Raw genomic sequence first — 874,390 nt, forward strand, 5'->3', positions numbered from 1 at the left:
GTTCTGGGATATACCCAAGATTATAGGTAGGAGAAAGAAAAGCCAGTTCAGGACAGGCACCTGATAAAAATTCATTAGAAAAAAAGGAGAATAAGCAAGAATTGTTTGTGTTGTCCTCTTTTTGTTTATCATCAGGTTTTAGAGTTTCTGCATTGAATGCATGTTACTTTTTAAATAAGAAATAAAGGAGTTTATTAGGTACAGGCTAAGCTGTTGTAACAAAGAGAACCCAAAATAGAATGTTTAAAAGTTTTGAGTTTATTTCTGTCATGTAAAGGTCGAGTGGTGCTGAGTCCAGAGAGATGGGGCAGCACTGCTATCCTCAACATGCCAGTCCTGCCATCTTTACCACCAATTTCCAAGACTGTTCCCTGCCAGCAGTGAGTGAGAACAAAAGAGGAAGGACAGGACAAGCAGTTAGCCTTTGGGAATCCAGAAGTTGCCCCCAGGTCTTGGCCACATGTCCAAACCTAGCTGCAAAGGAGGCTAGGAAATATGGTCTCTAGCTGGGCATCCATATAAAGAAGAAAGCGAGAGGAACACTGGGGAAAACTAGCAATCTGATATCTGTCCTATAACCCATTACTCTCCATTCTCTTCTTTGCAAAGTCAATCAGTTGCTAAACAGGATATTAACAAAGTACTAATGTCTTCCAGGGAGAGGGACACCCTGCCTCCTGTTCATCTCCTTCATTCATTTATTCATGCATTCTTAATTCAATACATAAATATGATTGCTTTCCAATAGCTAGGGATATAGAGCTGAACAAGACAAAGTCCTTGCCTTCCTGGGGTTTGCATTTAAGCATAGCATGTCCATATTGATGATAACCTTCTGAAGACAATGTCCCTGCCTTTGCTGCTTTACTCAGAGGAATTAGTTACTATAATAGTGAAAATTTCAGGGAGGGTAGGAGATGGAGTAACTGTGTGGCAGCTGCCTCTCCAGTCACACTGAATACATGCCCACCCCAGGTGACTGGAAAAATCTAGATCTAGATAATAAATCTATCGCGCACATACAGGGTAAACAAAGGTAACAAAACATGTCCATCTGAAAGACATGTTAGGAAGGTAAATGAACTCCAGGTATGTTCCTACTGCCATAAAGGCCCAGCTGGTTTTAGCCACCTCGATTTTCTGTCAGCAGCATATGCCTCCCTCCCTCTATCCTTCTCTCCTCATCACCTTCCTGGCCCACTGTTTGCTTTTAACTGTCTCCATGTTCTCCTGCCTATATGATCCCCTTCTAGCTTTTATGTAAGCCCAGTAAACCATTTCTAATCTCTGTCAGTCTGCAGAGGGTACAGGTGAAGACCATGGACTTCTGAGCCAAAGGCTTGAGTTAAATTCTCAGTCATTGAACGACTGAATTAACCTCTCTTTAAGCCTCATTTTTGTCATCTGAAAGTAGAGACAATAATGCCTACCTTGCGGTCTGCTTCTGAGAATTAGCTGGGCCTTCCGTGTAACGTTCTTCACTTAATGTCTGGCACCTAGTGACTGTCCGATCAATGTTACGTGACAATGCTTCCAGAAAGGGCAGCTTGCAGTAACCCAAAGCCTGACCAGTTCAGGCCGCTGGCCCAAGTCCAAAATAAATTCATAAATAAAGGAACAGTAAATACTGGGATGAATTACACACAACCCTTCCGGAAAAACCTTTTACTACAAGAGATCCTGAATGAACCAGGGGCCAAAAGGAGAACCATCTGGTTTCAGCAGCAGTCAGCCTCGCTGGGGCCTCCTGGGGTTGGTCTTAATAATAATGGGAAGTGCTGAGTCATCCTGCCCCTGGGGGTGGAGTGCGGCGGGTAGGGTGGGGTGGGGTGGAGGACTCTGAGGTCCTCCCATGGCAGGGCTCCCAGCAGAGCATTCCAGGGCTTGCTCTGCCCACTCTGATCTCCTGACCCACTTAGAGCTGACCTTCTCTTTCTTTCAGCCCTATTTATGCTCTCAGCTCTCTCCCACTGATCTAACTGGTTGTTTTCCTTCTCTGGGCAGGAGCCTCCTGATCTCGGTTCTTGAGCACAGCCAAATGGGCAGGTGCTCTTACACCTCGGGATTTCTGCCTCCAAACCAGGGGCTACCCTGAGCAGAAAAGGGGTGCTAAATTCCTTGCTTGGAACATTCCATACATTCTTCTTTTAAAAGAGTTAAATGAGGAGGTGAAAGGAAACCAATAAAAGACATAATGGAAATGGATAAAGTGAGCTGAGAAAAAAACTTTGTTGTGTTTTCTAGAAGATTGATGGAGTGCAACTACTTTATTAAATTTCCTAATCTTATCTGTGCAAGCCGAGGGTGCTGCCAGAGCTATAAAGATGGCCTGCCATCTCTTCTCTGTTATATATCTTCCCCATAATAAATATCAATTTTGGCAGTTAATTGACCCTTGCTCTTCACCATAGGACTTTACCTCTTTACCCAGGACTGTGAGATGAATGGTTTGTTCTGATTCTCAGGCTGCAGAGCTCCGTGGCAGACTGCAGATGCCATGAGTTATAGAGCTAGTCAATGTGCGAGAAAGGAAGCAGCACAGGAAATGCATTTCAGCATCTCTGCTGGCTGGAGGACCTCTACTGGCAAAAAAATACTTGTTTGAAGTCTTGACTATACCACGCCCAGCCCCATGTCTCCCTCTAGGCCCCCATGTCCTGTTTCCTCCATTGTGAAATGCAGGGTGGCTAGAAGTCTCATGTATGAGGACTGAGTGGTCACAAACGCTCTGTCTCCAATGCTTCTCATGCAACCCCAACCACAGGCTGTGGGAGTGGCTGGTAGATTTAAAGAGCAGCAACCACGATCTCTGCCACTCAGTCCCCTCCTGGGTGCCATTCTCGGAGATTGCACTCTTCTCAATAGTGGTAATATCCCCCCTCAGTGAGGCAAGTAATACTCATCCCACTGTGGGGGAAACACACACACAAGCAACCTGGCTGTGTCTTTCACCACAGTGATCATCACCAATGACAGCGCAGCGGCGTGGGTGTGTTTCCTCTTTTGTAGCTCCTTGCAGGTCCTTCCAGAAGGGGAACTTGAGGATGATTTCCCAGCAAAGGGGATTCTTCTCTCAGGTCCAGAGACACCCCTACCACATCCACTGTCTCTAGTTGGTAGAGGGCACTCTATTGAGCCACTCCCTGAAGTCAAGATTGCTCTTCTTGGCCAACAGCTTAAAAAGCTTGCCCTTCACTCACCAGGTCCTAAAAGGTCTGAATTCAATATTTATGCTAAGAATCAAGTCCTCTGTTTTCTTATTCATATTTGTTTGCAGGCTGGCTTTTTAGGCCCTGGGTCTCTGTGCTCATATTAATTTTTCTGATTGTTAATGAAATGAACCAACATGGCTTCCTTTAGTTTGTTTTTTTATTGTGAGTTATTGAGAGGCAGAATGGAATCATAGAATGAGAACTGAGACTTTTTCAATATTAATAACATTTTATTAACTTTTTTTATTATAAAACTACTGTAGAGTAATTTTACAAGACATAAAAAAATCCAGGAAAGTTTAAACCAGCAAGATAAAAAGCACAATCATCTTACACCCAGAGGAAATGACTGCCCACATTTTGATATATTTTCTTCCAATGTTTTTTTCCAACAATTTTTGTCCATAAGTGTGTTTTCATTAATAGCTCCCCTCGGTGACAAATTGGCACTGTGCTAGGCCTGTGACTTATGTTTTTGCTAATCTTCACAATTCTGAAAGGTAGGTATTGCAGAAATTGTGGAAACTCCGTCCCCTGAAGGTGAATTCGTAGCTTCTCCAAGCTGGGATTCAAATCTACATTTGTCTCATTCCCAAGGCAACACTTTATAAAAAAGTGAACTCCAAATTGAAGCCTTTTTAGTGGATTTTGTGGAGAGAATTAATTGTTGAGAGGTATGTGAGGAGGTTGATGCTATTCTTAGTGACAGTCAAATCTATCCAGGGTATCATTACACCAGAGCTACTGAAAAGAAATTTCTTTGTTTGTAGCTAGACAGTTTTTTAAAAAGAGAGGTATATTTCTCTATGATCACTACAGATGCAAAATATCACTGCCTGTGATTGTAAACTGACCAGAAAAGAACAGAGAGATGGCTCTGAAACATCCATAAACCAACTCAGCTGGAAGTATGCTAAAGGAGAAAGGAGAGTGAATCTTTGGCAGTTTAGACCACTTTCAACACAGCAGGAGTCGGGCAACATCTCTGCTGTCAGGGGCTGCCAGCAGCAGATAGTCACAGCAGCAGAGTCCAGGGATATTGGCAAACTTGAATCAACATCAATAGGGACAGAAATGTGCTTGCAGTTCTACTAAAAGAATCTGGGCTTGGGAAAAACATATTTTAAGCAAAGCCTGTGCTAGCCCTACGCTGGCTTTGGGGTATAAAATAAATACATACAGTGAATGGCTTCCTTGCCACAAGGAATTTCATACAATCAACAAACATTTGTTGAGCATCAATAAACAAGATAGACAAAGTTCCCTGCCCTTGTGGAGCAATTTAGAGGGAAAAGATAGACAACAGACATTAAACATAAACAAAGAGAGGCGTGCAAATTCCCCTGCCTCCCATGGGTTGTGTGTGAAGAACAAGCTTTACTGGGAAAGCCTGCAAGTGGAGGGTCAACAAGAAAAGACATGTGGTCCCCCAATATGATATTCATTCTAACTTCACTTTCTCCATTCGTTTTCAATGTTAGGGTTTGCCTTCATTTTCCTTTACATTTAAGAAAAAATTTGTAAAATGTTCAATATAATTAGAGAAGTCTCACTTTCATCACTATCTCCTTGACCCCCTTTCCCTGCCCCATATAGGAAATCATTTTTACTACTTCGTGGTTTGTTCTTCCAGTACTTTTTTTGGGCAAAAATAAGCAAACATTACTAATTCCCCCTTCTTTCTTTAACAAAAGATACATTCTAAACCTAACTTTTATCTATCTATCCATCTATTTATATCTTTTGTTCTGAATCTTGCTTCTATAGAGATTTTTCACTTTTTTATAGCTGCTCAGTTCTCTATTTTGTGGAGGCACCATAGTTTATCTAACAAGTCCTGTCTCGACAGATATTTAGATTGTTTATAGTCTTTTGCTGTTATAAATAATGTCACAAGAGAAAATTCCTGCACATACTGTTTTGAATTTGTCGAGTTGTATCCATAGGTAGATTCTTGATAGTAGACTTACTAAGTCAGGTAAATGCAAATGTAATTTTACTAGTTATTTCCAAATTTTTCCCCATAGAGGCTGCACCATTTTGCACTCCCACTAGCAATTATAACATCACCTGTTCTCCACCAGGAATGTATTCTCAAACTTGTTGAGCTTGCTGATCAGACAGGCGAGAAGTAGTATTTTAGAATACATTTAATTCACTTTTCTCATCATGTAAGTGCCATTAAATAGCTTCTCCGATGTCTAAGGGACATTATGTTTTTTGAAATTTTTTCTTCTTTGAATAGTCTGTTCATATCTTTTGTCCATTGCTCCTCTTTTTCAGAGTTTTTCTGAATATTCTTGCTTGTTATTTTTTCACAGGTACTTTAGAATCAACTCTTCTGACTCCAGACTAAATAAATAAATAAATAAATAATGCTTTTAATGTGATCACAATAAATTTACATATTACTTGGAGAGAAGTGACATCTCTATGATGCTGAGTTGTCTAATTCAAGAACATGGGATGTCTTTCCATTTGTTCAACTCTATTTTTGTGTTTTCAGGAATGCTTTAAAGTTTTCCTCATATCTGTTTTGTATACTTCCTTGCACTCATTTGCAAAACCACAACAGGATGCAGCTGAACATGGCTGAGAAAAGCCCAGGATCATGCTGACTGGTCTTAATTTAAATTTATCACCATAAACCTCAAGTGGCACCTTAGTGCTCCTAGGCAATCACACCGCCTGTGTCAGTTCAGTCTCCAACTATTTCACACCTCCTGTCTCCTCCGCATTCCTCATTCAGCAAATTGCCTTATTTTCTACCTCCTGGAGAAAAAGAAAACAAAATAAACAAATAGATGAAAGGAGAACTTCTGCAGTTTCTCCATAGTTTCAGCCACCAAAATTAAAATCTCTCCACAAATCTTACCCCCACCCCCCGGGAAAAAAACACAGATCAACAAAGAGAGCAAATAAATAACCTGTACCTTCAGATTAAGTAGGAGACAATAAAACAGACTTCAATTTGGATGTAAATGGAGAAGTAGAAATTGGAGAGCAGCAGTCGTTCCGGAGTCTATGTCAGAATGCAAGACTTGTGAGAATCACAAGGAGGAGAGGAGAAAGCAGTTGGGACTCGGCAGTGGCAGAACTGAAATAATGTAAGCTAGGTTCACCACCAGCAGGACATTGGGGGCTGCAGGTTTAAGTCTGTGGGCTGGGTCACACTCAGCCACTTGGCCCTGCTGGGGAAGGGAGGATCTTACCTGAGAAAGTTGTGCGTGGATCAGAGGACACCTGGAATGCAAAGGGTACAACTGTAGTGTTAGAATTTTAAAGGTAACTCTGAAACTGTAAGCAAGCTATGTGCTTAAAATTTAGTCTCACAGAGAAGCAAAATGTAGGATGGGCACCCAGTCACGTATAGACATTAATTAGGCTGTAGATTAATCATCATTGTTTGTATACTCTCATCTACTGCCCCAGACTTAGAGGCCAGCATGCACCATGTACCTTAAGGAATATAATCTTTACTAAAGGATGTAGTAAATAACCGAGATAAAAAACCCACGAAGTTCTCCAGACCCTTGCTAAATGTTACATGATGCCCAAGATGATTTAACTGTCTCTGTCTCTAATGTGTATAAAAACCACAAGAAAAATCACTACAGAGAGGCAGATTTGGGAAGATCCCCCTGTCCCCCCCCACACACCTCCCGCCCCTGCGTAAATAAAACCTCCTTTTCCTCCGCGGTCGCGTTCTGTGTGTCTGTGTGTTAAGCCGGACAGAGCGATCAACCCAGATTTCTCATCCTCACAACAACCTCTAGAACCCCCTGGTCACCCTGATGAAGGCCTAGGGGAGGTGAGAGGGCTTAGTTTCCCTGGCCGAGGCCTCTTTTTTTTTTTTTTTTTAATTAAATTCAGTTTTATTGAAATACATTCATACACCATACAATCATCCATGATATACAATCCACTGTCCACAGTATGATAACAGTTATGCATTCATCACCACAGTCTATCTCTGAACATTTTCCTTACAGCAGAAAGAACCAGAACAAGAATAAAAAATAAAAGTGAAAAAAAACACCCAAATCATCCCCCCATCCCACCCCATTTGTCCTTTAGTTTTTATCCTCATTCCTCCACTCATCCATACACTAGATAAAGGGGGTGTGATCCACAAGGTCTTCACAATCACACTGTCACCCCTTGTAATCTACATTATTATATAATTGTCTTCAGGAGTCCAGACTGCTGGGTTGGAGTTTGGTAGTTTCAGGTATTTACTTCTAGCTATTCCACTACATTAAAGCCTAAGAGGTGTTATCTATATAGTGCATAAGAATGTCCACCAGAGTGACCTCTCGACTCCATTTGGAATCTCTCAGCCACTGAAACTATTTCGTCTCATTTTGCATCCCCCTTTTGGTCAAGAAGATACTCTCAGTCCCACAATGCCGGGTCCACACTCATCCCCGAGAGTCATACTCTGCGTTGCCAGGGAGATCCACAACCCTGGGAGTTGGGTCCCACGTAGGGGGGAGGGCAGCGAGTCCACCTGTCGAGATGGCTCAGTTAGAGAGAGAGAGGGCCGCATCTGAGCAACAAAGAGGTACTCAGGGGGAGACTCTCAGGCACCATTACATACAACTTTAGACTTTCCTTTGTGGTAATGAGCTTCATAAGGGCAAGTCCCATGCTTGAGGGCTCAGCACATCAAACCGCCAGTCCCAATGTCTGTGACAACATACGCTAGGGGATCAGCATCTTAAAGTTTAGAGATAGGCCTTACAATTCAGGCATAGAGTTAACTGCTGTAAGAGCTTACAATCTAGGGACTATTACAATTATTGTGTCCGAGGCCTCTTTTGAATCCAGTTGTTGGGGTAAAAGGCCTAGAGAATTTACAGTTGCACTGGGGAAACAAGACAAACAAGAAGCAACTAGTAACCAAAAACAGAATGATGCATCTTATGTTTACATCCTGACATAGTAATTTGCTAAATTATATAGCAGAGACAATCTAGGAATAGTACACTATGTAATAACTTGCTAATCATAAGATGCAGATGGTAAATACCAAAAAGGCTCAAGAATGGATGGATTTCCGCAAACTATATCCATCAGGTCATGAAAATATTGAGAAGGTGAGATCAAAAGCTAGATTTTTATCTCTGGCGTAAAGGTTAAGTAGGAGGCTTTTCCCCGGTGATCCTTCACGTGTCACTTTCTCAGGAAGGTCTCAATTTAGCCAGCAGAGGGCAAGAGAACTGTAGAAACCATTCCAGGTTCTATGATCTTAGAAACCCTTGGAATAGGATTGTGTAGGTGTTTTTTGTAAGGGTAACTACAAATGGAAAAAAAAAAAAAAAAATTCCCTGGTGCAAAAAGAGAGAGATTCTCTCAGTTCCCTTTTCTTGGAGCATTTTCCTTTGAAACCTTGTAATTGTAAATTCTCTCTTTGCCCCTTTGAGATGTATGCTTTTTTTAAAAGCTAAATAAACCTTTTACCAGCTTTACATCCCAGGATGTCTTACTCCAGGTCCTGGGAGCCTCTCTCTGAAGTGTACACATCAAGGGAGTTAGCACCCTTATCTCCCCATCTCCATGGAGTTTAGCTGAGGTATCTGATTTCAAATTGTTGTATTATTCCAAAGGTAAAGGCTATTTGTAAACACAAGGCCACCCCAATTACTAGGTGGATTTATGATGAATTATGTGTGATCAATGGTGCTGGTCAAGATCTCTTGTTTGAGGACTAGTTATCGTTTATCTTGAGAATATGTATGCAATGAGATCATGTATGTAATGGGTTATATCTGCTTATCTATATGAAAAGGTGAGATTCCTTTCTCTCTTGGTAATCTTCTTAGTGTATTGCCTATGATGCATCATTCTGGTTTAATACTTATTCATAATATTGTTTTCCTTTCCCTTCTACCATTCTGGAGAGGTTTTCTGGGTTGGGAGAAGATTTTGTTTTTAATTGTATTTCCCCAACATTTTGCAAACTAAACAACAAAAAACAATCACAAATATGGATTTTTTAAAAGAATATATTTTTAAAACCACATGGCCAAAGCAGATTCTGATTACTGTTGACATTGTAACACATTCTTGCTTTTTAAAAAGTCAAACTTTCTTTGAATGGTGCATATATTTGTTTATAGATCCTTAAATGCTTGATGAAATGCAGGAATATATCTGAATAATTTAACCTAGTGTTTTAAGAAACACTTTCATTTAAAGATCCCAAAGAAATAAAGTCTCTCTGAAACTTTAATAAACATTCATAAGCAATGATTTATTTTGTAAATCTTCAGATACTGCTTTTAAGAAATAAGCTTCTTTAAAGAACATGATGCTATTGTAAATATAGCATGTAATGACAATTGTTAAATGAGCTAATTATTAAAAACAAGTAAACATATATTTAGTCTCTCAAGTAAGAATGGAGGTGGGAAGAGTGAGAGAAGGTATCTGCCCATTCCAGTAGATAGAGGGCTTGGGAAAACAATTCATCTCTCTTGGCCACAGTTCTTTTCATCTCCAAAATAAAGGTGTGAGGCTAGGTGATCTCAAAGATTCCTACCAACTCATGGATTCTATGACTCTATTGATTTGGTCCAATCTTAAAGTTCCCCATTTCAGTTACCATGTTATCTGGTAAGAGTATAGGGTGATTGTCTCCACCCGAGAAAATACGTAATTTAAGAAAGGACCCTTGAAGACTCTAAGAAATGATTCTCTACAAATAGGATTTCAGACCTGAAAGTAGTTAATAAGGACTATTTTATATTTTATTTATTTTATGTATTTTACTTTATTTTAATTTGCTGGATGGAGGATTTTAGTACCTTTCAAACCACACTTTTAGAGGCTCAGCTTCAGGTTGTAAATACAGACGAATTTACTCACCCCCAAGCCTTACTCCTTAGGGCTCTAAGGCTGCCGGACAACTGAAGAAGCAAAGAGAATTAGTGGAAAGCAGGATGGCAAAACTCGAATATGCCTCCTGGCAACCGTGTGAAGCAGCAGTACCTCCTCCTGAGACTGTAGCAGCTAAAATGTGTTCAGCTCTAAGTGACAGAATATTCCATCACAGTGGCTTACACCATAAGGAACAAGAAGTTTAGTTCCAGGGGTGATCCTACAGCTCGGTGGTTTCTCCCACAGTCAACACCTCATGGTTACGACACTGATCAAAAGTGGGGGGTTCTCTGCCTGATAGGTTCAAATGACTGATTCCTGAAATACTGGGGTTTCAAAGAGAGAAAGAGTTTATTGCTAGGTACGAAGCAGGAGCTCAGATGGCCTATTGGCTTAAAAATCTGTCTCCCCAAACTTCAGTAACTCTGAAGGCTTTATAGCATCAAAAGATGGGCAGGTTTTAGGATAATGAGCACAGTGGTTCTAGAGGATGTGATTAGAGGTGATCTAATTATTGAACACGTGCAGCTTGATTATATGCTTAGCACAAAATGTATGTAAGAAAATGGTGGCCTTAATATGATGATGGGCATGATTTTTAGTATTATAATGAGATTTAGGTCTCTTATAGTTGAAGTTTAAGCTACTGTGCATGTCAGGCTGGCCCATTTTGGTTAGATCCAGCTTCGTCTAGCAAGATAGTTTAGGAATTGGGATGGGTTCATTCTAGGCTGACTCAAGCTCTTTCATTAATAAATATTAGGGGCTGTCTTTTGTGATCATAAGATTCTAAAGTTGAAAAACAAGATTAGGGAGTACAAATAAAGGCCAGTCACAAGTTTTTACAGTCACAAGATAAAGGCTATCATAGTTATTTATACAATTATTATCAAGGATCAAGACAGCTGGGCCACAGTTCAGTAATTTCAGATATCTCCCTCTGGCTATTCTAATATACTAGAAAGTAAAAAGGAAATATCTATATAATGATTCAGTAATCACAATCATTTGTTAAATCCTAATTTCTCAGTTACAGTTACAAAACATCTGCCAGATCCGAGGCAACTCCACTTCACTTAATGGATCCATAGGAGAAAGGGGTGACACTGGGCAATGTAACTTTCTTCTCATGCAGCTCTCTCTTGCTCTATATCAGGGAGAAAATTTTTCCCCAGCCAACTTGCTCTTATATTTCATTGGCCAGCTCTGGGTCATGTGTCTTCTGCAGCCAGGGGAACGAGATTCCTTCCCTTGACTTAGATCTGTCCTGGTTCATGCCCTAGGGCTAGGCACATTGCTGCTGAACAAAATCAGAGTCCTATTTCCAAAGATGAAGGAGAATGCTTATATTAGGTGGTCAATCCATCTTGTCTTCCAGATTGTCTCACATACACACCCAAAAACTGGGGACAGTGTTTCTCTTTTCTGCTAGATCCAAAAACAGCCACAGTTAAACTTACCTGTGGCACTGAGAGATTGAAAACAAGAAACCGCACTTGATAGAGTAGATAGTCAATACTATTTTTTGTCTTGCTGAATTGAACTTGTTTTTTTTAAATTTTGTTTCGTGATCTGTGTCAAACCGCCTCATTGTCACTGTAGGTTATCTCTTTTCCCCAGGAAACAAGAATGAGGTGTGTGGGTGTGAGTGGTGTCTTCTATGAAATCACGGCCTCCACAAGGCCCCAAGGAAACCCCACACTGTTCTGACAGTTGCTGGGGGATCCTGGCAAAGCCTGATTCTTTGCCCACTAGATTTCATAGGTTCCTCTAGGGTTTTTTTCTGACCCTTTATGAGGTAAGAACTGATGGACAGGTAATTGATTCACTCCCAATTCCCTGCTATTATTACAGAATAATAATAATAGCAGAATAACAGAAGGGAAAGGAAAGAATCTAATGAGTTTTGTTTTTTTTTACTTTAAAATAATTCTAATTTTTCTTTGTATAAGAAAACTAACAACATTTTTATCCATATAACATTCACTTTTCAAAAATCTTTATATTAGATAAAACTTACAAAAATCTGTGTAAGATGGAAGAAACAACTGTAACAAAACAACCACTAACACAACAGCTCCTATAGTAGGTCAGATCAAGGTGCGGATCTCATGAAAACAAGCTGCTCACATTCCCAGAACCACAATCCTCTGGGAGGAATCTTGTCCTCTTTAACCTGCTGGGTGGCAGAGCCCATAGGAGTTACTCAAACTATGAGAATCCCAAAGCTTGGTCACCTAGGGGGAAATGAGGAGACAGATATGACTTGAGCATGATAATTATCTTCTCATAACAGTAAAGAAAACAACCTTAAAGATAAAGGTTGCATGAGCTCCAACTTCAACAGGTAGATAACTGTAGATGTATTTAGCTAAAGGCATTTGCTAGCAAAGGAGGAATATACACAATGTATACTTGCCATTTTTTCTTTAAAACAATATTCTCTAAGGCAGTCAAATTATTAAGGATACATTTAAATGGTATTTAAAACAATAAAAATAGCAAACATTTCTTGAGGACTTGCTATATATCCAACACACTGTTCTAGATACTTCACATGGTTTATTTCACTTAATCCTCATAATAGCACTATGAGGTAAGAACGATTATTATTCCTATTTTATTTTATCAAGAAGCGAGGCATAGGAAAGTTAACTTTCTTGACCAAGATCATATAAGCACAATTCAAACCCAGGTACCTTGTCTTCACAGCTTTTAGTTTAGTTCCATTTTTGTTTTTAACCCCATTATCACACAGAATTAGTCCTCTCAGATTGTAAATTCTGAGTTTCTTCTCGTCTGACTCTCTCACCTCACCTTCTGGTTTCACTTGTTTCCCCGTACAGTCTGGGCTCTGCTTAATAATTTCAGCTAAGCCCCGACTCACCTGCCCAGACCTCTTCTGCTGAAGTCAAACCAACATGGCCCCTCCACCAGAAATCTCTGCTACTCCTACTGCTTCCCAGAAACAAAACATGACCACTAATTTAGTTCAGGAAAAATTCATGCTACCTGTTTTTAAGTGGGCCTTTGCTACTGCTCAGCAACCCTTCTCAGCATCCACATCAGCTGTTCCAAACTCTTCCAGGATTAAATCCCCCAATGCACCCATCTATCCTATTGTAGATTATTTTACCATGGATTGATTTATTTAAAATTCATCCAAAGTAGGGTTACAGATAAAATACAGGCTGCCCAGTCAAATTTGAATTGCAACTAAACAAGGAATAATATTTTAATATAAGTCCCAAATATTGCATTTAGATATACTCAAATGGCATTTAAAATAATAAAAAATAAAATGGGGTGGGATGGGGAGATGATTTGGGTGTTCTTTTTTCACTTTTATTTTTTATTCTTGTTCTGGTTCTTTCTGATGTAAGGAAAATGTTCAGAGATAGATTGTGGTGATGAACGCATAACTATGTTATCATACTGCGGACAGTGGATTGTATATCATGGATGATTGTATGGTGTGTGAATGTATTTCAATAAAACTGAATTTAATAAAATAATAATACTAATAATAAAAAATAGCAAATAGCAAATGAGTTTTGATGAATAAGAACCATAGACTAAGACTCAATGGGAAAATGAGGGTAGAAGCCATAGATTAAGATCTAAGACACCTGATTTTCAGTACCAAAATTAGGGAGTTAGAAAAGCACATTTCTAAGACCCTTTCTTCAATACTGTTCTATATTCCTAGGAATCTTCGGATCTGAGAAAGGAATAAACATTTAAGAATAATTTATGATGACTTGAATAGAGAATATTGGTAATACAGTCAAGGTTGAAGACATGAGTCTCACACCAGTTTGGTTCTTTGTTTCAAAGCCAGGCATAGATCACACTCCCATCTAACCAGCAGCCATGTGCCCTTGATCATATGGAATCTGGGGGAAAGTGTATGACTACATCAGCAAAACCTGTTCCTAATGAAGAAAAAAAAGCCAATTGAAGTGTGTTTGTGTATCAATGTTAATCTCTAAAGATCCAATTATGTATATTTATTCAAATATACTGATGCTTTTTTGAAGTTTGTTTTCTTTCCCATTTTGCAAATTTCCCTGAGTCAATGAAGTCCTAGAGGATTAAAGTACATGCCATGCTCCAAATGAAACTTGGTATCCCAGCCTCCAATGCAGCTTTTTCTGTTCTGATATCAGACAGGACTATTTGATGGTTTTATTGTTGCTGTTGTTTTTAAGTGTAATTGTGGTAATATGTGTACAACATAACATTTTAACCACCTTCAAACTTACACTTCAGTGGCATTAATTACATTCACAATGCTTAATGGTTTTGTTTTAAATATGTTGTAATGAACAGCAAACACTGGCTTGTAACATTTTTATTTGAAGGAATCCAGGTACCCAGTAGGCTCTGTATATTTTCCTTCTCACAGCCACACCCCTGCAATTTGCACCCAAACTCCATACAGTGACTCTGTGATTGCCTGGAATCTTTCCTTGAACAAATCCAGGTTGGTGTTCTCAGGTGTGAGTAACACAAAGCTTGTTTTCCCATTGTTTTCCTTTTTCCCACTTGAAGTTTATTTGTTCTTCACGTCATTTAAACCACATCAAAGGAATCTTAACATACGTAGTTTCCGCCTTCCACCCTTATAGCTTGGCTTATTGTGTTTCTTTTGCCCTTCTGTTGAAAGAAGACGCTCTGCATTGAAGACATATGCCAGATTATTCCCAGGGAAGTGATTGCAGATGTTTCCTAGGGAAGATTTTCTTGGCCGACAAACAAAATACGTCCTGCATGTTTCTGCAGCAGCCCGACAGAGAGCAGCACCACACTGCTCTCTCCCTCCTGATTTGTCAAATTAGTTTCTCCTTTCTAAAATGCATAACATGGCTTATTCTGGGCTTCTAGCTGTTCAAGAATTTAGAGAGAGCAAGAATTTTAGACAAAGGGATTTCAGTTGCAAGCTGATAAAATGTCTATTGTGTATAAAGTAGCTCTGCATTTTTTTAAACAATTCCTTCAGGATTAGAAGAGATATTTACTCCTGTGAGTGAAAACCATTTTGTGACTCATCAGAAAATCTTTGAAATGTGAACACATTTTTATAATCTCCACAGCCATTAAATTGTGCCTTTCTACCTATCAGTTTGCACAATAATACAATAAGCTAAAAGGAGTGGTCTGCAAATTTGGTTAACCTATTTTAAACTCTGGTGGTGATTTTTACCTCCCTGTGAAAATCTTTAATGATAAATAAGGGTCACTGTTTTGGAAAATTGCTTATTTCACAGAACACAGCTGCTATGCCTCATGTTAAATTGTGAAGAGCTGTATCTGAAGGTCACATTCTCCAACAGTCGTTTCCACTTTAAAAAGAAACATCAAGAGAAGACAAGAAAGGGGCTTGACTTTCAAGGTCCCCAGACGAGATTAAAAGAGTAGCTGTAGGTCAGGACATGGCTACTAGCATTGGTACCCACAAAAATCAGCAGGGGTTTACAGGAGAATTGTTAAAACACCAGCAGGATACCAAGAAATAAATAAACAATCAGTTCCTATAAGGGAAGTTTTTGTTTCTATCAAGGTGAGACACAGTCTCTGAGGGAATTATTAGTGAGAGGTAAGATACAAAAAGTCTAAGGAATTTTCACTATCCTAAGTATGGTGTGTAAGAAATAAGGCAAAAAAACAAAAAACAAAGACAAAAAAAAGCTTCTTTTTGAGGTAGTGAAGTATACTTCAGTCACTTAGCTTACTTTGCAGTCCTGCTGACTCTTCTTCATTTCAAAAAAGAGTTTATAAATGTTTGAGGTTAAGAAAACTTGCTCAACGAATTCAAAGTTACAAAACAGAGAAACAAATGCCTAACTATTTTCATCATAAAATTAATTGCAAGGCTAGCAGCTGCTGAGGCTCTTCCGCATGCAGCTTGGGGCTCTTCAAGACTTCTAATTCCTGTGTGAGATTCTCCAGGGTTCACAGAAGTTGCCTCATTATTTTTGTTAATGGTGATTGTACATGAGGCCCACAAATCACATAACTACATTTGCTACTGCTTTAAAAGAAATCAGGGTTAGGTCCTCTTGTAGGTAAAAAATCTTCCTTCATGCATGTATGTATTCTTAAATTTGTCGCAGTTGTGGCAAAGCAACTCAAAGTTATTTTTAAAAATTTTTAAAAATTTAAATAAGCTTCTTTATTGAAGTATGGGCTACACACAGAAAAGCACAGTGATATTAAGAGTATAGCTCAATAAATTTTCACAAACACCTATTTGTTCAATTTTACAGATTGAACATGCACCTACAGAACATACACATCAAATTACAGACCATAAGGGTTCAACTCATTAGTTTTTAGTATATTCACAGAGTTGTATAATCATTACTGTTGGAAATGAAGTGGTACCTGTAAGAGAATAAACATTTGGTTGTGGAGGAGAAAAGAATTTATTTATGATTTTGCAAGAACAGACACACAGCCAGAAACATAGCAGGCACGCCGAACAACAGAACACAGCAAAGTTTTATATTCTAGGCTTAAAATGCAAGTCCCTCCCCTGTTTCTTCATTGGCTGAATACTCCAGAGGATACCGTGTATCCAAGAGAGCTAACTAGCCCACCTTTGGAACCTTGAATTGTACAGCCTATCAGAGAGCGTTAACTAGTTCAGATTTTTCACTGTGAGTCCCTGTCTTTGACCATACCCCCACATCCCTTTACATTACAGTAACCCTGGTTATCTTCCTATATAAGGAACTGGCACTGATTCTAGACTTAGGTCATGGTGCTCTCTCTCTCTCTCCTTCCCCTCACCATGGGGCCAGTTTAAGCCAGTCTCCATTTTCCCTATTCCATGTGGCCTTTATGTGAGAGCTCAACTTAACCCTTTCTTACAATTACCACTATCTAATTCTAGAACACTTTTATCAACCCAAAAAGAAATCCCATACACATTAGCAACCACTCCCCATTCCTTCCTCTGCCCCTATCCCCACCCCTCGAAACCACTAATCTACTTTTTGTCTCTATGAATTTACCTATTCTGGACATTTCATATACCATGTACATATATCTTTTGAGTCTGGCTTCTTTCACTTAGCATAATGTTTTCAAGGTTCATCTAGTTTTTTGTCCCCATTTTTCTACTCATCCCTCCATACACTGGATAAAGGGAGTGTGATCCATAAGGCTTTCACAGTCACACTGTCACCCCTTGTAAGCTACATTGCCATACAATTGCCTTCAAGAGTCAAGGCTACTGGGTTGCAGTTTGATAGTTTCAAGTATTTATTTCTAGCTATTCCAATGCATTAAAACCTAAAAAAGGTTATCTATATAGTGCATAAGAATGCCCACCAGAGTGAACTCTCGACTCCATTTGGAATCTCTCAGCCACTGAAACTTTATTTCAGGGTGCAGATTCATCCCCTGGAGTCGTATCCCTCATTGTCAGGGAGATTTACACCCCTGGGAGTCAGATCCCATGTAGGGGGGAGGGCAGTGAGTTTACCTGCCGAGTTGGCTTAGCTAGAGAGAGAGGGCCACATCTGAGCAACAAAGAGGTACTCAGGGGGAGACTCTTAGGCACAATTATATGCAGGTTTAGCCTCTCCTTTGCAGTAACGAGCTTCATAAGGGCAAGTCCTGTGATAGAGGGCTCGGGACATCAAACCACCAGTCCTCGATGTTTGTAAGAACATCGGCAACAATCCAGGTGAGGAAGCTGAACACCTCTGCATTTCCCCCCAGCTCCTCAGGGAGACCCTGCATATATATTTTTATTCTCTGTCCAAATTACTTTGGGATATGTCACTATTTCACACTAACCTATGCAAATCTACCAGGTCTCACTTCCTATTAAAATCTCCATATAATTATGGTATTTGAACAAACTGTACAAGTTAAATTGTTTAGGAAATACAGATCTTGCACCAAGTAAACATCTCTTCCCTTGGTTTCACATGGAATTTGAAGTTTTAAAATGCAGTCAGTGTTGTCCTTTACCCTTTGGCCCGGTTTGCCCTAGTCCTAACCACATCTGCTTCATTCATATGTCTAGTTGAAGTCTGGACTCTTTTTCAGCTTTTTTAACAGTTGCTATATGTGCTAGTACTGACATTCATATCTGCCAAGTTCTAGTTCTGAATTTCAGGTGTCACATAGATACCCAAAGTTCTAGGGATAGATAAGGTTAAACACAAAGGGATCAGTATCTCAAAATCTGGAGATAGCCATTACAAGTCAGGAATATATGTGACTGCTGTAAGAGCTTACAATCTAGAGACCATTACAATAAGTGTTCCCCTGATAAGCTGTGCTCTAAGGTTCAATTCTGAGTTTACACATCATAGTTAGTCCATACTGGTGAGGCATTATAGTGTTTGCCTTTGTTTCTGGTGTAGTTCACTCAAAATGCTGTCTACAGGTTCCATTCATCTCATTGTGCATCTCACAGCTTCACTCCTCAATATTCCATTGTATGCACACACAACAGTTCACCATTCTGTTTCTCAGTCGATGTACCCTTAGGCCACCTCCACACCCATTGCAAATCATGTATACGCTCTCCATAAACACCAGTGCTGTACACATATTTTTCACGTGGATATAATATAGGCTTTCAATTCTCTCAGATATACCTATCAGTAAAATTGCTAGGTCATATGATAATTTTAAGTTTAACTTTTTAAGGAACTGCCAGACTGTTTTCCAAAGTTATTGCAAAATTTTACATTCTTGCCAGCAGCGTATGAGGCTTCCAATTTCTCTACACCCTCACCAACAGTTGCTATTGTCTGTCTTTTTTAATATAGCCATCCCAGTGGTATGGAGTGGTATTTCATTGTGGTTTGATTTGCATTTCCCTAATGGCTAATGATGAGCATCTTATCATGTGCTTATTGGCCATTTGTATCTGTTCTTTAGAAAACTTCTATTCAAATCCCTTGTTTAATTTTTAATTGGGCTATTTGTCTTTTTCTTGTTGAGCTGTGTTCCAGTTTGCTAATGCCACCATTATGCAAAATACCAGAAATGGATTGGCTTTTTTTTTTTTTCTTTTCCCCACACAATTTTATTGAGATGTAGTCACATATCATGCAATCAACTAAACTGTACAATTAGTTGTTCATAGTATCATCATATAGTTGTGCATTTGTTACCACAATCAATTTTTGAAAATTTTCATTACTCCAAAAGAAAATAACAATTTAAAATAAAAATAAAAGTACAAAAAGAACACCTAAAACATCCCATCCCCCCATTCTTCATTTACTTTTTTGTCCTCATTTTTCTACTCATCTGTCTATACACTGGAAAAATGGAGTGTGAGCCATAAAGCTTTTACAATCACACAGTCACACTATATAAGCTATATAGTTGTACAGTCATCTTCAAGAATCAAGGCTACTGGACTGCAGTTCAACAGTTTGAGGTATTTCCTTCTAGCTATAATAATACACAAAAACTAAAAAGGGGTATCTGTATGATGCATAAGAATAACCTCTAGAATGACCTCTCAACTCTATTTGAAGTCTCTCAGCCACTGAAACTTTGTTTAATTTCTCTAATTTTTCTTCCCCCTTTTGGTCAAGAAGGCTTTCAACCCCCAGTGTTGGGTTCCAACTCATCCCTGGGAGTCATGTCCCACGTTGCCAGTGAGATTTGGATTGGCTTTTATAAAGGGGGTTTATTTGGTTACAGATTTACAGTCCTAAGGGCATAAAAGTGTCCCAAGTAAGGCATCAACAGGATGATACCTTCACTGAAGAACGGCTGATGACATCTGGAACCCCTCTGTCAGCAGGCATGTGGCTGACATGGCTGTTCTTCTGCTCCCAGGTTGTGTTTCAAAATGACTTTCTCCAAAATGCATCTCCAAGCATCCTTCTGTCCGCATCTCCAAGCATTTTTTAAGCGTCAGTTCCCAAGTGTCTCTCAAAAAGTCTCTCTCAGCTGCCTTTGGGGTGTTTTGTGCTCTCTTAGCTTCTCTGGAGCAAACTCTGGGCTAGCATCTCAGAAGCATCAGCAAGCATCTGGGTCTCCTGGCTTAGCATATCCCAGGGCATTTTCATCTCTCTGCTCTCTGTCCAAGCTCCCTTTAAAGGACTCCAGTAAATCAAGACCTACCCTGAATGGGCGGGGTCAAATCTCCATGGAAACATTCAATCAAGAGGTCATACTCTAATCAGAAAGATGAGTAAATCTGTCCCCACAAGATTGCATTAAAGAATATGGATTTTGGGGGCACATAATAATATCCAAACTGGCATAATGAAAGAATATTAAGATATTACTGTTAACTATAGTCCATAGTTTGCAACAGGTACATTTTTTCCCCATATACCCCTCTATTATTAACTCCTTGTAATAGTTTCATATATTTATTCTAATTCATGAAAGAATTTTTTTATATTTGTACAGTTAATCACAGTCATATCTTCTACCACAAGATTCACTATCTTATACATTCTCATGTTTTAAGGATTGGCTTTTATAAAGGGGGTTCATTTGGTTACAAAGTTACAGTCCAAAGGCCATAAAATAAGGCATCAACAATCGGGTACCTTCACTGAAGGATGGCCATAGGTGTCCAGAAAACCTCTGTTAGATCAGAAGGCATGTGGCTGGCATCCGCTCTGGAGTTCTGGTTTCAAAATGGCTTTCTCCCACGACGTTCCTCTCTAGGCATCTACTTGCATTCTCCAAAATGTCTCTGTAAGCAGCAGTTCCTCCAAGATGTCACTCTCAGTTGCTCTGAGGTCCTCTGTAAACTCCTTTATATGACTCCAGTGATCCAATTAACACCCAGCCTGAATGGGCGGGGTAACACCTCCATGGAAGTTATCCAATCAATCGTTTCACTCACAGTTGATTGAGCCACATCTCCATGGAAAAACTCAATCAAAGAATTCCAATCTAATCAGCGCTAATACATTTGCCCCCACAAGATTGCATCAAAGAATATGGCTTTCTCTGGGGGACAAAATATATACAAACTGGCACAAGTTTTAACAGTTCTTTATATATTCTGGATACAAGTCCTTTATCAAATATAAGATTTGCAAATATTTTCTTCCATTCTGAAGTTTGTCTTTTCAGTTTTTTGATAGTATTGTTAGAAGTACAAAAAACTTTAATTTTGATAAAGTCCAACTTACCTATTTTTTCTTTTGTTGCTTGTGCTTTTGGTGTCATATCTAAAATAACGATTGCCTAACTCAGAGTCACTAAGATTCAGTCACATGTTTTTTTCTGTGTTTTAATTTTAGCTCTTACATTTAGATCTATGATCTATTTAAGTCAAGTTTTATATATTGTTTGAGGTAGGGGGCAACTTCATTCTTTGCATGTGGATATTCATTTGCCCCAGCACCATTTTTTTTTTTTTTTTATTAAATTCAGTTTTATTGAAATACATTCACACACCATACAATCATCCATGGTATACAATCCACTGTCCACAGTATGATAACATAGTTATGCGTTCATCACCACAATCTATCTCTGAACATCTTCCATACATCAGAAAGAACAAGAGCAAGAATAAAAAATAAAAGTGAAAAAAGAACACCCAAATCATCCCCCCATCCCACCCCATTTGTCTTTTAGTTTTTATCCCCATTTTTCTACTCATCCATACACTAGATAAAGGGGGTGTGATCCACAAGGTCTTCACAATCACAGTCACCCCTTGTAATCTACATTATTATATAATTGTCTTCAGGAGTCCAGACTGCTGGGTTGGAGTTTGGTAGTTTCAGGTATTTACTTCTAGCTATTCTAGTACGTTAAAACCTAAGAGGTGTTATCTATATAGTGCATAAGAATGTCCACCAGAGTGACCTCTCGCAGCACCATTTTTTGAAAAAATAAAAAAAAAAGCAACAAATGTTTCTTTCTCTGTTGAATTGTCTTGGCACCCTGGTCAAAATCAATTGACCATAATATAAGGGATTATTTCTAGACTCTCAGTTCTATTCCTTTGATCTAAATGTCTATCCTTATTCCAGTATGACATTATCTTGATTATTGTTGTTTTGTAAAAAGTTTTGAAATCAGGAGTGTGTCTTCCAACTTTTTTCTTTTCTTCCAAGACTCCTTTGGCTACTCTAGGTCCTTTGCATTTCCATATAAATTTTAGGATCAGCTTGTCAATTTCTAAAAAAAAAGGCAATTGGGATTTTGACAGGGATTGTGTTGGTCCTTAGATCACTCTGGGGTGTGTTTCAGTTTGCTAAAGCTGCCAGAATGCAATATACCAGAAATGGACTGGGATTTAACAATTGGGATTGCTTAGCTTACAAGTTACAGTTCTAAGGCCATGAAAATGTCCAAATTAAGGCATTAACAGGACAATAACCTCTCTGAAGAAAGGCCTCTGGCATCCAGGGTTCCTTTGTCATGTGGGAAGGCACACAGCCAGTGTCTGCTGGTCCTTCCTGGGTTTCCTTGCTTTCAGCTCCTGGTTCAAGTCACCTCCTCTCTGAGCTTTGTGGGGCCTCTCTTAGCATCTCCAGGGCTTTTCTCTCTGTCTGCTCTCTCAGCCTTTTCTGTCCTTTATCCTCTCATAAAGGACTCCAGTAAAGGATTAAGATCCACCTTGAATGGGCAGGGTCACATCTCAATTGAAACAACCTAATCAAAAGGTCCCACCCACAGGAATGGATTAAAAGAACATGGCCTTTTCTGGGGTACATTACAGCTTCAAACCAGCACAGTCACGCTGTGCTTTATTTACCCCCACCTTATACTCAAAAGAAACTGTTAGAGGAGATTGACCAAAGACAACTTTAATGAAGGTTGTCATAATAGTATTAAATATTTTGGGGAGGAGAGAAGCTGGTGAAGGGATCCACAGGTTCCTCTGCTGCCATGGGTGAGTCCTCCAAAGCTTAAGAACACAGAGATTGGTGCCTGATTCTTACCTGGAAGGAAAGAAGGTGAGAGACTGGCTAGGGCTGCCCTGCTGGCAGAGCAAGAAGACTGCAGTGGAAGCAAACTGCGCTCTTACCAATAGTGGTGCAGGGGTGCCTGTTTCCCATGGACCAAGACACCACAGAAGGTCATCAGGCTATAACTATCTTCATAGAACCCTGCCCCAGAAGACACATGATGGGATGAGGTGACCTCAGAGAGGAGTCTGCAATAGGACCTGAGGGGAAGTCATAAAAAGCAGGGCAATAGTTCAGTACCTTGGTCAGGAAATAGTGCAATTAGAAGGCCCCTGATGGAGTGGAGGAGACGGTGCAGGAGTAGGTTAAGGGGGGAAGTAGATGGAGGAGAGAAGCTTTGAAATGGATATGAGGTGAAGTTTGATTTTATCCGGACTGTAGTTTTTAATACCTGAGAAAAAAAAAAAAAAGACTGTTCTAATAATGAAAGGAATCAGAAACTGATGGCATTTACCCAAGATGTCCACAGGAAAAGAAAAGAAAAGCCAACATGGTACGTTTGAGGGCAGCTCAGTCCATAAACTGGTTACATAACTTTGAATATCTATAATCAACAGATGAAAAAAGGCTATCACAAAGTTGATCTGCAGCTGGGGATGTTTTGATTCTAATGGCAATTAGGGTGAGATGGAAGATCCTTTTAATTAAAGTCAGAGGGTAAGAGCAGGGTGACATCAAGTTCTCCCTGGAACTTCAAAGCAGGTGAGAGTAAAATGACAGCTTGGATATCATAATCATACTAAGAGTAGACTAAAGTATTTATTAAGTATAGTCTAGGTTTTCTCCAAAAGCTTCTTAAGTGGGAATAATTGGTGTCACATACATAGCCAACCCTGTCCCATCACACCTGGAGTGAAATCTGCAGTCCCGGGAGCCTCACCTTCAGAGGCACCTGGCCCAAAAGCAATGTAAGAATTGCAGACAGGAGAGTGAGGAGATTTGAAGCCCTGATAGACACACACATGGAAAAACCCTGGGATGTTGAGTCTGTGACCAGAGCTTGCTATCACATGATAGCATGGAGTACATCACCAGATGGCACACCAGGCTCCTCCGTGGAAGTGAGAGGGTGGCAAGTTTTGTTTTAGGAACTTTTGCATCAAAATGACCCCTGGCTGTGATTGTATACTTCAAATGGTTTGTTTAGTGTGTGACTATATCTCAATAAAACTGCATTAAAAAAAAAAAAAAAAAAGACCCCTGGCTATCTTTTAAGGAAAATGGATATCCTAAGGCCTATCAGGCCAGGCCGTTCCCTTGTGAGGAGGCTTCATCTCCTTTGAAAAATGTAGTGTCAACGAGTGAATGATTCCTCTCAAAGAAGAAAAATGGCCAGTTACCTGGGGGTGAATAGGAGGGACTTGGGGTCCTAATGCCCAGTGAGATTGGCCAAAATAGAAGAAAGAAATCTTAGTAAATCTAAACAGGCTGAATAGAGTTTGATTTAATTATTTCAAGTTGTTTTCAAGGCCTCCTAATTCCATAGTCTCTGTTGATATCACCAATTTGGAATTCCAAAGGAATATGGGGGATTCTAGCCCCAAGGCTCCTTGGCCTTTGGGGGTGAACGGTCAATGGCAGGAGAGCTACAGTGCCAGGCAGAACCATTTGCTTTTCTCACCATCTACTCAACCACTTTCGCTATGTCGACCTGTGGGACACAATTTTCATGTATAAGAAGACAAGACCAAAACTCATTGGCAGTGTCTCTGCGAAATAATATCTTAAATCTCACATTCATCCAAGAACTCTTGCCTCCCACTTCTTGTCCTCATTTTTCAAGCATCTGTAACATATTTCAGGAACAGTCACGGAAAAAAAACTCCTTTTATGCTCTTCAGAAGAATCTTTCAAAACCTACATGGTAGATTTATGGCAGCAATTTAAAATGGACAATTCATTCTAATCTAATACTTTTTGGTGCAAGAGTGACCCACTGCCATTATCACAAGATCCTTAAGCTGTGTTATTTTAAATCTGTCATGGTAATACGTTTAAACTGATCTACTCTGCACTCTTTTAATGAGCACATTTTGCAAGGCAGTCAGTTGAACTTCAAGTATAATCAGACTGGGGGTGGAGAGCAAAGCCGCATAGATGAAGAACCAATAAATATAAATAATACGTATTGAATGCTTGGTGTGATGGTTAATTTAATGTATCATCTTGGCTAGGTAATGGCGTCCAGTTGTTTGGTCAAGTATGCTCTGACTTGATTGTTACCGTAAGGATATTTCGTGGATTTAAATCATTGGTCAGTTGATTGCATCTATGGCTAATTACATCTACAATAAACAAAGGGGATTGCCTTCAGCAATGGGAGAAGTCTTCTCATCCAATCAATTGAAAGCCTTAAAGGGAGAACTGATGATTTCAGCAGTCAGAAAGAAGAATTTCTGTCTCTACTTCAACCAGCCAGCTTCTCCTGGGGAATTCATCATCACCTTCATTGGGGTTTCCAACTTGTGGCCTGCCCCACAGAATTAAGACTTGCCCATCATCACAGTCATGTGAGCCAATTCCTATGATCAAGATATATAGATATATATATCTTGTCAGTTCTGTTTCTCTGGAGAACCCTGACTAATACAGGTGGTATGTGTCAGGCACTGTTGCAGTGTTTTATTTACATGTATGACTTCATTTAATCATCACTGTAGCCCAATGAAAGAACAACTATTTTTATCCTTCCTTGTTTTGGATGAGAAACCCAAGGCACAGAGAGGTTAAGTGACCATTGCAAAACCAAACAGCTTGGATGTGCTGCCATCTGGATGCCGCCAGCTGGGCCTGTTATGCTGTATCCATTAGCACTGTGCTCCTATGAGCAGTGCTTTCTGGACACAATCAGTTTGCTCTGATATATGCAATTCTAAAATTTCCCCAAATACCTACTCCTCCTAACCATTTGGAAATAGCATAACTGAGCCAGGTAGATCTGTTTTAATGAAAATGTTAAGAGTAAGTTCAAAGTTTCCAGTTAACATTTCTGAATAGGCACTGTCTTGTTTGGCATCTTTGTAAAGTGACAGCTAAAACTCTGTCTTAAGAGTGGGCCATGATGCAATTTTCCTCTTTCAAACAAATGATAAGTACAGATGTGTCAGTTATGCACTGTAATTAAGTTCATTGTTAAATTTCCTGGTTTATAATGCCCTCTCTTCCTTTGTTGCTGGTTTAAATCTTGGCAACATTTCACACCAAGGCTCTGTGCTCTGCCCACCTCCTGCTTTTTTGAGGCTCCCTTCTTCCCATTTGACTCTTCCTTCTGTCCACTTCATAAACTTGGGCCAGGAGAAAGTGTTCTGGCACTGTTTTAAATCATTTGGGATATATGTTATAGTTAAGAATCAAGTCTCTTAAAATCTTATTTCTGAAATAAGATTAAATTTTATAGATTTTATCTGTAATAAGATAAAATCTTATTTCTGAAATAACAAGGTGGGCATAAAAAGCAGGATGTTATGGTCAAGTTGTTATATACTTAGGAGAAGAGGTAGAGATCTGAGAGAAGTGGAAGTTTGGCTTAACATTTATGGAGCCTAGGATGAGAGTACAAATCAAAATTATTTTTCATTCTTGTTTCAAATTTTTCTATTAAAATTATTGTAATGAATAATTATCAAAATTTTAAATCAAAATTATGTAAACAAAGCTGATGTTTTCACTTAAGTTTTTGGAAATATAACCCAAACTCTTTATTTTTATATAAATAAAATCATTCACAATTTGTAGCAACCATGGAGGCAAGCCACTCAGATCTCTCTTCAAAAGAAAAATCGCCGTGAAGCATGGAGTTAAATCAGAGCCTCCAGGTATGGCGCCTTCAGGATTTGCCTCTGTGTGCAAGCTGAGGCTATGCCCTTCCCAAGAAGCCCTAGCTAGTGACTGCAGTGCAGGGGTACCAGGGCCTGACTGTTTCTGGTCAATGTGGGACTCCTCTGCTGGCAATCAGCGCTCCCCTCTGGGATGGTCGAGAACTTCTGAGACCCACGTTGCAGTCAGACCTCTTCCTACCCAAATTTCCTTCCTTCCCCTTCTCTTTTATCAGGTGTTAGGCTTGCATTGTGGTCTGAAGTCTTTCCCTGTTTACTCCTGCTCCCTCTTCCCTTTATATGTCACAGGAATTTCCCCAAATAAATCTCTAGCACTTCTAACTCTGTCTTAGCATCTGCTTCCTGGGAAGACCCAAACTGGCGCACAATTCTAGCATTCTGTATACATTTAGTTCACAGGACAAGAATTGGTATTGCAATTTACTCATGTTACATCTAGGCTTACATATATACAGACTTAAAAGTACCATGAGTTGTTTAATATTGCAAAATAGTCCTTGGCTACCATATGTCATTGTGAATACTATATTCTGGAACCACAAGCTGGAACATGAGGAGAAGCAAGAAAATGAATATTTGGCACTCTCTAAGTTTATTCGTCAGAAACTTAAATTCTTCAGAGTGCTCCTATGCCAGCTAAGTCCCAAAACTCAGCGGTAATAGCCTCTTCAAGAACATCAACTAGATGTGTCCCCTTTGCTCATAAGGTTGACGCCCCTTTTCAGTCATAGACGACAGGTTGGGGTGGTCACTGCCTGGACATCTCTGATGATCAGGAAAGTGACTGAACTAGAGGAAGGAATAGCAACAGACAAGATGGAATTTAACAGAGGATTATGAATGTTGAATCTTTATATAATTTTCTTTTTCTTGGGTTGCTAGGGAGTTGGAATAGTTAGAAGGAACGAATCAAAATGGTGGAAATGTAACCCATAGCATCCTTTGAAGTTTGTTCTATAGCTACTTGTTGAGTTGTAATTTGAAAGCTATACCTTTTTGTATATATGTTATATTTCACAATAAGGAAGTAACTGAAACTATGGAACTGTGACATATGATATTCTTTGAAATCTGCTCTCTAACTACTTGTTGAATTGCACTTGGAAAGTTATCACTTTTATGAATATACATTATATTCTACAATTTAAAAAATGATTTAAAAAAAAGAAAATTAATACTTGACACTACTGAAAAATGATATTTCACTGTGCAAGAATCTTGTTTTAGTTTGCCAGACTGCTGAAATCAGACAACATGAAATACATTGGCATTGACAATGGGAATTTATTACCATACAGGCTTACAGTTTTGAGGCCTTGAAAATGTCCAAATCAGGCATCATCAAGACGATGCTTTCTTCCTGAAGACCTGCTGCTGGCAGTCCTGGACTCTGTCACATGGCAAGGAGCATGGTGGCGCCTGCTGTCCTCTCCCTTCTCTTCCGGGTTTTGTTGCTTTCAGCTTCTTGCTTCCATGGCTTCCTCTCTCTCAGTCTGAAGTTCATTCTGTTTTATAAAGGACTCCAGTAAGAGGATTAAGACCCACCCTAGGTGACGCCTTAACTGAAGTAACCTCATGAAAACCTACTTACAATAGGTTTACGCCGACAGGAATGGATTTGCTTTAAGAACCTGATTTTCTGGGGTACATACAGTTTTAAACCACCACAAATCTGTTACATTCAAGTTATCTGAGAGGAAGCCTTAGACAAGTTGATTGATTTGTCTTCTCTTTCCTAAGCATTTCTGCTGCTCAAATCCTTACACCAAAGCAGTGCCCACTTCAACATCTATAATGGTAAAACATACAAACCTGAGCTAATCACATGAGCCCTTTAAAAGCAGAGTTTCTCTTACTGATGACAGAGAGGAAGCCAGAGATCTAAATAAAGCAAGAGGATTGGAAGCATTGTTGCTGGCTTAAGACGATGGAGCAATGGAGCGTTCTGTGTGGTAAGGAATTTGGGCAGCCTCTAGGGGTTGCAACCAGCTCTAGGGTGACAGCCAGCAAAGAAACAGAATTCTTAATTCTACAGCCACAGGAAAATGAATTTTGCTGACAACCCGTGAGCTTGGAAGAGGACGCCGAGCCTCAGGAAAGAACCTCAGCCTCAGCCAATATCTTTATTTCAATCTTGTGATAACCGAAGAGAGAACCCAGCCATGCTGTGCGAGACTTCTGATCTACAGAACTATGTGCTAATAAATGGGTGTTGCCTTAAGCTGCAAATATTGTGGTAATTTGTTACTTAGCAATAGAAAACTAATAAGCTATCCATGAAGCACAGAGAAAAGAAAGACAAAAGGGGAAAAAAAGACAAAAAAGGAACAAGTCATTCAGTGGCTGTGGGCAGTTTCAAGCAATTTAAATATATGAAATTAGAGCCTCAGAAAAAGAGGGGAGGGGTAAATACTTGAAGAAATGATGGTAAAATTTTTTTTTGCAGATTTAATGAAAACTATAAAGCCACAGATCTAAGAATTTCAATAACCTCAGCAGCATAAACATTAAACCACACCAAGGCAAATTATGAACTATTATGTCCAGAGAGCCAAGACAATATCTACAGAAAACTTTTGGTTGGAAACCAGGGCAGGCCAGAAGAAACTGGAACAATATTTTCAAAGTACTGAAAGTAAAAACTGTCAAGGTAGGATGATTTACCCAAAGAAAATATCAGATAAACAAAAGCTGAGAGAATTCATTGCCCCAGAATTGCACTAAAAGAAATGTGAAATGAAGTTTAGGCAAAAAGAAACTGATATAGACTGTTTTTATCATAGTATACAGTTCTGCTAATTGATAAAATCTTTAGAAATGAATAATTATACACACAGAAACACCCATTTTTATTTTTTAGACAGTATGTATAACATTTGACCTAGTCATGCTAAATATACAATAAACAAAATTCTCACCATGAAAATGTACTTTCTGGTCATTAGTAAGAAAGAAAAACACTGATAGAGTAGAAATTCATTTACTATTTAGTTCACTGAAGGAGACTTGACTAGGTTAAATGTATTGACTCTAAAAAAAAAGAATAGCATTCACTCTGTAAAACAGTGCCTACAAGTAGGTCATGAAATCTCACCTGATGTTAAGTACTTTCTTGGGATTACTAGCAGATTCCTAAACTTGCAGGACCTAACTTCTTTAACAAATATCAGACATCACTTACTATGTAAAAAAATAATTTATTAAAGTCAAGGCCATCTGCCAAATAATTATTTCAAAAACATAAAACTCCAATTCAGCTGCGATAGGAAGTCTCTATGGTCATGCCTAAGATTCCCACTGCCCCATATTCAAGTCCTTGTGTAATCTCCACTCTTGAGTGTGGACTGGACTTACTGGCTCATTTCTAACAAATAGAATATGACAAAAGTGATAGGATGTCACTTTTGAGATTAAACTTTGAAAAACCCGGCTCTGTCTTGGGCTCTGTTTCTCTCTCTCTCTCTCTCTCTCTCTCTCTCTCTCTCTCTCTCTGTCTGATTGTTGGCCCCATGGAAAGCCAGTTGCCATCTCAGCTGGAAAAATCACATGAGTAGGCTTGGAGGCAGCTCCCGACCACCACAACCAATTGAGCTGTTAGGAGAGACCACAATCCCAGCCAATAGCTCGGCTGCAACTTCACGCGAGACCTTAAGCCAGAGACACCAGCTAAGCTGTGCCCAAATTCCTGACCCACAGAACAGATAATAGCTATTTGTTGTTTTAAGTTTCTAAGGGTTGGGGCAATTTGATACACAGCAATAGACAATGAATACAGCTATTATTCAGCAGTTTAAATATTATTAATAAAGAAATCCTGAGGGCATGTTCTATGTAATGTGCAGGAAAATAATTCTACTTGCTACTCTGTGTGCCATATGTTCATGGATCTGCCAACAGACTAATATGTGGCAAATTGTTAAGCGGAGATTTAAAATCTTTAATAATATGACACCATGAATTATTCGACCATTATCACTGATGAGCAATGTGATACAAAGGATAAAATTTTCCTGGAACCAAAATATCATCCAACTCTTGTTACCATTTTATCATCTTAGAGAATTATTAGGTTCTTTAAAAAGTGCTCCAGAGAGATATCTTTAATTGCTGATGCTGGGTTGAAGTTAAACCACTTTCTACCCACACAAATGGGTGGAACTACATGATGACTCATTACTTCCCCCACTGAACAGAGCCGCACACAACTCCTTGGCCATCTGGCTAATCTAGTGCCTTTGGACTAATAACCTAGGACTTCCTGGGACCTAATAATTATATCAGACTAATACATGTAACTCCTGTAGGCTAACCAATAATATGTGGGCTGGAGCCATGAGTCGAAGAAAAAAATAACATTGGAGAGCAGTTTAAAGTTCGTAATATTATTTCTCACTTGTGGTTTCATTTGTTTCTCTCCAACAATCTTGTATGCTAGATGTTATTTTATTGTTAGCCCCTATGACCATGCTATATTTTTTGCCAAGCATCTAGGACAGGGTTTGGTAATGGACGATTTTGTCACAACCAGAGTAGTTGTTGATCTCTTAAGACATGAAATGCCTACATTAAATATAAATAGTTCTATCATAATGAGAAAAATCCAACTACTCTGATACATTTCCCAATCTACTGTTAGCTGAACTTTGAGGTTGTTTCTTTTCTACTTAGCTGAAGAAATTTCTCTTTGGTTGTCTTATCTGGTCTGAGGCAAATTCTCTGAGCCAGTGGCTACCTTCCCCGCCAGACCCATTTAGAGAAGGGACCGTTTTTGTTATGGGAAAAGGTATTCCAATGACATGGTTATGAGTGCCTACTGTGGAATTTTCATCTCCTGCAGAAATTTATGGCCGCACTCACCATAGCTTCATAAACCTCCCAGAAAAAGGAGCAGTAGGTACTTTGCTCCTGTCTGGAAATTGATAGGTAATGAGGGGGTAGCATGTGTACCTTCACATCTGCCTAAAGCAGGATGTAAAATGTGTCCATGAATCAAACATACTCTAGTATTTTCAAATCACAGAAAGTCAGAACTAGCTGTAAGAAGCAGGCTTTTGTACCTGGGGCTACACTTACCGAAATATGTGCCTTGAACAGTCACTGCTCCATTTCCTGGACAAGATGTTCTCCAAGGGTCCTTCTGGTCCTAATATTGTAAGATTTGTGGACCAGCTTAGTTGGTTCAAGGAATCCTCCTAAGCTGTGTTAGCCATGTGTTGGATCCTCAGTGTTCTCTGATATTTTTCTTGGGTGCTTTGGGTTAGGAGACTACATGGAATACATGGAAGAATATTATAGTATAGCTATGATCTGCATGAAGTCATCAAAACTAGTTGAAAAAAGGAAACATTTGCATGAAAAAGAGAACAGTTACAAAATAGTGTATTTGGGCAGAGACCACCGGTGGTCCCCAATTTTCATTCTCCCCTATTTCCTTTATATTAGAACTCCTGATTTTAAGCTGGACACATAGCCATCTGAAACAAAGATGTTTTTCAGTAGTTCTCCAGTAGATGTAGTCACATGTCAAAGCTCTGGCCAATGAGATGCAAAGGAAGTTTTATATGTGCAATATCTCGTAAGTGTCTTTCTGGCTGGAATACAGATGAGATGACCGGAGCACAAGTAGCATTTTGAACCATGAGGTGGAACTTTTATGCTTAGGATGGTGGAGCAACAAGATAGAGGAAACTTTATCCCTGACACTTTACACCGGCTCTGAACTATCTCCAGACTTCATGTACGTGACAGAAAAATAAACTGCTATCTTGTCTAAGTCACTACCATTTGGGTTTTCTGTCACTCACAACAGAATCTCATTGACAAAACAGGGACATTTGGATTCCATGTTAATAAAATTATGTTGGTGTGCATGCACATGTGAGTGATGTGTGCACACATGTATGTGTTAGTCCCAGCCACCCAGCACCCGTTCTCCCATTTCAATAGCATTCTGGTTTCCTTTTAGGGAATTGGCTCTCTCATTGTGTGATGGCATGGTGGAATGGTCAACACAGATGCCTATTCTTCCATTAATGGATCCAAGGGAGTCCTTGAAGGTTCCTTTCATCAAGTCCTTTTCACTGTCCTGTTTCAGTGTGGGTATGTTAGAATTCGTTAAAGCTCAGTCCTAAACTCTCTCCATGTCCCCTCACAAAGGAATGTATCACCCACACATCAGCTTCTGATACATCTATGAATGGATGATTCACAGAATACATCCTCAGCCTGAACCTCTACTTTGAATTCCAAACCCAGGTATCAGTTAGGATGCTTGCAGAAATAGATGATACACTCAAATTGGGATAACTTGAGGAGATAAAGGAACTATTCACATAAGGGTGGGCAGGGTATAAGGAAATTATAAAGGATAGTGCAGTATTCTGGAACAAACAAGAGTGGTACTAGAGCCTGGGGGTAGGCAGCTTTGTGGAGAGGTCACCTGACAGGAGCTCAGAATGCAACCAGTCCACAGCAACCTTCAGGGAGGAAGGCAGGGACATAAATACCCACCTCAGCTCCTTCCCTTTCTAAAGGGGAGCCCACTGATGCAGGTGAGCCTCCCAATGCACAGAGCAGGGTGGACAAGGGTAGAGAATGGGTCTGGAAGAGGAAACAAAAAATGACCAGCACAGCTCATACATCCAATTGCCTACTTAACCTCTTTTGGATGTCTCCAGACTCCCCACATTCAATATGCCCAGATTCAAACCATTTATCTAACCCTTCCCCATATTTACCCAACCTAGTTCTCTTTAATTGTTCCCAATCTTAGGAAATGGCACGATTAATAATTTTTTTTTTTTTGCAAACCAGAAGCCTGCAAATCATCCCTGACTCCTTCCTCTTCTCCTAGCCACCACCACCATAGTCAATCTATTGCCAAGTCCAGTTAATTTTAGGTAATCTAAGTTCAACAAAACAAAACGAAACAAAACAAAAACTCCCTTTCCTGAAACACTGATCCTCGGAGGAGGGGAGCAAGCAAGGAAGGAGCTCCAAGGCTGGAAGGCCCCCCGGTTCCTGCCGCCTTCTGCAGCTGCCAGTCCCTGTTTACTATGAGCTCTGTGTTTTTGTCCCACTTCAATCCCATGCACACTGGTGAATTCTTCTAGTAAAGTCACTTTTGGTTTAATTTAGTGAAAGTTAGCTTCTACTTCTTAACCAAGAGCCTTAATGAATAAAGGCAAATTTTTAATTAGGAAGCTAACTGAAAAAGTACTGGCTCCCCAAGCATTTCACCAATCTTCAGAACCTGTAGAACATCTGAAACGATTCTCCATTTTTAAATAATCTGGTCCAAAGATAAGTGATAAAAATAATTTTGTTAATTAAAAAATGCAAAGGACTGCTATCTATGATTCAATCATAACATATGCCCATATGCTAACAATGGTCCTCTCTGTGAGGAGAAAGTTCAGGTGATTTGTATTTTCTTCTTTTGGCCCTTAGTCCCCTTGTTTTCTACTGTGAATACATATGCTTTTGTAATTGGGCTTTACAAAGTAAACACATATTATTTAAAAAATCATATTAAATCAATTATAGTGTATTGATGCTGGAATAAGAGTAAGCAAGCTCTGATACTGCATACCAAGGCAAATAGCAAGAAAGCAGCTAATGAATTGTATTGAAGAATAAAATCAAGGGTTGGTCTTGGGATGGTGTTCCCACTACCACACACACACACACACACACACACACACACACACACACACACACACACGGTAGCTGAGGTCATTCATTCAACAAATGTTTATTCATTTACTGAGTATCTACTGTATATCTTGCATCAGAGTCAGGTGTGGTGACTGTTAAATGAAGATATGTATTGTGCCAGTTCGATGTATTACGTCCCCCAAACACCATTATCTTTGATGCAATCTTGTGTGGGCAGACATATCAGTGTTGGTTAGATTTTGGAATCCTCTGGGCATTTCCATGGACATGTGATTCAAACTGTGCACAAGACCTTCAGTTGGATAATTTCCATGGAGGTGTTGCCCCACCCATTCAGGGTGGGTCTGAATTAAATCACTGGAGCACTACATAAGCTCAGACAGAAGGAACAAGCTTGCTACAGCCAAGAGGGACACTTTGAAGAAAGCACAGGAGCTGCAAATGAGAGACATTTTGAAGACAGCCGTTGAAAGCAGACTCTTGCTCTGGTAAAGTTAATAGAGGACAAACGCCCCCAAGAGCAACTAAGAGTGACATTTTTGAGGAGCTGAAGCCTAGAGAGGAATGTCCTGGGAGAAAGCCATTTTGAAAACAGAACTTGGAGCAGACGCCAGCCACGTGCTTTCCCAGCTAACAGAGGTTTTCCAGATGCCATTGGCCATCCTCCAGTGAAGGTACCCTTTGTTGATGGACACTTTATGGCCTTAAGGCTGTAACTTTGTAACCAAATAAACCCCCTTTTAAAAAGCCAATCCATTTCTGGTGTTTTGCATTCTGGCAGCATTAGCAAACTAGAACAGATTTTGGTACCAGGGAAGTGGCGTGCTGCTGAGTTTGCAAATACCAAACATGTCGGAATAGATTTTGAAATGGATAAGAGGAAGATTCTGGAAGAATTATGGAGAGTTTGATAAAGGTCTAAACTGCTTTGAAGAGACTGTTTGTGGAAATATGGACTCTAAAGATACTTCTTATAAGGCCTTGAACAGAAATGATGAACGTGTTGTTGCAAACTGGAAGGAAGGTGATCCTTGTTTTAAAGTGGCAGAGAATTTGGCAAAATTGAGTCCTGGTGTCAGATGGAAGGCAGAATTTGAAAGCAACAACCTGAAATATTTAGCTGATGAAATCTCCAAGCAAAATATAGAAGAAGTAGCCTGGCTTCTACTTGCAGCTTGTAGAGATAAACTTAGAACTGAACTCTTGGGTACAAAGAAACCAGAAATTGATAATTTGGAGAATTCTGGATTTCCAAAAAGTGAGACCCCAGAAGCTACAGCCCAATGTGAGGATTTAATCAAACATGGAACCTAGTGACCATTTCAGTACAAGCCAGGATTGGAGATGGGAGTTATCAAAAAAGGATTTGTGGAAAGTCCTGTTGTCTGATGGCTTTGACCCCTGTGTGCTTCATGCGAAGCCAACAGAATTTTTGCGAGATCTTTATAGACAGAGCCACTGCTGATCTGAACTGGAGGAGACGGACAAGGAACAAACTGAAGCAAAAATTTCTTCAAAGATGGAGCCATGGAGGTTGAGGTCTGGAGTCAAGAGGTCTCAGGCTGGGAGAGAGGAGTGGCCCACACATATAGAAAGGTGTGTTTGCCCCGGAGGTGGAGGAGAGTCTGGCTGCCACCCCACTGTTCTGAAGGGGTTGAGTGTGTATCCCAGAGATGGAAGAGAATCTGGGTGCGGCCCCGATGTTTGAGGAAGGTGGGGCCGAGAAGGTGGTCTTCCCAATGTGTGAATATGTTGGAGCACTCACCCTAGTGTTTGGAGAGGAAAGGGCTGCAGCAAAGGCCCTTAGGAAGGGTTAGACTCCCGCTTTCTCAAGCCCAAAGGATGCAACGTTGTTCTGTAAATGACTCTCAGACTTTGAAGTCTAATGGAGTTTGCCCTGTGGGTTTTAGGAACTGTTTTGGTCCTATTAACCCTATTTTCCTTACTGTTTCTCCTTATGGCAATGGGACTGTTTATTCTATGAATGTCCCTCCTTTGTATATTGGAAGCATATAACTTGTTCTAAGTTCACAGATCCACAGCTAAAGGAGAATTATGCCTTAGGACCGACCATACCTATAATTGATTTTGATGGCATCTTGTACTTAACTATTGTTACTGAAATGCTGAAATGATTTAAGTTTCTGTGATATTGTTGTGGGATGAATGTATTTTGTATATGGAAAGATAATGTCATTTGGGGGCCCAGGGGGTGGAATGTGCCAGTTCAATGTATTATGTCCCCCAAATTACATTATCTTTGATGCAGTCTTGTGTGGGCAGACATATTAGTGTTGATTAGATTTTGGAATCCTTTGGGCGTTTCCATGGAGATGTGATTCAATCAACTGTGGACAAAACCTTTGGTTGGATAATTTCCATAGAGGTGTTGCCCCACCCATTCAGGGTGGGTCTGAATTAAATCACTGGAGCACTATATAAGCTCAGACAGAAGGACCAAGCTTGCTACAGCCAAGAGGGACACTTTGAAGAATGCACTGGAACTGAGAGAGGAGCTTCAGCTTACAGAGACATTTTGGAGATGGCCTTTGAAAGCAGACTTTTTCTCTGGAGAAGCTAAGAGAGGACAAATGCCCCAAGAGCAACTAGGAGTGACATTTTTGAGGAGCTGAAGCCTAGAGAGGAATGTCCTGGGAGAAAGCCATTTTGAAACTAGAACTTGGAGCAGATGCCAGCCACGTGCCTTCCCAGTTAACAGAGGTTTTCCAGATGCCATTGGCCATCCTCCAGTGAAGGTACTCTTTGTTGATGGACACTTTATGGCCTTAAGATTGTAACTTTGTAACCAAATAAACCCCCTTTATAAAAGCCAATCCATTTCTGGTGTTTTGCATTATGGAAGCATTAGCAAACTAGAACATGTATGTTCTTCCCCAGGAACCAGGGAAGATGATACACAGAAGATGACATTTAAGTTGGATACTGATACTTATAATCCCATTAATGAACCATAGTCATACCTGACCATTCCCATACTATTAAGTTCACCATCATTATTATGGGATTATAAGTATCAGTGACTCACTGAAGGTGAACATGTTCATAAATGGTTGTTTCAAGGCATGTAACCCATGGAGTAGCACCACAAACCTAAATAAGTGTTAGCATGGTATACACATTGTACCTTCATCATAAGTCATCAGCAGCAAATCATACATGAAGCTGGATTTTTACAGCTGTCTTTGAGACAGAAATGTCTTATACTTTATACCTGGAGCCAAGTTTGGCTGACTCTGTACATATACTGCCTTTGAGTCATAAAACACTTAGGAAACTTATATTTAGGTTATTTTTTAAAATTTTCTAATGGAAATATTAACAAAGGATTCTTTGAAGTCATTACCCTGCCTTAATTGTAGTTAACTCATTTGTCCATTCATCTATTGATTTATATATTCACTCATTCATTCATTCATAGGCAGTGCATACTGGATACATGTGCTACAAATTGTGGAGGCGTCAAAGGTAATTAAATCACTTCCCCTCCCCCAAATTAACAGATAAGACATGTGAAAGAACAGATGTGCTAGTTAGTATGGAATAAATGCCATGAAATTAACTATGCAAAGTGCTTAGGGAGCTTCAAGGTGAGAGAGATGACTGCCATTTGGGTTAAACAGGACTTGCAGCCTTGCCGTTGACAGGGAGATAATAAGGAGGGCATAAAACTGGCTGGCTCAGCAACAACCTGGATATGGGAGTCACAGAATCTGTCCAACAGATGCTGAAAGTCTTAAGTCTGGGTAGTGGTAATAGGAGGATGGGAGTTAAGAAGAGGAACAACTCTTGAGAAAGGAGAAAAGAGTTGCTTTTAGGACTGAGCCTGATGAGCTGCTGGGACATGTAAGGGGAGAGAGGGTGAGTAGTTGGGAAGTTGGTACAGGGCTCAGGAGGGGGCTCATGGCTGGAGGCAATATGACATCCACAGCAGACTCTGAGCTCCCCTGCCAACTCGAACTGTGACCTTAGTCATGTCAGTTAGCCTCTTGGGTTCTCAGCTTCTTCCTCTGCAAAATGAAGCTGTTGTGTTAAATCCAAATCTCCCACAGTGCAGTACATGATATGATTTTAGACCGCCCAGACAGCAACTTTGTTTTTATGTTTATTTCAATGTAGTTCAGCAAAACTATTGAACAACAAAATCTTGATTTCACTGACATTATTTCTTTGGCTAAGAGGGAAAAACAGGTCAATTTCAAGAAAAATATTAAATAAATAATACAGGAAGTATGTGATAGGGTGAAAATTGCAAAGATCATTTGCAAGTGATATGTTTGGGAAGCCCAATTTGAGGTGGTCTAGAAGGTTCTTGTTCTGGTTTGTTAATGCTGCCTTTTTGCAAAATACCAGAAATGGATTGGCTTTTATAAAGGGGGTTTATTTGGCTACATAGTTAACAGTCCTAAGGCCACAAAGTGTCCAAGGCAAGGCCCTAACAACAGGCTACCTTCACTGGAGGAGGGCCATTGGCATCCGGAAAACCTCTGTTAGCTTGGAGGGCATGTGGCTAGGATCTGCTTTGCTTCTCCAAAACGCTGTTCTTGGGGAGTTTTGTCCTCTCTTAGCTGCAGCTCCTCTTCAAAATGTCACTCTCAGTTGCTCTGAGACCCTTCTGTCTGTGAACTCCTTTATACAACTCCAGTGATCCAATTAACACCCAACCTGAATGGGTGGGGTAACACCTCCATGGAAATTATCCAATCAAACGTTTCACTTACAGTTGACTGAGTCACATCTCCATGGAAACACTCAATCAAAGAATTCCAATCTCATCAACACTAATAGATTGCATCAAAGAATGTGGTGTTTGGGGGGACATAATACATCCAAACCGACAGTTCTTCATATTCAGTAATTCTAAATTCTCTCTAAATGCATAGGTTTGATGGTATTTTCACAGGTAGAACTGGAGAAGTAGAGGAAAGCACCAAAGGAAGAGCATATATGAGAAGAGAAAGGGGCTTAGGGTAGAGCTTTGTGGACCCTACATTAAGAAGTGAAGAAGGACAGCAGGAATGGGATAGAGCAGTCCTGTAAGCAGCTTTGCATGCACGTGAGGGAGCTGCAAGGACAAGAGAAGGAGGCAAGAAGGAACAGCAAAGAGCTGCCACGCCTCTGTTCCTTACTCCTGGAGGTAGGACCCTAGGACCCTGTACAGTGTGGAAGGAAGTGCAAGGTGGAAGCCAAGGGCAGGCGGCTGCATGTTCTTCACTATCCCTGAGGTCTTGCTCTTGTCAAGTGGAGGTACACGCACCATATGATTCAGTAGCCGAGGGCACACAGAAGAATGACCAACTAAATCAGTCATTCCTATGTCCCACACTTTGTATCAACATGGACTCTTTTAAGTATGAGCAATTCATTCCAACTGACATTTAACAGGTATCAGGTATATAAACAAATTAGAATTCACTGTGATGAGCACAGTTATAAAAACATGTGCAAGGAACAGAAGTAGCAAAGAGGACAAACTAAAAATCTGCTTGAATGAGGGCAGGAGAAGGATGGGGAGGAAGGACGTGGTCACAAAAGATTACCCGGGTATAGGTGATCCCAAGACATACAGGAAATCTTACATTTTCTATAACACATTCTGTTTAAGATTTATTCATTGAACAAATATTTGTTGAATGCCTATTATGTACTGGGAAATATTCCAGACACTAGGATAAAGCAGTGAAGAAAACAGATGAAAGTCCCTGCACTTAGGGAGTTACAAGATAGTGAGAGGAGATGGATAACAGACAAATAAATAAAGAATACTCGAGATGGTGATAAGATAGGAAGTGAGGATCAGGAGGGACTGAAGTGGAGTGGGTTGCGATTTTTAAAAAGTGGTCAGGGGAAGCCTCACTGAAAATCTGATATTTGAGCAAAGTCCCAAGGGAGTGAGGAAGCAAACCACGTGAAATAGGGGAATAGTATTCCAGGAAGAGAGAACAGAGAATGCAAAGGCTCTGAAGTAGAAGTTGGCCTGGCATATTTGGGGGAACAGCATGGAGGAGAGGGAATGTGGAAACGGGAGCAATAGAAAATGAGAGTTAATAGAGAGCCAGTTCAGCTTTGAACAAAGTAGGAGTGAAACACTGAAACATCGTAAAAGTCATCTGTCCAAGGCATGCACAGCTCTTTGAATCTGGAGAGCAGGTGCAAGGTCTGAGCTGGGAGTCAACAGTGTATAGATGGTACGTAAGTCATGAGACTGGACCAAGACTACCAAGGGCGTAAAGTAGATGGAGAACAGAAGATGTCTGCAGCTAAGCCAAGCTGAACTCTTTGATCGTGGCAATGAAGAGGAATTAGCAAAAGAAAATAGAACAAAATTCTTAGAGAGGTAGAAGGGAAGCCAGGAGCATGCAGCGTTCATGAAGCCCAGTATACAAATATTTCAAAAAAAGGGTAGTGATCAACTCCGTCCAATGCTGCCAATGGGCCAAGTTAAATAAGGACTTGGATTTGGCCATTGGATGGTATATTAGTTAGGGTTCTCTAGGGAAACGGAACCAACAGGAAATATCTGTAAACATTATGAGATTTTATAAAAGTGTCTCGTGCAACTGTGGGGATGCACGAGCCCAAATTATGCAGGGCAGGCTGCAAGATGACAACTCAGATGAAGGCTTTTGCTGAATTCCCCAGGAGAAGCTCGCTGACTGAAGTAGAGACAAAAGTTTTTTCTTCTGACTGCTAGTCATCACTTCTTCTTTTAAAGCCATCAACTGACTGGATTAAACATCTCTTATTGTTGGAGACACTCTCCTTAGTTGATTGTGGGTGATTTAAGTCCATGAAATGTCCTCGAAGAAACAGTTAGGTCAGTGCTTGCTTGACCAGACAAATGGGCACCATTACCTGGCCAAGTTGAAACATGAGCCTAACCATCACAGATGGGAAAACATCCAGGTGCTTGTTGACCCTGACCAGATAAGTTTTGATGGAGTGGTGGGAACAAAAGCTTATAAGGGGTCAGGAAAAGATGAGGGAAGGATTGAAATTGGAGAGCAGAGACAATTCTTCTGAGAGTTTTGATAGAAGTAGAGGCAAAGAAATGGGGCAATTGCTAGAGGGAGTTGTGAGGTCAAGAGAATTTTTTTTTAATTTAAGTTTTACATTTTTAAAGAATAGGGACAGTAAGTCTCTCTGTATATCAATGGGAATGATCCAGAATAAAGGAAAAAATTGGTGATGTGAAAGAGAAGAGAAAATTGCTGGAACAATGTCTGAGTATACAAAAGGGATAAGAATGATAAGAAAATGTGCATTAAAAAGCTTGGTCCTTCAAATCAGTGGTTTTGAACTCAATGTAAAATGTAATTTTAGACAACTATATAAAGGTGGGGGAATGAAGGAGTATAGGAACATAGTTTATGTGTCCTATTGAAGTGAAGGTGGTATCAAAGAAAAACAAGATTGATATGAATTTAAGAGGTTAATTTTAAGCCCCACAGTAAACACGAAGAAATTGTCAGAGAATATAACCATAGAGATGAAAAGTAGAGTATGGGTTAAGAGAAATGGGGGAAGGGGCAATGGGGAGTTAAGAAATGAGTGTAGGGTTACTGTTTGAGGTGAAGGGAAATTTCTAGTAATGGATGGTGGGAAAGAGCATTACAACATTCTAAACGTGATTAATCCCACTAATGAAAGGCTAGGGAGGGAGTGGAATGGGAATATTTAGGCTGTATATATGTTTCCACAACTGAAAAAAAAAAAAGTCAGTCTAACTAGATGACAATTGAATACTAAGGATGAACTTGGATGGGATGGGAGGATAGAGGACTGGTGGCTCAAAGGGACACAGTTGAGACATAAGGAAAAGGAAATATAGAATGTAAGCTTTGTATCATTGTTGAATCTCTTGTACTTCTTAGCTGTGCTTAATGGGATTGCATAAAAGAATGTTCTTGTTCATGGGAAGTGTATACATGAATTACAGTGTTTGTTCAAGGGTGTGTGCAGCTAGCTCTCATATGTTCAGAAGACAGAGCAATAGATGATGGATGATGAGGGAGGGAAAGAAATAGCGATGTGACAGCATGTTAAGGTTGATGGATTGAGCTATCAGTGGAGGGGGGTCAGGGTATGATGGGATTCTGTGTATGGGGTTAGTATTGTTTTTGCAACTGTTCCTATAACTTTGAATCTATTTCAAAATAAAATTAAAAAAAAAAAAAAAAAGCTTGGTCCTTGACAAATTTAAATGAATAGAAAATCCCCAAACATTCATGCTTGTGCTCAGGTTTCCCTCATGGCACAAGTGCTGGTGTGTGTGTTTGTGACTATGAAACATATAGTCTGGTAGTAGATATGTTCCTTTTGGCATCATGGTATTGAATATATTGATATTTGTATTGTTCCAAAAAGAGAATCATGACTTCCAGGTATTCTTCCATTTATCCATTAAACAGATACTTACAGTACACATATTATGTGCTAGACATTGTGGTAAGTGTGAAGGACACAAATGGTAAGCAAGACAGACATGGTTATCCCTGTCTTCAAGGATCTCAAAATCAGACAAGCAAGCAAGCATTTACAACACACAGATAATAACTGCACTGATACAGGCACAGTATGTTTGAAACTGTTTACAAATATCGCGGAGAGGGAGGTCAGGGAAATTTTCCTGGAGAAGTGACATCTAAACTGAGACTTGACATAGAAGGAATTAGCCAGACAAGGGTGGCAATTCTGTTCCTACTTCTCAACAAGTGTGAGAACTTCTGTGCTCCCAAGGCGTTTATGCAGACCTGAGTTATCAACAAGAAGAGAGTCAAGTATTAGTATAAGCGTTTCAGATTTTCAAGACACTTTCCACACATAACTTTATTTAACCTTCACAACAACCCTGAGAAGTGAGCAGGGCAGACTTATTATCACCATTTTACACATGACCAGACCAAGGTCCCGAGAGATTTAGTCCCTCCCTGAGGTCACAGAACCAGTACCCATTGAAACCAGGAACTGAATATGGTTGATACCTATTGAGCACTTACTATGCATCAGGCAATATTGTAAGCACAGTGCATGCATTAACCTTTTTAATCCTCACAAAAATTCTATGGAGGTTGATGCTTTTGTCATTCCCATTTTACAGAGGAAACTGAGACAGAAAGGTTGAATATTGCCCAAGGTCATGCAGACAGTAAGTGGTGGAGCCAGGATTCAAACCCAAGCAGTCTCTAGTGCCTACACTTTTACCCCTACACCGTATTGTGTATGGTTAGAAGAATTTCAATCAGTTTTGAGCCTAAGAGAGATGTATTTGCATAAGTCTGGTGTTTATATAGTGGTAGAGTGAGCTGAAAGCCCTGACTCACACCATTCTCTGTAGGAGGATGGCCGAATGAGCTCTGTATTTAGTTTTTCTATGGCTGCTGTTAAAAATTGTCACAAACGGAGTGACTTAAATTAACAGAAATGTATTTCTCATCGTCCTCAAAGCTAGAGTCTGAAATCAACGTGTCAGCAGGGTCAGGCTCCCTCTGAAGGCTCTAGAGAAGAATTCTGAGTCTCTCCCTAGCTTCTGATGGTTGCTGATACTCCTTGGCGTTCCTTGGCTTGCAGCTGCATTGCTCCAATTTTTTCTTCCATCTTCCTGTGGCTGTCTTCCCTCTGTGTGTGTCTGTCTCCACATGGCCTTCTTATAAGGACAGCAGTTGTTGGATTTAGGGCTGACCCTAATACAGTATGGTCTCATCTTAGGTAATTACATCTGCAAAGACCCCATTTCCAAATAAGGTCACATTCTGCGATTCCTGGTGCACGTGAGTTTTTGGGAGACACTCTTCAACCCAGTGCAGGCTCTATAAACGAGGTCTGTGTTGTATTAATTTCGTGTAAATATCTTTAATTAGGAGGAACTTCCATTATTGTAGAAAGCAGGGATATTGTTACCTCTATGATCTAGGGATTGCCTTGTGGTCCATCTAGTCTTGTTGCCCTCCCCCTCATAAGCTTCTAGAGCCTGCATCGAGTATACAGTGAATACCCTCATACCAGGCACAACGACGAAAGAATCTGACTGCATGAGAAACACAGTGGCACTGAGACATCCAAATGAGGGTTGTTCCTTCAAACCAGTCTCTTGAGAACTGTGATGCTGCTATTGCCCCAAGTATTTTTGTAGCTCCTCTTCTACTCAGTCCCTTTGGTATGTGGAAAATCTTCATCCTTCCAGTAAGGAATTTTAAGAATGTCTAAGAACATTCAAAGCCAAGTCAAGTCTATTGACTAAGGTTTCTATTTTTAACAGCTTTATTTGTGTACCATAAAATCCACCATTTTAAGTATACAATTCAATGATTTTTAAATAAACATATAGAGCTGTACAGCCACCACCCAAATCCAGTTCTAGAACGTTTCCATCACCTCATAATGGTCCCTGGGGTTCCATCACAGTTAATACCCACTCCCATACCCCATCTGTAGCAACTACTGATTTTATTTCTGTCTCTATAGATTTGCCCCTGGAGATTTCATATACCATATGTGGTCCTTTGTGACTGATTTCTTTTACTTAGCATAACGTTTTTAAATTTCATCCATGTTGTAACATGTGTCAGTACTTCGCTTATTTTTATTGCTGAGTAGTATTTCATTGTATGTCATACAATGAATGGAATGTTTATTCACTCATAGTTGATGGTCATGAGGTTTTCCCACTTTGGGGCTATTATGAATAATGCTGCTGTGAATACTTGCGTGCATGTCTCTGTGTGGATATGTTTTCACTTCTGCTGAATAAGGATTTGATCAAAGTTTTGGTAAAATGAAGTAAAACTAGCACCACCAACAAAAAAGAGTCCTAGTGTTCCAGTTTGCTAATGCTGCTGGAATGCAAAACACCAGAAATGGATTGGCTTTTATAAAGGGAGTTTATTTGGTTACAAAGTTACATTCTTAAGGCCATAAAGTTTCCAAGGTAAGTCATCAACAATCAGGTACCTTCACTGGAGGATGGCCAATAGTGTTCGGAAAACTTCTGTTAGATGGGAAGGCACGTGGCTGGCATCTGCTCCAAAGTTCTGGTTTCAAAATGGCTTTCTCCCAGGACGTTCCTCTCTAGGCTGCAGTTCCTCAAAAATATCACTCTAGTTGCTCTTGCAGTGTTTGTCCTCTCTTAACTTCTCCGGAGCAAGAGTCTGCTTTCAATGGCCATTTTCAAACTGTCTCACATCTGCAGCTACTCTCTCAGCTTCTGTGCATTCTTTTTTTTCCCCCAGCAGTGAAGGAAAACTTTTAATAATGCAAGAGAATGAGATATGTGGCTGAATAGAAGAGTGAAAAGTGCTTGCCATGACATTAGAGTGGTTACATGGCTCTAAGGTGTTCTTTTCAGCCAAAGCAGCTCTGTGGAGACTTTTCAAGGATTGAAGCCTTCTCGGGATCTGAAGTTGAATCGAGCTTTGTTTCCTGCCCAGCCCCTCATCTGTTCTTGGCTGCCAGGGGCTTCTGGCTGATCTTTTTTGATTTGTCATTAATCTTCTTTGGTTCTTTGGTGGTTCAAGCTTTGCCTGCCTGTGCCTGCTTGATTTTATTTTATTTTATTTTATTTTATTTTATTTTATTTTATTTTTAATTCAATTTTATTGAGATACATTAATATACCATGTGATCATACAAAGTGTACATTCAATTGTTCACAGTACCATTATATAGTTGTGCATTCATCCTCCAAATTAATTTTTGAACATTTTCATTACCACACACACAAAAATAATAAGAATAAAAATTAAAGTGAAAAAGAACAATTAGAGTAAAAAAGAACACTGGGTGCCTTTTTTTTTTTTTTTTTTTTGCCCCCATTTTTCTACTCATCCATCCATAAACTAGACAAAGGGGAGTGTGGTCCACATGGCTTTCCCAATCCCATTGTCACCCCTCATAAGCTACATTTTTATATAGTCATCTTCAAGATTCAAGGGTTCTGGGTTGTAGTTTGATAGTTTCAGGTATTTACTGCTAGCTATTCCACTTCATTAGAACCTAAAAAGGGTTGTCTATATTGTGCGTAAGAGAGCCCACCAGAGTGACCTCTTGGCTCCTTTTGGAATCTCTCTGCCACTGAAGATTATTTCATTTCCTTTCACATCCCCCTTTTGGCCAAGAAGACGTTCTCCATCCCACAGTGCCGGGTCTAGATTCCTCCCCGGGAGTCATATGTGCCTTCTTCAAAGTGCCCCTCTTGGCTGTAGCAAGCTCGCTCCTTCTGTCTGAGCTTATATAGTGCTCCAGTAAACTAATGAAGGCCCATGCTGAATGGGTGGGGCCACACCTCCACGGAAATTATCCAATGACAGATTTCGCCCACAGTTGAGTGATCACATCTCCACAGAAACATCCAATCAAAAGTCTCCAACCCAATCAACACCAATAGGTTTCCTGCCCACACAAGACTGTTTCAAAGATAATGGCATTTTGGGGGACATAATGCATCCAAACAGCACACCTAGTAATTGATAACCAAAGTAAAGAGAGGTCTTGTGTGGTGCATAATGTGACTGCAAACAATTCCCAAATAGTTGTTCCATAAGGGTTTAGTGAAACCATAGCATGTCGTATCCAAAATGGCTGTCAGTGCAACTACTTAGAAGGACATATCTCCCCATATCTCTCCAAGAGTTCAGGGGCTTTGGGCAGTCATATGCCACAGGTTTAAGGAAAAGTCAGTATGATCCCTTCGGAAGGCAATTTAGCAATTAAGTTTCAGAAGCTTTAGACCCAACAATTTCACCACTTGGAAATTATCTAAGAAAATAATCTGAGGCACACAAAAAAAGCCTGTGTAATAGTGCTCATCACAGTATTTGTTTACAAAGGCAAATGCCGAAGACTTTAAAGCTTTAAATATTCTATATATATTTTCAAAATCTTCTATGGTTCCTTTTTGAAAGTAAAACAATTATAGAATAAATGTTATTTCTTAAAAACTCTATTCAATCTTCAAGGTCTGGTTCAAAGTGTGTCTTTCATGATACCTTCCTTAATAATCAATGGTTCCTTCCCCTTCGGCATTCCAAGTCCATCGAGGGCTGGGTCTGAAGTAAGACAACAGAGAGAGGTTGCTTGTCATGACAGAGATCTGTCACCCAAGGTGGCTTTTCTACCAGGTTTCTAACTATTCGAGAAACTGATTATACTTTGTCAGTATATTCAAGAAATGTTTCTGAGATTATCAGTAGCTAGGGAAGAAAAGTATTTTCTTTTTCCACATTAGACTGTGGCAAACCACTTTTAACCAGCCTCAAAGCAGTTAATCACTTTTGGGGTGCTTTCTAAGAGCCTAAAATGGCAGCATCCCGGGGGTGAGCCTCCAGAGTGTACTGCTGGCTTCCTCCTGTAACTAAGGAGAGAAACCATTGAATGCAGGTAGCAATCCACGGCAAAATATCAGTAGAACGTTCCTCTGTAGTGAGCTAATCAGATAGCAACAATTTTGGAGTAATAGTTACACAACAGTCATGCAACGTTCCAGAAACTGCTTATTAAACGTCAGAACATAGCATGTACTTCATGATTTCACTACCCAAAGAAGCAGTTTCACTAACAGGTTTTAACTGATAAGGAGAACATTTGCCTCATACAAGAAGGAAGTCTGTCAAAATAAATTAAATATGTGTGTGTCTGTGTATGTACAGGCACAGACATGCAAATGCATATATATATACACACACATACACACACACACACATATTACTACAGAATTTGGCAACAGTTTATCATACCCACACTAAAATGGCTAGGCAGACAGCCAAAAACCTCAGAATATGCTTTCTTTCAGTCCAAATAAATAATAATAATGGATAATTAAAAAGAGTTAACTATAAATTACATTGAATTATAATTAGCAATATCTGCGTATGACATTGTTATGTTATATATTTCATGCATTGTTCTACCAATAGCTTTAATTATAATTTTGGTTATGTTTTCTACAACAACAAAAGAAATATATCCATGTACTGCTGGATTATACCAACAGGCATAATAATATTAAGAAACAATGAACCCTTGATGTGAATCTATAAAGAAAATATACATATACCATAATCTAAGAACATTTTAGAAAATATTACCTTATTTGATAAGGTAATACAAATACATATTTGAACCAATCATAATATTAGGCAAACTAACAAACAAACTAAACAGTCCCCTACTTAATAAAACTAACAATACAATGACACTTATTACTATTGTGGTATCAATTAGCAAAAACATCACACACACAAAAAAACAACTTTGCAGCAGAGAAGAGAATAAGAGAAAGAATCAGAGAGAGAGAGAGAAGGAGAGAACTGGAAAGAAACAAAATTCCAGGTGTCAGGCCCTGGAGTGAAATTACTTTTTAAAATGTTTTCCTTTCCAGATATGCCTCATAGCTCATATTTCTATTAATGTTCAGCAACCTATATTGCTATATTACTATTAGTTTTCACTAATAATTGGAATTATTAAGCCTCTTTCCTAGCTATAAGCACAAATTGAGCAGTATTAGTGAAATGTTAGCTGACCCTACCTGGGAATGTTTCATGTCAGCGAAATGTCCCATTTTTGACAAGCACATCTATGGGGCTGGTGTCAGGTAACTATGGTTAGGAAAGACAAGGTGCCCAAAGGGTCTCCCGTTGACCAACAGTAGTAATCTTGTGTGTTGGGTACCAGAGGCTCTCTGTTGACAAAGAAAAGGACTGGAGGATGTATTGAGCAAAAACGTACAACAAAGATTTCCCAGAAGTCAGAATTTTTCTTAATGTTGAGGGGCAGGGGCCATCCTCACTGAGCCCATTATAATCATCCAGATACAGGGTTTGACCAATCTCAGAACAGGTTTCTTCTCTGACAGTGAGAAATAGAGCTTTATAGGCAACAATGACAGACCTGAGGGGTCACTGTCAAGGGCTTCTAGAGGCCAAGTCAGGCTGATCCAGCTCTTCATGCTCCCCCCTCAACTATACCTAAGGACTGTGTATTAGTCAGCGTTCTCTAGGGAAACAGAATCAACAAGAGATATTGTAAGTATAAGATTTTACAAAAGTGTCTCACGCAACTGTGGGGATGCACAAGTCCAAATACTGTAGGGTAGGCAGCAAACTGGCAACTCTGATGAAGGTGTTCGATGAACTTCTCAGGAAATGCTTTGCTGGCTAGCTGAAGAAGAAGTGAAGGTTCTCTATCTTTCTTGCTGAAAAGTCTTTAATTGATTAGATTAAATCCAGCTGATTGAATTCTCTCATTATGGAAGACATGCCCTTTGTTGATGTCATCAGTCACAGCTGCAGCCAATTGTCTGATGATTTAATATACCAGCCTTCTGGTTTATTAACCAGCCACAAATGTCCTTGCAGTAACAGGCCAGTGCTTGCTTGACCAGACACCTGGATACCATCACCTGGCAACCTCACCATCACAGACTGCTTGCCTGGCCCTGCGGGGATGGTGGGGGTTGGGCAAGCTGAGAACCTGCTGTTTCTGCATTGAGAACACCCCAGGCTGGAGAAGTGGCATTCAGAAAAAATATCCTATCCTCAGGTCTGGGTATAAAGAGGTGAGTGGTGGCTCGTTCTAGGTCTTCCAGTTTGACCCACAGCACTTCCAAAGCAGGCTCCTCTTTTAAGGGCTTAGGTGCAAAGCTTGTTAGGTGTCAATTCTATTATAACCTTTTAGGATTAGGGAAATTGGGATGAGCTGCTCCTGTGGGTGAAGTTGTGGGGCTCTCCATTTGGAGATATCAGTATTAGCATGCAAGGCTTGGTGCCCAGCCTGAGGCTAGATTTTGAGCTGGTGGGACACAGAGACTTCCAGAAGGTCTCATGTAGCTTGACCAATGTCTCTCTGGAAGTGGCCTGTCTTATCCTGCCCCTTCCCCAACCCACCTCACCTCAGCATGACTGAACCTCATGGTCCTTCAAGTGGAGACTTCTTCATGTTCCATCTTCAGCTTCCTGGCACGGGAGTCATTTTTCAACAATCAGGTATCTCAACCAAGTGTAATAACAATATAGAGATAATGAAAAGGCCTCAGAGACCAAGCTGTGTTGAAAATAGCTTAGATGATCCAAAGACCCTATGATTATAAAAGAAACAATAAATTCATTTCTGAAATGTAGACCTACTGTATTAGTTTCCTAGGGCTGCTGTAACAAATTACCACAAACTTGGTGGCTTAACCCAACAGAAATTTATTCTCTCACAGCTGTGGAGGCCAGAAGTCCAAAACGCAACAGGGTTGCACTCCCTCTGGGGCCTCTGGGGAGAATCCTGCCTTCACTCTTGGCCTGTGGCCACATCCCTCAATCTCTGCCTCTGTCTTCACTTGGCTTCTCCTCTTTATCCCTGTGTGTCCCCCCTCTGTGTCTCTTATAAGGACACTTGACATTAGACTTAGGGCCCACCTGGATAATTGAGGATGATCTCATCTCAAGATCCTTAAGTTAATTGCATCTGCAAAGACCCTTTTTCCAAATAAGATCACATTCCCAGGATCACATTCCCAGGGTCTGGATATTTGAGAGTCACATTCCAACCCTCCATACCTACTGTGTGCCCAACACTGATCAAGGTGGTAGGGACTCATTAGTGTACAAGACAGCTAAAAAATGCCTGCTAAGAAGAAAACTAAAGTAGGGGATAGGAATAGAGAAGGGAGACAGAGTGGGTTGCTGTTAAAAATAGGGTGTTCAGGGAAAGCTTCACTTAGCAAGTACCAGCCTTGAGCAAAGCTTGAAAGAGGGGGTGAGTGAGCTGCGGTGTACCAGCCAGAGGGAACAGCAAGTGCAAAAGCCCTGAAGTGGGGACATGCCTGGCAAGGAGCAGCAAGGATCAGAGTAAGCGAGGGAGAGAGCCACGGAAAGCGAGGTGGTGGGGGGCCAGGTCAGGTGGGACTCCACAGAACCTTGTGAGGACTTTGGCTTTTACTCTGAGTGAATGCAGAGGCGCTGGACATTTAGAGCAGAAAAGAGAGAAGGTCTGGCTTCCATCTTTTTAGGAGTCCTCTGTCTGTGACTGGTCAGCACAGAGCACTCTCACAGTTGACATGATGGTGCCCAAACTGAGAAGGGCAGGTGAAGCATCAGAGAAGACAGGAAGAAGAAGGGAAGAGAAATTAAGCCGGGAAAGGGCACAGGTGGTGAAAGGGGTTATGGTTAGGAGAAGGAGGAGAGAGCATGTGGTTTAGAACCAAACTCCCAACCCACCTTAATAATCCCAAAGGGCTCAATAGCCCAGAAATATGATTTTTGACTATTAAAGAAAAAGCTAAAGTATGACCCAAAGAGATGAAATTATATCATGAGAGTACACGATCTTTGGGAACATGTAGCCAGACATGACCCACTCCTTGACTTATTTGTTTCTCATATTGATGTTGACTTTTAATTAATATTATAAGCTGCTAACATATAATTATATGCCAGCTGCTATTGGTGAAATATTAAACATCCATTTTGTAATCGCCCCTTAGAACATCTCAAGACCAATAATTATATAAGGAAAGAGGACAAAGAAATCCCAAAGGTCTAGTGCTAGGCAACCACATAGAGTGCAAGGAGGATCTCTGATAAGAAATGTCAGACAAATTGATCAATTGAACACTGACCCCTGTCTTTGGTTTAAAAAAGTAGAGCATCAAAGACACAAAGCTGGGGAGAGGCATGTGGGTGGTGGTGGTTCTCTCTTTTTTTGTGCTCCCTTACATCTTCTCTATTTGATTCCCAAACTAATGCTTATTGATTGCAATTTTCTTTGAGAAGTTACAGGGGCATATGAAGTAAAAAAAATCCTTCTCCTCCAATCCCTCTAAATTGTTAATCATAGTTAACAATTTAATGTTTATTCTCTGGACTTTCTTCTGTGAGCATATAATGTCTTATATATAAATATATTTCATACATATTCATATTACGTATATATGTATATACATACACATGCATAATTATTTAAACCATGAAATCTGAATTATGCTTACTATCCTCCCTCCCCCAGTCCCCTCACTTCTTAGTCATGTTTCCAGATTAGCATTTTAGATCTGCCTCACTCTTTTTAAGATATAGTATAGCAGAGTGATCAAGAGTATGGGCTTTGGAATCAGAATGCCTTGGTTCAAATTCCAGCTCCATGACTATCAGCTGTATGGCCTTGGACAAGTCATTTAAATTCTGGATGCCTCAGTTTCTTCATCTGCAAAATGGGGGTAATAACACCACCTGCCTCATAGAAGTGTTGTAGGATTAAATGCATTAACACTTAAGTTAATGCATTTAACACTGGGTACTGAGAATAGTACCCAGCATGCAAGAAGGGTTAACTATTATAGTTTTTAATGTCATATTTAATTGTAAAGATATATCATAACTTATCTAACCAATTCCCTATAGATGTCTAGTTAGTATATTATTGTGGGTAGCTGTTGGTCATTCTGGAGACACCAATTCAAACAGCAACTTTTCTTCTATTCTTCCCTTTGGACAAGTGATAGCAACATCCATTGTGAAAAGAGTATCTTGCAAATTACTTAACCTTTTTATAAGGTAGAATATTTTATACATCTGAGAAGCCCATGACCTAGGAAATATCCTTCCCTGGAAAAAATTTTAGTTGGATCTGTATTTTATACCACATGACAGGATGAACTTCAAAGGGATCAGACTTAAATGGAAAATGGAAAATAATGAAATTATAGAAGTATTAGATATAAACATGAGAGAATTCCTTTATAACCTTGGAGCAGGGAAGGCTTTCTAACTAAAAGAAAAACTGAAGCCATAAAAGAAAGATTGATAAAGTCAACTACATTTTAAAAACACTGCATGATAATAATATCACAAGCAAAATCAAAAAAGACAAGCAACAAACTGGGGTAAATTTTGTAATCCACATTAAAGATGAAGAGTTACTCTCCTCGATATAGAAAATGCTCTTGGAAATTTAAAAAGTAGACCAACGGCCCAATAAATAAAAATGGGTAAAGGACTTGAGCATACAGTTCACAGAAAAGAAGTATTGATGGCTCACAAACATATTAAAATGCTCAAGGTCACACATTATAAGATAAATGCACGGTGTTCTTTTTTACTTTAATTGTTCTTTTTCACTTTAATTTTTATTCTTATTACTTTTGTGTGTGTGGTAATGAAAGTGTTCAAAAATTAATTTTGGTAATGGACACACAACTGTATGGTGGTACTGTGAACAACTGATTGTACACTTTGTATGACTGCATGGTATGTGAATATATCTCAATAAAATTGAATTATTAAAAAAAGATAAATGCAGAAGGAAACTATACTGAGATTTCATTTTCCTTGTATCAGTGTTTGACAAAACACTTTGTTGACAAGACTGAGGAGAAACAGGCACTCATCTTTCACTAAAGAAAGTATAAATTGGCTCAAACATTTCGGAGAACAATTTAGCAACTTCTATCAAACTTATGGATAGGACTATAATTAGAAGTACAAATAAATTACAAAGACAAGCAAAATTACAAATATAAATGCCGGGGACAGTACCGTGGTCCCCGACAGGAAGCAGGTGGAAAGGTGACAACACACATTAGTTGACGTCAGTGGAGCGATTGTCAGAGACTAGAGGGGATGCTGGCATTCAGCAGGTGAAGAACAGTGATGGCAAACCTGCTACAATTCAGTCCTGAACAATTCCCCCCACCCTAAATGCCACTAGCAGAAGAACCCTGCCATACCTCCGAACTCAGCAATTTCAGAGTTTTCCTACAGAATTGCTTGCACACAGACAAAATGATGAATATAGGAGTTTATTCAATGGAATTTTGTTTGTATTAGCAAAAGATTGGAAATAAGCCAAATGTCCTTCTCAATATGGGACTAGTTAAATAATAATTGATGGTCTGTTAGTATAATGGAATTCTATGCAGTTATTTTAAAAGACTGGGAAGCTTTCCCATGTGCCAATCTGGAAAGAATTGCAAAATATATGAAGGGGAAAAAGCAAAATGTAGAATGATATACAGAGTGTGCTAATAATTCTGTAAAAAGGAGGAGCAGGGATAAGAAGCTATATTTATTTATTGTTTTATTCATATGTAAGATATGAGAAATTAATAAACCTGGTTATCTGGGAAAGGGTTTGCAGGCAGGGGTGGGCATGTGTTGGACAGGGTCAGGGCAGCAGTCAGACTTTTCATTGCTTGCCTTTTGCTAATTGAGAAAAAAATTTTAGAACCATGTGAATATAGTACTATTTATTTAGTTTTTTAACTAAGGAATAAGGTGGGCTCTCCTCAAACATTTGTAGAGCTTGGGGCAAGAGTACTAACGGAAGTCTATATACTACAATTTATTAAAAGTTATAAATCAAGTTGACAAGTGACAAAACAAAATATGCCCTCTTTTCTTACCTTTGCAAATAAATTTCTTAATGGCAAAAAATTAAAATATGAGTAAAATTTGAAAGGTGGAAAAATATCAAACATAAAAGAATCAAATTATTATTGTGCATATAAATTTTTAGTGTGGTCTGTTGATGGGCCAGTATGTTTGGAAGACTAATAAAACAAAGATGTGTAATTCATAGCATATTTTATATTTATTCCATACATTTCTTTTTCTTGCCTTCATTTCAATAAAATTACTAATTATGTAGTTATAAACAAGACTTTCAAAAACTTGGCGTCTTATCGACAGTAATATCAAATTAGATAATCTTGAGTAATTAAAGATTTTAGTTATTTTTCCTAATTTAATTTCAATTTGAGGAAACTTTACTCTGCCTAAGCAGAAGCAACTGGAATTGTGAATAATTTTTTAAAGCAATATTTAGATTGGAAACAAACCATGAAATTTACATATTATGTTTAAACATTGTAATGGAGTCTTTATTGCAGAAATAAATACAAAATATTTTAATTTCATCCTATAAATCACTAGCATTCCTTTGCCATTTTCATCATCTCGCCAAGTTGTATCTATCTCTACACAGTATTGCTTAAATTCTTCTCATTTCAAAATTTTCTATGCTGAGCTAAAGAAAAGATAAAGAAAACTAGCAATAGCAGATCTCTTTCAGTGTCCCAAATCAAAGGACTCAAAACCTAAAACCTTGCCCAGGCATTTCTAAAGTATGAATATCATTGGTTTCTTTTAAATTGGAAGACTAAGTGAATAAAAAACAATACATTATGAAAAACACCTGTAATACTTAAAAACTCAATCATTGTTACAGAGATTGATAATGCAATTGGTAAGATAAGAAGGAACTCTGAAGTAAATTGATACAGGTCAAGATGTGCTTAAAATAATGCTAATGGAAACAAACTACTCTTTTTTTTTTTCTGTTAATTCATTTTTATTGAGATATATTCACATACCATACAGTCATACAAAACAAAGCATACATTCAATTGTTTACAGTACCGTTATATAGTTGTGCATTCCTCACCAAAATTAATTTTTTGACATTTTCATTACCACACACACAAAAATAATAAGAATAAAAATTAAAGTGAAAAAGAACAATTAAAGTAAAAAAGAACACTGGGTGCCTTTTTTTTCTCCCCCCATTTTTCTACTCATCCATCCATAAACTAGACAAAGGGGAGAATGGTCCATATGGCCTTCCCAATCACATTGTCACCCTTCATAAGCTACATTTTTATACAATCGTCTTCAATATTCATGGGTTCTGGGTTGTAGTTTGATAGTTTCAGGTATTTACTGCTAGCTGTTCCAATTCATTAGAACCTAAAAGGGGTTGTCTATATTGTGCATAAGAGTGCCCACCAGAGTGATCTCTTGGCTCCTTTTGGAATCTCTCTGCCAGTGAAGATTAGTTCATTTCCTTTCACATCCCCCTTTTGGTCAAGAAGATGTTCTCCATCCCATGATGCCGGGTCTAGATTCCTCCCCGGGAGTCATATTCCACATTGCCAGGGAGATTCACTCCTCTGGACAACCTACTCTTAATTCAAAATACCTCAAATAATAACAGAACTGAAGAAATAATGGCAAAGAGTTTTGCAGAACTGCTAATAACACATAGGAAAACCAGCCCTTTAAAACAGATGGAAACAGATGCACAGGCTCAGGCAATAAAACTTTTTCTAAAGAGAGTTACTGGGGGAGAAAAACCCCGAGTCTCATAAGAGAAGGTAATTAATCCAATTCTTTCAATGAAGTTGAGCTTCTCCTTGCTACAGCGTTTCTAGAACATTGAAGTGCCTGTGACCTTGACAGTATGGTCACCCATTTATAATATAGCATCAAGGATCTGATACAAATTTATAATATCCCAAGGGTAGTTTATTAAAATGATTTATTTAGAGCAACAATTTGATATTCTGATTACTCATTAAAGGGATGTATCTTAAAATTAACTGGAGAAGAGAAAATGGCTACTGTAAAGGAAAAGGAAGAAAGAAAACTGAAGGAAGTCATCTACGTAGAGGGAGCACTGGATAAGGTGAGCAGTTACTGAGGTAGACCGAAATTCATTCATAATCTCTACACTCACCCCACAGCAGGAGAATCACATTGTGTTGCAATGGCCTTTTTATTTGACTGTTTCACCACTATACTACAAGCTTAAGGTTAAGGATCATGCATGTTTTATTCTCTACAACAGTAATTACAGGGTTATGGTACGCAGTAAATGTTAACTGGATGGATGGATGATTACATGGATGGATGGATGGATGGGTGGGTGGGTGGATGGATGGGTGGCTGGCTCAGGGAGCTGCACATTCCTCAGTTACAGTAAAGAGAAAACCTTCATCACATCTATGAGAAGCTTGGCTGTCAATGCCACAGCCACCAATATCTCTCAGTCACCTCTAATCTCCATGCAAAAACTTGCTCAAATTCCTGGCGTGTGCTTAAAAGAAACTCCAAATGTCAGAAGAGCAATCTTACAGATCAAAACCTAAGAAATGATAGAAAATGTACCACTTCTCATAACTGCAAATGCCTATCAGGGATCTCCCTGGTCAGAGTCAACACAAGACAATTCTTCTTTAGCTTTATTGAGAAATAATTCAACACTATGTTATTTGCCCATTTAAATATTTTTCTTTAGTTAACATTTTTTTTAAAAAAAGCTTAGAGAAATAAATCATATACTATACAATTAACCCATTTAAAGTGCACAATTCAATGTTTTAAAATATATTCAGAGTTGTGCAATCATCACCACAATCCATTTTAGAACATTTTAATCATCTCCCAAAAGAAAGCCCATAACCTTTAGCAGTCATTCCCCATTTTCCTCTCCCTCCGTCCTCTGAAACCACTAATCTACTTTCTGTTTCTACAGATTTGTCTATTTCTGATGTTTCATATAAATGGAATCATACAATATGTATGATTTTGTGACTAGCTCCCTTTATTCAGCATAATGTTTTCAAGGTTCATCCACATTGTAGGATATCAGTACTTCATTCCTTTTTATTGAAAAATAATATTCTATTTTGTGGGTACATCACATTTTGTTTATCCATTCATCAGTTGATAGACATTTGAAATGTTTCCACTGTTTAACTAGAATGAATAATCCTGCTGTGAACATTTGTGTACAAGTTTTTAATGAATATATGTTTTCAATTCTCTTGGGTTCCTAAGAGTGGAATTGCTGGGTCATCTGGTAATTCTGTGTTTAACTTTTAGAGAGACTGCCAAACTGTCTTTAACAGAAAGAAGATATGGGACAGGGAAACAAGGGGTAGAAGCAGGAATGGATCATCGTCACTCTCAGTGACCCAGCTGTGCTTTGTGCTGTGCTGCTTCAGTTCTGGGCACTGCAGGATTACAGATGCTGGTGCTCAAACAGGGCACATTTTGGTCAGGGGACATAGCAAGAGTCCCTGGAATTATATGGCCTCCCCCTGGGCAGTTTAGGCTTTTGTTCAGGTGTTTTGGTTTGCTAAAGCTGCTGGAATGCAGTATATCAGAAATGGGTTGGTTTTTACAATGGGGATTGTACATTAGCTTACAAATGTACAGTTCTAAGACTGTGAAAATGTCTAAAAATTAAGACGCTAACAGGATGATATCTTCTCTGAAGAAAGGCTGCTGGCATCTGGGAAACCTCTCTCACATGGAAGGCACATGGCTGGTATCTGTTGGTTCTTTGCTCCTGGGTTTCATTGCTTTCGCCTTCTGGTTTCAGTGACCTCCTCTCTGAGCTTCTGTGGGTCCTCTCTTAGCTTCTCTATGGGTTTTTTTATACTTTATCAAAAAATTAAAAAAAAATTCAAACAAAACAACACAAAGGAATAAGAAAAACAAATAATCTAAAATAACTACATTTGCTTCCAATATGTTCCTACCATATCCCAAGGAAATTAACAAACCATAGTCATTCCTGAGCATTCCCTTATCATTAAGATCACTCCACATCTTATCTGTTCTTTAGATTATTGTTCCCCCTTCACTAGTTGCTGTCTATCTCTAAGTCTCCTACATTCTACAATATAAGATATTTATTTTACATTTTTCACGGAGTTCACATTAGTGGCAACATACAATATCTCTCTTTTTGTGTCTGGCTTATTTTACTCAGCATTATGTCTTCAAGGTTCATCCATGTTGTCATATGTTTCTCAACCTTGTTCTTTCTTACTGCCATGTATCTCTATGGCTTTTATCCTCTTATAAAGGATTCCAGTAGGAGGATTAAGACCCACTTTGAATGAGGGTCACATCTCAATTGAAATAACCTAATCAAAAGGTCCTACCTACAACTGGTCTGCACCCACAGGAATGGATTAAAGGACATGGCCTTTTTCTGGGATACGTAACAGCTTCAAACGAACATATCAGGGCATAGCAGGAATAATTAGATTTACCATCTTGGCAGGGGTAATTGCCTCTGATTATCAGGAGGAGGCAGGCTGTTGTTACACAGTGGGGGCAGGGAGGAATATGTGTGGAGTCCACTTGGGTACCTTTTCGTATTCCCTTGCCCAATTACGACTGTAAACAGCCAAGTGTAGCAACCCCAGCCTAGGAAGGGTATGGTGAGCAGACCATTAGTCTTTGTTGGGATGAACACATGGGTCACGGCACCAGCAGAGATGGCAGCTGAGGGACAGGGGATTTAGAATGATAGCCAAGGAGGGAGAAAATGAATATTAGCTGCAGCCCCGAGACCAACTGTAATTTTGTCTCACTCATTTCTTTCTTTCAAGTTTCTCCCCCAGGAAAAGAGAAACTTTCAGTTGCAGGAATGCTCTTCAAATGCATTCGGAGAGGTGAATCTGGGCATGTTGGGAGGGCAGAGGGAGTCACAGTGCTTTCAGCTGCAGGGAGCAGAGGCAGCAGGAAGCCTCCAGCTGTCAGTTCTTCAGGGGCTTCCCCAGTTAAAGAGATCACCTTGGCCAAGTTCATGTTCTTGCAGGGCAGCTGGCATCTGGTGACTCAGTAAGGTAGGCATACAAAGGCCTGGCCAATCCAGCTGATGAGGACCATGGTGAGGGGCAGTACCTGCTCCTCAGCCCCACATTGGTTTGGCCAAGGCTTGTTCAGTTCTTCCTTCTGCTTCTGCCTACTTTCCTACACAGGTGAAGACCATGAATAAATACCTTACAACCCAAATTCCATCTGAGAGAGAACCCAACCTGTGACAAAGTGTTGGAGATTGAATCATGTCCCCCATTAAGACATATTCAAGTCTTAACACCAGTCCTGTGGTGTTAAAAAACCTGTTTTTTTTTCTTTTTTTTTTTTTTAAATTTTTTTAAATTAAATTCAGTTTTACTGAAAGACATTCACATACCATACAATCATCCATGATGTACAATCAGCTGTTCACAGTACCATCATATAGTCATGCATTTACCACCCCAATCCATCTTTGAACATTTTCCTTACATCAGAAAGAATCAGAATAAGAATAAAAAATAAAAGTAAAAAAGAACACCCAAATCATCCCCCATCCCACTCTATTCTCCATGCAGCTCCTGTCCCTACTTTTCCACTCATCCATCCATACACTAGACAAAGGGAGTACAATCCACAAGGCTTTCACAATCACACCGTCACCCTCTGTAAGCTACATTATTATACGACCGTCTTCAAGAGTCCAGACTACTGGGACGAACCCATTTTTAAATAGGCTGTTTGGAGATGTTATTATTAGTTAAGGTTTGCACTCATTCATGAATAGGGTCTTCAAAGATCCTATTTAGATGAGGTCACGTTGAGTCAGGGTGGGCCTTAATCCATATGGCTGACGTTCTCATGAGCAAAGGAGACAGGACACGGACGCAGAAGCCAGAAGTCAGTGGATACCAGAGGGAGCAGACACGAGGGCAGAGAGAGATGGCTGTGTGACGAAGGAGTGCCAGAACACTACAGGCTCTGGGAGGAAGCAAGCCTTGCCAGTTCCTTGATGTCGGACTTCTAGCCTCTGGAACTATGAGACAATACGTTCCTGTTGTTGAAGTCAGCCAGTCTGTGGGATTTATCATAGCAACCGTGGCCAACTAGGACACAAAGATTATGTGAACCACAAACCACAGCAATCATTCTTTCAAGTCCCCATTTCCCCGCCTCTCATCAACCTTCTTCTTTAAGTGATTCAAGTCTTCTCTTTTCAGTGCTCCTCCAAAGTACTCTTTCTTTCTCTCCAGACCACACCGTTGTAAGTGCACCCCCAGACTTGACTCCCACCTGGCCACAACCACGTGGTCTCTAGGCCCGATAGAGAACCACTGGCTCTATATTAGAGCCACCCCCTACCATGCACACACATTCTCTCTCTCTTAGAATGTGCAGTTCTTTCACATTCACTGCCAATTCCAAGAGGAGAGGAAGCTGTGGATAGTCACATGTTGCATTTTCATCCCAATTACACATATCCTATAAGTGTAAATTAGTACAAATAGTTTTAAAAAGTATACCCCTGCAGGTATTTGCAGTTTTAAACAAAGTGTTTAATCCAAAGAATGCCTCTCTAATGAAGAATTTTGGGCAGCAATCATGTAATAAAAAGGATGAGTCATCCCTATATCACTCCAAATACCACTGATATTTTGCCTGCATGAAGCCTCTTGGCTTACTCAATACCCCAAAGGGCATTGAAACAACAAAAGTAACAAATGACTGAATCCTTGTAGAATGTCATTCTGCTGGGCCTTTTTTATTCCTTTAAGCCTCATACCAACCAGGTTTTGGATAAATAGCTGAGGCTTGGAGAGCACAAGTGGCTCCCCAGAGCACAAAGCTCGGAAGTGGTAGAGTGAGAAAATACACTCAGCTATTTCAACTCCGAGCTCTCAGCCCATTGGAAAAGGAAAGCGGCTACCAGCTGGCGTACAAGCACAGGCTGCCATTAACAACAGCTCAACAGCACACCACAGAAATCATTATACATTTTATTGTTGAATAATATTCAAAAGACATTGTTCACCATTTAGGGTCTGAAATAACATATCAGACTGCGAAGAAAATGTTTGGGTGGTATATTACTTGGATCAATAGGGAAATTTCCAGATTTTTCCATTAGTTTTCTTACCCAAGCTTTAAAGCAATGATGAAGCCATCTGTGTGAATGAGGGCCATGAGCAAGAAAAAAAGCTACCCAGTTGGGGGGTCTTATGGGGTGGTGGGGAGCTGTTAGCCATTTTCACTCAGAGATGCAAGTGTTGATCTTAGTGAAAAGCAGTTATTTTAAATTAGAGATAAGGAGGATCCCACAGCCTTACATCTCCAGGGAACATAATGCTTGAGAGCCAGTGATCGGATTTGGTTTAACGAAAGGAAACTGACGGAGGTAAAGGCCTTATTTGCTATATTTGTCAAATCCAGTTCATTGGGTGGTAGCATTTTAGGAATATTGAGGTCTACCTTTGCAAGTACAAATCCCAGTTGAATGGGGGTGTGAGTCGAAGGGATGTGTGCACTTCTTAGGTATGCACCCAAAAAGAAACACTCATGTGCCCTTGTGGCTTTTTCCTTTCTTCATCCTACTGGTTAGCAATCCTTGTAGAAGGATTGCCAAGCAGCCCTACAGCCCTGAACCACAAGCAATGTATCCTTGGGTCTTGTTGTTACAGAAACTCAGCCTAAACCCTAACTAATAGAATCAACTTTGGGGGAGATGTTCATTTGGAATTTTTTTTGTTGGCAGTTCAATATCATGAGGTTTTCAAACACTTATCTCAGAATAGAGTATTACTGTGTCTAGCATCAATGCCCACTGGTCTGTACTTTTACTTTCTTGGTGATTTTTATACCTCCCAATGTATCTTTTTTTAAATGCACCATTAAGAGACTACAGGATGTTGGCAATGAATGGGTTGAGAAAAGTAGAGCATGTGCTTTGAATTTCATTTCTAGTAGTGCTACTGAATGTTCGTCTATCTACATTCTTTTTACTTTGCTCCTATGATCATTCTCTTTTGTTTCGTTGGGTGCCTGACGGAAGCTGGGAATTTGGCCCCTGATCCCAGGACAGAGCCTGACCAACTGGACCATCCCAGCAACCAGATTTCAGTCTGCCTGGAAACACCAGCTCCAACATCTCTGACAAATCTGCATTGTGTGTCCTGGGATGGTGGTTCTTCACAGAGAATGTCTTACGAGGGCCAGGAATGAGGGTCATAACTTATTTATACTGGTCGCCAGCAACTATCCCAGTGACTCACACAAGGTAGGAATTGAAGATTTTGGCTGAAATTCATTGCCCGGGTGTACATTTCTTGTGATGTTAGCTAGAGCTATTCTTAGTGAGGGTGTGCTTGGAGCAGTTCATGTGAATATAGACTTTAAAAAACAATTTTATTAAGGAAAATTTCAAACATATTCATATGTAGAGAGAGTGATATGAGGAGGGCATATATAATGAATATTTTTATATAGTTGAAATCAAGTTAAAAAGAACAACGGTTGCCTTGAAAAGGAAAAGAATTTGAGAATGATCAGAAAAGGAAGGGTGTGATAAGAAGCAGGGATCATACTCAGACAAAGCTTCCTTGTAAGATGGGCAGCAAGGGAGGGTCACTATAGGGTGACAGCTCACCTTGCCCTGAGAGCATTTCTCATACTGCCCAGAGGATTTAAGAACAAAACAATGATATAGAAAATAATTGATACTTATTGAACCTTTCCTATGTGAAATTTCCTATTTTACAAACTTCTGAGGTAGACTTTATTATTATCATCCCCATTTTACAAATGAGAAAAATGAGGTTTTGAGAAGTTAAAGTTAACTTTCTCAAGTCCGATGGCTGGGAAGTGTCAGAGCCAAGATTTGAACCCAGGACCTTTATACCCAGGAGCCTCTGTTCTTAACAATATGCCTATATTTACTAAGTCTGGTCCATGGATTTTTCTGATTTAGAATCAAATTGGGCATTTGTTAAAAAGGCAAATTACTCATTCCCAAAGTGATGTGAGGTCTAGGAAGTGCATTTGAAACAAATTTTACAAGTCTATCAAAGTTTGAGATCTGTTGCTCCACGGTGTATTGTTGAGGTGTAGTCTCCAGATGTTTTCTGAAATTTTTTGACTCCACACTTGTATCCATAAAATGTTTAAAATGTTCTTTCAGTGTGCTCTCTCTCTCTTTTCAAATTATATATATTCTTTACAAACTACTTTTCATAATTTATATATAGGAACTATCATTCTAATGTATTATGTACATTATAAATATACACAGAAATAAAAATTAAAAAGGATAAGATAGAATGAATAAACATAGAAATTCTAATATTTCTCCCAGCATTCCCTGGATACACGTGTCTCACTCTACTTGATCTATAATTACTGGTATAGATCAGTGAGAACACTGATCCATAGTTACTACTACATGAATTAGTTATTCTATTTTACTATGTCATTTATATAAGGGGTCACAAACTGGAACTAGCCCTCAGAAAGGAGTTGAAAATCAGGAAATTTCATATAAAAACCCAGATTTCTGGCTTCTTTCGAAAAATCAGAGATTTGGTCACCTGGGCCTCAGTTTCTGATGTAGCAATTAGGAGGACTGATTAGGAAAAATGGGCAAGAACTGAGCAGTAAGAACTGTCAGTGAGCCTCTGTTGGGAGGGATGGAGGGTGGACAGGTACATCTAGCCCACCTCACTCACTTGGATTAAATACTAGCTGGTGGGCACTTCATATTTTGACTTCAAATCTACTGCCTTGAGATGAAGATTTATAATTCTAGTATAACATGAAGATAATCTTCATAAGGATGGGTTGTGCTCTCCCAGATAATATTTATCCCCCTTAACTTTTAAAACCAATCATCTTAGGCTGAACTATATGAATTTTTATAGGTTTCAAATGCAAAAATAAAGGAATTTCACATGGGTCAACCTAATCATAAGCCCATAATTATTGTGTGCTCCCTGGGGATAGCTCATTTTAATAACTTAACCTGGATTATTTCAATGATGGGATAATAACATGCTACTGAAGGAAGGAACTTCACTAACCAACACATTTTCAAAAATGATTAACATTGTCATTGGTTTCAACGGAGATTTAAAATAACCAAGTTGTTGCATTCTGAGAAAAAATAGTAGTGTGCAAAGATGAAAGCTACCTTATAAATTAATGAGCCAGCTTCTCTCCGGAGTTTAAACAACTCATTAATTGTAAGGTAGGGACTTAGAGAGGCAAAATAATGATTTCATTAAGTGTCCCAGAATTTTATTGGTAAAAGGAGACACAAAGTTTCACCTAGAAGTGGATATTTTTTAAGGAAGACATCTATACCCTAAGCATTGGACAACAAAACTTACTTCAAAGTCATCCTTAACTCCAGTGCTGAAGAGTGCCTTCTCTCTGACCCCTGTAATCTTTTTCCAGTCTCTTCCCTGTCTTGCTACTCTCACTCTCTTCCTTTTCCCTTCAAGAACTGCTCCACACCAGACTCCCAGCATGTGACCCTACAGGTCTCACACAGTAGGTAGGAAAATGTAGTCGGGCCTTTCCTACTATAGCTTTTGTTTCATCAGGCCCATGCTCCCGGAATTCTTATGAATACAATTCTTCGTCTAACCTCAGGAAAAAATTTGACGTCCCCAGAAATTATTTCATAATGTTCTCCCAGAAGGGTGCGAGAGGAAAAACCAAGTGTCATATCTTCTGGTGGCAAACAGGGCTATTTCCAACTCACAGCCTGGCTTCCCCCTCTCTTCTTTTCTTATGGGAGAAAACAAGATAGCATAGGGATAGAAATGAACCGTGCAGTATGTGGAGATAGTTAAGATGGGTGGGGCTTGCATGATAAGGGGACATTAATGTGAAGAGTCTGGGCAAGAATATATAGAAAGAACATCTGCAAAAGCATTGAGGTGGGAAAAAGTGAGGTCTGGTTTAGGAACAAAAGGAAGCTGGGTTGTCTGGAGAGGAGTGCACACATAGGAGAATGGCATGGGACAAGGCTGGGCCAAATACATGAAGGTCTTGCTGTTCATGTAAAAAGCTTAGACTTGATTCTGTGTTCACTGAGAAGCCATTTCTTTTTTTTTTTTTTTTTTTTTATTAAATTAGGTTTTATTGAAATACATTCACACACCATGCAATCATCCATGATATACAATCCACTGTCCACAGTATGATAACATAGTTATGCGTTCATAACCACAATCTATCTCTGAACATTTTCCTTACATCAGAAAGAACCAGAACAAGAATAAAAAGTAAAAGTGAAAAAAGAACACCCAAATCATCCCCCCATCCCACCCCATTTGTCCTTTAGTTTTTATCCCCATTTTTCTACTCATCCATACACTAGATAAAGGGAATGTGATCCACAAGGTCTTCACAATCACACTGTCACCCCTTGTAATCTACATTATTATATAATTGTCTTCAGGAGTCCAGACTGCTGGGTTGGAGTTTGGTAGTTTCAGGTATTTACTTCTAGCTATTCCAATACATTAAAGCCTAAGAGGTGTTATCTATATAGTGCATAAGAATGTCCACCAGAGTGACCTCTCGACTCCATTTGGAATCTCTCAGCCACTGAAACTATTTCGTGAGAAGCCATTTCTAATAGCTGGGAAGCTTTCACTGCAGGTACTAGAAAACCCACTTAAAGGGTTTAAGCAAAAAGGGTATTTACTTGTCTGAGTAGCAGAAAAGTCCAGAAGAAGGACTGCTGTCAGGTGAGTTCAGTCCGTCAAGGTGTTGGCTCTGTTTCTCTGAGATTCTCTCAGCTTTGCCCTGTCCCCTGAGTCCTTGGGCTATTTTCTTTAAAGTTTGTACGACGGTTTGGGCAGCAGCCAGGATATGTGTTTCCTTTTTCACAAGGAAAGGGAGAGTCTGGCTTTTTAAAATCATTAAGCAGAAATCCTCAGCTTCACTCTAAATGGATCAAGCTGGATCAACCACGGTGACCAGGACTTGCCCTGCTCTGCTTGGTTCAGGTTTAGTTACTGCCCATCCCCAGACCAGTCTCCTCGCTGAAGGGCAAGTGATTCCCCCAATCAGGGGCCCCTCTTCCCTTTGATGCTAGATTAGATTGATGGCTGCAATCTAATGAGAGTGGAGTGGTTCCCCAAAGAATGATTAGAAAATATTAGGAAAGGAAGAAAGGAGAATGTGGATGCTGCTGGATAAGTAACCAAGAAAGTTCATTATCCAATGGAAAGATTTTTAAAAGATCACTTTAGCTACTATGAGGAGATGGATTGGAGGACCCAGAGAGGAAGAAGAGTGGTCAATAGTTCAGTTCAGAGACAATGGTGGTAGAAACTGAGATGCAAATTGATCTGTATTTTGGATATAGAATTGAGAGACAATAGTGATGGATTGGGTGATGGAGGAGGCTGTTTTGGCCAGACTATGAGGCATTTCAAATGCCAAACTTTGGATTTTATATTTGTAGGCAATGATGTCTACAATGATGTTGGGGTGGGTTGCTTTTTGTGAGAGTGAGAGATTAATAATTTTCATGGGGTTTTTTTTTTTTGCTAGTTTTCCTTTTATTTTTTCTTGTCTCCTTTTTTAAAAAAAAATCACTACAGCGTATCTTTTGTTTTTTTAAAAATTATTTCTCAAATAATGAAAATACCCAAATCACAATCTATGGTTATATTAAGGCTTTATCCTTAATAAAGTTTCACCCTGGACCCACATCAATTGACTAAGAATAACTTAAAAAATATTTTTTTCTCTAAATTTGCAAGTCCAAAAGACACAGCTTCACTTGAATCTCAGAACATTGTAGAATTAATATTAACTTAGCTCCATGTTTTCAGTTTGACTTAACATGATTGCAATGCCACTCAATCTTGCAAATTGCTTTCATTAGGAAATGAACATGCTTTAGCTTTTCAAAATATCATTTATAAGGCATAAAGAGTTCAACTTCAGCCCCTGATTTAATCTTTTAGCTATCCATTATCTAAAACTTATTGAAAGAGTTGAATTATACTTCAAGGATGTTGGGCGGCTCTTTTTTTACAGACTAAGCAAATAATAGCTGCAATTTGATGCCCTTGATGGAAGTGGACTGGGTGTGTTAATTCTGTATATAAATACAGCAAAGCACTTAAGTTAAAAAATTCACTGTTGTCTGTGTCAAGTTCTACTCAGTCCTCTCAAAAAGAATTGCTGTTCTTCCGTTCATTCAAAAAAGTTCATTAATGGGTTTGTCTCATTTTAAATTTCTAACTACTATATTGCATGTATTTATTGAGGCTTTTTTTTCTTTTGGGAAAGTCACCATCTCTAATCCTCAGTTTTCTCATCATCTATTTATACTTTATGGTGATAAAAATTCTTGCCTAGCTACCTTACAACACTGTGTTGATTGTCAAGTGAGATGATACATGGGAAAGTTGTGAGGATTGTGAAACTCTACATAAACTATTTTCTTTTGTTGTAATGCAATACCTACAGCTGTAGCAGTATAGTGCTGTCTGGGCCCTGCCCACATCTCCTTTGCATTAAGGCTTTCCACCGCTGGCACCTGCGTATCTCTGTGTGAGGGCCTTCTCTGGCCTCCTGAGTGAGCTAGGCCTACATGCCCAGCAGGCCAGAAGTGCCAGGGAATTGATGCCCTAGGTAGCAGTCCTCAACCAGTGACCAGTGGGAGGCGGTAGATAAATATCCCAGCTTCTTTGCCCTTGGTGGTGGTGGGGCCCTGTGCAGTAGCCCAGAGTCCTCAGTTAGATTGGGCCCCAGTTCCCACAGCAGTCACCTCTTCATTAATGTGCATCATTTTGTGCTCCTTCCATTTCATTTTTCATGTCCCACTTCCTTATTGATATTTCCTGGGATCACTCTCAAATTTCCTGGGATTCCACAAACAAATTCTTGTTTCAATTTCTGTTGGAACCCAACCTAAGACTCTGGTTCTGATGCTCTTTCAAAAGGCTTATGTCCAGCTAGTTCGCCGATGCTAATAAAGATGATATTGGAGAACATGGCTCACTGCTGTGGGCAAGTGAGCTTCCTAATACCAAAACCACAAGTTAAGTAGACTTACCCACTCAGTCACAGACAATGTTGGACAAACTTCAAGCTTCCAATTGCATGAGCAGAACTTACCACTCAAAAGTTTGCACTGTGGAGGAGCAGAACAGGATGTGTTCTTTCTGCAGACAGTCATATCTCAGAGAAAACGAGGAGGAAGGAGGTGAGTCACAGATGCTAGTTCTTGCTCTCCAAATTTCTACTCAGAAAATTGTTTCTTCTTTGTAGGAGTGAGAGAAAGGGTAGAGAGAAGCTAATGATGTTACTGAATGGATTTGCTTTCTCATGGAAACAAGGTGCTAGAGGAAAGATGATTCCCGCTTTCTAACACTCCCTGAGTTTTTGTCCTCTTACTTTACTGGGTTTAACCATCAAGGTCATGCCAACCAAGGGTGTGGCCAGATCCTTTCAGGAGACCAGCAACCTATCAGGAGTGTTGCTCTGACCATCATGAGAGCGTCCCCCACCCTCCCACCTGAACACCAACCACTCTTTTTTTGTGTATTCTCCTGAGACTGGTGGCCAAGAGCTTGCAAAGCATTGAAAGAAGTAATTCTGAGGCCATGCTGAACCCCAGCTGAAAGTTCACTACCAATTCCATTTTCCATTCCTAATTATGTCTAGGCATGTGTCTCTGAAGAGTCTATCAGAGGTTCGGCAAGATCACAATGCAACGTGAAGACCACTCAGTAACAAACATCCCTACAGAACACTGTCATCCAAAATTTAAATATAACCCGTCTACCATTGCGAATTTCCCAGGGAGAAATTAAAGTTCAGAGATTGAATTCCCTTCTCCATATGAATTAAAGTTAACAGAAATTAAAGGATAAAATCCATCCTTCCTGATTTCTTCTGCTCAATCTGAGCAAGAGTTCTTGATGCCTGCATAGCACTGGTTCTTCCACTAACCTGGGCTGCGTCTCACTAGCACGAATGTGGTTCTTTCCGTCTCGGAAGTTGAATACGTTAAACACCAAGTTTCTGATATACCTCATTTTAAAAAGAGTATTATTAAAGCATTTAATCAACACCTATACAATTAAACAAAAGAAAACAAAGCAAGTCAATTACAAGACCTACAAGTAGATATCAAGATAAAATGATGCTTCCAGAACATTGTACTTTCCACACTTGGTCATACCTTGATTTTGGCTTCATTAGGAAGCCAGTCTGTCGTGAAGTTATCTGAAGTACTTGATCTGTAAACTTAAACTTGATTGGAAAGAATCTTAATCTTAACTTTGGTAATATGTCTTACCATTCCTGTGGGAAGAATTCAGATTCTGCTCTCAAAGGGTAGTATATGAGACACTTTCATTCTTGCAAAATTTAGAAATATTCAAAGATGGCAAGCCCAGTCACAAGGTCTGTTTTGAGAGGTCTTTCTTACCCATTCTGCGTCTTTAAACCCTCTGAATTTTCATTTTCTCTTTGAGCCCTCTGTTTCCAACAACTCCTGCTCTATCTAATAACATCGTTTCTACACTCTCCTGTATACATGCTTCTGAGCTCTTTGCCAGTGGCTCCCGCTGTGTCTTTTTTTGAAAATTCAGTTTTATTGAGATATATTCACATACCATACAATCATCCATGGCGTACAATCAACTGTTCACAGTACCATCATATAGTTGTGCATTCATCACCCCAATCTATTTTTTGAACATTTTCCTTATACCAGAAAAAGTAAAAAAAAAAGAATGAGAAATAAAAGTAAAAAAGAACTTCCAACTCATCCCCCCCTCCACCCTGTTTTTCATTTAGTTTTTATCCCCACTTTCCCACTCATCCATCCATACACTGGATAAAGGGAGTGCGATCCACAAGGTTTTCACAATCACACTGTCACCTCTTGTAAGCTACATTCTTATACAATCGTCTTCAAAAGTCAAGGCTACTGGGTTGCAGTTTGAGTTTCAGGTATTTATTTCTAGCTATTTCACTGCACTAAAACCTAAAAAGGTTATCTATATAGTGCAAAAGAATGCCCACCAGAGTGACCTCTCGACTCCACTTGTAATCTCTCGGCCACTGAAACATCTCCCTTTTGGTCAAGATGTTCTTAATCCCATGATGTTGGGGCCAGATTCATCCTCGGGAGTCATATCCTGCGTTGCCGTGGAGCTTTACACTCCTGGGAGTCAGATCCCACGTAGTGGAGGAGGAGCAGTGAGTTCACCTGTCGAGTTGGCTTAGTTAGAGAGAGAGGGCCACATCTGAGCAACAAAGGGGCACTCAGGGGGAGACCCTTAGGCACAATTACAAGCAGTTACTTTGGGTCCAAGCCTCTCCTTTTCCCGCTGTTGTCTTCTGCTGTAGAATTGCTCAGGCTGTGAGGCCTGTGTTCTAAGGGAAGTTTCCCCTTTATTCCCTCATTTGTTTCAGCTGGAAAACATCCTCAGCCAATTCATGAACAAAGCCCTGGTTGCTGTTTCTGCAACTTGTATCCTTAGGTGTATTAGTTTGGATTAGGTTTGCCTCTGAATGACAGAAAACCCAAAATAATGGTGGGAAGGCAGCAGTTTATTTCTTTCACATAAATAACTGGGCCAGCATTCCAGGGCTGGCATAGCCATACTTGGTTTCAGGGATTCAGATTCCTTTGACATTGCTGCCCACTGGCATGGCCTTGACCTTTTTGTCCCATATGAGGGTATTTACATATTAGACAACAGGAGGTAGGAAGGGATGAAAAGGAAAGCAGAGGGTACTTGTGTCCGATATCTTAAGGAAGACTCTTGGAAGCTGTCACCTGAGACCTGCCACCTACATCTCATTTGCCACAATTTAGACATAGGGGAACTCTGAGCTGCAAGAGAGGCTGTGAAATGTAGTCTTCACTTTGGGCAACCATACAACCAACTAAACATTTTTCTAAAATTATTAAAGGAAAGATGGATATTGGTGGCAACTGGACTACTGCTAGGCTAGTCACACTGGGAATTGGTGAGGACCTTTGCTGAGCTCCCATTAGCACACCTTTCCCGGGCTGACTGGTTCAGGGCTCCAACAGTAATTCTCTGCTATGCCTTTTTTTTTTTTTTTTTTTTTTTACAGTAGTGGCACTTGATTTTCTTCAACTCGTCTCTACTTCTTTGAAGGAATATCTGAGGTTGTAACATTATAAATGTCTGTTACATTACAGAGTCATTACAGTCTGCTGGGATTTTGCTTCTATTCTTGTCAGATGTCTTTGGGTCCAAGTTACTATTTCTGCCTTAAAAAAACCCCAAACATCTGCCCATTTAAAAAATAACCTTGTTCCAGTTTGCTAATGCTGCTGTTATGCAAAATACCAAACATGGATTGATCTTTATAAAGGGGATTAATTAGGTTACAAATTTACAGTTCTAAGGCCATAAAAGTGTCCAAACTAAGGTATCAACAAGAGGATACCTTCACTGAAGAATGGCTGGTGGTGTCAGGAACACCTGTCAATTGGGAAGGCACATGGCTGGCATCTACTGGTCGTTTGCTCCCGGGTTGCGTTTCAAAATGGCTTTCTCCAAAATGTCTCCAGGCTTGTGTCATTGCTCCTCTCTCTCAGCTCGTATGCATCCTTACTTCTTTCTACCAGGGCATTTCTCTCTAAGCATCTGGGGGTCCTCTCTTAGCTTCTCTAGGGCAAACTCTGGGCTTCATCTGATAGCTTAGCATCTCCAAACATCCTTTTGTCTGCAACTCCAAGCATCTCTCAGTATCAGCAGGCATCTGGGTCTGTGCCGACTCTTAGGTTCTCTCTTAAATACTCCAGTGATGCTAATCAAGACCCATGCTGAATGGCAGGGTCCACACCTCCATGGAAATTATTTAATCAGAGGTTCCACCCTAATCAACAGACTAATCAGATGGTCCCCACAAGACTGCAATAAAGAACATGGCTTTTTAGAGGGACATAATGTTTTCAAAACAGCACCAGCCTCTTACATGAACCTAAGCTCATTGTTCCAGTTTGCTAATGCTGCTGTTATGCAAAATACCAGAAATGGATTGGCTTTTATGTAGAGGGTTTCTTTGGTTACAAAGTTACAATCCTAAGGCCATAAAAGTGCCATAAGGTATCAACAACAGGGTACCTTCACTGAAAGATGGCTGATGGCATTCGGAAAACCTCTGTCAGCTGGGAAGATATGCTCCAGGGTTCTGGTTTCAAAATGGCTTTCTCCCAGGATGTTTCTCTGGGAGTGTTCTCTTAGTTTCTCCCAAGCAAACTCTGGACTAGCAAAAGTCTACTTTCAATAGCAAGCTCCAAAATGTCTCACTCAGCTGCAGCACTGAGCTCTTTCTGTCTGAGCTCTTATAGGGCTCCAGTAAACTAATCAAGACCCACACTGAATAGGTGGGGCCACACCTCCATGTATTACACACAGTTGGGTGGGTCACATCTCCATGGAAACAAGCTAATCCAAAAATTCCAACCTAATCAACACTAATATGTCTGATCCCACAAGACTGCACCAAAGCACATGGCCTTTTGGGGGACATAATACATCCAAACTGGCATACTCACCTTTCCTCTTTCTCTGTCTGGTCTGTCCTACAATATTTCATTTATTTTTATATCTACCTGATCTGTCTTCTACGATATCAACTTTTCCCTCTCAAAAAGCTTTCTCCTCTTCAAGCTTAATTATTCTTATGTTTATTTTGTTCTCATTCTTCCGTTGCTCCTGTTCTGAGTAAGAGTGAAGCACATGTTAGAAAACACTCCAGCCCCTCCTTGATGTCCTGAACAAATCTGATTCCCAGAGACAAAGAGTTCTAGGGACAGGTCTTATTGCTTTTGTAACCTTTGGGTGTAAAACAATTTAACTTAATTGTATCTTTAACTCAACCTAAGAAGACTTTTTTTTTCATCATAATAAAGGCTGCCATTTCTTGTTTATTAATGAAAATGTGACAGCCTTCAGTGGATGTATACACATACAGCTGGAGCTTGGAGATCTAAAGCCAGGGTCAAAGCCTATGTAATTTACAAATCTAGTCAACTTAGGACCACAGGGTGGAAGGAGGTGACTTATGACTCTCTGGACAGGCCATGACTCGAAGATCAGTCTCGGGGCACCACCAACATAGGGGGGCAATAACAATTGGAAACTAGAACCTCACACTCCAGTGCTCTGCAGCACACATGCTGTGTAAAAAACTCACATGCAAAAAAACGATAGAATTAGAAAATTGCCATTTTGCAACCCCTAAAGTAGTAATAGATCTAGGCAATGATTACCAACAGACGCTAAATTCATTGATGAGTGCGGGGAAAATTTATCATGATGTATCAGACTGGCATCACCTGAAAGCACTATTAAATCTCGACATCTCTAAAAGTCGTACAACCAGGTATTACATGCCAGAACCACACAGCAACTCCTCAATGAAGTATTTTTTTTTCAAAAAAATTTTCAAAACAAAAACAATTTTCAAAACAATTTTTGAACCCAAATTTAATGAAACGTCTAGATCTAACTACCAGTTTTCAGGAAAAATGGTAACAGAGGAACATGTTAAATGACACAATGAAGATACAATCAGCCAAATTCAGAAAGCAGGACATTAAAAAAAAAGGGGAGGTTGAATTATTGTAGATTATGAGACCCTTAAGGACCACATCAACCACATGCAATCCAGGTAACAAAGGATTCTGATTCAAACCAACCAACTTCAAAAAGACAATTTAAAAAACTTTATTTTGAAATAATTTCAGACTTAGAGATAAGTTGCAATAGTACAAAAAAATTCCAGATACCTTCCTTCAGATTCCCCAAATGTTAACAGCTTACCACATTTTCTTTACTTTTTCTATATATCCATTAGTTTTTATCTGAACTGTTTAAAAAGTTGCAAACAAAATGCCCTTTACTGCTAAATACCTCTGTGTATTTCCTAAAAACAAGGGCATTCTCATACATAACCATGACATAATTAGCAAAATTAGGAAACTAACATTAGTAATAGTAAAATTTACTATAGACCTTATTCAAATTTTTCCAATTGTCTCACTCACTGTCTTTCATAGTAAAAGAAAAAAAAATTTCTTGGTCCATGATTCAACTCAGGGTCACATGTTGCATTTAGTTGTCATTGATCTTTAGCCTTCTTCAGTCTGGAGCAGTTTTTCAGTCTTTTGTTTTTCATTACCTTGATGTTTTTGAAGAATAAAGGCCAACCATTTTGTTTACTATTCCTCAGTTTGGATTTGACTGATCTTTCTTCATGCTTATTTTCAGGTTATGCATTTTTGGTAGGAGTCCATAAAGGTGATTTTTTTTTTCTGTCCTCTTTACATGCTTCTTTTCAGGATGCATACAATATTTGTCCCAGAACTGGTAATGTTGTAAAAAAACATTTTTGAGACAACTGGGGAAATTTGCAAACAGATGATAAAAAGTTACTGTTAATTTTGGTAGGTCACACAATGGTGTTATGATTATGTTTAAAAAAATGGTTAGAGATATATGTTAGAGAAAATGCTAGAGATAGCCATTATTCTATTCTACTTCTGTGTATGTTACGTATTTCCATAATAAAAGTGTCCATAAAAGTACATAACAAAAAGTACTTCATAAGAAAACTTGTGTATATATATATATATATATATATATATATTTTTTTTTTTTTTTTCTTTTTTCTTCTATTAAAAAGACAATCCTGCCTCCAGCTTGCTTGCAATACCACATAAAACTAGGCCTGAAGAGTTCAAAAGCAAATTCAGTAGCTTGCATTCTGAGATGTTTTGGTAGATCTATGTGGTTGTTTGCACAGCGTATTCTCATTTGCAAGGCTCTGAAGAATCACTTTGGATTTAGGCATTGCAGATTTACAGTCAGAATACTTCATTATTTTCCATGCATGGGGGGTGGGGAAGTCACTGGCTAAGAATACTACAAATGGGAAAACTCTATAATAATGCAATCTTCCTGAACATAAGCTGACTGAATATTTTCAAAAAAGAATTTTTTTCATATTAAAGAGCAATTTAAAACGATGCAACATTTAGTGAGGATGGAGGATTTACTTTAGCACTATTGAAATTTAAGCAAATCTTAAAAATTAAGGGCAAAGTTATACCCTAGGCCAGATTCCACATAAGATTAGTGTTTTAGTAATTGAGACAGGCAGGCTTTTCCTATAACAACGTAAACCATATGGCTCCCAGTATCTGGATAAGTAGTCTGTTTTGTGTTCAATTACCTCTGGATTTTTTATGCTAACACATACAGTCAAAATAGTGGCAGCCCATGAACCACCAAAATTTAGCTTGAATCCAAACTGAATACCCTCCTGTCACTCTTGAACCTCTTCAGTTTAATAAATACAATACCCAACATACATTATCCATCAGTGTGCTGGTCAATTAAGGGACAAAGATACATAAAACAAAATGGCTTAAGGGCTGAAACAAAGATTGGTGACATGAAGACATTCTATAAGGAGAACATGGGCAGAATAGATTTCTGAGTCAGACAAAAATTGCTTTACCTGATGGTAACAAAACCAGGACTAGTCAAATGTCTTTTACCTATGTAGAGGAAGGGGAAGTTAATTGGCTTGATGCCCATTTCTAGACAGTCTGGCAACTCTAGGCACAAATCAGTGATGATGATAACGTCTCTCTTGATTATTCTGAAGTAGTGTCCAATTTGTGTATTATCCAGGTCTTTGACTATTTTCCCTTTCTTCCATGGCTCTTTTGGTCACTTCATTTACAGCTTATCAAATATAATACAGAAAGTCTGTATCTGTCAAACTTTGTGACTTGGATAAAAAGGCCTGTGGGGAAGAGACTGAAACCACTGGTTAAGGTAGGTTTATAAATAATTTGAACATTTCATTTATTTGTGATTTCCATATCCTCCTTATCATAGGTAATTATGAGTTTAATGAAAGAAGTTCATTTAAAATGATTACACACTAGAACGTTATAGCCCAGATACAAAAAGCCCTCATTGTATTTTTCTTTATATTCTGAAATGAGCATTCATTTTTAAAAAAAGTTTATATAGCCAAGGACTCTGTTCTTTGATGATGTTCAAATCTCAACTATTCTTTTGTATCTGTCTTATAGGAGAAAACATGCAAAAATTACTTCTGCAGCAGTTTGTTCTAGTTTTTCAAGCATTCTTCTAGTAGCAACTTGTTCAGAATACTGCTTTGTTTCAAAGCATGCAGTTTAGATGTGTCTTCACTGATAATGGGAATATTTCCATTTTGTTCCTGAGCTGTCAGGTCACTTTCACTGTCGGACAGTGTACACAGCAGAGTGTCATTTTCATAGGTTGGAAAATAATACCTGAAAACAACCATAGATAAAGTAAAGGAACTAACAAATTATCCAGGAAATTCCTAAGCAGCTGATGAACATTATTATAATTCTGCTAGGTTTACTTACCAACAATTTTGTCAGCATTTTACAAAGACTGTAAGGGAGACAACTTTTGAGTTGCTCTCACTTTGACCTTTACTGGCTGACATCAGCCTCACTGAATCCAGGATCCCTGCTAGCTGGCCATTCAGTCTCTGCTCAGTATCTACTATGTTAAGAAACTCACTGTCTTTAAAGGCAGGCTACTTCAGAATTGGGCAGCTCTAGTTGTTAGATAACACTTCCTTAGATGAAGCAAAAACCTACCCAATCTCTCTTATTTCTACCCAGAGGTTCCAGGTCTTCCCTACAGGTTACAAAGTTCAAATACGGTTAGTTACTTTTTCATATATGAATCCTTCAAATATCTGATGAAAATGGTTATGTTTCCCCTTGTGTTTTATTCTTCAACCTAATCATTACTGGTTCCTTCATTCCAAGTGATCAAAAAAAATGAAACGTTTGTAGAATTATACATTTGTTATTCTGGGTCCTTCTCTGGATACACTTGGAGTTAATTCTGAGGTACCTCTGAGGATTTCAACGTTTACAAGAATTACAGGAACAGGCTGTCAGTTCAATCCAGGTTTGACTTTCACTCTGACAAATCTAAGATTTTCTGAAGGGGAGAAACTAGAGCTTTTTGGATAGAGTTCTGGCAGATCTAATTTAAAATTCCCTTATAACAGAGAAACCTTTGGGTAGCTAGAACTCCGGAGACTCCCAGAGGAGAACCATCCCAGAAGGGCTGGACTGGCAAAGGATACCTGGGAGTATGACAATACCTACACAAATAAATACCAGTTGACCAACTACTTAATGCTTTAAAAGTGCCAGTATGCAAAATATATACTCAAAGCTCTAGCGATGTGCATAGCTGTTGATGTAGTAATTTTATTTCTAGGAATTTATCTAAATGACACACTTAGAGAAGTGGGCAAAAATGCAGGTATATGGCCATTCATTCATTCTATTACTATTTATAATAGCAAAAAGCAAGAAATAACTAAAATATCTAACAAACTAGGGAATGTTCATACAATGAGGTACTTGGCGACCACTAAATGAGGTAATAGATGCGTATTGGATATGAAAAGATGTTTATAATAATTTGCTAATAAACAACAAACCTAACCTACAGCTTAAAAATCTATAGTCTATTTCCATGTCTACCTACATCTATATCTGTCTCCACACCACAAATTTAGAAATAGTTGATTTCATTTGTAAGAGGATTACTTTAAAATTATAGTTTTTACAATAAACATGCATTTCATTTTTTTTTTTTTTTTAAAGTTTAAAGAAATTAAATAAAGAATAAAATAAGGGAGATTTACTGCAGTTGATCCCATGTCTTTTTTTCAGGAAGCAGTGATATGTGTTTAGCTTTTTCCATGTGAGTCCTTAAGTCTGCTTTGGATTTAAACTTCATATGGCAGCCGTAACATCTACATTGGTGAACTTCCCTCCGAATGAAGTTGATCAGTTTCACTTGCTGATAGAAGTTTAATCCTGAAAATAACAGAATATTGAATCATTAGACAAGGGAACAAACCCATTTTTGCACTGTTATAATTTTTTAAAAGAGCCTCTTACCTTTATTAGCCAACTTGAAGAGGTGCTGCAACTATAAAGAATAATAATAGCTACCAGATAATGACAGCCAGCACTCACATAGGGCTTATCTGTTAGGCACTGTTCTCATTGCTTTCCATGCATTAATAACATTTAACCCTATTTGATAAGGTTAAATATACCTAAGATACCTAAATTAGATATTAGGAAACTGCCAAGACGTCACAGCTAGTAAGTGGTGGAGGTAGGATTTGACAGCAGGCTGTCAGCTCCAGGTAGCCCAAGTTCTTGACTAATTATAAATGCAATGTACACATACGTCTATAAGAATAGCAAATTAAAGAAACACATCCAAGAGTTTAGAAAAGCAGTCGCTGAGCCGAGATGTTGGAAGTGAGCTTTTCACTGTCTTGGATCCATTTGCAAGCCAGTACTTCATGTCTTAATGCCCCTAATCCTTCTATCTTAGTGATGCTGAGAACCATACAATAAGGTCCAACTATTATAAATAATGGTACCTACACTGCATGGCACTGTCGTAGGTGTTTTACATACATTACCCACCTCCTACAACACTCTTCTGATTTGAGGCCCAAAGTCACATAACCAGCAAGTGCTGGAACTGGAATATGAACTCTAGTCTGACTTCAAAATCCATGCTCTATGAGTCCCCTCCACTGTATGATAGATAGTAACCATTAACTTGCAATTTATTTGAAGCACTCATAATATGCAGGAAGGAGGAATAAAGACTGTAAAAAAAGAAAAACCATATTTGGGTATTACAATTCAAAATGGTTGAGAATCACTGCTTCAGACAGATCTGTTAAGACCATCTGTACAGAGACACATTTTGGCTGTGCATTCTCCAAACCATGAGTATAGAACATAGGCATCGCTTACAAGAAATAGTATAAAAAAATGCACCATCATGGAAAACAACTTCCAAATCAGACTCACCAAGTTCTGTCTTTATTTTGAGGAGATCAAATTCATGTGCATCCTAAAACAAAGAGTGAATACATCTGTAAGCATATGAATTACTTAATCTTTTGTGCTGAAGTTATAAACACAGCTTATTCAGAGAAGTCAGCAGTTTAGAAAGTCAGGCTGAGTTCATCATCCTCTGCTTTTTAAAGTCTTCTAAATCTAACCATTTCCCCCCCATATCCAACTGCTTCTTTAAGAATAGTCCGAACAAATCATGCCAATCAGTTAAAACATTTAAATATTCACAGCTTATATCTGCAGTGTTTACAATTTACTACACATGCATTCTGCAGTCTGACAAAAAGTGTCCTCAGTCTCTAGGTAAGGTGTGGCTGTACCATATCCTGTGTCTGGATTAGAATTATGGATACAGGCTCTTTATTTAACAAGCAGGTAGATATTTTTAACAAATTCTGCTTTTCATTTTATGCTGTCAAATACACTCCTCACTCACATCTTCCTATAAATTACACTTCTTTTGATTTTCACAATGCAGAGATTTTTATTTTATTCTCTTTATTCCATTCTTGCAATCGTCCCTTGATCTATGTAAATGTTTTAACTTACATGCTCATAGAGGACAAAGGCCACCTAAATCACTGTGCAGGGCATATAGAATAGCACCATATGTAGGGCGTTAATTAGAAATTCCATGATACATTACCACGGAAAGTGACTTAAACAGAGGTTGGGGACACCTGTCAAAGATATTAGAGATTGGAATCCCTACATGGTAGGAGTACTGAGGCTCCTTTTAATTCACAGATATTAGGATACTGTGTAAAACTTAAATACAGGAAACAACACACACATACTAGTGGTAGCCTGTTTCTGAGGAACGGACTCTCTGCTTTCATAAGGGTAAATGGCCATGGCTTCTCTAACATCTTCCAGCTCCTTATTCTACTGAATGCTCCACTCTTGGCTTTGGGTGGGGGGACGGAAGGAGGAAATATGGAAATCACTGGGTAATATTTTTCTGTTATAATCACACCTCTTCCCCTACGCTGTGATGCTGTCATCAATCACTGGGCATTCCCCTTTCCCACACCCATTGTCCAGCTGAGGATCAGAGGTGTAGGGAGTGTGCCATTTCTTTCAGATATAATGGTGTGAAAAAAAGTTTGGAAGCACTAGCCTCGAGCTTCATTAACACAGACTATGAATGAGCCCAAATTTATTTTCTTTAATCTTTGTACTTGAAAGAGATCAAGACCATATCCTGGCCATCTCCCATGTACCCCAGGGTCCTCGGCTTCCATAGGAGATTTGTAAATGGCAGCTTCCTCCCTTTCCTTTCTGCTCTCCTTATTCCCAGCATAGGAAGTACTGGAAAAGGACTCATTTGTCAATATCTGTGCATAATAATATCGTGGGTCTTACCAATCATGGTTACAGATGCCACCCTCTGAGCTAGAACTATTTTGTATGCATCTCAAAGGTATGGTTGCATCAGTAGTCTCTGAAACCCCACACCGATGGCTTGCCCAGGTCAAGTCATTTGCACTAACTAAATTGCCCCGAATTCTGGTTCTCCTTGGTGGACCTGGCCTGTCCCTTCTGTTTTGCCTATAGAGCCTTTTAAGAATGGGATTATGATTGGGAAATTAAAGGTATAGGCCGGTGAGGATGCAATACTTACCAGCTTCCCCCGTCAGAGAGAAACACACTTCAAATGAATAAAAGTACCTCACCTCCATGTGGACATATAATTTCTCGATTGTTTCTGTTTGCTTTTCACAAAATAGGCAGACGGCTGAGACAGGGTGTTCTTCCCAATCAGACCAATCACTGGGTTAAAAAAGAAAACAGAAATTATGGAGGTTTCCTTCACTGAGAGGGTGTACACTACACAGGGGTTCGTAGGAAACCCTGCCAATCCCTTTCAACTCTGACATTTTTGTAATGAGTGTCATATCATATTATGACTTTCTGATACAGCTTTTGAAATTCAAAGCAGCACCATGAAATTAATATAAATAGTGAACAGGTGCTGCTCCACTTTCTTATATTTGCCTCTCTCCTGAGCAGCTATTTCACTACCGAATCATTGAGCTCCCTTTCTGAGACAACTATGTTTAATTTGCAGAGGAGACATAGCAAGGGGTGTGATGCGCTTTCTCATTAGCCACAACCACTGAACGCACACGCTGTGAGGCGCGATGCTGGGAGTGTATTTCTGCATGACAAATGATAGACTTTAAAAAGGCAAACCATACATCTCTCATGAGGGAAATATTGATCATTTTAAATAGGGCAAGTGTTAAATCTGGTAGTAGACAGAGAATTCAGAAAGCATATAGGATCCCTTTTATCACTTTCCCTCCTTGCAGTTATCTTTTCAGATACTTCCAACTTCTTGTCATTTCCCAAACGGGAACACTGCTGGTAAGGAAGAGTTGTGGAGTTAAGGAACTACCCATTCAAATGCAAACAGGGGAGACTTTCTTAGGCAAGTTCAGAAATTATCAGTGCTATGACTCTGAAGATAAACCTAACCTAATTTGCACCTAAGCTTTCTACTATTAGAAAAAGGGGAATACTTTCCCGAACCCTATCCACCCAGGAGGGAGCCACCAGAGCATCTGCTCTAGGTCATTTCTATTACTATTTATCAACCTTTCGTGTTATTAAAAGGTCAATATTCATCCATTAAATAGACTAAGTAGTATATGCCCTAATGGGAGAGAAATATTTTTATTCTAATACGGAGGACTTATGGCTTAAATCTCTATGCATCAAAGAAATTTAGCAAATGGCAACTCTCCAACTGTAGGCTTTACTTGAATAAAATAATATCAATTCAAAATCTCAGGAGAGAAAAAAGGCTGAAAGCTTTGAATGAAAAGAGGATGAATAAGAGAAAATCCTTTTAAGATGAAAAGAATACTTCTCAAGCTTATAATTTCAGGCAAAAGGGGCTATGAATATTTTAACTTCATCATCAATGGGACAAACACAGAACAAGGTTAATTTCAATTCAGCTATATTCTCTACTCCAGGAACAAGCAACAGGGAGAGTTCAAAGATCGTGTCACTTTGAGATATGGAGACCAATTCAGTAAGCAAAGCACTTTAGAATGTATTTTTCCCTGAATTATATATTATTGTCTGTTCAATTAATAAACAGCTTTAATGGCAAAACACTATTTAGTTAGAACTACAGTTGCTTCAGTGATTTTTATTTCAAAGCTATATGAATTTAAGTTTTGCCACATTACATGAAAGGAGGCATGGCTCAGAGAGAAAGGTTTTGTTTCTTTTTATTCTGTCCCTTCAGGTAACTTTCCACAATGATAATTTTAAGCCAAACCAAAGAACTGTTTTTTGCACTTAAAAACACTGTAATTAATTAGCAGTGGTAACAAGTCTTACTCTTCCTGATGGTCTAGCAACTCCCGATCATCTTCCAACTGAACCTCTTCCCAAGATTTTCCAAGTTCCTATGAAGGAAGGACAGAAGGATTAGAGAGATGGGGGCAAAAAAAGGGAAAGGGGGAGAGAACATAGACAAAGAATTCTTTAAAAAAAAAATCCACATTCAAATGGTCTTGAAATAATACAAGTAAGGTATATGAAAAGTTTCATTTCAGTGATAAGGAAGGATAGATCCTGAAATGTCTGAAAACACTGTTCCCCACATATCTACATGGCTCAGTCATTCAGGTCTGTGCTTAAATGTTACTGCCTCAGTCTTTTTCTGACCACTGTGTCTGAAATGACACCTCTCTCCCAAGTCACTTTTTACTGCACTCACTGCTTCCTGAAATCATTCTCATCTACCATCCACCTCCCCTAATAGAATGCAGTCCCTGAGGACATGGCCTTTGTTCGTTCCTACATTTCGAGAGCCAGGCACACAGTGAGTACTAGTAAATATTTGTTGAACTGAATTGTGACTGAGACATCTAAAAATTTGTGGCCAATTTAGACTGTACCTCAAAAGATTTCTGCAAGGCGATTAAATGAGTTAGTTAATGTATATGAAGCACACAACCCTCGGCAGTAGTAGGGATTCAAATATCTACACATAATCCTTTTACCCTTTACCATTAGTGGAGAAGTTCCACTCTTTCACGGGTATGTCTGGCGAGTCTTGTCAGGTTCAGGGAAACTTCACAGAGTGATGGGCAGGAATGGTCTCTTGAGCCCCCACCATTTCTCTTCTCTCCCTGGAGCCATTACTCCTCTCTTCCTGCCCTTTCTTCTCTCTCCACTCAGTCCTCCTAAGGTGACCCATGTAACAGCAGGCAGTGGTACTACAGAGGAATGTGGGACCTTAGTGGACACTTTCCAATCAGCTAAACTACGCTTAGAGTCAAGGCCAAACCGACCTGCTACGAGCACAATTAGCCTCGTCGAATGTCCTCTTTGGAAAAAAAAAAAAACCAAGTTCGCTCTCAATTATGGACACTTTTCTCTCAAATAATAGTATTCATTTAAGCTAAAAACAAAGAACTGCTGGTGCCATTATGATTTAGGGGAAAAAAGAAAATCCATCGTTCATCAATTTAATGAGAGGGTTTGAAGCTGTCGTTATCTATCAGTTAAATGATGCATAAACTCAGGCATGCAGAGATCTACCGTAACATCATTAGAAATAGTTAATTTGGACTCTATAATAATGTACCTCCCAGAGTTGTCACAAAGCATCTGCACCTCATTCTAAGACACCAAGAATGGCCTTAACACTGCCAACAGGATCCTTGTTTTTGGTGGTGAATTAAGTCTTTCAGGTATCATTGGATACTTGAAGTCCAATGGTCTCTCTAGACTCAGAATTAAGGTCAAGATATTATTCAAGGAAGGACCATCTGTGGTATTTTACCATTGTCAGCTATATGGGCAAATGTTGCTTATCAATAAATGTTTTGAACCAAAAGCGACAAGAAGTATCTTTTGCTGTCAGACTCCCAAACTCAAAGCATTATTCTGCAACTTCCTCTGTATTCAGTACAACGTGTAAGGATTTATTCAGGCTATACTGCATTAACCATTCATCACTTGAGAGGAAAATAGAAATCTATGTTGATTAGTATATTAGGAAGCAAGCAATTTGCATGTGACAGTGACCCTGACTTTTCCCAGAGTGCTCTGCTTTGGGACAGCTAAATATATGATTTGTTATAGGAACAAGAATGAAAGAGAAAAATAAAACAAAGCACATAACCATCTCTAAATTAAGGCACCATGCCTGTTAATGAATCATGTCAGGAAAGACTGCAAGAAAAACAAAGTTTGGAAGGCATGTCAGTAAAGACATTCGGAACACCCCCTCACCCCCTGCATCAGATGGCTTATGATCAACAAGAGGGTGGAAAAAAACATGGAGAAAAAAAAAATCCCCTTCACCCAGCACCCCTCCGCCTCCAAAACACACACACTAACATGTGCTTACATGAAAAACTCATTAGGAACAGAGAAAGAAAAGTATTTTAAATGTAAATAAATTATTTCATTAGAGAGAATTATAACAAAACTATGAAATGCAGCTTAAGAGCCTACTTTTTTTTTTTTCAGTTCAGGCATTTATTTCATTCATTTGAAGTACGAATCTATTGCTATTCTCATCTTTCTCTGTCTTTTTTTTCTTTTTACTTATTATTTTTTTCTTGCAATTTTATTGAGATATAGTCACATACCATACAATCATCCAAAGTGTACAATCAATTGTTCAGTGTCATCATATAGTTGTGCATTCATTTCAACAGTCAATTTTTGAACATTTTATTACTCCAAAAAAATTAATAAAAACAAAAATAGGAATAAGAATAAAACTAAAATAGAACACCCAAAACAAGGAGCCTACTTTTGTTATACATGGCTTTGTATACTTAAAGAATTAAAAAAAATTTAAATCAAAGAATGATAAAAACACTGCAAAAATAGTTCCTGTTAGAAAAACTCAGGACTTACTTAGGAATATATGGGCAGTTCCTGTTAGAAAAACTCAGGACTTACTTAGGAATATATGGGCAGAGCCTTGACGATGACCTGAAGCAGTTGGCTGCCTTCCCCTGCAGAGGTTTCTAAACTACCCAGCACCTTGTCCCCTAACCATCCTATCAGCTGAGTCCTTTTCTTTATGAGAAAACAAAGCAAGTAGGCAAACCAGACAATACAAAGGGCATTTAATGAATCTGCAAGCCTTCTATTATTAAAAAAAAATATAATAATTAAACATGGAAATATCTCACCTACTGGGGGGTGGGGAGGAATCTGTCCATTCGCTGAACTGAAAGGAGAACCCAAAGCAGCTGCCTTTCCCCCTGTTCTCTCACCTTGTATGACTATTAGAGTGTACCTTGCCAGGGACAGCTTGGGTGCGTCTATCATCTCTGGTCTAGAGATTGCACATGTGTTTAAAGTAGAGGTGAGGAACTCCGTGGGTCAGTGATGCAAATACAACCCTGCCACAGCAGATGCCAAAGTATTAACTCTTTATGCACCATTGTTACCAGGTGTTGAGATTAATGTCCGTCTCCCCTACCAACCTCTCAATTCCTCAGAGCAATGACTCAAATCTGCAGCTTATTTGTCTGCAATGTATCTCTTTCTCTTCTAGCATCTGGTACCTGGAAGGCACTCCAATGTTTGTGGAATGTGTGAAGACAATGAAATTGCTTCGAAAGGGAAGAAGGTGTGAGAAATAGGTGTATAGACAGTGACAACCAATAAAACAATTTTTCCTCTTTTTGCCCACACTCATGTCAGTTTTTTCCCTCAGAGGAATAAACAGTGGATGTCTTCCACTCTATTTTTTTCTTTTTAAAAATAATGCAATGTCATTATTCACTGCTTAAGTAAAATTTTAGAAGAATTTATTTTCATAGTAATGATTTATTCTTCATTTTCAGTGTTCTTCATCAAAGAGATCCCAAATAAAACTAAAATGATGCTGAGAAACCTTTGACCCTCATTTTTCTCTAGTTACACACTGTTAGTATTTGGGACAGTCTTGTATATGTTCATTCTATGTATTATAATATTATATATATATATAGCAATATTCCTTAAGCATTTTTAGAATATTGCTGAAGTTGATAACACTGGTAAGCACTCCTCTTAGGGCATTTATACATCTTTAGAGACTTTATTGCTTTTTCAATCCCTTCCAAAGCTGTTTATGTCATTTTCATAATGCTAAAGAATCATAACACATTTTAGTTTTTTTTTTTTTTTTTTTTTTTAAATCACTGTTTGTTGTTATTGGCTATTTACCTCTGTGAGAAAGCATACAGTGCTAAGAAGGCTAAGGTTGTGGGATAGAGCCCTTTAAAGGCTGATTAAAGTCAGCTTTATTTTGACCTTGGCTTATTTTCTAGTTAGTTATAAAAGAGCATAGGCAATGGAAGGTGAAGAGACCACTTCATCACCATAACTTGACAATCAACAACAACCCAAAACATAAGAGGTAAGTACTATTATTACCTCAATTGTAAAAATGATGGAAACTGATGCACAGGGAGGTTAAGTATTTTGCCTTTAGCTATGTGACCTTGGGAAAATTACTTAACCTCTCTGTGCCCCAGTTTCCTAATCTATAAAATAAGGATAATGATAATATCTTTGTCACAGGTATGTGGTTAAGATAAAATGATGCAACAGATACAAAGTAACTAGGACAGTGCCTCCGGCACATAAGTACTCAATTAGTTGCTAGTTAAAACAAATTACTTCTATCAATATTATCCTAAAGTTGTGATTTAATTTTATCTGTTATTGAAATTGTCACATTCTCTTGAAGTACCACTCTTAAGCTATGATTCATGCTGCATCAAATCTGGGCACTCCGTGGGCAGTATAACCCAGTGTGCTCATCTAGAGACAGCCGGGCCTAGCAGGTAATATCACTTTTGACAAGCCACACTGCTTGATGCCCAGGGAATGAAATCTCAGACTTTTCTAAAAGTGCCAGCAGAATTTGAGTGAGAAGTCTCTTTGAAGTATTGTCTAAAGGGTAAACACCTCCAGCTATATAATGTTCCACTCGTCCTAGGCTCTTCAATAATAAGTTTAAAAGAGCCCCAGAAGGAAGAACTATTAAATTATTCTCATAGCTTTCCACAGGAGCTGACTGTTCCTTAGAGAGGGAACACTGAAGCCCAGGAGTGGGCTGGGCCCTGACGCAGTGTTTGCTCTAGGAAGTAACGCGGCCGGATGATTTCCAGAGAAGACTGAAGGACTCAAAGGTGCATTTGCCTTTGCCTTTAGCTGGTTGTAAAACATTTGTAGCAAACCACGGCAACCTCTCAGTCAACCTTCAACACATGCTAACCTTCTCAAGGGGACTTTTATTTTAACACAGTAAGATTAGAACAGGTGAAAATTCCAACATAATTCAGGATATGCTTGCTTCTATTCAATAGATAAAATGGCTGATTATATTCAATTAACCTTCTGTGACGAATGGGTTTGGGTTTTAATTCATTCATATTGAGAGGGGAAAAACCAACTTTCATTTGCTTAGGAAAAAAGCAAGTTAGAACCAGAATTCCCCGTCTTTCTTCCAGTCTCACTGGAGTTTCTTCACCCGTCCCTTTACATGAAGATTTCCTCCTTGTTGTGTACAAATAAAAAATCAGTGGATTGGGGGCAAAGGCTGGTAGTACTCCCTAGTCACTGTGTCAATCAAAAATCTCCTCCCATATTTGCAAACGTTCTCGAGTGACATTTGCCTCCAACCAAATCTCTCTTCTTAACCAAAAGGGACTGTAGTTTACAGAGGCCTGCAAATGGTATTGAAGTTTCTGGGCAAGTGGACTCTCCATTCGCCTAAAATCCTTAGCATTGTGACCCCATTAGTCCTACTAGCCAAACAAAAAAGTCCCCCTGCATAGGAAAATGGTTTGATTACCCTGAAATCTCCCTTAAAAACAGGTTAGCCCAAAGGAATGATTATGATACAGATTTTTTTTAGTTGGGAGATGGAGGAAGAGTGGAGATTGTTTTAAAAAAATTATCTAGCATACCACTGAGTACATCCAGTGGTCAACACATGTTTTAATGAATAGAATATTGAAGGCTCTGGCTCCAAGAAAATATAATGCGGGGGGTGGGGATGAGTGGGAATGGATATCCAAGTGTTTTAAGATTTTTTTTGTTTTGTTTTGTTTTGTCAAGATTACTGTGAGCTCGAAAGAGACAGTATTTTTACTATAAAACATCTCACAAATGAAGGGACAAAAAATCAAATTATGCTTTGTAAATTAACCATTTTGAAGCTAATCATTGCTCAAAAGTACCCCTCGATTATATTACGACTTCTGTACTAATTGCTTGCTCAAAATTAGTTGGCTCTCAGAAAGACTGTGTTTACAATACTGCAATCAAATTTTAAATTATGAAGAAAAAGTCTTACCAAATAATTGATGACATAAAATCGGTCATATTCTCTGTTCTTAGGGTTGATCCTACGATGCTGTTTTTTTCTCATATGATCTTTCAGTGTATTTTTGTCCCTGAAGGTCTTCTCACAGTATAAGCACTGTAAGCTAGAAGAAATACACAAACACTGATAGACTGAACAAATCACTTGGATAGGTGCTGCAACAGCTCTTTATTATTATTGGGTTTTATATTTATTGTTTTTTTAGGTCACACAGAATCCTCAAATGGGAAGTGGCATTGGAAGGTGAGTATAATCACCCATCAAAGTAAAATGTCACTCTACAATATCCTTCTCAGAAGCCCCACTCACTTTTCATTTGGCTTTGTGTGCTAGCATCATATGATTGATTCTGCAGCTGGCTAGGTTGGTCAACTTGGCTATTTAGTTAAAACTGTGACAAAGATAGCTAATATGCACATTTATTTTGGTGCTTTTTTAATCTATTACCTATTTTAAAACTGAAAATACAGGTATGCTCTTCAAATAATATAATGATAACTGCACTGACTGCCCCTATTGAGTATAATAATTAGTCCATGGTTTTGTATATCCTGTGAGCTAATTTATAGGGTGTGACCCCTAGCTCTGGTACCTACCAGCTGTGGGACTTGGTCAAATTACTTGTGTTCTCTGTTGCCATTTTCTGATCTCTACACTGAAGATAATACCTACATTTTAAAGAATTGTTATGATAAATATATGGATGTGTATATATACACACATATTTAAAAATAAAAATACCTAGCACAGCTCTAGCACACAGTATGTGCTCAATAAATGGTAATCGCCATTACTATCATATCATTCCCATATACTTTCTGCTTGAATATTTCCAATGATTGGGAATTCATTACCTAATAAGGAAGTCATTACCAGTATTGAAAACATTACTAACAAAATATCTTTCTCATACTGAGCTTTACACTTGATATTGCCTGTAACTACTACCCAAAAGTCATTACAGTTCAACATTCTGTAGCCACACAGAAAATCAGTCTAATCTCTCTTCTACATGAAAACTCAAATGATTGAAAAACATTTTGAATTCTTTTTTTCGTTTATTCAAAATACCCTTTCAACTATTTCTGATGCCACAGAAAAAACTAAATTCTTAACAGTAAACAATTTATGGGTGATAAGTTGCTTAGGGATAGTCAATATTGATAATCCTGTTAGAAAACACATCTGGTCTAATTTATAAATGAAAGGTCATTTAAGAAGTTTAAGGGACTTGTTTTAACATAGTACTGATATCAGAATTTGAGTTGAGAACTTCTTTCCTTCCTTCCTTCTTTCCTTCCTTCTGCTCTTCCGCCCATCCTTCCTTCCTTCTGCCCTTCCATCTATTTACCTATTTTCTAAACATTTGAGAATAGTGTATATATGATGCTCCTTGAACACTTACTATTTCTATGTACATTTCCTAAGAACAAAGGTTTTTACTTATGTAACCACTTTAAATACAGTTATCAAGTTCAAGAAATTTAACATTCATATAAAGCTTATAGTCTATATTCCAATTTTTTCATATGTTCCAATACTGTCCTTTTGGGCATTAAAGTTGATAGTTTTTTGAAAGCCATTTTGGTGCCCTAAAGAATTTCCTTCCTTATTTCAACCGACTAAGCCTAGATACCCGAGTTGCTAGAATATGACCTTTGGAAAAGTGGAGTATTATGATATATAAAAGGCAGAGGAATGCATACAGTATGCTATGTCTCATAGCATAACATACAACAATTTGACAATATATTTGGTAAATATGTAGAAAAGCTATAGTGGAAAGTAAAGGAATTACAAATCCAAAATTAAGAATAGTGGTTTTAGGTGGGGGAAGGGCACACAGGAAGACTTAAAGGAGTTAATAAAGTTCTGTTTCTTAGGCTGGAGGGTGAGTACATTCTTTATACTTTATATGACATACTTTATATAGTAAGTTATATATTTGTATACCTATATACTGATATACTTACCATGTGGTTAAGTAAGTTGTTTGGTATATATAACATATGTTATTAAAAAATTTAAAAACACTATAAGGCAATAAGATCTAGATGAAATGAGGACTGGTATGAAAAATGCAAACTCCTTTGTGACAAATGAGGAAGTACCATTTTTTAAATTACTTCTCTTAGATTAACTTTCAAAAATTCACAACAGAAGCCAAGATTAAAATAGCTTCAGGTTGTGTTTCACAAAACAGTACCTACTTGTCAAGCTTTTCCTGTAGTATGCGTAGAAATTCATTGCAGTTTACAATGTTGTCTGGCAATCCAATGTTGAAAGCGTGTTCTCTGGCCATGTGGTTCAAAAGAACAGATCTAGGAAGAAATGTGAACAACTTGTAATATTTATAAATCATCTAAGAACAAATTAGGCCAGGAATAGCATTGCATAACAACAGCACTAGAAGTATCAGCAAACGTTAAACACTGGCACGTGCATTTGGGCTATAAAAGAGTGACGTGTTATAAAGTATGTAAGAACACACATGATTGCAACAGTTCTCTCAAGGGAGGCCGAGTGTGTTCCACTATCTGCCACTGTTGAACAGGGTTATACGCTACAGGGGAAGGGGGTTTCTGTTCTTTAAACTACGAAATAAACTGTAATTTGTGTACTTTTCCAATTCATCAGGGGGAAGAGGAAGAGGCAACTGTCTGTGGTCTGAGAGACATATGTCCTACTATGACCTGGGATCATGGACATTTAGTCAGTTTATTACTGCACAGAGACCTGGAACCCACAGTCAACACATCTAATTACAATCAAGCGTTACGATAACCTGGAAATACAATGACCACCCTGTTGATTAGCTTATGCAGAAAAGGAAAATTTTAAGTTATGTAAATTTTACATAGCAAAAAAGCATATGTGTGAAATGTATTCTACTGGGCTGTTATCATAACTTTAGGCCCTAAAATAATGGTGACAATTTTTGGGAAATCATTGGTACCATACTATTGACAGACTATATGCAATGACATGTTAAAATACAAAGTTTATTTTATCTAGCTTATTTAGATACTTAGCTGACCCCCAAAGAGAATTGTTTTTAGTGTTTTTGTTTGTTTTCTTTGAGAAAGTGAAATGTAGCAACCATCTCCTTTTTGTTAGGTGGGAGACATTTATTAATCTTGCACTTAATATGTGCATTTGTCTAACTGCTTAACTGTTACTGTTAACTTTGAAGAAAACTAACACTTGTTGGGGATAGTTAACAGGGCCTTATGGGTCCACAGGGATTCTCGTGGGGGTGCCTAGACACAGCAGGATCTTCCCCAGGGTTCCCGGCCTGAGACCCGGCTGTGGAGGGTCCCGGTGGAGGCCGAGCTGGAGCCTCCTGCAAGGGGCAGAGGAGGTGGCAGCAGGTTGGAAAGCTTCCCCTACCCTGAGGCTCTGTTGAGGTGGGCTACAGTGCCTCTGGATCTAGGAAGCTTCTTCCTAGAGTGGCCAAACCATAGTTAGAATCTGTTGAGTGCTTCCAGGACTAAGATCCAGATCCTCGATTGTGCCTGGATGGGGTCAGAAATAACATCTGGCTCAACGGGCATGGAGGGTTGGGCAGTTTCTCTCACCACCACACACTGTGAAATTGGATCTCTTGCTTGAAAAGCCACACAGAATGCCCCCATGGGAGTCTAGTCACGCTGCAAGCCTCTGCGGAGCCTAATGGCCAGGTATCTACAGTCTGGAAGTGAGGAGATATGAGGTGAACAAGTGGCTGGATCAAGGAGTGGGTGGGTTGGAAGGGCTTCCTGTTTCTCAGGCTCTGTTGGGGGAGGCCCCAGTAGTTTCTGAGGTCCATGAGGGTTGGCTCAGGAAGGGCTTAAGCCCTAGCCCTCAGCTAGCTGGAGGGATGGGGGTGAAAGTGACACCCTCAGGAACTGCTCCCATGCTCAGCTAGGACAGGCTCCAGGACTTTCTTACTCCAAGGAGTTTCCCCTAGAGTGTCCAGGCATAAGCCAACCCATCCAGGGCTTTCAGGTCTGACACTGAAGCCCTGCAACAGGCTTCTTGAACCAGTCAGCAGCTGGTTCAACAGGTGCAGGTGCACTGGGCAGCTCCCCCTTGATTTGCTGGGGCAGTGTCCTTTGCCTTAAGAATTTAAAAAACCCTACAATATTAAACATGTCTATTTTCAGCAACTTCTAAAAATTTATTCCCCTACTCTGTTTAGAGCAACTACAGTCCATCTTTGATGCTAGGGTCTTCAGCTAACCCATAAAATTTAACTTACATAAGTAAGAGTTTATGGACATTTTGATGAGTTTTCAGATGAAAAACAGTAATATTTAAAGACATGAGCTAAGGCAATATAAGTAAGAGTTTATGGACATTTTGATGAGTTTTCAGATGAAAAACAGTAATATTTAAAGACATGAGCTAGGGCAAACCTGTTTCCAAGGAATTCTGCACTGCAAAACATACAAATGCCATGAAAATTAGTGTCAGTTCTTTCTTGCTGCTGCTGTTCCAGAATTTCTTTCTGTAAAGTAGAAAAATACTTATGATATTATCTTTAATAAACACACAATTAGCTAATGAAAAATGTAATCATCTGGTAGAAAAATATTTATGATATTATCTTTAATAAACACACAGTTAGCTAATGAAAAATGTAATCGTCTGGATGGGAGGAAACTGGGGTGGAAGCACAAAGGGAGTGTACGAAAGCTGACAATATTCAAATTTCTCTCTCCATTCCTGTCCTTGCATCCAACCCCGCCTCTGTACCGTTAAATGCTGCAGAACACTCCACGTGGACAGCCATGCAGGAAACACAAAGTTAACAGGGCCTCACCATCATCTCCTACCCCGTCGTTTCTCCACACTCTCCTGTCTCGGTCAGTGGTCGGTCTCCCATTCTTACCCTCTTCCAAAAACAAAAATGCGGTGGGGTCTTTGACCTGCTCCTTTCCTTAATTCTCAGTTTAAGTTTGTAATCAAGTTCTAATGAGTTTTTCACTTGAACAATCCTCCATAGTTTATTTATTCTATCATTCCCAATGTCATCACTCTCAGCCCAGGTTTTAAGCAGTTACTCTGGGATTATAAATAAATCTCCTGGAAGAGCGCCTTGATTTCAATCCTTCTTCTATTCCAATTCATCCTGCCTTTTGCTGCTAGAAAAACTTTTCTCAAATATTGTTTTCATGTGCATTTATCTTGTAATACTCCAACTCAAACAATTTTTATGCTCTGGTAATATCCTGCTCTCATCAGGGTGCTTCTACATGTTATCTTTCCATGAGGTTTTATCTCCCTCTTATCAAATCTTACCTGTTCTTCAACACTCAACTTGATTCCCATTTCTACCATGCAGCCATTTCTGACTATAATGCAAGAGTTAAGAGCTGAAGCTCTGAAACATTAGGTGGGCCTGGATTTGAAATCTGGCTCTTGCCTGGACTATATATGTTATTTCACCTCTTTAACCTTTTAAATTTTTTCTCATTTTTACGATGAAAATAAAAACATTAACTCACAGCATTGGTAAGAGGATTAAATCAGATAATTTATGTAGATTCAAATTGGATATGGCTCATTAAATGCTGGATATTATTGTTATTAATTATCTGGCCCACATCAACTTCCTTTGCCCAAGATTCATCATCTGCTGCCTGTTTTGTCTTCTGAAGGGAACTGAAAAGCTCTTATGCTGTTTTCATTCTGCATCTGCACACTCCTATCCAACTTCTCTTATAGCATGGAGTTCAGAATGAGAACTTCATAAAATTATTGCTAATATTATAAACAGTGTATAAATGAGCCAGTATCTAGAACCTTAAATTCCATATGGCATTTCCGGCAATGCATCACCAAACATCTAGAAATATGAATCCATTTGAGTAAAACAAATTAGGAAGCTACCATGATGAAAATCAATTCAATTAACTGCTGATTTCAGCCACAATGGAATAATGGTTATCACAGATACTCCTCCCAACATAAACAACTATAAAACAAATTACTTCGTACATTATCTGTTTTCAGGTGTTGGGTGATAAACAGCAAAGTTTTGACCCTTGAGAGAAAAGAATCACACAGTTACTAGCTTTTTGGGTACTCTCCAAACTACAACATAGGAAAGTTAAATCCAAACCGAAGTAGCTACCTTACTGGGTAGAAGAAACACAGATCGGCGATCAGGATGCTGAAGTGGGTAGTATTTACACGAAGAGGTACTGGAGAGAAGAGAGCTGCAGAGAAGGAGTTTTAGAAAACTGCACTGGGATCCTCTTACTCTCTGGCCAAATATTAAGCTGCACATGTACAGGGCAGCACTCTGTGAGGCCTCACATAGGAGTTTCTAGGGGTTGTGAAGATGAATAGATATTCCAGAAATTGCAGTGTTGTGACATCCTGGAGTTCTGAGAGCCAGAATGGAAAGACCTTGCTGAATACCTCAGGAACTCTGCTGTAATCCTATAAAGGTCACACCTTAGGAGTAGGGCTAGTCTAGTCCTAAAATAAGAGCTACTCTGGACTACCCTTAGTAAAGCCTGAAGCCATGTCTCAACAGAATCAAGTGGATCCACCAGCAAATTAACTGCCTGCCAGAACAAAACTCAAAGTTCTTCAAAAGAAAATAATATAATCCAATACTTTTAATACTATAGGATACAGGCTATCCAGCATACAACAAAAAATTACTAAATGTACATAAAACATAAAAATGTAACTCACAACCAGGAGGAAAAAACAGGCAAAAGAATCAGAGCTAGAGGTGTCACAGATGTCAGAATTATTAGACATGGACTTTAAAACAGCTATTATAAAATATGGAAATTAAAAAGGGAAATACGGACACAATGAATGAACAGCTAGAGGAGATCTTGGCAAGAAAATGAAATAAAATAAAATAAAATAGAACCAAATGAAAATTCTAGAATGGAAAAGTACAATATCTAGAATGAAAAATTCTCTCTTCTGACTGCTGAAATCATCACTTCTCCTTTTAAAGGCTTCTAACTGATTGGATAAGATTTCTCTTATTGTTGAAGGCAGTCTCCTCAGTTGACTGCAGATATCATAGGCCATAGATGCAATCAATTTACTGATGATTTTAAGTCCATGAAATGTCCTCACAGTAACAATCAGGCCAGTGCTTGCTTGAACAAACAACTGGGCACCATAACTGCCCAAGTTGACACATGAACCCAACCATCATAGGACAGTTCTTGGTGAAACAATGTGGTAGTTTGGAGGGAGCGGAAAGTAGTTTGGTGCACTTGGAGCCTACGGTAAAAGGACTAGGTGCAGTGAGAACATGGAGAAGTTAGCAGAAGCTCTGTGTTGGAGAGTTTGGTAGGCTATTCAGACTCTACCCTGTAGGTCAGCAGTACTCAAACCTTTTGGTCTCAGGATCTCTTCATACTCTTAAAAATCGAGGACTACAAAGGGCTGTTTTCAAAATCAACCAGTCAAACTTGGAAGAATGGCACTGTTTTACATTTTTGCAAATCTTTCTAATGTCTGGTATAATAGAAGACAGCCAAATTTTTATGTTTGCTTCTCCATTTGTTCTTTTGCAATGTATTGTCTTGATTGAAGTTGATAAAGAAGATCTGGTCTCTCACAAATAATAGCTAGTAAAGAAGGAGCATTTTCATACTCTTTTCAGAAAATTGTGAATTTTTTTTTGATACTACATCAAAACTTGACAAGTGTAGTTACTTAAAGATTGGTTGCAATGTGAAATGAGAAATCGTATCAATAAACTTTTCATACAAAATCTACTTGTCTACCTTCAACTTTGACTGCATCTTTTTATATATGCAAGCTTTTGTAATCTCATGCATTGGTCAACTGGAAAATATTTGTACAGTGAGTTATTATGTAGATCTTCTAAATGCTGGCATTTCATTACACAATGTAAAAGAACACACTCATTAATACCCCTCCTGATCTTATGGGGAAAGTCTTTATTGGGAAGTTGTCAAGCTCAAAGTGATGGATATAAGTTTTCCAAAAACCTAAATTGGCTTGAAAACTAGATTTGATCATTGTCAACAGATACTATCAGTTGTTTTCCTGGAGATAACAGATTCACTTTGTCCATTTCCAAGATAATGTCTAATACCCGTTGTTTGTCTGTCATTCTTTCAAGAAAAAGTGGTGTTCCTTAAAAAGTGGCTTGTTCAGATTGTGACTCAAATAGTCACATTAGTGCTTTTCCTCAACACAGTCATGTGCAGTTGATGTGCTTTAGGAATACTTCCCATTTTATCTCACAGCATGTTAAAAAGATGTATTCTCAAGAGTCAAGATTTAATAAAATTAATAACTTTTACTGCTTCATCAAGAATATTCTTATGAAACTGCCACTTTTTTTTCTTTAACTGTAAGAACATGGCAGTGAAGAATACAATGACCGCTAGTACAGTCTGACGATACTGCTTTGAACCTTGCTAAGGTACCATCAGTTTTACCCACCATTGCTTCTGGACCTTTGTTGCAAATGTCAACACAGTCAAAAAAGAAAATGTCTTATTACTGTGAGAACGGTTTTAACCACAGGGACTGCTGCAAAGATCTTGGGGATTGTCTCAGTTTTCCTGAGCTGCTATCACAAGTACCACAAACTGGTTTTGTCTTAAACAATGGAAATTTATCTGCTCACGGTTTTGAGACCAGAAGATGAAAGTTCAAGGTGCCAGCAGGGCAATGCTTTCTCTCCGAAGTCTGCAGCATTCTAGTCTGGCTGCTGGCAACCTTTGGGATTCTCTGGCTTATCTCTGCCTCCCCTGACATGCTGATGCCCTCTTCTTTCCAGTTCTGTGTCTTCGGAGTAATCTGGATTAAGGCCCATCCTCGTACAGTTCTCCACTCCATAACTCAGAATAATATCTTCAAAGTTCCTATTCACAGGGACGCAGATTAAGATGAAGAACATGTGTTTGCTGGGGTGTATAATTTACTTTACCACAGGGACCCCAAGTGTTCCATACTCCACACTTTGAGTACTACTGCTGTACATGATTAGAAACCATAGAAGAATTTTAAGCAGGGGAATGACATGATCCAGTCTATCACTTTTAAAATTACTTGGGCAGCAGTGTGAACAAGGCTTGGAGGGGGCCATGGCATCGAGGCTTGAGGGCTGGTGGGCGGGCTCTCTGCTGGTGAGCTGTTTATCTTCAGCTGCAACCCATCCCCCACCTGCAGCCCTGCTGCCACTGCGTATTGCTGCAGGAGGTGGAAGTTATGTAGGCAGAATTGTAGTTGCCACTTATTTCCAGTGGCTAAGCTCTTCTCAAATCAGGCACATTATTTGGAGAAAACTTATTAGAGAAAACAGTGTTCTTTCCTCATTTTAGGGAATGGTTCAAGGTTTACACTTATGATTGTGATGGGAAAACCAAGTAGACAGTAAAAATTTTGCAGGTTTACTGAAGTAAGTATTGAAGTGTATAAGATTTTTATGTTCTTATTCTGTAATTAGATAGTGATGGTTGTACAACATTGAGAATGTGCTGGAAATCACTGAATTATACACTTTAAAATAGTTAAAATGGTGAATTTTATGTTATGTAAATTTTACCTCAATAAAAAGAAATTATTTCTTCTCAAAAAAAAAAAGAGATTTTTATCTTGATCTTGTAATTTGGAAGGTGGGAAATTAATTTGTACTAGTTTCGTTAAAAAAAAAAAAAATCCAATCCTGGTTGAAACCATTAGATATCTTCTATGCTGTTTTGGTCCCTGTGCTTTCTTACATAATTCTTTCTCAGGTTTCCTTTTCACTTAGCTTTCTCTTTTTTTTAAGCTTACTGGCAAGTAAATTTCTTAAAAGATAATTTAACATTTAATTACTCCCATCTCTCCAACTCTATTCCTCCTGCAAACATATAAGCTTGAGTTCTTGACCAAATCTGAACACAAAATAGCTGCTTTGTACATTTCATGTTGCTAGGTTTACTCCTCCATGCCTTATTAATGGTGGTGTACACCCAATTCCTATACATGGAAATCTTTCACTTTTGGAAAGACAGGAACTTACTTCAGTCTCAATTATGACAATAAAGTTAGGGATGATACAATCACTTGCCAATGTAGATCAAGATGCCCTGAAATTTGAAAGGTTAGAATTTAACAACCTTAAACCTAGGTGAATTTTGTGTGTTCTCTACATTTACTTGATGTCTATATGAAAACACTGAGCATCAATTAAGAAAAAAAGGCATACAACAAATATAAAAGAACACCTTTTATTTCATGAATGGTTAGGGCTGTGGTAAACTGAATTATGTATTACGCATCGCTGTGTGTATAAGCCCATTGTAAACAGGGTCCTTGGAAGATGTTACTTTAGTTAAGTTGTGGCCCAAATGAATGATGGTAGATCCTGATACAATTAATGGTGGCCTCATCAAGATACTCAGGAAGTCACAGAAGGGAGAAAGAAGAGGATATCACCATGTGATAGGAAACAAAGATAAGCCAAGGAACTCCAAGGTCTGTGGGCAGCCAGCACCAGGATATTATAGTCTCTGGGGAGAAAGCAGGCCTTGCCAATATTTTGGACCAATTCTGGCCTCAAAACCATGAGCCAATAAATTCCTATTGTTTAAGCCAAAACTAATTTGTGGTATCTGTGACAGCAGCTCGGGCAAATTAAGACAGGGCTTTATGCTGGTAGCTTTTGGATAGATAAAAGCAAGAGAAATAAAAGGGATGAGACTAATGTATCAAATAATTTAAATTGCTGTTTCCAAATTTAAAGTGAACCTTACGTAAAACTGTAATTGACAAATATTCTCATCATGGTGATGATACAACCCAAATGGTTCTTTGATTTAGACTCAGCTCAAGCATAAAGGATTTGTGAGTCTAAACCAGAGTGATATTAAGCCATCTAAGGTTTTCTTATGCCAAGTTTAAGTTATATTAGTTGACCCAGAATTTCATGATCTATTAAGGGTAGACAATTGAAGTTGTATATACTAGTTCTTCTTAGGAGTACGAATTTACATTTTGGTAAATTAGAGGCAGCACTGGATAGACGGGAAAAAAAGGCAAGAAGCTGCCTTAATGGTAAGTAACTAAAACCATTTCCTTCTGTTCTTTGGTTTTGGAGCTCTTTTCATGCAGCAATGCCATGGTACTGTGGATTCTCAGCTAGCTTATCTGCACTATCAACAACCACACCAACAAGGGAAGCAATGGCTCTGCCATATACAAGTCATCCCTGATAGTGCAGACACTGTAAAATTCCTTTAATTTTTACCTACGTCCACTCCTACAAGATCTTCTCTTCTGTCCACTGACCAAACCCTTTTCAAACCCTTTCCAGATTTTCCTTCGAGGGGAGCTACTTAAACCATTTGTTGCTCCATCTTCATGTTCTGTTTATTTCATTTGCATAAGGCTTTTCTCATTTTAATATCTTCAATGCCAGCAGGGACCCTATAGTTGGGAAAATTGAACATGGGGAATTGGTGGTTTGTTTTTAGCTGGACTGTCTGTTCCATTTGTTGAGTTCCAACTTATGTTCTTGCCACACCTCAACCTTGCGGTTATAATGTGAATACTTGCCTATTCCTTCTTGACTATTTTCTCAATGTCTCCCCATTAATATAGTCTATTTCTACTTACTAAACCTAACCTTTCTACTCCAATAAGATTTCATTTCTGATCAATACTGTTAAGTACTAGCTTTTTAGAACTTGAGAGCTGAAAGGGATCTTATGAAACTATCTACCAATTCCCTATAAAGAAATGTTAAGGTAACTTGTTCAGAGCTGCATAGGTTCTTGGTGCCAAAACTGTTGACAGCTACTGACTGGGTATTAGTGAGGAATATATACTGAGTGAAAGCTACTTGAGCAATCAAGAAAAAAAATATGTTTTTCTCTCCCTCTCTCTTTCCCCTTCATCCTTCTCTCCCCAATCTCTTTTTCTTCTTTCTTCCCTTTCTCTTTCTCATGTCTCCTTCCCTCTTTTTCCTTTATAAAGTTTTGTATCTGATAGGATTAGTTGTAGCATATGTTTAAAGTCACTTATACTTGCAAAAAATATGATAATATTAGGAGACAATCTACAGAAAGCACCACAAAGATGTACAAATCAAAAGCCTACCAGCTTTGTAGTTTTATGTAAAAAAATCTCATGCTGGGCAGATAAAACTAGGTTCTTTTCACGGATTTATGGAATAGAGGGATGAAGAGAATATCGCAGATGTTGTATGTTTGAACTTGTCAAAGCAGCTGATGAAATTGGATAAAATTTTCATCACAAAATAGGCTTGGATGAAAACCATGGTTGTAAGAATACAAGACCAGCTTATGTACCAGGCAAAGAGTCAGAGCCATAATAACAAGTCGTGTATTTGTCTAATTGGCATAAAATGTCAAGTACGGTAGCAAAAGGGTCAGGCCCTAGTCTTTCATCTTTATTCATAAGCTGAAAGCAGACGAAATAATGAAATAGCAGATGTTATTCAACATAGTTAAAGGGGACTGACATATAGGCAGAAAATTAAAATGTGAATTAGGTTAAAAACTATGGAAATCAACTAATTTAGGAAAGAGCACTTTAGAAAATTGTCGATTTAGGTAAGAATTTGTACATAAGAAAGCTGAAAACTCATGCTTAGAATGACAAATCCAATGGAAATAGCTTGATTAACCTAAAGAAATAGAACTAAAACTAAACTTTCTTGGATACTGATAAGAAATAATTACAATGGAGTTTCCTGACTAATAAGATGCATGAGTGGCTATGTGAGTTAACAACACATTCCTATGGTTCCTTCCTAACCTGGTCCAAAGGCAGCAGCATAGCAGAACCTGCTAGGAATTCTCAGTCTAGGAGACCAGCAGCGCTCCAACAACAGAGAGCACAACAAATCTCCCTTCTAAACTGATAGCATTGGCCCATCGGTGCCACATGAAAGCAGCAGAATCTTCTAATTGGCTCTCAATTTCTAAAATCATGGATTGGCTCAGAAGTATTTGGGATTATCTTATGTAGACCATCTTATTCTAGTAAGAGTTTCAGACTATTATAAAATAATGTAGCTTAAAAATGGGAGTGAAAGAAGAAAGCAAAACATAGTATAGGGTGGACATATAAACTGAGGAAAAAAAATAAAAAGAAGAAATATATGTATACACACACAGTTATGCATACTTAAAAATGGGCCCCAAATTTGACTCTCAGCTTTCTTAGGAAAGGGAAACAGTTCAGACAGAGGGGTTCATAAAAAGTGATGTAATGGACAATATACTTATAATACATGGCCCAAACAACATGGGGCTGTTTCTCATATTAACCCTGCAAACAGCTGCCCCTCATGCCGAAGCATATTCCAAAACCCAAGGGAGGCAGTGCAGAGGTGTGGGATACAATACAGATACCTGCTCTTTCCTGAGGGGAGGCTGAGAATTAAAGACTGTCTAGAAAAATGATGAATTCCTAAATCATCCCTAAACATGATTTTTATAAATTCCGAGGGGTAATAATTTTGACTTTGTCCTTCTTCCAGTCGAGTATTTGGAATGTTGCCTTTCTAATCTGTTACTGGGATACAGAGCCACAGGCCTTAGAAGGTAGGCAGAAGTTATGTCGGCTGACACTGCCTTATAAAAACTGCGTAGTCATAAACTGGGCCTTTCATGGAAAGTTATTTAATTCTTACCTAAAAATGAATCAAAAGTCAAGCCACACACTAGACAGAAGAGTCCCCTAAAAATTCATTTCTAACCCCTATCCTGCCAACACCAACTACTGGGCAGCTGAGGCTTCCAAAATTTTACTTCTTGTGTCATGTTCACAATGTTTTTTACAACACTGATTAAATTTTAAGTAAGACGCAACTAGGTGCCTAGATTTGACTGGGTGGGTAGGGGGCTGTTAGCAAATTATCTAAGGAAAGTCTAGCAATGTGTGACATAACTTGCTGGCATATTCTCCAAAGACAAATTTCTGACAAAATGTATATCTCAAGGTAACTAAATGCAGCAACTTATTGATATAATCATCATTGATAAATAAGTTAAAAGATGAAGATGAGACAGAGTGAGAGCCTTTTGATAATGAAGAGGCACAAAATCCCATTTGCTTCCTGGGGATGTTTTCTTAAACAAAGCAAAAACTGTAAGCTGCTGGGGGAAGGAACAGTCCTGCACTGATACAACATGGAGCTCTACTACTATGGGGTGAGAACAGGAATGCTGAGGAATAAAATATTACTATGTCTGAGTGATTTCTCCAGGAGGTGCCTGAGTGTGCAATAGCAGTCTGTGGTAGAAGAGCTGGATGTAGAGACTTGCAGTTTGTCAAGCAAGCCCTACGATGCACTTTTCTTGAAACACTCAAGAAAGTTATAGGCATGCACTTTGGTGTTAAAAGATTTAAATGTAAAAAGTTAAATTAGATACTTGTTGGAGTGTCTGGCCACAGCCTGACGGAACCATGGCTGCAAGAGAGGGCAGACTGAGGGGCTCTCGAGCAGCGGCCCTTGCAGTCTGACCCACCCCTTGGTCACTGCGCTCCCCTAAAGTCCAGAGACCAGTAAAGGTTCAGGGTGCATTTACTTTTCACTTACATCCTCAGATTGTAAAAATATCTCCCAAGAAAATGAATAAAAACATAGGCATCTCAAGTTTTTAAGAATCTTAGGGGAGGAAAAACCTTGAAGAAGAGTCAATTTTGAACAGTTTAGCATTTAGTCTTTTCTTAAGTTTTCAGTCACTGAGAAAAGTTTAGGGTAGAAAATGAAAAAGTAGATGATCAACAAAATGGAACTTAAAAAGAAATTAATATAAATTTTCATTAGTCAGATGTAGAAAAAGGCCTGAACTGTTGATACAAATGAGTCACAAAGTACTAGCTTTCTTTTGCAATGACTGGTTTACAATACCAGAACCTAGACTGCATACCAAACGGCAAAGCCCCAAGTACATATGGGACACTGATGAGCCTTTTCTCTTTAGGAGTGCGAACATTAGGAGCCTGTTGGTACAGCACTGAAGATTTAGGGACAGGCAGCCCTTTGAGGGACTGACATCAAGGCATGGAAAGCAAACAATTATGATCCTTTAGGGTGAAAAAAGAAAGAAACCAAAGATGTTTGTTTGCTTTCCACCACCTATTCTCTCCTCACCAACCAAAGGAGGGACAAATTAAAAATAACATACATAGGAGAAAAGGGTGATATCTTCTGTTGTTTTTGGTGAAAACTGGTGACTTGGACACTCTGATTGGCTAAAACAAATGCCATTTATTCAACAAAAACTTTCCAAGAGTTAACTAAAGCACTACTTTAGTTATTATTGGCATTACGCTGGGCACTTTTCTACCCACTTAGAAAAGAGTTTACAACAAATTAACCAAGCAATACAAATTTTTAGTGTCTACTTTCCAAACATTGTAGCTGACTGCTAGAGTTAGTCCTCCATAGAGGGCAAGATTTCCTAAATCATCGATAATCATTTGAAAGACTCCAAAGGTTTTTATCTTCCAGAAATATTTCCAAAGCATTCATTTGCCTGTAGCACCATTCCGGACTCACCTCAGACATCCCCTTCTCAGAAGTCTTCCCTTCCCCTTCAGAAAGGTCATGAGATTTTGGAGAAGACATTCTAGGCAGAGCAAGCAGAAAGCACAAAGGCCTTGAGGCTGGAAGGGGCTCGGGGTGTCTGAGGAACAGAGACATGGCCAGTGTGGCTGGAGGGCAGTAAGCCAGGGAGAGAGTGATGAGCAAGACAAGCCCCAGAGGGTTGGAAAGAGACAGGAGTCACAGAGGGACGGAGAGAATGGGGGAGAGGGTGGGTCAGACAGACAGGTGGCACCAGATCATTTGGGATCTTGGTAAGAAGTCTGGATTTTCATTCTAAACGGATTTGAAAGTATTGGAGAATTTTAATTATTGATTATATGATTTGAAGATGAACCTTATATAGAATTACTGAAATGGTCATCAAATTGTTGTAAACTTAGGCAGGAAAACACCACCATTTCTTCCTGTTCTCTGTGCTTTTTTCCATATCCTCTGACAGTAAGCATGGTATTTTTGTTTTAAGCCCAATGAGAGTTATGATGAAAGCCCCCCACCCCCACATCATATCCTTTGTTCTGTCTGATGTAATATTCAATGAGGAAATTAAAGTATAAAAAGACCAGCAAATTTCCTCTAATTTAAGGATTATGGGACAAGTTTGATTAACAAAGTAAAATGGAATTATGAATAAATTCACAAAATTAACTTTCCAACTCTCTTTCATAAAATGCTGAGAAAGGTGGATTTTGATTTTTTTTTAAAGAAACTGTACTGTACCATTGACAGTCCTTGTTTCAGTATTAGTTATACCTGACTCTACATGCAGAGAGACATAGATATTTATGTTCTGTTTCAACTACTTTCAGAAAAGAACCTGCTTGCAACTTACTTAAATATTTTAGAATCTCTCTGACCAGTAGGTCAAGTAAAAAGCTACCTTCCCTCCACAAGGCTCTCTTTTAAGTGTCAAAAAATGCTGGACAGCACTGGGAAAAACTGATCTGTTTGCCGGAGTATGATGACTTGAAGATTTGAATTTATTAGCAATATACTCAATATACTTAATATACTTAATTAAAACAAAAACACATCTCTCTGCATGTAGAGTCAGGTATAACTAATATTGAAACAAGGACTGTCAATGGTACAATACAGTTTCTTTTAAAAACATCAATAAAATCCACCTTTCTCAGCATTTTATGAAAGAGATGTTGGAAAGTTAATTTTGTGACATCAAGGATCTTTATAAACAAATGAGAAAGACCATGTCAATGATTAAAGAAAAACAGTAAAACGAAAAAGCCAGAGAGAAATTTCTTAACTGGATGATGATATATGCCCTCAAATCGATGAGATTTAATCTAATATCTTAGCTTCTTGAAAGACACTACCTCTCTACCCTTTCCGAAGTTGCAGTGCTACACAGGATAGAAAGATGGTATTTTTTCTTTTACCTTGACTCTTACTGAGGTGGTTTTGGAAAAGTAGGGAAGAGACAGAATGGGCAAAACATCTTAAAAAAAAAGGAACTAGGGGAGGAAAAAACTTACATGAATTTAAATACATTGAATGAATCACCATGATGAAAAAAAAAAGGTAGAAGTAAAAAAAAAAAAACAAAAGAAAAATGTAAGAATTAAACACATAAGAAATGAGGAAAGCCAAATTCTTACTTGTGTTAAAGGTAAGATATATAAGGGAATTTAGCTTAGGCAAGAGGACTTTTCAAAATTGAACAGGTGACTCTGGAACACTGCAAAATACTCATCTTTTAGAATTAAGAAGAGCAAGCCATCAGCATGGTGTGGCTCAGTATAGTGTTGCCTGCCTGAGGAAGAATTTTCTGGGATAAAACCAAGGTCAGGTATAGCTCTATGTTTCTCTAAAAAATAGAGGAAACTCTGAAAACACACTATCTTCAAGTTTTAAAAGAAAATATAGGAAGCTTAGGCCTAAAGGAATGAAAAATTCCTATCAATGACCTAGGATCATCTGTAAGAAATAAGATTTTCTTAAAAAATCTCTCAGCAATGGAAATAAAGCATTATTTATTTACATATGTAATTATAGTTTGTTCACACATTTTTATTGATTCTAAAGAATGTCAATTTAGAAAATGTCATATTTGCTTAGAGAAGGATCAAATTTGAGAAAGGATCCTAGATATTGGAAAGAGAATGGTGTGCGGGGGTGGGAAATGGGAGTTTGAGTTGCCTTCCTTCTTATTTAATAGTCTAGAACCATGGCCTTGATTATGTTTCCTAACATCTTTGACTTTGCTTTTCCATCTAGAAAGGGCTCATAAGATGGCCTTACTAATTTCATTGAGTCAAGGTATATAGAAAATACCAGGTAAATTATGAACAACTATACATTCTTGTTGAAGGAGCTTAAAGTGGTAGGGATTAAGATTAGTTTACTTCACAATGGGTTTACTTTTGTTTCCTGAATGAAAACATTAATCTTAAAGTGAATATAACTCAATGGTCATTCTAGTTAACTCGATCTGTTATATAGTTAATAACAATTTTGCATTCAATGGAAAACATTATCTTTATCTTCCAGAAGCATTTCCAAAGCATTCACTTGCCTGTAGCACCATTCTAGTATCATCTGTAGTTACTCTAGATGCAATGTTAGAACCTGTGCTACAAAACTAGGGGTTATGAGAGAAGGGGATAAATGTAACCTTAACTGATAGAAAATAATTTGACCTTTTGCTAAAAGTCTCTAAAGCCCATAAAGAAAACTGGCATGAAGAAAAAAAATCTTCTAAGTGGGAGATATATAATTTCATTTTGTTGCTGTCTTATTGTGGGGGAAGACGGGATATATGAAGTAGCATTAAAAGCAAATCACTGTTTCCCTCCAGAGGATCAAACTGCCATCTAGGTTCAAACTTCTATAAAATATTTATTGTCATGAATGACCTCCCAAACTGACATTTATAATAACACTGATTTAAAAGAAAGTCTTACATTCAGTTAAACGGATGTTTCTCCGTTTCCCAATTTAATTAAAAGGTACATCTTACTGCTGAGAGCTTATGAATGCCACATGGCTCCTCCTGTAGGCAAATGGAAAAACAATTATTTTTTAATGCTTTAGTGAAAAGTGTGGACTTGCAATTAAAGATGTCTGTCTTGGCTATTTTATATCTCTTTTTTTAAATTAAGGAGATCTGACTATATGGCTTTATAGAAATACCAAGCCAATACTTCAGAATTATTTAATTTAATACTTTAAGAGCAAGGCTCAGAGAAAATACAAAAATTAAGACAGTCCCATCCTTTTAAGGGGCATCTAATAGAGTAAGGAAGAGAGATTTTTTAAAACAACTAACTATAATACAAAAGCCAAATAAAATTAGTGTGTTAATAGAGTTTAGAAGAGATCATTAATTCTGACTGGTGGAATCTGGCAAGATTTTGTGAACAATGTGTAATCTGAAGAGTGACCTGAGGGATATGTATTTACACAGGTGGAGGGAGTGGGGCTGGTGCTCCTGGCTGATGACGCTGAGTCCTGAAAGCACCTAATATACTTGAGCAAAGGTGAGATGAGTAAGTGTGTTCACTAGACTGTAAACTCCACAAGGGCAGAGCCTGTTTCCTGCTATACATTTAATATTAGAATTCTGGAGGGAATGTCAATTGATTGGAGAGGAGAGAATCCATAGACAAGGTAAGATAAAAGGCACTAGAATTGCAAAGAAGCTTATGGATATGCGACTCGGTGATGCAACTCGCAGGACTTGACAAATGACTTAGGTATGGGGATGAGAAAAAGGACTGAGTTAAAGATGATTCTAGAAATTTCCAGACTGAGTGGAGGAGCATGATGGTACCATTATATAAAAAATGAAGAAAAGGCACCCCAAGTTTCTGTGGGGTAAAAATAAGTCTGTTTTATACATATTAAACTTAAGGTGCTGCCTGGAAATCCATAGAGGAAGCTTAACATGTGGAAAGTTAGATTTGGGGTTCAGAGGTGAGCCAGCATGAAAGCTGTAGATGCATTCAATCAACAGGTTACTTCCTCTGTGCCAGCACTAGAACTTAAGCTGTCAGTGTAGTGCTGGCAGCAATGGGATGGGGAATAAGACCTTGGGAAACACACATAAGAGATGAAAAGAGGGAAAAGAGCCACTGGAGGAGATTAAGCTAGACTGAAAAGAAAGAGGAGAATAATGCACAAAGACCAGGTGAACATTTTTAAAGAAGGAAGCTAGAGGGAAAAAGGTGCATAAGCTATTCAAACCCTTGGGAATCCTTCCTAATTCTGTAGTTTCCTTCAGAGTGCTGATGAGAAAATTCAAGGATGTGTCAAGCAGGAAAACTGGGAACACATGCAAATCTCACAAACGTCAAGGGAACAGTGAGATCTAGAAGAAAGTAGAAAAAAAATATGGCTCTAGCCCTAAATCTGCTGCCGAACTGTTATGTGACTTTATGTGGACCATTTAGACACTATATGCCTTGAACTACTCACCTAGAAACAAGAGATTTTTTTTTTTTTAAATGGTGTTTGGGGAAAAATACCAACATCAATTTTACAATATATTGAGTCTTACGGACGGATGTTGAAGTAAAAGACATAGTTCCTGTCCTGAAAGAAGTTACAAAGTCATATTTGAACTAAGAGCCAACCATATAAAGGTATTCTAACTACATGCTTTATTTAGAGCTCCAAATGAATAAACATTAAAGAATGATTCATATGCAAGTCATCATCAGTACAGATCGGAAGGAAAATGCCCCACTGATACTTTGAGGGTTCTCCGTGATGGACCCGAATTGAGATCCAACTGACGTTGAGGTGAATTTATTTAAAACATTGAGTGGATTACATTCTCATCATCATAAAGCAACATTAAATTACATTTTCCAGAAGCTAGACTGAAATTCTGATTCATAAAGAGGAACTGTGTGATAAAGTACAATTAATAGCAACATAAGGAAAAAACAACCATACAGTGGTGGAGCTGGGGACTGCATAAACCTCTGTGTGTCTGCTTCCCCTAGGATGGGTTCCCAGAGGGAGACTATGGAGCAAGAGCATAAACATCTCTTAGAGCGCCAACACATGACGACAAAGCACCTTTAGAAACATTACCCAAGTTCACTCTTAAAAAGAAGCTAAAAGAGTACTTGGGTCTTAATAGTCTTGCCACCATTCAGTATTACTATTTTAAAATCTTTGGTAACTTGACAGAAGAAGAAAGATATGTTATTCTTGTTGAAAGTTTCTTCATCTGACCATTTGAAATCTTTCTGGAACTGCTTGTTACTGACTTGTGGAACTCTAGGTAAAAAAGAGAGATATCACTGCCAACTCCCCAAGGAGGACCACCCACACCAACCTCTTGCTTCTATACTAAGCAGCATAAAATTGTGATAAACTGGTTGAGTGAAAATTCAACCTGTCTTCTTCCTGCTGCTTGGCAAAACTTTTTTTCTTTTTGTTGATCCTCTGGGTATGATTTGCAATGACAGGTCACCATAAACTTCCTCTGCTTACCCCAAACTCCAACCCTAGTTTGAATCCCCTCCCTCCACAGATCCGTCAGAGCCTAGAATGGTACCAGGCCCGTGGGAGGTTGAATAAATAACTACTAGACTGGAATGGCAGGACTAAGAAAGGCATTTACCAGGCACATTTACTATAAAACAGCTCTGCTTCTCATTCACTGTGATTCTGGGCAAATTAATCTTTCTATGCCACTATTTCCTTGCCAATAGAACAGCATTTAATAGCCATTTCTTAGAGTTGCCATGAAGCAAGAAGCCAATGCAAGGCATGGCATCTGGCTGGCACTCAGGAATTGTTAAAGGCCTTCCACATCTTCTAGTTGGTCTGCCCTTTCCCAGGATTTGTCAGCTTTAAATGGATTTTTACACAGACACATTTACCATCCTTTCTTCAGGCCATTCTCATGGCAATGAGCAGATGTTGATGGGTCTTTAGCACTGCAAAGTCAGTGCTCCTAACAACAAAGGATTTCCAAAATTTCGCTCCATCTTACCCCTTAGAATCTCTCTCTTATTCCTCCCCATAAAAAACTTTCTACCTCAGCCAGACTAGTCTTACCCAACCTTGCTAAATATGCATTGAACATCTGGATCCATATGCATTTTCCTCCCTTCTATACAACTCTCCACCTACCTGAATTCTTTTCATTGTTAGGACACAATATTATTATTGTTATTTGTATTATTGGCTAATATTTACTGAGTGCTTTCTAAGTGCCAAGTACTGTTTTAAGTGTATACATGTATTATTTCACTTAATTTTCACAAGTCCTGCAAGATAGTCTATCAATATACCCACTACCAAGATAAGAAACATATTTGTCTTTCTTCTCTACCTAGACTATACACTCTTTTATGATATGAACCATGCCTTTTTATTTCTTTGTATGATCACCTAATTAAGCAGGATTCAATAAACATTAACAGATTGATTACATTTTCACCACATTTTGTTTAAATTGCTTTAATGTTCACTTTCATCAAATCTATCCTTGTCTGACTGTAAAGTAGGTAAAAAATGTCATCTTCATTGCGTAGATGGAGATATTTCCAGGGTTCTAAGTCTATGCAGCAAAGGTTCTGAGTACTGACAAGCAGCAATAGCTGGACTAAGAGGGTTTAAGTTCCTTTGAAGGAATCCTGGAAGGTACTAGGATTATGTAAGTTAGATCATTCTTGATTAAGGCCACTGTGAGCATGAATGAGAAAACTCACAGAAATTAACAACTATGAACAACTACAAGCAAACAAATTCATAAATTACGACAGTAGATCACACCCATTTCGAAGATTTCAATACACTGCTATAGGAAGAGAAGAGAAACTCAGGAAGTCCTGATTCTTCACTTGATCTGCTGTTACAGTAAATGCATCATTTTTCTTAAGTATAAATCAGCGCCTGGCAATATCATCTCCCCTTACTAGGCCCAATAATCATTTGGGATGTTTACAAGATAAAATGTGCTTCAGGAGACATTCTCAAATCATATGAATATCGTAGATTTATTTTCCTATTGCATCTCCTGAGAATTTAACAGAAACATTTAAATCACAGCACTCTCTTAAACTATCTAGCCAAGTCCAAAGATACAAAAAAACTTATAAGAAACCACTAAAGGAAGAGCAAGTCAATCTCAATTAATAATAATGACTAAATCACAAATAATAGGAAACTACATATTTTAAACAAAATAACTTAAAAATTAATATCTGAGTAACTTATGAAAATAAAATTTTCATACTTGTATATGCTGCTTTTTTTAAAGACTAAAGATGCTGAGGTTTTCAAATTAGCTTGCTTATGGTTAAACCTGAAAATGAGAAAGGCTACTATGCTGCTCAAACCATATGTTCAATTCATAAAGGGGAATAAAAGAAGTGCTAGTGCATAGCACATTCCAGTGAAGAGAGGGGAAAAGGTTAATCAATTCAACTCAATTTTAGCTGAGGGCATTTTTCCAAAACTGCTGAACCCTAGCATGTGTCAGAAGGCTAAAATTATACTGAAACGTATATGCTCTGTTGTTATTTTAGAGATAATCCAGGAAGCCAAACAAAGTAAAAAAAATTCTCTCTGCATTTTAAACATGAAATGCTTCAATATTCAGTCCAGTGTATACTTTTTAAAGATCTTTATGTGCAAAGATCTTTCGTGTAAGTTTGAAAATTTCCATAATAAAAAGAAAAAAAAAAAACCCAACAATAACAAAAGTATCTTGTATGTATTTCCAACACTCTCCACCCTTTAAAACAATACTTACCAGCCTCTGCTTCTGAAGCTCTTCTCTAAGAACTCTATCTTCTGGCAAAACGTCACATAACAAAAAATAATTGTCTTGTTCTTCTGTTGAGAGATGAGGAAAATATATGAGAAAAAGGTATTTATCATTTTTTCAGAAGGATTTAATCCTTTTTTTGTGGTATGTATATTTGGATTAGTATACAGTCCTGTTTTAGCTTTGTTCAAGTTAAGGCAAGATAAACATAGAAATTTAATTTTAGCTATTATGAAAGAGCGAGTGATTTTAGTTTAAGACAGTAAGACTATTGCTTTGAATTTTTGGAGTGTAGGGAAAAGAGAGTAGCCAAGATGGATACTTACCAAGTGGACCTGTGGAATTGATCCTTATCACACTACAAAAATCTGTGATGGGCTGCTCAGTGAACCTTTTCCTCCAATATAAAATGTACCTTAGAACAATAAAAAGAAAGGATGGTGAGAAGACTCAACACAATACTTTCTTTAGAACGGTAGGATTTTAGAAAAACATTTGATTATCGCAAAGCAACAAATCAAATGTTGACTGACAACTGCTAGAAAGTTTGTGAATGGAGAGGCAGTAGAGCACTGTATAAACGTGATATAAATATTTAATGAAATGAAATTACCTTGTAAAGGCATGGAAATGATTAAACTTTACTGTCTCTGATTAAATAAACAGACATGGGAAAGTTAAAATAAATTAAATTTATGTGATAATGAGGTTTTCTGAAATGACATCTAAGTTTATGCAAACTTAAAATCTAAAAAATCAATAAACCAGCTTTACTACACATTCTCCAATAAAGAGAAAGTTGGATGATTAACTTACACATCAAAAGAACAGAAGTCAGAATAAGAGTGAGAAAATCAGTCTAAATTCAGTATTTAATAACATGAAGAAAAATTCCATGTGTCCTTTGGAAAAATAGCTGAGGTTACAATTTGGCAAGGAGAGTTAGGAGAAGCATACCAGCTAAATTTAAAAGCAAAGCATAACACCCAGATACGGATTTCTGATGAAAGGGAGTAAGATGACAAGATTCAATAATCTATTCATTGTTCCACTTATCTGACTAGATTTATATTGGTACCACGAAGAGAATAGGGTCTCCAGGGGGAGAGAGAAAACAGATAGTGTGCTGGTTTGGATGTATTATGTCCCCCAAAATGCCAAGCTCTTTGATGCAATCTTGTGGGAGCAGATGTATTTAGTGTTAATTAGATTATAATTCTTTGATTGTTTCCATGGAGATGCAACCCACCCAACGGTGGGTGATAACTGTGATTAGATAATTTCCATGGAGGTGTGGCCCTGCCCATTCAGCATGGGCCTTGATTAGTTTACTGGAGCACTATATAAGCTCAGACAGAAGGATGAGCTTGCTACAGCCAAGAGGGACACTTTGAAGAACACACAGGAGCTGAGAGAGAAGCTGCAGCTTACAGAGACATTTTGGAGATGGCTTTGAAGGCAGACTTTTGCTCCGAGAAGCTAAGAGAGGACAAATGCCCCAAGAGCAACTAAGAGTGACATTTTTGAGGAGCTGCAGCCTAGAGAGGAATGTCCTGGAGAACATCATTTTGAAACCAGAACTCTGGAGCCGACGCCAGCCACGTGCCTTCACAGCTAGCAGAAGTTTTCCAGACACCATTGGCCATCCTTCAGTGAAGGTACCCCCTTACCTTGGACACTTTATGGCCTTAAGACTGTAACTTTGTAACCAAATAAACCCCCTTTATAAAAGCCAATCCATCTCTGGTATTTTGCTTAACGGCAGCATTAGCAAACTGGAACAGATAGGTTGACTCCATAGTGAACAATTCATCAAGCTCCACAATTGATGGGTAAAAAAAGAAAGTTACAGAAAAGAACCAAAGCCCTGTAAAAGAGAAGGGACTTACTGAAACAGATAAAGTGTACAGAAAGAGTAGGAAGCGGGACATTTTAAAGGGCTTGATATAGCATCTAGTGGTGTTTTGCTCATAGTAGGTTCACAACAAATGTTTCAAAGAGGTAGAAGAGCATTTGAAAATTCCTGTAATGTTTTCTAAGTAGTCCCAAAATCCCAATAATTTTTAGAGGAAAATATATATTTAATGTTCTTCACCAGTCTTTTTTTTTTAATATGCAATTTTGACATAATTCACACACCAGACGATCCATCCAAAGTATACAATCAATGGCTCACAGTATCATCATATAGTTTTGCAATCATCACCACAATCGATTTTAGAACATTTTTATTTCTACAAACAAAAAAAAAAAAAAAAAAAAGAAAAAAGAAAAATAAAACCTGGAACACATCCCATACCCCTTATTCCCACCCCTTTTGTTGACCCCTGATATTGGTATGGTACCTTTGTTACTGTTGATGAAAGAATATAAAGATATTACTGTTAATTATAGTCCATAATTTGCAATAGGTACATTTTCTCCTCTAAAACATTCTATTATTAACTCCTTGTAATAGTGTTGTACATTTATTCTACTTCCTGAAAGAACTTTTTAATATCTGTACTATTAATCACAGTCATAGTCCACCCCAAGATTCACTGTGTTACACATTCCCATGTTTAAATTCCAACTTTACTTCTGCTGACATACATGACTCAATTTCTCCTTTCCACCATATCCACACACCATTCAGTACTGTTAATCATTCTCACAATAATGTGCTACTGTCACCTTTCCCATTTCCAAATGTTTAAGTTATTAAATATGCTAAAGTATAGAGTTATCCTACAATCCAGCAATCCCACGACTCAGTATATACCCAGAAGATCTGAAAGCAGGGACACAAACAGACACTTGCCCACCGAAGTTCGAAGTAGCATTATTCATAGTTACCAAAAGTTGGAATAAATAGCATATTAAGCAACTGCTCCTCTTCTCTAGCCTCATTGTATCCCCTGGTAACCTGTATTCCAGATTTTGTCTATGAGTTTACATATTATAATTAGTTCATATCAGTGAGATCATACAATATTTGTTCTTTTGTGTCTGACTTATTTCACTCAACCTAATGTCCTCAAGGTTCATCCATGTTGTCATGTACTTTAGGACTTCATTCTTTCTCACTGCTGAATAATATTCCATTGTATGCATATATCACATTTTGTTTATCCATTCATCTGTTGACGGACACTTGGGTTGTTTCCAACTTTTGGCAACTGTGAATAATGCTACTTCGAACTTCGGTGGGCAAGTGTCTGTTTGTGTCCCTGCTTTCAGATCTTCTGGGTATATACTGAGTAGCGGGATTGCTGGATTGTAGGATAACTCTATACTTTAGCTCTCTGAGGAACCACCAAACCATCTTCCACAGAAGCTCTGCCATTTTACATTCTCACCCTCAGTAAGTAAGTTTTCCCATTTCTCCTTATCCTCTCTAACACTTGTGGTTGTTGAATAGTGGTCATTCTAGTTGGCGTGAATGATATTTCATCGTGGTTTTGATTTGCATTTCCCTAATAGCTAGTGAAGATGAGCATCTTTTCATGTGCTTTTTAGCCATTTGTGTTTCCTCTTTGGAAAAATGTCTATTCATGTCTTTTGTCTATTTTTAATTGGGTTGTTTGTCTTTTTACTGTTGAGTTTTGGATTTCTTTATATATTTTGGATATCGAACTACTATCAGATATTGGTTTACAAATATTTTCTCCCAATGAGTTGGTTGTCTTTTCATCCTTTTGACAAAGTCCTTGAAGCACAGAAGTATTCAATTCTGAGGAGGTCCCATTTATCTAGCGTTTCTTTTATTGCTTGTGCTTTGGGTGTAAGGTATAACAAACTGCCTCTTATCACTAGATCTTGAAGGTTGTTTCCTATTATTTTCTTCTAGGAGTTTCATGGTACTGTCTCTTATATTTAGGTCTTTGATCCACTTTGAATTAATTTTCATATAGGGTGTGAGGTAGGGGTCCTCTTTCATCCTTTTGGAAATAGATATCCAGTTCTCCTAACACCATTTATTGAAGAGACTGTTCTGTCCCAGTTTAGGCTTGGAAGCCTTGTCAAAGATCAATTGATCTTTTTTAATTTCATCAGGGTCTGTGGTAATGATGCCCCTCTAGTTTCTGATTTAATTTGCATCTTCTCTTTTTGTCTTTGTCAGTCTAGCTAAGGGTCTCTCTATTTTATTGATCTCCACAAAGAATTAATTTTGTTTTATTGATTCTATCATTTTTTGCTGTTGTTTTGTTTCCCATTTCATTTATTTCAGCTCTAAACTTTGTAATTTCTTTCCTTTGCTTGTTTTGGGATTAGTTTGCTGTTCTTTCTCTAGTTTCTCCAGTTGTTCAGTTAGGTTTTTTTTTGGTTTTAGCTCTTTCTTTTTAATGTAGGCAATCAGGGGTATAAATATCCCTCTCAGCACTGCCTTTGCTGCATCCCATGTTTTGATAAGTTGTGTTCTTGTTTTCATTTGTCTCAAGATATTTACTGATTTCTCTCACAATTCCTTCTTTGACCCACTGATTGTTTAATAGCCTGTTGTTTAACCTCCATATATTTGTGAAATTTCTGGTTCTCTGGTTGTTATTGATTTCCAGCTACATTCCATTACGATCAGAGAAGGTGCTTTGTATAAATTCAATCTTTTAAAATTTATTAAGACCTGTTTTGTGCCCCAGTATGTAGTCTATCCTGCAGAACGTTCCATGAGCACTTGAGAAGAATGAATATGCTGCTGCTTTGGGGTGCAATGTTCTGTATATCTCTATTAGGTATAGTTCATTTATCATATTATTCAAGGTCTCTCTTTCCTTATTGATCCTCTAACTAGATATTTATCTATTGATGGGAGTGGTGTATTGAAATTTCCAACTATTATTGTAGATACGTCTATTTCTCCCTTTAGTTTTGCTAGTGCTTGCCTCATGTATTCTGAGGAACCTTGTTTATGTGCATAAATATTTATGGTTATTATTTATTCTTTGTGGATTGCCCCCTTTATTATTATATAATGTCCTTATTTGTCTCTTATAACAGCTTTGCATTTTTTTTTTTTTTTTTTTTTTTAGTTTTCATGGAATGTTTAATGGGACAATGTGAACCCTGAGCATCAATCTAAATCTGCCATAACAGCAGACTGATTTTATAACATTTCCAGTAAACTTCAAATATATTTAAAACAACCAAACATATCAAAGTTTTTTTAGTTTTATTAATCCTCTGGTGAAAAATCTGCACAATCACGGATCAAGTCATTGAAGAATCTTTCCTCTTTCTGTTATCCAATCTCCAGCTCACTTTTTGCAGCACCAACAATGGCCTTTGCAGTCCCCCTGACTGTCTTCATCCTGTTCTTGCATTCCTTTCGATGTTTTCTGGAGGTCTTTTTCTTCTCATACAGATGATGTCTTGCAAGTCTGTATTTGGGTTCATTTTTCTTTGCATAATCCAAGGAGTCATAAATCATGCCAAAGCCAGTTGTCTTGCCACCACCAGAATGGGTTCTGAATCCAAGTACAAAGATGACATCTTGTGTAGTCTTGTACATTTTGGCTAGTTTTTCCCAAATTTCTGTCTTAGGTACTGCTGCCTTTCCAGGGTGAAGAATATCGATGAACCTTTGTTTCCACTGAAGTAGATGGTTAGTCATGAATTTCCAGGTCCGGATGGTTACCGTGTCATTCACGATGGCGGGTGATCCTCAAGCAGCCAGAGAGGAAAAGAGCAACAGCTTTGCATTTAAAGTCTAATTTGTCCAATATTAGTATGGCTACTCCAGGTTTATTTTGGATACCGTTTGTGTGGAATATCTTTTTCCACCCTTGCACTTTCAACATATTTGTTTCCTTGGCTTTGATATGAGTCTCCTGTAGACAGCATATAGATGTATTTTTTTAATGCATTCTGCCAATCTGTGTCATTTGATTGGGGAGTTTAATCCACTGATACTCAATATTATTATTGTGAAAGCTGTCCTTACTTTGACCATTTTATCCTTTGGCTTTTATTTGTCATATCTAGTATTTTTCTCTTTTTATCCTGTTAGTTACCCTTAACTGATAATCAACATTTCTATACTGTACTCCAAGATTCTTTCTTGTCTTTTTTTTTTTTTTTCCAGCTGGCAGAACTTCCTTTAGTAGTATCAGTCTCCAAGTTTTTACAATCACTTGGTCACAAGATGGTGGCTATATAGTTATACAATCAGTATCAAATATCAAGCTTCAACAACTTCAGGTATTTACTTTTGGCTATTCTAATACACTAGAAACTAAGAAGAAATATCTATATAATGAGCCAGTAGTCATAATCATCTGTTAAATCCTAACTTCTCCATTACAACTCCTCCCCCTCATCTGATCATTCTCTTAATCTTCAGAAATTTCTCGGCAATGGCCATTCTAACTTCTTCGTGATGAAAAGGTGTGTTGACATCATGGGGTAGAGGAATGAAACTGGTTGATGTTCTTGGAGAGGCTGGTACCTCCGGGTTTCAGGACTTATCTAGCAAAGAGACCATCTAGAGGCTTTAAGTTTCTGCAAAAATAAATTTAATGGATAAAACACTTATAGAGTCTTAGATAGAGCCCAGGGTATTCTTTAGGGTTTTCAGGAGTACTGTTAGTTAGGGCTTGGCATACTGCAGCAATTTGCAATATCTGGCTAAAGCTTGCATAAGAGTAACCTCCAGAATGACCTCTCAACTCTATTTGAAATCTCTCGGCCACTGCATCTTTATTTTGTTCCATTTCTCTTCCTCTTTTGGTCAAGAAGGCATTGTTGATCCCACGACGTCAGGGCCAGGTTCATCCCTGGGAGTCATGTCCCATGTAGGGGGGAGGGTAGTGAGTTTACTTGCAGAGTTTGGCGTACAGAGAGAGGCCACATTTGAGCAACAAAAGACGTTCTCTGGGGGGTGACTCTTACGCATAATTGTAAGTAGGCTTAGCTCTGACATTACAGAAATAAATTTCATTAGGGCAAGCCTCAAGATCTAGGACTTGCCTTTTTAAATTGGGAGTCCCTAATGCTTGAGAGAATATCAGGAATTCCTCAGGTGGGGAAGTTTAATAGTTCTATATTTTTTCTCCAGTATCTCAAGAGACTTTGCAAATACTTTTTAATTGTCTACCCAAAATACTCTGGAATGTATCAGGGTGTTACAATAACTTGTACAGAATAACAAAATCTCATTACCTATTCTAGGTTCCAAGTAATTAGGTTGTTTAAATAAACTGACCAGACAGTATGCTACAGAAAATTTAAATTTTGGACAGCATAGCATTTCCTCCTTTGGTCTCACAAAGAAGTTGAAGATTTAAAATACAGACAGTGTACCAGTTTGAATGTATTATGTCCCCCAAACACCATTATCTTTGATGTAATCTTGTGGGGCAGACATATTAGTAGGGATTAAGTTGGAATGTTTGGATTAGGTTGCTTGGAAATGTGCTCCACCCAACTGTAGGTGGTAACTCTGATGAGATAATTTCCATGGAGGTGTGGCCCCACTCATTCAGGGTGGGCCTTGATCAGTGGAGACATATAAATGAGTTGGCAAACAGAAGGAACTCAGTGCAGCTGAGAGTGACATTTTGAAGAAGAGCTACAGCCAAGAGGGACACTCTGAAGAAAGCACAGGAGCTGCAGATGAGAGACAGTTTGAAGACAGCCATTGAAAGCAGACTCTTGCTCCAGAGAAGCTAAGAGAGGACAAATATCCCAAGTGCAACTAAGAGTAACATTTTGGAGGAACTGCAGCCTAGACAGGAACATCTTGGGAGAAAGCCATTTTGAAACCAGAACTTTGTAGCAGACGCCAGCCACGTGCCTTCCCAGCTAACAGAGGTTTTCCGGACACCATTGGCCGTCCTCCAGTGAAGGTACCTGATTGCTGATGTGTTACCTTGGACACTTTATGGCCTTAAGACTGTAACTGTATAACCAAATAAACCCCCTTTTATAAAAGCCAGTCCATCTCTGGTGTTTTGCATTCCAGCAGCATTAGTGAACTAGAACAGACAGTATCATCCTTTACTTTGAATTCTGATTTACCTTAGACCAAACAAGATCAGCTTCATTCATATCTCTAATTGAAGTCTGATCTCTTTTTCAGCTTCTTTAACAGTTGCTGTATGGTGTAATGCTGCTTTTAGAGCTGCAGAACTCTAACTCCAAGTCTCAGGTGTCACACAGATACCCGAAGTTCCAAGGAACAACCAGGTTATACATAAAAAGCCACAGCATCTCAGAATTTAGAGATAACAGTGAAAACTCAGGAGTAAATGTGACTGCAGTAAGAGCTTACAATCTAGGAACCTTTACAATGGGCCTTATTGAACATTCTGTACTCCTTAATCATCAATTGCCCAATCTCTGCTCACTTTCTATCTCCTTATAACTTACGCTCTTGAATTTAATTCTCAGAGTTTGCTCATTATAGTTAGTTTATATTAGTGAGACCATACAATATTTGTCCTTTCATTTCTGGCTCATTTCTCTCACCAAAATGTCCTCAAGGTTCATTAACCTTATTGCATGCCTCACAACTTCATTCCTTCCTGTAGCTGCACAATATTCCATTGTATGTATCCACCACAGTTTGCCCTTCTGCTCTTCAGTCAATGTACCCTTGGACCACCACCATCCATTGGCAACTGTGATTAATGCCACCATAAACACCGGTGTGCAAATGTGTACTTGTGTCTCTGTTTTCAGTTCTCCCGAGTATATACCTAGTAACTGGATTGTAGGATCGTATGGCAACCCTATACTTAGCCTCCTGTGGAAAGACAACGCTACCCTCCAGAGGGGCTGTACCCCAACAGTGAATTGATATATATCTCCACATCTTCTCCAGCACTTGTCTCTCTCTTTATTTTTTAAACAGTTTTATTCACATACAATACAATCCATCCTAAGTGTACAATCAACCTTCTGATATAACCAGTTATGCATTCATCACCACAATTTATATGAGAACATTTCCGTATCCTCTGCAAAGAAAGAGAAAAAAAGGAAAGAAAAGGAAAAAGAAAAAAAAAATGAAAAGGAGAAACAAAAAGAAAAAAAAATCCCATACCCCTCCCTTATATCCCCCTTATTGACATGTAGCTTTCACATATTGCCTTTGTTACAATTAACGAAAGAATATTACAGCGTTACTGTTAACGAGAGACCCTAGTTTCCATTATTTGTATTTTTCCCATATACCATCCCATTTTCAACACCTTGCAATGGTGACATACATTTGTTCTTGCTCATGTAAAAACTTTCTTATATTTGTATGTTTAATCACTGTCATTGTCCACTCTACATTTTGCTAAGTTATACAGCCCCAGTCTTTATCTTCTATCTTTCCTTCTGGTGCCATACATGCCCCTAGCCAACCACACTCACCCTCAGCCTTGTTCATTATACTTACAATACTGTGCCACCATCACACAGTATTGTGCTATCCATTTTTGAATCTTTACACTCAATCTTGTTAAACATTCTGTACTCCTTAAGCATCAATTGCCCAATCTCTACCTCTTTCTTCTCCTTGATAACCTTTGTTCTCAACTTTAACTCTCAGAGTTTGCTCATTATAGTTATTCATATCAGTGAGACCACAGTATTTGTCCTTTTTTTCTGGCTAATTTCACTCAACATGTCCTCAAGTTTCATCCACATTATTGCATGCGTAATGATTTTATTCTGTCTTACAGCTGTGTACTATTCTATCATGTGTATATACCACAGTTTGTTTATCCACTCATCTGTTGATGGATATTTTAGTATTTCCATCCCTTGGCAATTGTGAATAATGCTGCTATAAACATCGGTGTGCACATGTCTGTTCATGTCCCTGCTTTCAGTTCTTCTAAGGATATACCTGGTAATGGGATTGCTGGATCATACGGGAATTTGGTACTTAGCATCCTGAGGAACTGCCAAACTGCCTTCCAGAGAAGTTGCACTATTCTATATTCCCACCAACAGTGAATAAGTGTACCAGTTTCTCCACATTCTCTCCAATACCTGCAGTTTTCTGTCTTTTTTTTTTTTTTTTTTTTTGATAATGGCCATTCTAGTAGGTGTGAGATAATATTTCATTGTGGTTTTGATTTGCATTTCCCTAATAGCAGAGAAGTTGAGAATTTTTTCAAATGCTTTTGAGCCATTTGTATTTCCTCTTTGGAAAAGTGTCTATTCATGTCTTTTGCCCACTTTTAAATTGTGTCATTTGTCTTTTTGTTGTTGAGTTGTAGATCTCTTTATATATTCTGGATATTAAATCCTTATCCAATATGTAGTTTCCAGATATTGCCTCCCACTGTGTAGGCTGCCTTCTTCCTTTCCAGACAAAGTCTTATGATGCACAAAAGTATTCAATTTTGAGGAGATCCCATTTATCTGTTTCTTTCATTGCTTGTGCTTTGGGTCTAAGGTCTAGGAAATTACCTCCTAACACAAGATCTTTAAGATATTTCCCTACATTTTCTTCTAAGAATTCAATGGTCTTAGCTCTAATGTTTAGGTCTTTGATGCATTTTGAGTTAATTTTTGTATAAGGTGTGAGACAGAGGTCTTCTTTCATTCTTTTGGATATAGATCTCCAGTTCTCCAAGCACCATTTGTTGAAGAGGCTGTTTTGTCCCAGAACAAGAATCAATGGTCTATCGATGCAATGGTCTATTTCTGAACTCTCATTTTGATTTGTCAGTACATCTATCTTTATGCCAGGACCACGCTGTTTTGACCACTGTAGCTTTGTAATATGCTTTAAAGTCAGGTAGTGGGAGAACTCCTGTGCCGGTTTGAATGTATTATGTCCCCCAAACGCCATTATCTTTTATGTAATTTTGTATGGGCAGACGTTATCAGGGTTGATTAGATTGTAATTCTTTGATTGTTTCTTTGGAATGCGCCCCACCCAGCTGTGGGTGATGACTCTGTTTGGATAATTTCCATGGAGGTTTTGCTCCACCCATCCAGGGTGGGTTTAAGTTGATCAGTGGAGCCATATAAATGAGCTGGCATAACAGAAGGAACTCAGTGCAGCTGTGAGTGATATTTTGAAGAGGAGCTACAGCCAAGAGGGACACTTTGAAGAAAGCACAGGAGCTGCAGATGAGAGATATTTTGAAGACAGCCGTTGAAAGCAGACTCTTGCTCCAGAGAAGCTAAGAGAGGACAAATAACTCAGTGCAGCTGTGAGTGATGTTTTGAAGAGGAGCAAGCTTGCTAGAGAGGAACATCCTGGGAGAAAGCCATTTTGAAACCAGAACTTTGGAGCAGACGCCAGCCACGTGCCTTCCCAGCTAACAGAGGTTTCCGGATGCCATTGGCCATCCTCCAGTGAAGGTACCTGATTACTGATGTGTTACCTTGGACACTTTATAGCCTTAAGATTGTAACTGTGTAACCAAATAAACCCCTTTTATAAAAGCCAATCCATCTCTGGTGTTTTGCATTCCGGCAGCTCTAGCAAACTAGAACATCTCCCACTTCATTTCTCTTTCTCAAGATATTTTTGGCTATTCAGGGCACTGTGCCCTTCCAATAAATTTGACTATTGTTTTTTCTTTGTTGCAATTTTGATTGAATCTAGAAACCAATTTGGGTAGAACTGACATCTTAACTACATTTAGTCTGCCAATCCATGAACATGGTATGTACTTCCATTTATTTAGGTCTTCCTTGATTTCTTTTAGCAATATTTTGTAGTTTTCTGTTATAGGTCTTTTATGTCTGTTACGGTTAGGTTCATGTGTCAACTTGGCTTAACATTACTGCAAGAAAATTTGTGGCTGGTTAATAAAGCAGGCGGCTTGTTTATTAAGTCATCAGTCAACTGGCTGCAGCTGTGACTGATTACATCAACGAAGGGCACGTCTTCCACAATGAGAGAATGCAATCAACTGGACTTAATCCAATCAGTTGAAGACTTTTAAGCGAGACAGATAGAGGACCTTCACTTCTTCTTTGGTGACCAGCGAAGTGTTTCCTGAGGAGTTCATCAAAGTTGCCTGAGGAGTTCATCGAATAGGTTCATTGGAGTAGCCAGTTTACTGCCTGAGGAGTTCATCAAACATCCTCATTGGAGTTGCCAGTCTGCTGCCTGCCCTACAGAATTTGGACTCCTGCATGCCCACAATTGCGTGAGACACTTTTGTAAATCTTATATTTATAGATATCTCTTGTTGATTCTGTTTCCCTAGAGAACACTAACTAATACAATATCCTTGGTTAAATTTATTCCTAAATATTTGATTATTTTGGTTGCTATTGTAAATGGAATTTTTTTCTTTATTTCCCCCTCAGATTGCTCATTACTAGTGTATAGAAACATTACTGATTTTTGCATGTTGATCTTGTATCCTGCCACTTTGCTGTACTCATTTATTAGCTCTAGTAGCTTTGCTGTAGATTTTTTTGGGACTTTCTACAAATAGGATCATGTCTTCTGCAAACAGTGAAAGTCTTACTTCTTTTCGATTCGGATACCCACCCCCCGACTCCCCCCCCCCCTTTTCCTTGCCTAATTGCTTTAGCTAGAACTTCCAGCACAATGTCGAATAATGGTGACAGTGGGCATTGCTGTCTTATTCCAGATCTTGGAGGGAAAAGTTTCAGTCTTTCGCCACTGAATAGGATGTTAGCTGTGGGCTTTTCATATATTCCCTTTATCATGTTGAAGAAATTTTCTTCTTAAATATATCATGCCACTGCCTTCTCATCTCCATAGTGTCTGATGAGAAGTCAGCGCTAAGCCTTATGTGGCTTTCCTTGTATATGGTGAATTGCTTTTTTCTTGCTGTTTTCAGGATTCTTTCCTTCTCTTCGGTATTTGATAGTCCAATTCGTATGTGTCTTGGAGTGGGTCTATTCAGATTTATTCTATTTGGAATATAAGGGGCTTCTTAGATTTGTATATTTATGTCTTTTAAAAGGGTTGGGAAATTTTAAGCCATTATGTCCTTACATATTCTTCCTAGCCCTTTACGCTTTCTCTTCTTCTGGAACACCTATGTGTATATTTGCATGCTTCATGTTGTCAATCATTTCCCTGAGACCCAGCTCAAAGTTTTCCATTTTTTTTCTCCAATTTGTTCTTTTGCAGATTCAAGTTCAATTGCTGTGTCCTCTAGTTTGCTGATCCTTTCTTCTCCATCTTCAAATCTGCTCTGTGTGCCTAGTATATTTTTCATCTTCAGTATCTTTCATTTTGGTAAGAGCTGCTATTTTTCTATGTACTCTTTCAAATTTTAGTGTCTTCTTAATGTCCTTTATCTCTTTAACCATCTAGTTGAAATTATTTGGGAGATTTGTTTGAACATCTTTGATTAGTTGCTCCAAATTCTGTATCCCTTTTGACTTTTTAATTTGATCATTTAGCTTGGTCATATCTTCTTGTTTCTTAATATAATTTTTGCCATATAATTTTTTGCTGCCTTCTGGATATCTGATTGGCTGGATAAGATTATTTTGAAAGTTGGTTTCCCTCTCGTCTAAGATTTTGTTGATTGGGCTTGTGTTGAAGGTTTCCTTTGGCACTTGGTTTGTCAGTATTTCACAGTAGACCCATTCCAAAGGGTCCCTGAGAAAGGGACAGGAAGGCAGCTTCTCAGACTGCACTTTCCCAGCATCTCAGCAGATGGTGATCTGTGGTGACCTATTCCCCACAGCCCTACAAAGGTAAATTATTGTTATTTTTTTTATCCCTCTGACCCCTCTATTTCTACAGTGGGTGGGGATAATGGCCCTGTGGTGCTGTGAGTGCTTGTTCAGAAAGGACCAAGGCTGTGGGTCCCTGCTGTCATATTTCGTTGACCAACAGTTGGGTTAGGACTATTCCACACCCTCTTCTTTTCCCAAGGAGAGGGCCTCCCTCTCCCAGACCACTGCAGTCCACCAGGCAAGAACCAGGTGCACCCAGGGCTGTCGGCCTTGGGGGTAGGAATGGGCTCCTGGGGCTGTAGTGGAGCTCAATCACTCATCACAGCTTCTCTGTTTGTGGAAATAGTGGATCTGTGAGCACCCTGGGCTCCTGCCTGGAAAGGTTCAAGGCCGGGGGACCCAGAGGGCCACCCTCTCCAGCCAGCAGCTAGAACAGGACTGTCCTGTGCCAGCTAGCGGGCCCTAAGGATAGGGGATGGGTGCTGGGAACCCTGGTGCAGATCAGTCTGTTTGTGGAACTAATGTTGCTGTGAGCTCCTGAGCTCATGCGGGGAAAGGCTCTAGGCTGTGGGAGCGAGAGGGTTAACTTCGCTGGCCAACAGGTGGACCAGACTGCACTGTCTCCTCAGAGGCTAGAACCAAGCCCTCCCATGCTGTCGGCCTTGGCAGGTGGACAGAGGCGCCAGGTGCTACAGTTGAGTTCACTCACCACAATTTCTCAGTTGCAGTGTCTCCATTTTTTGGTCCAGCTCTTCCTTATATGTTGCAGTCGTTCTTCCTTGGTCTTCTGAGCCCCAAAACTGCTGCTTTGGATAGTTTCTGCCTGTTCTCTAGGTACTTTTGGTGGAGGAGTGAGTTCTGCTTGTCCTTATTCCACCATCTTCCTGGAAGTCTCCTAGTATTTTACTTCCTCTTTATTCCCTTATTATTCCCCTTTTTCTTAATACTGATTTCCTATTCTCAATACCAAATGTCATGATGCTCTTGCTAGAAAGAGTATGTATTAAAACAACAACAAAGACCCCCAAAACCCCCAAACAAACCCCCAAAACCCAGATCTGCTGTGGGAGAGGTCTGAGAGAGAGAACACGACATGAGCTGAAATTAAGTGGAAATACAAATAATGACAACACTGAGTGAGTATAGAACATATAAGGAAAAGAAGTAAATGAATAGTGTATAAAAACTGAACAATATGTTTTAGTTCTTTCGTCTCATGTATAACCCTACCGTCAACCCTGATGGGGGTTGATAAGGGGAGAGAATCCATTCTTTATAAACAGTGCTGGAACTTTTCTTAAACTATTTGAAAACAACACACCCCAGGCTCAGCTTAGCCTCAAACCACAAATACTATAAATGATGCACCCTGAGTCTATGGCTCGCTCACTGGCTTCCATATTAGAAGTATCAGAAACAGAAGGCAAGTGCTTATTAGATCAAAATAGACATTATTTTCTTGGCCACCTTGGGTCAGCGTCAGCACCCTCCACTCCTTAGTATCCTACATGGCTACTCTTATTTTCCACTTTTTCATTCCCCAATAGTCATTTTTTTTTTCCCCTGGGGGAGAGGGGAAAAGAGAAAGAAAAGGCAAGAAAATAAAAAATGACATGCCCAGCCTCTTTTCTTTTTCTCCCCTCAGCATATCTTCTATTGCAAAGTGGTGAGAGGGATGAAGGAACACATCACGGCCACCCCTGGAACACAGCATGGGGAGGTTCGTCAGTCCTGGTGACCACTCCACTGAGGACCAAATGGGCGAGATCATCGGCACAAAACTGAGAATGGTGATCAGCCCTATGGAACATGAGTTCCATTCTGGGTGTATAGACAACTACATGAATACGCAGGCCTTCCACCTTTGGAAAGTGTTTACAGACTTAGAAAAGTATCTGTATGAAACTATGTGAAGTGGATGACCAGGTAATAGCTTGGATCCTAGTGAAGAGACTGCCCTTTGAATTACTGACTTATTTTTTAATGAGGAGTCAGTTCCACTCTTCTCCTACCTACAAAGATCTTGTACTAGATGTAGTTTTGCTTTTTAAATTAAGACTATGGCCACACCTTCATAGGTGACATATTAATGACTTCACTGCCCCTGGAGGCAATAATGAGTAGAGGAGTAGAGACTTTGCATTTGGAGATAAAAACTGAATTTAAAGCTTTTTGACTTTTCTGAAACTCAGTGTACTCATTTGCAAAATGAAGTGAATGTTAAATAGGATAACACATGTAAAACACAGTGTCCAACATCCTAGGTGTTTAATAATAAATGGTGTTATTATAAAAAAAATATATTTGGATAACACTAAGAAAGCAAAAAATTTATGTTTGAGAGAAATACGTCTAAAACAACAACAAAAAATTGAGAATAACAACACTTCATTGTTCATCAAACATTTAATGAGCAAGTAAAAAATAAGTATATGAATAGTCTGTGTCAGAGGGCACATATAGGTGGCTGGGGTGGTGGAAGACTAGGGTGGTGGTGATGACAACAATGACAATTATTACCAGCTACCATTTTATGAGCCCTTACCTGTCCAAGGTTACACAATTAGAGTTTCAGATTTGGGATATGAACTTGGTCTCTCTGGTTCCAAAGCCAAACTCAGTCTTCTACAACACACTGCCTTTAGTGTCACATAGGGATCAATTTGTATAAGAACTGGAGAAAAAGCAAGGCAGGGACAGGAAAAAGCCCCTAGAATTATGGTTCTAATGGATACCTTAAGCATTTTTTTTCCCCCTCAGAAACTAAAGAAGTCATACAAAAGGCTTTTTGACAAGGCTCAAACAGAACTACAGAACCAAAGTCAGATGACTCCCAGGGATGAGCCTAGACCCGGCATTGTGGAATTGAGAAAGCCTTCTTGACCAAAAGGGGGAAGAGAAATGTAACATAATAAAGTTTCAGTGATTGAGAGAATTCAAATAGAGTTGAGAGGTCATTCTGGAGGTTATTCTTATGCATTATGTAGATATCCCTTTTTACTTTTTAGTATCCTGGATAGCTAGAAGGAAATACCTGTAACTTTGAACTGCAACCCAGTAGACTTGATTTTTGAAGATGATTGTATAACTGTGTAACTTACATGGTGTGACTGTGTGATTGTGAAAATCTTGTGGCTCATACTCTGTTTATCCAAAGTATGAACAGATGAGTAGAAAAATGGAAACAAAAATTAAATTAATAATAGGAGGTGTGGGATCTTTTGAGTGTTCTTCTTTATTTGTATTTTTTCCTTTGGAGTAATGAAAATGTTCAAAAATTGATTTTGGTGATGAATGCACAACTATATGATGGTACTGCAAACAGCTGATTGTACATTTTGGATGACTGTATGATATGTGAATATATCTCAATAAAACTGAATTTAAAAAAAAAAAAAAAGAACCAAAGTCAGGAGGGAGAGGGAATGCCTTTCTTTCCAGAAAAGTACATGAACTGCTCCTTACTCCTGTTCTTACTGAAAGTTGACACTGACTGTTTGGGGCTGTTGATTTGGAACTGCTCAACTAGGCAACAGGTGCAAAGGAGCAATGCCCTGATTCCAATAATCAATGGGACTCAACTCTCCAAGGGCTTTCATGTTTGGGTGCTGTCTCCTGGACCTTTGAGACGGCTCATGTCATATAGTTATTTTGTATCGGTTAACTGCAAGGTGTTAGGCACAGGGGAAGCAATTACTAGCATCCGTTGACTTAAGATCATGTGGAGATTCTGTCCAGCAGACCCTCGGTCACTATCCAGTAGGGAGGGATTCCTGTGGAATGCTAAATGCTCACACTCTGGCAGTCTTTACATTGATTAAAGGTTGTTTGATTGCTCCATGAACAAATAATGAATTTTGGAAATGGTATTTTTCAGATACCATCTATAGGAACATCTCTGAGACATTGCCAGATGGTTTCTGTGGGAAGGGGGATAAAGCAGGTAGCATTTTCTTCTAAAAGGAACAAAGTTGCCATTTGAATGTTCTTTTCCTGACCAAAGGTTGGGTGGCAACAAAAGCAATGACATAAACAATCTGTTACAAAAGCAAATATAACCATAAACTACTATATAATTTAAATATATAAAAGTCTGCACCAGAGCCCCCTTGAGGAGCTGGTGGAGAATGAAGGGGTATTGGGCTTCCCCACCTCGATGGTTGTTGATGTGCTCACAGACATAGGGGACTGGTGGTTTGATGGGCTGAGTCCTCTACATGCGACGTGCCCTTGCCAAGATTGTGGCTGCAAAGGAGAGACTAGGCCTCCCTGTAACTGTGCCTAAGAGCCTCCTCCCGAATGCCTCTTTGTTGCTCAGATGTGGCCCTCTCTCTCTAGCTAAGCCAACTTGGCAGGTGAAATCACTGCCCTCCCTCCTACGTGGGATCTGATACCTAGGGGAGTGAATCTCTCTGGCAACATGGAATATGACTCCCGGGGAGGAATGTAGACCCGGCATTGTGGGATGGAGAACATCTTCTTGACCAAAAGGGGGATGTGAATGGAAATGAAATAAGCTTCAGTGGCAGAGAGATTCCTAAGGGAGCCGAGAGGTCACTCTGGTGGGCACTCTTACGCACAATATAGACAACCCTTTTTAGGTTCTAAAGAATTGGGGTAGCTGGTGGTGGATACCTGAAACTATCAAACTACAACCCAGAACCCATGAATCTTGAAGACAATTGTATAAAAATGTAGCTTATGAGGGGTGACAATGTGATTGGGAAAGCCATATGGACCACATTTCCCTTTGTCCAGTATATGGATGGATGAGTAGAAAAATGGGGGGTGGGGGGTGGCGGCACCCAGTAGTGTTCTTTTTTATTTTAACTGTTCTTTTTCACTTTAATTTCTATTCTTATTATTTTAATGTGTATGGTAATGAAAATGTTCAAAAATCAATTTTGGTGATGAATGTACAACTATATAATGGTACTGTAAAGAACTGAATGTACACTTTGTATGCGAATATAGCTCAATAAAAATGAATTTAAAAAAAAAAAGTCTGCACCATTACCTTATTGTAGTATAGTAAATAGACTTCAATTGCAACATACATTAGACCTAAATCTAAATTTGAGTTAAGATGTATTCTAGTTAAACAAATAACGGTGCTTTTTAAATATAAATCAGAATTAGAAGTTGTCAATATATACATTTCCCTGTGGTTGGCAGAGGCATTCAGAAAAACTGTCTTCAATTCAGAGACAGTTTAAGGACAGCAGATCTTCAATACATGCTTCTTGTGACATTTTTTCCTACCCATCAAAACATTTTTTTTTCCAAAGTTAAGGGACCATTTAATACTTTCTTCATTTTTTTTCTAATTCTCTAGTTTATTCAAAGTTACAGTTGTAGCTTCTTAATATATAAAGGCTGCTAAGAAATAATATGAGGTATGAACTCTATATGGATGATAGCTATCAACACATTTCATACTTGATTAAAAAGCCATAAAAATAATTACTAGCTCATCAGCAAATGCTTTTTTTTCAGAACTGCAAATCCTAACTTACCAAATTGCCTCACAAAGTATCACTGTAACAATATCTTGTTTGCCTAGACCCCACTGTAACTGGTGTGCTTACTACAGAGGTATAGCAGAGAGAATTGGGATACGGTTGTTAATGAAGTAGCACTGAATGGGTGGAATTTAACATATAAAGTTTATTAAAATATATGTTAAAACATTAAAATATATTAAATATATTACATTAACTATATTAAAATATATTACATATTAAAATATGTAAGTATTAAAGAGTTTTTAACATTTATATTCTGGGACATTTTTATCTACTGATAAAATCAGCTCATTATAACTAACTATGTTAAATGGACTCAAAGCAAAGATTATCAGCTTTGCTTTATTCACTCTACCACAGGAGATTTCACTGTTGCTTTGTTTCAATAAAGAAACTAACAAATACATTTAATATGAAAACTTACAGTGTACTTGTAAAGCACAAGGTAAGGCTATTTCTTATCTACTATCACCTTTCTTATTTATTACATTCAGAAGCAACAACTCATATTAAGAAGTAATGTATATAAGAATTGCTCAACCTGTACAGTTGAGTGAATTAATTCATGCCAACTGAACTTACTTGTTTTCTCTTCACCCAACCCATTGTTTTTAAAATTTTCACAAAAAATTTAAAGAAGCAAACCTTTCAGCCTATATGACAAAAAGCTTGTTAGAAATGTATAAAATTAAAAATAACTCCTTTTCTGAAGTTAGGAAAAAGTCACATAACATTGAGAAAATTACAACTTAACTTTGATCTCAAACATTAATTGATACTCATATTGTAGAGAAGAACTTTTAGATTCCCTAAATTGTAGAAGGATATTATCTTGAGACTGGATATATAAAAAGGTATTTAAAAGCAATGGCATTTATTCAGATACATTTCTTGTCAGTTTGAATTAATCACATCTTTTCTTTGTGGGTTTTTTATTGAATTAGGAGAAATTTTATTGAATTAGGAGAATAGCAGACATGGAAAATCTAGGTTTCCAAATTTAAAGTACATGTTAGCTACATAATTTAGAAAGCACTTATACTGATATGTACCATTTTCTTTTTAATTAAAGCATTCATTTCATTATAAAACTGCATTTAGAGGGTGATTGATCCCAACATTTAATTCTTGACTCCTTAGCCCTAAAACCTAGGAAATGCTTTGTATTATTTTCCTGACCATTTATCAATGAGATCAACATCAATGATAAAAATTGAGATTGACTAGTACAACTATAACTACTATCATATATAAGCACATAGGAGAAAATATATGATCATATTATCTGCAATTCCTGAGGGGAATTTGCATTTATATGGTAAAACACTTTCACATCATAGAACAGCTGAGAATACAAGACTTACAAAAGAGTAACTCATCTAATAGTTTTGCCAATCAGTGATTATTTGAATCATGAAAGAATTAGAAGATCTTTACCCTATTAAGTGTCTAAAATAAACAAAAGCAACACATCTGACTACATATATCTAGGTATCATCTATGATAAAGGTCCCAGAATACTACTACAATACATACATGCACACGAGCACGTGTATGTATATAAGGGGCCTGACGTAGAAGGTACACAGAGATATTCAATATCAGTGCTAGGCAGCTGAGAAAGGGATAAACTGTAGAGGATGGGGCTAGAGAACAGAATACCCTGTAGGTGCTCTGGCTGTCTCAATTTAAAAATAAACTGTCTTTATAGAAGTTTAGATTAATTAGAACCTTGAAGTTTTCTCAAAAGTTAAATTTTACACCTGACAATTACAGGGTTTTCAGGCCAGCATAAATGCCTATTGAAAACTCAAGCTATGGCTGTAGAGAACTAAGATTTCAAATATATTTATGGTAATCAAAACATAATTAAAGCCTTGCTTACCATTATTGGGTACAGAAGATGTCTCAGGTACTAGCAGGTGCTATACTTAACTTCTTTTATATAATCATCAGTAACCTTACGAAAACAGTTACCCCACTTCATAGATGAGGAACTGATGCTTAGAGCTTGCTGTAAGGAGGCCTGCATTCAACCCTAGGCCTGTACGGTTTCATAGTCCTCAGCTTGTTGCTCTGCACACATATCATAAGAACAAACGATGTAGTCTGGGATATACAGAGTTTACATACAGGGATATTACTGGGCTACTCTAATGTTTTGTAGGGAAATTAGATAGAATATCTCAAAATGGGACCTAACCAGAAATACCAAAGTGAATGTTTTTGTAACCATACCAAGCCAGTAGCTGCCACGATGTTGTTTCTATAGGAAAAAGCTTCCCAACTTTCAATCAATATTGATATGAACATAAGTCTCCACTACAGCTACACAAGCAAAGGGATTTTTCTTGGACAGCCAGTTCCAGAAACTATGAATTGGAAAAGATGGAATGTTTGCCTATGTTATCTGCTATTGGCACAGATGATCCGAAGTTGGTGTTTAGCTCACTGTGGACCTTGGCTGTATAGGTCAGATTCCGTACAAAAAGAACATTTCAAACATGAGCCCAATGCTGGTAGCTCTTCAAAACCTCACCTGTATCTGCTTTTTAACTGCCCCTTCTCTTTCTCTCAGCACCTCTGTCACTGACCTCAACAGTTTTCTGCTCATATATCTCTTAAGCTTGTTGAATGATAAATTTTGTCTAGTTTCCAACAGCATCACAGCACTAAAACTGAGAGTTATTTGGGCAATACCCTTTTGGCTTAAATGGCTCCAAGGACCCCATTCCTAAACACTGTCCCTTAAATGGTCTTTTACAAAGTCTATTTTGGCCTTTCTGGAAGGAGCCACTCAATCGGAGAATGCCTATGGCCTGAAAAACAAAAAGAACAACAAGCTGACAGAGATCAATAATGTCAACAATCTCATGAAATGTGGCAAAGGGGATGCTCTTGGAAAATTTCTGTTTCCAGAATTTGTATAAAATACATCAACATGTGAAATTCTCAAACACAACTTATACACTTAAGAAGGCAAGAGTGCAAAGATTTTCTAAAGTCTGAGGAGAAACCTCAAAAAGAATACGATTTTTCACATTTGTGTAGGAAATATTTTATATATTTATATATATCATTCCTTTAAGGAATGATAAATTTAATTCTTTCATGGACAAAAAAGAAATTTACCTTTGGAAGTCAGCAACCAACTTGACATCAGCTATGACCATCTTATGTTCAATAATCATGTGCTTTAGAAGTTTGTCTTGCTCAGCTACAGGAAAATGTTCTTCACAGAAAATGCAAGGCACAGATGGACAACCTTCTGAAGTGGTGGTGCCACCTGGATTTTCTGGCAGGGAAAGCGGCTCCAGGATACAATCCTTACTGTCTGAGAGATAAATTAAAAAAAAAAAAAAAAAAGGAAGAAGAAGAAAGAAAAAAGAAAAGCTCAGTCTTTGGAAGGATAATTTCTCACCTCCTGCATCAAAAGGATCCTTAAAATATTTACGTATCTCCAAAAAGAAAGATACTTCATGTCAGAGAGTAGGGTACTTTATCATTTTAAACAGCTTCTGCAACCCAGAGGCAGGAAGTATTGCAAAGCAGCTCAAACTCCCCCATTTGCTGGCTTGAATGGGGGAAACCCTGTCGGGGCAGCTGTTCAAGCCTTCTTGGACACTGGCCACTGGCAGCAATTCAGGGGTACTTGGAGGAGGAAGGCTGCAATACACTGGGGGCTGAGGTTCTAAGGCCCAGTTGTGACCTGTGGCTGAGAGTCATCACACTTAGGGATGTAAATGGTATATTCTGAGGCTACAAATGAAGCCAGGCCAGTCTTTTAATTTGCTTCTCATTGCACCTGCAAACTCTTTTCTGTTTCTGATTATTTTTCATGTGCTAAGGTGATAGCTCTCACAATGGATTGACACAGCATGTGCAGGGTGGCCCAGGTGGCAGTTTTCGATGTTGATTTATGTCTATCATTTGCTTACTGTACAATTATGTATCCAAATCCAGTCTCTTGAGAACAAAGAGATGAATGCTCATTTACTAGACATATGGGGTAAACATTCTTCCTGTCTGTGCCATTTCTTTTCCTAACAACACCTAGAGTATCTTTAAGAGGCGAGGTTTACAAGATCCATAGCTCCGAATTCAGGGCCTCAAATTATAGCCAGTTGCGACATGAGCCCTCTAAAGTCTACCAGGGAGAAAGGCTGGGCCTGTCACCTTATGCAGGCTACTAAGTAATTAATAACCAGGTAGCTAGGTTAAAGTATCTGGCATGTGACGTAGGGCAGAGAACCTTCTTAAGAAAGTCAGTTACTCCACAGTCTTTGGAATCAGGTTAATATGAATTCTCCCGCCTTCATTTCTTATTTTTGTCTTATTTATTCTTATTTCTTATTTTTAAAAGCCTTCTTAATTGAATTATTCATTAAGTCATTGGTGCACTGCTGACCGCAGCCTAACTGAGAGTTGGATAAATGATGTAAGGGGCAGGATTCATTCATTCACTTAACAAAAATCAACTAAATATTTACTGCATGCTGGTCTCTCCTTTTGAATGTTGAATGGTATGGTCCTTACTGTCGAGGTTGAAGTCCTCACAATTTGTTTAAAGATATACTAAAAAGACAGAATGTGATGATGGAGAATATACAGGGTTTACAGGAGCACACAGAAGGGGGAAGTCACCTAACTGAGCTGGAGAGGGCAGGCATCCCATGGGAGGTGACCTCTAATATACCACTTGTACACACTCTGCTCAGATTAAACCCTGCTAATCAAAGTGTTTATCTTTGTTTCATAAAATTACTTAATACTAGAAAAAGTAAAAACAAACAGTATACATTATAGTAGCATTATTAACAAAATTGATGTTACCAACTATTTTACTTATTAAACAGAATTATGTAGTTCTCAATTATAGATTAAATTCTACAAAACCTGAGGAACTTAGACCTGCATGTAAAAAATAGGATTGGAGGGAGGAGAGAGGGAGAGAGAGATGTAATATATTTATGAAATGCTATGAAATATTTCACATTCACTAGAATATTTGACAACAAAAATCAGCATACTCTAAATAAAGGTAACAATAAAAATTACCTGCCATGTAGGAAATAATAAATACTATATTCCACCCTTCTCCCAAAATTTGACTGAGATATTTATAAACTCATTTTGCATGACTACAGAAAACAAGCATATTGTAGTGATAATTATCATCAATAGCAGGAACTAATGTTTATGGGTCCTTGCAGCAAAGTGCCTTAGGGAATTTTCTCAATCAATACTATCTTATTTAGTAATACTATTATAACCCATCTGCCTTATGGGAAAACTGAGACTCAGAAAAGTTAAATAATTTCCCAACATAATATAAGTTGAGCCTACACACAACCATTATTAATCTAACTCCCAGTACCAAAAGGCATTTCCCTCCTCTATGTTTCTTCTTTAATATGTATATTCCATGCTGTTTTGAATATACATGTATTTATAGGCCACTGTGAACTTATATGTATTCTGCTGGGGTTCTGCAGTCTCCCTAATAGCCACTTCACCAGCAACTCTCACACAATCTCAGTAGCTGAAAACTGCCAAAATCACTGGAGTACACGGTTCACCTCTACCACTGTCTTTATTCTTTCTCAAGGTGATACGGTAAACTCTCTCTGATACCTCTGTGGTTCAGTTTTCTTCCTTTTTCTGTGTCCAATGCCCTGTTTTCTCTTTTTTCCAATTACTTAAAAGAGAATGGACTTAGGTGTTCACACATACTAGAACCAAACTGCTTGTGCTCACTACAAAGGCAAAAAGGCATAAAATAATGAATATGTAAATTCATGTATGAGGAATTTGTGGTTTGGGAGGTATTATGTTGTTATTTGGAAGCTTGATTTACTATGTATTCCAGGAAATAAAAGTTTTAATAGAATACGTTTAGACAACGAGATTTAACGGCTTTCCCTCACACTCCTTAGCCATTTAATCCCTTGCTAAAAATTTTACAGCATTGATCATATGGAGTAATTTTTTACCTACTTGTCCTCCTTTCTCCCCGTCAGACTGTTGGTCCCTGAAAGGTAAGGGGAGTCCTAGTCATTTTTATTTACCTGACAGGTACAATGAATGAATCAGTTATCATCACCACCATGTGTTTATTTTCAGCATCGTTAAGTACTTCACATGTACTGTGTTAACACAATCAACCCTCATAATACCCACTGTGAAGTGGATTCCATTTCTATCTCTGTTTCACAGATGAGGCAACTGAAGCACTGGGAGGCCAACTAACTTCCCCTAGGCAGCTAGTAAGGGCTGGAGCTAGGACTTGAGTCCACAGTCTGGCTTAAGTACTATATTCTCAACCAAACATAATGCTAAGGAGTTTAGACATTTTCCCATAGGAAGTAGAGGTACTCCTATGTCTTACACTAGTCTCAGGGAGAATGTACTGAAAAGAGACAAGTCTCAATGAGGGAAGATCAGTTGGGAGACAACTGTAGTGTCCAAGGGCTTGTCTGTCAGCAGTGGTGACAGCGGAGTGGATGAGGAGAGGCTACGGAGAGCCAATGGACAGTTCCTGATTACTGATTTCTCTCATGGCTGGTGGACAAGAGCAGCAGTGACTGGTATCTCATGTGATGTGCTGGTGCTGTGCCTTCTCGTTTCCAGGCCCTTCTCCTCCAGGTCCTTTTTCAGGCTTTTACCCACTCCACCTCCCAACCCCCAAAAAGAGTAAATATCTCTGCTGTAATTATTTACATGTATATCTCTGTGTCTAGGCTAGACTGTAAACTCAAGCTCAAGGACTAAGTCTTATTTACTTTCATATCTTTGATGTAGACTACAGTGCCTGGAACGTAACTGGTATTTGATGTCATTGAATGGAAAATGAACGATGAACCAGAGGTATTACAACGAGAGTTCAACCTTCAATTCAGTTCCTAGGGAAGTCCTATTTCAGGGAACACTGTGGCTGTCTTTAGGGGGGACCTTCTTTGCTCAGGATTGAGGGCAGTTCAACTATAATTACAGTCAGATCTTAGTGCTGTAGGCCTTGGTAACAGGTCCACTGGTAATTAATAAATAATGATGTGAAAAAAAAGAAATAAAAATAAAAATAAATAATAAATACATAAAAAATAATGATGTAAAGATTGCAACAAATTCCAAGATAACAATAAACATTATTGAGTATAATAAAAGTATGTTTAATTTAGTTAGCAGTTTTTGCTTTTCATGCTCATAGCATTTAGCATGAAGTTTTTACTCTTCACGCTCTTCTTTCCTTCTCCAGTAAACAAGCAAAAAGGGACACGTGGAAGATAGAGTAAGTTACACCACTCCACCAGAGGATGAGAAACACAGGATAAAAACAGGATGGGATAGACATGAATGCTGGATATGTATTTTAGAGTGGTGATTTCCAAACTTGTTTGTGGTTCATTACTTAGAGAACTTTTGAAAAATACTGATTTCAAGACCTCACTACAGACCAAGGAAATGCAATTTTTACCTAAACAGTGGCCTGTGAATCAGTGGTTCAGAGGATGGTCACGTGCGGATATCCTGATCACAAAGAGTATGGGTATCTTGTACTCACAGAAAAGTCCCTAAGTTAGATGACAAGGTCTGGTGGCAAAGCTAATTTGATTGTCTATTCTGTCCTAAAGAGAACCCTGAAAATACTAAACATTAGGGGCTGTGGGCTAGCAGATATAATGCAGTAAACAATAAGCTAACGTTTATTTCCAGTTGTCAGCACAAGAATCATATCCACATCTCAATGAAAACACACAATCCTTTGCTATAGACAACTTGAACCTAAATGGCAAAAGGAAGTAAATTACATTGTGCTCCTTTCAGCAAACAGGTAAAGCATCTTAGAAATTCTCCTTTGGCCCCAAATCTGTTTGGCACATTTATTACAAATTAACAACAAATTTTCTGTTCTAGTTCTCACTTTGAGCAGTAACTCTTTCAAATGACCTGTAAAAAAAATACCGTCTCAAGGAAGCTTTTAGGAGATCCTGTGCTAATAACAAACAATTTTATTTACCCTGGGCGAGATCCCCAAAGTATCAAATTATTATTCTAGGACACTGCTTCTCAAAGTATAATGTGTGCATGAATCACTTGGAGATTTTGTTAAAATGTAGATTCTGATTCACTAGGTGTGGCAGCCATGGAAGAGCGCCAGTCAAATCTTGTGCTGTTATGAGCATAACTGACAGATGGCCTCAAGGTTCTGTGCGCTGAAATCCAATTTGCACTGATATCGAGCTGCCCACAGGCTGCTCTGAGCCAATGACTGGATGCAGGAAAAATATTAAGACTAATGATTCCTGCGAGAGGTGATACTTCTCTGATGGCTGACTATGGCTTGAGGATTCCCTGCTGGCTTGTAGAAACTTGCTTAGAACTGTGCTGCAGTCTGAGATTCTACTCAACACTCTCCTCTGTCCTTCCCTCTCTCTCCTTCACAGGAGTAAGACCTGCATCATTCCATCCGCCAGCTACCTCTTTTTGACTCCTCTGTTTTTTTCACCAAATAAATCTCTTACATCAAATTCTATCTTAACGTGTTTCTTGGAGGAGATGAACTAACAAAGTATGTCTGGGGGTGGGGAGGCTTGAAATTCTATATATCTGAGTTCTGGTTGATGTCAATCTGCCCATTCATGACCACACTGAGTAGCCAGGTTTTATCTACAGGACAAAGCAGTCATGAATTCATAATAATCCATAATAATCCTCATTATTCAAGATTTCATATTTGCAAATTTGCCTACTCAATAAAATTTATCTGCAACCCCCATATTAATACTTGCAGCATTTTTGCAGTCAGTCATGCATTGGGTAGAGTGAAAAATCCGAGTTGCCCAATGTCCATGTTCCCAGCTGAGGTTGAACAATGCAACACTCTGCATTCTTTTTCAGTTTTTTTTTTTTTTTTTGGTGATTTCACTGTTTAAAATAATTCCCAAATTTAGTGCTAAAGTGCTGCCTAGTTTTCTTCATTGCAAGAAGGCTATGATGTGCCTTACGGGGAAAATGTGTGTTAGATAAGCTTTGTTCAGGCATGAGTTATAAAGTGCTGTTGGCAGTGAGTGTGATGTTAACGAACAAGCAATATACATTAAATAAGGTGTCCTTAAACAGAAACAACACATAAAACAAGGGTTATCTATTGACTGGTTGACAAAAATGTTCCCTCAGGAACTTAAACCTGTATTTCCTATAAGGGCAAAGGTTCATTTATTTGCTAATTCAGTGTTTGTGCCAACTTTATGGAACTTAACTTCCATGAATAATGAGAATTGACTGTATTGTCAAGGCCCAGATTAAAAGCGTATGTAGAATACTACTTCAGAGTATGGCTACAATATTCTTTATTAAGTTAAACCACTAAATGTTAAGTGTAATCTGGTATTAAAATAAGTGCTATCTACTGTAAACTCATAAAATCAGCATGCAGACACTACCAGTGCTTAAATATACAGGCTGCATTAATGCTTAAATAATACTTTGATATCAAGGACAAGTATTAAGAAGTTACTACTGTAACAGTCCATGTTTTGGTTTGTGCCATATAGATGGGTTGTAGAAGAAATACTTTTGTAATAAAATAAGTGCAGTTAGAAGTGCAACGCATTAAAAAATTTTAATTCTTAATTTTAGAAAGTTATGAAAAATTTATGTTATTGACCTAGTATTGTTGATATTTTATTCATTATTACTCTCCTATATTCCACAATAATCTTAGATGGACTTTTCAGTCACAGGAGAAAAAATTTCTTCTTGCAGTCTGAATTAACTGACTGTTCTGTTCTTTAAAACTGAGACATTCTATCTTTTGATAGTACTCCAATGGCTAGTGAATCTCATATGTTGATTTTATTCTGAAAATTAGGTAACCTTATTTTCAAATTCTTGAGAGTACTTCTCTTGCACTAAATAATGGTCTTCTACTTCCTACACAAGACAGCTCTTTGATTTCTAAGTGAGTGTCCCCTGCAGATGTATTTGGAAAATAGGTCTAGTTTATTTTAACCACAATCAATAGAAATTATCTTCAAAGCTCAGAGTCAGAATTAAGGCCTTTTCTGAATTACATTTAATAAATTCATGTAATAAATTATTTACTTCATTTAATAAATTATTGAGGCCCAACATGCAAAAGATTAATTTACTGTACATTCCTCCTAAGAGTGGGAGAATATGCCGGCATCAGTTTGAATAAATCAGCTGTGTTACATATCCTCAGTTCCATACTGAGGGTGCTGGTGAGGCTGTGCTGGGCTAGTACCCTCATACATACATGGCAATTCTGCCACTTCCTTTTGGCATGAAATCAGGGTCACAAACATTCATACCCTTAAAGCTAATAAATCCATGCTTGAGAACCTAAGGAGTTAATTTACTACAACATCATTTATAAAGCAAAGTAATAGAAACAACCTAGATGTCATGTAATTCAAAATTAGTTCTATGAAATATGATGCATCTATAGTATAGCATGTTATGCATTTACTAAATGACAGTTATGAGGACAATGGAGAAATATTGAAAAAATGTTTTATATTAACTGAAAAGAGCTTAATCTACAATGACCTTCACACAATATCTGCAACACACACACAAACACAATGTACACACAAATATATACCAACATACACCCATATACAAGGTTTGAAAGAAAATATGCAAACATTTGGAGATTATGAATGGATTTATTTACCCAGTTTTCTTAAAATGTAACAATGAAAAAAAAATTAACAGAAAGCATGTTATCTGGTGAGTTCTTCAGTGTGATTGTGACAGACAAGATTAAAATAGAAAGAAGTAAACACAAGTCCTGTCTTTTTAAGATGTGCAACTTTGATTAAATTTCCCATTTAAAAATTGAATGCCTACTACGCAGAAAGTTTATACTAGGTACTATCAGAAAAACAAAGATGATAAGGTCCCTATTCTGAAGGAGTCTGAATCTAGAGAAGGTATGAGACAAGTGCACAAGTAAGCATAACACAAGTCACCATATGCCAAACTGATCACATAAACCAAGGGCTATGGGGGAGGGAGGAAAGAAATAAGTCAGGAGAAATAAGGAAAGCCTTGATGGAAGATGAAGTCTTTGAAACTGTGCAGAATTCTAGCAAGTAGATATGCATAATTAAAAAAATGCTTGGACAGCATCAAATAGTCCAATTAGTGCTGGCGTATAAGTAAGAAAAGGCTGCAAAGGCAGGTGGATCACACGGTGGGCCTGAATGCCAGGCCAAAGGTTTAGACTTAATTTAAAAGTGTGGGTAGATGAGGAAGGTTTTTGATCGGGGAAGTAACATGATCAAAGCTCTGTTTAAAGATGATCTTCCTGAAGCAATATGGAGGATAAGAAACACAAAGGATGGTTAGAAAGCCAAGAGAGCAGTTCCATAGCCTTAAGAATCACCTAGGAGAAAAGCAGGGAGGTTCTCTAAGATCTGGAAATCAAAGGCCTGGAAAAGGAGAGGCGAGAAGAGTCACATGACTTGAAGTCATGGCTGGAGGAATCACAGTCCCACTAACTCCTATTAACCAATCCTTGGACAAGTCACTTAACGCCTCTTAGCCTGCTTCCATAACATAAAATCATTAACACCTACTTCAGAGAAATGTCCTGAAGGTTAGATGAGGAAATTAACGTAAACCACAGGGCACTGAGCCCCACACATGGTAAGTATTCAAAAAAGGTGAGTGCCTATTATCATTACTACTGATAATTATACAAATTATCATTACTACTGATAATAATGTATGGATGTAAGTTTGAGGCTGGAGAGAGGTGAGCATCATCTGCACTGGTAGGTATTGGAAATTTTTGTGGATTAATTCAAATGATACATTACTGGGTCCCAACACAGGTCTGAAGAATCAGAATCACATAGAATGGAGATCAGAATTTTAGGAAGGAATATGCTCACTTTCCAACAATCTATATTCTCTTTGGTCCTGATTATGCTGTTGAAATTCAAAGGCTTCTGCATTCCCTTGATCAACTTGGTATTTCTGTATCACATTATAATAAACAAAGAGACAAGGGAGCAAATACATTTGAGATTTTTGATACAGAGATAAGGGATGTTGAAGGAATTTATATTGACGGTCTCAGTTTTTGAGCCAAGTATGAGGTAAGGTCTCCAATGATACTGAAGAAAAAAGCTTAAGGAAAAGTGGAAATGATTTAGAACCACCACTAGGGAGAATGTAATTGAGATGCAACAAGATAAAAACCTAATGATTGTAGAACAGTCCTGAAGGCCCAGCTGAGGTCAGCCAGCTGCCGCACTTTTAGCTATATTTATGTTTCAGCAACAGATTTGTATCCTGTGCCTAAAAGGGACTGACTTTCTTGCAACATACATTAAATGGTTGTCAAGTTGCACAGCTCTATACAAACACATATACACAAACACAAATAAGATTCGTAAATAGTATATTTTAGAATCATCTAATCTAGTGTTGTCCAATAGAACCTTCTGTGATGACGGAAATGTTCTACACCTGCTCTGCCCAATATGGTAATCTTTAGCCACTTTTGGTTACTGAGCACTTAAAATGTGACTAGTGAGACTGGGGAACTGAATTTTATTTAATTTTAGTTATTTAAATTTAAATAGCCACATGTGACTAGCAGCTATCGGGTTGGACAGCACAGATCCAAGTAGTGCAGAAGCTCTTAACATGGGGCTCCTGGATACCAAGTTGGTTCACAGACTCTGGTGTTCAATGAACACCTTGAAACTTTATTGAAACTTACCTGTATGTGAAATTTTCTGGGATGAAGGTCTTTTGATTTAATAAGATTCTTACAGGGTTATTAAATCCCCAAAGGTTTTAAAACCTTGCATCATGTCTCTTATACAATATTTTTCTATAATTAGGTCTAACATTTTTATTTACAATGCATGTATGAATAGCGTCCTTATGTTGGAATTTCAAGCAATTAACTAACTAAATCAACCACCATTCTGGAGAAGGGTTTAATTTATTTCACTTTGCAACCAGAGCAGGAGATAACCTGAATACTGAATAGGCAATAATTATACAGGGTACAATACAGAAACTACAGTCAAAACCCCTTGGCAAAACTTTTTTTTTTTTTTTTTAAATCTGATTATCACAGTGCCTGAAATCTCTACCATTAAAGTTAATCTTTAGAATACTGTTTTTGGAAGTAATACATTACCTTTTATATAAACACAGTAATTTACTATTTGAAAATAGGTGTGATATGTGATATGAGGGCTTTTTATCTATGGCACTATGCATTCTAAAGAGCTCCTTCTTTAAAGGAACAGATTAGTAGTGCTTTGTGTCTAGACTGAGGATTTATTTGAGAAAAGGCAACATGTTTTCAACATAAAATCAGGATTAACAATTCTCTTGCTCCTTGGATAGTTCCCTTTTTTTACATTCCCCACTGTATAAAGAAAAGTTCTGTTTAGGTGCTAACTTTTGATCATTTCTCCCTGAAACAGGCTGGTTCAGTTAACATGCAAGCACAAGCAACAGCAAAGATGAGTCAGGAAGGTGTTGAGTAAAGAGAACATTTTGCAATCAACTTCCTGTAACGTTAAAGCCAAGAACATATCCAACCTTCCTACAAATACCTAGAAATTGCCTTCTCACACATCCACAAAGTATTGTCCACCCCCATAAAATTTCCCCAGGATGGGCAGGAAGCTGGGTATTTGCGGATCTATCCTTTTTGTCTAGCAATCTCTCAATGAGCTCAAGAGGTACTGAAAAATGGAGTTCAGGAACAAACTAGAAGACTAGAGGTGGACTTCTTTGTAGAAATGGCTTGACTTCCCATCCATATTATGGGTGGACTGCATAGCTAATGAGACAATAGTGATCAAGCTCCATTCCCTTATTAAACTAGCAAAGCACTGCAGAATTAAAATTTTGACCGCTCCTTTCCTTTCCTGCTGCATTGCTTACTTTCAAAACTATTTAATGGGTGAAAATGTTACCATTATGTTTCCTTTCTCAGGCAACTTTGGTGCAAAAGCAGGCAACTAAGTGGTACACTGGTTTCATATTTTGGCATACATTACATGCTCCTGGTTTATACATTATCTCTTCTTACTTTAATTCATGCCATAAAGAGGAATCAACGATGTCAACTTTGATAATGCAGAAGTAACAATAAAGTGGAAACAGTAGCTGTTCAAAATATTTTAAGTTCCTGACATTTTAGAGGGAAATAAATCCTAGGAAGAAAAAGGAAATGGATAAAAACAAATCCTTGCTTATTAATACGATAAATGGTTGATTTATTTGTGGATCTAAATCACTCATTACAAGATTTCAACTGCTAAAAAATATGCTTTAAAACATTCAAGGTTAGGTATATTCAGTGCTCTAGAAATCTTTTCTCTAGCTCTAATGTTTATTGACAATGAGAGATCTAGAATCCAAAAGAGATGAAATGCTGAAGAATGAAGAACCAAACTCGGTTATATGATTATTTTAAATATTCTTTCATGTCAAAGATACTTAATTTCCTCTACTACTCCTACTCTAGACTACCAAAGATTCTTTAGAGCATAAAAGTGTAGAACTAGTGCAAGTTCTTACTTTGAGAGGGCGAGGACTAAGGCTGGTGGGCTTTAGGTGGAATTCAAGGCTGTTAATATATATTTATTCCCAGAAGTATAATATGGAGCTGCCTAATAAGGGGAACTAAATCAACTTTATTTCCCTTAGACCAGTAGAGGGCAGAAGTAGTCAGGGGGCAGACATTAGGGATTTGAGAATATAACAGTAGAATGATTATTAAAACAGTAAAGCTGGATATAAACAACAAAAAAGAGCATTAAAATTTTAACCCGTTAACTGTAAATTTAATTAACCAGAAAAACCGATTGCAAACAACGCTGGTGATTGTGACAGGAGGGCCAATGTAACAAAAGACCAAAAATCTTTTTGGCAGGAATGGGGAAACACAGTGGATTGCTGACTGCTCTGATTTACTCAATTCTATGGGTGTCGCGGGGGGTGGGGAAGAAGGGAGATGGAAAAGAAGGGATAGTAAACTCTGACTTGGAAAGGTATGATTAGTTATTAGCCTGCCTTCCGATTTTTAAATAAGTGGTGCCCAGTGATAATTTCATGGTATATCCAGAGAGGTTGGGTTTAACCTAATTTAATCAGTTTCATTTGACAGGCAGTTACTTTGAAATTAGCAGTCTAGTCAATATTTTAATGAAATGGGTTGGCAACTAGAAAATTGAGAATTACCTATCTGATAATCTCTATTAAATATAATTAGTGTTTTTGATGGAGTCATAAATTTCTGAGTTGTGGGACTAATATATTTCTACTTACAAAATTAAATAGCCATGCCATTTTAAAATTTTAGAACATTATTATACTTTCAAGTATATTACGTCTTAATTCATAACATGAATATTTTTTAGTACATAGTTTTTTTTTTAATTAATAATTCAATTTTATTGAGATATATTCACATACCATACAGTCATACAAAGCATACAATCAATTGTTCACAGTACCACCATACAGTTGTGCATCCATCACCAAAATTAATTTTGGAACATTTTCATTACCACACACACAAAAGTAATAACAAAAATTGAAGTGAAAAAGAACAATTAAGGTAAAAAAGACCACTGGGTGCTTTTTTTTTTTTTTTTTTTTGCCCCCATTTTTCTACTCATCCATCCATACACTGGACAAAGGGGAGTGTGATCCACATGGCTTTCCCAATCACATTGTCACCCCTTGTGCTGGTTTGAATGTGTTGTGTCCCCCAAATGCCATTGTCTTTGTAGTCTTGTGGGGTGGACATTTTGGTGCTGGTTCAATTTGCTTGGAGTGTGCCCCACCCAGCTGTGGGTAATGATTTTGATGAGGTGTTCCCATGGAGGCATGGCCCCACCCATTCAGGATGGGCCTTGATCCCTGGAGCTATATAAATGAGCTGACTCAGAGAGGGAACGGAGTGCAGCTGGAAGTGATGAGTGTTTTTTTTTTTTTTTTTTTTTTTTCCATTTTTATTGAGATTGTTCAGATACCATACAATTATCCAAAGATCCAAAGTGTACAATCACTTGCCCCTGGGTACCCTCATACAGCTGTGCATCCATCACATTTAATTTTTGTTCAATTTTTAGAAACTTTTCATTACTCCAGACAAGAAATAAAGTGAAAGATGAAAAAAGAAAAAAAGAAAAGGAAACTCTAATCCTCCCCTATCCCTAACCAACCCCCCTCAATGGTTGACTCCTAGTATTGATATAGTACATTTGTTACTGTTTATGAAAAAATGTTGAAATACTACTAACTGTAGTATATAGTTTGTAATAGGTATATAGTTCTTCCCTATATGCCCCTCTATTATTAACTTCTAATTGTATTGTCATACATTTGTTCTGGTTCATGAAGTGATTTCTAGTATTTGTACAGTTGATCATGGACATTGCCCACCATAGGATTCAGTTTTATACATTTCCATCTTCTGACCTCCAACTTTCCTTCTGGTGACATATATGACTCTGAGCTTCCCCTTTCCACCTCATTCACACACCATTCGGCGCAGTTAGTTATTCTCACATCTTGCTACCAACACCCCTGTTCATTTCCAAACATTTAAGTTCATCCTAATTGAACATTCTGCTCATACTAAGCAACCACTCCCCATTCTTAAGCCTCATCCTATATCTTGGTACCTTATATTTCATGTCTATGAGTTTACATATTGTAATTAGTTCCTATCAGTGCGACCCTGCAAGAATTGTCCTAATGTGTCTGGCTTATTTCACTCAGTATATTGCCCTCAAGGTTTTGTCAACAACCCATTTTTTTTTAATATGGTTTTGTTCACTCACCATACATTTCATCCCAAGTAAATAATGGATGGTTTTCTGCCTGGTCATACATTTATGTGTTCACCACCTTCACCACTATCTATATAAGAGCATCTACATTTCTTCCACAAGGCAGGAGAGTCAAAGAAGGTGGAGAGGCAAAAGAAAGAGGAAAAAAAAATGACAGCTAGGAAGCAGCAAAAGGAAAAATAACCTTAAATCAAAGTAGAATAAAGAATCAGACAATACCACCAATGTCAAGTGTCTAACATGCCTCCCCTATCCCCCACTCTTATCTGCATTCACCTTGGTATATCACCTTTGTTACATTAAAGGAAGCATAATACAATGATTCTATTAGTTACAGTCTCTAGTTTATGCTGATTGCATCCCTCCCCCAATGCCTCCCCATTTTTAACACCTTGCAAAGTTGACATTTGCTTGTTCTCCCTCGTAAAACAACATATTTGTACATTTTATCATAATTGTTGAATACTCTAGATTTCACCAATTACACAGTCCCAGTCTTTATCTTTCCTCCTTTCTTGTGGTGTCTCACATGCTCCCCACCTTCCTCTCTCAACCGTATTCACAGTTACCTTTGTTCAGTGTACTTACATTGTTGTGCTACCATCTCGCAAAATTGTATTCCAAACCACACACTCCTGTCTTCTATCACCCTGTAGTGCTCCCTTTAGTATTTCCTGTAGGGCAGGTGTCTTGTTCACAAAGTCTCTCATTGTCTGTTTGTAAGAAAATATTTTGAGCTCTCCCTCATATTTGAAGGACAGCTTTGCTGGATACAGGATTCTTGGTTGGTGGTTTTTCTCTTTCAGTATCTTAAATATATCACACCACTTCCTTCTTGCCTCCACGGTTTCTGCTGAGAGATCCGCACATAGTCTTATTAAGCTTCCTTTGTATGTAATGGATCGCTTTTCTCTTGCTGCTTTCAGGATTCTCTCTTTGTCTTTGACATTTGATAATCTGATTATTAAGTGTCTTGGCGTAGGCCTATTCATATCTCTTCTGTTTGGAGTACGCTGCGCTTCTTGGATCTGTAATTTTATGTCTTTCATAAGAGATGGGAAATTTTCATTAATTATTTCCTCTATTATTGCTTCTGCCCCCTTTCCCTTCTCTTCTCCTTCTGGGACACCAATGATACGTACATTATTGTACTTTGTTTCATCCTTGAGTTCCCGGAGACGTTGCTCATATTTTTTCATTCTTTTTTCCATCTGCTCCTTTGCATGTAGGCTTTCAGGTGTTTTGTTCTCCAGTTCCTGAGTGTTTTCTTCTGCCTCTTGAGATCTGCTGTTGTATGTTTCCATTGTGTCTTTCATCTCGTGTTGTGCCTTTCATTTCCATAGATTCTACTAGCTGTTTTTTTGAACTTTTGATTTCTGCCGTATACATGCCCAGTGCTTCCTTTACAGCCTCTATTTCTTTTGCAATATCTTCTCTAAACTTTTTGAATTGATTTAGCATTAGTTGTTTAAATTCCTGTATCTCAGCTGAAGTGTACATTTGTTCCTCTGACTGGGCCATAACTTTGTTTTTCTTAGTGTAGGTTGTAATTTTCTGTTGTCTAGGCATGGTTTCCTTGGTTATCCAAATCAGGTTTTCCCAGACCAGAACAGGCTCAGGTCCCAGAGGGAAGAAATATTCAGTATCTGGTTTCCCTGCGGGTGTGTCTTAGAAAATTGCTCCACCCTTTGATGCCTTGGTTCACTGGGCTTTTCTGCCCAGCAGGTGATGCCTGTTAGCCTATAATTCTTGACTGGTGTGAGGAGGTATGGCTGTGTTCCCCCAGGCTCTGGGGTCTGGTTCTGAATGCAAAGGACCCCACCCCTTTCCTCCTAGAGAAGACAGACCCCTCAGGTGGAGGTCATTAGCATTTCAATGGTGTGGCTCTCTGCTTGTGGTGTCTCCACCCTTCCCAGAGTCACAGCCCTGGAAACTGAAAATGACTGGGGCTTTCTCCACTGAGCCAAAAAAGAAACAGATAGTCCCCTTCAGACCCAGTCCAAGGCGACCCTCCGGCTCTCCCAGGTCAGTCGTCACCCAAAGCCTCTGTCTGTTTTTTGGGGATGTGTACCTGTAGTGAGCAGTTCACACTCGCTACTTAAAACCCCAGTTGGAGCTCAGCTGAGCTGTATTTGCTTGCTGGGAGAGAGCTTCTCTCTGGCACCACGAGGCTTTGCAGCTCAGGCTATGGGGGAGGGGTTCTCGTGACTTGGATCTGCAGGTTTTACTTACAGATTTTATGCTGTGTTCTCGGGCATTCCTCCCAATCCAGGTTGGTGTATGAGTGGATGGTCTCATTTGTCCCCCCGCAGTTATTCTGGATTATTTACTAGTTGTTTCTGGTTTTTTGTAGTTGTTCCAGGGGGACTACTTAGCTTCCACTCCTCTCTATGCCGCCATCTTGCCCGAGTCCCCAGTACAATAGTTTTTTATGGCACAGGTAAAGAACGATCTTTTCTTAGACACAGAAAAACACATTCATAAATATGGACTTTCAAAAGTACCACGTAACCACTAATTTTCGTTCTTGTTTTAGAACATGTAGAATTCCTCAAACTTACAAATACTGGATATCAATTAGTTCCCTTAAAAAAATTAGTTTTTGTTCCTTTATTGAGTAGAAAGCATTCTGTTTTGTTGACAACTTTATAAATGCATTTGTCTCTATGGTTTATGTTCTCAACATATTAATAATTTAGAATAAAGTCAAGTGGTACTTTCAAATAAGTATCTATGTTGAATGGATTTTTCACTTAGAGAAAAGTCATCAAAATATTCTTTGCTCTTTTGACGAGCAATTCTGCCACCTTAAACAGCAAGTAACACAACAAATTCTAAATTAAGCATTGTTGCAATGTTAAATTTAACAATTACTAATTAACTTCTTTGGAAAAATTCTACTATTATTACAGGGGAACATGGCTATGATACTATTTACTAGATTTTCAGCACTGGATAAGTCAGCTGGGATTCCATCCTAAGGATTTTAATTGTTGAAATACTGAAAGACTGCCTTACAATAGTCTTCTTGGCAATAAAACTGCTCTGCAATGGAAAGACTCTAAAGGATTTGAGGATGAAAATAACAAATTGTCTCTTAGTCCTGGTGTATAAATTAGAGATTTTCCTAACATTAGGCAAGAGTCTTAACTGATATTCATTTTATCACCCCAATTTTATAAACATGTTTCTCTAGAGAGTAATTCTCCCACCCAGCTCACGTTCAGACAAAAAGCTGTCCTAGATACTGAGGAGCAAATGAAGAAAAATTAGAGACCCTGCCCTTAATAAGGAGCTTACATTTTCTCCATCAGGGAGGGTGGTCATTGTCACAGATACACTCAAGACAACTTAGAATGTAAGAACCACAGGAGAGAAAGAACAATGTGCAATTTTAAGATAGATTATTCCCAGCAAGTAAGACATTGAAACACTGGATTCATTTTGTGCATTGTGATTCCAGTCACAATACAGCCTGCTAGGGCAGGTTGTTTGTCCTTACTTTGAGGCATTTAACAAATCCTTTTTTCTTCAAGTTACTTGGACCTGCCAGGATCTGAGCTGCTTTTATAAGGACATAGCTATAAGTAGTCTTTCAAAGCTTCTCCAAAACCCTTGAGCTTCAGGAATGTTTTGAGGACATTTTTAAAAATAAAATTCTCCAATTTATTTGTCTACTGACAACCTCTTGTCCTCTTGTCTCAGTTCAGTATCATAAATCCTAGCTCTATGATGTTACATAATCTTCTACAGATACATGACCACATCAGAAAAATGACTTGACTTTTAATAGCAAGAATGAGAAAATAAAACAATGCTAGAAAATAAAACAAAGTACAACAGATTTTAGTCCCAGGATTTCAGGTATAATATAACATTTCCTGGGTTTTAGATCACAATTACAAAATGAGTCCAAAAAAATGATATAAATCTCATATGTCTAAAAGAACAGGTGGAAGGCAGTTAACACAAATGGTACATGTTGCACATTACTCATGCAAAAGCAAACACTGAATCTTGCCCCAGTTAATCAGTCTAGCCCTAGCTTCATGGGAATGTCTAAATGTAACCTTACTAAAAATGACAAACTAATTAATACTTTTAGCTATTCTTTATTCTCAGGCAGTGTTTCTCATCCTGACAGTACTACCTATGAATCAACTGGGGGAGCTTTCAAAACATGCTAATGTTCAGGACCCACCTTAGAGATTCTAATTTAATTACTCTACGGTGGCTAGGACACTTTTACACGAAGCTGGAAACCACTATTCTAAGGAAAACCTGATATGACCAATCCTATGATTTTATAATTTAGTTTAAGTATAAAAAGACAACCATTTTGTGGGAGAAGCATAAAAAAATGGCTTCTGGTTTTGGGAAACACATCGCGTTTTCTATAGGTTTTAGAATGGATATTTTGTGATGGATAAAGTATTTTATAGATGGTAAGTTGATTAAAGAGAAAGGCCTTTAAATAGTGCAATCAAATTACAGTCTTTACTGATACAATATATGTTTCTTTAATGTGAGTCAGCTCAGAATATTTGATAAATAGAAGAATGATAATCAATATAACCTAGAAGTTGCATTGGTTAATAGGCACTTTTTTCCTAGCACAACAGTTTGAAACAAATCAGAGGCAAGCTTTCTCACTATTACAAGAAAGCCTTAGCAACATACAAAGATCTTTAACAAAATCCTGGATAATTCCAGGTAAGTACTTCCTTACAGTAGGTGGAGGCATTAAGAACTGCTAGGCTTTCCACTATGTTAAGTTATGTGATGAAGATGAGAATGCAGAGGAAGAAGCTGCAAAGGCATTTCTCCCTGTATTTAAGAAACACCTGAGTGATAGAAGTTTATACCCTGGGTCTCATATTTAATTCTGATGAAACTGGTCTTCCTTAGACCCTCAAGGAGCTGCATTTCGAAGGAGGAAGCATAAACTCCAGAGCTCAAGGATGTGAAGAATCAGCTTGACTAATGATTGTGGATGCAGAATCCTTAGAATTGGGATTGTTCTGGTTACCAAGTGCTATTGGTTTTGAGTGATTGTGCCTATCTCTATTCCCCTCCCAAGATTTTTATATTTACTGTGTGGTTTTTGTAGAATATGAAAATTTTCAATAATGCTTATATGGTATTAGAGTAGAAACACCTGTACATAACTGAATTTTCAGGGTAGAATACAGTGGGACAGAAGAGAACACTTACTGGTCCAAGTTAATAACACAGCTCAGCTTTTAGACTTTGAAAAGCCCTTGATAAAGTGGGACCAGGAAATCAGGGTACCCCAGATGCTGAAAAAAAGTGCTCCTGGTACAGCATATTATAGCTTCTGTTAGCAAGGAGCTTAGAATCAAATCCCACTTGAAAGACAAGAAAACTGTGGCCTCCCAACTTTTTCTACTGTGCCACGTTGCCTCCCTAGTGAAGCATATACGATAAGCCAACGTCCATTATGCCAAAGGACTGGCTAGCTTCTTTCTGCATCAAGCCACAACAAAGTCAATAAGGAGGCTCTGTCCCTCCCCAAAGCAGCTGCAGTTTTAGTCTGCAAAACAATGAGAAAACTGGGTGTGTTTTTACCAGAACATGCTCTATAACCAGTTTTACTGGAATGGATTTATTCCCAAAAAAGACATACAGTGAGATAAAAATACTAAATAGAGAAAGTTAATAAAGTATCAGTCAAGATTCCCAGTCAGTAAAATTTGGGGTATTGACTCATATGGAATAAAACACTGATATCAAAGAGGGGCAAAGAGTCTTAAAACTGAAGAAATTGCTCAAGATATCTAGATTAAAACAAAATGCTTACGTAAGTGTTTATTTGACATTAAGTGGCAATCAACGAAACCTAACCAGATGTTTATATAAACCACATAAAACAGAGAGTCAGCAATTACCTTCAAAAAATTGAGAGTAAATCAAAATAAGCAAGCCAAGGAAAGATTATATGCATTGACCAAATAGTAACTCAACCATGGTTTTGGTATGTTTTATTTTATCTGAAAGTGGTTATCATGATTCCAGAAAATCTTTCTACTTTGAACTTTAATTTTAGACATGCAAAAAGAAAAAAAAATCAGAAATGATCTATAAACTGATCTTTGCACTCCTTGCATTATAACATCATTTCAACTTTCTAGTGTTTGCCAAATGATCCTGTGTTCAATAAAGTCCTGAACAAGAAGAACAGAGAAAGAAAAAAAGCAACATGTTGGAAATCCTTAAGGAACATGTAGACAATAATATTAGGTATTCCAAGCTCCTGAGGATGACTGCTCTTTAGCTGATGGTAAGTCTCATTCAAATTAGTAAATTTTTTAAAAATACCAATTAACCACTATAGCTTTTTACTTCAAAAACCAATTCCAAAAAACTTAGTCAATAAGCTTTGTATGTATATGTGTGTACGTGCACACGTGTGTCTGGAATATTTCCCCCATGAATCTGAAATGAGCTTTCTTTCCTGAAGAGTAACTTCCCTTCCTTTCCATTTCTATGCTTTCTTACACACTGTCACTGCCACTACTCACCAGGTAAAGACTATACCTCAATAAGAGATATCTTCCTTGATGGGTTTCATTTACAGGAAGGTTAAACAACATCATAGCAAACTGGCATGAGATATCTTTGACTTTCCAGACATGAATTAACTAGAGGAACTAAAAAAAATTCCAGACTCATGTGAACCAGTCTTACACTGGACCAGATTTAACAAAAATGCATAGCATTCCCTATGAAAGGAGAGGCTGAGTTCCTGCTGCTTGAGAATTTCAATCATCTGTGGGCACATCCAAGGAAATTTTGGGGATGTCTCCAATGGGGCAAGCTGCCACTACAGCCCGGTGCAGTTGGCCCAGTTTACCTTGTGGAACAAGGAAATGTCAGCAGTAGAGAAAACCCTGTTTTCTTCTATGCCTCTCAGATCTGATGCTTCAAACCTCCTAGCCCTCTCCCAGCCAGCAGCTATTCCCTAGCAATGAGAGGCACACAAACAAGAAAAAGATGGAAAAACAGGAAAAGAAATAAAAATGAAAAGGATGTTTAGAAGCAGGGGAGAAAAAGCCAGCAAAAGCTAATATGTTTAGAAATTATCAAAAGCTATCAAAAGGGCTGCTGCACTGCCCTTCCTTTCTTCCTTCTCTAGTCACTTCTCATTCGGCTCTGATTCTATAAGCTTAAAGCATTAAAAAAATAAAATCTTTTGAACAGAATGTGATTATTTACAGTAATGTCCTTAAGTTGGAACATAATAGGGGAGACATGTGACTGATGAAACTGATAAAGATGAGATCAGTATCCAAAGACACTAGGTTCCCAAATCCCAGAACTCCAGGAAAAAGTATTGACCATGTGTGATAGCTACTAAATAAAATACAAAAATGTAAAAGAAGTTATTTGGGTTGTATAAGATGAGCGAGTGGAACAATAATTCTACTCAAAGTATCCAATATACTTAATATATTAAAAGACTATAGTAGTGGTCAAAGAAATCTTTCACAGGTGAGCTGTCATTCCTTCTGTGTTCTAAATCAGTGATTCACAACTGAGGAGCAGGGTATGATTACAATAATTTAGGAAGTTTAGTAAACCATTCCTCCAGGTGGCAGTCATCAGATTGAACAAATGCTTTTACTAAAAATTTAATAAAGAATCTGGTTTTTATGAACCTCAAAGAGATGATTCCTACATTAATTAAAAGATAAATTACTTTTTTGTGCATTAAGAGATTATTTAGAAAATTCAAGCATGATTTCTTTAAGAATTAATGTACATGTCACATCAATAGCCTGTAAGAGAAGACCCAAAAATATAAATAGTCAAGGAATATTTATTTTGAAGAACAAAGAAAATATTGGCACTTCTTATTTTTTTCTGAAGGAATTCTTTTAGGAGTACAACAAATTTAGTGTCAACAGGGTTTTCAATGTTCTCCACACCTAAAATTTATAATAATTTTTCAAAATTTACTTTGTTGTTACTGTATGCTAGTGAAGTCTTCAAATATCTTATCAGAAATTTCAGAAGTAACTCTTACCCCTCTGTCAAAAAAGTATTTATTTTTTGATTTGTGATTTTATATCCAGTAATAACCCTGGACCATTGTTAGTGATCCATTAGCCAGACAGTAACTCTACAGTCATCTTAAGGATTAAAAAATAAATGCAAAAATATTAATCACATGAAGCAAAAGTTGCTTCTCTCTGAGGAAGCCAACAATACTTCTACTCACAGCTTCTATTTGTCCTTATTATTTTTTTTTTAAATTTTCATTTTACTGAGATATATTCACATACCACACAGTCATACAAAACAAATTGTACATTCGATTGTTCACAGTACCATTACATAGTTGTACATTCATCACCTAAATCAATCCCTGACACCTTCATTAGCACACACACAAAAATAACAAGAATAATAATTAAAGTGAAAAAGAGCAATTAAAGTAAAAAAGAACACTGGGTGCCTTTGTCTGTTTGTTTGTTTGTTTGTTTCCCCTATTTTTTTACTCATCCATCCATAAACTAGACAAAGGGGAGTGTGGTCCTTATGGCTTTCCCAATCCCATTGTCACCCCTCATAAGCTATATTTTTATACAATTCTCTTCGAGATTCATGGGTTCTGGGTTGTAGTTTGATAGTTTCAGGTATCTAACACCAGCTACCCCAATTCTTTAGAACCTAAAAAGGGTTGTCTAAGTTGTGAGTAAAAGTGCCCACCAGAGTGACCTCTCGGCTCCTTTTGGAATCTCTCTGCCACTGAAGCTTATTTCATTTCCTTTCACATCCCCCTTTTGGTCAAGAAGATGTTCTCCGTCCCACGATGCCAGGTCTACATTCCTCCCCGGGAGTCATATTCCATGTTGCCAGGAAGATTCACTCCCCTGGGTGTCTGATCCCACGTGGGGGGAGGGCAGTGATTTCACCTTTCAAGTTGGCTTAACTAGAGAGAGAGGGCCACATGTGAGCAACAAAGAGGCATCCGGGAGGAGGCTCTTAGGCACAATTATAGGGAGGCCTAGCCTCTCCTTTGCAGCAACCGTCTTCCCAAGGGTAAATCCCGTGGTAGAGGGCTCAACCCATCAAACCACCAGTCCCCTATGTCTGTGGTCATGTTAGCAACCATCGAGGTGGGGTAGGCCAATACCCCTGCATTCTCCACAGGCTCCTCCAGGGGGCTCTACATATTTTTTTTCCTTGTTTTTATTTTTTTTTTATATATATTTTTTTAAATCAACTGTATGAAAAATAAAAAAATAAAAAAAAAATTTTAAAAAAAACATACAATAAAAGAACATTTCAAAGAGACCATAACAAGGGAGTAAGAAAAAGATAACTAAGATAACTACTTTACTTCCAACATGTTCCTACTTTACCCCAAGAAAGTTACCTAACATAGCAACATTTCTGTGAACTTGTTCCTACTATACCCATCAGAAATTAACAGACCATAGTCATTCCTGGGCATTCCTAGAACATTAAATTTACCCATGATAGCTTATCTGTTCTTCTTGGATTATTGTTCCCCCTTCCTTAATTGCTCTCTATTGCTAGTTCCCCTACATTGTACATTATAAACCATTTGTTTTACACTTTTCAAAGTTCACATTAGTGGTAGCATATAGTATTTCTCTTTTTGTGCCTGGCTTATTTTGCTCAGCATTATGTCTTTAAGGTTCATCCATGTTGTCATATGTTTCACGACATCGTTCCTTCTTACTGCCGTGTAGTATTCCATCATGTGTATATACCACATTTTATTTATCCACTCATTTGTAGAAGGACATTTGGGTTGTTTCCATCTCCTGGCAATTGTGAATAATGCTGCTATGAACATTGGAGTGCAGATATCTGTTCGTGTCACTGCTTTCCGATCTTCCGGGTAAATACCGAGAAGTGGAATCGCTGGATCAAACGGTAACTCCGTTATCTAGTTTTCTAAGGAACTGCCAGACTGACTTCCAGAGTGGCTGAACCATTATATAGTCCCACCAACAATGAATAAGAGTTCCAATTTCTCCACATCCCCTCCAGCATCTGTACTTTCCTGTTTGTTTAATGGCAGCCATTCTAATTGGTGTGAGATGGTATCTCATTGTGGTCTTAATTTGCATCTCTCTAATAGCTAGTGAAGCTGAACATTTTTTCATGTGTTTCTTGGCCATTTGTATTTCCTCTTCAGAGAACTGTCTTTTCATATCTTTTGACTATTTTATAATTGGGCTGTCTGTACTATTGTCATTGAGTTGTAGGATTACTTTATATATGCAGGATACCAGTCTTTTGTCAGATACATGGTTTCCAAAATTTTTTTCCCATTGAGTTGGCTGCCTCTTTACCTTTTTGAGAAATTCCTTTGAGGTACAGAAACTTCTAAGCTTGAGGAGTTCCCATTTATCTATTTTTTCTTTTGTTGCTTGTGCTTTGGGTGTAAAGTCTAGGAAGTGGCCGCCTAATACAAGGTCTTGAAGATGTTTCCCTACATTATCTTCTAGGAGTTTTATGGTACTTTCTTTTATATTGAGATCTTTGGTCCATTTTGAGTTTATTTTTGTGTAGGGGGTGAGGTAGGGGTCCTCTTTCATTCTTTTGGATATGGATATCCAACTCTCCCAGCCCCATTTGTTGAAAACACCATTATGACCCAGTTCAGTGACTTTGGGGGCCTTATCAAAGATCAGTCGGCCATAGATCTGGGGGTCTATCTTCGAATTCTCAATTCGACTCCATTGATTTATATGTCTATCTTTGTGCCAGTACCATGCTGTTTTGACAACTGTGGCTTTATAATAAGCTTCAAAGTCAGGGAGTGTAAGTCTTCCCACTTGGTTTTTCTTTTTTAGAGTGTCTTTAGCAATTCGAGGCATCTTCCCTTTCCAAATAAATTTTCCAAGTCTGCAAAGTAGGTTGTTGGAATTTTCATTGGGATTGCATTGAATCTGTAGACGAATTTGGGTAGAATTGACATCTTAATGACATTTAGCCTTCCTATCCATGAACATGGAATATTTTTTCCATCTTTTAAGGTCCCCTTCTATTTCTTTTAGTAGAATTATGTAGTTTTCTTTGTATAGGTCTTTTACATCTTTGGTTAAGTTTATTCCTAGGTACTTGATTTTTTTAGTTGCTATTGAAAATGGAATCTTTTTCTTGAGTGTCTCTTTGGTTTGTTCATTTCTAGCATATAGAAACATTACTGACTTATGTGCATTAATCTTGTATCCCGCTACTTTGCTAAATTTGTTTATTAGCTCTAGTAGGGGTATTGTCGATTTCTCAGGGTTTTCCAGATACAAGATCATATCATCTGCAAACAATGACAGTTTTACTTCTTCGTTTCCAATTTCGATGCCTTTCATTTCTTTGTCTTGCCAGATTGCCCTGGCTAGCACTTTCAGCACAATGTTGAATAACAGTGGTGACAGCGGGCATCCTTGTCTTCTTCCGGATCTTACAGGGAAGGCTTTCAGTCTCTCACCATTGAGTACTATGCTGGCTGTGGGTTTTTCATATGTGCTCTTTATCATATTGAGGAAGTTTCCTTCAATTCCTACCTTTTGAAGTGTTTTTATCAAAAACGGATGTTGGATTTTGTCAAATGCTTTTTCAGAATCTATTGAGGTGATCATTTGATTTTTCCCTTTCGAATTTTTAATGTGTTGTAATACACTGATTGATTTTCTTATGTTGAACCATCCTTGCATGCCTGGAATGAACCCCACTTGGTCATGGTGTATTTTTTTTAATGTGTCTTTGGATTCGATTTGCAAGTATTTTGTTGAGGATTTTTGCGTCTATATTCATTAGGGAGATGGGCCTATAGTCTTCCTTTTTTGTAGCATCTTTGCCTGGTTTTGGTATTAGATTGATGTTAGCTTCATAAAATGAGTTAGGTAGTCTTCCATTTTCTTCAATGTTTTGAAAGAGTTTAAATAAGATTGGTGTCAGTTCTTTCTAGAAAGTTTGGTAGAATTCCCCTGTGAAGCCATCTGGCCCCGGGCATTTATTTGTGGGAAGATTTTTGATGACTGATTGGATCTCTTTACTTGTGATGGGTTGGCTGAGGTCTTCTATTTCTTCTCTGGTCAGTCTAGGTTGTTCATAAGTTTCCAGGAAATTGTCCATTTCCTCTGCATTATCCAGTTTGTTGCCACACAGTTGTTCATAGTACCCTCTTATAATTTTTTTAATTTCTTCGGGATCTGCAGTTATGTCACCTTCTTCATTCATTATTTTGTTTATATGGGTCTTCTCTCTTTTTGATTTTGTCAGTCTAGCTAGGGGCTTGTCAATCTTGTTGATCTTCTCAAAGAACCAACTTTCGGTGATATTTATCCTCTCTATTATTTTTTTGTTCTCTATGTCATTTATTTCTGCTTTAATCCTTGTTATTTCTTTTCTTCTACTTGGTTTAGGATTGGTTTGCTGTTCATTTTATAGCTTCTTCAGTTGATCCATTAGTTCTTTGATTTTGGATCTTTCTTCCTTTTTAATATATGTGTTTAGTGCTATAAATTTCCCTCTCAGTACTGCTTTTGCTGCATCCCATAAATTTTGGTATGTTGTGTTCTCATTTTCATTCGTCTCTACATATTTAGCAATTTCTCTTGCTATTTCTTCTTTAATCCACTGATTGTTTAGGAGTATGTTGTTTAACCTCCAGGTATTTGTGAATTTTCTAAGTCTCTAATGGTTATTGACTTCTAATTGTATTCCATTGTGGTCAGAGAATGTGCTTTGAATAATTTCAACCTTTTTAAATTTATTGAGCCTTGTTTTATGCCCCAGCATATGATCTATTCTGGAGAAAGTTCCATGAGCACTAGAGAAGTATGTGTATCCTGGTGATTTGGGATGTAATGTTCTATATATGTCTGTTAAATCTAATTCATTTATCAGATTGTTTAGGTTTTCAGTTTCCTTATTGGTCTTCTGTCTGGTTGATCTATCTATAGGAGAGAGTGATGTGTTGAAGTCTCCTAGCATTATTGTGGAAACATCAATTACTTCCTTTAGTTTTGCCAGTGTTTTTCTCATGTATTTTGTGGCACCTTGATTGGGTGCATAAACATTTATGATTGTTATTTCTTCTTGTTGAATTGCTCCTTTATTAGTATGTAGCGGCCTTCTTTGTCTCTCAAAACATCCCTGCATTTAAAGTCTATTTTATCTGAGATTAACTTTGCTACACCTGCTTTCTTTTGGCTGTAGCTTGCATGAAATACTTTTTTCCATCCTTTCACTTTCAATTTCTTTGTGTCCCTGTGTCTAAGATGAGTCTCTCGTATGCAACATATTGATGGTTCATTTTTTTTTTAATCCATTCTGCGAATCTATATCTTTTAATTGGGGAGTTTAATCCATTTACATTCAACGTTATAACCGTGAAGGCATTTCTTGAATCAGCCATCTTATCCTTTGGTTTATGTTTGTCATATATATTTTTCCCCTCTCTCTATTAATATCCTTTATTGTACCCATACCGAATCTCTTTAGTACCGAACCTTTCTCCAAGTCTCTCTCTCCTTTCTTTGTTTCTCTGTCTGTAGGGCTCCCTTTAGTGTCTCCAGTAGGGCAGGTCTCTTGTTAGCAAATTCTCTCAGCATTTGTTTGTCTGTGAAAAATTTAAGCTCTGCCTCAAATTTGAAGGGGAGCTTTGCTGGATAAAGTATTCTTGGTTGGAAATTTTTCTCACTCATAATTTTAAATATGTTATGCCACTGCCTTCTCGCCTCCATGGTGGCTGTTGAGTAGTCACTACTTAGTCGTCTTATGCTGTTTCCTTTGTATGTGGTGAATTGCTTTTCTCTTGCTGCTTCCAGAACTTGCTCCTTCTCTTCTGTGTTTGACAGTGTGATCAGAATATGTCTCGGAGTGGGTTAATTTGGATTTATTCTATTTGGAGCTCGCTGGGCATTTATGATTTGTTATTTATGGTGTTTAGAAGATTTGGGAAGTTTTCCCCAACAATTTCTTTGAATACTCTTCCTAGATCTTTACCCTTTTCTTCCCCTTCTGGAACACCAATGAGTCTTATATTCGGATGTTTTATATCATCTATCATATCCCTGAGGTCCATTTCACTTTTTTCGATTTTTTTCCCTATTCTTTCTTTTGTGCTTTCATTTTCCATTCTGTCATCTTCCAGGTCACTGATTTGTTGTTCAACTTCCTCTAGTGTTGTACTATGAATATCCAGAATCTTTTTAATTTGCTCAACAGTTTCTTTAATTTCCATTAGATCATCAATTTTTTAATTTAGTCTTGCAATGTCTTCTTTATGCTGTTCTAGGGTCTTCTTGAAATCCTTTGTATCCCGTACTATGGTCTCATTGTTCATCTTTAGTTCTTTGATTAGTTGCTCTAGCGACTGTGTCTCTTCTGATCTTTTGATTTGCGTGTTTGGGCTTGGGTTATCCATATCGTCTGGTTTTTTCATATGCTTTATAATTTTCTGTTGTTTTTGGCCTCTTGGGATTTGCTTAATTTGATAGGGTTCTTTTAGGATTTGTAGACCAACTGAAGTCCTTATCTCTAATTTATCAGATGTACAGCTTCGTGGCGTACACTTTCTCTAACTTACCAGCAGGTGGTGTCCACGAGCCACCTGTTCTCCACAAGCCAGTTCTCCCCTGCTTAGCCTTTGTGGTGAGTGGGGGAGTGAGTCTTGTGGGGTCCAATTGGTGTACCAAGCTTGCGTGTGTAGTTGGTGTTGCCTGCCCTGTATATGGGGCATGTGTCTGGGCGGTCAGGGAGGGGGGGGGGTGGCTCTAACAATCAAATCTCCCTGGTGTTCCTGGAGTTTTAAAGCTGCTGCAATAGTCTAATCCTTCAGTTCAGTCCTGCCATAGTTTGTCTTTGCCACTGACCCAAAAGTCCTTGGTATTGGCATATGGCTCCTGAGACTTGCGAGTGGGTCCCTCTTCCAGGCCTTGCACCCCCTGGTCCTCTGTTGAGGGATGACTGTGTTATGTCACAGGTGAGTGCCGTCCCCCCAGGGTGGTTCTGGGCTGCTGGGCTATGTAGGGAGGCTCCCAGTCTGCTGAAATGATGGCTGAAAGGGGCTTTGTTAATTCACACTGCTCCACCTTCCCAACTCTGGGACAACCAGCTGAGGGTGCAGGGAAGGCTAATCTCCACGCCCAATTTTGTGGTGTGTGCCTGTTATTTGAAGCACTTCCGTCACACTGGGTTGTCTGGGGCAGCTCTGGGCTATGGGGCTGGCGATGGGCAGGAGTGTTTCCTGTCCACCAGGATGATGGCTGTGAGTAGACACCCCCCTTTTCTTGGGAAGTTGTGGTGTTTAGTGAATTTTCTCAGCCACTGGATTATTGCCTTTTGTCTCAGGGCTCTCTTAGTTCTGCTCTTGTCTTGACCTGCCCAAATTGCAAGTCTTTGAGGCTTTCTGTATTGGGCTTCTTAGAGTAATTGTTTTGGAAACAGAAAAAAAAAAGATAAAGAAAAAAAAAGCCCTCCTCACAGATCTAATGGGTTATTGAAATGCTTAGAGACAAAGCAGTTAGGGCCATTAAAGAAAGATCCAGGGGGCAGAGAGATCAGTTTTTCTTCGGGATTTGCATATGAGCCTCAGGGCCTGAGCTCTGCCCTTCCCCTTTCTAGGTTCACCAGAACTCCAAAAATCCTCCGCTTTTATTTTGGAGTTTTTCTTGCTGTTTTTTGCTATGCCTGTCTCCTCTCTGCTGGGCTGGCTGCTCTCAGAATCTCTGGTGTCTGGTCTCAGTCTGTCTATGGTTGGAGTGTGGATCAGTAGAATGAGTTTCCGATAAGAGCCGCAACTGCAGTTCTCCCTTCTCCTTCCCAGCGCTGACGGCCCCTCCTCCCACGGGACTGAGCCTGGCAGGGAGGGCTGCGGGTCCCCTGGCCACAAAAACTTACAGATTTCGCTGATTTCAGCAGTTCGACGTGTTCATGAGTGTTGTATGAAGTATGCCCAAAGTCAAATTGCTCTGTGGTGTCCAGTCCACGCAGTTCCTGGCTTTCTACCTACTCTCCTGGAGGAGTAACTAAAAGATACAGCTGACCAATCTGCCATCTTGCCCCGCCTCTGTCCTTATTATTTAAAGGCTAACAGAGCAAAGCAAGCAAAACATCTGCCTCTGACTTTCCAGAAATAAACTAACAACTAGAGGCATTCAAAATAAATTCACTCATTCGGTCTTACACTAGACGAGTTAAGAAAAATGCTTAGCTTTCCCTAGCAAGGGACAGGCTGAGCTCCTTCTGCATCCTTCCCTTTTCCAATACTGACCCTTCTTTTCTACAGAGGGACCCAGTACTGTTTTGGGAATCTTACCTTCTCCTCTTATTAAGAAATGGAAGACACAGCTTTCAGCGATCTTCTGTACTTCCTGGCTGAGCGCTGTAATACTTTGGTTAGCACTCTCATTAAACTATTTTTAAAACAAAATTTTCTAATTACAAAAATGAATGGTTTATTATACAACTTTTAAAATGAAGAAAGCAAAAAGCACCCATAATACCCCAATTAAGAAATTAATAACATTCTGATGATTTTTATTCATATATATCCCAACATATATGTTTATTAAAAAACCCCAAAATACTTCATTGGCAAAGTTTTTCTCCACTTAATATGCCACAAGTAACAGATCATTAAATATCCTTCTATAACATTATTTACCATAACTACAGTATTCTATCATTGGAATATAACAATTTATGTAACCAATACTGCTAGATATTTAGGATGCTCACATTTGTCATTATAAACAATGTTGCTGTGAATAAACTACAGCTAAACCTTTTTATTATGATAAATTTTTAGGATTAATTATTAGAAGTAGAATTTCTAGGGAATAGGGTATAAATATTTTAATGCAGGTCATTTATCTTTAGTTACGGAGTGGCTGAAGAAAGCTTGGGTATCAACAATCAGGGGGTGAGATTAGCAGGAGTAAAGAAATAATCCATGGGGGCCAGAAATCATAATGGCCTTCTTAGCTGTCTGATTTATTTCTTTCAATCCGATATGAAGAGAATCAGGTGGTCCACAATCTTTCCAGCCTCAGGAGCTCCTTCCTTCCTGGCTAGGGAAGCACAGTGAGTGGCCCGGATCCAAGGGAGACCTCTTTCTGGGAAGGGACGCACCCTCCTCTCAAAAGCGTCTTCTGGTAAGGGGCAAGTTAGGGCTGAGAGGAAGGAATCTGGATTTTACTACGGTCAGAATTTGTTGTATGCTTGTTTGTTTTAAAATCTTATTGAATAATATGATTAAAACTTTCTGTCCTTGTCCCACTGTCTCAAGTATGAAGACAGTTTTACAATACCTTTATTGATTATTAGACACTGGCCAAGAGCAGGTCATCTTTTCAGATGACCTTGAGTCACACAAGTTAAAATACTGAATTTAATTGGTATAAACAAACAATCCAGTGTTTATAACCACTGGTACGTGGGCCAAAGGGACCATTGGTGTGTATGAAGGCCTGGAGCAGAAATTCCCAAAGTGTGGTTTCCAGAGGAGCCGCATCAGCATTACCTGGAAACTCATTAGAAATGCAAAATCTCAGACCCTAGCCCAGGACCTACTGAATTGGAAAATAAGGGGGTGGACCCCAGAAGTCTTTTTTAAATAAGCCCTCCAAGTGAATTTGATGCGATGTAAGAACCACTGGCCTAGTGACCTGATACCACAAGAATCTTTTTCTATTAGAGAAGTTGTAGGTTTACAGAAAAATTATGCAGATAACCGAGTTCCCATATATCGTTATTAACACACTGCATTAGTGTGCATTTGTTATAAATGCTGAAAGAATAATATAATTGTATTCTTAACTACAGTCAGTCCCTAGTTTACATTAGGATGCAGTGTGCTGTAGAAGCTTATTTTTTAAAAAATTTTTATTCTAGTAACATATATACAACCTAAATTTCCTCTTTTCAACTACCAAATATATAATTCAGTCATGATAAGTACATTCACAATGTTGTGATACCATCACCATAATTCATTACCAAAACTTTTAATCACCCCAAACAGAAATTCTGTACCTATTAAGCATTAACTCCCTATTTTCTACCCCCAGCCCAGCCCCTGGTAACCTACCTGTAATCTAATTTCTAACTCTATGACTTTGCTTATTCTAATTATTTTATATCAGTGAGATCATACAATATTCGTCCTTGTGTGTCTGGCTTATTTCATTCACATAATGCTTTCAAAATTAATCCATGTTGTCACATGTATCAAAATATCATTCCTTTTTACAGCTGGATAATATTCCATTGTTTGTATAAAGCATATTTTGTTTATCCATTCATTGGTTGATGGACAGTTAGATTGATTCTATCTTTTGGAAATTGGGAATAATGCTGCTATGAACACTGGTGTGCAAGTATCTATTTGAGTGCCTGTTTCCAATTTTTTTGGATACATACAAAGAAGTGGGATTGCTGGGTAACATGGTAATTCTATACTTAACTTTCTGAGGAACTGCCAAACTGTTTTCCACAGCAGCTGCACCACTTTACATTCCCACCAACAATGAATGAGTGTTCCTGTTTCTCTGTATCCTCAACACACATATATATATATATTTTAAAATAGTAGCCATTCTAGTGAGTATGAAATAGTATCTCAGTGTGATTTTGATTTGCATTTCCCTAATGGCTAATAATGAGCATCTTTTCATGGCTTCTTCGGCCATTTGTATATCTTCTTTGGAGCAATGTCTGTCAAGTATTTTGCCCATTTTAAGTTGGGTTGTTTGTGGTTAACTTGTAGATTTCTTTACATATATGGATATCAAACCCTTTTTGGATATGTGGTTTCCAAATATTTTCTCCCAATCTGTAGGCTGTCTTTTTACTTTCATGATGAAGTCCTTTGATGCACAAAAGTTTTTAATTTTGATGAAGTCCTATTTAAATACTTTTTTTCTTTTATTGCTTGTGCTTTGGTGTAAAGTCGAAGACCTTGCCTAACACAAGGTCCTAAGATGCTTTATGTTTTCTTCTAGGAGTTTTATAGTTTTGGTTCTTATATTTAGGCCTTTGGTCCATTTTGTGTTAATCTTTGTATGTCGTGTGAGCTAGGGATCCTCTTCATTCATTTGCATATGGGTATCTAATTCTCCCAGCACCATTTATTGAAGAGACTATTCTTTCCCAGTTGAGTGAACTTGGGAGCCTTGTGAAAACTGATTGGCCATAGATGTAGGGGTTTATTTCTTAACTCTCAATTCAATTCCATTGGTCTATATATGTCTGTCCTTGTGCCAATACCATGCTGTTTTGATTATGGGAAGTGTAAGTCCTCCAACTCCATTCTTTCTCTAGATGGTTTTGGTTACTTGGTGACCCTTACCCTTTCACATAAATTTTTAATACATTTTTTATGATGAATTTTAACATATTTACTTAACAGTGATAAATTTCAAAGTACGATTTAACAAGTAGTTATAGAGCAAATTTCAAAGAATGTTATGGCTTACATTTCTAAAATTTCAGTTATTTCCTTATTGTGAAATACAACATATATACAGAAAGGTGATAACCTTCAAAATACAATTTAACAAGTAGTTATATAAGTAATTTCAAAGAATGCTATGGGTTACAGTTCCATAGTTTCAGTTATTTCCTTATTGTGAAATATAAGATATATCCGGTTTGCTATTGCTGCTGTTATGCAAAATATGTGAAATGGATTGGCTTTCATAAAGGGGGTTTATTGGTTACACAGTTACAGTTTGAAGGCCATAAAAGTGTCCAAGGTAAGGCGTCAACACAAGTATACCTTCACCGAAGGAAGGCCAATGGCATCCGGAAAACCTCTGTTAGCTGAGAAGGCACATGGCCGGCATCTGCTGATCCCGGGTTGTACTCCAGCTCCTCTCTCAGCTCCTGTGCTTTCTTCAAAATGCTCTTGGGGAGTTTTGTCCTCTCTTAGCTTCTCCGGAGCAAACACTGGGCTAGCACCCTCAAAGCGTCTGTCAGCAAAAAGTCTGCTTTCAGCAGCCATCTCCAAAATGTCTCTCTGAGCTCCTGTATTCTCTGGGATCCTTGTGTTTGTGAGCTCTTTTATAGGACTCCAGTGATTAAATCAAGACTGACTCTGAACGGGCAGGGTCCATATCTCCATGGAAATAATCAAATCAAATGTTTCACTCACAGTCAATTGAATCATATCTCCATGGAAACACTCAATCAAAGGATTCCAACCTAATCAACTCTAATACATCTGCCCCGACAAGACTGCATTAAAGAACATGGCGTTTTGGGGGACATAATACACCCAAACCAGCACAACTTTCAAGGTACAATTTAATGAGTAGCTATAGAGCAAATTCTAAAGAACGTTATAGTTCCACCATTTCAGTTATTTCCTTCTAGCTATTCAAACACCCTAGCATCTAAAAAATATATCTTTATATAAAGATTCAGTATTTGTAATCCTTTGTTAAATCCTATCTTGTCTGTTGCTACCCCTTCCTCTTGTTTAATCACTTTCTCAATCTTCAGGGGTGTCTAGGCAGTGACCACCCTAACTTGTTAATATTAAAGAGAGGTGTTGAAGTTATGGGGTAGGGGGCTGCATCTGGTTGTTGTTCTCAAAGTGGCTGTTGCTTCTGGGTTTTAGGACTTGTCCGGTATAGCAGCACTCTGGTGGATTTAAATTTCTGAGATAAACTTAGCCGTTCACATAAATTTGATGATTTGTTTTTCCATTTCTGCAAAGGTGGCAGTGGGAATTTTGGTTGGGATTGTGCTGAATCTGTAAATTGCTTTGGGTAAAACTGATACCTTAACAATATTTAGTCTTCCAATCCATGAGCATGGAATTGTTCTTCCATTTACTGAGATCTCCCTTAATTTCTTTCAGCAATGTTTTGTAGTTTTCCATTTATAAGTCCTTTACATTCTTGGTTAAATTTACTCCTAGATATCGGATTATTTTAGTTGTTGTAAATAGAATTGTTTTCTTGATTTCCTCCTCAGCTAGCACATTACTAGTGTACAGAAACACTACTGATTTTTGCATGCTGGTCTTGTACATTACTTTGCTGAATTCATTTATTAGCCCTAGTACCTTTGTTGTTGATTTTTTAGGACTTTCTAGATATAGGATCACGTCATCTGCAAACAGTGAAAGATTTACTTCTTCCTTTCCAATCTGGATGCCTTTTATTTCCTTTTCTTGCTTAACTGCTCTGGCTAGAACGTCCAGTACAACATTCAATACTAGTGGTGACGTGGGCATTCTTGCCTTGTACTTGATCTTAGAGGGAAAGCTTTCAGTCTTTCACCAATTTGTTGTTAGTTGTGGGTCTTCCACATATGCTCTTTATCATGCTGAGGAAGTTTTCTTTTATTCCTATATCTCTAGTTTTTAACAAGAGGTGATAAATTTTGTCAAATGCCTTTGCTGCATCAACTGAGATCATGTGTTTTTTTTCCCTTTGTTCTATTAAATGGTGTATTACACTAATTGATTTTCTTATGTTGAACCACTCTGAGATACTTGGGATAAATGCCATTCAATCATGGTGTATAATTCTTTTAATGTACTGTTGAATTCGGTTTGCTAGTATTTTGTTTAGGATTTTTGGATCTATATTCATAAAGGTTACTGGTCTGTAATTTTTGTTTTTTGTGGTATCTTTCTTTGGCTTTGGTATGAGGGTGATGTTGGCTTCATGGAATGAGTTAGGGAATGTATCTTCCTCTGATTTTTTGGAAGAGTTTGAGCCAGGTTGGTGTTCATTCTTCTTGGAATGTTTGATAAAATTCACCAGTGAAGCCATGTGGTCCTGGCCTTTTTATCTGTCGAAGATTTTTGACTACTGATTCTCATTACTTGTTACTGGTCTGTTGAAATTTTCTATTTCTTCTTGAGTCAGTGCAGGCAGTTTATGTGTTTTTAGGAATTTGTCCATTCCATCTAGTTTATCTAATTTATTGGCATACATGTGTTGATAGTATCTTGTTATAATCCTTTTTTTTTTTCTCCCTGGGGGGTTGGTAGTAATGTATACCTTTCCATTTCTGATTTTGGTTATTTGCGTTCTCTCTTTTTTCCTTGTCAGTCTAGCTAAAACATTTGTTGATTTTACTGATCTTTTCAAAGAAACAACTTTTGGTTTCATTGAGTCTCTCCATCATTTTCTAATTCTCTATTTCATTGATCTCTGCTCCAATCTTTGTTATTTCTGTCCATCTGATTGTTTTGGGTTTATTTTGCTCTTCTTTTTCTAGATCCTCCATTTGTGAGGTTAGGTTACTGATTTGAAGTCTTTCTTTTTTTTAATGTAAGCATTTTTAGCTATAAAATTCCCTCTCAGCCCTACCTTTGCTGCAACCCATAAGGTTTGTTACATTGTGTTTTCACTTTCATTTGCCTCAAGATATTTCCTAATTTCCCTTTTGATTTCTTCTTTGACCCACTGGCTGTTTAAGAGTGTGCTAATTTCTACATATTTGTGAATTTTCTAGTTCTTCTGTTATTGATTTATGGTTTTATTCCACTGTGGTTAGAGAAGACACATTTTATGATTTAAATATATTTTAATTTATTGAGACTTGTTTTTTGACCTAACATATGGTGTATCCTTGGAGAATGATCCATGTGCTTAGAGAAGAATTGGTATTCTGCTGTTTTGGGGTTTCTATATATGTCTGTTAGGTCTAGCTGGTTTACAGTATTGTTCAAGTCTTCTATCTCCTTCTATTTCCTATTATTAATGTAGAACTGCCTATTTCTTCCTTCACAACTGTCTATATTTGTGTCATACATTTTGTGGCTCTGCCATTAGGTGCATATATATTTATAAATCTTATGTATTCTTGTTCAACCGACCCCTTTATCAGTATACAGTGACTTTCTTTGTCCCTTTAACAGTTTTTTGACTTATAGGCTATTTTATCTGATTAGTATAGCTACTCCAGTTCACTTGTGGTTACTATTTGCATGGTATATATTTTTCCCAATCTTTCACTTTCAGCATATTTGTGACTTTGAATTTAAGCTGATTCTCTTGTCTACGGCATAGGCTGGGACATGCTTTTTTTAACCCATTTAACCAGCCTCTACCTTTTGATGGGAGAGTTTAATTCATTTACTCTTTAACTAACTACTGATAATGCAGGATTTTCTTCTACCATTTTCCTATTTGGTCTTTGTAAGCCTTATACATTTTTTTTTTTTGTTCCTGTATTCTTCATTAATGCTTACTTTCATATTTACTTGATTTTTTTATATTGTACCATTTTGAGTCCCTTCTCATTTCTTTCTGAATAATTTGTCATATATTTTCTGTGTGGTTTCAAAGTGGTTAAAATTTAACATCCAGAATCTAAAATAATCAAATTTGACTTGCTACTGACTTGACTTAAATAGCATATACATACAGTGTTCCTACCCACCTATGTCCCCCACCATTTTGTACTTTTTATAAACTATACTTTTATACATTGTATGTCCAAACCATATATTTATCATTACTCTTTAAGTATTTACATTTTAGAACCCATAAGAAGTAAAAAGTGGAGTTATACACCAACAAAACACAATACAATAGTACTGTGTTTTATAATTGCTCACATGGTTACCTTTACCAGGATCTTTATTTCTTTATGCTGCTTCAATTCACTGCCTGGTTTCCTTTCCTTTGAGGTTGAAGAACTTCCTTTAGCATAGCTTGCAGGGTAGGTCTAGTGTTGACAAACTCCTTCATCTTTTGTTTATCTAGAAATATCTTAATCCTTCCCTCATTTTTGAAAGAAAATATAACTGGATAGAGACTTGGTTGGCAATTGTTTTCTTTCAGCACTTTAAATATTTAGTCTCACTGTTTTCTTGTCTCCATGGTTTCTGTTGAGAAATCAGAACTTAATCTTATTGGGCCTCCCTTGTACATAACACGATGCTTTTCTCTTCCAGATTTCAGAACTCATTCATTGACCTTGGTATTTGACATTTTGACTACTAGATGTCTGGGTGTGGTTCTTTTTGAGGTTATCCTGTTTGCTGGGCTTCTTTCATGTGCATGTTCATGTCTTTCATTAAATTTGGAAAGTTTTCTGCCATTATTTCTTTGAATATTCCTTCTGCCCCATTATCTCTTTCTTCTCCTTCTGGAACTCAAATAATGTGTATATTTGTATGCTTGATGATGTCCCACAGGTATCTTACGTTCTGCAGACATTTTATTTTAATTCTTTTGTTTTTGCTCCTCAGCCTCAAATGTCTTATCTCTGAGTTCACTCAAAGATTCTTTCTTCTGCCACCTTGAATCTGCTGTTGAAATGCCCTAGGAAATGCCCAGAATTTGTTTGGTTTCTTCTTAAAATTTCTCTTTATTGAGATGCTCATATTGTTCATTTATTGTTTTTCTGCTATTTTTTAGTTTGTTCTTTGTGTCTTCTTTTATCTCTTTGAGCATACTGGTAATCATTTTTAGAAGTCTCCCCTCTATTATTATGTCCAAAGTCTTGTATCTTCATTGATGGTTTCTGGATTTTTATCTTGTTCCTTTGGATTGGCAATCATTTCTTATTTCTTTGTCTTTTACTCCCTTGTTGCACACTTTACATTTCAATATTTTAAAGTGTTAACTCAAATTCAGTCCCTGAGCTGTTTGTTCCTTAAGCTTGTATCCAGCTAGAGATATGACAAAGATTTCCTTGGGTGCCAATAGCTAACAAAAGCAAAGTAAGGCAAACAAAAAACAAAACAACAACAAAGCACCTTTCACAGTGCTTGCAAACTGGCTCTGCTTTGGCTGGTGCTTTCCTCTATCAAGAAGACTGGCCTGAGGAGAATGTGAAGTGCAGGGTCTTCATTTTTTCTGAGCTTGTGTCTTGGTCTGGGCTTGTGCTTGTTTGTGGTCTTAGGAATTCTCTAATTTAGAGGAACTGGATTGACTCCTCTACTCCCCATGAAACAACCCCCACCCTCCCCAACCCCGGTGCTCTGTTGTATGACTTAAAGCAGGTAATCCTCTGCCCAAGGCTGCTTTGACTCACTGTTTCTTAAACTGCATTGACTGTTCCAAGCTGTAACCGTTCCAAGTTCTGGGAGGGCGATCTAAAGATGAGTTTCCTGTTTCAGGCTTTTATGTTGTCACTTGATAGATTGGCACCAGCTACAGGCACCCCACTATGCACATAAGGGTTACTCTTCTCCCACCAGAATAGGGCCAACAACCCACAGTGGGAAAGCAGGCTGGCTCCACACTGTGCCAGTGTGGGGGAGGGGTCAACCTGGGTGCCACGAGTTTCTCCTGTTGTTTTTAAAGCTGCAAATTCTTGATTTGGCCTTTGCCCAGTTACTGCAACTCTTTAACTTTTTTTCCAGAGTTTTGAGGAAGATGGGTCTGCCAATTTTGGGTAATTGTTTAAAGATTCTGTTGGGGAATGGTACCCTGTAATGTCTTACACAGCCATACTGGCCTCTTTCCACAAGACTGCTTCAAGAAACTCAAGTCGTTTCACCAGATTTATAAGGTAGGTACAAGGGGGATAGATGCAAAAAATAAGACTGGAAAGGAAGACAGGTAACATGTCAGAGAGGACTTGCTGTGTCATAATGTTGGGACTTTATAAAATAAAGTCTCACTCTTTTCAAAGAGTGGTCAGGACCAGAATCACCTGGTACCAGATCTAATTAATCTGATTTTGGTGCTAGGGTCCAGAACAGCATCCCCAAGTCGTGCTTATGTACAATTAATGTTCAAAACCCACCCTGGCCTACTCTGTTGCCTAGAAAGGGCCAGTGTGACTTCTTGGACCCTTCTCCTTTCTGTCCAACAGCAGGTTCCTATCCTTCTAACCCATTTCAACCTCAGCATCGCCTCCCTTTGACGATAAACTCCAGGATATACTTTGTTTTCCTTCATACAAATTGATTTTATTGGTATTATCCAATGTCCTGCAACTGAAACCTATGTTTCTAGATGTGAAGATTCTGACAGAGAACAATCTTCTTGAACAGAGGCAGTTTTGAAGAGCACAGTCTGATGCTTCAGAGTTACAGAACCCAAGAAATTGTATACAAAACTGCACTTCAACACCTCTCATGGACAAGAGTTCTTTATGCTTATGAAAACTTAAAAACAAAAGCAAGCCCACAAAAAGTCCTCTGGTCTAGAAACTAAATGATAAATGAGAGAGCTAAATCCTGCATAAAATGCTGATACTGTAGATGTGTATATTAAATACACACACAAACAAGTGAAAATAAATGGCATAAAATATATAACATTGGAAAGTGAGACAAATCTGAGGTGCCACATTGATCTAATGTGGTGACCTAAACCTCTAAAAGCTGGGGCTTTCATAGTTTAGGGGCTTACTGTCTTCAAGGTCAGGCAGATGGAGATGGCGATCAGTACCATTTGATGGCTTGTTTCTATCAGGCATATGCTAGAAAGTTTACATACCATCTCTGATTTAATGATCTGAAAAGTTCTATAAGAAAGGAAGCTTTGTTACTGTTAAGTAATAAGAATCACAACCAGATTTACATTCATCCCAATGGGTCAGTGTCAACTTGATTCCATAACCACATTTCTGGAAGTGAGCCAGCTGGCAATAGCTTCATTCAGTGACTATCCTGCCGCAGCTATGGACCCACTGATCCCCACACACTCCTGCTTTCGAGAGTCCGCCAGTCCCTGACCCCCATGAGTCCCAAAACCCTAAGAGAGATTAGCAGTCCGCTTTGTTCAGAAAGACTATGTCTAACAAACACAAGTCTCCACTGTCTAGAAACAAATCTAGTTCTCTTGTTTTAGATATTGAGAAGTGACTTCTTCCTTGACAGAACCTTGTCTAAGGTTACACAGCCAAGAAGGAGCTGAGGGGACTGGAACCCAGTCAGTTTGACTTCAGAGCCCAAGCTCTGAGCCTTTATAATGTACTGGGGCAAATACCTTAACATTTGGATTATGATGGAGAGAACCTCATTTGCCCCTCCCATTCTTGGCCATAGGAATTCTGTTATTTACATAGAGTAAATGGTAATTTAGTATTGCTCCTTTTTGTTCTTATTATTGCTATATGGTCATAACTAAGTCCCCATGAAGTTAGGCAGTATTATTCATCAACTTTTATAGTCAGAATTATCCACATTTTAAATTTAAACAAATTAAAATCATAATAACCTCTTAAATGTTAAGCTCTGAAGAGTTTCTAAATAAGAATAACAGGATATTTGAGTATAAAAATGTAAGAAAATAAAATATTTTTTTAAAAAAATTTAACCCTCTATATTACTTACAAAACATTCCAAGAGACAATCCCACAGAATGAAATTTTCCATTGTTAAAGTATCTTTATTGATAGAATTGACTTACTAATCATTAATGTATCAAGGTAGAAAATAAATCATGTACAGTATTTTTTATAAATAAAAAAGCAATTAAGAACAATCTGAAACTAAAAATATTGCTAACTTTTGGAACTTAAAGTTAAAAGTTCTTTTTGTAATGACAACACTCTCCCCTTTGGCTTTCATTCTGAGCTTTAACATAAAGCTAAAAATTCCTGGGCAGCAGCTTGGCCATTTTAAGAGCTATAAATCTGGGTAAGCAGTCTATAAACACAGCTCAATAATAATATTTTTAAAATTGCTTTTTTAAAATGTCTCAGTAATTTGGAAGACAGAACATGAAGGGAGATGAAAAATCTAGAGGCTGCAAAAGTAGGAAGGCAGATTGTAGGAAGGAGAGCTATTAAATACATGCAGGCTGACAGCAGTGTAAAGAACTCGTAGAGAAACTTAAGTAATGAGTTAAGGAACATCAAATTCTACAGAAAATGTGTATACTCTTGGTACTCATATGCTACAAGACACTGAATGGAAGAATTACTCTAAACCTTTAGCATAGTGCCTACAAAACTAAATAGAATTCTAAGATGTTTATTGCTTTGGTATATGTCAAAGGATGTTGTTTTAAAACCAAATAACTGACTTTTTTATTTGGAACAAGGGGTAGTTCAGGTCACCTTGCTTTAAAATAAATTTCTATTGCAGCATTCAAGTGAAAGCAAGCTGAAGGATACAAGAACTTTGACTAGAGACTTTGATATTCTAGAGGATTAAACAAATGAGTGCTGATGTCTTTTAATGGAGAAATGATTATGAAGAAACTCATAAAAACAGACCATTCTAAAGGGACATAGAAGGTTAAAGAACATAAAGTTTTGGGGGAAATGTTATGGGTGGTAATATTCAGATAAGAAGCATGAAAATAAATTAGGGAGAGGTTAACACTAAAAAAATGAAAAGTCTTTTTCTATGTTCAATACAGTTACCTTTCTTTTCTTCCAAAAAATCAAGAAATGGGCCATCGTTAGCTCTTTATGGGATTTTTTTCTTTGCATTCTCTCATTTTTTTTTAATAGGTGGAAAACCAAATCTTAAGCTGTTTAAGTAAAACAGACTTACAAAATGGTGAAAGGAGACACACAGTTATCTCTAGGTACATTATTGCCAGTTTTGAAGGAAAAACATCAAAGCTGAAACATCCAAGTACCTGGTTGAAGCTGATGACACCAGATAGTCTACAGTATAGAGGAAACCCAGTAGGGAATTCAAAGACTCTAATGCAGTGCCTAGAAAGATACTTTTAAAATGTAAGACGTTACCAATGGCTGAAGGTACAGTGACTAGAATCGTCCCAAGTTTCCTGAGCAAACATACAGCAGTAGCAGAACTGAGGTGAGTTATACTAGAAGCCATGATAATTAAGGGTTACAGTGGCCTACCATCACCAACTCTAACCTCTTTCTCACACACATTTCTGTGATTAGATTAGAATGGTTTTAACAATTCTACCAAGTCCTGCAAGAACTGTCAAGACTAAAAGGAAGACGCTGCTATTTTCATAAGAAGCAAACCTCAGATGAAAACCCCAATCACTCTATGCTGCAACTATTCAGCACAGACGTGAGAGAAGATGGCGCAGGCACGAAAGCAGGCACAACTTGGTTTCCGTTACAATCTTTGCTCTCGGCCTGGTCTCTTCTGATTTCATTCCCTTCTTGGACTAGTTTTAGGAAACTGATACATTTCTTACACTCTGAAATGTAATTTGAAAATTAAAGTTTAACTGGTAACTAAGGCTGGCCCCTTCCCAGAAATAATTGCTGTATAAACCTTACGGCTTTACTTAAGAATATGCATTGGTGTTAACTGAATGACAGAAAAAAATAGAAATGACCTAATACCCAACAATAGAGGATGAGTAAATGAATTATGGAAATTAAGCAGTCATTAAAAATGTGGTTTGAGAGATTTAATGGCACGGGAAAATACTCATTATGAATGTTAAGTGAAAAAATTGTATGAAATCATACTTATATGATCCCCATTTTAAAATATGCAATATGTATTTTTAAACAAAAGCAACTACCAAACAAAGCAAACAAAAAAGACTAAGCTGGAAGAGGGAAAAGGAATTAGTTTTGCCTTCTTCCTTTTTTAAAAAAAAATCTTTTCCCTCTCTAGCAATCTTTTTGTGGCTGTATCTCAGGAAGTTTGCCTAGGACAGATGAATTTACTCATTTAGTAAACATTTTTTAAGATAGTTTTTTCCTAATGTTCCTGTAAAGTAATTTGTAAAAATTAAACAGAGATTGTTAAATTCATATTGTCTATTGATTTGCTATCCGGGGCCCTGCACAACATTCTTTTGTCACTTTTCTAGGGAGGGCAGGCTAGAGGTTGAAAGGTCCAAAACGAAGACATCTGTGGAAACCCCAGGCCCCCAAGTGTCTTGAAGACTGCACACAGCAGTTTGCTTGACCTAGGACAGTTAATGTTTGACCTGTTCTTGTAAAATCAGGCCTCTGTGGTAAATGTAATCTATAACTACCTTTTCCCTGAGGCTCCCTGAGATACTGTTATCTACAAGATAATCTATAATCCTCCCCTTCTCTCTGCTGATTACAATCAATCCCTCCCTATGTTGCAAACCCACCTTATGCTCCCATACCCATTGGAATGTCGAGCCCTATAACCAGCTTATTCAGCACCCCCAATGTGCAGAGATTTTCACGTTGAGCTCTGAACTCGCTGACTGTACTGGTCTGTACATATTATGTCCCCCAGAAAAAGCCATGTTCTTTGATGCAGTCTTGTGGGGGCAGACATAATAGTGTTCATTAAGTGTGGATTGTGTTGTTTCCATGGAGATGCGCCCCACCCAACTGTGGGTGATAACTGATTGGATAGTTTCCATAGAGGCGTGGCCCCATCCATTCAGCATGGACCTTGATTAGTTTACTAGAGCACTATATAAGCTCAGACTGAAGGAGTGAGCTTGCTACAGCCAAGAGGGACACTTTGAAGAATGCACAGGAGCTGAGAGAGGAGCTGCAGATGAGAGACAGTTCGAAGACAGCCGTTGAAAGCAGACTTTTGCTCCGGAGAAGCTACGAGAGGACAAATGCCCCAAGAGAAACTGAGAGTGACATTTTGGAGAGAAGCTGAAGCCTCGAGAGGAATGTCCTGGGAGAAAGCCATTTTGAAACCTGAACTCTGAAGCAGACGCCAGCCACATGTCTTCCAGCTAACAGAGGTTTTCTGGACACCATTGGCTATTCTTCAGTGAAGGTACCCCCTTACCTTGGACACTTTCTGGCCTTAAGGCTGTAACTTTGTTACCAAATAAACACCCTTTATAAAACCAATCCATTTCTGGTGTTTTGCGAAAAGGCAGCATTAGCAAACTAGAACTCCGCCATTCAGAGCAGCTCCTGAATCTACCCAGAGATGCTCCTGATTTCAGGGCAACACGACTTGACTTCCCACCCTGCTGGTAAGCGCCATAATAAAGGCTCATGACTCAGAACGTGTTCGGTGCTTTCTTTAATTCTTTGGCTACAAAAGCCCTCTTGGCTTGTGACAATATCTCAGTTTGCATAAACTGTTACATTTGTGCAACCATTAACATTTTTATAATTTTCCCTCCCAACTTCTCTAATAAAGCATTGAACATTTAAGTATTTCTTAAAACTGCGCTTTTCTCTTATTTCTTTTAAATAAATGTCTCTGGATATGGCAAACATAGCTATGAAAAGCAAATAACAATAAAAAAGTTAAATCACTGTATAGCATCTCTGGAGTTATAGTTCTTAAATAATTATTTTAGTAGTCAATTAATTTAGAGAATGCATAGGAATCATAGTAGTAGAAAAACCTTGGGGATGCATCTATGGCCACTCCTCACTCCTAGACTTCACTCTTGTGCCAATTAGAGTTAGGTGAGTGTTTTCAAGAGGAATCTGATTCTCCTTCTAATATTGGAATATGTGGTTAAGAAAACTCCATCAGCTGATCTTATTTATAATATATAAGGGAGTAACAAATCTGGATTTACTTTTTGCAAAAATATAAAAAATCATTTTATTTTATTTTGGGATAACGAAACAAAATCAAAACATCTGAAGTCATGTTAAATGTCTTTCTAATTAAATCTTGCAGTTGAATGAATCAATTCATTAGCAACAGGCCTGGTTTATTATCTCTTTAATACAGATTGTTAGTACCGGGAAGGGAAGCATAACAGAACCTCAAAAAAGTACAAAAACAATTGCAAAGGAACAAAGGCATCAGGGAGAATACTATTTGAAACAGTGCTCAGAGCTTAGTTTTTCAAAAAAGGCCTCTATGCATTCAAATTAGATGCTAAAACTCATGCACTTACCTCACAGGAGACTCACATGCTCTCTGACACTACCAACTGGCAGAACTCGTGCCAAATCTATCCTACTAATTATTTTATTTGATCTGCACAGTGTTTTAATTTCAGTTAGTTACCATCCTTGAAACTGAAAGAGTACATATTTAAAAAAATTCCAGATTTTGGCTGTGATGGTTAATTTTGTGTGTCAACTTGGCTAGGCTATGGTGCCCAGTTTGGTCAAACATTAGTTTAGATGTTGCTGTGAAGGTATTTTGTAGATGTACTTAATATCCACAATCAGTTGACTTAAGTAAAGGAGTATTACCTTCTATAATGTGGATGGGTCTCATCCAATCAGTTGAACAAGAAAAACTGAGATTTCTGGGAGATGAAATGCTGCCTCAAGATGACAACCTCAACTTCTGAGTTTCTAGCCTGCCGGCCTGTCCTAAAAATTTCAGACTCAAGAAAGCAATCTCAAACCTTGCCTCAGTTTCCAGCCTACCTCTACAATTTAAAACTTCAATCCTCTAACAATTTCCTACTGGCCAGCCCCACAATTGCATGAACTAATTCCTTTATTCCTTTACTGTAAGTCTAACTGGCTTTTTTTTTTTTAATGGAAACACTAGAGATTCTGACAACACTGGGAATGTATTTCTACTTGTCAACAATCTGGATCTGGGTGAGGGGCTGTTTCCTTAGTCAGGAAACATTTGCCACAATCCTTAACACTCCCTGTTATTCCAGCTTTAGGCTCAGGTTGTATTAATTGAAAGTGGTCACTATTAGATGAAATCTTTGTGTTGTTATTAATCCTGTTTTTCACCTCACTTCACTCAAATATTTCCCTGGAAAACTTGTTGGATCTTAGTTCATGGTCTGGTTTCTACTCTCTATATTCATTTTATGTCCAGTTCTCCCCACGACAGATCTGAAACCACAAATTACAATATGGAGAAAAGCTGAAGAGCAGGTGAAGTCTATTTCTCATATTAGTTTTCAAGTTTGGTGAAGGCAGGAAGCTTGTCTATTTTGTTTATTCTTCTGGTACTAGCACTTAGCACCCAGGAGACGTTGGGTAAATACTTGTTTAACAAATGAGTGATCACCAAACAGGGAGAAGCAAGAATAATTATTTAAACAAGCACAGGTAGCAATTACAAGCAATTACAAAACAAACAAAAACCAAAACAGTAGAATAAATTAGGAATATTTTGGGTATGTGTGGCTATGTCAATTACGTTGGTAATCATCAAGACATGTTTTTAGTCAGTGAAATATGTAATTCCTTTGGAAAAATACTAAAAAAAAAAAAATAAATAAATAAAAGAAAGAAAGCAAAAAAAAACCATAATATTCACACACTTGGTCAGTTCCTAATACAAAACACTGTCATGTTTTCTGAGCCGTTGCCAGATAAATTAAAGGACATCATAATCCATTGCTCCGTGGAAAGAATCTAGAACTGTTTTGTATTTCCCAGTCAATTCTAACCACATTTCTCAAATACTATGAATTTTGGAAGGGCATGGAAGTGCAAAGAGAGGAAAGGAAAGTACAAGTTTTCTATAAGGTCTGAATAGCATCATAATATGTTTCTCTGCTTAAAGCCTTGCTAATGGTCTTCCCTGGAGATTTTCTTAAGCGGCTAACACACTCTTTTCCAAGAGTAGAATTATTCTCTTTATCCTTTCCAGGCTCCTGGTACATGGTAACTTTATTTTCCTAATAAGACATAATGATACCATCTGACAAAGGATTTTTGTTGTTTCTGAGTATGAGAAGACATCTGGGAGATAAATTTGGGGCACTGCAATAGCTGAATTTCAAAGCTACTGAGAGCTGAGAGAAAAGGACAAAATCCTTCCAATCAGAATTATTTCAGAAAACCGATGATTTATATTTCCCATATCTATAATATGTACAAATCTCTTATGATTCATTAAAAAAATATGTATTGAAAACCTACAGTGTGCTAGGCACCAAGCTAGGAGAAAGGACTATAGAGATAAGACATAGATCTTGATCTCAAAGCACAGGTAGCAATTACAAGCAATTACAAAATATGGCAAGTTATAAATAAAAGTATATGCCAGTTATAGGAAAAGTCCAAAGGAAGGAAAGCATCTAAGCCTACCAATCAAAGTCTAAAAAGGTACCATACAGTTAACTATCTGAACCAAGACCTTCAGGGCAAATATGAGTACAAGAGAGGAGCGAACAGAGTTGGAAGAGCCGTGGGCACTTTAAGGAGCAACACAGCACACAGGCCAAGGCAACACATTCAGGAAACTATGATTAGTAGTAGTCAGGGATCTAACTCCAATAAGGAAGAAAATGCAACAGTCCAGGTGAGATATAGTGACAGTCTGAATTAGGGCAGTGGCATAAGGACGAAGGAACCAATGACAGGTGCTTATTACATCAGGCTCACCTGGGTGATCAGGATCTCTTTGCTGCCACTGTGTTCTTGAAAGAACTGACCTCTACATTCCTGACCAGATGAATCTTATATGTCTTGATATCTGAATGCTGTTTGGATTTGTTTTACATTGTCTGACGGTCTGACCAACGTCTTTAGGCTCAGTTCCAACACTGTCATATATAGATGTTTAGAAATTTAAGTACCTTCACTTATAGACTCTCTCCAGCTCAAACATCTGCCTGGATCTCCAGGTTCTCTGGCCCACCTGCCTCTTAAAACTTTATGTGACAAGGTTAACTTGTCCTTTTTTCAATTCTCTAGTATACCTGCTTCCTATTTTTTGTTCTCTAAGTCATGGCTTCCAAAAGATCTTTGCTTTTACTTCATGCTTCTAATGTTTTTCAAAATAAAAAGGATAAATTACTTACTAAGGATACAAAAGGTGCTATTTAAAATACTCTTCAAAAAGGTGGAAACTTGTCAGCATCCACACATGAAAACATATTAACACACATTTTTATAGCCTGAATCATAACCTATTATTGTACTTATGGGCAATTACTTGGTCTTTCCTTGTACTTATTAATAACAGATAAATAGGAAACTTTTTTCAGTAGCTAAAAGCAATCAGACACTTCACTGCCATATTTTATCTCAACACAAACTGGTAATCAGCTAATATTTCATAGCACAAATAAATTAAGGTGAAAAACAGTAAAATCTTTTCTAATCATGTTAGCAGAACCAAAGGTTACACACAAAAGCTGGATATGATGTCATCCGGCCTATCTTGTACACCAGTGGTTCTCAAACCTTAGTGTGCATCTGAATCACCTGGAGGACTTGTTAGATCAGCTTATTGGGCTCCACCATTGTAGTTGCTGACTCAGTAGGTCTGGGGTGTGGCATGTGAATGAGCAGTTCTAACAAGTTCCCAGGTGCTGCTGCTGCTGCTGCTGAGCCATATTTTGAGAACCACGGCTGTATACCAACACGGGGTGTGGGTGTGAGAGGAGGTGGTGTCCCAGTTATGGTTTATCACCTTCTAAAAATACCAGAGACTCCAATTCTAGTCAAACAGTTTAAGAAGTTAAGTCTCGATTGTGGAAAAGATTCCATAATATCCATCTTTTAAGGAAAGAAAATAAGAGAAATGCAACTGTGTTTCATGGCTATTTTAACAGAATTACCCCGTGGGAGAGCTTAAGACGTTGCAGTTTCATAGCATTATCCACTGTTGCTATGGGGACCAATTGGAGAGGAATCATCAGCACACAAGAGAATAAAAGGAGGGGAACTGATGAATTAAAAAAAAAAATTCTGAGAAAATAAAGCAAACTAATACTGTACATCTTCTGGTATTTCTATAAATTAAGGTATAAATTCTATTTAACAATGAGATACAGCCACATATGGATCTCTTCATTTCAGAAGATATATAAGCCCTTTGTGACCCAGGGAGGGAAACAAAAACAAAATTAAAAAAAAAAAAGGGAAAAGTGGCAAAAACCATATTGTAGGATTTTATTAAGTACAGTTAGGCATAATGATCCCAAGCCTGGAGACTACATGGAAAGGATGAGCTATTTTATTTGCCCAGCTGAATTCCGCTTTGCATTACATGGGAGTGGGGTGGGGTGGGGTAGAAGGGTCAAGCTGGTATAAGCCGCAGCTCTGGAGATTGGGGAAGGAAGGGAGGGAGATGGGTGGCCTGCTCAGTTCCTCATGTAATGAAATTAACAAGAACCAGATGAGGGGCAAAAACTTGAGAAGGTATATTTAAAAGGGTTAGAGAACAAGTATCATTAGAAATTGCTTGTAGAAGGATGCCTATATTAGAATTTTAGGCTGCATCCAATCTTAGCAAAGAAAAATGCAAGTTTCCATGGAAGTTTCTCCACATTTTTCATTTCAAATTTCAGTTCCTTGATGTTAGAAGGTGTCAGCAAAATTCTTAAATGATCATATTTACACAACAAAGACTAAGAGTTGTCATAACTTAAATTTGATGTTGAATATAGCTTTCAAAATAACCTCATCTATGAAGCTTTCCTTGCTACAGCCACCTCGGTGAAGACTTCAAAGTCATGATCACCTCTTCTGTGAAGCCTTCGTTTACCAACTTATGTCTCCCTATCAAAACCGTCACAAGACATAGCTTATCAAACTGTGTGGGATGTGCCTCTTTACATGTTTGCTCTTCTCTCCAGATTGCAACTTCCTCAAGGACAAAAAACATGTTTCATTCATTGTTCTATCCCCAAGTAGCTAGCTAGCCCAGTTCTGGAGACATTCCAATTAGGTGCTTAGGAAATGCTCTTTCATTCATTGGTTCCTTTATTCACTCACTCACTGACTCTACAAAGCCTAAAATGCTGAATATCTTCAGCATCTTTTTGGCTCTCTTGGTCAGGACTTTATCCAAATTATGCCACTGCACTTATACAAAGGCCCAAACACTCTTATTTAAGAAGTGTAGTTCATTATTACTTTTCAGATAAGGAAACAAGAAGTACCAAACATTTTGTCCAAGGTCCAAGGGTATCACTGGTGGAGAACGTGGAAGGTCCCCAGAAAAGAGTTTTTTACTCAGGGTTTCAGGAAAACCAAAGTTCTACCCCTGTACTGGATACAGGAACAACACTGCCATGCTATCCTGCTCTATTCATTCCCTCTTTTAAGGAAATGTTTAAGAATGGCAGGGCCCTATGGTGACAAAGCCCCTTTATTAGTTCAATATTCCACTTGTTGACCTTGCCTTTTTATAATTGCAATAAGGTAAACTCTTGCATCTCAAATGCAGTTGTAAATCAAATGAAATGATGACATCAATGAATGTTTCATTAGCCTTAAGTTTCTTAAATAATGAGATTTAAAATACACAAATAATTTGTCTTTGCTAAGCTTGTAATTCAGCAAAATGGTTCAGTGAACTATTCATATATTGAATATATATATGCTTCAATGTACAAAAAGTGAAATAAACTCACAAGGCATGGATGGGCTCGAGAAGTTAGCTATACGTCCCAAAGTCAGGCCAATCTCTTAAGTTAACTGCTAATTTATGTAGCTGGATTTGAGGGGAACTGGCAAGACCTTTATTTTAAGAAAATGTAAACTGGTTTGCTGTGGATACATTAAATCATTATTATTGGTGATCCATTCATACCTTTGTGTTACAAACTGCCCTGTGCTACACTGTCTTTAACCCTGTGAGCTATTACCGAAAGACGCAGTACATTGTATCACCGGCAACCTCAGTGTGAATTTTACCAGATGACATTTGTGAAGGGAATTCAATAAAGGAGTCAATCAATAGAATGCACCCTGTTTGCTCAGCAATGAGCTAAAGCACAATGGAGAACAGCAACAGCAAGATCCGCTCATTTCAACAAGCTTCCAGTCCAATTGGCAAAACAAAACACACACACACAAAACAAAAATGTAAATGACAATATTTCACTGAATGCCAAGTGATATGGTACAACAGAGTAGTATTTCTCAGAATTTCCTAGTGATGGAACTCTTTTCCAAATTATCTTATGCAGAATTCCAATATTTAAAACCAATAAAAGCAGAATCCCATTGGTTAAAGAGTCCAATATTTTCACCAGTACTTCCACCACCTGGGAAGAAGTTTCTGTTCTCCCTATCCTTTTGCTCACTCCTCCCCAAACAGGAATAGAGGTTAAAACAAAACAAAACAAAACAAAACACCATCAATGGGGCGGGGTGCCTGAAAAACACTTCAGACCCTACCCTTTTTCATATATCCTTCTCTTGGATTGATTATCTGTGGTTTGAACACCTCATCCAGGTTTTTCTCTTTTCTGGGCTCTCTCCCCCTCTCTACTAACTACTAGGTTTGTGAGGCTATTCATGCAAACACCTGGATTAAATATCTATTGGAAGAAGACTCCTTTCCAATCTCTGAGGCAGGAAAGGAATAAGAAGGCTCACTTAACACAGTGCCAAGTCAAACCCATCAACAGTTTACTAGGGAACCATTTCCTTTGAGTAATTAACCCAAATTTTTCTTACCCATTTGGTTTTTTGGATCAATGTACTTACTGACTAGAACACAAAGGGGAAAAGATAAGTAATTAAGCACTCTTTCTCCTATGGCTCATCCCCTCAATACACGGTACTTTAGGAAGAAAATCGTGAGAATAAACACTAAGAGTGGGATTTGAGGACTTACGCTACCACATGGCAAGGCCAAGGTTTGAGCCAGAATGGCTCCCAGCAGTTCAGATCAGTTGAGACTTTGGTCTGTGCAGGATACAATCAAGTTTTGGACCAGCTTGCTGGTGTCAGGGTGGGATATAACGACCTAATTCTCCAAGACCTGGGAGTGTGCAGTCCTATCTCTGATTATGGCTTTTCATGAGCTGCTTTAGATCACTGACCCAGCTCTGAGGGTAGCCATTGTTCCAACTCACCTTGGGCAAAAGCAGCAGAGGAGACCTAAGGCAGTACCCTTCCTCAAAGCTGTGGAAAACAGTATTAAGAGCTGCATTTACTAGGCAAGTGCAGAATCAAGAAAACACAACTTCAAAGAGCCATCGGAGAAGCTCTTGGCACCTTTGACGGCTCCACTTACCCCTCCTCCACAGGTTAGTGTGGAGCCTGTCAGAGCTCCCCTTGGGGTCCCTGGCCTTGTTCTGGCTGGGAAAGAACAACTTAAGAAGCTCCTCTCTGGCTCCACCACTCTCCCAGAATTTGCCCTCCAGGCAAGAGCAGCTTGAGACAGCCAAAGCTATGTAAGAAACAATTGAGTCGGGCTGCCTGGGGCAAAGGCTTACCTGCTTTAAGTTCTGCAGTACAGCACCTGGGAGAGGGAGGCTGTCTGTTTCCTAGGAGGTAGAAAGGGCATTCGGATTCCTCTTAAACGGGGAACTCCTAAGGTCACTGGCAAGCACAAGCCCAGGACAAGACATGGGCCCAGAAAAGACTGACCTTCTTGACAGGAAAGCTGAACTCTGAAGGAGATAACCAGCCAATGCAAAACCAGTTTGCAAAGCCTGTGAAAAGTGTTTTTTTGCAATGGTTTCTTTGGTTTTATAGCACCTGGCACTCAAGAAAATCTCTGTCATATCACTACTGGATACAGACTCAAGAAACAAACAGGTCAGGGAATAAATCCCCGAGTTAACATTTTAAAATATTAAAATATACAGTGTGCAACAATAGATTATAAGACAAAGAAACAGGAAATGAAGGCCTATCCAAAGGAAGAGGATAAAAATCCAGAAAACATCAATGAAGAAGACCAGACTGTAGACATATCGGACAAAGACTAAAAAAATCTTCAATATGCTCAAAGAGATGAGAAAAATACAGAGAAAGAACTAGAGGATATCAAGAAAACAATGACTGATCAATAGGAGAGTGTCAAAAAAGACATAGAAATTTTAAAAAGGAACCAAACAAAACTACTGGAGTTGAAGACCACAATAACTGAAATGAAAAATTCCCAGGAGGGTTTCAATGGCAGATTGGAGCTGGCAGAAGAAAGAATCAGTGAACTCAAAGACAAAACAAATGAAATGAGTCTGGCTGAGGAGCAGAAAGGAAAAAGAATTAGAAAAAGCGAAAATAGCTTAAGAGACATGTGGGACACCATCAAGTGTAGCGATTTATGCATTATGGAAGTCCCAGAGGGGAAGGAAAGAAAGTAGCAGAAGGAATATACAAAGAAAAAAGACAGAAAATGTACAAAACTTGGCAAAAAATGTTTAATTTCCAGATATAGAAAGAAATCTTACAACTCCAAAACAAAAAGACAATTTCCAGATACATGAAGAAATATTACAACTCAAAAACAAAAGACAGCCCAATTAAAAATTGGGCAAAAGACTTGAAGAGACATTTCTCCAAAGACGATAATCAAATGGCCAAAAAGCACATGAAAAGATACTCAGCATCATTAGCCATTAGGGAAATGCAAGTCAAACCACAATGAGATGCCATTCCACATCCACTAGAATGGCTACTACTAAAAAACAGAACATTACAAGTGTTGGAGAAGATGTGGAAAAATCGAAATGCTTGTTCATTGTTGGTAGGAATGTAAAATGGTGCAGCCACTGTGGAAGACAGTTTCTCAGAAAGTTAAATATGGAATTACCATAAGATCCAGCAATCAAATTTCTATGTATATACACAAAAGAACTGAAAGCAGGGACTCAAACAAATATTTGCACATCACTGTTCATGCTGGCATTATTCACAATTGCCAAAAGATGGACTTCAACCCAAGTGTCCATCAACTGATGAATGGATGAATAAATAAATTAATTAATTAAAACCGGATCAAGAACTTTTAACATAAGAGCCAAAACTTTAACATTTTAAAAAGAAAACACAGGAGAAAACCTTTGTGATCTTGGATTTGGCAATGATTTCGTAGACACAATACCAAAAGCAAGAGCAACAAAAGAAAAATTAGGCAACCTGGACTTCATCAAAATTAGTAACTTTTTGCACATGAAGGACATTATTGAGAAGCCTACAGAATGGAATCAAAGAGCTGCAAATCTCATATCTAGTAAGAGCTTAATATGCAGAATATATAAAGAACTCCTATAACTCAAGAACAGGACAATCCAATTGAAAAATGTGCAAAAAATTGAATAGACATTTCTCTAAAGGTATACAAATGTCAATAAGCACATGAAAGATGCTCAGTATCCTTAGTCATCAGGGATATCCAAGTCAAAACCACTTCACACCCACTAGTTTGGCTACTATTTAGAAACCAGAAAATAACCAGTGTTGGTAAGGATGTGGAAAAATGGGAACCTCTGTGTACTGTTGGAAGCACACTGATTAACATATCAAAAGTTCTCATAAACTATTATGATATGTTTATCACGGTGCTGGATTCTACGTACAGTGATTCTCAAATCTGGGTGATTATCAAACACAATTAGGAGCTTTTTAAAACCTAGATGGCATCCTTCTGAATCTGAATTTCTAGGGATGGGGCTTGCAAATTAATTAGTTTTCCAGGTGATTCTCAAATATGTAAGAGTCCATGGATTATGGAGGAATTTAAGATAAGTATGTGGCAATGTCTGCCCTCAAAGAGCCTAACAAGATATTTGATATAATCAGGTTCTAAGAGGACCAGGCCAAAAGCACAACAGAAGATGCAAGACCTCTGAGAACCCAAGATTAGTCTCTGGAGGAGGTAGGACTTGGGCTTCATTTGAGAGTAGATGGTAAGTAGGAAAGGAAGGGCATTTCAAATGAGGAGAACTATGTGGTGAAAGCAGTGTCAGTTTGTGTGGAAGAGATGGGCAGTGAGAGACTGGAGCAGGTTTGTGTGGAGGCAGGGACTTGTTTGTCTTATCCCACATGATATTCTCAGGGCCCCTCCCAATGCTAGGCACACAGAAAGCGCTGAGCAAATATTGATTGGATGAAGGAAGGATGGAAAAGCATAACAATTCAGGTTGGTTAGATTCAAATAGGTATAGAAAAGCAGACCTGATGCAGTGAATTCAACCTGGGAAAGCCAGAAGTCTAGGCAATAGGTAAGCTAGAAGATTTTGGAAATAACCCTGAGACAATGAGGACCTGAAGTTGAAAATGGAAGAGGGACAAATCCAAGAGACATCTCTAGAATTATAAAAGTTGAGCCCCTATCAGGGTATGTGACTCTATGAATAATTTTAAATTTAATACTATTTAGAATTAGAGATTATTTGAGATTATAACATAACAGGACTTTGTGAGACATTGGATAAAAGACCCTCAAATTGTGCCTTATAGTTCTTGGGTATTCAGTATACGTCAGTGAACAAATGAAGAAGGTAAATTTCTAGCTTGGAGAGTAAGATAATTGTTATCTTTTATGGGAATTGTGAGGTTAAGAATTTGTGCTGCTGGTCTAGCTACATTTGAGGTGTCTGCAATATTTCCTGGAAGTCTCAGGTTATGAGACTGCAAACAGAGATATGGGAAGCATTGGTTCATCTTTTGTTAAAGCCGTCAGAGTGAGTGTGACCACTGATGGAATCAGTGGGGGGGTTTGTATTTTTTTTCATAAGAGAAAACCAGAACTGCCAGCCTTAGAAAACTCACATAATTAAGGGTCAGAAGAAACAAATGCTAAAACAAAGGGGAAGAAAAGCAGTTAGAACAACCAAAATAGGAGAGATCTGAACAGAAATACTTTATTTATTCTGATGATAATAATGCATTACTTCAAACAAATCAATAAAATTAGACAACACTTAAAAAGTACAAAGGAAAAAAGAAGAAAAATCCCTGTAAAATCTACCAGCCAGAGATAACCACTGTTAATGTGTTGTTTTTTTTTTTATTAGAGAAGCTGTGGTTTACAGAAAAATCATACATAAAATACAGAATTTCCACATACCACTCTATTATTAACACCTTGCATTAGTGTGGTACATTTGTCACAATTCACGAAAGAATATTTTTGTAGTTGTACTATTAACTATAGCCCATCATTTACAATAGGGTCCACTGTTTGTGTTACACACTCCCGTGTTTATTTTTAAAATTACTACTCTAGTAACATGTATACAACCTAAAATTTCCCCCTTAAACCACATCCACATATATAATTCAGTGTTGTTAATTACATTCACAAGGTTGTGCTACCATCACCACCATCCATTACCAAAACTTCACAAGCAATCCAAATAGAAACTCTATATAATTTAAGCATTGACTCCTCATTCCCTACTTCCACCTCAGCCCCTGGTAACTTGTATTTTAGATTCTAACATCTATGAGTTTGTTTAATTATTTCGTATCAATGCGCTCATACAATATTTGTCCTTCTGTGTCTGGTTTATTTCACTCAACATTATGTCTTCAAGGTTCACCCATGATGTTGCATGTATCAGAACTTCATTCCTTTTTTTGGATGAATAATATTCCATTTTATGTGTATATTAGATTTTTTTTATCTATTCATCGGTTGATTGGGTTGCTTCCACCTCTTGGCACTGTGAATAACACTGCCATCAACATTTGGGTGCAAAAGTCTGTCCAAGTCCCTGCTTTCAAATCTCTTGGGTATACACCTAGAAGTGAATTGCCAGGTCATATGGTAATTCTATATATAACTTTCTGATAAAATGCCATATTGTTTTCCACAGAGATTGCACTATTTTACATTCCCACCAACAATGCTCTAGAGTTCCAATTTCTCCATATCCTCTCCAACAATTGTTATTTTCTGTTTTTTAAATAGCCATGATTGTGGGTGTGAAGTGGTTTCTCATTTTGTGGCTTTAATGTACATTTGTCTGATAGCTAATGATGTTGAACATCTTTTCATCTGCTTTTTGGCCATTTGTATATGCTCTTTGGACAAATGTCTATTCAAGTCTACCGTCCATTTTGATTGTCTTTTTATTGATGAATTGTAGGATTTCTTTATGTATTTTGGGTATCAAACCCTTATCGGATATATGGTTTTCCAATACTTTCTCCCACTGAGTAGGTTGCCTTTTTTACTTTCAAGATAAAGCCTTTGATATGCAAAAGTATTTAATTCTGATGAGGTTACATTTATCTATGTTTTCTTTTGTGGCTTGTGCTTTGCGTGTAAAGTCTAAGAAACCACTGCCTGACACAAGATCCTGAATATGCTTTCCTGTTTGCTTCTAGGAGTTTTACAGTCATGGTTCTTATATGTAGCTCTTTATCCATTTTGAGTTAATTTTTGTATATGATGTGAGATAGGAACCCACCCCTTCATTCTTTTGCATATGGACATCCAGCTCTCCTAGCACCATTTATTGAAGAGGCTGTTCTTTCACACTTGAGCAGACTTTGCAGCCTTGTCAAAAATTAATTGGTCATAGACGTGGGGGTCTATTTCTGAATTCTCAATTTGATGCCACTGGTCTCTATATCTATCCTTGTGCCAGCACCCTGCTATTTTGAACCCTGTAGCTTTGTAATACGTTTTAAAAAGTCAAGAAGTATGAGTACTCCAACTTTGTTCTTCTTTTTCAAGATGTTTTTTGCTATTTGGGTTTTTGCTATAACCTGCTAAAAAAAAATTCAATGATTGCCTTTTTCATTTCTGCAAAGAAGGCTGTTAGAATGTTGATTGGGATTGCATTGAATCTAAATCATTAAACCTATTTATGATTGATATTTCTTCTTGATGGATTAAACCTTTTATAAATATATAGTCATATGACAACATGTATGAAACTTGAGGGCATAATACTCATCAAAAAAAGCCAGACACAAAAAGAGAGATATTGTGTTACCACTAACATGAACTCAGTGAAAAATGTAAAATATATGTTTTATATTGTACCATGTAGGGGACCTAGAGATAGACAGCAACCAGTGAAGGGGGAACGATAATCTAATAAGAATAGATAAGATATTGAGGATAATCTTAATGATATGGGAATGCCCAGGAATGACTATGGTTGTTAATTTTCTTGGGGCATGGTAGAAACATGTTGGAAGCAACATAGTTATTTTAGATTGTTTCTCTCATACCTTTGGTTTGTTTTGTTTGAAGTGTTTTTTTTTTTTTAATTTTTTGATAAAAAAGCTAAAAAAATAAAAAAAATATAAATGTACAGTGTTCTTCTTTTTCTTTTGTTAACACCATTTGACTTAAGTCTAGTTGTCTGATATTAGTATCGCTGTCCTGGCTCTCATGTGATTACTATTTGCATGGATAATCATTTTTTTATTCTTTTATTTTCAACCTATTTGTGTCTTTCAGTCTAAGCTGATCTCTTGTAAACAACAGATAGTTGGATTGTGCTTTCTAAAAAAAACGAAACAAAACAAAACAAAAAACCCATTCTGTCTATCTGTGTCTTTTGACTGGGGAGTTGAATCCAATAAAATTCAGTTTATTTCTGTGAAGGGAGTAATTACTTGAGCTACTTTGTCCTTTGGCTTTTATGTCTTATCTTTTTTGTTTGTCCTTTCCTTTACCATAGTCTCCTTTTCTTTATAGTTAATCTTTTACGATGTATCTGACTGATCCCTTTCTCATTTCTGTTTCTGTGTATTTTTAAAATACTTTCTTTGTGGTTACCCTGTGTAGGTTTTGTATGATACAACCTAAATCTATAATCTATTAATTTGAAAAGATACCAACTTAACTTCAATAGCATACATATTTTCTGCTCCCATACCCCTCTGTTTCCCCTCTTTATGTTGTCTTTGCCCCACATTACGTCTTTATATTTTGCGTGTCCAGGATCGGGAAACATGGCTATTTCTTCTTCAACTGTATTCTAACTCTTATAGGAATTAAAGAGTAGAATTATTTATTGAGGATACAGTAGTATTGGGTTTTGCATTTACCCTTTTAGTTATCTTACTGAAGATCTTATGTCTTCATACTGCCTTAAGCCACTCTCTCCTGTCTTCAACCGTAAGAACTCCCATTAGCAATTCTTATAGGGCAGGTAATTTGGTGAAAACTCTTATCTGTGAATGTTTTCTACTCTGCCTCTTTTTTGAAGGACGGTTTTATTGGATAAAGAATTTTTGGCTGGCAGTTTCTCTCTTTCAATACCTTAAATATATCATACCACTGTCTTCACACCTCCATGGTTTCTCATGAAAAATGAGCACTTAGACTTATTGAGGATCCCTTGAACATGATGAATCACTTTTCCCTTGTTGCTTTCTCTTTACCTTTGGCATTGGACATTCTGAAGTTCTGTTACGGTTTTTCCTGTTTGAAGTTCATTGCACTTCTTGGACGTGTATTTATGCCTTTCATAAGAGTTCGGAATTTTTGGCAATTATTCCTCAAATTTTCTTTCTGCCATTTTCCCCATTCTCTTCTCCTTCTGGGATTTCCATAATGCATGTGTTGATACATTTCATGCTATCACTCAAGTCCCTTAGACACTGCTCAATTTTTTCTATTCTTTCCCCTATCTGTTCTTCTGAGTATATGATTTTGACAGTCCTGCCTTCGAGTTTACTGACTTCTTTCCTTCTGCCTGTTCAAATGCACTGTTGTATGCCTCTAGTGTATTTTAAATCTCCATTATTGTGCTTTTCATCCCCATCATTTTTGTTTTGTTTCTTTTTAAACTTTCTAAATCTTCTTTTTGCTCATTCATTATCTTCTTAATATCATTTAGCTCTTGTCCTCCATTAGCCATATTTTCCTTCATCTCCTTGAATTCATTTAGGACATTTGTCTGAACTTCTTTGATAAGTTGTTCCGAAATCTGTGTTTCTTCCGAAGTTCTAATTTCTTCCCCAGACTGAGCCATACCTTCCTGTTTCTTGGTATGGCTTGTAATTTTTTTGCTGATGTCTGGGCATCTGATTATTTTGACTTGCTAACTCTGAAGGCTAGTTTCTTCCTTTTGCCTAGGGTTTTATTGTTGATTGGCTAAGCGTTAAGGCTCTTCTTTGACACTTGTTCCAACTTACAATGATCTTTTAGAGCAGCCTGTGTTTAACTATTCACACTTTCTCATGTCTTCTGACCTGTTTCTTGCCCTGAGCATGCAGTACAACTTTTAAGGTTGCTGTTTTATGTGCAACCGTTTCACCTCCAGGGTAAAGCTTCCCTTCCTTTGTTCCTTCTCTGAGAATCCCGATCTGTTCTGTTTTTGTGCAGAATTTTCTTCCCAATTCTTGAGATTTGTTTAAATTCCCTCCCTCACTCAGTGGTCCCTTTTCGTAACACTTTTCAGTTCTGAGACCTGTCCCGTCTTCTAGCAGTTCAGCTATCCCATGCCCCTGTCCCCCACCTTTTATTTTTTGTGAGGCTTTTCTGCCTCCAGTTACTTCTCCATTAGGGTACCCTACCCCGGGAAGCCAGATGGGGTTCAAAAAAGTCTGTTTTTTTTTTTTTTTCATTTAGGTGATCCAGCAATCAAAAACTGGGTTCAGTATGTGTACCTCTTGCCAACAGTTCTGCTGGTTTCTTTTATTTTCTGTGGATCCTTTTGTATGCATGTGCTGGGTCTCTGTGGACTTGGATTCTTGTGCTGGATATCATGTTGGGTTCTAACTTGCTGTTGTGAGTGGCTCTGTGGTCTGCATCCAAGGCAGGGAGGTATCTGGGCCATGCTGCCTCTGTGTCTCTTACACTTTGCATGACCAAATGACGGGAAGGAGTCCAGACTGGCAGGTCCAGATTGTGGATCATGTTTTGGTTTGCTCAAGCCAAAAAAAAAAAATGCATTATACTAGAAACGGGTAGGCTTTTAACAATGGGGATTTATTAACTTACAAGTTTACAATTCTAAGTGTGAAAATGTCCAAATTAAGGCATCAACTAGATGATACCTTCTCTGAAGACTGGTTACTGGTGAACTTGGGCTCCTGTTAGACAGCAAGGCAGATGGTGATGTTTGCTGGTCCTTCTTTTCTAATTTTCGTTGCTTCCAGCTTCTGGTATCAGTGGTTTTTTCTCTCAGCTTTGGTGGGTATGTCTCTCTCAGCTTCTCTGGGGCTTTTTTTCTAAGGATTTTTCCCTTACTTTATCCTTTTAAAAAGGACTCGAGTAAAGAGGTTTAAGACCCACCTTGAATAAGGTGGGTGACATCTCAGTAAAAATAACCTAATCAAAAGGTCCGACCCACAATAGGTTTACACCCATAAGAATGGATTAAAAGAACATAACCTTTTCTGGGGTACATAACAGCTTCAAACTATCACACTCTCCTACTTTTTTATCCCCCCCTTTCTCTTGGACTCAGTGTTTGTTGGGTCCTTCTCCAGTCTCTATCATCCTCTAGAGTTCCAAGCAAGTGGGATTTGTCCTTTTATTAGGTGTTTCTGAGAGGAGACTTTTCCAGGGGATGTTTTATGTTGCCATGTTGATGATATCACTCCTCTGAGTTAATCTTTGTATATAGTGTGAGGTAGGAACCCAACTTCATTCTTTTGGCATGCACACATCCAGTTTTTTCAACATCGTATGTTGAAGAGACCGTTTTTCCCTACTTAATGCACTTGGCACCCTTGTTGAAAATCAGTTGGAGATAGATATGTAGGTTCACTTCTGGACACTCAATTTTATTCCATCATTATATGTCTATTTTTAAGCCAGTGCCATACAGGTTTGATTACTATGTCATTACAGCAAGTTTTGAAATTGGGAAGTAGAGTCCTCTACATTCGTTCTTTTTTTTCAAAGTTGTTTTGGCTATTTGGGGCCCCTTATGATTCCAAATGAATTTGAGGATTGGCTTTTCCATTTCTGAAAAAGAGGCTGCTGGAATTTTGATGACTATTCCATTGAATATGTAGATAGCTTTGGATAGTATTGACATCTTAAGAATATTAAGTCTCCCAATCATGAACATGGGCTGTCTTGCCATTCATTTAGGTCTTCTTGAGTTTCTTTCAGCATTGTTTTGTAGTTCTCAGTGTACAAATCTTTCACATCCTTGGTTAAATTTATTCCTATATATTTTATTCTTTTAGATGCTATTATCAATGGAATTATTTCTTAATTTCCATTTCAGATTGCTCATTGCTGGTGTATAGAAACAACTGAGTTTTGTGTGTTAATTTTGTACTCTGTAACTTTGCTGAATTTGTTTATTAAGTCTAATAGCTTTCTTGTGGATTCTTTGGGATTTTCTACATAAAGAATCATGTAATCTGCCAGTAGAGAGTTTTATGTCTTCCTTTCAAATCTGGATGAACTTTATTTTACTTTTTTTCTTTCTTGATTGCTCTGGCTAGAACTTCCAGTATGATGTGGAATAGCAGTAGTGAAAGCGGGCATTCTCATCTTGTTCCTGATCCTTAGGAGAAAGCTTTCGGTCTTTAAAGAGTATAATGTTTACTGTCGGTTTTTCATAAATGTCCCTTATCATTTTGAGAAACTCTTCTATTCAAAATTTTCTCAGTGTTTGATCATGAAAGTGTGTTGGATTTTGTCAAATGTCTTTCCTGTGTTCATTGAGATGATCATGTGGTTTTTTCCCTTCCTTTTATTAATGTGAAGTATTATACTGATTGATTTTCTTACACTGAACCACCTTTGCATTCTTGAGATAAATCCTACTGGTCATCATGTATAATTCTTTCAATAAGCTGCTAGATTCTATTTGCAATTATTTTGTTGAGAATTTTTTTGCATCTACATTCATAAAGGAAATTGGTCTATAATTTTCTTTTTTATCTAGTTTTGTTATCAGGGTAATGATGGTCTCAAAGAATAAGTAAGGAAGTGCTCCCCTTCTTTAATTTTTTGGAAGAGTTTGAGCAGGTTCATTCTTCTTGGAATGCTTAGAATTCACCAGTGACACACACCATCGGGTCCTGGACTTTTTCTGTTAGGAGGTTTTTGATCACTGATTCAATCTGTTGACTTCCTATAGATCTGTTAAGATTCTCTATTTCTTTTTGAATCAATCCAGGTAATTTTTGTGTTTCTAGGAACAAGTCAATTTCATCTAGATTGTTTAATTTGTTGGCATACAATGGTTTATAGTATTCTCTTCTAATTGTAGTAGGCAATTGTGATAATATATGACACAAGAAGAAAATGCTAGACTAAAAGATTTTTTAGTACTTGTAGAATTCAAATATTGCTACTATTATTTTCTCCTAACATTATAACCAGTCAACAGTTCTTCAGCTTCAAATAAGTGGAGTGCCAACAAAGGATTCATACCCAGAATATATTAAGAACTTCTATAAATCAATAAGAAAAAGGCAAACAATCCAAGAGAACAAAAAATGGGCAAAGTATACAAATATGCCATTCATAGAAAAGGAAATTAGATTGAACAAAAAACATATAAAAAAGATACTAACCTTCCAAATAATTAATATATTTTATCTTAATAAATGAAAGTGATACAACCAGGCATGCACTTAAGTGACTGTTAAGCAGGTTATTATGCAGAACACATCTGTCAGAGGTAAGTAGACAATAAGGAGGTGATTATAATAATTCTGATAAAAAGTATTAGGAATTAGAGGGTAATGGAATTAGAAGGTAATGGGAAAGGAAAGAAATGATGGAAATTAAACATTTAGGCAAGTAACATCATTAGGCTTCAGAAAGGATATGAAAAAAGAGACATAACTAATTAAAAAAACAACAAAAAAGAAGTCACATGTAAAGACTTATATGCTTCTGCACTTCATCCCATCCTCCTTTCTCTTGAAAGCAGGAGCAGTGGATTTGGGGAAGCAGCCATGAGGTCCTTTGGTATGAGTATAGGGGACAAAGGCCCGCCTCCCTACTTTAGGTTGTGGGATTATGCCTATCAAAGTAGATAAGGAGGATGTCTCCTTCAAAAGCTCTGGGTTGTTGAATTGAGCTTCTCTTGTAATGGCCTAGAAAGGACATCAGACTGGGCTCTAAGAGTGTACAACCACACAGAGCCCAAATTCTTCATCACTCCTTTCCCTCCGCCTGCTCTTCCTTTTCTTTTCCTTCTCCCTTATGTAAGAGCCCCAATAAGGGAGGCAAGTGGTTGGAGCGTCAGCTAATAGTGTCTCTCACCTTCACCCAGCTGCACTGGCCCTCAGTCTATGGACTACAAAGCAATGTATGACCTGACTGTTGTCACTGTCTTGGGGTAGGGGAAGGGATAACCGAAAGGACCATGAGCTAAAATTTCAGGGAGAAGAGTAATTATAGACAAGTCAGAAAGCCAGGAAGAAGAGTAAGTTTCTGAATGGAGAGTAAGAAAAGAGAACATATGCGAGAATTAAAACAACAACAACAACTCCCCACCCCGAAACAAAACAAAACAAAACAACAAAACAAAAACAAACTCTGGGCATGGTAAACAGAAACTTTTATTTATAAAATAAGCAATTTGTGGCCTTCTGTGCCAGTAACTAGGTATTCAAAGTAGAAATAAAACAACAGGATTTGTGTTACTTTTTCTTTGCAACAGAGGACAGAATATATTACACTACATTTGTGAAAACTGTTCATGATCGCCTTGCAAAATTTTCTGTAATCATATGATCATATATTGTGAGGCTTTAAGCTATTAAATTATAAAAATTTACAGTTAATGAATGTATCAAGATTATAAGTAGAAAGTGTAGGTTAATGGCTTAATACCAGCTAATCACAGGATCATAAATTCTCTTGTAGGTACTTTACCAAAGTTAGGAAACTAAATGATATCAGAGAGAGATCTACAATTATCTTACCAGAAAGAGATAATAAAGAAAACCATATGCATATATGATATATTTAAAAAAAAAATTCTTAGAGAAAATGCATGTATTTTTCTACTCTTTCTGTGTATCTTTCTCTGTATATATAAATTCACACCTACCAATTTCTCTATTTCAATTCCAATGAAGTAAGTTACTGGTATCAAAGATGTCAATGGGTCCACATTGATGAACAGAAATATGTTATGATCTAAACTTACAACAGCTGAAAAAACTACTTCAAATCTCAATAGATTACATAAGGAGGGACTTAGGAAGGAGAACTACTTGTTATGAGAAATATAGGTTAAATTATCAAAAATATAAATATTCACATACTCCAATCATGCTTATTATTTCACTCACTGTCATAAGAAAGACATTTAATATGCACAATCAGAGAGAACATTTTACTAGTATAAATGTTTCTACAATTGCCCTTTGGGATTTAGTAGGGTATCTAATTGACTCAACCTCTGAACATAAGGAAAAAACAAATGCCCAGAAAATTTCAGATACCATCTGCCCATATTAGAACCTAAATCTAGCATAATCAAGGAATAATACCTGAAAATAGCCCACTAAGAACAGACTTTAAGGGAATATTTATTATTTATATGCTAAAGGAAAGGGTTACTAATGATTTTTTTGTTTTGATGCTCTCTGATGTTGGATAATTCAGCAGTTAAGTAAACGAAATCTTGAAAAGGAAGAACTAAGTTGGAAGACTCACATTTAACCATTTCAAAACTTATTAGTAAGTTACTGTAACCAAGAGAGTATGGTACTGGCATAAAAACAGATGAATGTAGATCAATGGAAGAAAACTGAGAGTTCAGAAATAAACCCTTAGATTTATGGTCAACTGATTTTTGACAAGGATCCCAAGACAATTTAATAGGGGAAAGAATAGTCTTTTCAACAAATGGCACTGAAACAACTGGATATCCATATGCAAAAGAATAAATTGGACCACTTCCTTACACCACACACAAAAATTAACTCAAAACAGAACATAAACCTAAATGTAAAAGTTAAAACTATAAACCCCTTAGAAAACATAAGAGTAAATCTCCATGACTCTGGGTTAGGAAAAGATTTCTTAGCAAGATCACCAATGACTAGAGAAAAAAATGGATAAACTTGATGTCATCAAAATTAAAAACTTTTGTGCTTCAAAGAATACCATCAAAAAAAGTGAAAAGACAACCCACAACGGGAGAAAAAAATTGCAAATCACGTAACTGATAAGGGACTTGTAACCAAAATATATAAAAAACTCCTACAATTTAATAATAAAAAAGATAAATAATTCAACAAAAATGGGCAAAGTATCTGAATAGACATTTCTCTAAAGAAGATATACAAATAGCCAATAAACACATGAAAAGATATTCAACATCATTAGTCACTAGGGAAATGTAAATTCAAACCACACAGACACCACTGCACACCAACTAGGATGGCTATAGTCACAAAGACAGATAATAACAAGTGTTGGTGGGATGTAGAGAAATTAGAACCTTCATACACTGCTGGGGGTGGGGAGAATGTAAAATTTTGCAGCTGCTTTGGAACAGCTTGGCAGTTCCTAAAGATGTTAAACACAGAATTACCATATGATCCCAGCAATTCTACTCCCAGGTATATACCTGAGAGAACTGGAAACATATGCCCACACAAAAACTTGTACATGGGTGTCCATAGCAGCATTATGTCTAGTAGCCAACATATGGAAACAATCCAAATGTCCATCAGTTAATGAATGTATAAATTAAATATGGTACCATCCATAAACTTGAAGATTATTCAGAGATAAAAGGGAATGAAGTTATGATACATGCTATAACATAGACGAAACTTGAAAACATTATAGGTGAAAGAAAATCCAGTCACTGAAGACCACATATTATATGATTCCATTTATATAAAATGTCTAGAATAGGCAAATCTATAGAGACAGAAAGTAGATTAGTGGTTGCCCTGGTATGGTAGGTTAGGGGAATGGGTACAAAATTTCTTTTTGAGGTGATGAAAAAGTTCCTAAATTGATTAGTGGTGATGGCTGCTTAAGTCTGTGAATATTGTAAAGCCCACTGAACTGTACACATTAAATGGGTAAATTTTATGGAATGTGAATTATTTCTTAATGCATCTGTTAAAAATAAGAGGAAAAGAAGACACCAGAAAGAGACTGAATGTGTGCATGGGACCTAAGTGATAAAGGTAGCATCTTAAATTGGTTAAGGAAAAAAAAATGTATAAATCAGTAATGGTGTTAAGGCAACTGGGTAGGATCTGGGAAAATAAAAATTGGATCCTCACCCCACTATTTAATACAAAATAAATTTCAGGCAGAATAAAGACCTAAACAAAATATAAAAACATAACTAAAAGAAAACAAAGAGGAATTTTTAAAAAATAATATTGGAGTGGGATACTTTATTCTATGACACAAAATACAGTCATCTACAAAAGAAAAGACTGAGAAATTACACATACACACAGAGTAAAATAAATCTCTGCATGGCAAAAAACACCATTAATAACAATGTCAAATAATAATTAACAAACAATGGACTGGAGAAATTATTTGCAACACATGAAAACAGGATAAATCTCCTTTATTTTTAAAGTACTCCTATTATAGCAATGTTTAAAACTTAATAGACGATGAATAAAGGACATCAATAGACTGATTCTGAAAGGGAAACACAAATGGCTCTTAAACATGTAAAAGAAACTCGGCTTCACTCAGTAGCAAAAGTGCAAATTATTGTAAGATACCACTTTTCAATTATCAGACAGAGATAAACACATTTGATAATGCGCTGCAGTCTCAAAGATGGGTATTTTCACACATTATTGGGAGTGGTAATTAGTAGTTTCAAGAGATGGGAATTTGGTAATGCTGAAGCATTGTTTCAAACTTCAAAATTAACTGTAATAATGTGCATGCCCATTAATAATGAGCTGGCTAAACAAAGCATGATATAGTTTAAAAAACTCGTGGACAACTTAAAAAAAAAAAAAACATGAAAGCATTTTATACCATTGGTGAAGTGATCCTTAACACAAAACAAAACACAACAAAACAAACCCTTGCAATCAGAGTAGTTAAAATTACCTAAATAGCACACAAAAGTCTCTCCAATAATTGAAAGAAAGACAAGAGAGCAGTTAGTACAATAGAAAAGAAGTAGCCAGACAAGCAATAAGAACTTTTATTTATAGTTTCTTATAAGACATATCTGTTGCAAAAGTTTAGAAAGGCTTATAACTGAAAGAAATGCTGACTTTAAAAAAATGAAAACTGGAACCTGTGGTTCAATACTTAGAGGTAAAGGCTCAGAATAATCTGTATATAAAACTGTTCATCAAAATACAATAATCATGTAGTCAATTTCAAAAAGAAAAACCATTCTACCATTTTAAGGGACTCTGCTCTGAAACTATTGTTGCTGGTAAGGGAGAGGATCTGTGAAGCGGTACAACGAGAATGTGCTAAGAGTAAGTAGACATTGGGGTTGTAATGACAGAGCTGCTGCTAACTAGCTGTGTGACCTATGATTTTTGCTTCTTAATTTGCTCGTCTGCTAAATTGAGTTGAGGTGATAAAATGAGATCAAGCATAGACTGCTGCTCCAGAAAATACGACTTGCTAATGATGTGAGGAGGACTGTGGAGGCTAGCCAGTGTAGACCTGGCCTCTGCAAGGACAGTATCCTCGAGTGGCTAAGAAGCTGGGAGGAAAAAGGTGAAAGCAGGGGTGCCTCAGCTCCAGCACTGGACATAGAGCAAACAGTCGTCCAATCCCATCCAAGAGCCAAATCAGGAGTGAAAACTGATGCCATTTACTGGGCATTTGTCCATAAAACATAAGAGCAAAGTGTTGTCACAGTGACAATCCTAATATGGGAGCTGAAATCAGAAACTAATAATGGAAACGAGGCATTAAGAAGAGGAAACGAAGGAATGCTGGGTGAGCGGTCATCTTCTGGGTGGAGGCAGGGAGCCAGCAAGAACATTTCTCAGAAAAAGTGAAGGCACTATCTGAATTAGCCTTGAGGGAAAAGTAAGACTTGGTGAGGTAAACAGGGCAGAGAAAGATATTCCAGGTGGAGAGATGAACGAGAGTTAGACTGGAAAACGGCACTGGTCAGAAAATGATCAACTTAAACTTCTCAAAATAAGCAGTGATGATAGGAGTAGATGAAGAAACAGGCTTTTAGAACAACTACTCATCATTCTGAAGATAATAAGGTACTCCACTGACTACAGGCAAGAATAGTGAGGTTGACAGGATAAGAACTGCATCACTAGGTTCTTAGACATTGTGCAAAAACATGACACACAACCATACTAAGCAACAAACTTGCTATTAAATTGCTGTTGAGATTAAGGACTCAAGGGGATCTTGAGAAAAGAACATTCCAGAGAGCAGCCAGCTTCAAGCCTTGCCTTTCAGTGCCTAGATTATCATCACTGGGGTAATATGTGCTATTGCATGTGAATGAACACATGCATATACCTACGGTGATCTCAGACAAGTGTCCTCAATTCTCTGTATTTTATTTCTGAACTCAGAATAGGTACTGGGGGAGAAACACTTGAAAATTCACAGCATTATCCTATATGATTCTCAACTGTTAATCCACAAACTATCTCAGACTACTTTGTTCTAATTTTCCAAATGGACACATCTCATCTGATTTCACAGGATTTCTTCTGTTTTACAGTTGACATCTCATTTCTTTATCTTGCAATTCATGTTTTGGTCTCCTCCTGAGACTTTAATCCTAATTACACTGACTCTCATTCTCTATTTTAATTCCCCAGATCTCATTATGCACTTTTAAAATCATCTGTCCAGTTTTTAATACATCATGCTTTTGGGACAAAGGTTTTGCAGTCATTTTCAGTGAAGGGGGGCAGACCTCTGTGTGTGTGTGTGTGTGCGTGTGTGTGTGCATGTGTGGGGGCGGGGGAGGCAGTTCCCAGATATCTCTGCTATTTTCACCAAGGGGGCTAATTGGAGAAAGCAGCAGAACACTTTAAATTGATACCAATCTTCTTTCCTAATTAAGTGGAAACTACCGTCTTCTCTGTTTTTGAAATAACAGACTACATTTTTTCCTCCAAAATCACCTATTAGAAGTAAATACACTCAATGTTAGAAAGGAAGGTAAAGTGCACGCTGATCAATTCAAAGATTCTTTAAATAAGCAAAATCCTATGGTTGTCTTGATACCAACATATGATGTAAAACACTTTCATGCTGGTATATTTGCTTATCTCAGAAATAAAAAGAGATGCCATTCAAGCTAAAACAATTTGAGTGAAAACAGTAAAAACATTCATAGGCACTGAAGTAATCCATTATAGTAATAAGTTATATAAATGGAAAAAAAATTAGGGGAATGGAGAGATGGAAGGAGACAAAAACAATCTGAAAAACTGCAATCCATCATTAGGACTGGATGGCAGGCATCAGAGACTTCAGAGGCAGCTGAGCTCTGGGCTCTCACAAAACATGCAGCTTATCATTAAAAACGAAGTACTAAAATGTAAGATTAAATAAATATCTCTGCAAATTGGATAAGGTGGTCTTGGATTTATCATGTGCTAAAAACAGAAAAAAGTATTTGCAGTGGCGATGTGTGTAAATTTTCAATGAGAGAAAATTTATAGCAACAAACCACAACTTCCCCATTCTGGTTTGTGAGACTAAAAATCACTCTAACACATCAACATTTAAAAAAAGTTATATATATATAATTTTAATATAATAATATAATTATAATTTTATAATTATGTGTGTGTGTGTGTGTATATATATAATTTAAAGGACACACAATCACCCTCCCCCAAATGATGTGGAATCTTATTTGAAAATTCTTACATTTGTACAAAATCTGCAGCTTAACTAGGAATATATGGTGAAACTTGCCATGAATCAAAAGGAAAAAACAGAATTATGGGGGTATATGGTCATTTTCAATTATGAAAAAGAAATCAACTGTGAAATTCCTTAGAAATAATTATGAAAAACATGACTTGACAAAACTTACTTCCATCTAAAAAATAAAGAAAATGTAAAAGTGCAGGTTTTCACATGACAAAGTCAAGTGTCCACTCAATGAATTGTGGCCTTAACTCCTTGATCTGTGCGAGATGTTCTACTGTGAGACTCACACCAGAGGAGTAATTGTAAGGAAGGCAGAAAAAGAACTCTAAGCTGTCTCTCTGGTTGAGAAGCAGAAGGAGATTAAATGAGTGGACCGGCAAAGCAGTCCTGAAGGATATGCTTTCATTTGGACTTTTTCCTTTCAGCACAGAGAAATCATTGTTGGTGTCTGGGCTGAAAGTTTATAAGATGGTTTACATATTTCAGAAATGCTGAGCTTGGCATCCAGTCTGGACTGCATAAGGTACACGTTCTATTAACACGAGTGTCCTAACTACCTTCCCAGCCTCTGTATCCATCCTGGTGGTAGGAATGCCAGAAGGATGTTTCTATCCAGCCAATCTGATTGGTATTACTCACCCACCTCCCTATTATGTAGGGGACAGTAGAAGTTCTTCCCCATGGCCCACAAGGTCCTTTTTAATACAGCTCTTGCCCACTTCTTGACCCTACTCTCTGACTCTACCACTTCCTTTTAGCCTTTGGTAATGCAGCATTTCCATGCAGTTTATAAGAGGCCTATCCACCCCTAACCACCTGGCAAAGACCTCTCTCTGCCTAGGTTTCACCTCCTTGTATCATCCTGGCCTCCAGACAGGTTAGTAGTAGAAGATGGCATTACCTTGCTACTTCAACGTGATTCTTGTACTGCACTTCCGCATTACTTTCCTCTACTAGACAGGTGGCTCCTTAAGGGCAGAACTTTTTTGTCTTATTTCTTTTGGTGCTTTTAGGGCCTACCACATAATTAGGGCTCAATAAATGCCTGCTGAAAGTGAGGGCTTGAAGATCGAAGGTGTCCTTTTTAACAGAGAGAAGTATCTTTGGCACTCTTAACCTTTAACTGCGGAGTCTACTAACTGCTCTTGGAGACCATGTGGCCTGACGGAAAACCCAAATCCAGAGTCACATAAATAGGCTTAGAACATTGGACAGTATCTTATTCTTATAGGTTGGTTATCAGATCTAGCATTTTGTTCCCTTTTATCTCCCACTACTTCTCTCTGGAGCCTGCAGCTTTAAGCAGAGTCCCTGGACAGCTTCTTGCTCTTTTTCTGCATTGTTGTTTTTATGTGAGCTGTTACCCTAGATTCAGGAACTGGGTATCTGTTTAGGTGCCTACTGGTTCCCCTGATGTCTCTCACTTTCACCACGAAGTCTACCACCATCACCCACTTCAAGCAAATATTCTTTATCTATTTAATCGTTTAACATTGGTAGGTGTGTCTCTTCTTCAAGCAGACTATTAAGTGCAAAGTAGACAAAAAACAATGTCTCATCCTAAATATTTACTACATAAATAAATACTACATAAATAAATACTACATAAATATTTAGATTAAATATTACATAATTAAATACTACATAAATATTTAGATTAAATGATAAATGACCAACAGTTTAAATTTGGAAAAGGCTTGTTATATTGCACAGTCAGGACAGAAAGCCACTGATCAGTAGAGGCAAAACAGTCACTTTATGCAGTACGTTAATCCCACTTTTTAATTTATATAACCCTTTAACTTTTATAAAATCATCTCCTAAACACTTTACACCTCACAATAATCCTGTGAAGTAAGAAAAGATTATTTCATAATCACCTGTTTTGGTGATGAGAAAGATGAAGTTCAGAAAGAGTAAGTGATTTATCCAAGGTCACACAACTTCTATGTGAAACAGATTCTTCCATCTTCAAGTTCAGGGCTCTTTGCACCACACTATGCTCTCATCCCAGAATGAGATTACCTATCAGGGGTGGTTGCACAAAGGACAAACACAGCTGTCAACATGTAAAAGTATTTATTATGTACATCTATGTACAGCTGAGTACCTAAAACAATAAAAGATAAGGATAGTAAAATACAATCGTGATGGAAAAGCCCCAGCATAAAAATTCTATGTATATTTAATAAACCCTATCCAAATCCTCAGGGGTGATTCTCTAGGGAGAGTTCAAAATTCGTGAGAACAAGGCCAATGTATAAGTCCCAATGTCCATAAACTCAAGTAGCAGGCACCATTTGTTGTAGAGAGCTTAAAAAAACATAAAGGCAGGACCCCTGCTGCCACCACTCACATAAAAACATGTACTTGCCTGTGAACATGCCCAAGCCCCCTGCCAGATCAGAAAGAAGACTATCTGGAAATACGAGAATATCTTCAGTATATGTTGTAGGTTGAATGGTAACTTGCAAAAGACATGTTCACCCAGAACCTCAGAATATGACCTTATTTGGAATAGGAATCTTTGCAGATGCAATTAAGGTAAAGATCTCAAGGTGAGATCATCCTGGATTGGGGCCCTAAATCCAACGACGGGTGTCCTTAAAAATACAGAAAAGAGAGAGACAGTGACAGGGGAGATGGCCACGTGCACACAAGGCAAAGAATGAAGCTATGCTGCCACAGGTCAAGGAACATCTGTGCCACCAGAAGCTGGAAGAGGCAAAGAAAAGTTTCTCCCACAGAGCCTCAGGAGGGAGTGTAGCCCTGAGGACATCTTGATTTCAGACCTCTCAGAACTGTGGAAGAATACATTTCTGTTGTTTTATGCCACCCAGTTTGCAATAATTTGTTGGCAGCTCATTTATAATTATGGTTAAAATACTGACAAAGTATAACTTATAAAGGATATAATTTTAAAAAATAAGACACATTGCCCATATGTATATGAAAATGTGCTTGAATTTCTACAAGTATGAGTGAATTTCACAGCAGGGTCATAGGATCAGCTAATATTGAAAAAGTTATAATTATTTTTCATAACTATTCATACATATGATGCACTCAGAATCTGCTTCATCAAGGTACTGCCATGAAGGTTATCAGCAAACATGTAATTTCAGGCAAGTTAACAAGACAAAGAAAGTAATCCAGTTGTCTCACTTAAATACACTGCTTGACTAAATCAGTCTCATTTGAAAGCAAATTTAATGTAAGTGAGAATCTTGAAGAAATGGAGACTTTCCAGTCGGCTCTGAATACTGCTAACTAGAAGTGAATAGCAATGACCTCATGAATCATTTCTAAGCTGTTTTAAAACAATCTTTCACTAAAAAATTCCTTTACAGCAACTAGTTTTGGATTTTATATCAAAGAGATGCCTGGATTCCTCTTTTCATCAACAAACAATAATTCAGATACTCCGACCTTTCTGACATGGATGCCACATACAGTTTAAAAAAATTGCAACCAACCTAAATTCTTGAAGTCAGTGAAAGCTGATAGAGGAATGTGAATTAAATTTTTACAAACTTAAATAATGCATTAAATGGCTATAGTTTCTTGACTTAATAAGAATCTCTAACTTAGTACTCTGGAACAAAAGGTTGGAAACTGTTTACTTAGGAACACTTTCCTTTTTTATTGTTCAATATTCAAATCCTAATTCAAATGTACTAGGGAAGGGACACTAAAATAAATAAAGTACACTGATTTAAAGAGTAAATGTTCTCATACTGTGGCAAAATGGCAGGTTTTTGTTTACACAAATATTTATTTCAACAATACCTTGGACATTTCAAAAGAACTCTGGCTTCTTTGATAAAAGGGAGAAAAAAAAAAAAATCTTCCTTAATGGATGTCACATTTCCCTGAGGCATAACAAATGCTTACATCTGTTGGGTTGGTTTTACCCTGCGCTTAACATCCTACACATATTTTCTTCCCACGAAGGGCATGAGGGTAAAATAGGGAACCTAAAAAGATGAGTAACAATGATTATTATTTTAGACACAGGGTGAGTGATCTCTTCCAAGAGATATGTGCAGAAAGAACCGTTTGGGATGTCTAAGTTCTTAACAAACGTGATCTGTTTAAGTGGGAGATGACTCTGATTAGCATTTCCCAAATCAAATTCCATGGAACACTAGCATCCTATAAAATGTTAATAGGTGCTATTTAAGAAAAAGGTGGTGTAGTCAAATATTTGCGAAACTGCATACAGTATTTGTCTCACAGTCACAAAAATGAGGCACCTGGAGTCCTAAAAAAAGCTATGTAATTTTATTTAACAGTATTTGCAAACTATTTGATCATGAAATTCACTTTGTGTAAAAAGGTATTGTCCCTTTCTGTCTTATAATTCTATGGAGTCCTGGAATACTGTCCCTAGAAACATAAATAGAATGCTAAATTTACATTGGCTCTGTCTGCTTCAATCACATAGATGAACAAAAACGAAAACACAAATTTCTATGAAAACATCTCAAAAGCATGATGGCAAGAATGATTTCTTTTCAGTTCATTACCTAGAAGATTTTCATTTATTTTTAATTCATTTAGGCTGTAAGAACATGTAAATTTGCATGGTTGGATGTATTCTGGGTTTCATGCAAAGAAAGCAATATAGGATTGTGCTCTAGTTATAGAAAAAATAAAAAAGATCATATGAATGGGGGAAATTATTAATATTATAAATTAATCTGTTCTGTTAATAAACTCTAAGACATTTTGCAACAAAAAGATCAAGAACAGGAATTTTTCTCTGTGGAGTCAAATTCCATGTACTCTAAGGTTCATGAAAAAGAAAGGGTGTTATCACCTTATACTTGAGAATTATATTACAACAGGCTGATTATTCACAATTAATGAGCTCAGGGTTAGGAGTTCAGTGGCCAGATGGGCAATTGTAATGACTTGTCTGGCTCTAAGTCAGCATGGCAGGGTCCCTAAACCTACCAGCAGTCTTGGCTCTGTTCAGCAGGGGAACACCCCCAGCCAGTGGCTCTGCATGAACCCAGTCTTGTAAGCCTCAACTCCACGTGCCTAATTTCTTGGAACCAAATCCCAACTTGTATTCCTTTTTTAGTAATTGTGTCCTCAATTTGCTACTCTGATCCATAAATTGTGTGACTTGATGCACCAACTACAATCCATGTTCCTCTAAACTTGTTTCTTTAAGGCCTTTTAATAACCTCACTTCTGTCCCTAAAGTCGTTTACTTGCCCTTGGGTCCCTGCTACCTGCTACCTGATCTTACCACCTGTCTGTAATTCTAATTCTTATTGACGACTGTCACTATCATCTTCTCTTTATGGCGTTTTCAGCCTGCTGGGCCTTCCTAATGACAGAGTCCAAGCAGAACCCCACCTACCAAAAGAGAATCTTCATATACAATCTGCTCCGTCCCAGCTCATTTCTCTAATGTCAGTAACTTCCCTACAGGACTGTGAGATCACCCGACTTCATTAACAAAGGCATATTATTTAAGTCTAGTTTGGGTTTTCATGTCTTTTCCTTTGTCAAGTACACATAATTCCTCACTCAACATTCCCTTCCAGCACATTGTTACTTGATTAAACTTTGAACTTGTCAATCCTTTCTGTAGGATCAGGTTCTAACACTTGAGACTACATGATGTGGCTTCTATTAACCTTTCCAAACTTCTTTTCTATTGCTCCTATTTACTCACCACTTTTTCCAGGCAAAATGAATTGACTTGGTAACTCCCTGTATATGCCCTTTATTTCCCCCATTGCTTCCTCCCTTTGCCTGGGTATGGAATGTTTTTTTTCTCATTTCGGCATGTTCAAATCTTTTTCAACTTCAAGGCCTAGTACCATCTGTTGAGAATAATCTCTTTCTTGCTCAACTCTGATTCTGTATCACTCTGATGGCCCTTAGCACTTTCTACCTTTAATATGGTTATTTATATACTTCTTATATCTTCCCCATTAGTGTATAAGATCCTTGATGGCAAGACCTATACTGTTTTCATCTTTGTATTCCGTAGCATCTAGCACATAAGCATGCACACAACAGATGCTTAATAAATATTTTTGAATAAACTGATAAACCAAGCCTCAGTTCTAGCAACAGCTCTTTCAGATTTGTACTGTTAATTGCAAATAGAGAGGAGAGAGGTTGGGGTGAGATGGTTTGTGCCCTAATGATCTGTCCATAAACTCTTGGAGTAAGGGACTTCAGAAGCCATCTATCGCAGTGGTTCTCAACCACTTAAGACTTGATATAGCCAATGAATGAGTCACATGTGCAAATAATTCTTGAGGGAATACCTATATATATTTTTCCTTTTTACACAGACTCTAGGTTTTGAAAACATGGGCTTTCTAGCTGTAAGCTTACTTCCTCTTTTTTTCACTGATATCTGGAAGATGCAGTTGAAAGGATGCTAATAAAATCCTAACTCACTCACTTACAAACCAAGAAATCTTGACTATGAGTCCAAATGACTTCTCTAACATCAGAGTCAGAAGCAGAAGTAGGATTAAAACTCAGGTTCTCCGACTCCTTGCCCAGTGAGCTTTCCACTAAACAATGCTGTCTGTGATAACTGCTGCTGGAAAAATAACTCAGAGTTCCAGTACTAATAGGCCATTAGCATTTTTTTCCTTCATGAGTGGGTGCATATTTATAACTCTTTCAGAAATCATTCCTAATCTAGTTTGTAAGAAATCCCTATAAGCATTCTTTGCGTCCTTCCTTTCCCTGCTCTCCTTCCGTTTGCAGAATTCAGTTGTATTGTGCTTTAGCAACCACAGCATGATTGATGTTACATTACAGTTCAGCAACAGTTTCTGCTATTAATTGCTTTATAATGGTAATTACGACTAGTGGGTACAAGATATTTTCTAATTGTCTATTACTGTGAATAGTGCTTGTTACATAACAGAAGCCTGTTAAATAAATAACCACAATTACAATTCTGAGATCTTAAAAAACAAATCTAAGTATTTGGATAACAACAGTTAAAAAAAAAATTAAAAGGCAGTACCTCTATAGTTACTTGGGGCAAGGGGAGGGTTCACCTTTCAGTTAAAGCAAAACAGGATATGAGGACAGAATCAGAGAAACCTGAAAACTAAACTTACATTTCCCTTCTTTTAAAATAAACACATCTAAAAGCTTTTGTTTGCTCAGTTCCTCAGTCAATGCATACATATCAAATGTATGCAGATTCACATGTATCCATTTCCTCCCCCACTGAGATAAGGAAAAAGAAAGCACGCTATAATTAGCTCCAGTAGGATGTGAACACAGAGCCCTACCAACCATACTGAGTGGTCCCCATGGATAAGACCCTTCTTCCTTTGTGTCCCATACAGCATCTAGCCACCATAGTGTCAATCCACCTTCACCATTTAACCAACAGCAAATGCCATCACAGTATGGCACTGCCCCAGAGCATGGGGTCATCCAAAGGTATAGGTGACAGAGTCACTGTCTTTAAGGGGTTTATATGTTACAAAACCGAGGATTTGATTTCAGTTCTAGCATTCTTTGATTAGTCTAAAATCATTTTAAAGTCATATCCAGACTTTTGTTGTAGGAGTAGCAGAAACAGGCATAATAAAGAAGTCACATGACTTGCCCAAAGTCAAAGAGCTTTTAACAGACAGCTATGTTTGAATCCAGTCCATCCAATTCCAAAGACTGGGCTTGTACCCTCTACTGCCTCTTGCAATGGACCTTCATCGTCAGCATCATTCCTCCCTACATTTTCACAGTGCTTCAAGGTTTAGATGATGCTTTCACACATACAGCATCACTTCACCTCATGACACTGGCAAGGTACTTGTGCCGGTTTGGATGTATCATGTCCCCCAAAACACCACGTTCTTTGATGCAATCTTGTGGGGGCAGACATATTAAGTGTTGATTAGGTTGGAATCCTTTGATTGAGTGTTTCCATGGAGATGTGACTCAACCAACTGTGGGTGAGACCTTTGATTGGATAATTTCCATGGAGGTGTTACCCCACTCATTCAGGTGGGTCTTAATTGAATCACTAGAGTCCTATAAAAGTGTTCACAGACTGAAGGAGGTGCTGCAGCCAAGAGAGACACTTAGAAGAATGCACAGGAGCTGAGAGTGGAGCTGGAACACAATCTGGGATCAGCAGACACCAGCCACATGGCTTCGCAGCTAACAGAGGTTTCCCGGATGCTATTGGCCTTCCTTCGGTGAAGGTATACTTGTGTTGATGCCTTAATTTGGACATTTTCATGGCCTTCAGACTGTAAATTTGTAACCAAATAAACCCCCTTAATAAAAGCAATCCATTTCTGGTATTTTGCATAATAGTAGCATTAGCAAACTGGAACAGTACTTATCAGCATCCTGTTTCTGAGGAAACTGAAGCTCAAAGAAGTTACATGATTTTTCCCAAGTTTCCACTGCTGCTAAGCAGCAAAGTGAGGAATAGAATCCAGGTCTTCTAACTCCTATTCCAGTTTTTCCTTCCACACATCCTGCTTACTCAGTTAATTTAAATATGCTACATATGGAGAAAGCCTAATAGTATCCCACATTGTCTTACATCATTTAAAATATTCTAACACCTCTCAGTTGATGACTTCCCCTCCTAATTCCCACTAATGAAGCACAGGTTTAAGTAGTGTTTAATTCTAGAAAACTTTATTGGTTCCTAGAGCTAAAAATGGCACCCAAACCCAGTTGGTTATCTTGCAAACACACGTGACTGATCACAAAGCAAGAGATGGCAAATCTTTACACTGTCAGTGAAATGTCAATTCATTCAGAGTCAGATGAGTTCATCAAATAAACACAGCAAAAATGAACCTTAATTCTGTGGCAAAGTTCTCCAAGTACACCTAATAAAAACATTTAAAGACTCAATTTCTGGAGATGGCAGTTTATTTACATTGCTTGTCTCTATACTCCTATGGATTTATGTTTAGAAGAAAGCATGATTTCGTTCTATGAATCTGATCAATGCCATCTTCACAGTGTTTCAAGGTGGAAGTGTGTGTTGCTGGGGGCAGAGCTATTCTTTTGCATGTGAGAGGTCTATGTTAACACAATGAGAAGCGTATATAATTTAGTGTCTCAATTTATCTAACTGACCAAATTTCTCAACAGAAACTTGCTCTTGAAGTGGAGAAGAAATATTAAGGCTGTAGCACTCAAAATCAACACCTGTGCCACCCCTGGCACACATGCCAAAGATGTGCCTACAGCTGTGACTTAGCACTCACCATTCACTTATTGAAGACTAGGCTTGTGTATCTATCATCTTACCTAATCAATATCTCAGTAAGACAGATATTATCCATTTTACAGATGAGAAACTGAGGTTCAGGGGTTGATTAATGTGTCTGTGACTGGTAAATAACCAAGATTTGACCCTAAGTCGGCCTGACTTCAAAATATAAACTCTCTTCACTATGCCATACTGCCTTTCCATAGCAACATTAGTTTGAGAATATATTTATGTTTAAGGAAAGTCCATTTTAGACTTTATCCAATGGAATTTAATTACTATGAAATATCACTACAATAACTGTGAACAGGCTAAAGTCCTTTTCACTTACAGTGACCTTGTGTAAGTTATTCTGAATCAGTTTCCTCATTTGCAAATAAAAGCATCTTCCTCTGGGGCATCGTATGCCGTAAGACCTGTGCAAGCATTTGAAACAGTACCTACCACAGTTAGTGCTCAACAAGTTAGCCCAACTTGTTTTAGTGACCACCACCACCATCATCATCAACATCATCATCATCACCAACATCATCATCATCATCATGATTTTATCTCCTATAAATACCTTACCACCTTGGGTCCCCTGTGTTTGTCATAGGAAAATAAAAGGAAGTTCTGAAGGAACAATTTTTTATTCTTCAGTGTTTTGAAGGTCACCTGAGCTTCTTGCTGACTCTGAGTGTCGGTGTGGGGTACAGGCTGGCCATGAGGGTAATACTGTGTAGGGGTAAGAAAAGATATGGAAGATAATATAAAGGGCTTTCAGAGCACATAGTTGCAATACTAATAGGCAGCACCAACAGACACTCTGACAACCCCCAAATTCCAGGAATTCACTGGCAGCATAAACAGTTACCACCAACACATTCCTAAGCTTCCTCTGGGTTACACCACATGGTCCAGAAATTTAGATTGCTTCCTAAGTGAATACAGAATCAGAGAGCAGGCAGTTTTATTGTTCAATTAGGCATATCTTTACAATGAAAGCAACTAATATTTATTGAGGTCCAACTTTATAACAGGAAATATGCTGGCTTCCACAAATATATAACTCAATGAAAAATAATCACAGTAACTGCATGGTAGGTATTATATTTTCATAATCATGCCATACAATTAACCAACATTACACAGCTACTAATCATTAGACTCAAAACTTAAATACATTTTTTTTCCAAAGTAGGGTCTAGCCCACTTTCCACTGTCATGCCAAATATTTAAGACTGGACTTACGACTTACTACTGGTCTGTGGAAATAGTATAACAGCCTGTGGAAATCTGGAAAACAACCATAAAGATGATGAAACCCCGATTTCAAGATTCACGTGGCAAGCCTTTAGATTTATAGGTTCAAAGTTTAAGAAGGTGGATCTGAAGTATCCTTTTAAAAAATCTAATCATCATATAAACAATATTAGAACTTCATTAAATAAGAAGACTGGAAAATTATGCTAAAATGTTAACTATGGTTACTTCTGGCAGAATAACATCAGTAAGATGATATTCAGCATTTTCCAGTTGGTTTGTAAACTTTCAGAAAGATAAAACTTCTACTCAGTTTTTTATTCTACTTCAATTCCTCTGCTTAAAATAGCTACATTCTAAATACTTTGAATAAATTTTAAACAGATTCTGTTAAACTGTTATAAAGTGCTTACTACTTGCAGCTCTGTTAAGCAGTTGATATATACAAATAACATAAGACAATTACTGTCCTCCAGAAGTTCACAGTCTATGGGGTAGACAAATCTGTGAAATAACTACTATCTAGTGTGGTATGTGTGACAGTGGATATATAGGAAGGGAAGTGGGGTGACTAAGGATGCAGCTGGAAAAGGAGACTTGAACATTAAATGCTACACTGAGAATTTGGGTCTCATTATACACACGCGAGAATAACACCGAAGCTCTAAAGTAAAGAGCCACCAATATCATGTAAAATGTGGATTGTTCAGAATGTGGATTAAGGAGGGAAAATCAAGAGTGAGCACATCAATAGGAAAGTTTTGCAATTGTCCAGGCTAGAATTCAGACTGGTCAAACATTTGTTAAACAGTGACAGAGAGCCAGGCAGAAAAAACAAATAAGACATGGCTATAGTCCTTTAGAGTGCAGTCTTGGAGCTGAGGGTGGTGGACAGATAGGGCAGTGATGGCGAGTGGTAGTGAGGGTTAGAAATAGACTGCAGTAAAGATGAAGAGAAGAAAAAGATTTAAAAGACATTAAAGGCACAGAAAATTAAGACTTTGTAACTGATCAAACTCTGGACCCGAAGGCAAGATAGGAACCAAGGCTGCTTCCTAGGTTTCTAGCTTAGGTTTGATGCCATTCATTGAAATCGAGAATGCAAGAATGAGCTGACACCACCTGCTACCCTCCATTTCTTTTAGAGACATTACAAATGAGATAATAAGGTCTCCAGAGAAAAAGCACTATAAATCCCAATTAACATTATCATGATCTACTGGGCATGCACTTGGACAGAAAAGAGTTGAGAATCTGTCAGCATATTTTACATGAAGACAGAGGTTAACATTGTCAGAAGAAACTATCTCCATCACAAAAACCTCCTAAAGGCACTGCCAATTAAAAAAATCATAGATGTGTTATTTTGCTGACATTTAACTCAAAACAGCAAAAGAACAAACAACTCTCCACCATAGTGTAAGAGATGCAGAGTCTATTTACTATCTGTTCTTAATTTTACGGGACAGTACAAAATCCTAGTTACTGTTCACATGCATGGAAAGCAGTGTTGTGAAAGACTTGAACTAATCAGTTCAGGGGCTTTCCTGGAGAGGGATGGAGCTCCGGGAAGTTTGGCAACGCAGTGGTCTCAGTGAAGGTGCTGTCCCTGCCTGCACACCACACCCCGGGACTCATTACTGCAGAGATCAAGTAGAATTACAAGAATTTCTATAAAATGATTCCCTAGTGCCGTCTGTCCCAGGCTATTAAACACACAGATTGACATTTTAATTAGAACTGGAGGGAAACTTCTCAAAAGAGACAGGTTTCTAGACATTAAAACGGAATGTGATTTTACAAAGACAGACAGGATAACTTAAGCAGCTGCCTAACAAAAAACATGAATATGCTTTTAATATTGTTACCTCCATCTTAAATTTGTATCACACCTAGCAGGCTTTGAAAATATTTGGAAAAAGTCATAGAATGATACATAATTATATTAAGGGGATATTTAATTGCAACTTTACTTTCTTAAGCATAACATAAAAATCAGCCATTAAGCTCTCCCTCTGACAGCTGCAAGTCAGTGAGAACACAACTGTGCAATACTTGAAAACAAACTGGAACCTAAAATTAAGCTTTCTATCCAAGTTACTCAATTCAGTCCAACAGTTACTGAAGTAATGGTCCTGTATTAATGTTTTCCTCAAAGATGGCAAGGATGGGGGGCATGCACTCTCATATACTGTGGTACTGGTGGGAATGTATGCTGATTCCTTTTAAGATGAAACACTGGCATCTATCAAAAAAATTAAAGCAATTGACCCAGCAATTTCTCCTCAAGAAATACACAACCAGTAGATAAGGATATGTTTATAAAGCTGTTTACCGAAACATTTAAAAACTAAAGCCAACCTAAATGTTTATTAATAGAGGAATGGTTAAAGTATGGCACACCCATTTTATGGACTAAGATGGGCACAGTCTTTAAGAATGAAGCAGCAAATGTACTAATATGGAAGAGTGTCCCCGATAGACCACTGAGAGAAAGAAGGTAACAAATCTTTAAGTTTACATAGAATGATTCCTTCAAAAAAAAAAAAAACAAAAACAAAGCCATATAAGTGTGTCACATAGGAACATGTCAGAATCCCTTAACACTTTGAGAGTGGGACTATGTGTTGGAGGAACTTGCAGCTTTTATGTCTGAATGGTTTGAAATATTTATAATGAAAACTCTACTCATTTAAAAATAACCAATGATTTTTAAAATGTTCTGCAATGTTTTTGAAAAGCATGCCCAATTTTCTTAGTTATGAATTAATCTTTAAGATATTCACCAAAGAGTTTATATTTAGATCTTAAACTGGTAGCTCTCTGGAATTTCCAGAATTTGGAAAACCTTAATAGTCTGTTACTATCAGATAAGAGTTAGCCAAATATAGGGCCAACAAAAATGAGTACCAAGGAACCCAATAATTAACTGTTTAAGGTGTGGATAAAATTCTATATTTAACTCAAGAGCCTACTAAAGATTTACATCTTTGATAGAGGAATTGGAATGAATAATTTCAGAGGTAGGGAGCTCCATTGATGGGAAGTGGGAAGAAACTGCACTTTATTTCTGTGGGCTGAGATACAAACTTAAGATTAAATGTCGGTTTAACCGTGAAAGCAAAAACAAAGAAAGAAGGAAACAAAAAAACCTCAAAAGGACCGAAAACCAAATTTAAGCCCCAAATCTTGCCCATCAGAAAACGACAACTTGCTGTGCTAAATCACATACCAAAAACAAAAGCACAGATTTGGAGGGGACAGACTAAAGGCAAACGAATAAGGATGGAATTCCTAAAGACAAAATTTTGGTTTGTGATCTTTACAGTGAAAAATGGATCAGAGGACAAGTTGAAAGTCAAGCTGAGCCAAAGGTGCTGTGATTTATCATCACCTTTCATTTCTCAAGCCAAGAGTGAAAATTACCACGTCCTTTCCTCTTTCTCTAAGAATCCTGCAAGTGAAGATCTCCTAGGCGGCACATTCAATTCTGTAGAACACTCAGGGCAACCAATGAGCGGAAGGGGGAGGCTTGTGAGACAAGCAGTTTCCCTTCAGACTCTGCTCCAGCCAGCAGCTGGCCAAATCAGTCGAGACCAGTGACCAGCTAGCGACTGGAAAGCCACCGAAATGCAAATAAAACACATCTCCCCAGGCCAAATCAAGCACACCGAAGCGAAGGCGGGGTACTGGCGAACAAGCGCGCACCTGACCCATACCCATTCAGCAGCGAGTGAAAAGCTTGGAGCTCGAAACCGGAAGAAGCCCAGAGAGTCCCAGGCTGTGGAAGGCGATTCCATCTCATTTTCTCCGCCCTCTCAGGACAGCTTCTGCCAATTAGTCGCCCCTAACCCCACCCTGATCCCGACCGTGGCCCCCTCGCGCCCAGGTGGCCGCAGAGGTAGCGTGCTGTGGGGATCAGCTCTGCGGCCGGCTGCTTTCCTAGGCGGGAGAAAGAAGACAAACAGCCCACACCGTAGGGGCCCGGAACTCACCCTCATCACGGACACCCTCAACTCCGCCGCGGTTACCGCTACAGTCCTCCTCCCCTCCGGCAGCAGCCCCTTGGGTCTCAAGAGCAGCCATCACGCGGCTCAAGAGCAAGGGGATGGTCGTGGGGCGGGGATGGTCGTGGGGCGGGGATGGGGCAGACATGCACCAATGCAAATGTGGCTCCAGGCTAACTTCCTATCAACGCAGTTTTCTCCACGCTCACGCCGCGCCGTCAAGCTCTGGGCCAAAAGGACGTGGCGAGCGGCCTCTAATTCCCGCCCCTCGCCGCTAACGGCACGCCCCTTCACGGGATAGAGGCAGAGAACTACAATTCCCAGCATGCTGCGGAGGCCCTTGGAAGGCAGGGCTGCAAGAGGCGCCGGCGGGCGGGGGTGCGCCCGAGAGTGCCCCGGCGTGTTCCCTTAGTTCAGTGAATCAGAACAATGACTGCGCCGCCGGGTCCTCGGTAGCGCGTCGGAGGACTGTAAGCAGCCGCCGCCGGGAGAGCGGCGGGCGGCGCAGTCTCGGCGGCGCGGTGTCAACGCCCGCTGGAGATTCTCCAGCGCAGACCCTGCCCAGCGCCCGCAGCCCCGAGGAGCCACCGAGCTCCAGGCTGCAGCCGCTACTCCCTGGCTGTGCATTGTTGTGAGCTGGAGAAGGGGTGCGTGGATTACAAAGCCTGAAGACCGCCTAGTCGCCTTTAGCCATGTGGATACCTACGGAGCACGAGAAATACGGCGTGGGTGAGTCTGCGTGGGGCGAACTTTTATTCTGCTGTGGCCGGAGCGGGTGCGCATTTCGTGTCTTTGCTCCCGCGCCCCTCTTGCTCCGCCTGGCTGGAAATGCCTAATGCTGGCATCGCGCAGCGGGTCCCGGGCTTTGCCGGAGCCAGCCCGGGGCAGAGAGGTGCGCGCCGCGCTGCCTGCCGGGGTCTCACCCCGCATCGGCTCCCGGAGCGCCCGGACGGCTTGGGGAGCGTGCGAGTCAGCCCGCCCGCTCCGGCCTCTGCCTGCGGACCTGCGGAGTTTGGAGTGGTACGGAGTGTGTGTGTGTGTGTGTGTGAGTGTGTGTGTGTGTGTGTGTGAGTGTGTGTGAGTGTGTGTGTGTGTGTGTGTGTGTGTGTCAAGTTGGAAGAGGAGGGAGAACAGCGTTCCTCTGCCTTCTGCCTCTTCCTCAAAGCGGCGGGGAGACGGTAGTGGGCTGCAGCGATTTCTCAGGGTGGGGATGGAGCTAACAACAACCGGGCGCAGGGAACAACCCCCAAAACAGAAGGAAGGCGCAAAACCTTTCCTCTGGCTCCGGTCAACATTGCCAGAGTGCGGAATGTGGCACAGTCCTCAAAGAGCCGCTCTGACGGACCAAGCCCAGTGCAAGCCTCATCCTTCCCTCCCATACAGGGTTTATGGGGCGTGTGTGTTGGAAGTGGGGGGATTGGTAAATTTCAGTATCTGCGTCGCTTGGCTCCCTTGTCTTAGGAGAGGAACGGGTATTTCAGAAGTGTTTTTACTTCTGGCTTCCCTTGTGTCTGGGGTGACGGTGGCTGTGGAGTGATAATGGTGAGGGGAATCTGAAAGCCTGGGTCTTCAAGGCAGGGAGACAGCTTTTAGGAAAGGACTATCCTGACTCTGGCTTTCGGAGAAAAAGGAACAGAGTAGCGCTCGCCGTTCTGTGCAAAGGTGAACAACAAAGGACATTAATGTTGACTGATGAATACAGGAGTCTCTCTTCCTTTCCCTCCTCCCATTTCAGGCCGATTACAGTTCCCGTTTTTGTTGTTTGGTTTCAGCTGGGTTGCCCCTTGACAGTTACTCCTTTTAGGGTTGTGACTATTAAGAAGCCAGGCTCTCTGACAAGCCTGCAGCGACTAAATGCAATTATAACCTCCCAGAAGGTCTAAAAGAGAGAAAGCATTATGAGCATTATGGATTTTACTAACACTTTTTATTTCCTACAATGTCTTGTCCTGCCCATTGGTTTACTTTTTGGCGGTGGTGGTGGCCGACACGTCTAGTGATTTAGATATGTAAAAATACCTGCTTATGCTTTAAATTCATTTTCCTGCAATAAAAAAAATCTGGAAAGCCTGTCCTGGGAGTCATAGTCACAGGGGATTTGTTTTCAACTTCTGGGGACAGGAATTTGGAGTCCACTGGAAAGCTTCTGTGATTAAACAGCGTCATCCCTTATTTTACATTACCTTTTCTGGATTGTGACTGGTTCGTAAGACAATAGGTTGTCCCGGACCCACCTTTGGGAAGGGCTTTCAGTTTTCACTCTCTTAAAAGTCTGAGGGAAGCCTTTGCCATCCACTCTGTTGGCAAGGAGGGGATGCTAGGTGGTTGTTATTTTCCTTCTCTTCACTCTCCTCTCTTTTGGGTAGATGAACCCTTGCTAGGGAGAAGACTGCCTTTGCTGCACTGGTGAAGAGCCGGAGGGCATCGCCTCCTTACTGGATTTAACACTCAGTGCAGGAAGTGCAGACCCATCCAGGCAACTCTGTCCCGCTTGGAATCAATCCCAGATGTTGCTTTCTTCCAAGTGTTAAATTATACAGATTATGAATGGGATTTATTTTCTTGATTTCTTTATGTGCCAGGTCACAGCTGGGTTGCTGTTATCGATTAGTTTTTCTCTCCCCTTTCTTTACAAGCTGTGGGCAGAGGCTTAAAACCACTCTGGGATTTCCTGGAATGGCAGACCGGATATTATCAGTCGAGTGTTTTGGGCTGCAGCAGACACCTTGGTTTTGGCTGGTTGTGATTTGATTGCCTAGTGGGGGGTGAGGTGGCCGGGGCGGAAGGGTATGCACACGTTTGGGAAAAGGGGGTTGAGTAAGAGGTAAGAGCAGAGAGGGGTCTTCTGCCCAGAATTATTGCTGCTGTGTTCATTTGTACAATATTACACATACAGGAATGTTAATCATCTTTTATTAATTTTGAAGCATTTGGCTTGTGGAATGTTTAGCTGTTTTTTAGAATCCATCTGTTAGGCTTTTGTGTGTGTGTGTGTGTGTGTTGTGAAAATTTTGTTAGGGTATTTATGTGTGGACTTTATTTCTCACTATGGAGAGCATCATTTGTAACTGCCTACGCTGCAAGTTTTTTTGTTTGTTTGTTTTGTTTTTTAAACCTTGAATTGTGTATGTGTTTTTCTCATCCTTATAAACACTAAAGAAAATATTTCATGGGCACTTGTGTTTGGCTGATTATCAGGTGTTGTAGTAATTCAATTTCCTCATTTTCTGAAATCAGTCAGCTTTTGTAACTTGGAGTACCTAAAGTTTCAGTATAAATTGCATATTTCTGCAATGACACTTCTTATCTACCATCATGTATGTATGGAATAATTGTGTCTATATATTTATGCTTAAATTTCAAGTAACAACTGTAAAAATGGATAAAAGTACTTAAATTTTATACCTGTAATTAGATTTATCAGAGGTAGAGATTGCTCCCATCTGATGGATGGGCACCATCTCCTCTATTTAATTGATGAATTATCTTAAAACAGTGTATAATAGTCGTATACCTAAGTGTTCTGATTCTAGGAAATTAGTGATAAAGCTACAGACCTGAGGAATAGGGAACCTTGTCTATTTAAAAAGATGTTAGTAGGCACAATTGTACAGATATTTTATCTGGGGAGATTCTAGTTAGCTCTTGATCCTAATCCAGACGCGTCTGTCACCTGTGTGATGTTAGTTAAGTCACTTAACCTCTCTGGGTACCAGCCACTGTGTCAAATAATATCTAAGGTTCTACCCAATGCTAATTTTCTAGAGTTTTTCCAACCAAATGTGTCCTTTGGATGGGAAAACATCTCCATTGTTTAGAGATGCTGTGACATATAACACTTTTGCTGTTATATGTCTCACATAATTTTAAACCAAGATCACAGGTAAGCAAAAGCTACCTGGCACGCTGCCAGAAATGAGGTGGTGGTTGCTCACTTCCTCAATCTGTTTAATTCCCTTTCTCCAGTAGGAGCCCCATGGACAGTGACTAAAGCTTTCAATCGCCCCCTCACAAATTTCCTTAGGATCAGTATCTGCCTCCTGCATTCCCTCATCTGTCATCCTCCCCCTCTATCCAAAGTGTTGGACATTATTCACAGAGAAAGTTAAGATCATTGCAAATGTATTTCTGCATTCATTTGTTCAACAGTCATTTATGCAGTGTTTCCAGGTAAGCCAGTGAGTCTTCTTGAGTCAAAAACTATACCTCTCTCTCAAACCCAGCCGGATGATTTACATGTATGAATCCCATTAAGCTTGGCCAGAAGAATATGAGCTGGAGATTGATCAGTACAAAAAAATCCGTGAGCCTTAGTAGAAACAAAACTCAGAACAAGCTGATCTGAAGGTCACAAGTGTCATTTTAGGAATGAAGTATTACAATACTAGTATCACTTAAACCTCACAAATATTCCTATACTCCCTTTCTCTTGAAGTGGTTTTTGAATTTGAGTGGGAATCATGTTCCTTTTGAAAGCGTCTTCTATTTTAGGGAAAGTGGGATCTTCTCTTATACAGGATCTTTAGAGTAGCATCCCTTTCTCTGTATTGGTTGTGTGTGAGAGAATTTTGAGGGAATGGACCTTTCCTCTTAGCTGTTTTCAGTTTCCAAGCTAATGGTTTCTTAAAGCGTTTCCTGTTTGTGGTACCATGATGTGTCCAGATAATGTGAGTAGCCAAATAATGACATGCTTCTTGGAATTGTTTGTGGCATTTTGAGCCTGGCACAGGATTCTAAACTTTAAGTGGAAAGAGAAGAGGAGTGATTTATATCTCCAAGTAAAGTACCATTGAAAGACTGTGCAGACAGTGGGATGGCAACTGATGTCCTTGATCTGGCCTCCTATGGGAAAAGCCTATGAAAATGTTTCCGTCTTTTGGTCATTCTCCTAAGTGATGATGCTTTCCAAAGGCCCCACAGTAACAAAGAGATGTTGCCTTTCCTCTCTGATCTTGTTTTACCAGAGGCTGTTTACAGTGGGTATACAAAGGAGATTGTAAAATTTTCAAGAAACATTGGGTTTTCTGTCTTTAGCTTTACTTCTTACCAAAAAGAGATCAGACTTTCAGAATCACCTTTGATGCAGTATGTCCAGGCTCCTAGCATGGTGACTTTATGCTGCTGGCATATATGTTAGAGCAACATTAGACTTCAAAGACCCCAACCAAAATACTGTAACATATTTATACCATATTTTATAGTTGAAAAAATGTTGAGTGTGGAATTCCTCTGAAGTGGAATGATAATTTCCATTTGAGAGATGAAGAAACAACTTCATAGATGTTAACACTCTATGTAAGTGTCATTTAATCTTATTTGGCGATGCTCCGTATTAAAAAATACCACATCACCACCGCCACCCACATGTATAGCTGAAACAATACTTGTCCATGCTGTGTGTAATATACGCTATTTTCTAGTCTTTTTCATTTAAACAAAAATACCTGTCACTAAATTGACTTAATGACTCATTAATGTGTCCTGACCCACAGTTTGAAAAACGCTACCTTAGTTGCCACATTAGTTCTGCAGGCTTGACTGGAACTCAGACCCTGTTGGTTTTCCAGTCAAATTTCATGACACTGGTGTGGAGTTGGTTTTTGTTTTTTTTGTTTTTCTTTTTTTTTTTTGGTAACAGATATTTTGTTTTTTTCTGTGTTTTAACATTGTATTTCTCATTAAAGATGGAGCAAATATTCAAAGCTGTCATCTATACTGTATAAATCGTCTAAGTTCATGCGCTTCTTCCAACTGGGACCTTTTTGACAAGGATTGGGATCAACTGCATAATGACTAATTTTGGACTTGTCAATATAATTTTCTTTGATAAAGCTCTGTGGCCATGACAATAGGAGAATAATATAAGTCCACTGACATATGTTACCAATTTTAGGATTACCACCTCCCATTCTCTTCTGTCTTTTTTTCATGTTGCTGATCATCATTAGAAGGAATAAGACAGTTTATATAATTTACTTTCTTAAAAAATTGAATACTTATTTGGTATACTTATTTGGCCAGAGTAAGACTGAAGAATAAAGAAGTAAAGTTCCCTAAGCCTGTCTTCATTTAAGCAATTTGAATTCACGTAAAGAACAGCTAACTTTCTACTCTCTAGCATGTTAAAAAAATAATAAGGCATGCTAAAATATTTTTGGATATCTACTAAGTACATACATTTTACCAAAAAGTGTACTGCCCTTTGTGACAAAGTTGCAATAAAACAGATTCAGTACCCTGCTGACTGTACTGAAAATTGTTATGATCCTTACGGAAACTAATCAGTATTATGTTTGTGGAGCACTTGCCACAGGCCAAGCAAGTTCTAAGAGCTTGTCATGTATTGTCTTTTAATCCTCCTGACAATCCCCTGATGGAATATTCACTCACATTTTATAGGAAACTGAAACAGAGAGAGGTTAAGTAACTTGTCTAAAGTCGCATCCTGAATATTGTATCTATGATTCAAACACAAGCCTTGCACAGAGCCTGCCTTCTTGACGCAATACCATATTGCCTAATATGACAGTCACTAGCCAGAATTTGGATCAGTAGTCCTACTTCTTAAAGTTTACATGGAAAAAAAAAAAAATCAGTAGAAACAAAATGCATGGAGTTATTCATTAACGAAACAACATAAATGCTCCATACAGGAATAATTTAGTCAGTTTTGGTTATCAGCACATCAGAGTATTATGCAGCCAGGAAGTGGATAATTTCACAAATAACAGTATTTCTAAAATATATTCCAGGTATCTAATGTTAAATGAATAAAGAAATCAAAGTAAATATGGACTATGGTTGAAACTATGTATGGTTGAAACTATGTAAAAATGTGTAGCATGTAAAAGAAGATGGAGTTAACACACATGAGAATAATCCTTTTATTAGGATATGGAGATTTCAGCAGATTCTTTTTTAAAAAATTATTTTTGGTTGGAAATATTAACAGTTTTAAACATGAAAGCACAGAAGTCATTGCTTATGAAGGGGGATGGCACAAAAATGAGTGAAGAAGGGTTATTGCAATAGCTGAGGTGAGGCGTAAGTAACTGAACCAGGTGAATGTCCCTTGCATGGTGAAAAATGGATGGCTGTGGGAGATATTTAGGAGATGGAAGCAAATGGCTTGGTAAATGACTGGACAACAGGAGTTAGGGAAAGGAAGTAATTTAGGATGTCTTCCTGGTTTCTGGCTTGGGCAACTGTGTTGAATACAGATGCCTTTCAGTGAAAGAGAAATTTTTTATAAATAAGGTAGGTTTGTGGTATAAGATTAAAAGTTTTGTTTGGCCACCTTGAGTTTGCAATACCTATAAGACATTTAGGTGGGAACACATAGGAAGTGGCTGTGGAGTAAAGGAGAGAGGTTCTGCATTGAGCTATTTGGTTTGTGTGGGATGACTGAAGTGAATCATCTAGATAAGACTTTATTAATTGTATTGACTTTGATCATGTAGTCTGCCTGTCTATTCTACGTTTTAAAGTAACAGACCCTACATTTCTAAAGAGCAGTCATCTTGAAGCATTTTATTAATATGGGTGCAAGGAACTCATAATAAATATTAGCTGTCCCTGTACAGTTGGTATTAAACTGAATTTTATGGTCTTTTTGTGCCTCCCATTAGTGTACTGCCTGACTAAGGCATTAGTTATTTCTATTTCTATGACAGTTTTCTTCCAAACAAATATCTCATGCTAGATTATGCATGTTTGTAAGATTTCCCCAACAGGGTGTTGAAACACAGAATGCACAAATACTATTTTAATAAACAGGATTTATACATCCCTTAAACTGCATGTAAGTATCTAGATACATCCCCAAATGGAAAAATGCTCAGATATCCAAAGGGAAATATTTGTACATGGAGACATGTTGTGGTAAATATGTAATATCTCTTAAGAACCACAAGGTCAAATTTATAGTTCTCAATGTTATACCATTGCACTCCTGAAAAATATGTGATTTGAAGTAAGGTATTTAAGCTATTAGGCCACCTTCTTTTAATGTAGCTTTCATAACTTTCCACCAAAATACCAGTAAATATACAGAAAGAGGCATACATTAATGATACTAAAAATTAAGTCTAACAGAAAGTCTATTGCCAAAATTTGGGAGGAATTTCCCCAAGGCAGATGAAACTGGATTAAGACAACCAGTTGGTGGCTTCTCTCTGCTCCCCCTCATTAAGCAAAGTGACTTCAGTGGCCTGAAAGATGGTGTGGTCCTTTAAAACAGTTTGAACCCCAGAAAACCATGTTCTTGAAGTTACTCCATCCCTGTGGGTTTGGACCCATTGTGAGTAGGATCTTTTGATGAGGCTACTTCAGTTAAGGTGTGTCCCACCTCATTCAGGATGGGCTTACCCTCTTACTGGAGTCCTTTATAAATGGGATGAATTCAGAGAGAGAAAAAAAGCCAGAAGTGAGAAGCTGAAAGTGATGAAACCCTGAAGAGAAGGGAGAGACCAGTAGATGCCACCATGTGCCTTTCTGTGTGGCAGAGGAGCCAAGAATCACCAGCAGTGAGTCTTCAGGAAGAAAGCATCACCTTAAGAATGCCTTGATTTGGACATTTTCATGGCCTCAGGCTGTAAGCTAATGCATTCCCATTGTTAAAAACCCAACCCATTTCATGGTGTCTGCTTTAAACAGGTAGCAAACTAAAACAGTTGTCAGGAGGACCCATTACACCTTCCCCATTTTCTGTCTCCAGCGTTAGAGGCTGGCTCAGAACATTCAGCTTGGAGTGTGTCTTTTATCACCTGAGGTATTCATGGTCCTTCCATTTTCACCCCATCTTTATAACTCTGTTAAGAGATGACCAGTTCCAGAAACAACTGGGACAGGAAGGTGGGTGGAAAGGAGTCTATGGAAGATGCCACTTTGTCTTTGAGACGTGTACTGTAGTCTTCAAAAGAAAAGAGATTTCGTGGGTGCCCTCGAAACCCTGCAGTAGTAGTGTTGTAATTTTCTTGTAAGCTATTTGTGACAGAGAAATAAGCCATGGGATAAGAGATTATCTCACCTGAATTGCCCATAAATCATGGGATGTGTTGACCTAAACTCAATGGGAACTGGGCTGGAATCTGTGCACATCAACCAGCCTTTGAATGAAGACCTGAATATGATATTGAAGCCACACCTTTGTTGTCAGCCCCACATCTGTGTTTTAGCACTGCAGGAGGGTTCAGGATCCAGGTTGCATTAGTTAGTAATCACATTTGCATCCCCATGGAAGATGGAAAGCAACTAAATCTGGAAATAGGCTCCTATTACTTGGTAATGAATGAAACAATGGTTGTTTCTCTGCTGGGAAGGGGAGAAGGAGTGCATGACATTCACCTGATAGCGTTTTCAAACCGACAGCTACACATGTTCTCCACATTCATGTCTTACGTGATTGTGTTGGAAAGAGAAGGTTGGTGGGAAGGTGGTTGGTGGGAACTCTTCTGGATATGGCATTTGAAAATCTTCCTGGATGAATGTGATAATCATTCCTCTCCCAAGTTGTGAACTATTTCTAGAAACCAAACAATTTATTGTTCAGTTTTATTAGAGTGTTGATTGAGCATTAACCTAAAAATGTCTCCCTGAAGTCTTTCAGTAGAAATGCAGAGATTTGATTCTATGTCCTTTAGGTTCACAGTGGTAGAACACCGTCCTTGGTGACCAGAGGTGGACATGTTTGGGAATATGGTGTTCTAGTTTGCTAATGCTACCAGAATGCAAAACACCAAAGATGGATAGGCTTTTATAAAAGGGGTTTATTTGGTTATACTGTTACAGTCTTAAGGCCATGAAGTGTCCAAGGTAGTACATCAGCAGTCAAGTACCTTCACTGGAGGATGGCCAATAGTATCTGGAAAACCTCTGTTAGCTGGGAAGGCACGTGGCTGGCATCTGCTCCAAAGTTCTGGTTTCAAAATGGCTTTCTCCCAGGACGTTCCTCTCTGGGCTGCAGTTCCTCAAAAGCATCACTCTTAGTTGCACTTAGGATATTTGTCCTCTCTCAGCTTCTCCGGAGCAAGAGTCTGCTTTCAACGGCCGTCTTCAAACTGTCTCTCATTTGCAGCTGCTGTGCTTTCTTCAAAGTGTCCCTCTTAGCTGTAGCTCCTCTTCAAAACATCACTCACAGCTGCACTGAGTTCCCTCTGCCCATCAGCTCATTTATATAGCTCCACTGATCAAGACCCACCTTAAATGGGTGGGGCCACACCTCCATGGAAATATCCAATCAGAGTCATCACTGACAGTTGGGTGGGGCACATTCCATGGAAACACTCAAAGAATTCCAATCTAATCACTAAAATGTCTGCCCCACAAGATTGCATCAAAGATAATGGCATTTGGGGGACATAATACATTCAAACCGGCACACTTGGGCATACGTGTGTGTGGAGCAACTAAAAGTAGACCCCATCAAGGTCCCGGAGAAATCATTGCTCACAGTTCTTTGGGGAAAGGAGTGAGTCTGTTCACCATTTTTCTGAGATATCCACAGTTGGTTGAGGAGTCTGTGGATACTCCATGATGACAGCCTCAGTGTTTAGCTGAGCTGCCAAAGAAACAGGAAAACCGAAAGCATAAATAGGTAGTTCTATCAAACACACATGTTTAAAGAACCAGGAGAAGAGAAATCTCTGAAGTTTTCTGTAGAAATCTGGATCAAAACCACTAAGAATAAGATAGGAGGATTCCTACAAAATTTCACATGCAGTAAAAGTTTGCCCCTTCACTGATTTTTGATTTTTGATTTTAAATTTTTTATTTGGAAATACTTTCGAGTTTATGGGACAGTTACAATAGTAATACAAACCAAATCTTATACAGAGAACTCTAACATAGCCCTATCTCTCCTGGCTAACCAGATTCACCAATTTTTAACATTTTGCCACTTTTGCTGTGCCATTCTATTTATCCATCAGTCTGTCAGTCTATCTGTTTATTCATTTATCTGTCTATTGGTATGTCTGTCTATTTAACAGTCCATTTTCTGAATGCTTGGGTCTAGGTTATATACATCATACTCCTTGAACACTTAATTCTGCCATGTACATTTCACAAGAATGAGGATAATCACTTATGTATCCACCTTAATTGCAGCTATCAAATTCAAGAAATTTAGCCTTGATATAAAACTTACAGTCTATATTCCATACATTTCATGTGTCCCAATAATATTCCTTTGAACCTTTTCCCCTTCCTTGTTAGATCCTGTCCAGGACCAAGCATTACCTTTAATTGTCACCGTTTCTTCAGTTGCTTCCTCTTTCTTTTTTCTTTTTTTTCTTTCTTTCATGGGAACATATACACAACATAAACTTTGATTAGGTTCATTCAGAAGAGGGACTGGTGTCACTGCTCAATTTCCACTGTTCTTTAACCTCTGTCCTGGGAGAGGTGAACTCAGGGGTCATTTATGCAGAAAAGTCTTATTGTGGAGAGACAACAACCTGAAGAGCTTTTACTAGCAATTGTTTGAGTTTGAGCAGTTTTAGGCACTGTAGGAAGAGGGACAAAGAAAATAGAAGCAGAATCCTTGACCTCAGTGTAATTGATTTAATCAGTCTGAGATATCACTCCTCTGCCTCAAAGCACATGCTTAAGTGAGTCAGACTTTTTGATGATGGTTATCTACTAATAACTTCAGGCGTATGTTTATCTGAGTAATGTCATTATTGCAAAGTTGCTCACATTGTCTTCTGCCTTCTAATCACTTTGGATGCCATGAAAGCAACCAGCAGAATAAGAATAAGGTCTTGAAATGCTTCTTAGGCAAGAATTGTCTGGTACAGTTGCTTAGGTTGGACTATCTGTGTTAGCATTTAAAATAGGTAGATGAAGTTTTATTATTTGGTTTGAGACATCATTTCAATTGTACTTTATTTTTGAAAGGTGTGGGTGTGGAATGCCAGGTCCCTGAATAAAATAAAGCAATATTTTGGGAAAAACAGTATTCATTTTCTGCTGTTCTTTAAATATGCGTTTCCTGATGGTAGGTAGTACATCTCTTTGAGTTTACTTGCTGCATAATTTTTTCTCCTCGGTGACAGGTGGAAAGTCATGTCCTAGGACACACTGATGGAACAACTTACATTAAATGAGTATTTACTGGGTATGCCTACTATGTGTAACGCATTGTGATAGGTTGATGGGGCAAAGCCGAGAAGTATAGCTTGGCTTCCTGGATGTATGAAGAAGTTAGAAATGTTTAATAGTTTTATCTGATTTAATTTTTCAGCATCTCTTCAAGGTAGGTGTTACCTCCATGTTTTCTTTTCCTTTTCCTTTTTTTAAGCATTCACTTAGTAAGGCAATGCGTAAACATATCCCAGAGAAATCAGTGTGGAGGTTAAGGCAGATATTCTCCCCTCAAGCTTTAAAATGGAGTTAAATACTTGGGGAGGTGATACTATTCACTGTGGGCCTTAGGAAACAGCCCTGTGGAGGGAGTGTCTCATATCCTGGAAAACTCAGAACTTGTACAAAAGAATAAAAGTTTCTTTTTGAGATACTCCCCGTAGGGCTGAGTCACCAGCAGCCGAGATTGTCCAATATAAACACCTGAGTGGAGTTGTACTTTAAATAGCTGGAAAGCCTTCTTCCTCTTCCTTTGGTGTAATTTCCGTCTCTTCCCTCCCACCCCACCCCCATCCCCATTCATTCCTGTCATCTGACTGATGTTCTGATGTTGAGTACCTTGGACAATTGTTCCTCTTTTTTTCTTGTTTTTTGGTTTCCTTCTGAGACTGTGCAGAAGAAGAAAGATGGGTTCTCCTTCAAGAGATTTTTGAAGCAATAAATAACAATCATAGTGTACGTTTAAATTAAAGAAAACCAAGAATGGGCAAGTGGAGGAAAAACTTACTTTAAGGTGAATTCTAATGGGGGCCGGGCACTGTGTCATCGGCCTTGTGCAAGCTTTACAGCAAGCCTAGAGATGGTGAATGATTTGGTCAAGGTGATCTAGCTGGTAAGGAGTGGAGCTGAGATTCACACGTGCATCTGTCCAAGATTCTAGAGGCCTCACCCCGGGGTGCAGCGTTCCTTGGACAGCAGAGATTCCAAGGCTAGTTTTCATCATTCCACTGTACCATGCTGTTTTCAAGGACTGTTATCTGTCTCTCCCAATGTATTTCCGTTATTTCAGTATTTAAAAACAGATCTGAAATCTGAACCCTTTAATCTTGAGCAGAACCCAGAATTATGTTCCTTCAAAATTTTGAACTGAACAAAAATACCATCTTTAGAAAGCTTTATGACCCTATCACTTCCTCTTCTATTTAAAATTCTTGGAGATATCTTGTTTTAATTCCCGTTTTTCTGGTTACTGGGGCTGTCAAGAAATCTGCTCTCCCCCATTCTCCCTTGTAATCCCTTTTTTTCTTCTCTGCCTTCCTTCATTTCATCGAGCTTTCATCTTCTCATATGTCTCAAAATGTACTTATTTCTTGTGCTTACTGTCTGTCTACCCCACTAATTGTGATGATTTGTTCGCTGCTGTATCCCAAGTGCTTAATGGATGCTTGTATTAGTTAGTGTTCTCTAGGGAAACAGAACCAACAAGAGATATCTATAAATATAAGATTTTATAAAAATGTCTCACCCAACTGTGGGAATGCATGAGTCCAAATTCCATAGGGCAGAATGCATGAGCCCAAATTCTGTAGGGCAGGCAGCGAACTGGCAACTCTAATGAAGGTATCTGATGAACTCCTCAGGAGGTGCTGGCTAGCCGAAGAAGTGAAGGCTCTCTCTCTTTCTCCCTTAAAAGTCTTCAACTGATTCGATTAAATCCAGCTGATTGAATTTTATCACTGTGGAAGACATGCTCTTGTTGATGTAATCAGTCATAGGTGCACTCAATTGACTGATAATTTAATAAACGAGCCTTCTGTTTTATTAACCAGCCACAAATGTCCTTGCAGTAACAGTTTGGCCAGTGTTTGCTTGACCAGACACCTGGGCACCATCACCTGGCCAAGTTGACACGTGAACCTAACCATCACAGTGCTCAATACACATTTGTGTATGAATGAGTTTCTGAGTCATGTGTATATCTCCCAGAGCCGTTTTGTCATCTCTCTATGTTCATTGCTACAGGATGGAGTTCTCTTACAGGAAAGAGGGTGGGACATTAAGGAAGCTCGGAGGGTGTGGTTGAGTGATTAGGGCATGTATGTGTGTGGGTGGATGTGAAGTGTGTGGGTGTGTGGGGAAGGAGATGGGGTGTGAAATGGGTTTCCAAGACCAATTCCCGTTCCGCTAGTGGTTCTTAACTTTGGCTTCACTTTGGAATCTGCTAGGGAGCTTTTAAGAAGAATCTTGATGCCCAGGTCGAACCTTAGACCATTGACATCAGAATCTCTGGGGGTGGGAGTATATAATGTACTTTTGGTGCAGCTGAAGGCTGAGAACTGCTGCCTTGCAATGTTAATTTTTAAACCCCTCCTTTCACCCATGGCTAGATTCCCTCTATGCTCCTCTCCTTTAATTCTCCAGGACCAGATCTGTTCCCTTAGGTTTAGGGACTGATTCTTCCACCCTTAAGCTAATTTATTTTTACCTAACGTAGTGGGTCTCAACCCAGTTTCTACGTTAGAATCCTCTTGAGTGCTTTGTAGAAAATATCAGTGCCTGGAGCCCCTCAAGCTAATTAAATGAAACCTGGACCATGGCCCTCTCTCAGATGGAACAGTATCTGAGGAACTAATATTATCAGCAGTCACAACAACAGGTAATCTCACAAGGTTTCCTGTGTGTTATTCGTGGCTCTAAGCTCTTTACAGACATTAACAGTTAATTTTTCCAACCTACGAAGTAGGTGTGCTGTTATCCCTTCTTTTACAGGTAAGGGTAGTGGGGCTGTAGAAGTTAAATTGCTTGTCCAAGATGAAAGAAATTGTTCACCATACTTCACTTTTTAAAGAAGAATCTGGTATGAATACAGGTATTATGTGAAGTAGGAACCTGCCTTGTCTTTTGGCTCCAACCTTAGTCTCTGGTGGTCATGGTCGACCACCGCGTGTGCTGTCTGCTGGTGCACGGGGGATGATAGAGCACAGCCTGCTGGACAGCCACGAGGTAGGACCAGAGATGGGAATGGGTTCCAGAAGGGGTGGGGTAGTGGAATAGGGGAATGAGAGCTCAGGACCAGATGGTGAATAAGAGTGTGCATCACAGGTGAGGAATGGACCTTAGCTAAGCCTGGCCAGGAACGAGGAGAAACCTGGAGTAACAACCAAGTTTTCAGTGACAGGGGTGACAATAAAGAGGAGAATGTGAAGTGAGGGAAGGTCGACATTGAGTGGAGGAGCCATGGAAACCCTGATCTCTGAGGCTTATGGTTCTGCTGTGGAAGGCCTTCCTCTCCATAGACCCAGGGCTTCCCACTCTGCCCATCCATGCTCAGGAAAGCCTCGTCCTGCATGGCCAAGGAGCTGGTGAACAAGTAGACTTGGGGTCCTGGATAGGCACTGGTTCTGTTTGAATTACTACAGTAGCTTCCTCGTTTCTCCTCTACCTGCAGCTTCTCCTTTCTCATGCACATGGTTTGCCCTTGAACCTCAAGTGATCTTTTATGAAACAAATTTGTTGATGTGGTTTACCTGGAAAAACAAAAACAAAACCCTCAACAGTCCTTATTGCAGTGGTGATAGAGACCAAGTCATAGGACACAAGGTCCTAATTAAATTGGCCCCTGTGTGCAAGTCCCATCGTGTGTTGGGCAGTGCTTCTTCCCACACGCTGTGCTTCATCGTAGGGAACCACTTACAGTTCCTCAGAGCTGCCTTGCTTCCTCAGGATTCTATGCCTCTGCACTTGCTGGAACTATGCCTGGGTTGAGCAGCCCCCACAACTCCTGGAAGACCTTTCATTTGTGACTCCTCCCTGCACAATTGAAAACCACTCTCCTTCATTCTGAATCTGTACCCTGCAGCTTTCTCTCTTGGGTCTCTTGCTACTGCTGTTTGAAACCATCTACTTCTGTTACAGGCTAGGGAAGCCCTTGATTGCAGAGATGCTGTCTTGTTCAGCTTTCATTTCCCTAGAGGTTAACCCAGGGCTGACATTTAGTAGGCTCAGTAAGTATTGAATCAATGAATGAACGGATTCCATGGAGCGGGGAGAAAGGTCAATGTGTTGAGTTTACATACCAGGTAGGTTTATATACCAGGCTTTGAGGAGGTGAAGACAGCCTGACTTGGTTGGGGCATATCCCACACATCCCAAAGTGTCGACCCAGAGAGAGACAAATATTTTTCCAAAAAGTGATAGAATTTGTCAAAAGTGTATGAAATTAGCTACATACATTCTGAAACATATTATCATGGTTTTGTTTGTTTTGTGACTGTGCCAGTTTGAATGTATTGTGTCCCCCAAATGCCATTATCTTTGATGTAGTCTTATGGGGCAGACGTTTTGGTGCTGATTAGATTTGCTTGGAATGTGCCCCACCCAGCTGTGGGTGATGACTCTGATGAGATATTCCCATGGAGGCATGGCCCCACCCATTCAGAGTGGGCCTTGATCAGTGGAGCCATATAAATGCGCTGACATAACAGAAGGTGCAGTGCAGCTGTGAGTGACGTTTTGAAGAGGAGCCAGCTTGCTGGAAAGGAACATCCTGGGAGAAAGCCATTTTTAAACCAGAACTTTGGAGCAGACGCCAGCCACGTGCCTTCCCAGCTAACAGAGGTTTTCTGGACGCCATTGGCCATCCTCCAGTGAAGGTACCTGATTACTGATGTGTTACCTTGGACACTTTATGGCCTGAAGACTGTAACTGTGTAGCCAAATAAACCCCCTTTTTATAAAAGCCAATCCATCTCTGGTGTTTTGCATTCCGCAGCATTAGCAAACTAGAACAGTGACCATGTAAAATTGCCATTTAAAAACAAGATAGAAAACAAAAACAAGGAAACCGTGAGTGCTATTTCATGAGTAAACCTACAGATAATCACTGAATTGTAAACTCCATGAAGACAGGACTGGATTTTTTTTTCTATTGTGTCCTCTGCTCTTAGCATAGTATCTGCTCTATAATAAATCATGTTTTATTTGGGTTGCTGTGTACAAGCATACATTTTTAAAAGAGTATTTGCAAATTAAGTCTCTCCAATAGCACATGTGGCTGCTGCACTCCATTTAAATGCCAGAATAGGCTCAGGCACATCTGTTTGTCACATGCTCTGGCCACCATGTAATGGTCACTTGTACGATATCTTCTGGCTAACATCCTGACTTAGGCATTTTTAGTTCTTCAAGTTTTGAGGGCTTTTCCAACTTTTAGTAATTCAACTTTGCAATAACAATTTCCTACTACAGCTTTTTCAGAATAAGAATATTCTGAGATTGCAAGGCAAGAACAGAAACAAAACTGCTACCAAATATGCAGTTGGTGAGAAACAGAATTTTCCCTCTATTGTGCAACCAAAACAAAGTACAGAACTATATGGCATGCTGGTTTGTAGCTTCCCATTTTTTGAGTTTTGTTTTCATTTGAATTGCCTTATTCTTAGAACACTTTATTAGAATTGATTTGCCATGCCCCATGGGTGGTATTGTAGGTTGTGCACTGCACATGGCCCCTGGGAATCCAGCCCATGCCCTGCTCACCAGGCTGCAGGGCTGGCTGGGGATATGTCAGCTGGGAGGAAGGATGTCCTCTTTCCAATTTGCATGGTGGTGGGGTATGAGCTAACAGGAACCTTCATCCTTGTTCTTATTGACTGACCTGACACTGAGAAAATGTGAATTTGAAAAAACAAAATAAGTTTGTTAGGATAAAATACTGCTTCTGTTGGTTCATATGTTGAGGTTCTATGTAAGAGTTCATTAAAAAAATAAAAGAGAAAACAATACTCTACTGTGAAAACCGAAGTTTGAAACCCTCTGGTTTGGAAGAGTGCTTTGAAATGAGACTGGAATATTGCCGGTAAAATTCTGTTACAACAGGATTTGAAGTTGCTGTACAGATTCTGCTGATGAGTTGATATTCTGGTTTAAGTGGCTGCTGAGAAATCTTCTGGTTTGGCGGTGGGTGGGGGGTATGAGTTGTCGTGTAATTGTTGCATTTTCCAGAGCACATGTGGCATGTGGCACAGTTTGCTCTATTTGTATTTTTGTAATAATACTATTCAGTGTCTGAAAAGAAACAAGCATTTGCTTGATACCATCATACTGTTAAGTATCTGAAAGGATTTACATGAGTTTATCTTATTCAAGTAAAAGCCCAGGGTTGTAATTTTGATTTTTTTCTCTGATACCTGAATTTGAGCAAACTTTATCTTTTTAGGGCTTCAGTTTTCTCAGCTGTAAAATGAGAGTTGGATGAAGTGATTTCCAAGTTTCCTTGAAATTCTAAAATTTGACATAAGCAAGAGATTTCCTTGGGGACTCTGACTAGATGTCAGTGGAAGGATCTTGAATATTCTGCCTCAGAAATGTTTTGGTTTGTGTTCTGGTAGGTAAAGGTGGGGTGTATGAGATATTTATTCCTTGTGCAGATCGATCCCTTCTGCCAGGGAATTGACTGCATTTGTAGCTTAATGTGTTATCTTCAAAATGGCTCTTGTACAATTCCCTCTGTAGTTTGCTAAGTGTTTGATATTTATCATTCTCAACCACTCTATTCTCTTAAGTCTTTCTATCCATAAGAAGGCATTGCCAGGGTTGTTAACTTAATCAAACGAATAAGCTCAACACCACACTCTAATTTTGAGTCATGTCGTACCAAATTAAAGACAATATGTTGGTGTAAGGGGTCAGGTTGGAAAATGATTTCTTGTTTTTCTGAAAGGCTTCTTTTCAGTTGTGAAGAAAGAGCTTATGGATGGAAATATAATATTATACTTATCTGTGAAAAGGAAAAGAATCATCTCAGAACTCATTCCACATCCAAATTGTAGCACTCACAGATCATACTGTGCAAGACTGGTTAGATTCTGCCGACTGGTTGCTTTTACTTTCCTAATTGGAAAAAATTAGAGCTATTAATCATTGTGACACAAGGCAAAATGTCATCATGACTTGACATTCTTATTTTCCACCTGAGAAACGGTAGCTTCTAAAAGCCAAGACTAATTCTCCTTTCCCCACTTTCCCTTCTCTTTTCCTTTCTAGCTGTAGTTCTCTGGAGTGGATCAGACAAAGACTTGGGGAAAAAAAAAAAAAAAAAAAACAGAGGACCCAGAAACAGAGGAGGAAAGCTTCTCTTTGTTTTTATTCTACAGTAACAGCTGTGAAAATGAAAATGGGTTGGGGGTAGAAGAAAGCCCTCATAAAACAAGCAAATGTGGATATTGCATAGACAAAGACATTTAAAATTATTTGCATGAAGGCAATTGGTAGAGATAAAGTCTTTTTAGGGATGGGGGCATAAAAATGACTGAACTCTAAATTTTCATTTTTTCCTCCTAGATTAACCCAGAAGGGAAATGTTTTAAGCATTCTGCCAGGATTTTCTTATGAGGATAATAATTTTCTAACTATAGAAGTAATTATGGTTGTAACACATGAATTATTTTGGTATTGAGTTTTTTAATTTCTTAGTGTTTTGGCATGCTTAAAATTTATTTGGGCTTTTGCACATTTTAAGCAGTATTTAAAAGAAAAAGGTAACTGACAAATGCTAGTCTATCTCCTGGTTGGTTTTTAAAAATATTTCTCCTTTTTTTTCTCTAGGTATCAGTATTAATTGTATTTTAATAAAGAGGGAAAAAATGTGGGTCCAAAAGTATTTAATTAGGGACTTTCTTCCCTCCTCTCTATTTCTTCCCCATCTATTTCTTTCTTATGGCCATGGCATTTTGCTGGATGACTTTTGTTTCTGTACCTAATAAATAAGCAACTTTTTAAATTTGTCTCTGAAATTCTACAGCCACCAAACACTGTTTTTAACAGTACTCTAAAAGGGGACTGATATTCTTTATTATTATTATTTTTTAATGTTTCCAAAAAGGAAAACTGTTATGCCATATATGGTGAACATTATGTCCATATGCTACAGTTTTTCTGTGCATGCCTCATTAAACATAACTGAAGATTCATGCATTTACATTTCCACCTTAGTACTAATGTTAACTTGATTTCAAATTGTTAATACCACCATGTTCTGTGATGATATAGATAATTACAAGCTGTATCTTGCTTTTTTTTGGTAATACAAAACATGTACTGAACTCTGTGTGTCAGGCACTGTGTCTAGTAAGGTTGTGTATCATTTCATTCAATGCTCTTGACAGTTGTGTGATATTAGTTCTATTCTTATCCCTATCTTACAAGTCAGGAAACTGAGGCACAGAAATGTTGCAGAACCTGCCCAAGATCTCAAAGCTGCTGAGTAGTGGAGCTGTGATTTGTTATCAGATTCTGAAGCCCAGTCCCTTAACCATGAAGTCTCTCCATGGTCATGTTTTTGTTTGCTCATTTGTTTTATTTTGGGTTGGGTGATGGTAGGCTAGATACGTTATGCTAGGGGTTGTCCATTACCATAAAGTTAAGTGATTAACAGAATCAATAGTTATCACAAAAGCACATATTATCTCCCTTGAGACCAGGGAACTTCGGTAGGATGCAGGGCTATAAGGTGGCCATTGACACAGAGCCAAGGCTAGTGCGTGGGCAGCCCATGATCTTGAAACCCCTGCACTGGGTATCCTCCACCATCTGCTCCTTATTGAGGTCCCCATGATGTCCCAATGAGGTTCCCCTCTCAGTTCTTCACTGCTGCAGGGTCCAGCAGAAGGGAGTGTGGCCGAGACTCTGAGCCAAGCAGAGTCCCCAAGCGTGCATCTGTGAAGGACCCTCTGCCAAAGGGACCTCATCCCGCCTTGCGGTGGTCGTCATATGTCAGGCAATCTATAAAGGACTGGACTCCACCGAGGAAAGGCATTTAGGGTCTGTGCCTGGATAATGTGGGAAGGGGCAGGTTGTGAAAATAGAATGAGTGAAAGTAAGAGGCCTGTGGTCCTTGTAGGGATAAATCTGTGGCAATACAACAGAAAGCTAATGATAACACTATTGCATGATTAAAGTATCGTGGTCAGATTGAGTGTGTCTTTTATTTCAAGTTACTTTTGCCCTAGATAGCTCCCTGAGGTGTTCTCATATAAGCCATGTTCTAACTCCCATGTGAGGTCATTAGTCCTGATAGACAGATTATGACTTGCATGCTGAAATCATAACTTTCCTGTGTGTAGAATAATAATACTCCATTCCATTTATATGGGGCTTTTTCTGTTTGGAATGCTTTCCCACTTGTCCTGTTTGATCCTTTTAGCATCCTCATGAGGTGGGTTGCAGGGGTGTGTTCCTATTTTAATAACACGCTGGTTAAGACACAGCGAATGTAGTGACAGGTGGAATGCAAATAAAATGTGGGTCAGGATAGCACAGCCCTGCTGTTTGAAGGACCATCTCAGTTTGTTCCTCCATGTACTTGTTTTCCATCTCTGCAGAACTTTGACCCTCCACCATATGACTTGTACTTACAGTTATCCATACCAAGTAGTGGATCAGACCAGAACCCAACAGGTAGCTACCATCTTTAGATGAGAACACCAGTGTGTAGCTTGTACTCCATTACATTCCCTGCGTCAACGGCAGCTGCCATACTGCCAGGGCCATGTGTACTGGATACTCTGCAATTCATACTGGTTTCCTCTTGTGATTCTTTATCACTTTTATAGCCTACATCAGTTTTTTTTTAAGTGTAGGGTGGTTTCTATCCTAAGCCTTAGTTTTCTTCTTTGTAAATAAGGATAATAATGCCTGCCTTGCTTATCTGTGGTGTAATTATCATTATCAAGTGATATCACTTTTGAGAAGCCCTGCAAATTATAAAGTGCTTTATAAGCATAAGGAATTATCATGGATGGCCTTGAGTTTGAGATGGACGTTAGCACTAGTTAGAATATACAGTTGGTCTTGATTCCATCCAGAATCCCTTTTCTCAAGACCATCTGCAAGCTCTGTGGGTGACTATGGGAGTCCCAGAGGTGTTATTGTTAGAGACTGATTGTGAAGGAGCAGAAGGGCTTTTCAAACCTCCAGAGGGGGGGCGGTGGGGAAGGAGCTGGCTCGAACCTCTGGGAGCCAGTGTCCAGAGCATGTGACTGTTGGAACAGAGGCCCACTGTTGGAAGGGTCACTGGCTTTCCCAAGCTGATCTTTAGTGCTCTGGCTGTTTATGAGAATGGTCAGTGCCATGCTGCCTGGAAAGATAGCATATACCTTTTGCTCAAAAAGGAAAACGAAGAAAAATGAAAGACAAGTTGGAGCCTATAATTTCTTAAACCTCATATCAGAGTTAGCCAAAGGACTCCGCTAATGTGTTCCTATACAGTGTTCCTGTGTGAGGGTGAGGTGGTGACTTCAGTGCACTGTGAGGAAGTTGCCTTAAACAGCCCCTACAGTAGGAGTTGGCCGCTGATCAAGCTGGAGAGGAGGAGTTGGAAAAACTTGATCCTATCCAGTCATATTAGCAAGTGATGATCACCAGTGCAACTAACTACATAAGTGCAGTATTCAGATTTATGAGTGCCTCCTTATGAGTGCTGGGTCTGTTTTGGGGAATGTCGGGTTCTTTGACTTCATGAAGCTTAGAAACCTCTCATGTATTAAATATGTATTAGGTACATACAGTTACTTGGGACATGGAGATGAACAGTGAAGTCCAAGTTGCTCAAACCTGTGCAGAGAAAACAGAGCTAGGATCACCGATAGGAGAGGCAGATTGAGTATGCACAGAGAAACGACTCCTTATGCCTGGGCAAGCAAGAGTGTCCTGAGGAATGTGATAATTGAATAGAGTAGAAAAGGAATTGTAGGAGTTAGGCAGATGGAAGAAATAGGAGAGGGCATTCCTGGATAAAGAAACAGTAAAAGCAAAGGCAAGGAAGTCTAAAGACAGGTGTGGAATGTCTGGGCAGCTACACATTGATTACGCTCCTAAAAATTATCATCGGTGTAATACTGTTCCATGTAGCTGACACTTTACCTTATTCCAGTTTAGATCAGTGGCTCTCAACCTGACTGAACTGCCTGCCCTTCACCTTCATTCCCAGGGATGTTTGGAAATGTGTTGTTTCAAATGAGTAGAGTGATGGGAAGCCCTACTGGTACGTATAAACAGGGCCAAGAATGCTACCTGGGCTTCAGAAGGAAGGACTGTCCCATACCAAATGTCCGTGTCGCCTTCTCTGAGAAATCTCAATTGAAATCCTTGTAGAAATAATCCTGTGAGGTAACAAGGCAGTGAGCGTGCCTACTGTTTTCATTTAAGACAAGGTCACACAGTTTGCAGGCAGTCAGTAGAATCTGGAATGCTTTTGTTTGAAATAGCTCTTGCCTTTTCTGGTTTCCATGTTTTTTTGATATGCTGCCTTATAAAATTCTAGGTAATGCCTTATGCTGATAGTATCTTTGTTAAGAGGAAACATTTAATTACTTTCCTCCTGTTTCCAAGTAGAGGAACTTCTATTAAAGCAACAATTCTGATCTTTCTCTGCCCTTTCTCTTCCTCTTTTCCTTGCTCGGCTGGCAATTGGCTGGTGAACTTGAGAGAAGGAACTGGGCTGGGCTGGCTTAGTCCCTCCTTTCAGTCACTCTTTTCCATTGGGATCTTTTGCAAAGAGGCTGCCTTCTGATCTGTGATTTTGGTGGCAGTAAGGGAGGCCTGCATCTTTGGAACCTAAACTCATTATAGGGGAGTGTTAGCAGGGCCCTGTGTACAGTGGTGCAGGTTGTGGACTGCACAAAGGGAGCAGGTGGGGGCTGGAAGACAGCCAAAGCGCCACTGAGCCCAGACAGCTGTGCGGACTGCAGCATCACATAGGCCAGTGACCACCATGTTGCACAGCTCCAGAAGGCACCATTGTGCTCTCATTGTGTTCTCCGTGTGCTCTGTGTCTCATGTGCTCTTCCTTGATGGTGAGCCAAATATCTGTATACCTAGCTATGTCCTTCAGTGTGGAGTTCATTAGTAGTAAAGCCAACATTTTGAACCCCATCGGTTTGACCTACTTCTTTCCAAAGGATGAAAGGGGTGTTTCTACTTCATCTGGACCTTTAGTTTCCTTGGTGAAATAAGGCTTTAGGATTCAGTGAGCTCTAAATTTTCTCTTTCTCACACCTATGCAGCTTATATAAATGCTTGTAATTTAAGTTCAAACAGTATAGAAGAATGTAGGATATGAAGCTGAAGTCTTCCTTTACCTCCTTCTCCCATTCCCTTTCTTATAAATTATCATTGCTAATGCTTTGTGATGAATTCTCTAAGATCCTTTTCTATTCTGCTGATATTTGTATTTTTTTTAATGTGATCATATTATTTATATGCCACAACTTGCTTTTTTCTTAACATTACATTATGGAGAGATCTTTCCATAGAAGCATATTATGAATCTAGCTGTCTTTTAAAGTTTAATTCATTTGAAAAATTATATATATAGTAATAATAGCAATAATATATAAATTTGAGGCTTAATGTGTATCAGGCCTTGTTTTAAGCATTTCACATATATCACACCAACCCTCTGGAGTACATGCTGTCGTTATTACTATTTTTCAGCTTAAGAAACTGAGGCACGGAGATCAAGTAACTTACCTAAGGTCGTATTGAGCAAGTGTGTAAAATTGATTTCAAGGCCAAGTGGCTTGGCTCCCAAATGCAAGCTCTTGTATTTGACAGCATGTGGTATAAAATTCAAAAGGTGCAAAATATTAATGATATGGTGACAAGGTTGCTGTCCCTGTGCCCTAGTTCTCCAAGTTCTTCTCAGAGGCAGCCCTTTGTTAGTTCATTGTGAACCCTTTGGGTACAAGTGCCCAGGCCCTACTGCCAATCTAACAGAATTTTCAGGATGCTGGCTGTCCGTGCACATTAAAACAAGTTTTCTTTATAACAATGAAATTCAAGCAGTGAAATCTATTTTCCCAACCATTTCAACCCTGTAATTCTTCAACTCTTTCTTTTTAACAGTTGCATACTGTTACACAGATTGAATGTACCATTATTTAAACACCTCCCTTTGTGGTTTCTAATATTTTGCTATTCTAAACAACGCTGCCTGAAAGATTTTTGTGTTTATATTATTATACACAAATACATGCAACCATGTAATTACTCATGTGAGTATCTCTGTAGAATAGATTCCTGGAAGTAGAATTGCTGGGTCACGGGGTGCACATTTAGAATTTTTATAGATCTTGCTAAATTGTCTTCCCAAGTTATACTCCTTCCAACAGTGTTTGAACATGCCTGTTTCCTCACTCCATTGCTAAATTGGTTATTATCTCAAATGTTTTGTTAGTTTGTAAAGGGATGTCAGTATATGAAATGACTGAAACCAGCAACATCTGAAATTAGAAATTTTTAGTGCTGTCTTTTGTCTTTCAATCTTGTTAGTATTCACTTGCTCAAGAAGAAAAGGTATGTGCAAGCCGTTGAGCACAGGTGGTGTTTTGTTTGTTTGTTTTTTTAGCTAAGAAATGTCTTCCATACAGGGGCAGTTGTCCACAGTCACGCTGGGTTAGGGTTCATCCAGACTTCTACTGTATGGGTAGTAATGATGTTGTATAACTGAGAAGTTAGGATTTAAGGACTGATTATTATTTCTGAATTATTATATAGATATTCCTTTTTACTTCCTGCTATTTAGAGTAGATAGAGGGAAATACCTGAAATCTGAACTGTAATCCAGCTGCCCTGATTTTGGATAATGACAGTATGATCTTTAGCTTGTGCCCTTGTGACTAACCTTCACTTCTACCCATTTATCCAGTTTTTCGACTTTAAAGTCTTATGATCACTAAAGACAGTCCCTAATGTTTATTAATGAAGGGTCTTGGGTCAGCCCAGAGTTAACCCATCCCAAGTCAAAAGTTATCTTGATAATCGAAGCTGGATCTAACCAAAATGGGCCTGCCTGACATGCGCAGTAGCTTAGACTTTAACCTACAAGTCACCTTTATCTCATTATAATACTAAAAAACATGCTCATCAGCATATTAGGGCTGTATTTTCTTACATACATTCTGTGACTAAGCATGTAATCAGTCTGCACATGCTCAATAATCAAATCACCTCTAATTACATCATCTGGGGCCATTGTGCCTATTATCCTAAAACCTGCCCATCTTTTGATACTATAAAACTATAAGAATTACTGCAGTTTGCGGAGGCAGGTTTTGGGCCAATAGGCCATCTGCTTTCCTGCTTTGCACCTAGCAGTAAAACTCTTTCTCTCTTTGAAACCCCAGTTTCTCAGGAATTGGTCATTTGAGAATATCGGGCAAAGAATCTACCACCTTGCTCTGATAACAGTTGGAAAATTTGGTAATATCCAGATATTACAAACAATTGTGCTGCTTGGTGAAGTTTGCCAATAGTAATAAGGCACTCTAGTCTTAGAGATTAAGGCCAAAGTCATTTTTAGGAGAAGCTAATGAAATGTCTGTAAAAGTGCTTTGTAATTGTTAAAACACTACATAATTCCAGACTCCAAGTTTCTATAAAGAATATTTACCAGTATCCAAGGCAATAAATTGCTTTACATTATGCTTGTATATTAAAAAAAAATGCCTTCCATACTTTTTTCTTAAAAAGTGCAGCTATTCTGAGCCATTTATCAATTTGGGAAAACTTAGACTACCTCTGCCACATCACCAGCATGGGGCTGCTTCCTAGAGGGGCAAGTGGTTTTGGAGGCTTAACTTGGTGCCCTTTAATGCAGAAATTAGTTTGCTTTACCATCCCTTCCTCCTAAGGAAGTGCATGCCTTCAGCATAGAATTTAGGAAGCTCCATAAGTGACTCGAGCTAGTGCTTTTGTCATTGGCATCATTCTTCTCTATTTTCTAAGGAAAAGCTGGTGTCTTTAACTATATCCTCACAGAGTCGGTTTCAGAGCACCCTTTCTCCAAAGGAATAACTTGACACTTGTTTTCAAACCTGGAAGAGTGGAATTTCAGCCCTATCTAAGATCCCAGATTGTGTTGTGTGGTCCTGTGGGTTAACGGATTGTTTGTTGAAGGAAGAGGGTATTTTTGTATATAAGGGAGTGCTGTGCTTATTTTCCAGAGGTGTTGGGTCCTCGGACAGTTTGCCACAGCAAGACTCCCCAGAATGGTTCTGCAGCCATAAGGGAGCTCTTGATTGATGTGTTGCTGACTCGTCTGGGCTCTGCTGCTCCCCAACCTCTGCTTGGCGGATGCCATTTCTCTCAGATGATCAATTTTCTGAAAAATGAACTGTGGGTTCCTGGTACTGACAATTGCTCAGTGATTGACTTTGAGGTTCTCAAATTTTAATTTTAACTGTGGAATTTTGGTTTTCAGTCATGCTCTGTTTTAGATTTTTGGACTAATGTTACTACAGAATAAGTAACTGATGTCCCCTTCCTCTCCCCTTTTTAAACTGGTTGATAACGTGTCCTTTTAATAACAACATGTGAGAAGTTTGTATAATAAGAAGATTTGAAATTGAAACCTGTACCCAGGTTTAATATTCATCACACTTTTCAGGTGTTTGTTGCATTGGTACATTTCTAATTTTGAGCAGTTTTCAAATAAAGTTATCCTAATCTAAAACTTGATGGCAGAATGGCCTGTTTTATTTCCATTTTTCTCAGTAAGCTGGATTTTTGTAGGGCATTCAAGAAAGGATTGTGAGGTGACCTTACATGTCAGTTAAAACTCACATAGAGATTCTAGAGAAATTCGTTTTGAATCAGTTGTGTTCCCCTGGAAAGTGTTCTCTGAGTGCCAGACATCTTTGCCTCTGGGTTTTTGTGCATGCACTAGGTTTAAAAAATCCAGTGCTGGATGTTTTGCTGAAACTCTGTAACAAATACTGATACATTTGTTACTCAATATCTGTTTGGCAGAGTTTCTAAAGAGTTCACTTAGAAGATTTTCTCTTGCAGTCACTTCCATCCTTTTTCTGTTCCCAAATAAACACCCTGAGTTTTTGAGTACTTCTTATCCTAACTTTTCAGGAGTTGACTAAATTCAAACACAATTTTAAAAAATTTTCATTCTTTGTTCTATCATAGGGTCATTTCAAATTGGTGTTAGCTTTACCTTTCAGGTAATCTTTATAATGGATGTTGATCTGATTTCTTGTGGAACAGTTGCCATATTGGGATCTTTACAAAAGCTAATTTGGTAGCCTGCTGTAGGTGCACATGTATTCTGTGTTGGAGCACTTTCTCTGTGGTTCTGAATGAAAGAATGAAAGAGGAATGAAGTGAAGTGTGATGGCTGATGGGTAGAAAAACTATTTTTCTTTTTTGGATCATTCTTTAATAAGCACGCAAAACCAATCATTTCCACATGACTTGCTGCTGCCACAAACAAAATGACATCCTTTTCATTGTAGTGCAGGCAGCTCCTTTGTCTGACAGGGACTCTGTATGTTAGTATGTGTCTGGGACTTGATGAGAAATATGAGGAAACAGTTCATTTTCAGTTCAGCTGTTTTCCTAGTGCTGCTCTGCTGCTCTTTTCTGATGGGTATTTCTATACCTGGCTAAGTTGTAGGGGTAAGAAGGCGAGAAGGCACAGAGTTTTAAAAAGTGACTCTTTTGAACACTTTTGAACATGGTTCAAAGTGAGTCTTTTGAACAGGGAGGTAGAGGCACTACTGCTTATGTCTTTATTTTTTTCAACCCCCCACCCCCACCCCTACCCCTGCTAACATCTCCTCTTCCCTCCCTCTTGAAAAATTCTTCTGGGAGAGCTCTTTATTCATTTAAATTATAAAGTGACCTAAGATCATTAAAAATATGGCCTTAATATTTATGGACCTTTTTGATAAGGACCATTAAAAATAAGAGAAAGGATGCCATAGCCTCACTTCAGAAGAACATAGATGAGTTATATGGCCCAACTCCTTATGGCTCTGTAGCAAGAATACTACAACTCTTTTAGACACTGACATGACATTGAAATACATTTCATCTTTTTAACTGTGATGAAAGAAATGACACTAGAGTAGCCTTCAGAAGGGTCTTAGGAAATGAGAGTGCTCTTGGTGTCAATAAAGCATTCTGGGATTCTACTGTATCTTAATGCTGGGTACTTTATGAAAGTTGCTTATTGGATTGAGTGTGGTCCCACAGCTATTTTACTAATGCTATGAAAGTCCCAGGGGATGAGTTTCCCAGGGTGTATTGTGTGCATGCATGCATGTACGCTGCATACACATGTGCAGCTTTTGCTAAGCAGATGATGGCTGCTGGCTGTCCTTGCCCAAGAGACTATCCCTGGCACTTCCTAGCATGAAGAAGAGTAGCATTTCTGCAAAGCAGGTGTCCCTTCCTTTAAGTAGACTTAATGATGTGTTGATAAAGATCTAGATTTCCCCAAAGGGTGACTCTCTCTCTTTTTTTAATTTTAATTTTTTTTAACCTTTCATACAGCTTATTTCAAAGTTCTGTGAAAACGAAAACGAAAGCATTAGAATTCCTATAATGCATTTGACGTATCATGTTAGTTGATTTCCAGAGAAATTGGTTTGCAAGTTTGTAAGGAGATATTTTGCTCAATATCAGAACAGTTCTATATGCTAGGCACAGGGCTAAGTGCTTTTTCAAATGTGTTAGCTTATCTACTTCTCTCAATAACCTTGCAAAGTAAGGGCTGTTATTATCATCCCTGTGTTTCAGAAGAGCTGTGCAAGATACTAGCCCAAGGTCAACTAGGTATAGTAAGAGGTGATACTAGACTTTGAGCTCAGGGCTTTCTTATTCCAGAGCACTAACCCTGAACAAATCCCTAAGTCTCTGACTTTGACTTATGTCTTTCATAGCAAAACAGGCACCACTTTGCTGGTCAACATAGATTTCCAACTTCTCTCACCAACTACTTGCTCCGGCTGGAATTGTGTGCCATGGAGCTTAATTGTTGGATAGTGATGACTGGAATTAGAAATTGGTTGGCAGAAACACTATCTTCCCTCTGACCCTCACCCCACCTCATTGTCCATAACCTAAGGCAACTTAGGATCACAAAAGGATGACTTTGCACAAGATCTTAATGGGAAATGGTAGGTATGTCTTTTCACACCTACATGATCAACACCTGTGAGTAGATTTCATTTAAAAGAAACACAGACAATCACAACAAAACTCATTTTTATCTGATGTACAATCAACACTGAAGTCAGTAATCTAAGAGCAAATAACATGGTTAAAAGAGGTAGGTACTCAGGCGGCAGCTACTATAATAAGTCAGTTCTTACACTGTAACTGAGAAGACTCGGGGTTAAAAATTGCTGTAATTAACATAAAGTGATTGGCAGATTTGTGCAAGTTACAGGTTTTCTGTTTTTGTTTTCAGGAATCCAAATAAGGGTGTGCTGATTTGGATGTATTATGTCCCCCCAAACACGATGTTCTTTAATGCAGTCTTGTGGGGGGCAGTTGTGTTAGTGTTGATTAGATTGGAGTCTTTGGATTAGGTTGTATCCATGGAAATGTGACCCACCCAACTGTGGGTAATGCCTTTGATTAGATTATTTCCATGGAAGTGTGGCCCCTCCATTTAGCATGGATCTTGATTTAATCACTGGAGTCCTATAAAAGAGCTTACAAACAGAAGGAGCTAAGAGCAGCTCAGAGAGACATTTTGGAGACGGCTGCTGAAAGCAGACTTTTGCTGACACTTTGGAGATGCTAGCCCAGTGTTTGCTCAGGAGAAGCTAAGAGAGGACAAAATGCCCCAAGAGCAACATTTTGTAGAACGCACAGGAGCTGAGAGAGGAGCTGGAACATAACCCAGGATCGGCCTTCCCAGCTAACAGAGGTTTTCTGGACACCATTGTCCTTCCTTTGCTGAAGGTATACTTGTGTTGATGCCTTAATTATGATATTTTCATGGCCTTCAGACTGTAAATTTGTAAAAAAATAAACCCACTTTATAAAAGCCAATCCATTTCTGGTATTTTGCATAATGGCAGCATTAGCAAACCAGACAAAGGGCATTGTAGGGATGAGGTTTTTTTTCCAATACATTTTTCAGTGACAAGAAATTGGGTCATTAAAAATATTACTGTTTTTTTAATAGTAGGAAGATACAATGAAAGGTCACACTGACTGAGGGTGTTACCGAAGCTCCCAGGCCTAAGTTGTCTTTGGAGCCACGACTGAATAGAGCATTGTTGGGTCAACTGGAGGTCTCGAGACAGAGGCATATGGACCCAGAGACTTTCCAATGGGTATGTGGTGGTGAGTTGGGGCATCGGTAAAATTTAAGGGAATTTATTTCCAGTCTCAACTATCATGTATGCTCTTTATTTAGTCCCTGTAGTCTCCTTTCTTGCCTCCCCTTTTCCAATAGACCTTCTCACATTTTGCAACAGAAAAGCCAGCCTCCCATGCGTTCCTAATCTTACTAGGTGCCTACAGGGACTCTGGTGTGGAAAAACTCCTGGGGTACAAACAAAGGGATGATTGAAATAGGGGTTAGTGTTGATGAAAATTAATGACTCTAAAGACAGGATAACAGATACTTCTGCAATTCAGGTGGTGTTCAATTCTTTATTTTCCACAAAATTGAAAGAGGACTTAATTGAGTTGTCAGTCGATCATTAAAAATAATTTTGATGATAGATCACCCTGAGATTTTTTTGGCATGTGTCCCAGAAGGGATTTAAACAACTGAGGAAGATTATTATGACAATCTTAAATTTGCATGTAGTGATTTGTGTGAGCAAGTATCCTCAGCCTTAAGATTAAAAAAAGGGTGGAGGGTGGATAGGAATATAATCAGTGCTGAATTTTGTCCCATTTTAGCAATATTCATCTACAAATGCATATTCAGTGGGAAAAAATGCCTCATCCATATTACTAAGAGGTACATGCCTAAAATTGTTAATTCTTACTTTTAATCATTATAAAATATGTAATATTTGTGTTTTTATCAATTGCACACAGCTAATAACTCTAATGATAAATCAATTCAGATAAAAAATGAGAGTCTTATGGTCACAGGAAAAATTTAAAAATTCATATTCTTATTTTTATGTATGTAAAATTTTGAAAAGTTCCTGTAACCATAAAATATTTATATTTACATTTGAATTTTTAAAGTTTCCTGTGACAATAAGATATTTACAGATATGTAACAGTTTTCTGCAAATTGTGTATATATGTTATTTGTGTATGCTTAATTTGCAGAGAGATATAGGATGATTAATAAAATTGAAACATAAAGATATTTTACATTAAGGTAAATTTCTGTGAGGATAGTGGAATGGCAATACGAATTCAAGGAGAAAAAAGAACAATGTAAAATTTCTGTTACACAAGAGCTTTTTCATTGTTTTTTTTAAATTGATGATCGAAGATAGCAAATAGCTCTGGTGGTTTGATACAGTTGGGTACATTTTAGAGAATTATGTTATAATTTTCAAATGTCATTATATCACACTTTGGAAAGTAGATCCTTTTTTAACCATTTAAACTTGAGATGAAAAAATTTAGGTTCAGCTTAATGTACAAGGGGAAACAGTTGTAGTAATTCTTTTGTAGGCATGCAAGCAAGAAAATTTTGAAAGAATTGAGGTAAAGCTTCGTCTAATGAGGACCAGGGAACCAGTCACTGAGAAAGTCATGTGGAAGTGAGAAAGAACCCTAAAATTGGTTGGTATCACAAGTCTCTGGAACCATTTGGGGTCACATGAAGGAAGGTGTTGGGAAAAGCATTGTCCGCTCTCCTAAGGTGGTGGCAGGAACTTTTAATTAAAATAAAAATAGTAATAGTAATTATTATTATTTAAAAGCCTGCCTTTATTCCCTAAAATTGTGTTTTCTTTTGCAGGCTCATGTGCATATGGTTGTTCTAGTGTGATGATGGAAGAGTTTTGGTTCTTTTGTGAGACAAAAATGAAAATCACTGAGCTTTTAATTTTGTTCAAGGTAGCAACCTCATACCTTTCCTTCAAAAAATGTCAGCAGCTGACCCTTAAAGGAAGCAGTGGATTGGATGAGCTTCTAAGTCGTTAAAGCCATAGTGAGAGAAGAGATGAATCTAGAAAGGGCAGAGTGTGTTGAGGATCACAACAATCTTTTCCAGATTGCGTGTGCGTGTATATGTGAAGAATTGTTTTTAGAAGTTAGGCGCCATCTTAGGCTGTGTACTAACATCTGATGGGATGCCGCAGACTCCCACAACCAACTGAAAAGTTGATGATTTTGAACTGGTCAAGGTGTGAGCCCACAAATGGAATTGTGCTGGCCATGTTCCAAACAATACCTGGTGGTCTGAGGCAGAGCAGAACACAGGTAAAGAATCAAGGGGGAATCCCTACAAAGGAGAGGAGGTGGGGGAAGGGAAAGAAGGAGGAAAACCCTGTACTAGGAAGCCAGGGAGGTCCTCTCTGAGGCATCTTCATCCTTGTAGGTCACCTGTTATCTACCTAGTATCTACCTGCGCAGGTACCCTGCATGATTTCTTGATTGACTTACCTATTTTGGTCACTGAATTGTTGGACATACTGCTGCTTGGGTAGCCTTTCTTGGGGGCCATATCCTACTTGGAATTCCCATTAAATGTCTGGCTGTGGGGTTTTGCTGGGTCCGTGCCCTGCCCTTGGTGTTTCCAAGCTTTCTTTCAGCTAATATAGCCATGACCAGGGTTTCAGGCAGGTCTTTGTAGTGTGTTCAGAGTGTGCAGTAGCCTTTGGGAGCAGGTGATTCTTAAATACTGCCCAACTGATAACTGTTTGGAAAGTCAGACTGGATCCCAGTGGAACATCTATCTTCTAACTAGCTGCTACAACTAGATCCCAGTGAAACATCTTCTAACTAGCTGCTGCGCCTGTAAAAGAGCAGTGCAGGGATCAAAGCCACTTCTTTTTGGCTCTGTTATTAATCTCTTTAGGAAATGTTTTCCTCCAGGGTAAGAGGACCTGTTCCTACAAAGCATCTGCCTCACACCAAGTCTTTAGAAAGAGACAATACAAAATAATCTTACAACAAGGGCTTTTGTCTGGAAGTGACATTTCCCTCTTTCCCTTGAGTTGAAATGGCTATGTTGAAACATGGAAAATATAAATTGGGGGTAAAAAGTCATCACTTTGCTGTTTCCTTCTCACACAATGCATGAGGGAGATCATGCTTTTGAATAGTTCTTTACCACTGTAAAACCTAACACTATATTAATCAGATAAATATGTAGAATGTCAGAGGAATTACATAGAGTGCCAGGTAATCATTACTTGTCCTTTGGACTGACAAGCCAGATGTCAGGCTATCAGTGCAAAATACATGTCCATGTGATCAAACTGGTTGTCACTAAGGGCTCACAGGAAGTAATTATAATTAAGCTTGTTTCTAGTTACCTAGGTTTTGTTTGGGCCTGAGACTGTGGACTTTGGACTCTGGACTATCCATGAGGGTTCTTCAGTACAACAGCCTCACATTTTTACCTGGGCACCTATATAACAGAAAATGAAGTTTTAACACTTTATGGTTGAAAATTTGGAGTTGTCAAAAGTACAAAGAAAAAAATCAAAGTCTGTTCATGATCCCACTACCAGAAATAATTTACAGCTATTCTTTAAGGTATTTCCTTCCTGTCTTTAAATATTTTATTTATGTATTTGACATCTTCTTTATAATAACATGATCATATGATATTTACTATTTGGTATTATGATTTTTCCATTTAATGGTCAATTGCGAGCTCATGAATGTATTGCAGAAGATAAATACTTGAAAATGTGAATTACTGTAATTTTAAGTAATTAGTGTAGTCTGGTTTTGGAGGGAGCAATTGCCCTGATTTTTACCTCTGTTTCTAACACTGGCACTGAGTATCTGAAAGCCACCTATTCTCTTCATACACTGGAAATGGAGATTACCTGTCCTTTTTCTGCAGTCAGGTACTTTTAATGGTTCACTTTCCACTATAGGTGAAGGACAAGTTGACTTCCCACTATAGGTGAAGGACAAGCTCTCTTCTTATAGGGAAATGCTCCAGGACCCTAAGAGAGAGACTGGTTCTGTAAAGTAAGTCCGTGAAGAGATAAAGCTGGCTTTTCTTATTCTAGAAGTGCTTCTTTTGTTTTTGTGGGCATTCTCCCTTTTTTGGCCAAATGGCTGTTGGCCTTGTAGGTGAGGACATTTCGTTAAATTGCTGCGGACTATCCCAAAACGCATACCCCAGGAAGCTTACTGGAATATTTGCTTTAACTTTCATTTGGGCAACTAGAAGAATCATCTGAAATATTTAGGAATAAATTTTCCAAATTTAATAATATGAAGACATTTTCAATGTGAATGTGGAGTTAACACTTTAGGGAGTGGAGGAATGGATAGAGGAGGGTTGTGGCTAGATGGATGCAGGGTTTGGATAAAGGTCTAGTTCCTGGATTGTGTGTTCAGATCAGATCATTGTATTCCATTACATTATTATACTTTATAGCTTATGTATATATAATATTGTTGTTTTCCATTTATTAAATATTATACTAAAGATAAAAGGAAAAAAGTTAAATATTTAAAAAGTAAAAAACCATTTGTTTACATGGAATATATTTAGTGAAATTATGACATGTTCAGAATTCTTTCAGAATTATTATTCATTTACATAGTTTTTCCCTTCAATAGCTAGGCTGTGCTGTGAAGCAGATTGTAATTATATTCATTAGTTACTCTTTATGGGAAATGGGTTAATTATTTTTCTTTTTTTTGTTGTCTGTTTCTTTTTTTATTAGAGAACTTGAGGGTTGACAGAACAATCATTCATAAAATACAGGATTCCCGTATACCATCCTTTTATTACCACCTTGCATTGGTGTGACACATTTGTTGCAATTTATGAGTGCACATTTTTATAATTGTACTATTTATTAACTATAGTCCATGCTTTAACTTATGGTTCACTGTTTTTGTGTTGTGCAGTTCTATGGCTTTTAAAAAAATTTATTCCAGTAATATATATATACAACCTAACATTTCCCTGTTTAACCACATTCAAATATATACTTCAGTGCTGTTAATTATGTTCACAACGTTGTGCTACCATCACCACCACCCATTACCAAAACTTTTCCATCATCCAAAATAGAAACTTCTGTACCTTTTAAGCCTTAACCCCTTTTCCCTACCCCCACCCATTCCCCAGGTAACCTATATTCTAGATTTTGATTTTATGAGTTTGCTTATTCTAATTATTTCAAATACTCAGTGAGATCATGCAATATTTGTCCTTTGTGTCTGGCTTATTTCACTCAACATAAAGTCCTCAGGGTTCATCCATGTTGTTGCATGATTCAGGACTTCATTCCTTTTTTACAGCTGAATAATATTTCATGTGTGTATATACCACATTTTGTTTTTAATCCATTCATTAGTTGGTGGATACTGGGGTTTCTTCCATCTTTTGGCAGTTGTGAATAATACCATCTGAACATTTGTGTGAAAATGTCTTTTCGAGTTCCTGCTTTCTGATCTTCTGGGTATATACCTAGAAGTGGGGTTACCAGGTCCTATGGTAATTCTATACTGAACTTTCTGAGGAATGGCCAAACTGTCTTCCACAGCAGCTGCACATTTTACATTCCCACCAGCCATGAACGAGTGTTCCTTTTTCTTGCTTCCTCTCCAACACTTGTAATTTTCCTTTTTTTTTTAGTAGCCATTCTAGTGGGTGTTCGGGTTTAATTAATATCAGAAGTGAGCCATTCAGCCTTGCCAATATGATATGAAAATACAGAAGCTTATGTCATGGAAGTGCAATCCAGAAATGTCTGTGCTGTGAATGAGGGTCAGGACTGTTTGTGAAAGTTTTCTAACATTTAGAAATGAAAATATGTGTCATGGCCTGGAAAGTAAGTTTTGGGTGTTGAGTGGAAGTGGGTCCAGTCCACATTCATGTCAGTTTTTTCTTGTACGCTCACTATTGATATTTTGCACATCGCTAAGTTACATTTTTTGTGTGTGCAGTGGCCACAAGGTATACTGAGTTGAGTATCTAACTGGATCATTGTCCTAGAAAACAAATTTTAGTGTGTGTAAAATGCTTCTGAGTGTATTATCCTCTGGACAGTAGCTGACAATATTCTTTTGTATCTCAATATCTAGATAATTGTTGATGGGAAGTCATTTTGGCTTTCGTGTTTCTTGGATGGCTTGAACATTTATGATCTCCAAACTTTTCTTTTATGTTGATTTATCTCCATTTTCTATGTGCTGTGATGATACTGGTAATAGGAATAGTACTGATAAATAAAAGCTACAGATTATGCCTATCTCATTTTAGCAGATATAGTAAAATAGCTGGAAGTTTATCATTTTTTGTAATCAGGTTTTCTAGATGCCTAAGAATCCCCTTTTAGCACCCTAATTAAAATTATTTCTTAAGAAATTTTTTGTGAAATAAGTTAAGTATCCTCTTTTAGAGTATTCTGAATATAGTTTGACCTTTTATGTAATTAATCAACATTCTCCTTATGAAAACAATTCTTGTTCTCTGATATCATGTCTTTGAAGCTGCTGAGATAAGTGTGGTTTGCTCCTATAGTAAATAGCCCTAAACATACACAGTTTTTGAATGCTTTCCTTGCCTTTTATCCTTTTTTCTCTTCTGTTTTGTTATCAGAGCATCACTTACAATTGCCCTTGCTGCTTTTTGTAGCCCTTCCCTTCTTGTAATAATTTGCTGCCTCTGCTTTGCTGTGGGACTGGAACTGTAATAATTGAATTTATAGAGGTTGTGCCTGAAAAGCCTAAGAAGCTGTGTTTGAGGAAAAAGCATTGATGGAATTTGTGGTATCTAGTTGAGTTGCTCGGCTATTCAGATTAATATGATTTCTACTTGGTGTCTGTTGTAGGCAAAGCTCCGGGCTGGTGAAGGACAGAGGTGAATTGTCTCCTTCCTCCCTTATCAGCTAAGACCATTCAGTTTCTGCAGTTGAGAAATGAAAGTTTCTGCTTTTCTCAGTCTTGATTTGTACTTTGGAACTGAGGTCAAAATTCTCATCAAAAGCTGTAAGAAGAAGGTGAAGGGAACAAACGGCCTTGGATGGTTGACTAATGGATAATTGAGACTCTTGCCTAATTCTGTATCTCTTAACACTTGGCATGCTGTTTTTCAGAAATTTCTTCATAAAGCCAACCACAGCGTAATTTATAATCTTCTTTTCCCTCCAAAGGAAGTGCTTCCTTTAAAGATCAGATATTTGGGTAGTAAAATTCTCAGTTGAATCCTTCAAAGAGTTAAGTGGTCATGTTCTAAGTGACATTTTAAATATGCTGTTTTAAAGATTTCATCCGTCAAGCTCTCTTGTTGCAGATATTCTTGGAAAACAATAGCTTTGCGCCAATAGTTACAGTGCAAATATATATGTATCTTTCTTAAAAGGACAACCCAGGGCTCTGATTTTTATTTATTTATTTATTTTTTTAAGAATTATCATGTTTAACTTGTAATTTTTCATGGACTTCTGGACCAAAGTGGGATAACAGTTGTACCTGATTTTCCCCTACAGTGGTTTACAAATATAGCTTATAAATAGAATTCAGAATTGTTCTCTTCATCAGCCATGGTCAACATTTACCTTTGCCTAATTTCTTATATTGCTTAACCGTGCTTTTAAAGGAACTTTTTGGTATGTAAGCTGGCAATTCACCCAAAATGAAGAATCATTTTCTTCCAGAGACTTTGACTTACATAGCACAGGTGTGAGGGAAGGGTGTGAGGGATCTGAAACCTTTAATACCCTTTCAGTGTTGTCCAATTGAAAGACATTATGAATTATTCAACATTTTGAAGAACTTTTAAAACACATTTTTAAATTGTTTTGCAGCAAAATTAATGATGTAAGACATTTTAAAATTTGATTAATACTTGATTTTTTTTCTCCTGGTGAGTACCAGACAACATTTATTCCAAATGGAGAGAATATTTCAAAATACTTAGGAGGAGTGGTGTTTTTCTGCCAGAAAATGTGACATATAGTGGATTTAACTATTCAAAAAAGTTATATGGTTTTCAAATTTTTATTGGACGAAGCATGGCCATTACCGTATTATGCATCTGAGTCATTAACTTTTAGAGGTTACAGTGTGAGGAATAGTTAGCGGGAATTGGCATAGGAGAAAGTCAGAAAGCTTTCATCTTAAAATGATGGCATTAAAAAGCTTAAAAATTCTTAGGATTACTTAATATAGTGCCTCATTTTTTTTTCTGAAGAGACACTCAAACTCTAGAGTGATTAATAGAATTACTTAAGTTCACACAGGTTGGACCTGAACCAGAGATTGAGGAAACAGAGCACAAAGGCCTAGAGACATTTAGAAATGAATTATAAAGGATTATCACTAAGTGTGAGAGAGGGGCATTTTTGATGATTGATATCTTATAATAAATTCCTTGAAGATATGTGATCCCACCCCACCAAACTAGTGAGTGTCTGTGTGTCCTTACTGTTCCACCTTTTGCCATGAGCATTTTAAATTAAGCTTATTATGGCATGAGCAGGTTTATAAAGTGCTTTTCTTGGCCATGCCTTTTCTTATCTTTCACAAGCATTTTCTTTTGAAGGTGGGACTAGCCATCATCCAACTGTGTGTTGGGGAGCCACTGGTGGCTTCAGCCAAGACTGAATTCAGGCTGTCTGCTGCTGGCCACAGGCTTTGCCAGCTTAGCCACTTGACCACCACCTTCTACTTTTGTCTTCCGCTTGCAAATGGAGGGTGTTTGTTCTTCTTCTGGCAGCAACATCAGTTTCAAAAAATTTCTTGGAAGAACTTGTAAGGGGGAGGTAAAAGGTTGATTAGCATTATTGGTTTTGTTTTCTGAAGAATAATACCTCTTAATTGAGATCCTGGGTCTTTGGTCCAGCTATAAGTAATTTGGCTGAATGGAAATTTTGTCTCCTAATGAATTCTTTTGTAGTTTAGAACTATTGGAAATGTTTCTAATGGGAACCTTGAAAATGATAAACCATTTCATCTACTTTTCCTCCCTGTGTTAACAGTATGCAGTGGGTTTCATGAAAGTAATGAGAATTTTATAATTATCAGAATCTACTCTTCTAAGTAACAATTATCACCTAAAAGAAGTTACTTTAAACATTTAACCTGTTTTTCAGTGTTGCTGCCATTATTGAAAGCATGTTAAAAAATTCTTACAGCCCAACAAGGTTACACATTTTTTTTTTTCTTAACCGTAAGGGTACTAGCTGGATTGCTACATCTCATTCTCCTGATAGAATTGAGATATGAATTTAAAGTCAAATCTACTCATAAAGGATTTGATTTGAAATACACTGTAGCTCTGAAGGTATCTCCAGTGATAACATATGGCCAAAGTAAATGTATGTTTTCCAGAGTGATTGCTTAGAAAAACAAAATACTTATTCCTGGTGATGTCGCCCCCCCCTCACCCCCCTTTAATAATGTAGCTCATTAACTAGATTATCTTATTCTTAAAACATGCCTTTTAATTTCCCAAGATGCCTGGTTCAGATTGTGTAGTGGGAACTGGGTGTTTAAAGGCTCATCATTTTCTTTACCTCTTACAGCCACAATGTTAAAACAACAAAAAAAAAGAAGCCTGAAGTGATTTTCCTCTTGGAAGGGGAGAAAAGATATGACAGAAATGGTCTGGGGAGAATTACCTGTTTAATTAGGATTGACCATGCTACAGATACCAGCAGGTGACATTACTGGAAGCGAGGGTGGGGTGGGGGGAGGCGTTATAAGGTGCCCCCTGGCTCACGTTGGATGGGGAATGTGAAGAAGGGGTTTAAATGGCAGGGTTCTCTGACAAACTTTGTGTTATTGAATGATTTCCAGATGCTCTCATTTACCATGGTCTGCATCTAACTGAATTTGTCCTTATGTTTAGTTCCATTTTTCAGAGAAAGATAAGCATTTTTTTATTTTTGTCCCCCCTCTCCCTCCCCCATGTCACTTTATACAACTTTTGTTTGTAGTCATAGATTGAAGTTCAAATTTTCACTCTCATTAATGTTAATATTAACTAGACAGTTCCCACTGATGTCAGTATTGAGAAAGAAAAAGACTTTTTTGTTTCTTAACGGATAGTTCTGTGTCCTCCAAGGTTGTAATATGTCTATCACCATTAAGAGGTTGAGAAATTTTCCTATCTATAGGTGAGGTCAAGCAGACTGTGATTTGTACTCTGGCTTTGCTACTTTCCAGGTGTTTGAGCTAAGGTAAGTTACTTACTGACTCTGACCCTTGTATTCTTTATCTGTATATTGGAATAATAGTAACCACCTCAGGATGGCCATGAAGATTAAATGAAATAAAGCATGTAATGCACTTAGCACAGAACCTGCTGCATTATATGCTCCAGAAAGGTTTGTTAATGTAATTGTAATTATTGAGCATGAGACAGGCTTTCTGGTCAGTTCCACAATTGGCTAGGTGAGATGGATATCCATTTGTTGAATTTTAGATAGAGAACATAGGCTGGAGTATGTGTGCATAAATGAAGTGACACACACTTAATACAGTTCCTGGCACTGAGTGAATAAGTGATCCAGACGGGTTAGAAATAAAAACTATGATTATTGTTATTTATTCAATTTTCAAAAAGTATATAAAATGTGTACTTTGTTTAATGTGACTATATAAAGTTTACATCAATAATAAATGTATATATTTAAAGAACACTTAGTGTGCTATATTACCAATAAAGATGTTCAGGGTAATCTTAATATGAACACAATATAAACTCCTTGGAGGTAGGTTCTTGGTATGTTTTGTTCATTCCTGTGTCCTCAGTGTCATAACAAATGCTCAACAATTTTGAATGAATAAATGCATGAATATGTACTAGATGCATCTCAGAGTCCTGCTTGCTCAGCCTCTCTCAGTCCTAAAATGCATTTTTTCTGTGGCATAGTGTTTAAGGGTATAGTTCCTAGCATCAGACAGCCTTGGTTCAAATGCACTGACTGGCTAGGTGTCCTGGGGCAATTTACTTACTTTTCTATGCCTCAGTTTCCTCATTTGTAAAATGGGAATAATAGTTGTGCCTACCTCATTGGGTTTTTTTTTTGTTTGTTTTTTTTTTTTAATTTAGCAAGGTTGAATACAGTTTTACTCAAATGTGTGCTTATCAACATAATGTATTGGCTAAACTGATCATAGAATGAAATAAGAAAACAATATTAAGTTAGAGATAAGTAATAGTCATCTCCTTTCTAATTTTTAGATTTTATATAAGTAAAAATTGTGTTATATGGCTCTTACAGAATTCATAGCTTAATTAGTAGAAATATTTTTGGTAGAGTTTTGCAGACATTCAAGGCTAAGTTTCTGATGATGCTGTGAATACCCTCCTTTGATCTTGATTCACTCATGGTTCAGGACGCATCATTTACCACTCATGGTTCAAATGTAAAAGTAGAATATGACTTAGTTAAATGTAGTCTAAATAAAAAATACTATAAATATTCTGTAATTTAGACAAGGGGGAGCTCTCTGATCTCATGCCCAGCTGCGTCTGGAGGACTAGGGGCTCCCAGGCTTTGTAATGTATCGATTAATGTTTACATTGTAAACTTGTAAGCGCTCCTTTAGAAAAAATGTGTTGAAGTTGAACTCTTGTCTTGAGTGCTCTTTACTTTTAAACTATTGTCTGTCCCTATATGCTTTTTTTAATACAGTTTTATTGAGATGTATTTACATACCCTTCAATCATCCACAATGTACAAGTATTTATTCACAGTACCTTCATACAGTTGTGCATTCATCACTAGATTCAATTTTTGAACATTTTCCTTACTCCAAAAAAATAAAAAGTAAAAAAGAACACCTAAAACATTCCATCCCCCCATCCCACCCTATTTCTCATTTAGTTTTTGTTCCTATTTTTCTACTCATCTGTACATACACTGGACAAATGGAGTGTGAGCCACAAGGTTTTCTCCATCGCACTGTCTACATAGTTAAATAATCGTCTTCAAGAATCAAGGCCACTGGGTTGCAGTTCGACAGCCTCAGATGTTTCCCTCTAGCCATTCAGACACACTAAAAACTAAAAAGGGTTATCTATATAGCAATAAGAATGCTGTCCAGAGTGACCTCTCGACTCCATGTGAAATCTCTCAGCCACTGAAACCTTATTTTGTTTCATCTCTCTTCCCCCTTTTGGTCAAGAAGATTTTCTCATTCCAACAATGCCAGATCCAGGCTCATCTCCAGGAGTCATGTCTCACATTGCCAGGAGGACTTACACCATTAGGAGTCATGTCCCACACAGTGGGGAGGGCGGCGAGTTTACCTGCTGAGTGGATTTAGTGGGAGACAGGTCATATCTGAGCAACAAAGGTTCTCTGGGGGAGACCCTTAGGCACAATTATAATTAGGCTTAGCCCCCCTCTTGCAGTAACAAGCCTCGTGAGGGATCGAGGGCTTGGCCTACTAAACTGGTAGTCCTCCTTGTTTGTGAGAATATCAGTGATAACCCAGGTGGAGAAGTCCATTTCCGCATTTTCCCCCAGTTCCTCAGGGTCATTGATTTTTTATGAGTATCAAATTAATTAATGTTTGTCAAGCATTTAAAAGCTGGTCTGTCTTGCCTATAATAAGCTCTATGTAAATGTTTGTTAAATAGATGATTAAATAAATCAGTAAGTTAATAAATCAATGTAACCTCTCTTTGGTTACCACTGATTGTGCCAGGAGTAGACATGCAACCCAGAGAGAGCCATCTAATAGCTGACCTTGGCTGACACTGGCATGACTTTGGTCTAGCTCTAAAAGAAGAACTAGGCCAGATTCCTCTCCCAGGAAGTTATAATTGGCAACTTGAGGAATTAAGCCAGTTAGCTGTGAGAAAGAGAATTTACAACCCGGTGACAAGGGTAACCATTAAAGGATGCATGTAACAAGGGGACGCTGTCGGCCAGAGCAGCGAAGAGAGTGAACCATGTTGTGCAGAGAGAAACAGAGAAATGGGGAGGACAAGGAGGAGGCGTGAATGTTGGGGTGTGGGTGTTAAAAGCAATGTTAGAGTGCCTGTGTATGTGTAGCATGCACTTCCTGCTCCCCGACTTTTTGTTTTTTTGTCTTATAACTTTAGTGAAACTCTGGTCCTTGTGAGACAAAGGGAGTGATGTGATTAGTCATTCACAACAACTAGTGTGGCATGTTTTAATTTATTCCCTTTTGCTAAATGGCAGTGTGTTTTTTAAAAAAGAAAAACAACCCACCTGTCAAGGATGTGACAGTAGAGGCGCTAGTGGCTACTGGGGAAGACAAATTCACATCTGCCCCCACATTCAGGAGGTGCTGTATTGCTTAAATATAATTAATAAAGGAATGTTTTACAAAGCAACATTGCCCTCTTTAGTGGAGAGTCAGATATCCCTGGATAATTTACTAGAGTTTGAGAAAATCCTATGTTATAGTATAAATAACTGTAGATCAATAAGAAAAGGTTAAATTGTGTTTACTATGGCTTTTATTTTTTATTTTTTTAAACCAAGGTAGAGAAGCGTACTGTTTATTTTGGGAAGTTTTTCCTTAAAATCGTGGTAAGTTTAGTCAGGTAAAGTTTGGGCATTGTATAAATCAGAATTCTTTTAGTTTTGAGTGCTAAAATGTTGAAAATGTTGGTTCATGCAGTCAGCAGTTCAGGGCCAGAGCTGGCTTTGGACAAAGCAGGACCCAGGAGATTAAATGAATTTCTTAGGGCTTTGTCTCTCTTGTCCCAAGTTCTCATGTTTGGGGCCTTTGGATAAAAATAGAAAGAGACCCTCTTCCTCCCAATGTCTGTACACAAAATTAAATGAAGGGACATGTGTCCTGCTTGGGTCACATGCCTACTTCTAGATTTACTAGGTTTACATCCAGGGGGGTGCTGACTGTGATTGGCCCAACCTGGGTCACATGTTATCTCTGAGGCAAGGGGGGCTGGGATAGGAGAGACAGGCTGTCCTGGGCCGGCGGAGTGGAGGAGGGGTGGCTTCCTTTAGGGGAGGAGTGTTGGCAGACAGAGACAACACTTCCACTCCAGGCAAATGAATGGCATAGTGCTTGTTATTCAGGAAACCACTCCTCCAGATTTCCACTCTCTTGGTGCCAGATAAATGAGGTTTCACACTATTTGGATTTATTTACTGTCTTTGGGGACACGCAAAAGAAAATTGTGATGCATTTTAAACATTTCTTGCACTATATATATATTTTTAATAAATCAAAATTGTTAATACTTATACTAGGATGTTAAGTGAAACCCTTCTTCACCAGCTTTTTATGAGCCACAGTAATAATAACATACCCCATTCCCACCTTACAAATATTAAGCTCTTGGAAAGTAGAAAACAATATGGATGGGAAATAGCAACTCTGAGTTCAGAATACTCTTTAGTTAGGACGCTCGGGATGAAGGCTCTTTGTCATCCTTTACTTACCGTTATGGTGGAAAAAATCACTTTGGCATAAAGGTCCTCCAGTTTTGTTATGCCACATGAACCATGATGTGTAAATGTCATAAGAGAACTGTTGATACTGCTAAGGCAGTCCAGACAGACTGTTCCAGCGCTCCAGTTGGTATCCCCAGGGAGCTTAATTTACCTAATCCCTTCCATAAATGAAGCTTCCCTTACATCACATAAATTAGCCTAGCCTCCCTAGATAGTCAGCAGGGTTTGCATTTTGTTTTACCCTAAAAGACAGGCTGCTCAAAATTGGAATGCGGAATTAATAAGCTACTTTTCTGTTTCACAGGTTGATATCATGATAAAAACAGATCCTAGGATCTAATCCAAATCCTATGATAACCCTTTCTAGTGTAATTGGAATTTATAGGAAATGTACCCTTCTATTAGTTTTTTTCCCATACCAGCCACGAAAGGTGTATTTTAGCTTTCCTCTCTATTGTTGTGCGCCTAACCAGATTGTTTCTTGCTGCTAGCAGCCATGTAACATCATGCATTGGAAGAAATTCTCTTACTTTGACTCCGCTGTAGCATATGTTATATTCAGTTTTCCAAACAAGTACAACAAGTTTACTAGTCCACAGAAGTGTTTTCTCAACCTGCTCTTATTTATTGGTCTTCTATAGGTAGTAACGAATATGTTCAATATTGTAGAAATGTTTGTGTACGTGGTGTATTTGAAGCTAGTTATCAGGTAGACAAATAACAGGAACGGAAAAAATTTACCACTGCTAGGCTTTTCAAGGCTAGCATGTCCCCTTTCAAGGCTAATTTTTAATTATTGAAATTTTGTGACAGATTTGAATTGTTAATTCTTTCTGTCACCCCTTAAATATTGGTTAAATGTCTACACTGGAGTACGAGGCCTTGGGTTCTGCTTCACAGAGTCCAGAGTCCATGTTGGCCCCATGGAAATATTTGCTAAGGCTGGATCCCAGGAAAACCTTGTGGAATGTGACCTGATGAATACAATGATGGATCCTCTGACAGAGGCTATAACCCAGTACAAGTGAGTTCTTTTAGAAAGATATCGACAGCTAAAGTTTAACACGTTAATTGTTCCCTGCTGAAGGAACATTCTGTTCTTTCCTTTGGAGGCCACTGACCCCTGACTGGGGAAATGGTGATGCCTGTTTTAGGCAACCACCCAGTGCTATTCAGAAGATTCCTATGTGACCCCTGAGTGCCATGTTTAGAGTCTTGATGACTATAAGGATGTTAAGATGCTTTTCAAAGAGACTAGGCCTTCCTTGTCCTGGTTTGTCCTCTCCTGTTTGCTGATGTGGATCCTACATTTCTCTCAGGGCTTCCTTCGATCCACCTCTCCTGGGGAAACTCCCCCAATAATCCCATGGAACCCAGAGTGGATTTGGCTGTCTTTGAGTTCCTGTGTCATTCTAATACTGTTAGAGCTTGGTATCTTACCATCTTATTTGGTTCTCTGGTGTTTTGTGAATGTACATTTGCCTCCCCAACTGTATTTTACTACCAATTCGATTTGTAGAGTGTCTTCAAAAGAAATATTTTATCATCTCATTTGACATTCACAAAAATCCTTTGAGAAAGATACAACAGGTGCCAACTTTTGGCAGATGAATTTAGGCATGGGGACATGGTTCTTGAAGTCAGATATTTATGGAGCATTTGCTCTGAATGCAGTGCCCTGCAGTGGACAGACAGGTACTAGTAAGCCGCTCTTGTTGTGTTCAAACTTACAACCTGGTCAGGAAAAGACAGTGTGACAAATAATTTTGTGGAAATTGGGAAGAGGGGGTTGCTGTGGGGATAGCAAGTGTTTCTGGGGTTGAGGGGGGTCACTGTATGAACTAGATCTCAACAGAAGGGTAAGACTTTGAAAGATGTGAGACATCATTGTCAGGAAGAGAACAGAGCAAAAGTCAAGTGGAAGTAGATGCCGTGTTTGAATAAGGGCAAATAGGACAGTTTGGTTGGAGTGAAGAGTTTGTTTATTGGAGCAGGAGGAAATAGGTTGGGATCAAATGATGGAGGATTTTGATTGGGCCCTGAAGGTGTTTGAGGGAGGGAGTGAGGGGATAAAGGCAGTGTGGTGGGAAGTGTAGGCTGGCAGTAGTGTGCAAGGGAAAAACAGCAGGGAGCAACTGGGAATGAGGGGCTGTTGCAGAGGTCCAGCCGATGGGTGCTTGAACAGGGGTGAAGCAGGTGGGAGGGAAGAGGAAGACAGATGTGAGAGAGATTGTAAAGGAAGGACAGCCCCGTCAATGGTGGCCTGTGGTGGGGCTGTGTAACTTGGAGAGCAGTGTGACTGCAAGAGATGCTGGAGGTTCATTCCAAGAGAAGATATGCATTTCAGAGAAGGGCATGTTTGAGTGATACACTGATAGGGATTTGGTTACACTCACAGGGCTAAATTGTGACAGACCTTCTCTTAGGCTTCTGTTACATCTTGCATAGCAACCAGCAGAGCAGGCCACTTTACAAATGCATAGTGGCTTTGGTAGTGGGATTCTTTTATTTAGCTTGTAGTAACTTAGGTGAAGCTAGGCTGAATCTTACTATGTTAACTGTAAACCTCACACTGTGGTAATAGTAAATGAGAATGGACAAGGAATATTTAAAATATTTATGGAAACAAATGATTTTTAAGCGGCCATCAGAAGCTTGAAAAATATAGCTCAGCAATTGAGATGCTAATTCAAAATAGTTTTCAGCCATTTATTACCAAAGTTTCCCTAAAGACGTTTATTGAACTTTGCTGTGAGTGTATTTAACAGTTTCTTTGAAATTTTCAGTATTTGAGACTATTAGCCTTGATAGGAGATTTCATGTATATGAATAAAGGAGATTAACGACTTTCAACTGATTGTCCAAGTATTATTTTGAAAAGTAAATGCTTGCTATATGTATTTATCCACGTAGAACATAACTGGTACTTTGAAGATCTACTTGTAAATAGATCAAAACAGTGTAACCATTGCCTTCAGGAGTCCCAAAGACTACAGAAAAAGCACCATAAAAACCAAAGGAAGATGTAAATTTCCTAACATTTTAAGTACCAATTGATTATTGTGCCATATTCCTACTTCATTTGTTGAAGAAGTATTTATTGAGTTTGTACTACGTGCCGAGCTATAGGTCCTGGGGATCAGAGGAAAGACTGTGAGTAGTGCCAAGTCCACTTAGTTTTCTCGCCAGAAGCCTGGGCATTACCCCGGTACTGTGTTTCCTAGGTGTGCTCCTCAGACTAGTAGCATCAACATCACAGAATTTAGAGGGGGAGACCATCAATCTGTGTTTTAACTGGCTCTCCTGGTGATTCTGATGCAGGCTAAAGGTTGAGAGCAACTACTCTAGTAGGCGTTCTTAACTGGGCTTCCTTGGAGAGAACTGTATACCAGTATTATTGGTTTCCTTCTAATTCTATGTATTTTATTTTATGCAGTTAAAATCATTTTGAAAAGGATTTATAGGCCCCACCAGACTTCAAAAATGTTTCATAACACAGTAAAGGTTAAGAATCTTTGTTGGCCTGTACTTCTTCCCTTCTCCCTCCTCCTTTTCTCTCTTATTATCCAGCTCATCCCCAAATCCTGTGGAGTCTACCTTTGGGGTAATTCTCAGATCTGCCCTTTTTTCTCACCCCCAATAATATTAACTTAGCTCAACCATTCATCTCCTTCTTAAACAATTGCAATGACAACCCAAGTGTTCTCCCTATCAGAAGACTCCCTACCTGCCCAACTCATTCTCCACATTGCAGCCAAACAGATCATTTTTCTGTTCTAATCATTTAACTACCCCAAATCATTTATTTGTTAATCACATGGGATTAAGTCCAAATTCTTTATCGTGGTGTGCAAGGCATCTTCATGATCTGAACCTTGTCTCCTTCTCCAGGACCGCTTCCTGTGCCTTTCAGCACTTGCCCTGCACTTCAGCCTTACACAGGTTATTCCACAGCTCCTTGAATGTACCCTGATCTATAAGCCTTTGCATTGGTTGTTCTCTCCACCTGGCGTCTTTCCCTTTCTTCCTTGCCCAGTAGACTTCTGTTCATGCGTAAAGCCTGTACACAGGTATTCCTTAGCGTCTAGACAGAGTTAGGGGCTTTGCTTTCTGAGCTGTCATGGTGTTCTTTGCCTACTGCTCCTCCACATGACTGACCACAGATTTCATATCTTAAAATACCTTTGATACTAAATGAAAGTCCTTTCCAGCAGATTACTTAGGTGTGTAGTTGTTATTGGAGGGTGCTTATTCACCCTTAACACGTTTGTACCTCTGGGGAGCCAGTCAAGTCCCATTGCAGAGCCTGACCACAGAGTGCCATCGTTCAGGGCAGGAGGAAGACGATGACGTCTCCGGTGGCAGCCACAAGGAAGCTGTCAGATGAGCACTGTCGTTATTCTCACCGCTTGGTCGCCAGGCTCCTGGAGGTCAAAACATTTAACATATCGTGGTTTGAGCTGTTGTCCTCACTCAATTCTGTGAGCTACTCCCAGAAGCTCAGTAAAGTCACATTTCAAGGTTATGCAACCACGGTGAATAACTTTCAGAAACATTCACCTCCCCTCCTCCCTTATAAAGCCATACTTACTCACTATTGAAATTGAAGGTGATAGGAAAAACATGTGAGAACAAAACATGTTCTGTCTCCTAAAGAAAATAGCTGTTAAAGTTTGTTTTCTTGTTACTGTTTTCCATGTATATTTTCAAAAAATTTTTTATACTGTGTACAATTTTATAAGCTTATTTTTTTACTATACTGTAGAGTTATCTCATTATGAACTCAAGTATTCTAATGGCTACATGATTTTTCGTTAAATTACTTATAGAATCTTGTTGAATGTTAAGGTTGTTATCCATATTCTTTTTTTGTAAATAAAGCTGTAATGGATACCTTGATCAATAATTGGTATGTGTGTGTGACTAACCTCTTAAAAACCTCTTTAGCTGGGTATTAGATATAATTGAGGATGTTCATATTGACTCTCAAATTTCATCTATTTTATAGAACACTAGAACAGTGCTGGGTAGGGCATCTCTTACGCAGAATTTGAAGCCTCCAAATCTGCAGCTCCTGAGGGCTACATCATATAAAGTAACATTTAAACAATGTTATGTGATTTTTATAGTCTCCATTATAGAATGTCATGGTTTGTGAGATAAGAGAAGAGCATGCTTTAGGTTTCTGGCTCATTAATAAAGTACAGTTGCTATTAACTAAATATTATAAAAATGAATATAGTTTATAATTCCTTGATGCAATAAAAAGATTTACTAAGTCAGAATGTAAGCCCAGATGTAATTTTTTTCTTACTACATTAGTCTAAGAAATTCAGACATATTTATAGACTGTTTATGAAATTATATCTCATGATTGCCTGGTAATTTCCAAGAGTACTGCTTTTGTGGATTGAGAGGAAAGGGGTGGGGGTGGGGACAAATGGGGGAAACTAATGTTTTATAGAGGGTCTTGTGTGCTACGCATGTTGAGAAGGGCCCTTGCCACCTATCCTGAGAGATTGTATGGAGATTCTCATATCAGTGATAAAGAAATTGAAGCTCAATAAAGTCACATTTCAAGGTTATGCCGCTTGTGAGAGACCGTGGTGTGTCAGTCTCCAAACCCCATGCTCTTCTTTCTGTTACATCTGGGTGCCTTGGTGCCCATGAGCCCTTTGAAAACCAATTGGGATATGATTCCCCTGTGGAGTGATGTTCTCACTCTAGAGATGTGTTGTCCCTGTGTAGCTCTTTACATCTACATTGGTTAAAATTAAATAAAATGAAAAAAATTTAGTTGCTCTGTTTCACTAGCCACATTTCAGGTGCTCAGTGGTCATTGGATACATTGACTACCATATTGGATAGTACAGGTAGAGAGTATTTCCATTATCATAGAAAGTTCTGTTGGAAGTGCTGGTCTGGAGACTGCCTCTGAAGGTTACTGTTCATTGTCTTCATTAACAGAATCACTAATACACCTAGAAACACTTGTTTGGGATTTTCACCTTTTACTCACTGTCCGCCACTCATGCACTCATGTATCTTTTTGATCTCTGGAACCGGAAACCTTCCTTCAACCAAGAGGCTCCACATTATCCCTAATCTTGAGCTTCCTGGTTGAAGGGAGGGAGATGGCTTTTATAATCCAGTGATTGGTAATTGCAGCATAACCATAATAATATCTTATGTGGCGCATTAGCCAAAGAACATTTTTTTTTTTTGACAGGTTAGACCAGGAGATGAGTAGAGATTTCTATTTCTTTGCATCATAAATGCCAAAGTGTGCATCTCACATGTACAAATTATTCTTTTCCATTTATTTAATGTTTACTTAGCAGAGGATCTTTTTTTTTTGATAGTTTTTTTTGATGCAAGCAGTTACTCATGGTACCACGATATAGCTGTGCATTCATCATCAGAATCATTTTTTGAACATTTTCCTTACTCCACAAAAAATAAAAATAAAAGTAAAAAAGAACACCTAAAACATTCCATTCCCCCATCCCACCCTATTTTTCATTTAATTTTTGCCCCTCATTTTTCTATTCATCTGTCCATACACTGGATAAATGGAGTGTGAGCCACAAGGTTTTCACAATCACATAGTCACACTGTGAAAGCTACATGGTTATACAGTTGTCTTCAAGAATCAACGCCACTGGGTTGCAGTTTTCCCCTGGCCATTACGACACACTAAAAACTAAAAAGGGATATTTATGTAGCACATAAGAAAACCATCCAGAGTGACCTCCCACCTCCATGTGAAATATCTCAGCCACTGAAACTTTATTTTGTTTATTTTTTTTTTTTTTTTTTTTTTTTGGTCAAGAAGATTTTCTCAATCCCATGATGCTGGGTCCAGGCTCATCTCTGGGAGTCATGTCCTGTGTTGCCAGGGAGATTTATACCCCTGGAAGTTGTGTCCCACCTGGGGCGGGGGGAGCAGTGAGTTCACCTGCCGAGTGGGCTTAGAAAGAGACAGGCCACATCTGAGCAACAAAGAGGTTCTCTAGGGGAGACTCTTAGGCACAATTATAAGTAGGCTTAGCCTCTCCTTTGCAGTAACAAGCCTCATAAGGGAAAGCCCCCAGATCAAGTGCTTGGCCTACTAAATTGGAAGTACTCAATGTTTGTTAGCACAGGATCTTAATTCATTCAGGGAAGGATAAACCAAAATGGGGTGGAATTAGTGAGAATTGAAATTCAGGATATATTCTGCTGAATTTCAAACATATTATATTAATCCTTAGTATTCTCCTTGGGAAGTTTTTATGATACAGGGAAGAGACTTTTTAAAGGATTTTGTGGGGAAGGTAAAAGACTTTTTAAAGGACTTTGTGTGGAAGTTAAAAGGAGTTTTAACCTACTCTGTATCTGTAAAACAGTTTTTAAAGGACTTTGGAAGTTAAAAGGAGTTTTAACCTACTCTATATCTTACTATTATCATGGCATTTAAAAGTAGTTGGAAAAAGAGATCATTTTAATAAATGAGACAGTATCATATAAAAGAGAAACACTGTACTGCTGATCTCTCAGAAGTTATTTAATCCCTCTGAGATTTATAAATTTCTTTATCTGTTTCTTAACCCCAAATTTGGGATATTAACATCTACCTTGTGTGTCATAGTCATTGGACACTCAAATGAAATAATAAATATATATGGTTGCAGCTGGGAAACTACCAATGCAGTGCAAAGTAAAGATGGTCTTGCTCCGTTTACCCTCTCTTTTTAGTATCTTTTTTAAGTCTGAAGAAGAACAGGTGTTGTGTCAGGCTCATCTCTTTTAAGTGTGTTCCCTGCTGTTGCCTGTCTCTGACCTGCCACAGGGATCTTAATGCAGGGTCAGTAGTGATGTGATTGACAGGATGAAGCTGCTTTGTTTTGGGAGGAGCTTCCCTTCTGCCATAGGCTGCATGAGTTGTCTTCCCTTTATGAACTTGTTCACCCTGAGCCAATGTTCTTGAGAGATGAAAGAGTCTTCATCTTGGGGGGTGTGGGGGGGGGGGGGCGAGAAGAGATACCAGTCTCCTTCTTAGCAGATCTTTAGCAGAGAACAGTTGTTCTGATACATAGTGGACGGTACTCTATCTATCAGCTGGTAACTTTATTAATGAAAGTTGTCTAATACTTTTATTAGTTAAGCCTAGAAGGACTTTGTGAAAACACAGAACATCATTGTAGAATTTCATATCATTCTGAATTTCAGAAAGCAAGTACAAAGGAAGAAGGCAGTATTTTTCAAATACTGTCTCAGCACTGTAAAATGTTGCTTTCAGTTGTCAAAAGAGCAGTCTCTTGATTATTGATTATTGGAATTCCCAAACCTAAAATTTCATCAGGTATGCTTTCATTTAAAGGTAACTTACTCTTCTCACCTAAAAAAACAAAAAACAAACAGACAAAAAAACAACTAAAAATTATGAAACATCATTAGATTTTTCTGACAGAAAATTAGTCTTTGCTGTCACAGTGGTCCATTTTTTATTACTGTCACCTTTTAACCTAGAGGCTGATGCTGTTGAAAATATTGCTGCTTTGTGTTTTCCAAAATACTGAGTAAGACACCTTGCACACATTGCTTGCTCATTCAGTAGGCGTTGGTAGAAATCAGAGTCAGCCTGTCATATGGCTGGGCTGATGGAGAATAATCAGACCTAGAATCTGAAGATGCTCTCAAAAACTGACTCAGAGCTAAATTTTACACAGCCTGTAATCTAAATTAGTAAGTTGGGAACTGCCTATTGAGTATTAAAATATAAATTCCAAATGGCTATATCTTAAATTTTCAATTATTTTTGACTTCTCACTGTATGGACTTCCTCCTTTCATAGGAACTTTAGCCTTATGTCTGAAATAAATAAAAACTTAGCAACTGGTAGAAGCTGAACTAAATTTAATTCTCTCTCCTTATTTGCCAAAGTTGTGCTGACTTTTAAAATTTTGCACTGTGGATTTTAGTTTTTCCTTTTTTTTCAATTAAATGTAATTTAAAAGTGGTCTCCTTTTATTGATATACTGTTTTTCCTTTTTTTGTAGAAAGGATTACTTAAAAACTCAGTAAATTAGTACATGGTGGTAGTAACAAAGACATAAATCTTTCCAAGAATTTATTACACTACATCCCGCAAAGATAACTACAACTTGTTATAAAATAATGTTGAAGTATAAGGACTACATTATAATTTTTCCCATCTGCCATTCCACACCCTGTAGTCTTTAATTTACTAAGGTACTGTGTGTGATTACTGATCCTATTTTTCACCTTTAAAAAAAACCTGAAAATAGACTCATCTTATGCCATAGACTCTATATATTTACCCTCACAGGATCTTGGTTTGAAAAAATGATGTTTTCATATTTTACTGCTTAAGACCTTTCATTTAGTTTGGTGTATGTAAACTTTGGATATATTCTTAAGAATCAGTCTTTGGTGTGTATTTGAATGGTGGATGAGTTTTTTTCTGTGTGATTTAAAATCTGTGACAGGGACATTAGGACTGCATATACCCCAGTTGTTCATTTTTAGTTGAATTGGGGAAACAGAACCTTTTCACCACTGCAAGCCAAGAATAGCCATACACATTGCCTTCCTGTTGGACTCTGTGACTTGTACCCCATCACACCACTGAGTTTTATCTTTAGGAGACATGCTATGTGGCATGTGGCTCCAATTATCATCACTGTGACTGTTTCGTTTGATGGAAAATCTGCAGTAAATCAAGAATATTGTCTGTTGTTAATATTGAAATCCTCAGAAGCCAGCTGTGCTGAAACTGTTTATGGCTGCTTATTTTTATAGACAAGTTTGTTAAATGTCAATACTTTTCTCTTATGGAATGGTCTTATTGTCCGTTTTCTCAGTTTGTTACTTATGTAGTAAATGGAAGAGTGTCTTTTTCTTCAGTTTTTCCAAAATTAGAGTTGAGAATGGTCCTTTATGTAAATATTCCTTTATGAATAGGGCATTTGAGAAAACAGCATTCATGACTCATTTGTATGTCTTTTATTGGATTTTAGTTTTTCCCTCTGTCTCAAATGCAGCTAGTCATCAAGTTATTACATATTAGTTTGATTAAGCTGGAGTGAGTTTTTAAAAAATCAGCAACAGTTTGGTTCTCTAGTTAAAGATACATGGTTTTAAATTCTGCATTTGCGAGTTCCTTCCCTTTACGCTGAATCTAAAGCCAGGCGCAGGTTCCTTTTTTTTTTCCTTTCTTTTTCTATTTTAATTAGAGAAGTTTTGGCATTACAGAAAAGTCATGCATAGAATACAGAGTTCCATATACCACCCTATTATTAACACCTTGCATTAGTGGAATATTTGTTACAATTTATGAAAGAACAGCAGGTTTTTGTTTTTCATTTTGTTTTGTTTTGTTTTGAAGATTAGATTGTTGTAGATGGTTGGGTCATAGGAACCTCTGTGTTAAGCTATACCTTTTCTTTACATCTCTACTTCTTGCTGACCTTTCCTCATTATTGAAAAAAGACGCCCATTTGATAAAAACAAAATGACAGGGCTCTCTATAAGAAAGCCTGCAGAGACCTATGATAACTTCATGTTTGCTGGATTGAACCTCAGCATCAATATGGAATTTGGGAAAGGATCCTCCACTACAGCGCATGATTCAGAGATGCTCGCTGAAGAGCTCGAGTCACAAGAGAGTCTGTCTGTATTTCAAATGTGCTTCTATTTACATTGAATTAAAAATGAAACACATCCCTTTGCAACTGTGCTTCTTACCCCAGCAGCGTGGCAGTTGTGCAGTATGTATGCTGTTGAGTCACTCCCCTGTTTTACCACTACTAATAAATGTTATTTTCTATATTTATGGTATTAACCTTTTTGCTAGTTGTTCTCTTGAGTACCTAACATTCATTATTTTATTCAATCCCTACAATCCTATTAGATAGCTGCTGTTATTATTATTACCATTAATGTCATTGTTGGTGTTGTTATTATACATGTGAGGAAACTGAGACTCTAGGAGGTTAGTGTAACTACTAAGTGTGAGCCGTCAAACCGGGTTCTGATGACAATGCCCCTGGCTTTAACCACAAAACTGTCCTAGGGCAGGCATACACACCTTTCCTGTTGTACAAAGGCTTCAGAGAAGGGTTTTGCATCCTCTCTCCTAGAAACTGTCTCTAGGGTATAATAAAAGTGTACAGAATTAAGTTACTTCCTCCACAGTTGAAAGTCACTTACTTTATGTGTGTTGTGCTTACGGGAGATAAGGAAGTACTGCTTTCCACCCTCCACTGAACTCCCAAAAAATGACCCTCAAGAGGTGCCTGTGACTTAAACAACCCTTCCGAGTCATTCAGCGTCCCTACTCTGGCTGGGGCCAAGTAGTGCCTTGTAATTAAGTTTTCAGATGATGTTGGTCTTCCTAGTGGTTTAGAAGAAAGTGGCCAGGAAATGTCTGAATGTGCGGAAGCCCTGAGAAGTGACTGTGGTCACACTGATCCTTTGAAAGTCCTGGGAAGGTTGAGAGTGGTGTTTGTGAAATGACCCTGCTGCTTAGAGACAAGAAGAGCGCTGGAGCAGAGGACCTGGGGCTGTGTCAGAAACTCTAGTGGAAAGACATGAACAGTAAGTGAGCTGAGCAGATGTTGGAAAAGCCACTCCTGGGGAAGATGTATGAGTGGGAACAGGAATGTTGAACTGTCAGACTTCAGGAGGTTTGTAAGGGGAGCAGGGTTGACTCTGCTTGGGCACTTGAAAGCAGTCACTCAGTCCAGGACTGGCAGTGCTGTATGCGGGGCAGAGACTGAGCCAGCTGACTCAAAGAGTGTGGAACTGAGTGTTGACAAGAGAAGGACTTCATCTTGAAGTAAAGATAATTGAGTAACTTGAGAGTATTTACCCTAAGTGACCTAATTTTTGGGTAATTTGAACCTTGCTATTTCTTTCAGCTACAATAAAATGATATGCCATTAACACTGTGCTGCATTGGGCACTTTGGGAGTTTTAACCTTTTCTAACCAAATGTTATAGCCTTTCCTAACCGTACAGTTAGAAAGGCAATGTTAGGGTCTTGGGACAAAAAATTCCTAAGGCATATTTGAAAGCATGAACTTTGGAGTCAGACCTAGGTTCCAATCCAAATCTCAGCTCTTACTAGTTCTGTTATTTTAAACATGTCACTTCTCTAAGCCTCCCTTTTCCTTTTCTATAATAACTTTCTGCAAAGTGTTTTTATGAGGATTAGATGAGAACCTGTGTGTGTAGAACTTGGTACCCTGTTTGGCCCATAGTAAATGCTCAGTAAATGTCAGCAGCTGCTGCCTCTTCACCATCCTCCCCATCATTTCAGCATGTGACAGAGGAGCCTGTCCTAGAAAACTTCTGTGGGTGCTGCCCTTGGGGTGGTGTTTCAGAAGCCTGTGGGTACTTGCCTGTTGATGGACAGCAGATCAGGTGTCTTGGCCAGGTAGCTCATTCCCGTTTCCTTTATCGATATTTTTCATCTCTCATCAAGGTAAACTGGGTCCGGGAAATAGGCACATTAGGAGTAGTATTATGTCCTCTAATGAGGGATGAGTTTCCTTTTCACAGCTAGTGCTAACTTCTATTCTCTTGTCCATGGTTTATGTTCTCCTCTTTGATAATCTTATTTTCAGCAAAATAAAGATACGCTACATGCTTTTAATAGTGTTAGTTCTCACTTCCTTTTCTTTTAAATATCTTTGCTTGTTAATTCTTTCTTTCCTGCAGAGACTTTCTGAAGACTCTGTATTCTCAAACACAGAGTGGTTATCATTCCTACGTTGTTGTGGTAATGGAATAGTTATCACGTGTGCTCTGGTCTGTATTCTGAAAGACTCAATCACTGAAAACATGATTGTTTTGTGTTTTTTTCCTCTTAATGCTTTCCTATGGTCTCAGTGGTCGAGCTAAGAAATAGTGGTAAGAATCCACAATGACGAAGGGATGGCAGTGACACTCTCCCACAGAGCCTGGCCGTAGTCTGCAGCTGCACCATCTCCCCGCTCCATGGGCATTAATGAATCACAAGTGCCCGTTGACTGGCATGAAACATTTTATGGAGAGTCTGCATAGTCCTCATGCCAAAAAAAGATGTTAGCAACTAGCACTTCTTAAAACTGTAAAAAAAAAAAAAACACACAGAAACAAAACAAATGTTGTTCAGATAATCAGAAACAGAGCAAGACACAGCAATAGAGCATATTGAGAATATGAACCAAACTGCCTTGGTTGAATCCAAGTGCTGCAATTTAGTAGTTGCCTGACTTTGGCTTCCTAACCGTTGTGTGCCTCAGTTTCCTCATCTGTATCTATCCATAGATACTGAGTTCTGGAGTCTTTGAACTTTAATGTGGAAAAAAAAAATCTTCATTTTCATTGATCTCTTAACTGAAATTTAGCATTTTCTTCAATTACAAATGTAGGCATGGTAGTATTTTGCATTGGAAATTATGGTACTTGTGAAACATGCTGCTAGATCCTGTTATTCAATGTTTCAACAAGGAACCACAAATACAACTATATCAGAATTTTTTTTATCTATTTCAGTAACTGTGTTTCAATATATTGAAATACTTTGTAACCATATGAATTTTGTATGCTTTTCAAAACATTATTCTGAGAAGAGGTCCATAGGCTTCACCAGTTTGCCAAAGGGGTCTGGGGCAAAAGAGTTAAACCCTTGTTCCTTAGTATTTTGCTGTATATAGTCCTGCTTCTCAGCCATTCTTCTGGCTTCTTCTCCACCTGCCCTTCCCCCTGCATCCTGGAGAGCTGAGATGTGGGCCTTGGAAGGTCCAGTATCAACCTGGCCTTCATCACATCCCTGGAATCTTCTGTGTTCTCAACCCCAGCAATGAAAAGTCCTTTGGCTATTTTTATCTATGCTTTACGTGTCTTAAAGGAGGAGACTTCCTTTAGTTTTTCTCTCTCCAGTGCAGTACTCTCTACTTAGTGAAAGGTGCTGATTCAATGACAAGAAAGCTGGGGGCTGTGAGCGCGGGGCACAGAAAACAGGACATGAAGCCATGGGTTTGGAGGAGAGTGAGAGAGAGCTTGTGCATTTATGTGCAAAGGGATAGCACGAGGCTTGAGCAGGAAGCTGGTGAAGGCTGTGCAATGAGATGTGGAAAGAGTAAGGAGGGTGGAATCATCAGAGATGGAGAAGTAATTAAACTGGGGTTTTCCAGCTTGCTCCTGATGAAGGCTTCTGTTTATCAAAATCTACTTTTCCTCTTGCCTGTGTAGTTAAGGATGGATTCTTCATCCATGTCTTCTTCGTTTACTTGAGTTACTACTAACTCAAGTGTTTTTCTGGAAGGCTCCCTTGCCTCTCAGATAAGTCCCTGATTTTAGTTAAGATTGTTGGTAGAGCCTTACCCAATTTTATTACGAACAGAACAAAGTTGACAGTCTGTTGGCTTGTGGGAAATATTGCCTCCTGTTGAGGGTGTTTGCAGGTATTGGACAAAAGGTAAAAGCCACTTTAAAAGAAAATATTTTGGGGTAAAATATCTGATAACTATAAGAATGTTGACTGTGAAGCCAAAAGTAAATGCTACAGATAAAGTGGATGTAGAATGGTATTTATAGTGACAGGCATTACTGATATAAATGTCTATGCTTAAAATTAATTCTAGGGGATTTAAATAAGTTATTCTGGTAATAGTAGATACTAAGTTTGGATCTCCTTGAAAGCCCTCAAAATATGTTTTACTTATCATTTGGGGGAGATTGTTTTAATGAATAGTTAGATAGGTAGATTATATTCCACATGAAACCAAGAATTTACTGCTTACCTGAGCATGTTTCTAATGACAGCACTGAATTTAAACTAATTGAGAGTAATCTAAATTAGAAATAAGACAGTAAATATAAACATGACACAAGAAAACTATATTGCCTTCTAATTTTAATAACTGGATCTAATATAACAAGGTGTTGTCTAATAGATATTACAAGGGGGCCTGCTTCAACAAATAAATATATTCACATATCTTTTGTAAATAGAAATGTTTTTATGAACATGTTTTTATGAAATGTGCTCTGTGACTTTTAAGAAAATCTCTTCCTAAGTACTTTTAAAAAATCTTTTATTTTTACATTACTGGTTTCCTACCATATCCTTTCTTTAGAGAAAATAGAATGTTAAATTTTGGATAATGTTAAACTGATCTAAATCATCACAAATTCTTAACCATGTGTGCTTGAATTAAGGAAGAAATTAGACAGGATTAAGGGATAGCCTACTCTGCCCAAAACTCTGGTTGCCAAACGTTCTCGCTGCACCAAAGTTCTTTCTGTTACACTGACAACAAAACAACTTTTGGGGCTCTGAAATGCCTGCCTTCTGTTTGGCAATGCTAAAATCAGTGTGACCACGAGGGAGGGGATAAAATCTTGCCAGTTTATTAAAGGAAGCCTTGGTAACCCCTTTCCAGAATTATCAAGTATTTGGGATCTTGGGTTGGACATTTGAAACTTCTCTGCCTGCTGACCTTAGAAAAGACTGACTTAATAAAGTCTTTTTGGTGAAGCATTTAAGTTGAGCCACTTCGCAAAGCTGAGTCCTTCTGTGAAACCACTTTGGATTCCTGCCATAAGAATTGATCTATGTTGTTAGTATTGTCTGGTAAATACTGCCATATTGTGATTTTAGATGCTGGATCCTTGGATTTGTTGAATGGGCTTTGTGGCTAAGGAAGGCACATTTTATCCTGTTAGAATATTACCTCTTCCAATGTATTTCTCCATTTTCTGTATCACAAATGAACATTTGGGCACTTTCTAATAAAGGATACATCTTAAGAGAAATTAGATGATGTTGAGTAACTGTCATAAATATATTTTTAAACTACTTGCTCTCATACCTTCCACTCCATTTTTTTTTTTTCTTCCAGGTAACTGTGTTGTGACCTGGTTACTGCCCATTTGTAGATTTGGACTTAGTCAGATTTTCAAAGCATTTCAATGCCAAACATGATTCTAAAATCATCCCTAGAGTGTACATATGTCTAATGAGATGCAAAGCTTGCTAGAGAAATGACGATTATAGGTAAGCCTGAAGGAAGTACAAAAATCTTGTCTAATGATCCTGTTAGGTGTTTGTACAGATTATTATTCAGTGAGTAATGGTAAATCGGTCTGTAATTTCTCATAGTCTGAATTGGCACCTTTGGCACTATAAACTGGGAAGACTTCTGTTTTACCTCTGAATATGACATTGCAGTATTGCGTGCCCTGAGGCCCTTTTCCTGAACAATGTGTGCTTGCAAGTGGCTCAGTTTTATGTGAGTCAAACCAATCTTAAGTCCAGTAGGGGAGTTTATTATTGTGAATGTGTGTGCTTACGAGAGATTTTAAGGTCTGGAGTAATGAGATGTGGCTAGATAAGCAAAACATTGCTTAGGGATATAGTTCAGTGATCTCAGCCTAACTGAACACTTAGGTTTATAAGATCATCACAGATCTCAAGTAGGTAAATTGTCTTGGGTTCACACTCACCTTTCCTTTCTGCTGTGTGCGCCCGCTCTCTGTTACCTCTTTGCTCTGGCACCTGATGCCTTTACATCTCCTCAAGGTACCTGGTCCCTGCCTTGGGACCACCTTCGGCTTTCCTCCCTTTCAGAGCATAGATCTTGTTTCATTAAATAGGAAGCTGCTATTACAGAGGCATAGGAAAAGTTCTAAGTTCATAGCTTGTAAAGTGTAGCACGTTTTAATTTTAACAAGCAAGGAGTGTTTCATAATCTGGTGGGGAAAAGTCACCAGTGGTGAAATCCAGGCATTCGAGAAAGGGGGTAGTTTTGGGATGGGATCCCCCTTCTCACACCTCTCTACTTGCTCCTTCCCAATAGTCTTAATGAGTTATTTGATGTTTCCAGGCATCCCAAAGAGAGCAAGCATACTGCGGTGTGCTTTAAAGGTTTGGCATTTCTGGGTAGGGTGTGATTACGAGATACCTCTGATGAAAAGACATTTGGTTGCAAAACCACCAGTGTATTTTCTCAGAAATCTGGGTAGATGAGCTTCAGAATATTAGCTTTAGCATCACAGCTCTGAACCATAAAGGTCTGTTGCCCTCTGCCCTGGTGACTTGCTGGCCTGGCATCCTGGAGGGACCTGGTCCTCCTAGACCTGACTCAGGCTGCAGCTGTGAGCTGGGCACCCAGTACCATCCACACCGGCAAATGCGGGAAATGCCAAATGGCCTGGCAATTTTTAGTGTGGCCTTTGGATCCTCACTGAGCCATATGGTGCTAAAATGTCAAACTGCTCCTGAGTGTGGGCCATGATTGAGGAGGCTGGATACTGAAACACACTTCAGAGAAAAGCTCTGCCGAGGCTGTTTATTCCTGAGCCACGGGTTTATCACTTTGTTATTTTAACTTTTATTGAGTAGTGTTTAGTTGATAGTGGGTTATTTACATTGTGGGAGGTACCAACAAAGATGATAAGATGATTTGATGCTTCTTAGGAGCAAGGATTATATATCGTCCAGGGTTCATGAATGCTGCATGTAATAAACTGCCAGTAGAGGATGGTGAAATGAATGGATGGTTTGCAAATAGAATTTAATGGGAGGAAATTGTCTTAGAAATTAAAGAAAGATGAGGTAACTGAGGCTCGAAGTGAAAGTAACATTCTTAGGTTGTGGTTGCAGAGATATTACTGGAAATCAAGCCTTCTCCTCCTTTCCAGTTCAGCTGCTTTCTACTGTATTGTGTCATTTGCCTCTGCTGATGGATTGACATAATGTCTTGAGAACTTTACAGCCCACATAGGGAGAGAAGACGTATCAGGGATGTATGGTTGATTCCAATCAAAACAGCCACAAGTGCGAAGTGATTGAGGCCAAAGGGAATGTGTAAGTCCAGAGGGAGAGAGGAGGAGCTGAGTGATGTGGTTCAGAGGAGGTTAGTCCTGGCAGGCTTCCTGGAGGAGATGGCTGGGGTTGGGTTTGGCCCATGTAGCTCTTCTCACTCCCCCTCTCTGGACCTTTGTATAAATATGATTTTCCCATAGCAGAGTATCTGACTTGTTGGAAAGAATAGGAGGAAAAAGAAGAGGTGTTTGAATTCAAAGGCACCTGCCCCCCCCCCAATAGTTTAGTAGGTCTCAAACTTTTATATGTGCCCTCAAATGCACAGGATTAAACAATTTATCAGATTCAATTTATACCTAGGGAAAAGGTGAGTCATTTTGTATATTGGATAGAGAGGTGCTATAGCTTGAGAGACTTTTTGACTCTTGTGGATCTTTGTTGTGTTTTTAATTTAAATAACATCTTCCTGTCTTGGTCTATAAATTTTCAAACAATTGGTTTCATTTTAGTTAACCATACTTGATTGAATATAAAGTTAGCTATTTGAGGTGTTCAAACAGCCATGTTCACACAGCATTGTGACATTTCTGGGACTGGGTGCTCTGGAACTGCCTTTTTCCCATTTCCATTGACTGTGGAGGTTTTAGTCTGTGCCTGGGATTTAGCCCAAAGCTTTGCAATCCTATGAAGAATTGCTTTGAATGACCCAAAAGAGTTGTTCTTTTTCTTTTCTTCTTCTTAACTTTTTGTTCTGAATTAATTTTTAAAATGCAGATAAGTTACAAAATACTAGAGAGTTCCCTTAATGTTAACATCTTATGTGACCATAGTATAATTATTTTATTCACTTCTACTTATACACCCTTAGAGAAAGCCTCATGCTTGTCCAGAAGGAGACAATATAAGAAAAGTCTTTGCTGCATTGCGTGTAATGCAACCTAAATATCCAATAACAAGCAAATGGGAAAATACATTGTGATATTTCCCTACAATGGAGTGCTATTCATTTGTTATAAAGAATGCATGGGAGCTTTGTATTGCACTTCGTAACATTTAAATTTTTAAACTGAGTGGTAGGCACTCTGATGTTCACAATGTTATTTTCTAAACCTTTTCCATGAGTGAAGTCCTTCATTAAAAACAGTAAATAATAATAATACAGAAAGTTCAGCAAGATCATTCATTAGAAGTGCATCTGTGGTTAGACTCTCTTGAGGGAGTGATGCCTTTACTGAGGTGAAAGGCAAAGCAGATTTCAGTGGAATTATTGTGTCTTCTGTGCATGCGGATGAGACTTTTAACAGGTCTTAACTTTTCTGTGTCATAGTTTCTCCACTCTTCAGGAAAAGGACACTAGACAAAGGGACACAGAGTTAGTCTCCAGCTCTACCTCCTGGCCACCTCACCTACTAGCTATGTGACCTTAACCATGTTATTTAACTTGGACCTGCAGTTTCCTTATCTGTAAAAGGGAAATAATAATAGTATCCACCTCCTAGGGTTATCTTGAGGACTAAATGAGTTAATACATGTAGAACACATAGAACTTGTTCCTCTCCTCTCCCATCTGGCTCACAGACTCATTTTATTTGATCTCCATGGAGTTGGATTATTAGGCATTTTAAATTTGAATTTGTTGCCAGAACTTACAAATAGGGTGGTTTTACATTTATGAAACATGGATTTCTGGCTTCTGTTGAACAATTGGAAATCTAGTGGCACTGGGCCTCTATTGCAGCCTAGCGACACCACTTCCCCCTTTAGAGGGAAGTGTCCCCAGTTCAGTGTTCCTAGCACTCCCTGTGTCTCTTGGACACTGAGGCACCCTACTGTTGCCATTTATTATCTAAGAGCCCCTTCCTCCAGTGACATTACCTGCCTGGCCCCTTTGTCGTTTGAGTTTGTTACCCTAATTTTAAGAGGTCAGGAGTCATACAAAGAAGGAATTAGATAGCATCTTTTTGAACAGACTTGCAACATATCTGTAGCATTTACAGGCTTTTTTTCTGTCCCTTATGGTAGAAAATTATAGTATAAATTAGGATTTTTTCAAAGGAGTTGAAGATAAACTCTCAGAACCTCTGAGCTTTGCAAATAAAGTTCCTTTTGTGTGTCTGGTCTGGGATCTAGCAGAAGAGGCAGCACGTTGGTGACTGATGATGTAGGATGCTTCTTCCAGATAGGGGGTGACAGAGATGCTGGGTTTGGGGTGTGGCTGTGCCATTCAGGGTTGGGAATAGTCATGTGTGGACTCGCGGGGGAATTTTGGAGGAAGACAGCATTCAAGAAGCGATAGATTTCTTCACCAGCTGTAGAGCCTCATGTGAACCAGGTGGGCAGGTGTGTGCTATTCCTGTTCAAGGTCAGGTATTAATGCAGGTTCTGAATACATATCTCCACTGTTAGTCTCATGCGGCTCTGTGTATTGGAAGGTTGCCAACCAAGGCTCGAAAGGAATTCTGCCCAAGCCTTCTTTGTTTCTAAAAGATTTGTGCAGAGCTGCTACAGAGAGTGAAAGGCAAGGCAAAAACCAAAAAAAAACAAAAAAAAACAAAAAAAAACAAAAAAAAACAACCAAACAAAAAACCCCCAAAATCACCTACTTCTGTGTGTGTTTTTGCCTGCATTTTGGTTTTTTTTTTTAATGCATTAGGTAAGGTGGTTTTTTCTTAACTGTTTTTTGTTTTTTATTTTTTGGTGGGGAGTAGAGATTCTGAATGACTCCATTTTTACATGTCTTTTGAGAATTACTTTCAACTTAAAATACTGAATATTTTTATTTTATTCCATGAAATAGAAGACTGGCCAGAAGACCCAAGAAGATTAACCACTAGAGATGACCCAAAACCCCCAGCAACTCAGCCTGGGTTTAACCCCAAGCAGTATCTTCTTGTGTGGAACATACTGAAACAGTGAAGTAGGAGTTCAGGTCGTTGGCTCTGGGTGTGGTGGATACGGCTACATCGGAGGGGAGGACAGTGTCCTACAGAGGGGATTAGAGGCACCAGTGTTTCTTGTATTGGTTTGTTGGTTTGATTCTAGCTGGTCCCTCCCTCCCTTCCTTCCTTCCTCCCTTCCTTCCATTTGCCCTAATTTGTGTTTCTTGGGAGAATTCCAGCTGTGTCAGTTTTTACTCTGGGACTAGATGACAGGCTTTTGGGAGGGAAGAGCAATGAGTCTGGATTTTGAGAGCTCTGGTGTCCAATCTTGGCTCTGTTGGGACCTAGCTCTGCAGTTTTAGGCATGTCATTCAGGCCTCTATTTCCTCGTCTTAGACAAAAGGGGGTTGAGCTAGATGGTAACTGAAATTTGAGAGAGACTGTATTTTACATCCTTTATAAATTGCACTATGTCAGAAACCTGTAGGTTGGTTGGAGTCTCTCACAGTCCCTCGATACCTCTGCTTTTCCTCCAACTAGCAGCCAGTCCCAGGTTTCTCCTCTGTGTCCTCTTGAGGCCTGTGGCATCAGCTGCTCTCTTGTCTGTATCCTTGATCCTTGCTCTCTTCCAACCTCTTCGTACACCATCTCCCTGTGACTCCTCAATCAATGACTTCACTCTCCTTTCAAAACATCTTTTTTGGTCCTCTTAGTTGTACGGCCCTGAGTGTATATTTTTTTTCAGGAACACTTTTAATTAGCACTGTAACTCTGTAAAGCCCTTACTATTTTGTCACACCTGACTATAGAAGTAACAGGCTGCCGCTGAATTTGTTAATTTGATACTTCTCCTGTTCTCTCTCATTTTAGGTTGGATAAAATGAAATTCCATTCTCACATTTTCCAAGGTTAGACATAGGTATTGGGTTTTTCCTAAGCTGTGTTGCATCCGCATGTTGTCTTTTATATTTAAAAAATGATGCTCTTGATGAAACTGCTGCATAAAAGACTACTGGGTGTGCCTGCTATCGGGATTAATGAGTACTGGATCTAGAACCCGTTTCCTTGTGGCATAGCTCCTTGGTTTGGGGATTAACAATGCTTTTGATCAAAGGAATCACCCTATCCTAGGGGTATTTTTTGTACTTGCATCTTAAAGGCATGGGGTAGGGTTTTTGTTAGTTCAGAGCCAGACTCCCTGCCATTAACAATTGCTTCCCAGATCCCAGAGGCCCGTTTCATAACCTGCATGAAGTGGGGCAGGCACTGCTGCTTCTGTTGATGCTGCCAGAATTTTCAGTAGCAGATGATTATTGTGGAGATGGGTCCAGACAGGGATTCTACAAGTGGCTCCTCCCAGAATCTGTAGGAGTAACCATCTTTTCTAATCCATTTGGAAGTCAAGAATCACTCTTGTCCTTTATCCTTTTTCCCATAGACTATTCTGGCATTCTCTTATTGATACTTGCTCTCCATATGTGTCTCATGAATATATAAATTCTAAATTTTTTTCTGCAAATACTTTCTTTGTTCTTCTACTTTAGCTCTACTTAAGAGACTGTAGTTGTCTTCCGTATACAAGCCAAATCACTGATGGCATATTGTGTTCATTTCTGGTCGACACATTTTAGAAGATACTGATAAATTGGAGTGGACCCAGAAACAGGAAAAGGATTTAGAAATGTTGTCATATGGAGGATGATTGTAGGGAGGCAATTGCTTAGCCTACAGGTAAAGATGATGATGATGATGATGATGATGATGATGATGATGGCGGCAGCGGCAGCAATGACGATGATGAGTACTTTTCTGAATGTTGATTGTGTGTCAGACAATATGCAAAGGACTTTACGTGGCTTATCCCATGGAATGCACACACAGAAAGCCTATGAGGTAGGTATTGTCATTAGTCCCATTTTACAGATGAAGAAACTGAAGTGCGAAGAAGTGTGAGTAACCTGTTTAAGGTTAACCAGCTAGTAGGTGAGGGGCTGTTGCTGGGCCCAGGAGTGTCTGGCTCCAGGGCCCAGGTGTTTACTTTTGAGAACATTTGTCAACCCCAAGATGAATTAGGCATTGTAAAAAGATTAGAACAAGCTTGAGTAAGGTACTATTCAATTGCTGTTTTATGCATCTGAGATACCATTGATTATAAGATGCACCATTTTATTTTGTTTGCCACTAAATAAAAATGCCACCAGAATTTGCAGTAGCAGATGATTGTTGTGGAGATGGGTCTGGACAGGGACATGCAATTGATTGTACATCTCCCTCTGATTTTATAGTTGTTGAAATATGAAGAAAATGTCTTAGAATAGAGGGGAAAAGTGTTCTTTTGTGTTTCTCTAGATCTGGGACCAAAGGACCCAGTTGTAGGGGGATTTTAGCTCAAGGTGCTTGTGCTGGTTTGTACCCCAGAAAAGGCCACTCCTGTGGGGGCAGACCTATTGTGGGTGGGATCTTTTGATTAGGTTGTTTTGAGATGTGACCCACCCAATTCAAGGTGGGTCTTAATCCTTTACTGGAGTCCTTTATGAGAGGATAAAGGACAGAAGGAAGTGAGAGAGCTCAGAGAAACACCCAGAAAGAGAGCTCAGAGAGGGAGAAAAGCCCTGGGAGACACAAGCAAGGAACCCACAGATACTGAAAGAGCCAGAACCTGAAAGCAATGAAACATGGGAGAGAAGAATCAGCAGAAGCTGGCTATATGCCTTTGCTATCTGATGGAGGAACCCCAGATGCCAGAGAAGGTATCTTCATCTGGATGCCTTAATTGGGACATTTTTCAGGCCTTAGAACTGTAAATTTGTAAACCAATAAACCCCCTTTTGTAAAAGCCAGCCCATTTCTGTTATATTGCATTCTGGCAGCTTTAGCAAACTGAAACTGCTGGTGAGACATGTGACCCTGTGTATCAGAGGGCTTGACACATAGCAGGAGCTCAGTGTGAGGTTCCCTGTTGTGTAAGTTTTAAGACTGGCCATATGATCTCCCTAAGATGATATAGAAAGATTTATTCTATTGGGTAGATGGTAAAGGAAATGATGTTTTAGGACACCTCCAAATCTTAACATTTTATGAAATAATAGCACATAGACACCACACAAGCAATCATAAAAGTTTTTAAAAGTTCCTCACAATTATCTGTAGCAATTACCTGTAGCAATATGTATGATCTAAAACCTTTCTTTCTTGTGATTTTTTTTTATTGTGGTTTTGTTAGTTTGAAAGTTATTTTATTTTTGTTTTATTTATTTTTTTCACGTTCAGAAGCCTGGTTGGTAGTTTCCCCTTTGTCCCTGTGGTAAAGCCCAGATTTTTGGCCCTGCACTGGAGGCATTCCACACTCACCCAGCCATCTTCCTTGCCTTTTTATTTCCCTCCAAAGTCCTATAGCTGAGTCGCAGTGTGCTTTCCCATTGAAAAAAAATTATGAGGTAACATAAATAAAAATTCATAGCATAGTGTTGGCATACATAGTAGCCTTCTGGGAAATGTCAGCTTTTTCTCTCTTCCCATTTTTCAAATTATCCATCCGTCCCTGCTTTTCAAAATCCTTTCCATCCTTCAAGACCTAATTTAAATTTGGTCTTTTCCAAAAAAACAATCCCTGCCTGATCACATAAACTGTGATAACTTCTGTTTCTTCTTGACTCTTGCAGTATTTTATTTATACTATTCTGATGGTATTTACAAATTTGACCTTGAACTTTAGTTATTTACATCTGGTCTTTTGTCCTCTACCTGATTTTATAATCTCTGAGGGTGGAGTCAAGTTCCCACCTCTTCCTCAAGTAGAGGACTTGACATGGAGCATATGGTATATTTGTGTGTGTGTGTGTGTGTGTGCGTGTGTGTGTGCGTGCTTATGTGAATGAATGAATGATTGAATGAATGAATGAATAAATGAATGATGGCATTTTGTAGCATTCTTATCGTTTTGTAAATGCCTGATTAAGCTAATAAAAATTTTGTGTTCCCTGAGTGCATTGTAATTGTTTGTGGTAAGTTGTGGCACGATTTTAGGCTGAGTGTTTTACAAGCCGTTTAGGATTACAGATGTGAAATAAACCACAGAGAGAAAAATCTACAAACAAATAATGGCTTATTTTGTGCTGTTAGTCTGTCATAGATTTTGTATTTTTTTAAACTAAAAAAATGCTTATATAAGATATAAAATGAAGTAAGTTTCATTATTTTGTTCTGAATGTCTTCAGAGCTTTGAAATTTTTGCAGGCTATTGATTTGGGTTATAAATCACAATGAGGTAAAAATTCTTAAAAGAATGTTTAATGTGCACTGTCATCTTTGGACATTGGCCCAAAGAATTCCCTTTTCAACCTGTGGCAGTGGTGTGTGACCCAAGACAAAAATTTGATTAGTTCTTGATTGTTGCTGAATACTTGGTTTTCTCCTTTTGGCAGAAGATTTAGATTATTTTTGGACAGATGTCCTGGAATTAGGAAGAATATGGAAGGGAGTCTTCAAGGATTGTTGGTTTCTTATAATTTTCTACATCCTTTTCAGTTAGCCTTTCATTTGTGTACTGAAAAAGCAGTAAAATTCAGTTTTCATCATCAAATTTTAGGAGTAATTTGAAGTGATTTAATTTTTCAGTCGGGGATGATTAAAATTTTATGTAACCCTTGGAAAAGAGATGGTTAGGAAAAGCTATTGTGTCTGTGTTTTTTTAGAAGTTTCTAATGGTTGAATTTCTATTCGAATGCTCTTTAATTCCTTTCATAAGGGCCTGTAGGCAACTTAATCAAGGCAGCAAGCTGTCAATTGAGAGGATGTAATACTGGTTGCTTGGTTTGCTGGCTTTCTGTTGTTTAAAGGAGATATTTATATAGCTAATAAAAATGTTCTTTAAGGGATAAAATTTAATAAATAAATTAGACTATAATTGGGCATTGTAATAAATTTAAGGTGTCTTTAGCAATCTTTTAATTCAGAAAAGTTTTTTCTGAAGTTCCTGCTATATGTATATATGTACTGTGTCAGTGAAATTAAAAATGTATATACTTTTTTTTTGGTCCTACTTTTGACAAAAGCATAAAGAGGGCAAAAAAGGGAAAACAACTGTATTAATAAAGCACCATTTACTTCCATGGTTTAAGCTATTTTTAAATCACTTAAAATTCAATCCATTTGTATCAATAAGTTTGAATCCTATTTACTTGAAAACTACATTGCCTTTCAAATTAGTAATGTAAAGGAACTAATTTAAAGGGCCCAATCAGAATACTTATATCTTTTTTTTTTTGAATTAATATAAAGCTATGGTTTATTATTGTGAAGCCTTTGACAGTTAACATTCCACAGGAATAACTTCTTCTCATTTAAATACATTTTATTGACATTTCAAAAATATTTTCTATAAGTTTTCTGCATTTGTGGACTTGTAGACAAATAATAGCGGAGGGATAAACTCAGATTTTGCAGGATAAACCATTAAAATCTATTAATATATACTGGTTTCCTTACTCAACCACAGAAAAATCTTGAGATTTTATTTAAGAATAGTTATATCTTAGTTAAAGCAAATTATGTCTTAGTTAAAGCAAAATTTAACTGGCCAAGGAACCAGAAAGAATAAATTATATAGAAAGGGCTTTATTGATTAAGCAAAGTTTTTTTTTTTTTTTTTTTACTTAAAACCATGTATATATGTTTTAAGGGTGAAATAACTTTTATAGCAATAAAGAGTAAATGATGATTTAAGAAAATTACTGAAGGAAATTTTTTTATATCATAGACATATTACTGCTTCTCTGAGAAATGTTTATGGATCATGGGCCAAGCATTTTCTTACTAAATGAAGATAACTTGCACGAGGGTTTTTGAAACCCTTTTTGATATTCACATCATCCTATAATCCACTTCCTTTTTCCTGTTTTTGGCATTTTATCTGTTAGAATTTTTTAAAGTTTAAAAAAAAAGATATTTATGAAATCACCCTCACACACCTTCCACAGTTCACTGGGCCAGCCCACAATGTTGAGCCTGATGACCATAGATCAGATTACTTTACAAGACGCAGGAGGTTGATGGTTTTGCCCCTCCCTCGTACCATTGCTATCACTGCTGGCTTTCCATGCCACAGGAAGGAGGAATGTTTTTACTGTAGGAAAGGCTGAGTCCAATTTGTGAATCTTTTTTATCTTAACACTAAATTATAAAGGGCCTGGGACTTAGTCTAATTACAATTGAAGAGACATTGTAATAGATGAGTTTAAAAAGTACTATGAACAGATTTGTATTTTTTAAAATGTCAAGTTGACATCCTCCAAAGTAGTGGTTTTTACTTTTGAGAAAAAAAGATTCCTGGCCTCCTACCATTACATGAGTTTTGCCAAACAATTCTTAATCTGATGATGACATGTGATGAATTGCCATATTTTCCATTTAAAAAATTGATTTCATGGATCATTTCAAGCACAATTAATGAGACGATAAACCACAGTTTGAGAAACACTGATCCAAAGTGTTTAATAAACACCTGCCTGTCTACAATGTTCTTCCAAAGAAATAATACTTGTCCTTTATAAGCGCACATACAAGCAGCCCTCTTGTACCATGTTCTTTTTCTTTCAGGCATGGAGCTGTAAAACTGAGAACCTAATTAAAGCACTAAACAGGAAAGCATGGTATAGTTATTTGAGGAAGTTTAAGAAGGCTCATGAAAAAACATTTATGGAGTGGGAAGCTAAATTCTGCCTTGATCAGACCTGGGTTCTATTTGGACTTCTGTCTAGCTAGAGAGAACTAGACCTGGGGACGTTTCAGCATTTGAGGGACTCTGTGTCTCCCACCTGCACACATGTGGCCACCATCAACCAGGGAGTGGAATGACCTGCATCCGTATTCTGGGATGCAGAAAGAAGACCTGGAATTCCCAGGGGATCTTCAATATTAGAGAAATAGGTAATTCTTCTGGAGTTCAGAGGTATTTGGTGACTCTGGCATTCAGGATTCTAAATTCTTAGAGACCTGACTACTGTCTGGATTTGTCCATTTCACAACCAATCCATGTCAATTGAAACTCAGGAGTAAAACTTGGAACTCCTGAAAAAGAGGAAGAAATGAAGGATTGGTTTATGTGGGCTTTCCTGTTTAGTGAATCCTGATGGGAGAGTGAGTCTGGCAAGCTGTGGGGCAGGAGTGCCCAAGGAACAGTGTAAACTGGGGGTAAATTTTCCTAAGGCTCCTCCTTTACTAACCTCTCTCCTTGTGCCCCGTGCTCTCTCCCACTTTGTAACCAAGAATGTTGAAAGTGGTGAAACAGTAAGATTGAAAGCCTTCTGTTTTCTTTATAGCATCTGTCAAAATGCCTTGCTGAATGTATGCCTGTTTTCTATAGTTTCCTCCTTTAAGGTCCTTTTAGGGCAGCGAAGCCATCAATCTTTGTGCTGTTCCTAGATACCATCTCCCTGTGAATGTTTGTTTATTCTATTTTTAACATTGTATTCTTTGTGTGAGCTGCCACAAGGCTGGGATGACCAAATGTCCTGTTTTTTTTTCCCCCCAGGTTTTTCCTAGTTGAGCTCTATTCTTTTTGTCATAACTAGAAATCCTTTTGGGATGGCAATCTATTGTTCTTTAACTGTTTTGAACCTAAATTAAAGCAAAACTATGTTTTTGAAACCGTGCCATTTAAACCTTTTCAGGAATCCCTGTAGTTAAGACAAAATGAGCACAGAGAAAATGACCTCTGTCTCTGAAGTGGGAGACCAGCTTACGGGCATGTTGAAGGGATCCTATCAAAGTGAGACTCCTGAACTGAACACTGTGGCAGCCTGCTGTTTTCCTAATGGTCTAAGGAACTGCCATCCCTCCTCTCCCACACTCTTTTCATCTTACTCCTTAATGCAGATGTTAATAAATTTGTCTGAAATGAGATTGTTAAAGCATTCACACCCATAGTGAAAATGAGCATAGGAAGGACCTCTTTTGTCTGACTTACTTTTCTAACTCCAGACTCTGCATGTTCTCCCCACAGGACATGCACCTCTATAAAGGAACTCCTATAAACTGTAAAGAGGGCAATTCGTAAGGCCTCTCCAAGTCCAAGCCCAGGAAAAGAAGCAGGCTCTATAGCTCCAGGCAGGGTCAGATAAATCAGAGAGGACCCTACACTTTGCATTTGCCTTGCTCTGATCCACTTGGTAGGAAGGCTAAGCTCTGAAGGAGACCACCGGCCAAAGCAGAGCCATTTGCAAAATCAGTGAAATGTGCTTTTTGCTTTGATTTGTTTGTTTTGATTAGCTCCTGGCATTCAAGAAAATTTCTGTCATATTATTAGCTGGATACAAACTTAGGGAATAGACAGCTCAGTGACTAAATCCTAGAGTTAACACTTTATAATATTAATATGAGCAGTGTGCAACAAAAGTTAACAAGACAAAAAAAAAAAACAAAAAAAAAAACAAACCAAAAACCAGGAAATGTTGATCCATCCAAAGGAACAAGATAAAAATCCAGAAACCATCAATGAAAAAAAACACTTTGGACTTACTGGACAGAGATTTTAAAAAGTGTTCCCTCCAAATGCCCAAGAAGATAAAGAAAAACAAAGGAAAAAAAAGGGTATAAGGAAAACAATGAATGAGCAATATGGGACTCTCTTTGAGATTCTCAGTAGGAGCTGAACAGGAATACTGGGGTTGAAAAACTCAGTAATTGAAATGGAAAATTCCCTAGATGGTTTCAACAGCAGTTTGGAGGTGTCAGAAGAATCAGTGATCTCAAAGACAAGACAGTTGAAATTAATCAGGCTGAGGAACAGAAAGAAAAAAGAATAAAAAACAATAGAGCGTAAGAGACTTGTGGGATACCACCATGCATACCAACATATACATTACGAGAGTCCCAGAAGGAGAAGAAAGAGAAAAGAGAGCAGAATGAATATTCAAAGAAATAATGGCAGAAAACTGATCAAATTTAATGAAAGACATGAATATATACATTCAGGAATTCAAATGAACCCCAAACAGGATAAACTCAAAGAGAACCATGCCCAGACACGTAGTAATCATGTTTTTCAATGCCAAGGATGAGAATTCTGAAAACTGCAAGAGAAAAGCAAGAGATATAAAATTAAGTGCTGATTTCTCATCAGAAATCATGGAGGAAAGAAGGCAGTGGTACAAAATATTTAAAGTACTAAAAGAAAACAATAGCCAAACAAGAAATTTTTTACCCAGGGCAACTTTCTTTCAAAAATGAAGGTGTGACTTTCTTTCAAAAATGAGGGAGAGATTAAGACATTCCCATATGAACAAAAGCTGAGGGAATTCATTACCATTAGACCTGCCCTATTAGCAATGCTCAAGGGAATTCTTCAGCCTGAAAGTATCCATTAGACAGTATCAAAGCAGCATAAAAAAATAAAGACTTCTGGTAAAGGTAACCAAATGAGTAGTTATAAATGCTAATACCATTGTATTATATTTTTTGATATGTAACTCAACTTCTTACTTTTTACACATGCTAAAATGCAAATGCATAAAAAGTTATCATAAATCTATGAATTTGGACATGCAATGTACAACGATATAATTTGTATCAAGTACAAAAAAGATGGGGAGATGGATAGGCATAGGAACAGTGTTATGTGTGTGATACTGAACATTAGTTGATATCAAATCAAATATAATTGTTATAGATTTAGGATGTTAAATTCTAACCTCATGGGAACCACAAAGAAAATACATGAAAAATATATTCAGAAACAAATGAGAAGGGACTCAAAATGGCACAATACAAAAAAAAAAAAAAAACAAAACTAAAAACTAAAAACAAAGGAACAACAAATAAATAGGAATAGGCACTGTTGGAAGAACTGAGGGTCAAAAATATATATGACTTAAAAAGATCAAATAACAAAATGGTGAAAGAAAGTACTACATTATCAGTAGTTACTTAAAATGTAAATGCATTAAAGTCCCCAGTCAAAATCCAGAGATTGGGAGACTGGCCAAAAAGTATGACCAACTATATGCTGTTCACAAGAGAATCAAATTAAACTAAAAACATAAGTAGGTTGATAGTGAAAGGATGGAAAAAAATACACCGTGCAATTAGTAACTAAAAGAGAGCTGGGATAACTATACTAATCTCAGATAAAATTGACTTCAAGTCAAAAACTGTTAAAAGTGACAAAGAAAGTCATTATATTCTGATAAAGGGTTCAATTCAACGTGAAGACAGAGTAATTACAAATATATATGCACCTAAGAGCAGAACTCCAGAATATATGCAGCAAATATGGATACATTTGAAAGGAGAAATGGACAGTTCTACATTAATAGTAGGTGATTTCGCTATACCACTTTCAAAATGGATAGAGCATCTAGACAGAAGATCAAACAAGTAAATAGAAGACTTGAATGATACTATAAACCAGCTAGACCTATCAGACATATATAGAACACTACACCCAACTGCAGAAGAATACACATTCTTCTCTAGTGCACATGGTCCATTTTCCAGGATAAACCTTATCTTAGGTCACAAAACGTCTTAGTAATTTTAAAAATATTGAAATCATACAATGTATCTTCTCCTACCACAATGTAATGACCCTGAAAATCAATACTGGAAGTAGAAGTGAAAAATTCACAAATATGTGAAAAGTTACACACTATTAAACAACCAGTGTGTCAAAGAAGGAATTACAAGGAAAATTAGGAAATATCTCAAAGCAAATGAAAATGAACACACAAGGTACCAAAACTTATGTGATGCAGCAAAGGCAGTGCTGAGAGGGTAATTTATAGCTTTAAATGCTTACATCAAAAAAAAAGCAAGATCTTAAATCAGACACCTAACCTCAAAGCTGGAGGATCTAGAAAAGGAAGAGCAAACTAGATGCAAAGGAAGCAGGAGGAAGGAAATAACAAAGATTAGAGCAGAGATAAAGGAAATAGAATATAAGAAAACATCAGAGAGAATTAAGCAAACCAAAACTTGGTAGTTTGAAAAGATCAATAAAATTGACAAACCTTTAGATAGACTGACAAAGGAAAAAAGAGTACCCAAATAACTGAAATAAGTAATGAAAAGGAGGACAGAAATAAAAAATACTTTAAGAACAGCTGTATGCCGGCAAACTAAATAACATAGATGAAATGGACAAATTCCTAGAAACACACAAATTACCTACAGAGACTCGAAGTAACAGAAGTTCTCGACAAACCAAAAACTGGTAAAGAGATTGAATTAGTAACCAAAAATCTTCCAACAACAACAGAAAAAAGCCTCAGACCAGATTCTTTCACAGGTGAATTTTACCAAATATACCAAGAATAATGAATGCTAATCCTACTAAACTTTTCTAAAGAATGGAAAAGGGATACCACATGAAAATAAATTTACAGATCAATAACCCTTCCTTATGAGTACAGATGCACACCCCCCCCCAAATCCTGGCAAATGAATCCAACAGCATATTAAAAGAATTACACACCATGATCCAGTGGGATATCCTATGTATGCAAAGGTGGTTCAACATAAGAATCCACACATTAACAGAACAGAGGAAAAAGACCCACAGTTCCTCTCCATTGATGCATAAAAGGCATTTTACAAACCCAGCTCCCCTTCTTAATAAAACATTTAGATAATTAGGAACAGAAGGAAACATCCTCAACATGATAAGGGCATATTTGAAAAACCCATAGCTAATATCATACTCAGTGATGAAAGACTGAAAGCTTTCCCTCTAAGATAAGAAACAAGGCAAGGATGCACATTGCCACCACTATTATTCACCAATGTAGTTCTAGCTAGAGCAATTATGCAAGAAAAATGCAGATAACGTTCCCTGTATACAGGAAATTCCGAAAAAGCTACTAGAACTAATAAACGAATTCAACAAAATGGCAGGGTACAAGATCAAAACACAAAAGTCAGTAGTGTTTCTGTATACTAACAGTGAAGACTCTGAAGGGGAAATCAAGAAAAAAATTCCCCTTATAATAGCAACTGAAAGAGTAACTTATCTAGGAATAAATTTAACCAAGGATGTTAAGTACTTGTTCACAGAAAACTACAAAACATTGCTAAGGGAAATCTAAGAGCTAGATAAATGGAAAGCCATTCCTTATTCATGGATTGGCAGACTCAGTATTGTTGAGATGTCAGTTCTACCTAAAGTGATTTACAGATTCAGTGCAATCCCAATCAAAATTCCAATTGCCTTCTTTGCAGAAATGGAAAAGCCAATCATCAAATTTATATGATATGGTAAGGGACCCCAAATAGCCAAAGACATCTTTAAAAAGAATAATGTAGTTGGAAAACTCACACTTAAAACCTATTACAAAGTCACAATAAAATCAAAATAGCATGGAACTGGCACAGGACAGACATATAGACCAATAGAATAGAATTGAGAGTTCATAAGTCAACCTTCATGTGTATGACCTACAGATTTTTGACAAAGTCCCCTCAATAGGGAAAGAATAAATTGTTTAACAAATGGTGCTGAGAAAACTGGATGTCCATATGCAAAAGAATGAAGGGGGATCCCTACCTTACACCATATAAAAAAACCAACTCAAAATGGATCAGAGACCTAACTATAAGAATGAGAACTATACAACTCCTAGAGGAAAACATAGGGAAGCATCTTTAGGAACTTCTGTTAGGCAATGGTTTCTTAGACTTTACACCCAAAGCATAAGCAAGAGTATAAAAAATAGATAAATGGGACCTCATCAAAATGAAAAACTCTTGTGCATGAAAGAGATTTATCATCAAAGTAAAAAGAGAGCCTACACAATGGGAGAAAATATTTGGAAACCATATATCTGATGAGGGTTTAATATCCAGAATATATTTAAAAAATCCAACATCTCAACAATAAAAAGACAACTCAATTAAAAAATGGGCAAAAGCCTTGCATAGACATTTCTCCAAAGAAGATATACAAATGGCTAAAAAGCACATGAAAATATGCTCGAGATCATTAATAGTTAGGGAAATACAAATCAAAACCACAATGAGATACCATTTCACATCCACTAGAATGGTGTGCCAGTTTGAATATATTGTATCCCCCAAATGCCATCATCTTTGATGTAATCTTGTGTGGGCAGATGTTATCAGTGTTGATTAGATTTCTTTGAGTGTTTCTTTGGAATGCGCCCCACCCAGCTATGGGTTATGACCCTGACTGGATAATTTCCATGGAGGTGTTGCTCCACCCATTCAGGGTGGGTCTAAGTTGATCACTGGAGCCATCTAAATGAATTGACATAACAGAAGGAACTCAGTGCAGCTGTGAGTGGTGTTTTGAAAATGAGCAAGCTTGCTAGAGAGGAATGTCCTGGGAGAAAGCCATTTTGAAACCAGAACTTCGGAGCAGACACCAGCCACATGCCTTCCCAGCTAACAGAGGTTTTCCGGATGCCATTGGCCATCCTCCAGTGAAGGTACCCGATTACTGATGTGTTACCTTGGACACTTTATGGCCTTAAGACTGTAACTGTGTAGCCAAATAAACCCCCTTTTTATAAAAGCCAATCCGTCTCTGGTGTTTTGCATTCTGCAGCATTAGCAAACTAAAACAAATGGGTATAATTAAGAATATATATAATTTTAAGTGTTGGAGAGGATGTGGAGAAATAGGAACACTCATTCATTGTTGATGGGAATGTAAAATGGTGCACCTTCTGTGGGAGATAGTTTGATGGTTGTTCAGAAAGGTAACTCTACCAGAATTATGAAACAATCAAAATAAGCAAAGTCAGAGTAAGAAATTAGAATACAGTTCACAAGGGGCTGGGGTGGAGGCAGGGAATGGTGAGTTAATTCTTAAATTGTACAGAATTTCTTTTTGTGTTGATGGAAAAGTTTTGGTAATGTATGGTGATGATAGGAGCACAACATTGTGAGCATAATTAACAATAGTGAATTATATATTTGAATGTGGTCAAAAGTACAAATTTTAAGTTGTATATATGTTATTAGAATAAAAACTTTAAAAAAAAAGAAACAAAAAAGCTACCTCACGTAGAACTATTCAACCCACCAATCATCCCTAAAGTAAACCGTGGACTCTAATTAATAGTATGATTATAAAAATGTTATTTCTTCATTTGTAGGAAACGTACCCTACTAATGTAAGGTGTTAATAGTAGGGCAGTGTTTAGGTTTGCTAAAGCTGCCAGAATACGATATACATATTGGAAATGTATTGGCTTTTACAATGGGGATATAGTAAGCTAAAATTTACAGTTCTTAGGCCGTGAAAATATCCAATCAAGACATGAACAGGATGATACCTGGACTCTGAAGACAGGCTGCTGGCATCCAAGGAGACCTCTGTCACGTGGGAAGACACATTGCTGGCGTCTCTGGTCCTTTTCTCTTGGGTTTCACTGCTTTCGGCTTCTGCTTCCAGTAGCTTCCTCTGTGAGGTTCTGTGGGTCCTTGCTTGTTTCTCAGAGGCTTTTCTCTCTAAGCTCTCTTGGCTTTTTCTGCCTTTTATCCTCTCATAAAGGATTAAGACCCACCTTGAATGGGCTGGGTCACATCTCAAATTGAAATAACCCTACCAAAAGTTCCCAGCCACAACAGGTCTGCACCCACAGGAATGGATTAAAAGAACGTGACCTTTTCTGGGGTACGTAACAGCTTCAAGTCAGCACAGGCAGGATATGGAAATGATGTATTTTTTGCATGATTTTCCTGTAAACCTACAACTTCTCTATTTAAAAAACAAAAAAAGGAAGAAGAAACTGGACTGGTAACCATGGAGGCTGTTTAGCAGAATGAGCCTGAGATGTTCTTGGGCCCAGGGTAAACCGAAATTTCTTAAGCTGAAACTCATGTGTCTGGGAGTCCTAAAACAACCTTTGTATCTTAAAAGAACCTATCTCCACCTGTTTATTATGGACTCTTCTAGTCTCAGCAGAAAAGTTCACTGACATACAAAAGTATTTTTCTGACCAAAAAAATAAACAAATGAATAAATAATAGATGTACCATATTTTAACTGTTTCTTTTATTGCACAAGCAGGCATTTGTTTTGCAGTCATTCATTTAGTTGAAAATCATTTATCAAGAGCTTGTCATACTGGCGGTTTGATGTGCTGAGCCCTTGAGCATGGGACTTGCCCTTATGAAGCTCATTACCACAAAGGAGAGTCTAAACTTGCGTGTAATGGTGCCTAAGAGTCTCCCCCTGAGTACCTCTTTGTTGCTCAGATGTGGCCCTCTCTCTCTCTCTAACTGAGCCATCTCGATAGGTGAACTCGCTGCCCTCCCCCCCTACATGGGACCCGACTCCCAGGGGTGTAAATCTCCCTGGCAATGCAGAATATGACTCCCGGGGATGAATGTGGACCCGGCATCGTGGGACTGAGAGTATCTTCTTGACCAAAAGGGGGATGCAAAATGAGACGAAATAGTTTCAGTGGCTGAGAGATTTCAAATGGAGTCGAGAGGTCACTCTGGTGGACATTCTTATGCACTATATAGATAACATCTGTTAGGTTTTAATGTATTGGAATAGCTAGAAGTAAATACCTGAAACTACCAAACTCCAACCCAGCAGTCTGGACTCCTGAAGACAATTATATAATAATGTAGATTACAAGGGGTGACAGTGTGATTGTGAAGACCTTGTGGATCACACCCCCTTTATCTAGTGTATGGATGAGTAGAAAAATGGGGATAAAAACTAAAGGACAAATGGGGTGGGATGGGGGGATGATTTGGGTGTTCTTTTTTCACTTTTATTTTTTATTCTTGTTCTGGTTCTTTCTGATATAAGGAAAATGTTCAGAGATAGATTGTGGTGATGAACGCATAACTATGTTATCATACTGTGGACAGTGGATTGTATACCATGGATGATTGGTGTGTGAAATTTAATAAAAAAAAATTTATTAAAAAAAAGCACAATGGAAAAAAAGAGCTTGTCATAGGGTAGACATCATATTTGGCGCTGAGGATGCTCCTTGGTAACTCTCAAGAAACCAATGGTTTATTAGATATGAAGTTTGTTGGTTTCTTGGACAATTAAGTACCTCTTGTACATAAATTACCCACTTGGTGTTTGTTGATTTGGCATCTTTGTATCCTGCTAGAATTGCTTGTCTTCTTCTGCCCTCTCCGGGTAGATATGTATTTTATGCCCTGGTCATTATAGATTGATTGATCAATCATGACACACTGCACATTTAAAACCACCTCAAGTGTTGAAAGACGAGCTGATCTCATCCAATGCATAGCTTATATCTGACTTGGAGAGTTTTAGATTAATTCAAAGAGCAGAAGATACCTCAAAAACTACAAGAAGCAGAATCAATTTGTTAGTTTTAAGACATATTTATGGCACATGGCATGCCATTTCCTTGATATTATGTAGTTTTTCATTTTTTTAGACCTGTGTATTTCAAAGCTAACTTGACGTTGGGAGAAATGGCTCTATTTATTTTCTAAAACTGGAAGTCAAATGGATTTATTTTTGGTAACCTTTAGTGATGTAATGACTTTGCATAAAATAAAGACTTTTTCCGAGACTGTGAATTATTGCCCATGTGAATTCAACTTTGCAATGCCATTAATATTTTACTGCCACAGTGAACAAGCCTTTTAAATTTAAATCGAGAATTATTGGTTCCTTTTGGCAGAATGCCTTTGTGTTTTTGCTCACCCCTATATGTTTTACTTTTACTAACTTAAAACATGACTTAAGTTTTTTTATTATTTTCAATTTTATTTATTTGTCTTAAATTGTGGTAATTTATATATCACATAAAAATCATTTTAACCGTTTTGAGTTGACAATTTTTTGACATTAAATGCTTTGACAATACTGTGTACATTTTGCCCCTATTATTTCCAAACTTTACATCATCCCCAACTAAAACTTATATCGTTTAATAATAACTCCCCATTTCCCCCTCCCCACACCCTGGTAAAGAGTATGCTGCTTTCTGTCTTCATGAGTTTGCTTATTCTAAATATTTCATACAAGAGAAATCATACAATAGTTGTCCTTTTTTTTTTGTCTGGTTTATTTCACTCAACATGATGTCTTCCAGGTTCATACACATTATACAATGTACTAGATCTTCATTTCTTTTTACCACAGAATAATATTCCATTGTATGAGTTTGCAACATTTTCTTTATCCATTTCTTGGTGGATACTTGGATTGTTTCCACCTTTTGACTATAATGCTACAATGAACATTGGTGCAAAAATATTTGTCTGAGTCCCTGTTTTCAGTTGTTTAGGCTACATACCTTGGAGTGGAATTGCCATATCAAATGGGAATTCTCTGTCTCATCTTCTGAGGTACTGCCAAAGTGTTTTCCACAATGGCTGCATCATTTTACATTCCCGTCAACAATGTATGAGGGTTCCTATTTCTTTGCATCCTCACCAGCACTTGTTACTTTCAGGTTTTTGAAGTAATAGCCAATCTAGTGGCTATGAAGTAGTATCTCATTATAGTTTTAATTTGCTTTTCTTTAATGGCTTATGATGCCGAGCATCTTTTCATATAGTTATTAGCCATTTGAATATCTTCTTTGGAGAAAATATCTTTTCAAATCTTTGGCCCATTTTTTAATTGTTTTGTCTTTTTGCTGTTGAATTGTATGAATTCTTTATGTATTCTGGATATTAACCCCTTATCAGATATATGGTTTCCAAATATTTTCTCCCATTCTGTAGGTTATCTTTTCCCTTTCGTGATAATGTCCTTTGATGCACAAAAATTTTTAATTTTGGTGAAGTCCACCTTATCTGTGTTTCTTTTGTTGCTTGTGCTTTTGGTGTAAAATGTAAAAGTCCATTTCATAGTGCAAGGTTCTGAAGATATTTCTGTGTTTTCTTGTAAGAGTTTTGTAGTGTTAGCTCTTATATTTAGGTCATTGGTTCCTTTTGAATTAATTTTTGTACATATTGAGAGGTAGAGGTCCACGTTGATTCTTGTACTTGTTCCAGGACTGTTTGTTGAAGGTACTGTTATTTCCCCATTTAATGGACTTAGATATGTAGATTTATCTCTGGACTCTCAATTCTATTCCATTGGTCTATATGTCTTAATGCCAGTATCACACTGTTTTGATTACTGTGGCTTTGTAGTAAGTTTTGAAATCAGTTAGTGTGAGTCCTCCAACTGTCTTTTTCAAAATTGTTTTAGCTTTTTGGCCCCTTGCAATTCCGTATGAATTTGAGGATCAGCTTTTCTATTTCTGCAAAAAAAAGGCTGCTGGGATTTTGATGGGGATTGCGTTGAATATTGAATATGTAGAGTCCTTAAGGGCAGAATTCATATGTTAACAATATTAAGCATTCCATTCCATGAACACAGAATATCTTGCAACTTATTTAGGTCTTTTAAAAATTTTTTCAGCAATGTTTTATAGTTTTCAATGTACAAGTCCTTTACCTTCTTGGTTAAATTTATTACTAAATGTTTTATTCTTTTAGATGCTATTGTAAATGCAATTGTTTTCTTGGTTTCCTTTTCATATTGGTCATTACTGGTGTATAGAAAATCCAGTTGACTTCTGCATGTTTATCTTGAATCCTGCAACACTGCTGAATTCGTTATTAGATGTGGTACATTACGTTAATTGATTTTCCTATGTTGAACCAACCTTGAATTCCTGGAATAAGTCCCACTTGGTCATGTGTATAATTCTTTTAATATACTGTAGAATTTGGTTTGCCAGTATTTTTTTGAGGATTTTTGCATCTGTATTCATTAGGGATATTGGTCTTTAATTTTCTTGTGCTATCTTTATCTGGCTTTGGCATTAGGGTAATGTTGCCCTCATAGAATGAGTTATGAAGTAATCCTTCCTCTTCTATTTATTGGAAGAGTTTGAAAAGGATTGGTGTTAAGTCCTCTGTAAATGTTTGGTAGAATTCAGCAATGAAACCATTCAGTCTTGAATTTTTCTTTTTTTGGTTTTGGATTACTGATTCAATCTCTTTACTTGATATAGGTCTGTTGAGATGTTCTATGTCTTCCTGCATCAAATTAGATAATTTGTATGTTTCTAGGAATTTGTCCATTTCATCTAGTTTTTCTAATTTCTTGCCATATAATTGCGCATGTTACCTTCTTATAATTCTTTTTATTTCTGCTAGACTGGTGGGGATGTCCCCACTTTCATTAATGATTTTAGTTATTTGTGTCCTCTCCCTCTTTCTTTATTAGTTTGGCTAAAAGTTTGTCAATTTTATTGATCTTTTCAAAAAAATCAACTTTGGTTTCTTTGATTCTCTTCATTGTCTTCCTTTTCTCTATGTCATTTATTTCTGCTTTAATCTTTACTATTTCCTTCTGTTCTCATTTGCTAATGCTGCTGGAATGCAAAACACCAGAGATGGATTGGCTTTTATAAAAGGGGGTTTATTTGGTTACACGGTTACAGTCTTAAGTCCATAAATTGTCCAAGGTAACACATCAGCAATCGGATACCTTCGCTGGAGGATGGCCAAGGGTATCCGGAAAACCTCTGTTAGCTGGGAAGGCACATGGCCGGCATCTGCTCCAAAGTTCTGGTTTCAAAATGGCTTTCTCCCAGGACATTCCTCTCTAGGCTGCAGTTCCTCAAAAATGTCACTCTTAGTTGAACTTGGGGCATTTGTCCTCTCTTAGCTTCTCCAGAGCAAGAGTCTGCTTTCAACAGCCGTCTTCAAACTGTCTCTTATTTGCAGCTCCTGTGCTTTCTTCAAAGTGTCCCTCTTAGCTGTAGCTCCTCTTCAAAACATCACTCACAGCTGCACTGAGTTCCCTCTGCCCGTCAGCTCATTTATATGGCTCCACTGATCAAGGCCCACCCTGAATGGGTGGGGCCATGCCTCCATGGAAATATCTCATCAGAGTTATCACCTACAGTTGAGTGGGGCACATTTCCATGCAAACAACCTAATCCCAAATTCCAGCTTAATCCCCACTAATATGTCTGCCCCACAAGATTGCATCAAAGAATATGGCTTTTTCTGGGAGACATAATACATTCAAACCAGCACACCTTCCTTCTACTACCTTTGGCTTGTGTTTGTTCTTTTTGTTCTAGTTTCTTTAGATATGATGTTAGGTTATTGATTTGTGATTTTTTTTTTTTAATGCGGGCATTTAGAGCTATACATTTCCCTCTGAGCATTGCCTCTGCTGCATCCCATAAGTTTTGGTATGTTATGTTTTTGTTTTTATTTGTCTCAAGATATTTCCTAATTTCCCTTCTGCTTTTTTCTTTGAGTCATTGGTTGTTTAATAGTGTGTCAGTTTCCAGTTTCCTTCTGTTACTGGTTTCTAGGTTTCTTCCATTGTGGTGTGAGAATTTGTTTTGTGTGATTTCAGTATTATTGCATGTATTAAAATTTGATTTGAGGATTAACATGTGGTGTATCCTGTAAAATGTTCCTAGTGCACTTGAGAAGAATATGTGTTCTTCTTTTGTTGGGTGGAGTGTTTTACATGTGTACATTAGGTCTAATTATTTAACAGTGTTATTTAGGTCCTCTGTTTCCTCCTGTTCAGATGTTCTATCAATTGTTGAAAGTGATGTATTGAAGACTCCAACTGTTATTGTAGAACTATCTGTTTCTCCCTTCAATTCTGGCAATTTTTGCTTCAGATATTTTGGGGCTCTGTTGTGAGGTGCATATATGTTTATAATAAGTATATCTTCTTGCCAAGTTGAACCTTTTAGCAATATATAATATCCTTATTTGTGTCTTGTAATCTTTTTGACTTAAAGTCCATTTTTTTGACAATAATTCAGTCACTCTAGCTCTCTTTTGATTACTGTTTGCATGGAACATCTTTTTCTACCCTGTTAATTTTTAACCTTTTTGTGTCTTTGTACAGAAAGTGAGTCTCTTATAGAAAGCAAAGAGATGGATCATGCTTTTTCATCTAGCCTGTCAATCTCTGCCTTTAATCCCTCAGTTTAATCCACTGACATTTAAGGTAATACCTGAGCAGGAAGGATTTTCTTCTGCTGCATGCTGTTGGTTTTTTGTATGTCTTGTATGCTTTTTTGTGTTCTTCAATTACTCCTTTACTGCCTTTTTTTTTGGATTTAATTACTTTTATGTAGAGTATCATTTTTATTCCCTTCCTTTTTCCTTTTGTCTATGTTTTTAGTTGTTTTCATAGTGGTTACTTTTGTAATTACCATTAATATCTTAAGCTTATAACAATCTAATTCGATTATTACCAATCTTGTTTCAGCAGTATACAAACTCTCTTCTCCCATATGTCTGTATCTCTCCCCTTTTTGCATTTGTCTCAGATTAAATCTTTATACACTGTATGACCATTAACATAGATTTTAAATATTATTTTATAAATTTTTTGCTACATTATGTGGGGGGATAAGTTACAAATCAAAAGTACAGTAATACAGGATTTTATATTTACCTATGTAGTTACCTTTGTCAGTGTTCTTTATTTTTTATTATGTCTTTAACTTACTGTCTAGTGTCCTTTCATTACGGCCGGAAGGACTTCTTTAAGCATTTCCTGTAGGGTGCTTCTGGTAATGAATTCTTTCAGCTTTTATCTGTAAAGATCTTAATTTCTTCTCATTTTTGAAGAATAATTTTGCCAGATATAGAATTCTTTGTTGAAAGTTTTTTCTTTAAAGTATTTAAGTATGCCACCTTACTGTTTTCTGATGAGAAATATGCTGTCAATGTTATTAGGTATCCATTGTATGTGACAAGTCATGTCTCTCTTGCTGTTTTGAAAATCCTCCGTATCCGGATTTTGACAATTTCTATATAGTGTGTCTTGGCATGGGTTTCTTAGAGTGTATCCTGTGTGGAGTCTTTGAGCATCCTGGATGTGTTGAGTCATACTGTTCATTATATTTGGGAAAGTTTCGGTCATTATTTCTTCAAATACCTTTTCTGCACCTTTCTTTCTCTCTCTTGTCCTTCTGCGACTCCAGTGTTGTGTATGTTAGTACGCTTGGTGGTATCCCATAGGTTCTCATGTTCTTTTTATTTTTCTTCATTGTTTTTTTTGTTCTGCTCCTCACACTGGATACTTCAGTTGTCTTGCCTTCAAGTTCATTGATCTTTTCTTCTACCTATTCAAATCTGCTGTTGAATCCAGCTAGTGAGTAGTTAATTTCAATTAATGTACTTTGGAACCCCAGAACTTCTGTTTGGTTCCTTTTTATAATTTCTTTCTCTTTATTTCACTTACATGTTTTCCTAATTTCCTTTAGTTCTTTGTATTTGGATTCCTTTAGCTAATTTAACATATCCAAGAATTGATTTAAAGTCTTTGACTAATAGTTACAATATATGAACTTTTTCAGGGATGGTTTCTGGCAAATTCCTTTTTTTCCTGTGAGTGGACCAGACGTTACTGTTTATTTGTGTATTTTGTAATTTTTTGTTGATACACGAATATTCTGAGTATTTTGTTGTTTTAACTCTGGAAATCTAGCTTTTCCAGTCCTCTGGGATTGCTAGGGTTTGTTGTTGTTGAGGGCTGGAGATATCAATTTGTGACTTTTCCAAACTGTTTTTGCTCCCAAATGGTAAATGGAAATCAAAAGGAGAAAAGCTACAGCAACAAAGTATGTACTACGTCTTTAAGATTTTCCTTCTGCTTTTGGCTGAGGGTTGTTCGAACAATAACCACTCTCAGAGTTGGCCCCCAAGTGATCTGAAGTAGCCAATCAAAAGCTGTCATCAGAGGTCAGACCACACATCCCTGGATTTTGGAAGTCTAGGTCTTTATATCCCACCGTGGCACCGGCAAGCTGCACTGGGAGCCTGATGCAGTTGGGGAATGGGGGATGGTAGCTGCTGCAGGGAGGGTGAATTTCACCAATATTTACTGCATTTTACCAGCTTCTTCATCCAGCTTTTCTCTGGATGCTGCACAGTGTTCCAGTAGACCTCAGAGTTGTAAAATAGTTGATTCAGACAGTTCCTGCCAGTTCAGTAGTGGTTTCGGTGGAGGGGTTCATTCCTGAGCTTCCTGTTCTGCCATCTTTCCACAATCCACTCCCTATTTTGAGAGTATAGAGGTAAAATAGGGATAAAATAGAATCAAAACTGATATGCTTGGTCTATGATACCTGAAATTCTTAAAGCTTTTGTGTATTATGTGGACTCATGATTTTGACATTCATCACTGGCTTAATTTTTCTTCCCCCAAAGAATCTACTTGCTTTGTTTAGAAAATAAACCTACAAAGCATTACAGTATCATAATGATTCAGACAATTGTGAAAACCATGTTTGGTATGTAAACCTTAAATATATTCTTATTGATCAGTGTTTGGTGTATTTTGAATGGTGGGTGTTTGTGTTTATGATTTAAAATCTGTGACTGGGAAATTAAGACTACATAAACCCCAGTTATTCATCCTCATTTGAAATAGGTAAACAGAGCCTTCTCAGTACTGCAAGCTAAGAATTGTGGTACATATCACCTTTCTATTGGACTCTACTATTAGCAAATTCTATTCATGTGAGGAATAGAAATGTAATGTAGGTATCTTAAACAAAATTCAAAGAGGAGAAACTTTAAGAGACCACTTTAGTTGGTGGAGTGTAGGGGTATTTATTATCCCTGCTTTTTCCCTACCCTCATCTCCTTGTTCCTACAGGTGTATTGAGCTGTCGTTACAGTCCCACTCCTAGCAGCTCTCTAAACCTGTAGTGCTGTCCTAGATCCAAGGCTTCCTGGGATGCTCTTTCCTTCCATGTTTGCCAGGAGTCTTACTCAGCCTCCAAAACTCAGCTCAGATGTTTCTTCCTGAGGGAAGCCTCCCTGACCTTTCTAGGCAGAGTAAAGTGCTTCCACATCTCGGTATATCTAAGGCCTTGTTCATTTGGGTGAGGATTCCCAAACATTTGACTATTGCTTCACTGAAAACAAAATAAATTTGGATATATTAGCGCATTTTCTTTTTCATTTTCTTTTATTCTAAACAGTGTGGTAGAGGATTAGGACTGTGATTTTGGTAACACGGGTTGGTTCAGACCCTGGTCTGTTTCTAGTATGGGTAACCTTGGGGAAATCACAAGTCTTATAAAAGGATTAACTTGGTCCAGTCTGTTTACAGGTTTCTACATATGGAAGGGAAGAAAGCTGCTTGAGATCAGTTTTTTAACTTTTATTTTTGAAATAATTATAGATTCACTGGAGGTTGCAAAAATAGCAACTAGCCCCCTTAAGTTACTTTGCTCAGAAAGGGATCCAGTTGTCCAGAGTGATTTTGATACATGCAGTGTGCAATCTAGCTATTACCTTTCTTTAAATGGTGCAATAACTTCTACCATGCTCAGGATGTCTACTCTATCATTGTTAGCAAAATGACTTGTTCTTAGTATTTGGTGCTGATGTTTCTGTATTCAAAACCCAGATGGAAAGAAGTAGGTTCTTACGGTTTTCTTCAGTAGTGGGATGGGTATTAAAAAAAAAAAATAGCACAGACTCTCATGCCAGTGATGGCATCTTATATCACTGTAATCCAGTGTTCCAGTTTGCTAATGCTGCTGTTATGCAAAATACCAGAAATGGATTGGCTCTTATAAAGGGGGTTTATTTGGTTACAAAGTTACAGTCTTAAGGCCATGAAGTATCCAAGGTAAGGCATCAACAATAGGATACTTTCATTGAACAATGGCTGACGGCATTCAGAAAACCTCTGTTAGCTGGGAAGGCACATGGCTCATGTCTGCTTGCTCCCAGGTTGCATTTCAAAATGGCGTTCTCCAAAATGTCAGCATCAGCTTTCAATGGCTGTCTTCAGAATGTCTCTTTAAGCTGCAGCACTGACGTTCTTCTGTTTTTGAGCTCTTTTATAAGCCTCCAGTGAAATAATCAAGACTCACACTGAATAGGTGGAGCCACACCTCCATGGAAACATTCAGTCAAGAAGACACACCCTAACAAAAGGTGTCATTCACAGTTGATTGGGTCACGTATCTATGGAAACAATCAAAAGGTTCCAACCTAATCAACACTAATATGTCTGCCCCCACAAGACTGCACCAAAGAACATGGTGTTTTAGGGGACATAATACATCCAAATTGGCACATACAGAATCAAAACCAAAATATTGAGATTGGTACATTACAGTTAACTAAAGTTTTCACCAGGTTGTATGTATGCTTGTGTGCCGTTGTATAGTTCTATGCAGGTTGATAGAACGCATAGATTCACGTTGCCACAATTATCATGAGGATAGGCCCCCTGTACTACCCCTGCATAGGTGCACCCATCCCTCTCCTGTCCCTGCCCCCTGGCAACTACTTGTCTGGTCTCTATCTCTAGAACTTTTTCAATTCAAAATTGTTATATAAATAGATCATACTGTATGTAACCTTTTAGAATTGGCTTTTTTTCAATAAGTATAATGCTTCAGATCCATCCAAGTTGTTGCATTTATCAATAGTTCATTCCTTTTTATTTCTGAATAGTATTTTGTGGTATGGTTGTTTCAGAGATTGTTTAATCATTCACCTGCTGAGGGATATTTTGGGTTGTTTCCAGTTTGGGACTATAATGAATTAAGCTGTTATGAATATTCATGTACAGGCTTTTTTATGCTCATAAGTTTTCATTTCTCTGGGATAAATGTCCAAGAGTGCAATTGCTAGGCTGTATAGTAACTGTATGTTTAATTTTATAAGTAACCGCCAAACTATTTTCCAGAGTGATTCTACCATTTTATATTTTCACCAGCCATGTATGAGAAGGATCAATTTTTAATCTAAGAGTAGGTTAAACTGAGAAAGTCATTTATGTATGGGATTCACAATCTTCAGGGATTGGAGAAGGGCATTTCTGGAGTCTTCCCTGCCAAGGGGCTTTCCGAATTATGTGTTCTGCTGCTCTTTGTCTAACTGAATGTGGTTTCAAATAAAATGAGCCACAAACTTAGGCATTCTTTATAACAACATATGGACATGTATTTATTTGTGATGTAATATTGGTTTATTTTGTTGTTGTTTTTCTCTGTTTTCTTTAGCAGACATTCAGTGTGAGATGGTAGTATCAGATGTTTAGGAAGCAACATGATCTCATGTGAGAATATAGATTTTGGAGTGAGGGAGATAGTGTTTGACTCACACTTCCCATTTCCACTGTGTGGTATTAGTTGTGACAACTGAATAGGATAGATATTGTGGTTCCTGGATTTTGGTAGGTACTCAGAGTTTCTCTGCTCTTGAGAATCTCAGTGTTATGTTTTTTTGATAAATTGTTATGCTGATAAAATGGTTAATCTTTCCATTGGTTCTAGTTTATGGAAGAGAAAAATTTACTGACAATTTTTTTTATAATAATGATGATGAGCCTACTGCTTATTGAGACCATATTGAGTGCAATGCTATGCTTGATAAGCATGATTTAACTGTCTGTTTAAGCTTTTTAGCAGATATAATACTCATTTTTCAGATGAGGGAAACTGAGGAGAGGTTAAGTAATTCGACTAAGGTCACATATCTTGTGAAGCTGGAATTTGAACCGAGGTTATCTTGTCTAGTGCTCCATTTTTAATCTTTAACCTATACCCATTCATTAGTGCCAATTGTATTTTTTTCCAGTGCAGTTCTCTGCATGGTATAAATGGATAGCTGAACTGACTCTATACTAAGCACCGCTAGATACATATGCTGCATTCATTGAAGCCAACCTACTAAGAGGTACAATCAAACTTTGTTAGAAGGTCAGTGGAAGTAACTGCAAAATCATCTTGAGTTTCAGAAAGAATGAATAAATCTGACTAACCTTGGCATTTTTCAAATAGTTGGTTTGGATTTTTGAGAGGCAAGACAATTACTTTAAATGACATGATATGGAAGGCTTTGAATCATCCTGATGGGGTTTGGTGAAGCATTGTCTCTAAAACCTGTGATTTCCCTCCCACACTGTAATTTAATTCATAAAGATATTATAGAAAGTAGGAGATATTACAGTTATCTGAGAATGTACTGACCATCAGGGACATAACTTTTAAAATGTATAATTCAGTCTTGTTTATAATTTCAAATTTGGTGAAGCTGTGAAGTCTCAGGTTTGTTGTTTTAGCAATGAAATCTCAGTTTAACTCAGTGCTTTAGGTCCTTGCTTGACACTTGCTCATACCTGAAGCTTCCTTTTGAAAGACCTTTTTGATACTTGGGAAACCAAACGAATTTTTGCTATGAGAGTCCCATGTAAGTCTGTTATTTACTGTGTATTAATTTTCTGCACACTAATACATTCAAATGCAGCCTGTATTTTGAAAACTTTTAAACAGGTTATATTTAGGAAGGTGTTAAAAATTAAAAAATAGAAACCAAATTATGCATGAAATGTTATCAGTTGATGTATTGCTTTAATTAACGTGGGTTTTTAAAAAATTAAAAATAGGAAAATTGATCAAATATATATTTTTCACACTATTTAATGAGTACCTACTATGGGCCAAGAATTGTGCAAGGAATTTGATAATACATTATTTTATTTTATCCTTAAAACAGCCTATGCAATGTAGTTATTTTAGGTTTTTTGTTTTTCTTATTCCTTTGGTTATGGTTTGTTAATTTTCTTGGGGAATGGTAGGAGCGTGTTGGAAGCAAAGTAGTTATTTTAGGTTACTTTTCTTAATCTTTTGTTTTGTTTTGTTTGAAATGTGTTGTGTTTGTTTTTTAATTTTTTGATAAAGTTTAAAAAAAAGCAGCCTTTTGAAGTAGTTGGTGATATGATCTCCATATTATATATGATGAGATGAGATTCCCCAAATAACTTATAAATGCGGAGATGAGATTTCCCAAGTAGCTCACTTCTTGCTCCTCTTTTCCAGGCCATGCCCTTCCCTTTATTACACTGGAGGAAGGAGAACTAGAGCTGGGATTTGGTCCTTGGCCAGGGAGATGGATTTTGCTGGGTGGAGTATCCTTTAGTGTGGCTGAGAGGTCATGGGTGGTACACTCCAGTCAATTCATTTTTATTTAAACTAAGTGACAGAGGTGTGTCCCAGCTGACTATTATCTGATGTCTCACACATAAGAGTAACTCTGGGCAAATGTTGGTTTAATTTAAAATGTTTTCTTCATAGTAGGAGCAAATTAATGCCCAATTCTCATGATAAACTCCCATTTACCAGTTAGTACAGGAGCAGAGCAGTAGGAGTGTCAGCTAACTGTAGATGGCCTAGTAATTCCTTCTATCATGATTTACAACACATGCTTTTGTTTTCTTATAACAGGGTTTCCTTCCTTATTACAGCTGATTTAGGGGAGCATTGAAATTAGTTTGCCTTCTTTGAGTACTAACAGGAGGACATCGTAGGAAAATAGTTCAAGGCCGAACTGGGAGCCAGGGTGTAAAGTTTACCATAAGTACAACACAGGTGGGTAGTGGAAAATAATTTATTAAGTAAACAGTTGATATAGTGGGTGGAATCATTTAGAAAATTATTTTCTCTTTTATACGGGGGGGAAATGGGTTTCCTGACTTGATAGCTGAAATTCCAGATACTATTCTTTGTTTGACTTATAGAAATGACTGATGGAAATGGGATTAATTAACTAGATCATTTTGACTTTAATTTGACTTTAAGTCAAAGATTTGTTAATGGCCTTTTTTACAAAAGCAATCATCCTTTCATGTCATACTTTTTGTGATATATGGTACATTCCTTATCCTGCATATGAGAAAATTGGCAATATTCTTGTTCTTGACTTTATAATTAGAGAACTGTAGGCTTTAGTATGTATTTGATAACTTAAAAATAGCTACTAGTAAAGTAAAAACAAGAATCCAGCTTCCAAAATACTAAAGTAAATAAAAGCACACAAAAACCTTGCCTTTATAATGAAATGGAAAATAAAATACTTAGCAAAGAAACACACAAAAAAGGAGTAAATAAATGACAAAAATAAATGCAAACGTATTAGTTATCATAATAAATGCAATTGGGTTAAATGTCTCTACTATAGGGTTAAAACTTAGACTGGGTTTTAAATCTAAATACTGCTTACAAGAGAGTTGTTAAACACAATGAACCACCACAATTGAAGATAAAAAGGCTGAAATCTATTAGGCAACTGCAAGTGAAAATCAAGTATGACAATTTTAATATTAGACTAAGCAAAATTCAAGGGAAACAATTAAATGCAGAAAATATTTTATATTATTTTTGGAGTTTTTGCCCCCAGGAATAAATGTAAATCAAATACTAGTAGAAGTGGATGGAGAAATTGGTCAAAGTATAATATTGGTAGAGAACCTTTATACTCTACATTCAAATACTGTAGAAGGGAATATCATCAGTATTAAATAAGAGATCAAATATACTTTTGCACCAGGAAGGTCATCAGTGACTTTGATGAGAGCAGTTTCAGTGGGTGCGTGGGGTCAAAGCCACACGTCTCACTTGGAGGAATGAAAGAGAACCAGAGAGTGGGGCCACCTGGACCCTGAACTATCTGTACATTGGTCTGTAAGTCTTCCTGTGTAGGGTTGTTTTCTCTGCTGACTTGTGCAAATGCAATCTAATTCTTAAAAGGTAAAAGCATTCAAGCAGTGTGTTTCTGTCCTCTGTCACATTAGGGTAAGGTGAAGGGTTCCTACACAAGGATGATGAGATCATAGAGGTGGGAAGTCTGGATGGAAAGACTCTGAAACGCAAGAGATTCAAACCTGATATTGGTGACTGAGAACATGAAGTAGATGAAAAGGAGAAAAAAAATTTCTCCCTGTGGATTTGTATGAAGTGGTGCTAAACATTTTGCCACTGGAGAGTGGATGTGCACCTCCTTAAGAAGGAGGGTCTTTTCCTCTATAGAACACCTAGGGGAATCCATGGGATCTAAACAGGATGAATCCTGCTTCCTTTCCCAGACGGAAGAAGACTGCTTAGAGGTTAGAGACTCTTTATTGAGGGATATAGAAGGAAATGTGGAAATGTTATTTGAGATAGACAGGAGGCATGAGATTTGGAGTCAGACTGACCCTAGGTTCAAACCCCAGCTCTGCCATTTTCTATATATGTGATGCTGGGTAAGTTATTTAATATATGTTAATGATATAACATATATGAAATATCTAGCACAGTGTCTGGCATATAATAGATACTCTTTAAGTGAGAGATAGTAGTTAATAAATGTACCCTTTATGATAAGATGATTGCCTGAAATCAGGGGGTAAATTTCCTTGATTTCAGGCTACTGGGCCGAATTGCTGAATTCCTTTGTTTTTGAAGAATGAAAAATGTACAAATATTTCTTAGGTTCATTATAGTCAGATGGCTGGAGTGATCTTATTTTCGTATGATGATTACATAGTTAAGGCCTTTGAATGTCTAAATTTTCTTTAGAACTCCCTCCAAATGTTGAATTATGCTAAAATTAGCATATACATTTTGAAGAAGTTCTTGTGTTCTGAAATCAGGCTTCCTGAGACCTTATTGTTCAGTAGGTGTATTTTAGTTGAGCATTTCACTATCCATTTTTGGCATCAGCCTAAATCTGTGGGTGGGTTTGCATATATTTGCATGTGTGTTGTTGCAGTGCAAAGCCAGGTTTGAATGATTATGCAACTATCTATATATCATTAAGGTGAGGAAGTAGAAGCCAACTTTATATCAAGGTGGGTTTATTTAATTTAGATGTGTCCATACAATATGTACTCTAGATGTGTTTTTTTAGTTCTTGTACCAAATGATCATTGGGATTTTAGCATCTGATCTTGGGTGTGTAAACATGAAAACATATTTTTTCCCTATTGTTGGGATTACTAATTCTGACAGGAAATATAATCTCACACACACAAAAAAATTTTGAAATTTGGGACCAGATTTTCTTTTCATGGCATTACAACATAGTTTAACAATAGCCCTACTGGAATAGTTTTATTCAAAGATCCCAACAAATGAAATGGGCCCTAGTGGACACAATTCCATAATTAAATTTTATTTACTGTGAAGTTCGGCTCTTATTTGTTCAGTAATGGTGATATTTGGATGTAGGCTTTGAGGCAAGGAAACCAGTTAGGAATTCATTGTAATAGTCAAGGTAAAGGTAATGAAAAGAGCAACCTAACCATTTACTGAGCACTTGTAATGTATGCTAGGCACTGTGCTAAGTGCCTTCATTTAATCCTTAAAGCAGCTCCATGAGATGGGTGCCAATATTATCTCCGTTTTATGATAACAAAACTAAGGCCCATGAGGTTCAATGACTCTCTCAGGGCCACAGAGGAGTGGAGCTGGGATCCGAACCCAGGTCATCAGACTTCAGAGCTCATAATCACCCGGTACCGCCTCCTTATGAAAGGACTGTGTTTCCTAAGTTCATTTAAGATGCAGTTGCCTGGATTTGGCACAACTGTTGCCATAGAAACTATGTTTGAAACATTATTAGGTTCTCAGGCCATCCTTAGTGTGTCTGAGGTTAGAATTGTGCCACAGCCCTCTCGATCCTAAAACCCTCCATCAGGAACCCTGTCTCCTCTGTGCTGTGCTGTCCTTGGGCATTTCTACCCCCTGCGGTAGCCTTCCATCTGCTGTCTGTGCTGGTTATTTACTGCAAAGAGGGGTGAGGACAGAGGCTTAAATGACTCTGGAATTAAGTGGGCAAGGAGGTAGAAGCTTCTAGCAAAACTTTGGGATTCTGCACCATCAAGTTCCTGTCTCTGTCTGCTGTTTCTGCTCTGTTATCCATTTCTTATCTTGGAGCCAAATTCCTTCTTCTACCTGTGAGAACTTCATATCTGCTCTCCAGCTCCAATTCCTTGATGAAATTACATAGCCCCTTGGCTGTTGTCCAAAGGTGTTTTTATTGCCAACAATGGATGAAAACATCCTAAAGTGACTAGGTCCCATATCCTTCTCTCTCTCTCTCTCTCATTCTTTCCCTCTCTCTCTCTGTCTCTCTCTCTCTGTCTTCTCTCTCTCTAACATAAATTCACAGTCTCAATAGGAAAATATACATGAGATATTTGTGGGCCACTGAGTATTCAGATTTCTAGGGAAATACACATCTACGTTTAAGGGAAAATGAAGATTTTACTGGGTTAGGACTCTGTGTACACCACAGATGTAAAGTTTGGGAAGCAGCAGTAGGGATGGGGTGGAGAACTGACTGTTCCTATTGCTTTCTTCTCCTTGCCTCTTCCTTTTGTACCACACAAGCCTCTGCTTGTTTGGATCTTGGATGAGAAGATGTCTTGGACTAGGGTTTTAAGAGTTAGAGAATGAGAAGTTGGTGTAGAAAGTATCTCGGTTTGCATCACAGAGGGGAGGAAGATAGGAAGGGGCATTTGAAGCAAGCAGAGAAGCCCCAGCCCACCTGAAAGTAAGGTACAGATCTACTATATATATATATATACACACACAAGTTGATTACTTGTGTGTGTGTGTGTATATATATATATCTCATAGATCTGTGGAGTATTTGTGACCCTATTTCTATATGAGAAGGATGAATTTTATTTTGATTGTGTATTTGGGTAAATTGAGAGGCCAACATGTTTAGCTTCTTTTCCAAATTAATCTGAAATCTTACTTCCTTACTCTCATCATCTTGCCTCTTTTTCTTTGAATGATTTTTGTTTGAAATAGTCCGACTAATGATTTTCATTTGAAGCAGTCTAATTAAGTCCTGTTAAGTGTAATAATAAATTACTTAATGATTCATATAATTTTTCTAAAATATAAGGAGAGAAATGGGTGTATCATAAGTAAGCTCCAGAGATTTTTAGAGAAATGATTCCTTCATTCTTGTTTCTGTAGTTCTGTTGTCATTCCTTTGTAAATAGAGATCTGCAAGCGGATTAGAGATTTTTGTGGAAAATAGGGTTGGCTTGATAAGCACGAGAGTTTCCTTACATAATATCTCTGTATTTAGTGCAGAAAATCTTACGTGAATTTCTCTTTGGAGGAGGAGGCTGTTCCTACTTATGATGATGTGAGGAGAAAATTTTTAAAGGAAGAGGAGTGGAGAGAGGCTTTCAGAAAATGCAGTAATGTCTTTGTTTAGAAGTCCAGGATTGATTCAAAGTGAAGAAGGAGGCAGGTCATGGAACTTGGTCTTGAGCCCAAGCTTGTATTGTGAAATAGTCAGTTCTGCTATAGCCTGACATCTGCATTCCTAAAAATCACCATACTTCACACTTCATACTGCACCAAAATTGTGCAATAAAAACCGCAGCACTTATGGGAAAAATGGGGTTAGGGACACAGCATTGAAAAACTTCATCAGACACAGAAAATTAAAAAGATAGAACCTAATAAAAGGAGAGCAGGGTTTTACACATGTTAAATGGTTAAGAAATACATAAATATTGCAATAAATATGGCACTTCAACTTGAAAAAGACCTGTATTTGCCTTGTGAAGGTGAGCTTCAGGGGGATGTGGTGGAATCCGAGTTATTCGAGCTCAAAGCGAAGGTGTTGACACCATATGTGAGTATGGCTAAAAACAAAAGCAGTGAACTGAGATAGCTGGTAGGTGTTTAAAGTGTGTGAATGTGTGCATATTTTATATTCCTATGCAGCTTTGCAGTTGGGTGTGTTCACCGAGTGTTTCTCTTGGAGAAATTGTGCTAAACAAACATGAGATTTGTGTTATGCTCACATTGTTTCCATTTATAAGAATCTCATTGTAACAGATTCGCATTTTCAAAACAAGCATTAGAGAAAAACTAAATGTACAGTAAATTCTTCTGATTTTGCTTGATCTCTTCAACATTTAAAATGTATAAATATATAATTTAAAATATATAAATAACTTAATGCAAATCCTTTAAGTCTACTAAAGAATGTATTCCTCATTGTCTTATGTGTGAATATAAGTTATTGACAGGTTTGTGGCCTGGGCACGTCCTCATTCCACATATAATATCATGTATCCTGTCACTTGATGCCCACCCCCCCCCACACACACACTTAATACACATTTTCTTGGTGGGAAAGGGTGGGGTAGGTAGGTGCTTTTCTTTGGTAATTAACTATGAGGGGAAAATTATAAAGTAAAAGTAGGTATGTATTATAGTGTATCACTGATGGATGATGAAATGTGGTATATCTGTACAATGGAATATTATTCAGCCATAAAAAGGAATGAAGTTCTGATTCATGAAACAGCATGAATGAACCTTGAAAACATTGTGCTAAGTGAAAGAATCCAAACACAAAAGGCCACATATTACGTGGTTCTGTTTATATGAAATATCCAAAATAGGCAAATCCATGAAGACAGAAGAAAGTAGATTAGTGGGGGAAGTGTGGAATGGGGAGTGACTGCTTAATGGGTATAGGTTTTCTTTTGTGCAAAAGAAAAAAAAGAATGGAATGAGATAGTGGTGATGGTTGCACAACATTGTGAATGTACTTAGTGCCGCTGCATTGTACATTTAAAAATAGTTGAAGTAGTAAATTTTGTGTCATATGGATTTTACTTCCCACACTCAAAAAAAAAAGTATGCATTGAATGTGTCCTGGGTGGGGTCCTGTGCTCAGTAGTGCCAGGGACTCAGTGAGCGGGGAGGCAAGGTGCCTGGGTCAGGGAGTCTGCAGTTTAGTTGGGAGATGAGATAAATAGAACAGTTAGCCAGACTACAAAGCTGAAATGAGATGTGCCGTGAAGGAGGTGAGAACAACAGGATGCAGGAGTCCAAAGAAGGAGTTTACCTGACCTCCTGGAGGAATCCAAAAGGCTTTTGCAGCAGGCAGCGGCACATATGATGGACTTGTTGGGTTCCATCTGAGTGTCCCCTAGGGACCTTTTAAAAATGCCTATTCTTGACCACCCCTCCCCCCAATTAAATAAAAGTCTCTTGAGGGAGGGGCTTTGGAATGGGTCTTTTTAAAAAGATCCGCACTCAGATATTGATAGGCACACTCTGGGCAGAGGGAATGACAAGCTCAAACACCCAGCTGGGAGAACCCAAGTTCTGTTTGACTAGACAGTACTGTGTCTACTAAGGTGACAGACACAGGGGAAGCCAGGAGGGAAGGGCAGGTTGGGTGACCTCATGAGGCATCTTGAATCTGCAGTTAATTTCGCTGTCAGTGGGAGGACCTCAAGAATTTTGATGGGTGGGGAGTGGGGGGAAGAGGATGGACTGTCTGTACTTGTGCTTTAGATAGGTAAATCTAGTCCACAGTTTGAGAATAAAGTTATCTGCAGTGTAGATAGTCTGGAGGTAGGGAGGCCTGTTGGGAATGCATTTTAATGTTTTAGAACAGGGATTCTCAAAGTGGAGTCTGCAGGGAAGCTAGGGAACCCTGAGACCTTTCTGGGGATCTGCAAGGACAAAAGAAATTTCATAATGATACTAAGATATTATTTGCCTTCTTTACTGGGTTTGGTATTTGCATTGGTGCAAAAACAATTCTGGTGTGGAGGTTTGAAGCTGTATGTACCCCAGAAAAATGTTTTTAAATTTGATCCATTCCTGTGGGTATGAACCCACTGTAAGTAGGACTTTTTGATAAGATTACTTCAGTTTGGAAGGTGTGGCCCACTTCAGTCAGGATGGGTCTTAATCCTATTACTAGAAATTCAGACTGAGAGAGAGAGCCACAGAGGAAGCAGCTGGAAGCTGAAATCACCATAACCAGGTAAAAAGGGAGAGACCAGCAGAGGCTGACATGTGCCTTGCCATGTGACAGGCTAAGGACCAAAGACAGCCAGCAGCCAGCCCCAGGACACCAGTCTTCAGGGAGGGAGCATCACTTTGATGCCTTGATGTGGACATTCTTTAGTCTCAAAGCCGCAAGCTAATAAATTTCCGTTGTTTAACCTGACCCATTTCATGATATTTGCATGAGCAGCCCAGGAAGCTGGTGTTTTACCACAAGTCAAGGCTGTCATGGCACCCAGCTGTACTACTCTTTGTATTTTTCACTTCCATGTAGAAGAAAAATGCCAGTTTCACTTAAGAATGTCCTTGATGAAGCAGTAAAAACCTCAACCTTTTGGTACACATCTTTGTAATACTCTATGTGATGAAACGGGAGGCACATACAAAGCACTCTTGTTGCATACTGAAGAATGCTGGTTGTCCCTAGGAAAAGCGCTTGTACCAGTGTTTGAGTTGCAAACTGAACTAGTCGCATGTTTCTTGGCACACCATTTTTACTTGGAAAACAGACAAACTATGGTTATTCAGACATGGGTATTTGGCAGAAATTTTCTTGGAAATGAACAATTGAGCCCATCATTTCAAGGCAAACAATTGACAGTATTTATTGCTAATGATAAAACTTGAGCTTCCAAGAAAAAATTAAAATTTTGGATAATTTCTGCCTACCACTGTGGACTTAACTAAAAAATTTACTGAACTTTAAAAATTTCTTGATGAGATTTTGTAATATTTTTATATCGTATAAGGGAATGCATCAACATTTGGAACATCTGCATTCTTAGGTGAACCAGTATTTTCCAGCAGTAGTTGTTGTGAGCAGCTGTGCCATGAGGGCTTGGCCAGGATGGGCCCAGTGCAGTGAGGCAGGATGGCTCATTTGTTCACGCCTTCATTCATGGAACACAGTGAGGAGGTAGAAATCTCAGTTTGCCCCCTGCATGGATGAAAAGCCAAAAGAGACACAGTTATTTCTAGCTTAATGGACCTGGAAAGCAATAGTATAATGAAATAGGAAAACCAAGTGAGGGAGCTGGTTGGGGGTAAAGAAAATGATGTTTTACTTTTGGCGGGGTCTGGGTGTGAAATTTTCTTATTCCTTTATACAGTTGTCCTTGAGAAGAATCTAAACGTATTGAAGCTTTCTATTTTAAGAAGTCCTTTTTGGAATAAGATGTAGCAGAACCAATTTTTGAAGATGATTTTTTAATTTTAACTTTTCTTGTTGTCTCAAAAACCCTAATTTCTTTTTTTAACTTGTATGGTGTTAAAAATTAGCCCCCTCTGGGCTACCATCCTTGCTCTCAGAACCCCTAGACCTGAACCTTCTTGCCCTCTCCTCCTTAGCTTAGCGGCTTTACCAGGAGTCCTAGTTCTTCTATTGTTCTTGCTTGCTCGGTAGCTTTCTTTGCTCGTCCTAGATTCTGGTCTCATATCGCTGAGCAGTGGACACTGGGTCTGCAGCAGGAGTGTCTGAAGGTGGGTCCTCAGGGCCATCCGTGGTGGGGCCAGGAGTGCTTGGTGAAAAGCTGCTTCAGGAAGTCAATCCAAGTAGGGACAGAGTTTTCCCCAGAACGGGGCCACCCTCTCTTTGGCTGAGGGATTCCTGAATGATTCCCACTATGCCTGACACTTGTTAGATTTGGCCCTTAGCTGCCTTGGCCCTCTGGTGACGGTGGCCTGAAGATTCTGTTGTGCATGTGGCTCTTTCCTGGACAGATGTTGGGGCGCCATTGCAAGGGATTTTGTTTAGTTTATTTTAGTTTCTTGGCATATAATTCTCTAGTCATGTCTTTGAAGACTTAAGCTCTAAGAGGAATGGGCAAGCAGCGGACCTATAAGCATGTCCCCTGGACTCAATCCCAGTGATGAATGCGAGTGGGTACATGCAATACACGCTGAAATTCTTTGAGCTTTTATTTTAATCATAATTGAATTCTGCAAATGTTACAATGTTTTAAAAGTAGGTTTCCTAGAATTTAAGTGTTTTATCTGTATTGGAAAGTTGACTTTGCACTTAATGTATTATATTTTGATGAAAGAAAACAATATTTTGAGCCTTGGAGTCTTGTTGGGCGGTATTCGTGTTTGGCAGTTTGGCGCCTCTGGGAGGGCATCCACAAATGACTTTGTTTTTGGATATGATGCTGTGTTAAAAGATGATTTTATCTGCAGCTTAACAAAAATAGTGCTATATATAGAAGTGCACACTGGTCACTCACAGATCTGTAGCATTTGCCCAATAACCTCCCGCCCTCCAAACTTTCTTAAAACCTTAGGTCCTTTCTTTTCTGCTGAGATACAATATCCCTAAAAATCAATACATTCTTATTTTTAGTTCAGTAATTTTTACCTTGAGAGAATAGGTGGCCCAGGAGTTTCTATCATGAAAGCTATAGCTGTGTTTATTTGAGAGGTTGATAGCCTGGCTTGATACAGCATTTTCTTCAAAAGAACAGTCTTGCTTTTTATACTTTAAGCTTACCCTATATATATTTTTTCATTCTCTGTGTCTCACTGGGGGCCTGTGGAGGAATTGAGTGGGCCAGGGGTCTACCCCTCCAGGCTGCTTCCCCAGTAATACTAACTGGAGGGAAGAATCCTAACTTGAGCCCTTGTGTCTTGCCTGAATAGCTCTTGGTAAAGGGGCCGCTGTCGTTCTCTCCCATAGTTTTGCTTGGGGAAATGCAGCAGAATGAGGGTAAGTGGGAGCCGCTGCTGCCCTGCTCATGGGCATAGTGGGTTGAACCGTGTCCCCAAAAAGATATGTTGAAGTCCTAACCCCCAGAAACTCAGAATGTGACCTTATTTGGAAATAGGTTGTTGCAGGTGGAATTAGTTAAGATGAGGTCACACTGGGATAGGGTAGGCCCTTAATCCAGTCTCATGGGTGTCTTTACAAGAAGGTGAGAAGAGACAGAGACTCAGAGAGAGCAAGGCCGTTTGACGAGGGGAGCAGAGACGGTGTGCTGCAGCTGCAGAGAGCCCGGGATTGCCCGCCAACCACCAGGAGCTTGGAAGGGCAGGCGAAGGGTCTCTTCTCCAGGTTTCAGAAGGATGTGGCCCTGCCGGCAGCCTGGATTTCAGACTAGCTTTCACAACTGTGCAGTACTAAATTTCTGTTGTTACTTAAGCACCGCGTTTGTGGTTCTTTGATGTAGCAGGTCTAGGAAAATAAGCACCCAGCATGCCTGTTCTGCACTGGGAAACCCTGTCCATGCCACTGGATGTTTCCAGAGATTGTCTCCTTCTTCTAAAGGAAGAAACTTCTCTCATTGAGAGAAATCCTGCAAGAGAGGCAAAGACACTTTCCCACCATGTTAATCTTTTGAAACGAGGATGGGATAGACATATTTTTTTTTTTCTGCTTTTCCCCTTGGCTGCTCCTCACCTCCCCTAATAATTAACACTGGGTCAAACACTGAAATAACTGGTCACCCTCACATCTCTGAGCCCTAGCCATGCCCAGAAATAAGGGGGTCTGATTTTATTTACTGCAAATTAAAATCTCTTACCTTCTATGGATCACATCCCTAAGAAGCAGGGTTACAATATCCGTTTTCATGGTTACTTTAGCAATTTGTTAGGTTTCCACTGGCATTGAAATGCAATAGTGTGGGTATTTTGACATTTGTCCGTGACAAACAGAAAGGGTGTAGTTAAAGGTCAGATCCTGAAATGGGTTTTTAGTTTGTTTTGCTATCTGTGGAAGCTTATTGTGTTTGGCCAATGTTCTTTTAATGACCTAAGTTTTAAATACCCTTTTAATTATCTGGTTTTCACTGGGATCTGCAAATTAAGGCAGTATAAATAAATGCCATGTTGCCAGGAGGGTGATCTAACAGTATCCTCAATGGTCTATTAATAAATAGGATAATTAATGGTATAAAGAATTATGCCATCTTGTTTATTAATTAAGGTAGAAAATGTCTCCTTGTACTATCAAGTTTAAAGGCTCAGCAGAGTATAGTGAGGGATTTGTTTAGTTCAGTCACTTTTTATTCAGTTTCCTCGAAGGATATGTATCACTCCTGTGTTGTATATGTGACATCTAATAGATTATGTAATGAACATGAATTTAGAATTTGGGTTAGTATCCTTTTTTAGAAAGTGGCATTTATTTTTGTAAGCTCTTCAGGATTCAGACTAGCTTGTACTGAAATAATATCTCTCAATATGTATCTAAGCATGTAATTTCAGAAGCATTTTTATTACACTCATCTTAGACTCATAATAAATTTATACTTACAACTTTAGTGTGGTTTTTTTTTTAGAAAAAGGAAAACTGAGATACTTTAGTAACTTCATTGCTCTAGATAAGACACTTCTCCATGTTCTGAATTAGTCATTCCTGTTGCACCTGATGGCTGGATAATTACTCTTTTACATGTGGCCCTGCCTCAACCAAATTCACACTGACGTTCAAAGCCCTTGATTATGTGTCTTTAATTAGGTCTCACTTTCTTGCCTACAGTAAATCCGCACATCATCAAACAGGGCAACTGGCTGCTTTCCAAATGCCCTGCACTTTGTTGCTCTGGGAGCTTGGCTTATGCCTTGAATGATTCTTCTTATTATTCGGTCACTTCCTTTTTTTCAGAATCATCCCATCCATCTTCCAGGGCTCATCCCAGGTGCCTCCTCCACGGAGTCTCTCGTGATTCCTCCTATTAAATAAAACATTTTCTCCTACAGTATGTATCATGACTTCCCCTAGAGAATAGCTGTTTGTATCCATTACATATTTTCTTCTCTTTGCTTCCTCTCGTTAGATGGTGAGGTATTCAAAAACAGGGCCTTGTACAAATTAGGTTTATCTGGTCTTAGTATAATGCCTCATACATGGTAAATAGTCAATAAATATATGTTGAATGTGATTTTAATTACATCAGCCCTTCAGTAATTTAGTGTAGCTATTAGACTTTTGTGGAAATGATCTGTGGCCAAAACATGGTACTCAAGATTATTTTATGGATTTGGCCAAATGCTGTGAAGTGATTTAAAATACAAAACACAGCCAGAATAATAAGTTACTATTTCTACCTTTCTTTTTCTTCGGACTTTAATGCTCATTATTCTTTTGTATACATATCTACTCTTATTCTTATAAACTGAACGTGAAAGCAGGTGTTAAGATAGAACTTAATACTAATACCTTCTGAAGACATGCACGTATATTCACTGCCTTTGACAGTGATTCTCTGCAGTTCTGTAGGCAAATGTTAAATAACACCTGGGTGTACAAGCTAATTTTTTCAGCTCCCTGGGGTAGTGACATCAAGGGCCTCATCAGAAAGCTGTGCTACTCAGCACTAGGTGTTCCTTGGGAATATTTCTGAAGTTCTCATTGGCTTGGATAGGAAATTGGTACTTTCTGTTTTGAAAATTTAGGAGGTTCAGGGCCTTTCTGTCATCTCCACGCTGTGGATTCCTGGATGTTCTGTCAAACACATGTTTTAATGTCAGAGCAGAATTTTTGCTGCTGCTTAAGACAATGTCTTGTTTTGCCTATAGCCTCTCAGCACCCCACCCCTGTGGCTATGCTTTGTTCTGAAAGGTCTGGTTAAATTTCTCAAATTTCCTAACAAGGTGCAGTCCTGTATTTGCTGTATCTCGGTTTCCATGTGTTTAGAGTTCTCTTCATCAGCATTTTGTAATGCTGGTCTCTGGAGGTAGGTTAGAGTGTAACTCAAACTTTATGACACGCAGCTTTTATCACAAACCTACCCAAGAGGAAGGGGGCATGTGGTGTGCCTAAAGGGCTGGGATCCATTTGTGCCTTGTGATACCAGGTTCTTTTAGATTCCATCTCACCAGAGCTGAATTTGGATGTTACGCTCTCTTCTCCTGCTGACAGCTGCGTGAGGAACAGCCAAAGGGAATCTATGGTGGAGTCTGTTGTCTGTTACATCCCTTTTCATCTCTTCGTGTAAGACTAAAGCCTCATATAGGAAATTTCTTTTAGAATTTGGTGGCCTTATGCCCTTGCTTCAAGGCAGCCTAAACCAGATTTGAAATTTAATCAAAGCTGTTCATGTTAGCTCGTAAAGTTACAACCTTTGCATTTTGATTTTGTTCTTATGGTAATTTTTCAACTTTTAAAAAAAATTTTGAAATGCGTATAGTCTTTTAAGAAGTTGGAAAAATAACACAGAGAGGTCTCATGTACCCATCACCCATCTTCCCCTCATGGTAGCACATGTTATTTTTCTTTAAGGTATGCTTTTTATTTTAGAATAGTTTTAGATTTTCACATTGATTTTTCATTTGTTTTCTTAAACTTATAGCTATGTTCTTTATTGTAATTTTCTGTAACTTATTTAGAGAAAACTTGAGAATAAAAAAAGCTGATACATAAGGAAAAATAACAGGATTCTATCATCATCTGTGAGTTAATCATGTTTCAGATCACCTTCCAAGGTGATGGTGTTTAGGGGGTGTTCTACTTGGATACAAGAGCAGAAGAATGCCCTCAGTATGCTCTCTGACATGTTTCTAATAATGGCTCGCATTTTCCTGAGTTTTATGATCCAGCACCATATTAGGCTAATAGTCTTTAGGGGATAATCTTAAATGATGTTTTAATCCCTTTCTTGAATCATGATAGTTATTCTTGAACCCATAAGCCCCCAACATCACTGACCTCAACCTTATTTGATCCCAGTTAGTGCTTATTTTCTATATTACACAATTTAGCATTCAGTTAATTATATACCACCATAGATTTTTCCACCTATCTTTTTACTCTGTTCTCCTCACCCAGATTATAAACATTTGAGACATCAGCCTTATACTTTTTACATTTTTCCTGTATTTGTTAACACACACTTAAAACACAGTAGGTCATTTGGATAGCTTTCTCCTAAAAAGTGGTATTTTGTACTTGCCCATTCTAAATTATGCTGTCCAGCATAAGCAGAAAAAGGAGGTTCCTTCTGAGGACTGATTTTGAGAACTTCATAGCAGCTCAGGTTAATTTTGAGTTAGGGCATTTTCCTTCCAATCAGAGCGCCAGGTTATACAAGCCTGGGCCTGCAATTATGTGTAAAGAATCCATAAAGGTTCTGAGTTTGGAGGTTCTCCCCTCCTCCCCATCCCCTTAGAGGGCTCTGCTTTAATGATTAGTTTGCAAATGGAGAAAGCAAGCTTGGTTAATGAGGCATTCTATTGCAATGGTGTACTTAAAAGTAATTCAGTAATAATTTCTGCGTGTTATGATTCATATTCCAGAACACACAGTAGCAATAACACATCTGTTGTGAAAGTACCATTATAAGATTGAGAGAGCATTAACTTACCTAACCCCTGTTCTCTAATGATCACAATTTTAGGGAAAAAAATCAGACAGAATTTCTCTGCTGAGCCAGTCTCCTCTGGGGCAAACACTTGCCTTCGGCAGGGAGAAGATAGTTAAGAATGGAGTGTGGTAGCTTAGATTTGCCATCCTTCTCAGGATAAAGCTGGGAATGGGGATAAATGTGATAAGGCCCTGAGAAGCTGGGCCTTGCTGTGTCCTGAGGAGAGTGGGTCCCGTCTCAGAGGAAAAGAAGGATACCTTAGGACTGTCCTTTGGGCAGGAGTACTCATCGGTTTTATGATTTCTTTATTCTACATTGATAATCCGTCACCAGGGAACCCTACAACAAAGACTGCAACTTTTGATCTTAAGCTCCAGGATCAAATACACTGCAGCTCCTCTGAAGTAAATAAAGCCTCTTGCCCACTCCCAGGACCCTATACTTCGGGGTTTCCCACTGCCTCTTGGGAGCCTGGAGCTGGGATGAGAAAGGACAGAGAGGCTCTGGATTTGCAGTTATAACCTCTCCACGGGGCTCAGGTTCCCACTCATTTTCAGTACCTCTGGCATCCATATTTTCTTGTTAGAAAAACTCCATATTGTTCTTTTCATTTGCTCTCCCTGTTTGGGAGTTTTGATTTGAGAATTTTTTTTAAAAAGTGCTATTTTCCTATAATATAGAGGGGAAAATGGCTGTAACTCATAAGTTTAACAAATGGAACTGTCATGTAACTTGAAGTAATTTTGTAAATATTTTAAGATAATTCTTTGGAGTTAACAGGTAAACTCTAGACATGTGCACAATTCAACATTACCGGAAGCAGAAGTCGAGCCATCCATGGGTTTGTGTCTCTTCAAGAAGAAAAGTCTTAAAAAAGAATTTAAATTTCTTACTCTGTTAATAACTTAAAAGTATTGTTAGTATAGAGTAGAATTTTCAAAGGGCTAATGCATTGTATAATTGTTCATTGGTGCTTAGAAAGCTTAAAGGCACTTTTCTAAGTGGCTGGAGTATATTAGCTCACTTATTCCTGTGACTCTCAGTAAGGTAGGTACTTTTCCAATGGCCACACCACTAAGAATGGCAGGGGTGGGATTTGAACCCTGGCAGTTAGTTTGCTCTGGGGTCTCTTCTCTTAACCAGTATGCTATACCTTCTTTTGTGTTCACCATTTCTGCCTTTCTCATTCTTTTTCACCCAGTTATTTTCTCAGTCACTTGCTCTGTAAATCTTACATTTATTTTGACTTGCTATTAATTAGGGTTTTTGGTAGGATATGTTTACTGTTATCAAAAACCTCAGCCTGGCGGTGGAGGCAGATCCATTAACCACCACAGAGTGAGGGGCACTGACTGGAAGAGTGGATGGCAAAAACTGTGTGGAGGGGGGATAGGGAGAAGGGAATGATCCATTCCATTGGAGAAACGGAGTGCCAGTGAGTCTTGGGGAAGGCCTCTCAACACCAGCATTTAGAGGATAGGAGGAGAAGACTGGACAAAAAAAGACTATAAGAAAAATTGGCCAGAGGCTCTAAAATGTAGAGGTGCAAGAGACTACAGATTTGTCAGGTGTTCCGGTTTGCTAATGCTGCTGGAATGCAAAACACCAGAAATGGATTGACTTTTAAAAGGAGGTTTATTTGGTTACATAGTTACAGTCTTAAGGCCAAAGTGTCCATCAACAAAAGGTACCGTCACTGGAGAAAGGCCATTGGCATCTGGAAAACCTCTGTTAGCTGAGAAGGCACATGGCTGGCATCTTCTTGCTCCCAGGTTTCGTTTCAAAATGACGTTCTCCAAAATGTCTGCATCACCTTCCAACGGCCATCTTCAAAATGTCTGTCTCAGCTCCAGTTAGATGTGAGCTCCTTCTGTCTCAGCCTGTATAGTGCTCCAGTAAACTAAACAAGGCCCACGCTGAATGGGCAGGGCCACACCTCCATGGAAACTATCCAATCGGAGTTATCACCTGCAGTTGGGTGGGTCACATCTCCATGGACACTGAACCAATAGGTTCCAACCCAATCCACACTAATATGTCTGCCCCCACAAGAATGCTTTAAAGAATATGGCTTTTTCTGGGGGACATAAATATATAAACCGGCACAGAAGGCAAAAGGAAAAATAAGCGTGTTTGCCAGTATGAGAAAGATAAAAAGTTAAGGTTAGAAAGTGAGGTATTGGACTATAAGAATGCTAAGGGGAAGGAGTTCTGAGGGATTTCATTGTATGAAAAAATCATAACAATAAATATCAGATTTAACTAAGAGAATTGCTTCGGGAAGTTGGCAGTGGGTCATGACTTTTCTAGGGCTGATTGGTAGCTTTTGTAATAAGCTGTTTTATTGACTCCATTTGTCTTTTGGCATAAAAGTATTTGATGTTAAGCAACCATGTATAAAAATCAAACCCCTCTTCTCTATAGCATATTTTTTGCCTCTCTGGGGACGACAGCTGTGCTATAGGCAGGGTCACCATTATTTTGATTCAAAAGACATTTTGAGTAGTATATTATAGATGAGTTTCTTAACTAGCATGTGAAATGTATAGTAAATCAACATGACCTGACATTGAAGGAGCTGAATTTATACTAAGGATCTGTCTGCCTGTGATAAAATTGCTTGTTAATTCTGTGCAGATGATATTATTTTTGGTAGGTTGTTGACCATGATAAATCTTATCTTTAGATGTGTTGCCAGATGTGGAAATCTTCTGTGTGTGTCCTGTCCTGCCACTGCCCCCACTCCCGACCCCATCCTTCCAAGGTACACCCCCAGATTCAGGTCCTAGGGGACTTTCACAAGCTATGGATGGCTGTTCCCTAGGAAATTCTCAGTGTGGTTGTTCACTTGGTTTTGTAAGTCTGAAATCAAAGCTCTGAATTTGAAATATGAACCATTCTTTAATGTTGGAATTTATTTCAAATGTTTTCCTTATCCTTGATGGCTTTTTGACAATACCATGTTTGGTTTTCGTTGTTCACAGTTTCTGACCTTACTTTTCTCTTTGGTAAACATTTGGATGTCTAGGAAGTTCCGGGTCTTGGGGATATGGAAGTGAGTAAGATCTGGAAGTCACTGAGCTCCAAGTCTAATGGGGGCAACAGATATAAACAAGTAAACCCAGTGCAATGCAGTGTAATGTATGGGATCCTGGATGTAGAGTAGAAGCCCAGAGTGAAGTAACCCACTCAGTTTTGTGGAAGTCAGGGAAGGCTTCCCCATTGGAGGTGGCTCTAGAGTAGAGTCTTGAGAAAGAAGCAGTTCTCCAAGGCAGGCTCAGTGGGGGAGGAAGGAGGCTGGTCTTACCTGGCTTAGGTAAAAAACTGGCATCCGTGCCCACTTTCCTCTGCTAGAGAACACATTGGCTTTCAATAGCTGTTCTGTCTTCTTCACAAAGGGAATGGACAGCTTGATATACTCTGTTAACTCAGCATCCAAACCCTTGTCTATTCCACATTCAATTTTCTGGGAGTGCCAGAGATCTGAAAGGAGCAACCTCCCAACTAACTTGTCTTTGGGTAGAATTATGTGTCATTGTTCCTTGGATTTACCTAGGTTGTTTTTGTTTCTTTTTAATGTAGTTTTATTGAGATATATTCACACACCATACAATCCATCCAAATTAATACAGTCATTGGCTCACAGCGTCGTCACACAGTTGTGCCTTCATCACCACAATCAATTTTAGAACATTTCCATTATCCAAAGAAATAAAAATAAAAAAGAAAACCCAAAACATCCCATACTCCCCCCACCCCCAATTATTGACCCCTAGTATTGATGTGGTACGTTTGTTACTGTTGATGAAAGAATATTAAGATATTACTGTTAACTAGAGTCCATAGTTTGCAATAGGTACATTTTTTCCCCATGTATCACTCTATTATTGACTCCTTATAATAGTATCATACATGTGAATGTGGTGGAAAGGGGAAGTTGAGAGTCATGCATGTCACCAGAAGGAAAGCTAGAATGTATACCGCAGTGAATCTTGTGATTAACGGTACAAATATAAAAAGGTTCTTTCATGGAGTTACCTAGTTTTAACAGTTGCTTTTGAAATGATGTTCACAGCTAATACATGAATAGTAACTGTATCAAAACATTATGTAAAAGGTTTAATGCATAATATATCCCTTATTCACAGTTGGAAAGAGGTATGATAGTTGGCACATGTGGATCTGAAACACAGTTCGTTTTTATTACCAGAATTTATTTTTGTTAAATTATTTCATGGAATCTAAAAATAAAGATATGTTTGTAAAATTACAATAACCCATAACATTAAGAAGATACAATAGTATTTGCTAGTTATTGTTTTGAAAATATTTATGGTGGTTTAATTTGTGCAATAAATTTGCAAAAACAAAACCTTTTTATTGGTTCCCAATCTATTATAGCTTACCTACAGTGACATCATTAGTAATGTATCGGAGGGTTTAATTGCCACCAATTGTGCGTATAAATGTAAGTGAGGGTGTAGTTATATCTTTTAAGTCCATCTAGGTAACTATTTAATTGCATCTATTATTTTCCTTTGGGTTTTCCGTGCGAACTTCAAACTTGGTTGATTTGAGAGGCACGGTTTGCTGAATGACGTGTCTTTATAAGTCTGAATTCAGTCAATTTCTCACTTTCATTGAATGTTTGTCATGTGCTATGATAACTGCTGAGTGGTGAACAAAACTGTCACCTTCCCTGACCTCACAGAACTTACAGTGAAGTACTGTGACAGGCGTTGCATGGGTAAATAAACAAGTAAATATATAATTATCAATTGTCTTAAGGAACACAGCAAACTATTTTTTCCTGTTACAGAGAGTACAGGGCTACTATTAAAGAAAGGCTTGTGTGTAGTAGGATCCTATTATCAATTTACTTATAAGGGCCAGCCCTTTGCTGATAATTTTATGGGCTATTATTTACTTGCCTTTCTATGCTGTAAATGAGGGTAATAATTCTAGGAAGGTAAATTTCTTCTGCATTTTGATTTTTTTTTTAGAATTTGTGAAAGTGTTTCTTGGATTATTTCAAATTCAGTGTATATTAATTCAGGATTAGTATGTATCTTATTTCAAATTTAGTGTGTATGTTGTATGTACATATTTCTTTTAGCAGTGAATAGTTTATTTTTAGAGAATTTGAGCAGAGGGATGTGGGTTGTCTTTGTATTTTTTAGTGCTATGACTTTTCATTTTGGCATTTATTCACAATCAAACCATTTTAATTGTGCGGTATGGAAACATTTGATGCAGAGGGCAGAGGAGAAACAAAGTTCCTGAAAGAGCAGAACTGTTTATGTGTAACATTTTAAAGTTTAGATTATATGAGAAATTTTCGATGCGGAAATACATGAGGAATGTCCTTGGATTTCACCAAGGCTTTGTCAGCTTCCTCTGGACAAGCCTCTGGTAGCTTAAATACTGTTAGGGTTGGGAGTCGCTCTGACATTCAGTATTCCTTCCTGAGTCTCAGCCTAATGACTAGAAAGTCACTAATGAGCTGTTCTTAGCTCTGGCGAGAACCTGGTGGCCTTGAATTCATAGGCCCATGAATGACTTGTTAAAGTTTCGTTCCATTCTTTATTTGTGTCATCATAAACAATACTGCTCAGAATAGCAAACGTGTGCACGAGTAAGCAGGCTGCTATAAAAATAATGTTCAAACATATATAGAAGGCCAGTGTGAGGGGTCCATGTTACAATCTGGATCCTTCTGATCCCTTTACCTAGAGCTTTTTAAACCTCTGTAAGTTCAGAACTTCCTTGGGACCTTCCTTTTCCTGACCAAGGAAATTTTAGATGCCTCAATCTGATGGCTTGATGCCTTAGCACCAGTACACTCTTGTCACTTGTTCTCCTCTGATTTGTTCCTGGGGGTCCTGATGATTCAGCTGCTTCTCTTTTCCTTTAGCCTGAGTCTGTTCTAGTTATGGTAGCCAGGTTCTGTGTTCTACATTCTGGTGCCTCATCTGGGTATGCTCCGTCTGATATTCATTCTGTTTCTTCTGAGATAGGAGTCTTGCTTTGTAGAGACAGACTCCCACTAGGGACTGAAATTCTGTCCCCGAGTCCCTGTACCCCTGCCTCCCTCATACAGACCACTGCTTCTCTGCCGTAACACCAGATGACTCTGTTTTTGATTGCCCGATGCTGTGCTCTGTGGTCCATTGCTGGAAGGTCTGTTTGCACGTCTCTGTGCTGGACTGGCTTGTGTCTTTCCTGATGTTCTCACTTCACTGGGGCTTTTCTTAATGAGTTACATCTTGCTTTTTGGGCCTGGCCAGTACCAAATGTCACTCATTCTCCAGTACTTCATCAACATTTAATATTGTACTGGCAACTGGAGTGGAATTCCAAGGCATTAGAATTCTTTTTTTTTTTTTTTTTTTTGGCTGAATAAACAGTTATTGAGCACTAACTGTATACAAGGCAGTGTTTTGTGTTATGAGTGACTGAGATGAATGAGACTTGATCTCAAATTCTGAAGTCACCCAGTCAGCTGAGAGAGCAAAATAAAATCAGTACATGATACATGATGAGGGAAAGATTGGAGTACAGAAAAAATATACAATTGTGCACACTTTTTGTATGATTGAAGAACTTGTTTGATAGAGACCTAATTATATCCATGCTTTTCACCACTGAACACACCTAAATTCATGAAACTTGCTTATTTAGTCTTCTTAAGGGAATTTGATGAAATGTTTTCATTTCACAGTTTGTTTCTTAAAATTTCTTGCTTTATTTTGTTCGATCCTTTACATTAATGAACTTTATAATAATATTTCAAATTAGAAATGAATTAGAAAGAATGAAGTCATTTTTTGATGGAGCTTCTACTGCAGCAATAGGAGAAAGCAGACTTCTGTGAACTACTTGCTGGATTTTCTATCCATAGTATTTGTAGAGCCAAATAGCTTGAGGAAATGTCATGGATCACTTAGTTATGTATTCTGTCTCTTAACAGATTAAAACTGTGTGGTTTGGCTTTTATTTTTCACCTCCTTCTGTTCACCATTTCTCCTTTGATTTTGAATGAAATCTAACAAATATTTCTTATAGCAATTGAAGTTTCTTAACCCTCCTCAATTTCTTCCCCTTAAGCCTTTTATTTTCCATTAGTAACTTCAAGTCTTTAAGCATTCCTCGATAATTCAACATTGCCCTCTCAACTAGATTGTAGTGCCTTTCTTTGACTCCAACTTATCCATGTCTTATATAAAATAAAGAAGCCTAAATTTGGCCATTTATTAAGCTCTAAACCATTGAAAGACCAATCAATGGTAGTAGAAGGATTTTTCTCAGGATTGCAAATTATCGTTTTGTTCTCTTAGCTAGTCCCTATTATGATAATTAAAATATACTGTTTAAACTTTCGACAGTTGAGTTTCAGAACTAACTTTGTTGCTGATTCTGTCATTTTCTATCATATATATATTTTTTTATCCCTAGATATATGTCCTATGTTGTAGCTCTGTCTTTCAAGTTAGCTAAACCCAAGCTGGTATAATCTGAAAAATGCCTTTTTCTAAGTTGCAGTACTGATAAAGACTAGAGATTCCCCAGGTGTAAACTCAAAATCTTTGAAAGATACTTTGATTTAAGACTGTCTCCATTTGATAAGAGTATCATTTGGGAAGGAAAGGACTGTGCTGAAATGCAGCTCAATTTCTCCTATTCCCCATTCATCTATATAACTTCTCACTGTATCACAAAGAAAATTAACTGTGGCTCATCTGTGAGCCCTAACAACATATTTTTGCAATTGTTTCTTTTTTTCCTTTCCTTGTGATAACTATTAATTTAATCTATGATGGGCCAATGCCATTGAAGTAAGGATTATATTATTGTAGTAGGATTAAGTGAATGATGGATTTGCTTTTGAGGGAAAGAAAGCATGAATTTGCTTTTGGAAAAAACTGTTGATGTGTATTTTAGAATAAAATATTTGCCATTCAGTTGCCTTTATTTCAGTGTGGTTTTTTTAACCTGTAATAGGTAAGTCAAATAGTCTTATAATTTCTAGGTGCAGTATTTTTTGTGGGATGGGAATTAATATTGGGATAGGACATCCAGTCCTTAAAAATTGAGATCAAAATCACTGATTTTTGCTCTTGTCTGTGAGGTGATATATTACAGTAATGAGAGATTCTTTATGGAAAGGTAGTTTTGCTTATACAGCATTTTTCTGTTTAAAGCAAACATCTTTGCTGACTACCAGGTCCACTGCAGGAATGTTTTAAAGTAGGGAAAACCGGTTTGTGTCTTATTTGAACTGTTGTCTCATGAAGCTACCAGTGGGTAGTCATCAGTGGGCTACACTGTGGTGACATTAATATAATTGCTTTTCCCCTTTAAATGTGTGATAGCTTTTAGTTTAATACACAGTAGTAAGTAGTAGATTATTTTTGTGAAGAGTATATGAACGATGATTTGTAAACCAGTGTAAATGCTGTTTTAAAAAATTAGTAGCCCAGAGAGAATTAACAACATTGTTAGTAGAAACGGTGGTGGTGGTGGTGGGGAAATGGAGTGAGTGTGCACTTTATATTTATTCCAGATCAGGTAAGCATTAAAGCAATTTGTTGTATCCTTTCAAGCAACAGTGTGACAGTTGGCCTATTTAAGAATGCAGTGACATACTCCAACCATTTTTTGGTTATTTTCTGTTTTTGCCTTCTGATATAATTATCTCCACATGTCTCCAAATCTTCCATAATAATGCCCAGACGTGAGAAACAGAAAAGATAAATCCTGTATTGTTAAACTGGAGTTTGATTCCTCCCAATACCTTGAGTTTCTAGGCTGGTAGAGGTTTCAGCATTCTTTCCCCACCTCTCACAAATGCCCACTGCGAAAGTAAAACCTCCCTGACATCCTGAGGTGTGTGTCTGGGGGGTTGTGTAATTTACTGGTGCCCAGAGCCTGCCGTCTGTGATTTTTATTCCATCTTCTTAGGGAAGGAGGACAGTGCAATTTCAAAACTGAAACAGTGATTATGGCTTTTTGATCTACTGCTGCTTGTCGGGCATATTAAAAAAGAAAAGAAAGAGAAGTTTAATGCAAATTGCTCTCTCTTTGAGGCAGGGTCATTGTCAGATGTTTCACAGTGCAGTCGCCTCTGGAGAACCTGTTTTCACTTGAGTGCTTTTAGACGTTGCTTGGAAAAGACTTGATGATTCGGGGCCAAAGTCCTTGTGCAGGTCCGAGGACAAGCAGAAGCCCAGGTGTACTCTGTCCAGGTAGAGAGGGGCTGTCATTTACTGGGCCCCAGAGTTCTCTAATAGTTGACATCAAAAGCATGCACATCAGCTCTGAAGGGAGGTGTTTGTGGTTCACATAATTGTATTTCAGCATCTTCATCTATTAAAAAACGTAGGTAAAGATATCTCAGGGTTGTTGAGGGGATTAAAAAATAAAACGTGAAAACTCGCAGCATAATACTTAGTCCATGGTAGTGCTCAAAAAATGTTCGTTTATTTCCCTACGGATAACAGACCCATACGGCAAACGTATTTCCTGGTGGATAAACAAGAGGCTGGATGTGTACATTTTACAGTGGGGTAGTTCATGATGAATCCTTGTATCTTTATTGATTAAACAAACTTACTGCACAATCAGCCTTAATGGGAGTGAGGGATATTAGAGAGCAGGGCTGAAAGTGATCCTGGCTCTTTAACACATAACAACCTCCAGTAGTTTGCTTCGGGAGTCCTTGTCTGTATTTGTTTGGTTGTTTTGTGGGATAGTGAGAGCATGGACGCTTAGTACAGAATGCAGCATGGCTTGGTGATGTGGTCAAATAGGGCAAAGGTAAGGCTGATTAGGTTGTTCTTATAACACTCAGATATCAGTAACAAGCTTATGAAATAGGCTCTCTAGGTTTGATGGTTTTCAGTTCTTGATGCCTTCAGAAGGTGCAGGAAAGATTCTAGATGTAAGTTATGGGCTGCCATTCACTGCAAGTCCTGGGAGCATGTATGTTGTTAGTTGGGTGCCTAAGTGGGTAGAGCCTCCTCCAGGTCGAGAAAGATCCAAGAAATGTCCTTGCAAATCTCTTCTGCTCTTTTCAGGGCTGTGGAGTTGCTGGGTGTCTTCATTTTTTTCAGTTGAACCTTGCATGCTGTTTCAGCAGGGAGCTGCAGTGCTGAGTCAGTGAGAAGTTACAGAAGTGCAAAGTTCATCACTGTGATTCAGTCTCTTGGTAATGTGCAGGCAACAAGAGCACTTACTCTAGGAGGGAGTTTTTAGTATTCTAAAAACCTGCTTCTAAGTTCAGGAATAGAGTTGTATTGTACTTCTTTTTAGAATTTAGGCATGTCCTAGACATACAGGTAGTGAGCAGTCTCTCAGAGTATAGAGGCCCCTCTTCTGCCTGACCCCACCTCCAACCCACGCTAATCCTTTGTAGGCCCTGATGCTTGGATATCCACCTTAACTTCCACCTCACCTCTTTCTGTTTTTAGAGGGAAGGCTGAGATATTTGTGGATTGTCTTAATTATGCCAACAATTTAGTTGACAGGAACTTAGGGGTCAATATTAAGTCTGTGAAGCAATGTTAATAGCAAGATTGGGGCCCATTGGAAAATCTTGGTGGATCCTTCCCCATTCTATAAGGCTTTACCTTGGAGGGTTCTAGTTGAGGGTCTAGAGTGCCTTACATTGACAACATCTAATAGCAACAGACCCTGTTGAGCACTTACTACTTGCATCATTGTAAGCTCTTTAAATGCATTAACTTATATAATCCTTTCAGTATCCTAACTGATAGATACTACTATACTATTATTCTCATTTTATAGATGAGGACGCCAAGGCTCAGAGAGGTTAAGGAACTTTGCCTAGATCACAGAGCAATTAAGTGGTGGAGCCAGGATATGATCTCAGGCAGTCCAGCTCTATAATGTGTGCTTGTTAACCAGCAGGCTCTCCTGCCTCAGTTAATCTTTATCACAATCCTGCGAGGCAGGAAACAGAGAGGAAACTTTCTGAAGGGCACAGAACTAGTAAGCGATTGAGCAGATATTTAAATCTCATGCTCTTTTACATAGTATAATAGGAAAAAGGAGAGCAAATACTGGCTGCTTTGTTATAATATTGTCATCATTGAATACGAAGCCTATTATGTATACATAGCAATTTTCAATGAGGAGTTTGGGTATTTCTACATGTATGTTTATAGGTGTACAAATAAGCATTTTCCCATAGGTATTTCAAAAGAGAAAGGGTGAGCAAATCCGTTAATTATTTAGGAAATACATTTTCTGGTCTATTAAAAGCAAACTTTTTAAAGAATTTAAAGAAATATTTCATTGACCAAAAAAATCATCTTCAGGAAGGCTTTGTAATTCTATATATCCTCTGGTGGTATATTCCTAGCCATGGGCTGTCCTGATTGAATTAATCTGGAACTACAGGTACAAGGTGTTGAAAAGAGAAGCTGGTGCCTGGAGTCTGACATCATCTAAGAGGGCATCTTGAAATGTTATAAAATGAAATGGTTCACCACAGCTCTATGGTGAGCGGCCCTTTCTGCACCACAAAATGTAGAACCGAGAATCCTGCGGGTTTCCTCCATTTATTTTTCTGACTTTTCCTCCTTCTTGCCCAGAGTTCAGCATGCAGTCTTACTCATTAAAATCATGTCTTTTTCTGACTTTTTTTCTGGAAGTGGGAATGGTAGAGTGTGCCAGCCCTAAGCAGTATTTTTACTTTTCTAGCCCTGATGCTACTGACCATGTAAACTGTGACAAACCCATTCTTGTCTTTGAATACCATTTAATTCCCCTGTGTGTGTTTCACAGTTAACATTTAATGCCCTTGGGCAGGGTGGTGGTCTTGGTTCAATGTTAATCCTGTCAGGATCAATTAGATGTGACTTCTGAGTTGGGATTTATTGAAATTTTACAGGCCAAAGTTGATTTGGGAAGTTGCCTCTGTGACCACATCCTTATTTCAGATCCTAAGGGGGGAACTGACACTTGCCAGATTGTTTTTAGTAACCACTCTTTTCACAAGAGAGACCTGAGTCATATACACTGGTGTATTCCCACGGCTTTGGATTTTGACTGGGAAGGAGAAAGGAGGGAATTAATAAGTATTTATTGAATGAATGAATTTTGGTACTCTTGGATCTCAGATTTTTTTTTCTAAATTATCTGTTTCATTTACTCTCATGTTATATGAAATGTAACCTCACCCAAACTTAGTTATTTGATGCAAAACTATAGTTCTAAAAGAGACAGAGACAGACATTAATTGGAACATTACTAATGGCCCCATATTTAAAAGAGCATTACCTGGGGTGAGTTACTATTTCTTGATTTCCCTTTCTGCCTTATTTATTTTATTATATTATGGAAATTTGTACACAAATGTGTACAAAATAAAAAGTAGTATAATGAATCTCTGTGTGTCTACTGAACTTCAAGAATTATCCAGATTTTGCCCCTCCTATTTTGTTTACCCACTCCCATGTCCTACTTTTTTGCTTTTTCTGTAGTATTTTAAGGCAAATTCTTTCATCCCATCATTTTGCCTTACGTAATGAACAACGTTTCCTATAATTAATATCATGGAATACCCAGTCCATATTAAAATGTTTCCAGTGGTTTAAAGGTTTAAAAGATGTGTTTTTGCAGTGTTTTGTTCGTCGTGCCCCACCCCCACCCCATTTCGGGGTCTAAATAAAGTCACACTTTGCCTTGGCTTTCTGTGGTTGCCTCTCTCCTTCCCCTGTTAATTTGTTGGAGAAATGAGATCTATTGTAGGCTCGAATGCACCACATTGTGGATTTGGCCAATGGCTTTCTCATGGTGTATCCCCATCAACCTTTCACCTGATGGATTTAGCACCCATTATGATAACTGCCTGTATCCATTCTTTCTCTTAGGAATTAGAAGATCACCATTTTTATCATGGTGAATGCAATCACATGATTGTCTGTCATTCTACTATATTTGTTAGCTGGAATTCTATAAAGAAGAACTTCCCCAATATCTACTATTTGATTACCTTGAAATACAATTTGTACAGGAAAGGCAAGATAAAAGCTTATTTCTCCTTATCTATAAATTTTTAGAGTAATAAATCTGTGCCCAGCAACCTCCCATAAGAAATAATTAAATTTCCCCCATGAGTATCATTATGATCTCATTATGAGAACGGGAAAGCACTTAGCACAAACCTTGCCACACAGGAAATGTTCAGTAAGTGGTAGCTTAACAGTGGTAGCAAGTAATGTCTCTGTGATTTGGCATTAAGTCTAGATCTCTATTACCTTATTCTCTGCAAACATGGAGGAGGAATTTGTAAGAAAACCAGATTTTCTTTCATTTTCATTTTCAGGTTTGGAAATTTCTTGCAGTGGTTTATTTGTGGGAAACATTTTCTAGCCCCACTGTATCATGTGACTGCGTCTTATGGCTAGTCAGCAGCGTGGAGCCTCAGATGAAAGTATATTATCTCAGGCTCTGGTGTAACTGTTCAGCAGAGCTAAGCAGACTTTATTTAAGGAAAGTACCCATTCTGTTTTCTGGACGCACGAGTTTTTAAGAATTGTGTATCAGACTGTTAACTAGTGGTTTGGGGATTTATATGGAAAATATAAATGAGTTTTCCAGTCAGTCAAAAGTTGTTCTCTTAAATGCCAAGCTTAAAAATAGTTTAATAGCTTCTACTAGAAGTTTTACTATAAATGTAACTATTTTAAACAGAGTCACTTTAAATGTATTTTGACCTTTTCTGTTTGTCTACATCGGTCAGCTCTTGCTACGTAACAAACAATCTCACAACCAGTGACTTAAAATAATGTTCATTCATTCCCATTCCCCAGGACACAAGTTGGCTGGGGGTGGGTTAGGCCAGGCTTGGCTGGGTGACTGTGCTTCATGTTGTGGGCCTACCTGGACTTGGCTCCTCACTGTGGGTTAGGCTCAGGTCAGTTCCACGTGTTTATTCTGGGACACAATCTGAAGGGGCCACACACCAGGGGAAAGTTTTCTTGTGGTGATGGTAGAGTATGAGAGGACTAGCCCAACTGTGCAGGCACGTTTCAAGTCTCTCTTTGCCTCACATCTGATTACATTCCATGGGTCAAAGTAAGTCATGTTACTAAGCCTGACATCAGTAGAGCTCGGAAGTAGAGAAGAAGTGAATATTTGTCAAATGGTAATCTAATTTACCATAATGACCAGGGTCATTGGCTTGATTGTCTACTATGGTTCTTCTATGTTATGTGCAGTTATTATTCCTACTGCACATTTACTATCTGTTTTAGTTTCCTGGGTTATTCAAGCAAATACCATGAAATGGGCCAGGTTAAACAATGGGAATTTTTTGCTCACAGTTTGAGGCTGAGAAAAAGTCCAAATCAGAAGTCATCAAGGCAATGCTTTCTTCCCGAAGATTGGTGTTCGTGGGCTGGCTGCCAGTGATCCTTGGTACTTGGCTCCTCTGTCACGTGGCAATGCACATGGCAGCCTCTCCTGGCCTCTCCTTTCTTTTCTGGATTCTGTTGAATTTTAGATTCTTGCTTTCTCTCTCTATGTGTGAATTCCACTCCACTTTTAAAGGACTCTAGTAATAGGATTATGAACCATCCTGATGGGGTTGAGCCACACCTTAACTGAAGTAACCTCATGAAAAGGTCCTACTTACAATGGGTTCACACTGCAGAAGTGGATTAGATTTACGAATGTGTTTTCCTGGGGTGTATACAGCTTCAAACCACCACACTATCCCTACAATCCCTGCCACCTTTCCTGCATTTCAGTTTGCTCATTCTGGACTACAGATAACCAAGTCTTTTAGGAATTGTGTCTAGGTAAGGATAAATAAGTTTGGTATGGGTACTTAAGGACTTCTGGTGAATGAAGTATTTTTTTTCACAGCTATTTTGGATACTTGATAGCTGTTTCTCCTTTACTTCTCCAGGCATATACTTGTTCCAAAAAAGATCACTAATGTTGCCAGAAATTTGATTTCTGGGAGTGAGAGATTAGGTCAATATGTCATTAATGGTAAATCTCTAAGAAACAGAGGTTGATTCATTTAGTTACAGTGACTGGGTAATACAATATACCAGTAAATCTGGATTATCAGACTCTAATTTTATGTCTACAACTGACCCACAGAAAAACCAAGGGCAAATTGTCCAATCTCTTGCAAATAAAACAAATGGAGAGAATACATGTGAATGCCTGAGACAGTTTGTGGTAGTGTTCACATATCAAATAAAATTGTTTTTAAATACTTAAAAATCATATTAATATAAAATTCTGCTAATTTTTCTAATTGTAATTAGTCTGTCGACACTGCATTGAAATTTACTTTACCTTAGAGAAAGGGTTTATTTATAAAATTAGTGTCATGACCCCACTGGAAAGATGTACATTACAAAAATTTATTTAGGGGGTTATAATTAATGCTAATTATAATTAGTGCTAATTTCAGGTGTCCTTAATCTATTCACAAAGCAGACCCAATGGACTAGACAATCTCCATAATGAATTAAAAGTAATAAAGTGGTTTTTATTTAAATATTTCCACAATAAATGGTATTTTCTTAATCCAAAGTTTATTTCTAACTAAATCACATGGTTAAGATTTTACCATGTGTTCAAAGTAACATAATTTTTCAGATGCGTGAAAAGCACAGCCAATCCCAGATAGGTACTTTTGATATGAAATATCTCAGTATGTGCTGTGGTTAGTATTTTTCTCTTCCCTCTCTTTTCTAATTTAGTAAATTATAAGCTTTAAATGTGGAAAATGTAATATAATCTAATGAAGAAAGAAAGATGAAGTTGCCACTACCTGAAAATGTCTTCCCATCTCAATTAGTCATGGATTTCATTTAATAAGTACTGCTGTAGGCCTTTAGTTTTTTATAGGAAGAAAAAATAATTTTGCAATAAACAGCAACTGTGATGTTTGATTTGATGGGAAACCCCAGCCTGCCCAGGGGTTTCCAGTCCTAATATTCCCTGGTAGAGAAAGAAGGTAGAACCACAGAAAATACCACCCTCATTTCTAGCCATTCTGCCTTTACCTCTGCCCTTGCTGTGCAATTACCATCTCCCTGCCTGGCTTGTACTCAGTGGTCCAGCCCTGCAAGTGGGGGCATGGTGGTGGCTATTACTTCTACTACTGACATTATTACAAGTTATGAAAGTTTCAGCATTGAATTTTATGTATTTGAGATCTCACAAAACATAGTTTTATTAGCATATATTTTTCTTGCCTCAGTCATGACTACGTTTTTTAAAAGAAGCTTTTCTTGTTTCAATATTTCATTATTACTTCTACTTTCACTGTTCTCCTGCCACTTATTGAGTGCCTATGCCATGGTAGGCGCTGCGCCAAGAACTACGTGTATAATCACATTGAATTCTCATGACTGTCTGTTGTGTGTACTCTGATGACATCCATTTGACAAGGAAGATGCTGAGGCCCACAAAAGATCAGCAACTTGACTCATTTGTCACCTAGCTGGTAAGAGCCAGAGCAGGACCCCAGTCCAAGTCTGCCTCCTGGCAGAGCTTGCACTCATAGATATTATGCTGGGTTGGCCCACTGCTGTGCAATACTCTTTTTTGGTCTTAAATTTTGGATTATGATACCTTAGGTAGTTTTCCCTATTTCTACTCTTGAGTCCCAATTTCAAATTGCTATCTCTTTTTGGTCCCTTCAAGAGACAAACATTAATTATTTTTATTAAACATTAGTCATGTGGGGAGTACTATGTTAGGGGCTGGAGCTACAAAGATTTGTTTGTCTATTTCTTCTAAAGTCTATGCAACATTTAAGGTAATTGATAAAATACATAAAATAAAAGAGGGATAAAAATAAGTCCCAGACCATACATCTATGTCCAATTGATTTTTTTTTGATTCAGTTTTATTGAGGTATATTCACATACCATACAGTCATCCATGGTGTACAGTCAGCTGTTCACAGTACCATCATATAGTTGTGCATTCATCACCCCAATCTATTTTTGAACATTTTCCTTATACCAGAAAGAATAAAAATAGGAATTAGAAAAACAAAGTAAAAAAGAAAACCCAAATAATCCCCCCCCATCCCACCCTATTTTTCATTTAGTTTTTGACCCCATTTTTCTACACATCTGTCCATATCCTGGATAAAGGGAGTGTGGTCCACAAGGTTTTCACAATCACACTGTCACCATGTAAGCTACAAGAATCAAGGCTACTGGTTGCAGTTTGATAGTTTCAGGTATTTATTTCTAGCTATTCCAGTACACTAAAACCTAAAAAAGATACCTATATAGTGCATAAGAATACCCACCAGAGTGACCTTTCGACTCCATTTGGAATCTTTCGGCCACTGAAACTTCATTTTTTTTTATTTTGCTTCCCCTTTTTGGTCCAAAAAGGCTTTCTCAATCACATGATACCACGTATGGCCAATTGATTTTTGACAATGGTGTCAAGTACGTTGAGTGTGGAAAGAATAGTCACTTCAACTAATGGTGCTGGGAACACTGGATGTCCATATGCAAAAGAATGAAGATGGATTCCCTACCTCACATCATATACAAAAATAAACTCCAAATTGATCAATTACCTGAATGTAAGAGCTAAAACCATAAAGCCCTTAGAAGAAAATATAGAAGGAAATTTTCATGACTTTGAATTTGGCAATGGATTCTTAGATATGACTCCAAAAACATCAGCAACAAAAGAAAAAGCAGATAAATTGGACTGTATCAAAATTAGAAACTTCTGTGCATCAAAGCACATTATCAAGAAAGTGCAAAGACAGCCCACAGAATTAGGAGAAAATAGTTGCAAATATCTGTCTGCTAAGAGTTTAATATCAAGAATGTATAAAGAACTCCTACAATTGAACAACAGAAAGACAAACCACCCAATTAAAACATGGGCAAAGGGCTTGACTTGATGTTTCTCCCAAGAACATATACAAATGGTCAGTAAGCGGGTGAAACGATGTTCAACATCATAAGTCATTAAGGAAATACAAATCAAAACCACAATGAGATAGGATGGCTTTTATTACAAAATATTAGAATATAATAAGTGTTAGCGAGGATGTGGAAAAATTGGAACCCTTGTGTGTTGGTGGTGGGAATATAAAATAGTGTAACCTCTATAGAAAACAGTTTGATGGTTCCTCAAGAAGTTAAATATATACTTACCATATGACCCAGCAATTCATTCCTAAGGATATACCCCAAGGAATAGAAACTAGGACTCAACCAGATACTTTCACACCAACGTTCATAGCAGCAGAATTCACAATGGCCAAAAGGTTGAATCAACTTAAGTGCCCAACAGCAGAAGAATAGATAGGTAAAAGGTGGTATATCCATATACCATAAAAAGTAGTGAAGTTCTGATACATCCACAGATAAACTTTGAAACATTACGCTAATTGAATTAAGCTAGATTTAAAAGGACACATGTTATATGATTCCATTTACACTGTATACGAAATATCTACAGTAGGTAAATTCACAGAGACAGAAAGACTAGCGGTTACCAGGGATCAGGAGGAAGGGTTAATGGGAGTTATTGCTTAATGTGTACAAAGTTGCTGTTTGGGGTGATGAAAAAGTTTTGAAAATGGATGATAGTCATGGCTGTACAGCATTGTTAATGTAATTAATGCCACTGAATTGTACACTTAAGATGGTTAAAATGACAAATTTTTTTTTGTTTGTTTTTGGTCACATATAGGGTACCACATTAAATTTTTTTTTTTTTAAAGTCACAAAAACCATCAAGATATCTGACTTTTCTCAAGGACGCTTTCTAGAATAGTTCCACTTAGGGTTGTTCTTTTTCTGCCGTCCTGGTCTGTTCTGAAGGATATAATGAATATTACTGTCTGCATTTTCCATCTCATGCATTCCTAGAGGACTCTGTCCTCACTCTGAGCTCTAGAGTCAAGCTAACCTGATTCATGTCCATGATAACTGGTATCTCCTAAAGATCTTGTAGTGCCTGGAATATTTTCCCATGATTGTCCTGTTTGTTTCCTACAACCCTGAAAGGAGTGGCTATGTGGAAACTGAGTCAAGTAATGCCTTGAAGAACTTGTCCAAGTTCTTCGCAGCTCGTCTAAACCACATTGCTTCCTTGAATTGTCCACAGAACTTGCAGTCCTCCCTCACTTGGGTTCCTTCTTCCTGTTTCAGTTCTTCTTTTCTAGAGCTTCTGCAGGACCACCCTTCTTTGTGTCTGTGCCTTTGTTACTGTCTTTATCCTTCCTGTCTCCTCAGATTTCATGCTCCCGTCTATGACCTGTGGGCGACTTGAAGGACAACAGTTGTTAATGCTCTTTTCAAATTTCTTTTATAATGTTGAACAACAGCTGGAACAATGACTTTGCGTCTGCTTTTCATTCTTGGCACCCCACATACCACGGAACACAAGTTTTTAATGACATAAATAGACATATTGTTGAAACTTCAACTATCTTGCTGTCTCCACCCAGTTACTAATTTACAGTACTTAGGTGATGGTGGTTGTATCTCCACAGCTAGAGGAAAATGACAGAAGACACATTATTTGACATGGTCAACTAAAATAGTTGAACACATTGGTTGTGTAAATATTTGCTGGGACAGAGGAACTGTATTTTCAGTCTCGTAGAGGTGAAAGCAAAAGTCTACCATAAGGTCTGCCTTTAGTCATGTGGGAAGTAATGTTCCTACACATTGTTACAAGTACATAGCTGATCACAACCTCTTCTTGAGCAACTTAAGCTGGTCCAGGAAATCCGAGCCATTACTAAAGGATGTATCAGGGAAGAAAAATTTCTGAAATGTTGTTTAAATAAAAAGTAGCAAGTGTGTAGCAGTTCCCTATCGACATGTGAAAACGTCTCAAAGAAAAAAGGAAGCTCAAGAAACTTGTTTATATTACAAGCATTTTCTGTTACTTTTGACTATTATTTACATTTTATCTTTTTAAGTAGGGTTGCCAGAGTTAGCAAATAAAAATACAGGATTCCCAGTTAAATTTGAATTTCAGATAAACAATGAATAATTTTTAGTGTATGTATGTTCCAAATATTGCATTTAACTGGGGGTCCTATATTTTATCTGGCAATCCTACTTTTAAGAAATTCTTATTATCCGTATTTACCAAAGAGCTAAACTAGAGCATTTTTTTCTTTTTGTAAATGTAAATAATGTTTTAAAAATTTGCTTTAACTTAAGTTCTTTTAGAAGAAGTTTAATTTAAATAACTGTGGAAGAATAGGAATTTTAAAGCTGACCTGTTGGAAGTCACTGCAAGCTAGATTAGATGAAAAATGAAGATAAGGAATCCTTGAAGTAGGAAAGTAGGATTTATAGCTAATATTACAGACACAGTCTTCTTTTTCCACCCATTGCTCCTAATTGTGCCCTCTGGAGGCTATAGAAAATAATGAAGATGATGTTAATAGCCAACTTACTGAGAGCAATTACGTACTAGACGTTATTCTAGTGTATGCTTTACCTTATTTAATCTTCACACCAGCCGTAGGGTGCTTTTATTATTTCTGTTTTACGGATTAGGAAACTAAAGCACAGAAAAGTTAATTAGCTAAACCAAGGCCACATCTGTCAATGCTTCAAGTATTTTCTCTTCTGTAGTCTTAAATTCCCAGTTCCTTCTGTTGCTTCTTATAGCGCACAGTCCCTGAACCCTTTTCTGTCTTTGTTCAACTCTGAGCTTGCTGTGGTTAGTAGGTATCCTCTAATATTATATCCCAAATTTAAAGCTATATTTCACAAGTAATATAATTTATAAGCAGGATGCAGTAGATTTTTTTGTGGCCTTTTTACTGGATGTTGTATTTCTAAGTGAGCCCAAGGATTACATGAGATTTTGTTTTCTTGCCAGGAGTGTGCTTCCACATAACAGTTGACTCAGATTGAATTTTTGGTTTTTAGGTAAAACTCTTCCATTCTTTATCTGTTACAAAATGAAGTCTCAGTTTTTACACCTGCAGTTATTATTTTTTTTTTAATGAACATGCATGAGTTTACTTGTATTTGTATGATTTTTTTTTTAATGTTTTGTTTTAGCTCACTCTTACTGCCTGTTATATTATATAATGCTTTATACAGTCATAATGGTGGTAAGAATTGTGTTCGGGGCAGAGACCCAGACTCGGCAGAGAAGTACACGTATGAGCTCCCTCCTGTGTTTCTTCCTTCCCCTAAACATCCCATATGTCCCTGCCTGCCCTCCCAGCCAGCTTCAGTATGCATGCGATGGTGTGGCTTCAGCATAAATATACCGTTTGACAGTTTCATCTTTGGGGAAGAAGGTTTGAGCTCTGTGAAGCATTTTTCTCCCTTACGATCTGACAAGGTCTTAAAACATCTTCCCTTGATAATCCACAGCAATCCTGCCTGATCTATTACCTTCTGTCACCATCTCCTTTTGTGCCCTGCTCCAGCAGTACCTTTAGTTAAATTTTCCCTAAAATAGTCAGACTGTTACTCACAATACCTTGCTCTTAGTATCAGAGTAGGTGAGAGTGAATAATAATAAAAAAAATACCTGTGGAATTGTAGATTATGTCTATATTATGTAAGAAAATATGATAGCTCTAGTGGCATCTGGGTGTGGTTGGGGGCAGAATATAGTGAGACAAAGGGCACTTTTTCTTATTTTAAGGAAAGCTAAGACTGTCAACTAATTAAAGCACCTTCTCACAGCTCTTAAAAAAAAAAAGCACCAGATTGGGGAAAAAAATCATACTTATATACCTGATAATCCTAAAATTTTAAGATGAATCAGATAAATTTATGTGTATTAAGTTGATCCATTTATCATTTATTATCCATTTATTAGAGAACAATTTTATATATGTCAACATATCATTAATTAGTGTAACATCTATGGAGATGTGTTCAATAAATATAGTACTCAGAATTTTATTCACTTAGGATTGTTCTTCTAATGAATACCTACCACAAAGTGATTATTGCTTATTGTTATTTTCTTTCTGGGTCTGCTTTGACATTTCCTAGCTTCCTTTAATACATAAAATTTACTGATTATAGCTTCTATTTTTCCAAAGGTACCAGAATGAATAATGTTTTCTAAAAATTTGAGTGCATTATGGAGAAAATTACAAGTATTACTTAATGCTTTCCAGTATCAGCAATCAACCCTGAATGTTCAGTGACACTGTAGATGAATAACAGGCATGTTAAAAATGTATACAAAAAAAAAAAACAACTACCATGCATTCACACACACGCGCGCGCGCGCACACACACACACACACAGGTTATTATAGGTGCTGTTTGAAGGCAATGTGTTACATATCATGATTTGAAATGTGATTTTATAATACCTGGTACCACAACTCATTATAGTATGCTTATGAATGATTTATTAGTGACTTTTCTAAACACTTGTTCCATCATTCTTAGGCACAAGGCAGAGCTGATTCATTATTTTCTGTTTTATGAAAAATATATTTTAGAAGACATGTTAGTTTCCATAAATATTTAAAATGCTTTTATAATAAAGAAGTATAAAATGAAAAGCTTTCCCTTTATATAAATTTTTCATGCAAATGTAAAATTTATCATGTAGATGTAAATTTGACATTGTGTATATGTAAATATTATTCCATTTTTGCCCTTAATGTTGAGAAGGAGCCTAGAGGTGTTTCATTCTTCCCTAGTATTATTTTTGTCTAGCTTTGGTAGCATTTTTCTTTTCTAGATAATCTAATTTAATAGGTATTCATCCAAATTGTCAGTGGGAGAAAGACATCCGTAAGGTCAGTTTGGGTTTCCAACTTCTATCTGCTAACAGACATTAACCTTGTTTGTTGAATATTAGTTGTTGTTCAGTTGCTCTTTCTGTTTTCCACTGGTTTTTCTCTCTTTCTCTAAGCCATTCTTGGCTTCAAATTGAATAAAATCAAACATATCTAACTTCTCTACTTACCATACACACCTTGCCATTTATTTTAACAGGTATCTTGGAGAAAAAAAATCTCTGAACTATTCTATCTTTGTTTTATGCTATTGGAAATAAAACTAGAGCATACTTGTAAATTTTGAAGAAATTGTATATTGTCATCTCTTGATTAAAATGTGGTATTTTTTCTTGAAAAATAAAGCCCTGTTTAATTTTTAGTAATCTTACCCATTTTATATTCAGAAAAGGAGACTTATGACAAATTGAGTAGTTCAAAGTTTAATTTCAATTTTAAATGAAGTCTTAAATGTGTTAACTGAAATAAAAAAACAAAAATAGATATTTTGTTTTTTAAAAATCTCATAGTTTTAATAACCCTGTATACACATTGCTTAGAATTTAGGATTCCTTTGTAACCATAAAGGAATAATGATCAAACTTGCTAATAAGATGAGGATTTGGGTAAATATGAATTAAATCCAGCTACCTGGAGAATGTCCAAATATTGCAAAATGTATTTTGAAAATATCAAGTGGGCCTTAGGGTGGAATTCCATAAATAATTAAAAAAGCCAGATGTCTTAGATCATCAAATAATCTGTGGAAGAATGCCGAGGTGTCCTGAGCTTTCTTCATCTGTTTTTAAAGTAACCAGTTAAATATGGGAATCAATTCCAAAAAAGTTAACCATATTTTTTATTTTTGCCAAATCCAGTATGTCTTTATTATTCTTATTTTCCAGACCCTAAATTAATGAATGATCAGATTTCAAAATATTTTAAAGATCTTGAATTCTCTTACTTGGTCAGTTCAAATCAGAAATATTTATTGAGTGCTAACTATGAACAAGGTGCCATGCTTGTTTCCAGGGGATATAAAAGTAAATAAATCACACTGTTCACCCTTGAATTACTGGGAACTGTTGTAGCAAAAGAGTTCCACGTAGTATTTATTATAGAGTTATTTAAGTGAAAAGCTGAAGAGATTTTATTTTTAGCATCAAAGTCAGCAAACATTTTAGGAATTTTTACTCCTTATGACAGATTATCTGTTAATATAGAAAAAGTGTCAGATGTGACAAGTGTCAAATGTGACAACTTCCCCTTGACAAAGTAATTTTATGATGTATCTTAAGAAAGAAGATAAGATGGCATAATGCAAGGACATGAGTGAATAATAATTGTATTAGAATTTTATATGGTGTAGGAGTTGAAAAAAAAAAGGCAGATGAGAAATCAGTGATTACTGCATCTTTGGTGGATTTCTTTTGGGCTGGAAGTCTTATTTATTTCTCTAGGAAAAAAATTTTTTTTAATTTAAGTAAGGTCATAGTTTAGCCTCATTTATGTTTGCACCATCACACATTTCCTCGAGGGTATGTGTGTGTTTTAGGGGTGGTGGTGGCTGGATCTAGGTGGAAGTACTTTCTAATAATATTCTTTGATTCAGAAAGTAAAGTTGCCATGTCACCTTTTGGGGTGGCTAAAATTCATTGTTAGCTGACAATGAGTGTGGCCCCAAATATGGGAACCAGTTATAGTTAATTATATAATATTTAGTGAGTGTGAGTATTTAGTGAATTTCCTGCCAAGTTATGTAAGTCTTCAGAGGAGAGACTTTGTTTTAGTATTAAGTTTTCTAGATCTCCAAGTCCTCCTCTACACTACTGCCAGTGCTGTGCTATCCAAAGCAAGGAGCTGCTCATGAGTCTCCAGTAGTTCTCTATTGCCTACAGAAAACATTTCTTTGCTCCCTCTCCCACAAAAAAATTTTTTTTCATGAGCAGCCTCTATATGTGTTGGTGTTTCTGTTGTATCTTCCACTAGAACGTCCATTTTCCCCATTTTCTTCTGGGTGTATTCCATCTTGCCTAATATTTTGTTCCTTCATCGGTGTTCCCATATTTATTGTAGTCTGTTACAGCCAGAGTCCTTTTAGGGACGGAAACTATATCAGGTACTTGCACTGAGATACTTTAGTGTAAAGAATCTTTAACTTGGAATGAAGGCGTTAGCTAGGAAACTGACAAGGAAAGAAGATAAAGCTAAAGAACCAGGGAGATTGCAACTGCAGGAAAGAGGTGGGTCATTTAAAAGTCGGAATTTGGAGGAGAGGCCCTGCAGAACTGAAGCAGACCCCTGAGGAGGGTGCTGTTCTGCTGGTGGCCCTGTAGCTGAAGTCAGAAGAGGGTCCCTGTGGGCCTGAGATCCAGATATTTGAGGAGGGGAGGCCGGACACCTTGCCTCTCAGGGTGGGGGGTGGAGACACGATGAGGCTGATCCTACAAGTGTGGGAAAACCCACTGTGATGGTTAAGTTCATGTGTCGACTTAGCTGGGTTATGGTGTCCAGTTGCTTGGTCAAGCAAGCCCTGGCCTGATTGTTACTGTGAGGGTGTTATGGGGATTTAAGTCATCATTCAGTTGATTCCATTTGTGGCTGATTGCATCTACAATCAACAAAGGTGATTGCCTTTAGCAATGAGAGAAGTCTCATCCAATCAGTTGAAGGCCTTAAAGGGAGAACTCATGGTTTTAACATTTCGAAGAATTCTCTGCTTCAGCCAGCCAGCTTCTCGTGGGGGAATTCATTGAAACCTTCATCGAAATTCCCAACTTGCGGCCTGCCCTACGGAATTTGGATTTGCCAATCCCCACGGTTCTGTGAGCCAATTACTATAATAAATATCCTGTCAGTTCTGTTGCTCTGGAGAACCCTGAATAATATACCTGCCAAATAACTTCAAATGCTGCTAGAAGGAATTGCCACTGATGGGGTGAAGTGGCATTGTCTGGGGACATGCCCAAGAATGACTGATGGACAGGAGGCAAATGGAAACATTCTTAGACCGGGAGTATGTCCCTTCTCCCTCCTCAGCCTTCTAGTCTTCCACTGTCATCCCTACTGGCAGACCCTAACCAGAGCCAGCAGATGTGTAGTTTGCAGAGTCGCAGCCCAGCATCCCAGAGCATAGCATAAGAAGGGTGAGTTTGGAGATGGTGGACAATAGTTTCCTATCTGACCCAGAGGGGTAAATTAATATCTTCCTCCTGTTTGACTATCAGCTCCTTGAACTACAAGTTGTATCTTATTTATCTGCCACCCCCAAATCCCAAAATATCTGTAAATTTAAATCTTTTCATAACTCATTTAACTGTAAAATCTAATCTGACCTCGTGATATAAGATTCTTACATGTTGCTGCAGAAATATCCATCCTGCCTGGCTACTGAAGCATACCCAGCTGAGAAGGTTAATAGTAAATGGTATTTAACTCAAATGACTTTTCAAAATTTGGAAAAATTCTGAATTTCACCGCTATCTAATCCCCAGGGTTTTAGATAAGGTATCATGGATCAGAAGTGCCAAGCATAATGTCACGTGTAGATGTTTAGTAAGGAGTCAATGAAATGAAAATTGATCGTTGACTAACTTGCTGCTACTGTCATGTTATTTTGCAAGCTGATACTTTGGTCATAGATAGGGTTTGTTTGTTTTTTTTAACATGAGAATTTCTAAAGAGGTGTTAAATCTGTGAGTTCTTTGTAGCTGCTGAATGCATGGAAATACACTGGTTCATTAGAACTCTAGAAATGGATGCTCTTTTGTAAGAGCCTCTGAAAAATAAAACAGAAGATATTTTGAATTCCCAATACATGTGTTGTTAGAGCAGATTATGACTTAGGAATTAATTTTCAGATTGGTTTTCGGTAAAGTTAGTTCAACAGGATAAAGGGTATGTATTTCACTTCAACCTCTGAGTCAATGAATCCCACTAAAATTATAAATATGTAGAAAGAGGGTAATTTTTTGTTTCACTATAATCCTTTTAACTGGAAATGTAAGGTAAGGTTCTATCCTTCTTTTGACAAGTTTCATATGCAATTTCTTTATAGCTCTATTTCTGTCCGTAGTGCATATTAGTCCTGGTACATTTTTCTAAAGCTAGCGTACTTTTCATTTTTCTATGCTAAGGGCAAGGGCATGCAAGTAGAAGATAAGAACTGGAAGGTAACTGTGAAGAAAAATAAATTTAGAGGTTAGAAAATATTTAAGAGGATTATACTTGCATTCCTTTGAGAAGATTGAAGACTGCTCTGAGAATGTAATACTTTTACAATTGGTACAACATTCCTGTTGAACTAGAACTGGTCTTTAGATCATTCCAATTAGTGAAAATAATAAAACTTTAAAAAAAGCTGATTGATTGATTTCAGGTGGTGGAATGGTAAAGCTTTACAATTTAAATCAGTTGGGGTCAGTTAAATTTCAAATATTATCCTTACACATTATGTTGAGGAATTCTTTTTTCTTTCTTCGGTAGTATCATGTAAGCCAAAGCACTGTTGATCTGGTTGCAAGAAATTCTGTACAAAGAAACATCTTCTGCCCCGAGTGCTTTAATTTTTATTTTTCTCTAAACATTTGCTGCAGGCTTTTTTTTTTCTGTTTTGTGGGTAGGAAGAGGATATAATTGAATGGCCCACACGGCTTTGGGCTTTTTACTGAGTAGTAGTTACTGCTTTCCACTTGCCACTTCAGCTCAAGCACCTACATGACACCCTGTTGATCTTTAAATTGTCATTTAAACAAAACTCTGATGAATATCCAGGAAATAGTATAAAGGGAGCAAGGGTGAAACTAATGTACCCAAGACTTCCCCTTTCCTTCTAGGTTGAGGAGATTTTTTTTTCACATTCACTTCCTAGTGTGGGCTATGTGTCATCTCTGGGTCCCATGGCCTAGATTTTTTTTTTTTTTAAGTGACAAAACTCTGCTACTAAGACAACCGATAGTTTCAAATATGGTTTGAAATCTCTGTCTTTGGGCAGGCCTCTTTCCTGGGCTTCAGAAATCCATATATTCAACTTTTCAATGATTATTACCAACTTGTTATTCCACATGTATTTAAAATTCCTCATGACCAAAACGTAACTTCCCCCTGAAAGTCCAGGACTTCCCAAAGCTACTCTCAGTGAATGACATCATTATCCATGTGCTTATTCAAGCCTGAAATTGTGGCATCATTCTGTCCCTTACTTCTTCCTTCCTTCCTCTATCCCAACATTCACCATGTCCTTCTGAGTCCACTTTCTAAATATCTTTTTAATTAGTTGTCTTCTCTTTATCCTCTTGTCATTAATTAGTTTGGCTTAAGGATTTCCTGCCTAATGCGATAGCTGCTTCTTACCTAATCTTATTGTCTTACTCATCTCCTCTAATCCATCTTCCATATTGCCACTAAAATGAACCTGTTTTAATGTGATTCTCCTCCTTAACATCAGATCCTTCAGTGGATCACCATTACCCTTCAGCTAAGAGGGAAATTCCTTTTCCTGTCAGAAAAGTCCAGCCTTCCTCCCCACCTTTATGCCCCACCATTCCTCGTTCTGCAAACCATGCACTGCCTGCCCTCGGCTAAATATGCCTTGCTGCCTTCTGCCTGCAACTTTTTCTGTTCACTCTTCCTTGCCTGTTTGACAGTTTCCAGGTGAGTATCAGGTATCTCCATTTCTAGGAAGTCCTGTCTTCTTCCGCTGTATTAGGTGTTCCAAGTCTGTGCTCTCACAGCAGCCCTTGTATGCTTCTATCATTGTACGTCCACCATCATTACTACAACTACTACTACTACTAACTGAGGTAGCCAACGTTTTTTAAAAACTTGTATGTGTGTTATCTCATTCAGTTCTCATAACAACCCTATGAGGCTTGTACTGTTTCCCCCATTTTACAGATAAGGAACAGACTTTGAGAGGTTCACTCACGTTCCCTAAGTCATGCCAGCAAGAGAGAGAATTGAGATTCAAACAAAGTATTCTTACTTTAGAGCCCTGCTTTTACCCATCTCAGAGCGCTGCTCCCCTCATTAGGCTTAGAGACCCTTGAATGTGAGAATTTTATCTTTTATTAATAGTTGGATGAGGGGCTGCTTGAATGAGAAAAAATGAGCAAAGGTGTGAATATTATGAATCTATTTAGCCCATGTAGCCACAGTAACACATTCTTCTCAGAAGAAAAGCATTGGGCCATCATCCGCCTGATGACAGAAGTTTACTTGATTTGTTCATTGTATGGCAGTGCAAATGTTAGGGACAGATCATTTGTGATTGCAGAGGAGACATTCCATGTTATTCAGGTTACTTGAGAGTACATTTTAAATGTTAGCTACATGCACTACTCTGAAGGAGGCACATTTTGTGTAGGAGTAAAGAATTACAGCTAGAAGCTGGAAATCATCTTAATATAATTCATTAATATTTTGCTTTTTGTTTTGTTTTTAACTGGGTCCTTTTATATTAATTCATTGAAGTAGTGATTCCCTGGTGAATCATGTGGGGATAATCAAGGAAGATGGAAATCCTATTTTTAACAGAGGGTCCTCTGAATCCACAAGGAGGGATCTGGGGGCCATTGGTTTTAGCAATATTTGAGTACCCACTAGTTCAAGGAGGAATAAGACACCTCTTTTGTCTTAAGAAAGGTTGAGTCTCCCTTTGGCCAATGAGGGGTTCCTGAAAGTTTCTATCAGAAAAGGTTCATTGCTCTTTAGGTTGCATTATAGGTTGATCCTAGCTGGAGGCAGAAGTAATAATTATCAGAATAATTTGTATGCATTTGTGACATGTCAGAAACTATGCTAAGCATTGCATGGATTCTTCTGTGTAATCTTCACAGTAAACTTATGGACTAGGTATTATCTCTGTCTTCCAGATAAGGAAACCAAGGCCTGGTGAGATTAAATAACCTTCATAGTTTTGTATACCTAGATGGGGCTGTGGGCTTGGATTCACTCTCAGGTCTGTGTGGCCCTAAAGCCAGTACCACCTCCCTCTCTGAACCAAAGCAATCTAGGAAAATAAAACTGTGAAGGTCCTTACAAGGTACTCTAACATCATTTGATCTTCTCAAGAACCTAATGAGTGTTCCAGGACACTTTTCCCATTTTACATTTGAAGAAACGAACCCAGAGAAGTTGTGTCTGTGCCAAAAGCATAATACCCCTACATAAAGGTGATACTGGGTTTTGAACATAATAATCCAATCCTGTTGGCACAATTTCTCAGTAGCAAGTAAACAAACAGGGACAACTGCTTAGGTAGGAACAAAGAGATCTGGAATTTATTGTATTTTGCTTCATTTTCCCTTTCCCTTATTGTGTAAGACATGCGTAATTTTCTTGGCTTTGTATATAATTATACACCTGCTTTGAGATGAACACTCTAAGTGCAATGATTAATGGGCTAAGATTGGATGTAGTTACCCTGCAGCTTGTCTAACTCATTCAGTACCTTTCACCAAAAATGCTAATAATTAAACTACCAAGTGGCAGCAAACAACCAGAGTTCCTGCCGATAGGTGTCTGCTGTAGTTTTCCACTGCGGTGGCATGGTAAGGGCTCAGGAGTTCCCTGGGATTTTAAGTGGTGGCCTTTGAAGGCATACTTTGTGCATCAATCCTGCTCTGGGGAGTTTTCCTGTTGGCAAATCAAAGCTATCAGTTCTAGAAGAGCTGACAGGAAACCCGTCCCTGCCTGTTTCCTGCGAGTAATGCTGCTCAGAAGTAGGCAGCAGTCCCAGTCCTTTACCATGTCATTTACATTTTTTTTTTTTCTTTTTAGCCCTCTGGTTAACATCCAGTGAGAATGTAAAAAGCTTTATTTTCTCTCAGTATATTTCCCACCTCTTCAGACTTAGCTGAACTCATTCCTTCCCTGGAAATACTTCTTTGGCTGACTCATCCTCATCCTCTCCTCTCTTTCCTATATCAGGATACCTTTAATTCTTCTGGCCAACCATCAGGAAGAAGCACCGCCTTGTTGGCTTTTCTGATTAGCTCCTCCATGTTAGGAAGTCGTATGTTTTGTTTGTTTGGTATGATGGCTTGTTTTGATTCTAGGAATAAGAACCATTATTTTTTTTTTTTTAAGTAAGGTGCTCATTTTTCCTGATTATAAACGTAATGATGTTCACTGTGAAACATTTTTGAACGAGAGAATAGTAAGGGCTATAAAATCTCCAATGAATTCACCACTTAGAGGTAACCGGAGCTAACATGAGGGGGCATTTGCTTTTAGTCTCACATGTGAGAGTCAATGTGTGGATTTGTTTTGTCCTTAGACAGAAGCTCCATTCTGGACTTGTAATGTCTTCACGTGGTAAAGTCCGTGGCACGCCCTTAATTTTTTTTAATCCTTGGACTGAAACTCCATTCTGGATGTCACGGGTCATATCACACATTGATGTCCATGCCTCTTACTTAATTCCAACAGTGTTTGTTTTTATCTTAGAATAGCTTGTTTGATGACTTGAGGGGGGAAAAAATCATGATACAAAAGTACCATGGAGATTGAATTAGTTTTGTAATGAACCTTGAAAATCATCTCCAAATCTGGTTACACATGTGGGGAAAAAAGCCTAAACTGTTACCATCCTAGACCTATTGAATCAGAATTTTGGGATTGGAGCCTGGAAATCATTCACTCCCTAGGAGATTTCTAGAGTCATCCAAGCATCATTCAGTGAACTAGAATCTCGAGCCAGTTCACTGATCTATCAAATATTTGTTGAGCGCTTACCGGGAGCCAGGCATTCTGCTGAGCTTTGGGAGTACAGTGATGACCAAGGTACCTTGGTGTCTTCCATCATAGAATTTATGTTTAATAGGGAAGACAGCGAATTCCTAAGTAACAGGAATTATTAAAATTGTGGTGATTCAAAGAAAAGGCACCGAGAGAGAAGAATTTTAGACAGAATGATCAGTGATGAGCTCTTTGAGACACAAAGTCTCAGAACTTGTAGGATGAGAAAGAGCCAACCATATGCAGCCTGTGGTAAGAGGCTTGAGGCTGAGGAAGTCTCACACACAAACCTAAATGTGAGAAAAAGTTTGGCATATTTGAGCAATGAGAAAGCATTTTGTAGTGAGAGAGGGGAGAGTGTGTAGATGAGCTGAAAGTTGTTTGAACAAGTTGTCCTTGAAGCACACTGGTAACTGGCAGAGAGAAGGTCAGTACCCACCACCTCTGTGGATTTCATGTCCAGTCCCCACTACGCTGCATTCTTGTAGTTGACAAAATCTCCCTTTTGACACAAGAACTATTATAATAAGGCAAAGCACTTTTTCCCCACCTGTTATGGGACCAAGAGGGAAATTTCTATTGCTTTTTTGATTAAAGTAATCCTAAGCAAAACAGAGACTGACTTAGTTTCCCTGAAACCTCTAATATAGTGATGGTGAACTGGCATATGAAACTTTTGCTTCACTGCAAGGGATCTTTTGCAGTTTAAAAACCTTTCCTTTCCAGAGAGTCCTGTGTCTGCCAGGGTTCTTTGATGCAGACAATAGAATCCAGCCTAACCTGTTTAAGTGGCATTTATTATGGGGTATGAGCTGGCTTATGCACTCTTTCAAAGGATGCAGAAATATGCTCTAGGCTAAATTTCCATGAACATTTCCTAGAACCACCCTCATAGGATTGGACTGACAAGAGAGCTGTTGCTGCCACCAATCCCAGCACCACACTGCCTCTGCAATCCACAAAGCTGCTGCTGCTTGTGACTGCAGAACCCCATATCTCTGCCATCGCCTGTGCCAGAAAAATGGGTGCCCTGGGCCCAGCTTATTTCCTCACAAGTCTTGCATCTGATTGATGGAACATAATTTCTTGGCTGCACTCTAAGCTGCCAGGGAGGCTTGGGGAAGCAAGATTCACAAAGTGAGGGAACTGTCAAAGACTGCGCTTTCTCTTTAAAAAAAGAGAAAAACAGAAAATAAAGGAAAAGTAAACAAGATTTTGTGTACCCATGAAAGTCTTACAGCTGATGTCCTCTACAATCCCCTTTTCTAGTATATGCTTAGGTTTCACATCTCCCAATCCAACCCTGCACAATTAAAAACAGTCTATTACATATTTGAAAGGGTGCATATAAGATACAAAGAGCATGAAGTAGCAGATGAAACATAGGAAGTCTTAAGAGTCCCATCAATAAATGCCCTTCATTTTTATGATTGCCATGATATAAGATGGAAGGGTGATGGAAGGCGGTAAGAGAGTCTAGTGTGTAGCCAGTGCACGTTCAGCATCCTTGAGCCCTTGGGCTTCTTTTGTGATACTTGTCATGAGCCAAAGCTTTAATCTTCAGGACAGTCTTTTTCAGTTTGGTCAGAGTGGAAGGTATTGTGGATGTCTTCACCTAGCATGGCTTATTTTAGACTGAGGAATTCTGTGTTGTTTGTCTTTTAAGTGGACTATCCCTTAATTAGTAAGCTGCTTTTAACTTCTCTGTCTTTTCTGGGGCAACTGTGTCTAGATACACAGACACACCTACTACACACATGATGTAAAGACAGAGCTTGTGTACTATCAGGAAGGACATGGCATAGAATGTGCCCTTCTGTCTGCGGATGTATTTGCAAATAGAATTGTTCAAAGTCTGCTTTCAGCTGTCACTTGTGGTATCATTGTTTTTGGTGCTGGAGATAGGGTGGAGATAAAGATATATTAGCACATATTGACAATCATTGTAATATAGTCATCATGAGATGCTATTTGAAGAACTAGCTACATACACAGACACTGGCAATTGTTTTCACTTTAGAGTAAAATCTAAGACTTAAGAAATTAAGATCGTCTTTACCGGACAGAGGACTGTTCATTTGAAATGTGTTGTGCGAAATAAAGCTTCAGTGGCTGAAAGATCTCAAATGGAGTCGAGAGGTCACTCTGGTGAACACTCTTATGCACTATATAGATAACACTTTTTACGTTTTAATATGTTGGAATAGCTTGAAGTAAATACCTGGAACTACCAAACTCCAACCCTTGACTCTTGAAGACGATTGTAAAACAATGTAGCTTACAAGGGGTGACAGTGTGATTGTGAAAACCTTATGGATCACACTCCCTTTATCCAGTGTATGAATGGATGAGTAGAAAAATGGGGACAAAACCTAAATGAAAAATAGGGTGTGATGGGGGGTGATTTGGGTGTTCTTTTTTATTTTTATTCTGATTCTTTCTGGTGTAAGGAAAGTGTTCAAAAATAGATTGGGGGGATGAATGCACAGCTATTTGATGGTTCTGTGAACAGTTGATTGTATACCATGGATGATTGTATGGTATGTGAATATATCTCAGTAAAACTGAATTTTAAAAACAATGTGTTGTGAATGTTTATAGTGCTTTTTCCCACTTCTGTGACTTTCCTTGTGTTCTTCTCTTTTGAAATTTACTTTACACAAAGTGAATTTCATATAGAGAAGGGGTGGATAAGTGTAGTGCTTTTCTTCCAACCCTTCTGTAGGTCTGAAATTTTTTAAAATAAAAAGTCGATGGGAAGAAATAGTAATTACTACTATCATTAGAGCAATAAACATGTTAGGAATGACCTATACACAGTAACTATTTATTTATTTCCTGAATGAATGAATGCATATACCCACTTTGGAGTCAGATAGATCTGGGTTCAAATTTCTGCCCTGCTACTTCCTAGCTGTGTTATCATGATCTCTCTAAGCGTTAGTTTCCTCACTGGTAATATTGTACCTATTTCACATGTCTGTTTTGAGAATTAATTATGATAATGTATTTTTAGAAAGGATATGAACATTGCTATCATCACCATCATCATCACTTTATTCCTCTCTGAAAGATTCCCATGATGATTAGCATAACAAAGATGCTGGGAAGTTCTCCAGCAAAGGAACTTGTTGGCATCTTCTTAACCATGTACACCTTTTTTGTTTGGAACATTATTAACATCTTCCCAGAATATGGTTCCACAAAATAAAATTTGGGAAAGACTGATATGAATCAAAGATAAATCTATAATTCTTTTTTAAAGGAAAACAGGATTTTTGACGATGTTTTAAGTGGCCAGCCAGAGCTTATAAAGTATTTGCTGTGTGTGCTTACTTTTATTCAGTTATTAGATGGAAGGATGGGATTGTGGAAAGCAGGTGACAGAAGAGCTAGTGTGTAGCCAGCCCCCAGGGCTCAGCTCCCCTGGAGGAAGGCCTCCCCTGCTTCTTTCTCATGGGCTCCTGTCTTGAGGCACCTCATGAACCAAATCCTTGAACTCTGGGCCAGCCTTTTCCAGCATGGTGTGCTGGTTGTCACTCCTCTGTGAATGTCTGTGCAGTTTAATTCTGTGACTGCTGGTCCTGTGACCCATCTCTGCAGTCCTCGAGGGTGCTGGGCAGGCCAGCCAGGGCAGGCTGCAGCTGTTCTCCAAAGTATGCACCGCAGTCACTTTTGCTTGTGAGCCTTGGATACATCCAGAGTGGTAATTATTGCAAATGCTGATTTACATATGTGTGATTTTCATAACTTTTTGGGAAAGACACCCACAGATGGAGAGGGGGGTAACTCCATCCTCTCCCTTTATACTGGAAAGTGTTCATTTGTGTGAAATGAAGGAATGCAACGGATGAAAAAGTGGTCAAGTAAGACACAAGGGATTAACGGTTTATTCAAATACATTTTAACCATAGGAACTCAAGTCATTCTTTTCCTCTTAGATTTTGTGTTCTGCCCTTTTAGTGGCTTAGAAATCAAGGATGACGCTCACCCATTCCTTTTCTCTGTAATTCCACCTTCGAGATGCTGAAAATGAAATCGGCTCTCTGTCAAACCGGCAGCCCTTTTCTTTGCGTGCTTTCTTTCTGCCTGACTGTGAAGTGTGTTCGGACATGGACTCGCTGTCAAGCTTGCCTGTTTCCTGAACTGAATGTAGTGATCCTTCCAGCCACCATCTTGGATGTGACCTTAATTCTTTCCATTATAAAGAAATTTACTAAGTTTTTCTCTTAAAAACTATTAAAATTTTTAAATTGATTCTTAAATGTGTTTTCTTTCTTTTCTTCCTGAGGTGATAAAGACTTTGAAAGCAGTGGTTGTGAGCAGTCGTATTTTACAGTGCATTGTGAGGGTGTAAATGCTAAGGACAATTTCTCTTAGACCAAGTCAACCGTCCCCCCAGATTTTATGACTGCTTAGCAATCTCCTTTTCCCATCACTTTCATCTTTTTTTTTCTTTTGACCTTTGCATGTTTATCTAAAATCTTAAATCAATTTTATATTAATCAAAAAATTATTGCTGTAGTCAACTATCCCTGTTAAATGGACTGGAGAGGCTTTTTTGAGGAGACAGGGATGGTTACTCAGGTTTGTTTACCAAGAATTGTTTTTTATTGTGGCTCAAGTCAAAAGTTAAGTAGTTGTACAGGTTTAGGAGGTTACATTTACAATAGCAGGAGGCACTGAAAAATATGCTTGTTATGTGTAGTTTCATTTAAAAATACTAATTAAAAATTATATTCAGAGCATGTATACATTTATATCATATCCTGATTTGATGAAATAATTATATATTACTTTTACTGTCAAATGAAATGAAGGAAAATATAGGATGATTATTATCATCACTCCTTGATTTGACAGGTGAAAGGGAGTAGCTTTCTAAATTCTGACATAAATGATTTTATATTCATTGCATTTAAAACATTCTGAAATGCTGCCATGTAATTTTATGAATGTGAAATTGTTACATTTATTTAAAAACACATAGTAGTTTCATTTGCTTCTGAACATCTGGAGACTTTATGGAGAGGGTTAAAAAAAAATGGTAACCAGTTGGATCAAATGGCTAGCACAGGCCCAAAGTGAATACTGCTGTGTGGTTGAAATAGGTTCTCTTTCTGAATTTTCTGAAATTTAGGCCTGATCTGATTAGGAAGCACCCGAGGTCCTTAGAGTGGAGCGTAATCTTTCACCCAAATTGGCTTCTCCCCCAGGGTTTTGATCTATGACTTGGTAAGAGCTTTAATCCTTCTCTCTGAACTGTAGCTCCCTTAATTCAGTTCCCAGTTCCCAGAAGACCAGTTTTGAGGACGGTTTGATCCTGGTAGATGTGGAGAGGAAGCAAAAGCACTTTGATTTTTGCTAATGTATACCCATAGAACCCACTTCCAGATTTGTCTTTTTTGTCCTTTCCTCCTCTCTCCCTTTCTTCTCTCTGGCTTCCTGTCATTGTCTTCTTGCTCATTATCTGTCCACATCCCCTGTAAGACAGCAAGCAAATCCGTAATCAAAGCTCTTGCCTGATTTAAGCTGTGAGACTTGGTTACATGAGGTCTTTGCCCAAGGGACTTCATATTTAGTGTGTTCATGATTGGATTAATGAAACAGGGAGCAGGTGACAAATTTAGCCTGTGGAAGTCCCATTCAGAAGAGCAAGCATTTGAAAGGGCTGAAAAGACATACCAGGGATTCTAATCAAGCAGGGTGGTTTAGATGAAAGGTCACAAATGAAATTTAATGTGAATTATACTAAGGTAATTTATATTAAGAAAATAATTTATGCATAGTACATTATGTCATCGCTTTACTTTTGCTTTTGGAACCTTTGTGGAGTAGAGGAGGCAATGCTGTTCCTTATAGCAGAGATTTTAATGATTTACAAAAGAAGGAATTAGAACATGAACATTATAAAAGAAAATTTACCATGGTGGAGACCAAAACTGAGGAACAAAAATGTAAAAAGGGAAGCAACAAAGGTAAGATTCTTGTTTCTTCTTCTGTACTTCCCTTTCTCCACATACCTACCCAAGTATTTTCAAAACACTTCTATTTTATACAATATATTCTGATTTAGTGAAACTTCACTGGTAAAAAATTTGATCTGCACTCCCAATATATGTATTTTATTTACAATCTATATATGTATTCTACGTGTTCTTATTTACATTGTATAAAGCACTTAACATAGATATTTTATAGGATGAGATAAAGGTAAAATAAACTCTTTAACATTTAATTTTTTATTAATGGTATAAAAGCCTTTTACTCATTGAGCAATCATTTTTGGTGAGAGCAATGTCATTAAATATGCTTCATTATTTTAACTTAGCTTCTTTGTGATACAGGGATTTGAAGGTTGGTTTCTAAGTTGTTCATTATCTTTTACTTCATTGTTTTTATTGAAATATGATTTGCATGGAATAAACTGCACCTATCTTAAAGTATATAGTTTGATTAGTTTTGACCCAAGTGGTTAATTTTGATAATTAGTTTTAATAGCTGATATCTAATATACAAGAAACAGTTCAGGCACCATTCATTATTAAAGATAATTGATGTAAAATCCATATTTCAAATTGTGTTCTTGATTATTTCAGTTGTGTGTGTGTGCATGTGTGTGTGTGTGAAAGAGAGAGGGAGAAAGAGAGAAAGAGAGAGAGAGATTTGGTTTTGCCACCTTCTTTTTGGAACTGATTAGCTCTACAGGCCTAATATATGACTGATTAAGGTAAAACCATGGAAGTGTCAGTTTTTTATTATTTTTTTTTTGGTTTGTTGGTGTATGCTTATATTATTTGTGCTATTCTCAATCCATGATTTCTTTGCAGGAATCATTTTCGGCTACTTGCAGTGTGCATTCTGTGAGTTAGTTCACTTAGATATAATCTTGTTTGTAAATCCGCTTAGCCGGGCCCAGGTGCACTTCAGTCTTTCATAATCTGCTGAAAGTGCGCATGACATGATCCCTTCCCTGCAGGTGGAATTCCCCCTCCTTCCCCTGGAGGCCTTGCAGTACCTTTGTGTCCATTACCCTGTGATTTAGGGAACTTACCAGTGACAGGCCAAATAATAAGCATGGGATGGCTTAATTTATTTTTAAGGTAAACTGTATATTTATACAGAGACATTCTAACTTGTTCATCTTGTGCCGCAACGACTCATCTTATGTATTTACTCTGCCAATGATTGTCAGTTGGTTGTTTAAAATAAAGCCACATAACTATCAAATAACATTTTACACAGAAGCCAATTATGTAAAAATAAGCAGAGCTGCTCTGGTTATCAGGGGGTTGAGGAGCTGAAACCTCTTCTGATCTCATCTGCCTCATCTTTTCCCTCCCCACTATCCCCCTACATCCCCAGCTAAAGTTGGCAGAGAAGTTTGGTTCAAGTTTGGAGGAAAAACTTTTCTCTGATCTGCGTATCATGTGATATTGTGCTTCTCTTTTGCTGTCTCTTGTTTTTTATTTGTAACAGCAAGATTCTTGGGGGAAAGCTTAGAGCCAGCTTTCTGTTCCCTCTTTAGCTGTGTGTAGAAATGCATGGAATATATTTGGGGTACCAGGGCTATTCCTGGCTTCATCTTACTTACCTTCCTTTTTCTTTGCATCACATTTCTATAATTTATACTTTTCTTTTTAAATTAAATTAATTGATTTTAACTCCCTGTATTATGTGTATCTCAAAGTAATTTAATTTTTTTTTGGAATAGGACAGAGATTAATTTCAAGGATTTTGAAAATATAGGCTATTTTATTGTTGTTCATAAATTAACCTTAAGATTTTTGGAAGAAAATTCTAAATAAATGTAGAATAAGCTTATTCAAAATTTAGTGAAAGACTTATGCTTTGTTAAATGGGTATGAAAGCAGAGAGGCTAGTAAATCCAGTGTTCATGAAAAATCTTTCTTTTTCCCCTGCAATTCCTAGAAAATACATAATTATATTTCACTGCTTTATAGGATTTTTTTTGGTCAGAAATTCCCAGTTTGGAATCCAGTTCAGAAAAAAGGAACATCAGAGGCTCTCTGCTTCTAAGTTGGAAGTCAGTTAAAACAGTCACGACTTTGTTGGGTTTGACAGTAAGATCAGGAATTCAGTGCTAGGATTACGTGGACAACCGAGGTTGTTTTCTCTGGAATTTAGGGTCAATCATGGTGGGAAACATGAGATTTATAAAGGTGTATAATGATAGGCCTTCTCATTTTGGGATTGGAAAACAGTATTAAATAACATCTGTACAAAGAATTGAAGGTTTTTCATGCTGAGTAAGCATTATTTTATGATCCAGTTCAGAATAGGAATAATATATACCTCACGGTTCAGAATGCATTGATCTATTACTTATTCCCTGCCTTCCTCAAAGGAGTGCTTCATGAGAGGTGCCTGAGACTTGACACAAACGTTGCTGCAGAACTCAAAGGGTGACTGATTCTGGACGTTCGTTGTTTGCCTCTCCAGCAACCATTGCCCTGTCTTCCAGGAACAGTTTCCAGTTTCACTTGGGATTTCCCACTTGTCTAATCTTGATACATGCACTTGAGTTGGGACCCAAGCCAAATGATTAGATCAGGATATGATGATGATATAGTTGATAATGGCTTTCCCTTGGATCTTTCTCCCACAGGGTCAAATGGATAAAACTGGTTTTGCACAGTCTTGTGGTTGCAATTGAGTGTAAAAGCAAGCAAAATTCTGAATAAACTATAGAAATACAGCCTCATGTTTTATAGCATGTGTTGAGTATTGTCAGGTGCTTGAGCAGAGCCCTTTCTTTATTATTATTATAGCTTATAACACTTAGCATTAATCTGGATGATGCCTTTTTGGGATTATATAAATTAGTGGTACTTTCCTCCGGGAAAGAGGGAACAGAGTTAGTTCTTGGACTTTTGAGAAATAGGGATTGGAATGGGGAAGGAATGAGTGGAATGATTTTTTTTTCTTCCAGAAAAAAAAAAAAAAAACTTTATAGATACGCACATGCACATGAGATGAGCAAGAGTGTTTTTTAATTGCCTCGTGTTTAGTCCTGTTGCGTGATCCCTCACTTGTCCTTCCCTTGAACTTAAAACCCTTGAACTTGATCTGAGGAGTAAGGTATAAATAGCATCCTGGGGTCTTGCAAGCAGCCAAATATTGTGCTATAATTAGCAAAGTTTTATGGCCTGCATTGCCTCTCCTGAATGATGGCTGGGCAGTAAGAGTTAGTCCTTTCATTAGCTCCAGGCTTTGAATGGGTTAAGAGAATTGAATCTCATTACATGACTCCTTTGAAATAGAAGTAATTGAAATGAATAAACTCCGGACAGGGGGACATATAGCATTTAACTGGCTTTCCACTGTCTCTTTAACTCCTTTGAGTTTCGTGAATTAGAAAGCAGAACTAGATATTGGAATCATATGGGTATATATTCCATCAATTCTAAATAAAGCTGACTTTATATTTAATATAAATTGTGTAAATTTCATTGGGCATTAATTTGTGAAACTGTAAAATGAAAGTGTTGAGAGGAAGAATTTAAGAGCTTACTAATAATTTTGGAGAGGAGTGTGAAATATCAAAGTGGGGGGTGGTAAGGGTGTGGAAATACAAGCCCAGCTGCATCTATCTGAGGAACAGCAACCATTCTTTTGGGTGGGTGAGTGGGAAACAGCAGAGCCTTTTGCATAGTATTTCAGGGCTAGGTCTAGGACATTAAAATTGAAGGTAAAGATATAGTTGGTGATGGTACTTTGGAGACAGGTCTGACCAACTTTGTCTGGGATCCATGAACAAAATAACATAAGTTTATAATGGATTTCACAGAAATCCAGCACAAGGAATCTGTAATTCAGTGTATGCCAAAAGTAGGGGAAAGGAGTAGATCTAGTTAGGTCTACCTTTAAAAATTTTGTATTACAATAACATATATATAACATAAAATTTGCCATTTTAATCATTTTTATGTGTACAATTCAATGGCATTAATTGCATTCACATTGTGCAATGATCACCACCATCTATTTCCAAAACTTTTCCATCATCCCAAAGAGAAACTCAATACCCATTAAGCAGAGAGTTTCCAAACACCCAACCCCCACCCAGCCATTGGTAACCTCTAATCTACTTTCTGCCTCTATGAATTTGCCCATTCTAGATAGTTCATGTAAGTGGATTCATACAATATTTGTCCTTTTGTGTCTGACTTATTTTGTTTAGCCTAATGTTTTCAAAGTTATGACTAATATTCCACTGTATGTTTTGCCACATTTTCATTTTCTATTCTTCTCTTGATGGACACGTGGAATTTCTACCTTTTGGCTATTGTGAATAATGCTCCTATGAACGTTGGTATATAAATACCTGTTTAAGTCCCTGTTTCAGTTTTGGGGGGGTATATTCCTGGGAGTGGAATTGCTGAGTCATATGGTAGATAATTAAATTTAACTTTTTAATGTACCACCAAACTGTTTTCCACAGTAGCTGCCCAATTTTACATTTCCACCAGCAATTCATGAGGGTTAGACCTACTATTTTACAAGGTTTTAATTAAAAGTAATTCTTCTGTGAAGTAAATTGAAATGAGCTTTGAGGAGATGTAATTTTTTTGCCTTTTTAAAAAAGTCTGAATATTTTTCATAATGAAATAGAATTATCTTATAATACGGTATCCTTTGAGCAACTCAAAGGCTTTTTCCTTTGCGCTCACAAGTTTTTATTGGAAAAGAAATTGCAGCCAAGTGCAAATTAAATGTTTTTTATTATTAGAATATGTCATTCTTTTCTCTGATCCTTTTCTGACCTATTAATGGCTTCTCTAAAAATGATTGCAATCATTTTCAGATATCTTTTTTCAGAAACTGACATCAAAAGGTCTTGAGCCCACATCTTCTCTGAACTCCTTCACTCTTCATGGCTCTTCTCTTGAATAAAAGAAATCCTTTAAAAAGAAAATGCAGTGTCATGGAAAATTCTCCATCTGAAAAGTATAACTAATACATATGCGGAACCTTCAAAGTCTTTCAGAACCTGGTACCACTGGGCCTACCTAAATTCACCCTCCATTGTATCAATAAATCCTGCTTTTGAATGTGTTTGCTTTTTTTAACCCCACTGCTGTTAAAATGTCCTGCCTTGTCCTTTCTGACAGTTTTTAACCTTCCACCCCAAAGCCTTGATGAATTCCCAGCTCATCCACAAAACCTTTTTGACAGCTTCCATCCATACTGATCTTGCTGTTTCCTTTGCCCTGACTCTTAAATATTCAAAATAATGCCTTGTTTCATAGTGCTTCTCTATATGTGTAAGCATAGTGCTGAATAGTACAGTGAGATTATATAGCATTAATACATATGTGTATCTAACACTGTCTTGTTTTTTTAGTTGTGGGCAGTGACCATAATTTACTCTTACAACTTTGTGTAACTGATAGGTCGTATTGCCAGGCCACAAGGGACAATGCATTGATTTAACTGCGTATTGCCATGATCAGAAATTATTAATTTTGAGATACTGAGTTTAAACAAGACAGCCCATTAGATGTTCTAGCCTCAATATTAGAATTTCAGTAACAATAGTCGCGGTTTGTCTTGACAACATGAAATTTTATGCAGACTTTTAAATTGGTGAGATATGAGAATTCAAACCAGCAATTTTCTTAAAGTGAAAGTTAATGTTGAAAGAGAAAGTATACATTGGAAGCTGGAGCCCTCTCTTTATGACTTCCCAGTGTATACCAACATTTGGCTTTTGCTTAAAAAGTATTATTAGGACTACTTTTATAAGTCATTTACAGAATAGCTGCCTTTAATTCTTCTGCTTAAATAGTTGTTTGACATTATGGAGGACCAATTAAAATCCAATATCCAACAGTATTTTTGGCGAGGAAGAGGGTCATGCAATGTTATGTAACCTATGTGGATTAGACAGGATACTAAAAAGTCTGTTGGGGAAGTAAACACCCAGTTTTGGGTTATTCTGATTTCTGTACAGTTCATTTAAAGTTAGGGAATAAATCCTGTGACCTTAGTGTCAAATGTCATCAGGGCTATTACCACACTCCAGGGAAACAATCCTTTTTTCTCAGTCATAGGCCTCCCTTCAAATTTAAATGGAAGGGAGGCTGGTCCAAAGATGAGCAATACTTTAAAGATTTTTAGGTAAGGCCTCTTTATGTTCTTGGGAGAAATGCCAGATTTTATTTGTCTTGGTGAATCCCTTGTTTAGAAGGAAAGCTAAAATAGGCACAGTGATGGGTAAAAGGAGAGGAAAGTAACCTGTATTGAGTGTCTGCTCTGTACCAGACATTATGCTGGGTGTTGAGAAAGATCCTTAAAATAGGTAGGTGTTCTATTCCTAAACAAAGCCCTGTTACTTGTCCACCACAAAGCTAGTAGTGGTAAGGCTGATACTCAGATTCAGATCTTTGAGCCTCCAAACACGGCACTCTTTCTGCTCATTTGATTTGATAGAATTGCAATTAATTGTATTTTGAAACTGTGTTATCAAATATTTAAATGTTTATGATTATTATTGTGTTTTCTTGAAGAATTGACATTTCCATCATTATGAAATGAGCTTCTTTATCTGTGCTAATATTCTTTGCTCTGAAATCTACTTTGTTTGATGTTAATATAGCCAGTTCAGATATCTTTTGATTAGTGTTAACATGGTATATCTTTTTCCATACTTTTACTTTTAACTTGTGTTAAAGTTAAGTTGTTCCTTTAGATGTAAAGTGCTTTTCTTATAGGCAGAATATAGTTGGGTCTTGCTTTTTTATCCCAATCTGACAATCTCTGCCTTTTAATTGTGGTGTTTAGACCGTATGTATTTAATGTGTTTATTGATATGGTTAGATTTAAATCTATCATCTTGCTACATGTGTTCTGTTTGTCCCGTCTGTTCTTTTTCGCTTTGTCTCTTTTTCTGTCACCTTTTGGATTGAGTATTTTGTAACGGTTCCTTCCATTTTATCTTCTCTGTTAACTTATCAGCTGTAACTCACTGTTTTGTTATTTTAATGGTTGGTTTAAGGTTTTAGTGTATATCTTTAACATCACAGTCTACCCTCAAGTGATGTTATAGCACTTCACATTTACTGTAACAACTTTACAATGGTAAAGTTCCATCCCCCCACCCCAGGCTTTTTGCTATTATTGTCAAACGTTTTATTTATACATATGTTATAAACTCCACGTTGTTGTTATTTTTGTTTAAACGGTCAATTGATGTTTAAGGTGATTTAAATAATACATTTTAAAGATAAATTTGTCCATGTAATTACCATTTCAGGTGCTCATCAGTCCTTAGTGTATAGTCATATTTCCATCTCCCTGTAATACTTCCTTTAACATTTCTTATAGTTTGGGTCTGCTGGTGATGACTTTTTTCATTTTTTGTATGTCTTTATTTCACCTTTATTTTGAAAGATATTTTCACTGGTTAGAGAATTCTAGTTTGATGCCCACCCCCACTCCGGCCAGTGCTTTAAAGATGTTCCTACACTGTCTTCTTGCTTGCATTGTTTCTGACAAAAAATCTGCTGTCATTTTTATCTTTTTTTTTTTTTTTTTTTGTATATAATGTGGTTTTGTTTTGTTTTTTTTTTTGGTTTGGCTACTTTTAAGATTTTCTCTTTTTTGCCATTTTTAAATAATTTCATTATGATGTGCTCTGTGTATTCTTTATATTTCTTGGCTTGGGCTTTATTAAGCTTCTTGGATCTGCGAGGTTTTAGTCTCATCAAATTTGGAACATTTTTAGCCATTATTTATTCAAATAATTTTTTTTGTCCCTGCCTCCTCTTTTGGGTACTCCAATTATATATATAATAGGCCTCTTTACATTGTCCCATAGATCACTGATGCTGTATTCATTTTTAATTTTTCCCTCTGTGTTTCATTTGTATAGTTCCTATTGCTATGCCTTCAAATTAACTAATCTTTTATTCTATAATGTCTAATTTACTGTTAATTACATCTAATTTACTGGTAATTACATCTAGTATTTTTTTTCATCTTGCACATCATAGTTTAGAAATTTTATTTAGCCCTTTCTAATATTTTCTTTTTAATATTTTTACTTATCTTTTTGAACACATGGAATACAATTATAATATTGTTCTAATGCCTTTGCTAATTCTGACATCTGTATCAGTTCTGAGTTAGTCTAGGTTGGTTAATTTTTCTTCCCACGAAGGGCAGTGTTGTCCTGTGTATTTGTATTCCTGGCAATGTTTTATTGTATATTGGTGGATTTTACCTTGTTGGGTGAGTTCGTGTATATATATATACCTTAATTCTGCAACACGGTTAATTTGATCCTTTTGGGTCTTGCTTTTAAAGTTGGGACAGAGCAACATTTAGTGTAGGGCTACTTTCCCCTACTAGTGGGGCAAGACCCGTCTGAGTACTTTATCGAGTGTCTCATGAATTATGAGGTTTTCTAGTCTGGATCTTGGGAACAGCCCCTATGTGAGTTCCAGCTACTGTTTCTTCTAATACTTTCAGGTGGTTCTTTTCTTAGCCTATGTAGTTTCCTCGCTTGCATGCACTGGTCAGTACTCTGCTGAACTTCTGCAGATCTGCAGTTCTTTCTCTGTACAGCTCTTTCCTCTCTGCTACTGTTTTCTGCAAACTCCCATGCCTTGTTCTCCCCAGACTCCCGACTCTGTTTCCTCAACTTGTGGAGTCGGCCGGACTCTGCTTGGGGCTCTCCTCCATGCTCTGTGACCTGGAAACTCTATCAAGGCAGTAAGCCGGGGCAATCTTACGTATCCCCTCTCCTAAGGATCACTATCCTCCAGTGCCTCATGTCTATGTCTTGAAAACCACTGTTTAATATAGTTTATCTAGTTTTTTGGTTGTCTTGGGCAGCAAGTAAAATCCAGTTCTTGATACTCCATCTTGGCTAGAAACAAAAGTATTAGGTATAAAAAATTCCACTGAAGGATTTTTTTCTTCTCTTCTTCAGCAGCTTCTTAGGAGACTGTTTCTCCTTGTTTTGGTTTTTACTTTTTTATTATTATTCATCTTTATTCTTTATCCCAAGAATATCATTTCCTTAAATCTAATTTTTCAATTTCCTGAATTTTCTTAGATGATTCAAGGTGGAATAAATAAGACAGACTTTCAGTTGACACCAGCCCCTGACTTGGACCAGACCTAACCAGTACTCAGAACCTCCAGTGGATGCTTTCTTTTCTGTTCATTCCAAAGTTGAGTATAGGGTAGTTATGTTTGCATAGTTATGAGTGAATATTGTCTTTTCTGTTGTCTGGTATGGATTATAAGGGACCGGGTTTGCTTTTTTTAGCGTTACTAGTAAAAGCTCCCGGAATCCAGTAAATGCCAAACGTATCCAATAAAGAAACAAATACAAATAGGATGTAGGTTCTGAATTAACAAGTTTTTCTATCTATTTTTAAATACAGTTGTTATTCAAGAGATAAGGTGTTGAACAGTAGCAGAAGCAGTAGTTTCCATGTGTCATGGCTGTAAACTTGTAAATGATAGCAAAGGGGAACTTGCTTTCTCTCCACTCCACCAAAAATGCTTCTACTTAACCTCACATTATGAGGCACGGATCTGAGCATACTTTTTTTTTTTTTTTTTTAATTTTTGGAAATGGCAATTGGCATATAGTCCCTGATCTTTTAAATAGTAGCATTTGCTAAGGGTCTGACTTTGATGTCCATTAGTTTTTTAGTCAATGGTTCCCTCTTGAACAAAAAAAGAGTGCTTTCACCAGCCTATTACACACCAGATTTGGAGATATGATATTTGAATTTACTGGTTCTTAACCTGACATAGAAAAGAGTTAGCATGTTTCAGGGAAATGAAATCCCCTTATTTGTTTGATAAATATTGTTGAACAATATTGTCTTTCAGGCAGGTTTTTTGCTAAGTTCTGGATATGTATAGATGAAAAGACCTGATCCCTGAGCAAAGGTGGGAGAGTGTAGTAAATGCTATGAAGATTGATTAGGGTAAGGGGATAGGGCTTGACAGTGGGATGGTGCTATTTTTATAGTGTAGTCAGGAATGCCTTTCTTGTAAGTTGACATTTGAGCAGAGACCTTAAAGAAGAGAGAAGACATGTGAGGCAAATATTTGAGGTCAGTGTTCTAAACAGAGGCAGGTATGAAAACTAGGAAGTGAGAGTGCACTTGACCATGATTTCAGTATTGCCAAGAGGCCAGGGTGGCCAGTGGAATGAGCAAATTGAGTGTGGCAGGAGGTGAGCTCAACAAGAAAAGGTCTTGGTGAGGACCTAGATCACCTTGGACTTTCCTGGCATGGAAAGGTCATGAGCTTCCATTCCGAGCTGGAAAAGTGCTGGAGGATTCTGAGCAGAGAAGAGACAGGAGGGAGCTTTGATGTTAGAAGGCTCTGGCTGTTGGCCTCTGAAGCAAAGGAGGAAGCTAGGCAGGCCAGAGGCCGATTAGAAGGTGTTGCAGTTGTTCTTTTAAGAAATCATGAAGCTTGGGCTGGGGGATGGGAAGCGGGGGGCAGTTGTGATGTTGAGAAATGATTTAATACAGGATATATTTTTGCAGAACCCATCCAGTGGATTTGCTGAAGGACTTGCAGGGTGTGCAAAAAGAAAGAAATCAAGGATGGCTCTAAAGTTTTTGGCCTGAACAGCAGGTAGAAGAGAGTGGGGTGGGTAAGACTGTAATGGGATCATGGGATTTGGAGAGAGTGGCAAGAACTTGATTTCAGACCTGGTATGTTTGAGGTACATGTTGGATACCAAATGGAGATGTCAAGTAGACACCTGGATTTAAGAGGTTAGAGTGAGAGGAGAGGTTTGCTCTAGAGTTAAATGTTTGCTATGATATAGTGAAATGCAAGTAGAAGAAACAAATACATGCACTTTGATGAGAATTAGATAAAATAATATTTGAGATCATCTACTGTAGACCTCTCTTTATGCAAACGAAGACTATGAAGCCAAGGAAGTAAAAAGATGTGCCTAAGTACATACAGGATGTTGGTGAAACCCATGTCATTGAATTCCTCATCTAGTACTAGTTTCAGTTCGGTACACTTTGTGTGTCCATGCAGCTGTAGTAGGGGAACATGGGAATTCCTCCTACATAAAAGCCAGAGATGGTAAGCAATCATGTAGGGCAATGTTTAAGAACACAAACTCTGGAGCAGATTTCCTGTGTTCTAATCCTGGTTCTCCTGCTCACCTGCTGTGTGCCCTAGGGTAAATGACCTAACTTTTCTTTATCTGTAAAATGGAGCAATTACCTCATAGAGTAATTAGTAAGATTAATTGACATGACATATATGTAAAACAATTCAGAAAATACCTGGTAGATAGTTAATGCTATCCAACTGAATCTGCAGCTATAACAATAACAACAACGACAACTAATATTACTAATAATGACTATTATTATTATTTTATTATTATTAACTAGCTGAGGACCTTCAGAAAGTCTTTCTTTAACCTGGGTATCTTTGGTTCAAATGCAAAATAAAAGAACCAGCTAAATGTTCTCTTTCAAGATTCTGATGCTGTTCTCCCATTCCAACTCGAAAATGGAAGCTGACAGCTTTCATTACAACTGCTGGGGACCCACAATTAGCTTGAAATCTGGGGATACCCAAATACTGGATAAACCATATTCTTCAACATGATATTCTCAAATCCCTTCTATCCAGAGTTACTTGTTCTCTCCCTGATATTTGCATCTTCAGTACTTGTGATAGTATGATCACATATTCTGCTCCCTTGGGTTAAATTGACTGTGTTCTGTGAGAATGGCTTATCTGCCTTTTCATTAAACATTCGTGATTCTGTGACACTTCATTCTCCCCATTGATGGCTTTTATGGATGCTTTTTTAATAGAGATCTTAATCTTGCCTTGAACATTTTAGGCGATATCTTGGTAACCTACACTGTAACATCTAATTTGTGTGCTTTTATGTTATAAATGCATCATTCTGTAATAATGAAAACAAGGTCCTGTTTTTAAGACCCCATCCATAGCCTTTGTGGGTAAGAGTTTATTTATGGCAGTTTCTTCAGGGTAGAAGAATTGAACATGATTTATAAGTGAAATTGGTAAATTTCTCAGAGGGAATAATGAGATTATTGATTAGGTTCTTTTGATTATAAAGAGACTTAGTGATATACTTCCCATCAAGAAATGTGAAAGTTTCTTTACTTCATTGGTGAGGTGGTAATTCTGCTTATTTTCCTCTTATGCCTGCCATACTAAGTGTTAACACTGAAGGTAGGCAGGGTCGCTGAGCAGAGACATTATTGTCCAAGGATGATTTGTCATGCCTATAATAAGCAGTTGGACAGCAAACATTTAATTTTGTATAGATTGTGCATAATCAACTAAATGCCATTTTTTTTTGCTGATGGATTATTTGCTCTAATTTTTGTCATGGGGCATTCATGGAATTTTCACTTAGCACATATTTCACTCCAACTTTTCCCGTATATAACCACGAGTTTAATTTACCTTTGGTGTCTTAGATGTGAGTTTTATCTGGTATTATTTGGGTAATATCTTAATCCTTTTTCTCCAATGTACTCTTTCAAACTTTTGACATGATTTTCCTGTCCTAAGGCTAATAAGGCATGATCTTGGAGTAGAGTATCTTTATCTCCTGGTCCCTGATGCCTCTGGACTACAGTGATACCTGCTCCAGTGTTCATTAATATGATGGCTAAACCTTCTCAGAGATGATTACTCTTTATCATTTGCAACTGGATTTTATTTTCATTCCATCTGAGGACTGCAGAATCTTGAAGTTGGCACCTGTGTACCCATGTGAATGTATAGGCTGGCACTCTTAATCCAACTAGGTACAGCTTAGCTTTCCCGAAGTAGGCTTTGCGGTATAACAGGGATCAACTTGGGGCCTGGGGTAATATCTTCTTTTTGCCAGAGAATCATAGAATTTTAGGACTAGGAAGGTCATGGAAATCATGTGGATGTGCTCCTTCATGAGAAATGGAAACTCATAAATGGGAAATGTCTTTGTCAAAGTGAAATTTAATAACAAACCAGGAACCATAACTTAAATCTTTTTATACCTTATTCCATGGTGAAATGAAATAAGAAGCAGAGTGATAGAGTAGAAATAGTATTAGAATCTAATGATGTGGGTTTTATGTCCAAGTATATGATGGCTTCGAGTTATGTACCCCAGAAAAACAAGTTCTTAGTCTTAATCAAATAGAAGGGTACTACTGACTCTGGAAGGAAGTTTATTGGCAGTGTTCATCACTGTTTCCCTGTTAAACCCAGGAAAAATAATTCATAAGTTGTCTTAACTAATAGTTTCAACTTAGGGCAGCATCCCAGCTTGAGGTAGTATGTTATTTTCTTATTAAAAAATAATATGTAGTAGTTATTGTTTAAAATGCACAAAAAGAAAATAATTACATCTAATTCTACCACCCAGAGATACCTACTTTAAACATTGTATGTACTCTGTCTTTTTTAATGCATGTTTATAGAATCTAATATATACATATTTTTAAAAGCATAATACTGCATATACTAGTTTAGATCTGCTCTTTTCATTTAATGACACTTCTTGATCAATTTTTCATATGTTTAAACTTCCTTCTACAACATCATTGTTAATGCTGCCTATTATCCTTCTGTATCAATCACCAAGATTCATTTAATTAAACCCCTATTTCGTGACATTTTAAAACCAAAGTGCAGAGTCCACACGTGGCATAATTTCCCCTTCTGTGTCATTTAAATACAAAGATTTCTTGGTTTAGGATTCTACTCAGAAGATAAGATCTGATAGTATAGAAACTGTAAATTTAATCTCTGTTGCTTGAGAATCCTGTTGGAGGATTTCCATTTAAACACTTTTTGTTATTTAATATTGGTGTCATTAAATTTTCTCCATTTAAACACTTTTGGTTATTTAATATTGGTGTCATTAAATTTTCTCTGTACATTTTACCCTCACTTTAAATTGGGTCAGCAGACAAATACAGAGTTTTTATTTTCCCAGATAGTGGCCTATAGGTGAAACGGCTTGGCTGTGCTCCAAGTCACTCGCATTTTAGTAAGGAAAACAACAGTATAAATAATGTAATTATAGTAGAATACACATGATATGTGATGGGGACTGGAAACTCAAATGCTTCCTGGGACCAGACCTTAGGGGTCAGCCATTATTTAACTCAAACTATGTGGTTAACGTGGAAATACGGGCTCAGAGTAGCTGGATTTTCTGATTTTTCAGGAAAAGCAGGAAATCTATTTGTAGAAAGCTTCTAATTCCTCAAAGTTGGCAATAATTAAAATTGTTTTAAACAATTTTAAACAGTGCAGACCAAACAGAAGATACCTGTGGAGCTTATCTAACCCACAGATCTAGAAAGAGGTAGCCCTGGAGGCAGGTTGCCCTCTCTTTGGTAGGGGTCAGATAAGACCTCAGAAAGAGAAGGCTTCCCTTCCTACCTCCATCTTCCCAGGGTTATTTAAGGATAGGTATAATTTGTGAAAAACAGAAGATATCAGGTTGGTAACTATTTAAGAAAGAGAAAGAAAGAATAACAGTTTATAACTAGAATAATGCATTTCTGCAGTCCCCAAGTGAAATCCCTTTTAAAACCTTCACTTTTCCACATGGTACTTAATAATTCAACCTTATCAACAGAATTGTGACAGGGTAATCAGTAAATCTCTTTCCACTGAAATTTATAATGAAAGAGTTGGAGACAATTCAGACATTCTTTATACTTAAGTGTGAAATACATTTAAACATATATTTAAATATGAATGGCAATTCTGGGGGATCTTGGAAATTCACTGTGCTTGAAACAATATAATATATCATGGTATAAGAATATTAATTCTCACAGCTTCTCTGTTCTGCCTCTCCTAAGTCCCTTTCCTTTTATTTTATTCTATTTTTATGCTGTGGAAAAACTAGACCACCTTTCAGAAGCACAGGACCAGTCTCAGTGGACGTGACCACCTCCATGTGGGTGAACTTGCTGCCTTACACCATACCTTAGGCCCAGAAAATAGTGGCATTGGTGTAAATATGCTACTGTTTTACATATTTCCTGGGATAGTCATGATCCTGTTTGTATCCATAAAACATTGTCCATCAAACATGAGAGTCGGTGATTAAGCAGCAAGGATTTAAATCAGCTCTAGCTGGCTCTAAAGGTTACATCTTTTCCATTGAGCCAAACAAGGGTTTGACTTCTCTGATTGAAGACTATTTAGCTTCTACTTAAATTTTATATTTTTGCCACTTTGGAAGCTTAGAGGAGAAATGTAGTTCCACGGATGTTGGTTTTCACAAGAAGAGGCAGTGAATTGAAGGGCAGTCCCATAAAGTTAATTTTGAATGAGTAGTGTCCAGAGGCAGCACTGGACACTATACTTCCACTCCAAGACACTCCATTCTTGGCACATTGATCTTCAGTCCTGATCCAGCTATGTGCAGGGTGACATTATATTCCTCACCAAGCATCCTCTTCCATCATCCCTCCCCACACAGTTTTTGAGGAGGCAGAAGTACCCAGAGTAGAGATGGCCTGTCATGCCATGCCATGATAATCAGAGTCCTGCTAGTTAATTTTTCAAAAGCACTTTTATTTCACCTCCATATTTCTGTCTATTTGTATTTCTATTGCTTCCTACTCCCACTCAACAAGTAATGGCTTTATAATTTTTCTAAAATATTAGTCATGCTCATTTTACAATTCAAGGAATATGGAAAAATACAAAGAAGAAAGCATCCGAATACAAATCACCTCCAAATTCTTACCTGCCAACAATAAAATATTATCTTTGGCGAATATTAGTCCTGACATCTCTCTCTCAATATATAGGGATAGAAGGATGAATGAATGGATAGGGAGACAGGCATGGATAATTCTATAGCAATGTCATCATGCTATACCTGCTATTTTAAAATTTAAAGTATTACATTTAAGGAAATGGAATTGGAGGAATAGTTGAACTGGTAGTGTTTTCATAAAAACATTAATTTTTAAAATAATGTCTCCAAGGTAGGAACAAAGGTTTAGAAGAACCATCAGGCTCTGTTGGCTCTGTTATGGTGTTAATACTACACACCCACTAGAATGGCTAAAATTTAAAATACTGGAAATACGAAGTTTGTATGAGAACGTGGGGCAACTAGAACTCCCTTACACTCCTGGTGGGAATGTGAAATGGTTCATACAGCCCCTAAGGGAAAATTTTTCTAGTAAAATTAATTGTACCCCTCACTTACAATCTAGTAATTCCAAAAGAAATGAAAACCTTTGTCCACTAAAAGACTTCAGCAAGAATGTTCCTTGCAAATTTATTTATAATCATAACACCTAGAAACATCTTACACAAACAACCTGTGTACATTCATACAATGGAATGTAAGTACTCAGCAATAAAAAGGAAAGGACTGTTGATATACACAGTGATGTGGATGAATTTCACAGACATTTTGGTAAGCAAAAGGAGATTCATATAATCTTCAGGAACAGGCAAAATTAACCTGTGTTGGTAAATCAGAACATTGGTTGCCTGTGAGGTGGGGGGGGGGGGGGGGCGGGGGGGGGGCGGGCGGATTGACTGGAAAGGGCATGAGGGGACTTTCTGGGATAATTGCAATGCTGCATCTTAATTAGGGTATTAGTTGCACAAGTGCATGTTATTTGTCAAAACCCATTGAAGTTTGCTCTTAAGATATATGCATTTTATTATGCATAATTATAATTCAATTAAAAATTTAAAAACAAACTGAATTTGAACATTTTAGATGTTATGGATTGTGTCCCTGTTATGAAATAAGAAGGGATTAACATATTTGTGCTTCCTCCCACCTCCCCTTATGTTGCTTGCATTATTTCTTCTATCTTCAGGTTTTACAGCATTCATAGTCTGATCTGCAGTCATAATCCCCCAGTTGTTTAGTCTTAGTTCTATATTTAAATGGATTCAGTGCTGACCATGGGGACTTTTGCCACAGTTTTTCCACTTCTGAATTGTTTATTTTGATTTTGATTCACCTCTTGTTTATCCAGATTTCATTGTCAAATAGTTTTATTTTTCCTTGTTTGTTTGTTTTGGTTTGTTTATTCTAGGGGAAGACACTTGGATGCTCTATTTGCTGATTTCCTAAATGTTTGCTAATGCCTGCCTTTTGTTTTTATACTTGAACTGTGAGTTAGGTCAATTTAATATTCTTGAGGCATACTTGCTTCCTCTTTCAAAAAAATGGTCCCACCATCTTCTGACATTGAATATCATTGTGACAGTGCCTGTTGTCAGCCTTTTTTTTTTTTTGGTCTTTCTCCCTCTAAACGATGACTTTACTTCTTCTACTTGATGCTCGAAGAAATTTCTTTATTTTTATGTTCAATAACTTAGGCTATGGCCTGATTTTCTTTCCTTATTATTCTGTATAAATTTTTCCTGGTATGGGAATGCCCTTTTGATATGCAAATTCAGTTCTTCCTGTATTTTGGAAAGTTTTTTTTTTATGTGTATTATAATTCCCTATATTTACTATGTTTTTTTGAATCCTGAACATTTCTCTCCTTTTCTTTTTTCCCTTTTTAAAAATTTTGTGTGTTTGTTACTGCAAGAACATCAACCATCCTTCTGTTTATCTTGATTCCTGTACATCACCTTCTCTCTAGTTCCTTTAATTTCTTCATCTTTTGCCCCTGCATTCAGTGTGATTATCTTTAGACTATACTTCACATCATTAATTTGGTATTCATCCCTTCTGCCCCTTGCTATTTCTATGTTTATTAACTCCATAATGGTGGTGTTTTTGTTTTCTTGGTGCATTTCCTTATTTCTACAGTCTTCCTTGCATGTAGTCCTTTTGTTCTAACATCTAATTTTTGGGTCTTGTTTTAGAGAATTCATATTTTCATGAAGTTTTATAGAATGTGAAATACTCACCCAAGGTCTTCTGGAGTTATGTTCCTTACAATCTTAGCTTCTCATTTGCCTTTTGCATACTATTTGCTTTGCTTTTTTTTGTTTTAGTATATTTTTGAATTGTCCTTACTTCATCTCACTCAGTGTATCACGGAGGGCACGCTATCCGTATCATCTGTTTGTTCTAATAAAATAGAAGTGAATTCACTTTGATCGTGTTCTTACTTTATCTGGGACTAATTTGCCTCCCAAATCTCTCCTTAAAATTTGAGGGCTGGCTGTCAGCTTCAACTCAGTATTCTTACACCAAGGGCATGGGCGTGGGGAGAAGTCGGCTGGAACTGAGCACAATCTTAGTTAGGGGCTTGGATCTAGAGTGATTATCCTGGTTTGTCCCAGACTTTTCCAGATTTGGTACTGAAAGTCCCATCTTACCGGAATCCCCTCAGTCCTGGGCAAACGAGGATGGTTAGTCACACTACCTGAATCAATTCTAAAATTTTTTAAATACCCGGGACCACTGCTCACTGCAGGTAGCCACAGGGGATTCAATTTGACCCCAAAGCTGCTTGTCATCTGGAACATGGGGAGCCTGGCTCTCCTCGGTAACTATGGGATCCTAGTCTTAAGGACTTTTTTTTTTTCCTCTAGGACTTCCAATTCCAATTCCACTTTCTCTAATTTAGAGAATTTTAGTGAAAATGTTAAGGGTTTAGTCAGCTCACCCTATTCTGTCATTACCACTACTTAGAGTACACGGGCAGGGCCCAGAGCCCGCGAGTGTCTCGCTCCTTCCCTTCAGCTGCCGTTTTTCAAAAGATGGCATAGGGGTGGTTCCCTTTCCTTGTTTTGTTGCCTAAAAAAGATAATTAAAATTTTTAATTCACCATTTAAGGACATAAGTTCTGTAATCCTGGTTGATTCTTCTTTTGTTGTCTTTTCCATTATGAAACTTTGGTCATCTCAGTCATGTAATTTATCCTTGTGTAACCTCTTTCTCCTTCTCCCATCTGTTCCCAAACTACCACCAAGACACTTCTTTCTCTCTTTCACATACAGGGATACAAGTGAAAATGTTAGACCCTTTAAATAAAAATAAAGGTTCAGGAGAGAACTTAGAGTCAAACCCCAATTTAAAACACAATAAATAAATTAGCCCATGAGTTGTAAATGCACTCTTTTATTGCAGGATTTGTAAAATAAGATGTTATCATTTGAGACTATTTCTAGGGACTATTATAGACTGAGCACTATATTTAACACTGAAAAATTACTGCTGCTGTGGATTTTATGTTAGGTTTACTAGTTCTCTTACAATTTATTATTATTTTTTTTACATATGAAGATTATGATCTCCCAATGGTGGAACAGTGGCTCAGATTTCCCAGGGCTGGGTTACTTGTGGCAAGATGTATGAACATTGGAAAACTAGTGCTGGCTGTCTGTCTGTGTTCATTGCGGAACTGCTTTAATAATTTGTGACCATGAAAGCTGATCAAGCAGTGATAACCTATAAAATCAGGAAAGAAAAGCTAAGTCTAAATTGGTAGTGCCAGGAAAACAGTGCTATAATAAAACAGCCTAAAAAGAGGTTAAGGTTGAAAGTTTTGAAGGAAAGTGAGGAATCATTACAAATAAATTTCAGAAAGAAGTTTAGGGCACAACTTGAAAAGTAATGCTGAATTCATTAGCAAGATGTACTGTGTGCCATCAGAATAATAGGGATTTGCCATTACCCTCCCAGAACATAGTTTTTTGTTTTTTTTTTATTTTGTTTTGGGGGCTGGGGTTGGGAGTATTCAATAATTTGCTTAAAAATATGAAGTTTTAAGCTTTTTCGTCTTCCTCTTCAAGGTTCACAGAGTAGATAATGAGCGAAATGATAATTTCTCTAAATTTGTGTCTGTTAACCCATTTTTTATAGTCTAGAAAAATAAATAGGCTTGATTTATTTTTGAGAATTATGTTGTATCTGTCTCTATATTGTATTTTTATTGGAATTATTTGCTTAATTTTGAACTTCCCAGAAAAACAGGTATTATAAAAAATGGGAAAAATAAATAATATACCTTTATTCCTTATTGGATTGTTTGCTTGCCCAGATTTATTACAGCTAAAATAAAGAATGCATTTAGTAATTGAAGTCAGAATGATTAAAATGAGCTTCCTTTTATTAGCATTGTTAGCTAAGAAAATGAGTGCTTCAAGGCCTCTCTCCCTGTTTCCATGGGGAATGTTGTATAAGAACAGACTTTTCTCAGAGGTTAGAATGTTTTTTCCCCAAACAAAGTAAAATATGTTAGAGAAAATTATTCAATTGATAATTAAATGCTAGTTTGAAACTTTGAAAAGCAATACATTTACTTTTACCCTTTTCCTAGCCTCTTTTTTTTTTTTTGGTGAGTATGGGCATTGGGCAGAAACAAGAAAGGGAAGATAAGTAACATAGGGTCACAATGGAGTGGCTGGAAATAAATAAAATCTATTCTTTCTTCAGCAACTTCCTTGCTGTTTTGTATGGTGTTCACCCAGGACAAAGGAATCTCACTGCAACACAATATTGTGTAGGGAGGGCTTCGGAGTAAGACAGATCCTTCTTGGATTCTTCCGTGCCTTACAGAGAATACCAAAACACCAAAAGGCCCTTTTTAAAAATAAAGCAAGCAGCCCCCAAAATGGAGGCCAAGGACAGCATTCATGTGAGAGACATCGCTGAAAGTAATGTGCCAAACATTTCCTTCAAATTTTAGTCTACGTACTTGTATATATAATTTCTTAGTTGTAGTTGGAGTTTATAAGCACTCACTTAGGATTTCTAGTTTAAGGAAAGCAGCACCTAAGGCCTAATTCATTATCAAACATTGTAGTTGAAAATGGTACAGAACTACTTTTAGTTTCCATGTTTGAACAGGTATTTTTGTACATTTTCTTCCTAACTATTTCTTAGTTTTAATGCAGCTGAGGTTTGGTCAGAATATCAAAATACTGTCTTCCCCTCCAAGATGATTTACACATTGTCACCCATCGCACTTTTCTTGCTGTCAAAAATTTTTAGGCTTGTTATAACCTACTTAAGGAGTCTTATAAAAAGATTAAAAATCCTGGTGCACCTCATGCCACAGACTGTAGTGGATTCAGCATTTGTATTTGTGTTCTCCAGGCTTGTTCCTATGGACATAATGACCAGCCTTCTCACGCAGACCCTTTTTTTTTTTGGTAGCCATGCTTTTTGTTTTGACCCTCAGGAAGCAGTATCGTTTGATTTGGTTGATCTGACCGTCTGATGTGCAGTGTATGTACTTTGGTAATTTGGCAGGAGACATTTTAGTGATATGTTTGTCTCATGTTAATTCTGTTTTCTCAGCATTTCCCTTATAAAGTCTGTATTTTTCAGGAGTTACTCTAATAGTTTCAGAAATGTTCTGGAATGAAACAAATAATCACCTGGTAGAAATGAGATTGATTTGAAGAGGCTCAAAGTGATGAAATAGAGAAAATCCTCTTTGAAAGAAGTTGTTCCATGAATAACTCAAGGTAAAGAAAAGGAGGAATGTGGTGAGTGAAAGAAGAGGCTCCAGCTTGATTAAAAGTCAGGAAAGAGCATACAATAAAAGGTTAGAAAAGCGGGGCCTGTTTTTCTTTTTGAGAAGTTTGTAAGAGAATGTAATCAATATTTAATAATATAAAGCTTATATGAGAAATGACAATGAGAGAGAGGGAGGAAGGGCAGAAAGGAGAAAGCTGTCAAGAATAAAAAACTGGAATTAAAAGTTTCCTAAAGAAAAAACCTTTTGGCATCTCTTCTTAAATATGTGAGAGAGTGATGTTTCAGTTCCAATGACAACTGCCACACAAAGGAGGGAGTCAAAAGAAGGATGTTTTAGTTGGGTCAGCAATGAATTGGGGTGAAGGCCACTCATATTTGCTGGAGATCTGAACCAGCCTGTCTTTCAGCATTCTTGGATCCACTGTCATTGCTGCTTGCTTTTTTGCTGGTGTCTTCTTGGGCCTAGTGGTTGGTCGGTGAAGGCCAGGGTTGTATAAGAGATTTAGCTCCTGCTATTTTCCCTGTGCTCTATTCTGGTTGGTGTCACTAAATGAAGGGAACAGAGAGGCATTCTTTCACCATGAATTCCAAGTCACAAGGGAATGCAGGCCAGCGACTTCTGCCTTTAAAAAGGCTCTACCCCCTGCCCTACATTGCAGTCCTCTCAGAGGATTTACCATAGAATGTGGCCAATATTCCTGTTGCAAAGTGGCAACCCCCTGCCCCCCCCAAAAATAAATAATTCAGGTTAACTCAAAAAAAAAAAAAAAAAAAAAAAAAAAAAAGAAAGAAAGAAAGAAAATGAAGAAAAGAAAAAGAAAAATTCATTTAACCGAGAAATCCAAGGAGCTGACTCTTGCCCCATAGCACCTGCTAGATCCAAGGGTTCAGTTTTATCATCGGAGCTCTTCTCGTCCCTCTTAGAAAGCTTCCTTTTCTAGCAGCCTCTGTCCACATGGTGCGAACAGTGGTTCCTGGCAGCTCTGCCCTTTCACTTCTTTTGGGGCTCAAAGTTCCAAAACATGGAAGATCTTCTTTTTCGCCATCTCTCCAGAGTTTAAGGGCAGAATCTTTTAGACCTTGCTCGTTGCCCAGCTGCAGAGGGGGTAATGGGTGTGGAGCCTCTTCTTCCAACCTACAGGGATTGTGCAGAATGGTAAGAAAAGGCAAAAGATAACACTGAACAAACATCATGTGCTCACTACAATCATTTTGTTACTGTGTTATGATTTTTGCAGTTTTATGAATGAGAAACACTTGGAAAATGTTAATCCATTGTTTCGCTGCATTAATTGAGGCAGTATTAATGTGGCTTAGTGGGTTCTTGATGGTTTGTGTGGAGTAGGGATGGTTTGTGTTGGACAGAGATTTTGTTTATACAACTGAATGTGTCTCAGGTTTGAGCATTCACTGTTCAAACCCAACGTGAGCTGCCAGCCCTTTTCTCAGTGCCCTTCTGAAGTTATTCTTAGGAAATAGATTCTTGTAGAGCTTGCTTTCCACATCCAGATGCCAGAGTAGACTTAAAAGGGCATCTTTTCTGCTTTCTGTGAAACCAAGATCCGGGTTCTTTCTACTGGTCAGTATGAATCTGAAGGCAATATTTGAATTGGAGAAGGGACTTGCCAGTAGCAGAATTCTTGTCACCAGTGCAGTTTTTCCTGCACATATAATGCTTTAACTACTCAACTTCTTTGCTTGTATTAAGGAGAAAGCCAGTTCTTCAAGTTGTCCTGAATCAGAAAGTTACATTTGCAATTATTTAGACATCCAGATCTTTTTTGAAATATTATAACTACTTAATTGTCCTAAAGGCATAGAAAAACAATTGGATCATGATACCACTTAGTTTGAGCCATATTTTTCACAAATTTCTTTCTGCGATGTGTCGGTTGTTTTCCCTTGTACTTCCAAGAATTAAATGGGATCAAATTGGCTCATAATAGCATCCTCTTGTGTCAAAAGAAGCAAACAAACCCCCCAGTGTGTACAGTTATTAACTCCACTAGTACTGCTTTCTGTTGGACCTAATGAATTTCCATCTAAGTTCAAGAGTGACTGCTAACTGACATTTCAGATCATCCAACCAAACTGATGAGTTCTGTCCTTTGAACTAACATGGATGTTCAAGGGTTAATAACAGTTCTTATCTAGCATCAATTTGACTTTGCAAAAGATGCTGCGAACACTAACTGCTGGCCCTGTGCTGAAAATAAACGGTGAAGATTTATGAATTATTTCCCCATTTATTTTCATTCCCTGAGGCTGCTTCAGATTTTTATTTTTACAGCGACAGTGTCACATTCAGCACCAGCCTCTGTAAGAACCCACCCTGTGCTGCATAACTAGAGAGATTCAGAATGCTGTCGTCCTCCTGTGGTAGCTGGTGAAGCAGACATGCCGGGCGTGGGGGGGTAAAGGTGCTTTCCTCACACAGAAGGCTCCAGCTGAAACGTTATGCTCCCTGGCATGGCCCTTTGGCCTCTCTGTCCTTGCGCACTCACAATGATTAAGTTTTCAGATTCACTCCGACCCTTGGGTCCCAGTGAGGGGACCCAGGATCTGGAAGAAGCAGGCACGCAGTTAGGAGCTGGGTTCCGCCTGCTCTGTGACAGGTTCTTCAAGGACAGCTGGAAGGAGCCGGATGCCCAGAGACAGAGGAAGGACAGCTCTGAATGTACCCTGCTTGTATCGTAATATTGCAGGACTAGCCCTGCTGGGTAACCGATTTACATTTTGAGCAGTCAGTAAGAAACCAGTAATCCCAGCATTATCATCTTTAAAGAATTCTGGAGAAGTCTAAAAAAAAAACAACAAAAGAAAAAACCATAGGAGCAAGGCAGAGTTGTACTGTGATTCAGTGTAAAATGTGTGTCCTCTGTGCTGAGGGAGGAATGGACAAAGGGAACCCCTGGAAGCAAAATTAGAGTCTTTGTAGCTAGACTGAAACTTCAGGCGCCCTGTGTGCGGGCTTCCGAGCAGTTAGCTGTGCTGGAACGGAGCCGTGCTGTGACTTGCTACGTAGAGTTGATTGGAGGTGTTCCTTTTTCTCCAGTTTCCATTTCCTTTGACCCAGGTTCTTCCAGAAAGCTTTCCTCTGGTTAAAATTTCTCCAACCAGATTTCAGCCAAGTGATGATTCTTTGAGCGACAAGATTAACTAGATCTTTTAAAGGCATTTTTAGGGCAATTACAATTCAACCAATTACTTGTGCTAACGAAATGTTAGTGCTGAGGTCATGTCAGGGAGACGATGTCGCTCTGTGTTTGGAGCAGAAGGATGAGCAATTTTCAAACAAATTTTAATTGGTCCTTTTGATGCAAGCTCCTACCTCCTCTCTGGCGACGAAATGCTTTCGTTCTTGGAAAAAGAGTATGCTTTCATAAAGTTCCAGGAAGATTGGGATCCAGTCCTTGGAAGGCTTGGACTTTGAACATATTTCTATATTGGGGCCTTCTTTAAGTTAATCTTTAAAAGTTTGATTCACCACTTTCATTGCCTTGTGTCCCTCTAGAATCTGCACTTCACGCTCTGGTATTACTTAGCTACTTGTGGCTTCCTAAATGGCTTGCTATTTCTTTCCCTTTCTGTCTTGCAAACCTACCCAGCTTTTAAAACTTGGCTCCGATGTCGTTTTCATTACGGAGGCTTGATCACCTCTCTCCCAGCTAGGTCGTCAATCCCTCTTCTGTGTGTCACCCGTTGCACACCTCCTGTCCCATCCTTGTCACGCTGAATCATACCTGCAGGGTTTCATGTCTCTCCCTCACCTGGCTGTGATTTACTACCCTTGTGTCTAAGCGTCTCTGCCTGCTACTCAGATCGGTGCTTAAGAAATGATTGTTGAAGGGAAATGGGTCTGGAGATGGAAGTCAAATTAACATTTGAGGAATAAACAAAGTCCTCTTCTTTTCTCTCCCTTTCTAAGCCTTAGGAGTTTATGACTCCCTAAAATTCAAAGCTCTTTCGTATAGTACTGGCTCTTAGCATATGAGTTTTCTACTTACTTAAGTACTTTTCAAGTTCTACTGTTTTGACCAAAATAACAAAAGCTAAATGAGCTGACTCCATTTTAATCATTTCACTACCAATTTAGTGCAGACTATATTTTATTTATTTAGTTTGAATTAGAATCTATTAAAACATGAGTAAAGAAAGGGAGGCTGCCTGCACACAGGTTCCTTTTTGTGTTTAAGGCTGTGAGACTTGAATTCTAGAAGAGCATCAAATTTCCCCAACATATTTGTGAGGTAGGATTATCTTATTGATTATTTTAAAGAGTTGTCTCTGAATTTTAAAGTGCCAATGAGTAGGAAATGAGTGTCCAGGCTCCTTGTGTCCTCAGCTGCCCTGGATGAGCTTCTTGTGGTATAAAACTTCATCATGAGCAACATTTGCTTCCAGCCGAGACATCTCCCAGCCCTAGTAGCCACTTTCATTCGTTTTGATTCTTCTGAATTTGTTCCTTTGTTGTGTTTCTCATTTAAGTCCAAGGTGTCCTTGAATTGAGATGAGTAGGATGGTCATAGTCAGAGGAATTCAGATTCCAGAACAGGGGTTGGCAGACTTCTTCTGTAAACAGATGGATAGTAAATGAGTAATGTTTTTGGTTTTGGGGGCCCTTTAGCCCCTGTTGCAGCTACTCAACTCTGCTGTTGTAATGCTGAGGCAGCCATAGACCTATGTAAACAAATGAGCATGGTTATGTTCCCATGAAACTTTATTTATGGACTCTAAAATTTGAGTTTCACGTAATTTTCACATGCCATGTAATATTACTTTTGTTTTGATGTTTGTCCAAGCATTTACAAATGTAAAAACCATTGTTAGCCCACAAGCCTCATAAAAACAGGTGGCAGACTGTATGTGGTCATAGTTGGTGACCTCCCTTCTAGGGGACATGTATAGAGGCAGTGATGCAGCCCTTATGAAGCACCTCCTGTGTGTCAGACCATGTTCTATGTGTCAGACCAGGTTCTGGGAGCTTAAAATTTAATGGGGGAGAGTGGCTCATGTACAAATAAAGACAGAAGTGCAATGAGAGGGGTTTGTGTTCGGAATCATGGGCGCACCAAGGCAGGGCGCTTAACTGAGCCTTGGGGGTGGAGGGATAGCTGTAAGTGTGTAGGAGTAGGCACAGAAGACTTCCTGGTGGAGGTGACATCCTTTTAGTTGAGTCTAAAATGATTCCAAGTAAACCAGACAGTTGGTGGGCTGAAGGCTGTTCCTAGCAGAAGGAACTGTGTGGGCAACTGGGAGTTAAGTAACAGCATCGTGAGTGGGAGGAACCACAAGGATGTGGTATTGCTGATGAAAAATGAAGGATGGTGAGAGAGGAGGCCCCACAGCAGACAGTCAGTCCAAGACCCAGAGGATGAGAAGTCTATCTTACCAGTCATGGGTAGTCACAGAAGGGTCATATTTGGGTCATCCTGGCACCTGAATGGAAGAAGCAGCAGTAGGGTGTGTATCACGCTGACGGAGTAGGTTATCGTCTCCTTGGCCCCGTCTGATAAGTAAGCGCTTGGAACTGAGACTAAGAGGCCAAGAAATATCATAGGTCTTACTGCCAGAAGAGCTAAAATAAACACTGTGTAGCTACTGTCAACAATATAGATAAAAACTACCGAGTCTGTTTTATTCCTTGTCCTCATCCGTGGCATCTGATGTCAAAGCAGTTTCACATGCATAGAGCTCTATTGGAAGCTCAACGAGAGCTTAGAGAACTCAGTGAGGATGAGGTAAAGACCATGGCTGTTTTAGCCATCACTGAATTCTTAGCACCCAGCAGGCACCGACATGTGGTAGGTGTTACGTGAATGTTGAAGGAATGGCTTATATCAGCATTTGGAAAACATCTGTACTATCATGAGTGTCACTAAATAGTTTAGGTTGGACTTCAACATTTCTGTTGATTAGTGCTTTCTCAGTGACCAGCTGTGTTATGCAAACCAAGTTTCTAAACTTGAAAATCTGGTTATTTTGTGAGTGTAGTTAGTAGCATGAAATAACGAGGAAGGAATTGTCCTCTCCTGAGACTAATATAAAAGGTACGAAAGGTTTGTATCACTTTGCTAATTATACATTATATATGACTAAGAACCACAGGTCTTTACAGCAGCGCTGTTCGTGAGCTCCCCAAATACGAAAATAACCAGTGTCTGTCAACATACACAGTTGGGGAAGAAGTTGTGTTATTTTGAGCAGAGGCATGACATGATCTGTCTTAAGTTTTAGAATAATCACTCAGGCTGCTCCATGGAGAATAGATGGCTAGAGAGCCAAGATTTCAGGAGCAGGGAGAACTTTAGGAATCAATTGCAATAATCCAGGTTACAGATGACGGTGGTTTGACCATTGGTTACCTGTGGAGGGGTTAGAAGTGGTCACCCTCTAGGCATATTTTCAAATAGAAGACAGGATTTGTTGATGGGTTGGTTAAAGAATATAAGAGAAAGGAGGCAAGGATGGTTTTTTTTTGCCCGAGCAGCTGGAAGGATGCAGTGGCCATTTCCTGAGACGGGAAGGCTGAGAGTAGGAGTTTTGAGTGGATGGGGTGGGAAGGGGAGATTAGGAGATCAGTTTAGTGAAAGTGTCAAGTAGGAAGTCAAATATCCTAATCTGGAGTTCAAGGGAGAGGTCTAGACTAAACATATAAATTTAGTAGTCATCAGTATTAAGATATTTAAAGCCTGGAGGCTGAGAAAGGTCTCTTATGACATTTAAATTACATAAGCATTAAGTTTTTAAGGCAAATTGATTATTTCTATGAAGTCATTTTATTAGAAAATTGAAATCATTACCCCCTTGATCCTGTCTTTTCATAGATGCATGCATCAGTAGTCTTTGCTGAAAAACAAGTCAGGATGAAAAGCAGAACCAACATGTACATTATAAATATTTTCTTGCCACTGAAAGGAATAAACAAAACAGTTTAGGAAGGAAAGCTATTGACCAGCAATTGCTATTGACTGACAAAAAGAGGGAAAGAAGTACCTCTGTACTGGTGTCTTGTCTGGCAGTTAGCAACATTAATAGCAAGAGTTTTTTTCTTCTTCTTTTTTTTTTAATGACATGAAAAAGCTAGGGTGTAGATTAAAGAGAAATTCTGTCTTTGATGATTATTTTTTGTTAATTCCCCCAAGATGTATCATGAATTGATAAGCTGAAGATTTTCTTCATGGATTTTTGCCTTGCAGAAATAACGCTGCACAAGTTACAAGCTACCACCATTCAAGGGATGGAGTACAAAAATGCCTGTCTTTCTTTCATTAGTATTCTACTGATTGGATTCCAAGAACAAAGTTAGGGGGAAACAAATTTTTGCTATCACTAACTTAAAAAATAGTAGAAAGCACAATAACCTAAGACCTCTGTTCTCTGATCCAGAAGGCATGACCTATTCTGATGCTTTGCTTTCTTACTGAATTTTTATCCCGTGAGAATTAGATGGTTTGTCCTTATTAGTGAAAATGTAACTTTGCCCCATCCCCCTGCCTGCTTTCCTTGAATGCTTTTTACTACTTGACTGGGAATAAACACTGAATCTTAAGGGGGGACAACAGCCTTTTGTCAAAGTTCTCTGCAGTAACTCTTCCTGCACCAAGGACAGGTCTCAGCTTCAGTGTTTCTGCTTCCTTGTGCCTCCCTTGGCTTTATGTAGCAGCTCCGGAAATCCTGTCATAAAGGCTACTTAGAAAAGTTTTGTCTTTGATGGAAGTTGTACTTGAATTTTGGGGGCAATTTGCAGACCTTCGGTTTCAAGTGCTTAGTAGAAAATTGTAGCCTATTAATCACTGAGGTTAGAAATTGAGGAAATAGGTATTTCATTGGGGAAATATTTACTGATGTTAATGCCCAGTGATTATCGTAGCAGATTGATGCCATGGCAAGGATGACAGCCAGTCACCGTTCTGAACACCTTCTGTGCAGTGTCTCGTTTCATCCTCACATAATCCTATGAGTCAGATACTATCATTACCCCAATTTTACAGATTGGGGAAACTAAGGCACAGCAAGGTTAATAGCTTGCTTGTGGTCATGTGGTTAATAAGTAGCAGTAATGGAATTTGAACCCACCCTTTCAAAAGCCCAAGCCATGTTCTTCCCCACCCTGGTGGGACCTGTTTACCTCTCGAGGACCGGTAATGACAGCTGGGATGTATGTCAGCCCATGGGGGTCTGACCCCCACCGTGTACCACTTTCAGGCTTTGTGGTCTCAGGCAAATTACTTCACTTGTTAGGGCCCAGCTTTCCTTATCTGTAAAATACAGCTAATAATGCCTACCTCAGCGAGTTGTTATAAGAAGTAATTGTAATAGATTTGTGGATACAGCTGGCCCAGTACCTAGAGCAGAACCCAGTCTATGGTAGATGTTAATCAATATTTATCGAGTGAGTGATTATAATGTGCTAAACACAAACCAAAGCATTCTCTGGAGGAAATCCAGGTGGGTTCAGAGGAGGTGGACTTGAAAATGGAAGGTAAAACTTCCAAATCGAAGTGTTTCTCACACCATCATGACACAGAATGGTGCCGGGTAACATGTGTCCCTGCTAATGCCTAGTGGTCTGTCTCTGCTTACAATTTTGACATTACTTAGAATCATAAATAATAAAATGCATGTTTTTAATAGCATTTACTATGCCCATCTTTTAAAATTTAACTCGGTGTTGGAATTTCTTGCATCTTGCCCCAATGTGCAGGTGGTGGGAATCCATTGGCATATTTATACTGGAGAACAGAGAAACAGGTGCTCTGCAGGGCATTTGTAAGAAAGGGCCTTAGTCTGTGTTGTATATAGTTGTTTTTGACAGATGGGAATGGTTTGGAAATCTTCTGAGGAAATACTGGCCGAGAATTCCCTGCACCATAAGTAAATTAAAAGAAATTGATTTTAAGGAAGCTGATAAAAGATGGAGAAAAATGGGCTTACTGAGTAGACATGGGAGAGTTTATGGAAATAATGAGATCCTTTGTGAGTATGACAAAGATGCATAAGATGGCTCTCAAACTCATGGGGTGGATTGGTAACAACTTGCTTGTTGGAAGATATTAGACTTCTTCCCGTAGTACACGTAGCCTAGGGAATTTTTATTCAGCTTGTGTGTGAGAGTATATATGAAATTCATGTAATACTTTTTTCTTTTCTAGGCTAGTCAAAAGATAAACAGATATTGATTTTTACTTATTTTTCATTGGTATTTGCCTTTTTTCTTTACCTAGGTTAGAACGGGTACTCAGTCTATATTATTATAGAGTAACATTTCACGTCTCAGGGACTCATCTCACCCATAGAATGTGTCCGAGAACTAGCAAGCAAGTCGTTGAAACAAATAGAATGGATTTGCTGAAGTCTGTGTGCTAAGGCTCATGATGCTAATTGTAGCATGTACTAATTCTTTTTATTTAATGTCTGAATTTAAAGGGCTAATTTCGGGGCCAAAATAATTTAGGGAAAAAAAATTTACAATGGCTTTAAGCCTTGGCTTTTGCTCTCTGTGTGTCCTCTTCTGGTGCTTGAGTAGCACTGGTTATGGGCCATCTCCCCATCCTTGCTCGCCACCCCGCCCCCCACTCCCTTTAGCTCTAACTGGTGGTGCTGACCCTCCAAAAGTAAGCTACAGTCTCCATCCAGCCTAGGCTCTGGACTTTCAGCCCCACAGCCTCTATAGACCTGACAGGAATGTGATTCTGTATGCTCAGCCACCATCTACTACCCTCTCAAGAGTGGGCATTGTCTTCTGGGGAGGGAAGGGGTTAGCTAACTCAGCCCTAACGTCTTAATTACACTAGACTGCCATTTCTACTCCACTTTGACTACCCATATTGTTGCAGTCCCTCCCAGAGTTCCATGAAGAAGTAAACCAAATCCCATCTGGGAATCTCTATGCAACTTCTCTCCTCCCCATTCCTGAGTTTTGACCCCAGTGGGATACCAAGCAGGACGTAGATCCTAACTCCCTGGCTTTCCTTCCCCCTTGCCTCCATCCCCAACTTCTCCTTGCTTCCCCTTTTTTTCTCTTTGTAGACTCAGATACCCTGGAAGAGCTTCTCTGCCTCCTGTGATGGGAAATTATTCTGAAACTTCCATGCTCTTAAGCTTTTATCAAAACTCTGAGTCCTCCAACCTCTAATTCTTGATGTTTAAAAGACAGCTTCAGAAATTTAAAAATCACTTTTCTCAACAAAGCCAGGCTCTTGCTAAAGAAAGCCTTGGCAAATGGAAGTCTTGATTTTTACAACTGTTGGCTGGGAAGTGAGCAGGCCTATTTGGGAAGTAAAAATGGAGCATTGTCTCCTTTGTTCTGCTGTCCCCCTTACGCGATGCCACTGACTCAGAGGCAGAAGAGCTAAGGGGCATAAGAAATGACTGGGAATAGAAAATACAAATATGTAAAAATACTGTCCAGCTGCAGGATCAAATGTGAGCCTGTAAAGTCAAGGGTAACCCCCTCTCCCATTTCTTGAGATTGGAACTTATTAATGACAAATTCTGTTCCATAGTGAGAATATAGAATTGAGGGGAGGGTGGGACTGTAAAGAAAGGGATATTCTTTTTTTTATTACATTGGGCCATTTTGACTTTTTAAAAACTATTTTATTTTGTAGACTCCAAGGTCTTGAGGACCTAATCTTTGTAGATAATATTTTTCTCGTGACTCTTCCCTTTCTCTATGAAGGACTAGGGAATGAAGTAGGAATTCTTAGAAAGCTATAGAGAAAATATAAGGAATTATATTCAGAGAACTCAGATGAGATTTAGGATTAGTTCATGTTTCATCAGGGTTCAGTTGGTGGCAGAACCTGAAAGGGGCATTTAAAATTAGGCCGTTGTGATTAGCAGCTACCAGAACTTCTCATTGTGTTCTAGTTCCCTGACTCTGTTCACCAGCTTTTGTTCACTTATTAAATTTCTTTAAAATTTTTTGAATTGTGGGATCAAGTGGCTCTTTGCCATAAAAAGCATAATCAATGTCAGCCTAATTTCTGTGCCTTGTGATCTTAGTAGGCCCTTGGGTTTGGAGTACTGCAGGTGTCATCCTTTCAGCAAAGACCAGTCTTCAAGAAATGTTTAGCATGTAGTTTTTTTATAACAACAAATGTAAACTGAGAAACTTATTTTTCATAAGGTTAGTAGGTGCAAGCTGCAGATAAAATGAAAGACATCAAGGGTTGAAACAGCTTTTTTTTTCTGTTTGTTTTGTTTTCAACAATCAGAGACCTTCCACAGCTATGGGATTGTATGAAGTCAGATTTTTTCACCTGTGGGGTTAGTGATTGATGCACACTAAGTAGCTTGACATATGTTACTTCTAGCTGGACCCCATTAGTCGTTGGGAGATGGATAGAATGTTCTATTATTTCTACACAAGTGTCAAGAAACTAAACAAATATCATTTTATGGCGAGGAAAGGGTAAATGAATTTAAACTCATCTACTTTGATGAACTCGTGGTTTCCCTGACAGGCAAATGCTAACTGTGTTTAGTCAGAACTAGGGGAGGTAAAGGGATGATTTATAAGCACTGAATTATTTTATATCTCTATCATACAGTTTCAAACAGAAATGTAGGTAATTTTTTTCCTATGATGTTTGATACTTTTGACTATAATGGTCCAATTGTAAACTGAATGTTATGGATGAAATTTCTTGACATTTTATAAACTTAGTTCAACATTTGTCTCCTAGGTAAACAAAAAGACAAAAATACAACCTTTCTTGCTGTCCATTTTTGTTAAAAAGGACTCATAGCAAAATGCAGTTTAAAAAAAAAACTTGTTTTCTGTAGTAGGCAAAATCCTCTATTCTGGATTCATTGGAAGGATTAAAAAATGAGCAAATATTTAGTATGCAAACAGATCTGAAAACTCAGTGATTAAAAAAAAATATTCAAGAGGTATCTTAATCTTTATTAATAAATTTAATAAAATTTATAAAGATGTAGGAGTTAGAATTAGGAAAGAGAGAAATTTTGCTTATTATTTCTTATTTATTTTAAATTTATTTACTTTATATTTCTTATTATTTCTTGTTTTAAATTTATTTAGTTTATATTTTTTATTATTTCTTGTTTATTTTAAATTTATTTAGTTTATATTTTGTAAGAATGTGATATTGTTTTTTAGTCTGGATAGCCTATAGTCAATTTTTTACCCATTCATTTGTATTTAGAAATGTTATTCATTAACACAGATTGCTTTTTAACTAGAAAAATTTACTACATTAACCTATATTTCTTATTAAAAGGGAAACTTTTAGTAAATTGTCAATACTCTGCAAAGCATACGTAACATGTTTATAGCTAGAGTCATAACACAAGATACTTAATATTATAGTCATATCTTGTCTTATGGTCTCTCCATGTAGGTGTACTTTTTTCTAGCAATGCTCAGGAATCTCAGCTCCTAATTCTTTTTTTGTTAACTGATGATCTTTAAGTCCCCACATCTGCAGAAGAGTACATCCCACCTTCTATTTAATTTTTGTATGTTGAGGTTATTTCTGGAAGTTTGAGACTATCTTCTCCCAAATAAAGTTTCCTGTGTTATTTGAAATATTTGTCACTTTCTAATCTTTGGGGAGTTGTTATTTCAGTCTGTGTTGGCTGGAATATTAAAGGCACTTTACTTTGTACATACATCCCAAGGGTACTCACGTTGTCAGATTTAGTAATGAACAGAATGAGTCATCTCCACTGATGGTCAGAAAAATAAAAACAAGTGCAAAATTTTATCATTCAAACCAAAGAATTGCAATAGAGAGATTGTTCCTAATTAACATATTGTGAAATAAATGACTCTTTGTGGCCCTAACACTAGACCTGTTGTTTGTTTCTGAAGACATTTTGGAATACTTATTTGTTGTGTGAGTTTCATAATAGAGGGGGGAAAAGATAAGTATTTATAAAGATTTAAATCCAGAGAGATTCAATTTCCATGAAAAAATAAGGATCAGGGGAGTGGGAGAGGAGAGGTATTTTTTTTTTTTAAGTTTCTTTAAAATAGTGCAGCTCTTTTCAAAGACAGTCAGGTTTCGATTATTGTAGACAACATCCGAGATCAATAGTTAGCTGAAATTTACAGTGAGAAGAAAGGAATGGGAAGCAACTACTTCATTAGTCTGTAAAATTGAAATTGGGGAAGAACAGAGGGCATGATCCCCAGGGGGACTTGGTGTCCTCTAAAAACCCTGAGAAAGGATTTAAAAATTTATTTATAATTGATAAGTGCTGAGTCAGTAGTGTTCATTTTTTCCCTAGTTTCCTGATTTGGCTATTATGGTTTCATGAGTTTTGCCTTAATTTGTCATTAAAATCTCTAAGATAAACTAGCAACATTTCTTAATGTCTTTTAATTTTTAAAAAAATTGTCATTTAGGAGAAGCAGAAAGGCTTCATGTAGAATTTATAAAGTGTAAGTAACAGGGTCGGATGTATTTCCTGGATAATACCAGGCCGTGTGAATACCAGGCTTTTAAGTACCATATGTACAATGGTGTGATTGTTCCTACAAGACTCTTCCAGTCCTGACACATTGTGGGTCTAAGAAACAGCTGCTCTGGACTTCCACCAGATCCCAGAGAAAATGGGTGTTCTCCCTCCGCTTCCATTGCTCAGGGAGCTCCTCTGTCTTCCGTGGGGAATTGAAAGCCAGAGGTGTTCCTAGTGCAACCAGGTTTCCTTGGGGTAAACCAAAACAATGGAAGAGCAAGGTGTGTTCATAATTGTAGAATCTGAATTGGGGTGCTGAGCAGTATGGATGGGTCCCCAGGTTGTGACAATCTTGGAGTCCTCTCTTTGGGATCAGAATTTCCTAGGAGACCAGGATGAGAAACATGATATGGGGAAGAGTTAGCTCTTGCCTATTGTCTCCCCACATTTGCCAATACCTCTCCACCTCCCCCATTCTATACCTTGTTTCCTATACATCCTTCCCAACCCATGCCCTGATTTTCATTGCCTGTATACTTAATTCAGCTGGTGAATGGATTTAGTTGGCTATTATGAAGTAGCTTGAGAATCCAGTCATAGATTCTAAATAGCTGACTTTATAAAATTTCTTTAATGTAAATCATTTGTAAATTAGGGACTCAATTTAGTTTGCTGTCATTGTTTCAATTTCAGTAAGATTTTAATAATCAGCTCTAATATAGTAGTGATAGAATTAATAATTTATGATAGCTACTGTAAATATCAGTAAGGCCTAACCTAAGACCTCAGTTACAAATAAATGCTAATGTGCAAAATTATTAGGTAGGTGGGATTCCTGTCATGAAATAAAAGAAATGTAAAAGTATACCATTATTCCCTCATAGTCACTAATAAGTGCAGTAAAGACAGGAGGGTTTAATTCAGACCTGCAGATGGTTCGACAGGGCCCATCCAATTTTCCTTGAAAATGTTGGCTGACGCAGTTCAAAAGCTGTCTTTAACGAAACACATGTATATAAATTCTTTAAAAGTAACATCTAAAGAGGTCACGTAATGCACTGAAAATTGGGCCCAAAAGTTAGCTCTTTTCTTTTTTTCTGAAACAAATGAAATGTTAAAGTTAAGATTCTGCTTTTGGTATGGTGAGTAGGTCATTTCAAGGATACCTATGATTGTGGTACTAACTTTATGCTTTAAGTAAGAAATCAAGACTAAACCCAGTATACTGTGCCTACTTCAAAAAGGGCTCACTACAGTTTTTTTTATTGTAATTAAAATAATCCAGCAGTGTCTGGATGACCCTGAGGAGAAATAAGTGTTATAAATGACTAATGTTCCAGGCGAGACTCACCAATGGGTACTGATACATATGATGAGAAATGCTTTATTTCCATAGTCTCAAAGTATCTACCCACAAGATACTTGTTACTTACTACAGTGAACAATCTTGACAGACACAACCTTAGCCAAGTAATCAAGGTTATCATCACCAGTAATGAGACATATTGTCATCAAATACCTCCTGATAAAATACCCATAGCAAGGCACATCATCACTTCTGTGGTATTCTTGTCAAAAGTGCATATCCTAAATTTAATTACGAGAAAACATCACACAAAGCTAAATTTAGAGACATTCTGCAAAATAACTGGCTAGGACTCTTCAAAAGCATCAAGGTCATGAAAAACAAACACTGAGGAACTGTCCCAGATTGGAAGAGACTAAGGAAACATAACTACAAAATGTAGTGTGCAATCCTGTGTGGGGTCCTCAGCCAGAAAAGGGATGTTCGTGGGACAATTGGTGAAATTTGCATATAATCTGTAGAATAGTTCATGAAATTGTATGAGTATTAATTTCTTGATTTTGATAATCATGCTATGGTTGCTTAAGATGTTAATATTTGGGGAAATCAGGTGAAACATGTGGGAACTCTTTCTACTACTATTGTAACTTTCTTGTAATTCTGAAATTATTTCAAAATCAAGAGTTAAAAAAAATAAAAGATGGACTTCATTGTTATTTCCACAGAAGAGTAATACGACTGTTAGTTTGCCAGTTTTATGTATACCTTTAAAAATCACTAGGGATACAAATTACAGAAGGGAAGAAAGGAGAACAAACCAGAAGTAGAATTTAGCATGTGAGAGTCATAGTTTGGGGAATGCTTTTTGGCAAGAAAGGGCATTAGCACTTTAAGGCAATGTGTGAACTGGGTAGAGTATCTTCCAGTTCACTTCAGTGACTGATATTTGCTGAACAACCAGTAGGTGCTTACCGCATTTCTAGGTGCTCTACTGGAGTACTAGCCCCCTGCCTGAAGAAGTGCTTAGTCGTTTGGTCTTGTTGGAGGGACAAGAGTCCTACAGATATTAGAAATTAATAAAATTGATAAAATATTAATGAAATGGATAAAATGCACCTAAAAGAAGTACTAAATTGAATGCTCAAGTGGTAAATCCAGGCAGCAGAATAGTGGCACATCTCCTCACTCTGAACTGTATTTTGTGGGAAACAAAGGAGGTAGGAAACATTGTTTCTCATGAAGCAGATGCAAAATGTGTTATTTTCACTGCTGTATTTCCATTGCCTGGCAGAGTGATGGCACATAGTAGGTGATCATTAACTCTTGGTTGAATAAATGAGTGATTAATACCTTGGTGATTTCATTCCTTCATGATTCCAGCCAGCCTTTATTGAGTATCCACTAGGGACCATGCATTGTGTTAGGTGCTGGGAACATAAAGGATCCCAAAACCTAGAGGTGATTTTCCTAAAGAATGCTGTATTAGAGGGATATAAGCAGGACAGAGTGGAGTGGGGGGTGGAGTGAGCCTTCCTTCCAGAGGATGAAGGATGTGTGAGTTATTTTGAAGAATAGTTGGTGGGGAAAGGCAGTAAGAGGCCAGAATCTCAAGTAGTTGGAAAAGCATTGGCCTAGGCATAAGTAAGTTCAATGTGACTGTTGAATGTGGTTTGTAAAGGATGAGACTGGAAAAGTGGGCAGGGGCTAGATTTGGAAAGAAGTTTGGACTTTGTTCCTCTGTTTCTCCATTGAAATACTTGCTGGCTCCTCGTTTCCTAGAGAAATTGTTTTTCACTAGTTTTCAATAATCAAAAGTAGTCGAAACCAGTGTTTGATCAAACTTGGAAATAGGCTTGGTCATCAGAGCAGAAGGGGGAGCAATAGTAGAGACTTAGAGTTTGATTCTCCCCCGTCAGATGGGGGTTATAAAATTTGCAGGTAATATTGTAGGACCATTTGAAAAGTCAGCATTGGGAATGGAAGTCAGAGTTCAAATCGGAGAAAGAAAAGTTGTGGAAGAAAAATCAGAAATACGAATGTTTGGTTGTGTGAGGAGCATGAATGACCAGCGATGAGACAAGATTAGATTGGGGAGAACATTAGAAGAAACGGCATCAACAGGCTAGGCTCTTCCAGCCTTGGGGTGGCTGCTGAGTCACTCGGTGCAGCGTGGAGAGGGCAGAGGTGAATTGACTTGGGTGTACTATATCAGTTTCCCTGTGCTATGTGTTCTATGACTGAGTATTTCATACTTGGAAAGATAGATCAGAAGAAAGGCAGAGGGGTGTAACAGATACATTTTTATCCCTTTCCTTATCATAAAAAAAAGGAAAAAACTCCTCAGGAAACTTATTGTCATATTGCAAAGAATTCTCTTAAATAATACTATTGTATTGTTATAATCTCACATTGGAAAAGGGCACATGATATTTTTTTCACCCAATACATGGTGGTAGATTTGATATATATGATTGGAAAATGATAACTTACTTTTTAATGAAAATTTTTGTCTTGAATTGTGGAGAAAGTAATTATTGTTTTCTCTAACTCAATTCCACTTTGTGGCATGAAGGCTATACCCACCCCACCCCCCACCCCTGTGCTATTATCCCTGAGGCAAATAATTCATTATTGGGGCAGAGTGAATTTTAAAAGTTGAGTCTCCATCCCTTCCTATCTCTGCCTTAGCATTTTAGGAAAATCCCTCTTAACACCTTATCAGTCTAATCACTAAAGATTTTTTTTTTTGCTGTTTTATCAGGGAAAAAACAGAATATCAGCTTTTTTTCCTCTCAAGTGGCTAAGCCTGAATCTTTCTCAGTTTTAGTTATTAATAGCGATTTCCAAGAAGCTACAGTAAGAAAATAGAGATAGGGTTTTTAACTTACTATTGTAAGTGGAACACTTACTTTGCCCATGGCAGACCCAGATTGAGCCTCTAAATTTCTGGTTAGCAATGAGATAAATGTGTGTGTGTGTGTGTGTGTGTGTGTGTGTGCATGTGTGTGTGTGTAATATCTAACGTATATACATAATATATTTTTCTTGTACTTGCCTGTATTTACAGGCTTACGTATCAAATTCTCACACATTCCTTTGATCCTGGTGATGTCTCCGTGACGGGGGCAGGGCAGGTGATGCCATCCTGAGTTAGCAAATGGAGGGACCAACGACCACATGATTCATAAGTAGTGGAGCTGAATGCCGGGGCTCCATCTTGCAAGTTAACATTGTTTCCATTTCCTAAGTGCTAAGATGCTTTTGAGGTAATTGTTTAACCTCTGTCTTCTAAGGTGCTCCTCTTGGCTGGCAGTTTGCCAAAACCATAACCTTTCTAGTATATTGTTATTTTTCAAAAGAACTGATATGTGGATGCAATAACGAGTACAAAATTTTATTTTTCTGACCCTCATTTGTTCTTGTAGCACTTAGGAAAGTGCATTTGTATTTATAATATTAAAACTGAGGTGAAGAGTATGTTTATGACTCTTTGGGGAATAAAACTTGTTCATTTAGTGTCACAGTGAAATTGCCTTCAAATAAATCTTAATGTGAATAATTTCCTCCTGGTACTGTTAATTCATTTCCTCTTTCCTTTTCTGTTTATCTGTCTGTAAAATGGGAACAAAAACCACCTCCTTTACAGAAAATTAGAAACAATATATAAAGAGCTTAACAAAATCCTTAGTATAAAATAGTAATGCAATACTTCTACTTTCTTACTCCCTTGAACATAAGTCTGGCAAAAAATAAATTCCAAATGGGTTAACCTTTAATCCTTAGAGCAGGTTGGACTCTGCAGGGAACAGACTCTGAGGTAGATGTTAGCTGCAAGGATGTTTATTAGGGAGTGCTTTTGTGATCTTCCACTTTGGAAGGAAGGAGAAGGAACCAGGACTGGGCAGAGGGAGAAGTGGAGCTGTGATGCAGGCCCAGTGATGGCCTTGGTCACCTGAGCTGTAATGGCCCTTAAGAGTTGTACCGGGTTGGGATGTCAGGCCCTGGCCTTTGCATCCCCACACCAATTGGTCATTGGATGCCGGATGCTCTGGGAAGTGGACATGTCCTCAGACAAAGCAGCTCTCTTCAACTGAGGCATTCCCAGAAGAGGCTGGTAGCTGAGGGCAGTCTGCCACAGCAGTCCCACCAGTTGGAATAGTAAGTCCCTCATTTCTGAAGAGGGATCCGGGCACCACATCACAGCACCCACAGCCCTGCTTGACATTTGCCTTGAGTGCAAATGGCAGTGGTTCAAGCAAAATGAAGTTTTTTGACCCCTGTTAGCTGTATCCTCTTGACGGTCAAGGACAGCAATATATTTTCAGGTGGTATTTGTAAAATATCATAAATGAATACATTTTATTACATTCGATTCTGCATTTTCCAAGTCATTTAGGGAGCCATGTGGCATGTCTCAAGGCTTGACCATAACTGTGTCATAACAATGAGAATCCTGTTTGTAACGTTGCCTATGTCTGTGCCTCCCACATATGCCTGCAAGGACTGACTGCAAGGCTATTACCAGAACACAGGTAGATCCCAAACATGTGACATGTCTGAAAACCAGCTGATTGGCACACAGCCTTTCTTAATTTTTCCTGGGGAGTTGTCTTTAAGCCTTAGAGCGATGTCCAGGAAACAACATCTCCTGCTCCCATGTCTCCTTTCCTTTTTTTTTTTTTTTCAGTTTTTTCGGACTACGTGTCGCATAGTTCTGATGTCACACTTATAGCCAGCTGGAAGTCTCAAAGTTAAGAATGACCACCTCTTTACTTCATCCTGTGGAGTGGAAAGACAGTAGGGGTAAGGGAGAAAGTTCTATCCTGTACTTCCACAGTGAAAGTACCTATTAGAATCTCCAAATGACTGCTGTCATTCTTCAAAGCTTGACCCAGGAGCTATAAAAAGGAGAGAATCTTTAATTAGAGTATTAACTTGGTTTTCCACACCATGTTTTATCTTTCCCTATGGGGGGATATTTGCACATGTACAAAGGAAGAGACCCCTTTTCCTCTTCCTCCACAGTTGATCATTTCATGAAATAAAGTACCTGGAAAGACTTTAGTTTGCCTTAACCACCCTTTCCCTTTATCCTATTTTTTCCAGCTCTTTTTCAGGTTCTTCAGAAATTCTACCTCTTTCTCCCCTTTTCCATTTGTGTGCCCCCAAATGATCTTCATAACACCTCGAACCTAAGTGCAAATACATCTCTGACAAGCCAGAGTCAAATGTACAAGGTGAAATGAGCATGGACATAGGAAAGAACCAGTTTTAAATGTCTGTGAGGTATGTAGAGTTCCTTTAGAATCTCCACACAGTCAGCATCTGCATCAGTGTTAGTTTCTGTCATTGCTGTGCTCCAAGCACCAGTGTTCAGTATTTTACAGTGATCTCACCTAAAATTTTTGGTCTTATTTCCAATACAGTTATAGCTTGTTTTTGTGGAGAACAAACAAACGTTTCATTTGTGTATTTAATAAGATTCCGTGGGATAACCTTAGAACCTGTGAACCATGGTCTCTGTTTTGAATAGTCGGCTCGCAAGTGACCGTTCAGACCACGGTCTGTTCAGGAGTCAGAGATCCTTTTATCAGGAAAACGAAGCCATAGAGTCTCTTCTGACTTTGAGGGATGAGTTTGTTTCCTTTGTGTCATGAGGGACAAGCTATTTTCATTATTTTTTCCTGCTTTATGTTCCATTCATATTAGAGTGCAAGGGCAAGGGCAGTGGCTGCCGGCTCGAGTGGAAGGTGGCAGATAGAATCATTGTAAATACTGTTTTTACAATGAAGTTGTTATTGTCTAAGATTTAGAGTTCCATGATTGACTTATAACAGATTTTATAATTTGTCTGATTTTCAGTTTTAAAATCATAGAACCGTGTAATTGAGCTTCTCTGTTCTATATTTAAAAGTATTAAATTATGGAATTGTTTCTTGCATGAGCAAATTTGTATCATTGAAATTAAGAAACAACTTCCTACTTCACAGCACTATTGTGCTTTCTTTTTATCTCCTAGTAGGATATATTGAATAGCTGTATTTAAGAATGTTCCTCACCGCTATTTAACTTTTAGTAGGCCGTCAATAGGTACTAAACCGATATCATTATATAAAGAAATGGCATTTTAAGTGACGTAGGCAGCTAAATCATGTTTCTCTAGATCATTATTCTATATTTAGAGCTTTCAGCTTACATGCATTTTTAAGTACTTGGATATAAACTAGCTCTATATATCTATGTTTATTAATCCAAATAAATTTTTACCTAGTAGCAAATGGGTAGGGATGAACACAATGCCATACAAAAGTCTTATTTGCTGTTTAAACTTTCACTCTGATGCTTTTATGACTAAGACAGTAGTGCTGGACCTTTATACTCCAAGTTCTATAAGGGTTCATCCTGTGACCTTTTCTGCAACTACCAAAATTGTACAGTTTGTAAGACAGCAAACAAGAAAAGGAAATCAAGGGATCAAGACACTGATCATGTTTAATAAACCCCAATGTTATGGAGAAAAATACCCCTAAAAGACATACAATGAGAAGCATTTTTATATAAAGAATTAGCTACTTTACAATAATTGTAGGACAGCAGTGAATTTTCAACTATAGACTTATTTCATGCAAAAACACTTAGAGAAATTTAAAGAGATTTAATTTTAAAAGTTGTATCCCAAATGGCACCTAAAAATAATATAAGATTTAAATGCAAGTGATGGACATGCAAATTGACATTTCATTAAAGTGTATATTGGTTTTGAATCTTTACTCTTCTAAACCAATTTCCTATATTCATGACATAGTACATGTCACCACTAACAAGCATGAGCCAAGTATGTTTTCAAATTCTTTGTACTTTTGCCTAGAACTTCTTTCATCTTTCAGCTTGTCTCTTTCAAAACTTGAAGCCTAAATATTTTTCCTGAGTTTAGCATTCATCCCTCTATTCATTAGTTCCTTACACAGTAAGGTGAAGTTACTCATACATCTTCAAGATCAAGTCTATAGAGATCAAAGTCATTCTTTGAACCATATCCTGAAATGTTACTCTCCAATGTGATCTTTATCTTTTAAATCTAGGTCACCATTTCTCAGGGGCTTCATTCATTTATCCATTCATTAATGTGTTTGTCCATTCTCTATTCCTACTTTCAGACACTCATGCTAGATATCAAAGTTGAATTAGAAATAGTTCGTTTTCTCAAGTGGAAAGACACAAGTAAATAAGCGCTGTAATATTGTGTGATAACTACACTATTTGAGATGTACTCAAAGTGTCTTTGGAGCACAGATGAGTATAATTTGTTGCCTTTGGATCCAAGGATGTGGGGAGTGAAGGAGTAGAGACAGAAGATCTTCTAAAGAGCTAACTTTTCAAGTCAGCCTTAAATAAGGCTGATTTGCAGTTCCCAGTGTAGAAGGGATGGGGAAGGCATGCAAAATAAGGTAATATATGTGTAAAGGCTTTGAAGCCTGCATGAAAGAGCTTGAGAGAATTTGGGTGCTGCTGGGCATAGGGTATGTGGAGGGGTGGATGGGGTGTGAGCCTGGAAAGGTAGGAGGAGAGAATTGTAAGGAGCCTTGTAGGAGATGTGTCAGATGGCTGTTGTGTCAGATGGCTGTTGCAGCAGGGGACAGATGTCCGTTCAATCATAGGCAGTAAGTAAAACCGAAGCTAGGCTGTTTTGGGACAGAGTTCTCAAGTATGAATTATGCTGTATCATTGCTGAGCTGAAAAGTCTGTTGCCAACTCTCTGAATTTCAGGTTGGCAGGGGCCTTTCAGTTCGCCTCATTTTATAGAGGCTTCTGAGACCCAATGAGGTTGAAGAACTTAGTAGCTTGTCTTTAATAATTATAAAATATTATATAGCTAAAGGTCAAATTCACCCTCATAGACTACTTTGGTAAGAAATGAGATAATTTCAAGGTTATGAATCAGACTAACTGTCATCAAAGGTTTAAAAGCTCCTTTGAAAGAATGAGTTTTTACAGGTATAGAGTTTAATTCTTAGAATTTTGAGTGCTCTCTTAAAATAGTATTGCCAGTAATAAAGCAACCCAGCTGTTGAGATCCAGAATGTTTAACAGTCATAGCCATGCCCTCATTCATTCACTCAGTGATGTTTACTGAGCTCATACTGTGCACCAGGCTTGTACTGAATCTGACATATAATTAGGAGCTAAAACCAACACCATCCTTACCTTCATGAAATTTACAGCCTATTGCTCGAGACATCAGTCATTTACACCAATAAGTGGTGGTGTTGAGTGACACATGGTGCTGCGAGTGCAGGTAATGACGGGGTTGGGGAGAGGGGACATTAAAGAAGGCTTCCCGAAGAAGTTGCAACTAACTGATATCTGAAGGATGAATACAGGTTACCAAGGCAAGAAGGGGAAGGAAAAGTATTCCATGGAGGGGAGCCATCATGCACAAAGTCTCTTGTGAGAGAGACATAGCGAGGAAGGTATTGAAACAAGGTCATTGTGGCTGGAGTACAGACCACGGGGGTTGAGCGGTACATATAAGTCCAGAGAGAAGCACAGGCCTTACAGGCCATGGTAGTGATTTTTGTATTATTCTCAGAGCTTTGACATATTTAAGCTGGAGGATAACATGCTGAAAAAAGCTCCTCTAATTGTTTTGTGGGAAATGGATTGGAGAGAGTTACCTGAGAGTATGAGCATAGACTTATTAGGAGGCTGCTATAGAAGGCCAGGCAAGAGGTGATACCAAGGTTTGGGTGGTGGTGGAATGGAGATGGTGAGAAGAGAATGGATTTGAGATATTTAAGAGATAAGGTCATCTTGATGTGCTGTGATGGATTGGATATGTGAATGAGGGGGCATAACCCCTAGGTTTCTGGCTTGTACAGTCATTGGAGGGTGTTGTCATTCAACAAATAGGGAACACCAGAAGATGATCCAGTTTGGAGACACCTAAGGATTGTATGAACTAAAGCCATCATGAAATAAGAGGAAAATGATTAACCTCATTACGGTGTTGCCCAGTATTGTATGTTATGTTTTATTGCCTTTTCCTTTAATATGAAATAATTGAACCCAATGAAAGAAAGGTAAAATTTTTTTTCCTGATACCACATGCAGAAAACTTAAACACAAAAATGACAGAATCAAAGATATCTCTGGTGGCATTGTGGACATGGAGTCAAAGGACAAGCATGGAGACAGGGAGACTTCCTGGAAGGCTTTGCATTGCCCTATTTGAGAGATCCAGAGAAGGGGTAGCAGGAGTGCAGAAGGGAAGGTGAATCAGAGAGATGTCTCCATCTAGGATTATCAGGGTAAAGGAGAGATATCTGTAGATGACTAACATTTTAGGTTAGGTAACTGTGAGAGGGAGAATAGCTCAGGATTGGTTGGGGAATAAGGAGAGAGAATGGGTTCAGTTGGGGGCATGCTAAGATTTAGATACTTAGACATATAACCAGAGACACACAAGATGGAAGTTTGCGTCAAAAGCTCAGGACACATTCCAAGACTAGAGAGAGACTTAGCAAGTCATATATCAACAGGTGACGATGGCAGTCTTGGAACTCTCTCTGTCTGCAGAGAAGGGATATAGATAGAAGAGAAAAAGTATAGTTTAAACACGTGAGGTCTTTATTAAATGACTAAAATATGCTAGACAGTATGGTAAATTATTTCAGACAGATGGCTTATTTAATGTCCTACTACCTTTTGCAATTCCTTTCTTGTTACCACCATTTGCCAGATGAGGGAATGGGATTTCTGAGAGGTTGGCATCTTGACTAAGGTCACACAGCTAATAAATGGTAAGATCAGGCTTCATACACACATCACTCGAGGGTGTCAAGTTCAGTGCTCTTTTCCCACACCCCAGCCTCTGTACCTTAGACTCTTGAGGATAGAACCCTGGGTTACACCAACATTTAAGAGGAGGACCAACAAAGAAGGTCCAGAGAAGAAGGTGGGGAAGATGTGAGAGAAGGAGTAGGAGATTCAAGAGAGGATAGAACCCCCACCCCCAAAAGGTTTGGTGGATGTAGTCACAGTGAGATGACCTTACTGGGAACAGTTCCAGAAGACAGTGAAGGTCAGACTGTGTGGGCTGAGGCATGAAGGGAGGTAAAGAAGTGAAATTCTTGAGTAATACTGCTGTGTTCTAGAAGGTGAGGAGGGGAGGGAGATGGCACCCAACAGTGAGGAAGTATTTGGGGAGCTTTGGGAGTTAAGAGGGTGTTATGTGAGGGGTAAGAGCTGTACATAGAACTGGATTAGGAAATCCATGTACTTAGACTTCTAATAATAGAAGCTTCAATAGTGCTCAGCGTTTAACCACCGGGGATGTGAGAGGTTAAGATGACTTCATGAGTGTAGAAAGGCAATTCGGGCACACGCTTATTTTGAAGTCTTTTAAATTGCAATCAGTCTGTCTGTTCAGATGTTGATCCCTTGTAAGAAGAGGTCCCTGAAAATGATATGATGTAGTCTGTCATTTTTTGAGCAAACATCTTCTAGCACGTCAATATGAGGCTGTAAGGTAGTTAAGGTCACAGTTAGAAAATGATGTCATCAATTAGTGCTTTGCTAAAATGTTCTGAATAGGTTACAATGTAGTTATTTCCATCCATCTGATGTGCTTTGGGTTATGTTTTCTGTCCTCTGCTTTGATCTCTAGAGTTAATTTTGTTTTCAGATCACAAGCTTTAAAATATATTTGCAGTAGTAGCAATAACTTACTTTTGGGATTCATGTTGTATCTAAACCTCACTACCTATCTGAGACCAAATTATAAAAATTACTTCCAAGATTCTGGGCATATAAAACTCATAGAGTCAAAGCATCTACTATAATTTTCTTTTCATGTGAATTGTAAGTTGATTTCTGCATACTTAATATTCTGTAGGAGATGTCTTTTCTCTTTTCATATGATGAGGTGCATTTTCTTTACTTCTCTACCCTCTGCTCCTTTATGACTCCTGGGGGGTGTCACTGTGCTTCCATAAATTCCTTAAGTTGCTAAGAGATGACAAATCTATGCACACTTTCTGGTATTTCATCCTAGTCCTGCCCAGCCCTGCAGAATGTTTGAGAAGATAGCTAATCTGTAACTTCAAGGTAGGGCCAAATGGTGACCTCCTCCTCCAACTCCAAATGGTAGGAGCAAAGGCGTGTGGGGATTGTTACGGTGGCTGTGTGGTTAGCCCTAGGGGAGAGTCCAGTCTTTGCTAAATGAAATGTCCTTATTGGCTATGATACCAGAAGACAGGTTTTGTATAACATACTGTGCTAAGGTTTGGGGACATAATAATGAGCAAATAGAGGTACTTCCTGCTCTTGAGGACAGCATCATCTAGGGAAAATAAATCTCCTTAAGCAATATGACAGAACGATAAACCAAGCTTAATAACAAGCAAGGTATGTATCTGTCATTTATTATTGACCACATATTTATGAAGTAGCTACTGTGGGCCAGGCACTTAGGTGAGGGAGTGAATCTAACAGTGAACAAGACAGACACAATTCCTCACCTTCAGGCAATGCCTTTGCTTAAATATTATTGAGTGATATTCTTGATATTTTATATAATGGTTTTGTAAATTCCACATCTTTGAAGTTCATCTTTGTAATTCTTACTTGACCAAGAGGTTGGCAAAAAATACAAATTAAAGAGATTGATAAATGATTCACTCTCTTCAAAATATACAAATTTAAAATATAGTAGCAGGTACTAGCTTATCAAAGTGTACTTCCAATATACATTTATTTTTCCTAGTCAGTAACATTTAATAGTAAGCAATGTCACAGGATTATCTTCATATATTCTATATCATTTTTTTACAGTTATTGCCAGTTTTCGAGGAACTGTCCCATACGGCCTGTCATTGGAAATTGGAGATACAGTTCAGATCCTGGAGAAGTGTGATGGTAAGTGGGCTAGTGGTAATAGTTTAAAGTTGTTTGAGCAACTTCCTCAACACTGTTCAAACAGTGAGCTCATAAAATTTGTACAAATTCTATCCATACCTTAATCTCTGGAATTTTTTCAGTAGTCACAGCTAATCATTTTTGACATAACTTGTTTCTTTCACATTCACTATTTGACTTATGAAAAAGCTTAATTTGGTATTTTTTAAGCTGTTGCATTTTTTGTCCCTCATGTTATTGCCATATATTCAGTGGATGCCAATAGAGAAAGCAGTTGAGGCTACTGTATTTGTGGGAGCTCCTGGCTCAGTGCCAATCCTGAAGGCTTTACTCACAATTTCAAGGATCTGGCAGAGCTCCCAGGACAAGATCTGATCATACAGAGGAAGAAACAGAGGCCCAGAACAGAAATGGCCAACCCACGGCTGGGTATCTGCAGGCCTCAGGAAGGACTCCTGCCCAGGCCTACTCTGCTCTAGTCCTTCTCTCCACATTTAGACTAAAAAATATTCATTGCATTTGAAATATTAGTGGAATGTACCATATAAATTTGTATGATTATTATTAATTTATGTATCAGGTAACTCAATAAATCGAGGCACCTAATATGTTTTCAAATGTTTCTGTGCCTGTTCTATGAAAGATCCTTAATTCCAGATCTTAAAAAGATTCCAGATAAAGTAAGTACTTTTTTTCTTATTAAAAAAAAAATAGTCATTTTGAAGTCTTAATATGTTCAAAAATATCTGTTTTCCTCCTGAAAGGTTTTCCTCATTAGGAGTTTATAATATGAGATTCTCTCATTATCATGACCCGTTATAGATTAAATTGCATTTTCCCAAATAGAAGTACTACATTTAGTTAGAACCTGGTGTTTAATGGCGAATTATTACATGGATGCTTATTTTGTCCACTGTAACTGATACGTTTAGAAATAAAATAAGGTTTCCCATATCATTATCAAATATATTTATCTATTTCTACTTTGTACAAGGATACGAAATCTGTGTTGAATTGGTACACGAAAATTTCCTCCATAGCTAATGGGAGCTGTTTTGTAATCTCAAAACCTTTTTGTTTGGAACAGTTGGAGAGACCTCTCCAGGGTGTTTTTACATTTTTCATAAAGTTTTGGTTTCTGTTAGACTAAATATTTATAAGTCAGTGTATTTTTGGGTTAAGTCTATATGGGATCTAACAAAACCCATACAGAATACAGAGATTCTGATTCTCAATTTATACCACTAATTTCTGCACACTGATTTTAAAATGGTGTTAGGCACATGATATTACAATATATCCTTTTAAGAAAACATTAGGAACAAAAATGTATAAATACAAAGTTCAAGTATTTGCTTTCAAAAATTCAATTGTATAGAACATTTATTACATAGTAAAATAATTCCTTACCAAAACGCAAAATGATTTCTACCATTGAAAAAATTACAAATTGAAAATAGTATGTTTTAAAGAGGGCTACATAGTAATCATATATATGCATATATACTCTGTATGTGCTGTAAACTACAAAACAACATGTTTCCACTAAAGGATAATGCTGTCAGATTGACTCAGGGTTGCTCAGGGGTTATGTAACAGGTGTACTACAGAATAAAAATTGAGTTGAGCTCAGTTGGTAGGACATGGTGCTGATGAAAGATTAATTCTGTTAGTTAATGAGATCTAGCTTCACTCTTCCTACCTTATCGGGCTAATCCTAATCCAAGATGGTGAGGCTGCAAGATTTCACTGTATGACCACTGGCTGCACGCTGAAGTATGGGCTTTGTGGTCAAGCACACAGATTTTGGAAATTTACTATATCTTGTGAAGATTCTTGAATTTTCCTGAGGCTTAATGTGGCTTTTATAAAGTGGGGAGAAACTGCTCAGAGACATCCAGTAATTTGCCCTAGATTAAATAGCTAATATGTGGCAAAGCCAGAATTTAAGCCCAGTAGTATTCTGATTCCAAAGCGTTTACTTCCACTATGCATGTTTCTTTTTCTTATATTAATTTCCAATACAATTTTTAGCAGTATTATTAATAGACCATTTAAACTAGTGTTCACTTGAACTATATCTTTCTTAATGTTTATTTATAGAATATTTACATGCAAGGTTATATTCCATCAGCAAAGAGCAGATTAATTTGCTAGTCTTAATACAATTGTTTACTGAAATATGACAATTATTGTTTCTCCACAGGCTGGTACAGAGGATTTGCCTTAAAAAACCCAAATATCAAGGTAAAAATTATTATTTGTAACCATAATTATAGGACTTTTAAAAAGAACAGTATGGTTATTTTACTTTATTTCATTATATGATGGAAATTACAATGGGGACTCTCGGTTAAAATGCTAAATAGCAATACAGATTTTCATAATTTTGGAAATGTCTTTGAACTTGGATTATAGTTAAAATGTGCAACTCAAATGATAATTCTACTTGGCTCTTAAAAGTAGACTGGGAAGATCTTAATAAGCTCTTTTATATATATATATATATATATATATATATGTAAGCAAAATCTTTTTGAAGTGTTAATTTCTCAGAGATCTAAATTAAAATTCAGACAAGGAAAATATATATTCCAAAAGGAACATTGAATATAGCTATTTAATCTTTAAGTTTTCTGTGGTATCATTTGTAAAATACTTGTGTGGAGAAATATATCTATTTTAGTGACTTGTTAAGAGTCCTTTGAGTTTGAAGAGCCGAAGTGAAAAAACCATATTATAAAAAAACCCATCTTTCTTACCATTCCAGACAGAAACTAAGGTTTCATTATCCTTTATAAATTTACGTAAATCCTCAGGAAGTATAGTAGGAAGTAATGTGATTTTTGTTTTAGCCTTTCATCTCTATAGTTTGTGATTTTGACACTAATCTTACTAATATCTCTGATTTTCTACCTTATTCTTATCTCCCCAGCTCTCACCCAAACTCCTCATATTCTCTAATATTTTCTTAAGTCACATTCATTTTTTGGTTTAATTCTGGCTCTATTAGAATTATAGACTAAAAATATATCATTTATCATTCTCAAAATACAATTTAATTAAACTCTTTTGCCTGCCTTTTTATTAAATATACCTCTCTCTGAATCATCCAACTATGTTTAATTACCTCATTTTATTTTTTTTTGGGGGGGGGTGTCATTCTAGAGGAGAGCCTGAGGGCCAAAAGAATAGACAAATTTATTACTTTTTTAATACTCTAGCCCTCTTTTAAAGTTGTTTTTGGACACATGCAAATATAGCTTTGGTATTTTAATTACTCATTTAGAACATGTTGGAGAAAAAATCTATTATGGCTTCTCTGTTACTTCTATCACTCTTCCAACAATTAAACCTCAAGTTCTGAGTTTTCCTTTTAAATTATGATTACTCTATTTGTTAATCCTAGCATGTTAAAGTGAATTTAAATTTTGAAGGAAAAAAGGGAGTTGTATATATCTCTTTACTACTGTTGAGTATACAGAATTTGCTTATTAAATTTTATTTTATACTTGCATCCACAGTGATGATTATGTATTCAAATGGCATTTATTTTCTTAAATGTTTGATTGAATTTGCCATTTGATTATACATCAAAAATCCTTCAGATATTGTCACTTCGTAGACAATAAAATTGCTCATTTTTTAGTTTCTTTCAATTTACCATTTAGAACAGAGGAGCAATTTCCTTGCCCTCTCTCTCCACCACAATAAAAAGCTTTAAGCTAGCATGGCTTCTTTTGTTTAATTTTTGTTCTCATCAGGATGGTAGCATAGTGATTAATTGCTGCTGTATTATTATCAAAAATCTTCCATAACACCTAATACGCATATTATCCAAATTCACAGTAGTAATTTTTTAGTGTATATTTAAAAATAGAAACATGAGTGTTTGAGGGAGAAAAGAATAACAACCAAAAAAAATAAAAAAGCCAATTTCCCCTTCAACAGTATGCAGTATTTAAAAAAAAATATTTAATATAACATGCTTTACAGAATTCCTGAACTTTTTTTGATTTTCTGATTTATGAAGAATGAGATTTAATTTTTTTCAATTATATTCATTATGATATATTTCTAGATTGTAAATTAATGAATAGTGAAAAATAAAAGGGAGGGACCTGCACGACAATGGATTTTAGCCTGTAGAATGTAACAGAGATGTGTTTTTCCCTGCTCCTGTATTGTTATGGTGTGGCTGCATTTTATGCACGTGACTTGTGAAACCAACCCTACCTGAACAGACAGCTGCACCAGAACCTTTGTGTTTTCTCTTCTAGGGTATATTTCCTTCCAGCTATGTTCACTTGAAAAATGCCTGTGTAAAGAACAAAGGGTAAGAAGAAATGAAGTTTATTAATAGTTGGGGGATTTTTCACAGAACCATGGCTTATTCTGGAATTTGAAAGGCTTAGTAATTGTCTTAAAAAATGAACTCTAGAGGATCACACCACTGTCCCAGCTGTTCGATCAAGAGATGTTGGCCGAAGGTAGTTGGTGGAAATAATTAAAGACCATGCCTGCGTGTGCTGGACCTCAGCAGGATCCAGGGCACTGGAGGTCCTTGTGTTCGCAAATCACAGAATCAGCCTCATCTTAAGCAGAAGGAGTTTTTGGTTTCAGTCATGGCAGTCAGACCCATGACATGTAGAGTCATGCAGTCTCAAAACCCAGGAATTTCCTAGATTCACCACTGATTTAGAAGAAAGCCACGTCTGCCTTCCTTTCTCTAAATGGCCATAATAACATATCTTGTGGTGTGACTGCTTCACAAGGCTGCTATGCTACTTTTAGAGAACTTATATAATATTTTGTTTGATGGAGCTCATTGATTAACTAGGATTTCTTATACATTTCTAAAGTTTTTCAAGGGTATTTTTAAAAGGACTTGAAGCAACTTTCAGGATAACCTATCATTTAAATAAGATATTGCAAAATAAAACAGCACAACTTGCCTATTGAAGTGGTTAACCCAAGCAAATTGTTATGAGGTTGGTGCCAGTGCCCCAAGGGAAGTGCTTTGAATCATTACATAAATTTTTATTTTATGACAAAAGAAAGATTGTAGATTCAGCTACAGAAATTACTTTTTCCCTCAAATAGTAGTAAATAGCAATTTATTCTTTGAATTCTTAAGCCATAATTTAAAACATTGTGAATGATATCTTCAAACTTGAGTTTTAGCAAAAAAGTTTCAAGAATGCTATTTAAGTGGGTAACTCTTATTTTTCCACCCTCAGTGAAGGTATAGTATTAAATCTTATTTCAGTGAGAGAACTTCTGAAATGACTGAGAATTTATGGTGTAAATACTTTGAGTTTACCCGATGTGGGTGGAAAAGATCAGGGAATCATTACACTGTGTGACATACATGTCAGTTACTTTAAACAATATTATTTTCAGTAGTAGTAATAATAATTATTTAAAATAGACTAAAAGCATTTTCATTCTAATACTAATAAATCACCCTTGTCACTACTAATAACAATAATAAGGGCCCCTTGCTGGGGCTTTGTGTCTTTACAACTCTAGACTAGATACTAACATGTACAAATGGGAAAACTGAAGAGCAGAGAACTTAACTAACTTGCCGAGGATTACCCAGAGGCACTTTGAACACAGGCCACAGCCACTCCATTTCCTTTCCGTTGTACACTTTCACTCAAGTTTTTAATAAACGTGCGTCCTTCAGAAATGCTCTGCAGCCCTATCCACCAGAAGCCAGTCAAGCAAACTTGTCACTCCTCTTGGAGTCAACTGGGTTTGACATTGTCCAGCACCCCTCAAGTAAACCAGAGGACACTCTGAAGGACACTGCAGCCACACACTCTTTATTCAACCCTTTCTGCCCTGGTGATTTGGACTAGGCAGTGAGAGGTCTCTACCTGGCCCTTAAAATACCAACCAGGTCAGTCCCATGCAGCCAGCTCCTTTTACTTCTTTTTCCCCAAGCCCAACTCTAACCCACCTGAACTCTCCAGAACAAAGGGCTACCCAGCCCCCAGCTTATAGTCTGAGAAAGAGAAAAATGATAAGGTTGGCAGAGATGATTCCAAGCATCCCTACACCCAGTGAAAGTTCTACTATTCTAAATGGGTCAGGGTGGGACATAGTTTTTAAAAAGTGCCTTATTTATTTATTTATTTTTTATTTTTTTAATTTTTTTATTTCCTAGTCAGTAACTAATACAGACCTGGCCACCTTCCCTGAGCCCCAAGGAAGTTTAGATGGGGGCAAAGGTGTCTCAAAATTTGGTTTTTTAAGTTTAAGGCTTGGTGGTGGGTTCTCCAGCTAACACTAGGCACAATAAATATTGTGCAGCATGATTGCTTTGGGGTAGAACAAAACTTACAGTTTTTTAAAAAAGTATTGGAATTGATTGAGATCCTTGGTTGTAGGACTTTTAACTGAGGAAAAACTTTAGCCAGAAAATATTTGAGGTCATATATTGCTGGGCATTTGCTTTCCCAGAGAACCTCTTTGAAATTGAAATTTTGGTGTTATGTGTCGTACTTTAAACAGATTAGCATCCAGATGGCCCACCGGGAAGAAATAGCTACACAGTACATCCCACAACACCTGCACAAAATATGACTTCAGAGGTGGCTTCTTAAGACAGATTATTTGAATATTGATTTTGGTTTGCTTATAATTAATAGAGAACAGCTGCCTTGACAAAAATGGCCATTTTGTGCTCTTTAAAAATTTATATTTTGGTTGGAAGAAAAAAATCAATTTCACACAGACTGAATTGCCTTTACATTCTCTCCAGGGTCTTCAGAGCAATGTAGAACTGATAGTTTGTGAACAGTGAGGCCTCTTCTGTATTGTTTAATTCCTCTTGAGGTCAAATAACTTTTTAAATGTTAAGTGGGATGTCGAGTTTTCCTGGAAATTCATTGTTCCCTCCTTGACCCTGCGTAGGATCATTTTCTAATCTCCATCTCCAAATATTCATCATTTAAATCGCAACAGCTGCTTCACAAGCAAAATAAATGTACTGCCATTTGAAAATGTCATATGTAGTCTTATTAAAAGGTTCAGTATGTGTCATAGTTCATATATTACTGTTTACTTTTATTTCTAGTTTTAAATCCCAGTGTTACGTTTTCAGCTGTGCTTAAGCTCTAGAAAGAAGGAAAACATGCCCAGGGCAGGTATTGTAGCAGTGATATGAAATGAGGAATTGAGTTTCTCATGGTGAAAAAATGAAGGCAAGATTTAGTTCTCATTCTTGCTGTCAAGAAGACTTTACAAATGACAATTACATATACTTTGGACATTACATCAAAAAGGAACTGCATAGCAGTTATTAGCCTCATGCTAAGAAGTAATTTTCCCTTGATCATCTATCTAGACAACCCGGTTCAGTGTCTAATATGCTATTACCTTTTACATATTAGATGTCCTTGAGAAAAATATACTCAAATAAAGAAAATAATCCCCATCAATATAGTTGATAGCATTCTTTTGAGAAGCAGTGGAAATAATGGCCACTTTACCAATTTAATCTGCACAAAAATGGAAAGAATTTGAAAAAAGGAAACGAAATGAAGAAAAGCACATTATTGTATACCAACGGTAGGATACAGAGAACAAATTAAATCTTCCATTTATTTTCCTGTCTCCTTATGTATCTTATTAACACCAGGACCATGATAAATACTCTATTAGATGCTGGATTAAATATTTTCCGAGTAAAGTTTCTGACTTTTTAGAGAAGAAATGGAAAGAATGTATTACCTTAATCATAGAGAGGAATATTTTGGAATGGATATTCAAATATCTCTGATGTCTTAGGCCCTTGATAAATTCTGTGATGCACGATAACATTTCTGTTCCTACTAATTTTTCTTGGCACCATCAGCAAATGATAAAAATGAAGTATAAACGAGATCAAGTGAGTATTTAAATCAGTATCTTGGGGGCTAGTTATTTATAACATTGAGTTAGTCTGGATGTTTGCCTCGTGCATCCGTCATATTCTGATGATTGAACAAGTGTTTCACTCACTTGAGTCCTTTGATGATAGTACTTGAGAGGCAGGAGTCACTTCAGAGTTTATGTGGCCCTCTGACCTCATTTTACAGGTGAGGGCTTTGGGACTCAGGGAGGTTAGATGAGTTGCTAGCTGGTGGTCAAACTATGGCATAGTCATACTATGATGTTCTGATGTTCGGATGATCTCCTGATGTTTCTTCTCAACCACACTGCTCCGACTTGATCTGGTTGAGGTGGCGGAGTGCTTATTGTACTGCCGTGACCCATGTCGTCTTCCTCACTCAAGTTCATAGTCAGATCCTGGTCACTGTGTGTACAACTAAAAAATGACCAGATGGCTTTCTTTCCTAGTTTATTTATTAAGGTGTTTAAGACAAAATTGGTGTCTATGGTATTTTTTTAAATTCAGTTTTATTGAGATATATTCATATACAATACAAGTCATCCATGGTGTACAATCAGCTGTTCACAGTACCATCATATAGTTGGGCATTTATAACCCCAATCTATTTTTGAACATTTTCCTTACACCAGAAAGAATAAAAATAAGAATAAAAAATAAAAGTAAAAAAGAACACCCAAGTCATCCCTCCCATCCCACCCTATTTTTCGTTTAGTTTTTGTCCCCGTTTTTCTACTCATCCATCCATATACTGGATAAAGGGAGTGTGATCCACAAGGTTTTCACAATCACACTGTCACCCTTGTAAGCTACATTGTTATACAATCGTCTGCAAGAGTCAAGGCTACTGTGTTGGAGTTTGATAGTTTCAGGTGTTTACTTCTAGCTATTCCAATACATTAAAACCTAAAAAGGGATATCTATATGGTGCATAAGGATGCCCACCAGAGTGACCTCTTGACTCCATTTGAAATCTCTCAGCCACTGAAACTTTATTTTGTTTCATTTCACATCCCCCTTTTGGTCAAGAAGATGTTCTCAATCCCATGATGCCAGGTCCAGATTCATCCTCGGGAGTCATATCCTACATTGCCAGGGAGATTTACACCCCTGGGAGTCAGGTCCCACTTAGGGGGGAGGGCAGCAAGATCACCCGCCAAGGTGGCTTAGCTAGAGAGAGAGAGGACCACATCTGAGCAACAAAGAGGCACTCAGGGAGAGACTCTTAGGCACAGTTATAAGCAGTTATAGCCTCTCCTTTGCGGTAACGAGCTTCATAAGGGCAAGCCCCAAGATAGAGGGCTCAGCATACCAAACTTTCAGTCCTCAATGTTTGTGAGAACATCAGCAACAACCCAGGTGAGAAAGTCCAACACCTCTGCATTTTCTCCCAGCTCCTCAGGGAGGCTCTACATATATATTTTTATTCTCTTCCCAAATTACTTTGGGGTGTGTCACTATTTCACACTAACCTATACTAGCCTCCCAGATCTCACTTCCTATTCAAAGTTCCATTTAATTATGGTGTTTGAACAAACCGACTGTAGAAGTTAAATTGTTTAGAAAATGTGGATCCTGCACTAAATAAACATCTCTTCCCTTAGTCTCACACGGAAGTTGAAGTTTTAAAACACAGCCAGTATTGTCCTTTACCCTTGGGCAAAACTGGTGTCTATGGTATTTGCATGGATACTTTGTTTTTCTTTTATAATTTCACAGACAGTTTGAAATGGTTATTCCCACTGAAGACTCTGTTATCACAGAAATGACCTCAACATTAAGAGACTGGGGCACCATGTGGAAACAACTCTATGTGGTAAGTAACTTTTTAATGATATAATTATTGTAGTAGAGAGTTGTTTTAAGAAATATCTGCACCTGAAAAGCATCAGCCATGTTTTGAGCACCTACAGTGAGTCATTAGTAGCCTTAGAGAATTAGTGATACAGCTCTTAAGACACAGTCTTGTTGTAATCAGTGTGTCCACTGAGCATGTGTTTTCTAAGTTCTTTTTCATACCTCAGGAAGATAAAAGATGATTTTTCTGGAGTCTAATCAAATAGGATGGTTTACATGAGCCTAATATTAGACTTGCTGAATGTCTTAAATTTTCAGAGGGAAATAAATTTATTTTCAATGGACTTTTTTTCATTTTTTAATAGAATTTTTGTGTTGGTGGTATTTTATTATATGCTAATTCTAAAAATAATTCAAGTATATTCTAAGTGATAGACTTCTTAGCCAGAATCAATATTGGGACTATGTATGTGTTTATGTACTTATTTATTGTAACTAATACATCTAAGGCTGGTATACTCTGAACCACTGTATATATTAAAGCCTAAAGATAATGAAGTTTTGAGGAAGATGAATGCCGTTTCTTCTTTTATTTCAATCATTGAAAGGATGAGTTCAAAATACAAAAGGGTGTGCTTATCTTGACAAAATTGATTGGAAACAACTTGTCAAAGGGAAAATCAAATTAGTGAGGAACATTGGCACAGAAGGACAGTTTTTGATTGTTACATACAAAATGCAGTAGTTTATTTCATTGAGGCAAGAAAATCTTTAAAAGTTAATAACGAAAACCCTTTTGGTGTTGCATTTCTTTGACTGTGGCCCTCTTGGAGCTGGTAGCTTTTGGATTCACAATTCAGATCCACAAAGCAATCTTAGCTGAACGCCAGAGGCTGGGCTTTGTTGGAAGGATGTAAATGTGGAGTCAAGGTTATTGACCTCAGGGGCCCTGTACTGCAAGACTGAATTTTGGGTTGAAAAGAATAAAAAGCCAAGCATAATTTCACTTAAAATTTCACAATTTCCTTAACACTTGCATGGAAAAAGAAATTATTCAAAAGGTTCAAATCACTTCATCTTAAAGTGTCCAACATAAGAGAGTTATAAAAACAATGATGGTATAATAGGGACCCTCAGGTGTCATTCATTAGTTGAACTAGTGCACCAACACTTTTCCTTTTATGTAGCTGTCTGTGGGGAACAAAGCTGAATTTCCTCCTGATTCTGCCTTACCTAGTTATTTTTATCTGCTTTTGAGGTTGTGACTGTCTATTTTGGGGACATACCTGGTTGGGTTGAAAATGTATCTGTTGTGAATACTTGGAGTAGCCTCCTCTCATTCTCGTGTTCTGAGTAATGAAAAAACGCTAGAATTATTTCTAAGTTTCCCTGGATACTAGAATGGTAGTGAGTTATATTAGGAACAAATGTAAAGTTTTACATGGAGATTACAGGTTTTTGAGTTTGAGAATGAGGCTGCCTTGGCCATTGTCTTAGTTTGCCAGGTCTGCTGTCACAGGTACCACACACTGATTGGCTTAAGCAACAGAAATGTATTGGCTTAGGGTTTTGGGAAGCTAGAAGTCCAAAGTAAAGGCGCCAGCAAGGCCATGCTTTCTCCAAAGTCTGTAGCATTTTGGTGATGGCTTTCTGGCAGTTCCCTAACCCACAGGTCCCTAATGCACAGGTCCCTAACCTACAGGTCCCTAACCCACAGGTCCCTAACCCACAGGCCCCTAACCCACAGGTCCCTAATGCACAGGACCCTAATGCACAGGACCCTAACCTACAGGTCCCTAACCCATAGGTCCCCGATGCACAGGACCCTAACCCACAGGCCCCTAACCCGCAGGTCCCTAATGCACAGGACCCTAACCTACAGGCCCCTAATGCACAGGTCCCTAACCTACAGGCCCCTAACCCACAGGTCCCTAATGCACAGGACCCTAACCTACAGGACCCTAACCCACAGGCCCCTAACCCACAGGCCCCTAACCCACAGGGGTTAGGACTTGAACATGTCTTGTGGGGATGTGATTCAATCCCAACAGCAATATTAGATCTTGGGGTTCTCTTGGTCTGATTGTAAATGTTTTGTGCCAAGTGTTTTGGTTCAAGTTCCTTGTACTTGAGTATATTGGGGTGTCGTCCATGTCCTTTTCCAATCTAGCTTCTCCACTGGAAGATGTTAGAGGATGGCAATCATACCTTGTAAGTAGTGAGCAGTATATAAGACAATATATGGAGAACACTTACCAAAAAAGCACATGGCAAATGCTGGAGAAATGATAGTTGCTTTTAATAACATTAGTGAGGGCCTAAATAATATTCTTTAAAACTGATTAAAATATTACTTAATAAAATATCAGTAATATAACCACACAAAATTTAGGAGAAATATAACAGCTATCTTTTACAGAGTTCTTTTTGCAGGCTCTGGGCTGGATATTTTATCTTTGAGTCTTTTCTCTCTTCCATGGGGCTCTGTCAGGTAGTTTTTATTCTTGAATCTTATCAAAGAGGTTAGTTTGTTAGTCTGTCCAAGATGTCAAGGTAAGTGGTAAAGCCTGAATCTAAATCTAGGTCTGCTGCTACCAAAAACTATGCTGTGTTCATTTTGATACAACTAAAAACTTATCCATTTTCTAAAATGCTGACATATTTGCAGTTAACTTTTTGCTGTATTTCTAATATATTGCAGGATTCTTTAGATGTTGTTTTGTTCCAGGTGATTAATGTCATACCTTACTTAACACTAATCAAAAGCATTTTTTAGATTTCTCAATAGTTTCCATAACTATTTAATTTTTAAAATCCAATTTTCTAACTAGATGTTGAATCAGATGTGTGCTGTTTTTTATATCACAGGACACGTTTGCTGTCCAGGGCTGCAGAATGTCCATGTGCCTGCCACCTCTGGTTTTTCTTCCCTAAAGGGAAATCCAATTAAGTGCCTTTCATTTTTATATAGGATCCTGCTTCCTTCTCATCTCTGTGCTCTCTTGAGCCTAAGTGTAAGAGGTGACAGCATTAGAAAGTCAAGCCTGTCCCCTAGACATCTGCAGCACGCCATCCCCCATAGCAGGACAGATGATTCCTCACTGTGACGGTTTAAAAGGATGCTGGTTCTTTCCTTTGCTGCATGAAATTTGACTTATTTTACAACTTTTCTTAAGGAATTTCCTTGACTCGAATCTGTCTTTCCTTCTGACCACTGACTCCTTCAAGTGTTTTTTGAATTTCCCTGCTTATTCTCTCGGATGATCTAAACAGAACCACATCTCAAGGTCCGTAAAAACTAACACATATAAATCAAGGAGTTCATTCTTTCATTCTCCAGCTGCTGGGATCACACGAGACAGACAATACCATCCTTGTTGGGAGCTTACAGCCAAAAGGAGAATATAGATATCGGACAGTTTATTACAAGAGTATTGCATTGCAGTTGTCCTTGTAACGGCTTGTGTGGGAGTGTATAACAGTAAAAAGTGAGACGTAATAGAAGGACAGCCTAGACAGAGTTCTTTAGGAGTGAAGAGGAGAGTAAGTGGATTATTTTAAAACTCGAGGGGATCATGGATGTTGTCATGGAGAATGCTTCTTCTTCGGCTGCCAAATTTGCCTAACCTGCACAGTACACAGAAACTCTTCAAGACACGAAGGATTGATAGAGCAGAAAACACATGACTGCTTTTTAGAATAAAAAAATATTTTATGATGAGCATCTTTATTCATTCCACACAATGTGATACTTCTGGCAGTGTCTAGCGGTAGAGGACTTTAGATAAATGATAATCTCAGTGCTTTCATAGCACTACAAAGGTAAAAGCATAGCTTGTGATTGTTAAGGAAGATGAAGAGTAAATTCCCATAACGGGCTTTTCCTAAGAGTCTCTGGGATAAGAATTACATGCTTAGGTCTTGATACAGAATCAGTGTTTATAGAGTAAGCACTCTGGGTCAAGCCCATAACAATAACAGTTCTAGTCATAGCTCATAGTTATATGATATCTGTTCTGGGCCAGGCATTGTTCTCAGAGTTTTATTTTTGTTAAGTCCTTAGTCCTCATAACAACCCTATTAGGTACCATGATATCCATTTTACAGGTGAGAAAACTAAGCACAAAGAGGTTAATAAATTTCCAAATGTTTCTCAACCAGTATATGGCAGCACTGGGATTCAGATGGAGGTTGTTTGGCTTTAGAGTCCATGCTCTCTTCACTAACATCCTCTCTAATCCGTAAAACAACCCTGCAGGAAGATAGCACTTCCCTGCTTTATAGATGAGAAAACTCAATACTCAACCCTATAAAATGACTAAGTGGCAAAACCAGAATTTGAAGCCAGAAAATTAACCTGTCTTCTTTCCATGAAGCCACATTGCCTGGTGAATTTCACACGAGATTATTTTGAATCTACATGAATGTTTAAAAAGTAAGAAAGGAAACATTTTTTAAAGGTCTAAGTACTGATCAGATAATAGCAAGTGAAAATCTCTCCTTTAAAGAGTGCTCAGCTTCTGCTAGGAGATGCAATAAAGCATGTAATAAAGACCAATGTTTAAGAAACAATCGGAAAGCAAGATTTAAATTTGGCTTCAGTTGCATGCAGCCATGACTCAGAGAAGATTTCCTGATAGAGGCAGAAATCAGGCCAAACCTTGAAGGATACGTAGAATTTGGATAGCGCTAAAGAAAGGAGCTCTTTAGGTGGAAAGGAAGGAAGGTAAGTAAACCTGGAGACCAACCAAGCACGCAGGTGTGGAGGGGAGTGATGGCACAGGAAAACAGAGTGTGCATGCTGGATTCTTGGAAGGAGAGCTTGCAAAGCAGTGAAGCTTGGAGAGTGGCTCGATTAAAGGAGAATATGCGCATAGAGTGGCAAACACATAGAGGTTAACCAGGACTTGCTCTTCCTTTCCTCTTTGGTTACCCAACAACTCAGTATGCAGGACCGCCTACTGAACCTCACCTCTGCGATTTTCCTAGAGAAATGAAGGCGATCTCTTCCACCGGCTGTGGCACATCATGAATGAAATCCTGGATCTGCGGCGGCAGGTGCTGGTGGGCCACCTCACCCACGACCGGATGAAGGACGTGAAGCGCCACATTACCGCCCGTCTCGACTGGGGCAACGAGTGAGTACCGGCCATCGCAGGGCCTGTCTCTGGTTGGTGAACGCAACAGAAGTGCCCCGGGCGTGCCCTAGTGTGTGCTGATGTCACCGGAAGAAGCCAGGTGGGGCTTTTCCAGTTTCACTCTTTTGGGGGCTTAGTGCAAACTGGCATTGCTGGAGCCGAGGACCACGTTCTCCAGGGTGGTGTGGGCTCTGTGACGATGTTTGTTCTCTAGTGCCCTCTGTGGTCTGACAGCATCAGGGGCTTGGGGAAAATGAAATATTCACAGTGGGAAATCAGGTATGGCTTCTGGTTAAAACAGATCTTAGCTTCAAACAGGCTTTAGGCTTGGCATGTGAATTTGCTTTTAATATATCGATGCAATCCGGAAGGAGATGCCATTGCTGACAGCTTCTGTGAAAACTCTACAGCGTACGCACCACTGGGCCTTGGTTGCTGCCATGATTAGTCCCACGCATACATACTAGGCACTTTGAGGAGCTGATTGGAGAATGCAATAGAAAGTGCCTCTTGTCTGAGATTTACTTTTAAATAAAACTGAAAGAATCTCATTTAAAACAGTAGCCAAGCACAGTAAGTAGTAAATCTATCTCTTAAAGTTGTGACCAAGGCTGATGTTACACTAAATATGTATATTAAATAATGGGTAAGAAATAAACAATAAGCCAACTTTTGCTGTGATCCTAGGCTTCCATGAGGCTTAAGTTTAAGGATGTTAAATTGTCCCTTAATATCCTGTATGGCATATCCTCCCTTCCTTTCCTCTCCCCAAATCTCCATTTGCTATTGGATCTTTAAAGATCCAATAAGAGAGAATAAGAAAAGAGCAGAAGGAAATGAAGAAAACAGCAAGAAGTGCATCTTTGAGAAGTTTGCGTTGCTGAATCTGGGAGAACCAATTTGAAACCAGAGCACTTCATAAGAAGTCACTTTATCAGAAGCAGGTTTGATTCCAGCTGAGATATTGTACATTATAAATATGAGCACATGAATACATATTTATACACTATAAATATGAATACCTACTGATGAATTTTAAACCTCTGTCTCATCCAGAGTGCTCCCAGTATTTTGTTGAGTAAAATGTGCTGTTCGTCTTTTTATAGACAACAAGTAGAGTAACCCTACTTTGAATAAAATGGGACTGGCAACGAGGGTATTGGACTAGGGGCTCTGCTTTTCCCAAGACCTGAGGTATATTCCTGAACCCTTCTTGACTTCATTTCTTCATCTGTCGGAAGAGAAGCTTGAACTAGAGGCTATTACCATGACTGAGGGCCCTTTCAGCTCCAAGGCCATAGGATTCAAAATGCATAACCGCCTTCTGAGGAATCAGACTTGCCAGTTTGCACTGAGTTTCCAGCCTTGCTGTGTGAGGTGGAGCAGTACTCTGAGGGGTGGATCGAGCGGTTGCCTTTATTGTTTTGAGAAGACTCTGAGTTTTCACTGAATTATATTGGTTCATAGTCATTAAGCTGGTCCTCATTTACAGGACAAGTTTGTAAATAAGAAGAAAATTGAAAGAAGTTAGTTTCTCAAAAGTGGAAATGTAGAGCATGCAAGAAGATGATACTTTTTCAGTTTTAGGAAGGGGGATGGTGGCAGAAATGGGAAGGAAGGAAAACCATTAATTATGACTGAATCGTGACTCAGTTTTTACCTTACATAAGTTCTAGCTTGTACTTTGGGCAGTTCTGTAACTAATTTATGGTAAGTTGGTGAAACAGTGATGCATGAAAATGAGCAATATAATTTATCCAGCTCATCCTAACATTCATGAGTTTTCTGAGCTCTCATTCTGTTTTCTTTGAATTTCTTTGACCACTTGTTTAAAAATGACCTTACAGCATACAGATTATTCAGTTACCTTATTCCTTTTCTTAAAGTATAAATTTGTTTTCTTACCAATCACTGCCAAATGGAAAGCAAATTAATATAATTCTCTTGCACATGAAACCAGATCAGATTGTCCTGGGAACTTATCTTTCAGCATGCAGTTCTGTGAATAAAAATAAATTAAGGCTGTGTTCAGTTTCGAGTTGCATGTCAAACTGTTGAAGAATGGTGAAGACAACCCCTCGGGATGTGGGGAGCTTGCAAGAGAAGATGATCCATCCTGTTCCCTGATGGGGCCAGCAGAAGAAGTGCGCCCACCTGGGAACTCCGGGAGAGTTAAAACAAGGGTCTCGTTTCTGTTCCCCATAGAGGGCTGGGATGTTACGAGGAGAGAACCAAGTCATCCTTTCTCCTTGATGTCACAGAACAGTTTAGTGGTGGGGTTGATATGAAAACTTGACCCCCTACTACTGGCTTCCCATATCCTACGCGACCTCCCTCCATCAGGTTCCTTCCCTCTTTGACCCATTTCCTGTTAGACTTTGTAAAAATTGTCCTGATTGTGTTCTGTGAGTAAGAAATTTCAACAATGGGAGGTTTATCCTAGAAATTAACAAATCAAAATAAAAACAAATAAGACTGTATACAAGCCAGGACTGTCAGGAAGCCGGCAGATGTTTGCCAATCAAGCCTTATGGGAGGAAGGAACTTAAGGATCATAGGCTCCCAGAGCCTGAGAATCCAGCTGCAGAGGCAGCTGGGGTTTGTCTTCACTCACTCATTCTGCAGTGGTGCAAGCCAGCTGCCCTTCACATATCTTTTCTTCCTCATGTCACAAGACCAATGCTCTGAATTTCCAAGTTCAAATTCTCAAAGAAGGAATCTCACTGATGGTGCCAATATCAATTATCCCTATTTGGACTGATGGTGTTATACCAGGCCACTCACAGGGTGCTGGCCAGTTCACAGATGATATATCCTGGAGTCATGTGCTCACCTGTGGGCCTGCTAGGTGGGGCTCCAGAAGGGGAGATGGTCAGATGGTTGCCTGGCTGTCCTCACCCCTCCCAGCAGAGTGTGGGCTTAGCAGCTTCTCAAAGGAAGGACTGTGGGTAAAGCAAGTGCTGCAATTGATACATAGTTATGTATCCTCCTTCTCTTGCTAGATGATCTTTCATCAGCAATGTTGACTGGATGCTGAGTGATGTCTTAGGTTGTAAAGCAGTGGTTCTCTCTTGGACAGAGGGGTGGAGAGTGGCAAGCAAACTCTATTGAATCCCTGATGAGGTATAGCAAAGGAGAACATGGATATTTTGAAAACAAGTAACAATACTTGTGATTTGAAAGTTCAGTCGAAATTTAAAAAAATAGGAGTGTGATATTTAAGTTCTCAAAGAGCAACATAATTTAAGAAGATTGAGGAACTGTTTTAGTATCTGAAAGACTTCTAACTTTAAGAACAACTGTCACTCAGCATGCCTGGGTCACTATCTGGCTCAGAGTAGGTGCTGAATTAATAGTTTTTACTTATGAAGCCTCTAATAAGGGTTGGTGGAGGGTGTACAATGTCAGGATTTTTTAAAAATAAAAAAAATTAGAAAACTGTGTCTCTGTAATCAGATGTGCAATGCAGGAAGACTCCTATGTTAGAGCCATGATGATGGTGTGAAAGGGATTCAAAATAAATTATTCTCAGAGGATTAAGCCTGAGAGTTCTCTCTTCATGATGCATTCCCCTTTATTCAGTTCCAGTTTCCAGAACCACATTATGTCCAGCTCTAGTTTCCACCCCACTCCAGTGTCGAGGAGCTTCTCTGGTGGTGGTTGGTAGGTTGCTAAAGGCTGCCCACCATATAGCACCAAGGCCCCAGACATGGGGGCACTTGACTGAGAGTGATTTCCTGCCTGCCTTGTCTTCTTTTTTTTTAAGTTGTACCCAGTGTGAGCCTAGTAACATTGGCTGCTGCAACTGTGGTTAAGAGCTAATACAAGGTAAAAATGTGGGCAAGAGGAGCATAGTGGGTAATGTATATAATTTCAAGGTGATGTAGTAAAGCAATCATTTTTAATATATTCCATAGAGGTGACTTATTCTGCAAACTTTCATTTTCTAGACAACTGGGACTAGACCTGGTGCCTAGGAAAGAGTATGCAATGGTGGATCCAGAGGACATCAGCATTACTGAGCTCTACCGACTGGTAGGTACAGGAAACCTTGGCTCCCAGCCCCATTGCTGATTTTGTGGTTTCCATGGCACTCTTCATACTTGCTCAATTTTGTAAGAGCAGAATGTTCCAGGTTTAACTTGGAGAGAGTCGAGACAATTGAGAGTTGAGGTGACCATGCCCTGAGTACAGTGCCTGGATTCTACCTGCCTCAGAACAATGTGATGTTCTCTAGTTAGCCCTCAACTCCCAGGCACTAGCAAGTAAATTCTAAGAAGTTTTAAATTTTTTGCAAATTTTTGTATTTTTTCCCAGTCTAGTGAATGGTTTACAAGTCATACATATTACTCTGTTGTGTTTCAGGACAATTTGGCAACTAATGGTCTCCATTCATTGCTCACCGGCATGTTCACCCTCCTCCCTGCTCCCTTTGTCATTATATGCAAAGATGACTGAAAGTGTCTTCTCCTTGTCTCCCACTGCTGAACCTATTCGATTCCTTAATGTTTGAAGCCTGTTAATAAGCCCAAAATAGTTTATCATATTGCCCATTGAGGCATCACTTATGACTTGAGGTTTTTTCCAGTTATGTGGTAGTCCAGTTTTTTTACTTGGCATCTAGGCTTCCCAAATCTGATCCAATCCGCCTTATATCCAGCCTTGTAATCTCAGTATTTGCATAAAATTTACCTAATCTCTTAATATTAGCTAAGCTCTCTTAAAACCCAAAATTGGAGAAGGTGTTTGGGAAGGGCCTTCAAACACAATCACCCCGTACTGCATCTGACCATAATGTTCCTAAGAGGAGTGTCTATCATAAATATTAGAATCCTTTTTGCAAGGTCCTGCCTTGGGGATAGTGTTCCAATTTTACACTATTTTTCTGAGAATCTCCTTAACCTGACAATTATCTGCATCTGAAAAATTGGGGGATAAAAAGTCATCAGTCTGTCAGGAATGATGTCTGATTTTAGAAGACAGTTCTTAATATTGATTTCAGTTTTTTCCTTATTCTGACCTATTCAGATTATCTACACCTCATTCTGTCACTTGCAGTGATTTCTGACTTTGTAGAGTATTTCCCATTTTCTTTCCTTTCCTTTGAGCTTCTTGAAAATGTTGTTGCATGCTACACACCTTTATGACATCTTTATGACACCAGTGCTCAGCAGAATATCTGGCACATAGCAAAAACATAGTGAGTGGTCAGTTGAAGGGAGATAGAAAAGGAGGAAGGAACAAAAGAAGAGAATTCCAAATTAAAGTCATTGCTACTTCTTAGGTTATATGACAAGTATAACCTGTATAATTTATTTGTCAGTTACAGTCTATAATATGACTTCTTTATTGTTATTCATTTATTTAACTCCTTGGGCATCTTACTTTGTCTTTTACTCTTTTTCTAAATCTCTTACTCAATTTTCAGTTCCCTTATGGTGGGCACTGTATCTTGTACTTCCTATATTAAACTTGTATAGTTAATCTGGTACTGTGCTTTGCAACTTAGTAAGCATTTAGTCACTGTTTTTGAGGTCATTAAAGTATAATGAAAATACCTTGGGTGTTAGATCCATACAACTAGATTTGAATCCCCGCTTTTCCTTTCCTTGCTCTGTGATCTAGGACCTATTGCTCAGTCTCTCTGAGCCTCAGTCTTTTCATCTGTTACGTTGGTAATTAATAATTCCTATCATGTCTGTTATGAAGATTACATAAGAAATGCATCTAAATGCCTTTCCCTGGCAGATACTATTTGCAAAGCATGTAAGCATTCAGTTGATTTTCATTCTTTCCTCATATTTATTTCATCCATATATAAGAAAGCAAGGTGGTATGGTGGTAAGAATAATGGATGCTTTATATCCTATTTATAAAATTTATATGCTAAATTTTAGGATTACTTTGCGTCTGATGAAATAAATAATAGATGCTTGGACGTGATAAAAATTCATTTCTCTCTTGCAAAGTACAAACCCAGAGATAGGAAGTTCTGGGCTTGTCTGTGGTTTCATAGTGTCAGAAAGGGTACAGGGTCTTATCTTTCTGCTATGTAGTACATGGCTGCCATCATTAAGGTCACCTCAAAGTACAAGGTAGCTGCAAGTGCTCCTGCCATTACATCTGCACTCCAGGCAGTATGGAGGAGAAAGGTTCTTCTTAGCTGATTTGATTACTTTAATGAGCCTTCCTGGAAATTCCATACAACATTTGGACTTAGATCTTATTGGCCAGAACTTAGTCACATTCCCACTTCTAGCTGGGTATGTCAAATATTTGATAAGCAATTAACAGTAGCTGCCAAAAATAAATTATATTTTCCCAAGTATAATTTTGTGTGCATGAAATTTTGTCTCTGTTCTTTTTCTTAGCATTATATACGAAATGGGAAATTTCATCTCTTGTGGACATTCCAGTTTGCTGATTGTGGCTGCCTGGAGTGCTATGTTGATAAGATTCTGGAGTCTCATCTGGGCTCTGATTGTTTGGCAATGTCTGCCATTGCCAGGAAAGGCAGGAGGGGTTTGTTAGTATTTTACAGCTCATATGCTAGTCCAAAGTCTTCATTTTACAGATGGGGAAAATAAAGCGTTGTGATTTTACATGAAAATTAAATTGCTCCTCAATAATAGTTGCATTTTACTATTTCTAAAGCAAAGACAGTAGCACAAATAAACTCAAATGATTATAATCTTTAGAAGGACATGTCCTCTTCCTTATTTCTTTTTCAAGCCCCTGTTGGTACCCTGACCTAAATAATCAGGTTCTGTGTAGCCCTGTTCTTTTTCTCTGTGCAACATAAAAGTGACTGACTATATGACTATATTGACTTCACCAGTAAGAGTTAGAAGGCACCATTACCGATCCCTAGACTGATTGATTTTTTTTATTTTTTTGGCAATTTATTTTCACTTACGAATAAAAATTAGTGCATGGAGGTGAAATGCCTCAACAGAGGACATTTTAGAAATTGTTGCTACCTCCCTTGCTTTAGTTACTACTTCTTCTCAGTGTGTATTTGAAAACACAAGTGTTTACGTCTCACTATATCTATATTGCATCATTAGAAAAAAATGTGTTGCTTTAGATTTTTGATAGCCCTATTAGCAGATCTTTCTCACCTAATTGTGTTAATCTAAGCAGTAAAAAGTGCTAAACTTCACAGTGTTAACATATGTCCACTAGGGTAGCTTGGTTTAGTGTTAACGGCCAGATCTCAAGCTTTGTAGAAATAAAGAAAACCTTTTTTAGCTGAGTTCTTTGATTATTTGTGCCTGCAGAGTATCTAACTTTTTATAAGATCACATTAGCTGTTTGCTTTGTGATCCTCAGTATATAGACCAGCAGTTCTTAATAGGAGGCAGTTTTATTCCCCAGGGAACATCTGACAATTCCTGGAGACATTTTGGTTGTTATCAGGTGCGATGCTACTGATAACGGGTGGGTTGTGGCCAGGGATGCTGCTAAACATCCTACAATGCCTAGGACATTCTCTACAACAAAGCATTATCCAACCCAAATTGTCAGTAGCAGTGAGGTTGGCAAACCCTGGCATGGACAATCCATCTAATAATGAATGTATTATATGAGGATTAAAATTGGAGTCAAATAAATCTTTGGAATGAATCTGTTTCTTTTCCTAATCAAAGGTCTAATTAAACTCTAAGGGCACATGTAGTGTACTGGTAGGTACATTCGTCATCATAAATTGTTTCTGAGATGGATTTTTGCCTATATTTTATTACACATACACCAGATTATAGCTCTTGAAGTATACAAGAGCTATAAATAAATTTTTGTTATTGCAATAATAAATATTTGCACAAAGATATTTTTAGCAGTTCCCCCAAAGTATTGGAATTTTCAAGGGATAAGCAAGTAGTCCGTCCCAACCTACGTAAGTCCAAATCGATCCCAGAACTGGAAGGGTGGTGGGTAAAGAGAGGGGTGAGATTTTGATACCAGGAGGTACCAGATATGAAAGCCCTTGTCACATTGCAAAGGGTGGACTTGGGCAGGCTTATTTCTAGAATGCCTGCAAAGACCGCAAGTTCCAAGGCAATAATTATATGAAAGATGCAACAGTGCACATTTCAGTCCCCTATAACTTCCATCTCTGCATACGATCTTGATCAGTGATTCCCAGCCCTCGCTGCACATTAGAATCACCTAGGGAGCTCTTCAAATTATCACTGTCTGGGTCCCAATCCCCTAGAAATTCTCATTTAATTGCTCTGGGATAGGGCCCTGGCCATAAAAGTACTTGTTTGAAGATCGCTTGGTGATTCTGAGGTACAACCGAGGTTGAGAAACACTGATCTAGATATATTTGATTGTTTGCATGAGTAATTTTTTTCCCTCAGTTTTTAGTGAGTGCCATGTCTATTGATGAGAATTTTGCACTGTTTGAAGTTAAGAGCAGGCCCCTCCTTGAGGTCTGATCGTAAAGTTTTTGCATCTGTTTCTCCAGCTTAACCTGTAGTAGTCACTTACTACTTCATAAATAGCTTGTGCTTTTTAACCCAGACTTGAAATCAGTAAATTAGCATTTTCAGCAGAAAATACTTCCTTGTGAGTTGAAGAGATATCATTTTATGAATGTAAATGTTTCTTTTGCGTTATTAAAAAAAAAAAAAGTCCCAAATAGAACAACCTTAATGGAAAACAAGCCTGAATTATGCTTTTTTCTAGTTAGGATATTTTTCTCCAGGGATGTTTTTTCTAGTAATTATAGCGAAATACACCACAATGCTGAGCTCCACTTAAAAAGCAAATTGATTTAACCTCTTTTTCAGGGAGGTACTTAGCATACCTGTTTCTACAATGGTTTTAGAGTCATTTGGTTAATTGTATTTTTTCCCCTCTTTACTTTTTAAGTGTTTCAAGTTAAAGGTTAAAAGTCTGAAAAAATTATGGTGGTTTTATGCTGTTCTTTTTACAGCTGTATATTTGGATGACTTTTTTTTTTTTTTTTTTTTTTTTGCCTTCAAAAGTTAGTCCATCAGTTAGTAGTTATTGAATTATTCTTGTAACCTTAAAAAGATAGCTGATGTAGAAATAGGTTTATGTACCTTTCACCCTCAGCAAAGGATATGGCTCCATACTATGGAGTTAAAAACCCAGAACTGCTTTTTTAACTGTCAAGTGATCTAAAAGAGAGGGCTTCATTAATAATCTGTGTAATGACAGGAATAATCCCCCACATTCTTAGCACCTGTTCTGTTAATACACAGTTGTTTATAACAGGTCTTTTTTCTCTATCCATATCACGAATCCGTGCTACTAGAAGCGTAGTCCAAAAACTGGCTGAAATGTGAACTATTTGTAACTGGTACAAAATTTGAGAGTCAATGTTTTGGAAACTTGATAGCAGTTTGACATCATCATGGCATTTTAATTGTATTTTGTGAAAATATTAGTCTGCAGTGGATTAAAGAAGAAACACCCAGGTCCTCTGCTGCAGGTAGTTTGAGAAGCATGGTCCTAAATGGTTCATAATTCCTGCTTATTTTTAACTTCTCAGGTAAAGTGTCAACTTTTCCAAGAAACCTTCTGTGACTTCCCAGATTCAAGTCAAATCCCTTGTTGCAGACTCCCACGATAATCTGGTTCTTCCCCTTCATTTGTCTCGGTTGCAGTTTTACATTTGTATGTGCGACAATTTTGCTGATGTCCCCCAGTAGATATAGGCTCCTTAAGAACATGGGCCGTTTCCATTTTCACTCATCATTGCATCCTCAGTGCTTGGCACATAGAAGATACTTAACAAATATATACTGAATGAGTGTCATCTCATGTTTTCGTCATTCTGGAACCATGGGTGATTCCTTTCCTCCATCAACCTGCAGGAACTCTCACTTCTGGTCCTGCCTCCTACATGTAGCTTAGGCTGGTTGCACTGAGGATGGGAATGAGAGATGCTGCTCCTGCCTTTAGGCCCCTCACTGGCCTCCCTAAGTTTGCCTCTAACACTACAGCAAGTTAGAAGCATTTTCTTGCTCTAGCGATTGACTATCATTTGTCATAGCCTATCTCAGAAAACTTCCACATTTTTCCAATTTCATGTAACTTAACAGCACTTTTATTTATGAGAAATCTGAAGTCATGCTGCACTGTTCAGTTACTATCTGTGAAATGATCAGTGATATAAGTTAGTCCGATGTTTAAAAGATGACTAATAATTTGCTCTCATCCTGGGAGTTGATAAGAGAGCAACAGAATCCTTTGAACTTTTTGCTGTGCCTGAATCTACTCAGTTGGTATCTGAACATTAATAATTTAAAAAAAAGTCTTAAAGCAAGATTTCTTGATGATCTATTAGTGCCATAGTTTTTTTATTTTAGAATTTATAGAGAGAACTTGAAATTTAATATCCAACTAAATGCTGAAACCATGGGAAAAAACATATATATATATATATTTGTAATAGGACATCACAATCACACCGCAGCTAAAACTAGTTCATTGGGTCCCATTATTTTCTTCACTCCATCTGATCATTTTTTTCTTGGGGGTGTCATTCAGATGGAGCATAGACATCGAAAGAAAGACACCCCAGTGCAGGCCAGCAGTCATCACCTCTTTGTGCAGATGAAGAGTCTCATGTGTTCCAACCTGGGAGAGGAGCTGGAGGTCATCTTCTCACTCTTTGACAGTAAAGAGAACCGGCCGATCAGGTAACGGCGCATGGAACTGTGATGTGAATTTCTCAGTGTTGGAATGGTGGGTATTTGTGATACGCAAGTTTTAAGAAATTTGACCTTGTACAAGTCACTCTGTCTGCCTCACTTTTATCATCTGTATAAATCTGTGAGTTTATAAGCTGCCTATCTGGAGATTTCCATGAAGGTTAGACAGAATGATGCATGCCAACGTTCTTTGAAAACTCAAAAGAGATTTAGAATCAATATTTATTATTGAATGAAAGTATGGCACTGATATCAGTCTTGTTATTTTGTTTGAGGTATTTTGTATTGGTAATGCAAGGAAGACATATCTCCAAAGTCTGAAGTTTGTTTACTTCTTTATTAGTGGTAACAAGTTGTATTTTTCAAATTTTCAATAAACAAATTATTCTTATCTTGCCTGAATCAAATGATACTGAGAGATTACTAAATACTTAGAAATCTTTCAATTAAAGTGTGAGAACTTTCAAATGATAAAAAGTGTTCACATATATATTTTTTTTCTTTCCCAGTTTTCTCTGTCTTACACCCAGAGTTCTCTGGTGTTACAGTTCTCTGGTGGCAAGCTTTCAATACTTAGGAAAAGACTTTACTGTGGATGTTCTGGTTGTTATCCAAAAGTCTCAACTATTGTCAGTCATTGTAAAAGTTTTATATTTGTTTTAAAGTTGGACATGAAGCACATCATCTTTTACATTTCATTTCAGCCAAAAGGCCAAAAAGCGATAGCACATCATCTTTAAAATTTAAAATTTAAAATTTAAATTTAGAATTAAAATTGTTATTACACGAACCACAGATAAGTAAGTCAACTATACCATACTTTTTAAAAAATGCCTTCCTTATTAAAATAAATACTGACAATTTTAGGTAATACTGAGCCAAATATATTGTTATATAAACACAAAATAATCTTTGAAACATTTCTTTTCTGGTAAAATAGTTTGCTTTTTCTACGAAATATGTGTGAGGTTTATTTTTTAATGCCTTCATAGCCATAAAATCTTTGGTGACTTAATTTATGTTAGTCATTACCTTCTAGTAAGTGGACTTTTTATTTCTTAACAGTGGACTGTGTCCATAGAATTTAGATGGTGATGTTTTTGTGTAGCAATGACAGAATTTATGAGATGTGGAAATAAAAATGTTAATATAGTTTCAAAATCCATTTGGTACACTGTTGGAGGAAATGAATCAGTGGGTTAGAAGATCTTTCTCTCTCACAAATCAACACTACAGAGAGAAATTAAAGGCATGAAAAACTCACCTACGTTACTTCTCAGCATTTGCTTTAGAAATGTGAAAGATTATTTAGAGATAATACCTGTTTACATATTGAAGTGTATCTTAGCATAGTTGGTGGGCAGGTTAGTTTACCAAAATCTTTATAATGTTCTGCATAATGTATGGTCTCTAACATATTTTTAAAACTGCATGAAATAGAAAAGAGAGATGAAGTTATTCTTTTGCTTGTTCCTATTCAGCAAATATTTGTGGAGGGAAACAAATTCCCTTTTGCCAGTAATATGTAAATTGCATTAATGTGACATTTTGAATTAGCTTGTCTTTCAGTTTCTCTTATTATAGAATTTTTCAAAATTTTATAAGTATCCTATTTAGGTTTGACCTGCAGAATTTCCCTTGTCTTATTCCTATTTAATTGGTGAAAGTAGGAAAATAACCTGGGTGCAAGATCCCCAAAATATTATCATATAGTTCCCAAGTTCAGACCAGGAGCTGGGCCTTTTTCTTTTCTTTTTTTTTTTAATATTCATTTTATTGAGATATATTCACACACCATGCAGTCATACAAAACAAATTGTACGTTCGATTGTTCACAGCACCACCGTACAGCTGTACATTCATCCCCAAAATCAATCCCTGATACCCTCATTACCACACACACAAAAATAACCAGAATAATAATTAAAGTAAAAAAGAACACTGGGCGCCCTTGTCTGTTTGTTTATTTGTTTTTTTCCTTCCCCCACCTTTCCACTCATCCATCCACAAACTAGACAAAGGGGAGTGTGATCCCCATTGCCCCCCCAATCCCACTGTCCCCCCTCATAAGCCACATTTTTATACAATTGTCTTCAAGATTCGTGGGTTCTGGGTTGTAGTTTGATAGTTTCAGGTATCTACCACCAGCTACCCCAATTCATTAGAACCAAAAAGGGGTTGTCTATATTGTGCATAAGAGTGCCCACCAGAGTGACCTCTCGGCTCCTTTTGGAATCTCTCTGCCACTGAAGCTTATTTCATTTCCTTTCACATCCCCCTTTTGGTCAAGAAGATGTTCTCCATCCCACAATGCTGGGTCTACATTCCTCCCTGGGAGTCATATTCCACGTTACCAGGGAGATTTACTCCCCTGGGTGTCTGATCCCACGTAGCGGGGAGGGCAGTGATTTCACCTTTCAAGTTGGCTTAGGTAGAGAGAGAAGGCCATGTCGGAGCAACCAAGAGGCACTCGGGAGGAGGCTCTTAGGCACAATTATAGGGAGGCCTAGCCTCTCCTTTGCAGCAACAGTCTTCCCAAGGGCAAATCCCATGGTAGAGGGCTCAACCCATCAAACCACCAGTCCCCTATGTCTGTGGGCATGTTAGCAACCATCAAGATAGGGCAGGGCTGGGCCTTTTTCTTTCTCTGTGATGTGTTTGAACTGCCACACATGCCAGCTTCACTCTGGTCCATCCTCTCTCTCTCTTTCTCCTCCCTAATAATCCACAAGATCTGTAGTGACCCTGGGAGAAATCAAGCCTGAATTCCTCTTTCTTGCTTACAGTCACTGAGTGTGGCCATTGGCTCTCACCTCCCCTACCAAAATTGCCATGCCGATGATTGACGAAAGAATGAATGAATGAAAATATGCTCATTGAGTGTTTGGAAAATGTGCTTATGAGGTGTTTGGAAAAAGTCTCAGATTTATTTTCATGACATTTCTTTGACCTCAGGAAATACAGTGGATGTTTACATTTAGGGAGTTTTCAAAACCTTCCCATCAGTAAGTTTGGTTCAAATTGCCAACAGCAGAAAGGCAGCCTCATCCATGCAGAGGCTGAAGGAGGCACAAATCTGATGACCGAGCCAGTTCTTGTCTCTGCAGTTGATGGCTGCTGCCCTGACCCCTTCACTTACCTCTCTTTTCCTTCATCTCAGAATGGGGACAATTTTTGTTTTCTTCATTCCATCTGGCATTGCCCATGAGTGTAAAGCATTTGCGTCTTCTCAGTAAAGGTATTGTGAATGTAAGCTACGATTTTGAGGCGTTGTTGTGTTTCTTCTTATTCCCAACAGTGGGTGCAGGGTGGAATGTGTATTTCTTGTTCACCTTTTTATTTTAGAAAATTTCAAACCTTAAAAAATAGAAAAGTGAAATGTACCCTCATGTACTCAACATCAGCTTCACTGTTATCAACTCAGGGCTGATCTTGTTTCAATCTCATCCCTTCCCAGTCCTCCTCTTTGCCCCAGATTATTTTGAGGCAAATTGCTAATATCATATCATTTTCAAACATAGATATTTCAGGTTATAGCCCTAAAAAAATCACCACTTAAAAATTAATAGTATCTTGACATCATCAAATATCCATATCCAGTAATACTCACATCTCCCCTCTTGACTCATAAATAATTGTTTTATAAATTGTTCAAATCAAGATCAGATAAGGTCCATTTATTGCAGCTGGTTTGTCTCTTAACTTACTTTTCATCTACAGCTTTCCTCTCCTTCTCTCTCTCTTTCTCTTAATTTCCTTGTAATTTAATTGTTGAAGACACTGTATCATTTGATCGATTTCTGAGAGTTCACAGCTCAACTGCAAAGAAAGGAAATAGACAAAAGGTGACATAGCTAAGTGAATGCTTTCATTGTTAAATAGGATCATTATAGCTGTAATTTAAAAAAAAAATTAAATATTATCTCAATGACATTTCCCCAACTGTTGATCACAGGAACTTACCTGGTAGAGGGGCCAACATCTGTAAAGCTTGCAGAGGAGTGATTAGAAAGGTGAATGTTTATTTCTCTCACAAGTTAGGACATTTTTAACTTCCCTCCTCTTAGAAGCAAACTGCTTATGTTTCTTGAACTCTAACCATCTGTTTCTTGAATCCTAGCTATCTGCCAGACTTTTCTCTAAGTATTTTAAATATATTGTTCTCAACATTGATTTTATAAGTGAGGAAACTGACGTACAGAGAGGTTAGAGTTCATCCCTAAGCTTATGTAACCAGCAAGAGGTGAAGCGGAGATACAAACCTGACCAGTCCGACCCCAAAGCCTGCCTTTTGTCTACACCATTTTGTCTCTTCAAAAATTACTCGTTATATGATTCATTAATTGTCTGAAATTTATTTGCAAGAGGGTAGAGCTTCAAAGACTGATATTCTTAATAATAAGTTATTTTAATTTATTGATAAGGATAATATTGAAACTAATAGGGACTCAGAAACACTCTGTGCTATAGAAAATGGTCCTTTACGCTGAGTCCTTCTCAAAATACTTCACAAATAGCAGTGTGGCATTGGCTTGTACTACATGCAACTGATCAAAATCTTGGATTCATTACTCGGAGATGCCAAATACAAAAGGAGCCAACCCGATGAAAATAATCCCTTTCTAGTTCACTCAATGGAACTGTGTTATCTCCTCAGTAACAGAAAGGTGGCTTTTTTTACCTCAAAACAATTATTGAATCTGCCTGCCCGAGTGTCAGGCCTCTGGTGCATGTCATACACAAGTCCTGCCATAAGTATTGGGTAAAGATTCAGGCGTGTTCTGACAGCATCCTGTTAACATCCGTCTCCTCCGTACATCTTTTCCAGTTTACCTTCTCAGTTGTTTGTGTAACAGCCTCAGCCCTGAGTCCTACTTTGGACTCAGCAATCAACAAAAATAAGTCACTTTTATTTATTTGAGTGTTATAGAGGCTTGACATTATTTCTATCTATAAAAGATTATTAATAAAAAATGAGTTTGCCAAATTAAGTTTTACATGAGTAAAATGTTTGTAGAGAACATTTATCTGATTGAAAGTTTGTAATTTTGCCAGGCCACGAGAGTATAGCTGGAAAAGGCAGGGAATCCTTTCCCTAGGTGCCACCTGTACTTTTGTTTTATTCTAGTCATTTAACTGATACTTACATCATGCTTCCCATGTGTCAGACACTGTTCTAAATCCCTTAAAAATATTAATTTACTTAACCATCGGGATAACCCTATATGGTTGGCACTGTTAATATCCCCAGTTTTTAAATAGATTTGGAAACTGAGGCACAGATTGCTTCATAACTTGCCTAAGCTCCCACGGCTGGTTGTGGTAAAGCGGGTATTTGAACCCAGGCTGTCTGTTCTGAATCTGTATTCTTCTTCACACATTCTCATTATCTACTATATTTGTAATATTCTGTTTTCTTCCTCAACCAAATTTTACTCACCAATATATAGTAAGGGGTCCATTGCAGGTTTGCTTCTTAAGAAAGTAGAGGAGGAGGCACTTGATCTTGTTAAGAACCTATAGGAAGAATCCAGTATTGAGGCAGAAGCTAAACTTGGGGTGGGGGCAGGGGGAGATCAGGGATAGATCACAGACCCTTAGGAGGCATCACAAACAGGCTCAAGATCACAGGTTAGCCCTGGGCCAAGAGAGTGAGAGAGGGAAGGGTGTGGATGTGCATAGACGAGGGACTGGCTTGGGAATGTGGGTTTTTGTCCTATGAAGAAACCAAACTATGTAGCATTAGATGCTGCAATGTATCCTTTAGCATGCATTGCAAATTGGCTGTCTTACAGTGTGGTAATAGAAACAGTCGTAGCCTATGTGCTTTCCTCAGGCTGTGCAGCAATGAATGTGTGTATTAATTCTTACCTACCCTGTGTTGATATATGTCAGTTAATCTACAACAGACGGTGAATTATATGGGCCAGTTCACGTAACAGTTCATTGGCTTACTACCTCTCTTAAACTTTCACTGCTTTGTTTACTTATCTATTATAAGCCTTCATTAATTAAAGTTGTATATTTGTCTCAGGACTAATCCATTTCTATATTTTATTCTCATCAGAGAATATATTTAATAGAACCTGAGTGCTACCAATTGGTACTCAGCTTAGAGTAGGGTTGCTCGTGTGTGCAAGCCGCTGGCATGGGCTTTTATTTGTGGCAACAGCAGTAGGGTAGTACTTCCGGAAAAAAAAGTCTTATCCTGGTAATTAAATATACAAGGTCTGATCCTAGTACTTAAATACAGGTAAAGTTTATTTTCTGCTGATACCTTTTTCACATACTTTTCTGAAGTTACTTTTTCTTCCTGCCACCATATAGTTAAACTCTCCATTTGCTTTGAAATGTTCATTTCCATATGACTTTCATATTGCTTACCATTTACTTCTCTTCAGTATGCTATTCCATGTCTATTAAGAAAAAGATAAATTGTGAGTACTATTAATGAGGCACACTTTTTTTTTACATGAATCATACTGAGCTATGAAATATATCTTAATTTCTATCCATCCTCAAGACACATATCTCCCTGTATCTTGTGCAGGCACCATAACATGGTGATTAAGAGGCCACTGGAGTCAGATGGCCTGGGTTCAAATCCTGAATTTGCCATTTAGTAGCAGCATCTGCTTGGTCAAGTTAGTTCATGTGTCTATGCCTGTTTTCTCATCTGTTAAATGAAGATTATTTGAAACTAAATGAGGTAATACATCTACCTCTTAGTGTAATGCTTGGCACCTGGTAATTGGCCAACAAATCTTAGCAATGATATTGACAATATGATAATGATAATTAAAAAAACAAGACAGGGAATATGTTTTAATATAATCAGAAATTATGTGGGGTAATGGTCTTGAATTCTTAAAGAAATAGTGTATTCCAAGGAATTATTGTTATTTTTTTTTAGGTATATGGCATTAAGTTATGTAATATTTAGACAGACCTACTAAGTAAACAAGTGAAATGACATCAGGGATGTAATTTACTTTTGAATACTTCAGCAACAGTAAAAGAAAAGAACAAAAGAACGAAGGGATAAGCAAGTATGGCAGAATATAGAATATAGAAGCAAATATGACAGAATGTGAATCCCATTGGGAAAAGGGTGTGACAGATACATGGATTCTTGGCTTAATCTTTTGCATATAGAATGTATGATTAATGAATTACTCCTTAGGATTTATTAATGTTTCCTGCATGTGGACAATAAAGCGATGAGTGCAGGTATTTTTGTTTAAAGGAGACCGATATGTTAGGCTGGTCTAGTCACTTGCCCCAAAGAGGGTCTGGATTTCATCCCATATAGAACAATATTCCTGGGTTCATATGAAATGGTAATTATATTTTTGATAATGTATTTCACCAAACGTAGGAGGAATATTTTCCTCATGGTTTAGGACGTTGAGTATTATATAACATTATAATAATATTTCTTTTAAAGTATAAGCTTTGACTCACATATAAAGCAAAAGAGGCAACTTTTAGAAAATTAGTGAAGATTCTGTGAAAGAAAATACTTTATATGTTTTCACATAATCCTGTGTATATGTAAGGACTGTCTTCTTAGAAACTCTGAATGAATAGAGGCTGGTCTTATCACAGGTGTGAATTCTCCCTATTCTGTGAATGGCACATTACTTCTAACCATCTACTTGTTCATTCATTCACTCATCACAGCAATGCATAGGAGTGGGTAACTGCTTTGTGTGAGCAGTTTACAGTCCTACTGGAGATCCAAAGCCAATCCAGGAGCAAATGGCAGAAGGGATGCAGGTAAAAGAATCTTCTTTGAAAAAGAGCAAGGACCCTTCTTCCATTAACATGGAAGGAAGGAAGGAGAGATTGGTGAAATGGTCATAAAATGTTGAGGTAGACAAGAGAGACTTAGGGTGTGTGGGCTTGATCTTTTTAAAGTCAACTAGAAAACACGATCAGCTGCCACTGGAGAACAAGAGAGCAGAAGGGAGTTTAGGGCTGAAACTGAGTCACAGGAGCATAAGTAAACTTTGAGTGGGGGTATGATAGGAGGTGAGTTAGTAACAAATGATAGAATGGCTGAATGTGGTGGAGCCCCGCCAGGATTGAATCCAGACTTCCAAGTTAGACAGCTTTTGCCAGGAGTGCTGAGGCAACAGGGATCAGAGGCAAGTGGTGGGCTTGGAAACTTCTGGTATAGAAGATTGGGAATATGGTGTAAAGATAAGGATAATCAAAGAAATTATAATCACAGCTTCCAGTAGATTTCTTCAGAGACTGGCATGATCTAATAGCCTTTTCATTATTTTAGAGCAAATTAAAGATTTTAAAAGAATTTGTGCTTCTTTTGAAAAACTCAGTTACTCCAAAAAATTTTTTAAAGAGCTTCCAGGAGGGAGTGGACTGGGAGAATAATTATTCAGCCCAGACAAGGAAAAACACTACTATTTTCGTGTATTCATTGTAGTCCAACACGATTAAGAGAATAGATGTGGTTTTGTAATTCTCCGTGCGCTATGCTAGAATTTCTCATTTCGTACATCATTTACAAGTTACAGTGCAATCACACAAGTTTGGCATCTATACTTTTACATAAATTAGGGACATTTAATTGTTTTGAACATTTAAAGATAGTTGACATTGATCTCGCTTTATACTTTCGTGTTGAAAAACTAATTTTAAATTCTAACCTCTCCAATGCAGAGCAACAATATGGGGAAAAAATCTAACTGGACAGATGTACAGGGAATACAAACTCCGTTTGAGAACAAAAATAGATGCAGAAGGCTAACGTTCAGAGATCCTCCTTGGATTGTGTCAATATCAACTATTCCATACAGCCCAGAGCACTTCCTGCTGTGTCTAGACATGCTGGCACAGATCTCACTGTGGGTGTCTGTACAACAATGACCCACAGTGACCTTCCCTCGGGCCTCCTGTTTAAAGACACTATTGCTCTCCACTCTCCCCTCTTCCTCTATCATTTGATTGTTCCAGCAGGTACATGAAAATTGGGACTGTTGTTACTTGGGCGTTGATCAGATTTTGTGGTTTACTCCCCCTTGGTCACACTTCTGAGTGAGTCACTTAAAAAATAATTGCTTTAGGCATGTGGTGATGTCCTCAATGGGAGGCATTTTAAATAAGAGATGGACCAGGAGGATGATCTAAATTAAAACAAAATGAACCAAGAAATATGTTCTTCATTCAGAGATCACCCAGGGTAGAATCAATCCATGCTTTTTCTCTGCACCATTTTAAGAGCCATACAATTCCATACAATTTTTTGAAATTGTTAATTACTGCCTTATTATAATAATAAGTAGCTAGAAATTCAAGATTGAAGTAATCTGAAAACTCACAGAGTAAAGGGATTCAGAGAACTGGGCTTTCTCTTTCCTTTTAGCTCCAAGAGCTTATTTCAGACTACTTGTCTCTTCTTGCTGAAATAGTGCAGTATTTTAGAATGTAGCCAGAAGTTCTTTAAAAGATGACCAAATTGGTGTTCTTTACACCAGGATTCTGCTTGTCACTGTCTGTTTTCCTCTGCCCTGTGCTAGCGCTCTACTGGAAATACAGATTAGTTTTCCTAAGTTCCCTGCAGGATAAGCTGCAGTCACCTGTCATGCCACACTTCACAAGGACTTCTTTGGTATTCGATTCCGTTTATGTTGTAAGATGATTCAACACTGACAAAGGAATTGTTAATGATGCAGCCTTTGTTGGCTCCTTTTCTGGAGATGAAGCTTTACCCTGTCAAAAGGGCAGCCACCCATTCTCAGTCATCTTTATGTCTCCAGCACCTTGCAGAGTGCTTGACACAGCATAAGATCTTTGGTGGGAATTGAGGCATTTAAAGAAAGGTTACAAATCTTTCATTGTTATTGAGGCAAAGCATTAAAAGATCATGCCATTTTTGTCTTAATTTTTGCTATCTTCCTTCTAACACTAATGGGGTGTGCTTATTAATAAGAGAAGGAACTCAAGGTGGTTAATGTGCCAGAAATGTTTATGGAGTTGTTTCAGGTTACACTATGTTAATTAGAACTACATTCTCAGACCTGTCTCTAGGGGAACATAATTTGCAAAAACTGTCATGCTAAAAAGTAAAGAAAAATGGTCAGATAAACATACAGACTCTCACCTGAAGTATTTCCAGTTAGAGGTTTTTGACAAGTAAGACGGAGACTTCATCATCTCATTTCAGTTGCGCATCATAGATTTCCTACTATTCCTGTTTAGTTGCTGATGTTCATTCATTCAGCAAAATCATTGTTCACTTCCTCAGGTCCAGGCACTGATGTGGCCATTGGGGCCACATCAATTAATAAAACAGGAAAAAAAAAAATCCCGCTCTCATGAAGTTTACATTCTATAAATGTTCAAATTGCTAGCAAGCTTTGAGTCAAGAAATATCTTTAAAGACCAGAGTTTCTATATCATCCCTGTGTATGATACCCAGTATGCAATTTTCATTTCACAAAAATATTTGTGGTGTTTAAAGCAATGACTCCTAAACTTTTTAGTAATTAAGGTTCCATTTTAAATTATAAAGACTGTAGACCGCTTCAGAAAATAATGTACCTGTTCTCATACACATAAAATTTTGTGTTCCACCCCAGAGGCTTTCTAGCACCCTGATTAGAAAAGCTTCTGACCTTAAAAAAGTACAATTGGATGTGTCATCTAATTAATCATATTTAATGATGATTTAGACAGGTTTCATTTTTTAAAGTTGTAATAGATATAAAGAGTCTATCCATAAGCTGGTGTGTCTATCAGTAAACTGTTGAAAGGGAAATGTGATTTTGGCTTATTTTCTTTTAAAAAATAGAGCATCCTTTTACAATAAATGCATGGAAGATTTCTTATATTTACTGAATTTCTTGGATTTTTTTAAGGCTTTTGAATTTTTGAGAAATGGCGTGCTTCAACCCAAAATACTTGTAAAGAGTTCATGTTTGCTTTACCTTCAAGATTCCTTATTACAGATGCTTTCCTTAGCAAAAAGGCATTGTTAGAAAGGTCAGAGTAATTACTGTATATAGATCAGAATGGTTCTTACCTCACGAAATGTCAAGGATTCAATGTTTACAATGATCAAATTATGTAAATTCCCAGGAGCTTAAGCACAAGCCATTCTAGCTGCATATAGGCCTTCTTATTTCTAAGCCCCTGTTTCTCTTGACCGGATCCCATCATCCCCTAGTTTCCTAGGCTGCTGAAAGCAGGTACGATGACATGCAATGGCTTTAACCATGGGAATTTATGGGCTTACAAGCTTACAATTTTGAGGCTGAGAAAAATGGTCAAATCAAAGTATCATCAGGAGATGCTTTGTTCCTGAAGACCTGTCGCTGGCGATGTGGATGCCTTTGCCACACGGCAAGGCACATAGCGGCGTCTGCTGGTCTTTCCCTTCTTTCCTGGGTTTCCCTGGTTTCAGCTTCTGGCTTCTGTGTCTTTCTCTTTCTCTTTGTATTACATTCTCTTATACAGGACTCCAGAAAGAGGATTAAGACCACGCCATAACTGAAGTAACCTTTTAAAAATCCTATCTACAATAGGTTTACACCCACACAAATGGATTTAAGAACATTTTCTGGGGTATATGCAGTTCCAAACCACAACACATAGTTTTTGTTACTTCTCTGAGAAGCTTGTTTTCTAGCAAAATTCTTAACACATTCTCTGAATGATGGATTTCAAGCAAGTATTTTCCTGAGTTGTTACATACTGTTCATTTAAACAGTATAGCCGTTTCCAGTAATTTTATTTGAAGCCAGGTTTGGGATTTCCATGGTCTCAAGTCTTCTGAACATGCAGTCATTATTGTCTTTCTCAAATCAGCAATCAATCCAAATTATTTCTTTAATTCAGCGGTCAGTTATTTGGTCTGGTAATGTGAAACAGCAGGTAATCTGAACCTTGTTTATTTATAACTCGAAAGAGCATCGCATTCCTGTTTTTCACTGAGTTTACCTTCCTAAAAAGAATTTTGGTTTAGATATCTTTATTCCATGAAAATAGCAGGAAGTAGTTTGAAATCATCCTAAGTAGAAAGAAAGAATTGGCTTGATATTGAAAATTGGCGGTAGAGTTAACTATTCTTTAAAAAAGGATCCCCCCCGCCCCCGCCCCATATCATTCAACAAAAGCCAAATCCACTCTGCTAAAGAAGCCATCACGTTAGTTGGTTGCTTAGTCCTTCAGCACTCAAATATTTGAAAAGTGAATCTGGGCTAGGACATTAATATTTTCAAAAATTAACAACAATGGCAACAAAAAACAAACCAAAAAAGACCCAGAATTTATTTCTTTTTTGGGTAAACTGTTATGGAAACATGGGTTTCAAGGATCTTCCTCTTTCCATTTCCCTTTAATCAGAGGAGCTCATGACTCTAATGTTGCTTTTAGTTTTAAAATTAGAAACCACAATAATGGCCTTATCTAGGATGACTTGCTTAAGGAGTTGCTTTCATTTATTGCCAGAGGAAAATTCTGCCATTTGTACCAGTCATGTGGTTGGGAGAAGACAGGAGGAAAGCCTTTGACTCAAAGATACCAGCCTTTTGATGGCTGTTTTCTGATATATATGACTGGCATATGTGTTGCATGTGAGTGTCATAAAGGGCAGTCTTTGGACCTAGACATTTAGATCAAAACTGGTTCTTAAGCATAACTGGGCTTTTATGCAGGGAGTTTTAAGGCTGGTCCTGATCTAATAAATCAGAATCTCCACAGAAGGGCCTCAGCTCTGTAAATCTCCTCAGAATAATGTTGTGCATAACCAGGTTAGGAGCCTCCTACATGAGAAGTCTGTAGGTCTGTTGTTTGCTACCTGAGCATTCCATTTTCTTTGCCTCTGTGATCATCAAAGCCCTGGGTTTGGCAGTCACTGCAGGGCTGCCAGCGTACTTTCCATCCGCTTCCCCTAAGGGTCTCACCAGTAGCCCAGCCTCTGGGGCCCTGCTACCGCAGTCTAGAATGCTGCTTGAACTGTCTCATTTTGAGTTGTCCTTCGCTACTCATTATAGGAACAAGCACAGTAATAGATCCTTCACATGTTGTTGAAAATACCTTGCAATTTCAATCAGAAAGCATTTAAGGAAATACTGAAGTAGTGAAATAGAAGCAGTTCAGATCGCTGTATATTTGTATTGCTCTTTTATAGAGGCTCTAGGGTCAGCACTGTTGACCCACCCTCTTGCCTCTTCTCACTTATTCCTGTGTCCCCCAGTGCTCTCAAGCCTCTTCGCCTTGGCCCCTGGTCCCTCTCCCTTCGCACCCTCTCAGTAGAGAAGAGGTGTCAGTATCCTCCCAGACAACAGAATTTAAGACAATTGACTGCGCTTTTTCAAAGACCCTATGTGAAGTGTCTTTAGTTAAATTGATTTATAAAATATATAAAGCAACAGGTCAGTTTGGTGTTGTGTTTTGTTTTCAATTTCTGCACAACAGCATGACCAGCTATATGTTTTCTGTCTTTGTTTCTAAGAGACCGTAAATTTATTTCAATGGTATAACTATTCAAAATGGTTTTACAAATCTTCTTGGTAATTATGTCTAGATTGATCATCCTCCTTATCTTTCATACCACGCTTTTCAACTCAAGGTAATATTACCCAGTAATATATTTTTGGATCAAAGTATGTGTTCTGTAACTTTCACATGCATTAAACCACTAGACAGTTTTGTTTCTCATGTGAGGTGAGCTGCAGTATGATAAACGTGAATCCATGTAGAGAAATATAAAAATCCCTTTGGCATCTGGCCACTCATGTCTTTTAAGTGCATTTTTCTGTGAAGGCAACAGATTGTACTAGGAACACCCTGACCGGGAGAGTGTCATGATGTGATCACTCAGAGGGCTGAGAGGACCCTCCAAATCCGGCCTGGGGGCCTCCAAGACCCCTAGGTAGGGCCTTCCAAGAGAGAAGGGCAAGAGGAGGGTGACTGCTCCAGAGTGGTTATAACCAGAGGATGGTAGGGCAGGAGCATCAGCAGAGGATGGAAGAGAAGCAGGAGGGTCTTCCATTCCTACTTGCCTCCCACATTATTTCCTTCTCTGGGAATTTCTACCAAACTGTGCTGTCAGAATCCTTCATTCTTAGAGATCTTTCCCAGCATGTAAGAATGTTAGAAGTTTGGCTGAGCAGCTGATCACAGGCATGAACTCCTTAAACACGGATATGTTTGTGTTTAATTTTTTTCTTTGTCTTCATTTGATTTTTTTTTATTATTTTCTTTATTTTATTGAAAATATCCAGTTTAGGAATTGTTGGTTCAGATGTTATACTTAGTCTTGCCCTTCTTTATCAATTTCTGACATCGTCTCTTCTTTCAAAGTCGACATGGCATTGTGGTTTAGAGCCAAGACTATGGGGTCAGACTCTGAAAATTAATATTCTGGCTCCATCCTTGACCAGGCCATACAACTTTGAGCAACTTATGTAATATCTCTGAGCCTCAACTATCTCAGGTATAAACTGGAGATTATGTTGGTTCCTACCTCGTAGGGTAGTTGTGAGAATTAAATGAGAAAATCTCTGTAAAGCATAAGTCACAGTGCCTGGTATGGGGTACATATTTGCTTTTATTATTTTTCTCCAGGAGCCAGGCTAAGGAGGCTTATTTATTTTCTTCTTTCATTATCTTGGTTTCCTCAAATCCTTTTTTTAGAAGGCAGGTTATAAATAATAAATAATTGTGGTTTTTTATTCTTTGTTTCCAAAGAACGAATTAATCATTGTTGATTTATAATATAATGATTTATAATGGTGCACCCACGGGATTCAGGTGGACACTGAATTTCTCCTTCAGTGAAATTTCCTCTGGCGGAACATGGCTGTAAATGAGGAAGTCAAATGATGATTTTCTTTGTTGATAATAATATGAATTCTCATTTCTAGAAGTGTTATATTCATTTCCTCATTCTTTAAGTGGGAGACATTATTTTCACTTGAAAACATATTTTGTCACTGTGGTTATTTCCATTCCTATGTTTTTAACATAACATGCATATAAAATGTACATGGAGGGCAGGGTTAAATGGCATAATCTGGGCTCTTAAGATGCCAGGAGGCTAATTAGATGAATCTCACGTCTGGTGGTGAGACACCATTGATTGAAATGGCTCTTAGGAGAATTTCATACATTTCTCCACCATAAAATGAAGGGCATTATGAGAAAGGGAGAGAAAGTTGGGAGGGAGTTGAAGCATCCCAGTTATTTTGATTCTGTTGTATTTTGTCCTAAAAAGATTATCTTTGTTCTAGTCAGAGTAAATGTACTAGACACCAAGGACTTCCCAAATCATTGGCTAAGCAGCTGGGGTTGCAAAGGTTAACAGTCATGGCCTATTGTCTATCTATTGCTCACAGAATAATAGGAAAGAAACACACACACCTCTTATGATTAGGAGCAAAAAATGAAAAGTGATGCAATGGAAGAATGTATCTCTTGTAATAGCATACTTTTTAAGTTCATGCAAACTAGTTTTGTTTTCTGATAAGAGAGATGCTAGCCTCTGGCTTACAATAGATAGTCAAAAATACTTTTGTATGTGACCACAGAAGTTTTAGGTTGAAAATTCAGAGGATTTTAGATGTTCCAGAGTGAAATATCACTGACTTGTTCAGTTTTTCAATAATTCTCCAAACGTGTGTGAGAGTGTGGGTAGATAATTGTAATTCAAATAATTCTGAAATACTTGACTATAGGTCTCTTTTCTCTAAAACCATTTGCTGATTAAATAGTTGCTGTAAAACCAAAGCTGAAGTGAAATTACTTGAGTTTTGTATAACAAAGCATGGTACCAAATGAACAAAAAGGATTTTTTTTTTAATTGGCCACAATAGTTTTCTTTTTTTTCTTTTTAAAAGAAGTCTGATTTTTTAAAAAAATACCAGATGATTTATTTCTCTATTACCCATCTTCAGTCTATTTTTACCTCCCCCTTAAGTCGTGCTTAAGCTAAGGGATATGTCATTGACTTAGTACGTATTGATGTTCTTTTTGAAACATGGTATGATATAGTATAATACTTGCATAATTAGGATTCCATCTAGACTAGGGAAATTAAAGTAGTGACAGAGCTGAAGGGATCTCTTTCTGAAATAGAATACTTTAGGATACATTGTTTCACCAGAACATTGACACATCCCACAGATGTGGAGTAGTATGCTGTATCAGTATTAAAGTTTTAACATCTAGAATGCCATGTTGACTTTTGCATATTAATAATCTTATTGGTATTCATCATTTTAGACAGACCTGTCATAAGCTAATGTGAAATTTGTCTCAAATGTTGGGAATCGAGAGGGGCCTCAAACGTAAGTGCATCTCAAGAAATATAAATTAGGGCACACTGTTCATGAAACAGGAAAGGGGGAAACTGTCACATTGCTTGTGTTTTGTGTTGTTAAATATCAATAAACATTATACATTAATAGGTGACCAATGACTAAGAAGCTAAACCAAATACCAGTTTTAAGCTTTAGGAGTTTTGACTAATTAAAACGAAGTTCTTAAAACTTTTTCGAGTTTTGCGTTTGTTTAGTAAAACAATTTATTTCCCCAGTCATTTTTTTCTAGTATGTTTCTTTGAAAAACTACCTAAAAAACAATTTCAATGTGGGTATCACTTGGAAACCTGTGAAATCCAGATTCCCACTTCTTTGATTCCCATTAGCCCAGAAAGGGCATGGAGGGTGTTATCTTGCACTCTTAGCAACAGGTTGACTACGGATGAATGACTTCCCACTGCTTTATCTCAATATTCTGGAAATATTTGCTCAATACTTCTGTAGAGCAGAGACAGCATTTACCTTGTAGCATTCAAATGAAGTGCAAGTGCTAGAGTTCCTGCTTAGCTGCTCGCCAGCTCTGTGACCTTGGGCAAAACTATTTATTATTCCTGTTTTTCTTGACTATAAAATGGGCATAGTATAGTATTTGCTTCCTAAGGGCATATGAGGATGAAATCAGTTAGTCCAGTAAAGTCCATATCGGAGTGCCATCAAATGATGGAGTCTCAAAACCAGTATTTCCTAATATCATTATTTAAAATGCAGTTCCTTTACCCAAGATGAATTTTTATACATTTCCTTATATCATATCTTACATTTGAAATAAGTGTGAACTTTCTTCTACTGCGAATAGACCTTGTTGTCCTTTTCCTTGAATTTCAGTAAATGACAGTTAAATAATATTAATTTAGCTCTGTATCCTCAGTTGTATCTATCATTCTCAGCCTCCATTTCTGAATAATATAGAATAGGAACTTTAGCTTCAGTTGAAGATTATAGTAACCATTTGTATTCTCTTCATTCATGCCTCATCAGCCACCTCCTCTGTGGAAAGAAACAAAATAGGTGTGGAAATGACCCCACAGAAATGTGTATTGGTTGCTCTTTGTCATACTAAAGGTCAGGAGTAGGCATCATATAAGGAAAAGATGAGGTAAGCCATAAAGTTGAAACTATTAAATATATCTCTCTAGATTTAGGTCACAAAAAAGATCACAAAATGTTCGAAAGAAGCCATAAATTCAAATCCATATGCTTCCTTAGAGATCTGTTAATGCTTTTTATTTCTCCCCCTTGCATGGGAGAAGAGAGATTTTGGGCAAATTTATTTAAGGCAAATATCTAGTGGTGAACTAGCCTAGAGACTTGGTAGATTCTTAGCTCTTTGCTGATGTCCTAAACTTTTTTTCCCTACTTGATCCCTAAACTGAAGCTGCACTAGCGGAGACCATCCCATGTGATAATTTCATGTTCTGTGGATATTGGCTGTTTGTTCTTTTCTTGAAGGCAGCCAGACAGTGATTTGATTCTTTCTATCTTAGGCACCAGTATATTGAAATTCAGTTGGGATTTGAAGCTCATGGTAGCTAGCATATTGATTTTTATTGGGTTGATATTAATTAATTTTTTGAGCATACGTTAAAAAATGTATTGGGAGAAAAAAATTGCTTTTAAAAAACCAAATTTTTCTTTAAACTATGTTGCTGCTGCTTTGAAAACAGTCTTTTATGTTGGTAATGTTAAACATTAAGTAATATTAAAAGAAAAATGCATGATAATTCTGAGCTTGATTATTTCTAAAACAAGAATGTAAAGATAATTTCAGAGTAAGAACCATACAATTCATCTCAGGCCCAGCTGCTGCATCTTCTTAAAGCATCACTGTGCCTTCATTCACCAGCTATCAGTGGTTCCCCTTTGCTCATAGAATAAAGTCTTAATTCCCTAACTTCTAGTTCATTGTTCCTGTGATATGACTCTGACTGTCATCTCCAGTCTTATCTACTGCATCTTCCTTAGCAAACTCTTAATTCACCAAACCATCTTATGTGTGGATCTTTCAACAAAAATAAACTTTCCATCTTTGTTCATGCCATTCTCCCTGTAAAAACATCTTTCTGTTTCTTTTCCTTTTCTTCGGGGCCTACTGAGAACTGCTTCTTCTGTGAGACCTCTTCCAACTCTCCCAAGGTTTACTTTTTTTCTGAACTCCTAAAGTGATTACTGATCTTTGTTGTACCATTAGCTCGTTACCGCTTGGTACTATTATTTTCATTTGTAAAAGTTCTTGAAATTAGAGATAAGACCAAGATGCCACAGTGGGAGTCCAGCCAGCTTCCAGCCTGGGTAATTCCTGTGTTGAGTGGAGTGATCACACCCTAGTCTTTATTTGACTGTGGGTTCCTTCTGGAGATGGCAGATTTTCCATTGCTTGTTGATTTTACTTTAGTTCTCAGAAGATTATGAGATTCTTAAGCCCCTTCCTTCATTATGTAAATAACAATTATTATTGATAAACTTGGAATATACATTTTGCCAACATCTTTGAAAACAAAGACTGTAAGCTTTATATTTTTGCTTTTTGCAACAGCATTTCAATTATGTTGATTGTGATTATCATTAATAAATAACAGATGGAGACTGGAAATCACTCTTGAAATAGCATCTTGAAGTAGGTAGTGTGCAGTGGTTCTTAAAATATGATCTTGGTGATCTCTGGTGGAAGTTTCTAAAAATTCATATATTTATAAGGCTTATAATATGTTTTAGTATCACTGTATTTCAGTTCCAGACATAAATTAATTTATATCTGATTTTTTTCCCTTGGTCAAGACCTTCCACAGTATTATCCACAGTATTATCTATTGCTTCAGTCTTATTTCCCATTGCCCTTAGACTGTTGTAGTCTCTTAGAAAATATTACACATGTTGCTACCTCAACACCTTTGTTCACACTATCTCATTTCCCTAGAAGGGTCTTCACTTACTGAAATAATTCCCAAAGTTTTCTTCAAAACTTGTCAAATAACACCTCAATACTAAAGTAGATTTTTCCTGATTTCTTCTCCTCCAACAGTCATCCTCTTTAGTCCTTTTAGTTCTTTGTGTTTTATGCCACTCATTAGATTCTTGTTGTCCTTAGGGTATTTTTTAAAAGTCATCGTATTCCCTACACAGATTTGAAGCTTCTTACTAGCAAGGACTTCATCTCAGTTTTGTATCCCATACAGTCATACAGTGTGTAACATATCACCATAGATCTGAATGGTGTCTGCAAGTATATGTTGGCTTGGATTAGGGTTGATCCACAGCATTATTTGTGTTTGTATTAAATCTATGTGGTGCTGTATTTTCAAATACAAGTCAGTGGAGGATTTGAGATCCTCTGTTCTTTTGTGGACCAAAGAATTAATATATTCACGTTTCATTTCTTTAGCTGTCTTTTTGTGTTTTGGAGTATAGACTTATAAGAGCATAAGCCAGTTAGCCTTCCAACTGATGGTTAGCACTCAGAATGAGTCCCTCAATGTTAATGAAATCATATGATACAAAACTATGAAAAAAATATCTTCTTAGGTACAAACTAACGAAACACTTTGGGTCATATTTTCTTTTTTGTGCACTTATTTCTGTTTTTTTTTCTGGGGGCTAGTAATATCACTGACATGGAAACCTTTTCTTTTAAAAATTAATATTTCTCTGCACGTATATATTTATATTTTCTGCCTTTGCAGTTGCTACTTTGCAGTTGTTATCAGAAGAGAAGTAAATGTTTATTGTCTTGGGTGCTCTCCTAATTTATATAAGCAGTTTAGTTGTTAAATGGATGACCTAATGAAGGTTGAGCGTAACTGTTAGGATGAAGACAAACTAGGAAAGGAATGAATCCTTAAATGTTAAATAATTTTCCAAATGTTAAACTTGTCTTCTCTTGTAGTGAGAGATTTTTCTTGAGGCTGAATAGAAACGGGCTCCCCAAAGCCCCAGACAAGCCGGAGCGACACTGCTCTCTCTTTGTGGTAAGTGGACCTCATTTCATTCACAAGGTGAATTCTTCCAATTGTGCTTCATATTATTTAGCAGAAATAATTTATTGTGAGAGAACAAAATGAATTTGCTTAAGCTTTGTAAATACACAAATTACATTAGTGTCCAGAATTCTGAGAACCACTCTTCACAGTCATAACTTTGTTTCTTTAATGCATTTAGAGCCTGTTAGTCACAGGTTCTGTAAATGGTATAACAGGTTCTAAATACATTAGAGGTGATGGGACTCAGCACAGCATCTGGTGTCTAGTACAGGGTTAATAAATGTTTAAAGAATGAGTGAGTAAATGAAGAATGGGCTTTCCTTCTAAGTATTATTTGCCATCAGTGGACCTAAAGTAAAGTTGATTGTAGTGATATTTTTGTAAAAGGATTTTGAACCATATCCTGCTGCTTTACAAATTCCATTTAGAATGTCTGTGTTCCTCTTGTCTTTCTTCTATTATTTGCAAAAGTATTGTGCTGTGCCCTTTAAATGCTACTGTATAAGTTATGGGTTGTAAAATGACCAGACTTTGTTTTTTGGTAGGATTTGGGTAGCAGTGAGCTAAGAAAGGACATCTATATCACCGTGCACATTATCCGAATTGGTAGGTACAGCAGTTGTCAGTGTGGTAGATGTAAGTAAAAGGGAGAAGAAATGCTGAAAGGATTTTATGTGATTGTAATGTGTTTGTTATCTGGATCAAGAAAAAGGGAAAGCTAGTTTTGATTCCGAGAATCACTGAATTTGGAAACTGTTGCCTGGCTGGCCCAAGCTCACAGTCAACTGCCTCAACCACCATAAGTGGATTTTGGTCTCTTTATATAAGTCATTGGATAGTTTGTTTTATTGATCCTCCTAAAAATATTTGATTCAAAATTTTTGTATTTGTCTTTCTAAATTATAATTTTTGTTAACAGCATACAATAAGCTGGATTTTCTACAAGTTTATGAAAGCTTTGTACCAATTGGCATTTTCCAAAGTGCAGGATGTTACACAGCACTTTTCCAGAAGGTGCTACAGGGAAAGAATTTGCAGTAATTCCATTTCTAGGTTTATACCCCAAAGAATGGGAAACAGGGATTCAAACAGATATTTGTACACCAGTGTCATGGCAGCATGATTCGCAGTAGCCAAAAGGTGCAAACAACCCACGTACCCATCAGTAGATGAATGGATGAATACAATGGAATATCATTTAGCTGTAGAAAGGAATGAAGTACAGAAATATACTACAACATGGATGAACCAAAAGTCATTACATTGAGTAAAATCAGACAGACACAAAAGGACAAATCTTGTATGATTCCACTTATATGAAATGTCTAGAATAAGCAAATTTATAGAGTCAGTAAGTAGATTAGTGGTTACCAGGGGTGGAGAATTATTGCTTAATGGGCATAGAGTTTCTGTTTGGGGTGATGAAAAAGTTTGGGTAATGGATGGTGTGATATTTGCACAACACTGTAAATGTAATTCGTGCCACTGAGTTGTACATCTAACATGGTTAAAATAGGAAATTTTGTGTTTTTTATATATATATACACACACACACATAATCAAAATAAAAATTTTAGGAAAAATAAAAAGTTTATGAAAATACTGAAAACTATATTTTTTTCTTTGACTTACTTATTGATGTCAGCTTATTAAAGGGTCTAAAAAGCCCTGTCAGGAAAAATAAGTATGCATCTCTCTCTGTTGACTCTTGTTTTCCCCAAGTTTGATTTAGCCGTGGAATCCTTTCATGTAACATTTATTAAGATCTTGAGAACACATTTGGGAAATACTACTCTATGATGAATTTGTACAACAAACAGAGCCAGAATGTGTTCCCTCATTTATACACAAAATCAGGGATTTTATGTTAGAAGAACTGGCTACAGTGTAGAATGGTGTAGCCTACCGAGTTTTGCTTTGAAAGCTAACCAGCTGATATTGGGCACTGGATCCCACTTCTTCACTAATTGTGCTGCATTACATAACTGTATACATGTGTGGGAATACTTCTGCAGGACAGTAATATCTCACCATGCAATCTTATATATTGCTCTCTATTTTTATAGTCTTTTATTTTATGCACATGCCCGCTGCATTGTGCATTGAGAGAGACTGTATTACATGTCATTTCAATATAGATTTTCAACATATTTTTTTTCTCAGAATAATCTGTTCTGAAACCCCTTTTTCATTTTATGCTATTTTTATGTTTGAGGGATGGTAGAAATTTTAAAAGTAAACTGTTTCTGGTTTTATTTTTTTCTTTTTAAATAAGTATGTGGGAAAATTTTTGAAAAGAATCCTTTAAAACATTAGAAGAGTCGAAATGTATGTTACTGTGTATTCGTAAGAAAAAGCTTCTGTTTTCTTGCAAAATGGCAGGGCACAGTTTACTATGTAATTCTGTGTGTGTGTATATGTGTGTGTGTATATGTGTGAGAGAGAGACAGAGATTAAATTCAGGTTTGTTATACGAATTTCGTTAATATAAAATACAGTTTTGGATATCTTCATGTAAGCACAGTTAAATTTGAATATCACTCTCTATAGCATTGAAAGAAAAAATAAACTGCTTTTAAAAACTTTTAAAAAGGTATCTACAGGCTTTTTGTGTTAGAAAAACATGTGGCAGAGTAAGTTCATGGCCTGCTTGACCATGGCCTGGCCATCTCTGCCCCTCACTTACATGGTTGTTGCAAAGAAAACCATGTCCGTACAGTAGTTTTACCCATCACAGGGCAGCCTTTCAAATGCACAGCATTTTACTAGGGATTATTTTTTTGCTAGGATTTTTTGCGGTCATTAATTCATTTGAATGAATATTAAATCAGAGATTTTACTTACCCATCCCCAGCTTTTGTCAAACCAGTACTTCTCAGGGATTATTGCAAAACCCTGCTTAACAAGATCGTGCTTACTGGGCTGACATTTAGAGAAGTAAGATTCAGGCAAGACACTAAGAAAGGTTAGGGCTCAGCCTGCCAGCTCCTTCAATGCAGTGAAAGGGAGGAGTGGAGGAATTGTTATCTATCAGGAACAGACACTTTTTACTTTTTATAGACTGTCCTTTGTACCCGCTTCTGTGGGCTTGATCACTTTCACTGACTACTGACAGCAAGAACAATAGCATCTTGCTCTTGGGAATTTAAGCCTGGATCTTTGGTTTAGGAAGAAGGACAAGGAAAAAGAAATTAATAGTTGTATATCCTCCTGCTCATCGCAGTTATTCTTTCAAACTTTACGCCTCCCCTTTTGGCTTTTGGCATGTTGCTAAATATCTTTACCTTCCTGCATGCCTCCTACTTTCATTCCTAGAAATGAGACCAGAGTTGTAAATTCTGATGAGTCATAGAATTGGGAACACCAGGGCTGGCATTAATGATCTTTTCTGTACAGTAATGGACCAAACATTGGGGATCCAAAGTTGTGGTGTCCACATAGGCAGGAAAGAAAACTTAAAATTGAGATTTTTGAGAACATGAGTGGTGTGGGGGTGTGGGAGAAATGCTTCCCAGGCTCAGAGAGTGACAGAAACCTCATTCCAGAGTCTTCTCAGTTGTCCTGAGAGTAACACTTAGCCCCCTCCCTTGTGGGGGCAATCCCCTCCCCAACACCTTCACTTTTCTTTTGTGCCATTCTAGCCCAAGGAGGTGGGGTAAAAAAAAAAAAAAAAAAAAAAAAAAAAGGACTGACAAGGATGCAGTGCCCTTGTAGGAATTCAGAACTACAAAAGCTCTTAGGAATAATCTTGTTCAGTTTTCCAAGTTGCTGTTTGACTAAGAACTTCTTTCATGTTAGTTTTTTCATTTTCAAAAACTCTACTCAGAAACCTAATCACTTTATCATCTTGCTTTTACACAGAAATGATTATGTTCAAAATTGTACTTTAGGTCATGATATCAATAAAGATTGGAGTATGTATTTCATCCTAATACAATCTGTAATAATATTCAAAATAGAGGTAGTTTAAGACTGTTTCCCTTTCAACCAGGAACCAAAATTTTGTTAAATCAATTCTGTATGTAAAAGTATGACTGGGTGATATTTAAATTCAAACATGGCATTATTAGGGTTTGCTTTGCAGGCAAAATATATATTAAGATATCAATTGAAATTTACACATTAGAGCATCAGGTCATCAATACCTGATATTTGAAGTTCTTACATTTTGCATGTCTAAAAGCCAACTGCCTTATTTTGAACGTTTTTTAGTTTTGATTCTAACTAATACAAATAGCAGTCTGAAAACCTCTCATTTTAAGCATTTCCCTGAAAGTAACATATTGTAGAAGTAATTTACTTCTATTACTAATAAATGAAAGCTAAATTGAGTATTGCTCTCTCTTTTTTTCTATTTTACAATGCTTTTTGGAAGTTCTAGAGATATCTTCATGTGCTGTCTAAGTATTTTACTCACATGGAAACAGCTTATAAATCTGTTGCCAGGCATCTGGAGACAGATGTGCAGATATTTTTCCATTATTTTTCCCTGCATTAACTTGTTATATTTCAGCATCATTGTACTTTCTGCTTTCTTTCTTCAGAATCATCCATTCATAGTTAAATACCATTAATAAATTAAAACAACATATTTAAAATATGTAATTTAAACAGGCTGAAATTGTCTAAAAGTCAAAATCATCAGGGGGGATTTCAGTGATTAACTGAATTAGGAGCATGCTCTTTTGATTGCCACTAACCACCACCTGTGCTCACTTGCTTTACTTCAGAGAATCTCAAACTGCTTCATTTCAAAGGCAAAAAATTTTTAATGGTTTTTTAAAATGTGGACTTTTTTAAAAGTAAAAAATGAAATAGGCCCTGTTACTGACCTTAATGGCATGAATCTCTTAAGATGCCTTCACAATTCCCCAGGGTTCCCAAACATGGGATCAGCTCCTATCCTTATGTTTTGCAAATGGAAACTGATATGTAGAGCTTAAGCTGCTTGCCTGATGTCCTCCCAGTTGGTGGTTGGGGGAGAGTCCAGACTCAATCATCTTCTGTTGCCCCAAATCAGTGTTCTTTCCATCGTCCACTGACATGCATATGCTCTGTCTTGTAGTCATATGTCACTCATTAAGATGAATCTGATCAAGTGGCCCATGAGTCATGTGTGCTCTTTAACTGGACAGGTCGAATGGGGGCAGGAGAGAAAAAGAATGCCTGCAGTGTCCAGTACCGGAGACCCTTTGGCTGTGCTGTTCTTAGCATTGCTGATCTGCTGTCGGGAGAGACAAAGGATGACCTCATCCTGAAAGTGTACATGTAAGAAATGTGCATGGTAGGGACTGGGTGGGCACAGAGGCACATGTGCATTTTATTGGGGTGAAGTCTACTTTATGTGCATGATGGAAGAGCAAGGGATGGGTTGGGTTTGTGAGCCATGACTCAAAAACCTGTGGTCTTGCTGTATATGAGCCCATAAATCACTATTTGCCAGTCAGAGGAATTATGAAATCCTGAATAGTGATGAATACAGTTTATCAATTATGTGTACTCTCCACAGCATAGAGTACCTTCTGTGAGTTTCAAGCTAAACGTGTTTTTAGTCCCAGCCAGTTCATTTATTCTTGGAAAAGGGAAATAGTTGGTTTAAAAAAAAATTTTTTTTTATTAGAGAAGTTAGGAGTTTACAGAACAATCATACGTAAAATACAAGATTCTCATATACCACCCTATTATTAATGAAATAGTTTTTAATGTAAATTAATCAGAATTAATTAGAATTAGGAAAGGGAAGCTTAGGTGATTTCCCTCACTCCACAAAGTCCTAATGTATTTCACATCATGCTAAATGTTTTTAAAAATACAAATGGTTTTAAATCACCCCGCCCTAAGCTTCTCCCCACTAGTTTGGTAATGGAGAACTGATCTAAAGTGAAATCCTCAGAGTAGACCCACTGGGATTTCTACATTCCTGGTCAACCTCCATGAGTGAGCTTGCTTTAATTTCTATTCTGGTGGTTGTGTTGCTATATCCAACTTATGTCATATGTGGATGTAACACAACTGACCTCCCTCAAGTTCCTTTTTCACCACTGCTGCAGAGTTTTATGGATTTATCCTATTCCCACCTACCATCTCCCTGGGACCTATGACACACACTTGCTAATTAGTTGGCAAAGGTTTGTCTATAGCCTATGGTTTAGGAGTAGAAAATCTCTTTATCCCTTTTAAGAGGGATAAAACTTGTGGCCTTGATTTGAAACTTAAAAACTTTGATGAAACCAGTGGATAGTAAAATTTGATACTGTTTTTGTCATGTGGCACCCTTCAGTTTCCGTGGTTGGGCTTAAATCCATGATAATCTTTCCAAACTCCACTAGTAGTCATAAAACATCATTTATTTTAAATAATACTGATAATGATAGCTGCCACTTCTTGTGTGTAGTAACCATGAGAGGCACTTTGCATATGTCATGTTGCTTTATCATCCCAACAAACCCATGAAGTAGATACTATTATCTTAGTTCTACATATAAGCACATGGGGAAGTTACACATTGAATAACTTGCCCAAAGCCACACAGCTCACAAGAAAGGGAGCCAGATCTGAAGTCAAGATAGTGCAACTGAAGAACCTGAGCTCTGATGTTGTTACCAAGGTGTATGTTTCAGGGCATTACCTCGTCCCACTGTCTAGTGACACAGTAAAAATGCTGTTGTGTGGCATTGCTTTTAAAGAAAGCTAAACTTTTTCACAAACGCAATCTCATAATTTCTTAAAGTATTCTCTCTGGATGTGGGTGGCAAGTGCTGTGTTTATCTTGCCTTTGGGGAGACTGGGGGACTGACAGTTACATGTGTTACCCTTGGTGATGCAGCTGATGACCTAAGGATCCCAGCTCTGCCAGTGGAAGACACCCATAGAAATAAATTGTGCTGTACTCTATGGTTTTAAATGTCTGTTTTTTCTTAAGCATCAAATAAGGTTGGGGTAATTCTTGCTGGAAGAAGGATCTCCTAAAAATGCCAGTTCAGCAAATTGTAAAGCAGTTATATGAAGGAATACTAAGCAGTCAAAACAGTCACTGTAGATTAAGAAGAAACTGCGAATTTAGTGAAACGTGTTAGGAAATTCCAGTTAAAAACAATTTGGAAGAAATTCTTATTTGCTAATGGGACCACACCACTAGTCAATCTGGGACTCAAATATGGAACAGTAACAAATGCCTTATATGAGCCTGGAAGTTATTTCAGTCACATACTTTAGGAGCTTAGACTTCAGTGAGTTTTGTAGGTTAAAAGCATAGATTCAGGAGTTGGTTAGCTATCTAATAGGAAGCAAGCCATCTTTCTTCCTTCTCCACTGGGCTGAAATAAGAAAACTAGAAGCAGAATGTACTAAATGGCAATTTGATGTCTTACAGCTGGACAGGTGGGATGTTTCATTCCATCTTAATTTTCCGGCCTTGCAGGATTCAGTGCTCTCTTTGGTACCCCACTGTTAACTGGCTCAAAAATTACCTCCATCATGTTCATCCTGGAAAATCCTGTGGTGTTTAAATAAATAAATATGTGAGCAAATAATTCTGAATTAACTATTACAGAAACGATCTCTGGAAAAAGGAATCTGTACTGTGGAAATTGTTGATTGATGGTGCTAGAGAATACTGATGTTTGGTGTTATTCAGAGGGCGCATTCATGGTTAATGAAAGACTGTAGTAAATTGTTAAACATGTCCAGGTGAGCCTAATTGAGGGGTCATGGCAGTAAAGGGGGATAGCAGGCCCAAACTGCATAAATCATCAGGAGATACCTGTCAAAGGGACGTCCATCCATTTATTCACACAGCTGATGTTATTGAAGCACCTGCAGTGTTCAGAGTAATGAGGGGGGACACAAATAGCAACTGATCCTAGATTAAAACCTCAAGAATCTTAACAGTGTTTTAGGTGAATTGCACCATGTACACAAATAAATGTACCATGAGCAAGCTAAAAGAAGGAGGTGTAAATGCTGTGAGAGTAGAAAGGGAGAGACGTGACTTTTAGCCCAGATGTGGAAAATATTGGAGGGTAATACCCTTTGGTAAATACTGTCAGCCTTTTGCAAGTGTAAGTTGTGTTCGCCTCAGTTTTATTTTGCTTGATTTAAATTTGATGCTAGCCACACCTGATCATGTTAGAGTAGATGGTGACTCACTAAAGAGAACTTTCATTGGGTATTTACTATACACCAGTCATTATCCTAAGCCCATGCTTATTTAATGTTCCAGCATATTACCCCCATTTTATGGATGAGGAAATTGAGGCACAAAGAGAATAAATAATTTGACCAAAGAATATGGCTCAGTAAATAGTGAGGAATTGAATCCCGGGAAGCAGACTTGGTCTACACTGCCTTCCATTGAATACATAGTTCTCTGAGATATTTAATCTACTCCTAATCTATGAGTTGTTCATCTCAGCTGCATACATCGTGAGGCGGGTGGCCAGGCATTACCAAGTATGGGCATTCCTGTTCATCATGGGGCAGCCATGTAAAAACAGGTAGTCACTGCAGCAGATTGTTGGAGACTCCAAGGAGGTTTAGGGAAGTACATTACAGTGGCTGTAACAAAAACGGCATCTTGTGCCATTAAGGTTCTTGCTGGCTTTCATGCCTCATTAAAGCTTACCTGAGTGCTTCCATTTTCATAGGTGTAACACAGAGAGTGAGTGGTACCAAATCCACGAGAACATCATCAAAAAGCTGAATGCACGTTATAATTTGACGGGCTCCAATGCAGGTGAGTATATGGGTTTGGCTGACTTTCCCTCCACTCTTAATTTCAGGCTCTTTCTTTTATTCGTGTGAGTGAAAGGGAAATGGTGAGTACTTTGTCGTTCTCTTTGTTCACCCCCTGACTTTATAAACATTCAGTGAGAATTTTGATTGTTCTCTCTGTGCCATGAGAGGTTTGTAGCTATAACTCTCTGCAAAACAATTATTCTGCTCTGGTTTCAAACAAGACAAAAGGATCTGAATTTGCCCAATAGTACCAACTGAGTTGGTACTGAGAGTTAAAAACAAAATGGCAAATATGCTTGGGTTCTTGACTGTCATGTGCAATAGCACTGACAAACTGAAATCTGTTTAATAAGGTTCAGTAAAACATGCTTCACTGCCTTTAACTGGCTGCCAGCAATCAACTTTATTGTACCAGAAAATGAATGTGCAGGTTCATGTACTGAAATTGGCTAAGAAGGAAAGTGACATTGGCTGCAGTGTTACGTACAGAAAAACATATGCTTACTTGTTCAGAGGGGAACCAAAATATTATATAGCATTATAGATTATATATAATATAGTACATTGTATAGCACATATTATATATTATATAATGTAATATACAGTTATATACATATACAGATTAGTGACAGCTTTAAATAGTCTGGTAAGTAAACAAGAGTTTGGTGAAGATTGTTTACTCCCTACCCCTTTCCAACCCCTGTTTGAAACAAAATATGCAATTGTGTGCCTTAATTGATGTAAAGAAACTTCAATTAAGTAAGCTGTTATTTGAACTGAATGCATTGTCTTTTAAGTCAAAGACTGGTTTTTAGAGTGCTTTGAATATAGATATTTGTGTTATAGTCCACTTCACCTGGCAGTTAGCAGAAGCAGAATTTAAATTCAGACCCATGTATATCTTGCTAGGCCAAAATGACCCACAGAGAGAAAGCAACTGCAGGCAGAAGTTTTGTGGTTCAGTTTGGTGAGGGCTGGAAGGATCCACAACTCACTCATGTGGCAACACTTCAGGCAGTAATGAGTGGTGAGGTCAGTTTTCTCCTCCCTCTCAGGAGTTGGGGAGGTACCTTGGGTTTTGTTTGACTCTGGTCGTTTGCTTTGGATATGTCCTACATACACCACTGCATGAGCAAAGAGACTTGGGGCACTTGAAATTGGGAGCAGAGTCCCTGAAAGATGAGGAGGAAGCAGTAGTAGTAGAATACAATACGAAGTAATAAGTATACTTTAGAAATTGGCACCCATTTCATCTCTTTTTCTGTAAAAGAATTACAATATCATTTATTGTATATGGACTAAATGGTTTAATTTAAATGTACATTCAGAAAGATGATAGAGTGACTGCTTTATTAAAACATATCTTCCTGAATTCATTGGTAGACTTCTAGATGATTCCAGAAGTACTCTTCTAAACCTTTTTGTGTTTCTTTTTTACCATTGACCCTAATTTTATCCTTAAATTCAGTCTAGACCTGTGCTATCCACTCTGCTAGTCACTAGCCATGTGTGACTATTGAGCACTAGATATGTTGCTAAGACAGCACTAGAAAGTGCTGTAAGTATGAAATGCATACTGGATTCCAAAGATTTGGTTTAATAAAAAGAGTATAGAATATCTCATGTTGAAATGATAACATTTTGAATATATTAGGTTAAATAAAATATATTATTAAATTTGTTTCTTTTTACCTTTTTAATGTAGCTATTACAAAATTAAACTATATAAAATATAAAATTAAAATATATAAAATATAATGGCTTGCATTATATTTCCATTGGACATTGCTGCTCTAGGCTCAGTTTAAAGGATAGTGTATCTTTTAAAAATTCCTCGCATGCCTCACAAATAAATACATTTTGCTTTCCTCCCTTCCTTCTGCCTACCAGCTGTGGGTAGAGGAGTCTATAGCCATTATGTCTTACTCTTCCTCCCCAAGAGTAGCATTAGTTATAATTTGCTTGCCTTTGCCTTCTATGTCGATAAATATATAAATACACCTGAACTGATCTTCACATGTTTTCCCAGCCTTCTCTAACATTATGGGGAGTCTTGAATGCTGCCCTACATTTCTTTGCCAACTCTTGTCAACTCCGAAGCCTTCCCCTTTTCAGATATGCTGCATGCGGAACAACAAAATGCAGCTGTTGTTGAAATGTTTGAATGTATAATTTCCGTTTTCCAAATTCTGAGTCATGGTAAAGCTCTGGATGATGGGCTCTGATTTGGACCTTCAGACAGATTCCGAACATAACTGATCCTGTCCCCTGTGAGGCCTCTGTTAGGGGTCAGGGTTTTGGTCACACCACAGCAACAGATTTCCCTCTGCCTGCAGACAGGAGTCACCTCTTAGAGAATATAATGTGGTATGTAAAGAGCTTTGCCTCTGGTGTCAGGATGTCCTAGGTTTGAATCACAGCTTTGCTGGGATAATAGCAGTATCTTCCTCTAAGGGAAGATAAAAAGAAAATGTATGCAAAGCATTTAGTCCAGGACTTGATACATAGAGAGTGTGTATTAATATTAGCTATAATAATTCTTACCTACTTCAGAGCCATCATATGGAACATCCTAGCCCTTCCCCTAAGTCAGGTCACTTTGTTTAATTTTCTCAAAATGAATTCTGATTTAATCCCCTTAAAGAGGGCTTGCAGAATAATACAGTTGAGCTATTGATAGGTTGAATCATTGAACCAAACCCTTCTACTCATTGTGTCTTCCATCTCCTCTTTACTGATTTGATTGTTAAATGTCTCTTGCTAGGTCTTTTTAATTTAATTGTTTTCCTTCTGATTATATATATTAGTTCCAGGAAGGAAAGACAGCATATTCCATTCCTTGGGCAATTCCCCAGGTGCTTAGACATGTTCCCTGGGCTTTGTTAATTTTATTGACTGAGTGAGTCTTCACTTACTCTTACTGGAATCCCGAGTGAGACTATACCAGAAAGTGAGATCCAAACCACTTAATTCCCATTGTGCTGAAATGAAAACCTACCTTGCGTCTTTAGAAAGAGTAAGGAAACCCTTTTACTGTAGAGTCTCAAATTCCTGTTTAATTGTGTAAAGACTTCCCCCTCCCTTTGTCAGGATCCAGCCTTCATTTTGCTGCTCACTGTGTTACTTAGATTCCTGGGCAGTCAAATATATTCTTTATGCCTGATTTCTGCTCCAATGCCCTGTCCGCTCTCCTGCCCTTATGACCCAGCCCCCCTCCATCCTTCTCCCTTCAACCTTGAGCCCAAGTCAGGCTGACACAGTCAGTATCTTACCTGCTTTTTCTTCCAGTCTGCACTAACCCCTTTTATCTCTCTCAAACAAGACAAACCCAGCCCTAAGCCTCATCACTCCAAAATACTGCTCCAGAGAGAGAAAGCTCAGGAAGACACTTAAACAAATCATTTGCCCCTCCCACCACGGTTTCTACCCTTCAGCCTGGTAGGTCATTGTTCTCTGTCACCTTGATTTAATTCCCTCCTGGAGGAGAGAGCCACGTGGCCAGCAGAAGGGTAGTCAGGAGCTATTTGGCTTCATTACTGAAAGGGAGGCACTCTGATGACTTACTTAAAAATAGTGTGGGAAGCAAGAGAAGAGGAAATTGAGATGGGAAATTGGGGTGCCTAATGTTCAAACGATCACACTGGCTAGATGGTCGACTTCCATTGTTTTCTCCTTGGACCACATACTTGTTGATTAAATGGAAGTGGTGCAGTCAGACGTTTTCAAGAGAATTGAGTTCACTCCAACAAGTATTATTTTTCCTTTTATTTTTTTTCTTTCTGCTTTCTCTCTGCTATTCCTTGGTCATTGGTACTAGAAAAATAAAGAGAGAGAGAGATAGAGAGAAAAGAAAAAGAGTAACTTTGATATTAGTTTGGGAAACAAAGACTACCAGCTAATTTCCAAGCACTTTATGCTTCATTGATGTTCTCCTATCTCTTGGGGTTGTAATCTTGTCTGTTTAATAGACAAAAGATTTGCCTAGTTAACTGGCTTTTTTCCCTCTAACCTAAAACTCTGTTGCAAAGTTAACATTAACCACTATCTTTGGTGAGTTTAGAAACTGGGAGAAGGCTGCAAGTGATCCATTTAACTCTTAAAGATAAATCTGATTAAATTAATATGTCTCTATGGTTAAATTGAATTGGGTTGAATACCTTGAAATTTCCAAATTGAATTTTTAAATCCAAAAGTAATATTGTGAGAATTTTGAAATTTTAAACTGTTCATTAAATTGGGCCCAGTTTAGGTTTGTTGAACAAATGGTTATTTTGAATGTCACCTCTGATAGCCATTAGCAGTTGAATTCTAGGAATGTGAAATAAGACTGTGCCAATATGATTTACTGAGCAAATTCAGCTCTAAGACTTGAAATAAAGTATGTAAAAATCATTGGCTATGGTTCAGTATGTCCTAAGAGGAACTTTGAAATCTTTTCTTGTTATCTCTGTATTCATGAAATATTATTTCCTGTAATTTATACAGGCAGTGTATAACCAGAAGAGATTGTATTTCCTAATCAGGTAAATTTCTGGAATCTTCTTTTTGCTTTAGTAGGATGACTGTGCATGGTTATATTCCTGCCATCTGTTCTTTTTTAACTCTAAAAAATAGTTTAAAAAAATTTATCTATATAAGAGAGAGCAACTTAACTCTGTCAAGAAAGTAAACATTGTTCTTTTTTGGCTGAGGTGAAAGGAGACTTTTGGGAGTGTTCAGTTGTATTTTTGTGGTTGGGGATGCTTTCTTCACATACCAATATGCACATTCCAATTTAATTCAATCTTACTGAATTGGTATAATTCTTAAGGATTGGATCAGTGCTCCTGAATTTTGAACATTACATTCAGAAACATTGCTTTCTAATATTGAAAGAAATAATCTAAAAGAAAAGTGGTACCAATTGGCACCACCTATTGGCTAAAAATATAGTATCTGACCTTTTTTGCCTACTTTTAGAATTTCCTAATAATTTTTTTTTGTTTTTTTGTGCTCCTTTTTTTGTTCTTCAGAGTTTTTTATTTTTATTGATTTTACTTACAGAAAAGTTGCAAGAATAGTACAAAGAATTCCTAATGCTCTTCATAGATTTTCTAAATTTTAGTATTTTACTAAATTTGCTTTTTCCTTCTTCGCTCCCCACCCTCCATAGTCATTTAATTCAGTATTACTGACATGGTATGATTCTTAAGGATTACATCAGTGGTCCTGAGATACACACACGCACAAACACACACGCACACACACAAAATAATTCACATACATATACATGTACACATTTTTTTCTCTTGAACTGTTTGAGATTAAGTTGAGAATAGGATGCCATTCTATCCCACTTAGTTCCATGTGTATTTCCTAAAATCAAGGATGTGGCAGCATAACCACAGTACAATTATCAAATCAGGAAGTTAATGGTGATACAATACTATTATCTTATCTACAGGCCTTATTCAGATTTTGCCAATTTTTAAAATGTCCTTTATAATAAAAGAAAAGCCGGGATAATGGGTTGCATGAAGTTGTTATATCTTTTTAGTTTCCTTTAATCTAAACCATTCTGTTTCAATGTCAGTAAAAAAAAATATGATTCAAATTGATTTCAATATATGATTTTAAATTACACTTTAAGGTATCTTTAAAGCTTCATGCAGTAGTTTTTTTTTTTTTAAAGTATGGTTAATAGAAGTAGTGTTTAGAGCTTAATTTTATTTTCTAAATTAGTTACATTTTGCTAATATAGGTATAATGACTAGTTGCATTTTGCTAATATAGGTATAATACTGTTTGGAAGATTTGATAATTAGAACAAAGCATGCAGTTTATGGCCACTATTTAAATAAATTAAGATAGCCAGATATTCAATTACACTCATATATGCTATGCTATGTATATATATTTTTTTAAAAAAAAGTTTTCGGCTTGTCGATTATTATGTACTTGGTGGTGTGAAGAAATTGCCAATAGGTAATAATAATTAGAGTAAAATAAAACTCTTTTTAACTTGACATAATCCTCAGTCTATACCATTTAAATGTTGATATTACAAATCAGAATAAGGATGGAAACTTTAAGGTGAAAAATTTCTTAGTTAAAAAGAAATGTTGAATTCCCTCTGAATGGCCTCATATGCCCCCACAATTATAGTTTCCATTATGTGCTGATGGCCACTTCTCCAGCTCCCTCTCTTAAGTGTCTGATTGGGAATGAGGTGCCTCTCTTTGTGCCTACCCAGCACCTCACTATCCCCAGCACATGTTGGGCAAGAGGCAGTGGTTCTGCGACTTCTCTACTCCCACCAGTGACCCCAGCATCTTCTCTTGTATGCATCGAGGTGTTGCTGTTCTAAAGGGTCTTGCAGAGTCTCATCTTCTTTCTCCATTATCACAGCAACTTCCTCTCTATTTGGAGTTACCTTTCTAGAACACAATATAGAATATAGCCAACGCAGAATTACCTGAGATGTGGGATAATGTGCTGCAAAGAATAAGGGTTCTGGACCCTCACAGGGTTCAAATCCTGCCTCATCTTCTTTAATAATTGCTATGATCTTGGACAGGTTGCTTCTTGAATTGCTTTCCTATAAAGTGAGGATGAAAATAATAATGCATACATTTTAGTAATACGGTAAGGATTAAGTGAATATTTTAAACAGTGCTTGGTACACACTAAACACTCACATGTTCGCTTTAAGAAGTTGTATTATTAACCCACTTGCAAATCAGTGGCTGTACCTCATTGCTGGTAGGATAAAGTCCGTCCTCCATACTGTCGCACACACATTCCTTGGAATCAAGGTATGACCACAGGCTTCCCTTCCTGCTCCTCGTCCCCACACCCCCAGTACTTTGGTGCCCTGGACCACTCACCTTGCCCCAGGCCCGTCACACACTGCTCCTGCTGCTGCTCGCTCCCTCTCTGCCAGACTCTTCCTCCTCCTCCTGCGCCCAAGACTCTGTTAAGATGTCGTGTCCATGTCCTCTGTGAAGCCTTCCCTCACTCTTCGCACTGCCCTCACAGATGGATCAGTCTCTCCCTTGAGTATGTTCACACAGCACCAGAACTGGTCTCTAGAAGAGGATCCATTGCTCTGCATTTTCACCTCTGTCTCCACTTAGTTCTCCGCCATCATCAGCACTAGACATGGAACCTAACATGGAGAGCATACTCAGTAAATATCTGTATTTGGAGCAAGGTAGAATGTAGATAATATTCATGAAGAAAAAATATTTTTTCTTATAACTGGAAATTTTTTATGCCTTGATCTGCATAATTCCCTAAAATACAATAATAAATGGAGCATTATTGTGTTCCTTAACAGATCTGTGGTAAAGTACTGGGAACATTTTAATTAAAATAAAAACAGAAAATTTTATCTGTGTGTGTCTTGCAAATGTGGTGGGATGGTCTGCACTATCAGCTGGTGGGCTTTGTCACACAGGTCTCAAATCCTGTGACCCTTCCCCATTCAGATTTCAGAGACAAAGATCTATTATTTGCTCTGAGGACAGTTGTCAGAAACAATCTGTGGAACAAAGATGCCAGACCCTTAATTTGAGTTTAAGAACCACAAGTTCAGATTTGAGGCAAATAAAAAAGAGGGAGAGAGAGAGAGATAGGAAATAGGAATTGTAGGACTTTTGCCACAACTCCCCTTCAAGTAAAAGAACTTAAATAGGAGAGAAAGGAAGGAAAATTAGGAGAGGAGGAGGAGTTAGAAGCACAGTAATGCTCATGTTTTCAGCCCTTAAACTTTCCTCTCCCAAAAGGATGGCTGTTTTACAAGGAAACTGAGAATAAGGACTTTATCTACCACCCTCCACCCCCTTCCTTTCTGGAATTTTGGGGACCAGCAGTTTTGTAGAGAAACACTCTACCTCCAAAGTTTATACCACCAGGGTAATTCATGCCCAGGTACCTGAAAATCCCCACTAACCTCCAGAGTTGAGAGGAGGGACTTGATGTGTCTTCTCAGCCAGGACTGGGAGATACACATCAGAGGGCTCTGAATTGTACCACCCTTTCTATGGATCAGGGCAGAATATGTCTGCATTGCCGTAGATCGCTAATGCCAGAGGCCAAATGGGGACCCAGTTAGTGCCTGACAACTGACCATTATTAAGTGGACATTATTGAGGAAATATGTATCAAGCACCAAGGAAATGAGTTAACGTGGAACAACAGACCCAAACAGACCATTCTCTACAACCCCCAACCATAAATAGTTACACCTACACCTATAATGAATTCTTTAAATACTAAGCTCAAAAGTGTATAGAACTAAAAAAAAAAAAAAAAAAAAAAAAATCAATGCCTCTAGCCATTCCAGGATTCTGCACTTCTCACGCTCTATACCAATGGTTCTCACCTGTGGGCAGTTGCACCCCCAGGGAACATTTGACAATGTCTAGAGACATTTTTGGTTATCACGACCAGGGGGATGCTACTAGCTTCTAAAGGGTGGAGACCAGGGACACTGCTAAACATCCTCCAGTGCACAGGACAGCCACTTCCTCTCCCCAACAATGAAGAATTACATGGGCCAAAATGTCAATATCCTTAGTAATTGAGTTGAGATTGTGATAAGAGACTACATAGTTGAAGGTATTGTGGTTAAATGACGGCTGTTAAAAATCACTACAATAGACGCAAGGTTGAAAAGCTTCCATTATATTTTATAATTTAAAAATTATTCATTAGCAAACTCCTCTAAAAATGTGGTGATTCTGTACCAGAAAAAGCGTATTTGGTAATTAAGATTTACTAGAACAAGCTCTTGACTTTGCAGTTCAACTCCGTGAACAGGTATTTATTGGATGCCTACTTTTGTGCTCAACGTTTTAACAGATGCTGAGTAAGTGCAATGTTAAATAAAAACCAATTCTCCTTTTAGGAACTTCACAGCCAGATAAAAGGGGTAACCATATCAACAATTATGTATAATGTAGAATATTGCCTTTCTGTAAAAAAGATAAATAATGGTTTTTGGTTTCAATCAAATGGTTAGGTTGCTTTTAGACACATTAGCAAGAATATAGTCAGTAAATTTCTTTTCTAGTTGAGATTCAATGAAAATAAATTTCATATGTCTCTTTTGTCCCCTAGTTTGATATTCCATGATTTATTATGTATTGCTTTAGTCTTATTTGCTCTATAACTCTTAACCATGGGCTAACCACTTACTTAGAGAACATAACAGAGCCTTCCCCCAAACTATGGAATTTAGAAATAGCAGATCTATAGATATAATTATATGTTGTTAAAACCGCTGTTTATCATATAGATCATAGCGTTTATGTGCCTTTACTTGCCTAGAAGGCAGGCATCCTTGTGGATAGGGTTACCTACTTCAAAGACGATCTCAGAGAGATTCTCTTTAGAAGGTGATCCTTTTGTCAGAGCCTTAGAATTATCCTCAGAGGTGTCAAAATTGCATCCTTTGAGAGTTAACTTGGTTTAAGGAAGTCAATGTTGGGCATATATACAAATTCATAATACTGGTTAGAAGTAAGAAGTAAAGGTGTGACTATAAAGAAAGGACAGCGATTTTCTTCTTTTTTTCTTTTTGACCTTAAGTTGGCTCTGAATGTGAATCCAAAAGATTCACCTCCCCAGATTTGAACAGTGGCAGCATTAATGAACTAGCTTGCCAGGGTGACAATGTTGAAGGAAAACTGTCATTTGAATAATCTGATTGTGGTGAATAGAGGCTTTAAGCTACTAGACCCCCTCCAACATGTAGCTAATGCATCATTAAAGTAGACCACGGCTACCATCTTAACTTCTTTATCTAAGATGCCTCTTTCTACAGTCCAGTCTCTTCCTAATGCTTCTGATTCCTCCTCCATTCATTCATTTCCAACAGTGTTGTCTCACTTGACACCACCTCTGCTAGACATCTGACTTCCTTTCCTCTGCTTCAGAGACCCTGTCTGTGGCCTCCTTTTGTGAACACCTCCTCAGGTCCAGCCAGGAGGTTACTGATTGGCATAGGCCCTTGTGTTCTGTGTTCCTGAAAGTTCTCTCTGACTCTGAGTTGGACACGAATAGGATATATAGCTTCTAGTGAATTTATTTTATAAGTAAATTATCTTTCCTTAAAGATACAATTCATAATATTCCTGAAGTAAAGCTTAGTTGGTTATTTCTACAAACCAAGCATATAAGAGGGAGGAGAAATGAAAACCCTTTCTCTTATAATAAAGAGGTCCTAAGTATTTCAGAAATTAAGATTTTACTGAAGGTGATTTTCTTAAAGAGTCTAATAGTGCAGTCTTTAGGAAGTTTTTTTTGACACCTCATGGATGTTAGTAATTTTGCAGTATAAGTTAAGGAATACTTGTCCTCTGCCTCCACCTCCCACACACACACACCAAGTATGCAAATCCTGTCAAGTCCTGAGAATTCTGCTTTGGGAATGGCAGCATGAGGAACCACACAGACCCACTCCCCAGTAATAAATAGCCATAAGTAATAACAAGTATATTAAAAAAATAAAGTCTCTGGAAATTGTCCTGATAACATACAACAAATGAGTAAATATTTATTCTAGAATATCTGCTAACCCCCAGCTCAGCATGATGAAAGCATGTGGCCAAGAAGACTGGGCTCCTTTCCCCTTCAATTCCAGTCAAGGGATATGGAGCTCACCGGTAGGAGCAGGCTGCCAGCTTTTCTCATCCCCCCAGTTCTGAGTTGCTGGTGAGTGCTGCTAAGAGGTTGGGTGTTCTCTTCCTCCACCCAACCCTCACTCACAGGGTGGGGGGGATGGGGGCTCTATCCCAGATGCAGCAGGCTGAAAATATTGGGGCTCCACCCTTTCTTCAGCTTGCTCATAGGGCGTAGGTTCCATGCAGGGAGAGGCAAACCAAGAAGACCAGAGTTAATTTCTCCCACCCAGTGCCTTGCTGCTTGTAAAGCAAGGTTACCACTCAAGCAGGCAACTAACCACACCTTCAACTCTGAAACAGTGGCTCAGAGATTTTGCTCAGTTGTAGAGGCCCAGCATAAGAACAGAACTCAGAAACTCTCCTCAAAGGAATTGACATTATTTGAAACAGTAGGTTTGGAAGCTCAAGCCTTATATGCACGCTTAGAAATAATAGAGATTTTGGTGATAAGCAATTAAGAAGAGGCTGGTAGCTTCATAAGAGCAACAAGTTAAACAGTAGGCCCGCTGGTTTAACAGAGGAAAACAGGAAAAGAGATAGCTTTTATGAGCTCTCCTTGGGTCAGAACAAACAAGAATGAGTGGCTTCAAAATCTACCCCTACAAAGGGGGCCTACCTTTAATTGGATCAAACAGTAAAGCAATTTGTGCCCTGAGGCATTGTTGAATACAGTAGAGCAATCAGTTGGTAACTAGTGGAACCTAACAACTGGTTGTGATACCAACAGAGGCAGGCAGTTTAGCAGAGAGATTAGAGAAAGAGATAGTCAAAGAGAGCCCTGCTAAAACCACCCTTAAACCAGGGTGAATGTGCTGGGAGCCAAGGCTGCACCTGAGGAGCAACATCAGAAGATTCCCCCTGAAGGGTAACAGATTTTCCTAAAATAATACATCCAAGTCACCAAACAAACAAACAAGCAAACAACAACAAAACCAAGACCTGGAGGAGGGAGACAATATCCAGAGTTACTACAATATACTACCCAAAATGTCTAGTTTTCCACAAAATTATGAGACATACAAAGAAACGGGAAAATATGACCCATACATAGGGTAAGGGGTGCGGGGTGTTGGGAAGCAGACAACAGAATCTACCTGTGAGCAGGCCCATAGGGTAGATTTAACAGACAGAGGCTTCAAAGCAGCCATTGAAATATGTGTAAAGAGCTAAAGGGAACCATGATTAAAGTAAAGAAAGGAATGATGCATCGGTCTCCTCTGCCCAGACTGCACATGCTGTGGTTCCTCCAGGTGCAGCCCAAGTCCTCTTCTCTCTCACTGATCACATCCACTCCCCCTTTATGCTGATGTCATACACATGTGAAACGCCAGCCCACACTGCACGTCTGAACACTCCTCTGTAAGGAGACCTCAAAGACATCTGCAGCTTAGCCTATCCAGGACAAAACTCTTGATTTCTGCTATATCCTGCTCTCTCATCTCAGTACACAGTTCCATCATCTGCACAGTTTCTCAGGCCAGATGCTCAGGAATCTTCTATGATTCCATATTTTCCCTATCTCCCCATATCTAATATATCATCAAGACATATGAATTCTTGTATTCCAGCATATATCTTTTTTTTAACCACCTTTTCCCATTTTTGTTGCAACTGTGTTAGCACAAGCCTCCATTATCTCTTGCCTCCATATCTGCAGTAGTCTTTGAACTGAACTCATCAGTTCTACTTTTCCCCTTCCCAATCCTATTTCCCAGGCAACACCAAAAATGCTTTCTTGAAACATAAATTGAGTAATCGTTTCCTTTTTTTTTTTTCCTTAATCTTCTCATTGAACTTGGAATAAGAGTAATTTACCATGGCCTCCATGGCTGCTGCCTGTCTTTCCAGCCTCACCGCTTGCCACACTTGACTTGATTGTGTCAGACACTGACCTTCTGGTCAAGGTCATACTGACCTTCTTCCAGTTTCTCCATTACCCTGCGCTCTTTCCTGTTGCAGGGCCTTTGCATATGCTAGTGCCTTCTCCTGCAATATGGTCTCCTCATTTTTTGCATTGCCATCTTTTCTAAGCTTGAATGCTGCCTTCTGTAATCACTTACCTTTTTTTTTTTTCTTAACCTCAGTTTCTTCTTGTTTTTTTTTTTTTTTGTTGTTGTTGTTCTTTTGAAACATTTATCACAATTAAAAGGAAAAATTCTGGTAGGATATCCAAGAAGTTTTAACATTGATTAATTCTAAAAAAGAAAACTCCAGAATTGGGGTAGAGGAGTACATTTACTTCCATAATAGAACCTTTTATTCAATTTGAATTGTTCATCATATGCATGTACTACTTTAAAATTTTTAAAAATCTAGTTAAAATTTTAAACCTATGTTTCATAACCAAGTAGGTACCAAATAAGTATTTGTTTCAGAAATGAATGAATGAGTGAATACAGTTATTAGATGTAGGCCTCAGATTTGTTTCTCTGGTTGCCTAGAGTCTAATTAAAAGGAAAACAAATATAAGATGAAAAATATACCAGGTCCTCAGGGGGTCGTATAATTTTTCCTTTCTCTGTGACCTCCAGCCATGATTTACTTATCCAGTCTTTATTATTGGACTCAAGTGCTTTGGGGTTTTTCACATTTATAAGTGATATTCTGAGGAACATCTTAGAAGATGTCTGAAAGTCAGAATGGCAGTATTAATAAATAAAAATGGAAAATGGAGGGAGAAATTGTTTGGGGATTGGCTTTTTATGTAAATGTATTTCCACAAGCATTAAGTGCTTATTCTGTCACTCTCTGTGTGCTCAAGGTAACTGCTGAGCTTAGTTCTTGTCTTCTGTAATCACGACTGATATTAAGTTTAATCCCTCATTATTTCTCACTTAGCCTGTTAAAATTATCCACAGTATATCTCCTGCCAAATCTTCCCTGGCACTACCAGAATCCTCATTCTCAAATAAAAACCAGTTCATCTCATTCTCCATTTCAGCCTTCGTTGATTCATCACTTCTAATGCCAGCTTGATGTCTTCATGTGGCCTGCCAAACAGGCTTTCAGGATCTGACCCATCCTCTTTACATTAGCCATGTTCCTAGCCTCTCCTTACATGTCAACCCTCAGTGCAGTACTCCCCTCTTTGAAATCTGGGTTTTAGTAGCGGGGTAGAGTGGTAGAGTTGTGATACTAAAAATTTGCATACCCAGAAAATACATGTCTTCAGGGTAACATGGTAGTAATCTTGGAAACCAAAAATGATACAGCTTTTAATAATTTTACCAGGAATTAGAAGATCTCAGGTATAAGAATAAAATACCGCAAAGACATATCTTTTACCTGTTCTATGCATTTCCTTTCTTTGTTCATGACTTCCTGCTATATTTTATTCTCTCCCTGCTTGGTTCTAATAAAATGCCTCCTTTTTCCATTTAGATTTGTGCCATGATGTGTATGGTGGGTTTTTAAAGGTCTCTTTAACCTCGTTCAACTAGGCCCATTTTCTGAAATGAATCTTCTTAAGCTTTTGAATATCCTGGCTGAGTTGAGATGAAGAGTCTAATTCAAGTTCTCTATTTGACTTTATTTATTTTGAGAAAAAGTAAAATTAAGCAATTTGTTTTGCCTCTTCTTAGCATATGGATATTTTTAAATGCTGAAAATGGGAAGAGGAGACCATTTCCGTTTAGTCATCAAACTTCATGAATATTCTAACTGAGGAAGTGAAATTAATAAGGATTAATATACATGTGCCAACTATATTCTTGCTATTTTCCCCCATAGGTCAATTTAGGGAATTGTTTGTGATTACCTCTGGTTTGTATTGTGACTTTTGTGTGTCCCTCTTGTGAAAATGTTTCTACATTAATCACACATTTATTTTTAGCCCAAATATTTTTAGAACATATATTTTAATAGTGTGTCATTTTTCTTCTATATGTATATAGAAACTCAGGAGAATTAAAAAGAATAAAAACAGTTATGCAATATTAAATATTTTTAAATTGTTTTACCTTTCTTAGGTCAATCTTTAATCAATATTGTGATTAAAATTACACTTTAATTAGATCATTTATAAAAGTTTTAGACAGGACAATTTTGAATTAAACTTTAGTGAGATTGATAGTCTTTGGAATACTACATAATCAGAATAGTATTTTGCTTAGTTAACTAATTTAACAGTTTATAATTATAATTTAATGTACATTGACAGCACTAGTATTATACTTTCACCATGGATCTCTTGTGTTACTGGAAAACAATACAGGTTTAAAGGACTTTAAAATAAGTTGATTTTTCTGAAACATGGTAGGCCCAGCTATTGTGACTGACTCTTCCATGATAAATACATTAAAATGCTGGATAAATTATAACCAAGACATGTTAAAAAAAAATAGAGAACTGAGGTTCAAAAAAGAGAGGGAAATCCTGCTGACAGATGTGAAAAGAAAGCTCAAAACTAAAAGGGTAAACATTCAAGATGTTCTGACAGGGAAGGCAGGTGCGGGGCATGACTGTGCGGCGCATGACTGTGCGGCCTGACAATTGGGGGTTACGTTTTAAAATTTCCATGGAAATTCCTAGGTCTCTGCAGGCAGCTCTGAGAACTGAGTCCTCTAGTACTAGGCCTGGAAGAACTGTTTTCTTTATGTCAAAGGTGGTAGGGGTGCATGATTCTCCAGTGAGTCTGAATATATATTAGCCAAGTAGTGTGGAAAAAAATCCGTAACTATGAAATTCAATGTAAAAAATATAAAAACTGGTCCCAGTTGAGTAGTCTGAAAAAAAAAGTATTATGACTCCATATGGCCGCACCCACAGTCCATGGGATTCTTGTGCAAAAAGTGACCCCACTGATGATTCACAATTAAATACACACACACACATATGGATGTATTTATGAAGAAATAATCAACAATGATGCCGAGAAAGCAGATGCAACAAACAGACCTGCTAGAATTTGAGGCAAAAAATTGTCAGAAAAAGATTAAATAAGAGAGAAGAATAGATTCATAATGAAAAAGAAGACATCAAAAAATGAGCAAGGACTCTAGCTAAGCCAACCTGAAAGGTGAAATCACTGCCCTCCCCCCTACGTGGGATCAGACACCCAGGGGAGTGAATCTCCCTGGTAACGTGGAATATGACTCCCGGGGAGGAATGTAGACCTGGCATCGTGGGACGGAGAACATCTTCTTGACCAAAAGGGAGATGTGAAAGGAAATGAAATAAGCTTCAGTAGCAGAGAGAATCCAAAAGGAGCCGAGAGGTCACTCTGGTGGGCACTCTTACGCACACTTTAGACAACCCTTTTTAGGTTCTAAAGAATTGGGGTAGCTGGTGGTGGATACCTGAAACTATCAAACTACAACCCAGAACCCATGAATCTTGAAGACAGTTGTATAAAAATGTAGCTTATGAGGGGTGACAAAGGGATTGGGAAAGCCATAAGGACCACACTGCACTTTGTCTAGTTTATCGATGGATGAGTAGAAAAATAGGGGAAGGAAACAAACAGACAAAGGTACCCAGTGTTCTTTTTTACTTCAATTGCTCTTTTTCACTCTAATTATTATTCTTGTTATTTTTGTGTGTGTGCTAATGAAGGTGTCAGGGATTGATTTAGGTGATGAATGTACAACTATGTAATGGTACTGTGAACAATCGAAAGTTTGATTTGTTTTGTATGACTGCATGGTATGTGAATATATCTCAATAAAAAAAAATGAGCAAGGAGATTTTAAAAATTCGTATACCAAAAAATATTAATTGAACATTTATATGCTTGGCATTATTTAAGGTGCTAGTATTGTAGCATTTAATAGAGCAAACAAAAATCCTTGTTCTCTTTGTGCTTACATTCCAGTAGTTAGAAAGAACTAAATAGAACTTTTAAAATTCTTTTTTCTAAGTCAATGCACAGTTTAAATAGCAATCGAGCACAGTTGAAAAGAGAACGGATAACTAAAATTATAGCTAGAAGTACTACCCAGAATGCGACACAAAGAAAAAATGCATTGGCAAACTTGAATAAAATTTAAGAGACATGAAGGATTGAATGGAAAAGACCAGCATGCATCTAGTAGGAATTCTAGAAAGAGCAAACAGAGTGCATATCAAAGCTGCAATGTTTGAAAATAATAGCTGAGAATCTGCACAACTTTTACATAGGATAAGAGTCCTTAGATAAAAGAAACAAAAAGTCAGGAACATGGTAAGTAGTATTGAGTCATATCTAGATACATTGTGGTGAAACTGCAGAACCTCAAAGACAAAACTAGAAACCAGAGAGGAAAAAACTGATTACCCAGAAAGAAATAATAATCAGACTCAGCAGCAGCAATAGAAGTCAGAGCATCTGAAATAATATCTTAAAATTGCTATGGGAAAATGGACAACTTTGAATTCTGTACACACTAAACTATGACTTAAACATGGGAATGATAAGGAAAGAAAGAACTGTAAGAATTTGCCACTTACACTTTCACTGAAAGAATACTTAAGAGATGGTCAGCAGGAGTAAAGAAATGGAAAGCAAGAAGCAATAGCACGCAAAGATGATGGTAAATGTATGGGTAGATCTAAGTTAGCATTGACTGTAAACAACAATAATTAAAAATTCATCAGAATTAAAAAGATCTGAATTCATAGAACTGTTCAGAAGACTAGAGCTCTTTATTAAATTTAGACTCTAAGTGAACTATTTATGTTAAACATTTAGTGAATAGATATATGACTGACAGAAGAGTCAAAAGGGAAATAGGGGAAATAAGAAAACCCAATCCATTTAGAGCCTAGAAATGAAGTTAAAAGAAAATCATGAGCATTGAAAAACACAAAATCAGAGAGTAGAAGAACCTCTCCCCTTTACCAAATTATATATTTAGATATCTTGTCAAGGTTATCAGGATTTTCTACTTGTTCAGAGCCTTGGCTTATTAATAACTGCACACACTCAGAATCCTGATGTCATTAGGAATTTCACCATCTTCACATATGCCTATTTATGCACATTGCCACTTGTGTTTATCAGCCATGTGTTTTTTCAATCTCCCATACTAGAATATTGCTCTTAGTAAACAGACAGATTTGCTTTTGAAACCTCCATAGAATTTAATAGTTCAGATATTCAGGGAATATGCAAATCTTAGCTTAATCTTATGATAAGTAGGCATGCCTGTCAAAGGGGATATTGTCTTTGATTCATAAAGGCAGAGAGTGGATTAGAGATTACCAAGCATGGGTGGGACTTTGCTTAATGGGTACAGAGTTTCAGTTTGAGGTAATGGATAGTGGTGATAGTAGCACAACCTTGTACAAGTAATCAATAGTAAATCGTACTCTGCTTGCCGTTTCTAATGTTGAAAGTGCAGAATTTCTTGAATTTAAAAGGAAGCATCTTATAGAATGAGTTAGCTTCAATTCCCATAGAATTACCAAATGATCAAACACATTTGATTGAACAGATACCAAGCCTTTCTTCCTGTGCTACTACTCCTTAAACTGAGCTTAATCATGAAACTGTTGTTTTGAGGCAGACTCCAGATTAATGAATGACTATATCTTTGTCTAAAATTTAGTATCAGACCCTCATAATTGGTGCTTAAACATCTAGGCTGATAAAAAATTTCAGTTTAGTGTTTATGATTCTTCTAATAAGGGTAACATTGCTCCCTTAACAATTTCATTTTGGGGACCAGAAAAAGTAATTATAAAACATTATTTATATGTTTTGTGGGGTGTCTTGATTTTCCCAGCATGTGGTAATGTCCCCTCTCTGTGATTTCCATTGACTTCCAGCATCCACTCCTCTCTCTCTCTCTCTCTCTCTCTCTCTCTCTCTCTCTCTCTCTCTCTCTCTCTCTTCTCTCACTATGCCTGAATTTCTTTCTCTTTGTAAGGACGCCAGTCATCCAGATTAAAGCCCAACCTGATTCTATTTGCCACAATTTAACCAAAAATAACATCTTCAAAAGGTCCTGCTGTTTACAATGCGTTAATCACAGGAATGGGATTAAGAATATGGTTTTTTACCCCCTCCCTGGGGTACATAGTTCAGCCTACCACTTCTTTAGGAGTAGGAACCCTGTCATCTACATTCTTGTATCCCACCCTCCTTCCTCTTAAGACATCGATTGTGCCTTGCCCATAGTGGTCAATTTGAATTATGCCAAGAGTAAGTTAAAGTGTACAGATAAAATTTGAGAAGTTACCCCATTCTTAGAGACAGCAGATAAGGCCAGGGCAGTGAAGTGGCCTGACAAGGAAGAAACTAGAAAGAAAAATATTGCTCTTTGAACATACCCTATGGCATAAACCACTAGTCCTGAAAGGATGAGGCCAATCCTCAGTTAATTGAATTGTGTAAATATTTGCTAAGTCTCTCTTTGTAGTGATGAGTAGTCTTTTAGTCCTAATACATTATTTTTTACTGCTCTGGTGACACCCTTAGCCAACCTCTTGATAGTGGTCATGATAATAAAAATAGTATCAGGAGTTTCCCTGATTGAAAAATAAATAGGATTGCAATGGCTCTTTGTGGGCTGGTCTTTGTAGACTCACCAATATCACTATGTTTCTTCTTTGTCTTATTTAAAGTACACATATGCTTTGATGTTTCTTAGTTAAGCATTGCAGTTTCTTTGTGGAAACTGAGTTGATGATGTGGGAAAAACCAAGAACTTTGTGGTGAAGCCGTCTGTTCACTTGACCTTTACAGTTCTTGGCTGTCTAGAAGTTCTTCATTATGGAACAGTTGGGTCACCTCAAATGGCAGTTCTTCCCCAAATTATTATCATTGTCTAAACTGATAAAATCATTACTATATCTATATCTCTCTAAGTGTTCATATTGAAAACTACCATAACTGACCAAATTTTAGGATGTATTCAACTCTTAAATGCTAAGTTTCCCTTTTCCCACATATTATTTTGCCTATTTACACTGCCCCATCCCCCCACCCCACCCCATCATTTCCCTTATCTGCCAGCTGGCTCCTTCTCTGTCTGTTGTCTCCTAAATGGGTTCACTTTATCCTTTTGCACTCTCTCATCTCATCTCAGTGGTTCTTGCTGATAGTAAACTTTGATGACTTTCTCATGTTCATTCTCACCCTCCTTCTATCTGTCTTTCCCTAAAACATGTTTTTCTTCCATTTCCTGTCTTCTTTAATTTTATTCAGGATTCACTTTGTCTCTGACTGGAATGCTTTTGTCATTTTGTCACAGCCTCTGTAAAATATTCAGCTTAAATGAAAAATATCTCTGCTGGTTAAATGAATGCTGGTTCCCATGGGCCAAAAGAAGAATTCCAGTCTGTTAGCCTTCCTCCAACCCGTACCCACAATAGCATGCTCTTATTTTTTCTTTATTGTTGAGTTTTTTTCTCTTCTTGCTCTACACATGCCACGTAATGTTGGTAGCATCTCCAGTCAGATCCTTCATTAAGTCACAGTAAAATGATCTTTGCTTGCAAAAATTACAGGACCTCAGGAATTTAGTTAAACACATCTGATTCTGTACTTGAAAGCATTGCTTAGAGTACCCCAGGATTTGAACAGTATTCTCCCCAGTGGGGTGGGGTGGAGGGGACTGTTATGTACCATGTCTGGCACACACTGGTATTCTACAGATACCAACTGCTGATGATGCTAATGATGATGGTGATAGTGTGGGTGTGTATTTTGAAGGCAAAAGGACAGAAGTGGGAGGAAAACAGAAGTACCACTAATGAGGTGGGGGTAGTGGGTGAGCGTGAGTCAGGAAGAGATAGCTGCTGGGACAGATGGATTATAACACATGTTAGTTTGTCTTCATTTTCCTGCCTCGGGGTTTCAAAGTAACCAGTAGTACTTCATAAAGTGTCCCAAAGCTGTACTGACAGTTGTCTCCATCAAACCATCCAGAATGCTTAATCTCCCAGTGCTTCATTTCATGTAGTCATCCAACTCAAAGTGAATTGAATGTGATTGGTGGAGGTAGCAAATGGTTAGGGTAAAATGAGAAGCAGATTTAACTAAAAGTTTAACTAAAAGTCCCTGAGTACCTACCAGATTTCATTTAATTCTCACAACAACTCTCTAAGACAAACATTCTATTAGATCCACACACTAGAGGGTGTGGGGACCCAATGAGGTGGCCATGTCCAAATCGTTCTTTTTGTATGTCATTGCCCCTATGACATGGCTCATCTAGGGCAGATCGGAGACCCAGGAAGGGGACGAGCTTCTCTCTGAGCCTGATATTCCTTTACAAATGTTCCTGATATTTTAAGCCCTCTTTTCAAAAGCAAGCAAACAAACCACAAAAGCTCTGCTTTTTGTTGTTGTTCATTTGTTTAGCTCATATTACTGAAGGAGCTGAAAGGGAGATCCTAATCTAGATGTGTGGCAAATAAGTTTTGTATTTCTTTTTCATTCTGGTGCGAGTGTTGTCATTCCTATGGCCTAAGTTTTTCGATAGCATTGTACTACTGTAATTATTAAAGACAATTGATAACAGGACGTAATCTGTACATTGTAAGTGAAAGATAGTGATAACTAATCATGCAGATTGAGCAGCTTTGGAGTACAGATTTGTCCTCCAAATTCATTTTATAATTTTGTTCAGGTTAATAATGACCAGAATTTTTTTTTTTTAACTAATTGTTACCTTTGACTGGTTTTATTTTCTGTCACTTATGTAAGTGAGGGATTTTTTTGTCTTTCTTGTTTTAAAATAATAGGAAACAAAGGGAAGAGGGACTTAAAAAGCTGAAAGAGGAATAGCGTCTTTGAGATATACATACAAGCACATTCACAAATGTCTGGAATTAATATTCTTTTTGTAGTTCTTGCCTGAGAGTTAGAAAATAAGATACGAAAAAAAATGTCATTCATCTTCTATATGTCCTTACAGGGGTAATGTCACTATTTTTGGGGTCCCACTTATAGGTGAGTTTTTTTTTTTTTAATCAGATTATATTACTATTTTACTGACTAAATTTCCTTGAATTGTTGTCAAAATGGCTGGCATCATGCTAAATTCTTCTCATTAGGAAATAACGCCATCGTGAGTTTCTGCTGTATATGGTATTATGATCACCTTGTTACTTAAATTTCAAGAAAATCACCATGACTATCCTTAAAATCCTTGAATTATTGTATGTCTTCAGCTTTCTTTTCATCTCAGTGGTATCTGATAAGTAATTTTTCATAGGCTTTATAGAGTTAAAAAAATTAAAACCTCAAATTTCGATGTCAGCATCTTCTAGGGCCAGAGAGCCCTCCGTGGAAGGTTGGAATGAGTGTTCATATAGAGATATGCTGTGCTCCGTCTGTTTCGGATGAGAAGAGGGTGTGGGGGCTGGAGCCAAGCTTCATCCTCTCATCATTGTGCTGAAATTTCTGCAGTTGCTGTGAACCTCCTTATAAGGGGGGAAAGTCATGTGTTAAACTTAAAAAATAATTATGTAGATATTATTCCTATAGATGCTCTTGGTTTTTGTCTGAAAATTAACCCTTGGGTTAAAATGACAATACCATAAATTTGGGCGTATCGAAGAACTTGTGTTTCCTCATGCTATTTATAGTCTTCTGATTTTTACGATGATATCTCTCATTTCTTTTAGGTTTAGCGGTTTCCCTACAGCTATTTCATGGAGACATGGAACAGATCAGAAGAGAGTACTCATCAGTATTTTCTCATGGAGTATCCATAACGAGGAAGTTGGGTTTTTCTAATATTATTATGCCTGGTAGGTGACTTACGGTGAACCAAAACGATGAAATATGGGTGAATTGTCTGGTTTTGACACTTGAAAAATTGTTCAAGTGGTCAGGTTTCAAGAATTCAAATGGGCCATGGTGAAGGATGAAATGAAGTTTGTGGTAATAAATAAGGAAAATTAAGAATAAAATATTTTTACATTTTATTTATATTAGGGTGGGTAACTTTTAAGGGCCATGGCTGCATTTCATTATGACCATGATAAGAAGGTGGGGTCTAAAAAATAGTTTTCCCCTTGGTGAAAAATGTTGGTAAAGTCAGAGGAAATCCTCATAAGTTTTGATAAGTAAAGTCAATTAGCAGGAGTTAGCCTTTCTTGGAGGATTTTTTCATTGGGGATATATATATGTAAATATGCAGCTGTATGCATGTGCCATATGTATTTCTACATTTTTTTTTTACCTCTATGTGTGTATATAATTCAGATTTATACTAGCATCTTTAAAAAGTGCTTGTTTTCTAAGTGGGCAGGGTGCAGGTTAAGGAAATTCCTGCTGTAGAAGAAATGCCAAGATGAAACTTTGAACATTGAAATTTTGTTGGATTTTGTATTGAGACAGTCCTCATCTCTTAAACAAAATGAATTTTTTTAAAAAGGACACCCCTTTCCAAACTTATGGCAGTTTAGGGTTTCTGAGTGTTATCATGTACAATCCAATGAGTTGGACAAAAATGGTAGTTTGCTGATGAGGAAAGTAAGGGTAAAAGAGCTGGGCAAATCACACAGCTATTTAATTCATTTTAGTTCAACAAGCATGGTTGGGCATCATCCCTGTGCCAGAGACTTGGTATTCTTATACAAAGATTAATTCATTCATTTTACAAATATTTATTGAGTACTTTCTGTATGCTAAGGCATTGTTTCAAATATAAGAACACAACAGAAAAAAAATCCCTTCTGTCATGGAGCTTACTTTCTAATGAGGAAAGTGATGACAAATATGTAAGTAAAACATATATGTTTGAAGATGATAAGTGCTAAAATCATCATACCAGTTGAGGAGGTGTCATGTTGAGGGGTTGAAATTTAAGGTAAGTGAGGAATTTAGGCGAGAGGGTGATATCAGGGTGGAGACTTGAAGGCAGTGAGTGAGGAAGCTATGCAGATAAGAGCATCCAGGTAGAGAGAACAGCAAGTGCTGAGGTCTTGAGGTAGTAGAATGTCTGGCATGTTCAAGAAACTGCAAGGAGGCCAGCTTGGCCAAAACAGAGTAATGGAGGAGGGGAACAGGGTGGGGGGAATTGTGTATGGCCTTGGCAATCCCACTAAGCACTTTGACTTTTATTAAGAAGGAGGTCAGAAGCAACCGGAGAGCCTTGAGCAGAGTAGTAACAAAATGGTTTACACTGTCGCAGAATCACTTATCATTCAGGGGTCTCCAGAAAAACAAAACCTATGTATATATAAAGAGATGTATTTTAAGGAATTGGCTCATGAAATTGTGGAAGACTGTCAAGTTTATGATTTGTCAGGCAGGCTGACAGGCTGGAAATTCTGGTAATAGTGATTTTGCAATCTTGAGTCCTGATTTCGTAGGCTGGAAATTCCAGTAAGAACTGATGTTGAAGTCTTTCTGAAATCCATATGGAAAGCCAGCAGGTTGGAAACTCAGAGGAGTAGAGGGTGTAGTCTTAAGGCAGAATTTCTTGTAGAAACCACAGCACTTGCTCATAAGGCCTTCATCTGATTGGATGGGGCCCATCCACATGATCAAGGGTAATCGCTTTAGAGTCAGCTGATTGGAGATACCCAGCACATCTGCAATATACCTTCACAGTAACATGTAGGCCAGTGTTTGATGAAACAATGGACACCATAACCTAGCCAAGTGGGCACATTTACTTAATCATCATGATCACTGTTGTTGCTTTGTGGAGATTATACTTGGATGGGATGTGGGAGTGCAGGGAATGCAAGAAACAGGAGACCAGTTTGGCACCTTTTGTGGTAACCCAGGTGATGACGATCATGGTTTGAGCCCAGGATGTTAGCAGTGGAGATTGTGCGGATAAGACATAATCATGCCCTCAGGAGGGTACGGGGAGAAACCCGTGGTGATCTGGAAGGTCTTAAAGAGAAGGTGCGTGGGCTGCACAGAGGAGGGGTAGACCCCCTTCCTGAAGAGGTGACATCTGAGCAGAGGCTAAAGGCTGACGATTCTGGGCCCACATCTCCCAAATCATTGTTCTCACTCCTATGCTGAGCTAATAGCAAACGCTTGTTTTAATATTGAAAGAATATGCAGTCACAACTAACAAAGGGCCACCTCTAGTGTTACAAGGAAATTTCTAAATTCTAAAATTTTTGAATTTCTGAAATTCTGTGAAAACCTTTGAAGTTTGAAGGTTAAAAACAAACAAAAAAAAGTCGAATTGCCATTTAGTAATGAATCAGAGGTATCAAAGTTCTGGGCATTTCGCACTGTCCCTGAGAACAGCGTGCTGCAACCTGGCTGGATTGCCTTCACCAAGCTCTGGCTCTCTCTATGCCTGTTTATCACTTTATGTCTGTCTAAACCTCTTGTTTTCTTTCTTTTCCTTCCTTTCTTGACTTTTACCTTTCTGCTGCTGCTGCTGTCCCTCCTCCTTTGCCTTCTCCTCTTCTCTCTCCTCCCCTCCTAATCTAACCTTAGAATAGTACTAATCTACACAGGTTAATGTGGCTTGTGTTCATTGAAAAAAAAGAATTGCACATCCTTTCCTTTGTTTTACAAAACAAGGAATGAATTTTTTATTAATTATTGCATTTTATTATAAAAGGACCTCACCTTGTGTTTGAATGAATCTTTCATCGAGATAAAGATTTTCTACCCCTATGTCTAGATGTTAGAAGCTGACAAATAGTAGTAGTATTAAGTTGTAGTATTTCTCAGTCTCCAAACACCCTTTCCACAACCAATAAAAGGGATAAATATATAAATACTAAATAAAATAGTCTTAAATTGTTGACAGTATTTTTTTTTCTTTTAATGAGAGTCTCTAAACCACCGTTTCAATCCCATATGTAGAATCAAGCAAGGGAAGTGTCTGGCAAGGTACCAACCCAGCGTGAGGCTCAGTGATGGGATCTTCATGAATAAAAACTTAAACTGCTGCAGAAACGGACTAGCATTGCCCATCGCAGCATTTTGGGATCTCTTGATTGAAATTCATTCATGCAGGCAAGGCCAAGAGAACAGCCTATAAAGTTTCCTGAGATGACCTGGCCTAGCTTAGGGGCCCAGCCTGCCTGAGTGTATCATGTTTCCATAGTTGAAAATGACTGTTTATGGAACTGTTTACTTGGTGGCATGTTATCCAGTGGCTCTTGCAAAACTGTTCATTATTTCCTTCAGTTGCTATAAATAACTGGTATTTCCTCTTTAACAAAAAAAGAAAAAATTTCATCCCACTGGGAAGCAAATTGATGGGCAAATCTAATATAAAAAACATGTCTTAGAGCAAAATGCAGCCAGCTGCTTGAGTTCCTCAGCCTGGTCTCTGGGCAGTATCGTTGAGAAATGGAAAAATATAAAGCAAGGTGGCACTTCATCTGCTGGATAATTATCTGGGATGTGCTGTGCCCTTGCAGCTTTGTCTTTCTTTAATGACAGAAATGAACTTTCTGTGGAATAAGGCTCACTATGTCCCTTTCCTGCCCCAGTGTTATTATGGCAAGGCTCACACTGCCTGGGGATACAGTCCTCCCCGAGAAAAGTCCGCAGAGCCAGGGACTGCAAGGTGCAAGGGGTTTCTTTTTCTTTTCACTTATTGCTTTTATTGTGATAACACATATAAACCATAAAATTTGCTGTTTTAACCATTTTTCAGTGTACAATTCAGTGGCATTAATTACATTTACAATGTTGTGCCTCCATCACCACCATTCGTTACCAAGAGATTCCTTCGTTTAAGCACACTTTCTTCTCTTTCTTTTCTCCTCCTCTCTCTTTTTTGGGGGGTGGTGGTGGTGGTGGTGTGTGCTTCTTAATCTTCCAAATTAGAGAGAAAGAGGGGAGATGTACCTATTAAACAGCTTAAAGCAACAATAAAACTCACTGGAATTTTCTACATTGGGAAACATTGCAGTCATTGCTCTGTTTTCCTTTATTTACCAGAATTTTGATTGTCAATTCTCATCTGTGGCTCTAATGACAACTGGAACTGAATTTGTCAGTGAGAAAATGTGTGAATAGGATTTGTGATTCAGACATTACACTTGACAGTCTGCAAGCATGATTTTCTTTTCCATTTTCTAGACTTGTCCTTCACAGTTGATTTGCTCCTTTGCTGTTCTGATAGGGGTCAGGAAGGGAGAGGCATGTGCTTGTACCAACAGGACCAAGCCATCAACACAGACCCTGTCTCTGCAGAATGACTTATCTGTGGTCTGAAGACTGACAGGAGCAAACACAAAACTCTTTGAGGATCACGGAATGTAATCAGTGCAAGCTATTTTGGGAATGGAAAAAACATGGAAACAAATTCTCTCCTGGGTCTCACCTGGGGCACAGGCAGGTCTCTATTTTGTAGCCTTGTATGAGGAGATCTGCCTTTTGAGCTATGGTGAAGTTCCCTGGGCCCTTCCCTTTAGTTAGGGGTCTGCCGTTCAGCACCTTATTTCTTGGAGTATCTGATTTTCAAAGGGGAAAAGGTAAAAAGGTACTTTCTGTGAAACTCTGTCACTGCCACCTTCAAGCCAGTTAACTTTATGGGGGAGTTCCATGTTCTGGTCTCTGAGCCTGTAGGAAGGAAAGTACTGCAAATATTTAAAACAGTGCTGTCTGACAGAAGTATAACGTGAACCACAAATGTAATTTTAATTTTCTAGTAGCTACCTAAAAAAAGTGAGAGGAAACAGATGAAATTAATTTTAATTTTATTTTTGATTTAAGTAAACATATCCAAAATATTATCATTATAACAGGTAATCAGTACAAATAATATTAAGGAGAGATTTCATATTCTGTTTTTCAACCTAAGTCCTTGAAAGCTGGAGAGCATTTTATTTTTACATCTCTTTTCAGACTAGACATTTCAAGTGCTCAATTGCCACATGTGGCAGTGGTTACCACACTGGCCGCAGCATGGCTGTGCTCGTCTTAACAGACTATGCAGAGCTGGACCTGGGCCATTGCTGAGTATCAGGAAGGACTAAGCGTCTATCCTACATGTTCTGAAGCAGAAGCTAGCCGTGTCTCTGGGATGTCACGGAAGGTCAAACTCGGTGCTCCTCCACCCATACCCAATGTCCATTCTTACTCTGAGTTTATGATTCTGTGCAGGCAGAATTTTCTTGGTCTTCATTGTGGCCTCCCTAACCCATCTTTGCTGCCTGTACCCTGTTTCCCCTGGAGACTTGCTGCCACTCATCCACTGCTAAACTCTTACTCTTTGTTAGGAAACCCCTAATTAATACCTGCTAGTGCATTCCCTTTAACAGGGGATGTTTGATGCTCCAAACCCTTAAAGGAATTAAGTAAAAATGGTGTTGTGACAGCAGGAAGGAGGAATTTAGATCTGGGGACCAAAGGTTCAAGCTGCAAGTAATTAGCAAAGCCTCTGTTTCAAACAGCTGCCAGCAGTCGTAGTTTTGATAGTGACTTCTAGGTTTAAATTCATTTTACAAACATCACTCAGAGTAATCCTCCTGTTTATCTGATCTTTAGACCAGAGTTCAGAAAAGTCAAATTTCTATTTGGTCAAAATTGACTACATAATGATGTCTAAACTGGAGTAAGAGGAGTGAAATAGATATGTTTGCTTAATGTTTAAGAAGGTTAGCAATTTCATTTTTTTTAATATAAATATTTTTCTAGTAAGTTACTGATAGAGAAATGCAAATCAACAGATGTCCTTCCCTTTACTCCCCTTGAAGTGATAGAAGCTTGGGTGTGGAAGGCACATTGTATTGGTTTTCTATGGCTGCTGTAACGAATTACCACCAACCCGTTGGCTCAAGATGACACAGATTTATTATCTTACAGTTCTGGAGGTCAGAAGTCCAAAATCAGTTTCACTGGTCTAAAATCAAGTGTCAGCAAAGGTACCCTTCTGGGGGCTCCAGGGGACAATCCGTTCTTGCCTTTTCCAGCTTCTGGAGGCTGCCACGTTCCTTGGCTTGTGGCCCTGCATCACTCCAACCTCTGCTTCCCTCATCACCTCTCCTTCTCTGACTCTGCTCCCCCAGCCTCCCTCTTAAAAGGACCCTTCTGATTACCTTGGGCCTACCCAGTGACCCAGGAAAATCTTGAGATCCTTACCTTAATCACCTCTGCAAAGATCCATTTGCTATGTAAAGTAATTTATTTGGACATTTGGGGGTGGAGTGACATTATCCTGCCTACCATACACATGAAGGGCCATCCAGCCCAGCCATGTGTTTCATGCATGAATTTCCTTCCCAGGACCCTGCTGGTGGTCTCCTGGCTCAATGCCTGAATATTTGCAATGACCAAGAACACATCATCTCTCAAAAGGACCTCTTTCATGTTGGACCAGTCTTCGTCTACCTGCTGTCCCCTGGTTTAAGTTTTTCTGCTTGGAACTTCATAGTATGATTATTCCACAAACGGCCTTTGCATTTTTAAATTCAGTTAACTTTCTTACCTCTCTTACCCCTCCTATGATGGGTTCTGGGTCTTTTCTCCATATTGTTTGTGTTCTGGATGGTAGGAGATGGTGTTGTCTCTGTCCAGTAAAGATGGGCCCAGAACTGAAATCTGTGCTTCAGGACAGGTCTGAGCAACGCTGAATAGAGCAGGACCGATACTGTCCTTGCTCCAGGGACTGGTCTTTGGTGATGAAGGCTGAATCGTACTAGCTTACTGGATGGCCATTCTCACCCCACTGAATTTCATTCACTCATCTCTGAAGTGGAGAGATGAATATTCCCTTGGATACATTTCTTAATCTGTCTACTTCAGTTTCCTCATCTGTAAAATGGATAACATGAGTATTTAATGAGATAATCTACTGTGGCACTTGGCAAAGTGCCTAACACATGGCAGGTACTCAATGATACTGCCACTAGACAATGACAATGACAATGACTGTTGCTACTGCTACTACTGCTACTGTTTCCATCTTTTCATCCATCAATAACCTAAGTTCACAGGACACTCTAAGTCATTTATATGTGTTCTTTTGTTTCCTAACTGAAGGATAGAGACTTTTATTTTCCAGCTCTATAAGCATGAACAATATCCAGTGCAGATGAGGCACTGGGCTGGCCCCTGTGGCTGTGTACAGTGGTTGACACGATGGGGTGAGTGTGCATTCTGTGCTTTCAGCCACACCATTCATAGGCCAGAATCAAGGATCAGGGTCTTCAGTTACTGAGGGAAACCTCTCGCCAATTGAAGTCAAGCCACCAATTGACCCTTTTTAACAGTAGTCACTGAACTTTTCAGTTTTTTTTATCATTGTTGAGGCTTTGTCTTTATCTTGTTCTCCATGATATTTTAGACTCATTCACATGTGTAAAGACTTCCCAGCTAGTGGACTTGCTAGAAAAATAAATTTAGGAGGTGCAAGGTGCTAATAAACATTGTCAGGAAAATAGCTTTTCACACTGGTGCAATGACTCCATTTCATACACGCTTTATGATTTCTCTCTTAATTACCCAAGATGCTTTCCTAACACCATTTGGGCTTCTTAGTTTTCTCCAGAGCCTACCTCAAGTGTATGGATTTTAATTAGCCCTTGTTTCAGTGTTATCCTTCTGCATATTTTGGTAAAACACGGCACCTTGCAGTATTGTCACACAGCAAGCTGTTAAATTCCTGGGGAGAGGCATATGTAGAATGTCATCCAGGAGAAATGTTCTTCTTGTCATGTGTTCTCTTTTCAAAGAAATCTTGGTTTAGTTGTAAAAGGTTTGCAAAAGATAATGGGAATTACAAGTATGGATGACAGTTAAAGAACAGAAAATTAAATTATATGTATAAGACATTTTAATTTACAAATGTGTTACATTCCAGAAGTTCTTTTGCAAGGCGTAGAAACATCATAACATAACTTTGGGGCACAGAGGGACTTCAGAAATAATCTCATCCCCCCTACCTCCTCTCCCATCCCTACTTTTTCCTTTACCTCACCCCTGTTTTAATAACATGACAATCTGATGTCCACAGATATTGTCTTGTGTATATCAGTATTGCACAAAGTAGCAGATTAGCAGAGAAGTCTAGAACCTGGATTTCCTTATTCCAGTCTTCCTATGACCCTACATCCTTTACGCTTATTTGAATTCAGAATCTCTTTTGTAAGGAAGAAATCGATCAATTCAGCTACGTTGTGAGTGAAACAGTCTTGAGATATTGGCTTGGGAAGGAAATGCCATGTTTCACATTACTCCTTTGTCAGAATGCCCTATAGCTTACTTGGGTCTCTCAGTGACACCTTCTCCTCACCCTGTTTAAAATTACAATCGCGTACCCACCCATATTTAACACCCTCCTCCCCTTCTTTGTATTACCTATATCCACAGCACTTATCTTTCAACAGACTATATGTTTTACTTATTTTTGATAGGCCTTCCCCTACTAGAGTCTAAGGTCTGTGGGGAAGGGGTTTTTACTTTGTTCACTGATGAATCCACAGGCCTGGAAAAGAAGGGTAGGTGCTCAAGAAATAGTTGCTGAGTGGATACATGGAAAAAGAATGTTGTGGCACAGGCAGGAGTGTCCCTCCTTGTCCCTGCTTTGTGCCTAGTCTAAAGGCAAGCGGAATTACCCAGAGAACTTCCCTCACCTCCACCTGCCTTTGCCGAAGTTGGCACCCTTCCAGCAGGTCAGAGCAGGAGCCTGCCTCCCAAGAAACATTTACCCTTCATATTTCAGGAAAGTTAATCCCGCTGTGGTTTGGACAAGCTATGAGTAATGATGAGGAATTCTTAAAGTAAACCTTCCTGTAACTGCATTTCCCATTAATCAGTGTATGGGTTTTTTTTCCATCTATTCGTAAATTACTCATTGTTTGAAAGCAGAGCTATTCATTAAATGTCACCTACTCCAAGAAGCAAAGGAATTTTGCTATTGTTAACTAATGTCATTGCTCTGAAATACCTTGATTTGAATGTGTATGTGTTTTTTTAATCTGCCAAATCTGTTAGTGGCAAAAATATTGTCAAAATTTTCCTCTGAAACATATTTTGAAATAGCACGTGTGTCAGACTTGAGTCTAGTGAGGTTGGTTGATTTAGACAACAAAGTTTGTAAGTTTACTGTTCTTTCTTTTAGAACAGCTAACTTTAAGTATGTGTGAGTTTATATGCAGTAATAAAGATATAGTAATAAAATGATGTGGGTTATAAAAAATCTAGCAAACAGAATTTATTGACCTCATTCTCTAAAAATTAAAAAAGGAAATAGTTAAAAATCTTTCAAAGAATTTTTTAAATGTTATTTTAAATGTGTTGAAATATGTTGATTTTCCCTTGGACTTCTCAGTTCATTGTTTTCCAAAGTCGCTTTGTACCATCTATATAAGAATGCTAGAAATTTGTAAGCCAGAGAACTCAGTATCAATTCTTTCAACTAATCACTTAATATTTTATGTACTATTTGTGAAAGGTGGTTAAGATTTCATCCTTTTTAGAACTTACTCGTTTCCTCTGTTTTATGGCTCATCTGTTTCCTGGCCAGCTCAGGTCATTCGCAAATGATGCCACCAGAAAAAAATGGGTCTTTATGGAGGAAGGCAGCCAGACTCATTGGTATTCCCCCATGGTATTGGAGACCGAAGGGTACTTTCTTGTACATACTTTGGGCAGGAAGTTTTATAAACCTCCCAACTGTGGGGATATTTGTGTAGTTATTTTTCTTTCTAAAGACGTGCTTACCTATGAGAATTTTTTTTTAATTAGAAATAAAAGAGTATTACTTTTGATTTTTCAACTGTTTGAAAGCTATTTTAGGTCATAGTAAATTCAGCTTTGCTGACATCACCAAAATTTACTTTCAAATTTTTTCTCATAGAACTTTGTTTATTCATTTCTTATTTCCCTATCCCTTCACCACTTTCCCCTCATTTAATTCTTCTAGGGGAGAGAAATGTATACAGCTAACACATTTGCCTAAGTTTGCTAGAGAAATCAAATTTTTCTCTTTTTCTTGCAGTCATAAGAAAGGGTAAGGATTAAAAAGCATTCGAGTTTTATAAATAAACAGTGGAGAAAAAAATAGATGGTATATGTGTACATAGACTGTCACTTTGGAGCCATGGATTCTCTCATTTGTTCATAGCTCGATGGCACGTGAAAAATTAAGCTGAATCTGTCTGTATGGCTAAATTATTCTACATCTGTGTTCATAAAGCACTAACTTGGATCCTTCCAGCAGTGAGATCATTTTGTCCATGGATTTAAATAGTAATTGTACCCTTTGCAGTCCTATTATTTTATCCTTTTAGGTATTTCTTCTGCTCTAAGTGCTGTGGCCATAAAGTAATAAGACTGATTTCTCTGAGCCACCCGTGCTAGGTTGTCATTTTCTGATCACACTTCATCAATTAAATAAGGGATATATGAAAAATAGGGAGACCTGACAACATTCTTCTATTCAATTCTAATATCCACCTTCTAGAGGTGCATTTTTCAATACTGCCTAATCCGAATAGCAGGAGCTGGGTTTTATTCTTCTTGGATATTGGCAGTGAGGATGGGGTCTCTTCGATAAAAGAATAAATATAATATATTTGTACTCATGTATAATATAAAAATGTACATTATGAATTAAAGTTTTTCTTGATAGAGTACTGCATTTCCTAGTGTGTATAACATGGTTTTAATTTTCCTTTCCTAATAGGTGAAATGAGGAATGATTTATATATCACTATAGAAAGGGGAGAATTTGAGAAAGGAGGGAAGAGCGTGGCCAGAAATGTGGAAGTCACAATGTTCATCATAGATAGCGGTGGCCAGATCTTAAAGGTATGTTGATTTCAGATATTTTTTGGTAAAGCCTTTCCTCCTAATTGCTTTGGATTCATCTTCCATGTGATCAGTTAATTTCTAATTCGCGATATTTTCTGTTTTAATTTTCTTTTCCACGCTGGCTTAGTTTTCTTTTTTTAAAAATCATTAAAATGCCTCTCAGAAAAGAAAGCAGAAAAAACAAAAAGGCTTTTACAGTTTAATTTTTGAATTCATTTGACAACAATTTCCTCTTAACAGCTATTCTTTAAATGTAGTATTTTCTTGCTGTTTCATTTTTTCCCTTTCTTCTCTCACAGTTTGGGAGATGAATAATATTTTTTCTGTAATTGGTAAAAAAATAAAACAAGCAAACAAACACAAAAACATCCAACCAACCAAACAAAAAAAAAACCAAAAAACTTAATCATGTTTAATCAATGTATTTTTCATCTTGACCAAAATAGAGCATAAAGATTGGAGTATTACTAAATGTGATAATAGCAGGTTCCTTTCTGTTGTGTTTTGTGTGAACCCCTTCTTCATATGAAGTACAATTACTGGTTCAGATGAGAGGGTTGGCCTCGCCGCTTACTGAGCTACCCACTGAGGCACAGAAGAGGCTTTTGGCTGCATCAGCTTGAGAACTCTGCCGTGTAGCTGAAACCCAAATCAGGCGTGCAGTTGCACCCCTCGCACACATCACCGGGGCCCGCTGTGGTCTGATAGGCCCTGGGAGGCCAGCCTCAGAATTAAACAGATGCAGCCCGCTAGGCAGGAGCAAGGGATAAACTGTGCTGCAAAGGACCAAGGAGGTAATTTCACTTGAAGTGCTATTTGGGGAGCAGCAAGATAGAGCAAAGTAATTTGCTCCGCTGCTCTCAAAATAATCTTTAAATGAAGCCACCTTTAACCTGCGTGTTTCCTTTGTTAGGATTTTATCTCCTTCGGCTCTGGAGAGCCCCTAGCCAGTGAATACCACTCCTTTGTGCTTTATCATAACAACAGTCCCAGGTGGTCCGAACTGCTGAAACTGCCCATTCCTGTGGATAAATTCAGGGGTGCACACATCCGCTTTGAGTTTCGGCATTGTTCCAGTAAGTGTCTTGGGGGGTTGGCTGCATGGCTTTGTGGTGCTGGGCCAGTCTGCTTACTGAGCTGTAATGTCGGGCAGGGTTAGTCTGCAGAAAGCATGCAGCAAAGCAGAGACCTCCGGGAGGGAGAAACGGGGATGAGTGTGACTCCTAGGAGGAGAGCGGTCTCACTCTTTCTAGAGGAGCCAGTGACCTCTATACAAACATAGAGGGATGAGAAGGAAGGGAAAAAATACTGTGGAAATCTACAGGGTTCTTCTTAAATTGATTACTTTCATAAAAATCAGTTCATCACTTGCACACACTAGAAGGGTTAGACACAAAGGAAAGACACAGCATTAAGAACTCCACTGGCTCTGGTGGCTTAGGCAACCCTGACCCATCTGGGGGCAGGTCAGGGGACGCCCCTGGGATTTTTCTGGGCATGTGAAGTTATTAGAAAAGCTGCTGTTATTTTTCTGGGCATGTGAAGTTATTAAGAATGCTGCTGTTATGCTCAGGTTTATATCTGATTTGCATATGTTTGTATCACCGTGCAGTCTCAGAATTCACATGAGAAGTAATGTCAGCTGGAACAGGTCCTTGAGATGATATGAAGTAATTACCTCATTTTATAGATTTAAAAAACCCAAGACAACATGATGTTACAGAATTTGCCCCTATGGATTTTACTACCCATAAAATTGTCATTTCTTGATGTCTGCATTTTAATTCTTTTACACTCATTACTACCCTCTCAGGCATCTACTTCCTGTCCCCCATTATTCCCAGTCCAGGCATACTCTGATGGTCCCTGTGCCCCTAAAGTGTACGTTAGACACTACCAGAAGTGTTCATTGTGACTGGGTAAAGTTCAGGTGAGTCTTGCTTCAGGAACATTATAACAAGCAAGAGATACAGAGGAGTCCCATTCTTGAAGAAGCAGCAGGCTCATCTCTGGTCTAGAGGGAATGGGGCATTGCTGATAGTTGTGCATTGACTTGACCTGAGTGATAGAAAACTCATCCAAGGTGCGGGTGAAAGAGAAGGACTTTGTTGGTTGCCGGTTTTGCTTCTGGGAGCTCCTTGGAGTCCATAAATTATGCTTTGGGGAGGGTTTCAGAATGCAGGAAGATGGCTAGCTGGGTCTAAACATTCTTCCATATTCCCAGAAGGATTTCATGTCTCAAACTTGAGGTGGGAAGACATAAAGGGTTGGTAATATGCTGCACCGTTCCTTCCACCAATATTTGTCAAAAATTCTCACTTGGACCTCATACCAGGTTTGAGCTTCAAGGTAAGAAAAAGCTAGAGGAAAATAAAGGTGAAGCAGGGGAAAGGGAAGAAATTATTATAACTCAGAACCTGGAAAGCGAAATAAAGTCTATTTTCAGTAAAACCTGTTAGTTTTCTGCCCTCTCGTCCTTTCACTTCAAATAGTGTTCATGTTTTGGTTTTGCTTTTTGAATGTTTATTGTTAAAATTTAGAAAAAACAACAAAGTGCATAGGAGAAAGAGTCCCCATAATCCCACAGCCTACAAATAATCTACGTAATTATTTTATTGCACGAGCTTCCAGATTTTCTCCCTGTATGTGTATACATTTGTTTATTCAAGAAATGTAATTTATTCATGTAGCAAATATTTGTTGACTACCTACTGTGTGCCCAGAAGTTTATTGGGCATGGGGAATGTATCAGTGCTCAAAACAAACCACCTCCTATTATGGAACTTGCATTCTAGAGGGGGAAGAGAGATAGTAAAACAGCAAGTAAATATATAGTATTTCAGGTAGTGGTAAGTGCAGCAAAGAAGGCTAAATTGGGGTAGGGTTAGTGATGGTGTTCTTATTTTACCTAAGGCAGTCAGGAAGGACCTCTCTGATAGGGTGAGGTATGAGCAGCACCCAAAAGAAGTGGAGGCATGAACAGTTGGGATAACTGGGAAGAGAATATTCCGGGTAGAGATGATAGTAAATACAAAACACTTGAGGTTGTAATTTCCTTGGCATTTTGAAGGAAAAGATATGAGGCCAGAGTAAGTAAGCAAGAGAGTAGTGGTGGAGCCAGACCCTGTAGTGTCTTTTATGTCAGGTGAGGACTTTGAATTTCATTTGGAGTGAGATGGGAAGTGATTAGAGATCTGGGGTTAAAGATAAGTGTAGTTGCCGTTTGGATTTTATGGGGGGCAAATGGAATTAAAAAAAAGCAATCATTTAGAAGGCTTTTTTGGTAGTCCAGACAAGAGGTGAAAGTGGTTTAGATTGGGATGATAGTGGTTCAATTCTGCTTTACAGATTTATTGACAGATTGGATGTGAAAGAAGCAGAAAAGTCAAGGATTATCCCAAGATTTGGGCCCTGAAATGGAGTAATCAATTAATGAAAAGGGGAAGACAATAGGAAGAGTCTGTTTAGGAAGAAAAAATCAGACATTCCATGTGAGATTTGTTAAATCTGAGATGTCTATTAGACATTCAAAAGATGTGAGGTAGGCAGCTGAATATGAGGTCTAGACTGGAGGCCTAAATTTGGGAATGGGGAACATATAGGTTAACGATGTACTGAAAATGTTTATAACCAGCATTGTGGGGGTGGTGGTAGAAGAGGGGAGCTCTGATTTGTAGCATTTGCTGATTTCCATAGGTAAATACTCCCGTCACAGCCAATTTCAATCTATCAATATGACGGCACTGAGCATGCAGTTGGTAAAAGATGCTGTGTCAATTCTTGTGAGCTAGTATGAGCCAGCTCCAGCACGTCACTGGTACGAGTGATTTTTAAAGCCATAAGAGTGAGTGAGATTCCTACGTAGCAAATTTAGCAAAGTGAAGTCCAAGGATGGATCTCTGGGGCACTCACACATTCAGAGCTTAGGAGAATGAGAGGGAGCCAGTAAGTAAGATTAAGAAGGAATAGCCAGTGTGGTTGAAGGAGAATCAAAGAAGATTAGAATCTAGAAGGTTAAGTGAACTTTTTCAAGAAAGGATTGATCAGATGTATCAGGTGCTACTGATAAATAGGCAAGGACAGCAAAATCATCATTGGATTTGGCATCATGGAAGTCATCAAACCTGAGAAGTGGGTTTAGTGGAGTTGTGATGAAAGCCTTCTGGAGTGAGTTCAAGAGTGAGTTGGAGCAAAGGAAGGAGAGGCAGTGAGTACAGACAAATCTTTTGAGAAGTTTTGTTATAAATAATAGAAGAAAGCAGAGAAATGGGGTAGTAGGTGCAATGGAACGTTGGATCAAGTGTGATTAAGATGGAGTTTTAAAAGCACACTTTTTGGATGGAAGTGATTGAGTGGAGAGGGAAAAACTGATGTAGTAGAAGAGGGAGGAGACAACTATAGGAGCAGTGTTCTTGGGTGGGGGAAGGAGCAGGGGGTCCAGTGCACAAGGAGGGGTCTTGGCCTTTTAAAGGAGCATTATATAAACCATTCAGCAGGCTCCAGGAGGGACAGGTGCAAATGGGTTACTGGGTGGGTGCCAGAGCTTGCGGGCATTCTCTCCACATCAGCTGAGATGCAGAGGTTTTGGAGGTTTGAGGAAGGAGGAGAAGGATGAAATCATTGTCGAGAAAAGTGGGAGAGTGAATTGATAAGTTAAATGTAAAAGGTTTGCCTGGCTAAGGACTTATTTGTGGTTAGTGTGCATTAATTAAAGTGAGATTAGTCTCATGTAGGCATGCAGTAAGCTGCAAGTTGGCCTTAACCAGGGTTGCAGTTTTACCATGTGTGCTGGTTTGAATGCATTATGTCCCCCAGAAAAAGCCATATTCTTTGATGCAATCTTGTGGGGCAGACATATTAGTGGGGATTAAGTTGTAACATTCGGATTAGGTTGTTTGCATGGAAATGCGCCCCACCCAACTGTAGGTGATAACTCTGATGAGATAATTTCCATGGAGGTGTGGCCCCACCCATTCAGGGTGGGCCTTGATCAGTGGAGCCATATAAATGAGCTGACGGACAGAGGGAACTCACTGCAGCTGAGAGTGACACTTTGAAGAGGAGCTACAGCCAAGAGGGACACTTTGAAGAAAGCACAGGAGCTGCATATGAGAGACATTTTGAAGACATTTTTGAGGAACTTCAGCCTAGAGTGGAACATCCTGGGAGAAAGCCATTTTGAAACAGAACCTTGGAGCAGATGCCAGCCACGTGCCTTCCCAGCTAACAGAGGTTTTCCAGATACCACTGGCCATCCTCCAGTGAAGGCACCTGATTACTGATGAATTACCTTGGACACTTTATGGCCTTAAGACTGTAACTGTGTAACCAAATAAACCCCCTTTTATAAAAGCCAATCCATCTCTGGTGTTTTGCATTCTGGCAGCATTAGCAAACTAGAACACCATGTGAGTGCAATAGAAATGTAGAAAAGTTAAGGGGGTTGAGGGTATTTGGAGGAAAGTGATTATAAGATGGACCTTAGAAATGGAGCCAGGCAAGGTGGGAAGTGAGGCTGTGAGGAGGGGGAACGAGAGGATGGTCAATGAATTGGAGATCCCAGGGGCAGAAAAATTGTTGGAATTGGGATACTAAAAGGAATGAACCAGTACGTTAGGATGGGAGATACATAAATCTGGTGTTTCATTTTTTTTAATTAGCCAAAGAGAATCATATTATGTGTCATGTATGTAAAATTATTTTGTATTTCTTATCTATATTTCATTAATGTCTTTCCATTTTTGTAAATATATGCATCTATGTCATCACTTTTGATGACTGTTTAATAATCCATTCAGCTTATTAACAGTGATCTAATAGCTCAGGACAAAAGACATGTACTTTAAACTTTTTTATTTATTTTTATTCTATAAATGAAGGCAAATTTGGGGAAGCAAGTACTTTGTTTCTTATCTTTGCAAACTTAATTGTTGTGAAATATTTATACTTTTATCTTTCTGAACTGAATTCTACAAAACACACACAAAGATAGTCAAAAAAAAAAAAAAAAAAAACTTAGGAAATTTTTTCTAAGTAAATCTTCTTCCCCAAAGCATAATTTCCACACCCAGAACTTTTGTTGATGTAGACATCTCTTCCCGGAGATCTTTGCTATGATTTTTGCCTAACTTTAAAGAATATCAATATTTACCCATTTTCTTTCTGAGGATGAAATTAATGATCTTGAAAGAAAATTCTTTGCTGCAGTCACATTTTCAGGGATGTTCTCACTCCAGGGGCCAAAGCCAGCCATCCAAAATTGCTGTTCCTGTGTGAGGCTCCCCTTCCCTGTGGTCAAATGCTGGAAGCAATTGTAAGGGAGCAGCATTTTGCTAAAACCTCTTATCTTATCTTTAAGATCACCTTATCTAACTCCTGTAGCTCAGGTCTTACTGCATGCAAAAGCCAGACTTTTTTCTCCACTTCCACACTTAGTAAGAAAGAGTAACCCCTAGCCTGCAGCCCTGGAGAACTCCACCTTCCAGATCTACACACAAGGAGAGCATGGAGTTGAACAAACAAGGTTCTCTGAATGATATCTCCATTATTGGAGAAAAGGAAGCTTGGTGGAAAGAACTGGAATGGCACTCAAGAGCTCTAGAGCAAGTTACCTAATATCTTATGATCTCAGTTTCCTCATCTATAAATAATTGCTAATGACCCTTGGCTTGTCTAGCATTGTAATTCTTAATTAGGCATGTGAAAACCTCATTATCTCATTTCTGTCTTACAGAGTACTACTATAATAAGCCTTTATTAAAGCATAGCTTACAATTCATGTTGCCTTTTGGTGTGCCTAATTTATTCCAAGGAAATAACTTGTATGGGGCGCATTGTCCTCACACAGGTGGGTGCAGGGAAAGAAGTTCTGTCGTGGACCAGGGTAGAGCTCAGAGACTACCCTTCCATGGGTAGTGGATGGATCGTTGTTTCACACTCGTTTGTTCACTCATTCATTTATATAACATATATTTATGTTCTTGGCACTGTTTGAGATGCCAAACATATAACAGTAAAAAGAACCTACAAGAACCCTGCTCCCAATGGTATTTACATCCAGAGGGTGGAAGGCAGGATACAAGGAGAAGCAACCAACAGTCCACAAGTCTTTTATAAGCATGATTTCAGATAACAAGTCCCATGATGAAAATGAAGTAAGAATGTAACTTGCAGATTAGGAGGCAGGGATGGGGTTGCAAGGTGGCTACGTGGAGATCCCACCATAGAAGCGGTTCTCATTTGTGTGAAGGGAGCGGGTGGGTGTGGATTATATTTCTTGATGACCGTGCTTCAGGACAATCTATGGACACAGATGTGTAAGCATGCACTTAAATAAGCGTGTAATTCCTCTCTTTTTGTTTTTGTTTTTGTTTTTCACAGCAAAAGAAAAAGGAGAGAAGAAGTTGTTTGGTTTCTCTTTCGTTCCCCTGATGCAAGAGGATGGTAGGACGCTTCCGGATGGCACTCATGAGCTCATCGTGCATAAGGTACCCCCAGCTAGATATTGGTGACGGGCTCAACCGTGAACTCACTATCTTACCTACTTTGGAAAAGAAAAAGAAATGACTGAGAGAAAAACCCTCTTTTGACCAGTTATATTTTTAGGAAGCTTGCTGGCAGTGAGAGTGTCTTTTTAAAAGTATTGTTACTATATCTCTGGCAGACTTTAAAACCCATTTTTTAATATATTTTTTATTAGAAAAGTTGTAAATTTATGGAAAAATTTCTGTTTGTGGTGATGGAAAATCGTGATGAATGGTAATGAAGGTAAAACATACTTTGTGATTTTTCATCTTAATTTAGAGGTAGGTTTTGGATAGTCTGTATGATGACAACGTCTTTCCCCTTCTGTGATAGGATTAAATAAATCTTATAAAAAAGTTCCTAAATAATATATTTTCTTACCTAGATCCATATACACCCAGAGGTATGTTTAGCAGATCAGCATTACAGTTTTCTTGTCTGCTGCTCTTACTAAGCAAGCAGAGAAGTGGCTGAACTTTGTCGTGACAGCATTAGCAGTTTCAAGTACACAGTTTTCTCCAAAATATTTCTCCTTTGTATTTCTCCATTTCTGTAATCGTGTGAAGTTCTAGGCCCTTAGAAACTCTCCCCCAGGTTAACTGGTCCTGCTGACCTCAGTCTTGCCTCCTTCTAGCACGTGTTCCACCCAGCCATTAGGGTGAGCCATCTAAAGTGCACCTCTTATCAGGTCACTTCCCAGTTTAAAACCCATTTGAAAGCTCCCCATTGCTGAGAAGATAAATTCCAGCTTCTCAGCGGTTTGCCAGGCTCCCACCTCCCTACTGCTTGACTTCTCTCCACTTCCTACCTTACTTGATGCTGCAGTCACATCCGACTGTCTCTAGTTCCTTATTCTCTGTGGGTTGGTCCTCTCTGCTTTGCTTCTGCCCTTGGGACAGCTGGAGTCATGCCTCCTTCTTCTCCCTCCCCTGTCCAACTCCTGCTCATCCCCTGAGGCTCACCTTAGCTTACAGCCTCCCTAAGGAAGGGTCCTGTACCACTGCCCAGGCCCCACTCCCTAGATTCCCAGCTGGCCAAGTACCCTCCCCTGAGCTACCTTGATTTCTGCACATATCTCTTACATTGTACTCTTTACATTGTCCCATAATAATCTGTTGATCTCTCAGCCTGTCCTGTTAGATTTATGAGCCCCATGACAGCAACAACTGTGTCAGAGAGGTTTTATCAACTGGTTGATAGGCAGTGAAGATTTGTTGAGTGTAGGAAGGAGATTAAGAACAAAAACTTTACCTTTGGATTATTGATAATAAAATGATAAATGCACAGTAAAATAAAATGCGATGCACAATACACCTGGTAATAACTATTTTTATGTGCATGTGTATGTATGTATGTATTTATTTATTTAATCATTAATTTTCTATTTATTCATTCAACACATTGACCACAAACTACAGGCCAGGCACTGTTGAAGGTGCTGGGAATAAAGAGGTGAACAAAACCAAGTCCTTAGATTTGCATTCCCTCTACTTCTAAAAGTGACTTAAAGGAGCTTACAGTGGTTTATTACAAATATATATATGCATGTATATATATATATATATATATATATACACACACACATACATATATCTATGTATTTTAAAGCAGAATAACCAGTAAATTGAAGAAAGGAACGAAATGTTCCTGAGACGATCTATTTATCTCACCTTAGGTCTAAGGTTTCCTTATATGAGATATACAATATGACAAACAAATGTCTTCAGCAGTGGTTTTCTGAAAGACATAAAATGGATTGTGGTATTGCCTCTGTATTACATCAAATCTTGACTCAGGAAAGGCCTGTCTGTGGAGGGCTAAGATAATTAAAACTGGGTTCACAGCTTCCTAATAATATATTGAAGAGTGAGTCACTTCTGTGTAGCATATCACTATGGACTCTCTTACATCTGTGTCCAAGAGTGCTTTATTTTGCAGGTGCTAGGTTTTAGTAAACTCAGGATTGACCCCTCTGAATGAGGAAAAGTGCCAAGAGTCTCAGTTGCTGTTTAGAGAGCTCTACGTGCATAAAATTCCAGGAGGGCGGGTAGCAGAGCTTGCTTCTCCAGGGGACATTTAGAATTCCAACCTGTATTGATTGATTCCCAGAGAGAGGGCCATTCTACTCCCTTAGTTGTTGACGTGCCTACTGGCAGTGCCTAAACTCTTCTTAGCAATGGAGCTTTGAATCAGCTCAAGCCCTTGCACAAATTTTGACTGAGAATCCAGAATTCTGATCCATAAACCATAGGAAAATTTATATGAATTGGAACAGGTGTCCCCAGTGTTCTTCAACCACAAAGGAGGTTCGCGGTGGTTTCTGTAGGTTGTCTAATTTGGGGTAGACCTACCTACATCTTACAGATCCATCAGAGAGCAGTTGGCTCCACAGAAAACCCCCAAGTAGCCGATTTATTTTATGAATAGGGTTATTTAGCGTTGCTTATTTAAAGAGTTTTGTGGAATACTTGCCAAATACAACTTTTGTTTTTAGTCTACCTGATACCATGGTTTTCTTTCTAAGCCAGCGAGTTTGGGTTTTGTGTAAGGCTACTTACAATTTATGATTATAAAACCATATTACCAGCATTAAGCCATGACAGGAAGATACACAGCCAAACTGATCATTGCAATTCTGAATTTATAATTGAAAGAGAGAGAGAGAGAGAGAGAGAGAGAGAGAGAGAGAGAGAGAGAGAGAGAGAGAAAGATGGGGTTGGTAGAGCAGATTTCAAATTATTGGCTAAAGAATAGCTTGTTTAATAAATGGTATTGAGGTGACTGCCTTATATGTTTGGTGGAAAAAAAGGAACAGGATTCCTACCTTGCTCCTTGTACCAAAACAAATTCCAGGTCAAATGTAAAAATGTGGAAAAAAAGCCTTAAACATATGGGTGAACATTTTTATAATTAATAGTTAAGGCAGGCCTTTCTAAGGTTGCTCATATGTTAGGAAAGCAAATGCAAAAAAATTATAAATTTGACTGCAAAAATTTTGAAATATCTTTACTGATAAAACCATCATAGGCATGGTTGAAAGATACATTACAAATTGAACATAGTTGCAACACAGATTACAAAAGGTTACTATTCCCAGTTTACAAGAATTGTCACAAATCATTAAGAAAAAGTAAAATTGATAAGCTGCTACAAACAGGCAGTTCAGAAATATTCAATGCAAATGTATACATAAAATGAATAATCAAAAAATGTACATTAAATAGAGAGTGGGAAACCTTTTTGCCTATCAGATTGGTAAAGATTTTTAAAACCCAGAATTGGGCAGTGAGGTTAAGGGAGAATAAACACTCTTGCATTCATACAGGAAGTGTGAATTGATACTGTCTTTCTGGAGGACAGTTTGGCAATACATAGCTAAATTTTAATAGTGTGTAGCAGTTGACCCAGCCATCCCACATCTTGAAATGCATTGGGAGAATATAATCAGACAAGGTAAGCATAGATGAGCAAAGATGATTATTACAGATTGCTTAAATATGGAAAACTTGGAAATCTAAATTGCCAATAGCATAGGTCTGCTTAAATAAATTAGTTATATCCATACAGTGAGTGAAATGCTATGTATTTATTGAAATATGGTTTGTTGAAAAATTTTGTGTGCATAGAAAATGTTTATGACATATTGATAAACATTAGCTCCTAGAAGCACTTTTTAGTTTAACATTTCTATATTGTTTAAGTCCATATTCATGTGTATATATATATATGCTCATAGAAAGCTGCATAAAAGGGTGTCCTAAAATATTATCAGTGATTTTATTTTTATTTTTACATTGCTTAGATTTCTTGTTAGTGGGCAAGCATCATTTTATAACATTAAAAAAAGTCTTTTTTCATTTTGAAAAAATAAAAACGGGAAGAGACAGAAAACTAGACCTAACTTTGTTCTATACTCTTTAATTCTGGACTTTCATCTAACTAAAAACCATTCTTACCTCCTGTAATCTTGACAGTAGTGTTTATGATAAGGCTTTGAAGAATCCTTAATTGCCTAGGATCTTTATAAACCATTTTCCATATAATTCATTGACAGTTACTTTCTATGAAATCAAAGGTTGATAAATGCTATGAAAAGTGTCTGAATCTTTCTTGCCTACTTGATACAGAGAATAGTTGTGGTTTATAGCAGAGTATATAGGATTAAAACCTACGTGTTCCTCGTGTAAGCTGTTAGTTTAAAAGACTCAGTTCTGCAGTGAGTTAGCTTTGCAGTTATGCACAACCGAAGAAATCTGTGGTGATGTGTTGAAGGCTGTTTAGGAGCCTAATTTGGGCCTTTGTGGTGCTGGCAGGACTCCATTTCCAAGTGCGTTCTAAGGAAACCATTGTTGCAAAGGTGTTTAGAGTCAGTCGTCTGGCAAGAACTGGACTCATCCTTTTAAGGCAGGATCTAAGGAATCCTAAGGACAAAGACTTCTTTCAAAGTCATGTTCAACTTTAAATGATTGATCAGGTATTTGGAGTGGATTCCAATGGAGATAAACTCTGAAATCTACAAAAAATCTGAATGTCATCACTCTGAAAGTGTAAGCAAATAATTTGATTAGTCATCATTTGAGATTTTGTGCTTTTAGAGCCTCTTTGACAGCTTTTAGAACATCAGTAATATCCCCAAATGGCTGATGGCTAAGTCCAAAATCTCTCTTTGGAATTGCTAATTTGCTAATAACCATGTTGAATCGTATTGTTTTGTTACTTTGCTGCATTCTGTTAGAATTGTTGTCTTCCTTAACTTTGTAGGGATATTTTTGGCTACTTCTCTCCAGTAACCTGCTGGAAGGCCAGTTAAGAAAAGAGACTGAAATAAAGAGCATAAGAGAATTTATTTTCCAAAAGTCGAGTCTGTTAAGGAGGATGATGTGAAAATCCAAAAGGAAGGATAGGAAGTCAGTAGCTGCGCGTGTAAGTCTCCATTCTGATTCATTACAGTGGAGGATTTCTAGTTTTTAGAAGTTCATTCTGAAACACCCTCCAGTCCAGTAAAAATAATAATAATAATACAGTCTGCCTTTGGGAAATTGAGGTTTTATAAATTCATAACTACTGAGTGTCTAATACCATCGTGGTTAAAGAGGCCCAATTCATCCAGGCTGGGGTTTTGCTTAGTAGAGAATCTGATTCCTTATAGTGAGATTTATTGTCTTCCTAATCCAGTGCATTTGAGCAGGAGAAGGGCCAAATAAAAGATGACCTTTCCTGGTTGTAGTGGGATATATTTCATGTAATGGCCCAGACTGCAATAGTCTGTTGCAGATTAATTTATTTCACCTTTGCTACCCAAAAGTATACCCCCTTTGTGGCCCTGTAGTTTCCCGATAGGTTTTCCATTTCTTAGGCTCTATCCCAGTTCCTGACTTGGTCCACAGTGGTCCAGTATAGCTACTCTTCATTGGCCTGTGTGTCTTAGGTGGGCTTGTAGAATTTGGTTGTAAGCTATTGCTCTCCACTTATATTAAACCTCACTACAGCCATTCCCTACAGTGTCTTTGCATTGATAAGTAAAATTGAACATTGAGAGGAATCTGAAAATTTGAGATAGACTGATGGGTTTGCCATCTATTTTGCTGTCCAGAGGACTCTGCATGCTGCTACAACTATTCTGAAAGAGATTTCCCTTCCAACCAAATATGTCAGTTAAGATCTTAGACAAGCTAGAAACATATCTGGTATGGGAGTAGGAGAATTTATCACTTAATTCTTATTTCAGTACACATTGAGAGAAATTGAAAAATAAACCCCTGCAAAATAAAAGGGAAAAAGTAAATAACCTGGTAAGTTTAGCATGACTTCCAGAAAGCTCCTTCCAGTGCTGACTGACATCTCTACATCTTCACTCTTCCGAAAACATTCTGCCTTGACAGAAACTTGGCTCTCCCCAGCTAAGAGGGCTTCCTGCGTAGCTCCTAAAGAAAGCTCTTCTTCTGAAGACTTGTGTCCAGTGTCTGAAAGTCTGTTCTTTCCAAATGTCCCAATACCTCGTACAGAGTTTCCCTACACCCATAAAGACTACCCCTCCTAATTACTGTTTTCCACCAACATGCCCTATCCTCTTGTTTTCTTGGCCGCTTCACCTCCAGTGACCTTCATTTGCATTGCATTTCACCATGGCCACTTCCTTGGCCCTTGCATCCTCTCTACCCAGCAGGATTTCACATGTGGCTGCTAAATAAATACTTGGTAATTGACTAGCTGGCTGGCTTGCTGGCTGGCTGGATGGACGAATGGATGGATGGAATCATCCAGAACCACTTCACATCAGAAATCTTGAATTCCCAATATCCTGACCAGAATCTTTCAACCTTCCAATGCTAACTACACCTATTTTTCAGTCTTACTCTTCTCCAGTAGACCCCTCCTGACTTCAGTTTCTTCCCTTTCCTATCTAGGGCATCCCATGATCTTTAGTTCTGCTGTGCCTGCATGGGAATTAAAAACTAACCCTGGATCTGTCAACATTGTCCCCCTCTACAGCCAGGCCTAGGCGGTTGGGCACTACCGTAATCTACTTAACTTTAGTTGTTATAGATTAGCATAAGTCTGATGTTTATAGATGCAGGACCATCAACAAGGCAGGCAGATCACTACTATCCTTGGTTCCCTCTCAGTCCCCATAAGAGCTATTTACAAGATTTACTATTGTCCTTACCCCACCACTTCCTGACTCCTTAAGAGAGAAAACAGAAGCCATCAGACAGGAACTTCCTTAACTTCCTGTGCTCTCTCCCTGCCACCTGCAAGCTTATCTATATCCTTCCTCTCCTTCCTCCTTCCTGTCCCAGGGGAAAGGCAAGACTCCTCTCCAAGGCTGATTCTACCACCTGCTTCCCTTAGGGTCTTCCTCCCTTCTCCTCCTAATGTCCCCCCTCAATCTCCTGTGTTTTATAACTACTTTCTCTCTTCTGGCAGTATTCTCTCAGATTACAAACATACCAAAACCAGCCTACATGAAAAGCCATTCTTCACTCACGTCTCTACTGCTTTGCATTTCATTTGTTCCTCTGGCTGCTCTTCTATCCTCACCACTCAAGTGACGTTTCTCCCCTCAAGATCGCTAGTGCCCACTCAAAGGCTAAAGCCATTGGCCCCTTGAAAGTTCTTCACTTACTTGACTTTCTTGTAGCACATGACACTCTTGAATATTATTCTTTATAAAACCCTGCATTCTTTGACTTACCTGTCAATGTTCTCCTGAGTTTTCTTCCTTCCTCTCTTAAGGATTCTTCTCTCTTTATCCACACTTTAAATGTTGGCATTATTGTGGATTTAAGCCTTGGCCCCACCCTCTCATGTCTTATACTCGACATAGTTGTCTCATTCACTTCTGTGGGTGAAATTAAAAGATCTCTATGCTGGGGGTGGCCAAACACATATTTCTAGTCTATAACTTTTACCTACATTCTAAACATCTTCCTTTACGTTTCTCTGGACACCTCAAACTCAGCATCTCCAAAACTGAACTTTTCATCCTGCCTCCATCTATCCCTGCCATAAATAGAAACCTGGAAATTTTTCTTGATTTCTCGCACATTTCTTCCATATCTAATCAGTTGTTTGCATGACTGGTCAGTTCCACCTCTTTAACAGTACTTGAATCCAGGGAATTTAAGCCAGAAATATCAAAATCATCTGGAATTTTTCTTATTTATGAGTTCTGGGAAAGTTCCAAGTTTTTTCTGTATTGAAAAATCCCATGCTTTAACCATACTAAATTACATATAGTTGTCTGAATATGCATGCAATTTTTTAGCAGTTAATTTTTAAAGAAAATTTTAGACTTCCAGAAGAGTTGCAAAAATAGTACAAAAAAATCCCATATACCCTTCACCCAGCTTCTCCTTATGTTAACGTCTTACATAACCATAGCATATGTATTGAAACTCAGAAGTTAACCTTGATACAAAGCTATTAACATAGAACTTATTCAGATTTCACAGGTTTTTCCACCACCATCCTTCTTCTGTCCCAGGATCTGATCCAAAATCCCACATTGCATTTAATGTCATGCCTCCATGGTCCCATACACAGGCTTTTATTCCCCCAATGCCTTTACACTTTATCGTTCCTCCCACCCATCTAGTATGCCTTTCCCTCCCTTGCTTGCTTAGTAACCTACTTATTCTTTAAGAGGGAGTTCAAATAGTCCCTTCCCCATAGGCCTTCCTTCCCTGCCCCGGTACAGCTGGTGTCCATCCAGTGGTCTTAATCACAGCTTGGGAATCAGTATTAACAGATGAATGCGCAGGGCAGGCGTCAAGGACGCTGACTGTGTTCATTTCCTTTTTACATTCTTATTACCTAATTCAAGGACTGACAAATAGTAGGAATTTAATAAATGTTTCATAATGAAATTAATGAGCTATAACATATATGACTAGTCATATTGAAAAAGTCCCTAAGAGAAGGTACTTTGCCACCATGGCTATATGTATCTGGTTTTGATTAACTGATAAGACTTACTGTGTTTTGTTTAATTTGATTCTCTACTACCTGAAAACTACAGACCCCTTAATTTGTTTAATGTAGCATGAATTTTTATGCCAGTCTATTTCTTAGTAAACTGTAGGTGTGGCTCTCTCACACAGTATCTTGTATTATTGCAGTATCACTGTTTGGAACACTGTTCATGACTGACTACTGCAATTCTCTTACACTTATCTAAGATGGTGGTCACAAAAGTATCCTAGAGCATAATGTACTCTTCTCTGCTGTACCAACTGATTGTAATTCCAGGGAAGGAAATAGACTGTGAGCCAACTGTATGAGCTCAAAGAAGATCAAGGCTACTGCTACTACCAGAATGCCTGCATTTGAATTCTCCTGTCACTGTCTGAAGGAGCACATCTCTCCTGTCAGATTCAATTTCAGTCTCAAGTCTATAAAGCCGAGAGCTGGTTCTCATATCCCTTCTCTCTAATTTGTAATAAAGTAATGTCATGCCATTTTAAAATGATTTGCTCAGATCCCAGCCTATCAAAGCAAATGAAGACAATTATCCTTCACTGTGGCAATGACATGGTTTTGTTCCCACAATCCAATAGTAGCCTCAAGAAGCTGTGGCCGTGCTTCCTCGTTTCTCCTTGAAACAACAGCTCAATTCGTTGTTCCCTCACCTGTGTCCCTATATAACTTTGTACTTACAGGCACAGTAGCACCAGTAACACTTTAGCTGGTCTGTGTCTCCTACAGGAGAGTGGGTTAACTAACGGGAAGGGGAGTGTCACCTAATTCTCATATCCATTCTCTTGTTTCATGCCTGCTCTGAGTTTGACAAAAAAAAATTTCACTATGCCAAAACCAGAACAGTTGTTTTGCAAGTGTTCCTCCAGAGTACTAGTGATCCACCTTTTACCACCTCATTCAGTTTAGGAGTATAACTGGATTTTACTGTAGTGGCAAAACCATTAATCAACTATATGCAGTGAAAGAACCTCATAGCTAGAGATTCATGCTGTCTGGCCTGGATAGCTCAGATTCACAGGCATTCTAACACCCAACCTACTTCTCTGTTGCACCTGGTATTTCCAGTTGAAACACAGGCAGTGCAAACCACACTTTTCTAGCCTGATTTCCGTGGCTTTATTAACTCTTGGCCCTTCTTAAGATGGTGTTGGGGGAAATTGTTGGTTCTCATTTGTTCTTCTTCGCCCATTCTCTTGGTTCACAGTCTCACTAACAGCTCAGTCCCTTCTCCCACCTAGCTGAAGAATGCCTAAGGAATTTACTGCTGACTCTGCCCGGTTTCCTGGCTTCTACTAGTGAACTGTACGTTTCCTGCTAAGAGGCCAGATAATCTTTTTTACTTAAACTCGTTGACATCTGCCCTGCCCCTGTAGACCTACCTTCTGGAATTCCATATCTGTTCTTCAGTATTGCTGAATCCCATTCTTTTCTCTGTAATCCAGTGAATGAATGAATGGTTTATCTCTAGCTTATTTGTGCATTCCCAAGGTCCTATGACAAGCTCTATCTGCTCCTACCTACTCATCTTCTCTACTGCTTTCAGGCTACTTAATCCCTTTCCTTTCTGCACAGTTTCAGAACACAGACTAGCCATTTTGTATAAGCCTTTTAAGCTTATTACATTTCAAATTATTTCAGCATCACGGTCCACTCAAAATGGATATCTCCCACAAACATAATCACCTTTTTTTAAAAGCAAACTTTTTTCCTCTTTCGTAGACCATTCAATATTGTATCTATAAATCAAAAAATTTTTGATTAGTCATACCAAAACTTAAAGCTTGGAAAATCCTGTCTGTTCTAATTTAAAATTAAATCCAGCCCCTGATCAAGATGGTAGAGTGAGAAGCTTCAGGGTTCCCCCCCACCCACAGAAGCTTTGAATAACCAGCAAAGCTCCAGAAAACATTTCAAGACTGCAGTAACAGGGTAAATGCCAAATTAAGAAAAATGCTACTCAAAAGCAGGAGGATCTCCTGTCACCTTGGCTGGCCCCTGCCTCACCCCTTGGTGACTGTTTAGAGCTGGCCCATGCTCTCAGTGTGGATTCCTGGTCCTGGTTCTGGAGGGATCAGAGTAACCCTTGTACACATACTAGGAGCACATATATCTGACCCAGTTTGTCTTGTGACAGCCTGAGGGACTGAATCAGAACACTGATCACATGCTTGCCATCCAGAACTTGCTCTGTGTGTAGAAGGTAGCTCACCAAGCTTTTCCTACAGAATGCTGTAGGAGAGCAGTCAAGTTGTGCTCCCTGGGACAAAGGATCGCTGGCTATAGGACATATAGTGCAGTGCCCGGGTCTGTGAGGAAACTTTCCTAGGGAAGAGGGGACATTCCTATCTGCATAGATGGGGAAATTCCTAGAGCCACACACATGACCAAGGTAAGACACATGCGGGGAAAGGACCAGGGAGGCCCCTGTGCTTGGCCTGGAGCTATTCTCTGAACTCTCTGTATGCCTAAGCTCTGAAGGAGAGCACTCACACAGATCAATCTGCAAAGACTATGAAAGGTAATTTTTTAATTTTTATTTTTGTTTTTTTGGTTAGCGCCAGACATTCAAGGAAAATTCTGTCGTAACATTAGCTGGGTACAAGCCTAAGGGACAGATTCCTCAGAGTCTAAATTCCACAGATAACAATTTTAAACATCAAAATGTCCAGGTCTCTACAAAAGATTACAAAATACACAGATAAACAGGAAGCAATTGCCCGGGCAACGGGTTGATTAAAGCATTAGAAATCATCAATGAGGAGAACCAGACTTGGAGCATACCAGATAAAGACTTTAAAAACATGGTCTGAAATACACTCAAAGAGCTAAAGGAAAACACTGATAAAGAACTAAAGGAAATCAGGAAAACCATAGATGAACACAAAGAGAATTTCAATAGAGAAATGGAACCAAACAGAACTGATGACCACAGTAACAGAAATTTAAAATTCCCTAGAGGGGTTCAACAGCAGATTGGAGCTTGCAAAAGAAAGAATAAGAGCACTTGAAGATAGGATAATTGAAATTATTCAGTCTGAGGAACAGAAAGAAGAATGAAAAGTGAACAGAACTTGAGGAACCTGTGGGGCACCTTCAGGTATACAACTATATGCATTGTGGGAGTCCCAGAAGAAGAAAGGAAGAAAAGGGCAGAGAAAATATTCAAAGAAATCATGGCTGAAAACTTCCCATATTTAACAAAAAAGTGAATGTACACATTCAAGATACTCAACAAACTCCAAACAATTTCTCAATGAAGTCCAAACAAGATAAGCTGAAATAGTCCCACGCTGCACCATGTTATAATCAAACTGTCAAAAGCCAAAGATAAAAGAGAAATTTCTGAAAGCCACAAGCAAGAAACAATATGTCACATACAAAGGAGACTCAATAAGATTAAGTGCCAATTTCTCATTGAAAACCATGGCGGCAAGAAGGCGGTAGGAAGATATATTTCAAGTGTTGAAAGCAAAAAATTGCCAACCAAGAATTCCTATATCCGGCAAAACTGTCTTTCAGAAATGAAGTTGGGATTAAAACATTCCCAGATGAACAAAGGCTTAAGGGTTCATTACCACTAGCTTGGCCCTGTAAGAAATGCCAGAGGGAGTTATTCAGGTTGAAAGGAAAGGACAGTAGGCAATTGGCCGAAGCCATATGAAGAGATAAAGGTCTCCAGTAAAAACAATGACATGGGTAAATATAAATACCAGTACTATTGTATCTTTGGTTTTCTAAGTCCACTTTTTACTTCCTACAGGATCTAAAAGGCAAAGGCACAAAATGTAATGATAAATCAGTGGCCTGGGATCATAATTTAACATGTGATTTGTGACAAGAACTACATAAATGAGAGTTGAAAAGGTATAGGAATGTGGCATGTATATACTTGAAGTTAAGTTGTTATCAAAGCACAGTAGATTGTTACAGATTTAGTATGTTAAATTTAAGCCCATGGTAGCCACAAAGAAAATATCAGAGAGTATGCACACTTACAGAGGCAGAAAGTAGAGTACAGATTGTCAGGAGTGGGGGAGAAGGGGAATGGGGAGTTAATGCAAGATGAGTGTAGGGAAAGTTATAGTAATGGATGGTGGTGAGGAAACTGCAATATTCTGAATTTGACCAATCCCATTGGATGGTAAGCTTGGGAGTGGTGGGGATGGGAAGGTTTATGTTGTATGTATATATGTCTCCATAGTTTTAAAAAGAGATAATAGCAATTAAATGCAGTGTATGATACTGGATGGGGTCTACAAATGGAGAAAAGGCTCAAAAAGACGTTATTGGGACATAAGAAAAAAATTGGAATACAGAATATAAGATTTATATCAATGTTAAATTTATTGAACTTGATAACTGTATTTAAAGTAATTGCATAAGAGAATATCCTTTTTCATAGGAAAGGTACATGGAAGTATTAGGTATTCAAGTAATATAACATGTGCAACCTGCTCTCAAATTTCTAGAAGAGAGAGAGGGAGAAGGAGAGGGAAAAGGAGAAAGGGGGGAGGGAGGAGGGGAGGGGAGGAAGGAAGGAAGGAAGGAAATAAGTATAGATATGGCAAAGATGACAAAATGTTCAAATTGGTGGGTCTGCTTATCTAGGGGAGGTGGGGTTATGTTGGAGTTCTCCAAATGGGATTTGTATTATTTTTGCAACTATCCTGTAGGTTGGAAATTATTTCAAAATAAAAAGTTTTTTTTTTAAAAGAAACTTAAAGCTTGGTTAAAGCAACAGTGGAAGGAGAAGATTTTCCATAATAGTTGTGAATACAGACTTTGATTAAAATCCTGCCTCTAACACTTTCTAATATTGTGACGTCGGACAAACTATACATACTCTCCATGTCACAGTATGCTGCCAGTAGGGTTAAGAAAATGTATGCAAAGTGTTTAGCCATGCCAGACATATATAGTAAGCATTCGTAACCCTCAGTTTTTGTATGATACATTAAGGATGCATGCTAAAAACTTCAAAGAACAATGAAAGCTATCCTATGAGATTTTCTGTGCAACTTCTTCAGCAGTAGATTAAAAGTTTAGCTCTAACCCCATACTAGCATATCTTCTTTGACTCCTCCTGGGCAAAAAACAACTTTGAATCCCTGGTAGATATTATATCAATGAGTTCATAGAGACCTGCAGGCCCCAAAGCTAATTGTGGAAGGTCCTAAAATAATTTTTTTACAGAATAAAGTTTATATTAGTTCTTCTATTATGTATTTGAGTGAGGTTGGTAGAGTTTAACTGTAAGAAGCTTACAAGGTGTCATGCCTAAGAAAGACTTAGATATTGAGGCCTTGGACCCCCCAGATTGGGGAAGAAGTGAAGTGAACCAGGGTTGGTGGAACTGACCTGACCACCTGACTGGCCCAGGAGAAGACAGCTCCCTAAGGATACAGTTATCACATCTTCAGTTGGGGAAATGGTCAGTTCCATGACCAGTTGAGCAAGATGAGCATATCAAGCATGAATGTCAAGAGGCTGCTGGAGGGGTGACATCATCAACATGGTGATGGAAGACATCTTCTGAAAAAGCCTCCCCAGGGATTTAGCAAATAAAAGGACAAATTCCACATGCTTAGAATTCTGGAGAATGGTAGAGACTGGAGAAAGACTCCACAAATGCTCAGTTGAAGAAACAGAAAAATATCATGTAGGAAAATTCCATCCCAGACCACCAGTGGGTTCTTGTTCACACACACCCCCCCCCCCCGACTCATGTGCCACTTGGAATCACAGAGGCAGAATGGTCCACATCCCTCCCACTGTGGACAGAGATTGTACAGCAGCTCATAGCAGTGAGTTAGAACTCCACACACATCCAGGCATGGGGACCTAAGTCATAGAGACCCAGGGCAGAACACAAGCCACTGAGGAGTGCTGCATACAAAAGGGCCTCCAGTGGAAGAAAAAAAAGAGAGACAGACAGAGAGACTGTGATAGAAATGCTGGTAAGGTAATCTGTTGTGTCCTCACTAAATCCAGTTTAAGTTTGCTAAACCACCTGAAGGCAAAATGGACTTTTCTGAAGTGACCCACCTTTCTGGATTGACCCCATCTAGCTCACCAGGGTGGGATACCCTCATGGGGAAGAAACCAGAGGCAGAAAAGCCTCACCAAATTTTTTTAAGGGTTATTTTGAACTGCTGTAAGATAGGTTGGGTCCCAGTACTGAAAATATAAGGAAAACAAAGCACTGAGTGTGAGAGAGAATGAAACAATTCTCTGGAGGTGAAACAATTGCACAAAAAGTGCAATCTTCAAAATTGCATCAGCTATCCAGGGCAAGAATCAAATGAAGAAAAGCTGAGAAAATCTGAACAGTCAACCACCAACTGTTCTAAAGATCTAGAATAAGTTAGACCAAGTGTCAAATATAGCTTTAACACAAAGCCAATCAACAATATAACCATAGACGAGAGGGAGAGCTGGACCTTAAGAGTTAACTCAACAAGATAATCAGATACCTAGACATCAGCAAAAAATTACAGGCTATATTAAGAAATAGGAAGATATAGCTCAGTCGAGGGAACAAATTAAAACTTCAGAGGAAACTCAGAAGTTGGAACAACTAATCAAAGATGTTCAAGCAAATCTCCTAAATCAATTCAGAGAGATAAAGGAAAATATGCATAAAGAGATAAAGAATGTTAAGACAATGTATGAGCATAAAAGAAGAATTTGAAAGTATAAAAAGAAATGTAACAGGAATTATGGGGATGAATGGCACAGTGGTAGAGATTAAAAATACACTGGAGGCATACAACAGGAGATTTGAACAGGCAGAAGAATGAATCTGCAAACTAAAAGGACAATCAAAGTCATACAGTCAGAAGAGCAGTAAGAGAAAAGAATAGAAAAAAAATGAGCAGTGTCTTAGGGATTTGAGTGACAGCATAGAGCGCACAAATGTACACATCATGGATGTCCCAGAAGGATAAGGGGAAAAGGGCAGAGAGAATATTTGAGGAAATAATGGCCAAAAATTTCCCAACTCTTATGAAAGACATAAATATACATAGCCAAGAAGCTCAGTGAACTCCAGAGTAAATCATAATAGACCAATTCCATGACACATACTAATCAGAATGTCAAATGCCAAAGATAAAGAGAAAATTCTGAAAGCAGCAATAGAAAAGCAATTCATCACATTCAAGGAATCATCAATAAGACTAAGTGCAAATTTCTCATCAGAAACCATAGAGGCAAGATGACAGTGGTATGATAAAAACTGAGAAAAACTGCCAGCCAAAATGTCTTTATCTGGCAAAACTGCCCTGCAAAAATGCGAAAGAGTTTTAAATATTCACAGATAAACAGCAATAGAGGGGATCTGTTAACAAGACCTACCCTACAAGAATTACTATAGGGAGTTCTGCAGGTTGAAAGGAAAAGACAGAAGAGAGTGGCTTGGAGTACTATGAGGAAATGAAGATCATCAGTAAGGGTAACTAGAAGGATAAATGCAAAACCCAATAGTACTGTACCCTCAATATACAATTCTACTTGATAATTCCTTGGAGAGTTAGAATACAATTGAACAAGAAAAAGACACATTTCCTGATAATGGACACACAGAATATAAAGACATAATGTGGGACAAAAGCAACACAAAGAGGGGAAGTGGGAATATGGGAGCAGACAATGAATATGCTCTTGAAGCTAAGTTGGTATCTGTTCCAGTTTGCTAGAGCTGCCGTTATACAAAATATCAGAAATGGGTTTACTTTTATAAAGGGTTTTATTTGGCTACAAATTACATTCTATGGCCATAAAAGTGTGCAACCTAAGGTATCAACAAGAGTACACCTTCACTAAAGAAAGGCCAATGGCATCCAGAACACCTCTGTCAGTTGGGAAGACATGTGGCTGGTGTCTGCTGGTCCCAGTTTGTGTTTCAGCTCCTCTGTTTCTTAACTTATGTGCATCCTTCTGTCTCTCTTAGCATCTCTCAGCTCTCTGCTTGGTTGTCCTGGGGCGTTTCTCTCTTAGTGTCTGGGGTCTTTTCTTAGCTTCTCTGGGGCAAACTCCAGGCTTCATCACTTAGCTTAGCATCTCCACACATCCTTCTGTCCTTATCTCCAAGCATCTCTAAGCATCAGCTTTCAAGGGCCATCTCCAAAATATCTCTCTCAGCTTCTCTTGGGGCATTTTGTCCTGTCTGCTCTCTGTGAGCTCTTTAAGGGACTCCAGTGATCTAATTAAGACCCATCCTGAATGGGTGAGGTCCACACCTCCATGGAAATAATTCAATCAGAGGTTCCACCCTAATCAACAGACTAATCAGTCTTTCCCCGTAAGGTTGCCTTAAAGAATATGGCTTGTCTGGGGGACATAGTATATCCAAAGCTGCCCAGTATCTTTTCGAATTAATAGGTTATAGATGTAGGTTGTGATATATAAACCCAAGGGTAACCACAAAGAAAGTATTTTAAAAATATACAGAAACAGAAATAAGAAAGGGATCAGGCAGATATGTCACAAAAGACCAATTATGCAGAAAAAGTGGTTGCAATAAAGGAAAAGAGAGAGCAAAAAAAGATATGACTTATAAAAACCAAAGGATAGAATGGCTGAAGTACTGCCTGTGTAGTAATAACACTGAACGTTAATGGATTAAACTCCCTGTTCTAGTTTGCTAATGCTGCCAGAATGCAAAACACCAGAGATGGATTGGCTTTTATAAAAGGGGGTTTATTTGGTTACACAGTTACAGTCTTAAGGCCATAAAGTGTCCAAGGTAACACATCCGCAATCGAGTACCTTCACTAGAGGATGGCCAATGGTGTCTGGAAAACCTCTGTTAGCTGGGAAGGCACGTGGCTGGCATCTGCTCCAAAGTTCTGGTTTCAAAATGGCTTTCTCCCGGGATGTTCCTCTCTAGGCTGCAGTTCCTCAAAAATGTCACTCTTAGTTGCACTTGGGATATTTGTCCTCTCTCAGCGTCTCTGGAGCAAGAGTCTGCTTTCAACGGCCGTTTTGAAACTGTCTCTCATCTGCAGCTCCTATGCTTGCTTCTAAATGTCCCTCTTGGCTGTAGCTCCCCTTCAAAACATCACTCACAGCTGCACTGAGTTCCCCCTGTCCATCAGCTCATTTATATGGCTCCAGTGACTCAACTTAGACCCACCCTGAATGGGCGGAGCAACACCTCCATGGAAATTATCCAATCAGAGTCATCACCCACAGCTGGGTGGGGCACATCTCCAGAGAAACACTCAAAGAATTACAATCTAATCAACACTGATCACTTCTGCCCACACAAGATTACATCAAAGATAATGGCGTTTGGGGGGACATAATACATTCAAACTGGTACACTCCCCAGTCAAAAGACACAGGTTGGCAGAATGGATAAAAAAGCATGATCCAACTATATGTTCTTTACCAGAGACTCTCCTTAGACCCAAAGACACAAACAGGTAGAAAGTGAAAGGATGGAAAAAAATATTCCATGCAAATAGTAACCAAAAAAGAGCTGGGATAGCTATAATAATATTGGACAAAATAGACTTTAGTCAAAAGCTGTTTAAAGTAGACAATGAAAGACCCTATGTATTATTAAAAGGGGCAATCCACCAAGAAGTACTAACAACCATGAATATTTATGCACCTAACCACAGTGTCCCAAAATACATGAGACAAACACAGGCAAAATTGAAAAGAGAAATAGAGGTGGAGCGCTACATAACTCATTCTATGAAGCCAACATCACCCTAATACCAAAGCCAGATAAAGATACTACAAGAAAAGAGAAGTAAAGACCAATCTCTCTAATGAATATAGATGCAGATATCCTCAACAAAATACTTGCAAATCAAATCCAGCAGCACATCAAAAGAATTATACACAGTAATAAAGTAAAAGTAAGTTTTATCCCAGGTATACAAGGATTGTTCAACATAAAAACAATTAACGTAATACAACGCATCAAAAAAATGAAGGGGAAAAAAACACATGATCATCTCAATTGATGCAGAAAAGGTATTTGACAAAATTTAGCATCCTTTCTTGATAAAAACACATAGAAAATAGGAATAGAAGGAAACTTCCTCAACATGATAAAGGGCATATACGAAAAACCTACAACTAAGGTCATAGTCAATGGTGAAAGACTGAATACTTTCCTTCTAAGATCTGGAACGAGACAAGTATGTCTCCTGTCCCCACTGTTATTCAACATAGTTCCGGAAGTTCTAGGCAGAATAATCAATCAAGAAAAAGAAATAAACTGCAACCACATTGGAAAGGAAGAAGTAAAACTTTCACTATTTTCAGATAACATGATCTTTTTTATAGAAAGTCCTGAAAATCTACAAGAAAGCTACTAGAGCTCATAAAGAAATTCAGCAAAGTGGTGGGATGGAAGATCAACCCACAAAAATCAGTAGTATTTCTACACACAAGCAATGAACAATCTGAAGAGGAAATAAAGAAAAAAATTCCATTTACAAAAGCAATTAAAAGAAGCAAATATCTAGGAATATATCTAACCAAGGACATAAAGGACTTACACACAGAAAACTACAGAACATTGCTGAAGGAAATCAAAGAAGACCTACATAAGTGGAAGGACATTCCATGTTCAAGGATTGAAAGGCTAAATATTGTTAAGATGTCAAAATGATTTGCAGATTCAGTGCAATCCCAATCAAAATTCCAACAGCCTACTTTTCATTAATGGAAAAGCCTATTATCAAATTTATTTGAATGGATAAGGCACCCCAAATAGCTAAAAACACCTTGAAAAATAAGAATTAAGTTGAAGGAGTCACGCTTCCTGACTTTAAAGCAAATTACAAACCTACAGTGGTCAAAACAGCATGACACTGGCACAGGGATAAATATATCAACCAGTGGAATCAAATTGAGAGTTCAGAAATAGACCCTCATGCCTTTGGCCAGTTGATATTTTGACAAGGCTGCCAGGTCCACTCAATTGGGAAAGAATACTCTCCTCAACAAATGGTGCTGTGAGAACTGGATATCCATATGCAAAAGAATGAAGGAGGACCCCTCACACCATATACAAAAATTAACTCAAAATGGGCAAAAGACATAAATATTAGATCCAGGACTATAAATCTCCTAGAAGAAAAAGTAGATAAATGGGACCTCCTCAAAATTAGAAACTTTTGTGCATCAAAGAACTTTGTCACGAAAGTGAAAAAACCTTCTCAACGGGAGAAAATTTTTGGAAACCACATAACCAATAAATGTTCAATATCTGGAATATATAAAGAAATCCTAGACCTCAATAATAAAAAGACAACCCAGTTTATAAATGGGCAAAAGACTTGAATAGATATTTTTCCAAAGAGGACATATAAATGGCTAAAAAGCACAGGAAATGATGCTCAACATTATTAACCATCAGGGAAATGCAAATCAAAACCACAATGAGTTATTTCACACCCACTAGAACAGCTACTATTTAAAACAAAAAAACAAACAAAAAAAAAACCCAGAAAATTGCAAATATCGGAGAGGTTGTGAAGAAATAGGAACAGTCATTCATTGCTGATGGGAATATAAAATGGTGCAACTGCTGTGGAAGACAGTTTGATAGTGTGCCAGTTTTTGTGTATTATGTCCCCCAGAAAAAGCCATGTTCTTTGATGTAATCTTGTGTGGGCAGACGTATCAGTATTAATTAGATTGTAATTCTTTTGAGTGTTTCCATGGAGATTTGCCCCGCCCAACTGTGGGTGATGACTCTAATTGGATAATTTCCATGGAGGTGTTACCCCACCCATTCAGGGTGATTCTAAACTAAATCACTAGAGCCATATAAATGAGCTGACAAACCGAAGGAACTCAGTGCAGCTGAGAGTGACATTTTTGAGGAACTGCAGCCTAGAGAGGAATGTCCTGGGAGAAACAATTTGGACCCATAACTTTGGAGCAGATGCCAGCCACATGCCTTTCCAGCTAATAGAGGTTTTCTGGACACCATTGGCCATCCTCCAGTGAAAGTACCTGATTGTTGATGTGTTACCTTGGACACTTTATGGCCTTAAGACTAACTGTGTAACCAAATAAACCCCCTTTTATAAAAGACAATCCATTTCTGGTGTTTTGCATTCTGGCAGCATTAGCAAACTACAATAGACAGTTCCTCAGGAAACTAGATATAGAATTAGCATACGATCCAACTATCCCACTAGGTACATATCCAGAAGAATTGAAAGCAGGGACTTGAACAGATACTTCCACACCAGTATTCGTAGTGGCATTATTCACAGTTCCTGAAAGATGGAAGCAACCCAAGTGCCCATCAGCTGATGAATGGATAAACAAAATGTTCTGTATACATATGATGGAATATTGTTTAGCTGTAAATAGGAATGAAGTTTTGATGCATGCAACATCATGGATGAACCTTGAGGACCTTATGCTGAATGACAAAAGCCAGAAACAAAAGGGCAAATGTTATATGATCTCACAGATACGAACTAATTATAATAAGCAAACTCACAGAGTTAGAATCTAGAATATAGGTTACCAGTCATAGACTGGGGGTAGAGAATGGGGAACTGATGCTTAATTTGTACAAAATTTGTATTTAGGTTGATTGTAAAGGTTTGGAAATGGATGGAGGTGATGGTAGCACATTATTGTTAGTGTAATTGACAGTGCTGAATTGTGTATGTCAATGTGGTTGAAAGGGGAAGTTTTGGGCCATGTGTATTACCAGAATGAAAGTTAGAAGATAAAACGTGGGACTGGGCAACACAGTGTACCCTGTGTACCCTGTTGTGGGAGGTTGTAATAGTATAAGAATGTTCTTTCATGAATGATTACAAATGTATGACTAATACAAGGTGTAAATAATAGGGTGATGTATGGGAAAGTAAACACCTAATGTTAACTATGAACTATAGTTAATAGTAATATTTTAATATTCTTTTGTCAGTTATAACAAAGGCACCACGATAATGCAAAGCATCAGCAATTGTGGGTGTATTAGGGTTTTCTAGGGAAACTGAACCAGTAGGAGATATGTGTAAATATGAGATTTTATAAGTGTCTCAGGGGATGCATGAGTCCAAATTTCATAGGGCAGGCTGAGAGCTGGCAACTCCGATGAAGGTCTTTGGTGAACCCCCCAGGAGAGGTTGGCTGGCTGAAAAAACAAGTGAAAGTTCTCTCTTCTCCCTTAAAAGTCTTCAGCTGATTGGATTAAATCCAACTGATTGGATTCTCATTGTGAAAGACAGACACTCTCTTGGTTGATTATAGATGTGATCAGCCACCAGATGCAATCAGTTGACTGATGATTTAATAAACCAGCCATGAAATGTCCTTGCTAGACCAGTGCTTGCTTGACCAAATGACTGGGCACCATCACCTGGCCAAGTTGACACATGAATCCAACCATCACAGTGGGTTATATGGGAATGCTGTATTTTTTACATGATTTTTATATAAACCTACAACTTCTGTTATTAAAAAATATTTTCTTAAGAGGCTGCCCGAGTGCTCAAGAGCTAGGCAGTTAGTTTTGGGGGTTGTGTGGGTACTAAGAGATATATCAATAGGGACAGAATTTCTGGGACAGATGGAGCACACCAGGGGAGTCTCCAGCCCCCAGCTAGGAGGTCTGGAAGTAACTGGACAGTGTTTCTGGACTGGATTTGGCATGAGACTACTGGTCACAGTAGGAAATGGAGGTTGGGCATATGGAACACACTCAGGCTAGTGGTGGCAGATCCAAGCATGTTCCTAAGCCTGTAAGCCAGATCGGGGCAGGGATTGGGTAAATTTGGTGTGCTGTGACTCATGCTATGGCTTGTTATGCCCCAGGCCCTGATAGCAGAAATGAGAGAACAAGGCTGGGGAACAGTGGGGGGAGCGGGGGAGGGGGAGGAAGCTTGGAAACAATGGGTTGAGGTCCAGGATTCCAGTACATTGTTTTTCCTAGCACTTTTTCTGAAGAAAGTACTTAAACTGTTCACTTTATAATTACTCTTTAAACCATATATATATACGATATGAAATATCTGGCAGTACTAAAAGATAGCATTTGCCGTTGTGACACTGGAAGAAAATTATAGAGGCTGTTTATTGTGTTTACATTGGGATTGTTGTTACTAGGCAGGTGTGCTGGTGGGAACATCTCGTAATATTCTGATTCTCTAGACTTGTTAGAGAAGTCTTTCTTAAAGATTTATGTTAAAAATAAAAAAAAAAATTTTGAAATCATGTGAGGTGGTCTAGAATACTAAAGCAACTCTGGGCTTAAACCCTGTCTGTTACCAGGATACCAGCCTCGAATATATTTGAACAAGTTTAAAACAATAAATTTCATGAGTTTTAAAATTTATACTCAAAATAATTTAAGGTTTACCGGTTCTATGTGTTAGAATTTTTTCAGAATTTTAATTACAGTCACCTTTTATCATTACAAAAGCAGTATACAGATAAAGCAATATAGAATAAAACACCATATTCTTATCACTCAGATGAGATTAATGGTTAACCTCTTAGTATATTCTTCCAGTTGTTTTTCTACATGGATTTTTTTTTTTACCCAAATGTTATACAGTATACATTGTTTTTGTGGTAATGTATGGATAACAAAATTTGCCATTTTAACCATTTTTAAGTGGCTATCTATTGATTTTTAATCTACTTTTCCAGTTAATGATCTTTCCAATCAGTAAAAAAAAAATTTTACCTCTTCTAAAACTTAATCTGTATGCAAATTTCCAAATGTATCCTTTTCCACAGGTTTGTCCAAACCAGCATCCAATCCAGGACCATATTTTGCATCTGGCTGTCTATCTTTTAAGTCTAGAACAATCCCTTTTTTCACAGCACTGACTTGAGACTAAGCCCAGTATCCTGCAGAAAGCCCCATCTTCTGGATTTGTCTGGTTGCTTCCCCATAGTATTGTTTTGAATGTTGCTTTATCTCTTGTATTTGCTAAGTGGAAGTTGGTGAATCTATAGGTGTGACAGATTCAGGTTCAGCATCTTTTGTAAGGATACATTGCAGCTAGTGATGTATTTCTTTGCATTACCCTGTATTAGCCTGATGACAACCTGATCCTCCCTCCCCCATGTGCAGTTAGTTATATTTGTTCTCTTGCCATTGGGAGTACTCTGTGTGTTGCTACTTTGGCATCATATGAATGTACAACAATTCTCTAATGGTTTTTGCACTGACATTCCTCAGCTGAAGAAATAATTAAATTAGGAGTATTATACCATATTTTCTAAATTTTTAATTCCTTCTTTGTTTGTTAGCTGGCATACTTCTTTGAAGTAGAGATCTCCCTCACAAATTGGGACTATTAGATTATCCTAAAATACAGTTTCCTTTAATCGTCAGTCTTCCAAGTAAGGTGCTATTGAATAGCTTCTCAAATGAGATGTTGATAGAATGTAAGCATTTTTTGAAAATGCTATGGTCACTGCAAATACGATTTCTTGAGCATTTTTAGTGTACCAGGCCCTGGGATAAAGGCTTTGTGTAATCTAATTTTTATGATAATACAATGAGGTTTTGTTTTGTTTTGTTTTGTTTAATTTTATTTTGAAATAAATTCAAACTTACAGGAACAGTTGCAAAAACAATACAAACCCCATACACGGAACTCCAGCATACCCTGACGCCCCTCCCCCGATACCCGGATCCACCAACTTTAACATCCTGTCACACCACCATTTCTTTCTTTCCCTCTCTCCCTCCCTATCTATCATCCATCATCTATTGCTCTGTCTTCTGAACATATAAGAGCAAGCTGCACACATCCTTGAACAAACACTGTAATTCACATTTATAATTCACATGAACAAGAACATTCTTTTATGCAATCCCATTAAGCGCAGCTAAGAAGTTCAAGAAATTCTACACCGATACAAAGCTTACATTCTATATTTCCTGTTTTTCCCCCTTATGTCCCAACTGTTTCCCTTTGAGCCTCCTCTCCTCCATCCTCAGATCCCATCCAGGATCATCCTTGGCATTCAATTGTCATCTGTTTAGACTGTCTTTTTTTTTTTTTTCCCCAATTGTGGAAACATATATACAGCCTAAATCTTCCCATTCCACCCCCCTCCCTAGCATCCCATTAGTGGGATTAATTACATTTAGAATGTTATAATGCTGTCACCTTCCCACCATCCATTACTATAAATTTCCCTTCACCTCAAACAGCAACCCTACACTCATTTCTTAACTCCCCATTGTCCCTTCCCCCACTTCTTGTAACTCATACTCTGTGGTCATATTCTCTGATAATTTCTTTGTGTTTACTGTGGGGCTTAAATTTAACCTCTTAAATCCATAACAATCTTGTTTTTCTTTGATACCAACTTAACTTCAATAGGACCCGTAAACTATGTTCTTATACTCCTCCATTCCCCCACCTTTATATAGTTCTTGTCAAAAATTACATGTTTTACATTCAGTCCAAAACCACTGATTTGTCATTAGAGTTTATGTATTTTATATCCTGTAGGAAGTAAATAGTGGAGTTACAAATCAAAAATTATTGATTTCTGTTTATATTCCATTGTGGTCAGATGTGCTTTGAATATATTCATTTTTTTTTTTTTTTAATTTATTGAGGCTTGTTTTATGTCCCAGCCTATGGTCTATTCTGGAGAAAGATCCATGATCACTAGAGAAAAATGTGTGTCCTGGTGATTTGGGATGTAAGGTTGTATGTATGTCTTTTAAAATTCTCTGTATCTCTCTGTCCTTTCTTTGTTACTCTGTCTATAGGGCTTCCTTTAGTTTCTGAAGTAGGGCAGGTCTTTTATTAGCAAAATCTCTCAGCATTTGTTTGTCTGTGAAAAATTTAAGCTCTCAAATTTGAAGGAGAGTTTTGCTGGATAAAGTATTCTTGGTTGGAAATTTCTCTCTCATAATTTTAAATATGTCATGCCACTGCCTTCTCCCTTCATGGTGGCTGCTGAGTAGTCACTACTTAGTCTTATGTTGTCTCCTTTGTATGTGGTGAATTGCTTTTCTCTTGCTGCTTTCAGAACTTATTCCTTCTCTTCAGTATTTGACAGTCTGATCAGAATATGTCTTGGAGTGGGTTTATTTGGATTTATTCTATTTGTAGTTTGCTGGGCATTTATGTTTTGTGTATTTATATTGTGTAGAGGGTTTGGGAAGTTCTCCCCAACAATTTCTTTGAATAGTCTTTCTAGACCTTTACCCTTCTCTTCCCCTTCTGGGACACCAATGAGTCTTAAGTTTGGATGTTTTATTTTATCTATCGTATCCCTGTGATCCATTTCGATTTTTTCGATTTTTTTCTACATTCTTTCTTTTGTTCTTTCATTTTCTGTTCTGTGGTCCTCTAGGACACTGAGTCATTGTTCAACTTCCTCTAATCTTGTATTATGAGTATCCAGAGTCTTTTTAATGTGGCCAACAGTTTATTTCCATAAGCTCTTCTATTTTTTTATTTACTCTTGCAGTTTCTTCTTTATGCTCTTCTAGGGTCTTCTTTATGTCCTTTATATCCTGTGCCATGTTCTTCTTCATGTCCTTTATATTCTGTGCCATTCTCTCCTTCTTTGATTGTAGTTCTTTGATTAATTGTGCCAAGTACTGTATCTCTTCTGATCTTTTGATTTGGGTGTTTGGGATTGGGTTCTCCATATCGTCTGGTTTTATCATATGCTTTAAGATTTTCTGTTGTTTTTGGCCTCTTGGCATTTGCTTTGCTTGATAGGGTTCTTTCAAGTTATAAAAAATAGCAATCTAATTTTTCAGATCTACAACTTGGTAGCGTACACTTTCTCTAATTAACCAGCAGATGGCGTCTGCGAGTCACCTATTCCCCTCAAGTCAGTTCTCCTCAACTTTGTCTTTGTGGTGTGTGGGGAAATGATTCTTGTGGGGTTCAATTGGTGCACCTAGTTTGGGTGTGTTGGTGCTGTCCGCCCTGAATGTGGGGCATGTGTCTGAGTGGTTAGAGAGGCAGGGCAGCTTTAATAATCAAACCTTCCAGGTGTTCCTGGAGATTCAAGGCTATTGCAAGAGTCTAAGCCTTCATTTCAGTTTTGCCCCAGATTGTCTGTGCCGCTGACCCACAAGTCCCTGGCACTGATGTAGGGTCCCTGGGATTTCCGAGCAGGTCCCCCTTCTCAGCTGTGATCTTCCAGGACCTCTGCTGAGGGAAAGCTGTGCTACGTCACAGGTGTGCGCCATTCCTCAAGGGAAGCCCCGGGCCCCCAGGCCATGCAGGGGCGCTCCTGCCTCATGCAAAGATGGCTGAATGGGGCATCTCAACCTCCCCCCTTTTTGCACAGCTCCGCCTTCCCAGCTCTGGGACAACTAGCTGTGTGTGCACCTAAGCCCACTGTCCACGGCTGATATTGTGGTGTGTGCTCGGTGCTGTGGGATACACTCCCCATCACACTGGGTTTCCTGGCGTGGCTCTGGGCTGTGGGTCTGGCCCCAGGGAGGAGTGTCTCCAGCCTGCCATGGAGCCGGCTGCTAGCGGCGCGGTTTCTTTCTCCTTTTGGCTCTCCCCTTTGCACCCCTGGCCCTGAGGGAATCAGCAGCGGTCTCTCCTCCACGCCAGACACCGAGAGGTTGGCACAGCCCGCTCCTGTCATGCTTCACTGTGTGGTTCTCACCGTTGTAACTGCAGCCACTCCTGGGTTTTTTTTTTTGTTTTTTTTTTTGTTTGTTTGTTTTTAAAAAGAACTAGTCTGTCTCCAAACACCAAGCCCCGGTTTCCCCACAGCGCAGTGCATCCGTGGGCCTTTCAGCCAGCTTACTCACTCGTTTCAGAACGCAGACTCCTGGTTTCACCAAGTTCACGGTCCCTGTGGTTTTAACAGACCTTGTCCAGCTGGTGCATCACTGGAACTGGTGTTCTGGGTCACTTTCTGGTTTTTATTTAGTATTTTTCACAGAGGTGTTTTTTTGCCATGTCTCACCTAGCCACCATCTTAGGTTCTCCCCACAATGAGGTTTTAAAGATGGGAAACGGAAACCCAAGTGGTTAGACAACTTGATACAGTCACTCGTGGGAAGTAGCAGGGCTGGGATTTAAAACCAAATCTGTCTCCAGAATCCATATTTAATTCCTTTTTTACGTATTTTGTTGTTGTATTTTATTTAAAAGCCAAATTTAATTTGCAATGCTGTTTGGAATGTTTCCCAGTTCATAAACACTGGAAATGGAAATTATGCTTAATAATTCTTATGAGGTCTCTTCCCCCCCTCCCTTTTGTTTTTTAATATTTTTAACAGTGTGAAGAAAACACAAACCTTCAGGATACTACCCGCTACCTCAAACTTCCCTTTTCCAAGGGCCTTTTCCTTGGGAATAATAATCAAGCCATGAAGGCCACAAAAGAGTCTTTTTGGATAACATCTTTTCTCTGTTCCACAAAACTCACACAAAATGGTAATGTATGATACTCTTTAGTTTGAAAGCCCTTGTACTTAAGTACTCATGTGGATTTTGCTAGGTATATTCAATAAACAGTAAAATTATATTTAAGAATTTTTCACTAGAAAAATTGTTGATACTTCTGTTGGTGGTTTTTAAATAACATGGAAACCGTGCGACCCAATGATCTGTTGAATACATGCAATTTAAGAAGGACCTCAAAATCAGTCCAGTAGTGGAAACTAAGTACATAATTCTTCAAATCGACTGTCAAAATCCAGCTGTTTAAAAAAAAAAAAGGCCAAGATACTACCATCTTAATCTTTTATTTAATAGCTCCATAAACAGTGCTAACTGCAGGCTTTAGAATAAAGGCTGTTTTTGTTTAATTAGATGGATATTGCTTTTCTGTTCTAGCATTACTTTTTATGCCAGTGAGTGTTTAGCAAGTTGTGGTGAATAAGGCAAACTCTTCTCCTTGGCAAATTGTTTTGAATACATGGTCTATAATGAAGTGAATAAATTAAACCTGTTTGAGTTCCTCGTGGTTGCCATAGAAGTCTTCTGGCTAGTATTTTGGATGCCACATTAATAAGTCAGATTCATTATTTTGAGGGAAATCACTTCATAATAAGTTATTGTGTCTCATAAAATGCTCCTGTGCCTAAACATTTATGAGTGTTATTGGTTCTTCCCTTAGAATATGGCATCTGGGAAATAGCAAAATGTAGCATTTCAGTATTGACCACTTTGAAAATACCTCTCAATGTCAGTATGTAATGCTACAATATTAATATGGGACTTTGACAAATGATTCTTTCATATTTTTATTAGTTTTTATTTCTCTCCTTCCAAAGGTGTTTTTGGAGAAATATTTTAAAAAATCAACTGCAAAATTTATTTTTAGTGAACTTGAATGAAGGCAGCTATCACAATTGAACAAGATATGCCAAGTTATATCAAATGTATCAGTAATCAGTGGTTAACAATTTTACTTACATAAAATCTCCAATGACATGACTCTGTAAATGATTGTAAAGCATTTAGCAAACTTCAGCCATTCTTTATGGGGCCAGTCTACCCCCATGGAGAACAAAAGTAACCTGTTATTTACCCCCTTAGCACAGAATTGTTTTTCATCCTACACGGATTGGTTCCATATATGTTATAGAGCCTAGGTTGGCATTTAACTGAATTCCCCCAGTAGAATATTTTCAGGTTGTATTAGTTCCTATTGCCCCTGTAGCAAATTACCACAAACTTAGTGCCTTAAAACAACTCATATTTACTGTCTTACAGTTTTGGAGGTCAGAAGTCCAAAATGGGCTTCCCTGGTCTAGCATCAGGGTTTCAGCAGGGCTGCATTCCTTTTGGTGGTTCTAAGGGAGAATCCATCTTCATGCCTTTTCTAGCTGCTACAGGTTGCCTGCATTCCTTGGCTCATGGCCCCTTCCTCCATTTTCCAAAGCCAGCAGTGTAGCATCTTCAAATCTCTATGACCCTCTTCCATCTTTTAATACCCATTATAGTTATGTTGGGTCCACCTAGATAATCCAGGATAATTTTCCTATCTTAAAATTCTTAATTTAATCATATCTGCAGAGTCTCTTTCCATGTAAGGTAACATATTCACAAGTTCTGGGAATTAGGGTGTGGGCATCTTTGGAGGGGCTATTTAGTGCCTACCACGCAGGTAAAACTGACAGTAGATTCTCTGCCATCAAAAGTTTTGGCTTGGCATCCTGAATTTGTTCTAGTTCTGGGGTTTAGGATGTCAGACAGAATTATAAACGTAAGACAGAATCAAATCCTGACAATTAGAAGTTGCTTCTTTGTAAAAGTGAAGAACATTTTCAGATAAAAATGGGTAAAGTACTCATGAAATCATTACATTAAACATCTCACTACGTGGAAGGTGAGATCAGTATTCAGAGCAATGCCTGGCTCATTTTCAGAGACTGATAAATGCTACATTATCATTTTGACTTTGATTAACCTTGTCGATATAAGACAGCTCAAAGTGAGTCAGGAAATGAGTAGCATGTTTTAGGAGATGGAAAGGGGGAAGGAAGTTAGTTGATCTTTCTGAAATTTACATGCTAGACACACTTGTCTGTATAAACATAATCCAGTTCCAAATTGGAATTGGTATTCATTTTATACCACTTGGAGAATATACAAATCCCATCTCCGCAATTGGACATTTAGGAAGTGATGCAGTCTCCTGAACAGTTTCCTAGAGTAGCAATGCATTTCAGAATCCCTAAAGTATGTCTGTCTGCACACTTGCTCTTTTATCCAATACTGTTCATGGATAGTAATACCAAGGCCAGAGCCCTGTGATTCCCAGGGCAAGTAGAGATTGTAAGCTTCTTAGGAGTAGGGGTCACGTTATCTAATTTTATAACTCTCAGTATGTTACAGACATAAGTAGATGCTTAATAAATGTTTGTTGAATGGAATGTATAAAAATCATATTTTCAGTGGTAGGTCATAGCTCCTAACTTGCAGTTAACATGTATCCAAATAGCTAAAACACAGGTCTGGGAAATGACAATTGTGACTTAACTGTGAGTACATTACATCTATCATTTATTATATCCCAAATACTCCATAATAACTCTTCCGTTTGCTCTGTGCTGAGTAATCTAGAGATTCATCAGACTTCCTGCAGGAAAGAAGAACAGCCCAATCCTTATCTCAGAGTCTGGACCACTGTCATCTGTTCTCCAGCTCTGTTCATTCCATGCTTATTCCTGGATCCCCACTTTTTCCCCTGATGCCACTTCCTCCCCACACTCTCCATCCCCCACAATGGGCAGTGTCCTGAGTGACCGTGCATGCTTCACTTTAAAAAGAAAGGAAACAGAAAAAGGAGTGGGAAGTGAGGAGTGAATGGCAGGGAAAATGCATTGGGGAATTACAGAAGTCCAGATGCTAGGGTAGGGTGGATGCTGAAGCTGGGTGCAGAAGGCAGGAAATAGGTGGGAGGGAGGAAGCAAACAGACGGAGAGAGTAATAGCACTCTGCTTCTGCTGCTTTGGGTCTTGCTGTATGGAAATAGCTAATATTCTCATTATAGCCAATCATATTAAAGAAGGTTTTCAATCATAGCCCCAGGATGTCTGAGTTAGACATGAATATTAAGCGTATTTCAGGGTTTTTGTTAGGAAAGCCTTGGAAATCTTTTCGAAGTTAGATTTTTAAAAATTCCTTCATTTTTCTAATTGTCAGTCACCACGCTCCTCTACTTAGCTTTGTTTATTGTAGACAAACATTCTTCTCTATCATGAAATTTCTTAACTATTGAGTCCTTTGTGAAGTTTCTCTCTTAATTCTGGCTTTTGTGCATGTTTCTTCTCTTTCCTCTTGAGGTCCTTATGCTTTTTACTCATTTCTGTTCACTACGTCTGTGGTGGTTTTTTTCCTCAACCTGAATACTTCCCTGATTTCTTGTTTTTTCCTTTAGTGGTCTTTCCCTCAGCAAATCCCATTTGGGTTTTTCTGAAACAAGTGCTATGAGGCAAATTTCTCACTTCTAACACCTGGAAAAATTCCCTCCTGGCTTCTTTCTTGACGGTAGCATTCAGTCAGCCTGCTGAGCACTGGGACGGCCAGCCCACCAGGTTCCACTGCACTGCGCTGTGCACCCCCTGCGTGCACGAGCTTCTGAACTCTCACTGCCTTTGCTGACCTTCAGCCGCCACCTCCTCCTTGCTCCCTTTGGAGACTAGTGGAGCATGGGTGCTGTTTTCAGGAACCTTTCCAACTTCTGCCCAGGAAAGATGAGGGGGAATTTATCCCCTCAGCAGGTGAAGGCTCTTTTGAACTCTGGGTCCATGTCTTGTAGGGCTGGGCCCTGAGCATGCCCAGAATCTGGGATGGAAAACCAGCCCTTGGAGTCCAGAAACTGGCACTGTCAGGTCTGAGGGCTCACTAGATAATTCTGACAATTCACTGGGCTTGTCATCCTTGTGCAGGGACCTGCTAGTCCTATAAGGTTTCAGTCAGATTGTCAAGAAGACTTTCATTGCCAGGTAAAATTGATTGCTGGACAGAGTACTGTGTGTTGGAGGTACAAATATGAATAAAGCAGGGTCCCAACCCTCAACAAACTCCCATTCTCCTGGAGGAGGCAGAAAATTATTCAACAAGTATTTTATTAACCACCTGCTCTGTGCCTGCTGTGTTTTTGGTGGCTGGGGAAACAATAGGACCAAGCTCAGCATGTTTTTTTCTTCTTGGAGTTTATAGTCCAGTGCAGGCATAGTCAAATAAACTGTGATAGTGAGATAAGTTCTACTGTGATGTGTGAGTATACAGGAGAAGACAGTTCAGTTTAGGAACTTCAGGAAGGGCTTCCTGGAGGAAGTAGCAGCTAACCTGAGAACTGAAGGATGAGGAGTTTGTAAGTCAAGAGCATAGGGAGGGAGGAAAAACTTAGAATACACTCTAATAATGCCATCCTAGAGGGCTGCTCATAGTGTGTTGGACCTACAGTTGGGGTGATGAGGAAGGGTGGGCAACATGTTTGAAAATTCAGCTTTCAGAGGAGCGCACTTGCAGGTGAGGACCTGTTCCCTATTAAGGCAATTAATCTTCCTTGTCTGTTTGGAAAGGTGATATGCTTGATCTTTTGAAATGGAGAACCCACCCAGACAAGATCACAGGCTGTCTCTCTAAATTAAAAGAAATCGACGGCTCAGAGATAGTAAAGGTACATGTTATTTCATTACTCCTCTCTTGGAAATTCATAGAATAGAGAACATTTAGAGGGTAAGGACAGTATTTTATTTATTCATTTACTTCTTCTTTATGTAACAGTTTCTGCAAGATACTCTGGATACCTTATTTGGAATTTTAGATGAAAATTCCCAAAAATATGGGTCTAAAGTGTTTGATTCTTTGGTGAGTTTAAATTTGCTTTAATTATACTTTAACATTTTTGTCTCTTAATCTTGATTTTCATAAGGATATTTCAGTAATATGCACTTAGTAACCTAACTGTTCATTTTAAAATAACCAAAAACAAAACAAAACAAAACTTAATTTGCATCAGTTTTATAAACCTCAATTTTCCTTTCAGGTCCACATAATAAATTTGCTACAGGATAGCAAATTTCATCATTTTAAACCCGTAATGGATACTTACATTGAGAGTCATTTTGCTGGGGCACTTGCATACAGGTAAAGCTCTTTATCTTGTAATTGGTTTAGAAGCAGTTCCTTTTGAGTTTTTCAAAGCAGAACTAACTCTATTGAAAAGTTTAAAATGGAAGGCAGAAGAAATGAAGCACAGCAAGTGAAGTGTCTCTTGAGACAGTATCTTCCCCTTACCTACTCTTTTCAATGGCTAGAACTTATTTTGATTAAAAGGAAAAAGAATGACCTTCCTGAACTCTATTCCTGCAACCTAAAATATAAAGTGTTTTCTCCTTGTCTCTATTTCACTTGATGTTTTTTGGTCTAAAATGGTTATTTCACTTTGGCTGTCAAGAGCCCCATTTAATCACTACAGTTCTTAACGATTGTTGAGGTCTTAAAGAAATACAAAGAGAAAGCAGCCTTTGCCTTCATACCTGTTTAAGTTCATGTCTACATTCATACATTCATTCATTCATTCATTCAGCTGTTAATATTTACTGAACACCTACTGTGTGCCAGATGCTATACTTTGTCCTTATAATGTGAAGATCTGGTCCCTGACCACAAACAGTTCAGTCTCTGGAATCTACCCCAAAATTGATAGCAGCTGCCATTTTAACTGCTTCTCATTTTGCATCAGCTCAGATTTTGCAGGAAGGCTGTAAATGAATGAATAATGATGTGCTGAGTTCCTGTCCCCATGTATCCAAGTTAACAATTGCCAGAAGGCAATGGCTTCTCTCTTTTTGTCCCATCCATAACATCTTCCTAGTCTTTTGTCCCTGCTTTAATTCTGCCCTGGAATGTACCCCAATATTCTGTCTATCCATTCCAACACTGTCATGATTGTTCTGCCCACATTTTTATCTTGTACCTTAAGCACCTATGGGCATGTACATGCACAATCATCTATGCCCAGAGACAAGTTAAAAGAGCATTAAATCAGGTTTTTGCCTCTCTTCCCAATCTATGTGATGTAGAAAGGAGAGTAGGCAGTCAAATAAACAAACAGAAGTTGAACACACACACACACACACACACATACATACATATACACATACACACATACACATACACCCCTCCGGCTCTCAAGATTGCAGACTTGCCACCTTTAACCTTGGTCAGTCTTTGGTTTCTAGGAAACAGATGGTTGACACAGCAGTTTAAAAACTGCTCTGTTAACTTGGATATTCCCAATCATGGCATGTTAAGATTTCTGCCTCCAACATTTACATGAATGGAGATATTTTTGCAACACTTGACCTTCTGTCAACATGATTGTATGCTGAGGGTGAAACGTAACAACAGGAATGGCTTTGAAGTGTTGATAGAGCCCTGCCACTGGGCCTAACAATGTGGTGTGAGGGGTCACTACCTCACGGGAAGCTACAGAACGAGAGTGTAATTTCTAACACTTCAGGGCTGGCCAAGAAAGCAGGATAATTAGTCTTAACAAGACAAATAAGTCCTGTGGAATCTTCTCAGCCTGGGGGTGGTCAGAAACTCACCAACATGTTATTTAAAAACTCTCAGCAGCATCCACCTACTGGCACATCCATGGATACTTTCCTAACTGAGAGAAAAGAGCATTTTTGAAAAATTGCTGTGTGAACTATATGTTTCCTAGAAACCAAGGACTGACCAAGGTTAAAAAGTGGCAAGTCTGCAATCTTGAGAGTCGGAGTTGTTGTTTTTTTTTTTAATTCATTTTTTGTTTCTTTAAAAAAAAAAAAAAAAAAGCACAGCAACAAAAACCTTAGCTTTTCTGGAAATTCTCCTACTAAAACATACTTGTTCTTCCTACAAGTCAGTGATTTGGCTTGAATATATCCATGGTTGTGTGACTTAAAGTGGGGGAACTTTCCTTCATCCTTCCCACACCCCCTTTTGCCTCCAGCTGAGTGCTCTTTTATCCAATTGTCTGCACAGTCACTAGGGACGAGATCCCCAGTTAGCTGTTGTCCAAAATTGGCCTTGACTATCATACTTCCAGGCATTTCTGGGCCAGAGTCCTTTTCTCTGTGATTTGGGCTCATCAGTTTGGAAGCACTGCCACAACAGCAGGGCCAATGGCATACGTCCAGACCGAGGGGAGCCTCCATGGGAGGAAGCATTGCTTCTCTCCTAAGCTTCAAAAAGGGGCAGTGATGTTGACATGCAGAGTTCATAAAATTGTTATATAGCCATTTGACAGATGTGAATTTAATGATATAATAAAGCTTTTATCTGCAGCAATTTTAAAATCTGAGCAGTGATGGGAAAAGAGGCCTTCTCATGATAAAGAGAGGTGTTTGATTTGTTGGCATTTAATTGAGAATTAGACCAATGCTACATTCTGCCATTTCCCCTTGCATTCTAGAGATCTCATAAAAGTACTCAAGTGGTATGTGGACAGGATAACAGAAGCAGAGCGGCAGGAGCATATCCAGGAGGTGCTGAAGGTAATAACTTCCTGTTGATGAGCAATAACACAGTCTAACAAAGCTTTTGCAGAGTGTTGCCTCAGCTAGTTGGTTTCCTCTGCACAGACAGTAATTGGCTGTGATATATTACTGACATTCGGATTCAAGGAAACGTAATAAGTTTATGGCTGCTCCAGAGCTGATGAAATTTGAAAGGGACTTTGCCAGACTCGTCTGCTGGAACCTGCTCGGGGTTGAACCCTTACACTTCTAGGCTTCCAAATGATTGATGTGATGTCTAGGGATGGCAGGAGGGAGAGTTTATGAGAAAAGACTACAAATGGCATTTGACCTAGAAGTTCCTGGCTCTGGCTTCTACCAGCTGACAGAGACGATTTGAGAACCGTTGTCTTAAATTTTAAGAGATAATGGGGTAGCTGAGCAGGGATTGAAATGAAGAAACCTGAAGTTTTTCTGGGTCTCAGGTTTAACGCTTGCCCACGTCTTTGAGCCCTACATGGCTCAGTTGTTAATGGAAATGTTAATACCTTACTTGCAAACATGTTCAAAAAGAATATAATTTCTTTAACAGATTGTCCAATAACAGCCATGTTAGTCTTCTGATTCCTGTTGTTGAGTACTGTCCTATTTGATGTCGGTAGATAAAATTAGATACTATATTAGTTTTGTAAAACAACATTTTTGTTAATTACAAATTTATCATATTCTTCCGATTGAAGGTAAATGGCTAAGTGGAAAGAATACTTACCAGCAAAGCAAAATCATTTTTGAAAAATAGTCATCTATTTGTTGAAAAAAAAATTTTTTAAGTCTGAGACTCAAAACTATTTAGCATTCATAGCTCCCAAGAATTATAAAGAATTTAAAAATTATCTCTACATTTTCCTTATTAGGCATCAGAGAAACACTGCCCTTACCCCTACAAGTAAATAATGTTCAAAAATCTCACAGGGCTTGGTGTTAAATCAATAATTTAAAAGTCTAATGCTGTACTATCGTTTTTATGATGAGTCATTATTAAATAAATAGTCATGTTCTCCTTTGAAGCTAACTTTTTAAAAATTTTGTTTTAAGGCACAAGAATATATTTTTAAGTATATAGTTCAGTCTCGAAGGCTGTTTTCCCTTGCTACTGGTGGACAAAATGAAGAGGAATTCCGCTGTTGCATTCAGGAGCTCCTTATGTCAGTCCGTTTCTTTCTTTCACAAGAGAGCAAAGGGTCTGGGGCATTATCTCAGTCACAGGTAATTTTTGTTTTCATCTCTGCTGAACAGAAGGAAAATATGTGTGCATTTTGTGTTTGTTTGTCTTTTCCACATAGTGACATAATTGAATGTTTTCTCCAGGACAGATCCTTAGTCCTCATTTATATTTGTAGCTTAACTGATTTTGAATAAGCTTTAAAAAAAAAAAAAAATCCACCAGCTTGTGAGTCCCAGCAGAGCAGAAGTGAGTTGCCTTCTCTCAGACTGTCCTGAATGGAGAGGATGGCATATTGGTTAGCATCAGCCTCACTTCCAGGTGCCAGAACGTACGCTGAGCATTGGACGTGTTGTCACCATCACCCAGCAGAAGGAACTTCACTTGAGCCAGATGTTTTTCCAAGCCCCACACTGCTTTTTAATTTGTCAACTCCAGGCTCATTGTTTTGGACTCAGCTAAACAGCATGTTGTTCTCTTTTATTTAATTTGGCCTGAATCATCCTGGGACTGATTTTATACAAGCAATGCTGAGTGGCTGCTGCCAAGTTCTGTTACTGGGAAAAGTCCTGAATGTTTTGTTTAAGGACAGGTTCCATCTACTTTCTAAATCACATGACCCTGAACATGTTCTGAGAGATAATTCTGAATATCTTTCTCTATGCTTTTCATAACCTTCTAAATACTATTTTTTTTTAAAAAAATTTTTATTGTGGTAACATGCATAAAATGTAAAATTTGCCATTTTAATCATTTTTGAAGTGTACAGTTCAGTGGCATTAATTACAATGTAATTGTGCTACCATCACCACCATCCATTACCTAAACTTTTTCATCACCCATAACAAAAATTCAGTACCAATCACTCATTCTTCTCCCCCTTCCCCTGGCTGCCTTTACTCTACTTTCTATCTCTATGAATTTGCTTATTCTAGATATTTCACATAAGAGAAATCATACAGTGGTTGTTCTTTTACACCCCTTTTTGTATGCTTTTTATTCTAATGACTTGGTTAAGAACCAGTCAAAAGAAAGCCAGCTTCTTTGCTACCATCCCCTGGAGATTTATAATCATTGAGAAGTAGGACATACAATGGGAGACTGGAAGACAAAATTAGGCCCCTAAGACTATTGTTATAATTTGGTGCCATGTGTCATTTGGAAGGCATAATAATGTGTAATGATGGAACACTAGAAGTATTCCATGCCTACATTTCTCGGGGGCTCTTTCAATTGTCATTTTGGAACCCTACAGTCAACAACACAATCTCCACATTTTAGGAACTTGCTAGAGACCTCAATGCCAAATTGCTCAGTCAACAAACCATGTATTCTTTCAGATCAAAGTCCTCAGAAATTCACTATTTCTGTGAAAGTTATTTAAATTTTAAGTTTTCATTTTGAGAATTTTCTTTTTAACCTTTACCAATTACAGGAATGAAACTTAACCTTTTGCAGTGCTAATTCACAGTTAAAAGTTATTAGCTTACTCTTGGGTCCTTATGTCATGGTTTCTCCCTGAGATCTTGGATGCCTTCCTAGTGGTTTAAGAGAATATTCTCCCTTTAGCTCAGCTGTGTTTCCATGAATCCCAGTGGTCCTCCTGAGGTGACTCAGGCCACTGTAGTACAGGGGATAGAGCAGCTCTGCTTTTATCTGTTTAGCATATCGACTTCCACTGCTCTTGCTTCTTCAAGTTCTGTCCCTAATTAAAATCTGAGGAGTAACTTTAACACCTTCAAATATCCATGTTTGATTTTTCTTCTTTTTCTATAGCTTTTTACCGAAGATAACACGTAAAATGTGTAAAGTTTCCGAATATCCTTGTAAACTCTACTGAAGTCATTCTCCATTATACAGTACCCCTTGCAAGTAAATTTTGAAGTGGTGATTTTATTTTTAGTTTGATGTTAAGGAAAAATTCATATTCGTATCAAATGATGAAGTGATCAGTTTAGTAAGCAATGAGAGTTTTGTCCCTCTATATTTTAGGGTAAAAGGGGATGCTATATACCTCTTCCTATCCTGGGTTCCCTTTGGCCCCTTACTTTCATAGCTCTCTTTTCAAAGAAAGAGGATATCAACAATCTGATTGATCCAATATATTAGTTTTCTACTGGGACATAACAAATTGCCACAACTTAGTGGCTTTAAGCAATACCCATTTGTTAGCTTACAGTTCTGTACTTTAGAAGTCTGGGTGGACTTGGTAGGTCTCACAAGGTCAAAATCAAAGTGTCAGCTTGATTTCTTATCTGAAGGCTCTGAGGGAGAATCCACTTCCAAGATCTTTCAGGTTGTTGGCAGAATTCAGTTCCTTGTACTTCTAAGACTGAGGTCCTCGTTTCCTTGCTGGCTGGGAAATGGAAGGGCAGCTCAGCTCTTAGAGATCAGTTGCCTTCCTGGGCATGTGATCCCTCCATCTTCAAAGCCAGTAATAATATGTGGAATCCTTCTAATGCTTTGAATCTCTGACTTCTTCTGCCATCCACCGGAGAAAACTCTCTGCTCTCAAGGGCTCATGTGATTAGGTTAGGCCCCCGTGGATAATCTGCCTATCTTGAGGTCAATTAATTAGTAACCTTCGTTACATCCTTTGCCTTTTGCCATATACTGTAACATAATCACAGAAGAAACACCAGGGTGTAAAGATCTTGGGGCCTTCTTAGAATTCTGCCTGCCATATCCAGAGCCAAGGGTAGCCATTGGTCCAGGTTTTGCTCTCATGCTGCCTTAAAGGCAGAAACCCAGTTTCCTTGTCGCGTTTTATACCTTTTCGATGCTAGCTACAACCCACGGTGCAGCCTCTCTCTTGGAGACAGATTGGCTGTCCCAGCAGTTCTTCAGGTTGGGTCTGAGGACTGATACCTCAGAGATCTGGGCATCCTGGTTCTTGCAAGGAGGCTCATCTAGTCCTCCTGGCCTAAGTCCTGCTCAAAAATGATGCTGTCCCTGGGAGCTCTGCCCTGGGGAGAACTGAGTGCTGTCTCAACTCGGGAGCAATGCTTTTTGGTTTCCCATTCTGTGGATAGACTCCCACCCCAGGCACCCAAGGATAAAAAAGAGGAATGACTGAATGAATTGAGTTCACAAACTCTGACCCAAATCGCTAATAATGATCTTTCCCTATTTATCTTGGCTACCAGAAGGTCAAAGCTAAATTGTACATCTATTTTTATTTGCAGCAAAAATCCTTAGCTTAGATTCCCTGGTACAACTGCCTTTCTTTCTTTCTTTCTGCCCTCATCACAAGGTCCTTGTTGTTTTATCCTTTATTAATAGCCCTAATTTATATGTATCTTATATTGCAGGCACATTTAAAAACTTTTTTTGAAATAGATATAAAAAAAATTAATGGAAATTTAAGTGATTCCTGAGAAAAGTCAATTTAGGTAACTTTTCAGTATATTGAATCAGAAAGCTGGGCTTATTTTATTTTTTAACTTCATCTGTGTGACTCAGCTCTTTGCAGAGTGAAATGAAGGTTATATAAATACAGCCTTTAAACGGGAATACCAAGTTATTAGTTTTGGACACATTCAGGTAAATCTATGATTTTTAAGAATTGAGAGCATAGTTGTTGACTGCAGCATCTTAAGCATTTTAATGTCTCTGGCATCCAAAGTAGGTTTTGACTCTTCTGTATAGTTTTGCTGCTGCTGTATAGATAAATACCGAAATCCATGAATTTGAATTTGGTCTGTGTTTGAATTAGCAGCACATGTAGGCTTGACCTACTTTGCGCTCATGTCAGATCTCACTGGTAAGCCAGCTGGAGCGCTTGAATGTGCTAAATGGTAAACCAGCATGTAAGAGACACAGGCTTCCTTCCTCCACTAGGCAGAGTTGAGGCTGGTCAGCTCTTCTTTCTGCTGCCCTCTCTTTGTACAATTTTAAAAGTCTGAGTTTGTTTATTTGCTTGTTAGTTTTTTGATGTATAATCACAGCCCAGTTATTTTTAAAGTTATTCCCCTTGGCGACTTGATGTTAGCATCGTTTTTTTTCTTAAAAATTATTATCAGAATTTCTTTTATTTACGTAAAGAACATTGTTTTTTGAACACACAGTTCTTGGTTTATGGTAAGTCTTGAGGCAGCCTAAGGGGTCATTCTAAGGATCTTTTTGTTTTATATGTGATGAAAATAAAACCTACAGAGGTAAAATGACTTATCAAGATCACAGTTAATTGATTAGAAGCAAAGCTAGTCCTACCTATAACCTAGGTCTTCTTAAATAATAAATTGAGTCCTTTAGGGAATGAATGCATTTGGTTTCTTAAAGGTAAATGCAACTTACATGAGTACTTCGGAAAGCTGCTCTGAAAATGAATGAAATATAACCTTGAGTTGGGTCTTGGTTGAGCATTTTTCCATTCAGTCATTCTGTATTTTGCTGATTCTGTTTGTGTGTGTGTGTGTGTGTAATGGGGAGGGGATAGTTGTTGCCAGTGATTTGGCTAATGTCAGTGATTTTCCATGATTTCCCAGTTTTATTATGTTATACCTCTGGACATTCCAAAAATCTCCTATTCTGATATACTCTTTTCTTTTAATTTTTCCCTTTTAGTTTTAGGTGAAAGAAATATTTTATATTTACTTTCCTACCATTCAAAATACCTATCACCATCCTTAAACTCGCTGACATATTACAGCTCATTTCTCGTGGCAGAACTGGGAGTTCATTTAACTTTCTTCTTTTAAAGGCTGTGTTTCTGAGCTCCTTCCCAGCCGTGTACTCAGAACTATTGAAGCTCTTTGACATCCGGGAAGTGGCCAACTTAGTTCAGGACACTCTGGGCAGTCTGCCCACCATCATGCACGTGGATGATTCCCTGCAGGCCATTAAGCTGCAGTGCATTGGCAAAACCGTGGAGAGCCAGCTTTATACCAACCCAGGTAGGGGGCACAACTCTTGGGTGAATTAATGTCTCTAGAAAGTCATTATTTACATATTGAAGTCATAGGTCAGCAGAAGCAATCCAAAAAAAAAAAAAAATTCTGAAAAGTACTTTTCTCTAAGGCATTGTCTATTTAGATGGTAGAATAAATTTATTTGCTAGCCAAATTAAAAAGTATGGCTAATATAACTTTTATAAAGAATGAAAACTGATAATGATTAAATTATTGATTCTAATCACAACAAGCTGTAGAATGGGGCATGCTTTTTTTCTTGTTATAGATTCAACTCTTTATGTTCAAGAAAATTTAACATTTTCTTTCGGAGATACGTACATGTACCTGATACGATCCTTTTTTGTTTGTCTCTTTTCTCAAAAGTTTTCCATGAATTTGTTTTCTGATACTGGGTAAAAGTTTTTATGTACTGTCATTTTTTAGTTTATCCCAACAACAAGTGATCAGTTTTAAATTGATTTTGTCATAATACAAGTTATTAAGTCCCATTGTCTCTTGTTTTCTTCTGTTTTTCCTGAAGAAGATAATAGAGTAAATACATACCTCACTTTAAAGTTTGTATTAAGAAGTTTACATCACCTGGTCAAGTCAAAAACTTTTAAAAGTAGATTCTATTGAGAATTATCTTTTCACTGAATGCATATTTATATGTATAATTCTTTGAAATAGGGTTTCAAATATAGTGAACAACCTGTTTTAAATTGTTTTATTGTAAGCATACAAAATTTAGACATACAGACAAGAATGCAGTATAATATAATGATTTAATCATTGAATCTTAATGTCAGGCATTTGCTTTATATCTTTTTTTAAGAAATCCATCATTATAGATACAGTCAAGATCTTTTTGTATAAACTCTCCTGATTTATTTCTTTCACTTGCTGCATAGAAATTACCATTATCAGAGATTCTTATCCCTATTTTCTGTGATTTCATTACATATTATTACATGATTATAAAATATGTTGTATTATTTTCCCATCTTTTCGAACTTGATATAATGACATTACATTGAATGTTATTCCATAGAGTTCTTTTATCAGTTAATGGTATACTTTTATGTGTATCCATGGTAATAAATACAGCTCTCATTCATTCTTTTTTACTGTTGTATAGTATTCCTCTGGATAAACATATCATGGACAATTTCTTTTTCTTCTGTTGATAGACTTACTGTACGTTTCTAATGTTTTTAAGAAAAAATTGTCATTCTTTACTGAATGTTTACTACCTTTTTTTTAAAACAGTTTTATTCACACACCATACAGTCCATCCCAAGTGTACACTCAGTGGTTCTCAGTATAATCACAGTTACGCTTTTAGCTCCACAATTTGAGAATATTCTCATTGCTAAAAAAAAAAAAAATCCCATATGCTTTATACCCCCAATGTTGATGCTTAGCATTGATATAGTATCTTTGTTACAACTGATGCAAGAATATTACAGTTACTGTTAAGTATAGTCTATAGTTTGCATTAGTTGTATTCTCCCCATATGTCACCCTCTTATTAACACCTTGTAATACTGATGTACATTTGTTCTAGTTCATATAAGAACATTCTTATGTTTGTACAATTAACCACAGTCATTATCCACAACAGGGTTCACTATGTTATGCAGTCCCATGTTTTATTGTCTAGCTTTCCTTTTAGTGACCTCACAACCCTAAGCTTCCCCTTTCAACTATAATCACACCCATATTTCTGTGCTATTACCCTTACAGTAACCTTCTACCATCACCTTGATCCATTTCCAAACATTTACAGTCAACCTTATTGAAAATTCTATATAAATTAAGCATCAGCTCCCCATTCTCTACCCTCTTTCTGTCTCCTGGCAACCTATACTCTAGATCTTAGCTCCAAGAATTTGCTTATAATTAGTTCATATTAGTGAGACCATACAATATTTGTCCTTTTGTGTCTGGCTTATTTCACTCAACATAGTGTCCTCATGGTTCACCTATGTGATCACATCATGCATCAGGACTTCATTCCTTTTTGCAGCTGAACAGTATTCCCTTGTATGTATATACCACATTTTGTTCATCCATTCATCAGTTGATTGACAGACTTGGGTTGTTTCCATTTTTTGGCAATCATGAATAATGTCACCATGAACATCAGCGTGCAAATGTCTGTTTGCGACCCTGCTTTCAGTTCTTCTGAGTACATACCTAACAGTGGGATTGTCAGATCATATGGCAATTCTATGCTTTGTTTCTTTGTTTTTTGCTGAAACAAATAATGCAGTAATCAATGTAAAGTTCAGCGTTCTGATTTCTCCCCATAAAAACCTACCTCATCCTGGAGAAGGGATTATCTCTTGCATGGTCTTCAAACACTGCTCATAAGAGCCCTACAGGTCCCACTGCAGTGATCGGGGACTCCTACTAGGGCTGGGAGAGGGAACGTGGAGTGGACAGGGTGAAGGTCCAGAAAACGCACCAACTCTGTCTTCACCAAACCAAGTTCATCACCATCTCAGAGGAATTGGTGATATCTGCCTTATTTCTCCCACACTGACCAGATACATCTTTGTTAGGTTAAAGTCCTGCACCAAAACAGCCATACACATAATCAGTTATGTTCATATGAGCCTCTGAGAGATGTGCTCTGTGTATCGACTCAGTTCCTGTCAGTTACTGTCACTCAGTCGGCAGTGGAGAACTTAGGACCAAAGAGTTATAAAGAGAAGAAACGTTTGCAATCCAGGAACAAAGATACATTGGGTCTTTATGGGAATTGATGAGAATATTCATTGGAGTAAGATGGGAGGACTCATAAGACCCGGGAAGTGTCACCTGGACAAGAGGCTCAGAGCCAGTGTAGGGAGGTTGGTGATTGTGACACTGTGGCAAGGAAGAGGAAGTAAAAAAGGGGAGACCCTGCCTGCTCATGTTGTGTGGGATGCTACGTCTGGAGGGTGATTATGGAGAAGGATAAGCTTCTGGAGAAGCAGAAGCAGCTCACAAGCAAAGGAGCACTCAGAAGTACAAGCGGATGCTAATAAGATGAAAGACTTCTGTAGCTGCTCCCAGAGGCACGAAGCTTGGCTTGATGCTTCGTGATTCATCACTGAAGGAAACAGACTGTCGTGTGTAAATGTGGCAGGGCCCATCAGGAAGGAGCCTGTCTTCAAGGAGTAAAACAGGAATTGTTCCCAAGAGCCTTCCAGGGCTCAAACTGGGCTCCTTGTCTAAAGCACACGGGGCCACATGACTGTGTTATGAAAACCTGGAAGGTGTTTATGGTGACTTTGAAGTTCTAAGTCAGAAACTGTGGACTTGGGGGATAGACGGGGCATATCTGTGCTGTCCAGTTGGAAGATGAACTATTGGAAGGAAAAGAATATATGCACTGCAGATATCAGGCTCCATGGATGGCGTCAAAGACAGGATGTGGTGTCCTGGACTGTGGTTAAGAGGAGACTGTGGTCCCTGCCAGGGCCATGATGCACCTCACAAGAACCAGGAAGATTCTGTCCAACTGGAGGAGGAAGGAGAGGAGCACAAATAAGACAGCATAACTAAGGGCAAGATGGGGATTCCCAGAACCATAGTAGGAGAGTCCAGCAATAGTCCACAGAAAACAGCAGGTAGAAGGGTTAAGTCTGCACTTTGACCTCTCCTTAAACACACATACACTTCTTATGGCAGAGAAAGGATTGTTTATTTTATTTTTTTTTTAGAGAGTTTGGATTGGTTTTGAAAGCTTGTTTTTATCATATTTCTCCAGAAGTTACTATGTGCAAATGACAGAGAATGGATAAAAATTACCCAGGCATTTTAAACATAAAGAAATGAATAGCCTCACCAAAATATGGTGAAATCAGACTCATGTTTAGGGTATACTTACGGAGTATAAGTTTTCTATTGCTGATATAGCTATTTCCACAAACTTAGTGGCTATAAACAATACAAATTTATTAACTTACATTTCTAGAAGTCAGAACTCCAGAATGGTTCTCACTGGGCTAAAATCAAGGTGTCAGCAAAGCTGCCTTCGTTTGTGGAGTCTCTCAGGGAGAATCCTCATTTCTGTCTTCTCCAGCTGCAGGGGCCACCTGTGACCCTCAGCCAATGGTCCCCTTCCTCTTTCTTCAGAGCCAGCTGTGTGGCATCTTTAAATCTCTCCAACTCTGCCTCCTGCTTTCACTTATGAGGAGCCCTGTGTATGCATTTGGCCCTCCTGATAATCCAGGACAATCTCATCACAATGTCCTTAACTTAATCACATCTGCAAAAGTCCCTTTTGTCGTGTAAGGTTACATATTCACAGGTTCTAGGGACTAGGATGTGAACATCTTAGGGAGCCAGTATTCTGCCTACCACTTATGGATAAAACAACTAGATCTAAAAGAAGGTAATGGCTTAGCCCCATAAAAGAAGGTGAAAAATACTCAGATACCCAAGAGATTTATTTATTTATTTATTTATTGAAAGTTTTTAAAAAAAGTAAAACACAGAAGGGCTGCAATTATGAATTGGCACATGCTGGCCAGATGGAGGTTACACTTTACTAATTAAAATTACAGATCTGAAATAGGGGCCAAGATAAAGTAGGGATAAGGACTTCATGAGGTATCAACTGAATGTTGATTTATGTAATGACAAAGCACTTCATGAATTCTTCACCTATCTTAATGGCAGTTTCATTTCTCAGAGAATAAACTATGGTGAAAAATGATTGCTACTCTGAGCTTAATTCTGATCAGCAAAGAAAAACTGATTGGTTCTATAGAAGTTAGAAGAATCTGAGAAAGTAACCTTGTCTCCTGGGGATTCACGTTAGCCAGAGAAAGGAATGGAGTACAGGTGGCCCACATGTTAAGAAAATAAATTTCAAATCACATTGGAGAACAATGTCTGAGATACTATAAGACTCCAAGAGAGCTAGGAAGTTCTAAAAGTTAACATTTTATTAGAATACCAAGGAGGAAAAACGTGGAGGAAGCTTGCAAAGGAACCAGCATGACTGCAGAATACTCCTGGTTGAGCTATGGTTAGAAATTAATGCAAAAAGAGGATGAAAAGAAGGACACGTACTAAGGTCAGCACCAAAGAAGGTAATGGAAAAAGCCTTGGGAAGATTAAAGCCAGGTTGAGTTAAGGGTCACTGGGGCAGCTTCAGGGCTGAGCAGCAGGCAAGATGAGCCATCCCACAGCCAGCCCCCCTCCCCCACCTTATTGCTGAAAGGATGCCAAGATCAGAGTCTAGAGCTTGTGACCAAATCTAAAGGACACAGCTAAGATTTGCACTTTTGGTAGTTTGGTATTCAGTCTCTGAATCAGCTGGGATCCTGGCAGAATTATTTAAAGTATAAAAATTGGGCATCTCATTTTTCCCTTTCTCTCCCAAATTCTCATTCTCCTTATTTCCTGAAGGCTAGGAATAGCAGGGGCTAAATAATTTTTGGAGAAGACAGCTTTGGCAATGGCAAAATAATAGATTTGAAGTGTAGAGGTTGAGGAGGAAGGAGGAAGCGTCGGGGGTGGGAGGAAAGAGGGGTAGTTTAGGGCAAAGGCAGACAGAGTGCAGGGATTGAGTCTCCTAGCTCTGCAAGGTCAGGTGGTGGATTTTGCATTAACTTTGCACTTGGCTCCGTTGCTGGGCACTTGATGATTTGTTTAGCAGAGGTCTGCAGTCATCGCTGAACTATTTCCTTGCTAAGAAAAAATCATCTTTGTTTCTATTTTGGGATAATGGAACAGTTTACCAGCCAAAACTCAGGGCAGATGCTAGAGGTAAGTCCTAGACCTGAATTCCCCGAGCGTGCACTGTCGCTGAGAGGCTTGCAGGTGCTACATTCTTTTGCCTAGAAACTGAAAAAAACATCCAGTGCTTTAGAGCAGGAATTCCTTAAGAAAGTAGTCAAATGAACTTTTTTTTTTCTTTTTTGGCAGAAACTCTCCAGTCCCCATTATTGGTCTTATGTCTTTCAAACAAGACTGCAATAAAAAAATAAAGAGAGGGAGGGAGGAAGGTAGACTATTTTAAAAGTATATTCTGGGAATCAATGCCTTCTTCTTCCCCTCATTCTATACCATAATAAAAATGAAGAGTGTTTGGTAGTTTATGTAATAATTTGACAACTTGAAGAATAAAATCTTACTGCAGTTGATGGGTGCTAGTAGCTTTTATTTTTTAGAACTGTAAAGTGCAGTTTAGTATTGACTTTCATTGTACTGGGAGTGATTACATTTCTTTCACATTTGAAAATGTCGTTTGTTGAAAACTTTTCTATTAGCCAATGCCTGCAAAGTAGCCGATGGGCCTTATAAAGACTGGTAGAATTGCCTGAATAAGGGCTTCTCTTTTCTTTAGAGCAGAGCGATAATGCAGACCCATTGGAAAAAGTGTCAGATATTAAAACTGTGTAATGGAGATTACATGTTGATATCCAATATAAAAATACATTTTAAAAATAGCTGGGACCTAAAGAAAGCCTTTGGTTAAAATCATTAGTGCCCTGCCCCCCTCCAGCCTCAATTTTCTTTTTTTTGTCTATTCCCATCCCTCCTCTTCACCATTAGCTGTGTTCCTCTCAGGCCTCTTTTCCTAGGCTTTTTTCTGAAGTGAGAAACTCAGGGGTGACGGACTTTCTAGAGGTCCTCCGTCATCAGTGAGCTCTGAAAGTACAGCAAAGTTGTTCAGGCTCTGTTCTTGGACTTTATTAAAGATTTGTCCACATAATGGTTTTGTTTAAGTGCATGTTCTTACTAAAGTGCCAAGAAAGGGAGTTCTTTGGAAAACAGTTTCTACATTTTTCCCTAAATGGGGCAAAGATAAAATTAAGAGTTTTAGATAAAACCTCACCCTGAACATAGAACTTAAGATGAAAAATAAGCATCGATAAAATCATGACCCTAGGTTTTAACTTACTTTTGGAAAATAAACATAAACTCACATATTTTGGTCTACTCTCGATGCAATTTAAACTTTGTTCTCTTACCTTACTTCTGAACTTCTCAATACTGATTGGCATTAATAAGCACGGTACCTTAAGCCCATGCTGGAAAAAGGATAAAGCCCGTATCTTTTCATTTCTTATACATCACTCATCCACATTTGCTCAGATTTTAAGGGGGGTGGGGAGAGGTAGCATATGCGTCCTGTTTCCAGGGCCACGTAAAGATGCTGCAGTTTGTGTCTAGCCATGGTGCTGGGAAGAGCTGAATTCTCCGAGTGGCTCAGGGCAAGCACCAGCAGATGGAGGTATTGTAAACCAGATTGTGGTAATGAGCCTCCTCATCTCTTCCCATTCAAGCAGTGCTAAAACGTGAAGTCAGAAATGCCAAGCTCTCTTTCAGAGGACTGTAATGTCTAGTAGAACTCATGATAAGTCTCATTCATTCATTCCTTCATTCAGTAACTTTATTGTGGGTAGACCTCACTTTAGGTATTATGTTAGGAATATTGTCATAAATTAAACAGGGTTCCTGCCTTCACCCTACTTTTAGCAGATATTGAACTAGTAACTATGATAAGATATGATGGCAATTGTGATGGAAGTATATGGTATGCCAGGGAGCAAGGAGGCCCACTTGAATCCAGGAGCCATCCCACCCACTAAACCTCAGTTGATGGCTGGTGTGCTGACACTGTTCTCAGATGTGTATTTCTAGGATAGATCTCTCCTCTGAGCTCCAAACCTGAGTATCCAACTGTCTTCTCAACATGTCTAAGTGGCTGTCTCCCAAGCTTCTCAAACTCAGCGTGTCTAAAATGAAGTATTCAACTTTTTTCTCTCTAAGCTTGCTCCTCTCCCATCTCGGTACCTAGCAACACCATCCACCTAATTTCATACACCAAAAACAGCAGAGTCATTCTCGAAATCTCCTCCCTTGCCGTTGGTCTTCACTCCATCACCAGGGATCCTGCCATGCCACCATAGCATCTCACATCTGGCCACTTCTCTCTCTCCTCACTGCTACATCTCCAGTCCAAGCTGCCATCTGGTTTGAACTTCCTCTGTACTTTCTGTGTTCATCTCCCATATCTCCTTCTCCTATGTAGCCAAAGTTACGTTTCAAAACCTCATACCAGATGATGTTGCTCCCATCTTAGAATCCCTATCTGTCTTCCCGGTTGTTTTGTTTTGTTTGGGGGATACCCTCCAGAATTGATCTTCCAATCCCTGTCATCCTGCCCTGCTCACCTCCCTCATTACTTCTCCTTACTACTTTGCTTTGCTTGGAATCCACTTTCTCCAGTTCCTCCCTGAACCTAGCTAATCCTCATTTAACCTTCTGAGCTCAGCTTAAGTGTCATTTCTTCAAGGAACTTCCTATATACTCCCTTCTTCCCCCATTATCACTTTCATAATACACTGTGCTGCTTCCTGGATCACCTAACACAACTACAACTACAAAATGAATTGTATAATTAGTAGTTTGTTGTCTGTCTCCATGACCCCCCAGCCCCACCCCTTACATGCACACACCAGAAGGAAGACCTTAGAGGACAGAGTCTTTATTTACCTTTATCACAACTGTATCTCCAGCTCCCATGACAGTGCCTGGCACGTAGTAGGTGCTTGATAGGTATTTCTTGAAGTAATACTATATACTTGGTCATGTGCTAAGGATCAGGATATAACAGCAATAGCTACTGGATAAATGAAGTGTATGAATAAAAAACAAAAATCTTTTGGAAATGCAGCTTTTGAGCTAAGGATGAGCATGAACGTGACAAAAAAAAAGTCCGGGGGCAGGAGTCCCATGCAATTTTGCTTTAGGAGGATGTGCTAGTTTGGATATATTATGTCCCCCAGAAAAGCCATATTTTTTAAATGCAATTTTGGGGGGGGGCAGACTGATTAGTATGTTGATTGAATTATTTCCATGGAAGTGTGGGCCCCACCATTCAGGGTGGGTCTTGATTGGTTCACTGGATTGCTTGAGAACTCAAGAGCCAACACAGACTCAGTCTGATGTTTGGAGATGCTTGGAGATGTGGACAGAAGGATGTGGCGATGTGAACAGAAGGACGTTTGGAGATGCTAAGCTAAGAGATGAAGCCCAGAGTTTGCCCCGGAGAAGCTAAGAGAGGATCCCCAGATGCTTAGAGAGAAACTTCCTGGGAGAAAGAAACAAGGATGCACAGGAGCTGAGAGAGAGGAGCTAAGACAGAAGCCCAGAGACATTTTGGAGAAAGCCATTTTGAAACATAACCTGGGAGCAGAGGACGAGCAGATGCCAGCCACATGCCTTCCCAGTTGACAGAGGTGTTCTGGACACCATTGGCCGTTCTTCAGTGAAAGGTATCCTCTTGTTGATGCCTTAGTTTGAACACTTTTATGGCCTTAGAACTGTAAATGTGTAACCTAATAAATCTTTATAAAGGCTATCCATTTCTGTTATTTTGCATAATGGCAGCTTTAGCAAGCTGGAACAGAGGGATACCACTTGATGGAAGCATCCAAGGTGGGATTAAATCCAGCGAATGAGGTCTGTAATCCACATGCAGAAATCATCCTGAGCCCTAAACTCGTTTTCCTTTGTGATCCTGATGTTGCCTGCATGAGAATATACCACCCTGAACCTGCAGTCCTGTCCACTCTTGAGTGTTTGTTGCCTGTACCCTAGGTAGTGTCTGACAGGCATATTTGCAGTTGTTGTTGCTGTCTGTGACTCTGACAGTTCAATTCTTGGTGGCTCTGATCACAAAGGCCTGACCCAACCCTGATTTCAGATTTTCTGCAGCTCTGGTGCTTCTCTGCAATCCGCAGCTCTGCTACATACAAAGCTGTGCCTCATCGTGTCCTCATGCCCACCTTGGTTACAGTCTCACCTCCTGAGGCTTCCAGGTAGCGGCTGCCTTGTTGTCACTGGCATCCAGCCCACGCTGGGACCCAGGTTGTGGAGGGTAACCGCAGCCACGTGCGACACCCTGGGACTCACGGCCCTCACTTCCCGCGTGGACAGATTCTGACTTCAAGGATCCTTGCCTAAAGCTTTGTTGATAGAGGAGGCAAAGGTCAGTTTATGAATCTCCTCAAAATCAACCCAAAGGAGGAAATCCACTAGCATTTCTCAGCTGCCCTACCTCCTCCTTAGCCCCACATCCATTGGAAATTACTGATAGGAGCTGCCTTTATCCACTCAAGTGTGCACAGGCAAAATAAAAAATGAGAGGCTGTCCTTCATATACACAGTGCAACATACAGTGCAGTTTCATTTATCTGAGATATGGAATATATGTGCATCCATCCTTTCAAATAGAGAAACTGTGTAAAAGAATCTGTTGTTAAATGTATGGAAACTCAGTATTTGTTCAACTGTGGTTTTGTTTTGTTTTTTCTTTTGGTCGTGCTTGATAGGTCCAGGTGTTTTCTTTTTTTTTTTTTATCATCATTTTATTGAGATATATTCACATACCACGCAGTCATACAAAACAAACCGTACTTTCGATTGTTTACAGTACCATTACATAGCCGTACATTCATCACCTAAATCAATCCCTGACACCTTCACTAGCACACACACAAAAATAACAAGAATAATAATTAGAGTGAAAAAGAGCAATTGAAGTAAAAAAGAACACTGGGTACCTTTGTCTGTTTGTTTGCTTCCCCTACTTTTCTACACATCCATCCATAAACTAGACAAAGTGGAGTTTGGTCCTTATGGCATTCCCAATCCCACTGTCACCCCTCATAAGCTACATTTTTATACAACTGTCTTCGAGATTCATGGGTTCTGGGTTGTAGTTTAATAGTTTCAGGTATCCACCACCAGCTACCCCAATTCTTTAGAACCTAAAAAAGGTTGTCTAAAGTGTGCGTAAGAGTGCCCACCAGAGTGATCTCTCGGCTCGTTTTGGAATCTCTCTGCCACTGAAGCTTATTTCACAGGTGTTTTCTTTTAAAGGGAAGAATTAGCATTTTAACCAGTCAGCTTGTTTGGCATTTTCCCCTGCAGATTCTCTCTTTTGCTTTGGCTGACATTGTCATAGTAATAGAGAGAAGGCAAATCTGCAGGCTAGATAGTCATATACTTTCTTTTTATATACACCACACATAAATTATTTGTCTGCCTCACTTTTATGCTTAGATATTAACAGTTGGTTGCAAATTGAATTTTTAGAAATCAAATCCCACTGGCTGCAGAAACATACCAGATAAGCTGTATCTTCCTTTCTAATTAAACATCACTAGGCAGTGACTCCTGTCACTTAAGTTTTCAGATTCGCTTTCTTGGTTCTTCTTGCCAGCTAATTGATTTGTTAAGTTCCCTGGTGAGGCTTATTATTTACAGGAATTTTTTCAAGTTTGGATTTTAATATTCTGCATTCATTTTCTTAAAATAAAGCACTCCTGTGTCTGTGTCATTTGTTTTTTCTGGTAAACCTAAGACCAGGCCTCCTTGTTTTTAGAGCCCAGTGGCAGTCATCAAAAGAAATATGAGACTCCAAAGCTGATTCCTAAAAGAAATCGAGAAGATCATAAGAGAGATTAGGCGAGCACTGATAAAGGCACTTTCCTAGCCATGGACTCTTTGCATCCCTTTTGATTTTTTGTTAGGATACAGAATCATATATTCTTTCACCTGTGGATACAGGTAGAAGTTGAAAAAGGGGGAAAGGATACTGCTACTACTACTAATGATACTGTCATTATATATAACCCTTATATAGCACTCACTATATGCCAAGTACTCTTAGTTCCTGTGATCCTTAAAGCAATCACCAGAGGAGGTACCATTATTATCCCCAATTTGATGAAAAGACTGAGGCATAGAGAGATCAAGTTTGTTGCCAGCATCACACAACTAGAAACTGAGAGGGCTGGGTTTCAGACCTAGATCTAAACAGTCTGATTCTAGGGTCCATAAATAGAAAAAAAAAAAAAAAAAAAGACCTTAAATAGGGAACCTGAACAGTGTCAGTAGAATTTTTAATTTTGATGAAGTCCAGTTTATCAGTTATTGTCTTTGACAATCTGTGCATATTGTACCCTGCTTAAGAGATCTCTAACTCAAGGTCACTAGAATTTTCTCCTGTTTTCATCCAGAAGTTTTATAGTTTTAGCTCTTGCAATTAGATCTATGGTCCATTCCAAGTCAATTCTCTTATTTGGTGTGAGTAAGGGTCAAGTTTGTTTGTTTATTTATTTATTTATTTATTTACTTACTTACATATGGATATCCAATTGTTTCAGCACCGTTTATTGAAAACATTATCCTTTCTCCATTGAATTGCCTTGGCCCCCTTGTTGAAAATCAGTTGACCATATATATCTGACTATTTTTGGACACTATTTTGTTCCAGTGATCTATATGTCTAACTTTACGCCATTACCATACTGCCTTTATTACTGTAGTTTTGTCACAAGTCTTGAAATCAGGTAGTATAGGTCCTTGAAATTTACTCTTCTTCTTGAAAATTGTTTTTGCTATTCTTGGTCCTTTGCATTTTCATATAAATTTTAGAATCAGATTGCCAGTTTCTTTTTTAAAAGCCTGCTAGGGTTTTGGATGAGATTACCTTGAATCTACAGATTAATTTGTGGAGTTATATCTTAATGTTGAGAATTTCAGTTCCCTCATCAAGACTTTGTAGTTTAAGTATACAAATCTTACACACATTTTGTTAAATTTATACCCTTGTATACTATTTCATATATGCTATTATAAATTGAATCATTTTTATTTAAATTCCGATTGTTGCCGGTATGTAGAAATATAATTGATATTTGTACCTTGACCTTGTATATCATGTGAAATTGCTAAACTCATTAGTTCTCATAAATTTGTATAGATTCCCCCACCTGCCACTTCCTTTGTTGATTTCAAATTACTAAAAGATGGGTTTGTGCTCTCCAGGGAGGAGATTGACAGATTCCTCTCTAGAGAAACTGACCAGCCCAAGAGAAAACATATTAGATATAAAAATTTGGGTCTCCTCAAATGAAAATTTCTAGATGTCTCCCATTACTCTCCAATAAAGTTTCACCAGTCCACAAGCTTGCTAAGTTTATTTTCCACTTAGCACTTTAATACCTCACTTGAAAAGATGAATGGACAATGAAAGATCACCAGACATTGGAGAAAAACTTGTAACATGTAAGGCAGAAGCCCTAATGAAGAAACAGGACAAAAAATATCAAAACATAGTCTATGATTGAGAGTGAGAGATTATAGTATAGTCATGAAACAAGAACAGGATGCTATAAAAAGAGAACATTCAGAAAAATAAGCAAGTGTAGCTGCATAATGAAAATGTGGGCCCTTTGTTTAAAAATTATTAAGAATTTCAAGACAACAGCAGCAGAGCTTTAGACCGAGCATGGTGCCCTTTTGATTGCAGCGCTCCACGTAACTACACAGGTTGCATGCCCATGAAACTGGCCCTGGATGTAAAGAAAGTGCTCTTGGAAATTAAATATATAATGGCATAAATAAGAAAATTGAATAGAAGGACTGAAAGATGAAGTAAGGAAATCACCCCAAAAGTTGAGCAAAACAATGGAAAAATATTTGAGAAAAGTAGAAGATAGTTCAAGAGCTTCACAATGTAAATATAATTCCTCACAGAGGACAGAGAAAACAGAGAGAAGGAAATAATCACAGAAATAATTCAAGGCAAGTTCCCAGCACTGAAGGACATTGGTTTTCAGATAGAAAGGGCCAAGCCAACACACATTATCATGAAATTTTGAATTACCAGGGATAAAGGTAAGTTCCTGACAGCTTTCAGAGGTAAAAATGAAAAAACAAAAACATAAAGCAGATGTACAAAGGACTAGAAATCAGAATGGCAGCAAACCCAAAATGTTAATTTAGCCAGAAATTGTGATACAACTATTTTGAGAGCTGGGGAGTAGGAAACAGGGTAAAGATGCTATATCCTCGTCTCTTACAATAGGAAATCAGTGGATAATCTGTCTCAATAAAAAATCAGGAAATAGCAAGAGCAGTATGTCATTGAGAAATTTGAAGGTAAAATAAACAATTAAGAAAAAATAAAAGTATTTCATCTAAAAGTCTTGAACTCAGGAATCATAGTTGGGGAGAGATGGGGAAAAGAAGTACCATTTTTCAATATAAATGTTTTAGAACTATCACTTTTTTAACTACTTGTTAATAATTTAAAAATTAGAATTCGATTTAGAAGTAGATAAGGATTTGCCCAAGATTTGCGTGGGACTCTAACAGATGTGACACTAATGATTCTTCTCTCTTCAGATTCCCGGTACATTCTCTTGCCTGTCGTTTTACATCACCTCCACATGCACTTGCAAGAACAGAAGGACCTGATCGTGTGCGCGCGTATCCTTAGCAACGTATTTTGTCTCATCAAGAAAAATAGCTCAGTAAGTAAATACAGGTCATAGTATGTAGTTCCCATCAAATGGCTTCTGGAAATAAAATTTTGAAAGTATGCAAAGAAAGCACACTAAAGAATAATCCTCTGAAATTTTCACTTTTATTTCCATCTGGATTGGACTTTTTTTCCTTTTTTTGCTTTTCCTGCTAAGGAATTTTTTTCAACCTTGTGGGATTGCTATAACCCTAAATAACCTAAGTTTCCTAATATTGTATTTCAAAAAAGAAACTGAATAAATACCAAGTGAGAAAAATTAGATTTCTCAAAGCCTCCTACATGTGTCTTTAATCTTGATAGGAGGAATGCACTTTGGTAAGAATAAATTACTTCTTGCAAACTAAACTCTTTTTGGACCCATTCTGTGAAAGAATGCATGATGCCAGAGAGTGGTGTTGGCTCTTGGGCCAGGTCTCACGGAGACTGCAGGAGCAGCACAAGCAAGCCCCAGGAGAGCAAGGGTATCGTGCAGTGCAACCATTACTCATCCTCAACAGTAATTGCATAATTATTAATGGCTTTGGGTACTCCTGTAGAGGTTCCTGAATCTCAATGCAGTGCAGCTGCATTAGAGAATGCAATGCCATTAGAGAAAGCACATGCTTGCTTGTGAATGGGGACAACTCAGAATATTCGTGTTCGTGGCTCAGGGGTCTGATATAAAATCCACATGTGAAGGATGTCCTGTTCCAATTCTGTCAGTCTACAAGAGTTAATTAAGCATAGTCACTGTTAGCACGTTTTACTGAGCAGAGTTGGGCACTGAGTACTGAGATACCTGTTTCTTTGCCTCTCTATTACATTTATGCTACATTTCCTCATTTTTGTCACAGCTTCTGAAGGACTCAGCAGTGAGCTGGGATGGGCCTCCAGTACTCGGGCCACAGTACTGTGGGAACAGTTGTCAATTGAGAGAGAAAGGCCACAATCTCTGAGTCTAAAAGGGTAATAAGACAGACCTGCATGGGAAGGGACAATTGATTTTGACACACACACACCAAATCCCCATGGTCCTAGGCTCCACGGGTGACCTGGGACTGGGAGAAGAGTGGCAAGAGAAAAGGCATTAGTTTTGCTTTAAAACTCCCTCTGTACCATTCAATAAAGAATAGCTATGCCATGCCTAATTGGGATATTTTTCCAAACTATTATTGCTGAGAATCCAAAGTAAATAAACAGGCAGTTTACTGCAGAAAACTGAAAGCAAATATCAGCAATACTAGAGACTTTTAAAAATTTTTTTACTTCTTGTCTATTTCAATTTGCAAGTTGCAGTCAGTTTTTGGATTTATAAGGAATTCACAGCAGAAACCAATTCACTGAGACAAAAACCTTAAAAGTTGTCTTGCAAGTATAAGGAAGTTTATCATAAAATCTTAGGCAAACAGCTCTTTCAAACTCACACTTTCTACACACTTTCTAAAAGTATTCTTTGCAATGAGTTAATCTTGTGTACACAGAATTTCTTCTTACACAGATGTAATAAGAACCCCACATCCACCATACACACTTGGTGCAGAGCAGTGTGGGTTTCTCTCGCAAGTCCTGGGGGCTTGGATAGTGTAAGCTTTGCTTCAGGAAGCAGTCCTTACCACAACCACTGCCCTTAGGTCCAATCTGTAGCTAATGGTATTTGCCTAGACTGAATGTCATTCCCTAATATTTGCACAGATTTTATGGATCATTTTTTAAAGAAATAGACTTTTGCATTTAAAACACACTTTTGGGAAAGGACCTGTGCAACTGCAGTGATGCGAAGAGTAAATGTAAGCACAATCTGAAATCAAGGAATTACAGACTTTAAGTCCCAGGAGAGCCTTTCAGTCAAGAATCAGGCCTGGAGAGGCAGGTGGGATTTGTGGTGTTCTAAATTCATCTGGTGTACCTTCTATGACATCACCTGCCTTTTTACTTGTATCTCAGGTATCCATTGCACAGCCAAGCTCAATGCTCTTGGGCAAGCCCTTAGCTTTTCTGTGCCTTTGGTTTTTCATCTTTTAAAGGTCATCCATTTGAATGAGGTACGGATCTCTCAAGATCTCCAGTTCTCTGACTTTTCGTTTTTACGTTTGGAAAAGTGCTTTTTCTCCCTTTTAGTTGAAGAAAGATTCATATAGATATTCAGCCACAATTTCCTAAATGTATTTTTTTTTTTTTTCTCTTGAGGAAAAATCTGTGCTGGAGGAAATTGATGTGATAGTGGCTAGCCTGCTGGACATCCTGCTGAGAACCATCTTGGAGATCACCAGTCGGCCTCAGGCATCTGGCTCCACAATGCGGCTCCAGTTCCAGGACGTCACTGTAAGATCATAAAGCACATGGAACACATCGTAGTTGTGCTTGTTAAAGCTACAGTCACTTTGAGGGAGGTTGGCCATGAGAGTGTAGGAAATCTGGCCTGGGAGAGAGTGACCTGTGTGCATTTTAAATATGTATGAGATTATGTTTGTTTTTACCAGGGAACTAGGATGTGAGGCATGCTTGGTAAAAAAGATCTTGGATTAAGGGTTTTTAATTTCAGAAAGCCAATGATGTGAGTTCTTATGTTGCCTAATTTAACTTCATTCACCATTCTATATCCCCAATCAATTTGATATATATATTTTTTAAACTCATCCATTGAATTGCTTGAGGAAATGAGAATAGTGAAATAAAACAAATGTGAGCCAGGGGACCAGACTGCAAATTCTGGCTTTTTCATGACAATCGGTTAAGATCTTTAATTTTCTCAGCCTCAGTTTCCTCACCTATAAAATGAGAAGTTATAGCTTGGTAATTTTTAGTATGCCTTCAAGCGCCACTATTTTATGAGCCTAATATAACATGATTCATATAAAATATTAAGTATTATCTGGTAGTGTATATATTTCTATTTAAAACTCCTATTCAGCTGACCAAAACTGGTGGGTTTTTTTGTTTTGTTTTGTTTTGTTTTTGGTCCATTTAAAACTGTTTTTTTAAGCAAATGATATTATTTGCAGATATGATAGCAGATGTTATAGTTTTCGTGTACATATTTCTTACAAAATGTCAACACTTTGCCATCATTTTTACAAATTGTGTGTTACAGAACCCCTGTCTAAGAATGTTTGCCTGGCCCTTGATGAAAATAACTTTTTATTTTACTTCAAACAGTGAAAGGCCCATGTTGGCTCTTGTGTCATGATTGGCTATTTCAGGATGGCCATATTGTGTCAAATTTTATTTTATCTGCTTCCAGAACAAAGATATGCCAGAGGTTCGAGAACTGTTTTGAGTTTGGGAAGTTAAACTCCTTCTTTTTACAAAATAAGGTTAAATGTGGTATGAAAAAACTTCCTAATGGATCTACTACCTCCTTTCAAGAAAAGAAAAACAAGCAATTGATTTGGTCTGATGGAATTAATTTGGTCTGATGAAAATTCCATTGGTCTGATGGAATTTTGTCTGTAAAATGGTACCTACCTCATAGGGTTTGCTTCATCTTACCATAGTATGGATATCTTAATTTTGTTATAAGTATTCTATGAGAAAATTCATGTAAATTAGCACACTACTTGGTCCCTAGTAAATGACCAAAGATGTTATTTTTCTTGTCACTAATGCCACTGGAGTTCATTATGGGTTTGAGGTTTGAGGTTTTGTATTTGTTTATTTTGGTTTTTTTTTTTTAATTTTTTAATTAAACTTTTTATATTGTGATAATTATAAGGTAGCATGCAATTGTAAGAAATAATACAGATATATCTCTTTACTCAGTTTTATACGTTGTAACATCTTGCAGAGCTATGGAATAATATCCCAACCAGGGTATTGACATTAATACAATCAAGATACAGAATATTTCCATCACCCCAAGGATCCCTTATGTTGCTCTTTTATAATAACCCACACTCCCTCCTATCTGCACCCACTCCTTAACCCCTGACAACCACCAATCTGTTCACTTTTTCTGTAATGTTGTCATTTTCAAGAACATTATATAAATGGAATCATACCTTATGTAACATTTGGGAGATTGGCTTTTTTTGGTCAACCTAATTCTTGGAAATTCACCCAGGTTACTGTGTCTATCAGTAGTCTGTAACTTTGTATTGCTGAGCAGCATTAGATGCTATACATGTGCCACAGCGTGTTTAATCATTCACCCATTGGAGGTTATTTGGGAAGCCCAGTTTTGGGTTATAATGAATAAAGGTAGTATGAACATTCATGGACACATTTTTGTGTGCACATAACTTTTCATTTCTCTGAGATAAATGCCCAGGAGTATAACTGCTGGATTGTATGGTAGGTGCATTATTTAGTTTCTTAAGAAAACTACTCAACTTTTCCAGGCTAGCTGCTCTGTTTTACATTCCCAGTAATCCAGTACCTCCACATCCTCACAGCATTTGGTGTTTTTACTTTTGTTTAATAGCCACTCTGAAAGATATGTAGTAATTTTTTTATTGTGGTTTTAATTTGCATTTCCCTGATGAATAATGGTGCTGAACATCTTTTCACTTGTTTATTTGCCATCTGTACATGCTCTTCATGTTTTTGCCCATTTTCTCATTGGATTGTTTGTTTTTTTTGCTGTTGAGTTTGAGAGTTCTTTATATATTCTAGTCATTTCTTGGATATGTGGTTTGCAAATATTTTCTCCCACTCTGTGTCTTGTGTTTTCATCCTCATATTTGCGTCTTGCAAAAGAAATTTTTAAGTTTTGGTAAAGTTCAGTTAACCAATTTTTCCTTTTATGGATTATGCTTTTGGTGTCAAGTCTAAGAACTCTTTGCCTAGCAGTTCTTTGGCCCTATTTCCTGAAGATTATTTCCTACTTTTTTTCCTAAAAGTATTAATAGTTTTACATTTTGCGTTTAAGTCTGTGAACTATTTTCAGTTAATTTTTGTATAGGATGTGAGATTTAGGCCATGATTCATTTTTTGCCTGTGGATGTCCAGCTGCTCCAGCATCTTTTGTTGAATTGCATTGGCACCTTTGTCAAAAATCATTTGGGTTATGGGGGCATGTCAGGATTCTCTCCACGGTGCCAGTCTCCATCCAGTCCTCCGATGGAAACCCCTTGTTGGTTGTTTCCCCACTTCCAGTGCCCACAACACCTGATGGCATCCACAGGCTCCCAGCCTTGATTTGAGGAGATGTCGGGGAGGGGCTGTGAGTCTGAGGAGCCACAGGCAGGCAGCCTCCTCTTCTTGAACTCTGACCCGCAGTGTCTTGTGTCTTGTGTTTTCGTCCTCATATTTGAGTCTGAGGATGAGGCATGGCCCTAGTGGGGGCTCTACCTCAAGTTCACCTGCCTTCGCCTCTGCAAGTGAGGAGATTCGGCTTCAGAGCTGCATTGCTGCCATGTGGCAGGAGGATCCTGCGTCAGTACTCACACTCACTCCATCTGTGTTGAAGAGTTTGCAACATTGAAAGGGGGTATTTTAATTTAAAGTAGTGGGTTGGAAAATACAAGGCATTCAGACTGAGATGGTGTGATACTGAAACCTCCATCAACTTTTACAAAGATTATTTGCAATCTTCTGTTCTAATTTTCAAGGTGTATCCAGAAATAATCTTTCATGGGTGGCTTATGAAATCAGAAGAGGTGTGATTTTTGCTGGAATATGTTAAAACATGTTGGAGGGACGGGGCAAGACAGCAGCATAGGGAGGGGTGGAATTTAGTTAGTCCCCTGGAATAGATAATGAACAACTAGGAACAACTACTAAATAATTTGGAATAACTGCTGGGGACGACCATGACTGTCCACACATTGTACACCAAACTGGGTTGGGAGGAATGCCTGAGATCGCAGCATAGAATCTGTAAGTAAAAACTGCGCAACTGTGCTGGGAGCCCCTTGCCCCATGGCAGGCTTTGCTGCAAAACCTCCCTGTGATAGAAAACAGCACTCTCCAAGCAAGCAAATGCAGCTCAGCTAAGCTCCAACTGGGGTTTTCATTAACAAATGTGGGCTGCTGAATACAAGCTACAAACCCCCAACTAATAGACAGAGGCTTTCAGTGATGACTGACCTTAAAGAACCAGAAGACTCATCTGTCCTGCGAAGGGGAGAAGACCAGGTGTTGCCTCTGGCTGACGAGTGAAACTGGGGGCCATGTACTGGCTCTAAAAGGGAGTTTCCATCCCTTTTTCTCTCTCTCAACCTGAGGGGCTCAGAGGAGAGAGCTGCAGCCATTTTCAGTTCACAGCGCTCTGACTCAGACAGGGGTGGTGATAACAGAGTCAGAGAGACAGTTAAATGCAGATGATAACTCCCTAGGGGGTGTACCTTCCCTAAGAGGAAGGAGGTAGGGCCCAGCTTTCCCTTCAGAACCAGACCCCAGAGCCTGGGGGGAAACAGCCAAAACACAAACTGAAGGGGCCACATCTCCTTACACCATTTGGGAGCAACAGGCTGAGAGGCCCCACCTGCTGGGCAGGTTAGGAAAAGCACAGCGAGTGGAGACCTCACAGGAAAGTCTGTCATTCCTCTAAGATACACCCTGAATATAACCCCATTCTGAGACCTGAACCCATTCTGGTCTGGGAAAATCTGACTGGGGTAACCAAGGAAACCAAATTCCTAGACAACAGAAAACTACAATCTATACTAGGGAAAACAAAGATATGGCCTAAAGGAACAAATTTATACCTCAATCAAGAGATAGTTGAGATATTGTTTCACTTTAATGAAACAACCTATTAAAGATTTTCAAAGAAATATGATAGATCAAATCAGAAACCAAATCAATGAGTTCAGGGAAGATACAACAAAAGAGATGAAGGATATAAAGAAAACACTGGGCGTACATAAAGTAGAAATTGCAAGTTTGAAAAAACAACTGGACAAATCTATGGAAATGAAAGGCACAACACAGATAAAAAACACTATGGAGACATACAAGAGCAGATCTCAAGAGGCAGAAGAAATCATGTAGCAACTAGGGAACAAGACACCTGAAACCCTATACACAAAAGAACAGATAGGGAAAAGGGGCAGAAGCAATAATGGAAGAAATAATCAATGAAAATTTCCCATCTCTTATGAAAGATATAAAATTATAGATCCAAGAAGCACAGCATACCCCGAACAGAACAGATATGAATAGTCCCATGCCAAGATTATCAAACATCAAAGATGAAGAGAGAATCCTGAAAGCAGCAAGAGAAAAGCGATCCATCACATACAAAGGAAGCTTGATGAGATTGTGTGTGAATTTCTCGGTAGAAACCATGGAGGCAGGAAAGAAGTGATGTGATATATTTAAGATACTGAAAGAGAAAAACTGCCAACCAAGAATCCTATATCTGGCAAAACTATCCTTCAGATATGAGGGATAGTTTAAAATATTCTCAGAAAAACAGACAATGAGAGAGTTTGTGAACAAGATACCTATGCTACCTATGCTACAGGAAATACTAAAGGGAGCACTACAGGCAGATAGGAAAAGACAGGAGTGAGAGGTTTGGAAAACAATTTTGGTGATGGTAGCAGCAATGTAAGTACACTGAACAAAGATGACTGTGAGTATGGTTGAAAGAGGAATGTTAGGAGCATGTGGGACACCAGAAGGAAAGAGGAAATATAAAGACTGGGACGGTATAACTCAGTGAAACCTAGAGTGCTTAACAATTGTATAAAATGTATGAATACGTTTTACATGAGGGAGAACAAATGAATGTCACCCTTGCAAGGTGTTAAAAATAGGGTAATATTAGGGAAAACATACAATCAATGCAAACTAGAGACTATAATTAACAGAAACATTGTATTATGCTTCCTTTAAAGTAACAAACGCAATACAGCAAAGCTAAATGCCTTTAAGAGGGGGACATAAGGGAGGGGTATGGGACTCTTGGCATCGGGGATTTTGTCTGTCTCTTTTATTCTACTTTAGGTTAACTCTATCCTTTTGTTGCTTTTTAGCTGTCTTATTTCTTTCTTTTTTTTTTCTTTTGTCTCTCCACCTTCATCAACTCTTCCTCCTTCTTTGTGGAAGAAGTGGAAATGTCCATATGTAGATAGTGGTGATGGTGGTGAATACATAAATATATTACTATACAGGGAACTATCAATTGTTTACTTAGGATAGAAAGTATGGTGGGTGAACAAAACCGTCTTTAAAAAAAACGGATTGATGAAGGAACCTTGAGGGCTCTATATTGAGTGAAAATATATTAAGGACAAATATTGCATGGTCTCACTGATATGAACTAATTATAATATGTAAACTCATAGACATGAAATATAAGGTACCAGGATATAGAACAAGGTTAAAGAATGGGGAGCGGTTGCTTATTATGAGCACAGTGTTCAACTAGGTTGAACTTAAGTGTTTGGAAAAGGACAGGGGTGATGGTAGCAGGTTATTGTGAGAATAACTAACAGTGCTGAATTGTGTGTGAATGTGGTGGAGAGGGGAAGCTTAGAGTCATGGATGTCACCAAAAGGAAAGTTGGAGGTTAAAATGTGGGAATGTATAAAACAGTGAATCTTGTGAATGACAATGTCCATGATTAACTGTACAAATATTAGAAATCTTTTTCATGAACTAGAACAAATGTATAACACTATAACTAGAAGTTAATAATAAAGGGGTATATAGGGAAAATAAATATACCTATTGCAAACTATGTTCTACAGTTAGTAGTATTTTAACATTCTTTCATCAACAGTAACAAATGTACTATACCAATACTATGAGTCAATAATGGAGGGGGGGTGGTTAGGGGTATTGGAGGATTTGAGTTTTCTTTTTTGTCTTTATTTCTTTTCTGGTGTAATGAAAATATTCTAAACATTGAAAAAAAGTTAATTGTGGTGATGGATACACAGCTGTGTGATGGTACCATGGGCAATTGATTGTGCACTTTGGATCTTTGGATAATTGTATGGTATGTGAACAATCTCAATAAAATTAAATTAAAAAAAATCAGTTGGGCATATTTGTATGGAACTATTTCTGAGTTCTCTGTTCTCTTCTATTAATCTGTGTCTATCTCTCAACCAATACTACACAGTCTTAATTATTGTACTTATATAATAAGTCTTGAAATCAAGTAAATGGATTTCTCACACATTATTCTTCCTTTTCAAAATTGCATCTGCTATTCTAGTTCCTTTGTCTTTCCATATAAGTTTTAGAAAAACCTTGCCTATATCTACAAAAATTTTGCTGGGATTTTTATAGGAATTGTGTTAAACCTGTATATCAATTCAAGTCATCCAATGCATGAACATATTGAGTCTCTCTATTTATTTATATATTTTATTCCTTTATCAGCATTGTGTAGTTTTTGAAATATAAGTCCTATTCATGTTTTGTTAGATTTATACCTAAGTATTTCATTTCTTTTTGAAAATTCTAAATGGTATTGTATTTTTAATTTCTGTATCCACATGTTCATTGCTTGTATATAGATACAATTGGTTTTTTAATGTATGTCTCATCTTCTATGATTTTGCTGAACTTAAATATTAGAGTATTTTGGTAGATCCCTTGGAGTTTTCTATGTAGGCAGTCTATCTTCTGCAAATAGGGACAGTTTTATTTCTTCATTTCTGATCTGTTTGTCTTTTATTTTCATTTCTTGCTCTATTGCATTGGCTAGAACTTTCAGAGGTATGTTGAATGAGAGTGGTGAGAGCAGACATCCTTGCCTTGTTCCAGATTTTAAGGGGAAAGCATTCAGACTTTCACCATTATGTATAATGTTAGCTGTAGGTTTTTTAGGTGCTTTTTCTCAAGGTGAGCACATTCCCCTCTATTCCTATTTTTCAGAGTTGTTATCATGAATGGGTGTTGAATTTTTTCTATTGCTTTTTTTCCTCTGATTGATATGATCATGTGGGTTTTTTTCTTCTTCTTCTTCTTTAACCTATTAATGATGGATTACACTGGTTGCATTTCAAATACTGAACCAGTCTTGCATCCCTAGAAGAAACATCACTTAGTCATAGTGTATAATTCCTTTTGTATTTTGCTGAACTCTATTTGCTAATCTTTTGTTAGGATTTTTGCATCTGTATTCATAAAGGATATTGATTTGTAGTTTTCTTTCTTTGTTTTTTTCTTTTTTTTTTTTTAATTATCTTTGTCTTGTTTAGGTATCAGAGTAATACAAGCTTCATAAAATGAATTGGGAAGGGTTCCCTCCTCTTGTATTTTCTGGAAGAAATTGTATAGAATTTGGTTAATCTTCTTTAAATATTTGGTAGAATTTTCCAGTGAAAACACCTAGACACAGAGATGTATTTTGGGTGAGTTTTTAAATTCTGAATTAAATTTTCTTAATAGTTACAGGACTATTTCAATTGTCTGTTTCATGTTGAGTGAGTTGTTGGCCTTTTTATGTCTGTACCCATTGATGTTTCAGGGTTGCCAGCTCCTTCAGCTCCAAGTCTGGCATATAGGAGGCAAAAAACATACAAACAAACAAACCACAGAACCCAAGTTGTTCTTGAGTCCCAGATCCTTAGCCAGTCTGCCTTCTCTCTCCACACTTCTGAGTCTTTTTATGTTCATAATTTTATATACAATGTCCAGGGTTTTTAGTTGTACTTAGCAAAAGGAATAGGGAAAAGTATTTCTACTCCATTTTCCTAATGGTTTTGATGGTTAACATTTTAACTATTTCTTGTCAACATAGACCTTACATAATTCTGAAATTATACTGGCCCGGCAAACAAGATATTTTCAGTTCACAAAATCATAGCAAATGCTTGGCACAGTAAAAGACTGCTCAAAGCCAAAATTTAAATGGTTTTAGAAACTGCTTTGTATCGACATGCAGGGTTATTGTACACCAAATCTATATGGAATATACTTGGTCTTGAGGCCATTACAGTATAATAATCTATGCAAATTAAGAGACTTGAAGAAAGCAGTGTATCAGGTTTGTGGGTGCAGTTGGGGGTAGGGCAAGCTGAGTGATCATCCCGTGGACCAGACTTTAGGAAAATCTTACGAAGAGAAACCTTTCTCCATATTAGCTATGTGGTACTTCTTGCTGTGTGGAAAAGCCAAACTCTCACGAGGTATGTGGCACAAAATTTGCTAAGAAACATTCATAGAAATTATTTGGCATCTTTGTTTTATGCTTTAAGACATGTTTCAAGAGTACTCAGGCTAGACCTGGGTTGAATGCTACTCTGCCACTTAATTAGAGATGTGATCTCGGTCAGGTTATCTAATCTTTAAGCCTCAGCTTCTTTGTTTTTAAATCGAGAAAATAATTGCACTTATCTAAAAGATGGCATGAGGAATACATCAAATAACATATAAAAATAGTAAGTGGTCCAATATTCAGTAAAGTTTAGCCATTAATCATTGTTAGAGCAACAACAATCATATGGTCACTGTAGTAGTAATACTTGTCATTGTTATAACCTGTCATGGTGAGACATCTGATCTGCTCATTCACAGAGTAAGTTCTCTGGGCACTCAAGAGCTATCTGATTTCTTCATCATTTTGTCACAGAATAGGCTCTAGTAAGGAGTCTTTGCATGGTTCTATAGTGAGCAGCTTCTCAGTCTTTACAGGCACGTATATGACAGAGTGCCCACAATGTGTGGACACACGGGGGGTCCGAGCCGTGCCCACAGTCCAGTCGTGGTGTTTGTACCAGTGCTCTATGAGGGCCAGGCTCTGACCCTGCTCCCAGCAACCCACAGGAGGACTGGCTTCCAATGAATCATAATTCTAGATAACAATAGCTGTATTTTTACAGTTGAAAAGGATTGTACTTTTGTTCTTCTACCAACTGTTCTTTGAACTTTAAAATGGTCTCTCCAGCTGGAAAAAAAAAAAGCATCATCATTGTTATTGGTTCCTTTCAAAAATCTAATTGTACATGGTAACAGATTTTATAAAGCAGCATAAATGGCCATTTGCTTCACACTCTCAACTAATTAGACTCCCAAGTTCCCTGCAATTTATAAATGCTTTTGCTTTGCACATAATTTTGTTACGTACCTTTTTGAAAAATGCAGGTGACTCAGCTCAGCGTAGGCCTTGTCTAAGACAGATACTCTGGTGAGCTTACCTGAAGTTTTCATGCAGTATTGGTTTGTGGTTGGGGAGGGAAAGGGGTCCAGGAGAATTCTATAAGAAATATCTGGAAAAAATCATACACATGTTTAATGGAAAGTTTCTTGAAGGCTACAAGAGTCTAATACTCTTTTTATTCACATTTATTGATAGAAATTACTGTTAAACCCAGTCTATATATATAATAGATGCAAGCCACTGGAGAATATACTTTTTTTTTTTCATTTTATTGAGATATATTCACATACCATGCAGTCATACAAAACAAAACGTATATTCATTTGTTCACTGTACCACCACATAGTTGTGCATTCATCAACAAAATCAATCCCTGGCATCTTCATTACCACACACACAAAAATAACAAGAGTAAAAATTAAAGTGAAAAAGGACAATTAAAGTAAAAAAGAACACTGGGTGCTTTTTGTTTGTTTTTTCTTCCCCCATTTTTCTACTCATCCATTCATAAACTAGACAAAGGGGAGTGTGGACCATATGGCTTTCCCAATTACATTGTCACCCCTAATAAGCTACATTTTTATACAATCGTCTTCAAGATTCATGGGTTCTGGGTTGTAGTTTGATAGTTTCAGGTATTTACTGCTAGCTACTCCAATTCACTAGAACCTAAAAAGGGTTGTCTATATTGTGCGTAAGAGTGCCCACCAGAGTGACCTCTCGGCTCCTTTTGGAATCTCTCTGCCACTGAAGCTTATTTCATTTCCTTTCACATTCCCCTTTTGGTCAAGATGTTCTCCATCCCATGATGCCAGGTCTAGATTCCTCCTCAGGAGTCATATTCCACGTTGCCAGGGAGATTCACTCCCCTGGGTGTCTGATCCCACGTAGTGGGGAGGGCAGTGATTTCACCTGTCAGGTTGGCTTAGCTAGAGAGAGAGGGTCACATCTGAGCAACAAAGAGGCACTCAGGAGGAGGCTCTTAGGCACAATTATAGGGAGGCCTAGCCTCTCCTTTGCAGCAGCAGTTTTCCCAACGGAAAGTCCTGTGGTAGAGGGCTCAGCCCATCAAACCACCAGTCCCCTATGACTGTGAGCACATCAGCAACCATCAAGGTGGGGAAGCCCATTACTGGAGAATAAACTTTTAAAGGTGATTTGTATGTAAGACATTCCCACACTAAAAATAAGTGAATCTTGACCAGAGATGGTTTTTCATTTTCTCTTTTCTGCAAATTGTAAGTCTAGGGTTTTCCAAATTGACACATTCCTAAAATATCTTAAAAATGAGGAAATTACATTATGGTTAAGAAAATATATTAGTAAAATATTGGAAATCTTGACTTCATAATATAGTTATATGTGCTTGGCATTCCTAAGTAGATTAAATGAACAAATAACATTGTAGAGTAGATGTCAGGACTGATGATACATCATGAATGTGTCAAAGATTATGTATCAGGGTGGTAAGTTATTTAAAATGGGCCCATTGGATATGACAAATAAAAATAGTTAATAAGCTGGATTCAAAGAGATGTTCATTTATGTACTTTGGCTGTAATGACAATGAGAGTCTATTAGTTATTGAATAACTGTTTTCCTGTTATTACTAAAATTATTTCTAATACATAATTCTTCTAACTTGAGGTTATTTTTCTGTTCACAAGTTCGTCTGTTAAATAAATATTTTAGGAATACTAATTTGGTAGCTGTATTCAAGATAGTGTGGATAGGGTGGAGAAAACCTTTAAGATGAAAAATTAAATGGTTTTCTACCTACTAGATTTGTGATTTTTAGTGGAGATGTAATTAATAGGTTAAAAAATGCAGATATTGGTTATCGGCTGACAGATACTTATATAGTTATTTTTATTTGAAATATAACCCCCAAAATTCATAAAATCAAATCAGTCTGAGCAGTAGGAAGAAGAGGCATTGAATGCAGACTTCTAGAACCAGAAATATCTCGGTTCAAATCCTAGCTTCACTATTTTCTAGCTGTGTAACATGGGGTAAATTTCTTACCCTTCCCTATTAAACTATCTTATCTATAAAGTGAAGATAATAATGTCCACCTAACAAAGCACTGTAAGGAATGAACTTAATAAAGTAATCAATGTATACTAACTTACACATGGGATAGTCTATAAATGATAATGGTTATCATAATGTCTTATTTGTTAAAATAGTTTTATTGAGGTATAATTGGTACACAACAAGCTGCACATGTTTAAAGTAAACAATTTGATAAGCTTTGACATAGGCATACACCATAGTCAAGATAATGAACATGTCCATCACTCTGAAAAGTTTCTTTGTGCCCCTTCTATTCCCTCCCTCCCACCCTTCTATCCTGCCTAGTCCCCAGGCAATCATTGACCTACTTTCTGTTACTGTAGATAAGTTTTATCCTCTAGAATTATACAGTTGATAAGTTTTTGGGGTTTTTGTTTTTTTTTTTTTTGATCTGGCTTCTTTCACTCAATAGGTTGTTTTTCATCCATGTTGCTTGAGTTTCATCCATGTTGTTTCATTTGTCAGTAGCTCATTCCCTTTTATTATCGTATAGTATTCCATTGTATGAATATACTGTAATTTGTTTATTCATTCACCTTTTTGTGGTCATTTAGGTTGTTCCTGTTTTTAACTATTATATACCATTATCTGTTTATCTATTTTGACACCAGTAACACACTATCCTGATTACTGTAGCTTTATGATAATTCTTGAATTCAGATCGTATAAGTCCTCCAAGTTTGTTTATCCTTTTCAAAGTTGTTCTGACTGTTCTAGGTTGTTTATATTTCCATATGAATTTTTAAATCAGCTTATGAGTGTCTAACCCCATCATCACCACCAAAAAGGAGGTGGGGGGGGTGCTGATAGGATTCTGATTGGGATCGCATTGAATCTATATATCAATTTTGGGAGAATTGACATCTTAATATTGAAACTCCTATTGTGCTTGTATTGTTTTAAATACTGTTGCTCTGATTAGAAGTGGATAAATTCTTAGCTGAGCAAAACAGTTGTATTGAAAACATAAACACTAAATTACGAGTGCATTGGGATATGTAAATGATAGCAGTTTAGAAACTACAAGGTCTTCAGCTCTATGAATGCTATATATATACTTTTTTTCCCTGAAATTTTATTGAGATATAGTCATATACCATACAGTCATCAAAAGTGTACAATCAGTTGTTCACAGTATCATCATATAGTTTGGCATTCATCACCACAATCAATTTTTAAACATTTTCATTACTCCAAAAATAATAAAAAGAAGAATGGAAATAAAAATAAAAATAGAACACAGAAAACATCCCACCTCTCCATTATTCATTTACTTTTTTGTCCCCATTTTTCTACTCATCTGTTCATACACTGGATAAAGGGAATATGAGCCACAAGGTTTTCACAATCACATGGTCACACCATGTAAGCTTATATATATACTTTTTGTTCATTTTTAATTTTTAAGAATTAGACTTTTTAGGAGTAAATCACATAATGCTGAAGCACAAAAGAATGGCAATTAAACAACTTTTTAAAAGAATATTGAAATCAACAATATGCAGTGGATGGCTTTCTTTACACCCTTTACACCTTTAAGTCAGCAGACCTGAGTTAGAGGAAGCCACATGAATTCATAAATGGAGATCACCCCTAGAGATTGCCCTGTCCTGGGATCACTGCAGCTGATGAAACTCTGCAATCTTGGCTGGTCTTGGCTGGTCTCAGGTGGTATGTGGGGTTGCTCAAGCCTCTCATCACATGAGTTTTATGGACCAAAACCCATATCTTAGATATAAATAGCAACCACTGTGGGCCCAAGAATGATCACAGGTGAAACCACCCCACTGTGTCTCTCAGCAGCTGCTGTAACTTTTTGGTGTTGCTCTAGAGTAAGTCCAAATGAAGCATGCTGCAGCATGCTAACCCAGATGGCATGAAAGCAGGGACCTCATCTAAAATATAGGTTATTACTCTTCAGGAGGGACCCTGGGAGAATGAAGATGATGGGGTCATCATGTCACCAGATTCCACCAGAAACTGCTGTAGGAAGACTCTGAGGCTCTTCAGTGAAAGAGCCAGCAGTGAAATTTTACACAAAAGTGAAAATAAAACAGACATATCAGAATTCCTGTGGTCTCTCACAGAATGCAACAGAGTAGAAGGTTAAGAATAAAAGGGAGGCATTAAATTTGGGCTATGTAACTAAAAAAAAATTATGAAATAATGCTTATCCTTACTACATTGGATACTTTCTAATATTTTGCATTTCATTTTTTAAAATGCCAATTGCAGCTCACCAAATGATTTCATGACCTACTTGTAGGTTGTGACTTGTGTTTGGAAAGTACTGTTTTAGATGGCTTTTCTTTTTAAGATTTTATAGTTAACAGCAAAGATTTATTAAGTGATTATGTCAAGCATTATAAACTTTACATGCTTCATCTCATTTTATCCTCGCAACAACTCTATGAAATTAATATCCACTTTTTTTTACAAATGAGAAGACTGAGGTTTAGATGTTGCTATTATGAATAATAATAATAATAGCTAATATTCGCTAAGCCTTTCATTTTACAGGAGAAATAATGAGGAACAGAAAACTAAAGGGTCTTGGCACATTCACATAGTAACCATTTCACCTAAGTTAGATTGTAGTCCATTTTCAGTTATCCAGGATTCTTCATTAATTATGTTTTTGTTAAAGAGAGGCAGGGATCCATATACCTAACGTGGGAAGTTTCCAAATCTTCCAGTTTAAGTGGTTCATCAAGGAACAAAAATAAAATGTAATTATGTAGGAAAAAAGACAGGTTGTTCAGAAGAATCTTCTAAGACCATCTGCTGGCAATTTCTAAGTGAAAAGAGAGGAAGGGAAAGAGGAAGACAACATTGTATTTTATGATGATTTCATGTGTGCTGAGGGCCTTTTGCTCAAATTCCTATTTATTGAGGGCTTAGACTATTCTTGTGTTATGCTAGACATTTTTGTACATTATCTTTAATCACCCTGATGGGTGGGCAGTACTATCCCCATTTTATAGAAGTTAACTGAGGCTCAGGAACATTAATGGAACTGGCTTTTTTTTGTTATTCATTTTATTGAGCTATATTCATATACCATGCAGTCAAACAAAATAAAGCTTACATTCGTTTGCAGTACCATTATATAGTTGTGCATTCATCACCAAAATTAATTTTTGACATTTTCATTACCACACACAGAAAAATAATAAGAATAAAAGCGAAAAAGAACAATTAAAGTAAAAAAGAACACTGGGTGCCTTTTTTTTTTCTTCCCCATCCCCATTTTTCTACTCATCCATCCATAAACTAGACAAAGGGGAGTGTGGTCCACATGGCTTTCCCAATCACATTGTCACCGGTGCCTCATAACCTATATTTTTATACAATCATCTTCAAGATTCATGGGTTCTGGGTGGAACTGGCTTTGAACCCAAATTTGTTTAACTTCAGTGTGTAGATACTTGCACTGCAGTGATATTAAAGGACTGCAGAGCTAAAAATCCCAATAAGTGTTTTCTGGACCCATCACTCCAGTACTACCATCTTCCATCAAGCCATCTTCTGTTTGGTGTCTGCCTTGAGTACTAGGCAACATCAAAGCTCAAGCCTTTATAGCAACAGGACCCATACAGAAGTTTTGGATCCCCTACATATGTTGAAGTCAGTATAGACATTTTATATATACCCAAACTCTTATTGTTCAAAGGCACTAAATAAAGACTGAGCCATAAAATAAATGGTATGAATCTAGTACAGAATTATCTGTTTTTACACACAGGGGGACCCACACAGGTCTCATTTGCAGCTTTTTTCTTTCTCGTATTTGACACACAATTCTCTTTCTAACTCAAGTAGGTTTTCTGGTTTCTTAAATCCTTAAGAAAAGTAACAGCAAGTTAGGAAATAGAGGAACAGAATTACTTAGATCTAACCAAACTGCTATCATGGTAATACGACAAATAGCCTGGGAAGGAGGGAGGGAACAAGGAAAATGGAAAAACTATATATATCAAGACAGGAGTGTGGGTCCTTTTAAGGAGGATATATACTCTCCAGTAGACCTTGCTTTGCATATCACTGCCTCAGCACTCACTAAAATCATAGTCACTGGTTAAATTAATCACTATTCTTCCTTTTAGGAGGCAGGAATTTGTAATTCCAGCTGGTTACTATTTTTAGAGATTTAGTATTTCTGAAGAAAGCTCCAGCCACGTAGACACAGTGCCAGATGAATGAATGATCACTATTCCTCAGGGTTGCAGACAGTTGTAGGAGGAGCTTTAGAGTCAGAAAGAACTGGAGGTGACTCCCAACCCTGCCACATTCTAGTTGGGTGACTTTCAGCAAGTCTTTCAACCTGTCTGAACCTCTATTTTACCTTCTTTAAATAAGTGTTTTACCCCCTATCTCATAGGATTGATGAGAAGCTTAAATGAGATCATGAAAGAAGGTATATTAAATGTTCATTCAGCAGTAAGGGACCTCATTGCCTTACCTCGTGTAGGTATGTGGAGTTAAGTCCCAAGTGAAAAGCTGCCACCCAAGTAGAAAATCCACTCTGAGTTAGAAAAAAATACATGTATACCGAGTAAAAGGCAACTGATCACAGGCAAAAAATGTTGGCTATGATATTGTGGGTAATTTAGTTTAAGAATACTTCAGAGAGTGAATTTGGATCATAGTAATCTTTAAGTGTTCTGTTTGAGGATAGTTCAGAGTAAATTCTTTTTACTCTGTTCTTTTGTGTCCTTAATTTAAAATGTTTGTTTGTTTTTTTAAAATTAGGGGGAGTTTGTTGCTTGTCTCCTGTCCCTTTTACGACAGATGACAGATAGACATTATCAACAGCTTCTTGATAGTTTCAATACAAAGGAAGAACTAAGGGTAAGTAACATTTTTAAAAATTTCTTTTAATATGTTTTTCATTTCACTTCTCCTTATCTATCATTGTTCATATTGTCCCTTGACAATTGTTTTACCTGTTCCCGTTAAATCCTAAACTGGTTTTTCTCGGCTTTATCCTCAGACCAGCTCATCTATCTCGTCTCTTTCCTATTTCTATTATGCAAGCAGAGTAATTAACTCTAATTTTAGACAAGAACATAGGATTTGAATCACCTAAAATCAAAGTTCAATAAACAAGAAACAGAATAATAGAACTAAGGAGATAAAGGCAAATAGACTAACCCTAGTGAAGTAGAATTAAAAATATTCCCTTAATGGAAGATAAGGGAGAACATATAGATAAACTAGCTGATTTCATTCATCCTAAACCACGGTGAGAAGTTCTAGCTATGACATTCTGACTAGGGAAGCAAAGTTGTATTGATATTCTCTATTAGCCATGGTATAATCAATATGCTGTACTAGACTGACATTAAATAGAAACTATGGATGCTCTTGCTTTATAACAATCCCAGATCTTTGCTGAGATTTGGGGAACTTTAAATGCTTCCATCACGGAATTCACTAAAAGCTTAGAAGTCAATTCTCCTTAATGGGAGGAGCCTGTCATCTATCCTTATTTATTTTTTACTTTTATTTCTCTTCCATCTCTTCACTTTTCCAGACAACTTCACATGTAAACTATCATAATGAAATGACTGCTTAAATGCTTGGCAGTAGGGAGCTATAGGGCAACAAGTACAGACACACTTTAATGTTTGCGTGATTAGACACCTCAGTGTCTTATGAGAAGATTTGTAGATTATTATGTGGCTGATGCATGGGGTCACTTATCTTTGACTTTTAACTAACTGGAATATTTTACATGATCTAAGAAGAATCTTTCAGTTGCTTTGTAACAATCGACAGGCTAAATCATACAAAACAAAGACTAGGTTTGGGCAGATCTAATCTATCTAGCAGTATCTCAGTGAGTATATGTCCAACATCTGAAAATATGTTTTCAAGCTGTCATTCAATCTTGAGATTATAAAGAAAAAAGAAAAAAAGGCCTTAGAATTTACTCCCTCTGAGTATAGAAATCAATGTGGTCAAGAGGAAGATAATTGTACATTCATTTACTTCCACTGGAAGTTGAATGTTTGACACAGTTGAGGAGCCATTAGGTTTTGGTTGAGAAGTATGACCTCATATTTCAAAGTTTCACATAGGAAAATGCCACATTGTTTTATAGGGCCTGGAAATAAAAATATATAGCAGAAAAGCATAAATTGAAAGGCATGATTGATTTCATCCAGGTATTGAGTTTTATGTAATAATATTCATATTAACAATAATAAAGCAATTGGAAATAATGAGTGTGGACTTTTCTCATTTCAGTAAGCCACTGCAACCTTTCTAAAGGTTATTACATTTCCCTTTTCAAAATTTGTAGGGCCTTCAGGGTAGGAGAATTATTTAATGATACTAATTACTTTATTGTCATTCAGCAAATATATATTGAGCAACTCAGGCATGCCAAGCATTAAATCAGGCATGTAACAAGGGGCAAGATTCTTCTGAAGGGCAAAGAATCAGACAAGAAATGGCATTGACACCGCGAGTACTGAATACACTCACAAGTGATAAATACCCAGTGCTGCAGAAGAACCTGGGAGTTGCTGCCAGCCCAACTCAAGGCAACAGGCAAAACTCCCCAAAGGACGTTTCAGCTGAGAACTGCAAGATTAGTAGGAGTCTGCTGGACATAGCTTTAGTTGGGGCAATCAGAGCTCTCAACTAAAATGTCACTTGAATGCCTTACAGTAGCCCTCTTCTCACTACCCACCTTTGTAAAATTTATCCGATTGTGTCTTTGTGTGTGTGTTATCTCCCAACCCCCAGCCATTGGGCTATAAGCTCCTTGGTGTCCGAAGCTTTGGCTGGTTTACTGCTGGATCCCCAGATCCTGGAACGTGCCTAGCCCACTGTAGGCATTCAAGAAATATTTGTTGATTATTTGACCAATTTAGAGCATAAGGAAGAGAGTTGGAAGGCATAAGGCTCTGTGTGTGTATGGACTTGATTTGGAGAACATTTGGAAGTTAATGAGGGTGTCTTGATTCACAAACATTTATTGAGTACCTAGGGGCTTAACTAGACATTAGGGATATCAAGACTAATAAAACAATCTAAATTATTTTTATAAGTGAGTGTGATATGTATAAGTAACAATAATGATAAAAGCTAACATTTATGGATCACCCCCAACCATTTCCCCCTAAACACTTTTCTTATTCTCAAGTAATTGGAAAGGCTAGGAATTACAATAATATCCCAAGCTCGTTGCTCAGGCAACTAAGCTCAGCTCTTCCCTAAACTTTAAGACCAAAATCTTTGCTATCAAATTGTATAAAATTTTATTTTTCAACTCTTTAAAAGTAACCAGGTAGTTCCAGTCATGGAGTGGAGATGTCTGAGAAAGGCCAAATTAGTAGAGGAAGGGTTATTTAGGGGTTTTTTCCTATCTCCATTTAGGTTAGAAATTTAGTAAGTAAGAGAAATACAACTTAATAGAGTGGTATTTAATGGAAAATTATAACTGATACTGGTTATTTACTGATACTGGTTATTTACTGATTATCCACTAAAAATGTCATATAACACCACTGTTTTAAAAAGTGATAAGTCAAAGAACATCCCTCTCCCGTGTCACACATGCGTGTGTACCCTGATCCACAGAAGTAGCTACTGCTGACATACAGGGTGTATCCTTGTAGACTATTTTCTACGTTATATACACACCGGTATTATTTTTTAAATGGAATCATACTTTATATTTGTCAACTTTTTTCACACAATAATATGTCATGGATATTATATATACCACTACTTCCTTCTTCTGAATCTCATTATATATATGCTACATAATTTATTTAATCATTCCCCTTTTGATGGGCATTCAGGATGTTTCTGATTTTTGCCATTAAAAGGATACTGTGGGGAACATCTTGATTTATATATACTTGTACCTTTATTGCTATAGAATAAATTCCCGGAAGTAGACCTGATGGGTCATAGGATATATATTTTTAAAATTTTAATAGACACTTACAAATTATCTGTTGAGATTTTCAAGTTAATATTTCTGTTGTTCTTTACTCTTAATATCATTGCTTTTATTTTTCTTCTTACCAATTCAAAGAAAGGTTTGTCCTAGCATCTCCCAATGGTTCTATGAATCAAAATGAATTTTTTTTTAAATTTTGCAGGTCTGTAATCCTTTTAAAAACAAGTGTTTTTTCCTCTATTAGGGAAGTTACAGGTTTGCAGAACAACCATGCATAAAATAAAGGATTCCCATATACCACCCTATTATTAGCACCTTGCATTAGTGTGGAACATTTGTTAATCACATTTTTATAACTGTACCATTAACTATAGTCCATGGTTTAACTTATACTTCACTGTGTAGTACAGTTCCATGGATTTTCTAAAAATTTTTTCTTCTGTGACCATATATACAACCTACTGTTTTCCCCTTTAACCACATTCAGATATGTATTTCAGTGCTGTTTATTACATTCATAATGTTGCACCACCACCATTCACTACCAAAACATTTCCATCATTCCAAATAGGAACCTTGTACATGTAAAGCCTTAACTTTCCATTCTCTATCCCCCAGCCCCTGGTCCCTGGTAACCTGTGTTCTAGATTCTGACTCTACGAGTTTGCTTATTCTAATTGTTTCAAATCAGTGGGATCATACAATATCTGTCCTTTTGTGTCTATCTTATTTCACTCAACGTGATGTCTTCAGGAAGGTTCACCCATGTTGTTGCATGCATTAGGACTTAATTCCTTTTTATGGCTGAATAATATTCCATCATATGTAATACCACATTTTATTTATCCATTTATCAGCTGATGGACACTAGGGTTGCTTCCATCTTTTGGCAATTGTGCACAATGCCACTATGAAAATCAGTGCGCAAGTATCTGTTCAATCCCCTGCTTTCGTTTCTTTGGGGTATATACCTAGTAGCAGGATTGCCAAGTCATATGCTACTTCTATACTTAGCTTTCTGGGGAACTGCCAAACTGTCTTCCAAGTGTCTGCAGTGGAATAGATTTTGAAAGTATGCAGTTCTCAAATATATACTAAGAATGATGATGTTTTAACTCCATTCTTGCTTGAAGAACCTGGAGGTCTCTACGCTTATTGTTGGATGGTTTCTGGCATTTTGAACAGTATGCTATTTCTTCTCCTTGGTCTTCAGGTACTTGAAAAAGTAGTGTGAGTCACAGTGTCAGAGTACAAAGTGTGTAGGAGCAAAGACCGGAGGGCTGATACTCTGCATTGTTTAGTTTTTACTTCTCTAGAGCATGACATTATTTGAAAAATGAACAAAAGCAAAAACTAGGTAGTGATTAGGACCTTTTTTTTAATCCCTCTCTAGTCAGTAATGTTTTATTATACACCCACCTTGTACTGGGGGCTAAAGTTTTGTCCATGTCCCTGGTATTTCATGTATGGATAGCGGTAAGACCTATTTTTTGATTATGACTTTTTGTATAGAATTGTGGGGTCTTGCTTTTTAAGCTTGAGATTATACATGTTCTGAAAGTTAAGTACAGCACTATTATAATTTTCATTGTCCCTCATAAACTGGCCCATTAGCTTTCGAAAATCGTATCTGATCAAGTCTGAATCCAGCTTTAAAACTCTGAGGACCTCCCATTACCTACAGGACAAAATCCAATCTCCTCTTCAAGTCTTTCCTAGCTTCAGGCTACTTTCCAACCTCTTTATTTTCCATTCCTTTCCAAACTCCTTTCACTCCCACCACTTAAAATTACTTGTATCTCCCAAACAAGCCATATATATAATTTTTTAATTCCTCTGAGTCTTTTTTTAATCAACCCGAGATGCCTGTTCTATCCCTACCTCATTTCTATTGCCTAATTCTGTACCCTTATTAATCCCTTCTCTGGTTTCAACTCAAAATCCAGCTCAGATATCCTTTTCCAAAGCCTTCACAGACCGCTCTCTCTAATAGCACGCAACATTGCATTGGAATTATTTGCTGTGTTTGCTTCCTTGTACTCCTGAAGACTGTGGACTCCTTCCGAGTAGGGGCTATCTTTGTGCCCTGAGTGCAGAGCCTGGAACTTGTGCTCTGCCTCTCTGTTGAATGACTAAAATCCTTTTAACACATGCCTGCCTGCCTCATGAGCCGTCTTTTTTTCATATAGTCATTTTGATTTATAGTCTTTATTTGAATATATTGATTACAGAAAAATAGTTCTATAGCTCTCAAAGGTTGAAGACCATTTGGGAGTAATTTTTGCGTAATGTACTTAAAGATTCAACTTTAAGGCTATAAAATTTAAATGTGACAGTGATTATTAACATTCTACAATTAAATTTAAACCTCCTGTTAAGGGTGTTACACACTTGAAATTTGTGGCAAATTTTTAAAATAGCATTTGACTGTAGTCTAAATCGCAAGTAAAGGAAATGGGTTCCTAGAACATTCTGTCCCTCTTCATTGCCCTTCACACAAGGAGACAACGTGCCAGTCTGTCCACTTGTCTTGTGCGCTTTTACTTTCTGGCCATCTTAACTCATGTTTCATAATCTCAAAATTCCACCTTCTGTGTCTCTCCAATTCTGTTTCATAAACTTAATTTTGATATTGTGCCATTCCTTAATATCATAATATCAAGTGTAAACACAAAACAGTTTTTTTTATGTGGTGCAGTCAGAAAATCTTTTGAAAACACGAATTTGATCCTCTCACACCTCTGCATAAAACCCGTCTGTGTTACCATGTTGCCCTCAGGATACATTTCCAAACTCGTGACCATGGAGTAGTTAGGAAGGGACAAAACCCTTCATGATCTAGTCCCTATTTCTTTTTTAATCCCATTTCTTGCCATTCCCCCTTGCAGTGCAGCCAACCCTGTGCTCTCTCTTGCCTCTGAGGCTCGCAGGTGCTGTTACCTCTGTGTGGAATGGCTGCCTTTCAGAATTATCCTAGCTTGTCATGCTTGCATGTATCTGGTTATTAGATTAATGTTGCTCTCCCCTCCAAACTGTGAGCTCCATGAAGGCAGAGATCACATTCAACTTATTTACTCTGTGTGGCATGTTGCAGGCACTCCATAAATACTTATTGCTTGAATAAATAAAAGAATATCTCTTACCTATCAGGTGTCCCTAGCATCTAACACAGTGCCTGGCACATAGTAAGTGGCCAATATTTATGAATAAATAGATGTTATTGGTTATTTCTAAAAATCATAACTGCTCCTGCTTTTTTGTTTGAATATGAGACTTTTTATTGTTTTGGAAGATTTTCACAAGAACTTTGATTCTTGAGCCTCTTGCACTGGAGAAGAGATGCTTCTGTAAAGGAGCACCTCCCTGTTTCTTTTTATTTTGAATGCTGAGTTGAAGAATATCAGTAATGCAGTTGTTACTACATTGTGCCATTTGAAGTAAACAAATAAAAGAAGAAACTGCTCCCAGGCCACTAATTTTGAAATGGTGGCATTGAAACACTTATTTCTTTGTGTTATCTAAGCAGGAATATACATAGTAATGTTCTTTTTAAATTCTAAAAACAATCTGTTACTTATTGTTATATGTGTAGAATAATTGCATATATCTATGCAAGAGCACGGATTTGGTGAAATGACAAGAGCTGAAAAGTACCTAAAGAGGACAAACAAATACCCCTGTATTGGGAATGGGGGGGAAGAGGTGTTCAAGGAATCTAGCCTTTAGGTTTTAGTGCTTTAACATATTGGAATGCTGAGTTTGAGACAAAACCTGTTGCATGGCACTTGACAATAAACTGGCCTGTTGAACTAAATTACATGTAAAGACCACAGTGGAAGGTGTTTGTGTTATCACGATGCCATCTAATGACACATTAGCCTACAGTTTAGAAATAAGAATCATTTTCCTTCTAAATGAATAGGTAAATGATCATATCAATGTTTTTTTTCTCCTCTGATTAGAAGGGACCTTCAAGCCCCTGCATTTTCCAGGTGTGATCACTCAGGCTGAGAGCGGTTAAATAAATGGCCAAGGTCATTGAGCTGTCTCACTGCAGAGGCAGGCTTAGAATCTAGGTTTTCTGACTCTCTATGTAATGTTCTTTTAGTTTTATTGTCAGATCTCTATAAATGAATATTTGGTTCTATAGAATTAGACAAAGCTTAAATGGATACCTTAGGAAGCCACTGTGGAGAAGCTGAAAAGTTTCTTAGAGAAAATATAGTTATGTTGATACACGGACATTTGCACAACATCACATGCTGCCAGGGCCTTTTATTTTGTGAGGTAAATAGGAATAGGAAAACAAGATGGCACAGAACAGGTTGTCTGTCCCCAACCCCTCTACCTGGAAGGCCTCTTCCTTTGTCCCCAGCACTGCAAAAAAGAACAGCCGAAGTTACTAGCCCGTGGATAGATGCCTTGCCTCCTATAGCCAATCCTTTCAGCCAATTTTTTCTCTGTGTAACTGACACATTTCATTTCTATTCACAGACTCTAAAAATTTAGGTCACAACCCGCTTCCCACTCCCCTCGCACACACTACCACTGAGGGTTCCACCTCCACTTTCCAATTCTGTTAAAAGTTTTTGGAAGAAAAGGTGGAACTTCAGTATGTTAGAACTTCTTTAAATTCTTTCTAACTGTAGTCTGTGGAAAACAAATGACTCCTCACTTTAATGATTTTTCTTTAATATCTATCCTAGCAATTGCAGTGATACAGGAAACTGAAGGAGGGTATAACTCTTTGAAAAGTAAATGCAAAGTTATTTTTTGGCAGGGATTCTGTGTATTCATGTCTGGGAAACCCAAAAGAATCAACTGAAAAACTGTTAGAATAAGTTTTGGAAATTCATTTTAAAATGGCTTCTCACAGTCTTAATATGCTAATGACCTACTAACCCAAGGGAGGGCTAGAGTGCTGGGTGTTCCCCCAAATTACCCGACCTGCAGTGGAATATATTTTGGGGAACTCTGTCTGCCGTGATTCTGCAGACACAGCAGGACCTGTCTGGCCATCTAAAGACGGATGACCTAGTGGGCATATTGCCATATGGCACATACCACATATAAACGTTATGTGTGTCGATGCCAAAGCAGCTAAAATAAATTCTTGTCAAAATATTTGTGGGCTTGATCGAAGCTGTTAGAGCATGTAAAAAAGACAAAAAGTTACCACATGGTTCTCAGTTTTTAGATTCTATCTTTCTGTCTCGGTTGGTATGAGTGACAACCATAATCTTATATTCAAGCAGCTTACATATTTAACATAATGTGTTGTTGGGTTTGATAAATAAAACTCTTGTGTTTTGGGTTGCTTTTTATCTTTTAAGCAACACTATATTGTTGCTTTCAATCGGATTGTTAAAGAAGTATATTTTCCTAGCATCACTTCAAGTTTGATTTTTCTAATTAATAAATCTAAATTAAAGCTAGATTAAGCCAACCCCTTTTTGAGTAGGGAAGGATCTGTATCATTCATTACACGTGGTATGTTCTCTCCTTGCTTCTGCTTTGAGTATCATGTGCTACAGCATTTTTGGTCCCACTCTGGTAATGTTTTAGGAAGAGATATTTTCATGTCTGACAATAGCATCTTGTCAAGAGCTTTTTTTGGTGATTGGTTTAAAGATAATGTCTCAGTAAATCCCACTGCCCTCTGCATGGCATCTGCATGAGGAAAACCTTGACACTTCCATAGCTACTAAGTACTCATCACTGGGCTCAACCTAGTTCACATCCTCGTTGGAATTCATTCAGCATAGCTTCCTCAGAACTATTCACTCAGATTCTATAAACCTGCACTGCATCTTCAGAACACCTCCTAAGAAACATAAGTTCTTGTTTAAGATTTTTTTGGATGAACATAACTTTGTAAATCTTGGCATCTAATTAAAGGAAAGCAGACCTGAACCAGGACTGTTTACAATTCTTTTGGATTGAAAAGTTCCAGTGTTTAGGTCACTAAAATAGAAGAAAGGGAATATATTTGCCTGCTAACCTTCTGTCATGAGTTTTTGATTTTGTTTCCAGAACCTAACTTTTTAGAGCCTGTGAATAGAAATGAAAAGTCATTTCCACTTTTAATGAGAAGGAATAAAATTTTGAAAAGGGAACATTTGAGAAGGGCAGCAGGCAGGAATGAACAGGCAGTGATCCCTTCTCCCGGGTAAACAGAGCATTTGGCTCCAGTCTTTCCTGGACATGGTGTCAGCAGCACTTGCCTTATTTCTTGTGTGTGTGTGAACTGACAGTTACAATGAAATCAGTTAAATAGTCTCTGTTTCCTCCTTATCCAAGGATTTCCTCCTGCAAATATTTACCGTGTTCCGAATATTGATACGCCCGGAGATGTTTCCAAAGGACTGGACTGTGATGCGCTTGGTTGCTAACAAGTAAGACTTTTCAGTTGATGATCATTGTAGATCAATGTTTGGGAGGGTTGGCGAGGAGAGTACAAGATGATCTTTTTCATTTGATGTTGTGTTCACAATCTCTACATCCTGAGATTCTTTTCCTTTTTCTCTGAATTAACTTCTCTCTGTCTTTTGTTTGTTTGTTTGTTTGAGTTATCATTTGTTTTGGATAAGTGATGCATAGTTCAAAAATCAAAATGAAATATAATTGAGAGCTCCCACTCCCACTTCTGTTTCTGTCTACTCCCTACTCCCAGCCCATAGTAACCGCTTTCATTAGTTTCTTGCATATCCTTCCAGTGTTCCTTTTTGCAGAGCCTAGCAGGGAGCATAATAAAAAAACTGTTCTTCACATTGCTGTTTGCACTTTAAAAAATCCTGGTCATCTTTTTCCATATTAATGCATAGAAAGCTCCTCATTCTTTTCTTTTTTTAATAGCTGTATAATATTCCATCAAATAGATATGCCATAGTTTAATCAGCTGCCTGTTGCTGGACACTTGAGCCATTTCTGGTCTTTTTAAATTCTATTTTACTCAGCAAAATGCATTAAGCATCTACTATGTGCTGAGCACTGGGAATGACATGACCCCTAAGTTGCACACATGAAGATTGCCTTTCCTATTATACATCCAAGGGGTATGGCCAGTAGAGAATTGAAAATAGTTCTCTGAGGAAAGGTCAGACTGTTGCAGACATTTGGAAAGGTTCTGAGATAGTATTGATATCTGAATCTCTAAGAGTTGGTAAAATTGGCTTATATTAAGCATATCCAGCAAAAATAAAATGATTCGAGGGCAATGCTTGCAGAAAGAGGAACCAAGGAAGGAGAATGAGGGGCACTCAGAATAGCAGGGTGTCCTCCAGGAGAGTGCGATGTCAGGGGTTTATCTGCTCTCTCATCTTCCTTTCTCTGTGGTCTCAGTTCTTTAGGAAACTGGCCAGATCTTCTCTTCCAAGCTTGTCATTTACCCTATTTAATAAGCATTCTTACTTTCCAAGTCCACATTTGCCTGCCTCTCCCTTCCTCCTCTTCTCCAGCTCCCAACACCCTCAAGCATAGGTGAAGGTTGGATTCTGTAGGCATCAGTCCATAGGCTAAGGATTCCATTTGTCTTTCCCAGATACTCAGCGATGATGGTAAGAGCCCCAGGAATATAGGATTAGATTTTGATTGATATGCCTAATATGGCTTCTGCTGCAGTAGACATTTATAGACTAAAAGGTGTTAAGATGATGTGTTAGAAACTCAGTGAAGTAGCAAATAGTATAATATGGTATATTATGTTTTACATAAGTACATAAGCAGCTTTCCCATTTTGAAGACTAATTGAGACTACTGAAATAGCTCTATTTAAAATTTAGCATATTTAGTTTGGTATCTGTGCATAGAATAGATACTCATCTGCATGTCTGGATGCTGCAGCTTTAGGTAGGGGCTTTTGCTCACATATCTGGCCTTATTACCAAGCATCACACATTTGGGGTACCTTACAAGGGCTCTGAAGTCATCAGGAGCCAGATGGAAAGGGTCCAGTCTGATGACATCATCACCACACAGCATCAGCATTTGGTCATTCTGCCTGCCTTGTGTGCAGAGCGATATTTTGACTAGAATTAGAATTTTCAATGGAAGTAATAAAAACTGAAAGTCAATTTGACATTTTGTTTCTTGCATACACAGGCTCTGCTTAGGCTTGCTGAAAACGATATGTATTAGGATTCTCTAGAGAAATAGAACCATTAGTATATATATATATATATATATCTGTATATACACACACACACACACACACAGAAATAGAGAGAGAGATTTATTATACGGATTGGCTCACATGACCATGGGGATTAGTAAATCCAAATTCTGTAGGGCAGGTCACAAGTTGGAAACGCTGATGTAGATGAAGTTGAATTCCCCAGGAGAAGCTGGCTAGCTGAAGAAAAGACAAAAATTCTCCTTTCTGATTTCTAAAATTCTCAGCTCTTGCTTTAAGGCTGCCAAATGATTAGATGAGAAAACTCTCCTTCCTGTTAAAGGCAACATCTTTTGTTGATTGTAGACATAATCAGTCATATATGCAATCAACTGACTAATGATATAACTGCATCTGTGAAGTACCCTCTTAGTAACAATCAGGCCAGTGCTTGCTTGATCAAATATCTGGACACTATAACCTAGCCAAGTTGATACATGAAATTAACCTTCATACCATGACAGTAGTGTGGCTTTTTTATATTAAATGCTGTCTCTCTCTGTCTCATGTAAAACTTTCTACTCCATTTAGGAAGACTGCATGTCACACAAATGGGGAACAGACTTAGAAGTATAGATTCTGCTTTCAAGTAACCACATAATGTTTAGGATTTTCATCTACAGGGTTAACCAAATAGGAACATGATTTTGTTAGAGGTGAGCTCTGTGCAATATATTTGAAGAAGAGGTTATTCGCATAATAAACCCAAGGAAAGTGCCATTAGCCTTTGTTAAATGCAGTAATACCAGCACGTTGCCACCCAAGTGAATGTGATAGGAATCTGGCACTGCTTCTCCATTGGTGATGGCTGGCAGCTACAGGTCAAGCCTAATTCACATGGGGACTCCGGGGCCTGGAGAAACACCTGCCAAGTTGGAACAGACCACCTGCTGTAGGCTGTTCTACTTGAATCTCCTCTTCTCATTTAACTGCACTAGTCACTTCCTATCCAATTCATGAAAGCATATGAATGTTTTCTTGCTTTATTATTGCAACATAGTCCAGAAATAAAGCCTCAACTATTTGTGCTTTACCTGTGAAAAATAGAAAAATAGATTTCTGAAGGGTGTTGAAGTCATATTGCTAAATAAGAGAAAAAATATGAAAAGAAAAGGCTCCCATTTTACCAAAAAGGTTCCCATTTGGGAAACTGCATAGAAGCAAGTTGCAGGAGCCAGAAGTCTCTGAAATTGACCACCTGTTCTTTTGTGGTGCTAGCTATCTTAGACAAAAATTTGACCAGGGCCCCTCAAAGAGGCATTTTAACCTAATCTCCACTTCTGTTAATCCACTTACATACTTAATACATTTCAAATTGATAACATCTAGCTGTGAAGGCACCATTTTTTTTTGCTCTTGAGCTCAACTGAAATATCTCTTCCTTCAAAATGAATGTTCTTTTATGTCTAAGTGCTTCATGTGTTCTCAAGTAAATGAAATGCCTTTAACTAGTTCCATTCATAAGCTATGTAGCCCCATATCCCATAGCTTGCATTATTTATGTGAAGTCCTGCCAAATGATGTGGCCAGTGTTTTCTGTTTATTTCCACCTGAATGTCTAATATTGTATAACATAGCAAATATATCCAGTCTAAGTTCCACAAGGGCAAGAAATGTGCCTTTTTTTTTTTTTTTTTTTTTGCAAAGCTATGTCGTGCCTGCTGGAAATTCTTGGTAGATGTTTCTGTTGAGGACAACTGCTCATGTTTGAAAAAAGGAACATAAGGAAGATGAAAATTAAGTACCAAAAATACAGGACACTTTGAGACAAGCTTGTCTCCACCCCCTTCCCATACACATTGCAAAATAAAGTACAAAAATAAAGTCACAGCTTTATACATATTTTCAAGGAGATCTTATAACAGACTTGCTTACTGAGGAAAATGAAAACTCTCTGCCCCTTCAGTTGGAATTTCAGGCCCTTATTTTGTTTATCTTGTGTGCAATGTTGGCCTCAAACATACATACATTTTTCTTTGTGTTTTTTTCCCCACCAAACACTTAGATTGTTTTAGTTGACTATTTATCTTTAACCAATTTGAGTTTCAAATGAGATCTATATAATAAATAGGTGGTTTGTGGAATCCAAGATTCTTAGAGAGGGAAGGTCATCCGTTCCTTCACTGACCGATTTATTCATTGCGTGTTTTCCGGTACCTAATATGTGAAATAAATGCCATAAAAATAAAAAGCACAGTTCTATGAGGGTGTTTATGAAAAGAACTTTTTTGGACTGGAAGAGGAGGGGCCTTTTATAAAGGAGATAACAGGCAAAGAGCAAGGGAAGACTGTTCCTTACAGCAGAAAACAGCATTATACAAAGACCCTGTGGTCAGAGCGAATGTGGCATATTCAAAGAACTGGAAGATTGTTAGTGTGGCAAAGTGTGGAAAGGGAAGGAACCAGTTAAGGTGAGGTGGAAGAGGAAGACGTGATCCATATATTGGAAGCAGAGAGGCGTAAGAGAAAGCAGGGAGGACCAGTTAGGAGGCTAATGCAGAAGTCCATGTAAGAGAGATGATGGCTTGGACAGGTAGATAGCAATGAAGGAAGCAAGCAGTGGTTAAATTTGAGATAGATGAAGGTGGAGATGACAAGACTTGCAGATGGATTGGATGTGGGTGGGAGAAAAAAAAAGTAATTGAAAATGGCCTTTAGATTTTTGGTCTGAGCAAAAGGATAAATGGTGGTGCCATTCTCTTAGGTGGAGAAAACTGAGGTGCTTATATTTCACGTGCTATTGGGTATACAACTGGCGATGCAGAGGAGGAAGCCAGAGCTACTTGTATGGAACATAGGCAAGAAGTCAGGGCTGGAGGGTCACCAGTATATGGTTAGTATTAGAAGCCATTGAAATGAATGAGATGACCCCAAAAGGGAAAAGATCTGAGGGCTGAGCCCTGGGACATGCTAACATTTAGAGGCCAGGAAATGAAGAAGTATTCAGCAAAGAAGACTGAAAAGGAGCAGTCAGTGATGTAAGAAGAAAACCAGCAGAATACAATATCCTGTGAAGAAAGCGCTTCAATAAGGAAGAAATACCAAGAGCTGCTAGGAGGTTGGGAATGATGTGAGCTGACAACTGGCCCTGAGATTTAGCAATGTGGTAGATTTTGTGACCTTGACAAGTGCTGTGTCAATGGAGTGGTGGTGATGAAAGCCTGATGAGAGTGAATTCAAGAGCAAATAGGAGTTGAGAAACTGGAAAACAGCAGTTACAGGTAGCTCTTTGGAAGACTTTTTCTATAAAGGGGAGCAGAGAAACCAAACTATATCCAGAAGGGGATAGGGGACTAGGATACTTTTCCAATTATGGGACATTATAGCATGTTGACGTACTAGTAGGAATGGCCCAGTAAAAATAGAAAAATTGAATGGTACTAAAGGAAACAAGGGTAATTGAAGGAATGATGTCCTCAGATAATCAAGCAGAGCATGGGACCTAGTGCAGTGCTGCTCAGAGTACAGGCCAACAACTGTTTGTTACTGTCCATGCAAGGATGAGCTTGCACAGAAGATAAATCAACTGTGTGTCTTAAGTATGCAGTTTAGTTCAGCTGACATTGTTTTTCTCAATGAAGAAAGCTTACCATGCTTAGAGTAGCACACAAAGAAAGTTTGACCTTAGCTAGGAGTGTTGACAGTTTATCCATTGTATTAGGAAGGAAGGCAGAGTTGGAGGCTTGGTTGACGGAGCAGTTATTCTGTTGAGCATCCACTGGTGCAGCTACTTTTATTTGTTTTATTAAGGGTATCTATCTTTACAAGATTTTACTATCCAGGGAGAGGTAAGATATTGATATTTATCAAAACTAAATGTTACTAAGATGAGCATGCCAAACCTAAATAGTTATAGCAAATATTTGCAGAGAAACTGCTTGTACACTGCATCTCCTGATGAGTTGTGAGGAGCTGATGGTGAAAATGGAATAGATCAAAGCAGAGGCTGTTGCCACACAAGTAATTTTCTACCAGTACTGCCCAGCAGAGTAGGTGAAGGGAGATTTTAAAATCACTCCATTTCAGTCCTTTTTCATTCTCTTGATGTCACCCACACTGCATGCTTAATTGACTGTTTGGAAAGCAAAATGACTCCTTCTGCCTCCATGCTTTAGCTGATGCTGTGTCCTCCACCTGGAATGCCTTTTTCCGTCAACTCTGCCTGTCTAATTTCAGTCTGTTTTTTTTTTTTCCAAAACATCCAAAAAAGAATAAAAAGCTTTACAAGTTTAACATTTTAGAATTATATAATACAGCAAATACATATAACAAAGCACAGATTCAAAGACAGTCATTCAGCAAATATTTACTGGGCTAGGCCCTTGTTGATACAGTGGTAAACAAAGCCAAATCCCCCAAATGTCATTGTTCCCCAAGTTCCAACTCTTGCCTGTCTTCTCTTCCATCTGTAGCATCAGTCCTCAAAATGAGTTATGACAATCACCTGCATCAGAGTCACCTGGCTGGGACTCATCCAAACCCACCAAGCCATATGTGCTGGTGAGGCCCTGACGTCTTATGCATCTCTCAGGTGATCCTCATGCACAGTGAAGCGTGAGTGCCACCAGCTTAGATAAATTCCCTTGATGACTGCCCAGGAGTTTCATCTGCTCTAAATGTCTTGTGTTTATTTGTTCTGCCCCCACCCATCGCACCCATGTTGTAGGGTAGTTATTGGGCTCCAAGTTTAGATTTCCTTAGCTTTTCAGTAGGTAAACATGAACATTGTCAATAACCAGTTTATCCACAAAGGTGTTTCTTTCAGTCCTTGTATAATTTTTGGAGATGGGCTTTTTGCTCGCACAGATTATCAGGTTAGAGTAGTGTTCAAAAAGACAAATTATAGGAGAGGAGGTCTCAGTAGGAGGGAGCTAGGGTTAGATACCTCCTAAGGCCCAGAATGAGGTGGCTCCTGGAAAACCCTGAAGCAGTCATTTGATTCTCTAGACGCTGGTTCCTCTTTATGTATAAATTTTATCATGCTATTATGGTTGTCAAGAGTGATCCTTTTGCCTGCATTTCTGTGGCAGAAATCAGTAATTTGACCATTTGTGGTAGCAGATGGCAAACTTTTCTTGGCTATTGAATGGAAGCACTGAGATTTGAAATGTCTCCTAATTCAGAAGCAGAGTAATGAGTAAAAGAATAAAACCAGAGGAACCACATCATTTTGGATAAATTGGAACAAGTGAAAAAAAAGGTCCCCAAACTCCTCAGGTATCCACTAAAATGAAAGAACAATAATGTATAAAATACTTTTAGCTGGCTCAGGAACCTGTGTGCTGGGAAATTGTCTCAGTGGTTACCATGAAAACCTCTGTGCTGCCTCTGTGACTTGGGCTGAACATTATGAGCACAAACAAAAAGCATTTGAAGTAGGGTCCCCTTAAGGTTTTTCTAGCCCTGTGCACTCTTATTTTGGAGGCCCTGCCTACATCATAGCAAACATATTAAAAAGACCCACACGTCTCTTTAGATAGATTTCTGCTGAGGAAGAAATTAGAAGCACTTTTAAATTTTTCATTTTTAAATTATTGGTCTATAAGAAACCAAATTCATTCCAGTTGGCTGTAATTTTTTGGCATTTATGCATATTTGGAACTCTTACAGAGTTAGAAGCAACCTACAAATTGTTTATAAGTGTAATAAAAGTTGCATGAATATTATATTGGACAAGTAATGAAATTGATAATGTGATATTCTGTGGCCATGTAATGACCATTTATTAGAGTTTTTATTTTGCAGTTTTATTTTTTGGTCCCATAACATTTTTTCCGGTCTCACTATTTTCCAAAGCCCTTGTAAAGTTCATGCCTAATGATAAAGCAGTCCTGATGGGAGGGCAACACATTTAATCTAGGAATAAGGACCCCTGTCCATTTAAGAACCGTAAAACCAGTCATCTGCTTAAAATTCTAGAAGCCGGGAGAATACCAAAGCAGAGTCTATTGTAATATTTTTCTTACTCAGGCCTCTCTAAAGCCTTGCTCTTCAAAGGGTGGGTTGTGGGCCACCAACATGAGTGTCACCTGGAAGATTGTTAGTGTTACAGAATCTCTGGCCCCACCCCAGGTTTGCTAAATCATAATCTGGATTGTAATTAGATCACCAGGTGCCAAACCAAGTTTGAAAAGCGTTGCTGTAATCTTGAGCAGTGGTACTGCACTCTGCTGCACATGAAAATCACCTGGGGAGTTTTGGTAGCCTGATGCTCAGGCTGCACCTCAAACCAATCATTAGAGTCTCTGGAGGGTGAGATCCAGACTTTTAAATTTTGAAAGCTCCCAGGTTGATAGTAAGGCTAAGGAAGCTCCATGTTTTTTTACCAGCCAGTGCAGTTCATGGGAAAGAATCCATGAATATCGTTTGTGTGTTTGGGACCCAGCATATAAATAACGATTTATAATAATTTGATAAGCCTTGCCATGGATTTCTCACTTAAAATACTCAGTTTGTTGGTCCTTTTCCAGGACATTAGTCCCGACAAGAGTCTGAATTCCAGAAATATCCTGTTTCATTAACAGTAGAGGTTTTTGTTTCCGAATGATGCAAGCTAGAGTTATAGACCAGAAGGTGGGTTGGTTGTTTGGTTGATTTTTTTAATGTAAAACTCAAATATAGTGGAACTGTGTGTATTTCTCTATTGAAAGTCAAAGCAGAAAGTCTGTCCCTACAACCACATGCTAAGGATGCAAAATTTTCTTCTTAGAACCCCAACCATCCTCTGCTAGATGCTGAGCAAAGAATTGCTTCCTTGCCTAATAGTATACCATTTTCTGATAATTAAGCTTTAGCAAAATCTTTCATATGATAAAATTTTAGTAAACTACTTTGGGAACTTTAACGATTTCTTCAGTTATTATCATAGACTTTGTCAGTATCCATGGAACATCGATACTTTATACTGTTAGTTGCAGTGATTTACCTGTTTAATATGAAATTCACTGATCATATTTGCCATCTGTGGTGTGAAGAAACCACAGGACTTCCCAATCTCACAGGTTTTATTTTTCCATAACTTATAGAGGAAGATTCATTGAAAGACTGTAAATAGCATATATAAAATGTACATAAGCATGCAACACAGTGCCTGCTCATGGGAAAATAGGCACCCAAGAAATGTTGCCTTTCTTCTCTTTCCCTCTCTTTATCTTGAGCTTCCACATTCAACCATCCATTCCCTTAGCCTCTTTAATGCTCTCTACCCCACAAGAAGGCTATTCTGGGTGAGTTTCCCAACAAACAACAACAATAATGAACATTTATGTACCTCAAAGACTATAAAATGCTTTTCACACATTATCTCATTTAAGGCTTACAACTCCATGAAGTAAATATACTTCTAATCTATATTTTACCAGTGTGTTAATCAAGATGTGAAGTCAGTGGGGTTTTCTGTTTTGTTTTGTAACTGGTATCATACAACTATGTCTTTCAATTACAATTCTATAATGGGACCAAGGACCTCATCCTATCACCAGCACTACAGTGTTTGTGTATTTCAGAAAAGGCCAAAGGGATTTTAAATATCACCCATTTATCTTTTGGTGGTTAGTTTAAAGTCATTTGGGGGTGGCCTGTCATCTTTCAATATGATGTTATACCTAACAGTAAATGAACCAATTGAAAATATATTCAATTTTGAATATCTACTTTTGTAATTGTAAAAATGAACAGATTTTGAACAAATTAAGGAACAAGAATTAGCCAGGAATGCTCAACAAATCCTTATTTTTTTCAGTCAACTGAACTGTTTCCTAGATTCTTATCTATACACAGCTCCATTTTTTAGTCTCCAGCAAGATACATATGGCTTTCTATGTCCCCTCTGTAAAGCTTCCCCCAATTTCTCCAGCCCTGGAGATGCCCCTTTCTCTGAATTGCTGTAACACTCACTGTTGGTTTCACACAGTTTAGCACTGAATTATAGATGATTTCACAGTCTGTAATTGTTTCTTTTGTGGCAGCCTTGTCTCCCTGAGAGAGGGAATCTGCCTTTGATAATCGTAGCATGCCCCTCTAACACCTTACATGAGGGAGAACAGATAGAAGCCATCTAATACGCACTCAATAAATTCTACCATTTTATCCCACCATTTCCATCTTTGGGCTCCATTTCTTGTCCTATATTTTTAAAAGCTTGGCTGTTTCCTTGTTAATCAAGTCTGGAATATTGTGTTTGTATTAAATCATTTTGCTTTGTTTGGAAATCAATAAAAACATTGCAAACACCAAGAGATATTAAAATATTTCTGATTCCTATGAATTCTTAGAATTTTCTGTGTATAATTTTACAAAGCTTCCAACTTCAGTGATAGATTTTTTTTTTTTTTTGGTATGTTGTCTGTTTTCTTTTTTATTTCAGATACTAATTATCTAATGTTGTTCTACATGTTTACTGAAGGAAATTTTCTTTTATCTTAGTAGCTTTTTATTTTTATACAATAAATGAGTTTCACTAATGTTTTCAACTTAAAATGCATTTTTTTTTTAATCACTAGCGTTATTATCACAACAGTTCTGTACCTCTCAGATGCACTTCGTAAGAACTTCTTAAATGAAAACTTTGATTATAAGGTAAGGCTCCATTTAGATGACTATTCCTGTTTGGGCTAAAAGTTTTCACTTTGTACTTTAGGAAAGTACCTACTATATTTTCTTTCTCTTATTAATAGGAAAATGAATTTATTCCAGTTACCTCAAGTTAATCTTGGGCCATATTAATTTGAAATATGAGTAACCATAGACCAGTTTTCATATACTTGTGAACAAGTTATGACTGTAATAATACTTATACCTGGTAGAAATCATAGCGCTTATGAGAAAGTACTTTGATAATAACAATATAAATTTGAATTCTTGCTCTTTTTTGTATGATCCCAATGCATGACCAAGGGGACTTAAAACAATGTTTTAAAGACAATTTTTAATAGAATTATATGAAGAAAATATTTACAAAGTAACCCTTCAGTTCTCTTATTTCTCTATTTTCCCACTTTTTGAATGACTTAGTAAAAAAAAAAAAAGATTAGTAAAACTCTCTAAACATCTGCAATATAATGTGATTTATGCCAAGGTGCCTAAGAATTCTTGATGTACTGTTTTTCAAATGGCAAATGATAAATGGCAAACAAGGATGGGCAATGCCTACATTGGCTTCTCATTAAGAAGGAATTTGAGTTTGTAATAGCTTTTTGAAATTAATAGAATTGGATTCCATTAAAAGAATATTAGTGTCAATGAGATCAATTAACTCATTGATATTAAGTTTGATTAGACTGATGTTTTGATTAGATTTTATTACTAGAATAGAATTAAAGACAGTACTTTTTTGTCATATTTCTCCTGGTTTGATATTTGTCTTTAGTTTTATATGGTGTCAGTAGAGAAATAGTTTTTTTCCCATTATGTCCTATATGCTTTTGGTTCAGTTGATTTTGGGTACTTTCTGATATTTTTGGTATAAAAATACTTAGATTCAAAAGATTTGTCTGAGCAGGGAATTTTTATATACTTTCTGAATTTAAAGCAATTAGCATATCCAAAGAAGTATATACTTTTTTTTTAAGTTCTGCATTAAAAGGAGTTTCAAAAATGAATTCACACAAGAATAAACTAATCCGTCTTATACCTCAGCCCCCTTGGAGATACACAGACATGTTATAAGAATAACAAAACATCTGCCACTTGGCATGTACTAGAGAGCTCATGAAACCTGGGATGTGGCTTTGAAACAAGACATAGATAGTATTTATTGAGTTTACTTCTTTATTATAGAGAATTTCAAACATACATTGAAGTAGAGGAAATAGTATAATGAACCCCATATACCCATATCCAGCTTCAACTCTTATCAACGCATGCCCAATCTCATTTCAGCTACACCCCCCTACATTACCACGTTTGAGGCAGATCTAAGAAATCATGTCACTTCACCTGTAAATTCTTTTGCAGCATCACAGTATTTAAGTATCTTGTTTTTGCTTTAGATCTGGGATTCCTACTTTTACCTCGCAGTCATTTTTATAAATCAGTTGTGTCTGCAGTTGGAGATGTTCACACCTTCCAAAAAGAAAAAGGTGTTAGAAAAGTAAGTACCAACATAGAATCAGGTGGGAATTAGAGGCAAATCAAATGTGTCTTTTAAGGTATATTTAATTCAAATGGTTCATAAATCAGAATGTCCCTAACTAATTTTATGGGAGTCACATGGTAGAGAGGCAGTGAGCAAGAAGTCAAGAAACAATCTTTTCTGGAGATTTCAATATTTTGAAAATATTTACACTTTTTTTTTGTCCTGGGTCTTTCAGAATTCAAAATTATTATGGAAGCAAAAAGGTATACAAACAAATGTGTTTTACTAAAGGATTTATATGAGGACTTGAATTAGAGGCATCAAAACATGTACATTAAACATCTGTAAAAACATATTGCCTTTTATTTCAGATTAGTAGATTGTATCCTAATGAGACACAAATACTTGTTCGTTCTGGAGGCTTTGTGTCAGATTTCATTTTTGTTATATTTCAGGTATGGTGACATGCGGGTAACAATGGGCTGTGAAATTTTCAGCATGTGGCAAAACCTAGGTAAGTGATGAAAAGAGAAACTACCTCCATTATACAGCACAAAGTACAAATCATTGTACTTTGAAGCACACAAATGAAGAAGAGCAATTTACCAAAGAGTGTTCGAGACCAAATATCTTAATCAATGAAGGTATCAAAGTAATTGGCACTTTGGCATTGAATATGGTTACAGCTAATTCTTTAGTGTCTGTCTGAGAAATCACCTTACCTTTAAAGGTATCTTTCATTATTAATGAATAATAAATTTTATAATCTAGCATTGCTCTAGTAACATACAACTTATTTCTAGGGATGGGCCAAACTTTCAGAACTTGAGACTATAACTACTCAAAATTTTTAGAACTCTGAATTGAGGCAGTAAATCCTAATAAATTTAGATTAAACTTCATGAAACGTAGACTTCAGCGTCACTACTCTTAAAAACTTGAAACCATTGACCTATATCATAAAGAATATAATGGAAAGGATTTTAAAAGCATCTCCAGTTGCTAAGGGACTGTTTGATCCAATTTTGTTAATCTTCCATAGCAGATAGTGCATATTATTCTTGCAAATTGATGGCATAGATATGGTTGCACAGAAAAGAATAGTATTTGACAAATAAATTGTTTTAAAACCTCATTGGCATAGAGTTTCTACAGATGCATAACATTTAATTTGGCATGTTAACTATGCAAGTTTTTGTATTCATTTTCTACAATGTATTTTCATTCCTCTTTATGGTTTATCAAAATGAGTGACCTACTTGAATTCAATATGTAATAATCTGAAAGCATCTTTTCTCTTGGGCTCATCCAAGCACAACCTGGAGATGACAGGATGTGTTTTCTATGCATGAAAATGGAACCAGTATGTTTTCCTTCAATTTATGTTTCAGGGTGATTTCTGACAAGGACTGTCAGAATCTTGGTGTATATAACTTAGCTCAATCTTCAATACTTGCTGGTGATTTCATAAAAAATACAAGTTGGCATCTTGAAAACAACCTCCAACTATCAAAGGCCAACCAGAACAAGTACACAGTCTGTCGTTATATTCTGGTCAAAATTAGCCTCTAATGTTTGCCTCTCTTAGAGAATGCCCCTCTGAGTTCATGTTTTTCTTATTCTTTGTGCCCTTCTTCTTCCAAAAGGAGATCAAGACTCTTGTAGAGTCCATCTTGCATTTAGCATTAATTTAGCAAGATGTTTCCCAAAGAATGCCACATGAAAATGCTGTTTGACAGCAATTGTGGTTTTTAGACTCTTTTCAGGTTGCCTGGAATGTTAGAAAATATGGCAGGTTTCCTCTTCTAGATACATCTCAGCATTGCCATGTATGGTTATTTCCACATAAATCCTTATCCAAGCCAGGATCACTATGAATTTAGGCCCATGACCTATGGCCTGCTAAATAAAGCTGGCGTCTTCAGTATCCCTAAGGATGTCACTGTATACCTCATAAACTTTTCTTCTCCAAGTTGTCCTTAGTCTAAAAGACAAATACCTCTGTCTGTCTGGTTTTCCTTTTGAATTGCTTCTTTTGGTTTTATTCAGAAACCTGGAGAATGTAGACAATCTCTGGAGCATATTGGTCCCCTTAAAGCATTATTTTGTCACTATTTGTTAGAGCAGTGCTACTCCAGATGGGAAAGCAGCATCCAGGTCCACCTGGGAGCTTGCAGAAATGCAAGTTGTCTGGCTCCAACCCAGAACTGCAGAAACCCAAACTCAGCAATCCGAGTTTTAACAGGTTCTCTAGGTAATTCTTAAGCACTGCTCTAGACAATGCTATCCCCTTTCCCTGTTTCCCCAGTTCTGAAAACTAGTTCTAGCACAGTTCTAGGGCTCTGTTAGAAAATGCTCATTTCACCAGTTTACCGATTTCCAGCATGACATAGTTCGAGTGTAAGGGTGTGTATAGATGTTCACTTTATTCCTTGGTTTCTGCATTATTTCTATAGAGTTGTGTCTTGACTTTCCTGAGATTTCCCGAACATCAGGAGCATTTTAAGGGTCATTGCTAATGTACAAAAGCTAGAATTGGAAAATGTTCAGAAATGTTAAAGCAAAGCCTTTCCTCCAACATACATTGTTACAAAATGACAAGAAAAATTAAGTATTCGGGGTACTATTTGACTCTTTTTATAGCCCTTAAAATCAGCTTGTTATCTATGAATATTAAAATGCATTTGTTATAATTTGATTTACTCATAAATATGTCATGTTGAATATTTTGGATACTAAAGGAGAATTTATTCAGGTAATTATAAGTCTGCATTTTCTGATGGAACCAGTCAATGAATTAAGTTTCATGGAGTTTTTGAAGCATTGGCCATGTGCAGGGCGTTTTAGGGAATACAAGGAAAACATGGTTAATACCTGTTAAGAACATTTTAAGAAGTTGAAAGATCTTATATTTTTAACATTCTGTCCAATTTATGTGGAACAGGAAAAAGCTTAAGAAAGACAAAATGTATCGTGTTTTAGTAAAACAAAGCAAGTTTTAATGATTTCATGAATCAAGAGCCTCCATAGTTTTTAAGAGACACAAAAAGCACTAAATTTAAAAAATAATAATAAATTCAGGGGAGGACATGCCCAGAGTTACGAAATATATTTTTTGTCACTTGTCACTTCCAGTTTGTCAAATTTGGACATATAAATTTTACTGGACATTATTCTTGATTCAGATTTTGCTCATTGGTGTTTACCTCCAAAGTGTGGAAATTCTTCCATATGCTACAAACAAGTTGTTTTAACCATTCTGCTGAGGACGGGGGAGAACAGCAAATGGGAATTACTGACTAGTCTGCATTTAAACATAAAGCTATGGAATTTTCAAATCTGATCACTAAATCCCCTAGATCTGTCTCTGAGCAACTTTTCAACCCTGTTAGGCATAGGACTGCTTAGGTTTCAAAGGTTGTTTTTAACCAGAAGACATCAAACTAATAGACATTCAGTTACATGTGCTTGAAATATTTTTATGATTCTAAAATTCCATAGCAATTTATCTGTAGAATTAAATGTGCTTTTGTAATGATTACATACAGGAAGTTTAAACTTCTTTCTGATTAAGTAAGTAAACATTTGGATACTTTGTATATATTAAGGCCACAGAACCCCTCCTCTCCATCTTGAAGCTTTTGAGCAAGCAGGATAGCAAGTAGGATCCTACAAGTAAACAAGGCAGAGCTTTCTTTCTTCCCTTGTGAGATAGCAGTGGTTCCTGGAGGCAGAGAGGCTCCGAACTCTTCACTTGGCCTTTGAAATATGCCACTTATCTCCGGTATATATGGGAGCATTGGACACAACATAATTCCTGTCACATAATTAAAATAATTTGTTCTTCAAGAGTAAAGACCAGGTAGTATTAAGTGAACCCCTTATCTTAAATGTGTTATTCCTCAATATTTTCATCATTTAAGTTGAAGGACTAAAAATACCCTGTCACTATAGGAAGGAGGACATGTATTTACCCCTTAAATTTTATCCATTTGTACCTATGCTTGCAAGCATAGCCAGAAAATGAAAGTCAGTCTTTACTACTGTGACCCACCTTTGGCATTCATCTCACTGTGAGGTTGTTTCTTCCTTCTGTTTTTAGGTGAACTAACATTCTTACTAAATGTAGAGTGGATTCTTTCTTCCACATTTGCAAACACAGCGTCTTATAACTAGAAAAATCAATACTTCCCTGGCAGGCTGTTTTGTGTGCATAAATATAAAAACTCTTAACAGCCCAAGTAGCAGGTGTCCTAAATACTTCAAAACAAGACCATGTGGATGACAATTAGAGATGGGAGAAGTGTACTAACTTTGTAGTTTAAAAAGAAATCATTTAAATGAAGTTTATTTTACCATACATAGCTCAAGATTTTGCTTTCTTGCTTGGTTGGGAATTAAATTTTCTATGGTTGGAGAAGTTTGCATGGAATCCATGTTCCCAAAATGTGTTTTCAGCAAATAAGGCTATCCACATGAACTCCTGTACAATGACAGAAATGTAGGCGTAGCTTCTCTGTGTCCCTCCTACTCTCAGTAGAATATCAGCCTACAAAATGTAACGTATAAACCTTGTTAGGATTCTGATGGGAATAAACCAATTATAAATTGTGTGTTTTAGGACAATCAGGGAAATTTTAATGTGGTCTGGATTTTAGATTAATTCAAGGATTGCTGTTTACCTTTTTTTACATATTTATAATATGTCCTATCTGTTAAAGATGCTTACTGAAGTGTTTAGAAGTCTAATGATATGTCATCTCAGATTTGATTTAAAAGACTCCAAAAAACAAGAAAAGTTGGGGTGATAGATGAAATGGGATTGGCAAAAATGTTGATAATTTTGAATCTGGGTACCTGGAGATTTGTTTTACTATTCTCTTTAATTTTGTGTACATTTGAAATTTTTCATATTGAAAAAATTTTAAAAGAAGAAACTAGGGTTGTAAATAGGTTGTAATGCCTATTACTGGAAGATTTTTTTTTTTTTTAGAAGTGGGTCAGAAATACATGGTGATAAATAAAATAAGTACTTTACAGAGACCAAAGGCTATGTGCTCAGCCAAGACTAAAACCTGACTCAGGCAGTGCTGTAGCAGCCCTGAATCTCATTTCACCAGCTCACGTATGCGAGAACTGTCTAGGCTGGCCAAAAATTTACACTGTGTCAAAGCAGCAGAGAGGTCCTCCTGATTATCAGCCAATGGGCAAGATGTCTTTTGTGCTGGCATACTTGGTCCTTTCAGTCTGATGGCTCTCCTGGGGCACAGCCTTCTGTGGCCAGACTTTGAGCCTCTGCAGCCATCTCGGGCAGGGGCAGGGGCAGGGTCATGGAACACGGTAAGAGCTGCTGTTCTTGGGAACTGCCAGCCTTTACCCCTGCAGGAATCTCCCTCCCCCTTTTGCTTCTTTCCCCCTCAACTGTCAGGACATGTTGAAAAAGCTTTACAGGGTGTCTCAGCTTTTACAAATGACAGTAAGAGTGAATGCATTCAGGTTGCTTCTGCTTTCTGCCCTGACAAAAATAACTGAGGAAAGGACTTGCAAATCCCAGCTGCCAGTTACCTACCTGAAATGTATATGTGGTGGTGGTGGGGGGGGGGGCGGGGAGGGAATGGGAGAAAATGCAGGGAGAAAAAAATGTGAATTGATCCTTCCATGTATTGTAACCACAGTGAGTTTTTTGGTCTTGAAAGCATTCATTCTTTCAGAAGAAAATATACAGGCTTAGATTAATAAGAATGTTTATTTTGATGAACAGGAAAGAGGTGTGCTTGTGCTAATGAGGAAAACTAAGCAGCCCCTTGGGAAAGATAAAGTATTACTGAGGTCAAAAGTAAAAGTAGGAAAGAGAAAGGAATTACAGGCCACTTTTCTTCCTCACATGTAATAGATACGGATAAGTAATTCAGAGATGGTGAGAAATAATTAAGTCACCTTTGATGAAACCTCAAAGACAGAAGAAAGGACTGTCTGACTTCTGTGATGTCAGGTAAAGGGACTTTCAGATTGGGGTTGTGTCCAGGGCTGTGTTTTTGTCTAGATGTTCTATGCGCTTTAACTCACACTCACTGAAATGACACCCAAGATAAAATCAGCATGGCTCCCAGTTTCAATATAGGGACAACTCCCTGGTGGTGCAAGGTCTCCACTGTGCATCCAACCCTGTGAATGAGGTACCCACAGATGCCCCAGGGCACTCTGCCTGTACAGTTAAACCAGGGAGTGGGCATGTTGCCAGTAGAGATCATGAGGACTGTGGTCCCATAGGGCAATCAGGACACAGGGTCAAGGCAAGAAAAGGTAGTAGTACTTCATTTGGGGCTGATGTCTGAGACAGCCTGGGAGCAGGATCACGCTGCAGTTGAGAGGTTGGTACGTAGCCCCTCTAGATAGCTTCAAGATAGAAGGCAGTGCGGCCCAGTGGAGTCTATCAAGGGCACCTTTTCCAGATGGAAGGAAATCTAGAGGGAATTCAGACACCTCCCATCTCCTCCTTAATTGTCATGTTGGTCTCCATGAGGTGGGCCTAGAGGGTCTTTGATGGAGGTAGTTGATGCTTACATTCTCACTGGTAAACTAGAGCTTTGCTGCTTGCATTTGACAAACTCCAAAGTCCAAAACACCAAAATTAAAGAAATGCATTGTCTCAGCTAGGAAGCCTGAAGGTGGATCTGGTTTCAGGCATGACTGTTTTCAAGAGCCCAAACACCTCTGGGACTCTGTCTCTCTCACCATTTTCCAGCTCTGCCTCTCTGCATGTACTGGCTTCAATCTCAGATGGGTTCTCTCCCTTCAGTGGGAAAATGGCTTCTGCAGCATCTGGGCTATTTCCTCTTTCCGAAGCCCTTTCAGAAAAGTTCTTTGGGGCCACTGATAGCCCCCGCTGGGTGATGTACCCATCATGAACCAGTCCTGGGAGCCAAGGATGAAAGCATTTTTTCAAGAAAGCCCAGGTTCTATGCTTACTCCACGTGGAACGATGGACAAATAGCTCTCCCAAAGGACAGGGTGCTAGCCCAACAACATACGTTCACTGCACTCTCCCATCAAAAAAAATTTCCCTCTACCTTCCCACCCCTTCAAGTTTCTACCTTATCTGCTTTCTTGCCTTTACCCTGAGATGACTTAAAAAGGAAAGACGGGCAAAGATTGGTTCCACTTCCTCTTTTTCTTTTTACTCTTCAGCTCTTCTTACTTTTACTTTTTGTTTATTTGTTTTGTTTTGTTTTGTTACTTTATCTGTTTTTACTCTTTAACCCCTGATGACCAGGTTTCCCTTCCTGTTACTCTTCTGCCAAATCTAACAGCCTGTGTTTGGTCCAGTCCATAGAAGAGTGATTAAGAACTCCCAGAGCGAGGCTGCTTGGGTTCAGATACTGGCTGAGTGAACCTCGAGCAAGTTGCTTAACTTCCCAGTGTTCTCGTATCCTTCTCTGTAAGTGGAGAGAATGATAATTCCTCCTTCCTGAGGTTGTGATGAGGATCAAATGTGAAGAACCTAGAGCAGTGCCTGCCTGGGAGTCCAGTATTATTATTAACAGTCACCACTGCATTCGACACCATGGTTTCACTCTACTTCTGAAAGCCTTCCCTTCTTTCATCCCTCGGTCGCCTTTCCCATCACTACTATTTCCCATTTTTCCTTTCTCCCTGCCTCGCAGCTCCTTAGTTGCCTCTCCCTCTTGTCTTAATACTTACATGCCCAGGTTTCCCTGCTTCTCATCCTCCCCTCCCATGTCACTACATTTTCCCCACAGTGATTTCACTTACTTGGATGACATCAAGTCTTGCTTATCACTGATGGGTCTAAAATCCTCCATCTCTGCCCTGAGCCCCAGACTAGACTCTGTGTTGCCTGCTGGAATATGTCATGTTAGAAGTTCCTCAAACAAGCCCCAGACTGAAGCCATCAACCCTCTTCTCATCTGAAGCTGGCTTCTCCTGTGAACTTGTCCATTTAATAGCAGAATTTGCTCTGCGTCCCAAACATCAGCCTCATATTCTCTGCCCTCTCACCCACACTCTACATTCAGACCAGCAATATCTTTCAAATCTGGCCTCTTCTTTCCCTTCCCATGGCAGCTGCTCTTATCTTATCTTTATCATATTCACTTGGATAGCCTAACTGGCCCTCGAGCATCCGTCTCTCTAGCTGAGGCTCATCTTCCATGCTACCTCCAGTTATGTTCCTGCAAAACAAAGCTGTAATAGCCACCATCACCTGCAGCCAAAACCACCCCTGGCCTCTCTGGGTCAGGAACATAGAGAAGGCTTTCTAATCACTCTTCTCTCACGGCGGTTATGTATACAGCATTCCAATGGGGTCCCTTGCAATTTCTGAAATATTCAGTTACAAATAGTATCTTTCCTTCAGTGTCATAGAGATAGGGAGGGTTTCATGGTGAAAGAAATGCTCATACGCTTTGGATGTATTAAAAGATGAGTACCATGGAGTAGAATTAATCGGGAAATGTTTCCGCGATACTGAACTTTTCCACCTAAAGGAAAGTATGCCTGTGTATGTATATGTGTATATATGTGTGTGTGTTCAAGTACGGTTTTAAAATGTTTAAGCCATTTCACTGGTTGTCCAGGAGTCCTTGTGCCCCATTTACTAAAGTCCTAAACTAGTGTCAGTGCTACTTTCTGTGCCAAAATTCGAAAAGCCTGCTCTTGCTAGTGTCATGTAGCACCAAGAATAAGGCAGTTATCCAGGAGGAGGGTCACATTCTGAAGACAGCTGATAAATTCCAAGGCACTTCCTTGTCCGGCGCTTTCTCCGCCCCGCCTCGAGTCCTCGGTCGGCCGGCGATGGGGACCAGAGAGATAAGGGGAGAGAGGGTGCGGACAATGTCTTACCCGACGCACTCGTGATCACTCTGGACTCGCAGCAGTGAAGCATGTAGGCTTTTAATGGAACTAGGCAATCATCCTCTTTACAGGTTCCGCCCGGGGCAAGACGCCTCGGGGGAGAACAACCTCGATGCGGCCGTCAGGCGCGGCTCCTTGTGGGCTGTCTCCCCGAGCTCTGCCCGGGAACTTTCTTATAAACCTTACGTATATCCAATGGGCAAACGCCACGCATACAAGCATGATTGGTGAATACAGAGGGTTGTCACATACATCACAAAGCGGAAGCAGGATGTGGGCGCCATCTTTGCACCACTCGATGGGCGGGGGGAACTCAGGGGCAGGCTGCAGCTTGTCTACTAGGCCTAATCCGGAATGTGGCTGCTCACATCTCCCCCTTTTTGTTTTTATTTTGATGCCCCAGTGTCTCCAGTGATGAATGTGCTCCCGTGGACCTAGATGGCCCACAACGTATGTTTTGGTGCTTTGGGGAGTCTGGACTAGGTCCCGGCCATACTGCGGCGGGGCCTCTGGCACCGACCAGAATGCTCACTTCATATAGAGACCGGAGAGCCCATGAGCTGGAAACCATGTGGCTCTCCTTGCAGTACTCAGTCTCGCAACTGGGGGACAAGAGGGTTAGGAGAACGGTAGCCAGTGTCGAGGGCGTCACTAGGTGTCTCTGTGCCATGGCAGGGGTCCCGTCTGGCCACAACTAGGACTCTGCCCAAGAGATCTACCTGAGACAAAAATAGGACCACTGGTGCCGATTATTTATATCCGGGATTTTGCCAAATACTTAGCTGCGAACCTTGCCCCCAAATGCCCCGCTTCGAGTGGTTGGGATGGGTGCTGGGCAGAGGGACTATAGTCATCAGGAGGGTTACAGGCAGAGGACATGGCCATCATGGCGGTAACACGTAATTGCTGTTGTCTTTGAAACAAACGCTCCAGCAAACTCTTAACAATGATCAAACCTACTAATAACCCCACAGCAAGAAGAACCCAGTTGGTCAGATTAGGCCAAGAGAACCAGGAGGGAAAAAAGGTCAATATTCCTGGCCCTCTTCCCGGTCTGCTGGGGAGTGGTCGACACCGTCGACATCATTTGACCGCTCATCACGCGAGTTGAGGACTGGATCCAACAGGTCACGTTGGGGGTTTAACGACCCGTCAGGCTGCAGTTCTTTGGTGTTCTCAGGCGACTGCACGGTTCTCACCAGTCTTTCCGGAACCCACACTGGTTGACGTCCTGGTTCCTGGGGAAAAAACACAAACAGAGCCTCTGGCCCAGCTGAGCACCGGGTCAGGGCCTTTGTACTCGGGCGGGGGGTACGGCAAAGGTTGCCCCTCCCCTGACCGGCCCATCGGGGTTTCCGGGTCTGGCAGCAAAGGATAATTACATTTACTGGGCATGGCCACTAGAGGGAGCTCTCGGCGAGGTCCTTTGGTGGGACCGCCCAAGGCGTCAGTTAGGAGCTGGGGTGTCCCTGGGGGTGCAGCGGTAGACATTGGCGGGGCGGAAGGCCGCACGGGTGTGGCGGGAGGCTCCTCCCACTCAATTAGCGGGGATGCTTCCGGTCCCTCGTCTGCCTCGCTTTCAGAATCTGAGTCAGAACTATCAGAACTAGTACTCGACTCTGGCGGCTTGCCCTTATGGGTGCCCTCCGCGGATGAAACGGACTGAGTTTCTTGGAGCGCATGTCGCACCTGCAACAAGGCAGCAGGCGTGGTCAGGCCCATGGCCGATTCCAGCTCAAGTACAGCACGAACAGTCTCCCATATAAGGACCAGGACTGGGTCCAGACAAATGCCCGTTTGGCGCGCTCGGTCTATATCACGGCCAAGTTTCATCCAAGAGGGCAGGTTGAGGCTGCCAGAGCAGGGAAACCAGGGGGCAAAAGTGGCCACATCATCAAGGGATCGTTGGAGAGAACTTTTCTTAACTGAGATACCCCGCTGCTTCAAAAGGGTCTTTAAGGGGGTTAGCTTTCAGACTGCCCCATGCTTGCAGTCGGCACTATCTCTTAATCACTCGGAGAGCTCTTCCGAGTCCCCGGGGCTACCTGAACGCCCACGGGCCCTAGTCCTCGCACGAAAAAAAGGGGTGCTTACCTTCTCGCGGTGATCAGTCGCGGAAGTCAAGCCACGGATCCCGGGAGCACGTCTCCGTCGGGTCGAGGGGAACGCGAATGAGGTTCCCCGTACGGGCCACCACTTGTCCGGCGCTTTCTCCGCCCCGCCTCGAGTCCTCGGTCGGCCGGCGATGGGGACCAGAGAGATAAGGGGAGAGAGGGTGCGGACAATGTCTTACCCGACGCACTCGTGATCACTCTGGACTCGCAGCAGTGAAGCATGTAGGCTTTTAATGGAACTAGGCAATCATCCTCTTTACAGGTTCCGCCCGGGGCAAGACGCCTCGGGGGAGAACAACCTCGATGCGGCCGTCAGGCGCGGCTCCTTGTGGGCTGTCTCCCCGAGCTCTGCCCGGGAACTTTCTTATAAACCTTACGTATATCCAATGGGCAAACGCCACGCATACAAGCATGATTGGTGAATACAGAGGGTTGTCACATACATCACAAAGCGGAAGCAGGATGTGGGCGCCATCTTTGCACCACTCGATGGGCGGGGGGAACTCAGGGGCAGGCTGCAGCTTGTCTACTAGGCCTAATCCGGAATGTGGCTGCTCACACTTCCTGTCACAATAAACAGTGATTTCACAAACACGCACTTGGGTTTTCCCATCTCTCAACTCATCCATCATTCTTTGTTTTCCTCTTTTCTAAAACCTTTCTTTTATATTTTTCCTTTAAAAACCCCTCTGAAGCCAAAATAAGTTTGATCTCTTCATTTACCCCTTGGATTTGTATAGTATCATTTGCACATACAGACATGCCTGAGCTCTCCAGTCACCTTAATGCCTTTGAGTACAAAAAGCAAAACAGAGAAAACTGTCATTAATGTGAAGATGTTTAACTCTGAAATTTGCAAGTAACTGTGAACAGTATGATTTTGTCTTCAACCCTTAATACAAAAGATCCAAAGTAGGAAATAAGGAAAAAATTCTCTCTTTCATGAATGAGAACATCTTCTGCTCAGTCTTCCAACTTGTACTGTGGGTTTTAGGTAGATGGCTTTCAACATCATATGCTTTCATCCAGAGTGCCAAAAGTTGGCATTTAAGAAATAGTGCATTTTCCACTGTATGCAGTATTCTTATCATAAAAATGTAAACTCCCTTGTGAGATTTATCATAGAAGATCAGGGTAATGGACTGAACTCAATACCCACCTGCTACATAAAATCATCTATGTCCATCCACACCCCCACCTTCCTTTCCTCTGAATTAACTTATACTCCACTCATACCTTTTAGCCCTTGATAATATCCCGTTTTGAGTTCACTATTGTGACATGTTTTAATCGTTTCAGAAAATTGCTGTATTCTTTTTTTTTGGACTACTATTTACATTTTTATTTAGGCTGGGTCCTTATTACATAAAAAACACACTTATTTTATAAAAATTATACAATACAGATAGGGACCACTTTTTTTCATATATAAACATCATCTGTAATCTCATCATCCAAAAATAATCACTGTAGTTAACATTAGGGGTTATAATCTTCTAAACTGTCATATATATATATATGATTTTTTAAAATGAAAGGTGGACCTGTACATACTATATCATGCATTGCTTTATCACTTATGTTGAAAAACTTCTCCCATAGTATCATTCTTCAACCTTATTTTTAATGATTACATAAAAATTTCAATGTAAGGATGTACAATAATATATATAACCAATTCCTGATGATTTATGTAAGTTTTAATTGTATTGCATGGCTTTTTTTAACTGTGAAAAAATTACTCTCCAATTTTGTAATAAAAAATTGTGGAGAAATGGCATTCAATATATGGAAATTTGCTGTGTATATAACTGCGTTGGAAAATGTTTTCTTGCTTGGTAGACAACTATAATTGAATATAACTTATGGCAACAGTTTTAAACAAATTTTATAATATTAAATTTCTGAAAACTTAAGACTAAATATCCTGAAACTCAAATATTTTATTCAATTTAGGAGAACACAAGCTTCATTTCATCCCTGCCCTGATTGGCCCCTTCCTAGAAGTCACCTTGATACCCCAACCAGATCTCCGGAATGTCATGATTCCTATTTTTCATGATATGATGGACTGGGAGCAGAGGCGGAGCGGCAACTTTAAACAGGTAGGTGGAGGTGCTCTTCCGAGTGTCACTTCTCCCCAAGCATCTCCAAACTACCATGTTCAACCCCGAGTTGGGAAATGAGCCCTGGACCGGCAGTCAGGGGGCCCAGCTGGCCTGCTCATTTCCTCACCATGTGGCCTCGAACACTTCGTTCTGGTCCCAGGTTTCCCTGACCTCCAGGGAAGCCCTGAAAAACCATTTAATTCCCTTTCAGCTAAAAATGTCTGTGATTTCCCAGGTCTATACTAGCTGGCAGAGACCTCATTTATTCCCATTTGGACACAGCACAGAGGAATTAGAGGGTTGCTGGTTCATAAATTCATTGAGCTTTCAGTAGTCTGCATGTTGTTTTGGGAGGAGGAAAAAACCTTTTCCTTCCACCTTGTCTTTATCGCTTGATTGAAATTCGGCTTTAAAGGGATAATTGTTCTTAGTCCTCTAACAAAATCAGATATACCCACCCAATCTTTAATTGTTTAAATCTCTCTGAACATGGAGAGGTTTTTCATCTTCTGTCTCTCCTGCTGCCTTTGATAGATGAAGGGGTATTTTTCCCTTAATGATGTGCAAGCTCCAAAAGATTTATGCCCTTGAATGTTCTGACTACAGTTTTGCTTTCTCTTTCATGCTGCTTCTCCCTTACTTAGAATATTCCATGGACCTCCCATTTGTACTTGTGGATAGGACAAGTTCTCAACTGCAGCAAAAATTCACTGCAACTCCAGACTGTTTTGAGAAAGAAAAATATATATAAAACACATCAAATATTTAAATTAGTATATGTGGATATGTTAGTTTGCTGATGTTCTTTTTTATTCATACAGTGTTGTTTTTAAGAAATAGGACTTCCTAGTTTTTGTAGGCTCTAAAAAAGACAAACATTTAAGTGGGCTGCAGACATTTGTGTTTGAACAGATAGATGTCTTTGCTGGTAGCAAATGGTTCTCAGCCCAAAGTTCAAAGTCTTGTAGCTCAGTCTAAATTAGCCCCCTAGATTTCAAGGAGGTGTCTGCTATTAACCCCAACTGATAATGTCACTATCACAAAATTTGCTGTTGCTATTTCCACACAGAAAAGTTTCTACTTGTTAAGAGGAGTACAGGGAGATTAATATTTGGATATGTTTCAGGTGGAAGCCAAACTAATTGACAAACTGGATAGCCTCATGTCAGAAGGCAAAGGTGATGAGACGTACCGCGAGCTCTTCAATAGTATGTGAGTAATATATTTATCTCAAGTTGATTTTATTCAGGGGATTTGGTGTCAGTGCTGAGCTGTTCTGCACCACTGTAGATGAGCGCTACAAAGACAGCTTTGGTCTCACAGGAGTGCTTTGTCTTTTTGGAGTGTGAAATAAAGGATAATTGCCTAACTCCGGCGAATGGATCTTTTGTTGATGATTAGATGTGTCTCCTTATTTCAATCTCTGATTACAACAGGTCACTTGTGTTACATAACAGATCTCACTCTTTTCAAGCCTAATAATTTTTAAATTGGGGCTGCAAAATAATGATTTTAAGTAGGGGTTAGATGGGAGAGGAGAAGGTAGTGCGATTATAATGTTCATGTACAACTCCTTTCAAACCAGAATATCCTTGGATGGTTTGCAGTTGGGAAAATTAACCTACTTTGTGTTTGTTCTTCAACACTTGGTTTAATTCATCGATACTGATTGCCTGCTCAGCGTTATTAATTGCCTCTTAAATGTCTCCTATTAGAATATCACAGAAGCAAAGCATTTTAAATAAATTCTCTGCTTTGCATTATATGGAGGATAAAGAAATAAATGGAGTGGTGTGAAGGGACTTTGAGTTTGTCCCTACAGTAGAATCTGATACAGTCACAGAATGAATTGTACACACCAAGTATTCATCCACTGTGGTGAAATGTCTAGAGAGGACACGTGAGAATGTTTTTGAGCTTGGGGATTTCTGTTCTGGCACTTGTTTTCTGTATGGATTTCTATGGATGTTAGTCATTTTCAAACCTTAGTATACTTATAAACTGTTTCTCTTTGAAGGAAGAGTGAGAACATTGTGCTTGGGAAAAGTTCTTTCGGAAGTGCAAAAATAGTACTGCAATGTGTTTACCTACTACAAAAGATACTTGTATTTATACCCAAGCATCACTTAAAACTAAATATTAATACTTTACTACTGATGGTCAAATGCAAAATTCTGTAATTCATTCTATGATTATTAATTTGGAGCAGTGGAAATATTAATATAGAGATTTGAAAAGTATTATTAGTGACTGCTGGGCTGGATAGATTTCATCTTGCCCAATTCAAAATCATTCTTGAAGCTTTAAGGAAAATTATGTTGAGAAGAAAAGCTAAGAAGGGGTATATAGATTTCTTGTGGTGTGGTGGTAAGTGATAAAATATACTCCTTGAACTGAGTCCTGAACAAGATTTTCTTTCAGTATCGTAATTAAACCTGAACTTTTAATAATTATTCACCAAGCCCTCATTCATTCTGGTATACAAAGTGTATGTCTTTCATGACAGCTGGAGTTTAGCAAGAATTTTGATTAAAACCTCATCCAATATAATAAATTGCTTTTGAAAACTGCTCTCATTTCAGTTACTAGTCCTTGGTTTGAACAAAGAACTAAAATGAGAAAATGTTCACTGAAATGAATCTCTTGAGATTTGTGATTAATTATTTATAATAAATTCACAAGATTAATAAATACTCACATAGTCCTATAGTGCCTCTTATCTCTTTTAATAAAGGCCTGATAGCATACAATTTGGATTGCTTGTGTGTAAATATGACTTTGAAATAGAAGAGGCACCTCGACATTAGAATCAAACCAATAATTAAAATATTAACTCTCTATAATTAGGACTATTTTAAGGTGTCTGATTCATTCAACAGAGGTTTTTATTCTTTTGTTGATTTTTATAATATTACTGGAAGTGTTACTATAAATATTTTCCTTTCATGCATTTATGATCAGTATATTGGGAATAAGTCAGATCTAAAGTGATAATTAAATATCATTTCTACCTGGGTTCAGAAAAGAAAGTGAAAACCTAAGTATATTTCAGAAAACAATAAAATGCTTTTTTTGGCAATAGAAATCACAGTGAATTAGTATAATCACAATGAGTCACTGCACACATTATGAATTAGGAACACATGCTGTTATGGTACAAATTCTCATGTTGTTCTCTATAATTCATGCCTAAAACTTCTTAAAATCTGTTCAGAACCTGAAAAGCTGGAAGTAGCTCACTGCCTCTTGAAAATGTTGTACTTGCCAAAATAGCCCCCTTAGAGCAAGATCTTAAATTTGTATAGTGCTGTCCTAATAAGTCCTTTTCCTACCCCCCAACATATTCCCTACCCCCCAACATTTTCTTCATTTGTCCATACTACATCTTTTTGAAATCAGTAGGAGTCAGGGATTATTATTTTTGATAATACTGAAATTGTGGAACATACACATCAATGTGATATATCCAAAGTAGAATACCAGAAAACCCTGCTTCCCCTGACTCCACTTGCTTCATTCATTCAGCTTTCTTTATTGAGCAGCTACTGCATGCCAGGCACTTTTCTAGGGATGTTCTAGTGACTGCTGAGGGAGCACACAGTAAGGCTACCTAACTCTGTTTTGGGGGATTCTAAAGGGCCTTTCTAGAAGAGGTGGCATCCATCTCCATTCTTTCTTTAGTCCTTTACTCTGCTTTCTTATCTGTTGCTCTAAATAGCTCATAAGACCCCCAAATCATTTCAGAGATCTTTATTTAGTGATCACACGTACAATTGTTTGGAGGCAGAGGATTAGCTTTGTAACACGTACTTTAGGTGTCTTACTCTCTTCTTTGGTTTGTTTAAGAAAAGGACGCACAGACACAGGTATTAAATATAAGAATGATGGCCTCTGCAGAATTCTGTTAGAATACAGAGAGGTGGATAGAGGGTCAAACCCCACTTCCACTCCTTTAGAATCCTTTCCTAGCATAAAAGCCTAAAGAGAATAGTGTCCTTCTCCAGGGCCATGGTTTACCCTGCTGCCAAATGTTGTGGCATCCCATTGTACATAATAGAGCTGCCTTGTGAATTAGCAATGAGAAACCACCTCCAAGGGTCACTAGATGAGCTCCCTGTCCGCTCCCACATGGGCCTGCTCGTAGACCACATGAAAGTCTCTTCTCTTCTTCCTGATAGTCTCCCTTTCCTAGTTGTTTCAGGGAAACTGGGAAATGGCAGAAAGAACCATCCTGGCTAAGAATGTAGATGAATTGGTTTCTAGACCAGGTAGCATTTGGTCTTGAGTTAGTCATGGACACCAGCTGTGCAGAGCTTTGCCTCTTCTTGTGAGAGGATTGTATGGCTCTGATTCCTTACTGCATCAGGAGGCTCTGCAAATTAATGAAGCTCATGCCCATAAAAGAAGTCTCCATATATTTTTAGAATTATTATTACTTTACTTGAGTTCTTTGTTTTTCAGCCTCTCAAGTATGAGAGATGTGGGCTGTCACTTGGGAAAATTTCTACATCTTCCTGCATGGCTTTGGCAGGCAGAATTTCATTTGAGTACTTGGTTCAGAACCAATTTGGCATTTAGGCATGAAATGGATGCTCTTCGGAGGTTTTTTTTTTTTAAAGAAAACACGTTTTAAACAAACTAGGGGACCCAGGGAGAATTAGTCAGGGCAAGCTACATGCCTTCCAAATGCTACCACCACTCCCCACTCAAAAAAATGATCTTGGGCAGCAGATGAGGAAACACGACAGAACACAGCACACTGGAGTGGCAAAAGCAAGAAGAAGAGGTTGGGGTAGGGGCGGGAGGTAGAAATGGGGAGAGAAACAAAACTACAGGAAAAAGAAAGCTTTGACAGAATCATTTTTCCCTTTTTTCCACTAAGCACAATATACAATATGCTTAGACTGTACTTGTAAGAAGTGTTTTCTCTCTTTTTTCTGAAACCAAGATGAAAGGGAAACAAGATTTTAGACAGAAATGATGATCATGAAATTCAGAGGGGCAGGGAATTATCCTCACTATGCCATGCTTATGTTCTTACTTTTATCTATTGGGGAAAGTTCAGTCACAAAGGCTTTGCCCAGCATATTGCTAATTTGCTGAGAGGTGGGAGTGAAAGTATAATTATTATGAAAGAGTGAAAAACATAATTATTTTGATTCTTATTATTTTATGTTTACATAGAGTGCCTCTGCTCCAAGGTACTTAAGATTAGGGAAAATGTAGGAGGAGAGATCTGGTTTGGTGCTCGTCATCAATCTGCTGTAACAACCCCATAGAAAATCCTCTGTGATTAATGACAAAATGAATGAAACTGTTGAGTGAGTGCACAGATAGTACAATATGTATTGAGTGGGCAAATGTTAAGTGAAAGGAGAAAATGCAAAACGTCATACCGTCTGTACAAGGATTTTCCTGTAGCAGTTGCATTGCAGTAAAATTGCTTGGATGAAGATGCAATCCACTGAGAGGTAGGAAAACATTTTTATGTGAATAAAGTAAGATCTTACTTAAAAGTAAAGTTGGAGGTACTTCTGTTTTCCGCTTTTTGCAGTGTTATTTGTTGCAGTGAGTCTCAAGCCTCTGATAGTGCAAGAAGCTAGGGAAAAATGTCTTTGAGCTGTGAGGTGCTTGCATATTTTGAAAATATGATTATGTGCATGTGTTCATGTTTTACGACTTGGATAATCTGAAAATTAATTTGCTTTATCAATGCTTCCTGGATTAGAATTCCACTATTTGGTCCCTATCCTAGGTAAGACATTGTTTGCAAATTGTGCTACTTGTGAGATGTTGCAGTGGTTGCTAAGGCATTTAAGGTACTGATGAAAGTAAAATGGTTGTCATGGTGACTGATAAAAATAAATGTTAAAAATGCCCTGGGTTCTTTCTTTTCCAGTCTACTAAAGAAAATTGAGCGGGAAACATGGAGGGAAAGTGGTGTTTCATTAATTGCCACTGTAACCCGTCTAATGGAAAGGTTGTTAGATTACAGGTAAGCCGAGTCCTGTGTTTTCCATATATGCTGTGCTCCAGTTAGAAAATCAAATAGTGAGAATACGATCAATATCCCATGTGAGTTAGTCACTCAGAGAATTAATAATAAGACCATGGAACCATTTGCAGTAAGGTAATGGACTTCTAATCAGAGATTTTATTATAGTTTTGTTTTTGTTGTTGTTTTCTTCCATCTTTTCAAAAATGTTTTACAACAGTTCTTTCAAACTCTTGGTGAAGTCTAAGTGAACTAAGAGTTCTTAGTTTCCTTTATTAAAGGCATATTCTTTTTTTTTTTTTTGTATTTAGACTTGTCCAGTGGAATGAATAGACTGTTCCTTTTAGGGTGAAGACAATGTAACAGAGAAATTGAACAACCAGGATGTTCTATTAAAAAAAAGGGGGGGGGGGGTTAAACTCATATCGTCACATTTTTTATAGACATAATTTTTTTGGTTTTTAAATTTTCTAAACTCTTCAGGCAGTTTATCCAACTAAAATGAAATTTATCCAACTAAAATGCAGTTTTTGTTTTATGTTAAGAAGAAACCCTCATTCTCGTTGTAGATGGCCAGGGTTACCATCTGCTTCTCGCCCCACTTTAGGAGGTGCATAGTAATACACCTTCACCCCTTTTACTCCCTGAGTCCCTGTCCCTTGAAAGGGGGCACTTTCTTGACCTGGAAGTGAAATTCAATTCATGGCAGAAACAGGGGCTCAGAGTCTTGGGCCTCTTAACTCAACTATAGATCATGCAGCCTGGGACAATTTGTCTCCTTATGGGGAGCCTTTATCTGAACAGCAATTTGCAAATTCCCTCTGGTCTCAGACTGTACTCCTTCCCCCACTGCCACCTCCCACCCACCTCGCCGAGAGAACAAGTTGTGTTTGCTCCTAGGAAGGAAGTTCTGAGTTCTGACTATTGCTTTTTGTTTTAGGGACTGCATGAAAATGGGAGAGGTAGATGGCAAAAAGATTGGCTGCACTGTTAGCCTTCTGGTTAGTAAAATATTCCCCTTTTCCTCTTTATAGCTTAACATTTGTTTTTATCACAGAAATATTATGTTTTGTGTTTTTAATCCACAATGTGTTTCATCTGAATGTTTCTTACAAGAGTTTAGAAGTGATTTTAAAAGAAGCATATGGAGCTTCATGTTGAATTAAACCCCAGAAAATGCTCAACTCTGAGCATTGCAGAATTTATCCACTGCATTCCTGACAGCTCCGAGAGCAGATTTCTTAGGGATCGTAGAGTGGCTCTCATGTTGCTTTACTTTAGCCACTTGGACTCTTGGTTCTGTCCTAAGAACGAGTACAATATTGGCGTCTATTCACATCTGTGTAGACAGTTTCTTTCTATCCTTCTTTCTGTTCCTTGCAGCATTATATTCATTCTACAGCCTCTTCTTTTATGAACAAATGACAATCTTCTGTTTAACACAGTAATTTATACTCTCTAGCTTCTTTGTAAATTGAATTCTTAATACCACTACTGTTAAGGTTTGGATTATAACTAGAGTGACTATGTAATCTATCACTCAAACAAGACACTTTTGAGAATAAAATTGAATATTATGTAAGGATAACAGACTAAACCAGAATTGCCTTGGACAAACCAAAATTTATATAAAATGTCACACAACTATTAAATATGGTAGTCTCACCACAGAGCAAAAGAATGGCCATACATTTAGATGTGCATTTTTTGTATTTTAATAAAGGGTAGCTTTTAATGTTTTTGATAATTTCCTTTAATCAGACTTGAAATACAGGAAGATGTGATGGCTTCCAATTCTAAATGTATGAAATCATGTTTGCTTTTTTCTTGTATTTTGCAAAATAAATAAAACCTCACCGTCTCTTCTAAGTAATTGCACAGACTTTCTTATTTTTACCCAGAATTTGAATGTTTTATTGTTCTCTACTTGCCTATAGCTTGAAATTTTTGTTTTGCCCCCACTTTGATTCTGTCTTGTCTTAGCTCATTGGTTTCAGTCTTTTTGTTTCATTTTGTTTTGTTTATTCCCCTCACAGTCTCTCTTCAAAGCCCAGAACTTTTGCTTTGTCATAATGATCATCTTTTGATCTTTTTCCTAATTTCTTTTGTTGCCTTGCTGTTCTTCACCTCTGACTGATATATGAATATATCCTTCTTTCCCCGCCCACCACTTCCATCTCATTTTGAATTTAATTGTTACATCTCCACCTCCACTATCAGTGGCTAAAAATAGTGAGACTTGAAGGTGCTCCTCACATCTTGTTCACCTATTATGTACTTTCTTCCTTAATTTTTGTCATCAACCCAACAGTGACCTCCAGAACATCAACCCTACCCTATTTGGGCTAAAATTTACCTCTCCTCTTAGCACTCTCATTTCTAAGCTAGAACGTAGTCATCCCCACTTTTAAATCTCCCATCTGTGTTTCTCCAGTTGCCTGCCTTACGCTGTGGTCACACAGTGACTCCTCAGCCAGACCTTCCACGTGCCTGTTTGTCCACCACTGTTTGTGAGAAAAGCCAAGTGCTCTATAAACCTTAGGTGTTCTCAGTTTCTCTCCTTTACTTTAGCTCTTCCCCAACTCCAGGCACAAGTTCTCATAAATTGCCTCAAAGGAAAGCCTTTACCTTTTCCCAAAAGAATCCTCTTCCACTGTCTCCATCTGCTTTTACAAATACCTTCCTTTTGGAGATGAACAAACGTAGACCCTAGGTTCGTTTTCTCAATTGGTATAACAGAAGAGATCATTTCCTGAGATGAAATAATTAATTCTCTGCCCTAAATGTGTTCACTCTAGTTTCCCAGTAGGAAAAAGCCACAGTCTTAAAATTTTTGGCCACATCAGTATCGACTTGAGACAGAGAATTAATCCTGATTGTTTTGTACTGACCAAGAAAAGTCCTTATATAAAATGTTAACATTTTGAAAGCTATTCTAATTTTAAACTAGCACAAAAATACTTATCATTAAAGGACCAAATATATCACTTTGAAGCTAACCTTTTTAGTTTCTGCTCCATATGGAAAGTTCTTGATGTTTTCTAGCCACAATATGGTTCTCTTTGACTACTCACTTCCCCTCTGGAAAGATCAGCTCCAGACTGATCATCTTCAGGAGTACACAGGCTTCCCTTACAAGATCAGAATTGAACTCTAGGGTTAAATTGGTAAAAAATGCGTAATCTTTGAAATGACTAATACTATAAAATGTAATTATTGTTTTGTTCTTTGTGTCACAAGTGTTTGTCAGACATATGTGAAATATTGTCATCTGCTGACTGAAGAGACCTTTTTTTTAATATATATAGTTTATTTTGTTCTCAAAGAAAGCTGTTTCTTACCAGAAAGCTATTAGAGCAAATCATCCTTTAATAATGTAAAAACCTGCTGTGGGGTTGTTAGACTTGTGTCTATGGTACAACAATTCTTGCTAATTAAAATCATTTTGGTTATAATAAGAGAGATGTGAATAGCATTATTTACTTAGCAATTTAAAGAATGCCAAGATCTACAGCAGACAAAAGGATAAGGGGGAGGATAGATGGTATAAATCGGAAAAAAAAATATTCTCTATCATGCATTCAACTTAGTGTCTCAAGGTTAGTCCTTAAATTGAAGAATGGACACCTGTATGTAGTGAGCAGAAAGTACATTTGACAGAAGGTCCTTGGGTTCAAGCCTAAGTACAATTTAAGCAGCCACAATGCTAGGGTCCATTGCCAAAGTCTGTGTAGCTAATCAGCTTCAAAATTTTTAGAATTCCTGGGTTTTCCTCCTTAGAAAAACCTGTCACTCCTTCAAGTCAACAGATTTATCCCCTTCATCACTACGCCCTTTCCCTTCTTCCACATATCAAATAGCATCAGTTAGCCCTCTTTTCAAAATAACAAAGCAACTATAAGTAATAACAGTGGTTGAATGTCCTAAGCAGGGATTTTATAATGTACAATAATCTGCTCACTAAAAATGCCTCATTTGGAGACTCATAATATCATGTTTTTGCTGGAATTCAGATTCATATATACCCCCTCCTATGTTTACTAAGTTCAATTAGGACTTTTGGATGTGGTAAAGATGTGGCTGCTTATAAGTATGCCTTTAACATACCAATGTAATGTGTCCAAGTGAGTCAGAATTGATTTTTTGGTAATTAATGTTCAGACATTTTAGAGAAGCTTAGTAAGATCCAGTTTTTTAATAAATAAAAATTTTAATAAGCATACCCATTTAGTAATAACTTGAAATAAACCTCTTGTTATTAGTCCCTTTATGTTTTAAACATGAACATTTAAAGTTTTCCAAAAGTAAGAAAGACAGAATAAAGCCTTAACACTAAAGAGCATTTTCATTTCCCTCTTCCATGTGATTCCTCAGGAAAAAATGGTTTTTCCAGTTTTTACTCATTTTTTCCTTAAAGACTTTTTTTCCTTAGAGCAAAATATGTCTGAAATTTTAAATGAAAGAGACTATCCTTTCAATATCCTTCATCAAATTTAATTAACATGTTAATCTTATATATTTTGAAATTTTTTAGTTGAACAGGCAGATTGTCCATTGACAGTTAAACTAACAAAAATATTGGAAAGTAAAAAAAGAAATGTGAATCAGTGGTAATAACACACCCCCAAGAGCTACCAGCTTATACAATAATTGCTAGGTAATATGTAACCCACACAATGTTGAATTGAAAACATGTCACTGGGCTTTCTTACTTAATTTTTTAAAAGACATTTATATAGAAAAATGCATTAGTTCTCTTGGTCCAGTGCATGGAACTTCAGAAGAATAAAAGGCAGATGTTTGTAGGCTTGTTGAGGAACTAGCCATGCTTGTATTCTCTTTACAGAACTTCTATAAGACTGAACTGAACAAAGAAGAAATGTATATACGCTACATCCATAAGCTGTATGATCTGCATCTGAAAGCACAGAACTTCACAGGTAATTTTTGTTTTTCAGCCCAGGTTGGGGGAACAAGGTTGGGCGCTGGTATATTAAACATGAAAACTCCTCTACTTTTTATAATTAGAGCTGAGGGCTCAAGCCTTTCTGCTTTAAAATTGAAATTTATTTGTAATTGGTTTATATTTTTTAGGACTCCATCTTATTTTATCTATTGGCTTTTTGACTATATCTTTTTGCATAGTTTTTTTTACAAGTGGCTCTTGGGATTACAGAATACATGCCTAACTATTCACAGTCTACTTAATGTTTTACCACTTCAAGTTGAATACAGGAACTTTACAACCATATAGGACCTTTCTCCTCTCCCATTTATATTGTAGTTGTGTATGTATTACGTCTATATACATTGAAAATGCCATTAGACAATATGTCACAATTTTTGTTTTCATTAGCCATACCTATTTTACATAATCTAAGGTGATAAAAACAGCCTATTATGTATACTCCAATATTTACCATTTATGTTGCTTTTCTTTCATTCCTGAAGTTCTAGATATCCCTCTGTCATTTTCCTTCAACCCAAAGAAGTTCCTTAGTATTTCTTTTAAAACAGGTCTAGTAATAAATTCTTGGTTTTTCTTCATCTGAGAATGTTTTTATTTTACCTTCATCCTTTAAGGGATATTTGCTGCATATGGAATTCTAAGTTGACACACACATCTGTTGTATATCTGCCTGCCCAGTTAAAGGATGAGTTCCTTGAGGACAGAGATGATGCTTTCTTCTTACTCTTCTCCTGAGAATAGGGCTTAAAAATGTGAGATTTATTGTCGCTAATGGATGCACTCATTAATAACATTTTAACACTTAAGGAGCAGATTGTCTCGTTTACTATTGGTAATTCCTGAATCACTAAGAAAGGTTCAGTATTTCTTCACACACATGTGCTGACAGTTTTGATTAATAGACTAGGGTCAATTGAACTGGTTGTGTTGCCTGAGAGTTTAAATGGTCATTTTAAGAAGTTAGTAGAACATTTTTTTAGAGAAATGATGAACCTAGTTTTTATATCTGTGGAAACAACTTAGTAGACTTATTTTATTTGGGGGGGGGGGCAGAGAAGGAAGGAAGAGAGGGAGGGAGGGAAGGAAAGGAAGGGGAGAACTGAGATCGAGCTTTTCCAGATATACTCTGATTCTTTAAAACAAAGCCCAAATCTGTCAGATTATATTTCAGAAAATGATAAATCTTTTTTATTTGCTTTATTTATTCAATTTGCAGTTTTTATGTTCCCCAAAGTCACGAGAAATAAGTCCTTTTCTTGTATAACATTTCATTCTTCTCTCTTATGTCCTCATTTTTGGGTGTCCTTGGGGATAATGAAATTGACAGAAAAACTTTCTATCTTTATAGATTTCTGTTTAAATTACTTCATCTTTTTCCAGCCCTTTATGTCAGTACCTTACATTTCTAATTCAACTCCACTCTTCCCTTTGGGCTATTTCTTTTTGCATATTGGTATGCCCACTGTACACTTCTCAAAATGATGGAATGAGACAACCCATATTTAATTGTGTAGTGTCTGAAACAGGTATGATATGGAAGCTGAGAGCTTCCCCAGGTCTCCATTTAGTCATTTGTCAGCCTCCTCTGATATCCTGTCAATGCCTCCTTCTTTTCCCAGACTTTTCCAGGGCCAACTCACCTACACTTACCCTCCAGCCATCTCCTGGACCTTCCTAGGGCAAGCATGATTTGGAGAGTAGTCTGGAGACTGGTAACTCTTCATTGCTCTTTAAGCCACATTCCGTGGGCAATTGCAAGCTTCAGCTATGCAAAAGGCATCCCTTAGCCCTACCCATCCTTTTGTCTGTGAAATGAGCAGGTAGTCTCGAGGATAATTTCAGAGTGCTCAGTTGCTGGGGGAGACCCAAAAGAAATTTGAGTGATAAGGTAACTCCTGACCTGGGTCCTTAAAAGTAGGAGTTATTCAGAGGCTAGTGGGGGAAATTCTTGAAAAAATAGGCTGTGAGGACCCAAAGGTATGAATCTGTGTGGTATGGAGGGGAAATGCTGTCAGATGGCAAGAGCAAAGCGTGTGGAAGGAGGAACAAAGATACATAGGAGGTTTTCTTTAGATTCTTGGCATGTATTATAAGCATATGTAGGAAATTAAAGATCAGGAAATCATCTCAGGGGGTCTCAGAGAAAAGCAGAACGCTCCTTAGGAAATGGAGTAGTGATCTGATTATTGTAATTCTTGTCCTCTCAGAAGCAGTCTTCCATGGCAACCTACATTGTGAAGACTCACTTCTGTTTCTGCATTCTGCACTTAACTGACACGCTCTCTGATACTCTCTGTACATCTCACATTCAGTCTCCCCAAGAGAGAGTTTGGCCAGTGCCCATGCAACAGAAGGCATCCCTGTTGGGCAGCTTTCATGTGCCTGGCTGCCTCTGGATGAGGATGCATCTTGCTTCATTCAGCTGAAGCTGATGATGTGGTCAAGGGCTCCAAATATGGGGGCTGGAGGCTCAGCAGCTACTCAAGCTTCTTAGATGAGACAGTGGTAGACTCCATCTTCACCTGTACTACATGGAGGAAAAAAGAGAAAATGTGAGAGTTGAGAGGTTGGAAGGGACCAGATCATGGACAGCATCCTGTCACTTTAGGCAGTCTAAATTTATTCTGTTCACTGCTGAGAGCCTTTGCTGGTTTTGAACAGGGAAGTAACACAGTCATTGCACTGAGGGAAGATCATATTGGTAATGGCACAAACTGAATGGAGGGGGGATAAGAGACTGCTGGTGGGTTAAGTTAGGAAAAGTTTTGCAACCATAATCAAAGAGCCCCCCAAAGGTGACTGAAGAGGAAAAAAAAAAAAAATTCCAGAACTTATGAATCATGGGACATCTACACTTGAGTCAAGAGAAACGGGACCTGGGCCTTTCTTATTACAGCAATATTTTATGCATTGAGATGGCAAAATCATAGTACTAGAACTTTGCATGTTACTTAGTGCTTTATGTTTAGTTACTCATAAGGCAAATTAGTGAAGAAAAAGAATTACTCTTATGATTTTTATTGATATTGTGATAAAAGTCTTTTGAAAAACATGTAGAGATAGTTGTGAGATGGATTAATAGAATAAATGTTTGTGTAGTTCATTCTACTTAGTGATTATTACAATGTTAGAGGAAAAAGTATTACAGTCCTTCATCAGTGACAGTGAATTCTGGTTGCTATCCTTGATCTATTTGGCAATGTTTATCATTCAGGAAAAAAAGACTTACAGAATGGCAAGTATTCTATTAAAAACAATAACTGTATGTTAACTGTGCTTAAATCCGCAGGTCACCATTCCCACTTAACTATACAAAAAATCACTCCTTTACTTGTTTCCAGGAGAAATCCAACTACACCAAACATATAATGATTTCAGTAGCCTTTACTCAAGATTTGTGAGGCCAAGCAGGGGTGAGAAAGGGTATCATATCACAAAGCCCACAACAGATCCTTCTGGTCACCCTCACCCCCACCCCCCTCACATACACACACACACACACACACACACACACACACACACACACGTACACACCCCTCATCCAATACTTCTGCCCTCTCCAATCCCTCCTCTGCATTCAGCTGCTCTCTGGCTTCTTTGCTCCTCCTGAGTTCTGCCTGCACCACCACCCAACCCATATACACAAGTTGCAAATTTTTCAGCCCTTTATTTATTAGAAGAATTTAACTACCATTTTTTTTTCTTAGCATGCCTTTTTAAAGATGCTCATGGATCCCACCCCAAGGGACTAGTGGACTTTACTAGCAAACAAAGGCATGCCTCTCCCACATCTTTGAACCAGATTCAACAAAATATCCTTAGACATTTTTATTATACTAGTAGCACACAGCCATTGTTGGGAGCAGAGGGGGAGAGAAACACAAATACAGGGAAGCAAAAAGATTAAATACAAACCTCTGATAATCCCATCCTTTAGGGGAAGTCATCATTCATTAACCTGCTGTTGAATATATTCTGGACATTTTTCCTCCATATAATGAAATTCAGAAAATAGAATTTTCTCCAGTTTGCCTGGAGCTGATGCCGTGTGAGAAGAGGTTGTTGGGGTTGTGTCATTCAGTACCCTTGCACTTGACTTTCAGAGGCTGCATATACTCTCCTATTATATGATGAGCTGCTGGAATGGTCTGATCGGCCCCTCAGGGAGTTTCTGACCTACCCCATGCAAACTGAATGGCAACGCAAGGAACACCTGCACCTCACCATCATCCAGAACTTTGACAGAGGCAAAGTAAGTGCCCTTGCCTGGCCCATGGTCTTTCAGTTCTATGGTGATGGTATTTATGCTGCTTTGCCTTTTGTTTCTAGTTCACTGATGTCCACATTCTTGAGCAGGGGTCCTCATATTTTAATGTGCATTAAATCGCCCAGGAGCTTGTAAAATGCAGATTCCAAGGCCCTGCCCCAAGTATTCTGTTTCAGTAAGTCTGACGTGGGGCCAAGAAATCTGTGATTTTTTTTAACAAGGACTCCAGGAGATTCATATGTGGGTGAGCCTTGGACCAAACTTTGGGAAACATTGATCTAACAGTTTTGATACCCAAGTATTTTATTTTTTGAAAACTCATCACCCACCCCAAACCAGCAGTATTCAGCCCCATTTCATTTTTTTTTTCAGTAAAATGAATGAAACTGAATTTGTTTAAAGAGTTTTGTGACATCCCATTACATGCTTAGAGATGCAATGGGATGTCAAAAACTCTCACTGACTTAATAAAGCCATTCAGCACATTGCTTTGCCCTACCCCCTTTCCCTCTGCAAAAGCTTATCAAGCTCTTTGAAAAAAAAAAAAAAATTGTGACTCTGACTACAGTTGTTTATTTGATTTGAACAGTTGGATGCCTTGTTGATATATGTCTGAGATTTAAATATATCTTCCAAATTGCCAGGGTTAAACACTGGCTGTCATTTTTTTTAAAAGACATAATTGGGTACACCTGAAAATTCAATGCAAGGAAATTGCCTCTTGTGTATCTTATTATTTACCTAACTACACTGACATATCATATTAATAGCAAAAGAAATGCCTTTGTGCCCTTCTGGTATAAAGCTTCCAACTGTAGGATAAACTGTTATAAAATCTCTGGATGCAAAAATGGGCCCATTCCCAGGAGTTTTTGCTAGTTCAGGGGTTGGCAAACTATGGCCCATGGGCCAAATCTGGCTGACTACCTGTTTTGTATAGCCCACAAGCTAAGAATTTCTTTTACAGTTTAAAATGGTAGAAAAAAATCAAAAGAAGAATATTTTCTGACGTGAAAATTACATAAAATTCACATTTCTGTGTCCATCAATAAAATTTTATTGGAACACAGTCATGCTAATTCATGTCTGTGTCTGCGTTCGTACTACAGTAGCAGAGTTGAGTAGTTGTGACAAAGACTGTGTGGTCTGCCAAGCCTAAAACATTTATTGTCTTGCCCTTTGCAGAAAAAGTTTGCCAAACCCTGCGCTAGATCAGAGGAACTTTGCATTTCTGCTGAAAGTAACTGGCTGGGTTATACACTCACAATTTGCAAGTGCAGTTTTGCCAAGCAAGGAATCCTGGATGCCAGTAGACGATAACTGGGCCTTAGGGGTCAGTGGTAATTCTCCCCTCAGCCCTGAGGGTCTGTTTATATTCATGTACTTGGCCACTGTGGAACTGTAGTAATTTCGAGAAGATAATTCAGAAATGAGGCCAAAAAATATTGTTTTTGCACCCTGTGTTAATGACTGTTATGGTAGATTACCATTTTCAACTTTCTAAAGATTTTTAAGACTTTGCATATTACGTGGTGTGTTCATGCTTAATACTGGGCAAATACTATTAAAGATATGCCATGCAGATTAAGGAGTAAGTCTTGATGATCTGAAAGCTGTCAAGTCAGGGCCTCTGGGTGGGAGCTAAATGTGGGATCATTACATTTATAACGTTCATTTGTCTGCAGTGTTGGGAGAACGGCATTATCTTGTGCCGGAAGATTGCAGAGCAGTATGAAAGTTATTACGACTACAGAAACCTGAGCAAGATGAGGGTAATGTAGCCAGATGCTTTCTTTCAGGCCATCGTCTCCCTTTATTGACTGGCTTCCAGTGGGGTTCTATGAAATTAACCTGACCATCTTGATAAATCTTGCAGAAGCTTTTTTTTAAGATAAGCGTTTCTTTCCTCCAAAGCATACTCTATTTATAAGAAGAAAGAGCAAATTGATCTGTGTGATGCTTTTGATTAATATACAAAAAGTGAGCCCTTAATCTATTCTAAAACACCACATCTATAATACACAATACACAATCTAATCCAGGATTAATACTTTTAGTTTATTGTGGCAAGTTGCCACACTGTTGGAAGAGCCTCCCACTTGTACACCAATCTCTGTAACAGTATGTCATTCTTAGACGCATAATCTGCAAAGCAAAAATAGTGTAAATGGCTGGCTGACCCATTTTTAAGTAATTTGGGACCAAATTCTATGGATTTTGACTCTCTAGCTTCAGAAATATGTTTCTATTCACTAAACCTAAACCAAAGTATCTAAGACCTCAAGGAATTTAATATTTTGTGTCCATGAACCAAATGTTTTATACTTTCTTTGCTTTGGAGTTCAAACAACCCTACCCACTCACACCCCACTCCAAGTCCTTTTTCTTTAGAGTCATGAACATTTTATGTCATTTTTTAGTAAACAAGGTCCTCATGACTACTTTAAGCTATTTAGAGTTTCTGGAATAGGATCATCAGCTTTTCTATATTAAAAAAAAAAAAAAAAAGACTATGATGTTACCTTTTAAGTTTGAGGTCACAATTTAAGAGATGATACCCTAAACCTTTAACAGCTCATAAAACTTCTTACACCACAAGTAACTTATTCAACTGGTCCTGTACTTTTGGCATAATATTTCATGTCAGTAGTTCCATATTTCTCCTAACATGAAAACCAAAGAGAAAAACCTTGTTTTAACTTCAGTCCATCGTGCCTCCTTTGGCAGGCACTGCAGTTTTACATGAAAACGTTACTATGCTTCTCTTGGCATCCTGTCCCTATAACAGAAGCGAGGTTACAATGTTTACCTGTGAGAGCCCTTGGGTGCCATAGTCACTAAGAATTTTATAAACCCAAAGCATTACACTTCATGCCAACTGCTCTTTTGGGTGCTGTTACTGGGGCGGGGGGAAAAAGAGAGAATCTTCAAATGAAATATTAGTCTTTCTCCAGTAAACCCTGGGGATGATTATACCCTGAATGTCAAGCCATAAGTTTTATAAGCCTCATAGTTTCAACGTTATCAAAGACACACTTAAGAGCTTTCAGCACAGACAGCACTTTGCACGACGGGCCTTCTCTGGATTCATGTGTCTATTTATACTGTACAACCTGAGCAAAGTTATACCTTCCAAATGTCCTGAATTTACACGTGTGAGATGGAAGCAAATCCACAGGTAAGTACACCTGGCACCAGAATTCTCTGGGGAGATTTTGTTTCTAGAAGTTCGTGTTAATTTTTTATTTAAATGTGAAAAAAATATTTCCTGGATATACTCGGTATGCATAGAAATGATGTTCTCTGATGAGAACACTTGATCCCATTAAATCAGGGGTCAGCAAACTCCAGCCTCTAGGCCCGGCAGCACTGAGTCGTTTTGACAGGCACTATTTGCCCTGCAAAACCTAAAATATTTACTCTCTGCCATGTACAGAGGAAGTTTGCTGATCCCTTCCTTGAAGCATAAAAGGGAGACAAACCCTCTTTTCTGCAAGCTCAATTAAAATGAAGTTCTCACTTATATAAAAGAAATATCCTCGTCTGTACAATGGTAGAACTAAACAATGAGCAGCACTTCTGTGCTTTCCTAGATGATGGAAGCCTCTTTATATGACAAAATTATGGACCAGCAGCGTCTTGAACCAGAGTTCTTCAGAGTTGGATTTTATGGGAAAAAGTTTCCATTTTTCTTAAGAGTAAGTAAAATACCATTTAATTTGCTTCCATACATCTAATATAGATTCCATTCAAGAAAACATTAAGATATTAATGATATTGTATGCTTTTAAGACATGTAATAACATCGTGAGACTGTTTTTTTGACCTTTCAGTTTGCAAAAGCCATATAGATCTAGAATAATTTCCCAAGATGTCAAACAATCTATTCCCTTCTAAGTTTACTATAGGTTTTTAATGAACAGTCTTTGACAATTATAGTTGTTTCCTTTGTGTGGTATTCACTGTTCTATTGAGTCTCAGTTTTCATTTGAGCTAGCATTAGAGGGAAATGGTGAACGTTACAGGGAGCTGGGGATGCTGACGAGGAAAACACTGCAGTTCCACATCACATGGAAACCTACCTCCAGAATCACGTGAAGAGTATTGTTTGGCCTATTTGATTATTTTGTGAAAAAGATAAATGTCACCCAGCAAAGAGATCCCAATTTATCTCTCCTAAAAACTACTTTGCAAAGGAAAACTTTCTGGACATTCTCGACACTGATTAGATAATAAAATATTGGCTTCCATTCTCCCCATTTTTCACGTTGGTGCCAGGTAATATCGTATATGTTTGCACATTTATTGAACACTTCAATATGTAACAAATTCCTTATATAAAAACATTAGTAGAAAGAGGAAATATTCCTCCCAAGCAATAATTACTCCTCCCTCAGCGTATTTGTAAAGTTAAATCAACTCATTACAACTTTAAATCTTAGTGTAGAAATATTTTGGTATTTGTATTACAATTTTGTTTTGAGTGTGTCAACACATATAAATAGATAAAGAAGCACTGTACTTGGGGGAGAAAAGAGAGGAGAAAGATTTGATTTCAAAAGTCAAACTTATTTAATAACCATTAAAATGATTTAATAACCTTTCAGAATGAAGCCTGGAATTAATATACTCCAAAATACTGATACACACTGATATCTTAATATAATATAGAAAAACACTTTAATAACATGCTTTAATATATATCCCAAAATATCCAAGCACCATAAGGCAAAAAGGTTCACTTTAGTAACAAATGGAACAAACAGTCAAATGATAGGCCAATATTCTCTTTAATTGATTGAAATGACAAAGTATTTGGATGCTGCAAAGACGATGTTAAATCTCCTTGGGGTTCTAAAAGGGAATCCACACAACATTATGCCTGGTCACAATGCTGGACCAGCAGCTGTGCCTGCCTGAAAACAGAGGAAAGCCTGATTCTGGCTTAAAATCAGTGGCAAATTCAGACCAGGAGGATGAATTTAAGACTAAGCCTTGACAGTGGGCATGCTAGGGCGGGGCCCTCTTCACCCCCCACCCCCTCACTCCCAGGGGTACACTTGCCCTGGATCCAGGTTCTGAGTGGCGAGCATTCTAGAGCTGTTAGCAGCACAGCGGGCTGGAGACCCCACAGTACTTAACTCCACTGCTCTGGGGCCCCTTTTGTAGGCACAACATCAAGCAAAGTAAAAAATTACATTTTCTTCCACATCATACCTAGAGCCAGTGGATCATTACGCACAAGAAGGTGCAGTACTGATGGGCCATCTTCTTTCGGGACCTCTGAAACTGATTTAATTTCTTTAAAAAAAATCAGAAGGAAAAAAATGAACTTTTAGGTTGAAGAAAGTATTATATAATACTGTATGTTACATAATTATGTATTATATAATATTGATGTTGACAGATTGATCTTTACACTAAATTACTCATACAATATAATTTTTAATATTTTTTAGTGGAGGATGGGACCCACAAAGGCAAAACTATTTAGGGCCCACAAAACTCAGCCTGCACCCCTCATCAAACCCTGAGTTTGCCTGGAAAGTGTGCTGTGAGGTACCCTAGATATGTATCTAATGGAGAGCAATTAATGTTAATTAAAAGTGTAAAGTTTAAAAATCAAAAGTAGTTTAAGACCCAGAATTTTAAAGGGAGTTTAGCAAATTAGAAAACTGCATCAGCTAATAGAATAAATTTTCTTAAGTTAATTAGAATAAATCTATCTCTGTATCATCTTTTAGAAACACCTTTTCTGAATATATTTTGGCATATCTTTCCAAATGAAAGAAAGGCTCACCCTCTGTTGGTTTCTAAAGGACACTGCACTCTTCAGAATCATGAGGCTAGACCTATTATTGGGAAATCAAATTCCAATCTGTTTTTCCACTTAAAAACAAACTACAACATAAAAGACTTTCTTATGTTGTTTGATCAATTTCAAAATAATTTTTAAAGCCCAAATAAATTAATACATATATAATTGAATGATCTAGGTCATTTTTTGTTCTCATGGAAAATGAGTTATTAATGGGTATTGACATATATGACCCAGCAATTCCACTTGTACATATATATACCTAAGAGAATTGAAAATATACATCCACAAAAAGAAAACAAAATCTCTATACACAAATGTTCATGGCAGTATTATTCATAATAATACAATTATGGTTTACAAAAGTAAAAACCCACATAAATGCCCATCAAATGATGAATGGATTAACACAATGTGTTATAGCAATGAAATCCTATTTGGCCATAAGAAGGAATGAATTACAGATACATGCTAAAACATGGATGAAACTTGAAAACTTGCTAAGTGAAGAAAGATGCAAAAGACCAAATATTGTGTATTCCATTTATGTGAGTTGTCCAGAGTAAGCAAATCCATTGAAACAGAAAGTGGATTAATGGTTGCCAGGGGCTGGGAGAGGAGAGAATGGGGGATTGACTGCTAATGGGCAAAGGGTTTCCTTTTGAGATGATGAAAATCTCCTGAAATTGGAGAGTGGTCATGGTTGCACAACTCTGGGAATGTACTTACAGCCACTGAAACAAACTATTGTTGCATATAAGCATTTTTTATGTACGTCTCAGTTATTAGGACCTTCCGATATTCATTTAGGGACTCCTATGATATGCTGGAAGGGATGTATTATCTTTTTCATTTTATCACGCAAAATTATTATATTTTGAGTAGAATAAAACATTAATGCTTTAATTATTCTAATTGAATAATGCTTTCAATTATTCTTGAAACAATATAGAATTGTTTGGGGTCCTGATTTCTAAGTAAAGTTTGTGTGTTTTTCAAAGGATCAGGATTTGTTCAGGGATTTGTGGGGAAGTATGGCAGGTTCTCAGAGCCTGTCCTCCCTGTTTTCCTCTACTTGCCTTCAGCTGCTTTTTCTCAGCTGCAACCCTGAGCCCTATGCCCACAAACTGTTTCTAACTCCCTCACTTTGGCCCACAGTTCTTCCTTTGAGCCTTTTATGTAGTATCAGGGACCTCTTAGAGCTGAGAAACATTGAGAACTCTGAATGCCACCCCCCCACTACCAGCCATTCTCCTTTTCTTTATGATCTTGGGTGCCTGAGAGCCCACAGTATTCCTTGGTCTTGATATTTCCTAGCAGTTTATCCTGGACTTATCAGGCTGTGTTCAAAGTAGACAGAGCTCAGGCCTTGGAATCAGACCTGAGTTTGAATCTAGTACCCAGCAGAATATACCTTGGACAACATCCTTAAAGACTCTGAGCCTCCATTCTCCAATTACAAAATGGAACGGAGGGATGGGGGTGATGACTTCTCAAGATTGTGAGGAGTAAATAAGAGTTGTCCAAAATGCCTGGTCAGTGACTATACTCAACTATTATAATTTCATCATCAAACTTTAAGAAGGATTTCCCTCAGATCTAAACCCATCAGCTACTTTTTGGAAACCTGCCCATCTTTCCAGCTCTATAGCCTAAGGATAACCTTCACATTCTTACCTGAATGAGAGTCATGGCCCACAGAACACACACACACACACATTTTAAATAACACAAAAAAATTGACAAAAATATGTCCAACATTTAACAAAGCCCTAAAAATATTCAATCTTAGCCTTGGCCAGTTAACAGGATTCCTGGCTGCAAGAATCTGAGCTTAGCTGATTACGGCAGGGAAGCTTCCTGTGCCAGCCCTTCTGAGAGCTGGAATGCAGATGGGCTCAGTCTTCTTTTGGTGTGGGCTCCCATCACTGAAAGTGTTAAGGCTGATCTCGGTGGCCTTTTGCAAGAATGCAATAAAATGCATTTTCAAAGGTTACATTTACTTTCTTTTCCTCCAAACTGAATTTATCCACATGAGTTTGATAACAAGTTTATAAAAATAATCTTTAACACCTGTGCTCGTTAACATTTAGAGGGAACACAATCACTTTGTTTTTATACTTCGGTACTTTAAGAATCAGATGCTCTTTGTACCTTATGCCTAGTGAACGTGGAGGTTCATGCTACTGGATCATTTTAAAACAATAGAGAGCAAAGTGCATGGTCTTCACTCTACATCCTTAATATTTGGGCACATTTTTCACAATGCTCCAGTGAAATTTTTTTTGTTATGGTGTATTGATATGGGACATGTGGTCAATTACTGCCAGCGTCATATTTTTTGGCTTCCCTGTGTAATTAATACTCTGATTAATAGTAATTAACAATTATTAATATATAAAATTAATTATATAGTCATAATTTCTTTTTCGGTTTCATCTCCAGAACAAGGAGTTTGTGTGTCGAGGGCATGACTATGAGAGGCTGGAGGCCTTCCAACAGAGAATGCTGAATGAGTTCCCGCACGCCATCGCCATGCAGCACGCCAACCAGCCCGATGAGACCATCTTCCAGGCAGAAGCCCAGTGTATCCACATCCACAGGAGGGCTGGATTCCCGTTAGGTCCCACTGGCCATTAGCCACAGAGAATTTTTGTTCAAGGTTGATCGATCAGCCACTGGTCCCTTTTTAACAGTCATGTTCTTACACTCCCTCTTTCTCACCAAATTTTAGTTTCGCTCTTTCTGAACAGAATTTAATTGCTCTGTTTTTTCTAATCACCATATCAGTTGAAAAGAAATCCCTTAAAGATTCTGTTGAAGATTTTTTTCCTTTTAATTGTTCTCTATCTCAGTCCTTCTTTTAAAGCTCTTTTAATTATTTCCCTTAGAATCATTTTCCTCTGTCATACTTTGTTGAAACTATTTCAGTTCAAGGATGTGATAGCATTTTGTTTACTGGTGCACATCATTCATCCCATTTTGCCCTGATATTCTTATTCTGGAATAAGAAAGAGGTACTCCTGTATCTTTTGGGGGCTCTTGGCCGTGCCATCCTGGACAGCCTATACAATTGCCACTACCATTGTCTAAACCTGAAATTACTCAACTGAAATCATGTAAGAGCTAAGGACAAAGGAAATTTACCCCAACACTCCTTTCTGAATTCCTCTGCCGCCTCCTGGAAACTGATGGTGTTAAAGAAGACCTGAAATTCCCATTGATGATTATGGATTCCATTTCAAAACAGACACCAAAATGCAAGAAGAGTAAAAGATTACATAAGGAAAAATATTTTGCTCTCCTCCTTTGAGAAGAGAGGAAATACGCAAATATCGATACCCTTTTGATAAATATTTTAAAAGTATCAACTATAAACACTCTGCTTATCAGTTCAAGATTTGCAACAATGGTTACTGCAAATATTGGGAAGCTGGGGCATGCAAGGTCAAACACATAAATGTAAGTTATCATCATTCTTTGTCTCATTTCTCTCTTTGGTGGTGGTTGCAGGTATTTACACATTATTAAAAAAAAAAAAAAACTAAAAAAATGGACCATGCATGAACTAAGGACTGTCTCATGATCAAGAATTAGGATTAATCTAATTCTGAGTATCTGAGATCCAAACCATTTCACCAACCCCGTGAAATCAGTGATATATAAATTCATGGGTCATATAAATTTCAGTCTCCTACCTTGTCAGCATCATCTATTTCAAGGCCTATAGTTTAAGAAAGGATTCATGAGCTGAATCGTTGGCAACTTTGTGGCAGTTTTCTAAATTACTTTGACCCAATGGGAACGCCAGATTGTTACCCACTCTTTTCTCTGCCACAGTCAGCTGCAGCCGGACTTCCACAGAGTTTGCCAAGTCGAGTTCCCTCCTTGACTCTTTAATCCTAGATTTGCAGATATATGCCGTGACTCCCATTCCAGAGAGCCAGGAGGTGCTGCAGAGAGAAGGCGTTCCGGACAACATCAAAAGTTTCTATAAAGTAAATCACATCTGGAAATTCCGCTATGACAGACCGTTTCATAAAGGAACTAAAGACAAGGAGAATGAATTCAAGGTACCAGGCAGTTCTTATTACATGTTGTCTCCTCAGATAGACTATAAGCTCCTTGGGAGCAAGACCCTTAGTAAATATTTACTCAGAATAGCATGTGATAGGCAGAAGGGATTGTAGAAACCATTTAGTCCAGTGGTTCTCAAACTCTGCTGTACATTGGAGTGAAATGGGGTGCTTTCTAATCGGCCCGGGAATTACAACTCAGTAGATCTGAGAGGAAGCCCATAATCAGTTTTTTTGTGGTTGGTCCTGAAGCCAGTGATCGTCAGATGAGCGTTTGAGAACTCTTGATTGAGCTCAGTCCTCTTATTCATTCATTTTGAACTATTGTAGGATCCTCAGGATATTAATTCTCCGACAGCATGGAGTGCAATGAGTAAAGAATATTTAATGAATAGGGAGAAAGAGGATTCCTGAGGCAGAACATTGTTTGGGTGAACTGCTGGTCTGAAGGGAAAGTTCTGTGCTTTTATTGCCTTTTCTTGTTAGAACAGTGTGTAATTAGAACTTCTGAGAGGACCCAGTGTAAAGGCAAATCTTGGACTCTATCACATGTTGAGTTTTCTGTTCCAAGTAGCTGCAATATGCCTTGCTAATTCAGAGCTCCCTCAGCAAAAAGGGATGAGATTTCTTACAGCCCCACTAGAGGAGAGGACCAAGATTGCTCAGCAGATAAATTATAATCTGCCATTTCCTTGACAGTAGTGACATAGTAAGACCAAATGGATCCCCAGTTAGTGAGTAATTCCCCCTGGAAGAAAGAATGCAAGACAAACTTATTTTGTGGGTTACTTGGCCTAGCTTCTTTCATCACAGATATTTTCTACTTGAACTGAGAAACATTCTCTTAACACTATCAATAATGATTGCATAATATAAACTCTCCTTGTCAGCTCTCCCTAAGTATCAGTTCCCAGTGCTTCCAGCATTAACTCCAGGAATTATTTGCATCAAAGTGATCAGAAGGGGAAGTTGTGATAGTTGTGCAAAGTTATGACAGGGCAGAGTAAAGAGCCAGCCAGCCCTGTGCAAGGTTTGTTGTACTAAATATCGAGGTGAGGAAACCATTTGGAAACCACTATTGGGATGTTATTGCAAAGATCCATGATCATTTTCTAGCCCTTTCTAGATACTTATATTTTTATTTTTGCCCTTCAAAACCAATTAAAGATCTAGTTAGTTCATGTATAGTTCTTGCAATAGCTTCCGGTGAATAAGAAGTCGAAGGTTCCCTGGATTCAGGCACCTGGCTTGCCCTCAAAGTCACATTCTGATTCCCAGCGCTAGAACCCACATCTGACTCTTTCTCCATTGCGATTTCCACTGCATCACATTTTCTCCTGGCCATCACTAAATATTTATCAGTGGTACTGAGATCTCCCTAAAGAGAAGAAATCTGGCCTCCTTATTTCTGTGCTTGCATCCTTCAGAGGGGCTTGCCCTTTCGTGTAGAGCCAGCCAGGCTCCTTGGAATCTGGCTCCATGCCAATGGCTCCATAGCCTCATCACCACAACCCCCTTGCCCACCCTCCCTTTTTTGCTCCAGCAACACTGAACTTCTCTCTTCACGTCTTGCCATGCGCTTTCACAAACCGCTCCGTGTCTCTGTTCATGCTGCTTCCTGCCGCCTGCAGCGCTCCCCCCACTCTCTCCTCCTGGCAAACTCCTACTCACTCTCCAAAAATTCAGCTCACGTGTCACCTCCTCTGAGAAGTGCTGCCCTCCTCCCACAGAATGGCACGTGTGCCTGCTTCCTCCTGCATTGCCCCCAGTACCTTGATCATCCCTTGCTCATAGCTCTTATTTATCTGCTTACCTCCCTGTCACCACTGGAACACTGTGAGCTCCTCTCATAGGGACTCTGCCGTGTTCATCTCAGTACATCTTGGCTAGCACAAAGGAATCCTTCCATTTCCTGTTGTTGAATACATGGCAGCATTTCAGGAATTTTTAAAAGTTTGTTATCATCTTGGTATGGCACTTTATTTAAATAAGAAAAATGAGGTATAGATGCAGAGACCTGGTTGACAAAAGAGAAACAGACCAACAGCAGCTCTTACCAAAGGCATCCGTGATTACACGTGCTGCTGGGGATGCTTGTGCCGGCTGCCAAGAGCCTGGCTGTGAAATAGAGATCCACCTGGATGCCAGCAGTTCAGATGGGCATGAGGAAACATGGTGCAGTGCTATATGCAATGGAGAAAAAGTCTGAAGTTTTAATGGCTGAGTTCTAGTGCTGGCTTTGCCAGTTATTAGAATGTAGCTTGTGTAAGTCACATTGCTTCTTTGAGGCTTGGTGTCTTCATCTTCATCTTCATCTTCATGTTTCTCAAATAGAAAGATTGAGCTATGGGATCCCTAAAGTCTTCTCCTCCTTTTAGATTCTTTTGTTCTACTCAGTATTGACTAGCTGATGCTATTACACCTTCCAGATAAAAATATCTTGACCTTTTGGATGCAGAGACTTTCAAGTTGAATTTGGAAGTTTAGAGAGACAAAGAATATAACAGGATGGGCTATTTTTATATGTTTAAGCTTGCCGTCTGACGTACGAGATCATTTATCCTACAAAAATTAAAAAAAAAAAAAAACTTCGACAATATACAACAGAATTATTAACATACGCTTCAGCAGTATCTCACTGTGATAGCTTCATGAATGTGAAGGGATTACTGAAGTACTAGAATGAATACTAACGAAAAGCTGAGAGAAATAAGCAAAACCTGGTAAAACTGAATGGCAAACATTAGTCATAGCTTGGTACCTAGAAAGAAGGGAAACTCAGGGACTAAATACGTTTTGTATTTGTAGAGTCTCTGGGTGGAGAGAACATCCTTATACTTGGTACAGAGTTTACCTGGAATTTCCCGCTGGTTTGAAGTGGAAAAGCGTGAAGTGGTAAGGACCAGAGCTTATTTTCAAGAACTTTTTCATCAGAGTTGCTCACCTGAACTCGTGCTGTATGTTAATTGCCTCTGCTTTTGACTCAAAGTCCCTGGAAGCCCTCAGAGTCATGGAATGTTCGTGATGTTGACCACTGTTACTAAGCCCTTAAGGAGAGTGTTCAGTTGTCCTAGTCCACCAGCCAGAGGAATTCCTTGAAAACTGCTGTGATCATAGCATGGACAGAACTTGGTCAGGCCCTTGAGTTAGAAGGCTGGAAGTCCAGCTCCCCTAATGATTTTAGCTTTGTGGCCATCAATACTTGGTGTCAGGCCTAAGAACAGTATCTATGTTGTCTTACTTAAACATCATATCAAAGCTATGAGGTATGTATTCTTATCCCCAGTTTCACAATTGTTAATTGTGGTAAAAATACAAAATCATTTTAACCAGTTTCAGTGGACAATTCTTTGACATTAAGTACATTGACAATAGCGTGACTTTCACCACTATTTCCAGACTATTTTCATCATCCCAAACCAAAGGTTTACTCATTTAGCAATAGCTCCACATTCTCCTCTCCCCTCACCCCTGGTAACCACTATTCTGCTTTCTTCTATGAATTTACTTATTCTAAGTATTTCATATTAGAGAAATCATATGATATATGTCCTTTTTTACCTGGCTTATTTCACTCTACATGCTATCTTCAAAGTTCATCCATGTTGTAGCATGTGCCAGCACTTCACTTCTCTTTACAGCTGAATAACATTCCACTGTGTGGATATACCACAATTTTTAACAAGATGTTGAAAGTCTTTGACAAATGCTACAGAGCAAGACCTTGAAAAAGGACAGACTTGAACCCAGACTTTTCTGACTCCAAATCCAGTTATGTTCATCTCCTTTAGCCTTAGTTCCTCATAAGCATGGGGACAACTGAGATTTTTGGGAGCAGAGTATTCGTGCCTGTAAAGCCCAGCATGCCACCTGAAGCCCAGTGAGTCCATGCTGTTATAATTAGGCCTAGAACGGATGATGGTAGATTAGTTTTACCAAGCAGTCCTCAATAGAGTTCACTGAGTGTCATTACAGAACCCAATAACCATAGCACTCAACATACCCCCCTGGTTGTATTGCATCCCCCCAGTGCCGGTCCCCGGTTCTGAAGGCAGCCACATCTGGGTGAGACCCCAGCCTGCTGCCTGCACTGCTCCTCAGCTGCCAGCCCTGCAACCTTGGCATGTCCCTTCTCCCCACTTGAGCACGCCCATTATGGCTGAGGCCAGCTCTTTGATTGCCTCAGTCCTCCATCTAACAGAAAATGGGCCAATCGTGAAGATATCATTTGGCCCCTTCCTTATTTAGATGATAAGCCTATTATATCAATGAATAAGCAAGAGCAGCACCTGCCCAAAGTATCTTCCTAGAATGACTTCTACCTGGAGTCTCTCTAAGCATTGTCCCTCAGCATCTTGTGTTCAGTGAAGCTAAGATTTAATGAGATTTTCATTTTACAGTGCCAAAAAAATATGCCTCCCTGAACAAATTGAACTGAATGCAGCAGATTGCATCAGTGCAGTTCGATATGGTCTGAATCAAGGGTTCCCAAAAGCTGGTTGTTTACATGGTACACCCTGGTGCCTTCCATGGAAGAGGGGAGGCTGCTAAACACAGTGCTCAGAAGGCCTTATTGTTATGCCTCCTGCTGAATGGCAAGGGCCCAACCCTTGAAGTGTTCTTAGTCATCCATGCTGCATTAAGGATTCAGAGAACCTTTTCAACCACTCACTACCCAGAGCATTAAATCCCAGGAAGTCTCACCAATGGCCCCAGCCCCCGAAATGTTATACACAAACAACTAATAAAAAGTAGCATGCTGATCGTGATAAAAACCAGCGTTACTAAACCCAACCTTTTGAAAATCAGCTGCCTACTTTATCAGAATATGCAATCTGATGTTCTGTCAAACCAATTTGGAGCTATTTTTTTCCCCTGAACACAGCCCACTCTTAAGAGCCTCTGTATCTTTCTCTTGTTTTTGCTGTCTGGAATGCCCCCATTTCCCAGTAAAGTTATTGGTTTACTGGTTTAATTCCTAGTGTACAAAGTCTTCAAGAACAGGGGCATGAAGTAAGTACTCACTAAATATATGCTGAATTTAATTTAATTGAAATTCCTTATCTGCAATGCTAAAATCTGAAAGATTCTGGAAATCTTTTCAGATGAGATTGTGGACCTTTGTTTTCTAAGTCATAGCCCATTAAATTTTGCTTAAGATAACAATGCCTTTGAACTACTGTTTCCTCCATACTTGTTATTTATTCTGTTTTTAAACAAACAAAAAACTATTTTTTTCTGATAAAAGTCATTAATTTTTAAACAAAATAGAAAATTAAAAACCAAAAGATAGAAATAATAATTTTTTAAAATCCAACTAGAGAGAATGAGAATGTTATGACACCTCACATTAAATCCATCAGAAAATCATGTGGCTCTATTTTCAAAATATGCCCAGAAGCCAACCACTCCTTACCACCCCCACGGTGCTGCTGCCTTACAAATGGATTTCTGTAGTTGTAGCCTACAAAGTCTCCTGCTTCTACCCTTATCCACTGCAGTCATTTCTATACACAGCAGCTGAGGATGCCTTTTTAAACTTAAGCTCTAGCATATAGAAGTAGAGAAAATATATAATGATCCTGGTTAAACTCATCATCATACTTGAACAACAATCAAAAAGGCCAATTTTATCTCCATCCACTCCCTCCCACACCCGATTTTGAAATCTCAGCCATCATATCATTATCTACAAATACTTCAGTATATCTTTACAAAACACACACACACACAATTTCATTATCACATCTAAAAAATTAACAATAGCTCCTGAATCATAAACCAACCGTGTTCATTCACATTTCACCAAGAGTCTTTTTTTTTTCTATTTATTTTTTGAATCCAGATCCAAATAAGGATGCATATACATTTTGTGATTGGTTGAAATGTCTCATAGCTCTCTTTTGATCTGTAGTTACCTCCCCCCACATCATTTTTTACCCCTTGCAATTTTTGTGTTGTTGTTGAAAAACCAGGTTGTTTATCCTGAAGCGTTTCCTTCAGACTGGATTTTGCAGACTCCATCCCAGCTGGGGGTCATTTAACATTTTCTTTATATTTCCTGTAAATTGTTTGTTAGATCTGGAGAGTTGATAAAGTGGTGGTGTTTTGTTTTTGTTTTTGCAAGACTATATCATAGGCAGTGTTATGTGCTTCTAGTCTGTTTTTGTGATGTTACCAGCAGTGATCATTGCTGCGATCCATTAATTCATTAAGAGTTGCAAAACCGTGATATTTTATTGTTCCTTATTTGTTAGTTGGACTACTCCTACAAAGAAATTTGCCCTCATCAACTATTTGGTTACCATAATGTATAAGAAAGGAAGGCAAATGCTCTATTCTTTCCCTTTATTTGCCAGTTTTCAAAATAATAATTTGGTGCCCTAACATCCTATAAAGGTGACCAGTAAGGCTTTTTGTTTGATTGGGTTTGTACTTAGTATCATTAGTGCACTAATGCATGCAGATACTATCCTTATTTGTTTTGTTTTAATCCACTGCAGCTACTATCCTGATTAATTTTCAGATTGTTCCGTCTTTGGCCACTGGAAGCCTCTTCAAGTTGGTTCCTGAGTCCATTTGACAGGATTCAAGTAGACTTTGTTAAAGACCTAACACTAACACACAGGACAGGATTGTCAAGTCAGATGTGCAAGTCGGCCATCTTGCCCACTATCAAATTTTACTAATAATTTCAAGCTAATCAAGAGGTCAGATGAAGCCAAGAGATACCTTAGCACATCAATAATACAAATCTGGAATAATAGATGGAGTCTCCAAGTAAGGTTCAGGGATTCCTCACACAGAGGGCACATTTAAATTATGAGACATTTCCATTTTATACTACAGAAAGTTGTTTGGCTTCTTGGGGACATTCTCCAGGGAATTGTGCCTCGTGGATTCTGGGTTTGTTCACTATAAGCAATCCTTTAGCTAGGGACTTTTTGCTAAGGGTATTCCATAGATAACATCTCTTCTTGCAAGCGATTATTGTTAGTCTCTTTATTTGGAGGTTCAACTGACAAGATTAGACATGGTCACCAGCCTTCTTTTCTGTCCCCAGGGACATCCCCCTCCTAAAGGGAGTGAACGGGGGAAATTCCCCCAGTAAAGGGATTAAACAGATCAAGGTCAGCTGTTTTAACTCCTACCCCCCAGACACCTTCCTTGCTTTCTGGTATGGCAATACATTTCTGGTTCATCTGGCAAATCTGCTCCAGACCTGCAAAAAGCCATTTCTCCAATGACTCCTGATTTTTTTTTTAGTGATAAAGAGTATTTGAGATCACAATATGGTGTTAGGGGAAATGATTCTTTGATGGACATTCTTTGTACACATATCTTTCCTCATCTCTTCGAGCATCTCCTAAGGATAATTTCTCTAGAAGTGAATTGATCTATCAAAGTATATTCACATTTTAACTTTTGATTCATGTATAAGTGATGAGATGTATCAATTTATGCCCTATTCCATAAGGGGATAACTGTTTTCGAGAGTTACCCATTTTCCCAGCATCCTCTCCAGCATTAGGTGTTGTAGATTATTTTAATCTTTCTAAATAATTGACCAAAAATAATCTAGGCTGTTGGGGATGTTTTTTGTTGTTGTTTTACATTTATTGAATACTAATGAAGTTGATATGTTTTCATGTATTTATTTACTCTCTCTCTTTTCCTAGTGTACTGTTCATGATTTTGTCTAGTTTTCTCCAGTATTTGGGAACTAGTTATACTTTGGAATATATGTTGAAAATGTTTTCTCAAGTTGTTTTTGTCTGTGTTTTGTTTACTTTTTAATTTTTAATTAATCGAAGCTCTCACTTTTCCTTTATTGATTAGCTTTTGTGTACATAAAACAAAGTTTTAATGTCACAGATAATTAGAAAGTAAATGCCCATTTACCACCAACACTCAGGTAAGGAAATACAACATTGCCAGCGGCACCCTAGAGGCTTCCCATGTGCCCTTCCCTACCTATAACTCCCTCCCTTTCCCCTAGAGCTTACCACTGTCCTGAATGTTACAGTGTTCATTTCCTTCCTAGTATATTACCTATACAGGCCTCTCTAAACAAACAAATTTAGTTTTGCCCAGTTTTGAACTTTATATAAATAACATTCTGCATATATTCTATTGGGACTTGCTTCTTTTACTCAACATTATTTGCAATATTCATCCATATCCTTGCAGGTGACTAAAATTTGGTTTCATTGCTCTGTACCCTTCCATTGTATGACCTTATCACAATATGTTAATGCATTCTCTTATTGATGGACATGTGGATTGTTGGGGTCTGTTCTGAACAATGCTGCTTTGAGCACTTTTGTACACATTTCCTACTCCACTTTTCCTAGAATATATGACTAGGCGTGGAATTGTCAGATTATAAGATGTCTATATCTTCAGCTTTAGGAGATAATGCCAAATTGTTTCCCAAAGTGATGGAACCAGTTTTGAACTTCCAACAGCAGGAATGGAGAGATCCTATTGCTCACAATCTTACCTTTATTTGATATTGTCATATTCGTTTTTTTCTAAGTAGCAGTATTTCATATTGTATTATTTTTCATTTCCCTGATCATAAGTGAGGTTGGGTACCTTTTCAGATGTTTACTGGCTATTTGGATTTCTTCCTTTGGTAAAGTGGCTGTTCAAGTTTTCCACTTATTTTTTACTGGGTTATTTGCCTTTATCTTGCTGATCTGTAGGCATTCTTTATATATTCTGTACATGGGCTCTTTGACGGTTATACACATTAAAAATATCTTTCTGCTTTCTATCTTTCCCTCTCTTTATAGTGTCTTTTGATGAATAATACATTCTTAATTTTGATACAATCAAATTATTCTAGTACTTTGCAGTATTGGTTTAAGATGATATAAGTTACCTTCAGAAACTACAATTAAATTCCTTAACTGAAAGAACCAATATTTAAATGTGCTTGTTGTAAGCCTGGATTACTTTAGCACTGAGCACTTGGCATACCTTCTCTTCAAAGAGAATGTCAAAGATAATAACAATCATAAAACAATACATTTGAAGGGCACTTTTATCATTTTCACAATTAGATCTCCCATAACAGCTCAGAACTTTTAAGTCATTATGGATCTCTTTGGCTCTCCTTCAGCAAATAGATGCTGCGGTGTATATGATCATGTTGTTTCCTATAACTCCCAACTGTGTACCATCTTGTGCTGATGTATGGTGCTGTTATATGTGCATGTGAGGTCCATGTGGCACTGTCCCATGTTCCCAACTAGGCTGAAAGTTCCTCGACATCCGAGGATCTGTAATGCATCTTTCTATCTCCTGTGGTGATTTTCATCAAATAGACATCCAGTCCATTTCATGAATGATGATAAAGAAGGTGATAATAATATACAGGGTCTCTGAATACTTAGCTCTTTGAAAGGAAAAAAAAGCTTTAAAAGATATGAAATGCTTGGATTTTCTTTTAAGGGTTATATTGTTTGTTGCTGTGCTAATTAATATATAATTAATGATTACTGATTATCCAAACCACCTTCCTACCAATGAGTATAATCACCTGCCCTTCCAAACCTTATTAATGAACAGCTAATTTGACTAACACATCCTTGTATAGTCTACTGGATGTCCCCTCATAGAGATATTGATGGGAACCAAGAGGGAGCATAGATAATTCAGAATATGGATGATCTGCTTTGTCTTTGTTCTTGGGTGTCACAAAATTCAATATCTATTTATACTCATTTTCTTCCCAGGTAGAAATGAGTCCTCTGGAAAATGCAATTGAAGTGTTGGAAAATAAGAATCAGCAGCTGAAGACTCTGATTAGTCAGTGTCAGACAAGACAGATGCAGAATATTAATCCCCTGACCATGTGCCTGAATGGAGTTATAGATGCTGCGGTTAACGGTGGGGTTTCCAGGTACCAAGAGGTGAGGATTAGGTATTGTTTGAGAGAAGGGTTTCAGATGTGATTTCTTAGGGTTTTGTGAATCCTTTTTCAAAATATGTGCACACATCATTGTGCAAACGTGGGGTGACAGTTAACACAGAATCACTTATTAAGTAAACATAGAGCCATTTGTGATGCCCACTTATTCCACTTTCCTAAGATGTGATATATTTAGGATAAAAGTGGATTTATGAATAAAAGTAGGGAAGGGATCAGGATTGTTTGATAAATGTCCTTAAAATCATTTTCCTGGATAAAGAGGTTCATGGTCATAGAAAAGTCTGATCACAGTTAGAAGATATTTTACATGGACTTTTTATCTGCTCAGTTTTAAATACAAAGGTATAATAACATGGGAGGTGAGGTTACCATCTTGATCACACTGAATCTTTTTTTTTTTTTATTTTTATTGTGGTAGCATATATACTATACAAAATTTCCCATTTTAACCATTTTTAAGTGTACATTAATTACATTCACATTGTCATACAGCCGTCACCACCATCCACTACCAAAACTCTTCCATCACTCCAAACATTAACTCCCTATTCCCCACTGTGTCATTTTGCTAAAAGCTGCCAGAATACAATATACCAGAAATGGATTGGCTTTTTTAGTAGGGATTTATTAGGTTGCACATTTACAGTTCTAAGTTCATGGAAATGTTCAAATTAAGGAATCATGAGATAGTTACCTTCTCCGAGGAAAGGCCAATGGCATCTGGGGTTCTGCTGTCACATAGGAAGGCAGATGGCCGGAGTCTGCTGGTCCTTTCCCCGGTTTAGCTTCTGGCTTCCGTAGCTTTCTCCAAAGTGTCTCTGGGCTTCTGTCTTAGCTTCTCCTGGGGGCAAACTCTGGATTACATATCTTAGCTTCTGTCTGTTCTCTCCAAAATGTCTCTGCCTTTTATCCTCACATAGAAGACTCCAGCAAGGGAAGTACAGCCCACCTTGAATGGGCAGGTTCACATCTCCATGGAAACAACCTAATCAAAAGGTCCCACCCAACAATAGATCTGCTCCCACAAGATTGGATTAAAAGAACATGGCTTTCTGGGATACATAATAGTTTCAAACCAGCACACCCACCCTCATACCCTGCCCCTCATACCCTGTCATCTACTTTCTGTCTCTTATGAATTTGCATATCCTAGTTATTCCACATAAGTGAAATCATACAGTAACTGTTGTGTCTTGGCTTATTTCACACAACGTCTTCAAGGTTCATCCATGTTGTACCATGTAGGTCACACTGAATCTTAAGGCAGTTTTAGGGTATAATGCCATAAATTGTGTTGATTTGGGCTTGTGTTACCAAAGGTGCTCATTACACAGCCTCGGACTCCCTTTAATCCTTTCCTTATGAGCCTTTTCTGACCAGCTGTCCACACTAAGAATTACTCCATCTGTCCCCATACTTGGTTTGTAATGGTGTCATCTCTTTGAAAGATTTTAGATCTTTAAAAATGACTCTGTTACTTCTTTTGTAACTAAGCTCAAGTAGACTGACTGTCCCTCTCCTACTAGGCGTTCTTTGTCAAGGAATATATTTTAAGTCACCCTGAAGATGGAGAGAAAATTGCACGGTTAAGAGAGCTGATGCTTGAGCAGGTAAGGGGAGCAGAAGCCAAGCACCTTCTCTCTATTCTGTGTAGATCTGCGCTTGCTTACCCAACTGACCTGTCTATATGTTGGTCTAACTGAAGCTGGCAATCAGTGGTTACAGATTCACCTGTAATGTATCCCAACTTGCTACTTCCACTTTTCCTTCCCACTTTGATGTAAAAATAAATTTAACAATGAACAGATTATGGCAGCTCTTTCTCTAACAAACAGCTTCATGTAGTCTCTTAGGTTTTTTGAATGTTTTCTCCCTAAGGACTAATTGTAGGCTTAGTGCTGACTTTTCACTCAAAACTTTGTGCTCAAATAAATACAGGCCAACTAGTGATAAATGAATGGATGAATGAATGAAATTGTTATAATAAGGAAGTGGGCCATCAGTAGACTTTGCTTTAAAACAGTATCATGGTTTGCAGACTAAGCCCATAGATGATATGATACGGACACAACTAGGTACAACCTCATCATTTTCTATGCCAAAGAAACATAGTGTATTTTTATATGTTTGGCACCATGAAGTGCAAAGAGCTGGAGTGACTGATCTGTGGCCTATTGTGTCTCTATTGAGTAGCTCCTATCTCTGAGGTAGGAGACATTATGGCTGGAAGTCTGGGTTGGATACAAAATAAAGGAGGATATTTTATTCCCATGAAAAGTGCAATATGTATGATTTGATAGTACCAAATTAATGAACAAAACCTGCTCTTTTGGATTAGAAAATGAGGTTGTGTCTGATTTTAGTCCCTTTTTTATGTTCTGCAGGCTTAGTCCACAAAACCTGCTAATGGGGAGAGGGAAGGAGTCATGGGCAAGGGCCCATAGCTGGAATGAGTTTAGTTGTACAGTTTCTGGAAAGAAGAGAGGAGTGATTGAAGTTGCCGTGCAAGGAAATAGAGAATAAGTCAAGTTCCCAGTATGACCTCAGGGTAATGCAGATGGTAAAAGTGAGCAGTTTGGGCCATTGAACACTTAGGATTAGGGAATGACTTTAACCTTTGTTGATTTTTAAATCTGTGTTTTATCTGAGTAGAATCTCATGAGTAGTTTGCTTCACCCCAGGATTCTATCAGCTGTATTCAGCCTGACTGGATGCTTACCCCAGAGTTAAAATGGTAGCTCAGTGCCAAGAAGCCTCTCAAGAAAAATAAATTTCTTCCACACCCTGCCTGATGACTGATGTTCCTCGGGTCTTGTGGAAGGAGCCTCAGACTAGGAAATGTCAGTACTCTCTCACAGGTCATCGTTGTGGGAAACAGAGGTAGGGGTTGGACTAGAGAAGGCACCTTCTCTGGACCTATGTGAAGAGTTCAGATAAGCCATTAGTGGCATGGAGATGCACTGGGCACCATGCTCCTCCCAGAAAGGACTTGTTGCCCCAGCTGTTAGGAGAGCTAGTGGCAGACACTGCCACCTGTCAGGTCCTTCAGGGATTGCTTCAGCTGCAGAGAGCCACCTCACCCAAGGTCCTCACCTTCCTGCGTCCGATAAGGGGATAGAAAGCCCAGTCATTCGGGCTCAACCAGGGACCACTCTGATAGACCATGCAAGCAACCCGGGACCACTCTGATAGACCATGCAAGCTCTCGTTGGCAGAGGCTGACAGGCCAGCAGTGCAACCCGACTCCTCCTTCTGCCTCTCTCCCCCACAGGCAGTGATCCCAAGGATATTCCCTAATAAACGTCCAAATCCCCCTGCCAGCCTCTGCTTTCCAGAGAACCAGCCTGCAACATTTTCTAGGCAAAAGGGAGGGCGCCTGACAGCTGGGAGGCTCCTACATGGAGGCTCATCTCCTTCACTCATCCTTCATCCAGAACTCGGCCTCTCTCGTTATGCCTCAGACAGAGACTCTACTCAAACTGTTTCTGTCACGGGTGACCTTGATCACGATTCCAGGGTGTTTTTATCTTCATGCACATGTGCTGGTGGCAGGTGGGCATCCAGAGCGTGAGCCACCAGAGTTCCAGCCCCTTAGGGAAGCTGTAGGGCACTCTAACCCTCCAGGGTCCATCCGGTTTGACAAGCTTTCAGTCTTGAATCTTCCTAAACTGTAAAGACAAAATTCCCTGTGGTGATCTGTGATCTCTCAGCCTGTGGAATGTGTTCTTTTGACTACTTTAACATGGAGGTGTTTCTTTTTAATGTAAAAGACAGTTGTATTCAAATCAAAGGAAGCAAGTACTATTGATAGTTGAACAAAGGAAATGTGAGTCTAAATTCATCTCTTTTTGTGTCCTCACAGCAGGAAAACTTTTTTTTTAAGTAGGGGCTTCTCCCTTGTTGCATTATAAATGCACAAGAATACTATTTTTTTAACAAAAATGAAAAGCATAATAACTATTATAGCATTCCTGTTTTTTCCTTTTCCTTCTTCCCTGAAGATTTTAAAATCTGTGGGTGGGATGGGAAAGATACAGAAGAACCAAATAGAAGAGAGAAAGGTAAAGTGGAAGAGAGGGTGCCATCAGAGAAAGGGTCCCTGGGGTAATTGGCCTGCCCCTTCTTGCCCCCATTCCCTGCCCCAAGAGCCAAAGGGACACACAACTATTAAAAGAAGAGTTGTTATTACAGATCTAAAATCCATGGGAAAATCAGTCTTTGGAATCAGACAGACCTAAGTTCAAATCTCCATTTGTCTTTTACTATACACAGGACTTTTCTGAGCCTCCGTTTCCTCATCTATAAAGTGCCGATTGTTTCTAGCTTATAGAATTGAGAGGTTTAACAATAATGCATGCAAAAAGCATAGCATAGTGCTGGGCATTTAGTAGGCATTTAGTGAGTGGTAGTCTTTGATGTATGTTTTTTCCTTATGTTATTATCAAGGCACAGATTCTGGAATTTGGTTTGGCCGTGCATGAGAAGTTTGTACCTCAAGATATGAGACCCCTTCACAAAAAGCTGGTTGATCAGTTCTTTGTGATGAAGTCGAGCTTAGGGATACAGGTGCGTACACAAAGTGTCCACGGTGGGGCAGTCTGACCACTGCTATTTGCTTTTTGTATGGAAGGAGGATGAAGTATCCAAGAGTGACATCTTTTGGTTTTTCTGCTAAACTGCACTGTTTTACCAAGGAGCACACAAATATGACAATCACACTGTCTTCTATTTGCCACACTCACCCTTTATGAAAACAAAAAAGTAAACAAGGGAAGGTGTAATAATATTAAAACTTACTTTAATAGGTCTCTAAATAAAGATTTCATGACAAGTAGGATGTGCATCTAGAATACTAACATATCATACAAGTTATTGTGCCCACATAAATAATGTCTAAAATACTTTCTTTACCGCATCTTTAGGAGTTCTCTGCTTGCATACAAGCCAGTCCAGTCCATTTTCCTAATGGTAGCCCTCGCGTGTGTAGAAACTCAGCACCTGCTTCTATGAGCCCAGATGGTACCAGGGTAATTCCTAGGCGCAGGTAAGTCACATTCTGAATTATCTTACAATTTGGCATCTTCACAAGATGATCTGGAACGATTCTCTCATTCTTTATGGCACAATTTGTCAAATACGCTATTCCTTAATGAAATAATTAACCCGCCAGGCAGCTGCAGACATCTGCCACTGGTAAAATAGCAACAGCATGAGAAATAAACTCCAACATTTGATTATACTGCGGCAAACAGGAGACAACAAAATGGGATGTATTTTTTTTCCCTTTGCTTTTATACTGTGCTGGCATGTGATAAAGTACAATTCAGAGACTGAGTTAACGACCGTTTTTTTCCCCCCAAAACAGCCCATTAAGTTACCCAGCTGTCAACAGATACTCTTCCTCCTCACTGTCCTCTCAAGCTTCTGCTGAAGTAAGCAATATTACAGGGCAATCAGAAAGCTCTGATGAAGTCTTTAACATGCAGGTACTTTATTAGCTTTTTGTCTAGTCGTGTTTATTCCTTTTTTGTCTTGAGAGTTTCTGTTCATTCCGAAGCGCTAACGAACAGACCTAAGAGTAAGAACTTTAAGGACAAAATTCTATTTCTTATTGCTTTATTGTTCTCTGGAGTCTTCATAAACATGCTTCTTTCCGAACTGCCACGTCTGCTCTGAGAAGATCTAACCCAACAATGGAAAAGCCGGGACAAGCCGAGCAGGCAGTTAGCTTTGAGACCCAGCTCTGATTTGGTTCTTTGGTCCAGGCCTCTTGGAATATGGCACCACACACTAGCTGCCTCGTAGCAGGTCTAAGTGGCCTTTTTGCTTTAAGAAGATATGGTTTTCGTGGATTGTTATAAAATTATCCCTACTTATGTGTATGTTGGAAATTTCCCATAAGTTTTTTAAAAGGAAGAAATAAACATTTTTAGGGATTTTAGAGCCAGCATGACCATAACAGAAATGTTTGAGACACTGCTAATATGGCATTTATGATAATTCAGAATAACTAAGATGACATTTTCCTCACAACCATCTTTGGGAAAGGGACATGATACATATTGCCAAATTTATGCTAACAACACATTTTCTGGAGATAATGAAAAGGCACAGTCTATACCTTTTTGAAGCACTCACTGATTTATGTGCCCGGGGTTGGGAGCCATTCTGCTTACATTTCAGCCAGGGAGTGCTTTGCTAACTGGTCCTAAGTTACCGTATGTAGCTGAAACGCACGCAAATGCGTTTGCAGTCGTCAAAATCTTGGATCTTTGGATTCTAGGATGAGACAGGCCTCCCTACCAGTCTGAGTTAAGATTTTTCTGTATTTCTCAATGACCTTTTTACCTTATTTTGCTAATTTGGAAAACAGTGTTGGTGGTTGTGTTTCAAATATATCACTGTTGTTGGAAGCCTCTAAAAAAAGGTATAACAGCTCTCCACGTATTTACAGCCGAGTCCATCTACCTCAAGCTTGAGTTCTACTCACTCTGCTTCACCTAATGTGACAAGTTCTGCTCCATCAAGTGCCAGAGGTCAGTGCCAGGCCGGGGGGCAGAGGAAGGGTGCCCAGAGAACCTTCCAACCCCAGGGAATTATGGCTGTCATTTCCTAAACTGCCCTACTGTGCCACAACCCTCAGACTCTCCCCTCCACACAGGTCCAACACCACCACCACGCTGATAGTTCTTTCTTTCCTTTTCTTTATAGCTTCTCCTTTGTTGTCTGACAAACACAAACATTCCAGAGAAAACTCTTGCTTGTCCCCAAGAGAGAGACCGTGCAGTGCCATCTATCCAACACCCGTGGAGCCTTCTCAGGTAGTCCTTGAGGGACATAGAGACCAGAAAATACGGAGAGTCTGGAATTGCTTACACATCCCTGCAGAAACAAACTTAAGCTGCCAGAAGCAACCAGATGGGTTGTATGAGACAAGTCCACCTGGGTGAAGATTACACCTCTGTTCTCTGTTAGCAGTTTCTCTTTGAGCCATAATACTGACAGGAATATACAAGTTGTTGCCTGAGCAGCAAAGCTGAGAGGGAACTGGGAAATTTCCCAGTCCCTTATCTGGCTCTATAATTCATTGCTGCTACTTAAACAGAAGAAGGTAGTTGGGTGAGTTGTATCTGTGTGTGCATTTAAGTGTCTATAGCAGAAGCTGTGGGAAACTTCTTTCATTATTGGAAGACCCTGGAGGAGAAGCATGCTGCTGCCTGGCAGTGTTTCTTTTTGGCCCTTACTTAGTTTGAGAAAGCTGCAATTGATTCCTTTCAGAGGAAGCCATGAGTGTAGGGGGCATTTCTATTTGCCTTTGGCATTGTCCTTTAATGCATGGAGGGGAATGTGGTTGAGTCCTTGGGCCTTTCCAGAAGTAAGGAAGCAACGCCCTCACCTCCTGCTCGATCAGGTTTGAGGTGATCCCTCTTCCTCTGAAGGAAGACAGGGCCATGGGCTTGGCCCTCTGGGCACTTTGAGGGCTTTTAATCAAAGGTGATTCCCCAAAATTGAAGATTCATATATAGCCCTCAGTTTTACAGATTGTTTGGGAATAATTTAGGAGCAGAGAAGAAGAGTTATTTGGACCCCAGCTAATTTCTTTGTTTTTCTACAACCTCCTGGCAGAAGTCTGTAGCTGCAGATGGAAATGGATGAGAGCAAGTGGGATTTGGCTTCATTGGTTTATCTTTGCTGATTGTGTGATCTTCCTGAAAGTCCCAGGATACCTCACCTACACTACACTGATGTCTCACAGAAATTATATCTGAGTGTGTTTGGCTGAATCAGCTAACCATTTTTATTTCCCTTTGTCACCTGATGTTGCAAGGGAATTTCACAGTTTGTTCCATCTGCTCTAGGAGAACATGTTTTCGGCACGGGGCGGGGGGGGTGGGCTGGTGCAGGGAGGGGACTCAAAGCTTTCCTGGTTAGCTTCTCAGGATTTCCACTTTTGGCAAAATTTGAGGCAGTGTGTATGTTACCCAAATTTCAGTATTATGGATTCCTTTTGTGCATTGGCTTTTCAGGACATCTAGAACCATGTAAAGCTGGCATTTTTGTAGATAAAAAAAAATTGTAGAATATTGGCCATTCTTATCTTTTAATGTAAGAGGATTTAAAATATGAAGAAGTTAAAGTCCATTTACTGGAGATTTTTGAGCTAATGTGTCTCCTTTCATTCTTACTTGCATTTCCTATTGCCAGACTAGCATTTGTATTTATGAAGAGCTTTACAGCTTAACAATATTTACTATTTATTTTTCCTCTATATTTTATTATGAAATTTACTTAGCATTAATATTTAAAATCTAGCACAAACTTGTTAAAGACAGTGTTGTTTCTCAAAACATTTAATGAAAAAAGGGGGAGAGGAGCCTTTTATAAATGAATTCTTTGTTCATACCATATAAAAATTTTGAACACAAAGTTTCAGTAATGAGATAATCATCTCATTTTCTAAAAGGTCTCACATGGCAGCGTATTGCATCATAAAAATAGATTCTTGTACCTTTCCAGAGGATGCTGTTTAATCATATCGGAGATGGGGCTTTGCCTCGCAGTGACCCTTATCTTTCTGCACCTGAGAAAGGTGGGTACAAAGCCAGCCTGGACCTCAATCCTGAAATGGGTAAGGGTTTGTTTTGTCTTCGTCTGCTCCAGTCTTTTTATGTATCTGTGTGGAAGGCAGTTTCTGGAGATCTTTAATTATCAGGACTAGTTTGCTCTTTAGGAGATTAATGAAGGACAGTTACTCCTGCTCCATTCTTCAAAAACTGTTTTCTTATTGGCTTTAACAGTACAGTGTGATCAAGAGGAACTCCTCTGTTTAATGGCTTTTTGGTGCCATTTGGTGAGTCACTGAGGCAATTTCTGCTCATTCTAAAAGAAAGTTGCCAATTAGGCTATTTGTTCACCCAATGAAAATAGCAACTTCCCAGACTTATTTTTTGGTCCCTTCATCTCCCTTACAAAGCTCATTCCGCCAGCTCATTTGTTCTTTGCTGTGACTCAGACATGGCTCTTGTACAATTAAATGCTATTTCAGAATTGGAATCCAGTACATAATGGAGTGTGCCCTGCCTCAAGATCATGCAAAAAATGAGAACCAAACACACTCATAGCCATAAATAGCCAATTAGCATCAGTCTATGCAACAGGACAGAAGAGGAAGAGCAGATTAAGTGTGACTTCCTCAACTCTGGGTCAGAGGACTTGCAGCAAGTCACCCATTCACTTCTCTTAGGGTCAAACCTCAAAAATAGGAGAAGTCCCATGGGCCAATGAATCAAGGGTCCCTAATGAAATGTCCCAGTGAAGTGCACTTTAATTGCCCACAGTAAGAACTAGACTGTATTGTCATTTGGGTACACTGACATAGTAACATTAAAACTTTCCTTGGGAGATGAAAGTTAGTGAGACCTAGCCAAAATTATTTTTAAACACAGATTTAGCTGTAATGTTGATCTTAGGCTGTAGAATTTAAGAATGGTGGTATTTTTTTTATCTCCTTACCAAAGAAAAACACAAAGCAAATTTTTAAAGCAACAGAAGAAAAAAAATACTCTAAGGTAATTCTATCCCATTATATGAAAGTGGGTGAAGGGTGGTATAATCTTGAAATCCTAGACATAGCCAGTAGATGGCAGTGTCTGTACAGGGAGCAAGCTACTGATTTTGTGAACTTCATTGTAGAGCAGCTATTTATAACCTTGTGTCCTTTCCTTGTTCCTAACAGGTTTGCTCTATATTACTGCATCTTTTGGAAGCATAGAGCAGACAAATTACAAAAAAGGAATAATACTATCAGTTTTCTAAATTATTTTGGGGACATACTGCACTATAATTCATTGATTTCAGGAACAAGTGTCCTTTCCTCAAGGGTTGGTTGATGGGATGGCCTGGCATGGCTGTTCTTTCCAAACTATTTTGCCAGATATTTGAAATATTAGTATGTCACTGTCTTCTCCCTTTCAGTTGCCATTTGTCCAGAAATTCCCACTAAAAACCAAGTTTTAAAATAGTCCAGTGACTACATCTTCCATCTGTTATCCAGCGTCTAAACACATTTGTAGTTCTCAACGAGTTTTACACTCCAACGTAGAGATTTATAGTTCTTTTTGACAGTTTGAGGGAAATAGAAAGATGTGCTATCACCCAATTAAATGTCAACTGTAACTGTTAGGTAACCAATTAAATAAAGCTTTAGTATACAAGAGGTCTCCTGTTTTTTTAATCCAGTTGATTTTTTCATTCTGGATAATTCTGACTTTCTTCTAATATAATATCTCACGTGTTTGAAGGGCAAAGCTGGACCATGTGTTTTTAGCTCTGTTATTCCCTTCCAGCTGTGAATCCCACCCCTAGCAGCTGGAGCCTGGACAGTGGGAAAGAAGCCAAGAACATGTCGGATAGTGGGAAGCTTATCTCTCCCCCTGTCCCTCCAAGACCCACACAGACTGGTGGGTATTTGAAGCATTTAATATTCACTTTTATAACATAATATTTACTGTCTACTCCAACTTGTCCTGAATTCCTCAGGGAAAGGTAGGCATTTGGTTTCTGAGTAAAAAACGCACAATTCACTTACAATGTTCTCCCCCTTCCCTGTACAGCTATTCTTATCTTAATTTTGAAAGGAATGTCACTGAGTCAAGCGTGGTCCATTCTTAATAAACCTCAGACAGACTTTGTAGGGTGTTTTCTTCCACAGTACCATCCTCACAATTTGGGGAGGTGCCCTAACCTTGCTAAGCCACTAACATTTTCTCTATCCTTTGCTTTAGCCACCCCATTCTTATCAGCCTCTGCTAACTCAGCCACTTCCTTCAATCTTATTCCAGACTGCCACCAAGATTACAGTTTGTCCCTAATTAAGGACAGGCTAACAGTAACCTTGATAGGCTGTGAGAACAACTACCTTGCACCTGTAGTTATGTGTTGGTTGGAGAAGTTTTCAAGGGCAGCATTTCTCAAATGGTGATTCAGGGCACTGTAGTCCCCTGGAATACTGGTTTAAGAAGCAAATTCCTGGGCCTAAGCTCAGAACTACTGAATCAAAATTTTGGTATTTCTGGGGTAAGACCCTAGAATCTGAACTTGATCAGACTTTCCAGGTGATTCTTCTGCCCCACTGGGATTTGAGAACCATTGAAAATGGTTCTTACAAAACTTCCTTTGGGTATTTATAGTAATAACAGGTCCCCTTTCCTCCTGAGCAATAAGCCATTTGCCTGGTAACCTATACATGTGACAGTTTTTAAGAGGGCTTCCCCTACTGTACTGTCTCTACCTAGTCTAGTGATGGGGAGAGTCTTTTCAACAATATATGTCTAGAATAGAATTGGCCTGGAAATATGAGAAAGTTTAGCACTATTTCCTTCATGGATTTTTCAGATTGACCATTCAAGTTTCATCTGCTGTATTCTATTGCACCTCATCTTTCTATTGCACCTCATCTTTTTATTTTCTTTTTTATGAAGAAAACAGACTCCCTCTTTTTTTTTAATCATCATTTTATTGAGATATATTCACATACCACGCAGTCATACAAAACAAATTGTACTTTCGATTGTTTACAGTACCATTACGTAGTTGTACATTCATCACCTAAATCAATCCCTGACACCTTCATTAGCACACACACAAAAATAACAAGAATAATAATTAGAGTGAAAAAGAGCAATTGAAGTAAAAAAGAACACTAGGTACCTTTGTCTGTTTGTTTGCTTCCCCTACTTTTCTACACATCGATCCATAAACTAGACAAAGTGGAGTTTGGTCCTTATGGCATTCCCAATCCCACTGTCACCCCTCATAAGCTACATTTTTATACAACTGTCTTCGAGATTCATGGGTTCTGGGTTGTAGTTTAATAGTTTCAGGTATCCACCACCAGCTACCCCAATTCTTTAGAACCTAAAAAAGGTTGTCTAAAGTGTGCGTAAGAGTGCCCACCAGAGTGATCTCTCGGCTCGTTTTGGAATCTCTCTGCCACTGAAGCTTATTTCATTTCCTTTCACATCCCCCTTTTGGTCAAGAAGATGTTCTCCATCCCACGATGCCGGGTCTACATTCCTCCCCGGGAGTCATATTCCACGTTGCCAGGGAGATTCACTTCCCTGGGTGTCTGATCCCACGTAGGGGGGAGGGCAGTGATTTCACCTTTCAAGTTGGCTTAGCCAGAGAGAGAGGGCCACATCTGAGCAACAAAGAGGCATTCAGGAGGAGACTCTTAGGCACAAATACAGGGAGGCCTAGCCTCTCCTTTGCAGCAACCGTCTTCCCAAGGGTAAAACTTATGGTAGAGGGCTCAACCCATCAAACCACCAGTCCCCTATGTCTGTGGTCATGTTAGCAACCATGGTGGTGGGGTTGGCGAATACCCCTGCATTCTCCACAGGCTCCTCAAGGGGGCACTACATCTTTTTTTTTTTTTTTCCTTGTTTGTCTTTTTTCTTTTTTTTTTTTTTTAACTTTCCCTTCTTTTTTCAAATCAACTGTATGAAAAAAAAAGTTAAAAAGAAAACAAACATACAATAAAAGAACATTTCAAAGAGACCATAGCAAGGGAGTAAGAAAAAGACAACTAACCTAAGATAACTGCTTAACTTCCAACATGTTCCTACTTTACCCCAAGAAAGTTACATAATATAGCAACATTTCAGTGAACTTGTTCCTACTACATCCATCAGAAATTAACAGACCATAGTCATTTCTGGGCATCCCCAGAACGTTAAATAGCTTATCTGTTCTTCTTGGATTATTGTTCCCCCTTCCTTAATTGCTCTCTACTGCTAGTTCCCCTACATTCTACATTATAAACCATTTGTTTTACATTTTTCAAAGTTCACATTAGTGGTAGCATATAATATTTCTCTTTTTGTGCCTGGCTTATTTCGCTCAGCATTATGTCTTCAAGGTTCATCCATGTTGTCATATGTTTCACCAGATCGTTCCTTCTTACTGCCGCGTAGTATTCCATCGTGTGTATATACCACATTTTATTTATCCACTGATCTGTTGAAGGACATTTGGGTTGTTTCCATCTCTTGGCAATTGTGAATAATGCTGCTATGAACATTGGCGTGCAGATATCTGTTCGTGTCACTGCTTTCCGATCTTCCGGGTATATCCCGAGAAGTGCAATCGCTGGATCGAATGGTAGCTCTATCTCTAGTTTTCTAAGGAACTGCCAGACTGACTTCCAGAGTGGCTGAACCATTATACAGTCCCACCAACAATGAATAAGAGTTCCAATTTCTCCACATCCCCTCCAGCATTTGTAGTTTCCTGTTTGTTTAATGGCAGCCATTCTAACCGGTGTTAGATGGTATCTCATTGTGGTCTTAATTTGCATCTCTCTAATAGCTAGTGAAGCTGAACATTTTTTCATGTGTTTCTTGGCCATTTGTATTTCCTCTTTAGAGAACTGTCTTTTCATATCTTTTGCCCATTTTATAATTGGGCTGTCTGTACTATTGTCATTGAGTTGTAGGATTTCTTTGTATATGCAAGATATCAGTCTTTTGTCAGATACATGGTTTCCAAAAATTTTTTCCCATTGAGTTGGCTGCCTCTTTACCTTTTTGAGAAATTCCTTTGAGGTGCAGAAACTTCTAAGCTTGAGGAGTTCCCATTTATCTATTTTCTCTTTTGTTGCTTGTGCTTTGGGTGTAAAGTCTAGGAAGTGGCCTCCTAATACAAGGTCTTGAAGATGTTTTCCTACATTATCTTCTAGGAGTTTTATGGTACTTTCTTTTATATTGAGATCTTTGGTCCATTTTGAGTTAATTTTTGTGTAGGGGGTGAGGTAGGGGTCCTCTTTCATTCTTTTGGATATGTATATCCAACTCTCCCAGCCCCATTTGTTGAAAAGACCATTATGGCTCAGTTCGGTGACTTTGGGGGCCTTATCAAAGATCAGTCGGCCATAGATCTGAGGGTCTATCTCTGAATTCTCAATTCGATTCCATTGATCTATATGTCTATCTTTGTGCCAGTACCATGCTGTTTTGGCAACTGTGGCTTTATAATAGGCTTCAAAGTCAGGGAGTGTAAGTCCTCCCACTTCGTTTTTCTTTTTTAGAGTGTCTTTAGCAATTCGAGGCATCTTCCCTTTCCAAATAAATTTGATAACTAGCTTTTCCAAGTCTGCAAAGTAGGTTGTTGGAATTTTGATTGGGATTGCATTGAATCTGTAGATGAGTTTGGGTAGAATTGACATCTTAATGACATTTAGCCTTCCTATCCATGAACATGGAATATTTTTCCATCTTTTAAGGTCCCCTTCTATTTCTTTTAGTAGAGTTATGTAGTTTTCTTTGTATAGGTCTTTTACATCTTTGGTTAAGTTTATTCCTAGGTACTTGATTTTTTTAGTTGCTATTGAAAATGGTATCTTTTTCTTGAGTGTCTCTTCAGTTTGTTCATTTCTAGCATATAGAAACATTACTGACTTATGTGCATTAATCTTGTATCCCGCTACTTTGCTAAATTTGTTTATTAGCTCTAGTAGGTGTATCGTTGATTTCTCAGGGTTTTCTAGATATAAGATCATATCATCTGCAAACAATGACAGTTTTACTTCTTCTTTTCCAATTTGGATGCCTTTTATTTCTTTGTCTTGCCGGATTGCCCTGGCTAGCACTTCCAGCACAATGTTGAATAACAGTGGTGACAGCGGGCATCCTTGTCTTGTTCCTGATCTTAGAGGGAAGGCTTTCAGTCTCTCACCATTGAGTACTATGCTGGCTGTGGGTTTTTTCATATATGCTCTTTATCATGTTGAGGAAGTTTCCTTCAATTCCTACCTTTTGAAGTGTTTTTATCAAAAAGGGATGTTGGATTTTGTCAAATGCTTTTTCAGCATCTATTGAGATGATCAATTGATTTTTCCCTTTCGAGTTTTTAATGTGTTGTAATACATTGATTGTTTTTCTTATGTTGAACCATCCTTGCATGCCTGGAATGAACCCCACTTGGTCATGGTGTATGATTTTTTAATGTGTCTTTGGATTCGATTTGCAAGTATTTTGTTGAGGATTTTTGCATCTATATTCATTAGGGAGATTGGCCGGTAGTTTTCCTTTTTTGTAGCATCTTTGCCTGGTTTTGGTATTAGATTGATGTTAGCTTCATAAAATGAGTTAGGTAGTGTTCCATTTTTTTCAATGTTTTGAAAGAGTTTGAGTAAGATTGGTGTCAGTTCTTTCTGGAAAGTTTGGTAGAATTCCCCTGTGAAGCCATCTGGCCCTGGGCATTTATTTGTGGGAAGATTTTTGATGACTGATTGGATCTCTTTGCTTGTGATGGGTTGGTTGAGGTCTTCTATTTCTTCTCTGGTCAGTCTAGGTTGTTCATATGTTTCCAGGAAATTGTCCATTTCTTCTACATTATCCAGTTTGTTGCCATACAGTTGTTCATAATATCCTCTTATAATTTTTTTAATTTCTTCAGGATCTGCAGTTATGTCACCTTTTTCATTCTTTATTTTGTTTATATGGGTCTTCTCTCTTTTTGATTTTGTCAGTCTAGCTAGGGGCTTGTCAATCTTGTTGATCTTCTCAAAGAACCAACTTTTGGTGATATTTATCCTTTCTATTGTTTTTTTGTTCTCTATGTCATTTATTTCTGCTTTAATCCTTGTTATTTCTTTTCTTGTACTTGGTTTAGGATTGGTTTGCTGTTCATTTTCTAGCTTCTTCAGTTGATCCATTAGTTCTTTGATTTTGGCTCTTTCTTCCTTTTTAATATATGCGTTTAGTGCTATAAATTTCCCCCTTAGCACTGCTTTTGCTGCATCCCATAGGTTTTGGTATGTTGTGTTCTCATTTTCATTCGTCTCTATATATTTAGCAATTTCTCTTGCTATTTCTTCTTTAACCCACTGATTGTTTAGGAGTGTGTTGTTTTACCTCCAGGTATTTGTGAATTTTCTAAGTCTCTGATGGTTATTGACTTCTAATTGTATTCCATTGTGGTCAGAGAATGTGCTTTGAATAATTTCAATCTTTTTAAATTTATTGAGGCTTGTTTTATGTCCCAGCATATGATCTATTCTGGAGAAAGTTCCGTGAGCACTAGAAAAGTATGTGTATCCTGTTGATTTGGGATGTAATGTCCTGTAGATGTCTGTTAAATCTAATTCATTTATCAGATTGTTTAGGTTTTCAATTTCCTTATTGGTCTTCTGTCTGGTTGATCTATCTATAGGAGAGAGTGATGTGTTGAAGTCTCCCACAATTATTGTGGAAACATCAATTGCTTCCTTTAGTTTTGTCAATGTTTCTCTCATGTATTTTGTGGCACCTTGATTGGGTGCATAGACATTTACGATTGTTATTTCTTCTTGCTGAATTGCCCCTTTTATTAGTATGTAGTGGCCTTCTTTGTCTCTCAAAACATCCCTGCATTTGAAGTCTATTTTATCTGAGATTAATATTGCTACACCTGCTTTCTTTTGGCTGTAGCTTGCATGAAATATTTTTTTCCATCCTTTCACTTTCAGTTTCTTTGTGTCCCTGTGTCTAAGATGAGTCTCTTGTATGCAACATATTGATGGTTCATTTTTTTTGATCCATTCTGCGAATCTATATCTTTTAATTGGGGAGTTTAATCCATTTACATTCAACGTTAAAACCGTGAAGGCATTTCTTGAATCGGCCATCTTATCCTTTGGATTATGTTTGCCATATTTTTCCCTCTCTCTATTAATATCCTTTATTGTACCCATACCGAATCTCTTTAGTACTGAACCTTTCTCCAAGTCTCTCTGTCCTGTCTTTGTTTCTCTGTCTGTAGGGCTCCCTTTAGTATCTCCAGTAGGGCAGGTCTCTTGTTAGCAAATTCTCTCAGCATTTCTTTGTCTGTGAAAAATTTAAGCTCTCCCTCAAATTTGAAGGAGAGCTTTGCTGGATAAAGTATTCTTGGCTGGAAATTCCTCTCACTCAGAATTTTAAATATATCGTGCCACTGCCTTCTCGCCTCCATGGTGGCTGCTGAGTAGTCACTACTTAGTCTTATGCTGTTTCCTTTGTATGTGGTGAATTGCTTTTCTCTTGCTGCTTTCAGAACTTGCTCCTTCTCTTCTATGTTTGACAGTGTGATCAGTATATGTCTCGGAGTGGGTTTTTTTGGATTTATTCTATTTGGAGTTCGCTGAGCATTTATGGTTTGTGTATTTATGTTGTTTAGAAGATTTGGGAAGTTTTCCCCAACAATTTCTTTGAATATTCTTCCTAGACCTTTACCCTTTTCTTCCCCTTCTGGGACACCAATGAGTCTTATATTCGGACGTTTCATATTATCTATCATATCCCTGAGGTCCATTTCGAGTTTTTCAATTTTTTTCCCCATTCTTTCTTTTATGCTTTCATTTTCCATTCTGTCATCTTCCAGGTCACTGATTCGTTGTTCAACTTCCTCTAGTCTTGTACTATGAGTGTCCAGAATCTTTTTAATTTGGTCAACAGTTTCTTTAATTTCCATAAGATCATCCATTTTTTTATTTAGTCTTGCAGTGTCTTCTTTATGCTCTTCTAGGGTCTTCTTGATTTCCTTCATATCCCGTACTAGGGTCTCATTGTTCATCTTTAGTTCTTTGAGTAGCTGCTCTAGGTGTGTCTCTTCTGGTCTTTTGATTTGGGTGCTTGGGCTTGGGTTATCCATATCGTCTGGTTTTTTCATATGCTTTATAATTTTCTGTTGTTTTTGGCCTCGTGGCATTTGCTGACCTTGATAGGGTTCTTTTAGGGTTTGTAGACCAGTTGAAGTCCTTATCTCTAATTTATCAGATCTACAGCTTCGTGGAGTACACTTTCTCTAACTAACCAGCAGGTGGCGTCCACGAGCCACCTGTTCTCCACAAGCCAGATCTCCCCTGCTTAGCCTATTTTGGTGAGTGGGGGAGTGAGTCTTGTGGGGCCCAATTGGTGTCCCAAGCTTGCGTGTGTAGTTGGTGTTGCCTGCCCTGTATGTGGGGCGTGTTTCTGGGCAGTCAGTGAGGGGGGGTGGCCCTAACAATCAAATCTCCCTGATGATCCTAGAGTTTTAAAGCTACTGCAATAGTCTAATCCTTCAGTTCAGTCCTGCCACAGTTTGTCTCTGCCACTGACCCACAAGTCTTTGGTATTGGCGTATGGCTCCTGAGACTTGCAAGTGGGCCCCTCTTCCAGGCTGTGCACCCCGGGTCCTCTGTTGAGGGATGACTGTGCTATGTCACAGGTGAGTGCCGTCCCCCCAGGGCAGTTCTGGGCTGCTGGGCTGTGTTGGGAGGCTCCCAGTCTGCTCAAATGATGGCTGAATGGGGCTCTGTTAATTCACACTGCTCCCCCTTCCCAGCTCTGGGACATTCAGCTGAGGTTGCAGGGAAGGCTAATGTCCACGCCCAGTTTTGTGGTGTGTGCCTGTTATTTGAAGCACTTCCGTCACACTGGGTTGTCTGGGGCAGCTCTGGGCTATGGGGCTGGCGATGGGCAAGAGTGTTTCCTGTCCACCAGGATGGTGGCTGTGAGCAGACACCCCCCTTTTCTTGGGAAGTTGTGTTGTTTAGTGAATTTTGTCAGCCACTGGATTATTGCCTTTTGTCTCAGAGCTCTCTTAGTTCTGCTCTTGACTTGACGTGCCCAAATTTCAATTCTTTGAAGCTTTCTGTATTGAGCTTCTTAGAGTAATTGTTTTAGAAAAAGCAAAAAGGATTTAAAAAAAAAAAAAAAAAAAAAAAAACGGCCCTCCTCAGAGATCTAATGGGTTATTGAAATGCTAATAGACAAAGCAACCAGGGCCATTAAGGAAAGGTGCCCAGGGCAGAGAGATCAGCCTTGCTTCGGGATTTGCATATGCGCCTCAAGGCCTGATCTCCGCCCTTCCCCTTTCTGTGTTCACCAGAACTCCAAAAATCCTCTTTATTTTGGAGTTTTTCGTGTTGTTTTTTTTCTATGCCTGTCTCCTCTCTGCTGGGCTGGCTGCTCTCAGAGTCTCTGGTGTCTGGCCTCAGTCTATCTATGGTTGGAGTTTGAATCAGTAGAATGAGTTTCCGATAAGAGCAGCCACTGCAATTCTCCCTTCTCCTTCCTGGAGCTGACAGCCCCTCCTCCCCCGGGACTGAGCCTGGCAGGGAGGGGCGCGGGTCCCCTGGCCGCAAAAACTTACAGATTTCGCTGATCTCAGCAGTTCCACGTTTTCATGAGTGTTGTATGAAGTATGCCCAAAGACAGATTGCTCTGTGGTGTCCAGTCCACGCAGTTCCTGGCTTTTTACCTACTTTCCTGGAGGAGTAACTAAAACATACAGCTCACCAGTCTGCCATCTTGCCCCGCCTCCCCCAGACTCCCTCTTTTTAAAGCAAACGATGTGCCACCAAGTTTGTTCTATACTTGTCAAAGCTAAAAGTCACCAATAACTATTGCAAGGTATCTGAGATCTTTAAACAGAGCAAGAAATAACTTCAGGCTTTCAAGCTTATTGATAATTGGCATTAGCATATCAGGGTGACTATGCATGAATTTCTTCTATAATCAACACAACACAGATGATGGACTGGGAGAGCTAACACTGATGTTAGAACTTGACACGTTCTGACAACGTGCTCCTGTGCACAAGATGAAGGATGCACAACCCCACAGTGTGCCAGTAGGCCACTCTCCTTGATCCCTTAGGGAATCAGAGCATGCGGCAACCTTACAGCCCCCAACTTAACTTTTGGCAGGGCTGCCGTCCCTTCTGTACTGGTTGCTCTCATGGTCTGTCCTTTTGTCATCATCTGTGGTCGCTATTGTGGGGACCTGTAACTGTCTGTCTTTCCTTCAGCCTTTCTGTTGTTTTCTAACAAGTTATGAACCTACACTGTGGCAGCTTGGAGATAGGCAGCTAATCACAGAGCAACATACTCTGAACTCACTGAAACCTCTCTGGGTGGAGTTGGGAAATCTGACTAGTCCTCACCCTACTGACTGTGTCCTGGGAGGCTTTTACTGCATGCATTTTGCTTTAGAGAGCTGGACTGGATCCACAGACACACAGGTGGAGAGCAGTGTGATCACACATACTGATTCCTAGGTGTAGGGCTTGATAATCTGGCAGGAGAAACAGAGATAGCTCTTCCCAGCCATGATGATGAAATCCATTGAGCACCACCACCCAGGGGAATGAAGGGGAACCCTAAGTACAGGCATTATGGGGAGAAATGGAAAACTGATTAACTCTTGTATGGCTATGGCCAAGGGTTTTCTCTGTGTTTTGGGAGCATGGAGGGTGTGACAGGGGAGATTGGTATAAATATATTCCCATGGGCTTAGGTGTGAACTGCCTGGTGACATGGGTGTTCCGCTGCTGCTCAAGCCACAGTCAGCAGCCCTTTTCCAAGCACTCCTCCCTGTCACCTCACATCTAAGAGCACCTTATGAATAGAGTGGAGAAGCATCTGGACTTTGGGGTAACAGAAAGGACCGTGGAGCATCTGGGGCCCTCTCACTTTGGTTCAAGCCTCATGTATGCACCACTAACTTTCATTGATTGTTCCATGTCTTTTTAATGCCATCTTTTGGAAGAAATGACAGGCAGCATTTAGTTTCTTCCCCATTCTTGCCTAGGACATCCTTATGCACTGGATCATCTATCTGGAGTTGTACACATAGAGGGCAGTGAAATGATACCTGTCTCTGTTTACAGCTTCACCAGCGAGACACACGACATCGGTATCCTCCTCCACTGCTGGGCGATCTCCAATGAAGGTACAGGCCCTTCTTTAGATTGAGGCTCGAGTCTGGCCCCCAGTTCCCTTTTTCTGTAAAATTCATCCCCAATATATCAAGAAATGCTTTCATTTACACAGACAAGGAAAAGAACAACATATAAAGAAGGGATCAAGAAAAATGGGTAAGAAATCAGCACATGGCTTTTCCTTTGGGGAGCCTCCACCATGCATGAGCCACTTGTTTTCAGATTATCAGTCTCATTCTCATCTCCAAAGGGTGGAGATGAGAATGTACAAGCTGGAGTCAGTGTATACACTGAACCAGGAAAGCAATATGGACCCAGTGCACCTCCTGGCACATTTTCAGCATGGTCTTTTGGTTTAAGATACATTAAAATATATACATATGCTTAAGTTGAAAAACATCAATAATCAAAATTTACTAAATATTTTCCTGTGCTTTTTTATCATCACCCCCACTCATTTTGAGAGAGCCAAATCCAACTTGTTTCTCCCCTAATATTCTATACCAAGGATATCTTTTACATTAGAAATATGTACTTGATACTGAAAAGCAAGGAGGTTAAATAAACAAAAACATTTCTGGGCAACAGATTGGAAAGCTTTAAAGGTCAGATGTTTGAATTGGTATGTAGACATAGTCTGTTTAACATCTCTGAACACACAAAATGCCTCATGAAGATAAAGAATATTTAGTTTCTATCCAAATTGAATCAGACTGGCTGCAAGAATTGTCAGTACATATGAAAGGCTGGTGTTCAGAGCTGCTGCATCAGAAGCAAATAGGAGGCTGAAATGAGTGTTGCAAGAATGGTTTGGTATCTGAGTACTTAGGATTTACATGTTCCATGTCTTTTTTGTTGATGAGATATTTCTAGCTAATGTGAAAGAAAAAGACAAATTAGCTTCTAAAACCACATAGGGGCAGGTTGTAATTCAATGCATCTGTGGTGCTAAGGATACTTGATGACAGAAATTGAGAACCTGGAAGACAAAAAAAAAAAAAAAAAAGAAAAGAAAATCACAAAGTGTGATTTAATGTGCATTGCCAAATTTTCTGGTATAGAAATTTGCTGGCGAGTGCTAATTATTTGCTGGTTTTGTTGTTTTTCTGCAATGAGGCTGTTAAATCAGAAAGCACATGGAACAACATTGTCTCTGGAAACCACAGAGTGGCATCTTGATGTGATGTGAAGGAAAGCAACATGCCACTTCCACATCTTCACCTTTTTTTTACTGTTACTAGCAAAGTGCTCCCACATGTTGCTATGGAATTAACATCAGTGGTTTTCACCTTGATTTTGCAGAGTAGGAATAAGACAATAAGAAAGCTTAGAAATTAATTCTTAAGAAATAAAAAGAACCCAAGGGCTGAAAATGTTCAAGCAGCTACCAAACAGTCCTAATCAAGCAAGGTAGTGTATACTATCTTTCTGTAGACCTACATATATTTTTATTGGCTATGCATAGTCTTGTAGCCATGTCCTTACAAATGGGGTTTGAAAGAAGAGAAAATAGATCAAATGTTTGTGCTGTAATCCCTCAGTTACATTAGAGGGCACACTGCTACCAAGTTATTAGCTTAGCTACGCTTGGACTGCAGGCTGCTGCCTTAACTGCTAAGAGTTTAGTTGTTTTTTTTTCCCCAGCAATTAAATGATGGAGTTAACCCTATGAAGAAGACTGAGTTTGCCTGCCTTATTTTGAATTTGGATCTCTTAATTGAGCGTGCTTAATTTTAGACTCCTGCTAAATGAAAGGATTTGTGTCCGCCGGCAGTATCTTGTTTAAAAAGAGAGCAAGGTAAAGTTAGTCTAGGGCAGCATCTCTCAAAGTGTGTTCCATAAACATGAGGTGTATAGGACATTTTCTGGTAAGTGGAAAAAGGTTCTGTGATCAAGTAAGTTTAGAAAACACCTGGCTAAACAAAGTTATCCAGGGTTCTTTACTGTAAGACTTTATCATGCTAATATGGTTTGACAGTGCACGAGGAGGATAGGACATGCAGCATTTCCCAGTGGCTCCCTCTTTCACCTCTCAGGACTTATACCCCTTAGAACACCAATTGGAGAAGTAGCAAATCTGTATGCCAAATGGGGACAGACAGCTAACATAATTGAATGAAGGAGGCTGGGTGCAACACAATATGGAGTGGTGGGGACTGTAACAAACTGAAGAATAGTCCCATCTAAAGGGGATTGTGCTGCACTTCAAAAACTTATCTCCATCAGGAGAATATGAGCTGATATTGCCAGAACTCCCAATTCTTTATGAAATTCCAGGAATATGAAGTTTTATGTGAAATCTTCCTATTTTTAAAAATTTTCAAATAATTCAGTTAATAAAGAAAGAAAACTCACCATGCAGATGAAACAACTCACATCTCAGGCTAGCACTAGAGGGCTGCCAGTTTGCAGCTTAAGGTCAAGAGTCCAGAGTTAGGGCCCAAAAAGCAAGTGCGTGGCTTACGGTGCCTCCTGAGGTGCCTGGTGGTGAGTGTCCCATGCACATGTCCTCAGGAAGTTCTGCATCCTGTCTTACAGTTGTGAGCTCATGCCCTGCTGCACTAGAAAGGAGAAACGATGGCCTGAAGCACCACCAAACTATAGGACTAATCATATGCCTCTCAATTCTATTCTGGGTTACTTTTATCCTCTTTCTATCCTGAAAATGATAAGGAGTAAAGGGATCAGTGAAGTGAACTGAATGAATGATGAGTCTGGCAGATGAGCTCCTTATGTGTGTTTCTAGTGCCCTGAATGACAACACTCAGAATTTGAGTCTGGATGTTCAATGACTCTCCGCTCTGTCTCCCTTCTTGCTTCTCTGTCTCCTCCACCCCCCTTTTTCCATTTTACCCTTGAGCAGGGCTCTGTGCAGTCTTTCACCCCCTCTCCAGTGGAGTATCACTCCCCAGGACTGACGTCCAACTCCCCCGTCTTGTCGGGCAGCTACAGCAGTGGGATTTCTTCTCTCAGCCGGTGTAGCATGTCGGAAACCTCAGGCTTTGAAAATCAGGTGAACGAACACGCAGCCCCGGTGCCGGTGCCGGTGCCGTGCTACTCAGGGCCGGAGGAGCCCGTGCGCAAGGAGAGTAAAACTCCGCCCCCGTACAGCGTCTACGAGCGGACTCTGCGGCGCCCGGTCCCGCTACCTCACAGCCTTTCCATTCCCGTCGCTTCCGAGCCCCCCGCCCTGCCCCCCAAACCTCTAGCGGCGCGATCCAGCCACCTGGAGAACGGGACCCGGAGGACTGACCCCGGCCCGCGGCCGAGGCCCCTGCCCCGGAAAGTCTCTCAGTTATAAAAGTCACTTTTCTTTTTACCTTCAATGAATTCTTGGCCGTTTACAAAATAGTGAGTATGATGAGAAGACATTTAGTGTAGGCACTTTAATAACTTACTCAGATTTTCCCTTAAATGAATGAAATTAAAACTCGCTTATTAATATGTTGCGCAATACTAAAAATTACTGATCTAGAATGCCAGGTGTTACGTGAGGTATGGCTGAATTTCATGAAAACGTTTCTCATTTGAACGTGACAGTGAGAAAGACTTTTGTATCTTTTCAGGTTCTTTTTTTATATAGTTTAGTTTAATCTTAAAACCAATACAATGTTGTCAAACAATACAATGTGTGATAATGTATACTTTCTACTGAATACTTGATACTCCGAGAAAGCTTATTACATCACTGCACATTCTAACACAATGGTTCTTACTTTAGAAGACTTCTGTAAATAAGGTGAGCTTTCTGGCTCTTTGCACGAGCAAAATGATCAGTGCACATCATGAAAATTAAAGGTTAAAGCAGGCTAGTTAGACAATATATTTAAGGGGTTGCAAGGATTGGGACTGGAAGTTGTTTTGTTCTTGAAACAAATTACTTCTTTAAGGTTACTTTTGACGTTTGACAGCTGTCTACATTCTTAAAACTCTACTTTGTGAATTGGTTGGTGAATCCTTTAGTACCCTGACACTGTGGTATCTACTGTATTTCTTTTTAAGGTGCAATTTACTTTCAGAGTTCCAATCAGCAAAAGACCCCAGGAGAAATGTTTACTTGAATTTTGTGCTTCCTTACTTGATAGTTTCCTATACAAAATTTGTCATTGAAGAAGAGCGGATGTTCAAGTATTAAACAGGCACAAATTAATGTGTCCCATTAACAAGAATTCAGGAATCAATACAGGACAGTATTAAATCAATAGCGTAAATGAAGGAAAAAACCTTAGAGAAAATATATTAGCATGATTAAATGGCAAAAGGACTTTCAAAAAGCAAGGGCATTAACTTTCAATTCTGCACAAAAATAAAAAAATTCCTCACAATTCTCTCTTCTTACCAGTGAAGCTTGTCTTCTTAGCTGGTCCTGTTGTCCTTTTGTTGAAGGAGGATGGCTGTAGACTACTCTAGCTTGAATTTAGCAACATAGAATCTTAGATCTAGATAGCAATGCTAATGTCACAGTCGTAGGAGTGTGAAAAAAGCACCTTGTATGTAGTAATGTATTTTGTATCTTTGTTTTTTCTTTTACTGACTGTTTATAACACTCAATTGACAATAGATATATGAACTGTATTTTAAATCATAGTTAAATATTTTCCCTCTTTTGTTGGGAAGCTCCTTTTAGTTTAACCGTGTTTGTTTTTTGTTGATAGCTTACCTGGAAGGCAGTGACCACTTTTTTATATTCTCTTAATGAAACCATTCAGCAGGTATACGCTGTTGAGGCTGGTTATAGAGGTTTTCTATAATAAATGTTCAAGTATTTTTGTACATAACTGGTTAATTTTAATAAGAGATACCATTATGTGTAAAAAAAAAAAAAAAGTAAAATTAAAGGCAAACAGTTGTGAATGCAGTATGATTGTTATAATTATGCCAAATACTTTATGTATGGAAAAAGAATATTTGTACATATGTGCTTTTAACAATTCTGCCATATTGACTTTACAATTTTGAATGTCAGAAAAATTAATATATGTTAAAATATTTATGTTGAGTGAAAGTATTCATAATTGAGAAAAGGAATATATAAATTTTAGCTTTGTATCTTGCAAGTTTTGCAGGTGGACATTTCTTGGACTAGCTTTTGCTTTTAATAATAACATTTTACATTTGTAATCACATCCTAAGATACATATCTATATATATGTATATAGGAAGCTCCATATTTCTGTTGCTTTAAAGAGGTAAAGCCTTCCATTTAAATAAGGAGACATGCATAAGATAACAAAGCTTCTTTTGATTTCCTTTTCCTCTGTAATTTAATAGATTTGTTGACTAGTGCTTGGGCACAGTATGAATCAGTGTTATTTGCTCTTGAAGCCTTTTTTTTTTAATTTCTGGCAATGAACAGTCAAATTTATCATGTGCGTGTATTTCTGAAGCAGCTATACAGCAGAACATTTGAAGAGTTCTCAAATATTCATGTTGGTTGCTGCTAAATGTTAAATATTAAATAAAATTACCTGATTAATCTTAATATTTCTGTCTTTATTCCTATCATCGTGTCTTTACCTGGAACAGGAGCTGTATAAATCTCTTGATCTAAATATAGTAAAAGAAGTTTCAGACTTCTTGGTTGATTGATAGATCCAGTTTCTGTTACCCTGATCAATGTACTTCACACTCACTACAAAGTTCATTTATGCTATAAAGAACCAAGGTTGAAATGGTTTGGTTTAATATCCAGTGGAAAAGGTAACATTTACCTTAGTAACCGACATTAATTGGCCTAGCCAGAGCCAATTTAACAGTCAAAACATCAAAGTGTGTTTGCATTAGAAAACTTGACACAAAATAGATAACTGCCAGCTTTTCTACACGCCAGTTTTTCTCCGTTTTTCATAAAATGACAGGAAATATATGTGACCAACACTGCAAAAACCAGAAACTATGAGATTTCTCTTAATAAAGCCTAGCTTCTAATTTTGTGAGCTATGTCATATTAGGTTTAGGACATTTCTGTAACTCAACACTAAGCAAACCGTCATCTAAAGCCTCTATTCCATTAAAAGACCAATACCAAAACCCATGTAAAGGCCATTGTTAATGTCCCCCTGATTGTTTCTCAACATTAACTAAGTGATTGATTTAGAGCATTTTTGGTTCATTTTCATTACAACTGAGCCCTTAAGTATTTCGATTCTACAAGCATAATTACAGTCTGAATAGCCCAGTTTCCTACCTAAGTAGTCTTCACTCTGGATTGTTATTGTTTTACAGAATACAACAAAGAATAACAAGTTGTGCAGCTTTGCTTTTATTTGATCATTACTCCTTAAAAGGTGCCTTGTGCCAAAATGAATTCTTAGTTATTGACTGAAGTAAGCCTTGCCCTCATTACATAAGAATACCATTTAAAAAGGTTTGAAAATTTGACAGCAAACCAATCCACTATTATTATTATTGCATACCCCTTTTGTCTCTTTCTACAGGTATGTATTTCCTAGTTTTTCTACAATGTTGAGTGCCAGTTCCCTAAATATCACCAACACAATCTGTTGACAAGACAGGGCCAAGTTTAGAGCTCACTGTCAGAAGGGAAGGCACTCCTCATCAGAGCTTTGGTAGTGTCTGGAGGGGAAAGGGCAAGGTCAGATTTAATTACAGTTGTGGAGTTTGGGTTAAGGTGGATCTTTCACTGAGGAGGGTGTTTGATTAGGGTAAAGATCATGATATCATTTAGGATTGGTGGAAACAGCAAGGAAAGGATTTTGAAGCAAAGAGTTTAGAGTCTTAGGACATAATCTGTTGATTTATGCTAATGTTGTTCTTTTTGAAGATTTGATGGGTCTGTTGAAAAGTTCCTAACCGATGAAGTTATTTGCCTGAGCAAATAGAGTAAAGGTAAGCTAATGAGGACAATGGAATACTAAAGCCATGTTAATACAGGCGTCAGCTTGGCTGAGGTAGATGATTTTGGTTTTCAAGGTTTATGTTTTACATAGTTGTAGTCATAGCATAGCTGTACTTATTACCCTTATTTTTTTGTTGTTGTTTGTCCTAGTTTGCTAATGCTGCTGGAATGCAAAACACCAGAGATGGATTGGCTTTTATAAAAGGGGAGTTATTTGGTTACACAGTTACAGTCTTAAGGCCATAAAGTGTCCGAGGTAACACATCAGCAATTGGGTTCCTTCACTGGAGGATGGCCAATGGTGTCTGGAAAACCTCTGTTAGCTGGGAAGGCATGTGGCTGGCATCTGCTCCAAAGTTCTGGTTTCAAAATGGCTTTCTCCCAGGACATTCCTCTCTAGGCTGCAGTTCCTCAAAAATGTCACTCTTAGTTGCACTTGGGATATTTGTCCTCTTTCAGCTTCTCTAGAGCAGGAGTCTGCTTTCAACAGCTGTCTTCAAACTGTCTCTCATCTGCAGCTCCTGTGCTTTCTTCAAAGTGTCCCTCTTGGCTGTAGCTCCTCTTCAAAACGTCACTCACAGCTGCACCGAGTTCCTTCTGTTTGTCAGCTCATTTATATGGCACCACTGATCAAGGCCCACCCTGAATGGGTGGGGCCACACCTCCATGGAAATTATCTCATTAGAGTTATCACCTAAATTGGGTGGGGCGCATTTCCATGCAAACAACCTAATCCAAACATTCCAACTTAATCCCCACTAATATGTCTGCCCCACAAGATTGCACCAAAGAATATGGCTTTTTCTGGGGGACATAATACATTCAAACCAGCACATTGTTGTTTAATGTTACATTAAATAATTATTGTCCTATTTTTACATCTATGTAAAAAGTGAAGTATAAATTCCATAATTTATCCATTACCCTATTAATGTACATTATATTGTTTCAGTTCTTCACTACTACAAATAACAGCACTATGGCATTCTAACTTTCAGCTTTTTCCATATTTTGGGTTATTTCCTCAAAATAGATTACCACACTTAAATTTCAGGAACAAAGGAATGATGATTTTTGTAGTTAGTTCTGTGTTTTGCTAATTTAATATTTGGTAAGAAAATATTGCTGTCCTACCCAGAATTTGTGAAAATTTTAATAAGGTAAGTATTTTGTAGGGTCTTGGACTAAGGAAATTTGTATCTTTATAAAAAAAAAAAAAGAAAAGAAAAATAATGATAACGATCAAAAGCAGGGGGTTCTCTGCCCAGTGCTCTCATATGACCAATTCCTGGGACACCAGGATTTCAAAGAGAAAAAGAATTTATTGCTAAGCATGAAGCAGGAGATCAGATGGCATACCAGCCTAAAACTCTACTCCCCAAACTACAAAAATTCTGTAGAATAATGAGTATAATGGCTCAAGATCATGAAGTTAAATGTGATTTATTACTGAGCATGTGCAGATTGATTACATGCTTAGTCACAGAACGTATGTAAGAAAATGGCAGCCTTAATAAGATGTTGGGCATGATTTTTAGTATTATAATGACGTATAGGTCACATAGATTAAAATTTAAGTTACTGTGCATGTCAGGCGGGCCAATTTTGGTTAGATCTAGCTTTGTCTAGTAATATAGTTTAGAAATTGGGGAGGGTTAGTCCTGGGCTGACTCAAGTTCCTTCATTCATTAATAAACATTTGGGGCTGTCTTTGTGATCATAAGAGTCTCAAGTTTTAAAACAAGATAAGGAGGGTACAAGTGGGGCCAGTCCTGAGGTTTTTACAATCACAAGATAAAGGTCATATAGTGATACCATCATTATCAAAGATCAAGGCAGCTGGGTTACAGTTCAGTAATTTCAGGTATTTCCTTTTGGCTGTTTTACAATATACTAGAAAGTAAAAAAAGCATCTACATAATGATTCGGTAATCATAATCATTTGTTAATTCTTAACTCTCAGTTATTAACAGGCATTAATGCTTAGGATGATGGTGGGGATGGTAGCACAAGATTGTGAATGTAGTTACTACTGAACTGTACACTTGGAAGTGATTAAAATGGGAAATTTTGAGTTTGGATATACGTTACCACAATAAAATGTTAAAGCAAAAAAACAAACAAAAAAACACGTTAGTATAGCTCCTATTGAATATACTTTAGAGAAGAGGATGCTAGGAACATTATTTAAAGCCTCTATGGCATGTGGCCAACTAAAAAATTTGCAACAATCTGAACACAAATGCACCTCACTCATCCCTAGTTTATACAACACTGAAGGAGCCAAAACCCTAGAAGGGAGGACAATAATCCGAACAACCAAAATAAAAGCCACAGTCTGATCACTAAAGCTCATGAGCTTAGTTTCTTAGGAAAGATATTTATTCACAGCCTACTTATTATTTTAGAAACAATTCTAATTTGTGATTTTTGGCTCACAGGAGATTAAAAGCAATGAAAAGGAAGATGGGGAAACTTCTAGAAATCACACACTGTGATCATTTAAGGACCGAAGAAACATACCAATTTATGGTCATTTAGTGGAGACGGCAAAGACATCTTCACGTAACTACATAGTAGAAACCTTTACAATACTGGAAATGGAATAAAATGTGTTAATCTTAACCCTGAAAAAAAGAAAGGTTATATCATATCTTGTATACCCTGTGTAAGAAGGTAGGCATATGTATGATAAATTTTTAAGGTGTATATGTGTAGACATTTTTTTTTTATTTGAAGGGGTGAACTCCTTGAAGACAAAGACCAATTCTTATCTTTGTATTCTTATTGCCCTACACAACACTTAATGCATAGTCAATCCAATAAATATTTACTGAAAGCCTTCTTTGAACCAGGTATCCTACAAAGCACTGGTGTAAATAAGGATACGGAAATGGAAGACACAGATAAGTAGCAAGTGGATTATGAGAAGTACTGCAATGGAGAAAAGAGAAAGGAATGGAAAACACACTCCATATCTTGCCTGTGGCTATCTCATGAAAATTGAGTTCATGGGTGATTTATCCCCCTTTGGGCTGTTCTGTATTTTCTAAGTTTTCTTCATTGATATCTAGTACTTTTTGTCATTTCAAAAATAAATATTTGAAGTATTTTAAGAGAAAATTTGAGCATCTCTAACAGAAGAATTATATGAGAGAAGAAAGAGTGGTAAAGTCAAATGAAAAGTTTTTGTCTCCCAACCCTTACTCCTCCCCTGCCAGCACTACATAATGTGACTCCACAGTTTGCTTATTGCTTAAGTCTTTCTTTCAGTCCCAACTTTTTCCATGAACTTTCAGGGTGACTTCAACATACACATGAAACACTTGTTTCATACCCTGGTTGTTGGATCTCAAACTTTTTTGACCAGGACCTACGGTAAGAAATTCATTTTTCATGAAGATTATGACTGATAGGTTAAAAACACCATACCTCCTCTTTGTCAATGATTTTCACCTCCACTTTGCTGAGAACCTCCTTAGCGAAGTCGTTTCTTATCTCTGAAAAACTATCTCCCATTCTTCTAATCAATTATCCTCAGTCTTCAAAATTCTCCTCAAATACCTTATCCAGTCAGCAGAGACCTTGTCTTGAGCTAAACCTAAGTTTTAGTTCTTTTAAGATAAACAATGAAGTAGAAATTTCAGGACCCTAAGACACATAGAGATCAAACAGTTATTTCTGCATCATTTTTATTATTACTAACTACCTTATTTTCTCATCTATGAATGAAGATATTAATAGAATATGCCCCATGATACTGCTAGGAGGATTAAATGAGTTAATTTATGTCAAGTGTTTAGAATAGTGTCTGACACATAATAAAATAAAATAAAAAACAGCTGCTACTATTTTTCTTCAAAACAAATTTTTCTAGTTAAAGAAAGTAAACTGATTATTACACTTTCACTTCCTCTCCCACCCTAAACCTCACTAAAATTACAATAAAGGGATTAATGGGGGAAGGGGGCATACATTCATGAAAACAAGAGGAAAAAACTATTGCAACAAAATTTTAAAATCAGTGGAAGCAGATGGACAAGTGGTAACCCAAGCTGGATGTGGAAGAAGCCCAGAGGTGCCCAATTTGCTCCAAGGAAGATTGAAAGCTCCAGGCACGTCTGAAAGTGGGGGTAATGGTGGGGCTGACTGGAAGGCAGATTGCTGGGAATCTCCTTAGGCAGCAGACCCCTAGACTTCCTCCCCAACACCATGCAGCTGGGCAATTATCCTGGGAAATCAGACACAGTGGAGGATAGTCAGGCCATTCTGAAAATGTCAGGACTCAAGTTTACAATCCTGAATGGCAAGATTCCCCAACCTCTGTCTCCTAGCTCTCCGAATACTGCAGCCAGGTTTATGCCCTTCCAAATAGGAGACAGAAAGATGCTTCTTTGGAAAATCTGACCAGCCCAAGGAATATGCCATAAAGATACTGACAATCTTGGGTGCCCCAATGAAACAGCCCTGTGAGATCATCCTAGCAAACACCTCCAGTTAACAACACAGATTTTAGTGCACAGATTTTAAAGAAAAGCAGAGCACCAAAATTGTCAGGTATCTGAGGAAAGCCCCAACATGAAACAAGATCAAAACAAAAGGGAGGCAAAGAAATAAAATATGTCAGGAGATTTCAAAAAAGTATCATTCAAGAATATATAGAAACAGAACTCTGTAAACCCAACAAAAGGAAACAAACAATCCAAACTGAAAATGAGCAAAAGACTTGAACACACCTCACCAAAGAGGAGATATGGATGACAAAGACTCAAAGGATGGCCAATGTCACTAGCTACTGAGGAAATGCAAATTAAAGCCAACATGAGTTACCACTACACAACTATCAGAATAGCTAAAATAAATAAATAATAGCAACTCCATCAAATGCCGGGGATGATGTACAGACTCTCACTCACTCATACATTGCTGGTGGGAATGTAAAATTCTCTAGCCACTCTGGAAAACAGTTTGGCAGTTCCTTTGAAAACTAAACATGCAACTACCCTGTGACCCAGCAGTTGCACTTGGGCATTTATACCAGAGAAATAAAAACTTTATGTTCACACAATAACCTGAACATGAATGTTCACAGCACCCTTATTCATAATACCCCCAAACTAGGAACAACGCAAATGTCCTTCAACAGGTGGTTAAACAAACCATGCTAAATCCCTACCATGGAATACCACTCAGTAATAAAAAGAAACTATTGATACATGCAATAATTTGGATGGAACCCAGGGAAACTGAATGGGAAAAGCCAATTTTAAAGATTATATACTATTTGATTCCATTTATACAAAATTCTTGAAATAAAAATTATATACACACACACACACACCTGAGTGTAAAACTGGTGCAGTCTGAATAAGTTCTAAGAATTGTACCAATACCAGTTTCTTAGTTGTGATTATGCACTATAGTTATGCAAGATGTTACCAATGGGGAAAACTGTGTAAAGGATACATAGGGACCTCCTTATTTCTTTTTTGCAACTTCTTGTGAATCTATAATTATTTCAAAGTAAGTTTTTTGTATTATGAATAATCTCAAGAGAGAGAAGAGAAAAAAGAATAGGAGGCTTAAAAGGGGACATCAGAAAATAAAACACAGTTCTTAAGAACTTTAAATATGATGGAGTGAAAAATTAAATAGGTTGGAGAGAAAGTGGAGGGAATCTTCTAGAAAGTGGGAGGGGAGTGGGCAAGAAATGGATAATAGGAAATAAAATTAAGAGAATTAGAAATCAGTTCAGCAGGTCCAACATCAAATAATGGGAGTTTCAGAAAAAAGAGAACAGAGAAGACGGGAGAAACTTTTCAAACAAATAATTTAAGAAAAGTTCTCAGAACTAAAGATATTTTCTGGATTGAAGGGGCTTACTTTCAATGTCCAGTACAATGGATCTAAAATGGCCTTCACAGTGCTATGAAACTTCAGAACATCAGCAACAAAGAAAAGACTGTAAAAATTTCCAGACAGGAAAAGCAAATCACATCCAAAGATCAGAAATGATTGGTGTATTAGTTTTCTACTGCTGTATAAAAACCACCACAAACTTAGTGATGTAACACAAATTTATTATCTCACATTTCAATAGGTCAGAAGTCTGACATAAAATCAAGAAGTCAGCAGGGCTGGGTTCCTTTCCATTTATTTACTTGAATTTTCCAGCTTCTAGAGGCCACCCACTGTCCTTGGTTCATGGTCCCTTTTCATTATCTTCAAAGCCATCAATATTGTGCTTTGAGTTGTCACAGGGCCATCTCTTTGGTCTTCTCTTCCACAGCCACATCTCCCTCTGACTCTGATCTCTTCTGCCTCCCTCTTGCAATTTTAAGGACCCTGCAATTCCACTGGGCCAAGTTGGGTAACCCAGGATAATTTCTCTATTATAAGTCAACTGATAGCTAATATAATTCCATCCTCAACCTTAATTCTCCTTTGCCATGTAATTTAACATATTCACAGGTTCAGGAGATTAGGATATGGACATCTTTGGGGAATCATTATTCTGCTAACCACGTCGGTTTCATGGCTCTCAAAAGCAACCCAAGGTTAGAAGACAATGGAACAATGCACACAAAATTCTGAAGAAATTTTCCAATCTAGAATTCTTATATCCAGCAAATTTTCAACCTAGGTGATGGTGGAATAAACATATTTTAAGATATGCAAGATCTTGAAAGAATATAAATTGTTTTGCAGGAAGTTACTGGAAGAAGTACACCAACAAAGGGGGGAGGGAGGGAGGGAGGGAGGAAGGAAGGGAGGAAGGAAGGAAAGGGGTTTGAGGGGAATGGGGGATGAGAGGGGGAGGTGGGAGGGAGTGGGGAGGGGCAGACAGACATGGAATTCAGGAAACAAGTCAATACAACAGGGATGAAGATAATCCCCAGAATGATGGCAAGGGAGATCCCAGTAAGTTAGCCATATAGCAGGCCTAGAAAGCAAAAGAAAGTCAGAGAGCTGAGTGACCCATCTCCAAGAAGATGAAGTGGTTGGGATACCTGTTGTGCTTGAACTTACTGAAGGGAAATTTATACCTATGTCAGAGAGTGTTAGGAATAGATGAGAGAGGTACTTAGAAAGCTATGCAAGTGAAAAAAACTGATAACTCCAGGAAGACCTAAAAAAGTTCATATAAGAAAGCAAATGCAATAACTGTATACTACATGGCTCAGCTACATATAATATTTACATAGTAATGGAAATGTAAAAGCTGAGTATTGATCTAACTACAACTATAATATGACTATACCAGAAGGATGAGGATAAGGAAGTGTGTGCAGAAGACTAATTTATCTTCCTCCATAGAAAAATGGCAATAGATAATGCCTAAAACTGAAAAAAAAAATCAAGAAGTAGCAATATAAAATGTTTTTTCATTTAGAGTTCTAAGAGTAAATATCAAGAAATAACTAAAAAATTTTTAAATAATTTCCTCTGGGAAGTGAAACTGGTTGGGGGAGGGAATATTGCAAGAGTCCCCTGTTTTTCATAACAAACCTTGTAAAATTATGTGCATAAATAAAGGAGAAGCTACACCTACTTATAAATATGACTGAGTCACCGCCAGAGATCTTCTTTTGTTGCTCAGATGTGGCCTCTCTAAGCCAACTGCAAGTAAGCTCACTACCCTACGTGGGACAGGACTCCCAGGGATGAGCCTGGCCCTGGCATTGTGGGATTGAGAATGCCGACTTGACCAAAAAGGGGGAAAAGAAATGAAACAAAGTTTCAGTGACTGAGAGATCTCAAATAGTCGAGAGGTCAATCTGGACATTATTCTTATGCATTATATAGATATTTCTTTTTAGTTTATAGTGTATTAGAATAGCTAGAGGGAAATACCTGAATCTGTTGAATGGTCATGCAGTAGACTTGATTCTTTATGATAACTTGTATAACTAAACAGCTTTTATCATGGACCATGTCATTGTGAAAACCTTGTGACTGACACTCCCTTTAACCAGTGTATGGGTAGATGAGTAATAAAATAATGACAAAAAAAATATATAAATAATAGGGGGGAGAAGGGGTATGGGATGGTTTGGGTGTTCTTTTTTATTTATTTACTTTTTATATTTTTTCCTTTATTTTGGAGTAATAAAAATGCTTGAAAATTGATTGCAGTGACGAATGCACAACTATATGATAATACTGTGTGCCGCTGTTTGTATACTTTGGATGGATTATATGGTGTCTGATTATATCTCAAAATTTATGCATTAAAATAAATTAAAAATTAAAAAAAATTATGTGCATATATAACTTTGGTACCTTTTAAGAGAAGAAAAAACTAATAATTATACAACATTCAGATATTATTCCACTGGTTTCATTTCTTTTGCTTGTGAGGTTGTTTCCCCCCCCCCTTTTTTTTTAACCTCCTTCACCTAACAGAGTAGATCTGGATCTGGACTTCTTTGGGAGGTGCATTTATAGAATTTGCAACCAGATGTCTACCTGTGTGTGTGACAGGTGGGGGGTGGAAGGCGGATGGGGAGTCTTGGAAACCACTGAGCAGAAGTGACTGGCATTAAGACCAGCACAATTCAATCCCATTAAGTCATTTGCAGCAGGTTTCTGAGGCAGCCCTAGGCAGGCAATAGAAACAATTTCTGGATCTCTATTTGTGAAAGGAACTCTGTAAGTATCACCAGTAATACAAATTCCATTTGTGGCAATAACGTGAATTTTCTCATTCTGAGAAGACAACACACAATTCTTGGCATGACTTACTTGGGAATAAGAGTGAATAGTCCTCAATCATTTCCCCACAAGAGGGGAGAAATCAGTGATTACATGGTGGGGTTGGAAAGTCAGACCTACAATACAGGGGAATTTGGCCCAGAGTCTCCTGGGACGCTCATTCTCCCTCCCCTCACACTCCACAGGGGACACTACCTTAGCCTCCTGCCTTACGCCACACAACTTATGCAAATCCTTGTGCCAAACTCACAGGGGGACTTGCCCTCCACACACACACACTTGATCTGAACCCCTCTGACCTCTTCTGAGCCCTTCCTTACTAATGAGAAAGTGAGGGGATATGGCTGTGACTTTTGATCCCATTCATCCAGTTAATCTGTTGGCTGGACCTGACAATCAGGACAAATATAACTGATTATTTACCAACCTGCGATAAAAAAGACAGAAAAATTAAGTTATTTCTCTTGGTAAGGCAGCATTCTAAGCTTAAGAAATTACAAAATATTGGCAGAATTCACAGTATGAAATTTCAAAAGTTCTTGACTTCTGTAAGTCAAAAGAAAAACAAAGTCAAAATAAAAGAGCAAACAATGGACTGAAAAAAATATCTACATCAAATATGACAATGCTAATATCTTTATTCTATAAAGAACTCACCCAAATTGATGTTAAAAATAATAATTAGACACTATTTAGAATTATAAGTACCAGAAAGAAAGAGAAAATATGCTAATAGGCAAATGAATAGATAATTTACAAAAGATTAACCATAAACATATGGTAAAATAACCTTTCTACTAAACAAAGAAGAATAAATTAAAACAACAAGGAAGTAACATTTATCACTTATTAAGTTAGCTAAATATATAAAATGACAGTTCCCAATTCTGGGAAGAGTGTAGTCAAAGTTGCACTTACTGATATAGCTGGTAGTACTAAATAAGGATAACCTTTCTGAAATACATTATCAGCAAAATGGATCGAGTCTAAAAAATGATCATATTCTTTGAGCCACAATTATGTTGAAGGAAATCTGTGCTAAAAAAAAAAAAAAAATACTTCAAAATGGGGCATTGGATGCACAGGGACACAATTCTTATTTAGAAAATCCAGGGAGGGGATCCAAGGTGGTGGATTAGAAGAGACAGAGCAAAATTCTTCTCTGTGAAAAACACTAGATAAAGGACAGAAAGTGCTCCAGAACAGCAGTTCCAGGGTTCCACCAGTTGGGCACTGATTCCTACACCCATAGTGACTGTGCACTTGGAGAAACTGAGAGGCTGCATTTGGAAATGGGTGAGTGTTTGGCCTGGAAAGCCGCTGGGGAATGGGCAGCCCAAGCTGCAGTCAAGCATGGTGGGAAGTACCCTTCCATGCCCCAGGCACCCTCCACAGTACATGGTGTGGGTGATAAACCTTCTCAGACCTGCAGCCAAGAGCCCCTGTGCCAGGACTGGCCTTTGGAGCAGGCATACAACTGTGGAAGGGGTAACTTTCCATGCCCTGAGCAGCCATCTTTGCAGCTGGCTGGGAGACACCCCTTCACAGCACTACAGCTGAGAGCTTCCTTGTGGCAATTCAGGATTCAGCAAGCTTGTAACGGCACCCACTCTTCCTCCATGGATGCCCATAGTGTGCACAGCCTAGAGCCAGGAGCACCACATGAAGTGCCAGGAGCCCTCCCCCAATCCTAGGGACTTGTGGGCCCATGGCAGAGAGGGACTGTGGGGAATCTGAGCTGGATGGTGAGACACACAGGACTGCAGCGCCAGGGTACACCACCTGCAGCCCTGGGAGCACCTGGGACGACTGTGTCCTAGACTGGACTCCCTGACAAACTGCACAGGGCATGCTATCCACCCACAGGGCTGGCAGTCCTCACTGCACATGGAAAATTGGTGCACAGATTGGACCTCTACATGGTTTGGGCCCCCACTCAGTGCATAGATGAAGTTGGGGAGAACTAGCTTGAGGGTTAAGAGGTGGCTTGGGAGTGCCATCTGCTGGTAGGTCAGGGAAAGTGCATTCCACCAAGCTGTAGCTCTGTCACATTATAGATAAATGTTCAAATAAGCCTGCATATCCTAAAAGAACCCTATCAAGATAAGCAAATGTCAAGAGTCCAAAAACAACAGAAAATTATAAAGCATATGAAGAAACCAGAAGATATGTATAACCCAAAAACCCAAATTAAAAAACTAGAGGAGACACAGAACTTGGAGCAATTAATCAAAGTACTTACAAACATCAATATTATGGATCAGGATATAAAGGACATGAAGAAGACCCTAGAAAAGCATAAAGAAGAATTTGCAGGAGTAAATTTAAAAAATAGCAGGTCTTATGGAAATAAAAGATATTGTTGGTCAAATTAAAGATTCTTGAGACACATAACACCAGATTTGAAGAAGCAGAAGAACGAGTTAGTGAACCTGAAGATAGTGTGATTGAAAGTGAAAGCACAAAAGAACAAATTATGAAAAAAATGGAAAAATTTGAAATGGACCTCAGGGAAATGATTGACAACATGAAGCACACAAATATAAGAATCATTGGTGTTCCAGAAGGGGAAGAGAACGGTAAAGGACTAGGAAGAGTATTCAAAGAAGTTGTTGGGGGAAAACTTCCCAAACCTGCTAAATGACACAGATAAGCAAATCAAAGATGACCAATGAACTCCTAATAGAATAAATCCAAACAAACCCACTCCAAGAAATATTCAGATCATATTGCCAAATGCTGATGAAAAGGAGAAAGTTTTGAAAGTAAGAGAGAAGCAATTCACCACATACAAGGGAAACAATGTTAAGACTAAGTAGTGACTACTCAGTGGGCACCATGGAAGCAAGAAGACAGTGGTATGACATATTTAAAATTCTGAAGAGAAAAACTGCCAACCAAGAATTCTTTATCCAGCAAAGCTCTCCTTCAAAATTGAGGGAGACCTTACATTTTTCACAAGCAAATGCCGAGAGAATTTCCTAACAAGAGACCTGCCCTACAAGAAATACTAAAGGGAGCTGTACTAGGTGAGAAAAAGGAAAGAGAGGTCTGGAGAAGGGCACAGAACTGAAGAGTTTTAGTAAGGGTATGTTAAAGGAAATACAGAGGAGGGAAATTACATCTGACAAATAAAAACCAAAGGACAAGATGGCTGATTCAAGGACTGCCTTCACAGTAATAACATCAAATGTGAACGGATTTATCTCCCCAATTAAAAGATATAGATTGGCAGAATGGATTAAAAAATATGAACCATCAATATGTTGCTTCCAAGAGACTCGTGTTAGAACCAGGGATGAAAAGAAATTGAAAGTGAAAGGATGAGGGAAAAAATCCATGCAAGCTACAGCCAAAAGAAAGCAGGGGTAGCAATATTAATTTCAGATAAAATAGACTTTAAATGCAAGAATGTCATGAGACAAAGAAGGACATTATATACTAATAAAAGGGACAATTCACCAAGAAGAAATAACAATCACAAATGTTTAAGCACCCAATCAAAGTGCTCCAGAGTACGTGAGGCAAACATTGGCAAAACTGAAGGATGCAACAAATGTTCCACAATAATTGTGGGAGATTTATACATCACTCTCTCCTATAGACAGATCAACCAGACAGAGGACCAATAAGGAAACTGAGAACCTAAACAACATGATAAATGAATTAGACTTAACACACACATATAGAACATTACATCCCAAATCACCAGGATATACATTCTTATCTAGTGCTCATGGAACTTTCTCCAGGATAGATCATATACTGGGGCATAAACAAACCTCAATAAATTTTAAAAGATTGAGATTATTCAAAGAACATTCTCTAATCACAATGTAATACAACTAGACGTCAATAGCCATCAAAGATTTAGAACATTCACAAATATCTGGAGGATAAACAGTGAAATTCTAAACAATCAGTGGGTCAAAAAAGAAATTGCAAGAGAAATTCCTAAATATCTAGAGATGAATGAAAATGAGAACACAACATATCAAAACTTATGTGATGCTGCAAAGGCAGTATTGGGGGGGAATTTATAGCTCTAAATGCATACATTAAAAAGGAAGAAACAGCTAAAATCAAAGAACTAATGGAACAACTGAAGAAGCTAGAAAATGAACAGCAAACTAATCCTAAACCAAGTAGAAGAAAAGAAATAACAAGTATTAAAGCAGAAATAAATGATATGGAGAACAAAAACAACAACAAAAAAATAGAAAAAATAAAACAAAAAGTTGGTTCTTTGAGAAGATCAACAAGATTGACAAGGCCTTAGCTAGACTGAAAAAGTCAAAGACAGAGAAGATCCAAAGAAACAAAATAATAAATGAGAGAGGTGACATTACTGTGGATCCTGAAGAAATTTTAAAAAATCATAAGTGGATACTATGAACAACTGTATGCCAACAAATTAGATAATTTAGAGGAAATGGATAATTTCCTGGAAACACACAAACAACCTAGATGGACCAGAAAAGAAATAGAATACCTCAACAAACCCATCAAAAGCAAAGAGATCCAATCAGTCATCAAAAAGCTTCCTACAAATAAAAGCCCAGGGCCAGATGGCTTCAAAAGGAAATTCTACCAAACTTTCCAAAAAGAACTGACACCAATCGTACTTAAACTCTTTAAAAAAATTGAAGAAAACAGAACACTACCTAACTCATTTTATGAAGCCAAATCACTCTAATACCAAAACCAGGTAAAGATGCTACAAGAAAGGAAAACTACAGACCAATCACCCAATCTCTCAAGACTTCTCAACAAAATACTTGTAAATCAAATCCAAAGACACATGAAAAAAATCATACACCATGATCAAGTGGGGTTCATTCTAGGCATGCAAGGATAGTTCAACATAAGAAAATCAATCAACATAATATAACTCATTAACAAATCAAAAGGGAAAAATCAAATGATCATCTCAATAGATGCCAAAAAAGCATTCAACAAAATCCAGCATCCTTTTTTTATAAAAACACTTCAAAGGTAGGAATCGAAGGGAACTTCCTCAATATGATAAAGGGCATATATGAAAAACCCAGAGCCAGCATAGTACTCAGTGAAGAGAGACTGAAAGCCTTCCGTCTAAGATCAGGAATGAGACAAGGATGCCCACCGTCACCATTATTACTCAACATTGTGCTAGAAATGCTAGCCAGAGAAATCCAGCAAGACAAAGAAATAAAAGGCATCCAAATCGGAAAGGAAGAAGCAAAACTGTCATTATTTTCAGATGATATGATCTCATATTTGGAAAACCCTGAGAAATCGATGACACAGCTATTTGAGCTAATTTAGCAAGTGGTGGGATACAAGATAAAGTCAGTGATGTCCTATATACCACAAATGACCTAACTGAAGAGTCACTCAAGAAAAAGATTCCATTCTCAATAGCAATGAAAAAAAACAAGTACCTAGGAATAAACTTAACCAAGGATGTAAAAGACCTCTACACAGAAAATTACATAACTTTACTAAAAGAAATAGAAGGGGACCTAAAGAGATGGAAAAATATTCCATATTCATGGATAGGAAGGCTAAATGTCATTAAGATGTAAAGCCTACCCAAACTGATCTACAGATTCAATGCAATTTCAATCTAAATTCCAACAACCTACTTTGCAGAATTGGAAAAGGTACTTATCAAATTTATTTGGAAGGGAAAGATGCCTTGAATTGTTTAAAAACATTCTAAAAAGAAAAATGAATGGGAGGACTTACACTTCCTGACTTTGAAGCTTACTATAAAGCCACAGTAGTCAAAACAGCATGGTATTGGCACAAAGATAGACATATTGATCAATGGAATTGAGAATTCAGAAATAGACCCCCAGATCTACGGCTGACTGATTTTTTTATTTTATAATTTTTTATTTATTGAGATTGTTCACATACCATACAATTATCTAAAAATCCAAAGTGTACAATCAATTGCCCCCAGGACCATCATACAGCTGTGCATCCATCACCATAATTAATCTTTTTTCAATTTTTAGAACATTTTCATTACTCCAGAAAAGGAAATACAGACAAAAAAAAGGAGGAACCTCAAATCCTCCCATACCCCTTAACTACACCCCCTTCATTGTTGACTCACAGTATTGGTATAATACATTGTTACTGTTAATGAAGGACGTTTAAAATACTACTAACTGTAGTTAGTTTGCAATAGGTATATTTTTTCCCCTATATTGCCCCTCTATTATTTTTTTAAAGTTTCAGAATAGTATTTAATTTTCAGATATTTATAGTCATCTTATTTGATATCACAAAATAGTGGCAGTGTTATAAATTTTACAGATGAGGATATTGTTGCACTATTCTCACCATATATAGGTTGCAGAATAAATCTGAATGCAGATCAATACTTCCCCTTCTTCCTCCTTTGTATATTTACAAACATGTCTACACATAACTCTTGCTATTCAAATTATTTTTATTTGAACCAAGGAACTAAATGCATTGAGAAATTCTGTTTTGTTTATAGGAATTCTCACTGTAAATTATACAAGCTTAGGAATCAGAGAGTAAATAGATTTTTTTTTTTTTGCCAAACCCTCTTTCTGAACTCAGAAGCTTTAAAATGGTTCAGAATTTTCCATTAACTATGCAATACATAGCAAATCTTGGATCCACAATTAATGTTCTTTTGTTTCAGTGTATGAAACGGAAGTTAATAATTGCCATTTAGATTTAGTGGTTCAATGACTACAATAAACAGATGTCTCTCCATATATAAATAGACATTTTCACCAACACTGCTCCCTATATGCTGTTGCTCTATTATATTCCCATGGCCTATCTCCAGACAATGGCATCTAATCTATACCAACCAATAAAACTAATTGAGAACACACATTTTCAATGCTCTCAAAAGTTATAAGAGTATTCCTTTGGATTGTCAAAAGAAATCTATATTTTCAGAGTTAAATTTAATAGTTTTAATTATTCTTAGTCTAATTCCTGTTTTATCAATTAGGAAACTAAGAGTCATCTTAGAAGTTAAGTGAGATGACCACATTTACAATCAGCAAATCAGAAAAGTGACTTCTAGTGTTTCAGAAAGGATGCCATACCATAAACCTGAGTTATCCATTTGAAATAGAGTGAAAGAAGTAGTAGCATGGAACAGGATGTGATACCAAGTATGTTTTCTCCTTCATAATGTCACCATTCTGCAATGTCTGTTTATTCCTCTCTGAAATATGGAATTAAAAATAATTTAATATAGGGTTGTGTCTGATGAAGACTATGATGATAATCAAGCCAAACTTATATTCGATGGTCACTATATGGCTTAAAAAAATGCATCTTCATCTAATACTATGGAACTTTTCTCCATATCTCTCTCTCCTTTCTTTGTTTCTCTGTCAGTAGGGCTCCCTTTAGTATCTGAAGTAGGGCAGGTCTTTTATTAGCAAAATCTCTCAGCATTTGTTTGTCTGTGAAAAATTTAAGCTCTCCCTCAAATTTGAAGGAGAGCTTTGCTGGATAAAGAATTCTTGGCTGGCAATTTTTCTCTCTCAGAATTTTAAATATGTCATACCACTGCCTTCTCACCTCCATGGTGGCTGCAGAGTAGTCACTACTTAGTCTTGTTTTCTTCTTTGTATGTGGTGAATTGCTTTTCTCTTCCTGCTTTCAGAACTTGCTCCTTCTCTTCAGTATTTGACAGTCTGATCAGAATATGTCTTGGAGTGGGTTTATTTGGATTCATTCTATTTGGAGTTCGCTGGGCATTTATGCTTTGTGTATTTATGTTGTGTAGAAGGTTTGGGAAATTTTCCCCAACAATTTCTTTGAAAACTCTTTCTAGACCTTTACCCTTCTCTTCCCCTTCTGGGACACCAATGAGTCTTGTATTTGGACAGTTTATTTTATCTATCATATCCCTGAGGTCCATTTCAATTTTTTCGATTTTTTTTCCCCATTCTCTCTTTTGTTCTTTCCTTTTCCATTCTGTCATATTCCAGGTCACTGAATCATTGGTCAGCTTTCTCTAGTCTTGTACTATGAGTATCCAGAATCTTTTTAATTTGGTCAAGTTTCTTTTATTTTCATAACATCATCTATTTTTTTTATTTACTCTTACAATTTCTTCTTTATGCTTTTCTAGGGTCTTCTTCATGTCCTTTATGTCCTGTGCCATGCTCTTCTTCATGTCCTTTATATCCTGTGCCATGCTCTCATTGTTTATCTTTAATTCTTTGATTAACTGCTCTAAGTAATGCGTCTCCTCTGATCTTCTGATTTTGGTGTTTGGGTTTGGGTTATCCATATTGTTCATTTTTTTCATATGCTTTAGATTTTTCTGTTGTTTTTGGCCTCTTGGCATTTGCTTAACTCGACAGGGTTCTTTTAGGATATGTCGGATTATTCAAAGACTAATCTCTAATTTGTCAGATCTGCAGCTTGGTGGTGTACACTTTCTCTAACTAACCAGCAGGTGGCATCTGTGAGCCATCTATTCCCCTCAAGCCAGTTCTCCCCAACTTTGTCTTTTTGGTGTGTGGGTGTCTGATTCTTGTGGGGTCCAATTGGTGCACCAGTTTTGTGTGTGTAGTTGGTGCTGTCTGCCCAGAATGTAGGGTGCGTGTCTGAGTGGTTAGGGAGTGAGGGTGGCTTTAATAATCAAACTTCCCAGGTGTTCCTGGAGATTTAAGGCTGCCCAAAAGTCTAAACCTTCAGTTCGGTCTCCCCACAGATTGTCTCTGCCACTGACCCACAAGTCCTTGGTATTGGCATATGGTCCCTGGGATTTCCAAGTGGGTCCCTCTTCCAAGCCGTGCCCTTCTAGGGCCTCTGCTGAGGTAAGGCTGTGCTATGTCACAAGTGGACGCCGACCCTCAAGGGAAGTTCTGGGCCACCAGGCCGTGTAGCCAGTTCCTAGCCTGCTGAAAGGATGGCTAAATGGGGCATGTTAATTTCCCCCTTTTAGCACCACTCTGCCTTCCTAGCTCTGGGACAATTAGCTGCAGGTGTGCGAAAGGCTATTGTCCATGCCAGATATTGTGGCGTGTGCACTCGTTGCTGGAAACACTTCCTGTCGCACTGGGTTTTTTGGTGCAGCTCTGGGCTATGGCACCAGGCAGGAGCATTCCCAGCCCACTGGGAAGATGGCTGAAAGGGGTGTGGCTTTTCTCCCCTTTTGGCTAACCTCTGCCTTCCTCGCTCCAAGACAATTAGCAGCGGGTGTGTGAAAAGCTATTGTCCACGCTAGATACTGAGGCATACAGACAGGTTGTGGAGACACCGTTCCTGCCGCGCTTCCCTGTGCGGTTCTTGCTGCCGTATCTGCAGCCGCTTTTGGGTTTTTAAAAAAGAACTAGTCCGACTCCAAACGCCAACCCATGGTTTCCCCACACCGCAGTGTGGCTGCTGGCTTACTCACTTGTTTCAGAACGCAGACTCCTGGTTTCACCAAGTGCACATTCCCTGTGGATCTAGAAGAACTTGTCCAGCTGGTGCATCACTGAAACTGGTGTTCTGGGTGACTTTCTGGCTTTTTTCTAGTATTTTTCATGGAGGTGTTTTTTTGCCCTGTCTCTCCTAACTGCCATCTTCCGGAAGTCCCTACTGATTTTTGACAAGGCCCCTAAATCGACTGAACTGGGACATAACAGTCTCTTCAACAAATGGAGCTGGGAGAACTGGATATCCATATCCAAATGAATGAAAGAGGACCCCTACCTCACACCCTACACAAAAATTAACTCAAAGTGGATCAAAGACCTCAATATAAGAGACAGTACCATAAAACTCCTAGAATATAATGTAGGGAAACATCTTCAAGACCTTGTATTAAGAGGTTGCTTCTTAGACCTTATACCCAAAGCACAAGTAATGAAAAATGGAACTCCTCAACTTAAAAGCTTCTATACCTCAAAGGAATTTGTCAAAAAGTAAAGTGGCAGCCAACTCAATGGGAAAAAATATTTGGAAACCATGTATCTGATAAGATTCTGATATCTTGCATATATAAAGAAATCTTACAACTCAATGACAATAGTACAAACAACCCAATTATAAAATGGGCAAAAGATATGAAAAGACATTTTTCTGAAGAGAAAATATAAACAGCTAAAAAACACATGAAAAAATGTTCATCTTCACCAGCTATTAGGGAGATGCAAATCAAGACCACAATGAGATATCATCTCACACCAATTAGAATGGCTGCCATTAAACAAACAGGAAACTACAAATGCTGGAGAGGATGTGGAGAAATTGGAACTCTTATTCATTGCTGGTAGGACTGTATAATGGCACAGCTACTGTGGAAGACAGTTTGGCAGTTCCTCAGAAAACTAGATACCGAGTTACCCTATGATCCAGCAATTCACTTCTTGGTATATACCCAGAAAATCTGAAAGCAGTGACATGAACAGACATTTGTACACCGATGTTCATAGCAGCATTGTTCACAATTGCCAAGAGATGGAAACAACCTAAATGTCCTTCATCAGATGAGTGGATAAACAAAATGTTGTACATACACACAATGGAATACTATGAAGCAGCAAGAAGGAACATACACACAATGGAATACTATGCAGCAGCAAGAAGGAACGAGGTTGTGAAACATATGACAACACAGATGAACCTTGAAGACATAATGCTTAGTGAAATAAGCCAGACCCAAAAGGAGAGATATTGTATGTTACCACTAATGTGAACTCTGTTAAAAATGTAAAATAAGTGTCTTAAAATGTAGAATATAGGGGACCTAGAGATAGTCAGACCCTAGTGAAGGGGAAACAATAATCAAATATGTACAGATGTGATAATGAGGGTGATCTTAATGGTATGGGAATGGTCAGGAGTGACTATGGTTTGTTAACGGAATTATAAGCATCAGTGATGTATTTAAGGTGAGCATGTTCATAAATGGTTGTTTAAAGGCAAGTAACCCACAGAGTAACACCACAAACCTAAATAAGTGTTAGCATGATGTACTTATAAGGTACAACACTGCTGCAGAGGGTTAACAACAGAGTGGTATGGAAAAACTACCCATTATGAATTAATGACTATATTTAATAGGAATATCTTACCAACTCTACACTAATACTAGGGATGAATAATTAGCAGCTGATAAGAGCTGTTTGGAGTTGAGAGTGATGATGATTGCACAACTAAGTGAAGATAATGTAAGAAACTGACCACTTATCTTGGGATAGAATATATATTAAGTCAAGTTAGGAACCCACTACTTAATAAACCAAGCCCTTGACTTGAGAGTTGCTCTTGTGAAATTTAGGATTGTAAATAAGAGGCTGAGCCTTAAGAGGCACCTCCAGGCAACCTCTTTGTTGCTCAGATGTGGCCTCTCTCTCTCTAAGCCCAACTTAGCAAATAAATTCATTAACACAACCCCACCCCCACCCCAAGGGACATGACTCCCAGGGGAATGAATCTCCCTGGCAACACAGGATATGATTCCCAGGAATGAGCCTGGCCCTGGCATTGAGGGATTGAAAATGCCTACTTGATCAAAAGTGGGAAAAAAAGAAAGGTAACAAGCTGAGATCACAGTGGGTGAGAGATCCCAAACAGAGTTGAGAGGCTATCCTGGAGGTTTCTCTTATATAAGCTCCAGCTACACATCCCAGTTGGTCACAGTATGCCATGCCCTTACCAATAGTAGTCCCCAAATACCTAGGTCCCTACTTGATAGTCTATAAAAGACGCATTCACTTAGTTTTCTCTCTCAGAAACTTAAATCCCCAGAGCATTCCTATACCAGACAAGTCCTAAAACCCAGAGGCAGCAGCCTCTTTAAGATCAATTATCAGATGTGGCCCCCTTCGCCATCCTGTCAACACCCTCTTTCAATATGAACAAGTTAGGGTGCTCACTGCCTGGACCTCTGAAGATGGAGAAAGAGATTAAGTGAGAGGAAGGAGTAGCAACAAACAAGATAATATTGAACAAAGGTCTATGAATACTGAAACTTTATATAGCTATACATTTATTTTTGGATGCTGGGGTGTTGGAATAGCTAGAAGGAGGTAAATGACATGGTGGAACTGTAGCCTATAGCATCCTCTGGGATTTGCTCAATAGCTGCTCATTGAATTGTGCCTTGAAGGTCTTCATTTACTATGTATTGCATAATAAGGAAAGAACTGAAATTGTGGAACTATAACCCATAATAATTTTTGAAATTACCTATATGACTGCTTGTTCAGCTGTACATTGAAAGATGACAACTTTCTGTATGTGTTATTTTCTACAACAATGGAAATGGCTGAAGTTGTGGAACTGTGACCTACGACATTCTTTGAGATTTGCTAACTACTTGTGAAATTGTACATTAAAAGTTATCATTGTTATGTATATATGTTAAAGTTCACAATTTTAAAAATGGGGAAAAAAAGAAAATCCAGAAGAAGCTACAAGAAAGCTACAAGAACTAATAAATGAATTCAGCAAAGTGGCGGGCTAAAAGATCAAAACACAAAAATCTTTGATTCAGATGTGAGGCAGTGATGCTGAATGTGTGATCCTGGGGACACAGAAACTTACAAGATGATGTCTGCACCTCATAAGAGTTTCCAGACAAATGAGGAAAGAGGAAAAAATAAACACAGGCTGATTCTGTCAGGCAAAATATCTATCAACACTTAAATTCTCCTTGGCCTAGAAATTCCACTTCTAAGAATTGTTTTCTTAGAATTGTACACAAAGATTTATGACTAATCATTGTAACACCAATTATAGTAAAAAAATTGGACTATTCTAAACGGGAACAGTAGAGAACAGCTTTAATAAAATATCCCCACAATGTAACACTGTGTAGCTATTAGAGATTATGATGTATATTTATTGACATGGGAAGATATTTACAACTTTGCTAACTGAAAAATTTATATTATATAACACTACATATAGTGTGAACCCATTTTCAAATAATTACATATTCACATACATATTCTTGGAAATACAGACTTAGAATATATGCCAAAAAGTTAGTATTGCTTAAATCTGGCTAGAGGAATTATAGGTTATTCTTTTCACGTTTTGCTTATGTGTATTTTCAATTTTTTGCAATTAATTTATTTGTGTAAATATGGAAATCAATAGCTAAATAGATGGACAATGAAAAGGCATGATAAAGACTATAAGTGAGTCATGAGGATGCCATGGTAGTATTGAGGCATTTATTTCATCTAGGTGGGGAGTAATGGGGTGAAGTAGGGTAGAGGAGACAGCACTTGATCAGAGATTTGGAGCCCAAGCAGGAATGGTGAGAGGAAGAAGACCTTCCTGGCAGGGGATCTGCATGAGCTGGTAGTGTTTAGAGGGTGGTAAGTGGACTCTGAGTGTAGGAGCAATGGATGGCACACAGAAGGTAGAGAGATGGAGCTGGAGAGGTAGGCAGGGACCAGATCCTGAAGGGCGTGGTTTTTCATGCCAGGGAATTTGGACTGTTTGTAATGGTGATAAAGAGTATCTAAAGGATTTTAAGTAGGGACAAAATATGCTCAGACGTTTTTTTTTTTTTAGAAAGATTGCTGTGCGAGATTGCCTGTTCTAATCCATACTCACCCCTTGGGAAGCTAAGAATGGAGGAGGTGGGAAAACCAGTTGGGGGGTCCTATGGGTCTGAAATGAGGAGGGTCTCCCCAAGGCAGGGTTGTGGGGAAGAGGGAGGACAAATTTAAGATGTTGGTCTGCCATAGAAATAATAGGCTGTGGCCCATGGGTTGGGTGAAGATGTTCCTGAATGGGATCCAGAGGAAGACAGAAGAGGGGCTATTTTGGGGGCAGAGGAGAGTTGCCTTTTCCCTGGAGCTCTTGGTGTTGAATATGAGCCACCATTTAGGGAAGTGGCGGGAGTTTATAGAGTTCATTTCTAGGGCTCCTATTTTATCCATGTAGCAGAAGGCAGAATTATTTACTGAGAGTGAAAATAGTGGACCAGTCAGTATAGCAGTCCTGAGGAAAGCTGTGAAGTTTTGGGCAAATTTGTTGGCGCTAGTAATGTCTAATCACATACAAGAATTACTGGCAGTGTAGAGGGCCAGCCAAGATTGGAAATCATGAATTTGTGAGGGCAGGAACTGGTACAATTTTGTGACTTTCTCCAACAGCATTCAGTGGCCAAGCGCTAGCTGCCAAGAGGCAGATGGTGGGTTGGGCCAATTCATGGTTGGGGACTGTGGGGAAGGAAGGACCAGGGTCCAAAGATACATTTAACGCAATGGGCAATTGGGTCCAGCTGGGCAGGGAAGGAAGTCAAAACTTGTGGGCCCCTGATAGGCATGGAGGAACCTGACTACAGGTTTGGATGAGGCCAAAGAGGGGCTGAGGGAGGAGTGAGAGCTGAAAGCAGAGGAAGTGATAGGCAGAGAATGCAATATTGGAGATTTTTTCAGAGCTGTTCTGGGTGTTCAGCAGTCCAGAGGGTGCTCTGGAAGTGAGTGGCTGGTGTTGAGGGGAGGTAAATGCCAAAAATTAAAACACAGGGCAGCAAAGTAACCATGACATTTAGTGTAATGTAAATTGTTACAATAGCCTTCGATGAGTGTGTCTTTGGAATACATGTAACTATTATTGTAACTGTTTTATTATTTGTGGACTAACAGATTTCTACACCAAAATGTATTATTGCTCATGTCTTTAAATACCTTTGATGTTCTGTTAGTCAAAGTACTCAATTTTTTCTCTTATTCTGTAGATTGAATCTAAGGTAAAAACAGTTGAGGTGGAATCTCCTGGCTTGCTCTCTGACATACACTGTAGAGTAGGACTCTTCAGAACTTAATCTTCACTTAGGAGACTTCAGTTAAACATTTCAGTAGAGTTCATCTCAGGAATCTTTGAGCTGCAAGGTCCTTGTTTGGTATTGCTCAAACTCTTCTTCAATAGAAAGGAGCCATGTTTTCAAACATTTCTTTCTCCAAAGAATTGACAATACATCAGATTAACAGTATTGATTCAAGCCCACGGTGGGACAAGCTTTGAGATCCTTCTCATTAACTGGGGCTATGTGAACCCAACCTTTTTTTTCCATCTTAGATGGCAATTTGCCAGATCTTTCTATCATCTCTTCTGGCTTCATGTTCTAACACTTTTTTACTAACTAGAAATCACTTCAAATATGACCAAAAAAACCATGTTGATATTCCATTAAAAACTGCAATGAGAGATGAAAATGTTCCTGTCCTTTCTCTGGTGGGAAAAAAAAAAAAAAGTGTAAAGGAGGCTCAGTCTCACAGCCTTGGGAACCCTGTTGAATGCAATGAGCCAAGAAACAGCTGGTGAACCAGACACATAGATTAAAACCAGGGAGTAGAGCCAGTCAGGCATGAATGGATCCTGAGTAGCAGAGGTGGCCCCAAAAGGCCTTGAAGGTTGGATTTTAAATTAAGCTCCTTTCATATTTTCTGCCATGAGTAGTGTCCATGTCGTTTCTGTCACATTTAGAATTACTAGCTTAAGTGCCAAGATAACATTTCTTCATGTAACCACAGGCCATGAATCGTGGTGTTAATCAAACAAAGCAGTACAGTAAAGAATTAAAGACTCCTATTTTCCTTATCAATTACAACCAGGCCAAGCTCCCTGAAGCTGTTCAGAAGACAAAACTATGAAAAGAATATGAAACGAAACCACTGCTATTCTGACCTAATGGGTTTCCCTGTCCTTGGTGACTTATTATCTATTCATTCAACAATTATTATGGGCCTATTATATGTTCATAAATACCCTCTAAGAGTTCATTTTTCAAAAATGTAGAAAGGGGGCCTCTACTGACCCTCAGGGCTTCCATGGTATTGTTAAAACGACAAATCACAAACCCCAAGTAACTAGAATTATTATCAAGGTACCAAAGGATTTGGGGCTGAGATGTGACAGTTTTCCTGTAATAGGACCAGGCCAGTGGGGCTGGCATGGCACTAGACTTACCTACCAGATCAGACCTGCTGCTGTCAGCCAAGCAGAATATGGACAAAGAAATGCACAAATCCCAAATCTTAAAGACATATCCAATCATGGCTTAAGGCATGGTTTATCCATGCTGCAAACTCGCAGTAAGATGGCAGGGGTCACCACAGTTTGGCAAGAATGTCCTACAAGGAAACCAGGGGGCAGTGAATGTCCAGGAGCCTAGCAGGCTGTTCCACTGGAGTCTGTGGGTTCTACTCAAGGTGAGCAGAGTGTCAGCCTCTAGACAGGTTGGGGCAGCAAGTATCCAGCAGGGACCCAATTGAAAGTCAGTATGGGGAGCAGAGAGAAGCTCTGTTCTATAAACTGATATGGAACACTTGGGCTTAATACAAAGATTCAGAAGCTCACTAATATAGAAGGACAGGTAGGAGGAGGAAGTGGCCTATATCAGAGAGCAGGTCAGAAACCCATAGCAATCCTTGGGATACCACATCTCAGATGAGGGAGGGAAAAGGGGTTACTGAGAACACAATTCACAGTGTCAGGTGGAATGCCTTGCAACCCCATGCCACCTGAGTCAGATTAATTGGTAAAGTGAGTCAATGCTGGAGCCAGGGAGGGAGATGTGGCACAGAAGTAAATTTAAAGTAAGTATTTTCTGCTTCCAATATTAACAACTCTGGAGCTGGGTAGGACTGAGCTTTCACCTGAGCTCAGCAGGAGGGGTACAGGAAACATGTAGAATTGGTGGATTTATCAGTGTGTAGCTGGGAAGGCAAACACAAGAGGAATGAAGAGTTAGGTGGTCTTTGACCTTGATTCAACTGCCTAATGATACTAATAGGGACTGTTGCTCTTTCTCTATTTCTAATACACCATCCTTAGAGAATTGGCTTTCTTCCTCCTGTGTGTTGCCTCATGGGCACAACATGGCTGCTGCAGCTTAGGACATCCTGTGTGGTTTCAAAGGTAAAAGGAGGAAGAAGGGGCAAAAAAAAAAAAAAAGCCATGTGTTCTTTCATTAGTAAAAGCTAATATATCTCATAGGCCAGAACTGTGTCACATGGCTATTTATAACTGGAAAGTAGGCTGGGAATGTATTTTCCTGGGGCTGGGTAGATTGCTGCCTTGAATAAAACTGAGTTTCTAATAGCAAGCAGAACAGGGTAATGGACATTGGGGAGACAGTTAACGGTATTTGCCAGAGAGACCAGAGTGCCATATCAACTGGTACAAGAAAGGATAATAAGACAGGCATCTATTAATGTAAGGAAGCTTAATGTGTAGAAGCAGTGGGAGTGGACAAGAGTTGCTTGGCTGGCGATCTGAGATGAATGTTTAAGGAAGTTCTGAACATGAGTTTTTGGTAGGGTTTGGTAAGAGGAAATAAAACGAACTCAGGCAGGAAGCAGCAAAGTGTTAGAAATAGAAAGAAACTTTAGGGAGGAGTAAGAAGAGATGAAGTTGGAAAGGTACAGAAGATTGTGATGAAGCCAATTCAATAGAGCCATGATTACACTTTCAAAAATACTACCCATATCAGAACAATACAAACAAAAATTTCAGGATATCTTAACAATTTAAAATATTAGCTAAAAAGAAATTTATTGCCCCCAGAGGCTGCTAGAATACTAGCTGGCATTAATCAAGCTTCCCATAACCCAGGCACTGCTCCAAGCACATTTCGTGCATGACTCATTTAATCCTCACAATCCTACGGAGGAAGTACTATTATCATCCCTAACATCCCTTATGAAGAAACTGAAGCAAAGTAAAGTTAAGAAATTTGCTCAAAGGCACAGAGTCAGTAAACAGCAAAGCTTGGTTATGAGCCCAGGTCATTTCCACACTCCTGACTCTCACTAAGAGGTAGACAAGAAAAGCTTCCTTGTCTAAAAGGACATTCTTCTCTGCACTTCATTGCAACAAGGAAGGCACTTCCTTTAGTGCTAAAAGCCCTGTGTTCTAACTGGGATCATGGCCAGAAGGACATTTCTCAGCCTCCCTTTCAGCTGGGAGTGGCAATGTGATTAAATTCAGGCCAATGGGATGTGAGCATAATGATGTGGGCAAGTTCTGGGGCAGCTCTAACATAAACATAAACTTCTTTCCCTGGATTGTCATCTTTCCTTATCACCCATTGGCAGTGGGAAGAACTGTAGTGGTGGCCTTGGACCTAGAGATGGAAGCTGCCCATTGAGGACAGGGATAACTGAGCCATTTATCTATCATAGAACCTTTGGATTATTATGTGAAAGAGAAATAAACGTATTTTAATCCACAGTACTTAAGCAGCTTAGACTGAACTCTAACCAATACATGTAGATTTAAATAAAAGGATTGATGCAAGTCATGTCAGTAAAATCAAATCATGTTTGCAACGGGCTTCCCATTGAATTTTTGTACCACAGGAAGAAGCCAAAGGTAGAATGGAATAAATCAAAGCAGACTTTTAGCATATTTTTACACATACACAAAAGACTATTTTCAAAGAATCTTTGTGTGCATGCATGTGTTGAAAATACTTAATTAACTATAGGAATACTTAGTGGCTTAAAAATACTATTGAAGATTATACTCTTCAAAAAAATATAGGCTAATTTAATGCATTTCTCAAATATGTAGATGTTTGAGAGCTAACATGCACAGTTAAAGTGACAACAAATCAGATATTTATATATGAATTTGACTTGACATTGAATCTCGTCCAGAGGGTTTTATCTAAAACATCCTTTTAAGGTAGATGCAAAAATGTAACAAATACTCTATGTAGCAGATTTTTGTCTCTTTTGGGAATGTTACCCAGAATCCATGCACTCCCATATGAGGGAAGCCTCCATTATGGGTAGCGTTGGTGGGAGGCAATACTCAGTCTCCCTCTATAAAAGCCAAGAGTGCCAGATCCTGCCTCTCTCTGCTCCTTGGAAACCAGATACTTCACCTATGGATTGTGAATCTTGATCTAGTGATGCAAAGACAAAGGACCAATCAGAACTCATTCCAGGTCTCTCTGCAAACTGACCTAATCTACACCCCTACACCAGCCCCCCAAACCTTCCCTGGGCTTCTTTAACTCCAAAACTCTGATCTTTACCTCTTCCCTGAACATTCCCTCACTTCTTTGTCTTAACTAAAACCTGACTACTCCTGGAGACACCTCCTCCCTTGCAAGTTGCAGCCCTCCCAAATGAGGCTGTTTCCTCTCTCAGACCCCATGTAACTCAGGGCCACGAGGTGACTTAGTATTTTCCTTAGTCCCTCACAATTTATTCCAATCAGGCATCCAATCCCAACACTTTACTGTCTTCCAAGGTCACAAATAACATCCTTGTTGCCCAAATTAGTGGTTATTTCTCTGTCTTCACCTTAATCTCTCAACAGCATTCAAAAGACCAAAAGCACACGCAACAAAAGAAAAAAAATGGAAAAATTGGAATCCATCAAAATTTAAAACTTTTCCACTTCCAGGGACACCATCAAAAAAGTGAAAAGAGAATCCAGAGTTGGAGAAAATATTTCCACATCATGTATCTGATAAAGGGGCTTGTATCTAGAACACATAAAGAACTCTTACAACTCAACAATAAAAAGACAGGTAAACCCAAAGTAATAAGTGTTGGTAAGGATATAGAGAAACTGGAACCATTGAGCATTGTTGTTGGGAATGTAAAATGGTGCAGCCACTGTAGAAAACAGTTTAATGGGTGCTTAATAGATGGTGGTGATGCCACTAAACAGTACGTTATCACACTAAAATTTTTTTTTAGGAAACAAGAAACCAGTTTTAAAAATGGGCAAAGGACTTGAATAGACATTTCTCCAAAGAAGGTATTCAAATGGTCAATAAGCACATGAAAAGATGTTCAATGTCATTAGCCTTAAGGGAAATGAAAATCAAAACATGAAATAACAATTCATATCCACTAGAATGGCTATCGTCAAAAAGAGAGGCAATTACAAATGTTGGCACAGATGTGGAGAAACTGGAAGCCTCATACATTGCTGGTAGGAATAAAAAATGGGGAGAAGATGGTGGCATAAAGAGCAGTGGAAGTTAGTTAGTCCCCCTGGAACAACTAATAAACAGCCAGAAACAGCTAGAAAATAATCTGGAATAGCTGCAGGGGGACAAACGTGACCATCTACTCTTCATACACCAACTTGAATTGGGAGGAATGCCCAAGATCACAGCATAAAATCTGTAAGGAAAAACTGGACCCGAGCTGGAAGCCCCCTCCCCCCACAGCCCAAACTGCAAAGCCTCGCCGTGCTAGAGCAGCACTCTCCCAAACTGCAAAGCCTGGCTGTGCTAGAGAGCAGCACTCTCCAAGCAAGCAAATATAGCTCAGCTAAGCTCCAACTGGGGTTTTAATTAGCACACATGGACTGCTCAATAAAAGCTATGAACCCCCAACAAGCAGACAGAGGCTTTTGGTGACAACTGACCTTGGAGGGCTGGAGGACTCTCTGGGAGGGAGGGGGAGCCCAGAGGACCAGGTGCTGTCTTTGGCTGATGGGTGAAACTGAGCAGGGCCACAGACTGACCCTGAAGGGGGTCTTTCTGTCCCTTTTTCAGCTCAGTGGAGAAAGCCTCAGCCATTTTCAATTCCCAGTGCTCAGACCCAGACAAGGGTGGATATAGCAGAGTAGGAAACAAATTCAAATGCAATAACCTCTCCCCAGGGGGTATATCTTCCCCAAGAGGAAAGAGGCAGTGCCAAGCTCTACTACCCACCTTCCATTCAGAACCAGACCCCAGAGCCTGGGGGAAAACAACCATGGGCCACACCTCCTTACACCAGTCTGGAGCTACAGGCTGACAGGCACCACCTGCTGGGCAGAAAAGCACAGTGACTCAAGGCCTCATAGGGTGCATCAATATTCTAAGACACCCTCAGGGGGACCTGAAACTATTTCCTCCTTACAAGACCTGAGCCCATTCTGCTCTAGGAAAATCTGATTGGGGTAACCAAGGAGGCCAAATGCCTAGACAACAGAAAACTACCACCTACACTAGGAGGGGTGAAGTTATGGCCCAGTCAAAGGAATAAACTTACACTTCAACTGAGATACAGGAATTTAAACAACCAGTGTTGGATCAATTCAGAAAGTATGGGGAAGATATGGCAAAAGAGATGATGCATATAATGAAAACACTGGGCGTACATAAGATAGAAATTGAAAGTTCGAAAAAACAACTGATAGAAACTATGGAAATGAAACGTACAACATATGAGATGAAGGACACAATGGAGACATAGAACAGCAGATCTCAAGAGGCATAGGAAAACACTCAGGAACTGGAGAACAAGGCACCTGAAAGCCTACACACAAAAGAACAGATAGAGAAAAGAATGGAAAAATACGAGCAACGTCTCCAGGAACTTAACAACAAAATGAAATGCAGGAATGTACATATCATTGGTACCCCAGAAGGACAAGAAAAGGAAAAAGGGGCAGAAGCAATAATAGAGGAAATAATCAATGAAAATTTCCCATCTCTTATGAACGACATAAAATTATGTACCCAAGAAGCTACAGCGTACCCCAAACAGAATAGATCTGAATAGGCCTACGCTAAGATACTTAATAATCAGATCATCAAATGTCAAAGATAAAGAGAGAATCCTGAAAGCAGCAAGAGGAAAGCGATCCATCACATACAAAGGAAGCTTGACAAGACTATGTGCGGATTTCTCAACAGAAACCATGGAGGCAAGAAGGAAATGGGGTGATATATTTAAGATACTGAAAGAGAAAAACCACCAACCAAGAATCCTATATCTGGCAAAACTGTCCTTCAAACATGAGGGAGAGCTTAAAATATTCTCTGACAGGCAGACAATGACAGCATTTGTGAACAAGATAGCTGCTCTACAGGAAACAGTAAAGGGAACACTACAGACAGAAAGGAAAAGACAGGAGTAAGAGGTTTGGAATGCAATTTTGGGAGATAGTAGCACAGAAATGTAAGTACACTGAACAAAGATCACTGTGAGTATGGTTGAGAGAGGAAGGTTAGGAGCATGTGGGACCCCAGAAGGAAAGAGGAAAGACAAAGACTGGGACTGTATAACTCAGGGAAACCTAGGGTGCTCAATGATTCTGATAAAAGGTACAAATTTGCCTTTAAATAAGGTAGAACAAATGAATGCCAACATTGCAAGGTGTTAAAAATGAGGTGGAATTGGGGGAAAAATACAATCAATACAAACTAGAGACTACAGTTAACAGAAACAGTGTATTATGCTTCCTTTAATATAACATAGGCAATATACCAAAGCTAAATGCATATGGGGTAGGGGACATAGGGGAAGGGTATGGGACTCTTGGCATTGGTGATGTTATCTGACTCTTTTATTCTACTTTAGTTTAATGCTATCTTTCCTTTTGTTGCTTCCTAGGTGTCATGTTTTTTTTTTCTTTTTTTCCTCTCTCTCTTTTTTCTTTTTCTCCTATCTCTCTACCTTCTTTGACTCTTCCTCCTCCTTTGTGGAAGAAATGGAGATGTCCTTATACAGATAGTGGCGATGGCAGTAAATACATAAACACGTGACTATACAGGGAACCACTGATTGTTTACTTTGGATGGAATGTATGGTATGTGAACAAAACCATCTTAAAAAAAATGGGTTGATGAAGAAATCCTGAGGGCACTATATTGAGTGAAATAAGACAGACACATAAGGACAAATATTGCAGGGTCTCACTGATATGAACTAATTATAATATGTAAACTCATAGACATGAAATGTAAGTTATCAGGATATAGAACAAGGCTAAAGAATGGGGAGTGGTTGCTTATTATGAGCAGAATGTTCAACTAGGGTGAACTTAAATGTTTAGAAATGCTCAGAGGTGATGGTAGCACATTCTGAAAATAACTAACAGGGCAGAATGGTGAGTGAATGTGGTGGAAAGGGTAAGCTCAGAGTCTAGTATGTCACCAGAAGGAAAGCTGGAAGTTAAAAGATGGGAATGTATAAAACAGTGAATCTTGTGGTGGAAAATGTCCGTGATTAACTGTACAAATATTAGAACTCTCTCTCATGAATTAGAACAAATGTATGACACTATAACTAGAGGTTAATAATAGAGGGGCATACAGGAAAAAATATATACCTATTGCAAACTATATACTACAGTTAGTAGTTTTTTAAAATTCTTTCATCAATAGTAACAAATGTACTATACCAATACTATGAATCAATAATGGAGGGGGAATGGTTAGGGGTATGGGAGGATTTGAGTTTCCTTTTGTGTGTGTGTCTTTATTTCTTTTCTGGAATAATGAAATGTTCCAAAAATTGAAAAAAAAAAAAAATTAACTGTGGTGATGGATGCACAGCTGTATGATGGTACCATGGGCAATTGATTGTACTCTTTGGATCTTTGGATAATTGTATGATATGTGAACAATCTCAATTTAAAAAATGGAAAAAAATGGTATAATCTCTTTAAAGAACAGTTTTCAGTTCCTCAAAATGTTAAGCATAGAGTTACATATGACCCGGCAATTTTACTCCTAGGTATATACTCAAGAGAATTGAAAATGTATGTCCGCACAAAAACTTGTTCATGAATGTCCACATTGGCAGTATTCATAATAACAAAAAATTGGAAAGAAAACAAATGTCTACCAACTGATGAATAGATAAATGTGGTATATCCCTACTATGAAATATTATTTGGCAATAAAAAGGAACAAAGTACATGCTACAGCATGAATGAACCTTGAAAATGACATGGTAAGGGAAAGAAGCCAGTCACTAAATACCATATATTGTATGATTCCATTTATATGAAGTGTCCGGAATAGGCAAATCTATGGAGACAGAAAGCATATTAGTGGTTGCCAGGGGCTAGGGGTGAAGAGCAGGGAGTGACTGCTAATGGGTAAGGGGTTTCTTTTTGAGGGGGGGGGGATGAAAATGTTCTGGAATAGACAGTGGTGATGGATGCACAACACTGTAAATATAATAAAAACCACTGAATTCTACCATTTGAAATGGGGAACTTTATGATATGTGAGTTATATTCCAATAGAGCTATTTTTAAAAACTCACAGTGACCACCCTATCCTTCTAAAAGCACACCCAGCTCCCAGGACACCACACTCTCCAACTTTTTCTCTTGGCCCCTCTGGTTGCTCCTCAGTCTCCTTTGCCAGACTACAACCCTCTGGAATGTATCATTCAAGTTCCTCCTAGTCTCCCTTCTTTTCCTTTACTCTCCCTAGATTACCTAATTCTACTCCCATGGTTTCATATAGCAGTTTTACACTAATACCCAGATTTCTTCTCTGAGTTCAAGATTGCTCTATCAAATAGTCTGCTTGATATCTCTGGATGAATGTCGTACAAACATGTCAGTTTTAGTTTGCCTGAAACCACACTCTTGAAGCACAGAAAGTAAGTTTGGGAGCAAAACTGTAGTTTCAGGGAGCAGCTGATGACCATAGGGGATGGAGGAAGCAAAGCTCCATAGAAATGGGCAAGATGAGAACAGGAGACGTCCAATGATCAATTTGGGCCCTGAAATCCTTGACTGAATGCATGAGAATTTTAGGTGTCTCTGATATGACCAGATGCATTGAGTGTGTATGACTATGCAGCTAACATGTAGCCTTTATTGTACTATATTCATAATGAAGTACATAATAAAGCTGCAATCTCTCTTTTACCCATAGGGAAGACACATAGAAATGTGGAATCAGTCCTAAGGTACCAAAACCAGCCGGCAAACCAAAAACAGGCCCAATAACTGTATGTCGTAGGCCAGGTCCCCAGGAAACAGACTCTGAGAAAGAGATTTGGATGCAAATTTCTCAAGGGAGCTCAGGAATGACACTGTGGGAGTTGAGAGAAGCAAGATTAGGCAGAGGAGGAGTTTAACTGAGATGCTCTTGCCACAGAAGCCTTGGTTGATCTCACTGGGAGCTCTGGAGCACAGGTGGCCTTCCAAAGTTATCGCAGATTGAGGTGAGGCAGACAGGACTTTTTACTTCTACATTGACCAGTCATTGGATGGGGGCTGCAGGGAGTAGCTTCCTTTAGCTGAGGGCAATTCCTGGGGAAGAATACACTGTGAGCTACTCGTGCCCACACTCCTGGCAGCTGGGCAATGAAAGCCTATGCCCTGAAGGGGTTGGAGTGAGTACATGGCAGCACCAGCACTCTACCTGTTCTTATGTGTATCGCTGCCATCATTGCTCCATGTCACCAAAGCTGCCCCCAGCTCTCACAGCAAAGCAAGCTCTCCAGGCCTCAGAATTCCTGGATGAGAAGCTATTATTGACTAGACAAAAGAAAAAGGGGACTAATTTATTCCCTTTGGTTTGGAGCAAGAATGGAACCCTTTAGCTCTTCATCAACTGGTTTTAGAAAATTGTTTTCTGGTCATGTGTCTATAAATAGGCTGAGAGGTACTCCAGGGAAATTCTGCGCAGGGCTGATTGAAGGGTTAAAAACCATATGCAATGAATGAACACCTCTACCCAGCAAGAGAAATGACAGCAGATGGTGAGGTCAGCTTGTTAGCTATATTTATCTAATTAAAGGGTTTACACATATTGTCAGGTAAAAATCAGCTGTCAAAAACTCCACCTGGTCATAATTGATCACCACTAATAAGTCTATTCTAGCCACTGCTGCCAAAATCTTAGTTATGATCGCATCATTTCAAATAATTAAGAAAACAAGTCACATAACTGAGCTTGGCATTTCTTTCCTAAACTGGAATGAAATGATGACTGACTGCAAGGCAGGGAACAGAAAATGCTAGTCATATGAATACATCTCAACTCTAGAGCCAGGCACCCACATACAAGGATGTGATGAGCAGGCTTCTCTGCTCTGACTGAATTTGACTATGACATGTGTATTGTGAGTACAGCAAAATATTGATGAAAACAAATGAGTCTGGAGTTCCTATTTGCCCTTCGAAACCAAATTCAGTTTGGGGCATTCTCTTGACCTTTACTTAAGACATCTTCATCTGAAATATCAATTTGCATAAATCCACTGAGTGAAATTAACCTTGACTTGCCAAGAGAGAAAGCCTGGTTCCTGCTTACTCTTCAGAGAGGTAAGGAAGACTGATTAAGCAATTTCATTTGAAAATAATTGGAAGAGCCAATGGACTATATTTCATCAATTTTTAAAAACATCAAGTAATTGGTGAAATTCATCCCTTTGGAATAATTTTTAAGAAGTGTTTTACTAGTTTATTAGAGTAAAGACAGAATATATGTATCTGTTTGACATGCCAATGCCATGGATTATATAGTTTCTTATATAACAGATCCCTTAATATTTTAAATACATATTAATATATTTTTAGATAATTATATCTGTTACAAAGTACAATTTCTCAGAAGCACACCAACAGAAGTTTTTTCTTAAAAGCTATCGAGCAGTTGAAGCAAAGGGAAGAGACATTAGTGCAAACTAGCATGGATGTTTCACCTACCAATATATAGTCCATCAGAATTTTCAGACATCAAGGAACAAAAAGAACTATAGAGAAAAGGGAGCTCATGTAAGGGTACTATGTCTAGAAACATGATCTGGTTTCTAAAGTAGGCAAAACTCCCTTTGAAGTCAAAGAGAGTTCTACTTACTTAAGAAGCAAAAGATTTAGTTCCCAAGTAATATTATATGAAATGATGTTAGCTTAAATTAGTTCTCAGTACATAGAGTAGATATGCCTATAAGTGGCTCTGTCAAATAAAAATCACACCAACTGAGACCTTACAGCACCAAGATTATATTTTCTTGTAAAGCACATTTCTTAGCCTCAAAACCTGTTTTAATCACATTGGGGATGATTTTGAGGTTCCCAATGAAGTACTATCAAAAATGATGGATGATTTTAAGTAAAATATTAAAAATTACCTAATACTTTCCACAAAGGATTCCAAAGGTATAACACGTTAAACAATTCTTCCTGTTGCTTTTAAAATATTTTTGGTCATTATGTGAGAGCAAATTTGGAATGTTCAAGTAAATGGCTTAATCCTATATTATTTGACCACATATACTGGTCTGATCAACGTTATACCTTAAGAATTGTATACAGATTTCACAGCCTCTTTTTTGTTTGTTGTTGTTTTTTTAAATGAGTGGGATAGTTTACATGAATTGAAGAGAGATATATAATTAGAGTAGATCCCTGGGTTTGAGAATCACAATATTGACTTACTGATAGAGGCCTTGTAAGTTTGTGATACTATAAATTATAACTTATAGATAACTTATGCTAAGATACAAATTTGAATACTATGAGCTGCAAGTCACCTAGCTAGTATATGAATCAACAACTCAGCCCATGCAGGATCCTTATCTCAAGTGATCTTTTATGCACTCTATAATTACAACTGATCTAAATCTAACACTTAGCAATTATTGTGTACCAGGTACTGTGATAAAATTTTCTATCATTTAGTCCTCACAATAATGCCTTGAGGTAGGTTTTAATATTATTCTTATTTTACAGATGGGGAAAGTGAGGCAAGAAAAAGTTGAGTAACTTGCCCAAGATCACTTAGCTGTTAAAAAGCAAAGTCTGGATTTGATCCCAGTAATCCAGCTCCAAGGCCTGTGTTCCTCATCTCCATGATTTCCGAATCACATATGACAATGACTCTTACGCCATGCTACAAACTATGGTTCATTGTTAATCATGACCAAATGAGGACAAGACTTTAGTGAAAGTCAAAATCTGTGAAAAATGTGACTCACAAGGAACTTAGGCACGTGCACAAAACATCCTGTGACTTCAACCCTGAGGGTCTGCAAAGACCTGGGGAAGAGTCTTCACGGTGGCCAAGGGTTTGTTGTATTTAGTTTAGAATTGCTGTTATTTTAGATTTATGTGGTATATTTTAGAGAACTGCCATTCAAACATGATTAATATCTTTTTTATTACATTTACAGAGGAAGTAGAAATTATTAGGTGTCCGGCGCTTTCTCCGCCTCGCCTCGAGTCCTCGGTCGGCCGGCGATGGGGACCAGAGAGATAAGGGGAGAGAGGGTGCGGACAATGTCCTACCCGACGCACTCGTGATCACTCTGGACTCGCAGCAGTGAAGCATGTAGGCTTTTAATGGAACTAGGCAATCATCCTCCTTACAGGTTCCGCCCGGGGCAAGACGCCTCGGGGGAGAACAACCTCGATGCGGCCGTCAGGCGCGGCTCCTTGTGGGCTGTCTCCCCGAGCTCTGCCCGGGAACTTTCTTATAAACCTTGCGTGTATCCAATGGGCTAACGCCACGCACACAAGCATGATTGGTGAATACAGCGGGTGGTTACATACATCAGAAGCCGGAAGCAGGATGTGGGCGCCATCTTGGCACCACTCGATGGGCGGGGGGACTTTGGAGCAGGTTTACAGCGCATGCGCTATGCCCGTCCCGGGAGACGGCTCTCCACATCTCCCCCTTTATTATTTATATCGACCCAGTGTCCCCAGTGATGAGTGTGCTCCCGTGAACCCAGATGGCTCACAATTTGTTCCGGTGCTTTGGGGAGTCTGGACTAGGTCTCAGCCATTTAGCGGCGGAGCCTCTAGCACCGACCAGAATGCTCACCTCATATGGAGACAGGAGAGTCCGTGAGCTGGAAACAACATGACTCTCCCTGCAGTGCTTTGCCTTGCAACTGGGGGAAAAAGGCGGGGGCAGGGATAGCATTAACCAGAGTCGGAGGTGTCACTAGGCGTCCCTATGCATTGGCTAGAGTCAAGTCTGGCCACAACTATGACTCTGCCTTAGGGACCTACCTGAGACAAAAATTATGACTGCTGGCGTCGCCTGTTATACCCGGGACATAGCTGCGCGCTTAGCTACAAACCTCGCTCCCGAGTGCCCCGCCCGAGGCGGCCAGGATGGGGTATGGCCATCAGAATGGTCGCTGTTGGGGGTATCAAAGGTGGAGGACATAGCCATCATAATGGTAACACGGTACTGCCGCGCTTGAAACAGGCGTTCTAGCAAAGATTTAACAATGACTAATCCCACCAATAGTCCCACCATCAAGAGAATCCAATTAGTCAAATTGGGCCAAGAGAACCAAGAGGTGACTTGGTCCCACAGATTTTTTACAGTCTCGCCCAGTGTGGAAAGGTCGAAACTAACAGGCTTCAATTTCCTAATGTTCTCAAGTCCCTGAAGGCCGGAGGCTTGGTCCAATGGCCCAGGCCGTATATTCGTTGGCGTTTCTGACAGCTGCTCCCCGGCCTCCCCAGGTGATGCCACGGTTCCCACCAGTCTTTCCGGAACCCACACTGGTTGACGTCCTGGTTCCTGGGGAAAAACACAAACAGAGCCTCCGGCCCAGCCGAGCACCGGGTCAGGGCCTTTCCACTGTGACGTGGAGGGAGCGATATGGCCCTTAACAGTCTCCCATATAAGGACTAGAATCGGGTCCAGACAGACACCCGTTTGGCGCGCTCGGTCTATATCACGGCCAAGTTTCATCCAAGAGGGCAGATTAAGGCTGCCAGAACAAGGAAACCAGGGGGCAAAAGTGGCCACATCATCAAGAAATCGCTGGAGAAAACTTCTCTTAATTGAGATACCCCGCTGTTTCAAAAGGGTCTTTAAGGGGGTTAATAGGGGTGAGCTTTCAGACTGCCCCATGCTTGCAGTCGGCACTATCTCTTAATCACTCGGAGAGCTCTTCCGAGTCCCCGGGGCTACCTGAACGCCCACGGGCCCTAGTCCTCGTATGGAAAGGGGGTGCTTACCTTCTCGCGGTGATCAGTCGCGGAGGTCAAACCACGGATCCCGGGAGCACGTCTCCGTCGGGGCGAGGGGAACGCAAATGAGGTTGCGGGTTCGAAGTTCCCCGTACGGGCCACCACTTGTCCGGCGCTTTCTCCGCCTCGCCTCGAGTCCTCGGTCGGCCGGCGATGGGGACCAGAGAGATAAGGGGAGAGAGGGTGCGGACAATGTCCTACCCGACGCACTCGTGATCACTCTGGACTCGCAGCAGTGAAGCATGTAGGCTTTTAATGGAACTAGGCAATCATCCTCCTTACAGGTTCCGCCCGGGGCAAGACGCCTCGGGGGAGAACAACCTCGATGCGGCCGTCAGGCGCGGCTCCTTGTGGGCTGTCTCCCCGAGCTCTGCCCGGGAACTTTCTTATAAACCTTGCGTGTATCCAATGGGCTAACGCCACGCACACAAGCATGATTGGTGAATACAGCGGGTGGTTACATACATCAGAAGCCGGAAGCAGGATGTGGGCGCCATCTTGGCACCACTCGATGGGCGGGGGGACATTGGAGCAGGTTTACAGCGCATGCGCTATGCCCGTCCCGGGAGACGGCTCTCCACAATTAGGGAAATACATTTACGTAAATTACCTCATTTTCAATAATGCCAAATATAAAAAGATTAGGTTTATGCATATTTTTTGGGACAACAAAAAAGTACAGTTCCATATTTCATTGGGTTGAAGTCCCAGTGACCAATATTTTGACCTCCATCTAATGATATTAATCAATGTAACTTATTCAATGTGACATACCTAAAGAGTTGAATAAAGACTATATCTAATACATGTAGTTGAATTAACAGTTTTCCAGCCCCATCATTTTCTACCTACAGAATAATTACAAAATAAGCAGTGACTTATTTAGTACACAATTTAGTCATTAAGGTGGCTGATGAAGCAAAACAAGTGTGTAGATGTGATCAATTGCTTGTACTTGATGGGTATTATGAATGAAAAAGCCAAAATTGCCAGAGTAGTCCTAATTGGCCATATACATAGACATAACTGCACTTTCATTTTGTCCACTGATTTTGCTCTCTAAGCAAAAGCAAAGAAAATCAGGCAAGAAACAAATTTTAGAAATTGGACAAATTCAGATTCAAAAGTCAATCATTTGTTGTTACCAAGGGCTTGGCCAGTGACCAGGCCAGACAGTGGATCTCCATTACCTAGAAAATGGACAAACCCACAAACATAAGGCAGGTCATTGGAGATCAAAGCAATAGGCAATAGGAGGAGGTCCAAACCATTAGCATCAGGGAACTCCAGCTGTCAGTACAGTGCCTTGAATTACTTGATGATTTCAAGTACAGTAGTAATTTAAATTTGTATTTTGCTTTTAAGTTTATGAAGTCCTTCCATGTACATAGTCTTAATGATCCTCACAAAACCCCCAAAAGATCTAGGGTATTATTTTCCAATTCATATAAAAGGAACTATAAATAAGGGAGAAGAACAAGAGAGGAAACTAACATTAGTTGGTGCCTAAGGCCACATGCTCTATGTATCTTATAATACTGAAACTGCACAACAGCCCTATGAGTTAGAGATTTATCTGAAAATATTTGTATCTGCTCTGTTCTTTACTGCTTTTCTTTGGCTCTACCTTCTACTTATAGAGAAAAACCCTGAGATCATGTTTCTATACCTGACACTGACCACTGGCCATCCAGAGTGGGAGTAAACACCTGGTCCAGGACTTTGCAAGGACTTCGGAAATTTGGAAATGGGACTGGCTCCTAGCTTGCACTAGCTTTAAGCTGTGAGGCTGCCCTGCATATGGAGAACCCATGAAAGTAGACTGAAGCTGATGGGCTGATTAAAACACTACAAAAAGATCCATGGCCACAGAGACTGAAAGATACAAAGAGACAGAAACTCAGTCTGGAGTCCTTCATATTTGACTGTGATTTCTGTCCTTGGAATGTGTGAAATAGCTATGTTAAGACTTATGCTACATTCCATACTGTTGCATATGCTAGTTTGAAGTGGATTTCTATCATTTGTAGGCAAAAGAGCCTGGTTCTACAAGCAGGAGGTTACTTGACCCAGCTGTGGAGACCCCAAAGCCACAGAGATCTCTAAGGAAGGGTTAAACATTTTCCTCAAGTCTTGAATCGCAGAGAATATCCATCGCATCGCAGAGAATGAGTAGAGGGAGTCCTTGTTGAAACTACAGTGCTTAACAGAGAATCATTTGTTATTTTAATTGATAAGTGTTGTCACTGAGTCAATGAATTTCAGAGGTGGAGGGGACTTTCCTGTAGCAGGTTGCCACCCTGCTGCTGCTTGACCTGCCTCCTTCCCTCATGAGACCTTGTATTCTCTTCTGAGGAGCTTTGCGGCACTTGGAGCCAAGGCTTTTTTTGTTGCAACATTTGTCCTCTAAATCTTAGCTTCTGGAATACAAGTCTCTCTCACTAGTTGTCCCAAGGACAACTCTATATACATTTGAAAGCAGCTTAGACTCCTCTGACCCAGACTCAACATTCCTTCAAACACATTTTGTATGCCAGGGATTCAGGATCCTTTACTAACCTGAGACAGAAGATGCATTCATGCATCAGTGCAGTGTGCTCAGAACTGCAAGGAGGTGTCAGAACTGAAAAGGAGGATCTGGAGTAACATAGACAGCTGAACACATTTTAAGAGAGACTATTATTTACAGTGATCTGACTTCAAAACATAGATGCAGCTTAGTGTGCCGTGTTCTTTTTTTATGTACTGATTTTTTAAATTGTGAAATATATCCTACATATAAAAATTTATTTTTATTCACTTAATTTTTTAAGTTGTGAAATATATATACCAAAGAGCCTATATTGTGTAGTTGTACAGGTAAGGGAGAATAAAACTAAAACAAACACCAGCATACTCATTAACTGGTTTGAAAAAGACCTTATCCATTCCCTCCCACCAATTCTCCAGTTTGTATTTACTAATACCCTTTTCTTATCATTTTATTATATAAAGTATATATCCTTAAACAATATATTGTTACTATTACCCTATTTTTAAACAACATATAAATAGAACCATGCCATTTATTGCTTTTTATGGCTTGGTTTTTTTTCATTCTTCACTTTTTTAAACATTTTTTCTTGTTAAATATAGCATACAGAGAAAAGTGATAACTTTCAAAGTACAATTTAATAAGTGGTTTTATAGGAAATTTCAAAGAATGTTATGGATTACAGTTCCACAATTTCAGTTATTTCTTTCTTGCTGTTCTAATACCCTAGAAACTAAAAAAATATATATATTTATATAAAGATTCAGTAATCGTAATCCTTTGTTTAATCCTATCTGTCTGTTGCTACCCCTCTCTCTCATTTGATCACTGTCTCAATCTCCAGGGATATCTGGGCAGTGACTACCCTAACTTATTAATATTGAAAAGAGGTGTTGACATTATGGGGAAGGGGACTGCACCTGGTTGATGTTCTTGAAGAGGCTGCTGCCTCGGGGTTTTGGGACTTATCTGGCATAGGAACACACTGGTGGATTTATGTTTCTGAAAAATAAACTTAGTGAGTGAAACAGTCATAAAGTCTCAGATAGGGACCTGATATTCTTTAAGATTTTCAGGTCTACTGTTGATTTGGGCTTCGCGTACTGCGGCCATTTGGTATACCTAGCTGAAGCTGGCTAAGAGAAACCTCCAGGATAGCCTCTCCACTCTGCCTGAAATATCTTAGCCCCTGAAATCTTATTTTGTTACCACTCTTTACTCCCTGTGGTCAGGAAGGCATTCTCAATCCCTCGATGCCAGGGCCAGGCTCATTCCTGGGAGTCGTGTCCCACAGAGTGGGGAGGGTAATGAGTTTATCTTCAGACTTGGGCTTGGAGAGAGAAAGGCCACATCTAAGCAACAGAAGTTCTCTGGGCGTGACTCAGGCATAATTACAGGTGGGTTTAGACTCCCTTTTCCAGCCATAAATTTCACAAGAGCAAGCCTTAAGATCAAGGGCTTGACTTAAGCAGGGGGTTCCTAATTTCACACAGTGTATATTCTGTCCAAGATAAACAATCAGTATCTCACATTATCTTCGCTTAGTTGTACAATCATCCTCACTCTCAATTTTAAACAATTATCATAACCCAAAACACCCCACAGCTCTTATCATCCCCTAATTATTTAACCCTAGCATTAGTCCACAGTTTTTGAGAGTCATCCACAAGCCTTCATGTACCTGTAGTTTATTAATTTTCACTGCTTCATTTATTCATTTTCTTGTTGATGGGTATTTGAGTTGTTTCCCATTTTTTGCCTTTAAAAAGTTTGCTGTGGATACTCTTCTATATGTTTTACTATGCCAATGTCCAAGAATTTTTCTAAGATACATACCTACAGAGACACGGGGTACACATATGTTCAACTTTACTGGGAAATGTCCATTTGTTTTCCAGTATCATTTTACGAATATGTGCTCCCATCAACAGAGTATAAAAGGTCCATGGTTTCACATTCTTGGTACACTTGGTATTTTAAGACTAATGTAATTTTTCAAATCTAATGAGGATAAAATGGTACATCACTGTGATTTTGTTTTTCCTTGATTACTAATGAGGTTAAACATCACTGTATTTATTTATTGGCTATTCTAATTTCTTCTCTGTGAAATGCCTCATCATAACTTTTTCTATTGAGTGGTAATATCTTTGAATTATTGGTTACTGGAGTCATTTACATATTCTGCATAATAATCTGTCATTTTAATGTACTGTATATATCTTCTTCTAATTTGTAGCTTGTATTTTCCACTTTATGATGTCTGTGATGTTTTTAATTTTAGTGTAGTCAGATTTATCAGTCTTTTTAATAATGGTTTATACTTTTTTTGGTCTTATTTAAGAAATCTTTCCATACTTCAAAGTTACAGATCTATTCTTCTATGGTGTTCAAAATTTTTGCTTTGCCTTTACCATTAAAATAGTTGATCTCTCTGGAATTAGCTTTTTATATGGTATGAGATAAGGATACATTTCCATTTTTTTCCTGCAGATAAGCAATCATCCTATTTATTGAAGAACCCCTCCTTTACTCAATGGCCAATGGTCGCCTAGTCATATATCACAGTTCCACAAATGAATGGGTTTATTTCTGGGTTCCATTGGTCTATTTATCTATCCTTTCCCATACCAATATATTACTGCCTTGTTTAATATAATTTTATAATAAATCTTTGCATCTAGTAATGACAAGTAACCCCTTGTCAGGCATATCTTTTTTAGGCAATTGATTTTTTTTTTAAAACTAAATGCAATACTTTATATTCATCCCTTGAAATTTTCCTTTTGTTTATTCGGACCATGATTTTAGCATGTTGAGAGCATTTTTAAATCAAAATTTTGTCATCTGATGTTTTCTAACCCTCTTAACGTTTAATATCTTCATCTCATTAGTTGATAAAACTTATAGCAGGACAAAGCCCACTTTTCTAAGAGTCCCTAGTGGGTCAAGCAATATCATTAGGTCATGTGATAAAATAAAAAGACTCCTAAGTAGAGTTTAACCCTTCCAGGAAATTGTGGTTGACCATGACCAAGTTATAACCTCTTTGGACTTTAGTTCCCTGTATCAAACATGGGCAATGGTGGTAAAAATAATTCAAAACAGCACAGAGGCAATCTTCCCAAGAAAATAATTGATGATGAATTTCCAGGTCAAACCAAAATGATTTATACAGATTTTCATGTTTTTAAGGGTGATTTTGCTGGTTTGGATGTATTATGGCCCCCAAAACGCCATTATCTTTGATGCAATCTTGTGGAGGTAGACTTATTAGTGTTGACTACATTGGAATCCTTTGATTGAGTATTTCCATGGGGATGTGACTCAATCAACTGTGAGTAAAATGTTTGATTCGATAATTTCCATGGAGGTGTTACCCTGCCCATTCAGGGTGGGTATTAATTGGATCACTGGAGTTGTATAAAGGAGTTCACAGACAGAGGACTTCAGAGCAACTGAGAGTGACCTCTTGAAAAGGATCTGCAGCTAAGAGAGGACAAAATGCCCCAAGAGCAACGTTTTAGAGAATGCCATTTTGAAACACAACCTGGGAGCAAGTGGATGCCAGCCACATGCCTTCTGAGCTAACAGAGGTTTTCTGGACGCCAGTGGCCATCCTTCAGTGAAGGTACCCAATTGTTGAGGCCTTATCTTAGACACTTTATGGCTTTAGGACTGTAACTTGGTAACCAAATAAACCCCCTTTATAAAAGCCAATCCATTTCTGGTATTTTGCATAACAGCAGCATTAGCAAACCAGACCAATGATATTAAAAATAATTTTAATCCCAAATGAAAAATTATTAAAGAAGCTATTGAAGTGGGCCCCCTCCCCTTAATCTATAACAGGAGGGTCCCCTCCCCTCAACCGGCAACGACTGCACCGTAAAAAATGTTGTGTAAGCATTAAGCCCTAAGAAGAAGGAAGTGAAACTGTACCGTTTTAGGGAGCAAAACTTGCGGTTATACGCATTAGCCAAGCATAACAATCAACAATTGCACCATTTCCAAGTGAAACCTTTTGTAACCAAGTGAAACTTTTTGTAAAATTTCTAAATGCCAACCTTGCTAAATTGTCTTTTGTAACCAATAGCTAACTGCCAACTCTGCTTCTGTTAAAATAGCTTGCTTGCGTTTCCAGGATGTGGTTTCTGCCTATATAAGGCACCAGCACACACGGGTCAGGGCTGCTTACTGAACTCCCTGCGCGGAGTGACAGTGAGCGGTCGCCGGCTGGCTAATAAAGGCTCTTAATTCTGTTTGGCTGTCTCGTACTTCAACTCGCGGGCACCGTAGCATTATCACTGCTGCAAAGGAAGAAAAATATTTCTTCAAACACTTTTAAATTGTTATTGTTAGCCTAAGCTCAACAGTTGACCTCGCCTCCTACTTGACAAGAAAATAGAGATCATTAGGTAAGAACTCCAGTTAACTTCATTACCATCTTCCTAAACTTTCCAGACACTGCTCTGGTTTTCTTTCCCCTTCTCAGTGGAATAAGTGTCACTTCTCTGTCTAATCTATTTTTTCAACCTCCCCTTCCTTTTCAGAGAGCTTGCTCTATCAATAATCCTCATTCCTTCCTGAATCCTCTATCGTTCCTAACTTTATCCTCTCAGCATCTGAATAAACTCAAATATCTCCCATCTGTTCTAGTTTGCTTATGCTGCAGAATGCAAAACACCAGAGATGGATTGGCTTTTATAGAAAGGGGGTTTATTTGGCTACACAGTTACAGTCTTAAGGCCATAAAGTGTCCAAGGTAACACATCAGTAATCAGGTACGTTCACTGGAGGATGGCCAACGGCATCCAGAAAACCTCTGTTAGCTGGGAAGGCACGTGGCTGGCATCTGCTCCAAAGTTCTGCTTTCAAAATGGCTTTCTCCCAGGATGTTCCTCTCTAGCAAGCTTGCGCCTCTTCAAAACGTCACTCACAGCTGCACTGCGTTCCTTCTCTTTGAGTCAGCTCATTTATATGGCTCCACTGATCAAGGCCCACCCTGAATGGGTGGGGCCATGCCTCCATGAGAATATCTCATCAGAGTCATCACCCACAGCTGGGTGGAGCACATTCCAAGCAAATCTAATCAGCATCAAAACGTCTGCCCCACAAGACTACATCAAAGATAATGGCATTTGGGGGACACAATACATTCAAACTGGCACACCATCTTAGACAAGCAACACAAAACACAACAAATAAAAATCTCTTTTGCTCTCATATTGTTAGAGCTATCATTCCAACTGCCTTCCTCCACAGACAAGCTTCTTGACGGAGTTGTTTACATTCACTTTCCCCACTTGCTCTCTTTCCATTCACCTCTCAATTCACTCCAATCTGCTCTGCCCCCAGCAGTCTTACCAATTATAACATTTCCAAATCCAATGGACATTTTCATCCCTTCTAGTAATTGGAGTAATATAAGCATTTAACACTGCTGACTGTCCCTTTCTTCTGGAAATGCTTTTGCCCTTTAACTTCCGTAATAGTCTTCCCTCCTGGTTTTCTTATGTTTCTTGGTTTCACATTGTCAGTTTCTTCTATGCACATTTCATCCTTTACCATCCCTTGAATATCTGTTTATCCCAGGGTTTGTTCACTCCCCCGCTCCACCTTCTGTCTCACTTTTCATTTTCCTGCTGAGCAATCTCATCCATACTCAAAGATTTAATTCTCACCTCTATGTAAATGGCCCATAAATCTGTATCTCTATCCTAATCACTTCTCCTGCTGAAAAGCTCTGCTGAGGAAGCCCACAGGAATCAAACACCACCATCTTCCCACTCAGAGTAGTTTCCTCCTTTGAGCTTCTCTCTCCCTTGTTGGTCATTCTAGCACCAAACTTGCAAATTATTTTAGACTCTTCAAGCCTCAGAACTGTTCATAAAGTATGGGAATTCTATTTTTAAAATTTCATTTGACTTCCTCCCTATCTTCTGTATTAGGTCTTCCACTCCTCATCTCTTATACGGTTTGCTGGAATAACATCCTAACAGCTTTTCCACTTGCAGTCTCACCCAATATCCACTCTCCACAATGCTGCCAAAGTGCTCTTTCTAAAAGGAAAAGGTTGACTTGTGATATTTTCCATTTTTAACCTCCAGTGACTCCATTTTGCCTTCTGTAACTAGGGGCCCTAATTCACAGGGTTGCAGCAAGAATTAAATGAGTAAATTACACATATAATAATATATTAAAACTGCGACATTTTTCTTCATTCTGGTTAAGGTCAAAAGACCAACACACACACACACACACACACACAGGCGCCAAGTACCTCTACATACTAAAGCACTGTTCTAAACAAGCCCTGTCCAAAAGAATTTTCTTCGATTATAGAAATATTATTTATCTGTACTGGCCAATACAGTGACTACTAGGCACATGTGGCTATTGAGCACTTGAAATGTGGTTAGTGGAACCAAAGAACTAAATTTTTAATTTAATTTTAATTTTAATAGTTACATCTCTAGTGGCTACACTGAGAAGTACAGTTTTAGACCAGGGGTCAGCAAACTTTCCCTCTAAAGGGCCAAATAACACACATATTATTTTATTTATTCATGGTCCATATGGTCTCTGTCACAACTTCACTCTGTCACTGTAACATGAAAGCAGCCATACTTCACTTACAAAAAGAGGTGACAGGCCATGCCTGACCCTGTTCTAGACCCTCATGCAAGCAAGACCTGTGAGAGGTGATAAAACTAGCTTTGCCAGCCTTAACCTCTCTGGAGGTTTGAAGGGTACAAAGAAGTTGAGACAAAACAGAAAGGGTCTAGAGAGGGTTCTGGGCAAGTTGTGGATATGTTAGCATATTACCAACAGGATTGTCAGTAGATGCTTCTCGCTCACGACGAGCAAGTAGGAGGAGATTCAAGAAGACTTCTCACAGAGCCTGCCCAATGTTCTCTGGAGTACATAGGAACACAGGAGTGACTCATGGCTGACATACGTATGGAAATTTTAAAGAGAAGAGGCCATGTCTAGATCTGCATGAGGAGGCAGAAAAGAGATGAGGCTGCCCTGGGGGGTAGCTGCCCTCCCATCTCCAGCAGATAAAGGTGTTTCCAGAGGACACAAAGTAGATCCTGCTGAAGGAAGCTTGTCTGGGCTCATCTTAAAAGGGACCCTTCCAAGGAGGGCTGCTAAAGGTGCAATGTGACCTCAATAAACTGGTGTATGGCAGAAAACGGGAGCCTATGAGGGAAAGCAAGCAGCCAGCTGGAGGAAAGGTGTCACACATGTCAAGTGACCCGCGGTCTGAGGGCCCTGGTGGGGCATCTCTGAGGAATGGGCAGTGAAAGTCGGCATTGGACTGTGCCATACCCAGGGGACATGAGACTCAAACCCTAACTGCATCAATTAAGACTGTCCTTCAATTACGTCTCCCCAGCACCTACCATAGAAGAGTCCAAAGCAGTAAACCCAGTGGCTGAGGAGGCAGTAGCTTAAGGAATACCACACCCAGCTTCTCCCTTTGCAGGTTCCTGAGTCTGAGGCATGTTCAACCTGGGTTGGGGTGATGGTGGGGGAAAGGAGAGGTATTACTTGGCGCTAGATTTGGAGTTATAGGATTATTAGACTGACTGGAAGTTTTACTATTTCAGAGTGATCAAAAAAGCTGTGAGACCTACCTAAAATTTTATCTAGGGCAGAGGAAAGAACTTTTCAACAGAACCAGGTGAATGAGGAGGGATGCAGAGTGCAAAGATTTCTTCTGCTTGCACCTTTTTGAGTCTAGCTTACACAACATGCAGCTTAAACATGCAGCTTTCTTATCAAGTGCTCAACAATTGTCACTATTATCCTGTCCTTCCCCTGTTGAAAATCCCTCAATTGCTCTTTCTTAGCCCTCTGGAAAAGTCCAGACTCCTTGGTGTTGCATGTTGGGTTCTTTGTAGCTTGAATTCTGAATCCTTCTCAGTTCCATCTGTTTGGATTCCAGGCTCCAGACACATGAGAAATCTAAGTCCCTTACAAGCTGCGTTTCTTATTCAACTATGACTTTGTATGTGATGCTACCTCGGACATCAACATTCTTCTACTCCTGCCTATTTCCTATTTATCCTTTGGGACTCAGTTCAGGTAGTCCTTCCTCCAGAAAGCCTTCCCAGATGCCCTTTTCTCTCCCCAGGGCTGATTTACTTGATTTTCAGTCCCCAAAGCACCATCAGCATTCATCAGTTATGTGACAACTGTCTATGCAAACAAGTTCTGGACTGTTAGTTGTCTACAGGTCAGGGCCAGGTCTTACTCATCATTTTTTGTCCAGGACCTACTGCAGTACCTAGTTAGTAAACACCATCTAAATATTTGGTGAATAAATAAAAACCACTTGTGTCTTTGGTTTAGCCTGCAGAAGAATATGTATATAGTAAAACTGGTAATCACTATAGATATTTTGCTAGATACTATCATATCATTTATCATAGTCAAGAACCTCTTTTCCACATCTAGTTGGCTAAGAGGTGTGTGTTTGTTTTAAATCATGAATGGGTACTCAGTTTTATCAAACCCCTTTTCTGTATCTATTGAGATAATCATATAGTTTTTCTTTACTGTAACATGGAAATTAACATAAGTTTTTCTAATAGCAAGTTTTTCAGGTAGAGAATTTTTAAATGATTGATGATTTGGTTTGATAATATTTTAAATGGGATCTTCATCTGGTCATGTTTCAGTTGGGAAAAACATACACGACTGTACATATTTTAAGCAAAAATAAGGTGGCTACAGAATTCTAGAAAGAGCTATAGGGGAGAAGGAGAGGCGGTATACCCAGAGATCAAGAACTGTAGAAAGCAGCTACTACAGCCTCTGCAGGAGCCTGTCCTTCTATACTTTACTACACAGATCCTCCAAGATCTTTGTCAGGCTGCCAAAGCCAGATAAAGAAAGGTTTCCACCTTTCCTTTCATTTTCGTCGCCCTCCCAGTGGCCAAGCCTAAACCAGAACCCTATGGCAAGGCACCCGGAGAAGGTTCCCTACTTGTAGTAAGAGCATTACCTGGAAGAATTCAAAAGGGCAGGGATGGTGCTGAATAGAAACAGACAAAATTCATTCCTGAAATTGGCCTAGACTCATAATGCATTTGTGGTCCTAGATATGATGGGTTTATATTATTATATTATTCCCTTTTTGTTCTGTCCCTGAGAGTTGGGATGTCAATGATATATTAATCTCATACGAGTTCAAAAGTGTTCCCTCTGTTTTTCCAGACCAGTTTGTTAAAATTGAGATATTTCCTTGAATACCTGATAGAACTCTCCTGTAAAATCTTCTGGAGCTAACTTCTGTGTGTATGTGTGTGTGTGTGTGTGGGGGGGGGTGTTAACTAGTAATTAAATTTCTTTATTCTGAAGTTTTCTATTTCTTCTTGTGTCTTAGAAGTTATAGGTTTCTAGGATGTATCATGAAAATATATGTACAATTCCTCAAAATTATTTTAAATGTTTTTAAATTTATGAACATATGAGCTTTAAAGTTATCTTTTTATCATTGAGTATTTTTTTACTGTTACTACTCTGGTTGATTTTTTTTCTAAAAAATTTTTTACTGTGGTAACATACATACAACTCAAAATTGCCCATTATAACCACTTTTAAGTATACAATTCAATGGTATTAATCACATTCACAACCTTGTGCTACCTTTCCCACCATTGTTCGATGCACAAAAGTTTTTAATTTTGGTTAAGTCCATTTTATTGTTTTCTTTTGTTGCTTGTGCTTTTGGTGTCATATTTATCACTGAGTTTTAACATAATTACATTGTAGCCAGAGAACCCGATCTCTCTGAGGGCAGTTTTGTTTTACACTTTGATAAGACTTGCTGCATGCTCTAGAATAAAGTCAATAGTGGTTTATGTTCAAGGAGCTCTTGATCAGATAGTGAATTCTCTAACTGTTGAGTGGAGAGTTCTATTTAAGATCCTGAAATCTATTTGGTTAGTTATGTTATCAAATAGTGTATTTTTACTGATTCCAATATCTATACTTACATTCTTGTTTATTTTTTTTTGATCAATTTATTTTAAAAAGAAGTATTGTTAACTTACCATGAGGGTAGACTTCTCAGTTTCTCTTTTATATGTTTTGAGGCTAACCTATTCAGTACAAATAACTTAAGAACCATTGTATCTTCCTCTGATTGTGATGCAATAATACTGTTTATCTACCTTTTTTCCCTAAAAACTTTCTGTTTGTATAAGATAGACACTAATAAAGCGATATCAATATGTTTTGGTTGCTATTTGCCAGGTATATACTTTTCCATCCTAGTTTACTTTTTCTGTGTATTTTTGATGTATCTCTGCTAAATTTCATTTAACTGGATTTTAATTTTCTTTATCCTGATTATTTTTGTCAGCTGGCAAGTTCAGTCCCTTTAATTTTACTTTAATTACTAGTATACTTGGGTTTATTTTTGCCATTTAATTTGTATTTTATATTTGCCATGCTTTTCTTTGCTTAATTTTTCTCTATCTTCCACTGAATTGACGGATTTTTCTTTATTTTCATTTTTTCTTCCTACTGGTTTTGAAGTCATGCAGTCCATCTTAATAAGCATGCTTGTCTTAACAAATTCTAAAGTTAATATGTCTACCTTCCTCCCAGACAATAAAAGGAACTTAAAATGCTTTACCTTTAATCACTTCCCTCCTGTCATTCATGTTTTCATTGTTCAGCATGCTAGTTCCACTTTACTTTTAATACCTTAAAAACTAGTCACTGTTGTCTTGTTATCTAGCAGTATTAATTTAGATTTCCCCACCCATGTATCAATTTCTTTTTCTTATTATCCCTTCCTCCATCTAACTCCTTTCTTCTGAGTTCATTTTCCTTCCCTAAAATATATCCTTCAAGCTTTTTTTAAGGGAAGTTTATTATTAGTGGACTCTCTCAGAATTTGTTTGAAAATGTCTTTATTTTCACCCTTACCCTTGAGAAATAATTTACCTTGGGAATAGAATTTTAGGTTACAAATTTATTTCCTTTCAGCTTTTCAGCAGTTATTCCATTGTGTGTCTTTTTGCTTTTATGGTTGGTATTGATGAATCTACTCTCACTCTAATTATAGTTCTTCTTGGTGATCTGGTTATATATTATATAAATTAAAGTCTTCTTATTACAATGTGTCTATGTGGATTTCTTTTTATTTATGCTGCCTAGAATTTGCTGTGCCTCTAGTATCTGAGAACTCATGTCTCACCAATTCTGGAAAATTCTCAACCATTTTAAATATGTCTTTCCCTCATTCTCTCCTTTTTCTTTGTTGGAAATTCTTTTAGATATGAATTAGAACTTCTTGTTTTATCCTTTGTCCCTTAACTTCCCTTTCTTATTTACCTTCTCTTTATTTATTAGTGCTGCATTCTGGAAACTTAAAAAGAAATCTATCCTTAAGTTCATAGTTCTCTCTTTGACTGTGTCTAATCTACATGTTGTTTCAGTTTTGAGGTTTTCTTTTTAATAGACTTAAGAGAAATTTTAAGTTTATGAAAAAGAATGTGCATGAAGTACGAAGAGTTCCCATATGCTCCTTCTCCCCTATTATTAACATCTTGCTTTAGTGTAGTACATTTGTTACAATTGTGAACCAATATTGATATGTTATCACTTAAGTCCACAATTTACATTACAGTTCACTCTTTGCATTGTACAATTCTGTGGGTTTTGATAGATGCAGAATGTCATGTATCCACCATTACAGTATCATACAGAATAGTTTCACTGTCCTAAAAATGCAGTGTTCCATCTATTCATTACCACCCCCCCAAACCTGTGGCAAACACTGATCTTGTACTGTTTCCATAGTTTTGCCTTTTCCAGAATGTCATATAGTTGGAATCATACAGTATGTAGCTTTTTCAGAGTTGCTTCTTTCACTTAGTAATATGTATGTAAGGTTCCCCCATGTCTTTTCATGGCTTGAAAGCTCATTTCTTTTTATGGATAAATAATACTCCATTGTACAGATTACCACAGTTTCTTGATCCACTCTCCTATTGAAGGACATCATGGTTGCTTCCAATTTTTGGCAATTATGAATAAAGCTTCTATAAACATTCATGTGCAGGTTTTTGTCTGGACCTCAGTTTGCAACTCCTTTGGTAAACACCTAGGAGGACAATTGCTGAATCATATGGTAAGTCAATGTTTAGCTTTGTAAGAAACTGCCAGACTGCTAATTCTGCTACTTGTTTCTGCTGATTCCTATATAGGGTGAATGATTTTCTTGAGTGTTTTGGAGTTTGGACTGTGATTTTATGTATAGTAGAGCTTTTATTTACACGTACCATCTAGATGTATGCTCCCATGAAAGATTTTGCTCTTACCAGGCCTCTCAGAGAAAACAGAGACTGTGATCATTTGAAGCTGTAGGTATCCAAGGAAAGACCATGTTCTTAAATTTAATCCAATTCTGTGGATGTAAACCTATTATACGTGGAACCTTCTGATTAGATTATTTCAGTTGAGGCATGCCCTAGTTGAGTCTTCATCCTTTTACTGGAGTCTTATATAAGAGATGAAATACGCAGAAGCTGAGAGAAGCCAGAGAAGATCAGAGAGAAGGACACACAGAAAACCCAAAGAAAAAACACAGAAATAGAGAGGAAGCCACGGAAGCAGGAAGCAATGAAACCCAGGAGAAAAGGGAAAGACCAGCAGACATCACTATGTGCCTGGCCTATGACAGGGGAGTCCAAGATCACTGGTAGCTAGGTTTTAGGGTGAAAGCATCACCTGTTGATGCCCTGATTTGGACATTTTCATACCCTCAGCTATGTAAGTTGTAAGTTAATAAATCCCCATTGTAAAAGTCAATCCATTTCTGATATATTGCATTTCGGCAATTTTAGCAAACTAAAAGCAGAGACCTAGACCAAATTTTATGTAAATTTCCTAGCTTTGATGTTTCCTGACCACATATAAAAAAAATTACATCAAGTCACAAGGGAGCAATTCCAAGGTTACAAATTATTAGAGAAAACTTTTTATTCCACACATAGTTCAGAGTGAGACATTCAAGATTTCTTATTATTTACCCATGCAGATAGATTGTTTTCTAGACTACCCTTTCCTGTAAAGAGTGCTGTTTTTGTTCAGGCAGTGCGGGGGGCAGAGTTAGTTCTACTTCTCAACTACACATCTTGCCTATGTCCAAGGTCTCTTCTCCTTCCCCTGCCTGGCCATTATGTACCGATTTGTAAGCCACATTCTGGGTTCCATCTTTTCCCTGAGGCCACATTTTCCTGACAGCAACTTGGATTTGATCTTTTCCCTGAGGCCCTTTCTTAATTTGAGAACCCTTTGCAAGCTATACAAACTCTCCTGTGGCCTTTTCATTTTTTCCAAAATCAACTCTTTGGGTCATTGCTCTTCTCTACATTTCATTAGAGGCACACAGATAAATCCAGAAGACACCTTCTGTATTCTGCACAGAAATCTGTTTAGCTAGATCATTGAATTCATTAGGTATATACTCTATTTTCCATGTTATTACAGGTGATCGTGTTGGCAAAATTTCCACTAACAAGTATCCTCGTTCCTTTAGCTTCCAATAACATTTTCATCAGTTTCCTTCAAGGTCTCCCTTCATCCTCCTCAAGACCCATCCACCTCCCTCTTACTGTCTGATCCCAAAGCCAACATCACATGTTTTAGGTTTTATTATGACAAAATCCTTTTTAAGGTACCAAGTTATGTTCAAGTTAGCTATTGAATAACAAGAACTTCCAAAATTTAGACGCATAAAACAACCTCCATTTTATTATGTCCATGAATTCTTTAGGTAAGGAATTCAGGCAAGGCACAAGGAGAATGGCTTGTCTCTGTTGCAGAATGTCTGGGTCTTCAGTTGAGGAGAATTGAACAGCTAGGTGACAAAGTGTTGGAGGCCAGAACCATCTGGAAGTTTCTCATTCATGTTTCTATGGGTATAGCCAGAAGACAGGGTTCAGCTAGGACTGTCAGCTGGAAAATTTACACTTGCCCACTCCAGCATGGTGACCTCTGGGTAAGCTGAAATTTTCACATGGTGACTCCAGGCTCCAAGAACAAGTATTCCAGCAAACAAGCTGCATAACCTTTTTTTCTGTGTACATAATCTTTTGTGGCCTACACTTATATTATTTATTATCACTTCTGCTGGACTTTATTGTTGAAGCATTCACAAGCCTGCCCAAAGTCAAGGGGAAGGGCAGAGACTTTAACTTTTGATGGGAAGAGTCTCCAAGAATTTGAGGCTATGCTTTCAAATTTTTTTAACCACCACAAGTTTTTTATGCTAACAAGTTTGCCATCATTCAAAAATGGAAGTCTTCTGAAGTTTCTTTACTTAGCTAGTACATACTCATATTTGAACCGTAATATTTATTAAAAATATATCCAACTGTGTGTCAGTGGAGTAAGACACTGTGAATGGAATTTTAAATGAGCAATAAGTACCATCATGTAGCTGGGGGGAACAGTTCAAGTGACTTTAATAAGCTGCTGGAATTAGATTTTGACTCAACATTAACCTCAATAAAAATGATATATAACTTGGGGGAACAATTGTGTTTAACCTTATGAAGTAAGGTCAGTGCAACTGAAATGAATATTCTCTTGAAGTTGCTATATGACTTGTGCTCTATCTTATTTCCTGTGCCTTTGCTTGGGACACTTGAGAAAAGCAAAACTCTCAAAGAAAATACCACAATTTAGAGCTAATAATTTTAGTTTCCAGAACCATTTTTTTTTTTACCAAGAATCAGTGTGCAAATACGAAGCATAGACTATTCGAATTATGAATGGCTCACAAGTTCACTTTCATCCTCTTCAAGTGTGTTAAAAACAGTTTTTTTTTTTATTAAATTCAGTTTTATTGAAATACATTCGCACACCATACAATCATCCATGGTATACAATCCACTGTCCACAGTATGATAACATAGTTATGCGTTCATCACCACAATCTATCTCTGAACATTTTCCTTACATCAGAAAGAACCAGAACGAGAATAAAAAATAAAAGTGGAAAAAGAACACCCAAATCATCCCCCCACCCCACCCCATTTGTCCTTTAGTTTTTATCCCCATTTTTCTACTCATCCATACACTAGATAAAGGGGGTGTGATCCACAAGGTCTTCACAATCACACTGTCACCCCCCTTGTAATCTACATTATTATATAATTGTCTTCAGGAGTCCAGACTGCTGGGTTGGAGTTTGGTAGTTTCAGGTATTTACTTCTAGCTATTCCAATAATTCAAAACCTAACAGGTGTTATCTATATAGTGCATAAGAATGTCCACCAGAGTGAACCTCTCGGACTCCCATTTGAAATCTCTCAGCCACTGAAACTGTTTCGTCTCATTTTGCATCCCCCTTTTGGTCAAGAAGATACTCTCAGTCCCACGATGCCGGGTCCACATTCATCCCCGGGAGTCATAGTCTGCATTGCCAGGGAGATTTACAACCCTGGGAGTCGGGTCCCACGTAGGGGGGAGGGCAGCGAGTTTACCTGTCGAGATGGCTCAGTTAGAGAGAGAGAGGGCCACATCTGAGCAACAAAGAGGTACTCAGGCGGAGACTCTTAGGCACAACTACATGCAAGTTTAGACTCTCCTTTGCGGTAATGAGCTTCATAAGGGCAAGTCCCATGATCGAGGGCTCAACACATCAAACCGCCAGTCACAATGTTTGTGACAACATCAACAACATTCCAGGTGAGGATGTCCAACACATCCACACCTTCCCCCAGATCCTCAGGGCTGGGGAGGGGGAGGCTGTAAATATATTTTTTATTATCTGCCCAAATTACTCTGGGATGTGTAAGACAGTTTTTGTAGGAAAAAAAAAATATGCATTCCTTATTCTACAACAAACCAAAATTTTAAATGTAATTGTAAACATAGCATGTACATGTTTTCACTCCTTTTCCACCACAAATATATTATAACTACTTACATCAAAAAACTCGTTTCAGGGAAAGGAGTACATTTGTTTTCTTTGTATAGATATTTGAAAATATGGTCTTCTCAGATATTGGTTAGAAGTCAATTTTTAAGCTGGAATCTAGGGTGTACTTAATTTTAAGAAGGAAGACAAATGATCTGAGGCCTTAAAAACCATAGATAAAATTTTAAAATCACTTTTATTGGATTCTAGCCAATGAGTTAAACAATGAAATTCTTAAGACAAACAACCAAAGTTTGTTTTTGAACCCTCAGGCTAGTTTCAAAAGTGGAAAAGTTTCATCTATGCAATTGCAAATGGATTATGTAACCCATGTAATATTGGACTTGTTCAGTTGAAGGAAAATAACTCTGGATTTAGTACTTTACATATAGGAAGGAATTGCAAGCACAAAATTGGCAAAACTTTATTATATATGTGGTGAAATTTATTTTACCATATTATAAAATCTAATGGAAGCATATAATACCAGTGGATGTTTCTGTCAAGTACCTGTATTAGTTTATTTGATCTCCTCTTAGGGATACAAATAAGATCAAATTATATAAAAAAGAGAAATAAGTTGTTCCAGGAACTTCACAAAGTTGGATTCAAATTTTAAAACTTGGGAAGCTGAAAAAGTAATTTGTCTTATAAAAAAAAAAGTAATCTGAAACCAAAAAGGCCCAATAAATAAAAGGAGAAAATACAGAGCATGTACACAGAGTTAAATGGGAAGTGACTGAACATACAGATACTTCCAGAAAGGGTTACATCAAGCATGAGAAATGCATTGTACATGTGCTGCCAATCCCTACGCTAGACCCCAAGAAAGAAATTTCTAATTACTCCTTTCCTGCCAAGCCCAGAAACAGTCTTCCCAACTGTTGGGATTCAATCATATCCCCATAAAAGACCTGTTCATGTCTTAATCTAAGTTTAAGGACCGATTTGTAAATAGGGCCTTTTGAAGACGTTATTTTTAGCTTAATTTTTTCCCAAATTGAATCAGAGTGGTCTTTGAAATATATGACTGGATGCTTAATAAAGAGAAGAAATTCAGAAGGAAATAGTAGAAGACAGAAGACAGAAAGAAGAAAGCTCACTACCAGAACACTACCAACTTGGGGAGAAAGCATGGCTTTTGCTGACATCTTGATTTTGGACTTCTAGCCTTCAAAACTGTGAGACAATGAAAGCCTGTTTTTCAGGTCAACCCATTGTGTGGCAGCTCTGGCAAACTAAGACACCAACCTTCTCACTACAGAGACTCCCTGTTGTTTGCCATTGGTACTCAGATAAACCTATTAGGCATTGTGGATGAAATGGACATAGTGACCCATATCATTAGGGATACAGCAAGTAGGGATGGCAAGGCAATGCCACCATGATACTCAGCCATGGCTAATGAAGACTCCAGCAGGTTGGTGGAGACAGCACAGAGTAGGGGTGAGTGTTCGGGTAATCTGCATCCCTTGCTCTAAAATGTTCAGCAAAGTTTTCACATATGTAAAATAGGGATTGCACTATTTCTCTAGACAGATTATACAAATTACCTTAAAATAGGTACTTAATAAATGTCAGTTTCCTGCCAAATTCTAGCTGCATCATTTTTAAAGAAACTTAAGAGTTCTAGAGCAAAGCATCTGAAGTAGTTAAAAAAAGTGGAACGTAAAATCTGGAAGATGCTAAACAACTGAGAATTATTTGTGGCACATAAGTGAAAAATCAGAATTCCTACTCGACACAGAGCAATCAAGAGAGTAACCAGCCTATTTAATCTATTTTTAGACTACAAACTAGAGCAGTGTCTCCCAAAGTGTGGTTCGAGTATCAGGGGTTGTACATGATATTTGCCCCTGGGAACACATTAACTGACTCTATTAAGATATGACCTGAATTCTAATTTCAAATGCAGCTTTTCCACTCATACAAAGCAGAGAATCAAGGTGGGAAGGCCTCTAGAGGTAACCAGAGTCCAAGAATGGAGCCCTTTTTTAATTCTCTGCTCCATAAGGGGAGATCTATCTTCCTGGCAGGCTAGAGGCCAAGAATTTCTTCTTTCGTTATTTAAAATTTTTATTGTAGTAACACATATACAACTCAAAATTTCCCATTTTAACTACTTTAAAGTGTGCAATTCAGTGGTGTTAATTACAGTCACAATGTTTTGCAACCATCACCACCATCTATTTCCAAAACTTTTTCATTACCCCAAACAGAAATTCTATATGCATTAAGCAATAACTCCCCTTTTGCCAACACCCCAACCTGTGATCTTTCTGTGTCTATGAATGTGCATCTTCTAGGTATTTCATATAAGTGGACTCATACAATATTTGTCTTTTTGTGTCTGACTTATTTCCCTCAACATGATGTTTCCTTGGCTCACCACAATACAGGTTACTATTTAAGGTAGTTAAAGTTTACTTTTTGAGTGCATTTATAAAATAAAGACATAAATCCTATAAAATAGTAATGCTACATAGATACAACAAAAATTATTTTTAGAAAATCATGTACTAATCATGGGAAAGAGTGAACTACAGTGTGAAAGACAAAAAAGAGGAGGGCAAGAAAAGGGTACTGAGGGACAAGAGAAGGACAAGAGAGGAAAGTCCAAGTTTTTCTTTCTCCAGACCCTTTTCTAACATTGTAATAACTGTGTCTCAGTTCTAATTCTGAAACTGCAAGACAGAAACTGAGGATAATTCTAAGGATTCAGCATGGTCACTTTAAACAATTACCAGGTCATTTCATTCAATTGCTCTCCTTAATTAAGAGACAAGTCATGCTTTGCAATTTAGCCCCTTTTGACATTTAATTAGGTCTTCTAATCTGTAAAGGGTGAGTGTTATCAATCAAATCAGAACAGCAGCAATGCTCATTTCCACATTAACAGCACAGAGGTGGTTATTGCTACATACGGTCCACTCTGAACCTCTGATCATTAATCAGGCAGGAGTTTCTCAGCAAATGCTTATTAAGAACCCTTCCATTAGGCACTGTGGAGCTTGGTCTCATGGTGAAAACAGGTCAGTAAGCAAGAGAGTTATAACACAGTATGCTCAAAAGACTGTGGGAAGCACTCTGTCACAGGTAAAAACAGGAGGCTATGAGGTATGGAGGGGGTCGAGGAAGACTTCCAAAAAGAGGGGGTAGCTCAGCTTAGTACTGAAGGCTGATTAGATGCTAGGTGGAAAGATGAGATAAGCAATGAGTTCTGCCTGGTGGGAGTAGCTTATGTAAAGGCAGAGAGATACAGGAGAACTTGAAACTTCTGGTAAAATACAAGACTGTAGAAGCCGGAGTTCAGGTTTTGCTGGAGGAGTGGCGAGGGTTGAGTCTGGAGATGTAGGCAGGAGTTGCATCATGAAGGGCCTTTTGTGAAAAAGCTAAAGAATTAGGACTTGTGATAGACAAAATGCACCAGACAATTAAGGAGATGATTTTTGTGCCAGTTTGGATGTATTAAGTCCCCTAAAATGCCATATTCTTTGATGCAATCTTGTGGGGGCAGATGTATTAGTGTTGATTAGGTTGGGATCCTTTGAGTGTTTCCACAGTGACTCAGTCAACTGTGGGGGAGAGCTTTGATTGGATAATTTCCATGCAGGTGTTACCCACCCATTCAGGGTGGGTCTTAATTGAATCACTGGAGTCCTGTAAAAGAGTTTACAGATAGACGGAGATGCTGTAGCTGAGAGACACATTTTGAAGATGGCCACTGAAAGCCAATGCTGTCATTTTGGAGTATGCCATTTTGAAATGCAACCTGGGAGCAAACAGACACCAGCCACATGCCTTCCCAGCTAACAGAGGTTTCCCGGATGCCAATGCCTTTCTCCAGTGAAGGTACACTATTGTTGACGCCTTACCTTGGACAATTTATGGCCTTAAGACTGTAACTTTGTAACCAAATAAACCCCCTTTATAAAAGCCAATCCATTTCTGGTGTTTTGCATAACGGCAGCATTAGCAAACTGGAACAATTTTATACAGACAATTGCAATAGGGAGAATATCATTAATGAGGGCTGTGTCAAAGAGAGGGAGATTCCCTAGGGTTTTATAAAACATGGGAACCACTGAGGGAGGATGGAGATGGGTCTTATCCAAGCATTTGCAAGGGTAGGGTGGTCTATTGCAGTTAGCCATTTCTCAGAACACAAAAATGCCACAAAAGGGTGTGTGTAGAGGAGGGCGTTTCTATACTATTGTTGCTTTCCTATAGCACAGGGCTCAGATAAAGTTCAACACAGTCAGATTTTATCCTGGTATGCACCAAAGAGGATATTCAAGGTACTCTAGGTTTGTGAGCAGGGGTTAAACTAACCAGATGGGTGCTGTAGATCCACAGAACCAGCTGCCACCACTTGCTCCCATCAGAAGAACTTGTCTTTGACCTTTCCTTACTTTTTCTTTGAGACAACCACCAGGTTCTCTGGATCCCAGTATAGGCCTCATATCTTAGTTTGTCTTGTTCCCATCCCTTGTCCTGAGTCCTGGACATACCTGAGACTGTGACTCCTAACAAGATCAACAGCATGCTTTGGCCCCTCTTACTTGGAGAATCTTATCTCTCTGTCTCCTCCAGATAACTTCTTAGATCTCATACCTGGCCATAGCCCCTAAACCTTACTGAGGGTGTTTTGGATAAACAGCACTTTCTGGGAAAGTTAAGTTATTGGCAAACCCTGGATTTCTGCAGCAGCCCTGCTTTCTTTCTCTGTGGTCAGGATATCGTCCTCAGCCTGGGCAAAGGCCTGTCCTTGTGATCTAAATTCTAGCTCCTGCAGCCTGAGAGTATATGCAGAACCTGCTTTGGACCTGTGGGCTACTTCAGCCCTGCAACACAGTAACTCCCCAGTTAGCTGTAATTAGGGTTTGCAAACCTTGACTTTTATGAATTGGATAAAATAAGGACACTACTTAATCATTTAACCTTGAAATGAGACTTGATGGATAAGATTAACATTGTGTCATAAGATGTAAGGGGGGGGGGAAACCACTACAAGTTACATGGTTATGGAATCATGTCATCAGATAAACAAATTCAGCTCAAATGTTCTGCTTCAGGAAAAAAAAGAAACAACACAAAACTAATAATATGAGAGACATTCCTGAAGTTGCTAAAGTTTCCTAAGAAGTAATCCAACAAACGTAATATTCAGTTCTGACAGGGCATTCAAAAGCTCTGTGACAGCAGAAGGAGCTCAAAGCAAATCCAATCACCATTTTGGTGACTGGGGTGTGTTTTCCAGGTGAATATCACAAAAAACAAAGGCTCTGTTATGCACTAGGGCATTTTAGAAGACAGATATCACATAAACAGGAGATTTTAATCTTTGTAACAAATGGTTTTAATGTAGTTGGTTAGATTTTTACTATTATTATGAATTTAAGCAAAATTAAACTAAGCCATGAAACTTAATAATACCTGGATTTAAAGACCACTGTTCCTAAGATCACTCCCTTTATTCTTTGGTACTTACAAAGTCAATTCACTTCTGCCTGATAAAATTCAGAGAAAAGCACAAGATTTACCAATTAAATCCTCCTCCTCTCCCAGTACGTTTTACTAGCATTTTGCCTCACAGTAACCTTCTGCAATTACATAGTAACTTCAACATAAGGTCCTCCAAGTGTTTTGCAAACATTAATTAAGCTTTGCAATACCCCAGTGAGGGAGAAGTCCGACATCATACCCAGGAGTCCTCCTTGTACTCAGACAGTAGTTGGAATGACATTTGTTCCTGTCACTCAGAATCAGTACATGGAGCTCTAACCTGTGGGAAGACAAGATGTGCTGATTCTGCCAGAATTAAAAATGACACCATGATGTCCCTGCTTCCTGTAACAAAAGAAGACAGAATGACTCTTATCAAGTATTTGCTCTCTTACAGTATGTGGTAATATTTATTTTTACCTATGATTCTGAATAGTTGATCTGACTTTTTATAGAATTAATGATTTGAAATCAATTTAATGTCAATGTTCTATCTCATTCTATTAATAAATATGTTCTAGTAGCACAGCTTTAAACTTTATGAAGCTAACCATTGGAAAATGAGAAATTATCATACAGAACATAGTTTGAGAGGTATCTGCTTCTAGACACACATAGATCTCACCCCACCTCCAAAAACTCAGATGCAACTTTAGCTTAAAAACAACAAGCGAACAGAGAAATGAAGGAAAGAAGGAAATAGCTGGGTGGACAGGCCACTCTTCTCCAGCCATGAGATGTCAACTGGAGATCAAGATGCTTGAGGTTAAACAAAAAAGATCCAAAAGCCTACTAAACTAAGTTAAAAATCTACACAGGGACTCCCAGAGAAGAGCCTGATCCTGGCATCACAGGATTGAAAATGACTTCTTGACCAAAAATGGAAAAAGAAATGAATTAAAATAAAGCTTCAGCGGCCCAGAGATTTCAAATAGAGTCAAAAGGTCATTCTGGAGGTTACTCTTAGGCAAGCTGCTTTAGCCAGATATGGCAAATTGCCACAGTATGCCAAGCCCCAACCAACAGTATTCTTGAAAACTCTAAATAATACCCCGGGCTCTATCTAAGACTGTATAAAAGTTTTACCTATTAAGTTTCTTTTTGCAGAAGCTTAAAGCCTCCAGATTATTCCTAAACCAGATAAACCCTGAAACCCAGAGGTACCAGTCTCTCCAAGAACATCAACCAATTTCATTCCTCTACCCCATAAGGTCGACACTCCTTTTTTAATATGAAGAAGTTCCAATGGTTACTGCCCAGATATCCCTGAAGATTGAGAGAAAGATCAAATGAGGGGGGGAGTTATAACAGAGAAATTAGGATTTAACAATGATTTTGACTATGAATCATTATATAGATACTTTCTTTTAGTTTCTAGTGTATTAGAATAGCCAGAAGGAAAAACCTGAAATTATTGTACTGTGATCCAATAGCCTTGTTCTTTAATAATGATTGTATAACTACATAGTTTTATCTTGTGAGTGTGTGATTGTAAAAACCTTGGCACTGACACCCCCTTTATCCAGTGTATGGGTAGGTAAGTAATAAAGACATGCATGGAAAAAAATCTATGTGGGGATTGTTATAAAAAGGTTAACTTTCTTTAAAATATTGTTTTATAAATTATCACAGTGATCACTTCTGGCCAAGTGATGGAGGCTATACTGACAGCAAAACTGGCCTTACCAAGCTACAGGTATTATCTTGGCATTTAACCTGGGGGGACCTGCATTGTACCGCTCCCTCCACCAGGGCTGGAACTCATCATCTGCTACTAACGCTCCAGTGCTGGAAACCGTTGTTCATGATACCTTCTTGGTTCTTGACCCTGATTGTACTTCATAACCACATGTGGAGTTATTTCAAATTATGTCTGCAGCAGGGCCCTACCCCAAACCAAATAAAACACAGTATTTGAGGCTGAGGCCAGGACACTGATATTTTAAATCTCCTGGGTGATGACTACATGCATCCCTGGATGATGTCTCTCTGGCAATAGCCATGGATCTTCCCAGGAGTCAAGTAAAGCCTTTCCTGCTGGATGATGGCTAGTGACCTCCAATTCTAAGAAAAGTCCTCCACAAAACCTTATAAAGGTCTTTGCACATGCCATATCGCCTTTTATGATTATCATTCTCATGTCATGAGTGCATGATTGCTAACTTGAAATATAGCGCAGCACTAGAGAGGGACAAGTTGGGCTGTCCATGTTCTAACCTTTGGGATCGGGGGGTGTTCCTGCTGGAGAGGTATTCTTGGCAATTGCCTAGTCCCCATTCTCAGGCTTTGCTGGCCACTCTTGTGATATTACAAGCTTGGGTTCCTAGAGTCAACACTGAGCCAAAGAAGCATTGCAGAGGGGAATGAACTTAGCTTTGAAGAGCACAGAGCAGATACTGTGCAAACACAGAGGCTGGTGGATTGAGAAATACACACACTAACAAGAGTCTGCAGAAATATTCCAAAACAGGTTAGGTGGGACCATCCCAAAGATGTTACCTAGATTAGCATTTTAAGACATTTCATTTTTCACTTCTAGTGCCTGATATGACAGATTTTCTATATGGATCTAATTGTAGAAGACAAGAAATATTGTGTGAGAAAGAGAGGAAGTTATGCTCCAGCTGTTTTTGATACTCCTGATGGTTTTAGGTGGTACCACAGAACTTAGGTTAAGTATATGCTGAACAATGATGAGGAAATGATTTCCTTTGCTATTCTTTGTTAATCATTCTGCTTATACCATGCCAAGGCAAAAGTCTCAGTTTGGTGTTAGTAAGCCTTTAGCATCTTTCCGGTACTTGAAAATCTTTTTTTTTTTTAAGAAATAATTTAGGGAACAATGGTAACCAGCTAGAATTTAAGAATGTTGCTTGGTTTTTATTTGTATTTATTTACGTGATATCTTTTATTCATGGCAAGCTTTAATGTTTTTCAATTTATGGTAGTGATTTAAAGTTTCTTTTAAAAATACATTTAAGAAACTGTGAGATGATTTAAAGAAATAATAAAACAGGTAATGCACATATATAGCAGAAATTGTGAATGGACTCTATAACTTTAGCTAAAAATTATTCCACTACCACCTTTTCTTAGATCTGTTTTAAATAGATCTCACTGCCAACTTGATCTTTGACAAATGTTAAGAGCATGTACCCATTTTTAAAAACATAATTTACATTTTAAATATAAATGTACTTTAGATTAATCATGCATACCCAACCCTAAATTTGTTTTCAAGTAGAAGTCCTTATACTATCTAATTTAACCATTTGAATTATCATCTATAAAAATGACCACTTGCTGTTAGTATTTAAACTAGGAGTTTAAAAAAATCCAGAATAGATTTTCTTAATGTAAACAGCTATTCAGTTTAATGGTAATTTGGGAAAACCTCATATGCTAGATACCTATGTTGGCCTATTTAAAATTTGGTCATTTTCTCCTCAGTTGATCAAGGCATTCATATCTATATCATGCTTTTAAATAGTAAATTCTTGGCTGACCTGCTTATTTGATTTTTTCCCAAAAAAAACTAAATTGCATCATCATTACATAAATTTGTATCATGATTCTACTATGGAGACGAGGCAGAGTCTGAGTAACATAGAGGGTAGACTGATTTGAATTACATTTTCATGCAAAACATGTATATAAACTGAAAAAGTTAAATGTTAAATTGAAGTGATGAGGCCCCAGTCAAGATGTCAGAGTGAGAAGATTCAGGGCTCTGTCTACCTACAGAAGCTTTGAACAACCAGCAAGAACTGGCAGAAACATCTTCTCAAAGCTCTAGAAAAGTTAAAAGATTGCAGTAATGGGGCAAGTACTGAATCAAGAAAAAGGCAAATTCAAAGATGGTAGGATCTTGTGGCACCCATGCTGGCCCCTCTCCCATCCCATCACTGGCTTGGCATGAAGACATACATGCTCCTGGGGTAGGTCCCTGGTCCCAGTTCTGGAGGGAGCAGAGTTAACCCTCACGCACATACTGGCAGCATCAATGTCTGGCCCAATCTGTCTGGTGGTGGTCTGAGGGATTGAACCAGGACATTGATCACAAGCTTGCCATCCCAGAATTTGCCCTGTATATAGAAGGTAGCTTACAGAGTTTTCCAACAGAAGGCTATGGGTTAGCAGTCAAGTTGTGGCTGCTTGAAGCAAGGGACTCCTGTCTGTAGGACATACACTGCAGTGCCCGTGGCCATGAGGAAACTGTTATTAGGGAAGAGGGGACATTCATATATGTGAAAATGAGGGAAATCCTAGGAGCACACCTGCATGCCCAAGACAAGACACATGTGCAGTAAGAATCATGGAGGCCCCATGCTTTGGCCTTGAGCTATTCTCTAAACTCATTGTTTGGATAAGCTCTGAAGGAGAACACTTGCACAGCTCAATCTGCAAAGACTGGGAAAGAAGTTTTCTCACTCCCACCCCATCCTCCACTTTTTTCTGTTAATATCTGGCACTCAAGGAATGTTCTGTCATAACACCAACTGGATACAAGCTTGAAGAACAGATGCCTCAGAGTCTAAATTACAGCATTAACTCATTAAAATATCAAAATGTCCAGGTTTCAAATAAAGACTATAAAACATACAAAGAAACAGGAAGCAATAGCCCAGGAAAAGGAGAAGATTAAATCATTAGAAATAATCCACAAGGAGGATCAGACCTAGGGCATTCCAGACAAAGACTTTAAAAACATTGTCCTAAATATGCTCAAAGAGCTAAAGGAAAATATGGACAAACAACTAAAGGAAATCAAGAAAATAACAGATGAACACAAAGAGAATATCAATAGAGAGATGGAAATTATGAAAAGGAACCAAACAGAACTGAAGACCACAGTAACATAAATTAAAAATTCCCTTGAGGGGTTCAATAGCAGACTGGAGCTGGCAGAAGAAAGAATCAGTGAACTTGAAGATAAGACAATTGAAATCATTCAAACTAAGGAGAAGAAGGAATGAAGAAAAGTGAACAGAGCCTGAGGAATCTGTGGGACACTATCAAGCATTCCAATATATGCATTGTGCAAATCCCTGAAGGAGAAGAGAGACAGGGATAGAGAGAATATTCAAAAAAATAAAGGCTAAAACTTTAAAAATTTAATCAAAGACATGAATATACATCCAAGATGCTCAATGAATTAGCCAAACAGGATAATCCCAAACAGTACCATGCTACAGCATATTACAATGAAAATACTGAATGCCAAAGATAGAGAATTCTGAAGGCCATAAAGGAGAAACAAGGTGTCACATACAAGGGAACCTCAATAAGATTAAGTGATGATTTCTCATCAGAAACCACGGAGGCAAGATGACAGTGGGATGATATATTTAAAGTGCTGAACAAAAAAAATCGTCAACCAAGAATTCTGTAACTGTCAAAACTGTCTTTCAAAAATATGCAAGCTCTGCACAGCGTGACTGTGTGATTGTGAAAACCTTGTGGCTTGCACTTCCTTTATCCAGTGTATGGACAGATAAGTGGAAAAATGGGGACAAAATGAGATGAAGCATAGGGTGGGATGGAGGGGATAGAAAGATTTAGGTGTTCCTTCTTGCTTTTATTTTTATTTTTGGAGTAAGGAAAAGTTTCAAAAATTGATTCTGGTGATGAATGCACAAATGTATGATGGTGCTGTGAATAATTCATTGTACACTATGGATGACTGTAGGGTATGTGAAGATATCTCAATAAAACTATTTTAAAAAAGTAAATGAACAGTGGTGGGGGAGAAGGGGAATGGCATGTTTTGGATGTTATTTTTTATTTTAATTTTTATTTAATCTTTTGGAATAATGAAAATGTTCCAAGATTGACTGTGGTGATGAATGCACAACTATATAATGATACTGTGAACAACTAACTGTACACTTTGAATGACTGTATGTTTGAATGATTGCATTAAAAATATGCAAGCTCAAAGAGACAGAAGGTAGAATACAGATTGTCAGGGGTGGAAGGCAGGAGGAATGGGGAGTTTACATATAATGGGTATAAGGTTTCTGCTTGTGAGGATGGGAAAGTTTTAGTAATGGATAGTGGTGAGAGTACGATAACATTGTGAATGTGATTAATCCCACTGAATGGTATGCTTGGTTGAGATGGGAAAGTTTGTTATATGTATGTTCTCACAATTTAAAAAAAAACAAACAAAAAGGAAAGAGCAACTAAAGAGACAATGACAATTAGACACAATACATGACCTGGATGGGATCTACCAAAGGAGGAAAAAAGACACAAAAGGACATCAATGGAACATATGAAAAAAATTGACACATAGACTGTAATTATTATATCAACATTAAATTTCTCAAACTTGGCAACTGCACTTAAGGGGGTTACATAAGAACAAAGATACTCAGGGAATGTACATGGCAATGTTAAGTGTTCAAGGAGCATATACAACCTGTGCTCAAGTCTTCAGAAAATTGGTAAATGGATAACAGACAAGAAGATGAATGGATGGATGGACAGATAGACAAATAGAATAATATGGTAAATGTGGCAAAATGTTAAAATCGGTACATCTGGGGGGATAGGGGTATGTTGGTGTTTTCTGTATGGGGTTTGTATTACTTTTGCAGCTATCCTGTAAGTTTGAAAGAATTTCAAAATAAAAAGTTTTAAAAACTTGATACGATGAAATAAAACAACTACCTTCAAAAAGTTTGGCAAAAAGAGAAAAAAAAATTGCCCATAATCCCACCACTTTAGCACTCTTACATCAAAGTCATCACTAATGTTATGTAATTCATTCCAGTACTTTGCATGTACATGTATGTGAGTGTGAGACTTTTTAAAAGGTACAAGATGAAAACAGAAAATTCTGTACACCCCTCACCTCATTTACCACATACTGCTCTAGCAAACTCATTAGCTCTCCCTCTCTCTACACAAATTTTTTTCTGAGAGTGGGTTTCATATATCAGGTCCCTTTATCATGAAATTATTTCAGTGTACATTAATGACAAGTATATACTCTTACATAACTAGAGCATAATCAACTAATTTAAGAAATACAGCATTTATACAAATCTATTATCTAATCTATAGTGTGACTCCAATTCCCCTAACTATTCCTTGTTTTGGATGTTATGTGGAAGTTCTTGGGTGACGAGGCACAAACACAGAAAGCCAGCCAGCTGAGAACACATCCACCTTAGGCTCCTGCAAGGGTCCACAGAGGAAGGGGGTGGGGAGCACGTGCAGGTCCAGGGCTCCTCCTGCCTTTATAGTGATCCACAGAGGATGGAGTGGCACTTTCTCACAGACACGGGATTGATGTTTCGAACTACAAGGCATGAAAACATAAGCCAAGCAAGGGCTGTCCGGAGAGGCTGAGGGCAACCTCTTATCCAATCCATTTGGAAAACAGACCTTGCTGGTATATTATGAGGCTCAAAAGGACAAGGGGCTGTTCAGAGAAGCAACAGCAGGGGCTATTTGGAGAAGCTAGGTATACCGGTTTGAACATATTATGTCCCCCAGAAAAAGCCATGTTCTTTGATGCAATCTTGTGGGGGCAGACATATTTGTGTTGATTAAATTGGAATGTTTGGATTAGGTTGTTTCCATGGAGTTATGCCCCACACAACTGTGGGTGATGACTCTGGATAATTTCCATGGAGGTGCGGCCCCACCCATTCAGTGTGGGCCTTGATTAGTTTACTAGATCACTATATAAGCTCAGACAGAAGGAGCAAGTCTGCTACAGCCAAGAGGGACACTTTGAAGAATCCACAGGAGCTTAGAGAGGAATGTCCTGGGAGAAAGCCATTTTGAAACCAGAACTCTGGAGTAGTCGCCAGCCGTGTGCCTTCCCAGCTAACAGAGGTTTTCTGGACGCCATTGGCCACCCTCCAGTGAAGGTACCTGATTGTTGACATCTTATCTCGGACACTTTATGGCGTTAAGACTAACTTTGTAACCAAATAAAGCCCCTTTGTAAAAGCCAATGCATTTCTGGCATTTTGTGAAAAGGCAGCATTAGCCAACTGGAACACTAGGGGTGGCTCTTATTATACACACCATCTAGAGGTACAGGCCCTGCTGATGCTAGTCACAGTTACTCCCCAGGACAGGGCTAAATGGGGTGTTGCTCAAAGGCAAATTTATGACTAAGTCAGGCAGGATGAAGAGGCACCTAATGTAATTTTCTTTATGCCATTACATCCCAATTTTATTCCAGTCCTATGCCTAAACATAATCAAACATTGCCTTTATTTTTTTCACAGTTTCAGTTATTTCCTTATTGTGAAATATAACATATGCAAAAAGGTAATATCTTTCGAAGTATGATTTAACAGATAGTTACATAGGAAATTTCCAAAAATGTTATGCTACAGTACCATAGTTTCAGTTATTTCCTTATTGTGAAATACAACACATATAAAAAAGATGATAACTTTCAAATTACAATTTAACAAGTACCTATAGAGCAAATTTCAAAGGATGCTACTATGGGTTACAGCTCCATCATTTCAGTTCTTTCCCTCTAGCTGTTCTAATACCCTACGAAGAAGAAAATTATATAGAGTCAGTATTCATAATCCTTTGTTAAATTTCATCTTGTCTGTTGCTACCCCTTCTTCTACTTTAATCACTTTCCTGATCTTCAGGGATGTCTAGGCAGTGACCACCCTAACTTGTTTATGTTGAAAAGGGGTGTGGACATTATGGGAAAAGGGGACACATATGGTTGATGTTCTTGAAGTGGCTATTGCCTCTGTGTTTTTGGACTTGGCTGGCATAGGAGTTCTCTGGAGGATTTTGTCTGAAGAATAAACCTAGTGAGTGAAACTTTTGTAGAGTCTCTGATAGGGACCTGAGTATTCTTTAAGATTTTGGGGACTACTGTTGATTTGGGCACTGTGGCCATTTGGGATATCTAGCTGGAGCTTGTATAAGCGTAACCTCCAGGAGAGCCTCTCAACTATTATCTGAAATCTCTTCGCCACTGAAACCTTATTTTGTTTCCATTCTTTACTCCCTTTTGGTCAAGAAGGCACTCTCAATCCCTTGATGCCAGGCCAGGCTCATTCCTGGGTGTCATGTCCCATGTCACCAGGGAGACTCACTCTCCTGGGAGTCATGTCCCACATAGGGGGGAGGGTAATGAATTTATTTGCAGTCTTGGGCTTAGAGAGAGAAAGGCCACATCTGAGCAACAAAAGAGGTTCTCTGGAAGTGACTCCCAGGCATAATTATAGGTGGGCTTAGCCTTCCCTTTACAACCATAAGTTTCACCAGAGCAAGCCTCAAGATTGAGAGCTTGACTTATAAAGTAGGAGGTTCCTAAGTTCACATAGCATATGTTCTGTCCACAATAATCCATTCATATTTTACTAAGTTGTACAATCCTCATCACTCTCCATTTTAAACAATACTCATGAACCAAAACACCTTGTAGCTTTTTTCAGCCCTTAAATATTTGTCTCTAGTATTTGTGTAGTACTAGTATGGTATTCCCATTAATTATAGTCATTAGTATGCAATAGGTAAGTTTTTTCCATATACCCTTCTGTTGACAACTCTTTGTACTAGTATCATACCTTAGAAGTATATCATGCAAACACTCATCTATATTTGTAGTGCTGATGATCTGTGGGATACATGCCTTTAAACAGCCCCTTTCAATCCTATTCACCTTCGATACAGCTCTAACACTTATAATCCTATTAATAATCATCACCCCTATCCATTCCCATACCTTTGAATTCACCATCATTAACATATCTGAACATACTAGAATATCATTTATCCTCACTAGCTTCTGTCTATCACTAGGTCCCCAATATTCTACATTATAAGACATTGATTTTACCTTGTTCAGGGAGTTCATAGTAGTGGTAACATAAAATATCACTCCTTTCATGCCTAATTTCACTCAGCATTGTATCTTCAAGGTTCATCCATGTTGCCATATGTTTCAGGACCTTATGTTTCAGTACCATATGTTTCCTTCTCACTGCTGCATAGTATTCCATCATATGTATATACCACATTTTGTTTATCCACTCATCTGGTGAAGAACACTTGGATTGTTTCCGTCTCTTAGCAATTGTGAACAATGCTGCTCTAAACATCGGTGTACAAATGTCTTTCGCGTCACTGCATTTAATGCATTGCACTACATTTAATACATTGCATTTAATGGTGACATCTCTTTAGTGTCCTTCAATGTGGCACTGTTCCTCTGCCTTTCTTAATCTTTTATGGCAATGATATTTTTGAAGATTAAAACCAGCTATGTTGTAAAATAACCTTCAACTTGAGTTTGATGTTTCCCATGACAGATTATTTTTCACATAGCTGCAAATATTCAAATGTCATAAATATTTTCTCATGTTGAAGCATAATTTTAATAACCTTCAACTTAATGAGTTTTATAATATAGATATATTAATACTGTAATGGAAAGCCTCATGCATTAGCACTGTCCAAGTTTTGGATTTTTTCCTTAAAACACAAGATCCGTAAGTTGATCAATTAACATGGATATTTTTATAAGTGTATGATATAAATTTCAAATTGTTTCCAAAGAGATGATTCCAGTTTACCCTCTCATCAGGTAGGTTTGAAAGTACCAGTTTCATCATAACCTCACAAGCCTTGGGACTGGTCACTATGTTTTTTCCTGTTTGTTTACTAATCACTGAAAAATAACATTTCAGGATAGTTTTAATTTGCATTTATTGTGTTTTCAGCTAAGCATAAAAATCCTCCTTGAAATTTTCCAATAATGTCTACTTTTTACTTCAAATTTCTAGGTATCTGTGAATTGATACATTCTATTTTCTAACCTACTATTCTCAGAATAGATCTATACTACTCGATATTGCTCTCCTGGCTTTCCATAATCTGACCAATGATTACTTCTCCAGCCTGACCATTCCTCCTCAACCAACACTTCCTTCTTGTGCATTTCCCAATCTGTTCTTTTGTGTGTAGGATTTCAGATGCCCTGTCCTCTAGTTCAATAACCTTTTCACCTGCCTTTTCAAATCTGCTGTTGTAGATCTCCATTGTGTTTCTCTTTTCTTCTGTTGTGCCTTTCATTCCCATAAATTCTGCTATTTGGTTTTTCAAACTTACGAGTTCTTCTTTATGGTCACCCATTGTCTTCTCCATATCCTTCAACTCTTTTGCCACATTTTCCTTCAGCTCATTGATTTGATATAGATTTGTCTGAACATCTTTAATTAGTTGTTCCAACCCCTGTATCTTATTTGAAGTTAAAGTTTATTCCTTTGACTGGACAATATCTTCATTTTTCCATGTGTGCCTCATAATTTTTTGTTGTCTAATTATCTGGTTTCCTTAATTACCTCAATCAGGTTTTCCCAGACCAGATGGGCCTAGGTCTCAGGGGAAGGGTGTAATCAGTATCAAGTTTCCCTGGGGATGAGAACCAGAAGATTGTAGACTTCCCTGTGAGGCCTCTAGACTCTGTGCTTTTTCTATCCTGCCTAGCAGGTGCTGCTTTTTAGCCTGCAGCTCCCCACTGATGTAAAGAGATGTGGTACCTTTAATTCTCAGGTGACCCTGTCCCAGCCAGGTGCTGAGGGTGTCAGAAGCCAAGTGTAAGTTGTTTCTATTGTTTTTTTTTCCCCCAGTCCCTGGAGTCTGAATTCTCTGAGAGAGGGCAGCCACTTGAGCTGGACCCCACCACCCCTCCTCTTAGGAAAGATATGCCCTTTAGGGAATTACCTGTACTTGACTTCTTCCTTTGTCTATGTATCTTAACTCCATCCTTGCCTGCACCAGCACTGACAACTGAAAATGCCTGAGACTTTCTCTAATGAGCTACTTAGAATGAGAGAAAAAAGAAAAGAAAAAAGAAAGAAATCTCCTTTTTAGGGTGAGTCCCCACCCCCCAGTTTCACTGGTCAAATGGAGTTGGTACCCAGTTCTATGTGCTCCTTTTCTTGGGACATAGCCATTTTCCAATATTCTGAGCTCAGCTGTCTCCAAAATCCTACATATGTATGTATGTATGTATGTATGTATGTATTTTCCATCAGAACCACCTCCTTTCGGCCAGGAGAAACCTCAGGGCTCCTTTCCTGTTTGCTCCAGGTTTATCTGTGCTTGTAGCTTGTATTCAGTGGTCCAAATTTGTTAATTAAAACTGCAACTGCAGCTTGGTTGAGTTACTTTCCCTTGCTCCTAATAGATGTTTGGAGATGCTACGCTGAGAGATGAAGCCCAGGGTTTGCCCCAGAGAAGCTAAGAGAGGACTCCCACTTAGAGAGAAACACCCTGGGACAACAAGCAAAGATGCACAGGAGCTGAGAGAAAGAAGCTAAGAGAGACAGAAGCCCAGACGCATTTTGGAGAAAGCAATTTTGAAACTAGAACCCAGGAGCAAAGGGTCAGCAGACGCCAGCCATATGCCTTCCCAGCTGACAGAGGTGTTCCTGTTGCCACTGGCCTTCCTTCAGTGAAGGTATCCTCTTGTTGATGCTTTAGTTTGGACACTTTCATGGCTTAGAACTGTAAATTTGTAACCTAATAGATCCCCTTTATTAAAAGCCAATTCATTTCTGGTATTTTGCATAATGGCAGCTCTAGCCAACCAGAACAGACAGTGACTATTTTTCTAATGTGTTCCATGTTCTCACTGCCCCTACTATGATACTTCTCTGTATCAGTCTTGGGGTAATAAATGTTTGGAGCCAAGAGCCAAGCAGTTCACTGACTGTGGGATAAAAGTGAAGGTTGAAAGGTGATAATTGGAGTCAGGAAATAATGGATGTGGGAAAAATCTGTTTTCAAAATTTAAAATTCTTTGAATATATTGCCATATATTTTTGGTCATCTGCCAAAGAACAGTGCCTAGAATAGTACAGTTCAGTAAGGTACCCACTAGCCAAATGTGTCTACTAAAATTATAATTTAATTTAAAATTCAGTTCCTTGGTTATGCTAGATACATTTCAAGGACCCAGTAGCCACATATACCTACTGATTAATATGTTAGACAGTACAGACAAAGAATATTTCTATGATAACAGAAAGATTTTTTGGATAGTTAATGGCAAATAATTCCATGACATTTTGGAAACATTCAATTTCTCAATGCCATATATAATTTTCAGTTAACAAATTGTCAATGGTTAAGATTACTTGGGTACTAGCTCTTAGCTTTTGCTAAAGTCATAATTAATTTACCATCTGTGATGGTTAGGTTCATGTGTCAACTTGGCCAGGTGATGGTGCCCAGTTTTCTGGTCAAGCAAACACTGGCTTAACCCTTACTGCAAAGACATATCATGGTTGTTTAATAAACCAGAAAGGCTGGTTTATTAAATGATCAGTTGATTGCATCCGTAGCTGATTACATCTACAATCAACTAAGGGAGTGTCTTCCACAATGAAACAATTCAATCAGTTGGATTTAATCCAATCAGTTAAAGACTTTTAAGGGAGAAGAGAGAACTTTCATTTCTTTTTCAGCCAGCCAGCCTCTCTTGGGGAGTTTATTGAGGACCTCCACCAGAGTTGCCAGCTCATGGCCTGCCCTGTGGAATTTGCAGTTGTGCGTCCTGCCCTAGGGAGTTTGGACTCGTGCATCCCCACAGTTGCATGAGACACTTTTATAAAATCTCACATTTACAGGTATCTCCTATTGGTTCTGTTTCCCTAGAGAATCCTGACTAATATACCAATACCATACCAACCTTTATTCTGATATCTCACATCATACTGTTTTGATGAAAACAACAATGGTTTGATATACTTTTTACGTAATTATTTTCATTCTATATAGTAGTTTAGATAATATCTATATGGACAAGTGTCGTATTCAGCATCTTGTGAAAGCATCATCACTTTAAAGAAACAAGTATACCAGGACCTAGGTACTAAGCCATAGGGATGAACAAGACAGAGCCTGCTGGGAGGAGTTGATAGCCAATGAAGAAGACAGATAATAAATAAGGAAAATAACTTCAAATAGTGATATGTAGAAGTACTCTTTGTGGAACTGACACTTTGAGTGGATACTTGAATATTGAGTGGGGAAGATTTATGCAAAGTCTGGTAGCAGCAAAAATACTTGAAGAATTTAAAATGACAGAGGATCCATCTACATTAATAATAATAGTTAACACATTAAGTGGTACTCTGGGTTAAGCAATGTGCTAAACATTTATGTGCATCATCTCATTTATCCTCTACCTACCTGTGATACAGATATTGTTCTAATGCCTGTTTTAACAGATGAGGAGACTGGAGTTTATATCCTAACAGATTTACATGATTAACAAAAGAAAAAAATTTTTGAAATGCTTATGAAAATGCAGACTCCTAGGCCCCCTCCTGGAATCAGAAACTCTACTCTTATAACCGCCCTCAGTTTTTCTAATGCATGCCAGAAAGCACCCTCCTGGAACACTCCCTTCTGTTTCTGGCTAACAGAACCTTGTTTTGTTCCTTTGGTATCAGGGATGAGATAGTCAAACAAATTGCACCTAGGCCAAGCAGATAAATCATGATCAATCTAAACCAAACGAGGCAATCTCAGCTTCTTTCCCTATGCCTGGTTTAGGGACTCATTTCTAGCCAAAGGCTTATAAGGGGACATCTCTGCTGGGATAACATGGAACACAGTTTCCTTGCTTACAGGAAGAAGACATGTGCAGATGTGGGATATGGTTGTGTGAGGGAGGGATATGTTTGTTTTGTTTTGTTTTGTTTTAATTTATTAGAGAAGTTGTAGGTTTACAGAAAAATCATGCAGAAGATACCGAGTTCCCAAATACTACCCCCTCACACACACACGATTTTCCCTATTGTTAACATTTTGCATTAGTGTGGTAACTTTGTTACAATTGGTGAAACAATATTATTATAATTAAGCTATTAACTATAGTCCACAGTTTACATTAGGGCTCATGGTTTGTATTGTACTCTTAAGGGTTTTTAAAAACTTTTATTCTTGTACAATATATGCAACCTAAAATTTCCTCTTTGAACCATATTCAAATATATAACTCAGTGGTGTTAATTACATTCACAGTGTTGTGCTACCGTCACCACCATCCATTACCAGAACTATTCCATCACCCAAACAGAAACTCGGTAGCAATTAGGCATTAACTCCCCGTTTCCTACTCCCACCTCAACTGCTGGTAACCTGTATTCTAGTTTCTGACTCTATGATTTGTTTATTCTAATTATTTCATATTAGTGAAATCATATATTTTTGTGTCTGGCTTATTTCATTCAACACGATGTCTTCAAGCTTCCTACATGCTGTCACATAGATTAGAACTTCATTCTTTCTTATGGCTGAATAACATTCCATTGTACGTATATATTACATTTTGTTTATCCATTCACCTGTTTATGGACATTTGGGTTGCTTCCATCTTTCTTGCAATTGTGAATAATGCCTCTACAAACATTGGTATGCAAATATCTGTTCAGGTCCCTGCTTTCAGTTCTTTTGGGTATATTCTTAGAAGTGGTATTGCCAGGTTCTATGGTAATTCTTTACTTAACTTTCTGAGGAACCATCAAACTGTTTTCTGTGGTGGCTATTCCATTTTACATTCCTGTCAACAATGAACGAGAGTTCCTATTTCTCCACATCCTCTCCAACACTTGTTATTTTCTATTTGTTTTTTTCTTTTTAATAGTATCCATTCCAGTGGGTGTGAAATGGTACCTCAATGTGGTTCTGATATGCATTTCCCTAATAGATAATGAAGTTGAGCATCTTTTCATGTGCTTATTGGCTGTTTGCCATTTTGGAAAAATGTCTCTTCAAGCCATTTCTAACTTGGGTTCTTTTTCTTTTTGTTATTGAGTTGTAAGATTTCTTTATGTATTCTGGAATTAAGCCTTTATTGGATACATGGTTTCCAAATATTTTCTCCCATTCTATAGGTTCTCTTTTTACTTTCAAGGTGAGGTCCTTTGATGAACAAAAGTTTAATTTTGATGAAGCCCATTTATCTATTCTTTCGTTGTTGTTGCTCATACTTTTTGTATAAAGTCTAAGAAACCATTGTTTAATACAAGGTCCTGAAGATACTCCCCTATGCTTTCTTCTAGGAGTTTAATAATTTTGGTTGTTAGGTTTTTGATCCATTTTGAGCTAATTTTTGTCTATGGCATGCAGTATGGTTCCACCTTCATTCTTTTACATATGGATATCCAGCATTCCCAGCACACTTGTTGAAGAGACTATTCTTTACCCATTGAGTGGACATGGCACCCTTGTCAAAGGTCAGCTGGCCATGGATGTTAGGATTTATGTCTAACTCTCAATTTGATTCCATTGGTCTATATGTCTGTCCTTGTGTCAGTAACACACTGTTTTGATTACTGTAGCTTTGCAATAAGTTTTAAGGTAGGGTAGTGTGAGTCCTCCAACTCCATTCTTCTGTTAAAGATGTTTTTGGCTATATGGGGTCCATTACCTTTCCATACAAGTTTGGTGACTGGCTTTTCCATTTCTTAAAAGAAAGCTGCTGGAATTTTGACCGAGATTGCATTGAATTTGTATACACTTAGAGTAGAACTGACATCTTAAACAACATTAAGTCTTCCAATCTATGAATATGGAATGCCTTCCATTTATTTAGGTCTTTTTTGATTTCTTTTAGCAATGTCTCGTAGGGAAGCTCACATTAAGCATCATGGAAATTCAGTGAAATGTGGTGGAAATGGATGTTTGCTGTGTGGTTAGGAAAAGGCAGCTTTTCACATTAGGTGAAACTGAGCCTAGCCCTGGAGGAAGTGTAGGGCTTATGGGAAATTACAGGCAGGGAAAAGAGAATGAGTAACCAACAGAAAAGTCATGGTATAGTACATTCCAAGGATTCTGAGCAGACCAGTTTGGCCAGAGTAAGATCCTGAAGAAAGTAGTGTAGCCAACTGCCCCCTATGTCCTCCTCCTTGGAGCCAGCCTCTGGCTGTCCTGTATCAGGCCACAGGACCACTGGAGATTCAGAAAGGAAAAAAGGGCCACCAGATTGTGGCTGTGGTGGGCTGGCCATCGTTAGAGGCTATATGTGCTGCTACTGAGGAAGTTTTAGCAGCAAAGATGGCTGCAAGCCATCTGGGAGGTAAAGTAAAGCTAGAAAAAGATACGAGGCTAGCACAAGCAGAATTGAAAGATGCTCTGGATAAAAGTTTAGAAATATTGGCATACCAGCACACTAGAGTAAGAGGGCATAAGCCACCCAAAGAGAAAATTAGGCGTATCCTGGCTTCCCCTGACTGGGACCATCAACTGTGGGACCCTGTTGATTCCTCATCAAAAGATGATGAGCCCCTGTCTGACTAGGAAATTGATACTAAGGAAAGTAGGTGTATTCACCTCTGTTTCAACAAAGGGTTAAAGTAGAGGAAGTTCAGCACCCTGATCCCCCATGGAGGGAAGAGGGTGAAGCAGTAGCAGCAGCTTCTAATCAAAAGGAGTTTTCCTCTGGCCGAATTAAGAGATATTAGTAACCAATATTGACAAAAACCTAGAGAGCCATTAGCAAACTGGTTGCTCCTGTTTCCTTTTGTGTTAAACCCTGCTAATATGTTATTTAGAATATTTTTAGATTTTTTCCAGTCAATCTGTGTTAGGCTTCATGTGAGGAAAACAACAATGGGCATTTGCTGTGCTTCCACAAGGATACCTTCAAATGTGAAAATCTCCAAAAGAACCTGACTACTCTGTCAAGTTCTTGGGTATTGTCTGGTTGGGTAAAACTAAGGCTATTCCTTCAGTTGCTGTTAAAATGCCAAGTTATATCCCACATGCTTACTTCTGAACAGCTGATGGCTTTTCTTGGTTTGTTAAGTTATTGGATAGTGTTTATACACTATTTAGTATGAATTAAAAAACCTTTGTATACCCTAATTAGAAAAGGAAAAGTGTGGGAATGGGATTTTCCACAGCAGGCTGTGTTTAAAAAGACTAAGTGAACTATGCTGTAAGCACAGGCAGTAAAGGGGGTGGACCCCAATATACCCTGTGATTTGGATGTGGCCAGTGCCAATATTGGCTTTGGGTGGGGTTTGTGGCAGCAACAAGCTAAATGTGTACCTGTTAGATTCTGGTCCCAACTATGGAAGGGCACAGGACTCAGATATAGCCCTTTAAAAGAGCAATTGTGCACAGTTCGTAATCCTCTGTTGCAAGTGTTGAAGGTCTAATTCAGGTGCCCAGTGACCTTACAGAAGACCATACCCATACAGGTATGCAGATACAGGACACTATAAATGAGCCCCATTTGGGGAGTGCTCAGGTGAGCACACTGACAGAATGGAAAGTCCACCTCCTACGATGTGGCATTTTTAACAATGGCTCTTTGAGTACAAAGAAGTTTGACATTTTAGGACTGGCCTCCTGTGTGAAAGAGCAGCATGCCCTGTTTCCTGTCAATCCTCCTGAGGTGGCTCTTCCCATGCCCACCGTTGACAGACAAGGAAATACACCTGACTCTGCATGGATTGGCACATGGACAACCTGCTACCTGGACAGCCGTGACTGTCCAGCCCAGTACTGACACCATCTGGTGGGAAGACATCTGGACTGCCTGCAACAAATGTAGGGTAACTGTTTTTCATGTCTCTGCCCATAACACCAATTCATTACCAGGTAACATAGAAGCGAATGTCCTAGTGAAATTCCACAGCCTAACACCAACGATGCATGAAGTGGCTGAATGGCTGTGCCAGAAGACTGGGCACTGAGGACACCAGATTCCTGTCACCTGGTGGCAAGTAAACTATGTTGGCCCCTTTCCTCTGTCCAAAGGGACAAAATATGCTTTCACTGCCATGGATACAGCTGAACACTTAAAGGATGATAGAAACAATAGACTCAAGGATTGTATCAGCATTAACTCCAGATAAAGGGGCCGGCTGCCTTCAACCAACATTGGAGCAATGATAATAACTCTCTCTTGCCTGTGCCACAAACACTAGAAATTGGGGAAAATAAGATCAATTGGCTCTGGTTCTGGCCCATGCAGTCATGCTGGTTGAAAATCCTAAGCCCATGGGTATTAGAATTACATAGGAAACTAACTATAGTTCTGACACTGAGGGGCTCCCTGCAGGGGGAGGAAGCATGGTATTTAAAATCCCCTCACATGGAACCCTTCTATCTACTATGAAGACTCAGTATATATATATATAGTCAAACCACTCAACTATCCAATTTAATGCTTACATATGTTGTTAATTCTTGTTAAAAAATGTGTTACTATTTCAATAATGCATTGACTCAATATGTTTTCAGTAGTTAGCCTTCTAACAAGTGTAATGTTATTGGTAATAATATGTTGTGAAATGCTTAAGAACAATTTCCAGAATTATTTTGATGACTCAAATGTAGAGGGTATGAGGGATGTCTTTTTTTTTTTTTTATTAAAGGAAAAGGAAGTCATTTTGTCCTAAATGACTGGTTGTTATCAGAATAAAAATAAAAAGGAAATATGGAAGAAAACCTGAATGAATATAGAAAGTTGCAGAAAGTTGGTGGAAAGGGAAATTTATTTCTGTAATCAAGGTTGAAACAATGGTAAAAACTAGATATAGAATAAAGCAGAATGCCTGGTAGTGTTATCCTTTAGCTATTTTAGCCCAGGCAGTACTTGTGCTAAATGGTAAAACTCACTAACCTGGCCATAGCACCACCTGCTAATAGGTTTATTATCTCTCTGTACCAATGTATTATTACTATGTTGTTTATTGTATGTAAAGTCTGTGTGATGGTCAATGCAAACTGCTGTGCAGGGGTGGATTGTGGCAACCCGTGGCCTGAGCAAAACAGGCCTGCAGATCTTTGGTGCACAGCAGTCTGCATGACCTAGGCAGCTAAATGTTTAACCTATTGTCTTTCTAAGCCAGTAAAGAGAAAAAGGGTAAACTGACCTTAAAATGTAACTTTATGGGAAGCAGGTAGGAAGTGAGAGGCTCTTAGTCTCACAAAAAGAGCAAAATGTAATTGTTCAAGTGTTATTCTAGTCCTTCCTGCACCACCCTCCAGGTCAAAGTGACCTGTTCCTGCATCTATGCTCCCTCCACCCTTAAGAAGGCCTTTGTTTTAAACCCTTATAAAAGGCTTTCTGTCCTTTTTGCATCACTCGCTCATCTTCCTTGTGAATGTGATGCCTGCCCAGCCTGAGAGAGCCGTCATGATCTTTCCATGACTTCTCATCCTGTAAGTAAGCCCTGAATAAAAGTTCATGTATCAGAAAATGCTTGTTGTCTTTTTTGGCCTTTGGACTGGCATGGCCCTCTTGGGCTGCGACAACATGACTCCCAGGAGAGTGAATCTCCCTGGCAACATGGGATATGACTCCCAGGAATGAGCCTTGCCTTGGCATCAAGGGATTGAAAATGCCTTCTCAAAAGGGGGAAATGAGAGGTGACAAAATAAGGTTTCAGTGGCTAAGAAAGTTCAATTAGAGTCGAGAAGCTACCCAGGAGTTTACTGTTATGCAAGCTCCAGCTAGATATTCCAAATGACCACTGTTTGCCAAGCCCTAACCAACAGTAGTCCTGAAATACCTAGGTCCCTATCTGAGACTCTATAAGTTTCACTCACTAAGTTCATTCTTCAGAAATGTAAATCCTCCAGAGTGTTCCTATGCCAGATAAGTCCCAAAACCCAGAGGCAACAGCCTCTTCAAGAGTATCAACCAGATGCACCCCCCCCCCCATAATGTCAACACCCCTTTTCAATATGAACAAGTTAGGGTGGTTACTGCCTAGACATCACTGATTCAAGAAAGTGATTAAATGAGAAGAAGGGGTAACAAAAGACAAGATAGGATTTAATAAATGATTACGAATACTGAATCTTTATATACGTATTTTTTTTAGGTGCTATGGTATTAGAATAGCTAGAAGGAAATAACTGACACTGTGGAACTGTAACCCATAACATTCTTTGAAATTACCTATGTAACTACTTATTAAATCATACTTTGAAAGTTTGCACCTTTCTGTATATATGTTGTAGTTCACAATAAGGAAATAACTGAAATTGTGGAACTGTAACCCATAAAATTCTTTGAAATTTGCTCTCTAACTTGTTAAATTGTACTTTGAAAAGTTCTGTTTGTATTTTTCACAATAAAAAATGTAAAAAAAAAATGGGATGGAGGGATGGAGGGATATAGGAACAGTGTATGTGTATGCTATTGAAGTTAAGTTGGTATTAAATAAAAAATGATTGCTATAGATTTAGGATATTAAATTCTAGCCCCATGGTAGCCACAAAGAAAATATAGGAAAAAATATATCCAGATAGAAATAAAAAGTGATTCAATATAGTACAAAATTTAAAAAAAAATCAATTAAATATGAAAATAGGAAATAGGCATTAATGGAAGAACTGAGGGTTAAAAAGTTATGACTTGCAAATGAAAAGAGCAAAGTGGCATTTTCAGTAGTGACTTTAAATGTAAATGGGTTAAACTGCCCAGTCAAAAGGCAGAGACAGGCAGAATGCATAAATAAGCATGACCCAATTATATGCTGTTTATAGAACCCACCTTAAATTCAAAGATAAAAACAGATTGAAAATGAAAGGAAGAAAAAATATATACCATGCAAGTAAGTAACCCAAACAGCTGGAATAGCTGACTAATATCAGATAAAAGACATTGTAAGTCAAACCCTGCTGCAAGAGACAATGAAGGTCAGTATATTCTGATAAAAGGTTCAATTCAACAGAAAGAAATCATTATAAATATATATGCCCCTAAAAGCAGAGCACCAACTATATGAAGCAAATTTTGACAGACTTGAGGGAAGAAATAGATGGTTCTACATTGAAACTATGAGATTTTAATATATCACTTTCAATAATGGATAGAACATCTAGATATATGATCAATAAAGGAATAGAACACTTGAACAATACTGTATACCAATGAGATCTAACAGACATATATAGAATACTTCACCCCATAGCAGAATACACATTCTTCTCAAGTGCACATGAGTAACAAGAAAGACCATATGTTATGTTATAACACATCTTTAAAAATTCAAAAATATTGGAATCATATATTGTTTCTTTTCTGACCACAATGGAATGAAACAATAAATCAATAACAGAGAGAGAAATGGAAAATTCACAAATATATGGAAATTAAACAACACACTCTTAAACAACCGATAAGTCAAACAAAAAATCACAAGGGAAACTAGAAAATATCTTGTGGCACATGAAAATGAAAGAATAACATACCAAAATTTATGGGATGCAACAAGGGAGTTCTGAGAGCAAAATGTATAGCTCTAAATATTTGCATTAAAAAAGAACTGAAATCAGAGACCTTTCTTCAAAACTGGAGGATCTGGAAAAAGAAGAGCAAACTAAGCTAAGCAGAACAAAGAAATAAAAATTAGAGGGGAGACAAATGAAACAGTATTTAAAAACAATAGAGAGCAGGGGGTAAGATGGCAGCATAGAGAGGAGTGGAATTTAGTTAGTCCCCTGGAATAACTAATAAACAACCAGGAACAGAATAACTGCTGGGGGACAAGCATGACTGTCCACACATCATACACCAACCTGGATTGGGAGGAATGCCTGAGACTGCAGCATAAAATCTGTAAGTAAACACTGTGTAACTGCACTGGGAGCCCCCTCCCCCCATGGCAGGCTGAGCTGCAAAACCTCCCTGTAGTAGAAAGCAGCACTCTCCCAGCAAGCAAATATAGCTCAGCCAAGCTCCAACTGGATTTTAATTAACAAATGTGGACTGCTGAATACAAGCTACAAACCCCCAACAAGCAGACAGTGGTTTTTAGTGATGACTGACATTAAAGAACCAGAAGATGAATCTGTCCCAGGAGGGGGAGCCCAGAAGACCAGGTGTTACCTCTGGCCAACAAGTGAAACTGAGGGCCATGTACTGGCTCTAAAAGGGGGCTTTCCATCCCTTTCTCTCTCTTTCTCAATCTGAGGGGCTCAGTGGAGAAAGCCTCGCCATTTTCAGTTCACAGTGCTCTGACCCAGACAGGGGTGGAGATAACAGTCAGAGAGACAACAATTCAAATGCAGATGATAACTCCCTAGGCAGTGTATCTTACCTAAGAGTAAGGAGGTGGGGCCCAACTTTCCCTTCAGAACCAGACCCCAGAGCCTGGGGGAAAACAGTGAAAACAGAAACTAAAGGGGCCACATCCTTACACCAGTCAGGAGCGACAGGCTGACAGGCGGCACCAGTTGGGCAGGTTAGGAAAAGCACAGCAGCTAGAGACTTCACAGGAAAGTCTGTCAATCTCTAAGACACACCCACAGAGAGACTTGAAACTGATTATAACCCCACTCTGAGATCTGAATTCATTCTGGTCTGGGAAAATCTGATTGGGGTAACCAAGGAAACCAGATGTCTAGACAAGAGAACTAGAATCTACACTAGGAAAAACAAAGATATGGCCCAATCAAAGGAACAAACTTATACCTGAATCAAGATACAGTTGAGATATTGTTTCACTTTAATGAAACAATGTATAAAATATTTTCAAAGAAATATGCTAAATCAAATCAAAAACCAAATCAATGAGTTCAGGGAAGACATGGCAAAAAAGATGAAGGCTATAAAGAAAACACTGGGCTAACATAAGGTAGAAATTGAAAGTTTGAAAAAACAACTGGCAGAATCTATGGAAACAAAAGGCACAACACAAGAGATGAAAAACACAATGGAGACTTACAACAGCAGATCTCAAGAGGCAGAAGACAACACTCGGGAACTGGAGAATCAGACAAGTGAAATCCTGCACACAAAAGAACAGATAAGGAAAAGAATGGAAAAATATGAGCAACGTCTCAGGGAATGGAATGACAACATGAAGCGCATAAATGTATGTGTCATGGGCATCCCAGAAGGAGAAGGGAAAAGGGACAGAAGCAATAATAGAAGAAATAATCAATGAAAATTTCCCATCTCTTATGAAAGATATTAAACTACAGATCCAAGAAGCACAGTGTACCCCAAACAGAGTAGATCTGAATAGATCTACACCAAGACACTTAATAATCAGATTACCTAACCTCAAAGACAAAGAGAGAATCCTGAAAGCAGCAAGAGAAAAGTGATCCATTACATACAAAGGAAGTTTGACAAGACTATGTGCGGATTTCTCAACAGAAACCATGGAGGCAAGAAGGAAGTGGGGTGATGTATTTAAGATACTAAAAGAGAAAAACCACCAACCAAGAATCCTATATCCAGCAAAACTGTCCTTCAAATATGAGGGAGAGTTTAAAATCTTCTCAGAAAAACAGACAATGAGAGAGTTTGTGAACAAGATACCTGCTCTACAGGAAATACCGAAGGGAGCACTACAGACAGATAGTAACAGACAGAAGTCAGAGGTTTGGAACACAATCTTGGGTGATGGTAGCACATCAATGTAAGTACTCTGAACAAAGATGACTGTGAATATGGTTGAAAGAGGAAGGTTAGGAGCATGTGGGATACCAGAGGGAAATAGGAAAGATAAAGACTGGGACTGTATAACTCAGTGAAACCTAGAGTGCTCAACAATTATGATAAAATGTACAAATACATTTTTACATGAGGGAGAACAAATGAATGTCAACCTTGCAAGGTGTTAAAAATAGGGTGGTATTGGGGGAAAAATACAATCAATGCAAACTAGAGACTATAGTCAACAGAAACACTGTATTATGTTTCCTTTAATGTAACAAAGGCAACATACCAAAACTAAATGCCTATAAGAGGGGGACATAAGGAAGGGATATGGGACTCTTGGCATTGGTGATATTGTCTGACTCTTTTATTCCACTTTAGTTTAATGCTATCTTTCCTTTTGTTGTTTCTTAGCTGTCATTTTTTTTCTTTTTCTTTTTGTCTCTCTACCTTCTTTCACTCTTCCTCCTCCTTTGTGGAAGAAATGGAGATGTCCTTATATAGATAGTGGTGATGGTGATGAATACATAAATATGTGACTATACAGGGAATCACTGATTGTTTACTAGGATGGAAAGTATGGCGGGTGAACAAAACTGTCTTAAAAAAACACAGGTTGATGAAGAAACCTTGAGTGCACTACATTGAGTGAAATAAGTCAGACACATAAGAAGTATTGCATGGTCTCACTGATATGAACTAATAATAAGTAAATTCATAGACATGAAATATAAATTATCACGATATAGAACGAGGCTAAAGAATGGGGAGCGGTTGCTTATTGTGAGCAGAATGTTCAACTAGGTTGAACTTAAGTGTTTAGAAATGGACAGAGGTGACAGTAACACATTATTGTGAGAATAGCTAACAGGGCTGAAGGGTGTGTGAAGGTGGTGGAAAGGGGAAGCTCAGAGTCACATATGCCACCAGAAGGAAAGTTGGAGGTTAAAAGATGGGAATGTATAACACAGTGAATCTTGTGATGGACAATGTCCATGATTAACTGTACAAATATCAGAAATCCTTTCATGAACTAGAACCAATGTATGACACTACAACTAGAAGTTAACAATACAGGAGTATATAGGGAAAAATATACGTATTGCAAACTATATACTACAGTTAGTATTATTTTAACATTTGTTCCTCAACAGTAACAAATGTACTATACCAATACCATGAGTCAATAATGGTGTGGGGGTGGTTAGGGGTATGGAAATATTTGAGTTTTATTTTTTTGTCTTTATTTATTTTCTGGAGTAATGAAAATGTTCTAAAAATTGAAAAAAAAATTAATTGTGGTGATGGATGCAAGGCTGTATGATGGTTCTGTGGGAAATTGATTGTGCACTTTGGATCTTTGGATAATTGTACAGTATGTAAACAATCTCAATAAAATTAAATTTAAAAAGAATAGAGAGAATCAACAAAACAAAAAATTGGTTTTTTAAAATGAGCGATAAACTTGAGAAAGCTTTAGCTAGCCCAAAAAAGAACAGAGATCATACAAATAACAAAAAATCAGAAATGAAAAGGGGGATGTTACCACTGACCCACAGAAATAAAAAGGAGTATAAGAGGATACTGTGAAAAACTGTATGCCCCCAAATTAGATAAACTAGACAAAATGTACAAATTCTTAGAAACACACAAACTACCTATACTGACTCAAGAAGAAATAGAAGATCTCAACAAACCAATAACTAGCAAAGAGACTGAATCAGTGATCAACAACCTCCCAACAAAGAGAAGTCCAGGAACAGGATGCTTCATAGGAGAATGTTAACTAGCATTCCAAGAAATAACACCCATCCTCCTCCAAAAAAATTGAAGGGTAGAACACTCCCTAACTTTCTATGATGCCAGCATCACCCTCATACCAAAGTCAAAGTTACCTCAGGAAAAAAATTACAGACCTAGATCTCTTATGAACATAGATGCAAAAATTCTCAACAGAATACTAGCAAACAAAATCCAACAGCACATTAAAAGAATTACACACCATGATCAAGTGGGATTTTTCTCAGGTATGCAAAGGTGGTTCAACATAAGAAAATCAATTAATGTAATACACCAAATTAACATAATGAAAGGGAAAAAAAAAACTTGCTCATCTCCATTGATGCAGTAAAGGCATTTGATAAAATCCAGCACCTTCTTGATAAAACACACATAGAAAGCTAGAAATAGAAGGAAATTTCCTCAACATGATCAAGGGCATATATGAAAAACCCACAGCTAACATCATACTCAATGGTGAAAGACTGATAGCTTTCGCTCTAAGATCAGGTACAAGGCAAGGATGACCACTCTCACCACAGTTATTCAACATTGTACTGGAAGTTCTAGCCAGAGCAATCAGGCAAGAAAAAGAAATAAAAGTCATCCAAATTGGGAAGAAAGAAGTAAAACTTTTCCTATTTGCTGATGACAGAAAATTCTGAAGCATCCACAGTAAATCTCCTAGAATTAATAAATGCATTCAGTAAAGTTTCAAGGTACAAGATTAATACCCCAAAATCAGTAGTGTTTCTATACACAAGCAATGGGCAATCAGAAGAAGAAATCAAGAAAAAAAATTCCATTTACAATGTCTACTAAACGAATCAAATATCTAAGAATAAATCTAACCAAGGATATAAACAATTTGTGCATGGAAAATTACAATACTGTACATTGCTAAAAGAAATCAAAGAAGACCTATTAACTAAATGGAAGGACATTCCATGTTCATTCATTGGTAGGATAAATATCATTAAGGTGTCAATTCTACCCAAAACAGTTTACAGATTCAACACAATTCCCATAAAAATTCCAACACCCTTTTTTGCAGAAATGGAAAAGCCAATCATCAATTTATATGGAAGGGTTAGGGACCCTAAATAGTCAAAGCCATGTTGAAAAAGAAGGAGGAAGTTGGTGAACTCACATTTCCTGATCACAAAGCTTATTACGAAGGCACAGTAATTAATACTGCCACAAGGACAGACATATACAACAACGGAATTAAATTGAGAGTTCAAAAATCAACTCTCACATTTATGGCCAACTGATTTTCGACAAGGGTGCCAAGTCCACCCAATTGGAAAAGAATAAGTCTTTTCAACAAATGGTGCTGAGAAAACTGGATATCTATATGCAAAAGAATGAAGGTGGGCACATACCCCATGCTATATACAACAATTAACTCAAAATGGATCAGACCTAAATAGTAGAACTCAAACTCCTCGAATAAAACATAGGAAAGCATCCTCCAGATCTTGTGTTAGGCAGTGATTCCTAGGCTTTACACGAAAAGCATACGTGACAAAAGAAAAAATAGATAAATGGGAGTTCATCAAAATCAAAAACTTTTGTGCAAAGAACATCATGAAAGTAAAGAAACTATTTACAGAATAGGAATAAATATTTGGAAACCACATATTTGATTAGGGTTTAATATCAAGAATATATAAACTAACACTACAACTTAAGAAAAAGACTTGAAAAGACATTTCTCCAAAGATATACAAATGGTAAAAAAGCATATGAAAAGATGTTCAACATCATTAGCCATTAGGAAATGCAAATCAAAACCACAATTAGATTCCATTTCACATTCACTAGAATGGTTACTACTAAAGAGAAATGGAAAACTAAAAGTGTTCAAAAAGATATGGAGAAATAGGAACACACATTCATTGCTGGTGGGAATGTAAAATTATGCAGCTTCTGTGGAAGATAGCTTGGCAGTTCTTCTGAAAGTTAAATATAGAAGCATCATGTGACCTGGCAATCCCACTTCTAAGTATATACTCAGAAGAACTGAAAGCACCATTTTGAACAAGTATCTACACACCTATGTTCACAGTGACATTACTCACAATTGCTAAAATATGGAAGCAACTCAGGTGTCCATCAACAGATGAATGAGTAAACAAAATGTGGCACATACATACAATGGAATATTATGCAACTGTGAAAAGGAATGAAGTTCTGATACATGTTTCAACGTGGATGAACCTTGAAGACATCATGTTGAGTGAAATAAGCCAGACAGAAAGGACAAATACTGTTTCATCTAACGGATAAGAAATATTTAGAATAAGAAAATTCAAAGAATCAGAAACTGGCATACAGATTACCAGCTGCAGGGAATGGGCAGTTAATGCTTAAATTGCATTTGTGTTGATGGAAAAGTTTTGGTAATGGATGTTGGTGGTAATTAATAATTAAAAACACAGAAATATATATTTAAATGTGGTAAGAGGGGAAATTTTAGGGTGTATATAATGATTCGAGAATAAAACTTTTTAAAAAAATCCATAGGACTGTACAAAACAGTGAACACTAGAGCAAACCATGAACTATAATTAATAGTACAATTATAAAAATGTTCTTTCATCAATTGCAGCAAACATACCACACCAATGCGAGGTATTAATAGGGTAGTATATGGGAACTATATATTTTCTGCATGCTTTTTCTGTGAACTTACAACTTCTTTAATAAAAACAGAGTAAACAGGGCTCTTCGGAATATTTTTTAAATTTCCTTTGCATCTATGATTATTTCAAAATAAAGATATATTTAAGTATGCTTAATCTCTCCAGAAATGCAAAGATTGTTTTGAATACCAGAGATATGAAATACGCTAGTTCCAGTCCGATTACTCATGTTCTATAAGAACAAGCACATTTCTGGTATCTTCAAAAATGTGTGAAAATTAATTAAGAGGTATGGACCTATGGAAATAAACTTTTTCAGAGATGTAACAATAGCCACTCTTAGGAGATACAATAAAAATACTTGGCATAAGCCTTAGCTTAACGAAGCTGATTCCTACCTAGATCAGCTGCCACAGTTACAAAAAGGATACTGGGTATCAAAAGTTTTTGAAAGGATAAAAAAAATGAAATATAAACATTTCATAAACTTAACATCAGTTGCAAAAATAAAAAATCATCAGTAGGCTATTGATTTCACTGCTCTGTTCTCTGTAGCATACTGCAGCTCTTTGCCCCAGTGGGTACGCTACAGTGTTGGGTTAGGGATAATACAATTCTCCTTTTTCTCCCTTGGGAAGCTGAATAAACAGGTGACAACTGCAAGGAAATTCAAATCCCCTTTCCAAATGCAGCTGATTTTCTTGTTTTCTTTCCTTGGCCTTTGTCTAATCAGTCACTCCACATGAGGGCACTCTATGAGGCTGGAAACAGGCATTCTCATGTAGTGAACCCCTTTAACTAACTATAAAATTCTTTTCATCTATAATCCTAGGGCTTCAAACCCAGAAATCATGTCTGAAGCTAAAAAGAAAAGAAAAGGGAAAAAAAAAAAAAAAAAAAAAAAAAAAACACAACAAAGGAAGCTAATAAAAAGGCAGATTCTCATCTTTCTTCGGTGGTGCCACCTGAAAAACAGAGGAAGGCATCTGGAAATGAGGGGCAAATTGAGCTTTCAAGGTTCTGCAGTTGCCAAAGCATTCAAACTTCCTTCTGTGGCCATTACCTCTCAATACACTTGAGGGCCGTGTTCACATACACATAATGGAGAGCAGAATTACGATAACTACTTGGATAATTTTTGTGTTCCCCAAACCCCTCATCCTAATTATTTATAGCCCTCTGGGCACAGGTGACTTGGGCTTAAAGAACCCACTCAACTTACACTTCCTGTGTGGCTACGTAAAACAGTACTTAGAGCCATCTGGTATTTGAGGAACATTGGTGTTTCATTACCTTGATAGTGAATACCAGGTAGAAAAGCAAGAACCCAGATATTTTGTGTCTGACTGCAGCAAAGATACAGAGGTACGATATAGCAAAAGCTCAGAGGTTGACTTGGTAGGTTTTTTTTTAAAAAATGGTTCTTCTTAGACATGGTAAGGAGTTACAAGTTCTGGGACAATGTTTCAGAACTCTGAGTGTTCTGTTTTATTGCTACCCCAAATAAAACTTTTTCTAATGATAAGGCAGAAATACTTTTAAAACATCAGGGTAAAACCTCAATCTACTCTCGATTAATGCTTGTATGCAATTGAATACAGCTTCTATTCTAAAAGTTGAATAGATCCACTGCTTAAAGACAGATGTTTGGAGTGTTGAATACTTTAATGTCAGTCATCATACATCCAGAAATTCATATACTGAGGGCTTCTTTCTACTCTGAAGCAAAACCATGAAGAATCTTGTATTGGTTTTCTATTGTTGCCATAACAAATTACCACAAGTTTAGCAGCTTGAAAACAACACAAATTTTAAAAATCCTGGAGGTAGAAGTCTGACACAGGTGTCACTGGGCTAAAATCAGTATGTCGGCAGGGCTGCATTCCTTTTTGGAATCTCTAAGCGAGAATCTATTTCCTTGCATTCTCCATTCTCTAGCAGTTGCTCACATTTCATGGCTTGTGGCTCTCTTCCTGCATCTTCAAAGCCAGCAGCAGGGTTAGGAGTCCTTCTCATACTGACATTTCTCTGGTTCTCTGCAGCTGAGAAAGTTTCTCTGCTTTTAGGGATTGATGTGATTAGATTGGGTCCACCTTGAAAATCCAGAATACTCTTCCCATCTCAAGGTCCTTAACTTTCAATATATCTGCAAAGTCCCGTTGGCCATGTAATCTATTCACAGTTTCCAGAGTTAGGATGTGGACATGTTCGGGGACCATTCTTCTGCCTACCACAGGCCTCTCAACAGATGTCACACTCCTGGTATGCATCATACTAGTCTCCCAGTGTCCGCGTTTTACCAAAACATAGACAACTTGAGAGAGTTTATGAGATTACTGAAGACACTTCAACTGGTATTATTCAGAAATTTACATTCCAAATCATGCACAGCCTGAAAAGAGCCTTTGGGATTACATGGCAAGGCTCTGGCCCTTCACTCTATACTCTAACCTGGGGATTTTCAGATCATGTGTTGCGACGCTCTTGATGCACATTCTAAGGGAAAGAGAGATTTATTATTCTAAGTTTCTACTCTGTGCCAGGCACCTTATAGACTTCCCATTCCAGCACCCCTTCCCAATACCATGTTTTTACAGAATAGCCCTTCTTGAGGAGGAAATTAGCAATATACCTACCAAGGTGAGAGGACAGTGTGGTGTTCAACAGCACTAAGCTAAGAGATGAAGCCCAGAGTTTGCCCAAGTGAAGCTAAGTGAGAACCCTCAGATGCTTAAGGAGAAAGACACTGGAATCAGAAGCCTAAAGCAATGCAACCTGAGAGCAAAGAACCAGCAGAACCCAGCCACGTGCCTTCCCAGCTGAAAGAGATGTTCCGGACACCATTGGCCTTTTCCTTAGAGAAGGTACTCTTGATGCCTTAATTTGGACATTTTCATGGCCTTAAAACTATAAATTTGTGAACTAATAAACCCCCATTGTAAAAGCCAATCCATTTCTGGTATTTTCTATTCCGGCAGTTTTAGCAAACCAGAACAGAGGGAAAACAGACAGGAAGGAACAAAGATGTGGGTGGGAGAACATAAAAGGAGAAAGAGCTGTGACAGGCGATTAGGTGGCTAGGGCCACATATATTTTAAGTTTTTTGCATTGCTGTGATTTAACCACTCTACTTCCCCCAAATCTTTTATAAAGCCTGCTACACACCCACATGCCTTGGCTGCATGATTTTTTCATGAAGGAAAGGAGCTGTCATCTACATCTGGCCAGTGAAGGGCAGAGAAAAGAGAAGAGCTGAAATGGGGAATGAAGATCAGATGAAAGTGAGCTTGAGATGCCTGTGGAAGTAGGAACTCAGAGGAAATATGTCTGTAGAAATAGGAGCTCCAAGAAATTTGGGAAAATATCATAGAGGGCATATTATACTTTCCAGAGACAGGGGACAAAGAACTTAAGTCAATTTTATTTCAATTTAAAAGGGCACGAGGACCTCAGCCAAACTCTGAATTACAATTTATCACAGATCTAAGTGAAAAAAAAAAATGAAAATATGAAATTACAGCCAGTGGTGTCAATCTGTTAAGATAGCTACATTCTTATTGCTTATATTTTCCTGACCTGATATTTCAATAGTTCTTGCTGAATCTATATTAAAAACAGAGTAAGAACTTCCAAGTCTATCAAAAGGTTACTCAAATTTTTTTCCTTGATAAAAGACAGCCATTGCTGAAACACTGTATCAGCTGCTGGGAAAATGCAGTTCATAGCATGAGATTCACCCACATGAGGGCTTTATTTTTGTTTATTTAGTCATTTACTCTCAGGCATATGTTGACTTTCAAAGCTATGCTGGCACATTACAGTAACTATAAACCACTGCCATATCTTGTGACATTCCACTGTTTAGTGATTAACTATAAGAAAACACATGGAATCACTGCTCACCATGCAAAAACAATGTTTTTGATAAAACAGAAAGACACGCACTTGTTAAAAATATACATATATTTTTTCTTATTGTGGAAAACTACATGATTTATAAAGGCCTCCAAACAGATGTAGTTTGTATTGATTGCAATGATCTTCAAACCTTTTCAGTTTGTAATAATCACAAACTTTGTGAATTATTTGTGGAGTTTAAGACTTTTGCCCAGGGCTTAAACTTTATACTTTCCTCCAAGCCCAGAGGAGCTGTAAGTAACACTGATGTTCTAGGCCATTATCTATCAAAGGACCCAGATTCTGTTGAGCTATCTCCAGCGCAAGTTTTAATGTCGGAAGACCTCCCATACTCACTTCTTTATTTGTTTAATGAATATAACTACCCGCATATGACCTTGTTATTGGAGGAACTGATAAAGAAATTAAGCAGGAGAGTTTCCCCAACATAATGGATAATTTCAATGGTGAGAGCAAATTTTTTGTTTTTTTCTCATATTTCCTTGACCTCCTGATATGGAAATCACCTCACACATTTATTGATCACCTACTCTGCTGAAAACCAGTGTGCTCAGGGAGCTTTAAGATAAATGAAGAGACAAAGCAGGCAGATTGTAAACACAGACTGAATGAAGGATGTGTAACAAATGGGGGATTTGAGTACTGTGGGAACAGAGAAACAGCAACACTCAATTCTATTTGGAAATTTGGTTTTAAGCTGGACCTAAAAAATATACGGAAAATTTCAATATACAGTGAAAAGGTAAAAGAATATTCTGAGTTGAGAGACCAGGATGAATGAACTCATAACGTTCTGTCCTTCCCATGGGAGCAGGGATCTCATCAACCTTGTTGATCACAATCTTTAAGACTTAGAACAGTGCCTGGGACATAGAAGGCTATATATATATATGTTAATTAATTGCATTAAAAAATTGAAGAGAGCCTATAGATGATGACCTGAAATTGATTGTGATCATGAAATACTATAAAGAAGGTGCCAAGCATTTTAAGTATATTTATTACATATTATATATACACACACATATAAAAATATATATACACACACATATAAAAATATATATACACACATATATTTGGCGTAACCTACTGAGGTATTTTTGTATCTTAGAGAAGCAACATCCACAACAAAATGTCTTTGTCAAGAACTCACATTTATTTTGCAGGATTATCCCAGAGAAAAGTTCTGAATGTTGTCAATTGATTTTTAAAGTGCTCCAAGTAATCCTAGTTTCAGATAAATCTGAAGCAAAGGCTGTAGCTCTGAGCAATTACACTAGACAGTACTTATTCAACATGTATTTTTTGAGTACCAACTTGGTGCAAAGCACTGTTCTAAGTGCTGAGGATACTGCAGTGAATAGAAGAGACAAAAATGCTTGTTTTCAGAGTTTATATCCCTAGTAAGGGATAGATAAGCAAATACATATATACTATGTCAGATGGTGGTAAGTGCTAAGAATAAAACTAAAACAGTTACCCTGCTTGAGAATGGAGAGGGATGAGATGAGATGAGTTTATGTGAATTCATATAGGATGTTTGACATAGCTGACATTTGGACAGAGATCTAAATGAAGTAAAAGAAAAACCATGCAGATTTATGGGTGAAAGGGTTCCAGGCTCAGGGAGTAAAAAAAGCAAGGGCTCTGAGGCTGAAGAGTGTTCACTGTGTTAAAGGAACACAAGGAGGGAAATAAGTCTGGAGAGGAGTGAACCAAGGAGAAAGTGGTAAAAGATAAAATGAGACAAATTCCCAGGACTTGACCATGTAGGACTTATGAGTCATGGAATAAAAAACTAGATTTTGTCCTGAATGAGATGGAAAGCAAATGGAATGTTTTGAGCAGAAGCTTTATGATAACTGAACTTAAATTTAAGAAGGCTCTCTTAGGGTACTCTGTGGAGAGTATGTGTAGTGGAAGAAACTGGCGGCAAAGGGAAAGCAGTTGGAGACTACTACAATAATCCTACCAGTGGGAACAGTGAAGTTGGATTTATTTTATAAAGGTGGAACTTAAAAGACTGAAAAATAAAGAGAAGAGACAAGGATGACTCCAAGTTTTTTGATGTGAGCAGCCAGAAGAATGGAATTGACTTTGAGATGGAAAAGACTGAAAGAGGAGCAATTTGAGGGAGAGGGAGGCAGATCAAGGATCTAGTTTTGGATGTTTTGCATTTGAGATGTCAAGTAGGTATCTAAGTAGACATGTCAAAAAGGCAGTTAAATATATGAGTGTGAAGTCATGGGAAGGATCTTGGCTGAATGCATATTTGAGAACTGACAGTGTAAAAGTGAATTATAAAGTCATGAGACTGGACAAAACCCCAGGGTGAAAATTTAGAAAGTGAAGAACAGAAGTCTGAGGTCAGAGCCTGGGGTCTTTCCAATGTTTAGAGGTCAGAAGGGGAGGAGGATCAATCAAAGGAGTCTGAGGAGGAACAGTCAGTAAGGTAGGAGAAAAACCCAGAGAGTGGTATCTTAGAGGACAAATGAAGGAAGTTTTTTGAAAAGAGGGGAATGATCAACTGACAGTTTAAGTAAAATGAGGACTGAGAATTCATCAACTGGATTTATCCATGTGGAGGTTATTAATATCTTGATAATGTAGTTTCAGTATAGTAGAGGGAAAAAAGTCCGACTGGAGATAGTTCAGGAGTGACTTAGAGGAGAGGAAATGGAGACAAAAATATAAGCAACTTTTAAAAGTTGTGAGGTAAAAGGGTACAAAGAATGGAGTGTTGGCAATGTTAGCTAGAGAGTGATGTAAGGAAGGTTTTTTGTGTGTTGGTTTGTTGTTTTTAGGTTGAGAGTGTTAACTGCATGCAAGTATGCTGTTTGAAATGACCCAACAGAGAGGGGACAATTGATAAGACAGGGGTGCAAGGGAACAGAATCAGTACACAAGACAAGATTTGTTGGTTGGAATGTGAGTGTTTTAGTTTCTTAGGCTGCTCATTCAAATACAATGAAATGAGTCAAGTTAAACAATAGGAATTTATTTGCTCAGAATTTTGAGGCTAAAAGAGAGTCCAAATCAAGGCATCATCAAGACAATGCTTTTATCCCCCAAAGACTGTGGCATCCCGGGGCTGGCTGCTGGTGATCTTTGTCACATGGCAAGGCACACAGCAGCCTCTCCTGGCCTCTTCATTCTCTCAAGGTTCTGCTGAATTTCAGCTTTTTGCTTCCATGGCTTTCTCTCTGTCTGAATTTAACTCCACTTATAAATAACCCCAGTAATAGGATTAAGAACTATTCTGATTGGGCTGGGCCACACCTTAACTGAAGTAACCTTACCAAGAGGTCCTACTTGCAATGGGTTCACACTCACAGGAATGGATTAATATTAAGAACATATTTTTCTGGGGTACATACAGCTTCAAACCATCACAGTGAGGAAACGCTTTTCGATTGGTCAATTTACTTCAATGACATAAAAACAATCACCACAGAGTGAGGAAAAGCAGAGGAGGTGGTAAATGCCAGAAACTCCCTTTTTTTGGCAATGGTCCTATATTTTCCTCAGTTGAATCGAAGGGATTTTGAGCAGGAGCCTTTCTACCTCATCCTCCTCAGGTAGAAGATATTCACGATTAAGGATATCTTAGAGCTAATTTTTGAAAAAGATGGACCAAGAACACCAGCCAGCTTTTTCACTGCTTAATCTGTCTCTCCACTGCTTCAGGTATGAGGATCTGTCCAGCTCCATCACTAATGAGCATACAATTAAAATTTATCCTGACTTTCTCTACCTAGGTTTATATGAGGACTTATAAAATGGACAAGGCTATGTTCTAGATGTGTCACTGGCTCTTGTTACTCTTTCCTGTTCTCAAAAGAGTTAAGAAAACCTGCTTAAGAGTTATTTTCAAGCACAGATTTTTTTTAAAAATCCACTCCTTTTGAGAACTCACAAAACAAATAAAATAAGCATGTACTGAGGACCCACTATGTGCATGGGAGTAATCTTTTATATGATCCAAAAAATGAAGGAAGCAATAATTCTCTGCCTTCCATAACTGCTGAAGGTGAATTACTTAAAAATTTTATAACCACAAATACAATTTTGAAACCTCTTGCAAAAGTATTCTATTTGATGGTAAAAATATTATTAATTAAGGGGCAATGTGTTGGTATGCCAGAGAGTGCTTTAGGTTCAATACAATATTTTTGTTTCTGGGAAGATTCCTTTCCTTTTGAGTTTCTGAAATGCCTTCAGGGCTTCTCCTTCCCAAAGCTGGACTTACTATGACAAGGGAGTAAAACAGGTAAGAGTAAGGGAACTAGCATTTAACACTCAAGATGTGTCAGGCACCTTCCAGGGTTTATTTAAATTTTAAAAGAATATTGTGAAACAGGTGTTTTAAGTTTCCATTTTACAAATTAGGAACTAGTATAATAAAAGTAGCTCTCAACCACTTGGCATCATGGAGAGTTGTTAATTAATGATAGAACCTCAGAAAAGTTTGGAAATAAAATACTGCTGAATTTCACTGTAACATGCCTAAGCCTCCTGCCTAGAAAATCTGCTCACAATGTCTTGGCCTGATATCCTGGCTCTGAGATCATCCCACTCCACCAGCCTGACTTAATCAGGGTCATTGAAAGTTACTCCCGTCTTGCCAGGTGTAAGCAGCTGCTCCAGATTGGTGTTATCAGTAAATTTATTGAACTTACATTCACTTCCATCACCCTCTGGACAACTCTGGCCTTGTGGATGGACACCACTTGATAAACGTCCTCAGGAGGACAAGAAGTCACTGATAGCTACACTTTGATTGCAACTCTTCAGTCACTTGACAGCACTGTGATCCAAGCTATGTATTACCGACTTGTTGAAAAGAAATGTCATGTGAACTAATATCAAAGCCTTACTGAAGTCTGGATATATTCTACCTATTGCTACCCCTTTGTCAGTCTGTCAAAGAAAGAAATTAAATATACTTGGCTGGGTCTGTTCCTCCATAAAGGCAGGGTGGTGACTACAGCTCCTATTCATTCATTTGCCAATCAATGGATCCTTTAAATCTTCCCATAAGTTGAGGTTTTTGCATTCTGATTAGCATTGCTAACACCATATTCTGTAAGTCTTCAGATACTTTTAGATCATCTTTTATTAGGTTCTATCTGAACTCACCATGATACAGGAATATGCCCTTAGAATCCAGAACATAGTGAAAATACTCCCTCTGTCTATTCTTAAGTGCTATATTTAAGCTTACTTCAAACAAATAATCATTGACCATTACATAGGGGCTACTTTTAAAATTCCCTGTCTGACATCAACATTTCAGTGCAAAAAAAGGTCATTATTCCAGGAGAGCAGCAGCTTTGTGTGATGGGGAATGTGTGAGTTTGTGTGTGTGTATGCACATGAAGGACAGTGCAGAGGGAAGAGGGAGCCATGCTTTCAGGAAAGGTGAATTCTTTCCCACTTAATTCTTTCCTTTTAGTAAAACTTATAGGTTTTCCTCCAAAATTTTCTACATTCACAATGAATGTAATTCAATCCACAGAATAGAAAACTAAATGTAATGCACTTAGTTTTGAAAGGATAGATTTGGTTTCACAATATTTCTATCATTCTCATTGACAATTTATCTCTTTGCCCTCACCTAATTTCCTGAATCCTTGACACCAACTCTTTTGAATACTATTCAGTGTCTTCCCACATCTGGTAGAAGTAATTAGGCTTCCTGTTTGATCCTGGACCCACTCTTTTGCATCCAGTATTTCCCAGCATCATGCTGTCCTTACTTCCGGAAAGGGGATAGAATAGGGCTGAAAAAAACATGGCACTCCTCCTCCATGAACACTGTGGTAGACTGAATTATGTCTGAATCAAACACATGTTCTTAATCTTAATCTTCATTCCTGTGGGTGTGAACCCATCATAAATAGGACTTTTTGAAAATGTTATTTTTAGTTAAGGTGTGGCTGAACTGAATGAGGGTGGGTCTTAATCCATTTTACTGGAGGTCTTTAAAGAGAATCCGCAAGTCACAGAAGCCAGTCACCCCTATCCCCACGTGACAGGGGTCTGAGATACAAGTCAAGGACCCCCAAGGATTGCCAGCAGCCAGCACCAGAATGCTATAGCCCTCGGGGAGAAAGCAAGCCTTGCCAATATCTTGATTTTGGACGACTTCTACCATCAAAACTGTGAGCCAATAAATTCCTGTTAAACCAAATCAGTTTGAGGTATTTGTGATAGCAGCTCTGGAAAACTAAGGCAAACGTGTCAGACATAAAGATACCAATGATTTGAGAAAAAAAAAAAAAAAAAAAAAAAGTCTTAGCATTCTTTCCTCCTAAGACTAGCTGAGGCCTCAGAAGCTTTCTCAACATAATATTCTACACCAGAGATCAGCAAACTGTTTCTGTAAAAGGCCAGGCAGTAAAGATTTTAGGCTTCATGAACCACATAGTCTTTGCCACAATGACTCAATCCTGCCATTACAAGGTAAGTGCTGCCATAGATAATACATAAATGAATGTTTATGATTGTGTTCCAATAAAATTTTATTTATAAAAACAAGTGACTGGCTGAATTTGGCCCATAGCCGTGGTTTGCAGATCCTTGCTCTAGATAACTACTACCAACCAGAGTTGCCATTTGAGGATGGAACCCACCTGGTGTTCCTGGGCTAAAGGAAAAGATGCTATCTAACAACTTTTTGGTGTTGACTTGACTCTTTATTCACCAGTTGTTGATTTCCACCTGAGGAACTGATTTAATATAGTTTGGCTCTGTCTCCTCAGAGCGTTTGGAAGTTAAGAATCACTTGTCACCAGGGAGAGCAAGTTTCAGGCCCTATTCATTTTCTTTCTCTTTCACTTTTTCAGTGGTATAACTAGCATGGGAATTCTATATATTCTTCTGTTCAAAGATACGAAAAGAAATGGCATGAAATACCTCAAAATCATTGCCTCAGAATAGGTACCATTAAATACGGCAATTCAATCATCAAAAGCTATTCCCTGTAGGATTAAAAAGAAGCAAACAACACCAACCAAACAAACCTAAGTTACATTATAATGGGATAGGACGATGTGGAACTGGAGGGAAGCCTAGCAACCATCAACTGTACCTCAATTATTTATGAGATTTAAAATGTGTTGAAGTAGTTTAATTTGTTCCATTCCTGACTCCTGTGGGCTGACTCCTTAGCCAAATGGACAATTAAAGAGAAGGTAGATATGGCTTCAAAGACCCAATGGGACATTTCAGGTGAAAATTACATAAAAAGGAGAAAATGAGGGATTCATTTCTCTCAGAAGAATACTGCTTGAGTGAAACTTATTCCTTATTTTCTTTCCACAAGGATAGTTAACAAATCTCTTAGGACTGTTAAATACTGTTATGTAATACATCTTCATATTTTAAAAATAAGAATTCTGTGATTTAAATGATAGAATGTTAACATGGGCCCTCTCTTAGGGAGCTGTTTAATGGAATTCATTCTCCTCAGGCTGCCACTTATCTAAGTGCTTCTTACTCTTCTCTTGACATCACTGCCAGCAGAGATCATAAAGGTCCTCTTCTCAGATTATTATCTGGAAGAAAAAGCACAAAATACTTTATTTGATCCTTTCAAGACTGACATTATATGAAAAGAGAAGAAATCTATTTTTATATCCACTCATTACCCTTAAACTATAATGTAGCTTTATCAATTGGACAATAAAACCTCAGTAATTTGTACTTCATCACTTTAGCATTTGAGATCATTTGGGCAGGGTTAGCCTAAAGACGATCTTTTCAATATTTATGGGAAAATAAAATTATTCATGCAGATGATTAATGCAAATAGCATGCCAAAGCAAGCTGAAACTTCAACTGAGATTAAAGTCTAATTGGTGGATTTCAAGGCCCTCCCTGTCCTAGTTGGAACATACCTCTCCAGCTTCACGAACCAACTCCATGCACCCTCTACTGCAGCCAAGGATCACCCAGTATTGTCCTTTTTCTTTGCCCTGTTTGTGCTGTTCTCTGTGCTTGGAATGCCCTTTTCTTTTTCCTCTAGTTCTACCTTTCAAAATTCTACTCCTCCTTCAAAGCCAAGCTGAAATGCCACCAGCATTACAAAGCTTTCTCCAACACTGCAACCGGATGTGCTCTCTCTCAACATTCTGTAAGAAAGCAGTATACTGTACTGTGTACTGGTCTGCATGTGTGGCTGGGTCATTGACAATGACTCCACTTATAGATGCAAATAGCTGACTACTTCATTACGCTTTTGAGCATTTATATATTGATAAAAATAGTTTATCCTCAATTACTTTCCTTTTATTTATTCTTTGTCTTACTACTGGACCATTGTATTCAATTTCTAAAATTATTTATATAGACAGATTATATTATCCATAAATTTTCAGGGTCGTCAAGGGAGTGTTAAATTTTTATATCAAGAGCATATTGGGGAGGCGGGGCAAGATGGCAGACTGGTGAGCTGTATGTTTTAGTTACTCCTCCAGGAAAGTAGGTAGAAAGCCAGGAACTGCGTGGACTGGACACCACAGAGCAATCTGACTTTGGGCATACTTCATACAACACTCATGAAAACATGGAACTGCTGAGATCAGCGAAATCTGTAAGTTTTTGCGGCCAGGGGACCCGCGCCCCTCCCTGCCAGGCTCAGTCCCGTGGGATGAGGGCTGTCAGCTCCGGGAAGGAGAAGGGAGAACTGCAGTGGCAGCCCTTATCGGAAACTCATTCTACTGATCCAAACTCCAACCATAGATAGACTGAGACCAGACACCAGAGAATCTGAGAGCAGCCAGCCCAGCAGAGAGGAGACAGGCATAGAAAAAAACAGCACGAAAAACTCCAAAATAAAAGCGGAGGATTTTTGGAGTTCTGGTGAACATAGAAGGGGAAGGGCAGAGCCCAGGCCCCAGCTCAGGCCCTGAGGGGCATATGCAAATCCCGAAGAAAAGCTGATCTCTCTGCCCTGTGGACCTTTCCTTAATGGCCCTGGTTGCTTTGTCTCTTAGCATTTCAATAACCCATTAGATCTCTGAGGAGGGACCTTGTTTTTTTTTTTTTTCTTTTAATCCTTTTTTCTTTTTCTAAAACAATTAGTTTAAGAAGCCCAATACAGAAAGTTTCAAAGACTTGCAATTTGGGCAGGTCAAGTCAAGAGCAGAACTAGGAGAGCTCTGAGACAAAACGCAATAATCCAGTGGCTGAGAAAATTCACTAAACACCACAACTTCCCAAGAAAAGGGGGGTGTCCGCTCACAGCCATCATCCTGGTGGACAGGAAACACTCCTGCCCATCGCCAGCCCCATAGCCCAGAACTGCCCCAGACAACCCAGTGTGACGGGAGTGCTTCAAATAACAGGCACACACCACAAAACTGGGCGTGGACATTAGCCTTCCCTGCAACCTCAGCTGATTGTCCCAGAGTTGGGAAGGCAGAGCAGTGTGAATTAACAAAGCCCCATTCAGCCATCATTTCAGCAGACTGGGAGCCTCCCTACACAGCCCAGCAGCCCAGAACTGCCCTGGGGGGACGGCACTCACCTGTGACATAGCACAGTCATCCCTCAACAGAGGACCCGGGGTGCACGGCCTGGAAGAGGGGCCCACTTGCAAGTCTCAGGAGCCATACGCCAATACCAAGGACTTGTGGGTCAGTGGCAGAGACAAACTGTGGCAGGACTGAACTGAAGGATTAGACTATTGCAGCAGCTTTAAAACTCTAGGATCACCAGGGAGATTTGATTGTTAGAGCCACCCCCCCCTCCCTGACTGCCCAGAAACACACCCCATATACAGGGCAGGCAACACCAACTACACACGCAAGCTTGGTACACCAATTGGACCCCACAAGACTCACTCCCCCACTCACCAAAAAGGCTAAGCATGGGAGAACTGGCTTGTGGAGAACAGGTGGCTCGTGGACGACACCTGCTGGTTAGTTACAGAAAGTGGACTCCACGAAGCTATAGATCTGATAAATTAGAGATAAGGACTTCAATTGGTCTACAAATCCTAAAAGAACCCTATCAAGTTCAGCAAATGCCACGAGGCCAAAAACAGAAAATTATAAAGCATATGAAAAAACCAGACGATATGGATAACCCAAGCACAAGCACCCAAATCAAAAGACCAGAAGAGACACAGCACCTAGAGCAGCTACTCAAAGAACTAAAGATGAACAATGAGACCATAGTACGGGAGACAAAGGAAATCAAGAAGACCCTAGAAGAGCATAAAGAAGACATTGCAAGACTAAAGAAAAAAAATGGATGATCTTATGGAAATTAAAAAAACTGTTGACCAAATTAAAAAGATTCTGGACACTCATAGTACAAGACTAGAGGAAGGTGAACAATGAATCAGTGACCTCGAAGATGACAGAATGGAAAATGAAAGCATAAAAGAAAGAATGGGGAAAAAAATTGAAAAAATTGAAATGGACCTCAGGGATATGATAGATAATATGAAACGTCCAAATATAAGACTCATTGGTGTCCCAGAAGGGGAAGAAAAGGGTAAAGGTCTAGGAAGAGTATTCAAAGAAATTGTTGGGGAAAACTTCCCAAATCTTCTAAACAACATAAATATACAAATCATAAATGCTCAGCGAACTCCAAATAGAATAAACCGAAATAAACCCACTCCGAGACATATACTGATCACACTATCAAACACAGAAGAGAAGGAGCAAGTTCTGAAAGCAGCAAGAGAAAAGCAATTCACCACATACAAAGGAAACAGCATAAGACTAAGTAGTGACTACTCAGCAGCCACCATGGAGGCGAGAAGGCACTGGCACGATATATTTAAAATTCTGAGTGAGAAAAATTTCCAGCCAAGAATACTTTATCCAGCAAAGCTCTCCTTCAAATTTGAGGGAGAGCTTAAATTTTTCACAGACAAACAAATGCTGAGAGAATTTGCTAACAAGAGACCTGCCCTACTGGAGATACTAAAGGGACCCCTACAGACAGAGAAACAAAGAAAGGACAGAGAGACTTGGAGAAAGGTTCAGTACTAAAGAGATTCGGTATGGGTACAATAAAGGATATTAATAGACAGAGGGGAAAAATATGACAAACATAACCAAAGGATAAGATGGCTGATTCAAGAAATGCCTCCACAGTTATAACGTTGAATGTAAAAGGATTAAACTCCCCAATTAAAAGATATAGATTCGCAGAATGGATCAAAAAAAATGAACCATCAATATGTTGCATACAAGAGACTCATCTTAGACACAGGGACACAAAGAAACTGAAAGTGAAAGGATGGAAAAAAATATTTCATGCAAGCTACAGCCAAAAGAAAGCAGGTGTAGCAATATTAATCTCAGATAAAATAGACTTCAAATGCAGGGATGTTTTGAGAGACAAAGAAGGCCACTACATACTAATAAAAGGGGCAATTCAGCAAGAAGAAATAACAATCGTAAATGTCTATGCACGCAATCAAGGTGCCACAAAATACATGAGAGAAACACTGGCAAAACTAAAGGAAGCAATTTATGTTTCCACAATAATTGTGGGAGACTTCAACACATCACTCTCTCCTATAGATAGATCAACCAGACAGAAGACCAATAAGGAAATTGAAAACCTAAACAATCTGATAAATGAATTAGATTTAACAGACATATACAGGACATTACATCCCAAATCACCAAGATACACATACTTTTCTAGTGCTCACGGAACTTTCTCCAGAATAGATCATATGCTGGGACATAAAACAAGCCTCAATAAATTTAAAAAGATTGAAATTATTCAAAGCACATTCTCTGACCACAATGGAATACAATTAGAAGTCAATAACCATCAGAGACTTAGAAAATTCACAAATACCTGGAGGTTAAACAACACACTCCTAAACAATCAGTGGGTTAAAGAAGAAATAGCAAGAGAAATTGCTAAATATATAGAGACGAATGAAAATGAGAACACAACATACCAAAACCTATGGGATGCAGCAAAAGCAGTGCTAAGGGGGAAATTTATAGCACTAAACGCATATATTAAAAAGGAAGAAAGAGCCAAAATCAAAGAACTAATGGATCAACTGAAGAAGCTAGAAAATGAACAGCAAACCAATCCTAAACCAAGTACAAGAAAAGAAATAACAAGGATTAACGCAGAAATGAATGACATAGAGAACAAAAAAACAATAGAGAGGATAAATATCACCAAAAGTTGGTTCTTTGAGAAGATCAACAAGATTGACAAGCCCCTAGCTAGACTGACAAAATCAAAAAGAGAGAAGACCCATATAAACAAAATAATGAATGAAAAAGGTGACATAACTGCAGATCCTGAAGAAATTAAAAAAAATTATAAGAGGATACTATGAACAACTATATGGCAACAAACTGGATAATGTAGAGGAAATGGACAATTTCCTGGAAACATATGAACAACCTAGACTGACCAGAGAAGAAATAGAAGACCTCAACCAACCCATCACAAGCAAAGAGATCCAATCAGTCATCAAAAATCTTCCCACAAATAAATGCCCAGGGCCAGATGGCTTCACAGGGGAATTCTACCAAACTTTCCAGAAAGAACTGACACCAATCTTACTCAAACTCTTTCAAAACATTGAAGAAAATGGAACACTACCTAACTCATTTTATGAAGCTAACATCAATCTAATACCAAAACCAGGCAAAGATGCTACAAAAAAGGAAAACTACTGGCCAATCTCCCTAATGAATATAGATGCAAAAATCCTCAACAAAATACTTGCAAATCGAATCCAAAGACACATTAAAAAAATCATACACCATGACCAAGTGGGGTTTATTCCAGGCATGCAAGGATGGTTCAACATAAGAAAATCAATCAATGTATTACAACACATTAACAAGTCAAAAGGGAAAAATCAATTGATCATCTCAATAGATGCTGAAAAAGCATTTGACAAAATCCAACATCCGTTTTTGATAAAAATACTTCAAAAGGTAGGAATTGAAGGAAACTTCCTCAACATGATAAAGAGCATATATGAAAAACCCACAGCCAGCATAGTACTCAATGGTGAGAGACTGAAAGCCTTCCCTCTAAGATCAGGAACAAGACAAGGATGCCCGCTGTCACCACTGTTATTCAACATTGTGCTGGAAGTGCTAGCCAGGGCAATCCGGCAAGACAAAGAAATAAAAGGCATCCAAATTGGAAAAGAAGAAGTAAAACTGTTATTGTTTGCAGATGATATGATCTTATATCTAGAAAACCCTGAGAAATCGATGATATAGCTACTAGAGCTAATAAACAAATTTAGCAAAGTAGCAGGATACAAGATTAATGCACATAAGTCAGTAATGTTTCTATAAGCTAGAAATGAACAAACTGAAGAGACACTCAAGAAAAAGATACCATTTTCAATAGCAACTAAAAAAATCAAGTACCTAGGAATCAACTTAACCAAAGATGTAAAAGACCTATACAAAGAAAACTACATAACTCTACTAAAAGAAATAGAAGGGGACCTTAAATGATGGAAAAATATTCCATGTTCATGGATAGGAAGGCTAAATGTCATTAAGATGTCAATTCTACCCAAACTCATCTACAGAATCAATGCAATCCCAATCAAAATTCCAACAACCTACTTTGCAGACTTGGAAAAGCTAGTTATCAAATTTATTTGGAAAGGGAAGATGCCTTGAATTGCTAAAGACACTCTAAAAAAGAAAAATGAAGTGGGAGGACTTACACTCCCTGACTTTGAAGCTTATTATAAAGCCACAGTTGCCAAAACAGCATGGTACTGGCACAAAGATAGACATATAGATCAATGGAATCGAACTGAGAATTCAGAGATAGACCCTCAGATCTATGGCCGACTGATCTTTGATAAGGCCCCCAAAGTCACTGAACCGACTCATAATGGTCTTTTCAACAAATGGGGCTGGGAGAGTTGGATATCCATATCCAAAAGAATGAAAGAGGACCCCTACCTCACCCCCTACACAAAAATTAACTCAAAATGGACCAAAGATCTCAATATAAAAGAAAGTACCATAAAACTCCTAGAAGATAATGTAGGAAAACATCTTCAAGACCTTGTATTAGGCGGCCACTTCCTAGACTTTACACCCAAAGCACAAGCAACAAAAGAGAAAATAGATAAATGGGAACTCCTCAAGCTTAGAAGTTTCTGCACCTCAAAGGAATTTCTCAAAAAGGTAAAGAGGCAGCCAACTCAATGGGAAAAAATTTTTGGAAACCATGTATCTGACAAAAGACTGATATCTTGCATATATAAAGAAATCCTACAACTCAATGACAATAGTACAGTCGGCCCAATTATAAAATGGGCAAAAGATATGAAAAGACAGTTCTCTGAAGAGGAAATACAAATGGCCAAGAAACACATGAAAAAATGTTCAGCTTCACTAGCTATTAGAGAGATGCAAATTAAGACCACAATGAGATACCATCTAACACCGGTTAGAATGGCTGCCATTAAACAAACAGGAAACTACAAATGCTGGAGGGGATCTGGAGAAATTGGAACTCTTATTCATTGTTGGTGGGACTGTATAATGGTTCAGCCACTCTGGAAGTCAGTCTGGCAGTTCCTTAGAAAACTAGATATAGAGTTACCATTCGATCCAGCGATTGCACTTCTCGGTATATACCCGGAAGATCGGAAAGCAGTGACACGAACAGATATCTGCACGCCAATGTTCATAGCAGCATTATTCACAATTGCCAAGAGATGGAAACAACCCAAATGTCCTTCAACAGATGAGTGGATAAATAAAATGTGGTATATACACACGATGGAATACTACGTGGCAGTAAGAAGGAATGATCTCGTGAAACATATGACAACATGGATGAACCTTGAAGACATAATGCTGAGCGAAATAAGCCAGGCACAAAAAGAGAAATATTGTATGCTACCACTAATGTGAACTTTGAAAAATGTAAAACAAATGGTTTATAATGTAGAATGTAGGGGAACTAGCAATAGAGAGCAATTAAGGAAGGGGGAACAATAATCAAAGAAGAACAGATAAGCTATTTAACGTTCTGGGGATGCCCAGGAATGACTATGGTCTGTTAATTTCTGATGGATATAGTAGGAACAAGTCCACAGAAATGTTGCTATATTAGGTAACTTTCTTGGGGTAAAGTAGGAACATGTTGGAAGTTAAGCAGTTATCTTAGGTTAGTTGTCTTTTTCTTACTCCCTTGTTATGGTCTCTTTGAAATCTTCTTTTATTATATGTTTGTTTTCTTTTTAACTTTTTTTTCATACAGTTGATTTGAAAAAGAAGGGAAAGTTAAAAAAAAAAAAAAAAAGAAAAGAAAAACAAGGAAAAAAAAAAAGATGTAGTGTCCCCTTGAGGAGCCTGTGGAGAATGCAGGGGTATTCACCTACTCCACCTCCATGGTTGCTAACATGACCACAGACATAGGGGACTGGTGGTTTGATGGGTTGAGCCCTCTACCACAGGTTTTACCCTTGGGAAGACGGTTGCTGCAAAGGAGAGGCTAGGCCTCCCTATGGGTGTGCCTAAGAGCCTCCTCCCGAGTGCCTCTTTGTTGCTCAGATGTGGCCCTGTCTCTCTAGCTAAGCCAACTTGAAAGGTGAAATCACTGCCCTCCCCCCTACGTGGGATCAGACACCCAGGGGAGTGAATCTCCCTGGCAACGTGGAATATGACTCCCGGGGAGGAATGTAGACCTGGCATCGTGGGACGGAGAACATCTTCTTGACCAAAAGGGGGATGTGAAAGGAAATGAAATAAGCTTCAGTGGCAGAGAGATTCCAAAAGGAGCCGAGAGGTCACTCTGGTGGGCACTCTTACGCACACTTTAGACAACCCTTTTTAGGTTCTAAAGAATTGGGGTAGCTGGTGGTGGATACCTGAAACTATCAAACTACAACCCAGAACCCATGAATCTCGAAGACAATTGTATAAAAATGTAGCTTATGAGGGGTGACAATGGGATTGGGAAAGCCATAAGGACCACACTCCACTTTGTCTAGTTTATGGATGGATGAGTAGAAAAATAGGGGAAGGAAACAAACAAACAAACAGACAAAGGTACCCAGTGTTCTTTTTTACTTCAATTGCTCTTTTTCACTCTAATTATTATTCTTGTTATTTTTGTGTGTGTGCTAATGAAGGTGTCAGGGATTGATTTAGGTGATGAATGTACCACTATGTAATGGTACTGTAAACAATTGAAAGTACGATTTGTTTTGTATGACTGCGTGGTATGTGAATATATCTCAATAAAATGAAGATTAAAAAAAAAAAAAAAAAAAAAAAAAGAGCATATTGGGCCTGAGAACACCTGAAATAGATTCTTGAACGATCTGATTTGTTCCCCTTTCATGGATTCCTATTTTAAGGAATGACACTACCAGTCCCCATTTGCCCAAGCCAGAAATGTTGGTGACATCACAAATTCCTCGTCTCCTCTCTCCTCCCCATCCAATCAATTGCGAAGACTTGCATGGTTCTGCCTCTGGAGAGTCCTCTCATCTCCAGGCCTGTGGCCACAACTGCTTTAGGTCACCAGGGCCTCATCATCTATGGCACCAGACTATTTCAACTCCACCCAGATACCAGATAACTTTTTTTTTTATTAATGTCGATCTGATTGTGCCATATTCCCATCCAAAATTCTTAGCTGCTCCCTATTGCTCACAGGATAAAATCTCAACTTCTTAGCATGGCATACCCTTCATAGTCTGACTCAATATCCTATCCAGTCTCATCTCTCTCCCCTGAGCAATCACCTTGCACTTCCTGCTCCACCAACGTGAACTGCTTACTGGTTTATAACCAGCCCTGCTCGTATATTCAGCGATGACTTTGTACATGTGACTCCCTTCATCTTGTATCCCCACTGTCATTGCCTGGAAGCTGATTCTCTAAAAAAATTGCAGACTTCTTCATGATCACTATTTTTTAGTTTTGTCTTTATTTTTTCAAGCAACTAATTGTCTGTCTTTTATAGACAGTAAGCTTCTTGAGAGCAGAAACTGTGTCTTTCCCTTCATATATCCTTGAATTTAGCACAGTGCCTAACCACAAATGTTTGACTAAATGAATGAACAAATACATACATTTAACTTTCACTGAAATAAATTATATATATTTAAAACAATCACTGTAGATCACCATGTTGCCTGAATAATCTTCCTTTTAATAACAATGTTATTCAGTTTGCTTTATGTGCTGGATCTTTTCGAATTCTGCTTTCTTGTAGTTTTACTAAGTTTGCTCGGTTTTCTTCCATTTTCTGTCTTACTCCATTTTATTTTGTTTGTTTCTTTGTTTTCTTTTTCATTTGTAGTCCTGTTAAGTTCACAAATGATTTGGTTGTGTATGTCTATGATTTAGTTCAAATCAAAACACTGATTTAATATAAGCCATCCTTGTTATAAGCACCTTTCCTTCCATTCTAACAGAAATGAGTTTAAAAGAGAAGTTCAGGCTTTTAGAAAACATAGAAGTCTCCACCTGGGTAATTTTTTTTTAAATTCAATTTTATTGAGATATATTCACATACCATACAATCATCCATGATGTACAGTCAACTGTTCACAGTACCATCTTATAGTTGTGCATTCATCACCCCAATCTATTTTTTTAATTTAATAAATTTTATTTTGAAATAAATTCAATCTTACAGGTGCAAAAACAATACAAACCCCATACATAGAACTCCATCGTACCCCAACCCCCTCCCCTGATACCCTGATCCATCACCTTTAACATCCTTTCACACCACCGTTTCTTTCTTTCCCTCCCTCTCTCCCTCCCTCCCTATCTATCATCCATCATCTATTGCTCTATCCTCTGAACATACGAGAGCAATCTGCACATATCTTTGAGCAAACAATATAATTCACATATACCTTTCCCATGGACAAGAACATTCTTTTATGCAATCTCATTAAGCGCAACTAAGAAGTTCAAGAAATTCAACATTGTTATAAAGCTTACATTCTGTATTTCCTTTTTTTTTTTTTTTCTTGTCCCATCTGTGTCCCTTTGAGCCTCCTCTCCTCCATCCTCAGATCCCATCCAGGATCATCCTTGGCATTTAATTGTCATCTATTTAGACTGTGTTTGTTTGTATTTTTTCAATTGTGGAAACATATATACAGCCTAAATCTTTCCATTCCACCCCCTCCCTAGCATTCCATTAGTGGGATTAATCACATTTAGAATGTTGCAATGCTATTACCTTCCCACCATCCATGTTTAGAAGTTTCCCTTCACCCCAAACAGAAACCCTACTCTCATTTCTTAACTCACCATCGCCCCTTTCCCCACTTCTTGGAACCCCCACTCTACTTTTCATCTCTATGGTCATATTCTCTGATACTTTCTTTGTGTTTACCATGGGGCTTAAATTTAACATCTTAAATCTATAACAATCTTATTTTTCTTTGATACCAACTTAACTTCAGTATGACACATAAACTATGTTCCTATACTCCATCATTCCCCCACCTTTATGTAGTTCTTGTCAAAAATTACATATTTTACATTGAGTCCAAAACCACTGATTTATCATTACAGTTTATGTATTTTAGATCCTGTAGGAAGTAAATAGTGGGGTTATAATCAAAAATACAGTAGTATTGGTATTTATATTTACCATGTGATCTTTACTAGAAACCTTTATTTCTTCATGTAGTTTCAGTCAATTGTTTTTAGTGTCCCTTCCTTTCAGCCTGCTCAATTTCCTTTAGTATTTCTTATAGGACTGATTACTGGTGATGAACTCCCTCAGCTTTTGATTATCCAGGAATGTTTTCCTCTCCCCCTCATTTTTTTTCCTTTTTAATTTTTATTGGGATTGTTCAGATACCATACAATTATCCAAAGATCCAAAGTGTACAATCACTTGCCCCTGGGTAACCTCATACAGCTGCATCCATCACATTTAATTTTTGTTCAATTTTTAGAAACTTTTCATTACTCCAGACAACAAATAAAGTGAAAGATGAAAAAAGAAAAAAAGAAAAGGAAACTCGAATCCTCCCCTATTCCTAACTAACCCCCCTCAATTATTGACTTGTAGTGATGGTATAGTACATTCGTTACTGTTTATGAAACATGTTGAACTACTACTAACTGTAGTATATAGTTTGCAATAGGTATATATTTCTTCTCTATATGCCTCTCTATTATTAACTTCTAATTGTATTGTCATACATTTGTTCTGGTTCATGGAAGCGATTTCTAGTATTTGTACAGTTGATCATGGACATTGCCCACCATACGATTCAGTTTTATACATTCCCATCTTTTGACCTCCAACTTTCCTTCTGGTGACATATATGGCTCTGAGCTTCCCCTTTCCACCTCATTCACACACCATTCGGCATTGTTAGTTACTCTCACATCTTGCTACACATGTCTGTTCATTTCCAAACATTTAAGTTCATCCTAGTTGAACATTCTGCTCATACTAAGCAACCACTCCCCTTTCTTAAGCCTTGTCCTATATCTTGGTACCTTATATTTCATGTCTATGAGTTTACATATTATAATTAGTTCCTATCAGTGAGACCCTGCAATAATTGTCCTTACGTGTCTGGCTTATTTCACTTAGTATATTGCTCTCAAGGTTTTGTCATCAAACCATTTTTTTTTTATATGGTTTTGTTCACTCACCATACATTCCATCCTCAGTAAATAAACAATGGTTCTCTGTATGGTCATATATTTATGTGTTCACCACCTTCACCACTATCTATATAAGGGCATCTACATTTTTTCCACAAGGCAGGAGGGAGAGTCAAAGAAGGTAGAGAGGCAAAAGAAAGAGGGGAAAAAAATGACAAAAGGAAAAATAACCTTAAATCAAAGTAGAGTAAAGAATCAGACACCACCACCAATGTCAAGTGTCTAACATGCCTCCCCATCCCCCTCTCTTATCTGCATTTACCTTGGTATATCACCTTTGTTACATTAAAGGAAGCATAATACAATGATTCTATTAGTTACAGTCTCTAGTTTATGTTGATTACATCCCTCCCCCAATGCCTCCCCATTTTTAACACCTTGCAAGATTGACATTTGCTTGTTCTCCCTCGTAAAAGAACATATTCGTACATTTTATCACAATTGTTGAACACTCTAGATTTCACCAAGTTACACAGTCCCAGTCTTTATCTTTCCTCCTTTCTTCTGTTGTCTCACATGCTCCCCACCTTCCTCTCTCAACCATATTCATAGTTACCTTTGTTCAGTGTACTTACATTGTTGTGCTACCATCTCCCAAAATTGTGTTCCAAACCATGCACTCCTGTCTTCTATCACTCTGTAGTGCTCCCTTTAGTATTTCCTGTAGGGCGTGTGTCTTGTTCATAAAGTCTCTCATTGTCTGTTTGTCAGAAAATATTTTGAGCTCTCCCTCATATTTGAAGGACAGCTTTGCTGGATATACGATTCTTGGTTGGTGGTTTTTCTCTTTCAGTATCTTAAATATATCACACCACTTCCTTCTTGCCTCCATGGTTTCTGGTGAGAGATCCGCACATAGTCTTATGAAGCTTCCTTTGTATGTAATGGATTGCTTTTCTCTTGCTGCTTTCAGGATTCTCTCTTTGTCTTTGACATTTGATAATCTTATTATTAAGTGTCTTGGCATAGGCCTATTCAGATCTCTTCTGTTTGGGGTATGCTGGGCTTCTTGGATCTGCAATTTTATGTCTTTCATAAGAGACAGGAAATTTTCAATAATTATTTCCTCTATTATTGCTTCTGCCCCTTTTCCCTTCTCTTCTCCTTCTGGGAAACCAATGATACGTACATTATTGTTCTTTGTTTCATCCTTAAGTTCCCGGAGATGTTGCTCATATCTTTTCATTCTTTTCTCCATCTGCTCCTTTGCATGTAGGCTTTCAGGTGTTTTGTTCTCCAGTTCCCGAGTGTTTTCTTCTGCCTCTTGAGATCTGCTGTTGTATGTTTCCATTGTGTCTTTCATCTCTTGTGTTGTGCCTTTCATTTCCATAGATTCTACTAGTTGTTTTTTTGAACTTTCGATTTCTGCCTTATGTATGCCCAGTGTTCTCTTTACAGCCTTTATCTCTTTTGCAATATCTTCTCTAAACTTTTTGAATTGATTTAGCATTAGTTGTTTAAATTCCTGTATCTCAGTTGAAGTGTACATTTGTTCCTTTGACTGGGCCATAACTTTGTTTTTCTTAGTGTAGGTTGTAATTTTCTGTTGTCTAGGCATGGTTTCCTTGGTTATCTAAATCAGGTTTTCCCAGACCAGAACAGGCTCAGGTCCTCTGGGAAGAAATATTCAGCATCTGGTTTCCCTGAGGGTGTGTCTTAGAAAATTGCTCCACCTTGTGATGCCTCAGGTCACTGTGCTTTTCTGCCCAGCAGGTGATGCCTGTTTAGCCTATAATTCTTGACTGGTGTGAGGAGGTATGGCCATGTTCCCCCAGGCTCTGGGGTCTGGTTCTGAATGGAAGGGGCCCCACCCCTTTCCTCTTAGAGAAGATAGACCCCCTAGGGGGAGGTCATTAGCTTTCAATGGTCTCTCTCTCTGCTTGTGCTGTCTCCACTCTTCTCTGAGTCACAGCACTGGGAACTGAAAATGGCTGGGGCTTTCTCCACTGAGCCGAAAAAGAAACAGATAGTCCCCTTCAGACCCAGTCCAAGGTGACCCTCTGGCTCTCCCAGGTCAGTCGTCACCCAAAGCCTCTATTTTTTGGGGATTCGTACCTGTAGTGAGCAGTTCACACTCACTACTTAAAACCCCAGTTGGCGCTCAGCTGAGCTATATTCGCTTGCTGGGACAGAGCTTCTCTCTGGCACCACGAGACTTTGCATCTCGGGCTATGGGGGAGGGGGTCTCATGACTTGGATCCGCAGGTTTTACTTATAGATTTTATGCTGTAATCTTGGGCATTCCTCCCAATTCAGACTGGTGTATGATGAGTGGATGGTCTCGTTTGCCACCCCACCCCCCGCAGTTATTCTGGATCATTCACTAGTTGTTTCTGTTTTTTTTCAGTTGTTCTAGGGGAACTACTTAGCTTCCACTCCTCTCTATGCTGCCATCTTCCCTCCCCCCAATCTATTTTTGAACATTTTCCTTACACCAGAAAGAATCAGAATAAGAATAAAAAATAAAAATAAAAAAAGAACACCCAAATCACCCCCCATCCCACCCTATTTTTCATTTAGGCTCTGTCCCCATTTTTCTACTCATCCATCCATACACTGGATAAAGGGAGTGAGATCCACAAGGTTTTCACAATCACACTGTCACTCCTTGTAATCTACATTGTTACACAATCATCTTCAAGAGTCAAGGCTACTGGGTTGGAGTTTGATAGTTTACTTTTAGTTATTTACTTCCTGTTATTCCAATACATTAAAACCTAAAAAGTGTTATCAATATAGTGCGTAAGAATGTCCACCAGAGTGACCTCTCAACTCCATTTGAAATCTCTCAGCCACTGAAGCTTTATTTTGTTTCATTTCCCATCCCCCTTTTGGTCAAGAGAACATTCTCCATCCCACGATGCCGAGTCCAGATTCATCCCCAGGAGTCATATCCTGCCTTGCCAGGGAGATTTACACCCCTGGGAGTCAAGTCCCATGTAGGGAGGAGGGCAGCAAGATCACCTGCCAAGGTGGCTTAGTTAGAGAGAGGGCCACATCTGAGCAACAAAGAGGCACTCAGGGGGAGACTCTTAGGCACAATTATAAGCAGGTTTAGCCTCTCCTTGCAGCAACAAGCTTCAGAGGGGCCAGCCCCAAGAGAGAGGGCCCAGCACATCAAGCTGTCAGTCCCCAGTGTTTGTGAGAACACCAGCAACAATCCAGGTGAGGAAGTCCAACACCTCTGCATCCTCCCCCAGCTCTTCAGGGGGGCCCTGAATAAATATTTTTATTCTCCATCCAAATTACTTTAGAATGTGTTGCTATTTCATTCTAATCTATACAGACCTACCACAGCTCACTTCCTATTCAAAGTTCCATGTAATTGCAGTGTTGAACAAACTGACTGGAGAAGCTATATTGTTTAGAAAATATAGATTCTACACCAAATAAACATCTCTTCCCTTGGTCTCACATGGAAGTTGAAGTTTGAACACAATCAGTTTCAACCTTTACCCTTTGGCTCCACCTGGTAATTTTAATACACAGCTCTACACTTTTATAAGGACAGTTTATAATAGAAAAAGAAAAAAAAAACAAAACAAAACTGAAGATAAATGTGAGCTAAGTAAATTTTAAGATATATTTATATATTTTTAATGAAATACTATTCAGCAGTCTGAAAGGATAAGGTAAACTATGAGTGAGATCATGCATTATATTAAGATTAAAAAAGAAGCAGGACGATGCACATATTATGATCCACTTTCTGTATATGATATGAAGTACAGGCACATAAACGCTAACATTTGGGGGGAGTCGATAACAAGAAACTTCATAGTGGTTTCCCTCGGGGAGAGGGAGTTGGTATGCATATGTGTGAGAATGAGATTAAGTTTAGCTTTCACACAGGACAGGTGTGCCTAGCAGGGTGGGGCAGTTAAAGAATTGGTAGAAGGTTAAAAAAACAAACTGTAATCCACAGTCTTATCCGCACCTGCTTATCCGCCCACTATCCACAGTCCCCCTGCTTATCCGCCCACTATCTACTATCCTTGCAGGGTGGAGACTCGAATAGAGATTCTCAAAACAGCGTCATAACTTGTTACCAAACTAGCCCAGAGGGCTCTAAAGAGGCCTGGGCATACCCATTATAGTCAGGGGTGGAGATTCGTTCCAACAGTTCCTAAAGTTGCAAATTTGCGCAGGAAACATATTTCAAATGTTTCCAATTTGGGCAGGCTGCCTGTTTCAAATTTGCGCTGGCTAGTTAGGCTTGTGGAATAGAATGTAACCTCTGGAGTATCCAGCCAATGGAGAAACAGGGGAGGGACTTGCGGTTAGGTTTAGGGAATAAATACTGCTGAATCTATTGTTCTGAGCGCCAACCCCCACATTTGGTTGGGCGCCCATTCTTGCAAGACCGTGAATAAATTCGTTTCTTCTCCACAATCGGGTGAGCGTTTGTTCCTTTTTAGGAACAGTGCTTGTTTCTCACAATATGTACACGTGTGCATGCATGAATGTTGGTGATGAAGTGTGTGTCAAGTAAGGAGGCTTTACATCTAACTTCCTGTTTTATTCAAATTTTCTACTCATGCACATATTTGCTCTTATAACAAGATTGGAAATACAGGCCATCTTTACTTTTTATAGTTTCCTCTATTAAAAAGTGTATACATGGAATAGCTGGAAGGAAATACCTGAAACTGTCAAACTGCAGCCCAGTAGCCTTGATTTTTCAAGATGATTGCATAACTATGTAGCTTATAGGGTGTGACTGTGTGATTGTGAAAACCTCATGGCTCACACTCCCTTTGTCCAGTGTATGGACAGATGGGGAGAAAAAAGGGGACGAAAACTAAATGAAAAATAGGGTGAGATGAGGGAATGGAATGTTTGGAGTGTTCTTTTTTACTTTTATTTTTATTTTTATTTTTTTTGAGTAAGAAAAATGTTCAAAAGTTTATTCTAGTGATGAATGCACAACTCTGTGATGGTACTGTGAATAGCTGATTGTACACTGTGGATGACTGTAAGGTATGTGAATATAGCTCAATAAAACTATTTTAAAATGTATATAATTTTTATTAAAAATGAATATTCATAAGTGATTCTCAAACTTTATTGTGGACCAGAATCACTCAAAGTGCTTCTTTAAAAAGAAGCTAACTCCAGATTTCTACCCTAAACCTCTGTATTAGAATCTCAGGATGGGGGCCCAAGGAAGATAAATTCTTAATAAGGATCTCAGGCAATTCTGGTTTCAGGTGGTCTGAGCAATGTGCTTTGAGAAATACTGCAGAGCAACTGATCCTTCAAAATTCACACCCCTATATGTCTAGTACATCTTCATCAGTGATACTAAATTGTTGTAAGGATAAAATTAGATAATCCATGAGGATCTCTTAGCACATTGCTTTGAAAAGAGCAAATGCTCAGAAAATGGAGGCTGTTTTTGTTGTTGCTGTTAGCTGTTATTACTTTTAAAATTACTGGAAGGAAACCAATCATTTAAATAAACTGGCACAAAAAGTTGTACAATGAGAAAAATTGTTCCTTGAGACTTGTATAAAAATGTTGGATTTTTTCCCCATTCTTCACTGACATTAGCCACTTTTTCATTTGGTACGGTAATTATATTTTTAAAAACATTCAACTATTTGATGCCATTATTTTATTTAAGATTTTGTTGTTCTGTTAAATATGTGAATTTTCATGATGCTTTGAAGTCAAGATTTATGTTGGATGGAAATATATATTTTTAAACCATAAATTAATGGCAGAATATTTCATTAACAAGAGTGTGATTTCCTTTAAACTTTTCAAAATGTATTATTACGTAAAATGAGAAACACAAGAATTGGGGTGTGGGGTGGCTTCAGTACTGAATATCTGCTTTAGATTCATACTGTTTGTCATTTCTCTGTCCTAGAGGCTGGTAAATCCTGTGGTCAAAAGGAAGACAGTAAATATTCTGGCAAACATGATAGTCAGCCTCCCATGCTACACAGCTACCAGAAAACTGACTTAGCTAAACACATCCAACAGCACAAAAAAGAGCCAGCTGGATTTGCAATGAGTTGGAAATCCAGATTAGGTAGTTCCACTTACTTCATCTCAGATGACATAATTTGGAGCCTCAGGGGCAAGCAGAAAATCCTGTCACATATAACTCAGATTAATCCTTCAAAGCCCTGCAAAAACGTCACAGCTGTCTCTCCTCCTTACTTCCCACAGATACCCAGGACCCCCTTCAGTTGCACCTTATCTGAGGCTGCCTTCACCACGCAGCCCCACCTGGGATATATCTTGGTTTCCTCAAGTGGTAACTCGACTAGGGATTTGGACCATTCCTGATAAACCATTCCTGATAAACTACATCTATGAAAAGTGTTAGTAGCAGAACTACATTTTAAAGGGGTCCCTTTGTTGCCCTAATCCAAAGATTGAATTTATGTGGAAATATCAGGTTCTAAAGTTGGTTGATAGAGAAACGCTTGGTTTTTGTTTTTGGTGGTGTGAGGAGAGGGTTTTGAAAAAAACACTTAATATTCAATAGTGTAATTTTATATAAAAAACAAAAAACAGCTATTATTTTGGAGATGTAAACTACAGAAAATAAAGCACAATAAAGTCTTTTTGTGTAGGAATGATTCAAAGAAAATGGACTTTTATCTTCTTCATGTAGGAGATTCCCAGGGGACAGGTTTTTCTGGTAGTGGAGTGGGAGGGGGGTGATTCTAATGTTTCTCAAAAGAGAGCATGAGTTAAAAAGGTGTGGTAAATTTTACTTCTCTAAATAGTTTGTGTGTTGAGTTAGGCTAGCCTTGTCCAGTAACATTCTCCTATTTTCTCCCCTTCTTTCTTCTACTCCCAAAATTTTAATTCTTGGTTCCTGAAAATATATAGAAGGGAATTCCCCAATTGAATCACCACGGCAGCTTGGTTACCTGTCAGTGGCAACTACTTCCACGTCTTGGAAATTTCCCCCAACCCAAACCCAATATACTTAAAACTTTGGGATATAATATTTTATCAGTCTTTTTTATAAGACTACTGCCTGGTACAAACCATTCCTCCAATTTAAGAGCATTACTTAAAAGAGCTTTGACTGGAGACTTCTACTTTTTTCATAAAGTAATTTAACATACCATATCAAATTGTCCTTGAAAAAGAAAAAAAAACATACCGTTCTCAAAAGAGAACAATTGACTGACTTACCAGCAGGCTCAGGCTGAACTCAAAAGTCTTTAGAATCTGACAACTCAGAAGTAAGTGACTTCTTGATTGATTTTTACACTTCTAACAATGCTCCTCAATGCTCCTGTTTACTCCCTAAAATGTCACTAACCTCTGGTCTAGGTACTGGGGAACTGCGGTATAAAAGGTAATCTAGAAAATAGGATCCTCAGCCTGAAAGAGTTACTGCAATACTAGAGAACAGAGACTTAATTGCCTCTCATATACAGGTGTCTTAAATTCAATATTTTTCAAATTCTATCCACCTGTCAATGAAGGATGCAAAGATCGCAATATACTAAAGAACCTGAATAATGGAGATTTATATTCTCAAGTAAGATTTAAGTCCTAGGATATGTTTTGTTAATTAACTATGTAATGAATTAGGAAAATATGAACAATGGTAGATAGATTTAAAAGCATTTTATATTGACATTTTAGCCCAGTATAAAAATACATGTATATACTGATATTAGAGTTAGCCAGTAAAATATGTGAATAGTCATTATTTGATGGTTTAGAAACAAATGGAAAGAAAATATATTCTTTTTTCTTGAACACTTTTGACAGAATATGAAACAGTCTTGCAAAGATTAAATGATTTTTTCCTAGCATTTCTAAAATGCATAGGTGAATAGAATTTAAACTTACTCTCTCATCGCTAAAATATTTTGAGTATGTTTGAACTGTGTTGTTTCTAGTAAAATCTAAGACTGCACCACCGGGATAATACAGAGTAGAATGTTTAAAAACATCTGCAGCAGAAAATTAACCAAAAACAGTTATAAGCCATTGTTCACAGAGATACCCCTCCTTTTTTATAATCAGACCCTTCAAGATAATCATCTCCCTCTTAAAATCCTTCACATGAAAGACATAATCATGCACTGCAGTGAGGACAGATAAATGGGCATTTCTACCCCTTGGCCAATACACTAAATGAAAACAACATGGCAGTACAAATGAGAGCTTCCAGAAGTCCAGGCCAACCAGCCTGCCTGATATTCCAGAATCATTTTGTTGCAGTTCACAAGCACACCTCTCTGGGAGAAGATGAATTGAGGTTGGTATTGAGCACCTGAGATAAAGGGCAGCAGTGCAGCTGCTTTACATAGTAAATAACCATCATGTTTATTATAAATCATCATGTTTATTATAATAAACCATCATGTTTATAATGCCTTCATCTTTTCCTTTCTTCTTTGGCATTTGGGCAAAAGCTGGTGGATGTGCTGGTAAAATACTTCATCAATTTTAAATGCCCCATTAATGCTCTCAGCAAGTCTTGCCACAATATTCTGAACTGAAATAGGAGCCTTGTCTGTAGCACCCCATATCTTCCCATCATTGCAATCTCTTTAGCAGATTGCCTGTGATGCATCACATTCTGGTTTTAATGCTTATTCAATAATAAAATTTTCTTTTCTCTCTTCTACCTTTGTGGAGAGGTTTTTGGGTTGGGAGATTTCATTTTTAATTCTATTTCCCCAACAGATTCCAAGTGTTCAAAATATTTCATAATGGCCCTATTTATGTCTTACTGGGATCAGAGTTAGAATGAAATCAAAATGTTATGTTTAAAATGAGCCCTACTTACTGAAAGGTGCAAACTAACAAACTTCTCTACTTCTAGTTCTAATTCTTCAGTTATTGGAAGAGATGGACTAGACTTTCAGTGCTGTGTTTGTTTAAATGATGGTGGGAGCAAACATAGGACTATAGTGTGACCTGAGAAGAATTTGAGGGGTAGGAGTGGAAGAATTAGTTAAGACAAGATGGGACCCACATAGCTATAGCTAAATTATTTTTCATAAAGGTGTTATGTCCACTCAAAGGGGGAAGAATAGTCTTTTTAACAAATGATGCTGGGAAAACTGGATATCCACTTGGATAAGAATGAAATTGGACCCCTACCTCACACCATAACGAAAACTAACTCAAAATGGATCAAGGACCCAAATGTAAGAGCTAAAACCATGAAACTCTTAGAAGAAAACACAGGGGGAAAACTTCTCAAAAAAGAGAAGATTGAGAGGACTGGCCAAGCACTATTTGCATTATCATTTTTTAAAAGGGGATACCTGAAAAGCAAGAGAAAATGAGGATTGTGAGGAAAACAATAGTAGTTTCTCAGAGTTGGCTAAAATTGACTACAAGTATAGAAGTTTAAAGCCCTTTTTCTGTGCCTGCCCCCATTTTTTGGATATAGTTTATTTTTTATTTTGGTTTATGTCTTTTATCATTTGAATCATGTTAGACTTTAGGATTAAAATAAGCATAAGAAAACCTCTTGGAGTGTGATTTCTAAAATTGAAAGACCTTTGAAGTGAGAGTTTAACAACTGATAAACATTTCATGTGACCAATACAGAGGAATATAATGGAAATATGGAACACATTCGTTTTTCTTACTGTTAAACCAGGAAGAGCCTTTGTCTGAATATCTGATACTAGGCCTTACATCACACTTGCTAAACAATAATTGTGAAATTATAAATATAAAATATAAAATTAACACATGTAAAATAGTTTCCTAATATTCCCTTTAACTCATTAATAAAGGAACTAGTAAGATACTCTAGTGAGTTCAAAGAAAATTCTGAAGGACATACATACAGATTATCAGAATTGCTGAAATTAATTTGTTAATAGATGTGAACAGGTTAATATCCTATAGAGAAAAGACATCCAACTTGGCAAAGAAGAAGTAAAACTACCTTTAATCACAGATGGCATGATCCTTTATATAAAAAAATTCCAAAGAATCCACAAGAAAATTACCAGAGCTAATAAATAAATTCAGCAGAATTACAGGCTACAAGATTAACACGTAAACATCAGTTGTGTTTCTATACACAAAGAATTTTCCAAAGTGGAAATTTTAAAAACCAATTACATTCACAACAGCTTCTAAAAGAATAAAATACCTAAGCATAAATGTAACCAGGGGGGTGAAGGACTTGTACACTGAAAACTACGAAACACTGCTCAAAGAAATTAAAAGCCTAAACAAATGGGGAGACATTCTGTGTTCATGGATAGCCAAACTTAATATTATTAAGATAATCAATACTACCTAAAGCAATCTACATATTCAACAGAAAACCTATCAAAATTATATCAGCCTTTTCTTGCAGATGGAAAAACCAATCTGCCAATTCACATGGAATTGCAAGGGGTCCCAAACAGCCAAATCAACATTACAGAAGAAGAACAAAATTGGAGGTCTCGTACTTTCCAATTTCAAAACTTACTACAAAGTCACAGTAATCAAAGCAGTGTGGTACTAGCATAAAGACAGACATGTAGACCAATGGAAAAGAATTGAGATTCAGAAATAAATCTATACATCTGGGGCCAACTGATTTTGAGAATGGTGCTGTTCCAATTTGCTAAAGCTGCCCAAATGCAAAATAGCTTTTATAAATGGGATTTATTAGGTTACAAATTTACAGTTCTAAGGCCATAAAAGTGCCCAAACTAAGGCATCAACAAGAGGATAACGTCACTGAATAATGGCCAATGGGAAGGCACATGGCTGGTGTCTACTGGTCCTTTGCTATCATGTTACATTTCAAAATGTCTTTCTCCAAAATGTCTCTTGGCTTCTGTCTCTCTTAGTTTCTCTCAGCTCTCTGTTTGGTTCTTCTGGGGCATTTTTCTCTAAGCATCTGGAAGTCCTCTCAGCTTTTCCAGGGCAAACTCTGGGCTTCATCTCTTAGCTTAGCATCTCCAAACGTACTTCTGTCTGTGTTCTCCCAGCATCTCCAAGCATCTGGTCTGTGTGGGCTCTCAGTTCTCTTAAGGACTCCTGTGATCTAATTAAGACCCACCCTGAATGGGTGGGGTCACACCTCCATGGAAATAATCTAATCAAAAGGTCTCACCCACAGTTGGGTGGGTCACATCTCCATGGAAACAACGTAAACAAAAGGTCACACCCACCATAAATCTGCATCCACAAGACTGGATTAAAAGAAAATGGCCTTCCCTGGGGTATATAACAGTTTCAAACCAGCACAGGTACCAAGTACATTAATTGGGTGAAGGGTCTGTTCAACAAATGGTTTGGGGAAAAATGAACAATAATGAAATTGGGCCCCTACCATACACCATATACAAAACCCAACTCTAAACGGATCAAAGACCTATGCATGAGAGGTAAAGCCATGAACCACTTAGAAGGGGAAATTCTTCAGGACCTTGGATTCTTAAATAAGACACCAAAAGCACAAGCAAACAAAGAATAAATAAATTTGGCTTCATCAAAATTTAAAACTTCTGTACGAAAGACACCATCAAGAAAGTGAAAAGACAATATAGAGAATGGGAGAAAATTATTGCTAACCATATAATTGGTAAGGGTTTATTATCCAGAATGTATCAAGAACTCCTACAACTCAAAAAAAAAAAAAAAAAGGAAAATAACCCAATTTTAAAAAGAACTTGAATAGACATTTTTCCAAAGAGGATATACAAATGGCCAATAAGCACATGAAAAGATGCTCAACATCATTTATCATCAGAGAAATACAAATCAAAACCACAATGAGATACCACTTCACATATACTAGGATGACTTATTTAAAAAAAAAAAAAACACAGAAAATAAGTTTTGATAAGAATGCAGAGCAACTGGAACCCTTATATATTATTGGTGTCATTGTAAAATGGTGCAGTCTCTGTGGAAATCAGTTTCGGTGGTTCCTCAGAAAGTCGAACATAGAATTATAATATGACCTGGCATCCCACTTCTTCGTATATACCCCCCAAGATTAAAAGCAAGAACTCAAACAGATATTTGTACATAATATTCATAGCAGCATTATTCACAGCTAGCAAAAGGTGGAAACAACACGTGTCCATCAACAGACGAACAGACAAGCAAAATGTGGTGTGTATGTATACACACACACACACACACACACACACAATGGCATATTATTCAGCTGTAAAAAGGAATGACATCCTGATACATGCCACAACATGGATGAACCTTGAAGACACCATGTTGAGTGAAATAAGCCAGATACTACAATATTTGTATTTTTTTCTCTTGCTTATATGAAATACATAAGCAAATTAATGGAGTCAGATGGGGAGGAGGACTTACGGTTTAATTGGTGCAGAGTTTCTGTCAAGGTGATGAAACAATTAGGGTAATAGATGTTGATGGGAGCACAATATTGTGAATGTAATTAATGCCACTAAATTGTACAACTGAAAGTAATTAAAATGGGATTTATTGAGTTGCATATATGTTACTACAATAAAAAGTTACACAAATATATCCTAAAGGCCTATAAAATGTAATATTCTGGGATTGCCTGTTGTAACAGGTGGAAATCAATTGTAACTCTACCATACAAAATTATTTTGCATTTCTATGGAAAAGAGTAATTTATAGTATTGACAAAAAAAATTGCATTGTTATCAGTTCTCTACAACTTAACTGTTTTTCCTACAGAGCTGTAAAATCACCTAGGCAATTAAAGATAATTAAAAGTTCACATCCCTCAGAATCAGTTAATTCCCAGGGGGTCTCTTAGACAATGCCCAGCATTCCACTGAAATGATACCTATTAATCTCTTTTGCTCTTTTCCACCTCTTTGACAATTTTCCTGATGCTCTACTATTCAATCATTAATTTGTTTATAATTCATTCGTTAAACAAATATGTATTCAGTGCCTACCATGTGTCAGGAATTCTGATAAGCATGGAATATATGTGTGGCTGTGAAGAGACTCAATTCCATACCTCATAGGATTTAGTCCAGGAATAAATATGCCTTAATCAATTGATCACAAAATTAATGCATAATTAGAAATGTGGTAAATATTAGAAGACTCTTAATATAGGAAGATTTCAAAAGAAATTAATCCCCTTGGTGGGCATTACTATGAGCTCTGAAGTCACTCTAACTAGTTGCGTTCCTTATTCAAGAGTGCTCTTAGGGAAGTCGCTTTAATCATTTTGAGCCTGTTTTCTCAGACTTGGGGGACAATGAAATATGCTCCCTGAGGTCTTCAAATTAATTAAATTTTATTGTGTCAAGAGCCTGGCAAACCCCTTTCCTCTTGCGTATACTGTCTCTCTCTCTTTTTAAAGTTGGTTTTTATTTACAAACATTCCAATACCCATAAAACAAAAACTCCCCTCCCCCATCTCTTGTTAGCATCTAATCTACTTTCTGTCTCTGTGAATTTGCTGTTTCTAGATATCTCATTTATAAGTGATATCATACACTATTTGTCCTTATGTACCTTGCTTATTTCAATCAGCATATTTTCAAGGTTCAACCATGTTGCAGGCCTCAGAATTTCATTCCTTCTTATGGCCAAATAATATTCCATTGTGTTTGTGCACCACATTTTGTTTATCCATTCATTTGTTGATGGACACTTGGGTTGTTTCCAGCTTTTGGCTATTAGGAAAATGGTGCTATGAACACAGTATACAAGTATATGTTTGAGACCCTGTTTTCACTCTCTTTGGGCATATATCTAGAAGTGGAATTGCCAGATCATATGATAATTCTATATTTAACTTTTTTAAGAAACCGCCATATTGCTTTCCACAGTGGCTACACCATTTTATATTTCCACCAATGATGCATGAGTTCCAATTTCTCTGCATCCTCTCCAACACTTTTTATTTTCTGTTTCTTTTAAAATAAGTCATCCTGGTGTGTGTGAAGTGGTATCTCATTGTTGCTTTGATTTGCATTTCCCTAACAGCTAATAATGTTGAGCATCTTTTCATACTTTTGCATACACTTAAAGTGAATAATGAAAAACTCAAATGCAGTTAAAAACCCTTGCTTCTTTTGCTTTCCTTCTTAACTTGGGAGAGCAAGATCAATTAGATCTTGAGGGCATAGGATAGTAGCTTCAGAAGGCTGTGTGGATGTTAGAGAGGAGAGCTCGATGAGGGTTTGGGAAGGGAACCAATAACTGGGTAAAAAGATCACAGAAGGGAAATGTGGAAGTACAAAGAGGAAATTTTTGCTACTTTGAAATTTTGCCCAGAGATACTATAGTTGCTTGTGTGAGAAGGAGATCTGGACAGACCCAGTGCATCAATTCATCCTGTGGCCCCTGGGCATTTCCTGCTACCAACTACGAAGTACAAAATAAACTTTTCCAGGCCCTAGAGATCAAGTAGAACCATGCTCTTTGATGGTAAGGAAAAGAAGTCTGCTAATCCATAAACTATAAAAGTGTGTGTGTGTGTGTGTGTGTGTGTGTGTGTGTGTGTGTGTGTTCATATAGAGGGATCTTTTATAACTCTTTATTTTGCTTCTTAGAATCTGGAATTAGACATTTCTTTTCAAAGGATGCCACTAAGAAATGTTTTATCTTCACAACACTCATCACTATAAAAGTGTGTGTGTGTGTGTGTGTGTGTGTGTGTGTGTGTGTGTGTGTGTGTGTGTGTGTGTTCATATAGAGGGATCTTTTATAACTCTTTATTTTGCTTCTTAGAATCTGGAATTAGACATTTCTTTTCAAAGGACGCCACTAAGAAATGTTTTATCTTCACAACACTCATCACTATTTGAAAGTGTCATGTTTGTTTCCTTGTTTATTGCCCGTATCCCCCACTGGAATATAAGATGTCATCTCTCTTGTTTACTGCTCTACCCTCAGTGCCTAGAACAGTGATGGCTCCAAGGCACTCCATAATAAATATGTTAAATAAATTAAGTTGCTGTATCTAATTCCTGAAGCAGCCTACAGGTATAGTTTTGTTGACGGTTTTTTCATAGGCGAATTAGAATTATATTAGCTCTATATTTTACTTTTACTTTTTATTATTTTTAATAGGTAATAATTCCACAGAATTCAAAAAGTACAAAAAAAAAAAAAAAAAGCATTTAGTGAAAAATTACCCCTACCTCTGTTCCCCAGAAACCCAAATCCCCAGCTAGTGGTGAGCAGGGTTACCAATTTCTTGTGTTTCCTTGGTCTTGAGAACTGTAATTGAAAAACTAAAGAGCTGAAGTACACTGTTCTCAAAAGCGCCTTACTGAATTCAACCCAAGGAACTAAATAAATACGTCTCCTGTATTTTAAATTCCTGGAGGTGAGGGATAATGCCTTGCTCATTCTGTTAGCTTTCACAGTACTTTGAACACAGGAGGTGCTTACTAAATGCACTCTGAAATGAAATTAGAGGAATGTGATTAAGTTATGGGATTTTACATGTACTATCAAAAGTTATCATTTCACTCTTGTAGAATAAGTTTCAAAGATTGTGGCATATTTACTTTTTAACTCATTGTTTCAATCTATTTAATATCTCAAATTTCAAATCATCCCTTTTTTGTCTTCCTTTCTCCCCATCAAAACTCCTGTTTTCAACTTAAATATTCTTCTAGACCATCTATACTTGCTTAAATTCCCTCACAATTACTTTTGTGATGTGCTCTCAAAAACACCACACTTTTCACTTTTCAATTATCACAATTCTATTTGATAGATTCAAAAAACTATTTGTTAATATGGGTCTGTCTACCTAGACCTTAAGTTCCATGAGGACAAAACCCTTGTCTATTTTAACCATATTTGCATCCTTGGTGCCTAGTAAAATGCCTGGTACATAGTAGATGCTCAATAAAGATTTGTTGAGTGAATGCATGAATTCTCTTCATGCATCTCCTCTCTCCAATGGCTTCCAAGTAGGAAAGCTATATGACAAACGTATAGAGTCAGTATAACATACTATTCAGAAAAAGGGCTTTAAAGCCATACCGCCTGGGTTTGAATTCTAACCCCACTGCTTATTAGGTGTGTAAACTTAGGCAAATTATTTCTAACTGCATCTGTAAAATAGAACTCCTAATAGTACTATTTGTAGGGTCATTGTGAAGATGAGTTAATACTACAGAGCCCTTAGAATGTGCCTGTCATAAATCAAGAACTCAGTTAAGTGTTGACTGTTACTATATGAAAGTCATGACCAATAGCAGCTCCTGGAGCTAATGCTCCAAGAATTATCTGCATTAAAAAATAATATCCTGGAGGCCATAGTGCTTTAGATGGAAGTACTAGATGGAGGCTTTAACAGCTAGAAAAGAAAATATTGCCACTTAATTAATATTGTGTTTTGTTGCATGTTTAACTGTCCACCCAAGAGGTATGGGTAGTTATGGATATATGTTTTCACATATTCTATAGCTTAGTTTTTGGCTATATATATAGTTTTAATGCAAGGAAAGAGCTTTAATTCTTATTTGCCTTTTCAAACTCACCCAGTCACTCAATATTCCCACTGTTTCCAAACTACCCGTTTGGTTATATACTGATTATACATTTAGCTATTTCTGTTTCAGCTGCATTTTCAGTATTCTAGGCTTGTGTTTTTAGCAATTCTCATTCCATTACATTTTTATTTTAATTTCTTCTCAAACCAATTTTTCATTATTATTAAATAGGAGACAAGGCAATTTAAAGGATAAAGCAAACCATTTTACTGATAATACAATAATAATAATTTAGTAACAAATTTTCCCTTTGGGTTATGTGATAAATTTTAAAGCAACAAAGTATGTTAGCTGCAAACATTCGCAATATAGTCAATGCCAACTGCACAGAAGTTATTTCAGAAGTTGTAGGTCAGTGGTAGGGCAGAGTTCAGTTAACTATAGGCAATCCCTTAACACTAGGGCTGAAAGAGGCCCACATTAGAAGTGCAATTGTGTGATCACATTTTAGTGCCTATTATGTCTTGATTAAGACTCCCCTGGATATTCCATTTTAATGGAATTTAAGAAATTAAAAATAGCTTCACAAATCACTTTTTAATCTGGTGAAGTAAGCAGGGAATGAAAAACACCATGCTGTCATCTTCAAGTGCAAAGAAAGTTGTAAATAAAGAAAACAAATTAGTGGCTGGTTCACACCTCATCAGCTACCTAACAACCTGTTACCAGTTAATTACACACCTTTAAAATGCATGTACAAGAGAAATTATTCAGAAATCAGTTTTTCTAATGGGGGAGGGTGGCAGATAGCTAACACATCAGAGGAGGCTGTATTTAACTATTTAGATGTTATAACCAACCATGAAGAGGGAAACAGAACAGAAGCAAAAAAACATTTCCCTAAGAATTATAGTCCTGAAAGTGCCATCAATTAATATTCCAGCCCCAAGGGCTTCACCACCAACAATTCACTCCAGGCAGCTAAACATTTGTTCAGGTCCTCCTGGGAAAGAGAGTTTCCAATATCTTTTTATGACCTATTCCAGTTCCCTTGGTCTATCCAAAGCACCCACTGGTTATTTATTATGTTCAGAGCCTAGTCTTAAGCAATGCAAGAAGAATTAGATTGCAGAGGACATAGCTAAACACCACTGCTGCCAAAAGTTTTCTACAGCATCCCTGTATGCTTTTCGTTCTGCATTATGCATGTTTCCTCTTGTTTTAGCTTTCGTGTAAATAGAAAGCAGTCAGGATCTATGTATATTGAACAGCAACCAAAGTTAGGGTGGAAATTTTCAAGCAGTATTGTTATCTAGCTATAAAATACAGCCTCTTTGAAGGATCTGCATGTGGATGTGTGTTTCACTTTTCCAAAATTGTTTTCAATAAGTAAAACACTCAAAAGTTTTTTAATAATAAGAAGATAAATAAATAATAAATAATAAATAATAAAAAGATTATGGAGCTGTTTTCCAGGATACTGCTCTGCACACTGGTTTTTATTCCTAGGGTAATCTGGAATCAATCATTCTCTCTCTCTATGCTTCAAGTTACTCCCTGTTAAACCAGGATAATCATTACCTACCTCACTGGGTTGCTTTGAGGCAAAACTGACAGAAGTAATTTCAATGTGCTAAGCCTGTGGTACATGTTTATTATTATTATTTGCCATGGTATTTACAGATTTGCCTGATCAAATGTATTTCTTATAGCACAAGTATAACCTATGATCTACTTCTTAAAATGATAATATGCTATGTACCTATTAAAGGCTCTACATCAAATTAGTCTATTTTGACACTGAAGTATAGGTAGTTTGAAATTAAACAACTCCACAAATAACTTTTTTAAGCATGTTAATTCCATTTGAATGACATTCATTCACAAGTGATCATTTACAGGATGTGCATTCAGATCACTTAGCACTAATTCATCATCCAGCAATTCTTCAATAGGCTTGTGAGACTAAATATATAAACAGGCAAGGACTAGACCATAAATAAAAACAGAACTCTGACTCACTATCTGCTCCAACCATACCAGGAATGTTGGACCAGTCCAGGTAGCTAAACCCTCTAACAACTGGCCCAAAATAGCCAGCATTTGGTCAAAAACTGTGTTTCCCTAATTTTTGCCCCTACTTGGAATTTAGGAACCATCAGAGAAATCCAAACATACTCCTGTACCAATCACATAGGATGTTCTACTTCTACCTAGCATCCCCCTGCTTCCCCATGTCAACAGCCTCCAAACAGGGCATACCTCAAGTCTTCCCTTTTTTCTACTATAACGCTTTCCCACTCCTCCGCCTGCCTTTGAATCTCTACCAAATGCAAGTGATGGTGGCTGACTCCTTGCCACAGCAAGCTTTGAATAAACAGCCCTTCCTTGTTCTCAGTGGGTGTTCTTCATTTATTTCCACAGGCTCTATAGTCAAAATGTCTATTTATAAGCATACATACATACACACAAAGACACACATATTCCATAGTCCACAAGCTGTTCAAAATCATTTAGATATAATTCTCGTGGTTATCTGCTTAAAGACCTACACTAGTTAGTTGGTTAGGATATGGTTGGTTTAGGCAGGGTATGTGGATCCTTATGAAATCCTTGCCTGGATATTTTGCACATTTTACAGAAAATCTGCTCAGTAATTAGTGAGTCCACTCTCAATGCTCAACTCCACACTGGTGAAATCCAGGATGCTGCTTTACAACCCTTCTCACCTCCACCGACAATTCTCCATCAGGATATTGAATCGAAAAGATGAATTACTTTGTATAAGGCCTATCATGTAATAGTAGAAAATAGTTCAAAAGATTGGATCTCTTATATTTTCATTATATTATTTTTTCATGTTGCAAAAGTAATAAATGCATAAAACAAAAGTGTAGTAGACAACTTCCATAGTCCTATCTAAGATAAAATCATTTTTAATATATGCTTTTCAAATTTAAAAATGCATTATTCTACATACTCTGTAGAATACAGAAACAATTCCTTATTGATGGAAATTTAGGCTGTTCCCAAGTTTTCCTATTACAAACAATACTGGAAATAAATGTCACATACTTGCGCAAGTACTTCACATATTAAATACCTAAAAGTAGAAATACTGGATTAAACGATAGCTGCATTTAAATTTTAATAAATATTGCCAAATATCCTCCCCAAGACTTTATAGCAACACGTTCTCACACATAAAACAGAAATATGCCTATCGCTTCCATCTCCTTGCCTGCACTACATCATATCACTCTTTCAAGTCTCTGCCAATCTCTTAGTTAAGATATCTATGATATTTTATTTGGGGTTTTCAGACCATTAATGGAGTTGAGCATTTTTCACATGTCTGTTGGTCAATTTTATCTGTTTTTGCATTAATATATTTTACTTATTTGATGAGGAAACCAGGAAGATGCTATAACAAGTTCAAAGGAAAAGTCTTTGTAATTTGACTGACACGCAAATTGTCATGTCCAGTAGAATTTCAAAACCCCCTTTTTCTGCAAAACACAGTTTTGCCTCCATTTGCAATTCAATTTCATTACTCCATATGAATTTGTGCTTTTTTTTTTTAAAAATAGCTCAAAGACAGTGAAAGCTTAGACTCTAATAACCCAGAAGGATGTTCTCTATGTAGATAATGTGTAGTTTTTCATTGAAATATAACTTTTTCCTAAAGTCTCCCATCTTTTAATAAAAAAAAATCACAAAAGATTATTCTTGATCACAAAATAAGACTGGTATTATTTGATTTGTTCTGTTTATTTAAGGAGGTGCAAAAATAGTATTACTTCACCAGACAGACCTTCTAAAGTCCACTTTGCTGAAAGTTTTCATAAGGAATCCCAGATTGTACTTTTAAAAGTCTCTTGCTATTTCCTGTCTTGAGGATAGGAAGCCAGCTAAGAATTCATCACCAGGTTTCACTTGTGATATCTATAAATTTGGGTGAATTACTCTCTTCTCAGTGTCCCCCTAAATATTCTAAGAGTCTTCAACCTGCCAGAAAGTAACTTTCCTTACTCATCTGGAAAGCTGGTAATTCTCTAAGCCAGGTACCAGGCCAGTTTACCTGAGAGGACTTTGTAAGCATTGGCTTCATGAAGTCTAAATCCTAAGTGTCTTAAAAGTCTCTGGTTATATTTGATTAAATAAGCATCATTCTGAAATATGACAACTGGATAGTCACATGCAAAAGAATAAAGTTGGCCCCCTTCTTTACATCATACCCAAAAATTAACTCAAAATGGATCATAGACCTAAATGTAGAAGCCACAACTATAAAACTCTCAGAAGAAAATATAGGAGGTAAATCTTTTGACCGTGGATTAGGCAAAGCCTTCTTCGATATGACACAAAAACACAAGTGAAAAAAGAAAAATTATATAAATCAGACATTATCAAAATTGTGCTTCAAAGTTACCATGAAGAAAGTAAAAAAACAACCCACAGAATGGGAGAAAATATTTCCAAATGATATATCTTACAAGAGACTTTTATCTAGAATATATAAGGACAATACAATTTAAAAATGGGCAAAGGATTTGAATAAGCATTTCTCCAAAGAAGATATACGAATGACCAATAAACACATGAAAAGATGGTCAACATCATTAGCCATCAGAGAAACGCAAATCTAAACCAAGAGAAACCATGTCACATCGACTAGGATAAAATCAAAAAGACATATATAACAAATGTTGGCAAAGAGGTGGAGATTGGAACCCTCATCCACTGCTGGTGGGAATGTAAAATGGTGCAGCTACTTCGGAAAATAGTTTGGCAATTCTTCAAAAGGATAAACATAGTTAGCATATAGCCCAGCAATTTCATTTCTAGGTATACACCCAAGGGAAATGAAAACAAATGTCCACACAGAAAACTTGTATATGAATGTTATAGCAGCATAATTCACGATAATCCAAAAATGTAGATAACCCAAATGTCCATCAGCTAATAAATGGATAAATAAAATGTACATTGTATTCCATACAATGGAATAATATTCAGCAATAAAAAAGAATGAAGCACATCTACAACATGGATAAACCTTGAAAATAGTATGTTAAGGGAAAGATGACAGCCTCAAAAGACCACATGTTGCATGATTCTATTTATTTAAATGTCTAGAATAGCCAAATTGGTAGCAACAAAAAGATTTGTGATTATCCAGGGCAGGCTGGTTTATGAAATGGGGAAGACTACCAGTGGATACAGGGTTCCCTTTTGAGGTGATGAAAATGTTCTAAAATTGATTGTGGTGATGTTTGCACAGTTCTGTGAATTTACTAAAAATCATTGGATTGCACACTTCAAATGAATTGTATGAAATGTGAATTATATCCCAAAACAACTGGTGTATTAAAAAATAACTGAAATTATGACTGATAACACTATAGCTTTTTTGTCTAATATAGAAACATGTAATGGACAACAAGGGCATTTTCAGAACCCTAGTAACTTCACACACAACTTTCAATCTCTGAAACGTTTGCGTTAACAACATTTATATATTACAAATTCAACCTAAGGAAGGCTCAGCCATCTCTTCTGATTTGACAACTCTTTCTATGCATCACATCAACACAAACCTAATTATTTCTAGCACTTTTCTTTCTATAAAGTGAAAGAACAAATCTTTGTGATTTTTACAGGACCCCTCTGGAAAATCTCAAAGATAGCTTTAGGTGCAAAAGATATCTTGAATGTTTTATTGCATTTATTTGATTTCATTTTACATTTAAATTCAGTTTTGGGAAAGCACAGATAAAACACTGTCAGGAAATCTGAACACTTAAGATAGGAATCAGGTTATGAGAACCTGAGAGCTGTTCATTTCAAAGCAACCATAACACATTAAAAAATAAACATGGAAGATAACATGATTGTAACAAACATTAGCTCTTTCCTAATGAGAAACCTTTGTTTCCTTAAATAATCCATATAAACCAGACACGGCTACTCTGATAAAACACAGAACCTTTGCTATCTAGGCATAGTAAAAAAAACAAAAAAAGAGAAAAGAGTAACTTCATATCGTGGGTCAAAGCAATAAATAGCAAACCAAGGAAACAAGCCTATTAAAAGTGAGCAAACTTCTCTAAGATTCTAACACATTTCACAGCGTCCAAACTCAGGTATTATAAACCAAGGCAAATGAAATTCACTTCTAAATTTTGTCTTTCATTGGCGTTCTGTTTCTATCACCTTGTGCGAGGTGTGGGAAGGCCAGATACAAATCGAGAGAGAGAGAGAGAGAGAGAGAGAGAGAGAGAGAGAGAGCGACCGGAAGAATCTGACAGATTGATTACACTCACAGTTCCCTGGGGAGAGGGTGCACTCCACGCGGGGCCACACGGGGAAAACGCCAGGCTCGGTCACGAGATGGAGGCAAGCGGGACGGAGAAAGGGGCTTTATTGCGGCTTCTGTGTGAAGCATGCACACACGGGCCCGGGGCACGCCAGCGTGAGATTGGCTGGCTGCATTTGAAAGTGGTGCCAGCTGAAGATTGTTTACAGATCTAGAAGGAGCAGGTATATAGGTGGGTCTTGGCCACCTGGGGTCGCCTGTCGAGTTAAAGCATCAGTTTGCAGAAGCTAGAAAAAGTGGTTAATACAACTGACTCTGTGAGGCTTTAACATCCTCACCCTTAGGATGAATATTTGGGGAATCTTTAGGTGTGATTATAGGAGATATTTGTGCAGAGGAAACCTGTATGGTGGAAGTTACTTGTAAGATATAGGGAATATATCGACCTGGTAAATGCGTGTAGCAGTAAAATACCACAGAGGCCCACTATAATGAGGAATAATCTCTGAAAACCTGTTCTAAGCCAGCTAGGCTATTTATCTGGGGATAACCAAGCAAATAAATTAGAAACTTTTAGGGCTAGCAGTATTTGTTGAATAATTTAGTGATAGTATGGAAAGTATGAATATCTTTCTTTAGGTGTTGTGGAATCTTGGAGACCTGTCCATGCAGTAGGAGGTTCTATTGACTGAGCATACACTCCCTTGTGTGGCTAAAAGGTAAAGTGTCAGGTCTATTTTCTAGTACCATATGGGCCAACAAATCTTGTCTTTGATTAGCTGGATTTAGGGTCCTGCATACCTTTTGGACAAAGGAGGTGAGGGTGCTCACATTTGTTGGTTGACCTGAATAATTTGGGTTTGTCTGACCAGATTGGTAGTTCTAGAATAGCTGCTAGAATTACCATCAGATGTTCTCTATATATAAAAGTATTATATTAATTATGGTATTATATTATATATTATATATAACAATATACTTTTAAATAAACATCTAATTTATATATAAAATGCATCTAAAATAATACATAATTTATATATAAAATATAATATAAAAATATAATTTAAAATTGCTATTTTTGCAAAAATGGGATTAAAAGAGGGGCCTTTTGTGTCACGACCAGTGTGATCATCTCCAATGATAAACTTGTGGGCTGGGATGATATCATCTGAAGTAACGTCATCCATCTGGGTGTGGGAAATCCTTCCCAAGTGGCTAACCATTAGGGTTGTTTGAGGCTTCTAGTTTTAGGATCTATGCTTTTCAAATGAGTTTGGGCAATTTGGAGGACCTCTTTGCATTTATGTGCCTGGCAGCTGGATTTAGTTAGGGGGAGGGATGGGAGTATTATCTGGGGCACAGTGAGCAAAAACTAATCCACCTTGGGTCATACTTCAGCACCTGACATGCAGCTTGTTTACCAGAAGCACACTGGAATGTCAGTAAGACCAAGACACCATGTGACTTTTTTAGGCAATCTAAGGTCTTTCCCAGGTATTTAATAACTGAAGCTCAGCTATAAGTTAAAGTTAGATCCTGGAATAAAATTTAAGCTCAGGCTGCTAACAGTGTACAAGGGACTACCTTGACTAGGATTGGTCTGGCCATATTTACTTGGCCCTATGACTGGTTTTGTAGTAGGCCCTCCAGGAGCCATCTAGAGTAGGCTCCTTGCAGAGTGAGGTCTCTTTGAGACTGCCTAGGCAGGGGGGTCTGAGAAAATTGAGTAATGACCTTAGACACTTTTAACCTTGAAAAATGAATTGTTGTGGGTACAAGTTTGATTGTTTGGACTCCATAGGCACTCTTGGAAGGTTTGGTTCTGCTGTGGATGGAAGATAAGCCCAAACACCCAGACTAAACAGAAACAGACTAATTGCCAGTATAAGAGTTAGCAATTATATTTGATAAATTTGTTTTTTGACCTGCCACCCCACTTCCAGGAAGTTGGACCATTACAGTGGGAAGTCGGGTGGCCTCTGTAGGAGTGACCCTTGGCCATCTCAGTCTATCTGGATATGATTGGGTGGTTCTATCGGAAAAATGAGAAGCTTTCTTCTGGTCAGTTTTGGATACAGCTGGCCCTTACCAAGTGGAATTTATTGTCTCCTTTTTTGGTGGTCTACACCGTTCCTGGTGTTTTGCCCTAGGGGAAATAATTTTTATTTCCTATAAGTGGTCAGAGGAGGAATTAGGCCTTATAAACCAGCCTCCATACACTGAGAAATCTGGCAATGCTTTAGAAGCAGAAGAGCAGAATCACTGTCTCCCTGAGAATTCCATGGTAGAGTATATAGGAAGAATCTGTGATAACTGGGTCATATGATAATTGGGCCATAAGGTATTATCTGCCGTTGATCAGGCCACCAGCCTGGGTATGGGAGGGTGGAGTGATAGAAAATTGGAAATGGAAATAGGAAGCAGTGGATGTGGTAAAAATGGAAATAGAATCACATCACAGACATGAAAGTCTTTTAAGTTCACACCTGACCACTACCAAGGGGAGGCATGAGGCTTAGGGAAATTATTGTAGCACATCTTAAGGCCCAAAATCTGGAATTTAACAAAAGTAAGAAATGTGGAAGGAGAGAAAGAGACCCATTTAGAGTCTATTTGTCAGACTGAGCTTAAAAAAGACATTGTTTTGGGAAACCATTATGCCTCTCAATTAGGCTGGCCAGCTTGGGACCTATTAGGGAGATGAAAGTTCTCTTGAATGCCTTTTTCAAGAGCCTAGCATCGTGTGTCTTAAGAAGTGAAACGTTTTGTCACTAGCAGTAATTTTCGGAACTCTCGGTGATAAGGGGTGTCTTGGTGAGAGCTTGTTTTGTGGCCTTTGTATATGTAGGCCTGTTGAATCTGTTACTGGATTTATATCATGAGTATCATGAGACAAGAGATTCCCAGAGTTTCTTTGTTTGTTTCTTTGTTTGTTTGTTTTTGTCCCAAAGCAGAAAACTTTAGGCCATGATGCAAGAGTTTATAAAAATGTGCAGGTGGTGCCAATTGTTGGCTACAGTATCAGTGCTAAGAAGACTGCCTTAAGTCTGGCCAATTGTACTGAACCTTGGATCCCATCCTTTAACAGGGACATCTGGTTAATGGATGGAAAGCAGTAACATTCCACTGGGTGCCATCACTTCTGATGGTAGCTGTGCTATCTGTAGAGTGTATAAACTCCCACTGCTCTTCACTCAGTTAGTTTCAAGGGGTTCCCCAGGTAACCAGGGGGTCTGGAAGAGGGGTGTCCTCTGCTTGCTCCATGGCTTCCAGCAAGGAACTAAGGACAGGGAACCTATCCCCCTCCTGCAGATGGAAGATGCCAGAAAGCCCTGGTTTGTCTCCATCCTCTATCAAAGAGGCCTCAGTAGCTGTCCTGAGCTCGTGAGGTACTGCTATCACAACCCAAGGCCTAATGGGCAGCTGGATACAGAGGGTCACAGGGTCAGGAAATATGAAAGCCTCCATTTCCAGGATAGGCCAGTGTGTGGCCAACTGAAGCCCATGAGCAACTTATGGCTACCGTGGATAGTTCAGAGATTCCAGAGGCCTAAGTAAAGGAGTCTCTGAGGACATGAACAGGCGTGTCTGTCACATTGCAGTTTGGACAGATTTTAGAGCCTTTGGCTGGAGGGGACCCCATTCAAGGTGGAAACATCACAAGTGACGATATCAATGAGGTTAAGTAAAGTTGTGAATGAGGAATATGTTGTCTCCAGAACCCAAAAGGTGTTGTGGCTGCGAAGTGGTTCACTTGCTGTGTCTTGACAGTGTGAAGTATGGAGCAGCGTTTGGTTTACCAAATAATGTTTGTGAATTTCCTCTTTGTAAACTCTTTTGTTAGTATATGTATGTCCCTAATGAATGTGTCAAATGGGTCTCCTTAAATAAGGGTATTATCAATATAATGTCATACCTGTGTTTTTGGAGAAAGATGGATGCAGTTAAGATTTTGTCTGCAAAATGGCATGTGATGTCAAGGCTGTTGAGGTACCCCATGGGTAGCCTGGTAGAGGTTTATTGTGTTCCTTTGGAGGTGAAGGCAAACTGAAGCTGAGAAGCTATTGAAATAGGTATTAAACAGAATATATAAACCAAATTTATAATAATAAAAAATTTTCCAGTCACTCATCTAATGGAATCAGTAATTCCAATAATATTGAGTATGGAGCCTTAATGGATGGGACCACAACATTAAGGTGTAGTAATCCACCATGAGGCATCATTTACTCTTCCCGGGTTTAAGAATAGGCCAAATTGTGCTGTTAAAAAGATAAGCAGTAGAAATAATCTTCCCTTTAGTAATTAGGTTTCCTATAATGTTTAATTTATTAATGCTCTGTTTTAATTTATTTTGGGCTATATTAACTATTTTAACTGGGAGGTCCATGAAGTTTCATTTTGTCAAGCCAATTTGTAAGTGTCAAAGATTTAATTTAGTTTTAATTTATGGCTTAATGGGTCAGAACATCCATGTCCATTATGAGATAATTTAAGGCAATGGGTGCTATCACTATGGGAAATTAAGGCAAGGCAGTAGTTCTAATGGTTAAGGTGAGGCATACCAATTTGTCTTCTATTTTATAGTTACTCCCCTAAGATTATAGAGAGGTAACCTGCTTACATTTAGTAAGCTCTACAGGGGTCACTGTAATTTGAGCCCCAATATTGATTAAATCTATGAAGATTTGTCATTTGGTGCATTTCAGCAGATGTTAAAGTTAGGTTAGAACCTATATTGTAGGAGTGCAAAAACCAATCAGTGCTCTTTAATCTTTTTGTTTTGTAAATTATTGTAGTAAATTTTGGATTTCCACTTGGGTCAAATGGGTACCTTTGTTTTAATTTAAATATTTTTTTGTTTGCTTGTTTCCTCCCCCTGTAGGCAGGTTTTTTGTTTGTTTGTTTGTTTTTACACTAGGTACATTTTAAGGGGAGGGGGGAGGTTCTTTTTACTGTTTCTAATTGGAAGTTTCTTCCTCTAGAGAGCCTTAGATTCATAGAGTCAGGGTTAAGGACTTCTCCCATGGCAGTGGTTGTGTGGCTTGAGGACTCCTGGGCTTAAATCATATTTAAATTAACTCCCTTTTTAAAGATATTTAAAAGCCCGAAGTAAAAATCCTACAGTCGGCCAGGGGTAGATGCACCCAGCTTACTCCAGGGGAGGGCGGGAGGGGTGCTTGCAGCTTTCCTGGTGCCAGGAGCTGCTCCGCCACCTGCACATGCCCTCAGTTCTCTCCTGCCATACAAGATTGCCCCCTTCTCTCTCTATTTTGGGGTTTTAGCCAGAGTCATGGTTTTCTGTCTTTGTCACTATGTGATTCGTAGTATGGCTTTTCTGGTGGTTATGGGGAAAAGGAATAGGTTGGAGGAAGTCCCAGTGGCCCTCCTCATATGTTTTGCTCTCAAATCTTGAGTTGCTATAACTTTCAGTTGGGCCATCAAGTAATTAAGTCATCACGTACCCCAAGTTCTCTCAATTGCAGATAGAGGGGTCTGTGAGGGTCCCTGGGGGAAGGGGTTATGAGTCACCGGGACTTGGTCCCTAGTTAGATCTCTGCCCACTTGGTAGTTATGGATAAGCCATGACTTGCGTGTCTGGATGGGCATCACCTTCATGGCGGGCTACCAAATGAACTCCAGCCAAGACTTCCCTTACTGTATTGGCACTGCCAATAATAGAGAGCAGTACTGCCCTACAGTTAGAGGGGCTTATTGTAAAAATGATTTTTTGGATGCTGAGTCCAAGAGGGTGACTTTGGGGTTGGTAATCACCTTGGGATCATTAGGCTCAGGATGTTCACCAAAGTGATAGACCCATAAAACCATGTCAGTCTTAGGGTTGAGCCTCATAAAGGGTCTTTCATGGGGCCTCTGCTTTGGCAGTTATAACCCCTGCTGTAGGGGGAACCTTTTCCCAAGCCACAAATATCCAGTGCAGTAAGGGAAGTGACTCAGTAAATTTATCTTGGGTCCTCCTTTGTTCTTGGAACAGTCAGTTTGAATAGAGGGTGAGTCAATTTTATCTACACATTTGCACATGTGAAGTTTGTGGATCCCTCAAGGGATTATATATTTTTGATCTCGGGTTATACTGGTTAACTGGCACATCTTCTGCTGACACCCATAACTCTGATCCCGTCATAAAGGCCCATAGAAGCCAATCTGTCTCCTTCTCATTGTCTTTTTGTGCAAAATCTCTTAGAATAAACATGTAAAATTTCTTGTTTTGGCTTCTTCCAGATAACAGATGTTTTAGGTGGGTCTTGGTACTTGGTAATGTCTATAGATTTTAAAGCATCAATTTACAGAAGCTTGAAAATGTGATTAATACAATTATGCCTTTTAATTTCTGGAATAGATGCTTTAGTATCAATCTTGGTTGTCCTCAAGGTCAGAACTCATTTTATAATAAGACTAAGAAGTTATTAACATGCAATGCAGTCATCATTGCTATCATCATCAAGTAAGCATTTAAAATTTTTCTCAGTTTCAATTTCCAATAAGATAAACATCCAAAGAAAGCTTTTTGGAGTCCTCAATAAGCTTGAAGAGCTCAAAGGGGTTGTATATCCAAAAAACTCCACTTCTTTAGGACAAACTTACATTTTTCCTCAAAAATGGAAGTATGTACACAGCTGTATTTTTCTGAAACTATTGCTCCTAAGTATAGCTATAACTTTTAATCAAAGTAACTTCTAATTCAGAGAGAAAATTGGGGAGTGGGAGTGGATAATTGTGCACTGTCTGTCACATACCAGCATTTTGCAGCAGACTAATAGAGCTCATGAATACATAGCTTTCTATAGCCACACACATCATTTATAAACTTCTCAAAGTAGCAGAAATGAACATGTTCATTACAGACCCAAAAAAGACAGCCTTATAAAAATGAGAAGCAAAAAGTTACAAACAAAATTATATTAGTAATCAGTATTTCAGTGTTCTATCTTACTGTCTTAGATACTTATCTTACACTCTATCTAATGAATATCCATTAATGAATTTAATTTAGTATTAGTCCAAGGTTTTGTTGTTTTTTTTTTCCTTTTTTTTTTTCTTTTATTATAGAGGAGAGCGTGAAAGCAGTCCCCCACCACCACAAATTATGCAGTCGAGTTTCCCACATTTGGGGAAATCGCAGGGGTCAGCACATCTAGAGTACAATGGATAAGCTTTGCCCTGGGAAACCACCTTCGTGATGATGATATCTCCCCTGCCAGGTAAGTGTAGTCCAAGGTTTTAAGTTAAGTTACCTATAGATCTTGGAAAGTATCTTCAAGTTGACTTACTACATAACATAATTACTGTTGAAATAAAGTTTATCAGAAAAATGATTCAGACTGGTTACATTTATTTAATTCATTAAATTTATTTATTTATAAACACAAATTTTATGTTTTTCATAATCTTAAAGATAAAGTAGAAGCATGCAAATGTATTCCATCAGTAAAGCTGTTATTAGGTAAGGAAGAACACAGCCTATGTAGAATAAAAATCTATGCTTATATTTAATGATAAACCAGAGAAGACATAGCTGTTTTTATTAAGTTAAAAATATTAAACTAGTCTTGTTTGCCAGATATTTACCTAAATTATGTGGATTTCAATTCTTAAAACATTTTAAAGTTGGTTTCTGCAAGAATACTTTTTAAATGTAGCACATTGAAAGTATTAGAAACTTAATTTCCTTATTTTCTGAGAATTTTAAAACTATTTTAATTTTATAAATGCTTGATTATGTCTATAAGCCATTCAGAGTAGAACTCCTTTAACTTAAGAGATTTTATAATCTAATTAATTCCATCCAGACAATTACAGACTAACACAATGAGATGTAAAGGCCTTCTGACAGACAGACACAGAGAAAACTTGTTACTTAAATTCTAAAATTTTAACCATGGGTCAAAAGTAAACACAGAAATCACCAATGTAGATATTTCCTTCCCGGTCAGCACAAAATTCTTAATTGTTTTGTGTTCAAAATAGACAAATAGACAAACAGAAAAGTCTAACATACCTGATTCTCTGCTGTCTCTCACCTAACAGAGATCTCTGTAAACCATTAATCCACTTACATAGATCATCAAATCATCACATCATAAAACCAAATTCCCAATCATTGCTCCCAGCAATTTGGAATAAATCCCAGCAAATCAGCTGCAAACAAACCAAAATCAAAACACAAAACAAATTTAGTAGACAGAAAAATTAAAATGAGAAAAACAGAGTTCTATTGCACCTTTAGATTGAGCTCTGGGAGCTGAGAAAAGACAAGTTTGAGCTTAAACTACCAGTGAAGTGCACGTCTCTGCCTACAAAATTTACTTGACTCAGGGAGGTGAATCCATTGGGCATCATGTGGAACCATCAAAACTACTAAAAACATCAAAATTATTAAAAGACAATTTTCAGAAAAACGTAAAATCATGACTCTCATATGGATATAAAAATAAACAAGTGTTAAAGATACTACTCATTCAGTGAGGAACCAGTCAGATGTTAGAACCGGTTTATAGGAAAAGTCAAAAGGCATGAATTTATGTAGAATAAAGGAAATGAATTGTAAATGGAGGCAAAACTGTATTTTTCCCAAGGTGGGAGAGAAGTCAACTGAAATTCAGTCAAGATAGAATGTGCAGGTCTCTCAATTTATAAAGACTTGCAAAATAGATCAAAGATTATGAAAGGCTAGAAAACCTAGAAGAATATGCTGTACATAGACAGTGCAGAGTTTTCCATTGAAACACACATTTTTTTCCTACAGTGTATTCTTCTGGACTTCTTTATATAACATCTGTTCATGTCTACTATAGACCCCGTAAGTGTTTAATTGTTTTTCAAATAAAACCTGGCTCTCCTTTGACTAACAGTTGATAAAAGATTCCTACCTATCGGGTAAATGCAAAGTGGCTTTATTAATACTGATGATTATTGCAGCAGTAGCCCTAAGATTTTATTTATAGGAACAAAAACAATAACAATAAAAAGCTACATGACTAAATTCAATCTGAAAACAAATTTTCAATTGAGTTAAAAAAAAATTTTTCCCTATATATGACACTGAGTAACCAGTTTAACTGAACCCCTCCCTCCACCCCGCCCTTCCTCTATTAGTTGTTTGGGCACCATTTATAGACGATATGCAAAAGAACATAAATTGCTCACAGTTAGGAACATCTGAAGTTACAGTCTGAAGTGTAGGGGCCAAAAGTTCACTTAATTAATCAGTTAATAATTAATTATCATCTACTGATTTTCTTCCCTGTGCCAAGCACCATGCTTTAAGAAAATGCAGTTTCCTCTTTCAAGAATTTTAAATTTTTTTTAAGGAATAGACAAGCAAATAATCATTTATAGACAGTGGTGAGAATATTCTAATACAAGTATGCAGAGAATGCCTTGGGAGCAGAGTTTGGGAGTCAAAGTCACCTAAGATCTCTAAGATCAGTGTTCAAGGAGTTAGCAAGGTCAGAAATGTTTAAAGAAGGCAGAGTGAATAGCAAGTGTATAGGCTGGAAGGCAAGAGAGTAGGTTCCATTCTGGAAACTACAGGTCCTTCCATATAGCTGGAACACATAATGTGAGAAGGGAAGGATGCAAGAGATGAAATTGGGAGGAGAGCAGGGTCAGCCATGGAGGAGCCTATTATGCCAAGCTAGAGTCAGGGTTTTATGATGCAAGAGAAGCTATTTAAGCAAGAGAGTACTAAGATCAAATTTGCCTTTTAGAAATATCACTCAGGCAGCACGGAGGGGAAATGAATTGTTAACTCCAGGTTTCCCCGTGCACATTTCATTAACGATTCAGCACAGATTTTTAACTGATTCCCGAGCTCCCCTCTGCAATCTTCTCTTGCAGTGTTTGGCCTTGTAGCCACAATTCTGCTGCATTTTCAGTGCAAAGCTTTGAATCTAATAGAATATGAGTAAAAAGAAATGAAAGAAAAAGATGATATGAAGCAGGGATAGCAAACTATGACCCACAGGCCAAAGGTCACTGCCTGTTTTTATAAATACAATTTTATTGAAATACAGCCACAGCCCTATGATTATGTATTGCCTATGGCTGTGTTCATGCTACAAGAGCAGAGCTGGGTAAGTATGAGATACCACATGGAATGAAAAACTGAAAATATTTACTATCTAGCTCTTTACAGAAAGTTTGCAGATTCCTGATATGAAGGATTGAAATGTATATGGTAATTTATCTTGTTTGATTATTTAATCCCTATGTTCACAAGGATTTTTGCAAATGGTTATGGCCAGCTCAATGCAATTTTCAAAACTTGAGAGCTGTACTGGTAGTAATACTTGGGAAGATGACTATATTAATGCCATTTAGAAGAGAGTCAATTTGACAATATTAATTCTTCTAAAAATCTTCCAGGAAGAAGCAGAAAGGTATGGTTTATATCCTATTGAACTTGATTTATTTTTGTTCAATGAAAGATACTTGGTAACAGATAAAATTTTAAATAATCTGCATAGCTTTTAGGACCCTGAATTTGAAAATCTTGAATATAGTAAGTACAGATTTGGGGATTGAGTATAATAGTTATGGTTTTTTACTGGATCCCTGGTTTAGTATCTCTGGACTGAGCATGAGGCCTTATTGTGGGAAAAATGCACGGAAGTATTTTTCTTTGACTAATTTTAGCTGCCTCTCAGAGGCCTTATTCTAAATAAGACTACCAGGTATTGCATCAAATAGGCAACCTCCAGATACCAGAGTACTCAGAACAGATCATACACAAATACTTTACTGCATGTGTCTTCTGTACTCTTTATGAATGGTACACAAACTGCCAGCCCTTAACCAGGCTACCTCTGAAGATTTGCAAATTTGGTTATGCAGAAGCAGAAACCCATTTCATGGTTAAATTTTCTGTAGGGTCTCAATATTCACCTCAGAAGATATGCTTCACTAGCATTTACTTAATAAAAACCTCCCTTGGCTCTTGATGACAAGTTTGAGGCTAGAGAACATTGATGTTTAAAAAAAAAAAAGTATATTTCAGTCCTTGATTGAAATTATCCAACATTTTGGGAAAAGCCAATTTGCATAGCAGTTGGTATTTCATCTCCTGTTGTTAAACCCATCTTCCCTCTGCTGTCTTTTTGGATCTGTTAATCAAGTTTCCTGCCTTCTCTAGACCACAGTCTAATTGCTAACATCCTGCAGAAATCCCTCACTGAGAAAGAGATTTAATTTGTTCCTTAATCCAATATTTTCATGCAGTATGGTGAAACACTATTACTTGTTACTGTATTTTGTCAGTTTCATCATTAGTCTCATAATAGAATTCCTTCTTTTGATCTTAATCTGACTTCTATTTTTCCACTACCTCCATCACAACTTTTGGGTTTATTTTTTGACCCAGAACATCCTTTTCTGTCAGAGGAAAATCATTATCATCGCCATAAGAACTATCGATTGCTTGTCCATAGGGTGCATGTCATTGTACCAGGTGCTGTAGGGTGTTAACAGGTTTCATTAGTTTTCTTCCCTGATGCTGCAGAAAGGCAGTCAAAAAACAAAAACAAAAACCACTTTATGTCATTCTTTACATTTGAAAGAAATGAAAAAGGATATTCCAAAGTGTGAACTGGGCACTAACATCTATCTATCTATACATATATATATAAAAGGTGATTTAATTAGAAATGTATTCAAGCCTGTAAGTATATTAGCCCTGACCTTCTGGTCTGTTTGGTTTTCTATCCCTTGCTGGAATGACTTTCTCTTTTGTCCACCCTTTTCCTTTTGCCCCCATCTACCCTTCTGACAGCAGCAGAATGAGTGTTAGCAATGTACTATTATTTGACATCCTTCTTTTTATAAAATTGAATTTCCTTTGATAAATGTCAGAAGGGGACACACATTCTTCAGTAAAATGAGCTGAGCCTAGAGCCGATTTGTCACTGCCACCTCACCAGTCATCTCTTTGCTTCTGACAAATACAGTATGTCCTGAGCTTGTCTGTCCTTGGTGACCTTAAAGAAATGGAAATGTGATCCCATCCTTTCTGATTTCAGCACCACGAATTGTCACAGATGGCAAGTTAGAAATGATTAAAATGTTTACATATTCTTTTGTTGCTGCCCTCTCTGGGAAAATGTATAGAAGGATGGCAGAAAGAAGCAATGTAAAAGACTTTATGTTTAATAAGTGTATTTGGCATTTTGGTTTCAAAACTTTTAATGCTATAAAGATTCTATTCATTTTAATGTCAAAAATCCTTTTAGAATCCTGATACAGGGATTAATGTTAAAATATTTGATTCTCAACACTGATTCTCCCTTTATATAGATCACAAAGAAAATTCACATGAAATAACATTTAATTTTATTCCAGTGAGTAGATCAGTCAGTTGCTAAGAAAGTGATATTACTATCTGTTATTCCATTGTCAAAATTACCCTGAAGAGTTGGCAGTACAGGCAGTCAAAGTTGGGATAGAAGGTGTGAGATTGGAGTCATTACCCTCAGAAATAGGGGATATAAAATGAATATGGCAATGTAGTGATGCAAGATATTATCCTATTTTCTGGTAGTTAGTCCTGGAAATAATAGGAAGTCCTTCTTTCCCAGATCTATCAGAACGTCTGTTGTTCTTGGAGCTTACCTTTCTTTTAACTTTGAACTAGAAGGAGGATCAAATGGTAGCTATATGAGAAAGATTTCAAGTGGACTTTACAGAAGACAAAATGGATTACTCATCAGTTTTTTCATTTAACCAATTGTTACTGATCTTTACTATGTGCAGATGCTGTTTTAAGCATAAGATGGGTGGATGTCCTTATGGGACTTACTTTCTAGTAGACAAATTAATTTCCAGATTGTGATATTGCCATGAGGAAAATAAATATGAAGATGTAAAATAAAATAACAGGCAGGGCCTTCTTTGGATAGGAATAGGGAATTCCAAAAGGCTTTGATCTATTTAATAATTCAATAACATATACATGGATATTTATCAAGTACTAAACACATGCTATGTGCCAGGTACTATTCTAAGTGCTTGTATGTATTAATGTGTTTAATCCTCACAACAATTTTATGAGGAGGATCTTATTATTATTCCATCCTATGATGAGAAAACTGAGGCACAGGGACTGTCAGTGATTTGCCCAAGATCACAAAGCTAGTAAGTCATAGAAATGGAATTATCCCAGGAAACTCTTGCTTCCAAATCTGTGCTCTAAACCACTGTTGTTACTGTTAAACCATCAAACAGTTATTATATAAATTATTGTGCTAGTTAATTGAGATACACATATGAATAAAACTGGTGCATTTTCCTCAAGAAACTCATACTCCAGAGGCGGAGACAGGATGAGAATTACAATGCAGTGGGGTGAATGTGATATTAGAAATTTGAACAAATTACATTAGAAGCATTGGGGATATAGTAACTGTATTCTTAGAGTTTATCGTTTTTGTATAAAAAATAAAAAACTAATAACCCACGGTGCAGTTTAGAAAGTGCTGCTAAATTTGCTACTAAGGCAAATGGGAAATGAAAGAGCCGCTAATGATTCTTTACAAACTCAGTTTGTGGATATTCATTGGTCATCATAGGCCGAATTCATTAACCCTCAGTAATGCTAGCTTTCTGTTCTGTTCCTTCCAGACAGGAATAAAATTTAGAAATGGGTGGGAAACAATTGTGTTGAAGTGGGCAATTAAGCACTACAGTTTAATTCTATTTTATTGTTTGATGAAGTTTACTTTTCTTTCCCCAGCAATCTCTTTATTCTTTACCTGACTCCTCAATCCATAATCCTAATTTCTGCCTGTCCTCTCCACATAAGTAGTTCCCAAATACCTTGTAAACATGTTCAACATATGGTCTTGAGGTCTCCCCAGATGCCTATACTTTGAAACCTCCTGCTTTCCTTCATCCCCTGTATCTAATTAGTCACTGTGGCAAAGCATAAATTGTCTACCTGACAACCAAAGCCAATTTATTCCTTGTTGATAATTCTGTTTTTTTTCAAAAGACAATGTGCTTAACCCCTAGTTATGAGCTGTGGTCAGTCTCAGGCATCACAACAGTTCAGTTCCCAACTTTCCCAGCCTCCATTGCAGCTAGAGGCCGCCATGCAACCCAGTTCTGGCGAATGGCACCGAAAATCTGATGTAGAGGGGAGTTTTTCTGGGAAAACTTTTATTTCCCTGGGAAAAGAGGTCTGAGGAAGCTAGAATGGTTCCCTACCTGCTTTTTCTGCCCGGAACATGGATTTGAAGGCCGGCGCTGCAGCAGCAAGAGGGAAAAATCAAGAGAACTGCGAAGTGCTGCCCCTGATATTGTCGAGCTCCTGTGCCAACACCAGCAGCCACCTACCTGCACCTACTTGAGTAAAATAAGCCTCTTTATCTTAAGACCAGTTCAGCAGAAATTCTGTTTCTTGCACCTGAGTGCATTTCTAATTGATTCACTCACTGAGCTCAGTTAATTTTCTTTTTGAAATCTCTCTATTTATTGCTTCCAGTCCATTCAATCAAGTCTTTGTCATTTCTCACTAGACAATTATAACATCCAATTAGCCTCCCTGCTTCATTTCAGTCTCATCTATTCCCTAGGGTCCCACCAGAATAATTCTTCTGAAACGGGGATCATGCCCTCTGCTCAAAAACTTTCTTCAGCTCCCAGTTACTTAGAGAATAGAGTCTAAACTTGTTAACATTAGTGAACTGACCTCAATCTATTTTTTTCTAATCTCATTTACATCTATATTCTTTAAACAGTCTAACCTTGTGCTAACAAATTACTTTTCCAGATACACCATGTATTTTCTCAGCCTCTCTCTTTAGCCTGTAATAGATTGTGGGAATCCTGTTTATCCCTCAGAGCCCACCCAAATATCTCCTCCTCCAGGATGGCCTCCCCAATCATCCAGTAGGAATCAATCCTTGAAATATTATAGCATGTTGTTTGTTTCTCTATTTCAGTTCATCCTCAGTTTTAGAATGCTTGAATTTCAGTAACTTGCACTTCCATCCAATGTACATCTACATATCTAAATCCTCTTTCCTATACTGAATCTGGACTTTCATCCTTCACTGATAAATAAACATTTCACACCATCCCAGGGTGCTGCTGCCTAACAGCCAACTGTTTGATCTTGGCAGTTTATCATCTCTCTCCCTTAGTAATTTTTGTGCAATTATTTAAATATTCTAATGCATCTTACTCTCAATAATTTATAAACATGAAAATGATATTACTAGTGAAAATATAATTGAGTCCAATATTAAAATCATGAAGTAGGCTTAAATTTGCTATAACTTTAGCTTTAATCATATACTTTTATTTAAATTGGTTAGCAGTGTTTAATTTTGAAGAAAAGGTACAAAGTTAGGGAATAGGTAAAAAAAAATTCTACAAATATATTTTTGAAGTTTGTGACTTAAAGTTCGGGTCCCATAAAGAGGAAAATGGAGCCATATTTTAAATTATGGATTAAGAATCAATCTCAAAAAACATTGCAGTTATCCAAAGGCAGAAAAATCACAGGTCCTTAAAGCTGCTGATTGGGGTACAACTTAGTATGAATTCTTTTGTCAAGAAATGAATGAGGGTTGGTATTCAAATTTCTATTTTCAAAAATTTTTAGAAGTTTATACTACAAAGTAGGCCTCATAATCATCAATAAAATCTCCATTAGTAAGTCCTTCTCCCCAAAATGAACTTAGCTTTTTTTCCTGAATATTAAATGTCATCTAAAGGACACACAGAACTATAAATTGAGATAAGAAATTACTTTCATTTTCTCTATTTAATGTTTAATCTACATCTTTAGTTTGTAAAAAATGTGTAAAATAATACTGTACACATTCTGTGATACTTAGGGATAAAATAAGTCACACATTTATACCATAATTATTGATTGCATAATAAGTTTAGCCCTGTATAAAGAGAATCCCCCACATAGCATGTAAGTCTGTAGCTCAACTACTGTAGGCATGGTACACAGGGAGATGTTAATTAATTGGGCTCCAGGAGAACAAAGGAGTCCTGATCAAATAAGTCTCTTACTAAGACCCTTCTGGGAGATTCAAAATAGACATTAGCATATTAAAGGCTAGAAGAAGTCCCACTGTTAAAAACATTAAATTCATTTAACTTTGTTTAATGATTAAACATACACACTTTATTTGTGACAAGGAAGAATTTTTTCCCTGGACATACCTATTAACTCCTTCCCATCAAAAGAAAACAGAACCCTACTAAAATTAAACATTCTCTCTCTTTTTTGTGCTAATAATTTAAGATTTTATTTTTCTTTACTTAAAATGACATTAAATATCAAATAGGAAAAAAAATCACTGGGGAGGTTTCCAGTTACTGATTCAATCTCTTTAACAGTTTTAGGTGTACCCAGGTTTCCTATTTCTTCTTGAGTCTCAGTTTTAGAGTGGGTTATATTATGGGACTGGCCAAATAATGACACCCCCCACCCCCAAATATGCCCAAGTCCTAATCCTAAGAACCTGGTATGTTACCTTACATGGTAAGTGGGACTTTGCCGATGTGGTTAAAATAAGAATTTTGAAAGGGGGAAATTAAAATGGATTATTTGAGTGAACTCAATACAACCTCAAGGGTCCTTACAAGAGGGTTGTGGGAGGGTCAGACACAGGAGAGGAGACAGTGGAAGAAGTGGTCAAGGAAACAGGGTGAGGTATAGAAGTAAGGAGGCTACATTACTGGCCGTGGCGATGGAGGAAGGGGCCATGAGCCAAGGAATGAAGGTGGCCTCCAGAAGCTGAAAGAGGCAAGGAAACAGATTCTTTCCCCAGAGTTTCCGGAAGGAATGCTGCTCTGCCCACACCTTGCTTTTAGCTTGGTGAGACCCATTTTGGACTTCTGATCTACAGAACTATAAGATAATTAGCTTGTGTTGCTTTAAGCCTCTAAGTTTATGGTAATTTGTTACAGCAGCAGCAGGAAGTTAATACATGTTATTTTGAAATGCTCCTTTTGTCTAAAATTTCCAATTTATTGGCATAAAGTTGTTGATGGCATTCTCTCTCTCTTTAAACTCTGCTTTTTTTTTTTTTTTTTTTTGTAGCTCTGATCCATATTTTATTTCCAACATTAATTGTTTGTGGTTTCTCTTCTTTTCCTTGATCTCTCTCACCATAGGTTTTTTCCATTATTTGTCTTTTTGGATTTGTCGATCTCCAATTGTTCCCTTGTTTTCGATGGAATTAATTTCTGCCCCTTTATTTCCTTCTTTCAGATTTCCTGGTTTCTCTGTAGTTCTTTTTCTTACTTACTGAATGAGACACTTGACTTCTTAATTTTCACCATTTCTTCTTTTATAATGTAAGACTCAATGCTTTACATTTCCCTCTACATATTGCTTTTGCTGCAGCCGATACATAGAAGTATTTCAATTACCATTCAGTTCCAAATATTTTCTGACTTCCATTTCTTTTCTGACCCATGAGTCATGTACAACTTTTTGGTTTGGTTGGTTAGTTTTTTTGGGTCTGGCATACCAGAGACATTTGATAATGTTGCTGCTATCATCATCATCATCATCATCATCACCATCACCCAACTTGCTCACCAGAACACCGGAGGGTGGTCTCTGCCTTCTTCATTTTCATGCGTCTCTGAGGCAACACTTGTACTGCCTCTCCCCCCAAAGTGCACAGGGAAGAATGGAGAAACTCTTGGTACTTCCTGCCCAACTCTGTAAAGTGCTGGTATAATAAATTCACAAGAGCCTGACCAAAGTGACTGCACCATGAAACTGTGACCCTGCAATGCCCCTCCCAGGAATGTAGCCTAAGGCAGTAATCTCACAGAAAGAAGACATGCACATGCACTCAGATAAATGCTCAATATGGTATGAATTATCCCCAAATGAGAGAACAACCTAAATATCACTGTGACAAAAGTTTTTACATGTTGCTACAATTTTCATAAACACTATTTTGAGGACTGCAAGATATTCCATAAAGTATACCATATGTAACTTAACTAGTCCCCTGAATATAACATGCTAGCAGACTAAGCATAGAGCAAGTATTCAATAAAATGTTACTAAGTATTATTACTCTCATTTTGCAGAAGCAAGAACTGCTGATTTTCCCCTCTTATCCTGGGACTGAGGGGCATTGTTTCCAATCTTTTTGCTAATACAGTGTTGCAGGCAATATACATGTCATTTTGCACACAGGAACACACTGCAGGGAATATTCCAAGGAATGGAATTGCTAGGTCAGAAGGTATATACATTTTTAAATAATGTTAGTTTTGTAATAAAAGCACACCCCAAGAAAGACCAGTCTCTTCAATAAATGGAGCTGGGAAAAGTAGACATCCATATGCAAACATATGCCACATACAAAACTTCATTCAAAATGGATCAAAGACATAAATATAAGAACCAAAATGATAAAACTCCTGGAATAAAACATAGGGAAGCATCCTCATGACCTTGTGTTAGAATGGTTTCCTAGACTTCACACCCAACGCATGAGCAACAAAAGAAAAAATAGATTACTTCATCATGAAAGTAAAGAGACAATTTACAGAATAGGAAAAAATATTGGGAAACCATATATCCAACAAGGGTTTAATATCCAGAATAAATAAAAGAATCCTACAATTCAACAACAAAAAGACAAACAACCCAATTCAAAAATGGGCAAAAGATTTGAATAACTATTTTCCAAAGAAGATATATAAATGGCCAAAAAGCACATTAACAGATGTTCAACATCATCATCCATTAGGGAAATGCAAATCAAAGCCACATTGACATACCACTTCATACCCACCAGAATGGCTACTATTTAAAAAATGGAAATAACAAGCATTGTAGAGGATGTAGAGAAATAGGAACACTCATTCACTGCTGGTGGGAATGTAAAACAGTGCAGTCCCTGTGGAAGACAGTTTTGCAGCTCCTCAGAAAGCCAAGCATAGAATTACTATATGTCCCAGCAATCCCACTTCTAGGTATATACTCAAAGGAAACGAAAGCAGGGACTTGAGCAGATAGCAGCACCATTCACAGTTGCCAAAAGATGGAAGCAACCCAAGGATAAACAAAATGTGTCATATACATACAAGGGAATATTATTCTGCCATAAAAAGGAACGGCGTTCTGGTACATTCTACAACATGGATGAAACTTGATGACATCATGAACAAAATAGGCCAATCACAAAGGACAAATATTGTATGATCTCACTATATGAAATAATTAGAATAAGAAAATTATTCATAGAATCAGAAACTAGAATATAGGTTATCAGGGTCTGGGGTGGGTTAGGGAATGGGGAGTTAATGCCTAATTGGTACAGAATTTCTGTTTGGGGTGATGGCAAAGTTTTAGTATTGGGAGATGGTGGTGGTGGTAGCACAACATTGTGAATGCAATTAGCACCACTGAATTATATATTTGAATGTGATTAAAAGGGGAAATTTTAGGTTGTATATATGTTACTAGAATAAAAATATTTAAAATGCTATAGGACTGTAGAACACCAACATTGAATCCTAATGTAAACTATGGACTAGAGTTAATAGTACAATTATATTAATGTTCTTTCATCAGTTGTAACAAAGTTACCACACTAATGCGAAGTGTTAACAGGGAAAACAAATAACTTTCTCTTAATCCCAATTTAGGAAAACAAAGTTAAGTATATCAGGGAAGGGAAGACTCCTTATTCTTTTGAATTTCCAGGTGTGTCTAGCATAGTGCTTAGTACAAAACCTCTCAATAAATTCTTATTACTTAAATAGCATATGATGAAGGAAAATAAAAAGTGAAGACAGCTGCAAATTTTGGAGCTCTGAGAGAGATTTAAAAGTGATTTGACTTCCAATTATTGATATTGTAATACTAACAATACAGGGAAATCTTTTCTCCAGATTATTGGGGATCATCCTGACATATGAAATGCCATAAATAATACAACATCACCATTTAAATATGATTTTTGGCAATGAATGAGAACATATATAAAGGGAGTTTATTAATTTTCCCTCTCTTTCGTTTTTATTCTGTTCCCATGTGATCTTGTGTATAGTGATTAGCAAGTTTATTGGAAGAATGTAAAAAAAGAAGAATCTAAGAAAATAATTTCATGATTTTTCTGGGGTTTTCATTTTCTTGTAGATTCTCATGTATTGTCTTTCAAAAAAATATATGTCAAACATTGTAAATTTTCATTTAACGAGCAAGGTTCTCCCAGCTTTTCTCCTTGATGTCCTTAGAAGAACCCTGCCAGGAAGAACTGTGAAAATTTTGGGAATGGGTATGATTACTGGCTATCTTTTCAGTGGAATGCAGGGCATTGTCTGCTGGATCCTTCAAGGTTATCTGATTTCATCTGGGTCTTTGCCTGTCCTTGACTGAGCTATTTTACAACTTTGTAAGTTGTAGTAAACTGATAGTAAAATGCAAATTATTTTTGTCTATAGACGCAAATAAATTTGGTCATAGAAATACAATTGCTATCCTTTCTGTAGAAAAAAATGATTCCAAACATTATGAATTTAATACCTATGGTGCCTACATTTTGGGAATCTATTAGCAAATTCACTTCAGCATTCCTGATTGCTTGTGTAAGTCTGTTTTCTGATTCTTCTTATAACATATATTATCTTACAGGTTCCTTCATTAATTAATGAATTAAATAAAATTGTTAACAAGTGTTCATTTAATATTTGTATTTTGCCATTTTGAAAATCATCCTTTAACAACCCTGTTATTCTTAATAGTGATTATGTACTTAGTTCTCTTGTAGCCTTGGATAAACTTCCAGTATAAGCAACATTTTATCTTTCACAAATTCAATTTTTTTCCCTTACAAAGAAAGGCAACATTTACTAGGTTTGGTCTACTTGCCTATTAGTGAAAATATGCTTATTAATTTTAAAAAGCTGTATTTAATTTTCCCTCCCCAACCACACCCAAAGAATTCTAGTCTTCTGTTGCTTATTCAATCTAGAGCTCATTTCATTGTTTGACAAGGTCGTTAGACTGGTAGATTAAGAAAATGTCATAGCCACAGGATATCTGGACTTAAATATTGTATTGATCCTTGTTTCATGGTTTTCTATATAAAATTCAGAAGTGCAAAATGGGTGAGACTACAGTTAGCACTGGCCATGCCTGGTTGAATCTTTTATCAATGACTATAAGACTATTGTGGGGATGATTTAGATTAATCTTTGTTGAACATACACTGCTTGTCAGGCATTTTTACAATATCATCTAATCTTTGCAATATTATATTTATCTCATCAGTGCTCAGGGACTGTAGTGATTTGAAGCTGTATGTGCCCCAGAAAAATCTAAATCTAATCCATTCCTGTGGATGTAAACCCATTATAAGCAGAATCTTTTGATGAGGCTACTTCAGTTAAGGTGTGACCCACCTCGTTTTGGATGGGGCTTAAAAACAAACAAACAAACAAACCCATGCCCTCTTGAGTTTCCTCTTTATCTTTTGAAATTTGAAATCCCTACCAAGACAGCTGACCTGGATAGTCAATCAAGCCTCTAGTTCATTACCTTTGACCCCAAACAAAATAAAGTCCACCTTCCCTAAACCACCCCTATAAGACAGACAAATCCTCATCCAATCAATAGTAGTCAAGCTAACTTCCTTTCTATGTCTATAAAAATTATTTACCAGCCCTAGAACCCTGAAGCTACTTCTGTTCTGGCTTTCTTTTCAACTCTATTGGAAACATAAAAGAAAAAATTAATTTCTCTTTGGTACTCAACAGAATACTCCTTTTCAGGAGATTCAAAAAAAAAAAAAAAGATTGGAAAAACACTGGCTGCTTTTATAAGCCTGAAATGAAATCATGTTTTAGCCCTAATTGTAAAACAGTCATCCCTACTTGCCTCCAGAAAACCGTTTCAGAAATTATTCATAATATGTCTGTGAGGACATAAACCAGAGAAGCCATAAATTCCTAAATAAGGCAAAAAACAAACAAACAAAAAACAAACCCAAAAAAACCTCTGTAGGTAGATCTTAAAGTGCATACATTCCTAAGCAAAAGAGCTACCCATACTAGAACCACTCCTGCTACATATCAGTAATGTCAAAGAAACCTATTGATGAGCTTGCGAATCCAGACTTGGCTCTGTGCCTTTCTTGCTCTTACCCCATATAACCCCCTCCCTCTAGCCCTCTGGGTGGCACGGAGCCCTACTCTGAACGTCCTGCAGCCTCCCAGGACCAGCTAACAGTTTGTAAGTTCCCTAATAAACTGTTACTATTTTGCTATATGATGTGGCCTGCTTCATTTTTGGTCTTAAGTGTCCATTGATCTTTGGTGGAAACTATTCTGTTGATTCATGGCCAGACAATTGACAAGCTAGCCAGGAGACTGAAAACAAAAGAAGCCGAGTGAAACAGGAATCCATGGGGGAAATCCCGGGGTGGCCAACTTCCAGTATGTTGTGGGGAGGTAGCCTTGTTTTTGAACAGTTCGGCCTAATGTGTGAATACAGGGATGCCCCCAAAATGGCAGCTGGAGTATTATTTGTTCCGCAGGAGAACCTGGGGAGCAAACAGAAATTGCAAGGAAAAGAAGCCATTGGTGCTACCACCTGGCCATTGTTTGGGCAGTTAGATATGCTACCAAGGCCCAGCAAAAAGCAGAAGCTGAAGTAAGGAGACTAGAAGAGGCTTTAACTCTAGATAAGGATATTAGGTTAGCATGTTCCAACAATGCTACTGTATTAGTAAAAAGGGTACCAGCCCAATAGGGACAATTAGAGGTAATGGCATGTAAAGTTGTGAAAACGCTTGGAAGGTAGAAGCCATGGGTATAGGTATGAGTGGTGATCCAGAGGGAGGCTGGAATCTGAAGGTGGGGATCTCTAGAAGACAGCCGAAGAAGGAAATTGAAACTGAAGAGGAGCCTACACAGGCAAGGCCATTAATAACTACAAAAATGAAAGCAACCAGGAATCCCGATGACCCTCAGGAAGAGATCCCTGCTCAGAAGCAAGCAGTAAAGAAGGAGTATACCCCCACAAAATAAGTAGAATTAATTAAAAAAAAGTTTAAACAGAAGGGCCAAGACAGCATAGTTGCTTGGTTTCTAAGATTACGGGATGTAGGGGGAGACAGTATGTTTTCATGAGTGGAAATGGCAAAAAATGGCTAGCATAACTACACACCACTCCCTTCATTAGCATCTTTACCAGACATGGCAAAGAATAGATGGCATTCAAAATTTATTAATATAGTGCGTTTTAGCTGCAAAATTGTCCTGGCCTGATGAGGGGTATATGCCATCCACAATAAGCAAATGGTCATCTATGGAAGACTTACATGAAATAGAGAATTAGGAATGAAGCCTGTAGCATATGCTGAACACTTTTGTGGACCTGATGATGAGCTGTTCATGGCCAGTATGAATGATAAAATCCTACAAATGGCATCTCCAGCCTGGTATGGGACATTGGTAGCTATTCTAAGCCTCTAGTCAGTCAGGCCATGCACTGGATGGCACAGGCAATAGCAGACTTGGATTATACAGAAAGAATATGGTCCAAAGAGAAAGGAAAGTAACCAAAGAGACCTTGCAAGGGAAGGGGCAGAGAGGGCCTGTATGTGTAACCTATAAACAATAATGGCTGATTTAATTGCTGCAGGCACCTGTGATTGTCATGTTCATGTGTCAACTTGGCCAGGTGATGATGCCCAGTTGTCTAGTCAAGCAAGCACTGGCCTATCTGTTGCTGCAAGGACATTTTGTGGACTTAAATCATCAGTATGTTGCTTGCATCTAAGGCTGATTACATCTGCAGTCAGCTAAGGGGTGTGTCTTCTGCAATGAGAGACATTTAATCTAATGAGTTTAAGGCTTTTAAGAGGGAGGTGATAACTTCAATGGTCAGAAGAGAGAACTTTCATCTCTACTTTGGCCAGCCAGCCTCTCTTGGAGAATGTATTGATGACCTTCATCAGAGTGCCAGCTTGCAGCCTGCCTTACAGAATTTGGACTTGTGCATCCCCACAGTTGCGTGAGATGCTTTTATAAAATCTCATACTATTTACAGATCTCTCCTGTTGGTTCTGATTCCCTAGAAAACCCTGACTAATACAGCACCCAAAAAGAAAAAGTAGATAAACAATCTAATGCTATATGATTAGGGCTCTGGAAAAAGCTGCCTAAGGAAAATGTATCAGCCTCTGCCTACACCTAAATCTGTGCCACTGGTTATCACTCCCACAGAACCCCCCCCCCCAATAAAGTAAGTCTACCATAAGGGGTGGATACCCATCTGTGGGTTCTCACTTAGCTTCTCTCAGGGCAAACTCGTACCCCTGAAGACTAGAGTTGGCGCCACAGTCAACTGCAAATATGGGTGACAACAGGTGATTGGAGACCTCCCTTAGAGCTAATTATCCACTGGGAAACCATTTGCACATTGTATCTCTTATTGATACAAGTTCAGAGTGCACATTCATCTATGAGAATCCTCAGAACTTTAATGGGCCCCCAAAGGTGATAGATGGATATGGGGGAAAAGCTATATAAAGGTAAACTACCCTAATGTTGCAAATCGAGCACCTCATTACCCAAAAGTATATTGTATGTATTTCTCCCATTCCTGAATATAATAAGGGGTGGATGTGCTACAAGACCTAGACCTTACCACCACCACCGGTGAATTTCATCTTTGCATTTGCATGGTGAAATCAATTATATAGGGTGCCACTCTTTGGTCTCCAGTGCACCTGCCCCCACCCTGGAGAATCACCCTTACCATCAATATCATCTTCTGGGTATTCATGCTGAAATCAATGGAACATTGAAAGAACTGGCCAGAATGGGGATCATACGACCAGCACAGAGCCTGTTTAATAGTCCTGTATGGCTGGTGAAAAACCCTGATGGTAGTCGGAGAATGTACCAGTTTGTATATATTATGTCCCCCAGAAAAAGCCATGTTCTTTGACGCAATCTTGTGGGGGCAGAAATATTAGTGTTGATTAAGTTGGAATGTTTGGCTTGGTTGTTTCCATGGAAATGTGCCCCACCCAACTGTGGGTGTTAACTCTGATTGGATAATTTCCATGGATGTGTGGCCCCACCCATTCAGCGTGGGCCTTGATTAGTTTACTGGGGCACTATATAAGCTCAGACAGAAGAAGCAAGCTTGCCACAGCCAAGAGGGACACTTTGAAGAATGCACAGGAGCTGAGAGAGGAACTTTGAAAGCAGACTTTTGCTCTGGAGAAGCTAAGAAAGGACAAATGCCCCAAGAGCAACTAAGAGTGACATTTTTGAGGAACTGAAGCCTAGGGAGGAACATCCTGCGAGAAAGCCATTTTGAAACCAGAACTCCAGAGAGGTTTTCGGATGCCATTGGCCATTCTCCAGTGAAGTCTGGCAGCATTAGCAAACTGGAACAAAGAATGACAGTTGATTATTGAGAATTAAATAAGTCTGTTCCTCCTATTCATGCCACAGTGCCAAATATTGCAATGCATTTCAATAACTTATCAGTCCAGTTAGGAGAGTTTCATTGTGTATTAGACTTAGCTAACATATTTTTCAGTATCCTATTAGCTGAGGATACCCAAGATCACATTGCCTTTACATGGGGAGGGAGCAGAGAATTTCCAGGTTTTACTACAAGGTACATACATAGCCCCACCTTCTGACATGGAATGGTGACAACTGATCTAGAAAGATGGGAAAAACCACTGAATATTGCTGTGTATCATTATATTGACAAATGTTTTGGTTTGCAATGGATTGGCTTTACAAGGGGATTTATTAGTTCACAAATGTACAGTTCTAAGGCCATGAAAATGTCCCAGTTAAGGCATCAAGAGGTAGCTATCCTCTCTGAGGAAAGGCTAATGGCATCTGGTGTTCCTCTGTCACATGGGGAAGCACATGGCAATGTCTGCTGGTCCTTCTCTCCTGGCTTCTGGTTTCAGTGGCTCTTCTTCTCAGCTCCTGTGCCTCTTTGCTTGTTTCTCCTGAGGCATTTCTCTCTCAGCTTCTGGGGGTCCCCTTTTACCTTCTCTGGGGCAAACTCTGGATTTCATCTCTTAACTTCTCTTCTGGTTCTGCTTTCAATGGCTGTCTCCAAAATGGCTGTCTGCCATTTATCCTCTCAAAGAGGACTCCAGCAAGGGGATTAAGAACCTTGAATGGGCAGGGTCACATCTCATGGAAACAACCTAATCAAAAGTTCCCACCCATGATAGGTCTACCCCCACAAGATTGGGTTGAAAGAACATAGGCTTTTCTGGGGTACATAATAGATTCAAACCAGCAAAATGATACTATTCTTACTTCTGATAGTATTACCCCCACCATTACAGCACCTTGTAATGAGCTGATGAGGGGCCATCAAGATGCCAAGATCTGGGGCCTGGACAGTCTGTAAAATTCCTAGGGGTGGCTTTGTTGGGTAAGACAAAAGTCATTCTGGCAGTGGGTGTAGATAAATTACATCTGTGTCCAACTCCCCACACCATAAAGGAATTGCAAGCCTTTATAGGCTTATTAAATTTCTGAAGACCCTTTATACCCCAATTAGCTCAAATACTTTGACCATTATATAGATTTAAAAAAAAAGGGGACTCACTGGTATTGGGTCACTGAGGCCAAGCAAGCATTCCAACAAGCAAAAATGGCTGTAAAACAGATCCAGTCTCTAGCTACCTTAATAGCAGGGCAAGCTTGTGAATTGGTTGTTGCTAGCTACCCAGAAGGGTTCAGGTGGTGTTATGGCAAAAACAAAATGGGAAGCAGATATCACTCAGGTTCTGGTCCCAGCAATGGAAAGGAACAGAACAACAATATAGTTCTATTGAAAATCAACTGTTGAAGTATATCTTGCTCTTATGCAAACTGAGCCCATAACAATGACTTAGCCAATAACTGTGTGAATGTCTTTGTCAATAAGTGAATAGGTCAAAGGCATCTGTATTTGATCCAAAAGTGCTTCTGCACAGGCTAGCACACTATAAGAATGGCATGCTTATTTACAACAACAGAGTTCTCTCCATACTAGCCCATTGTCTCAGGAGTTACATAAATTATTTGCGCCAGTTATGTATGTACAGAATGCAAACTCCCCTATACCATCCAATAGAGAAAGTAGCATTAATAATAAAGGGAGTAGGAGCCTCATTAGAAGATGCCTGGTATACTGATGGTTCCTGAAGAGGACAGCCCCGATGAGTGATAGCCATCAAGTAATTACATAGTTCAAATAACTACAGACATCATAGGGATGGATGAAGGAGAACATCAGAGCAGTTAATGGACTGAGATATGAGTCTTCTGGAAGATTATAGTCCATGAGCCTATGCCGATCTCCCTATGCACCCACAGCTGGGCTGTGTATCATGGTCTGACTCTCTGAATGGGACAGTGGCAACAGAAGAAATGGGTTATAACCAGTAAGGGCATATGGGGTAAAGCCCTGTGGCAAGAAATCTGGGTTAGGGCACAAAACACTGATGCTAAAATAACAGTCTGGCACATTCCAGCCCATACTTCATGCATGCCTCCAGGAAATTTGGAAGCCAACTTCTTAGCTAAAATTAGATGGGTTGATGAAAACCATGACCAAGCAGATTGGCTACACCATAAATGGGGACATAAGGATCCTAAGACTGGTTACACCTCCCTTTGAAATATAATGATATGCTTATGGTCTGTGAGTCCTGTCCAACATGTGCTCAACAAAGGCACCCCTACACCATAGTGTGGGGTGTTCTGTTTTGCTAAAACTGCTGGAATGCAAAATACCAGAAATGGATTGGTTTTTACAATGGGGGTTTATTAGTTCACAAATTTACAGTTCTAAGGCCATGAAAATTTTCCAATTAAGGCATCAAGAGGTAGATAACCTTCTCTGAGGAAAGGGCTGATGGAGTCTAGAACACCTCTGTGAGCTGGGAAGGCACATGTCTGGTGTCTGCTGGTCCTTTGGTCCTGGCTTGTGTTGCTTTCAGCTTCTGATTCCAGAGGCTTTCTCCTTAAGCATGTGTGGGTTCTCGCCTAGCTTCTCTTGAGCAAACTCTGGGCTTCCTCTCTTAGCTTAGCATCTCCAAGCGTTGACTCGGAGCTCTCTCTTTCCCTGTGAGCTCTCTTAAGGACTCCATAAACTAATTAAGAACTACTTTGAATGGGCAGGGTCACCTCTCCACAGAAATAATCTAATCATGAGGTCCCCCCCTCAATTGGGTGGGTCATATTACCATGGAAACAACCTAATCAAAGGATCCCACCCACAATAAGTCTGCAACCACAAGATTGGATTAAATTAAATGGCTTTTCTGGGGTACATAATAGATTCAAACCAGTGCATGGGGCAAATACCATGGGGAATGAAGGGTGGGCAATGCTGGTAAATAGACTATATAGGACCTCTTCCTCTGTCAAATGGACTAAAGTTTGCACTATCCTGTGTAGATACTGCTTCAGGCATTCTGCAGCCTTTTTGGATGTCAATGAGGAAATCAAGCTTCAACAATATGAGGACTCAAGAAACCTTCCTGTATGTGTGGGTACTCACAACACATTGACAGTGACCAAGGCACTCATTTACAGGTCACTAAGTCTAGTACTCGATGTAAGAAAGAGAAATTGCCTGGCACTTCATCTGCCATACAACCCCCGGATGCAGGCATGATTGAACAGACGAATAGTATTTTAAAACAATAGCTGCAGTATTTTAAAACAACAGCTGCAGCATTTATCTCCCATCACCATGGCATGAGTGGACATCTCGTTTATAGGAAGCAATTAGGCTAATAAATAGTGCACAAATGACTGGAAAAACCTCTGCATACAAGCATTTCAGGACCCCGATGTCTTCTCCATCAGAAATAAGAATAGAACTGACATTGGCACAAGGTATTCCTCCAATTATAACAGAACAGGGACTCACATTGAGATTGCCACACACCATACTCAAAGGCACCCACTAAATTTGATGGAGCTTCTTCTGGAAAATGCCACCCAAGTGGATAGGTATTCATATTCCTTGGGGACAAGGAAAGGAATTAGCCATAACTCTGACTCTTATTTTAATATGTAAAATTAAAATAGGAGTGGCTCTAATTTACAGACAACCTCCTCTGTAGAAGCCAGGGCAGAAGTCACACCCCTATTTTGGCTTAAATTACAGAATCCTTTACTAATGTCCTACCTGATGCTATAGAACCCTTGGGGGCTGTTCTAGTTTGCTAATGCTGGGATGCAAAACACCAGAAATGGATTGGCTTTTATACAGGGGTTTAATTTGGTTACACAGTTAAAGTCTTAAGGCCATAAAGTGTCCAAGGTAATGCATCAACAATCGGATACCTTAACTGGAGGATGGCCAATGGTGTCCGGAAAATCTCTGTTAACTGGGAAGGCACATGGCTGGCGTCTGCTCCAAGTTCTAGTTTCAAAATGGCTTTCTCCCAGGACGTTCCTCTCTAGGCCACAGCTCCTCTTCAAAATGCCACTCTCAGTTGCTCTTGGGGTGTTTGTCCTCTCTTAGCTTCTCCGGAGTAAGAGTCTACTTTCAACGGCCGACTCCAAAATGTTTCTCATCTGCAGCTCCTGTGCTTTCTTCAAAATATCCCTCTTGGCTGTAGCTCCTCTTCAAAATGTCACTCTCAGCTGCACTGAGTTCCTTCTGTTTGTCAGCTCATTTATATGGCTCCAGTGACTTAATTTAGACCCACCCTGAATGGATGGGGTAACATCTCCATGGAAATTATCCAATCAGAGTCATCACCCACAGTTGGGTGGGGTGCATCTCCACAGAAACACTCAAAGAATTGCAATCTAATCAACACTGATACGTCTGCCCACACAAGATTACAACAAAGATAACGGCGTTTGGGGGGACATAATACATTCAAACTGGCACAGGGGCTAAGGTTTAGTACACCTCCCCAGGGAAGAAACCAGTGTTGGGAACTATGTTGTCAGAAGATAGGTCACGAATGGTCATGACCTCCCCATGTTAGTTCCTACTAAACATCTTGTATTCTGTCCTTAGGCTAATGTTTCTAATCGTTACAGCAGAAGGAAATGAATTCCTGAAACAGGCAACTGAAGTGCCTACAACGAATAACCAGGCTGACTACGGGGTGTGTGGACAGTTGCGTGCTTCCTCCGGAGATGGAATGCCTCGGACATACTGTCTTATAACCTAACAGAGTGGGGATCCTGGGTCTGTGACAAACCATCTTATTAAGATTGAAATTTACCATTAGTTAACCTAACTATTTTTTATAACACATACACCATCCAACAACTAAAGCTATACATACAGCATAGAAACAAACTGAACACAAGTTGCTCTCTTTAGGGTACTCAACATGGGACAGACTACGATGGGTCACAGCTAAACAAGGTGTCTTAGGGGAGACAGCACCCCTATGCTTAGAGCAAGACAAAACTAGAAGTAATAACTCTTATACATTTAGGATGGACTCCCACACAAGCATGCACTCAAACATATATATTGTGTTTGATACACCATACATAGGCATAGGCACAAAAACTGTACCCATGACATTCACTCAGCTCCTAACCAGGGTATATGGACATATGGAAACCATCTATGGCCATATTTACCTTACAGCTGGACAGATCAGTGCACATGAGGATATTCTGTCCTACTGGAGCAAATACTAAAAACTTTACCAGAGACACCCTATAACTTTTCAGCCCTGAAATCCTGCTAGACACATGGTATAGCTTGGTGGGAATATTTCCTGGCCATACTCCTCCCATCGGTGGGAGCCTTTGATGCTCATTTACAAGTAGATGCCTGTGCATGTTATCCTGCTAAAGCTTTAAATAGTAGTAAGCAAAGTATTCAGTTATTAACAGAAGAAGGCCCCTGGATGTGCAAGGTAATCCTCCAAAATATATGGCCTTAGATATTCTGTCAGCAGCATGGGGAGGAACTTGTGCTGTAATTAAAATAACTTGTTGCACATCCATACCTGATAATGAAGCTAATATCACTGATCTTTTATTGCATATGAAAAATTGAATATCAGCTATCACCAATATAGGGATACCTGATACTTTCACCACATGGCTGTGTCAATTACTGGAGGGTTGGGGATCTGCTTTACTAATTTTCCTCTTGACATTAGCAGGCATAAGTATTAGTGTGTGTATTTTATATTGTTGTTGTAGATTCTGCCTCCAGAAGCATTCCTCAATTGCCACTCAATTGTCCACCCCATGTGTGCATCTTAAAGCTCACCTGAACATTCCTAAGCACAGTAGCTATCTGTATCTCCTGCTACATATCAGGAACTTCAAAGGAACATGCTTACAATCTTGCAAATCCAAACTTAGCTCTATGCCTTCCTTGTTCTTACCCTATATAACCCCCTGTAATCCCCTGGGTGGTATGGAGTGCTATTCTGAATGCCCTGAAGCTGCCCAGACCACATTCCTCGTTTGTAAATTTCCTAATAAACTGTTACTATGTTGCTATATGGAGCGGCCTGCTTCATTTTTTGGTCATAAGTGCCTATTGAACTTTGGCAGAATTTACTCTGTTGGTTCACAGCCAGACAATACCTTACTGGAATACTGATATAATGGTAAACTAAGGAAAACAATATTTCTGGAAACCATCCCCTAAAATTGTGATATATCACAATTGTTTAATTTGTCCCAAGCATAATCCAGGAAAACCTTTCCATAGCTCTCATGGACATTTTCCCTTACCTACTGGACTTTTGAAATCTGGCAACTGGACTTCATTCAATTACCCCTATCTCAAGACTATAAATATGTTTTAATAGTTATTTGTATGTACTCCCTTTGGGCTTCAGCCTTTCCTTGTAGACAAGCTATTGTAGCTACCGTTGCATAGGTATTATTAGAAAAAGTAATTCCAGATTGGGGAATTCCTTGGAACTTTACAGTGAGTGAAGAAACCTCTTTACAGAACAAATTATGAAAACAATATGCAAAATATGGCCTATTTTGCAACATTTTCATTGTGCCTATCACCCCTAATCCTAAGGCTTAGTAAAAAGAACAATGGTGTAATTAAAACTCAATTAACTAAATTCATGGAATCCTTTAAACTACCAGGGCCAAAAGCCTTACCTACAGTCTTATTAAACCTAAGATACATGCCTTTTGGAAAACATAACTTATCCCCATTTGAAATTGTAACAGGAAAACTGTGAAAATAAACTCTGGAATATATGAGCCTTGCCTTATAAAAGGAAATATGCCAACCGATTGTCAGGAACTAATCAAAACCTTAAAGAAAAATGAAACCTTGTTAGAACAATCCTTCTACAGCATGCTCCTGGGAGATGAAGATATTCAGAGCCACAATCTTCAGCCTAGCCACTGTGTATATTGGAAAAGACACCTCCATAAAGATGCACTCCAACCACTTTGGAAAGGACCCTGTTAGGTACTTTTAACTAACCCATATGCAATGAAATTAGAAGGTATTGATTCTTGGATTCATATTTTTCATTTAAAGAAAGGTCTCAGCCCTGCATAGAAATCCATTCCTTTTGGGGACTGTGTTGGTTTGGATGTATTACGTCCCCCAGAACACCATTATCTTTGATGCAGTCTTGTGTGGGCAGGAGACATACAGGTATTAATTGGGTTGGAGACTTTTGATTGGATGTTTCCGTGGAGATGTGATCATTCAACTGTGGGCAAGATCTTTCACTGGATAATTTCCATGGAGGTGTGACCCCACCCATTCAGCACGGGCCTTAATTAGTTTACTGGAGCACTATATAAGCTCAGACTGAAGGAGCGAGTTTGCTCCTTTGAAGAATGCACAGAAGCTGAAAGAGGAGCTGCAGATGAGAGACAATTTGAAGATGACTGCTGAAAGCAGACTCTTGCTTCAGAGAAGCTAGGAGAGGACAAACACCCCAAGAGCAAAAGGGTGACATTTTTGAGGGACTGTAGCCTAGAAAGGAACGTCCTGGAAGAAAGCCATTTTGAAACCAGAACTTCAGAGTAGACGCCAGCCACATGCCTTCCCAGCTAACAGAGGTTTTCCGGACACCATTGGCTATCCTCCAGTGCAGGTACCCAATTGCTGATGTGTTCCCTTGGACACTTTATGGCCTTAAGACTGTAACTGTGTAACCAAATAAACACCCCCCTTTTTTTTTTCTTTTGAATTTTTTTAATCTTCATTTTATTGAGATACATTCACATACCACGCAGTCATACAAAACAAATCATACATTCGATTGTTCACAGTACCATTACATAGTTGTACATTCATCACCTAAATCAATCCCTGACACCTTCATTAGCACACACAAAAAAATAATAAGAATAATAATTAAAGTGAAAAAGAGCAATTGAAGTAAAAAAGAACACTGGGTACCTTTGTCTGTTTGTTTGTTTCCTTCCCCTATTTTTCTACTCATCCATCCATAAACTAGACAAAGTGGAGTGTGGTCCTTATGGCTTTCCCAATCCCATTGTCACCCCTCATAAGCTACATTTTTATACAATTGTCTTCGAGATTCATGGGTTCTGGGTTGTAGTTTGATAGTTTCAGGTATCCACCACCAGCTACCCCAATTCTTTAGAACCTAAAAAGGGTTGTCTAAATTGTGTGTAAGAGTGCCCACCAGAGTGACCTCTCGGCTCCTTTTGGAATCTCTCTGCTACTGAAGCTTATTTCATTTCCTTTCACATCCCCCTTTTGGTCAAGAAGATGTTCTCCATCCCATGATGCCAGGTCTACATTCCTCCCCGGGAATCATATTCCACATTGCCAGGGAGATTCACTCCCCTGGGTGTCTAATCTCACGTAGGGGGGAGGGCAGTGATTTCACCTTTCAAGTTGGCTTAGCTAGAGAGAGAGGGCCACATCTGAGCAACGAAGGGGCATTTGGGAGGAGGCTCTTAGGCACAATTATAGGGAGGCCTAGCCTCTCCTTTGCAGCAACCGTCTTCCCAAGGGTAAAACCTATGGTAGAGGGCTCAACCCATCAAACCACCAGTTCCCTATGTCTGTGGTCATGTTAGCAACCATTGAGGTGGGGTAGGCCAATACCCCTGCATTCTCCACAGGCTCCTCAAGGGGACACTACATATTTTTTTCCTTGTTTTTTTTTGTTGTTGTTGTTTGTTTGTTTTTTAACCTTTTTTTCCTTTTTAAATCAACTGTATGGAAAAAAAAATTAAAAAAAAGAAAAAAAGAAAAAAATACAATAAAAGAACATTTCAAAGAGACCATAACAAGGGATAAACACCCTTTTATAAAAACCAATCCATTTTTGGTGTGTTGTATTCTGGCAGCATTAGCAAACTAGAGCAAGCACCTAAAGGTAAAAATTACCAAGGATGAGAAGTAGATGGCATCTGATGCAGACAGCTATCCTAAGACCCAGGTCCAGGCCTGCGTAACTAATACTGGTGATCTTAGGCTTAAGTTACCCAGAAGTAGACAACATCTGATATGAACAGCTAACCTAGGAACCAAAACCAGACCTGATTTTCATCTTATTGAAATCAACTCAATAACACTACCATAGCCTTCATTATTTTCTATTAGCCCTCTTATTTGCATTTTTATTCCTCCTTTACCCCCTCTTTGGACCCAGTCCATCTCTGTTCCTCCCACAATGAATCTTACCCCTTTAAAAATCCTCATCCTCACCCTTAACCTCTTTTCCTAGTCCCTAGCTATTCATTATCCTTCTCCTATACAAAAAAACACTGACCTAGGCAATGTATCAAATTGTTGGGTCTATGCTAATTTAGACTCCACAGAAAGACTGCAGTTATTTAATTGATTAACTCTTACTTAATTGGCTAAATCTTAAATCTTTGGGAGACTAGAGTCATAACATATTTCAAACCTTATTAATTCTTTTTATTGTATAATCACTACAATGTCTATTATTTGTTGTCTCATCTCCAGAATAACAACTGCAACTGCCTCCCTAATTATGCTAATGATCCAAATCCTAGATCTTGAAGTTTTCATTTATGAAACTTATTTCTGTAATGACAAAACTAAGCCTGATTATAATTAATGCATAAAAGTCACCCCCTGAAAACCTCCATGTTGCTCAAATATGCCAACCCCCCACCCAAGCCAAACTCTGCAAATAAACTCACTACCTTCCTTCCTGTGTGGGACATGACACCCAGGCATGAGCCTCCGGGGCACTAAGGGATTTATACCAAATGGTGGAGACAGATCTTGATCCAAAAGGGGAAACGTTAAAAGAAATAAAACCAAGTAGATTTTGTGTAACTAAGAAAGCTACAATGGAGTCAGGAGGTCATTCTGGAGGTTACTGTTATGCAGGGCTCAGCCAGATACCACAAACTGCCAAAGTATGCAAAGCCTTAAGCAACATTGTTCCTTAAAATCCTGAGGACATCTGGACACCATAAACAAAGTCAGTTACCTATCTAATCTGAAGGAAAATTAGAATACCCCAAATATCCACAGACCACAAATAACTTGTGCAATCTGTATTTTCCTTTAAAAAACCCTTGCCTAGAAATACCAAGACAGAACATGGTTTAGGTTACTAGCTGAATCTGTGCTCCCAAATTGCCATTCTAAGAACCCAAATAAATGCCTTTATTGCCTTGTAGCTTGATTTGATATTTCTCAGTTGACGTGAGTTTTGTGTTTCTGTGTTTTTATGTCTGTTATGGCTAAAAAAAATTTAATTGAAGCTATAAGCTCTCTATTTGCATCTGTCAGTTTATCTGATGTATATTTTCTACCTCCAGATGGCAATACTAAATTAACAAATAAAAATTCTTAACAGAACTCTATTCAAAATGATTAAAGATAAATAAGCACTTTTATATAAAGTAATACTCCCAAAGTCCCAGAAATTAAGGAAAGTGAACTTCAGATACTTCCAATGTAAAAAAAAAAAAGTATTCATAGAATTAAAGCCAAATGTTTAAAAAATTTGAGTTCACATTTCTAGATAAACTTTTGGCAAACAGGACTAGCTTAATATTGTTAATTAAATTAAAACAGCTTTGTCTTCTAAGTATAATACTTACATTGTACTCAATATTAAGTACAATACAAGCATACAATTTTATTCTACTTGGGTATGTTTTTCCTAAACATATACAGGTTTAGTGATCAAATATGCTAGCATTTTATATCTATTAAATGTTTAAAAGGATGAAAATGAAAATTTATGTTAAATCAAATTGAGTTATTGTTCTGACAAACTTTATTTCAAGAGTTATTGTGTTTTTTAGGATGTCAGCTTGAAGACAATTTCCAAGAGCTTCTTGGAAACTTTGGTATGTAAGGTATGCAGGATACATTTTTGTTAAGGAAAAAGAGTCATTTTGTCCTAAAATAATTTGACTGGGTTTTGCAGAATTAGAAACAGTAAAGTGTAGGAAAAAACCTAAATGGATATAGAAAGTTGTAGAAGGCTTGTGGAAATTAATATTATTTGTCATGGTCAAAGCTGACTAAGATTTGATAGGCTAATTTATAAGAATTTTAAAGAGCTTTCATATCAAACAGTATATTCATGCAAAACTAGAATTTGGTTTTGTCTCTGTTAAAATGATGCCATTCTCTTTGATTGTTGGTCTGCTCTTAGAAATTATAAAAGGTTTTTCTTAATCATGCAAGTAATCTGCCTAGAAGACAAAGATTTTATGTCATATTAGAAAAATATCCTCATTGATATTTATACTGACCTTATCCTTTATTGTTTAAGAGAACAAGTCTCCTCATTTTTAAAAGAACCAAGTTTTTGTTTCCCTTTTTTTTTTTTTTAACAACCATGTTACCTCATATATTTACTTTAAAAATCTTCTGTTACTTTTGGTTAGTAGGTAACCAACTATTGTTTATCAATGACTTATAATCTTATTTAGCCAAGTGTTCAAGCCTGCCAACAATTTTTGACATTTTGTCCTCTCAAAATCAAACCCTAAAGGATATATTTTTTATTTCAAACTTTCTTTGGGGTTTTCCTGAGGGCTCCTGGAAAATCACAGAGGATTTGTTCTTTCACTTTGTGCTAGTTTGAATCTATTATGTACCCCAGTAAAGCCATAGTCTTTTAATCCAATCTTGTGGGGACAGACCTATTGTGGGTGGGATCTTTTGATTAGGTTATTTCCATGGAGATGTGACCATGCCCATTCAAGGTGTGTGTTAATTAGTTTACTGGAATCTTAAGAGAACTCAGAGAGAGAGACAGAGCTCAGAACTGACACAGACCCAGACACAGACACTTGGGGATGCAGATAGAAAGACATTGGAGATGCTAAGCTAAGAGAAGCTAAATGAGAACCCACAGATGCTTAAAGAGAAAACCACTGGAATCAGAAGCTGAAAGCAATGCAACCCAGGAACAATAGACCAGCAGATGCTAGCCATGTGCCTTCTCAGCTGAGAGAGGTGTTCTGGATGCCAATGGCCTTTCTTCAGTGAAGGTATCCTCTTGTTTTACCTTAGTTTGGACATTTTCATGGCCTTAGAACTGTAAATTTGTAACATAATAAATCCCCTTTATAAAAGCCAATACATTTCTGGTATATTGGATTCTGGAAGCCTTAGCAAATCGGAACACACCTTATGAAAAGAGAGGTGCTAGAAATAGTTAGGTTCCTTATGTTATGGGTTGCATGGGAAGTGTTGTTGAATTAAAAGAGATTTCCTAACCTTCTGTTGGTTAAATGTGTATGGATGTTTTAGTTTCCTAGGTTGCTGAAAGTGGATACTATAAAATGGGTTGGCTTGTAACAATGGAAATTTTTAGCTTAGTTTGAGGCTTTGAGAATGTCTAAATCAAGGCATTATCAAGGCAGTGCTTTCTTCCTGAAGACCATCGGCCAGAAATCCTTGACTCCTCTGCCACTGGAAGACACTTGGCAGTGTCTGCTGGTCTCTACCTTCTCTTCCAGGTTTTGTTGATTTCAGCTTCTTGCTTCTGTGGCTTTCTCACTCTCTCTCGCTCTGAATTCATGCCATTTATAAAGGACTCCAGTAGAGGATTAAGACACATCCTGAATAAAGTGGGCCACACCTTAGCTGAAGTAGCCTATCAAAAGACCCTACTTACAATGGTTCCACACCCACAGGAATGGGTTAACATTAAGAACAGGCTTTTCTGGGGTACATATAGTTGCAAACCAACTACTAGGGGTAAAATTTTATTCATATAAATAATTAGAGATTATATATAATTTCTAAAGATTTGACAATGTTCTTACTTTCATGATATGTCCTGAAACTGATCTGCATATTAGAAAATATTATACTGCTATTTCTCATAATTTGTTATTCTTAAAAAAAAATGCTACATGCCACAAAAACAATCAAATATCCTTGTCAGTTGCATGGTTTTACTCTGATGCTTCTCTAAAAGTGCCTGCAGAGAGCTACAGATCAGAAACTTCAGCCAGTAAAGGGGAGAGGGGGTTTTAAATGAGAAGCAAGGCAAGTTATGTTCTACCTGTCAACTAATATAACCCTGGTAAACTGTAAAGGTGAGACATGGTCAAGTACCTGGACCAAAAACCCTTTTGGACATCTTCAAACGGACTTTATATAGCTACTCCTTTCTATTGGATATGAATAGGTCCTTGTCATCATATGTCTGTTTTCTGGATGGATAGAAGCTTTTCCTTGTCACAGGGTTACTGCTTTCACACCAGCTAAAATCTATTAGACTTCATTTCCCACCCAACCCCAGGGGAATTCTTGGTATTCTCTCAAGTAATAGAGGCTCCCATTTTACTGAAACTGTAATCAAGAAACTTCACAAGGTCTCACCCATCAACCAAAAGCTTCACTGTCCTTACCAGCAATTGTCAGGAAAGGTAGAATGAACAAATGGTATCTTAAAACTTAAATTAGCTGAATTATCCCTCTCTTTTGACCTTGGCCTAGGGTTCTTCCCCTAGCCTTGATGGTCTTAAGATCTAGTCTATTGGGAACACACTGGTTAACCCCTTATGAAATCATGATGGGAAGACCCATGAGGCTTATGATTTCCCCTAGTTCACAAGAGTCCAATCTACTACAATGTGAATTGCTAATTATCGTAAGGGACTGAGCGCATATACCCAGTTCCACCATTCACAAACCTAGGCTGCTTTTCCCGAGATTCCTCTTCAGTGGACTCTTCATGACCTTCAACCCAGAGACTTGATATACTGGAAGAGACATCAGTGAGACTGCTTTAGAAGCTAGATGGAAAGGACCTTATTAAGTCTTATTGACCACCACTACAGCAGTAAAACTACAGAAAATTGACCTTGAGGGTCCACCTGCCACAGCTAAAACATGCTCCGGGACCTTGGGAGGTTACTTCTGTTTTGGACTTCATGCTAAAATTGACGTGAAGACTCCACAAGCAGATGGCAATTGATGTAGACAACTTTTGCCCAAGACGTCGGAATAAGTAGATAACTCCCAAGATCATGGACACTGTTAAAAAAAAAAAGCCAAATTCTGTATTGCAAGGACACAATAAAATCAATTATTTTTAAAAAACTTTTTTTTTGTTTTTTTTCCAAAAGGATCATTAAACTCTTATGATCTGTTCCTGTTCATTGGTGTTTTTGTTTGTTAAAGCTGCCAGAATGCAATATACCAGAAATGGATTGGCTTTTTCAAAGGGGATTTATTAGGTTACAAATTTATAGTTCTAAGGCTATGAAAATGTCCAAATTAAGGCATCAGGAGGTAGATACCTTCTCGGAGGAAAGGCTGGTGGCATCTGGGGTTCCTCTGTCACATGGGAAGGCACGTGGCAATGTCTGCTGGTCCTTCTCTCAAAAATGTCACTGGCATTTCTCTCTTAGCTTCTCTCTGCTCTCTGAGTTTCATCTGTCTTTTATCCTCTCACAGAGGACTCCAGCAAGGGGATTAAGATCCACCTTTAATTGGGTGAGTCACATCTCCATGGAAACAACCTAATCAAAAGGCCCGTCTAACAATAGGTCTGTCCCCACAGGCATGAATTAAGAGAAAATGTCCTTTTATGGGGTTCATAACAAATTCAAACCAGCACAATTGTTTTGTTTAAAATTCTAGTTAATTTTAATGTTCATCCTCAGGACTTATCTCTGTGCATCATACTCAGTTTATTTTCAATTTTCAAATCTAATCTTAGTCAAGTATAAATAAAAAGTGAATAAACAACTCTTAATTATTTGGGGCCGATTATCTAAATCTGTATATCCCTTTATTTAAATTTTTCTTCTATTTTTCACCTTTTACTCATTTATTTCAAAAATTATCTCTTCTACAAAAATTAAACAGGCCAAAATAAAAAGAAGGTAAAACTGAAGTCACACAGTTTTTTTTTTAAATCTGGTTTTATTGAGATATATTCACATACCATACAATCATCCATTGTGTACAATCAACTGTTCACAGTACCATCTTATAGTTGTGCATTCATCACCCCAATCTATTTTTGAACATTTTCCTTACACCAGAAAGAAAGAGAATCAGAATAAAGAATAACAATAAAAAAAGAACACCCAAATCACCCCTCCCATCCCACCCTATTTTTCATTTAGGTTTTGTCCCCATTTTTCCACTCATCCATCCATAGACTGGATAAAGGGAGTGCGATCCACAAGGTTTTCACAATCACACTGTCACCCCTTATAAGCTACATTGTTATACAATCATCTTCAAGAGTCAAGGCTACTGGGTTGGAGTTTGGTAGTTTCAGGTATTTACTTCTGGCTATTCCAATATATTAAAACCTAAAAAGTGTTATCTATATATTGCGTAAGAATGTCCACCAGAGTGACCTCTCGACTCCATTTGAAATCTCTCAGCCACTGAAGCTTTATTTTGTTTCATTTCCCATCCCCCTTTTGGTCAAGAAGATGTTCTCAATCCCATGATGCCAGGTCCAGATTCATCCCCAGGAGTCAAATCCTGTGTTGCCAGGGAGATTTACACCCCTGGGAGTCAGGTCCCACGTAGGGAGGAGGACAGTGAGATCACCCGCCAAGTTGGCTTAGAGAGAGAGGGCCACATCTGAGCAACAAAGAGGCACTCAGGGGGAGACTCTTAGACACAGTTATAAGTAGGTTTAGCCTCTCCTTGCAGCAACAAGCTTCATAGGGGCCAGCCCCAAGGCAGAGGGTTCAGCACATCAAGCCTTCAGTCCCCAGTGTTTGTGAGAACATCAGCAACAATCCAGGTGAGGAAGTCCAACGCCTCTGCATTCTCCCCCAGCTCTTCAGGAGGACCCCGAATATATGTATTTTTATTCTCCACCGAAATTACTATAGGATGCAAGTCACACTGTTTTATTTTCTATTATGTGGGGGGTGATTATTAAAATGTTTTAAGATAATTTTCAATTATGTATGAGTTTTGTCAGTAATTTATCCATCTGTCCTGTCCTATTGCAGCATAGCACTGTCTAAAATCTGTGTATAATATTTAAATAAATAGTAATGTTTATTTAAATAACTAGTTATCTTTAAAAGAAACAAGTTGTTTAACTGAATTTATCCTAATGCAGAAGAATAAACCCTTGTGTTAATTGCTAAGGCATGTAAGTTCTTAAAGTTCTGATATTAATCCTCGCTATGGTTTTGGGAAACTCTCTAAATATTTTTGCAGAAAGACACTTATTGGAGTATCTGACCACCCTCTCTTCCTTAGGAACTCTTTTTTCTTAAGGGTTAAACTCTTGACAAGCATGTTTCCTCTAAAAGGACTGAACCATTGGCTATAGTTAATTGGACTAGACACAAACTCTTGTTTGTAAGGAACGTAAAATGACTTGGTTATTTAAGGAGAAAAACTACTATTGGAAGAATTTAGGAATGCTCACAGAAGCAATGAGAAGGCTAAAGAATTGGGAGTGGAAAATGAGTAATCACCAAGGAGGCCATAACACAAGACAGCTAAAATCATGTCACAGAGATAACCTTGTTAGAGCATGACTGATGTTGAGCAGTCATCAGACACTGGAAGCGGCTACTGACACCACTTCCACTGCACTACTGTCACCAGAACTGGATGCCACTGTTGTTGGTGCCATGGCTATGGAAAAGAAATCCAAATTGTTCTGTGAATCACTTGTTCCAGATTCAAAGTTCCAGGCAAGAGCATCAGACTGGCTGAACTTAAGGTCACACGTCTTTGCTCTAGGAGCCAAAAGGCTAGGAGTTAGAATATTTGCCTACCTAACTCAGGATTCTCCATAAATAGAAAGATATTTGGATCCTGGATGGACAGCACTGATCAAGATTCACTGGAAGGACAAACTGGGTCGATTAGATATAATCCCTGGATATGCTGAAATAGAGGCTATTGATTTTAGCATACCCTTCTTTGTCTGTTGAATAAAGGAGATATGAACTTGGGAGCTGCTAAGTGGCCATGGTCTACCTGATATGTAGACAGAGAAGCAAAGAAAGCTTATCTGCAGAGAGGGAAAAATGAAACGTGCAGAGAGAAGATATGAATGATAATTTTCAACTCCTTCCTTGGGACTGTCTGATCTCTAGATTCTTAAACTAAATTATTTTCTAGCTTAGACTAGGTCAAGATAGTTTTTATTATGTACAGTTAGAGACCCCTATTTGATAGGGGTACAATTTACCTGGGGTACAATTTTGAGTAAGGGCTTATTGTCTCTTACAACACAGACCATGGTCGACCAAACCATTAAAGGCATTGGTAGCAAAATATTAGGTTATATCTAATATTTTGTAGCTATCAGCGACAGGTGCAGTAAAAGGAAAAAAAAAATTCAAATTCAAATTTTGACTGGAAGCATGTAGAGAAAATTCAAACTTCTAAAGAAATTGCTGAGGTTCAGATGAAGAAAGAAAGAGGATTTCAGTAGTCAAGTCAGATTTGATTTCCCTTTATGGATAACATAAATGGCCTGGCTGGGGAACTGCCAGATCCTGGAAACAGGAATGGGGATATCCTGGATGAAGCAGAAGACTTGGAAAACTCTGTCCATATACTACCTCCCCACCCTCATCCATCCAGTGCACTGCTCACTAAATAAAGTAATAGAACAGGGACCACATTCCATAGCTGATCAGAGAAGAAGAGATCCTGCTATTCTGGCTCCTCACTCCAGGCCAGAGTTTCTCAGCCATATGCAGGACAGCAGTGGAGATGACACAGCCTTCAGAGTTGCTTCAACAAAACAGGCCTGAGTGGAGTGACCACATCCTGATTTAGTTCAGAAGCTTGGAGATTTTCAGAGCATTAACTGACAAGATTTGTGATGTTGGATTTTAGCAGATGGACTCCAAAATGAATGCAATAGTCAGTCAACAAGGCATTGTAAGAGTTGATACACCAGTAAAAAGCCCAAGCCTGGTGAAAGGCATATGAGTGACTCAACTCTTGAGCGAATTGAGTCTCAACTCTTCAGGAAATCATCAGGCCCAATCCATAGAATAGTAGCACTAATTGGTAGTTTACCACAAAGGCAGCACAATCACCTCCTGCCCATCAAAAAAGGAAAAATCCTCCCTAATACCTCTCTCTGGGGAAGTACTAAAGATTACCAGTTGGAGGATATCCTCACATCAGAGGATATCTGAGTTCTGGGGTAGCTGCACTGGATCACTGAGAAATTTGTCAAGTAGCTAAGGGGTCCTCAAGATCACCCCAAGTTTGATGATTCACTAGGAGGACTCTCAGGAATCACTGAATAATGCTTACAGCTGTGATTTACTACAGTGGAAGGATACAAAGCAAAATCAGCAAAAAGAAAAGGCACATGGGACAAAATCTGGAGGAAAGCAGGTGCAAGCTTTCAAGAGTCCTTTCCCATTAGAGTCACAGGAGACACACTTAACTCCTCCAGGAAAGAATTGTGACAACATGTGTGAAACGTTTGCCAGCAAAGCTCTTCAGAGACTCAGAGTCTGGAGTTTTTATCGGTGGTTGATCACTTAAGCATCTGCTTTTTAGGGCTGGGGAAGTCACAGACAGACACTCAGTGGTCATCTCCCGGCCCTCACCCAGCCCCCACCTCCTTTTCTTTTGTGCGATGATGTTTCAGTCTGTTTCCATTCCACAACCAGGAGAGATGTTAGGTCTAACGAAAAGTTTCCACCTTAAACCTGAAAACTAGGAAAAAGCAGCCCCAGATGCTTATCAGGGCAGGAATTCTCAGTAGTAGGACCCCTTCCCCTAGAGTAAGTACATACTTCACACTCAAACAGCACAGGGTCTCTCCCCTCTGACGTGAAGTAGAGCATGCAGAGCTGCCACCTACTGATGCTGAACTGAGCAGTTTGGCCTCCCAGGGAGATGGGCCATGATGGAATCTCTTTCGCTGTTCTTTTGGACCCTTTGTGCTATGTAGGTAAAAAAAGTGGTCATTTTCTGAAAGTTTCTGTTTGCCTGAGACTGTGTTCCCTTGATGCACCATGAAGCAACTCACTCCACACATAGCACATGCCAAAATTCCAGACTCCTAGAAGGAAAACAGGTGTTCAGCATAAACCACATTGTTTGTTCAAACAGTTTAGGCACAGTGAGCCACTCCTGTCAGTTGTGGGAATGGCGGGAACCCTTGCTCAATCCAAGTTTGCAGGTGCCAGCCAAGAGCCAATTTTGCAAGTATGCCTTTCTGAGGATAGCAGCCTCAGGCCTCCACATGAATTGAGTCAATATTATGCCCATACAAGTAATGATTTCCTTTGCTTTTCAAACTGCCACTATCCAGCAGAATAAGATATATGTTCTGGACTAGTCACTGGTATGGAAGTTTTCTTCCCTTCTATATAGAAGACTACTCTATATAGAAATATTTATTGTGCTGGTACTGTTTTCCCTCCAACATTGTATATTAAACTTATTGGGGGGGGGTTATATTTGTAATTTAATCCATAAATTGTAAAATGAGGATCAAATTAAAATTGGATTAGAGGAGGAAGCGAACATCACCTGGACATTGTGTATAAGAAGAGCAATGGCCCAAGACATCACTTTTGGATGTAATGGATGGCTATGACCTTTGGGAAGTTACCCATTGCAGAGTGGGTGTGCACATCTGTTTGAATTTGCATTTGAACATGGGGTAGTTGGACCATATTAACCAGGAAGAAGTGTGCCTGTTCTGGGTACATTTATTGGGGGTATCTGTCTAGCCATCTTTTGCCAGGAATTGCCAATTCCATTCAAAATGGTAGTCATCTAGCAGCCATGATTTCCCCCTGAGTGACTTTGCTAGGGTTATAGTTAATTGGACCCAGATGAACACTTAGCTCAAATTGTCAAACCAGGCCAATTAGTTTCCCTCTATTCAGAAATAGGAATTTATAATTGTGGAAAGGGCTATCTTCTTCCCATTTCCATATTTCTTAGTTCATCACATGAAACTTTTAATCTTTTGGAAATATAATGGAGAAAGTTTCTGTCCTTTCTTCTCTTCAGCTACTCATCCCCACAGGAGAAGGTGGAGTGACTTACTTGTTATATTTGGGAAAAGGGTCATTGCATATATTTCGATCAACTTCTTTATTCTCCTATTTGCCTGTGTGCAAGTGGAGAGTGCTCACCTCCTGGTTGCCTTCTTCACCATGTTATAAACTAACTGCCTCTTACTGAGGTTGAAAAAATGCACTTGCTTGCTAATCTGCTTGTGACTGGGTTAGTTCAAGTGAAAGTCGTAGAAAATTCCATTTCAGTACAAGTCCAAGCCACTTTCTTCAACCCAGTTTTACTGTGTTTATCTCTCAGTTGGCTTAGAGTCCAGAAGACAGAAAGATGTAATTAACTGGAAATTTAAAATCGAAAAGAATTGTGCCAGCCAATCATTATGGACTGGTTTACTAAATGATGGCAATGTAAATTAGGGAGATGTGCAGTAAATAACTTTTACCTATCATGGGTTGGGAAGCATAGAAAATACATCTACATAAATAGAGAATAATCACTTGCATAGAGAGAGAAGCAGAGTTGTGAGGGGTAGTTTGAAGCTGTATGTATCCCAGAAAAACATGTTCTTAAATCTAATCCACTCCAGTGGGTGTAAATCCATTGGAAGTAGGACCTTTTGTACATTGGAAGCAGATAACTTGTTCTCTAGGTTTCACAAGTCCCCAGACAGGAATTATGCCCCAGGACAGATCACACCCATAACTGATTTTGATGAGACTTCTTATTAGCATTGTTACTGAAATGACTTAAGGATGTGATGGAATGCATATATTTTGCATGTAGGAAAGACACGTCTTTTAGGGGTCCAGTGGGTGGAGTTCAGTGGTTTGAAGCTGTATGTACCCCAGAAAAATATGTTCTTAAATCTAATCCATTTCTGTGGATGTAAACCCTTTGTAAGTAGAAACTTTGGATGAGGTGTCTTCAGTTAAGGTGTATCCCACTTCAGTCAGGTTACATCTGAATCCTTTTACTGGAGTCCTTTATAAAAGAATGAAATTCTGACACAGAGAAAGACACAAAATCAAGAAGCTGAAATCAACAAAACCCGGAAGATAAGGGAGATACCAACAGATGCTGCCAGTGCCTTGCCATGTGACAGAGGAGCCAAGGATCACCAGTGGCCAGTCTTCAGGAATAAAGCACTGCCTTGAATATGTCTTGATTTGGACATTTTCCTCTCCTCAAAACTGTGAGCGAATAAGTTCCCGTTGTTTAACCTGCTCATTTCAAGGTATTTGCTTTGGGCAGCCTAGGAAACTAAAACTAGAGTCAGGACGTGGAGAGAGTGTTCTGATGGCTTTCTAGGCCCTGGTTTCAGTCTTGTCCTGCGGCCCAGCAGTATTACACTTATCTTTGGTTCTATGAAATAACACACAAGCTTAGAATCTGTTTGTTTTTGCTTAGGCTAGCTCAAGCTGTTTTTATAATTTATACAAATTCCCAAGAATACAATCTCTAAATGGCATTATTCTTATCCATAGATGGTACTTTTAGTACATTTCCTATGTACCTCACTAGGAGAATAAAATGACATAATAGAGACAGAAGAATCATAGACTCTTAAGAATCCCTTTGATATTATCCCCAGTAAGTGGTCGTCCACCCTTTTTCCTTGACATGAAATCACTATTTCTTGAGGCAGATATATGTATATATGAAACCAAAGTTATCTTTCCTGTAACTCCTCTCATTTATCCTAATTCTACCCTCTTGGGTTGCACAGAATAAATGTAATCCCTCTTGTCCAGGACAGTCCTTGAAGTTTATGAAAAGATAGCTATCAAACTCTCACCTAAGCCTTTTTTTCTCTAAGCTGAACATTCTTAGCTTCGATTTCCCTGCATCAATGTGCTGGAATGACCATGTGAATTTGGTCATATAAGTTGGAGAAAAAAAAATTCAATTAAATTTTGCTCATTAAAAAAAACAGACATTGTTAATAAGGCAAATAGCCACAGAGTTCACATTTTTATAGTGTTTCCAAATCTCTGAAAGATATATTTGGGTTTCAGGGAAAGAACAGGAATTTCAAGGCATTCTCAAATCATAAGTTATTTTGCATTTTTAAAGCACTTACATGTGTTTAAATAATGATGAGTGATCATAATATTACATAATGAATTGTTTTTCTGTGATAGGGTTATATTAAAAGTTTCAGAGGTTGTCTGTAAAAAATAAAGATAAATAAAAAACACATGTACCAAGAGTATATATCTTAATAACATATAAAAATGACCTTTATTGGATAATAGTAAAATTTAAAAAAAGAACGTTACCACTAATTATACACCAAATAAAACTCAATTTAAAAACTCAAAGATAATATGAGAAACACCCAAGTGATTATTTTTAATATAAAAATTTAAAATACACAAAACATGAATTGACATAGCTGATAGTCTTGATTTTTGTTTTGTAACAAATATTCCCAATGTAAAAACATTTTCTTATATTTTGCATTGATGTTAGTCAAACTGTTAAGAGTGCATTCAAAAGCATCTTGATGTTGGGTATTCCATGAATGTTCATTTATTTTTTTCACAATGAAAATATTTTGTCTGCTTGCCCTGATTTTGATTTTGTCACTGAAATTGATACTGCTTTTGATAATTCAGGTTTTAGATCAATTTCTGATTTCATATTGGAATATTCCACAGCAACAGTAAATCTTCTTTGCATTTCTTCTATTAAAATATTTACAAAGACAACTTCTGGTCTAGCCAAACTGGAGTGGCCCCATTCCTCCCAGGACCTCCCTCTTACAACTAAAAAACTCCAGGCATAACCCAACAAACAAGTGTAGAAAGACTCTGAAAGTTGGAAAGAAGAAGGCAGACTGCCTAGTAACTTTGGAACATGAAGAATAACATGGCGGTGAATTCCTTGGGGTTCCTTACTGCCTTCCATATGTCCTGGAAAGGGCCCTGCAGAAGCCTCCAACCCTGAACTGCCAACAGGCACAGATAAGAAAAGCATGTTTGTTCCCCCTAGCCAAAGAGAAGCCTAATGACAGAAAACCTTTTTGGCAATATCTGCCCTACTCCAGCCAAACTCCAATGGAAAAACCACATCTCTCTCTCTGTCAGTTTTAGTGGAGCCAAGCAGGAAGCTGATCTTCTATTCCAAACCACGGCAACCAGGCAGCAGCTCTCTGATCCCCCACCTGGTAGTGTCAGTGGGCTAGTCTGGGACCTGATTTCTCACCCTGCACCAGGAAGAAGCAGACAGTGCTCTGATTCCCTGGCCAGGAGAGTGTCAGGGGGCTTCCTCAGGGAGTTGAACCTATACTATGCCTGGCAACAATGAGACTTAATGAGACAGTAAAATGCATAGTTTGTTACCATTCCACTTCACTCTCCCCACACCAGAGCAGGAGGGCTCAGCAGGGAGCTGAACCTTCACCTCCAACCAACATTAACAAGAATGAACAAGGAGATTTGACTCCATTTCCCCAAATTCCTGGTATTAGCATGGCCCAGTGGGTTGCTGAGCCTCTACTTCATCACTGGCATCAATGAGATGGAATGGGGTTATGGGAAGTAGAACTTGGAACTCTGCTTAGCCCCCTCCTCCCTGTGGTATCAGTGGGGTTCAGAGGAAAGCTGAGCTTCTGCCTCAACCCTGTAGCAACAAAATGGTGTGTGTCAGCTGTCTGCTTCATTCCCTGGTGGACCTTCATGGAGAGGCATTGAGGTGGTGTGAGTGGGCACCTACTTTCACCAGGAAGGTATCGGTGGGGCTCAGGGAGTACTGAAACTTCCACCCTACCTGTCTATAATGAGGCTTTGTAAGTAAGCACTCCACTTTTGCTGAAGTGGTGTTGGTTGGGACCTAGTCAGAAGGTGGCCATACAACCACCTGACCTCATGCTACACATCAGCAGAGGACTGCCTGCTGAGAAAGGATTAAATAGGATCCAGATTATTCTAATACAATGTCCAGCATCTCCAGGATATAACTGAAGATCCCTTGTCCTACCAAGAACCAGGAAAATTACAACTTCAATGAGAAAAGAAAATCAACATGCCAACCCTAAGGTGAATTGGATGTTGAAATTATCTGCCATAGATTTTAAAGCAGTTATCATATATATATATCCATTAAAAAAAACCCAGCAATTATCAATTATCTTGAAACAAATATATAAAAAAGAAAATCTCAGGAAATAAATAGAAGTAATAAAAAACCAAATGTGTTATAGAACTAAAAAATACAATAACAAAATAAACTCACTGGATGGACTCAATTGTAGAGTGGAGATGACAGAGAATGGAATCAGTGACTATGAGGACAAACAATAGAATTTACCCAATCTGAACAAGAGAGAGAAAATAGGTACAAAAACAAAACAAAACATACTGAAAAACAACAAACAAGCCAAAACAACAACTACTACAAAAAGAGCCAGAACAATTAAGATAATTGAGTATTGAAAATTTGAAAATATTGAAATCCTACCGTTTACATATAACCACAATTTGGGAAAAAAACAAAAAACCAAAACCCAAAAAACAGAGTTCCAGGAATCTGTGGACAATAACAAAAGAGCTAGCTGATATATCATTGGAGTCCCAGAAGGAGAAGAGAAAAAAATGTGGGACTGAAAAAATACTTGAAGGGATAAAAGCTAAAAGCTTCTTAAATTTGGTGAGAGACATAAGCTTACAGATTTAAGAGGCTGAGTGAACTCTCAATGGGAAAAACCCAAAGAAATCCATGCCAAGACATATCATAATTAAGCTTCTGGAAATGAAAGACAAAAAATCTTGAAAGCAGCCAGAAAGAATGACACATTACTTATAGGGGATCACAAATTTGAATTACAGCAGATTTCTCATCTGCAACCATGATGCCAGAAGGAAGTAGCAGAACTTCATTCAGGTACTGAAAGAAAAGAACTGTCAACCAGAGAAAATATCCCTTAGGAATGAGGGGGAAATAATGGTATTCTCAGACAAAGGAAAACAAGGAATTTGTTGCTAGTAAATTTTCTCAAAGAATGGCTAAAGGAAGTTCCTCAAACAGGTAGGAAATTATAGCTCAAGAAGGCTTGGAACTTCAGAAAGGGAAAAAAAGAACATTGGTATGTATGTAGTGAAGAGTTAACTGTAACCAAACAGATGTCTGGCCTTTGCCCTCAGCTACTAGGAGGTGAATCCTAGGCTCCTGGAATGTCCTGTCTGATAGGAATGCTTTTGTTTGCTTGTGTCTTTGACCACTGAACAGAATAACAATGTGATTCATGATAGGGGCTTTGACCCATGCTATCAGTTCTGCACTCCAGAGGAACTGGAGGCTTAAGGCATTAGTTGGAATTCTGGGAGAAGTTGGAGATTAAAGGTCAGTCATGCAGGCAGTATGTTATCAGGCCCCAGGAAAACCTCTGGAGACCAAAGGCTTGGGTGTACTTCCCTAGCTCACATTACACTGTGTGTACTGTCACATATTGTAGTTGGGGTGAGTTAATGCCATTCATGACTCCATCGGGAGAGGAAAACCAGAAGCTCCATGTTTGGACCCCTCCTGGATTCTGCCTTTTACATCTCTTCACTTGGTTGATTTTAATTTGTATCCTTTCACTATAGTAAAACTATAATCATAAGTATAGCACTTTCCTGAATTTCAGGAGTCATTCTATCAAATTATTGAACCTAAGGGTGGTCATGGAGACTCCTGAATTAGTTGCCAGCTAGTCTGGAGTGAGGGTGGCCCTCAAAACCCACAAATTTGTGGCTTGTATCTGAAGTAAAGGCAGTGTTATGGGGACTATTCCCTCTGACTTTGCAGTTTGGAAAACTGCAGTGTGACAGACAGAACAATTGCATCCCCAAAGATGTCAGGTCCAATCCCTGGAACCTGTAAATATTACCTTATTTGGAAATCACATCTTTGCAGTGATTAAGTTAAGGGATTTGAGATGAGGCAATTATCCTGGATTATCTGGGTGGGCCCTAAATGCAAACACAAGTGTCCATATAAGAAAGAGGCAGAGGGACATCTCACACATACATAGAGGAGAAGCAGTGTGAAGACAAGGTGGAGGAGACTGCAGTGATGTAGCCACAAGCCAAGGAATGCTTGTAGCCACCAAGAGCTGGAGGAAGCAAAGGAACAGATTCTTTCTAGAGCCTTTGGAGGGAGTGTGGTCTTGCTGACACCCTATTTTACCCTAGTGGATACTTATTTTTGACTTCTAGATTCCAGAACTGTGAGAAAATGAATGAATATTGTTTCAAGCCACAGAGTTTGTGGTAATTTGTTACAGCTGCTGCAGGAAACTAACATAATCCAAATAGGCCTAAACAGGGATAAAAAAACAGGGATAGACTATATTTCTTTTCATGAGTTCCTTAAATCATATTTGATAGTTGAAGTAAATTTATAACAGCCATCTGATGTATGCTTAATGTGTATGTAGTGGAAATACTCAAGAAAATTCTATTAAAAATTGAGAAGGATAAAGAGACTGAAATGAAAGTAATGTTTCTATACTTCACTCAAACTGGTAAAATGTCAATATCAGTAGACTGTAAAGTATTTACAAAGACCTGTAGTCTGTAGCAAATATTTAACCACTGAAGAACTCTGGCGAACTTATTAGGTAGTATGTGAATAAAATAACATTTTGATCTCCTAGTGAGCTTTAATAGCACTACACAGAATCATATGTTGAAATTGCCATTTAAAGACTTTTTTTTGCTTTTAAAATAAGTCTTTGTTATTTCTTGGAACACCACTCATAACATTTGTATAAAGTGTACTTTGTGTACAAACTTATTAATATTTATTTTATTTGCAAGAATGACTCACCTTAGGAGTGGTCAGGACCTCAAGCACAAACAAGTGTGACTGATAACATTGTGACCATTTTTCTGTTATGCATTCCTATCCTAGTTCCCAGAAATATTGACCTTAACCTTCTACTCAGAAGAATTATAATGCTTTGCCTTCTTTCTCTATTTCTCGACTGATTTTTCTCAGAATTTAGGATTCAGAAAAATATAAATTTCCTGGAAAATGCTTGAAAGGAATTCCTGCATGGAAAAACTATTTAAAATAAAGGAGTGTTGGAATGGCAGTTGTAGAAAGACCAACAAATAAGCAGAAGAACTTGATAAAATACACAGGTTTTCAGATGGCAGGGGGAGTTAACTTTGAGTGATGCTTGAGAATATTTTCTTAGAGAAACTTGAAATACCCTTTGTTCTTTTGTGTTTGATAATCACTTTATATTTATTTCACAATAGAATTATTGCCAAGAAAACTTGCAGAAATAACTGGGAGGAAAATCGAAAGATTTTGAATCTTTCGTCCCTTGAAAAGCAGGTTCTGATATCCTTTCCAGAGAAAGGAAAGATGTGTTTTACCTAGAGAGTGTTTTGACATTGTGTTTATGAATACAAATATTTTATTTAGAATTACAGAATTTTTTTTTTTTTTTGGATTTAAAACATTTATTCAGCATCTAGCTATGTGGAAGGTCTAGCCAGACTTAATTTCTTTATTCTGAAAAAATTTTTTTAATTAGAGAGGTTGTAGGTTTACAGAAAACTCATATCAAAAATACAGCATTCCCCTATACCCCCAAATTGTTGACACCTTGCATTAAGTGGTACCTTTTGGCAATTGATGAAAGAATGTTAAAATTGTACTACTAACTATAGGCTATAGTTTACAATTACATGTATTTTTCCCCTTATACCACTCTATTATTAACACCTTGTATTAGTGTCATACATTTGATATAATTAATGAAGGAGCATTCTTATAGTTGTACTATTAACTATGGTTGATTGTTTACAGCAGGGTTCACTGTGTTGTACAATCCTATGTTTTATCTTTTAATTTTTATTCTAGTAACACATATGATCTAAAATATCCCCTTTTAACCACATTTACATATATAATCCAGTGCTGTTAATTACACTCACAATAATGTGCTATAATCACTACCATCCATTCCCAAAACTTTACATCAACCTAAATAGAAATTCTGTAAAAATTAAGCATCAACTCCCCATTCTTTACCCCTGATCTATCCCCTGGTAACCTATATTTTAGACTCTAACTCTATGAGTTTGCTTATTCTAATTAATTCATATCGGTGAGATCATACACTATTTGTCCTTTTGTGCCCGGCTTATTTCACTCAGCAAATTGTCTTCAATGTTCATCCACATTGTCGTATGTGTCAGAACATCATTCCTTTCTATGGCAGAATAATATTCCCTTGTACGTATATATCACATTTTGTTTGTCCATTCATTGGTTGTTGGACACTTGGATTGCTTCCATCTTTTGGCAATTGTGAATGCTATGAACATCAGTGTGCAAACACCTGCTCAAGTCTCTGCTTTCAATTCTTCTGGGAATATACCTAGTAGGACTGCAGGGTCATATGGTAATTCTATACTTAGCTTTCTGTCAAACTGTATTCCACAGCAGCTGCACAATTTTACTTTGCCACTGGCATTGAATGAATGTTCCTTTCTCTGCATCCTCTCTAACACTTGTTAAATTTCTGGACTTAGAATTGTAAACTTGTAAGCTAATAAATCCTCATTGTTCAAAGCCAGTCCATTTCTGATATATTGCATTCTGGCAGCTTTACCAAACCAAAACACTCTTCCTTTCCAATTTGGATGCCTTTTGCTTCTTTTTCTTGCCTGATTGCTCTGGCTAGAACTTCCAGTACATGTTGAGTAACAGTGGTGATAGTGAGCATCCTCGTCTTGTTCCAGATCTTAGTGGGAAAGTTTTAAGTCTTTGACCATTATGATGTTTGTTGTGGGGTTTCCATATATGTCCTTTTTCATGTTGAGGAAGTTTCCTTCTAGTCCTCCTATTTTTCTAAGTGTTTTTATCAAGAAAGGATACTGGATTTGTCAAATGCCTTTCTGTGTCAATCAAAATGATCATGTGGTTTTCTCCCCTTTGTTAATGTGGTATATTGTATTAATTGATTTTCTTATGTTGAACCACCCTTGCATACCTGGGATAAAACCTATCTGATCATGGTGTATAATTCTTTTAATGTGCTATTGGATTTGATTTGCAAGTATTTTGTTGAGGACTTTTGCATCTATATTCATAAGAGTAATTGGTCCAACATTTTCTTTTCTCATAGTATCTTTATCTGGCTTTGTTATTAGCATGATGTTGGCCTCATAGAATGAGTTAGGTAGAGTTCCCTCCTGTTCAACTTTTTGAAAGAGTTTAAGCAGGACTGGTATTAATTCTTGCAATGATTGGTAGAATTCACCTGTGAAGACATCTGGTCCTGGGCTTCTCTTTGTTTGGAGGTTTTTGATGACTGAT

General features: G+C 38.3%; 2 protein-coding genes and 1 non-coding gene across 6 annotated transcripts; 1 reads left to right on the forward strand and 2 right to left on the reverse strand.

Annotated features, from left to right (window-relative positions):
• Window positions 1-74,643: 74,643 nt before the first annotated feature.
• ZNF277 (zinc finger protein 277) lies at window positions 74,644-220,428 on the reverse strand. Its single transcript, XM_037836352.1, has 12 exons — window positions 220,254-220,428; window positions 134,871-135,072; window positions 112,935-113,023; window positions 112,594-112,676; window positions 93,691-93,782; window positions 91,504-91,614; window positions 89,264-89,396; window positions 83,278-83,345; window positions 81,597-81,693; window positions 79,873-79,915; window positions 78,675-78,849; window positions 74,644-77,265 (listed from the first exon to the last, which is right to left on the reverse strand). Exons 1-12 carry the CDS (start codon window positions 220,411-220,413, stop codon window positions 77,079-77,081), a joined length of 1,440 nt encoding a protein of 479 aa, XP_037692280.1. The 5' UTR covers window positions 220,414-220,428; the 3' UTR covers window positions 74,644-77,078.
• A 193-nt stretch (window positions 220,429-220,621) lies between these two features.
• DOCK4 (dedicator of cytokinesis 4) lies at window positions 220,622-680,753 on the forward strand. 4 transcript variants are annotated; one of them, XM_037836356.1, is made up of 53 exons: window positions 220,623-220,994; window positions 414,810-414,893; window positions 417,100-417,140; window positions 419,174-419,229; window positions 424,516-424,612; window positions 429,583-429,731; window positions 433,682-433,766; window positions 440,256-440,407; window positions 460,649-460,730; window positions 461,288-461,348; window positions 465,878-466,010; window positions 469,388-469,476; window positions 491,699-491,824; window positions 502,645-502,769; window positions 503,686-503,848; window positions 510,153-510,259; window positions 538,015-538,171; window positions 542,776-542,873; window positions 542,981-543,064; window positions 543,243-543,343; window positions 545,661-545,742; window positions 546,799-546,969; window positions 551,628-551,820; window positions 566,029-566,156; window positions 568,334-568,468; window positions 584,979-585,077; window positions 594,448-594,542; window positions 604,819-604,894; window positions 606,307-606,407; window positions 606,848-606,906; window positions 619,337-619,485; window positions 620,615-620,700; window positions 625,217-625,243; window positions 625,388-625,483; window positions 626,424-626,484; window positions 630,330-630,423; window positions 634,556-634,704; window positions 636,405-636,491; window positions 638,313-638,417; window positions 642,983-643,124; window positions 644,444-644,610; window positions 647,422-647,508; window positions 654,357-654,533; window positions 656,080-656,163; window positions 659,000-659,119; window positions 659,476-659,597; window positions 659,919-659,985; window positions 661,008-661,089; window positions 661,265-661,374; window positions 663,071-663,143; window positions 664,900-665,013; window positions 675,221-675,282; window positions 678,135-680,753. In XM_037836356.1, the coding sequence occupies exons 1-53, from the start codon at window positions 220,958-220,960 to the stop codon at window positions 678,570-678,572; spliced, it is 5,865 nt and encodes a 1,954-aa protein (XP_037692284.1). In that variant the 5' UTR covers window positions 220,623-220,957; the 3' UTR covers window positions 678,573-680,753. The 4 variants fall into 4 exon arrangements, with proteins under 4 accessions (XP_037692285.1, XP_037692284.1, XP_037692283.1 ...); XM_037836354.1 differs by having other exon boundaries at window positions 220,624-220,994; window positions 659,919-660,039; XM_037836357.1 differs by lacking the exon at window positions 664,900-665,013 and having other exon boundaries at window positions 220,622-220,994; window positions 659,919-660,039; window positions 678,135-678,572.
• Window positions 680,754-826,710: 145,957 nt separating this feature from the next.
• On the reverse strand, window positions 826,711-826,873 carry LOC119535585. Its single transcript, XR_005217212.1, has one exon. It is a non-coding gene; the product is annotated as a U1 spliceosomal RNA (small nuclear RNA).
• Window positions 826,874-874,390: the final 47,517 nt, after the last annotated feature.

This window comes from Choloepus didactylus, chromosome 5 (assembly GCF_015220235.1).
Source record: "Choloepus didactylus isolate mChoDid1 chromosome 5, mChoDid1.pri, whole genome shotgun sequence".
Lineage (NCBI taxonomy): Eukaryota > Metazoa > Chordata > Mammalia > Pilosa > Megalonychidae > Choloepus > Choloepus didactylus.

What these genes read in the sequence shown, in the direction of transcription:
- DOCK4 (XM_037836354.1), top strand. Translation starts at nt 220,958, where the DNA reads ATGTGGATACCTACGGAGCACGAGAAATACGGCGTGG. An exon ending in GCACGAGAAATACGGCGTGG is followed by an intron (nt 220,995 to 414,809) that starts GTGAGTCTGCGT and finishes ATTTTTTTACAG; the next exon opens with TTATTGCCAGTTTTCGAGGA. An exon ending in GCCTGTGTAAAGAACAAAGG is followed by an intron (nt 419,230 to 424,515) that starts GTAAGAAGAAAT and finishes ATAATTTCACAG; the next exon opens with ACAGTTTGAAATGGTTATTC.
- ZNF277 (XM_037836352.1), bottom strand. Translation starts at nt 220,413, where the DNA reads ATGTCTGCCCCATCCCCGCCCCACGACCATCCCCGCCCCACGACCATC. An exon ending in TTGCTAGACCATCAGGAAGA is followed by an intron (nt 81,694 to 83,277) that starts GTAAGACTTGTT and finishes TTTTTAACCCAG; the next exon opens with TGATTGGTCTGATTGGGAAG. An exon ending in CAAAATAAAGACAGAACTTG is followed by an intron (nt 78,850 to 79,872) that starts GTGAGTCTGATT and finishes TGTTATTTTCAG; the next exon opens with GATTAAACTTCTATCAGCAA.